The sequence below is a fragment of the Aristolochia californica genome, unplaced genomic scaffold (assembly GCF_029961685.1).
Source record: "Aristolochia californica isolate CCGP_79_NKW_82.1479 unplaced genomic scaffold, dmAriCali1.0.hap1 SCAF_5, whole genome shotgun sequence".
In the NCBI taxonomy this organism is placed as follows: Eukaryota; Viridiplantae; Streptophyta; class Magnoliopsida; order Piperales; family Aristolochiaceae; genus Aristolochia; species Aristolochia californica.
The window spans coordinates 19,343,718-20,497,150 of NW_027182214.1; the positions used below are offsets into that span (position 1 = coordinate 19,343,718).

Below are 1,153,433 nucleotides of genomic sequence, written 5' to 3' on the forward strand. Positions count from 1 at the left end.
TGTTTTGCAATCGTTCGGAAAAGGAGGTGATGGGGGATTTGTAACTAAGTGTTGACTCCCAATCCATAAGTCATTTTTTAGGGTAATATAGACTGTTACGCATGATATATCACTTTACAATCATCTATGATTGTTAGGTCTGCTTTTTGTAAATGGGCAAAATAATGGCATGTTTGGCTCGGGTAAATATCCCACCGCACGTTCACTTGAGAATTTAATGAGCGTGTTATTCTCTTTAAAAGGTTTTGATCCATAGGTGATTTGCATCTTTGACATGTTTCAAGCATGCATATCCATTTTTAAAGCATGTGTGTAGGAAATCTCTTTCTTACAAAATTCCTAGCTCTTAGGGTGGAACTAGTTGAATTTCCCAAACTCGGACAACAAAACTTTTGAGTTCATTTGTGGTGTGTGAATAAATTTTTTTTCCTAAATTTGTTATTGTTTTAAATTATTTCCATACATAAACTCTAAAATTTTCATTTTGTTCAGATCTATTTGCCTTCTTGGTTTACGGGAAGAAGGGAGAGCAAAAACTCAATGTTTTGATTTAAGAAAAAAGAGTACATCTAAAATGGAAATGCACAATGCACAAATGTTTTGATTGTAAGCTCTTTTTAGTTTTTATATATCATGTTTTGCAATCGTCGGGAAAAAGGGGAGGCGGGGGATTTTTAACTGAGTGTTAACTCCCAATCCATAAGTCATTTCATAGGGTAATATAGCCCGTTACGCATGATAATTCACTTTACAATACCTATGATCATTAGGTCAGCTTTTTGTAAATGGGCAAAATAGTGGCATGTTTTGCTCGGGTAAATATCCCACCGCACGTTCACTTGAGAATTTAATGAGCGTTTGTTATTCTCTTTAAAAGGTTTGGATCCAAAGATGATTTGCATCTTTAATATGTTTCAAGCATGCATATCTATTTTTAAAGCATGTGTGGGTGAAATCTCTTTCTTTTAAAATTCAAATCTGTTAGGTTTGAATTTGTGGAATTTCCCAAACTTAGACAAAAAAACTTTTGTGTTCATTTGTGGTGTGCGAATAAATTTTCTTTAATTAAATTTTTTATTGTTTTAAATTTTTTTAAATACATAAAATCTAAAATTTTCATTATGTTGTGATTTATTTACCTTTTTGGTTTACGGGATGAAGGGAGAGGGAAAAGCTTTGATTTAAGAAAAAAGAGTACATCTAAATTGGAAATGCACAATGCACAAATTTAGAGGGAGATAATTCCAAAGAGTGTCTGTAATTTTTAGGGATTTTAAGCTCTTTTTAGTTTTTATATATCAGGTTTTGCAATCAGGAAAAGGGGGAGGCGGGGGATTTTAAACTGATAGTTGACTCCCAATCCATAAGTCATTTCTTAGGTTAATATAGCCCGTTATGCATGATAATTACTTTTAAAATCATCTATGATCGTTAGGTCAACTTTTTGTAAATGGACAAAATAATGGCTTGTTTGGCTCAGGTAAATATCCCACCCCACGTTCACTTGAGAATTTAATGAGCGTTTGTTATTTTCTTTAATAGGTTTGGATCCATAGGTGATTTGCATCATTAACATGTTTCAAGCATGCATATCCATTTTTAAAGCATGTGTGGAAGAAATCTCTTTGTTAGAAAATTCCAAGCTGTTAGGGTTGAACTAGTGGAATTTCCCAAACTCGGACAACAAATTTTTTGTGTTCATTTGTGGTGTTTGAATAAATTTTCTTTACTTACATTTGTTATTGGTTTAAATTTTTTCCATACATAAATTCTAAAATTTTCATTTAGTTGTGATCTTTTTGCCTTTTTGGTTTACCGGATGAAGGAAGAGGGAAAACTCAATGTTTTGATTTAAGTAAAAAGAGTACATCTAAAATGGAAATGCACAATGCACAAATGTAGAGAGAGATAATTCCAAAGAGTGTCTGTAATTTTTAGGATTGTAAGCTCTTTTTTGTTTTTATATATCAGGTTTTGCAATCGTCGGGAAAAGGGGGAGGCGGGGAATTTGTCACTGAGTGTTGACTCGCAATCCATAAGTCATTTATTAGGGTAATATAGCCTGTTACACATGATAAATCAATTTACAATCATCTTTGATCGTTAGGACAACTTTTTTGTAAATGGGCAAAATAATGGCTTGTTTGGCTCGGGTAAATATCCCACCGCACGTTCACTTGAGAATTTAATGAGCATTTGTTATGCTATTTAAAAGGTTTGGATCCATCGGTGATTTGAATCTTTAACATGTTTCAAGCATGCATATCCATTTTTAAAGCATGTGTGGAAGAAATCTCTTTCTTATAAAATTCCACGCTGTTAGGGTTGAACTAGTGGTATTTCCCAAACTCGGTCAACAAAACATTTGTGTTCATTTGTGGTGTGTGAATAAATTTTCTTTACTTACAATTGTTTTTGTTTCAAATTTTTTCCATACTTAATCTCCAAAATTTTCATTTTGTTGTGATCTATTTGCCTTTTTGGTTTATGTGATGAAGGGATAGCGAATACTCAAAGTTTTGATTTAAGAAAAAAAAGTACATCTAAAATGGAAATGCACAATGCACAAATATAGAGAGAGATAATTCCAAAGAGTTTCTATAATTTTTAGGGATTGTAAGATCTTTTTAGTTTTTATATATCAGGTTTTGCAATCGTCGGGAAAAGGGGTGGCGGGGAATTTTTAACCGAGTGTTGACTCCCAATCCATAAGTCATTTCTTAGGGTAATATAGCCCGTTATGCATGATAAATCACTTTACAGTCATCTATGATCGTTAGGTCAGCTTTTAGTAAATGGGAAAAATAATGGCTTGTTTGGCTCGGGTAAATATCCCACCACACGTTCACTTTAGAATTTAATGAGCGTTTGTTATTCTCTTTAAAAGATTTGGATCCATAGGTGATTTGTATCTTTAACATGTTTCAAGTATGCATATCCATTTTTAAAGTATGTGTGGTAGAAATCTCTTTTTTATAAAATTCCAAGCTGTTAGGTTTGAACTAGTGGAATTTCCCAAACTCGGTCAACAAAACATTTGTGTTCATTTGTAGTGTGTGAATTAATTTTCTTTACTTACATTTGTTATTGTTTCAAATTTTTTCCACACATAAACTCTAAAATTTTCAATTTGTTGTGATCTATTTACTTTTTTGGTTTACGGGATGAAGGGATAGCGAAAACTCAAAGTTTTGATTTAAGAAAAAAGATTACATCTAAAACGGAAATGAACAATGCAAAAATGTAGAGAGAGACTATTCCAAAGAGTGTATGTAATTTTTAGGGATTTTAAGCTCTTTTTAGTTTTTATATATCAGGTTTTGCAATCGTCGGGAAAAGGGGGAGGCGAGGGATTTTTAACTGAGTATTCACTCCCAATCCATAAGTCATTTCTTAGGGTAATATAGCCTGTGACACTTGAAAAATCACTTTAAATCATCTATGATCATTAGGTCAACTTTTTGTAAATGGTCAACATAATGGCTTGTTTGGCTCGGGTAAATATCCCACCGAACGTTCACTTGAGAATTTAGTAAGCGTTTGTTATTCAATTTAAAAGATTTGGATCCATAGTTTATTTGCATCTTTAACATATTTCAAGCATGCATATCCATTTTTAAAGCATGTGTGGAAGAAATCTTTTTTTTTTAAATTCGAAGCTGTTAGGGTTGAACTAGTGGAATTTCCCAAACTAAGACAACAAAACTCTTGTGTTATTTTTTTTGGTGTGTGAATAAATTTTCTTTACTTAAATTTGTTATTGTTTTAAATTTTTTCCACACATAAACTCTAAAATTTTCATTTTGTTGTGATCTATTTACTTTTTTTGTTTATGGAATGAAGGGAGAGCGGAAACTCAAAATTTTGATTTAAGAAAAAAAGAGTACATCTAAAATGGAAATGCACAATGCACAAATATAGAGAGAGATAATTCCAAAGAGTGTCTGTAATTTTTAGGGATTGTAAGCTCTTTTTAGTTTTTATATATCATGTTTTGCAGTCGTCGAGAAAAGGGGGTGGACGGGGATTTGTAACTGAGTGTTGACTCGCAATCCGTAAGTCATTTCTTAGGGTAATATAGCCCGTTACGTATGATAAATCACTTTACAATCATCTATGATCATTAGGTCAGCTTATTGTAAATGGGAAAAATAATGGCATGTTTGGCTCGGGTAAATATCCCACCGCACGTTCACTTGAGAATTTAATGAGCGTTTGTTATTCTCTTTAAAATGTTTCAGCCCCTGGGTGATTTGCATCTTTAACATGTTTCAAGTATGCATATCCATTTTTAAAGCATGTGTGGTAGAAATCTCTTTTTTATAAAATTCCAAACTGTAAGGTTTGAACTAGTGGAATTTCCCAAACTCGGTCAACAAAACATTTGTGTTCATTTGTAGTGTGTGAATTAATTTTCTTTACTTACATTTGTTATTGTTTCAAATTTTTTCCACACATAAACTCTAAAATTTTCAATTTGTTGTGATCTATTTGCCTTTTTGGTTTACGGGATCAAGGGATAGCGAAAACTCAAAGTTTTGATTTAAGAAAAAAGATTACATCTAAAACGGAAATGCACAATGCACAAATGTAGAGAGAGACTATTCCAAAGAGTGTCTGTAATTTTTAGGGATTTTAAGCTCTTTTTAGTTTTTATATATCAGGTTTTGCAATCATCGGGAAAAGGGGGAGGCGAGGGATTTTTAACTGAGTATTCACTCCCAATCCATAAGTCATTTCTTAGGGTAATATAGCCTGTGACACTTGATAAATCACTTTAAATCATCTATGATCATTAGGTCAACTTTTTGTAAATGGTCAACATAATGGTTTGTTTGGCTTGGGTAAATATCCCACCGCACGTTCACTTGAGAATTTAATAAGCGTTTGTTATTCTATTTAAAAGATTTGGATCCATAGTTTATTTGCATCTTTAACATATTTCAAGCATGCATAACCATTTTTAAAGCATGTGTGGAAGAAATCTCTTTTTTTTTTTTTAAATTCGAAGCTGTTAGGGTTGAACTAGTGGAATTTCCCAAACTCGGACAGCAAAACTCTTGTGTTATTTTTTTGGTGTGTGAATAAATTTTCTTTACTTAAATTTTTTTTGTTTTAAATTTTTTCCACAGATAAACCCTAAAATTTTCATTTTGTTGTGATCTATTTACTTTTTTGGTTTACGGAATGAAGGGAGAGCGGAAACTCAAAATTTTGATTTAAGAGAAAAAGAGTACATCTAAAATGGAAATGCACAATACACAAATGTAGAAAGAGATAATTCCAAAGAGTGTCTGTAATTTTTAGGGATTGTAAGCTCTTTTTAGTTTTTATATATCATGTTTTGCAGTCGTCGAGAAAAAGGGGTGGGCGGGGATTTGTAACTGAGTGTTGACTCACAATCCGTAAGTCATTTCTTAGGGTAATATAACCCGTTACGTATGATAAATCAGTTTACAATCATCTATGATCATTAGGTCAGCTTATTGTAAATGGGCAAAATAATGGCATGTTTGGCTCGGGTAAATATCCCACCGCACGTTCACTTGAGAATTTAATGAGCGTGTTATTTTCTTTAAATTGTTTGGATCCATAGATGATTTGCATCTTTAACATATTTCAAGCATGCATATCCATTTTTAAAACATGTGTGGAAGAAATCTCTTTCTTATAAAATTCCAAGCTGTTTGGGTTGAACTAGTGGAATTTCCCAAACTCCGACAACAAAACTTTTGTGTTCATTTGTGGTGTGTGAATAAATTTTCATTGCTGAAATTTGTTATTGTTTTAAATTTTTTCCATACATAAACTCTAAAATTTTCATTTTGTTGTGATCTATTTGCCTTTTTGGTTTGCAGGATGAAGGGAGAGCGAAAACTCAAAGTTTTGATTTAAGAAAAAAGAGTACATCTTAAATGGAAATGCACAATGCACAAATGTAGAGAGAGATAGTTCAAAAGTGTCTGTAAATTTTAGGGCTTGTAAGCTTTTTTCAGTTTTTATATATCAGGTTTTGCAATTGTCGGGAAAAGGGGGTGGCGGGGGTTTTTAACTGAGTGTTGACTCCGAATCTATAAGTCATTTCTTCGGGTAATATTGCCCATTACACATGATAAATCACTTTAAAATCATCTATGATCGTAAGGTCAACTTTTTGTAAATGTGCAAAATAATGGCTTGTTTGACTCCGGTAAATATCTCTCTCTGCACGCTCACTTGAAAAATTAATGAGCGTTTGTTATTCTCCTTAAAAGGTTTGAATCCATAGGTGATTTCCATCTTTAACATGTTTCAAGTATGCATATCCATTTTTAAGGAATGTGTGGAAGAAATCTCATTCTTATAAAATTCCAAGCTGTTAAGGTTGAACAAGTGGAATTTCCCAAACTTGGAACACAAAACATTTGTGTTCATTTGTGGTGTGTAAATAAATTTTATTTGCTTACATTTGTTATTGTTTTAAATTTTTTCCATACATAAATTCTAAAATTTTCATTTTGTTGTGATCTATTTGCCTTTGTGGTTAACGAGATGAAGGGACAGTGAAAACTAAAAGTTTTGATTTAAGCAAAAAGAGTACATCTAAAATGGAAATGCACAATGCACCAATGTAGAGAGAGATAATTCCAAAGAGTGTCTGTAACTTTAAGGGATTGTAAGCTCTTTGAAGTTTTTATATATCAGGTTTTGCAATCGTCGGGCAAAAGGGGTAGGTGGGGGATTTTTAATAGAGTGTTGACTCCCAATCCATAAGTCATTTCTTAGGGTAATATATCCCGTTACGCATGATAAATCACTTTACAATCATCTATAATTCTGAGGTCAGCTTTTTGTAAATGGGCAAAATATTGGCTTGTCTGACTCAGGTAAATATCCCATCGCACTTAACTTGAGAATTTAATGATCGTTTGTTATTCTCTTTAAAATGATTGAATCCATAAGTGATTTGCATCTATAACATATTTTAAGCATGCATATCCATTTTTAAAGAATGTGTAGAAGAAATCTCTTTCTTATAAAATTCCAAGCTGTTAGGGTTGAACTTGTGGAATTTCCTTAACTCGGACAACAAAACTTTTGTGTTCATTTCTGGTGTCTGAATAAATTTTCTTTACTTACATTTGTTATTGTTTCAAATTTTTCCATACATAAACTCTAAAATTTTCATTTTGTTGTGATCTAATTGCCTTTTTCGTTTACGGGATGAAGGGAGAGCGAAAACTCAAAGTTTTGATTAAAAAAAAAGAGTACATCTAAAATGGAAATGCACAATGCACAAATGTAGAGAGAGATAATTCCAAAGAGTGTCTATAATTTTTAGGGATTGTAAGCCCTTTTTAGTTTTTATCTATAAGGTTTTGCAATAGTTGGGAAAAGGGGGAGGCGGGGGATTTTTAACTGATTGTTGACTTCCAATCCATACGTCATTTCTTAGGGTAATATAGCCTGTTACGCATGATAAATCACTTTACAATCATCTATGATCGTTAGGTCAGCTTTTTGTAAATGGGAAAAATAATGGTTTGTTTGACTCGGGTAAGTATCCCACCTCACGTTCACTTGAGAATTTAATGAGCGTTTTTTATGGTCTTTAAAAGCGTTGGATCCATAGGTGATTTGCATCTTTAACATGTTTTAAGCTTGCATTTCTATTTTTAAAGCATGAGTGGAAGAAATCTCTTTCTTATAAAATTCCAAGCTGTCAGGTCTGAACTAGTGGAATTTCCCAAACTCGGACAACAAAAATTTTGTGTTCATTTGTGGTGTGTGAATAAATTTTCGTTGCTTAAATTTGTTATTGTATTAAATTTTTTCCATATAGAAACTCAAAAATTTTCATTTTGTTGTGATCTATTTGCCTTTTTTGTTTACGGGATGAAGGGAGAGGAAAAACTCAAAGTTTTAATTTAAGAAAAAAGTGTACATCTAAAATGGAAATGCACAATTCACAAATGTAGAGAGAGATAGTTCCAAAGAGTGTTTGCAATTTTTAGGGATTGTAAGATCTTTTTAGTTTTTATATATCTGGTTTTGCAATCGTCAGGAAAAGGTGGTGCCGGGGGATTTTTAACTGAGTGTTGACTCCCAATCCATAAGTTATTTCTAAGGGTAATATAGCCCCTTACGCATGATAAATCACTTTACAATCATCTATAATCGTTAGGTTAGCTTTGTGCAAATGGGCATAATAGTGGCTTGTTTGGCTCGGGTAAGTATCCCGCCGCACGTTCACTTGAGAATTTAATGAGCGTTTGTTATTCTCTATAAAAGGTTTGGATCCATAGGTGATTTGCATCTTTAACATGTTCCAAGCATGCTTATCCATTTTTAAAGCATGTGTGCAAGAAATCTCTTTCTTATAAAATTCCAAGCTGTTAGGGTTGAACTAGTGGAATTTCCCAAACTCGGACAACAAAACTTTTGTGTTCATTTGTGGTGTGTGAATAAATTTTCTGTGCTGAAATTTGTTATTGTTTTAAATTTTTTCCATACAAAAACTCTAAAATTTTCTTTTTGTTGTGATCTATTTGCCTTTTTTGTTAACGGGATGAAGGGAGAGCAAAAACTTAAAGTTTTGATTTAAGAAAAAAGAGTACATCTATAATGGAAATACACAATGCACAAATGTAGAGAGAGAAAATTCCAAAGAGTGTCTGTAACTTTTAGGGATTGTAAGATCTTTTTAGTTTTTATATATCAGGTTTTGCAATCGACGGGAAAAGGGGGTGGCGGGGGATTTTTAATTGAGTGTTGACTCCCAATCCATAAGTTATTTCTTAGGGTAATATAGCCGCTTACGCATGATAAATCACTTAACAATCATCTATAATCGTTCTGTCAGCTTTGTGTAAATGGGAATAATAGTGGCTTGTTTGGCTTGGGTAAATATCCTATCGCACGTTCACTTGAGAATTTAATGAGTGTTTGTTATTCTCTATAAAAGGTTTGGATCCATAGGTGATTTGCATCTTTAACATGTTCCAAGCATGCATATCCATTTTTTAAAGCATGTGTGCAAGAAATCTCTTTCTAATAAAATTCCAAGCTGTTAGGGTTGAACTAGTGGAATTTCCCAAACTCAGACAACAAAACTTTTTTGCTCATTTGTGGTTTTTGAATAAATTTTCATTACTTACATTTGTTATTGTTTTAAATTTTTTTTGTACATTAACTCTAAAATTTTCATTTTGTTGTGATCTATTTGCCTTTTTGGTTTACGGGATGAAGGGAGAGTGAAAACTCAATGTTTTGTACAATGCACAAATGTAGAGAGAGATAATTCCAAAGAGTGTCTGTAATTTTTTGGGATTGTAAGCTCTTTTTAGTTTTTATATTTCAGATTTTGCAATCGTCGGGAAAAGGGGGAGGCGGGGGAATTTTAACTGAGTGTTGACTCCCAATCCATAAGTCATTTCTTAGGGTAATATAGCCCGTTACACATGATAAATCACTTTACAATCATCTATGATCGTTAGGTCAGCTTTTTGTAAATGGGCAAAATAATGGTTTGTTTGGATCGGGTAAATATCCCACCGCACGTTCAGTTGAGAATTTTCTGAGCGTTTGTGATTCTCTTTAAAAGGTTTGGATCCATAGGAGATTTGCATCTTTAACATGTTTGAAGCATGAATATCCATTTTTAAAGCATATGTGGAAGAAATCTTTTCTTATAAAATTCCAAGCTGTTAGGGTTTAACTAGTGGAATTTCCCAAACTCGGACGACAAAACTTTTCTGTTCATTTGTGGTGTTTGAATAAATTTTCATTACTTAAATTTTTTATTGTTTTAGATAAATTCCATACAAAAACTCTACAATTTTCATTTAGTTGTGATCTATATGTCTTTTTGGTTTACGGGAAGAAGGGAGAGCGAAAACTAAATGTTTTGATTTAAGAAAAAAGGGTACATCTAAAATGGAAATGCACAATGTACAAATGTTGACAGAGATAATTTTTGAGATTTTAAGCTCTTTTAAGTTTTTATATATAAGGTTTTGCAATCGTCGAGAAAAGGGGGAGGCGGGGGATTTTTAACTGAGTATTGACTCCCAATCCAGAAGTCATTTCTTAGGGTAATGTAGCCCGTTAGGCATGATAAATCACTTTACAATCATCTATGATCGTGAGGTCAGCTTTTTGAAAATGGGCAAAATAATGGCTTGTTTGACTATGGTAAATATCCCACCGCATGTTCACTTGAGAATTTATGAGCGTTTGTTATTCTCTTTAAAGGTTCGAATCCATAGGTGATTTGAATCTTTAACTTGTTCCAAGCATGCATATCCATTTTAATGAATGTGTGGAAGAAATATCTTTCTTATAAAATTCCAAGCTGTTAGCGTTGACCTAGAGGAATTTCCCAAACTTGGGCAACAAAACTTTTGTGTTCATTTGTGGTATCTGAATAAATTTTCTTGACTTATATTTTTTATTGTTTTAAATTTTTTCCAAGCATAAACTCTAAAATTTTCATTTTGTTGTGATGTATTTGCATTTTTTGGTTTACGGGATGAAGGGAGAGCGAAAACTCAAAGTTTTGATTTAAGAAAAAAGAGTACATCTGAAATTGAAATGCACAATGCACAAATGTAGAGAGAGATAATTCCAAAGAGTGTTTGTAATTTTTAGGGATTGTAAGCTCTTTTTAGTTTACATATATCAAGATTTGAAATCTTCGGGAAAAGGGGGAGGCGGGGGATTTTTAACCGAGGGTTGACTCCCACTCCATAAATCATTTCTTAGGGTAATATAGCCAGTTACGCATGATAAGTCACTTTACCATCATCTATGATCGTTATGTCAGCTTTTTGTAAATGGGCTAAATAATGGCTTGTTTGACTCGGGTAAATATCCCGCCGCACGTTCACTTGAGAATTTAATGAGCGTTCGTCATTGTCTTTAAAAGCTTTGGATCCATAGGTGATTTGCATCGTTAACATGTTTTAAGCGTGCATATCCATTTTTAAAGCAAGTGTGGAAGAAATCACTTTCTTATAAAATTCCAAGCTGTTAAGGTTGAACTTATGGAATTTCCCAAACTCGGACAACAAAACTTTTGTGTTCATTTGTGGTGTGTGAATAAATTTTCTTTGCTTAAATTTGTTATTGTTTTAAATTTTTTCCATACATAAACTCTATAATTTTCATTTTGTTGTGATCTATTTGCCTTTTTTGTTTACAGGATGAAGGGATAGCGAAAACTCAAAGTTTTGATTTAATCAAAAACAATACATCTAAAATGGAAATGCACAATGCACAAATGTAGAGAGAGATAATTCCAAAGAGGTTCTTTAATTTTTAGGGATTGTAAGCTCTTTTCAGTTTTTATATATCAGGTTTTGCAATCATCAGGAAAAGGGGGAGGCGGGGGATTTTTAACTGAGTGTTCACTTCCAATCCATAAGTCATTTCTTAGGGTAATATAGCCCATTAGGCATGATAAATCACTTTACAATCATCCATGATCGTTAGGTCAGCTTTTTGTAAATGGGCAAAATAATGGCTTGTTTGACTCGGGTAAATATCCCACCACATGTTCACTTGAGAATTTAATGAGCGTTTTTTATTGTCTTTAAAAGCTTTGGATCCATAGGTGATTTGCATCTTTAACATGTTTTAAGCTTGCATATCCATTTTTAAAGAATGTCTGGAAGAAATCTCTTTCTTATAAAATTCCAAGCTGTTAGGGTTGAAATAGTGGAATTTCAAAAACTCGGACAACAAAACTTTTATGTTAATTTGTGGTGTGTGGATACATTTTCTTTGCATAAATTTTTTATTTTTTTAAAATTTTTCCATACATAAACTCTAAAATTTTCATTTTGTTGTGAACTACTTGCCTTTTTGGTTTACGGGATGAAGGGAGAGCGAAAACTGCAATCGTCGGGAAAAGGGGGAGGCGAGGGATTTTTAACTGAGTGTAGACTCCCAATCCATCAGTAATTTCTTACAAGGATACAACCCATTCTGCATGATAAATCACTTTACAATCATCTATGATTGTCAGGTCTGCTTTTTGTAGATGGGCAAAATAATGGCTTGTTTGACTCGCGTAAATATCCCACCACATGTTCACTTCTGAATTTAATGAGTGTTTTTTATTCTCTTTAAAATGTTTGGATCAATAGGTCATTTGCATCTTTAACTTGTTTCAAGCATGCATATCTATTTTTAAAACATGTGTAGAAGAAATATCTTTCTTATAAAATTCCAAGCTATTAGGGTTGAAATTGAGGAATTTCCTAAACTTGGATAAAAAAAATTTTGTATTCATTTGTGGTTTGTGAATAAATTTTCTTAACAAACATTTGTTTTTGTTTTAAATTTTTTCCACACACAAGCTCTAAAATTTTCATTTTGTTGTGGTCTATTTGCCTTTTTTTTTACGGTATGAAGGGAGAGGAAAAACTCAAAGTTTTGATTTAAGAAAAAATTATTCATCTAAAATTAAAATGAACATGCACAAATGTAGAGAGAGATAATTCCAAAGATTGTCTGTAATTTTTCGGGATTGCAAACTCTCATTAGTTTTAATTTATTAGGTTCTGCATTCGTAGGGAAAAGGGGAGGCAAGGGATTTTTAACTGAGTGTTTACTCCCAATCCATAAGTCATTTCTTACCAATTACTCATGATAAATCACTTTACAATCATCTATAATTATTAGGTCAGCTTTTTGTAAATAGGCAAAATAATGTCTTGTTTGACTCGGGAAAATATCCCACTACACGTTCACTTGGGAATTTCATGAGCGTTTGTTATTCTCTTTAAAAGGTTTGGATCCATAGGTCATTTGCATCTTTAACATTTTTCAAGAACGCATATCCATTTTTAAAACAAGTGTAGAAGAAATCTCTTTCTTATAAAATTCCAAGCTATTAGTGTTGAACTAGTGGAATTTCCCAAACTTGGATAATAAAATTTTTGTGTTCATTTGTGGGGTGTGAATAAATTTTCTTTATTACATTTGATCTTGTTTTAACTTTTTTCCATACACAAACTCTAAACTTTTTATTTTGTTGTTATCTATTTGCCTTTTTTGTTTACAGGATGAAGGGTGAGCGAAAACATAAAGTTTTGATTTAAGAAAAAAAAAACATCTAAATTGGAAATGCACAATGCAAAAATGTAGAGATAGACAATTCTAAAGATTGTCTATAATTTTTAGGGATTTGAAACTCTTTTTAACTTTTATTTATTAGGTTTTGCAATCATTGGGAAAAGGGGAGGCGGGGGATTTTCAACTGAGTGTAGACTCCCAATCCATTAGTAATTTCTTACAAAAATATAGCCCGTTTCGCATGATAAATCACTTTACAATCATCTATGATTGTCAGGTGTGCCTTTTGTAAATGGACAAAATAATGGCTTGTTTGACTCGGGTAAATATCCCACCACACGTTCACTTGAGAATTTAATCAGCGTTTTTTATTCTCTTTAAAAGGTTTGGATCCATAGGTCATTTTCATCTTTAACATGTTTCAAGCATGCATATCCATTTTTAAAACATGGGTAGAAGAAATCTCTTTCGTATAACATTCCAAGCCATTAGGGTTGAACAAGTGGAATTTCCCAAACTTGGATCATAAAACTTTTGTGTTCATTTGTGGTGTGTGAATAAATTATCTTTACAAACATTTGTTGTTGTTTTAAATTTTTTTCCAACCACAAGCTCTAAAATTTTCATTTTGCTGTGATCTATTTGCCTTTTTTGTTTACGGTATGAAGGGAGAGAGAAAACTCAAATTTTTTATTTAAGAAAAAAGTATACATCTAAATTTAAAATGAACAATACGAAAATGTATAGAGAGATAATTCCAAAGAGTGTCTGTAATTTTTCAGGATTGCAAACTCTCAATAGTTTTAATATATTAGGTCTTGCAATCGTAGGGAAAAGGGGGAGGCGAGGGATTTTTAACTGAGTGTTCACTCCCAATCCACAAGTCATTTCTTACAAAAAAATATAGCCTGTTACTCATAATAAATCACTTTACAATCATCTATGATTGTTAGGTCAGCTTTTTGTAAATGGTCAAAATAATGGCTTGTCAGACTCGGGTAAATATCCCATCACATGTTCACTTGGGAATTTAATTACCGTTTGTTATTCTTTTTAAAAGGATTTGATCCATATGTCATTTGCATCTTTAACATGTTTCAAGCATTCATATCCATTTTTAAAACATGTGTAGAAGAAATCTCTTTCTTATAAAATTCCAAGCTATAAGGATTGAACTAGTGGAATTTCCCAAACTTGGATAACAAAACTTTTTTGTTCATTTGTGGTGTGTGAATAAATTTTCTTTTCTTACATTTGTTCTTGTTTTAAATTTTTTCCATACACAAACTCTAAAATTTTCATTTTGTTGCGATCTATTTGCCTTTTTTTTTTACAGGATGAAGGGAGAGGGAAAACACAAAGTTTTGATTGAAGAAAAAATGCATCTTAATTGGAAATGCACAATGCACAATTGTAGTGAGAGATAATTCCAAAGAGTGTCTTTAATTTTTAGGGATTTAAAACTCTTTTTTGTTTTTATATTTTAGGTTTTGCAATCGTCGGGAAAAGGGGGAGGAGGGGGATTTTTAACTGAGTGTTGACTCCGAATGCATAAGTCATTTCTTTAAATTTTTTATCCCGTTACTCATGATAAATCAATTTACAATCATCTATGATTGTTATGTAAGCTTTTTGTAAATGGGAAAAATAAGGGCTAGTTTGATTGGGGTAAATATCCCACCGTATGTTCACGTGAGCATTTAATGAGTGTTGTTTATTCTCTTTAAAAGGTTTGGATCCATAGGCCAATAGCATCTTTAACATGTTTCAAGCATGCATATCCATTTTTAAAAAATGTGTAGAAGAAATGACATTCTTATAAATTTCCAAGCTATTATAAGGGTTGAACTAGTGGAATTTCGCAAACTTGGATAACAAAACTTTTGTGTTCATTTGTGGTGTGTGAATAAATTTTATTTACTTAATTTTGTTGTTGTTTTATATTTTTTCTATACACAAACTCTAAAATTTTTATTCTGTTGTGATCTACTTGCCTTTTTTATTTATGGGAGGAAGGGAGAGCGAAAACTCAAAATTTCAATTTAAGAAAAAAGTAAACATCTCAAATGGAACTGTACAATGCACAAATGTAGAGGGAGATAATTCCAAAGAGTGTGCTTAATTTTTATGAATTGTAAACTCTATTAAGTTTTTACATATTAGGTTTTTCAATCGTCGGGAAATGGGGGTAGCATGGGATTTTTAATTAAGTGTTGACTCCCAATCCAGAAGTCAATTCTTACAAAACTATAGCCCGTTATGCATGATAAATCACTCTACAATCATCTATGATTGTTTGGTCTGCATTTTGAAATGGGCTAAATAATGGCTGGTCTGATTCGTGTAAATATCCCACCGCATGTTCACTTGAGAATTTATGACCGTTTGTTATTCTCTTTAAAAGGTTTGCTTCCATATGTCATTTGCGTCTTTAACATGTTTCAAGCATGCATATCCATTTTTTAAACATTTGCAAAAGAAATCTCTTTCTTAAAAAATTCACAGCGATTAGGGTTGAACTTGGATAAGAAAACTTTTGTCTTCATTTGTGGTGTGAGAAAAAAATTTCTTTACTTACATTTGTTGTTGTTTTAAATTTTTTCAATACACAAACACTAAAATTTTCATTTTGTTGTGATCTATTTGCCTTTTTTGTTTACAGCATGAATGGGAGAGCAGAAACTCAAAGGTTTTTTTAAGAAAAAAGTTTACATCTAAAATGGAAATGCACAATGCACAAATGTAGAGAGAGCAAATTCCAAAGAGTGTCTGTAATTTTTAGGGATTATAAAGTCTTTTTAGTTTTAAATATTAGGTTTTGTAATAGTCAGGAAAAGGGGGAGTTGGGGGATTTTTAATTGAGTGTTTACTCCCAATCCATAAGTCATTTCTTACCAAAATATAGCCCGGTACCCTTGACAAATCACTTTACAATCATCTATAATTGTTATGTCAGCTTTTTGTAATTGGGCAAAATAATGGCTTGTTTGACTCGGGTAAATATCCCACCTCATGTTCACTTGAGAATTTAATGTGCATTTTTTATTCTCTTTAAAAGGTTTGGATCCATCAGTCATTTGCATCTTTAACATTTTTCAAGCATGCATATCTATTTTTAAAACATGTGTAGAAGAAATCTCTTTCTTATAAAATTCCTAGCTATTAGAGCTGAACTAGTGGAATTTCCCAAACTTGGATAACAAAACTTTTCTTTTCATTTGTGGTTTGTGAATAAATTTTATTTACTTTTATTTGTTGTTGCTTTTACACAAACTCTAAAATTTACATTTCGTTGTGATCGATTTGCCTTTTTTGTTGACGGGAAGAAGGGAGAGCAAAAAACACAAAGTTTTAATTTAAGGAAAATGTATACATCTAAAATGGAAATGCATAATTAAAAAATGTAGTGAGAGATAATTCCAAAGAGTTTGTGAAATTTTTAGGGCTTGTAAACTCTTTTTAGTTTTTATATATTATGGGCTGCAATCGTCAGGAAAAGGGAGAGGCGGGGGATTTTAAATGAGTGTTGACCCCCAATCCACAAGTCATTTCTCACAAAAAATATAGCCCGTTACACAAGATAAATCACTATACCATCAAGTATGATTCTTAGGTCAGATTTTTGCAAATGGGCAAAGTAATGGCTTGTTGGATTCGGGTAAATATCCTACAGCACGTTCACTTGAGAATTTAATGAGCGTTTGTTATTCTCTTTAAAGGGATTGGATCCATAGGTCATTTGCATCTTTAACAAGTTTCAAGCATGCATATCCATTTTTAAAGCATGTGTAGAAGAAATCTCTTTCTTATAAAATTCCAAGCTATTATTAGGGTTGTACTAGTGGAATTTCCCAAAATTGGATATCAAAACTTTTGTGTTCATTTGTGGTGTGTGAATAAATTTTCTTTACTTTCATTTGTTGTTGTTTTAAATTTTTTCCATACACAAACTCTAAAATTTTAATTTTGTTGGGATCTTTTTGCCTTTTTTGTTTAAGAGATGAAGGGAGAACGAAAACTCAAAGTTTTGATTTAAGAAAAAAGTATACATCTAAAATGGAATTTCACAATGAACAAATGTAGAGAGATAATTCCAAAGGGTGTCTGTAATTTTTAGGGATTGTAAACTCATTTTAGTTTTAATATATTTGGTTTTGCAATCATCGGGAAAAGGGGGAGGCGGGGGATTTTTAACTGAGTGTTGACTACCAATTCATAAGTAATTTCTTAAAAAAATATAGCCCATTATACATGATACAACACTTTCCAATCGTTTATGATTGTTAGTTCAGCTTTTTGTAAATGGGCAAAATAAAGGCTTGTTTGACTCGGGTAAATATCCCACCGCATGTTCACTTGAGAATTTAAAGAGCGTTTGTTATTCTCTTTAAAAGGTTTGGATCCATAAGTCATTTTCATATTTAACATGTTTCAAGCATGCATATCCATATTTAAAACATGTGTAGAAGAAATCACTTTCTTATAAAATTTTAAGCTATTATTAGGGTAGAATTTGTGGAATTTCCCATGCTTGGATAACTGATCCTTTATGTTCATTTGTGGTGTGTGAATAAATTGTCTTAATTACATTTTTTTAAAATTTTTTCTATACACAAACTCTAAATTTTTCATTTTGTTGTGATCTTTTTGCCTTTTTTATTTACGAGAGGAAGATAGACCGAAAACGCAAAGTTTCGATTTTAGAAAAAAGTAAACATCTAAAATAGAAATGCACAATGCACAAATGTAGAGAGAGATAATTCCAAAGAGTGTCTATAATTTTAGGGATTGTAAACTCTTTTTAGTTTTTACATATAAGGTTTTTCAGTCATCGGGAAAAGGGGGAGGCAGGGGATTTTTAACTGAGTGTTGACTCCCAAGCCAAAAGTCAATTCTTACAAAAAAATAGCCCGTTACGCGTGATAAATCACTTTACAATTATCTATGATTGTTAGGTCAGCTTTTTGTAAATGAGCAAAATAATGCTTTGTTTGACTCGGGTAAATATCCCACCACACGTTCATCTGAGAATTTAATGACCATTTGTTATTCTCTTTAAAAGGTTTGGATCCGTAGGTCATTTGCGTCTTTAACATGTTTCAAGCAAGCATATCCATTTTCTGAACATGTGTAGAAGAATCTCTTTCTTTTAAAATTTCATGCTATTAGGGTTGAACTTGCATAACAAAAATTTTGTGTTCATTTGTGGGGTGTGAATAAGTTTTATTAACTTACATTTGTTGTTGTTTTAAATTTTTTCCATACACAAACTCTAAATTTTTCATTTCGTTGTGATCTATTTAACTTTTTTGTTTACTGGGTGCAGGGAGAGCGAAAACTCAAAGTTTTCATTTAAGAAAAAAATATACATCTAAAATGGAAATGCACAATGCACAAATGTAGAGAGAGATAATTCCAAAGAGTATCTGTAATTTTTAGGGATTGTAAACTCTTTTTAGTTTTTATATTAGGTTTTGAAATCTTCAGGAAAAGAGGGAGTTGGGGGTTTTTTAGGTGAGAGTTTACTCCCAATCCATAAGTCATTTCATACAAAAATATAGCATGTTACGCATGATAAATCACTTTACAATCTTCTATAATTGTTACGTCAGCTTTTTTTAAATGGGCCAAATAATGGCTTGTTTGACTCGGGTAAATATCCAACCACATGTTCACTTGAGAATTTAATGAGCGTTTGTTAATCTCTTTAAAAGGTTTGGATCCATAGGTAATTATCATCTTTAACATTTTTCAAGCATGCATATCCATTTTTAAAACATGTGTAGAAGAAATTCTCTTTCTTATAAAATTCCAAGCTATTAGGGTTGAACTAGGGAAATTTCCCAAACTTGGATAACAAAACTTTTGTGTTCATTTATGGTGTGTGAATAAATTTTCTTTACTTACATATGTTGTTGTTTTAAATTTTTTTCATTTACAAACTCTAAAATTTTCATTTTGTTGTGATCTATTTGGCTTTTTTGTTGACTGGAAGAGGGGAGAGATAAAAATCAAAGTTTTGATTTAAAAAAAAAAGAATACAACTAAAATGGAAATGCACAATGCACAACTGTAGAGAGAGAAAACTCCAAAGAGTGTCTATAATTTTTAGGGATTGTAAACTCTTTTTAGTTTTTACATATTAGGTATTTCAATTATCAGGAAAAGGGGGTGGTGGGGGATTTTTAACTGAGTGTTGAATCCCAATCTAAAAGTCAATTATTACAAAACTATAGCCCGTTACGCATGATAAATCACTTTACAATCATCTATGATTGTTAGGTCTGCTTTTTGTAAATGGGCAAAATAATGGCTTGTTTGACTCGGGTAAATATCCCACCACATGTTCACTTGAGAATTTAATAAGCGTTTGTTATTCTCTTGAAAAGGTTTGGATCCTTAGGTAATTTGCATCTTTAACATGTTTCAAGCATGCATATCCATTTTTAAAATATGGGTAAAAGAAAAATCTTTCTTATAAGATTCGAGGCTATTAGGGTTGAACTAGTGGAATTTCCTAAACTTGGATAACAAAACTTTTGTGTTCATTTGTGGTGTATGAATAAATTTTCTTTACTTACGTTTGTTGTTGCTTTAAATTTTTTCCAAACAGAAACTCTAAAATTTTCACTTTGTTGTGATCTATTTACCTTTTTTGTTGATGGGATGAAGGGAGAGCAAAAAATCAAAGTTTTGATTTAAGAAAAATGTTTACATCTAAAATGGAAATGCACAATGCACAAATGTTGAGACAGATAAATCCAAAGAGTGTTTATAATTTTTAGGGATTATAAACTCTTTTTACTCTTTATATATTATGTTTTGCAATCATCGGGAAAAGGGGGAGGCAGGGGATTTTAACTGAGTGTTGACACCCAATCCATAAGTCATTTTGCCAAAATAGAGCCCGTTATGCATGATAAATCACTGTACAATCATCTATGACTGTTTGGTCAACTTTTTGTAAATGGGAAAAATACTGATTGTTTGACTCGTGTAAATATCCCACCACACATTCACTTGGGACTATAATCAGCATTTTTTATTCTCTTTAAAATGTTTGGATCCATAGGTCATTTGCATCTTTAACTTGTTTCAAGCATGCATATCCATTTTTAAAACATTTTTAGAAGAAATATGTTTCTAATAAAATTCCAAGCAATTAGGGTTGAGCGAGTTGAATTTCCCAAACTTGAATAAAAAAACTTTTGTGTTCATCTGTGGTGTGTGAATAAATTTTCTTTACTTATATTTGTTGTTGTTTTAAATTTTTTCCATACACAAACTCCAAAATTTTCATTTTGTTGTGATTTATTTGATGTTTTTGTTGACGGGGTGAAGGGAGAGCAAAACCTCAAAGATTTGGTTCAAGAAAAATGTATACATATAAAATGGAAATGCACAATTCACAAATGTACAGAGAAATAATTCCAAAAAGTGGCTGTAATTTCGAGGCATTGTAAACTCTTTTTAGTTTTTAAGTAGTATGTTTTGCAACCGTAAGGAAAAGGGGAAGGTGGGTGATTTTTAACTGAGTGTTAACCCCAATCCATAAGTCATTTCATAAAAAAATATAGCCCATTACACATGACAAATTATTGTACAATCGTCTTTGATTGTTAGGTTTGCTTTTTGTAAATGGGCAAAATAATGGCTTGTTTGACTCGGGTAAATATCCAACAACACGTTCATTGGAGAATTTAATGAGCGTTTGTTATTCTCTTTAAACTGTTTGGATCCATAGGTCATTTGCATCTTTAACATGTTTGAAGCATGCATATCCATTTTTAAAACATGTGTAGGAGAAATTTCTTTCCTAAAAAATTCCAAGCAATTATTAGGGTTGAACTAGCGGAATTTCCCAAACTTGGATAACAAAACTTTTGTGTTCATTTGTGGTGTGTGAATAAATTTTATTTACTGACATTTGTTGTTGTTTTAAATTTTTTCCATACACAAACTCTAAAGTAGTGATTTAAGATAAAAGTATACATCTAAAAATGAAATGCAAAATGCACAAATGTAGATAGAGTTAATCCCAAAGTGTGTCTGTAATTTTTAGGGATTGTAAACTCATTTTAGTTTTTATATATTCAGTTTCACAATCATCAGGAAAGGGGGTGGCAGGGGGATTTTTAACTGAGTGTTCACTCCAAATCCGTAAGTCATTTATTACAAAACTAAATCCCATTATGCATGATAAATCAGTTTACAATCATCTATGATAGTTAGGTTTTGTTTTTGTAAATGGGCAAGATAATGGTTTATTTGACTCGGGTAAATATCCCACTGCACGTTCACTTGAGAATTTAATGAGCGTTTCTTATTCTTTTTAAAAGGTTTGAATCCATAGGTCATTTGCATCTTTAACATGTTTCAAGCATGCATATCCATTTTTAAAACATGTGTAGAAGAAATCTCTTTCTTATAAAATTCCAAGCTATTAGGGTTGAACAAGTGGAATTTACCAAACATGGCTAACAAAATTTTGTGTTCATTTGTGGTATGTGAATAAATTTATTTTACTTCCATTAGATGTTGTTATAAATTTTTTCCATACACAAATTATAAAATTTTCATTTTGTTGTGATATATTTGCCTTTTTTGTTTATAGGATAAAGGGAGAGAGAAAACTCAATGTTTTGATTTAAGAAAAAAGTATATATCAAAATGGAAATGCACAATGCACAAATATTGAGAGAGATAATTCTAAAGAGTGTCTGTAATTTTTAGGGATTGTAAACTCTTTTTAGTTTTTACATATTAGGTTTTGCAATCGTTGGGAAAAGGGTGGGGGGGGGGGGGGGGGGGGGGTGGGTTAACTCAGTGTTGAGTCCCAATCCATAAGTCATTTATCACAAATATATAGCCTGTTCAGCATGATAAATCACTGTAAAATCATCTATGATTGTTATGCCAGCTTTTTTGTAAATGGGAAAAATAATGGCGTGTTTGACTCGGGTAAATATCCCACCTCACGTTCACTTGAGAATTTATTGAGCGTTCATTATTCTCTTTAAAAGGTTTGGATCCATAGGTCATTTGCATCTTTAATATGTTTCAAGCACGCATATCCATATTTAAAACATGTGTAGAAGAAATCACTTTCTTATAAAATTCCAAGCTATTAGGGTTGAACTTGGATAACAAAACTTTTGTGTTCATTCGTAGTGTGTGGATAAATTTTTTTAACTTACATTTGTTGTTGATTTAAATTTTTTCCATACACAATCTCTAAAATTTTCATTTTGTTGTGATCTATTTGCCTTTTTTTTTTTTACTGGATGAAGGGAGAGCGAAAACTCAAAGTTTTGATTTAAGAAAAAAATATACATAAAAAATGGAAATGCATAATGCACAAATGTTGAGAGAGATAATTCCAAAGAGTGTCTATAACTTTAAGGGATTGTAAACTCTTTTTAGTTTTTATATATTATGTTTTGCAATCGCTGGGGAAAGGGGGAGGGGGGGATTTATAACTGAGTGTTGACACCCAATCCATAAGTCATTTTTAACAAAAATATAGCCCATTATGCACGATAAATCACTTTACAATCATCTTTGATTTTTATGTCAGCTTTTGGTAAATCAGCAAAATAATGGTTTGTTTGACTCGGGTAAATATCCCACCGCACGTTCACTTGAGAATTTAATGATTGTTTCTTATTCTATTTAAAAGGTTTGGATCCATAGGTCATTTGCATCTTTAACATGTATCAAACATGCATATCCATTTTTAGAAATGTGTAGAAGAAATCTCTTTCTTATAAAATTTCTAGCTATTATCAGGGTTGAACAAGTGGAATTTCCCAAACTTGGATAACAAAACTTTTGTGTTCATTTGTGGGGTGTGAATAAATATTCTTTACTTCAATTTTTTGTTGTTTTAAATTTTTTCCATTCACAAAATCTAAAATTTTCATTTTGTTGTGATCTATGTGCCTTTTGTTTTTACAGGAGGAAGGGAGAGTGAAAACTCAAAGTTTTGATTTAAGAAAAAAGAATACATCTAAATTGGAAATGCACAATCCACAAATGTAGAGAGAGATAATTCCAAAGAGTGTCTATAATTTTAGGGATTGTAAAGTAATTTTAGTTTTTATATATTAAGTTTTGCATTTGTCGGCAAAAGGGGGAAGCGGGGGATTTTTAACTGAGTGTTGACTCCCAATCCATAAGTCAATTCTTACAAAAATATAGCCAGTTACGCATGATAAATCACTTTTCAATCATCTATTATTGTTATGTCATCTTTTTTTAAATGGGGAAAATAATGGCTTGTTTGACTCGGGTAAATATCCCACCGCACGTTCACTTGAGAATTTAATGAGCGTTTTTTATTCTCTTTAAAATGTTTGGATCCATAGGTCATTTGCATCTTTAACATGTTTCAAGCATGCATATCCATTTTTAAAACATGTGTAGAAGAAATCTCTTTCTCATAAAATTTCAAGCTATTATTAGGGTTGAACTAGTGGAATTTCCCAAACTTGGAGAACAAAACTTTTGTGTACATTTGAGGTGTGTGAATAAATTTTTTTTACTAACATTTGTTGTTGTTTTAACCTTCTTCCATACACAAACTCTAAAATTTTTATTTTGTTGTGATCTTTTTGCCGTTTTTGTTTACAAAGGAAGGGAGAGAGAAAACTCAAAGTTTCTATTTAAGAAAAAAGGAAACATCTAAAATGGAAATTCACAATGCACAAATCTACTGATAGATAATTCCAAAGAGTGTCAGTAATTTTAAGGGATTGTAAACTCTTTAATTTTTTACATATTAGGTTTTGCAATCGTCGAGAAAAGGGGGAGGCGGAGGATTTTTATCTGAGTGTTGACTCCAAATCCATAAGTCAATTCTTACAAAATTATAGCCCTATATGCATGATAAATCACTTTTAAATCATCTATGATTGTTAGGTCGACATTTTTTAAGTGGGCAAAATAATGGCTTTTTGACTCGGGTAAATATCCCTCCGCACGTTCACTTGTGAATTTGATGAGTGTTTGTTATTCTCTTTAAAATGTTTGGATCCATAGGTCATTTGCATCTTTAACATGTTTCAAGCATGCATATGTATTTTTAAAACATGTGTAGAAGAAATCTCTTTCTTATAAAATTCCAAGTAATGAAGGTTGAACAAGTGGAATTTCTCAAACATGGATAACAAAATTTTGTCTTCATTTGTGGTGTGTGAATAAATTTACTTTACATATAATTGTTGTTTTTTAAAATTTTGTGCCCACACAAACTCTGAAATTTTCATTTTGTTGTGATCTATTTCCCCTTGTTGTTTACATGATGAATGGAGAGTGAAAACTCAAAGTTTTTATTAAAGAAAAAAGTATAAATCTAAAATGGAAATGCACTATTCACAAATGTAGAGAGAGATAATTCCAAAGAGTGTTTTTAATTTTTTGTAAACTCTTTTTAGTTTTTATATGTTAGGTTTTTCAATCCTCGAGAAAAGGGGGAGGTGGGGGATTTTTAGCTGGGTGTTCACTCCCAAGCCATAAGTCATTTATTACAAAAGTATAACCCTTTACGCATGATAAATCAGTTTACTATCATCTATGATTGTTAGCTCTGCTTTTTTTAAATGGTACAAATAATTGCGTGTTTGATTCAGGTAAATATCCCACTACACGTTCACTTGAGAATTTAATGATCGTTTGTTATTCTCTTTAAAAGGTTTGGATCCATAGGTCATTTGCATCTTTAACATGTTTCAAGTATGCATATCCATTTTTAAAACATGTGTAGAAGAAATTTCTTTCTTATAAAATTCCAAGCTATTATTAGGGTTGAACTAGTGGAATTTCCCAAACTTGGATAACAAAACTTTTCTGTTCATTTGGGGTGTGAATAAATTTTCTTTACTTAAATTTGTTGTTGTTTTAAATTTTTTCCATTGACAAACTCTAAAATTTTCATTTTGTTTTGATCTATTTGCCTTTTTTTATTACGGGATGAAGGGTGAACGAAAACTCAAAGTTTTTACTTTAAGACAAATTTATACATCTAAAATGGAAATGCACAATGCAAAAATTTAGAGAGAGATAATTCCAAAGAGTGTCAATAATTTTTAGGGATTGTAAACTCTTTTTAGTTTTTATATATTTGGTTTTGAGATCGTCAAGAAAGGGGGGAGGTGAGACATTTTTAACTGAGTGTTGACTCCCAATCCATTAGTCATTTGTTAGAAAAATATAGCCCATTACGCATGATCACTTTACAATCATATATGATTGTTTGGTCAACTTTTTTTAAATGGGCAAAATAATGGCTTCTTTGACTGGGGTAAATATCCCACCGCAAACTCACTTGCGAATTTAAAGTGCATTTGTTATTCTATTTAAAAGGTTTGAATCCAAAGGTCATTTGCATCTTTAACATGTTTCAAGCATGCATATCCCTTTTTAAAAAATGTGTAGAAGAAATCTCTTTCTTATAAAATAACAAGCTATTAGGGTTGAACTAGTGGAATTTCCCAAACATGAATAACAAAACTTTTGTGTTCATTTGTGGTGTGTGAACAAATTTTTCATACTTAAATTTGTTGTTGTTTTAAATATTTTCCATTCACAAACTCTAAAATTTTCATATTGTTGTGATCTATCTGCCTTTTTTTGTTGACGGGATGAAGGGAGAGCGAAAAACCAATGTTTTGATTTAAGAAAAATGTATTCATCTAAAATGGAAATGCACAATGCACAAATGTAGAGAGAGATAATTCCAAAGTGTGTCTGTAAGTCTTAGGTATAGTAAACTCATTTTAGTTTTTATATATTCGGTTTTGCAATCATCGGGAAAAGGGGGAGGCGAGGGATTTTTACCTGAGTGTTGACTCTGAATCCATAAGTCATTTCTTACAAAACTATAGCCCGTTATGTATGATAAATCACTTTACTATTATCTATAATTGTTAGGACAACTTTTTGTAAATGGGCAAAATAATGGCTTGTTTGACTCGGGTAAATATCCCAACGCACGTTCACTTGAGAATTTAATGATCATTTGTTATTCTTTTTAAAAGGTTTGGATCCATAGGTCATTTGCATCTTTAACATATTTCAAGCATGCATATCCATTTTTAAAATATGTGTAGAAGAAATCTCTTTCTTATAAAAATCCAAGCTATTAGGGTTGAACTAGTGGAATTTTCCAAACAAGGAGAACAAAACTTTTGTACTCATTTGTGGTGTTAAAATAAATTTTCTTTACTTACATTCGTTTTTGTTTTAAATTTTATCCATACACAAACTCTTAAATTTTCATTTTGTTGTGATCTATTTGCCTTTTTTTACGGGAGGAAGGGAGAACGAAAACTCAAAGTTTCGATTTAAGAAAAAAGTATACGTCTAAAATTGAAATGCATTATGCACAAATGTAGAGAGAGATAATTCCAAAGCATGTCTGTAATTTTTAGGGATTGTAAACTCTTTTTAGTTTTTACATACTAGGTTTTGCAATTGTTGCGAAAAGTGGGATGCGGTGAATTTTTAACTGAGTGTTGACTCCCAATTCATAAGTTATTTCTTACAAAACTATGGCATGGTACACATGTTAAATGACTTTACAATCATCTATGATTGTTAGGTCAACTTTTTGTAAATGGGTGAAATAATGGCTTGTTTAACTCGAGTATATATCCCACCACACGTTCATTTGAGAGTTTAATGATCGTTTGTTATTGTCCTTAAAAGGTTTGGATTCATAAGTCATTTGCGTATTTAACATGTTTCAAGCATCCACATCCATTTTTTAAATTGTGTAGAAAAAATCTTTTTCATATAAAATTCAGATTTTAGGGTAGAACTAGTGGAATTTCCCAAACTTGGATAACAAAGCTTTTTTGTTCATTTGTGGATGTAAATAACTTTTAGTTACTTATATTTGTTGTTGTTTTAAATGTTTTTCACACACAAACTCTAAAATTTTCATTTTCTTCTGATCTATTTGCCTTTTTTGTTTACGAGATGAAGGGAGAGGGAAAACTCAAATTTTTTTATTTAAGAAAAAAGTATACATCTAAAATGGAAATGGACAATGTAAAAATTTAGAGAGAGATAATTCCAAAGAGTTTGGGGATTGTAGACTAATTTTTGTTTTTATATATTCGGTTTTCCAATCGTTGGGAAAAGGAGGAGGCGGGGGATTTTTAACTTAGTGTTGACTCACAATCCATAAGTTAGTTCTTAAAAAACTATAGCCCCTTATGCATGATAAATTACTTTAAAATCATCTATGATTGTTATGTCAGCTTTTTGTAAATGGGAAAAATAATGGCCTGTTTGACTCGAGTAAATATCCCACAACTCGTTTACTGGAAAATTTATTGGGCATTTGTTATTCCCTTTAAATGGTTTGGATCTATAAGTCATTTGCATCTTTAACATGTTTCAAGCATGCATATCCATTTATGCATGATCACTTTACAATCATCTATGATTGTTAGGTCAGTTTTTTTTAAATGGGCAAAATAATGGCTTCTTTGACTCGAGTAAATATCCGACCTCATATTCACTTGAGAATTTAATGAGCGTTTGTTATTCTCTTTAAAAGGTTTGGATCCAAAGGTCATTTGCAACTTTAACTTGTTTCAAGCATGCATATCCCTTTTTAAAATATGTGTAGAAGAAATCTCTTTCTTATAAAATTCCAAGCTATTATCAGGGTTGAACTAGTGGAATTTCCCAAACCTGGATACCAAAAATTTTGTGTTTATTTGTGGTGTGTGAATAAATTTTCTTTACTTACATTTTTTGTTGTTTTAAATTTTTTCCATACATAAACTCTAAAATTTTCATTTTGTTGTGATCGATTTGCCTTTTTTGTTGATGGGATGAAGGGAGAGCAAAAACTCAAAGTTTTAATTTAAGAAAAAAGTATACATCTAAAATGGAAATGCACATTGCACAAATGTAGAGTGAGATAATTCCAAAGAGTGTCTGTAATTTTTAGTGATTATAAACACTTTTTTTTCTATAAATTAGGTTTTGCAATCGTTGGGATACGGGGGTGGTTGGGGATTTTTAACTGAGTGTTGACTCCATATCCATAAGTCATTTCTTACAAAAATATAGCCCATTATGCATGATAAATCACTTTAAAACATCTATGATAGTTAGGTCAACTATTTGTAAATGAGACAAATAATGGCTTGTCTGACTCTGGTAAATATCCCAACACACGTTCACTTGAGAATTTAACTAGCGTTTGTTATTCTCTTTAAAAGGTTTGGATCCATAGGTCATCTACATCTTTAACATGTTTCAAGCATGCATATCCATTTTTTAAACATAGGTAGAAGAAATCTCTTTCTTATAAAATTCCAATCTATTATTAGCGTTGAACTAGGGGAATTTCCCAAGCTTGGATAACAAAACTTTTGTGTTCATTTGTGGTGAGTGAGTAAATTTTATTTTAATTACATTTTTTGTTGTTTTAAATTTTTTCCATACACAAACTCTAAAAGTTTCTTTTTGTTGTGATCTATTTGCCTTTTTTTGTTTACGGGATGAAGGGAAGGCGAAAACTCAAAGTTTTGATTTAAGAAAAAAGTATGTATCTAAAATGGAAATGCACAATGCACAATGTAGAGAGAGATATTTCCAAATAGTGTTTTTTAAATTTTAGGGATTGTAAACACTTTTTAGTTTTTATATATTATGTTTTGCAATCGTTGGGAAAAAGGGGAGGCGGGGAATTTTTAACTGAGTGTTGACTCCCTAGCCATAAGTCATTTCTTACAAAAATATAGCCCTTTATGCAAAATAAATCACTTTACAACCGTATATGATTATTAGCTCAAGTTTTTGTCATTGGGTAAAATAATGGCTTGTTTGACTCTGGTAAATATCCAACAACACGTTCACTTGAGAATTTATTGAGCGTTTGTTATTCTCTTTAAAAGGTTTGGATCCATAGGTCATTTACATCTTTAACACGTTTCAACCATGCATATCCATTTTTTAAACATGTGTAGAAGAAATCTCTTTCGTTTAAAATTCCAAGTTATAAGGGTTGAACTAGTGGAATTTCCAAAACAAGGATAAAAAAAACTTTTGTGTTCATTTGTGTTGTGTGAATAAATTTTCTTTACTTACATTTGCAGTTGATTAAAATTTTTTCCATACACAAACTCTAAAATTTTCATTTTGTTGTGATCTATTCACCTTTTTATTTACGGGATGAAGGAAGAACGAAAACTCAAAGTTTAGAATGAAGAAAAAAGTATACATCTAAAATGGAATTGCACAATGCACAAATGTAGAAAGAGATAATTCCAAAGAGTGTTTATAAGTTTTAGGGATTTTAAACTCTTTTTAGTTTTTTCATATTAGTTTTTGCAATTGTTGGGAAAAGGGAAAGGTGGGGGATTTTTAACAGAGTGTTGACTCCCAATCCATAAGTCATTTCTTACAAAACTATAGCCTGTTACCCATGATAATCACTTTACAATCATTTATGATTGTTAGGTCAGCTTTTTGTAAATTAGTAAAATAATGGCTTGTTTGACTCAGGTAAATATCCCACCACACGTTCACTTGAGAATTTAAGGAGCGTTTTTTATTCTCTTGAAAAGGTTTGGATTCATAGGTCATTTGCGTCCTTAACAAGTTTCAAGCATGCATATCCATTTTTTAATCATATGTAGAAGAAATCGCTTTCTTAAAAAATTCCAAGGTGTTATGGTTGAACTAGTGGAATTTCCAAAACTTGGATAACAAAACTTTTGTGTTCCTTTGTCAAGAGCGAGTAAATTTTCTTGACATACATTTTTTGTCGATTAAAATTTTTTCCATTCACAAACTCTAATATTTTCATTTTCTTGAGATCTATTTGCCTTTTATCGACGAGATGAAGGGTGAGCGAAAACTCAAAGTTTTGATTTAAGAAAAATGTATACATATAAAATGGAAATGGAAAATTCACAAATGTAGAGAGAGATAATTCCAAAGAGTTTTTGTAATTTTTAGGGATTGTAAACTCTTTTTAATTTTTATATATTATGTTTTGAAATCGTCAGGAAAAGGGGGAGGCGGGGGAATTATATCTGAGTGTTGACTCCCAATCCATAAGTCAATTCTTACAAAAATGTAGCCCGTTACGCATGACAAATCACTGTACAATCATCTATGATTGTTAGGTCAACTTTTTGTAAATGGACAAAATAATGGCTAGTTTGACTTGGGTAAATATCCCGCCGCACGTTCACTTGAGAATTTAATGAGCGTTTGTTATTCTCTTTAAAAAGGTTTGGATCCATAGGTAATTTGCATCTTTAACATGTTTCAAGCATGCATATCCATTTTTTTAAATGTGTAAAAGAAATCCCTTTCTTATAAAATTCCAACCTATTATTAGGGTTGAACTAGTGGAATTTCCAAAAATTGGATAACAAAACTTTTGTGTTTATTTGTGGTGTGTGAATGAATTTTCTATACTTACATTTGTTGTTGTTTTTATTTTTTTCCATACACAAACTCAAAAAATTTTATTTTGTTATGATCTGTTTGTCTTTTTTTTTACGGGATGAAGGGAGAGTGAAAACTCAAACTTTTGATTGAAGAAAAAAGAATACATCTAAAATGGAAATGCACACAGCACAAATGTAGAAAGAGATAATTCCAAAGAGTGTCTATAATTTTTAGTGATTTTAAACTCTTTTTAATTTTTATATATTATGTTTCGTAATAGTCGGGAAAAGGGGGAGGCGGGGGATTTTTAACAGAGTATCGACTCCGAATCCATAAGTCATTTCTAACAAAACTATAGCCCATTACGCATGATAAATCACTTTTCAATCATCTATGATTGTTTGGTCAGGTTTTTGTAAAAGGGCAAAATAATGGCTGGTTTGACTCGGGTAAATATCCCACCACACGTTCACTTGAGAATTTAAGGAGCGTTTGTTATTCTCTTTAAAAGGTTTGGATCCATAGGTCATTTGCATCTTTAACATGTTTCAAGCATGCATATCCATTTTTTAAACACGTGTAGAAGAAAACTCTTTCTTATAAAATTCCAAGCTATTAGGCTTGAACAAGTGGAATTTTCCAAACATGGATATGAAAACTTTTGTGTTCATTTTTGGTGTGTGAATAAATTTTCTTTACTTACATTAATTGTTGTTTTAAATTTTTTCCATACACAAACTCTAAAATTTTCTTTTTTTTGTGATCTTTTTGCTTTTTTTGTTTACGGGATGAAGAGAGAGCGAAAACTCAAAGTTTTTATTTAAGAAGTATACATCTAAAATGGTAATTCACAATGCACAAATGTAGAGAGAGATAATTCAAAAGAGTGTCAGTAATTTTTAGGGATTGTAAACTCTTTTTAGTTTTTATATATTAGGTTTTACAATCATCGGGAATAGGGGGAGGCAAGGGATTTTTAACTGAGTGTTACTCCCAATCCATAAGTCATTTCTTAAAAATTGTAGCCCATTACGTAAGATAAATCACTTTACAATCATCGATGATTGTTAGGTGAACATTTTGTAAATAGATGAAACAATGGCTTGTTTGACTCATGTAAATATCCCACCACATGTTCACTTAAAAATTTATTGAGAGTTTCTTATTCTCTTTAAAAGGTTTAGATCCATAGGTCATTTGTGTCTTCAACATGACTCAAGCATGCATATCCATTTTTTAAACATGTGTAGAAGAAATCTCTTTCGTATAAAATTCAAAGCTATTAGGGTTAAACTAGTGGAATTTCGAAAACTTGGATAACAAAACTTTTGTGTTCATTTGTGGTGTGTTAATAAATTTTCTTTACTTACATTTGTTGTTGTTTTATATTTTTTCCATTCACAGACTCTGAAATTTTCATTTTGTTGTGATCTATTTGCCTTTTTTATTTGCGGGATAAAGGGAAAGCGAAAACTCAAAGTTTTGATTTAAGAAAAAAGTATACATCTAAAATGGAAATGCTCAATGCACAAATGTAGAGAGAGATAATTTCAAAGAGTATCTGTAATTTTTAGGGATTGTCAACTCTTTTTAGTTTTTATATATTAGGTTTTGCAATCAACGGGAAAAAGGGGAGCCAGGGGATTTTTAACTAAGTGTTCACTCCCAATCCATAAGTCATTTCTTATAAAAAAATATAGCCCGTTATGCATGATAAATCACATTACAATCATCTATGATTGTTAGGTCAGCCTTTTGTAAATGGACAAAATAATGGCTTGTTTAACACGGATAAATATCCAACCCCACGTTCACTTGAAAATTTAATGAGCGTTTGTTATTCTCTTTAAAAGGGTTGGATCCATAGGTCATTTACATCTTTAACATGTTTCAAGCATGCATATCCATTTTTATAAAATGTGTAAAAGAAATCCCTTTCTTATAAAACTCAAATCTATTATTAGGCTTGAACTTGTGAAATTTCCGAAACTTGGATAAAAAAAAATTTTGTGTTCATTTGTGGTGTGTGGATAAATTTTCTTTACTTACATTTGTTGTTGTTTAAATTTTTTCCCATACAAAAACTCTACAATTTTCATTTTGTTGTGATCTATTTGCCTTTTTTGTTTATGTGATGAAGGGAGAGCGGAAACTCAATGTTTTTATTTAACAAAAAAGTATACATCTAAAATGGAAATGCACAATGCACAAATGTAGAGAAAGATAATTCCAAAGACTGTCTGTAATTTTTAGGGATTGTAAACTCTTTCTAGTTTTTAGATATTCTATTTTGCAATCGTCAGGAAAAGGAGGAGGCGAGGGATCTTTTAACTGAGTGTTCACTCCCAATCCATAAGTCATTTCATACAAAAATATAGAGCGTTACGCATGATAAATCACTTTACAATCATCTACGATTTTTAGGTCAATTTTTTGTAAATGGGCAAAATAATGGCTTGTTTGAGTCGGGTAAATATCTCACTGTATGTTCACTTAAGAATTTAATGGGCGTTTGTTATTCTCTTTAAAAGGTTTAGATCCAAAGGCCATTCCAATATTTAACATGTTTCAAGCATGCATCCATTTTTAAAATATGTGTAGAAGAAATCTCTTTCTTATAAAATTCCAAGCTATTATTAGGGTTTAACTAGTGGAATTTCCCAAACTTGGATATCAAAACTTTTGTGTTCATTTGTGGTGTGTGAAAGAATTTTCTTTACTAACATTTGTTGTTGTTTTAAACTTTTTCCATACACAAACTCAAAAATTTTTATAATCTGTTTGCCTTTTTTGTTTACGGGATGAAGGGAGAGCGAAAACTCAAAGTTTTGAGTTAAGAAAAAAGTATACATCTAAAATGCAAATGCACAAAGCAAAAATGTAGAGAGAGATAATTCCAAAGAGTGTCTATCATTTTTAGGGATTGTAAACTCTTTTTAATTTTTATTTATTGTGTTTCGCCATTGTCGGGAAAAGAGGGAGACCGGGGATTTTTAATAGAGTGTTGACATCCAATCCATAAGTCATTTCTAACAAAACTATAGCCCGTTACGCATGATAAATCACTTTACAATCATCTATGATTTTTTGGTAAGCTTTTTGTAAACGGGCAAAATAATGGCTTGTTTGACTCGGGTAAATATCCCACCACACGTTCACTTGAGAATTTAAGGAGTGTTTGTTATTCTCTTTAAAAGGTTTGGATCGATAGGTCATTTGCGTCTTTAACATGTTTCAAGCTTGCATATCCATTTTTTAAACATGTGTAGAAGAAATCTCTTTCTTATAAATTTCCAAACTTTTAGGCTTGAACTAGTGGAATTTCCCAAACTTGGATAAGAAAGCTTTTGTGTTCATATTTGGTGTGTGAATAAATTTTATTTACTTACATTTTTCTCATTTAAAATTTTTTCCATACACAAACTCTAAAATTTTCTTTTTGTTGTGATCTATTTAAGGGATGAAGGGAGAGCAAAAACTCAAAGTTTTTTGTTTAAGGGATGAAGGGAGAGCAAAAACTCAAAGTTTATATTTAAGAAGTCTACATATAAAATGGAAATGCACAATGCACAAATGTAGAAAGAGATAATTCCAAATAGTGTCTATTATTAGGTTTTGCAATCGTCAGGAAAAGGGGGAGGCGGGGCATTTTTAATTGAGTGTCGACTCCCAATCTATAAGACATTTCTTACGAAACTATAGCCCGTTATGTAAGATAAATAACTTTACATTCATCGATGATTGTTAGGTCAACTTTTTGTAAATGGGCAAAATAAAGCTTTTGTTTGACTCGGGTAAATATCCCACCACACGTTCACTTGAGAATTTATTGAGCGTTTCTTATTCTCATTCAAAGGTTTGGATCCAAAGGTCATTTGCGTCATTAACATGATCAAGCAAGCATATCCATTTTTTAAACTTGTGTGGAAGAAATCTCTTTGTTATAAAATTCGAAGCTACTAGGATTGACCAAGTGGAATTTCAAAAACTTGGAGAACAAAACTTTTGTGTTCATTTGTGGTGTGTGAATAAGTTTTCTTTACTTCCATTTGTTGTAGTTTTAAATTTTTTCCTTTCATAGACTCTGAAATTTTCATTTTGTTGTGATCAATTTGCCTTTTTTGTTTACGGGATGAAGGGAGAGCGAAAACTCTAAGTTTTGATTTATGAAAAAATTATATATTTAAATGAAAATGAACAATACATAAATATAGAGAGAGATAATTCCAAAGAGTGTCTGTAATTTTAAAGGATTGTAAACTCTTTTTAGTTTTTAAATATAAGGTTTTGCAATCGTCGGAAAAAAGGGGAGGCATGGATTTTTAACTAAATGACTCCCATACATAACTCATTTCATACAAAAAATATTGCCCGTTACACATGATAAATCACATTACAATCATCTATGATTGTTTGGTCAGCTTTTTATAAATGGACAAAATAATGGCTTTTTGACACGGGTAAATATCCCATTGTACTTTCACTTGAAAATTTAATGAGCATTTGTTATTCTCATTAAAGGGTTTGGATCCACAGGTCATTTGCATCTTTAACATGTTTCAAGCATGCATATCCATTTTTTTAAAAAATGTGTAAAGGAAATACCTTTCGTATAAACTTCCAAGTTATTATTAGGGTTGAACTAGTGGAATTTCCAAAACTTGGATAACAAAACTTTTGTGTTCATTTGTGGTGTGTGAATTAATTTTTTTTACTTAAATTTGTTGTTGTTTTAAATTTTTTCCCTACACAAACTCTAAAATTTTGATTTTGTTGTGATCTATTTACGTTTTTTGTTTACGAGATGAAGGCAAAGTGAAAACTCAAAGTTTTGATTTAAGAAAAAAGTATACATCTAAAATGTAGATGCACAATGCACAAAAGTAGAGAGAGATAATTCCATAGAGTCTTTGTTTTTTTAGGGATTGAAAACTCTTTTTAGTTTTTATAGATTAGGTTTTTCAATCGTCGGGAAAAGGGGGAGGCAGAGTATTTTTATCTAAGTGTTGATTCCCAATCCATGTCATTTCTTTCAAAAATATAGCCCGCTACGCATCATAAATCACTTTACAATCATCTATGATTGTTAGGTCCGCTTTTTGTAAATGGGCTAAATAATGGTTTATGTGACTCGGGTAAATATCCTAATGCATGTTCACTTGAGAATTTAATGAGCGTTTGTTATTCTCTTTAAAAGTTTAGGATCCATAGGTCATCTAATCTTTAACATGTTTCAAGCATGCATATCCATTTTTAAAACATTTGTAAAAAAATCTCTTTCTTATAAAATTCCAAGCTATTAGTAGGGTTGAACTAGAGGAATTTTCCAAACTTTGATAATAAAACTTTTGTGTTCATTTGAGGTGTGTGAATAAATTTTATTTACTTATATTTATTGTTGTTTTAAATTTTTTCCATACCCAAACTCTAAAATTTTTATTTTGTTGTGATCTATTTGCCGTTTTTGTCGACGGGATGAAGGGAGTGCGAAAACTCAAAGTTTTGATTTAAGATAAAAGTATACATATAAAATGGAAATGCACAATGCACAAATGTAGAAAGAGATAATTCCAAAGAGTGTCTGTAATTTTTAGGGATTGTAAAGTTTTTATATATTATGTTTTGCAATCATCGGGAAAAGGGGGAGGCGGGGGATTTTTAATTGAGTGTTGACTCCCAATTCATAAGTCATTTCTTAAAAAACATAGCCCATTACGTATGATAAATCACTATACAATAATTTATGATTGTTAGGTTAGCTTTTTGTAAATGGACAAAATAATGGTTTGTTTGAATCGGGTAAATATCCCACCACACGTTCACTTGAGAATTTATTGAGTGTTTGTTATTCTCTTTAAAAGGTTTGGATTTAGGTCATTTGCCTCTTCAACAAGTTTCAAGCATGCATTTCCATTTTTTAAACATGTGTAGAAGAAATCTCTTTCTTAAAAAATTCCAAGCTATTTGGGTTGAACTAGTGGAATTTCAAAAACTTGGATAACATAACTTTTGTGGTCATTTGTGATGTATAAATAAATTTTCTTTACTTACATTTGTTGTTGTCTTTAAAATTTTCCATACACAAACTCTAAAATTTTCATTTTATTGTGATCTATTAGCCATTTTTGTTGATGGGATGAAGGGAGAGCGAAAACTAAAAGGTTTGATTTAAGAAACAAGTATACAGCCCGTTATGCATGATAAATAACTTTACAATCTTCTATGATTGTTAGGTCAACTTTTAGTGAATGGGCAAAATAATGGCTTGTTTGAGTCGGGAAAATATCCCACCACTTGTTCACTAGAGAATTTAATGAGCGTTTGTTATTCTCTTTAAAAGGTTTGGATGCATAGGTCATTTGCGTCTTTAACAAGTTTCAAGTTCATATCCATTTTTTAAACATGTGTAGAAGAAATCTCTTTCTTATAAAATTCCAAGCTATTAGGGTTGAACTAGTAGAATTTCAAAAACTTGGATAACATAACTTTTGTGTTCATTTGTGATGTGTAAATAAATTTTCTTTACTTACTTTTGTTGTTGTCTTTAAATTTTTCCATTCACAAACTCTAAAATTTTCATTTTGTTCTGATCTATTAGCCATTTTTGTTGACAAGACTAAGGGAGAGCGAAAACTAAAAGGTTTGATTTAAGAAAAAAGTATACATCTAAAATGAAAATGCACAATGCAAAAATGTAGAGAGAGTTAATTCCAAGAGTGTCTTAATTTTAAGGGATTGTAAACTCTTTTTAGGTTTTACATATTTTGTTTTGCAATCGTGGAGAAAAGGGGGAGGCGAGGGATTTTTAATTGAGTGTTGACTCCCAATCCATAAGTCAATTCTTACAAAAATTTAGCCCGTTACACATGATTAATCACTTTACAATAATCTATGAGAGTTTGGTCAGCTTTTTGTAAATGGGCAAAGTAATGGTTTGTTTGACTCGGGTAAATATCCCACCGCACATTCACTAGAGAATTTAAAGAGCGTTTGTTATTCTCTATAAAAGGTTTGGATCCATAGGTCATTTGCATCTTTAACATGTTTCGAGCATGCATATGCATTTTTAAAATATGTGTAGAAGAAATCACTTTCTTATAAAATTCCAAGCTATTATTAGGGTTGAACTAGTGGAATTTCCCAAACTTGGATAACAAAACTTTTGTGTTCATTTGTGACGTGTGAATAAATTTTCATTACTTACATTTGTTGTTGTTTTAAATTTTGTCCTAACACAAACTCTAAAATTTTCATTTTGTTGTGATCTTTTTGCCTTTTTAGTTGACAGGATGAAGGGAGAACGAAAACTCAAAGTTTTGATTTAATAAAAAAGTATACATCTAAAATGGAAATGCACAATGCACAGATGTCGAGAGAGATAAGTCCAAAGAGTGTCTGTAATATTTAGGGATTTTAAAATCTTTTTAGTTTTTATATATTAGGTTTTGCAATCGTTGGGAAAAGGGGGAGGCGTGGGATTTTTAACTGAGTGTTGACACCCAATCCATAAGTCATTTCTTAAAAAACTATAGCCTGTTACACATGACAAATCACTTTCCAATCATCTATGATTGTTAGCTCAGTTTTTTTGTAAATAGGCAAAATAAGGGCTTGTTTGACTTGGGTAAATATCTCACCAGACGTTCACTTGAGAATTTAATGAGCGTTTGTTATTCTCTTTAAAAGGTTTGGATCCATAGGTCATTTGCATCTTTAACATGTTTCAAGCATGCAAATCCATTTATAAAACATGTGTAGTAGAAATCTCTTTCTTATAATATTTTTTGCTATTAGGGTAGGACTAGTGGAATTTCCCAAACTTGAATATCAAAACTTTTGTGTTCATTTGTGGTGTGTGAATAAATTTTCTTTACTTACATTTGTTGTTCTTTTTAATTTTTTCCATACACAAACTCTAAAATTGTCATTTTGTTGTGATCTTTTTACCTTTTTGGTTTACAGGATGAAGGCAGAGAGAAAACTTAAAGTCTTGATTTAAGAAAAAAGTATACGTCTAAAATGGAAATGCACAATGTAAAAATTTATAGAGAGATAATTCCAAAGTGTGTTTGTAATTTTTTGGGATTGTAAGCTATTTTAGTTTCAATATATTAGGTTTTGCAATCGTGGGGAAAAGGGGGAGGTGGGGGATTTTTAACTAAGTGTTGACACCCAATCCAGAAGTCATTTCTTCCAAAAATAAAACATGTTACGCATAATAAATCAATTTACAATCATCTATGATTGTTAGGTCAACTTTTTGTAAATGGGCAAAATTATGGCTTGTTTGACACGGGTAAATATCCCGCCGCACGTTCACTTGAGAATTTAATGAGAGTCTATTTTTGTCTTTAAAATGTTTGTATCCATAGGTCATGTTCTTCTTTAACATGTTTCAAGCATGTCTATCCATTTTTACAATATCTGTAGAAGAAATCTCTTTCTTATAAAATTCCAAGCTATTAGGGTTGAACTAGTGGAATTTCCCAAACTTGGATAACAAAACTTTTGTGTTCATTTGTGGTGTGTGAATAAATTTTCTTTACTTAAATTTGTTGTTGATTTAAATTTTTTCCATCCACAGACTCTAAAATTTTCATTTTGTTGTGATTTATTTGCATTTTCAATTTACGGGACGAAGGGAGAGCGATAACTCAAAGTTTTGATTTAAGAAGAAAGTATACATGTAAAATGGAAATGCACAATGCTCAAATGTAGAGAGAGATAATACCAAAGAGTGTCTGCAATTTTTAGGGATTGTAAACTCTTTCTTGTTTTTACATATTAGGTTTTGCGATCGTCGGGAAAAGGGGGAAGCTGGGATTTTTAACTGAGTGTAGACTCCCAATCCATAAGTCATTTCTTACAAAAATATAGCCCGTTACGCATGATAAATCACTTTCCAATCATCTATGATGTTTAGGTCAGCTTTTTGTAAATGGGCAAAACAATCGTTTGTTTGACTTTGGTAAGTATCCCACCGCACATTCACTTGAGAATTTAATGAGCGTTTGTTATTCTCTTTAAAATTTTTGGATCCATAGGTCATTTTCATCTTCATCATGTTTCAAACATGCATATCCATTTTTAAAACATGTGTAGAAGAAATCTCTTTCTTATAATTCACAGCTACTAGGGTTGAACTATTGGAATTTCCAAACTTGGATAACAAAACTTTTGTGTTCATTTTTGGTGTGTGAATAAATTTTCTTTACTTAAATTTGTTGTTGATTTAAATTATTTCCATACACAAACTCTAAAATTTTCATTTTGTTGTGATTTGTTTGCATTTTCTGTTTACGAGATAAAGGGAGAGCGAAAACTCAAAGTTTTGATTTAAGAAGAAAGTATACATGTAAAATGGAAATGCACAATGCTCAAATGTAGAGAGAGATAATTCCAAAGAGTGTAATTAATTTTTAGGGATTTTAAACTCTTTTTAGTTTTTATATATTAGGTTTTGCAATCGTCAGAAAAAATGGGAGGCAGGGTGTTGACTCCCAATCCATAAATCATTTCTTAAAAAAATATAGTCCATTAGGCAAGATAAATCAAATTACAATCATCTATGATTGTTAGGTCAGCGTTTTGTAAATGGACTAAATAATGACTTGTTTGACACGGGTAAATATCCCACCGCACGTTCACCTGAGAATTCAATGAGCATTTGTTTTTGTCTTTAAAAGGTTTGTATCCATTGGTCATTTGCATATTTAACATGTTTCAAGCATGCATATCCATTTTTGAAACATGTGTAGAAGAAATCTTTCTTATAAAATTCCAATCTATTAGGGTTGACCTAGTGGAATTTCCAAAATTTGGGTAACAAAATTTGTGTGTGAATAAATTTTCATTACATAAATTTGTTGTGTGTGAATAAATTTTAATTATATACATTTTTTGTTTATAAAATTTTTTCCATACACAAACTCTAAAATGTTTTGTTTTTTTGTGATCTATTCACCTTTTATGGTTACAGGATGAAGGCAGAGCTACATATCAAATTTTTGATTTAAGAAAAATGTATACATCTAAAATGGAAATACACATAGCACAAATATAGAGAGAAATAATTCCAAAGAGTGTCTCTAATTTTTAAGGATTGTAAACTCTTTTTAGTTTTTATATATTAGGTTTTCCAATCGTCGGGAAAAGGGGGAGGCATGGGGATTTTTAACTGAGTGTTGACTCCTAATCCATAAGTCATTTCGTATAAAAAAATAGCCCGTTACGCATTATAAATCACTTTACAATCATCTATTAAATTTAGGTCAACTTTTTGTCAATGGGCAAAATAATGGGTTGTTTGACTCAAGTAAATATCCCACCGCACGTTCACTTGAGAATTTAATGAGCGTTTGTTTTTCTCTTTAAAAGGTTTGGATCCATAGGTCATTTGCGTCTAGAACGTGTTTCAAGAATGCATATCCATTTCTTTAACATGTGTACAAGAAATCTCTTTCTTATAAAATTCCAAGCTATTATTAGGGTTGAACTAGTGGAATTTCCCAAACTTGGATAACAAAACTTTTGTGTTCATATGTGGAGTGTGAATAAATTTTCTTTACATATATTTGTTGTTGTTTTAAATTTTTTCCATACACAAACCCTAAAATTTCATTTGGTTGTGATCTATTTGCCTTTTCTATTTACGGGATGAAGTGAGAGCTAAAAAATCAAAGTTTTGATTTAATAAAAAAGTATACAACTAAAATGGAAATGCACAATGCACAAATGTAGAGAGAGATAATTCCAAAGAGTGTCTATAATTTTTAGGGATTGTAAACTCTTTTTAGTTTTTAAATATTAGGTTTTGCAATCATCGGGAAAAGGGGGAGGCGGGGGATTTTTAACTGAGTGTTCATTCCGAATCCATAAATCATTCCATACAAAATTATAGCCCGTTACGCGTGATAAATCACTTTACAACCATCTATGATTGTTAGGTCAGCTTTTTGTAAATGGGCAAAATAATGGCTTGTTTGACTCGGGTAAATATCCCACCATACGTTCACTTGAGAATTTAAAGACCGTTTGTTATTCTCTTTAAAAGGTTAGGATTCATAGGTCATTTGTGTCTTTAACATGTTTCAAGCATGCATATCCATTTTTTTTAACATGTTTACAAGAAATCAATTTCTTATAAAATTCCAATCTATTAGGGTTGAACTAGTGGAATTTCCCAAACTTGGATAACAAAACTTTTGTGTTCATTTGTGGTGTGTGAAACAGTTTTCTTTACATACATTTGTTGTTGCTTTAAATTTTTTCCATACACAAACTCTAAAATTTTCATTTTGTTGTGATCTATTTGCCTTTTTTGTTTTCGGGATAAAGGGAGAACGAAAACTCAAAGTTTTGATTTAAGAGTGTCTGTAATTTTTAGTGATTGTGAACTCTTTTTAGTTTTTATATATTAGGCTTTGTAATCATCGGGAAAAGGAGAAGGCGGTGGATTTTTAACTAAGTGTTTACACCCAATCCATAAGTCATTTCTTACAAAACTATAGCCTGTTACCCATGGTAAATCACTTTACAATCATCTATGATTGTTAGGTTAGCTTTTTGTAAATGGGCAAAATAATGGCTTGTTTGACTCGGGTAAATATCCCACCACACGTTCACTTGAGAATTTAATGAGTGTTTGTTATTCTCTTTAAAAGGTTTAGATCCGTAGGTCATTTACATCTTTAACATGTTTCAAGCATGCATATCCATTTACATCTTTACATGTGTAGAAGAAATCTCGTTCTTTAAAATTCACAACTATTAGGGTTGAACTAGTGGAATTTCCAAAACTTGGATAGCAAAACTTTTGTGTTCACTTGTGGTGTGTGAATAAATTTTCTTTACTTACATTTGTTGTTGTTTTAAATTTTTTCTGTACACAAACTCTAAAATTTTCATTTTGGTGTGATCTATTTGCCTTTTTTGTTGATGGGATGAAGGGAGAGCGAAAGCTCAATGTTTTAATTTAAGAAAAATGTATATACCTAAAATGGAAATGCACAATGCAGAAATGTTGAGAGAGATAATTCCAAAGAGTGTCTGTAATTTTTGGGGATTGTAAACGTTTTTTAGTTTATTTATATTAGGTTTTCCAATCATTGGGAAAAGGGGGAGGCATGGGATTTTTAACTCAGTGTTGACTCCCAATCCATAAGTCATTTCTTACAAAAAAATAGCCCGTTACGCATGATAAATCACTTTCTAATCATCTATGTTTGTTAGGCCAGCTTTTTGTAAATGGGCAAAATAATGGCTTGTTTGACTCAAGTAAAATCCCACCACACGTTCACTTGAAAACTTAATGACCATTTGTTATTCTCTTTACAAGGTTTTGATCCATAGGTCATTTACATCTCTAACATGTTTGAAGCATGCATATCCATTTTAAAAATATTTGTAGAAGAAATCTCTGTCTCACTAAATTTCCAAGCTATTAGGGTTGAACTAGTGGAATTTCCCAAACTTGGATGACATAACTTTTGTGTCACTCGTGGTGTGTGTATAAATTTTTTTTACTTACATTTCATTTTGTTTTAAAAATTTTCCCTACACAAAGTCTAAAATTTTCATTTTGTTGTGATCTGTTAGCCATTTTTGTTGAGGGGATGAAGGGAGAACGAAAACTCAAAGTTGTAATTTAAGAAAAAAGTATACAACTAAAATGGAAATGCACAATGCACAAATGTAGAGGGATATAATTCCAAAGAGTGTCTGTAATTTTTAGGGATTGTAAACTCTTTTTAGTTTTTAAATATTAGGTTTTGCAATCATCGGGAAAAGGGGGTGACGAGGGATTTTTAACTAAGTGTTGACTCCAAATCCATAAATCATTTCTTACAAAATTTTAGCCTGTTACGCATGATAAATCACTTTACTATCATCTATGATTATTAGGTCAACTTTTTGTAAATGGGCAAAATAATGGCTAGTTTGACTCGGGTAAATATCCCACCACACGTTCACTTGAGAATTTAATGAGCGTTTTTTATTCTCTTTAAAAGCTTTGGATCCATAGGTCATTTGCGCCTTTAGCATGTTTCGAGCGTGCATATCCATTTTTTTTAACATGTGTAGAAGAAATCTCTTTCTCATAAAATTCCAAGCTATTAGGGTTGAACTAGTGGAATTTCCAAAACTTGGATAACAAGATTTTTGTGTTAATTTGTGGTGTGTGAATAAATTTTCTTTACTTACATTTATTGTTTTTTTAAATTTTCTCCATACATAAAATCTAAAATTTTCATTTTGTTGTCATGTATTTGCCTTTTTTGTTTACAGGATGAAGGGAGAACGAAAACTCAAAGTTTTGATTTAAGAAAAAAGTATACATCTAAAATGGAAATGCACTATGCACAAATGTAGAGAGAGATAATTCCAAAGTGTGTCAGTAAGTTTTAGGGATTGTGAACTATTTTTAGTTTTTATATATTAGGTTTAGCAATCGTCGGGAAAGGGGGAGAGGGGGGATTTTTGACTAAGTGTTTACTCCCAATCCATAAGTCATTTCTTAAAAAACTATTGCCCATAACGCATGATAAATCACTTTCCAATCATCTATGATTGTTAGGTCTACTTTTATAAATGGGTAAAATAATGGCTTGTTTGACTCAGGTAAATACCTCAGCACACGTTCACTTGAGAATTTAATGAACGTTTGTTATTCTCTTTAAAAGGTTTGGATCCATAGGTCATTTGCATCTTTAATATGTTTCAAGCATGCATATCCATTTTTTAACATGTGTACAAGAAATCAATTTCTTATAATATTTCATGCTATTAGGGTAGAACTGGTGGTGGCATGTCCACTAATTCATCTTCGTCTTCGAACTCAATCTCCCCATTTTCCCGGATCACCATAAGTTGCTTGTTCGGGCATTGGCTTGCTATGTGTCTGTGCCCTTGAAATTTTAAACAGCGAATGTCACTAGGATGAGCCGAAAGAGGTATTTATTTACCTTGACAAGTTACGGTAGTAGTGGCTGTTTTGGGGTCTGGTTTGGCCTTGAAGGTGGATGAAGTTTCTTCCTTCTTTGGGTAGTTTGACCTCCAAGGTACTGTACCGGCACTCTGTGGAGCTGCTCTTGACCTCATACCATCTCTCTTGAGTTGCCTTTCAGCCTTGATAGCCATATGCACTAATTCTTCCAATTCCACATAATGGTGTATTTCAATGGTGTTAGCAATCTCCCGATTCAACCCATTTAAAAATCTGGCCATTGTCGCCTCCTGATCCTCTTCCACATTCCCTTCTTGTTGTATAACCCTCCAAACTATGTTATTCAGTATCTCTTTGAATCTTTTAGCATGTCCTCCCGTCACTGGGCCCATGAGATCTTCTAACCACATGCGCTTCCTCAATGAATTTCCTCTGGATCAACTTTGATGAGTGAGACCAGCCTTTGTTCCCTTTCCTTAGTGACGACATTATCTTCTTGTTGTATAACTCTCCGAACTAAGTTATTCAGCATCTCTTTGAATCTTTTAGCTCGTTCTCTCGTCACTGGGCTCACGAGATCTTCTTACCACATGCGCTTCCTCAATGAATTTCCTCCAGATCAACTTTGATGAGTGAGACCAGCCTTTGTTCCCCTTTTTTAGTGATGACATTCTTTTCTTGTTTTATAACTCTCCGAACTAAGTTATTCAGCCCCTCTTTGAATCTTTTAGCTCGTCCTCTCGTCACAGGGCCAACTGGAACTTGAGTTGGTACATGAGTATTCTGTATAGGCACGATGTCCTGATCATTCCCCTCTTCTTGAGAAGGATTTGCCCTCTAATCGTCACCCACATAAAAAGGACTTAAATCAGTAACAATGAAGGTAGCACTAACATTGTACTCACCTGGTAAGTCTGTTACGGTCCCGGATCTGACACATGGATTCGTAGTGAGACATGGTGAACAAAGATCAAGCCAAACGGAAACTTGAAAACCCTAGAGCTCGTTGAGGAGAACTCTAAACCTGTTTACACTAGATTTAACCTAATTCTCAATGCTTGTCTTTCTCATTACTCATTCCCCTTAAAAAGGGTTCACCCTGTTAGGGTTTATGATAAAATTTTACAAAAATACCCCTAAAAATAAAATATTCCATAAATACCCATGTGGCCTAAACTGAAATAAATAAAGTAAATTAAAGAAAAAAACTAAAATAATAATGTTATTGTGTGCATAACATTATACCCCCCTGTAAGAACGAGCTTGTCCTCAAGCTCGGAAGTAGTGTCTGTATGCCGACGCCTCCACGTGTGCCCGAGAGAATCCCTTGCCACCATAGGCATTTCTGTCCCCTTCTAGTGCAAGAGGGAACCCTGGGCAGAGGAATGCACCAAGTGCTTGAGCTGCAAATAAACTTAGTATTCCCATACCACAACCAACATCCAGAACTATGGCTCATGAGAGAAGGACTATTCAGAATAGCTGCCCTATAAGAATCTGTCCTCACCTTGTCGCTGATCAACTCTCTGCGAATTCCAAAAGAACAGTACACACCAAAATAATTCCTGTGTACATTCTGGATTGCTTTGGCAGCAACATTTACAAAAGAAACCATCAGACTTTGTTTTGAAAATTTGACAACAATGGAGTGTTGAAGTGCTGTACTGCTCTCCTTTCCCAAGAAGGACATCTCTGAGTCACTGTTCACACTTGTTGCTGTTGTAAGTCCACTGAAATTCCTGAAATAGTTGGTTGAGCAGCACCTCATTTCTGCAGTCGCCACTGAGCCACTTCGAATAGCAGACACTTGCAGTACTGTAATACCAGCCACCAGTGGACCCTTCGTCCTACTGTTCAACCCAGCCACAAAAAAATCCATACATCAAGTCACACACTACGAAAATTGTCCGTGCAAGTTCTTTCATGTCTTCAAGTCCACAAAAAACATTTCCACCAGCAGATTCCACACTGGCCATTAAGGTGTCAGCTGGAGGCTGAACATGGTGGTTTATGCAGACATCGTATCCCTTAAGCAAAGCATGTCATTTTGCTTTTGCTCTGAAAACTACATCCTCTACCACAGACCTGTACTTATGCTCAAAATCTTCATGTTGTCGGACAAACAATGACTCCCCAAGAAATATCCCCTCTTGGAAGCTTGTTTTCAACCAGTCAGGTGAGACTATCCAAGCACTAGAACACAAGGCCGTGCAGAAAGTTATAGTTCTGCTTACTTTTCCTGTGATAACATGGGTGCAAGAACTTCCATTAGAGGTAATAGAGCCCCCCAGGTCCTCAACTACCTTTGGCAGCGGTGCTTGCTGCATATCATCAGCAATATTCATTAACATGACTACTGGATAGTCAAAGGAAGATCTTTCCTCATTACCAACAACTTTAAAAGAAGTCTCAGTATTTCCCTCACCATGATCTACCATAAAAGTAATCTGCTGCGGACTTCCAGGACTTCCATTTGATATTGATTTATCCCTCACCATATCCCAAGAGTTCTGGACAAAGTTAGTATCATATTTACATTCACTTTCATCAGCTAGATCCCACAATCCATCAATCAAAGGAGTATAGGTTACAACAGTTGGGAACAACCCCTGTTCTGCAATTTCTCTACAGAGCTTTTCTGCTTCTAATAACCGATTCGGTTTGAAAAATCCATTAAATATCACATTATATGTACGCACATTAGGTCTACAACCAATCTCCTTGATCTTTTCCAACAACGATAGTGCCATCCCCATCACCTCCCTCTTGCAACATCCATCTATTAATGCAGCATAACTGGCATTATTTGGATTTAATCCACATTCTAACCTTTTATTGAACATATCTAAAGCCAAATCCAATGTACCCATTTTGCAGAATCGCCAAATCCGTAAATGTCCACTCATCCGGTTCACATTCATTCTCTTGCATGAAATTCAACAATCTCATTGCATTGTTCAGATTTCCCAATTTCCAATATCCATTTATAAAAGTATTATACGTGATCTGATTTGGGGATGGACCTAACTGTAACATCTTGTTAAAAACAGTCATTGCCTTGTCCATTCTACCCTGTAAGCAAAAACCCTTAATCATATCCTTGTGAGTCTGAGCATTTGACATGCAACTGAATCTTGTCATTTTATCAAAAAATGTACTAGCAAAGCTAACTTTTCCGCCAGACCACAAACCATGGAGCAAAGCATTGTAAGTGACTGTGTTAGGAACCACACTATCTTGTAACATCTTGTGAAACAAGCCAATAGCAATTTCAAAGTAATCCACTCTAAACAAACCAGGGATCAAACCAGTGTAAGTTTGAACGTTAGGACAAACACCTCTTTTTCTCATGTCAATAAGCAGATCACATGCTTCCTTGAGATGACCAGCCTCATAGAGAGATGTGATAGGAACTATAGATGGAGAAGCCGTTGGACCAATGCCCTTCTCCACCATTTCCTTGATGAGATCCAGTGCTTCATCAATAGTAAGAAACTTTTTTACCCAGCTATTTCTGGGATCCTTTCTTACTCCAATATTTGCCATTTTCTTCCTGAGTACCCAAGATTCTTTCAATAACCCTGCTTCGGAGTAGAGATTTGACAGAAGAACATAAGAAGCATGATCATCAGGCTCTAACTGCATCAATCTTTTTGCTGATTTCACTCCTATACTTACATTCTGAGACGTCCAAAAAGCACTTAGTAATGTTCTCCATACGGAAACCCCCACATTGTAAAGGCATCCAGCAATGATTTTATATGCATAATCGAGGTTTCTAGCTCGCCGAAGAACATCAACCAAGCATAGGTAATGTTCAGATTCTGGCTCAATCTTATAGTGGTTGCACATCACATCAAAGAAGAACATGCTCTCCTCTAGAAGGCCCACATGACTACAGGCTGTGAGAAAATAGACGAAGGTTGTTTTGTTAGGAGCTGTCTCCGTTTTCTCCAACTCTTTGAATATTTGAATTGCTTGGCCTGCTCTGCCATGCTGCGCCAGTCCTGATAGCATAGTGTTGTAGGTAACAATAGTAGGATTATTGAAACCATGAAAAGCACAAATAGAATCCTCTATGTTTCCACACGTAGCATACCTGTCAACAACCGAGCTGCCAACATAGACATCTCCACCAAAACCAGCCTTTATCATCAAAGAATGAAACTATCGTCCAACATCTAAAGCTGCTGAGCCAGAATAAGCAGAAATACAAGAGGCAAAACTGAATTGAGTTGGACCAAATCTAGCCACTGCCATGTCCCTACTTCTTCTTAGAGCTTCCAAGGCAAGCCCATTATGCTCTTAAGCTCCAATTATAGTACTCCACGAAAGGCCATCAATCAAACAGGTGTATGTCACTACCTCTGGACTAAAACCCGTAACAATCATGTGCCAAAACATATGATTAGCTTCCCATATCCTTCTCCTTATGGCTTTGCAACACCCAGTTTGAAGGCTATACAGGCAAACCCGAATGGGAGGAAAATTGTTTTTATTGCTCTGCTGCACAGAACAGCTGCAATGCGTCATACCGCTTCTCATTCTTCCCCACATATGGCAAAAAAAATAAAGGACGTGTTCTAATTCCACTGCCCACATTTTCAATTGGGCAACGAACATACACATAGTCAACAGAAAAATAGAGACCCTCAACAAAAAAAACTTCCAAGACACTTACCCCCCCTCCCCCCCCCCCCCTCTATTTGGAACTTGGGTTTGCTCTGGTCCCCCGAGAAGTTGCTTGTGAGTGGTGGCTAGAGGCCAGAAGTCACCGAACATGTTTCCAACGGCACCGACGAAGCTTCCTCCGTCTCCGATGGTGAAAGGCAGCCCTTTGGGGATTTGCCGCTTGTGTCCCGGTCGGAATAGTCTCCGGAAGATATTCCTTCTCCAGTTCAGGATGGTGGTCCACTTGTCGTGAGTCATTTTGGTGTGATTTTGGATTTGAGGTCTCTCCCCATTTGATCAATGCCGACGGTGTGGTAGCAGAAAACCCCTCCGATTTCCCCAAATCGTCATCACCATTTGGCTTTGGATTTTCTTGCGCGGAGATATTGATTTTTTGTGACGCAAAGCCTCTCTACCTGTCCGGATCTGAGATTGTCCCCAAATCTTCCGCAGAGGCTTTGGCTGGTAGACGGGATGAAGTGGTTAATTTGTCACCCATTTTTCTGTTCTAGACTGCATCTCGATCGACTACTCGTATTGCATCATTGGAAAAAAATACTTCATCCAGGATGAACGCCATTTTTGTATTCTTTCCGCTTCAATGCCTACTACAACCATTTCTCTGATTTGTCTGTGCATCACCAACCATGGGTCTTCTTGGTTCATCTTATTCCCACTCTGATACCAGTTGTTACGATCCCAAATTTGACACATGGATTCGTAGGGAGAAATGGTGAACGAAGATCAAGCCAAAGAGAAGCTTGAAAACCCTAGAGCTCGTTGAGGAGAACTCTAAGCTTGTTTACAATAGATTTAACCTAATTCTCAATGCTTGTCTTTCTATTAACTACTTCTGTTTGTCCATCGGTTTGAGGATGACAAGTAGTAGAAAACAAAAGTTTTGTTCCTAATTTTCCCCATAATGTCTTCCAAAAGTAACTCAAGAACTTAGCATCCCTATCTGAAACGATTGTCTTAGGCATACCATGTAACCTGATAATCTCCCTAAAGAACAAATCTGCAACATGAGAAGCATCATCAGTCTTATGACAAGGAATAAAATGATCCATCTTAGAAAACCGATCTACAACCACAAAAATTGAATCCCTCCCATGTCGACTCCTAGGTAAACCCAAAACAAAGTCCATCGAAACATCAATCGAAGGTGAACCGGGAATAGGTAGCGGGGGTGTAAAGACCATTTGGCTAAACCCTTGATTTTTCTTGCCTACAAGTGACACACCTACCCCAAATTCTCTCAACCTCCCACTTCATGTGTGGCCAATAGAAGTGCTCCTGCAAAATAGCTAGAGTCTTAGCGACTCCAAAGTGTCCCATTAAACCCCCACTATGGTATTCTCGAACTAACAAATATCTCATTGAACAATTAGGCACATAATTTATTCTCTCGAAACAAGAAGTCTTCATGCCTATAGAACTTACCTTCTGTATATTTTTCACAAGCACTATAAATTTCCCCCAAAACATGGTCATCTTGATGAAGTTCCTTAATGTGCTCAAAACCAATAAGTTTAGCCTCAAGAGTAGAGAGTAAGGCATACTTGCATGACAATGCATCCGCAACCACATTTTCCTTTCCTTGTTTATACCGAATGACATAAGGAAAAGTTTCAATGAATTCAACCCAACGAGCATGTCTCTTGTTCAACTTGTGTTGACCTTTCAAATGTTTCAGGGATTCATGATCCGTATGAATAACAAACTCCTTTGGCCATAGGTAGTGCTGCCATGCCTCTAATTCTCGAATTAAGGCATACAACTCTTTGTCTAAGTGGGGTAGTTAAGTGCAGCCCACTGAGCTTCTCGCTAAAGTACACAAGTGGTCTCCCTTCCTGCATCAGCACAATGCCTATTCCTACACCAGAAGCATCACATTCAATTTCAAATGTAAGAGAAAAATTAGGTAAAGCAAGTAAAGGAGCATGAGTAAGCTTATACTTAAGAAGCTGAAATGCTGTCTCTTGTTCTTCACCCCATTTGAACGCAACATTCTTTTTGATAACTTCGGTAAGCGGTACCGCAATGGTGCTAAAATCTTTCACGAATCTCCTGTAAAAACTAACAAGCCCATGACAACTCCGAACATTACCTACACTGGAGAGTGTCAGCCACTCTTGGATGGCTTTGATCTTTTCTTTATCCACCTCAATACCTTTAGCACCCACAACAGAACCTAGAAAAAAACTATTATCGGTACAGAAAGTACACTTTTTGAGGTTGGCATATAACTTTTCGTTTCTAAGCAACTCCAAAATAGACTGCAAATGTGAGACATGATCATGTAAATTCTTGCTATAAATGAGAATATCATCAAAGTAAACAACAAAAAATTTTCCAATGAAAGCATGAAAATCATGATTCATTAAACGCATGAAAGTACGAGGTGCATTAGTTAGCCCAAACGGCACAACTAACCACTCATACAATCCATATTTTGTTTTAAATTCTGTCTTCCCTTCATCTCCTTCTTTCATTCATATTTGATGATATCCACTCTTAAGATATATTTTTGAAAACACACAAGAACCATGTAACTCATCAAACATATCATCTAAACAAGGAATAGGATGTCGATAATTTACCGTGATGTTGTTAATGGCCCCTACAATCAACACACATTCTCCATGATCCATCCTTCTTAGGCACTAGAATCACCGGTACTACACAAGGACTCATGCTTTCTCTCACGTGCCCTTTTTCCATCAATTCTTTGATTTGCCTTTGAAGTTCTTTCGTCTCCTCCGGGTTGCTCCTATATGCTGGTCGGTTTGGAATGGATGCACCGGGAATGAAATCAATTTGGTGTTCAATCCCTCGAAGAGGTGGTAACCCATGTGGTACTTCCTCAGGAAATAAATCCTCGAAGTCCTGCAAGAGAGAAACAACAACACTAGGCAGGCTAGCATCAAGTTGGTAAGTGTTTAAAAGATCCTCCTTGTACATGAGTACAATCATCGGCCATTTTAAAACCATCGCTCGCTTAACCTCACTCATTTTTGCATAGAAGTTTCTTTCTTTTTTCTCTGTTTTTCTCTCACTCTCATTATGCACAACATTTTTTTTGTACCCTCATTCTTTTGCTCTCTCAATTTGTTTTTATCACTCAATTGTTGCAACCTCACTTGATCATCATAGATTTGTTTTTGGGTCAACAGAACTAGAGTGATGGTCCTCTGCTTGTATGTGAATGAGTACTTGTTGGTGAAGCCATCATGCTGCACACGTCGATTAAATTGCCATGGTCTTCCTAAGAGTAGATGTCCAATTTGCATTGGTACCACATCACACAATACTTCATCCTCATATTTACCAATTCGAAATGGTACCACAACTTGCTTCATGACCCTTATTTCACCACTATCATTCAACCATTGCAACTTGTATGGACGAGGGTGCTGAAGTGTAGTGAGCACTAACTTCTCAACCATAGAAGTACTAGCAACATTAGTGCAACTACTGCCGTCAATAATAACACTACATACCTTGTCTTTCACGTGACAATGAGTGTGAAAGATTTTCTCTTCTTGAACTTGCAAGTTTAAGGCTCGCCGTGCGACTAATGCAAGCATATCACCATGATCTGCCCCGAACTTCTCATCTCTGATGTGAGCGTCCTCCAATGGTAGCATGTCCACTAAATCATCTTCGTCTTTGGAATCAATCTCCCCATTTTCCCGGATCACCATAAGTTGCTTGTTCGGGCATTGGCTAGCTATAGGTCTACGCCCTTGACATTTAAAACAATAAACGTCACTAGGACGACCCAAAAGAGGTACCGATTTACCTTGAGAAGCTGTGGTAGTAGTGGCTGTTTTGGGGTCTGGTTTGGCCTTGAAGGTGGATGAAGTTTCTTTCTTCTTTGGGTAGTTTGACCTCCAAGGTACTATATTGGCACTCTGTGGAGCTGCTCTTGACAGTATACCACCTCTCTTGAGTTGCCTCTCAACATTGATAGCCATATGCACCAATTCTTCCAATTCCACATAATGGTGTAATTCAATGGTGTTAGCAATCTCCTGATTCAACCCATTTAAAAATCTGGCCATTGTCGCCTCCCGATCCTCCTCCACATTAGCTCTAATCATTGCCATCTCCATCTCTTTATAGTATTCATCAACACTTCAGTTACCTTGATAGAGACCTTGCAGCTTAAGGTATAGATACCGGTAGTAATGACTGGATACAAATCGTTGTCTCATCACCCTCTTCATCTCATCCCAATTGTCAATAGGACATTCTCCACTCCGTCTCCTATTGATGCCTAACTGGTCCCACCACAGAATAGCATAATCGGTAAATTGAAAGACAACGAGCTTGACCTTTTCAAGTCAGAATAATTGGGACAATCAAAGACAACGAGCTTGACCACTTTTCCCTTGAAACGCAGGAATTTTCAACTTGATACTTCCCAAGTGGCTATCTACACTGTTCCTAGCTTCTCTATCTTGGCCATATCTCCTATGGCTGATTCCTAAAACCCTATCAGACTTCCCTAAATTGTCACCTTCAAAATCGCCCATATTCTCAACTTCCCTTTGATGCAGCATGTTCCTCACTGAGGTGCTTGGAACAAGTAGAGATTGTACTCTTTGTGTCCCCTCTTTGACCCATTCCGACCTCCCCTACATTTATGCCAACATCCCATGCAATTCTTCCATCTCTGCCCTCATCATCCGTTTCATTTCCCCCAATAATGCTTGCATTTGTAGCTTCGAAACAGTGGCGGATGGACTCTCTTCGTCTGTATTTTTCCCTTGATTATATGACATGATTTGGAGACTCAGCAAATAAGGTTAGACACACAAAAATATCTGCAAAAAAAAAAAAAACAAGAGCAGTTTTGGTACTCTTTTTTTTTAGAAGAATACTCTCTGCAATATGATAAATGTTCCAAAAGCCCCAAATCCATGTCCAAGTCCCCTATTTATAGTGGAGGACTTCGAAACCCTAATTAAATTCAATGAAAGAAACATAAGGTATCTTAATGTCAATAGAAAACCTAACTTAGTTCCATGTGATCTTCCAAGATTTAATAGCCAACTTATGAGTATTCTTGTGGGTCCCATGAGATCTTCTAACCACATGTGCTTCCTCAATGAATTTTCTCCGGATCAACTTTGATGAGTGAGACCAGCCTTTGTTCCCCTTCTGTAGTGACGATATTCTCTTCTTGTTGTATAACCCTCTGAACTAAGTTACTCAGCATCTCTTTGAATCATTTAGCACGTCCTCTCATCACTAGGCCCATGAGATCTTCTAACCACATGCGCTTCCTCAATGAATTTCCTCCGGATCAACTTTGATGAGTGAGACCAGCCTTTGTTCCCCTTCCGTAGTGATGACATTCTCTTATTGTTGTATACCTCTCCGAACTAAGTTATTCAGCATATCTTTGAATCTTTTAGCTCGTCCTCTCGTCACTGGGAGAAAAGGAACTTCAGTTGGTACATGAGTATTCTGTACAGGCACGATGTCCTCATCACATAGGTCATTTGCATCTTTAACATGTTTCAAGTATGCATATCCATTTTTAAAACATGTGTAGAAGAAATCTCTTTCTTATAAAATTCCAAGCTATGATGGTTGAACTAGTAGAATTTCCCAAACATGGATAACATAACTTTAATGTTCATTTGTGGTGTGTAAATAAATTTTATTTACTTAAATTTATTGTTGTTTTAAATTATTTTCAAACGCAAACTCTAAAATTTTCATTTTGTTGTGATCTATTTGCCTTTTTTGTTAACGGGATGAAGGGAGAGCAAAAACTCAAAGTTTTGATTTAAGAAAAAAGTATACATCTAAAACTGAAATGCACAATGCACAAATGTAGAGAGAGAGATAATTCCAAAGAGTGTCTATAATTTTTAGGGATTGTAAACTCTTTTTAGTTTTTATATATTAGGTTTTTTAATCGTCAGGAATAGGGGGAGGCAAGGGATTTTTAACTGACTGTTGACTCCATATCCATAAGTCATTTCTTACAAAACTCTTTTTAGTTTTCATATATTAGGTTTTGCATTCATCGGGAAAAGGGGGAGGCGGGGGATTTTTAATTGAGCGTTGACTCTGAATTCATAAGTTATTTCTTACAAAAATATAGCCCGTTACACATGATAAATGACTTTACTATCATCTATGATTGTTTGGTCAACTTTTTTTAAATGGGCAAAATAATGGCTTGTTTGACTCAGGTAAATATCCCACCACACGTTCACTTGAAAATTTAAAGAGCGTTTTTTATTCTCTTTAAAAGGTTGGGATCCATAGTTCATTTGCATCTTTAACATTTTTCAAGCATGTATATCACATTTTTAAAACATGTGTAGAATAAATCTCTTTCTTATCAAATTCCAAGCTATTAGAGTTGAACTAGTGGAATTTCCAAATCTAGGATAACAAAAATTTAGTGTTCATTTGTGGTGTCTGAATAAATTTTCTCTACTTACATTTGTTGTTGTTTTAAATTTTTTCCATACACAAACTCTAAAATTTTCATTTTTTGTGATCTATTTGCCTTTTTTGTTAACGGGATGAAGGGAGAGTGAAAAATCAAAGTTGTGATATAAGATAAAAGTATATATCTAAAATGGAAATTCACAATGAACAAATATAGAGAGAGATAATTCCATAGAGTGTCTCTAATTTTTAGGGATTATAAACTCTTTTTAGTTTTTGTATATTAGGTTTTGTTATCGTCAGAAAAAGGGGGAGGCGAGGGATTTTTAACTAAGTGTTAACTCACAATCCATATGTTATTTTTTAAAAAAATATAGCCCGTTATGCATGATAAATCATTTTACAATCATCTATGATTGCTAGGTCAACTTTTTGTAAATGGCCAAAAAATTGGCCTATTTTACTCAGGTAAATATCCCACCGCACGTTGACTTGAGAATTTAATGAGCGTTTGTTATTTTCTTTAAAAGGTTTGGATCCATAGGTCATTTAAATCATTAACATGTTTCAAGCATGCATATCCATTTTTAAAACATGTGTAGAAGAAATCTCTTTCTTATAAAATTTCAAGCTATTAGGGTTGAACTCGTAGAATTTTCCAAACTTGGATAATAAAACTTTTGTGTTCATTTATGGTGTGCGAAAAATTTTTTTGTCCTTACATTTGTTGTTATTTAAAATTTTGTCCATACACAAACTCTAAAATTTTCATTTTGTTGTGATCTATTTGCCTTTTTTGGTTACGGGATGAAGTTTTGATTTAAGAAAATAGTATACATCTAAAATGGAAATGCAGAATGCACAAATGTAGAGAGAGATAATTCCGAACAGTGTCTACAATTTTTAGGGATTTTAAACTCTTTTTAGTTTTATATATTATGTTTTGCAATCATCGTGAAAAGGGGGAAGGGGGGATTTTTAACTGATTGTTGACTCCCAATCCATAAGTTATTTCTTACAAAAATATAGTCTGTTATGCTTGATAAATCACTTTAAAATATCTATGATTGTTAGGTCAAATTTCTATAAATAGGCAAAATAATGGCTTGATTGACTCGGGTAATTATCCTACCGTACGTTCAAAAAAAATTTAATGAGCATTAAAAAGTTTGGATCCATAGGTCATTTGCATCTTTAACATGTTTCAAGCATGCATATCCATTTTCAAAACATGTGCAGAAGAAATCTCTTTCATATAAAATTTCAAGCTATTAGGGTTGAACTAGTGGAATTTCCAAAACTAGGATAAAATATCTTTAGTTTTTATTTATGGTGTGCGAACAAATTTTCTTTGCTTACATTTGTTGTTGTTTTAAATTTTTTCCACACAAACTATAAACTTTAATTTTGTTGTGATCAATTTGACTTTTTCGTTTACGGGATGAAGGGAGAGCGAAAACTCAAAGTTTTGATTTAAGAAAAAAGTAAACATCTAAAATGGAAATGCATAATGCAGAACTATAGAGAGAGATAATTCACAAGTGTGTCTATAATTTTTAGGGATTGTAAACTCTTTTTAGCTTTTATATATTAGGTTTTGTAATCGTTGGGAAAAGGGGGAGGCGAGGAATTTTTAACTGAGTGTTGACTCCCAATCCATAAGTCATTTCTTAAAAAATGATAGCCCGTTACGCATGATAAGTCACTTTACAATCATTTATGATTGTTAGGTCAGCTTTTTGAAATGGGCAAAATAGTGGCCTGTTTGACTCGGGTAAATATCCCACCGCACATTCACTTGATAATTTAACGAGCATTTGCTATTCTCTTTAAAATGTTTCGATCCATAGGTCATTTGCATCATTAACATGTTTCAAGCATGCATATCCATCATAAAAACATGTTTTAAAGAAATCTCTTTCTTATAAAATTCCTAGCTATTAGGGTTGAACTAGTGGAATTTCCCAAACTTGGATAACAAAACTTTTGTGTTCATTTATGCTGTGTGAATAAATTTTTTTACATACATTTGTTGTTGTTTTAATTTTTTCCCATACATAAACTCTAAAATTTTCTTTTTGTTGTGATCTATTTGGCTTTATTTTTACCGGATGAACGGAGAGCAAAAACTCAATGTTTTGATTTATGAAAAAGGTATACATATAAGATGGAAATGCCCATTGAAAAAAATGTAAAGAGAGATAATTCCAAAGAGTGTCTGTAATTTTTAGGGATTGTAAAATCTTTTTATTTTTTTATATTAGGTTTTACAATCGTTAGGAAACGGGGGAGGAGGGGATTTTTAACTAAGTGTTGACTCCCAATCCATAAGTAATTTCTTACAAAATAATGGCTTGTTTGACTCAGGTAAATATCCCACCGCACGTTCACTTGAGAATTTTATGAGCGTTTGTTATTCTCTTTAAAAGGTATGGATGCATAGGACATTAGCATCCTTTACATGTTTCAAGCATGCATATCCCTTTTTAAAACATGTGTAGAAGAAATCTCTTTCTTATAAAATTCCATGCTATTTGGGTTGAACAAGTGGAATGACCCAAACTTAGATAACAAAACTTTTGTGTTCATTTGTGGTGTGTGAATTAATTTTCTTTACTTACATTTGTAGTTGTCTTAAATTTTTTCCATACATAAACTCTAAAAATTTCATTTTGTTGTGATCTATTTGCCTTTTTTGTTGACGGGATGAAGGGAGAGCGAAAACACAAAGTTTTGATTTAAGAAAATAGTATACATCTAAAATAGAAATGCATAATGCACAAATGTAGAGAGAGATAATTCTGAAGCGAGTCTGTAATTTTTAGGGATTGTAAACTCTTTTTAGCTTTTAAATATTAGGTTTTGCAATCATCGGGAAATGGGGGAGACAGGAAGATTTCTCACTGAGTGTTGACTCCCAATCCATAAGTCATTTCTTACAAAAATATAGCCCATTACGCATGATAAATCACTTTACAATCACATATGATTGTTAGGTCAACTTTTTGTAAATGGGCAAAATAATGGCTTGTTTGACTCGGGTAAATATCCCACAGCACATTCACTTGAGAATTTTATGAGCGTTTGTTATTCTGTTTAAAAGGTTTGGATCCATAGGTCTTTTACCTCTTTAACATGTTTCAAGAATGCATATCCATTTTTAAAACATGTGTAGAAGAAATATCTTTCTTATAAAATTCCAAGCTATTAGGGTTGAACAAGTGGAATTTCCGAAACTTGGATAAAAAAACATTTGTGTTCATTTGTGGTGTGCGAATAAATTTTCTTTACTTATATTTGTTTTTGTTTTAAATTTTTTCCATACTTAAACTCTAAAATTTTCATTTTGTTGTGATCTATTTGCCTTTTTTGTTTACTTGATGAAGGGAGAGTGAAAACTAAAAGTTTTGATTTTACAAAAATGTATACATCTAAAATAGAAATGCACAATGAAAAACTGTAGAGAGAGATAATTCCAAGGAGAGTCTATAATTTTTAGGGATTGTAAATTGTTTTTAGCTTTTATATATTAGGTTTTACAATCGTCGGGAAAAGGGGGAGGCAGGAGGATTTTTCATTGAGTGTTGACTCCCGATCCATAAGTCATTTCTTAAAAAAATATAACCCATTACGCATGATAAATTACTTTACAATCATGGATGATTATTAGGTCAGCTTTTTGTAAATGGGAAAAATAATTGCTTGTTTGACTCGGGTAAATATCCCATCTCACGTTCACTTGAGAATTTAATGAGCGTTTGTTATTCTCTTTAAAAGGTTTGGATCCATAGGTCATTTGAAACCTTAACATGTTTCAAGCATGCATATCCATTTTTAAAACATGTGTAGAAGAAAGCTCTTTCGTATAAAATTCCAAGCTATTAGGGTTGAACTATTGGAATTTCCCAAACTTGGATAGCCAGAATTTTGTGTTCATTTGTGGTGTGTGAATAAATTTTCTTTTCTTACATTTGTTGTTTTTAAAATTTTTTCCATACATAAACTCCAAAATTTTCATTTTGCTGTGATCTATACGTCTTTTTTGTTTGCGGGTTGAAGCGAGAGCAAAAACCCAAAGTTTTAATTTAAGACAAAAGTATACATCTAAAAAGGAAATACACAACAGAGATAACTCCAAAGAATGTCAGTAATTTTTAGGGATTTTAAACTCTTTTTAGTTTTTATTAATTAGGTTTTACAATCGTCGGGAAAAGGGGGAGGCGGGGGTTTTTTAACTGAGTGTTGACTCCTAATCCATAAGTCATTTCTTACAAAAATATATCCCATTGTGCGTGATAAATCTCTTTACAATCATCTATGATTATTAAGTCAGCTTTTTTTAAATGGGCCAAAGAGTGACCTGTTTGACTCGGGTAAATACCCCATTGCACGTTCACTTGAACAATTTAATGAGCATTTTTCATTATGTTTAAAAGGTTTGTATCCATAGGTCATTTGCATCATTAACATGTTTCAAGTATGCATAACTATTTTTAAAACATGTGTAGAAGAAATCACTTTCTTATAAAATTCCAAGCTATTGTTATGGTTGAACTAGTGGAATTTCCAAAACTTGGATAATAAAGATTTTTTGTTTATTTGTGGTGTGTGAATAAATTTTCATTACTTACAGTTGTTGTTGTTTCAAATTTTTTCCATACATGTACTCTAAAAGTTTCATTTTGTTGTGAAATATTTGCCTTTTTTGTTTACGGGATGAAGGGAGAGAGAAAACTCAAATTTTTTATTTAACAAAAAAGTGTACATCTAAAATGGAGATGCACAATGAAAAAAATTTAGAGAGATATTTCCAAAGAGTGTCTGTACTTTTTAGGGATTGTAAACTCTTTTTAGTTTTTATATATTAGGTTTTGTAATCATCGGGAAAAGCGGGAGGAAGGGGGATTTTAAACTGAGTGTTGACTCCCAATCCATAACTCATTTCTTACAAAAATATAGCATGTTACACGATCACTTTACATTCATGTATGATTGTTAGGTCAGCTTTTTGTAAATGGGCAAAATAATGGCTTGTTTGACTGGGGTAAATATCCCACCGCACGTTCACCTGAGAATTTAATGAGCGTTTCTTATTCTATTTCAAAGGTTTGGATCCATAGGTCATTGGCATCTTTAATAGTTTCAAGCATGCATCTCTATTTTTAAAACATGTGTAGAACAAATCTCTTTCGTATAAAATTCCAAGCTATTAGGGTTGAACTAGTGGAATTTCCCAAACTTCAATAACAAAACTTTTGTGTTCATTTGTGGTATGTGAATAAATTTTATTTACATAAATTTTTTGTTTTTTAATTTTTTTCCATACATAACCTCTAAAATTTTCATTTTGTTGTGATCTATTTACCTTATTTGTTTACGGGATGAAGGGAGAGCGAAACACAAAGTTTTGATATAAGAAAAAAGTATATTTCTAAAATGTAAATGCACAATGCTCAAATGTAGAGAGACATAATTCCAAATAGTGTCGTAAGTTTTAGGGATTGTAAACTCTTTTTAATTTTGATATATTAGCTTTTGCAATCATCGGGAAAAGGGGGAGGCATGGCGATTTTTAACAGAGTGTTGACTCCCAATCGATAAGTCATTTCCTACAAAAATATTGCCCATTATGCATGATAAACACTTTAAAATCATCGATTATTGTTAGGTCAGCTTTTTGTAAATGCGCAAAATAATGGCTTGTTTGACTCGGGTAAATATCCGATCGCACGTTCACTTCAGATTTTAACGAGCATTTGTTATTCTCTTTAAAAGGTTTGGATCCATTGGTCATTTGCATCTTTAACATGTTTCAAGCATGCATATCCATTTTTAAAACATGTGTTGAAGAAATCTCTTTCTTATAAAATTCCAAGCAATTAGGGTTGAACTAGTGGAATTATTCAAACTTGGATAACAAAACTATTGTGTTCATTTGCGGTGTGTGCTTAAATTTTCATTACTTACATTTGCTATTGTTTTAAATTTTTTCAATATTAAACTTAAAAATTTTCATTTTGTTGTGATCTATTTGCCTTTTTAGTTTACGGGATGAAGGGAGTGCGAAAACTCAAAGTTTTGATTTAAGAAAAAAATTACTTCTAAAATGGAAATGCACAATGCACAAATGTAGAGAGAGATAATTCTAAAGAGTGTATGTAATTTTTAGGGTTTGTAAACTATTTTTAGTTTTTATATAATAGGCTTTGCAATCGTCGGGAAATGGGGAAGATGGGGGATTTTTAACTGAGTGTTGACTCCCAATCCACAAGTAATTTCTTACAAAAATATAGCCCGTTACACATGATAAATAACTTGACAATCATCTATGATTGTTTGGTCAGCTTTTTGTTAATGGGCAAAATAATGGCTTGTTTGACTTAGGTAAATATCCCACCGCACGTTCACTTGAGAATTTAATGAGCGTTTTTTATTTTCTTTAAAAGGTTTGGATCCATAGGTCATTTGCATTTTTAACATGTTTTTGGCATGCATATCCATTTTTGAAACAAGTATAGAAGAAATCTCTTTCTTATAAAATTCCAAGCTATGAGGGTTGAACAAGTGGAATTTCCCAAACCTGGATATCAAAACTTTTGTGATTATTTGTGGTTTGTGAATAAATTTTATTTACTTACATCTATCGTATTTTTTAAATTTTTTTCTTACATAAACTCTAAAATTTTCATTTTGTTGTGATCTATTTGCCTTTTTTGTTTACGGGATGAAGGGAGAACGAAAACTCAAAGTTTTGATTTAAGAAAAAAAGGTATACATCTAAATTGGAAATGTACAATGCACAAATGTATAAAGAGATAATTCTGAAGAGTGTCTATAATTTTTAGGGATTGAAAACTCTTTTTAGTTTTTATATACTAGGTTTTGCAATCATCAGGAAAAGTGGGAGGTAGGGGGCTTTTTAACTGAGTGTTGACTCCCAATCCATAAGTAATTTCTTACAAAACTATAGCCCGTTACGCTTGATAAATAACTTTACAATCATTTACGATTGTTAGCTCCGTTTTTTGTTAATGGGCAAAATAATGGCTTGTTTGACTCGGGTAAATATCCCATCGCACGTTCACTTGAGTATTTAATGTGCGTTTGTTATTCTCTTTAGAAGGTTTTGGATCCATAGGTCATTTTCATCTTTAACATGTTTCAAGCATGTATATCCATTTTTAAAACATGTGTAGAAGAAATCTCTTTCTTATAAAAATCCAAGCTATTAGGGTAGAACTAGTGGAATTTCCCAAACTTGGATAACAAAAATTTTGTGTTCATTTGTGGTGCGTAAATAAATTTTCTTTACATACATTTGTTGTTTTTTAAAAAATTTTCAATACATAAACTCTAAAATTTTCATTTTGTTGTGATCTTTTTGTCTTTTTTGTTTAGGGGATGAAGGGCGAGCGAAAACTCCAAGTTTTGATTTAAGGAAAAAGTATACATCTAAAATGGAATTGATCAATGCACAAATGTAGAGAGAGATAATTCCAAAGAGTGTCTATAATTTTTAGGGATTGTAAACTTTTTTTTGTTTTTATATATTTGGTTTTGCAATTGTCTGGAAAAGGGGCAAGCGGGGGATTTTTAACTGAGTGTTGACCCTCAATCCATAAGTCATTTCTTACAAAAAAATATAGCCCATTACGCATGATAAATCATTTTAGAATTATCTATGATTGTTAGGTTAGCTTTTTGTTAATGGGCAAAATAGTGGCTTGTTTGACTCAGTTAAATATCCACAACAAGTTCACTTGAAAATTTAATGAGCATTTGTTGTTCTCTTTAAAAGGTTTGGATCCATAGGTCATTTGTATCTTGAACACGTTTCAAGCATACATATCCATTTTTAAAAACTGTGTTGAAGAAATCTCTTTCTTATAAAATTCCAAGCTATTAGGGTTGAACTAGTGGAATTTCCCAAACTTGGATAACAAAACTTTTGTGTTGATTTGTTTTATGTGAATAAATTTTCTTTACTTACATTTGTTTTTGTATTAAATTTTCCATCCATAACTTCTAAAATTTTCATTTTGTTGTGAGCTATTTGCCGTTTTTGTTTCCGGGATGAAGGGAGAGTGCAAACTGAAAGTTTTGATTTAAGAAAAAAGTACATATCTAAAATGGAAATGCACAATGCACAAATGTAGAGAGACAAAATTCCAATGAGTGTCTGTAATTTTTAGGGATTGTAAACTCTTTTTAGTTTTTATATATTAGGTTTTACTATCTTTGGGAAAAGGAGGAGGCAATGGGATTTTTTACTTAGTGTTGACTCCCAATCCATAAGTCATTTCTTACAAAAATATAGCCCGTTAGGCATGATAAATCACTTTGATTTTCTATGATTGTTAGGTCAGCGTTTTGTGAATAGGTGAAATATTGGCTTTTTTTACTCCGGTAAATATCCCACCATACGTTCACTTGAGAATTTAGTGAGCGTTTGTTATTCTCTTTAAAAGGTTTGGATCCATAGGCCATTTGCATCTTTAACATGTTTCAAGCAATTATATCCATTTTTAAAACATTTGTCGAAGAAATCTTCTTCTTATAAAATTCTAAGCAAGTACGGTGTAACTAGTGGAATTTGCATAACTTGGATAACAAAACTTTGTGTTCATTTGTGGTGTGTAAATTAATTTTCCACAATTACATTTGTTGTTGTTTTAATTTTTTACCATACATAAACTCAAAATTTTAATTTTGTTGTGATCTATTTGCCTTTTTTGTTAACGGGATGAAGAGAGAGAGAAAACACAAAGTTTTGATTGAAGAAAAAAGTATACATCCAATATAGAAATGTGCAATGCACAAATGTAGAGAGAGATAATTCCAAAGAGTGTCTGTAATTTTTAGGGATTGTAAACTCATTTTAGTTATTAGATATTAGCTTTTCCAATTGGTAGGAAAAGGGGAGGCAGGGGTTTTTAAATGAGTGTTGACTCTCAATCCATAATTCATTTATTCCAAAAATATAGCATGTTACGCATGATAAATCACTTTACGAACATCTATGATTGTTAGTTCAACTTTTTGTTAATGGGTGAAATCATGGCTTGTTTGTCTTGGGTAAATATCCCACAACACGTTCACTTGAGAATTTAATAACAGTTTCTTATTCTCTATAAAAGGTTTGGATCCATAGGTTGTATGCATCTTTAACATGTTTCAAGCATGCATATCCATTTTTAAAACATGTGTAGAAGAAATCTCTTTGTTATAAAATTCCAAGCTATTAGGGTTGAACTGTGGAATTTCCCAAACTTGAATAACAAAACTTTTGCTTTCATTTGTGGTGTGTGAATAAATTTTCTTTACTTACATTTGTTGTTGTTTTAATTTTTTTCCATACGTAACCTCTAAAATTTTCATTTTGCTGTGATCTGTTTGCCTTTTTTATTTACGTGATGAAGGGAGAGCGAAAACTCAAAGTTTTGATTATTGAAAAAAGTATAAATCTAAAAAGGAAATGCACAACGCACAAATGTTGAGAGAGATAATTCCAAAGAGTGTCTGTAATTTTTTGGGATTGTAAACTATTTTTAGTTTTTATATATTAGGTTTTGCAATCGTTGGGAAAAGGAGGAGGTGGGGGGTTCTTAACTGAGTGTTGACTCTCAATCCATAAGTCTTTTCTTACAAAAATATAGCACGTTAAGCATGATAAATTACTTTACAGTCAACTACGATTGTTAGGTGAGCTTTTTGCAAATGGGCAAAATAATGGCTTGTTTGACTTGGGTAAATATCCCACCGCACGTTCACTTGAGAATTTAATGAGCGTTATTTGTTCTCTTTGAAAGGTGTTAATCCATTGGTCATTGACATCTTTAAGATGGTTCAAGCATACATATCCCTTTTTAAAACATGTGTCGAAAAATCTCTTTCTTATCAAATTCAAAAGTATTAGGGTGTAACTAGTGGAATTTCCCTAACATGGACAACAAACCATTTGTGTTCAATTTTGGTATGTGAATAAATTTTCTTTACTTACATTTGTTTTAGTTTTAAATATTTTTCGTACATAACTTCTGAATTTTTCATTTTGTGGTCATCAAATTGCCTTTTTGTTTACGGGAGGAAGGGAGGGCGAAAAATCAAGGTTTTTATTTAAGACAAAAGTATACATCTAAAATCGAAAACCACAATGCACAAATGTAGAGAGAGATAATTCCAAAGAGTATCTATAACTTTTAGGGATTCTAAACTCTGTTTAGTTTTTATGTATTAGGATTTGGAATCGTCGGGAAAAGGAGGAGACAGGGGGATTTTTAACTGAGTGTTGTCTTCCAATCCAAAAGTCATTTCATACAAAAATATAGGCCGTTACTCATGATAAATCACTTTACAATCATCTATGATTGTTAGGTCAGCTTTTTGTAAATTGGTGAAATAATGACTTTTTGACTCGGTTAAATATCCCACCGTACATTCACTTGAGAATTTAATGATTTTTTGTTATTCTCTTTAAAAGGTTTGGATCCATAGGTCATTTGTATCTTTAACTAGTTTTAAGTATGCATATCCATTTTTAAAACATGTGTAGAAGAAATCTATTTCTTATAAAATTCAAAGCTATTAGAGTTGAACTAGTGGAATTTCCAAAACTTGGAAAACAAAACTTTTGTGTTCATTTGTGGTATGTGAATAAATTTTCTTGACTTATATTTGTTGTTTTTTCAAATTTTGTCCATCGATAACTTCTAAAATTTTTATTTTGTTGTGATCTATTCGCCTTTTTGTTTACAGGATGATGGGAGAGCGAAAACTCAAAGTTTTGATTTAAGAAAAATATATATATCTAAAATGGAAATGTACAATGCACAAATATAGAGAGAGATAATTCCAAAGAGAGTAAGTAATTTTTAGTGATTTTAAACTCTTTTTAGTTTTTAAATATTAGGTTTTGCAATTGTCGGGAAAAGGGGGAGGCAGGGTGATTTTTAATTGAGTGTTGCCTTCCAATCCATATGTCATTTCTTACAAAAATATAGCCCGTTATGCATGATAAATCACTTTACAATCATCTATGATTGTTAGGTCAGGTTTTTATTTAATGGGTGAAATCATGGATTGTTTGACTCGGGTAAGTATCCCACAACACGTTAACTTGAGAATTTAATGAGCGTTTCTTATTCTCTTTAAAAGGTTTGGATCCATAGGTCATTTGTATCTTTAACATGTTTCAAGCATGCATATCCTTTTTGCAACATGTGAAGAAGAAAGCTCTTGCTTATAAAATTCCAAGCTCTTAGGGTTGAACTAGTGGAATTTCCCATACTTTTGTGTTCATTTGTGGTGTGTGAATAAATTTAATTTACCTACATTTGTTGTTGTTTTAAATTTTTTCCATACATAAACTCTTAAATTTTCATTTTGTTGTGATCTATTTACCTTTTTTTAAAAAAAGATGAAGGGAGAGCGAAAACTCAAAGTTTTGATTTAAGAAAAAGTATACATCTAAAATGGAAATGCACAATGCTCAAATGTAGACTGAGATAATTCCAAAGAGTGTTTGTAATTTTTAGGGATCATAAACACTTTTTAGTTTTTATATATTAGGTATTGGAATCGTTGGGAAAAGGGGGAGCAAAGGGATTTTTAACTTATTGTTGACTCCCAATCAGTAAGTCATTTCTTACAAAAATATAGCCCGTTACGCATGATAAATCACTTTACAATCATCTATGATTGTTAGGTTAGCTTTTTGTAAATGGGTGAAATAATGGCTTGTTTAACATGGGTAAACATCCCTCCGCACGTTCACTAGAGAATTTAATGAGCCTCTGTTATTGTATTTAAAAAGTTTGGATCCGTAGGTCATTTGCATCATTAACATGTTTCAAGCATGCATTTCCATTGTTAAAACATTTGTTAAATAAATCTTCTTCTTACAAAATTCTAAACAAGTAGGGTGGAACTAGTGGAATTTCCATAACTTGGATAACAAAACTTTTGTGTTCATTAGTGGTGTGTGAATAAATTTTTTTCACTTAAATTTGTTTTTTTTTTTAAATTTTTACCATACATAAACTCTAAAATTTTCATTTTGTTGTGATCTATTTGCCTTTTTGTTTACAGGATGACGAGAAGGCGAAAACACAAAGTTTTGAGTCAAGAAAAAGGTATACATCCAAAATGGAAATGCACAATGCACAAATGTAGAGAGAGAAAATTCCAAAGAGTGTCTATAATTTTTATGGATTGTAAACTCTTTTTTGTTATTATATATTAGGTTTTGCAATCGTCTGGAAAAAGGGGAGGTACGGGGATTTTTTACTGAGTATTGACTCCCAATCCATAAGTCATTTCTTACAAAAATATAGCCCGTTACGCATGATAAATCACTTTACAATCATCTATGATTGTTAGGTCAACTTTTTGTTAATAGGTGAAATCATGGCATGTTTGAGTCGGGTAAATATCCCACTGCACATTCACTTGAGAATTTAATGAGTGTTTCTTATTCTCTTTAAAATGTTTGGATCCATAGGTCATTTGCATCTTTAACATGTTTCAAGCATGCATATCCATTTTTAAAAAATGTGTAGAAGAAGTCTCTTTCTTATAAAATTCCAAGCTATTAGGGTTGAACTTGTGGAATTTCCCAAACTTGGATAACAAAACTTTTGTTTTTATTTGTGGTGTGTGAATAAATTCTCTTTACTTACATTTGTTGTTCTTTTAAATTTTTTCCATACATAACCTCTAAAATTTTAATTTTGTTGTGACCTGTTTGCCTTTTTTATTTATAGGATGAGGGGAGAGCGAGAAATCAAAGTTTTGATTTACGAAAAAAGTATACTTCAAAAATGGAAATGTGCAATACAAAAATGTAGGGAGAGATAATTCCAAAGAGTATTTGTAATTTTTTGGGATTCAAAATCTTTTTAGTTTATATGAATACGGATTTGCAATCGTCGGGAAAAGGGAGAGGCAAGGGGATTTTTAACTGAATGTTGTCTTCCAATCCAAAAGTCATTTCATACAAAAATATAGCCAATTACGCATGTTAAATCACTTTAAAATCATCGATGATTCTTAGGTCAACTTTTTGTAAATGGGCAAAATAATGGCTTGTTTGACTCAGGTAAATATCCCGCCGCATGTTCACTTGAGAATTTAATGAGCGTTTCTTATTCTTTTTAAAAGGTTTGGATCCATCGGTCATTTGAATCTTTAACATTTTTCAAGGATGCATATCCATTTTTGAAACATGTGTAGAAGAAATCAACTTCTTATAAAATTCCAAGTTGTTAGATTTGAGCAATTGAAATTTCCCAAACTTGGAAAAAAAACTTTTGTGTTCATTTGTGGTATGTGAATCAGTTTTCTTTACTTACATTTGTTGTTGTTTCAAATTTTGTCCATCCATAACTTCTAAAATTTTCATTTTGTTGTGATCTATTTTCCTTTTTGTTTACGGGAAGATGAGAGAGCCAAAACTCAAAGTTTTGATTGAAGAAAAAATTATATATCTAAAATGGAAATTCTCAATGCACAAATATATAGAGAGATAATTCCTAATAGAGTATGTAATATTTTTTGGAATTTAAACTCTTTTTAGCTTTTATATATTAGGTTTTCGAATCATCGAGAAAAGGGAAAGGCAGGGGGATTTTTAACAGTGTTGATTCCCAATTCATAAGTCATTTCTTACAAAAATATTGCCTTTTATGCATGATAAATCACTTTAGAATCATCGATGGTTGTGAGGTCAGCTTTTTGTAAATGGGAAAATAATAGCTTGTTTGACTCAGGTAAATATCCCACCGCTCATCCACTTGAGAATTTAATGAGCATTTGGTATTCTCTTTAAAAGGTTAGGATCCATAGTTCATTTGCATCTTCAACATATTTCAAGCATGCATATCCATTTTTAAAACATGTATAGAAGAAATCCCTTTCTTATAAAATTCCTAGTTATTAAGGTTGAACTAGTGGAATTTCCCAAACTTGGATAACAAAACTTTTGTGATCATTTCTGGTGTGTGAATAAATTTTCTTTACTTACATTTGTTGTTGTTTTAATTTTTTTCCATACATAAACTCTAAAATTTTCATTTTGTTGTGATCTATTTGTCTTTTTTATTTATAGGATGAAGGGAGAGTGAAAACTCAAAATTTTGATTTCAGAAAAAGTGTACATCTAAAATGGAAATGCACAATGCACAAATGTAGAGAGAGATAATTCCAAAGAGTGTCTGTAATTTTTAGGGATTGTAAACTCTTTTTAGTTTTTATATATTAGATTTTGGAATCGTCGGGAAAAGGGGGAGACAGGGGGATTTTTAACATAGTGTTGCCACAGAATCCATAAGTCATTTCTTACAAAAATATAGCCCATAGTGCATGATAAAATCACTTTACAATCATCTATGATTGTTAGGTCAGCTTTTTTTAAATGGGCAAAATAATGGCTTGTTTAACTCAGGTAAATATCCCACCGCATGTTCACTTGAGAATTTAATGAGCATTTATTATTCTCATTAAAAGGTTTGGATCCATAGGTCATTTGCATCTTTAACATGTTTCGAGCAAGCACGTCCATTTTTAAAACATGTGTAGAAGAAATATCTTTCTAATAAAATTCCAAGCTTTTAAGGTTGAACTAGTGGAATTTCCTAAACTCTCATAACAAAACTTTTGTGTTCATTTGTGGTGTGTGAATAAATTTTTTTCACTTATGTTTGTTTTTGTTTCAATTTTTTTCCATACATAAACTCTAAAATTTTCAGTTTATTGTGAACAATTGTCTTTTTTGTTTACAGGATGAAGGGAGAGTGAAAAATCAAAGTTTTGATTTAAGAAAAAAGTATACATCTAAAATAGAAATGCACAGTGCACAAATGTAGAAAGATATAATACCAAAGAGTATCTATAATTTTTAGGGATTCTAAACTCTTTTTATTTTTTATGCATTAGGATTTGCTATCATCAGGAAAAGGGGAGTTAGGAGGATTTTTAACTGAGTGTTGTCATCCAATCCAAAAGTCATTTCATACAAAAATATAGCCCATTACGCATGATAAATCATTTTACAATCATCGATGATTGTTAGGTAAAATTTTTGAAAATGGGCAAAATAATGGCTTGTTTTATGGGTAAATATCCCACCGCATGTTCACTTGAGAATTTAATGTGTTTGTTATTCTCTTTTAAAGGTTTGGATCCATAGGTCATTTTCATCTTTAAGATGTGTCAAGCACATTATACATTTTTAAAACATGTGTAGAAGAAGTCACTTTCTTATAAAATTTCAAGCTATTAGGGTTGAACTAGTGGAATTTCTTAAACTGGGATAACAAAACTTTTGTGTTCATTTGTGGTGTGTGAATACATTTTCTTCACTTACATTTGTTGTTTTTTTAATTTTTACCATACATAAACTCGAAAATTTTCATTTTGTTGTGATCAATTTGCCTTTTTTGTTTACGGGATGAAGAGAAGGCGAAAACACAAAGTTTAGATTGAAGAAAAAAGTATACATCCAAAATGGAAATGCACAATGCACAAATGTAGAGATAGATAATTCAGAAGAGTGTTTGTAACTTTTAGGGATTGTAAACTCTTTTTTGTTTTTATATATTAGGTTTTTGAATCTTCGGGAAAAGGGGGAGTAGGGGGATTTTTTACTGAGTGTTGACTCCCAATCCATAGGTCATTTCTTTCAAAAATATAGCCTGTTACGCATGATAAATCACTTCACAATCATCAATGATTGTTAGGTCAGCTTTTTGTTAGTTGGTGAAATAATGGCTTGTTTGACTTGGGTAAATATCCCACAGCACGTTCACTTTGCGTCCATAGGTCATTTACATCTTTAACATGTTTCAAGAATACATATCCATTTTTAAAGCATGTGTAGAAGAAATCTCTTTCTTATAAAATTCCAAGCTATTAGGGTTGAAGTTGTGGAATTTTCCAAACTTGGACAACAAAACTCTTGTATTCATTTGTGGTGTGTGAATAAATTTTCTTTACTTACATTTGTTATTGTTTTATATTTTTTCCTGTCATAAACTCTAAAATGTTCATTTTGTTGTGATCTATTTGCCTTTTTTGTTAGCGGGAAGAAGGGAGAGCGAAAACTCAAAGTTTTGATTTAAGAAAAATGTGTACATCAAAAATGGAAATGCACAATGCACAAATGTAGAGAAAGATAATTCCAAAGAGTGTCTGTAATTTTTAGGGATTGTAAACTCTTTTATGTTTTTACATATTCGGTTTTGCATTTGTCGGGAAAATGGGGAGGCAAGGGGATTTTTATCTTAGTGTTGACTACATATCCATAACTCATTTCTTAAAAAAATATAGCCCGTTACACATGATAAATCAGTTTACAATTATCTATGATTTTTAGGTTAGCTTTTTGTAAATGGGTGAAATAATGGCTTTTTTGACTTGGGTGAATATCCCACGGTACATTCACTTGAGAATTTAATGAGCGTTTGTTATTCTCTTTAAAAGGTTTGGATCCATAGGTCATTTGCATCTTTAACATGTTTCAAGTATGCAAATCCATTTTAAAAACTTGTGAAGATGAAATCTATTTCTTATAAAATTCAAAGCTATTAGAGTTGAACTACTGGAATTTCACACACTTGGAAAACAAAACTACTATGTTCATTTGTGGGATGTGAGTAAATTTTCTTTTCTTGCAGTTGTTGTTGTTTCAAATTTTGTCCATCCATAACTTCAAAAATTTTCATTTTGTTTTGATCTATTTGCCTTTTTGTTTACGGGATGACAGGAGAGCGAAAAGTCAAAGTTTTGATTTTAGAAAAAAGTATACATCTAAAATCGAAATGCAAAATGCAAAAATATAGAGAGAGATAATTCCAAAGAGAGTATGTAATTTTTAAGGATTTTAAACTCTTTTTAGTTTTTCTATATTAGGTTTTGTAATCGTCAGAAAAAGGGGGAGGCAGGGAATTTTTAAAAGAGTCTTGACTCCAAATCCATATGTCATTTCTTACAAAAATATAGCCTGTTACGCATGATAAATCACTTTACAATCTTCTATGATTTTTAGGTCGGGTTTTTTTTAATGGGTGAAATCATGGCTTGTTTGACTCGGGTAAATATCCCACGGCATATTCACTTGAGAATTTATTGAGCGTTTCTTATTCTCTTTAAAAGGTTTGGATCCATAGGTCATTTGCATCTTTAACATGTTTCAAGCATGCATACACATTTTTAAAACATGTGAAGAAGAAATCTCTTTCTTATAAAATTCCAAGCTCTTAGGGTTGAACTGGTGGAATTTCCCATACTTGGATACCAAAACCTTTGTGTTCATCTGTGGTGTGTGAATAAATTTTCTTTACTTACATTTGTTGTTGTTTTAAATTTTTTCCATACGTAAACTCTAAAATTTTCATTTTGTCGTGATCTATTTGCCTTTTTTGTTTACGGAATGATGGGAGAGTGAAAACTCAAAGTTTTTATTTTAGAAATAAGTATACATGTAAAATGGAAATGCACAATGCATAAATGTAGACAGAGATAATTCCAAAGAGTGTTTGTAATTTTTAGGGATCATAAACTCCTTTTAGTTTTTATATATTAGGTTTTACAATTGTCAGGAAAATGGGGAGGTAGGGGGATTTTAACCTTATGGTTGACTCCCAATCCATAAGTCATTTCTTACAAAAATATAGCCCATTACGCATGATATATCACTTTACAATCATCTATGATTGTTAGGTCAACTTTTTGTAAATGGGTGAAATAATGACTTGTTTGACTCTTGTAAATATCCTACCGTACATTCACTTGAGATTTTAATGAGCGTTTGTTATTCTCTTCAAAAGGTTTTGATCCACAGGTCATTTGTATCATGAACATCTTTCAAGCATGCATATCCATTTTTAAAACATGTGTAGAAGAAATATATTTCTTATAAAATTCCAAGATATTTGAGTTGAACTAGTGGAATTTCCCAAACTTGGAAAACAAAACTTTTGTGTTCATTTGTGGTATGTGAATAAATTTTCTTTACTTACATTTGTCATTGTTTAAAATTTTGTCCATCCATATGTTCTAAAATTTTCATTTTGTTCTTATCCATTTGTCTTTTTGTTTACGGGATGTTGGGAGAGTGAAAACTCAAAGTTTTGATTTAAGAAAAAAGCATACATCTAAAATGGAAAGGCACAATGCACGAATATAGACAGAGATAATTCCAAATAAAGTATGTAATTTTTATGGATTTTAAACTCATTTTTAGTTTTTATACATTAGGTTTTGCAATTATCGGGAAAAGGGTGAGGCAGGGGGATTTTTAACTGAGTGTTGATTCCCAATCCATAAGTCATTTCTTACAAAAATAAAACCCGTTACACATGATAAATCACTTTACAAGCATCAATGATTGTTAGGTCAGCTTTTTTTAAATGGGCAAAATAATGGCTTGTTGAACTCGGGTAAATATCCCACCGCACGTTCACTTGAGAATTTAATAAGTTGTTGTTATTCCCTTTAAAAGATTTGGATCCTTAGGTCATTTGCATCTTTAACATATTTCGAGCAAGCATATCCAATTTTAAAACATGTGTAGAAGAAATCTCTTTCTTTTATAATTCCAAGTTATTATGGTTGAACTAGTGGAATTTCCTAAACTTGGATTACAAATTTTTTTTGTTCATTTGTGGTGTGTGAATAAATTTTCTTTACTAACATTTGTTGTTGTTTAAAATTTTTTCCATACATAAACTCTAAAATTGTCATTTTGTTGTGATCTATTTGTCTTTCTTGTTTACGGGATGCAGGGAGAGAGAAAACTCAAACTTTTGATTAAAAAAAAAGTATACATCTAAAATGGAAATACACAGGGCACAAATGTAGAGTGTTTGTAATTTTTAGGAATTGTAAACTCTTTTTAGTTTTTATATAGTAGGTTTTACAATCGTCGGGACAAGGGGGAGGCAGGGGATTTTTAACTGAGTGTTGACTCCCAATCCTTAAGTCATTTCTTACAAAAATATAGCCCGTTACGTATGATAAATCACCTTACAATCATCTATGATTGTTAGGTCAGCTTTTTGTAAATTGGAAAAATAATTGCTTGTTTGAATCGGGTCAATATCCTACCGCAAGTTCACTTGAGAATTTAATGAGAATTTGTTATTCTCTTTAAAAGGCTTTTATCCACAGGTCATTTGTATCATGAACATGTTTAAACAAACATATCCATTTTTAAAACATGTGTAGAAGAAATCTATTTCTTTTAAAATTCCAAGCTATTTGAGTTGAACTAGTGGAATTTTCATAACTTGGAAAACAAAACTTTTGTGCTCATTTGTGGTATGTGAATAAATTTTCTTTACTTACATTTGTCGTTGTTTCAAATTTTGTCCATCCGTCTGTTTTAAAATTTCCATTTTGTTGTTATCCATTTACCTTTTTGTTTACGGGATGTTAGGAGAGCGAAAACTCAAAGTTTTGATTTTAAGCTAAAATGGAAAGGCACAATGCACAAATATAGAGAGAGATCATTTCAAAGAAATTATGTAATTTTTAGGGATTTTAAACTCTTTTTTAGTTTTTATATATTAGGTTTTGCAATCGTCGGGAAAAGGGAGAGGCAAGGGGATTTTTAACTGAATGTTGATTCCCAATCCATAAGTCATTTCTTACAAAAATAAAACCCGTTACACATGATAAATCACTTTACAAGCATCGATGATTGTTAGGTCAGCTTTTTTTTCAATGGACAAAATAATGGCATGTTTGACTCAGGTAAATATCCCACCACACATTCACTTGAGAATATAATGAGCCTTTGGTATTCTCTTTAAAAGTTTTGGATCCATAGGTCATTTGCATCTTTAACATGTTTCAAGCATGCATATCCATTTTTAAAACATGTATAGAAGAAATCTCTTTCGTATAAAATTCCAAGCTATTAAGGTTGAACTAGTGGAATTTCCCAAACTTGGATAACAAAACTTTTGTGATCATTTATCATGTGTTAATAAATTTTCTTTACTTACATTTTGAGTTGTTTTAATTTTTTTCCTTATATAAATTCTAAAAATTTCATTTTGTTTTGATCTCTTTATCTTTTTTGTTTACAGGATGAAGGGAGAGTGAAAACTCAAACATTTGATTTAAGAAAAAAGTATAATCTAAAATGGAAATGCACAATGCACAAATGTAGAAAGAGATAATTCCAAAGAGAGTCTGTAACATGCTTCGAGCAAGGATATCCAATTTTAAAACATGTGTAGAAGAAATCTCATTCTTTTATAATTCCAAGTTATTATGGTTGAACTAGTGGAATTTACTAAACTTGGATAAAAAAAACTTTTGTGTTCATTTGTGGTGTGTGAATAAATTTTCTTTACTCACATTTGTTGTTGTTTAAAATTTTTTCCATACATAAACTCTAAAATTGTCATTTTGTTGTGATCTATTTGCCTTTCTTGTTTACGGGATGAAGGGAGAGCGAAAACTCAAAGTTTTGATTAAAAAAAAAAGTATACATCTAAAGTGGAAATGCACAGGGCACAAATGTCGAGTGTCTGTAACTTTTAGGGATTGTAAACTCTTTTTAGTTTTTATATATTAGGTTTTACAATCGTCGGGACAAGGGGGCGGTGGGGGATTTTTAGCTGAGTGTTGACTCCCAATCCTTAAGTCATTTCTTACGAAAATATAGCCCGTTACGCATGATAAATCACTTTACAATCATCTATGATTGTTCGGTCAGTTTTTTGTAAATGGGCAAAATAATGGCTTGTTTGACTTGGGTTAATATCCCACCGCACGTTCACTTGAGAATTTATTGAGCGTTTGTCATTCTCTTTAAAAGGCTTTGATCCACAGGTCATTTGTAACATGAACATGTTTCAAGCATGCATATCCATTTTTAAAACATGTGTAGAAGAAATCTATTTCTTATAAAATTCCAAGCTATTAGAGTTGAACTAGTGGAATTTCCCAAACTTGGAAAACAAAACTTTTGTGGTATGTGAATAAATTTTCTTTACTTACATTTGTCGTTGTTTCAAAATTTGTCCATCCATATGTTCTAAAATTTTCATTTTGTTGTTATCCATTTGCCTTTTTGTTTATGGGATGTTGGGAGAGCGAAAACTCAAAGTTTTGATTTAAGAAAAAAGTATACATCTAAAATGGAAAGGCACAATGCACGAATATAGACAGAGATAATTCCAAAGAAAGTATGTAATTTTTAGGGATTTTAAACTCTTTTTTAGTATTATATATTAAGTTTTGCAATCATCGGGAAAAGGGTGAGGCAGGGGGATTCTTAACTGAGTGTTGATTCCCAAACCATAAGTCATTTCTTACAAAAATAAAACCCTTTACATATGATAAATCACTTTAGAATCATCGATGACTGTTAGGTCAGCTTTTTTTAAGTGGGCAAAATAATGGCTTGTTTGACTCAAGTAAATATCCCACCGCACATTCACTTGAGAAAATAATGAGCGTTTGGTATTCTCTTTAAAATTTTTGGATCCATAGGTCATTTGAATCTTTAACATGTTTCAAGCATGCATATCCATTTTTAAAACATGTATAGAAGAAATCTCTTTCGTATAAAATTCCAAGCTATTAAGGTTGAACTAGTGGAATTTCCCAAACTTGGATAACAAAACTTTTGTGATCATTTATCGTTTGCGAATAAATTTTCTATACTTACAATTGTAGTTGTTTTAATTTTTTTCCTTACATAAATTCTAAAAATTTTATTTTGTTTTGATCGCTTTGTCTTTTTTTGTTTATAGGATGAAAGGAGAGTGAAAACTCAAACTTTTGATTTAAGAAAAAAGTATAATCTAAATTGGAAATGCACAATGCACAAATGTAGAGAGAGATAATTCCAAAGAGTGTCTGTAATTTTTAGGGATTTTAAAATCTTTTTAGTTTTTATATGGTTTTGAAATTGTTGAGAAAAGGGGGACACATGGGGATTTTTAACTGAGTGTTGACCTCCAATCCATAAGTCATTTATTAGAAAAATATAGCCCATTATGCATGATAAATCACTCTACAATCATCTATGATTGTTAGGTCAGCTTTTTTATAAATGGGCAAAATAATGGCATGTTGAACTCGGGTAAATATCCCACCGCACGTTCACTTGAGAATTTAATGAGCGTTTGTTATTGCCTTTAAAATATTTGGATCCTTAGGTCATTTGCATCTTTAACATGCATTGAGCAAGCATATCCCGATTTAAATCATGTGTAGAAGAAATCTCTTTCTTTTATAATTCCAAGTTATTATGGTTGAACTAGTGGAATTTCCTAAACTTGGATAACAAAACTTTTGTGTTCATTTGTGGTGTGTGAATAAATTTTCTTTACTTACATTTGTTGTTGTTTAAAATATTTTCCACTCATAAACTCTAAAATTGTCAGTTTGTTGTGATCTATTTGCCTTTCTTGATTAAAAAAAAAGTATACATCTAAAGTGGAAATGCACAGGGCACAAATGTAGAGTGTCTTTAATTTTTAGGGATTGTAAACTCTTTTTAGTTTTTATATATTAGGTTTTACAATCGTCGGGAAAAGGGGGAAGAGGGGGATTTTTAACTATCCTTAAGTCATTTCTTACAAAAATATAGCCCGTTACGCATGATAAATCACTTTACAATCATCTATGATTGTTAGGTCAACTTTTTATAAATGGGTAAAAAATGGCATGTTGAACTCGGGTAAATATCCCACCGCACGTTCACTTGAGAATTTAATGAGCATTTTTTATTCTCTTTAAAAGGTCTGGATCCGTTGGTCATTTCCATCTTTAACATGTTTCAAGCATGCTTTTCCATTTTTAAGACATATGTAGAAGAAATCTCTTTCTTATTATATTCCAAGCGTAATGGGTTGTTGAATTAGTGGAATTTCCCAAACATGGATAACAAAACTTTTGTGTTCATTTGTGGTGTATGAATAAATTTTATTTACTTACATTTTTTGTTCTTTTAAATTTTTTCATTACATAAACTCTAATATTTTCAATTTGTTGTGATCTATTTGCCTTTTATGTTTATGGGATGGAGCGAGAGCGAAAAGTCAAAGTTTTTATTTAAGAAAAAAGTATACATCTAAAATAGAAATACACAATGCACAAATGTTGAGAGAGATAATTCTGAAAGAGTGTTTACAATTTTTAGGGATTGTATACTCTTTTTGGCTTTTATATATTAGGTTTTACGATAGTCGGGAAACAGGGGAGGCCGGGGATTTTTAACAGTGTTGACTCCCAATCCATTAGTCATTTCTTAGAAAAATATATACAGTTACTTAAGATAAATCACTTTACAATCATCTATGATTGTTAGGTCAGCTTTTAGTAAATGGGAAAAATAATGGCTTGTTTGACTCGGGTAAATATCCCATCGCGCATTCACTTGAGAATTTAATGAGCGTTTGTTATTCTTTTTAAAAGCTTTGGATCCATAGGTCATTTGCATCTTTAACATGTTTCAGGCATGCATATCCATTTTTAAAACAAGTGTAGAAGAAATCTCTTTCTTATAAAATTCCAAGCATAATGGGCTGTTGAACTAGTGGAATTTCCCAAACTTGGATAAAAACGGTTTTGTGCCCATTTGTGGTGTGTGAATAAAATTTCGTGAATAAAATTTCTTTACTTACATTTGTTGTTGTTTTAAATTTTTTCCATACATCAACTCTAAAATTTTCATTTTGTTTTGATCTATTTGCCTTTTTTGTTTACGGTATGAAGGGGGAACGAAAACTCAAAGTTTTATTGAAGAAAAATGTATACATCTAAAATATTAATGCACAATGCACATATGTAGAGAGAAATAATTCCAAAGAGTGTGTGTAATTTTTTGGGATTGTAAACTCTTTTAGTTTTTATATATTAGGTTTTGCAATCGTCGGGAAAAAGGGGAGGCTGGGGATTTTTAACTGAGTGTTGACTCCCAATCCATAAGTCATTTCTTAAAAAAAAAAATAGCTTGTTACGCGTGATAAATCACTTTACATTTGTCAATGATTGTTAGGTCAACTTTTTGTAAATGGGGAAAATAATAGCTTGTTTGACTTGGGTAAATATCCCACCGCACATTCAATTGAGAATTTAATGAGCGTTTGTTAATCTCTTTAAAAGGATTGGATCCATAGGTCCTTTGCATCTTTAACATGTTTCAAGCATGCTTATCCATTTTGAAAACACGTGCAGAAGAAATCTCTTTTTTATAAAATTCTAAGCTATTAGGGTTGAACTAGTGGAATTTCCCAAATTTGGATATTAAAACTTTTTGTGTTCATTTGTGGTGAGTGAATAAATTTTCTTTACTTACATTTGTTGTTGTTTTAAATTTTTTCCATACATAAACTTTAAAAGTTTCATTTTGTTGTGATCTATTTGCCTTTGTATTTACAGGATAAAGGGAGAGCGAAAACTCAAAGTTTTTATTTTAGAAAAAAGTATACATCTAAAATGTAAATGCACAATTCACAAATGTTCAGAGAGATAATTCCAAAGGGTGTCTATAATTTTTAGGGATTGTAAACTCTTTTTAGTTTTTATATATTAGCTTTTTCAATTGTCAGGAAAAGGGGGAGGTTGGGGGAATTTTAACTGAGTGTTGACTCTTATTGATTAATCATTTCTTACAAAAATATAGCTCGTTACGCATGATAAATCACTTTACAATCATCTACGATTGATAGGTTAGCTTTTTGTAAATGGGCAAAATAATGCCTTGTTTCACTCAGGTAAATATCCAATCACACATTCACTTGAGATTTTAATGAGGGTTTTTTATTCACTTTTAAAGGTTTGGATCCAAAGGTCATTTGCATCTTTAACATGTTTTAAGCATGAATATCCGTTTATAAAACATGTGAAGAAGAAATGTCTTTCTTATAAAATTCTAAGCTAATTGGGTTGAACTAATGGAATTTCCCAAACTTGGATAATAAAACTTTTGTGTTCATTTGTGTTGTTTTAAATTTTCTCCATTCGTAAACTCTAAAATTTTCATTTTATTGTGATCTATTTTCCTTTTTTTTTATGGGATGAAGGGAGAGTGAAAACTCAAAGTTTTGATTTAAGAAATAGTATACTTCTAAAATGGAAATGCTTAATGCACATATGTAGAGAGAGATAATTCCAAAGAGTGTCTGTAATTTTTAGGTATTGTAAACACTTCTTAATTTTTATATATTAGGTTTTGCAATCGTCGGGAACTGGTTGAGGCACAGGGATTTTTAACTGAGTGTTGACTCCTAATCCAAAAGTCATTTCTTAAAAAAATATAGCCCGTTAAATTCGATTAATCACTTTACAATCATCTATGATTGTTAGGCCAACTTTTTGTAAATGTGCAAAATAATGGCTTGTTTGACTCGGGTAAATATCCCACTGCATGTTCACTTGATAATTTAATGAGCGTTGTTTATTCTCTTTAAAAGGTTTGGATCCATATGTCATTTGCATCTTTAACACGTTTTAAGCATGCATATCCATTTTTAAAGCACGTGTAGAAGAAATCTCTTTCTTATAAAATTCCAAGCTATTAGGGTTGAACTAGTGGAAATTCCCAAACTTGGATAACAAAATTTTTGTGTTCATTTTTGGTGTGTGAATAAATTTTATTTACTTTCATTTGTTGTTTTTTTTAAAAATTTTATATACATAAACTCTAAACTTTTCATTTTGTTCTGATCTATTTGCCTTTTTTGATTACAAGATGAGGGAGAGCGAAAACTCAATGTTTTGATTGAAGAAAAAAAATACATCTAAAATGAAATGCACAATGCACAAATGAATAGAGAGATAATTCAAAAGAGTGTATATAATTTTTAAGGATTTTAAACTCTTTTTAGTTTTTATATATTAGGTTTTTCAATCATTGGGAAAAGGGGGAGGCATGGGGATTTTTAAGTGAGTGTTGACTCCCAATCCTTAAGTCATTTCTTACAAAAATATAGCCCTTTACGCATGATAAATCACTTTACAATCATCTATGATGGTTAGGTCAGCTTTTTGTGAATGGGCAAAATAATGGCTTGTTTAACTCAGGTAAATATCCCACCACACGTTCACGTGAGAACTTAATGAACGTTTATTCTTCTTTTTAAAAGGTTTGGATCCATAGGTCATTTGCATCTTTAACACGTTTCAAGCATGCATATCCATTTTTAAAGCATGTGTAGAAGAAATCTCTTTCTTATAAAATTCCAAGCTATTTACGATGAATTAGTGGAAATTCCCAAACTTGGATAACAAAACTTTTGTATTCATTTGTCGAGTGTGAATATATATTTTTTTTTTACATTTGTTGTTGTTTTAAATTTTTTCCATACACAAACTCTTAAATTTTCATTTTGTTGTTATGTATTTGCCTTTTTTGTTTACGGGATGAAGGGAGAGCAAAAACTCAAAGTTTTGATTGAAGAAAAAAATACACATCTAAAATGGAAATGCTCAATGTAAAAATGTAGAGAGAGATAATTCCAAAGAGTGTCTGTAACTTTTAGGGATTGTAAGCTCTTTTTAATTTTTTTATATTAGGTTTTTCAATCGACGGGAAAAGGGGGAGGCAAGGGGATTTTAAAGTGCATGTTAACTCAAAATCTATTAATCATTTCTTACAAAAATATGGCCAGTTATGCATGATAAAACACTTTACAATCATCTATGATTGTTAGGACAACTTTTTGTAAATGTACAAAATAATGGCTTGTTTGACTCAGGTAAATATCCCACCGCACGTTCACTTGAGAGTTTATTGAGCGTTTGTTACGCTCTTTAAAAGGTTGGGATCCATAGGGCATTTGCATCTCTAACACGTTTCAAGCATGCATATCTTTCTTATGAAAGTCCAAGCTATAGAGGATGAACTAGTGGAATTTCCAAAACATGGATAACAAAACATTTGTGTTCATTTGTGGTGTGTGAATAAATTTTCTTTACTCACATTTGTTGTTGTTCTAAATTTTTTCCATACATGAACTCTTAAATTTTCATTTTGTTGTGATCTATTTGCCTTTTTTTGTTTACGAGATGAAGGGAGAGCGAACACTCAAAGTTTTAATTTAAGAAAAAAGTATACATCTAAAATGGAACTTCACAATGCACAAATGTTGAGAGAGATAATTCCAAAGAATTTCTGTAATTTTTAGGGATTGTAAACGCTTTTTTGTTTTTATATATTAGGTTTTGCAATCGTCAGGGAAAGCGGGAGGCGGGTGATTTTTAACTGAGTGTTGACTCCCAATCCATAAGACATTTCTTAAAAAAATATAGCCCGTTGCACATGATAAATAAATTTACAATCTTCTATGATTTTGAGGCCAACTTTTTGTAAATGGGCAAAATAATGGCTTGTTTGACTCGGGTAAATATCCCACCGCACGTTCACTTGAGAATTTAATGAGCGTCTATTATTCTCTTTAAAAAGGTTATGATCCATAGGTCATTTGCATCTTTAACATTTTCAAGCATGCATATTCATTTTTAAAACATGTGTAGAAGAAATTTCTTTCTCATGAAATTCCAAGCTATTAGGGTTGAACTAGTGGAATTTCCCAAACTTGCATAACAAAACTGTTCTGTTCATTTGTGGTGTGTCAATAAATTTTCTTTACTCACATTTCTTTTAGTTCTAAATTTTTTCCATTCATAAACTCTAAAATTTTCATTTTGTTGTTATCTATTTGCCTTTTTTGTTTATGGTATGAAGGGTGAGCGAAAACTCAAAGTTTTGATTTAAGAAAAAAGTATACATGTAAAATGGAAATGCACAATGTACAAATGTAGAGAGAGATAAATCCAAAGAGTGTCTGTAATATTTTGGGATTTTAACCTCTATTTAGTTTTTATATATTAGGTTTTGGAATCATCGGGAAAAGGGGGAGGCAGGGGATTTTTAACTGAGTGGTTACTCCCAATCCATAAGTCATTTCTTTCCAAAATAAAACCCATTACTCATGATAAATCACTTTACAATCATCTATGATTGTTAGGTCAGCTTTTTGTAAAAGAGAAAAATAATGGCTTTGTTGACTCAGGTAAATATCCCACCACACATTCACTTGAGAATTTAATGAGCGTTTGTGATTCTCTTTAAAAGGATTGGATCCATAGGTCATTTGCATCTTTAACATGTTTCAAGCATGCCTATCCATTTTTAAAACATATGTAGAAGAAATCTCTCTCTTATAAAATTCCAAGCAATAAGAGAAGAACTAGTACAATTTTCTAAACTTGGATAAAAAAACTTTGGTCTTCATTTGTGGTGTGTGAATAAATTTTCTTGACATAAATTTTTTGTTGTTTTAAATTATTTCCATACATAAAGTCTAAAATTTTCATTTTGTTGTGATCTTTTTCCCTCTTTTGTTTACTGGATTAAGGAAGAGCGAAAACTCAAAGTCTTGATTTAAGAAAAAAGTTTATATCGAAAATGGAAATGCACAATGCACAAATGTTAAGAGAGATAATTCCAAAGAGTGTCTGTAATTTTTAGGGACGGTGAACACTTTTCAATTTTTAAATATTTAGTTTTGCAATCATCGGGAAAAGGGGGATGCGGGGGATTTTTAACTGAATGTTGACTCCCAATCCATAAGTAATTTCTTTCTAAAATATAGACCGTTATGCATGATAAATCACTTTACAATCATCTATGATTGTTAGGTCAGCTTTTTGTAAATGGGCAAAATAATGGCTTGTTTGACTCTGGTAAATATCCCACCACACGTTCACTTGAGAATTTTATGGGTATTTGCTATTCTCTTTAAAAGGTTTGGATCCATTGGTCATTTGCATCTTTCACATATTTCAAGCATGACTATCAATTTTTAAAACATTTGTAGAAGAAATCTCTTTCTTATAAAATTTCAAGCTATTAGGGTTGAACTAGTGGAATTTCCCAAAATTGGGTAACAAAACTTTTGTGTTCATTTGTGGTGTGTGAATAAATTTTCTTTACTTACATTTGTTGTTGTTTTACATTTTTTCCATTCATAAACTCTAAATTTTTATTTTGTTGTGATATATTTACCTTTTTTATTTATGGGATGAAGGGAGAGCAAAAACTCAAAGTTTTGAATGAAGAAAAAAGTATACGTCTAAAATGGAAATGCACAGTGCAAAAATGTAGGGAGTGATAATTCCAAACAGTGTCTATAATTTTTAGGGATTGTAAACTCTTTTTAATTTTATATTAGGTTTCGCAATCATCGAGAAAAGGGGGAGGCAGGGGGATTTTTAAGTGTGTGTTGACTTCCAATCCATAAGTAATTTCTTACAAAAATATAGCACATTACGCATGATAAATTACTTTACAATCATGTATAAATGTTAGGTCAACTTTTTTTATATGGGCAAAATAATGGCTTTTTTGATTCGAGTAATTATCCCAACACACGTTCACTTGAGAATTTAGTGAGCGTTTGTTATTCTCTTGAAAGGATTTGTATCCATGAGTCATTTGAATCTTTAACATGTTTCAAGCATGCATATCCATTTTTAAAACAAGTGTAGAAAAAAATTGTTTCTTATAAAATTCTAAGCTATTTGGGTTGAACTACTGGAATTTCCAAAACTTGAAAAAAAAAATTTTGTCTTCATTTATGGGGTGTGAATAAGTTTTCTTTACTCAGATTTGTTGTTGTTTAAAATTTTTTCCGTAGATAAACTCTTAAATTTTGATTTTGTTGTGAACTATTTGCCTTTTTTTGTTTTCGGGATTATGGGAGAGCAAAAACTAAAAGAGTTTTGATTTAAGAAAAATGTATACATATAAACAAGAAATTCACAATGAAAAAATGTACAAAGAGATGATTCCAAAGAGTGTTTGTAATTTTTAGGGATTGAAAACTCGCTTTTGTTTTTATATATAAGGTTTTGCATTCTTTGGGAAAAGGGGGAGGATGGGAGATTTTTAACTTAGTGTTGACTCCCAATCCATAAGTCATTTCTTACAAAAATATTAACCGTTCTGCATCATAAATCACTTTACAATCATCTATGATTGTTAGGTCTGCTTTTTGTAAATGGGCAAAATTATGGCTTGTTTGACTCACATAAATATCTCACCATACGTTCACTTAAGAATATAATGAGAATTTTTGATTCTCTTGAAAAGGATTGGATCCATAGGTCATTTGCATCTCTAACATGTTTCAAGCATGCATATCCATTTTTAAAACATGTGTAGAAGAAATCTCTTTCTTATAAAATTCCAAGCTATTAGGGTTGAACTAGTGGAATTTACCAAACTTTGATAACAAAACTTTTGTGTTCATTTGTGGTGTGTGAATAAGTTTTCTTTACTTACATTTTTTGTTGTTTTAAATTTTTTGCATACATAAACTCTAAAATTTTCATTTTGTTGTGATCTATTTGCCTATTTTGTTTACGGTATGAAGGGAAAGTGAAAAGTCAAAGTTTTGATTTAAGAGAAAATTATACATCTAAAATAGAAATTCACAATGAAAAAATGTAGATAGAGATAATTCCAAAGAGTGTCTATAATTTTTAGGGATAGTAAAGTCTTTTTAGTTTTTATAAATTAGGTTTTGCAATCGTCGGGAAAAGGGGAGGTGGGGGATTTTTAAGTGAGTGTTGACTCCCTATCCATAAGTTATTTCATACAAAAATATTGCCCATTATGCATGATATATCACTTCACAATCATCCATGTTTGTTAGGTCAGCTTTTTGTAAATGGGTAAAATAATGGCTTGTTTGCCTCGGGTAAATATCCCACCGCTCGTTCACTTGAGAAATTAATGAGTGTTTGTTTTATCTTTAAAATGTTTGGATCTATAGATCATTTGCAACTTGAAAATATTTCAAGCATGCATATCCATATTTAAAACATGTGGAGATGAAATCTCTTTCTTATAAAATTCCAAGCTATCAAGGTTGAACTAGTGCAATTTCCGAAACTTGGATAACAAAACTTTTGTGTTCATTTGTGGTGCGTGATTAAATTTTGTTTACTTACATTTTTTGTTGTTTTAAATTTTTTCCTTACATAAACTCTAATATTTTCATATTTTTGTGATCTATTTCCCTTTTTTGTTTACAGGATGTTGGGAGAGCGAAAACTCAAAGTTTTTATTTAAGAAAAAATATACATCTAAAATGTTAATGCACAATGCACATATGTAGAGAGAAATAATTCCAAAGAGTGTGTGTAATTTTTTTGGATTGTAAACGCTTTTTAGTTTTTATATATTAGGTTTTTTAATCGTCGGGAAAAGGGGGAGACAAGGGATTTTTAAATGAGTGTTGACACCCAATCCATAATGTATTTCTTACAAAAATATAGCTCGTTACGCATGGTAAATCACTTTAAAATAATCAATGATTTTTAGGTCAGCTTTTTGTAAATGGGCAAAATAATGGCTTGTTTGACTCAGGTAAATATTCCACGACAAGTTCAATTGAGAATTTAATGAGCGTTTGTTATTCTCTTTAAATGCTTTGGATCCATAGGTCATTTGCATCTTTTACATGTTTCAAGCATGCATATCCATTTTTAAAACACGTGTAGAAGAAATCTCTTTCTTATAAAATTCCAAGCTATTAGGGTTGAAATAGTTGAATTTGAAAAATTTGGATAATAAAACTTTTGTCTTCATTTGTGGTGTGTGAATAAATTTTCTTTACGTACATTTTTTGTTGTTTTAAATTTTTTCCATACATAAACTCTAAAATTTTCATTTTGTTAAGATCTTTTTGCCTTTTTTTTTACGAGATAAAGGGAGAGTGAAAACTCAATGTTTTCATTTAAGAAAAAAGTATACATCTAAAATGGAAATGCACAATGCACAAATGTAGAGAGAGATAATTCTTAAGAGTGACTGTAATTTTTAGAGATTTTAAACTCTTTTTAGCCTTATATATTAATTTTTTCAATCGTCGGGAAAAGGTGGAGGCACATGGATTTTTAATTGAGTTTTGACTCCTAATCCATAAGTCATTTCTTACAAAATTATAATCCGTTACGCATGATTAATCACTTTATAATCATCTATGATTGTTAGGTCAGGTTTTTGTAAATGGGAAAAATAATGGCTTGTTTGACTCGGGTAAATATCCCACTGCACGTTGACTTGATATTTTAATGAGCATTGTTTATTCTCTTTAAAAGGTTTGGATCCATAGGTCATTTGCATCTTTATAACATTTCAAGCATGCATATCCATTTTTAAAGCATGTTTAGAAGAAATCTCTTTCTTATAAAATTCCAAGTTATTGGGGTTGAACTTGTGGAAATTCCCAAACTTGGATAACAAAACTTTTGTGTTCATTTGTGGTGTGTGAATACATTTTCTTTACTTACATTTGTTGTTGTTTCACATTTTTCCTTACATAAAATCTAAAATTTTCATTTTGATGTGATCTATTTGCCTTTTTTTTACGGGATGAGGGGAGAGCGAAATGTAGAGAGAGATAATTCAAAAGAGTGTCTATAATTTTAGGGATTGTCAACTCTTTTCTGTTTTTATGTATTAGGTTTTGCAATCGTCGGGAAAAGGGGGAGGCAGGGGGATTTTTAAGTGAATGTTGACTCCCAATCCATAAGTCATTTCTTACAAAAATATAGATCATTACACATGATAAATCACTTTACAATCATCTATGATTGTATGGTCAACTTTTTGTGAATGGACAAAATAATGGCTTGTTTGACTTGGGTAAATATCCCACCGCACGTTCACTTGAGAATTTATGAGCGTTTGTTCTTCTCTTTAAAAGGTTTGGATCCATAGGTCATTTGCATCTTGAACACGTTTCAAGCATGCATATCCATAGAAGAAATCTCTTTTTTATAAAATTCCAAGCTATTAGCGTTGAACTAGTGGAAATTCTAAAACTTGGATAACAAAACTTTTGTGTTCATTTGTCGTGTGTGAACAAAACTTACATTTGCTGTTGTTTTAAATGTTTTCCATACATAAACTCTTAAATTTTTATTTTGTTGTTATGTTTTAGCCTTTTTTGTTTATGGGATGAAGGGAGAGCGAAAACTCAAAGTTTTGATTGATGAAAAAAATATACATTTAAAATGGAAAAACAATGTAAAAATGTAGAGAGAGATAATTCCAAAGGGTGTCTGTAATTTTTAGGATTGTAAAATTATTTTAGTTTTTATATATTAGCTTTTGTAATCGTCGAGAAAAGGGGGAGGTAGGGGGATTTTTCAGTGAGTGTTGATTCCTAATCTATAAATCATTTCTAACAAAAATATGGCGCGTTATGCAAGATAAATCACTTTAAAATCATCTATGATTGTTAGGACAACTTTTTGTAAATGGGCAAAATAATGGCTTGTTTGACTTGGGTAAATATCCCACCGCACGTTCACTTGAGAATTAAATGAGCGCTTGTTATGCTCTTTAAAATGTTTGGATCCATAGGTCATTTTCATCTTTAACATGTTTCAAGCATGCATATCCATTTTTAAAACATGTGTAGAAGAAATCTCTTTCTTATGAAATTCCAAGCTATTGGGATTGAACTAGTGGAATTTCCCGAACTTGGATAAAAAAACATTTGTGTTCATTTCTGGTGTGTGAATAAATTTTCTTTACTCACATTTGTTGTTGTTCTAAATTTTTTCCATACATAAACTCTAATAATTTTCATTTTGTAGCGATCTATTTGCCTTTTTTGTTTATGGGATGAAGGGAGAGAAAAAACTCAAAGTTTTGATTTAAGAAAAAAGTATACATCTAAAATGGAAATGCACAATGCACAAATGTTGAGAGAGACAATTCAAAAGAATGACTTTAATTTTTAGGGGTTGTAAACTCTTTTTTTTTTATATATATTAGGTTTCGCAATCGTCAGGGAAAGGGGGAGGCGGGTGATTTTTAACTGTGTTGACTCCCAATCTTTAATATATTTCTTAAAAAAATATAGCCCGTTATGCATGATAAATAACTTTACAATCATCTATGATTGTTAGGCCAACTTTTTCTAAATGAGCAAAATAATGGCTTGTTTGACTTGGGTAAATATCCCACCTCACATTCACTTGAGAATTTAATCAGTGTTTGTTATTCTCTTTAAAAGGTTTGGATGCATAGGTCATTTGCATCTTTAACATGTTTCAAGCATTCATATCTATTTTTAATACAAGTGTTGAAGAAATCTCTTTCTTTTAAAATTCCTAGCTATTAGGGTTGAACTAGTGGAATTTCCAAAACTTGGATAACAAAAATTTTATGTTCATTTGTGGGGTGTGAATAAATTTACATTACTTACATTTGTTGCTGTTTTAAATTTTTTCCATGCACAAACACTAAAACTTTCATTTTGTTATGATCTTTTTGCCTTTTTTGCTTACGGGATGAAGGGATAAGGAGAACTCAAAGTTTTGATTTAGGAAAAAAGTGTACATCTAAAATGGAATTGAACAATGCACAAATGTAGAGAGATATAATTCCAAAGAGTGTCTATAATTTTTAGGGATTGTAAGCTATCTTTAGTTTTTATATCTCAGGTTTTGCAATCGTCGAGAAAAGGGGGAGGCGGGGGATTTTTAACTGAGTGTTGGCTCCCAATCCATAACTCATTTCTTACAAAAATATAGCCCGTTACTCATGATAAATCATTTTACAATCATCTATGATTGTTAGGTCAGCTTTTTGCAAATGGGCAAAATAATGGCTTGTTTGACTTAGGTAAATATCCCACCGCACGTTCACTTGAGAATTTGATGAGCGTTTGTTATTCTCTGTAAAAGCTTTGGATCTATAGGTCATTTTCATCTTTAACATGTTTCAAGCATGCGAATCCATTTTTACAACATGTCTAGAAGAAATCTCTTTCTTGTAAAATTACAAGCTATTAGGGTTGAATGAGTGGAATTTCCCAAACTTGGATAACAAAACTTTTGTGTTTATTTATGGTGTGTGAATAAATTTTTTTTACTTACATTTATTATTGTTTTATACTTTTCCATACATAAACTCTAAAATTTTCATTTGGTTGTGATCTATTTACCTTTTTTGTTTACGGGATGAAGGGACAGCAAAAACACAAAGTTTATATTTAAGAAAAAAGTGTACATCTAAAATGGAAATACATAATGCAAAAATGTAGAGAGAGATAATTCCAAAGAGTGTCTGTAATTTTTAGGGATTGTATGCTCTTTTTATTTTTTATATCTCGGGTTTTGCAGTCGTCGGGAAAAGGGGGAGGAAGGGGATTTTTAAATGAGTGTTGACTCCCAATCGATAAGTCATTTCTTACAAAAAAAAATAGCTCGTTACGCATGATAAATTACTTTACAATCATCTATGATTGTTAGGTCAGGTTTTGGCAAATGGGCATAACAATTGCATGTTAGACTCGGGTAAATATCCCATTGCACGTTCACTTGGGAATTTAATGAGCTTTTGTTATTCTCTTTAAAAGGTTTGGATCCATAGGTAATTTGAATATTTAACATGTTTCAAGCATGTATATCCATTTTTAAAGCATGTGTAGAAGAAATCTCTTTCTTGTAAAATTCCAAGAAATTAGGGTTGCTAGTGGAATTTGCCAAACTTGGATAACATAACTTTTGTGTTCATTTGTGGTGTGTGAATAAATTTTCTTTACTTACATTTTTTGTTGTTTTAAAAAAATTTCCTTACACTAACTCTAAATTTTTTATTTTTTGTGACTAATTTGCCTTTTTTTTTTACGGGATCAAGGGGGAGCAAAAACTCAAAGTTTTTATTTATGAAAAAAGTATACGTCTAAAATGTTAATGCACAATGCACATATATAGAGAGAAATAATTGCAAAGATTGTCAGTAATTTTTTGGGATTTTAAACTCTCTTTAGTTTTTATCTATTAGGTTTTGCGATCGTCGGGAAAAGGGGGAAGCAGAGGATTTTTAACTGAGTGTTGATTCCCAATCCATAAGTCGTTTCTTAAAAAAATATAGCTCATTATGCATGATAAATTGATAGATGCTATATTATGACATGAGAACTAAGTTAATTATAATAGAATAACCTTTATAATTGTGTTATAGGTGGTTATTTATCGGTTTTCAAATGAAATGAGCATTTATTGAATTTGGCATTAATCACTGTCGATATCGCATATTTTTCTCTCCTGAATTATATTTCATTGTTTTTAAGGTTTATTTCTTCCTGAAATGCTTTTTATAGATTTAATTATGGAATTTCATGAGAATTATGGTGGAGAAGGAGATATTTACCAAAATGCCCTTAGTGAAATGGAGATGATTTTTAGGTCAAATCATTTTAAAATAAATAAGATGGTATTTAAAGCAAAAGGGGGGCGAAAAGGGGTCCGAGAGGAGAGACCCAGGAGGGAAAACTTGAGAGGGGAGACCCGAGAGGGGGAAGCGTGAAGAGAAAATAGAGGACTTTGACCGGAAACAGGGGAGGACCCGAGAGGAGTTCCCCACCGTTGTTCGCTGGGCCAATACCTTCCGCCGCGCCACCGTCGTCCACCGCCGTCCACTGCCATCCAGCAACCGAGAACAAACCCGAGGAGAGCTCGAGAGAGTCTCCGTCAAGGTGAGTTCGACAGTCATCGCTCGCCAGGCCGAGAAGTGATCCGAGAGGGCTTCTCCGGTGCCAATCCCGCTTTTCGACCATCCTCCGGCGTCTATCACATATTCCGACCAGTCCCGGAGCCATTCCGACTCCAACCGAGGCTCGAGAGAGCCGGTTAGAGAACGTCATCTCTGTTTCGCTCTTCGCCAGACGTTACCTCCGTCTGTCGGCTTCTAACCGTCGTTGCCGGTGTCGTCTCTACCTCCGACCACTCACTCTTGCCAACCCGAAGCCATTGATTTGGGGAAATTGCAGCACCCGTGAGAACGAGTTGCTGCCCGAGCGAGAGGAGGAAGAAGGGGAGTAATTCGTCATTATTGAATTTAGTTTTTATATGGTTTGAACTTAGGTTTTGAATGTTAATTGAATCTGATTTGATAATTAAGGTTTATTTAAGATTTGTTTTCTTGATATTTGATTAAATTAGCTAATTAGGGTACGATTATAATTGAGGTCGGATTTTGGTATTTTAATCCGATTTCTGTCTTTAACTCTAGGCGCCCGGGAGGGGCTAGACGCAAGGATTGAGAATTCAGATTCGTGGTTACGTGGCGCTCGAGAGAGGCACGAATCACAGTAAAATCCAGAGTTGATAATTTTAGCATCATCACAATAGGAAATTGATTCTCTGCATTCTATTGAAATCTGATCTTTGTCATTAACTCTAGGCGCCCGAGAGGGGCTAGACGCAAGGATTGAGAATCCAGATTCGTGATTACGTGGCACTCGAGAGAGGCACAAATCACGATAAAATCCAGAGTTGACGTTTCCTGTTGTGCAAGTAGTTAATTAAATTATTGTTTGATAATTTAGGATATAATTAGTATTTAGTTCATATTAATTCATCATATTTGGTTAGGCTAGTTGACTGAAGAATACACAAAATTCAATCCTCCCTGTGGATATGACCCTCGCTTACTGCTAGATTACATGAACGATTTGTACGCTTGCGAGGTATAAAAGTTGATGTAACTAAAATTTTGCATCAAGTTTTTGGCGCCACTGCCGGGGAGGCCGTATTAAGTGTATTTCTTTGTTCTCCATGGTCTTAGGTTAGATTTATTTTTATTTTATTTTATTTTATTTTTATTTTTTTCTTAATTTTTGCTTGGTGATTTTGTATGGAATTATTTTTATTTCTTCTAGTTAGTTCATATTTTTAGTAGTAAGTTTGTTAGCTTAATTTGATAGTTCGTTTTGTTTCTTTTTGTGTTTTTATGCACGGGCGCCGTTCCCTAGGTGGACCATTAGCTCCCTTTGTTGAAAAGGTAGAACAGATTTGTAGGAAAACACCCGAAGTCAAAGTAGGAGCTACCCTGGCCAATCAGGGTGAACCATTACAGTTACCTGCAGCAGGGAAGCTAAGATCCAGGTGGTCCGGTCCATTTGAGGTCACACCGATGTTTCCTCATGGCGCTATTGAGATCCGCAATCACAGAGACGGGTCGATCTTCAAAGTTAACGGTCAGAGGCTCAAACCGTATCTTGAGAATTAATCTTGAATGCGTCAGAGTCTTGCTTACGACTATAAACTTAGCACATTGTGGGCAATCCCCACGTTTCTATCCCTTTGTACATTACAGTTTTATTTTTATTTTTATTTTTTTTGGTTTATTCATACTCTCTTGCCTGCTGAGAGCATAAATGGTTCCGGTAGTCGATGACCAGACTTTTGGTCCCTAGTTTGAGAGGTCTGTACTCAAACAACCGTTCTGGGATTGACCAGTTCAATCTTGAAGTATTGAATGAAAACCTTATGGTGAGTAACTTAAGGACTTGTGTTCAGCACGTGATTCCTGCTGCCTTCAGTGGCCAGTCACACGGAGATTTCTTCAAAGTGTGACGTGGGATAGCGGTTTCATCTACGGATGATTACCTACGGGTACGGCTGATACGAGTAAACCTTCTTCGAGGGAGACTATGTATCATTCCTGGGGGCCTTTATTGACTTTTCGGTATTATTGTTGATGACCAAATACATATGGTCCCACCTATGGATTTAGGAGCCCTGAGGGAGCTTAACCCTCACCCTGTTGGAGTATAACTAGCTAAGCTGTTATTTTTTTTTTTTATTTTTTTTTTAATTTTTTTTTATTTTTGTAGTCGTTATAGTGTTTTAACTTTTCCCCATTGAGGACAATGTCAGGTTTAGGTTTGGGGGGGGGGGGGGGGGGGACGGGTCTTTTATGTCTTAGCAATAATTTTATTTTGATTTCTGTTCCCGGTTTCAAATTACTCTTCTTAGTATGTGGTTAACATTAGTAGAGTTAAAATAAGTTGATCAAATGTGTTCCAAAATTTTTCGTAAAACTGTGTAGAATATGCCTATTAGAAATCTGATATCATTTGTTGTGATCCATGAGAATTCAGTGGGATAACTTACTATTGCATTAGACTTGGAACTTAGTTGCAAAAGAGAACATGTAAATCTAGTGTTGATCTATGTTAATCTGAATAGTCTTGTATGCCTGTTTGAACTCATTCCTTTTTATACCTCAGTGAAATTCCTTGTTGTAATGTATGAATGCAAATGGAAATGCTCTTGCTTGCAAAAGACAGATAACTTCAGAAACAGCTTGGGCAAACCCAGGGACATGCACCGGAACAGTCGGTTACTTAAAAATAAGTGTATGTGCAGTGAAGACGAATACAAAATGGCGGTAATACCAAAAGTATTCAGTGAAACAAAAATTACGCTGGTAATAGCAAAAGTGTGCTGGTAATAACGTAAAATGGTTTTAAATCTGGAAGCAATGAGTTTCCTTAACTTGATGATGAATTGTAATTTGAAAGAAGTTGCAAGTCAAGATTGAAATTGGTATATTTCTTTTGGTGATATTGTCAGACAACAGGTTTACTCTACTATTTTCTCTTAATTGTGATGTGACCAGGATTTTATTGTTATTTGTTGCCTCTTTGCTCTATTGAAGTAATAGGTTATGGGTCACATTGGTTCAGGTGGAGTAACAATGAGTGTATTTGGATTGATAATAGGCTATATTTTACACAGGTTTTCAAATTTCGCAAGATCTCATATGATTTTCAGATATTTTACGATACTAAGTGTTAGTCATATGCTAATGAGGAGTAAATTTTGTTCAGTTTTTCCTTTTTATATTATTGATTTATATGAATTTTGTGGGTAAATTCCATGCAAACCCTCACGAGACATAACTCGTCCACTACTGCAGAGTAGGGGTTTAACGGCTTGTTGCATGCGCTAAATGCAATCGTGCTCCCTACGAAAGTGGCATTTTGTTTTCCTAGGCTTAATTTTGGTTCGATTGTTGTTTTGCTAGGGACTAGCAAAGATTTAGGTTTGGGGGTGTAATAGATGCTATATTCTGACATGAGAACTAAGTTAATTATAACAGAATAATCTTTATAATTGTGTTATAGGTGGTTATTTATCGGTTTTCAAATGAAATGAGCATTTATTGAATTTGGCATTAATCACTGTCGATATTGCATATTTTTCTCTCCTGAATTATTTTTCATTGTTTTTAAGGTTTATTTCTTCCTGAAATGCTTTTTATAGATTTAATTATGGAATTTCAGGAGAATTATGGTGGAGAAGGAGATATTTACCAAAATGCCCTTAGTGAAATGGAGATGATTTTTAGGTCAAATCATTTTAAAATAAATAAGATGGTATTTAAAGCAAAAGGGGGGCGAAAGGGGGTCCGAGAGGAAAGATCCGGGAGGGAAAACCCGAGAGGGGGAAGCGTGAAGAGAAAATAGACGACTTTGATAGGAAACAGGGGAGGACCCGAGAGGAGTTCCCCACCGTCGTTCGCCGGGTCAATACCTTCCACCGCGCCACCGTCGTCCACCGCCATCCACTGCCATCCAGCAACCGAGAACAAACCCGAGGAGAGCTCGAGAGAGTCTCCGTCGAGGTGAGTTCGACAGTCGTCGCTCGCCAGGCCGAGAAGTGATCCGAGAGGGCTTCTCCAGTGCCAATCCCGCTTTTCGACCATCCTCTGGCTTCTATCACATATTCTGACCAGTCCCGGAGCCATTCCGACTCCAACCGAGACTCGAGAGAGCAGGTTAGAGAACGTCAGCTCTGTTTCGCTCTTCGCCGGACATTACCTCCGTCCGTCGGCTTCTAACCGTCGTCGCCGGCGTCGTCTCTACCTCCGGCCACTCACTCTTGCCAACCCGAAGCCATTGATTTGGGGAAATTGCAGCACCCGTGAGAACGAGTTGCTGCCCGAGCGAGAGGAGGAAGAAGGGGAGTAATTCGTCATTATTGAATTTAGTTTTTATATGGTTTGAACTTAGGTTTTGAATGTTAATTGAATCTGATTTGATAATTAAGGTTTATTTAAGATTTGTTTTCTTGATATTTGATTAAATTAGCTAATTAGGGTAAGATTATAATTGAGGTTGGATTTTGGTATTTTAATCCGATTTCTGTCTTTAACTCTAGGCGCCCGAGAGTGGCTAGACACATGGATTGAGAATTCGAATTCGTGGTTACGTGGCGCTCGAGAGAGGCACGGATCACGATAAAATCCAGAGTTGATAATTTTAGCATCATCACAATAGGAAATTGATTCTCTGCATTCTATTGAAATCCCATCTTTGTCATTAACTCTAGGTGCCCGAGAGGGGCTAGATGCAAGGATTGAGAATCCGGATTCGTGATTACGTGGTGCCCAAGAGAGGCACAAATCACAGTAAAATCCAGAGTTGACGTTTCCTGTTGTGCAAGTAGTTAATTAAATTATTGTTTGATAATTTAGGATATAATTAGTGTTTAGTTCATATTAATTCATCATATTTGGTTAGGCTAGTTGACTGAAGAATACACAAAATTCAATCCTCCCTGTGGATATGACCCTCGCTTACTGCTAGATTACATGAATGATTCGTACGCTTGCGAGGTATAAAAGTCGATGTAACTAAAATTCTACATCATAAATCACTTTACAATCATCAATGATTGTTAGGTCAGCCTTTTGTAAAGAGGCAAAATAATAGATTTTTTGACTCGGGTAAATAACCAACCGCATGTTCAATTGAGAATTTACTGAGCGTTTTTTATTCTCTTTAAAAGGTTTGAATCTATAGATCATTTTCATCTTTAACATGTTTGAAGCATGCACAACCATTTTTAAAACTAGTGGAATTTCCAAGCTTTTAAGGTTGAACTAGTGGAATTTCCAAAATTTGGATAACCAAACTTTTGTGTTCATTTTGGTGAGTGAATAAATTTTATTTACTTACATTTGTTGTTGTTTTAATTTTTTCCATACATAAACTCTAAAATTTTCATTTTGTTGTGATCTATTTGCCTTTTTGTTTACAGGATAAAGGGCGAGCGAAAACTCAAAGTTTTTATTTAAGAAAAAAGTATACATCTAAAATATAAATGCACAATTCACAATTGTTGAGAGAGATAATTCCAAAGAGTGTCTGTAATTCTTAGGGATTGTAAATTCTTTTTAGTTTTTATATTTTAGGTTTTGCAATTGTATGGAAAAGGGGAGGCTTGGGGATTTTTAACTGAGTGTTTACTCCTATTAGGTTTTGCAATCGTCAAGAAAAAGGGGAGGTTGGGGGATTTTTTAGTGAGTGTTGACTCCCAATCCATAAGTCATTTCTTACAAAAATATAGCCCATTATGCATGATAAATTACTTTACAATCATCTACAATTGTTAGGTCAGCTTTTTGTGAAAGGCCAAAATAATGGCTTGTTTGACTCGAGTAAATATCCCACCTCACGTTCACTTGAGAATTTAATGTGAGTTTGTTCTTCTCTTGAAAAGGTTTGGGTCCATAGGTCTTTTGCATCTTTAACACGTTTCAGGCATGCATATCAATTTTTAACCCATATGTAGAAGAAATCTCTTTCTTATAAAATTCCAAGCTATTAGCGTTGAACTAGTGGCAATTCCCTAACTTGGATAAAAAAACTATTGTGTTCATTTGTCGTGTGTGAATAAATTTTGTTGACTTACATTTGTTGTTGTTTTAAATTTTTTCCATACATAAAGTCTTAAATTTTCATTTTGTTGTTATGTTTTTGCCTTTTTTGTATATGGGATGAAGGCAGAGCGAAAACTCAAAGTTTTTGATTGACGAAAAAATATACATCTAAAATGGAAAAGCACAATGTCTGTAATTTTTAGGGATAGTAATCTTTTTTTTGTTTTTATATATTAGGTTTTGCAATCGTCGGGAAAAGGGGGAGGCAGAGGGATTTTTAAGTGAGTGTTGACTCCCAATCTATAAATCATTCTTACAAAAATATGGCCCATTATGCATGATAAATCACTTTACAATCATCTATGATTGATAGGAAAACTTTTTGTAAATGGGAAAAATAATGGCTTGTTTGACTTGAGTAAATATCCCACCGCACATTCACTTGAGAATTTAATGAGCGTTTGTTATGCTCTTTAAAAGCTTTCAAGCCATTAGTCATTTTAATCTTTGACATGTTTCAAGAATGCATATCCATTTTTAAAACATGTGTAGAAATAATCTCTTTCTTATGAAATTCCAAGCTATTAGGGTTGAACTAGTGGAATTTCCCAAACTTGGATAACAAAACATTTGTGTTCATTTGTGGTGTGTGTATAAATTTTCTTTACTCACATTTATTGTTATTCTAAATTTTTTCCATACATAAATTCTAAAATTTTCATTTTGTTGTGATCTATTAGCCTTTTTTTTACAGGATGAAGGGAGAGTGAAAACTCAAAGTTTTGATTTAAGAAAAAAATATACATCTAAAATGGAAATGCACAATGTAAAAATGTTGAGAGAGATAATTCCAAAGAATGTCTATAATTTTTAGGGTAGGAAACTCTTTTTATTTTTTATATATTAGGTTTTGCAATCGTTAGGGAAAGGGGGAGGCAGGTGATTTTTAACTGAGTGTTGACTCCCAATCTATAAGACATTTCTTAAAAAAATATAGCCCATTACGCATGATAAATAACTTTACAATCATCTATGATTGTTGGGCTAGCTTTTCGGAAATGGGCAAAATAATGGCTTGTTTGACTCGAGTGAATATCCCACGGCACATTCACTTGAGAATTTAATGAGCATTTTTTATTCTGTTTAAAAGGTTTGTATCCATGGGTAATTTGCATCTTCAACATGTTTCAAGCGTGCATATCAATTTTTAAAACATATGTAGAAGAAATCTCTTTCTTATAAAGTCCCTAGCTATTAGGGTTGAACTAGTGGAATTTCCCTTAGTGGAATTTCCCTAAATTGGATAACAAAACTTTTGTGTTCATATGTGGTGTGTGAATAAATTTATTTTACTTACATTTTTTGTTGTTTTAAATTTTTTTCTTACATCAACTCTAAAATTTTCATTTTGTTGTGATCTATTTGCCTTTTTTATTTAAGGGATTAAGGAAGAGCAAAAACTTAAAGTTTGGATTTAAGAAAAAAGAAAACATCTAAAATAAAAATGCACAATGCATTAATGTAGAGAGATATAATTCCAAAGAATGTCTATAATTTTTAGGGATTCTAAACACTTTTTAGTTGTTATATATTAGGTTTTGCAATTGTCCGTAAAAGGGGGAGGCGGGGAATTTTTAACTGAGTGTTGACTCCCAATCCATATGTCATTTCTTACAAAAATATAGCCCGTTACGCATGATAAATCACTTTATAATCATCTATGATTGTTAGGTCAGCTTTTTGTAAATGGGCAAAACAATGGCTTGTTTGACTCAGGTAAATATTCCACCTCACTTTCACTTGAGAGTTTACGGAGCGTTTGTTATTCTCTTGGATCCATAGGACATTTCCATCTTTAACATTTTTCAAGCATGCATATCCATTTTTAAAACATGTGTTGAAGAAATCTGTTTCTTATAAAATTCCAAGCTACTAGGGTTTAACTACTAGAATTTCCAAAACTTGGATTAAAAAACTTTTGTGTTCATTTGTGGTGTGTGAATAAATTTTGTTTACTTACATTTGTGGTTGTTTTCAATTTTTTCCAAACATAAACTCTAAAAGTTTCATTTTGTTGTGATCTATTTACCTTTTTTGTTTACGGGATGAAGGGAGAGCGGAAACTCAAAGTTTTTATTTAAGAAAAAAACATACATCCAAAATGGAAATGGATAATGCACAAATGTAAAGAGATATTTCCATAGAGTGTTTGTGATTTTTAAGGATTGTAAACTCTTTTTAGTTTTTATATATTAGGTATTGCAATCTTCGGGAAAAGGGGGAGGTAGGGGGATTTTTAACTGAGTGTTGACTCTCAATCCAAAAGTCATTTCTAACAAAAATATAGCCCGTTAGGCATGATAAATTACTTTAAAATCATCATGATTGTTAGGTCAGCTTTTTGTAAATGGGCAAAATAATGGCTTGTTTGACTCGGGTAAATATCCCACCGCACATTCATATGAGAATTTAATGAGCATTTGTTATTCTCTTTAAAAGGTTTGGATCCATAGGTCATTTTCATCTTTAACATGTTTCAAGCATGCATATCCATTTTTGAAACATGTGTAGAAGAAATCTCTTTCTTTTAATATTCCAAGCTATTAGGGTTGAACTAGTGGAATTTCCCATACTTGGATAACAAAACTTTTGTATTCATTTCTGGTGTGTCAATAAATTTTCTTTACTTTAGTTGTTGTTGTTTTAAATTTTTTTCAGACATAAACTCTAAAATTTTCATTCTGTAGTAGTCTATTTGCTTTTTTTGTTTACGGGATGAAGGGAGAGCGAAAACTAAAAGTTTTAATTTAAGAAAAAAGTACGCATCTAAAATGGAAATTCTCAATGCACAAATGTAGTGTGAGATAATTCCAAATAGTGTCTATAATTTTTAGGGATTGTAAACTCTTTTTATTTTTTATAAATTAGGTTTTGCAGTCGTCGTGAAAAGGGGGAGGCGAGGGATTTTTAACTGAGTGTTGACTCCCAATCCATAAGTCATGTCTTATAAAAATATAGCCCGTTACACATGATAAATCACTTTAAAATCATCTATGATTGTTATGTTAGCTTTTTGAAAATGGGCAAAATAATGGCTTGTTTGACTCATGTAAATATGCCACCGCATGTTCACTTGAGAATTTAATGAGCGTTTTCTATTCTCTTTAGAAGGTTCGTATCCGTAGGTCATATGCATCTTTAACATATTTCAAGCATGCATTTCCATTTTTAAATCATGTGTAGAAGAAATCTCATGCTTATAAAATTCCAAGCATAATGGGTTGAACTTGTGGAATTTACCAAACTTGGATAACAAAACTTTTGTGTTCAGTTGTGGTGTGTGAATAAATTTTCTTTATTTAAATTTTTTCTTGTTCTAAATTTTTCCATACATAAACTCTAAAATTTTCATTTTGTTGTGATCTATTGGCCTTTTTTGTTTACGGAATGAACAGAGAGCGAAAACTCAAAGTTTTGATTTAAGAAAAAAGTATACAGATATAATAGAAATACACAATCCACAAATGTAGAGAGAGATAATTTCAAAGAGTGTCTATAAGTTTTTGTGGATTGTAAGCACCTTTGAGGTTTTATATATTACATTTTGCAACTGTCAGGAAAAGGGGGAGGCGAAGGATTTTTAACTGAGTGTTGACACCCAATCCATAAGTCATTTCTAAAAAAATATAGCTAGTTACGCATGATAAATCACTTTACAATCATCCATGATTTTTAGTTCAACTTTTTTTAAATGGGCAAAATAATGGCTTGTTTGACTCGGGTAAATATCCCACCGTACGTTCACTTGAGAATTTAATGAGCGTTTGTTACTCTCTTTAAAAGGTTTGGATCCATAGGTCATTTGCCTCTTTAACATGTTTGAAGCTTGCATATCCATTTTTAAAACATCTGTAGAAGAAATCTCTTTCTTATAAAATTTTGAGCGTAATGGGGGTAACTAGTGGAATTTCCCAAACTTGGGTAACCAAACTTTTGTGTTCCTTTGTGGTGTGTGAATAAATTTTCTTTACTTACATTTTTTGTTGTTTTAAATTTTTTCCGTATATAAACTCTTAAGTTTTCTTTTTGTTGTGATCTATTTGCCTTTTTTGTTGACGGGATGAAGGGAGAGCACAAACTCAAAGTTTTGATTTAAGAAAAAAGTATACATATAAAATGGTAATGTGCAATGAACAAATGTAGAGAGAGAAAATTCCAAAGAGTGTTTGTAATTTTTAGGGATTTTAAACTCTTTTTTGTTTTTAAATATTAGGTTTTGCAATAGTCGGGAAAAGGGGGAGGCGGGGGATTTTTAACTGAGTGTTGACTCTCAATCCATAAGTCATTTCTTACAAAAATATAGCTCATTACACATGATAAATCACTTTACAATTATCTTTGATTGGTAGGTCAGCTTTTTGTAAATGTGCAAAATAATGGCTTGGTTGACTCGGATAAATATCCCACCGCATGTTCACTTGAGATTTTAATGAGCTTTTGTTATTCTCTATAAAATTTTTGGATCTCTAGGTCATTTGCATCTTTAACATGTTTAAAGCATGCTTATCCATTTTTAAAACATGTGTCGACGAAATCTCTTGCTTATAAAATTCCAAGCATAGTCGGGTTGAACTAGTGGAATTTCCCAACCTTGGGTAGCAAAACTTTTGTGCTAATTTGTGGTGTGTATATAAATTTTCTTCACTTACATTTTTTTATGTTTTAAATTTTTTCCTAACATTAACTCTAAAATTTTATTTTGTTGTGATCAATTTGCCTTTTTGTATATGGGATGAAGGGAGAGCGAAAACTCAAACTTTTGATTCAAGAAAAAAGTATACATCTAAAATGAAAATGCACAATGCACAAATGTAGAGTGAGATAATTCCAAATAGTGTCTGTAATTTTTAGGGATTGTAAAATCTTTTTAGTTTTTATTTATTAGGTTTTGCACTCGTAGGGAAAAGGGGGAGGCGTGGGATTTTTAACTGAGTGTTGATTCCCAATCGATAAGTAATTTCTTCCAAAAATATCACCCGTTATGCATGATAAATCACTTTACAATCATCTACGATTGTTAGGTCTGCTTTTTGTAAATGGATAAAATAATGGCTTGTTTGACTCGGGTAAATATCCCACCGTACATTCCCTTGAGAATTTAATGAGCGTTTGTTATTCTCATTAAAAGGTTTTGATCTAGTCATTTGTATCTTTAACATGTTTCTAGCATGCATATCCATATTAAAAACATGTGTAGAAGAAATCTCTTCCTTTAAAAATTTCTAGCGTAATGGGTTGAACTAGTGGAATTTCCAAAACTTGGAAAACAAAACTTTTGTGTTTATTTTCTGTGTGAATTACTTTTCTTTACTTACATTTGTTGTTGTTTTAAATTTTTTCCATACATAAACTCTAAAATTTGCATTTAGTTGAGATCTATTTGCCTTTTTGTTTACGGGATGAAGGGAGAGCTAAAACTCAAAGTTTTTATTTAAGAAAAAGGTATACTTCTAAAATTGAAATGCACAATGCACAAATGTAGAGAGATAATTCCAAAGAGTGTCTGTAATTTTTAGGGATTGTAAACTCTATTTAGTTTTTATATATTAGGTTTTTCAACTGTCGAGAAAAGGGGGAAGCGCGGGATTTTTAACTGAGTGCTAACTCCCAATCCTTAAGTCATTTCTTTCAAAAATATAGCCCATTATGCATGATAAATCACTTTACAATCATCTATGATTCTTAGGGCAGCTTTTTGTAAATGGGCAAAATAATGGCTTGTTTGACTCAAGTAAATATCCCACCGCATGTTCACTTGAGAATTTAAAGAGCGGTTGTTGTTATCTTTAAAAGGTTTGGTTCCCTAGGTCATTTTCATCTTTAACATGTTTCTAGCATGCATATCTATTTTTAAAACATGTGTAGAAGAAATCATTTTCTTATAAAATTTCAAGCATAATGGGTTGAACTAGTGAAATTTCCAAAACTTGGATAACAAAACTTTTGTGTTCATTTGTGGTGTGTGAATAAATTTTATTTACTGATATTTTTTGTTGTTTAAAATTTTTTCCATACATAAAGTCTAAAAATTTCTTTTTGTTGTGATCTATTTGCCTTTTTTTTTATGGTTTGAAGGATGTGCGAAAACTCTAAGTTTTGATTTAAGAAAAAAGTATACATCTAAAATGGAAATTCACAATGCAAAAATGTAGAGAGAGATAACTCCAAAGTGTGTCTATAATATTTAGGGATTGTAAACTCTTTTTAGTTTTAAAATATTAGGTTTTGCAATAGTCAGGAAAAGAGGGAAGCGGGGATTTTTAACTGAGTGTTGACTCCAAATCCATTAGTCATTTCTTACAAAAATATAGCCCATTACACATGGTAAATCACTTTAAATTTATCTATAATTGATTGGTCAGCTTTTTGTAAATGGGCAAAATAATGGCTTGTTTGACTCAAATAAATATCCCACTGCACGTTCACTTGAGATTTTAATGAGTGTTTTTTATTCTCTTTAAAAGGTTTGGATATCTAGGCCACTTGCATCTTTAACTTGTTTAAAGAATTCATATCCATTTTTAAAAAATGTTTCAATGAAATCTCATTCTTATTAAATTCCAAGTATATTGGGTTGAACTAGTGGAATTTCACAAACTTGGGTAACAAATTTTTTTTGCTAATTTGTGGTGTGTAAATAAATTTTCTTTACTTACATTTGTTGTTGTTTAAACTTTTTTCCATACACAAACTCTAAAATTTTCATTTTGTTGTGATCTATTTGCCTTTTTTGTTTATGGGATGAAGGGAGAGCGAAAACTCAAACTTTTGATTTAAGAAAAAAATTTACATCTAAATTGAAAATGCACAATGCACAAATGTAGACAGAGATAATTCCAAAGAGTGTCGATAATTCTTAGGGATTTTAAACTCTTTTTAGTTTTTATATATTAGGTTTTGCAATCGTCAAGAAAAAGGGGGAGGCGTGGGATTTTTAATTGAGTGTTGACTCCCAATCAATAAGTCATTTCTTACAAAAATATATCCCATTACGCATGATAAATCACTTTACAATCATCGATGATTGTTAGGTCAGCATTTTGTAAATGGGCAAAATAATGGCTTGTTTGACTGGGATAAATATCCCACCACACGTTTCCTTGAGAATTTAATGAGCGTTTGTTATTCTCATTAAAAGGTTTCAATCCATAGGTCATTTGCATCTTTAACATGTATCAAGAATGCATATCCATTTTTAAAATATGTGTAGTAGAAATCTCTTTCTTATAAAATTCCTAGTGTAATGGGTTGAACTAGTGGAATTTCCCAAACTTGGATAACAATACTTTTGTGTTTATTTGTCGTGTATTAATTACTTTTCATTACTTACAATTGTTGTTGTTTTAAATTTTTTCCATACATAAACTCTAAAATTTGCATTTTGTTATGATCTAATTGCCTTTTTTTTTTTTTACTGGATGATGGGAGAGGGAAAACTCAAAGTTTTTATTTAAGAAAAATGTATACAAATAAAATTGAAATGCACAATGCACAGATGTAGAGAGAGATAATTCCACAGACTGTCAGTAATTTTTAGGGATTGTAAACTCTTTTAAGTTTTTATATATTAGGTTTTGCAACCGTCAGGAAAAGGGTGAGGCGGGGGCTTTTTAATTGAGTGTTAACTTCCAATCCATAAGTCATTTTTTTAAAAAAAATATAGCCCATTACACATGATAAATCACTTTACAATCATCTATGATTGTTAGGTCAGCTTTTTGTAAATGGGTTGACTCAGGTAAATATCCCACCGCACATTCACTTGAGAATTTAAAGAGCGTTTGTTATCCTCTTGAAAAGGTTAGGTTCCCTAGGTCATTTTCATCTTGAACATGTTTCTAGCATGGATAGCTATTTTTAAAATCTATGTTGAAGAAATCACTTTTTTAAAAAATTCCAAACATAATGGGTTGAACTAGTGGAATTTCCATAACTTGGATAACAAAACTTTTGTGTTCATTTGTGGTGTGTGAATAAATTTTCTTTACATACATTATTTGTTGTTTTAAATTTTTTCCATACGTAAACTCTAAAATTTTCCTTTTGTTGTGATCTATTTGCCTTTTTCGTTTACGAGTTGAAGGGATAGCAAAAACTCAAAGTTTTGATTTAGGAAAAAGTACACATCTAAGATGGAAATGCACAGTGCACAAATGTAGAGAGAGATAATTCCAAAGAGTATTTGTAATTTTTAGGGATTGTGAACTCAATTTAGTTTTTATATACTAGGTTTTGCAATAGTTGGGAAAAGAGGGAGGCGGGGGATTTTTAACTGAGTGTTGACTCCCAATCCATAAGTCATGTCTTACAAAAATATAGCCCGTTATGCATGATAAATCACTTTACAATCATCCATGATTGTTAGGAAAGGTTTTTGTAAATGGGAAAAATAATGGCTTGTTTGACTCGAGTAAATATCCCACAACATGTTCACTTGAGAATTTAATAAGCGTTTGTTATTCTCTTTGAATCTTTAACATGTTTCTAGCAAGCATATCCAGTTTTAAAATATCTGTAGAAGAAATAACTTTCTTATAAAATTCCAAGCATAATGGGTTGAACTAGTGGAATTTCCAAAACTTGGATAACAAAACTTTTGCGTTCATATGTGGTATGTGAATAAATTTTCTTTACTTACATTTTTTAATGTTTTTTATTTTTTCTATACATAAACTTTAAAGTTTTTCTTTTGTTGTGATCTATTTGCCTTTTTTGTTTACGGGTTGAAGGGACAGTGAAAACTCAAACTTTTAATTTAAGGAAAAAGTACACATCTAAAATGGAAATGCACAATGCACAAATGTAGAGAGAGATAATTCCAAAGAGTGTATGTAATCTTTAGGGATTGTAAACTAGTTTTATTTTTTATATATTTGGTTTTACAATCGTCAGGAAAAGAGGGAGCGGGGGATTTTTAACGGAGTGTTGACTCCCAATCCGTAAGTCATGTCTTACAAAAATATATCCCGTTACGCATGATAAATCACTTTACAATTATCTATGATTCTTAGGTAAGCTTTTTGTAAATGGGAAAAATAATGGCTTGCTTGACTCGGGTAAATATCCCACCGCACGTTCACTTGAGAATTTAATGAGCGTTTGTTATTTTTTTAATAGGTTTGGATCCATAGGTCATTTGACTCTTTAAAATGTTTCAAACTTGCATATCCATTTTTAAAACATTTGTAAAAGAAATCTCTGGCTTATAAAATTCCAAGCGTAATAGGTTGAACTAGTGGAATTTGCCAAACTTAGATTACAAAACTTTTCTGTTGATTTGTGGTGTGTGAATAAATTTTCTTTAGAAACATTAGTTGTCATTTTAAAATTTTTCCAAACACAAACTCTAAAATTTTAAAATGCTTTTTGTTTTTATATATTAGGTTTTGCAATTTTCGGGAAAAGGGGGTGCGGGGGATTTTTAACTGAGTGTTGACACCCAATCCTTATGTCATTTCTTACAAAAATATAATCCATTACGCATGATAAATCCCTTTACAATCATCTATGATTGTTAGGTCAGGTTTTATTAAATGGGCAAAATAATGGCTTTTTTTACTCGGGTAAATACCCCACCTCACGTTCATTTGAGAATTTAATGTGCGTTTGGTATTCTCTTTAATAGGTTCGGATCCATACTTCATTTGCATCTTTAAAACATATGTAGAAGAAATCCCTTTCTTATAAAAGTCTGAGAGCAATGGGTTGAACTGGTGGAATTTCCCAAACTTGGATAACAAAACTTTTGAGTTCGTTTGTGGCATGTGAATAAAAATTCCTTACTTACATTTGTTTTTTTAAAAATTTTTTACATACGTAAACTCTGAAAATTTTATTTTGTTGTGATCTGTTTGCCATTTTTGTTTACGGGATGAAGGGAGAGCGAAAATTTTTGATTTAAGAAAAATGTATAGATGTAAAATGGGAATGCACAATGCAAAAATGTGGAGAGAGATAATTCCAAAGAGTTTCTGTAATTTTTTGGGATTGTAAACTCTTTTTTATTTTTATATATTGGGTTTTTCAATCGACGGGAAAAGGGGGAGGTAGGGGATTTTTAACTGAGTGTTGACTCCCAATCAATAAGTCATTTCTTAATAAAATATAGCCCATTACGCATGATAAATCACTTTACAATCATCTATGATTGTTAGGTCAGTTTTTTGTAAATGGGCAAAATAATGGCTTGTTTGTTGTTCTCTTTAAAAGGTTTTGATAAATAGGTAATTTACATCTATAACATGCTTCAAGCATGCATATCCATTTTTAAAACATGTGTAGAAGAAATCTCTTGCTTATAAAATTCCAAGGGCAATGGGTTGAACAAGTGGAATTTCCCAAACTTGGATAACAAAACCTTTGTGTTCCTTTGTGGTGTGTGAATAAATTTTCTTTAATTACATTTTTGTTTTGTTTTAAATTTTTTCCATACATAAACTCTAAATTTTTTATTTTGTTGTGATCTAGTTTCCTTTTTTGTTTACAGGATAAAGGGAGAGCGAAAAATCAAAGTTTTGATTTAAGATAAAAGTATTCATCTAAAATGGAAATTCACAATGCACAAATGTAAAGAGAGATAGTTCCAAAGAGAGTTTGTAATTTTTAGGGATTGTAAACTCTTTTTAGTTTTTATATATTAGGTTTCGCAATCATCGGGAAAAGGGGGAGGTGGGGGATTTTTAACTGAGTGTGGACTCCCAATCCATAAGTCATTTCTTACAAAAATATAGCCCGTTATGCATGATAAATAACTTTACAATCACTTATGTTTTTTTGGTCAGGTTTTTGTAAATAGGTAAAATAAAAGCTTTTTGACTCGAGTAAATATCCAACTGAACGTTCACTTGAGAATTTAATGAGCATTTGTAATTTTCGTTAAAAGGTTTGGATCTATAATTCATTTTCATCTAAAACATGTTTCGAGCTTGCATATCCATTTTTAAAACATGTGTAGAAAAAATCTCTTTCTTATAAATATCCGAGCGTAAAGGGTTGAATTAGTGGAATTTTCCAATCTTCGATAACACAACTTTTGACTTCATTTGTGGTGTGTGATTTAATTTTCTTTACTTACATTTATTGTTGTTTTAAATTTTTTCCACACATAAACTCTAAACTTTTCATTTTGTTGTGATCTATTTTCCTTTTTTGTTTAGGGTATAAAGGGTGAGTGAAAACTCAAAGTTTTGACTTAAGAAAAAAGTATACATCTAAAATGAAAATGCACAATGCACCAATATAGAGAGAGATAATTCTAAAGAGTGTCTATAATTTTTAGGGATTGTAAACTCAATTTAGTTTTTATATATTAGGTTTTGCAATCGTCGGGAAAAGGGGGTGGCGGGGGATTTTTAAATTAGTGTTGACTCCCAATCCATAAGTCATTTCTTAAAAAAATATAGCCTGTTACGCATGATAAATAACTTTACAATCATCTATGATTGTTAGGTCAGCTTTTTGTAAATGGGCAAAATTTTGACTCGGGTTAATATCCAACCGCATGTTCACTTGAGAATTTAATGAGCGTTTGTTATTCTATTTAAAAGGTATGGATCCATAGGTCATTTGCATCTTTAACATGTTTCAAGCATGCATATCCATTTTTAAAACATGTGTAGAAGAAATCTCTTTCTTATAAAATTCTGAGCGTAATGGGTTGAACAAGTGGAATTTCTCAAACTTGGCTAACAAAACTTTTGAGTTCATTTGTGGTGTGTGAATAAATTTTCTTAACTTACATTTGTTGTAGTTTTAATTTTTTAACATACTTAAACTCTAAAATTTTCATTTTGTTGTGATCTATTTGCCTTTTTTGTTTACGGGGTGAAGGGAATGCGAAAACTCAATGTTTTGATTTAAGAAACAAATACACATCTAAAAGGGAAATTCACTTTGCACAAATGTAGAGAGAGATAATTTCAAAGAGTGTCTATATTTTTTAGTTATTGTAAACTCTTTTTAACTGAGTGCTGACTCCCAATCCATAAGTCATTTCTTACAAAAACATATAGCCCATTACGCATGAAAAATCTCTCTACAACCATCTATGATTTTTAGGTCATCCTTTTGTAAATGGGCAAAACAATAGTTTGTTTGACTCGGGTAAATATCCCACCGCATGTTCACTTGAGAATTTAATGAACGTTCTTTATTCTCTTTAAAAGTTTTGGATCCATTGGTCTTTTGCATTGTTAATATGTTTCAAGCATGCATATCCATTTTTAAAACATATGTAGAAGAAATATCTTTCTCATAAAATTCTAAGCGTAATGGATTGAACTAGTGGAATTTCCCAAACTTGGATAACAAAACTTTTGTATTCATTTGTGTTTTGTGAATAAGTTTTCTTTACGTACATTTGTTGTTGTTTTAAATTTTTTTTATACATAAACTCTAAAATTTTCATTTTGTTGTGATCTATTTGCCTTTTTAGTTTACGGGATGAAGGGAGAGCGAAATCTCAAAGTTTTGATTTAAGAAAATAAGTATACATCTAAAACGAAAATGCAAAATGCACAAATATAGAGACAGATAATTCAAAAGAGTGTCTATAATTTTTAGGGATTGTAAAGTCTCTTTAGTTTTTATAAATTAGGTTTTACAATCGTCGGGAAAAGGGGGAGGTGGGGGATTTTTTACTGAGTGTTGACTCCCAATCAATAAGTCATGTCTTAAAAAAATATTGAATGTTACACATGAAAAGTAACTTTACAATCATCCATGATTGTTAGGTCAGCTTTATGTAAATGGGCAAAATAATGGCTTGTTTGACTCGGGTAAATATCCCACCGCACGTTCACTTGAAAATTTAATGAGCGTTTGTTATTCTCTTTAAAAAGTTTGGATCCATAGTTCATTTGAATCTTTAACATGTTTCAAGCTTGCAAATCCATTTTTAAAACATGTGTTGAAGAAATCTCTTACTTATAATATTCCTAGCGTAATGGGTTGAAGTAGGGGAATTTCCCGAACTTGGTTAACAAAACTTTTGTGTTCATTTGTTGTGTGTGATTAAATTTTATTTACTTACATTTATTGTTTTTTGAAATTTTTTCCACACAAAATTTCTAAATTTTTTATTTTTTGTGATCTATTTGCCTTATTTGTTTACGGGATGATGGGAGAGCGAAAACTCAAGGTTTTGATTTAAGAAAAAAGTATACATCTGAAATGCAAATGGACAATGCACAAATGTAGAGAGAGATAATTCCAAAGAGTGTCTATAATTTTTAGGCATTGTAAACTCTTTTTAGTTTTTATATATTAGGGTTTGCAATCGTTAGGAAAAGGGGGAGGGGGGGGGGGGGGGGGGTGATTTTTAACTGAGTGTTGACTCCCAATCCATAAGTCATGTCGTACAAAAATATAGCCCGTTACGCATGGTAAATCACTTTACAATCACCTATTATTGTTAGGTCAGCTTTTTGTAAATGGGCAAAATAATGGTTTGTTTGACTCGGGTAAATACCCCACCGCATGTTCACTTCAGAATTTAATAATCGTTTGTTATTCTATTTAAAAGTTTTGGATCCATAGGTCATTTGCATCATTAATATGTTTCAAGCATGCATATACATTTTTAAAACATGTGTAGAAGAAATCTCTTTCTTATAAAATTCCAAGCGTAATGGGTTGAACTAGTGGAATAATCCCAAACTTGGATAACAAAACTTTTGTATTCATTTGTGGTGTGTGTTGTTTAACTCGGGAAAATATCCCCCCGCATGTTCACTTGAGAATTTAGTGAGCGTTTGTTATTCACTTTAAAAGGTTTAGATCCTTTGGTCATTTGCTTCTTTAACATGTTTCAAGCATGCATATCCATTTCTAAAACATATGTAGAAGAAATGTCTTTCTTATAAAATTCCAAGCGTAATGGGTTGTTGAACTAGTAAAATTTCCCAAACTTGGATAAAAAAACTTTTGTGTTCATTTGTGGTTTGTGAATAAATTTTCTTTACTTATATTTGTTGTTGTTTTAAATTTTTTCCAAACATAAAATCTAAAATTTTCATTTTGTAGTGATCTATTTGCCTTTTTTGTTTACAGGATGAAGGGAGAGCGAAAATTCAAAGTTTTGATTTAAGAAAAAAGTACACATCTAAAATGGAAATGCACAATGCAAAAATGTAGAGAGAGATAATTCAAAAGAGAGTCTGTAATTTTTAGGGATTGGAAACTCTTTTTAGTTTTTATATATTTCATTTTGCAATTGTGGGGAAAAGGGGGAGGTAGGGGATTCTTAACTGAGTGTTTACTCCCAATCCATAAGTCATTTCTTACTAAAATATAGCCCGTTACGCATGATAAATCACTTTACAATCAACTATGATCGTTAGATCAGCATTTTGTAAATCGGCAAAATAATGGCATGTTTGACTAGGATAAATATCCCACCGCACGTTCACTTGAGAATTTAATGATCGTTTGCAATTCTCTTTAAAAGGTTTGGATCCATAGGTCATTTTCATCTTTAACATGTTTCAAGCATGCATATTCATTTTTAAAACATGTGTAGAAGAAATCTCTTCCTTATAAAATTCCAAGCGTAATGGGTTGTTGAACTAGTGGAATTTCCCAAACTTGAAGAACAAATCTTTTGTGTTCATTTGTGGTGTGTGAATATTTTTTCTTTACTTACATTTCTTGTTGTTTTAATTTTTTTCCAAACATAAACTCTAAAATTTTCATTATTTTTTGGTCTATTTGTCTTTTTTTTTTTTTTTACTGGATGAAGGGAGAGCGAAAAGTCAAAGTTTTGATTGAAGAAAAAAGTCTAAATCTAAAATAGAAATGCACAATGCAAAAATGAAGAGAGAGATAATTCCAAAGAGTGTGTGTAATTTTTAGGTCTTGTAAACTCTTTTTAGTTTTTATATATTTGATTTTGCAATCGTCTGGAAAAGGGGGAAGCGGGGGATTTTTAACTGAGTGTTGACTCCCAATCCATAAGTCATTTCTTAAAAAAATATAGCCCGTTTCGCATGATAAATAACTTTACAATCATCTAGGATTTCCGGGTCTGCTTTTTGTAAATGGGCAAAATAATGGTTTGCTTGACTCGGGTAAATATCCCACAACACGTTTAGTTGAGAATTTAATGAGCGTTTGTTAGTATTTTTAAAAGGTTTCGATCCTTAGGTCGTTGCATTCTTTAATATGTTTCAAGCATGCATATCCATTTTTAAACCATGTGCAGAAGAAATCTCTTTCATATAAAATTCCAAGAGTAATGGGTTTTTGAACTAGTGGGATTTCCAAACTTGATAACAAAACTTTTTTGTTCATTTTTGGTGTGTGAATAAATTTTCTTTACTTAAATTTGTTGTTGTTTTAAAGTTTTTCCATACATAAACTCAAAAGCTTTCATTTTTATGTCATCTATTTGCCTTTTTTGTTTATGGGATGAAGGGACAGCGAAAACTCAAAGTTTTGACTTAAGAAAAAAGTATACATCTAAAATGGAAATGCACATTTAAAAAATATTGAGAGAGATAATTGCAAAGAGTGTATGTAATTTTTAGGGATTGTAAACTCTTTTTTAGTTTTTATAAATTAGATTTTGCAATCATAGGGAAAAGGGGGAGGCGGGGGATTTTTAACTGAGTGTTGACTCCCAATCCATAAGTCATTTCTCACAAAAATATAGCATGTTACACATGATAAATCACTTTACAATCATCTATGATTGTTAGGTTAGCTTTTCGTAAATGGGCAAAATAATGGATTGTTTGACTCGGGTAAATATCCCACCGCACAGTTACTTGAGAATTTAATGAGTGTTTGTTATTCTCTTTAAATACTTTGGATCCATAGGTCATTTGCATCTTTAACATGTTTCAAGCATGCATATCCATTTTTAAAACATGTGTAGAAGAAAGCTCTATTTAAAAAATTCCAAGCGTAATAGGTTGAACTAGTGGAATTTTCCAAACTTGGATAATGAAAATTTTTTGTTCATTTTATGTGTGTGAATAAATTTTCTACACTTACATTTGTTATTCTAATAAATTTTTTCTGTACATAAACTCTAAAATTTTCATTTTGTTGTTATCTATTTGCCTTTTTTGTTTTCGGGGTGCAGGGAGAGCGAAAACTCAAAGTTTTGATTTACGAAAAAAGTGTTCCTCTAAAAAGGAAATGCACAATGCACAAATGGAGAGAGAGATAATTCCAAAGAGTGTCTGTAATTTTTAGGGTTGTAAGATCTTTTTAGTTTTTGTATCTCAGGTTTTGCAATCATCGGGAAAAGGGGGGAGGCGGGGGATTTTTAACTGAGTGATGACTCCGAATCCATAAGTCATTTCTTACAAAAATATAGGCCGTTATGCATGATCAATCTCTTTACAATCATCTATGAATGTTACGTCAGCTTTTTACAAGTGGGCAAAATAATGGCTTGTTTGACTCGGGTAAATATCCCACCGCATGTTCACTTAAGAATTTTATGAGCGTTTGGTATTCTATTTAAAAGCTTTGGCTCCATAGGTCATTTGCATCTTTAACATGTTTCATGCATGCATATCCATTTTTAAAACATGTGTAGAAGAAATCTCTTTCTTGTAAAATTCCAAGCTATTGAGGTTGAACTAGTGGAATTTCCATACTTGGATAACAAAACTTTTGTGTTCATTTGTGGTGTGTGAATAAATTTTATTTACTTAAATTTTTTATTGTTTTAAATTTTTTCCATACATAAAGTCTAAAATTTTCATTTTGTTGTGGTTTATTTGCCTTTTTTTACGGGATGAAGGGAGAGCGGGGGATTTTAGTTTTTATTTAATAAAAATCTGTACATTTGAAATGGAAATGAAAAATGCACAAATGTTGATAGAGATAATTTCAAAGAGTGTTTGTAATTTTTAGGGATTGTATGCTCTTTTTAGTTTTTATATCTCATGTTTTGCAATCCTTGGGAAAGGGGGAGGCGGGGGATTTTTAACTGAGTGTTGACATCCAATCCATAAGTAATTTATTAAAAAAATATAGCCCGTTACGCATGATAAATCACTTTACAATCATTTATGACTGTTACGTCAGCTTTTTGCAAATGGGCAAAATAATGTCTTGTTTGACTCGGGTAAATATCCCACCGCACATTCACTTGAGAATTTAATGGGCGTTTGTTATTTTCTTTAAAAGCTTTGGATCCATAGGTCATTTGTATCTTTAACATGTTTCAAGCATGCATATCCAATTTTAAAACATGTGTAGAAGAATTCTCTTTCTTGTAAAATTCCAATCTTATAGGGTGGGACTAGTGGAATTTTCAAAACTTGGATAACAAAACTTTTTCGTACATTTGAGGTGTGTCAATAAATTTTCTTTACTTAAATGTTTTCTAGTTTTAAATTTTTTCCATTCATAAACTTTTAAATTTTCATTTTGTTTTGATCTGTTTGACTTTTTTGTTGACGGGATGAGGGGAGAGAAAAATCTCAATGTTTTGATTTAAGAAAAAAGTGTACTTCTAAAATGGAAATGCACAAGGAAAAAATGTACGGAGAGATAATTCCAAAGAGAGTCTGTAATTTTTATGAATTGTAAGCTCTTTTTAGTTTTTATATCTCAGGCTGCACAATCGTCGGGACAAGGGTGAGGCGGGGGATTTTTAACAGAGTGTTGACTCCCAATCCACAAGTCATTTCTTTAAAAAATATAGCCCGTTACGCATGATAAATCACTTTACAATACTCTATGACTGTTAGGTCAACTTTTTGCAAATGGGCAAAATAATGGCTTGTTTGACTCGGGTTAATATCCCACCGCACGTTCACTTAAGAATTTAACGAGCGTTTGTTATTCTCTTTAAAAGCTTTGGATCCATAGGTCATTTGCATCTTTAACATGTTTCAAGCATGCATATCCATTTTTAAAACATGTATTGAAGAAATCTCTTTCTTGTAAAATTCCAAGCTATTAGGGTTGAACTTGTGGAATTTCCCAAACTTGGATAATAAAACTTTTGTGTTCATTTGTGGTGTGTGAATAAATTTTATTTACTTACACTTTTTATTGTTTTTAATTTTTTCCAAACATAAACTTTAAAGTTTTCATTTTGTTGTGATATATTTGCCTTTTTTTATGGGATGAAGGGAGAGCAAAACCTCAAAGTTTAGATTTAATAAAAAAAAGTACATCTAAAATGGAAATGCACAATGTACAAATGTAAAAAGAGATAATTCCAAAGAGTGTCTATAATTTTTAGGGATAATAAGCTCTTTTTTGTTTTTATATCTTAGGCTTCACAATTGTCGGGAAAAGGGGGAGGCGGGGGATTTTTAACTGAGTGTTGACTCCCAATCCATAAGTCATTTCTTAAAAAAATATAGCCCATTACGTATGATAAATCACTTTACAATACTCTATGACTGTTACGTCAGTTTTTTGCAAATGGGCAAAATAATGGCTTGTTTGACTCGGGTAAATATCCTACTGCACGTTCACTTGAGAATTTAATGAGCATTTGTTATTCTCTTTAAAAGATTTGGATCCATAGGTCCTTTGCATCTTTAACATGTTTCAAGCATCCATATCCATTTTAAAACATGTGTAGAAGAAATCTCTTTCTTGTAAAATTCCAAGCTATTAGGGTTGATCTTGTGGAATTTCCGAAACATGGATAACAAAACTTTTGCATTCATTTGTGGTGTGTGAATAAATTTTCTTTACTTAAATTTTTTCCATACATAAACTTTAAAATTTTCATTTTGTTGTGATATATTTGCCTTTTTTTATGGGATGAAGGGAGAGCAAGAACTCAAACTTTTGATTTAAGAAAAAGGTGTAAATCTAAAATTGAAATTCACAATGCACAAATGTAGAGAGAGATATTTCAAATGAGTGTTTGTAATTTTTAGGGATTGTAAGCTCTTTTTATTTTAGATCTCAGATTTTGCAATCGTCGGGAAAAGGGAGATGCGGGGGATTTTTAACTGAGTGTTGACTCCCAATCCATAAGTCATTTCTTAAAAAATAATAGCCCGTTACGCATGATAAATCATTTTACAATCATTTATGATTGTAAGGTAAGCTTTTTGTAAAAGGGCAAAATAATTGCTTATTTGACTCCGGTAAATATCCAACCGCAGGTTCACTTGATAAGTTAATGAGCGTTTGTTATTCTCTTTAAATGTATTGGCTCCATAGGTCATTTGCATCTTTAACATATTTCAAGCATGCATATCCATTTTTAAAACTTGTGTTGAAGAAATCTTTTTTTTGTAAAATTCCAATCTATTAGGGTTGAACTAGTGGAATTTCCCAAACTTCGATAACATAAATTTTGTGTTCATTTGGGGTGTGTGAATAAATTTTAATTACTTACATATATTTTTTTTAATGTTTTCCATACATAAACTCTAAAATTTTCATTTTGATGTGATGTTCTTGCCTTTTTTGTTTACGGGATGAAGGAGAGCGAAAACTCAAATTTTTTATTTAAGAAAAAAGTGTAAATCTAAAATGCTAAGCTCAATGGACAAATGTAGGGAGTGATAATTCCAAAGAGTTTTTGGTTTTTATATCTAAGGTTTTACAATTGTCTAGAAAAGTGGGAGGCGGGGGATTTTTAACTGAGTGTTCAATCCCACATCATAAGTCATTTCATACAAAAAAATGCCCATTACGCATGATAAATCACTTTACTATCAACTTTGATTGTTAGGTCAGGTTTTTGCTAATGGGCAAAATAATGGTTCGTTTGACTCGGGTAAATATCCCACCGCACGTGCTCTTGAGAATTTGATGAGTGTTTGTTATTCTCTTTAAAAACATTGGATCCATAGGTCATTTGCATCTTTAACATTTTTCAAGCATGCATATCCATATTTAAAACATGTGTAGAAGAAATCTTTTTCTTGCAAAATTCCAAGCTATTAGGGTTGAACTAGTGGAATTTCCCAAACTTGGATAAAAAACATTTTGTATTCATTTGGGGTGTGTGAAAAAAATTTCTTTACTTACATTTGTAATTGTTTTAAATTTTTTCCATACATAAACTCTAAAATTTTTATTTTGTTGTGATCTATTTGCGTTTTTTGTTTATAGGATGAAGGGAGAGCAAAAACTCAAAGTTTTGATTTAAGAAATAAAATGCACAAAAGTGTTGCTTTAAAAATAAAATGCACAATGCAGTTGCTTTAAAAATAAAATGCACAATGCAGAAATGCAGAGAGAGATAATTCCAAAGAGTGTCTGTAATTTTTAGGGATTGTAAGCTCTTTTTAGTTTTTATATCTCAGGTTTTGCAATTGTCGGGAAAAGGGGGGAGCCGAGGGATTTTTAACTGTGTGTTGACTCCCAATATGTAATTCATGGCTTACAAAAACATAGGCCATTACGCATGATCAATCTCTTTACAATCATCTATGATTTTTAGTTCTGTTTTTTGCAAATGGGCAAAATAATGGGTTGTTTGACTTGTGTAAATATCACATTGATGTTCACTTGAGAATTTAATTTGAGTTTGTTATTCTCTTTAAAAGCTTTGGATCCATAGGTCATTTGCATCTTTAACATGTTTCAAGAATGCATATCCTTTTTTAAAACATGTGTAGAAGAAATCTCTTTCTTGTAAAATTGCTAGCTATTAGGGTTGAACTAGTGGAATTTCCCAAACTTGGATAACAAAACTTGTGTTCATTTGGGGTGTGTGAATAAATTTTCTTTACGTACATTTGTTATTGTTTTAAATTATTTCCGTACATAAACTCTAAAATTTTCATTTTGTTGTGATCTTTTTGCCTCTTTTGTTTACGAGATGAAAGGAGAGTGAAAACTCAAAGTTTTAATTTAAGAAAAAACTGTACATCTAAAATGGAAATGCACAATGCACAAATATAGAGAGAGATAATTCAGAAGAGTGTCTGCAATTTTTAGGGATTGTAAGCACTTTTTAGTTTTTATATCTCAGGTTTTGCAATCAACGGGAACAAGGGGTGGCGGGGGATTTTTAACTGAGTGTTGACACCCAATCCATAAGTCATTTCTTTCAAAAATATAGCCCGTTACACACGATAATTCACTTTATAATCATATATGATTGTTAGGTCACCTTTTTGCAAATTGGCAAATTAATGGCTTGTTCGGCTCGGGTAAATATCCCACTGCACTTGAGAATTTAATAAGCATTTGTTATTATCTTTAAAAGCTTTGGATCCATAGGTCATATGCATCTTTAACATGTTTCAAGTATGCATATCTATTTTTAAAACATGTGTAGAAGAAATCTCTTTCTTGTAAAATTGCATGCTATTAGGGTTGAACTAGTGGAATTTCCCAAACTAGGATAAAAAATCTTTTGAGTTCATTAGGGTTGTGTGAATAAAATTTCTTGACTTACATTTGTTATTGTTTTAAATTTTTTCCATACATAAACACTTAAATTTTCATTATGTTGAGATCAATTTGCGTTTTTTTTACAGGATGAAGGGAGAGCGAAAACTCAAAGGTTTTATATTTAAGAAAAAAGTGTACATCTAAAATGGAAATTCACAATGCACAAATGTGGAGATAGATAATTCCAAAGAGTGTCTGTAATTTTTAGGGATTGTAAGCTCTTTCTAGTTTTTATATCTCAGGTTTTGCAATCATAGGGAAAAGGGGGAGGCGGGAGATTTGTAACTGAATCTTGACTCCCAATCCATTAGTCATTTCTTACAAAAATATTGCCCTATACTCATGATAAATCAGTTTACAATCATCTATGATTGTTAGGTCAGCTTTTTTCAAATGGGCAAAATAATGCATTGTTTGACTCTGGTAAATATCCCACTGCACGTTCACTTGAGAATTTAATAAGCGTTTGTTATTCTCTTTAAAAGCTTTGGATCCATAGGTCGTTTGCATCTTTAATATTTTTCAAGAATTCATATCCATTTTTAAAACACGTGTAGAAGAAATATCTTTCTTATAAAATTGCAAGTTGTTAGGGTTGAACTACTGGAATTTCCCGCACTTGGATAACAAAACTTTTGTGTTCATTTGGGTTGTGTGAAAATATTTTCTTTTTTAACATTTTTGTTTTAAATTTTTTCCATACTTAAACTTTTAAATTTTCATTTTGTTGTGATCTATATGCCTTTTTTGTTTCCGGGATGAAGGGACAGTGAAAACTCAAATTTTTTATTTAAGAAAACAATGTACATCTAAAATAGAAATTCACAATGCACAAATGTAGAGAGAGATTATTCCAAAGAGCGCCTGCAATTTTTAGGGATTGTAAGCACTTTTTAGTTTTTATATCTCAGGTTTTGCAATCGATGGGAATAGGGGGTGGGGGTGATTTTTAACTGAGTGTTGACTCCAATTCTATAAGTCATTTCTTACAAAATTATATCCCATTACACATGATAAATCACTTTACAATCATCTATGATTGTTTGGTCAACTTTTTGCAAATGGGCAAAATAATGGGTTGTTTGACTCGGGTAAATATCCCTTCGCACATTCACTTGAGAATTTAATGAGTGTTTGTTATTCTCTTTAAAAGCTTCGGATCCATAGGTCATTTGCATCTTTAACAAGTTTCAAACATACATATCCATTTTTAAAACATGTGTAGAAGAAATCTCTTGTAAAATTGCAAGCTAATAGGGTTGAACTAGTGGAATTTCCCAAACTAGGATAACTAAACTTTTGTTCATTTGGGTTGTGTGAATAAATTTTCTTTACTTTCAGTGGTTATTGTTTTAAATTTTTTTCATACATGAACTCTAAAATTTTCATTTTGTTGTGATGTATTTGCCTTTTTTGTTTACAGGATGAAGGGAGAGCAAAAACTCAAATTTTTGATTTAAGAAAAAAGTGTTCCTCTAAAAAGGAAATGCACAAAGCACAAATATAGAGAGAGATTATTCCAAATAGTGTCTGTAATTTTTAAGGATTGTAAGCTCTTTTTAGTTTTTATATCTCAGGTTTTGCAATCGTTGGGAAAAGGGGGGAATCGGGGCATTTTTAACTGAACCCCAAACTTGGATAACAAAACTTTTGTGTTCATTTGGGTTGTTTTAATAAATTTTCTTTACTTACATTTGTTATTTTTTAAAAAATTTCGATACTTAAACTCTAAAATTTTCATTTTGTTGTGATCTTTTTGCCTTTTTTTCTTTACGGGATGAAGGGACATTGAAAACTCAAAGTTTTGATTTAAGAAAAAAGTATACATCTAAAATTGAAATGCACAATGCAAAAATGTAAAGAGAGATAATTCCGAAGAGTGTCTATAATTTTTAGGATTGTAAGCTCTTTTTAATTTTTATATCTCAAGTTTTGCAATTGTCTAGAAAAGGGGGAGGCGGGGAATTTTTAACTTAGTGTTGACTCCCAATCGATAAGTCATTTCAAACAAAAATATAGTCCTTTACGCATGAGAAATCACTTTACAGTCATCTATGATTATCAAGTCAGCTTTTTGCAAATGGGCAAAATAATCGCATGTTTGACTCGGGTAAATATCCCACCACACGTTCACTTGAGAACTTAATGAGCGTTTGTTATTCTCTTTAAAAGCTTTGGATCCATAGGTCATTTGCATCTTTAACATGTTTCAAGCATGCATATCCATTTTTAAAAATCTCTTTCTTGTAAAATTCCAAGCTATTAGGGTTGAACTAGTGGAATTTCCCAAACTAGGAAAAAAAAACTTTTGTGTTCATTTGGGTTGTGTGAAAAAAATTTCTATACTTACATTTGTTATTGTGTTAAATTTATTCCATACATAAACTCTTATATTTTCATTATGTTGCGATCTATTTGCCTTTTTTTTTTTGTCGGATGAAGGGAGAGCGAAAACTCAAAGTTTTGATTTAAGAAAAAAGTGTACATCTAAAATGGAACAGCACAATGCACAAATTTTGAGAGAGATAATTCTGAGAGTGTCTGTAATTTTTAGGGATTGTAAGCTCTTTTTAGTTTTTATAACTCAGGTTTTGCAATCGTCGGGAAATGGGGGACACGGGGGATTTTTAACAGAGTGTTGATTCCCAATCCATAAGTAATTTCTGAAAAAAATATATCCCATTACAAAAATATAGCCCATTATGCATGATAAATCACTTTACAAACATCTATGATGATTAGGTCAGCTTTTTTCAAATGGGCAAAATAATGGCTTGTTTGACTCGAGTAAATATCCCACCGCACATTCACTTGAGAATTTAATGAGATTTTTTTATTCTCTTTAAAAGCTTTGGATCCATAGGTCATTTGCATCTTTAATATTTTTCAAGTTTGCATATCCATTTTTAAAACATGTGTAGAAAAAATCTATTTCTTGTAAAATTCCAATCTATTAGGGTTGAACTAGTGGAATTTGCCAAACGTGGATAACTAAACTTTTGTGTTCATTTTTGGTGTGTAAATAATTTTTTTTAGTTACATTTGTCATTTTTTTAAATTTTTTACATACATAAACTCTAAAAGTTTCATTTTGTTGTGATCAATTTGCCTTTTTTGTTTATGGGAAGAAGGGAGAGCGAAAACTCAAAGTTTTGATTTAAGAAAAAAGTGTACATCTAAAATGGAAATGCACAATGCACAAATGTAGAGAGATATAATTCCGAAGGGTGTCTATAATTTTTAGGGATTGTAAGCGCTTTTTAGTTTTTATATCTCATGTTTTGCAATCGTTTGGAAAAGGGGGAGGAAAGGGAATTTTAACTGAGTTGATTCCCTATCTATAAGTCACTTCTTAAAAAAATATAACCCGTTACGCATGATAAATCACTTTACAATAATCTATGATTGTTAGGTCAGCTTTTCAAAAATCGGCAAAATAATGGCTTGTTTGACTCGGGTAAATATCCCACCGCACCTTCACTTGAGAATTTAATGAGCATTTGTTATTCTCTTTAAAAGCTTTGGATCCATAGGTCATTTTCACCTTTAACATGTTTCAACCATGCATATCCATTTTTAAAATATGTGTAGAAGAAATCTCTTTCTTGTAAAATTCCAAGCTATATGGGTCGAACTAGTGGAATTTCCCAAACGTAGATAACAAAACTTTTGTGTTCATTTTTGGTGTGTGAATAATTTTTCTTTACTTACATTTTTATTATTTTTTTAAGTTTTTTCCATATTTGAACTCTAAAATTTTCATTTTGTTGTGATCTATTTGCCTTTTTTGTTTACGGGATGCAGGGAGACCGAAAACTTAAAAGTTTTGATTTAAGAAAAAAGTGTACATCTAAAATGGAAATGCACAATGAACAAATGTAGACAGAGATAATTCCAAAGAGTGTCTGTATCTTTAACGAATTCAAAGCTCTTTTTATTTTTTATATCTTAGGTTTTCCATTCATCAGGAAAAGGGGGAGGCGGGGATTTTTAACCAAGTGTTGACTCCCAATCCATAAGTCATTCCATAAAAAAAAGAGTCCGTTATACCTGATAAATCACTTTACAAATCAACTATGATTGTTAGGTCAGCTTTTTGCAAAAGCGTAAAATAATGTCTTGTTTGACTCGGGTAAATATCCCACCGCACGTTCACTTGAGAATTAATGAGTGATTGTTATTCTCTTTAAAAGCTTTCGATCCATAGGTCATTTGCATCTTTAACTTGTTTCAAGCATGCATATCGATTTTTAAAACATGTGTAGAAAAATCTCTTTCTTGTAAAATTGCAAGCTATTAGGGTTGAACTAGTGGAATTTCCTAAACTAGGATAGAAAAACTTTTGTGTTCATTTGGGTTGTGTGAATAAATTTTCTTTACTTACATTTTTTATTGTATTACCTTTTTTCCAAATATAAACTCTTAAATTTTCTTTATGTTGTGATCTATTTGCCTTTTTTGTTTATGGGATGAAGGGAGAGCGAAACTCAATGTTTTGATTTAAGAAAAAAGTTTACATCTAAAATGGAAATGCACAATGCACAAATGTAGAGAGAGATAATTCCATAGAGTGTCTGTAATTTTTAGGGATAGTGAGCTCATTTTAGTTTTTATATCTCAGGTTTTGCAAACGTCGGGAAAAGGGGGAGGCAGGGGATTTCTAATTGTATGTTGACTCCCAATCCATAAGTTATTTCCTACAAAAATATAGCCCATTCTGCATGATAAATCACTTTACAATCATCTATGATAGTTAGATCAGCTTTTGCAAATATGGGCAAAATAATGGCTAGTTTGACTCTAGTAAATATCCCACCGCACGTTCATTTGAGAATTTAATGAGAATTTGTTATTCTCTTTAAAGGCTTTGGATCCATAGGTCATTTGCATCTTTAACATGTTTCAAGCATGCATATCCATTTTTAAAACATGTGTAGAAGAAATCTCTTTCTTGTAAAATTGCAAACTAGTGGAATTTCCCAAACATGGATAATAAAACTTATGTGTTCATTTGGGTTCTGTGAATAAATTTTCTTTACTTAACATTGTTATTTTTTAAAATTTTTCCATACATAAACTCTTAAATTTTAATTTTGTTTTGATCTTTCTACCGTTTTTGTTTACGGGTTTAAGGGACAATGAAAACTCAAATTTTTATTTAAGAAAAAAGTGTACATCTAAAATGGAAATGCACAATGCACAAATGTAGAGAGAGATAATTCCAAAGAGTATCTGTAATTTTTAGAGATTGTAAGCTCTTTTTAGTTTTTATATCTCATGTTTTGCAATCGTAGGGAAAAGGGGGAGGCGGGGGATTTTTAACTGAGTATTGACTCTCAATCCATAGGTCATTTCTTACGAAAATATAGCCCGTTATGCATGATAAATCACTTTACAATCATCAATGATTGTTTGGTCAGCTTGTTGCAAATGGGCAAAATAATTGCTTGTTTGACTAGGGTAAATATCCCACCGCACGTTCACTTGAGAATTTAATGAGCGTTTGTTATTCTTTTTAAAAGCTTTGGATCCATAGGTCTTTTGCATCTTTAACAAGTTTGAAGCATACATATCCATTTTTAAAACATGTGTACAAGAAATCTCATCCTTGTAAAATTGCAAGCTATTTGGTTTGAACAAGTGGAATTTCCCAAACTAGGACAACAAAACTTTCGTGTTCATTTTGTTTGGGTGAATAAAGTTTCTTTACTTACATTTGTTATTGTTTTAAATTTTTTCCATACATGAACTCTAAAAGTTTCATTTTTTTGTGATCTATTTGGCTATTTTGTATATGGGATGAAGGGAGAGTGAAAAATCAATGTTTTGATTTAAGAAAAAAGTGTACATCTAAAATGGAACTGCACAATGCACAAAAGTAGAGAGAGATAATTCCGAAGAGTCTGTAATTTTTAGGGATTATAAGCTCTTTTTAGTTTTTATATCTCAGGTTTTGCAAATCGTCGGGAAAAGGGGGAGGCGGAGGATCTTTAACTGAGTGTTGACTCCCAATCCATAAGTCATTTCTTACAAAAATATAGCCCGTTACATTTGACAAATCTATTTACAATCATCTATGATTGTTAGGTCACCTTTTTGCAAATGGGCTAAATAATGGCTTGTTTGACTTGGGTAAATATCCCACCGCACGTTCACTTGAGAATTTAATGAGCATTTGTTATTATCTTTAAAAGCTTTGGACCCATAGTCATTTGCATCTTTAACGTGTTTCAAGCATGCATATCCATTTTTAAAACATGTGTAGCAGAAATCTCTTTCTTGTAATATTGCAAGCTATTAGGGCTGAACTAGTGGAATTTCCCAAACTAGGATAAGAAAACTTTTGTGTTCATTTGGGTTGTGTTAAAAAAATTTCTTTACTTACATTTGTTATTGTTTTAAATGTTTTCCATACATAAACTGTTAAATTCTCATTATGTTGTGATCTATTTGACTTTTTTTGTTTACATGATGAAGGGACAACGAAAAATCTAAATTTTGATTTAAGAAAAAAATGTACATCTAAAATGGAAATGCAGAATGCACAAATGTAGAGAGAGATCATTCAAAAGAGTGTCTGCAATTTTTAGGGATTGTAAGCTCTTTTTTGTTTTTATATCTCAGGTTTTGCAATCATCAGGAAAAGGGGGAGGCGGGGGATTTTTAACTGAGTGTTGGCTCCCAATCCATAAGTCATTTCTTACAAAAATATAGCCTATTACACATGATGAATCACTTTACAATCATTTATGATTGTTTGGTTAGCTTTATGCAAATGGGAAAAATAATGGCTTGTTTGACTCAGGTAAATATCCCACCGCACGTTCACTTGACAATTTAATGAGTGTTTGTTATTCTTTTAAAAAGTTTTTGATCCATAGGTCATTTGCATCTTTAACATGTTTCAGACGTACATATCCATTTTTAAAACATATGTAGAAGAAATCTCTTTCTTGTAAAATTGCAAGCTATTAGGGTTGAACAAGTGGAATTTCCCAAACTAGGATAACAAAACTTTTGTGTTCATTTGGGTTGGGTGAATAAATTTTCTATACTTACATTTGTTATTGTTTTAAAATTTTTCCATACATAAACTCTTAAATTTTCATTTTGTTGTGTTCTTTTTACCTTTTTTGTTTACGGGATGAAGGGAGAGTGAAAACTCAAAGTTTTGATCTAAGAAAAAAGTGTACATCTAAAATGGAAATACACAATGCACAAATGTAGAGAGATAATTCCAAAGAGTGTCTGTAATTTTTAGGGATTGTAAGCACTTTTTAGTTTTATATCTCATGTTTTGCATTCGTCTGGAAAAGGGGAAGCAAGAGAATTTTAACTGAGTGTTGACTCCCAATCCATAAGTCATTTCTTACAAAAATATAGCACGTTATGCATGATAAATCACTTTACAGTCATCTACGATTGTCAAGTTAGCTTTTTGCAAATGAGCAAAATAATGGTTTGTTTGACTCGGGTAAATATCCCACCGCACCTTCACTTGAGAATTTAATGAGCGTTTGTTATTCTCTTTAACAGCTTTGGATCCACAGGTCATTTGCATCTTTAACATGTTTCAAGTTTGCATATCAATTTTTAAAACATGTGTAGAAGAAATCTCTTTCTTGTAAAATTGCAAGCTATTAGGGTTGAACTAGTGGAATTTCCCAAAGTAGGATAAAAAACTTTTGTGTTAATTTGGTTTGTGTGAATTAATTTTCTTTTATTACATTTGTTATTGTTTTAAATTTTTTCCATACATAAACTCTTAAATTTTCTTTATGTTGTGATCTTTTTGATGTTTTTTGTTTACGGGATGAAGGGAGAGCGAAAAATCAAAGTTTTGATTTAAGAAAAAAGTGTACATCTAAAATGGAAATTCACAATGCAAAAATGTAGTGAGAGACAATACCAAAGATTGGCTGTAATTTTTAGGGATTGTAAGCTCTTTTTTGTTTTGATATTTTAGGTTTTACAATCGTCGGGAAAAGGGGGAGGCGGGGGATTTTTAACTGAGTGTTGACTCCCAATCCATAAGTCATTTCTGACAAAAAATTATAGCCCATTCCTCATGATAAATCATTTTACAATCATATATGATTGTTAGGTCAGCTTTTAGCAAATGGGCAAAATAGTGGCTTGTTTGAGTCGGGTAAATATCCCACCGCACGTTCACTTGAGAATTTAATGAGCGGTTGTTATTCTTTTTAAAAGCTTTGGATCCGTAGGTCATTTGCATCTTTAACATGTTCCAAGCATGCATATCCATTTTTAAACATGTGCAGAAGAAATCTCTTTCTTGTAAAATTCCAAGCTATTAGGGTTGAACTAGTGGTATTTCCCAAACTAGGATAAAAAAACTTTTGTGTTCATTTGGTTTGTGTGAATAAAGTTTCTTTTCTTACTTTTGTTATTGTTTTAAATTTTTTCCATACATAAAGTCTAAAATTTTCATTTTGTTGTGATCAATTCACCTTTTTTGTGTTCATTTGTGGTGTGTGAATAAATTTTCTTTTCTTACATTTGTTATTTTTAAAAATTTTTCCATACATAAACTATAAAATTTTCATTTTGTTGTGATCTATTCGCCTTTTTTGTTTACGGGATGAAGGGAGAGCAAAAACTCAAAGTTTATATTTAAGAAAAAAGTTTACATCTAAACTAAAAATGCACAATGGAAAAAAGTAGAGAGATAATTCCAAAGAGTGTCCATAATTTTTAGGGATTTTAAGCTCTTTTTAGATTTTATATCTCAGGTTTTGCAATCGTTGGGAAAAGGGGGAGGCGGGGGGTTTTTAACTGAGTGTAGGCTCCCAATCCATAAGTCATTTCTTTCAAAAATATAGCCCATTCTGTATGATAAATCTCTTTACAATCATCCATGATTGGTAGGTCAACTTTTAGTAAATGGGATAAATAATGGTTTGTATGACTCGAGTAAATATCCCACCACACCTACACTTGAGAATTTAATGAGTGTTTGTTATTCTCGTTAAAAGCATGGGATCCATAGGCCATTTGCATCTTTAACATGTTTCAACCATGCATATGCATTTTTAAAACAAGTGTAGAATAAATCACTTTCTTGTAAAATTGCAAGCTATTAGGGTTGAACTAGTGGAATTTCGCAAACTAGGATAAAAAACTTTTGTGTTCATTTTGTTTGTGTGAATAAATTTTCTTTACTTACTTTTGTTATTGTTTTAAATTTTTTCCATACATAAACTCTTAAATTCTCATTATGTTGTGATCTATTTGCCTTTTTTGTTTGCGGGATGAAGGTAGAGCGAAAACTTAAAGTTTTGATTAAAGATAAAAGTGTACATCTAAAATGGAACTGCACAATGCACAAATGTAGAGAGAGATAATTCCGAAGAGTGTCTGTAATTTTTAGTTATTGTAAGCTCTTTTTAGTTTTTATATCTCAGGTATAGGAATCTATGGGAAAAGGGGGAGGCGGGGGATTTTTCACTAAGTGTTGACTCCCAATCCATAAGTAATTTCTTACAAAAAATATCCCATTACAAAAATATAGCCCGTCACGCATGATAAATCACATTACAATCATCTATGATTGTTAGGTCAGCTTTTTGCAAATGGGCAAAATAATGGCTTGTTTGACTCGGGTAAAAATCCCACTGCAGGTTCACAAGAGAATTTAATGAGCGTTTGTTATTCTCTTTAAAAGCTTTGGATCCATAGGTCATTTTCATCTTTAACATGTTTCAAACATGCATATCCATTTTTAAAACTTGTGTAGAAGAAATCTTTTTCTTTTAAAGTTCCAAGCCAATAGGGTTGAACTAGTGGAATTGCCCAAACGTGGATAACAAAACTTTTGTGTTCATTTTTGGTGTGTGAATAAACTTTCTTTACTTAAATTTGTTATTTTTTTAAATTTTTTCCATACATAAACTCTTAAATTTCATTTTGTTGTGATCTTTTTTCCTTTTTTGTTTACGGGATGAAGGGAGAGTGAAAACTCAAAGGTTCGATTTAAGAAAAAAGTGTACATCTAAAATGGAAACACACAATGCACAAATATAGAGAGAGATAATTCTGAAGAGTGTCTGTAATTTTTAGGGATTGTAAGCTCTTTTTAGTTTTTATATCTCATGTTTTGCAATCGTCTAGAAAAGGGGGAGACAGGGGAATTTTAACTGAGTGTTGACTCCCAATCCATAAGTCATTTCTTACAAAAATATAGCACGTTAGGCATGATAAATCACTTTACAATCATCTATGATTGTTAGGTCAACTTTTAGTAAATGGGATAAATAATAGCTTGTTTGACTCGGGTAAAACTCCCACCGCACCTTCACTTGACAATTTAATGATCGTTTGTTATTATCTTTAAAATCTTTGGATCCATTGGTCAATTGCATCTTTAACATGTTTCAACCATGCATATCCATTTTAAAAAAATGTGTAGAAGAAATTTCGTTCTTGTAAAATTCCTAACTATTAGGGTTCAACTAGTGCAATTTCCCAAACGTGGATAACAAAAGTTTTTCGTTCATTTTATGTGTGTGAATAAATTTTATTTACTTACATTTGTTATTTTTTAAATTTTTTTTCATACATAAACTCTAAAATTTTCATTTTGTTGTGATCTATTTGCCTTTTTTGTTTACAGGATGAAGGGAGAGTGAAAACTTAATGTTTAGATTTAACAAAGATGTGTAAATCTAAAATGGAAATTAAAAATGCAAAAATATGGAGAGAGATAATTCCAAAGAGTGTCTATAATTTTTAGGGATTGAATGCTCTTTTTAGTTTTTATATCTCAGGTTTCGCAATCGTTGAGAAAAGGGGGAGGCGGGGGATTTTTAACTGAGTCTTGAGGCCCAATCCATAAGTCATTTCATACAAAAATAAAGTCCGTTATGCAAGATAAATCACTTTACAACCATCTATGATTGTTAGGTCAGCTTTTTGCAAATGGGCATAATAATGGCTTGTTTGACTTGGGTAAATATCCCACCGCACGTTAACTTGAGAATCAATGAGCGTTTGTTATTCTCTTTAAAAGCTTTGGATCCATAGGTCATTTGCATCTTTAACATGTTTCAAGCATGCATATCCATTTTTAAAAAATGTGTAGAAGAAATCTCTTTCTTGTAAAATTGCAAGATATTAGGGTTGAACTAGTGCAATTACCGAAACTAGGTTAAAAAAAACTTGTGTTCATTTGGGTTGTGTGCATAAATTTTATTTACTTACATTTGTTATTTTTTAAAATTTTTTCCATACATAAAATCTTAAATTTTCATTTGTTTACGAGATGAAGGGAGAGCGAAAATTCAAAGTTTAGATTTAAGGACAAAGTATACATCTAAAATTGAAATGCACAATGCACAAATGTAGAGATAGATAATTCTAAAGAGTGTCTATAATTTTTAGGGATGTTAGGTCTTTTTAGTTTTTATATCTCAGGTTTTGTAATCGTCGGGAAAAGGGGGAGGTAGGGGATTTTTAACTGAGTGTTGACTCCGAAACCATAAGTCATTTCTTAAAAAAATATAGCCCGTTCCGCATGATAAATCACTTTACAATGATCTATGATAGTTAGGTCAGATCCGAGTCAAACAAACCATTATTTTGCCCATTTACAAAAGACTGACCTAACGATCATAGATGATTGTAAAGTGATTTATCATGCGTAATGGGCTATATTTTTATAAGGAATGACTTATGGATTGGGAGTCAACACTCAGTTAAAAAACCCTGCCTCCCCCTTCTCCCGACGATTGCAAAACCTGATATAAAAACTAAAAAGAGTTTACAATCCCTTAAAATTAATGACACTTTTTGGAATTATCTTTGTCTACATTTGTGCATTGTTCCTTTCCATTTGAGTGGTATACATTTTTCTTAAATCAAAATTTGAGTTTTCACTTTCCCTTCATCTCGTAAACAAAAAAAGAGATAAAAGGCAAATAGATGACAACAAAATGAAAATTTTAGAGTTTATGTCTAGAAAGAATTTAAAGCAATAAACAAATAAAAGTAAAGAAAATTTATTCACACACGACAAATGAACACAAAATTTTTATTAGCCAAGTTTTGGAAATTCCACTAGTTCAACCCTAGTAACTCGAAATTTTATAAGAAAGAGATTTTTCTAGACATTTTTTTAAAAAAGGGATAGGCATGCTTGAAACAAGTTAAAGATTCAAATGACCTTTGGATCCAAGCCTTCTAAAGAAAATAACATTAAATTCTCAAGTGAACGTGCAGTGGGATATTTACCCGAGTCAAAGAAGCCTTTTTTTTGCCGATTTACAAAAAGCTAACCTAACGGTCATACATGATTGTAAATTTATTTATCATGCATAATGGTCTATATTTTTGTAAGGAATGAATTATGGATTTTGAGTCAACCTTAGTTAAAAATCCCCCGTCTCCCCCTTTTTCCCGATGATTGCAGAACTTGATATATAAAAACTAAAAAGAGTTTAGAATCCCAAAAAATTATAGACACTTTTAGGAATTATCTCTCTCTACACTTGTGCATTGTGCATTTCCCTTTTAGATGTATAGTTTTTTCTTAAATCAGAACTTGAGATTTCCCTTTCCCTTCATCTCGTAATAAGAAAAAGAGATAAAAGGCATATAGATCACAGCCAAATGAAAATTTTAGAGTTTATGTTTGGAAATAATTTAAAGCAACAAACAAATGTAAGTGAAAAAAAATTATTCACACACCACAAATGAACGCAAAAGTTTTTTTATTGAAGTTTACGAAATTCCACAAGTTCAACCCTAATAACTCGGAATTTTATAGGAAAGAGATTTTTCTACACATATTTTAAAAAATGGAAATGCATGCTTGAAACATATTAAAGATGCAAATAACCTATGGATCCAAACCTTTTATAGAGAATAATATTAAATTCTCAAGTCAACGTGCGGACGGATATTTACCTGAGTCAAACAAGCCATTATTTTGCCCATATAAAAAAAGTTGACATAATGATAATAGATGATTGTAAAGTGATTTATCTTACGTAATAGGCAATATTTTTTTGTAAGAAATGACTTATGGATTGGGAGTCAACAACCAGTTAAAAATCCCGTGTCTCCCCCTTTTTTCCAACGATTCCAGAACCTGATATATAAAAACTAAAAAGAGTTTAAAATTCTGAAAAATTGCTGAAACTTTTTGGAATTGTCTCTCTCTAAATTTGTGTATTGTGCATTTTCATTTTAGATGTATACTTTTTTCATAAATCAAAACTTGAGTTTTCACTTTCCCTTCATCTCCAAAGCAAAAAAAAAAAGATAAAATGCAAATAGATCACAACAAAATGAAAATTTTAGAGTTTGTGGATCAAAAGAATTTAAAGCAATAAACAAATGTAACTAAAAAAAATTTATTCACACACCACAAATGAACACAAAGGTTTTGTTATCCAAGTTTGGGAAATTCCAGTTGTTCAACCCTTATAGTTCGGAATTTTATAAGAAAGAGATTTTTCAACACATTTTAAAAAAAATGGATATGCATGCTTGAAACCTGTTAAAGAGGCAAATGACCTATGGTTCAATAGCTTTTAAAGAGAATAACATTAAATTCTCAAGTGAACGTGCGGTGGAATATTTACCCGAGTCAAACAAGCCATTATTTTGCCTATATACAAAAAGTTGACCTAACAATGATAGATGATTGTAAAGTGATTTATCATGCTTAACGGGCTATAATTTTTTAAGGAATGACTTAAGGATTGGGAGTGAACACTCAGTTAAAAATGCCCCACCTCCCCCTTTTCCCGACGATTGCAGAACCTGATATTTAAAAACTAAAAATAGTTTACAATCCCTAAAAGGAACAAACACTTTTTGGAATTATCTCTCTCTACTTTTATCCATTGTGCATTTCCATTTTAGATGTATACTTTGTTTTAAATCAAAACTTGAGTTTTCACTTTCCCATCCTCTCGTAAACAAAAAAAGATATAAACAGTATATAGATCACAACAAAATGAAAATTTTAGAGTTTATGTATGGTAGGAATTTAAAGCAATAAACAAATCTAAGAAAATAAAATTCATTCACAAATGAGCACAAAAATTTTGTTATCCATGTTTGCGAAATTCCACAAGTTCAACCCTAATAGCTCGGAATTTTATTGGAAAGAGATTTTTCTACACATGTTTTAAAAAATGGATATGCATGCTCTAAACATGTTAAAGATGCAAATGACCTATGGATCCAAACCTTTTAAAGTGAATAACATTAAATTTTGAGGTGAATGTGCCGTGGGATTTTTACCCGAATCAAACAAGCCATTTTTTTGCCCATTTACAAATAGCTAACCAAACGATCATAGATGATTGTATAGTGATTTATCATGCTTAACGGGCTATATTTTTTGTAACGATTGAATTATGGATTGGGTGTCAACACTCAGTTAAAAATCTCTCGCCTCCCCCTTTTCCTGACAATTGCATAACCTGATATATAAAAACTAAAAAAAGTATGCAATCCCTAAAAATTACAAACACGTTTTGGAATTATCTTTCTCTACATATGTCCATTGTGAATTTTTATTTTAGATGTATAGTTTTCATAAATCAAAACTTGAGTTTCCACTTTCCCTTCAACTCGTAAAAAAAAAAAAAAAAGATAAAAAACAAATAGATCTCAACAATATGAAAATTTTAGAGTTTATGTATGGAAAGAATTTAAAGAAATAAACAAATGTAAGTAAAGAAACTTTATTCACACACCACAAATGAATACAAAAGTTTTGTTATCCAAGTTTGGGAAATTCTACTAGTTCAACCGTAATAGGTCGGAATTTTATAAGAAAGAGATTTTTCTACACATGTTTTAAAAAATGGATATGCATCCTTGAAACATGTTAAGATGAAAATGACCTATGGATCCTAACTTTTTAAAGAGAATAACATTAAATTCTGAAGTGAACGTGCAGTGGAATATTTACCCAACTCAAACAAGCCATTATTTTGCCCATTTAAAAAAAGCTGACCTAACGGTCATAGATGATTGTAAAGTGATTTATCATGCGTAACGGGCTATATTTTTTTAAGGAATGACTTATGGATTGGGAGTCAACACTCAATTAAAAAACCCCCACCTCCCCCTTTTCCCGATGATTGCAGAATCTGATATATAAACACTAAAATGAGTTTACAATCCCTAAAAATTACACACACTTCGTGGAATTATCTTTCTCTACATTTATGCATTGTGAATTTCCATATTAGATGTATACTTTTTTCTTAAATCAAAACTTGAGTTTTCACTTTCCCTTCATCTCCTAAGCAAAAAAAGAGATAAAATGCAAATAGATCACAACAAAATTAAATTTTTAGAGTTTATGTATGGAAAGAATTTAAAACAATAAAAAAATGTAAGAAAAAAAATTTATTCACACACCACAAATGAACACAAAAGTTTTGTTATCCAAGTTTGGGAAATTCCACTAGTTCAACCCTAATAACAAGGAATTTATAAGAAAGAAATTTTTCTACACTTGTTTTAAAAAATGGACATGCATGCTTGAAACATGTTAAAGATGCAAATGACCTATGGTTCAAAACCTTTTAAAGAGAATAACATTAAATTCTCAAGTGAACATGCAGTGGGATATTTACCCGAGTCAAACAAGCCATTATTTTGCCCATTTACAAAAAGCTGACCTAGCGATCATAAATGATTGTAAAGTGATTTTTCATGCAAAATGGGCTATAATTTTGAAAGGAATGACTTCAGGATTGAGAGTCAACACTCAGTTAAAAATCCACCACCTCCCTCTTTTCCCGACGATTGCAGCACCTCATATTTAAAAACTAAAAAGAGCTTACAATCACAAAAAATTACAGACACTTTTTGGAATTATCTCTCTCTATATTTGTGCACTGTGCATTGCCATTTTAGATGTATACTTTTTTTTAAATCAAAACTTGAGTTTTCATTTTCCCTTCATCTCCTTAGAGAAAAAAGAGATAAAATGCAAATAGATCACAACAAAATGAAAATTTTAGAGTTGATGTATGGAAAGAATTTAAAGCAATAAACAAATGTTAGAAAAAAATATTTATTCACGCACCACAAATGAAAAGAAAAGTTTTGTTATCCAAATTTGGAAAATTCCACTAGTTCAACCCTAATAACAAGGAATTTTATAAGAAAGAGATTTTTCTACACATGTTTTAAAAAATGGATATGCATGCTTGAAACATGTTAAAGATGCAAATGACCTATGGTTCAAAACCTTTTAAAGAGAATCATATTAAATTCACAAGTGCACGTGCGGCGGGATATTTACCCGTGTCAAACAAGCCATTATTTTGCCCATTTACAAAAAGCTGGCCTAGCGATCATAGATGATTGTAAAGTGATATTTAAGGCATTATGGGCTATAATTTTGTAAGGAATGACTTAAGGATTGGGAGTCAACACTCAATTGAAAATCCCCCACCTCCCCCTTTTCCCGACGATTGCAGAATCTGATATATAAAAACTAAAATGAGTTTACAATACCTAAAAATTAAAGACACGTTGTGGAATTATCTCTTTCTACATTTGTGCACTGTGAAATTCCATATTAGATGTATATTTTTTTCTTAAATCAATACTTGAGTTTTCACTTTCCCTTCATCTCCTAAGCAAAAAAAGAGATAAAATGCAAATAGATCACAACAAAATGATAATTTTAGAGTTTATGTATGGCAAGAATTTAAAGCAATAATTAAATGTAAAAAAAAAAATTTTATTCACGCACCACAAATGAACACCGAAGTTTTGTTATCCAAGTTTGAGAAATTCCATTAGTTCAACCCTAATAACAAGGAATTTTATAAGAAAGAGATTTTTCTACACATGTTTTAAAAAATGGATATGCAATCTTGAAACATGTTAAAGATGCAAATGACCTATGTTTCAAAACCTTTTAAGGAGAATAACATTAAGTTCTCAAGTGAACGTGCGGTAGAATATTTATCCGAATCAAACAAGCTATTATTTTGCCCATTTACAAAAAGCTGACCAAACGATCATAAATGATTGTATGGTGATTTATCATGCGTAACGGGCTATTTTTTTTTGTAAGGAGTGACTTATGGATTAGGAGTCAACACTCATTTAAAAATCCCCCGCCTCCCCCTTTTCTCGATGATTGTAGAACCTGATATATAAAAACTAAATAGTGTTTGCAATCCCTAAAAAATTACTGACACTTTTTGAAATTATCTCTCCCTACATTTGTGAATTGTGCATTTCCATTTTAGATTTATACTTTGTTCTTAAATCAAAACTTGAGTTTTTAGTTTCCTTTCTTCTCGTAAACAAAAAAAAAAGAGATAAAAGGCAAATAGATCACAACAAAATGAAAATTTTTGAATTTAAGTATGGAAATAATTTAAAGAAATAAAAAAATGTCAGTAAATAAAATTTATGCACACACCACAAATGAACACAAAAGTTTTTTTATCTAAGTTTTGGAAATTCCACTAGTTCAACCCTAATAGCTCGGAATTTTATAAGAAAGAGATTTTTCTACGCATGTTTTAAAAAATGGATATGCATGCTTGAAACTTGTTAAAGATAGATGCAAATGACCTATGGATACAAACCTTTTAAAGAGAATAACATTAAATTCTCAAGTGAACGTGTAGTGGGATATTTACTCGAGTCAAACAAGCAATTATTTTACCCATTTACAAAAAGCTTACCTAACGATCATAGATGATTGCAAAGTGATTTATCATGTGTAATGGGCTATATTTCTTGAAAGGAGTGATTTATGGATTGGGAGTTAACACTCAGTTAAAAATCCATCGCCTCCCCCTTTTCCCGACAAATAAAGAACCAGATATATAAAAAATAAAAAGAGTTTACAATCCTTAAAAAATTATAGGCACTTTTTAGAATTATCTCTCTCTACATTTGTGCATTGAGCATTTCGATTTTAGATGTATACTTTTTTCTTAAATCGAAACTTCAGTTTTCACTTTCACTTCATCTCGTCAACAAAAAAAGATATTAAAGGCTAATGAAAATTTTAGAGTTTATGTATGGAAAGACTTAAGGATTGGGAGTCAACACACAGTTAAAAATCCCCCGCCTCCCCTGTTTGACGACGATTGCAGAACCAAATATGTAAAATTGAAAATAGTTTAAAATACCTAAAAATTGCAGAAACTTTTTGGAATTATTTCTCTCTACATTGGTGCTTTGTGCATTTCCATTTTAGACGTATACTTTTTTCTTAAATCAAAACTTGAATTTTCACTTTCCCTTCATCTCATAAACAAAAAAAGAGATTTAAGGTAAATCGATCACACCAAAAAGAAAATTTTAGAGTTTATGTATGGAAATAATATAAAGCAATAAACAAAAGTAAGTAAATAAAATTTATTCACACACCACAAATGAACATAAAAGTTTTGTTATCCATGTTTGGGATATTGCACTAGTTCAACCCTAATAGCTCGGAATTTTATATCAAAGAGATTTTTCTTCGCATGCTTGAAAGATGTTAAAGATGCAAATGACCTATCGATCCAAACCTTTTAAAGAGAATAACATTAAATTCTCAAGTGAATGTGCAGTGGGATATTTACCCGAGTCAAACAAGCCATTATTTTGCCCATTTACAAAAAGTTGACCTAACGATCATTGATGATTGTAAAGTGATTTATCATGCGTAACAGGCTATATTTTAGTAAGGAATGACTTTTGGATTGGGAGTCAACACTCAGTTAAAAATCCCCCGCCTCCCCCTTTTCCCAACGATTGTCGAACATGATATTTAAAAACTAAAAAGTGTTTACAATCCCTCAAAATTACAGACACTTTTTGGAATTATCTCTCTCTACAATTGTGCATTGTGCATTTCCATTTTGGATGTATACTTTTTTATTAAATAAAAAATTGAATCCCTTCTTCTCGTAAACAAAAAAAAGAGATAAAAGGCAAACAGATCACAACAAAATAAAAATTTTAGAGTTTATGTATTGAAATAATTTAAAGCAATAAACAAATGTAAGTCAAGAAAATTTATTCACATTCCACAAATTAACGCAAAATTTTTGTTATCCAAGTTTGTGAAATTCCACTACTTCAACCCTAATACCTCAGAATTTTAAAAGAAACAGATTTTTCTACACATTTTTTAAAAAAATGTATTTCCATGCTTGAAACATGTTAATGATGCAAATGACCTATGGATCGAAACCGTTTAAAGAGAATAACATTAAATTCTCAAATGAACGTGCGGTGGGATATTTACCCGAGTCAAACAAACCATTACTTTGCCCATTTACAAAACCTGACCTAACGATCGCAGATGATTATAAAGTGATTTATCATGCGTCACGGGCTATACTTTTGTAAGGAATTACTTATAGATTGGGAGTCAACACTCAGTTAAAAATCCCCCACTTTTCGTTTTTCCTGACGATTGTTGAACCTGATATATAAAAGTTAAAAAGAGTTTACAATCCCAAAAAATAATAGAAACTTTTTGGAATTATCTCTCTCCACATTTGTGCATTGTGCATTTCCATTTTAGATGTATACTTTCTTCTTAAATCAAAAGTAGAGTTTTCACTTTCACTTCATCTCGTAAACAAAAAAAAGAGATAAAAGGCAAATAGATCACAACAAAATGAAAATTTTAGAGTTGAAGTATGGATAGAATTTAAAGCAATAAACAAATATAAGTAAAGAAAATTTATTAACACCAGAAATTAACACAAAAGTTTTGTTATCCAAGTTTGGGAAATTCAACTAGTTCACCCTAATAGCTCAAATATTTATAAGAAAGATATTTTTCTACACATGTTTTAAAAAATGGATATGCATGCTTGAAACATGTTAAAGATGCAAATGACCTATGGATCCAAACCTTTTAAAGAGAATACCATTAAATTCTTAAATGAACGTGCGTTGGGATATTTACCCGAGTCAAACAAACCATTATTTTGCCCATTTACAAAAACCTGACCTAACGATCACAGAAGATTGTAAAGTGATTTATCATCCATAGGAGGCTATAGTTTTTTATGGAATTACTTTTGGATTAGGAGTCAACACTCTGTTAAAAATCCCTCGCCTCTCGATTTTCCTGACGATTGTTGAACCCTATATATAAAAATTAAAAGGAGTTTACAATCCCTTAAAATTACAGACACATTTTGGAATTATCTCTGTCTACATTTGTGCATTATGCGTTTCCATTTTAGATGTATCCTTTTTCCTTCAATGAAAACTTGAGTTTTCACTTTCCATTCATCTCGTAAAAAAAAAAAGATGAAAGGCAAATAGATCACAACAAAATGAAAATTTTAGAGTTTATGTATGGAAAGAATTTAAAGCTATAAACTAATGTAAGTAAAGAAAATTTATTCACACACCACAAATGAACACAAAAGTTTTGTTATCCAAGTTTGGAAAATTCCACTAGTTCAACCCTAATAGCTCGGAATTTTATAAGAAAAAGATTTTCTACACATTTTTTTAAACAAGGAAATGCATGCTTGAAACATGTTAGACGCAAATGACCTATGGATCCAAACCTTTTAAAGAGAATAATATTAAATTTTCAAGTGAACGTGCAGAGGCATATTTACCTGAGTCAAACAAGCCATTAATTTGCTCATTTACAAAAAGCTGACCTAACGGTCATAGATGATTATAAAGTGATTTTTCATGCATAATGGGCTATATTTTTGTAAGGAATTGCTTATGGGTTGGGATTCAACACTCAGGTAATAGTTTTGTTTTCCAAGTTTGGGAAATTCTACAAGTTCAACCCTAATAGCTCGAAATTTTATTGGAAAGAGATTTTTCTACACATGTTTTAAAAAATGGATACGCATGCTCTAAACATGTTAAAGATGCAAATGACCTATCGATCCAAACCTTTTAAAGTGAATAACATTAAATTTTGAAGTGAACGTGCGGTGGGATATTTACCCGAATCAAACAAGCCATTATTTTGCCCATTTACAAAAGCTAACCAAACGATCATAGATATTGTAAAGTGATATATCATGCTTAACGGGCTATAATTTTTGTAACGAATGACTTATGGATTGGGAGTCAACACTCAATTAAAAATCCCCACCTCCCCCTTTTCCCGACGATTGCAGAACTTGATAAATAAAAACTAAGAAAAGTTTGTAATCCCTAAAAATTACTGACACATTATGGAATGATCTCGCTCTTCATATGTCCATTGTGCATTTTTATTTTAGATATATACTTTTTATTTAAAACAAAACTTGATTTTTCACTTTCCCTTGATCTCGTAAACAAAAAAAAAAAGATAAAAGGCAAATAGATCACAACAATATGAAAATTTTAGAGTTTATGTATGGAAAGAATTTAAAGCAATAAACAAATGTAAGTAACGAAAATTGATTCACACACCACAAATGAACACAAAAGTTTTGTTATCTAAGTTTGGGAAATTCCACTAGTTCAACCCTAATAGCTCGGAATTTTATAAGAAAGAGATTTTTCTACGCATGTTTTAGAAAATGAATATGCATGCTTGAAACATGTTAAAGATGCAAATGACCTATGGATACAAACCTTTTAAAGAGAATAACATTAAATTCTCAAGTGAACGTGTAGTGGGATATTTACTCAAGTCAAACAAGCAATTATTTTACCCATTTACAAAAAGCTTACCTAACGATCATAGATGATTGTAAAGTGACTTATCATGTGTAATGGGCTATATTTCTTGAAAGGAGTGATTTATGGATTGGGAGTTAACACTTAGTTAAAAATCCATCGCCTCCCCCTTTTCCCGACGAATAAAGAACCAGATATATAAAAACTAAAAAGAGTTTACAATCCTTAAAAATTATAGGCACTTTTTAGAATTATCTCTCTCTACATTTGTACATTGAGCATTTCGATTTTAGATGTATACTTTTTTCTTAAATCGAAACTTCAGTTTTCACTTTCACTTCATCTCATCCACAAAAAAGAGATTAAAGGCCAATGAAAATTTTAGAGTTTATGTATGGAAAGACTTATGGATTGGGAGTCAACACACAGTTAAAAATCCCCCGCCTCCCCCGTTTGCCGACGATTGCAGAACCTGATATGTAAAATTGAAAATAGTTTAAAATACCTAAAATTTGCAGAAACTTTTTGGAAGTATCTCTCTCTACATTTGTGCATTGTGCATTTCCATTTTAGATGTATACTTTTTTCTTAAATCAAAACTTGAATTCTCACTTTCCCTTCATCTCATAAACAAAAAAAGAGATTTAAGGCAAATCGATCACACCAAAAAGAAAATTTTACAGTTTATGTATGGAAATAATATAAAGCAATAAACAAAAGTAAGTAAGTAAAATTTATTCACACACCACAAATGAACACAAAAGTTTTGTTATCCATGTTTGGGATATTGCACTAGTTCAACCCTAATAGCTCGGAATTTTATATCAAAGAGATTTTTCTTTGCATGCTTGAAAGATGTTAGAGATGCAAATGACCTATCGATCCAAACCTTTTAAAGAGAATAACATTAAATTCTCAAGTGAATGTGCAGTGGGATATTTACCCGAGTCAAACAAGCCATTATTTTACCCATTTACAAAAAGTTGACCTAACGATCATTGATGATTGTAAAGTGATTTATCATGCGTAACAGGCTATATTTTAGTAAGGAATGACTTTTAGATTGGGAGTCAACACTCAATTAAAAATCCCCCGCCTCCCCCTTTTCCCAACGATTGCCGAACATGATATATAAAAACTAAAAAGTGTTTACAATCCCTCAAAATTACAGACACTTTTTGGAATTATCTCTCTCTACAATTATGCATGGTGCATTTCCATTTTGGATGTATACTTTTTTATTAAATAAAAAATTGAGTCCCTTCTTCTCGTAAACAAAAAAAAGAGATAAAAGGCAAACAGATCACAACAAAATGAAAATTTTAGAGTTTATGTATTGAAATAATTTAAAGCAATAAACAAATATAAGTCAAGAAAATTTATTCACAAACCACAAATTAACGCAAAATTTTTGTTATCCAAGTTTGGGTAATTCCACTAGTTCAACCCTATTAGCTCGAAATTTTATAAGTAAGAGATTTTTCTAGATGCGTCCTTTTTTCTTAAATGAAAACTTGTGTTTTCACTTTCCATTCATCTCGTAAACAAAAAAGAAATGAAAGGCAAATAGATCACAACAAAATGAAAATGTTAGAATTTATGTATGGAAAGTATTTAAAGCTATAAACAAATGTAAGTAAAGAAAATTTATTCACACACTAGAAATGAACACAAAAGTTTTGATATGCAAGTTCGGGAAATTCAGATAGTTCAACACTAATAGCTCGGAATTTTATAAGAAATAGATTTCTCAACACCTGTTTTAAAAAATGGATATGTTGGCTTGAAACAAGTTAAAGATGCAAATGACCTATGTATCCAAACCTTTTAAAGAGAATGACATTAAATTCTCAAGTGAACGTGTAGTGGGATATTTACCTGAGTCAAACAAGCCACTATTTTGCCCATTTACAAAAAGCTAACCGAACGGTCATAGATGATCGTAAAGTGATTTATCATGCATAATGGGTAATATTTTTGTTAGGAATTTCCTATTGATTTGGAGTCAACACTCAGTTAAAAATCCTCACCTGCCCCTTTTCCCGACGATTGCAGAACCTGATATAGAAAAACTACAATCCCTAAAAATTACAGTCACTTGTTTGGAATTATCTCTCTCTAAATTTGTGCATTGTGCATTTCCCTTTTAGATGTATACTTCTTTCTTAAATCAAAATTTGAGTTTTCAGTTTCCCTTCATCTCGTTAACAAACAAAAAGATAAAAGGAAAATAGATCACAACAAAATGGAAATTTTAGTTTTTGTGTATGGAAAGAATTTAAAGCAATAAACATATGTAAGTAAAGAAAATTTATTCACACACCACATATGAACACAAAAGTTTTTTTATCCAAGTTTGGGAAATTCGACTAGTTACCCCCTAATAGCTCGGAATTTTATTCGAAATATATTTTTCTATACATAATTGAAAAAATGGATATGCATCCTTGAAACATGTCAGAGATGCAAATGACCTATGGATCGAACCCTTTTAAAGAGAATAACATTAAATTCTCAAGAGAACGTGCGGAGGGATATTTACCCGAGTCAAACAAGCCATTATTTTGCTCATTTACAAAAACCTGACCTTACGATCATAGATGATTGTAAAGTGAATTACCATGCGTAAGACGCTATATTTTTTGTAAGGAAAGAGTTATGGATTGGGAATCAATACTCAGTTAAAAATCCCCCGCCTCCCCCTTTTACTGACGATTGCAGAACTTGATATATAAAAACTAAAAAGAGTTTACATTGCCTGAAAGTTATAGACAATTTTTTGAGTTATCTCTCTCTACATTTGTGCATTGTGCATTTCAATTTTAGATTTGTACTTTTTTCTTAAATCAAAACTTGAATTTTCACTTTCCCTTCATCTCGTAAAGAAACAACGAGATAAAAGGCAAATAGATCACAACAAAATGGAAATTTTAGATTTTATGTATGGAAAGAATTTAAAGCAATAAAAAAATGTAAGTAATTAAAATTTATACAAACAACACAAATGAACACAAAAGTTTTGTTATCCAAGTTTGGGAAATTCCACTAGTTCAACCCTAATAGCTCAGAATTTTATAAGAAAGAGATTTTTCTACACATGTTTTAAAAAATGGATATGCATGCTTGAAACAAGTTAAAGATGCAAATGACCTATGGATCAAAACCTTTTAAAGAGAATAACATTAAATTCTCAAGTGAACGTGCAGCAAGATATTTACCCGCGTCAAACAAGCCCTTATTTTGCCCATTTACAAAAAGCAGACCTAACGGTCATTGATGATTGTAAAGAGATTTATCATGTGTAATGGCCTATATTTTTGTAGGGAATGACTTATGGATTGGGAGTCAACACTCAGTTAATAATCCCTCGCCTCCTCCTTTTACCGATGATTGCAGAACCCGATATCTAAAAACTAAAAAGAGTTCACAATCTCTGAAAATTACCGATACTTTTTGGCATTATCTCTCTCTACATTTGTGCATTATGCATTTAAAATTTAGATGAATACTTTTTTCTTAAATTAAAATTTGAGTTTTCACTTTCCCTTCATCTCGTAAACAAAAAAAGATATAAATGGCAAATATATCACAACAAAATGAAAATTTTAGAGTTTATGTTTGGAAAGAATTTAAAGCAATAAAGAAATGTAAGTAAAGAAAATTTATTCACACACCAGAAATGATCACAAAAGTTTTGTTATCCAAGTTTGGGAAAATCCACTAATAATCATAGATGCTTGTAAAGGGATTTATCATAATGGGCTATATTTTTTTCAGGAATGACATGTTGATGGGAGTCAACACTCAGTTAAAAATCCCCAACCTCCCCCTTTTCGTGACGATTGCAGAACCTGATATATAAAAACAAAAAATATTTTACAATTCCTAAAAATTACAGACACTATTTGGAATTATCTCTCTCTTCATTTTTTCATTGTGCATTTCAATTTTATTTGTATACTTTTTTCTTAAATCAAAACTTGAGTTTTCACTTTCCCTACATCTAGTAAACAAAAAAAGAGAAAAAAGGCAAATATTTTACAACAAAATGAAAATTTTAGAGTTTATATATGGAAAGAATTTAACGCAATAAACAAATGTAAGTAAAGAAAATTTATTCACACACAATAAACGAACACAAAAGTTTAGTTACCATGTTTGGAAAATTCCACTAGTTCAACCCTAATAGCTTGGAATTTTATAAGAAATAAATTTTTGTACATATGTTTTAAAAAATTGATATGCATGCTTAAAACTTGTTAAAGATACAAATGACCTATGGATCCAAACCTTTTAAAGAGAATAACATTAAATTCTCAAGTGAACGTGCGGTGGGATATTTACTAGAGTCAAACAAGCCATTATTTTGCCCATTTACTAAAAGTTGACCTAAAAATCATAGATGATTTTAATGTGATTTATCATGCGTAACGGGCTATATTTTTGTGAGAAATGACATATGGATTGAGTCAACACTCAGTTAAAAATCCCCCACCTCCCCCTTTTTCTTGACGATTGCAAAACTAGATATATATAAAAAAAAAATTACAATCCCTAAAAATTAAAGACACTTTTTGGAATTATCTTCCTCTACATTTGTGTATTGTGCATTTCAGTTTTAGATGTATACCTTTTTCCAAAATCAAAACTTGATTTTTCACTTTCCCTTCTTCTCGTAAACAAAAAAAGAGATAAAAGGCAAATAGATCACAATAAAAATATCACTTTAGAGTTTTTGTATGGAAAGAATTTAAAACAATAAAAATATGTAAGTAAAGAAAATTTATTCACACACCACAAATGAACACAAAAGTTTTGTTATCCAAGTTTGGGAAATTCAACTAGTTAAACCGTAATAGCTCTAAATTTGATAAGAAAGAGATTTTTCTACACATGTTTTAAAAAATGGATATGAATACTTCAAACATATTAAAGACGCAAATGACCTATGGATCCAAACCTTTTAAAGAGAATAACATTAAATTCTCAAGTGAACGTGCAGTGGGATATTTACCTTAGTCAAATAAGCCATTATTTTGCCCTTTTACAAAAAGCTGACCTAACGATCATAGATGATTGTAGAGTGATTTATCATGCGTAACGGGTAATATTTTTGTTAGGAATTACCTCATGCGTAACGGGTAATTTTTTTGTTAGGAATTACCTATTGATTGGGAGTCAACACTCTGTAAAAAATCCCCCGCCTCCCCCTTTTCCTGATGATTGCAGAATGTGATATATAAATGTAAAAAGAGTTTACAATCCCTAAAAATTACAGACACTTTTTGGAATTATCTCTCTCTACATTTGTGCATTGTACATTTCGATTTTAGATGTATACTTTTTTCTTAAATCAAAACAAGAGTCTTCACTATCCCTTCATCTCGTAAACAAAAAAAGAGGTTAAAGGCAAATAGATCACAACAAAATGAAAATTCTAGAGTTTATCTATGGGAAGAATTTAAATCAATAAAAAAATGTAAGTAAATAAAATTTATTCACACACCACAAATGAACACTAAATTTTTATTATCCAAGTTTGGGAAATTCAACTAGTTCAACCCTAATAGCCTGGAATTTTATAAGAAATAGATTTCTCTACACATGTTTTAAAAAATTCATATGTAGGCTTGAAACATGTTAAAGATTCAAATGATCTATGGATCCAAACCTTTTAAAGAGAATAACATTAAATTTTCAAGTGAATGTGTAGTGGGATATTTACCTGAGTCAAACAAGCCATTATTTTGCCCTTTTTCAAAATGCTGACCGAACGGTCATAGATGATTGTAAAGTGATTTATCATGCGTAACGGGCTATATTTTTGGAAGGAAAGACTTATGGATTTGGAGTCAACATTCAGTTAAAAATTCTCTACCTGACCCTTTTTTCGAACGATTGCAGAACTTGATATAGAAAAACTAAAAAGAGTTTAAAATCCCTAAAAATTACAGACACTTTTTGGAATTATCTATCTCTATATTTGTGCATTGTGCATTTTCATTTTAGATTTATAGTTTTTTCTTAAATCAAAACTTGAGTTTTCACTCTCCCTTCATCTCGTAAACAAACAAAGAGATAAAAGGAAAATATATCACAACAAAATGGAAATTTTAGATTTTATGTATGGAAATATTTTAAAAAAAAAACCATATGTAAGTAAAGAAAATTTATTCACACACCACATATGAACGCAAAATTTTTGCTATCCAAGTTTGGGAAATTCCACTAGTTACCCCCTAATAGCTCGGAATTTTATAAGAAAGGGATTTTCTACACATGTTTTAAAAAATGGATATGCATGCTTGAAACATGTTAGATATGCAAATGACCTATGGATCGAAAACTTTTAAAGAGAATACCATTAAATTCTCAAGAAAACGTGCGGTGGGATATTTACCCGAGTCAAACAAGCCATTATTTTTAATCTTTACAAAAAGCTGACCTAACGATAATAGATGATTGTAAAGTGATTTAGCATGCGTAACGGGCTATATTTTAGTAAGAAATGACTTGTGGATTAGGAGTCAACACTCAGTTAAAAATCACCCACCTCCCCTTTTTCCCGACGATTCAGATCTTGATATATAAAAAGTAAAAAGAGTTTACAATTCCAAAAAAATATAGACTCATTTTGGAATTATCTCTCTCTATATTTTTGCATTATGCATTTCCATTTTAGATAGATACTTTTTTCTTAAATCAAAACTTGAGTTTTCACTTTCCCTTCATTTCGTAAACAAAAAAAGATATAAAAGGCAAATAGATCACAGCAAAATGAAAATTTTAGAGTTTATGTCTGGAAAGAATTTAAATCAATAAAAAAATGTATGTAAATAAAATTTATTCACACACCACAAATGAACACAAAAATTTTGTTATCCAAGTTTGGGAAATTCCACAACATCAAATCTAATAGCACAAAATTTTATAAGAAAGAGGTTTTTCTACACATGTTTTAAAAAATGGATATGCATGCTTGAAACATGTTAAAGATGCAAATGGCCTATGGATTCAAACCTTTTAGACAGAATAACTTTAAATTCTCAAGTGAACATGCGGTGGGATATTTACCCGAGTCAAACAAACCATTATTTTGACCATTTCCAAAAAGCTGATCTAACGATCATAGATGATTGTAAAGTGATTTATCATGCGTAACGGGCTATATTTTTTTAAGGAATTACTTATGGATTTTCTGTCAACACTCAGTTAAAAATCATCCACCTCCCCCTTTTCCCAATGATTGTTGAACTTTATATTTATAATAAAAAATATTTTACAATCCCTAAAAATTACAGACACTTTTTCGAATTATCTCTATCTACATTTGTGCATCGTGCATTTCCATTTTAGATGTATCTTTTTTTCTTAAATGAAAACTTGAGGTTCACTTTCCTTTTGTCTCGTAAACAAAAAAAGAGAAGAAAAGCAAATAGATCACAAAAAAACGAAAATTTTAGAGTTTAAGTATGGAATGAATTTAATATATATTTTTAAGCAATGACTTTGGATTGGGGGTCAACACTCAGTTAAAAATCCCCGCATCCCCCTTTTCCTGACGATTACAGAACCTGATATATAAAAACTAAAAATATTTTACAATTCCCAAAAATTACAGACATTTTTGGGAATTATCTCTCTCTACATTGGTGCGTTGTGCATTTCCATTTTAAATGTATACTTTTTTCTTAAATCAAAACTTGTGTTTTCACTTTCCTGTAATCTCGTAAACAAAAAAAAGAGATAAAAGGTAAATAGATCACAACAAAATGAAAATTTTAGAGTTTACGTATGGTAAGAATTTAAAGCAATAAACAAATGTACATAAAGAAAATTTATTCAGAAAAGTTTTGATATCCAAGTTTGGGAAATTCCACTAGTTCAACCCTAATCGCTTGGAATTTTATAAGAAAGAGATTTTTCTACACATGTTTTAAAAAAGGGATATGCATGCTTGAAACATGTTAAAAGTGCAAATGACCTATGGATCCAAACCTTTTCAAGAGAATCACATTAACTTCTAGAGGGAACGTGCGGTGGGATATTTACCTGAGTCCAACAAGCCAATATTTTGCCCATTTCCAAAAAGCTGACCAAACGATCATAGATGATTGTAAATTGATTTACCATGCGTAACGAGCTATATTTTTTGTAAGAAAGACATATGGATTGCGAGTCAATACTCAGTTAAAAATCTCCCGCCTCCCCCTTTTCCTGACGATTGCAGAACCTGATATATGAAAACAAAAGAGAGTTTACAATCCATAAAAATTACAAACGCCTTTTGGAATTATCTCTCTCTACATTTGTGCATTGTGCATTTCAATTTTATATGCATACTTTTTTCTTAAATCAAAACTTGTGTTTTCACTTTCCCTTCATCTCGTAAAACAAAATGGAGATAAGGCAAAATATCACAACAAATGAAAATTTTAGAGTTTATGTTTGGAAGAATTTAAAGCAATAAAAAAATATAAGTAAAGAAAATTTATTCACTCACCACAAATGAACACAAAATTTTAGTTATCCAAGTTTGGGAAATTCAACTAGTTCAACTCTAAGAGCTCGGAATTTTATAAGAAAGAGATTTTTCTACACATGTTTTAAAAAATTGATATGCATTCTTGAAACTTGTTAAAGATGCAAATCACCTATGGATCCAAATCATTTAAAGAGAATAACATTAAATTCTCAAGTGAACGTGCGGTGGGATATTTTCCCGAGTCAAATAAGCCATTATTTTGCCCTTTTACAAAAAACTGACCTAATGATCATGGATGATTGTATAGTGATTTATCATGCATAACTGGCTATATTTTTCTAAGGAATGACGTTTGCATTGGGAGTCAACACCCAGTTAAAAATCCCCCACCTCCCCCTTTTTCCGACGATTTTAGAACCTGATATAGAAAAACTAAAAGGAGTTTACAATCCCTAAAAATTACAGACACTTTTTGGAATTATCTCTCTGTAAATTTGTGCATTGTGCATTTCTATTTTAGATGTATACTTTTTTCTTAAATCAAAACTTGAGTTTTCACTTTTCCATCATCTTGCCAATAAAAAATGAGATTAAAGGTGAATAGTTCACAACAAAATAAAAATTTTAGAGTTTATGTATGGAAAGAATTTAAAGCAATAAACAAATGTAAGTAAATCAAATTTATTCCCTCACCACAAATGAACCATAAAGTTTATTTATCCAAGTTTTGGAAATTCCACTAGTTCAACCCTAATAGTTTGGAATTTTATAAGAAAGAGATTTTTTTACACATGTTTTAAAAAATGGAAATGACCTACGGATCCAAACCACCTAAAGAGAATAACATTAAATTCTCAAGTGAATGTGCGGTGGGATATTTACTCTAGTAAAACAAGCCATTTTTTTGCCCATTTACAAAAAGCTGACCAAACGAACATCGATGATTGTAGAGTGATTTATCATGAGTAGCGGGCTATATTTTGTAAGGAATTACTTATGGATTGGGAGTCAACACTTAGTTAAAAATCACCCGCCTCCCCCTTTTCCCGACGATTGCTGAACCTGAATTGTAAAACTAAAAAGAGTTTACAATCCCTAAAAATTACAGACACTTTTTTGAATTATTTCTCTCTACATTTGTACATTGTGCATTTCTATTTTTAGATGTATTTTCTTAAATCAAAACTAAAGTTTTCACTTTCCCTTCATCTCGTAAACAAAAAAAGAGATTAAAGGCAAATAGATCACAACAAAATGAAAATTTTAGAGTTTATGTATGGAAATAATTTAAAGCAATAAAAAAATGTAAGTAAATAAAATTTATTCACACACCACAAATGAGCACAAAAGTTTTGTTATCCAAGTTTGGGAAATTCCACTAGTTCAACCCCAATAGCTCGGAATTTTATAAGAAAGAAATTTTTCTACACATGCTTGAAAGATAAAAGATATACATGCTTGAAACATGTTAAAGATTGAAATGACCGATGGATACAAACCTTATAAAGAGAATAACATCAAAATTCCCAAGTGATTGTGCAGTGGGATATTTACCCGAGTCAAACAAGCCATTATTTTGCCCATTTACAAAAAGTAGAGCTAACGATCATTGATGATTGTAAAGTTATTTATCATGTGCAACGGGCTATATTTTTGTAAGGAATGACTTATGGATTGGGAGTCAACACTCAGTTAAAAATTCCCCGCCTCCCCCTTTTGTCGACGATTGCAAAACCTAATATATAAAAACTAAAAAGTGTTTACAAACCCTAAAAATTGCAGACACTTTTTGGAATTATCTCTGTCTACATTTGTGCATTGTGCATTTCCATTTTAGGTGTTTACTTTTATCTTAAATCAAAACTTGAGTTTCCACTTTCCCTTCATCTCGTAAACAAAATAAAGAGATAAAAGGCAAATAGATCACAACAAAATTAAAATTTTAGACTTTATGTGGGGAAATAATTTAAAGCAATAAACAAGTGTAAGTAAAGAAAATTTATTCACACACCACATATGAACACACCGTATTTGTTATCCAAGTTTGGGAAATTCCACTAGTTTAATCCTAATAGCTGGGAATTTTATAACAAAGAGATTTTTCTCCACCTGTTTTAAAAAATGGATATGCATCCATGAAACATGTTAAAGATGCAAATGACCTATGGATCCAAACCTTTTAAAGATAATAACATTAAATTTTTTTAAGTGTACGTGAGGTGGGTTATTTACCCGAGTAAAAAAAACCATTATTTTTCCCATTTAAAAAAAAGCAGACCTAACGGTCACAGATGATTATAAAGTGATTTATCATGCGTAACGGGCTATATTTTTTTAAGCAATTACTTATGGATTGGTAGTCAACATTCTGTTAAAAATCCCCTGCCTCCCCCTTTTCCCGACGATTGCAAAACCTGAGATATAAAAACTAAAATGAGCTTACAATCCCTAAAATTTACAGACGCTCTTTGGAATTATCTCTCCATACATTTGTGCATTGTGCATTTCCATTTTAGATGTATACTTTTTTCTTAAATCAAAATTGGAGTTTTCACTTTCCCATCATCTTGCCAACTAAAAATGAGATTAAAGGCAAATAGATCACAACAAAATGAAAATTTTAGAGTTAATATATCGAAAGAATTTAAAGAAATAAACAACTGTAACTAAATAAAATTTATTCACACACCACAAATGAACCATAAAGTCTAGTTATCTAAGTTTGGGATATTCCACTAGTTCAACCCTTATAATTTGGAATTTTATAAGAAAGATTTTTCTACACATGTTTTAAAAAATTGATATGCATGCTTGAAACATGATAAAGATGCAAATGACCTATGGATCCAAACCACTTAAAGAGAATAACATTAAATTCTCAAGTGAACGTGCGATGGGATATTTACCCGAGTAAAACAAGCCATTTTTTTGCCCATTTACAAAACGCTGACCTAACGATCATTGATGATTGTAAAGTGATTTATCATGTGTAACGGGCTATATTTTTTTGAGGAAAGACTTATGGATTGGGAGTCAACACTCAGATAAAAATCTATCGCCTCCCCCTTTTCCCGACGATTGAAGAACCAGATATATAAAAACTAAAAACTGTTTACAATCCCTAAAAATTATAGACACTTTTTGTAATTACCTCTCTTTAAATTTTTGCATTGTGAATTTCCATTTTAGATGTATACTTTTTTCTTAAATCAAAACTTGAGTTTTCCCTTTCCCTTCATCTCGTAAACAAAAAAAAGGCAAACAACTCACAACAAAATGGAAATTTTAGAGTTTTTTACGGAAAGAATTTAAAGCAATAAACAAATGTAAGTAAAGAAAATTTATACACACCACAAATGAACACAAAAGTTTTGTTATCCAAGTTTGGGAAATTCCACTAGTTCAACCCTAATAGCTCAGAATTTTATATGAAAGAGATTTTTCTACATATGTTTTAAAAAATGGATATGTATGCTTGAAATATGTTAAAGATGCAAATGACCTATGGATCCAAACCTTTTAAAGACAATAACATCAAATTCTCAAGTGAACGTGCGGTGGGATATTTACCCGAGTCAAACAAGCCATTATTTTTCCCATTTTAAAAAAGTTGACCTTACGATCATATATGATTGTAAAATGATTTATCATGCATAATGGTCTATATTTTTTTAAGGAATGACTTATGGATTGGGAGTCAACACTTAGTTAAAAATACCCGCCTCCCCCTTTTCCAGACGATTGTTGAACCTGAATTATAAAACTAGAAATAGTTTAAAATCCCTAAAAATTACAGACACTTTTTGGAATTATCTTTCTCTACATTTGTGTATTTTGCATTTCCATTTTAGATTTATACTTTTTTCTTAAATCAAAACTTGAGTTTTCACCTTCCCTTCATCTTGTAAACAAAAATAGAGATTAAAGGCAAATCGATCACAACAAAATGAAAATTTTAGAGTTTATGTATGGAAAGAATTTAAAGCAATAAACAAATGTAAGTAAATAAAATTTATTCACACACCACAAATAAGCACTAAAGTATTGTTATCCAAGTTTGGGAAATTCCACTAGTTCAACCCTAATAGCTTGGAATTTTATAAGAAAGAGATTTTTCTACACATGTTTTAAAAAATGGATATGCATGCTTGAAACATGTTAAAGATGCAAATGACCTATGGATCCAAACCTTTTAAAGAGAAATAACATTAAATTCCCAAGTGATCGTGCGGTGGGATATTTACCCGAGTCAAAGAAGCCATTATTTTCCCTTTTTACAAAAAGCTGACCTAACGATCATTGACGATTGTAATGTGATTTATCATGCATAACGGGCTATGTTTTTGTAAGGAAAGACTTATGGATTGGGAGTCCACACTCAGTTAAAAATCCCCTTCCTCCCACTTTTCCCGACGATTGTAGAACCTGATATATAAAAACTAAAAAGTGTTTACAATCCCAAAAAATTACAGACACTTTTTGGAATTATCTCTGTCTACATTTGTGCATTGTGCATTTCCATTTTAGATGTATTTTTTTTTCTTAAATCAAAATTTGAGTTTCCAGTTTCCCTTCATCTCGTAAACAAAAAAAGAGCTAAAAGGCAAATAGATCACAAAAAAATGAAAATTTTAGACTTTGTCTGGAAAGAATTTAAAGCAATAAACAAATGTAAGTAAAGAAAATTTATTCACACACCACATATGAACAGAAAATTTTTTTTATCCAAGTTTGGGAAATTCTATTAGTTTAACCCATTAATAGCTGGGAATTTTATAAGAAAGAGATTTTTCTCCATATGTTTTAAAAAATGGATACACATGCTTGATACATGTTAAAGATGCAAATGACCTATGGATCCAAACCTTTTAAAGATAATAATATTAAATTCTCGAGTGTATATGTGGTGGGATATTTACCCGAGTCAATCCATTATTTTGCCCACTTTCAAAAAGCAGACCTAACGATCATAGATGATTGTAAAGTGATTTATCATGCGTAACGGGCTATATTTTTGTAAGGAATTACTTATGGATTGGGAGTCAACACTCAGTTAAAAATTCCCCACCTCCATTTTTTCCTGACTATTGCAGAACCTAATATATAAAAACTAAAAAGAATTTACAATGCCTAAAAAATACAAACACTTTTTGGAATTTTCTCTCTCAACATTTGTGCATTGTGCATTTCCATTTTAGATGTATACTTTTTTCTTAAATCAAAACTTGAGTTTTCGCTTTCCATTCATCTCGTAAACAAAAAAAAAAGAGATAAAAGGGAAACTGATCACAGCAAAATGAAAATTTTAGAGTTTATGAATGGAAATAATTTTTAGCAATAAACAAATGTAAGTAAAGAAAATTTATTCACACACCACAAATGAACACAAATGTTTTTTTATCCTAGTTTTTCAAATTCCACTCGTTCAACCCTAATAACTCGGAATTTTATAAGTAAGAGATTTTTCTAGACATGTTTTAAAAAATATATATGCATGCTTGAAACATGTTAAAGATGCAAATGACCTTTGGATCCAAACCTTTTAAAGATAATAACAATAAATTCTCAAGTGAACGTGCTGTGGGACATTGACCCGAGTCAAACAAACCATTATTTTGCCCATTTACAAAAACCTGACCTAACGATCACATATTATTGTAAAGTGATTTATCATGCATAATGGGCTATATTTTGGTATAGAATTACTTATGGATTTGGAGTCAACTCTCTGTTAAAAATCCCCCACCTCCCACTTTTCCCGACGATTTCTGGACCTAATATACAAAAAGTAAAAAGTGTTTACAACCCAATAAAATTATAGTCACTTTTTGGAATTATCTCTCTCTACATTTGTGCATTGTGCATTTCCATTTTAGATCTATACTTTTTTCTTCAATCAAAACTTGACTTTTCACTTTCCCTTGATCTCGTAAATAAAACAAATATAAAAGGCAAATAGATCACAACAAAATGTAAGTAAATAAAATTTATTCATGAACCACAAAAGAACACAAAAGTTTTGTTATCCAAGTTTTGGAAATTCGACTAGTTTACCCCTTATAGCTCAGAATTTTATAAGAAAGAGATTTTTCTCCAGATGTTTTAACAAATCGATATGCATGCTTGAAACATGTTAACGATGCAAATGACTCTTGGATCCAAACCTTTTAAAGACAATAACATTAATTTCTCAAGAGAACATGCGGTGGACTATTTACCCGAGTCAAACAAGCCATTATTTTGCCCTTTTACAAAAAGTGACCTTGCGATCATAGATGATTGTAAAGTGATTTATCATGCCCAACAGGCTATATTTTTCTAAGGAATGACTTATGGAATAGGAGTCAACACTCAGTTAAAAATCCCCCACCTCCCCCTTTTCCAGACGATTGTAGAACCAGATATATAAAAACTAAAAAGAGTTTACAATCCTTAAAAATTACAAACACGTTTTGGAATTATCTCTCTCTATATTTGTTCATTGTGAATTTCCATTATAGATTTATAATTTTTTCTTAAATAAAAACTTCAGTTTTCATTTTCCCTTCAGCTTGTAAACAGAAAAAAAGTGATAAAAGGCAAATAGATCACAACATAATGAAAATTTTACAATTTATGTATTGAAATAATTTAAACCAATAAAAAAATGTAAGTAAAGAAAATTTATACACACACCACAAATGAACACAAAAGTTTTGTTATCCAAGTTTGGGAAATTCCACTAGTTCAACCCTAATAGCTCGGAATTTTATAAGAAAGAGATTTTTCTACACATATTTTAAAAATTTATAAGCATGCTTGAAACATGTTAAAGATGCAAATGACCTATGGATTCAAACCATTTAAGGAGAATTATATTAAAATCTCAAGTGAACATGCGGTTGGATATTTTTCTGAGTCAAACTAGCCATTTTTTTGCCCATTTACAAAAAGTTGACCTAACGATCATAGATGATTGTAAAGTGATTTATCATGTGTAACGTGCTATAATTTTTTAAGGAAATACTTATGGATTGGCATTCAACACTTAGTTAAAAATCCCCAGGCTCTCCCTTTTCCAGACGATTGCAGAACCTGATATATAAAAACTGAAACCAGTTTACAATCTCTAAAAATTACAAACACTTTTTGGAATTATCTCTCTCTAAATTTGGGCATTATGAATTTCCATTATAGATATATACTTTTTTCTTAAATCAAAACTTGAGTTTTTACTTTCCCTTCATCTCGTAAACAAAAAAAAAAGAGATAAAAGGCAAATAGTTCACAACAAAATGAAAATTTTAGAGTTTATGTACGGAAATAATTTAAAGCAATAAACAATTGTAAATAAAGAAAATTTATCGACACACCACAAATGAACACGAAAATTTGTTATCCAAGTTTGGGAAATTCCACTAGCTTAACCTTAATAGCTCGAAATTTTATAAGAAATAAATTTTTCTACTCATGTTTTAAAAAATGGATATGCATGCTTGAAACATGTTAAAGATTCAAATGACCTATGGATCCTAACATTTTCAAGAGAATAACATTAAATTCTCTACTGAACCTGCGGTAGGATATTTACATGTGTCAAACAAGCAATTATTTTACTCATTTACAAAAAGCTGACCTAACGATCATAGATGATTGTAAAGTGATTTATCATGCGTAACGGGCTATATTTTTGTAAGGAATGACTTATGGATTGGGAGTCAACTCTCAGTTGAAAATCCCCCGCCTCCCCCTTTTCCCGACGATTATAGAACCTGATATATAGAAACTAAAAAGTGTTTAAAATCCCTAAAAATTACATATACTTTTTGGAATGATCTCTCCTTACTTTTGTGCATTGTGCAATTCCATTTTAGATGTATACTATTTTCATAAATCAAAACTTGAGTGTTCACTATCCCTTCATCTCGTAAAAAAAAAGAGAGATAACAGGCAAATAAATCACAACAAAATTCAAAATTTTAGATTTTATCTATGGAAAGAATTTAAAGCAATAAAAAAAATTTAAGTAAATAAAATTTATTCATCCACCACAAATGAACACAGAATTTTTGTTATCCAAGTTTGGGAAATTCCACTAGTTAAACCCTAATAGCTCAAAATTTGATATGAAAGAGATTTTTCCACACATGTTTTAAAAAATGGATATGCATGCTTGAAACATGTTAAAGATGCAAATGACCTATGGATCCAAACCTTTAAAAGAGAATAACATTAAATTCTCAAGTGAACGTGCAGTGGGATATTGACCCGAGTCAAACAAGCCATTATTTTGCCCATTTATAAAAAGCTGACCTACCGATCATAGATGATTGTAAAGTGATTTATCATGCATACCGGGCTATATATTTTTAAGGAATAACTTATGGATTGGGACTCAACACTCAGTTGAAAATCCCCTGCCTCCCCCTTTTCCCGACGATTGCAGAACCTGATATATAAAAAATAAAAAGAGTTTACAATCCCTAAAAATTACCGACACTCTTTGGAATTAGCTCTCTCTACATTTTTGCATTGTGCATTTCCATTTTAGATGTATACTATTTTCTTAAATCAAAATGAGAGCTTTCACTTTCCCTTCATTTCGTAAACAAAAAAAAGAGTTAAAGGGCAAATAGATCACAACAAAATGAAAATTTTAGAGTTTATGTATGGAAAGAATTTAAAACAATAAAAAAATGTAAATAAAGAAAATTTATTCACACACCACAAATGAACGCAAAAGTTTTGTGATGAAAGTTTGGGAAATTCCACTAGTTCAACCCTAATCGCTCAAAATTTTATAAGAAGAGATTTTTCTGCACATGTTTTAAAAAATGGATACGCCTGATTGAAACATGTTAAAGATGCAAATGACCTATGGATCCAAACCTTGTAAATAGAATAATATTAAATTCTCAAGTGACGTGCGGTGGGATATTTACCTGCGTAAAACTAGCCGTTATTTTTCCCATTTAAAAAAAGCTGACCTAACGTTCATAGATGATTGTAAAGTGATTTATCATGCATAACGGGCTATATTTTTTTAAATAAGGACTTATTGATTGGCATTCAACACTCAGTTAAAAATCCCCAGCGTCCCCCTTTTACCGACGATTGCAGAACCTAATATATAAAAACGAAAAAAAAGTTTACAATCCAAAAAATTACAGACTGTTTGTGGAATTATCTCTCTGTACATTTGTGCATTGTGGATTTCCATTTTAGATGTATACTTTTTTCTTAAATCAAAACTTGAGTTTTCACTTTCCCTTCATCTCGTAAAAAAAAAAAAGAGATAAAAGGCAAATAGTTCACAACAAAATGAAAATTTTAGAATTTATGTATAGAAATAATTAAAAACAATAAACAAGTTTATATAAATAAAATTTATTCACACACCACAAATGAACACATAAGTTTGTTATCCATGTTTAGGAAATTCCAGTAGTTCAACACTAATAGCTTGGAATTTTATAAGAAAGAGATTTTTTTACACATGTTTTAAAAAATGGATATTCATGCTTGAAACATGTTAAAGATGGAAATGACCTATGGATCCAAACCTTTTAAAGAGAATAACATTAAATTCTCAAGTGAACGTGCAGAGGGTTATTTACCCTTGTCAAACAAGCCATTATTTTACCCATTTACAAAAAGCTGACCTAACGATAATAGATGATTGTAAAGTGATTTATCATGCGTAACTGGCTATATTTTTGTAAGGAATGACTTGTGGATTGGGACTCAACTCTCAGTTAAAAATCCCCTGCATCTCAATTTTCCCGACGACTGCAGAACCTGATATATAGAAACTAAAAAGAGTTTACAATCCCTAAAAATTACAAATGCTTTTTGGAATTATCTCTCTCTACATTTGGCATTGTGCATTTCAATTTTAGATGTATACTTTTTTCCTAAATCAAAACATGAGTTTTCAATTTCCCTTCATTTCGTAAAAAAAAAAAAACAAAAGAGATAAAAGGCAAATAGTTCACAAAAAAATGAAAATTTTAAAGTTTATGTACGAAAATAATTTAAAAAAAAAACAAATTTAAATAAATAAAATTTATTCACACACCACAAATGAACACATAAGTTTGTTATCCATGTTTAGGAAATTCCACTAGCACAACCCTAATAGCTCGGAATTTTTTAAGATAAAGATTTTTCTAGACATGTTTTAAAAAATGCATATGCATGCTTGAAACATGTTAAAGATGCAAATGACCTATGGATCCAAACCTTTTAAAGAGAATAACATTAAATTCTCAAGTGAACATGGGGTGGGATATTTACCCGTGTGAAACAAGCCATTATTTTACCCATTCACAAAAAGCTGACCTAACGATGATAGATGATTGTAAAGTGATTTATCATGCGTAATAGGCTATATTTTTGTAAGGAATGACTTATGGATTGGGAGTCAACTCTCAGTTAAAAATCCCCCGCTCCTCCCTTTTCTCGACGATTGCAGAACCTGATATATAGAAACAAAAAAGAGTTTACAATCCCTAAAAATTACAGACACTTTTTGGAATTATTTCTCTACTTTTGTGCATTGTGCATTTCTAGTTTAGATGTATACTTTTTTCATAAATCAAAACTTGAGTGTTCACTTTCCCTTCATCACGTAAACAAAAAAAGAGATAAAAGGTAAATAGATCACAAAAAAATGAAAATTTGAGAGTTTATGTATGGACAAAATTTAAAGCAACAAAAAAATGTAAGTAAAGAAAATTTATTCTTACACAAAAAATTAGCACAAAAATTTTGTTAACCAAGTTTGGGAAATTCCACTAGTTCAACCCTAATAGGTCAGAATTTTATAAGAAAGAAATTTTTCTACACATGATTTAAAAATTGGATATGCATGCTTGAAACATGTTATAGATGCCAATGACCTATTGATCCAAACCTTTAAATGTGAATAACATTAAATTCTCAAGTGAACGTGCAGTGGGATATTCAAAAAAGCCATTGTTTTGCCCATTTACAAAAAGCTGACCTATCGATCATAGATGATTAGAAAGTGAATTATCATATGTACCGGGCTATATTATGGTAAGGAAAGACTTCTTGATTGGGAGTCAACACTCAGGTAAAAATCCCCTGCCTCCCCCTTTTCCCGACAATTGCTGAACCTGATATATAAAAACTAAAAAGAGTTTACAATCCCTAAAAATTACAAGCACTTTTTTTAATTATCTATCTCTACATTTGTGTATTGTCAATTTCCATTTTAGATGTATACTATTTTCTTAAATCAAAACTTGAGTTTTCCCTTTCCCTTCATCTCGTAAACAAAAAAAAAGAGAAAAAAGGCAAATAGATCACAACAAAATGAAAATTTTAGAGTTTATGTATGGGAAGAATTTAAAGAAATAAACAAATGTAAGTAAAGAAAATTTATTCACACACCACAAATGAACACAAAATTTTTGTTATCCATGTTTGGGAAATTCCACTAGTTCAACCGTAATAGCTCAGAATGTTATAAGAAAGGGATTTTTCCACACAAGTTTTAAAAAATGGATATGCATACATGAAATATGTTAAAGATTCAAATGACCTGTGGATCCAAACCTTTAAAAGAGAATAACATTAAATTCTCAAGTGAACGTGCAGTGGTATATTGACCCGAGTCAAACAAGCCATTATTTTGCCCATTTATAAAAAGCTGACCTACTGATCATAGATGATTGTAAAGTGATTTATCATGCGTACGGGGCTATAATTTTGTAAGGAATAACTTATGGATTGGGAGTCAACACTCAGTTAAAAATCTCCCGCCTCCCCCTTTTCCCGATGATTGCAAAACCAGATACATAAAAAATAAAAAGAGTTTACAATCCCTAAAAATTACAGACACTTTTCGGAATTATCTATCTCTACATTTTTGGATTATGCATTTCCATTTCAGATGTATACTATTTTCTTAAATCAAAATGAGAGTTTTCACTTTCCCTTCATATCGTAAAAAAAAAAAAAGAGTTAAAAGGCAAATAGATCACAACAAAATGAAAATTTTAGAGTTTATGTATGGAGAGACTTTAAAGCGATAAACAAATGTAAGTAAAGAAAATTTATTCACATAGCACAAATGAACACAAAAGTTTTGTTATCCAAGTTTGGGAAATTCCACTAGTTCAACCCTAATAGCTCAGAATTTTATAAGAAAGAGATTATTCTACACATGTTTTAAAAAATTGATACGCATGCTAGAAACATGTTAAAGATGCAAATGACCTATGGATCCAAACCTTGTAAAGAGAATAATATTAAATTCTCAAGTGAACATGCGGTGGGATATTTACCTGAGTAAAACTAGCCATTATTTTTCCCATTTACAAAAAGCTGACCTAACTTTCATAAATGATTGTAAAGTGATTTATCATGCGTAATGGCCTATATTTTTGTAAGGAATAACTTATTGATTGGCATTCAACACTTAGTTAAAATCCTCAGCGTCCCCCTTTTCTCGAGATTGCAGAACCTGATATATAAAAACTGAAAAAAAGTTTACAATCGTAAAAATTACAGACTGTTTTTGGAAATATCTCTCTTTACATTTTTGCATTGTGCATTTCCATTTTAGATGTATACTTTTTTCTTAAATCAAAAGAGTTTTCACTTTCCCTTCATCTTCTAAACAAAAAAAAATGATAAAAGGCAAATAGTTCACAACAAAATAAAAATTTTAGAATTTATGTATGGAAATAATTAAAAACAATAAACAAATATAAATAAATAAAATTTTTTCACACACCACAAATGTACACAAAATTTTTGTTACCAAGTTTTGGAAATTCCACTAGTTAAACACTAGTAGCTTGGAATTTTATAAGAACGAGATTTTTCTACACATGTTTTTAAAAAATGGATATTCATGCTTGAAACATGTTACAGATGCAAATGACCTATGGATCCAAACCTTTTAAAGACAATAACATTAAATTCTTAAGTGAACGTGCGGTGGGTTATTTACCCGTGTCAAACAAGCCATTATTTTACCATTTACAAAAAGCTGACCTAATGATCATAGATGATTGTAAAGTGCTTTATCATGCGTAACTGGCTATATTTTTTAAAGGAATGACTTATGGATTGAGAGTCAACTCTCAGTTATAGTTCCCCCAGCTCTCAATTTTTCGGCGATTACAGAACCTGATATATACAAACTAAAAAGAGTTTACAATCCCTAAAAATTACAAACATTTTTTTGGAATTATCTCTCTCTACTTTTTGGCATTGTGCATTTCAATTTTAGATGTATAATTTTTTCTTAAATCAAAACTTAAGTTTTCACTTTCCCTTCATTTCATAAACAAAAAAAAGGCAAATAGTTCACAAAAAAAAGAAAATTTTTGAGTTTATGTACGAAAATAATTTAAAGAAAAAACAAATGTAAATAAACGAAAATTTATTCACACACCACAAATGAACACATAAGTTTTTTATCCAAGTTTAGGAAATTCCACTAGCGCAACCCTAATAGCTCCGAATTTTATAAGATAGAGATTTCTCTAGACATGTTTTAAAAAATGCATATGCATTCTTGAAATATGTTAAATATGCAAATGACCTATGGATCCAAACCTTTTAAAGAGAATAACATTAAATTCTCAAGTGAACATGCGGTGGGATATTTACCTATGTCAAACAAGCCATTATTTTACCCACTTACAAAAAGCTAACCTAACGATCACAGATGATTGTGAAGTGATTTATCATGCATAACGGGCTATATTTTTGTACGGAATGACTTATGGATTGGGAGTCAACTCTCAGTTAAAAATCTCCCGCTCCCCCCTTTTCCCAACGATTGCAGAACCTGATATATAGAAACTAAAAAGAGTTTACAATCCCTAAAAATTACAAGCACTTTTTGGAATTATCTCTCTACTTTTGTGCATTGTGTATTTCCATTTTAGATGTATACTTTTTTCTTAAATCAAAACTTGAGTGTTCACTTTCCCTTCATCTCGTAAACAAAAAAGAAAAAGATAAAAGGCAAATAGATCACAAAAAAATGAAAATTTGAGAGTTTATGTATGGACACAATTTAAAGCAACAAACAAATCTAAGTAATGAAAATTTATTCATACACCAAAAATGAACACAAAAGTTTTGTTATCCAAGTTTGGGAAATTCCACTAGTTCAACCCAAATAGCTCAGAATTTTTTAAGAAAGAGATTTTTCTACACATGTTTTAAAAATTGGATATGCATGCTGGAAACATATAAAGGATGCCAATGACCTATTGATCCAAACCTTTAAAAGGGAATAACATTAAATTCTCAAGTGAACGTGCAGTGGGATATTGACCCGAGTCAAAAAAGCCATTATTTTGCCCTTTTAAAAAAAGCTCACCTACCGATCAGAGATGATTTGAAAGTGAATTATCATATGTACCGGGCTATATTTTGGTAAGGAATGACCTCTGGATTGGGAGTCAACACTCAGGTAAAAATCCCTTGCCTCCCCCTTTTCCTAACGATTGCAAAACCTGATATATAAAAAATAAAAAGAGCTTACATTCCCTAAAAATTACAAACACTTTTTTTAATTATCTCTCTCTACATTTGTTCATTGTGCATTTCCATTTTATATGTATACTATTTTCTTAAATCAAAACTAGAGTTTTCCCTTTCCCTTCATCTCGTAAACAAAAAAAAGAGAAAAAAGGCAAAAAGATCACAACAAAATGAAAATTTTAGAGTTTATGTGCGGAAAGAATTTAAAGCAATAAACAAATGTAAGTAAAGAAAATTTATTCACGCACCACAAATGAACACAAAAGTTTTGTTATCCAAGTTTCGGATATTGCACTTGTTCAACCCTAATTGCTCAGAATGTTATAAGAAAGAGATTTTTCTACACATGTTTTAAAAAATGGATATGCATGATTGAAACATTTCTTTACTTACATTTTTGATTGCTTTAAATTTTTTCCATACATAAACTCTAAATTTTTCATTTTGTTGTGATCTATTTGCCTTTTATACCATTTTTTGTTTACGAGATCAAGGGAAAGTGAAAAGTCAAGTTTTGATTTATGAAAAAAAAAGGACACATCTAAAATGGAAATGCACAATGCAGAAATGTATTGAGTGATAATTCCAAACAATGTTTGTACTTTTTAGGGATTGTGAACTATTTTTTAGTTTTTATATATTAGGTTTTGTAATCGTTGGGAAAAGGGGGAGGCGGGGGATTTTTAACTGAGTGTTGACTCCCAATCTATAAGTCATTCCTTACAAAAATATAGCCCCTTACGCATTATAAATCACTTTACAATCATTTATGATCGTTAGGTCAACTTTTTGGAAATGGACAAAATAAAGGCTTGTTTGACTTAGCTAAATATCCCACTGCACGTCCACTTGAAATTTTAATGTTATTCTTTTTAAATGGTTTGGATCCATTGGTCATTTGCATTTTTAACATTTTCAAGCATGCATAACCATTTTTTAAAATATGTGTAGAAAAATCTTTTTCTTATAAAATTCCAAGCTATTAGGGCTGAACTAGTGCAATTTCCCAAAATCGGATAACAAAACTTTTGTGTTCATTTCTGGTGTGTGAATAAATTTTCTTTACTTACATGTTTTATTGCTTTAAATTTTTTCCATACATAAACTCTAAAATTTTTATTTTGATGCGATCATTAGCCTTTTATCTCTTTTTTTTTTTCTGAGATGAAGGGAAAGGGATAACTCAAGTTTTGATTTAAGAAAACAAAGTACACATCTAAAATGGAAATGCACAATGCACAAATTTACAGAGTGATAATTCCAAAAGTGTCAGTAATTTTTATGGGTTGTAAACTCCTTTTAGTTTTTATATATCATGTTTTGTAATCGTCGGGAAAAGGGGGAGGCGGGGGATTTTTAACCGAGTGTTAACTCCCAATGCATAAGTCATTCCATAAAAAAAATATAGCCCATTACACATGATAAATCATTTTACAATCATCTATGATTGTTAAGTAAGCTTTTTGTAAAAGGGCAAAATAATGGCTTGTTTGACTCGATTAAATATCCCACCACACGTTCACTTGAGAATTTAATGTTATTCTTTTTAAAAAGTTTGGATCCATTGGTCATTTGCATCTTTAATATGTTTAGGGCATGCATATCCATTTTTTAAAACATGTGTAGAAAAATATTTTTCAAATAAAATTCCAAGCTATTATGGATGAACTATTGGAATTTTCCAAACTCGTATAACAAAAAATTTGTGTTCATTTGTGGTGTGTGAATAAATTTTCTCTAATTTATTTTGTTATTTCTTTAAATATTTTCCATAAATAAACTATAAAATTTTCATTTTGTTGTGATCTTTTTGCCTTTTATCTCTTTTTTTGTTTACGAGATGAAGGGAAAGTGAAAACTCAAGTTTTGATTTAAGAAAAAAAAGTACACAGCTAAAATGGAAATGCACAATGTGCAAATCTATAGAGTGATAATTCAAAAAAGTGTTTGTAAATTTTAAGGATTGTAAACTCTTTTTAGTTTTTATATATCAGGTTTTGCAATCATCGGGAAAAGGGGGAGGCGCGGGATTTTCAATCGAGTGTTGACTCCTAATCCATAAGTCATTGCTTACAAAAATATAGCCCGTTACGCATGATTAATCACTTTACAATCATCTATGATCGTTAGCTCAACCTTTTGTAAATGGGCAAAATAAAGGCTTGTTTGACTCGGGTAAATATCCCACCCACGTTCACTTGAGAATTTAAAGTTATTCTATTTAAAAGGTTTGGATCCATTGGTCATTTGCATGTTTAACATGTTTCAAGTATGCATATCCATTTTTTAAAACTTGTGAAGAAAAATCTGTTCCAAATAAAATTCCAAGCTATTAGGGATGAACTAGTGGAATTTTCCAAACCCAGATAACAAAACATTTGTGTTCATTTGTGGTGTGTGAATTCTATTATTTGTTTAAATTTTTTTCATACATAAACTCTAAATTTTTCATTTTGTTGTGATATATTTGCCTTTTATGTCTTTTTTTGTTTACGATATGAACGAAAAGTTAAAACTCATGTTTTCTTTCAAGAAAAAAAAGTATACATCTAAAATTAAAATGCACAATGCACAAATATAGAGAGTGATAATTCAAGAAACAGCCTGGAATTTTTAGGAATTGTAAACTCTTTTTAGTTTATCTATATAAAGTTTTGCAAGCGTAGGGAAAATGTGGAGGCGGGGGATTTTTAACTGAGTGTTGTCTCCCAATCCATAAGTCATTCTTTACAAAAATATAGCCCGTTACGCATGATAAATCACTTTACAATCGTCTTGGAGCATTAGGTCAGCGTTATGAAATTGAGCAAAATAAAGGCTTGTTTGACTCGAGTAAATATCCCACCGCACGTTCACTTGAGAATTTAATGTTATTCTCTTTAAAAGGTTTGGATCCATAGGTCATTTGTATCTTTCACATGTTTCAAGCATGCATATCCATTTTTATAACATGTGTAGAAAAATCTCTTTCTTATAAAATTCCAAGCTATTAGGGTTGAACTAGTGGAATTTCCCAAACTCGGATAACAAAACTTTTGTATTTTTTTGTGATATGTGAATAAATTTTCTTTACTTATAGTTGTGATTACTACAAATGTTTTCCATACATAAACTCTAAAATTTTCATTTTGTCGTGATCTATTTGCGTTTTATCTCATTTTTTGTTTACGAGATCAAATGAAAATGAAAACTCAAGGTTTTTATTTAAGAAAAAAAGTACACATCTAAAATGGAAATGAACAATGAACAAATGCTGATAGAGATAATACCAAAAAGTGTCTTTAATTTTTAGGGATTGTAAACTCGTTTTAGTTTTTATGTATCAGATTTTACAATCGTCGAAAAAAGGGGGAGGCGAAAGATTTCTAAGCGAGTGTTGACTACCAATCCATAAGTCATTCCTTACAAAAATATTGCCCGTTATGCACGATAAATAACTTTACAATCATCTATGATCGTTAGGTCTGCTTTTGTAAATGGGCAAAATAATTGCTTGTTTGACTCGGGTAAATATCCCACTGCAAGTTCACTTAAGAATTTAATGTTATTCTCTTTAAAAGGTTTGGATCCTTAGGTCATTTGAATCTTGAACATGTTTCAAACATGGATATCCATTTTTAAAAACATGCGTAGAAAAATCTCTTTCTTATAAATTCGAATCTATTAGGGTTGAACTAGTGGAATTTCAAAAACTTAGATAACAAAAATTTTGTGTTCATTTGTGGTGTGTGAATAAATTTTCTTTACTTACTTTTGTTATTTCTTTAAATTTTTTCCATACATAAACTCTAAAATTTTCATTTTGTTGCAATCTATTTGCCTTTTATCTCTTTTTTTGTTTACGAGATGAAGGGAAAGTGAAAACTCAAGTTTTGATTTAAGAAAAAAAGTGCACATCTAAAATGGAATTGCACAATGCACAAATGTACAGAGTGATAATTCCAAAAAGTGTCTGTAGTTTTTATGCATTGTAAACTCTTTTTAGTTTTTATATATCAGGTTTTGCAATAATTGGGAAAAGGGGGAGGCGAGGGATTTTTAACCGAGTGTTGAATCCCAATCCATAAGTCATTCCTCACAAAAATATAGCCCATTACGCATGATAAATCATTTTATAATCATCTATGATAATTAGGTAAGTTTTTTGTAAATGGGCAAAAAAATGTCTTGTTTGACTCGGTTAAATATCCCACCGCACGTTCAGTTGAGAATTTAATGTTATTCTTTTTAAAAGGTTTGGATCCAAAGGTCATTTGCACCTTTAACAAGATTCAAACATGCATATCCATTTTTTAAAACATGTGTAGATAAACTCTTTCTTATAAAATTCAAAGTTATTAGGGTTGAACTTGTGGAATTTCCCAAACTTGGATAACAAACCTTTTGTGTTCATTTGAAGTGTGTGAATAAAATTTCTTTTCTTACATTTTTTCTTGCTTTAAATTTTTTCCATACATAAACTCTAAAATTTTCATTTTGTTGTGATCTATTTGCCTTTTATCTCTTTTTTTGTTTACGAGATGAATGGAACGTGAAAGCTCAAGTTTTGATCTAAAAAAAAAAGTACACATGTAAAATGGCAGTGCACAATGCACAAATGTAGAGAGTGATAATTCCAAAAAGTGTGTAATCTTTAGGGATTGTAAACTCTTTTTAGTATTTATATAACAGGTTTTACAATCGATGGGAAAAGGGGGAGGCAGGGGATTTTTAACTGAGTGTTGACTCCTAATCAATAAGTCATTCCTTACAAAATAATAGCCCGTTACGCATGATTAATCACTTTACAATCATCTATGATCGTTAGGTTAACTTTTTGTAAATGGGCAAAATAATGGATTGTTTGACTCATGTAAATATCCCACCGCACATTCACTTGAGAATTTAATGTTATTCTCTTTAAAAGGTTTGGATCCATAGGTCATTTGCATTTTTAACATGTTTCAAACATGCATATCCATTTTGTAAAATAAGTGTAGAAAAATCTCTTTCAAAAAATATTCCAAGCTAACAGGGTTGAACTAGTGGAATTTCCCAAACTCGGATAACAAAACTTTTGTGTTCATTTGTGGTGTGGAATTAATATTCTTTACTTACATTTCTGATTGCTTTAAATTTTTTCCATGCATAAAGTCTAAAATTTTCATTTTATTGTGATCTATTTGCCTTTTATCTCTTTTTATGTTTACGCGATGAAGGGAAAGTGAAAACTCAAGTTTTGATTTTAGAAAAAAAAGTATAGATCTAAAATGGAAATGCACAATGAACAAATATAGAGAGTGATAATTCCATAAGGTGTCTATAATCTTTAGGGATTTTAAACTCTTTTTAGTATTTATATATCAGGTTTTACAATTGTCAAGAAAAGGGGGAGGTAAGGGATTTTTAACCGAGTGTTGACTCCCAATCCATAAGTCATTCCTTAAAAAAATATAGCCCGTTACGCATGATTAATCAGTTTACAATCATCTTTGATCATTAGGTCAGCTTTTTGAAAATGGGCAAAATAATGGCTTGTTTGACTCGGGTAAATATCCCACAGCACATTTACTTGAGAATTTAATGTTATTGTCTTTAAAAGATTTGGATCCGTAGGTCATTTGCATCTTTAAAATGTTTCAAGCATGCATACCCATTTTTTAAAACATGTGTAGAAAAATCTCTTTCTTATAAAATTCTAAGCTATTCGGGTTCAATTAGTGGAATTTCCAAAAATTGGATAACAATACTTTGGTGTTCATTTTTGGTGTGTGAAGAAATTTTCTTTACTTACATTTGTAATTGTTTTAAATTTTTTCCATACATAAACTCTAAAAATTTCATTTTGTTGTGATCTATTCGCTTTTTATCTCTTTTTTTGTTTACGAGATGAAGAGAAAGTGAAAACTCAAGTTTTGATTTAAGAAAAAAAAGTACACATCTAAAATAGAAATGCACAATACACAAATGTAGAGAGTGATAATTGCAAAAAGTGTCAGTAATTTTAAGGGATTGAAAACTCTTTTTAGTTTTTGTATATATCATGTTTTACAATCGTGGGGAAAAGGGGGAGGTGGGGGATTTTTAATCGAGTGCAGACTCCCAATCCATAAGTCATTCCTTAAAAAAATGTAGCCCGTCATGCATGACAAATCACTTTACAATCATCTATGATCGTTGGGTCATCTTTTTATAATTGGGTAAAATAAAGGATTGTTTGACTCGGATAAAAATACCACCGCACTTTCACTTAAGAATTTAATGTTATTCTCTTTAAAAGGTTTGGATCCACAGGTCATTTGCATCTTTAACATGTTTCAAGCATGCATATCCATTTTTTAAAACATGTGTGGAGAAATCTTTTTCTTATAAAATTCCAAGCTATTAGTGTTGAACTAGTGGAATTTCCCAAACTCGGATAACATAACTTTTGTGTTCTTTTGATATGTGTGAATAAAGTTTTTGCACTTACATTTGGTATTACTCTAAATGTTTTCCAAACATAAACTCTAAAATTTTCATTTTGTTGTGATCTATTTGCCTTTGATCTCATTTTTTTAATGTGATCAAGGGTAAGTGAAACCTCAAGTTTTTATTTAAGAAAAAAAAGTACACATCTAAAATGGAAATGCACAATGCACAAATATAGATAGTGATAATTCCAAAAAGTGTTTTTAATATTTAGGGATTGTAAACTCTTTTTAGATTTTATATATCAGGTTTTTTAATGATCGAAAAAATGGAGAGGGGGGGGGGGGGGGGGGGGGATTTTTAATTGAGTGTTGACTCCCAATACATAAGTCATTCCTTACAAAAATATAGCCCGTTATGCAAGATAAATAACTTTAGAATCATCTATGATCGTTAGGTCAGCTTTTGTAAATGGGCAAAATAATTGCTTGTTTGGCTCGGGTAAATATCCCACCGCAAGTTCACTTGAGAATTTAATGTTATTCTCTTTAAAAAGTTTGGATTCTTAGGTCATTTGAATCTTGAACATGTTTCCAGCATGCGTATATATTTTTTAAAACATGTATAGAAAAATCTCTTTCTTATAAATTCCAAGCTATTAGGTTGAACTAGTGGAATTTCCCAAACTTAGATAATAAAAATTTTGTGTTCATTCGTGGTGTGTGAATAAATTTTCTTTACTTACATTTGTATTCCATTAAATTTTTTCCTTACATAAACTCTAAAATTTTTATTTTGTTGCGATCTATTTATCTTTTATCTCTTTTTTTGTTTACGAGATGAAGGGAAAGTGAAAACTCAAGTTTTGATTTTAAAAAAAAGTACAATTCTAAAATGGAATTGCACAATGCACAAATTTATAGAGTGATAATTCCAAAAAGTGTATGTAATTTTTATGGATTGTAAACTCATTTTAGTCTTTATATATCTGGTTTTGCAATCGTAGGGAAAAGGGGGAGGCGGGGGATTTTTAACCGAGTGTTGAATCCCAATCCATAAGTCATTCCTCACAAAAAAAATTGCCCTTTACGCATGATAAATCTTTTCATAATCATCTATGATCGTTAGGTAAGCTTTTTGTAAATCGGCAAAATAATGGCTTGTTTGACTCAGTTAAATATCCCACCGCACGTTCACTTGAGAATTTATTGTTATTCTTTTTAAAAGGTTTGGATCCATAGGACATTTGCATCTTTAACATGTTTCAAGCACGCATATCCATTTTTTTAAAAATGTGTAGAAAAATATCTTTCTTATAAAATTCAAAGCTATTAGGGTTGGACATGTGGAATTTCCCAAACTTGGATAACAAACCTTTTGTGTCCATTTGAGGTGTGTGAATAAAATTTATTTACTTATATTTTTTCTTGCTTTAAATTTTTTCTATACCTAAACTCTAAAAATTTCATTTTGTTGTAATCTATTTGTCTTTTTTCTCTTTTTTTGTTTACGAGATGAAGGGTAAGTCAAAACTCAAGTTTTGATTTAAGCAAAAAAACTACACATATGAAATTGAAATGCACAATGCACAAATGTTGAGAGTGATAATTCCAAAATGTGTCTGTAATTTTTAGGGATTGTAAACTCTTTTTAGTTTTTATATATCAGGTTTTGCAATCGTAGGGAAAAGGAAGAGGCAGTGGATTTTTATCCGAGTATTGACTCCCAATGCATTAGTCATTCCTTACAAAAAAATAGCCCATTACGCATGATAAATCACTTTACAATCATCTATGATCGTTAGGTTAGTTTTTTGTAAATGGGCAAAATATAGTCTTGTTTGACTCGAGTAATATCCCACCACACGTTCACTTGAGAATTTAATGTTATTCTCTTTAAAAGGTTTGGATCCATTGGTCATTTGCATCTTTAACATGTTTCAAGCATGCATATCCATTTTTTAAAACATGTGTTGAAAAATCTCTTTCTAATAAAATTCCAAGCTATTAGGGTTAAAGAAGTGCAATTTTCGAAACTCGGATAACAAAACTTTTTCGTTCATTTCTGGTGTGTGAATAAATTTTCTTTACTTAAATTTTTTATTTCTTTAAATTTTTCCCATACATAAACTATAAAACTTTCATTATGTTGTGATCTATTTTCCTTTTATCTCTTTTTTTGTTTACGAGATGAAGGGAAAGTGAAAACTCAAGTTTTGATTAAAGAAAAAAAGTACACATAAAAAATGGAAATGCACAATGCACAAATGTAGAGAGTGATAATTCCAAAAAGTGTCTGTAATTTTTAGGGATTTTAAACTCTTTTTAGATTTTATATATCAGGTTTTGCAATCGTCGGGAAAAGGGGGAGGCGGGGGATTTTTAACTAAGTATTGACTCCCAATCCATAAGTTATTCCTTACAAAAATATAACCCATTAAACATGATAAATCACTTTACAATCATCTGTGATCGTTAGCTCTGCTTTTTGTAAATCGGCAAAATTATGGCTTGTTTGACTCGAGTAAATATCCCACCGCACGTTCACTTGAGTATTTAATGTTATTCTTTTTAAAACGTTTGGATCCATTGGTTATTGGCATCTTTAACTTATTTCCAGCATGCATATCCATTTTTTAAAACATGTGTACAAAAATCTCTTTCTAATAAAATTCCGTGCGATTAGGGATTAACTAGTGGAATTTGCCAAACTCGGATAACAAAAATTTTGTGTTCATTTGTGGTGTGTGAATAAATTTTCTTTACTTACATTTGTGATTGCTTAAAATTTTTTCCATCCATAAACTATAAAATTTTCATTTTGTTGTGATCTATTTGCCTTTTTATCTCTTTTTTTTTTAACAAGATCACGGGATAGTGAAAAATCAAGTTTTAATTTAAGAAAAAAAAGTACACATCTAAAATTGAAATGCACAATGCACAAATGTGGAGAGTGATAATTCCAAAAATTGTCTGTAATTTTTAGGGATTGTAAACTATTTTTAGTTTTTATATATAAAGTTTTGCAATCGTGGGGAAAAGGGGGAGGCGGGGGATTTTTAACCGAGTGTTCACTCACAATCCATAAGTCTTTCCTTAAAAAAATATAGCCCGTTACACATGATAAATAACTTTACAATCATCTATGATCGTTAGGTCAGCTTTTTGTAAATGGGCAAAATAAAGGTTTGTATGACTCGGATAAATATCCCACTGCACATTCACTTGAGAATTTAATGCATATCCATTTTTTTAAAACATGTGTAGAAAAATCTCTTTCTTATAAAATTCGAAGCTAGTAGGGTTGAACTAGAGGAATTTCCCAAACTTGGATAACAAAAGTTTTGGGTTCATTTGTGGTCGTGAATAAACTTTATTTACTTACATTTTTATTTCTTTAAATTTTTTCCATACATAAACTCTAAAATATTCATTTCGTTGTGATCTATTTGCCTTTTATCTCTTTTTTTGTGTATGACATGAAGGGAAAGTGAAAACTCAAGTTTTGATTTAAGAAAAAAAAGTACACATCTAAAATGGAAATGCACAATACAAAATTGAATAGAGTGAAAATTCCAAAAACTGTCTTCAATTTTTAGGATCGTAAACTCTTTTTATTTTTTATATATCAGGTTTTGCAATCGTCGGGAAAAGGGGGAGGTGGGGGATTTCTAACCGAGTGTTGACTCGCAATCCATAAGTCATTCCATACAATAATATAGCCCGTTATGCATGAAAAATCACTTTACAATCATCTACGATCGTTAGGTCTGCTTTTTGTAAATGGGTAAAATAAAGACTTGTTTGACTCGGGTAAATATCCCACCGCACGTTCACTTGAGAATTTAATGTTATTCTCTTTAAATGGTTTGGATCCATTGGTCATTTGCATCTTTAACATGTTTCAAACATCCATATCCATTTTTTAAAAGATATGTAGAAAAATCTCTTTCTTAAAAACTTCGAAGCTATTAGGGTTGAACTAGTCGAATTTCCCAAACTCAGATAACAAAATTTTTGTGTTCAATTGTGGCCTGTGAATAAATTTTCTTTACTAACATTTTTTTTGTTTTAGATTTTTTCCATACATAAACTCTAAAATTTTCATTTTGTTGCGATCTGTTACCCATTTATCTCTTTTTTGTTTACGAGATGAAGAGAAAGTGAAAACTCAATTTTTGATTTCAAAAAAAAAAGTACACATCTAAAATAGAAATACACAATGCACAAATGTAGAGAATGGTAATTCCAAAAAGTGTCTGTAATTTTGAGGGATTGTAAACACTTTTTAGTTTTTATATATCAGGTTTCAAAATCTTTGGGAAAATGGGGAGGCAGGGGATTTTTAACCGAGTGTTGACTCCCAATCCATAAGTCATTCCTTACAAAAATATAGCCCGTTACACGTGATAAATCACTTTACAATTATCTATGATCGTTAGGTATGCTTTTTGTAAAAGGGCAAAATAAAGTCTTGTTTGACTCGGGTAAATATCCCATCGCACGTTCACTTGAGAATTTAATGTTATTCTCTTCAAAAGGTTTGGATCCATAGGTGATTTGCATCATTAACATGTCTCAAACATGCAAACCCAATTTTTAAAAAAAGTGTAGAAAAATCTCTTTCTTTTAAAATTCCAAGCTATTAGAGTTGAACTAGTCGAATTTCCCAAAATCAGATAACAAAACTTTTGTATTCATTTGTGGTGTGTGAATAAATTTTCTTTACCTGCATTTGTGATTGCTTAAAATTTTTTCCATACATAAACTCTAAAATTTTCAATTTGTTGTGATCTATTTGCCTTTTATACCATTTTTTGTTTTCAAGATGAAGGGAAAGTGAAAAGTCAAGTTTTGATTTAAGAAAGAAAAGGACACATCTAAAATTTAAATTCACCATAGTGCACAAATGTAGTGAGTGATAATTCCAGAAAGTGTTTGTAATTTTTAGGGATTGTGAACTCTTTTTAGTTTTTATATATCAGTTTTTGCAATCATCGGGAAAAGGGGGAAGCGCGGGACTTTTAATCAAGTGTTGACTCCCAATCCATAAGTCATTCCACACAAAAATATATCCCGTTATGCATGATAAATCACTTTAGGATCATCTACGATCGTTATGTCAGCTTTTTGTAAATGGACAAAATAAAGGCTTGTATGACTCTGGTAAATATCCCATCGCACGTTCACTTGAGATTTTAATGTTATTCTCTTTAAATGGTTTGGATCCATTGGTCATTTGCATTTTTAACAAGTTTCTAGCATGCATAACCATTTTTTAAAATATGTGTAGAAAAATCGCTTTCTTATAAAATTCCAAGATATTAGGGTTGAACTAGTGGAATTTCCCAAACTCGGAGAACAAAACTTTTGTGTTCATTTGTGGTGTGGGAATAAATTTTCTTTACTTACATTTGTGATTGATTTTAAATTTTTCCATACATAAACTCTAAAATTTTATTTTTTTTTATATCTATTTGCATTTTTTCTCTTTTTTTGTTTACGAGATGAAGGGAAAGGGAAAACTCAGTTTTGATATAAGAAAAAAAAGTACACATCTAAATTGGAAATGCATAATATACAAATGTACAAAGTGATAATTCCAAAAGTGTCTATAATTTTTATGGATTGAAAACTCTTTTTAGTTTTTATATATCAGGTTTTGCAATCGTCGGGAAAAGGGGGACGCCAGGGATTTTTAACAGTGTATTCACTCCCAATCCATAAGTTATTCCTTAAAAAAATATAGCCCGTTATGCATGATAAATCATTTTACAATCATCTATGATCGTTAGGTAGGCTTTTTGTAAATGGGCAAAATAATGGCTTCTTTGACTCGGTTAAATATCCCACCGCACGTTCAATTGAGAATTTATTGTTATTCTCTTTAAAAGGTTTGGATTCATTGGTCATTTGCATCTTTAACATTTTTCAAACATGCATATCCATTTTTTAAAACATGTGTAGAAAAATCTCTTTCAAATAAAATTTCAAGCTATTAGGGATGAACTACTAGAATTTGCCAAACTCGTATAACAAATTTTTTTTATTCATTTGTGGTGTGTTAATAAATTTTCTTTACTTTATTTTGTTATTTCTTTAAATATTTTTCCATACATAAACTCTAAAATTTTCATTTTGTTGTGATCTTTTTGCCTTTTATCTCTTTTTTTGTTTACGACATGAATGGAAAGTGAAAACTCAAGTTTTGATTTAAGAAATAAAAGTACACATCTAAAATGGAAATGCACAATGCACAAATGTAGACATAGATAATTTAGAAAAGTTTTTGTAAATTTTAGGGATTGTAAACTCTTTTTAGTTTTTATATTTTGCAATCGTCGGGAAAAGGAGGAGGCGGGGCATTTTTAACCGAGTGTTGACTCCCAATCCATAAGTCATTCCTGAAAAAAGTATAGCTCGTTACTCATGATAAATCACTTTAGAATCATATATGATCGTTAGGTCACCCTTTTGTAAATGGGCAAAATAAAGACTTGTTTGACTCTGGTAAATATCCCACCACATGTTCACTTGAGAATTTAATGTTATTCTCTTTAAAAGGTTTGGATCCTTTGGTCATTTGCATCTTTCACATGTTTCAAGCATGCATATCCTTTTTTTAAAGAATGTATTGAAAAATCTCTCACTTATAAAATTCCAAGCTATTAGAGTTGAACTAGTGAAATTTCCCAAACTCGGATAACAAAACTTTTGTGTTCATTTGAGGAGTGTGAGTAAATTTTCTTTACTTACATTTGTGATTTTTTTAAATTTTTTCCATACATAATCTCAAAAATTTTCATTTTGTTGTGATCTATTTGCCTTTTATCTCTTTTTTTGTTTACGAGATCAAGGGAAAGTGAAAACTGAAGTTTTAATTTAAGAAAAAAAAAGAACAAATCTAAAATGGAAATGCAGAATGCAAAAATGTAGAGAGTGATAATTCCAAAAAGTGTCTATAATTTTTAGCAATTGTAAACTATTTTTAGTTTTTATATATCAAGTTTTGCAATCGTCAAGAACATGGGGAGGCGGGGGATTTTTAACTAAGTGTGAATCCAAATCCACAAGTCTTTTCCTTAGAAAAATATAGCCCATTACGCATGATAAATCACTTTACAATCATCTATGATAGTTAGGTCAGCTTTTTGTAAATGTGCAAAATGAGGGCTTGTTTGACTTGGGTAAATATCCAACCGCACGTTCAATTGAGCATTTAATTTTATTCTCCATAAATGGTTTGGATCCTTAGGTCATTTCGATCTTTAACATGTTTCAAGCATGCATATCCATTTTTTAAAACATGTGTAGAAAAATCTCTTTCTTATAAAATTCCAAGCTGGTAGGGTTGAACTAGTGGAATTTCCCAAACTTGGATAACAAGACCTTTGCGTACATTTGCTGTGTTTGAATAAATTTTCTTTACTTACATTTGTGATTGCTTTATGTCTTTTCAATACATAAACTCCAAAATTTTCATTTTGTTGTGATCTATTAGCCTTTTACCTCTTTTTTTGCTTACTGGATGAAGTGAATGTGAAAACACAAGTTTTGATTTAAGAAAAAAAAGTAAACATCTGAAATGGAAATACACAAACCACAAATGTACAAAGTGATAATTCCAAAAAGTGTCTGTAATTTTTAAGGATTGTAAACTCTTTTTAGTTTTTATATATCGGGTTTTACAATCGTCGGGAAAAGGGGGAGGGGGGATTTTTAACCGAGTGTCGACTCCCAATCCATAAGTCATTCCTTACAAAAATATATCCCGTTACGCATGATAAATCACTTTACAATCATCTATGATCGTTAGGTCAACTTTTTGTAAATGGACAAAATAATGGTTTGTTTGACTCGGGTAAATATCCCACTGCACATTCACTTGAGAATTTAATGTTATTCTCTTGGAAAGGTTTGGATCCATAGGTCATTTGCATCTTTAACATGTTTCAAGCATGCATATCCATGTTTAAAAACAGGTGTAGAAAAAGCTCTTTCTTATAAAATTCTAAGCTATTAGGGTTGAACTAGTGGAATATCCCAAACTCAGATAAAAAAACTTTTTTGTTCATTTTTGGTGTGCGAATAGATTTTATTTACTTACATTTAAGATTGCTTTAAATTTTTTCCATACATAAACTCTAAAATTTTCATTTTGTTGTGATCTATTTGCCTTTTATCTCTTTTTCTGTTAACTAAATGAAGTGAAAGTGAAAACTCAAGTTTTGATTTAAGAAAAAAAAGTACACATATAAAATGGAAATGCACAATGCACAAATGTAGAGAGTGATAATTCCAAAAATAATCTGTAATTTTTTGGGATTGTAAACTCTTTTTTGTTTTTCTATATAAGGTTTCACAATCGTCGGGAATAGAGGGAGGCGGGGGATTTTTAACTGAGTGTTGACTCCCAATCCATAGGTGATTTCTTACAAAAATATAGCCCATTACGCATGGTCAATCACTTAACAATCATCTATGATCGTTAGGTCAGCTTTTTGTAAATGGACAAAATTATGGATTGTTTGACTCAGGTAAATATCCCACCGCACATTCATTTGAGTATTTAATGTTATTCTCTTTAAAAGGTTTGGATCCATAGGTCATTTGCATTTTTAACATGTTTCAAGCATGCATATCCATTTTTTAAAACATGTGTAGAAAAATCTCTTTCTGATAAAATTCCAAGCTAATAGGGTTGAACTAGAAGAATTTCAAAAACTCGGATAACAAAACTTTTGTTTTCATTTGTGGTGTGTGAATAAATTTTCTTAACTTACATTTGTGATTTTTTGAAATTTTTTCAATACATAAACTCTAAAATTTTTATTTCTTTGTGATCTATATGCCTTTTATCACATTTTTTATTTACGTGATGAAGGGAAAGTGAAAAATCAGGTTTTAATTTAAGAAAAAATAGTACACATGTAAAATGGAAATTCACAATGCAAAAATGTAGATAGTGATACTTCCAAAAAGGGTGTAATTTTTAGGGATTGTAAACTCTTTTTAGTTTTTCTATATCAAGTTTTGCAATCGTCGAGAAAAGGGGGAGGCGGGGGATTTTTAATAGAGTGTTGACTCCCAATCCATAAGTCATTCCTCACAAAAATATAGCCCGTTATGCATGATAAATCACTTTAGAATCATCTATGATCGTTAGGTAAGCTTTTTGTGAATGGGCAAAATAAAGGCTTGTTTGACTCTGGAAAATATCCCATCGCACGTTCACTTGAGAATTTAATGTTATTCTCTTTAAAAGGTTTGGATCCATAGGTCATTTGAGTCTTAACATGTTTCAAGCATGCATATCCATTTTTTAAAACCTGTGTGGAAAAATCTCTTTCTTATAAAATTCCAAGCTAGGAGGGTTGAAGTAGTGGAATTTCCTAAACTCGAATAAAAAAACTTTTGTGTTCATTTGTTGTGTGTGAATAAATTTTATTTACTTACATTTGTGATTGCTTTAAATTTTTTCCATACATAAACTCTATAATTTTCATTTTGGTGTGATCTATTTGCCTTATATCTCTTTTTTTGTTTACGAGATGAAGGTAAAGTGAAAACTCAACTTTTGATTTAAGAACAATAAGTACACTTGTAAAATGGAAATGCACAATGCACAATTGTAGAGAGTGATAATTCCAAAAAGTGTCTGTAATCTTTAGGGATTGTAAACTCTTTTTAGTTTTTACATATCAAGTTTTACAATCGTCGGGAATAGGGGGAGGCAGTGGATTTATAACCGAGTGTTGACTACCAATCCATTGGTCATTCTTTACAAAAATATAGCCTGTTACGCATGATAAATCACTTTACAATCATCTATGATCGGTTGGGCAGCTTTTTGTAAAGGGGCAAAATAATGGCTTGTTTGACTCGGGTAAATATCCCACCGCACATTCACTTTAGAATTTAATGTTATTCTCTTTAAAAGGTTTGGATCCATCGGTCATTTGCATCTTTAACATGTTTAAAGCATGCATATCCATTTTTTAAAACATGTGTAAAAAAAAATCTCTTTCTTATAAAATTCCAAGCTATTAGGATTGAACTAGTTGAATTTCCAAAACTCGGATAACAAAAATTTTGTGTTCATTTGTGGAGTGTTAACAAATATTATTTACTTACATTTGTGATTGTTTTAAATTTTTTCCATACATAAACTCTAAAACTTTTATTTTGTTGTGATCTATTTGCCTTTTATCTCTTTTTTGTTTACGAGATGAAGGGAAAGTGAAAACTCAACTTTTGATTTAAGAAAAAAAAAAAGTACACATCTAAAATGGAAATGCAAAATGCAAAATTGTAGAGAGTGATAATTCCAAAAATTTCTATAATTTTTATGGATTGTAAACTCTTTTTAGTTTTTATATATCAGGTTTTGCAATCGTCGGGAAAAGGGGGAGGCGGCGGATTTTTAACCGAGTGTTGACTCCCAATCCATAAATCATTCCTTACAAAACTATAGCCCGTTACACATGATAAATTATTTTACAATAATATATGATCGTTAAGTAAGCTTTTTTTAAATGGGCAATATAATGGCTTGTTTGACTCTGTTAAATATCCCACCGCACGTTCACTTGAGAATTTAATTTTATTCTCTTTAAAAGTTTTGGATCCACTAGTCATTTGCATCTTTAACATGTTTTAAGCATGCATATCCATTTTTTAAAACATGTGTAGAAAACTCTCTTTCAAATAATATTCCAAGCTATTAGGGATGAACTACTGAAATTTTCCAAACTCCTATAAAAAATTTTTTGTGTTCATTTGTGGTGTGTGAATAAATTCTCTCTAATTTATTTTTTTATTTCTTTAAATATTTTCCGTACATAAACTTTAAAATTTTCATTTTGTTGTGATCTTTTTGCCTTTTATCTCTTTTTTTGTTGATGAGATGAAGGGAAAGTAAAATCAGAAGTTTCGATTTAAGAAAAAAAAGTACAAATCTAAAATGGAAATGCACAATGCACAAATGTAGAGAGTGATAATTCAAAAAAGTGTCTATAATTTTTAGCGATTGTAAACTATTGTTAGTTTTTATATATCAGGTTTTGCAATCGACGAAAAAATGGGGAGGCGGGGGATTTTTAACCGAGTGTTGACTCCCAATCCACAAGTCTTTCCTTACAAAAATATAGCCCGTTATACATGATAAATCACTTGACAATCATCTATGATCATTAGGTCACCTTTTTGTAAATGGGGTAAATAAAGGCGCTTCTGACTCAGGTAAATATCCCACCGAACGTTCACATCAGAATTTAATGTTATGCTCTTTAAAAGGTATGGATCCATAGGTCATTTGCATCTTTAACATGTTTCAAGCATTCATATCCATTTTTTAAAACATGGGTAGAAAAATCTCTTTCTTATAAAATTCCAAGCTATTAGGGTTGAACTAGTGGAATTTCCCAAACTCGGATAACAAAACTTTTGTGTTCTTTTGTGATTTGTGAATAAATTTTCTTTACTTACATTTTTTATTACTTAAAAAATTTTCCATACATAAACTCTAAAATTTTCATTTTGTTGTGATCTATTTGCCTTTTATATCATTTTTTGTTTACGAGATCAAGGGAAAGTGAAAACTCAAGTTTATTTCTTAAGAAAAAAAAGTACAGATCTAAAATGGAAATACACAACGAACAAATGTAGATAGAGATAATACCAAAAAGTGTCTTTAATTTTTAGGGATTGTAAACTCTTTTTAGTTTTTATATATCAGGTTTTACAATCATCGGGAAAAGGGGGAAGCATGGGATTTTTAACCGATTGTTGACTCCCAATCCATAAGCCATTCCTTACAAAAATATAGCTCGTTACGCATGATAAATCACTTTACAATCATCTATGATCGTTAGGTCAGATTTTTTGTAAATGGGCAAAATAATGGCTTGTTTGACTCGGGTAAATATCCCACCACACATTCAATTGAGAATTTAATGTTATTCTCTTTAAAAGGTATGGATCCATTGGTCATTTGCCTCTTTAACATGTTTCAAGCATGCATATCCATTTTAGGGTTGAACTAGTGGAATTTCCCAAACTCGGATAGCAAAACTTTTGCTTTCATTTGTTGTTTTTGAATAAATTTTCTTTACTTACATTTGTGATTTCTTTATCTCTTTTCCATACATAAACTCTAAAATTTTCATTTTGTTGTGATCTATTTTCCGTTTATCTCTTTTTTTGTTTACGAGATGAAGGGAAAGTGAAAACTCAAGTTTTGATTTAAGAAAAAATAGTACACAACTAAAATGGAAATGCACAATGCAAAATTGTAGAGAGTGATAATTCCAAAAAGTGTCTGTAATCTTTAGGGATTGTAAACTCTTTTTAGTTTTTATATATCAAGTTTCACAATCGTCGGGAATAGGGGGTGGCGGGGGATTTTTAACCGAGTGTTGACTCCCAATCCATAGGTATTTCCTTAAAAAAATATTGCCAGTTACGCATGATATATCAGTTTCCAATAATCTATGATCGTTAGGTCAACTTTTTGTAAATGGGAAAAATAATGGATTGTTTGACTCAGGTAAATATCCCACCGCACATTCACTTGATAATTTAATGTTATTCTCTTTAGAAGGTTTGGATCCATAGGTCATTTGCATTTTTAACACGATTCAAGCATGCATATCCATTTTTTAAAATATGTGTAGAAAAATCTCTTTCTTATAAAATTTCAATCTAATAGGGTTGAACTAGAGGAATTTCCAGAACTCGGATAAATAAACTTGTGTTCATTGTGCTGTGGAATAAATTTTCTTTACTTACATTTTGATTGCTTTAAATTTTTTCCATACATAAATTCTAAAATTTTCATTTTGTTGTGATCTATTTGCCTTTTATCTCTTTTTTTATTTTACGAGATGAAGGGAAAGTGAAAACTCAGGTTTTGATTTAAGAAAAAAAAGTACTCGTCTAAAAAGGAAATGCACAATGCACAAATATAGAGAGTGATAATTCCAAAAAGTGTTTGTAATCTTTACGGATTGTAAACTCTTTTTAGTATTTATATATCAGGTTTTACAATCGTCGAAAAAAGGAGGCAGGGGATTTTTAACCGAGTGTTGACTCCCAATCCATAAGGCATTCCTTACAAAAATATAGCCCGTTATGCATGATTAATCACTTTACAATAATCTATGATTGTTAGGTCAGCTTTTTGAAAATGGGCAAAATAATGGCTTTTATGACTCGAGTAAATATCCCACCGCACATTCACTTGAGAATTTAATGTTATTCTCTTTTAATGATTTGGATCCATAGGTCAATTGCATCTTTAACATGTTTCGAGCATGCATATCCATTTTTTAAAACATGTGTAGAAAAATCTCTTTCTTATAAAATTCCAAGCTATTAGGGTTGAACTAGTGGAATTTCCCAAACTTGGATAACAAAACTTTTGTGTTCATTTTTGGTGTGTGAAGTAATTTTCTTTACTTACATTTGTTATTGTTATAAATTTTTTCCATACATAAACTCTAAAATTTTCATTTTTTGTGATCTATTTGCCTTTTATCTCGTTTTTTGTTCACCAGATCAATGGAAAGTGAAAACTCAAGTTTTGATTTACGGAAAAAAAGTACACGTGTAAAATGGAAATGCACAATAAACAAATGTAGAGAGTTATAATTTCAAAAAGTATCTGTAATCTTACGGGATTGTAAACTCTTTTTAGTTTTTATATATCAAGTTTTGCAAATGTCGGGAAAAGGGGGGAGGGGTTTAACCGAGTGTTGATTCCGAATCCATAAATCATTCCTTACAAAAAATATAGCCTGTTACGCATGATAAATTAGTTTACAATAATCTAGGATCATTAGCTAAGCTTTTAGTAAATGCGCAAAATAAACGCTTGTTTGACTCGGGTAAATATCCCACCGCACGTTCACTTGAGAATTTAATGTTATTCTCTTTAAAAGGTTTGGATCCATAGGTCATTTGCATCTTTAACATGTTTCAAGCATGCATATCCATTTTTTAAAACATATGTAGAAAAGTCTCTTTCTTATAAAATTCCAAGCTATTAGGTTTGAACTATTGGAATTTCCCAAACTCGGATAACAAAACTTTTGTGTTCTTTTGTGATGTGTGAATAAATTTTCTTTCCTTACATATGTGATTAATTTAAATTTTTTCCATACATAAACTCTAAAATTTTCATTTTGTTGTGATCTATTTGTCTTTTATCTCATTTTTTGTTTACGAGATCAAGGGAAAGTGAAAACTCAAGTTTTGATTTAAAAAAAAAAAGTACACATCTAAAATGGAAATTCAAAATGCACAAATGTAGATAGTGATAATTCCAAAAAGTGTTTTTACTTTTAGGGATTGTAAACTCTTTTTAGTTTTTATATATTAGGTTTTACAATTGTCGAAAAAAGGGGAGCCTGGGGATTTTTAACCGAGTGTTGACTCCCAATCGATTAGTCATTCCTTACAAAAATATAGCCCCTTATTCATGATAAATAACTTTACAATCATCTATGATCGTTAGGTCAGCTTTTGTAAATGGCAAACAAATGGCTTGTTTGACTCAGGTAAATATCCCACCGCAAGATCACATGAGAATTTAATGTTATTCTCTTTAAAAGGTTTGGATCCATAGGTCATTTGAATCTTGAACATGTTTCAAGCATGCATATCCAATTCGTGGTGTGTGAATAAATTTTCATTACTTACATTTGTTATTTCTTTAAATTTTTTCCATACATAAACTCTAAAATTTTCATTTTGTTGTGATCTATTTGCCTTTTATCTTTTTTTTTGTTTATGAGATGAAGGGAAAGTGAAAAATCATGTTTTGATTAAAGAAAAAATAGTACACATCTAAAATGGAAATGCACAATGCATAAATGTAGAGAGTGATAATTGCAAAAATAGTATGTTATTGTTAGGGATTGTAAACTCTTTTTGGTTTTTCTATATCAAGTTTTGCAATCGTCGGCAAAAGGGGGAGGGGGATTTTTAACAGAGTGTTGACTCCCAATCCATAAGTCATTCCTTAAAAAATTATAACCTGTTATGCATGATAAATCACTTTACATTCATCTATGATCGTTAAGTCAGCTTTTTGTAAATGGGCAAAATAAAGGCTTGTTTGAATCGGGTAAATATCCCACCGCACGTTCACTTGAGAATTTAATGTTATTCTCTTTAAAAGGTTTGGATCCATAGGTCATTTGAATCTTTTACATGTTTCATACATGCATATCAATTTTTTAAAACATCTGTAGAAAAATCTCTTTCTTATAAAATTCTAGGCTATTAGGGTTGAACTAGTAGAATTTCCCAAACTCGGATAACAAAACTTTTGTGTTCATTTGTGGGATGTGAAGAACTTTATATCTTACATTTGTGATTCCTTTAAATTTTTTCCATACATAAACTCTAAAATTTTTATTTTGTTGTGACCTTTTTTGCCTTTTATCTCTTTTTTTGTTTTACGACAAGAAGGGAAAGTGAAAACTCAAGTTTTGATTTAAGAAAAAAAAGTACACATCTAAAATGGAAATGCGCAATGCACAAATGTAGAGAGTGATAATTCCGAAAAGAGTGTTTGACTTGGGTAAATATCTCACCGCACGTTCACTTGAGAATTTAATATTATTCTTTTTAAAAGTTTTGGATCCATAGGTCATTTGCATCTTTAACATGTTTCAACCATGCATATCCATTTTTTAAAACATGTGTAGAAAAACTCTTTCTTATAAAATTCGAAGTTATTAGGGTTGAACTAGTGGAATTTCCAAAACTTGGATAACAAACCTTTTGTGTTCATTTGAGGTGTGTGAATGAATTTTCTTTACTTACATTTTTTCTTGCTTTAAATTTTTTCCATACATAAACTCTAAAATTATCATTTTGTTGTGATCTATTTTCCTTTTATCTCTTTTTTTGTTTACGAGATGAAGGGAGAGTGAAAACTTAAGTTTTGATTTAAGAAAAAAAAGTACACATCTAAAATGGAAATGCACTATCCACAAATTTAGTGAGTGATAATTCCAAAAAGTATCTGTAATCTTTAGGGATTGTAAACTCGTTTTAGTATTTATATATCAGTTTTTGCAATCGTCGGGAAAAAGGGGAGGCGGGGGATTTTTAACTAATTGTTGACTCCCAATCCATAAGTAATTCCTTACAAAAAATATCCCATTAAACATGATAAATCACTTTACAATCATCTATGATCGTTAGCTCTGATTTTTGTAAATGGGCAAAATAATGGCTTGTTTGACCCGAGTAAATATCCCACCGCACGTTCACTTGAGAATTTAATCTTATTCTTTTTAAAACATTTGGATCCATTGGTTATTGGCATCTTTTACATGTTTCAAGCATGCATATCCCTTTTTTAAAACATGTGTACAAAAGTCTCTTTCTAATAAAATTCCATGCATATCCTTTTTTTAAAACTTGTGTGGAAAAATATCTTTCTTATAAAATTTCAAGCTAGGAAGGTTGAACTAGTGGAATTTCCCCAACTCGGATAACAAAAATTTTGTGTTCATTTGTGGTGTGTGAATAAATTTTCTTTACTTACATTTGTAATTTCTTTAAATTTTTCCCATACATAAACTCTAAAATTTTCATTTTGTTGTGATCTATTTGCCTTTTTATATCTTTTTTTTTACAAGATCACGGGAAAGTGAATACTAAAGTTTTAATTTAAGAAAACAAAGTACACATCTAAAATTGAAATGCACAATGCACAAATGTGAGAGTTATAATTCCAAAAATTGTCTGTAATTTTTAGGGATTGTAAACTATTTTTAGTTTTTATATATAAAGTTTTGCAATCGTGGGGAAAAGGGGGAAGTGGGGGATTTTTAACCGAGTGTTCACTAACAATCCATAAGTCTTTCCTTACAAAAATATAGTCCGTTACACATGATAAATAACTTTACAACCATCTATGATCGTTAGGTCAACTTTTTGTAAATGGGCAAAATAAAGGCTTGTATGACTCGGGTAAATATCCCACCGCACGTTCACTTGAGAATTTACTGTTATTCTCTTTAAAAGTTTTGTATCCATATGTCATTTGCATCTTTAGTATGTTTCAAGCACGCATATCCATTTTTTAAAGCATGTGTGGAAAAATCTCTTGCTTATAAAAGCCCAAGCTATTAGGTTTGAACTAGTGGAATTTCCCAAATTCAGATAACAAAACTTTTGAGTTCATTTGTAGTGTGTGAATAAATTTTCTTTATTTACATTTGTGATTGCTTTATATCTTTTCCATACATAAACTCTAAAAATTTCATTTTGCTATGATCTACTTGCCTTTTATCTCTTTTTTTGTTTACTAGATGAAGGGAAAGTGAAAATTCAAGTTTTGATTTAAGAAAAAAAAAACACATCTAAAATGGAAATGCACAATGCCCAAATGTACTGAGTGATAATTCAAAAAAGTTTCTATAATTTTTAGGGATTGTAAACTCTTTTTAGTTTTTATATATCAGGTTTTACAATTAACAAAAAAAGGGGGAGGCGGGGGATTTTTAACCGAGTGTTGACTCCCAATCCATAAGTCATTCCTTTCAAAAATATAGCCCGTTACGCATGATAAATCACTTTACAATCAGTTATGATCGTTAGGTCAGCTTTTTGTAAATGGGTAAAATAATGGCTTGTTTGGCACGGGCAAATATCCCACCACACATTCAGTTTAGAATTTAATGTTATTCACTTTAAAAGGTTTGGATCCATAGGTCATTTGCATCTTTAACATGTTTCAAGCATGCGTATTCATTTTTTAAAACATGTGTAGAATAATCTTTTTCTTATAAAATTCCAAGCTATCAGGGTTGAACTAGTGGAATTTCCCAAACTCGGATAACAAAACTTTTGTGTTCATTTATGGTCAGTGAATAAATTTTCTTTACTTACATTTGTGATTGCTTTAAATTTTTTACATACATAAACTCAAAAATTTTCATTTTGTTGTGATCTATTTGCCTTTTATCACTTTTTTTGTTTACGAGATGAAGGGAAAGTGAAAGCTTATGTTTTGATTTAAGGAAAAAAAGTACAATTCTAAAATGGAAATGCACATTTCACAAATGAAGAGAGTGATAATTTCAAAAAGTTTCTGTAATCGTTATGGATTTTAAACTCATCTTAGTTTTTATATATATGGTTTACCAATCGTCGGGAAAAGACGGAGGCGGGGGATTTTTAACTGAGTGTTGACTCCCAATCCATAAGTCATTCCTTACAATAATATAGCACTTTACACATGAAAAATCACTCTACAATCATCTATGATCGTTAGGTCAACTTTTTGTAAATGGGCAAAATAATGGCTTGTTTCACTCGGGTAAGTATCCCATCGCACATTCACTTGAGAATTTAAAGTTATGCTCTTTAAAAGGTTTGGATCCATAGATCATTTGCATCTTTAAAATGTTTCAAGCATGCATATCCATTTTTTAAAACAAGTGTAGAGAAATCTCTTTCTTATAAAATTCCAAGCTATTAGGTTTGAACTAGTAGAATTTCCCAAAGTCGGATAACAAAACTTTTGTGTTCATTTGTGGTGTGTGAATAAATTTTATTTACTTACATTTGTGATTGCTTTAAATTTTTTCCATACATAAACTCTAAAATTTTTATTTTGTTGTGATCTATTTGCCTTATATCTCTTTTTTAGTTTACGAGATGAAGGGAAAGTGAAAACTCAAGTTTTGATTTAAGAAAAAAAAGTACACATCTAGAATGGAAATGCACAATGCACAAATGTAGAGAGTGATATTTTCCAAAAGTTGTTGTAATGTTTAGGGATTGAAAACTCTTTTTAGTTTTTATATATCAGGTTTTACAATCGTTGGGAAAAGGGGGAGGTGGGAGATTTTTAAACGAGTGTTAACTTCTAATCCATAAGTCATTCCTTAAAAAAATATAGCCCGTTACGCATGATAAATCACTTTACAATCATCTATGATCGTTAGGTCAGCTTTTTGTAAATGGGCAAAATAATGGCTTGTTTGACTCGGGTAAATATCCCACCCCACATTCCTTTGAGAATTTAATGTTATTATCTTTAAAAGGTTTAGATCCATAGGTCATTTGCATCTTTAACATGTTTCAAGTAGGCATATCCATATTTTAAAACATGTGTAGAAAAATCTCTTTCTTATAAAACTCCATGCTCTTAGGGTTGAACTAGTGGAATTTCTCAAACTTGGATAACAAAACTTTTATGTTCATTAGTGGTGTTTGAATAATTTTTTTTTCTTTACATTAGTTATTGCATTAAATTTTTTTAAGTACATAAACTCTAAAATTTTCATTTTTTTCTAATCTCTTTCCTTTTTATCTCTTTTTTTGTTTACGAGATAAAGGGAAAGTGAAAACTCAAGTTTTGATTTAAGCAAAAAAAGTACACATCTAAAATGGAAATGCACAGTGCACAAATGTAGAGAGTGATAATTCCAAAAAGTATCTGTAATTTTTAGGGATTGTAAACTCTTTTGAGTTTTTATATATCAGGTTTAGCAATCATGGGGAAAAGGGGGAGGCGAAGGATTTTTAATCGAGTGTTGACACCCAATCCATAACTCATTCCATACAATAATATAGCCTATTACACATGATAAATCACCTTACAATCATCTATGATTGTTAGGTCAACTTTTTTTAAATGGGCAAATTAAAGGCTTGTTTGACTCGGGTAAATATCCCACCGCACATTCACTTGAGAATTTAATGTTATTCTCTTTAAAATGTTTGAATCCATTGGTCATTTGCATCTTTAATATGTTTTCGGCTTGCATATCCACTTTTTAGAACATGTGTAGAAAAATCTCTTTCTTATAAAATTCCAAGCTATTAGGGTTGCACTAGTGGATCACAATACTTTTGTGTTCATTTGAGGGGTGTGAACAATTTTTCTTTAATTACAATTTTTATTGCTTTAAATTTTCTCCACACATAAACTCTAAAAGTTTCATTTTTTTGTGATCTATTTGCCTTTTATCTCCTTTTTTTTGTTTACGAGATAAAGGGAAAGTGAAAACTCAAGTTTTGATTTAAGCAAAAAAAGTACACATCTGAAATGGAAATGCACAATGCACAAATGTAGAGATATCAGGTTTTGCAGTCGTGGAGAAAAGGGGGAGGCGAGGGATTTTTAACCGAGTGTTGACTCCCAATCCATAAGTCGTTCCTTAGAAAAATAGCCTTTTACGCATGATAAATCACTTTACAATTATCTATGATTGTTAGGTCAGCTTTTTGTAAATGGGCAAAATAAAGGCTTGTTTGACTCGGGTAAATATTCCACTGCACGTTCACTTGAGAATTTAATGTTATTCTCTTTTAAAGGTTTGGATCCATAGGTCATTTTCATCATTAACATGTTTCAAGCATGCATCTCCATTTTTTAAAACATGTGTAGAAAAATCTTTTTCTTATAAAATTCCAAGCTATTAGGGTTGAACTAGTGGAATTTCCCAAACTCAGATAACAAAAATTTTGTGTTAATTTTATGGTGTGTGAATAAATTTTCTTTACTTACATTTGTGATTGCTTAAAATGTTTTCCATACATAAACTCTAGAATTTTCATTTTGATGAGATCTATATGCCTTTTATCTCTTTTTATGTTTACGAGATAAAGGGAATGTGAAAACTCAAGTTTTGATTTAAGAAAAAAATATACACATCAAAAAGGGAAATGCACAATGCACAAATGTAGAGAGTGATTCTTCCAAAAAGTGTTTGCAATTTTTAGGGATTGTAAACTCTTTTTAGTTTTTAAATATTAGGTTTTGCAATCATCGGGAAAAGGGAGGTGGGGGATTTTTAACCGAGTGTTGACTCCCAATCCATAAGTCATTCCTTATAAAAATATAGCCCGTTACACATGATAAATGACTTTACAATCATCTATGATTGTCAGGTCAACTTTTTGTAAATAGGCAGAATAATGGCTTGTTTGACTCGGTTAAATATCCCACTGAACATTCACTTGAGAATTTAATGTTAATCCCTTTAAAAGGTTTGGATCTTTAGGTCATTTTCATCTTTAACATGTTTCAAGCATGAATAACCATTTTTTAAAACATGTGTAGAAAAATCTTTCTTCTAAAATTGCAAGCTTTTAGGGTTGAACTAGTGGAATTTCCCAAACTTGGATAACAAAAAATTTATGTTCCTTCGTGGTGTGTGAAAAAATTTTCTTTACTTACACTTGTTATTTCTTTAAATTTTTTCCATACATAAACTCTAAAATTTTCATTTAGATGTGATCTATTTGTCTTTTATCACTTTTTTTTATTTAGGAGATGAAGGGAAAGTGAAAACTCATGTTTATATTTTAGAAAAAAGAGTACAAAACATGTTTCAAGCATGCATATCCATTTTTAAAACATGTGTAGAAAAATCTCTTTTTTATATAATTCCAAGCAATAAGGGTTGAACTAGAGGAATTTCCCAAACTAGGACAACAAAACTTTTGTGTTCATTCATGGTGTGTGATTAAATTTTCTTTACTTACATTTTTTATTTCTTTAATTTTTTTCCATACATATACTCTAAAATTTTCATTAAGTTGTGATCTATTTCCCTTTTATCTCTTTTTTTTTTTTACGAGAAGAAGGGAAAGTGAAAACTCAAGTTTTGATTTAAGAAAAAAAAGTACACCTCTAAAATGGAAATGCACAATGCACAAATGTAGAGAGTGGTAGTTCCAAAAAGTGTCTGTTATTTTTAGGGATTGTAAACTCTTCTTAATTTTTATATATCAGGTTTTGCAATCGTCTGGAAATGGGGGAGGCGGGTGATTTTTAACCGAGTGTTGACTCCCAATCCATAAGTCATTCCTTACAAAAATATAGCCCGTTACGCATGTTCAATCACTTTACAATCATCTATGATCGTTAGGTCAACTTTTTGTAAAAGGGCAATATATTGGCTTGTTTGACTTGGGTAAATATCCCACCGCATGTTCACTTGAGAATTTAATGTTTTTCTCTTTAAAAGGTTTGGATCCATTGGTCATTTGCATCTTTAACATGTTTCAAGCATGCGTATCCATTTTTTAAAACATGTGCAGAAAAATCTTTTTCAAATAAAATTCCAAGCTATTAGAGTTGAACTAGAGGAATTTTCCAAACTTGGATATTAAAACTTTTGTGTTCATTTGTGGTGGTGATTCATTTTCTTTACTTTAATTTTTTATAGGTTTAAATTTTTTCCATACAAAAACTTTAAAATTTTCATTTTGTTGTGATCTATTTGCCTTTTATCTCTTTTTTTGTTTACGAGATGAAGGGAAAGTGAAAACTCAAGTTTTGATTTTAGAAAAAAAAGTACACATCTAAAATGGAAATGCATAATGCACAATGCACAAATGTAGAGAGTGATAATTCAAAACAGTGTTTGTAATTTTTAGGGATTCTGAACTCATTTTAGTTTATATATATCAGGTTTTTCAATCGTGGGGAAAAGGGGGAGGCAGGGGATTTTTAACCGAGTGTTGACTCCCAATCCATAAGTCATTCCTTAAAAAAATATAGCCCATTACGCATGATAAATCACTTTACAATCATCTATAATCGTTAGGTCAGTATTTTTTAAATGGGCAAAATAAAGGCTTGTTCGACTCGGGTAAATATCCCACCGGACGTTCACTTGAGAATTTAATGTTATTCTCTTTAAAAGGTTTGGATCCATTGGTCATTTGCATCTTTAACATGTTTCAAACATGCATATCAATTTTTTAAAACATGAGTAGAAAATTCTCTTTATTTTAAAATTCCAAGCTGTTAGTGTTGAACTAGTGGAATTTCCCAAACTCGGATAACAAAACTCTTGTGTTCATATGTGGTGTGTGAATAAATTTTCTTTACTTACATTTGGGATTGCTTCAAATTTTTTCCATACATAAAATCTAAAATTTTCATTTTTTTGTGATCTATTTAATTTTTATCTATTTTGTTGTTTACGAGATGAAAGGAAAGTGAAAACTCAAGTTTTGATTTAAGAAAAAAAAGTACACATCTAAAATAGAAATGCACAATGCAAAAATGTAGAGAGTGATTCTTCCAAAAAGTGTCTATAATTTTTAGGGATTGTAAACTCTTTTTAGTTTTTATATATCTGGTTTTACAATTGTCAGGAAAAGTGGGAGGCGGGGGATTTTTATCCGAGTGTTGTCTCCCAATCCATAAGTCATTCCTTACAAAAATATAGCTCATTACTTATTATAAATCACTTTACAATCATCTAGGATCGTTAGGTCAACTTTTTTTAACGGGAAAAATAGAGGCTTGTTTGACTCGGGTAAATATCCCACCGCATGTTCACTTGAGAATTTAATGTTATTCTCTTTAAAAGGTTTGGATCCATGGGTCATTTGCATCTTTAACATGCTTCAAACATGCATATCCCTTTTCTAAAACATTTGTAGAAAAATCTCTATCTTACAAAATTCCAAGCTATTAGGGTTGAACTAGTGGAATTTCCCAAAGTCAGATAACAAAGCTTTTCTGTTCAATTGTGGTGTGTGAAGAAATTTCAAAAAATGAAATGCACAATGCACAAATGTACAGAGTGATAATTCCAAAGAGTGTCTGAAATTTTTAGGGATTGTAAACTCTTTTTAGTTTTTATATATCAAGTTTTACAATCGACGGGAAAAGGGGAAACGGGGGGATTTTTAATCAAGTGTTGACTCCCAATACATAAGTCATTCCTTACAAAAATATAGCCCGTTACGCATGATAAATCACTTTAAAATCATCTATGATCGTTAGGTCAGCTTTTTGTAAATGGTGAAAATGATGGCTTGTTTGACTCAGGTAAACATCCCACCGCAAGTTCACTTGACAATTTAATGTTCTTCTCTGTAAATGGTTTGGATCCATAGGTCATTTGCATCTTTAACATGTTTCAAGATTGGATATCCATTTTTTAAAATATGTGTAGAAAAATCTCTTTTTTATAAAATTCCAAGCTATTGGGGTTGAACTAGAGGAATTTCCAAAACTTGGATAACAAGACTTTTGTGTTCATTTGTGGTGGGTGAATAAATTTTTTTTACTTACATTGGTTATTGCTTTAAATTTTTCCATACATAGAGACGAAAATTTTCATTTTGTTGTGATCTATTTGGCTTTTATCTCTTTTTTTGTTTATGAGATGAAGGGAAAGTGAAAACTGAAGTTTTGATTTAAGAAAAAATAGTACACATCTAAAATATAAATGCACAATGCACAAATGTACAGAGAGTTTATTCCAAAAAGTGTCTATAATTTTTATAGATTGCAAACTCTTTTTAGTTTTTATATATGAGGTTTTGCAATCATCTGGAAAAGGGGGAGGCCGGGGATTTTTAACCGAGTGTTGACACCCAATCCATAAGTCATTCTTTAAAAAAATATAGCCCGTTACGCATGATAAATTACTTTACAATCATCTATGATCGTTAGGTATGGTTTTTGAAAATGGGCAAAATAATGGCTTGTTTGACTCGATTAAATATCCCACCGCACGTTCTCTTGAGAATTTAATGTTATTATTTTTAAAAGGTTTGGATCCTTTGGTCCTTTGCATTTTGAACGTGTTTCAAGCGTTTATATGCATTTTTTAAAACATGTGTAGAAAAATTTCTTTCTTATAAAATTCCAAGCTATTAGGGTTGACCTAGTGGAATTTCCCAAACCTGGATAACAAAACATTTGCATTCATTTGTGGTGTGTGCATAAATTTTCTTTACTTACATTTTTTATTGCCTGAAATTTTTTCTATACATAGACTCTAAAATTTTCATTGTTTTGTTACTTGTTCACCTTTTATCTCTTTTTTTTGTTCTTTTTTTGTTTACGAGATGAAGGGAAAAGTGAAAACTCAAGTTTTGATTTAAGAAAAAAAGTACGCATCTAAAATGGAAATGCACAATTCTCAAATGTAGAGAGTGATAATTCAAAAAAGTGTTTTTAATTTTTGGGGATTGTAAACTCTTTTTAGTGTTTATATATCAGGTTTTCCAATCGTTGGCAAAAGGGGGAGGCGGGGGATTTTTAACCTTGTGTTGACTCCCAATCCATAAGTGATTCTTTAAAAAAATATAGCCCGTTACGCATGATAAATCACTTTACAATCATCTATGATCGTTAGGTCAGCTTTTTGTAAATGGGCAAACGTATGGCTAGTTTGACTCGTGTAAATATCCCACCGCATGTTCGCTTAAGAATTTAATGTTATTCTCTTTAAAAGGTTTGGATCCATAGGTCATTTGCATCTTTAATATGTTTCAAGCATGCATATCCATTTTTTAAAACATGTATAGAAAAATCTCTTTCTTGTAAAATTCCAAGCTAGTAGGGTTGAACTAGTGGAATTTCTCAAACTTGGATATCAAAACTTTTATCTCCATTTACGGTGTGTGAATAAATTTTCTTTACTTACATTTCTTATTGCTTAAAATTTTTTCCATACATAAACTCTAAAATTTTCATTTTGTTGTGATCTATTTTCGTTTTATCTCTTTTTTCATTGACGAGATGAAGGGAAAGTGAAAACTCAAGTTTTGATACAAGAAAAAAAACTATACATCTAAAATTGAAATGCACAATGCACAAATCTAGAGAGTGATAATTCCACAAAGTGTCTATAATTTTTAGGGATTTTAAACTCTTTTTAGTTTTTACATATGAGGTTTTGCAATCGTCAGGAAAAGGGGAGGCAGGGATTTTTTAACCGAATGTTAACTCCCTATCCATAAGTCATTCCTTACAAAAATATAGCCTGTTACTCATGAGAAATCACTTTACAATCATCTATGATCATTAGGTCAACTTTTTGTAAATGGGCAAAATAATGGCTGGTTTGACTCGGGTAAATATCCCACCGCACGTTCACTTGAGAATTTAATGTTATTCTCTTTAAAAGGTTTGGATCCATAAGTCATTTGCATCTTTAACACGTGTCAATTATGCATATCAGAATTATAAAACATGTGTAGAAAAATCTCTTTCTTATAAAATTCCAAGCTATTAGGGTTGAACTAGTGGAATTTCAAAAACTTGGATGACAAAACTTTTGTGTTCATTTGTGGTGTGTGAATAAATTTTATTTACTTACATTAGTTATTGCTTTAAATTTTTTCAAACATAAACTCTAAAATTTTCATGTTGTTGTGATTTATTTGCCTTTTATCTCAATTTTTGTTTACGAGATGAAGGGAAAGGGAAAACTCAAGTTTTGATATATGCAAAAAAAGTACACATCTAAAATGGAAATGCAGAATGCACAAATGTAGAGAGTGATAATTCACAAAAGTTTCTGTAATATTTTGGGATTGTAAACTCTTTTTATTTTTTATATTTCAGGTTTTACATTCGTCGGGAAAAGGGGGAGGTGAGGGATTTTTAACCGAGTGTTGACTCCCAATCCATAAGTCATTCCTTACAAAAATATAGCCCGTTATGCATGATAAACCACTTTACAAACATCTATGATCGTTAGGACAACTTTTTTTAGATGGGTAAAATAATGGCTTGTTTGACTAGGGTAATTATCCCACCGCACGTTCACTTGAGAAATTAATATTATTCTCTATAAAATGTTTGGATTCATAGGTCATTTGCATATCTAACATGTTTCATTCATGCAAATCCATTTTTTAAAACATGTGTAGAAAAATCTCTTTCGTATAAAATTCCATGCTACTAGGGTTGAACTAGTGGAATTTCCCAAACTTGGATAACAAAAATTTTATCTTCATTTGTGGTGTGTGAATAAATTTTCTTTAGATACATTTTTTATTGCTTTAAATTTTTTCCATACTTAAACTCTAAAATTTTCATTTTGTTGTGATCTATTTGATTTAAGAAAAAAACGTACACATCTAAAATGGAAGTCCACAATGCACAAATGCAGAGAGCGATAATTCTAAAAAGTGTCTTTAAATTTTAGGGATTGTAAACTCTTTTTAGTTTTTACATATCAGGTTTTGCAATCGTCGGGAAAAGGGGGAGGTGAGCGATTTTTAACCGAGTGTTGACACCCAATCTATAAGTCATTCCTTACAAAAATATAGCCCATTGCGCATGATAAATCACTTTACAATCATCTATGACCGTTAGGTCAGCCTTTTGAAAATGGGCAAAATAATGGCTTGCTTGACTTGGGTAAATATCCCACCGCACGTTCACTTGAGAATTTCATGTTATTCTCTTTAAAAGGTTTGGATCCATTATGCATGCTTGAAACATATTAAAGATGCTAATGACCTATGGATCCAAACCTTTTAAAGAGAATAACATTGAATTCTCAAGTGAACGTGCAGTGGGATATTTACGCATGTCAAACAAGCCATTATTTTCCCCATTTAAAATAAGCTGACCTAACAATCATAGATGATGGTAAATTGATTTATCAAGCGTAACGAGCAATATTTTTGTAAGGAATGACTTATGGATTGGGAGTCAACACTCTCTTAAAAATCCCCCGCCTCCCCCTTTTCCAGACGATTGCATAACCTGATAGATAAAAACTAAAAAGCATTTGCAATCCCTAAAAATTACAGACACTTTTTGGAATTATCTCTCTCTACATTTGTGCATTGTACATTTCCATTTTAGATGTATACTTTTTTCTTAAATAAAAACTTGAGTTTTCACTTTCCCTTCATCACGTAAACAAAAAAAAAAGATAAAAGGCAAATAGATCACAACAAAAGGAAAATTTTAGAGTTTAAGTATGGAAATAATTTAAAGAAATAAAAAAATCTTTGTAAATAATATTTATTCACACACCACAAATGAAAACAAAAGTTTTGTTATCCAAGTTTGGGAAATTCCACTAGTTAAACCCAAATAACTCGAAAGTTTTTTTTACACATGTTTTAAAAAATGGATATGTATGAGTGAAGCATGTTAAAGATTCAAATGACCTAAGGATCCAAACCTTATAAGGAGAATAACATTAAATTCTCAAGTGAAACAGCGATGGGATATTTACCCGAGTAAAACAAGCCATTATTTTGCCCATTTACAAAAGGCTAACCTAACGATCTTAGATGATTGTAAAGTGAGTTATCATGCATAACGAGCTATATTTTTTTAAGGAATGACATATGGATTGGGAGTCAACACTTATTTAAAAATCCCTCGGCTCCCCCTTTACCCGATAATTGCAGAACCTGATATATAAAAACTAAAAAGAGTGTACAATCCCTAAAAGTTACAGACACGTTTTGGAATCATCTCTCTCTTCATTTGTGCATTGTGCATTTCTATTTTAGATGTACACTTTTTTCTTAAATCAAAACTTGAGTTTTCACTTTCCCTTCACCCCGTAAACAAAAAAAGAGATAAAAGGCAAATAGATCACAACAAAATGAAAATTTTAGAGTTTACGTATGGAAAGAATTTAAAGCAATAACAAACGTAAGTAAAGAAAATTTATTCACACACCACAAATGAACACGAAATTTTTGTTATCCAAGTTTGGGAAGTTCCACTAGTTCAACCCTAATAGCTCGAAATTTAATAAGAAAGAGATTTTTCTACACATGTTTTAAAAAATGGATATGCATGCTCGAAACATGTTAAAGATGCAAATGACCTATGGATCCTAACCTTTTAAAGAGAACAACATTAAATTTTGGAGTGAATGTGCGGTGGGATATTTACCCAAGTCAAATAAGCCATTATTTTGCCAATTTCCAAAACGCTGACCTAACAATCATAGATCATTGTAAAGTGATTTATCATGCGTAACGGGCTATATTTTTTTAAGGAATGACTTATGGATTGGGAGTCAACATTCAGTTAAAAATCCCCCGTTTCCACATTTTCCCGATGATTAGAGAACCTGATATATAAAAACTAAAAAGAGTTTAAAATCCCTAAAAATTACAGACACTTTTTGGTGTTATCTCTCTCTACATTTTTTCATTGTGAATTTCCATTTTAGATGTATACTTTTTTCTTAAATCAAAACTTGAGTTTTCACTTTACCTTCATCTGTGAACAAAAAAAGAGATAAAAGACAAATAGATGACAACAAGCTGAAAATTTTATAGTTTATGTATGGAAAGAATTTAAAGCAATAAAAAAATGTAAGTAAATAAAATCTATTCACACACCACAAATGAACACAAAAGTTTTGTTATCCAAGTTTGGGAAATTCCACTAGTTCTACCCTAATAGCTCTGAATTTTATTAGAAAGAGATTTTTCTACACATGTTTTTTAAAAACAGATATGCATGCTTGAATTATGTTAAGGATGCAAATGACCTATGGATCCAAACCTTTTAAAGAGAATAGCATTAAATTTTCAAGTGAACGTGCGGTGGGATATTTACCCGAGTCAAACAAGCCATTATTTAGCCCATTTACAAAAAGTTGACCTAACGATCATAGATGATTGTGAAGTGATTTATCTTGAGTAACAGGCTAGGTTAAAAATCCCCCGCCTCCCCCTTTTCTCGACGATTGCAGAACCTGATATATAAAAACAAAAAAGACTTTACAATCCCTAAAAATTACAGGCACTTTTTGGAATTATCTCTCGCTAGATTTTTTCAAAGTGCATTGCGATTTTAAATGTATACTTTTTTCTGAAATCAAAAGTAGAGTTTTCACTTTCCCTTCATCTCGTAAACAAAAAATGAGATAAAAGGCAAATGGATCACAACAAAATGAAAAGTTTAGAGTGTAAGTATGGAAAGAAATTAATGCAATAAAAAAATGTAAGTAAAGAAAATTTAATCACACACCACAAATGAACACAAAAGTTTTGTGTTCCAAGTTTGGGAAATTCCACTAGTGCAACCCTAATAGCTCAGAATTTTATAAGAAAGAGATTTTACTACACATGTTTTAAAAAATGGATATGCATGCTTGAAACATATTAAAGATGTAAATGACCTGTGGATCCAAACCTTTTAAAGAGAATAACATTAAATTCTCAAGTGACCGTGCACTGGGTTATTTACGTGTGTCAAAAAAGTCATTATATGGTAAAGTGATTTATCATGCACAGTGGGCTATATTTTTGTAAGGAATGACTTATGGATTGGGAGTTAATACTGAGTTAAAAATCCCCCACCTCCCCCTTTTCCCTACGATTGCAAAACCTGATATATACAAACTAAAAAGAGTTTGCAATCCCTAAAAATTACATACACTTTTTGGAATTATCTCTCTCTACATTTGTGCATTGTACATTTCCATTTTAGATGTATACTTTTTTCTTAAATAAAAACTTGAGTTTTCACTTTCCCTTCATCACGTAAACAAAAAAAAGAGATAAAAGGCAAACAGATCACAACAAAAGGAAATTTTTAGAGTTTAAGTATGGAAAGAATTTAAAGAAATAAAGAAATGTAAGTAAATAAAATTTATTCACACACCACAAATGAAAACAAAAGTTTTGTTATCCAATTTTGGGAAATTCCACTAGTTCAACCCTAATAGCTCGAAAGTTTTTTAAAAAAGAGATTTTCTACACATGTTTTAAAAAATGGATATGCATGCTTGAAACATGTTAAAGATTCAAATGACCTATGGATCCAAACCTTATAAGGAGAATAACATTAAATTCTCAAGTGAAAGTGCGATGGGATATTTACCCTAGTTAAACAAGCCAATGATTTGCCCATTTACAAATAGCTGATCTAACGATCATAGATGATTGTAATGTGATTTATTGTGCGTAACGGACAATATTTTTGTAAAGAATGACTTATGGATATGGAGTCAAAACTCAGTTAAAAATCCTCCGACTCCCCCTTTACCCGACAAATGCAGAACCTGATATATAAAAACTAAAAAGAGTTTAAAATCCCTAAAACTTACAGACACTTTTTGGAATTATCTCTAACTACATTTGTGCATTGTGAATTTCCATTTTATATGTATACTTTTTTTTAAAATCAAAACTTGAGCTTTCACTTTCCCTTCATCACGTAAAAAAAAAGAGATAAAAGGCAAATAGATCACAATTAAATGAAAATTTTAGATTTATGTATGGAAAGAATTTAAAGCAGTAAAAAAATATAAGTAAAGAAAATTTATTCACCCAACACAAATGAACACAAAATTTTTTTCATCCAAGTTTGGGAAATTCCACTAATTCAACCCTAATAGCTCGTAATTTTATAAGAAAGAGATTATTCTACACATGTTTTAAAAAATGGATATGCATGCTTGAAAGATGTTAAAGATGCAAATAACCTATGGATACAAACTTTTATAGAAAATAACATTAAATTTTGGAGTGAATATGCGGTGGGATATTTCCCTGTGTCAAACTAGCCATTATTTTGCCCATTTCCAAAAAGCTGACCAAACGATCATAGATGATTGTAAAGTGATTTATCAGGCGTAACAGGCTATATTTTTTTCAGTAATGACTTATGGGTTGGGAGTCAACACTCAGGAAAAAATCCCCCGCCTCCCCCTTTTCCCGACGATTGCATAACCTGATATATAAACTAAAAAGAGTTTACAATACCTAAAAATTACAGACACTTTTTGGAATTATGTCTATCTACATTTGTGCATTGTGCATTTCCATTTGAGGTGTATACTTTTTCTTAAATCAAAATGTGAGTTTTCACTTTCCTTTCATCTCCTAAACAAAAACAGAGATAAAAGGCGGATAGATCACTACAAAATGAAAATTTAATAGTTTACATATGGAAAGAATTTAAAGCAATAAACAAGTGTAAGTAAAGAAAATTTATTCACACACCACAAATGAACACAAAAGTTTTGTTATCCAAGTTTGGGAAATTCCACTAGTTCAACCCTAATACCTCGGAATTTTATAAGAAAGGAATTTTTCTACACATGTTTTAAAAAATGGATATGCATGCTTGAAACATGTTAAAGATTCAAATGACCTAAGGATCCAAACCTTTAAAAGAGAACAACAATAAATTATCAAGTGAACGTGCGGTGGGATATTTACCCGAGTCAAACAAGCCATTATTTTGCCCATTTACAAAAAGCTGAGCTAACGATCATACATGATTGTAAAGTGATTTATCATGCGTAATAGGCTATAATTTTTTAAGGAATGACTTATGGATTGGGAGTCGACACTCAGTCCCGATGATTGCAGAATGTGTTATGGAAATACTAAAAAGAGTTTACATTCCCTAAAAGTTACAGACACTTTTCGGAATCATCTCTCTCTACATATGTGCATTGTGCATTTCCTTTTTAGATATATACTTTTTTCTTAAATCAAAACTTAAGTTTTCACTTTCCTTCATCTCGTAAAAAAAAAAAAAGAGAAAAGAGGCAAATAGATCACAACAAAATGAAAATTTTTGAGTTTATGTATGGAAAGAATTTAAAGCAATAAATAAATGTATGTAAAGAAAATTTATTCACACAATCCACAAACGAACACAAAAGTTTTGTGATCCAAGTTTAGGAAATTCCACTAGTTCAACCCTAATAGCTCAGAATTTAACGATCATAGATGATTGTAAAGTGATTTATCATGTGTAACGGGCTATTATTTTGTAAGGAATGACTTATGGATTGGAAAACAACACTCTGCTAAAAATCCCCCGTCTCCCCCTTTTCCCAACGATTGCAGAACCTTATATATAAAAACAAAAATGAGTTTAAAATTCCTAAAAATTACAGACTCTTTTTGGAATTATCTCTCAAACTATTTGTGCATTGTGCATTTCCATTTTAAATGTATACTTTTTTCTTACATCAAAACTTGAGTTTTCACTTCCCCTTCATCTCGTGAACAAAAAAAGAGATAAAAGGCAAATAGATCACAACAAAATGAAAATTTAGAGTTTATGTATGGAAAGAATTTAAAGCAATAAACCAATGTAAGTAAAAAAAATTTATTCACAAACCACAAATGAACACAAAAGTTTTGTTATCCACGTTTGGGAAATTCAACTAGTTCAACCATTATAGCTCTGAATTTTATAAGAAAGAGATTTTTCTACACATGTTTTGAAAAATGGATATGCATGCTTGAAACATGTTAACGATGCAAATGACCTATGGATCCAAACCATTTAATTCTCAAGTGAACGTGTAGTGGGATATTTACTCGAGTCAAACAAGCCATTATTTTGCCCATTTACAAAAAGTTGACCTAACGATCATAGATGATTGTAAAGTGATTTATCATGCTTAACGGGGAATATTTTTGTAAGGAATGACTTAACGATTGGGAGTCAACACTCTGTTAAAAATCCCCTGCCTCCCCCTTTTCCCGACGATTGGAGAACCTGATATATAAAAACTAAAAAGAGTTGACAATCCCTAAAAATTACAGACATTTTTTGGAATTATCTCTCTCTACATTTGTTTATTTTGCATTTCCAATTTAGGTGTATACCTTTTTCTTAAATCAAAGCTTGAGTTTTCACTTTCGCTTCATCATGTAAAGAAAAAAAGAGATAAAAGGCAAATAGATCGCAACAAAATGAAAATTTTAGAGTTTAGGTATGGAAAGAATTTAAAGCAATAAAAAATCTAAGGAAATAAAATTTATTCAAACACCACAAATGATCACAAAAGTTTTGTTATCCAAGTTAGGGAAATTGCACTAGTTCAACCCTTATAGCTCGAAATTTTATAAGAAAGAGATTTTTCTACACATGTTTTAAAAATTGGATAAGCATGCTTGAAACATGTTAAAGATGCGAATGACCTATGGATCGAAACCTTTTAAAGAGAATAAAATTAAATTCTCATGTGAACGTATGGTGGGATATTTACCCGAGACAGACAAGCCATTATTTTACCCATTTACAAAAATCTGACCTAATAATCATAGATGATTGTAAAGTGATTTATCATGCGTAACGGGCTATATTTTTGTAAGGAATGACTTATGGATTGGGAGACAACAGTCAGTTAAAAATCCCCCGCCTCCCCCTTTTCCCAACGATTGCAAGACCTGATATATAAAAACTAAAAAGAGTTTATAATCTCTAAAAATTAAAGACATTTTTTGGAATTTTCTCTCTTCATTTGTGCATTGTGCATTATCATTTTAGATGTATACTTTTTTCTTAAATCAAAGTTTGAGTTTTCACTTTCCCTTCATCTCATAAAAAGAAAAAAAAGAGATAAAAGAAAAATAGATAACAACAAAATGAAAATTTTAGAGTTTAAGTGTGGAAGGAATTTAAAGCAATAACAAATGTAAGGAAAGAAAATTTATCCACACACCACAAATGATCACAAAAGTTTTGTTATCAAAGTTTGGGAAATTCGACTAGTTCAATCCTAATACCTTGTAATTTGATAAGAAATTTTTTTTGTACACATGTTTTAAAAAAAGGATGTGCATGCTTGTAACATGTTAAAATATGAAAATGACCAATGGATCCAAACCTTTTAAAGATAATAACATTAAATTCTCATGTGAACGTGCAGTAGGATATTTACCCGAGTCAAACAAGCCAATATTTTGCCCGTTTACAAAAAGCTGACCTAACGATCATAGATGATTGTAAAGTGATTTATCATGCATAACGGGCTGTAACGCGCTTTATTTTTTTAAAGAATGACTTATGGATTGGGTGTCAACACTCAGTTAAAAATCCCCTGCCTCCCCCTTTTCCTAACGATTGCAGAACCTGATATATAAAAATTAAAAAGAGTTTAAAATCCCTAAAAATTACATAAAATTTTTGGAATTATCTCTCTCTACATTTTTGCATTGTGCATTTCCATTTTAGATGTATACTTTTTTCTAAAATCAAAACTTGAGTTTTCACTTTCCCTTCATCTTGTAAACAAAAAAAGTGATATAAGGCAAATAGATCACAAAAAAATAAAAATTTTAGAGTTTATGTAAGGAAATAATTTAAAGAAATAAATAAATGTAAGTAAAGAAAATTTATTCACACACCACAAATGAACACAAAATTTTTGTTCTCCAAGTTTGGGAAATTCCAATAGTTCAACCCTAATAGGTCGGAATTTTATAAGAAAGAGATTTTTCTACACATGTTTTAAAAAATGGATATGCATGCTTGAAACATGTTAAATGATGCAAATGACCTATGGATTCAAACCTTTTAAAGAGAATAACACTAAATTCTCAAGTGAACGTGCGGTGGGATATTTACCCTAGTCAAACAAGCCATTATTTTGCCCATTTACAAAAAGCTGACCTAACGATCATAGATGATTGTAAAGTCATTTATCAAGCGTAATGGGGTGTAACGGGCTATATTTTTGTATGGAATGACTTATGGATTGGGAGTCAACACTCAGTTAAAAATCCCCCGAATCCCCCTTTTCCCGACGATTACAGAACTTGATATATAAATACTGAAAAGAGTTTACAATCCCAAAAAATTACAGACACTTTTTGGAATTATCTCTCTCTACATTTGTGTATTGTGCATTTCAATTCTAGCTGTATACTTTTCTTAAATCAAAACTTGAGTTTTCACTTTCCCTTCAAGTTGTAAACATAAAAAGTGATAAAAGGCAATTAGATCACAACAAAATAAAAAATTTAGAGTTTATGTACGGAAAGAATTTAAAGCAATAAAAAAATGTAAGTAAATAAAATTTATTCACACACCACAAATGAATACAAAAGTTTTTTTATCCAAGTTTGGGAAATTCCACTAGTTCAACCCTAATAGCTCGGAATTTTATAAGAAAGAGATTTTTCTGCACATGCTTTAAAAAATAGATATACATGCTTGAAACTTGTTGAAGATGCAAATTACCTATGGATTAAAACCTTTTAAAGTGAATAACATTAAATTCTCAAATGAACGTGCGGTGGGATATTTACCAGAGTCAAACAAGCCATTATTTTGCCCTTTTACAAAAAGATGACCTAATGATCATAGATGATTGAAAAGTGATTTATCATGCGTGATAGTCTATATTTTTGTAAGGAATGACTTATGGATTGGGTGTCAACACTCAGTTATAAATCCCTCGCCTCCCCCTTTTCCCGACGATTGCAAAACCTGATATATAAAAACTAAAAAGAGTTTACTATCCCTAAAAATTACAGACACTTTTTGGAATTATCTCTCTCTACATTTGTGCATTGTGCATTTCCTTTTTAGTTGTATGCTTTTTTCTTAAATCAAAACTTGAGTTTTTACTTTCCCTTCGTCTCGTAAACAAAGAAAGAGATAAAAGGCAAATAGATCACAACAAAATGTAAATTTTATAGTTTATGTATGGAAATAATTTAAAGCAATAAATGAATGTAAGTAAATAAAATTTATTCACACACTACAAATGAACACAAAAGTTTTGTTATCTATGTTTGGGAAATTCCACTAGTTCAACCCTAATATATCTAAATTTTATAAGAGAGAGATTTTTTAACACATGTTTTAAAAAATGGATATGCATGCTTGAAACATGTTAAAGATGCAAATGAACTACGGATCCAAACCTTTTAAATTGAATAACATTAAATTCTCAAGTAAACGTGCGGTGGGATATTTACCCGAGTCAAACAAGCCATTAATTTGCCCATTTACAAAAAGATGACCTAACAATCATAGATGATTGTAAAGTGATTTATCATGCTTAACGGGTGATGTGAAATTTAATTACATCGGCTTTCATACCTCACAAACGTACGAATCGTTCATGTAATCTAGAGGGAAGCGAGGGTGATATCCATAGGGAGGACTGAATTTTGTGTATTCTTCAGTCAACTAGCCTAACCAAATTTGATGAATTAATCTGAACTAAACACTCATTATACCCTAAATTATCAAGCAATGATCTAATTAACTACTTGCACAACAGAAATCGTCAACTCTGGATTTAACTGTGATTCTTGCCTCTCTCAAGAGCCATGCAAACATGAATCCGGATTCTCAATCTTTGTGCCTAACTAGCAAATTACTCAAAAAAATCAGAAAAAAAATATTCAATAAACATTAAATCTCAAATAAAATTTAATAGACATTCAAATCTAAGTTCAAACTATAGGAAACTAATTAAATTAAAAAATGATGGATTACTCCCCTTCTTCTTCCTCTCGTTCAGGCAGCAATTCTGTTCTCATGGTTGCTGCAATTTCCAGAAATTAAGGGCTTCGGGTTGCAGGACTGAGTGGCTTAAGTGGAGGCAATGCCGGTGAAGAGGAATCAAAATCGGCGCCGGAGGAGGTGGTGCTGCAGAAGATGAGATGGAAGTGAAATCCTTTGACCGGCTCTCTCGAGTCTCGGTTGGAGTCGGACTAGGCTCGAGAAATGGTCATAAATTCGTATTCGACGCCGGAGGAGCCCTTTCGAGTCACCTCTCTGCCTGGCGAGCATAAAATGGCAGTGTCGAACTCGCCGTGATAGAAACTCTCTCGAGCTCTCCTTGGGTATGTTCTCGGTTTTCGAATGGCGGTGGACAACGGTGGCCACGGTGAACAACGACTGGGAGAAAAATCCTATTGGGTCTCTTTTCTTTCGAGCAATGGCTCCTTCCCTTCTCTCCCCCCCCCCCCCGCCGGAGTTCTCCTTTCTATTGATCGATTTTGCCCTAAAAATCTCTCTCTTTCACTAATGAAATTTTTTTAATTATCTCCTTCTCCACCAAAATTCTCCTGAAATTCCATAATTGAATCCATAAAAATCATTTCAGGAAGAAATAAACCCTAAAATCAATGAAATATTATTCAGGAGAAAAAGATATGCAATATAAGCAGTGATTAATGCCAAATTCAATAAATGCACGTTTGATTTGAAAACTGATAAATAACCACCTATAACACAATTATAAGGGTTATTCTATTATAATTAACCTAGTTCTCATGTCAGAATCTGGCATCTATCACATTCCCAAACCTAAATATTTGCTAGACCCTAGCAAAACAACAACAAAACCAAAATTAAGTCTTGGAAAAGAAAATGCCACTTTCTTAGGGAACACAATTGGATTTAGCGTATGCAACAAGCCGTTAAATCCCTACTTTATGGTAGTGGACGAGTTGTGTCTCATGAGGGTTTGCATGGAATATACCCACAAAAGTCATCTAAATCAATAATATAAAAAGAAAACTAAAGAAAATCTACTCCTCATTAGCCTACGACTAATACTTAGTATCGTAAAATGTTTGAAAATCATTTGAAACCCTACACAATTTGAAAACCTGTGTAAAATATAACACATTATGAATCCAAATACACTCACAGGTACTCCACCTTAACCAATGTGACCCCTAAACAATTACTTCAACAGAACAAAGAGGCAACATATAACAATAAAATCCTGGTCACATCACAATTAAGAGAAAATAGTAGAGTGAGCATGTTGTCTAACAATCTCACAAAAGAAGTATACATATTTCAATCTTGACCTGCAATTTCAACTTACAATTCATCATCAAATTTATGGAAACTCATTGCTTCCAGATTTAAACCCATTTTTCGGTATTACCAGCATAATAATTGTTTTTCACTGAATACTTTTGGTATTACCACCATTTTGTATTCGTCCTCATTGCACATGCACTTATTTTTTAAGTAACCGACTGTTCTGGTGCATGTCCCTGGGTTTGCCTAGGCTATTTTTGAGGTTATTTGTCTTTTGCAAGCAATAGCATTTCTGTTTGCATTCATACATTACAACAAAGAATTTCACTGAGATATAAAAAAGAATAAGATCAAATAGGCATACAAGACTATTCAGACTAACATAGTTCAACACTAGATTTACATGTTCTCTTTTGCAACTAAGTTCCAAGTCTAATGCAATAGTAAGTTATCCCACCGAATTCTCATGGATCACAACAAATGATATAAGATTTCTAATATGCATATTCTACACAGTTTTCCACATACTAAGAAACACATTTGAGCAACTTATTTTAACTCTACTAAAGTTAACCACATACTAAGGAGAGTAATTTGAAAACCATGAACACAAATCAAAAGAAAATCATTGCTAAGAGTCGAAAGAGACGTCCCCCCCCCCCCCCCCCCCCCCCCCCCCCCCTCTCAAACCTAAATCCGACATTGTCCTCAATGGGGAAAAGTTAAAACAAACAAACGAACTAACAATCACTAAAATATCTGATTATACTCATTGACTCACAACTTAGTTGGTTATACTGCAGCAGAGTAAGGGTTAAGCTCCCTAAGGGCTCCTAAATCCATATGTGGGACCATATGTGTTTAGTCATCAACAATAACATCGAAGAGTCAATAAAGACCCCCAAGAATGATACATAGTCTCCCTTGACGAAGGTTTACTTGTATCAGCCGTACCCGTAGGTAATCATCCATAGATGAAACCGCTATCCCACTTCACATTTTGAAGAAATCTCTGTGTGACTGGCCACTGAAGGCAGCAAGAATCACACGTTGAACACAAGTCCTTGAGTTACTCACCATAAGGTTTTCATTCAATACTTCAAGTTCGAACTAGTCAGTCCCAAAATGGTTGTTTGAGTACAGACTTCTCAAACTAGGGACCAAAAGTTTGGTCATCGACTACCGGAACCAATTACTCTCTTAACCGGCAAGAGAGTACCTCGAGTCCATGAGGGGGCCGGCATCACCGGGGTCCTCCAATCAATCAAGACCAGAGTACACCAAAGGTTATCCCAATAAGAATGAATAAACAAAAAATAAAATTGTAATGTACAAAGGGATAGAAACGTGGGGATTGCCCACAATGTGCTAAGTTTATAGTCGTAAGCAAGACTTTGACACAGTCAAGATGAATGGACAGGTTCCTCCAAGAAAATCACCATCACCTACTCCGGTGTGGGGACATTCTCAAGATATGGTTTGAGCCACTGACCATTAATTTTGAAGACCGACCCGTCTTCGTGATTGCGAATATCAATAGCGCCATGAGGAAACACCTGTGTAACCTCAAATGGACCTGACCACCTGGATCTTAGCTTCCCTGGAAACAAATGCAATCGTGAGTTATAAAGTAAAACATTCTGCCCAATAGTAAAAGACTTGCAAAAAATAGATTTATCATGTAAAAGCTTTGTACGCTCCTTATACAGTTTGGCATTCTCATAAGCATCATGACGTATCTCCTTCAACTCATTCAATTACAATCTGCTCTCCTCACCCGCTTGAGTCAAATCAAAATTCAAAGCCTTAATGGCCCAATAAGCTCTATGCTCAAACCCAACAGGTAGATAACATGCTTTGCCGAACACTAGGCGAAATGGAGACATCCCAATAGGAGTCTTATAAGGGGGTTCGATAGGCCCATAAAGCATCGTCCAATCGAGTTGACCAATCTTTCCTATCAAAGCGAACCAACTTCTCAAAAATCCGTTTGATCTCCCTATTAGAGATTTCCACTTGACCACAAGTTTGTGGGTAGTACGGAGTAGACACCCGATGAGTGATGGAGTATTTCTTCAACAAGGTCTCAAATGCTCTGTTACAAAAATGAGATCCCCCATCACTGATGATCACTCTCGGGGTACCAAACCGATTAAAGATGTTTTCTTTTAAACACTTTACCACCACTTTGTGATCATTTTTCTTACATGCAATAGCTTCAATCCATCTAGAGTCATATTCAACAGCAACTAGGATGTATTGATAGCCGAACGAGACAGGAAAAGGACCCATGAAGTCAATACCCCACACATCAAACAATTAAGAGGCATCATGTTCTTCCTAGACAAAAAACAGTCCGTTGGCATCTATCACCCACACGACAAAACTCATGGGTATCTCTAAAAAATGAAGGCCAATAGAAACCACAATGCAAGACTTTAGCCGCGGTCTTTCTAGCACCAAAATGTCCACCACATGTGTGGGAATGACAAAACTCAAGAATGTTGGCAGGGTCTTGCTCAGGTACACAATGCCTAATGACTTGGTCAGGACACACCTTGAACAAATAAGGGTCTTCCCCAAAAAAATGTTTGACTTGGGAAAATAATTTCAACCAATCTTGTTTACTCCAATAATTAGGAATCTTACGAGTTACAAGATAGTTGACTATGTCAGCAAACCAAGGCAACTGGGATACTTGGAGAAGTTGTTCATCAGGGAAGGAATCATTTAAAGGAAGGGATCCTTCATGAGGTGATACACAGATCCTAGATAGATGATCAGCAACAACATTTTCACAACCCTTCTTATCTCGAATCTCAAGGTCAAATTCTTGCAATTGCAAGATCCATCTAATCAAGTGAGGTTTAGTGTCCTTGATGGATAATAAGTACTTCAAAGTAGAATGATCAATGAACACTATAACCTTTGACCCTAACAGATATGATCTGAATTTGTTCAAGGCAAACACAACAGTTAGCAACTCCTTCTCAGTGGTAGTGTAATTCAATTGAACATCATGAAGAGTGTGGCTAGCATACTGAATGACACAAGGAATTTTATCCGCCTTTTGCCCCAAAACAGTCTTCAATGCATAATCAGAGTCATCACACATCAACTCAAAAGGCAAAGACCAAGTAGGGGGTTGGACAATGGGTGCAGTGGACAAACATTTCTTCAGTGTCTCAAAAACATGAATACATGCATCATCAAAGGCAAAAGCAACATCTTGAGCAAGCAAATCGTCAAAGGACGCAAAATTTTTCTAAAGTCCTTAATGAAGCTCCTATAGAACCCAACATGGCCAAGGAAAGAACGCACCCCCTTCATAGAAGTAGGTGGTGGTAGATTGGCAATTAGGTCAACTTTGGCTTTGTCCACTTCTATACCCCGCTCAGACACTACATGTCCTAAAACAATTCCTTCTTTTACCATGAAGTGACATTTCTCCCAATTCAAGACTAAATTGGACTTAATGCATGGGACAATACGAGTAAAAGATTGTGCAGACATGTCTCAAAGCTAGAGCCAAACACAGAAAATTCATCCATAAAGGCCTTTAAAAAGTCACCAATCATGTCAGAAAAGATACTCATCATGCACCGTTGGAAAGTGGCGGGTGCATTGCATCAACCAAAAGGCATGCGTCTGTAAGCAAAGGTGCCAAATGGACACGTGAATGTGGTCTTTTCCTGGTCTCCTAGAGCAATGGGAATTTGATTGTAGCCGGAGTATCCATCTAAGAAGCAATAAAAATTGTGGCCAGCCAATTGCTCTAGCATCTGATCAATGAAAGGAAGTGGGAAGTGATCCTTCCTAGTGGCGGAATTAAGTTTTCTATAGTCAATGCAGACATGCCACTTGGTGGTAGTTCTTGTGGGTATCAATTCACCACTCTCATTTTTCATTATCGTTATCCCACTTTCTTAGGGACGACTTGAATTGGACGCACCCAGGTGCTATCAAAAATAGGGTAAATGATGCCTGACACAAGCAACCTGATGACTTCTTCTCTCACAACCTCCTGCATATGGGGATATAATCTACGTTGCATCTCACGTGAGGCTTTAGTCCCCTCCTCAAAATGAATACGATGCATGCATATGGAGGAGCTAATCCCTTTTAAGGCATCAAGAGTCCACCCCAATGCATCTTTGTGTGCTTGTAAAACTTCAGTCAATTGTTCGTCCTGCTCAGTACTCAAATCAAAGGCAATAATGACTGGCAATGAGTTCATGGGCCCCAAGAACGCATACTTCAATGTGGGAGTAAGTGCCTTAAGATCTAGCTTGGAAGTTTCAAGAGGTTTGTCCAAGTCAAGATGAAGATCTTGTGGATGATCAGTTGTGACAACCTCATAAGCTTCCTCCAACAGAGGTACAGAACTGAGTAAAGAGTCAATCTCTCAGAAATATGTTTCCTCATCAAAATAGTCCATGTCTAAATATGTTATGTAAGACTCAAAAGATTCAAGAGTGAATTTGTCAACAAGCATAACAGTCTCTATCTTAAATACAGGACTTAGATCATCAAACTCAAGTGGATGGTGCCCGACATTAAACACATTCAACGAAACCTTAAAATTTCCAAAAGACAACTCCAACTCACCACTTTTACAATGAATGACAACATTAGATGTGGCTAAGAAGGGACGTCCAAGGATGACAGGAATTTGGTTGGTCACATTGACTACTGATTCTGTATCAAGAACAATGAAATCAACCGGGAACAGAAATTTGTTCACTTTTATCAAAACATCTTCAACTATTCCTCTTGGTATCTTGACAGAACGGTCAGCTAGTTGAAGTGTGATGGGGGTAGGCTTCAATTTCCCCAAACCTAATGGCTGGTACACAAAGAAAGGAAGCAAATTCACACTTGCCCCTAAGTCAAGAACAACTCTCTGGATGGTATGTTCACCAATGACACATGAAATTGTGGGCATCCAGGATCTTTACTTTAGGAGGAGGATTGTTGTGCTTCAGAATTGAGCTTACATTCTCAGTAAGAAAGACCTTTTTGTTAACATGTTGTTTTCTCTTCTGTGTACAAAGGTCTTTCAATAATCGGGCATAGGCAGGGACTTGCCTAATAGCATCAAGAAGTGGAATGTTAACGTGAACCTTACTAAACAGTTCCAACGTTTCATGCATGCTATCTCCTTTCCTAGGTGGTCTCGATAACCTTTATGGATAAGGAGCTGGTGGGACTTGGTTAGAGATCTGCCTGGCTATTGGTGGAGAACTTGGAAGTTCTTCACTCAATGATGTGTCCCCATTGTCATCCTTTGACTCGTTAGACTTAGTGGTCCCTACCCCGTTATTCAACTCACGACACTCCTAAGGGTGGTTATGGCTTTGTCTTGCTCATGGTGGGATTGGAACTCGACCCACTCTCATGTGTGCCTTTGGGGTTAGGAATGGTTTGACTCAGGAGTCTATTTTGTGCCTGTTCACTCAAGTGGTTGGCCAACTAACTCACTTGCATTTCTAGTTTAGCAATGGAGGACTGTGTATTTTGCATGAATAGTTGAAGTGTATCCTCAAGTGAAGGTTTTTGTGGAATCAATGGTTGTTGAGTGAAGTGTAGGTGCGGAGCTTGGGGTTGAGTAAACCCTAGAGGACTCACAACTTGTGGGCCCTTGCACCATGAGAAATTTGGGTGCCTAGCCCAACCCGGATTATATGTTTCCGAAACAGGATCATTCCGGTTTGGTCCATGAAAATTTTGGACTGCATTCAAGTCCTCAATGAGCTCCGGGTAGGATGAACTAGATGGACACATTTGTGTGGGATGAGATGAACTAGAGCATATGGCACAGACAGTAGATGGGTTAGGAGCAGGTGAACTCTTGGACACCATAAGGGCATCAATTTTTCTTGTCAACCCCTCAATCTTGGCCATGAGCATGGGTGTTTCACTAACCTCTTTTGGCTTCATGGGATCTCCTATCAACATTAAATGACGAACCCCACTGCTGAGATTGATCACTCAACGTTTCAAAAAAGTTGCATGCCTCTCTAGCACTCTTACCCATCAAACTCCCACCACTCGTTGCATCTACGATGGATCTAACCTAAGGTGTAAGACCTTGATAAAAGTATTGCACTAAATGCCATTTATCAAACCCATGATGCAGACACCTACGGATCAAATCTTTCCAGTTCTCCCAAGCCTCATACAAGTGTTCACCCTCCTGCTGCATAAAGTTGGAGATTTCTCTCCTGAGGGCTGTAGTTCTCTAAATGGGAAAGTACTTGGACAAAAATTTCGTGACTAATGTGTCCCATGAAGTAATGCTGCCCACCTCTAAGGAATTAAGCCAAGACTCGGCCTTATCCTTAAGTGAAAATGGAAAAAGTCTTAACCGGATAGAGTCATCTGAGAAATTCTGGAATTTGAAAGTCACACAGATATCTAAGAATTCCTTGATGTGGTAATAAGGGTCCTCCTTCTCCAACCCATAGAATGTAGGGAGGAGTTGGATCACATCTGGTTTGAACTCATAACTGGCAGCAATAGTGGGTGGAAATATAATGCAAGAAGGTGATGTGAAGTTGGATGGGATAGAATAATCCTTCAGGGCTCTACGGTCATCTGCTGCAGGTAACTATAATGGTTCACCTTGATTGGCCATGGTAGCTCCTAACTTGACTTCTGGTGTTTTCCTACAAATATGTTCAACCTCTTCAAGAAAGGGAGCTAATGGTTCACCTAGGGAGCGGCGCCCGTGCATAAAAACACAAAAAGAAATAAAACTAACTATCCAATTATGCTAACAAACTAACTACTAAAAATACGAACTAAGTAGAAGAAATAAAAATAACTCCATACAAAATCATCAAGAAAAAGAAACAAAAAATTATTAAAGCAGAAAAATAAATCTAACCTAAGACCATGGAGAACAAAGAAATACACTTAATATGTGCCTCCTCGGCAACGACGACAAAAACTTGATGTGGAATTTAATTACATCGGCTTTTATACCTTGCAAGTGTACGAATTGTTCATGTAATCTAGTGGGAAGCGAGGGTAATATCCACAGGGAGGACTGAATTTTGTGAATTCTTAAGTCAACTAGCCTAACCAAATATGATGAATTAATCTGAACTAAACACTGATTATATCCTAAATTATCAAGCAATGATCTAATTAACTACTTGCACAATAGGAAACGTCAACTCTGGATTTTACCATGTTTCGTGCCTCTCTCGAGTGCCACTTAACCACAAATCTGGATTCTCAATCCTTGTGTCTAGCCCCTCTCGGGCACCTAGAGTTAAAGAAAAAGACCGGATTATAATACTAGAATCCAACCTAAATTATAATCCTGCCCTAACTAGCTAATTACTCAAAAAATTCAGAAAACAAATATTCAATAAACATTAATTCTCAAATTAAATTTAATAGACATTCAAACCTAAGTTCAAACTATAGGAAACTAATTAAATTAAAAAATGATGGATTACTCCCCTTCTTCTTCCTCTCGCTTAGGCAGTAATTCTGTTCTCACGATTGCTGTAATTTCCAGAAATTAAGGGCTTCAGGTTGCAGGAGTGAGCAGCCAGAAGTGGAGGCGACACAAGCGAAGAGGAATCGGAATCGACGCCGGAGGAGGTGGTACAGCGGAAGATGACATGGAAGTGAAATCCTATGACCGGCTCTCTCGAGTCTCGGTCAGAGTCGGACTAGGCTCTAGAAGTGGTCGGAAATGTGTAATCGACGCCGGAGGAGCCCTCTTGAGTCACCTCTCGGCCTGACGAGCAGAAAATGGCAGTGTCGAACTCACCGCAACAGAGAATTTCTGGAGCTCTCCTCGGGTCTGTTCTCGGTTGCTAGACGGCGGTGGACGACGGAGGCGTGCGGAGAACCACGGCTGGGAGAAAAATCCTCTCGGGTCTCTCTTCTTTCGGTCAGCGAATCCTTCCTTTTCTCCCCCCCCCCCCCCCCCCCCCTGGAGCTCTCCTTTCTATTGATCGATTTTGCCCTTAAAATATCTCTCTTTCACTAGTGGCATTTTTGTAAATATCTCCTTCTCCACCAAAATTCTCCTTAAATTCCATAATTGAATCCATAAAAATCATTTCAGGAAGGAAAAAATCCTAAAAGCAATGAAATATAATTCAGGAGAGAAAAATATACAATATAAGCAGTGATTAATGCCAAATTCAATAAATGCAAGTTTCATTTGAAAATCCATAAATAACCACCTATAACACAATTATAAGGGTTATTCTATTATAATTAACCTAGTTCTCATGTCAGAATCTGGCATCTATCAACGGGCAATATTTTTGTAAGGAATGACTTATGGATTGGGAGACAACGATTGTAAAACCTGAAATATAAAAACTAAAAAGAGTTTACAATACCTAAAAATTATAGACACTATTTGGAATCATTTCTCTCTCCATTTGTACATTGTGCATTTCCATTTTAGTTGTATATTTTTTTCTTAAATCAAAACTTGAGTTTTCACTTTCCCTCCATCTCATAAACAAAAAAAGAGATAAATGGCAAACAGATCACAACAAAATGAAAATTTTAGAGTTTATGTATGGAAAGAATTTAAAGCAATAAACAAATGTCAGTAAAAAAAATTTATTCACACACCACAAATGAACACAAAAGTGTTGTTATCCAAGTTTGGGAAATTCCACTAGTTCAACCCTAATAGCTTGGAATTTTAAAACAAAGAGATTTTTGTACACATGTTTTAAAAAATGGATATGCATGCTTGAAACATGTTAAAGATGCATATGACCTATGGATCCAAACCTTTTTAAGAGAATAACATTAAATTATCAAGTGAACGAGCAGTGGCATATTTACCCGAGTCAAACAAGCCATTATTTTGCCCATTTACAAAAAGCAGACCTAACGATCATAGATGATTGTAAAGTGATTTATCATGCGTAATGGGCAATCTTTTTTGAAAGCAATGACTTATGGATTGGGAGTCAACACTCAGTTAAAAATCCCCCGCCTCCCCCTTTTCCCGTCGATTGTTGAACCTGAAATATAAAAACTAAAAAGAGTTTACAATCCCTAAAAATTAATGACACTTTTTGGAATTATCTCTCTCTACGTTTGTGCATTGTGCATTTCTAATTTAGATGTATACTTTTTTCTTAAATTAAAACTTTAGTTTTCACTTTCCCTTCATCTCGTAAACAAAAAAAGAGATAAAAGGCAAATAGATCATAACAAAATCAAATTTTTAGAATTTATGTATTGAAAGAATTTAAAAAAATAAAAAAATGTAAGTAAAAAATATTATTCACACACCATAGATGTACACAAAATTTTTGTTATCCAAATTTGGGAAATTCCACTAGTTCAACACTAATTGCTCAGAATTTTATAAGAAAAAGATTTTTGTACACATTTTTAAAATATGGATATGCAAGCTGAAACATGCTAAAGATGCAAATGACCTATGGATCCAAACCTTTTAAAGTGAATAACATTAAATTCTCAAGTGAACATACGATGGGAAATTTACCCGAGTCAAACAAGCCATTATTTTGTCCATTTACAAAAAGCAGACCTAATGATCATGGATGATTGTAAAGTGATTTATCATGCGTAACAAGCTATATTTTTGTAAGGAATGACTTATGGATTGGGAGTCAACACTCAGTTAAAAATCCCCCGTCTCCCCCTTTTCCCGATGATTGCAAAAGAGTTTACAATCCCTAAAAATTATAGAGACTTTTTGGAACTATCTCTCTCTACATTTGTGCATTGTGCATTGTTCATTTCCATTTTAGATGTATACATTTTTCTTAAATCAAAACTTGAGTTTTCACATTCCCTTCATCTAAAAAAAAAAAAAAAAGAGATAAAAGGCAAATAGATCACAACAAAATGAAAATATTAGAGTTTATGTATGGAAAGAAGTTAAAGCAATAAACAAATGTAAGTACAAAAAATTTATTCACACACCACAAATGAACAGAAAAGTTTTGTAATCCAAGTTTCGGAAATTCCACTAGTTCAACCCTAATAGCTCAAAATTTTATAAGAAAGATATTTCTACACATGTTTTAAAAAATGGATACAATGCTTGAAACATGTTAAAGATGCAAATGACCTATGGATGCAAACCTTTTAAAGTGAAAAACATTAAATTCTCAAGTGAACGTCCAGTGGGATATTTACCCGAGTCATGCAAGCCATTATTTAGCCCATTTACCAAAAGTTGACCTAACGATCATAAATGATTGTAAAGTGATTTATCATGCGTAACGGGCAATATTTTTTGTAACGAATGACTTATGGATTGGGAGTCAACACTCGGTAAAAAGTCCCTTGCTTCCACCTTTTCTCGAAGATTGCAGAACCTGATATATAAAAACAAATAAGAGTTTACATTCCCTAAAAATTAGTGACACTTTTTGGAATTATCTCTCTCTACATTTGTGCATTGTGCATTTCCATTTAAAATGTATACTTTTTTCTTAAATCAAAACTTGAGTTTTCATTTTCCCTTCATATCATAAACAAAAACAGAGATAAAAGGCAAATAGATCACAATAAAATGAAAATTTTAGAGTTTATGTATGGAAAGAAATTAAAAGAATAAAAAAAATGTAAGTAAATAAAATTTAATCTCACACCACAAATGAACAAAAAAGTTTAGTTATCCAAGTTTGGGAAATTCTAGTAGTTCAACCCTAATAGCTCGGAATTTTATATGAAAGATATTTTTATACACATATTTTAAAAAATGGATATGCATGCTTGAAACATGTTAAATATTTTATTGACCTATGGATCCAAATCTTTTAAAGTGAATAACAATAAATTCTCAATTGAACGTGCGGTGGGATATTTACCCGAGTCAAACAAGCCATTATTTTGCCCATTTACAAAAAGCTGACCTAACGATCATAGATGATTGTAAAGTGATTTATCATGCGTAACGGGCTATATTTTTTGAAAGGAATGAGTTATGGATTGGGAGTCAACACTAAGTTAAAAATCCGCCGCCTCCCCCTTTTCCCGACGGTTGCAGAACCTGATATATGAAAACTAAAAAGAGTTTACAATCCCTAAAAATGACTAACACTTTTTGGAATTATCTCTCTGTACCTTTGTGCATTGTAAATTTCTATTTTAGATTTATACTTTTTTCTTAAATCAAAACTTGAGTTTTCAATTTCCATTCATCTTGTAAACAAAAGAAGAGATGAAAGGCAAATAGATCACAACAATATGAAATTTTTTGAGTTTATGTATGGAAAGAAAATTAAAGCAATAAAAAAATGTAAGTAAAAAAATTATTCACACACCCAAAATGATCACAAAAGTTTTGTTATCCAAATTTTGGAAATTCCACTAGTACAACACTAATAGCTCGGAATTTTATAAGAAAGAGATTTTTCTACACATTTTTTAAAAATGGATATGCAAGCTTGAAACATGTTAAAGATGCAAATGACCCATGGATCTAAACCTTTTAAAGTGGATAACATTAAATTCTCAAGTGAACATGCGGTGGGATATTTACCCCAATCAAACAAGCCATTATTTTGCCCATTTTAAAAAAGCTGACCTAATGATCATAGATGAGTGTAAAGTGATTTATCATGCGTAACGGGCTATATTTTTGTAAGGAATGACTTTTGGATTGGGAGTCAACACTCAATTAAAAATCCTCCGCCTCCCCCTTTTCCCGACGATTGCAAAAGAGTTTACAATCCCTAAAAATTATGGACAGTTTTTGGAATTATCTCTATCTACATTTTTGTATTGTGCATTGTGCACTACCATTTTAGATTTATACTTTTTTCTTAAATCAAAACTTGAGTTTTCACTTTCCCTTCTTCTCGAAAACAAAAATAGAGATAAAAGGCAAATTGATCATAAAAAAATGAAAATATTAGAGTTTCTATATGGAAAGAAGTTAAACAAATAAACAAATGTAAGTAAAGAAAATTTATTCACACACCACAAATGAATAGAAAAGTTTTGTAATCCAAGTTTGGGAAATTCCACTAGTTCAACCCTAATAGCTTAGAATTTTATAAGAAAGAGATTTTTCTACATATGTTTTAAAAAATGGTTACAATGCTTGAGACATGTTAAAGATACAATTGACCTTTGGATCCAAACCTTTTAAAGTGAAAAACATTAAATTCTGAAGTGAACGTACGATGGGAAATTCCTTTATGTATGGAAATAATTTAAAGAAATAAACAAATGTAAGTAAAGAAAATTTATTCACACACCACAAATGAGCACAAAAGTTTTGTAATCTAAGTTTGGGAAATTCCACTAGTTCAACCCTAATAGCTCGGAATTTTATAAGAAAGAGATTTTTCTACACATGTTTTAAAAAATTGATACGCATGCTTGAAACATGTTGAAGACACAAATGACCTATGGATCCAAACCTTATAAAGTAAATATCAATAAATTCTCAAGTGAACATGTTATGAGATATTTACCCGAGTCAAACAAGGCATTATTTTGCCCTTTTACAAAAAGCAGACCTAACGATCATAGATGATTGTAAAGTGATTTATCATGCGTAACGGGCTATATTTTTTGTAAGGAATGAGTTATGGATTGGGAGTCAACACTCAGTTAAAAATCCCCCGCCTCCCCCTTTTCCCAAAAATTGCAGAACCTGATATATAAAAACTAAAAAGAGTTTACTATCCCTAAAACTTACTGACACTTTTTGGAATTATCTCTATCTACATTTGTGCTTTGAGCATTTCCATTTTAGATGTATACTTTTTTCTTAAATCAAAACTTGAGTTTTCACTTTCCCTTCATCTTGTAAAAAAAAGAGATAAATGGCAAATAGATCACAACAAAATGAAAATTTTAGAGTTTATGTATGGAAAGAATTTAAAGCAATAAAGCAATGTAAGTAACTTTATTCACAAACCACAAATGAACACAAAAGTTTTTTTATCCAAGTTTGGGAAATTCCACTTGTTCAACCATAATAGCTCTGAATTTTAAAAGAAAGAGATTTTTCTACACATGTTTTAAAAAAAGGATATGCATGTTTGAAACAAGTTAAAGACGGAAATGACCTATGGATCAAAGCCACTTAAACAGAATAACATTAAATTCTCAACTGAACATGCGGTGGGATATTTACCCAGGTAAAACAAGCCATTATTTTTCCCATTTAAAAAAAGTTGAACTAACGATCATAGATGATTGTAAAGTGATTTATTATGCGTAACGGGCTATATTTTAGAAAGGAATAACTTATGGATTGGGAATCAACACTCAGTTCAAAATCCCCCACCTCCCCCTTTTCCTGACAATTGCATAACCGAATATATAAAAACTAAAAAGAGTTTACAATCCCTAAAAATTATAGACACTTTTTGGAATTATCTCTCCCTAAAATTTTGCATTGTGTATTATGAATTTCCATTTTAGATGTATACTTTTTTCTTAAATCAAACTAGAGTTTTCACTTTCCCTTCATCTCGAAAACAAAAAAACAGGTAAAAGGCAAATAGATCACAACAAAATGAAAATATTAGAGTTTATGTATGGAAAGAAGTTAAAACGATAAAATAACGTATGTAAAGAAAATTTATTCACACACCACAACTGAACGAAAATGTTTTGTTATCCAAGTTTGGCAAATTCCACTAGTTAAATCCTAATCGCTCGGAATTTTATAACAAAGAGATTTTTCTACACATGTTTTAAAAAATTGATACGCATGCTTGAAACATGTTAAAGACACAAATGACCTATGGATCCAAACCTTTTAAAGTAAATATCAATAAATTCTCAAGTGAACATGTTGTGAGATATTTACCCGAGTCAAACAAGCCATTATTTTGCCCATTTACAAAAAGCTGACCTAATCATCATAGATGATTTTAAAGTGATTTATCATCAGTAACGGGATATATTTTTGTATGGAATGACTTATGGAATGGGAGTCAACACTCAGTTAGAAATCTCCCGCCTCCCCCTATTCCCAATGATTACAGTACCTGATTTATAAAAACTAAAAAGAGTTTACAGTCCCTAAAAGTTACAGACACTTTTTGGAATTATCTCTCTCTACATTTGTGCATTGTGGTTTTCCATTTTAGATGTATACTTTTTTCTTAAATCAAAGCTTGAATTTTCACTTTCCCTTCACCTCGTAAGCAATAAAAGAGATAAAACGCAAATAGATCACAACAAAATGAAAATTTTAGAGTTTATGTATGGAAAGAATTTAAAGCAATAAACCAATGTAAGTAAAGAAAATTTATTCACAAACCACAAATGAATTCAAAAGTTTTGTTATCCAAGTTAGGGAAATTCCACTTGTTGAACCCTAATAGCTTTGAATTTTATAAGAAAGAGATTTTTTGACACATGTTTTAAAAAATGGATATGGATGCTTGAAACATGTTAAAGACGCAAATGACCTATGGATCAAAACCATTTAAACAAAATAACATTAAATTCTCAAATGAACATGCGCTGGGATATTTACCCGGGTAAAACAAGGCATTATTTTTCCCATTTACAAAAAGCTGACCTACCGATCATAGATGATTGTAAAGTGATTTATCATGCGTAACGGAATATAGTTTAGTAAGGAATGACTTATTGATTGGAAATCAACACTCAGTTAAAAATTCCCCGCCTCCCCTTTTTCCCGATGATTGCAAAACCTGATATATAAAAACTAAAAAGAGTTTACAACCAGAAACTGCTGGGAAAGACAGCAAGGAGGTGCCAGTTCCTGTGCTGCTGGGTGAGACATCAGCAAGGTGCCCGATCCAGAGCTGTTTTCCAGCAACTGCTGGGAAAGACAGCAAGGAGGTGCCAGTTCCTGTGCTGCTGGGTGAGACAGCAGCAAGGTGCCCGATCCAGTGCTATTTTCCAGAGTTTGCTGGGATAAGCAGCAGCAGCAAGGCACCAGATCCGGTGCTGATTTAGAATTTTCCAATAGTTTAGTTAACTCGGTCCAGAATTTTCTTGTGAATCTAGGGTTACGATCACCGATGATCGTTGTGGGCACACCCCAGTGCTTCGCCACTTGTGCCATGAAAGCTCGAGCAACCTCTTTTGCTGTACAATCACTTGGCACTGTTACGAATGTTCCGTGCTTCGTAACCTGGTCCACCACTACCATGATAGACTCAAGCCCTTCTTTCTTGCTCAAACCAGAAAGGAAGTCCATTGAAGTAGACTCCCACGGCCGTTTTGGAATGGGCAAAGGCTGTAACAAGCCTCTGGGCTTTCTTTGTTTTATCCTATCTTGTTGATAGATAAAACATGTGTACACAAACTCCTCCACATCGCTCTCCATGTCCAGCCAATAATACTGGCCAGAGAGCAAGGCCAACGTCCGTCTTTGGCCTGGTTGTCCTCCCCACAAGGAATCATGGCATTCCCTCAAGCGGTCATGCCGTTGGTAATCGTACTTAGGCACATAAAGTCGACTACCTTTGGTCTTGAACAATCCGTCGTCAAGCCATATTCTTCTCCTCTCACCCATGGTTGCAGCTTGCACAATGCTGAAGGTCTGGGCGTCTTGGTGAAGTCTATTACGAATCCGGTCTAGCAACGAAGTACTAACATGTGTAATTGCTGCTAAGACTCGTAATCGCCAAGTCGCATTTTCCGTTTCTGTGACAAAATGGTCCTGCATGTGCGTAGGCACGCTTTGCACAAAGCGCATGTCTCCAGCGTCTATGTGTGCGTCGTGCGCCACATCAGATTCTGCTGCTACCGCACCGCACGTGGTGCATGTGAAACAAGTGCCGACGCATGTGCTGTGCGTATATCCGTCTCGCGCAGCCGCTACCGCATCGCGCGTGATGCGCGTGAAGGGTTTGCCGCTTGCCGCATCACCCGTTGAGGTTACTGACTGCTGTTCGCATAGCGCCACATGCACTTCTGCCTCTGCTGCACGCTCAATTTCCGTTTCTGAGCATGTTCTAGCAGTGCAATCTGGCGATGTGCACTGTATATGCGCCAATACCCTTGTGCCCTTTTCTCCATCAAAAGGCATAGCAGAATTCATTTTTCTGCTTAAGGTACCTCCAACACCATAGGCTTTCCCCAACTTGTACCTCATCTCAAAGTCAAACTTGGCAAAGAAAACTTGGCACCGAGCTTGCTTTGGGCTGAGCTTGCTAGCATGGAAGTATCCGTCGTTGAGCCAGAATGTTTTCGTCTCATAAAATATAGCCCGTTATGCATGATAAATCACTTTAGAACCATCTTTGATCGATAGGTTAGGGTTATGGATTGGAAGTCAACATTCAGTTAAAAATCCCATGCCTCCCCCTTTTTCCTACGATTGCCAAACCTGATATATAAAAACTAAAAAGAATTTACAATCCCGTAAAATTACAGACACTTTTTGGAATTATCTCTCTCTACATTTGTGCACTGTGCATTTCGTTTTTGGATGTATACTTTTTTCTTAAATCAAAACTTGAGTTTTCCCTTTCCCTTCATCTCGTAAACAAAAAAAGAGATTAAAGGAAAATAGATCACAACAAAATGAAAATTTTAGAGTTTATGTATAGAAGGAATTTAAAGCAATAAAAAAAAGTAAGTAAAGAAAATTTATTCACACACCACAAATGAACACAAATGTTTTGCTATCCAAGTTTGGGAAATTCCACAAGTTCAACCCTGATAGCTCGAAATTTTATAAGAAAGAAATTTTTCTACACATGTTTTAAAAAATTGATATGCATGCTTAAAACAAGTTAAAGATGCAAATGACCTATGGATCCAAACCTTTTAAACAGAATAACATTAAATTCTCAAGTGAACGTGCGGTGGGATATTTACCCGAGTCAAACAAGCCATTATTTTGCACATTTACAAAAAGTTGACCTAACGATCATAGATGATTGTAAATTTATTTATCATCCGTAACGGGCAATATTTTTGAAAGGAATGATTTATGGATTGGGATTCAACACTCAGTTAAAAATCCCCCGCATCCCCCTTTTCCCGACGATTGGAGAACCTGATATATAAAAACTAAAAAGAGTTTACATTCCCTAAAAATGACAGACACTTTTTGGAATTATCTCTCTTTAAATTTTTACATTTTCCATTTCCATATTAGATGTATAATTTTTTATTCAATCAAAACTTGAGTTTTCACTTTCCCTTCATCTCGTAAACAAAAAAAAGAGATAAAAGGAAAATAGATCATTGCAAAATGAAAATTTTAGAGTTTATGTATGGAAAGAATTTAAAGCAATAAAAAAATGTAAGTAAAGAAAATTTATTCACACACCACAAATGAACACAAAAGTTTTGTTATCCAAGTTTGGGAAATTCCACTAGTTCAACCCTAATAGCTCGGATTTTTAAAAGACAGAGATTTTTCTACACATGTTTTAAAAAATGGATATACATTCTTGAAACATGTTAAAGATGCAAATGACCTATGGATCCAAACCTTTTAAAGAGAATAACATTAAATTCTCAAGAGAACGTGCGGTGGGATATTTATCCGAGTCAAACCAGCCATTATTTTGCCCATTTACAAAAAGCTTACCTAACTATCCTAGTAGATTGTAAAGTGATTTATCATGCGTAATGGGTTTTTTTAAGGAATCACTTATGGATTGTGAGTCAACACTCATTTAAAAAACCCCTCCTTCCCCTTCTCTGGAAGATTGTAGAATCTGATATAAAAACTAAAAAGATTTTACAATCCCTAAAATTCCAAGACACTTTTTGGAATTATCTCTCTCTACATTTGTGCATTGTGCATTTCCATTTTAGATGTACACTTTTTCTTTAATCAAAACTTGAGTTTTCACTTTCCCTTCATCTCGTAAACAAAATAAGAGATAAAAGGTAAATAGATCACAACAAAATGAAAATTTTAGAGTTTACGTATGGAAAAAATTTAAAGCAATAACAAATCCAAGTAAAGAAAATTTATTCACTCACCACAAATGAACACAAAAGTTTTGTTATCCAAGTTTGGGAAATTCCACTAGTTCAACTCTAATTGCTTTGAATTTTATAAGAAAGAGACTTTTTAACACATGTTTTAAAAACTGAAAATGCATGCTTGAAACATGTTAAAGTTGCAAATGACCTATGCACCCAAACCTTTTCAAAAGAATAACATTAAAATCTCTAGGGAATGTGCGGTTGGGTATTTACCCTAGTCAAAAAAGCCATTATTTTTCAAATTTAAAATAAGCTGACCTAACGATCATAGATGATTCTAAAGTGATTTATCATCCACAATGGGCTATATTTTTGTAAGGAATTACTTTGGATTTGGAGTCAACACTCAGTTAAAAATCCCCCGCCTCCCCCTTTTTCCGACGATTACAGAACCTGATATAAAAAACTAAAAAGAGTTTTCAATCCCTAAAAATTACAGACACTTTTTGGAATTATCTCTCTGTAAATTTGTGCATTTTGCATTTCCATTTTGGAAGTATACTTTTTTCTTCAATCAAAACTTGAGTTTTCACTTTCCCTTCATCTCGTAAACAGAAAAACAGATAAAAGGAGTATGGAAAGAATTTAAAGCAATAAACAAATGTAAGTAAATAAAATTTATTCACACACCACTAATGAACACAAATTTTTTGTTATCCAAGTTTGGGAAATTCCACTAGTTGAACCCTAACAGCTCGGAATTTTATATGAAAGAGATTTTTCTACACATATTTTAAAAAATTGATATGCATGCTTGAAACATGTTCAAGATTCAAATGACCTATGGATCAAAACCTATTAAAGAGAATAAAATTAAATTCTCAAGTCAACGTGCGGTGGGATATTTACCCGAGTCAAATAAGCCATTATTTTGCCCATTTACAAAAAGCTGACCTAACTATCATAGATGATTGTAAAGTGATTTATCATGCGTAACTATCTATAGTTTTGTAAGGAATGACTTGTGGATTGGGAGTCAACACTCATTTAAAAATCCCTCGTCTCCACCTTTTCCCGACGATTGCCGAACCTGATATATAAAAACTAAAAAGAGTTTACAACCCCTAAGAATTACTGAAACTTTTTGGAATTATCTCTTTCTACATTTGTGCATTGTACATTTCCATTTTGGATGTATAATTTTTTCTTAAATCAAAACTTGAGTTTTCACTTGCCCTTCATCTCGTTAACAAAAAAAGTGATAGAAGTCAAATCGATCACAACAAAATGAAAAATTTTGAGTTTATGTATGGAAAGAACTTAAAGCAAAAAAAAATGTAAGTAAAGAAAATTTATTCACGCACCACAAATGAACAGAAAATTTTTGTTATACAAGTTTGGGAAATTCCACTAGTTCAACCCTAATATCTCAGAATTTTAAAAGAAAAAGATTTTTCTACACATGTTTTAAAAAAAGGATATGCATTCACGAAACTTGTTAAAGATTCAAATGACCTATGGATCCAAAACATTTAAAGAGAATAATTTTTAATTCTCAAGTGAACGTGCGGTAGGATATTTACCCGAGTCAAACAAGCCATTATTTTGCCGATTTACAAAAAGCTGACCTAACAATCATAGATGTTTTTAAAGTGATTCATCATGAGTAATGTGCTATATTTTTTTAAGGAATAACTTATGGATTGGGAGTCAACACTCAGTTTAAAATCCCCCGCCTCCCCCTTTTCCCGACGATTGTAGAACCTAATATATAAAAACTAAAAAGAGTTTACAATCCCTAAAAATTACTGACACTTTTTGGAAATATCTCTTTCTACATTTGTGCATTGTCTTGGATGTATAATTTTTTCTTAAATCAAAACTTGAGTTTTCACTTTGCCTTCATCTCGTAAACAAAAAAAGAGATAGAAGGCAAATCGATCACAACAAAATGAAAATTTTTGAGTTTATGTATGGAAAGAAGTTAAAACAAAAAAAAATGTAAGTAAAGAAAATTTATTCACACACCACAAATGAACACAAAAGTTTTTTTATCCAAGTTTGGGAAATTCCACTAGTTCAACCCTAATAGCTTGGATTTTTATAAGAAAGAGATTTTTCTACACATGTTTTAAAAAATGGATATGCATGCTTGAAACATGTTAAAGATGCAAATGACCTATGGATCCAAACCTTTTAAAGCGAATAACATTAAATTCTCAAGAGAACGTGCGGTGGGATATTTATCCGAGTCAAACCAGCCATTATTTTGCCCATTTTCAAAAAGCTGACCTAACTATCATAGTAGATTGCAAAGTGATTTATCATACGTAACGGGCTATATTTTTGTGAGGAATGACTTATGGATTGCGAGTCAACACTCATTTAAAAAACCCCTCCTCCCCCTTCTCTGGACGATTGTAGAATCTGATATAAAAACAAAAAAGATTTGACAATCCCTAAAATTTCCAGACACTTTTTGGAATTATCTCTCTCTACATTTGTTCATTGTGCATTACCATTTTAGATGTACACTTTTTCTTAAATCAAAACTTGAGTTTTCACTTTCCCTTCATCTCGTAAACAAAATAAGAGATAAAAGGTAAATAGATCACAACAAAATAAAAATTTTAGAGTTTACGTATGGAAAAAATTTAAAGCATTAACAAATCCAAGTAAAGAAAATTTATTCACTCACCACAAATGAACACAAAAGTTTTGTTATCCAAGTTTGGGAAATTCCACTAGTTCAACTCTAATTGCTTTGAATTTTATAAGAAAGAGACTTTTTTACACTTGTTTTAAAAACTGAAAATGCATGCTTGAAACATGTTAAAGTTGCAAATGACCTATGCACCTAAACCTTTTCAAAAGAATAACATTAAAATCTCTAGGGAACGTGCGGTTGGGTATTTACCCTCGTCAAAAAGGCCATTATTTTTCCCATTTAAAATAAGCTGACATAATGATCATAGATGATTGTAAAGTGATTTATCATCCATAATGGGCTTTATTTTTGTAAGAAATGACTTTGGATTTGGAGTCCCCGCCTCCCCCTTTTCCCGACGATTACAGAACCTGATATAAAAAACTAAAAAGAGTTTTCAATCCCTAAAAGTTACAGACACTTTTTGGAATTATCTCTCTATAAATTTGTGCATTGTGCATTTCCATTATAGAAGTATACATTTTTCTTCAATCAAAACTTGAGTTTTCACTTTCCCTTCATCTCGTAAACCAAAAAACAGATAAAAGGAGTATGGAAAGAATTTAAAGCATTAAACAAATGTAAGTAAAGAAAATTTATTCACACACCACTAATGAACACAAAATTTTTGTTATCCAAGTTTGGAAACTTCCACTAGTTGAACCCTAATAGCTCGGAATTTTATACGAAAGAGATTTTTCTACACATATTTTAAAAAATTGATATGCATGCTTGAAATATGTTAAAGATTCAAATGATCTATGGATCAAAACCTATTAATGAGAATAAAATTAAATTCTCAAGTCAACGTGCGGTGGACTCGAGTCAAACAAGCCATTATTTTGCCCATTTACAAAAAGCTGACCTATCTATCACAGATGATTGTAAAGTGATTTATCATGTGGAACGGGCTATATTTTTGTAAGGAATGACTTATGGATTGGGGGTCATAACTCAATTAAAAATCTCTCACCTCCACCTTTACTCGAGTATTGCAGAACCTGATATATAAAAACTAAAAAGAGTTTACAATCCCTAAAAATTACTGACACTTTTTGGAATTATCTCTCTCTACATTTTTGCATTGTGCATTTCCATTTTATATGTATACTTTTTTCTTAAATCAAAACTTGGGTTTTCACTTTCCTTTCATCTCATAACAAAAAAAGAAATAAAGGGCAAATAGATCACAACAAAATGAAATTTTTTGAGCTTATGTATGGAAAGAAGTTAAAGCAAAAAAAATATATGTAAAGAAAATTTATTCACACACCACAAATGAACACAAAAGTTTTGTTATCCAAGTTTGGGAAATTCTATTAGTTCAACCCAAATAGCTCGAAATTTTATACGAAAGAGATTTTTCTACACATGTTTTAAAAAATGGATATGCATTTTTGATACTTGTTAAAGATGCAAATGACCTTTGGATCCAAACCTTTTAAAGAGAATAAATTTAAATTCTCAAGTGAACGTGCGGTAAGATAATTACCCGAGTCAAACTAGCCATTATTTTGCCCATTTACAAAAAGCTGACGTAACGATCATAGACGATTGTAAAGTGATTCATCATGCGTAATGGGCTATATTTTTGTAAGGAATGAATTATGGATTGGAAGTCAACACTCAGTTAAAAATCGCACCCTCCCTCTTTTCCCGACGATTGCAGAACCAGATATTTAAAAACAATAAAGAGTTTACGTTCCCTAAAATTACAGACCCTTTTTGGAATTAGCTCTCTCTACATTTGTGCATTGTGTATTTTCATTTTAGATGTATACTTTTTTCTTAAATCAAAACTTGAGTTTTCACTTTCCCTTCATCTTGTAAATTAAAAAAGAGATAAAAGGCAAATAGATCAGAACAAAATGAAAATTTTAGAGTTTGTATGGAAAAAAAATTAAGGCAATAACAAATATTAGTAAAGAAAAATTATTCACACACCACAAATAAACACAAAAGTTTTGTTATCCAAGTTTGGGAAATTCCATAAGTTCAACCCTAATTGTTCAAAATTTTATAAGAAAGAGATTTTACTACACATGTTTTAAAAAATGGATATGCATGCTTGAAACATGTTAAAGATGCAAATGACCATGGATCCAATCCTTTGATAGAGAATAACATTAAATTCTCAAGTAAACGTGCGGTGGGATATTTACCCGAGTCAAACAAGCCATTATTTTTCCCATTTACAAAACGTTGACCTAAAGATCATAGATGATTGTAAAGTGAATTATCATGTGTAACGGGCCATATTTTTTTTGTAAGGAATGACTTATGGATTGGGAGTCAACACTCAGTTAAAAATCCCCTGCCTCCCTCTTTTTCCCGACGATAGTAGAACCTGAGATATAAAAACTAAAAAGAGTTTAAAATCCCTAAAAATTACCAGAACTTTTTGGAATTATCTATCTCTACATTGGTGCAATGTGCATTTTCATTTTAGACGTATACTTTTTTCTTAAATCAAAACTTGAGTTTTTACTTTCCCTTCATCTTGTAAACAAAAAAAGAGATAAAAGGCAAATAGATGACAACAAAATGAAAATTTTAGAGTTGATGTATGGAAAGAATTTAAAGCAATAAACAAACATAAGTAAAGAAAATTTATTCACACACCACAAAGGAACACAAAAGTTTTGTTATCCTAGTTTGGAAAATTCCAGTTGTTCAACCCTAGCTCGAAATTTTATAAGAAATTGATTTTTCTACTCATGTTTTAAAAACTAGATATGCATGCTTGAAATATGTTAAAGATGTAAATGACCTGTGGATCCAAACCTTTTAAAGAGAATAATATCTAATTCTCAATTGAACGTGCGGTGGGATATTTATCCGAGTAAAACAGGCCATTATTTTGCCCATTTACAAAAAGCTGACCTAACGATCATAGATGATTGTAAAGTGATTTATCATGCGTAACTGGCTATAGTTTTGTAAGGAATGACTTGTGGATTGGGAGTCAACACTCATTTAAAACTCCCCCGCCTCCACCTTTTTCCGACGATTGTCGAACCTAATATATAAAAACTAAAAAGAGTTTACAATCCCTAAAAATTACTGACACTTTTTGGAATTATCTCTTTCTACATTTGTGCATTGTACATTTTTCATTTTGGATGTATAATTTTTTCTTAAATCAAAACTTGTGTTTTCACTTTCCCTTCATCTCGTAAACAAAAAAAGAGATAGAAGTCAAATCGATCACAACAAAATGAAAAATTTTGAGTTTATGTATGGAAAGAAGTTAAAGCAAAAAAAAATGAAAGTAAAGAAAATTTATTCACACACCACAAATGAACACAAAATTTTTGTTATACAAGTTTGGGAAATTCCACTAGTTCAACCCTAATAGCTCAGAATTTTAAAAGAAAGAAATTTTTCTACACATGTTTTAAAAAAAGGATATGCATTCATGAAACTTGTTCAAGATTCAAATGACCTATGGATCCAAAACATTTAAAAAGAATAATTTTAAATTCTCAAGTGAACGTGCGGTAGGATATTTACCCAAGTCAAACAAGCCATTATTTTGCCCATTTGCAAAAAGTTGACCTAACGATCATAGATGTTTTTAAAGTGATTCATCATGCGTAATGTGCAATATTTTTTTACGGAATGACTTATGGATTGGGAGTCAACACTCAGTTTAAAATCCCCCGCCTCCCCCTTTTCCCGACGATTGTAGAACCTGATATATAAAAACTAAAAAGAGTTTACAATCCCTAAAAATTACTGACACTTTTTGGAATTATCTCTTTCTACATTTGTGCATTGTCTTGGATGTATAATTTTTTCTTAAATCAAAACTTGAGTTTTCACTTTGCCTTCATCTCATAAACAAAAAAAGAGATAGATGGCAAATCGATCACAACAAAATGAAAATTTTTGAGTTTATGTATGGAAAGAAGTTAAAGAAAAAAAAATGTAAGTAAAGAAAATTTATTCACACACCACAAATGAACACAAAATTTTTGTTATCCAAGTTTGGGAAATTCCACTTGTTCAACCCTAACAGCTCAGAATTTTTTAAGAAAGAGATTTTTCTACACATGTTTTAAAAAATGGAAATGCATGCTTGAAACATGTTAAAGATGCAAATGACCCATGGATCCAAACCTTTTAAAGACAATAACATTAAATTCTCAAGTGAACGTGCGGTGGGATATTTATCCGAGACAAACAAACCATTATTTTGCCCATTTACAAAAAACTGACCTAACGATCATAGATGATTGTAAAGTGATTTATCATGCGTAATGGGCTATATTTTTATAAGGAATGACTTATGGATTTGGAGTCAACACTCAGTTAAAAAATCCCTCCTCCCCCTTCTCCCGACGATTGCAAAACCTGATATAAAAACTAATAAGATTTTACAATCTCTTAAAATTACTGACACTTTTTGGAATTATCTCTGTCTACATTTGTGCATTGTTCCTTTCCATTTGAGAGGTATACTTTTTTCTTAAATCAAAAAGTTGAGTTTTCACTTTCCCTTCATTTCGTAAACAAAAAAAGAGATAAAAGGCAAATAGTTCACAACAAAATGAAATTTTAGAGTTTATGTATAGAAATAATTTAAAGCAATAAACAAATGAAAGTAAAGAAAATTTATTCACACACGACAAATGAACACAAAATTTTTATTAGCCAAGTTTTGGAAATTCCTCTAGTTCAACCCTAGTAACTCGAAATTTTATAAGAAAGAAATTTTTCTACACATGTTTTAAAAAAATGGGTAGGCATGCTTGAAACAAGTTAAAGATTCAAATGACCTTTGGATCCAAGCCTTCTAAAGAGAATAACATTAAATTCTCAAGTGAACGTGTGGTGGGATATTTACCCGAGTCAAAGAAGCCATTTTTTTGCTCATTTAGAAAAAGCTAACCTAACGGTCATACATGATTGTAAAGTTATTTATCATGCATCATGGTCTATATTTTTGTAAGGAATGAATTATGGATTTTGAGTCAACCTTAGTTAAAAATCCCCTGCCTCCCCCTTTTTCCTGACGATTGCAGAACTTGATATATAAAAACGAAAAAGAGTTCAAAATCCCACAAAATTACAAATACTTTTAGGAATTATCTCTCTCTACACTTGTGCATTGTGCAATTCCCTTTTAGATGTATAGTTTTTTTCTTAAATCAAAACTTGAGATTTCCCTTTCCCTTCATCTCGTAATAAAAAAAAAGAGATAAAAGGCATATAGATCACAACCAAATGAAGATTCTGGAGTTTATGAATGGAACAAATTTAAAGCAATAAACAAATGTAAGTGAAAAAAAATTATTCACACACCACAAATGAACGCAAAATTTTTTTATCGAAGTTTGCGAAATTCCACAAGCTCAACCCTAATAACTCAGAATTTTATAAGAAAGAGATTTTTCTACACATATTTTAAAAAATGGATATGCATGCTTGAAACGTGTTAAAGATGCAAATAACCTATGGATCCAAACCTTTTATAGAGAATAACATTAAATTCCCAAGTCAACGTGCGGACGGATATTTACCCGAGTCAAACAAGCCATTATTTTGCCCATAAAAAAAAAGTTGACCTAATGATCATAGATGATTGTAAAGTGATTTATCATACGTAACAGGCAATATTTTTTTGTAAGAAATGACTTATGGATTGGGAGTCAACAATCAGTTAAAAATCCTCTGTCTCCCCCTTTTTCCCGACGATTCCAGAACCTGATATATAAAAACTAAAAAGAATTTAAAATCCCAAAAAATTGCCGACACTTTTTGGAATTATCTCTCTCTAAATTTGTGTATTGTGAATTTTTATTTTAGATGTATACTTTTTTCATAAATCAAAACTTGAGTTTTCACTTTCCCTTCATCTCCTAAGCAAAAAAAAAAAGATAAAATGCAAATAGATCACAACAAAATGAAAATTTTAGAGTTTGTGGATCGAAAGAATTTAAAGCAATAAAAAAATGTAAGTAAAAAAAATTTATTCACACAACACAAATGAACACAAAAGTTTTGTTATCCAAGTTTGGGAATTCCAATAGTTCAACCCTTATAGTTCGGAATTTTATAAGAAAGAGATTTTTCTACACATTTTTAAAAAAATGGATATGCATGCTTGAATCATGTTTAAGAGGCAAATGACCTATGGTTCAATAGCTTTTAAAGAGAATAACATTAAATTCTCAACTGAACGTGTGGTGGGATATTTACCTGAGTCAAACAAGCCATTATTTTTCCTATTTACAAAAAGCTGACCTAACAATCATAGATGATTGTAAAGTGATTTATCATGCGTAACGGGCTATAATTTTGTAAGGAATGAGTTAAGGATTGGGAGTGAACACTCAATTAAAAATCCCCCACCTCCCCCTGTTCCCGACGGTTGCAGAACCTGATATTTAAAAACTAAAAATAGTTTACAATCCCTAAAAGGTACAAACACCTTTTGGAATTATCTCTCTCTACTTTTTTCCATTGTGCATTTCCATTTTAGATGTATACTTTTTTTTTTAAATCAAAACTTGATGTTTCACTTTCCCATCCTCTCGTAAACAAAAAAAGATATAAAAAGTATATAGATCACAACAAAATAAAAATTTTATAGTTTATGTATGGAAATAATTTAAAGCATTAAACAAATCTAAGAAAATAAAATTCATTCACTCACCACAAATGAGCACAAAAGTTTTGTTATCCATGTTTGGGAAATTCCACAAGTTCAACCCTAATAGCTCGGAATTTTATTGGAAAGAGATTTTTGTACACATGTTTTAAAAAATGGATATGCAGGCTCTAAACATGTTAAAGATGCAAATGACCTATGGATCCAAACCTTTTAAATTGAATAACATTAAATTTTGAAGTGAAGGTGCGATGGGATTTTTACCCAAATCAAACAAGCCATTATTTTGCCCATTTACAAAAAGCTAACCAAACGATCATAGATGATTTTATAGTGATTTATCATGCTTAACGGGCTATATTGTTTGTAACGATTGAATTATTGATTGGGAGTTAACACTCAGTTAAAAATCCCTCGCCTCCCCATTTTCCCGACAATTGCAGAACCTGATAAATAAAAATTAAAAAAAGTATGCAATCCCTAAAAATTACAGACATGTTGTGGAATTATCTTTCTCTACAGAAGTCCATTGTGAATTTTTATTTTATATGTATACTTTTTCTTAAATCAAAACTTGACTTTTCACTTTCCCATCAACACGTAAACAAAAAAAAAAAAAAAAAACATAAAAAGCAAATAGATCACAACAATATGAAAATTTTAGAGTTTATGTATGGAAAGAATTTAAAGAAATAAGCAAATGTAAATAAAGAAACTTTATTCACACACCACAAATAAATACAAAAGTTTTGTTATCCAAGTTTGGGAAATTCTACTAGTTCAACCCCAATAGCTCGGAATTTTATAAGAAAGAGATTTTTTTACACATGTTTTAAAAAATGGATATGCATCCTTGAAACATGTTAAGATGAAAATGACCTATGGATCCTAACCTTTTAAAGAGAATAACATTAAATTCTGCAGTGAACGTGCAATGGGATATTTACCCGACTCAAACAAGCCATTATTTTGCCCATTTAAAAAACGCTGACCTAATAGTCATAGATGATTGTAAAGTGTTTTATCATGCGTAACGGGCTATATTTTTTCAGGAATGACTTATGGATTGGGAGTCAACACTCAATTAAAAATCCCCCACCTCCCCCTTTTCCCGATGATTGCAGAATCTGACATATAAAAACTAAAATGAGTTTACAATCCCTAAAAATTACACACACTTTGTGGAATTATCTATCTCTACATTTGTACATTGTGCATTTCCATATTAGATGTATACTTTTTTCTTAAATCAAAACTTGAGTTTTCACTTTCCCTTCATCTCCTAAGCAAAAAAAGAGATAAAATGCAAATAGATCACAACAAAATTAAAATTTTAGAGTTTATGTATGGAAAGAATTTAAAACAATAAAAAAATGTAAGAAATTTTTTTTTTTCACACACCACAAATGAACAAAAAGTTTTTGGTATCCAAGTTTGGGAAATTCCACTAGTTCAACCCTAATAACAAGGAATTTATAAGAAAGAAATTTTTCTACACTTGTTTTAAAAAATGGATATGCATGCTTGAAACATGTTAAAGATGCAAATGACCTATGGTTCAAAACCTTTTAAAGAGAATAACATTAAATTCTCAAGTGAACGTGCGGTGGGCTATTTACCCGAGTCATACAAGCCATTATTTTGCCCATTTACAAAAAGCTGACCGAGCGGTCAGAGATGATTGTAAAGTGATTTTTCATGCATAATGGGCTATAATTTTGAAAGGAATGACTTCAGGATTGGGAGTCAACACTCAGTTAAAAATCCACCGCCTCCCTCTTTTCCCGACGATTGCAGCACCTGATATTTAAAAACTAAAAAGAGCTTACAATCACAAAAAATTATAGACACTTTTTGGAATTATCTCTCTCTACATTTGTGCACTGTGCATTGCCATTTTAGATGTATACTTTTTTCTTAAATCAAAACTTGAGTTTTCACTTTCCCTTCATCTCCTATGAGAAAAAAGAGATAAAATGTAAATAGATCACAACAAAATGAAAATTTTAGAGTTTATGTATGACAATAATTTAAAGCAATAATTAAATGTAAAAAAAAAATTTATTCACGCACCACAAATGAACACCAAAGTTTTGTTATCCAAGTTTGAGAAATTCCACTAGTTCAACCCTAATAACAAGGAATTTTATAAGAAAGACATTTTTCTACACATTAAAAAATGGATATGCAATCTTGAAACATGTTAAAGATGCAAATAACCTATGTTTCAAAACATTTTAAGGAGAATAACATTAAATTCTCAAGTGAACGTGCGGTAGAATATTTACCCGAATCAAACAAGCTATTATTTTGCCCATTTACAAAAAGTTGACCAAATGATCATAGATGATTGTAGGGTGATTTATCATGCGTAACGGGCTATTTTTTTTCTAAGGAATGATTTATGGATTAGGATTCAACACTCATTTAAAAATCCCTTGCCTCCCCATTTTTCCGATGATTGTAGAACCTGATATATAAAAACTAAATAGAGTTTGCAATCCCTAAAAAATTACTGACCCTTTTTGAAATTATCTCTCCCTACATTTGTGAATTGTGCATTTCCATTTTAGATTTATACTTTGTTCTTAAATCAAAACTTGAGTTTTCAGTTTCCCTTCTTCTCGTAAACAAAAAAAAAGAGATGAAAGGCAAATAGATCACAACAAAATGAACAAATGTCAGTAAATAAAATTTGGGAAATTCCACTACCTTAACCCTAATAGCTCGAAATTTTATAAGAAAGAGATTTTTCAACACTTGTTTTAAAAAATGGATATGCATGTTTGAAACATGTTAAAGATGCAAATGACCTATCGATCCAAACCTTTTAAAGAGAATAACATTAAATTATCAAGTGAACGTGCGGTGGGATATTTACCCAAGTCAAACAAGCCATTATTTTGCCCATTTACAAAAAGTTGACCTAACGATCATTGATGATTGTAAAGTGATTTATCATGCGTAACATGCTATATTTTAGTAAGGAATGACTTTTGGATTGGGAGACAACACTCAGTTAAAAATCCCCCGCCTCCCCCTTTTCCGAACGATTGCCGAACATGATATATAAAAACTAAAAAGTGTTTACAATCCCTCAAAATTACAGACAATTTTTGGAATTATCTCTCTCTACTATTGTGCATTGTGCATTTCCATTTTGGATGTATACTTTTTTCTTAAATAAAAAATTGTGTCCCTTCTTCTCGTAAACAAAAAAAAGAGATAAAAGGCAAACAGATCTCAACAAAATGAAAATTTTAGTGTTTATGTATTGAAATAATTTAAAGTAATAAACAAATGTAAGTCAAGAAAAATTATTCACATACCATAAATGAACGCAAAAGTTTTGTTATCCAAGTTTGTGAAATTCCACTACTTCAACCCTAATACCTCAGAATTTTAAAAGAAAGATATTTTTCTACACATTTTAAAAAAAATGTATTTCCATGCTTGAAACATGTTAATGATGCAAATGACCTATGGATCGAAACCGTTTAAAGAGAATAACATTAAATTCTCAAATGAACGTGCGGTGGGATATTTATCGGAGTCAAACAAACCATTACTTTGCCCATTTACAAAACCTGACCTAACGATCGCAGATGATTGTAAAGTGATTTATCATGTGTCACGGGCTATAATTTTGTATGGAATTACTTACGGATTGGGAGTCAACGCTCAGTTAAAAATCCCCCACTTCCCGCTTTTTCCGACGATTGCTGAACCTGATATATAAAAATTAAAAAGAGTTTACAATCCCAAAAAATAGTAGAAACTTTTTGGAATTATCTCTCTCTACATTTGTGCATTGTGCATTTCCATTTTAGATGTATACTTTCTTCTTAAATCAAAACTAGAGTTTTCACTTTCACTTCATCTCGTAAACAAAAAAAAGAGATAAAAGGCAAATAGATCACAACAAAATGAAAATTTTAGAGTTGAAGTATGGATAGAATTTAAATCAATAAACAAATGTAAGTAAATAAAATTTATTCACACACCACAAATTAACACAAAAGTTTTGTTATCCAAGTTTGGGAAATTCAACTAGTTCACCCTAATAGCTCAAATATTTATAAGAAAGATATTTTTCTACACATGTTTTAAAAAATGGATATGCATGCTTGAAACATGTTAAACATGCAAATGACCTACGGATCCAAACCTTTTAAAGAGAATCCCATTAAATTCTAAAGTGAATGTGCGTTGGGATATTTACCCGTGTCAAACAAGCCATTATTTTGCCCATTTACAAAAAGCTGACCTAACGATCAAAGGTGATTGTAAAGTGATTTATCATGCGTAACTGGCAATATTTTTGTAAGAAATGACATATGGATTTGGAGTAATTCCACACAAAGTCTAAAATTTTTGTTAAAAATCCCCTGCCTCCCCCTTTTCCCGATGATTGCAGAACCTGAGATATAAAAACTAAAAAGAGCTTACACTCCCTAAAAATTACAAACGCTCTTTGGAATTATCTGTCTATACATTTGTGCATTGTGCATTTTCATTTTAGATGTATACTTTTTTGTTAAATCAAAACTGGAGTTTTCACTTTCCCATCATCTCACCAACTAAAACTGAGATTAAAGGCAAATAGATCACAAAAAATGAAAATTTTAGAGTTAATGTATCGAAAGAATTTAAAGAAATAAAGAAATGTAAATAAATAAAATTTATTCACACACCACAAATGAACCATAAAGTTTAGTTATCCAACTTTGGGAAATTCCACTAGTTCAACCCTTATAATTCGGAATTTTATAAGAAAGATTTTTCTACACATGTTTTAAAAAATTGATATGCATGATTGAAATATGATAAAGATGCAAATGACCTATGGATCCAAACCTCTTAAAGAGAATAACATTAAATTCTCAAGTGAACGTGCGGTGGGATATTTACCCGAGTAAAACAAGCCATTTTTTTGCCCATTTACAAAACGCTGACCTAACGATCATTGATGATTGTAAAGTGATTTATCATGCGTAACGGGCTATATTTTTTTAAAGAAAGACTTATGGATTGGGAGTCAACACTCAGATGAAAATCCCTTGCCTCCCCCTTTTCCGGACAATTGAAGAACCAGATATATAAAAACTAAAAATTGTTTACAATCCCTAAAACTTGTAGACACTTTTTGTAATTACCTCTCTATACATTTTTGCATTGTGAATTTCCATTTTAGATGTATACTTTTTTCTTAAATCAAAACATGAGTTTTCCCTTTCCCTTCATCTCATAAACAAAAAAAAGGCAAACAACTCACAACAAAATGAAAATTTTAGAGTTTTGTACGGAAAGAATTTAAAGCAATAAACAAATATGTTAAAGATGCAAATGACCTATCGATCCAAACCTTTTAAAGACAATAACCTCAAATTCTCAAGTGAACGTGCGGTGGGAAATTTACCCAAGTCAAACAAGCCATTATTTTGCCCATTTTAAAAAAGTTGACCTTACAATCATAGATGATTGTAAAATGATTTATCATGCGTAATGGTCTATATTTTTTTAAGGAATGACTTATGGATTGGGAGTCAACACTTAGTTAAAAATCACCTGCCTCCCCCTTTTCCAGACGATTGTTGAACCTGAATTATAAAACTAGAAATAGTTTAAAATCCCTAAAAATTATAAACACTTTTCGGAATTATCTCTCTCTACATTTGTGCATTGTGCATTTCCATTTTATATTTATACTTTTTTCTTAAATCAAAACTTGAGTTTTCACCTTCCCTTCATCTTGTAAACAAAAATAGAGATTAAAGGCAAATCGATCACAACAAAATAAAAATTTTAGAGTTTATGTATGGAAAGAATTTAAAGCAATAAAAAAATGTAAGTAAATAAAATTTATTCACACACTACAAATGAGCACTAAAGTATTGCTATCCAAGTTTGAGAAATTCCACTAGTTCAACCCTAATAGCTAGGAATTTTATAAGAAAGAGATTTTTCTACACATGTTTTAAAAAATGGATATGCATGCTTGAAACATGTTAAAGATGCAAATGACCTATGGATCCAAACCTTTTAAAGAGAAATAACATTAAATTCCCAAGTGATCGTGCGGTGGGATATTTACCCGAGTCAAAGAAGCCATTATTTCCCTTTTAACAAAAAGCTGACCTAACAATCATTGACAATTGTAATGTGATTTATCATGCATAACGGGCTATGTTTTTGTATGGAATGACTTATGGATTGGGAGTCCACACTCAGTTAAAAATCCCCTTCCTCCCCCTTTTCGCGACGATTGCAAAACCTGATATATAAAAAATAAAAAGTATTTACAATCCCAAATAATTACAGACACTTTTTGGAATTATCTCTGTCTACATTTGTGCATTGTGCATTTCCATTTTAGATGTATTTTTTTTCTTAAATCAAAATTTGAGTTTCCACTTTCCCTTCATCTCGTAAACAAAAAAAGAGCTAAAAGGCAAATCAATCACAAAAAAATGAAAATTTTAGACTTTGTGTGAAAAGAATTTAAAGCAATAAACAAATGTAAGTAAAGAAAATTTATTCACACACCACATATGAACACAATTTTTTTTTTATCCAAGTTTTGGAAATTCTACTAGTTTAACCCATTAATAGCTGGGAATTTTATAAGAAAGAGCTTTTTCTCCATATGTTTTAAAAAATGGATCAACATGCTTGAAACATGTTAAAGATGCAAATGACCTATGGATCCAAACCTTTCAAAGATAATAATATTAAATTCTCAAGTGTATGTGTGGTGGGATATTTACCCGAGTCAAACAATCCATTATTTTGCCCATTTTCAAAAAGCAGAACTAACGATCATAGATGATTGTAAAGTGATTTATCATGCGTAACGGGATATATTTTTTTAAGGAATTACTTATGGATTGGGAGTCAACACTCAGTTAAAAATCCCCCACCTCCCTCTTTTTCTGACTATTGCAGAACCTAATATATAAAAACTAAAAAGAATTTACAATGCCTAAAAAACACAAACACTTTTTTTGGAATTATCTCTCTCAACATTTGTGCATTGTGCATTTCCATTTTAGATGTATACTTTTTTCTTAAATCAAAACTTGATTTTTCGCTTTCCATTCATCTCATAAATAAAAAAAAGAAGAGATAAAAGGGAAACTGATCACAGCAAAATGAAAATTTTAGAGTTTATGAACGGAGAGAATTTTTAGCAATAAACAAATGTAAGTAAAGAAAATTTATTCACACACCACAAATGAACACAAATGTTTTTTTATCCTACTTTGTGAAATTCCACTAGTTCAACCCTAATAACTCGGAATTTTATAAGTAAGAGATTTTTCTACACATGTTTTAAAAAATATATATGCATCCTTGAAACATGTTAAAGATGCAAATGACCTTTGGATCCAAACCTTTATAAGAGAATAACATTAAATTCTCAAGTGAATGTGCGGTGGGACATTTACCCGAGTCAAACAAACCATTATTTTGCCCATTTACAAAAACCTTACCTAACGATCACAGATTATTGTAAAGTGATTTATCATGCGTAATGGGCTATATTTTTGTATAGAATTACTGATGGATTTGGAGTCAACTCTTTGTTAAAAATCCCCCGCCTGCCACTTTTCCCGACGATTGCTGGACCTAATATATAAAAAGTAAAAAGTGTTTACAACCCCTAAAAATTACAGTCACTTTTTGGAATTATCTCTCTCTACATTTGTGCATTGTGCATTTCCATTTTAGATCTATAATTTTTGCTTCAATCAAAACTTGAGTTTTCATTTCCCTTCATCTCGTAAATAAAAAAAAGATATAAAAGGCCAATAGATCACAACAAAGTGATAATTTTAGAGTTTATGTGTGGAAATAAGTTAAAACAATAAAAAAATGTAAGTAAATAAAATTTATTCACGAACCACAAAAAAACACAAAAGTTTTGTTATCCAAGTTTGGAAAATTCGACTAGTTTACCCCTTATAGCTGAGAATTTTATAAGAAAGAGATTTTTCTCCAGATGTTTTAACAAATCGATATGCATGTTTGAAACATGTTAACGATGCAAATGACCCTTGGATCCAAACCTTTTAAAGACAATAACATTAATTTCTCAAGAGAACGGGCGGTGGAATATTTACCCGAGTCAAACAAGCCATTATTTTGCCCTTTTACAAAAAGTGACCTACCGATCATAGATGATTGTAAAGTGATTTATCATGCCCAACAGGCAATATTTTTCTAAGGAATGACTTATGGAATGGGATTCAACACTCAGTTAAAAATCCCCCCCTCCTCTCCCCATTTTCCCGACAATTGCAGAACCTGATATATAAAAACTAAAAAGAGTTTACAATCCTTAAAAATTACAAACACTTTATGGAATTATCTCTCTCTACATTTGTTCATTGTGAATTTCCATTATAAATTTATACTTTTTTCTTAAATCAAAACTTGAGTTTTCACTTTCCCTTCAGCTCGTAAACAGAAAAAAAGTGATGAAAGGCAAATAGATCACAACATAATGAAAATTTTACAATATATGTATGGAAAGAATTTAAAGCAATAAAAAATGTAAGTAAAGAAAATTTATACACACACCACAAATGAACACAAAAGTTTTGTTATCCAAGTTTGGGAAATTCCACTAGTTCAACCCAAATAGCTCGGAATTTTATAAGAAAGAGATTTTTCTAAACATGTTGTAAAAAATGGATATGCATGCTTGAAACATGTTAAAGATGCAAAAGACCTGTGGATCCAATTCTTTTAAGGAGAATAACATTAAATTCTCAAGTGAACGTGCGATGAGATATTTACCCGTGTCAAACAAGCCATTATTTTTCCCACTAACAAAAAACTTACCTAACGATCATAGACGATTGTAAAGTGATTTATTATGCGTAACTGGCAATATTTTTGTAAGGAATGACTTATGGATTGGGACACAACTCTCAGTTAAAAAGACCCCGCTTCCCCCCTTTCCCGACGATTGCAGAACCTGATATATAAAAACTAAAAAGAGTTTACAATCCCTAAAAATTTCAGACACTTTTTGGAATTATCTCTGTTTACATTTTTGCATTGTGCATTTCCATTATAGTTTTATACTTTTTTCTTAATTCAAAACTTGAGTTTTCACTTTGCCTTTAGCTCGTAATAAAAAAAAAGAGATAAAAGGCAAATAGATCACAACAAAAAGAAATTTTAGAGTTTGTGTATGGAAAGAATTTAAAGTAATAAAAAAATGTAAGAAAAGAAAAATTTTCACACACTACAAATGAACACAAAATTTTTGTTATCCAAGTTTGGAAAATTCCACTAGATCATCCTTAATAACTTGGAATTTTATAAGAAAGAGATTTTTCTACACAAGTTTTAAAAAATGGATATGACTGCTTGAAACATGTTAAAGATGCAAATGAACTATGGATCCAAACCTTTTAAAGACAATAACATTAAATTATCAAGTAAACATGTTGTGGGATATTTACTCGAGCCAAACAAGCCATTATTTTGCCCATTTACAAAAAGCTAACCTAACGATCATAGATGATTGTAAAGTGATTTATCATGCGTAACGGGCTATATATTTGTAAGGAATGACTTATGGATTGGGAGACAACACTAAGTTAAAAATCCCATGCCTCCCCCATTTCCCGATGATTGTAGAACCTGATATATAAAAACTAAAAAGAGTTGACAATCCCTAAAAATTATAGACACTTTTTGGAATTCTCTCTCTCTAAATTTGGGCATTGTGCATTTCAATTTTAGATGTATACTTTTTTCGTAAATCAAAACTTGAGTTTTCGCTTTCCCTTCATCTCTTAAACAAAAAAAAGAGATAAAAGGCAAACAATCAAAACAAAATGAAAATTTTAGAGTTTATGTATAGAAAATATTTAAAGAAATAAACAAATGTAAGTAAAGAAAATTTATTCACACACCACAAATGAACAGAAAAGTTTTGTTATTCAAGTTTGTGAAATTCACTTGTTCAACCCCAATAGCTCGGAATTTTATAAGAAAGAGATTTTTTTATACATGTTTTAAAAAATGTATATGCATGCTTCAAAACATGTTAAAGATGCAAAGGACCGATGGATCCAAACTTTTAAAGAGAATAACGTTAAATTCTCAATTGAACGTGCCGTGGCATATTTACCCGAGTCAAACAAGCATTATTTTTCCCATTTACAAAAAGCTGACCTAACGATCACAGATGATTGTAAAGTGATTTATCATGCGTAATGGGCTATATTTTTGTAAGGAATTACTTATGGATTGGGAGTCAACACTGTTACAAATCCCTCCCCTCCCGTTTTTTTCGACGATTGTTGAACCTAATATATAAAATGTAAAAAGAGTTTACAATCCCAAAAATTACAGACACTTTTTGGAATTATCTTTCTTTACATTTGTGGATTTGCATTTCAATTTTAGAAGTATACTTTTTTCTTAAATCAAAACTAGATTTTTCACTTTCCCTTCATCTCGTAAACAAAAAAAAGAGATAACAGGCAAATAGATCACAACACAATTAAATTTTTAGAGTTTATGTATGGATAGAATTTAAAGCAATAAACAAATGTATGTAAAGAAAATTTATTCACACACCACAAATGAACACAAAAGTTTAGTTCTCCAAGTTTGGGAAATTCAACTAGTTCAACCCTAATAGCTCGAATATTCATAAGAAAGAGATTTTTCTACACATTTTAAAGATGCAAATGACGTATAGATCCAAACCTTTTATAGAGAATAACATTAAATTCTCAAGTTAACGTGTGGTGGAATATTTACCTGAGTCAAAAAGCCATTATTTTGCCCATTTTCAAAAAACTGACCTAACAATCATAGATGATTGTAAAGTGATTTATCATGCGTAATGGTCTACATTTTTTTAAGGAATGATTTATGGATTAGGAGTCAACACTCAGTTAAAAATACCCCGCCTCCCCCTTTTCCCGACGATTGCAGAACCAGATATCCCCCGCCTCCCCCTTTTCCCTACGATTGTTGAACTTGATATATAAAAATTTAAATAAGTTTATAATCCCTAAAAATTACAGGAAATTTTTGGAATTATTTCTCTCTACATTTATGCATTGTGCCTTTCCATTTTAGATGTATACTTTTTTCTTAAATCAAAACTTGAGTTTTCACTTTCCCTTCATCTCGTAAACAAAAAAAAGATATAAAAGGCAAATAGATCACAACAAAATGAAAATTTTAGAGTTTATTTGTGGAAAGAATTTAAAGCAATAAACAAATGTAAGTAAATAAAATTTATTCACACACCACAGATGAACACAAAAGTTTTGTTCTCGGATTTTTGGAAATTCCACTAGTTTAACCCTTATATCTGGAAATTTTATAAGAAAGATTTTTCTCCTCAGGTTTTAAAAAATGGAAATGCATGCTTGAAACATGTTAAAGATACAAGTGACCTAAGTATCCAAACCTTTTAAATAGAATAACATTAAATTCTCAGTGTACATAGGGTGGGATATTTACCCGAAACAAACAAACCATTATTTTTCCCATTTACAAAACGCTGACCTAACGATCATAGATGATTGTAAATTGATTTATCATGCATAACGGGTTATAATTTTGTAAGGAATGACTTATGTATTGGGAGTCAACACATTGTTAAAAATCCCCTCCCTCCCCCTTTTCCCGACAATTGCAGAACCTGATATATAAAAACTAAAAAGAGTTTACAATCCCTAAAAATTCAAGACACTTTTTGGAATTATCGATCTCTACATTTGAGCATTGTGCATTTCTATTTTAGATGTTTACTTTTTTCTTAAATCAAAACTAGATTTTTCACTTTCCCTTCTTCTAGTAAATAAAAAAATGTGATAAAAGGCAAATAGATCACAACAAAATGAAAATTTTAGAGTTTATGTATGGAAAGAATTTAAAGAAATAAAAAAATGAAAGTGAAGAAAATTTATTCTCACACCACACATGAATACAAAAGTTTTGTTTCCCAAGTTAGGGAAATTCCACTAGTTCAACTGTAATAGCTCAAAATTTTATAAGAAAGAGATTTTTCTACACGGGATTTAAAAAATGGATATCCACGCTTGAAACATGTTAAAGATGCAAATGACCTATGGATCCAAACCTTTTAAGGAGAATGACTTTAAATTCTCAAGTGAACGTGCGATGGGATATTTACCCGAGTAAAACAGGCCATTATTTTGCCCATTTACAAAAAGCTGACCTAACGATCATAGATGATTTTAAAGTGATTTATCATGCGTAACGGGTTATATTTTTTTAAGGAATAACTTTTGGATTGGGAGTCAACACTCAATTAAAAATCCACACCTACCCCTTTTCCCGTCGATTGCAGAACATGATATATTAAAACTGAAAGAGTTTAAAAACTCGAAAAATTACAGAATTTTTTGGAATTATCTCTCTCTAGATTTGGGCATTGTGTATTTCCTTTTTAGATGTGCATTTTTTTATTAAATCAAAACTAGAGTTTTCACTTTGCCTTCATCTCGTAAACAAAAAAAAGAGATAAAAGGCAACTAGATCACAATAATGTGAAAATTTTAGAGTTTATGTATGGAAATAATTTAAAGCAATAAACAAATGTAAGTAAAGAAAATTTATTCACACACCAAAAATAAACACAAAAGTTTTGTTATCCATGTTTTGGAAATTCCACTTGTTCAACCCTAATAGCTCGGAATTTTATAAGAAACATATTTTTCTACTTTTGTTTTAAAAAATGGATATGCATGCTTGAAACATGTTAAAGATGCAAATGACCTATGGATCCAAACCTTTTAAAGAGAATAATTTTAAATTCTCAAGTGAACATGCGGGGGGATATTTACCCGAGTCAAACAAGCCATTATTTTGAACATTTACAAAAACAGACCTAATGATCATAGATGATTGTAAAGTTATTTATCATGCGTAATGGGCTATATTTTTGTAAGAAAATGACTTATGGATTGGGAGTCTACACTCAGTTAAAAAACCCTTACTTCCCCCTTTTCCCTACGATTGTAGAACCTGAAATATAAAAACTAAAAAGTGTTTACAATCCGTAAAAATTACAGACACTTTTTCGAATTATCTCTCTCTACATTTTTGAATTGTCCATTTCCATTTTAGATATATACGTTTTTCTTAAATCAAAACTTGAGTTTTCGGTTCATCTTCATCTCGTAAACAAAAAAAGAGAGAAAAGGCAAATAGATCACAACAAAATGAAAATTTTAGAGTTTATGTATGGAAAGAATTTAAAGCAATAAACAAATGTAAGTAAAGAATATTTATTCACACACCACAAATGAACACAAAATTTTTTTTATCCAAGATTGTGAAGTTTCATTAGTTAAACCCTAATATCTTGGAATTTTATAAGAAAGAGATCCAAACCTTTTAAAGAGAACAACATTAAATTCTCAAGTGAACGTGTGGTGGGATATTTACCTGAGTCAAGGAAGCCATTATTTTTCCCATTTACAAAAAGCTGACCTATCGATCATAGATGATTGTACAGTGATTTATCATGCATAACAAGCTATATTTTTGTAACAAATTACTTATGGATTGGGAGTCAACACTCTGTTAAAAATCCCCCACCTCCCCCTTTTCCCGACGATTGCTGAACTTGATATATAAAAAGTAAAATGAGTTTACAATACCTTAAAATTACAGACACTTTTGGAACTATCACTCTCTAAATTTGTGTATTGTGAATTTCCATTTTAGATGTATACTTTTTTCTTAAATCAAAACTTAAAGTTTTCACTTTCCTTTAATCTCGTAAACAAAAAAAAGGGATAAAAGGCAAATAGATCACAACAAAATGAAAATTTTAGAGTTTATGTGTGGAAAGAATTTAAAGAAATACACAAATGTAAGTAAAGAAAATTTATTCACATGCCACAAATGAACACAAAATTTTTGTTATCCAAGTTTGGGAAATTTTGCTAGTTCAACCCTCATAACTCAGAATTTTATAAGAAAGAGATTTTTCTACACATGTTTTAAAAAATGGATTTGCATGCTTGAAACATGTTCAAGATGCAAATGACATATGGATCCAAACCTTTTAAAGAGAGTAACATTAAATTCTCAAGTGAACTTGCAGCGGGATATTTACCCGAGTAAAACAAGCCATTGTTTTGCCCATTCACAAAAAGCTAACCTAACAATCATAGATGATTTTAAAGTGATTTATCATGTGTAACAGGATATATTTTTTAAAGGAACGACTTATGAATTTGGAGTCAACACTCAATTAAAAATCCCCCACCTCCCCCTTTTCACGACGATTGCAGAACATGGTATGTAAAAACTATAAAGAGTTTACAATCTCTAAAAGTTAGAGACACTTTTTTGAATTATCTCTCTCTAAATTTGTGCATTGTGCATTTCCATTTTAGATGTATACTTTTTTCTTATTTCAAAACTAGAGTTTTCACTTTTCCTTCTTCTCGTAAACAAAAAAAAGAGATAAAAGGCAAATAGATCACAACAAAATGAAAATTTTAGAGTTTATGAGTGGAAATAATTTAAAGCAATAAACAAATGTAAGTAAAGAAAATTTCTTCACACACCACAAATGAACACAAAAGTTTTGTTATCCAAGTTTGGGAAATTCCACTAGTTCAACCCTAATAGCTCGCAATTTGAAGAGAAAGAGATATTTCTACACAGGTTTTAAAAAATGGATATGCATTCTTGAAACATGTTAAAGATGCAAATGACCTATGGATCCAAACCTTTTAAAGAGAATAACATTTAATTCTTAAGTGAACCTGCGGCGGGATATTTACACGTGTCAAACAAGCCAATATTTTGCGCATTCACAAAAAGCTGACAGAACTATCATAGATGATTGTAAAGTGATTTATCATACGTAACGGCCTATATTTTTTTAAGGAATGACTTAATGATTCAGAGTCAACACTCATTTAAAAATCCCCTGCATCCCCCTTTTCCCAACGATTCCAGAACCTGATATATAAAAACTAAAAAGAGTTTACAATCCCTAAAAATTATAGACACTTATTTGCAATGTGTGTTTCCATTTTAGATGTATGCTTTTTTCTTAAACCAAAAATGGAGTTTTCTCTTTCCCTTCATCATGTAAACAAAAAAAAAAGAGATCAAAGGAAAATAGATCACAACAAAATGAAAATTTTAGAGTTTATGTATGGAAAGAATTTAAAGAAAAAACCAAATTTAATTAAAGAAATTTTTTTCACACACCACAAATGAACACAAAAGTTTTTTTTATCCAAGTTCGGGAAATTCCACTTGTTCAACCCTAATTGCTCGGAATTTTATAAGAAAGAGAATTTTCTACACATATTTTAAAAAATTGATAAGCATGCTTGAAACATGTTAAAGGTGCAAATGACCTATGGATCCAAACCATTTAAGGAAAATTATATTAAATTCTCGAGTGAACATGCGGTTGGATATTTACCTGAGTCAAACTAGCCATTATTTTGCCCATTTACAAAAAGCTGACCTAACGATCATAGATGATTGTAAAGTGATTTATCATGTGTAACGGGCTATAATTTTTGAAGGAAATACTTATGGATTGGCATTCAACACTTAGTTAAAAATCCCCAGGCTCTCCCTTTTCTCGACGATTGCAGGACCTGATATATAAAAACTGAAACCAGTTTACAATCCCTAAATATTACATACACTTTTTGGAATTATCTCTCTCAAAATTTTGGCATTGTGAATTTTCATTATAGATGTATACTTTTTTCTTAAATCAAAACTTGAGTTTTTACTTTCCCTTCATCTCGTAAACAAAAAAAAGAGAGATAAAAGGCAAATAGTTCACAACAAAACGAAAATTTTAGAGTTTATGTACAGAAATAATTTAAAGTAATAAAAAAATGTAAATAAAGAAAATTTATTCACACACCACAAATGAACACGAAAATTTGTTATCCAAGTTTGGGAAATTCAACTAGCATAACCTTAATAGCTCGAAATTTTATAAGAAAAAGATTTTTCTACTCATGTTTTAAAAAATGGATATGCATGCTTGAAACATGTCAAAGATGCAAATGACCTATGGATCCTAACATTTTCAAGAGAATAACATTAAATTCTCTAGTGAACCTGCGGTGGGATATTTACACGTGTCAAACAAGCCATTATTTTACCCATTTACAAAAAGCTGACCTAACGATCATAGATGATTGTAAAGTGATTTATCATGCGTAACGGGCTATATTTTTGTAAGGAATGACTTATGGATTGGGAGTCAACTCTCAGTTGAAAATCCCCCGCCTTCCCCTTTTCTCAACGATTACAGAACCTGATATATAGAAACTAAAAAGTGTTTAAAATCCCTAAAAATTACATACACTTTTTGGAATGATCTCTCCCTACTTTTGTGCATTGTGCAATTCCATTTTAGATGTACACTTTTTTCCTAAATAAAAACTTGAGTGTTCACTATCCCTTCATCTCATAAAAAAAGGAGAGATAACAGGCAATTAGATCACAACAAAATTGAAAATTTTAGATTTTATGTATGGAAAGAATTTAAAGCAATAAAAAAAATTTAAGTAAAGAAAATTTATTCATCCACCACAAATGAACACAAAAGTTTTGTTATCCAAGTTTAGAAATTCCATTAGTTCAACCCTGATAGCTCAGAATTTGATAAGAAAGAGATTTTTCCACACATGTTTTAAAAAATGGATATGCATGCTTGAAACATGTTAAAGATGCAAATGACCTATGGATCCAAACCTTTAAAAGAGAATAACATTAAATTCTCAAGTGAACGTGCAGTGGGATATTGACCCGAGTCAAACAAGCCATTATTTTGCCCATTTATAAAAAGCTGACCTACCAATCATAGATGTTTATAAAGTGATTTATCATGCAAACCGGACTATATTTTTTTAAGGAATAACTTATGGATTGGGAGTCAACACTCAGTTGAAAATCCCCCACCTCCCCCTTTTCCCGATGATTGCAGAACCTGATATATAAAAAATAAAAATAGTTTACAATCCCTAAAAATTACCGATACTCTTTGGAATTAGCTCTCTCTACATTTGTGAATTGTGCATTTCCATTTTAGATGTATACTATTTTCTTAAATCAAAACGAGAGCTTTCACTTTCCCTTCATTTCGTAAACAAAAAAAAGAGTTAAAAGGCAAATAGATCACAACAAAATGAAAATTTTAGAGTTTATGTATGGAAAGAATTTAAAACAATAAAAAAATGTAAATAAAGAAAATTTATTCACACACCACAAATGAACACAAAAGTTTTGTTATCAAAGTTTGGGAAATTCCTCTAGTTCAACCCTAATAGCTCAGAATTTTATAACAAAGAGATTTTTCTGCACATGTTTTAAAAAATGGATATGCATGCTTGAAACATGTTAAAGATACAAATGACCTATGGATCCAAACCTTGTAAAGAGAATAATATTAAATTCTCAAGTGAACATCCGGTGGGATATTTACCTGAGTAAAACTAGCCATTATTTTTCCCATTTACAAAAAACTGACCTAACTTTCATAGATGATTGTAAAGTGATTTATCATGCGTAACGGGTTATATTTTTGTAAGGAATAACTTATTGATTGGCATTCAACACTCTGTTAAAATCCCCAGCGTCCCCCTTTTCTCGACAATTGCAGAACCTAATATATAAAAACAAAAAAAAAATTACAATCCCTAAAAATTACTGACTGTTTTTGGAATTATCTCTCTGTACATTTGTGCATTGTGGATTTCCATTTTAGATGTATACTTTTTTCTTAAATCAAAACTTGAGTTTTCACTTTCCCTTCATCTCATAAACAAAAAAAAAAAGAGATAAAAGGCAAATAGTTCACAACAAATTGAAAATTTTAGAGTTTATGTTTGGAAATAATTAAAAACAATAAACAAATGTAAATAAAGAAAATTTATTCACACACCACAAATGAGCACAAAAGTTTTGTTATCCAAGTTTGGGAAATTCCACTAGTTAAACACTAGTAGCTTGGAATTTTATAAGAAAGAGATTTTTCTACACATGTTTTAAAAAATGGATATTCATGCTTGAAACATGTTAAAGATGCAAATGACCTATGGATCCAAACCTTTTAAAGAGAATAACATTAAATTCTCCGGTGAACGTGCGGAGGGTTATTTACTCGTGTCAAACAAGCCATTATTTTACCCATTTACAAAAAGCTGACCTAACGATAATAGATGATTGTAAAGTGATTTATCAAGCGTGACGGGCTATATTTTTGTAAGGAATAACTTGTGGATTGGGAGTCAACTCTCAGTTAAAAATCCCCTGCCTCGCAATTTTCCCGACGACTGTAGAACCTGATATATAGAAACTAAAAAGAGTTTACAATCCCTAAAAATTACAAACGCTTTTCGGAATTATTTCTCTCTTCTTTTGGGCATTGTGCATTTCAATTTTAGATTTATACTTTTTTCCTAAATCAAAACTTGAGTTTTCACTTTCCCTTCATTTCGTTAATAAAGAAACAAAAGAGATAAAAGGCAAATAGTACACAACAAAATGAAAATTTTAGAGTTTATGTATGGAAATAATTTAAAGCAAAAACAAATGTAAATAAAGAAAATTTATTCACACACCACAAATGAACACATAAGTTTGTTATCCATGTTTAGGAAATTCCACTAGCGCAACCCTAATAGCTCGAAATTTTATAAGATATAGATTTTTCTATACATGTTTTAAAAAATGCATATGCATGCTTGAAACATGTTAAAGATGCAAACCTTTTAAAGAGAATAACATTAAATTCTCAAGTGAACATGCGGTGGGATATTTACCCAAGTCAAACAAGCCATTATTTTACCCATTCACAAAAAGCTGACCTAACGATGATAGATGATTGTAAAGTGATTTATCATGCGTAATGGGCTATATTTTTGTAAGGAATGACTTATGGATTGGGAGTCAACTCTCAGTTAAAAATCCCCCGCTCCCCCCTTTTCCCGACGATTGCAGAACCTGATATACAGAAACTAAAAAGAGTTTACAATCCCTAAAAATTGTAGACACTTTTTGGAATTATCTCTCTACTTTTGTGCATTGTGCATTTCCATTTTAGATGTATACTTTTTTCATAAATCAAAACTTGAGTGTTCACTTTCCCTTCATCACGTAAACAAAAAAAGAGATAAAAGGTAAATAGATCACAACAAAATGAAAATTTGAGAGTTTATGTGTGGACAAAATTTAAAGCAACAAACAAATGTAAGTAAAGAAAATTTATTCTTACACCAAAAATTCACACAAAATTTTTGTTAACAAAGTTTGGGAAATTCCACTAGTTCAACCGTAATAGGTCGAAATTTTATAAGAGAGAGATTTTTCTACACATGATTTAAAAATTGGATATGCATGCTTGAAACAAGTTAAAGATGCCAATGACCTATTGATCCAAACCTTTAAATGAGAATAACATTAAATTCTCAAGTGAACGTGCAGTGGGATATTCAAAACAGCCATGGTTTTGCCCATTTACAAAAAGTTGACCTATCGATCATAGATGATTAGAAAGTGAATTATCATCTGTACCGGGCTATATTATGGTAAGGAATGACTTCTGGATTTGGAGTCAACACTCAGGTAAAAATCCCCTGCCTCCTCCTTTTCCCGACAATTGCAGAACCTGATATATAAAAACTAAAAAGAGTTTACAATCCCAAAAAATTACAAGCACTTTTTTTAATTATCTATCTCTACATTTGTGCATTGTGCATTTCCATTTTAGATGTATACTATTTTCTTAAATCAAAACTAGAGTTTTCCCTTTCCCTTCATCTCGTAAACAAAAAAAAAGAGAAAAAAGGCAAATAGATCACAACAAAATCAAAATTTTAGAGTTTATGTATGGAAAGAATTTAAAGAAATAAAAAAGTTTAAGTAAATAAAATTTATTCACACACCACAAATGAACACAAAAGTTTTGTTATCCATGTTTGGGAAATTCCACTAGTTCAACCGTAATAGCTCAGAATGTTATAAGAAAGGGATTTTTCCACACATGTTTTAAAAAATGGATATGCAAGCATGAAACATGTTAAAGATTCAAATGACTTGTGGATCCAAACCTTTAAAAGAGAATAACATTAAATTCTCAAGTGAACGTGCGGTGGTATATTGACCCGAGTCAAACAAGCCATTATTTTGCCCATTTATAAAAAGCGGACCTACCGATCATAGATGATTGTAAAGTGATTTATCCTGAGTTATAATTTTGTAAGGAATAACTTATGGATTGGGAGTCAACACTCAGTTAAAAATCTCCCGCCTCCCCCTTTTCCCGACGATTGCAGAACCTGATACATAAAAAATAAAAAGAGTTTACAATCCCTAAAAATTACAGACACTTTTTGGAATTATCTCTCTCTACATTTGCGGATTGTGCATTTCCATTTTAGATGTATACTACTTTCTTAAATCAAAATGAGAGTTTTCACTTTCCCTTCATATCATAAAAAAAAAAAAAAAAGTTAAAAGGCAAATAGATCACAACAAAATGAAAATTTTAGTGTTTATGTATGGAAAGACTTTAAAGCGATAAACAAATGTAAGTAAAGAAAATTTATTCACTTACCAAAAATGAACAAAAAAGTTTTGTTATCCAAGTTTGGGAAATTCCACTAGTTCAACCCTAATAGCTCAGAATTTTATAAGAAAGATATTATTCTACACATGTTTTAAAAAATTGATACGCATGCTTGAAACATGTTAAAGATGAAAATGACCTATGGATCCAAACCTTGTAAAGAGAATAATAATAAATTCTCAAGTGAACATCCGGTGGGATATTTACCTGAGTAAAACTAGCCATTATTTTTCCCATTTACAAAAAGCTGACCTAACTTTCATAGATGATTGTAAAGTGATTTATTATGTGTAACGGGTTATATTTTTGTAAGGAATAACTTATTGATTGGCATTCAACACTCTGTTAAAATCCCCAACGTCCCCCTTTTCTCGACAATTGCAGAACCTAAATATATAAAAACTGAAAAAAAGTTACAGACTGTTTTTGGAATTATCTCTCTGTACATTTGTGCATTGTGGATTTCCATTTTAGATGTATACTTTTTTCTTAAATCAAAACTTGAGTTTTCACTTTCCCTTCATCTTCTAAACAAAAAAAAAAGAGATAAAAGGCAAATAGTTCACAACAAAATGAAAATTTTAGAGTTTATGTATGGAAATAATTAAAAACAATAAAGAAATGTAAATAAAGAAAATTTATTCACACACCACAAATGAGCACAAAATTTTTGTTATCCAAGTTGGGAAATTCCACTAGTTAAACACTAGTAGCTTGGAATTTTATAAGAACGAGATTTTTCTACACATGTTTTAAAAAATGGATATTCATGCTTGAAACATGTTACAGATGCAAATGGCCTATGGATCTAAATCTGTTAAAGAGAATAACATTAAATTCTTAAGTGAACGTGCGGTGGGTTATTTACCCGTGTCAAACAAGCCATTATTTTACCCATTTACAAAAAGCTGACCTAATGATCATATATGATTGTAAAGTGCTTTATCATGCGTAACTGGCTATATTTGTTTAAGGAATGACTTATGGATTGGGAGTCAACTTTCAGTTAAAAATCCCCCAGCTCTCAATTTTCCCAACAATTGTAGAACGTGATATATAGAAACTAAAAAGAGTTTGGAATCCCTAAAAATTACAAACTTTTTTTGAATTATCTCTCTCTAATTTTGGGCATTGTGCATTTCAATTTTAGATGTATACTTTTTTCTTAAATCAAAACTTGAGTGTTCACTTTCCTATCATCTCGTAAACAAAAAAAAAGATAAAAGGCAAATAGATCACAACAAAATGAAAATTTGAGAGTTTATGTATGGACAAATTTTAAAGCAACAAACAAATGTAAGTAAAGAAAATTTATTCTTACACCAAAAATGAACACAAAAGTTTTGTTATCCAAGTTTGGGAAATTCCACTAGTTCAACCCAAATAGCTCGGAATTTTATAAGAAAGAGATTTTTCTACACATGTTTTAAAAATTGGATATGCATGCTGGAAACATATAAAGGATGCCAATGACCTATTGATCCAAACCTTTAAAATGGAATAGCATTAAATTCTCAAGTGAACGTGCAGTGGGATATTGACCCAAGTCAAAAAAGCCATTATTTTGCCCTTTTACAAAAAGTTGACCTACCGATCAGAGATGATTTGAAAGTGAATTATCATATGTACCGGGCTATATGTTGGTAAGGAATGACCTCTGGATTGGGAGTCAACACTCAGGTAAAAATCCCCTGCCTCCCCCTTTTCCCGACGATTGCAAAACCTATTATATAAAAAATAAAAAGAGTTTACATTCCTTAAAAATTACAAACACTTTTTTTAACTATCTCTCTCAACCCTAATAGCTCAGAATTTTTCTACACATGTTTTAAAAAATGGATATGCATATTTGAAACATGTTAAAGGTGCAAATGACCTATGGATCCAAACCTTTTAAAGAGAATAATGTTAAATTCTCAAGTGAATGTGCGGTGGGATATTTACCTGTGTCGAACAAGCCATTATTTTTCCGATTTAAAAATAACAGACCTAACGATCATAGATGATTGTAAAGTGATTTATCATGTGTAACGGGCTATAATTTTGGAAGGAATGACTTATGGATTGGGAGTCAACACTCAGTTAAAAATCCCCTGCCTCCCCCTTTTCTTGACGATTGTAGAACGTAATATATAAAAACTAAAAAGTGTTTAAAATCCCTAAAAATTACAAACACTTTTTGGAATTATCTCTCTCTGCATTTGTGCATTGTTTATTTCCTTTTAAGATGATTACTTTTTTCTTAAATCAAAAATTGAGTTTTGGCTTTCTCTTCATCTCGTAAACAAAAATAAAAGAGATAAAAGGCAAATAGATCACAACAAAATGAAAATTTTAGAGTTTTTGTATCGGAAGAATTCAAAGCGATTAGCAAATGTAAGTAAAGAAAATTTATTCACACACCTCAAATGACCTCAAAAGTTTTGTTATCCAAGTTTGTGAAATTCCATTAGTTCAACCCTAATAGCTTGGAATTTTATTAGAAAGAGATTTTTTTACACATGTTTTAAAAAATGTCTATGCATGAGTGAAACATGTTAAAACGCAAATGACGTATGAATCCAAACCTTTTGAAGTGAATTACATTAAGTTCTCAAGTGAACGTGCGGTGGGATTTTTACTCGAGTCAAACAATCCATTATTTTGCCCATTTATCATGCGTAACGGATTATATTTTTTTAAGGAATTACTTATGGATTGGGAACCAATACTTTGTTAAAAATCCCATGCTTCCCTCTTTTCCCGACGATTGCTGAACTTGATATATAAAAAGTAAAAAGAGTTTACAATCCATAAAAATTAAAAACACTTTTTTTAATTATCTCTCTCTACATTTGTGCATTGTGCATTTCTATTTTAGATGTATACTTTTTTATTAAATCAAAACTTAAGTTTTCACTTTCCCTTCATCGCGAAAAAAAAAAAAAAAAAGAGATAAAAGGCAAACAGATCACGACAAAATGACAATTTTAGAGTTTATTTGTGGGAAGAATTTAAAGCAATAAACAATTATAGGTAAAGAAAATTTATTCACACATCACAAATGAACGCAAAAGTTTTGTTACCCTAGTTTGGGAAATTCCATTAGTTTAACTCAAATAGCGGAAATTTTAAAAGAAAGAAATTTTTCTCCACATGGTTTAAAAAATGGATATGCATGCTTGAAACATGTTAAAGATGCAAATGACCTATGGATGCAAACCTTTTAAAGAGAATAACATTAAATTCTCAAGTGTACGTGCATTGGGATATTTACCCGAGTCAAATAAGCCATTATTTTGCGCATTTACAAAAAGCTGACGTAACGATCACAGATGATTGTAAAGTGATTTATAATGCTTATAGGGCTCTATTTTTGTAAGGAATGACTTATGGATTGGGAGTCAACACTCATTTCAAAATTCCCCTCCTCCCCATTTTCCCGACAATTGCAGAACCTGATATATAAAAACTAAAAAGAGTTTACAATCCCTAAAAATTATAGAAATTTTTTGGAATTATCTCTTCCTACATTTGTGCATTTTGAATTTCCATTTTACATGTATACTATTTTCTTAAATCAAAACTAGATTTTTCACTTTCCCTTTATCTCGTAAAAAAAAGATTTAAAAGGCAAATAGATCACAACAAGATGAAAAGAATTTATGGAAAGAATTTAAAAGCAATAAATAAATGTAAGTAAAGAAAATTTATTCACACACCAGAAATCAACACAAAAGTTTTGTTATCCAAGTTTTGGAAATTCCACTAGTTGAACCCTAATAGCTCAGAATTTTATAAGAAAGAGATTTTTCTACACTTGTTTTCAAAAATGGATATGCATGCTTGGAAAATGTTAAATATGCAAATGACCTACGGATCCAAACCTTGTAAAGAGAATAAAATCAAATTCTCAATTGAACGTGTGGTGGGATATTTACCTGAGTCAAACTAGCCATTATTTTGCCCATTTACAAAAATCTGACCTAACGATCATAGATGATTGTAAATTGATTTATCATGTGTAACGGGCTATTTTTTTGTAAGGAATGACTTATGGATTGGCCTTCAACACTCGGTCAAAAATCCCCAGCCTCCCCCTTTTCCTGACGATTGCAGAACCTAATATATAAAAACTTAAAATAGTTTACAATCCCCAAAATTATAGACACTTTTTTGAATTATCTCTCTACATTTATGCGTTGTGAATTTCCATTATAGATGTATACTTTTTTATTAAATCAAAACTTGAGTTTTCACTTTTCCTTCATCTCATAAATAAAAAAAAAGATAGAAGGCAAATAGATCACAACAAAATGAAAATTTTAGAGTTTATGTATGGAAAGAATTTAAAGCAGTAAACAAATGTTTGTAATGAAAATTTATTCACACACCACAATTGAAAAAAAAAGTTTTGTTATCCAAGTTTATGAAATTCCACTAATTCAACCCCAATAGCTAAGAATTTTATAAGAACAAGATTTTTCTACACATGTTTTAAAAAATGGATATGCAAGCTTGAAACATGTTAAAGATGCAAATGACCTATGGACCCAAATCTTTTAAAGAAAATAACAATAAATTATCAAGTGAACGTGCGGTGGGAGTTTTACCCGAGTCAAACAAACCATTATTTAGCCCAGTTACAAAAAGTTGACCTAACGATCATAGATGATTGTAGAGTGATTTATCATGCGTAACGGGCTATATTTTTTTAAGGAATTACATATGGATTGGGAGTCAAAACTAACTTAAAAATCCCCCGCCTCCCCCTTTTCCCGACTATTGCAGAACCAGATATATATAAAAACTAAAAAGATTATACAATCCCTAAAAATTAAGAACACTTTTTGGAATTATCTCTCTCTAAATTTGTGCAATCTGAATTGCCATTGTAGATGTATACTTTTTTCTTAAATCAAAACTTGAGTTTTCACTTTCCCTTCATCTCGTAAACAAAAAATAGAGAAAATAGGCAAATAGTTCACAACAAGATGAAAATTTTAGAGTTTATGTAAGGAAATAATTTAAAGCAATAAACAAATGTATATAAAAAAATTTATTCACACCCCACAAATGAACACAAAAGTTTGTTATCCAAGTTTGGGAAATTCCACTAGCTCAACCCTAATAGCACTAAATTTTATAAGAAAGAGATTTTTCTACACATGTTTTAAAAAATGGATATGCATGCATGAAACATGTTTAAGATGCAAATGACCTTTGGATCCAAACCTTTTAAAGAGAATAATCTTAAATTCTCAAGTGAACGTGCAGTGGGATATTTACTTGAGTCAAAGTAGCTATTATTTTACCCATTTACAAAAAGCTGACCTAACGATCATAGATGATTGTAAACAGATTTATGATGCGTAACGGGCTATATTTTTTTAAGGAATGACTTATGGATTGGGAGTCAACACTCAGTTTAAAATCCCCCGCCTCCCCTTTTTCCCGCCGATTGCAGAACCTGATATATAAAAATTAAAAAGTGTTTACAATCCCTAAAAATTACAAACACTTTTTGGAATTATCTCTCTCTACATTTGAGCATTGTGGATTTCCATTTTAGATGTATACTTTTTTCTTAAATCAAAACTTGAGTTTCTGCTTTCCCTTCATCTCCCAAACAAAAAAAAAGAGATTAAAGGCAAATAGATCACAACAAAATGAAAATTTTTGAGTTTCTGTATGGAAATAATTTAAAGCAATAAACAAATGTAATTAAATAAAATTTATTCACATGCCACAAATGAACACAAAAGTTTTATTATCCATGTTTGTGACATTCCACTAATTCAACCCTAATAGCTCAGAATTTTATAAGAAATGGATTTTTCTACACATGTTTTAAAAATGTATATGCATGCTTGAAACATGTTAAAGATGCAAATGACCTATGGATCCAAACCTTTTAAAGAGAATAACATTAAATTCTCAAGTGAACGTGCGGTGGGATATTTACCCGAGTCAAACAAGCTATTATTTTGCCCATTTACAAAAAGCTTAAATGACGATCACAGATGATTGCAAAGTGATTGATCATGTGTAACGGGCCATATTTTTGTAAGGAATTACTTATGGATTGGTAGTCAACACTCTGTTAAAAATCCCCTACTTCCCCCTTTTCCCGACAATTATTGAACCTGATATTTAAAAAGAAAAAAGAGTTTACAATCCCTAAAAATTACTGATACTTTTTGGAATTATCTGTCTCTACATTTGTGCATTGTGAATTTCCATTTTAGAAGTATAGTTTTTTCTAAAATCAAAACTTGAATTTTCATTTTCCCTTCATCTCGTAAACAAAAAAAAAAAGATAAAAGGCAAAAAGATCACAACAAAATGAAAATTTTAGAGTTTAAAGCAATAAACAAAAGTAAGTAAAGAAAATTTATTCACACACCACAAATGAACACCAAAGTTTTGTTATCCAAGTTTGGGAAATTCCACTAGTTCAACCCTAATAGCTCGGATATTTATAAGAAAGTGATTTTTCTACACATGTTAAAGATGCAAATGACGTATGGATCCTGACCATTTAAAGAGAATAACATTAATATCTCAAGTGAAGGTGCGGTGAAATATTTACCCGAGTCAAACAAGCCATTATTTTGCCCATTTACAAAAAGCTGACCTAACAATCATAGAGGATTGTAAAGTGATTTATCATGTGTAATTGGGAGTCAACACTTAGTTAAAAATCCCCAACCTCCCCCTTTTCCCGACAATTGCAGAACCTGATATATAAAATGTAAAAAGAGTTTACAATCCCTAAAAATTACAGACACTTTTCTGAATTATCTCTCTCTACATTTGTGCATTGTGCATTTCCATTATTGATGTATACTTTTTTCTTAAATAAAAACCCGAGTTTTCACTTTCCCTTCATCACATAACAAAAAAAAAGAGATAAAAGGCAACTAGTTCACAACAAAATCAAAATTTTAGAGTGTATTTATGGAAATAATTTAAAGCACTAAAAAAATGTAAATAAAGAAAATTTATTCACACACCACAAATGACCACAAAAATTTGTTATCCAAGTTTGGAAAATTCCATAATAGCTCAGAAACCACAAATGACCACAAAAGTTTGTTATCCAAGTTTGGAAAATTCCATAATAGCTCAGAATTTTATAAGAAAAAGATATTTCTACACATGTTTTAAAAAATGGATATGCATGCTTGAAAATGTTAAAGATACAAATGAGCTATGGATCAAAACCTTTTAAAGAGAATAAGCCATTATTTTTCCCACTAACAAAAAGCTGCCCTAACGATCATAGAAGATTGTAAAGTGATTTATTATGCGTAACTGGAAGTATTTTTGCAAGGAATGACTTAAGGATTGGGACTTAACTCTCAGTTAAAAATACCCTTCCCCCTTTTCCCGACGATTGCAGAACCTGATATAGAAAAACTAAAAAGTTTTTACAATACCTAAAAATTACATACACTTTTTGGAATTATCACTCTCTAAATTTGTGCATTGTGCATATCAATTTTAGATGTATACTTTTTTCTTACATCAAAATTTGAGTTTTAACTTTCCCTTCATCTCGTAAACAAAAAAAAAGAGATAAAAGGCAAACAATCAAAACAAAATGAAAATTTTAGAGTTTAGGTATGGAAAATTTTTAAAGAAAAAAAAAATTTAAGTAAAGAAAATTTATTCACACACCACAAATGAACACAAAAGTTTTGTTATCTAAGTTTGTGAAATTCCACTTCTTCAACCCCAATAGCTCGAAATTTTATAAGAAAGAGATTTTTTTACACATGTTTTAAAAAATGTATATGCATGTTTGAAACATGTTAAAGATGCAAATGACCTATGGATCAAAACATTTTAAAGAGAATAACATTAAATTTTCTAGTGAACGTGCTGTGGGATATTAACCTGAGTCATACAAGCCATTATTTTGCCCATTTACAAAAAGCTGACCTAACGATCACAGGTGATTGTAAAGTGATTTATCATGTGTAATGTGCTATATTTTTGTAAGGAATTACTTATGCATTGGGAGTCAACACTCTGTTAAAAATCCCCCGCCTCCCGCTTTTCCCGACGATTTCTGAACCTGATATATAAAATGTAAAAAGAGTTTAAAATCCCAAAAATTTTAGACACTTTTTTGAATTATATGTCTTTACATATGTGCATTGTGCATTTACATTATAGATGTATACTTTTTTCTTAAATCAAAACTTGAGTTTTCACTTTCCCTTCATCTCGTAAACAAAAAAAAGACATAAAAGGCAAATAGATCACAATAAAATTAAATTTTTAGAGTTTATGTATGGATAGAATTTAAAGCAATAAAAAAATGTAATTAAATAAAATTTATTCACACACCACAAATGAAATTAAAATTTTTGCTATCCAAGTTTGGGAAATTCAATTAGTTTAACCCTAATAGCTGGGAATTTTATAAGAAAGAGATTTTTCTCCTCATGTTTTAAAAAATGGATATGCATGCTTGAAACTTGTTAAAGATACAAATGACCTAAGGATACAAATCTTTTAAAGAGAATTACATTAAATTCTCAAGTGTACATGCGGTGGGATATTTACCCGAGTCAAACAAACCATTATTTGGCCCATTTACAAAACACTGTCCTAACGTCCATAGATGATTGTAAAGTGATTTATCATGTGTAACGGGCTATATTTTTGTAATGAATGGCTTATGTATTGGGAATCAACACTTTTAAAAAAATCGCCGCCTCCCCCTTTTCCCAACGATTCCAGAACGTGATATATAAAAACTAAAAAGAGTTTACAATCCCTAAAAATTCAAGACACTTTTTGGAATTATCTCTCTCTACATTTGTGCATTGTGCATTACCATTTTAGATGTATACTTTTTTCTTAAATCAAAACTAGATTTTTCACTTGCCCTTCATCTCGTAAACAAAAAAAAAGTGATAAAAGGCAAACTAATCACAAAAAAATGAAAATTTTCGAGTTTATGTATGGAAAGAATTTAAATAAATAAACAAATCTAAGCAAAGAAAATTTATTCACACACCACAAACGAACACAAAAGTTTTGTTATCCAAGTTTGGGAAATTCCACTAGTTCAATCGTAATGGCTCGGAATTTTAAAGAAATAGATTTTTCTACATAGGTTTTAAAAAATGGATATCCATGCTTGAAACATGTTAAAAATGCAAATGACCTATGGATCCAAACCTTTTAATGAGAATGACATTAATTTCTCAAGAGAACGTGCGTTGGGATATTTACCTGAGTAAAACAAGCCATTATTTTGCCCAGTTACAAAAAGCTGACCAAAAGATCATAGATGATTGTAAAGTGATTTATCATGCATAACGGGCTATATTTTTGTAAGGAATGACATATGGATTGGGAGTCAACACTCAGTTGAAAATCCCCGCCACCCCCATTTCCCGACAATTGCAGAACCTGATATGTAAAACTAAAAAGAGTTTACAATCCCCAAAAATTACAGACACTTTTTTGAATTATCTCTCTCTACATTTGTGCATTGTGCATTTCCATTTTAGCTGTATACTTTTTTCTTAAATAAAAAACTTGAGTTTTCACTTTCCCTTCATCTCGTGAACAAAAAAAGAGATTAAAGGCAAATAGATCACAACAAAATGAGAATTTTAGAGTTAATGTATGGAAAGAATTTAAAGCAATAAAAAAATGTAATTAAAGAAAATATATACAGACACCACAAATGAACACAAAAGTTTTGTTATCCAAGTTTGGGAAATTCCACTTGCTCAACCCTAATAGCTCGGAATTTTATAAGAAACAGATTTTTATACACATTTAAAAAATGGATATACATGTTTGAAACATGTTAAAGATGCTAATGACCTATGGATATAAACCTTTTAAAGAGAATAACATTAAATTCTCAAGTGAATGTGCGGTGGGATATTTACCCAAGTCAAACGAGTAATTATTTAGCACATTTACAAAAACTAACCTAACGATCATAGATGATTGTAAAGTGATTTATCATGTGTAACAGGCTATATTTTTGTAAGGAATGACTTATGGATTGGGAGTCAACACTCAGTTAAAAATCGCCCACCTCCCCCTTTTCGTGACGATTGGAGAACCTGAAATATAAAAGCTAAAAAGTGTTTACAATCCCTACAAATTATAGTCACTTTTTGGAATTATCTCTCTCTACATTTTTGAATTGTGCATTTCAATTTTAGATGTGTACTTTTTTCTTAAACCAGAACTTGAGTTTTCGCTTTCCCTTCATCTCGGAAACAACAAAAAGAGATAAAAGGCAAAAAGATTACTACAAAATGAAATTTTAGTGTTTATGTATGGAAATAATTTAAAGCAGTAAACAAATGTAAGGAAAGAAAATTTATTCACACGCCTCAAATGAACACAAAAGTTTTGTTATCCAAGTTTGTGAAATTCCATTAGTTCAAACCTAATAGCTCGGAATTTTATAAGAAAGAGATTTTCCTACACATGTTTTAAAAATTGTTTATGCATGAGTGAAGAATTTTAAAGATGCAAATGACATATGGATCCAAACCTTTTAAAGAGAATAACAATGAATTCTAAAGTGAACGTGCGGTGGGATATTTACCCGAGTCAAACAAACCATTATTTTGCCCATTTACAAAAAGCTGACCTATCGATGATAGATGATTGTAAAGTGATTTATCATGTGGAACGGGCTATATTTTTGTCAAGAATTACTTATGGATTTGGAGTCAACACTCTATTAAAAATCCCCACCCTCCCTTTTTCCCAACGATTGTTGAACTTGATACATAAAAAGTAAAATCAGTTTACAATCCCTAAAAATTACATACACTTTTTGGAATTATCTCTCTCTACATTTTTTCATTGTGCATTTCCATTTTAGAAGTATACTTTTTTCTTAATTCAAAACTTCATTTTTCACTTTCCCTTCATCTCGTAAAAAAAAAAGAGATAAAAGGCAAATTGATCACAACAAAATGAAAATTTTAGAGTTTATGTATGGAAATATTTTAAAGCAATTAACAAATGTTAATAAAGAAAATTTATGCACACACCACAAATGACAAAAAAAGTTTGTTATCCAACTTTGGGAAATTGCACTAACTCAACCCTAATTGCTCGAAATTTCATAAGAAAGAGATTTTTCTACACATTTTTTAAAAAATGGATATGCATGCTTCAAACATGTTAAAGATGCAAATGACCAATGAATCTAAACCTTTTAAAGAGAATAACATTAAATTCTCAAGTGACTGTGAGGTGGGATAGTTACCCGAGTCAAACTAGCCATTATTTTGCCCATTTACAAAAGGTAGATCTAACGAACATTGATGATTGTAAAGTGATTTATCATGCGTAATGGGGTATATTTTTGTAAGGAATGACTTATGGATTGGCATTCAAAACTCAGTTATGAATCCCGAGCCTCCCCCTTTACCCGACGATTGCAGAACCTGATATATAAAAATTGAAAACAGTTTACAATCCCTAAAAATTACAGACACTTTTTGGAATTATCTCTCTCTGCATTTGTGCATTGTGAATTTCCATTATAGATGTATACTTTTTTCTTAAATCAAAACTAGAGTTTTCAGTTTCCCTTCATCTGGTAAACAAAAAAAAAAGAGACAAAAGGCAAATAGTTCACAACAAAATTAAAATTTTAGAGTTTATGTATAAAAATAATTTAAAGAAATAAACAAAATGTAAATAAAGAAAAATTATTCACACACCTCAAATGAACACAAAATTTTGCTGTCCAAGTTTGGGAAATTCCACAAGCTCAACCCTAATACCTATGAATATTATAAAAAAGAGATTTTTCTACACATGTTTTAAAAAATAGACATGAATGCTTCAAAAATGTTAAATATGCAAATGACCTATGGATCCAAACCTTTTAAATAGAATAATATTAAATTCTCTTGGAATTTGATAAGAAAGAAATTTTTCTACACATTTTTAAAAAAATGGATATGCATGCTTGAAACATGTTAAAGATACAAATGACCTATGGATAAAAACATTTTAAAGAGAAGAATGTTAAATTATGAAGTGAACGTGCGGTGGGATATTTACCCGAGTCAAACAAGCCATTATTTTGCCCATTTACAAAAAAGCTGACCTAACTATCGTAGATGATTGTAAAGTGATTTATCATGCATAATGGGCTATATTTTTGTAAGGAATGACTTATGGACTTGGAGTCAACACTCAGTTAAAAATCGCCCGCCTCCCCTGATATATAAAACTAAAAAGAGTTTACAATCCCTAACAATTTTTGATACTTTTTGAAATTATCTCTCTCTACATTTTTGCATTGTGCATTTGCATTTTAGATGTATACTTTTTTCTTAAATCAAAGCTTGAGTTTTCACTTTACCTTAATCTCGTAAACAAAAAAAGAGATAAATGGCAAATAGATCACAACAAAATGAAAATTTAAGAGTTTATGTATGGAAAGAATTCAAAGCAATAAACTAATGTAAGTAAAGAAAATTTATGCACACACCACAAATGAACACAAAAGTTTTGTTATCCAAGTTTGGGAAATTCCACTTGTTCAACCCTAATAGCTCGAAGTTTTATAAGAAAGAGATTATTCTACACATGTTTTAAAAAATGGATATGCATGCTTGAAACATGTTAAAGATGCAAATGACCTATGGATCCAAATCTTTTAAAGAGAATAACATTAAATTCTCAAGTGAACGTGCAGTGGGATATTTAACCAAGTCAAACAAGCCCTTATTTTGTCCATTTAAAAAAAGCTGACCTAACGATCATAAGTGATTATCAAGTTATTTATCATGCGTAACGGGCTATATTTTTGTAAGGAATGACTTATAGATTGGGAGTTAGCACTCAATTAAAAATGCCCCGCCTCCCCCTTTTCTGAATGATTGCAGAACCTGATATATAAAAACTAAATAGAGTTTACAATCCATAAAAATTACAGACACTTTTTGGAATTATCTCTCTTCATTTGTGCAATGTTCATTTCGATTTTCGATATTTAATTTTTTCTTAAATCAAAGCATGAGTTTTCACTTTCCCTTCATCTCCTAAACAAAAAAAGAGATTAAAGGCAAATAGATCACATAAAAATGAAAATTTTAGAGTTTATGTAAGGAAACAATTTAAAGCAATAAAAAAATATAAGCAAAGAAAATGTATTCACACGCCACAAATGAACACAAAAGTTATGTTATCCAAGTTTAGGAAATTCTTCTAGTTCATCCCTAATAGCTCAAAATTTTATAAGAAAGAGATTTTTCTACACGTGTTTTAAAAAATGGATATGCATGCTTGAAACATGTTAAAGATGAAAATGACCTATGGATCCAAACCTTTTAAAGAGAATAACAATAAATTCTCATGTGAACGTGCAGTGGGACATTTACCCGAGTCAAACAAGCCATTATTTTGCCCATTTACAAAAAGTTGACCTAACGATTGTATATGATTATAAAGTGATTTATCATGCGTAACGGGCCATATTTTTGTAAGGAATGACTCAAAGATTGGGTGTCAACACTCAGTTAAAAATTCCTCGCCTCCCCCATTTCACGATGATTGCTGAACCTGATATATAAAAACTAAAAAGGGTTTACAATCCCTAAAAATTACAGACACATTTTGGAATTATCTCTCGCTACATTTTTACATTGTGCATTTAAATTTTAGATGTATACTTTTTACTTAAATCAAAGATTGAGTTTTCACATTTCCTTCATCTCCTAAACAAAAAAAAGAGAAAAAAGGCAAATAGATCACAACAAAATGAAAATTTTAGAGTTTATGTATCGAATGAATTTGAAGCAATAAACAAATGTAAGTAAAGAAAATTTATTCACACACCACAAATGAACACAAAAGTTTTTTTATCTAAGATTGGGAAATTCCACTAGTTCAACCCCAACAGTTCGGAATTTTATAACAAAGAGATTTTTTTACACATGTTTAAAAAAATGGATATGCATGTTTGAAACATGTTAAAGATGAAAATGACCTATGGATCCAAACCTTTTAAAGAGAATAACATTAAATTATCAAGTGAACGTGCGGTGGGATATATACCCTAGTCTAACAAGCCATTATATTTCCCATTTACAAAAAGCTGACCTAACGATCATACATGATAGTAAAGTGATTTATCATGCGTAACAGGCTATATTTTTGTAAGGAGTGACTTATGGATTGGGAGTCAACACTCAGTTAAAACTCCCCTGCCTCCCCCTTTTCCCGACGATTGCAAAACCTGATATATAAAAACTAAAAAGAGTTTACAATCCCCAAAAATTACAGACACTTTTTGGAATTATCTCTCTCTACATTTTTGCATTGTGCATTTACATTTTAGATGTATAGTTTTTTCTTAAATCAAAGATTGAGTTTCCACTTTTTCTTCATCTCCTAAACAAAAAAAGAGAAAAAAGCCAAATAGATGACGGCAAAATGAAGATTTTAGAGTTTATCTACCAATAGAATTTGAAGCAATAAACAAATGTAACTAAAGAAAATTTATTCACACACCACAAATGAACACAAAAGTTTTGTTATCCAAGATTGGGAAATTCCACTAGTTCAACCCCAATAGCTCAGAATTTTATAAAAAATGGATAGGCATCTTTGAAACATATTAAAGATGCAAATGACCTATGGATCCAAACCTTTTAAAGATAATAACATTAAATTATCAAGTGAACGTGCGGTGGGATATATACCCTAGTCTAACAAGCCATTATTTTTCCCATTTACAAAAAGCTGACCTAACGATCATAGATGATTGAAAAGTGATTTATCATGCGTAACATGCTATATTTTTGTAAGAAATGACTTATGGATTGGGAGTCAACACATAGTTAAAAATCCCTCGCCTACCCCTTTACTCGACGATTGCAGAACCAGATATATAAAAACTGAAAAGAGTTTACAATCCCACAAAATTATAGATAGTTTTTGGAATTATCTCTCTCTACATTTGTTCATTGTGCATCCTTTTTAGATGTATACTTATTTCTTAAAGCAAAACTTGAGTTTTCATTTTCCCTTCATCTCGTAAGCAAAAAAAGAGACAAAAGGCAAATAGATCACTACAAAATGAAAATTTTAGAGTATATCAATGGAAAGAATTTAAAGCAATAAACAAAGGCAAGTAAAGAAAATTTATTCACACACCACAAATGAACACAAAAGTTTTGTTATCCACGTTTGGGAAATTCCACTAGTTCAACCCTACTATCTCGAAATTTTATAAGAAAGAAATTTTTCTACACATGTTTTAAAAAATGAATATGCATGCTTGAAACAAGTTAAAGATGGAAATTACCTATGGATCGAATGTTTTTAAAGAGAATAACATTAAATTATCAAATGAACGTGCAGTGGGATATTCACCCGAGTGAAACAAGCCATTATTTTTCCATTTACAAAAAGTTGACCTAACGATCATAGATGATTGTAAAGTGATTTATCAAGCGTAACGGGCTATATTTTTGTAAGGAATGACTTATGGATTTGGAGTCAACACATAGTAAAGAATCCCCCGCCTCCCCCTTTTCCCGACGATTCCAGAACCTGATATATAAAAACTGAAAAGAGTTTACAATGCCAAAAAATTACAAACACTTTTAGAATTATTTCTCTCTACTTTTGTGCATTGTGCATTTTCATTTTAGATGTATAATTTTTTCTTAAATAAAAACTTGAGTTTTCACTTTCCCTTCATTTCATAAACAAAAAAGGAGAACAAAGGCAAATAGATTAGCACAAAATGAAAATTTTAGAGTTTATGAAAGGAAAGAATTTTAAGCAATAAAAAATATAAGTAAATAAAATTGATAGACACACCACAAATGAACACAAACGTTTTGTAATCCAAGTTTGAGAAATTTCACTAGTTCAACCCTAATATCTTGGAATTTTATAAGAAAGAGATTTTTCTACACACGTTTTGAAAAATGAAGATGCAGGCTTGAAACATGTTAAAGATGCAAATAACCTATGGATCCAAACCTTTTAAAGAGAATAACATTAAGTTCTCCAGTGAACGTGCGGTGGGATATTTACCCGAGTCAAACAAGCCATTATTTAACCCATTTACAAAAACCTGACCTAACGATCATAGATGATTGTAAAGTGATTTATCATACGTAACGGGTTATTTTTGTCAGGAATGACTTATGGATTGGGAGTCAAAAATCCTTCGCCTCCCCCTTTTCCCGACAAGTGCAGAACCTGATATATAAAAACTGAAAAGAGTTTACAATGCCTAAAAATTACAGACACTTTTTGGAATTATCTCACTCTACATTTGTGCATTGTGCATTTCAATTTTAGATGTATAATTTTTTCTTAAATCAAAGCTTAAGTTTTCACTTTCCCTTCATCTCGTAAACAAAAAAAGAGATAAATGGTAAATAGATCGCAACAAAATGAAAATTTTAGAGTTTATGGATGGAAAAAATTTAAAGCAATAAACGAATGTAAGAAATAAAATTTATTTTCACACCACAAATGAACACAAAAGTTTTGTTATATAAGTTTGAGAAATTCCACTTGTTCAACCCTTTTAGCTCGGAATTTTATAGGAAAGAGATTTTTTACACATGTTTTAAAAAATAGATATGCATGCTTGAAACATGTTAAAGATGCAAATGACCTAAGGATACAAACATTTTAAAGAGAATAACATTAAATTCTCAAGTGAAAGTACGGTGGGATATTTAGCCGAGTTAAACTTGCCATTATTTTGCCTATTTACAAAAAGCTGACCTAACAATCATAGATGATTGTAAAGTGATTTATTTATCTTGCATAACGGGCTATATTTTTTTAAGGAATGACTTATGGAATGGGATTCAACACTTAGTTAAAAATCCCCCGCCTCCTCCTTTTCCCGATGATTGTAGAACCTGATATATAAAAACTAAAAAGAGTTTACAATCCCTAAAAATTATAGATACTTTTTGGAATTATCTCCTTTTACATTTGTGCATTGTGCATTTCCATTTTAGATGTATACATTTTTCTTAAATCAAAGCTTGAGTTTTCACTTTCCCTTCATCTCGTAAACAAAAAAGAGACAAAAGGCAAATAGATCATAACAAAATGAAAAATTTGGAGTTTATGAACAGAAAGAATTTAAAGCAATAAACGAATGGAAGTAAAGAAAATTTATTCACACACCACAAATGAACACAAAAGTTTTGTTATCCAAGTTTGGGAAATTCCAGTAGTTCAACCCTAATAGCTCGGAATTTTATAAGAAAAAGATTTTTCTACACATGTTTTAAAAAATGGATATGCATGCTTGAAACATGTTAAAGATGCAAATGACCTATGGATCCAAATCTTTTAAAGAGAATAACATTAAATTATCAAGTGAACGTGCAGTGGGATATATACCCTAGTCTAACAAACCATTATTTTTCCCATTTACAAAAAGCTGACCTAACAATCATAGATGATTGAAAAGTGATTTATCATGTGTAACAGGCTATATTTTTGAAAGGAATGACTTATGGATTGGGAGTCAACACATAGTTAAAAATCCCCCGCTTACCCCTTTTCCATTTGATTACCGAACCAGATATATAAAAATTGAAAAGAGTTTACAATCCCTCAAAATTACAGACACTTTTTGGAATTATCTCTCTCTACATTTGTGCATTGTGCATTTCCTTTTTAGATGTATACTTTTTTCTGAAATCAAAACTTGAGTTTTCACTTTCCCTTCATCTCATAAAAAAAAAAAGAGACAAAAGGCAACTAGATCACTTCAAAATGAAAATTTTAGTGTCAATGAATGGAAAGAATTTAATGTAATAAAAAATTTAAGTAAAGAAAATTTATTCACACACCACAAAAGAACACAAAAGTTTTTGTTATCCAAGTTTGGGAAATTCCACTAGTTCAACCCTACTATCTCGGAATTTATAAGAAAGAGATTTTTTTACACATGTTTTAAAAAATGAATATGCATGCTTGAAACATGTTAAAGATGCAAATGACCTATGGATCCAACCCTTTTAAAGAGAATATGATTAATTTATCAAGTGAATGTGCGGTGGGATATTTACCCGAGTGAAACAAGCCATTATTTTTCCCATTTACAAAAAGCTGACCTAACGATCATAGATGATTGTAAAGTGATTTATCATGCGTAACGGGCTATATTTTTTGTAAGGAATGACTTATGGATTGGGAGATAACACTTAGTTCAAAATCGCCCACCTCCCCCTTTTCCCGACGATTGCAGAACTTTATATATAAAAACAGAAAAGAGTTTATAATGCCTAAAAATTACAGACACTTTTTGGAATTATCTCTCTCTACATTTGTCCATTGTGCATTTCAATTTTAGATGTATATTTTTTTCTTAAATCAAAACTTGAGTTTTCACTTTCCCTTCATCTCGTAAACAAAAAAAATAGATAAAAGGCAAATTGATCCGTACAAAATGAAAATTTTAGAGTTTATGAGTGGAAATAATTTTAAGCAATAATAAAATGTAAGTAAAGGAAATTTATTCACACGCCATCAATGGATACAAAAGTTTTGTTATCCAAGTTTTGGAAATTCCACTAGTTCAACCCTTATAGCTCGGAATTTTATAAGAAATATTTTTTTACACATGTTTGAAAAAACTTATATGCATGCTTGAAACATGTTAAAGATGCAAATGACCTCTGGATCCAAACCTTTTAAAGAGAATAATATTAAATTCCCAAGTGAATGTGCGGTGGGATATTTACGCGAGTCAAACAAGTCATTATTATGCCCATTTACAAAAAGCTGACCTAACAATCATAGATGATTGTAAAGTGATTTATCATGCGTAACGGGCTATAATTTTTTGTAAGGAATGACTTATGGATTGGGAGTCAACACTCTGTTAAAAATCACTAGCCTCCCTCTTTTCCGGATGATTGTTGACCCTTATATATAAAAACTAAATAGAGTTTACAATCCCTAAAAATTATAGACACTTTTTAGAATTATATCTTTCTACATTTGTGCATTGTGCATTTCTATTTTAGATGTACACTTTTTTCTTTAATCAAAGCTTGAGTTTTCAATTGCCCTTCATTTGGTAAACAAAAAAGAGATAAAAGGCAAATAGATCACAACAAAATGAAATTTGAAAGTTTATGTATGGAAAGAATTAAAAAAAATAAACAAAATGTAAATAAAGAAAATTTATTGAAACACCTCAAATGAACACAAAAGTTTGGTTATCGAAGTTTTGGAAATTCCACTAGTTCAACCCTAATATCTCGGAATTTTATTAGATAGAGATTTTTCTACACATGTTTTAAAAAATGAATATGCATGGTTGAAAAGAGTTAAAGATGAAATGACCTATGGATCCAAACCTTTTAAAGAGAATAATATTAAATTCTCAAGTGAACGTGCAGTGGTATATATACCTGAGTCAGACAAGTCATTATTTTGCCAATTTAAAAACCTGACCTAACGACAATAGATAATTATAAAATGATTTATCATGTGTAACGGGCTAAATTTTTGTAAGGAATGACTCATAAATTGGGAGTCAAGACTCAGTTAAAAATCCCCTGCCTCCCTCTTTTCATGATGATTGCCGAACCTGATATATATAAACTAAAAATAGTTTACAATCCCGAAAAATTACAGACACCTTTTGGAATTATCTCTCTCACCGTTTTCGTATTGTGCATTTCCATTTTAGATGTATACTTATTTCTTATATCAAAGCTTGAGTTTTCACTTTCCCTTCATCTCGTAAACAAAAAAAGAAAAAAAAAAAGCAAATCGATCACAACAAAATAAAAACTTTAGAGTTTATGTATGGAAAGAATTTAAAGCAATAAATAAATTTCAGTAAAGAAAATTTATTCACACACCACAAATGAACACAAAAATTTTGTTATCCAACATGTGGAAATTCCACTAGTTCAATCCTAATAGCTCGGAATTTTATAAGAAAGAGATTTTTTTCAGCATGTTTTAAAAAATGGATATGCATGCTTGAAACAAGTTAAAGATGCAAATGACCTATGGATCCAAACCTTTTAAAGAGAATAACATTAAATTATCAAGTGAACGTGTGGTGGGATATTTACCCAAGTTAGACAAGCAATTATTTTGCCCATTTACAAAAATCTGACCTAACGATCATAGATGATTGTAAGTGATTTATCATACGTAACGGGCTATATTTTTGTATGGAATGATTTATGGATTGGGAGTCAACACTCAGTTAAAAATCCCCTGTCCCCCCCTTTTCTCGACGATTGCAGAACCTTATATATAAAAACTAAAAAGAGTTTACTATCCCTAAAAATTACAAAAACTTTTTGGAATTATGTCTTTCTAGATTAGTGCATTGTGCATTTACATTGTAGATGTATACTTTTTTCTTAAATCAAAGCTTGAGTTTTCACTTTGCCTTCATCTCGTAAACAAGAAAAGAGATAACAGGCTTATAGATCACAACAAAATGAAAATTTTATAGTTTATGTATGGAACGAATTTAAAGCATTAAATAATTATAAGTAAAGAAAATTTATTGACACAACACAAATGAATACAAAAGTTTTGTTATCCAAGTTTGGGAAATTCCACTAGTTCAACCTTAATATCTCTGAATTTTATAAGAAAGATATTTTTCTATTCATGTTTTAAAAAATGAATATGCATGCTTGAAACATGTTAAATATGCAAATGATCTATGCATCCAAACATTTTAAAGAGAATAAGATTAAATTCTCAGGTGAACGTGTGGTGGGATATTTACCCAAGTTAGACAAGCAATTATTTTGCCCATTTACAAAAATCTGACCTAACGATCATAGATGATTGTAAGTGATTTATCATACGTAACGGGCTATATTTTTTTATGGAATGATTTATGGATTGGGAGTGAATACTCAGTCAAAAATCCCTCGCATCCCCCTTTTCCCGACGATTGCTGAACCTGATATATCAAAAATAAAAAGAGTTTACAATCCCAAAAAACTACAGACACTTTTTGGAATTATCTCTCTCTAAATTTGTGCGTTGTACATTTCCCTTTTAAATGTATAATTTTTTCTTAAATCAAAGCTTGATTTTTCACTTTCCCTTCATCTCGTAAACAAGAAAAGAGATAAAAGGCAAATAGATCACAATAGAATGAAAATTTTAAAGTTTATGTATGGAAAGAATTTAAAGAAATAAACAAATGTAAGTAAAGAAAATTTATTGACACACCTCAAATGAACACAAAAGTTTTGTAATCCAAGTATGGGAAATTTTACAAGTTCAACCCCAAAATCTTGGAATTTTATAAGAAAGAGATTTTTCTACACATGTTTTAAAAAATGAAGATGCATGCTTGAAACATGTTAAAGATGCAAATGACCAATGGATCCAAACCTTTTAAAGAGAATAACATTAAATTCTCAAGTGAACATGCGGTGGGATATTTACCCGAGTCAAACAAGCCATTATTTTGCCCATTTACAAAAACCTAACCGAACGATCATAGATGATTGTAAATTGATTTATCAAACGTAACGGGCTATATTTTAGTAACGAATGACTTATGGATTGGGAATCAACACTTAGTCAAAAATCCTCCGCCACCCCCTTTTCCCAACGATTGCAAAACTTAATATTTAAAAACTGTAAAGAATTTACAATGCCTAAAAATTACAGACACTCTTTGGAATTAACTCACTCTACATTTGTCATTGTGCATTTCCATTTTAGATGTATAGTTTTTTCTTAAATCAAAGCTTGTGTTTTCACTTTCCCTTCATGTCATAAAAAAAAAAAGATATAAAAGGTAAATAGATCGCAACAAAATGAAAATTTTAGAATTTATGTGTGGAAAGAATTTAAAGCAATAAATAAATTTAAGAAAGAAATTTTATTCACACACCACAAATGAACACGAAGGTTTTGTTATCCAAGTTTGGGAAATTCCACTTGTTCAACCCTTTTAGCTCGGAATTTTATAGGAAAGAGACTTTTTTACACATGTTTTAAAAAAATGATATGCATGCTTGAAACATGTTAAAGAAGCAAATGACCTAAGGATCCAATCCTTTTAAATAGAATAACATTAAATTTTCAAGTGAACGTGCTGTGGAATATTTAGCCGAGTTCAACATACCAATATTTTTCCCATTTACAAAAAGCTGACCTAACAATCATAGATGATTGTAAAGTGATTTATCTTGTGTAACGGGCTATATTTTTGTAAGAAATGACTTATGGAATGGGATTCAACACTCAGTTAAAAATCCCTCGCCACCCCCAGTTCCCGATGATTGTAATACCTGATATATAAAAACTAAAAAGAGTTTACAATGCCTAAAAATTACATATACTTTTTGGAATTATCTCCCTCTATATTTGTGCATTGTGCATTTCCATTTGATATGAATACTTTTTTCTTAAATCAAAGATTGAGTTTTCGCTTTCCCTTCATCTAGTAAACAAAAAAAGAGATAAAAGGCAAATAGATCACTACAACATGAAAATTATGGAGTTTAAGTATGGAATGAATTCAAAGAAATAAAAAAATGTATGTAAAGAAAATTTATTCACACACCATAAACGAACACAAAAATTTTGTTATCCAAGTTTTGGAAATTCCAGTGGTTCAACCCTAATAGCTCGAAATTTTATAAGAAAGAGATTTTTCTGCACATGTTTTAAAAAATGAATATGCATGCTTGAAACATGTTAAAGATGCAAATGACCTATGGATCCAAACCTTATAAAGAGATTAACATTAAATTCTCAAGTGTACGTGCGGTGGGATATTTGCCATAGTCAAACAAGCCATTATTTTGCCCATTTACAAAAAACTGACCTAACGATCATAGATGATTTTAAAGTGATTTATCATGCGTAACGGGCTATATTTTTGTAAGGAATGACTTATGGATAGGGACTCAACACTCAGTTTTGCCTCCCCCTTTTCCCAACTATTGCAGAACCTGATATATATAAACTAAAAGAGTTTACAATCTGTAAAAATTACAGACACTTTTTGGAATTATCTCCCTCTACATTTATGCATTGCGCAATTCCCTTTTAGATGTATATTTTTTTCTTAAATCAAAACTTGAGTGTTCACTTTCCCTTCATTTCATAAACACAAAAACAGATAAAAGGCAAATTGATCACAGCAAAATGAAAATTTTTTATTTGATGTATGGAAAGAATTTAAACCAATAAACAAATGTAAGTAAAGAAATTTTATTTTTCCCAGTAACTAGAAGCTGACCTAACGATCATAGATGATGGTAAAGTAATTTATCATGCGTAACGGGCTATATTTTTGCAAGGAATGACTTATGGATTGGGAGTCAACACTGAGATAAAAATCCCCTACCTCCCCCATTTCCCGACGATTGGAGAACCTGATTTATAAAAACTAAAAAGAGTTTAAAATCCCGAACAATTCAGAAAAGTTTTGGAATTATCTCTTTCTACATTTGTGCATTGTTCATTTCCATTTTAGATGTATACTTTTTTTTTAAATCAAAGCTTGAGTTTTCACTTTCCCTTCATCTCGTAAACAAAAAAAGAGATAAAAGGCAAATAGATCCAAACAAAATGAAAAATTTAGAGCTTTTGTGAAGAAAGAATTCAAAGATATAAACTTATGTAAGTAAATAAAATTTATTCACACACCAAAATGAACAGAAAGGTTTTGTTATCCAACTTTTGGAAATTCCACTAGTTCAACACTTTTAGCTCAGAATTTTACAAGAAAGATTTTTTTACACTTTTTTTAAAAAATGGATATGCATGCTTGAAACATGTTAAAAATGCAAAAGACCTAAGGATCCAAACCTTTTAAAGAGAATAACAATAAATTCTCAAGTGAAAATGCGGTGGGAAATTTACCAGTCAAACAAGCCATTATTTTGCCCATTTACAAAATGCTGACTTAACGATCACAGATGATTGTAAAGTGATTTATCATGCGTAACTATATTTTTTTAAGGAATGACTTATGGAATTGGAGTCAACACTAAGTTAACAATCCCTCGCCTCCCCTTTTCCCGACTATTGCAGAGCCAGATATATAAAAACTAAAAAGAGTTTACAATCCCTAAAAATTACAGACAATTTTTGGAATTATCTCTCTCTACATTTGTGCTTCGTGCATTTCGATTTTAGATGTATACTTTTTTCTTAAATCAAAGCTTGAGTTTTCACATCTCATAAAAAAACGAGATAAAAGGCAAATAGATCACAACAAAATGAAATTTTAGAGTTCATGTAAGGTAAGAATTTACAGCGATAAAAAAATTTAAGTAAACATAATTTATGGATTGGGAGTCTACACTTAGTTAAAAATCCCCTGCCTCCCCCTTTTCCCAGCGATTGTAGAACCAAATATATAAAAACTGAAAAAGAGTTTACAATCCCTAAAAATTACAGACACTTTTTGGAATTATCTCTCTCTACATTCGTGCATTGTGCATTTTCATTTTAGATGTATACTTTTTTCCAAAGTCAAAACTTGATTTTTCACTTTCCCTTCTTCTCGTAATAAAAAAAAGAGATAAAAGGCAAATAGATCACAACAAAATGAAAATTTTAGATTTTATTTATGGAAAGAATTGAAAGCAATAAACAAATGTAAGTAAAGAAAATTTATTGACAAATCACAAATGAACACAAAAGTTTTGTTATCCACGTTTGGGAAATTCCACTAGTTCAACCCTAATAGCTCGGAATTTTATAAAAAACAGATTTTTCTACACATGTTTTAAAAAATGAATATGCATGCTTGAAACATGTTAAAGATGCAAATGACCTATGGATCCAAACCTTTTAAAGAGAATAACATTAAATTCTCAAGTGAACATGCAGTGGAATATTTACCCGAATCAAACAAGCCATTATTTTGCCCATTTACAAAAAGCTGACCTAACGATCATATATGATTGTCAAGTTATTTATCAAGCGTAACGGGCTATGTTTTTTTAAGGAATGACTCATAGATTGTGAGTCAACACTCAATTAAAAATTCCCCGCCTCCCCCTTTTCATAACAATTGCAGAACTTGATATATAAAAACTAAAAAGAGTTTACAGTCCGTAACAATTGCAGACACTTTTTGGTATTATCTCTCTCTACATTTGTGCATTGTGCATTTCCATTTTAGATGTATACTTTTTTCTTAAATCAAAACTTGAGTTTTCACTTTCTATTCATCTCGTAAACAAAAAAAAAGAGATAAAAGGCAAATAAATCACAACAAAATCGAAATTTTAGAGTTTATGTATGGAAAGAATTCAAAGCAATGAACAAATTTGTGGAAAGAAAATTTATTCACTCACCACAAATGAACACAAAACTTTTGTTATCCAAGTTTGGGAAATTCCAATAGTTCAACCCATAAAGCTCGGAATTTTATAGGAAAGAAATTTTTTTACACATTTTTAAAAAAATTGATATGCATGCTTTAAACATGTTAAAGATGCAAATGACCTATGGATCCAAACCTTTTCAAGAGAATAACATTAAATTCTCAAGTGAACATGCGGTGGAATATTTACCCGAGTCAAACAAGCCATTATTTTGCCCATTTACAAAAAAGCTGACCTAACGACCATATATGATTGTCAAGTTATTTATCATTCGTAACGGGTTATATTTTTGTAAGGAATGACTCATAGATTGGGAGTTAACACTCAGTTAAAAATTCTCCGCCTCCCCCTTTTCTCAACAATTGCAGAACTTGATATATATAAACTAAAAAGAGTTAACAATCCCTAAAAATTAAAGGCTTTTTTTCGGAATTTTCTCTCTCTACTTTTGTGCATTGTTCATTTCCATTTTTGATGTATACTTTTTTATTAAATCAAAGCTTGAGTTTTCACTATCCCTTCATCTCGTAAAAAAAAAAGAGATTAAAGGCAAAAGATCATAACAAAATGAAAATTTTAGAGTTTATGTGAGGAAAAAATTTAAAGCAATAAACAAATCTAACTAAAGAAAATTTATTCACACACCACAAACGAACACAAAACTTTTTTTTTCAAAGAATGGGAAATTCCACTAGTTCAACTCTAATAGTTCAGAATTTTATAAGAAAGAGATTTTTCTTCACATATTTTAAAAAATGGATAATCATGCTTGAAACATGTTAAAGATGCAAATGACCTTTGGATCCAAACCTTTTAAAGGGAATAACATTAAATTCTCACGTGAACGTGCGGTGGGATATTTACCCGAGTCAAAGAAGCCATTATTTTGCCCATCTACAAAAAGCTGACCAAACGATATATAATGCATAACGGGCTATATTTTTTTAAGGAATTACTTATGGATTGGGAATCAACACTCAGTTAAAAATCCCCTGCCTCCCCCTTATCTAGACGATTGCAGAACATGATACATAAAAGCTGAAAGCAGTTTACAATTCCTAAAAATTACAGACACTTTTAGGAATTATATCTCTCTACATTTGTGCAATGTGTATTTACATTTTAGATGTATACTTTTTTCTTAAATCAAAACTTGAGTTTTTACTTTCCCTTCATCTCGTAAACAAAAACAGGGATAAAAGGCAAATAGATCACAAAACAATGAAAATTTTAAAGTTTGTGTATGGAAAGAATTTAAAGCATAAACAAATGTAAGTAAAGAAAATTTATTCACACACCACAAATGAACACAAAAGTTTTGTTATCCAAGTTTTGGAAATTCCACTAGTTCAACCCTAATACCTCGGAATTTTAAAAGAAAAAGATTTTTTTAGACATGTTTTAAAAAATGGTTATGCATGCTTGAGGCATGTTAAACATACAAATGACCTATGGATCCAAACCTTTTGAATAGAATAACATTAAATTCTCAAGTGAACGTGCAGTGGTATATTTGCTCGAGTCAAACGAGCCATTATTTTTCCCATGTATGAAAAAAGCTGACCTAATGATTATAGATGATTGTAAAGAGATTTATCATGCGTAACGGGCTATTTTTTTTTGTAAGGAATGGCTTTTGATTTCGAATCAACATTCAGTTCAAAATCCCCTGCCTCACCCTTTTCCCGATGATTGCAGAACCTGATATATGAAAACTAAAATGAATTTACAATCCCTAAAAATTACAGATACTTTTTGGAATTATCTTTCTCTACATTTGTGCATTGTGCATTTCCATTTTAGATGTATACTTTTTTCTTCAATCAAAGCATGACTTTTCACTTTCCCTTCATCTCGTCAACAAAAAAAGTGATAAAAGGCAAATAGATCACAACAAAATGAAAATTTTAGAGTTTATGTATGGAAAGAATTTAAAGCAATAAACAAGTGTGAGTAAAGAAAATTTGTTGACACACCACAATTGAACACAAAAGTTTTATTATCCAAGTTTGGCAAATTCTACTAGTTTGACCATAATAGCTAGGAATTTTATAAGAAAGAGATTTTCCTACACATGTTTTAAAAAATGGATATGCATGCTCGAAACTTGTTAAAGATGCAAATGACATATGGATCCATACCTTTTAAAGAGAATAACATTAAATTCTCATGTGAATGTGCGGTGGGATATTTACCTGAGTCAAACAAGCAATTATTGTGCCCATTTACAAAAAGCTGACCTAAAGATTGTAGATGATTGTAAAGTGATTTATCAGGCATAATGGGCTATATTTTTGTAAGGAATGACTCATAGATTGGGAGTCAACACTCAGTTAAAAATTCCCTACCTCTCCCTTTTCCCAACGATTGCAAAACCTGATATATAAAAACAAAGAAGAGTTTACAATCCCAGAAAATTACAGGGACTTTTTGGAGCTTCAGTTTTCACTTTCCCTTCATCTCATAAACAAACAAAAAAAAAAGAATAAAGGCAAATAGATTACAACAAAACAAAAATTTTAAATTTTATGTATGGAAAGAATTTAAAGCATTAAAAAAATGTAAGGAAAAAAAATTTATTCACTCACCACAAATGACCACAAACGTTTGTTATCCAAGTTTGGGAAATTCCACTAGCTCAACCCTAATAGCTCGGAATTTTATAAGAAATAGATTTTTCTACACATGTTTTAAAAAATGGATATGCATGCTTGAAACATGTTAAAGATGGAAAAGACCTATGGATCCAAACCTTTTAAAGAGGAAAACATTAAATTCTGAAGTGAACGTGCGATGGGATATTTACCCGAGTCAAAGAAGCCATTATTTTGCCCACTAGCAAAAAGATGACCTAACGATCATAGATGATTGTAAAGTGATTTATCTTCCGTAATTGGCTATATTCTTTTGAGGAATGATTGATGGTCTGCATTACACACTCAGTTGAAAATCCCCCGCCACCCCCTTTTCCTGATGATTGTAGAACCTGATATATAAAAACTGAAAACAGTTTATTATCCCTAAAAATTACCACATTTTTATGAATTATTTCTCTCTACATTTGTGCATTGTGAATTTTCATTATAGATGTATACTTTTTACTTAAATAAAAACTTGAGTTTTCACTTTCCCTTCATCTCATTAACAAAAAAAAAAAGAGATAAAAGGCAACTAGTTCACAACAAAATCAAAATTTTAGACTGTATTTATGGAAATAATTTAAAGCACTAAAAAAATGTAAATAAAGAAAATTTATTCACACACCACAAATGACCACAAAAGTTTGTTATCCAAGTTTGAGAAATTCCACTAGCTCAACCCTAATAGCTCGGAATTTTATAAGGAAGAGATTTTTCTACACAAGTTTTAAAAAATGGATATGCATGCTTGAAACATGTTAAAGATGCAAATGACCTATGGATCAAAACCTTTTAAAGAGAATAAAATTAAATTCTCAAGTGAACGTGCGGTGGGATATTTACCCGAGTCAAACAAGCCATTATTTTCCCATTTACAAAAAGATGACTAAACCATCATAGATGATTGAAAAGTGATTTATCATGCGTAACGGGCTATATTCTTTTAAGAAATGACTTATGGATTGGGAGTCAACTCTCAGTTAAAAATCCCTCGCCTCCCCCTTTTCCCGACGATTGGAAAACCTAATACACAAAATCTAAAAAGAGTTTACAATCCCAAAAATATACAGACACACTTTTGAATTATCTCTCTCTACATTTGTGCATTGTGCATTTCCATTTTAAATGTATACTTTTGTCTTAAATCAAAACCCGTACACCAGAAAGGCAAATAGATCACAACAAAATGAAAATTTTTGAGTTTATGTCTTGAAAAAATTAAAACAACAACAAATGTAAGTAAAGAAAATTTATTCACACACAACAAATGAACACAAAAGTTTTGTTGTCCAGGTTTGGGAAATTCCATCAGTTCAACCCAACGGCTTGGAATTTTATAAGAAAGAGATTTCTTCCACACATGCTTTAAAAATGGATATGCATGCTTGAAACATGTTAAAGATGCAAATCACCCACGGATCCAAACCTTTTAAAGAGCATAACAAACGCTCATTAAATTCTCAAGTGAACGTGCGGTGAGATATTTTTCCGAGTCAAACAAGCCATTATTTTGCCCATTTACAAAAAGCTGACCTAACGATCATAGATGATTGTAAAGTGAGTTATCATGCGTAACAGGCAATATTACCCTAAGAAATGATTTATGGATTGGGAGTCTGCACTCAATTAAAAATCCCCCGCCTCCCCCTTTTCCCGAGAATTGCAAAACCTGATATATAAAAACTAAAAAGAGCTTACAATCCCTAAAAAATATAGGCACTCTTTGGAATTATCTCTCTCTTCATTTTTGCGTTGGGCATTTCCATTTTAGATGTACTCTTTTTTCTTAAATCAAAACTTTAATTTTTCGCTCTCCCTTCATCCCGTAAACCAGAAAGGCAAATAGATCACAACAAAATGAAAATTTTAGAGTTTATGTATTGAAAATTTAAAAAAAAAATGTAAGTAAAGAAAATTTATTCACACACCACAAATGAACATAAAATTTTTGTTGTCCAAGTTTGAGAAATTCCACTAGTTCAACCCTAATAGCTTGGAATTTTATAAGAAAGTGATTTCTTCCACACATGCTTTAAAAATGGATATGCATGCTTGTAACATGTTAAAGATGCAAATCACCTATGGATCCATACCTTTTAAAGAGAATAACAAACGCTCATAAATTTTCAAGTGAACATGCAGTGGGATATTTACCTGAGTCAAACAAGCCATTATTTTGCCCATTTACAAAAAGCTACCTAATGATCATAGATGATTGTAAAGTGATTTATCATGCGTAACAGACTATATTACCCCAAGAAATGACTTATGGATTGGGAGTCAACACGCAATTAAAAATCCCTCGCCTCCCCCTTTTCCCGAAGATTGCAAAACCTGATATAAAAACTAAAAAGAGCTTACAAGTCTTCAAAATTACAGACACGCTTTTGAATATCTCTCTCTACATTTGAGCATTGTGCATTTCTATTTTAGATTTACCCTTTTTTCTTAAATCAAAACTTTGAGTTTTTGCTCTCCCTTCATCCCGTAAACCAAAAAGGCAAATAGATCACAACAAAATGAATATTTTAGAGTTTATGTTTGAAAAATATTTAAAAAAATTACAAATGTAAGTAAAAAAAATATATTCACACACCACAAATGAACACAAAAGTTTTATTGTCCAAGTTTGGGAAATTCTACTAGTTCAACCCTAACTGCTTGGAATTGTATAAGAAAGAGATTTCTTCCACACATGCTTTAAAATGGATATGCATGCATGAAACATGTTAAAGGTGCAAATCACCTATGGATCCAAACCTTTTAAAGAGAATAACAAACGCTCATTAAATTTTAAAGTGGTCGTGTGGTGAAATATTTACCCGAGTCGAACAAGCCATTATTTTGCCCATTTACAAAAAGTAGACCTAACGATCATAGATGATTGTAAAGTGATTTATCCTGCGAAACGGGCTATATTACCCTAAGAAATGACTTATGGATTGGGAGTCAACACTCAGTTAAAAATCCCCCGCCTCCCCCTTATCCCAACGATTTCAAAACCTGATATATAAAAACTAAAAAGAGCTTACAATCCCTAAAAATTACAGACACTCTTTGGAATTATCTCTTTCTACATTTTTGCATTGTGCATTTCCATTTTAGATGTACTCTTTTTTCTTAAATCCACTCTTTGATTTTTCACTCTCCCTTGATCCCGTCAATGAGAAAGGCAAATAGATCACAACAAAATGAAAATTTTAGAGTTTATGTATGTAAAAAATTTAAAACAATAACAAATGTTAGTAAAGAAAATTTATTCACATACCTCATATGAACACAAAAGTTTTGTTGTCCAAGTTTGGGAAATTCCACTAGCTCCACCCTAACAACTTGGAATTTTATAAGAAAGAGATTTCTTCCACACATGCTTTAAAAATGGATATGCATGCTTGAAATATGTTAAAGATGCAACTCATCTATTGATCCAAACCTTTTAAAGAGAATAACAAACGCTCATTAAATTCTCAAGTGAACATGGGGTGCGATATTAACATGAGTCAAACAAGCCACTATTTTGCCCATTTACAAAAAGTTGACCTAACAATCATGGATGAAGGGGAAAGTGAAAACTCAAGCTTTGATTTAAAAAAAAAAGTATACATCTAAAATGGAAATGAACAATGCACAAATGTAGAAATAGATAATTCCAAAACTTTTCTGAATTGTTCGGGATTTTAAACTCTTTTTAGTTTTTATAAATCAGGTTCTCCAATCGTCGGGAAATGGGGGAGGTAGGGGATTTTTATCTCAGTGTTGACTCCCAATCCATAAGTCATTCCTTGCAAAAATATAGCCCATTACGCATGATAAATTACTTTACCATCATCTATGATCGTTAGGTCAGCTTCTAGTTACTGGGAAAAATAAAATTTCTTTACTTATATTTGTTTATTGGTTTAAATTCTTTCCATAGGTGATTTGTGTTATTAACATGTTTCAAACCTGCATATCCATTTTTAAAACATGTGTGGAAGAAATCTCTTTCTTATAAAATTTCAAGCTGTTAGGTTTGAACTAAAGGAATTTCTCAAACTTGGACAACGAAACTTTTGTGTTCATTTGTGGTGTGTGAATAAATTTTCTTTACTTCCATTTGTTATTGTTTTAAATTTTTTCCATTGATAAACTCTAAAATTTTCATTTTGTTGTGATCTATTTGCCTTTTTAGCATACGGGATGGAGGGAGAGCAAAAACTCAAAGTTTTGATTTAACAAAAAAGACTATATCTCAAATTGAAATTCACAACGCAAAAATGTAGAGAGAGATAATTCGAAAGAGTGTATGTAAATTTTAGGGATTGTAAGCTCTTTTTAGTTTTTATATATCAGGTTTTGCAATCGTCGGGAATAGGGGGAGGCGGGGAATTTTTAACTGAGTGTTGACTCCCAATTCATTTATTACAAAAATATATCCCATTACGCATGATAAATCACTTTACAATCATCTATGATTGTTAGGTCAGCTTTTTGTAAATGGGCAAACTAATGGCTTGTTTGACTCAGGTAAATATCCCACTGCACATTCACTTGAGAATTTAATGAGCATTTGTTATCCTCTTTAAAAGGATTGGATCCATAGGTGATTGGCATCTTTAACATGTTTCTGGCATGCAGGTCCATTTTTAAAACATGTGTGGAAGAAATCTCTTTCTTATAAAATTCCAAGCTCTTAGGGTTGAACTAGTGGAATTTACCAATGTGGACTACAAAACTATTGTGTTCATTTGTGGTGTGTGAATAAATTTTATTTACTTACATTTATTATTGTTTTAATTTTTTTTCCATACATAAACTCTAAAGTTTTCATTTTTATTTGATCTATTTGCGTTTTTAGTTTACAGAAGGAAGGGAGAGCGAAAACTCAAAGTTCTGATTTAACAAAAAAGAGTTCTTCTAAAATGGAAATGCACAATGAAGATATGAGGAGAGATATAATTCCAAAGAGTGTCTTTATTGTTTAGGGATTGGAAACTCTTTTTAGTTTTTATATATCAGGTTTTGCAATCGTCGGGAAAAAAGGGGAGGTGGGGAATTTTTAACTGAGTGTTGACTCCCAATCCATAAGTCCTTTCTTAGGGTAATATAGCCCGTTATGCCTGATAAATCACTTTACAATCATCTAAGATTGTTAGGTCAGCTTTTAATAAATGGGCAAAATAATAGCTTGTTTGACTAGGGTAAATATCCCACCGCACATTGACTTGAAAATTTAATGAGCGTTTGTTATTCTCTTTAAAAGGTTTGGATCCGTATGTGATTTGCATCTTTAACATGTTTCAAGCGTGCATATCCATTTTTAAAGCATGTGTGGAAGAAATCCTTTTCTTATAAAATTTCAAGCTGTTAGGGTTGAACTAGTGGAATTTCCCAAACTTGGACAACAAAACTTTTGTGTTCAATTGTGGTGTGTGAATAGATTTTCTTTACTTACATTTGTTATTGTTTTAAATTTTTTCCATACAAAAACTCTAAAATTTTCATTTCGTTGTCATATATTTGCCTTTTTGGTTTACAGAATGAAGGGAGAGAGAAAACTCAATGTTTTTATTTAAGAAAAAAGAGTACATCTAAAATGGAAATGCTCAATGCACAAATGTAGAGAGATAATTCCAAAGAGTGTCTGTAATTTTTAGGGATTGTAAGCTCTTATTAGTTTTATTATATCCAGTTTTGCAATCTTCGGGAAAAGGAGGAGGCGAGATATTTTTAATTGAGTGTTGACTCCTAATCCATAAGTCATTTCTTAAAAAACTATAGCCCGGTACGCATAATAAATCACTTTACAATCATCTATGATTGTTAGGTCAACTTTTTGTAAATGGGCAAAATAGTGGCTTGTTTGACTCATGTTAATATCGCACCCCATGTTCACTTGAGAATTTAATGAGCGTTTGTTATTCTCTTTAAAAGGTTTGGATCAATAGATGAGTTGCATCTTTAACATATTTCAAGCATGCATATCCATTTTTAAAGCATGTGTGGAAGAAATCTCTTTCTTATAAAATTCCAAGTTGTTAGGGTGGAGCTAGTGGAATTTCCCAAACTTGGACAACAAAACTTTTGTGTTCATATGAGGTATGTGAATAAATTTTCTTTACTAACATTTGTTATTGTTTTAAATTTTTTACATACATAAACTCTAAAATTTTCATTTTGTTGTGATCTATTTGCCTTTCTCATTGACGGGATCAAGGGAGAGTGAAAAATCAAAGAGTGGATTTAAGAAAAAAGAGTACATCTAAAATGGAAATGCACAATGCACAAATGTAGAGAGAGATAATTCCTAAGAGTGTCTGTAATTTTTAGGGATTGTAAGCTCTTTTTAGTTTTTATATATCAGGTTTTGCAATCATTGGGGAAAGGGGGAGGCGGGGGCTCTTTAACTGAGTGTTGGTTCCGAATCCATAAGTCATTTCTTAGGGTAATATAGCCCGTTACGCATGATAAATCACTTTACATTCATCTATGATTTTTAGGTCAGCTTTTTGTAAATGGGCAAAATAATGGCTTGTTCAACTCGGGTAAATATTTCACCACACGACCACTTGAAAATTTAATGAGCTTTTGTTATTTTGTTTAAAAGGTTGGGATTCATTGGTGATTTGCATCATTAACTTGTTTCATGCATGCATATCCATTTTAAAGCATGTGTGGAAGAAATCATTTCTTATAAAATTACAAGATGTTAGGTTTGATCTAGAGGAATTTTCCTTACTTGGACAATGAAACTTTTGTGTTCATTTGTGGTGTGAGAATAAATTTTATTTACTTACATTTGTTATTGTTTTAAATTTTTTGCACGCATAAACTCTAAAATTTTGATTTTGTTGTGATTTATTAGCCTTTTTAGTTTACGGGATGGAGGGAGAGCGAAAACTCAAAGTTTTGATTTAAGAAAAAAGAGAACAACTAAAATTGAAATGCACAATGCGAAAATGTAGAGAGAAATAGTTCCAAAGAGTGTTTGTAATTTTTTGGGATTGTAAGCTCTTTTAAGTTTTTATATATCAGGTTTTGTAATCGTTGGGAAAAGGGGGAGGCGGGGGATTTTTAACTGAGTGTTGATTCCCAATCCATAATTCATTTCCTACAAAAATATAGCCCGTTATGCAAGATAAATCACTTTACAATCATCTATGATTGTTAGGTCAGCTTTTTCTAAATGGGCAAAGTAATGGCTCATTTGACTCAGGTAAATATCCCACCACACGTTCACTTGAGAATTTTATGAGCGTTTGTTATTCTCTTTAAAAGGTTTGGATCCATAGGTGATTTTCATCTTTTACATGTTTCAAGCAAGCATATCCATTTTTAAAGCATGTGTGGAAGAAATCTCTTTCTTATTAAATTCCAAGCTGTTAGGGTTAAACTAGTGGAATTTACAACAAAAATTTTGTGTTCATTGTGGTGTGTGAATAAATTTTATTTACTTACATTTATTATTGTTTTAAATTTTTTCCATACATAAACTCTAAAATTTTCATTTTGGTTTGATCTATTTACCTTTTTGGTTTACAGGATGCAGGGAGAGCGAAAACTCAATGTTCTGATTTAAGAAAAAAGAGTTCTTCTAAAATGGAAATGCACAATGCAGAAATGTGGAGAGAGATAATTCCAAAGTGGGTCTGTAATTTTTAGGGATTGGAAGATCATTTTAGTTTTTATATATCAGGTTTTCCAATCGTCTGGAAAAGGGGGAGGTTGGGGTTTTTTTAACAAAGTGTTGACTCCCAATTCATAAGTCATTTCTTAGGGTAATATAGCCCATTACCCATGAAAAATCACTTTACAATCATCTATGATTGTCAGGTCAACTTTTTATAAATGGGCAAAATAATGGCTTGTTTGACTTGGGTAAATATCCCACCGCACGTTCACTTGAGAATATAAGGAGCGTTTGTTATTCTCTTTAAAAGGTTTGGATCCATCGATGATTTGCATCTTTAACATGTATCAACCTTGCATATCCATTTTTAATGCATGTGTGGAAGAAATCTCTTTCTTATAGAATTCCAAGCAATTAGGGTTGAACTTGTGGAATTTCCCAGACTTGGTCAACAAAACTTTTGTGTTCATTTGGGGTGTGTGAATAAATTTACTTTGCCTACATTTATTATTGTTTTAATTGTTTTTCCATACATCAACTCTAAAATTTTCATTTTGTTGTGATCTTTTTGCCTTTTTGGTTTACGGGATGAAGGGAGAGGGAAAACTGAAAGTTTTGATTTAAGAAAATAGAGTACATCTCAAATAGAAATGCACAATGCACAAATATAGAGAGAGATAATTCTGTAGAGTGTCTATAATTTTTAGGGATTGTAAGCTCTTTTTAGTTTTTCTATATCAGGTTTTCCAATCGTCTGGAAAAGGGGGAGGCAGGGGTTTTTTAACTGAGTGTTGCCTCCCAATCCATAAGTCATTTCTTAGGGTAATATAGCCCATTACACATGATAAATCACTTTACAATCATCTATGATTGTTAGGTCACCTTTTTATAAATGGGCAAAATAATGGGTTGTTTGACTTTGGTAAATATCCCACCGCACGTTCACTTGTGAATATAAGGAGTGTTCTTTATTCTCTTGAAAAGGTTTGGATCGATAGGTGATTTGCATCTTTAAAATGTTTAAAGCTTGCATATCCATTTTTAATGCATGTGTGGAAGAAAACTCTTTCTTATAAAATTCCAAACAGTTAGGGTTGAACTAGTGGAATTTTTGAAACTTGGACAACAAAAATTTTGTGTTCATTTGTGGTGTGTGAAAAAATTTTCTTTGGTTACATTTAGTATTGTTTTAATTTTTTCCATACATCAACTCTAAAATTTTCATTTAGTTGTGATCTTTTTGCCTTTTTGGTTTACAGGATGAATGGAGGGAAAATTGAAAGTTTTGATTTAAGAAAATAGAGTACATCTAAAATGGAAATGCACAATGCACAAATGTAGAGAGAGATAATTCAAAAGTGTGTCTATAATTTTTAGGGATTGTAAGCTCTTTTTAGTTTTTATATATCATGTTTGGCAATCGTCGAGAAAAAAGGGGAGGAGGGGATTTTTATCTGAGTGTTGACTCCCATTCCATAAGTCCTTTCTTAGGATAATATAACCCGTTACACATGATAAATCACTTTACAATTATCTATGATTGTTAGGTCAGATTTTTTTAAATGGGCAAAATAATAGCTTATTTGACTCGGGTAAATATCTAACCGCACATTCACTTGAGAATTTAATGAGTGTTTGTTATTCTCTTTAAAAGGTTTGGATCTGTATGTGATTTTGATCTTTAACATGTTTCGAGCATGCATATCCATTTTTAAAGCATGTGTGGAAGAAATCTCTTTCTTATAAATTTCCAAGCTGTTTGGGTTCAACTAGTGGAATTTCCCAAACTTGGACAACAAAACGTTTGTGTTCAATTGTACTGTGTGAATAGATTTTCTTTACTTACATTTCTTATTGTTTTAATTTTTTTTCCATACAAAAACTCTAAAATTTTTATTTCGTTGTGATATATTTGCCTTTTTGGTTTACGGAATAAAGGGAAAGAGAAAACTGAATGTTTTTATTTTTGAAAAAAGAGTACATAAAAAATTGAAATGCTCATTGCAAAAATGTAGAGTGAGATAATTTCAAAGTGTTTCTATAATTTTTAGGGATTGTAAGCTCTTATTACTTTTAATATATCCGATTTTGCAATCGTCGGGAAAAGGGGGAGGCGAGGGATTTTTAATTGAGTGTTGACTCCTAATCCATAAGTCATTTCTTACAAAAATATAGCCCGGTATGTATGATAATCACTTTACAATCATCTATGATTGTTAGGTCAACTTTTTGTAAATGGGCAAAATAATGGCTTGTTTGACATATGTAATTATCGCACCGCACGTTCACTTGAGAATTTAATGAGCGTTTGTTATTCTCTTTAAAAGGTTTGGATTTATAGATGAGTTGCATCTTTAACCTGTTGCAAGCATGCTTATCCATTTTTAAAGCATGTGTGGAAGAAATCTCTTTCTTATAAAATTCCAAGCTGTTAGGGTTGAACTAGTGGAATTTCCCAAACTTGGACAACAAAACTTTTGTGTTCATTTGTGGTGTGTGAATGAATTTTCTTTACTTACATTTTTTATTGTTTTAAATTTTTTACATACATAAACTTTAAAATTTTCATTTTGTTGTGATCTATTTGCCTTTTTCGTTTACGGGATCAAGGGAGTGCAAAAAATCAAAGTGTTGATTTAAGAACAAAGAGTACATCTAAAATGGAAATACACAATGCACAAATGGAGAGAGAGATAATTCCAAAGAGTGTCTGTAATTTTTAGGGATTGTAAGCTCTTTTTAGTTTTTATATATCAGGTTTTGCAGTCGTTGGGAAAAAAGAGGAGGCAGGGGCTTTTTAACAGAGTGTTGGCTCCGAATCCGTAAGTCTCTTCTTTGGGTAATATTGCATGTTACGCATAATAAATCACTTTTCAATCATCTATGATTGTTAGGTCAGCTTTTTTGTAAATGGGCAAAATAATGGCTAGTACGACTCGGGTAAATAACCCACCGCATGTTCACTTGAGAATTTAATGAGAATTTGTTATTCTCTTTGAAAGGTTTTGATCCATAGGTGATTTGCATCTTTAACATCTTTCAAGCATGCATATCCATTTTTAAAGCATGTGTGGAAGAAATCTCTTTCTTATAAAATTCCAAGCTATTAGGGTTGAACTAGTGGAATTTCCCAAACTTGGGAAACTAAACTTTTGTGTTCATTGGTCATGTGTGAATAAATTTTCTTTAATTACAATTTTTATTGTTTTAAATTTTTTCCATGCATAAACTCTAAAATTTTCATTTTGTTGGGATCTATGTATCTTTTTGGTTTACGGGATGGAGGGAAAGCCTAAACTCAAAGTTTTGATTTCAGAAAAAAGAGTACATCTAAATTTGAAATGAACAATGCACATGAAGAGTGGGATAATTTGAAAGAGTGTTTGTAACTTTTAGGGATTGTAAGCTCTCTTTAGTTTTTATATATCAGGTTTTGCAATCGTCATGAAAAGGGAGAGGCGAGGGATTTTTAACTGAGTGTTGACTCCCAATCCGTAAGTCATTTCTTAGGGTAATATAGCCCATTACGCATGATAAATCACTTTACAATCATCTATGATTGTTAGGTCAGCTTTTTGTAAATGGGCAGAATAATGGCTTGTTTGACTCAGGTAAATATTTCACGACACGACCACTTGAGAATTTAATGAGCTTTAGTTATGCTCTTTAAAAGGTTTGGATCCATTGGTGATTTGAATCATTAACATGTTTCAAGCATGCATATCCATTTTTAAAGCATGTGTGGAAGAAATCACTTTCTTATAAAATTACAAGCAGTAAGGATTGAACTAGAGGAATTTCCCAAACTTGGACAAGGAAACTTTTATGTTCATTTGTGGTGTGAGAATAAATTTTCTTTACTTACATTTGTTATTGTTTTAACTTTTTTCCATGCATAAACTCTAAAATTTTGATTTTGTTGTGATCTATTTGCGTTTTTCGTTTACGAGATGGACGGAGAGCGAAAACTCAAAGTTTTGATTTAAGAAAAAACAGTTAATCTAAAATTGAAATGCACAATGCAAAAATGTAGAGAGAGATAGTTCCAAAGAGTGTATGTAATTTTTAGGGATTGTAAGCTCTTTTTAGTTTTTATATATCAGGTTTTGCAATCGTCGGGAAAAAGGGGAGATGGGGGATTTTTAATTGAGTGTTGACTCCTAATCCAAAAATGATTTCCTAAAAAAATATAGCCCTTACACATGATAAATAACTTTACAATCATCTATGATTGTTAGGTCAGCTTTTTGTAAATGGGCAAAGTAATGGCTCGTTTGACTCAGGTAAATATCCCACCGCAAGTCACTTGAGAATTATATGAGCTTTTGTTATTCTCTTTAAAAGGTTTGGTTCCATAGGTGATTTGCATCTTTAACATGTATCAGGCTTGCATATCCATTTTTGAAGCATGTGTGGAAGAAATCTTTTTCTTATAAAATTCCAAGCAGTTAGGGTTGCACTAGTGGAATTTCCCAAACTTGGACAACAAAAATTTTGTGTTCATTTGTGGTTTGTGAAAAAAATTACTTTGCTTACATTTATTATTATTTTAATTTTTTTTCCAAAAATCAACTCTAAAATTTTCATTTTGTTCTGATCTGTTTGCCTTTTCTGTTTACGGGATGAAGGGAGAGGGAAAACTGAAAGTTTTGATTTAAGAAAATACAGTACATCTAAAATGGTAATGCACAATGCACAAATGAAGAGAGAGATAATTCAAAGAAGTTTCGATAATTTTTAGGGATTGTAAGCTCTTTTTAGTTTTTATATATCAGGTTTATCAATCGTCGAGAAAAGGGGGAGGTGGGGGATGTTCAACTAAGTGTTTACTCCCAATCCATAAGTCATTTCTTAGGGTAATATAGCCCATTACATATGATAAATCTCTTTACAATCATCTGTGATTTTTAGGTCAGCTTATGGTTAATGGCTTGTTTGAGTCAGGTAAAAATCCCACTGCACGTTAACTTGAGAATTTAATGAGTGTTTGTTATTCTCTTTAAAAGGTTTGGATCCGTAGGTGATTTGCATCTTTAACATGTTTCAAGCATGGATATCCATTTTTAAAGCATGTGTGGAAGAAATCTCTTTCTTATAAAATTCGAAGCTGTTGGGGTTGAACTAGTAGAATTTCCCAAACTTGGACAACAAAACTTTTGTGACCATTTGTGGAGTGTGAAAAAATTTTCTTTACTTTCATTTGTTATTGTGTAAAATGTTTTCCACACATAAACTCTTAAAGTTTCATTTTGTTGTGATCTATTGACCTTTTTGGATTACAAGATGAAGGGAGAGCGAAAACTCAAAGTTTTGATTGAAGAAAAAAGTGTACAATTAAAATGGAAATGGACAATACACAAATGTAGAGAGAGATAATTCCAAAGAGTGTCTATAAGTTATAGGGATTGTAAGCTCTTTTTAGTTTTTATATATCAGGTTTTGCAATCGTCGGGAAAAGGGGGAGGCAGTGGATTTTTAACTGAGTGTTGACTCTGAAACCATAAGCCATTTCTGAGGGTAATATAGCCCTTTATGCATGATAAATCACTTTAAAATCATCTATGATTGTTAGGTCAGCTTTTTGTATATGGGCAAAATCATGCCTTGTTTGACTCGGGTAAATATCCCACCGGACGTTCACTTGAGAATTTTATGAGCGTTATTTATTCTCTTTAAAAGGTTTGGATACATAGGTGATTTGCATCTTTAACATGTTTCAACATGGATATCCATTTTTATAGCATGTGTGGAATAAATCTCTTTCTTCTAAAATTCCAAGCTTTAACGGGTTGAACTAGTGGAATTTTCCAAAATTGGACAACAAAACTTTTGTGTTCATTTGTGGTGTGTGAATAAATTTTCTTTACTTACATTTGTCATTGTTTTAATTTTTGTCCATAAATAAACTCTAACATTTTCATTTTGTTGTGATCAATTTGGTTTTTTGGTTTACATGATGAAGGGAGAGCGAAAACTCAAAGTTTTGATTTAAGAAAAAAGAGTACATCTAAAATGAAAATGCACAATGCACAAATGAAGAGAGAGATAATTCCAAAGAGTGTTTGTAATTTTTAGGGATTGTAAGCTCTTTTTAGTTTTTATATTTCTGGTTAATTTAGCCCTTTATGCATGATAAATCACTTTACAATCATCTATGATTGTTAGGTCAGCTTTTTGTAAATGGGCAAAATAATGCCTTCTTTGACTCGGGTAAATTTCCTACCGCACGTTCACTAGAGAATTTTATGAGCATTATTTATTCTCTTTAAAAGGTTTGGATCCGTAGGTGATTTGCATCTTTAACATGTTTCAAGCATGCATATCCATTTTCTTAGCATGTGTGGAAGAAATCTCTTACTTATAAAATTTCAAGTGGTAAGGGTTGAACTAGTGGAATTTCCCAAACTTGGACAACAAAACTTTTGTGTTCATTTGTGGTGTGTGAATAAATTATCTTTACTTACATTTGTTATTGTTTCAAATTTTTTCCATACATAAGCTCTAAAAATTTCATTTTGTTGTGATGTTTTTGCCTTTTGGCTTTACGGGATGAAGGGAGAGTGAAAACTCAAAGTTTTGATTTAAGAAAAAAACCTAAATCTAAAATGAAAATGCACAATGCACAAATTTAGAGAGAGATAATTCCAAAGAGTGTTTGTAATTTTTAGGGATTTTAAGCTCTCTTTAGTTTTTATATATAAGGTTTTGCAATCATTCGGAAAAGGGGGAGGGGGGGGGGGGGGGGGGGGGGGGATTTTTAACTGAGTGCCGACACCCAATCCATAAGTAATTTTTGAGGGTAATATATCCCTTTATGCATGATAAATCACTTTACAATCATCTATGATTGTTAGGTCAGCTTTTTTTAAATGGGCAAAATAATGCCTTGTTTGACTCGGGTAAATATCCCACCGCACGTTCACTTGAGAATTTAATGAGTGTTTGTTATTCTCTTTAAAAGGTTTGGATACATAGGTGATTTGCTTCTTTAACATGTTTCAAGCATGCATATCCATTTTTATAGCATGTGTGGAAGAAATCTGTTTCTTATAAAATTCCAAGTTTTTAGGGTTGAAATAGTGGAATTTCCCAAACTTGGACAACAAAACTTTTGTGTTCATTTGTGGTGTGTGAATAAATTTTATTTACTTACATTTCTTTTTTTTTTAATTTTTTCCATTCATAAACTCTAAAATTTTCATTTTTTGTGATCTATTTTCCCTTTTGGTTTACGGGATGAAGGGAGAACGAAAACTCAAAGTTTGATTTAAGAAAAAAGAGTACACCTAAAATGGAAATGTGCAATGCACAAATGTAGAGAGAGATAATTCCAAAGAGTGTCTGTAATTTATAGGGATTGTAAGCTCTTTTTAGTTTTTATATATTAGGTTTTGCAATCGCCGGGAAATGGGGGATGTGGGGGATTTTTAACTGAGTGTGGACTCCCAATCCGTATGTCATTTCTGAGGCTAATATAGCCAATTACGCATGATATATTACTTTACAATCATTTATGATAGTTAGGTCAGCTCTTTGTAAATGGGCAAAATAATGGCTTGTTTGAGTCTGTTAATGATCCCACCTCACGTTTACTTGAATTTACTAAGCATTTGTTATTTTCTTTAAAAGGTTTGGATCCATAGGTGACTTGCACTTTTAACATGTTTCAAGCATGCATATCCTTTTTTATAGCTTGTGTTGAAGAAATCTCTTTCAGATAAAATTCCAAGCTTTAACAGGTTGAACTAGTGGAATTTCCCAAACTTGGACATCAAAACTTTTGTGTTCATTTGTGGTGTGTGAATAAATTTTCTTTACATACATTTGTTATTGTTTTAATTTTTTTCCATACATAAACTCTAAAATTTTCATTTTGTTGTGATCTAGTTGCCCTTTTGGTTTACGGGATCAAGGGAGAGCGAAAACTCAAAATTTAGATTTAAGAAAAAAGAGTACATCTAAAATGGAAATACACAATGCACAAATGTAGAGAGAGATAATTCAAAAGAGTGTCCATAATATTTAGGGATTTTAAGCTCTCTTTAGTTTTCATATATCAGGTTTTGCAATCGTCGGGAAAAGGGGGAGGCTGGGGATTTTTAACTAAGTGTTAACTCCCAATCAGTAAGTCATTTCTTAGGGTAATATAGCCGGTTATAAATGATAAAACACTTTACAATCATCTATGATTGTTAGGTCAGCTTTTTGTAAACGGGCAAAATAATGGCTTGTTAGACTCGGGTAAATATCCCATCGCACGTTCACTGGAGAATTTAATGAGTGTTTGCTATTCTTTTTAAATGGTTTGGATCCATAGGTGATTTGTATCTTTAACATGTTTCCAACATGCATATCCATTTTTAAAGCATGCGTGGAAGAAATCTCTTTCTTTTAAAATTCCAAGTTTGAATGAGTTGGAACTAGTGGAATTTCCCAAACTTGGACAACAAAACTTTTGTATTCATTTGTGGAGTGTGAATAAATTTTCTTTACTTACATTTGTTTTTGTTTTTTATTTTTCCATACATAAACCATAAAATATTTTGTTGTGATCTTTTTGCCTTTTTAGTTTACGGGATGAAGGGAGAGCGAAAACTCAATGCTTTGATTAAAGAAAAAAAGTACATGTAAAATGGAAATGCACAATGCACAAAAGTAGAGAGATAATTCCAAAGAGTGTCTGTAATTTATAGGGATTGTCAGCTCATTTTAGTTTTTATATATCAGGTTTTGCAATCGTCAAGAAAAAGGGGTGGCGGGGGATTTTTAACTCAGTGTTGACTCCGAATCCATAAGTTATTTCTGAGGGTAATATACCCCTTTATGCATGATAAATTACTTTACAATCATCTATGAAGGTAGTATGAAACTCAAAGTTTTTATTTAAGAAAAAAGAGTACATCTAAAATGGAAATGCACAATGCACAAATGTAGAGAGAGATAATACCAAAGAGTGTCTGTAATTTTTAGGGATTGTAAGCTCTTTTTAGTTTTTATATATCAGGTTTTGCAATCATTGGGAAAAGGGGGTGGCGTGGAATTTTTTTCTGAGTGTTGACTCCCAATCCATAAGTCATTTCTTAGGTTAATATTTCCAATTTTTGCATGATAAATCACTTTACAATCATCTATGATCGTTAGGTCAGCTTTTTGTAAACAGGCAAAATAATGGCTTGTTTGACTCGGGTAAATATCCCACCGCACATCCACTTCAGAATTTAATGAGCATTTGTTATTCTCTTTAAAAGGTTTGGATCCATAGGTGATTTGCATCTTTAACATGTTTCAAGCATGCATATCCATTTTTATAGCATGTGTGGAAGAAATCATTTTCTTATAAAATTCGAAGCTTTAACGGGTTGAAATAGTGGAATTTCCCAAACTTGGACAACAAAACTTTTGTGTTCATTTGTGGTGTGTGAATAAATGTTCTTTAATTACAGTTTTTATTGTTTTAAATTTTTTCTATTCATAAAGTCTAAAAATTTTATTTTGTTGTGATCTATTTACCTTTTTGGTTTAACTGAGTGATGACTCCCAATCCATAAGTCATTTCATACGGTAACATAGCCCGTTACCCATGATATATCACTTTTCAATTATCTATGATCGTTAGGACAACTTTTTGTAAACGGGCAAAATAATGGCTTGTTTGACTCGGGTAAATATCCCACCGCACGTTCACTTGAGAATTTAATGAGGGTTTGTTATTCTCTTTAAAAGGTTTGGATCCGTAGGTGATTTGCATCTTTAATATGTTTCAAGAATGCATATCCATTTTTAAAGCATGTGTGATAGAAATATCTTTCTTATAAAATTCCAAGCTGTTAGGGTTGAACTAGTGGAATTTCCCAAACTTGGACAACAAAACTTTTGTGTTCATTTGTGATGTGTGAAAAAAATTACTTTACTTACATTTCTTATTGTTTTCAATTTTTTCCATACATAAACTCTAAAATTTTCATTTTGTAGTGTTCTATTTGCCTTTTTGGATTACGGGATGAGGGGAGAAGGAAAACTCAAAGTTTTGATTTAAGAAAAAAGGGTACATCTAAATTGGAAATGCAGAATGCACAAATGTAGAGAGAGATAATTCCAATGAGAATCTGTAATTTTTCGGGATTGTAACCTTTTTTAGTTTTTAATATCAGGTTTTGCAGTCATTGATAAAAGGGGGAGGCAAGGGACTTTTAACTGAGTGTTAACTCCCAATCCATAAGTCATTTCTAGGGTAATATAGCCTATTACGCATGATAAATCACTTTACAATCATCTATGATTGTTATGTCAGCTTTTTGTAAATGGGCAAAATAATGGCTTGTTTGACTCGGGTAAATATCCCACCGCATGTTCACTTAAGAATTTAATGAGCGTTTGTTATTCTCTTTAAAAGGTTTGGATCCGTAGGTGATTTACATCTTTAACATGTTTCAAGCATGCATATCCATTTTTAAAGCATGTGTGGAAGAAATCTCTTTCTTATAAAATTCCAAGCTATTAGGGTCGAACTAGCGGAATTTCCCAAATTTGGACAACAAAACTTTTGTGTTCATTTGATGTGTGTGAATAAATTTTGTTTACTTACACTTGTTATTGTTTTTAAATTTTTCCATACTTGAACTCTAATATTTTCATTTTGTTGTGATCTATTTGCCTTTATGGTTTACGAGATGAAGGAAGTGCGAAAACTCAAAGTTTTGATTTAAGAAAAAATAGTTCATCTAAAATGGAAATGCACAACGCACTAAAGTAGAGAGATATAATTCCAAAGAGTGTCTGTAATTTTAAGGGATTGTAAGCTGGTTTTAGTTTTTACATATATGGTTTTGCAATCGTCGGGAAAAGAGGGTGGTGGGGGATTTTTAACTGAGTGTTGACTTCGAATCCATAAGTCATTTCTTAGGGTAATATAGCCCATTACGCATGATATATCACTTTAAAATCATCTATGATAGTTAGTTCAGCTTTTTGAAAATGGGCAGAATAACGGCTTGTTTGACTCAGGTAAATATCCAACCGCACGTTCACTTGAGAATTTAATGAGCGTTAGTTATTCTCTTTAAAAGGTTTGAATCCATAGGTGATTTGCATCTTTAACGTGTTTCAAGCCTACATATCCATTTTTAAAGCATGTGTGGAAGTAATCTCTTTCTTATAAAATTCAAAGTTGTTAAGGTTGAACTAGTGGAATTTCCCAAACTTGGAAAAAAAAAAATTTTGTAGTCATTCGTTGTGTTAAGAAATTTTGTTTACTTACACTTGTTGTTGTTTTTAATTTTTTCCATACATAAACTCTAAAATTTTAGTTTTTTTGTGATCTATTTGCCTTTTTGATTTACGGGATGAAGGGAGAGCGAAAACTCAAAGTTTTGATTTAAGAAAAAAGAGTACATCTAAAATGGAAATGCACAATGTACAAATCAGGAAAGAGAAAATTCCAAAGAATGTCTGTAATTTTAAGGGATTGTAAGCTGTTTTTAGTTTTTATATATCAGGTTTTGCAATCATAGGGAAAAGGGGGAGGCCGGGGATTTTTAACTGTGTGTTGACTACCAATCCATAAGTCATTTTTAGGGTAATATAGCCCGTTATGCACGATAAATCACTTTACAATCATCTATGACTGTTAGGTCAGCTTTTTTGTAAATACCCAACGCACGTTCACTTGAGAATTTAATGAGAGTTTTTTATTCTCTTTAGAAGGTTTTGATCCGTACGTGATTTGCATTTTTAACATGCTTCAAGCATGCATATCCTTTTTTAAAGCATGTGTGAAAGAAATCTCTTTCTTATAAAATTCCAAGCTGTTTGGGTTGAACTAGTGGAATTTTCCAAACTAGGACAACAAAACTTTTTGTGTTCATTTGTGGTGTGTGAATAAATTTTCGTTACTTACACTTGTTAATGTTTTAAAATTTTTCCATACATAAACTCTTAAATTTTCATTTTCTAGTGATCTATTTACTTTTTTGATTTTTGGGGTGAAGGGAGAGTGAAAACTCAAAGTTCTTAGTTGAGAAAAAAGAGTACATCTAAAATGGAAATGCACAATGCACAAATGTAGAGAGAGATAATTCAAAAGAGTGTCTATAATTTTTAGGGATTCTAAGCTCTTTTTAGTTTTTATATATCACGTTTTGCAATTGTTGGGCAAAGGGGGACGAGGAGATTGTTATCTGAGTGTTGACTCCCAATGCATAAGTCATTTCTTAGGGTAATATAGACCGTTACGCATGATAAATCACTTTTCAATCATCTATGAATATCTCAGGTTTTTGTAAATGGGCAAAATAATGGAATGTTTTACTCGGGTAAATATCCCACCGAACGTTCACTTGAGAATTTAATGAGCATTTGTTATTTTGTTTAAGAGGTTTGGATCCATAGGTGATTTGCATCATTAATATGTTACAAGAATGAATATCCATTTTTAAAGCACTTGTGGAAGAACTCTCTTTCTTATAAAATTCCAAAATTTTTGGGTTGAACGAATCGAATTTCCTAAACTTGGACAACAAAACTTTAGTGTTCATTTGTGGTGTGTGAATAAATTTTCTTTACTAAAATTTCTTATTGTTTTAAATTTTTTCCACACATAAACTCTAAAATTTTCATTTTGTTCTGATCTATTTGCCTTTTTCGATTACGGGAAGAAGGGAGAGGGAAAACTCAAAGTTTTGATTTAAGAAAAAAAGGTACATCTAAAATGGAAATGCAGAATGCACAAATGAAGAGAGAGATAATTCTAAAGAGTATCTGTAATTTTTACGGATTTTAAGCTCTCTTTAGTTTTTATATATGAGGTTTTGTAATCGTCGGGAAAAGGGGGAGGCGGGGCTTTTTAACTGAGTGTTGACTCCCAATCCATAAGTCATTTCATAGGGTAATATAGCCCGTTACTCATTGTAAATCACTTTACAATCGTCGGGAAAAGGGGGAGGTAGGGCTTTTTAACTGAGTGTTGACTCCCAATCCATAAGTCATTTCATAGGGTAATATAGCCCGTTACTCATGATAAATCACTTTACAATCATCTCTGAAATTTAGGTAAGCTTTTTTTAATTAAGCAAAATAATGGCTTGTTGGACTCGGGTAAATATCCCACCGCACGTTCGCTTGAGAATTTAATAAGCGTTTGTTATTCTCTTTAAAGGGTTTGGATCCGTAGGTGATTTTCATCTTTAATATGTTTCAAGCATGCATATCCATTTTTAAAGCATGCGTGGAAGAAATTTTTTTCTTATAAAATTCCAAGTTGTTAAGGTTGAAATAGTGGAATTTCCAAAACTTGGACAACAAAACTTTTGTGTTCATTTGTGGTGTGTGAATAAATATTTTTTACATACATTTGAAATTGTTTTAAATATTTTCTATACATAAACTCTAAACTTTTCATTTTTTTGTGATCTATTTGCCTTTTTGGTTTACGGGATGAAGGGTTAGCGAAAACTCAAAGTTTTGATTTAAGAAAAAAACAGTAAATCTAAAATGGAAAAGAACAATGCATTAATGTAGAGAGTGATAATTCCAAAGAGTTTCTATAATTTTAAGGGATTGTACGCTCTTTTTGGTTTTTATATATCAGGTTTTGCAATCGTCGGGAAAAGGGGGAGGTGGGGGATTTTTAACTGAGTGTTGACTCCCAATCCATAAGTCATTTCTTAGGGTAATATAGCCCGTTATGCATGATAAATCACTTTACAATCATCTACGAATATTAAGTCAGGTTTTTATAAATGGGCAAAATAATAGCATGTTTTACTTGGGTAAATATCCCACCGCACGTTCACTTGAGAATTTAATGAGCGTTTGTTATTTTCTTTAAGAGATTTGGATCCGTAGGTGATTTCCATCTTTAATATGTTTCAAGAATCCATATCCATTTTTAAAGCATGTGTGGAAGAACTCTCTTTCTTATAAAATTCCAAGCTGTTTCGGTGGAACTAATGGAAGTTCCCAAACTTGGACAACAAAACTTTAATGTGCGTTTGTGGTGTGTAAATAAATTTTCTTTACTTACATTTTTTATTGTTTTAAATTTTTTCCATACATAAACTCTAAAATTTTCATTATGTTCTGATCTATTTGCCTTTGTAGATTACGGGAAGAAGGGAGAGCAAAAACTCAAAGTTTTGATTTAAGAAAAAAAGGTACATCTAAAATGGAAATGCAGAATGCACAAATGTAGAGAGAGATAATTCCAAAGAGTGTCTGTAATTTTTATGGATTTAAAGCTCTTTCTAGTTTTTATATATGAGGTTTGGCAACCGTCAGGAAAAGGGGGAGGTTGGGCTTTTTAACTGAGTGTTGACACCCAATCCATAAGTCATTTCTTAGGGTAATTTAGCCCGTTACGCTTGATAAATCACTTTACAATCATCTCTGATTGTTAGATCAGCTTTTTTTAATTGGGCAAAAAAATGGCTTGTTGGACTCGGGTAAATATCCCACCGCACGTTCACTTGAGAATTTAATGAGCGTTTGTTATTCTCTTTAAAAGGTTTGGATCGGTAGGTGATTTGCATCTTTAACATGTTTCAAACATGCATATCCATTTTTAAAGCATGTGTGGAAGAAATTTTTTTCTTATAAAATTCCAACTTGTCGAGGTTTAAATAGTGAAATTTCCCAAACTCGGACTACAAAACTTGTGTGTTCATTTATGGTGTGTGAATAAATTTTCTTTACTTACATTTTAAATTGTTTTAAATTTTTTCCATACATAAAGTCTAAAATTTTCATTTTGTTGTGATCTATTTGCCTTTTTTTTTTTTTTACGGCATGAAGGCAGAGCGAAAACTCAAAGTTTTGATTTAAGAAAAATGAGTACTGCTAAAATGGAAATGAACAATGCTAAAATGTAGAGAGAGATAATTCCAAAGTGTGTCTGTAATTTTTAGGGATTGTAAGCTCTTTTTAGTTTTTTTATATAAGGTTTTTCAATGGTCAGGAAATGGGGGAGGCGGGGGATTTTTAAATGAGTGTTGACTCCCAATACATAAGTCATTTCTTAGGGTAATATAGCCCGTTACGCATGATTAATCACTTTAAAATCATCTATGATTATTAGGTCAGCTTTTTGTAAAAGGGCAAAATAATGGCTTGTTTGACTCGAGTAAATATCCTACCGCACGTTCACTTGCGAATTTAAAGAGCGTTTTTTATTCTCTTTAAAAGGTTTGGATCCGTAGGTGATTTGCATCTTTAACATGTTCAAGCATGCATATCCTTTTTTAAAGAATGTGTGCAAGAAATCTCTTTCTTATAAAATTCCAAGCTGTTTCGGTTGAACAAGTGGAATTTCCCAAACTTGAACAACAAAACTTTTGTGTTCAATTGTTGTGTGTGAATAAATTTTCTTTACTTACATTTTTTATGGTTTAATATTTTTTCCATACATAAATTCTGAAATTTTCATTTTGTTGTGATCTGTTTGCCTTTTCAGTTTACGGGATGAAGGGAGAACGAAAACTCAAAGTTTATATTTAAGAAAAAAGAGTACATCTAAAATGGAAATGGACAATGCACAAATGTAGAGAGAGATAATTCCAAAGAGTGTCTGTAATTTTTAGGAATTGTAACCTCTTTTTAGTTTTTATATATATAGTTTTGCAATCGACAAGAAATGGGCGAGGCAGGGGATTTTTAACTCAGTGTTGACTCCCATTCCATAAGTCATTTCTTAGGGTAATATAGACTGTTACGCATGATAAATCACTTTACAATCATCTATGATTGTTAGGTCAGCTTTTTGTTAATGGGCAAAATAATGGCTTGTTTGACTTAGGTAAATATCCCACCGCACTTTCACTTGAGAATTTAATGAGCGTTTGTTGGTCTCTTTAAAAGGTTTTGATCCATAGGTGATTTGCATCTTTAACATGATTCAAGTGTGCATATCCATTTTCAAAGCAAGTGTGGAAGAAATCTCTTTCTTATAAAATTCCAAGCTGTTAGGGTTGAACTACTGAAATTTCCTAAACTTGGACAACAAAACTTTTGTTTTCATTTGTGGTGTGTCAATAAATTACACTTGTTATTGGTTTAAATTTTTTCCATACATAAAATCTCAAAATTTCATTTTGTTTTGTTCTATTTACCTTTTTGGTTTAGAGGATGAAGGGAGAGCGAAAACTCAAAGTTCTGATTTTAGAAATAAGAGTAGATTTAAAATGGAAATGCACAACGCAAAAATGTAGAGAGAAATAATTCCAAAGAGTGTCTATAGTTTTTAGGGATTGTAAGCTCTTTTTCATTTTTATATATCAGGTTTTGGAATCATCGGGAAAAGGGGGAGGTAGGGGATTTTTAACTGAGTGTTGACTCACAATACTTAAGTCATTTGTTAGGGTAATATAGCCCATTACACATGATAAATCACTTTACAATAATCTATGATTGTTAGGTCAGCTTTTTGTAAATGGGCAAAATAATGGCTTGTTTTGACTCGGGTAAATATCCAACCGCACGTTCACTGTTGAATTTAATGAGCATTTATTATTCTCTTTAAAAGGTTTGGATCCATAGGTGATTTGCATCTTTAGCATGTTTCAAGCATGCATATCCATTTTTATAGCTTGTGTGGAAGAAATCTCTTTCTTATAAACTTCCAAGGTTTTATGGTTGAACTAGTGGAATTTCACAAACTTGGACAACAAAACTTTTGTATTCATTTGAGGTGTGTGAATAAATTTTCTTTACTTACATTTGCTATTGTTTCAAAAATTTTCCATACATAAACTCTAAAATTTTCATTTTTTTGTGATCTATTTGCCTTTTTGGTTTGCGAGATGAAGGGAGAGCAAAAACACAAAGTTTTAATTTACTAAAAAATATTACATCTAAAATGGAAATGCACAATGCACAAATGTAGAGAGAGATAATTCCTAAGAGTGTCTGTAATTTTTAGGGAATGTAAACACTTTTTAGTTTTTATATATCAGGTTTTGCAATCGCCGGGAAAAGGGCGAGGCGGGGGATTTTTAACTGAGTGTTTACTCCCAATCCATAAGTCATTTTTGGGGGTAATATAGCCCATTATGCATGATAAATGACTTTACAATCATCTATGATTGTTAGGTCAGCTTTTTTTAATGGGCAAAATAATGGCTTGTTTGACTACATTAAAGATCACACCGCACATTTACTTGAGAATTTACTGAGTGTTTGTTATTCTGTTTAAAAGGTTTGGATCCATAGGTGATTTGCATCTTTAACATGTTTCAAGCATGCATATCCATTTTTAAAGCATGTGTGGAAGAAATCTCTTTCTTATAAAATTCCAAGCTTTAACAGGTTGAACTAGTCGAATTTCCCAAACTTGGACAGCAAAACTTTTGTGTTCATTTGTGGTGTAAGAATAAGTTTTCTTTACTTACATTTGTTATTGTTTTGAATTTTTTCCATACATAAACTCTAAAATTTTCATTTTGTTTTGATTTATTTGCCCTTATGGTTTATGGGATGAAGGGAGAGAGGAAACTCAAAGTTTTGATTTAAGAAAAAAGGGTACATCAAAATTGGAAATGCACATTCCAAAAATGTATAGAGAGATAATTCCAAAGAGTGTCTGTAATTTTTAGGGATTGTCATCTCTCTTTATTTTTTATATATCAGGTTTTGCAATCGTCGGGAAAAGGGGGGTGGCGGGGGATTTTTAACTGAGTGTTGACTCCCAATCCATAAAGCATTTCTTAGGGTAATATAGCCGGTTACGCATGATAGATCACTTTACAATCATCTATGATCATTAGGTCAGCTTTTTGTAAACAGGCAAAATAATGGCTTGTTTGAGTCAGGTAAATATCCCACCGCACGTTCACTTGAGATTTAATAAGTGTTTGTTATTCTCTTTAAAAGGATTGGATCCATAGGTGATTTGCATCTTTAAAATGCATATCCATTGTCAAAGCATGTGTGGAAGAAATCTCTTTCTGATAAAATTCTATGCTTTAACAGGTTGAACTAGTGGAATTTCTGAAACTTGGTTAACAAAACTTTTGTGTTTATTTGTGGAGTGTGAATAAATTTTATTTCTTTACACTTTTTATTACTTTAAATTTTTTCATACAAAAACTCTAAAATTTTCATTTTGTTGTGATCTATTTGCCTCTTAGGTTTACGGGGTGAAGGGAGAGTGAAAAACTCAAAGTTTTGATTTAAGAAAAAAGAGTACATCTAAAATGGAAATGCACAATGCACAAATGTAGAGAGATATAATTCCAAAGAGTGTCTGTAATTTTTACGGATTGTAACTCTTTTTAGTTTTTATATATCAGGCTTTGCAATCATTGGGAAAAGGGGGAGGTGGGGGATTTTTAACTGATTGTTGTCTCCCAATCTATAAGTCATTTCTTAGGGTAATATAACCCGTTACACATGATAAATCACTTTATAATCATCTATGATTGTTAGGTCAGCTTTTTGTAAATGGGCAAAATAATGGCTTGTTTGACTTGGGTAAAATCCCACCGCACGTTCAGTTGAGAATTTAATGAGCGTTTGTTATTCTCTTCAAAAGGTTTGGATCCATAGGTGATTTTTATCTTTAACATATTTCAAGCATGCATATCCATTTTTAAAGCATGTGTGGAAGAAATCTCTTTTTGATAAAATTCCATGCTTTAACGGGTTGAAAGAGTGGAATTTCCCAAACTTGGATAATAAAACTTTTGTGTTCATTTGTGGAGTGTGAATAAATTTTCTTTACTTAAAATTTTTATTGCTTTAATTTTTTCCATACAAAAACTCTAAAATATTTATTTTGTTGTGATCTATTTGCCTTTTTGGTTTATGGGGTGAAGGGAGAGCAAAAACTCAAAGTTTTGATTTAGGAAAAAAGAGTACATCTAAAATGGAAATTCACAATGCACAAATGTAGAGAGAGATAATTCCAAAGAGTGTATGTAATTTTTAGGGATTGTAAGCTCTTTTTAGTTTTTATATATGAGGTTTTGCAATCGTCAAGAAAAGGGGGAGGCGGGGGATTTTTAACTGAGTGTTGTCTCCCAATCCATAAGTCATTTCTTAGGTAATATAACCCGTTACGCATGATAAATCACTTTACAATCATCTATGATTGTTAGGTCAGCTTTTTGTAAATGGGAAAAATAATGGCTTGTTTGACTCGGGTAAATATCCCACCGCACGTTCACTTGAGAATTTAATGAGCGTTTTTTATTCTCTTCAAAAGGTTTGGATCCATAGGTGATTTGCATCTTTAACATGATTCAAGCATGCATATCCATTTTTAACGCATGTGTGGATGAAATCTCTTTGTTATAAAATTCCAAGCGGTTAGGGTTGAACAAGTGGAATTTACCAAACTTGGATAACAAAATGTTTGTGTTCATTTGTGGAGTGTGAATAAATTTTCTTTACTTACACTTTTATTTCTTTAAATTTTTCCATACAAAAACTCTAAAATTTTCAATAGTTGTGATCTATTTGCCTTTTTGGTTTACAGGGTGAAGGGTGAGCGAAAACTCAAAGTTTTTATTTAAGAAAAAAGATTACATCTAAAATGGAAATGCATAGTGCACAAATTTAGAGAGAGATAAATCCAAAAAGTGTCTATAATTTTTATGGATTGTAAGCTCTTTTTAGTTTTTAATATCATGTTTTACAATCGTCGGGAAAAGGGCGAGGCGGGGGATTTTTAATTGAGTGTTGACTCCCATTCCATAAGTCATTTCTTAGGTTAATATAGACCGTTACGCATGATAAATCACTATACAAATATCTATGATTGTTAGGTCAGCTTTTTGTTAATGGGCAAAATAATGACTTGTTTGACTTGGGTAAATATCCCACCACACAGTCACTTGAGAATTTAATGACCGTTTGTTGTTCTCTTTAAAAGGTTTTGATCGGTAGGTGATTTGCATCTTTAAAATGATTCAAGTGTGCATATCCATTTTCAAAGCACATGTGGAAGAAAACACTTTCTTATAAAATTCCAAGCTGTTAGGGTTGAACTAGTGGAATTTCCCAAACTTGGATAACAAAACTTTTGTGTTCATTTGTGGTGTGTGAATAAATTTTCTCCTCTTACACTTGTTATTGTTTTAAATTTTTTCCATACATAAATTCTAAAATTTTCATTTTGTTGTGATCTATTTACCTTTTTAGTTTACAAGATGAAGAGAGAGTGAAAACTCAAAGTTTTGATTTAAGAAAAAAGAGTAGATTTAAAATGGAAATGCACAACGCAAAAATGTAGAGAGAAATATTTCCAAAGAGTGTCTATAGTTTTTAGGGATTGTAAGCTCTTTTTAGGGATGAGGAAGATGTTCCCCGATTTCCATAAAACATCGCCGATGGAGCATCAATAGGAGAAGGAGGGGATGGATCCGGTATCCTAAGTAATGTAGCACTAATATCATCGAAGGATAGAAGAGCAGAAGAACTTAGAAGTTGAGTTTTGGCCACCTCAAGGTATGGTTTAATATTCGAGAAGCAAATGGCTGCTGCCAAAGCTTCTCTTTGTCATTCTTGAACTGCAATATTAGTGGAATATGGCTGAGCTAGTTTCCATTCTTGAAGAAGACCGCGAAACCGTGCCAAAAATTCGTGAATATTATCTCCATGTTTCGTATGTAGCATGTTTTGTAAGACATCATATATTTTTTGTAATGAAGCAGTGCTTGAGTAAAGCTTGGCACAAGTGTCCCATATGTTCTCTGCGGTTTCCAAGTGGACCACATTGTTGGCCACCTGCTCTTCCATGCTATTAATGAGCTAACTTATCACCATGTTATCATCCTTAACCCACTTGTGGTAGGACACATCTTCTTCATCAATCAGAGGAGGAAAGTTAACAATGTGGCTCAAGAGGTCACGAGTAATACGAACCCTCCGAACCGATTATGACCAGCTCATGTAATTGGAGAGACCTCTCTAAGGAGAATTTTAGTAATACGGAGTATATCACTCTTATTACTATTGTATCCAATCTCCATGATGAGGCAAGTAAAATATGAAGGTCAAGGGAAAAGGCCTTCTTCAAAGAACAATTACTCTATGTAGTTTGAAGAACCCATAGACCAAATCAATCACCAACAAAAGAGAACAAGAACCAATTTCTTTCACAAGGGCAAGCACCAAATTATTAACAAATTTGTGCCTTTAGAAAGTGATAATAACATCCAGCAATCACTCAACTTCTCTTGTATTCATAAGAACAAAGAGAAGAAAGTAGACGCAACCGATTAGGCCTTAATCCAAACTCCAACACAAACGAGCAATAGAAAAAAATTTAGAGAAGATTTAACGATAAACCAAGACACTTGGAAGAGATTTATCTTCAGCTCATGGGAGACTCCAACGTAAGAAATAATTCAATTGTTGAAGTAAAAAAAAAACGGAACTACAAAGGGTAAATGGTTGGTAGCATTTCATCAAACATATAATGGGCATCCAACAACATAACACAAACCCATGAGCAACCTAAAGTAGGAGAAGATACAACAACATGTGCTAGAATTCTACCTCAAATGAGATGGATCCAAATTACATAAAGGTAATTGAATTTCACCCATCAATCTTAATAAGATGAAAACAGCAAATGGTCATGATCACTCTTGTAATTGATTTACAAGGTGTCAAGATTATAACATCAATTTAGTCATAGAAATAAATCTTTACAACATATAAAGATTTATCTTTATTTGATGTGACTCAAAATTCAAGAAGTAAAGAAAAACAGTAAAAAGGAGTATGTAAATAAGAAAAGGAAACAAAAAAGCGTAAATAAGAAGATGATGAACTTATCTCTTTATGACTGAACTCCTTTTACAACTTCTTGAACAGATTTCATAATAACTCCATGAAGAGATCCTAAACTCCTTGCTCTGTGTTATTTAATGGTGAAGATCCTTTTTCTGTTCCTTTGAAAGTGTTTGGATGTACGTGTTTTCTTCATGTTACATCTCCACATAAAAATAAACTTGATCCTCGGTCTATGAAGTGCATTTTGTTGGGATACTCTCGCACCCAAAAAGGTTATGTCTGTTACAATCCTACCCTTCGGAGGATGTTTATCTCTAGGGATGTGACTTTCTTTGATGACACTCCCTTCTACTCCTCCCATGATGCTCCTCCAGGATGGACTTGTCCTTCTACTACTCCTTGTCTGCTTGTGCCGTTCAATCTTGAAGTTGATCCATCCCCTGATGCACCGGCCGTACCTGCACCTATGGAGTTGTCGGATCCACCCGAGGTAAGTCCTTCTCCTCCTATGTATGGGCCTGAATTTGATACTCGGCCTATTGCTTTAAGAAAAAAACGTCGCTCCTGTACTACTTTGCATCCTATCTCAAATTTTATGTCTCACCATCGCTTGTCTTCCGAGTGTTTTTAGTTTCTTCCGTTCCTTTCTTCTAGTTCCGTTCCGTAGTCGTATCAGGAGGCCCTGAGACATCCAGGATGGAAGGCGGCTATGGATGAAGAAATGCATGCCTTATTCGAAAACCAAACCTGGTACTTAACATCACTCCCGAAAGGTAAAAGACCGGTTGGTTGTTGATGGGTTTTTTCGGTGAAACATAATCCGGATGGATCGGTTGCTTGTCTTAAATCTCGACTGGTTTCTAAGGGCTATACGCAATGCTATGGGATAGATTATGAGGAGACCTTCTCTCTTGTTGCAAAATTGAATTCGATACACATCATCTTATCTATTGCTGCTAACTCCTCATGGCCCATCTATCAGTTGGATGTTAAAAATGCTTTTTTAAATGGTGATATCAGTGAGGAAATTTATATGGTTCAATCACCTGGTTATGTGGTTGAGGGGGAGTCAGTATGCCAGTTAAAAAAGTCTTTAGATGGGCTTAAGCAGTCCCCTCGGTCTTGGTTTGATAAATTTAGTCAAACACTCCTACGGTTTGGTTTTCATCGGTGCTTAGTTGATCATTCCGTATATTATAAAGATACGGTCAAATGAAAATATTATTGGCCGTATACGTGGATGATATTATCTTAACCGGTGATGATGCTTTGAGCATACAAGAGGTGAAACAGATGATATGTCAGGAATTCAAGACTAAAGACCTTGGTATGCTTAAATATTTTTTGGGTATAGAAGTTCTTCAATCCAAACATGGGATAATATTGTCTCAAAGGAAATATGTCTTGGATCTCCTTGAAGAAACAGGAATGAAGGGTTGTAGACTAGTTGACACACCTATGGATACAAATGTAAAATTATGTGCCACAAATGAAGAAGATATTGATATTGGAAAATATCAAAGACTCGTGGGAAAACTGATATATCTCACGGTAACTAGGCCAGACATATCATATGCTGTAAGTGTGGTGAGTCAATTCATGCACAAACCACAAATTACCCACTGGCAGGGTTTAGAGGATATATTACGTTATGTAAAAGGAGCTCCAGGAAGAGGATTGTTGTATAAAAAACATGGGCACTTGAACATAGAAGGCTTCTCTGATGCAGATTGGTCTGGATCTCCTGATGATAGAAAATCTACATCAGGATATTGTACTCTGGTTGCGGTAAACTTGGTTACATGGAAAAGTAAGAAGCAAAATGTGGTTGCAAAATCTAGTGCTGAAGCAGATTACAGAGCTATGGCCCATACCGTTAGTGAACTTTTATGGATTAGGACCCTCTTACCGAACTACGTTTTTATAAAAAGGGTCCATGAATCTGCATTGTGATAATCAAGCAGCCATTCATATCACTTCAAATCCAGTTTTTCATGAAAGAACTAAACATATTGAGGTGGATTGTCATTTTATACGGGAGAAGTTTCAAGAAGGAATAATCTCTCTCAAACATGTGTCATATCAAGAGCAAGTAGCTGATATTCTCACTAAACCCGTTACATCTAAAATCCTATCGTTTATATGTGGCAAGCTGGGTATTTATGATGTATTTTCTCCTCCAGCTTGACGGGGAGTGTTGGAAGATGGGCTCAAGCCCACGAGCTCAAGACAAGAAGCCCACACATCAAAGGAGTGGCATATGTGTAAAATATGGTACTTTCCATAAAGATGGCATAGAAGTGTAAATATGTGTTCCTTTTATGTCTTTTGTTTTATCAAGTTTTAGCCCTAAGGGTATTGTAAAACTATAAATAAAGGCATTGGCTAAGAGGTAGGGCATTGAAGCACTCTCCTCTCTTTCCACAAATTCGTCCAGCCCTCATTTTTCTTTTTGACGCAACCCTCTTCTCCCTTAATCCAAACTCTCTTCTTCCACGTTCTTCTTCTTCTCTTCTCCTCCCTTCTTCTTCTTCTTCTTTCTTGTTGATCTAAAGTTCCTTTCATGAGATCCTAAATTCTACAGTATTTATATATCATGTTTTACAATTGTCGGGAAAAGGGGAAGGCAGGGGATTTTAAACTGAGTGTTCACACCTAATCCATAAGTCAATTCTTAGGTTAATATAGCCCGTTACACATGATAAATCACTTTATAATCATCTACGATTGTTAGGTAAGCTTTTTGTAAATGGGCAAAATAATGGCTTGTTTGACTCGGGTAAATATCCCACCGCACGTTCACTTGAGAATATTATGAGCGTTTATTATTCTCTTTAAAAAGTTTTGATCCATAGGTGATTTACATCTTTAACAAGTTTCAAGCATGCATATCCATTTTTATAGCATGTGTGGAAGAAATCTCTTTCTTATAAAATTCCAAGTTGTTAGGGTTGAACTAGTGGAATTTCCCAAACTTGGACAACAAAACTTTTGTGTTCATTTTTTGTGTGTGAATAAATTTTCTTTACTTACATTTGTTATTGTTTCAAATTTTTTCCATACATAAACTATAAAAATTTTATTTTTTTGTGATCTATTTGCCTTTTTGGTTTACGGGATGAAGGGAGAGTGAAAACTCAAAGTTTTGATTTACGAAAAAAGAGTACATCTAAAATGGAAATGCACAATGCACAAATGTAGAGAGAGATCATTCCAAAGAGTGTCTGTAATTATTTAGGATTGTATGCTCTTTTTAGTTTTTATATATCAGGTTTTGCAATCGTCGGGAAAAGGGAGAGGCGGGGGATTTTTTACTGAGTGTTGACTCCCAATCCATATGTCATTTCTGAGGGTAATATAGCCCATTACACATGATAAATCACTTTACAATAATCTATGATTGTTAGGTCAGCTTTTAGTAAATGGGCAAAATAATGGCTTGTTTGACTCCGTTAAAGATCCTACCACACGTCTACTTGAGAATTTACTAAGCGTTTGTTATTCTATATAAAAGGTTTGGATCCATAGGTGATTTGAATCTTTAACAAGTTTCAAGCATGCATATCCATTTTTAAAGCATGCGTGGAAGAAATCTCTTTCTTATAAATTTCCAAGCTTTAACGAGTTGAACGAGTGGAATTTCCAAAACTTGGACAACAAAACTTATGTGTTCATTTGTGGTGTATGAATAAATTTTCTTTACTTAAATTTTTTAGTTTTTCAAATTGTTTCCATACATAAAATATAAAATTTTTATTTTTTTGTAATTTAATTGCCTTTTTGGTTTACGAGATGAACGGAGAGCGAAAACTCAAAGTTTTGATTTATGAAAAAGAGTACATCTAAAATGGAAATGCACAATCCAAAAATGTAGAGACAGATAAAATCAAAGAGTGTCAGTAATTTTTAGGGATTGTAAGCTCTCTTTAGTTTTTATATATCAGGTTTTGCAATCGTCGAGAAAAGGGGGTGTCAAGGGATTTTTAACTGAGTGTTGACTCCCAATCCATAAGTCATTTCTTAGGGTAATATAGCCGGTTACCCATGATAAATCACTTTACAATCATCTACGATCGTTAGGTCAGCTTTTTGTAAACAGGCAAAATAATGGCTTGTTTGACTTAGGTAAATATCCCACCGAACGTTCACTAGAGAATCTAATGAGCGTTTGTTATTATCATTAAAAGGTTTGGATCCATAGGTGATTTGCATCTTTAAAATGTTTCAAGCATGCATATCCATTTTTAAAGCATGTGTGGAAGAAATCTCTTTCTGATAAAATTCCAAGCTTTAACTGGTTGACCTAGTGGAATTTCCCAAACTTTGACAACAAAACTTTTGTGTTCATTTGTGGTGTGTGAATAAATTTTCTTTACTTACATTTGTTATTGTTTGAAATTTTGTCCATACATAAACTCTAAAATTTTGTTTTGCTGTGATCTAGTTGCCCTTTTGGTTTACGAGATGAAGGGAGAGCGAAAACTCAAAGGTTTGATTTAAGAAAAAAAGTACATCTAAAATGGAAATACACAATGCACAAATGTATAGAGAGATAATTCCAAAGAGAGTCTGTAATTTTTAGGGATTGCAAGCTCTCTTTAGTTTTTATATATCAGATTTTGCAATCGTCGAGAAAAAGGGGAGGTGGGGGATTTTTAACTGAGTGTTGACTCCCAATCCGTAAGTCACTTCTTAGGGTAATATAGCCGGTTATGCATGATAAATCACTTTACAATCATCTATAATCGTTAGGTCAGCTTTTTGTAAACGGGAAAAATAATTGCATGTTTGACTCGGGTAAATATCCAACCACACGTTCACTAAAGAATTTAGTGAGTGTTTGTTAATCTCTTTAAAAGGTTTGGATCCATTGGTGATTTGCATCTTTAACATGTTTCAAGCATGCATATCCATTTTTAAAGCATGTGTGAAAGAAATCTCTTTTATGTAAAATTCCAAGCTTTAACGGGTTGAACAAGTGGAATTTCCCAAACTTGGACAACAAAACTTTTGTGTTCATTTGTGGAGTCTGAAAAAATTTTATTTACTTACATTAATGTTTTTTTATTTTTTCCATACATAAACTCTAAAATTTTCATTTTGTTGTGATCTACTTGCCTTTTTGGTTTACGGGATGAAGGGAGAGCGAAAACTCAAAGTTTTGATTTAAGAAAAAAGAGTACATCTAAAATGGAAATGCACAATGCACAAATGTAGAGAGAGATAATTTCAAAGAGTGTCTATAATTTTTAGGGATTGTAAGCTCTTTTTAGTTTTTATATATCAAGTTTTGCAATCATCGGGAATATGGGCAGGCGGGGGATTTTTAATTGAGTGTTGACTCCCAATCCATAAGTCTTTTCGTAGGGTAATATAACCCGTTACGCATGATAAATCACTTTACAATCATCTATGATTGTTTAGTCAGCTTTTTGTAAACGGGCAAAATAATGGCTCGTTTGACTCGGGTAAATATCCCACCGCATATTCACTTGAGAATTTAATGAGGGTTTGTTATTCTCTTTAAAAGGTTTGGATCCGTAGGTGATTTGAATCTTTAACATGTTTCAACCATGCATATCCATTTTTAAAGCATGTATGGAAGAAATTGCTTTCTCGTAAAATTCCAAGCTATTAAAGTTGAACTTGTGGAATTTCCAAAACTTGGACAACAAAACTTGTGTGTTCATTTGTGGAGTGTGAATAAATTTTCTTTACTATCATTTTTTATTGTTTTAAATTTTTTCAGAACATAAACTCTAAAATTTTCATTTTGTTGTGATCTATTTGCCCATTTGGTTGACGGGATGAAGGGAGAGCAAAAACACAAAGTTTTGATTTCAGAAGAAGAGTACATCTAAAATGGAAATGCACAATGCACAAAAGTAGAGAAAGATAATTCCAAAGAGTGTCTGTAATTTTTAGGGATTGTAAGCTCTTTTTAGTTTTTATATATCAGGTTTTGCAATCGCCGAGAAAAGGGGGAGGTGTGGGATTTGTAAATGAGTCTTGTCTCCCAATCCATAAGTCATTTCCTAGGGTAATATAGCCCTTTAAGAATGATAAATCTCTTTACAATCATCTATGATTGTTTGGTCAGCTTTTTGTAAATGGACTAAATAATGCCTTGTTTGAGTCGGGTAAATATCCCACCGCACGTCCACTTGAGAATTTAATGAGCGTTTGTTATTCTCTTTAAAAGGTTTTGATCCGTAGGTGATTTGCATCCTTTACATGTTTCAAGCATGGATATCCATTTTTATAGCATGTGTGGATGAAATCTCTTTCTTATAAAATTCCAAGTTGTTAGGGTTGAACGAGTGGAATTTCTCAAAGTTGGACAACAAAACTTTTGTGTACATTTGTGGTGTGTGATTAAATTTTCTTTACTTACATTTGTTATTGTTTTAAATTTTTTCCACACATGAACTCTTAAAATTTTTATTTTGTTGTGATCTATTTGCCCTTTTGTTTTATGGGATGAGGGAGAGCGAAAAAGTCAAAGTTTTGATTTCAGATAAAATAGTACATCTAAAATGGAAATGCACAATGCACAAATGTAGAGAGAGATAATTCCAAACATTGTCGGAATTTTTTAGGGATTGTAAGCTCTTTTCAGTTTTTATATATTAGGTTTTGTAGTCGCCGGGAAAAGGGGGAGACGGGGGATTTTTAACTGAGTGTTGACTCCCAATCCATAAGTCATTTCTTAGGGTAATAAATCCCGTTACGCATGATAAATCACTTTACATTCATCTATGATCGTTAGGACAGATTTTTGTAAACGGGCAAAAAATGGCTTGTTTGACTCGGATAAATATCCCATCGCATGTTCACTTGAGAATTTAATGAGTGTTTGTTATTCTCTTTAAATGGTTTGGATCAATAGGTGATTTGCATCTTTAACATGTTTCAAGCATGCATATCCATTTTTAAAGCATGTGTTGAAGATATCTCTTTCTTATCAAATTCCGTGCATTAACGGGTTGAACTAGTGGAATTTCTCAAACTTGGACAACGAAACTTTTGTGTTCATTTGTGGTGTGTGAATAAATTTTCTTTACTTTCATTTGTCTTTGTTTTAAATTTTTTCCATACTTAAACTCTAAAATTTTCTTTTTGTTGTGATCTATTTGCCTTTTTGGTTTACGAGATGAAGGGAGAGCGAAAACTCAATGTTTTTATTTAAGAAAAAAGAGTACATCTAAAATGGAAATGCACAGTGCACAAATGTAGAGAGAGATAATTCCAAATGAGTGTCTGTAATTTTCAAGGATTGTAAACTCTTTTTAGTTTTTATATATCAGGTTTTGCAATCGTTGGGAAATGGGGGTGGCGGGGGATATTTTACTGAGCGTTGACTCCCAATCCACAAGTCATTTCTTATGGTTTTATAGCCGGTAACGCATGATAAATCACTTTACAATCATCTATGATCGTTAGGTCAGCTTTTTGTAAACGGGCAAAATAATGTCTTGTTTGACTCGGGTAAATTTCCCACCGCACATTCAGTTGAGAATTTGGATCTATAGGAGATTTATATCTTTAGCATGTTTCAAGCATGCATATCCATTTTTATTGCATCTGTGGAAGAAATCTCTTTCTTATAAAATTCCAAGCTTTAACGGGTTGAACTAGTGGAATTTCCCAAACTTGGATAACAAAACTTTTGTGTTCATTTGTAGTGTGTGAAAATTTTCTTTCCTTAAATTTTTTATGTTTTTAAAATTTTTCCATACATAAACTCTAAAATTTTCATTTTGTTGTGATTTATTTGCCTTTTCGGTTTACAGGATGAAGTGATAGCGATAACTCAAATTTTTGATTTAAGAAAAAAAAGTACATCTAAAATAGAAATGCACAATGCACAAATGCAAAGAAAGATAATTCAAAACAGTGTATGTAATTTTTAAGGATTGTAAGCTCTTTTTAGTTTTTATATATCAGGTTTTCCAATCGTCGGGAAAAGGGGAGGCGGGAGATTTTTAACTGAGTGTTGACTCCCAATCCATAAGTTATTTCTTAGGGTAATATAGCTCGTTACGCGTGATAAATCAGTTTATAATCATCTATGATCGTTTTGGTCAGCTTTTTGTAAACGGGCAAAAAAATGGCTTGTTTGACTCGGGTAAATATTCCACCGCACGTTCACTTGCGAATTTAATGAGGGTTTATTATTCTCTTTAAAATGTTTGGATCCATAGGTGATTTTTATCTTTAACATGTTTCAAGCTTGCATATCCATTTTTAAGGCATGTATGGAAGAAATCTCTTTCTTATAAGATTCCAATCTGTTAGGGATGAACTGGTGGAATTTCCAAAATTTAGACAACATAACATTGGGGTTCATTTGTCGTGTGTGAATAAATTTTCTTTACTTACACTTGTTATTATTTTTAATTTTTTCCATACATAAACTCTAAATTTTTTATTTTGTTGTGATCTATTTGCCTTTTTGGTTTAACGAATGAAGGGAGAGCGAAAACTCCAAGTTTTGATTTAAGAAAAAAGAGTAGATCTAAATTGGAAATGCACTATGCACAAATGTAGAGAGAGATAATTACAAAGTGTGTCTATAATTTTTAGGGATTGCAAGCTCTTTTTAGTTTTTATATAATAGGTTTTGCAATCGTCAGGAATAGGGTTAGGCAGGGGATTTTTAACTGAGTGTTGACTCCGAATCCATAAGTCATTTCTTACAAAAATCTAGCCCGTTACGCATGATAAATCACTTTACCATCATAAATGATAGTTAGGTCATATTTTTGTAAATGGGCATAATAATGGCTTGTTTTACTTGGGTAAATATCCCACCGCACGATCACTTGAGAATTTAATGTGCTTTTGTCATTCTCTTTAAGTGGGTATGTTATTTGCATCTTTAATATGTTTCAAGAATGCAAATCCATTTTTAAAGCATGTGTGGTAGAAATCTTTCTTATAAAATTCCAAGTTCTTAGGGTTGAACAAGTGGAATTTCCTGAACTTGGACAACAAAACTTTTGTGTTCATTTGTGATGTGTGAAAAAATTTTCTTTACTTACATTTGTTTTTGTTTTAATTTTTTTCCATAAATAAACACTAAAATTTTCATTTTGTAGTGTTCTATTTGCCTTTTTGGATTACGGGATGAAGGGACAGGGAAAACTTAAAGTTTTGATTTAAGAAAAAAGGGTACATCTAAAATGGAAATGTAGAATGCACAAATGTAGAGAGAGATAATTCCAATGAGTGTCTATAATTTGTAGGGATTGTAAGCTTTTTTAGTTTTTATATATCAGGTTTTGCAATCGTCGAGAAAAGGGGGAGGCAGGGGATTTTTAACTGAGTGTTGACTCCCGATCCATAAGTCATTTCTAAGGTAATATAGCCTGTTACGCATGATAAATCACTTTATCATCATCTATGATTGTTAGGTCAGCTTTTTGTAAATGGGCAAAATAATGCCTTGTTTGACTCGGGTAAATATCCAATGGCACGTTCACTTGAGAATTTAATGAGCGTTTTTTCTTCCCTTTAAAACGTTTGGATCCGTAGGTGATTTGCTTCTGTAACATTTTTCAAGCATGCATATCCGTTTTTAAAGCATATGTGGAAGATATTTCTTTCTAATTAAGATCGAAGCTTTTAAGGTTGAACTAGTGGAATTTCCCAAACTCTGACAACAAAACTTTCGTGTTCATTTGTGGTGTGTGAATAAATTTTCTTTAATTACATTTTTTATTGTTTTAAATTTTTTCCATAGATAAACTTCTAAATTTTCATTTTGTTGTGATCTATTTGCCTTTTTCGTTTACAAGATGAAGGGAGAACAAAAACTAAATTTTTGATTTAAGAAAAACAAGTACATCTAAAATGGAAATGCACATTTCACAAATGTAGAGAGAGATAATTCCAAAGAGTGTCTTTAATTTTTAGGAATTGTAAGCTCTTTTTAGTATTTATATATCATGTTTTGCTATCGTCGAGAAAAGGGGAAGGCGGGGGATTTTTAACTGTGTGTTGACTCCCAATACATAAGTCATTTCTCAGGGTTATTTAGCCCATTACGCATGGTAAATCACTTTACAATCATCTGTGATTGTCAGGGCAAATTTTTGTAAATGGGCAAAATAATGGCTTGTTTGACTCGGGAAAATATCCCACGGCATGTTCACTTGAGAATTTAATGAGCTTTTGTTATTCTCTTTAAAAGGTTTGGATCCGTAGGTGATTTGCATCTTTAACATGTTTCAAGCATGCTTATCTATTTTTAAAGCATGTGTGGGAGAAATCTCTTTCTTATAAATTCCAACCTGTTAGGGTCGAACTAGTGGAATTTCCCAAACTTGGACAACCAAACTTTTGTGTTCATTTGTGGTGTGTGAATAAATTTCTTTTACTTACACTTGTTATTATTTTTAAAATTTTCCTTAATTAAACTCTAAAATTTTCATTTTGTTGTGATCAATTTGCCTTTTTGGTTTTCGAGATTAAGGGAGAGCGAAAACTCAAAGTTTTGATTTCAGAAAAAATAGTACATGCAAAATGGAAATGCACAATGCACAAAAGTATAGAGAGATAATTCCAAAGAGTGTCTGTAATTTTAAAGGATTGTAAGATCATTTTAGTTTTTACATATCAGGTTTTGCAATCGTCGGGAATAGGGGGAGGCGGGGGATTTTTAACTGAGTGTTGACTCCCAATCCATAAGTTATTTCATTCCAAAATATACCCCGTTATGGATGATAAATCACTTTACAATCATCTATGATTGTTAGGTCAGCTTTTTGTAAATGGGCAAATGAATGGCTTGTTTGACTCAAGTTGATATCCCACCGCACGTTTACTTGAGAATTTAATGAGCGTTTGTTATTCTGTTTAAAGGTCTAGATCACTAGGTGATTTGCATTTTAAACATGTTTCAAGCATGCATATCCATTTTTAAAGCATGTGTGGAAGAAATTTCTTTCTTATTAAATTCCAAGATGTTAGAGTTGAACTAGTGGAATTTCCAAAAATTGGACAACAAAACTTTTGTGGTCATTTGTGGTGTGTTAATAAATTTTTTTTACTTACACTTTTTATTCTTTTTAGTTTTTTTCATACATAAACTCTAAAATTTTTATTTTGTTGTGATCTATTTGCGTTTTTGGTTAACGGGATGAAGGGAGAGCGAAAAACTCAATGTTTTGATTTAAGAAAAAAAAGTACATCTAAAATGGAAATGCCCATTGCACAAATGTAGAGAGAGATAATTCCAAAGAATGTCTGTAATTTTAAGGGATGGTAAGTTGTTTTTAGTTTTTATATATCAGGTTTCGCAATCGTCGGGAAAAGGGGGAGACGGAGGATTTTTAACTGAGTGTTGACTCCCAATCCATAAGTCATATTTTAGGGTAATATAGCCCGTTGCGCATGATAAATCACTTTACAATCTTCAATGACTGTTAGGTCAATTTTTTATAAATGGGCAAAAGAATGGCTTGTTTAACTCGAGTAAATATCCCACCGCAAGTTCACTTGAGAATTTAATGAGCGTTTGTGATTCTCTTTAAAAGGTTTGGATCAATAGATGATTTGCATCTTTAATATGTTTCAAGCGTGCATATCCATTTTTAAAGCATGTGTGGAAGAAATCTTTTTCTTATAAAATTCCAAGCTGTTAGGGTCAAACTAGTGGAATTTCCCAAACTTGGACAACAAAACTTTTGTGTCCATTTGTGGTGTGTGAATAAATTTTCTTTTCTTACATATGTTATTGTTTTTAAATTTTTCCATACTTAAACTCTAAGATTTTCATTTTTTTGTGATCTATTTGCCTTTTTGGTTTACGAGATGAAGGGAGAGCGAAAACTCAAAGTTTTTATTTCAGAAAAAATAGTACATCTGAAATGAAAATTCTCCATGCACAAAAGTAGAGAGAGATAATTCCAAAGAGTGTCTATTATTTTAAGCGATTGTAAGCTCTTTTTAGTTTTTACATATCAGGTTTTGCAATCGTCAGGAAAAGGGGGAGGCGGGGGATTTTTAACTAGGTGTTGATTCCAAATCCATAAGTTATTTCTTTCAAAAATATAGCCCAATACGGATGATAAATCACTTTACAATCATCTATGATTGATAGGTCAGCTTTTTGTAAATGGGCAAACGAATGGCTTGTTTGACTCTGGTTAATATCCCACCACACGTTTACTTGAGAATTTGATGAGCATTTGTTATTCTGTTTAAAAGGTTTGGATCCGTAGGTGATTTGCATTTTTAACATGTTTCAAGTATGCATATCCATTTTTAAAGTATGTGTGGTAGAAATCTCTTTCTTATAAAATTCCAAGATGTTAGAGTTGAGCTAGTGGAATTTCCAAAAATTGGACAACAAAACTTTTATGTTCTTTGGTGGTGTGTGAATAAATTTTCTTAACATACACTTGTTATTGTTTAAATCTTTTTTCTATACATAAACTCTAAAATTTTCATTTTGTTGTGATCTATTTGCCATTTCGGTTGACGGGAAGAAGGGAGAGCGAAAACTCAAAGTTTTGATTTAAGAAAAAAGAATACATCTAAAATAGAAATGCACAATGCACAAATATAGAGAGAGATAATTCAAAAGAGTGTCAGTAATTTTTAGGGATTGTAAGCTCTTTTTAGTTTTTATATATCAGGTTTTCCAATGGTCGGGAAAAGGGGAAGGCGGGGGATTTTTAACTGAGTGTTGACTCCCAATCCATAAGTCATTTCTTCAGCTAATATAGCCCGTTATGCATGATTAATCACTTTACAATCATTTATGATTGTTAGGTCAGTTTTTTTGTAAATGGGCAAAATAAAGGCTTGTTTGACTCGGGTAAATATCCCACCGCACGTTCACTTGAGAATTTAATGAGCGTTAGTTATTCTCTTTAAAAGGTTCGGATCCTTAGGTTATTTGCATGTTTAACATGTTTCAAGCCTACAATCCATTTTTAAAGCATGTGTGGAAGAAATCTCTTTCTTATAAAATTCAAAGTTGTTAGGGTTGAACTAGTGGAATTTCCCAAACTTGGAAAACAAAAATTTTGTGGTTATTTGTGGTGTGTTAAGAAATTTTCTTTACTTACACTTGTTATTTTTTTTAATTTTTTCCATACATGAACTCTAAAATTTTCGTTTTGTTGTAATCTATTTGCCTTTTTGGTTTACGGGATGAAGTGAGAGCGAAAACTCAAAGTTTTGATTAAAGAAAAAAGAGTACATCTAAAATGGGCATGCAAATTGCACAAATGTAGAGAGAGAAAATTCCAAAGAATGTCTGTAATTTTAAGGGATTGTAAGCTATTTTTAGTTTTTATATATCCGGTTTTGCAATCGTCAGGAAAGAGGAAGGTGGGGGATTTTTAACTGAATGTTGACTCCCAATCCATAAGTCTTTTTTAGGTAATATTGCCCGTTACGCATGATAAATCACTTTACAATTATCTAAGATTGTTAGGTCAGCTTTTTTGTAAATGGGCAAAATAATGGCTTGTTTGACTCGGGTAAATATCCCACCGCTCGTTCACTTGAGAATTGAATGAACTTTTGTTATGCTCTTTAAAAGGTTTGGATCCATAGGTGATTTGCATCTTTAACATGCTTCAAGCATGCATATCCTATTTTAAAGCATGTGTGGAAGAAATCTCTTTCTTATAAAATTCCAAGTTGTTTGGGTTGAACTATTGGAATTTCCAAAACTTGGACAACAAAACTTTTGTGTTCATTTGAGGTGTGTGAATAAATTTTCTTTACTTACACATGTAATTGTTTTAAATTTTTTCCATACATAAACTCTAAAGTTTTTATTTTATTATGATCTATTTGCCTTTTCGATTTTTGGGGTGAAGGGTGAGCGAAAACTCAAAGTTTTGGGTTGAGAAAAAAAAGTACATCTGAAATGGAAAAGCACAATGCAAAAATGTAGAGAGAGATAATTCAAAAGAGTGTCTATAATTTTAAGGGATTGTAAGCTCGTTTTAGTTTTTCTATATCAGGTTTTGATCTCCGGGGAAAGGGGGATGCGGGGGATTCAGATCTAAAATTTTCCTTACATAAACTCTAAATTTTTCATTTTATTCAGATCTATTTGCCTTTTTGGATAACGGGAAGAAGTTAGAGCGAAAACTCAAAGTTTTGATTTAAGAAAAAAAGGTACATCTAAAATGGAAATGCAGAATGCACAAATGTAGAGAGAGATAATTTCAAAGAATGTCTGTAATTTTTAGGGATTTTAAGCTCCTTTTAGTTCTTATATATCAGGTTTTGCAATCGTCGGGAAAAGGGGGAGGTAGGGGTTTTTTAACTGAGTGTTGACTCCCAATCCATAAGTACTTTCTTAGGGTAATATAGCCTGTTACGCATGATAAATCACTTTACAATCATCTCTGATTGTTAGGTCACCTTTTTTTAATTGGGCAAAATAATGGCTTGTTGGACTCGGGTAAATATTCAACCGCACGTTCACTTGAGAATTTCACGAGCGTTTTTTATTCTCTTTAAAATTTTTGGATCCATAGGTTATTTGCATCTTTAACATGTTTCAAGCATGCATATCCATTTTTAAAGCATGTGTGGAAGAAATTTTTTTCTTATAAAATTCCAAGTTGTCAAGGTTGAAATAGTGGAATTTCCCAAACTTGGACGACAAAAATTTTGTGTTCATTTGTGTTGTGTGAATAAATTTTCTTTTCTTACACTTGTTATTGTTTTAAATTTTTTCCATACATCAACTCTAAAATTTTCATTTTGTTGTGTTCTATTTGCCTTTTTGGTTTACAGGATGAAGGGAGAGCGAAAATTCAAAGTTTTGATTTAAGAAAAATGAGTAGATTTAAAATGGAAATGCACAATGCAAAAAAATAGAGAGAAATAATTCTGAAGAGTGTCTATAGTTGTTAGGGATTGTAAGCTCTTTTTCATTTTTATATATCAGGTTTTGCAATCGTCCTGAAAAGGGGGAGGCAGGGGATTTTTAACTGAGTGTTGACTCCCAATCCATGAGTCATTTCTTAGGATAATATAGCCCGATACGCATGATAAATCACTTTACAATCACGTCTGATTGTTAGGTCAGCTTTTTTTAATTGGGCAAAATAATGGCTTGTTGGACTCGGGTAAATATCACATCGCACGTTCACTTGAGAATTTAATGAGCGTTTGTTATTCTCTTTAAAAGTTTTGGATCTGTAGGTGATTTGCATCTTTAACATGTTTCAAGCAGGCATATCCATTTTTAAAGTATGTGTGGAAGAATTTTTTTTCTTATAAAATTCCAAGTTGTTAAGGTTGAAGTAGTGGAATTTGCCAAACTTGGACAACAAAACTTTTGGGTTCATTTGTGGTGTGTGATTAAATTTTTTTTACTGAAATTTGAAAATTTTTAAAATTTTTTCCATATATAAACTCAAAAAAATTCATTTTGTTGTGATCTATTTGCCTTTTTGGTTTACGAGATGAAGGGAGAGCAAAAAACTCAAAGTTTTGATTTAAGAAAAAAAGAGTAAATTTTAAATGGAAAAGCACAATGCACAAATGTAGTGAGAGATAATTCCAAAGAGTGTCTGTAATTTTAAGGGATTGTACGCTCTTTTTAGTTTTTCAATATCAGGTTTTGCAATAGTCGGGAAAAGGGGGAGGCGAAGGATTTTTAACTGAGTGTTGACTCCGGATCCATTAGTCATTTCTTAGGGTAATATAGCCCGTTACGCATGATAAATCACTTTACAATCATATATGAATATTAGGTCAGGTTTTTGTAAATGGGCAAACTAATGGCTTGTTTTACTCGGGTAAATATCCCACCGCACGTTCACTTGAGAATTTAATGAACGTTTGTTATTTTTTTTAAGAGGTTTAGAACCGTAGGTGATTTGCATCTTTAATATGTTTCAAGAATGCATATCCATTTTTAAAGCATGTGTGGATGAACTCTCTTTCTTATAAAAATCCTAGCTATTTGGGTTGAACTAATGGAATTTCCCAAACTTGGAAAACAAAACTTTAGTGTTCATTTGTGGTGTGTGAATAAATTTTTTTTACTTACATTTGTTATTGTTTTAAATATTTTTCATACATAAACTCTAAAATTTTCATTATGTTCTGATCTATTTGCCTTTGTGGATATGGGAAGAAGGGAGAGCGAAAACTCAAAGTTTTGATTTAAGAAAAAAAGGTACATCTAAAATGGAGATGCAGAATGCTCAAATGTAGAGAGAGATAATTCCAATGAGTGTCTGTAATTTTTAGGGATTGTAAGCTTTTTTAGTTTTTATATATTAGGTTTAGCAATTGTCGGGAAATGGGGGAGGCGGGGGCTTTTTAACTGAGTGTTGACTCCAAATCCATAAGTCATTTCTTAGGGTAATATAGCCAGTTACACATGATAAATCACTTTACAATCATCTTTGATTGTTAGGTCAGCTTTTTTTAATTGGACAAAATAATGGCTTGTTGGACTCGGGTAAATATCCCACCGCACATTCACTTGAGAATTTAATGAGCGTTTGTTATTCTCTTTAAAAGGTTTGGATCCGTAGGTGATTTGCATCTTTAACATGTTTCAAGCATGCATATCCATTTTTAAAGCATGTGTGGAAGAAATTTTTTTCTTGTAAAATTCCAAGTTGTTAAGTTTGAAATAGTGGAATTTCCCAAACTTGGACAACAAAACTTTTGTGGTCATTTGTGGTGTGTGAATAAATTTTCTTTACTTACATTTGAAATATTTTTAAATTTTTTCCATACATAAACTCTAAAATTTTCATTTTGTTGTGATCTAGTTGCCTTTTTTTTTTTTTACAGAATGAAGGGAGAGCAAAAACTCAAAGTTTTGATTTAAAAAAAAAGAGTACAGCTGAAATGGAAATGCACTATGCTAAAATGTAGAGAGAGATAATTCCAAAGAGTGTCATTAATTTTTAGGGATTGTAAGCTCCTTTTAGTTTTTATTTATCAGGTTTTACAATCCTCGAGAAAAAGGGTAGGCGGGGGATTTTTAACTGAGTGTTGACACCCAATCCTTAAGTCATTACTTCGGGTAATATAGGCCGTTACGCATGATAAATCACTTACAATCATCTATGACTATTAGGTCAGCTTTTTGTAAATGGGCAAAATAATGCTTGTTTGACTCGGGTAAATATCCCACCGCACGTTCACTTGAGATTTTAATGAGCATTTTTTATTCTCTTTAAAAGGTTTGGATCCGTAGGTGATTTGCATCTTTAACATGTTTCAAGCATGCACATCCATTTTTAAAGCATGTGTGGAAGAAAACTCTTTCATTTAAAATTCCAACTTGTTAGGGTTGAACTAGTGGAATTTCCCAAACATGGACAACAAACCTTTTGTGTTCCTTTGTGGTGTGTGAATAAATTTTCTTTACATACATTTGTTACTTTTTTTAAATTTTTTCCATACATAAACTCTAAATTTTTCATTTTGTTGTGATCTATTAGCCTTTATTGATTACGTGATGCAGGGAGAGCGAAAAATCAAAGTTTTGATTTAAGAAAAAAGAGTATATCTAAAATTGAAATGCACAATGCAGAAATTTAGATAGAGATAATTCCAAAGAGTGTCTATAATTTTTAGGGATTGTAAGCTGTCTTTAGTTTTTATATATCAGGTTTTGCAATGGTCGGGAAAACGGGGTGGCGGTGGATTTTTAAATGAGTGTTGACATCCATTCCATAAGTCATATCTTAGGGTAATATAGACCGTTACACATAATAAATCACTATACAATCATCTATGATTGTTTGGTCAGCTATTTGTAAATGGGCAAAATAATGGCTTGTTTGACTTAGGTAAGTATCCCAGCGCACGTTCACTAGAGAATTTAATGTGCATTTGTTATTCTCTTTAAAAGGTTTGGCTCCATAGAGGATTTGAATCTTTAACATGTTTCAAGCATGCATATCCATTTTTAAAGTATGTGCGGAAGAAATCTCTTTCTTATAAAATTCCAAGTTGTTAGGGTTGAACTAGTGGAATTTCCCAAACTTAGATAACAAAACTTTTGTGTTCATTTGTGGTGTGTGAATAAATTTTCTTTACTTACACTTGTTATTGCTTTTAATTTTTTCCATATATAAACACTAAAATTTTAATTTTGTTGTGATCTATTTGCTTTTTTGGTTTACGGGATGAAGGGAGAGCAAAAACTAAAAAGTTTTTATTTAAGAAGAAAGAGTACATCTAAAATGGAAATGCACAATGCACAAATGTAGAGAGAGATAATTCCAAAGAGTATCTATAATTTTTAGGGATTGTAAGCTCTTTTTAGTTTTTATGTATAAGGTTTTGCAATGGTTAGGAAAAGGGGGAGGCGGGGGATTATTAAATGAGTATTGACTTCCAATCCATAAGTCATTTCTTACGGTAATATCGCCCGTTACGCATGATAAATCACTTTACAATCATCTATTATTATTAGGTCAGCTTTTTGTAAATGGGCAAAATAATGGCTTGTTCGACTCGAGTAAATATCCTGCCGCACGTTCCCTTGAGAATTTAATGAGCGTTTGTTATTCTCTTTAAACGGTTTGGATCCGTAGGTGATTTGCATCTTTAATATGTTTCAAGCATGCATATCCTTTTTTAAAGCATGTGTTCAAGAAATCTCTTTCTTATAAAATTCCAAGCTGCATAGGTTGAACTAGTGGAATTTCCCAAAATTGGACAATAAAACTTTTGTGTTCATTTGTGGTGTGTTAATAAATTTTCTTAACTTACATTTTTTTTGGTTTTATATGTTTTCCATACATAAATTCTAAAATTTTGATTTTGCTGTGATCTATTTGCCTTTTCGATTTACGGGATGAAGGGAGAACGAAAACTCAAAAGTTTTTATTTAAGAAAAAAAAGTACATCTAAAATGGACACGCACAATGCACAAATGTAGAGAGAGATAATTCCAAAGAGTGTCTGTAATTTTTAGGGATTGTAAGCTCTTTTTAATTTTTATATATCTGGTTTTCCAATCGTCGGGAAAAGGGGGAGGTGGGGGATTTTTAACTAAGTGTTGACTCCAAATCCAAAAAGTCATTTCTTAGGGTAATACAGCCAGTTACGCATGATAAATCACTTTAAAATCATCTATGATTGTTAGGTCAACTTTTTGTAAATGGGAAAAATAATGGCATGTTTGACTAGGGTAAATATCCTACCGCACGTGAGCTTGAGAATTTAATAAGCGTTTGTTATTCTCTTTAAAAGGTTTGGATCTGTTGGTGATTTGCATCTTTAACATGTTTCAAGCATGCATATCTATTTTGAAAGCATGTGCGGAAGAAATCTCTTTCTTTTAAAATTCCTAGCTGTAAGGGTTGAACTAGTGCAATTTCCCAACTTGGACAACAAAATTTTTATGTTCATTTGTGGCGTGGGAATAAATTTTCTTCACTTACATTTGTTATTGTTTTAAATTTTTTCCATACATAAACTAAAAAATTTTCATTTTGTTGTGAACTATTTGCCTCTTTGGTTAATGGGATGAAGGGAAAGTGAACCCACAAAGTTTTAATTTAAGAAAAAAGAGTACATCTAAAATGGAAATGCACAATGCAAAAATTTAGAGAGAGATAATTCCAAAGAGTGTATGTAATTTTTAGGGATTGTAACCTCTTTATAGTTTTTATATATCAGGTTTTGCAATAGTCGGGAAAAGGGGGAGGTGGGGAATTTTTAACTAAGTGTTGTCTCCCAATCCATTAGTCATTTCTTAGGGTAATATAACCCGTTACGCATGATAAATCACTTTACAATCATCTATGATTGTTAGGTCAGCTTTTTCTAAATGGGCAAAATAATGGCTTGTTTGACTCAGGTAAATATCCCACCGAACCTTCACTTGAGAATTTATTGAGCGTTTGTTTTTCTCTTGAAAAGGTTTGAATGCATAGGTGATTTGCATCTTTAAAATTTTTCAAGCATGCATATCCAATTTTACGGCAAGTGTGGAATAAATCTGTTTCCTATAAAATTCCAAGCTATTAGGGTTGAACTACTGGAATTTCCCAAACTTGGATAAAAAAACTTTTGTGTTCATTTGTGGTGTGTGAACAAATTTTCTTTACTTACACTTGTAATTTCTTTAAAATTTATCATACATAAACTCTAAAATTTTCATTTTGTTGTGATATATTTGCCTTTTTGGTTTACGAGATGAAGGGAGTGCGAAAACTCAAAGTTTTGATTTAAGAAAAAATAGTACATCTAAAATGGAAATGCACAATGCACAAATATAGAGAGACATAATTCGAAAGAGTGTCTATAATTTTTAGGGATTGCAAGCTCTTTTTAGTTTTTATATTTAAGGTTTTACAATGGCAGGGAAAATGGGGTGGCGGGGCATTTTTAAATGAGTGTGGACACCCAATCCATAAGTCATTTCTTAGGGTAATATAGCCCGTTAGGCATGAAAAATCACTTAACAATCATCTATTATTGTTAGCTCAGCTTTTTGTAAATGGGAAAATAAAGGCATGTTTGACTCGGGTAAATATCCCACTGCATGTTCACTTGAGAATTTAAAGAGAGTTTTTTATTCTCTTTAAAAAGTTTGGATCCGTAGGTGATTTGCATCTTTAATATGTTTCAAGCATGCATATCCTTTTTTAAAGCATGTGTGCAAGAAATCTCTTTCTTATAAAATTCCAAGTTGTTTGGGTTGAACTAGTGGAATTTCCCAAACTTGGACAACAAAACTTTTGTGTTCATTTGTGGTGTGTGAATAAATTTTATTTACACAAATTTGTGTTGGTTTTAAATTTTTTCCATACATAAACTCTAAAATTTTCATTTTTTTGTAATCTATTTGCCTTTTCGGTTTACGGGATGAAGGGAGAACGAAAACTTAAAGTTTTGATTTAAGAAAAAAGATTACATCAAAAATGGAAATGCACAATGCACAAATGTAGATAGATAATTCAAAAGTGTGTCTATAATTTTTAGGGATTGTAAGCTCTTTTTAGTTTTAATATATCATGTTTGGCAATAGTCGGGAAAAGGGGGAGGCGGGGGATTTTTAACTGAGTGTTGACTCCCAATCCATAAGTCATTTCGTAGGGTAATATAGCCCGTTACACATGATAAATCACTTTACAATCATCTATGATTGTTAGGGCAGCTTTTTGTAAATGGGCAAAATAATGGATTGTTTGACTCGGGTAAATATCCCACCGCACGTTCACTTGAGAATTTAATGAGCGTTTTTTAATCTCTTTAAAATGTTTCGATCTCTTGGTGATTTGCATCTTTAACATGTTTCAAGTATGCATATCCATTTTTAAAGCATGTGTGGAACAAATCTTTTTCTTATAAATTTCTAAGCTATTATGGTTGAACTAGTGGAATTCCTTAAACTTGGACAACAACACTTTTTTGTTCATTTGTGGTGTGTGAATAATTTTTTTTACTTACATTTGTTATTGATTTAAATTTTTCCTTACATAAACTCTAAAATTTTCATTTTGTTGTGATTTATTTACCTTTTTGGATTACAGGATGAAGGAAGAGCGAAAACTCAAAGTTTTGATTTAAGAAAAAAGGGTACATCTAAAATGGAAATGCAGAATACACAAATGTAGAGAGATAATTCCAAAGAGTGTCTGTAATTTTAAGGGATTGTAAGCTCTTTTTAGTTTTAATTGATCAGGTTTGGCAATAGTTGGGAAAAGGGGGACGCGGGGGATTTTTAACTGAGTGTTGACTCCCAATCCGTAAGTCATTTCTTAGGGTAATATAGCCCGTTACACATGATAAATCACTTTACAATCATCTATGATTGTTAGGGCAGCTTTTTATAAATGGGCAAAATAATGGATTGTTTGACTCGGGAAGATATCCCACCGCACGTTCACTTGAGAATTTAATGAGCGTTTGTTATTCTCCTTAAAAGGTTTGGATCCATAGGTGATTTGCATCTTTAACATGTTTCAAGCATGCATATCCATTTTTAAAGCATGTGTGGGAGAAATTTCTTTCTTATAAAATTCCAAGCTGTCAAGGTTGAACTAGTGGAATTTCCCAAACTTGGACAACAAAACTTTGTGTTCATTTGTGGTGTGTGAAAAAATTTTCTTTACTTAAATTTGATATTTTTTTTAATATTTCCTTACATAAACTCTAAAATTTTTATTTTGTTGTAATCTATTTTCCTTCTTGGTTTACGGGATAAAGGGAGAGCCAAAACTCAAAGTTTTGATATAAGAAAAAAGAGTACATCTAAATTTGAAATGCACAATGGACAAATGTAGAGAGAGAGAATTCTAAAGAGTGTCTGTAATTTTTAGGGATTGTAAGCTCCTTTCGTTACATACATTTAGGATTTTTTTAAAAAAATTTCATTCATAAACTCTAAATTTTTCATTTTGTGGTGTTTTTTTTTTTGCCTTTTTGGTTTATGCGATGAAGGGAGAGCGAAAACTCAAAGTTTTGGTTTAAGAGAAAAGAGTACAGCTAAAATGGAAATGCACAATGCACAAATGTAGAGAGAGATAAATCCAAAGAGTGTCTATAAGTTTTTGGGATTGTAAACTCCTTTTAGTTTTTATTTATCAGGTTTTGCAACTGTCTGGAAAAAGGGGAGGCCGGGGATTTTAAATTCAGTGTTGACTCCCAATCCATAAGTCATTTCTTAGGGTAATATAGCCCGTTACACATGATAAATCACTTTACAATTATCTATGGTTGTTCGGTCAACTTTTTGTAAATGGGCAAAATAATGGCTTGTTTGACTCGGGTAAATATACCACCCCACTTTCACTTGAGAATTTAATGAGCATTGGTTATTCTCTTTAAAAGTTTTGGATCTGTAGGTGATTTGCATCTTTAACCTGTTTCAAGTATGCATATCCATTTTTAAAGCATGTGTGGGAGAAATCTCTTTTTTATAAAATTCCAAGCTGTTAGGGTTGAACTAGTGGAATTTCCCAAACATGGACAACAAAACTTTTGTGCTCATTTGTGGTGTGTGTATAAATTTTCTTTACTTAGATTTTTATTGTTTTAAATTTCCATACATAAACTCTAAAATTTTCATTTTGTTGTGATCTATTGGCATTTTTGGTTTACGGGAAGAAGGGAGAGCGAAAACTCAAAGTTTTAATATCCGAAAAAAGAGTACAGCTAAAATTAAAATGCACAATGCACAAATGTAGAGAGAGATAATTCCAAAGACTGACTGTAATTTTCAGGGATTCTAAGTTCTTTTTAGTTTTTATATATCAGGTTTTACAATTGTCCAGAAAAGGGCGAGGCTGGGGATTTTTAACTGAGTGTTGACTCCCAATCCATAAGTCATTTCATACGGTAATATAACCCATTACACATTGTAAATCACCTTATAATCATCTATGATTGTTAGGTCAGCGTTTTGTTAATGGGCAAAATAATGGCATGTTTGACTCGGTTAAATGTCCCACTATACGTTCACTTGAGAATTTAATGAGCATTTGTTATTCTCTTTAAAAGGTTTGGATCTGTAGGTGATTATCATCTTTAACATGTTTCAAGCATGCATATTCATTTTTAAATCATGTGTGGGAGAAATCTCTTTTTTATAAAATTCCAAGCTGTTAGGGTTGAACTGGTCGAATTTTTGCAACATGGACCACAAAACTTTTGTGCTCATTTGTGGTGAGTGAAAAAATTTTCATTACTTACATTTTTTATTGTTTTAAATTTCCATACATAAACTCTAAAATTTTCATTTTGTTGTGATCTATTGGCCTTTATGGTTTACGGGATGAAGGGAGAGCGAAAACTCAAAGTTTTAATATCAGAAAAAAGAGTACTGCTAAAATAGAAATGCACAATGCACAAATGTAGAGAGAGATAATTCCAAAGAGTGTTTGTAATTTTGAGGGATTGTAAGCTCTTTTTAGTTTTTATATATCAGGTTTTACAATCGTCAGGAAAAGGGCGAGGCGGGGGATTTTTAACTGAGTGTTGTCTCCCAATCCATAAGTCATTTCATAGGGTAATATAGCCCGTTACACATGATAAATCACTTTAAAATCATCTATAATTGTTAGGTCAGCTTTTTGTTAATGGGCAAAATAATGGCATATTTGACCCGTTTAAATATCCCACCGTACGTTCACTTGAGAATTTAATGAGCGTATGTTATTCTCTTTGAAAGGTTTGGATCCATAGGTGATTTGCATCTTTAACATGTTTCAAGTATGCTTATCAATTTTTAAAGCATGTTTGGAAGAAATCTCTTTCTTATAAAATTCCAAGCTGTAAGGCTTGAATTAGTGCAATTTCCCAATCTTGGACAACAAAACTATTATGTTCATTTGTGGTGTGGGAATAAATTTTCTTTACATACATTTGTTATTATTTTAAATTTTTTCCCTACATAAACTCTAAAATTTTCATTTTGTTGTGATCTATTTGCCTTTTTGGTTTACAGAATGAAGGGAGTGCGAAAACTCAAAGTTTTGATTTAAGAAAAAAGAGTACATCGAAAATGGAAATGAACAATGCACAAATGTAGAGAGAGATAATTCCAAAGAGTGTCTGTAATTTTCAGGGATTGTATCCCCTTTTTAGTTTTTATATATCATGTTTTGCAATCGTCGGGAAGAGGTGGAGGCGGGGGATTCATAACTGAGTGTTGTCTCCCAATCCGTAAGTCTTTTCTTTGGGTAATATAGCCCGTTATGTATGATAAATCACTTTACATTCATCTATGATTGTTAGGTCAACTTTTTGTAAATGGGCAAAAAAGAGGCTTGTTTGACTCGGTAAATATCCCACCGCACGTTCACTTGAGAATTTAATGAGCATTTGTTATTCTCTTTAAAAGGTTTGGATCTCTGGGTAATTTGCATCTTTAACATGTTTCAAGCATGCATATCCATTTTTAAAGCATGTGTGGAAGAAATCTTTTTCTTATAATATTCCAAGCTGTAAGGGTTGAACTAGTGGAATTTCCCAAACTTTGACAATAATACTTTTGTGTTCATTTGTGGTGTGTGAATAATTTTCTTTACTTAAATTTTTTCCTGTTTTAAATTTTTTCATACATAAAATCTAAAATATTCATTTTGTTGTGATATATTTGCTTTTTTGGATTACGGGATAAAGGGAGAGCGAAAACTCAAAGTTTTGATTTAAGAAAAAAGGATACATCTAAAATGGAAATGAAGAATGCAAAAATATAGAGAGAGATAATTCCAGAGAGTGTTTGTAATTTTTAGGTATTGTAAGCTCTTTTTAGTTTTTATATATTAGGTTTTGCAATCGTCGGGAAAAGGGGGAGGCGGGCAATTTTTAACTGAGTGTTTACTCCAATTCCACAAGTCATTTCTTTGGGTAGTATAGACTGTTATGCATGATAAATCACTGTACAATCATCGATGATTGTTAGGTCAGCTTTTTGTAAATGGGCAAAATAATGGTTTTTTTGACTTTGGGATTTCCCAAACTTGGACAACAAAACTTTTGGGTTCATTTGTGGTGTGTGAATAAATTTTCTTTTCTTACACTTGTTATTGTTTTAAATTTTTTCCATACATAAACTCTAAAATTTTCATTTTGTTGTGTTCTATTTGCCTTTTTGGTTTACAGGATGAAGGGAGAGCTAAAACTCAAAGTTTTGATTTAAGAAAATAGAGTAGATTTAAAATGGAAATGCACAATGCAAAAAAGTAGAGAGAAATAATTCCAAAGAGTGTCTATAGTTTTTAGGGATTGTAAGCTCTATTCCATTTTTATATATCAGGTTTTACATTCGTCCAAAAAAGGGGAAGGCAGGGGATTTTAACCTGAGTGTTGATTCCCAAGCCATGTGTCATTTCTTAGGGTAATATAGCCTGTTACCAATGATAAATCACTTTACAATCATCTATGATTGTTAGGTCAGCTTTTTGTGAATGGGTAAAATAATCGCTTGTTTGACTCGGGTAAATATCCCACTGCACGTTCACTCGAGAATTTAATGAGTGTTTATTATTCTCTTTAAAAGGTTTGGATCCATAGGTCATTTGCATCTTTAACATTTTCAAGAATGCATATCCATTTTTAAAGCATGTGTGAAAGAAATTTCATTCTAATAAAATCCCAAGCTATTAAGGTTGAACTAGTAGAATTTCCAAAAATTGGACAACAAAACTTTTGTCTTCATTTGTGGTGTGAATAAATTTTCTTTACTTAAATTTGATATTGTTTTAAATTTTTTCCATACATTAACTCTAAAATTTTAATTTTGTTGTGATCTATTTGCTTTTTTTGTTTACAGGATGAAAGGAGAGTGAAAACTCTAATTTTTGATTTAAGAAAAAAGGGTAAATCTAAAATGGAAATGCAAAATGCACAAATGTAGATAGAGATAATTCCAAAAAGTTCCTGTGATTTTTAGGGATTGTAAGCTCTTTTTAGTTTTTATATATCAGGTTTTTCAATCGTCAGGAAAAGGGGGATGCGGGGGTTTTTAACTGAGTGTTGACTCCCAATCCATAAGTCATTTCTTAGGGTAATATAGCACGTTAGGCATGATAAATCACTTTACAATCATCTATGATTGTTAGGTGAGCTTTTTGTAAATGGGCAAAATAATGGCTTGTTTGACTCGGGTAAATATCCCACCGAACTTTCACTTCAAAATTTAATGAGCATTTGTTATTCTCTTTAAAAGGTTTGGATCCATAGGTGATTTGCATCTTCAACATGTTTCAAGCATGCATATCCATTTTTAAAGCATGTGTGGAAGAAATCTCTTTCTTATAAAATTCCATGCTGTTAGGGTTGAACTATTGGAATTACCCAAACTTGGACAACAAAACTATTGTGTTCATTTGTGGTGTATGAATAAATTTTCTTTACATACATTTATTATTTTTTCAAAAAAATTTCATACATAAACTCTTAAATTTTCATTTTGTGGTGATCTTTTTGCCTTTTTGGTTTACGGGATGAAGATAGAGCGAAAACTCAAATCTTTGATATAAGAAAAAAGAGTACAGGTAAAATGGAAATGCACAATGCACAAATTTAGAGAGAGATAATTCCAAAGAGTGTCTTTAATTTTAGGGATTGTAAGCTCCTTTTAGTTTTTATATATCAGGTTTCTAAACCGTCAGGAAAAAGGGGAGGCAAGCGATTTTTAATTCAGATTTGACTCCCAATCCATAAGTCATTTCTTAGGCTAATATAGACCGTTACACATGATAAATATCTTTACAATCATCTTCGATTGTTAGGTCAGCTTTTTGTAAATGGGCAAAATAATGGCTTGTTTGACTCTGGTAAATATCACACCACACGTTCACTTGAGTATTTAATGAGCGTTTGTTATGCTCTTTAAAAGGTTTGGTTCTGTATATGATTTGCATATTTAACATGTTTCAAGCATGCACATCCATTTTTAAAGCATGTGTGGGAGAAATCTCTTTCATATAAAATTCAAAGATGTTGGCTTGTGGAATTTCCCAAACATGGACAAAAAAACTTTTGTGTTCATTTGAGGTGTATGAATAAATTCTATTTACTTACATTTTTTATTGTTTTAAATTTCAAAACATAAACTCTAAAATTTTCATTTTTTTGTGAGCTATTGGCCTTTTTGTTTTACGGTATGAAGGGAGAGCGAAAACTCACAGTTTTGATTTATGAAAGAAGACTACATCTAAAATGGATATGCACTATGCACAAATGTAGAGGGAGATAATTCCAAAGAGTGTCTGTAATTTTTAGAGACTGTAAGCTCTTTTTTGTTTTTATATATCTGGTTTTGCAATCATCGGGAAAAGGGGAAGGCGGGGAATTTTTAACTGAGTGTTGACTCCTAATCCATAAGTCATTTCTTAGGGTAATATAGCATATTACCCATGACAAATCACTTTACAATCATCTATGATTGTTAGGTCAACTTTTTGTAAATGGACAAGGTAATAGCTTGTTTGACTCGGGTAAATATCTCACCTCACGTTCACTAAAGAATTTAATGAGCATTGGTTATTCTCTTTAAAAGGTATGGATCCGTAGGTAATTTTCAAGTTTAATTTATTTTATGCATGCTTGACCATTTTTAAAGCTTGTGTGGAAGAAATCTCTTTCTTATAAAATTCCAAGCTGTTAGGGTGGAACTAGTGGAATTTCCCAAACTTGGACAACAATACTTTTCTGCTCATTGCGGTGTGTGAATAAATTTTCCTTTCTTACATTTTTTTTATTTTTAAATTTTTTCCATACATAAACTTTAAAATTTTCATTTTGTTGTGATCTATTGTCATTTTCGATTTAAGGGATGAAGTGAGAGCAAAAACTCAATGTTTTGATTTAAGAGAAAAGCGTACATCTAAAATGGAAATGCACGATGCACAAATGTAGAGAGAGATAATTCCAAAGAGTGTCTATAATTTTTAGGGATTGTAAGCACTTTTTAGTTTTTATATATCAGGTTTTGCAATTCTCGGGAAAAGGGGGAAGCGGCGGATTTTTTATTCAGTGTTTACTCCCAATCCATAAGTCATTTCTTAGGGTAATGTAGCCCGTTACGCATGATAAATCACTTTACAATCATTTATCATTGTTAGGTCAGCTTTTTGTAAATGGGCAAAATAATGGCTTGTTTGACTCGGGTAAATATCCCACCGCACGTTCACTTGAGAATTTAATGAGCTTTTGTTATTCTCTTTAAAAGGTTTTTTGCCTGGGTGATTTGCATCTGTAACATGTTTCAAGTATGTATATCCGTTTTTAAAGCATGTGTGGAAGAAATTTATTTCATATAAAATTCCAAGCTATTAAGGTTGAACTAGTGGAATTTCAAAACATGGACAACAAAACTCTTGTGTTCATTTGTGGTATGTGAATAAATTTTCTTTACTTACATTTGATATTGCTTTAAATTTTTTCTATACATTGAACTCTAATATTTTCATTTTGTTGTGATCTATTTGCCTTTTTGGATTACGGGATGAAGGGAGAGTGAAAACTCAAAAATTTGATTTAAGAAAAAAGGGTACATCTAAAAAGAAAATGCAGAATGCACAAAAGTAGAGAGAGATAATTCCAAAGAATGTCTGTAATTTTTAGGGATTGTAAACTCTTTTTGCTTTAATAAACCAGGTTTGGCAATCATCGGGAAAAGGGGGAGGCGGGGAATTTTTAATTGAGTGTTGACTCGCAATCCATATGTCATTTCTATGGGTAATATAGCCCGTTACGCATGATAAATCACTTTACAATCTTCTATGATTGTTAGTCAGCTTTTTGTAAGTAGGCAAAATAATGGCTTGTTTGACTCGTGTAAACATCCCACCGCACGTTCACTTGAGAGTTTACTGAGCGTTTATTATTCTCTTTAAACGGTTTGGATCCGTAGGTGATTTGCATCTTTAACATGTTTCTAGCATGAATATCCATTTTTAAAGCATGTGTGGAGGAAATTTCTTTCATATAAAATTCCAAGCTGTTAAGGTTGATCTAGTGGAATTTCAAAACATGGACAATAAAACTTTTGTGTTCATTTGTGGTATGTGAATAAATTTTCTTTACTTATATTTGATATTGTTTAAATTTTTTTCATTACATAAACTCTAAAATTTTCATTTTGATGTGATCTATTTGCCTTTTTTGTTTACAGCATGAAGGGAAAGCGAAAACTCAAAGTTTTGATTTAAGAAAAAAGAGTACATCTAAAATGGATTTGCACAATGCACAAATGTATAGAGAGTTAATTCCAAAGAGTGTCTGTAGTTTTTAGGGATTGTAAGATCTTTTTAGTTTTTATATATCAGGTTTTACAATCATCGAGAAAAGGGAAGGCGGGGGATTTTTAATTGAGTGTTGACTCCTAATCCATTAGTGATTTCTTAGGGTAATATAGCCTGTTACGCATGATAAATCACTTTACAATCATGTATGATTGTTAGGTCAGCTTTTTGTAAATGGGAAAAATAATGGCTTGTTTGACTCGGGTAAATATCCCACTGCACGTTCACTAAAGAATTTAATAAGCATTTGTTATTCTCTTTAAAAGGTTTGTATCCGTCGGTGATTTGCAACTTTAATTTTTTTGAAGCATGGATATCCATTTTTAAAGCATGTGTGCAAGAAATCTCTTTCTTATAAAATTCCAAGTTGTTAGGGTTGAACTATTGGAATTTCCCAAACTTGGACAACAATACTTTTGTGTTCATTTGTGGTGTGTGAATAAATTTTCTTTACATTTTTTTTATTTTAAAATTTTTTCTATACATAAACTCTAAAATTTTCATTTTCTTGTGATCTATTGGCCTTTTCGGTTTATGGGATTAAGGGAGAGCGAAAAATCAATGTTTTGATTTAAGAGAAAAGTGTACATCTAAAATGGAAATGCACAATGTACAAATGTAGAGAGAGATAATTCCAAAGAGTGTCTATAATTTTTAGGGATTGTAAGCTCTTTTTAGTTTTTATATCTCAGGTTTTGCAATTGTTGGGAAAAGGGGGAGGCGGGGGATTTTTAATTGAGTGTTGGCCCCAAATCCATTCGTCTTTTTGTTAGGGTAATATAGCCCGTTACGCATGATAAATCTTTTTACAATTCTCTATGATTGTTTGGTTAGCCTTTTGTAAATGGGCAAAATAATGGCTTGTTTCACTCGAGTAAATATCCCACCGCACGTTCACTTGAGAATTTAATGAGCGCTTGTTATTCTCTTTAAAAAGTTTGGATCCATAGGTGATTTGCATCTTTAATATGTTTCAAGCTTGCATATCCCTTTTTAAAGAATGTGAGCAAGAAATCTCTTTCTTATAAATTTCCAAGATGTTTGGGTTGAACTAGTGGAATGTCCAAAACTTGGACAACAAAACTTTTGTGTTCATTTGTGGTGTGTGAATAAATTTTCTTTATTTACATTTGTTATGTTTTTAAATTTTTTCCATACATTAACTCTAACATTTTCCTTCTTTTGTGATCTATTTGCCTTTTTGATTTACGGGATGAAGGGAGAACAAAAACTCAAAGTTTTAATTTACAAAAAAAGAGTACATCTAAAATGTAAGTACACAATTCATAAATGTAGAGAGAGATAACTCCAAAGAGTGTCTGTAATTTTTATGGATTGTAAGCTCTTTTGAGTTTTTATACATCAGGTTTTGCAATCGTTGGAAAAAGGGCGAGGTGGGGGATTTTTAACTGAGTGTTGACTCCCATTCCATAAGTCATTTCTTAGGGTAATATAGACCGTTACGCATGATAAATCACTTTACAGTCATCTATGATTATTAGGTTGGCTATATGTTAATGGGCAAAATAATGGCTTGTTTGACCACCACACATTCACTTGAGAATTTATTGAGCGTTTTTTGTTCTCTTTAAAAGGTTTTGATCCGTAGGTGATTTGCATATTTAACATGATTCAAGCGTGCATATTCATTTTCAAAGCATGTGTGGAAGAAATCTCTTTCTTATAAAATTCCAAGCTTTTAGGGTTGAACTAGTGGAATTTCCCAAACTTGGACAACAAAACTTTTGTGTTCATTTGTGGTGTGTGAATAAATTTTTTTTTCTTACAATTGTTATTGGTTTAAATTTTTTCCATACAAAAACTCTAAAATTTTCATTTTTTTGTGTTCTATTTTCCTTTTAGGTTTACGATGAAGGGAGAGCAAAAACTCAAAGTTTTGATTTAAGAAAAAAGAGTAAATTTAAAATGGAAATGCAAAATGAAAAAATGTAAAGAGAAATAATTCCAAAGAGTTTGTATAGTTTTTAGGGATTGTAAGCTCGTTTTCGTTTTCATATATCAGGTTTTGCAATCGTAGGGAAAAGGGGGAGGCATGAGTTTTTTCTTGAGTGTTGACTCCCAATCCATAAGTCATTTCTTAGGTAATATAGCCCGTTACACATGATAAATCACTTTACAATCATCTATTATTGTCAGGTCAGCTTTTTGTAAATGGGCAAAATAATGGCTTGGATCCATAGGTGATTTGTATCTTTAACATGTTTCAAGCATGCATATCCATTTTTAAAGCATGTGTGGAAGAAATTTCTTTCTTATAAAATTCCAATCTTTAACGGGTTGAACTAGTGGAATTTCAAAAACTTGGACAACAAAACTTTTGTTTTCATTTGTGGTATGTGAATAATTTTCTTTACTTACATTTGATATTGTTTAAAAATTTTTCCATTAATAAACTCTAAAATTTTCATTTTGTTGTGATCTATTTGCCTTTTTGGTTTACAGGATTTAGGGAGAGTGAAAACTCTAAGTTTATATTTAAGAAAAAAGAGTAAATCTAAAATGAAAATGAACAATGCACAAATGTAGAAAGAGATAATTCCAAAGAGTTCCCGTAATTTTTAAGGATTGTAAGCTCTTTTTAGTTTCTATATATCAGGTTTTGCAATCGTCGAGAAAAGGGGGATGCGGGGGATTTTTAACTGAGTGTTGACTTGTAATCCATAGGTCATTTCTTAGGGTAATATAGCCCGTTATGCATGATAAATTACTTTACAATCATCTATGATTGTTAGGTCTGCTTTTTGTAAATGGGCAAAATAATGGCTTGTTTGACTCAGGTAAATATCCCACTGCACTTTCACTTGAGAATTTAATGAGCGCTTGTTAGTCTCTTTAAAATGTTTGGATCCATAGGTGATTTGCTTCTTTAACATGTTTCAAGCATGCATATCCATTTTTAAAGTATGTGTGGAAGAAATCTCTTTCTTACAAAATTCCAAGCTGCTAAGGTTGAACTATAAGAATTTCCCAAACTTGGACAACAAAACTATTGTGTTCATTTGTGGTGTGTGAATAAATTTTATTTACATACATTTATTATTTAAAAAAAATTGCATACAAAAACTCTAAAATTTTCATTTTGTGGTGATGTTTTTGTCTTTTTGGGTTACAAGAGGAAGGGAGAGCAAAAACTCAAAGTTTTGATATAAGAAAAAAGAGTATAGCTAAAATGGAAATGAACAATGCACAAATGTAAAGAGAGATAATTCCAAAGAGTTTCTATAATTTTTAGGGATTTTAAGCTCTTTTTAGTTTTTATCTATCAGGTTTTGCAATCGTCGGGAAAAAGGGGTGGCGGGGGATTTTTTATTCAGTGTTGACTCCCAATCCATAAGTCATTTATTAGGGTAATATAGACTATTACACATGATAAATCACTTGAAAATCATCTTTGATTGTTAGGTCAGCATTTTGAAAATGGGCAAAATAATGGCTTGTTTGACTCGGGTAAATATCCCACCGCACGTTCACTTGAGAATTTAATGAGCGTTTGTTATTCTCTTTAAAAGGTTTGGATCTGTAGGTGATTTGCATCTATAACATGTTTCAAACATGTATATCCATTTTTAAAGCATGTGTGTGAGAAATCTCTTTATTATAAAATTCCTAGCTGTTAGGGTTGAACGAGTTGAATTTCCTAAAAATGGACAACAAAACTTTTGTGCTCATTTGTGGTGTGGGAATAAATTTTCTTCACTCAAATTTTCTATTGTTTTAAATTTCCATACATAAACTCTAAAATTTTCATTTTATTGTGATGTATTGGCCTTTTCTGTTTACGGAATGAAGGGAGAGCGAAAACTCAAAGTTTTAATATAAGAAAAAAGAGTATAGCTAAAATTGAAATGCAGATGCACAAATGTAGAGAGAGATAATTCCAAATAGTGTCTATAATTTTTAGGGATTGTAACCTCTTTTTAGTTTTTATATATCAGGTTTTGTAATCGTCGGGAAAAGAGGGAGGCAGCAGATTTTTAACTGAGTGTTGTCTCCCAATCCATAAGTCATTTCTTAGGGTAATATAGCCCGTTACGCATGATAAATCACTTTATATTCATCTAAGATTGTTAGGTCAACTTTTTGTTAATGGACGAAATAAAGGCTTGTTTGACTTGGGTAAATATTCCACCACACGTTCACTTGAGAATTTAATGAGCATTTGTTATTCTCTTTAAAAGGTTTGGATCCCTGGGTGATTTGCATCTTTAACATGTTTCAAGCATGCATATCCATTTTTAAAACAAGTGTGGAAGAAATCTTTTTCTTATAAAATTCCAAGCTGTTAGGGTTGAACTAGTGGAATTTCCCAAACTTTGACCACAATACTTTTGTATTCATTTGTGGTGCGTGAGTAAATTTTCTTTACTTACATTTTTTAATGTTTTAAATTTTTTCCATACATAAACTCTAAAATTTTCATTTTATTGTGATCTATTTGGCTTTTTGGATTCCGGGATGAAGGGAGAGCGAAAACTCAAAGTTTTGATTTAAGAAAAAAGGGAACATCTAAAATGGAAATGAAGAATGCACAAGTGTAGAGAAAGAAAATTCCAAAGAGTGTCTGTAATTTTTAGGTATTGTAAGCTCTTTTTACTTTTTATATATCAGGTTTTGCAATCGTTGGGAAAAGGGGGAGGTGGGCGATTTTGAACTGAGTGTTGACTCCCATTCGATAAGTCATTTCTTTGGGTAATATAGGCCGTTACACATGATAAATCACTTTACAATCATCTATGATTGTTAGGTCAGCTTTATGTAAATGGGCAAAATAATGGTTTGTTTGACTTGGGTAAATATCACACCGCACATTCACTTGAGAATTTAATGAGCATTTTTTGTTCTCTTTAAAAGGTTTTGATCCATAGGTGATTTGCATTTTTAACATGATTCAAGCTTGCATATCCATTTTCAAAGCATGTGTGAAGAAAATCTCTTTCTTATAAAATTCCAAGCTGTTAGGGTTGAATTAGTGGAATTTCCCGACAACAAAACTTTTGTGTTCATTTGTAGTGAGTAAATAAATTTTTTTTTCTTACATTTGTTATTGTTTTAAATTTTTTCCGAACATAAACTCAAAATTTTTCGTTTTGTTGTGTTCTATTTGCCTTTTTGGTTTATGGGATGAAGGGAGAGCGAAAACTCAAAGTTTTGATTTAAGAAAAAAGAGTAGATTTAAATGGAAATGCTTAATTTAAAAATGTAGAGAGAAATAATCCCAAAGAGTGTCTATAGTTTTTAGGGATTGTAAGCTCTTTTTCATTTTTATATATCTGGAATTGCAATCGTCGGGAAAAGGGGGAGGCAGGGGATTTTTAATTGAGTGTTGACTCCCAATCCATGAGTCATTTCTTAGGGTAATATAGACCGTTACACATGATAAATCACTTTACAATCATCTATGATTGTTAGGTCATCTTTTTGTAAATGGGCAAAAAAAATGAATTGTTTGACTCGGGTAAATATCCCACAGCACGTTCACTTGAGAATTTAATGAGCATTTATTATTCTCTTTAAAAGGTTTGGGTCCATAGGTGATTTGGATCTTTAACATTTTCAAGCATGCATATGCATTTTTAAAGCATGTGTGGAAGATATTTCTTTCTTATAAAATTCCAAGCTGTTAAGGTTGAACTAGTGGAATTTCCAAAAAATGGACAACAAAACTTTTGTGTTCATTTGTGGTATGTGAATAAATTTTTTTTACTTACATTTGATTTTTTTTTCCAATTTTTTCCATAAATAAATTCTTAAATTTTCTTTTGGTTGTGATCTATTTGGCTTTTTTGTTTCTGGGGAAAGCGAAAACTCTAAGTTTTGATTTAAGAAACAAGAGTAAATCTAAAATGGAAATGCACAATGTACAAATGTAGAGAGAGATAATTCCAAAGAATCCTATAATTTTTAGGGATTGTAAGCTTTTTTTAGTTTTTATATATCATGTTTTGCAATCGTCGGGAAAATGGGGATGCGGGGGATTTTTAACTGAGTGTTGACTCCCAATCCATAAGTTATTTGTTAGGGTAATATAGCCCGTTGCACATGATAAATTACTTTACAATCATCTATGATTGTTAGGTCAGCTTTTTGTAAATGGGTAAAATATGGCTTGTTTGACTCGGGTAAATATCCCACCGCACTTTCACTTGTGAATTTAATGAGCGTTCGTTATTCTCTTTAAAAGGTTTGGATTCGTAGGTGATTTGCATCTTTAACATGTTTCAAGCATGCTAATCCATTTTTATAGCATGTGTGGAAGAAATCTCTTTCTTATAAAATTCCAAGCTGTTAGGGTTGAACAATTGGAATTTCCCAAAGTTGGACAACAAAACTATTGTGTTCATTTGTGATGTGTGAATAAATTTTCTTTATATACATTTATTATTTTTTTAAAAACTTTTCTTACTTAAACTCTTAAATTTTCATTTTGTGGGGATCATTTTGCCTTTTTGGTTTACGGGATGAAGGGAGAGTGAAGACTCAAATTTTTAATATAAGAAAAAAGTTTACAACTAAAATGGAAATTCACAATGCAAAACTTTAGAGAGAGATAATTCCAAAGAGTGTCTATAATTTTTAGGGATTGTAAGCTCCTTTTAGTTTTTTTATATCAGGTTTTGCAATTGTTGGGGAAAAGGGGAGGCATGGGATTTTTAATTCAGAGGTTATTCCCAATCCATAAGTCATTTCTTAGGGTAATATAGACCGTTACGCATGATAAATCACTTTACAATCATCTTTGATTGTTAGATCAGCTTTTATTAAATGGGAAAAATAATGGCTTGTTTGACTCAGGCAAATATCCCACCGCACGTTCACTTCAGAATTTAATGAGCGTTGGTTGTGCTCTTTAAAAGGTTTGGACTTGTAGGTGATTTGCATCTTTAACATGTTTCAAGTATGCATATCTACTTTTAAAGCATGTGTGGGAGAAATCTCTTTCTTAAAAAATTCCAAGCTGTTAGGGTTGAACTAGTCGAATTTCCCAAAAATGGACAACAAAAATTTTGTGTTCATTTGTTGTGTATGAATAAATTTTCTTGACATACATTTTTTATTGTTTTAAATTTCCATACATAAACTCTAAAATTTTCATTTTGTTGTGATCTATTGGCGTTTTTGTTTGAGGGCATGAAGGGAGAGCGAAAACTAAAAGTTTTGATTTAACAAAAAGAGTACATCTAAAATGGATATGCACAATGGAAAAATGCAAAGAGAGATAATTCCAAAGAGTGTCTGTAATTTTTAGGGATTGTAAGGTCTTTTTAGTTTTTATATATCCGGTTTTGCAATCGTCGGGAAAAGGGGAAGGCGGGGGATTTTTAACTGAGTGTTGACTCCTAATCCATAAGTCATTTCTTAGGGTAATATAGCCCATTACGCATGATAAATCACTTCACAATCATCTATGATTGTTTGGTCAGCTTTTAGAAAATGGGCAAAATAATGGCTTGTTTGACTCGGGTAAATATCCCACCGCACGTTCACTAAAGAATTTATTGAGCATTTTTTATTCTCTTTAAAAGGTTTGGATGTGTAGGTGATTAGCATCTTTAATTTGTTTTAAGCATGCTTATCCATTTTTAAAGGATGTGTGGAAGAAATCTCTTTCTTATAAAATTCCAAGCTGTTAGGGTTGAACTAGTGGAATTTCCCAAACTTGGACAAAAATACTTTTGTATTCATTTTTGGTGTTTGAATAAATTTTCCTTACTTAAATTTGTTTTATTTTTAAATTTTTTCCTTACATAAACTCTAAAATTTTCATTTTGTTGTGATCTATTGGCCTTTTCTGTGTATGGGATGAAGGGAGAGCGAAAACTCAATGTTTTGATTTAAGAGAAAAGCATAGATCTAAAATGGAAATGCACAATGCACAAATGTAGAGAGAGATAATTCCAAAAACTGTCTATAATTTTTAGGGATTGTAAGCTCTTTTTAGTTTTTTAATATCAGGTTTTGCAATTGTCGGGAAAAGGGAGAGGCGGGGGATTTTGAATTCAGTGTTGACTCCCAATCCATAAGTCGTTTCTTAGGGTAATATAGCCCATTAAGCATGATAAATCACTTTACAATCATCTTTTATATTTAGGTCAGCTTTTTGTAAATGGGCAAAATAATGGCTTGTTTTACTCGGGTAAATATCCCACCACACGTTCACTTGAGATTTTAATGAGCGTTTGTTATTCTATTTAAAAAGTTTTGATCCCTTTGTGATTTGCATCTTTAACATGTTTCAAGTATGCATATCCATTTTTAAAGCATGTGTGGAAGAAATCTTTTTCTTATAAAATTCCAAGCTATTAGGGTTGAACTAGTGGAATTTCTCAAACTCTGACAACTATACTTTTTTGTTCATTTGTGGTGTGTGAATAAATTTTCTTTAATTACATTTGTTATTGCTTAAAATTTTTTCCATACATAAACTCTAATATTTTCATTTTGTTGTGATCTATTTGCCTTTTTGGATTACGTGATGAAGGGAGAGCGAAACTCAAAGTTTCGATTTAAGAAAAAAGGGCACACCTAAAATGGAAGTGTAGAATGCACAAATGTTGACAGAGATAATTCCAAAGAGTATTTTTAATTTTTAGGGATTATAAGCTCTTTTTAGTTTTAATATATAAGGTTTGGCAATCGTCGGGATAAGGGGGAGGCAGGGGTTTTTGAACAGAGTGTTGACTCCCAATCCATAAGTCATTTCTATGGGAAATATAGCCCATTACGCATGATAAATCACATTACAACCATCTATGATTGTTTGGTCAGCTTTTTGTAGATGGGCAAAATAATGGCTAGTTTAACTAGGGTAAATATCCCACCACACGTTCACTTGAGAATATAATGAGCGTTTATTATTCTCTTTAAAAGTTTTGGATCCGTAGGTGATTTGCATTTTTAACATGTTTCAAGCATGAATATCCATTTTTAAAGCAAGTGTGGAAGAAATTTCTTTCTTATAAAATTCCAAGTTGTTAAGGTTGAACTAGTGGAATTTCAGAACTTGGACAACAAAAATTTTATGTTCATTTGTGGTATGTGAATAAATTTTCTTTACTTACATTTGATATTGTTTTAAATTTTTTCCATACATCAACTCTAAACTTTTCATTTTGATGTGATCTTTTTGCCTTTTTTGTTTACGGGATGAAGGGAGAGCGAAAACTCTAAGTTTTGATTTAAGAAAAAAGTGTAAATCTAAAATGGAAATGCACAACGAACAAATGGAGAGAGCGATAATTCCAAAGAGTTTCCTTTAATTTTTAGGGATTGTAAGCTCTTTTTAGTTTTTATATATCAGGTTTTGCACTCGTCGAGAAAAGGGGGAAGCGGGGATTTTTAACTTAGTGTTGACTCCCAATCCATAAGTCATTTCTTAGGGTAATATAGCCCATTACGCATGATAAATCACTTTACAATCATCTATGATTGTTAAGTCAGCTTTTTTGAAAATGGGCAAAATAATGGCTTGTTTGACTTGGGTAAATATCCCACCGCACTTTCACTAGAGAATTTAATGAGTGTTTGTTATTCTCTTTAAAAGGTTTGGATCCGTAGGGGATTTGCATCTTTAAGATGTTTCTAGCATGCATATCCATTTTTAAAGCATGTGTGGAAGAAATCTCTTTCTTATAAAATTCCAACCAGTTAGGGTTGAACTATTGGAATTTTCCAAACTTGGACAACAAAACTATTGTGTTCATTTGTGGTATGTGAATAAATTTCTTTACATACATTTATTATTTTTTTAAAAAAATTTCATACATAAACTCTAAAATTTTCATTTTGTGGTGATTTTTTTGCCTTTTTGGTTTACGGGATGAAGGGAGAGCGAAAACTCAAAGTTTTGATATAAGAAAAAAGTGTACAACTAAAATGGAAATGCACAATGCACAAATGTTGAGAGAGATAATTCCAAAGAGTGTTTGTAATTTTTAGAGATTGTAAGCTCCTTTTAGTTATTATATATCAGGTTTTGCAATCATCAGGTAGAAGAGGAGGCGGGGGATTTTTAATGCAGTGTTGACTCCCAATCCATAGGTTATTTCTTAGGGTAATATAGACCGTTTCGCATGATAAGTCACTTTACAATCATCTTTGATTGTTAGGTCTGCTTTTTGTAAATGGGAAAAATAATGGCTTGTTTGACTCGGGTAAATATGCCACCACACGTTCACTTGAGAATTTTATGAGCGTTTGTTATTCTCTTTAAAAGGTTTGGATCTGTAGGTGATTTGCATATTTAACATGTTTGTAGCTTGCACATCCATTTTTAAAGTATGTGTGGGAGAAATCACTTTCTTATAAAATTCCAAGCTGTTTGGGTTGAACTAGTGGAATTTCCCAAACATGGACAACAAAACTTTTCTATTCATTTGCGTTGTCTGAAAATGTTTTCTTTACTTACATTTTTTATTATTTTAAATTTCTATACACAAACTCTAAAATTTTCATTTTGTTGTGATCTATTGGCCTTTTTGGTTTACGGCATGAAGGGAGAGCGAAAACTCAAAGTTTTGATTTAGGAAAAAAGAGTACATCTAAAATCGATATGCATAATGCAAAAATGTAGAGAGAGATAATTCCAAAGTGTGTCTGTAATTTTTAGGGATTGTGAGCTGTTTTTAGTTGTTATATATCAGGTTTTGCAATCGTTGGGAAAAGGGGGAGGTGGGGGATTTTTAACTGAGTGTTGACTCCTAATCCATAAGTCATTTCTTAGGGTAATATAGCCCGTTACGCATGATAAACCACTTTATAATCATCTATGATTGTTAGGTTAGCTTTTTGTAAATGGGCAAAATAATGGCTTCATAGACCACAGGTAAATATCTGACCGCACGTACATTTAAGAATTTAATGAGCATTGGTTATTCTCTTTAAAAGGTTTGGATCCATAGCTGATTTGCTTCTTTATTTTTTTAAGCATGCATATCCATTTTTAAAGCATGTGCGGAAGAAATCTCTTTCTTACAAAAATCCAAGCCATTAGGGTTGAACTAGTGAAATTTCCCAAAATTGGACAACAATACTTTTGTGTTCACTTGTGGTGTGTGAATAAATTTTCATTACTTAAATTTTTTTTATTTTTAAATTTTTTCCTCACATAAACTTTAAAATTTTCATTTCGTTGTGATCTATTGGCCTTTTCGGTTTACGGGATGAAGGGAGAGCGAAAACTCAAAGTTTAAATTTAAGAGAAAAGTGTACATCTAAAATTGAAATGCACAATGCACAAATGTAGAGAGAGATAATTCCAAAGAGTGTCTATATTTTTTAGGGATAGTTAGCTTTTTTTAATTTCTATATCTCAGGTTTTCCAATTGTCGGGAAAAGGGGGAGGCGGGGGATTTTTAATACAGTGTTGACTCCCAATCCATAAGTCGTTTCTTAGGATAATATAGCCCATTACGCATGATAAATCACTTTACAATCATCTATGATTGTTAGGTCAACTTTTTGTTAATGGGCAAAATAATGGCTTATTTGACTCGGGTAAATATCTCACCGCACGTTCACTTGAGAATTTAATGAGCGTTTGTTATTCTCTTTAAAATGTTTCGATCCCTGGGTTATTTGCATCTTTAACATGTTTCAAGTATGCATATCCATTTTAAAAGCATGTGTGGAACAAATCTTTTTCTTATAAAATTCCAAGCTATTAGGGTTGAACTAGTGGAATTTCTCCAACTTGAACAACAATACTTTTGTGTTCATTTGTGGTGTGTGAATAAATTTTCTTTACTAACATTTGTTATTGATTTAAATTTTTCCATACATAAACTCTAAAATTTTCATTTTGTTGTGATCTATTTACCTTTTTGGATTACAGGATGAAGGGAGATCGAAAACTCAAAGTTTTGATTTAAGAAAAAAAGGGTACATCTAAAATGGAAATGTAGAATACACAAATGTAGAGAGATAATTTCAAAGAGTGTCTATAATTTTTAGAGATTGTAAGCTCTTTTTAGTTTTAATATATCAGGTTTGGCAATAGTCACGAAAAGGGGGAGGCGTGGGGATTTTTAACTGAGTGTTGACTCCCAATCCGTAAATCATTTCTTAGGGTAATATAGCCCGTTACATATGATAAATCACTTTACAATCATCTATGATTGTTAGGGCAGATTTTTGTAAATGGGCAAAATAATGGATTGTTTGACTCGGGTAAATATCCCACCGCACGTTCACTTGAGAATTTAATGAGCGTTTGTTATTCTCTTTAAAATGTTTCGGCCCCTAGGTGATTTGCATCTTTAACATGTTTCAAGTATGCATATCCATTTTTAAAGCAAGTGTGGAACAAATCTTCTTCTTATAAAATTCCAAGCTATTAGGGTTGAACTAGCGGAATTTCTAAAACTTGGACAACAATACTTTTGTGTTCATTTGTGGTGTGTGAATAAATTTTCTTTACTTACATTTGTTATTGAGTTAAAATTTTCCATACATAAACTCTAAAATTTTCATTTTGTTGTGATCTATTTACCTTTTTGGATTGCGGGAAGAAGGGAGAGAGAAAACTCAAAGTTTTGATTTAAGAAAAAAGGGTACATCTAAAATGGAAATGCAGAATACACAAATGTAGAGAGATAATTCCAAAGAGTGTCTGTAATTTTTAGGGATTGTAAGCTCTTTTTAGTTTTAATATATCAGGTTTGGCAATAGTCGGGAAAAGAGGGAGGCAGGGGATTTTTAACTGAGTGTTGACTCCCAATCCGTAAGTCATTTCTTAGAGTAATATAGCCCGTTACGCATGATAAATCACTTTACAATCATCTACGATTGTTAGGGCAGATTTTTGTAAATGGGCAAAATAATGGATTGTTTGACTCGGGTAAATATCCCACCGCACGTTCACTTGAGAATTTAATGAGCGTTTGTTATTCACTTTAAAAGGTTTGGATCCGTAGGTGATTTGCATCTTTAACATGTTTCTAGCATGCATATCCATTTTTAAAGCATGTGTGAAAGAAATTTCTTTCATATAAAATTCCAAGCTGTTAAGGTTGAACTAGTGGAATTTCCCAAACTTGGACAACAAAACTTTTGTGTTCATTTGTGGTGTGTGAATAAATTTTCTTTACTTAATTTTGATATTTTTTTTAATATTTTCTTACATAAACTCTTAAATTTTTATTCTATAGTGATCTATTTGCTTTCTTGGTTTACGGGATAAAGGGAGAGCCAAAACTCAAAGTTTTGATATAAGAAAAAAGTGTACATCTAGAATGGAAATGCACAATGGACAAATGTAGAGAGAGATAATTCCAAAGAGTGTCTGTAATTTTTAGGGATTGTAAGCTCCTTAGTTTACATACATTTAGGATTTTTTTTTAAAAATTCATTCATATACTCTAAAATTTTCATTCTGTGGTGATCTTTTTGCCTTTTTGGTTTACAGGAAGAAGGGAGAGCGAAAACTCAAAGTTTTTTTTAACAGAAAAGAGTACAGCTAAAATGGAAATGCACAATGCTCAAATGTAGAGAGAGATAATTCCAAAGAGTGTCTGTAATTTTTAGGGATTGTAAACTCCTTTTAGTTTTTATATATTTGGTTTTGCAATTATCGGGAAAAGGGGCAGGCGGGGGATTTTTTTATTTAAGTGCTGACTCCCAATCCACAAGTCATTTCTTAGGGTAATATAGCCCGTTACGCATGATAAATCACTTTGCAATCATCTATGATTGTTAAGTCAGCTTTTTGTAAATGGGGAAAATAATGCCCTGTTTTACTCAGGTAAATATCCCACCACACGTTCACTTGAGAATTTAATGAGCGTTGTTATTCTCTTTAAAATGTTTGGATTCGTAGGTGATTTGCATATTTAACATTTTTCAAGCATCCATATCCATCTTTAAAGCATGTGTGGAAGAAATCTCTTTCTTATAAAATTCCAAGCAATTAGGGTTGAACTAGTGGAATTTCCCAAACTTGGACAACAAAACTTTTGTGTTCAATTGTGGTGTGTGAATAAATTTTCTTTACTAACATTTGTTATTGTTTAAAATTTTTTCCATACATTCTAAAATTTTCATTTTGTGGTGGTCAATTTTCCTTTTGGGTTTACGGGATGAAGGGAGAGCGTAAACTCCATGTTTTGATTTCAGAATAAAGAGTACATCTAAAATGGAAGTGCACAATGCACAAATGTAGAAAGAGATAATTCCAAAGAGTGTTTTTAATTTTTAGGGATTGCAAGCTCTTTTTAGTTTTTATATATCAGGTTTTGCAATAGTAAGGAAAAGGGGGAGGCTTAGGATTTTTAACTGAGTGTTGACTCCAATCCATAAGCTATTGTTTAGGGAAATATAGCCCGTTACGCATGATAAGTCAGTTTACAATCATATATGATTGTTAGGTCAGCTTTTTGTAAATGGGAAAAATAATGACTTGTTTGACTCGGGTCAATATCGCACCACACGTTCAGTTGAGAATTTATTGAGTGTTTGTTATTCTCTTTAAAAGGTTTCGATCTGTAGGTGATTTGCATCTTTAACATGTTTTAAGCATGCATATGCATTTTTCAAGCATGTGTGGAAGAAATCTCCTTCTTATAAAATTCCAAGCTGTTAGGGTTGAACTAGTGGAATTTCCAAAACTTGGACAATAAAACTTATGTTCATTTGTGGTGTGTGAATAAATTTTCTTACTTACATTTGTTATTGTTTTAAATTTTTTCCATACATAAATTCTAAAATTTTCATTTGTTGTGATCTATTTGCCTTTTTTGTTTACGGGACGGAGGGAGAGCCAAAAATGAAAGTTTTGATAAGAGAAAAAAGAGTACATCTAAAATTGAAAAGCACAATGCACAAATGTAAAGAGAGATAATTCCGAAGAGTGTCTGTAATTTTTAGGGATTGTAAGCTCTTTTTGGTTTTTATATATCAGGTTTTGCATTCGTCGGGAAAAGGTGGATGCGAGTGATTTTTAATTGAGTGTTGACTCCCAATCCATAAGTCATTTCTTAGGGAAATATAGCCCGTTACACATGATAAATTACTTTACAGTCATCTATGATTGTTGGGTCAGCTTTTTGTAAATGGGCAAAATAATGGGTTGTTTGACTTGGGTAAATATCCCATCGCACGATCAGTTGAGAATTTAATGAGCGTTTTTTATTCTCTTTTAAAGGTTTGGATCCGTAGGTAATTTGCATCTTTAACATGTTTCAAGCATGGATATCCTTTTTTAAAGCATGTGTGGAAGAAATATCTTTCTTATAAAATCCCAAGCTATTTGGGTTGAACTAGTGGAATTTCCGAAACTAGGACAACAAAACTTTTGTTTTCATTTGTGGTGTGTGAATAAATTATCTTTACTTAAATTTGTTATTGTTTAAAATTTTTTCCATACATAACTCTAAAATTTTCATTTTGTTGTGTTCTATTTGCCTTTTTTGGTTTATGGGATGATGGGAGAGCGAAAACTCTAAGCATTGATTTAAGAAAAAAGATTACATCTAAAATGGAAATGCACAATGCACAAATGTAGAGAGAGATAATTACGAAGAGTGTCTGTAATTTTTAGGGATTGTAATCTCTTTTCAAATTTTATATATCAGGTTTTGCAATCGTCGCGAAAAATGAGTAGGCAGGGTTTTTTTAACTGAGTGTTGACTCCCAATCGGTAAGTAATTTCTTAGGGTAATATATCCCGTTACGCATGATATATCATTTTACAATCATCTTTGATTATTAGGTCAGCTTTTTGTAAATGGGCAAAATAATGGCTAGTTTGACTCGGGTAAATATCCCACCACACGTTCACTAGAAAATTTAAAGAGCGTTTGTCATTATCTTTAAAACGTTTGGATCCATAGGTGATTTGAATCTTTAACATGATTCAAGTATGCATCTCCATTTTTAAAGCTTGTGTAGAAGAAATCGCTTTCTTATAAAATTCCAAGCCGATTGGGTTGAACTAGTGGAATTTCCAAAACTTGGACAACAAAACTTTTGTGTTCATTTTTGGTGAGTGAATAAATTTTATTTACTTGCATTTGTTATTTTTTTAAATTTTTTCTATATATAAACTCTAAAATTTTCATTTTGTGGTTATTTATTTGCTTTTTCTGTTTAAGGGATGAAGGGAGAGCAAAAACTCAAAGTTTTTTATTTAAGATAAAAGAGTACATCTAAAATGGAAATTCAAAATGCACAAATTTAGAGAGAGATAATTCCAAAGATTATCTGTAATTTTTAGGGATTGTAAGCTCTTTTTAGTTTTAATATATCAGGTTTTGCCATCGTCGGGAAAAGGGAGAGGCGGGGGATTTTTAACTGAGTGTTGACTTGCAATCCATAAGTCATTTCTTAGGGTAATATAGCCCGTTACCCATGATAACTTTACAATCATCTATGATTGTTAGGTCAGCTTTTTGTAAATCGGTAAAATAATCGTTTGTTTGCTCAGGTAAATATCCCACCGCACGTTCACTTGAGAATTTAATGAGCGTTAGTTATTCACTTTAAAAGGTTTGGATCTGTAGGTGATTAGCATCTTTAACATGTTTCAAGTACGCATATCCATTTTTAAAGCATGTGTGGAAGAAATAACTTTCTTATAAAATTCCAAGCAGTTAGGGTTGAACTAATGGAATTTCCCAAATATGGACAACAAAACTTTTGTGTTCATTTATGGGGTGTGAATAAATTTCCTTTATTTAAATTTTTTATTGTTTTAAATTTTTTCTATACAATCACTCTAAAATTTTCTTTTTCTGGTGATCTATTTTCCTTTTTGGTTTACGGGATGAAGAGGGAGCAAAAACTAAAAGTTTTGATTTAAGAAAAAAGAGTACATCTAAATTGGAAATGCACAATGCACAAATGTAGAGCAAGATAATTCCAAAGTGTCTCTATAATTTTTTGGGATTGTAAGCTAGTTTTAGTGTTTTGCAATCGTCGGGAAATGGGGTAGACGGGGGATTTTTAACTAAGTGTTGACTCCCAAGCCATAAGTCATTTCTTAGGGTAATATAGCCCGTTATGCATGATAAATCACTTTACAATCATCTATGATTGTTAGGTCAGAGTTTTGTAAATGGGCAAAAATAATGGCTTGTTTGAATCCGGTAAATATCCCACCGCATGTTCAGTTGAAAATTTAATAAGCATTTGTTATTCTCTTTAAAAGGTTTCGATCCATAGGTGATTTTCATCTTTAACATGTTTCTATCATGCATAACCATTTTTAAAGCATGTGTGGAAGAAATCTCTTTCTTATAAAATTCCAAGCTGTTAGGGTTGAACTTGTGGAATTTCCAAAACTTGGACAATCAAACTTTTTTGTTCATTTGTGGTGTGCGAATAAATTTTCTTACTTACATTTATTACTGTTTTAAATTTTTTCCATACATAAATTCATAATTTTTCATTTTGCTGTGATCTTTTTGCCTTTTTTTTTTTACGAGATGAAAGGAGAGCGAAAACTCAAGGTTTTGACACAATAAAAAAGAGTACATCTAAAAGCGAAATGCACAATGCACAAATGTAGAGAGAGATAATTCCGAATAGTGTCTGTAATTTTTAGGGATTGTAAGCTCTTTTTAGTTTTTATGTATAAGGTTTTGTAATCGTCGGGAAAAGGAGGAGGCAGGGGATTTTTAACTGAGTGTGGACTCCCAATCCATAAGTCATTTCTTAGGGAAATATAGCCTGTTACACATGATAAATCACTTTACAATCATCTATGATTGTTAGGTCAGCTTTTTGTAAATGGGCAAAATAATGGCTAATTTGACTCGGGAAAATATCCCACCGCATGTTCAGTTGATAATTTAATGAGAGTTTGTTATTGTCTTTAAAATTTTTGGATCCGTAGGTGATTTGCATCTTTAAAATGTTTCAAGATGGATATCCATTTTTAAAGCATGTGTGGAAGAAATCTCTTTCTTATAAAATTTCAAGCAGTTAGGGTTAACCTAGTGGAATTTCCAAAACTTGGACAACAAAACTTTTGTGTCCGTTTGTGGTGTGTGAATATATTATCTTTACTTAATTTTGTTATTTTTTAAAATTTTTCCACACATAAACTCTTAAATTTTCCTTTTGGTGTGATCTAGTTGCCTTTATGGTTTACGGGATTAAGCGATAGCGAAAACTTTAAGTTTTGGTTTAAGGAAAAAGAATACATCTTAAATGGAAATGCACAATGCACAAATGTAGAAAGAGATAATTCCAAAGAGTGCCTATAATTTTAAGGGATTGTAAGTTTTTTCAGATTTTATATATAAGGTTTTCCAATTGTCGGGAAATGGGGGAAGCGGGGGATTTTTAACTGAGTGTTGACTCCCAAACCATTAGTCATTTCTTAGGGTAATATAGCCCGTTACGCATGATAAATTACTTTACAATCATCTATGATTATTAGGTCAACTTTTTGTAAAAGGGAAAAATAATGTCTTGTTTGACTCGAGTAAATATCCCACCACACGTTCACTTGAAAATTTAATAAGCGTTTTTTTTTCTCTTCAAAAGGTTTGGATCCATAGGTGATTTGCATATTTAAAATGTTTCAAGCATGCATATCCATTTTTAAAGCTTGTGAGGAAGAAATCGCTTTCTTATAAAATTCCAAGCCGTTAGGGTTGAACTAGTGGAATTTCCAAAACATGGACAACAAAACTTATGTGTTCATTTGTGTTGTGTGAATAAATTTTCTTTACTTACATTTGTTATTGTTTTAAATTTTTTCCATACATAAACTCTAAATCTTTCATTTTGTCTTGATCTATTTGGTTTATGGGATGAAGGGAGAGCAAAAACTCAAAGTTTTGATTTAGGATAAAAGAGTACATCTAAAATGGAAATTCACAATGCTCAAATGTAGGGAGAGATAATTCCAAAGTGTGTTTGTAATTTTTATGGATTGTAAGCTCTTTTTAGTTTTTATATATCAGGTTTTGCAATCGTCAGGAAAAGGGGGAGGAGGGGGATTTTTAACTGAGTGTTGACTCCCAATCCATAACTCATTTCTTAGGGTAATATAGCCCGTTATGCATGATAAATCACTTTACAATAATCAATGATTGTTAGGTCAGCTTTTTGTAAATGGGCAAAACAATGGCCTATTTGACTCGGGTAAATATCCCACCTTACGTTCACTTGGGAATTTAATGAGTGTTTGTTTTTCTCATTAAAATGTTTGGATATGTAGGTGATTTGCATCTTTATCATTTTTTAGGCATGAATATCCATTTTTAAAGCATGTTTGGAAGAAATCTTTTTCTTATAAAATTGGAAGTTGTTAGTGATGAACTAGTGAAATTTCCAGAACTTGGACAACAAAACTTTTGTGTTCATTTGAAGTGCGTGAATATATTTTATTTATTTATATTTGTTATTTTTTAAAAAATTTCCATACTTAAACTCTTAAATTTGCATTTTTTGGTGATCCATTTTGCGTTTTTGGTTTACAGGATGAAGGGAGAGTGAAGACTCAAAGATTATATATAAGATAAAAGAGTACATCTAAAATGGAAATGCACAATGCACAAATGTAGAGATAGATAATTCCAAAGAGTGTCTATAATTTTTAGGGATTGTAAGCTCTTTTTAGTTTATATAGATCAGGTTTTGCAATTGGGGTATTTTTAATTGAGTGTTGACTCCCAATCCATAATTCATTTCATAGGGTCATATAGCCCGTTACGCTTGATAAATCACTTTTCAATCATCTATGATTGTTAGGTCTGATTTTTGTAAATAGGCAAAATAATGGCTTGTTGGACTCGAGAAAATATCCCCCCACACGTTCACTTGAGAATTTAATGAGCTTTTTTTATTCTCTTTAAAAAGGTTTGAATGCATAGGTGATTTGCATCTTTAACATGTTTCAAGCTTGCATATCCATTTTTACAACGTGTGTGGAAGAAATCGCTTTCTTATAAAATTCCAAGCTGTTAGGGTTGAACTAGTGGAATTTCCCAAACTTGCGCAACAAAAATTTTGTGCTCATTTTTGGTGTGTGAATAAATTTTCTTTACTTACATTTGCTATTTTTTAAAATTTTTTTCCGAATGTAAACTCTAAAATTTTCATTTTGTTGTGATCTATTTGCCTTTTTGGTTTACGAGATTAAGGGAGAGCAAAAACTCAAAGTTTTTATTTTAGAAAAAAAGTATATTTAAAAAAATGCACAATGCACAAATTTAGAGAGAGATAATTCCAAAATGTTTGTAATTTTTAGGGATAGTAAGCTCTTTTTAGTTTTTATATATCAGGTTTTGCAAATGTCGGGAAAAGGGGAGGCGGGGGATTTTTAACAGAGTGTTGACTTCCAATCCATAAGTCATTTCTTTGGGTAATATAGCCCGTTAAGCATGATAAATCACTTTACAATCGTCTATCATTGTTAGGTCAGCTTTTTATAAATGGAAAAAGTAAAGGCTTGTTTGACTCGGGTAAATATCCCACCGCACGTTCACTTGAGAATTTAATGAGCGTTTGTTAGTCTCTTTAAAAGGTTTGGATAAATAGGTGATTTGCATCTTTAACTTGTTTCATGCATGCATATCCATTTTTACAGCATGTATGGAAAAAATATCTTTCTTATAAAATTCAAAGTTGTTAGGGTTGAACTAGTGAAATTTCCCAAACTTGGATAACAAAACTTTTGTGATCATTTGTGGTGTGTGAATAAATTTTCTTTACTTACATTTGTTATTGTTTTAAATTTTTTCCAAACGTAAACTCTAAAATTTTCATTTTGTTGTGATCTATTTGCCTTTTTGGTTTACAGGATGAAGGGAGAGCGAAAACTCAGAGTTTGATTTAAAAAAAAGCAGTACATCTAAAATGCAAATGCACAATGCGCAATTGTAGAGAGAGTTAATTCCGAAGACTGTCTGTAACTTTTATGGATTGTAAGCTCTTTTTAGTTTTTGTATATCAAGTTTTGCAATCCTCGAGAAAAGGGGAAGGCGAGGGATTTTTAATTGAGTCTCTACTCCCAATCCAGAAGTCATTTCTTAGGGTAATATAGCTCGTTACGTATGTTAAATCACTTTACATTCATCCATGATTGTTTGGTCAGCTTTTTGTAAATGGGCAAAGTATTGGCTTGTTAGACTCGAGTAAATATCCCACCGTACGTTCACTTGAGAATTTAATGAGCGTTTGTTATTCTCTTTAAAAGGTTTGGATCCGTAGGGGATTTGCATCTTTAACATGTTTCTAGCATGCATATCCATTTTTAAAGATTGTGTGGTAGAAATCTCTTTCTTATCAAATTCCAAACAGTTAAGGTTGAACTAGTGGAATTTCCCAAACTTGGACAACAAAACTTTTGTGTTCATTTGTAGTGTGTGAATAAATTTTCTTTACATACATTTATTATTTTTTAAAAAGAATTCCATACATAAAAGCGAAATTTTCATTTTGTGGTGATCGTTTTGCCTTTTTGGTTTACAGAATGAAGGGAGAGCGCAAACTAAACGTTTTGATATAAGAAAAAAGAGTACAGCTAAAATGGAAATGCATAATGCACAAATGTTGAAAGAGATAATTCCAAAGAGTATCTGTAATTTATAGGGGTTGTAAACTCCTTTTAGTTTTTATATATCAGGTTTTGCAATCGTCGGGAAGAAGGGGAGGTGGGGGATTTTTTATTCATTGTTGACTCCCAATCCATAAGTCATTTCTTAGGGTAATATAGACCGTTTCGTATGATAAATCCTTTACAATCATCTTTGATTGTTAGGTCTGCTTTTTGTAAATGGGCAAAATAATGGCTTGTTTGACTCGGGTAAATATGCCACCGCACGTTCACTTGAGAACTTTATGAGCGTTTGTTTTTCTCTTTAAAAGGTTTGGATCTGTAGGTGATTTGCATCTTTAACATGTTTCAAGTATGCATATCCATTTTTAAAGCATGGGTGGAAGAAATTTCGTTCATATAAAATTCCAAGCTTTTAAGGTTGAACTAGTGGAATTTCAAAACATGGACAATAAAACTTTTGTGTTCATTTGTGGTATGTGAATAAATTTTCTTTACTTACATTTGATATTGATTTAAATTTTTTCTATACATAAACTATAATATTTTCATTTTGTTGTGATCTATTTGCCTTTTTGGATTACGGGATGAAGGGAGAGCGAAAACTCAATAATTTGATTTAAGAAAAAAGGCTACATCTAAAACGGAAATGCAAAATGTACAAATGTAGAGAGAGATAATTCCAAAGAGTGTCTGTAATTTTTAGGGATTGTACGCTCTTTTTAGCTTTAATATATCAGGTTTGGCAATCGTCGGGAAAAGGGGGAGGCGTGGGATTTTTAACTGTGTTGACTCCCAATCCATATGTCATTTCTATGGGTAATATAGTCCGTTATGCATGATAAATCACTTTACAATCATCTAAGATTGTTAGGTCAGTTTTTGGTAAATGGGCAAAATAATGGCTTGTTTGACTCTTGTAAATATCCCACCGTACATTCACTAGTGAATTTATTGAGCGTTTATTATTCTCTTTAAACTGTTTGGATCCGTAGGTGATTTGCATCTTTAACATGTTTCTAGCATGAATATCTATTTTTAAAGCATGTGTGGAAGAAATTTCTTTCATATAAAATTCCAAGTTATTAAGGTTAAACTTATGGAATTTCAAAACATGGACAACAAAATTTTTGTGTTGATTTGTGGTATGTGAATAAATTTTCTTTACTTACATTTTATATTATTTTAAATTTTTTCCATACATAAACTCTGAAATTTTCATTTTGATGTGATCTATTTGCCTTTTTTGTTTACGGCATGAAGAGAGAGCGAAAACTCAAAGTTTTGATTTAAGAAAAAAGAGTACATCTAAAGTGGATATGCACAATGCACAAATGTATAGAGAGATAATTCCAATCAATGTCTATAATTTTTAGGGATTGTAAGCTCTTTCAAGTTTTTATATATCAGGTTTTGCAATCGTCGAGAAAAGGGGGAGGCGGGGGATTATTTATTGAGTGTTGACTCCTAATCCATAAATGATTTTCTAGGGTAATATAGCCCGTTACGCATGATAAATCACTTTACAATCATCTATGATTGTTCGGTCAGGTTTTTGTAATTGGGCAAAATAATGGCTTGTTTGACTCAGGTAAATATCCAACTGCATGTTCACTAAAGAATTTAATGAGCATTGGTTATTCTCTTTAAAAGGTTTGTATCCTTAGGTGACTTGCATCTTTAATTTTTTTTAAGTATGCATATCCATTTTTAAAGAATGTGTGGAAGCAATATCTTTCTTATAAAATTCCAAGTTGTTAGGGTTGAACTAGTGGAATTTCCCAAACTTGGACAACAATACTTTTGTGTTCATTTGTGGTGTGTGAATAAATTTTCCTTACATTTTTTTTATTTTAAAATTTTTTCCATACATAAACTCTCAAATTTTCATTTTCTTGTGATCTATTGGCCTTTTCGGTTTACGGGATTAAGTGAGAGTGAAAAATCAATGTTTTGATTTAAGAGAAAAATGTACATCTAAAATGGAAATGCACATTTCACAAATGTAGAGAGAGATAATTCCAAAGAGTGTCTATAATTTTTTGGGATTGTAAGCTCTTTTTAGTTTTTATATCTCTGGTTTTGCAATTGTCGGGAAAAGGGGGAGGCGGGGGATTTTTAATTCAGTGTTGACTCCAAGTCCATAAGTCGTTTCTTAGGGTAATATAGCCCGTTACGCATGATAAATCTCTTCACAATCATCTATGATTGTTTGGTCAGCCTTTTGTAAATGAGCAAAATAATGGCTTGTTTCACTCGGGTAAATATCCCAGCACACGTTCACTTGAGAATTTAATGAGCGCTTGTTATGCTCTTTAAAAAGTTTGGATCCATAGGTGATTTGCATCTTTAATATGTTTCAAGCATGCATATCCTTTTTTAAAGCATGTCAGCAAGAAATCTCTTTCTTATAAAATTCCAAGCTGTTAGGGTTGAACTATTAGAATTTTCCAAACTTGGACAACAAAACTATTGTGTTCATTTGTGGTGTGTGAATAAATTTTATTTACATACAGTTATTTTTTTTTAAAAAAAATTGCATAAAAAAACTTTAAAATTTTCATTTAGTGGAGATCTTTTTGTCTTTTTGGGTTACAAGAGGAAGGGAGAGCAAAAAATCAAAGTTTTGATATAAGAAAAAAGAGTACAGCTAAAATGGAAATGCACAATGCACAAATGTAGAGAGAGATAATTCCAAAGAGTGTCTATAATTTTTAGGGATTTTAAGCTCTTTTTAGTTTTTATCTATCAGGTTTTGCAATCGTCGGGAAAAAGGGGAGGCGGGGGATTTTTAATTCAATGTTGACTCCCAATCCATAAGTCATTTCTTAGGGTAATATAGACCGTTACGCATGATAAATCACTTTACAATCATCTTTGATTTTTAGGTCAGCATTTTGTAAATGGGCAAAATAATGGCTTGTTTGACTTAGGTAAATATCCCACCGCACGTTGACTTGAGAATTTAATGAGCGTTTGTTATTCTCTTTAAAAGGTTTGGATCTGTAAGTGATTTTTATCTTTAACATGTTTCAAACATGCATATCCATTTTTAAAGCATGTGTGGGAGAAATCACTTTCTTATAAAATTCCTAGCTGTTAGGGTTGAACTAGTGGAATTTCCTAAACATGGACAACAAAATTTTTGCTCATTTGTGGTGTGTGAATAAATTTTCTTCACTCACATTTTCTATTGTTTTAAATTTCCGTACATAAACTCTAAAATTTTCATTTTGTTGTGATCTATTGGCCTTTTTGGTTTACGGAATGAAGGGAGAGCGAAAACTCAAAGTTTTAATATAAGAAAAAAGAGTACAGCTAAAATGGAAATGTAGAATGCACAAATATAGAGAGAGATAATTCCAAATAGTGTCTATAATTTTTAGGGATTGTAACCTCTTTTTAGTTTTTATATATCAGGTTTTGTAATCGTCGGGAAAAGAGGGAGGCGGGGGATTTTTAACTGAGTGTTGTCTCCCAATCCATAAGTCATTTCTTAGGGTACTATAGCCCGTTACGCATGATAAATTAGTTTATATTCATCTAAGATTGTTAGGTCAACTTTCTTTAAATGGGGAAAATAAAGGCTTGTTTGACTCCGGTAAATATCCCACCGAATGTTCACTTGAGAATTTAATGAGCGTTTGTTATTCTCTTTAAAAGTTTTGGATCCCTTGGTGATTTGCATCTTTAACATGTTTCAAGCATGCATATCCATTTTTAAAACAAGTGTGGAAGAAATCTTTTTCTTATAAAATTCAGAGCTGTTAGGGTTGAACTAGTGGAATTTCTCAAACTTTGACAACAATACTTTTGTGTTCATTTGTGGTGTATGAGTAAATTTTCTTTACTTACATTTTTTAATGTTTTAAACTTTTTCCATACATTAACTCCAAAATTTTCATTTTGTTGTGATCTATTTGGCTTTTTGGATTACGGGATGAAGGGAGAGAGAAAACTCAAAGTTTTGATTTAAGAAAAAAAGGTACATCTAAAATGGAAAAGAAGAATGCACAAGTGTAGAGAGAGATAATTCCAAAGAGTGTCTATAATTTTTTGGTATTGTAAGCTCTTTTTAGTTTTTATATATCAGGTTTTGCAATTGTCGGGAAAAGGGGGAGTCGGGCGATTTTGAACTGAGTGTTGACTCCCATTCCATAAGTCATTTCTTTGGGTAATATAGACCGTTACGCATGATAAATCACTTTATATTAATCATCTTTGATTATTAGGTCAGCTTTATGTAAATGGGAAAAATAATGGTTTGTTTGACTTGGGTAAATATCACACCGCACATTCACTTGAGAATTTAATGAGCATTTGTTGTTCTCTTTAAAAAGGTTTTGATCCGTAGGTGATTCAAGCTTGCATATCCATTTTCAAAGCATGTGTGAAGGAAATCTCTTTCCTATAAAATTCCAAGCTGTTAGGGTTGAATTAGTGGAATTTCTAAAACTTGGATAACAAAACTTTTGTGTTCATTTTTAGTGTGTGAATAAATTTTCTTTTCTTACATTTGTTATTGTTTTAAATTTTTTCCAAGCATAAACTCAAAAATTTTCATATTGTTGTGTTCTATTTGCCTTTTTGGTTTACGGGATGAAGGGAGAGCGAAAACTCAAAGTTTTGATTTAAGAAAAGAGAGTAGATTTAAAATGGAAATGCACAATGCAAAAATGTAGAGAGAAATAATTCCAAAGAGTGTATATAGTTTTTAGGGATTGTAAGCTCTTTCAAGTTTTTCTATATCAGGAATTGCAATCGTCGTGAAAAGGGGGAGGCAGGGGATTTTTAACTGAGTGTTGACTCCCAATCCATGAGTCATTTCTTAGGGTAATATAAACCGTTACCCATAATAAATCACTGTACAATCATCTATGATTGTTAGGTCAGCTTTTTGTAAATGGGCAAAAAAATGACTTGTTTGACTTAGGTAAATAACCCACAGCACGTTCACTTGAAAATTTAATGAGCATTTATTATTCTCTTTAAAAGGTTTGGGTCCGTAGGTGATTTGCATCTTTAACATTTTCAAGCATGCATATGCATTTTTAAAGAATGTGTGGAAGATATTTCTTTCTTATAAAATTCTAAGTTGTTAAGGTTGAACTAGTGGAATTTCCAAAAATTGGACAACAAAACTTTTGTGTTCATTTGTGGTATGTGAATAAATTTTCTTTACTTACATTTGATATTGTTTTCAATTTTTTCCATAAATAAATTCTAAAATTTTCATTTTGTTGTGATCTATTCGCCTTTTTTGTTTACGGGATGAAGGGAGAGCAAAAACTTTAAGTTTTGATTTCAGAAAAAAGAGTAAATCTAAAATGGCAATGCACATTGCAAAAATGTAGAGAGAGATAATTCCAAAGAGTTCCTGTAATTTTTAGGGATTTTAAGCTTTTTTTAGTTTTTATATATCATGTGTTGCAATCGTCGGGAAAATGGGGATGCGAGGGATTTTTAATTGAGTGTTGACTCCCAATCCATATGTCATATGTGAATTTAATGAGCGTTTGTTATTCTCTTTAAAAGGTTTGGATTCATATGTGATTTGCATCTTTAACATGTTTCAAGCATGCTAATCCATTTTTAAAGCATGTGTGGAAGAAATCTGTTTCTTATAAAATCCCAAGCTGTTAGGGTTGAACTATTGGAATTTCCCAAACTTGGACAACAAAACTATTGTGTTCATTTTTGATTTGTGAATAAATTTTCTTTACATACATTTATTATTTTTTTAAAAACTTTTCATACATAAACACTTAAATTTTCATTTTGTGGTGATCTTTTTGCCTTTTTGGTTTATGGGATGAATGGAGAGCGAAAACTCAAAATTTTAATATAAGAAAAAAGTGTAAACCTAAAATGGAAATGCACAATGCACGAATGTAGAGAGAGATAATTCCAAAGAGTGTCTATAATTTTTAGGGATTGTAAGCTCCTTTTAGTTTTTATATATCAGGTTTTGCAATCGTCTGGAAAACGGGGAGGCAGGGGATTTTTAATTCAGAGTTGACTCCCAATCCATAAGTCATTTCTTAGGGTAATATAGACCGTTACGCATGATAAATCACTTTACAATCATCTTTGATTGTTAGGTCAGCTTTTTGTAAATGGGCAAAATAATGGCTTGTTTGATTTGGGTAAATATCCCACCGTACGTTCACTTCAGAATTTAATGAGCGTTTGTTATGCTCTTTAAAAGGTTTGGACCTGTAGGTGATTTGCATCTTTAACATGTTTCAGGCATGCATATCTATTTTTAAAGCATGAGTGGGAGAAATCTCTTTCTTATAAAATTCCAAGCAATTAGGGTTGAACTAGTCGAATTTCCAAAACAAGGACAACAAAACTTTTGTGTTCATTTGTGGTGTATGAACAAATTTTCTTTACTTACATTTTTTTTGTTTTAAATTTACACACATAAACTCTTAAATTTTCATTTTGTTGTGATCTATTGGCGTTTTTGTTTGAGGGCATGAAGGTAGAGCGAAAACTAAAATTTTTGATTTAAGAAAAAAAAGTACATCTAAAATGGATATGCACAATGGACAAATGTAGAGAGAGATAATTCCAAAGAGTGTCTGTAGTTTTTAGGGATTGTAAGCTCTTTTTAGTTTTTATATATCCGGTTTTGGAATCATCGGGAAAAGGGGAAGGTGGGGGATTTTTAACAGAGTGTTGACTCCTAATCCATAAGTCATTTCTTAGGGTAATATATCCCATTACGCATGATAAATGACTTCACAATCATCTCTGATTATTAGGTCAGCTTTTAGAAAATGGGCAAAATAATGGCTTGTTTGACTCGGGTAAATATCCCACCGCATGTTCACTAAAGAATTTATTAAGTATTTTTTATTCTCTTTAAAATGTTTGGATGTGTAGGTGATTAGCATCTATAATTTTTTTTAAGCATGCTTATCCATTTTTAAAGCTTGTGTGGAAGAAATGTCTGTCTTATAAAATTCCACGCTGTTAGGGTTGAACAAGTGGAATTTCCGAAACTTGGACAACAATACTTTTGTGTTCATTTGTGGTGTTTGAATAAATTTTCCTTACTTACATTTGTTTTATTTTTAAATTTTTTCCATACATAAACTCGAAAATTTTCATTTTGTTGTGATCTATTGGCCTTTTTGATTTACAGGATGAAGGGAGAGCGAAAACTCAATGTTTTGATTTTAGAGAAAAGCGTAGATCTAAAATGGAAATGTACAATGCACAAATGTAGAGAGATAATTCCGAAGAGTGTCTATAATTGTTAGGGATTGTAAGGTCTTTTTAGTTTTTATATATCAGGTTTTGCAATTGTTGGGAAAAGGGAGAGGTGGGGGATTTTGAATTCATTGATGACTCCCAATCCATAAGTCGTTTCTTAGGGTAATATAGCCCATTACGCATGATAAATCACTTTACAATCATCTATGACTGTTAGGTCAGCTTTTTGTAAATGGGCAAAATAATGGCTTGTTTTACTCGGGTAAATATCCCACCGCACGTTCACTTGAGAATTTAATGAGCGTTTGTTATTCTCTTTAAAAGGTTTTGATCCCTAGGTGATTTGCATCTTTAACATGTTTCAAGTATGCATATCCATTTTTAAAGCATGTGTGGAAGAAATCTTTTTCGTAGAAAATTCCATACTATTAGGGTTGAACTAGTGGAATTTCTCGAACTTGGACAACTATACTTTTTTGTTCATTTGTGGTGTGTGAGTAAATTTTCTTTACTTACATTTGTTATTGCTTAAATTTTTTTCCATACATAAACTCTAAAATTTTCATTTTTTTGTAATCTATTTGCCTTTTTGGATTACGTGATGATGGGAGTGCGAAACTCAAAGTTTTGATTTAATAAAAAAGGGTAGATCTAAAATGGAAATGCAGAATGCACAAATGTTGATAGAGATAATTCCAAAGAGTGTTTGTAATTTTTAGGGATTGTAAGCTCTTTTTATTTTTAATATATCAGGTTTGGCAATCGTCGGGAAAAGGGGGAGGCGGGGGATTTTGAACAGAGTGTTGACTCCCAATCCATAAGTCATTTCTAAGGGTAATATAGCCCATTACGCATGATAAATCACATTACAACCATCTTTGATTGTTAGGTCAGCTATTTGTAAATGGGCAAAATAATGGCTAGTTTGACTAGGGTAAATATCCCACCAGAGAATATAATGAGCGTTTATTATTCTCTTTAAAAGGTTTGGATACGTAGGTGTTTTGCATCTTTAACATGTTTGAAGCATGAATATCCATTTTCAAAGCATGTGTGGAAGAAATTTTTTCTTATAAAATTCCAAGCTGTTATGGTTGAACTAGTGGAATTTCAAAACTTGGACAACAAAAATTTTGTGTTCATTTTTGGTATGTGAATAAATTTTCTTTACTTAAATTTGATATTGTTTTAAATATTTTCCATACATAAACTCTAAAATTTTCATTTTGATGTGATCTATTTGCCTTTTTTGTTAACGGGATGAAGGGAGAGCGAAAACTCAAAGTTTTGATTTAAGAAAAAAGTGTAAATCTAAAATGGAAATACACAATGCAAAAATGTAGACAGAGATAATTCCAAAGAGTTTCATTTAATTTTTAGGGATTGTAACCTCTTTTTAGTTTTTATATATCTGGTTTTGCAATCGTCGTGAAAAGGGGGATGCGGGGATTTTTAACTGAGTGTTGACTCCCAATCCATAAGTCATATCTTAGGGTAACATAGCCCATTACGCATGATAAATCACTTTACAATCATCTATGATTGTTAGGTAAGCTTTTTGTAAATGGGCAAAATAATGGCTAGTTTGACTTGGGTAAATATCCCACCGCACTTTCACCAGAGAATATAATGAGCGTTTGTTATTCTCTTTAAAAGGTTTGGATCCGTAGGGGATTTGCATCTTTAACATGTTTCTAGCATGCATATCCATTTTTAAAGCATGTGTGGAAGAAATCTCTTTCTTATAAAATTCCAAGCAGTTAGGGTTGAACTATTGGAATTTCCCAAACTTTGACAACAAAACTATTGTGTTCATTTGTGGTGTGTGAATAAATTTTCTTTATATACATTTATTATCTTTAAAAAAAAAATTCATTCATAAACTCTAAAATTTTCATTTTGTGGTGATCTTTTTGCCTTTTTGGTTTACGGGATGAAGGGAGAGCGAAAACTCAAAGTTTTGATATAAGAAAAAAGAGTACAGCTAAAATGGAAATGCACAATGCACAAATGTTGAGAGAGATATTTCCAAAGAGTGTCTGTAATTTTTAGGGATTGTAAGCTCCTTTTTGTTTTTATATATTTGGTTTTGCAATCGTCGGGAAGAAGGGGAGGCGGGGGATTTTTTATTCGGTGTTGACTTCCAATCCATAAGTCATTTCTTAGGGTAATGTAGACCGTTTCGCATGATAAATCACTTTACAATCATCTTTGATTGTTAGGTCTGCTTTTTTTAAATGGGCAAAATAATGGCTTGTTTGACTGGGGTAAATATGCCACCGCACGTTCACTTGAGAATTTTATGAGTGTTTGTTATTCTCTTTAAAAGGTTTGGATCTGTAGGTGATTTGCATCTTTAACATGTTTCAAGTACGCATATCCATTTTTAAAGCATGTGTGGGAGAAATTTTTTTCTTATAAAATTCCAAGCTGTTTGGGTCTAACTAGTGGAATTTCCCAAACATGGACAAGAAAACTTTTTTGTTCATTTGTGTTGTGTGAAAATGTTTTCTTTACTTACATTTTTTATTGTTTTAAATTTCTATACACAAACTCTTAAATTTTCATTTTGTTGTGATCTATTGGCCTTTTTGGTATACGGCATGAAGGGAGAGCAAAAAATCAATGTTTTTATTTAAGAAAAAAGAGTACGTCTAAAATGGATATGCACATTGCACAAATGTAGAGAGAGATAATTCCAAAGTGTGTCTGTAATTTTTAGGGATTGTAAGCTCTTTTAAGTTTTTATATATCATGTTTTGCAATTGTTGGGAAAAGGGGGAGGTGGGGGATTTTTAACTGAGTGTTGACTCCTAATCTATAAGTCATTTCTTAGGGTAATATAGCCAGTTACGGATGATAAATCACTTTACAATCATCGATGATTGTTAGGTCAGCTTTTTGTAAATGGGTAAAATAATGGCCTCTTTGACCTCAGGTAAATATCCCACCGCACGTACATTTAAGAATTTAATGAGCATTGGTTATTCTCTTTAAAAGGTTTGGATCCATAGCTGATATATCTTTATTTTTTTTAAGCATGCATATCCATTTTTAAAGCATGTGCGGAAGAAATCTCTTTCTTATAAAAGTCCAAGTTGTTAGGGTTGAACTAGTGGAATTTCCCAAACTTGGGCAACAATACTTTTGTGTTCATTTTTTATGTGTGAATAAATTTTCCTTACTTACATTTTTTTATTTTTATATTTTTTCCACACATAAACTCTAAAATTTTCATTTTGTTGTGATCTATTGGCCTTTTCGGTTTACGGGATGAAGGGAGAGCGAGAACTCAATGTTTTGATTTAAGAGAAAAGTGTACATCTAAAATTGAAATGCACAAAGCACAAATGTCGAGAGAGATAATTCCAAAGAGTGTCTATATTTTTTAGGGATAGTTACCTCTTTTTAGTTTTTATATCTCACGTTTTGCAATTGTCGGGAAAAGGGGGAGGCGGGGGATTTTTAATACAGTGTTGACTCCGAATCCATAAGTCGTTTCTTAGGGTAATATTATCCGTTACGCATGATAAATCACTTTACATTCATCTATGATTGTTAGGTTAGCTTTTTGTTAATGGGCAAAATAAAGGCTTGTTTGACTTGGGTAAATATCCCACCGCACTTTCACTTGAGAATTTAATGAGCGTTTGTTATTCTCTTTAAAATGTTTCGATTCCTGGGTGATTTGCATCTTTAACATGTTTCAAGTATGCATATCCATTTTTAAAGCTTGTGTGGAGCAAATCTTTTTCTTATAAAATTCCAAGCTATTAGGGTTGAACTAGTGGAATTTCTCAAACTTGGACAACAATACTTTTGTGTTCATTTGTGGTGTGTGAATAAATTTTCTTTACTTACACTTGTTATTGATTTAAATTTTTCCATACATAAACTCTAAAATTTTCATTTTATTGTGATCGATTTACCTTTTTGGATTACGGGATGAAGGGAGAGCGAAAACTCAAAGTTTTGATTTAAGAAAAAAGGGTACATCTAAAAAGGAAATGCAGAATACACAAATGTAGAGAGATAATTCAAAAGTGTGTCTATAATTTTTAGGGATTGTAAGCTCTTTGTAGTTCTAATATATCAGGTTTGGCAATAGTCGGGAAAAGGGGGAGGCGGGGGATTTTTAACTGAGTGTTGACTCCCAATCCGTAAGTCTTTTTGTAGGGTAATATAGCCCGTTACACATGATAAATCACTTTACAATCATCTATGATTGTTAGGGCAGCTTTTTGTAAATGTGCAAAATAATGGATTGTTTGACTCGGGTAAATATCCCACCGCACGTTCACTTGAGAATTTAATGAGCGTTTGTTAATCTCTTTAAAATATTTTGATCCCTGAGTGATTTGCATCTTTAACATGTTTCAAGTATGAATATCGATTTTTAAAGCATGTGTGGAACAATTCTTTTTCTTATAAAATTCTAAGCTATTATGGTTGAACTAGTGGAATTTCTCAAACTTGGACAACAACACTTTTGTGTTCATTTGTGGTGTGTGAATAAATTTTCTTTACTTACATTTGTTATTGATTTAAATTTTTCCTTACATAAACTCTAAAATTTTCATTTTGTTGTGCTCTATTTACCTTTTTGGATTACAGGATGAAGGAAGAGCGAAAACTCAAAGTTTTGATTTAAAAAAAAAGGGTACATCTAAAATGGAAATGCATAATACACAAATATAGAGAGATAATTCCAAAGAGTGTCTGTAATTTTTAGGCATTATAAGCTCTTTTTAGTTTTAATTGATCAGGTTTGGCAATAGTCGGGAAAAGGGGGACGCGGGGGATTTTTAACTGAGTGTTGACTCCCAATCTGTAACTCATTTCTTAGGGTAATAGAGCCCGTTACACATGATAAATCACTTTACAATCATCTATGATTGTTAGGGCAGCTTTTTGTAAATGGGCAAAATAATGGATTGTTTGACTCGGGTAGGTATCCCACCGCACGTTCACTTGGGAATTTAATGAGCGTTTGTTATTCTCCTTAAAAGGTTTGGATCCATAGGTGATTTGCATCTTTAACATGTTTCAAGCATGCATATCCATTTTTAAAGCATGTGTGGAAGAAATTTCTTTCTTATAAAATTCCAAGCTGTTAAGGTTGAACTAGTGGAATTTCCCAAACTTGGACAACAAAACTTTTGTGTTCATTTGTGGTGTGTGAAAAATTTTTATTTACTTAAATTTGATATTTTTTTAAATATTTCCTTACATAAACTCTAAAATTTTTATTTTGTTGTAATCTATTTTCCTTCTTGGTTTATGGGATAAAGGGAGAGCCAGAACTCAAAGTTTTGATATAAGAAAAAAGAGTACGTCTAAAATTGAAATGCACAATGGACAAATGTAGAGAGAGAGAATTCTAAAGAGTGTCTGTAATTTTTAGGGATTGTAAGCTCCTTTCTTTACATACATTTAGAATTTTTTTTAAAAAGTTTCATTCATAAACTCTAAAATTTTCATTTTGTGGTGTTTTTTTTTGCCTTTTTGGTTTATGGGATGAAGGGAGAGCGAAAACTCAAAGTTTTGGTTTAAGAGAAAAGAGTACAGCTAAAATGGAAATGCACATTGCACAAATGTAGAGAGAGATAAATCCAAAGAGTGTCTATAATTTTTTGGGATTTTAAACTCCTTTTAGTTTTTATTTATCAGGTTTTGCAATTGTCTGGAAAAAGGGGAGGCCGGGGATTTTAAATTCAGTGTTGACTCCCAATCCATAAATTGTTTCTTAGGGTAATATTGCCCGTTACGCATGATAAATCACTTTAAAATCATCTATAATTGTTAGGTCAGCTTTTTGTAAACAGGCAAAATAATGGCTGGTTTGACTCGGGTAATTATCCCACCGCACGTTCACTTGAGAATTTAATGAGCGTTTGTTATTCTCTTTAAAAGGTTTGGATCCATAGGTGATTTACATCTTTAACATGTTTCAAACATGCATATCCATTTTTAAAGTAAGTGTGGTAGAAATCACTATCTTATAAAATTCCAAGTTGTTATGGTTGAACAAGTGGAATTTCCCAAACTTGGACAACAAAACTTTTGTGTTCATATGTGGTGTGTGAATAAATTTTCTTTAGTTACATTTGTTATTGTTTTAAATTTTTTCCTTACATATACTCTAAAATTTTCATTTTATTGTGATCTATTTGCCTTTTTGGTTTACGGGATGAAGGGAGAGCGAAAACTCAAAGTTTTGAATTAAGAAAAAATAGTACAGCTAAAATGGAAATACACAATGCACAAATGTCGAGAGTGATAATTCCAAAGAGTGTCTGTAATTTTTAGGGATTGTAAGCTCTTTTTAGTTTTTATATATCAGGTTTTGCAATCGTCAAGAAAAGGAGGAGGCTGGGGATTTTTAAGAAAGTGTTGACTCCAAATCCATAAGTCATTTCTTTGGGTAATATAGCCCGTTAAGCAAGATAAATCACTTTACAATCATCTACGATTGTTAGGTCAGCTTTTTGTTAATGGGCAAAATAATGGCTTGCTTGACTCGGGTAAATATCCCACCGCACGTTCACTTGAGAATTTAATGAGCGTTTGTTATTCTCTTTAAAATGTTTGGATCCGTAGGTGATTTTCATCTTTAACATATTTCAAGCATGCATATCCATTTTTAAAGCATGTGTGGATGAAATCTGTTTCTTATAAATTTCCAAGCTATTAGGGTTGAACTAATGGAATTTTCGAAACTTGGGCAACAAAACTTTTGTGTTCATTTGTGGTATGTGAATAAAGTTTCTTTACTTACTTTTTTTATTGTTTTAAATATTTTCCATACATAAACTCTAAAATTTTCATTTTGTTGTGATCTATTTGCCTTTTTTGTTTCCGGGATGAAGGGAGAGCGAAAACTAAAAGTTTTGAATTAAGAAAAAAGAATACATCTAAATGCAGAATGCATAATTGTGGAGAGACATAATTCCAAAGAGTGTTGGTAATTTTTAGGGTTGTAAGCTCTTTTAAGTTTTTATATATCAAGTTTTGCAATCATCGGGAAAAGGGGGAGGTGGGGGATTTTTAACTGAGTGTTGACTCCCAATCCATAAGTCATTTTCTTAGGGTAATATATCCCGTTACGCATGATAAATAAATTTACAATCGTCTATGATTGTTACGTCAGCTTTTTGTAAATGGGCAAAATAAGGGCTTGTTTGACTCTGGTAAATATCCCACCACACGTTCACTTGAGAATTTAAAGAGTGTTTGTTATTCTAATTAAAACGTTTGGATCTGTAGGTGATTTGCACCTTTAACATGTTTCAAGCATGCATATCCATTTTTAAAGCATGTGTGGAAGAAATCGCTTTCTTATAAAATTCCAAGTTGTTAGGGTTGAACTAGTGGATTTCCCAAACTTGGACAACATAACTTTTGTGTTCATTTGTGGTGTGTGAATAAATTTTCTTTACTTAGATTTGTTATTGTTTTGAATTTTTTCCATACATAAACTCTAAAATTTTCATTTTGTGGTGATCTATTTACCTTTTTGGTTTACGAGATGAAGGGAGAGCGAAAACACAAAGTTTATAATTAAGAAAAAAGAGTAGAGCTAAAATGGAAATACACAATGCACAAATATAGAGAGAGATAATTCCAAAGAGTGCCTGTAATTTTTAGGGATTTTAAGATGTTTTTAGTTTTTATATATCACGTTTAGCAATTGTCGGGAAAAGGGGGAGGTAGGGGATTTTTAACTGAGTGTTGACTCCCAATCCATAAGTCATTTCTTAGGGTAATATAGCCCGTTACACATGATAAATCACTTTACAATCATCTATGATTGTTAGGTCAGCTTTGTGTAAATGGGGAAAATAATGCCTTGTTTTAATCGGGTAAATATCCCACCGCACATTCACTTGAGAATTTAATGAGCGTTTGTTATTCTCTTTAAAATGTTTGGATCCGTAGGGTATTTGCATCTTTAAAATGTTTCATGCATGCATATCCATTTTTAAAGCATGTGTGGAAGAAATCTCTTCCTTATAAAATTCCAAGAAATTAAGGTTGAACTAGTGGAATTTCCCAAAGTTGGACAACAAAACTTTTGTGTTTAATTGTGGTGAATGAATAAAATTTGTTTACTTACATTTGTTACTGGTTAAAATTTTTTCCATACATTCTAAAATTTTCATTTTGTGGTGGTCTATTTGCCTTTTGGGTTTACGGGATGAAGGGAGAGCAAAAACTCCATCTTTTTATTTCAGAAAAAAGAGTTCATCTAAAATGGAAATGCACAATGCACAAATGTAGAAAGAGATAATTCCAATGGGTGTTTTTAATTTTTAGGGATTGTAAGCTTTCTTTAGTTTTTATATATCAGGTTTTGCAATCGTAAGGAAAAGGGAGAGGCGTGGGATTTTTAACTGAGTGTTGACTCCCAATCTATAATTATTTTTTAGGGAAATATAGCCCGTTATGCATGATAAGTGAGTTTACAGTCATATATGATTGTTAGGTCAACTTTTTGTAAATGGGAAAAATAATGACTTGTTTGACTCGGGTAAATATTGCACCACACGTTCAGTTGAGAATTTAATGAGTGTTTGTTATTCTCTTTAAAAGGTTTCGATCCGTAGGTGATTTGCATCTTTAACATGTTTTAAGCATACAGATGCATTTTTCAAGCATGTGTGGAAGAAATCTCCTTCTTTTAAAATTCCAAGCTGTTAGGGTTGAACTTATGAATTTCCAAAACTTGGACAATAAAACTTATGTTCATTTGTGGTGTGTGAATAAATTTTCTTACTTACATTTTTTATTGTTGTAAATTTTTTCCATACATAAATTCTAAAATTTTCATTTTGTTGTGATCTATTTGCCTTTTTTGTTTACGGGACGAAGGGAGAGCCAAAACTCAAAGTTTTGATACAAGAAAAAAGTGTACATCTAAAATCGAAAAGCTCAATGCACAAATGTAAAGAGAGATAATTCTGAAGAGTGTCTGTAATTTTTAGGGATTGTAAGCTCTTTTTAGTTTTTATATATCAGGTTTTGCAATCGTCGAGAAAAGGGGGATACGAGTTATTTTTAATTGAGTGTTGACTCCCAATCCATAAGTCATTTCTTAGGGAAATATAGCCCGTTACACATGATAAATCACTTTACAGTCACCTATGATTGTTAGGTCAGCTTTTTGTAAATGGGCAAAATAATGGCTTGTTTGACTCAGGTAAATATCCCATCGCACGTTCAGTTGAGAATTTAATGAGTGTTTTTTATTCTCTTCAAACGGTTTGGATTCGTAGGAGATTTGCATCTTTAACATGTTTCAAGCATGGATATCCATTTTTAAAGCTTGTGGGGAAGAAGTCTTTTTCTTATAAAATTCCAAGCTTATTGGGTTGAACTAGTGGAATTTTCGAAACTAGGACAAGAAAAATTTTGTGTTCATTTGTGGTGTGTGAATAAATTATCTTTACTTAAATTTGTTATTTTTAAAATGTTTTCCATATATAACTCTAAAATTTTCATTTTGTTGTGTTTTATTTGCCTTTTTGGTTTACGGAATGAAGGGAGAGCGAAAACTCTAAGTGTGGATTTAAAAAAAAAGAGTACATCTAAAATGGAAATGCATAATTCACAAATGTAGAGAGAGATAATTACGAAGAGTGTCTGTAATTTTTAGGGATTGTAAGCTCTTTTCAGATTTTATATATCAGGTTTTGCTATCATCGGGAAAAATTGGTAGGCAGGGGTTTTTTAACTGAGTGTTGACTCCCAATCCATAAGTCATTTCTTAGGCTAATATATCCCGTTATGCATGATATATCACTTTACAATCATCTTTGATTATTAGGTCAGCTTTTTGTAAATGGGCAAAATAATGGCTTGTTTGACACGGGTAAATATCCCACCACATCACTCAAAAATTTAACGAGCGTTTGTTATTCTCTTTAAAAGGTTTGGATCCATAGGTGATTTGAATCTTTAACATGATTCAAGTATGTGTAGAAGAAATCACTTTCTTATAAAATTCCAAGCAGTTTGGGTTGAACTAGTGGAATTTCCAAAACTTGGACAACAAAACTTTTGTGTTCGTTTGTGGTGTGTGAATAAATTTTATTTACTAACATTTTTTATTTTTTTAATTTTTTTCCATACATAAACTCTAAATTTTCATTTTGTGGTGATTTATTTGCTTTTTCGGTTTACGGGATGAAGGGAGAGCAAAAACTCAAAGTTTTTTATTTAAGATAAAATAGTACATCTAAAATGGAAATTCACAATGCAAAAATATAGAGAGAGATAATTCCAAAGAGTGTCTGTAATATTTTGGGATTGTAAGCTCTTTTTAGTTTTAATATATCAGGTTTTGCCATCGTCGGAAAAGGGAGAGGCGGGGGATTTTTAACTGTGTGTTGACTCCCAATCCATAAGTCATTTATTAGGGTAATATAGCCCGTTACCCATGATAAATCACTTTACAATCATCTGTGATTGTTAGGTCAGCTTTTCGTAAATGGGTAAAATAATGGTTTGTTTGACTCGGGTAAATATCCCACCGCACGTTCACTTCAGAATTTAATGAGCGTTTGTTATTCGCTTTAAAAGGTTTGGATCCGTAGGTGATTAGCATCTGTAACCTGTTTCAAGTACGCATATCCATTTTTAAAGCATGTGTGGAAGAAATCGCTTTCTTATAAAATTCCAAGCTGTTAGGGTTGAACTAATGGAATTTCCCAAACATGGACAATAAAACTTTTGTGTTCATTTATGGTGTGTGAATAAATTTTCTTTACTTAAATTTATGGTGATATATTTTCCTTTTTGGTTTACGGGATGAAGGGGGAGCGAAAACTAAAAGTTTTGATTTAAGAAAAAAGAGTACATCTAAAATGGAATGCACAATGCACAAATGTAGAGAGAGATAATTACGAAGAGTGTCTGTAATTTTTAGGGATTGTAAGCTCTTTTCAGATTTTATATATCAGGTTTTGCTATCATCGGGAAAAATTGGTAGGCAGGGGTTTTTTAACTGAGTGTTGACTCCCAATCCATAAGTCATTTCTTAGGCTAATATATCCCGTTACGCATGATATATCACTTTACAATCATCTTTGATTATTAGGTCAGCTTTTTGTAAATGGGCAAAATAATGGCTTGTTTGACACGGGTAAATATGCCACCACATCACTCAAAAATTTAACGAGCGTTTGTTATTCTCTTTAAAAGGTTTGGATCCATAGGTGATTTGAATCTTTAACATGATTCAAGTATGTGTAGAAGAAATCGCTTTCTTATAAAATTCCAAGCAGTTTGGGTTGAACTAGTGGAATTTCCAAAACTTGGACAACAAAACTTTTGTGTTCGTTTGTGGTGTGTGAATAAATTTTATTTACTAACATTTTTTATTTTTTTAATTTTTTTCCATACATAAACTCTAAATTTTCATTTTGTGGTGATTTATTTGCTTTTTCGGTTTACGGGATGAAGGGAGAGCAAAAACTCAAAGTTTTTTATTTAAGATAAAATAGTACATCTAAAATGGAAATTCACAATGCAAAAATATAGAGAGAGATAATTCCAAAGAGTGTCTGTAATTTTTTGGGATTGTAAGCTCTTTTTAGTTTTAATATATCAGGTTTTGCCATCGTCGGAAAAGGGAGAGGCGGGGGATTTTTAACTGTGTGTTGACTCCCAATCCATAAGTCATTTATTAGGGTAATATAGCCCGTTACCCATGATAAATCACTTTACAATCATCTGTGATTGTTAGGTCAGCTTTTCGTAAATGGGTAAAATAATGGTTTGTTTGACTCGGGTAAATATCCCACCGCACGTTCACTTCAGAATTTAATGAGCGTTTGTTATTCACTTTAAAAGGTTTGGATCCGTAGGTGATTAGCATCTGTAACATGTTTCAAGTACGCATATCCATTTTTAAAGCATGTGTGGAAGAAATCGCTTTCTTATAAAATTCCAAGCTGTTAGGGTTGAACTAATGGAATTTCCCAAACATGGACAATAAAACTTTTGTGTTCATTTATGGTGTGTGAATAAATTTTCTTTACTTAAATTTATGGTGATATATTTTCCTTTTTGGTTTACGGGATGAAGGGGGAGCGAAAACTAAAAGTTTTGATTTAAGAAAAAAGAGTACATCTAAAATGGAATGCACAATGCACAAATGTGGAGCGAGATAATTCCAAAGTGTCTCTGTAATTTTTAGGGATTGTAAGCTCATTTTAGTGTTTTGCAATCATCAGGAAAAGGGGTAGACGGTGGATTTTTAACTGAGTGTTGACTCCGTAGCCATAAGTCATTTCTTAGGGTAATATAGCCCGTTATGCATGATAAATTAGTTTACAATAATCTATGAACGTTAGATTAGGGTGCAAAAATAATGGCTTGTTTGACTCGGGTAAATATGCCACCGCACGTTCAATTGAAAATTTAATAAGAATTTGTTATTCTCTTTAAAAGGTTTTGATCCATAGGTGATTTTCATCTTTAACATGTTTCTATCATGCGTAACCATTTTTAAAGCATGTGTGGAAGAAATCTCTTTCTTATAAAATTCCAAGCTGTTAGGGTTGACCTAGTGGAATTTCCCAAACTTGGACAACAAAACTTTTGTCTTCATTTGTGGTGTGTGAATATATTATCTTTACTTAAATTTGTTATTGTTTTAAATTTTTTCCACACATAAACTCTAAAATTTTCCTTTTGGTGTGATCTAGTTGCCTTTATGGTTTACGGGATTAAGGGAGAGCGAAAACTTTAAGTTTTGATTTAAGAAAAAAGAATACATCTAAAATGGAAATGCACAATGCACAAATGTAGAGAGAGATAATTCCAAAGAGTGTCTGTAATTTTTAGGGATTGTAAGCTCTTTTCAGATTTTATATATAAGGGTTTCCAACTGTCGGGAAATGGGGGAGGCGGGGGATTTTTAACTGAGTGTTGACTCCTAATCCATAAGTAATTTCTTAGAGTAATATAGCCCGTTACGAATGATAAATTACTTTACAATCATCTATGATTATTACGTCAGCTTTTTGTAAGAGGGCAAAATAATGGCTTGTTTGACTCGGGTAAATATCCCACCACATGTTCACTTCAAAATTTAATAAGCGTTTGTTTTTCTCTTTAAAAGGTTTGGATCCATAGGTGATTTGCATATTTAAAATGTTTTAAGCATGCGTATCCATTTTTAAAGCATGTGAGGAAGAAATCGCTTTCTTATAAAATTTCAAGCTATTAGGGTTGAACTAGTGGAATTTTTCCCAAACTTGGACAACAAAACTTATGTGTTCATTTGTGTTGTGTCAATAAATTTTATTTACTTACATTTGTTATTGTTTTAAATTTTTTCCATACATAAACTCTAAATATTTCATTTTGTCATCATCTATTTGTCTTTTTGGTTTACGGGATGAAGGGAGAGTGAAAACTCAAAGTTTTGATTTAAGATAAAAGAGTACATCTAAAATGGAAATTCACATTGCTCAAATGTAGGGAGAGATAATTCCAAAGTGTGTTTGTAATTTTTAGGGATTGTAAGCTCTTTTTAGTTTTTATATATCAGGTTTTGCAATCGTCAGGAAAAGGGGGAGGAGGGGGATTTTTAACTGAGTGTTGACTCCCAATCCGTAAGTCATTTCTTAGGGTGATATAGCCCGTTACACATGACAAATCACTTTACAATCATTAATGGTTGTTAGGTCAGCTTTTTGTAAATGGGCAAAACAATGGCCTATTTGACTTGGGTAAATATCCCACCTTACGTTCACTTGGGAATTTAATGAGTGTTTGTTTTTCTTTTTAAAAGGTTTGGATATGTAGGTGATTTGCATCTTTAACATTTTTCAGGCATGAATATCCCTTTTTAAAGCATGTTTGGAAGAAATCGTTTTCTTATAAAATTGGAAGTTGTTAGTGTTGAACTAGTGAAATTTCCCAAACTTGGACAACAAAAATTTTGTGTTCAATTGAAGTGTGTGAATAAATTTTCTTTATTTATATTTGTTATTTTTAAATTTTTTTTCCATTCTTAAACTCTAAAATTTTAATTTTTTGGTGATCCATTTGCGTTTTTGGTTTACGAGATGAAGGGAGAGCGAAAACTCAAAGATTATATTTAAAATAAAAAAGTACATCTAAAATGGAAAAGTACAATGCACAAAAGTAGAGATAGATAATTCCAAAGAGTGTATGTAATTTTTAGGGACTGTAAGCTCTTTTTAGTTTATATAGATCAGGTTTTGCAATCGAGGGATTTTTAACTGAGTGTTGACTCCCAATCCATAATTCATTTCATACGGACATATAGCCCATTATGGTTGATAAATCACTTTACAATCATCTATGATTGTTAGGTCAACTTTTTGTAAATAGGCAAAATAATGGCTTGTTTGACTCGGGAAAATATCCCCCCAGACGTTCACTTGAGAATTTAATGAGCGTTTTTTATTCTCTTTAAAAGGTTTGAATGCACAGGTAATTTGCATCTTTAACATATTTCAAGCATGCATATCCATTTTTACAGCATGTGTGGAAGAAATTGCTTTCTTATAAAATTCCAAGCTGTTAGGGTTGAACTAGTGGAATTTCCCAAACTTGCGCAACAAAAATTTTGTGCTCATTTTTGGTGTGTGAATAAATTTTCTTTACTTACATTTGTTATTTTTTAAATTTATTTCCAAATGTAAACTCTAAAATTTTCATTTTTTTGTGATCTATTTGCCTTTTTGGTTTTCGACATTAAGGGAGAGCAAAAACTCAAAGTTTTTATTTTGGAAAAAGAGTACATTTAAAAAAAATGTACAATTTACAAATGTAAAGAGAGATAATTCCAAAGAGTGTTTGTAATATTTAGGGATTGTAAGCTCTTTTTAGTTTTGATATATCAGGTTAGGCAATTGTCGGGAAAAAGGGGAGGCGGGGGATTTTTAACTGTGTGTTGACTCCCAATCCAGAAGTCATTTCTTAGGGTAATATAGCCCGTTACGCATAATAAGTCACTTTAAAATCATCTATCATTGTTAGGTCCGCTTTTTTTTAAATGGAAAAAGTAATGGTTTGTTTGACTCGGGTAAATATCCCACCGCACGTTCACTTGAGAATTTAATGAGCGTTTGTTATTCTCTTTGAAAGGTTTGGATCCATAGGTTATTTGCATCTTTAACTTGTTTCATGCATGCATATCCATTTTTACAACATGTGTGGAAGAAATCTCTTTCTTATAAAATTCAAAGTTGTTAGGGTTGAACTAGTGGAATTTCCCAAACTTGGACAACAAAACTTTTGTGCTCATTTGTGGTGAGTAAATAAATTTTCTTTACTTACATTTGTTATTGTTTTAAATTTTTTCCAAACGTGAACTCTAAAATTTTCATTTTATTGTGATCTATTTGCCTTTTTGGTTTACGGGATGAAGGGAGAGCGAAAACTCAGAGTTTTGATTTAAGAAGAAGCAGTACATCTAAAATGCAAATGCACAACGTACAAATGTACAGAGAGTTAATTCCTAAGACTATCTGTAATTTTTATGGATTGTAAGCTCTTTTTAGTTTTTATATATCAAGTTTTACGATCCTCGGGAAAAGGGGAAGACGAGGGATTTTTAACTGAGTCTCTACTCCCAATCCAGAAGTCATCTCTTAGGGTAATATAGCCCGTTACATATGATAAATCACTTTACATTCATCTATGATTGTTTGGACAGCTTTTTGTAAATGGGTAAAGTATTGGCTTGTTAGACTCGAGTAAATATCCCACCGTACATTCACTTGAGAATTTAATGAGTATTTTTTATTCTCTTTAAAAGATTTGGATCCATAGGTGATTTGCATCTTTAACTTGTTTCAAGCATGCATATCCATTTTAGAAGCATGTGTGGAAGAAATCTCTTTCTTATAAAATTCCAAGCTCTTAGGGTTGAACTAGTGGAATTTCCCTAGGTTGGACAACAAAATTTTTGAGTTCATTTGTGGTGTGTGAATAAATTTTCTTTACTTACATTTGTTATTGTTTTAAATTTTATACATACATAAACTCTAAAATTTTTATTTCGTTGTGATCTATTTGCCTTTTTGGTTTACGGGATAAAGGGAGAGCGAAAACTCAAAGTTTTGATTTCAGAAAAAAATTACAGCTAAAATGGAAATGCACAATGCACAAATGCAGAAAGAGATAATTCCAAAGAGTGTTTGTAAGTTTTAGGGATTGTAAGCTCTTTTAAGTTTTTATATATCAGGTTTTGCAATCGTCGGGAAAAGGGGGAGGTGTGGGAATTTTAATTGAGTGTTGAATCCCAATCCATAAGTCATTTCTTAGGGTCATATATCCCGTTACGCATGATAAATAACTATACAATCACCTATTCAGCTTTTTTTAAATGGGAAAAATAATGGCTTGTTTGACTCAGGTAAATATCCCACCGCACGTTCAGTTGAGAATTTAATAAGCATTTGTTATTCTCTTTAAAAGGTTTCGATCTGTAGGCGATTTGCATTTTTAACATGTTTCTAGCATTCATACCCATTTTTAAAGCATGTTTGGAAGAAATCTCTTTCTTACAAAATTTCAAGCTATTAAGGTTGAACTTGTGGAATTTCCAAAACTTGGACAACAAAAATTTTGTGTTCATTTGTGGTGTGTGAATAAATTTTCTATACATACATTTTTTATTGTTTTAAAATTTTTAAATACATAAACTTTAAAATTTACATTTAGTTGTGATCTATTTCCCTTTTTGGTTTACGGGATGAAGGGAGAGCGAAAACTCAAAGTTTTGATTTAGGAAAAAAGAATACTTCTAAAATCGAAATGCACAATGTAGAAATGTAGAGCGAGATAATTTCAAAAAGCATCTATACTTGTCAGGGAGTGTAAGCTCCTTTTAGTTTTTATATATCAGGTTTTGCATTCGTCGGGAAAAGGGGGAGGCAGTTTTTATCTGATTGTTGACTCCCATTCCATAAGTCATTTCTGAGGGTTCTATAGCCCGTTATGCATTACAAATCAGTTTACAATCATCTATGATGCTTAGGTCAACTTTTTGTAAATGGGCAAAATAATGGATTGGTTGGCTCGGATAAATATCCCACCGCACGTCACTTGAGAATTTAATGAGCGTTTGTAATTCTCTTTAAAAGGTTTGGATGCAGAAGTGATTTGAATCTTTAACATGTTTCAAGCATGCATATCCATTTTTATTGCATGTATGGAAGAAATCTCTTTCTTATAAAATTCCAAGCTGTTAGGGCTGAACTAGTGAAATTTCCCAAACTTGCACAACAAAACCTTTGTGCTCATTTGTGGTGTGTGAATAAATTTTATTTACTTACATTTATTATTGTTTTAAATTTTTTCCAAACATGAACTCTAAAATTTTCATTTTGTTGTGATCTATTTGCCTTTTTGGTTTACGGTATGAAGGGAGAGCGAAAACTGAACGTTTTGATTTAAGAGAAAAGAGTACATCTAAAATGGAAATGCACAATGCACATATGTAGAGAGAGATAATTCCGAAGAGTGTATAGAACTTTTAGGGATTTTAAACTCTTTTTAGCTTTTATATATCAGGTTTTCCAATCGTCGGGAATAGGAGGAGGCGGGGGATTTTCAATAGAGTGTTGATTCCAAATCCATAAGTCATTTCTAAGGGTAATATAGCCCGTTACGCAAGACAAATCACTTTACAATCATCTATGATTGTTAGGTCAGCTTTTTGTAAATGGGCAAAATAATGGCTTGTTTGACTCAAATAAATATCTCACTGCACGTTCTCTTGAGAATTTAATGAACGTTTTTTATTGTCTTTAAAATGTTTGGATCCATAAGTGATTTTCATCTTTAACATGTTTCAAGCATGCATATCCATTTTTAAAGACTGTGTGGAAGAAATCTCCTTCTTATAAAATTCCAAGCTGTTAGGGTTAAACTAGTGGAATTTCCCAAACTTGGACAACAAAACTTTTGTGTTCATTTGAGGTGTGTGAATAAATTTTCTCTACTTAAATTTGTTATTGTTTTAAATTTTTTCCATACATAAACTCTAAAATTTTCATTTTGTTGTGATCTATTTGCCTTTTTGGTTTACAAGATGAAGGGAGAGCGAAAACTCAAAGTTTTGATTTATGATAAAAGAGTACATCTAAAATGAAAATTCACAATGCACAAATATATGGAGATATAATTGCGAAGAGTGTCTGTAATTTTTTGTGATTGTAAGCTCTTTTTAGTTTTTATATATCAAGTTTTGCAATCGTCGGGTAAAGGGGGAGGCGGGGGATTTTTAACTGAGTGTCGACTCCCAATCCATAAGTCATTTCTTAGGGTAATATAGCCCTTTATGCATGATAAATCACTTTGTGATCAACTATGATTGTTATGTCAGCTTTTTGTAAATTGGCAACATAATGTCTTGTTTGACTCGGGTAAATATCCCATAGCACGTTCACTTGAGAATTTAATGAACGTTTGTTATTCCCTTTAAAAAGTTTGGATCCATAGGTTATGTGCATCTTTAACATGTTGCAAGCATGCATATCCATTTTTAAAACATGTGTGGAAGAATTCTCTTTCTTATAAAATTTCGTGGTGCTAGGGTTGAACGAGTGGAATTTTTCAAGCTTGGACACTAAAACTTTTGTGTTAATTTGTGGTGTGTGAATAAATTTTCTTTACTTACATTTGTTATTGTTTTAAATTTTTTCCAAACGTAAACTCTAAAATTTTCATTTTGCAAAAATCTTTTTGCCTTTTTGGTTTACGCGATAAAGGGAGAGCAAAAACTCAAAGTTCTGATTTAAGAAAAAGGAATGCATCTAAAATTGAAATGCAGAATGCACTAATGTAGAAAGAGATAATTCCAAAGATTGTCTGTAATTTTTAGGGATTGTAAACTCTTTTTAGTTTATATAGATTAGGATTTGCAAACGGGGGATTTTTAACTGAGTGTTGACTCCCAATCCATAATTCATTTCATAGGGTAATATAGCCCGTTACACATGATAAATCACCTTACAATCATCTATGATTGTTAGGTCAGCTTTTTGTAAATGGGCAAAATAATGGCTTGTTTGACTCGGGTAAATATCCCCCCGCACGTTCACTTGAGAATTTAATTAGCGTTTGTTATTCTCTTTAAAAGGTTTGAATGCATAGGAGATTTGCATCTTTAACATCTTTTTTTTGTGATCTATTTGCCATTGGGTTTTACGAGATGAGGGGAGAGCGAAACTCAAAGTTTTTATTTTAGAAAAAAGATTAAATTTAAAAAGGAAATGAACAATGCACAAATGTAGAGAGAGATAATTCTAAAGAGTTTCTGTAATTCTTAGGGATTGTAAGCTCTTTTTAGTATTTATATATGAGGTTTTGCAATCGTTGGGAAAAGGTGGAGGCGGGGGATTTTTAACTGAGTGTTGACTCCCAATCCATAAGTCATTTCTTTGGGTAATATAGCCCGTTACGCATGATAAATCACTGTACAATCATTTATGATTGTTAGGTCAGCTTTTTATAAATGGAAAAAATAATGGCTTGTTTGACTCGGGTAATATCTCACCGCACGTTCACTTGAGAATTTAATGAGCTTTTGGTATTCTTTTTAAAAGGTTTGGATCCATAGGTGATTTGCATCTTTAACATGTTTCAAGCATGCATATCCATTTTTAAAGCATGTGTGGAAGAAATCTCTTTCTTATAAAATTTCAAGCTGTTACGGTTGAACTAGTGGAATTTCCAAAACTTGGACAACAAAACTTTTGTGTTCATTTGTGTTGTGCGAATAAATTTTCTTTACTTAGATTTTTTATTGTTTTAAATTTTATCCATACATCAACTCTAAAATTTTCATTTCGTTGTGATTTGTTTGCCTTTTTGGTTTACAGTATAAAGGGAGAGCGAAAACACAAAGTTTTGATTTAAGAAAAAAGTGTACATCTAAAATGGAAATGCACAATGCACAAATGTAGAAAGAGATAATTCCAAAGAATGTTTGTATGTATTAGGGATTGTAAGCTCTTTTTAGTTTTTATATATCCGGTTTTGCAATCGTCGGGAAAAGGGGGAGTTGGGGGAATTTTAATTGAGTGTTGAATCCTAATCCATAAGTCATTTCTTTAGGTAATATATCCTGTTAGGCATTATAAATCACTTTACAATCATCTATGATTGTTAGGACAGCTTTTTGTAAATGGGCAAAATAATGGCTTGTTTGACTCGGGTAAATATCCCCCCGCACTTTCACTTTAGAATTTAATGAGCGTTTGTTATTCTCTTTAAAAGGTTTGGATCCATAGATTATTTGCATCTTTAACATGTTTCAAGCATGCATATCCATTTTTAAAGCATGTGTGGAAGAAATCTCTTTCTTATAAAATTCTAAGTTGTTAGGTTTGAACTAGTGGAATTTCCCAAACATGGACAACAAAACTTTTGTATTCATTTGAGGTGTGTGAATAAATTCTCTTTACTTATATTTTTTGTTGTTTTAAATTTTTTCCATACATGAACTCTTAAAATTTTCATTTTGTTGGGATCTATTTGCCTTTTTGGTTTACGGGATGAAGTGAGAGCAAAAAATCAAAGTTTTGATTTAAGAAAAAAGAGTAAAACTAAAATGACAGTACATAATGCAAAAATGTGTATAGAGATAATTCCAAAGTGTGTATGTTATTTTTACGGATTGTAAGCTCTTTTTAGTTTTTATATATCCGGTTTTGCAATCTCGAGAAAAGCGGGAGGCGGGGGATTTTTAACTGAGTGTTGACTCCCAATCCATAAGTCATTTCTTTGAGTAATATAACCCGTTATACATGATAAATCACTTTACAATCATCTATGGTTGTAATATAATGGCTAGTTTGACTCGGGTAAATATCCCACTGCACGTTCACTTGAGAATTTAATGAGCGTTTGTTATTCTCTTTAAAAGGTTTGGATCTGTTGGTTATTCGCATCTTTAACATGTTTCAAGCATGTATATCCATTTTTAAAGCAAGTGTGGAACAAATCACTTTCTTATAAAATTCCAAGCAGTTAGGATTGAACTAGTGGAATTTCCAAAACTTGGACAACAAAACTTTTGTGTTCATTTGTGGTGTGTGAATAAATTTTCTTTACTTACATTTGTAATTGTTTAAAATTTTTTAAATACATAAACTCAAAAATTTTAATTTAGTTGTGATCTATTTGCCTTTTTGGTTTACGGGATGAAGGGAGAGCGAAAACTCAAAGTTTTGATTTAGGAAAAAAGAGTACATCGAAAATCAAAATGCACAATGCACAAATGTAGAGAGAGATAATTCCAAAAAGTGCCTGTAATTTTTAGGGATTGCAAGGTCTTTTTAGTTTTTATATATCGGGTTTTGCAATCGTCGGGAAATGGGGGAGGCGGGGGATTTTTAACAGAGTGATGACTCCCAATCCATAAGTCATTAATTACGATAATATAGCCCGATATGCATGATAAATCAATTTACAATCATCTATTATTGTTAGGTCAGCTTTATGTAAATGGGTAAAATAATGGCTTGTTTGACTTGTGTAAATATCCCACCGCACGTTCAATTGAGAATTTAATGAGCATTCGTTACTCTCTTTAAAAGGTTTGGATCCGTAGGTGATTTGCATCTTTAACATGTTTCATGCATGCATATCCATTTTTAATGCATGTGTGTGACAAATCTCTTTCTTATAAAATTCCAAGCTGTCAGGGTTGAACTAGTGGAATTTCCAAAACACCGACAACAAAAATTTTGTGTTCATTTGTGGTGTGTGAAAAAAATTTCTTTACTTACATTTGTTATTGTTTTATATTTTTTCCATGCATAAACTCTTAAATTTTTATTTTGTGGCGATGTATTTGCAATTTTGGATTACGGGATAAAGGGAGAGCGAACACTCAAAGTTTTGATTTAAGAAAAAAGAGTATAACTAATATGGAAATGCACAAGGCACACATGTAAAGAGAGATAATTCCAAAGAGTGTTGGTAATTTTTAGGGATTGTAAGCTCTTTTTAGTTTTTATATATCACGTTTTGCAATCGTCGGGAAAAGGGGGAGGCTGGGGATTTTTAACTAAATGTTGACTCCCAATCCATAAGTCATTTCTTAGGGTAATCTAGGCCGTTACGCATGATAAATCACTTTACAATCATCTATGATTGTTAGGTCAACTTTTTGTAAATGGGCAAAATAATGGCTTGTTTGCCTCTGGTAAATATCCCACCGCACGTTCACTTGAGAATTTAATGAGCGCTTGTTATTCTCCTTCAAAGGTTTCTATCCCAAGGTGATTTGCATCTTTAACATGTTTCAAGCATGCATATCCTTTTTTAAAGCTTGTGTGGAAGAAATCTCTTTCTTACAAAATTCCAAGCTGTTAGGGTTGAACTAGTGGAATTTCCCAAACTTGGACAACAAAACTTTTTTTTTCATTTGTGGTGTGTGAATAAATTTTCTTTACTTACATTTGTTATTTTTTTAATTTTTTTTCCATACATAAACTCTAAAATTTTCATTTTGTGGTGATCTATTTGCCTTTTTGGTTTACGGGATGAAGGGAGAGCGAAAACTCAATATTTTGATTTGGGAAAAAAGTGTACTTCTAAAATGGAAATGCACAATGCAGAAATGTAGTGAGAGATAATTTCAAAGAGTGTCTGTAATTTTTAGGGATTGTAAGCTCTTTTTAGTTTTTATATATCAAGTTTTGCAATCGTCGGGAAATGGGGGCGGCGGGGGCTTTTTAAGTAAGTGTTGACTCCCAATCCATAAGTCATTTCTTAGGGTAATATAGCCCGTAACGCATTACTTTACAATCATCAATGAATGTGAGGTCAGCTTTTTGTAAATGGGTAAAACAATGGCCTGTTTGACTCGGGTAAATATCCCACCGCTAGTTCACTTGAGAATTTAATGAGCGTTTGTTTTTCTTTTTAAAAGGTTAGGATCTGTAGGTGATTTGCATCTTTAACATTTTTCAAGCATGCATATCCATTTTTAAAGCATGTGTGGAAGAAATCTCTTTCTTATAAAATTCCATGTTGTTAGGTTTGAAATAGTGGAATTTCCCAAACTTGGACAACTAAACTGTTGTGTTCATTTGTGGTGTGTGAAAAAAATTTCTTTACTAACTTTTGTTGTTGTTTTAAATTTTTTTGCATACACAAACTCTATAACTTTCATTTTGTTGTGATCTATTTAACTTTTGGGTTTAAGGGATAAGGGGAGTGCAAAAACTCAAAGTTTTGATTTAAGAAAAAAGAGTACATCTAAAATGGAAATGTACAATGCACAAGTGTTGTGAGATATAATTCCAAAGAGTGTCTATAATTTTTAAGGATTGTAAGCTCTTTTTAGTTTTTATAAATAAGGTTTTGTAATCGTCGGGAAAAGGGGGAGGCGAGGGATTTTTATTTGAGTATTGACTCCCAATCCATAAGTCATTTCTTAGGGTAATATAGCCCGTTACGTATGATAAATCACTTTACAATCATCTGTGATTGTTTGGTCAGCATTTTTTAAATGGGCAAAGTATTAGCTTGTTTGACTCGAGTAAATATCCCATTGTACGTTCACTTTAGAATTTAATGAGCGTTTGTTATTTTCTTTAAAAGGTTTGGATCCATAGGTTATTTGCATCTTTAACATGTTTCAAACATGCATATCCATTTTTAAAGTATGTGTGGAAGAAATATCATTCTTATAAAATTCCAAGCTATTAGGGTTGAACTAGTGGAATTTCCCAAACTTGGACAACAAAAATTTTGTGTTCATTTGTGGTGTATGAATAAATTTTCTTTACTTACATAAACTCTAAAATTTTCATTTTGTTGTGATCTATTTGCCTTTTTGGTTTTCGGGATGAAGGGAGAGCGAAAACTCAAAGTTTTGATTAAAGAAAAAAGAGTACATCTAAAATGGAAATGCACAATGCATAAATGTAGAGGGAGATAATTCTGAAGAGTGTCTGTAATTTTTTGGCATTGTAAGCTCTTTTTGGTTTTTATATATCAAGTTTGCAATCGTCAAAAAAAGGGGGCAGCGGGGGATTTTTAACTGAGTGGTGACTCCCAAGCCATAAGTCATTTCTTAGGGTAATATAGCCCTTTACGCATGATAAATCACTTTATAATCAACTATGATTGTTACGTCAGTTTTTTGTAAATGGCCAACATAATGGCTTGTTTGACTCGGCTAAATATCCCACAACACGTTTAATTGAGAATTTAATGAGCGTTTGTTATTCTCTTTAAACGGTTTGGATCCATAGTTGATTTGCATCTTCAACGTGTTTCAAGCATGCATATCCATTTTTAAAACATGTGTGGAAGAATTCTCTTTCTTATAAAATTTCATGTTGTTAGGGCTGAACGAGTGGAGTTTCCCAAACTTGGACAATAAAACTTTTGTGTTCATTTGTAGTGTGTGAATAATTTTTTTTTACTTACATTTGTTATTTTTTAAAATTTTTTCCAAACGTAAACTTTAAAATTTTTATTTTTTAGTGATCTAAATGGTTTTTTGGTTTACGGGATAAAGGGAGAGCGAAAACTCAAAGTTTGGATTTACGAAAAAGGAGTACATCTAAAATTGAAATGCACAATGCACAAATGTAGAAAGAGATAATTCAAAAGAGTGTTTGTAATTTTTAGGTATTGTAAGCTTTTTTTTATTTTTATAAATCAAATTTTGCAATTGTCGGGAAAAGGGGGAGGCGTGGGATTTTTAACTGAGTGTTGACTCACAATCCATAAATCATTTCTTAGGGTAATACAGCCCGTTACCTATGATAAATCACTTTACAATCATCTATGATTTTTTGGTCAGCTTTTTGTAAATGGGCAAAGTATTGGCTTGTTTGACTCGGGTAAATATCCCTCTCTACGTTCACTTGAGGATTTAATGAGCGTTTGTTATTCTCTTTAAAAGGTTTGGATCCATAGGTGACTTGTATCTATAACATGTTTCAAGCATGCATATCCATTTTTAAAGCATGTGTGGAAGAAATCTCTTTCTTATAAAATTCCAAGTTCTTAGGGTTAAACTAGTGGAATTTCCAAAACTTGGACAATAGAACTTTTGTGTTCATTTGTGGTGTGTGAATAAATTTTCTTTACTTACATTTGTTATTGTTTTAAATTTTTTCCATACATAAACTCTAAAATTTTCATTTTGTTGTGATCTATTTGCCGTTTTGGTTTATGGGATGAAGGGAGAGCGAAAAATCCAAGTTTTGATTAAATAAAAAAGAGTACATCTAAAATTGAAATGCACAATGCATAAATGTAGAAAGAGATAATTCCGAAGAGTATCTGTAATTTTTTGGGATTGTAAGCTCTTTTAGTTTTTATATATCAGGTTTTACAATCGTAGGGAAAAGGGGGAGGCGGGGAATTTTTAACTGAGTGTTGACTCCCAATCCATAAGTCATTTATTAGGGTAATATAGCCCTTTACCCATGATAAATCACTTTATAATCAACTATTATTGCTACGTCAGTTTTTTTGTAAATGGCCAACATAATTCTTGTTTGACTCAGCTAAATATCCCACATCACATTCAATTGAGAATTTAATGAGCGTTTGTTGTTCTCTTTAAAAGGTTCGGATCCATAGTTGATTTGCATCTTTAACATGTTTCAAGCATGCATATACATTTTAAAAACTTGTGTGGAAGAATTCTCTTTCTTGTAAAATTTCATGCTGTTAGGGTTGAATGAGTGGAATTTCCCAAACTTGGACAATAAAACTTTTGTGTTCATTTGTAGTGTGTGAATAATTTTTTTTTACTTACATTTGTTATTTTTTTAAATTTTTTCCAAACCTAAACTTTAAATTTTTTATTTTGTAGTGATCTAAATGCTTTTTTGGTTTACGGGATAAAGGGAGAGCGAAAACTCAAAGTTTTGATTTAAGAAAAAGGAGTACATCTAAAATTGAAATGCACAATGAAAAAATGTAGAACGAGATAATTCCAAAGAGTGTTTGCAATTTTTAGGTATTGTAAGATTTTTTTATTTTTATAGATCAAGTTTTGCAATTGTCGGGAAAAGGGGGAGGCGTGGGATTTTTAACTGAGTGTTGACTCACAATCCTTAAATCATTTCATAAGATAATATAGCCCATCAAAATATTTGGAACCAAAGGTGATTTGCATCTTTAACATGTTTCAAGCATGCATATTCATTTTTAAAGCATGTGTGGAAGAAATCTCTTTCTTATAAAATTCCAAGCTATTTGGGTTGAACTAGTGGAATTTCCCAAACTTGGACAACAAAACTTTTCTGTTCATTTCTGATGTGTGAATAAATTTTCTTAACTTACTTTTATTATTTTTTAAAGTTTTTTTCCATACTTAAGCTCTAAAATTTTCATTTTGTTATGAGCTATTTGCCTTTTTGGTTTACGGGATGAAGGAAGAGCGAAAACTCAAATTTTTTTATTAAGAAAAAGGAGTACATCAAAAATGGAATTGCACAATGCACAAATGTAGAAAGAGATAATTCCAAAGAGTGGTTGTAATTTTTATGGATTTTAAGCTCTTTTTAGTTATTATATATCAGGTTTTGCAATCGTCGGGAAAAGGGCGAGGCGGGGGATTTTTAAATGAGCGTTGACTCCCATTCCATAAGTCATTTCTTAGGGTAATATAGCCCGTTATGTATGATAAATCACTTTACAATCATCTATGATTGTTTGGTCAGCTTTTTTGTAAATGGGCAAAGTATTTTCTTGTTTGACTCGGGTAAATATCACATCGTACGTTCACTTGAGATTTTAATGAGCGTTTGTCATTCTCTTTAAAAGGTTTGGATCCATAGGTCATTTGCATCTTTAAAATGTTTCAAGCACGTATTTCCATTTTAAAAGCATGTGTGGAAGAAATCTTTCTTATAAAATTCCAAGCTGTTAGGGTTGAACTACTAGAATTTCCCAAACTTGGACAACCAAACTTTTGTGTTCATTTGTGGTGTGTAAAAGTATTTTCTTTACATACATTTTTTATTGTTTTAAATTTTTTCCATACATAAACTCTATAATTTTCATTTTGTTGTGATCTATTTGCCTTTTTGGTTTACGGGATGAAGGGAGAGCGAAAACTCAAAGTTCTGATTGAAGAAAAAAAAGTACATCTAAAATGGAAATGCGCAATCCACAAATGTACAGAGAGATAATTCCAAAGAGAGTCTGTAATTTTCAGGTATTCTATGCTCTTTTTGTTTATATAGATCAAGTTTTGCAATCCTCGAGAAAAGGGGGAGGCGGGGGATTTTTAACTGAGTGTTGACTACCAATCCATAAGTCAATTCTTAGGGTAATATAGCCCAGTACGCATGATAAATCACTTTGCAATCCTCTAAGATTGTTAGGTCAGCTTTTTGTAAATCGGCAAAATAATGGCTTGTTTGACTTGGGTAAATATCACACTGCACGTTCACTTGAGAATTTAATGAGTGTGTGTTATTCTTTGTAAAAGGTTTGGATCCATGGGTGATTTGCATCTTTAACATGTTTCAAGCACGCATATGCATTTTTAAAGCATGTGGGGAAGAAATCTCTTTCTTATAAAATTCCAAGTTGTTAGGGTTGAACTAGTGGAATTTCCCAAACTTGGACAAAGAAACTTTTGTGTTCATTTGTGGTGTATGAATAAATTTTCTATACTTATATTTGTTATTGTTTTAAATTTTTCCGTACATAAACTCTAACATTTTCATTTTGTTGTGATCTACTTGCCTTTTTGGTTTATGGGATGAAGGGAGAGCGAAAACTCAAAGTTTTTATTTAAGAAAAAATAGTACATCTAAAATGTAAATGCACAATGCACAAATGTAGAGAGAGATAATTCCAAAGAGTGTCTGTAATTTTTCGCGATTGTAAGCTCTTTTTATTTTTTACATATCAGGATTTGCTATTGACGGGAAAACGGGGGAGGCGGGGGATTTTCAACTTGGTGTTGCCTCCAAATCCTTGAATCATTTATTAGGGTAATATATCCCATTACGCATGATAAATGACTTTACAATCATCTATGATTTTTAAGTCATCTTTTTGTAAATGAGCAAAATAATGGCTTGTTTGACTCGGGTAAATATCCCACCGCACGTTCACTTGAGAATTTAAAGAGCGTTTGTTATTCTCTTTAGAAGGTTTGGACCCATAGGTGATTTGCATCTTTAACATGTTTCAAGCATGCATATCCATTTTTAAAGCATGTGTGGAAGAAATGTCTTTCTTTTAAAATTCCAAGCTGTTAGGGTTGAAGTAGTGGAATTTCCCAAACTTGGATAAGAAAACTTTTGTGTTCATTTGTGGTGTGTGATTAAATTTTCTTGACTTATATTCGTTATTTTTAAAAAAATTTTCCATACATAAACTCTAAAATTTTCATTTTGTTGTGATCTATTTGCCTTTTTGGTTTACGGGATCAAGGGAGAGCAAAACTCAAAGTTTTGATTTAAGAAAAAAGAGTACATCTGAAATGGAAATGCACAATGCACAAATGTAGAGAGAGATAATTCCAAAGAGTATTTGTATTAGGGATTGTAAACTCTTTTTAGTTTTTATATATCTAGTTTTCCAATTGTCGGGAATAGGGGGAGGCAGGGGATTTTCAACAGAGTGTTAACTCCCAATCCATAAGTCATTTCTAAGGGTAATATAGTTATGCATGATAAATCACTTCACAATCATCTATGATTGTTAGGTCAGCTTTTTGTAAATGGACAAAATAATGGCTTGTTTGACTCGGGTAAATATCCCACTGCACGTTCACTTGAGAATTTAAAGAGCGTTTGTTATTCTCTTTAAAAGGTTAGGATCCATAGGTGATTTGCATCTTTAACATGTTTCTAGCAAGCATATCCATTTTTAAAGCATGTGTGGAAGAAATCTCTTTCTTATAAAATTCAAGCTGTTAGGGTTGAACTAGTGGAATTTCCCAAACTTGGACAACAAAACTTTGGTGTTCATTTGTGGTGTGTGAATAAATTTTCTTTACTTACATTTGTGATTGTTTTAAATTTTTTCCATACATAAACTCTAAAATTTTAATTTTGTTGTGCACTTTTTGCCTTTTTGGTTTACGGGATGAAGGGAGAGCGAAAACTCAAAGTTTTGCTTTAAGAAAAAAGAGTACATCTAAAATGGAAATGCACAATGCATAAATGTAGAGAAAGATAATTCCAAAAATTTTTTGTAATATTTTGGGATTGTAAGCTCTTTTTAGTCTTTATATATCAGGTTTTGCAATCGTCGGGAAAGGGGAAGGCGTGTATTTTTAACTGTGTGTTGAATCCCAATCAAAAGTTATTTCTGAGGGTAATATATCCCTTTACGCATGATAAATCACTTTATAATCAACTATGATAGTTACGTTAGCTTTTCGTAAATTTGCATAATAATGTCTTGTTTGGCTCAAGTAAATATCCCACAGCACGTTCACTTGAGAATTTAATGAGCGTTTGTTATTCTCTTTAAAATGTTTGGATCCATAGGTGATTTGCATCTTTAAGATGATTCAAGCATGCATATCCATTTTTAAAACATGTGGGCAATAAATCTCTTTCTTATAAAATTTCATGCGGCGAGGGTTGCAGGAGTAGAATTTCCCAAACATGGACAATAAAACTTTTGTGTTCATTTTTGGTGTGTGAAAAAATTTTCTTTACTAACATTTTTTATTGTTTTAAATTTTTTCCTAATGTAAACTCTAAAATTTTCATTTTGTAGTTATCTAATTGCCTTTTTGGTTTACGGGATAATGGGAGAGCGAAAAATCAAAGTTTTGATTTTAGAAAAAAGGAGTACATATAAAATTCAAATGTACAATGAACAAATATAGAAAGAGAAAATTCCAAAGAGTGTCTATAATTTTTAGGGATGGGAAGTTCTTTTTATTTTTATAGATCAAGTTTTGCAATCGTCGGGAAAAGGGGGAAAAGGGTGATTTTTAACTGAGTGTTGACTCATAATCCATAAGTCATTTCTTAGGGTAATATAGCCCGTTACGTAGAATAAATCACTTTAAAATCATCTATGATTGTTTGGTCAGCTTTTTGAAAATGGGCACAGAATTGGCTTGTTCGGCTCGGGTAAATATCCCACCGTACGTTCAGATGAGAATTTAATGAGCGTTTGTTTTTCTCTTTAAAAGTTTTGGATACATAGGTTATATTCATATTTAACATGTTTCCAACATGCATATCCATTTTTAAAGCATGTATGGAAGAAATCTCTTTCTTATAAAATTCCAAGCTGTTAGGGTTGAACTAGAATTTCCCAAACTTGGAAAACCAAACTTTTGTGTTCATTTGTGGTGTGTGAATAAATTTTTGTTACTTACATTTGTTATTGTTTTAAATTTTTTCCATTCATAAACTCTAAATTTTTCATTTTGTTGTGATCTATTTGCCTTTTTGGTTTACGGGATGAAGGAAGAGCGAAAACTCAAAGTTTTGATTGAAGAAAAAAGAATACATCTGAAATGGAAATGCACAATGCACAAATGTAGAGAGCAATAATTCCAAAGAGTTTCTGTAATTTAAAGGGATTGTAAGCTCTTTTTAGTTTTTATTTATCAGGTTTAACAATCGTTGGAAAAAGCGGGAGGAGGGGATTTTTAACTGAGTGTTGACTCCCAATCCATAAGTCATTTCTTAGGGTAATATAGGCCGTTGCGCATGATAAATCACTTTACAATAATCTATGATTGTTGGGTCAGCTTATTATTAAATGCGCAAAATAATGGCTTGTTTGACACTGGTAAATATCCCACCGCACGATCACTTGAGAATTTAATTAGCATTTGTTATTCTCTTTCAAAGGTTTGGATCCATAGGTGATTAGCATCTTTAACAAGTTTCAAGTATGCATATCAATTTTTAAAGCATGTGTGGAAGAAATCTCTTTCTTATAAAATTCCAAGCTATTAGGGTTGAACTAGTGGAATTTCTCAAACTCTGACAACAAAACTTTTGTGCTCATTTTTGGTGTGTGAATAAATTTTATTTACTTACATTTTTTATTGTTTTAAAATTTTTCCATACGTAAACTCTAAAATTTTCATTTTGTTGTGATCTATTTGCCTTTTTGGTTAACGTGATGAAGGGAGAGCGAAAACTCAAAGTTTTGTTTTAAGAAAAAAGAGTACATTTAAAATGGAAATGCACAATGCACAAATGTAGAGAGAGATAATTCCAAAGAGTGTCTGTAATTTTTTGGGATTGTAATCTCTTTTAAGTTTTTATTTAACAAGATTTGCAATGGTAGGGAAAAGGGGGAGGTGGGAGATTTTTAACTTAATGTTGACTCCCAATCCATAAGTCATTTATTAGCGTAATATAGCCGGCTATGCAAGATAAATCACTTTACAATCATCTATGATCGTTATGTCAGCTTTTTCTAAATGGGCAAAATAATGCCTTGTTTTGACTCAGGTAAATATCCCACCGCTCGTTCACTTGAGAATTTAATGAGTGTTTGTTATTCTCTTTAAAAGGTTTGCATCCATAGGGGATTTGCATCTTTAACATTTTTCAAGCATGCATCTCCATTTTTAAAGCATGTGTGGAATAAATCTCTTTCTTATAAAATTCCATGCAGTTAGGGTTGAACTAGTGGAATTTCCCAAACTTGGACCACAAAACTTTTGTATTCATTTTTGGTGTGTGAATAAATTTTATTTACTTAAATTCGTTAATGTTTTAAATTTTTTCCATGCATACACTCTAAAGTTTTCATTTTGTTGTGATCTATTTGCCTTCTTGGTTTACGGAATAAAGGAAGAGCAAAAACTCAAAAGTTTTGTTTTAAGAAAAAAGAGTACATCTAAAATGGAAATGCACACTGCACAAATGTAGAGAGAGATAATTCCGAAGAGTGTCTTTAAGTTTTAGCAATTGTAAGCTCTTTTTAGTTTTTATGTATCAGGTTTTGCAATCATCGGGAAAAGGGGGAGGCTTGGGATTTTTAACTGAGTGTTGACTCCCAATCCATAAGTCATTTATTAGGGTATTATAGCCCATTACGCATTATAAATCACTTTACAATAATCTATTATTTTTGGGTCTGATTTTTTCTAAATGGGCAAAAGAATGGCTTATTTGACTCGGGTAAATATCCCATCGCATGTTAACTTGAAAATTTAATGAGCGTTTGTTATTCTCTATAATAGGTTTGGATCCTAGGTGATTTGCATCTTTAACATGTTTTAAGTATGCATATCTATTTTTAAGGCATGTGTGGAAGAAATCTCTTTTTTATAAAATTCCATGCTGTTGGGGTTGAAGTAGTGGAATTTCTGAAAATTTGACAATAAAAATTTTGTGTTCATTTGTGGTGTGTGAATAAATTTTCTTTACTTACATTTGTTATTGTTTTAAATTTTTTCCATATGTAAACTCTAAAATTTTTATTTTGTTGTGATCTATTTGCCTTTTCTGTTTACGAGATGAAGGGAAAGCGAAAACTCAATGTTCTGGTTTAAGAAAAAAGAGTACATCTAAAATTGAAATGCTCTGTGCACAAATGTAGAGAGAGATAATTCCAAAGAGTGTCTGTATTTTCTATGGATTGTAAGCTCTTTTTAATTTTTATATATCAGGTTTTGCAATCGTCGAAAAAAGGGTGAGGTAGGGGATTTTTAACTGAGTGTTGACTCCTAATCGATAAGTCATTTCCTAGGGTAATATAACCCGTTGTGCATGATAAATCACTTTACAATCTTCTATCATTGTTAGGTCAGCTTTTTTTAAATGGGCAAAATCATGGCTTGTTTGAATCGAGAAAATATCCCACCGCAAGTTCACTTGAGAATTTAATGAGCATTTGTTCTTTAAAAGGGTTGGATCCATAGGTGATTTTCATCTTTAACAAGTTTCAAGCATGCATATCCATTTTTACAGCATGTGTGGAAGAAATCTCATTCTTATAAAATTCCAAGCTGTTAGGGTTGATCTAGTGGAATTTCCCAAACTTGGACAACAAAACTTTTGTTTTCATTTGTGGTGTGTGAATAGATTTTCTTTCCTTACATTTGTTATTGATTTAAATTTTTTCCATACATAAAATCTAAAATTTTCATTTTGTTGTGATCTTTTTGCCTTTTTGGTTTATAGGATGAAGGGAGAGAGAAAACTCAAACTTTTGATTTAACAAAAGAGAGTACATCTAAAATTGAAATGCATAATGCATAAATGTAGAGAGAGATAATTCCGAAGAGTGTCTGTAATTTTTTGGGATTGTAAGCTCTTTTTAGTTTTTATATATCAGGTTTTGCAATCGTCGGGAAAAGGGGAGGTGGGGTATTTTTAATTGAGTATTGACTTCCAATCCATAAGTCATTTCTTAGGGTAATATAACCCGTTATGCAAGATAAATCACTATTCAATCATCTATAATTGTTAGGTCAGCTTTTTGTAAATGGGTAAAGTATTTGCTGGTTTGACTCGGGTAAATATCCCACATCAAGTTTATTTGAGAATTTAATGAGCGTTTGTTATTCTCTTTAAAAGGTTTGGATCCATAGTTGATTTGCATCTTTAACATGTTTCAAGCATGCATATCCATTTTAAAAACATGTGTGGAAGAATCCTCTTGCTTATAAAATTCCATGCTGTTAGGGTTGAACGAGTGGAATTTCCCAAACTTGGGCAATAAAACTTTTGTGTTCATTTGTGGTGTGTGAATAAATTTTCTTTACTTACATTTGTTTTTGTTTTAAATTTTTTCCAAATGTAAACTTTAAAATTTTTATTTTGTAGTGATCTAATTGCTTTTTTGGTTTACGGGATAAAGGGAGAACGAAAGCTCAAAGTTTTGATTTAAGAAAAAAGAGTACTTCTAAAATTGAAATGCACAATGCACAAATGTAGAAAAAGATAATTCCAAAGAGTGTTTGTAATTTTTAGGGATTGTAAGCTCTTTTTTTTTATAGATCAAGTTTTGCAATCGTCAGGAAAAAGGGGAGGCGTGGGATTTTTAACTGAGTGTTGACTCACAATCCATAAATCATTTCTTAGGGTAATATAGCCCGTTACCTATGATAAATCACTTTACAATCATCTATGATTTTTTGGTCAGCTTTTTATAAATGGGAAAAGTATTGGCTTGTTTGACTCGGGTAAATATCCCACCGTACGTTCACTTGAGGATTTAATGAGCATTTGTTATTCTCTTTAAAAGGTTTTGATCCATAGGTGACTTGTATCTTTAACATTTTTCAAGCATGCATAACCATTTTTAAAGGATGTGTGGAAGAAATCTCTTTCTTATAAAATTCCAAGCTGTTAGGGTTAAACTAGTGGAATTTCAAAAAATTGGTCAACAAAATTTTTGTGTTCATTTGTGGTGTGTGAATAAATTTTCTTTACTTACATTTGTTATTGTAATAAATATTTTCCATACGTAAACTCTAAAATTTTCATTTTGTTGTGATCTATTTGCCTTTTGGTTTACGAGATGAAAGGAAAGCGAAAACTTAAAGTTTTGATTTAAGAAAAAATAGTACATCTAAAATTGAAATGCTCAGTGCACAAATGTAGAGAGAGATAATTCCAAAGAGTGTCTGTAATTTCTAAGGATTGTAAGATCTTTTTAATTTTTATATATCAGGTTATGCAATCGACGGAAAAAGGGTGAGGCCGGGGATTTTTAACTGAGTGTTGACTCCAACTCGATAAGTCATTTCTTAGGGTAATATAGCCCGTTGCCCAAGATAAATCACTTTACAATCTACTATGATTGTTAGGTCAGCTTTTTTTAAATGAGCAAAAGAAAGGTTTTTTTGAATCGGGAAAATATCCCACTACAAGTTCACTTGTGAATTTAATGAACATTTTTTATTCTCTTTAAAAGGTTTTGATCCATAGGTGATTTGCATCTTTAACATGTTTCAAGCATGCATATCCATTTTTAAAGCATGTGTGGAAGAAATCTCTTTCTTATAAAATTTCAAGCTATTAGGGTTGAACTAGTGGAATTTCCCAAACTGTGACAACAAAACTTTTGTGTTCATTTGTCGTGAGTGAATAAATTTTCTTTACTAACATTTGTTATTGTTTTAAATTTTTTCATTACATAAACTCTAAAATTTTCATTTTGTTGTGAACTATTTGCCTTTTGGTTTACCGGATGAAGGGAGAGTGAAAAATCAAAGTTTTGATTGAAGAAAAAAGAGTACATCTAAAATGGAAATGCACAATGCACAAATGTAGAGAGTGAAAATTCCAAAGAGTGTCTGTAATATTTAGGGATTGTAAGCTCTTTTTAGTTTTTATTTATCAGGTTTGGCAATCCTCGAAAAAAGGGGGAGGCGGGGGATTTTCAACTGAGTGTTGACTCCCAATCCATAAGTCATTTCTTAGGGTAATATAACCCGTTACACATGATAAATCACTATTCAATCATCTATAATTGTTAGGTCAGCTTTTTGTAAATGGGCAAAATAATGGCTTGTTTGACTCGGGTAAATATCCCACCACACGTTCACATGAGAATTTAATGAGTGTTTGTTATTCTCTTTAAAAGGTTTGGATCCATAGGTGATTTGCATCTTTAACATTTTTCAAGCATGCATATCCATTTTTAAAGCATGTGGGGAAGAAATTTCTTTCGTATAAAATTCCAAGTTGTAGGGTTGAACTAGTGGAATTTCCCAAACTTGGACAACAAAACTTTTGTGTTCATTTGTGGTGTGTGAATAAATTTTCTTTACTTACTTTTTTTATTGATTTTAATTTTTTCCTTACATAAACTCTAAAATTTTCATTTTGTTGTGATCTATTTACCTTTTGTGTTTACAGGATGAAGAGAGAGCGAAAACTCAAAGTTTTGATTTAAGGAAAAATAGTACATCTAAAATGGAAATGCACAATGCATAAATGTAGAGAGAGATAATTCCGAAGAGTTTCTATAATTTTTTGGGATTGTAAGCTCTTTTTAGTATTTATATATCAGGTTTTGCAATCGGAGGGAAAAGGGGGAGCAGGGTATTTTTAACTGAGTGTTGACTCCCAATCCATAATTCATTTCTTAGGGTAATATAGCCCTTTACGCATGATAAATCACTTTACAATCAACTATGACTGTTACGTCAGTTTTTTGTAAGTGGGCAACATAATGGCTTGTTTGACTCGAGTAAATATCCCACATCACGTTCACTTGAGAATTTAATGTACGTTTGTTATTCTCTTTCAAAGGTTTGGATCCATAGGTGATTTGCATATTTATCTTGTTCTAAGCATGCATATCCATTTTTAAAACATGTGTGGAAGAAATCTCTTTCTTATAAAATTTCAAACTGTTAGGGGTTAACTAGTGGAATTTTCCAAACTTGGACAACAAAACTTGTGTTCATTTGTGGTGGGTGAATAAATTTTCTTTACTTATATTTGTTATTGTTTTTCCGTGCATGAACTCTAAAATTATCATTTTGTTGTGATCTATTTGCCTTTTTGGTTTACGAGATGAAGGGAGAGTGAATACTCAAAGTTTTAATTTAAGAAAAAAAAGTACATCTAAAATGGAAATGCAAAATGCACAAATGTAGAGAGAGATAATTCTGATGAGTGTCTTTAATTTTTAGGGATTGTAAGCTCTTTTTAGTTTTTATATATCAGGTTGTGCAATTGTCAGAAAAAGGGGGAGGCGGGGTATCTTTAACTGAGTGTTGACTCCCAATCCATAATTCATTTCTTAGGGTAATATAGCCTGTTACGCATGGTCAATCAGTTTACAATCAACTATGATTGTTACGTCAACTTTTTGTGAGTGGGCAACATAATGGCTTGTTTGACTCGGGTTAATATCCTACACAATGTTCACTTGAGAATTTAATGAGCATTTATTATTCTCTTTAAATGGTTTGGATCCATAGGTGATTTCCCGACGATTGCAAAACCTAATATTTAAAAACTAAAAAGAGTTCACAATCCCTAAAATTTAAAGACAATTTTTGGAATTATCTCTCTCTACATTTGTGCATTTTACGTTTCCATTTTAGATGTATACTTTTTTCTTAAATCAAAACATGAATTTTCATTTTTCTTTCATTTCGTAAACATAAAAAGATAAAAATTGCAAATAGATCACAACAAAACAAAAACTTTATAGTTTTTAAATGAAAAAAAATTTAGAGAAAAAACAAATGTAAGTAACGAATATTTATTCACACACCTCAAATGAACACAAAAGTTTTATTATCGAAGTTTGGGAAATTCCTCTTGTTCTACCCTAATAGCTCGGAATTTCATAAGAAATAAATTTTTCTACACAAGTTTTAAAAAATGGAAATGCATGCTTGAAACATTATAAAGATGCAAATGACCTATGGATCCAAACCTTTTAAAGTGAATAACATTAAATTCTCAAGTGAACGTGCGGTGGGATATTTACTCGAGTCAAACAAGCCATTATTTTTCCCATTTACAATAAGTAGACCTAACAATCATAGATGATTGTATAGTGATTTTTCATGCATAACGGGCTATATTTTTGTAAGGAATGACTCAAGGATTGGGAGTCAACACTCAGTTAAAAATCCCTCGCCTCCCCCTTTTCTCGACGATCGCAAAACTTTATATATAAAAACTAAAAAGATTTTACAATCTCAAAAAATTACATATTTTTTTTTGGAATTATTTCACTCTATATTTGTGCATTGTGCATTTCCATTTTAGATGTATACTTTTTGCTTAAATCAAAACTTGAGTTTTGACTTTCCCTTCATCTCGTAAACATAAAAAGAGATAAAAGGCAAATAGATCACAACAAAATGAAATTTTTAGAGTTTATGTATGGAAAAAATTTTAATCCATAACAAATATAAGTAAAGAAAATTTATTCACACACCACAAATGAACAAAAAAGTTTTGTTATCCAACTTTGGGAAATTCCTCTAGTTCAACCCTAATATCTCGTAATTTTATGAGGAAGAGATACTACACATGTTTTAAAAAATGGATATGCATGCTTGAAACATGTTAAAGATGCAAATGATCTATGGATCAAAACCTTTTAAAGAGAAAAACAATAAATTCTAAAGTGAATGTGCGGTGGAGATTTACCAGAGTCAAACAAGCCATTACTTTGCCCATTTGCAAAAAGCTGACATAACGATCATAGATGATTGTAAAGTGATTTATGATGCGTAAGGGGCTAAATTTTGGTAAGGAATGACTTATGGATTGGGATTCAACACTCAGTTAAAAGTCCCCCGCCTCCCCCTTTTCCCGACGATTGCAAAGCCTTAAATATAAAAACTAAAAAGAGTTTACAATCCCTAAAAATTACAACCACTTTTTGGAATGATCTCTTTGTAAAATTCTGCATTGTGCATTTCCTTTTTAGATATAAACTTTTTTCTTAAATCAAAAATTGAGTTTTCACTTCCCTTCATTTCTTAGACATAAAAAGAGATAAAAGGCAAATAGATAACAACTAAATGAAACTTTTAGAGTTTATGTATGGAAAAAATTTAAGTATTAACAAGTGAAAGTAAAGAAAATTTATTCACACACCACAACAGAACACAAATGTTTTGTTATCCAATTTTAGGAAATTCCACTAGTTCAACCGTAATAGCTCAGAGTTTTATAAGAAAGAGATTTTTCTCCACATGTTTTAAAAAATGGATATGCATGCATTTAACATGTTAAAGATGCAAATGACCTACGGATCTAAACTTTTTAAAGAAAATAACATTAAATTCTCAAGTGAACATGCGGTGGGATATTTACCTGAGTCAAACAAGCCATTATTTTGGCTATTTAAAAAAAGGTGCCTCACGATCATAGATGATTGTAAAGTGATTTATCAAGCATAATGTACTATATTTTTGTTAGGAATGACTTATGGATTGGGAGTCGACAATCAGTTAAAAATCCCTCACCTCCCCTTTTATCGACAATTGGAAAACCTTATATATAAAAACTTAAAAGAGTTTACAGTCCCTAAAACTTACAGACACTTTTTGAAATTATCTCTCTCTATATTTGTGCATTGTGCAATTCCATTTTAGATGTATACTTTTTTCATAAATCAAAAATTGAGTTTTCACTTTCCCTTCATCTCTTAGACATAAAAAGAGATAAAAGGCAAATAGATCACAACAAAATGAAAATTTTAGAGTTTATGTATGGAAAAAATTTAAAGAAATAAAAAATGTAAGTAAAAAAAATTAATTCACACACCACAAATGAACACAAAAGTATTGTTATCCAAGTTTGGGAAATTCCACTAGTTCAGCCCTAATAGCTCGGAATTTTATAAGAAAGAGTTTTTTCCAGACATGTTATAAAAAATGGACATGCATGCTTGAAACATGTTAATGATGCAAATGACATATGGATCCAAACATTTTAATGAGAATACCATTAAATTCTTAAGAGAATGTGCGGTGGGATATTTACACGAGTCAAACAAGCCATTATTTTGCCCATTTACAAAAAGCTGACATAGCGATTGTAGATGATTGTAAAGTGATTTGTCAAGCGTAACGGGCTATATTTATGAAAGGATCAACGTATGGATTAGGATTCTACCCTCAGATAAAAATCGCCTGCCTCCCCCTTTTCCCGACGATTGCAAAACTTGATATATAAAAAATAAAAAGAGTTAGCAATCACTAAAAATTACAGACAGTTTTTGGAATTATCTCTCGCTACATTTGTGCATTGTGCATTTCCCTTTAGATTTATACTTTTTTAATAAATCAAAACTTTAATTTTCACTTTCCCTTAATCTCGTAAACATAAAAAGAGATAAAAGGCAAATAGATCACAATAAAATGAAAATTTTAGAGTTTATGTATGGAAAAAATTTAAAGCAATAACAAATGTAAGTAAAGAAAATTTATTCACACACCACAAATGAACACAAAAGTTTTGTGATTCAACTTTGGGAAATTCCACATGTTCAGCCCTCATAGCTCAGAATTTTATATGAAAGAGATTTTTCCACACATTTTTAAAAAATGGATATACATGCTTGAAACATGTTAAACATGGAAATGACCAATTGATCCAAACCTTTTAAAGAGAATAACATTAAATTCTTAAGAGAATGTGCGATGGGATATTTTCCCGAGTCAAACAAGCCATTATTTCGCCCATTTATAAAAAGCTGACATAGCGATCGTAGATGATTGTAAAGTGATTTATCATGTGTAACGGGCTATATTTTTTATAAGGAATAACTTATGGATTGGGAGTCTACACTCAGTTAAAAATCCTCCGCCTCCCCCTTTTCCGGACGATTGCAAAACCTGATATATAAAAACAAAAAAGAGTTTACATTCCCTAAAAATTACAACCACTTTTTGGAATTATCTCTCTCAACATTTGTGCATTGTGCATTTCCATTTTAAATGTATTCTTTTTTCTTAAATCAAAACTCGAGTTTTCACTTTCCCTTCATCTCCTAAACACAAAAAGAGATAAAGGGCAAATAGATCAGAACAAAATGAAAATTTTAGAGTTTATGTATGGAAAAAATCTAAAGCAATAACAAATGTAAGTAAAGAAAATTTATTCACACACCAGAAATGAACACAAAATTTTTGTTATACAAGTTTTGGAAATTCCACTAGTTCAACCCTAGTAGCTCGGATTTTTATAAGAAAGAGATTTTTCTCTACATGTTTGAAAAAATGGATGTGCATGCAGGAAACATGTTAAAGATGCAAATGACCTATGGATCCAAACCTTTTAAAACGAATAACATTAAATTCTCAAGGGAACATGCGGTGGGATATTTACACGAGTCAAAAAAGCCATTATTTTGGCCAATTAAAAAAAGATGACCTAACGATCATAGATGATTGTAAAGTGATTTATCACGCATAACTGGCTATATTTATGTACGGAATGCCTTATGGATTGGGAGTCAACACATAGTTAAAACTCCCCCGCCTCCCCCTTTTCCCGACGATTGTAAAACCTGAAATATAAAAACTTAAAAAGAGTTTATAGTCCCCAAAAATTACATAAAATTTTTATAATTATCTGTCTCTACATTTGTGCATTGTGATTTCCATTTTAGATGTTTACTTTTTTCTTAAATCAAAACTTGATTTTTCACTTTTCTTTCATCTTGTAATAAAAAAAAGAAAAAAAGGGCAAAAAGATCACAACAAAATGAAAATTTTAGAGTTTATGTATGGAAAACATTTAAAGCAATAACAAATATAAGTGAAGAATATTTATTCACACACCACAAATGAGCACAAAAGTTTTGTTATCAAAGTTTGGGAAATTCCACTAGTTCAACGCTCGGAATTTTATAAGAAAGGGATTTTTCTACACATGTTTTAAAAATGGATATGCATGCTTGAAACATGTTAAAGATGCAAATGACCTATGGATCCAAACCTTTTAAAGAGAATAACATTAAATTCTTAAGTGAATGTGCAGTGGGATATTTAACCGAGTCAAACAAGCCATTATTTTGCCCATTTACAAAAAGCTGACCTCACGATCGTAGATGATTGTAAAGTGATTTATCATGCATAACGGGCTATATTTTTGTAAGGAATGACTTATGGATTTGTGTGTCTACACTCAGTTCAAAAACCCCGCCTCCCTCTTTCTTGACGAATACAAAACCTGATGTATAAAGACTAAAAAGAGTTTACAAACCCTCAAAATTACAGAAATATTTTGGAAGTTTCTCTCTCTACATTTGTGCATTGTGCATTTCCATTTTACAAGTATAGTTTTTTCTTAAATCAAAACTTGAGTTTTCACTTTCCCTTCATCTCGTAAACAAAATAAGAGGTAAAAGGCACACAGATCACAACAAAATGAAAATTTTAGAGTTTATGTATGGAAAAAATTTAAAGCAATAACTAATGTAAGTAAAGAAAATTTATTCACACACCACAAATGAACAAAAAGGTTTTGTTATCCAAGATTGGGAAATTCCACTAGTTCCACCCTAATTGTTCAGAATTTTATAAGAAAAAGATTTTTCTACAAATATTTTAAAAAATGGATATGCATGCTTGAAACATGCTAAAGATGCAAATGGTCTATGGATCCAAAACTGTAAAAAGGGAATAATATTAAATTCCCAAGTGAACGTTTGGTGGGATATTTACTTGAGCCAAACAAGCCATGATTTTTCGCATCAACAAAAAGTTCATCTAACGATCATAGATGAATTTAAATTGATTTATCATACGTAATGGGTTATATTTTTGTATGGAATGACTTACGGATTGGGAGTCAACACTCAGTTAAAAATCCCTCGCCTCCCCCTTTTCTTGACGATTGGAAAACATGATATATAAAAAGTAAAAACGAGTTTACAATCCCTAAAAATTACAAACACTTTTGTGGAATTATCTCTCTCTACATTTGTTCATTGTGCATTTCCATTTTAGATGTATACTTTTTTTTAAATCAAAACTTGAGTTTTCACTTTCCCTTCATCTCATAAACCAAAAAAAGAGATAAGAGGCAAATAGATCACAACAAAATGAAAATTTTAGAGTTTATGTAAGGAAAAAAATTTAAGCAATAACAAATGTAATTAAAGAATATTTATTCACACACCACAAATGAACACAAAAATTTTGTTATCCATGTTTGGGAAATTCCACTAGTTCAACCTTAATAGCCCGAAATTTTATAAGAAACAGATTTTTCTACACATGTTTTAAAAAATGGATATGCATGCGTGAAACATGTTAAATATGCAAATGACCTATGGATCAAAACCTTTTAAAGAGAATAACATTAATTTCTTAAGTGAATGTGTGGTGACATATTTACCCGAGTCAAACAAGCCATTATTTTGCCCATTTACAAAAAGCTGACCTGATTATCATAGATGATTGTAAAGAGATTTATCATGTGTAGCGGGCTATATTTTTGGAAGGAATAACTTATGGATAGGGAGTCTACACTCAGTAAAAAATCCCCCGCCTCCCCCTTTTCCCGACGATTGCAATACCTGATATATAAAAAAAAAAAATTACAATTCCTAAAATTACAACCAATTTTTGGAATTATCTCTCTCTACATTTGTGCATTGTGCATTTCCATTTTAGATGTATTCTTTTTCTTAAATCAAAACTTGAGTTTTCACTTTCCCATCATATCTTAAACTTAAAAAGAGATAAAAGGCAAATAGATCACAACAAAATGAAAATTTTAGAGTTTATGTATGGAAAAAATTTAAAGCAATCACAAATGTAAGTAAAGAAAATTTATTCACACACCACAAATGAACACAAAAGTTTTGTTATCCAAGTTTGGGAACCCTAATTGTCTGTAGTTTTATAAGAAATAGATTTTTCTCCACATATTTAAAAAAATGGATATGCATGCATGAAACATGTTAAAGATGCAAATGACCTAGTGATCCAAACATTTTAAAGAGAATAACATTAAATTCTCAAGTGAACATGGGGTGGATATTTACCTGAGTCAAACTACCCATTAATTTGGCCATTTAAAAAAAATAGACATAATGATCATAGATGATTGTAAAGTGATTCATCAAGCATTACGGGCTATATTTTTGTAACAAATGACTTATGGATTGGGAGTCAACACTCAGTTAAAAATCCCCCACCTCCCATTTTTCCCGACAATTGCAAAACCCTATATATAAAAACTTAAAAGTGTTTATTGTCCCTAAATATTAGAGACATTTTTTGTAATTATCTCTCTCATCATTTATGCGTTGTGCATTGTGCATTGTGCATTTCCATTTTAGATGTATTCTTTTTTCTTAAATCAAAACTTGAGTTTTCACTCTCCCTTCATCTCGTAAAAAAAAAACAGAGATAAAAGGCAAAAAGATCACAACAAAATGAAAATTTTAGAGTTTATGTATGGAAAATATTTAAAGAAATAACAAATTTAAGTAAAGAAAATTTATTCACACACCACAAATGAACAAAAAAATTTGTTATCCATGTTTTGGAAATTCCAGTAGTTCAACCCTAATAGCTTGAAAATTTTATAAGAAAGAGATTTTTCTAGACACATTTTAAAAACTGGATATGCATGCTTAAAACATATTAAATATGCAAATGACCTATGGATCAAAACCTTTTAAAGAGAATAACATTAAATTCTTAATTGAATGTGCAGTGGGATATTTATCCGATTCAAACAAACCATTATTTTTCCCATTTACAAAAAGGTCACCTTACGATCTTCGATGATTGTAAACTCATTTATCATGCGTAACGGGCTATATTTTTGAAAGGAATGATTTATGGATTGGTAGTCTACACTCCGTTAAAAATCCCCCGCCTCCCCCTTTCCCAACGATTGCAAAACCTTATATATAAAAACTAAAAAGAGTTTTCAATCCCTACAAATTATAGACACTTTTTGGAATTTTCTCTCTCTACATTTGTGCATTGTGCATTTTGATTTTACAAGTACACTTTTTTCTTAAATAAAAACTTGAGTTTTCACTTTCCCTTCAGCTCATAAACAAAAAAAGAGATAAAAGGCAAAAAGATCTCAACAAAATGAAAATTTTAGAGTTTATGTAAGGAAAAAATTTTAAGCAATAAAAAATTTAAGTGAAGAAAATTTATTCACACACCACAAATGAACACAAAAGTTTGTTATACAAGATTGGGAAATTCCACCCGTTCAACCGTAAGAGCTCGGAATTTTATAAAAAAGAGATTTTTCTACACATGTTATAAAAAATGGATATGAATGCTTGAAACATGTTAAAGATGCAAATGACCTATGAATCCAAACCTTTAAAAAGAGAATAACATTAAATTCTCAAGTGAACGTGTGGTGGAATATTTACCCAAAACAAACAACCATTATTTTGACCATTTATAAAAAGTTGACCTAACGATCATAGATAATTGTAAAGTGATTTATCATGCGTAACGGGCTATATATTTTTAAGAAATGACTTATAGATTGGGAGTCAACACTTGGTTAAAAATCCCCCGCCTCCCCCTTTTCCTGACGATTGCAAAACCAGATATGTAAAAACTAAAAAGAGTTTACAATCCCTAAAAATTACAGACACTTTTTGGAATTATCTCTCTCTACATTTTTGCATTGTGCATTTCAATTTTAGATGTATACTTTTTTCTTAAATCAAAACTTGACTTTTCACTTTCCCTTCATCTTGTAAACTAAAAAAGAGATAAAAGGAAAATAGATCACAACTAAATGAAAATTTTAGAGTTTATGTATGGAAAATATTTAAAGCAATAAAAAAATAAATAGAGAAAATTTATTCGCACACCACAAATGAGCACAAACGTTTTGTTATCCATGTTTGGGAAATTCCACTAGTTCAACGCTTAGAATTTTATAAGAAAGAGGTTTTCTACACATGTATTAAATAAAGGATAAGAATGGTTGAAACATGTTAAATATGCAAATGACCTATGGATCCAAACCTTTAAAAGAGAATTACGTTAAATTCTCAAGTGAACTTGAGGTTGGATATTTACCTGAGTCAGACAAGCTATTATTTTGCCCATTTAAAAAAAGCTGACATAACGATCATACATGATTGTAAAGTGATTTATCTTGCATAACAGGCTATATTTTTGTAAGGAATGACGTATGGATTGGGAGTCAACACTCGGTTAAAAATCCCCCGGCTCCCCCTTTTCCTGACAATTGTAAAACCAGATATATAAAAACTAAAAAGAGTTTACAAGCCCTAAAAATTATAGACACTTTTTGGAAGAATCACTCTCTACATTTGTGCATTGTGCATTTCCATTTTTGATGTGTACTTTTTTTTCTTAATTCAAAACTAGAGTTTTCACTTTCCCTACATCTCGTAAACAAAAAAAAGAGATAAAAGGTAAATAGGTCACAACAAAAATAAAAAATTTAGAGTTTCTGTATGGAAAAAATTTAAAGAAATCACAAATGTAAGTAAAGAAAATTTATTCACACACCACAAATGAACACAAAAGTTTTGTTATCCGAGTTTGGGAAATTCCACTAGTTCAACCCTAATAGCTTGGAATTTTATAAGAAAGAGATTTTTCTACTAAAGTTTTAAAAAATCGATATACATGATTGAAAGATGTTAAAGATCTCTTTCTTATAAAATTCTGAGCTATTAGGGTTGAACTAGTGGAATCTCCCAAACTTGGAACACAAAAATTTTGTGTTCGTTTGTGGTGCGTGATTAAATTTTCTTTACTTACATTTTTTATTGCATTAATTTTTTTCCATACGTACACTCTAAACTTTTCATTTTGTTGTGATCTATTTGCCTTTTATGTCTTTTTTTGTTTACGAGATGAAGGGAAAGTGAAAACTCAAGTTTTGATTTCAGAAAAAAGTATACATCTAAAATGGAAATGCACTTTGCACAAATGTAGATAGAGATAATTCCAAAAAGTGCCTGTGGCTTTTCGGGATTGTAAACTCTTTTTAGTTTTTATATATCAGGTTCTGCAATTGCCGGGTAAAGGGGGAGCCGAGGGATTTTTAATTAAGTGTTGACTCCCAATCCATATGGCATTCCTTAAAAAACTATAGCTCGTTACGCATGATAACTCACTTTACAATCATCTAAGATCGTTAGGTTAGCCTTTTGTAAATGGGCAAAATAATGGGTTGTTTTACTTCGGTAAATATCCCATCGCAATTTCACTTGAGAATTTAATGTTATTCTCCTTATAAGGTTTGGATCCTTAGGTCATTTGCATCTTTAACATGCTTCACTCATACATATCCATTTTTTAAAACATGTGTAAAAAAAAAACTTTCGAGTTATATGGGTTGAACTAGTGGAATTTCCCAAACTTGGATAACAAAACTGTTGTTTTCATTTGTGGTGTGTGAATAAATTTTATTAACTTAAATTTGTTTATTTCTTTAAATTATTTCCATACTTAAAATCTAAAATTTTCCTTTTGTTGTGATCTATTTGCCTTTTATCTTTTCTTTTTGTTTACGTGATGAAGGGAACGTGAAATCTCAAGTTTTTATTTAAGAAAAAAGTATACATCTAAAATGGAAATGTACAATGCACAAATGTAGAGAGAGATAATTCCAAAAAGTGTCTGTAATTGTTAGGGATTGCAAATGCTTTTTAGTTTTTATATATCAGGTTATACAATCGTCGAGAAAAGGGGGAGGCGGGGGATTTTTAACTGAGTGTTGACTCCCAATCCATAAGTCATTCCTTACAAAAATATTGGTCGTTACGCTTGATAAATCAATTTACTATCATCTATGATCATTAGGTCAGCTTTTTTTAAATGGGAAAAATAATGGCTTGTTTGACATGCGTAAATATCCCACTGCACATTCACTTGAGAATTTAATGTTTTTCTCTTTAAAAGGTTTGGATCCATAGGTCATTAGCATCTTTAATATGTTTCAAGCATGCATATATATTTTTTAAAACATGTGTAGAAAAATCACTTTCTTATAAAATTCTGAGCTATTAGGGTTGAACTAGTGGAATTTCCCAAATTTGGAACACAAAAATTTTGTGTTCGTTTGTGGTGTGTGATTAAATTTTTTTTACTTACATTTTTTTATTGCATTTATTTCTTTCCATACGTACACTCTAAACTTTTCATTTTGTTGTGATCTATTTGCCTTTTATCTCTTTTTTTGTTTACGAGATGAAGGGAAAGTGAAAACTCAAGTTTTGATTTCAGAAAAAAGTATACATCTAAAATGGAAATGCACTTTGCACAAATGTAGAGAGAGAAAATTCCAAAAAGTGCCAGTAATTTTTAGGGATTGTAAACTCTTTTTAGTTTTTATATATCAGGTTCTGCAATCGTCGAGAAAAGGGGGAGGCGGGGGATTTTTAACTGAGTGTTGACTCCCAACCCAGAAGTCATTCCTTAAATAATATAGCCTTTTACTCAAGATAAATCACTTTACAATCATCTATGATCGTTAGGTCTGCTTTTTGTTAATGGGCAAAATAATGGCTTGTTTGACTCGGGTAAATATCTCACCGCACGTTCACTTGAAAATTTAATGTTATTCTCTTTAGAAGGTTTGGATCCATAGGTCATTTGCATCTTTAACATATTTCAAGCATGCATATTCGTTTTTAAAAAACACGTGTAGAAAAATCTCTTTCTAATAAAATTCCGAGCTATTAGGGTTGAACTAGTGGAATTTCCCAAACTTGGATAACAAAACTTTTTGTGTTCGTTTGTGGTGTGTGATTAAATTTTTTTTACTTACATTTTTTTATTGCATTTATTTCTTTCCATACGTACACTCTAAACTTTTCATTTTGTTGTGATCTATTTGCCTTTTATCTCTTTTTTTGTTTACGAGATGAAGAAAAGTGAAAACTTAAGTTTTGATTTGAGAAAAAAGTATACATCTACAATGGAAAGGCGATATACACAAATGTAGAGAGAGATAATTCCAAAAAGTGTCTGTAATTTTTAAGGAATGTAAACTCTTTTTAGGTTTTCTATTTCAGGTTCTGCAATCATCGGGGAAAGGAGGAGGCGGGTGATTTTTAACTGAGTGTAGACTCCCAATCCATAAATCAATCCTTAAAAAATTATAGCCCGTTACGCATGATAAATCACTTCACAATCATGTATGATCGTTAGGTCAGGTTTTTGTAAATGAGCAAAATAATAGCTTGTTTGACTCGGGTAAATATCCCACCGCACGTTCACTTGAGAATCTAATGTTATTCTCGTTAAAAGGTTTGGATCCATAGGTCATTTGCATCTTTAATATGTTTCAAGCATGCATATCCATTTTTTAAAACATGTGTAGAAAAATCTCTTTCTTCTAAAATTCTGAGCTATTAGGGTTGAACTAGTGGAATTTCCCAAACTTGGGTAACAAAACTTTTGTGTTCATTTGTGTTGTGTGATTAAATTTTTTATACTAATAATTGTTTTTTGCTTTAAATAATTTCCATACATAAATTCTAAAAGTTTCATTTTGTTGTGATCTATTTGCCTTTTATCTCTTTTTTTTTTTTTTTACGATGAAGGGAAAGTGAAAACACAAGCTTTGATTTAAGAAAAATGTATACATCTAAAATGGAAATGCACAATGCACAAATTTAGAGAGAGATAATGCCAAAAAGTGTGTGCAATTTTTAGGGATTGCAAACTCTTTTTAGTTTTTATATATCAGATTATGCAATCGTCGGGAAAAAGGGGAGGCGGGGGATTTTTAACTGAGTGTTGACATCCATTCATAAGTTATTCCTTAAAAAAATATAGCCTGTTACGCATGACAAATCACTTTACAGTCATCTATGATCGTTATGTCACCTTTTTATAAATGGGCAAAATAATGGCTTGTTTGACTCGGGTAAATATCCCAATGCACGTTCACTTGAGAATTTAATGTTATTCTCTTTAAAAGGTTTGGATCCATAGGTCATTTTAATCAATAACATGTTTCAAACATGCATATCCAATTTTTATAACGTGTAGAAAAATCACTTTCTTATAAAATTCCGAGCTATTAGGGTTGAACTAGTGGAATTTTCCAAACTTGGAAAACAAAACTTTTGAGTTCATTTGTGGTGTGTGATTAAATTTTCTTTACTTACATTTTCTTATTGCTTTAAATTTTTTCTGTACATAAACTCTAAAATTTTCTTTTTGTTGAGATCTTTTTCCCTTTTATCTCTTTTTTTGTTTACGAGATGAACGGAAAGTGAAAACTCAAGTTTTGATTTAAGAAAAAAGCATACATCTCAAATGCAAATGCACAATGCACAAATATAGAGAGAGATAATTCCAAAAAGTGTCTGTAATTTTAAACGAATGTAAACTCTTTTTACATTTTATATATCAGGTTCTGCAATCGTCTGGAAAAGGGGGAGGCAGATGATTTTTAACCGAGTGTTGACTCCCAATCCGTAAGTCATTCCTTACAAAATTATAGCCTGTTATGCTTGATAAATCACTTTACAATCATCTATCATTGTTAGGTCAGCTTTTTGTAAATGGGCAAAATAATGGCTTGTTTTACTCGGGTAAATATCTCACCGCACACTCACATGTGAATTTAATGTTATTCTCTTTAACATGTTTCAAGCATGCATATCCATTTTTTAAAACAAGTGTAAAAAAATCTCTTTCTTCTAAAATTCCGAGCAATAAGGGTTGAACTAGTGGAATTTCCCAAACTTGGATAACAAAACTTTTGTGTTCATTTGTGTGTGTGAATAAATTTTTTTTTCTTACAATTGTTTTTGCTTTAAATTATTTCCTTACATAAACTCTAAAATTTTCATTTTGTTGTGATTTATTTTCCTATTATCTCTTTTTTTTTTTTACGATGAAGGGATAGTGAAAACTCAAGCTTTGATTTAAGAAAAAAGTGTACATCTAAAATGGAAATGCATAATGCACAAATGTAGAGAGAGATAATTTCAAAAAGTGTTTGTAATTTTTAGGGAATGTAAACTCTTGATAGTTTCTATATATCAGGTTCTGCCATCGTTGGGAAAAGGGGGAGTCGGTGAATTTTTAACTGAGTGTTGACTCCCAACCCAAAAGTCATTCCTTAAAAAAATATAACCCGCTACACATGATAAAGCAGTTTACAATCATCTATGATCATTAGGTCAGCTTTTTTGAAATGGGCAAAATAATGGCTTGTTTGATTCGGGTAAATATCCAACCGCATATTCACTTGAGAATTTAATGTTATTCCCTTTAAAAGGTTTTGATCCATAGGTCATTGGCATATTTATCTTGTTTCAAGCATGCATATCCATTTTTTAAAACATGTGTAGAAAAATCTCTTTCTTTCAAAATTCCGAGCTATTAGGGTTGAACTAGTGGAATTTCCCAAACTTGGATAACAAAACTTTTGTGTTCATTTGTGGTGTGTGAATAAATTTTCTTTAGCTATATTTTTTTATTGCTATGAATTCTTTCCATACGTAAACACTAAAATTTTCATTTTGTTGTGAGCTATTTGCCTTTTATATCTTTTTTTGTTTACGAGATGAAGGGAAAGTGAAAACTCAAGTTTTTATATAAGAAAAAGGTATACCTCTAAAATGGAAATGCACAATGCAAAAATGGTGAGAGAGATAATTCCAAAAAGTGTCTTTAACTTTTAGGGATTGAAAAATCTTTTTAATTTTTATATATCTGGTTCTGCAATTGTCTGGAAAAAGGGGAGCCGGGGGATTTTTAACTGCGTGTTGACTCCCAATCCATAAGTCATACCTTAAAAAAATATAGCCCGTTACACAGGATAAATCACTTTACAATCAACTATGATCGTTAGGTCAACTTTTTGTAAATGGGCAAAATAAAGGCTTGTTTAACTCGGGTAAATATCCCACCACACTTTCACTTGAGAATTTAAGGTTATTCTGTTTAGAAGGTTTGGATCCATAAGTCATTTGCATCTTTAACATGTTTCAAGCATGCATATCCATTTTTTAAAACATGTGTAGAAAAATCTCTTTTTTAAAAAATTCCGAGCTATTAGGGTTGAACTAGTGGAATTTCCCAAACTTGGATAACAAAACTTTTGTTTTCATTTGTGGTGTGTGAATAAATTTTCTTTACTTACATTTGTTTATTGCCTTAAATTCTTTCCATTGTTAAACTCAAAAATTTTCGATTTATTGTGATCTATTTGCCTTTTATCTCTATTTTTGTTTATAGATGAAGGGAAAGTGAAAAATCAAGCATTCGTTTAAGAAAAAACTATACATTTAAAATGGAAATGCACAATGCACAAACGAAGAGAGAGAGAATTAAAAAAAGTGTCTGTAATTTTTAGGGATTGTAAACTCTTTTTAGTTTTTATATATCAGGTTTTGCAAACGTTGGGAAAAGGGGGAGGCGCGGGATTTTTAATTGTATGTTGACTCCCAATCCATATGTCATTCCTTACAAAAAAATATAGCATGTTATGCATGATAAATTACTCTACAATCATCTATGATCGTTAGGTCCACTTTTAGTAAATGGGCAAAATAATGGCTTGTTTAACTCATGTAAATATCCTACGGCACGTTCACTTAAGAATTTAATGTTATTCTCTTTTAAAAGTTTGGATCCAAAGGTCATTTGCATCCTTGAGATGTTTCAAGCATGCATATCCATTTTTTAAAACTTGTGTAGAAAAATCTCATTCTTATAAGATTCCGAGCTATTAGGGTTGAACTACTGGAATTTCCAAAACTTGGATAACAAAAATTTTGTGTTCATTTGTGGTGTGTGAATAAATTTTTTTTCCTTACATTTTTTATTGCTTTAAATTATTTCCATATACATATACTCAAAAAGTTTCATTTTGTTGTAATGTATTTGCCTTTTATCTCTTTTTTGTTTACGAGATGAAGGAAAAGTGAAAATTCATGCTTTGATTTAAGAAAAAAACATACAACTAAAATGGAAAAGCACAATGCACAAATGTAAAGAGATAATTCCAAAAACTATCTGTAATTTTTAGTGATTGGAAACGCTTTTTAGTATTTATATGTCAGGTTCTGCAATCGTCGGGAAATGGAAAGGCGGGGGATTTTTAACTGATTATTAACTCCTAATCCTTAAGTCATTCCTTAAAAAAATAGCCCGTTATGTATGATAAATCACTTTACAATCATCTATGATGGTTAGGTTAGCTTTTTGTAAATGGACAAAATATTGGCTTATTTGACTGGTAAATATCCCACCGCACGTTCACTTGAGAATTTAATGTTATTCTCTTTAAAAGGTTTGGATCCACAGTTCATTTGCATTTCTAACATGTTTCAAGCATGAATATCCATTTTTTTAAAACATGTGCAGAAAAATCTTTCTTACAAAATTCCGAGCTATTAGGGTTGAACTAGTGGAATTTCTCAAACTTGGATAACAAAACTTTTGTGTTCATTTGTGGACTGCGAATAAATTTTCTTTACTTATATTTTTTATTGCTTTGAATTCTTTCCATACATGAACTCTAAAATTTTCATTTTGTTGTGATCTATTCACCTTTTATCTCTTTTTTTTTGTGTACGAGATGAAGGGAAAGTGAAAACTCAAGTTTTTATTTAAGAAAAAAGTATACCTCTAAAATGGAAATGCACAATGCACAAATGTTGAGAGATATATTTCCAAAAAGTGTTTGTAATTTTTTGGGATTGGAAAATCTTTTTGGGTTTTATAAATCAGTTACTGCCATCGTCTTAAAAAGGGGGAGGCAGGGGATTTTATACAGAGTGTTGACTCCCAATTCATTAGTCATTCCTTACAAAAATATAGCCCGTTACGTATGATAAATCACATTACAATCATCTATGATCATTAGGTCAGCTTTTTGTAAATGGGCAAAATTATGGCTTATTTGACTCGGGTAAATATCCCACCGCACATTCATTTGAGAATTTAATGTTATTCTCTTTAAAAGATTTGTATCCTTAGGTCATTTGCATCTTTAACATGTTTCAAACATGCATATACATTTTTTAAAACATGTGTAGAAAAATCTCTTTCTTGTAAAATTCTGAGCTATTAGGGTTGAACTAGTGAATTTTCCCAAACTTGGATAACAAAATTTTTTTGTTCATTTGTGGAGTGTGAAGAAATTTTCTTTACTTAAATTTGTTTATTGCTTTGAATTCTTTCCATACATGAACTCTAAAATTTTCATTTTGTTGTGATCTATTTGCCATTTATCTCTTTTTTTGTTTACGAGATGAAGGGAAAGTGAATACTCAAGTTTTGATTTAAGAAAAAACTATACATCTAAAATGGAAATGCACATTGAAAAAATATAGAGAGAGATAATTCCAAAAAGTGTCAGTAATTTTTACGGATTGTAAACTCTCTTTAGTTTTTATATATCAGGTTATGCAATCGTCGGAAAAGGGGGTAGTGGAGGATTTTTAACTGAGTGTTGACTCCCAATGCATAAGTCATTCCTTACCCAAATATAGCCCGTTACACATGATAAAACACTTTATAATCATCCATCATCGTTAGGTCAGCTTTTTGTAAATGGGCTAAATAATATTTTGTTGACTCGGGTAAATGTCGCACCGCACGTTCACTTGAGAATTTAATGTTATTCTCTTTAAAAGGTTTGGATCCACAGTTCATTTGCATTTTTAACATGTTTCAAGCATGCATATCCATTTTTTTAAAACGTGTAGAAAAATCTCTTTCTTATAAAATTCCGTGCTATTAGGGTTGAACTAGTGGAATTTCCCAAACTTGGATAACAAAACTTTTGTGTTCATTTGTGGTGTGTGAATAAATTTTCTTTTCTTACAGTTGTTATTTCTTTAAATTCTTTCCCTCCATAAACTCTAAAATTTTTATTTTGTTGTGATCTATTTGCCGTTTTATCTCTTTTTTTTATGAGATCAAGGAAAAGCGAAAATTCAAGCTTTGATTTAAGAAAACAGTATACATCTAAAATTGAATAGCATAATGCACAAGTATAGAGAGAGATAATTCCAAAAAGTGTTTGAAATTTTTAGGGATTGTAAACTCTTTTTGGTTTTTATTTATCAGGTTCTACAATCGTGGGGAAAAGAGGGAGGCAGAGGATTTTTAAATGAGTGTTGACTCCCAATCCATAAGTCATTCCTTACAAAAATATAGCCCATTATGGACGATAAATCACTTTCCAATCATCTATGATCGTTAGGTCAGCTTTTTGTAAATTGGCAAAATAATGTCTTGTTTGACTCGGGTAAATGTCCCACCGCAAGTTCACTTGAGAATTTAATGTTATTCTCTTTAAAAGGTTTGCATCCATAGTTCATTTGCATTTTTAACGTGTTTCAAGCATGCATTTCCTTTTTTTAAAACATGTGTAGAAAAATCTCTCTCTTATAAAATTCCAAGCTATTCGGGTAGAACTAGTGGAATTTCCAAAACTTGGATAACAAAACTTTTGTGTTCATTTGTGGTGAGAGAATAAATTTTCTATACATACATTTGTTTATTGCTTTAAAATTGTTCCATACATAAACTCTAAAATTTTCTTTTTTTTTAATCTATTTCCCTTTTTTCTCTTTTTTTTTTTTATATACGAGATGAAGGGAAAGTGAATACTCATGTTTTGATGAAAGAAAAAAGTATACATCTAAAATAGAAATGTACAAATCACAAATTTAGTGAGAGATAATTCCAAAAAGTGTCTGTAATTTTTAGGGATAGTAAACTTTTTTTTGTTTTTATATATTAGGTTCTGCAATTGTCGGGAAAAGGGGGTGGCGAGGGGTTTTTAACTGAGCGTTCACTCCAAATCCATAAGTCAATCCTTACAAAAATATAGCCCATTACGCATGATAAATCACTTTACAATCATCTTTGATCCGTAAGTTGGTATTTTATAAATGAGGAAAATAATGGCTTGTTTGACTCGAGTAAATATCCCACTGCTCATTCAATTGAGAATTTAAAGTTATTCTCTTTAAAACATTGGGATCCATAGGTCATTTTCTTCTTTAACATGTTTCAAACATGCATATCCATTTTTTAAAACATGTGTAGAAAAATCTCTTTCTTATAAAGTTCTGAGCTGTTAGGGTTGATCTAGTGGAATTTCCAGAACCAGGATATTAAAACTTTTGTGTTCATTTCTGTTGTGTGAATAAATTTTCTTTAATTACATGTGTATATTGCTTTAAATTCTTTCCGTACATAAACTCTAAAATTTTTATTCTGTTGTGATCGATTTGCCATTTATCTGTTTTATTGTTTTCGAGATGAAGGGAAAGTGAAAACTCAAGTATTTTTTTATGAAAAAAGTATACATCTAAAATGGAAATGCAAAATGCACAAATGTAGAGAGAGATAATTCCAAAAAGTGTCAGTAATTTTTAGGGATAGTAAACTCTTTTTTGTTTTTATATATCAGGTTCTGCAATCGTCGGGAAAAGGGGGTGGCGGGGGATTTTTAACTGAGTGTTGACTCCCAATCCATAAGTCATTCCTTACACATGTATAGCCCGTTACACATGATAAATCAATTTACAATCATTTATGATCGTTAGGTCAGCTTTTTGTAAATGGGCAAAATAATGTTCTGTTTGACTCGGGTAAACATCCCACCGCACGTTCACTTGAGAATTTAATGTTATTCTTTTTAAAAGGTTTGGATCCATAGTTCATTTGTATTTTTAACATGTTTCAAGCATGCACATCCATTTTATAAAACATGTGTAGAAAAATTTCTTTCTTATAAAATTCCTAGCTATTAGGGTAGAACTAGTGAAATTTTCCAAATTTGGATAACAAAACTTTTGTGTTCATTTGTGGCGTGAGAATAAATTTTCTTTCCTTACATTTGTTGTTGCTTTAAATTCTTTCCATACATAAACTCTAAAAGTTTCATTTTGTTGTGATCTATTTGCCTTTTATCACTTTTTTTTTTTGTATACGAGATGCAGGGAAAGTGAATATCCATGTTTTTATTTAAGAAAAAAGTATACATCTAAATTGGAAATGCACAATGCACAAATGTAGAGAGAGATAATTCCAAAAAGCGTCTGTAATTTTTAGGATAGTAAACTCTTTTTTTTTTTTTACTTACATTTGTATATTGCTTTAAATTCTTTCCATACATAAACTCTAAATTTTCATTTTGTTGTGATCGATTTGCCATTTATCTCTTTTTTGTTTACCAGATGAAGGGAAAGTGAAAACTCTAGATTCGATTTGAGAAAAAAGTATACATCTAAAATCGAAAAGCACAATGGACAAATGTAGAGAGATATTATTCCAAAAAGTGTCTAAAAGTTTTAGGGATTGTAAACTATTCTTGGTGTTTATTTATCTGGTTCTGCGATCGTCGGGAAATGGGGGAGCCGGGGGATTTTTAACTGATTGTTTACTCCCAATCCATTAGTCATTCCTTACAATAATATAGCCCGTTACGGATGATTAATCACTTTACAATCATCCATGATCGTTAGGTCAGCTTTTTGTAAGTGGGAAAGTAATAGCTTGTTTGACTCAGGTAAAAATCCCACCGCACGTTCACTAGAGAATTTTATGTTATTCCCCTTAAAAGGTTTGGATCCCTCGGTCATTTGCCTTTTTAACATGTTTCAAGCATGCATATCCATTTTTTAAAATATGTGTAGAAAAATATTTTTCTTATAAAATTCCGAGTTATTAGGGTTGAACATGTCCAATTTCCCAAGCTTGGATAAAAAAACTTTTGTGCTCATTTGTGGTGAGTGAATAAATTTTCTTTACTTAAATTTTTTTATTGCTTTAAAATCTTTCCATACATAAATTCTAAAATTTTCATTTTGTTGTGATCTATTTCCCTTTTGTCTCTTCTTTTGTTTACGAGATGAAGGGAAAGTGAAAACTCAAGCTTTGATTGAAGAAAAAAGTATACATCTAAAATGGAAATGCACAATGCAAAAATATAGAGAGAGATAATTACAAAAAATGTATGCAATTTTTCGGGATTGTAAACTCTTTTAGTTTTTATTTATCAGGTTCTGCATTCGTCGGGAAAAGGGGGAGGAAGGAGATTTTTAACAGAGTGTTGACTCGTAATCCATAAGTCATTCCTTACAAAAATATAGTCTGTTACGCATGATAAATCACTTTGGAACCATCTATGATGGTTAGGTCATCTTTTTGTAAAGGGGCAAAATAATGGCTTGTTTGATTCAAGTAAATATCCCACAGCACGTCCACTTGAGAATTTAATGGTATTCTCTTTAAAAGGTTTGAATCCATAGGTAAATTGCAGATTTAACATGTTTCAAGCATGCATATCCATTTTTTTAAAAATGTGTAGAAAAATCTCTTTCTCATAAAATTCCGAGGTATTACGGTTGAACTAGTGGAATTTCCCAAACTTGGATAACAAAACTTTTGTATTCATTTGTGGAGTGTGAAGAAATTTTATTTACTTACATTTGTTTATTGCTTTGAATTCTTTCCATACATGAACTATAAAATTTTCATTTTGTTGTGATCTATTTGCCATTTATCTCTTTTTTTGTTTACGAGATGAAGGGAAAGTGAACACTCAAGTTTTGATTTAAGAAAAAAATATACATCTAAAATGGAAACGCACAATGCACAAATATAGAGAGAGGTAATTCCAAAAAGTGTATGTAATTTTTAGAGATTGTAAACTCTTTTTAGTTTTTATATATCAGGTTCTGCAATCGTCGGAAAAGAGGGTGGCGGAGGATTTTTAACTGAGTGTTGACACCCAATCCACAAGTCATTCCTTACACAAATATAGCCCGTCACGCATGATAAATCACTTTACAATCATCTACGATCTTTCGATCAACTTTTTGTAAATGGGCAAAATAATGTTTTGTTTGACTCCGGTAAATATCCCACCGCACGTTCACTTGAGAATCTAATGTTATTCTCTTTAAAAGGTTTGGATCCACAGTTCATGCACATTTTTAACATGTTTCAAGCATGCATATCCATTTTTTTAAAACATGTGTAGAAAAATCTCTTTCTTATAAAATTCCTTGCTATTAGGGTTGAACTAGTGGAATTTCCCAAACTTGGATAACAAAACTTTTGTGTTCATTTGTGGTGTGTGAATAAATTTTTTTTACTTACAGTTGTTATTGCTTTAAATTCTTTCCATACATAAACTCTAAAATTTTTATTTTGTTGTGATCTGTTTGCCTTTTTATCTCTTTTTTTTTACAAGATGAAGGAAAAGGGAAATTTCAAGCTTTGATTTAAGAAAAAAGGATACATCCAAAATTGAAAAACACAATGCAAAAATGTAGAGAGATAATTCCAAAAAGTGTCTAAAATTTTTTGGGATTGTAAACACTTTTTGGTTTTTATTTATCAGGTTCTGCATTCGTCGGGAAAAGGGGGTGGCAGGGGATTTTTAGCTGAGTGTTGAATCCCAATCCATAAGTCATTCCTTACAAAAATATAGCCCGTTACGGACGATAAATAACTTTACAATCATCTATGATCATTAGGTCTGCATAATAGCTTGTTTGACTCGGGTAAATATCCAGCCGCACGTTCACTTGAGAATTTAATGTTATTCCTTTTAAATGGTTTGGATCCAACGGTCATTTGCATCTTTAACAAACCTCAAGCATGCATGTCCATTTTTTAGAACTTGTGTAGAAAAATATCTTTCTTATAAAATTCCAAGCTATTAGGGTTGAACAAGTCGAATTTCCCAAACATGTATAAAAAAACGTTTTTTTTCATTTGTGGTCAGATAATAAATTTTCTTCACATACATTTTTTTATTGCTTTAAAATTTTTCCATACATAAACTCTAAAGTTTTTATTTTGTTGTGATCTATTTCCCTTTTTTCTTTTTACGAGATGAAGAGAAAGTGAAAACTCAAGCTTTTATTTAAGAAAAAAGTATACATCTAAAATGGAAATGCACAATGCACAAATAAAGAGAGAGATAATTCCAAAAAATGTATGTAATTTTTAGGGATTATAAACTCTTTCAGTTTTTATTTATCAGGTTCTGCAATTGTGGGGAAAAGGGGGAGGCGGGTGATTTTTAACTGAGTGTTGACTCCTAATCCATAAGTGATTCCTTACAAAAATATAGCCCGTTATGCATGATAAATCACTCTACAATCATCTATCATGGTTAGGTCAAATTTTTGTAAATGGGCAAAATAATGGCTTGTTTGACTCAGGTAAATATCCCACCTCACGTTCACTTGAGAATTTAATGTTATTCTGTTTAAAAGGTTTGGATCCATAGGTTATTTGGATCATTAACATGTTTCAAGCATGCATATCCATTTTTTAAAACATGTGTAGAAAATCTCTTTCTTCTAAAATTCTGAGCTATTAGGGTTGAACTAGTGGAATTTCCCAAACTTGGATAACAACACTTTTGTGTTCATTTGTGGAGTGTGAAGAAATTTTCTTTACATACATTTGTTTATTGCTTTGAATTCTTTCCATACATGAACTCTAAAATTTTCTTTTTGTTGTGATCTATTTGCCTTTTATCTCTTTTTTTGTTTACGAGATGAAGGGAAAGTAAATACAAAAGTTTTTATTTAAGAAAAAAGTATACATCTAAAATGGAAATACACAATGAACAAATAAAGTGAGAGATAATACCAAAAAGCGTCTGTAATTTTTAGGGACTCTTTTTTTTTTTAAGATATCAGGTTCTTTAATCATCGGGAAAAGGGGGAGGTGGGGGATTTTTAACTGAGTGTTCACTCCCAATCCGTCAGTCATTCCGAACAAAAATATAGCCCGTTACACAAAATAAATCACTTTAAAATCATCTATGATCGTTCGGTCTGCATATTGTAAATGGGCAATATAATGGCTTGTTTGACTCGGGTAAATATCCCACCGCACCCAAAATTTAAAATTTAACGTTATTCTCTTTAAAAGGTTTGGATCCATATGTCATTTGCATCTTCAACATGTTTCAAGAATGCATATCCATTTTTTAAAACATGTGTAGAAAAATCTTTTTCTTATAAAATTCCAAGTTATTAGGGTTGAACTAGTGGAACTTCCCAAATTTGGATAACAAACCTTATGTGTTCATTTGTGGAGTGTGAATAAATTTTATTTACTTACATTTGATTATTGCTTTAAATTATTTCTATACATAAACTCTAAAATTTTCATTTTGTTGTGATCGATTTGCCATTTATCTCCTTTTTTGTTTACGAGATGAAGGGAAAGTGAAAACTCAAGTATTGATTTAAGAAAAAAGTATACATCTAAAATGGAAATGCACAATGAAAAAAAGTAGAGAGAGATAATTCCAAAAAGTGACTGTAATTTTTAGGGATTGTAAACTCTTTTTAGTTTTTATATTTCAGGTTTTGCAATCGTTGGGAAAAGGGAGAGGCGGGGGATTTTTAATTGAGTGTTGACTCCCAATCCATAAGTCATTCCTTACAAAAATATAGCCCAATAAGTATGATAAATCACTTTAAAATCATCTATGATCGTTAGGTCAGCTTTTTGTTAATGGGCAAAATAATGGCATGTTTGACTCGGGTAAATATCCCACCGCACGTTCACTTGAGAATTTAATGTTATTCTCTTTAAAAGGTTTGAATCCATAGGTCATTTGCTTCTTTAACATGTTTTAAGCATGCATATCCATTTTTTAAAACATGTGTAGAAAAATCTCTATCTTATAAAATTCTGAGCTATTAGGGTTGAAGCAGTGGAATTTCCCAAACTTGGATAACAAAACTTTTGTGTTCATTTGTGGTGTGTGAATAAATTTTCTCTCCTTACATTTTTTATTGCTTTAAATTTTTTCCATACATAAACTATAAAATTTTTATTTTGTTGTGATCTATTTGCTTTTTATCTCTTTTTTTTACGAGATGAAGGGAAAGTGAAAATTTAAGCTTTGATTTAAGAAAAATGTATACATCTAAAATCGAAAAGTAAAATGCAAAAATGTAGAGAGAGATAATTCGGAAATGTGTCAGACATTTTTGGGATTGTAAACTCTTTTTTGTTTTTATATAGCAGATTCTGCAATAGTCGGGAAAAGGGGGAGGCGGGGGATTTTTAACTGAGTGTTGGTTCCCAATCCATAAGTCATTCCTTAAAAAAATAAAGCCCGTTACAGACGATAAATCACTTAAAAATCATCTATGATCGTTAGGTCAGCTTTTTGTAAATGGAAAAATAATAGTTTGCTTGACTCGGGTAAATATCCCACCGCACGTTCACTTGAGAATTTAATGTTGTTCTCTTAAAATGGTTTGGATCCAACGGTCATTTGCATCTTTAACATGTTTCAAACATGCATGTCAATTTTTTAAAACATGTGTAGAAAAATCTATTTCTTATAAATTCTGAGCTATTAGGGTTCTACTAGTGGAATTTTCTTTACTTACATTTGTTCACTGCTTTAAAATCTTTCCATACATTTGTTTATTTCTTTAAAATCTTTCCATAAATTTTCTTTACTTACATTTGTTTATTGCTTTAAAATCTTTCCATACATAAACTCCAAAATTTTCATTTTGTTGTGATCTATTTCCCTATTTTCTGGTTTTTTTGTTTACGAGATGAAGTGAAAGTGAAAACTCAAGCTTTGATTTAAGAAAAAACTATACATCTAAAATGGAAATGCACAATGCACAAATATTGAGAGAGATAATTCCAAAAAATGTATGTAATTTTTAGGGATTGTAAAATCTTGCATTTTTTATTTATCAAGTTTTGCAATCGTCGGGAAAAGGGGGAGGTGGAGAATTTTTAACTGAGTGTTGACTCCTAATCCATAAGTCATTCCTTAAAAAAATATAGCCCATTACACATGATAAATCACTTTACAAATCATCTATGATGGTTAGGTCATCTTTTTTTTAAATGGGAAAAATAATGGCTTGTTTGACTTGGGTAAATATCCCACCGCACGTTCACTTGAGAGTTTAATGTTATTCTCATTGAAAGGTTTGGATCCATAGGTCAATTGCATCTGTAACATGTTTCAAGCATGCATATACCTTTTTCAAAACATGTGTAGAAAAATCTCTTTCTTAGAAAATTCCGAGCTATTAGGGTTGAACTAAAGAATTTCCAGAACATAGATAAAAAAACTTTTGTGTTCATTTATGGTGTGTGAATAAATTTTCTTTCTTACATTTATTTATTGCTTTGAATTTTTTCCATACATGAACTTTAAAATTTTCATTTTGTTGTGATCGATTTGCCATTTATCTCATTTTTTGTTTACGAGATGAAGGGAAAGTGAGAACTCAAGTATTGATTTAAGAAAAAAGTATGCATCTAAAATTGAAATTCACAATGCACAAATGTAGAGAGAGATAATTCCAAATTGTGTCTTTAATTTTTAGGGATTGTATGCTCTTTTTAGTTTTTATATTTCAGGTTCTGTAATCTTCGGAAAAAGGGGGACATGGGGGATTTTTAACTGAGTGTTGACTCCCAATCCATAAGTCATTCCTTATTAAATATATCCCATTATGCATGATAAATCACTTTATAATCAGTTGTGATCGTTAAGTTAGCTTTTTGTAATGGGCAAATTAACGGCTTGTTTGAGTCGGGTAAATATCCCACTGCACGTTCACCTGAGAATTTAATGTAATTCTCTTTAAAACGTTGGGATCCATAGGTCATTTGCATCTTTTACATGTTTCAAGCATGCATATCAATTTTTTAAAACATGTGTATAAAAATCTCTTTCGTATAAAATTCCAAGCTATTAGGGTTGATCTAGTGGAATTTCCCAAACTTGAATAAAAAATTTTTGTGTTCATTTGTGTGTGAATAAATTTTCTTTCCTTACATTTGTTATTGCTTTAAATTCTTTCCATACATAAACTCTAAAATTTTTATTTTGTTGTTATCTATTTGCCTTTTATCTCTTTTTTCGTTTACGCGATGAAGGGAAAGTGAAAATTCATGCTTTGATTTAAGAAAAAAGTATTCATCTAAAAAGAAAAAGCACAATGCACAAATGTAGAGAGAGATAATTCCAAAAAGTGTCTACAATTTTTAGGGATTGTAAACTCTTTTTAGTTTTTATATATCATATTCTACAATCGTCAAGAAAGGGGGAGGCGGTGGATTTTTATCTAATTGTTGACTCAGAATCCATAAGTAATTCCGTACAAAAATATAGCCCGTTACGCTTGATAAATCACTTTACAATCATATATGATCGATAGGTCAGCTTTTTGCAAATGGGCAAAATAATGGCTTGTTTGACTCGGGTAAATATCCCATCGCACGTTCACTTGAGAATTAAATGTTATTCTCTTTCAAAGGTCGGACTCATCGGTTATTTGCATCTTTAACATGTTTCAAGCACGCATATCCATTTTTTAAAACATGTGTAGAAAAATCACTTTCTTATAAATTCCAAGCTATTAGGGTTGAACAAGTGGAATTTCACAAACTTGGATAAAAAACTTTTGTGTTCATTTGTGGTGGGTGAATAAATTTTATTTACCTACATTCGTTTATTGCTATAAAATCCTTCCATACATAAACTGTAAAATTTTCATTTTGTTGTGATCTATTTATGATTTTTCTCTCTTTTTGTTTACGAGATGGGAAGGGAAACTGAAAACTCAAGCTTTGATTTAAGAAAATAGTATCCATCTAAAATTGAAATGCACAATGGAAAAATGTAGAGAGAGATAGTTCAGAAAACTGTCTGTAAGTTTTAGGGATTGTAAACTCTTTTAGTTTTTATTTATCAGGTTCTGCAATCGTTGGGAAATGGGGGAGGCGGGTGATTTTTAACTGAGTGTTGACTCCTAATCCATAAGTCATTCCTTACAAAAATATTGGCTGTTACACATGATAAATCACTTTACAATCATCTATGATCGTTAGGTCAACTTCTTTTAAATGAGGAAAATAATGGCTTGTTTGAATCAGGTAAATATCCCACCGCACGTTCACTTGAGAATTTAATGTTATTCTCTTTAAAAGGTTTGGATCCACAATTCATTTCTATCTTTCACAAGTTTCAAGTATGCTTATCCATTATTTAAAACATGTGTAGAAAAATCTCTTTCTTATAAAAGTCCAATTTATTAGGGTTGAACAAGTGAAATTTCCCAAACTTGGATAACAAAACTTTAGTGTTCATTTATGGGGCGTGAATACATTTTCTTTACTTACATTTTTTTATTGCTTTGAATTCTTTCTATACATGAACTCTAAAAATTTCATTTTGTTGTGATCAATTTGCATTTTATCTATTTTTTGTTTACAAGATGATGGGAAAGCACAATTCATAAATGTAGAGAGAGACAATTCCAAAAAGTGTATGTAATTTTTAGGGATTGTAAACTCTTTTTAGTTTTTATATATCAGGTTCTGCAATTGTCGAAAAAAGGGGGAGGCGGGGGATTTTCAACTGAGTGTTGACTCCCAATCCATAAGTCATTCCTTAAAAAAATATAGTCTGTTACACATGATAAATCAATTTACAATCATCTATGATCGTTAGGTCAGCTATTTGTAAATAGGCAACATAATGGCTTGTTTGACTCGGGTAAATATCCCACCGCACCCAAACTTGAGAATTTAATGTTATTCTATTTAAAGGTTTGGATCCATATGTCATTTGCATCATTAACATGTGTTCAAGCATGCATATCCATTTTTTAAAACATGTGTCGAAAAATCTCTTTCTTATAAAATTCCGAGCTATTAGGGTTGAACTAGTGGAACTTCCCAAACTTGGATAACAAAACTTTTGTGTTCATTTGTGGTGTCTAAATAAATTTTCTTTATTTACATTTGTTTATTGCTTTAAATTCTTTCCATACATAAACTCTAAAATTTTCATTTTGTTCTAATATATTTGCCTTTTATCTCTTTTTTTGTTTACGAGATGAAGGGAAAGTAAAAACAAAAGTTTTGATTTAAGAAAAAAGTATACATCTAAAATGGAAATGCACAATCCACAAATGTAGAGAAAGATAATTCAAAAAAGTGTCTGTAATTTTTAGGGATTTTAAACTCGTTTTATTTTTTAGATATCATGTTCTGCAATCGTCGAGAAAAGGGGGAGGCGGGGGATTTTTAACTGAGTGTTGATTCCCAATCCATAAGTCATTCCTTAAAAAAATATAGCCCGTTACGCATAATAAATCACTTTACAATCATCTATGATTGTTAGGTCAGCGTTTTGTAAATGGGCAAAATAACGGCCTCTTGGACTCGGGTTAATATCCCACCGAACGTTCACTTGAGAATTTAATGTTATTCTCTTGAAAAGGATTGGATCCATAGGTCATTTGCATCTTTAACATGTTTCAAGCATGTATATCCATTTTTTAAAACCTGTGTAGAAAAATCTCTTGCCTATAAAATTCCAACTACTAGGTTTAACCTAGTGGATTTCCTAAACTTTGATAACAAAACTTTTTTTGTTTATGAGATGAACGGAAAGTGAAAACTCAAGTTTTGATTTAAGAAAAAAGCATACATCTAAAATGGAAATGCACAATGCACAAATGTAGAGAGAGGTGATTCCAAAAAGTGTCTATAATTTTTACAGATTGTCAACTCGTTTTAGTTTTATATATCTGGTTGTGCAATCGTGGGGAAAAGGGGGAGGGGGGGATTTTTAACTGAGTGTTGACTCCTAATCCATAAGCGATTCCTTCAAAAAATATAGCCCGTTACGCATGATAAATTACTTTACAATCATCTATGATCGTTAGGTCAGCTTTTTGTAAATGGCCAAAATAATGGCTTGTTTGACTCGGGTAAATATCCCACCGCATGTTCACTTGAGAATTTAATGTTATTTTATTTAAAAGGTTTGGATCCATAGGTCATTTGCTTCTTTAACTTGTTTCAAGCATGCATATCCATTTTTTAAAACATGTGCAGAAAAATGTCCTTCTTAAAAAATTTCAAGCTATTAGGGTTGAACTAGTGGAATTTCCCAAACTTGGATAACAAAAATTTTGTGTTCATTTGTGGTGTGTAAATAAACTTTCTTTACTTACATTTGTTTAATGCTTTAAATTATTTCCAGATATAAACTCTAAAAATTTTCTTTTTGTTGTGATCTATTTGGCTTTTATCTCTTTTTTTGTTTGCGAGATGAAGGGAAACTGAAAACTCAAGTTTTGATTTACGAAAATAGTATACAACTAATATTAAAATGCACATTGCACAAATGTAGAGAAAGATAATTCCAAAAAGTGTCTGTAATTTTTTTGGATTATAAACTCTTTTTAGTTTTTATATATCATGTTCTGCAATCGTTGGGTAAAGGGGGAGGCTGCGGATTTTTCACTGAGTGTTGACTCCCAATCAAGAAATGATTCCTTAAAAAAATATAGCCCGTTACACATGATAAATCACTTTTCAATAATTGATGATCGGTAAGTTAACTTTCTGTAAATGGGCAAAATAATGTCTTGTTTGACTCGGGTAAAAATCCCACTGCTCGTTCACTAGAGAATTTAATGTTATTCTCTTTAAAAGGTTAGGATCCATAGGTCATTTGGATCTTTAACAAGTTTCAAGCATGCATATCCATTTTTTAAAACATGTGTAGAAAAATCTCTTTCTTCGAAAATTCCAAACAATTAGGATTGAACTAGTGGAATTTCCAAAACTTTTGTGTTCATTTTTGGTGTGTGAATAAATTTTCTTTACATATATTTGTTTATTTATTTAAATTATTTCCATACTTAAGCTCTAAAATTTTAATTTTAGTGTGATCTATTTGCATTTTATCTCTTTTTTTGTGACGAGATGAAGGGAAGTGAAAATTCAAGTTTTGATTTGATAAAAAAGTATACATCTAAAATAAAAATACACAATGCACAAATGTAAAGACAAATAATTCCAAAAAGTTGATGTAATTTTTAGGGATTGTAAACTCTTTTTAGTTTTAATATGGAAGGTTCTACAATCGTCGGGAAAAGGGGGAGGAGGGGGATTTTTACCTGAGTGTTGACTCCCAATCCATAAGTCATTCCTTAAAATAATATAGCTAGTTATGCATGATAAATCACATTACAATCATCTATGATTAGGTCAGCGTTTTGTAAATGGGAAAAATAATGGCTTGTTTGACTCGGGTAAATATCCCTCTGCACGTTCACTTGAAAATTTAATGTTATTATCTTCAAATGGTTTGCATCCATAGGTCATTTGCATCTTTAACATGTTTCAATTATGCATATCCATTTTTAAAACAAGTGTAGAAAAATTTCTTTCTTATAAAATTCCGAGCTATTAGGGTTGAACTAGTGGAATTTCCCAAACTTGGATAAAACTTGTGTTCATTTGTGGTGTGTGAAAAAATTTAGTTTTCTTACATTTTTTTATTTCTTTAAATTCTTTCCATACATAAACTCTAAAATTTTCATTTTGTTGTTATCTATTTCCCTTTTATCTCTTTTTTTGTTTACAAGTTGAAGGGAAAGTGAAAACTCAAGTTTTGATTTAAGAAAAAATATTCATCTAAAATTGAAATGCACAATGCAGAAATGTAGAGAGAGATAATTCCAAAAAGTGTCTGTAATTTTTAGGGATTGTAAAGTCTTTTTAATTTTTATATATCAGGTTTTGCATTCGTCGAGAAAAGGGGGATATGGGGGTATTTTAACTGGGTGTTGACTACTAATCCATAAGTCATTCCTTACAAAAAAATATAACCAGTTACACATGATAAATCACTTTACAATCATCAATGATCGTTAGCTCAACTTTCTGTAAATGGGCAAAATAATGGCTAGTTTGACTCAGGGAAATATCCCACCGCACGTTCACTTGGGAATTTAATGTTATTCTCTTTAAAAGGTTTGGATCCATAGGTCATTTGCATCTTTGACATGTTACAAGCATGAATATTCATTTTTTAAAACATGTGTAGAAAAATCTCTTTCTTATAAAATTCCGAGCTATTAAGGTGTAACTAGTGGAATTTCCAAAACTTGGATAACAAAATTTTTGTGCTCATTTGTTGCGTGTGAATAAATTTTATTTACTTGCATTTGATTATTTCTTTAAATTCTTACCATACATGAACTCTAAAATTTTCATTTTGTTGTGATCTATTTGCCTTTTGTCTCTTTTTTTGATTTACGACATGAAGGGAAAGTGAAAACTCCGGCTTCGATCTAAGAAAAAAGTACACATCTAAAATGGAAATGCACAATGCAAAAATGTAGAGAAAGATAAATCCAAAAAGTGTCTATAATTTTTAGGAATTGTAAACTCTTTTTAGTTTTTATATATCAGGTTCTGCAATCGTCGGGAAAAGAGGCAGGCAGGGGAGTTTTAACTGAGTGTTGACACCCAATCCATAAGTCATTCCTTACTAAAATATAGCCCGTTACGCATGATAAATCACTTTACAATCATCTATGATCGTCAGGTTTGCTTTTTGTAAATGGGAAAAATAATGGCTTGTTTGACTCGCATAAATATCCCACCACACGTTCACTTTAGAATTTAATGTTATTCTCTTTAAAAATTTTAGATCTTTAGGTCAGTCGCATCTTTAACATGTTTCAAGCATGCATATCCATTTTCTAAAACTTGTGTAGAAAAATATCTTTCTTATAAAATTCTGAGATATTAGGGTTGAACTAGTGGAATTTCCAAAACATGGATAACAAAAATTTTGTGTTCATTTGTGGTGTGTGAATAAATTTTCTTGACTTACATTTGTTTATTGCTTTAAATTCTTTCCATACATAAACTCTAAAATTTTTATTTTGTTGTGGCTATTTGCCTTTTATCTTCTTTTTTGTTTAAGAGATGCAGGGAAAGTGAAAACTCAAGTTTTGATTTAAGAAAAATGTATACATCTAAAATGGAAATGCACAAAGAACAAATGAAGAGAGAGGCAATTCCAAAAAGTGCTTATAAATTTTAGGGATTGTAAACTGTTTTTAGTTTTTATATTTCCAGTTCAGAAATCATCAAGAAAAGGGGGAGGCAGGGGATTTTTAACTGAGTGTTGACTCCCAATCCATAAGTCATTTCTTAAAAAAATATAGCCCGTTACGCATGATAAATCACTTTGCAGTCATCTATGATCGTTAGGTCAACTTTTTGTCAATGGGAAAAAGTATGGCTTGTTTGACTCGGGTAAATATCCCACTGTACGTTCACTTGAGAATTTAATGTTATTCTCTTTAAAAGGTTTGGATCCATAGGTCATTCGCATATTTAATATGTTTCAAGCATGCATATCCATTTTTTAAAACATGTGTAGAAAAATATCATTCTTATAAAATTCTGAGCTATTAGGGTTGAACTAGTGGAATTTCCAAAACATGGATAACAAAAATTTTGGGTTTATTTGTGGTGTGTGAATAAATTTTCTTGACTTACATTTGTTTATTGCTTTGAATTATTTCCATACATAAACTCTAAAATTTTCATTTTGTTGTGGGTATTTGCCCTTTATCTTCTTTTTTGTTTAAGAGATGCAGGGAAAATGAAAACTCAAGTTTTGATTTAAGAAAAATGTATACATCTAAAATGGAAATGCACAAAGCACAAATGTAGAGAGAGATAACTCCAAAAAGTGTCTGTAATTTTTAAGGATTGTAAACACTTTCTAGTTTTTATATATCAGGTTCTGCAATTGTCGGGAAAAGGGGGAGGTGGGGGGAATTTGAACTGAGCATTGACTCCCAATCCATAATTTATTCCTTACAAAAATATAGCCCATTACGCATGATAAATAACTTTACAATCATCTATGATCGTCAGGTCAGCTTTTGGTAAATGGGCAAAATAATGGTTGTTTGCTTCCGGTAAATATCCCTCCACGCGTTCACTTGACAATTTAATGTTATTCTCTTTAAAATGTTTGGATCCATTGGCCATTTGCATCTCTAACATGTTTCAAGCACGCATATCCTTTTTTTAAAACATGTGTAGAAAAATCTCTTTCTTATAAAATTCCGAGCTATAAGGGTTGAACTAGTGGAATTTCCCAAACTTGGATAACAAAACTTTTGTGCTCATTTGTGGTGTGTGAATAAATTTTCTTTATTTACATTTGTTTATTCCTTTAAATTCTTTCGATACAAAAACTCTAAAATTTTCATTTTATTGTGATCTATTTGCCTTTTTTATTTTTTATTGTTTACAAGATGAAGGGAAAGTGAAAACTCAAGCTTTGATTCAAGAAAAAAGTATACATCTAAAATGGAAATGCACAATGCACAAATGTAGAGAGAGATAATTCCAAAAAGTATCTTTATTTTTTAGGGATTGTAAACTCTATTTAGTTTTTATATATCAGGTTCTGCAATCGTAGGGAAAATGGGGAGGCGGTGGATTTTTAACTGAGTGTTGACTCCCAATCTATAAGTCATTCGTCAGAAAAATGTAGCCTATTACGCATGATAAATCACTTTACCATCATCTATGATCGTTAGGTTAATTTTTTGAAAATGGGCAAAATAAGGGCTTGTTCGACTCAGGTAAATATCCCACCGCATGTTCACTTGAGAATTTAATGTTATTATATTTAAAAATTTTGTATCCATAGGTCATTTGCATCTTTAACATGTTTAAAGCATGCATATCCATTTTTTAAAACATGTGTAGGAAAATCTCATTCTTATAAAATTCCGAGCTATAAGGGTTTAATTAGTGGAACTTCCATAACTTGGATAAAAAAGCTTTTGTGTTCATTTGTTGTGGGTGGATAAATTTTTTTTACTTACATTTGTTTATTGCTTTAAATTCTTTCCATACATAAACTCTAATGTTTTCATTTTGTTGTGATCTATTTGGCTGTTATCTCTTTTTTGTTTACAAGATGAAGGGAAAGTGAAAACTCAAGTTTTGATTTAAGAAAAAAGTACATCTAAAATGGAAATGCACAATGCACAAATGTAGAGAGAAAATTCCAAAAAAATTTCATTAATTATTAGGGGTTGTAAACTTTTTTTAGTTTTTACATATCAGGTTCTGTAATTATTGTGAAAAGGGGGAGGCGGGGGATTTTTAACTGAGTGTTGACTCCCAATCCATAAGTCATTCCTTACAAAAATATATCCCGGTACGCATGATAAATCACTTTACAATCATCTATGATCGTTAGGTCAGCTTTTTGTAAATAGGCAAAATAATGGCATCTTTGACTCATGTAATTATCCCACCACACGTTCACTTGAGAATTTAATGTTATTCTCCTTAAAAGTTTTTGATCCATAGGTCATTTACATCTTTAATGTTTCAAGGATCCATATCCATTTTTTCAAACATGTGTAGAAAAATCTCTTTCTTATAAAATTCCGAGCTATTAGGATTGAACTAGTGTAATTTCCCAAACTTGGATAACAAACCTTTTGTGTTCATTTGTGGTGTGTAAATAAATTTTCTTTACATACATTTGTTTATTCCTTTAAATTCATTCCCTACTTAAACTCTAAAAGCTTCACTTTGTTGTGATCTTTTTGCCGTTTATCACTTTATTTGTTTTTACGAGATGAAGAGAAAATGAAAACTCAAGTTTATGTTTAAGAAAAATGTATACATCTAAAAATGGAAATTCATAATGCACAAATGAAGAGAGAGATAATTCTAGAAAGTGTCTGTAATTTTTTGGGATTCTAAACTCTTTTTAGTTTTACAATCAGGTTCTGCAATCGTCGAGAAAAGAGGGAGGCGGGGGATTTTTAACAAAGTGTTGACTCCCAATCTATAAGCCATTCCTTATAAAAATAAGGCCAGTTATGCATGATAAATCACTTCTCAATCATCTAAGACCGTTAGGTCAACTTTTTGAAAATAGGCAAAATAATGGCTTGTTTGAATCGAGTAAATATCCCATCGCACGTAGACTTGAGAATTTAATGTTATTCTCTTTAAAAGGTTAGGATACATAGGTCATTTGAATATTTAACATTTTTCAAGCATGCATATCCATTTATTAAAAAATGTGTAGAAAAATCTCTTTCTTATAAAATTCTGAGCTATTAGGGTTGTACTAGTGGAATTTCCAAAATTTGGATAACAAAAATTTTGTGTTCGTTTGTGGTGTGTGAATAAATTTTCTTTACTTACATTTTTTTATTGCTTTAAATTCATTCCATACATAAACTCTAAAATTTTCATTTTGTTGTGATCAATTTGCCTTTTATCTCTTTTTTTTTACTAGATGAAGGGACAGTGAAAATTCAAGTTTTGGTTTAAGAAAAAAGTATACATCTAAAATGGAAATGCACAATGCACAAATGTAGAGAGGGAGAATTCCAAAAAGTGTCTGTAATTTTTAGGGATTGTAAACTCTTTTAAGTTTTCGTATATCAGGTTCTGCAATCGTCGGGAAATGGGACGCGAGGGATTTTTGACTGAGGGTTGACTCCGATTCCATAAGTCATTCCTTACAAAAATATGGCCCATTACGTATGATAAATCACTTTACAATCATCTATGATCGTTTGGTCGGCTTTTTGTAAATGGGCAAAGTTACTGCTTGTTTGACTCGGTTAAATATCCCACCGCACGTTCACTTGAAAGTTTGAAGTTATTCTCTTTAAAAAGTTTGGATCCATAGGTAATTTTCATCTTTAACATGTTTCAAGCATGCATATCCATTTTTTAAAACATGTGTAGAAAAATCTCTTTCTTATAAAATTCCGAGCAATTAGGGTTGAACTAGTTGAATTTCCCACACATGGATGACAAAACTTTTGTGTTCATTTTTGGTGTGTGAATAAAATTCTTTACTTAAATTTTTTTATTGTTTTAAATTCATTCCATACATAAACCCTAACATTTTCATTTTGTTGTGATCTATTTGCCTTTTATCTCTTTTTTTGTTTACGAGATGAAGGGAGAGTGAAAAATCAAGTTTTCGGTTAAGAAAAAATTTTACATCTAAAATGGAAATGCACAATGCACAAATGTAGAGAGAGAGATAATTCCAAAAAGTGTCTGTAATTTTCAGGGATTGAAAACTCTTTTTAGTTTTTATATATTAGGTTCAGCAATCATCGAGAAAAAGGGGTGGCAGGGAATTTTTATCTGAGTGTTGACTCCCAATTCACAAATCATTCCTTAGAAAAATATGGCCAGTTACGCATGATAAATCACTTTACAATCATCTATGGTCGTTACGTCAAATTTTTGTAAATGGCCAAAATAATGGCTTGTTTGACTCGAGAAAATATCCCACGCACGTTCACTTGACAATTTAATGTTATTCTCTTTAAAAGGTTTGGATCCATAGATAATTTGCATCTTTAACATGTTTTAAGCATGCATATCCATTTTTTAAAACATGTGTAGAAAAATCTCTTTCTTATAAAATTCCGAGCTATTAGGGTTGAACTAGTGAAATTTCCCAAACATGGGTAAAACAATTTTTGTGTTCATTTTGTTCTGTGTGAATAAATTTTCTTTACTTACATTTGTAATAGCTTTAAATTATTTCCATACATAAACTCTTAAGTTTTCACTAGGGTATGATCTATTTGCCTTTTATCTCTTTGTTTTTTTACGAGATGAAGGGAAAGTGAAAACTCAAGTTTTGATTTAAGAAAAAAGTATAAATCAAAAATGGAAATGCACAATGCACAAATGTAGAGAGAGATATTTCCAGAAAATGTTTGTAATTTTTAGGGATTTTAAACTCTTTTTATTTTTTATATATTAGGTTCTACAATTGTAGGGAAAAGGGGGACGCGGGGGATTTTTAACTGAGTGTTGACTCCCAAACCATCAGTCATTCCTTAAAAAAAAAATATAGCCCGTTACGCATGAAAAATCACTTTACAATCACCTATGATCGTTACGTCAGCTTTTTGTAAATGATCAAAATAATGGCTTTTTTGACTCGGGTAAATATCCCACCGCACGTTCACTTGAGAATTTAATGTTATTCTCTTTAAAAGGTTTGGATCCATAGGTCATTTGCATCTTTAACATGTTTCAAGCATGCAAATCCATTTTTTAAAACATGTGTAGAAAAATCTCTTTCTTATTAAATTCCAAGCTATTAGGGTTGAACTAGTGGTATTTCCCAAAACTTTGATAACAAAACTTTTGTGTTCATTTGTGGTCTATGAATCATATTTCTTTACTTACATTTGTTTATTGCTTTAAATTCTTTCCATACATAAACCCTTCGATTTTCATTTTGTTGTGATATATTTGTCGTTTATCTCTTTTTTTGTTTACGAGATGAAAGGAAAGTTAAAACTAGAATTTTGATTTAAGAAAAAAGTATACATCTAAAAAGGAAATGAACAATGCACAAATATAGAGAGAGATAATTCCAAAATTGTCTGTAATTTTTAGGGATTGGAAACTCTTTTTAGTTTTTTTATATCAGGTTTTGCAATCGTTGGGAAAAGTGGGATGTGGAGGATTTTTAACTGAGTATTGACTCCCAATCCATCAGTCATTCCTTATAAAAATATAGCCCATTACACATGATAAATCACTTTACAATCATCTATGATCGTTAAGTCAGCATTTTGTAAATGGGAAAAATAATGGCTTGTTTGACTCTGGTAAATATCCCTCCGCACGTTCACTTGGGAATTTAATGTTATTCTCTTTAAAAGGTTTGGATCCATAGGTCATTTACATCCTTAACATGTTTCTAGAATGCATAACCATTTTTTAAAACTTGTGTAGAAAAATCTCTTTCTTATAAAATTCCGAGCTATTAGGGTTGAACTAGTGTAATTTCCTAAACTCTGATAACCAAACTTTTGTGTTCATTTGTGGTGTGTAAATAAATTTTCTTTACTTACATTTGTTTTGTTGCTTTAAATTCATTCCATACTTAAAGTCTAAAATTTTCATTTTGTTGTGATCTATTTGCCTTTTATCTCTTTTTTAGTTTACGAGATGAAGGGAAAGTGAAAACTCAAGTTTTGATTTAAGAAAAAAGTATACATCTAAAATGGAAATGCTCAATGCACAAATTTAGAGAGAGATAATGTAAAAAAGTGTCTGTTAAATTTAGGGATTGTAAAATCTTTTTAATTTTTCTATATCCGATTTTGCAATCGTTGGGAAAAGGGGGAGGTGTGGGATTTTTAACTAAGTGTTGACTCCCAATCCGCAAGTCATTTCTTACAAAAATATAGCCCGTTACGCATGATATATCACTTTTCAATCTTCTATGATCATTAGGTCAACTTTTTGTAAATAGGAAAATTAATGGCTTGTTTGACTCGGGTAAACATCCCACCGCACGTGCACTTGAGATTTTAATGTTATTCTTTTTGATAGGTTTGGATCCATTGGTCATTTGCATATTTAACATGTTTCAAGCATGCATATCCATTTTTTAAAACATGTGTAGAAAAATCTCTTTCTTATAAAATTCCGAGCTAATAGGGTTGAATTAGTGGAATTTCAGGAACTTCGATAACAAAACTTTTGTGTCCATATGTGGTGTGGGAATAAATTTTCTTTACTTACATTTGTTTATTGCTTTACTTTCTTTCCATACATAAACTCTAAAATTTTTATTTTGTTTAGATCTTTTTGCCTTTTATCACATTTTTTCTTTTTACGAGATGAAGGGAAAGTGAAAACTAACATTTATGTTTAAGAAAAATGTATACATCTAAAATGGAAATGCACAATGTACAAATGAAGGGAGAGAGAATTCCAAAAATTGCTAGTAATTTTTAGGGATTGTAAACCCTTTTTAGTTTTTATATATCAGGTTCTGCAATCGTCGGGAAAACGGGGAGGCAGGGGATTTTTAACTAAGTGTTGACTCCCAATCCATAAGTCATTCCTTACAAAAATATGGCCCGTTACACATGATAAATCACTTTACAGTCATCTATGATCGTTAAGTTAGCTTTTTGTAAATGGGAGAAATAATGGTTTGTTTGACTCGGATAAATACCCCACCACACTTTCACATGAGAATTTAATGTTATTTTCTTTAAATGGTTTGGATCCAGAGGTCATTCACATCTTTAACAAGTTTCAAGCATGCATATCCATTTTTTTAAAACAAGTGTAGAAAAATCTCATTCTTATAAAACTCCTAGCTATTAGGGTTGAACTAGTGGAATTTCCAAAAATTGGAGAACAAAAATTTTGTGTTCATTGGTGGTGTGTGAATAAGTTTTCTTTACTCATGTTTGTTTATTGCTTTAAATTATTTCCGTACATAAACTCTAAAATTTTCATTTTGTTGTGATCTATTTGCCTTTTATCTCTTTTTTTGTTTACGAGATGAAGGGAAAGTGAAAACTCAAGTTTTGATTAAAGAAAAAAGTATACATCTAAAATGAAAATGCACAATGGACAAATGTATAGAGAGATAATTCCAAAAAGTATCTGTAATTTTTAGGGATTGTAAACTCTTTTTAGTTTGTATATATCAGGCTCTGCAATCGTTGGAAAAAGGGGAAGGCGGGGGATTTTTAACTAAGTATTGACTCCCAATCCGGCAGTTATTCCTTACAAAAATATAGCCCGTTACACATGATAAATCACTTTACAATCATCAAAGATCATTAGGTCAACTTTTTGTAAATGGACAAAATAATGGCTTGTTTTACTCGGGTAAATATCCCACTGCACATTCATTTGAGAATTTAATGTATCCTCAGTAAAAGGTTTGGATCCATAGGTCATTTGTATCTTTAAAATGTTTCGAGGATGCATATCCATTTTTTAAAACATGTGTAGAAAATCTCTTTCTTATAAAATTCCGAGCAATTAGCGTTGAACTAGTGGAATTTCCCAAACTTGGATAACAAAAATTTAGTATTCATTTGTCGGGTGTGAATAAATCTTCTTTACTTACATTTGTTTATTTCTTTAAATTCTTTCCATACATAAACTCTATTATTTTCATTTTGTGGTGATCTATTTGCCTTTTATCACTTTTTTTGTTTACTAGATGAAGGGAAAGTGAAATCTCAAGTTTTGATTTAAGAAAAAAGTATGCATTTAAATGGAAATGCGCAATGCAAAAATATAGAGAGAGGTAATTCAAAAAAGTGTCTGTAATTTTTAGGGTTTGGAAACTCTTTTTAGTTTTTATATATGAGGTTCTGCAATCATCGGGACAAGGGGGAAGCAGGGGGTTTTTAGCTGAGAGTTGACTCCCAATCCTTAAGTCATTCCTTACATAAATATAGCCCTTTACGCATGATAAATCACTTTACAATCATCAATGATCGTTAGGTTAGCTTTTTGTAAATAGGCAAAATAATGGCTTGTTTGACTCGGGTAAATATCCCCCCGCACGTTCACTTGGGAATTTAATGTTATTTTCTTTAAAAGGTTTGGATCTATAGATCATTTACATCTTTAACATGTTTCAAGCATGCTTATCCATTTTTCAAAATAAGAGTAGAAAAATCTCATTCTTATAAAATTCCGAGCAATTAGGGTTGAACTAGTGAAATTTTCCAAAATTCGATAAGAAACTTTTGTGTTCATTTGTGGTGTGTGAATAAATTTTCTTTACTTACATTTGTTTATTGCTTTAAATTTTTTCAATTTCATAAACTCTAAAATTTTCATTTTGTAGTGATCTATTTGTCTTTTATCTCCTTTTCTGTTTACGAGATGAAGGGAAAGTGAAAACTCAAGTTTTAATTTAAGAAAAAGGGCACACATATAAAGTGGAAATGCACAATCCACAAATGTAGTGAGAGATAATTAAAAAAAGTGTCTGTAATTTTTAGGGATTGTAAACTCTCTTTAGTTTTTATCTCTGAGGTTTTGCAATAGTCAGGAAAAGGTGAAGGCGGGGATTTTTAACTGAGTGTTGACTCCCAATCCATAAGTCATTCCTGAAAAAAATATAGCCTGTTACGCATGATAAATCACTTTACAATCATCTATGATCGATAGGGCAGCTTTTTGTAAATGGGAAAAATAATGGCTTGTTTGACTCAAGTAAATATCCTACCGCACGTTCACTTGAGAATTTAATGTTTTTCACTTTAAAAGGTTTAGATCCATAAGTTATTTGCATCTTTAACATGTTTCAATCATGTGTATCCTTTTTTTAAAAATGTGTAGAAAAATTTGTTTCTTATAAAATTCCGAGCTATTACGGTTGAACTAGTAGAATTTCCCAAACTTGGATTACAAAACTTTTTGGTTTATTTGTGGTGTGTGAATAAATTTTATTTCCTTACATTTGTGTATAACTTTAAATATTTTCCATACATCAACTCTAAAATTTTAATTTTATTGTGATCTATTTGCCTTATATCTCTCTTTTTGTTTATGAGATGAGGGGAAAGTGAAAACACAAGTTTTGATTTAAGAAAAAAGTATACATCTCATTGCACGTTCACTTGAGAATTTAATTTTATTCTCTTTAAAAGGTTTGGATCCATTGGTCATTAGCATCTTTAACATGTTTCAAGCATGCATATCCATTTTTCAAAAATTGTGTAGAAAAATCTCTTTTTTATAAAATTTTGAGTTAATAGGGTTGAACAAGTGGAATTTCCCAAACTAGGTAATAAAAATTTTGTATTCTTTTGTGGTGTGTGAATAAAATTTTTTTACTTACATTTGTTTTTTGGTTTTAATTCTTTCCATACATAAACTCTAAAATATTCATTTTGTTCTGATCTATTTGCCTTTTATCTCTTTTTTTGTTACGAGATGAAGGGAAAGTGAAAACTCAAGTTTTTATTTAAGAAAGAAGTATACATCTAAAATGGAAATGCATAATGCACAAATGTAGAGAGAGATAATTCCAAAAAGTGTCTGTAATCTTTAGGGATTGCAAACTCTTTTTAGTTTTTATATATCAGGTTCTGCAACCATCGGGAAAAGGGGGAGGCGGGGGATTTCTAAATTAGGGTTGACTCACAATCCATAAGTCATTCCTTACAAAAATATAGCCCGTTATGCATGTTAAATCACTTTACAATCATCTATGATCGTCAGGTCAACTTTTTTTAAAGGGGAAAAATAATGGCTTGTTTGACTCGGGTAAATATCCCACCGCACGTTCACTTGAGAAATTAATGTCATTCTCTTTCCATAGGTCATTTGCATCTTTAACATGTTTCAAGCATGCATATCCATTTTTTAAATCATGTATAGAAAAATCTCTATTCTTATAAAATTCAGAGTTATTAGAGTTGAACTAGTGGAATTTCCCAAACTTGGTTAAATAAAATTTGGTCTTCATTTGTGTTGTGTGAATAAATTTTCTTTACTTATATTATTTGAGTGCTATAAATTATTTCCATACATCAACTCTATAATTTTCATTTTGTTGTGATCTATTTCCCTTTTATCACTGTTTTTGTTTACAAGATGAAGGGCAAGTGAAAATTCAAGTTTTGATTAAAGAAAAAAGTGTACATCTAAAATGGAAATACACAATGCACAAATGTAGAGAGAGATAATTCCAAAAAGTGTTTGTAGTTTTAGGTATTGTAAACTCATTTTAGTTTTTATATATCAAGTTCTGCAATCTTTGGGAAAAGAGGGTGGTGGGGGATTTTTAACTGAGTGTTGACTCCCAATCCTTAAGTCATTCCTTACAAAAATATAGCCCATTACACATGATATATCACTTTACAATCATCTATGATCGTTAGGTCAGCTTTTTGTATAGTGGCAAAATAATGGGTTGTTTGACATGGGTAAATATCCCACCGCACGTTCACTTGAGAATTTAATGTTATTCTCTTTAAAAGGATTGGATCCATAGATCATTTACATCTTTAACATGTTTCAAGTATGCAAATCCATTTTTTAAAACATGTGTAGAAAAATATCTTTCTGATAAAATTACGAGCTATTAGGGTTGAACTAGTAGAATTTCCCAAAATTCGATAACAAAACTTTTTTGTTCATTTGTGGTGTGTGAATAAATTTTTTTTACTTACATTTTTTTATTTCTTTAAAATCTTTCCATACTTAAACTCTAAAATTTTGATTTTGTTGTGATCTATTTGCCTTTTTATCTCTATTTTTGTTTACGAGATGAAGGGAAAGTGAAAACTCAAGTTTTGATTTAAGAAAAAAATGTACAGATCTAAAATGGAAATGCACAATGCACAAATGTAGAGAGTGATAATTTCAAAAAGTGTCTGTAATTTTAAGAGATTGTAAACTCTTTTTAGTTTTTATATATCAGGTTTTGCAATCTTCGGGAAAAGGGGGAGGCGAGGGATTTTTAATTGAGTGTTGACTCGCAATCCATCAGTCCTTCCTGACAAAAATATAGCCCGTTATGCATGATAAATCACTTTACAATCATCAATGATCGTTAGTTCAGCGTTTTGTAAATGGGAAAAATAATGGCTTGTTTGACTCGAGTAAATACCAACCGCACGTTCACTTGAGAATTTAATGTTTTTCGCTTTAAAAGGTTTGAATCCGTAGGTAATTGGCATATTTAACATGCTTCAAGCATGCATATCCATTTTTTAAAACTTGCATAGAAAAATCTCTTTCTTATAAAATTCCGAGCTATTAGGGTTGAACTACTTGAATTTCCCAAACTTGGATAACAAAATTTTGTGTTCAATTGTGGTGTGTGAATAAATTTTATTTACTTACATTTGTTTATTGCTTTAAATTCTTTCCATACATAAACTCTAAAATTTTCATTCTGTTGTGAGCTTGTTGCCTTTCATCTCCTTTTTTGTTTACGAGATGAAGGGAAAGTGAAAATTCGAGTGTTGATTTAAGAAAAAAATGTACACATCTAAAATGGAAATGCACAATGCACAAATGTAGAGAGTGATAATTCCAAAAAGTGTTTGTAATTTTAAAGGATTGTAAACTCTTTTTAGCTTTTATATATCAGGTTCTGTAATCGTCAGGAAAATCGGGAGGCAGGGGATTTTTAACTAAGTGTTCACTCCCAATCTGTAAGTCATTCCTTACAAAAAAATATAGCCCGTTACACATCATAAATCACTTTACAATCATCTATGATCATTAGGTCAGCTTTTTGTAAATGGGCAAAATAATGGCTTGTTTGACTCAAGTAAATATCCCACCGCACATTCACTTGAGAATTTCATGTTATTCTCTTTAAAAGGTTTGGATCCATAGGTCATTTGCATACTTAACACGTTTCAAGCATGCATATCCAGTTTTTAAAACATGTGTAGAAAAATCTCTTTCTTATAAAATTACGACCTATGAGGGTTCAACAAGTGGAATTTTCAAAAATTGGATAATTAAAGTTTTGTGTTTATTTGTGTTGTGTGAATAAATTTTCTTTACTTACATTTGTTTATTGCTTTAAATTCTTTCAATACATATACTCTAAACTTTTCGTTTGTTGTGATCTTTTTGCTATTTATTTATTTTTTTTGTTTACGAGATGAAGGGAATGTCAAAACTCATGTTTTTGAATAAAAAAGTGTCTGTAATTTTAAGGGATTGTAAACTCTTTTTAGTTTTTACATAACAGGTTCTGTAATCGTCGGGAAAATCGGGAGGCAGGGGATTTTTAACTGAGTGTTGACTCCCAATTTGTAAGTCATTCCTTACAAAAAATATAGCCCGTTATACATCATAAATCACTTTACAATCATCTATGATGGTTAGGTCAGCTTTTTGTAAATGGGCAAAATAATGGCTTGTTTGACTCGAGTAAATATCCCACCGCACGTTCACTTGAGAATTTCATGTTATTCTCTTTAAAAGGTTTGGATCAATAGGTCATTTGCATCTTTAACATGTTTCAAGCATGCATATCCATTTTTTAAAACATGTGTAGAAAAATCTCTTTCTTATAAAATTCCGACCTATTAGGGTTAAACAAGTGGAATTTCCAAAAATTGGATAATTAAATTTTTGTGTTTATTTGTGTTGTGTGAATAAATTTTATTTACTTACATTTTTTTATTGCTTTAAATTCTTTCCATACAAAAACTCTAAACTTTTTGCTATTTATCTCTTTTTTTTGTTTACGAGATGAAGGGAATGTGAAAACTCAAGTTTTGATTTTAGAAAAAAGTATACATCTCAAATGGAAATGCACAATGCACAAATATAGAGAGAGATAATTCCAAAAAGTTTCAATAATTTTTAGGGATTGTAAAATCTTTTTAGTTTTTTTATCTCAGGATCAACAATCGTCGAGGAAAGGGGGAGGCGGGGAATTTTTAACTGAGTGTTGACTCCCAATCCATAAGTTATTCCTTACAAAAATATAGCCCGTTACACATGATAAATCACATTACAATCATCTATGATTGTTAGGTTAGCTTTTTTTAAATGGGCAAAAATAATGGCTAGTTTGACTCGGGTAAATATCCCACTACACTTTCACATGAGAATTTAATGATATTCTCATTAAAACGTTTGGATCCATAGGTCATTTGCATCCTTAACTTGTTTCAAGCATGCATATCCATTTTTTAAAACATGTGTAGAAAAATCTTTTTCTTATAAAATTCTGACCTATTAGGGTTGAACTAGTGAAATTTCAAAAAATTGGATAATTAAACTTTTGTGTTCGTTTGTGGTGTGTGAATAAATTTTCTTTACTTACATTTATTTATTGCTTTAAATTCTTTCCATACAAAAACTCTAAACTTTTTATTTTGTTGTGATCTATTTGCTATTTATCTCTTTTATTGTTTACGAGATGAAGGGAATCTGAAAACACAAGTTTTTATTTAAGAAAAAGTATACATCTAAAATGGAAAAGCACAATGCACAAAATTAGAGAGAGATAATTCCAAAAAGTGTCTGTAATTTTTTGGGGATTGTAAACTCTTTTTTGTTTTTATATATCAGCTTCTGGAATCGTTGGGAAAAGGGGGAGGTAGGGGATTTTAAAATGAGTGTTGACTCCCAATCCAAAAATCATTCCTTACAAAAATATAGCCCGTTACGCATGATATATCACTTTACAATCATCTATGATCGTTTTGTCAGATTTTTTTAAATGGGCAAAATAAGGGCTTGTTAGACTCGGGTAAATATCCCACCGCACGTTCACTTAAGAATTTAATGTTATTCTCTTGGATTGGTTTGGATGTATAGGCCATTTGCATCTTTATCATGTTTCAAGCATGCATATCCATTTTTTAAAAACATGTGTAGAAAAATCTCTTTCTTATAAAATTCTGAGCTATTAGGGTTGAACTAGTAGAATTTCCCAAAATAGGATAACAAAACTTTTGTGTTTATTTGTGGTGTTCGAATAAATTTTATTTACTTACATTTGTTTATTCTATTAAATTATTTTCATACCAAAACTCTAAAATTTTCATTTTGTTGTGATCTATTTTCCTTTAATCTCTTTTTTTGTTTACGAGATGAAGGGAAAGTGAAAACTCAAGTTTTGATTTAAGAAAAAAGTATACATCTAAAATGGAAATGCACAATGCTCAAAAGTAGGGAGAGATAATTCCAAAAAGTGTCTGTAATTTTTAGGGATTGTATACTCTTTTAAGTTTTTATATATCAGGTTATGCAATCGCTAGGAAAAGGGGGAGGTGGGGGATTTTTGACTGAGTATTGACTCCCAATCCATATGTCATTCCTTACAAAAATATAGCCCGTTACGCATGATAAATCACTTTTCAATTATCAATGATCGTTAGGTCAATATTTTTTAAATGGACAACATATTGGCTTGTTTGACTCGGGTAAATATCCCTCCACACGTTCACTTGGGAATTTAGTGTTATTCTCTTTAAAACATTTGGATCCATAGGTCATTTGTAATTTTAACATGTTTCAAGCATGCTTATCCATTTTTTGAAACATGTGAAGAAAAACCTCTTTCTAATAAAATTTCGAGTAATTAACGTTCATCAAGTGGAAATTCCCAAACTTGGAAAACAAAACTTTTGTGTTCATTTGTGGTGTGTGAATAAATTTTCTTTACTTACATTTGTTTATTGCTTTAAATTCTTTCCATACATAAACTCTTAACTTTTCATTTTGTTGTGATCTATTTGCCTTTTATCTCTTTTTTTGTTTACAAGATGAAGGGAAAGTGAAAATTCAAGTTTTGATTTATGAAAAAAGTATACATCTAAAATTGAAATGAAAATATCTTTTTGTTTTGATTGTAATATCTTTTTAGTGTTTATATTTCAGGTTCTGCAATCATCGGGAAAAGGGGGAGGCTGGGGATTTTTAACTGAGTGTTGACTCCGTATCCATCAGTCATTCCTAACAAAAATATAGCCCGTTACGCATGATAAATCACTTTACAATCATCTATGATCTTTAGATCAACTTTTTGAAAATGGCCAAAACAATGGCATGTTTGACTCGGGTAAATATCCCACCGCACATTCACTTGACAATTTAATACTATTCTCTTTAAAAGGTTTGGATCCATAGGTCATTTGTGTCTTTAACATGTTTCAAGCATGCAAATCTATTTTTAATAAAAAGTGTTGAAAAACCTCTTTCTTATAAAATTCCGAGCTATAAGGGTTGAACTAGTGGAATTTCCAAAACTTGGATAATAAAACTTTTGTGTTCATTTGTGGTGTGTGAAAATTTTCTTTACTTACATTGTTTTATTACTTTAAATTCTTTCCACACATAAACTCTAAAATTTTCATTTAGTTGTAATCTATTTGCCATTTATCTTTTTTTTAGTTTACGAGATGAAGGGAAAGAGAAAACTCAAGTTTTGATTTAAGAAAAAAGTATACATCTATAAGGAAAATGCACAATGAACAAATGTAGAGAGAGATAATTCCAAAAAGTGTTTGTAATTTTTTGGGATTGAAATATCTTTTTAGTTTTTATATATCAGGTTCTGCAATCATCGGGAAAGGGGGAGGCTAGGGATTTTTAACTAAGTGTTGACTCTGTATCCCTCAGTCATTCCTTACAAAAATATAGCCAGTTACTCATGATAAATCCTTTACAATCATTTATGATTGTTAGGTCAGCTTTTTGAAAATGGCCAAAATAATGGCTTCTTTTACTCGGGTAAATATCCCACCGCATGTTCACTTGAGAATTTAATGTTATTCACTTTAAAATGTTTGCATCTCTAACATGTTTCAAACAAGCATATCCATTTTTTAAAACATGTGTAGAAAAATCTCTTTCTTATAAAATTCCGAGCTACTAGGGTTGAACTAGAGGAATTTCCCAAGATTGGATGACAAAACTTTTAAGATCAGATGTGGAGTGTGAATAAATTTTCTTTACTTAAATTTGTTTGTTGATTTAAATTCTTTCCAAACATCAACTCTAAAATTTTCATTTTGTTCTGATCTATTTGCCTTTATCTCTTTTTTTGTTTACGAGATGAAGGGAAAGTGAAAACCCAAGTTTTGATTGAAGAAAAAAGTATACATCTAAAATGGAAATGCAGAATGCACAAATGTAGAGAGAGATAATTCCAAAAAGTGTCTATAATTTTTAGGGATTGAAAACTCTTTTTAGTTTTTATATATCATAATCTGCAATCATCAGGAAAAGAGGGAGGCGGGGGATTTTTAACTGAGTGTTGACTCTTAATCCATAAGTTATTCCTTACAAAAACATAGCCCGTTATGCATCACAAATCACTTTACAATCAAGTATGATCATTAGGACAACTTTTTTTAAATGGGCAAAATAATGGGTTGTTTGACTCGGGTAATTATCCCACCGCACGTTCACTTTAGAATTTAGTGTTATTCTCTTTAAAAGGTTTGGATCCATAGGTCATTTGCATCTTTAACATGTTTCAAGCATACATATACATTTTTTAAAACTTGTGTAGAAAAAACTCTTTCTTATAAAACGCCTAGCTATTAGGTTTGAAATAGTGGAATTTCCCAAAATTGGATAACATAACTTTTGTGTTCTTTTGTGGTGTGAGAAAAAATTTTCTTTTCTCATATTTTTTATTGCTTTAAATTATTTCCATACATAAAGTCTAAAATTTTCATTTTGTTGTGATCTATTTGCCTTTTATCTCTTTTTTTGTTTACGAGATGAAGAGAAAGTGAATACTCAAGTTTTGATTTAAGAAAAAAGTATACATCTAAATTGGAAATGCACAATGCACAATGCACAAATGTAGAGAAATAATTCCAAAAAGTGTCTGTATTTTTTAGTGATTGAAAACTTTTTTTGGTTTTTAAATATCAGGTTATGCAATTGTCGCGAAAAGGAGGCGACAGGGGATTTTTAAATGAGTGTTGATTCCCAATCCATAATTCATTCCTTACAAAAATCTAGCCCTTTATGCATGATAAATCACTTTACAATCATCTATGATCGTTAGGTCACTTTTTTGTAAATGGGCAAAATAATAGATTGTTTGACTCAGGTAAATATCCCACCCCACGTTTAATTGAGAATTTAAAGTTATTCTCTTTAAAAGTTTGGATCCACAGGTCATTTACATCTTTAACATGTTTCAAGCATGCATATCCATTTTTTGAAACACGTGTAGAAAAATATCTTTCTATTAATATTCTGAGTTATTAGGGTTGAACAAGTGGAATTTCCCAAACTTGTATTACAAAAATTTTGTGTTCATTTGTGGTGGGTGAATAAATTTTCTTTAATTTTATTTGTTTATTGCTTTAAATTCTGTCCATACATCAACTCTAAAATTTTCATTTTGTTGTGGTCTATTTGCCTTTTATCTCATTATTTGTTTACGAGATGAAGGGAAAGTGAAAACTCAAGTTTTGATTTAAGAAAAAAGTATGCTTCTAAAATTGAAATACACAATGCAAAAATGTAGAGAGAGATAATTCCAAAAAGTGTCTGTAATTTTTAGAGATTTTAAACTCTTTTTAATTTTTATATATCAGGTTCTGCAATCATCGATAAAAAGGGGAGACAGGGGATTTTTAACTGAGTGTTGACTTCCAATCCATAAGTCATTCCTTACAAAACTATAGCCTGTTACGCAAGATAAATGACTTTATCATCATCTATGATCGTTAGGTCAGGTTTTTGTAAATGGGCAAAATAATGGCTTGTTTGACTCGGGTAAATATCCCACCACACATTCACTTGAGAATTTAATGTTATTCTCTTTAAAAGGTTTGGATCGATAGGTCATTTTCATCTTTAAAATGTATAAAGCAAGGACATCCATTTTTTAAAACATATGAAGAAAAAGCCCTTTCTTATTAAATTTTGAGCTGTAACGGTTGAACTAGTGGAATTTCTCAAAATTGGATAACAAAACTTTGTTTTTTATTTTTGGTGTGTGAATTAATTTTATTTTCTTAGATTTGTTTATTGCTTTAAATTCTCTCCTTACATAAACTCTAAAATTTTCATCTAGTAGTGATCTATTTGCCTTTTATCTCTTCTTTTAATTTTACGAGATGAAGGGAAAGTGAAAACTCAAGTTTTGATTTAAGAAAAATGTATACATCTAAAATGGAAATGCACAATGCAAAAATGTAGAGAGTGATAATTCATAAAAGTGTCTATAATTTTTATGGATTGTAAACTCTTTTTAGTTTTTATATATAAGTTTCAGCAATCGTTGGGAAAAGGCAAAGGCAAGGGATTTTTAACTGAGTGTTGACTTCCAATCCATAAGTCAACTTTTTGTAAACGGGCAAAATATTGGCTTGTTTGACTCGGGCAAATATCCCACCACACGTTCACTTCAGAATTTAATGTTATTCTCTTTAAAAGGTTTGGATCCATAGGTCATTTGCATCTTTAACATGTTTCAAGTATGCATATCAATTTTTTTAAACATGTGTAGAAAAATCTCTTTCTTATAAAATTCTGTGCTATTTGGTTTGAACAAGTGGAATTTTAAAAACATGGGTAACAAAAATTTTGTGTTCAGTTGTGGTTTGTGAATAAATTATTGCTTTAAATTCTTTCCATCCATAAACTCTAAAATTTTCATTTTGTTGTGTTCAAATTGCCTTTTATCTTTTTTTTAGTTTAGGAGATGAAGAGAAAGTGAAAACTCAGTTTTTTATTTAAGAAAAAATTATACATCTAAAATGAAAATGCCCAATGCACAAATGTAGAGAGAGATAATTCCAAAAAGTGTTTGTACTTTTTGGGGATTGTAATATATTTGTAGTTTTTATATATCAGGTTCTGCAATCGTCCGGAAAAGGGGTAGGTGGAGGATTTTTAACTGAGTGTTGACTCCGCATCCATCAGTCATTCCTTACAAAAGTATAGCCCGTTATGCATGATAAATGACTTTACAATCACCTATGATCGTTAGGTCAGCTTTTAGGAAAAGGGCAAAATAATGCCATGTTTGACTCGGGTTTATATCCCACCGCACGTTCACTTGAGAATTTAATGGTATTCCCTTCAAAAGGTTTGGATCCATAGGACATTTTCATCTCTAACTTGTTTCAAGCATGCATATCCATTTTTTAAAACATGAGTAGAAAAATCTTTTTCTTTTAAAATTTCGAGCTATTAGGGTTGAACTAGTGGAATTTCCAAAAATTAGATAACTAAACTTTTTTGTTCTTTTGTGGTGTGTGAATCAATTTTATTTACATACATTTGTTCATCGCTTTAAATTCTTTCCCAAAATAAACTCCAAAATTTTTATTTTGTTGTGATCTATTTGCCTTTTATCTCATTATTTGTTTACGAGATGAAGGGAAAGTGAAAACTCGTGTTTTGATTTAACAAAAAAGTATACGTCTAAAATTGAAATGCACAATGCAAAAATGTAGAGAGAGATAATTCCAAAAAGTGTCTGTAATTTTTAGGTATTTTAAACTCATTTTAGTTTTTATATATCAGGTTCTGCAATCATCGATAAAAAGGGGAGACAGGGGATTTTTAACTGAGTGCTGGCTCCCAATCCATAAGTCATTCCTTACGAAAATATAGCCAGTTATGCATGATAAATGACTTTACAATCATCTATGATATTTAGGTCAGCTTTTTGTAAATGGGCAAAATAATGGCTTGGTTGACTCGGGTAAATATCCCACCGCACGTTCACTTGAGAATTTAATGTTATTCTCTATAAAATGTTTAGATCCATAGGTCATTTGTATATTTAACATGTTTCAAGCATGCATATCCATTTTTTAAAACATGTATAGATAAATATCTTTCTTATAAATTTCCCAAACTTGGATAAAAAAAACTTTTGTTCATTTGTGGTGTGAGAATAAATTTTCTTTACTTACATTTGTTTATTGCATTAAATTATTTCCATACTTAAACTCTAAAATTTTCATGTTTTTGTGGTCTATTTGCCATTTATCACTTTTTTTTGTTTACAAGATGTAGAGAAAGTGAAAAATCAAGTTTTGATATAAAAAAAGTATACATCTAAAATGTAAATTCACGATGCACAAATGTAGAGAGAGATAATTCCAAAAATTGTCCGTAATTTTTAGGGATTGTATAGTCTTTTTAGTTTTTATATATCAGATTATGCAATCGTCACGAAGAGGGGGAGGCGACGGATTTTTAACTGAGTGTTGACTCCCAATCCATAAGTCATTCCTTAAAAAAATATAGCCCGTTACACATGATAAATCACTTTACAAACATCTTTGATCGTTAGATCACCTTTTTGTAAATGGTCAAAATAAGGGCTTGTTTGACTCGAGTAAATATCCCACCGCACGTTCACTTGAGAATTTATTGTTATTCTCTTTAAAAGGTTTGGATCGATAGGTCATTTGCATCTTTAAAATGTTTGGATATCCATTTTTTAAAACATGTGTAGAAAAATTCTTTTCTTATAAAATTCCGAGCTATAAGGGATGAACTAGTGGAATTTCCCAAAATTGGATAACAAAACTTTTTTGTTCATTTGTGGTGTGTGAATAAATTTTCTTTTCTAAAATTCGTTTATTGCTTTAAATTATTTCCATACTTGAACTCTCTAAAATTTTAATTTAGTAGTGATCTAATCGCCTTTTATCTATTTTTTGTTTTTACGAGATGAAGGGAAAGTGAAAACTCAAGCTTTTATTTAAGGAAAAAGTATACATCTTATTTGGAAATGCACAATCCACAAATGTAGAGAGAGATAATTCTGAAAAGTGTGTTTAATTTTTAGGGATTGTAAACTCTTTTTAGTTTTTATATATAAGGTTCAGCAATCGTCGAAAAAAGGGGGAGGCGGGGATTTTTAACTAAGTATTGACTCCCTTTACATAAGTCATTCCTTACAAAAATATGGCCTGCTACGCATAATAAATCACTTTACAATCATCTATGATCATTAGGTCAACATTTTTTAAATGGGCAAAATAATGGCTTCTTTGACTCGAGTAAATATCCCACCGCACATTCACTTCAGAATTTAATGTTATTCTCTTTAAAAGGTTTGGATCCATAGGTTTTTTGTTTCTTTAACATTTTTCAAGCTTGCATAGCCATTTTTTAAAACATGACTAGAAAAATATCTTCTTTATAAAATTCTGAGCTATAAGGGTTGAACTAGTGGAATTTCCTAAACTTGGATAACAAAACTTTTGTGTTCATTTGTGGTGAGTTAATAAATTTTATTTACTTTTATTTTTTTATTGATTTAAATTCCTTCCATACATAAACTTGAAAAATTTCATTTTGTTGTGGTCTATTTGCCTTTTATCTCTGTTTTTATTTACGAGTTGAAGGGAAAGTGAAAACTCAAGATTTGATTTAAGAACAAAGTATACATCTAAAATAGAAATGCACATTGTACAAATGTAGAGGGAGATAATTCCAAAAAGTGTCCGTAATTTTTGGGGATTGTAATATATTTTTAGTTTTTATATATGAGGTTCTACAATCGTCCGGAAAAGGGGAAGGTGGATGATTTTTAACTGAATGTTGACTCCGTATCCATCAGTCATTCCTTACAAAAATATAGCCCGTTATGCATGATAAATGACTTTACAATCACCTAGGATCGTTAGGTCAGCATTTAGAAAAAGGACAAAATAATGGCTTGTTTGACTCGGGTTTATATCCCACTACACGTTCACTTGAGAATTTAATGGTATTCCCTTCAAAAGGTTTGGAACATGTTTCAAGCATGCATATCCATTTCTTGAAACATGAGTAGAAAAATCTTTTTCTTTTAAAATTCCGAGCTATTAGAGTTGAACTAGTGGAATTTCGAAAAATTGGATAACTAAACTTTTGTGTTCTTCTGTGGTGTGTGAGTCAATTTTATTTACTTAAATTTTTTTATTGCTTTAAATTAATTCCAAAAATAAACTCCAAAATTTTCATTTTGTTGTGATCCATTTGCCTTTTATCTCATTATTTGTTTACGAGATGAAGGGAAAGTGAAAACTCAAGTTTTGATTTAAGAAAAATGTATACATCTAAAATTGAAACACAAAATGCAAAAATGTAGAGAGAGATAATTCCAAAAAGTGTCTGTAGTTTTTAGGGATTTTAAACTCTTTTTAGTTTTTATATATCAGGTTCTGCAATCATCGATAAAAAGGGGAGACAGGGGATTTTTAACTGAGTGTTGACTCCCAATCCATAAGTCATTCCTTAAAAAAATATAGCCCGTTACACATGATAAATGACTTTACAATCATCTATGATTTTTAGGTCAGCTTTTTATAAATGGGCAAAATAATGGCTTGTTTGACTCGGGTAAATATCCCACCACACATTCACTTGAGAATTTAATGTTATTCTCTTTAAAAGGTTTGGGTCGATGGGTCATTTGCATATTTAACATATTTAAAGCATGCATATCCATTTTCTAAAACATGTATAGATAAATATCTTTCTTATAAAATTCTGAGCTATTAGGGTTGAAATAGTGGAATTTCCCAAAATTGGATAACAAAACTTTTGTGTTCATTTCTGTTTGTGAATTAATTTTCTTTACTTACATTTGTTTTCTGCTTTAAATTATTTCCATACATAAACTCTAAAATTTTCACTTTGTCCATATCTATTTGCCTTTTTTTCTTTTTTTGTTCAGGCGATGGAGGGAAGTGGAAACTCAAGTTTTGATTTAAGAAAAAAGTATACATCTAAAATGAAAATGTAAAATGCACAAATGTAGAGAGAGATAATTCCAAAAAGTGTTTTTAACTTTTAGGGATTGTAATATCATTTTAGTTTTTATATATCAGGTTCTATAATCATCCGGAAAAGGGGGAAGCGAAGGATTTTGAACTCAGTGTTGACTCTGTATTCATCAGTCATTCCTTAAAAAAATATAGCCCGTTACACATGATAAATGACTTTACAATCATCTATGATCGTTAGGCCAACTTTTAGAAAAAGGGCAAAATAATGGCTTGTTTGACTCGGGTTAATATCCCACCGCACGTTCACTAGAGAATTTAATGTTATACTCTTTAAAAGGTTTGGATCCATAGGTAATTTGCATCTATAACATGTTTCAAGCATGCATATCCATTTTTAAAACCACGTGTAGAAAAATCTCTTTCTTATTAAATTCCGAGCTATTAGGGTTGAACTAGTGGAATTTCCAAAAATTGGATAACTAAACTTTTGTGTTCATTTGTGGTAGGTGAATAAATTTTCTTTACTTACATCTATTTATTGCTTTAAGTTCTTTCCATACATAAACTCTAAAATTTTTCGTTTTGTTGTGATCTATTTGCCTTTTATCTCTGTTTTTGTTTACGAGATGAAGGGAAAGTCAAAACTCAAGATTTGATTAAGAAAAAAGAATACATGTAAAATGGAAATGCACACTGCACAAATGTAGGGTGAGATAATTCCAAAAAGTGTCTATAATTTTTGGGGATTTTAAACTCTTTTTAGTTTTTATATATCAAGTTCTGCTATTGTCTGTAAAGGGGGGAGGCGTGGGATTTTTAACTGAGTGTTGACTCCCAATCCATAGGTCATTCCTTACAAAAATATAGCCCGTTATGCAAGATAAATCACTTTACAATCATCTATGATCGTTAGGTCACCTTTTTGAAAAAGGGCAAAATAATGGCTTGTTTGACTCAGGTTAATATCCCACCACACGTTCACTTGAGAATTTAATGTTATTCTCTTTAAAATTTTTGGACCCATAGGTCATTTGCATCTCTATCATGTTTCAAGCATGCATATCCATTTTTTAAAACATGTGTAGAAAAATCTATTTCTTATAAAATTCCGAGCTATTTGGGTCCAACTAGTGGAATTTCCGAAAATTGGATAACAAAAATTTTGTGTTCATTTGTGGTGTGTGAAAAAAATTTCTTTACTTACCTTTTTTTATTTTTTTAAATTCTTTCCATACATAAGCTATAAATTTTCATTTTTTTGTGAACTATTTGCCTTTTATCTCTTTTTTGTTTGACGAGATGAAGGGAAAGTGAAAACTCAAGTTTTGATTTAAGAAAAATATACATATATAAGGAAAATGCACAATGAAAAAATATAGAGAGAGATAATTCATAAAAGTGTCTATAATTTTTAGGGATTTTAAAATCTTTGTAGTTTTTATATATCAGGTTCTGCAATAGTCGGGAAAAGGGGGAGACGGGGGATTTTTAACCGAGTGATAACTCCCAATCCATAATTCATACTTTACAAAAAAAAATATAGCCCGTTATACATGATAAATCACATTACAATCATCTATGATCGTTAGGTCAGCTTTTTGTAAATGGGCAAAATAATGGCTTGTTTGACTTGGGTAAATATCCCACCACACGTTCACTTGAGAATTTAATGTTATTCTCTTTAAAAGGTGTGGATCCATAGGTCATTTGTATCTTTAACATGTTTCAAGCTTGGATATCCATTTTTTAAAACATGTGTAGAAAAATCTCTTTCTTATAAAATTCTGAGCTATTAGGGTTGAACTAGTGGAATTTCCCAAAATTGGATAACATAACTTTTGTGTTCATTTGTGTTTGTGAATTAATTTTCTTTACTTTTATTTTTTTATTGCTTTAAATTCTTTCCATACATAAGCTCTAAAATTTTCACTTTGTCCTGATCTATTTGCTTTTTTTTCATTTTTTGTTTACGAGAAGAAGGGAAAGTGAAAACTCAAGTTTTGATTTAAGAAAAAATTATACATCTAAAATGAAAAAGTATAATGCACAAATTTAGAGACAGATAATTCCAAAATGTGTCTCTAATTTTTAGGGATTGAAACTCTTTTTAGTTTTTATATATAAGGTTCTGCAATCGTCTGGAAATGGGGGAGGTGGGGGATTTTTAACTGAGTGTTGAATCCCAATCCACAAGTCATTCCTTACAAAAATATAAGCCGTTACGCATGATAAATCACTTTACAATCATCTACGATCGTTAGGTTAGGTTTTTGGAAATGGGCAAATTAATGGCATATTTGACTCAGGCAAATATCCCACCGCACGTTCATTTCAGAATTTAATTTTATTCTCTTTAAATGGTTTGGATCCATAGGTCATTTGCTTCTTCAACAAGTTTCAAGCATGCATTTTCATTTTTTAAAAATGTCTAGAAAAATATCTTTCTTATAAAATTCCAAGATATTAGGGTTGAACTAGTGGAATTTCCCAAACTTGGATAACAAAACTTTTGTGTTCATTTGTGGTTTGAGAATAAATTTTCTTTACTTACATTTGTTTTTTTATTTAAATTATTCCCATACATAATCTCTAAAATTTTCATTTTTTGTGATCTATTTGCCTTTTATCTCTTTTTTTGTTTACGTGATGTAGAGAAAGTGAAAACTCAAGTTTTGTTATAAAAAAAATTATACATCTAAAATGAAAATGCACAATGCACCAGTGTAGAGAGATATAATTCCAAAAAGTGTCTGTAATTTTTAGGGATTGTAAACTTTTTTTAGTTTTATATATTAGGTTATGCAATCGTTGCAAAATGGGGGAGGCGGGGGATTTCTAACTGAGTGTTGACTCCGAATCCATAAGTCATTCATTCAAAACTATAGCCCGTTATGCTTGGTAAATCACTTTACAATCAACTTTGATCAGTAGATCAACTTTTTGTAAATGGGCAAAATAATGGCTTGTTTGACTCTGGTAAATATCCCACCACACGTTTACTTGAGAATTTACTGTTATTCTCTTTAAAAGGTTTGGATCCATAGGTCATTTGCATCTTTAACATGTTTCAAGCATGCATATCCATTTTTTAAAACAAGTGTAGGAGAAGTTTTTTCTTATAAAATTCTGAGCTATTAGGGTTGAACTTGTGGTCCCAAACTTGGATAACAAAAATTTTGTGTTCATTTGTGGTGTGAGAATAAATTTTTTTTTTCTTACATTTTTTTTTGCTTTAAATTCTATCCACACATAAAGTAAAAAAATTTCATTTTGTTGTGATCTATTTGCCTTTTATCTCTTTTTTTGTTTACGAGATGAAGAGAAAGTGAAAACTCAAGTTTTGATTGAAGAAAAAAGTATACATCTAAAATGGAAATGTACAATGCACAAATGCAGAGAGAGATAATTCCAAAAAGTGTCTGTAATGTTTCGGGGTTGTAATATCTTTTTAGTTTTTTTATATCAGGTTCTGCAATTGTTGGGAAAAGGGGGAGGCGGGGGATTTTTAACTGAGTGTTGACTCCATATCTATCAGTCATTCCTTGCAAAAATACAGCCCGTTATGCAAGATAAATTACTTTACAATCATCTATGATCATTAGGTTAGCTTTTTGAAAAAGGGCAAAATCATATCTTGTTTGACTAGGGTTAATATTCCACCGCATGTTCACTTGAGAATTAAATGTTATTATCTTTAAAAGGTTTGGACCCATAGGTCATTTGCATCTCTAACATGTTTCAAGTATACATATCCATTTTTTAAAACATGTGTAGAAAAATCTCTTTCTTATAAAATTCCAAGCTATTAGGGTTGAACTAGTGGAATTACTCAAAATTGGATAACAAAATTTTTGTGTTCATTTGTGGTGTGTGAATAAATTTTCTTTACTTACCTTTGTTTATTGGGTTAAATTCTTTCCATACATAAACTCTAAAATTTTGATTTTGTTGTGATCTATTTGTCTTTTATCTCATTTTTTGTTTACGAGATGAAGGGAAAGTGAAAACTCAAGTTTTGACTTAAGAAAATAATATACTTCTAAAATGGAAATGCACAATGCACAAATGTAGAGAGATAATTTGAAAATGTGACTGTAATTTTTAGGAATTTTAATCTCTTTGTAGTTTTTATATATCAGGTTTTGGAATTGTCCGGAAAAGGGGGAGGCGAGGGATTTTTAACTGAGTGTTAACTCCCAATCCATAAGTCATTCCTTACAAAAAATATAGCACGTTACGCATGATAAATCACTTTATAATCATCTATGATCGTTAGGTCAGCTTTTGTTTGATTTGGGTAAATATCCCACTGCACGTTCACTTGAGAATTTAATGTTATTCTCTTTAAAAGGTTTGGATCCATAGGTCATTTGCATCTTTAATATGTTTCAAGCATGGATATCCATTTTTTAAAACATGTGTAGAAAAATCTCTTTCTTATAAAATCCTGAGCTATTAGGGTTGAACTAGTGGAATTTCCCAAACTTGTATAACAAAAATTTTGTGTTCATTTGTGGTGTGTGAATAATTTTTTTTCTTACAATTGTTTATTTCTTTAAATTTAGTTCATACATTAACTCGAAAATTTTCATTTTGTTGTGATCTATTTGCGTTTTATCTCTTTTTTATTTTACGAGATGACGGAAGAGTGGAAACTCAAGTTTTGCTTTAAGAAAATAGTATACATCTAAAATGGAAATACACAATGCACAATTTTAGAGAGAGATAATTCCAAAAAGTCTGTAATTTTTAGGGATTGTAAACTTTTTTTGGTATTTATATATTTCACGTTCGGCAATCGTCGAGAAAAGTGGGAGGCGGGGGATTTTTAACTGAGTGTTGCTTCCAATCCATAAGTCATTCCTTACAAAACTATAGCCTGTTACACAAGATAAATCAGTTTACAAACATCTATGATCGTTAGGTCAGATTATTATAAATGGGTAAAAAAATGGCTTGTTTCACTCGGGTAAATATCCCACCGCACGTTCACTTCTGAATTTAATGTTATTCTCATTAAAAGTTTTGGATCGATTGATCATTTGAATCCTTAACATATTTCAAGCATGCATATCCATTTTTTGAAACTAGTGTAGAAAAGTTTCTTTCTTTTAAAAATCTGAGCTATTGAGGTCGAACTAGTCGAATTTCCCAAACTTGGATAACAAAAATTTTGTGTTCATTTGTGGTGTGTGAATAGATTTTCTTTACTTACATTTTTTTATTGCTTTAAATACTTTCCATACATAAACTCTAAAATTTTCTTTTTGTAGGGATCTATTTGCCTTCTATCTCTTGTTTTGTTTACGAGATGAAGGGAAAGTGAAAACTCAAGTTTTGATTCAAGAAAAAAGTATACAGCTAAATAGGAAAAGCACAATACACAAATGTAGAGAGAGGTAATTCCCAAAAGTGTCTGAAATTTTTAGGGATTGTAAAGTCTTTTTAGTTTTTATATATCAGGTTCTGTAATCGTTGGGAAAAGGGGGAGGCGGGGGATTTTTAACTGAGTGTTGACTCCCAATCCATAAGTCATTCCTTACCAAAATTTAGCCCGTTATGCATTATAAATAACTTACAATCATCTATGATCGTTAGGTTAGCTTTATGTAAATGGGCAAAATAATGGCTTGTTTGACTTGGAAAAATATCCCACCGCACGTTTACTTGAAAATTTAATGTTATTCTAATTAAAAGGTTTGGATCGATTGGTCATTTGCATCTTTAACATGTTCAAAGCAAGGATATCTATTTTTTAAAACATGTGTAGAAAAATCTCTTTCTTATAAAATTCTGAGCTATTGGGTTGAACTTGTGGAATTTGCAAAAATTGGATAACAAAACTTTTGTTTTCACTTGTAGTGTGTGAATAAATTTTATTTTCTTATATTTATTTTGGTTTAAATTCTTTCCATACATAAACTCTAAAATTTTCATTTAGTAGTGTTCTATTTGCCTTTTATCTCTTTTTTTGTTTACGAGAGGAAGAGAAAGTGAAAATCAAGTTTTGATTTAAGAAAAAAGTATATATCTAAAATGGAAATGCACAATGCACAAATGTAGAGAGAGATAATTCCAAAAAGTGTCTGTAATTTTTAGGCATTGTAAACTCTTTTTAGTTTTTATATATATGATCCTGCAATCGTCATGAAATGGGGGAGACCCGGGATTTTTAACTAAGTGTTGACTCCCAATCCATAAGTCAATCCTTAAAAAATATAGCCTGTTACTCATGATAAATGACTTTACAATCATCTATGACCGTTAGCTCAACTTTTTGTAAATGGGCAAAATAATGGCTATTTTGACTCAGGTATTATCCCACAACACATTCACTTGAGAATTTAATGTTATTTTCTTTAAAAGGTTTGGATCCATAGGTCATTTGCTTCTTTAACATGTTTCAAGCATGCATATCCATTTTTTAAAACATGTGTAGAAAAATATGTTTCTTATAAAATTCTTTGCTATTAGGGTTAAACAAGTGGAATTTCCCAAACTTGGATAACAAAACTTTTGTGTTCATTTGTGGTGTGAGGATAAATTTTCTTTACTTACATTTGTTTATTGCTTTAAATTCTTTCCATACATAAACTCTAAAAGTTTCATTTTGTTGTGATCTATTTGCCTTTTATCTCTTTTTTTTTTTTACGAGATGAAGAGAAAGTGAAAACTCAAGTTTTGATTTAAGAAAAAAATATACATCTTAAATGATAATGCACTAAGAACAAATGTAGAGAGAGATAATTTGGAAAAGTGTCTGTAATTTTTAGGGATTGAAAACTCTTTTTAGTTTTTATATATCAGGTTATGCAATCGTTGCGAAAAAGGGGAGGCCGGGGATTTTTAACTAAGTGTTGACACCCAATCCATAAGTCATTCCTTACAAAAAAAATAGCCCGTTACGCATGATAAATGGCTTTAAAATTATCTATGATCGTTAGTTCATCTTTTTTTTAAATGGGCAAAATATTAGCTTGTTTGACCCGAGTAAATATCCCACCACATGTTCACTCGAGAATTTAGTGTTATTCTCTATAAAAGGTTTGGATCCATAGGTCATTTGCATCTTTAACATGTTTCAAGCATGCATATCCATTTTTTGAAACATGTGTCAAAAAATCTCTTTCTTATAAAATTCCGAGCTATTAGGTTTGAACTAGTGGAATATCACAAACATGGATAACAAAACTTTTGTATTCGTTTGTGGTGTGTCAATAAATTTTCTTTACTTACTTTTTCTTATTGCTTTAAATTCCTTCCATACATCAACTATAGAATTTTCATTTTGATGTGATCTATTTGCCTTTTACCTCTTTTTTTGTTTACGAGAAGAAGGGAAAGTGAAAACTCAAATTTTGATTTAAGAAGAAAGTATACATCTAAAATGGAAATGCACAATGCCCAAATGTAGATAGAGATAATTCCAAAAAGTGACCGTAATTTTTAGGGACAGTAAACAATTTTTAGTTTTTATATATCAGGTTATGCAATCATTGGGAAAAGGGGGAGGAGGGGGATTTTTAACTGAGTGTTGACTCCCAATCCATAAGTCCTTCCTTAAAAAAATATTGCCGATTACGAATGAAAAATCACTTTACAATCATCTATGCTCGTTAGGTCAGCTTTTTGTAAACGGGAAAAATAATGGCTTGTTTGACTCGGGTAATTATCCCACTGCACATTCACTTGAGAATTTAATGTTATTCTCTTTAAAAGTTTTTGTTCCATAGGTCATTTGCATCTTTAACATGTTTCAGGCACGCATATCTATTTTTTAAAACATGTGTGGAAAAATCTCTTTCTTATAAAATTTCGAGCTATTAATGGTTAACAAGTGAAATTTCCCTAACTTGGACAACAAAACTTTTGTGTTCATTTGAGGTGTGAGAATATTATTTTTTAACTTACATTTGTGTATGGCTTTAAATTCTTTCCATACATAAACTCTAAAATTTTCATTCTGTTGTGATCTAATTGCCTTTTATCTCTTTTTTAGTTTACGAGATAAAGGGAAAGTGAAAACTCAAGTTTTTATTTATGAAAAAGTATACATATAAAATGGAAATGCACAATGCACAAATGTAGAGAGAGATAATTCCAAAAAGTGTCTGTAATTTTTGGGGATTGTAATATCTTTTTTGTTTTTATAAATTAGGTTCTGCAATCGTCGGGTAAATGAGGAGGTGGGGGATTTTTAACTGAGTGTTGACTCCATATCCATCAATCATTCCTTAAAAAAATTTGCCTATTATGCATGATAAATCACTTTACAATCATCTATGATCGTTAGGTCAGCTTTTTGAAAAAGAGCAAAATAATGGCTTGTTTGACTCGGGTTAATATCCCACCGCCCGTTCACTTGAGAATTTAATGTTATTCTCTTGAAAGGGTTTCGATCCATAGGTCAAATGCATCTCTAACATGTTTCAAGCATGCCTATCCATTTTTAAAAACATGTGTAGAAAAATGTATTTCCTATAAAATTCCGAGGTATTAGGATTGAACTAGTGGAATTTCCCAAACTTGGATAACAAAACTTTTGAGTTCATTTGTGGTGTGTGAATAAATTTTATTTACTTAAATTTTTTTATTGCTTTTAATTATTTCCATACATAAACTCTAAAATTTTCATTTTGTTGTGATCTATTTGCCTTTTCTCTCTCTATTTGCCTTTTCTTCTTTACGAGATGAAGGGAAAGTGAAAACTCAAGTTTTGATTCAGAAAAAAGTTTACATCTAAAATGGAAATGCACAATGCACAAATGTAGAGAGAGATAATTCCAAAATGTGTTTGTAACTTTTAGGGATTTTAAACTCTTTTTAGGTTTTATATATCAAGTTCTGCAATCGTCGGGAAATGGGGGAGGCGGGAGATTTTTAACTGAGTGTTGACTCCCAATCCATAAGTCATTCCTTACAAAATTATAGACCAATGCATATGATAAATCACTTTACAATTATCTACGATCGTTACATCAGCTTTTTGTAAGTGGGCAAAATATTGGCTTGTTTGACTCGGGTAAATAACCCACCGAACGTGCACTCGAGAATTTAATGTTATTATCTTTAAAATGTTTGGATCCATGGGTCATTTGCATCTTTAATATTTTTCAATCATGCATATCCATTTTTTAAAACATGTGTAGAAAAATATCTTTCTTATAAAATTCTGAGGTATTAGGGTCGAACTAGTGGAATTTCCAAAACTTGGATAACAAAACTTTTGTTTTCATTTGTGATGTGGGAATAATTTATCTTTACTTACATTTTTTATTCATTTAAATTCTTTCCATACATGAACTCAAATATTTTCATTTTATTGTGATCTATTTGCCTTTTATCTCTTTTTTCGTTGACGAGATGTAGAGAAAGTAAAAACTCAAGTTTTGATTCAAAAAAAAAAGTATACATGTAAAATGAAAATGCACAATGCACAAATATAGAGAGAGATAATTCCAAAAAGGGTCTGTAATTTTAAGGGATTGTAATCTCTTTTTGATTTTTTTAAATAAGGTTTTGCAATCGTCTCAAAAAGGGGGATGCGAGGGATTTTTAACTGAGTGTTTACTCCCTATCCATAATTCTTTCCTTACAAAAAAAATAGCCCGTTACGTGTGATAAATCACTTCACAATCATCTATGATCGTTAGGTCAACTTTTTGTAAATGGGCAAAATAATGGCTTGTATGACTCGGGTAAATATCCCACTGCACGTTAACTTGAGAATTTAATGTTACTCCTTAAATGGTTTCGATCCATAGGTCATTTGCATCTTTAACATGTTTCAAGCATGCATATCCATTTTTTAAAACATGTGTGGAAAAATCTCTTTCTTATAAAATTCCGAGCTATTAGGGTTGAACTAGTGGAATTTCCCAAACTTGGATAACAATACTTTTGTGATCATTAGTGATGTGAGAATAAATTTTCTTTACTTACATTTGTTTATTGCTTTAAATAATTTCTATACATAAACTCTAAAATTTTCATTTTGTTGTTATCTATTTGCCTTTTACCTCTGTTTTTTTTTACGAGATGTAGAGAAAGTGAAAACTCAAGTTTCGATTTAAAAAAAAAGTATACATCTAAAATGGAAATGCACAATGGACAAATGTAGAGAGAGATAATTTCAAAAAGGGTCTGTAATTTTAAGGGATTGTAAACTCTTTTTTGTTTTTAAATATAAGGTTTTTCAATCATCGTGAAAAGGGGGAGGCAGGGGATTTTTAACTGTGTGTTGACTCCCAATCCATAATTCTTTCCTTACAAAAAAATAGCCCATTACGCATAATAAATCACTTACAATCATCTATAATCGTTAGTTCTGCTTTTTGTAAATGGGTAAAATATTGGCTTGTTTGACACGGGTAAATATCCGACCACACGTTCACATGAGAATTTATTGTTATTCTCTTTAAAATGTTTGGATCCACATGTCATTTGCATCTTTAATATGTTTCAAGCATGCATATCCATTTTTTGAAACATGTGTAGAAAAATCTCTTTCTTATAAAATTCTGAGCTATTAGGGTTGGACAAGTGGGATATCCCAAACTTGGATAACAAATCCTTTGTCTTGATTTGTGGTGTGTGAATAATGTTTTTTTACTTACATTTTTTATTGCTTTAAATTCTTTCCATACATAAACTCTAAAATTTTCATTTTGTTGTGATCTATTTGCCTTTTATCGCTTTTTTTGTTTACGAGATGAAGGGAAAGTGAAAACTCAAGTTTTGATTTAAGAAAATAGTATACATCTAAAATGGAAATTCACAATGCACAAATGTGGAGAGAGATAATTCCAAAAAGTGTCTGTTATTTTTCGGAATTGTAAGTCTTGTTAGTTTTTATATCAAGTTTTGCAATCGTCGTGAAAATGATGAGGCAGGGAATTTATAACTTAGTGTTGACTCCCTATCCATAACTCCTTCCTTACAAAAATATTGCCCGTTACGAATGAAAAATCACTTTACAATCATCTATGCTCGTTAGTTCAACTTTTTGTAAACGGACAAAATAATGGCTTGTTTGACTCGGGGTAAATTTCCCCCCTCACGTTCACTTGAGAATTTAATGTTATTCTCTTTAAAATGTTTGGATCCATACATCATTTTATTATTTAACATGTTTCAAGTATGCATATCTATTTTTTAAAACATGTGTAGAAAAATCTCTTTCTTATAAAATTCCGAACTATTAGGGTTGAACAAGTGGAATTTCCCAAACTGGGATAACAATACTTTTGTGTACATTTGTTGTGTGTGAATAAATTTTCTTTACATACATTTGTTTATTTCTTTAAATAATTTCCGTACATAAACTCTAAAATTTTCATTTTGTTGAGATCTATTAGCCTTCTATCTCTTTTTTTGTTCATGAGATGATGGGAAAGTGAAAACTCAAGTTTTGATTTAAGAAAAAAATATACATCTAAAATGGAAATGCACAATGCACAAATGTAGAGAGAGGTAATTTCAAAAAGCGTCTATAATTTTTAGGGATTGTAAACTCTTTTTAGTTTTTATATATCTGGTTCTGCAATCAAAAGGAAAAAGGGGAGGCGGGGGATTTTTAACTGAGTGTTGACTCCCAATCCATAAGTCATTCCTTACAAAAATAATTCCCATTACACATGATAACTCACTTTATGATCGTTGAATCTGCTTTTCTTAAATGGGCAAAATAATGGCTTGTTTGACTGGGGTAAAAATCCCACCACACGTTCACTTGAGAATTTAATGTTATTCTCTTTAAAAGGTTTGGATCCATACATCATTTTATTATTTAACATGTTTCAAGTATGCATATCTATTTTTTAAAACATGTGAAGAAAAATCTCTTTCTTATAAAATTCCGAACTATTAGGGTTGAACAAGTGGAATTTCCCAAACTGGGATAACAATACTTTTGTGTACATTTGTTGTGTGTGAATAAATTTTCTTTACATACATTTGTTTATTTCTTTAAATAATTTCCGTACATAAAGTCTAAAATTTTCATTTTGTTGTGATCTATTAGCCTTCTATCTCTTTTTTTGTTCACGAGATGAAGGGAAAGTGAAAACTCAAGTTTTGATTTAAGAAAAAAATATACATCTAAAATGGAAATGCACAATGCACAAATGTAGAGAGAGGTAATTTCAAAAAGCGTCTATAATTTTTAGGGATTCTAAACTCTTTTTAGTTTTTATATATCTGGTTCTGCAATCAAAAGGAAAAAGGGGAGGTGAGGGATTTTTAACTGAGTGTTGACTCCCAATCCATAAGTCATTCCTTAAAAAAAATTTCCCGTTACACATGATAAATCACTTTATGATCGTTGAATCTGCTTTTCTTAAATGGGCAAAATAATGGCTTGTTTGACTAGGGTAAAAATCCCACCACACGTTCACTTGAGAATTTAATGTTATTCTCTTTAAAAGGTTTGGATCCATAGGTCATTTGCATCATGAAATTGTTTCAAGCATGCATATCCATTTTTTTAAACATGTGTAGAAAAATATCTTTCTTATAAAATTCCGAGCTACTAGGGTTGAACTAGTGGAATATTCCAAATTTGGATAACAAAGCTTTTCTGTTCATTTGTGGTGTGTGAATAAATTTTACTTACTTACATTTCTTTATTGCTTTAAATTCTTTCCATACATAAACTTTAAAATTTTATTTTTGTTGTGATCTATTTGCCTTTTATCTCTTTTTTTTTTTACAAGATGAAGGGAAAGTGAAAACTCAAGTTTTTATTTAAGAAAAAAGTATACATCTAAAATGGAAATGCACAATGCAAAAATGTTGAGAGAGATAATTCCAAAAATTGTCTGTAATTTTTAGGGATTGCAAACACTTTTTAGTTTTTATATATCAGGTTCTGTAGTCGTTGGGAAAAGGGGGCGGCGGGGATTTTTTAACTGAGTATTGACTCCCAATCCATCAGAAATTCTTTACAAAAATATTGCTGGTTACGCATGATAAATCACTTTACAATCATCTATGATCGTTAGGTCAGCTTTTTGTTAATGGGCAAATTAATGGCTTGTTTGACTCTGGTAAATATCCCACCGCACGTTCACTTGTGAATTACATGTTATTCTCATTAAAAGGTTTGGATCCTTATGTCAATTGCATCTTCAACATGTTTCAAGCATGCATATCCTTTTTTTGAAACATGTGTAAAACAGTTTCTCTCTTATAAAATTTTGTGCTATTGGGGTTGAACTAGTGGAATTTCCCAAACTTGTATAACAAAACTTTTGTGTTCATTTGTGGTGTATGAATAAAATTTCTTTACTTACATTTGTTTATTGGTTGAAATTCTTTCCATACATAAACTCTAAAATTTTCATTTTGTTGTGATCTATTTGCCTTCTATCTCTTTTATTGTTTACTAGATGAAGGGAAAGTGTAAACTCAAGTTTTGATTTAAAAAAAAAGTATACATCTAAAATGGAAAAGATCAATGCACAAATGTAGAGAGAGGTAATTCAAAAAATTTACTGTAATTTTAGGGATTGTAAACTCTTTTTAGTTTTTATATATCAAGTTCTGCAATCGTCGGGAAAAGGGCGAGGCGGGGGACTTTTAACTGAGTGTTGACTCCCAATCCATAAGTCATTTCTTTCAAAAACATAGCCGGTTACCCATGATAAATCACTTTACAGTCATCTATGCTCGTTGGGTCAGCTTTTTGTAAATGGGCAAAAAATGGCATGTTTGACTCGGTTAAATATTCTATCGCACATTCACTTGATAATTTAATGTTATTCTCTTTAAAAGGTTTTGATCCATAGGTCATTTGCATCTTTAACATGTTTCATGCATGCATATCCATTTTTTAAAACATGTGTTGAAAAATCTTTCTTATAAAATTCCGAATAATTAGGGTTGAACTAGTGGAATTTCCCAAACTTGAAAAACAAAACTTTTGAGCTCATTTTTGGAGTGTGAATAAATTTTGTTTTCTTAAATTTGTTTATTTCTATAAATTTTTTCCATACATAAACTCTAAAATTTTATTTTGTTGGGATCTATTTGCCTTTTATCTCTTTTTTTGTTTGTAAGATAAAGGGAAACGGAAAACTCAAATTTTGGTTTAAGAAAAAAGTATCCATCTAAAATGGAAATGAAAAATTCACATATTAAGATAGAGATAATTCCAAGACGTGTTCATAATTTTTTTGGGTTCTAAACTCTTATTTGTCTTTATTTATCAAGTTCTGCAATCGTCGGGAAAAGGGGGAGGCGGGCCATTTTTAACTAAGTGTTGACTCCCAATCCATAAGTCATTATTGACAAAAATATAGGCCGTTACACATGATAAATCACTATACAATCATCTATGATTTTTAGGTCAGCTTTTTTGTAAATGGGCCAAATAATGGCTTGTTTGACTCGGGTAAAAATCCCACTACACATTCACTTGAGAATTTAATGTTATTCTCTTTAAAATGTTTGGATACATAGGTAATTTTCATCTACGACATGTTTCAAGCATGCATATCCATTTTTTAAAACATGTGTAGAAAAATCTCTTTCTAAGAAAATTCCGACCTATTAGGGCTGAACTAGTGGAATTTCCCATACTTGGATAAAAAAACTTTTGTGTTCATTTGTGGTGTTTGAATAAATTTTCTTTACTTACTTTTGTTTATTGCTTTAAATTCTTTCCATACATAAACTCTACAATTTTCATTTTGTTGTGATCTATTTGCCTTTTATCTCTTTTTTTGTTTACAAGATGAAGGGAAAGTGAAAACTCAAGTTTTGATATATGAAAAAAGTATACATCTAAAATGGAAATGCACAATGCACAAATTTAGAGAGAGAAAATTCCAAAAAGTGTGTGTAATTTTTGGGGATTTTAATATCTTTTTGGTTTTTATATATCAGGTTCTGCAATCATCGGGAAAAGGGGGAGGCGAGAGATTTTTAACTGACTGTTGACTCCCAATCCATCTGTCATTCCTTAGAAAAATATATCCCATTACACATGATAAACCACTTTACAATCATCTATGATCGTTAGGTCAACTTTTGATAAATGGGCAAAATAATGGCTTGTTTGACTTGGGTAAATATCCCACCGCACGTTCACTTGAGAATTTAATGTTATTCTCTAAAGGTTTGGATCCTTTGGTCATTTGGATCTTTAACATGTTTCAAGCATGCATATCCATTTTTAAAAACATGTGTAGAAAAATATCTTTCTTATAAAATTCCAAGCTATTAGGGTTGAACTAGTGGAATTTCCCAAACTTGGATAAAAAAATTTTTGTCTTCATTTGTAGTGTGTGAATAAATTTTCTTTACTTATGTTTGTTTATTGCTTTAAATTCTTTCCAAACATAAACTCTAAAATTTTCATTTCGTTATGAGCTATTTACATTTTATCCCTTTTATTTTTTACGAGATGAAGGAAAAGTAAAAACTCAAGTTTCTATTCATGAAAAAAGTATACATCTAAAGTGGGAATGCACAATCAACAAATGTAGAGAGAGATAATTCCAAAAAGTTACTCTATTTTTTAAAGATTTTAAACTCTTTTTAGATTTTATATAATAGGTTCTGTAAACGACGGGAAAAGGGGGAGGCGGGGGATTTTTAACTATGTGTTGACTCCTTATCCATAAGTCATTCCTTTAAAAAATATAGCCCATTACACATGATAAATCACTTTACAATCATCCATGATCGTTAGGTCAGCTTTTTGAGAATGGGCAAAATAATGGCTTGTTTAACTCGGGTAAATATCCCAACGCACGTTCACTTGAGAATTTAATGTTATTCTCTTTAATAAGTTCGGATCCATAGGTCATTTGCATCTTTAACTTGTTTCAAGCATGCATATCCATTTTTTAAAACATGAGTAGAAAAATCACTTTCTTATAAAATTCCGAGCTATTAGGGTTGAACTAGTGGAATTTCCAAAACTTGGATAACAAAAATTTTGTGTTCATTTTTAGTGTGTGAATAAATTTCCTTTACATACATTTGTTTATTGCTTTAAATTCTTTCCATACATAAACTTTAAAATTTTCATTTTGTTGTGATCTGTTTGCCCTCTTATCTCTTTTTTTGTTTACGAGATGAAGGGAAAGCGAAAACTCAAGTTTGTGTTTAAGAAAAAAGAATACATCTAAAATGAAAATGCAACAAGTACAAATGTAGAGAGAGATAAATCAAAAAAAATTTCATAATTTTAAGGAAATGTAAACTCTTTTTTGTTTTTATATACCAGGTTTTGCAATCGTCAAGAAAAGGGGGAAGTTGGGTATTTTTAACTGTGTGTTGACTCTCAAGCCATAAGTCAATCCTTACAAAAATATAGCCCGTTACGCATGATAAATCACTTTACAATCATCTATGATCGTTAGGTCAGCTTTTTGTAAATGGGCAAAATAATGGCTTGTTTGACTCGGGTAAATATCCCACCGCACGTTCACTTGAGAATTTAATGTTATTCTCTTTAAATGGTTTGGATCCATTGGTCATTTGCTTCTTTAACATGTTTCAAGTAGGCATATACATTTTTAAAAATATGTGTAGAAAAATATTTTTCTTATAAAATTCCACGCTATTAGGGTTGAACTAGTAGAATTTCCCAAACTTGGATAACAAAAATTTTGTCTTCATGTGTGATGTGTGATTAAATTTTATTTACTTAAATTTTTTTATTGCTTAAATTATTTCCATACATAAACTCTAAAATTTTCATTTTATTGTGAGCTTTCTAAATTTTTATCTCTTTTTTTGTTTACGAGATGAAGGGAAAGTGAAAACTCAAGTTTCTGTTCATGAAAAAAGTATACATCTAAAATTTAAATGCACAATGAAAAAATGCAGAAAGATAATTCCAAAAGGTTTCTGTAATTTTTAGGGATTGTAAACTCTTTTTTATTTTTATATATTAGGTTCTGTAATCGTCAGGAAAAGGGGTAGGAGGGGGATTTTTAACTGAATGTTGACTCCATATCTATAAGTCATTCCTTACAAAATTATTTCCCGCTACACATGATAAATCACTTTTCAATCATCTATGATCGTTAGGTCAGCTTTTTGTAAATGGGCAAAATAATGGCTTGTTTGACTCGGTAAATATCCCACCGCACGTTCACTTGAGAATTTAATGTTCTTCTCTTTAAAATATTTGGATTCGTAAGTTATTTGCATCTTTTACATGTTTCAACCATGCATATCCATTTTTTAAAACATGTGTAGAAAAATCTCTTTCTTATAAAATTCCGAGCTATTAGGGTTGAACTAGTGGAATTTCTGAAACATGGATAACAATACTTTTGTGTTCAATTGTGATGTGTGAATAAATTTTCTTTACTTACATTTGTTTATTGCTTTAAATTATTTCCCTACATAAACTCTAAAAGTTTCATTTTGTTGTGATCTTTTTTCCTTTTATTTCTTTTTTTGTTTACGCGATGAAGGGAAAGTGAAAACTCAATTTTTTTGTTTAAGAAAAAAGTATAGATCTTTAATGAAAGTACACAATGCACAAATGTAGAGAGAGATAATTCCAAAATTTTTTTGTAATTTTTAGGGATTGTAAACTCTTTTTAGTTTTTATATATCAGGTTTTTCAATCGTTGGGAAAAAGGGGGAGGCGGGGGATTTTTGACTGAGTGTTGACTCCCATCCAAAATTCATTCCTTGCAAAAATATTGCCTGTTATGCATTATAAATCACTTTGCAATCATCTATGATCGTTAGGTCAGCTTTTGGTAAATGGGCAAAATAATGGTTTGTTTGACTTAGGTAAATATCCCACCGCACTTTCACTTGAGAATTTAATATTATTCTATTTTAAAGGTTTGGATTTGTAGGTTATTTTCATCTTTATTATGTTTCAAGCTTAAATATCCATTTTTTAAAACATGTGCAGAAAAATCTCTTTCTTATAAAATTCCGAGATATTAGGGTTTAACTAGTGGAATTTCCCAAACTCTGATTACAAAACTTTTGTGTTCATTTGTGGTCTATTAATAAAATTTCTTTACTTTCATTTGTTTATTGCTTTAAATTCTTTCCATACTTAAACTCTAAAATTTTAATTTTGTTGTGAACTATTAGCCTTTTACCTCTTTTTTTGTTTATGAGATGAAGGGAAAGTGAAAACAAAAGTTTAGCTTTAAGAAAAACGTATACATCTAAAATGGAAATGCACAATGAAAAAATGTAGAGAGAGATAATTCCAAAAAGTGACAGTAATTTTAAGGGATTATAAAATTTTTTTTATATATATCATGTTCTCCAATCGTCAGGAAAAAGGGGAGGCAGGGGATTTTTAACTAAGTGTTGACTCCCAATCCATTAGTCAATTCCTTACAAAAATATAACCTGTTACGCATGATAAATCACTTTACAATAACCAACGATCATTAGGTCAGCTTTTTGTAAAGGAGCAAAATAATGGCTTGTTTGACTCGGGTAAATATCCACCGAACGTTCACTTGAGAATTTAATGTTATTCTATTTAAAAGGTTTGGATGAGTAGGTCATTTGCATCTTTAATATGTTTCAAGCATGCATATCCATTTTTTAAACATGTGAAGAAAAAACTCTTTCTAATAAAATTCTGAGATATTAAGATTGAACTAGTGGAATTTTGCAAACTTGGATAACAAAACTTGTGTTCATTTGTGGTGTGTTAGTAAATTTCCTTTACTTACATTTGTTTTTTGTTTTAAATTCTTTCCATACTTAACTCTAAAATTTTAATTTTGTTGTAAACTATTAGCCTTTTACCTCTTTTTTTGTTTACGAGATGAAGGGAAAGTGAAAACGAGAGTTTTGATTTAATAAAAAAGTATATATCTGAAATGGAAATGCACAATGTAAAAATGTAGAGAGAGATAATTCCAAAAAGTGACAGTAATTTTTAGGGATTGTAAACTTAATTTTGTTTTTAAATATCAGGTTTTGCAATCGTTGGGAAAAGGGGGAGGCGGGGGATTTTTAACTGAGTGTTGACTCCCAATCCATAAGTCATTCCACAAAAATATAGCCCGATACGCATGATAAATCACTTTACAATAATCAATGATTGTTAGGTCAACTTTTTGTAAATGGGCAAATTAATGGCTGGTTTGCTCGAGTAAATTTCCCACCGCATGTTCACTTGAAAATTTTAATGTTATTTTGTTTAAAAGGTTTGGATCAGTGGATCATGTGCATCTTTAATATGTTTCAAACATGCATATCCTTTTTTTAAAGCGTGTGTAGAAAAATCACTTTCTTATAAAATTCCGAGATATTAGGGTTGAACTAGTTGAATTTCCCAAACTTGGATAGCAAAACTTGTGTTAATAAATTTTCTTTACTTACATTTGTTTATTGCTTTAAATTCTTTCCACACATAAACTCTAAAATTTTAATTTTGTTGTGAACTATTAGCCTTTTACCTCTTTTTTTGTTTACGAGATGAAGGGAAAGTGAAAACGAAAGTTTTGCTTTAAGAAAAAAGTATACATCTAAAATGGAAATGCATAATGCAAAAATGTTGAGAGAGATAATTCCAAAAAGTCATAGTAGTTTTAGGGATTGTAAAATTATTTTTGTTTTTATATATCGGGTTCTGCAATCATCGGGAAAAGGGGGAGGCGGTGGATTTTTAACTGAGTGTTGACTCCCAATCCATAAGTCATTCCTTACAAAAATATAGCCCATTACGCATGATAAATCACTTTACAATCATCAATGATCGTTAGGTCTGCTTTTGTAAATGGGCAATATAATGGCTTGTTTCACTCAGGTAATTATCCTATCGCACGTTCACTTGAGAATTTAATGTAGTTATCTTTTAATGGTTTGGATTCGTAGGCCTTTGGCATCTTTAACATGTTTCAAGCACGCATATCCATTTTTTAAAACATGTGTAGAAAAATATCTTTCTTATAAAATTCTGAGTTATTAGGGTTGAACTAGTGGAATTTCTAAAACTTGGATAACAAAACTTTTGTGTTCATTTGTGGTGTGTGAATAAACTTTCTTTACTGACATTTCTTATTGCATTAAATTCATTCCATACATAAACCCTAAAATTTTCATTTTGTTGTGAGCTATTTACCTTTTATCTCTTTTTTTGTTTACGAGATGAAGGGAAAGTGAAAACTCAAGTTTTGGTTTAGGAAAGAAGTATACATAAAAAATGGAAGTACACAATGCACTAATGTAGAGAGAGATAATTCCGAAAAGTGTCTGTAATTTTTAGGGATTGTAAACTCTTTTTAGTTTTTATATATCAGGTTCTGCAGTTGTTTGGAAAAGGGGGAGGCGGGGGATTTTTAACCGAGTGTCGACTCCTAATCCATAACTCATTCCTTACCAACATATAGCCCGTTACGGATGATAAATCACTATACAATCATCTATGATAGTTCAGTCAGCTTTTTGTAAATGGGCAAAATAATGGCTTGTTTGACTTGGGGAAATATCCCACTGCACGTTCAATTGAGAATTTAATGTGATTCTCAATAAAAGGTTTAGATCCGTTGGTCATTTGCATCTTTAATAAGTTTCAAGCATGCATATCCATTTTTTAAAATATTTTAGAAAAATCTCTTTCTTAAAAAATTCCGAGCTATTAAAGTTGAACTAGTGGAATTTCCCAAACTTGGATAACAAAACTTTTGTGTTCAGTTGTGGTGTGTGAATAAACTTTCTTTACTTACTTTTTTTATTGCTTTAAATTCTTTCCATACATAAACAAGAAAATTTTCATTTTGATGAGAACTATTTGCCTTTTATTTCTTTTTTTGTTTACGAGATGAAGGGAAAGAGGAAACTCAAGTTTGTATTTAAGAAAAAAAGTATACATCTAAAATGTAAATATATAATGCACAAATCCAAAGGGAGATAATTCCAAAAAAATTCTAAAATTTTTAGGAATTGGAAACTATTTTTAGTTTTTATATATTAGGTTCTACATTCGTCGGGAAAAGGGGGAGGCAGGGGATTTTTAACTGAGTGTTGACACCCAATCCATAAGTCATTCCTTACAAAAATATATCTCATTACGCATGATAAATCACTTTGCAATCATCTATGATACATAGGTTAGCTTTTTGTAAATGAGCAAAATAATGGCTTGTTTGACTCGGGTAAATAACCAAACAAACATGCACTCGAGAATTTAATGTTATTCTCTTTAAAAGGTTTGGATCCATGGGTCATTTGCATCTTTAGCATGTTTCAATCAAGCATATCAATTTTTTAAAACATGTGTAGAAAAATATCTTTCTTATAAAATTCCGAGGTATTAGGGTTGAACTAGTGGATTTTGCCAAACTTGGATAACAAAACTTTTGTTTTCATTTGTGATGTGGGAATAATTTTTCTTTACTTACATTTTTTTATTGCTTTAAATAATTTCTATACATAAACTCTAAAATTTTCATTTTGTTGTGATCTATTTGCCTTTTATCTCTTTTTTTTTTTACGAGATCTAGAGAAAGTAAGAACTCAAGTTTTGATTTTAAAAAAAAGTATACATCTAAAATTGAAATGCACAATGCACAAATATAGAGAGAGATAATTCCAAAAAGGCTCTATAATTTTAAGGGATTGTAAACTCTTTTTGGTTTTTTTATATAAGGTTTTGCAATCGTCTCAAAAAGGTTTTGCGAGGGATTTTTAACTGAGTGTTTACTCCCTATCCATAATTCTTTCCATACAAAAAAATATCCCGTTACGTGTGATAAATCACTTCACAATCATCTATTGTCGTTACGTCAACTTTTTGTAAATGGGCAAAATAATGGCTTGTATGACTCGGGTAAATATCCCACTGTACGTTAACTTGAGAATTTAATATTACTCTTTAAATGGTTTTCATCCATAGGTGATTTGCATCTTTAACATGTTTCAAGCATGTATATCCATTTTTTAAAACATGTGTAAAAAAATCTCTTTTTTATAAAATTCCGAGCTATTGGGTTGAACTAGTGGAATTTCCCAAACTTGGATAACAATACTTCTGTGATCATTAGTGATGTGAGAATAAATTTTCTTTACTTACATTTGTTTATTGCTTTAAATAATTTCTATACATAAACTCTAAAATTTTCATTTTGTTGTTATCTATTTGCCTTTTTTTTTTTTACGAGATGTAGAGAAAGTGAAAACTCAAGTTTCGATTTAAAAAAAAAAAAGTATACATCTAAAATGGAAATGCACAATGGACAAATGTAGAGAGAGATAATTCCAAAAAGGGTCTATAATTTTAAGGGATTGTAAACTCTTTTTGGTTTTTAAATATAAGGTTTTGCAATCGTCGTGAAAAGGGGGAGGCGGGGGATTTTTAACTGAGTGTTGACTCCCAATCCATAATTCTTTCCTTACAAAAAAATAGCCCATTACACATAATAAATCACTTACAATCATCTATGATCGTTAGGTCTGCTTTTTGTAATTGGGTGAAATATTGGCTTGTTTGACACGGGTAAATATCCGACCACACGTTCATATGAGAATTTAATGTTATTCTCTTTAAAATGTTTGGATCCACAGGTCATTTTCATCTTTAATATGTTTCAAGCATGCATATCCATTTTTTGAAACATGTGTAGAAAAATCTCTTTCTTATAAAAATTCTTAGCTATTAGGGTTGAACAAGTGGGATATCCAAAACTTGGATAACAAAACCTTTGTCTTCATTTGTGGTGTGTGAATAAATTTTTTTTACTTAAATTTTTTTATTGCTTTAAATTCTTTCCATACATAAACTCTAAAATTTTCATTTTGTTTTCATCTATTTGCCTTTTATCCCTTTTTTTGTTTACGAGATGAAGGGAAAGTGAAAAATCAAGTTTTTATTTAAGAAAAAAGTATACATCTAAAATGGAAATTCACAATGCACAAATGTGGAGAGAGATAATTCCAAAAAGTGTCTGTAATTTTTTGGGATTGTAAGTCTTGTTAGTTTTTATATATCAGGTTTTGCAATCGTCGGGAAAATGATGAGGTAGGGGATCTATAACTTAGTATTGACTCCCTATCCATAAGTCCTTCCTTAAAAAAATATTTCCCGTTACGAATGAAAAATCAATTTACAATCATCTATGCTCGTTAGTTCAGCTTTTTGTAAACGGACAAAATAATGGCTTGTTTGACTCGGGTAAATTTCCCCCCTCACGTTCACTTGAGAATTTAATTTTATTCTCTTTAGAAGGTTTGGATCCATACATCATTTTATTATTTAACATGTTTCAAGTATGCATATCTATTTTTTAAAACATGTGTAGAAAAATCTCTTTCTTATAAAATTCCGAACTATTAGGGTTGAACAAGTGAAATTTACCAAACTAGGACAACAATACTTTTGTGTACAGTTGTTGTGTGTGAATATATTTTCTTTACTTACATTTGTTTATTTCTTTAAAAACTTTCCGTACATCAACTCTAAAATTTTCATTTTGTTGTGATCTATTAGCCTTCTATCTCTTTTTTTGTTTACGAGATGAAGGGAAAGTGAAAACTCTGGTTTTGATTTAAGAAAAAAATATACACCTAAAATGGAAATGCACAATGCACGAATGTAGAGAGAGGTAATTTCAAAAAGCGTCTTTAATTTTTAGGGATTGTAAACTCCTTTTAGTTTTTATATATCTGGATCTACAATCAAAAGGAAAAAGTGGAGGCGGGGATTTTTAACTGAGTTTTGACTCCCAATCCATAAGTCATTCCTTACAAAAATATTTCCCGTTACACATGATAAATCACTTTATGATCGTTGAATTTGTTTTTTTAAAATGGGCAAAATAATGGCTTGTTTGACTAGGGTAAAAATCCTACCACACGTTCACTTGAGAATTTAATATTATTCTCTTTAAAAGGTTTGGATCCATAGGTCATTTGGATCTTGAAATTGTTTCAAGCATGCATATCCATTTTTTTAAACATGTGTAGAAAAATATCTTTCTTATAAAATTCCGAGCTATTAGGGTTGAACAAGTGGAATATCACAAACTTGGATAACAAAACTTTTCTGTTCGTTTGTGGTTTGTGTATAAATTTTATTTACTTACATTTCTTTATTGCTTTAAATTCTTTCCATACATAAACTCTAAAATTTTCTTTTTGTTGTGATCTATTTGCTTTTTATCTCTTTTTTTTGTTTACAAGATGAAGGGAAAGTGAAAACTCAAGTTTTTTTTTAAGAAAAAAGTATACATCTAAAATGGAAATGCACAATGCAAAAATGTAGAGAGAGGTAATTCCAAAAATTGTCTGTAATTTTTAGGGATTGCAAACACTTTTTAGTTTTTTATATATCAGGTTCTATAGTCGTTGGGAAAAGGGGGAGGCGGGGGATTTTTAACTGAGTATTGACTCCCAATCCATCAATAATTCTTTACAAAAATATTGACGATTACGCGTGATAAATCACTTTACATTCATCTATGATCGTTAGGTCAGCTTTTTGTAAATGCGCAAATTAATGGCTTGTTTGACTCTGGTAAATATCCCACCGCACGTTCACTTGTGAATTACATGTTATTCTCATTAAAAGGTTTGGATCCATAGGTCAATTGCATCTTCAACATGTTTCAAGCATGCATATCCTTTTTTTGAAACATGCGTAAAAAAGTCTCTCTTATAAAATTTTGTGCTATTGGGGTTGAACTAGTGAATTTTCCAAACTTGTATACAAAACTTTTGTGTTCATTTGTGGTGTGTGAATAAATTTTCTTTACTTACATTTGTTTATTGCTTGAAATTTTTTCCATACATAAACTCTAAAATTTTCATTTTGTTGTGATCTATTTGCCTTCTATCTTATTTATTGTTTACTAGATGAAGGGAAAGTGTAAATTCAAGTTTTGATTTAAAAAAAAAGTATACATCTAAAATGGAAAAGATCAATGAACAAATGTAGAGAGAGGTAATTCAAAAAAGTTTCTGAAATTTTAGGGATTGTAAACTCTTTTTAGATTTTATATATCAAGTTCTTCAATCGTCATGAAGAGGGCGAGGTGGTGAATTTTTAACTAAGTGTTGACTCCCAAACAATAAATCGTTTCTTTCAAAAATATAGACCGTTACCCATGATAAATCACTTTACAGTCATCTATGCTCGTTGGGTCAGCTTTTGTAAATGGGCAAAAAATGGCTTGTTTGACTCGGTTAAATATCCCATCGCATGTTCACTTGAGAATTTAATGTTATTCTCTTTAAAAGGTTTTGATCCATAGTTCATTTGAATCTTTAACATGTTTCATGCATGTATATCCATTTTTTAAAACATGTGTAGAAAAATCTCTTTCTTATAAAATTCCGAACTATTAGGGTTGAACTAGTGGAATTTCCCAAACTTGAAAAACAAAACTTTTGTGTTCATTTGTGGAGTGTGAATACATTTTTTTTTCTTAAATTTGTTTATTGCTATAAATTTTTTCCATACATAAACTCTAAAATTTTCATTTTGTTGGGATCTACTTGCCTTTTATCTCTTTTTTTGTTTGCAAGATAAAGGGAAACTGAAAACTCAAGTTTTGGTATAAGAAAAAAGTATCCATCTAAAATGGAAATGAAAAATTCACATATTAAGATAGAGATAATTCCAAAAAGTGTTCGTAATTTTTTGGGGTTGTAAACTCTTATTTGTCTTTATTTATCAAGTTTTGTAATCGTCGGGAAAAGGAGGAGGCGGGGCATTTTTAACTAAGTGTTGACTCCCAATCCATAAGTCATTCCTGACAAAAATATAGGCCGTTACACATGATAAATCCCTTTACAATCATCTATGATTGTTAGGTCAGCTTTTTTGTAAATGGGCCAAATAATGGCTTGTTTGACTCGGGTAAATATCCCACTACACGTTCACTTGAGAATTTAATGTTATTCTCTTTAAAATGATTGGATCCATAGGTCATTTTCATCTTCAACATGTTTCAAGCATGCATATCCATTTTTTAAAACATGTGTAGAAAAATCTCTTTGTTATAAAATTCCGACCTATTAGGGCTGAACTAGTGGAATTTCCCAAACTTGGATAACAAAACTTTTGTGTTCATTTGTGCTGTTTGAATAAATTTTCTTTACTTACTTTTTTTTATTTCTTTAAATTGTTTCCATACATAAACTCTAAAATTTTCATTTTTTGTGACCTATTTGCCTTTTATCTCTTTTTTTTTTTACGAGATGAAGGGAAAGTGAAAACTCAAGTTTTGATATATGAAAAAAGTATACATCTAAAATGGAAATTCACAATGCACAAACTTAGAGAGAGAAAATTCCAAAAAGTGTGTGTAATTTTTTGGGATTTTATATATTTTTGGTTTTTATATATCAGGTTCTGCAATCGTCGAGAAAAGGGGGAGGCGAGAGATTTTTAACTGACTGCTGACTCCCAATCCATCTGTCATTCTTTAGAAAAATATATCCCATTACGCATGATAAATCACTTTACAATCATCTATGATCGTTAGGTCAGCTTTTTGTAAATGGACAAAATAATGGCTTGTTTGACTTTGGTAAATATCCCACCGCATGTTCACTTGATAATTTAATGTTATTCTCTTTAAAAGGTTTGGATCCATTGGTCATTTGGATCTTTAACAAGTTTCAAGCATGCATATCCATTTTTAAAAACATGTGTAGAAAAATATCTTTCTTATAAAATTACGAGCTATTAGGGTTGAACTAGTGGAATTTCTCAAACTTGGATAACAAAACTTTTTTCTTCATTTGTAGTGTGTGAATAAATTTTCTTTACTTATGTTTGTTTATTGCTTTAAATTCTTTTCAAACATAAACTCTAAAATTTTCATTTGGTTGTGAGCTATTTACATTTTATCCCTTTTATTTATTACGAGATGAAGGAAAAGTAAAAACTCAAGTTTCTATTCATGAAAAAAGTATACCTCTAAAGTGGGAATGCACAATGAACAAATGTAGGGAGAGATAATTCCAAAAAGTTTCTCTATTTTTTAAAGATTTTAAACTCTTTTTAGATTTTATATATTAGGTTCAGTATTCGTCGGGAAAAGGGGGAGGCGGGGGATTTTTAACTATGTGTTGACTCCCTATCCATAAGTCATTCCTTTCTAAAATATAGCCCATTACACATGATAAATCACTTTACAATCATCCATGACCGTTAGGTCAGATTTTTTAAAATGGGCAAAATAATGGCTTGTTTAACTCGGGTAAATATCCCACCACACATTCACTTGAGAATTTATTGTTATTCTCTTTGATAGGTTCGGATCCGTAGGTCATTTGCATCTTTAACATGTTTCATGCATGCATATCCATTTTTTAAAACATGTGTAGAAAAATCACTTTCTTATAAAATTCCGAGCTATTAGGGTTGAACTAGTGGAATTTCCAAAACTTGGATAACAAAATTTTTGTGTTCATTTGTAGTGCGTGAATAATTTTTATTTACTTACATTTGTTTATTGCTTTAAATTATTTCCATACATAAACTTTAAAATTTTCATTTTGTTGTGATCTTTTTGCCCTCTATCTCTTTTTTTGTTTACAAGATGAAGGGAAAGTGAAAACTCAAGTTTGCGTTTAAGAAAAAAGAATACATCTAAAATGAAAATGCACAAAGCACAAATGTAGAGAGAGATAAATCCAAAAATTGTTTGTAATTTTTAGGGAATGTAAACTCTTTTTTTTTTTATATATCAGGTTCTGCAATCGTCAAGAAAAAGGGAAAGTTGGGGATTTTTAACTATGTTTTGACTCCCAATCCATAAGTCAATCCTTACAAAAATATAGCCCGTAATGCATGATAAATCATTTTACAATAATCTATGATCGTTAGGTCAGCTTTTTGTAAATGGGCAAATTAGTGGCTTGTTTGAATCGGGTAAATATCCCACCGAACATTCACTTGAGAATTTAATGTTATTCTCTTCAAAAGGTTTGGATTCATTGGTCATTTGCTTCTTTAACATGTTTCAAGCAGGCATATACTTTTTTAAAAACATGTGTAGAAAAATATTTTTCTTATAAAATTCCCCGCTATTAGGGTTGAACTAGTGGAATTTCCCAAACTTGGATAACAAAACTTTTGTCTTCATGTGTGGTGTGTGAATAAATTTTATTTAATTAAATTTGTTTATTGCTTTAAATTATTTCCATACATAAACTCTAAAATTTTCATTTTATTGTGAGCTTTTTAAATTTTTATCTCTTTTTTTTGTTTGCGAGATGAAGGGAAAGTGAAAACTCAAGTTTCTGTTCATGAAAAAAGTATACATCTAAAATGTAATTGCACAATGAACAAATGGAGAGAGATAATTCCAAAAGGTTTCTGTAATTTTTAGGGATTGTAAATTCTTTTTTGTTTTTATATATTAGGTTCAGTAATCGTAAGGAAAAGGGGTAGGCGGGGGATTTTTAACTGAATGTTGACTCCGTATCCATAAGTCATTCCTTACAAAATTATTTCCCGCTACACTTGATAAATCACTTTTCAATCATCTATGATCGTTAGGTCAGCTTTTTGTAAATGGGCAAAATAATGGCTTGTTTGACTCGATAAATATGCCACCGCACGTTCACTTGAGAATTTAATGTTCTTCTCTTTAAAATATTTGGATCCGTAAGTCATTTGCATCTTTAACATGTTTCAACCATGCATATCCATTTTTTAAAACATGTGTAGAAAAATCTCTTTCTTATAAAATTCCGAGCTATTAGGGTTGAACTAGTGGAATTTCTATAACTTGGATAACAAAAGTTTTGTGTTCCATTGTGATGTGTGAATAAATTTTCTTTAATTACATTTGTTTATTGCTTTAAATTCTTTCTATACATAAACTCTAAAATTTTCATTTTGTTGTGATCTTTTTGCCTTTTATCTCTTTTTTTGTTTACACGATGAAGGGAATGTGAAAACTCAAGTTTTTTGTTTAAGAAAAAAGTATAGATCTTAAATGAAAATGCACAATGCACAAATGAGGAGGGAGATAATTCCAAAAGGTTTTCTTAATTTTTAGGGATTGTAAACTCTTTTTAGTTTTTATATATCAGGTTTTGCAATCGTTGGGAAAGGGGGAGGCGGGGGATTTTTAACTGAGTGTTGACTCCCATCCAAAATTCATTCCTTGCAAAAATATTGCCTGTTACGCATGATAAATCACTTTACAATCATCTATGATCGTTAGATCAGCTTTTTGTTAATGGGCAAAATAACGGTTTGTATGACTTGGGTAAATATCCCACCGCACGTTCACTAGAGAATTTAATATTATTCTATTTAAAAGGTTTGGATTTGTAGGTCATTTGCATCTTTAATATGTTTCAAGCTTGAATATCCATTTTTAAAAACATGTTCAGAAAAATCTTTTTCTTATAAAATTTCGAGATATTAGGGTTTAAGTAGTGGACTATCCCAAACTCTGATAAAAAAATTTTTGTGTTCATTTGTGGTGTATTAATAAAATTTCTTTACTTTCATTTGTTTATTGCTTTAAATTCTTTCCATACTTAAACTCTAAAATTTTAATTTTGTTGTGAACTATTATCCTTTTACCTCTTTTTTTGTATACGAGATGAAGGGAAAGTGAAAACAAAAGTTTAGCTTTAAAAAAAAAAGTATACATCTAAAATGGAAATGCAAAATGCAAAAATGTAGAGAGAGATAATTCCAAAAAGTGACTGTATTTTTTAGGGACTGTAAAATTTTTTTTTTTTTTATATATCAGGTTCTGCAATCGTCGGGAAAAAGGGAAGGCGGGGGATTTTTAACCGAGTGTTGACTCCCAATCCATTAGTTGTTCCTTACAAAAATATAACCCGTTACGCATGATAAAACACTTTACAATAACCAATGATCATTAGGTCAGCTTTTTGTAAAGGGGCAAAATAATGGCTTGTTTGACTCGGGTAAATATCCCACCGCCCGTTCACTAGAGAATTTAATGCTATTCTGTTTAAAAGGTTTGGATGAGTACGTCATTTGGATCTTTAATATGTTTCAAGCATGCATATCAATTTTTTAAAACATGTGAAGAAAAAACTCTTTCTAATAAAATTCCGAGATATTAAGGTTGAACTAGTGGAATTTCGCAAACTTGGATAACAAAACTTGTGTTCATTTGTGGTGTGTTAATAAAATTTTTTTACTTATATTTTTTTTGTTTTAAATTCTTTCCATACTTAACTCTAAAATTTTAATTTTGTTGTGAACTATTAGCCTTCTACCTCTTTTTTTGTTTATGAGATGAAGGGAAAGTGAAAACGAAAGTTTTGCATTAAGAAAAAAGTATATATCTGAAATGGAAATGCACAATGTAAAAATGTAGAGAGAGATAATTCCAAAAAGTGACAGTAAGTTTTAGGGATTGTAAACTTATTTTTGTTTTTATATATCAGGTTCTGCAATCGTCGGGAAAAGGGGGAGGGAGGGGATTTTTAACTGAGTGTTGACCCCCAATCCATAAGTCATTCCTTACAAAAATATAGACCGATACGCATGATAAATCACTTTACAATAATCAATGATCGTTAGGTCAACTTTTTGTAAATGGGCAAAATAATGGCTGGTTTGCTCGGGTAAATTTCCCACCGCACGTTCACTTGAGAATTTAATGTTATTCTGTTTAAAAGGTTTGGATCAGTGGGTCATTTGCATCTTTAATATGTTTCAAACATGCATATCCTTTTTTTTAAAGCATGTGTAGAAAAATCTCTTTCTTATAAAATTCCGAGATATTAGGGTTGAACTAGTGAAATTTCCCAAACTTGGATAACAAAACTTATGTTCATTTGTGGTGTGTTAATAAATTTTCTTTACTTACATTTGCATATTGCTTTAAATTCTTTCCACACTTGAACTCTAAAATTTTAATTTTGTTGTGAACTATTAGCCTTTTACCTCTTTTTTTGTTTACGAGATGAAGGGAAAGTGAAAACGAAAGTTTTGCTTTAAGAAAAAAGAATACACCTAAAATGGAAATGCATAATGCAAAAATGTAGAGAGAGATAATTCCAAAAAGTGATAGTAATTTTTAGGATTGTAAACTTATTTTTGTTTTTATATATCGGGTTCTGCAATCGTCGGGAAAAGGGGGAGGCGGTGGATTTTTAACTGAGTGTTGACTCCCAATCCATAAGTCATTCCTTAAAAAAATATAGCCCATTACGCATGATAAATAACTTTACAATCATCAATGATCGTTAGGTCAGCTTTTTGTAAATGGGCAAAATAATGGCTTGTTTCACTCAGGTAATTATCCCATCGCACGTTCACTTGAGAATTGAATTTAGTTATCTTTTAATGGTTTGGATTCGTAGGTCTTTGGCATCTTTAACATGTTTCAAGCATGCATATCCATTTTTTAAAACATGTGTAGAAAAATATCTTTCTTATAAAATTCTGAGTTATTAGGGTTGAACTAGTGGAATTTCTAAAATTTGGATACAAAACTTTTGTGTTCTTTAGTGGTGTGTGAATAAATTTTCTTTACTGACATTTCTTATTGCATTAAATTCATTCCATATATAAACCCTAAAATTTTCATTTTGTTGTGAGCTATTTACCTTTTATCTCTTTTTTTGTTTACGAGATGAAGGGAAAGTGAAAACTCAAGTTCTGGTTTAAGAAAGAAGTATACATAAAAAATGGAAATACACAATGCACTAATGTAGAGAGAGATAATTCCGAAAAGTGTTTGCAATTTTTAGGGATTGTAAACTCTTGTTAGTTTTTATATTTCAGGTTCTGCAATTGTCAGGAAAAGGGGGAGGTGGAGGATTTTTAACCGAGTGTTGACTCCTAATCCATAACTCATTCCTTACCAACATGTAGCCCGTTACGCATGATAAATCATTATACAATCATCTATGATCGTTCAATCAGCTTTTTGTAAATGGGCAAAATAATGGCTTGTTTGACTCGGGTAAATATCCCACTGCACATTCACTTGAGAATTTAATGTGATTCTCAATAAAAGGTTTGGATCCGTTGGTCATCTGCATCTTTAATATGTTTCAAGCATGCATATCCATTTTTTAAAACATTTTAGAAAAAATCTCTTTCTTAAAAAAATTTGAGCTATTAAAGTTGAACTAGTGGAATTTCCCAAACTTGGATAACAAAACTTTTGTGTTCAGTTGTGGTGTGTGAATAAACTTTCTTTACTTACTTTTTTTATTGCTTTAAATTCTTTCCATACATAAACAAGAAAATTTTCATTTTGTTGAGAACTATTTGCCTTTAATCTCTTTTTTTGTTTACAAGATGAAGGGAAAGAGGAAACTCAAGTTTTTATTTAAGAAAAAAAGTATACATCTAAAATGTAAATAGATAATGCACAAATCTAAAGCGAGATAATTCCAAAAAATTTCTAAAATTTTTAGGAATTGTAAACTCTTTTTAGTTTTTATATATTAGGTTCTGCAATCGTCGGGAAAAGGGGGAGGCATGGGATTTTTAACTGAGTGTTGACTCCCAATCCATAAGTCATTCCTTACAAACATATATCTCATTATGCATGATAAATCACTTTGCAATAATCTTTGATAGTTAGGTCAGCTTTTTGTAAATGAGCAAAATAATGGCTTGTTTGACTATGGTAATATCCCACCGCACGTTCACTTGAGAATTTAATGTTATTCTCTTTAAAAGGTTAGGATCCATAGGTCATTGGCATCTTTAACATGGTTCAAGCATGCATATCAATTTTTGAAAACATATGCAGAAAAATCTTTTTCTTATAAATTTCCAAGCTATTAGGGTTGAACTAGTGGAATTTCCCAAACTTGGATAACAAAACTTTTATGTTCATTTGTGGTGTGTGAATAAATTTTCTTTACTTACATTTGTTTATTGCTTTAAATTATTTCCATACAAAAACTCAAAAATTTTCATTTTGTTGTGATCTATTTGCGTTTTATCTGTTTTTTTCTTTACGAGATGAAGGGAAAGTGAAAACTCAAGTTTTGATTTATAAAAAAAGTATACATCTAAAATGGAAATGCACATTGCAAAATGTGGAGAGAGATAATTCCAAAAAGTGTCTGTAATTTTTTGGGATTGTAAACACTTTTTAGTTATTAAATATCAGGTTCTACAATCGTCGGGAAAAGGGAGAGGCGGAGAATTTTAACTGAGTGTTGACTCCCAATCTATTAATCATTCATTTAAAAAATATAGCCCATTACACATGATAAATCACTTTATAATCATCTATGATCGTTTCGTCAACTTTTTGAAAATGGGTAATATAAATGCTTGTTTGACTCGGGTAAATATCCCACTGCACATTCATTTGAGAATTTAATTTTAGTCTCTTGAAAAGGTTTGGATCCATAGGTCATTTACATCTTTAACATGTTTCTAGCATCCATATCCTTTTTTTAAAACTTGTGTAGAAAATTCTCTTTTTTATAAAATTTTGAGCTATCAGGGTTGAACTAGTGGAATTTCCCAAACTCTGATAACAAAACTTTTGTGTTTATTTGTGGTGTGTGAATAAATTTTCTTTACTTACATTTGTTTATTGCTTTAAATTTTTTCCATTCATAAACTCTAAAATTTTCATTTTGTGGTGATCTATTTACCTTTTATCTCTTTTTTTGTTTACGAGATGATGGGAAAATAAAAACTCAAGTTTTTATTTAAGGAAAAAGTACATCTAAATTGGAAATACACAATGCAAAAATGTAGAAAGAGATAATTCGGAAAAGTGTCTGTAATTTTTAGGATTGTAAAGTCTTTTCAGTTTTTATATATCAGGTTCTGCAATCGTCGCGAAAATGGGGAGGCGGAGGATTTTTAACCGAGTGTTGAATGCGAATCCATAAGTCATTCCTAACAAAAATATAGCCCGTTACGCATGGTAAATCACTTGACAATCATGTAGGATCGTTAGGTCTGACTTTTGTAAATGGGAAAAATAATTGCTTGTTTAACAACACGTTCACTTGAGAATTTAATGTTATTGTCTTTAAAAGGTTTGGATCCTTCAGTCATTTGCATCATTAACATGTTTCAATCATGCATATCCATTTTTTAAAACATGTGTAGAAAAATCTCTTTCTTATAAAATTCTAAGCTATTAGGGTTGAACTAGTGGAATTTCCCAAACTTGGATAAAAAACTTTTGTGTTCATTTGTGGTGTGTGAATAAATTTTCTTTACTTTAATTTTTTATTGCTTTAAATTATTTCCATACATAAACTCTAAAATTTTCATTTTTTTGTGATCTATTTTTTTCTACATACTCTAAAAAGTATACATCTAAACTTGAAATGCACAATGCAAAAATATAGAGAGAGATAATTCCAAAAAGTGTCTGTAATTTTTAGGGATTGTAAACTCTTTTTAGTTTTTATATATCAGGTTCTGCAATTGTCTGGAAAAGGGGGAGGTGGGGGAATTTTAACAAAGTGTTGACTTCCAATCCATAAGTCAATCCTTACAAAAATATTTCCCGTTACGCATGATAAATCATATTACAATCATCTAAGATCGTTAGGTCAGCTTTGAGTAAATGGGCAAAGTAATGGCTTGTTTGACTCGGGTAAATATCCCACCACACGTTCACTGGAGAATTTAATGTTATTCTCTTTAATATTTTTGGATCCATAAGTCATTTGCATCTTTGACATGTTTGAAGCATGCATGTCCATTTTTTAAAACATATGTAAAACATCTTTTTTTTATAAAATTCCCTGCTGTTAGGGTTGAACAAGTGGAATTTCCAAAACTTTGATAAAAAAACTTTTTTGTTCATTTGTGGTGTGTGAATAAATTTTATTTATTTACATTTGTTTTTGCTTTAAATTCTTTCTATACATATACTCTAAAAATTTCATTTTGTTGTGATTTATTTTCCTTTTATCTCTTTTTTGTTTAAAAGATGAAGGGAAAGTGAAAAGTCAAGTTTTGGTTTATGAAAAAAGTATACATCTAAAATGGAAATACACGATGCACAAATGTAGAGTGAGATAATTCCAAAAATTTTAAACTCTTTTTAGTTTTTATATACCATGTTCTGCAATTGTCGAGAAAATGGGGAGGCGGGGGATTTGTAACTAAGTGTTGATTCCAAATCCATAAGTCATTCCATACAAAATTGTAGCCAGTTATGCATGATAAATCACTTCAATCATCTAAGATCCTTAGGTCAGATTTTTGTAAATGGGCAAAATAATGGCTTATTTGACTCGGGTAAATATCCCACCGCACGTTCACTTGAGAATTTAATGTTAATGTCTTTAAAAGTTTGAATCCATAGGTCATTTGCATGTTTAACATGTTTCAAGCATGCATATCCATTTTTTCAAACATGTCTAAAAAAATCTCTTTCTTATAAAATTCCAAGCTATTAGGGTTGAACAAGTGGAATTTCCGAAACTTTGGCAACAAAACTTTTGTGTTCATTTGTGGTGTGTGAATAAATTTTCTTTACTTACATTTTCTTTTGCTTTAAATTCTTTCCATACATAAACTCTAAATTTTTCATTTTGTTGTGATCTAGTTGCCTTTTATCTCTTTTTTTGTTTACGAGACGAAGGGAAAGTGAAAACTCAACTTTTGGTTTAAGAAAAAAGTATACATCTAAAATGGAAATGCACAATGAAAAAATGAAGAGAGAAAATTCCAAAAAGTTTATGTAATTTTTAGGGATAGTAAACCCTTTTTAGTTTTTATATATCAGGTTCTGCAATCGTCGGGAAAAGGGAGAGGCGGGGGATTTTTAACTGAGCGTTGACTCCCAATCCATCAATCATTCCTTACAAAAATATAGCTCATTATGCATGATAAATCACTTTACAATCAACTATGATCATTAGGTCAGCTTTTTTCAATGGGCAAAATAATGGCTTGTTTGACTCAGGTAAATATCCCACCCCACGTTCACTTGAGAATTTAATGTTATTGTCTTTAAAAGGTTTGGATCCATAGGTCATTTGCATCTTTAACATATTGCAAGCACGCATATCCATTTCTTAAAACATGTGTAGAAAAATCTCTTTCTGATAAATTTCGTGGTATTAGGGTTGAACTTGTGGAATTTTCCAAACATGGATAACAAAACTTTAGTGTTCATACGTGGAATGTGAATAAATTTTTTTATTTACATTTGTTATTGCTTTAAATTTTTTCCATACATAAACTCTAAAATTTTCATTTTGTTGTGATCTATTAGCCTTTTATTACTTTTTTTGTTTACGAGATGAAGGGAAAGTGAAAACTCAAGTTTTGGTTTAAGAAAAAGTATACTTCTAAAATGGAAATGCATAATGCACAAATGTCGCGAGAGATAATTCCAAATAGTTTCTCTAATTTTTAGGGATTGTAAACTCTTTTTAGTTTTTATATGTCAGGTTATGCAATCGTCGGGAAAAGGGGGAGGTGGGGGAATTTTAACTAAGTGTTGACACTCTATCCATAAGTCATTCCTTACAAATATATAGCCCGTTACGCAAGATAAATCACTTTACAATCATCTATGATTGTTAGGTCAGCTTTTTGTAAATGGGCAAAATAATGGCTTATTTGACTCGGGTAAATATGCCACCGCACGTTCACTTTAGAATTTAATGTTATTCTCTTTAAATTGATTTGATCCATAGATCATTTGCATCTTTAATATGTTTCAAGCATGCAAATCTATTTTTTCAAAATTTGTGTAGAAAAATCTCTTTTTTATAAAATTCCGTGCTATTAGGGTTGAACTAGTGGGATTTCCCATACTTGGATAACAAAACTTTTGTGTTCATTTGTGGTGTGTGAATAAATTTTATTTACTTACATTTGTTTATTTCTTTAAATTCTTTGCATACATAAACTCTGAAATTTTCTATTTGTTCTGATCTATTTGCCTTTCATCTCTTTTTTTAGTTTACGAGATGAAGGGAAAGTGAAAACTCAAGTTTCGTTTATTAAAAAAGTATACATCTAAAATGGAAATGGACTATGCAAAAATGTAGAGAGAGATAATTCCAAAACGTTTTTGTAATATTTAGGGATTGTAAACTATTTTTAGTTTATACATATCAGGTTCAGCAATAGTCGTGAAAAGGGGGAGGCGGAGGATCTTTAACTGAGTGTTGACTCCCAATCCATAAGTCTTTCCTTACAAAAATATAGCCCATTACGCATGATAAATCTCTTTACAATCATCTAAGATCGTTAGGTCAGCATTTTGTAAATGGGCAAAAAAATTGCTTGTTTGACTCAGGTAAATATCCTACCGCACTTTCATTTGAAAATTTTATATTATTCTCTTTAAATGGTTTGGATCCATAGGTCATTTGCATCTTTAACAAGTTTCAAGCATGCATATCCATTTTTTAAAACATGTGTAGAAAAATCTCTCTTATAAAATTCCGAGCTATTAGGGTTGAACTAGTGTAATTTCCCAAACTTGGATAACAAAACTTTTTGTGTTCCTTTGTGGTGTGTGAATAAATTTTATTTACTTGCATTTGTTTATTGCTTTAAATTCCTTCCATACATCAACTCTAAAATTTTCATTATGTTGTGATCTATTTGCCTTTAATCTCTTTTTTTGTTTACGAGATGAAGGGAAAGTGAAAACTCCAGTTTTGATTTAAGAAAAAAATATACATCTAAAATGGAAATGCATAATGCACAAATGTAGATCGAGATAATTCCAAACAGTGACTGTAATTTTTAGGGATTTTAAACTCTTTTTAGTTTTTATATATCAGGTTCTATATTGTCGCGAAAAGGGGGAGGCGGGGGATTTTTAATTGAGTGTTGGGATCCATTAGTCAATCCTTACAAAAATATAGCCTGTTAGGCATGATAAATCACTTTACAATCATCTATGATCGTTTGGTCATCTTTTTGTGAATTGGCAAAATAATGGCTTGTTTGACTTGGGAAAATATCCCACAGCATGTTCACTTAAGAATTTAATGTTATTTTCTTTAGAAGGTTTGGATCCATAGGTCATTTGCATCTTTAACAAGTTTCAAGCATGCACATCCATTTTTTAAAACATGTGTAAAAAAATATTTTTCTTATAAAATTCCATGCTATTTGGGTTGAACTAGTGGAATTTCCCAAACATGGATAACAAAACTTTTGTGTTCATTTGTGGTGTGTGAATAAATTTTCTTTTCTAACATTTGTTTATTACTTTAAATTATTTCCATACATAAACTCTAAAAGCTTTATTTTGTTGTGATCTATTTGCCTTTTATCTCATTTTTTGTTTACGAGATGAAGGGAAAGTGAAAACTCAAATTTTTCATTTAAGAAAAAAGTTTACTTCTAAAATGGAAATGCACAATGCAAAAATATAGAGAGAGATAATTCCAAAAAGTGTCTGAAATTTTTAAGGATTGTAAACTCTTTTTTTGTTTTTATATATCAGGTTCTCCAATCGTTGGGAAAAGGGGGAGGCGGAGGATTTTTAACTGTGTGTTGACTCCCAATCAATAAGTCAATGCTTACAAAAATATAGCCCGTTACGCATGATAAAGCACTTTAAAATCATCTATGATCGTTTGGTCAATTGTTTGTAAATGGGAAAAATAATGGCTTATTTGACTCATGTAAATATCCCCCCGCACGTTCACTTGAGAATTTATTGTTATTCTCTTTAAAAGGTTTGGATCCATAGGTCATTTGCATCATTAACATGTTTCCAACAAGCATATCCATTTTTTAAAACATGTGAAGAAAAATCGCTTTCTTATAAAATTCCGAGCTATTAAGGTTGAACTAGTGGAATTTCGAAAACTTGGATAAAAAAATTTTTGTGTTCATTTGTGGAGTGTGCATAAATTTCCTTTTATTTACATTTTTTAATTGTTTTAAATTATTTCCATACATCAACTCTAAAATTTTTATTTTGTTGCGATCTATTTGCCTTTTATCTCTCTTTTTGTTTATGAGATGAAGGGAAAGTGAAAACTCATGTTTTTATTGAGGAAAAATAGTATATGTCTAAAATGCAAAATTCACAATGGACAAATGTTGGGAGAGTTAATTCCAAAAAGTTTCTGTGATTTTTAGGGATTGTTAACTATTTTAAGTTTTTATAAATCAGGTTCAGCAATCGCCGGGAAAAGGGGGAGGCGTGGGATTTTGAACTGAGTGTTGACTCCTAATCCATCAGTCATCCCTTACAAAAATATAGCCCGTTATGCATGATAAATCACTTTAAAATGATCTATGATCGTTAGGTCAGCTTTTTGTAAATGGGCAAAATAATGGTTTATTTGACACGGGTAAATATCCCACAGCACGTTTACTTGAGAATTTAATGTTATTCTCTTTAAAAGGTCTGGATGCATTGGTCATTTGCATCTTTAACATGTTTCAAGCATGCATATCCATATTTTAAAACATGTGTAGAAAATTCTCTTTCTTATAAAATTCCAAGCTATTAGGGTTGAAATAGTGGAATTTCCCAAACTTCGATAAGAAAACTTTTGTGTTCATTTGTGGTGAGTGAATAAATATTCTTTACTTACATTTTTTTATTGCTTTAAATTCTTTCCATGTTTAAACTCTAAAATTTTCATTTTGTTGTGATCTATTTGCCTTTTATCTCTTTTTTTATTTACAAGATGTAGGGAAAGTGAAAACTCAAGTTTTTATTTAAGAAAAAAAGTATACATCTAGAATGGAAATGCACAATGCACAAATGTAGAGAGAGTTAATTCCATAAAGTGTTTGTGATTTTTAAGGATTTTTAACTCTTTATTGTTTTTACATATCCAGTTCTGCAATCGTCGGGAAAAGGGGGAGGCGGGGGATTTTGAATTGAGTTTTGACTCCTAATCCATCAGTCATTCCTTACAAAAATATAGCCCGTTACACATGATAAATCACTTTACAATCATCTATGATCGTTTGGTCTGCTTTTTGTAAATGGGCAAAATAATGGCTTATTTGAGTCGAGTAAATATCCCACCACACATTCACTTGAGAATTTAATATTATTCTCTTTAAAAGGTTTGGATCCATAGGTCTTTTGCATCTTTAACATGTTTCAACCATGCATATCCATTTTTTAAAACATGTGTAGAAAAATCTCATTCTTATTAAATTCCGAGCCATTAGGGTTAAACTAGTGGAATTTCCAAAACTTGGATAACAAAACTTCTGTGTTCGTTTGTGGTGTGTGAATAAATTTTCTTTTCTTACATTTGTTTATTGCTTTAAATTCTATCCATACATAAACTCAAAAATTTTCATTTTGTTGTGATCTATTTGCCTTTAATTTTTTATTTTTACGAGATGAAGGGAAAGTGAAAACTCAAGTTTTCATTTAAGAAAAACGTATACATCTAAAATGGAAATGCACAATCCAAAAATGTAGAGAGCGATTATTCCAAAAAGTGTCTATAACTTTTAGGGATTGTAAACTCTTTTTTTGTTTTTATATATCAGGTTCCGCAATCGTCAAGAAAAGGGGGAGGCAGGGGATTTTTAACTGAGTGTTGACACCCAATCCATAAGTCAATCGGTACAAAAATATAGCCCGTTATGTATGATAAATCACTTTACAATCATCTATGATCGTTAGGTCAATTGTTTGTAAATGGGAAAAATAATGGCTTATTCGACTCGGGTAAATATCCCACCGCACGTTTAGTTGAGAATTTAATGGTATTCTATTTAAAAGGTGTGGATCCATAGGTCATTTGCACCTTTAACATGTTTCAAGCAAGCATATCCATTTTTTAAAACATGTGTAGTAAAATCTCTTACTTATAAAATTCCGAGCTATTAAGGTTGAACTAGTGGAATTTCGCAAACTTTGATAACAAAATTTTTGTGTTCATTTGTGGTGTGTGAATGAATTTCCTTTACTTACATTTTTTTATTTTCTTTAAATTTTTTCCATACATCAACTCTAAAATTTTCATTTTGTACTCATCTATTTGCCTTTTATCTCTTTTTTTGTTTACTAGAAGAAGGGTAAGTCAAAACTCAAGTTTTTATTTAAGAAAAAAGTACACATCTAAAATGGAAATGCACAATGCTCAAATTTAGAGAGAGTTAATTCCAAAAAGTGTCAATGATTTTTAGGGATTGTAAACTATTTTAATTTTTTATATATCAGGTTCAGCAGTCGTCAGGAAAAGGGGGAGGCATGGGATTTTGAGCTGAGTGTTGACTCCTAATCATCAATCATTCCTTACAAAAATATAGCCCGTTACGCATGATCAATCATTTTACAATCATCTATGATCGCTAGGTCAGCTTTTTGTAAATGGGCAAAATAATAGCTTATTGAACTCGGATAAATATCCCACCGCACGTTTACTTGAGAATTTAATGTTAATCTATTTAAAAGGTGTGGATCCATAGGTCATTTGCATCTTTAACATGTTTCAAGCATAATATCCATTTTTTAAAACATGTGTAGAGAAATCTCTTTCTAAAAAAATTCCAAGCTAATAGGGTGTAACTAGTGGAATTTTCCAAACTTGGAATAAAAAACTTTTGTGTTCATTTGTGGTATGTGAATAAATTTTATTTACTTAGATTTGTTTATTGCTTTAAATTCTTTCCATACATAAACTCTAAAATTTTCATTTTGTTGTGATCTATTTGCCTTTTAACTCTTTTTTTATTTACGAGATGAAGGGAAAGTGAAAACTCATGTTTTTATTTAAGAAAAAAAGTATACATCTAGAATGGAAAAGCACAATGCACAAATGTAGAGAGATTTAATTCCAAAAAGTGTATGTGATTGTTAGGGATTGTTAAATCTTTTTTGTTATTACATATCAGGTTCTGCAATCGTCGGGAAATAGGGGAGGCGGGGGATTTTGAACTGAGTGTTGACTCCTAATCCATCAGTCATTCCTTACAAAAATATACCCCGTTACGCATGATAAATCACTTTACAATCATCTATGATCGTTAGGTCTGGTTTTTGTAAATGGGCAAAATTATGTCTTATTTGACCCGAGTAAATATCCCACCGCACGTTCACTTGAGAATTTAATGTAATTCTCTTTAGAAGGTTTGGATCCATAGGTCTTTTGCATCTTTAAAATGTTTCAACCATGCATATCCATTTTTTAAAACATGTGTAGAAAATCTCTATCTTATAAATTTCAGAGCCATTAGGGTTGAACTAGTAGAATTTTCCAAACTTGGATAACAAAACTTTTGTGTTCGTTTGTGGTGTGTGAATACATTTTCTTTACTTAAATGTTTTTACTGCTTTAAATTCTTTCCATATATAAACTCTAAAATTTTAGTTTTGTTCTGATCTATTTGCCTTTTATCTCTTTTTTTTATTTACGAGTTGAAGGGAAAGTGTAAACTCAAGTTTTTATTTAAGAAAAAAAAGTATACATCTAGAATGGAAAAGCACAATGCACAAATGTAGAGAGAGTTAATTCATAAAAGTGACTGTGATTTTTTGGGATTGTTAACTCTTTTTTTTTTTTTTACATATTAGGTTCTACAATCATCGGGAAAAGGGGGAGGCGGCAGATTTTGAACTGAGTGTTGACTCCTAATCCATCAGTCATTCTATACAAAAATATAGCCCGTTACGCATGATGAATCACTTTACAATCTTCTATGATCGTTAGGTCAGCTTTTTGTAAATGGCCAAAAGAATGCCATATTTGACTCGGGTAAATAGCCCACCACACGTTCAGTTGAGAATTTAATGTTATTCTCTTTCAAAGGTTTAGATCCATTGGTCGTTTGCATATTTAACATGTTTCAAGCAACCATATCCATTTTTTAAAACATGTGTAGAAAAATTTCTTTCTTATAAAATTCCGAGCTATTAAGGTTGAACTAGTGGAATTTTGCAAACTTGGATAACAAAAATTTTGTGTTCATTTGTGGTGTGTGCATAAATTTACTTTACTTACATTTGTTTATTGCTTCAAATTTTTTCCATATAAACTCTAAAATTTTCATTTTGTTGCGATCTATTTGCCTTTTATCTCTTTTTTTGTTTACGAGATCAAGGGAAAGTGAAAACACTAGTTTTTATTTAAGAAAAATAGTACAAATCCAAAATGGAAATGCACAATGTACAAATGTAGAGAGAGTTAATTCAAAAAAGTGACTGTGATTTTTAGGGAATGTTAACTATTTTAAGTTTTTATATATCAGGTTTAGCAATCGTCGGAAAAGGGGGAGGCGGGGGATTTTGAACTGAGTGTTGACTCCTAATCCATTAGTCATTCCTTACAAAAATATAGCCCGTTACGGAAGATAAATCACTTTCCAATAATCTATGATCGTTAGGTCAGCTTTTTGTAATTGGGCAAAATAATGGCTTATTTGACTCGAAAAAATATCCCACCGCACGTTTACTTGAGAATTTAATGATATTCTATTAAAAAGGTGTGGATCCATAGGTCATTTGCTTCTTTAACATGTTTCAAGCATGGATATCCATTTTTTAAAACATGTGTAGAAAAATCTCTTTCTTATAAAATTCCGAGCTCTTAAGGTTGAATTAGTAGAATTTCCCAAACTTGGATAACAAAAATTTTGTTTTCATTTGTGGTGTGTAAATAAGTTATCTATACATCCATTTTTTTATTGTTTTAATTTATTTGCATACAAAAAATCTAAAATTTTCATTTTGTTGTGATCTATTTGCCTTTTATCTCTTTTTTTATTGACGAGAGGAAGGGAAAGTGAAAACTCAAGTTTTTATTTAAGAAAAAAAGTTTACATCTAGAATGGAAAAATATAGCCCGTTATGCATGATAAATCACTTTACAATCATCTATGATCGTTAGCTCAATTGTTTGTAAATGGGAAAAATAATGGCTTATTTGACACTGGTAAATATCCCACCGCACGTTCACTAGAGAATTTAATGTTATTCTCTTTAAATGGTTTTGATCTAAAGGACATTTGGATCTTTAACATGTTTCAAGCAAGTATATCCATTTTTTAAAACAAGTAAAAATCTTTTTCTTATAAAATTCCAAGCTATTAAGGCTGAACTAGTGGGATTTCGTAAACATGGATAAAAAAACTTTGTGTTCATTTGTGATGTGTGAATAAATTTCCTTTACTTACATTTGTTTATTGCTTTAAATTGTTTCCATACATCAACTCTGAAACTTTCATTTTGTTGCGATCTATATGCCTTTTATCTCTTTTTTCGTTTCGAGATGAAGGGAAAGTGAAAACTCATGTTTTCATTTAAGAAAAATAGTATAAATCTAAAATGGAAATGCACAATACACAAATTTAGAGAGATTTAATTCCAAAAAGTGTCTATGATTTTTAGGGATTGTTAACTATTTTAAGTTTTCATAAATCAGGTTCAGCAATCGTCGGGAAAAGGGGAAGGCGGGGGATTTTGAACTGAGTGTTGACTCCTAATCCATCAGTCATTCAAAAAAATATAGCACGTTACGCATGATAAATCACTTTACAATCATCTATGATCGTTAGGTCAGCTTTTTGTAAATGGGAAAAATAATGGCTTATTTGTCTCGGGTAAATATCCCACCGCACGTTTACTTGAGAATTTAATATTATTCTATTTAAAAGGTGTGAATCCATAGGTCATTTGCATCTTTAACATGTTTCAAGCTTGCATTTCGATTTTTTAAAACATGTGTAGAAAAATCTCTTTCTTAAAAAATTCCGATCTATTAGGGTTGAATTAGTGGAATTTCCAAAACTTGGATAAAAAAACTTTTGTGTTCATTTGTTGTGTGTGAATAAATATTCTTTACTTACATTTTTTTTTGCTTTAAATTCTTTCCACACATAAACTCTATAATTTTCATTTTTTTGTGATTTATTTGCCTTTTATCTCTTTTTTATTTACGAGATGAAGGGACAGTGAAAATTCAAGTTCTGGTTTAATAAAAAAGTATTCATCTAAAATGGAAATGCACAATGCACAAATTTAGGGAGAGATAACTCCAAAAATTTTCAGTAATTTTGAGGGAGTTTTAATATATCAGGTTTTGCAATCATGGGGAAAAGGGGGGCGGGGGGATTTGTAACTGAGTGTTGACTCCCAATCCATAAGTCATTCCTTAAAAAAATATAGTCCGTTACGCATGATATATCATATTAAAATCTTCTATGATCGTTTGGTTAGCTTTTTTTAAATGGGCAAAATAATGGCTTGTTTGATTCGGGTAAATTTCCCATCGCACGTTCACTTGAGAATTTAATGTTATTCTCTTTAAATGGTTTGGATCCATAGGTCATTTACATCTTTAACATGTTTCAAGCATGCTTATCCTTTTTTTAAAACATGTGTAGAAAGATCTCTTTCTTATAATATTCCGAGCTGTCACGGTTGAACTAGTGGAATTTCCCAAACTTGGATAACAAAACTTTTGTGTTCATTTGAGGTGTGTGAATAAATTTTCTTTACTTACATTTGTTATTTCTTTTAAATTCTTTCCATACATAAAATCTAAAATTTTCATTTCGTTGTGATCTATTTTCCTTTTATCTCTTTTTTTGTTTATGAGATGAAGGGAAAATAAAAACTCAAGTTTTGAATTAAGAAAAAAGTATACATCTAAAAATTAAATGCACAATGCAAAAATTAAGAGAGAGATAATTCCAAAAACTTTCTGTAATTTTTAGGGATAGTAAACTCTTTTTAGTTTTTATATATCAGGTTCTGCAATCGTAGGGAAAAGGGGGAGGCGTGCGATTTTTAACTAGAGTGTTGACTCCCAATCTATAAGTCATTCATTTCAAAAATATATTCCGTCACGCATGATAAATCGATTTACAATCATCTAAGATCGTTAGGTCAACTTTTTGTAAATGAGTAAAATAATTTCTCGTTTGAGAATTTAATGTTATTCTCTTTAAAAGTTTTGGATCCATAGGTCATTTGCATCTTTAACAAGTTTCAAGCATGCACATCCATTTTTTAAAACATGTGTAGAAAAATCCCTTTCCTATAAAATTCCGAGCTATTAGGGTTGAACTTGTGGAATTTCCCAAACTTGGATAACAAAACTTTTGTGTTCATTTGTGGTGTGTGAATTAATTTTCTTTACATACATTTGTTATTGCTTTAAATTCTTTCCATACATAAACTCCAAAAAATTTCATTTCGTTGTGATCTATTTGCCTTTTATCTCTTTTTTTGTTTACGAGATGAAGGGAAAGTGCAAACTCAAGTTTTGATTTAAGAAAAAAGTATTCATCTAAAATTGAAAAGCAAAATGCAAAAATGAAGAGAGAGATAATTCCAAAAAGTGTCTGTAATTGTTAGGGTTTGTAAACTATTTTTAGTTTTTATATATCAGGTTTTGAAATCATCGGGACGAAGGGGAGGCGGGGGATTTTTAACTAGGATGGTGACTCCCAATCCATAAGTCATTCCTTAAAAAAAATATAGCCAGTTACGCATGATAAATCACTTTACAATCATCTAAGATCGCTAGGTCAGCTTTTTGTAAATGAGCGAAATAATTGCTTGTTTGACTTGGGTAAATGTCCCACCACACTTTCAGTTGAGAATTTAATGTTATTCTCTTTAAAAGGTTTGGATCCATAGGTCATTTGCATCTTTAACGTGTTTCAAGCATGCACATCCATTTTTTGAAACATGTGTAGAAAAGTCTCTCTTATAAAATTCTGAGCTATTTGGGTTGAACTAGTAGAATTTCCCAAATTGGATAACAAAAATTTTGTGTTTGTTTGTGTTGTGTGAATAAATTTTCTTTACTTACATCAACTCTAAATTTGTTTATTGCTTTAAATTCTTTCCATACATCAACTCCAAAATTTTTATTTTGTTGTGATCTTTTTGTCTTTTATCTCTTTTTCTGATTACTAGATGAAGGGAAAGTGAATACTCAAGTTTTGATTTAAGAAAAAAGTAAACATCTAAAAAGGAAAAGCATAATGTACAAATGTAGAGAGAGATAATTCCAAAAATTGTCTGTAATTTTTAGGGATTATAAACTCTTTTTTGTTTTGATATATCTGGTTCTGCAATAGTCTGGAAAAGGTGGAGATGGGAGATTTTTAACTGAGTGTTGACACCCAATCCATAATTCATTCATGACAAAAATATAGCCTGTTACGCAAGATAAATCACTTTACAATCATTTATGATCGTTAGGTTAATTTTTTTGTAAATGGGCAAAATAATGGCTTGTTTGACTAGGGTAAAAATCCCACCACACGTTCACTAGAGAATTTAATGTTATTCTCTTGAAATGGTTAGGATCCATAGGTCATTTGCATCATGAACATGTTTGAAGCAAGCATATCGATTTTTTAAAACATATGTAGAAAAATCTCTTTCTTATAAAATTCCGATCTATTAAAGTTGAACTAGTAGAATTTCCCAAACTTGGACAACAAAACTTTTGTGTCGTTTGTGGTTTGTGAATAAATTTTCATTACTTACATTCGTATATTGCTTTAAATTCTTTCCATACATAAACTCTAAAATTTTCATTTTGTTGTGATCTATTTGCCTTTAATCTCTTTTGTTGTTTACGAGATGATGAGCAAGTGAAAATTCAAATTTTGATTTAAGAAAAAAGTATACATTTAAAATGGAAATGCACAATGCATAAAAGTAGAGGGAGATAATTCCAAAAGGTCTCTGTAATTTTTAGGGTTTGGAAACTCTTTTTTTTTTTATATATATCAGGTTCTGCAATCGTTGGGAAAAGGGAGAGGCGGGGGATTTTTAACTGAGTGTTGACTTCCCACCACACGTTCACTTGAGAATTTAATGTTATTCTCTTGAAATGGTTAGGATCCATAAGTCATTTGCATCATGAACATGTTTGAAGCAAGCATATCGATTTTTTAAAACATATGTAGAAAAATCTCTTTCTTATAAAATTCCGAGCTATTAAAGTTGAACTAGTGGAATTTCCAAAACTTGGATAACAAAACTTTTGTGTTCGTTTGTGGTCTGTGAATAAATTTTCATTACTTACATTCGTATATTGCTTTAAATTCTTTCCATACATAAACTCTAAAATTTTCATTTTGTTGTGATCTATTTGCCTTTAATCTCTTTTGTTGTTTACGAGATGAAGAGCAAGCGAAAAATTCAAATTTTGATTTAAGAAAAAAGTATACATTTAAAATGGAAATGCACAATGCATAAAAGTAGAGGGAGATAATTCCAAAAGGTCTCTGTAATTTTTAGGGTTTGGAAACTCTTTTTTTTTTTTATATATCAGGTTTTGCAATCGTTGGGAAAAGGGAGAGGCGGGGGATTTTTAACTGAGTGTTGACTTCCAATCTCTAAGTCAAATCCTTAAAAAAATATAGCCCAATACGCATGATAAATCACTTTACAATCGTCTATGATCGTTACGTCTGCTTTTTGAAAATGGGCAAAATAATGGTTTATTTGACTCGGATCAATATCCCATCGCATGTTCACTTAAGAATTTAATGTTATTCTCTTTAAAAGGTTTAGATCCATAGCTCATTGGCATCTTTAACATGTTTCAAGCATCCATATCCATTTTTAAAACATCTGTAGAAAAATCTCTTTATTATAAAATTCCTAGCTATTAGGGTTAAACTAGTGGAATTTCCCAAACTTGGATAACAAAACTTTGTTTATTGTTATAAATTCTTTCCATACATAAACTCTAAAATTTTCATTTTGTTGTGATCTAATTGCCTTTTATCTTTTTTTGTGTTTACGAGATGAAGGGAAAGTGAAACTCAAGTTTTTATTTAAGAAAAAAAGTATACATCTAAAATGGAAATGCACAATGCAAAAATGTAGAGAGAATTAATTCCTAAAAGTATCTGTGATTTTTAGGGATTGTTAACTCTTTTTTGTTTTTATATATAAGGTTCTGCTATTATCAGGAAAAGGGAGAGGCGGGGGATTTTGAACCGACTGTTGACTCCTAATCCATCAGTCATTCCTTAGAAAAATATTGCTTGTTACACATGATAAATCACTTTACAATCATCTATGATCGTTAGGTCAGCTTTTTTTAAATAGGCAAAATAAAGGTTTACTTCACTCGGGTAAATATCCCACCGTACGTTCACTTGAGAATTTAATGTTATTCTCTTTAAAAGTTTTGAATCCATAGCACATTTGCATCTTTAGCATGTTTCAAGCCATCACATCCATTTTTTAAAACATGTGTAGAAAAATCTCTTTCTTATAAAATTTCGAGCTATTAGGGTTGAACTAGTGGAATTTCCCAAACTTGGATAACAAACATTTTGTGTTCATTTGTGGCGTGTGAATAAATATTTTTTACTTACATTTGTTTATTGATTAAAATTATTTACATACATAAACTCTTAAATTTTCATTTTGTTGTGATCTATTTGCCTTTTTATCTCTTTTTTTGTTTACGAGATGAAGGGAAAGTGAAAACGCAAGTTTTGGTTTAAGAAAAAAGTATACATCTAAAATGGAAATGCACAATGCACAATTGTAGGGAGAGATAATTCCAAAAAGTTTCTGTAATTTTTAGGGATTTTTAACTCTTTTTATTTTTTATATATCAGGTTTTGCAATCGTCGGGAAAAGGGGGAGGCGGGGGATTTGTAAAGGAGTGTTGACTCCGAATCCATAAGTAATTCCTCAAAAAAATATAGCCCGTTACACATAATAAAGCATATTAAAATCGTCTACGATCGTTAGGTCTGATTTTAGTAAATGGGAAAAATAATGGCATTTTCGACTCGGGTAAATATCCCACCGCACGTTCACTTGAGAATTTAAGGTTATTCTCTTTAAAAGGTTTGGATCCATAAGTCATTTCCATCTTTAACATGTTTCAAGCATGCATATCCATTTTTTAAAACATGTGTAGAAAAATCTCTTTCTTATAAAATTATGAGATATAAGGGTTAAACTAGTGGAATTTCCCAAACTTGGATAAGAAATCTTTTGTGTTCATTTGTGGTGTGTGAATAAATTTTGTTTACTTACATTTGTTATTGCCTTAAATTCTTTCCATACATAAACTCTAAAAATTTCATTTTGTTGTGATCTATTTGCCTTTTATTGCTATTTTTGTTTACGAGATGAAGGGAAAGTGAAAACTCAAGTTTTGATTTAAGAAAAAATTATACATATACAATGGAAATGCACAAAATGTATAGAGAGATAATTCCAAAAAGTGTCTGTCATTTTTAGGGATTGTAAACTCTTTTTAGTTTTTATATATCAAGTTCTGCAATCGTCTGGAAAAGGTGGAGGCAGGGGATTTTTAACTGGTTGTTGACTCCTAATCCATAAGTCATTCCTTACAAAAATATAGCATGTTACGCACGATAAGTCACTTTACAATCATCAATGATAGTTAGGTCAAATTTTTGTCAAAGGGCAAAATAATGGCTTGTTTTACTCTGGTAAGTATCCCACCACACGTTCACTTGAGAATTTAATGTTATTGTCTTTAAAAGGTTTGGATCCATAGGTCATATGCATCTTTAACATGTTTCAAGCATGCATATCCATTTTTTAAAACATGTGTAGTAAAATCTCTTTCTTATAAAACTCTGAGCTATTAGGGATGAACTTGTGGAATTTCCCAAACTTGGATAACAAAAATTTTGTGCTCATTTGTGGTGTGTGAATAAATTTTCTTTACTTACATTTGTTATTGCTTTAAATTCTTTGCATACATAAACTCTAAAATTTTCATTTCATTGTGATATATTTGCCTTTTATCTCCTTTTTTGTTTACGAGATGAAGGGCAAGTGAAAACTCAAGTTTTGATTTAAGAAAAAAGTATTCATCTAAAATTGAATAGCACAATGCAAAAATGAAGAGAGAGATAATTCCAAAAACTGTCTGTAATTTTTAGGGATTGTAAACTCTTTTTAGTTTTTAGATATTAGGTTGTGCAATCATCGGGAAACAAGGGAGGCAGGGGATTTATGCATGATAAATCACTTTACAATCATCTAAGATCGTTAGGTCAGCTTTTTGTAAATGAGCAAAATAATTGCTTGTTTGACTCGGGTAAATGTCCCACCACACTTTCAGTTGAGAATTTAATGTTATTCTCTTTAAAAGGTTTGGATCCATAGGTTATTTTCATCTTTAACAAGTATCATGCACGCACATCCATTTTTTAAACCATGCATAGAAAAGTCTCTTTTATAAAATTCCGTGCTATTAGGGTTGAACTAGTAGAATTTCCCAAACTTGGATAACAAAACTTTTTGGTTCGTTTGTGGAGTGTGAATAAATTTTCTTTACTTACATTTGTTTATTGCTTTAAATTCTTTCCATACATCAACGCTAAAATTTTCATTTTGTTGTGATCTATTTGCCTTTTATCTCTTTTTTTGTTACGAGAAGAAAGGAAAGTGAAAAGTCATGTTTTGATTTAAGAAAAAAGTAAACATCTAAAATGGAAATGCACAATGCACATGAGAGATAATTCCAAAAAGTGTCTATAATTGTTAGGGATTGAAAGCACTTTTTTATTTTTTTATATCAGGTTCGGTGATCGTCTGGCAAAGGTGGAGGCAAGGGATTTTTAACTGAGTGTTGACTCCCAATCGATAAGTCATTGCTGACATTAATATTGCCCGTTACGTATGATAAATCACTTTGCAATCATTTATGATCGTTAGGTCATTTTTTTGTAAATGGGCAAAACAATTGCTTATTTGACTCGGGTAAATATCCCACCGCATGTTCACTTGAGAATTTAATGTTATTATCTTTCAAAGGTTTGGATCCATAGGTCATTTTCATTTTGAACATGTTTAAAGCAAGCATATCTATTTTTAAAACATATGTAGAAAAATCTCTTTCTTATAAAATTCTGAGCTATTAAAATTGAACTAGTGGTATTTCCCAAACTTGGATAAAAAAACTTTTGAGTTCATTTGTGGTGTGTGAATAAATTTTCTTTACTTACAGTTGTTTATTGCTTTAAATTCTTCACATTCATAAACTATAAAATTTTCATTTTGTTGTGATCTATTTGCCTTTTATCTCTTTTTTTGTTTACGAGATGAAGGGAATGTGAAAAATCAAGCTTTTATTTAAGAAAAAAAGTATACATCTAAAATGGAAATGCACAATACAAAAATGTAATAAGAATTAATTCAAAAGAGTCTATGTATTTTTAGGGATTGTTAACTCTTTTTTTTTTTTATATATCAGGTTCTGTTATTGTTAGGAAAAAGGGCAGGCGGGGGATTTTGACCTGAGTGTTGACTCCTAATCCATCAGTCATTCTTTCAAAAAATATAGCCCGTTACGCATGATAAATCACTTTACAATCATCTATGATCGTTAGGTCAACTTTTTGTAAATAGGCAAAATAATGGCTAGTTTGACTCAGGCAAATATCCTACCGCACGTTCACTTGAGAATTTAATGTTATTCGCTTTAAAAGGTTTGGATCCATAGGTCATTTGCAACTTTAACATGTTTCAAGCAATCACATCCATTTTTTTAAACATGCGTAGAAAAAGCGCTTTCTTTTAAAATTCCTAGCTTTTAGGGTTGAACTAGTGGAATTTCCCAAACTTGGATAACAAAAATTTGGTGTTCATTTGTGGTGTGTGATTAAATTTTCTTTAATTACATTTGTTTATCGATTAAAATTATTTCCATAAATAAACTCTAAAATTTTCATTTTGTTGTGATCTATTTGCCTTTTATCTCTTTTTTTTGTTTACGAGATGAGGGAAAGTGGAAACTCAAGTTTTTGTTTAAGAAAAAAGTATACATCTTAAATGGAAATGCACAATTCACAAATGTAGCGAGAGATATTCCAAAAAATTTCAGTAATTTTTAGGGATTGTTAACTCTTTTTAGTTTTTATATATCAAGCTCTGCAATCGTCGGGAAAAGGGGAAGGCGGGGGATTTGTGACAGAGTGTTGACTCGGAATCCATTAGTCATTGCTTACAAAAATATAGCCCGCTACGCATGATAAATCATATTACAATCATCTATGATCGTTAGGTCAACACTTTGTAAATGGGAAAAATAATGGCTTGTTCGACTCGGGTAAATATCCTACCACACAGTCACTTGAGAATTTAAGATTATTCTCTTTAAAAGGTTTGGATCCATAGGTCATTTCCATCTTTAACATGTTTCTAGCATGCATATCCATTTTTTAAGACATGTGTAGAAAAATCTCTTTCTTGTAAAATTCCGAGCTACAAGGATTAAAGTAGTGGAATTTCCCAAACTTGGATAACAAAACTTTTGTGTTCATTTGTGGTGTGTGAATAAATTTTCTTTACTTACATTTTTTATTGCTTTAAATTCTTTCCATACTTTAACTCCAAAATTTTCATTTTGTTGTGATCTATTTGCCTTTTATCTCTATTTTTGTTTACGAGATGAAGGGAAAGTGAAAACTCAAGTTTTAATTTATGAAAAAAGTATACATCAACAACAGAAATGCACAATGAACAAATGTAGTGAGAGATAATTCCAAAAAGTGTCTGTAATTTTTAGAGATTGTAAACTCTTTTTAGTTTTTATATATCAGGTTGTGCAATCGTCTAGAAAAGGTGGAGGCGGGGGATTTTTAACTGAGTGTTGACTCCCAATCCAAAAGTCATTCCTTACAAAAATATAGCCTGTTACCCATGATAAATCACTTTACAATCATCTAAGATTGTTAGGCCAACTTTTTGTAAATGAGCAAAATAATTGCTTGTTTGACTCGGGTAAATGTCCCACCACACTTTCACTTGAGAATTTAATGTTATTCGCTTTAAAAGGTTTGGATCCATAGGTCATTTGCATCTTCAACAAGTTTCAAGCATGCACATCCATTTTTTAAAACATGTGTAGAATGGTCTCTCTTATAAAATTCTGAGCTATTAGGATTGAACTAGTGGAATTTCCCAAAGTTGGATAGCAAAACTTTTGTGTTCCTTTGTGGTGTGTGAATAAATTTTCTTTTCTTACATTTGTTTATTGCTTTAAATTCTTTCCATACATCAACTCTAACATTTTCATTTTGTTGTGATCTATCTGCATTGTATCTCTTTTTTTGTTTACGAGATGAAGGGAAAGTTAAAACTCAAGTTTTCATTTAAGAAAAAAGCAAACATCTCAAATGGAAATGCATAATGCACAAATGTAGAGAGAGATAATTCCAAAAAGTGTCTATAATATTTAGGGATTATATACACTTTTTAGGTTTTATATATCAAGTTCTAGAATCATCGGGAAAAGGGTGAGTTGGGGGATTTTGATGTGAGTGTTGACTCCCAATCCATCAATCATTTCTTAAAAAAATATAGCCCGTTTCGCATGATAAATCACTTTACAATCATCTACGATCGTTAGGTCAGCTTTTTGTAAATGGGCTAAATAAAGGTTTGTTTGACTCGGGTAAATATCCTACCGCACGTTCACTTGAGAATTTACTGTTATTCTCTTAATAAGGTTTGGATCCATAAGTCATTTGCATCTTTAACATGTTTCAAGCAAGCATATCCATTTTTTAAAACATGGGTAGAAAAATCACTTTCTCTTAAAATTTCGTGCTATTTAGGTTGAACTAGTGGAATTTCCCAAACATGGATAACAAAACTTTTGTGTTCATTTGCGGTGTGTGAATAAATTTTCTTTACTACCATTTTTTTATTGCCTTAAATTCTTTCCTTACATAAATTCTAAAATTTTTATTTTGTTGTGATCTATTTGCCTCTTATCACTTTTTTTGTTTACGAGATGAAGGGAAAGTGAAACCTCAAGTTTTTGTTTACGAAAAAAGTGTACATCTAAAATGGAAATGCACCATGCACAAATGTAGATAGAGATAATTCCAAAAAGTTTCTGTAATATTTTGGGATTATTAACTCTTTTTAATTTTTACATATCAGGTTTTGCAATTGTCGGGAAAAGGGTAGGGGGGGGGGGGGGGGGGGGGGGGGGGGGGGGGGGGGGGGGAATTTTTAATTGAGTGTTCACTCCCAATACATAAGTCATTCCTTAAAAAAATATAGCCCATTACGCATGTTAAATCACTTTAAAATCATGTATGATTGTTTGGTCAGCTTTTTCTAAATGGGCAAAATAATTTCTTGTTTGACTCGGGTAAATATCCCACGACACTTTCACTTGAGAACTTAATGTTATTCTCTTTAAAATCTTTGGATCCATAGGTCATTTACATCTTTAAAAATTTTCAAGCATGGATATCCATTTTTCAAAACATGTAGAAAAATCTCTTTCTTATAAAATTCCGAGCTATTAGGGTTGAAGTAGTGAAATTTCCCAAACTTGGATAACAAAACTTTTGTGTTCTTCTATGGTGATCTATTTGCCTTTTATCTCTTTTTTTGTTTACAAGATGAAGGGAAAGTGAAAGCTCAAGTTTGATTTAAGAAAAATGTATACACTAAAAGGGAAATGCACAATGCATAAATGTAGAGAGAGATAATTCCAAAAAGTGTCTGTAATTTTTAGGGTTTGTAAACTCTTTTTTTGATTTAATATATCAGGTTCTGCAATCATCAAGAAAAGGGAGAGGCGGTGGATTTTTAACTGAGTTTTGACTCCCAATCCCTAAGTCAATCCTTAAAAAAATATATCCCGTTACCCATGATAAATCATTTTACCATCGTCTATGATCGTTACGTCATTTTTTTGTAATTTGGCAAAATAATGGCTTATTTGACTCTGGTAAATATCCCACCTCACATTCACTTGAGAATTTATTGTTATTCTCTTTAAAAGGTTTGGATCCATAGGTCATTTGCATCTTTAACATGTTTCATGCCAGCATTTCCATTTTTTAAAACGTGTAGAAAAATCTCTTGCTAATAAAATTATGAGCTATTAAGGTTGAACTAGTGGAATTTCCCAAACTTGGATAACAAAAATTTTGTGTTCATTTGTGGTGTGTGAATAAATTTTCTTTACTTTCATTGGTTTATTGCTTTAAATTCTTTCCATACATAAACTCTAAAATTTTCATTTTGTTGTGATCTATTTGCCTGTTATCTAATTTTTTGTTTACGAGTGGAAAGGAAAGTGAAAACTCAATTTTTTATTTAAGAAAAAAAGTTTACATCTAAAATTGAAATGCACAATGCACAAATGTAGAGAGAGTTAATTCCCAAAATGTTTTGTGATTTTTAGGGATTTTTAACTCTTTTTAGTTTTTATATATCAGGTTCTCCAATCGTGGTGAAAAGGGGGAGGCGGGGGATTTTGAACTAAGTGTTGACTCCTAATCCATCAGTCTTTCCTCACACAACTATAACCCGTTACGCATGATAAATCACTTTACAATCATCTATGATCATTAGGTCAGCTTTTTGTAAATGGGCAAAATAATGGCTTATTTGACTCGGGTCAATATCCCATGGCACATTCACTTGAGAATTTAATGTTATTCTCTTTAAAAGGTTTGCATCCGTAGCTCAATTTCATCTTTAACATATTTCAAGCATGCATATCCATTTTTTTAAAAAATGTGTAGAAAAATCTCTTTCATATAAAATTCCGAGCTATTAGGGTTGAACTAGTGGAATTTCCCAAACTTGAATAACAAAAATTTTGTGTTCATTTGTGGTGTGTGAATAAATTTTCTTTACTCACATTTTTTTATTGCTTTAAATTCCTTCCAAATATAAACTCTAAAATTTTCATTTTGTTGTGATCTATTTGCTTTTATCTCTTGTTTAGTTTACAAGAAGAAGGGAAAGTGAAAACTCAAGTGTTGTTTTAAGAAAAAAGTATACATAAAAAATTGAAATGCACAACGTAAAAATGTAGGGAGAGATAATTCCAAAAAGTTTCTATAATTTTTAGGGATTCTAAACTGTTTTTGTTTTATATAACAGGTTCTCCAGTCGTCGGGAAAAGGGGAAGGCGGGGGATTTGTAACTGAGTGTTGACTCCCAATCCATAAATCATTCCTTAAAAAAATATAGCCCGTTACGCTGATAAATCATATTACAATCATCTATGATCTTTAGGTTATTTTTTTGTAAATGGGCAAAATAATGGCTTGTTTGACTCAGGTAAAAATCCCACCGCACATTCACTTGAGAATTTAATGTTATTCTCTTTAAAATTTTTGGATCCATAGGTCATTTGCATCTTTAACAAGTTTCATGCATGCACATCCATTTTTTAAAACATGTGTAGAAAAGTCTCTCTTATAAAATTTTGAGGTATTAGGGTTGAACTAGTGGAATTTCTCTAACTTGGATAACAAAACTTGTGTTCATTTGTGGTGTGTGAATAAACTTTCTCTACTTACGTTTGTTTATTGCCTTTTATCTCTTTTTTTGTATACGAGATGAAGGGAAAGTGAAAACTGAAGTTTGGATTTAAGAAAAAAGTAAACATCTAAAATGGAAATGAATAATGCACAAATGTAGAGAGAGATAATTCCAAAAAGTGTCTGTAATTTTTAGGGATTGTAAACTCTTTTTAGTTTTTATATATCAAGATCAGTAATGGCCGGGAATAGGGGGAGGCGGGGGATTTTTAACTGAGTGTTGACTCCCAATCCATCAGTCATTTCTTAAAAAATATAGCCCGTTACGCATCGTAAATAACTTTACAATCATCTGTGATTGTTAAGTCAGCTTTTTTTAAATGGCCTAAATAATGGCTTCTTTAACTCGGGTAAATATCCCACCGCTCGTTCACTTGAGACTTTAATGTTATTCTCTTTAAAAGGTTTGGATCCATAGGTCATTTGCATCTTAAACATGTTTCAAGCATGCATATCCATTTTTTAAAACATGTGTAGAAAAATCTCTTTCTTATAAAATTTCATGCTATTTGGGTTGACCTAGTAGAATTTCCCAAACATGGATAACAAAACTTTTGTGTTCATTTGTGGTGTGTGAATAAATTTTCTTTACTAACATTTTTTTATTGCTTTAAATTCATACCTTATATAAACTCTAAATTTTTCATTTTGTTGTGATCTATTTGCTTTTGAGCTCTTTTTTTGTTTACGAGATAAAGGGAAAGTGAAAAATCAAGTTTTTTTTAGGAAAAAAGTGTACGTCTAAAATGAAAAAGCACAATGCAGAAATGTAGTGAGAGATAATTCCAGAAAGTGTCGGTAATTTTTCAGGATTGTTAACTATTTTTAATTTTAACATATCAGGTTCTGCAATTGTCGGGAAAAGGGGCAGGCGGGGGATTTTTAACTGAGTGTTCACTCCCAATCCATAAGTCCTGCCCTAAAAACAAATAGCCTATTACACACGATAAATCACTTTAAAATCATGTATGATCGTTAGGTCAGCATTTTTTAAATGAGCAAAATAGTTGCTTTTTTTACTAAGGTAAATATCCCACCGCACTTTCGCTTGAGTATTTAATGTTATTCTTTTTAAAAGCTTTAGATCCATAGGTCATTTGCATTCTTAACAAGTTTCAAGCATGGATATCCATTTTTAAAAACATGTGAAGAAAAATCTCTTTCTTATAAAATTCCAAGCTATTAGGGTTGAACTAGTGGAATTTCCCAAACTTGGATAACAAAACTTTTGTGTTCGTTTGAATTGTGTGAAAAAATTTGCTTTACTTATATTCTTATATTACTTTAAATTATTTCCATACATAAACTCTAAAATTTTCATTTTGTTGTGATCTATTTGCCTTTTATCTCTTTTTTTGTTTACGAGATGAAGGGAAAGTGAAAACTCAAGTTTTGATTTAAGAAAAAAGTATACATCTAAAATGGAAATGCATAATGCATAAATTTAGAGAGTGATAATTCCAAAAAGTGTCTTAAATTTTTAGGGATTGTAAACTCTTTTTAGTTTTTTTATATCAGGATCAGCAATCGCCGGGAAAAGGGGGAGGCGGGGGATTTTAAACTGAGTGTTGACTCCCAATCCATCAGTCATTTCTTAAAAAAATATCGCCCGTTACACATCATAAATCACTTTACAATCATCTATGATCATTAAGTCAGCTTTTTGTAAATGGGTTAAATAATGATTTCTTTAACTTGGGTAAATATCCCACCGGACGTTCACTTGAGAATTTAAGGTTATTCTCTTTAAAAGGTTTGGATCCATAGGTCATTTCAATCTTTAACATGTTTCAAGCATGCATATCCATTTTTTAAAACATGTGTAGAAAAATCTCTTTCTTATAAAATTACGAGTTATAAGGGTTAAAGTAGTTTAATTTCCCAAACTTGGATAACAAAACTTTTGTGTTCATTTGTGGTGTGTGAATAAATTTTATTTACTTTATTGCTTTAAATTCTTTCTATACATAAACTCTAAAATTTCTTTTTGTTGTGATCTTTGCCTTTTATCTCTATTTTTTTTACGAGATGAAGGGAAAGTGAAAACTCAAGTTTTGACTTAAGAAAAAAGTATACATAAAAAATGGAAATGCACAATGCACAAATGTAGAGAGAGAATTCCAAAAGTGTCTGTAATTTTTAGGGATTTTAAACTCTTTTTAGTTTTTATATATCAGGTTCTGCAATCGTCTGGAAATGGTGGAGGCGGGGGATTTTTAACCTGAGTGTTGACTCCCAATACATAAGTCATTCCTTACAAAAATATAGCCCGTTATGCATGATAAGTCACTTTACAATCATCTATGATAGTAAGGTCAGCTTTTCATAACTGGGCAAAATAATGGCTTGTTTTACTCGGGTAAGTATCCCACCACACGTTCACTCAAGAATTTAATGTTATTGTCTTTAAAGGGTTTGGATCCATAGGTCATTTGCATCTTTAAGAAGTTTCAAGCATGCACATCCATTTTGTAAAACATGAGTAGAAAAATCTCTTCCTTATAAAATTTCAAGCTATTCGGGCTGAACTTGTGAAATTTCCCAAACTTGGATAACAAAACTTTTGTGTTCATTTCTAGCGTGTGAATAAATTTTCTTTACTTACATTTGTTATTGCTTTAAATTCTTTCCATACATAAACTCTAAAATTTTCATTTTGTTGTGATCTATTTGTATTTTATCTCTTTTTTTGTTTACAAGATGAAGGGAAAGTGAAAACTCAAGTTTTTATTTAAGAAAAAAGTATTCATCTGAAATTGAAATGTACAATGCAAAAATGAAGAGAGAGATAATTCCAAAAACTGTCTATAATTTTTAGGGATTGTAAACTCTTTTTAGTTTATATATATCAGGTTGTGCAATCGTCGGGAAATAGGGGAGGCGAGGGATTTTTAACTAGAGTGTTGACTCCCAATCCATAAGTCATTCCTTACAAAAATTTAGCCTGTTACGCATGATAAATCACTTTAGAATCATCTAAAATCCTTAGGTCAGCTTTTTGTAAATGAGCAAAATAATTGCTTGTTTGACTCGGGTAAATGTCCCACCACACTTTCACTTGAGAATTTAATGTTATTTTCTTTAAAAGGTTTGGATCCATATGTCATTTGCATCTTTAAAAAATTTCAAGCATGCACATCCATTTTTTAAAACATGTGTAGAAAAGACTCTCTTATAAAATTCCAAGCTATTAGGGTTAAACTAGTGGAATTTCCCAAACTTGGTTAACAAAACTTTTGTGTTCGTTTGTGGTGTGTGAATAAATTTTCTTTACTTATATTTTTTTATTATTTTAAATTCTTTCCATACATCAACTCTAACATTTTCATTTTGTTGTGATCTATTTGCCTTTTATCTCTTTTTTTGTTTACAAGATGAAGGGAAAGTGAAAACTCAAGCTTTTATTTAAGAAAAATGTATACACTAAAATGGAAATGCAGAATGCATAAATGTAGAGAGAGATAATTCCAAAAAGTGTCTGTAATTTTTAGGGTTTGTAAACTCTTTTTTAGTTTTTATATATCAGGTTTTGCCATCTCGGGAAAAGGGAGGGGCGGGGGATTTTTAACTGAGTGTTGACTCCCAATCCCTAAGTTAATCCTTACAAAAATATATCCCGTTAAGCATGATAAATCACTTTACAATCGTCTATGATCGTTACGTCATTTTTTTGTAATTCGGCAAAATAATTGCTTATATTACTCGGGTCAATATCCCACCTCACGTTCACTTGAGAATTTAAAGTTATTCTTTTTAAAATGTTTGGATCCATGGGTTATTTGCATCTTTAACATGTTTCAAGAAAGCATTTCCATTTTTCAAAACTTGTGTAGAAAAATCTTTTGCTTATAAAATTCTGAGCGATTAAGGTTGAACTAGTGAAATTTCCCAAACTTGGATAACAAAACTTTTGTGTTCATTTGTGGTGTGTGAATAAATTTTATTTACTTGCATTTTTTTTTTGCTTTAAATTCTTTCCATACATCAACTCTAAAATTTTCATTTTGTTGTGATCTATTTGCCCGTTATCTCATTTTCTATTTACGAGAAGAAGGGAAAGTGAAAACTCATGTTTTTATTTATGAAAAAATGTTTACATCTAAAATTGAAATGCACAATGAAAAAATTTAGAGAGTGTTAATTCCAAAAAGTGTCTGTGATTTTTAGGGATTTTAACTCTTTTTAGTTTTTAAATATCAGGTTCTCCAATCGTCGTGAAAAGGGGAGGCGGAGGATTTTGAACTGAGTGTTGACTACTAAACCATCAGTCATTCCTCACAAAACTATTGCCCGTTACGCATGATAAATCACTTTACAATCCTCTATGATCATTAGGTCAGCTTTTTGTAAATGGGCAAAATAATGGCTTATTTGACTCGGGTCAATATCCCATTGCACGTTCACTTGAGAATTTAATGTTATTCTCTAGAAAAGGTTTGGATCCATAGCTCATTTCCATCTTTAACATGTTTCTAGCATGCACAGCCATTTTTTTAAAAATGTGCAGAAAAATCTCTTTCATATAAAATTCTGAGCTATTAGGGTTGAACTAGTGGAATTTCTAGAACTTGGATAACAAAACTTTTGCGTTCATTTGTGGTGTGTGAATAAATTTTCTTTACTCACATTTATTTATTGCTTTATATTCTGTCCATATATAAACTCTAAAATTTTCATTTTGTTGTGATCTATTTTGTTTACGAGATGAAGGGAAAGTGAAAACTCGAGTTTTGGTTTAAGGAAAAAGTATACATCTAAACTGGAAATGCACAATGCAAAAATGTAGGGAGAGATAATTCCAAAACGTTTCTGCATTTTTTAGGGATTCGAAACTGTTTTTTGTTTTATAGATCAGGTTCTGCAATCGTCGGGAAGAGGGAAAGGTGGGGGATTTGTAACTAAGTGTTGACTCCCAATCCATAAGTCATTCCTTACAATAATATAGCCCATTACGCATGATAAAGCATATTACAATCATCTTTGTGAATGGGCAAAATAATGGCTTGTTTGACTCGGGTAAAAATCCCACCGGACGTTCACTTGAGAATTTAATGTTATTCTCTTTAAAAGGTTTGGATCCATAGGTCATTTGAATCTTTAAAATGTTTCAAGCATGCATATGCAATTTTTAAAACTTGTGTAGAAAAAACTCGTTCTTATAAAATTCCGAGCTATTAGGGTTGAACTAGTGGAATTTCCCAAACTTGGATAAAAAAACTTTTGTGTTCATTTGTGGTGTGTGAATAAATTTTTCTTTACTTACATTTTTTATTGCTTTAAATTCTTTCCTTAAATAAACTCTAAAATTTTCATTTTTTTGTTACCTATTTGCCATTTATCTCTATTTTTGTTTAAGAGATGAAGTGAAAGTGTATACTCAAGTTTTGATTTAAGAAAAAAGTATACATCTAAAATGGAAATGCACAATGTACAAATGTAGAGAGAGATAATTCCAAAAATTGTTTATAATTTTTAGGGATTGTAAACTCTTTTTATTTTTTATATATCACGTTCTGCAATCGTCTAGAAAAGGTGGAGGCGAGGATTTTTAACTGAGTGTTGACTCAAAATCCATAAGTCATTCCTTACAAAAATATAGCCTGTTACGCATGATAAATCACTTTACAATCATCTAAGATCATTAGGTCAACTTTTTGTAAATGAGCAAAATAATTGCTTGTTTGACTCGGGTAAATGTCCAACCACACTTTCACTTGAGAATTTAATGTTATTCTCTTTAAAAGGTTTGGATCCAAAGGTCATTTGCTTCTTTAACATGTTTCAAGCATGCACATCCATTTTTTAAAACATATGTAGAAAAATCTCTCTTAAAAAATTCTAAGCTATTAGGGTTGAACTAGTGGAATTTCTCTAACTTGGATAACAAAACTTTTGTGTTCATTTGTGGTGTGTGAATAAATTTTCTTTACTTATATTTGTTTATTGCTTTAAATTCTTTCCATACATCAACTCTAAAATTTTCATTTTGTTGTGATCTATTTGCCTTTTATCTCTTTTTTTGTTTACGAGATGAAGGGAAAGTGAAAAATAAAGTTTTGATTTAAGAAAAAAGTAAACTTCTAAAATGGAATTGAAGATTGCACAAATGTAGAGAGAGAAAATTCCAAATTTTTTTTGTAATTTTTAAGGATCGTAAACTCTTTTTAGTTTTTATATATCAGGTTTTGCAATCGTTGGGAAAAGGGGTAGGCTGGGGATTTTGAACTGAGTATTGACTCCCAATCCATCAGTCATTTCTTAAAAAAATATTGCCCGTTACGCATCTTAAACCACTTTACATTCATCTATGATCGTTAAGTCTGCGTTTTGTAAATGTGCTAAATAATGGCATGTTCGACTCGAGTAAATATCCCACAGCTCGTTCACTTGAGAATTTAATGTTATTCTCTTTAAAATATTTGGATCCATATGTCATTTGCATCTTAAACATGTTTCAAGCATGCATATCCATTTTTTAAAACATGTGTAGAAAAATCTCTTTCTTATAAAATTTCATGCTCTTTGGGTTGAACTAGTGGAATTTCCCAAACATGGATAACAAAACTTTTCTGCTCATTTGTGGTTTGTGAATAAATTTTGTTTACTAACATTTTATTTTTGCTTTAAATTCTTTGCTTATATAAGCTCTAACATTTTCATTTTTTTATGATCTATTTGCCTTTTATCTCTTTTTTTGTGTACGAGATGAAGGGAAAGTGAGAACTCAAGTTATTGTTTACAAAAAAAGGTGTACATCTAATATGGAAATGCACAATGCAGAAATTTAGTGAGAGATAACTCCAAAAAGTGTCTGTAATATTTTGGGATTGTTAACTCTTTTTAGTTTTTACTTATCAGGTTCTGCAATTGTCGGGAAAAGGGGGAGGCGGGTGACTTTTAACTGAGTGTTCACTCCCAATCCATAAGTCATGCCCTTAAAACATATAGCCTATTACGCATGATAAATCACTTTAAAATCATGTATGATCGTTATGGCTGCTTTTTGTAAATGGGCAAAATAATTTCTTGTTTGACTCGGTAAATATCCCACTGCACTTTCACTTGAGAATTTAATGTTATTCTCTTTAAAAGCTTTGGATGCATAGGTCATTTGCATCTTTAACAAGTTTCAAGCATGGATATCTATTTTTAAAAACATGTGTAGAAAAATCTATTTCTTATAAAATTCCGAGCTATTAAGGTTGAACTAGTGGAATTTCCCAAACATGGATAACAAAACTTTTGTGTTCATTTGTGGTGTGTGAATAAGTTTTCTTTACTTACATTCGTATATTGTTTTAAATTCTTTCCATACTTAAACTCTAAAATTTTCATTTTGTTGTGATCTATTTGCCTTTTATCTCTTTTTTCGTTTACGAGATGAAGGAAAAGTGAAAACTCAAGATTTGATCTAAGAAAAAAGTATATACATCTAAAATGGAAATGCACAATGCATAAATATAGATAAAGATAATTCCAAAAAGTGTCTGTAATTTTTAGGGTTTGGAAACTCTTTTTTTGTTTTTATATATCAGGTTCTGCAATCATCAGGAAAAGGGAGAGGCGAGGGATTTTTAACTGAGTGTTGACTCACAATCCATAAGTTACTCCTTTCAAAAATATAGCCGGTTATGCATGATAAATCACTCTACAATCATCTATGATCATTAGTTCAGCTTTTTGTAAATTGGCAAAATACTGGCTTGTTTGACTAGGGTAAATATCCCACCGCACATTCACCTGAGAATTTAATGTTATTCTCTTCAAATGGTTTGGATCCATAGGTCATTTGCATCTTTAATATGTTTCAAGCTTGAATATCCTTTTTTTGAAACGTGGGTAGAAAAATCTCTTTCTCATAAAATTTCATGCTATTTGGGTGGAACTAGTGGAATTTCCCAAACATGCATAACAAAAATTTTGTGTTCATTTGTTGTATGTGAATAAATGTTCTTTACTAACATTTTTTTATTAACTTATATTATTTCCTTACATAAACTCTAAAATTTTCATTTTGTTGTGATCTATTTGCGTTTTATCTCTTTTTTTGTTTACGAGATGAAGAGAGAGTGAACCCTAAGGTTTTTGTTTACGAAAAAAGTGTACATCTAAAATGGAAATGCGGATTGCACAAATGTAGAGAGAGATAATTCTAAAAAGTATCTGTAATATTTTTGGATTGTTAAGTCTTTTTAATTTTTACATATTAGGTTCTGCAATTGTCAGGAAAAGGGGGAGGCGGGGGATTTTTAACAAAGTGTTCACTCCCAATACATAAGTCATTCCTTAAAAAAATATAGCCTGTTACGCAATGTAAATCACTTTAAAATCATGTATGATCGTTAGGTCAGCTTTTTGTAAATGGGCAAAATAATTGCTTGTTTGACTCGAGTAAATATCCCACCACACTTTCACCTGAGAATTTAATGTTATTCTCTGTAAAAGCTTTGGATCCATAGGTCATTTGCATCTTTAACAAGTTTTAAGCATGGATATCCAATTTTATAAACATGTGTAGAAAAATCTCTTTCTTATAAAATTCTGAGCTATTAGGGTTGTACTAGTGGAATTTGCCAAACTTGGATAACAAAACTTTTGTGTTCGTTTGTGGTGTGTGAATAAATTTTCTTTACTTACATTTGTATATTGTTTTAAATTCTTTCCATCTTAAACTCTAAAATTTTCATTTTGTTGTGATCTATTTGCCTTTTATCTCTTTTTTTGTTTCAAGATGAAAGGAAAGTCAAAACTCAAGTTTTGATTTAAGAAAAATGTATACACTAAAATGGAAATGCACAATGCATAAATGTAGAGAGAGATAATTCCAAAACGGGTATGTAATTTTTAGGGTTTGTAAACTCTTTTTTTTATATATATATCAGGTTCTGCAATCATTGGGAAAAGATAGAGGCGGGGGATTTTTAACTGAGTGTTGACTCCCAATCCCTAAGTCAATCATTACAAAAATATATCCCTTTTTGCATGATAAATCACTTTACAATCGTCTATGATCGTTACGTCAATTTTTTTAATTCGGCAAAATAATGGCTTATTCGACTCGGGTAAATATCTCACCTCACGCTCACTTGAGAATTTAATTTTATTCTCTTTAAAAGGTTTGGATCCATAGGTCATTTCCATCTTTAACATGTTTCAAGCAAGCATTTTCATTTTTTTAAACATATATAGAAAAATCTCTTCCTTATAAAATACTGAGCTCTTAAGAGTGAACTAGTGGAATTTCCAAAACTTGGATAACAAAACTTTTGTGTTCATTTGTGGTGTGTGAATAAATTTTCTTTACTTACATTTTTTTATTGCTTTAAATTCTTTCCATTCATAGACTCTAAAATTTTCATTTTGTTGTGATCTACTTGCCTGTTATCTCATTTTTTGTTTACGAGAAGAAGGGAAAGTGAAAACTCAAGTATTTCTTTTAGAAAAAAATTTTACATCTAAAATTGAAATGCACAATGCACAAATGTAGAGAGAGTTAATTTCAAAAAGTGTCTATGATTTTTAGGGATTTTTAACTCTTTTTAATTTTTATATATCAGGTTCTCCATTCATTATGAAAAGGGGGAGGCGGGGGATTTTGAACTGAGTGTTGAATCCTAATACATCAGTCATTCCTCAAAAAACTATAGCCCATTACGTATGATAAATCACTTTACAATCATCTATGATCTTTAGGTCAGCTTTTTCTAAATCGTCAAAATAATGGCTTATTTGACTAGGGTCAATATTCCATCGCACGTTCACTTGAGAATTTAATGTTATTCTCTTTAAAAGGTTTGGATACATAGGTCATTTGCATCTTTAACATATTTCAAGCATGCATATCCATTTTTTAAACATGAGTAGAAAAATCTCTCTCATATAAAATTCCGAGCTATTAGGGTTGAACTAGTGGAATTTCCCAAACTTGGAAAACAAAACTTTTGTGGTCATTTGTGGTGTGTGAATACATTTTCTTCACTCAAATTTGTTTATTGCTCTAAATTCTTTCCATACATAAACTCTAAAATTTTTATTTTGTTGTGATCGATTTGCTTTTATCTCTTTTTTAGTTTACGAGATGAAGGGAAAGTGAAAAGTCAAGTTTTGGTTGAAGAAAAGTATACATCTAAAATGGAAATGAACAATGCACAAATGTAGGGAGAGATAATTCCAAAAAGTTTCGGTAATTTTTAGGGATTCTAAACTGTTTTTTTTTTTTAAATATCAGGTTCTGCAATCTTCGGGAAAAGGGGAAGGTGGGGGATTTGTAACTGAGTGTTGACTCCCAATCCATAAGTTATTCCTTTAAAAATATAGCCCGTTAGGAATGATAAATCATATTACAATCATCTATGATCTTTAGGTCATCTTTTTGTAAATAAGCAAAATAATGGCTTGTTTGACTAGGGTAAAAATCCCACCGCACGTTCACTTGAAAATTTAATGTTATTCTCGTTAAAAGGATTGGATCCAAAGGTCATTTGCATCTTTAAATTGTTTCAAGCATGCATATCTATTTTTTAAAAAATGTGTAGAAAAATCTTTCTTATAAAATTTCGAGCTATTAGGGTTGAACTAGTGGAATTTCCCAAACTTGGATCACAAAAATTTTGTGTTCATTTGTGGTGTGCAAATAAATTTTTTTTTACTTACATTTGTTATTGCTATAAATTCTTTCCTTACATAAACTCTAAAATTTTCATTTTTTTGTTATCTAATTGCCTTTTATCTCTATTTTTGTTTACGAGATGAAGTGAAAGTGAAAACTCAAGTTTTGATTTAAGAAAAAAGTATACATGTAAATTGGAAATGCACAATGTACAAATGTAGAGAGAGATAATTCCAAAAATTGTCTGTAATTGCCTTATGGTAATAGTGGAGGCAGGGGATTTAAAAATGAGTGTTGACTCCCAATCCATAAGTCATTCCTTAAAAAAATGTAGCCTGTTATGCATGATAAATCACTTTACAATCATCTAAGATCATACGGTCAGCTTTTTTTAAATGAGCAAAATAATTGCTTGTTTGACTCGGGTAAAAGTCCCACCACACTTTCACTTGTGAATTTAATGTTATTCTCTTTAAAAGGTTTTGATCCATAGGTCATTTGCATCTTTAACAAGTTTCAAGCATGCACGTCCATTTTTTAAAACATGTGTTGAAAAGTCTCTCTTCTAAAATTCCGTGCTATTAGGGTTGAACTAGTGGAATTTCTCTAACTTGGATAAAAAAACTTTTGTTTTCCTTTGAGGTTTGTGAATAATTTTTCCTTACTTACATTTGTTTATTGCATTAAATTCTTTCCATACATCAACTCTAATTTTTCATTTTGTTGTAATCTATTTTCCTTTTATCTCTTTTTTTGTTTACGAGATGAAGGGAAAGTTAAAACTCATGTTTTGATTTCAGAAAAAAGTCAACATCTAACATGGAATTGAATAAGGCACAAATGTAGAGAGAGATAATTCCAAAAAGTGTCTGTAATTTTTAGGGATTGTAAACTCTTTTTAGTTTTTATATATCAGGTTCTGCAATCGTCGAGAAAAAGGGGAGGCGGGGGATTTTGAAGTGAGTGTTTACTCCCAATCCATCAGTCATTTCTTAAAAAAATATAGCCCATTACGCATCATAAATCACTTTACAATCATCTATGATTGTTAAGTCTGCTTTTTGTAAATGGGCTAAATAATGGCTTTTTTGACTCGGGTAAATATCCCACCGCTCGTTCACTTGAGAATTTAATGTTATTCTCTTTAAAGGTTTGGATGCATAGGTCATTTGCATCTTAAACATGTTCAAGCATGCATATCCATTTTTTAAAACATGTGTAGAAAAATCTATTTCTTATACAATCTCGTTCTATTTGGGTTGAACTAGTGGAATTTCCCAAACATGGGTAACAAAACTTTTGTGTTCATTTGTGTTGTGAGAATAAATTTTCTTTACTAACATTTTTTTATTGCTTTAAATTCTTTCCTTACATAAACTCTAAAATTTTCATTATGTTGTGATCTGTTTTTGTTTAATCTGTTTTTTTGTTTACGAGATGAAGGGAAAGTGATAAATCAAGTTTTTGTTTAAGAAAAAAATGTACATCTAAAATGGAAATGCACAATGCAGAAATGAAGTGAGAGATAATTCCAGAAAGTGTCGGTATTTTTTCGGGATTGTTAACTATTTTTAATTTTTACATATCAGGTTCTGCAATTGTCGGGAAAAGGGGGAGGCGGGGGATTTTTAACTGAGTGTTCACTCCCAATCCATAAGTTCGCCCCTAAAAACATATAGCCTGTTACGCATGAAAAATCACTTTAAAATCATATATGATCGTTAGGTCAGCTTTTTGTAAATGGGCAAAATTATTTCTTGTTTGACTCAGGTAAATATCCCACCGCACTTTCACTTGAGAATTTAATGTTATTCTCGTGAAAAGCTTTGGTTCCATAGGTCATTTGCATCTTTGACAAGTTTCAAGCATGGATATCCATTTTTAAAAACATGCATAGAAAAATCTCTTTCTTATAAAATTTCGAGCTATTAGGGTTGAACTAGTGGAATTTCCCAAACTTGGATAACAAAACTTTTGTGTTCGTTTGTGGTGTGTGAATAAATTTTCTTAACTTATATTCGTAAATTGCTTTAAATTTTTTCCATACATAAATTGTAAAATTTTCATTTTGTAGTGATCTGTTTGCCTTTTATCTCTTTTTTTGTTTATGTGATGAAGGGAAAGTGAAAACTCATGTTTTGATTTAAGAAAAAAGTATATATCTAAACTGGAAATGCACAATGCATAAATGTAGAGAAAGTGCGGTGGATCCAAAGGTCATTTGCATTTTTAACATGTACCAAGCATGCATATCCATTTTTGAAAACATGTACAGAAAAATCTCTTTCTTCTAAAATTCAGAGTTGTTAGGCTTGAACAAGTGGAATTTCCCAAACCTGGAAAACAAAACTTTTGTGTTCATTTGTGGTGAGTGAATAAATTTTCTTTACCTACATTTATTATTTCTTTAAATTCTTTCCATACATAAACTCTAAAATTTTCATTTTGTTGTGATCTATTTGCCTTTTATCTCTTCTTATGTTTACGAGATGAAGGGAAAGTGAAAACTCAAGTTTTGATTTAATAAAAAAGTATACATCTAAAATTGAAAAGCACAATGCAAAATTGAAGAGAGAGATAATTCCAAAAAGTGTCTATAATTTTTAGGGATTGTAAACTCGTTTTAGTTTTTATATATATCAGGTTCTGCAATCGTCGGGAAAAGGGACAGGCGGGGGATTTTTAACTGAGTGTTGATTCCCAATCCATAAGTCATTCCTTCAAAAAATATAGCCCATTACACATGATAAATAATTTCACAATCATCTATGATCGTTAGTTCAGCTTTTTTAAATGGGGAAAATAATGGCTTGTTTGACATAGATAAATATCTCGCCGCATGTTCACTTGAGAATTTAATGTTATTATCTTTAAAAGGTTTGGATCCATAGGTCATTTGCTGCTTTAACATGTTTCAAGCAAGCATATCCATCATGTGTAGAAAAATCTCTTTCTTACAAAATTTCGTGCTATTTGGGTTGAACTAATGGAATTTCCCAAACATCAAGAAAAAACTTTTGTGTTCAGTTGTGGTGTGTGAATAAATTTTCTTTACTAACATTTGTTTGTTGCTTTAATTTTTTTCCGTACAGAAACTCTAAAATTTTCTTTTTGTTCCAATCTATTTGCCTTTTATCTTTTTTTTTGTCTACGAGATGAAGGGAAAGTGAAAACACAAGTTTTTTTTTATGAAAAAAATATACGTCAAAAATGGAAATGCACAATGTACAAATTTAGAGAGAGATAATTCCAAAAATTGTATGTAATTTTTAGGGATTGTAAACTCTTTTTAGTTTATTCATATCAGGTTCTGCAATTGTCGATTAAAGGGGGAGGCGGGGGATTTTTAACTGAGTGTTGACTCCCAATCCATAAGTCATTTTTTTAAAAAATATAGCCTGTTACGCATGATCAATCAATTTACAATCATCTATGATAGTTATGTCAGCTTTTTGTAAATGGGCAAAGTAATGGCTTGTATTACTCGGGTAAATATCCCAATGCACGTTTACTTGAGAATTTAATGTTATTCTCTTTAAAAAGTTTGGATCCATAGGTCATTTGCATATTTAACTTGTTTCAAGCATGCATATCCATTTTTTAAAACATGTGGAGAAAAATCTCTTTCTTATAAAATTCTGAGCTATTAGGGTTCAACTAGAAGAATTTCCCAAACTTGAATAACAAAACTTTTATGTTCATTTGTGGTGCGTGATTAAATTTTATCTACTTACATCTGTTTATTGCTTTAAATTTTTTCCATACATAAACTCTAAACTTTTCATTTTGTTGTGATGTATTTGCCTTTTATCTCTTTTTTTGTTTACGAAATTAAGGGAAAGTGAAAACTCAAGTTTTGGTTTAAGAAAAAAGTATACATCTAAAATGAAAATGCACAATGCAAAAATTTAAGGAGAGATAATTCCAAAAAGTTTCGGTAATTTTTAGGGATTCTAAACTTTTTTTATTTTTTATATCTCAGGTTCTACAATCGTCAAGAAAAGGGGGAGGCGGGGGATTTTTAATTGAGTGTTCACTCCCAATCTATAAGTCATTCCATACAAAAATATAGCCCATTACGCATGATAAATCATATTACAATCATCTATGATCGTTAGGTCAGCTCTTTGTAAATGGAAAAATAATTGGCTTGTTTGACTCGGGTAAATATCCCACTGCACGTTCACTTGAGAATTTAATGTTATTCTCTTTGAAAGGTTTGGATCCATAGGTCATTTGCATCTTTAACATGTTTCAAGCAAGCATATCCATTTTTTAGAACATGTGTAGAAAAATCTCTTTCTTATAAAATTCCAAGCTATTAGGGTTGAACTAGTGGAATTTCCCAAACTTGGATAACAAAACTTTTGTGTTCATTTGTAGTGTGTGAAAAAAATTTCTTTACTTACATTTGTTATTCCTTTAAATTCTTTCCATACATAAACTCTAAAATTTTCATTTTGTAGTGATCAATTTGCCTTTTATCTCTATTTTTGTTTACTAGATGAAGGGATAGTGAAAAGTCAAGTTTGATTTAAGAAAAAAGTATACATCTAAAATGGAAATGCATAATGCACAAATGTAGAGAGAGATAATTCCAAAAAGTGTTTGTAATTTTTAGGGATTGTAAACTCTTCTTAGTTTTTATATATCAGGTTCTGCAATCGTCTAGAAAAGGTGGAGGCAGGTGATTTTAAACTAAGTGTTGACTCCCAATCCAAGGTCATCCCTTATTATAATATATCCCGTTATGCTTGATAAATCACTTTACAATCATCGATGATAGTTAGGTCAGCTTTTTGTAAATGGGCAAAAATAATGGTTTATTTTTCTCATGTAAATATCCCACCGCACGTTCACTTGAGAATTTTATGATATTCTCTTTAAAAGGTTTGGATCCATAAGTCATTTGCATCGTTAACATGTTTCAAGCATGCATATCCATTTTTTAAAACTTGTGTAGAAAAATCCCTTTTTTATAGAATTCCAAGCTATTAAGGTTGAACTAGTCGATAACAAAACTTTTGTCTTCGTTTGGGTGTGCGAATAAATTTTCTTTACTTAGATTTATTTATTGCTTTAAATTCTTTCCATACATTTACTCTAAAATTTTCATTTTGTTGTGATCTATGTGCCTTTCATCTCTTTTTTTGTTTATCAGATGAAGGGAAAGTGAAAACTCAAGTTTCGATTTAAGAAAAAAGTATACATCGAAAACGCAAATGCATAATGCACAAATGTAGAGAGAGATAATTCCAAAAAGTGTCTCTAATTTTTAGGGATTGTAAACTCTTTTTAGTTTTTATATATCAGGTTCTGCTTTCATTAGGAAAATGGCGAGGCGAGGGATTTTTAACTGAGTGTTGACTGGCAATCCAAAAGTCTATCCTTACAAAAATATAGCCCGTTACGCATAATAAGTCACTTTACAATCATCTATGATTGTTAGGTCAATTTTTTTGTAAATGGGCAAAATAATGGCTTATTTGACTCGGGTAAATAGCCCACCGCACATTCACTTGACAATTTAATGTTATTCTCTTTAAAAGGTTTGGATCCATAGGTCTTTTGCATCTTTAACTTGTTTCAAGCAAGCATATCAATTTTCTATTAATGTTGAACTAGTGGAATTTCCCAAATTTGGATAAAAAAACGTTTTGTTCATTTGTGGTGAGTGAATAAATTTTCTTTACTTACATTTTTTTATTGCATTAAATTCTTTCCATACATAAACTCTAAAATTTTCATTTTGTTGTGATCTTTTTGCCTTTTATCTCTTTTTTTTTGTTTACAAGATGAAGGGAAAGTGAAAACTCAAGTTTTGATTTAATAAAAAAGTATACATCTAAAATTGAAAAGCACAATGCAAAATTGAAGAGAGAGATAATTCCAAAAAGTGTCTATAATTTTTAGGGATTGTAAACTCGTTTTAGTTTTTATATATATCAGGTTCTGCAATCGTCGGGAAAAGGGATAGGCGGGGGATTTTTAACTGAGTGTTGACTCCCAATCCATAAGTTATTCCATACAAAAATATAGCGTATGGCGCATGATAAATCACTTTACAATCATCTATGATCTTTAGGTCAGTTTTTAGTAAATGGGCAAAATAATGGCTTGTTTGACTCGGGTAATATCCCACCCCACGTTCACTTGAGAATTTAATGTTATTCTCTTTAAAAGGTTTGAATCCATAGGTCATATTCATCTTTAACATGTTTCAAGCACGCATATCCATTTTTTAAAACATGTGTAGAGAAATCTATTTCTGATAAAATTTAGAGCTATTAGGGTTGAACTAGTGGAATTTCCCAAACTTGGATAACAAAAGTTTTGTGTTCATTTGTGGTGTGTGAATATTTTTTTTTCCTTACATTTTTTTTTCTATAAATTGTTTCCTTAGAAAAAATTTAAAATTTTCATTTTGTGGTGATCTATTGGCCTTTTATCTCTTTTTTTGTTTACGAGATGAAGGGAAAGTGAAAACTCAAGTTTTGATTTAAGAAAAAAGTCAACATCTAAAATGGAATTGAATAAGGCACAAATGTTGAGAGAGATAATTCCAAAAAGTGTCTGTAATTTTTAGGGATTGTAAACTCTTTTTAGTTTTTATATATCAGGTTCTGCAATCGACGAGAAAAAGGGGAGGCGGGGGATTTTGAAGTGAGTGTTCACTCCCAATCCATCAGTCATTTCTTAAAAAAATATAGCCCATTACGCATCATAAATCACTTTACGATCATCTATGATTGTTAAGTCTGCTTTTTGTAAATGGGCTAAATAATGGCTTTTTTGACTCGGGTAAATATCCCACCGCTCGTTCACTTGAGAATTTAATGTTATTCTCTTTAAAGGTTTGGATGCATAGGTCATTTGCATCTTAAACATGTTCAAGCATGCATATCCATTTTTTAAAACATGTGTAGAAAAATCTATTTCTTATACAATTTCGTTCTATTTGGGTTGAACTAGTGGAATTTCCCAAACATGGATAACTAAACCTTTGTGTTCATTTGTGTTGTGAGAATAAATTTTCTTTACTAACATTTTTTATTGCTTTAAATTCTTTACTTACATAAACTCTAAAATTTTCATTATGTTGTGATCTGTTTTCGTTTTATCTGTTTTTTTGTTTACGAGATGAAGGGAAAGTGATAAATCAAGTTTTTGTTTACGAAAAAAATGTACATCTAAAATGGAAATGCACAATGCAGAAATGAAGTGAGAGATAATTCCAGAAAGTGTCAGTATTTTTTTGGGATTGTTAACTATTTTTAATTTTTACATATCAGGTTCTGCAATTGTCGGGAAAAGGGGGAGGCGGGGGATTTTTAACTGAGTGTTCACTCCCTATCCATAAGTCCGGCCCTAAAAACATATAGCCTGTTACGCATGAAAAATCACTTTAAAATCATGTATGATAGTTAGGTCAGCTTTTTGTTAATGGGCAAAATTATTGCTTGTTTGACTCAGGTAAATATCCCACCGCACTTTCACTTGAGAATTTAATGTTATTCTCGTGAAAAGCTTTGGATCCATAGGTCATTTGCATCTTTGACAAGTTTCAAGCATGGATATCCATTTTTAAAACCATGTATAGAAAAATCACTTTCTTATAAAATTTCTAGCTATTAGGGTTGAACTAGTGGAATTTCCCAAGCTTGGATAACAAAACTTCTGTGTTCGTTTGTGGTGTGAATAAATTTTATTAACTTATATTCGTATATTGCTTTAAATTTTTTCCATACATAAACTCTAAAATTTTCATTTTGTAGTGATCTATTTGCCTTTTATCTCTTTTTTTGTTTATGTGATGAAGGGAAAGTGAAAACTCATGTTTTGATTTAAGAAAAAAGTATACATCTAAAATGGAAATGCACAATGCATAAATGTAGAGAGAGATAATTCCAAAAAGTATGTGTAATTTTTAGTGTTTGGAAACTCTTTTTTTTTATATATATCAGGTTCTGCAATCGTCAAGAAATGGGAGAGGCGGGGGATTTTTAACTGATGTTTGACTCCCAATCCCTTAGTCAAATCCTTACAAAAATATATCCCATTACGCATGATAAACAATTTACATTCATCTATGATCGTTACATCATTTTTTTGTAATTGGGCAGAATAAAGGCTTGTTTGACTCGGGTAAATATCCCACACCTCACGTTCACTTGAGAATTTATTGTTATTCTCTTTAAAAGGTCTGGATCTATGGGTCATTTGTATCTTTAACATGTTTCAAGCAAGGATATCGTTTTTTTAAAACATGTGTAGAAAAATCTCTTTCTTATAAAATTCCGAGCTATTACGGTTGAACTATTGCTATTTCGCAAACTTGGATAACAAAAATTTTGTTACCATTTGTGGTGTGTGAATAAATTTTCTTTACTTACTTTTATTTATTGGTTTAAATTCTTTCCATACATAAACTCTAAAATTTTCATTTTGTTGTGATCTTTGTGCCGGTTATCTCTTTTTTTGTTTATGAGATGAAGGGAAAGTGAAAACTCAAGTTTTTATTTCAGAAAAAAATTTTACATCTAAAATGGAAATGCACAATGCACAAATGTAGAGAGATTTAATTCCAAGAAGTGTCTGTGATTTTTAGGGATTTTTAACTCTTTTTAGTTTTTATTTTTCAGGAAAAAGGGTGAGGCAGGGGATTTCGAACTGAGTGTTGACTCCTAATCCATCAGTAATTCCTTACAAACCTATAGCCCGTTATGCATGATAAATCACTTTACAATCATCTATGATCGTTAGGTCAGCTTTTTTAAATTGGGCAAAATAATTGCTTATTTGACTCGGGTCAATATCCCATCGCACGTTCACTTAAGATTTTAATGTTATCTCTTTAAAAGGTTTGGATCCATAGCTCCTTTGAATCTTAAACAAGTTTCAAGCATCCATATCCATTGTTTAAAACATGTGTAGAAAAATCACTTTCTTATAAAATTCCGAGCTATTAGGGTTGAACTAGTGGAATTTCCCAAACATGTATAACAAAACTTTTGTGTTCAGTTGTGGTGTGTCAATAAATTTTCTTTATGGACATTTGTATATTGGTTTAAATTCTTTCCATTCATAAACTCTAAAATTTTCATTTTGTTGTGATCTATTTGCCTTTTATCTCTTTTTTTCTTTACGAGATGAAGGGAAAGTGGCAACTCAAGTTTTTGTTTACGAAAGAAGTATACATCTAAAATTGAAATGCACAATGCACAAATGTAGAGAGAGATAATTCCAAAAAGTGTTAGTAATTTATAGGGATTTTAAACTCTTTTTAATTTTTACATATCAGGTTCTGCAATTGTCGGGAAAAGGGGGAAGCGGGGGATTTTTAACTGAGTGTCGACTCCCAATCCATAAGTCATTCCTTACAAAAATATAGCCCATGACGCATGATAAATCACTTTACAATCATGTATGATCGTTATGTGAGCTTTTTGTAAATGGGCAAAATAATTGCTTGTTTGAGTCGGGTAAATATCCCACCGCACTTTCACTTGATAATTTAATGTTATTCTCGTTAAAAGGTTTGGATCCATAGGTAATTTGAATATTTAACATGTTTCAAGCAAGCATATCCATTTTTTAAAACATGTGTAGAAAAATCTCTTCCGTATAAAATTCTGAGCTATTAAGGTTGAACTAATGGAACTTCCAGTACTTGGATAACAAAACTTTTGTGTTCATTTGTGGTGTATGAATAGATTTTATTTACTAAAATTTCTTTATTGCTTTAAATTATTTCCATACATAAACTCTAAAATTTTCATTTCATTTTAATCTACTTGCGTTTTATCTCAAGTTTTGTTTATGACATTAAGGGAAATTGAAAACTCAAGTTTTTGTTTACGAAAAAGTATACATCTCTAATGGAAATGCACAATGCACAATTGTAGAGAGAGATAATTCCAAAAAGTGTCTATAATTTTAAGTGATTGTAAAATCCTTTTAGTATTTACATATCAGGTTTTGCAATTGTCGATAAATGGGGGAGGCGGGGGATTTTTAACTGAATGTTGACTCCCAATCCATAAGTCATTTGTTACAAAAATATAGCCCGTTACGCATGATAAATCACTTTACAATCATCTACGATCGTTAGGTCAGCTTTTTGTAAATGGGTAAAATAATTGTTTGTTTGACACGGGTAAATAATCCACCACACTTTCACTTGAAAATTTAATGTTATTCTCTTTAAAATGTTTGGATCCATAGGTCATTTTTATCTTTCACAAGTTTCAAGCATGCATATCCATTTTTTAAAACATGTGTAAAAAAATCTCTTTTCTTATAAAATTCCGAGCTATTAGGGTTGAACAAGTGGAATTTCCCAAACTTGGATAACAAAACTTTTGTGTTCATTTGTGGTGTGTGAATAGATTTTATTTACTTACATTTGTTTATTGCTTTAAATTCTTTCTTTACATAAACTCTAAAATTTTCATTTTGTGGTGTGCTATATTCCTTTTATCTCTTTTTTTGTTTACGAGATGAAGGGAATATACATCTAAAATGGAAATGCACAATGCACAAATGTAGAGAGAGATAATTCCAAAAATTGTCTGTAATTAGGGATTGTAAACTCTTTTTTTTATTTTTATATATCAGGTTCTGTAATCCTTGGGAAAAGGGGGAGGCAGGGGATTTTTAACTGAATGTTGAATCCATAACCATAAGTCAGTCCTTACAAAAATATAGCCTGTTACACATGATAAACCACATTACAATCATCTATGATCGTTAGGTCAGCTTTTTGTAAATGCGCAAAATAACGGCTTATTTGACTTTGGTAAATATCCCACCTTGGGAATTTAATGTTATTCTCTGTACAAGGTTTTGATCCATAGGTCATTTGCATCTTTAACATGTTTCAAGTATGCATATCCATTTTTTCAAACATGTGTAGAAAAATCTCTTTCTTATAAAATTCCGAGCTTTTAGGGTTGATCTAGTGGAATTTCCCAAACTTGGATAACAAAACGTTTGTGTTCATTTGTGGTGCGTGAATAAATTTTCTTTTCTTACATTTGTTTATTGTTTTAAATTCTTTCCATACATAAACTCTAAAATTTTCATTTTGTTGTGATCTATTTGCCTTTTATCTCTATTTTTGTTTATGACCTGAAGGGGAAGTGAAAACCCAAGTTTTGATTTAAGAAAAAGTATAGATCTAAAATGGAAATGCACAATGCACAATTGTAGAGAGAAATAATTTATAAAAGTGTCTATAATTTTTAGGGATTGTAAACTCTTTTTAGTTTTTATATATCAGATTCTGCAATCGTTTGGAAAAGGAGGAGGTGGGGGATTTTTAACTGAGTCTTGATTCCCAATCCATAAGTCATTCCTTACATAAATATAGCCCGTTACGCATGATAAATCACTTTACAATCATCTATGATAGTTAGGTCAACTTTTTGTAAATGGCCAAAATAAGTTTTTACTCGCATAAATATCCCACCGCACGTTCACTTTAGAAGTTTATGTTATTCTCTTTAAAGGGTTTGGATCCAAAGGTCATTTGCATCTTTAACATGTTTCAAGCATGCATATCCATTTTTGAAAACATGTACAGAAAAATCTCTTTCTTCTAAAATTCAGAGTTGTTAGGCTTGAACAAGTGGAATTTCCCAAACCTGGAAAACAAAACTTTTGTGTTCATTTGTGGTGAGTGAATAAATTTTCTTTACCTACATTTAGTATTTTTTAAAATTCTTTCCATACATAAACTCTAAAATTTTCATTTTGTTGTGATCTATTTGCCTTTTATCTCTTTTTATGTTTACGAGATGAAGGGAAAGTGAAAACTCAAGTTTTGATTTAATAAAAAAGTATACATCTAAAATTGAAATGCACAATGCAAAATTGAAGAGAGAGATAATTCCAAAAAGTGTCTATAATTTTTAGGGATTGTAAACTCGTTTTAGTTTTTATATATCAGGTTCTATAATCGTCGGGAAAAGGGGGAGGCGGGGGATTTTTCACTGAGTGTTGACTCCCATTCCATAAGTCATTCCTTCAAAACATATAGCCCATTACACATGATAAATCATTTTACAATCATCTATGATCGTTAGGTCAGCTTTTTGTAAATGGGGAAAATAATGGCTTGTTTGACATAGATAAATATCTCGCCGCATGTTCACTTGAGAATTTAATGTTATTATCTTTAAAAGGTTTGGATCCATAGGTCATTTGTAGCTTTAACATGTTTCAAGCAAGCATATCCATCATGTGTAGAAAAATCTCTTTCTTACAAAATTTTGTGCTATTTGGGTTGAACTAATGGAATTTTCCAAACATCGAGATAAAAATTTTGTGTTCATTTTTGGTGTGTGAATAAATTTTCTTTACTAACATTTTTTTATTGCTTTAAATTTTTTCCGTACAGAAATTCTAAAATTTTCTTTTTGTTTCAATCTATTTGCCTTTTATCTCTTTTTTTGTCTACGAGATGAAGGGAAAGTGAAAACACAAGTTTTTTTTTATGAAAAAAATATACGTCTAAAATGGAAATGCACAATGAACAAATTTAGAGAGAGATAATTCCAAAAAGTGTCTGTAATTTTTAGGGATTGTAAACTCTTTTTAGTTTATTTATATCAGGTTCTGCAATTGTCTTTTAAAGGGGGAGGCGGGGGATTTTTAACTGAGTGTTGACTCCCAATCCATAAGTCATTTTTAAAAAATATATAGCCTGTTACGCATGATCAATCAATTTACAATCATCTATGATAGTTATGTCAGCTTTTTGTAAATGGGCAAAGTAATGGCTTGTTTTACTTGGGTAAATATCCCAATGCACATTCACTTGAGAATTTAATGTTATTCTGTTTAAAAAGTTTGGATCCATAGGTCATTTGCATATTTAACTTGTTTCAAGCATGCATATCCATTTTTTAAAACATGTGGAGAAAAATCTCTTTCTTATAAAATTCTGAGCTATTAGGGTTCAACTAGAAGAATTTCCCAAACTTGAATAACAAAACTTTTATGTTCATTTGTGGTGTGTGACTAAATTTTATCTACTTACATTTGTTTATTGCTTTAAATTCTTTCCATACATAAACTCTAAACTTTTCATTTTGTTGTATTTGCCTTTTATCTCTTTTTTTGTTTACGAAATTAAGGGAAAGTGAAAACTCAAGTTTTGGTTTAATAAAAAAGTATACATCTAAAATGAAAAGCACAATGCACAAATGTAAAGAGAGATAATTCCAAAAAGTTTCGGTAATTTTTAGGGATTCTAAACTCTTTTTATTTTTTATATCTCAGATTCTTCAATCGTCAAGTAAAGGGGGAGGCGGGGGATTTTTAACTGAGTGTTCACACCCAATCTATAAGTCATTCCATACAAAAATATAGCCCATTACGCATGATAAATCATATTACAATCATCTATGATCGTTAGGTCAGCTCTTTGTAAATGGGAAAATAATTGGCTTGTTTGACTCGGGTAAATATCCCACTGCACGTTCACTTGAGAATTTAATGTTATTCTCTTTGAATGGTTTGGATCCATAGGTCATTTGCATCTTTAACATGTTTCAAGCGAGCATATCCATTTTTTAAAACATGTGGAGAAAAATCTCTTTCTTATAAAATTCCGAGCTATTAGGGTTGAACTAGTGGAATTTCCCAAACTTGGATAACAAAACTTTTGTGTTCATTTGTAGTGTGTGAAAAAAATTTCTTTACTTACATTTGTTATTGCTTTAAATTCTTTCCATACATAAACTCAAAAATTTTCATTTTGTAGTGATCAATTTGCCTTTTATCTCTATTTTTGTTTACTAGATGAAGGGATAGTGAAAAGTCAAGTTCTGATTTAAGAAAAAAGTATACATCTAAAATGGAAATGCACAATGCACAAATGTAGAGAGAGATAATTCCAAAAAGTGTTTGTAATTTTTAGGGATTGTAAACTCTTTTTAGTTTTTATGTATCAGGTTCTGCAATCGTCTAGAAAAAGTGGAGGCAGGGGATTTTAAACTAAGTGTTGACTCCCAATCCATAAGTCATCCCTTACAATAATATAGCCCGTTATGCTTGATAAATCACTTTACAATCATCGATGATAGTTAGGTCAGCTTTTTGTAAATGGGCAAACTAATGGCTTATTTTTCTCATGTAAATATCCCACCGCACGTTCACTTGAGAATTTTATGATATTCTCTTTAAAAGGTTTGGATCCATAAGTCATTTCCATCGTTAACATGTTTCAAGCATGCATATCCATTTTTTAAAACTTGTGTAGAAAAATCTCTTTCTTATAGAATTCCGAGCTATTAAGGTTGAACTAGTCGATAACAAAACTTTTGTCTTCATTTGGGTGTTCGAATAAATTTTCTTTACTTAGATTTATTTATTGCTTTAAATTATAAGCATAAATTTACTCTAAAATTTTCATTTTGTTATGATCTATGTGCCTTTCATCTCTTTTTTTGTTTATGAGATGAAGGGAAAGTGAAAACTCAAGTTTCGATTTAAGAAAAAAGTATACATCTAAAACGCAAATGCATAATGCACAAATGTAGAGAGAGATAATTCCAAAAAGTGTCTCTAATTTTTAGGTATTGTAAACTCTTTTTAGTTTTTATATATCAGGTTCTGCTGTTATTAGGAAAATGGGGAGGCGAGGGATTATTAACTGAGTGTTGACTGGCAATCCAAAAGTCAATCCTTACAAAAATATAGCCCGTTACGCATAATAAGTCACTTTACAATCATCTATGATTGTTAGGTCAATTTTTTTGTAAATGGGCAAAATAATGGCTTATTTGACTCGGGTAAATAGCCCACCGCACGTTCACTTGACAATTTAATGTTATTCTCTTTAAAAGGTTTGGATCCATAGGTCTTTTGCATCTTTAACTTGTTTCAAGCAAGCATATCCATTTTCTTTTAACGTTGAACTAGTGGAATTTCCCAAATTTGAATAAAAAAATGTTTTGTTCATTTGTGGTGTGTGAATAAATTTTCTTTACTTACATTTGTTTATTGCATTAAATTCTTTCCATACATAAACTCAAAAATTTTCATTTTGTTGTGAACTTTTTGCCTTTTATCTCATTTTTTTGTTTACGAGATGAAGGGAAAGTGAAAACTCAAGTTTTGATTTTAGAAAAACGTATACATCTAAAATGGAAATGCACAATGCACAAATTTAGAGAGAGATAATTCCAAAAAGTGTTTGTAATTTTTAGGGATTGTCGTCTCTTTTTAGTTTTTATATATCAGATTCTACAATAGTGGGGAAAAGGGGGTGGCGGGGATTTTTAATTGAGTGTTGACTCCCAATCCATAAGTTATTCCATACAAAAATATAGCGTATGGCGCATGAGAAATCACTTTACAATCATCTATGATCTTTAGGTCAGTTTTTAGTAAATGGGCAAAATAATGGCTTGTTTGACTCGGGTAATATCCCACCCCACGTTCACTTGAGAATTTAATGTTATTCTCTTTAAAAGGTTTGGATCCATAGGTCATATTCATCTTTAACATGTTTCAAGCATGCATATCCATTTTTTAAAACATGTGTAGAGAAATCTATTTCTGATAAAATTTAGAGCTATTAGGGTTGAACTAGTGGAATTTCCCAAACTTGGATAACATAAGTTTTGTGTTCATTTGTAGTGTGTGAATAAATTTTCTTTACTTACATTTGTTTATTTCTTTAAATTCTTCCCATACAAAAAATATAAAATTTTCATTTTGTTTTGACCAATTTGCTTTTTTATCTCTTTTTTTTGGTTTACGAGAGGAAGGGAAAGTGAAAACTCAAGTTTTGATTTAAGAAAAAAGTATAAATCTTAAATGCAAATGCACAATGCAAAAATGTAGAGAGAGATAATTCTAAAAAGTGACTGAAATTTTTAGGGATTTTAAAGTCTTTTTAGTTTTTATATACCAAGTTCTGTAATCGTCGGGAAAAGGGGGAGGCGGGGGATTTTTAACTGAGTGTTGACTCCCAATCCATAAGTCATTATTACAAAAATATATCCCGTTACGCATGATAAATCACTTTTCAATCATCTATGATCGTTAGGTCCGCATTTTTTAAATGGGCAAAATAATGGCTTGCTTAGCTCGGGTAAATATCCCACCCCACCTTTACCTGAGAATTTAATGTTATTTTCTTTAAAAGGTTTGGACCCATAGGTCCGTTCCATATGTAACATGTTTCAAGCATGCATATACATTTTTTAAAACATGTGTATAAAAATCTCTTTCTTATAAAATTCCGAGCAATTAGGGTTGAACAAGTGGAATTTCCCAAACTTGGATAACAAAACTTTCGTGTTCATTTGTTGAGTGAATATTTTTTCTTTCCTTACATTTCATTTTCTTTAAATTGTTTCCATAGAAAAAATTTAAAATTTTCATTTTGTGGCGATCTATTGGCCTTTTATCTCTTCTTTTGTTTACGAGATGAAGGGAAAGTGAAAACTCAAGTTTTGATTTAAGAAAAAAGTGTACATCTAAAATTGAAATGCACAATGCAAAAATGCAGAGAGAGATAATTCCAAAAGGTGTCAATAATTTTAAGGGATTGTAAACTCTTTTTAGTTTTTATATATTAGGTTCGGTAATCGTCGGGAAAAGGGGGAGGCAAGGGATTTTTAACAGAGTGTTGACTCCCAATCCATAAGTCATTCCTTACAAAAAGATAGCCCGTTACGCATAATAAATCACTTTTCAATCATCTATGATTGTTAGGTCAGCTTTTTTTAAATGGAAAAAATAATGGCTTGTTTGACTCGAGTAAATATCCCACCGCACCTTTACTTGAGCATTTAATGTTATTCACTTTAAAAGTTTTTGATCCATAGGTCATTTGCATCTTTAACATGTTTCAAACATGCATATCATTTTTTTGAAATATGTGTAGACAAATCTATTTCGTATAAAATTCCGAGCTATTAGGGTTGAACTAGTGGAATTTCCCAAATTGGGATAACAAAACTTTTGTGTTTATTTGTGGTGTGGGAATAAATTTTCTTTACTTACATTTGTTTATTGGTTTAAATTCATACCATACATAAACTCTAAAATTTTCTATTTGTTGTGGCCTATTTGCCTTTTATCTCTTTTTTTGTTTACGAGAGGAAGGGAAAGTGAAAACTCAAGTTTTGATTGAAGAAAAAAGTATACATCTAAAATCTAAATGCACAATGCAAAAATGTAGAGAGAGATAATTCCAAAAAGTGTCAGTAATTTTTAGGCATTGTAAACTCTTTTAATATTTTACATATTAGGTTTTGCAATCGTCGGGAAAAAGGGGAGGCGGGGGGTTTTTAACTGAGAGTTGACTCCCAATCCATAAGTCATTCCTTACAAAAATATAGCCCGTTACGCATGATAAATCACTTTACAATCATCTATGATCGTTACATCAGCTTTTTGTAAATTGGCAAAATAATGGCTTGTTTGACTCGCGTAAATATACCATTGCACCTTTACTTGAGAATTTAATGTTATTCTCTTTAAAAGGTTTGGATCCAGAGCTCATTTGCAACTTTAACATGTTTCAAGCATGCATATCCATTTTTTAAAACATGAGTTACAAAATCTCTTTCTTATAAATTTTTGAGCAATTAGGGTTGAACTAGTGGAATTTCCCAAACATGGATGACAAATATTTTTTGTTCATTTTAAGTGGGTGAATAAATTTTCTTTACTTACATTTGTTTATTGCTTTAAATTCTTTCCATAAAAACTCTAAAATTTTCATTTTACTGTTATCTATTTGCCTTTTATCTCTTTTTTTGTTGACGACATGAAAGAAAAGTGAAAACTCAAGTTTTGATTTAAGACAAAAGTATACATCTAAAATAGAAATGTACAATGCACAAATGTAGAGATAGATAATTCCAAAAAGTGTCTGTAATATTTAGGGATTGTAAACGTTTTTTAGGTTTTATATATCAGGTTTTGTAATCGTCGGGAAAAGGCGGAGACGGGGGATTTTTAACTGAGTGTTGACTCCTAATCCATAAGTCATTCCTTACAAAAAAAAATCCCATTATCCATGATAAATCATATTACAATCATCTTCTATCAATAGGTTTAATGTTATTCTCTTTTAAAGGTTTGGATCCATAGGTCATTTGCATCTTTAACATGTGTCAAGCATGCATATCCATTTTTTAAAACAACAGTAAAAAAATCTCTTTCTTATAATATTCCGAACTATTATGGTTGAACTAGTGGAATTTCCAAAATTTGGATTACAAAACTTTTGTGTTCATTTGTGGTATATGTATAAATTTTCTTTAGTTACATTTGTTAATTGCTTCAAATTCTCTCCATACATAAACTCTAAAATTTTCATTCTGTTGTGATTTATTTGCCTTTTATCTCTTTTTTTGTTTAGAAGATGAAGGGAAAGTGAAAACTCAAGTTTTGATTTAATAAAAAAGTATACATCTAAAATGGAAATTCACAATGCACAAATGTAGAGAGAGATATTTCCAAAAAAAAGCAGTAATTTTTGGGGATTGTAAACTCTTTTTAGTTTTTATATATCAGGTTTTGCAATTGTTTGGAAAAGGAGGAGCGGGGAATTTTCAACTGAGTGTTGACTCCCAATCCATAAGTCCTTTCGTACAAAAATATAGCCTGTTATGAATGATAAATCACTTTACTATCATCTATGATCGGTAGGTCAGCTTTTTGGAATTGGGCAAAATAATGGCTTTTTTCACTCGAGTAAATATCCCACCGCACGTTCACTTGAGAATTTAATGTTATTATCTTTATAAGGTTTGGATCCTTAGGTCATTTGCATCTTTAACATGTTTCAATCATGCGTATCCATTTTTTTAAACGTGTGTAGAAAAATTTCTATCTTATAAAATTCTGTGCTATTAGGGTTGAACTAGTAGAATTTTCCAAACTTGGATAACAAAAATTTTGTGTTCATTTGTGGTGTGAGAATAAATTTTGTTTACTTACATTTGTTTGTTGCTTTAAATTTTGTCCATACATAAAATCTAAAATTATCATTTTGTTGTGATGTATTTGCCTTTTATCTCTTTTTTTGTTTACAAGATGATGGGAAAGTGAAAACTCAAGTTTTGATTTAAGAAAAAAGTATACATCTAAAAAGGAAATACACAATGCACAAATGTAGAAAGAGATAATTCCAAAAAGTGTCTGTAATTTTAAGGGATTGTAAACTCTTTTTAGTTTTTATATATCAGGTATAGGAATCATCGGGAAAAGGGGGAGGGGGGGGGGATGTTTAACTGAGTGTTGACTTCCAATCCATAAGTCATTCCATACAAATATATAGCCTGTTACAAATGATAAATCACTTACAATCATCTAAGATCGTTAGGTCAACTTTTTGTAAATGGGCAAAATAATAGCTTGGTTGACTCAGGTAAATATCCCACTGCTCGTTCACTTGAGAATTTAATGTTATTCTCTTAAAAAGGTTTGGATCCATAGGTCATTTGCATCTTTAACATGTTTCAAGCATGCATATCCATTTTTCAAAACATGTGTAGAAAAATCTCCTTTTTATAAAATTCTGATCTATTAGGGTTGAACTTGTGGAATTTCTCAAACTTGGATAACAAAACTTTTGAGTTCATTTGTGGTGTGTAAATAAATTTTCTTTTCTTATATTTTTTAAGTGATTGAAATTATTTCCATACATAAACCAAAAAAATTTCATTTTGTTGTGATTTATTTGCCTTTTATTTCTTTTTTTGTTTACGAGATGAAGGGAAGGTGAAAACTCAAGTTTTGATTTAAGAAAAATTATAATCTAAAATGGAAATGCACAATGGTCAAATGTGGAGAGAGATAATTCAAAAAAGTGTCCATAATTTTTTGGGATTGTAAACTCTATTAAGATTTTATATATCAGGTTCTGCAAATGTCGGGAAAACGGGGAGGCGAGGAATTTTTGACTGATTGTAGACTCCCAATCCATAAGTCGTTCCTTAAAAAACTATAGCTCGTTACACATGATAAAACACTTTACAATCATCTATGATCGTTAGGTCAGCTTTTTGTAAATGGGAAAAATAATGTCCTGTTTGACTCAGGTAAATATCCCTCGGCACAAATGTAGAGAGAGATAATTCCAAAATGTGTCTGTAATTTTTAGGGATTGTAAAATTTTTTTAGTTTTTATATATCAAGTTCTGTAATCGTCGGGAAAAGGGCGAGAAGAGGGATTTTTAAATGAGTGTTGACTTCCAATCCATAAGTTATTCCTTACAAAAAATATAGCCTGTAACGTATGATAAATCATTTTACAATCATCTATGATCGTTAGGTAAGCATTTTGTAAATGGGAAAAATAATGCCTTATTTGATTGGGGTAAATATCCCACCCCATGTTCATTTGAGAATTTAATGTTATTCTCTTTAAAAGGTTCACATCCATAGGTCATTTGTATCTTTAACGTGTTTCAATAATGCATATCCATGTTTTTTATATATGTGCAGAAAAATCTATTTCTTTTAAAATTCTGAGCTATAAGGATTGAACTAGTGGAATATCCCAAACTTGGAGAATAAAACTTTTGTGTTCATTTGTGGTGTGTGAATAAATTTTCTTTACTTACATTTGTTTATTGCTTTAAATTCTTTCCATACATAAACTCTAAAACTTTCATTTTATTGTGATCTATTTGCCTTTTATCTCTTTTTTTGTTTACGAGATGAAGGGAAAGTGAAATCTCAAGTTTTGATTTAAGAAAAAAGTACACATCAAAAATGGAAATGCACAATGCACAAAAGTAGAGAGAGATTATTCCAAAAAGTGTCAGTAATTTTTAGGGATTGAAAACTCTTTTTAGTTTTTATATATAAGGTTCTGCAATCGATGGGAAAAAGGGGAGGCGGGGGATTTTTAACAGAGTGTTGACTCCCAATCCATAAGTCATTCCTTACAAAAATATAGCCCATTACACATTATAAATAACTTTACAATAATCTATGATTGGTAGGTCAGCTTTTTGTAAATGGCCAAAATAATGGCTTGTTTGACTCGAATAAATATCCCACCGCACGTGCACTTGAGAATTTAATGTTATTCTCTTTAAAAGGTTTGGATCCATTGGTCATTTTCATCTTTAACATGTTTCAAGCATGCATATCCATTTTTTAAAACATGTGTAGAAAAATCTCCTTTTTATAAAATTCCAATCTATTAGGGTTGAACTTGTGGAATTTCGCAAACTTGGATAACAAAACTTTTTAGTTCATTTGTGGTGTGTAAATATAATTTCTTTCCTTATATTTTTTAAATGCTTGAAATTATTTTCATACATAAACCAAAAAATTTTCATTTTGTTGTGAGCTATTTGCCTTTTATTTCTTTTTTTGTTTACTAGATGAAGGGAAGGTGAAAACTCAAGTTTTGATTTAAGAAAAATTATACATCTAAAATGGAAATGCACAATGCTCAAAAGTAGAGAGAGTTAATTCAAAGAAGTGTCTGTAATTTTTAGGGATTGTAAACTCTATTAAGTTTTTATATATCAGGTTCTGCAATCATTGGGAAGAGGGGGAGCTGAGGAATTTTTGACAGATTGTAGACTCCCAATCCATAAGTCGTTTCGTACAAAAATATAGCTCGTTACACATGATAAATCACTTTACAATCATCAACGATCATTAGGTCAGCTTTTTGTAAACGGGAAAAATAATGTCCTGTTTGACTCAGGTAAATATCCCACCGCACAAATGTAGAGAGAGATAATTCCAAAATGTGTCTGTAATTTTTAGGGATTGTAAACGTTTTTTAGTTTTTATATGTCAAGTTCTGTAATCGTCAGGAAAAGGGGGGGACGAGGGATTTTTAAATGTGAGTTGACTTCCAATCCATAAGTTATTCCTTAAAAAAAAATAAAGCCTATAACATATGATAAATCACTTTACAATCATCTATGATCGTCCTGTAAACTTTTTGTAAATGGGAAAAATAATGTCTTATTTGATTGGGGTCAATATCCCACCGCACGTTCATTTGAGAATTTAATGTTATTCTCTTTAAAAGGTTCGCATCCATAGGTCATTTGCATCTTTAACATGTTTCAATAATGCATATCCATTTTTTTATATATGTGCAGAAAAATCTATTTCTTTAAAAATTCTGAGCTATAAGGATTGAACTAGTGGAATTTCCCAAACTTGGATAACAAAAATTTTGTGTTCATTTGTGGTGTGTGAATAAATTTTCTTTACTTACATTTTTTTATTGCTTTAAATTCTTTCCATACATAAACTCTAAAACTTTCATTTTGTTGTGATCTATTTGCCTTTTATCTCTTTTTTTTGTTTATGAGATGAAGGGAAAGTGAAATCTCAAGTTTTGATTTAAGAGAAATGTACACATCAAAAATGGAAATGCACAATGCACAAATGTAGAGAGAGATTTTTCCAAAAAGTTTCAGTAATTTTTAGGGATTGAAAACTCTTTTTAGTTTTTATAGATAAGGTTCTGTAATCGACGGGAAAAAGGGGAGGCGGGGGATTTTTAACAGAGTGTTGACTCCCAATCCATAAGTCATTCCTTACAAAAATATAGCCCGTTACACATTATAAATCACTTTACAATCATCTATGATTGTTAGGTCAGCATTTTGTAAATGGCCAAAATAATGGCTTGTTTGACTCGAATAAATATCCCAACGCACGATCACTTGAGAATTTAATGTTATTCTCTTTCAAAGGTTTGGATCCATAGGTCATTTGCATCTTTAACATGTTTCAAGCATGCATATCCATTTTTTAAAACATGTGTAGAAAAATCTCTTTCTTATAAAATTCCGAGCTTTTAGGGTTGATCTAGTGGAATTTCCCAAACTTGGATAACAAAACTTTTGTGTTGATTTGTGGTGTGTGAATAAATTTTATTTACTTACATTTTTTTTCGTTTTAAAAATTCTTTCCATACTTAAATTCTAAAATTTTCATTTTGTTGTGATCTTTTTGCCTTTTATCTCTTTTTTTGTTAACGTAATGAAGGGAATGTGAAAACTCAAGTTTTGATTTAAGGATAAAGTATACATCTAAGTTGGAAATGCACAATGCAGAAATGTATAAAGAGATAATTCCAAAAAGTTTCTATAATTTTTAGGGATTCTACACTCTTTTATGTTTTTGTATATCAGGTTCAGCAATCGTCGGAAAAAGGGGGAGGCAAGGGATTTTGAACAGAGTGTTGACTCCAAAATCCATAATTCATTCCTTAAAAAATTATAGCCCGTTATGCATGATAAAGCACTTTCCATTCATCTATGATCGTTAGGTCAGCTTTTTGATAATGGGCAAAATAATTTCTTGTTTGACTCGGGTAAATATCCCACCGCACGTTCACTTGAGAATTTAATGTTATTCTCTTTAAAATGTTTGGATCCATAGGTCATTTGCATCTTCAACATGTTTCAAGCATGCATATTCATTTTTTAAAAAAAAGTTTAGAAAAATCTCTTTCTTATGAAATTCTGAGCAATCAGGGTTGAACAAGTGGAATTTCCCAAAGTTGGATAACAAAACTTTTCATTTGTGGTGTGTGAATAAGTTTTTTTACTTACATTTTGTTATTTCTTTAAATTCTTTCCACACATAAACTCTAAAATTTTCATTTTATTGTGGTCAACATGCCTTTTATCTTTTTTTTTTTGTTTACAAGATGAAGGGAAACTGAAAACTCAAGTTTTGATTTAAGAAAAAAGTATATATCTAAAATGGAAACTCAGAATGCACAAATGTAGACAGAGATAATTCCAAAAAGTGTCAGTCATTTTTAGGGATTGTAAACTCTTTTTAGTTTTTATATATCTGGTTGTGCATTCGGCGGGAAAAGGGGGAGGCGGGGGATTTTTAGCTGAGTGTTGACTCCTAATTCATAAGTCATTCCTTACTAAAATATAGCCCGCTACGCATGATAAATCACTTTACAATCATCTTCTATCGTTAGGTCAGCTTTTTGTAAGTGGGCAAAATAATGGCTTGTTTGACTTGGGTAAATATCCCACCGCACCTTTACTTGAAAATTTAATGTTATTCTATTTAAAAGGTTTGGATCCAAAGGTAATTTTCATCTTTAACATGTTTCATGCATGCATATCCATTTTTTAAAACATCTGTAAAAAAATCTCTTTCTTATAAAATTCCGAGCTATTAGGGTTGAACTAGTGGAATTTCCCAAACTTGGATAACAAAACTTTTGTGTTCCTTTGTGCTGTGTGAATAAATTTTCTTTTCTGACATTTGTTTTTTGCTTTAAATTCTTTTCATACTTGAACCCTAAAATTTTTATTTTTTTGTGATCTATTTGCCTTTTATCTCTTTTTTTTTACGGCATGAAGAGAAAATGATAACTCAAGTTTTGATGTAACAAAAATGTATACATCTAAAATGGAAATGCTCAATGCAAAAATATACAGAGAGATTATTCCTAAAAGTGTCAATAATTTTTAGGGATTGAAAACTCTTTTTAGTTTTATATTTCAGATTCTGCAATCAAAGGGAAAAAGGGGAGGCGAGGGATTTTTAACTGAATGTTGACTTCCAATCCATATTTCATTCCTTACAAAAATATAGCCCGTTATGCATGATAAATCACTTTACAATCATTTGTGATCGTTAGGTCAGCTTTTTGTAAGTGGGCAAAATATTGGCTTTTTTGACTTGGGTAAATATCCCACCGCACCTTCACTTGAGAATTAAACGTTATTCTCTTTAAAAGGTTTGGATCTATAGGTCATTTGCATCTTTAACATGTTTCAAGCATCCATATCCATTTTTTAAAACATGTGTAGAAAAATATATTTCTTATAAAATTCCGAGTTAATAGGGTTTAACTAGTAGAATTTCCCAAACTTGGATAACAAAACTTTTGTGTTCATTTGTGGTGTGTGAATAAATTTTCTTTACTTACATTTGTTTATTGCTTTAAATTCTTTTCATACATAAACTCTAAAATTTTCAATTTTTTGTGATCAATTTGCCTTTTATAACTTTTGTTTTAACAAGATGAAGGGCAGGTTAAAACTCAAGTTTTGATTTAAGAAAAAAGTATACATCTAAAATGGAAATGCACAATGCACAAATCTATAGAGAGATAATTCCAAAAAATGTCTGTAATTTTTAGGGATTGTAAACTCTTTTTAGTTTATATATATCATGTTCAACAATAGTCCGAAAAAGGGGGAGACGGGAGATTTTTAACTGAGTGTTGACTCCAAAATCCATAAGTCAATTCTTTACAAAAATATAGCCCGTTATGCATGATAAATGACTTTACAAACATCAATGATCATCAGGTCAGCTTTTTCAAATTGGGAAAAATAATGTCTTGTTTGACTCGTGTAAATATCCCAACGCACGTTCACTTGAGAATTTAATGTTATTCTCTTTATAAAGTTTGGATGCATAGGTCATTTGCATCTGTAACATGTTTCAAGCATGGATATCCATTTTTTAAAACATGTGTAGAAAAATCTCTAACTTATAAAATTCCGAGCTATTAGGGTTGTACTAGTGGAATTTGCCAAACTCTAATAACAAAACTTTTGTGTTCATTTGTGGTGTGTGAATAATTTTTTTTTCTTACATTTGTTTATTGCTTTAAACTATTTCTATACATAAACTCTAAAATTTTCATTTTATTGTGATCTATTTTGCCTTTTATCTCTTTTTATATTTATGAGATGAAGGGAAAGTGAATACTCAAGTTTTGATTTAAGAAAAAAGTCTATATCTAAAAAGGAAATACACAATGCACAAATGTAGAGAGAGATAATTCTAAAAAGTGTCTATAATTTTTAGGGATTGTAAACTCTTTTTAGTTTTTATATATTAGGTTCAGCAATCGTCGGGAAAAGGGGGAGGCGGGGGATGTTCTACTGAGTGGTGACTCCCAATCCATTAGTCATTCCATACAAAAACATAACCTGTTACACATGATAAATCACTTTAAAATCATCTAAGATCGTTAGGTCAGCTTTTTGTAAATGGGAAAAATAATGGCTTGGTTGACTCGGGTACATATCCCACCGCACGTTCACTTGAGAATTTAATGTTATTCTCTTTAAAAGGTTTGGATCCATAGGTCATTTGAAATTTTAACATGTTTCAAGAATGCATATCCAGTTTTTAAAACATGTGAAGAAAAATCTCCATCTTATAAAATTCTGATCTATTATAGTTGAACTAGTGGAATTTCCCAAACTTGGCTAACAAAAATTTTAAGTTCATTTGTGGTGGGAGAATAAATATTATTTCCTTATATTTTTTTAATGCTTTGAATTATTTCCATACATAAACCCAAAAAATTTCATTTTGTTGTCATCTATTTGTCTTTTATCTCCTTTTTTGTTTACGGATGAAGGGAAAGTGAAAACTCAAGTTTTGATTTAAGAAAAAGTATACATCTAAAATGGAAATGCACAATGCACAAATGTAGAGAGAGATAATTCAAAAAAGTGTCTGTAAGTTTTAGGGATTGTAAACTCTATAAATTTTTTATATATCAGGTTCTGCAATCATCGGAAAAGGGGGAGGCGAGGTATTTTTGACTGATTTTAGACTCCCAATCTATAAGTCAATCCTTACAAAAATATAGCTCTACGATCATCTATGATCATTAGGTCAACTTTTTGTAAATGGGCAAAATAATGTCCTGTTTGACTCGGATAAATATCCCACCGCACGTTCACTTGAGAATTTAATGTTATTATCTTTAAAAGGTTTGGATTCATAGGTCATTTGCATCTTTAACAAGTTTCAAGCATGCATATCCATTTTTTTAAACATGTGTAGAAAAATATTTTTCTTATAAAATTCTAAGCTATTAGGGATGAACTTGTGGAATTTCCGAAACTTGGATAACAAAACTTTTGTGTTCATTTGTGGCGTGTGAATAAATTTTTTTTCTTACATTTGTTTATTGCTTTAAACTATTTCTATACATAAACTCTAAAATTTTCATTTTATTGTGATCTATTTTGCCTTTTATCTCTTTTTATATTTATGAGATGAAGGGAAAGTGAATACTCAAGTTTTGATTTAAGAAAAAAGTCTATATCTAAAAAGGAAATACACAATGCACAAATGTAGAGAGAGATAATTCTAAAAAGTGTCTATAATTTTTAGGGATTGTAAACTCTTTTTAGTTTTTATATATTAGGTTCAGCAATCGTCGGGAAAAGGGGGAGGCGGGGGATGTTCTACTGAGTGGTGACTCCCAATCCATTAGTCATTCCATACAAAAACATAACCTGTTACACATGATAAATCACTTTAAAATCATCTAAGATCGTTAGGTCAGCTTTTTGTAAATGGGAAAAATAATGGCTTGGTTGACTCGGGTACATATCCCACCGCACGTTCACTTGAGAATTTAATGTTATTCTCTTTAAAAGGTTTGGATCCATAGGTCATTTGAAATTTTAACATGTTTCAAGAATGCATATCCAGTTTTTAAAACATGTGAAGAAAAATCTCCATCTTATAAAATTCTGATCTATTATAGTTGAACTAGTGGAATTTCCCAAACTTGGCTAACAAAAATTTTAAGTTCATTTGTGGTGGGAGAATAAATATTATTTCCTTATATTTTTTTAATGCTTTGAATTATTTCCATACATAAACCCAAAAAATTTCATTTTGTTGTCATCTATTTGTCTTTTATCTCCTTTTTTGTTTACGGATGAAGGGAAAGTGAAAACTCAAGTTTTGATTTAAGAAAAAGTATACATCTAAAATGGAAATGCACAATGCACAAATGTAGAGAGAGATAATTCAAAAAAGTGTCTGTAAGTTTTAGGGATTGTAAACTCTATAAATTTTTTATATATCAGGTTCTGCAATCATCGGAAAAGGGGGAGGCGAGGTATTTTTGACTGATTTTAGACTCCCAATCTATAAGTCAATCCTTACAAAAATATAGCTCTACGATCATCTATGATCATTAGGTCAACTTTTTGTAAATGGGCAAAATAATGTCCTGTTTGACTCGGATAAATATCCCACCGCATGTTCACTTGAGAATTTAATGTTATTATCTTTAAAAGGTTTGGATTCATAGGTCATTTGCATCTTTAACAAGTTTCAAGCATGCATATCCATTTTTTTAAACATGTGTAGAAAAATATTTTTCTTATAAAATTCTAAGCTATTAGGGATGAACTTGTGGAATTTCCGAAACTTGGATAACAAAACTTTTGTGTTCATTTGTGGCGTGTGAATAAATTTTCTTCACTTACATTTTTTTATTGCTTTAATTTTTTTCCATACATAAACACTAAAACTTTCATTTTATTGTGATCTATTTGCCTTTAATCTTTTTGTTTACGAGATGAAGGGAAAGGGAAAACGCAAGTTTTTATTTAAGAAAAAGGTATACATCTAAAATTGAAATACACAATGCACAAATGTAGAGAGAGATTATTCCAAAAAGTGTAAGTAATTTTTAGGGATTGAAAAATCTTTTTAATTTTTATATATCAGGTTCTGCAATTGACGGTAAAAAGGGGAAGCAGGGGATTTTTAACTGAGTGTTGACTCCAAATCCATAAGTCATTCCTTACAAAAAATATAGCCCGTTATGCATGATAAATCACTTTACAATAATCTATGATCGTTAGGTAAGTTTTTTGTAAATGGGGAAAATAATGGCTTGTTTGACTCGGGTAAATATCCCACCGCACCTTCACTTGAGAATTTAATGTTATTCACTTTTAATGGTTTGGATCCATAGGTTATTTGAATCTTTAACATGTCTCAAGCATGCATATCCATTTTTTAAAACATGTGCAGAAAAATCTCTTTCTTATAAAATTCCGAGGTATAAAGGTTGAACTAGTGAAATTTCCGAAACTTGAAAACAAAACTTTTGTGTTCATTTGTGGAGTGTGAATAAATTTTCTTTACTTAATTTTTTTTATTGCATTAAATTCTTTCCATACAAATACTTTAAAAATTTCATTTTGTTATGATCAATTTGCCTTTTATCTCTTTTTTTATTTACGAGATAAAGGGAAAGTGAAAACTCAAGTTTTGATTTAGGAAAAAAGTATACATCTAAAATGGAAATTCAGAATGCACAAATGTAGAGACAGATTATTCCAAAAGTGGTAGTAATTTTTAGGGATTGAAAACTCTTTTTAGTTTTAATTTATTTGGTTCTGCAATCAAATGGAAAAAGGGGAGGCGGGGGATTTTTAACTGATTGTTGATTCCCAATCAATAAGTCATTCCTTACTAAAATATAGCCTGTTACGCATGATAAATCACTTTACAATCATCTATGATCGTTAAGTCAGCTTTTTGTAAATGCCAAAAATAATGGCTTGTTTGACTCGGGTAAATATCCCACCACACCTTCACTTGAGAATTTAATGTTATTCTCTTTAAAAGGTTTGGATACATAGGTCATTTTCATATTTGACATGTTTCAAGCATGCATATCCATTTTTTAGAACATGTAGAAAAATCTCTTTCTTATAAAATTCTGAGCTATTACGGTTGGACTAGTGGAAGTTCCAAAACTAGGATAACAAAACTTTTATGTTCATTTGTGGGTTGTGGATAAATTTTCTTTACTTACATTTGTTTATTTCTTTAAATTCTTTCCATATATAAAGTCTAAAATTTTTATTTTGTTGTGATCTTCTTGGCTTTTATCTCTTTTTTTGGTAACGAGATGAAGGGAATGTGAAAACTCAAGTTTTGATTTAAGGAAAAAGTATACATCTCAAATGGAAATGCACAATGCACAAATGTAGAGAGAGATAATTCCAAAAAGTGGCTATAATTTTTATGGATTGTACACTCTTTTAAGTTTTTGTATATCAGGTTCAACAATCGTCGAAAAAAGGGGGAGGCGGGGGATTTTTAACTGAGTGTTGACTCCAAAATCCTTAAGTCATTCCTTACAAAAATATAGCCCGTTACGCATGATAAATCACTTTACATTCATCTATGATCGTTAGGTCCACTTTTTGTAAATGGGCAAAATAATGTCTTGTTTGACTCGGGTAAATATCCCACCGCACGTTCACTTGAGAATTTAATGTTATTCTCTTTAAAAGGTTAGGATCCATCGGTCATTTGCATCTTTAACATGTTTCAATCATGCATATTCATTTTTTAAAGGATGTTTAGAAAAATCTTTTTCTTATAAAATTCTGAGCAATCAGGGTTGAACTAGTGGAATTTCCCAAACTTGGATAACAAAACTTTTCATTTGTGGTGTGTGAATAATTTTTTTTACTTACATTTGTTTATTGATTAAAATTATTTCCATTCATAATATCTAAAATTTTCATTTTATTGTGGTCTACATGCCTTTGATCTTTTTTTTTGTTTACGAGATGAAGGGAAAGTGAAAACTAAAGTTTTGATTTAAGAAAAAAGTATATATCTAAAATGGAAATTCATAATGCAAAAATGTAGACAGAGATAATTCCAAAAGGTGTTAGTCATTTTTAGGGATTGTAAACTCTTTTAGTTTTTATATATCAGGTTCTGCAATCGTCGGGAGAAGGGGGAGGCGGAGGATTTTTAGCTGAGTGTTGATTCCCAATCCATAAGTCTGTCCTTACAAAAATATAGCTCATTACGCCTGATAAATCACTTCACAATCATCTATGATCGTTAGGTCAACTTTTTGTAAGTGGGCAAAATAATGGTTTGTTTGACTCGGGTAAATATCCCACCGCACCTACACTTGAGAATTTAATGTTGCTCTATTTAAAAGGTTTGGTTCCAAAGGTCATTTTCATCCTTAACATGTTTCAAGCATGCATATCCATTTTTTAAAACATCTGTAGAAAAATCTCTTCCTTATAAAATTCCGAGTTATTAGGTTTGAACTAGAGGAATCTCCCAAACATGGATAACATAACTTTTGTGTTCATTTGTGGTGTGTGAATAAATTTTATTTACTTCCATTTGTTGTTTGCTTTAAATTCTTTTCATACTTAAACTCTAAAATATTCATTTGGTGGTGATTTATTTGCCTCTTTTCTCTTTTTTCTTTATGAAAAGAAGGGAAAGTGAAAACTCTAGTTTTGATTTAAGAAAAATGTATACATCTAAAATATAAATGCACAATGCATAAATGTACAGAGAGATTATTCCTAAAAGTGTCAGTAATTTTTAGGGATTGAAAACTCTTTTTAGTTTTTATATATCAGATTCTGCAATCGAAGGGAAAAAGGGGAGGGGGATTTTTAATTGAGTGTTGACTCCCAATCCATAAGTCATTACTTACAAAAATATAGCCCATTATGCATGATAAATCACTTTACAATCATTTATGATCGTTAGGTCAGCTTTTTGTAAGTGGACAAAATAATGGCTTGTTTGACTAGGGTAAATATCCCACCGCACCTTAACTTGAGAATTTAATGTTATTCTCTTTAAAAGGTTTGTATCCATAGGTCATTTGCATCTTTAACATGTTTCAAGCATCCATACCTATTTTTTAAAACATGTGTAGAAAAATCTCTTTCTTATAAAATTCCGAGCTATTAGGGTTGGACTAGAAGAATTTCCCAAAGTTGGATAACAAAACTCTTTTGTTCATTTGTGGTGTGTGAATAAATTTTCTTTCTTACATTTGTTGTTTGCTTTAAATTATTTTCATACTTAAACTCTAAAATTTTCATTTTTTTGTGATCTATTTTCCTTTTATCTCTTTTTTTATTTACAGCATGAAGGGAAAATGAAAACTCAAGTTTTGATTTAACAAAAAAGTATTCATCTAAAATGGAAATGCACAATGCACAAATGTAGAGAGAGATAATTCCAAAATGTGTGTGTAATTTTTAGGGATTGTAAACTCTTTATAGTTCTTTTTTTCAGGTTTTGCAATCGTCGAGAAAAGGGGGAGGCTGTGGATTTTTATCTGAGTGTTGGCTCCCAATTCATAAGTCATTCCTTACAAAAATATATCCCATTACACATGATCAATCACTTCACAATCATCTATGATCATCAGGACAACTTTTTGTAAATACGGAAAATAATGGCTTCTTTGACTCGGCTAAATATCCCACCGCACGTTCACTTGAGAATTTAATGTTAGTCTCTTTAAAAGGTTTGGATCCATAGGTCAATTGTATCTTTAACATGTTTCAAACATGCATATCCATTTTTGAAACCATGTGTAGAAAAATCTCATGCTTACAAAATTCCGAGCTATTAGGGTTGAACTAGTGGAATTTCCCAAACTTGGATAACAAAACTTTTGTGTTCATTTGTGGTGTGTGGATAAATTTTCTTTACTTACATTTTTTTATTGCTTTAAATTCTTTCCAAACATAAACTCTAAAATTTTCATTTTGTTGTGATCGTTTTGCCTTTTATCTCTTTTTTTTTAACGAGATGAAGGGAAAGTGAAAACTCATGTTTGGATTTGAGGAAAAAGTATACATCTAAAATGGAAATGCACAATGCAAAATGCAGAGAGAGATTATTCCAAAAAGTGTATGTAATTTATATGGATTGTACACTCTTTTTAGTTTTTGTATATCAGGTTCAGCAATCGTCGGAAAAAGGGGGAGGCGGGGGATTTTTGGATGAGTGTTGACTCCAAAATCCATAAGTCATTCCTTAAAAAAATATATCCCGTTGCACATGATAAATCACTTTAGAATCACCTATGATCGTTAGGTCAGCTTTTTGTAAATGGGCAAAGTAATGTCTGGTTTGACTCATTTAAATATCCCACCGCACGTTCACTTCAGAATTTAATGTTATTCTCTTTAAAAGGTTTGGATCCATAGGGTCATTTGCATCTTTAACATGTTTCAAGCATGCATATCCATTTTTTAAAACATGTTCAGAAAAATCTCATTCTTAAAAAATTCCGAGCAATCAGGGTTGAACTAGTGGAATTTCCCAAACTTGGATAACAAAACATTTCATTTGTGGTGTGTGAATAATTTTTTTTTTACTTACATTTGTTTATTGCTTTAAATTATTTCCATACTTAAACTCTAAAATTTTCATTTTATTGTGGTCTATATGCCTTTTATCTCTTTTTTTGTTTACAAGATGAAGGGAAAGTAAAAACTCAAGTTTTCATTTAGGAAAAAAGTATATATCTAAAACGGAAATGCAGAATGCACAAATGTAGACAGAGATAATTCCCAAAAGTGTTAGTTATTTTTAGGGGGAGGTGGGGACTTTTAACTTTGTGTTGGCTCCCATTCCATAAGTCATTCCTTAAAAAATATAGCCCGTTACGTATGATAAATCACTTGACAATCATCTATGATCGTTAGGTCAACTTTTTGTAAATGAGCAAAATAATGGCCTGTGTTACTTGGGTAAATATCCCACCGCACGTTCTCAAGAGAATTTAATGTTATTCTCTTTAAAAGGTTTGGATCCATAGGTCATTTGCATCTTTAACATGTTTCAAGCACCCATATCCATTTTTTAAAACATGTGTAGAAAAATATTTTTCTTATAAAAATCCGAGCTATTCTGGTTGAACAAGTGGAATTTCCCAAACTTGGATAACAAAACATTGTTCAAATGTGGTGTCTGAATAAATTTTCTTTACTTAAATTTTTTTATTGCTTTAAATTCTTTCCATACATAAAACTCTAAAATTTTCATTTCGTTGTGATCTATTTGCCTTTTATCTTTTTTTTAACGAGACGCAGGGAAAGTGAAAACTCAAGTTTTAATTTAAAAAAAAAGTATACATCAAAAATGGAAATGCACAATGCACAAAAGTAGAGAGAGATAATTCCAAAAATTTTATGTAATTTTTAGGGATTGTAAACTCTTTTTAGTTTTTATATACAAGGTTCTGCAATCGACGAGAAAAGGGGGAGGCGGTGGATTTTTAAATGCGTGTTGACTCCAAATCCATAAGTCTTTCCTTACATAAATATAGCTCATTATGCATGATAAATCACTTTACAATCATCTCTGATTGTTAGGTCAGCCTTTTGTAATTGGGGAAAATAGTGGCTTGTTTGATTCGGATAAATATCCCACCGCACGTTCACTTGAGAATTTAATGTTATTCTCTTTAACAAGTTTGGATCCATAGGTCATTTGCATCTTTAACATGCTTCAAGCATGCATGACCATTTTTTAAAACATGTATAGAAAAATCTCTTTCTTATAAAATTCCGAGCTATTAGGGTTGAACAAGTGGAATATCCCAAACTTGGATTATAAAACTTTTGTGTTCATTTGTGGTTGTAAATAAATATTCTTTACTTACATTTGTTTATTACTTTAAATTATTTCCATACATAAACTCTAAAATTTTTATTTTGTTGTGATTTATTTGCTTTTTATCTCTTTTTTTGTTTACGAGATGAACTCAAGTTTTGATTTTAGAAAAAAGTATACATATAAAATTGAAATGCACAATGCACAAATGTAGAGAGAGATAATTCGAAAACGTGTCTATAATTTTTAGGGATTGTAAATTCATTTTTGTTTTTATATATCAACTTCTGCAATTGCGAGGAAAAGGGGGATGCAAGTGATTTTAACTGAGTGTTTACTCCCAATCCATAAGTCATTCGTTACAAAAATGTAGCCCATTACGCATGATAAATCACTTTACAATCATCAATGATCGTTAGGTCAACTTTTTGAAAATGGGAAAATAATGGCTTGTTTGACTCGGGTAAATATCCCACTGCACGTTCACTTGAGAATTTAATGGTATTCTCTTTAAAAGGTTTGGATTCGTAGGTCGTTTGCATCTTTAACATGTTTCAAGAATGCATATCCATTTTTAAAATCATGTGTATAAAAATCTCTTTCTTATAAAATTCTGAGCTATTAGGGTTGACCTAGTGAAATTTTCCAAACTTGGATAACAAAACTTTTGTATTCCGTTGTGGTATGTGAGTAAATTTTCTCTTCTTACATTTGTTATTGCTTTAAATTCTTTTCATACATAAAATCTAAAATTTTCATTTTGTTGTTATCTATTTGCCTTTTACCTCTTTTTTTTTTACGAGATGAAGGAAAAGTGAAAACTGAAATTTTTATTTAAGAAAAAAGTATACATCTAAAATGGAAATGCACAATGCAAAAATGTAGAGAGAGATAATTCCAAAAAAGTGTTTGTAATTTTTAGGGATTGCAAACTCTTTTTAATTTTTATTTATTAGGTTCTGCAGTCATTAGGAAAAAGGGGGAGGAAGGGGATTTTTAACTGAGTGTTGACTCCCAATCAATAAGTCATTCATTAAAAAAATATAACCCTTATGCCTGATAAATCACTTTTCAATCATCTATGATCGTTAGGTAAGCTTTTTGTAAATGGGCAAAATAATGGCTTATTCGACTGGCGTAAATATCCCACCACACGTTCACTTGATAATTTAATGTTATTCTCTTTAAAAGGTTTGGATCTATAGGTTATTTGCATCTTTAACATGTTTCAAGCATGCATATCCATTATTTAAAACAAGTGTAGCAAAATCACTTTCTTATGAAATTCCGAGCTATTAGGGTTGAAATAGTGGAATTTCCCAAACTTAGATAACAAAACTTTTGTGTTCCTTTGTGGTGTGTGAATAAATTTTCATTACTTAAATTTGTTATTGCTTTAAATTCCTTTCATAAATAAACTCTATAATTTTCATTTTGTTGTGATCTATTCGCCTTTTATCTCTTTTTCTGTTTACGAGATGTAGGGAAAGTGAAAACTAAAGTTTTGATTTAAGAAAAATTTATACTTCTAAAATGAAAATGCACCATGCGCTAATATAGAGAGAGATAATTCCAAAAAAGTGTTTTTAATTTTTAGGGATTGTATATCTGGTTTTACAATAGACGGGAAAAGGAGGCAAGGGATTTTTAACTGAGTGTTCACTCCCAATCCATAAGTCATTCCTTACAAAAATATAGCCAGTTACGCCTGATAAATCACTTCACAATCATCTATGATCATTAGGTTAGCTTTTTGTAAATGTGAAAAATAATGGCTTTCCCGACTAAGTGTTTGGATCCATTGGTCATTTGCATCTTTAACATGTTTCAAGCATGAATATCCATTTTTTAAGACATGCGTAGAAGAAGCTCTATCTTACAAAAATTTCGAGCTATAAGGGTTGAACTAGTGGAATTTCCCAAAAGTTGGATAAAAAAACTTTTTTGTTCATTCGTGGTGTGCGAATAAACTTTCTTTATCTACATTTGTACATTGCTTTAAACTCTTTCCATATATAAACTCTAAAATTTTCATTTTTTTGAGATCTATTTGCCTTTTATCTCTTTTTTTGTTTACAAGATGAAGGGAAAGTGAAAACTCATGTTTTGATTTAAGAAAAAAGTAAACATCTAAAATGGAAATGCACAATTCACAAATGTAGGGAGAGAAAATTCCAAAAAGTTTCGGTAATTTTTAGGGATTGTAAACTTTTTTTTCTTTCTAGATATCAGGTTCTGCAAACTTTGGGAAAAGAGGGAGGCGAGGGATTTTTAACTGAGTGTTGACTCCCAAGAAATAAGTCATTACTTACATAAATAATGCCCATTACAAATGATAAATCACTTTACAATCATCTATGATCGTTAGGTCAGCTTTTTGTAAATGGGAAATATAATGGCTTGTTTGACTCGGGTAAATATCCCACCGCACGTTCACTTGAGAATTTAATGTTATTCTCTTTAAAAGGTTTGGATCCATTGGTCATTTGCATCTTTAACATGTTTCAATAATGCATATCCATTTTTTAAAACAAGTGTAGAAAAATCCCTTTCTTATAAAATTCCAAGCTATAAGGGTTGAACTAGTGGAAAATCCAAAACTCTGATAACAAAAGTTTTGTCTTCATATGTGGTGTGTGAATAAATTTTATTTTCGGACATTTTTTATTGTTTTAAATTCTTTCCATACATAAACTCTCAAATTTTCATTTTGTTTTTATCCGTTTGCCTTTTATCTCTTTTTTTTTACGAGATGAAGCGAAAGTGGAAACTTAAGTTTATTTTTAAGAAAAATGTATAAATCTAAAAAGGAAATGCAAAATGCACTAATGTAGAGAGAGATAATTCCAAAAAGTGTCTATAAGTTTTAGGGATTGTAAACACTTTTTCGTTTTTTTATATCAGGTTCTGCAATTGTCAGGGAAAGGGGGAGCCAAAGGATTTTTAACTGAGTGTTGACTCCCAATCCATAAGTCATTCCTTACAAAAATATAGAACGTTACACATGATAAATCAATTTACAATCATCTATGATAGTTAGGTCAGCTTTTTCTAAATGGCCAAAATAATGGCTTGTTGGACTCAGGTAAATATCCCACTGCATGTTCACTTGAGAATTTAATGTTATTCTCTTTAAAACGTTTGAATCCATAGATCATTTGCATCTTTAACATGTTTTAAACATGCATATCTATTTTTTAAAACATGTGTAGAAAAATCTCTTTCCTATAAAGTTCCGAGCTATTATGGTTGAACTAGTGGAATTTCTAAAACTTGGATAACAAAACTTTTGTGTTCATTTGTGGTGTGTGAATAAATTTTCTTTGCTTACAATTTTTATTTCTTTAAATTCTTTCGAAACATAAACTCTAAAAAATTCATTTTGTTGAGATCTATTTGCCTTTTATCTGTTTTTTTTGTTTACGAGATGAAGGGAAAGTGAAAAATCAAATTTTAATTTTAGAAAAAAGTATACATCGAAAATCGGAATTCACAATGCACAAATGTAGAGAGAGATAATTCCAAAAAGTGTCTTTAATTTTTAGGGATTGTTAAACTCTTTTAATTTTTATATATCAGGTTCTGCAATCGTCGGGAAAAGGGGGATGCGGGGGATTTTTAACAGTGTTGATTCCCATTCCATAAGTCATTCCTTTCAAAAATATAGCGCGTTACTCTTGATAAGTCACTTTACAATCATCTATGATCGTTAGGTCATCTTTCTTTAAATGGGCAAAATTTCTTGTTTGACCCTGGTAAATATCCCACCGCACGATCACTTGAGAATTTAATGTCATTCTCTTTAAAAGGTTTGGATCCATAGGTCATTTGCATCTTTAACATGTTTCAAGCTTGCATATCTATTTTTTAAAACTTGTGTAGAAAAATCTATTTCTTATAAAATTCCGAGATATTAGGGTTGAACTAGTGGAATGTCCCTAACTTGGATAACAAAACTTTGTTTATTGCTTTAAATTCTTTTGATACATAAACTCTAAAATTTTCATTTTGTTGTGATCTATTTGCTTTTTATCTCTTTTTTTTTTACAAGATCAAGGGTAAGTGAAAATTAATATTTTGATTTAAGAAAAAATTACACATCTAAAATGGAAATGCACAATGCACAAATGTAGAGAGAGATAATTCCAAAAAAGTGCTTGTAATTTTTAAGGATTGGAAAATCTTTTTAGTTATTATTTATCGGGTTCTGCTGTCGTCGGAAAAAGGGGGAGGAGGGGGATTATTAACTGAGTGTTCACTCCCAATAATTAAGCCATTCCTTAAAAAAATATGTCCAATTACGCATGATAAATCACTTCACAATCATCTATGATCATTATGTTAGTGTTTTGTAAATGTGAAAAATAATGGCTTGTTTGACTCGGGTAAATATCCGACCGCACATTCACTTGAGCATTTAATGTTATTCTCTTTTAAGGGTTTGGATCCATAGGTCATTTGCATCTTTAACATGTTTCAAGCATGCATATCCATTTTTTAAAACATGTGTAGAAAAAGCTTATCTTACAAAAATTTTGAGCTATTAGTGTTGAACTAGTGGAATTTCCCAAAAGTTTGCTAAAAAAACTTTTGCATTCATTCGTGGTGTGTGAATAAACTTTCTTTATCTACATTTGTTTATTTCTTGAAATTCCTTCCATATAAAAACTCTAAAATTTTCATTTTGTCGAGATCTATTTGCCATTTATCTCTTTTTTTTATGTGAAGGGAAAGTGAAAACTCAAGTTTTGATTTAAGAAAAAAGTAAACATCCAAAATGGATATGCACAATTCAAAAATGTAGAGAGAGATAATTCCAAAAAGTGTCTGTAATTTTTAGGGATTGTAAACTTTTTTTAGTTTTTATAAATCAGGTTCTGCAATTGTTAGGAAAAGAGGGAAGCAGGGGATTTTTAACTGAGTGTTGAATCCCAATCAATAAGTCATTACTTACATAAATAATTCCCATTACACATGATAAATCACTTTACATTCATCTATGATCGTTAGGTCAGCTTTTTGTAAATGGGGAAAATAATGGCTTGTTTGACTCGGGTAAATATCCCACCGCACGTTCACTTGAGAATTTAATGTTATTCTCTTTAAAAGGTTTGGATCCATTGGTCATTTGCATCTTTAACATGTATGAAGAATGCATATCCATTTTTTAAAACAATTGTAGAAAAATCACTTTCTTATAAAATTTCAAGCTATAAGGGTTGAACTAGCAGAATATCCAAAACTGTGATAACAAATTTTTTTTCTTCATATGTGGTGTGTGAATAAATTTTCTTTACTGACATTTGGTATTGCTTTAAATTCTTTCCATACATAAACTCTCAAATTTTCATTTTGTTGTGATCCATTTGCCTTTTATCTCTTTTTTTTGTATACGAGATGAAGCAAAAGTGAAAACTCAACTTTTGTTTCATGAAAAATGTATAAATCTAAAAAGGAAATGCAAAATGCACTAATATAGAGAGAGATAATTCAAAAAAGTGTCTATAATTTTAGGGATTGCAAACTCTTTTTTGTTTTTATATACCAGGTTCTGCAATAGTCGGGAAAAGGGGGAGGCAAGGGATTTTTAACCGAGTGTTGACTCCCAATCCATAAGTCATTCCTTACAAAAATATAGATTGTTACGCATGATAAATCACTTTACAATCATCTATAATCGTTAGGTCAGCTTTTTTTAAATGGCCAAAATAATGGCTTGTTTGACTCAGGTAAATATCCCACTGCACGTTCACTTGATAATTTAATGTATTATCTTTAAAAGGTTTGGATCCATAGATCATTTGAATCGTTAACTTGTTTCAAGCATGCATATCCATTTTTTAAAACATGTGTAGAAAAAACACTTTCTTATAAAATTCCTATCTATTAGGGTTGAACTAGTGGAATTTCCAAAACTTGGATAACAAAACTTTTATGTTCATTTGTGGTGTGTGAATAAATTTTCTTTGCTTACATTTGTTATTGCTTTAAATTATTTCGAAACATAAACTCTAAAATTTTCATTTTGTTGTGATCTTTTTGCCTTTTATTTTTTATTATTTTTTTTGTTTACGAGATGAAGGGAAAGTGAAAACTCAAGTTTTGATTTTAGAAAAAAGTATACATCAAAAATGGAAATGCACAATGCAAAAATGTAGAGAGAGATAATTCCAAAAAGTGTTTCTAATTTTTAGGGATTGTAAACTCTTTTTAGTTTTTATATATCAGGTTCTGCAATCATCGGGAAAAGGGGGAGGCTGGGGATTTTAAATAGTGTTGATTCCCAATCCATAAGTCATTACTTACAAAAATATTGCCCGTTACGCATGAAAAGTCACTTTACAATCATCTATGATCGTTAGGTCATCTTTCTTTAAACGGGAAAAATAATTGCTTGTTTGACCCTGGTAAATATCCCACCGCACAATCACTTGAGAATTTAATGTCATTCTCTTTAAAAGGTTTGGATCCATAGGTCATTTGCATCTTTAACATGTTTTAAGCTTGCTTATCCATTTTTTAAAACTTGTGTAGAAAAATCTATTTCTTATAAAATTCCGAGATATTAGGGTTGAACTAGTGGAATGTCCCTAACTTGGATAACAAAACTTTGTTTATTGCATTAAATTCTTTCGATACATAAAGTCTAAAATGTTTATTTTGTTGTGATCTATTTGCCTTTTATCTCTTTTTTTTACAAGATCAAGGGTAAGTGAAAATTAATATTGTGATCTATTTGCCTTTTGATCTATTTTTAGTTTTTATATATCGGGTTCTGCAGTCGTCGAAAAAAGGTGGAGGAGGGGGATTATTAACTAAGTGTTCACTCCCAATAATTAAGTCATTCCTTACAAAAATATAGCCAATTACGCATGATAAATCACTTCACAATCATCTATGATCGTTATGTCAGTGTTTTGTAAATGTGAAAAATAATGGTTGTTTGACTTGGGTAAATATCCCACCGCACATTCATTTTAGCATTTAATGTTATTCTCTTTTAAAGGTTTGGATCCATAGGTCATTTGCATCTTTAACATGTTTCAAGCATGCATATCCATTTTTTAAAACATGTGTAGAAAAAGCTTATCTTTCAAAAATTTTGTGCTACTAGTGTTGAACTAGTGGAATTTCCCAAAAGTTGGATAACAAAACTTTTGTGTTCATTCGTGGTGTGTGAATAAACTTTCTTTATCTACATTTGTTTATTGCTTGAAATTCCTTCCATATTAAAACTCTAAAATTTTCATTTTGTCGAGATCTATTTGCCTTTTATCTCTTTTTTTGTTTACGAGATGAAGGGAAAGTGAAAACTCAAGTTTTGATTTAAGAAAAAAGTAAACATCCAAAATGGATATGCACAATTCAAAAATGTAGAGAGATAATTCCAAAAAGTGTTTGTAATTTTTTGGGATTGTAAACTCTTTTTAGTTTTTATATATCAGGTTCTGGAATTGTTAGGAAAAGTGGGAAGCAGGGGATTTTTAACTGAGTGTTGAATCCCAATCAATAAGTCATTACTTACATAAATAATTCCCATTACACATGGTAAATCACTTTACATTCATCTATGATCGTTAGGTCAGCTTTATGTAAATGGGGAAAATAATGGATTGTTTGACTTGGGTAAATATCTCACCGCACGTTCACTTGAGAATTTAATGTTATTCTCTTTAAAAGGTTTGGATCCATTGGTCATTTGCATCTTTAATATGTATGAAGAATGCATATCCATTTTTTAAAACAAGTGTAGAAAAACCTCTTTCTTATAAAATTCCAAGCTATGAGGGTTGAACTAGCGGAATATCCAAAACTCTGATAACAAAAATTTTTTCTTCATATGTGGTGAGTGAATAAATTTTCTTTACTTAAATTTGGTATTGCTTTAAATTCTTTCCATACATAAACTCTCAAATTTTCATTTTGTTGTGATCCATTTGCCTTTTATCTCTTTTTTTTGTATACGAGATGAAGCGAAAGTGAAAACTCAACTTTTGTTTTATGAAAAATTTATAAATCTAAAAAGGAAATGAAAAATGCACTAATATAGAGAGATAATTCAAAAAATTGTCTATAATTTTAGGGATTGCAAACTCTTTTTTGTTTTTATATATCAGGTTCTGCAATAGTCGGGAAAAGGGGGAGTAGGGGTTTTTTAACCGAGTGTTGACTCCCAATCCATAAGTCATTCCTTACAAAAATATAGACCGTTACGCATGATAAATCACTTTACAATCATCTATGATCGTTAGGTCCGCTTTTTGTAAATGGCCAAAATAATGGCTTGTTTGACTTAGGTAAATATCCCACTGCACGTTCACTTGATAATTTAATGTTATTATCTTTAAAAGGTTTGGATCCATAGATCATTTGAATATTTATTTTGTTTCAAGCATGCATATCCATTTCTTAAAACATGTGTAGAAAAAAACTCTTTCTTATAAAATTCCTATCTATTAGGGTTGAACTAGTGGAATTTCCAAAACTTGGATAACAAAACTTTTGTGTTCATTTGTGGTGTGTGAATAAATTTTCTTTGCTTACATTTGTTATTGCTTTAAATTCTTTCGAAACATAAACTCTAAAATTTTCATTTTGTTGTGATCTATTTGCCTTTTTTTTTTTTTACGAGTGGAAGGGAAAGTAAAAACTCAAGTTTTGATTTTAGAAAAAGTATACATCAAAAACTGAAATGCACAATGCACAAATGTAGAGAGAGATAATTGCAAAAAGTGTCAGTAATTTTTAGGGATTGTAAACTCTTTTTAGTTTTTATATATCAGGTTCTGCAATCATCAGGAAAAGGGGATGGCGGGGGATTTGAAACAGTGTTGATTCGCAATCCATAAGTCATACCTTACAAAAATATAGCCCGTTACGCATGATAAGTCACTTTACAATCATCTATGATCGTTAGGTCAGCTTTCTTTAAATGGGAAAAATAATGGCTTGTTTGACTCTGGTAAATATCCTACTGCACGATCATTTGAGAATTTAATGTTTTTGTCTTTAAAAGGTTTGGATCCATAGGTCATTTGCATCTTTAACATGTTTCAAGCATGCATATCCATTTTTTAAAACATGTGTAGAAAAATCTCTTTCTTATAAAATTCTGAGATATTAGGCTTGAAATAGTGGAATTTCACTAACTTGGATAACAAAACTTTGTTTATTGCTTTAAATTCTATCGATACATAAACTCTAAAATTTTCATTTTGTTGTGATCTATTTGCCTTTTATCTCTTTTTTTTTTACAAGATCAAAGGTAAGTGAAAACTAATATACATCTAAAATGGAAATGCACAATTCACAAATGTAGAGAGAGATAATTCCAAAAAAGTGTTTGTAATTTTTAGGGATTGTATAATCTTTTTAGTTTTTATTTATCAGGTTCTGCAGTCATCGGGAAAAGGGGGAGGAGGGGGATTTTTAACTGAGTGTTCACTCCCAATCCATAAGTCATTCTTGAAAAAAATATAGCCAATTACGCATGATAAATCACTTCGCAATCATCTTTGATCGTTAGGTCAGCTTTTTGTAAATTTGAAAAATAATGGCTTGCTTGACTCGGGTAAATATCCCACCGCACATTCACTTGAGAATTTAATTTTATATAAAACTCCGAGCTATTAGGGGTTGAACTAGTGGAATTTCCCAAACTTGGATAACCAAAATTTTGTGTTCATTTGCGATGTTTGAAAAAATTTGGTTTACTTATATTTGTTATTGCTTTAAATTCTTTCCATACATAAACTCTAAAATTTTCGTTTTGATGTGATCTATTTGCCTTTTATCTCTTTTTTTGTTTACGAGATTAAGGGAAAGTGTAAAGTCGAGTTTTGATTTAAGAAAAAAGTCTAGATCTAAAATGGAAATGCACAATGCACAAATGTAAAGAGAGATAATTCCAAAAAGTGTTTGTAATTTTAAGGGATTGTAAATTTTTTTAGTTTTTATATATCAGGTTCTGTAATCGTCAGGAAAAGGGGAGGCGGGGGACTTTTAACAGAGTGTTGACTCCCAATCCATTAGTAATTCCTTACAAAAATATAGCCCGTTACACATGATAAATCACTTTACAACCATCTATGATCGTTAGGTCAACTTTTTTTAAATGGGCAAAATAAATGCTTGTTTGATTTGGGTAAATATTCCACCACACATTCACATGGGAATTTAATGTTATTCTTTTTGAAAGGATTGGATCCATAGGCCATTTGCATCTTTGACATGTTTCTAGCATGCATATCCATTTTTTCAAACATGTGTAGAAAAATCTCTTTCATATAAAATTCCGAGCAATTAGAGTCGAACTAGTGGAATTTCCCAAACTTGGATAACCAAACTTTTGTGTTCATTTTTGGTGTCTGAATAAATTTTCTTTACTTACATTTGTTAATGCTTTAAATTCTTTCCATACTTAAACTCTAAAAGTTTCATTTTGTTGTGATCTATTTGCCTTTTATCGCTTTTTTTGTTTTCGAGATAAAGGGAAATTGAAAACTCAAGTTTTGGTTTAAGAAAAAATTATACATCTAAAACGGAAATGCACAATGCACAAATGCAGAGAGGGATAATTCCAGAAAGTGTCTGTAATTTTTACGGATTGTAAACTATTTTAAGTTTTTAGATATCTGGCTCTGCAATCGTCGGGAAAAGAGGGAGGCAAGGTATTTTTAACTAAGCATTGACTCCCAATCCATAAGTCATTCCTTACAAAATATAGCAAGTTACGCAAGATAAATCACTTTACAGTCATCTATTATCGTTAGGTCAGCTTTTTGTAAATGGGTAATCTAATGTCTTATTTGACTCAGGTAAATATCCCACCGCACAATCACTTGAGAATTTAATGTTATTCTCTTTAAAAAGGTTTGGATCCATAAGTCATTTGCATCTTTAACTTGTTTCAAGTTGCATATCCATTTTTTATAACATATGTAGAAAAATATATTTCTTGTAAAATTCCGAGCTATTAGGGTTGAACTAGTGGAATTTCCCAAACTTGGATAACCAAACTTTTATGTTCATTTGTGATGTCTAAATAAATTTTCTTTATTTATATTTTTTATTGCCTTAAATTCTTTCCATACATAAACTCTAAAATTTTCATTTTGTTGTGATCTATTTTCCTTTTATCTCTTTTTTTGTTTTCAAGATGAAGGGAAAGTTAAAACTCAAGTTTCAATTTAAGAAAAAAGTAAACATCTAAAATGGAAGTGCACAAAGCACAAATGTAGAGAAAGATAATTTCAAAAAAGTATCTATAATTTTTAGGGATTGTAAATTCTTTTTAAATTTTATATATGAGGTTTTGCAATCGACAAGAAAAGGGGGTGGCGGGTAATTTTTAAGTTAGTGTTGACTCCCAATCCATAAATCATTTCTAACAAAAATATAGCCGTTTTATGCATATTAAATCACTTTACAATTGTCTATGATAGTTAGGTCAGCTTTCTATAAATGGGCAAAATAATGGCATGTTTGACTCGAGTAAATATCACACTAGACGTTCACTTGGGAATTTAATGTTATTCTCTTTAAAAGGTTTTGATCCATAGGTGATTTGCATCTTTAACATGTTTCAAGCATGCATTGCCATTTTTTAAAACATGGGTAGAAAAATCACTTTCTTATAAAATTCCGAGCTATTAGGGTTGCTAGTGGAACTTCCCAAACTTGGATAACAAAACTTTTGTATTCCTTTGTGGTTTGTGAATAAATTTTCTTTACTTAAAATTTGTTATTGCTTTAAATTCTTTCCATACATACACTCTAAAATTTTAATTTTGTTGCGATCTATTTACCTTTTATCCCTCTTTTGTTTACGAGATGAAGGGAAAGTGAAAACTCAAGTTTTGATTTAAGAAAAAGTATACATCTAAAATGTAAATGCACATTGCACAAATGTAGAGAGTGAAGATTCCAAAAAGTGTCTGTAATTTTTAGGGATTGTAAACTCTTTTTAATTTTTATAAATGAGGTTTCGCTATCATCGGGAAAAGGGGGTGGCGGCCAATTTTAAAGTGAGTGTTGATTCCCAATCCATAAGTCATTCCTTACATAAATGTAGCCCGTTGCACATGTTAAATCACTTTACAATCGTCTATTATAGTTAGGTCAGCTTTTTGAAAATGGGCAAAATAATGGCTTTTTTGACTCAGGTAAATATCCCACTACAGGTTCACTCGGGAACTTATTGTGATTCTCTTTAAAAGGATTGGATCCATTGGTCATTTGCATCTTTAACATGTTTCAATCATGCATATTTATTTTTTAAAACATGTGTAGAAAAATCTCTTTCTTATAAATTTCCAACCTATTAGGGTTGAACTAGTGGAATTAACTTTTGTGTTCATTTGTGGTATGTTAATAAATTTTCTTTACTTAAATTTGTTATTGCTTTAAATTCTTTCCATACATAAACTCTAAAATATTCATTTTGTTGCGTTCTATTTGCCTTTTATCCATTTTTTAGTTTTCGAGATGAAGGGAAAGTGAAAACTCAAGTTTTGATTTAAGAAAAAATTATAGATCTAAAATTGAAATGCACAATGCACAAAATTAGAGAGAGATAATTCAAAAAATTTTATGCAATTTTTAGGGATTGTAAACTCTTTTTACTTTTTATATATCAGCTTCTGCTATAGTCGGGAAAAGGGGGAGGCGGGGGATTTTTAACTGAGTGTTGACTCCCAATCCATAATTCAATCCTTACAAAAATATAGCCCATCATGCTTGATAAATCACTTTACAATCATCTATGATCGTTTGGTCAGCTTTTTGTAAATGGGCAAAATAAAGGCTTGTTTGATTCGTTTAAATATCCCACTGCACGTTCATTTAGGAATTTATTGTTATTCTATTTAAAAGGTTTGGATCCATAGGTCATTTGAATCTTTAACATGTTTAATATATGCATATCCATTTTTTAAAGCATGTGTAGAAAAATCTTTTTCTTAAAAAATTCTGAGCTATTAGGGTTGAACTAGTGGAAAAATCACAAACTTGGATAACAAAACATTTGTGTTCATTTGTGGTGTGTGAATAAATTTTCTTTACTTACATTTGTTATTGCTTTAAATTCTTTCCATACAGAAACACTAAAATTTTCATTTTTTTCAATCTATTTGCCTTTTAACGCATTTTTTTACGACATGAAGGGAAAATGAAAACTCAAGTTTTTATTTAAGAAAAAAGTATACATATAAATGGAAATTCACAATGGACAAATGTAGAGAGGGATAATTCCAAAAAGGGTCTATAATTTTTAGGGATTGTTAATTCTTTTTAAGCTTTTATATATCTGGTTCTGCAATCGCCGACAAAAGGGGGAGGCAAGGGCTTTTTAACTAAGCGTTAACTCCCAATCCACAAGTCATTCCTTACAAAAATAATGCCCGTTACACATGATAAAATACTTTATAATCATCTATGATCGTTAGGTCAACTTTTTGTAAATGGGGAAAATAATGGCTTTTTGACTCGGGTAAATATCCCACCGCACGTTCACTTGGGAACTTAAGGTTATTTTTTTAATAGGTTATGATCCCTAGGTCATTTACATCATTAACATGTTTCATGCATGCGTATTCATTTTTTTAAACATGTGTAGAAAAATCACTTTCTTATACAATTCCGAGCTATTAGGGTTGAACTAGTGGAATTTCCAAAACTTGGATAACCAAACTTTTGTGTTCATTTGTGATGTCTGAATAAATTTTCTTTACTTAAATTTTTTATTGCTTTAAATTCTTTCCATACATAAACTCTAAAATTTTCATTTTGTTGTGATCTATTTGCCTTTTATCTCTTTTTTTTTTTCGAGATGAAGGGAAAGTGTAAACTCGAGTTTTGATTTAAGAAAAAAGTATACATATAAAATGGAAATGCACAATACACAAATGACAGTAATTTTTAGGGATTGTAAAATTTTTTAATTTTTATATATCAGTTTTTGCAATCATCTGGAAAAGCAGAGGCAGGGGACCTTTAATAGAGTGTTGACTCCCAATCCATATGTCATTCCCCGTTACGCATGATAAATCACTTTACAATCATCCATAATCGTTAGGTCAGCTTTTTGTAAATGGGAAAAATAATAGCTTTGTTTGACTCGGGTAAATATCCCTCCGCACGTTCACTTTGGAATTTAATCTTATTCTTTTAAAAGGTTTGGATCCATAGGTCATTTGCATCTTTAACATGTTTCAAGGATGCATATCCTTTTTTTAAAACATGTGTAGAAAAATATCTTTCTTATAAAATTCCGAGCTATTAGGGTTGAACTAGTAGAATTTTCCCAAACTTGGATAACAATACTTTTGTGTTCATTTGTGCTGTGTAAATAAATATTCTTTACTTACATTTGTTATTGCTTTAAATTCTTTCCATACATAAACTCTAAAATTTTCATTTTGTTGTGATCTATTTTCCTTTTATCTCTTTTTTTGTTTTCAAGATGAAGGGAAAGTTAAAACTCAAGTTTCGATTTAAGAAAAAAGTAAACATCTAAAATGGAAGTGCACAAAGCACAAATGTAGAGAAAGATAATTCCAAAAAAGTATCTATAATTTTTAGGGATTGTAAATTATTTTTAAATTTTATATATGAGGTTTTGCAATCGACAGGAAAAGGGGGTGGCGGGTAATTTTTAAGTTAGTGTTGACTCCCAATCCATAAATCATTTCTAACAAAAATATAGCCTTTTTATGCATATTAAATCACTTTACAATCGTCTATGATCGTTAGGTCAGCTTTCTATAAATGGGCAAAATAATGGCATGTTTGACTCGAGTAAATATCACACTAGACGTTCACTTGGGAATTTAATGTTATTCTCTTTAAAAGGTTTTGATCCATAGGTGATTTGCATCTTTAACATGTTTCAAGCATGTATTGCCATTTTTTAAAACATGTGTAGAAAAATCACTTTCTTATAAAATTCCGAGCTATTAGGGTTGCTAGTGGAACTTCCCAAACTTGGATAACAAAACTTTTGTATTCCTTTGTGGTTTGTGAATAAATTTTCTTTACTTAAAATTTGTTATTGCTTTAAATTCTTTCCCTATTTTTATTTTGTTGCGATCTATTTACCTTTTATCCCTTTTTTTGTTTACGAGATGAAGGGAAAGTGAAAACTCAAGTTTTTATTTAAGAAAAAGTATACATCTAAAATGTAAATGCACAATGCACAAATGTAGAGAGTGAAGATTCCAAAAAGTGTCTATAATTTTTAGGGATTTTAAACTCTTTTTAATTTTTATAAATGAGGTTTCGCTATCGTCGGGAAAAGGGGGTGGCAGCCAATTTTAAAGTGAGTGTTGATTCCCAATCCATAAGTCATTCCTTACATAAATGTAGCCCGTTGCACATGTTAAATCACTTTACAATCGTCTATTATAGTTAGGTCAGCTTTTTGAAAATGGGCAAAATAATGGCTTTTTTGACTCAGGTAAATATCCCACTACAGGTTCACTTGGGAACTTATTGTGATTCTCTTTAAAAGGATTGGATCCATTGGTCATTTGCATCTTTAACATGTTTCAAGCATGCATATTCATTTTTTAAAACATGTGTAGAAAAATCTCTTTCTTATAAATTTCCGACCTATTAGGGTTGAACTAGTGGAATTAACTTTTGTGTTCATTTGTGGTATGTTAATAAATTTTCTTTACTTAAACTTGTTATTGCTTTAAATTCTTTCCATACATAAACTGTAAAATATTCATTTTGTTGCGTTCTATTTGCCTTTTATCCATTTTTTAGTTTTCGAGATGAAGGGAAAGTGAAAACTCAAGTTTTGATTTAAGAAAAAATTATAGATCTAAAATTGAAATGCACAATGCACAAAATTAGAGAGAGATAATTCAAAAAATTTTATGCAATTTTTAGGGATTGTAAACTCTTTTTACTTTTTATATATCAGCTTCTGCTATAGTCGGGAAAAGGGGGAGGCGGGGGATTTTTAACTGAGTGTTGACTCCCAATCCATAATTCAATCCTTACAAAAATATAGCCCATCATGCTTGATAAATCACTTTACAATCATCTATGATCGTTTGGTCAGCTTTTTGTAAATGGGCAAAATAAAGGCTTGTTTGATTCGTTTAAATATCCCACTGCACGTTCATTTAGGAATTTATTGTTATTCTATTTAAAAGGTTTGGATCCATAGGTCATTTGAATCTTTAACATGTTTAATATATGCATATCCATTTTTTAAAGCATGTGTAGAAAAATCTTTTTCTTAAAAAATTCTGAGCTATTAGGGTTGAACTAGTGGAAAAATCACAAACTTGGATAACAAAACATTTGTGTTCATTTGTGGTGTGTGAATAAATTTTCTTTACTTACATTTGTTATTGCTTTAAATTCTTTCCATACAGAAACACTAAAATTTTCATTTTTTTCAATCTATTTACCTTTTAACGCATTTTTTTACGACATGAAGGGAAAGTGAAAACTCAAGTTTTTATTTAAGAAAAAAGTATAAATCTAAAATGGAAATTCACAATGGACAAATTTAGAGAGGGATAATTCCAAAAAAGGTCTATAATTTTTAGGGATTGTTAATTCTTTTTAAGGTTTTATATATCTGGTTCTGCAATCGCCGACAAAAGGGGGAGGCAAGGGATTTTTAACTAAGCGTTAACTCCCAATCCACAAGTCATTCCTTACAAAAATAATGCCCGTTACACACGATAAAATACTTTATAATCATCTATGATCGTTAGGTCAACTTTTTGTAAATGGGGAAAATAATGGCTTTTTGACTCGGGTAAATATCCCACCGCACGTTCACTTGGGAAGTTAAGGTTATTTTTTTTAAAAGGATTGGATCCATTGGTCATTTACATCTTTAACATGTTTCAAGCATTCATATTCATTTTTTAAAATATGTGTAGAAAAATCCTTTTCTTGTAAATTTCCGACCTATTAGGGTTGAACTAGTGGAATTAACTTTTGTGTTCATTTGTGGTGTGTTAATAAATTTTCTTTACTTAAATTTGTTATTGCTTTAAATTCTTTCCATTCATATATTCTAATATTTTCATTTTGTTGTGATCTATGTGCCTTTTATCTTTTTTTTTTTTAATGAGATGAAGGGAAAGTGAAAACTTAAGTTTTTATTTAAGAAACAGGTAAACATCTAAAATGGAAATGCACAATGCATAAATATAGAGAGAGATAATTCCTAAAATTGTCTGTAATTTTTAGGGATTGTAAACTCTTTTTAGTTTTTATATATTAGGTTTTGCAATCATCAAGAAAAGGGGAAGCCGGGAGATTTTTAACTGAGTGTTTACTCCCAATCCATCAGTCATTCCCTACAAAAATATAGCCTGTTATGCATGATAAATAACTTTACAATCATCTATAATCGTTATGTCAGATTTTTGTAAATGGGCAAAGTAATGGCTTCTTTGACTCGGGCAAATATCCCACCACCTGTTCACATGGGAATTTAATGTTATTCTCTTTAAAAGGTTTGGATCCATAGGTAATTTGAGTCTTTAACATGTTTCAAGCATGCATATCCCTTTTTTAAAACAAGTGTAGAAAAATCTCTTTCTTTATAAAATTCCGAGCTATTAGGGTGGAACTAGTGAAACTTCCCAAACTTGGATAAAAAAACTTTTGTATTCATTTGTGGTGTGTCAATAAATTTTCTTTACTTACATTTGTTATTGCTATAAATTATTTCCATACATAAACTCTAAAATATTCATTTTGTTACGATCTATTTGCCTTTTATCCCTTTTTTAGTTTACGAGATGAAGGGAAAGTGAAAACTCAAGTTTTGATTTAAGAAAAAAGTATACATCTAAAATGGAAATGCACATTGCAAAAATGTAGAGAGAGATAATTCCAAAAAGTGTCTGTAATTTTTAGCAAATGCAAAATCTTTTTAATTTTTATATATGAGGTTTTGCAATCGTCGGGAAAACAGGGTGGCGGGCGATTTTTAAGAGAGTGATGACTCCCAATCCATAAATCATTCCTTAAAAAAATATAGCCTGTTACACATCATAAATCACTTTACAATCGTCTATTATCGTTAGGTCAGCTTTTTGTAAATAGGCAAAATAATGGCTTGTTTGACTCAGATGAATATCCCATCGCACGTTCACTTGGGAATTTAATGTGATTCTCTTGAAAAGGATTGGATCCACAGGTCATTTGGATTTTTAACATGTTTCAAGCATGCATATCCATTTTTTAAAACATGTGTAGAAAAATCTTTTTTTTATAAAATTTCGAGCTATTGGGGTTGAACTAGTGGAATTTCCAAAACATGGATAACAAAAATTTTGTGTTCATTTGTGGTGTGTGAATAAATTTTCTTTACTTACATTTTTATTGCTTTAAATTCTTTCCATACATACACTCTAAAATTTTCATTTTGTAGTGATCTATTTGCCTTTTATCTCTTTTTTTTTGCGAGATGAATTGAATGTGAAAACTCAAGTTTATTTTTAAGAAAGAAGTATACATCTAAAATGGAAATGCACAATGCGCAAATGTAGAGAAGGATAATTCCAAAAAGTGTCTGTATTTTTTGGGATCTTAAACTCTTTTTAGTTTTTAAATATCAGGTTCTACAATCGTCGGGAAAAGGGGGTGGTAGGGTATTTTTACTTTGTGTTGACTCCCAATCCATAAGTCATTCCTTAAAAAAGTATAGCACATTCCTCATGATAAATCACTTTCCAATCATCAATGATCGTTAGGTCAACTTTTTGTAAATAGGCCAAATAATGGCTTGTTTGACTCGGTTAAATATCCCACCGCATGTTCACTTGAGAATTTAATGTTATTCTCTTTAAAAGGTTTGGATCCATAGGTCATTTGTATCTTTAACAAGTTTTAAGCATGCATATCAATTTTTTAAAACATGTTTAGAAAAAAAAATTCTTATAAAATTCCAAGCTATTAGGGTTCAACTAGTGGAATTTCCCAAAACTAAGACAACAAAAATTTTGTGTTCATTTGTGGTGTGTAAATAAATTTTATTTACTTACATTTGTCACTGATTTAAATTCCTAATCATCTTTCAGTAATGCATATCCATTTTTCAAAACATGTGTAGAAAAATATCTTTCTTATAAAATTCCGAGATATTTGGGTTGAACTAATGGAATTTCAAAAACTTGGATAACAAAACTTTTGTGTTCATTTGTGATGTGTGAATAAATTTTATTTACTTACATTTCTTATTTCTTTAAATTCCTTAGATACATAAACTCTAAAATTTTCATTTTGTTGTGATCTATTTGCCTTTTATCTCTTTTTTTGTTTACGAGGTGAACGGAAAGTTAAAACTCAAGTTTTTATTTAAGAAAAAAGTATACTTCTAAAATGGAAATGCACAATGCACAAAATTAGAGAGAGATAATTCAAAAAAGTTTCTACCATTTTTAGGGATTGTAAACTCTTTTTAGTTTTTAAATATCAGGTTCCGCTATAGTCGGGAAAAGGGGGGAGTCGGGGGATTTTTAATTGAGTGTTAACTCCCAATCCATAATTTATTCCTTACAAAAATAGAGCCAGTTACACTTGATAAATCACTTTAGAATCATCTATGACCGTTTGGTCAACTTTTTGTAAATGGGCAAAATAATGACTTGTTTGATTCTGGTAAATATCCCACCGCACGTTCACTTAGGAATTTAATGTTATTCACTTTTGAAGGTTTGAATCCATAGGTCATTTGCATCTTTAACATGTTTCAAGCATGCATATCCATTTTTTAAAACATGTGTAGAAAAATCTCTTTCTCAAAAAAATTCGAGCTATTAGGGTTGAACTAGTGGAATTTCCAAAACATGGTTAACAAAAATTTTGTGTTCATTTTTGGTGTGTGAATAAATTTTATTTACTTAAATTTTTGTTTCTTTAAATTATTTCCATACATAAACTCTAAAATTTTCATTTTGTTCGATCTTTTTGCCTTTTATCGCTTTTTTTGTTTACGAGATTAAGGGAAAGTGAAAACTCAAGTTTTGATTTGAGAAAAAAGTATACATCTAAAATGGAAATGCACAATGCACAAATGTAGAGAGTGATAATTCCAAAAAGAGTCTGTAATTTTCAGGGATTGTAAACTCTTTTAAGTTTGTATATATCAGGTTCTGCAATCGTCGGGAAAAGGGGGAGGCGAGGGATTTTTAACTAAGAGTTAACTCCCAATGCATAAGTCATTCCTTACAAAAATACAGCCCATTACACAAGATAAATCACTTTACAATAATCTATGATCTTTAGGTCACCTTTTTGTAAATGGGCAAAAAATGGCTTGTTTGACTCGAGTAAATATCCCACCGCACGTCCACTTGGGAATTTATTGTTGTTCTCATTACAAGGTTTGAATCCATAGGTCATTTGCATCTTTAACATGTTTCAAGCATGCATATTTATTTTTTAAACCAAGTGTTAAAAAATCTCGTTCTTATAAAATTCCTTGATATAAGGGTTGAACTAGTGGAATTTCCCAAACTTGGATAACAAAACTTTTGTGTTCATTTGTGGTGTGTGAATAAATTTTCTTTACATACATTTGTTATTGTTTTAAGTTCTTTCCATATATAAACTCTAACATTTTCATTTTGTTGTGATCTATTTGCCTTTTATCTCTTTTTTTTTTACAAGATGAAGGGAAAGTTAAAACTCAAGTTTTGATTTAAGAAAAAGTATAAATCTAAAATGGAAATGTGCAATGAAAAAATGTAGAGAGAGATAATTCCAAAAAGTGTCTGTAATTTTTAGGGATTGTAAACTCTTTTTAGTTTTTATATATCAGGTTTTGCTATCATCGGGAAAAGGGGGAGGCGGGTGAATTTTAACTGAGTGTTGACTCCCAATCAATAAGTCATTCCATACAAAAATATAGCCCGTTACACATGATAAATCACTTTACAGTCATCAATGATCGTTAGGCCAGTTTTTTTATAAATGGGCAAAGTAATGGCTTGTTTGATTCATGTAAATATCCCGCCACAAGTTCATTTCGGAATTTAATGTTATTCTTTTTAAAAGGATTGGATCCATAGGTCATTTGAATCTTTGACATGTTTCAAGATTGCATATGCATTTTTTCAAACATTTATAGAAAAATCTCTTTCTTTTAAAATTTCAAGCTATTAGGGTTGAACTAGTGGAATTTTCCAAACTTGGATAACAAAACTTTTGTGTTCATTTTTGGTGTCTGAATAAATTTTCTTTACTTACATTTGTTATTGCTTTAAATTCATTCCATGCATAAACTCTAAAATTTTCATTTTGTTGTGATCTATTTGCCTTTTATCATTTTTTTCTTTCGAGATGAAGGGAAAGTGAAAATTCAAGTTTTGTTTTGAGAAAAAAGTATAAATCTAAAATGGAAATGCACAATGCAAAAATGTAGAGGGATAATTCCAAAAAGAGTCTGTAATTTTTAGGGATTGTAAACCCTTTTTAGTTTTTATATATCAGGTTTTGCAATCATGGGAAAAAGGGGAGGCGGGGAATTTTTAACTTAGTGTTGACTCGCAATCCATAAGTTATTCCTTACAAAAATATAGCCCATTACGCCTGATAAATATTTTTTACAATCATCTATGATAGTAAGGTCAGCTTTTTGTAAATGGGCAAAATAATGGCTTGTTTGACTCGGGTAAATATCCCACCACACGTTCACTTGGGAATTTAATGTTTTTCTCATTAAAAGGTTTGAATCCATAGGTCATTTGCATCCTTAACATGTTTCAAGCATGCATATCTATTTTTTAAAACATGTGTAGAAAAATCTCTTTCTTATAAAATTCTGAGATAGTAGGGTTGAACTAGTGGAATTTCCAAAACTTGGATAAGAAAAGTTTTGTGTTCATTTGTGGTGTGTGAATAAATTTTATTTACTTACATTTGTTATTAGTTTAAATTTTTTCCATACATAAAGTTTGAAATTTAAATTTTGTTATGATCTATTTGCCTTTTATCTCTTTTTTTGTTTAAGAGATGAATGGAAAGTTAAAAATCAAGTTTTGATTTTAGAAAAAAATAATAAATCTACAATGGAAATGTACAATGCCCAAATGTAGAGAGAGATATTTCCAAAAAGTGTCTGTAATTTTTAGGGATTGTAAACTCTTTTTAGTTTTTATATATCTGGTTCTTCTATCGTCGGGAAAAGGGGGAGGCAAGTGATTTTTAACTGTGTGTTGACTCCCAATGCATAAGTCATTCCATACAAAAATATAGCCCATTACTCATCATAAATCACTTTACAATCATCTATGATCATTAGGTTAGCATTTTGTAAATAGGCAAAATAATGGCTTGTTAGATTCGGGTAAATATCCCACCGCACATTCACTTGGCAATTTAATGTTTTTCTTTTTAAATGGTTTGGATCCATAGGTCATTGGCATCTTTGACATGTTTCAACCATGCATATCAATTTTTTCAAACAAGTGTAGAAAAATCTCTTTCTTATAAAATTCCGAGCTATTAGGGTTGATCTAGTGGAATTTCCCAAACTTGGATAACAAAACTTTTGTGTTCAATTGTGGTGTGTGAATAAATTTTCTTTCCTTAAATTTTTTGTTGCTTTAAATCCTTTCCATACATAAACTCTAAAACTTTCATTTTTTTCGATCAATTTGCCTTTTTTGTTTTTTTTGTTTACAAGATGAAGGGAAAGTGAAAACTCAAGTTTTTATTTAAGAAAAAAGTATACAACTCAAATTGAAATGCACAGTACAAAAATGTAGAGAGGGATAATTCCAAAAAGAATCTGTAATTTGTAGGGATTGTAAACTCTTTGTAGTTTTTATATATCCGGTTCTGCAATCGTCGGGAAAAGGGGGACGAGGGGGATTTTTAACTGAGTGTTGACTCCCATGCCATTAGTCAGTCCTACAAAAATATAGCCAGTTATGCATGATAAATCACTTTATAATCATCTATAATCGTTAGGTCAGCTTTTGTAAATGGGCTAAATAATGGCTTGTTTGAATCGGGTAAATATCCCACCACACGTTCACTTAGGAATTTAATGTTATTTTCTGTAAAAGGTTTGGATCCATAGGTCATTTGAGTCTTTAACATGTTTCAAGCATGCATGTCCATTTTTTATAACATGTGTAGAAAAAATCTCTTTCTTATAAAATTCTGAGCTATTAGGGTTGAACTTGTGGAATTTCCCAAACTTGGATAACTACACTTTTGTGTTCATTTGTGGTGTGTGAATAAATTTTATTTTTTTAAATTTTTTATTGTTTAAAATTGTTTCCAAACATAAACTCTAAAATTTTTATTTCGTTGCGATCTATTTGCCTTTTATCTCTTTTTTTTTTTACGAGATGAAGGGAAAGTGAACACTCAAGTTTTGATTTAAGAAAAAAGTATACATCTAATATGGAAATGAACAATGCACAAATGTAGAGAGGGATAATTCCAAAAAATGTCCGTAATTTTTAGGGATTTTAAACTCTTTTTTGTTTTTATATACAAGTTTCTGCAATCGTCGGGAAAAGGGGGAGGCTGGGGAATTTTAATTGAGTGTTGACTCCCAATCCATAAGCCATTCTTTACAAAAATATAGCCCGTTACGCCTGATAAATCAATTTACAATCATCTATGATCGTTAGGTCAGCTTTTTGTAAATGGGCAAAATAATGGCTTATTTGATTCTGCTAAATATCCCACCGCACGTTCACTTGGGAATTTAATGTGATTCTCTTTAAAATATTTGGATCCATAGGTCATTTGAATCTTCAACATGTTTCAAGAATGCATATCCATTTTTTAAAACATGTGTAGAAAAATTCCGTTCTTAAAAAATTCCGAGCTATTAGGGTTGAGCTAGTGGAATTTAACAAACTTGGATAACAAAACTTTTGTGCTCATTTGTGGTGTGTGAATAAATTTTCTTTACTTATATTTTTTGTTGCTTTAAATTCTTTCCATACATAAACTATAAAATTTTCATTTTGTTGCGATCTATTTGCCTTTTAACGCTTTTGTTGTTTACGAGATGAAGGGAAAGTGAAAACTCAAGTTTTGATTTAAGAAAAAAGTTTACATCTAAAATGGAAATGCACAATGAAAAAATGTAGAGAGGGGTAATTCCAAAAAATGTTTGTAATTTTTAGGGATTGTAAACTCTTTCTAGTTTTTATATCTAAGGTTCTGCAATCGGTTGGAAAAGGGGGAGGTGGGGGATTTTTAACTGAGTGTTGAATCCCAATCCATAAGTAATTCCTTACAAAATATATAGCCGGTTACGCATGATAAATCACTTTACAATCATCTAAGATCGTTAGGTCAGCTGTTTGTAAATGTGCAAAATAATGGCTTGTTTTACTCGGGTAAATATCCCACCGCACCTTCCCTTGAGAATTTAATGTTATTCTCTTTAAAAGGTTTGGATCCATACGTCATTTGCATCCTTAACATGTTTCAAGCATGCATATCCATTTTTTAAAACAAGTGTAGAAAAATCACTAATTTTAAAAAATTCCAAGCTATTAGGGTTGAACTAGTGGAATTTCCCAAACTTGGATAACAAAAATTTTGTGTTCATTTGTGGTGCGTGAATAAATTTTCTTTACTTACATTTGTTATTGCTTTAAATTCATTCCATACATAAACTCTAAAATTTTAATTTTGTTGTGAGATGAAGGGAAAGTGAAAACTGTAGTTTTGATTTAAGAAAAAAGTATACATCTAAATTGGAAATGCACATTGCACAAATGTAGAGACAGATAATTCCAAAAAAATGTCTGTAATTTTTAGGGACTGTAAACTCTTTTTAGTTTTTATATATCAGGTTTTGCAATCGTCGGCAAAAGGGGGAGGTGGGGGATTTTTAACTGAGTGTTGACTCCCTATGCATAAGTCATTCCTTACAAAAATATAGCCAGATACGAATGATAAATAACTTTACAATCATCTATGATTGTTAGGTCAACTTTTTGTAAAAGGACAAAATATTGGCTTATTTGACTCGGGTAAATATCCCACCGCATGTTCACTTGGGAATTTAATGTTATTTTCTTTAAAAGGTTTTGATCAAAAAGTCATTTGCATCTTTAACATGTTTCAAGTATGCATATCCATTTTTTTGAACATGTGTAGAAAAATCTCTTTCTTATAAAATTTCGAGCTATTATGGTTGAACTAATGAAATTCCCAAACTTGGATATTAAAACTTTTGTGTTCATTTGTGGTGTGTGAATAAATTTTCTTTTCTTTCATTTTTTATTGCTTAAAATTCTTTACATACATAAACTCAAAAATTTTCATTTTGTTGTGATCTATTTGCCTTTTATCTCTTTTTTTGTTTACGAGATGAAGGGAAAGTGAAAACTCAAGTTTTGAAATAAAAAAAAAGTATAGATCTAAAAAGGAAATGCACCATGAACAAATGTAGAGAGAGATAATTCCAAAAAGTGTCTAAAAGTTTTAGAGATTGTAAAATATTTTTAGTTTTAAAATATCTTGTTCTGCAATCGTTGGGAAAAGGGGGAGGCCGGCGATTTTTAACTAAGTGTTGACTCCCAATCCATAAGCCATTCCTTACAAAAATATAGCCCGTTACGCATGATAAATCAATTTACAATCATGTATGATGGTTAGGTCAGCCTTTTGTAAATGGGCAAAATAATGGCTTGTTTGACTCGGGTAAATATCCTACCGCAAGTTCACTTAGGAATTTAATGTTATTCTCTTTAAAAGGTTGATCCATTTTTTAAAACATGCGTAGAAAAGTGTATTTCTTATAAAATTTTGAGCTATTAGGGTTCAACTAGTGGAATTTCCCAAACATGGATAACAAAACTTTTGTGTTCATTTGTGGTGTGTGAATAAATTTCCTTTACTTACATTTGTTATTGCTTTAAATTATTTCCATACTAAAACTCTAAAAGTTTCATTTTGTTGCGATCTATTTGCCTTTTATCACTTTTTTTGTTTACGAGATGAAGTTAAAGTGAAAACTAAAGTTTTTATTTAACAAAAAAGTATACATCTAAAATGGAAATCCACAATGCACAAATGTAGAGAAGGATAATTCCAAAAAGTGTCTGTAATTTTTAGGGATTGTAAACTCTTTTTAGTTTTTATATACAAGGTTCTGCAATCGTCTGGAAAAGGGGGAGGCGGGGGATTTTGAACTTTGTGTTGTCTCCCAATCCATAAGTCATTCCTTACAAAAGTATAGCCCGTTACACATGATAAATCACTTTTCCAATCATCTATGATCGTTAGGTCTGCTTTTTTTAAATGGGCAAAATAATGATTTGTTTGACTCAGTTAAATATCCCTCCGCACATTCACTTGAGAATTTAATGTTATTCTCTTTAAAAGGTTTGGATCCATAGGTCATTTGCATCTTTAACAAGTTTCAAACATGCATATCCATTTTTCAAAACATGTGTAGAAAAATCTCTTTCTTATAAAATTCTGAGATATTTGGGTTGAACTAATAGAATTTCCCAAACTTGGATAACAAAACTTTTGTATTCATTTGTGATGTGTGAATAAAATTTCTTTACATACATTTTTTATTGCTTTAAATTCCTTCCATATATAAACTCTAAAATTTTCATTTTGTTGTGATCTATTTGCCTTTTATCTCTTTTTTTGTTTACGAGGTGATAGGAAAGTTAAAACTCAAGTTTTAATTTAAGAAAAAAGTATACATCTAAAATTGAATTGCACAATGCACAAATTTAGAAAGAGATAATTCGAAAACGTTTCTGCAATTTTTAGGGATTGTAAACTCATTTTAGTTTTGACTCCCAATCCATAATTCATTCCTTACAAAAATATAGCCCGTTACGCTTGATAAATCACTTTACAATCATCTATGATCTTTAGGTCAGCTTTTTGCAAATGGGCAAAATAATGGCTTGTTTGATTCAGGTAAATATCCCATTGCACGTTCATTTGGGAATTTAATGTTATTCTCTTTAAAAGGTTTGGATCCATAGGTCATTTGCATCTTGAACATGTTTCAAGCATGCATATCCATTTTTTAAAACATTGTAGAAAAATTTCTTTCTATTAAAATTTTGAGCTATTAGGGTTGAACTAGTGGAATTTTCCCAAATGTGGATAACAAAACTATTGTGTTCATTTTTGGTGTGTGAATAAATTTTTTTTACCTACATTTGTAGTTGCTTTAAATTCTTTCCACACATAAACTCTAAAATTTTGATTTTGTTCGATCTATTTGCCTTTTATCGCTTTTTTTGTTTACGAGATGATGGGAAAGTAAAAACTCTAGTTTTGACTTAAGAAAAAATTAAATATCTAAAATGGAAATGCAACATGCACAAATGTAGAGAGGGATAATTCAAAAAATTTCCTGTAATTTTTTGGGATTGTAAACTCTTTTATGTTTTTATATATCTGGTTCTGTAATCGATGGGAAAATGGCGAGGCGAGGGATTTTAACTAAACGTTAACTCCCAATCCATAAGTCATTCCTTACAAAAATATAGCCCGTTACACATGATAAATCTCTTTACAATCATCTATGCTCGTTAGGTCAGCTTTTTGTAAATGGGGAAAATAATGGCTTGTTTGACTCGGGTAAATATCACACCACACGTTCACTTGGGAACTTAATGTTATTTTTTTAAAAGGTTTGGATCAATAGGTCATTTGCATTTTTTACATGTTTCAAGCATGCAAATCCATTTTTTAAATATGTGTAGAAAAATCTATTTCTTATAAAATTTCGAGCTGTTAGGGTTGAACTAGTGGAATTTCCCAAACTTGGATAACCAAACTTTTGTGTTCATTTGTGGTGTCAGAATAAATTTTCTTTACTTACATTCATTATTGCTTTAAATTCCTTCCATACATAAACTATAAAATTTTCATTTTGTTGTGATCTATTTGCCTTTTAACGCTTTTTTGTTTACGAGATGAAGGGAAAGTGAATAATCAAGTTTTGATTTAAGAAAAAAGTTTACATCTAAAATGGAAATGCACAATGCCAAAAAAGTTTGTAATTTTTAGGGATTGTAAACTATTTCTAGTTTTTATATCTAAGGTTCTGCAATCGGTTGGAAAAGGGTGAGGCGGGGGATTTTTAACTGAGTGTTGAATTCCAATCCATAAGTAATTCCTTACAAAATATATAGCTGGTTATGCATGATAAATCACTTTACATTCATCTAAGATCGTTAGGTCAGCTTTTTGTAAATGCGCAAAATAATGGCTTGTTTGGTTCTGGTAAATATCCCACCGCACGTTCACTTGGGAATTAATGTGATTCTTTTGAAAAGGATTGGATCCATAGGTGATTTTCATCTTTGACATATTTCAAGATTGCATATCCATTTTTTCAAACATGTGTAGAAAAATCTCTTTCTTGTAAAATTCCGAGCTATTAGGGTTGAACTAGTGGAATTTCCCAAACTTCGATAGCAAAACTTTTGTGTTCATTTGTGGTGTGTGAGTAAAGTTTCTGTCCTTAAATTTTTTGTAGCTTTAAATTCTTTCGATACATAAACTCTTAAACTTTTTGTTTGATCTATTTGCATTTTTCATTTTTTTTGTTTACAAGATGATGGGAACGTGAAAACTCAAGTTTTGATTTAAGAAAAAAGTATACAACTAAAATGGAAATGCACAATACACAAATATAAAGTGGGATAATTCCAAAAAGTGTCTGTAATTTTTAGTGATTGTAAACTCTTGTTAGTTTTTATATGTCAGGTTTTTCAAACGTCGGGAAAAGGTGGAGGCGGGGGATTTTTAACTTAGTGTTGACTCCCAATCCAAAAGTCATTCCTTAAAAAAATATGGCCCATTACACTTGAAAAATCACTTTACAATCATCAATGATCGTTAGGTCAGCTTTTTGTAAATGGGCAAAAAAATGGCTTGTTTAACTCGGGTAAATATCCCACCGCACGTTCACTTGGGAATTTAATGTTATTCTCTTTATAAGGTTTGAATCCATAGGTCATTTGCATCTTTAACATGTTTCAAGCATGTATATCTATTTTTTAAAACATGTGTAGAAAAATCTCTTTATTTTAAAATTCCGAGATATTAGGGTTCAACTAGTGGAATTTCCCAATCTTTGATAATACAACTTTTGTGTTCATTTGTGGTGTGTGAATAAATTTTCTTTACTTATATTTGTTATTGCTTTAAATTCTTTCCATACATCAACTCTATAATTTTCATTTTGTTGTGATCTATTTGCCTTTAATCTCTTTTTTTGTTGATGAGATGAAGGGAAAGGTAAAACTCAAGTTTTGATTTAAGAAAAAAGTATAAATCTAAAATTGAAATGCACAATGCACAAATGTAGAGAGAGATAATTCCAAAAAGTGTCTGTAATTTTTAGGGATTGTAAACTCTTTTTAGTTTTTGTATATCAGGTTCTGCTATCACCTGGAAAAGGGGGAACTCCCAATCCATAAGTCATTCCTTAAGAAAATATAGCCCATTACGCATGATAAATCTCTTTACAGTGATCTATGCTCGTTAGGTCAGCTTTTTGTAAATGGGAACAATAATGGCTTGTTTGACTCAGGTAAATATCCCACCGCACGTTCACTTGGGAACTAAATGTTATTTTCTTTAAAAGGTTGGGATGCATAGGTCATTTGCATCTTTAACATGTTTCGAGCATGCATATCCATTTTTTAAAACATGTGTAGAAAAATCTCTTTCTTATAAAATTTTGATCTATTAGGGTTGAAATAGTGGAATTTTCCAAATTTGGATAACAAAACTTTTGTGTTCATTTGTGCTGTGAATAAATTTTCGTTTCTAACATTTGTTCTTGCTTTAAATTCTTTCCATACATAAACACTAAAATTTTAAATTTTTTGTGATCTATTTGCCTTTTATCTCTTTGTTTTTTATGAGATGAAAGGAAAGTGAAAACTCAAGTTTTGATTTAAGAAAAAAGTATACATCTAAAATTTAAATGCATAATGCACAAATGTAGAGAGAGATAATTCCAAAAAGTCTTTGTAATTTTAAGGGATTGTAAACTCTTTTTTAGTTTTTATATATCAAATTTTGCAATCGTCGGGAAAAGGGGGCGGCGGGGGATTTTTAACTGAGTGTTGACTCCCAACCCATAAGTCACTCCTTAAAAAAATATAGCCCATTACGCGCGATAAATCACTTTACAATCATCTATGATTGTTAGATTAGCTTTTTGTAAATGGGCAAAATAATGGCTGGTTTGACTCATGTAAATATCTCACTGCATGTTCACTTGGGAATTTAAAGTTATTCTCTTTAAAAGGGTTGGATCCATAGGTCATTTGAATCGTTTACATGTTTCAAGCATGCATATCTATTTTTTAAAACTAGTGTAGAAAAATTAGTTTCTTATAAAATTCTGAACTATTAGGGTTGAATTAGTGGAATTTCCCAAACTTGGATAACAAAATTTTTCTGTTCAATTGTGGTGTGTGAATAAATTTTTGTTACTTATATTATTTAAATTTTTTCCATACATAAACTCTCAAATTTTCATTTTGTTGCGTTCTATTTGCCTTTTATCGCTTTTTTTTTAACGAGATGAAGGGAAAGTGAAAAATCAAATTTTGATTTAAGAAAAATGTATACATCTAAAATGCAAATGCACAATCCACAAATGTAGAGAGGGATAATTTCAAAAAGTGTCTGTAATGTTTAGGGATTGTAAACTCTTTTTAGTTTTTATATATCAGGTTTTGCAATCGTCGGGAAAAGGGGGAGGTGGGGGATTTTTAAGTTAGTGTTGACTCCCAATCCGTAAGTCATTCCTTACAAAAATATAGCCCGTTACACATGATAAATCACTTTACAATCATCTATGATCGTTAGGTCAACTTTTTGTAAATGGGCAAAAAAATGCCATGGTTGACTCGGGTAAAAATCCCACCACACATTCACTTGGGAATTTAATGTTATTCTCTTTCAAAGGTTTGAATCCATAGGCCATTTGTGTCTTTAACAGTTTCAAGCATGCATATCTATTTTTTAAAACATGTGTATAAAAATCTCTTTCTTATAAAATTCCAAGATATTAGGGTTGAACTAGTGGAATTTCCCAAACTTGGATAACAAAACATTTGTGTTAACTTGTGGTGTGTGAATAAATTTTCTTTACTTATATTTGTTATTGCATTAAATTCTTTCCATACATAAACTCTAAAATTTTCATTTTCTTGTGATCAATTTGCATTTTATCTCTTTTTTTGTTTATGAGATGAAGGGAAAGTTAAAAATCAAGTTTTGATTTAAGAAACAACTATAAATCTAAAATGGAAATGCACAATGCACAAATGTAGAGAGAGATAATTCCAAAAAGTGTCGGTAATTGTAAGGGATTGTAAACTCTTTTTATTTTTTCTATATCAGGTTCTGCTATCGTTGGGAAAAGGGGGAGCTGGGAGATGTTTAATTGAGTGTTGACTCCCAACCAAAATGTCATTCCTTACAAAAATATAGCATGTTACACATGATTAATCACTTTACAATCATCTAGGAACGTTAGGTCAACCTTTTGTAAATAGGCAAAGTAATGGCATGTTTGATTCGGATAAATATCCCACCGCACGTTCACTTGGGAATTTAATGTGATTCTTTTTAAAAGGATCGGATCCATAGGTCATTTGCATCTTTGACATATTTCAAGATTGCATATCCATTTTTTCAAACATGTGTAGAAAAATCTCTTGCTTATAAAACTCCGACCTATTAGGGTTGAACTAGTGGAATTTCCCAAGCTTCGATAACCAAACTTTTGTGTTCATTTGTGGTGTCTGAATAAATTTTATTTGGTTAAATTTGTTATTGTTTTAAATTCTTTCCATAGATCAACTATAAAATTTTCATTTTGTAGTGATCTATTTGTCTTTTATCTCTTTTTTTTTTACGAGATGAAGGGAAAGTGAAAATTCAAGTTTTTATTTACGAAAAAAGTATACATCAAAAAGGAAATGCGCAATGCACAAATCTAGAGAGAGATAATTTCAAAAAGTGTCCGTAATTTTTAAGGATTTTTAACTCTTTTTAGTTGCTATATATTAGGTTCTGTAATCGTCGGGAAAAGGGGGAAGCGGGGGATTTTTAACTGAGTGTTGAATCCCAATCCATAAGTCATTCCTTACATAAATATAGCCCGTTACATATGATAAAACACTTTACAATCATCTATGATCGTTAGGTCAGCCTTTTTTAAATGAGCAAAATAATTGCTTGTTTGACTCGGGTAAATATCACACCGCATGTTCACTTGGGAGTTTAATGTTATTCTCTTAAAAATGTTTGAATCCATAGGTCATTTGCATCTTTAACATGTTTCAAGCATGCATATCTATTTTTTAAAACTTGTGTAGAAAAATCTCTTTCTTATAAAATTAAGAGATATTAGGGTTCAACTTGTGGAATTTCCCCAACTTGGATAACAAAAATTTTGTGTAGATTTAGGTTGTGTGAATAAATTTTCTTTAGTTATATTTCTTATTGCTTTAAATTGTTTCCATACATAAACTCTATAATTTTCATTTTGTCGTGATCTATTTGTCTTTTATCTTTTTTTCTGTTTTCAAGATGAAGGGAATGAGAAAACACAAATTTTGATTTAAGAAAAAAGTATAAATCTAATATGGAAATGCACAATGCACAAATGTAGAGAGAGATAATTCCAAAAAGTGTCAGCATTTTTAGGGATAGGAAACTCTTTGTAGTTTTTATATGTCAAGTTCTGTAATAAACGGGAAAGGGGGAGACCAGGGATTTTTAACTTAGTGTTGACTCCCAATCCATAAGTCATTCCTTACAAAAATATAGCCCGCTACGCATGATAAATCACTTTACAATCATCTATGATCGTAAGGTCAGCTTTTTGTAAATGGGCAAAATAATGGCTTGTTAGATTCAGGTAAATATCCCACCGCACGTTCACTTGGGAATTTAATGTTCTTCTCTTTAAAAGGTTTGGATCCATAGGTCATTTGCATCTTTAACATGTTTCAAGCATGCATATCCATTTTTTCAAACATGTGTAGAACAATCTCTTTCTTATAAAATTCTGAGCTATTAGGGTTGAACTTGTGGAATTCCCAAAACTTGGATAACAAAAATTTTGTGTTAATTTGTGGTGTGTGAATAAATTTTCTTTGCTTACATTTGTTATTGCTTTAAATTCTTTCCATACATAAATTCGAAAATTTTCATTTTGTTTGATCTATTTGCCTTATATCTTTTTTTTTTGTTTTCGAGATGAAGTGAAAGTGAAAACTCAAGTTCTGATTTAAGAAAAAGTATATAACTAAAATGGAAATGCACAATGAACAAATGTAGAGAGGGATAATTCCAAAAAGAGTCCATAATTTTTACGGATTGTAAACTCCTTTAGTTTTTATATATCAGGTTATGCAATTGTCGGGAAGAGGGGGAGGTGGGGGATTTTTATTTGAGTGTTGAATCCCAATCGATTAGTCAATCCTTAAAAAAATATAGCCCGTTACGCATGATAAATCACTTTACAATCATCTATAATCATTAGTTCAGCTATTTCTAAATGTGCAAAATAATAGTTTGTTTGAATCGGGTAAATATCCAACCACACGTTCACTTGGGAATTTAATGTTATTCTTTTTAAATGGTTTGTATCCATAGGTCATTTAGGTCTTTAACATGCTTTAAGTAGGCATATCCATTTTTCAAAACAATTGTAGAAAAATCTCTTTCTTACAAAATTCCAAGCTATTTGTGTTAAACTAGTGGAATTTCCCAAACTTGATAAAAAAACTTTAGTGTACATTTGTGGTGTGTGAATTAATTTTCTTTACCTACATTTGTTATTGCTTTAAATTCTTTCCATACATAAACTCTTAAATTTTCATTATGTTCGATCTATTTGCCTTATATCATTTTTTTTTACGAGATGAAGGGAAAGAGAAACTCAAGTTCTGATTTAAGAAAAAAGTATACAACTAAAATGGAAACGCACAATGAAAAAATGTAGAGATATATAATTCCAAAAAATGTCTGTAATTTTTAGGGATTGTAAACTCTTTTTAGCTTTTATATATCAGGTTCTGCTATTGTTGGGAAAAGGGGGAGGCGGGTGATTTTTAACTGAGTCTTGACTCCCAATCAATAAGACATTCCTTAAAAAAATATAGCCCATTAGGTATGAAAAATCACTTTACAATCATCTATCCTCGTTAGGTCATTTTTTTCTGAATGGGCAAAATAATGGCTTGTTTGTCTCGGAAAAATATCCCAATGCATGTTCACTTGGGAATTTAATGTTATTCTCTTTAAAAGGTTTGGATCCATAGGTCATTTGCATCTTTAACATGTCTCATGCATGCAAATCCATTTTTTAAAACGAGTGTAGAAAAATCTCTTTCATATAAAATTCCGAGCTATAAGGGTTGAACAAGTGGAATTTCCCAAACTTGGATAAAAAAAATTTTGTGTTCATTTGTGGTGTGTGAATAAATTTTATTTTCTTAATTTTTTTTTTGCTTTAAATTCTTTCCACTGATCAATTCTCAAATTTTCATTTTGTTGTGATCTATTAGCCTTTTATCTTTTTTTTTTTTTTTTTTTACGAGACGAAGGGAAAGTGAAAGCACAAGTTTTGATTTAACAAAAAAGTATACTTAAAAAATAGAAATGCACAATGCACAAATATAGAGAGATATAATTCCAAAAAGTGTCTATAATTTTTAGGGATGGTTAACTCTTTTTAGTTTTTATATCTCAGGTTCTGCAATCGTCGGGAACAGGGGGAGGTAGGGGATTTTTAACTGAGTGTTGAATCCCAACCATAAGTCATTCCTTACAAAAATATAGCCCGTTACGCATGATAAATCACTTTATATTCATCTATGATCGTTAGGTCAGCTTTTTGTAAATGGGCAAAATAATGGCTTGTTTGACTCGAGTAAATATCCCACCGCACGTTCACTTGGGAATTGAATGTTATTCTCTTTAAAAGGTTTGGATCCTTAGGTCATTTGCATCTTTAACATGTTTCAAGCATGCATATCCATCTGTTCAAACATGTGTAGAAAAATCTCTTTCTTTTAAAATTCCGAGGTATTAGGGTTGAACTTGTGGAATTTCCAAAACTTTGATAACAAAACTTCTGTGTTCATTTGTGGTGTGTGAGTAAATTTTCTTTTCTTTACATACATTTTTTATTGCTTTAAATTCTTTCCATGCATAAACTCTAAAATTTTCATTATGTTTGATCTATTTGCCTTTTATCATTTTTTTTGTTTACGAGACGAAGAGAAAGTGAAAACTCAAGTTCTGATTTAAAAAAAAAAGTATACAAGTAAAATGGAAATGCAAATTGCACTGAGAGGGATAATTCCAAAAAGGGTCCGTAATTTTTACGGATTGTAAACTCTTTTTAGTTTTTATATATCAGGGTTTGCAATCGTCTGGAAAAGGGGGAGGCGGGAGATTTTTAACTGAGTGTTGACTCAAAATCCATGTGTCATTCCTTCCAAAAATATAGCCCGTAATGCATGATAAATTACTTTACAATCATCTATAATTGTTAGGTCACCTTTTTCTAAATGGGAAAATAAAGGCATGTTTTACTCGGGTAAATATCCCACCTCAAGTTTACTTTGGAATTTTATGCTATTCTCTTGAAAAGGTTGATCCATTTTTTAAAACAAGTGTAGAAAAATCAATTTCTTATAAAATTCCGAGCTATAAGGGTTGAAGTAGGCGAATTTCCCAAACATGGATAACAAAAACTTTTGAGTTCATTTGAGGTGTGTGAATAAATTTTCTTTACTTACATTTGTCATTGCTTTAAATTCTTTCCATATAAACTCTAAAATTTTAATTTTTTTGTAATCTATTTGGCTTTATCACTTTTTTTGTTTACGAGATGAAGGGAAAGTGAAAACTCAAGTTTTGATTTAAGAAAAAAGTATACATCTAAACTTTAAATGCACAATGCACAAATTTAGATAGGGATAATTCCAAAAAAGGTCTGTAATTTTTAGGGATTGTAAACTCTTTTCAGTTTTTATATATCAGGTTCTGCATTCGTTGGGAAAAGGGGGAGGCGAGGGATTTTTAACTTAGTGTTGACTCCGAATCCATATGTCATTCCTTACAAAAATAGAGCCCATTGTGCATGATAAATAACTTTAAAATCATCTATGATCGTTAGGTCAACTTTTTGAAAATGGGCAAAATAATGGCTTGTTTTACTTGGGTAAATATCCCACCGCACGTTCACTTGGGAATTTAATGTTATTCTCTTTAAAACATGTGCAGAAAAATCTCTTTCTTGTAAAATTCTGAGATATTAGAGTTGAACTAGTGGAATTTCCTCAACTTGGATAACATAACTTTTGTATTCATTTATGGTGTGTGAATAAATTTTCTTTACCTACATTTGTTATTGCTATAAATTCTTTGCATAAATACACTCTAAAATTTTCATTTTGTCGTGATCTATTTGCCTTTTCTCTCTTTTTTTATTTACGAGATGAAGGCAAAGTTAAAACTCATGTTTTGATTTAAGAAAAAAGTAGAAATCTAAAATGGAAATGGACATTGCACAAATGTAGAGAGAGATAATTCCAAAAAGTGTCGGTAATTTTAAGGGATTGTAAACTCTTTTTAGTTTATATATAACAGGTTCTGCTATCGTCAGGAAAAGGGGGAGGCGGGAGATTTTTAACTGTGTGTTGACTCCCAATCAATAAGTCATTCCTTACAAAAATATAGCCCGTTACACATGATTAATCACTTTACAATCAACTAGGATCATTAGGCCAACTTTTCGTAAATGGGCAAAGTAATGGCTTGTTTGATTCGGGTAAATATCCCACCGCCCGTTCGCTTGGGAATTTAATGTGATTCTTTTTAAAAGGATCGGATCCATAGGTCATTTGCATCTTTGACATATTTCAAGATTGCATATCCATTTTTTCAAACATGTGTAGAAAAATCTCTTGCTTATAAAATTCCGACCTATTAGGGTTGAACTTGTGGAATTTCCCAAACTTCGATAACCAAACTTTTGTGTTCATTTGTGGTGTCTGAATAAATTTTATTTGCTTACATTTTTTATCTTTTTAAATTCTTTCCATAGATCAACTCTAAAATTTTCATTTTGTAGTGATCTATTTGTCTTTTATCTCTTATGTTTACGAGATGAAGGGAAAGTGAAAAATCAAGTTTTTATTTATGAAAAAAGTATACATCAAAAAGGGAAATGCACAATGCACAAATGTAGAGAGAGGTAATTTCAAAAAGTGTCTGTAATTTTTAGGGATTGTTAACTCTTTTTAGTTTCTATATATCAGGTTCTGTCATCGTTGGGAAAAAGAGGAGGCGGGGGATTTTTAACAGAGTGTTGAATCCCAATCCATATGTCATTCCTTACAAAAATATGGCCCATTACGAATGATAAAACACTTTACAATCATCTATGATCATTAGGTCAGCTTTTTTCAAATGGGCAAAATAATGGCTTGTTTAACTCGGGTAAATATCCCACCGCACGTTCACTTGGGTATTTAATGTTATTCTCTTTAACATGTTTTAATCCATAGGTCATTTGCATCTTTAACATGTTTCAAGCATGCATATCTATTTTTTAAAACTTGTGTAGAAAAATCTCTTCTGATAAAATTTTGAGATATTAGGGTTCAACTTGTGGAATTTCCGAAACTTGGATAACAAAAATTTTGTGTACATTTGTGTTGTGTGAATAAATTTTCTTCAGTTACATTTCTTATTGCTTTAAATTGTTTCCATACATAAACTCTAAAATTTTCATTTTGTCGTGATCTGTTTGTCTTTTATCTCCTTTTCATTTATTCGTGATGAAGGAAAAGAGAAAACACAAGTTTTGATTTAAGAAAAAAGTATACATCTAATATGGAAATGCACAATGCACATATGTTGAGAGAGATAATTCCAAAAAGTGTTTGCATTTTTAGGGATCATAAACTCTTTGTAGTTTTTATATATCAAGTTTTGCAATCAACAGGAAAGGGGGAGGCCGGGGATTTTTAACTTAGTGTTGACTCCCAATCCATAAGTCATTCCTTAAAAAAATATATCATGTTACGCATGATAAATCACTTTACAATCATCTATGATCGTTAGGTCAGCTTTTTGTAAATAGGAAAAATAATGGCTTGTTAGATTCAGGTAAATATCCCTTCGCACGTTCACTTGAGAATTTAATGTTATTCTTTTTAAAAGGTTTGGATCCAAAGGTCATTTAGGTCTTTAACATGTTTCAAGCATGCATATCCATTTTTTTAAATTTGTGTAGAAAAATATATTTCTTATAAAATTCCGAGCTATTTGGGTTGAACTAGTGGAATTTCCAAAACTTGGATAACAAAACTTTTGTGTTCATTTGTGGTGTGTGAATTAATTTTTGTTAGTTGCATTTGTTATTTCTTTAAATTCTTTCCATACATAAACTCTAAAAGTTTCATTTTTTTGTGATCTTTTTACTTTTTATCTTTCCTTTTTTTACGAGATGAAGGGAAAGTTAAAACTCAAGTTTTGATTTAAGAAAAAAGTATACATCTAAAATGGAAATGCACAATGCACAAATGTAGAGAGGGATAATTCCAAAAAGTGTCTGTTATTTTTAGGGATAACTCCTTTTAGTTTTTAGATAAGGTTCTGCAATCGTCACGAAAAGGGGGAGGCGGGGGATTTTTAACTGAGTGTTAACTCCCATTCCATAAGTCATTCCTTACAAAAATATAGCCCGATAGACATGATAAATCAGTTTACAATCATCTATGATCATTAGGTCAGCTTATTGTAAATTATAAAAAAATGGCTTGTTTGACTCAGGTTCGAATCCGTAGGCCATTTGCATCTTTAACATGTTTCAAGCATGCATATCTATTTTTTAAAACATGTGTAGAAAAATCACTTTCTTATAAAAGTGTGAGATATTTGGGTTGAACTAGTGGAATTTCCCAAACTTGGATAACAAAACTTTTGTGTTCATTTGTGGTGTGTGAATAATTTTTCTTTACTTACATTTTTCATTGCTTTAAATTCTTTCTATACACAAACGATAAAATTTTCATTTTCTTGTGATCTAAGTTCCTTTTATCTGTTTTTTTGTTTACAAGATGAAGGGAAAGTTAAAACTAAAGTTTTGACTTAAGAAAAAAGTATAAATCTAAAATGGAAATGCACAATGCACAGATGTAGAGAGAGATAATTCCAAAAAGTGTCTGTAATTTTTGAGGATTGTAAACTCTTTTTAGTTTTTATATATCAGGTTCTGGTATTGTTGGGAAAAGGGGGAGGTGGGTGATTTTTAACTGAGTGTTGACTCACAATTAATAAGTCATTCATTGCAAAAAATAAAGCCCGTTGCGAATGAAAAATCACTTTACAATCATCTAAGATCGTTAGGTTAGGTATTTTTAAATGGGCAAAATAATGGCTTGTTTGTCTCGGGAAAATATCCCAACGCATGTTCACATGGGAATTTAATGTTATTCTCTTTAAAAGGTTTGGATCCATAGGTCATTTGCATCTTTAACATGTTTCAAGCATGCAAATCCATTTTTTATACCATGTGTAGAAAAATCTCTCTCATATAAAATTCCGAGCTATAAGGGTTGAACTAGTGGAATTTCCCAAACTTGGATAACAAAACTTTTGTGTTCATTTGTGGTGTGTGAATAAATTTTATTTTCTTAAATTTGTTATTGTTTTAAATTATTTCCATACATCAACTCTTAAATTTTCATGTTGTTGTGATCTATTTGCCTTTTATCTTTTTTTTTTGTTTACAAGACGAAGGGAAAGTGAAATCTCAAGTTTTCATTTAAGAAAAAATTATACATCAAGAATGGAAATGCACAATGAACAAATGTAGAAAGATATAATTCCAAAAAGTGTTTGTAATTTTTAGGGATTGTTAACTCTTTTTAGTTTTTATATATCTGGTTCAGCAATTGTCGGGAAAAGGGGGAGGCGGGGGTTTTTAACTGACTGTTGAATCCCAATCCATAAGTCATTCCCTACAAAAATATAGCCCGTTACGCATGATAAATAACTTCATCGTCATCTATGATCGTTAGGTCAGCTGTTTGTAAATGGGCAAAATATTTGCTTGTTTGAGTGGCAATTTAATGTTATTCTCTTTAAAAGGTTTTGGATCCATAGGCCATTTGCATCTTTAATATGTTTCAAGCATGTATATCCATTTTTTAAACATGTGTAAAAAAATCTCTTTCTTATAAAATTTCGAGCTATTAGGGTTGGACTAGTGGAATTTCCCAAACTTGGTTAACAAAACTTTTGTGTTCATTTGTGGTGTATGAATAAATTTTATTTACTTACATTTTTTATTTCTTTAAATTCTTTCCATACATAAAATCTAAAATTTCCATTTTGTTCTGATCTATTTGCCTTTTATCTCTTTTTTTGTTTATGAGATTAAGGGAAAGTTAAAACTCAAGTTTTGATTTAATAAAAAAGTATACATATAAAATTGAAATGCACAATTCACAAATGTGCAGAGAGATAATTCCAAAAAGTGACTGTAATATTTAGGGATTGTAAATTCTTTTTAGTTTTTATATATCAGGTTCTTCTATCGACGGGAAAAGGGGGAGGCGGGAGATTTTTAACTGGGTTTCCACTCCAAATCAATAAGTCTTTCCTTAAAAAAATATAGCCCGTTACACATGGTAAATCTCTTTACAATCATCCATGATCGTTAGGTCATCTTTATGTAAATGGGAAAAATAATGACTTGTTTTATCCAGGTAAATATCCCACCGCACGTTCACTTGGGAATTTAATGTTATTCTCTTTAAAAGGTTTAATTCCATAGGTCATTTGCATCTTTAACATGTTTCAAGCATGCATATCCTTTTTTACAAACATGTGTAGAAAAATCTCTTTCTTATAAAATTCTGAGCTATTAGGGTTGAACTTGTGGAATTTCCAAATCATGGATAACAAAACTTTTGTGTTCATTTGAGGTGTGTGAATAAATTTTCTTTAATTCAATTTTTTTCCACTTTAAATTCTTTCCATACATAAATTGTAAAATTTTCATTTCATTCGATCTATTTGCCTTATATCATTTTTTTGGTTTACGAGATGAAGGGAAAGTGAAAACTCAAGTTCTGATTTACGAAAAAAGTATACAACTAAAATGGAAATGCACAATGCACAAATGTAGAGGGGGTTAATTCCAAAACGAGTCTGTAGTTTTTAGGGATTGTAAACTCCTTTAGTTTTTATATATCAGGTTCTGCAATCGTCTGGAAAAGGGGGAGGCAGGGGATTTTTATTTGAGTATTGATTCCAAATCCATTAGTCATTCCTTAAAAAAATATAGCCCGTTACGTATGATACATCTCTTTAGAATCATCTATAATCATTAGGTCAGCTATTTGTAAATGTGCAAAATAATGGTTTGTTTGAATCGGGTAAATATCCCACCGCACGTTCACTTGGGAATTTAATGTTATTCTTTTTAAATTGTTTGGATCCATAGGTCATTTAGGTCTTTAACATGTTTCAAGCATGCATATCCATTTTTTTAAAACAAGTGTAGAAAAATATCTTTCTTATAAAATTCCGAGCTATTAGGGTTGAACTAGTGAAATTTTCCAAGCTTGGATAACAAAACTTTTGTGTTCATTTGTGGTGTGTGAATTAATTTCTTTAATTACATTTGTTATTGCTTTAAATATCAGGTTTTGCAATCGTCAGGAAAAGGGGGAGGCTGGGGATTTTTAACTGAGTGTTTACTCAAAATCCATAAGTCATTCCTTACAAAAATATAGCCCGTTACGCATGATAAATCACTTTACAATCATCTATGATTGTTAGGTCAACTTTTCATAAATGGGCAAAATATTTGCTTGTTCGATTGGGTAAATATCCCACCACATGTTCACTTGGGAATTTAATGTTATTCTCTTTAAATGGTTTGGATCCATAGGTCATTTGCATCTTTAACATGTTTCAAACATGCATATCCATTTTTTTAAAACATCTGTAGAAAAGTCTCTTTCTTATAAAATTCCAAGCTATTAAAGTTGAACTAGTAGAATTTCCCAAGCTTTGATAACAAAAATTTTGTGTTCATTTGTGGAGTTTGAATAAATTATCTTTTCTTATATTTGTTATTGCTTTAAATTCTTTTTGTACATAAACTCTAAAATTTTAATTTTGTTGTGATCTATTTGCCTTTTATCTCTTTTTTTTTAAATGAGATGAAGGGAAAGTGAAAACTCAATTTTGATTTAATAAAAAAGTATACATCTAAAATGGAAATGCATAATGCACAAATGTAGAGAGCGATAATTCGAAAAACTGTATTTAATTTTTAGGGATTGTAAACTCTTTTTAGTTTTTATATATCAGGTTCTGCAAATATCGGGAAAAGGGGGAGGTGAGGGATTTTAAATTGAGTAGTGACACCCAATCCATAAGTCATTCCTAACAAAAATATTGCCCGTTACGTATGATAAATCACTTTGTAATCATCTACGATCGTTAGGTCAACTTTCCATAAATGGGCAAAATAATGGATTGTTTGACTCGGGTAAATATCCCACCGCACGTTCACTTGGGAATTTAATGTTGTTCTCATTAAAAATTTTGGATCCATTGGTCATTTGAATCTTTAACATGTTTCAAGCATGCATATCCATTTTTAAAACATGCATTGAAAAATTTCTTTCTGATAAAATTCCGAGCTATTAGGATTGAACGAATGGAATTTTCCAAACTTGGATAACAAAAATTTTGTGTTGATTTTTGGTGTGTGAATAAATTTTCTTTACTTAAATTTGTTATTGTTTTAAATTCTTTATATACATAAACTCAAAAATTTTCATTTTGTTTTGATCTATTTCCCTTTTATCTCTCTTTTTGTTTACGAGATGAAGGGAAAGTGAAAACTCGAGTTTTAATTTAAGAAAAAAGTATACATCTAAAAAGGAAATGTACAATGCAGAAATGTAGAGACAGAGATAATTTCCAAAAAGTGTCTATAATTTAAAGGGATAGTAAACTCTTTTTAGATTTTATATATCAGGTTTCGCAATCGTCGGGAAAAGGGGGAGGCGAGGGAATTTTAACTGAGTGTTGACTCCCAATGCATAAGTCATTCCTTACAAAAATATAGTCTATTACACATGATAAATCACTTTACAATCATCTATGATCGTTAGATCAAATTTTTGTAAATGAGCAAAATAATGGCTCATTTGACGGGTAAATATCCCACCGCACATTCCCTTGGGATTTTAATGTTATTATCTTTGAAAAGGTTTGGAACTATAGGTTATTTTCACCTTTAACATGTTTTAAGCATGCATATCAATTTTTTAAAGCATGTGTCGAAAAATCTCTTTCTTATAAAATTCGGAGCTATTACGGTTGAACTAGTAGATTTTCCCAAACTTGGAGAACAAAACTTTTATGTTCATTTGTGGTATCTGAATAAATTTTCTTTTCCTGCATTTTTTATTGCTTTAAATTCTTTCTATACATAAACTCTAAAATTCTAATTGAGATCTATTTACCTTTTATCTCTTTTTTTGTTTACGAGATGAAGGGAAAGTTAAAAGACAAGTTTTGATTTAATAAAAAAGTATACATCTAAAATGGAAATGCACGATTCTCAAATGTAGAGAGAGATAATTCCAAAAAGTGACTATAATTTTTAGGGATTGTAAACTCTTTTTAGTTTTTATATATCAGGTTCTGCTATCGACGGGAAAAGGGGGAGGTGGGTGATTTTTGACTGAGTTTTGACTCCAAATCAATAAGTCATTTTTTACAAAAATATAGCCCATTACACATGGTAAATCTCTTTACAATCATCTATGATCGTTAGGTCAGCTTTTTGTAAATGGGCAAAATAATGGCTTGTTTGATTCAGGTAAATATCCCATCGCACGTTCACTTGGGAATTTAATGATATTCTCTTTAAAAGGTTTGGATCCATAGGTCATTTGCATCTTAACATGTTTCAAGCAAGCATATCCATTTTTTAAAACTTGTGTAGAAAAATCTCTTTCTTATAAAATTCCGAGCTATTAGGGTTGAACTAGTGTAATTGCCCAAACTTATATAACAAAACTTTTCTGTTCATTTGTGGTGTGTAAATAAATTTTATTTACTTCCATTTTTTATTTCTTTAAATTCTTTACATACATAAACACTAAAATTTTCATTTTGTTGTTATCTTTTTGCCTTTTATCTCTTTTTTTGTTTACGAGATAAAGGGAAAAATAAAACTCAAATTTTTATTTAAGAAAAAAGTATACATCTAAAATGGAAATGCACAATGCACAAATGTTGAGAGAGATAATTCCAAAAATTATCTGTAATTTTTAGGATTTCTAAACTCTTTCTAGTTTTTATATATTAGGTTTTGCAATCGTTGGGAAAAGGATGTGGTGGGGGATTTTTAAACTGAGTGTCGACTCCCAATCCATAAGTCATTTCTTACAAAACTATAGCCCATTATGCATGATAAATCACTTTACAATCATCTATGATTGTTACGTTATCTTTTTGTAGGAGGGCAAAATAATAGCTTGTTTGACTTGGGTAAATATCCCACCGCACGTTTACTTGAGAATTTAATGAGCATTTGTTATTCTCGTTGAATGGTTTGGATCCATAGGTTATTTGCATCTTTAACATGTTTCAAGCATGCATATCTATTTTTAAAACATGTGTAGAAATAAATCTCTTTCCTATAAAATTCCAAGCTATTACGGTTGAACTAGTGGAATTTTCCCAAATTGGGATAGCAAAACTTTTATGTTCATTTGTGGTGTGTGAATAAATTTTATTTACTAACATAATTGTTATTGTTTTAAACTCTTTCCATACATAACTCTAAAATTTTCATTTTGTTGCGATCTATTTGCGTGTTCATCTCTTTTTTCATTTACGAGATGAAGGGGGAGTGGAAACGCAAGTTTTGATTTAAGAAAATAATATAGATCTAAGATGGAAATTCACAATGCACAAATTTAGAGGAAGATAATTCTAAAAAGTATCTGTAATTTTCAAGGATTGTGAACTCTTTCTAGTTTTTACATATTAGGTTTTGCAATCGTCAAGAAAAGCGGGATGCGGGGGATTTTTAAACTGAGTGTTGACACCCATTCCATAAGTCATTTTTTAAAAAAATATAGCCCGTTACACATGATAAATCACTTTACAATCATCTATGATTGTTAGGTCAGCTTTTTGTAAGTGGGCAATATAATGGCTTGTTTGACTTAGGTAAATATCCCATCGCACGTTCACTTGAGAATTTAATGAGCGTTTGTTATTCTCTTTAAAAGATTTGGATCCATAGGTCATTTGAATCTTCAACATGTTTCTAGCATGCCTATCCAATTTTAAAACATATATAGAAATGAATCTCTTTCCTATAAAATTCCAGCTATTTGGGTTGAACTAGTGGAATTTTCCCAAACTTGGATAGCAAAAATTTTGTGTTCATTTGTGGTGTGTGAATAAATTTTCTTTACTTACATATTTTTTATTGTTTTAAGCTTTTTCCGTACATAAACTCTAAAATTTTCATTTTTTTGTGATCTATTTACGTTTTCATCTCTTTTGTCGTTTACGAGATGAAGGGGGAGAGGATACTCAAGTTTTGATTTAAGAAAAAAGTATAGATCTAACATGGAAATGCACAGTGCACAAATGTAGAGGGAGATAATTCCAAAAAGTATCTGTAATTTTTAGGGATTCTATAAAATCTTTCTAGTTTTTATATATTAGGTTTTGCAATCGTCAGGAAAAGGGGGAGGCGGGAGATTTTTAAACTGAGTGTTGACTCCCAATCCATAAGTCATTTCTTACAAAAATATAGTCCGTTAAGCATCATAAATCACTTTACAAACATCTATGATTGTCAAATCAGCTTTTTGTAAGTGGGCAAAATAATGGCTTGTTTTACTAGGGTAAATATCCCACCGCACGTTCACTTGAGAATTTAATGAGCGTTTGTTAGTCTCTTTTAAAGGTTTGCATCCATAGATCATTTGAAACTTTAACATGTTTCAAAAATGCATATCGACTTTCGAATCTTGTGTAGAAATAAATCTTTTTCCTATAAAATTCCAAGCTATTAGGGTTGAACTAGTGAAATTTTCCCGAACTTGGATAGCAAAACTTTTGTGTTCATTTGTGGTGTGTAAATAAATTTTCTTTACTTACATATTTTTTGTTTTTTTAAACTTTTTCCATACAAAAACTCTAAAATTTTCATTTTGTTGTGATCTATTTGCGTTTCATCTCTTTTCTCGTTTACGAGATGAATGGGAAATGAAAACTCAAATTTTGATTTAAGAAAATAGTATACATCTAAGATGGGAATGCACAATGCAAAAATGTAGAGGGAGATAATTCCCAAAAGTGTCTGTAATTTTTAGGGATTGTAAACTCTTTTTGGTTTTTATATATTAGGTTTTGCAATCCTCGGGAAAAGGGGGAGGTAGGGAATTTTTAAACTGAGTGTTGACTCCCAATCCATAAGTCATTTCTTAAAAAAATATAATTCGTTACGCATGATAAATCACTTTACAATAATCTATGATTGTTAGGTCAGCTTTTTGTAAGTGGGCAAAATAATGGTTGTTTGATTCGGGTAAATATCCCACAGCACGTTCACTTGAGAATTTAATGGGCGTTTGTTATTCTCTTTAAAAAGTTTGGATCCATAGGTCATTTGCTTCTTTAACATGTATCAAGCATGCATATCCATTTTTAAAACATGTGTAGAAGAATATCTCTTTCTATAAAATTCATAGCTATTAGGGATGAACTAGTAGAATTTTCCCGAACTTGGATAACAAAACTTTTGTGATCATTTGTGGTGTGTGAATAAATTTTCTTTACTTAAATAATTGTTATTGTGTTAAAAATTTTCAAGACATAAACCATAAAAGATTCATTTTGTTGTGATCTTTTTGCGTTTTCATCTCTTTTCTCGTTTACGAGAAGAAGGGGAAGGGGAAACTAGAGTTTTGATTTAAGAAAAAAGTATACATCTAAGACGGAAATGCACAATGCACAAATGTTGAGGGAGATAATTCCAAAAAGTGTTGGTTTTTTTAGGGATTGTAAACTCTTTCTAGTTTTTATATATTCGGTTTTGCAATCGTCGGGAAAAGGGCGTAGCGGAGGATTTTTAAACTGAGTGTTGACTGCCAATCTGTAAGTCAACACGTGATAAATCTCTTTCTTATAAAATTCTGAGATATTAGGGTTGAACTAGTGGAATTTCCAAAACTTGGCTAAGAAAAGTTTTGTGTTCATTTGTGGTGTGTGAATAAATTTTATTTACTTACATTTTTTATTACTTTAAATTCTTTCCATACATAAAGTCTGAAATTTACATTTTGTTGTGATCTATTTTTTTTTCATCTCTTTTTTTGTTTAAGAGATGAAAGGAAAGTTAAAAATCAAGTTTAGATTTAAGAAAAAATAATAAATCTAAAATGGAAATGTACAACACCCAAATGTAGAGAGAGATATTTCCAAAAAGTGTCTGTAATTTTTAGGGATTGTAAACTCTTTTTAGTTTTTATATATCTGGTTCTGCTATAATCCAGAAAAGGGGGAGGCAAGTGATTTTTAACTGAGTGTTGAATCCCAATCAATAAGTCCTTCCATACAAAAATATAGCCCGTAACTCATGATAAATCACTTTACAATCATCTATGATCGTTAGGTCAACATTTTGTAAATACGCAAAATAATGGCTTGTTTGATTCGGGTAAATATCCCACCACACGTTCACTTGGGAATTTAATGTTATTCTTTTTAAAAGGTTTGGATCCATAGGTCATTGGCATCTTTGACATGTTTCAAGCATGCATATCCATTTTTTCAAACATGTGTAGAAAAATCTCTTTCTTATAAAATTCCGAGCTATTAGGGTTGATCAAGTGGAATTTCCAAAACATGGATAACAAAAATTTTGTGTTCATTTGTGGTGTTTGAATAAATTTTATTTCCTTACATTTTTTGTTGCTTTAAATTGTTTCCATACATAAACTCTGAAACTTTCATTTTGTTCGATCTATTTGCCTTTTTCGCTTTTTTTGTTTACGAGATGAAGGGAAAGTGAAAACTCAAGTTTTAATTTAAGAACAAAGTATACAATTAAAATTGAAATGCATAATGCACAAATGTAGAGAGGTATAATTCCAAAAAGAGTCTATAATTTTTAGGGATTGTAAACTCTTTTTAGTTTTTATATCAGGTTCTGCAATCGTCGGGAAAAGGGGGAGGCGGGGGATTTTTAACTGAGTGTTGACTTCCATGCCATTAGTCATTCCTTACAAAAATATAGCCCATTTCGCATGATAAATCACTTTATAACTCTAATCGTTAGGTCAACTTTTGTAAATTGGCAAAATAATGGCTTGTTTGAATCGGGTAAATATCCCATCGCACGTTCACTTAGGAATTTAATGTTATTCTTTTTAAAAGGTTTGGATCCATAGGTCATTTGAGTCTTTAACATGTTTCAAACATGCAAGTCCATTTTTTATAACATGTGTAGAAAAAATCTCTTTCTTATAAAATTTCGAGCAATTAGGGTTGAACTAGTGGAATTTCCAAAACTTTGGATAACTGAACTTTTGTGTTCATTTGTGGTGTGTGAATAAATTTTATTTTGTTAAATTTTTAACTTCTTTAAATTGTTTCCAAACATAAACTCTAAAACTTTTATTTTGTTGCGATCTATTTGCCTTTTATCTCTTTTTTTGTTTACTAGATGAAGAGAAAGTGAAAACTCAAGTTTTGATTTAAGAAAAAAGTATACATCTAAAATGGAAATGAACAATGCACAAATGTAGAGAGGGATAATTCCAAAAAGTGTTTGTAATTTTTAGGGATTGTAAACTCTTTTCAGTTCTTATATATAAGGTTCTGCAATCGTCGGGAAAAGGGGGAGGCTGGGGATTTTTAATTGAGTGTTGACTCTCAATCCATAAGCCATTCCTTAAAGAAATATAGCCCGTTACGCATGATAAATCACTTTACAATCATCTATAATCGTTAGGTCAGCTTTTAGTTAATGGGCAAAATAATGGCTTATTTGATTTTGCTAAATATCCCACCGCACGTTCACTTGGGAATTTAATGTGATTCTCTTTAAAAGATTTGGATCCATAGGTCATTTGAATCTTTAACATGTTTCAAGCATGCATATCTATTTTTTAAAACATGTGTAGAAAAATTTCGTTCTAAAAAAATTCCGAGCTATTAGGGTTGAACTAGTGGAATTTAACAAACTTGGATGACAAAACTTTTGTGTTCATTTGTGGTGTGTGAAAAAATTTTCTTTACTTATATTTTTTATTGCTTTAAATTCTTTCCATACAGAAACTCTAAAATTTTCATTTTTTTGCGATCTATTTGCCTTTTAGGGCTTTTTTGTTTACGAGATGAAGGGAAAGTGAAAACACAATTTTTGATTTAAGAAAAAAGTTTACATCTAAAATGAAATGCACAATGCAAAAATGTAGAGAGGGATAATTCCAAAAAATGTTTGTAATTTTTAGGGATTGTAACTCTTTTTAGTTTTTACATCTAAGGTTCTGCAATCGTTGGGAAAAGGGGGAGGCATGGGATTTTTAACTGAGTGTTGAATCCCAATGCATAAGTAATTCCTTATAAAATATATAGCCGGTTATGCATGATAAATCACTTTACAATCATCTATGATCGTTAGTCAGCTTTTTGTAAATGGGCAAAATAATGGCTTGTTTCACTCAGGTAAATATCCCACTGCACCTTCCCTTGAGAATTTAATGTTATTCTCTTTAAAAGGTTTGGATCCATACGTCATTTGCATCTTTAACATGTTTCAAGCATGCATATCCATTTTTTAAAACAAGTGTAGAAAAATCACTATCTTAAAAAATTTCAAGCTATTAGGGTTGAACTAGTGGAATTTCCCAAACTTGGATAACAAAACTTTTGTGTTCATTTGTGGTGTGAATAAATTTTGTTTACTTACATTTGTTATCGTTTTAAATTCATTCCATACATAAACTCTAAAATTTTAATTTTGTTGTGATCTATTTGCCTTTTATCACCTTTTTTGCTTATGAGATGAAGGGAAAGTGAAAACTGAAGTTTTGATTTAAGAAAAAAGTATACATATAAATTGGAAATGCACATTGCACAAATGTAGAGAGAGATAATTCCCAAATAGTGTCTGTAATTTTTAGTGATAGTAAACTCTTTTTATTTTATATATATAAGGTTTTGCAATCGTCGGGAAAAGGGGGAGGTGGGGGATTTTTAACTGAGTGTTGACTCCCTATTTATAAGTCATTCCTTACAAAAATATAGCTTGTTACGCATGATAAATAACTTTACAATCATCCATGATCGTTAGGTCAACTTTTTGTAAAAGGGCAAAATATTGGCTTGTTTGACTCGGGTAAATATCCCACCGCACATTCATTTGGGAATTTAATGTTATTCTCTTCATAAGGTATGTATCCATAGGTCATTCGCATCTTTAACATGTTTCAAGCATGCAAATCCATTTTTTAAAACTTTGTAGAAAAATTTCTTTCTAATAAAATTTCGAGCTATTAGGGTTGAACTAGTGGAATTTTCCCAAATGTGGATAACAAAACTTTTGTGCTCATTTGTGGTGTGTGAATAAATTTTTTTTACTTACATTTGTAGTTGCTTTAAATTTTTATTTTGTTCGATCTATTTGTCTTTTATCACTTTTTTTGTTTACGAGAAGATGGGAAAGTGAAAACTCTAGTTTTGATTTAAGAAAAAAGTATACATCTAAAATGGAAATACAACATGCACAAATGTAGAGAGGGACAATTCAAAAAAGAGCCTATAATTTTTAGGGATTGTAAACTCTTTTATGTTTTTATATATCTGGTTCTGCAATCGACAGGAAATGGGGAGGCGAGTGGTTTTAACTAAGCGTTAACTCCCAATCCATAAGTCATTCCTTAAAAAAATATAGCCCGTTACGCATGATAAATCTCTTTACAATCATCTATGCTCGTTAGGTCAGCTTTTTGTAATTGGGGAAAATAATGGTTTGTTTGACTCGGGTAAATAGCCCACCGCACGTTCACTTGGGAACTTAATGTAATTATTTTAAAAGGTCTGGATCAATAGGTCATTTGCATTTTTAATATGTTTCAAGCATGCAAATCCATTTTTTAAATATGTGAAGAAAAATCTCTTTCTTATAAATTCCAAGCTATTAGGGTTGAACTAGTGGAATTTCCCAAACTTGGATAACCAAACTTTTGTGTTCATTTGTGGTGTCAGAATAAATTTTCTTTACTTACATTCGTTATTGCTATAAATTCTCTCCATACATAAACTCTAAAATTTTCATTTTGTTGTGATCTATTTGCCTTTTATCTCTTTTTTTGTTTATGAGATGAAGGGAAAGTGAAAACTCGAGTTTTGATTTAAGAAAAAAATATAGATCTAAAATGGAAATGAACAATGCACAAATGTAGAGAGAGATAATTCCAAAAAGTGTCAGTAATTTTTAGGGGTTGTAAACTCTTTTTATTTTTTATATATAAGGTTCTACAATTGTTGGGAAAAGGGGGAGGCGGGGGATTTTTAACTGAGTGTTGAATCCCAATCCATAAGTCATTCCTTACAAAAATATAGGCCGTTACTCATGATAAATCACTTTATAATCATCTATGATCATTAGGTCAGAGTTCTGTAAATATCCCACCGCACGTTTACTTGGGAATTTAATGTGATTCTTTTTAAAAGGATTGGATCCATAGGTCATTTGCATATTTGATAAATTTCAAGATTGCATATCCATTTTTTTAAACATGTGTAGAAAAATCTCTTTCTTGTAAAATTCCGAGCTATTAGGGTTGAACTAGTGGAATTTCCCAAACTTGGATAACAAAACTTTTGTGTTCATTTGTGGTGTGTGAATAAATTTTTTGTACTTACATTTTTTGTTGCTTTAAATTCTTTCCATACATAAACTCTTAAACTTTCATTTTGTTTGATCTATTTGCCTTTTTTCACTTTTTTTGTTTACAAGATGATGGGAACGTGAAAACTCAAGTTTTGATTTAAGAAAAAAGTATACAACTAAAATGGAAATGCACAATGCACAAATATAGAGTAGGATAATTCCAAAAAGTGTCTATAATTTTTAGGGATTGTAAACTCTTGTCATTTTTTATATGTCAGGTTTTGCAAACGTCAGAAAAAGGGGGAGGCGGGGGATTTTTAACTTAGTGTTGACTCCCAATCCATAAGTCATTCCAAAAAAAATATAGCCCGTTACACTTGAAAAATCACTTTACAATGATCTATGATCGCTAGGTCAGCTTTTTGTAAATGGGCAAAAAAATGTCTTGTTTAACTCGAGTAAATATCCCACCGCACGTTCACTTGGGAATTTAATGTTATTTTCTTTAAAAGGTTTGAATCCATAGGTCATTTCCATCTTTAACATGTTTCAAGCAAGCATATCTATTTTTTAAAACATTTTTAGAAAAATCTCTTTATTTTAAAATTCTGAGATATTAGGGTTGAACTAGTGGAACTTCCCAATCTTGGATAACAAAACTTTTGAGTTCATTTGTGCTGTGTGAATAAATTTTCTTTACTTACATTTGTTATTGCTTTAAATTCTTTCCATACATCAACTCTAAAATTTTCATTTTGTTGTGATCTATTTGTCTTTTATCTATTTTTTTGTAGATGAGATGAAGGGAAAGGTAAAACTCAAATTTTGATTTAAGAAAAAAGTATAAATCTAAAATGGAAATGCACAATGCAAAAATGTAGAGAGAGATAATTCCAAAAAGTGTCTGTAATTTTTAGGGATTGTAAACTCTTTTTAGTTTTCATATATCAGGTTCTGCTATCGTCGGGAAAAGGGGGAAGCAAGTGATTTTTAACTAAGCGTTAACTCCCAATCCATAAGTCATTCCTTACAAAAACATAGCCCATTACGCATGATAAATCTCTTTACAATCATCTATGCTCGTTAGGTCAGCTTTTTGTAAATGGGAAAAATAATGGCTTATTTGACTCGGGTAAATATCCCACCGCACGTTCACATGGGAACTTAATGTTCTTTTGTTTAAAAGGTTTGGATCCATAGGTCATTTGCTTCTTTAACATGTTTCAAGCATGCATATCCATTTTTTAAAATATGTGTAGAAAAATCTCTTTCTTATAAAATTTCCAGCTATTAGGGTTGAAATAGTGGAATTTCCCAAACTTGGATAACAAAACTTTTGTATTCATTTGTTCTGTGAATAAATTTTATTTTCTAACATTTGTTCTTGCTTTAAATTCTTTCCATACATAAACTCTAAAATTTTAATTTTGTTGTGATCTATTTGCCTTTTATCTCTTTGTTTTTTATGAGATGAAAGGAAAGTGAAAACTCAAGTTTTGATTTAAGAAAAAAGTATACATCTGAAATTGAAATGCATAATGCGCAAATGTAGAGAGAGATAATTCCAATAAGTGTTTGTAATTTTAAGGGACTGTAAACTCTTTTTAGTTTTTATATATCAAGTTTTGCAATTGTCGGGATAAGGGGGAGGGTGGGGATTTTTAACTGAGTGTTGACTCCCAACCCATATGTCATTCCTTACAAAAAATATAGCCCGTTATGCACGATAAATCACTTTACAATCATCTATTATCGTTTGATCAATTTTTTGTAAATGGGCAAAATAATGGCTTGTTTGACTCATGTAAATATCTCACCGCACGTTCACTTGGGAATTTAATGTTATTCTCTATAAAAGGATTGGATCCATAGGTCATTTGAATCGTTAACATATTTCAAGCATGCATATCCATTTTTTAAAACTAGTGTAGAAAAAAAGGTTTCTTATAAAATTCCGAACTATTAGGGTTGAACTAGTGGAATTTTCGAAACTTGGATAACAAAACTTTTCTGTTCATTTGTGGTGTGTGAATAAATTTTCTTTACTTACATTTGTTATTGCTATAAATTCTTCCCATACATAAAGTCTAAAATTTTCATTTTGTTGCGATCAATTTGCCTGTTATCGCTTTTTTATTTAACGAGATGAAGGGAAAGTGAAAACTCAAGTTTTGAATTAAGAAAAAAGTATACATCTAAAATGGAAATGCACAATCCAAAAATGTAGAGAGGGATAATTCCAAAAAGAGTCTGTAATGTTTAGGGATTGAAACTCTTTTTTAGTTTTTATATATCAGGTTTTGCAATTGTCGGGAAAGGGGGAGGAGGGGGATTTTTAAGTTAGTGTTGACTCCCAATCCATAAGTCATTTCTTACAAAAATATAGCCTGTTATGCATGATAAATCACTTCACAATCATCTATGATTGTTAGGTCAGCTTTTTGTAAATGGGCAAAAAAATGGCATGCTTGACTCGGGTAAAAATACCAGCGCACATTCACTTGGGAATTTAATGTTATTCTCTTTAAAAGGTTTGAATCCATTGGCCATTTGCGTCTTTAACAAGTTTCAAGCATGCATATCTATTTTTTTAAAAATGTGTATTAAAATCTCTTTCTTATAAAATTCCGAGATATTAGGGTTGAACTAGTGGAATTTCCCAAACTTGGATGACAAAAATTTTGTGTTCATTTGTGGTGTGTGAATAAATTTTCTTTACTTATATTTGTTATTGCTTTAAATTCTTTCCATACATAAACGCTAAAATTTTCATTTTGTTGTGATCAATTTGCCTTTTATCTCTTTTTTTTTTTACAAGATGAAGGGAAAGTTAAAACTCAAGTTTTGATTTAAGAAAAAAGTATAAATCTAAAATGGAAATGCTCAATGCACAAATGTAGAGAAAAATAATTCAAAAAAATTTTGGTAATTTTAAGGGTTTGTAAACTCTTTTTAGTTTTTATATATCTGGTTCTACTATCGTCGGGAAAAGGGGGAGGCATGAGATTTTTAATTGAGTGTTGACTCCCAATAAATAAGTCATTCCTTACAAAAATATAGCCCGTTACACATGATTAATCACTTTAAAATCATCTAGGATCGTTAGGTCAGCCTTTTGTAAATTGGCAAAGTAACGACTTTTTTGATCCGTGTAAATATCCCACCGCATGTTCGCCTGGGAATTTAATGCGATTCTTTTTTAAAGGATTGGATCCATAGGTCATTTGCATGTTTGACATATTTCAAGATTGCATATCCATCTTTTCAAACATGTGTAGAAAAATCTCTTTCTTATAAAATTCCGACCTATTAGGGTTGAACTAGTGGAATTTCCCAAACTTCGATAACCAAACTTTTGTGTTCATTTGTGGTGTCAGAACATATTTTATTTGCTTACATTTGTTATTGTTTTAAATTCTTTCCATAGGTCAACTCTAAAATTTTCATTTTGTAGTGATCTATTTGTCTTTTATCTCTTTTTTTGTTTACAAGATGAAGAAAAAGTCAAAACTCAAGTTTTTATTTACGAAAAAATTATACATCAAAAAGGGAAATGCACAATGCACAAATTTAGAGAGAGAGAATTCCAAAAAGTGTCTGTAATTTTTAGGGATTGTTAACTCTTTTTAGTTTATATATATAAGGTTCTGTAATCGCCAGGATAAGGGGGAGGCGTGGGATTTCTAATTGAGTGGTGAATCCCAATCCATAAGTCATTCCTTACATAAATATAGCCCGTTACGCATGATAAAATACTTTACTATCATCTATGAACATTAGGTCAGCGTTTTTTAAATGGGCAAAGTAATTGCTTGTTTGACTCGGGTAAATATCCCACCGCACGTTCACTTGGGAATTTAATGTTTTTCTCTTGAAAAGGTTTGAATCCATAGGTCATTTGCATCTTTAACATGTTTCAAGCATGCATATCTATTTTTTAAAACTTGTGTAGAAAAATCTCTTTCTTATAAAATTCCGAGATATTAGGGTTCAACTAGTGGATTTCCAAAACTCGGATAACAAAAATTTTGTTTACATTTGTGTTGTGTGAATAAATTTTCTTTGTTACCATTCTTATTGCTTTAAATTGTTTCCATACATAAACTCTATAATTTTCATTTTTTCGTGATCTTTTTGTCTTTTATCTCATTTTCTGTTTTCAAGATGAAGGGAAAGAGAAAACACAAATTTTAATTTAAGAAAAAAGTATACATCTAATATGGAAATGCACAATGCACAAATGAAGAGAGAGATAATTCCAAAAAGTGTCAGCATTTTTGTGGATTGTAAACTCTTTGTAGTTTTTTTATATTAAGTTCTGCAATAGACGGGAAAGGGGGAGGCGGGGGAATTTTAACTGAGTGTTGACTCGCAATGCATAAGTCATTCCTTACAAAAATATAGCCCGTTACGCATGATAAATCACTTTACAATCATCTATGATCATTTGGTGAGCTTTTTGTAAATGGGCAAAATAATGGCTTGTTAGATTTAGGTAAATATCCCATCGTACGTTCACTTGGGAATTTAATGTTATTCTCTTTAAAAATTTTGCATACAAAGGTCATTTAGGTCTTTAATATGTTTCAAGCATGCATATCCAATTTTTAAAACTTGTGTAGAAAAAATTTTGAGCTATTAGGGTTGAACTAGGGGAATTTCCCAAACATGGATAACAAAAATTTTGCGTCCATTTGTGGTGTGTGAATAAAATTTTTTTACTTACATTTGTTATTTCTTTAAATTGTTTCCATACATAAACTCTAAAATTTCCATTTTGTTGTGATCTATTTACCTTTTATCTCTTTTTTTGTTTACAAGATGAAGGGAAAGTAAAAACTCCAGTTTTGATTTAATAAAAAAGTATGCAACTAAAATGGAAATGCACAATGCACAAATGTAGAGAGAGATAATTCCAAAAAGCCACTGTAATTTTTAGGGATTGTAAATTCTTTTTATTTTTTATATATTAGGTTCTTCTATTGACGGGAAAAGGGGTAGGCGGGTGATTTTTAACTGCGTTTTGACTCCATACTTGTGGAATTCCCAAAACATGGATAACAAAAATTTTGTGTTCATTTGTGGTGTTTGAATAAATTTTCTATGCTTACATTTTTTTTTGCTTTAAATTCTTTCCATTCATAAATTCTAAAATTTTCATTTTGTTTACGAGATGAAGGGAAAGTGAAAACTCAAGTTCTGATTTAAGAAAAAGTTTACAACTAAAATGGAAATTCACAATGAACAAATGTAGAGAGGGATAATTCCAAAAAGAGTTTGTAATTTTTAGGGGTTGCAAACTCCTTTAGTTTTTATATATCAGGTTCTGCAATCGTCGAAAAAAGGGGGAGGCGGGGGATTTTTATTTGAGTGTTGATTCCCAATCCATTAGTCATTCTTTAAAAAAATATAGCCCGTTACGCATGATAAATCACTTTACAATCATCTATAATTGTTAGGTCAGCTATTTGTAAATGTGCAAAATAATGGTTTGTTTGAATTAGGTAAATATCCAACCGCATGTTCACTAGGGAATTTAATGTTATTATTTTTAAATGGTTTGGATCCATAGGTCATTGAGGTCTTTAACATGCTTCAAGCATGCATTTCTATTTTTTAAAACAAGTGTATAAAAATCTCTTTCTAATAAAATTCCGAGCTAATAGGGTTGAACTAGTGGAATTTGCCAAACTTAGATAACAAAAATTTTGTGTCCATTTGTGGTGTGTGAATTAATTTTCCTTACTTACATTTGTTATTGCTTTAAATTCTTTCCATACATAAACTCTAAAATTTTCATTTTGTTCGATCTATTGGCCTTATAACTTTCTTATTTTTACGAGATGAAGAGAAAGAGAAAACTCAAGTTCTGATTTAAGAAAAAATTATACAACTAAAATGGAAATGCACAATGCACAAATATAGAGAGATATAATTCCAAAAAGTGTCTGTAATTTTTAGGGATTGTAAACTCTTTTTAGCTTTTATATATTAGGTTCTGCTATTGTCGGGAAAAGGGGGAGGCGGGTGATTTTTTACTGAGTGTTGACTCCCAATCAATAAATCATTCCTTATAAAAATATAGCCCGTTAGGTATGAAAAATCACTTTACAATCATCTATGATCGTTAGGTCAACTTTTTCTAAATAGGCAAAATAATGTCTTGTTTGTCTCGAAAAAATATCCCAATGCACGTGCACTTGGGAATTTAATGTTATTCTCTTTAAAAGGTTTGGATCCATAGGTCATTTGAATCTTTAACATGTCTCAAGCATGCAAGTCCATTTTTTAAAACATGTGTAGAAAAATCTCTTTCATATAAAATTCTGAGCTATAAGGGTTGAACAAGTGGAATTTCCCAAACTTGGATAACAAAACTTTTGTGTTCATTTGTGGAGTGTGAATAAATTTTATTATCTCAAATTTTTTATTGCTTTAAATTCTTTCCATAGAACAACTCTAAAATTGCTTTTTATCTTTTTTATTTTGTTTACGAGACGTAGGGAAAGTGAAAACTCAAGTTTTGATTTAAGAAAAAAGTATACATAAAAAATGGAAATGCACAATGCACAAATGTAGAAAGATATAATTCCAAAAAGTGTCTGTTATTTTTAGGGATTGTTAACTCTTTTTAGTTTTTATATATCAGGTTCTGCAATCGTCGAGAAAAGGGGGAGGCGGGAGATTTTTAACTGAGTGTTGAATCCCAATCCATAAGTCATTCCTTAAAAAAATATTGCCCGTTACGCATGAGATATCACTTTATATTTATCTATGATCGTTAGGTCAGCTTTTTGTAAATGGGCAAAATAATTGCTTGTTTCACTCGAGTAAATATCCCACCGCACGTTCACTTGGGAATTCAATGTTATGCTCTTTAAAAGGTTTGGATCCGTAGGTCATTTGCATCTTTAACATGTTTTAAGCATGCATATCCATCTGTTCAAACATGTGTAGAAAAATCCCTTTCTTTTAAAATTCCGAGCTATTTGGGTTGAACTTGTGGAATTTCGAAAACTTGGATGACAAAACTTATTTGTTCATTTGTGGTCTGTGAATAAATTTTCTTTACTTACATTTGTTATTGCTTTAAATTATTTCCATACATAAACTCTAAAATTTTCATTATGTTCTATCTATTTGCCTTTTATCATTTTTTTTTGTTTGCGAAAAGAAGGGAAAGTGAAAACTCAAGTTCAGATTTAAGAAAAAAGTATACAACTAAAATGGAAATGCAAATTGCACAAATTAAGAGAGGGATAATTCCAAAAAGTGTCTGTAATTTTTAGGGATTGTAAACTCTTTTTAGTTTTTATATATCAGGTTCTACAATCGTCTAGAAAAGGGGGAGGCGGGGGATTTTTAACTGAGTGTTGACTCCCAATCCATGTGTCATTCCTTCCAAAAATATAGCCCGTTACACATGATAAATCACTTTACAATCATCTATATCGTTAGGTCATCATTTTCTAAATGGGAAAATAAAGGCATGTTTTACTCGGGTAAATATCCCATCGCAAGTTAACTTTGGAATTTTATGTTATTCTCTTGAAAAGGTTGATCCATTTTTTAATACATGTGTAGAAAATTCAATTTCTTATAAAATTCCGAGCTATATGGGTTGAACTAGGCGAATTTCACAAACATGGATAACAAAACTTTTGAGTTCATTTGTGGTGTGTGAATAAATTTTCTTTACTTACATTTGTCATTTCTTTAAATTCTTTCCATATAAACTCTAAAATTTTAATTTTTTTATGATCTATTTGCCTTTATCGCTTTTTTTGTTTACGAGATGAAGGGAAAGTGAAAACTCAAGTTTTGATTTAAGAAAAAATTATAAAACTAAAATTTAAATGCACAATGCACAAATGTAGATAGGGATAATTCCAAAACAGGTCTATAATTTTTAGGGATTGTAAACTCTTTTCTGTTTTTATATATCAGGTTCTACAATCGTCGAGAAAAGCGAGAAGCGAGGTAACTTAGTGTTGACTCCAAATCCGAATGTCATTCCTTACAAAAATATAGCCCGTTACGCATGATAAATAACTTTACAATCATCTAGGATCGTTAGGTCAGCTTTTTGTAAATGGGCAAAATAATGTCTTGTTTGACTTGGGTAAATATCCCACCGCACGCTCACTTGGGAATTTAATGTTATTCTCTTTAAAAGGTTTGAATCCATAGGTCATTTGTATCTTTAAATTGTGTCAATCATGCATATCCAATTTTTTAAAATATGTGTAGAAAAATCTCTTTCTTATAAAATTCCGAGATATTGGGGTTGAACTAGTGGAATTTCCTAAACTTGGATAAAAAAACTTTTGTGTTCATTTATGGTGTGTGAATAAATTTTATTTACCTACATTTGTTATTGCTTTAAATTCTTTGCATAAATACACTCTAAAATTTTCATTTTGTGGTGATCTATTTGCCTTTTCTCTCTTTTTTATTTACAAGATGAAGGCAAAGTTAAAACTCAAGTTTTGATTTAGGAAAAAAGTATAAATCTAAAATGGAAATGCACATTTCAAAATTTTAGAGAGAGATAATTCCAAAAGTGTCGGCAATTTTAAGAGATTATAAACTCTTTTTAGTTTTTTTATATTAGGTTCTGCTATCGTCGGGAAAAGGGGGAGGCGGGAGATTTTTAACTGTGTGTTGACTCAAAATCAATAAGTCATTCCTTACAAAAAATATAGCCCATTACACATGATTAATCGCTTTACAATCATCTAGTATCGTTAGGACAACTTTTTGTAAATGGGGCAAGTAATGGCTTGTTTGATTCGGGTAAATATCCCTCTGCACGTTTGCTTGGGAATTTAATGTGACTCTTTTTAAAAGGATCGGATCCATAGGTCATTTGCATGTTTGACATATTTCAAGATTGCTTATCCATTTTTTCAAACATGTGTAGAAAAATCTCTTTCTTACAAAATTCTGACCTATTAGGGTTAAACTAGTGGAATTTTCCATACTTCGATAACCAAACTTTTGTGTTCATTTGTGGTGTCTGATTAAATTTTATTTGCTCACATTTGTTATTTTTTTGAATTCTTTCCATTGATCAACTCTAAAATTTTCATTTTGTAGTGATCTATTTGTCTTTTATCTCTTTTTTTGTTTACGAGATGAAGGGAAAGTGAAAACTCAAGTTTTTATTTAAGAAAAAGTATACATCAAAAAGAGAAAAGCACAATGCAAAAATTTAGAGAGAGATAATTCCAAAAAGTGTCTGTAATTTTTAGGGATTGCTAACTCTTTTCAGTTTCTATATATCAGGTTCTGTAATTGTCGGGAAAAGGGGGAGGTGGGGGATTTTTAACTAAGTATTGAATCCCAATCCATAAGTCATTCCTTACAAAAATTTGACCCATTACGCATGATAAAACACTTTACAATCATCTATGATCGTTAGGTCAGCTTTTTTCAAATGGGCAAAATAATTGCTTGTTTGACTCGGGTAAATATCCCACCGCACGTTCACTTGGGTATTTAATGTTATTCTATTTAAAGGTTTTAATCCATAGGTCATTTGAATATTTAACATGTTTCAAGCATGCATATCTATTTTTTAAAACTTGTGTAGAAAAATCTCTTTCTTATAAAATTTTGAGCTTTAGGGTTCAACTAGTGGAATTTCCCAAACTTGGATAACAAAAATTTTGTGTACATTTGTGTTGTATGAATAAATTTTCTTTAGTTACATTTCTTAATGCTTTAAATTGTTTCCATACATAAACTCTAAAATTTTTATTTTTTCGTGATTTAATTGTCTTTTATTTCCTTTTCTGTTTTCGAGATGAAGGGAAAGGGAAAACACAAGTTTTTATTTAAGAAAAAAGTATACATCTAATATGGAAATGCACAACGCACAAATGAAGAGAGAGATAATTCCAAAAAGTGTCTGCATTTTTACGGATTGTAAACTCTTTGTAGTTTTTATATATCATGTTCTGCAATCGACGGGAAAGGGGGAGGCCGGGGATTTTTAACTTAGTGTTGACTCCCAATCCAAAAGTCATTCCTTACAAACATATAGCCCTTTACTCATGATAAATCACTTTACAATCATCTATGATCGTTAGGTCAACTTTTTGTAAATGGGCAAAATAATGGCTTGTTTGATTCAGGTAAATATCCCTTCGCACGTTCACTTGGGAATTTAATGTTATTCTCTTTAAAAGGTTTGGATCAAAAGGTTATTTAGGTCTTTAACATGTTTCAAGCATGCATATCTATTTTTTAAAACTTGTGTAGAAAAATCTCTTTCTTATAAAATTCCGAGCTATTAGGTTGAACTAGTGGAATTTCCAAAACTTGGATAACAAAACTTTTGTGTTCATTTGTGGTATGTGAATTAATTTTCTTTACTTACATTTTTTATTTCTTTAAATTTTTTCCATACAGAAACTCTAAAAGTTTCATTTTGTTGTGATCTTTTTACTTTTTATCTCTTTTTTTGTTTACGAGATGAAGGGAAAGTTAAAACTCAAGTTTTGATTTAAGAAAAAAAGTATACATCTAAAATGGAAATGCACAATGCACAAATGTAGAGAGGGATAATTCCAAAAAGTGTCTGTTATTTTTAGGGATTGTAAACTCTTTTTAGTTTTTATATAAGGTTCTGCAAACATCAGGAAAAGGAGGAGGTGGGGGATTTTTAACTGAGTGTTGACTCCCATTCCATAAGTCATTCCTTACAAAAATATAGCCCGTTATGCATGATAAATCAGTTTACAATCATCTATGATCGTTAGGTCAGGTTATTGTAAATTATCAAAAAATGGCTTGTTTGACTCAGGTTAATATCCCACCGCACGTTCACTTGGGAATTTAATGTTATTCTCTTTAAAAGGTTTGAATCTGTAGGCCATTTGCATCTTTAACATGTTTCAAGCATGCAAATCTATTTTTTAAAATATGTGTAGAAAAATCACTTTCTTATAAAAGTCTGAGATATTAGTGTTGTTTGAATCTGTAGGCCATTTGCATCTTTAACATGTTTCAAGCATGCATATCTATTTTTTAAAATATGTGTAGAAAAATCACTTTCTTATAAAAGTCTGAGATATTAGTGTTGAACTAGTGGAATTTCCTAAACTTGGATAACAAAACTTTTGCGTTCATTTGTGGTGTGTGAATAAATTTTCTTTACTTACATTTGTTATTGCTTTAAATTCTTTCCATACACAAACTCTAAAATTTTCATTTTCTTGTGATCTATTTGCCTTTTATCTCATTTTTTGTTTACGAGATGAAGGGAAAGTCAAAACTAAAGTTTTGATTTAATAAAAAAGTATAAATCTAAAATGGAAATGCACAATGCACAATTGTGGAGAGAGATAATTCCCAAAAGTGTCTGTAATTTTTAAGGATTGTAAACTCTTTTTAGTTTTTATATATTAGGTTTTTGTATTGTTGGGAAAAGGGGGAGGAGGATGATTTTTAACTGAGTATTGACTCCCAATTAATAATTCATTCATTACAAAAATAAAGCCCGTTACGAATGAAAAATCACTTTACAACCATCTAAGATCGTTAGGTCAGTTTTATGTAAATGGGCAAAATAATGGCTTGTTTGTCTTGAGAAAATACCCCAATGCATGTTCACATGGGAATTTAATGTTATTCTCTTTCAAGCATGCAAATCAATTTTTTAAACCTTGTGTAGAAAAATCTCTCTCATATAAAATTCCGAGCTATAAGGGTTGAACTAGTGAAATTTTCCAAACTTTGATAACAAAACTTTTGTGTTCATTTGTGGTGTCTGAATAAATTTTATTTTCTTAAATTTGTTATTGCTTTAAATTCTTTCCATACATCAACTCTTAAATTTTCATTTTGTTGTGATCTATTTGCCTTTTATCTTTTTTTTTTGTTTACGAGACGAAGGGAAAGTCAAAACTCAAGTTTTCATTTTAGAAAAAATTATACATCAACAATGGAAATGCACAATGAACAAATGAAGAGAGATATAATTCCAAAAAGTGTCTGTAATTTTTAGGGATTTTTAACTCTTTTTAGTTTTTATATATCCGGTTCAGCAATCGTCGGGAAAAGGGGGAGGCGGGGGTTTTTAACTGAGTGTTGAATCCCAATCCATAAGTCATTCCCTACAAAAATATAGCCCATTTTGCATGATAAATCACTTTACAATCATCTATGATTGTTAGGTCAGTTTTTTCTAAATGGGCAAAATAATTGCTTGTTTGACTCGGGTAAATATCCCATCAGACGATCACTTAAGATTTAATGTTGTTCTCTTTAAAAGGTTTTGGATCCATAGGTCATTTGCAACTTTAACATGTTTCAAGCAAGCATATCCATTTTTTAAAACATGTGTACAAAAATCTCTTTCTTATAAAAATTTGAGCTATTAGGGTTGAACTAGTGAAATTTCCCAAACTTAGATAACAAAACTTTTGTGTTCATTTGTGGTGTGAATAAATTTTATTTACTTACATTTGTTATTTATTTAAATTCTTTCCATACATAAAATCTAAAATTTCCATTTTGTTGTGATCTATTTCCCTTTTAAATCTTTTTTTGTTTACGAGATGAAGGGAAAGTTAAAACTCAAGTTTTGATTTAATAAAAAAAGTATACATCTAAAATAGAAATGCACAATTCACAAATGTAGAGTGAGATAATTCAAAAAAGTGACTATAATTTTTAGGGATTGTAAATTCTTTTTAGTTTTTATATATTAGGTTCTGCAATCGTCGAGAAAATGGGAAGGCGGGAGATTTTTAACTGAGTTTTGACTCCAAATCAATAAGTCTTTCCTGATAAAATATAGCCCGTTACACATGGTAAATCTCTTTACAATCATCTATGATCGTTAGGTCAGCTTTTTGTAAATGGGCAAAATAATGGCTTGTTTGATCCAGGTAAATATCCAACCGCACGTTCACTTGGGAATTTAATGTTATTCTCTTTAAAAGGTTTGGATCCATATGTCATTTGCATCTTTAACATGTTCCAAGCATGCATATCCTTTTTTTCAAACATGTGTAGAAAAATCTCTTTCTTATAAAATTCTGAGCTATTAGGGTTGAACTTGTGGAATTTCCAAAACATGGATAACAAAACTTTGTGTTCATTTGTGGCGTGTGAATAGATTTTCTTTACTTACATTTGTTATTTCTTTCAATTCTTTCCATACATAAATTCTAAAATTTTCATTTTGTTCGATCTATTTGCCTTATATCATTTTTTTTGTTTACGAGATGAAGGGAAAGTGAAAACTCAAGTTCTGATTTAAGAAAAAAGTATACAACTAAAATGGAAATGCACAATGCACAAATGTAGAGGGGGATAATTCCAAAAAGAGACTGTAATTTTTAGGGATTGTAAACTCCTTTAGTTTTTATGTATCATGTTCTGCAATCGTCGAGAAAATGGGGAGGCGGGGGATTCTTATTTGAGTGTTGATTCCCAATCCATTAGTCATTCCTTAAAAAAATATAGCCCGTTACGCAAGATAAATCACTTTACAATCATCTATAATCGTTAGGTCAGCTATTTTCAAATGTGCAAAATAATGGTTTGTTTGAATCGGGTTAATATCCCACCGCATGTTCACTTGGGAATTTAATGTTATTCATTTTAAATGGTTTGGATCCATAGGTCATTAAGGTCTTTAACATGTTTCAAGCATGCATATCCATTTTTTATAACAAGTGTAGAAAAATCTCTTTCTTATAAAATTCCGAGCTATTAGGGTTGAACTAGTGAAATTTCCCAAACTTGGATAACAAACCTTTTGTGTTCATTTGTGGTGTGCGAATTAATTTTCCTTAATTACATTTTTTATTGCTTTAAATTCTTTCCAGACATAAACTCTAAAATTTTCATTTTGTTCGATCTATTTGCCTTATATCATTTTTTTTAACGAGATGAAGGGAAAGTGAAAACTCAAGTTCTGATTTAAGAAAAAAGTATACAAATAAAATGGAAATGCACAATGCACAAATGTAGAGAGATATAATTCCAAAAAGTGTCTGTAATTTTTAGGCATTCTAAACTCTTTTTAGCTTTTATATATCAGGTTCTGCTATTGTCAGGAAAAGGGGGAGGCGGATGATTTTTAACTGAGTGTTAACTCCCAATCAATAAGTCATTCGTTACAAAAATATAGCCCGTTAGGTATGGAAAATCACTGTACAATCATATATGATCATTAGGTCTACTTTTTCTAAATGGGCAAAATAATGGCTTGATTATCTCGGAAAAATATCCCAATGCACGTTCACTTGGGAATTTAATGTTATTCTCTTTAAAAGGTTTGGATCTGTAGGTCATTTGCATCCTTAACATGTTTCAAGCATGCATATCCATTTTTTAAAACAAGTGTAGAAAAATCTCTTTCATATAAAATTCAGAGCTACAAGGGTGGAGCAAGTGGAATTTCCCAAACATGGATAACAAAACTTTTGTGTTCAATTGTGGTGTGTGAATAAATTTTATTTTCTAAAATTTTTTATTTCTTTAAATTCTTTCCACACATCAACTCTAAAATTTTCATTTTGTCATGATCTATTCCCCTTTTATCTTTTCTTTTAACGAGACGAAGGGAAAGTGAGAACTCAAGTTTTGATTTAAAAAAAAAGTATACATACAAAACGGAAATGCACAATGCACAAATTTGGAGAGATATAATTCCAAAAAGTGTCTGTAATTTTTGGGGATTATTAACTCTTTTTAGTTTTCATATATCAGGTTCTGCAATCGTCGGGAAAAGGGGGAGGCGGGGGATTTTTAACTGAGTGTTGAATCCCAATCCATAAGTCATTCCTTACAAAAATATAGCCCGTTACACATGATAATTCACTTTACATTAATCTATGATCGTTAGGTCAGCGTTTTGTAAATGGGCAAAATAATTGCTTGTTTGACTTGAGTAAATATCCCATCGCACGTTCACTTGGGAATTTAATGTTATTCTCTTTAAAAGGTTTGTATCCTTAGGTTATTTGCATCTTTAACATGTTTCAAGCATGCATATCCATCTTTTCAAACATGTGTAGAAAAATCTCTTTCTTATAAAATTCTGTGCAATTAGGGTTGAACTTGTGGAATTTCCAAAACTTGGATAGCAAAACTTTTGTGTTCAGTTCTGGTGTGAAAATAAATTTTCTTTACTTACATTTGTTATTGCTTTAAATTCTTTCCATACCTAAACTCTAAAATTTTCATTTTGTTCGATCTATTTGCCTTTTATCATTTTTTTGTTTACGAGAAGAAGGTAAAGTGAAAACTCAAGTTCTGATTTAAGAAAAAAGTATACAACTAAAATGGAAATGCAAATTGCACAAAGGTAGAGTGGGGTAATTCCAAAAAGAGTCTGTAATTTTTAGGGATTGTAAACTTTTTTTAGTTTTTATATATCAGGTTCTGCAATCGTCTGGAAAAGGGGGAGGCGGGGGATTTTAATTTGAGTGTTGACTCCCAATCCATGTGTCATTCCTTACAAAAATATAGCCCGTTACACATGATAAATCACTTTACAATCATCTATGAATGTTAGGTCAGCTTTTTCTAAATGGGAAAATAAAGGCTTATTTTACTCAGGTAAATATCCTACCACAAGTTTACTTTGGAATTTTATGTTATTCTCTTGAAAAGGTTGATCCATTTTTTGAAACATGTGTAGAAAAATCAATTTTGTCTAAAATGCCAAGCTATAAGTGTTGAGCTAGTCGAATTTCCCAAACATGGATAACAAAACTTTTGAGTTCATTTGTGGTGTGTGAATAAATTTTCTATACTTACATTTATCATTGCTTTAAATTCTTTCCATATAAACTCTAAAATTTTTGTTTTGTTGTGATCTATTTGCCTTTATCGCATTTTTTGTTTACGAGATGAAGGGAAAGTGAAAACTCAAGTTTTTAGTTAAAAAAAAAGTATAGAAATAAAATTTTAATGCACAATGCACAAATGTAGATAGGGATAATTCCAAAAAAGGTCTATAATTTTTAGGGATTGTAAACTCTTTTCAGTTTTTATATATCAGGTTTTGCATTCATCGGGAAATGGGGGAGGCAAGGAATTTTTAACTTAGTGTTGACCCCGAATCCATATGTCATTCCTTACAAAAATATAGCCCGTTACACATGATAAATCACTTTACAATCAGCTATGATCGTTAGGTCAGCTTTTTGTAAATGGGCAAAATAATAGCTTCTTTGACTCGGGTAAATATCTCACCACACGTTCACTTGGGAATTTAATGTTATTCTCTTTAAAAGGTTTGAATCCATAGGTCATTTGCATCTTTAAAATGTGTCAATCATGCATATCCATTTTTTAAAACCTGTGTAGAAAAATTTCTTTCTTATAAAATTCCGAGATATTAGGGTTGAACTAGTGGAATTTCGTAAACTTTGATAACAAAACCTTTGTGTTCATTTATGGTGTGTGAGTAAATTTTCTTTACCTACATTTGTTATTGCTTTAAATTCTTTGCATAAATACACTCTAAAATTTTCATTTTGTTGTGATCTATTAGCCTTTTATCTCTTTTTTCATTAACGAGATGAAGGCAAAGTTAGAACTCAAGTTTTGATTTAAGAAAAAAGTATAAATCTAAAATGGAAACGAAAAATTCACAAATGTAGAGAGAGATCATTCCAAAAAGTGTCTGTAGTTTTTACGGATTGTAAAATCCTTTTATTTTTTATATATCGGGTTTTTCAATCGTTTTATTTTTTATATATCAGGTTTTTATATAACGGCGGGGGATTGAATGTTGACTCCTAATCCATAAGTAATTCTTTACAAAAATATAGACCGTTAAGTATGATAAATCACTTCACAATCATCAATGATCGTTAGGTCAGCATTTTGTAAATGGGCAAAATAATGTCTTGTTTGATTCAGTTAAATATCCCACCACACGTTCACTTGGGAGTTTAATATTATTCTCTTTAAAAGTTTGGATACATAGGTCTTTTGCATCTTTAACATGTTTCCAGCATTCATATCTATTTTTTAAAACATGTGTAGAGAAATCTCTTTCTTAAAAAATTCCGAGCAATTAGGGTTTAACTAGTGGAATTTCCCAAATTTGAATAACAAAACTTTTGTGTTCATTTTTGGTGTGTGAATAAATTTTCTTTACTTAAATATGTTTTTTCTTTAAATTCTTTCCAAATATAAACTCTAAAATTTTCATTTTGTTCGATCTATTTTCCTTCTTTTGCTTTTTTTGTTTACGAGATGAGGGGAAAGTGAACACTCAACTTTTGATTTAAGAAAAAAGTATACATCTAAAAGTCATATGCACAATGCACAAATGCAGAGAGCGATAATTTTAAAAAGTATCTATAATTTTTAGGGATTGAAAACTCTTTTTAGTTTTTATATTTCAGGTTTTTCAAAAGTCGGGAAAAGGGGGAGGCGGGGGATTTTTAACTGGTGCAATTGCCAAAAATTAGATAACAAAACTTTTCTTTTCATTTGTAGGGTGTGAATAAATTTTCTTTACTTCCATTTTTTATTTCTTTAAATTCTTACCATGCATCAACTATAAAATTTTCATTTTGTTGTTATCTTTTTGCCTTTTATCTCTTTTTTTGTGAACGAGATAAAGGGAAAAAGAAAAAAGTATACATTTAAAATGGAAATGCAAAATGCACAAATGTTGAGAGAGATAATTCTAAAAAGTGTCTGTAATTTTTAGGGATTGTAATCTCTTTTTAGTTTTTATATATCAGGCTCTGCAATCGTTGGGAAAAGAGGGAGACGGGGGATTTTTAACTGAGTGTTGACTCCCAATCCATAAGTCATTCCTTACAAAAATATAGCCCGTTACGCATTATAAATCACTTTACAATCATATATGATTGTTAGGTCACCTTTTTGTAAATGGGCAAAATAATAGCTTCCTTGACTCGGGTAAATATCTCACCGTACGTTCACTTGGGAATTTAATGTTACTCTCTTTAAATGGATTGGATAAATAAATCATTTGGATCATTAACATGTTTCAAGCATGGATATCCAGTTTTTAAAATATGTGTAGAAAAATCTTTCTTATATAATTCCGATCTATTAGGGTTGAACTAGTGGAATTTCTCAAACTTGGATAACAAAACTTTTGTGTTCATTTGTGGTGTACGAATAAATTTTATTTACTTACATTTGTTATTGCTTTAAATTCTTTCCATACATAAACTCTAAAATTTTCATTTTCTTGCAATCTATTTGCCTTTTATCTCTTTTTTTTAATTTACGAGATGAGGGGAAAGTGAAAACTCAAGTTATGATTTAAGAAAAAAGTATACATCTGAAATGGAAATGCACAATACAAAAATGTAGAGAGAGATAATTCCAAAAAGTGTCTATAATCATTAGGGATAGTCAACTCTTTTTAGTTTTTATATATCAGGTTTTGGAATCGAGCGGGGGATTTTTAACTGAGTGTTGACTACCAATCCATAAGTCATTCCTTACAAAAATATAGCCCGTTATGCAAGATAAATCACTTTACAATCTTCTATGCTTGTTAGGAAAGCTTTTCGTAAATGGGCAAAGTAATGGCTTGTTTGACTCGGGTAAATTTTCCATCGCACTTTCACTTGGGAATTTAATGTTATTGTCTTTAAAAGGTTTGGATCCATAGGTCATTTGCATCTTTAACATGTTTCAAGCAAGCATATCCATTTTTTAAAACATGTGTAGAAAAATCTCTTTCTTTGAACATTCCGAGCTATTTGGGTTGAACGAGTGGAATTTCCCAAACTTGGATAACAAAAATTTTGTGTTCATTTGTGGTGTGTGAATAAATTTTCTTTACTTAAATTTTTTATTTCTTTAAGTTCTTTGCATACAAAAACTCTAAAATTTTCATTTTGTTGTGATCTATTTGCCTTTTATCTCATTTTTTGTTTACAAGATGAAGGGAAAGTGAAGACTCAAGTTTTGATTTAAGAAAAAAGTATACATCTAAAATAGAAATACATAATGCATAAATGTAGAGCGAGATAATTCCAAAAAGTGTCTGTAATTTTTAGGGATTGTAAACTCTTTTTATTTTTATATATGTGGTTCTGCTATCGTCGGGAAAAGGGGGAGCGGGGATTTTTAACAGTGTTGACTACCAATCCATAAGTTATTCCTTACAAAAATATAGCCCGTTACGCATGATAAATCACTTTACAATCATCTATGATTGTTAAGTCAGCTTTTCATAAATGGGCAAAATAATGGCTTGTTTGACTCGAGTAAATATCCTACCGCACGTTCACTTGGGAATTTGTTGTTATTCTCTTTAAAATATTTGGATCCATAGGTCATTTGAATCTTTAACATGTTTCAAGCATGCATATCCATTTTTTAAAACATGTGTAGAAAAATCTTTTTGTAATAAAATTCCGAGATATTAGGGTAGAACTAGAGGAATTTCCCAAGCTTGGACAACCTAACTTTTGTGTTCATATTAGGTGTGTGAATAAATTTTCTTTACTTACATTTGTTATTGCTTTAAATTATTTCCATACATAAACGAAAAAATTTTCAATTTTTTTATCTATTTGCCTTTTATCTATTTTTCTGTTTACGCGATGAAGGGAATGTGAAAACTCAAATTTTGATTTAAGAAAAATGGATACATCTAAAATGGAAAAGCACAAGGCACAAATTTAGAGACAGATAATTCCTAAAAGTGTATGTAATTTAAAGGGATTGTAAACTCTTTATAGTTTTTATATATCAGGTTCTACAATCGTTAGGGAAAGGGGAAGGCTGGGGATTTAACTGAGTGTTGACTCAAAATTCATAAGTCATTCCTTGCAAAAATATAACCCATTACGCATGATAAATCACTTTACAATCATCTATGATCGTTAGGTCAGCTTTTCGTAAATGGGCAAAATAGTTGCTTGTTCGATTGGGTAAATATCCCACCGCATGTTCACTTGGGAATTTAATGTTATTCTCTTTAAAAGGTTTGGATCCATAGGTCAATTGCATCTTTAACATGTTTCAAGCATGCATATCCATTTTTTTAAAACATGTGTAGAAAAGTCTCTTTCTTATAAAATTTTGAGCTATTAAAGTTGAACTAGTTGAATTTGCCAAACTTTGATAACAAAACTTTTGTGTTCATTTGTGAAGTCTGAATAAATTATCTTTTCTTATATTTGTTATTGCTTTAAATTCTTTTTTTACATAAACTCTAAAATTTTAATTTTGTTGCGATCTATTTGCCTTTTATCACCTTTTTTGTTTACGAGATGAAGGGAAAGGGAAAACTCAATTTTGATTTAAGAAAAAAGTATACATCTAAAATGGAAATGCACAATGCACAAATGTAGAGAGCGATAATTCCCAAAATTGTTTGAAATTTTTAGGAATTGTAATTTTTTTTTAGTTTGTATATATAAGGTTCTGCAAACGTCAGGAAATGGGGGAGGCGGGGGATTTTAAACTGAGTGGTGAATCCAAATCCATAAATCATTCCTAACAAAAATATTGCCCGTTACGCATGATAAATCACTTTACAATCATCTACGATCGTTAGGTCAGCTTTCCGTAAATGGGCAAAATAATGGCTTGTTTGACTCAGCTAAATATCCCACCGCACGTTCACTTGGGAATTTAATGTTATTCTCATTAAAAGGTTTGGATCCATTGGTCATTTGCATCTTTAACATGTTTCAAGCATGCATATCCATTTTTAAAACATGTGTTGAAAAATTTCTTTCTGATAAAATTTTGTGCTATTAGGGTTGAACGAGTGGAATTTCCCAAACTTGGATAACAAACGTTTTGTGTTGATTTTTGGTGTGTGAATAAATTTTATTTACTTAAATTTTTTATTGCTTTAAATTCTTTACATACATAAACTCTAAAATTTTCATTTTTTTTTATCTTTTTCCTTTTTATCTCTCTTTTTGTTTACGAGAAGAAGGGAAAGTGAAAACTCAAGTTTTGATTTAAAAAAAAAAGTATACATCTAAAAAGGAAATGCATAATGTAAAAATGTAGAGACAGAGATAATTTCCAAAAAGTGTCTGTAATTTAAAGGGATTGTAAAATCATTTTAGGTTTTATATATCAGGTTCTGCAATTGTCAGGAAAAGGGGGAGGCGGGGGAATTTTAACTGAGTGTTGACTCCCAATGCATAAGTCATTCCTTACAAAATATAGTCAGTTACGTATGATAATCACTTTACAATCATCAATGATCGTTAGATCAACTTTTTGTAAATGGGCAAAATAATGGCTTGTTTGACGGGTAAATATCCCACCCCACGTTCACTTGGGAATTTAATGTTATTCTCTTAGAAAAGGTTTGGAACTATAGGTCATTTGCATCTTTAACATGTTTCAAGCATGCATATCCATTTTTTAAAACATGTGTAGAAAAATCTCTTTCTTATAAAATTCTGAGCTATTAGGGTTGAACTAGTACAATTGCCGAAACTTAGATAACAAAACCTTTTTGTTCATTTGTGGTGTGTGAATAAATTTTCTTTACTTCCATTTTTTATTTCTTTAAATTCTTTTCTTACATAAACAAAAATTTTCATTTTGTTGTTATCTATTTGCCTTTTATCTCTTTTGTTTTACGAGATAAAGGGAAAAAGAAAACTCAAGTTTTGATTTAAGAAAAAAGTATACATCTAAAATGGAACTGCACAATGCACAAATATTGAGAGAGATAAATCCAAAAAGTATCTGTAAGTTTTAGGGATTGTAAACTCTTTTTAGTTTTGACATATCAGGATCTCCAATCGTCGGGAAAAGGGGGAGGCGGGGATTTTTAACTTAGTGTTATCTCCCAATCCATAAGTCATTCCTTACAATAATATAGCCCGTTATACATGATAAATCACTTTATAATCATCTATGATCGTTAGGTCAGCAATTGTAAATGGGCAAAATAATGGCATGTTTGACTCGGGTAAATATCCCACCGCCTCTCGTGGGAATTTAATGTTATTCTCTTTAAAATGTTTGGATCCATAAGTCATTTACATCATTAAAATGTTTCAAGCACGCATATCCATTTTTTAAAACATGTTTAGAAAAATCACTTCCTTATAAAATTCCGAGCTAGAACAAGTGGAATTTCCCAACCTTGGATAACAAAAAATTTGTGTTATTTTGTGGTGTGTGAATAAATTTTATATACCTTCATTTGTCATTGCTTTAAATTCTTTCCATACATAAACTCTAAAATTTTCATTTTGTTGGCATCTATTTGCCTTTTATCTCTTTTTTTTTTTTTACGAGAAGAAGGGAAAGTGAAAATTCAAGTTTTGATTTAAGAAAAAAGTATACATCTAAAATGGAAATGCACAATGCACAAATGTAGAGAGAGATTATTCCAAAAAGTGTCTGTAATTTTTTGCTACTGTAACTCTTTTTAGTTTTTTCTTATTAGGTTCTACAATCGCCAGGAAAAAGGGGGAGGCGGGGAATTTTTAACTGAGTGTTGATTCCCAATGCTTAAGTCATTCCTGACAAAAAAAAATAGCCCATTACGCATGAAAATCACTTTACAATCATTTATAATCATTAGGTCAACTTTTCATAATTTGGTAAAATAATGGATAGTTTGACTCAGGTAAATATCCCACCGCACGTTCACTTGGGAATTTAATGTTATTCTCTTTAAATGGTTTGGATCCATAGGTTATTTACATCTTTAACATGATTCAAGCATGTATATCTATTTTTTAAAACATGTGTAGAAAAGTCTATTTCTTATAAAATTTTGAGCTATTAGGGTTGAACAAGTGCAATTTCCAAAAATTAGATAACAAAACTTTTGTGTTCATTTGTGATGAGGGAATAAATTTTCTTTCCAAAAAGTGTATGTAATTTTTAGGGATTGTAAACTCTTTTTAGTTTTTATATATCAGGTTTTACAATCGCGAAGAAAGGCGGGAGGCGGGGGATTTTTAACTGAGTGTTAACTTCCAATCCATAAGTTATTCCTTACAAAAATATAGCCCGTTACTCATGATAAATAACTTTACAATCATCAATGATTGTTAGGTCACCATTTTGTAAATGGGCAAAATAATAGCTTATTTGACTCGGGTAAATATCTCACCGCACGTTCACTTGGGAATTTAATGATATTCTCTTTAAATGGTTTGGATCCATAAGTCATTTGCATCATGAACATGTTTCAAGCATGCATATCCATTTTTTAAAATATGTGTAGAAAAATCTCTTTCTAATAAAATTCCGAGCTATTAGGGTTGAACTAATGGAATTGCCCAAACTTGGATATCAAAACTTTTGTGTTCATTTGTGGTGTGCGAATAAATTTTCTTTACTTACATTAGTTATTTCTTTAAATTCTTTCCTTACATAAACTCTAAAATTTTCATTTTGTTGTGATCTATTTGCCTTTTATCTATTTTTTTGTTTACGAGATGAAAAAAAATGAAAGCTCAAGTTTGGATTTAAGAAAAAAGTATACATCTAAATTGGAAATGCACAATGCACAATTGTAGAGCAAGATAATTCCAAAAGGTGTTTGTAATTTTTAGGGATTGTAAACTCTTTGTAGTTTTAATATATGAGGTTCTGCTATCGTAGGGAAAAGGGGGAGGCGGGGGATTTTTAATTGAGTATTGACTCCCAATCTATAAGTCATTCCTTACAAAAATATAGCCCATTACGCATGATAAATCACTTTACAATCATCTATGCTCGTTAGGTCAGCTTTTCGTAAATGGGCAAAATAATTGCTTGTTTGACTCGGGTAAATATCCCACCGCATGTTCACTTGGGAGTTTAATGTTATTCTTTTTAAAAGGTTTGGATCCATAGGTCATTGAAATCTTTAACATGTTTCAGACATGCATATAAATTTTTTAAAAAGATGTGTAGAAAAATCTCTTTCTATTAGGGTTGAACTACTAGAACTTTCCAAACTTGGACAAACAAACTTTTGTGTTCATATTAGGTGTGTAAATAAATTTTCTTTACTTATATTTTTATTGCTTTAAATTATTTCCATCCATAAACTTTAAAATTTTCAATTTTTTTTCTATTTTTCCTTTGATCTCATTTTAAGTTCACGCGATGGGGAATGTGAAAACTCAAACTTTTATTTAAAAAAAAAAGTTTACATCTAAAAAGGAAATGCACAATGCACAAATGTAGAGAGAGATAATTCCAAAATGTGTCTGTAATTTTTAGGCATTGTAAACTCTTTTTTGTTTTAATATATCTGATTCTACAATCGTCGGGAAAAGGGGGAGGCAGCGGATTTTTAACTGAGTGTTGACTCCCAATCCATAAGTCATTCCGTACAAAAATATAGCCTATTACACCCCGTTATGCTTGATAAATGACTTTACAATCACTTATGATCGTCAGGTCAGCTTTTTGTAAATGGGCAAAATAATGGCTTGTTTGACTCGAGTAAATATCCCACTGCACGTTCACTTGAGAATTTAGTGTTATTCTCTTTAAAAGGTTTGAATCCATAGGTCATTTTTATCTTTAACATGATTCAAGCTTGCATATCCATTTTTTAAAACATGTGTAGAAAAATCTTTTTCTTATAAAAATTCTGAGAAATTAGGGTTGAACGAGTGGAATTTCCCAAACATGGATAACCAAAATTTTGTTTTCATTTGTGGTGTGTGAATAAATTTTCTTTACTTAAATTTTTGATTGCTTTAAATTGTTTGCATAAATAAACTCTACAATTTTCATTTTGTTGTGATAGATTTGCCTTTTATCTCTTTCTTTGTTTACGAGATGAAGGGAAAATGAAAACTCAAGTTTTGATTTAAGAAAAAATTAAACATCTAAAATTGAAATGCACAATGCACAATACACAAATGTAGAGAGAGATATTTCCAAAAAGTGTCTGTAATTTTTAGGGATTGTAAACTCTTTTTTGTTTTTATATATCAGGTTCTACAATCGTCGTAAAAAGGGGGAGGCGGGTAATTTTTAATTGAGTGTTGACTCCCAATCCATAAGTCATTCCTTGGAAAAATATAGCCCGTTACGCATGATAAATCACTTTACAATCAACGATGATCGTTAGGTCTGCTTTTCGTAAATGGGAAATACAATTGCTTGTTTGACTCAGGTAAATATCCCACTACACGTTCACTTGGGAGTTTAATATTATTCTCTTTAAAATTTTTGGAGCCATAGGTCATTTGCATCTTTAACATGTTTCAAGCATGCATATCCATTTTTTAAAACATATGCAGAAAAATCTCTTTCTTATAAAATTCCGAGCTCTTCGGGTTGAACTAGTCGAATTTTCTAAACATGGATAAAAAAACTTTGGTGTTCATTTGAGGTGTGTGAATAAATTTTCTTTACTTACATTTGTTATTGTTATAAATTATTTCCAGTCATAAACTCTAAAATTTTAATTTTTTTCTGATCTATTTGCTTTTTGTGAAAACTCAAGTTTTGATTTAAGAAAAAAGTATACATCTAAAACGGAAATGCACATTGCACAAATTTAGAGAGAGATAATTCCAAAAAGTGACTGTAATTTTTAGGGATTGTAAGCTCTTTTTAGTTTTTATATATCAGGTTCTGCAATCATCAGGAAAAAGGGAAGGCGGGGGATTTTTAACTGAGTGTTGACTCCCAATCCATAAGTCATTCCTTAAAAAAATATAGCCCATTACGCATGATAAATCACGTTACAATCATCTATGATCGTTAGGTTATCTTTTCGTATATGGGCAAAATAATTACCTGTTTGTCTCGGGTAAATATCCCACCACACGTTCACTTGGGAATTTAGTGTTATTCTCTTTAAAAGGTTTGGATCCATAGGTCATTTGCATCTTTAACATGTTTCAAGCATGAATATCCATTTTTCAAAATATTTGTAGAAAAATCTCTTTCTCATAAAATTTTGAGCAATTCGGATTGAACTAGTGGATTTTCCCAAACTTGGACAACAAAACTTTTGTGTTCAGTGTGAATAAATTTTCTTCACATACATTTGTTATTACTTTTAAATTCTTTCCATACATAAACTCTAAAATTTTCATTTTGTTGTGATCTATTTGCTTTTTATCACTTTTTTTGTATACGAGATGAAGGGAATGTGAAAACTCAAGTTTTTATTTAAGAAAAAAGTATACATCTAAAATGGAAATGCACAATGCACAAATGTAGAGAGAGATAATTCCAAAATGTGCCTGTAACTTTTAGGGCTTGTAAACTCTTTTTAGTTTATATATATCAGGTTCTGCAATCATCAGGAAAAGAGGGATGCATGGGATTTTTAACTGAGTGTTGACTCCCTATCCATAAGTCATTCCTTAAAAATATATAGCCAGTTACACATGTTAACTCACTTTACAATCATCTGTGAGAGGTCAACTTTTTTGTAAATGGGCAAAATAATGGCTTGCTTGACTCGGGTCAATAGCCCACCGTACATTCACTTGGGAATTTATTGTTATTCTCTTTAAAAGGTTTGGATCCATTGGTCATTTTCATTTTTAACATGTTTCAAGCATGCATATCTATTTTTTAAAACATGAGTAGAAAAATCTCATTCTTATAAAATTCTGAGCTATTAGGGTTGAACTAGTGGAATTTCCAAAACTTGGATAACAAAAATTTTGTGTTCATTTGTGGTGTGAATAAATTTTCTTTACTAACATTTGTTATTGCTTTAAATTCTTTCCTTATATAAACTCTAAAATTTTCATTTTGTTGTGATCTATTTGCCTTTATTGCTTTTTTTGTTTACGAGAAGAATGGAAAGTGAAAGCTCTAATGTTGATTGAAGAAAAAAGTATACGTCTAAATTGGAAATTCACAATGCACAAATGTAGAGAGAGATAATTCCAAAAAGTGTCTGTAATTTTTTGGGATTGTAAACTCTTTTTAGTTTTTTTGTATTAGGTTCAGCAATCGTCGGAAATAGGGGTAGGCGGGGGATTTTTAACTGAGTGTTATCTCCCTATCCTTAAGTCATTCCTTACAAAAATATATCCCGTTACGCATGATAAATCACTTTACAATCGTCTATGATCGTTAGGTCAGCTTTATGTAAATCGGCAAAATAATGGCCTGTTTGACTCGGGCAAATATCCCATTGCACGTTCACTTGGGAATTTAATGTTATTCTCTTTAAAAGGTTTGGATCCATAGGTCATTTGAATCTTCAACATGTTTCAAGAATGAATATACATTTTTTAAAACATGCGTAGATAAATCTCTTTCTAATAAAATTTTGAGCTATTAGGGTTGAACTAGTGGTATTTCCCAAACTTGGATAACAAAATTTTTGTGTTCATTTGTGGTGAGTGAATAAATTTTCTTTACTTACATTTTTTATTGCTTTAAATTCTTTCCATACTTAAACTCTAAAATTTTCTTTTTGTTGTGATCTATTTGTTTTTTATCTCTTCTTTTGTTTACGAGATAAAGGGAAAGTGAAAACTCAAGTTTTGATTTTAGAAAAAGTATACATCTAAAATGGAAATGTGCAATGAACAAATGTAGAGAGAGATAATTCCAAAAAGTGTCTATAATTTTTAGAGATGGTGAACTCTTTTTAGTTGTTATATATCAGGTTCTTCAATCGTTGGGACAAGGGGGAGGCATGGGATTTTTAACTGAGTGTTGACTCCCAATCCATAAGCCATTCCTAAAAAAAACTTAGTCCGTTTCGCAAGATAAATCACTTTACAATCATCTATGATCGTTTGGTCAGCTTTTTGTATATGGTTAAAATAATGGCTTGTTTGACCGGGTAAATATCCGACCACACGTTCACTTTGGAGTTTAATGTTGTTCTCTTTAAAAGGTTTGGATCCATAGGTCATTTGCATCTTTAACATGTTTCAAACATCCATATCTATTTTTTAAAACATGTGTAGAAAAATCTTTTTCTGATTAAATTTTGATCTATAAGAGTGTAACTAGTGGAATTTTCCAAACTTGGATAACAAAACATTTGTGTTCATTTGTGGTGTGTGAATAAATTTTCTTTACTTACATTTGTTATTTCTTTAAATTCTTTCCGTCCATGAACTCTAAAATTTTCATTTTGTAGTGATCTATTTGCCTTTTATCTCTTTTTTTTTTTTACGAGTTGAAGGGAAAGTTAAAACACAAGTTTTGATTTAAGAAAAAAGTATACATCTAAAATTGAAATGCACAATGCACAAATGTAGACACAGATAATTCAAAAAAGTGTTTGTAATTTTTCGGGATTGTAAACGCTTTTTAGTTTTATATATCAAGTTTTGCAATCGTCGGGAAAAGGGGGAGGCGGGGGATTTTTAACAGAGTGTTGACTCCCTATCCATAACTCATTCCCTACAAAAATATAGGTCGTTATGTATGATAAATCACTTTACAATCATCTATGATCGTTAGGTCAATTTTTTGCAAATGGGCAAAATAATGGCTTGTTTGACACAGGTAAATATCCCATCGCACGTTCACATGGGAATTTATTGTTAATCTCTTTAAAAGGTTCGGATCCATAGGTCATTTGCATCTTTAATATGTTTCAAGCATGCATATCCATTTTTTAAAACATGTGTAGAAAAATATCTTTCTTATAAAATTCAGAGTTGTTAGGGTTGAACTAGTGGAATTACCAAAACATGGATATCAAAACTTTTTTTTTCATTTGTGGTTTGTGAATAAATTTTCTTTACTTACATTTTTTATTGCTTTAAATTATTTCCATACATAAACTCTAAAATTTTAATTTTGTTGTCACCTGTTTGCCTTTTATCTCTTTTTTTGTTGAGGAGATAAAGGGAAAGTGAAAGTTCTAGTGTTGATTTAAGAAAAAAGTATACATCTAAAATGGAAATGTACAATGTAAAAATCTAGAGAGAGATAATTCCAAAAAGTGTTTGTAATTTTTTGGGATTGGAAACTCTTTTCACTTTTTATCTATCAGGTTTTGCAATCGTCGGAAAAAGGGTTAGGTGGGGGATTTTTAACTGAGTGTTGACTCCAAATCCATAAGTCATTCCTAAAAAAATATATCCCATTACGCATGATAAATCACTTTACAATCATCTATGATTGTTAAGCGAGCTTTTTGTAAATGGGAAAAATAATGGCTTGTTTGACTTGGGTAAACATCCCATCGCACATTCACTTGGGAATTTAATGTTATTCTCTTTAAAAGGTTTGGATCCATAGGTCATTTGCTTCTTTAACATGTTTCAAGCATGCATATCCATTTTTTAAAACATGTGTAGAAAATTCTCTTTCTTATAAAATTCCGAGCTATTAGGGTTGATCTAGTGGAATTTCTCAAACGTGGATAACAAAACTTTTGTGTTCATTTGTGGAGTGTAAATAAATTTATTTACTTACATTATTTATTGTTTCAAATTCTTTCCATACATCAACTCTAAAATTTTCATTTTGTTGTGATCTATTTGCCTTTTATCGCTTTTTTTATTTACGAGATGAAGGGAAAGTGAAAACTCAAGTTTTGATTTAAGAAAAAAGTATACATATAAAATGGAAATGGACAATTCATAAATTTAGAGAGAGATAATTCCAAAAAGTGTCTTTAATTTTTATGGATTGTAAACTCTTTTTAGTTTTTACATATCTGGTTCAGCAATAGTCTGGAAAAGGGGGAAAAGGAAGATTTTTAACTGAGTGTTGACTCCAAATCCATAAGCCATTCCTTACAAAATATAGCCCATTACACATAATAAATTACTTTACAATCATGTATGATCATTAGGTCATTTTTTTGTAAATGGGCAAAATAATGGCTTGTTTGACTCGGGTAAATATCCCACCGCACGTTCACTTGGGAATTTAATGTTATTCTCTTCAAAAGGTTTGGATCCATAGGTCATTTGCATCTTTAACATGTTTTAATAATGCATATCTATTTTTTAAAACATTTTTAGAAAAATGTCTTTTTTATAAAATTCCAACCTATTAGAATTGAACTAGTGGGATCTCCTAAATTTTTTAACAAAACATTTGTGTTCATTTTTGGTGCGTGAATAATATTTCTTTACTTACATTTGTTATTTCTTTAAATTCTTTCCATACATAAACTCTAAAATTTTCATTTTGTTTTGATCTATTTGCATTTTATCTTTTTTTTTTGTTTAATAGATGAAGGAAAGTGAAAACTCAAGTGTTGATTTAAGAAAAAAGTATACAACTAAAATGGAAATGCACAATGCACAAATGTAGAGAGAGATAATTCCAAAAAGTGTCTGTAATTTTTAGGCATTGTAAACTCTTTTTAGTTTTTATATATCTGGTTCTGCAATCGTCGGGAAAACGGGGAGGCTGCAGATTTTTAACTGAGTTTTGACTCCCAATCCATATGTCATTCCTTACAAAAATATAACCCGTTATGCATGATAAATCAATTTACAATCATCTATGATTGTTAGATCAGCTTTTTGTAAATGGGCAAAATAATGGCTTGTTTGACTTGAGTAAATATACCATCACACTTTCCCTTGGAATTTATTGTTATTCTCTTTAAAAGGTTTAGATCCATAGGTCATTGGCATCTTTAACATTTTTCAAGCATGCATATCCATTTTTTAAAACATGTGTAGAAAAATATCTTTCTTATAAAATTTCAAGCTATTAGGGTTGAACTAGTGGAATTTCCCAAACTCTGATAACAAAACTTTTGTACTCATTTGTGGTGTGTGAATAAATTGTCTTTACTTACATTTGTTAATGCTTTAAATTTTTTTCATACATAAACTCTAAAATTTTCATTTTGTTGTGATCTATTTGCCTTCTATCTCTTTTTTTTATTACGAGGTGAAGGGAAAGTGAAAATTCAAGTTTTGATTTAAGAAAAAAGTATACATCGAAAATGGAAATGAACAATGCACAAATGTAGAGAGTGATAATTCCAAAAACAGTTAGTAATTTTAAGGGATTGTAAACTCTTTTTATTTTTTATATATCAGCTTTTGCAATCGTTTGGAAAAGGGCGAGGCTAGGGATTTTTAGTTGAGAGTTGACACCTAATCCATAAGTCATTCCTTACAAAAATAGAGCCCGTTACGCATGAGAAATCACTTTACAATCATCTATGATCGTTAGGTCAACTTTTTTTAAATGGGCAAAATAATGGCTTGTTTGACTCGGGTAAATATCCTACTGCACGTTCACTTGAGAATTTAATGTTATTCTCTTTAAAAGGTTTGGATCCAGAGGTCATTGGCATCTTGATCATGTTTCAAACATGCATAACCATTTTTTAAAACATGTGTAGAAAAATCTATTTCTTATAAAATTCTGAGCTATTAGGGTTGAACTAGTGGAATTTCCCGAACTTGGAGAACAAAACTTTGGTGTTCATTTGTGGTGTGTGAATAAATTTTATTTACTTACATTTGTTATTGCTTTAAATTCTTTCAACACATAAAATCTAAAATTTTCATTTTGTTGTGATCTATTTGCCCTTTATCTCTTTTTTTGTTTACGAGATTAAGGGAAAGTGAAAAGTCAATTTTTGATTTTAGAAAAAAGTATACATCTAAAATGGAAAAGTAGAATGCACTAATGTGGAGAGAGATAATTTCAAAAAGTGTCTATAATTTTAAGGGATTTTAAACTCTTATTATTTTTTATATATCAGGTTCTGCAATCATCGAGAAAAGTGGGAGATAGGGGATTTTTAATTGAGTGTTGACTCCCTATCCATAAGTCATTCCTTGCAAAAATATATCCCTCTGCACGTTCACTTGTGAATTTAATGTTGTTCTTTTTAAAATATTTGGATCCATAGGTCATTTCCATCTTTAACATGTTTCAAGCACGCATATCCATTTTTAAAAAAACATGTGTAGAAAAATCTATTTTTTTATAAAATTACGAGCTATTAGGGTTGAACTAGTGGAATTTCAAAAAATTTGATAACAAAACTTTTGTGTTCATTTGTGGTTTGTGAATAAATTTTCTTTACTTACATTTGTTATTCATTTAAATTCTTTCCATACACAAACTCTAAAATTTTCATTTTCTTGTGATCTATTTGCTTTTTATCTATTTTTTGTTAACGAGATGAAGGGAAAGTGAAAACTCAAGTTTTGATTTAAGAAAAAAGTATACATCTAAAATGGAAATACACATTGCACAAAGGTAGAGAGATAATTTAAAAAAGTGTCTGTAATTTTTAGGGATTTCAAAATCATTTTAGTTTTTATATATCAGGTTCTGCAATCGTCGGGAAAAGGGGGAGGCGTGGGATTTTTAAATGGGAGTTGACTCCCAATCATTAAGTCATTCCTTACAAAAATATAGCTTATAATCATCAATGATCGTTAGGTCAACTTTTTGTAAATGGTCAAAATAATAGCTTGTTTAATTCGGGTAAATATCCCACTACACGTTTTGTTCGGAGTACAATGTTGTTCTCTTTAAAAGGTTTGGATCCAAAGTTCATTTGCTTCTTTCACATGTTTCAAACATGCATATCCATTTTTTAAAACATGTGTAGAAAAATCACTTTCTTATTAAATTCCGAGCTATTAGGGTTGAACAAGTGGAATTTACCAAACTAGGATAACAAAACTTTTGTGTTCATTTGTGGTGTGTGAATAAACTTTCTATACTTACATTTTTTATTGCTTTAAATTAATCCCATACATAAACTCTAAAATTTTTAATTTTTTGTGATCTATTTGCCTTTTATCTCTTTTTTTGTTTACGAGTTGAAGGGAAAGTGAAAACACTAGTTTTGATTTAAGAAAAAAGTATACATCTAAACTGGAAATGCACAATGCATAAATTTCGAGAGAGATAATTCAAAAAAGTTTTTGTAAGTTTTTAGGGTTTGTAAACTCTTTTTAGTTTTTATATATCAGGTTACGCAATCGTCGGGAAAAGGGGGAGGCGAGGGATTTTTAACTGAGTGTTGACTCCCAATCCAAAAGCCATTCCATACAAAAATATAGCCCGTTATGCATGATAAATCATTTTACAATCATCTATGATCGTTAGGTCAACTCTTTGTAAATGGGCAAAATAATGGACTGTTTGATTCGGGTAAATATCGCACTGCACGTTTACTTGGGAATTTATTGTTATTCTCTTTAAAAGGTTTGGATCCATAGGTCATTGGCATCTTTAACATGTTTCAAGCACGCATATCCATTTTTAAAAAACATGTGTAGAAAAATCTCTTTCTTATGAAATTTCGAGTTATTAGATTGAACTAGTGGAATTTCCCTAACTCGGATAACAAAACTTTTGTGTGCATTTGGGGCATGTGAATAAACTTTCTATACTTAGATTTTTTAGTGTTTTAAATTACTTCCATACATAAACTCTAAAATTTTCTTTTTGTTGTGATCTATTTGCCTTTTATCTCTTTTTTTGGTTTACGAGTTGAAGGGAAAGGGAAAACACAAGTTTTGATTTAAGAAAAAAGTATACATCTAAAACAGTAGTACACAATGCACAAAAGTAGAGAACGATAATTCAAAAAAGTGTTTGTAATTTTTAGGGATGGTAAACTCTTTTTAGTTTTTTTATATCAGGTTGTGCAATCGTCAGGAAAAGGGGGAGGCGAGGGATTTTTAACAGAGTGTTGACTCCCAATCCATAAGTTTTTTCTTACAAAAATATACCCCGTTATCATTGATAAATCACTTTACAATCATCTATGATCGTTAGGTCAGTTTTTTTGTAAATGGGCAAAATAATGGTTTGTTTGACTCGGGTAAATATCCCACCGCACGTTCACTTGGGAATTTATTGTTATTCTATTTAAAAGGTTTGGATCCATAGGTTATTTCCATCTTGAACATGTTACAAGCCTACATATCCATTTTTTAAAACATGTGTACAAAAATCTCTTTCTTATAAATTCAAAGCTATTAGCGTTGCACTAGTGGAATTTCCCAAACTTGTATAACAAAAGTTTTGTGTTCATTTGTGGTGTGTGAATAAATTTTCTTTACTTACATTTGTTATTGCTTTAAATTCTTTCCGTACATAACTCTAAAATTTTCATTTTGATGTGACCTAGTTGCCTTTTATCTCTTTTTTTGTTGACGAGAGGAAGGGAAAGTGAAAACTCAAGTGTTGATTTAAGAAAAAAGTATACATCTAAAATGGAAATGCACAATGCACAAATGTAAAGAGAAATAACTCCAAAAAGTGTCTGTAATGTTTCGGGATTGTAAACTCTTTTTAGTTTTTATATATTTTGTTCTGCAATCCTTGGGTAAAGGGGGAGGCGGGTGATTTTTAACTGAGTGTTGACTCCCACTTTAGAATCATCTATGATCATTTGGTCAGCTTTTTGCAAGTGGGCAAAATAATGGCTTGTTTGACTCGGGTAAATATCCCACCACACGTTCACTTCAGAATTTAATGTTACTCTCTTTAAAAGGTTTGGATCCATAGGTCATTTGCATCTTTAACATGTTTCAAGCATGCATATCCATTTTTTTAAAGCATGTATAGAAAAATTTCTTTCACATAAAATTCTGAGCTATTACGGGTGATCTAGTGGAATTTCCCAAACTTGGATAACAAAACTTTTGTGTTCATTTGTTGTGTGTGAATAAAATTTCTTTATTTACATTTTTTATTGCTTTAAATTCATTCCATACATAAACTCTAAAATTTTCATTTTGTTGTGATCTATTTGCCTTTTATCTCTTTTTTTGTATACGAGATGAAGGGAAAGTGAAAATTCAAGTATTGATTTATGAAAAAAATATACATCCAAAAAGGAAATGCACAATGCATAAATGTAGAGAGAGATAATTCCAAAAAGTGTATGTAATTTTAAGGGATTATAAACTCTTTTTTGTTTTTATATATTAGGTTCTGCAATCGTCGGGAAAAAGGGGGAGGTGAGGGATATTTAATTGAGTGTTGACTCCCAATCCATAAGTCATTCCTTATAAAAATATAGCCCGTTATACATGATAAATCACTTTACAATCTTTTATCATCGTTAGGTCAGCTTTTTGTTAATGGGCAAAATATTGGCTTGTTTGACTCGGGTAAATATCCCACTAAACGTTCACTTGGGAATTTAATGTTGATCTCTTTAAAAGGTTTGGATCCATAGGTCATTTGCATCTTTAACATGTTTCAAGCATTTATAACCATTTTTTGAAACATGTGTGGAAAAATTTTTTTTTTATAAACTTCTGAGCTGTTAGGGTTGAACTAGTGGAATTTCCCAAACTTGGATAACAAAACTTTTGTGTTCATTTGTGGTGTGTGAATAAATTTTCTTTACTTACATTTGTTATTGCTTTAAATTCTTTCCACACATCAACTCAAAATTTTTATTTTGTAGTGATTTATTTGCCTTTAATCTCTTTTTTTGTTTACGAAATGAGGGAAAAGTGAAAACTCAAGTTTTTATTTAATAAAAAAAGTATACATCTAAAACGGAAATGCACAATGCAAAAATGTAGGGAGAGGTAATTCCAAAAAGTATCTTTAATTTTTAGGGATTATAAACTCTTATTAGTTTTTACAGATAAGGTTCTGTAATCGTCGGGAAAAGGGAGAGATGTGGGATTTTTAACTGAGTGTTGACTTCCAATCCATAAGTCATTCCGTACAAAAATAAATCCTGTTACACATGATAAATCACTTTACAATCATCTATGATAGTTAGGTCAGCTTTTTGTAAATGGGCAAAATAATGGCCTGTTTGACTCGGGTAAATATCCCACTGCACGTTCACTTGGGAATTTAATGTTACTCTCTTTAAAAGCTTTTGATCCATAGGTCATTTGGATCTTTAACTTGTTTCAAGCACGCATATCTATTTTTAAAAAACATGTGTAGAAAAATCTATTTCTTATAAAATTACGAGCTATTAGGGTTGAACTAGTGGTATTTCCCAAACTTGGATAAAAAACTCTTGTTTTCATTTGTGGTGCGTGAATAAATTTTCTTTACTTACATTGGTTATTGCTTTAAATTCTTTCCATACATAAACTCTAAAATTTTTATTTTGTTGTGATCTATTTGCCTTTTATCTCTTTTTTTGTTTACGAGATGAAGGGAAGTGAACACTGAAATGTTGATTTAAGAAAAAAGTATAAATCTAAGATGGAAATTCACAATGCACAAATGTAGAGAGAGATAATTTCAAAATGTGTCAGTAATTCGTAGGGATTGTCAACTCTTTTTTTGTTTTTATTTATCCGTTTCTGCAATCGTCGGGAAAAGGTGGAGATGGAGGATTTTTAATTGAGTGTTGACTCCTAATCCATTAGTTATTCTTCGCAAAAATATAGCCGGTTACGCATGATAAATCACTTTACAATCATCTATGATCGTTAGGTCAACTTTTTGTAAATGGTTAAAATAATGGCTTGTGACTCGGGTAAATATCCCACCGCACATTCACTTGAGAATTTAATGTTATTTTTTTTAAAAGGTTTAGATCCATAGGTCATTTGCATATCCCTTTTTCAAAACATGTGTAGAAAAATCTCTTTCTTATAAAATTGTGAGCTATTACGGTTGATTTAGTGGAATTTCCCAAACATGGATAACAAAACTTTGGTGTTCATTTGTGGAGTGTGAATAAATTTTCTTTACTTACATTTTTTATTTCTCTAAATTCTTTCGATACAACAACTCTAAAATTTTGATTTTGTTGTGATCTATTTGCCTTTTATCTCTTTTTTTATTTACAAGATGAAGGGAAAGTGAAAACTCAAGTTTTGATTTAAGAAAAAAGTATACATCTTAAATGGAAAAGCCCAATGCACAAATGTAGAGAGAGGTAATTCCAAAAAGCGTATGTAATTTTTAGGGATTGTAAACTGTTTTTAGTATTTATATACCTGGTTCTGCAATAGTCGGGAAAAGGGGGAGGCGGGGGATTTTTAACTAAGTGTTCACTCCCAATCCATAAGTGATTCCTTAAAAACATATAGCCCGTTATGCATGATAAATCACTTTACAATCATCTATTATCGTTGAATTAGCTTTTTGTAAGTTTGGATCCATAGTCATTTGCGTCTTTATAATGTTTGAAGCATGCATATCCTTTTTTTCAAACATATGTAGAAAAATGTATTTCTCATAAAATTCTGAGCTATTAGGGGTTGAGCAAGTGGAATATCCCAAACTTGGATAACAAAACTTTTGTGTTCATTTGTGGTGTGTGAATAAATTTTCCTTACTTAAATCTCTGTATTGCTTTAAATTCTTTCCATGCATAAACTCTAAAATTTTCATTTTGTTGTGATCTATTTGCCATTTACCTCTTTTTTTGTTTACAAGATGAATGGAAAGTGAAAACTCAATTTTTCATTTAAGAAAAAAGTCTACATCTAAAATGGAAATGCACAATGCGCAAATGTAGAAAGAGATAATTCAAAAAAGTGTCTGTAATTTTTAGGGATTGTAAACTCTTATTAGTTTTTATATATCAGGTTCTGCAATCATCGAGAAAAAGAGAAGTAGAGGATTTTTAATTGAGTATAGACGCCCAATCCATAAGTCATTCCTTAAAAAAATATAGTCTGTTATGCATGTTAACTCACTGTACAATCATCAATGCGTTAGGTCAGCTTTTTGTAAATGGGCAAAATATTGGCTTGTTTGACTCGCTTAAATGTCTCACTGCATGTTCACTCAGGAATTTAATGTTATTCCCTTTAAAAGGTTTGGATCCAAAGGTCGTTTGCATCTTTAACATGTTCCAAGCATGCATATCCATTTTTAAAAAACATGTGTAGAAAAATCTATTTCTTATAAAATTAAGAGCTATTAGGGTCGAACTAGTGGAATTTCCAAACTTGGATAACAAAACTTTTGTGTTCATTTGTGGTGTGTGAATAAATTTTCTTTACTTACATTTGTTATTGCTTTAAATTCTTTCCATACTTAAACTCTAAAATTCTCATTTTGTTGTGATCAATTTGCCTTTTATCTCTATTTTTGGTTACGAGATGAAGGGAAATGGAAAACTCAAGTTTTGATTTAAGAAAAAAATATACATCTAAAATGGAAATGAAAAATGCACAAATGTAGAGAGAGATAATTCCAAAAAGTGTTGGTAACTTTTAGGGATTGTAAACTCTTATTAGTTTTTATATAACAAGTTCTACAAAACATCGGGAAAAGGGGGAGGTAGGGGATTTTTAATTGAGTGTTGACTCCCATTCCATAAGTCATTCCTTACAAAATTATAGTCCGTTATACATGATAAATTACTTACAATCAGCTATGATTGTTAGGTAAGCTTTTTGTAAATGGGCAAAATAATGGCTTTTTTGACTTGGGTAAACACACCACAACACGTTCAATTGGGAATTTAATGTTATTCTCTTTAAAATGTTTGGATCCATAGGTCATTTGCATCTTTAACATGTTTCAAGCGTTCATATCCATTTTTAAAAAAATGTGTATAAAAATCTTTTTCTTATAAAATTCAGAGCTATTAGGGTTGAACTAATGGAATTTCCCAAACTTGGATAATTTTTGTGTTGATATGTGGCGTGTGAATAAATTTTCTTTACTTACATTTGTTATTGCTTTACATTATTTCCATACTTAAAGTCTAAAATTTTCATTCTGTTGTGATATATTTGCCTTTTATCTCTTTTTTTATTTACGAGTTAAAGGGAAAGTGAAAACTCAAGTTTTGATTTAAGAAAAAAGTATACATTGAAAATGGAAATGCACAATGCACAAATGTAGAGAGAGATAATTCCAAAAAGTGTCTGTAACTTTTAGGGATTGTAAACTCTTATTAGTTTTTATATAACTGGTTCTGCAATCATCGGGAAAAGGGGGAGGTAGGGGATTTTTAACTGAGTGTTGACACCCAATCCATAAGCCATTCCTTACAAAAATATAGCCCGTTACGCATGATAAATCACTTTACAATCATCTACGATCGTTGGGTCAGCTTTTTGTAAATGGGCAAAAAAATGGCTTGTTCGACTCGGGTAAATAGCTCACCGCACGTTCACTTGGGATTTTATTGTTGTTCTCTTTAAAAGGTTTAGATCCATAGGTCATTTGCATCTTCAACATGTTTCAAACATGCATATCCATTTTTGAAAAGATGTGTAGCAAAGCCTCTTTCTTATAAAATTCCGAGTTATTAGGGTTGAACTAGTGAATTTCCCAAACTTGGGTAAGAAAACTTTTGTATTCATTTGTGGCGTGTGAATAAATTTTCCTTACTTACATTTTTTATTGCTTTAAATTCTTTCCACACATAAACTCTAAAATTTTCTTTTTGTTGTGATCTATTTGCCTTTTATCTCTTTTTTTGTCTACGAGTAGAAGGGAAAGTGAAAACACAAGTTTTGTTTTAAGAAAAAACTATACATCTAAAATGGAAATGCACAATGCACAAATGCAGGGAGAGATAAATCCAAAAAGTGTTTGTAATTTTTAGGGATTGTAAACTCTTTATAATTTTTTTATATCAAGTTCTGCAACTGTCGGGAAAAGGGGGAGGTGGGGGATTTTTAAGTGAGTGTTGACTCCCAATCCATAAGTCAATCCTTACAAAAATAAGTCCCTTAATTCATGACAAATCACTTTACAATCATCTATTTTCGTTAGGTCAGCTTTAAGTAAATGGGCAAAATAATTGCTTGTTTGACTATGGTAAATTCCCCACCGCATGTATACTTGGAAATTTATTGTTATTCTCTTTAAAAGGTTAGGATCCATAGGTCATTTGCATCTTAAACAAGTTTCAAGCATGCATAACCATTATTTAAAAGATGTGTAGAAAAATGTATTTTTTATAAAATTCTAAGCTATTAGGGTTGAACTAGTGGAATTTCCCAAACTTGGATAACAAAACTTTTGTGTTCATTTATGGCATGTGAATAAATTTTCTTTATGACTCAGGACATGATCTTCATGCGCATTACGCAGTTCATGTCCTGAGGTCGTTAGGGAGCGCCGAAATTCATGTCATGTACATGATCATCCATGACTCAGGAGTTCATGTCCCAAAAGTAAACGGTGGAAAGTGCTTTCCGCCCGATTTTGAGAATCATCTACATGACTCACGCGCGGGGATCTCTCTGGCTCACACCGTCTCGCTCATTTCTCCTCATTTTATCCCCGCACCTCTCTCTCATTCCCGCAGCCCCTCTGTCGTCTCCCTGAACCCCGAGCTCTCTGCTCCCTCTCTCATCTCCGTTGTCCTTCTCTGGTCTCCCTCTCTACTACCTCCATCTCTCGCTGCGAACGTCCTTCCGGCATCCTTCTCCTTCTTGGACTCGCTCTCCCTCTAAACCTCCCACTCGCTCTCCCTCTAAACCTCCCACTCGCTTCTCCCTCTCTCTTATTTCTCTATCTCTTCTCCGTCTCTTCTCCCTTTCAGCATCTCACTCCCTTTTCCCTTATGCTATTATTTTTTCCCCCAAAAGGCCTTCTAATTTCTTGCGATTTCCCTTGTTTCAGTTTCGGTTTTCTTCGATTTTAACATTTGGGCTTCAATTTCTTAATTTCTACTTCGATTCGGCATCAATTTCCCCATTCAACTTTGATTTCAGCCATCGGCTTCGGTTTAACAGCCATCCTCCCTCTCCTCTCCCTCTCGACCTCCGTCGTAGAGCACGGGAGGTAGAGCATCTGTTGCAAAGCTTCTCGGCCTCCCTCTCTTCTCCCTCGTTGCGTACCGTCGGAGCGCCGCCTCTATCGGCGTTGCCCATTGGCCCATCGTCGTCGCCGTCGTCGTTGCCCACTGGGTCGCCCTTGAGGAAGACAACGATAGTTTTTCACCCCCGAGGAAGCCGACGATAGTTTAAATCAAAATCATTAATTTATAAAATTTATTTATAAAATAATTATTTTTATTTATTTAATACATTTATTTATAATTACTATATTAAAATAGTGATAAATAGTCATAATTAAAATATTTTTAAAACAAATATTTGATAAATTATTTTGGCATAATTATCTGATTGCTATAGTTAATTAAACCAATGTTTTTAAATTTTTTGATAATATATTATTAATTAATAATACATAAAATATATTATGTAAAAATATATAGTGAGTTAAATTTATGATTAGATCAATTTTTTCTCTTAAATTATTCATTTTTAGGTTAAAGTATATCATATGTTATTAATAAATTAATAACTCAACGTATTACTTTCTTTTTATTTATTTATAACGTTATTTATTTATTATTTGTAATTAATCATGTGCGTATTTCATTGGCTCATGTAATTACCATATTAATGCACAATAAAATATCTAATTTAATTAATAAATATATGAATATATTTAATTATACATTAAATAATTTATTAGTGTAGTAATAATGGTTGTTTTACCTAATTTTGGATTTATGGATTATGTTGTAATTAAGTGTATTGTAAAGGTTTAGAGATTCTCTTGTTTTTTATGTTTTTCTCTTGTTGGGGCACTAACACAGGAAACTGTTTTCCAGTGCACATGAAGTCTTCAACACTAACACCAAGTGCGAAGATGATCTTCATGTACATGAATGACATGATCTTCATGTTGGACATGAACTTGATCTTCATGTATCCATTTGGGGGACTAACCCCCCCTTAAATGCATTCCACACATGAACTATAAAATTTTCATTTTGTTGTGATCTATTTCCCTTTTATCTCTTTTTAGTTTACGAGATGAAGGGAAAGTGAAAACTCAAGTTTTGATTTAAGAAAAAAGTATACATCTAAAAGGGAAATGCACAATGCACAAATGTAGAGAGAGATAATTCCAAAAAGTGTCTGTAATTTTTAGGGATTGTAAACTCTTATTAGTTTTTATATATCAGGTTCTGCAATCATCAGAAAAAGGGGGAGGAAGGGGATATTTAATTGAGTATCGACACCCAATCCATAAGTCATTCCTTACAAAAATATAGTCTATGACGCATGATAAATCATTTTAGTATCATCTATGATAGTTAGGTCAGCTTTTCCTAAATGGGCAAAATAATGGCTTGTTTGACTCGGGTAAATATCCCACCGCACGTTCACTTGGAAATTTATTGTTATTCTTTTTAAAAGGTTTGGATCCATAGGTCATTTACATCTTTAACAAGTTTGGAGCGTGCATATCCATTTTTTTAAACATGTGTAGAAAAACCTCTTTCTTATAGGATTAAGAGCTATTAGGTTGAACTAGTGGAATTTCCCAAACTTGGATAACAAAACTTTTTTGTTCATTTGAGGTGTGTGAATAAATTTTCTTTACTTACATTTGTTATTGCTTTAAATTCTTTCCATACATAAACTCTAAACCTTTTATTTTGTTGTGATCTATTTACCTTTTATCTCTCTTTTTGTTTACGAGATGAAGGGAAAGTGGAAAGTGAAGTTTTGATTTCAGAAAAAAGTATACATATAAAATGGAAATGCACAATGCACAAATGTAGAGAGAGATAATTCCAAAAAGTTTCAGCAATTTTTAGGGATTGTGAACTCATTTTAGTTTTTATATATCCGGTTCAGCAATCGTTGGGAATAAAAGGAAATGAGGGATTTTTAACTGAGTGTTAACTTCCAATCCTTAAGTCATTCCATACAAAAATATAGCCCCTGACGCTTGACAAATCACTTGACAATCATCTATGATCGTTAGGTCAGCTTTTTGTAAATGGGAAAAATAATGGCTTGTTTGACTCTGGTAAATATATCACCGCACGTTCACCTGGGAATTTAATGTTATTCTCTTTAAAAGGTTTGGATCCATAGGTCATTTGCAACTTTAACATGTTTCAAGAATGCATATCCATTTTTTTAAACATGTGTAGAAAAATCTCTTTCTTATTAAATTCCGAGCTATTAGGGTTCAACTAGCGGAATTTCCTATACATGGTAACAAAACTTTAGTGTTCATTTGTGGTGTGTGAATAAATTTTCTTTACTTACATTTGTTATTGCTTTAAATTCTTTCCATACATAAACTCTAAAATTGTCATGTTGTTGTGATCTATTTGCCTTTTATCTTTTTTTTTGTTTACGAGATGAAGGGAAAGTTAAAACTCAAGTTTTGATTGAAGAAAAAAGTATACATCTAAAATGGAAATGCACAATGGACAAATGTAGAGAAAGATAATTCTAAAAAGTGTCTTTAATTTTTAGGGATTATAAATTCTTTTTAGCTTTTATATATCAGGTTCTGCAATCGTCCGGAAAAGGGCGAGGCTGGAGATTTTTAACTAATTGTTGACTCCCAATCCATAAGTCAGTCCTTACAAAAATGTAGCTCGTTATGCACGATAAATAACTTTACAATCATCTATGATCGGTAGGTCAGCTTTTTGTAAATGGGCAAAATAATGGCTTGTTTGACTCGGGTAAATATCCCTCTTCACGTTCACTTGCGAATTTAATGTTATTCTCTTTAAAAGGTTTAGATCCATAGGTCATTTGAACCTTTAATGTGTTTCAAACATGTATTTCCATTTTTTTAAAACAAGTGTAGAAAATTCTCTTTCTTATAAAATTTTGAGCTATTATGGTTGAACAAGTGTAATTTCCCAAACCTGGATAACAAAACTTTTGTCTTAATTTGTGGTGTGTGAATAAATTTTCTTTAGATACATTTGTTGTTACTTTAAATTCTATCCATACATAAACTCTAAAATTTTCATTTTGTTGTTATTTCTTTGCCTTTTATCTCTTTTTTTGTTTACAAGATGAAGGGAAAGTGAAAACGCAAGTTTTGATTTAAGAAAAAATTATACATCTAAAATAGAAATGCACAACGCGCAAATATAGAGAGAGATAATTCCAAAAGTGTGTCTAATTTTTAGGGATTGTAAACTCTTATTAGTTTTTATATATCAGGTTCTGCAAACGTCGGGAAAAGGGAAGTAGGGGAATTTTAATTGAGTATTGACTCGCAATCCATAAGTCATTCCTTTCAAAAATATAGTCCGTTACACATGATAAATTACTTTACAATCATCTATGATCGTTAGGACAGCTTTTTGTCAGGTTTTACAATCGACGAGAAAAGGGGGAGGGAGGTGTGGGATTTTTAAATGAGTGTTGACTCCCAATCCATATGTCATTCCTTACCAAAATATAGTGCCTTAAGCATGATAAATCACTTACAATCAGCTATGATCGTTAGGTCAACTTTTTGTAAATGGGAAAAATAATGGCTTGTTTGACTTGGGTAAATATACCACAACACGTTCACTTGGGAATTTAATGTTATTCTCTTTAATCCATAGGTCATTTTCTACTTTCAAATGTTTTAAATGTGCATATCCATTTTTTAAAACATGTGTTGAAAAATCTTTTTCTTATAAAATTTCAAGCTATTAGGGTTGATCTAGTGGAATTTCCCAAACTTGGATAAAAAAACTATTGTGATCATTTGTGGAGTGTGAATAAATTTTCTTTACTTACATTAATTATTGCTTTACATTCTTTCCATTCATCAAATCTAAAATTTTCATTTTGTTGTGATCTATTTGCCTTTTATCTCTTTTTTTTATTTACGAAATGAAGGGAAAGTGAAAACATAAGTTTTGTTTTAAGAAAAAAACTATACATCTAAGATGGAAATGCACAATGCACAAATGTAGAGAGAGATAATTCCCAAAAGTGTCTGTAATTTTTAGGGATTGTAAACTCTTTTTAGTTTTTATATATCAGGTTCTGCAATAGTCGGGAAAAGGGGCAGGCGGGGGATTTTTAACTGAGTGTTGACTCCCAATCCATAAGCCCTTTTACGCATGATAAATCACTTTAAAATCATCTATGATCGTTGGGTCAGCTTTTTGTAAATGGGTAAAATAATGGCTTGTTCGACTCGGGTAAATATCTCACCGCACGGTCACTTGGGAATTTAATGTTGTTCTCTTTAAAAGGTTTGGATCCATGGGTCATTTGCATCTTTAACATGTTTCAAACATGCATATCCATTTTTTAAAGCATGTGTAGCAAAATCTCTTTCTTCTAAAATTCCGAACTAATAGGGTTGAACTAGTGGAATTTCCCAAACTTGGATAACAAAACTTTTGTGTTCATTTGTGGTGTGTGAATAAATTTTCTATACATAAATTTGTTATTGCTTTAAATTCTTTCCACACATAAGATCTAAAATTTTCATTTTGTTGTGACATATTTGCCTTTTATCTCTTTTTTTGTTGACGAGATGAAGGGAAAGAGAAAACACAAGGGTTGATTTAAGAAAAAAGTATACATCTAAAATGGAAATGCACAATGCACAAATGTAGAGAGAGATAATTCCTAAAAGTGTCTGTAATTTTTAGGGATTGTAAACTCTTTTTTGTTTTTATATATCTGGTTCTGCAATCATCGGGAAAAGGGGGAGGCAGGGGATTTTTAACTGAGTGTTGACTCCGAATCCATAAGTCATTCCATACAAAAATATAGCCCGTTACGCATGATAAATCACTTTACAATCATCTATGATTGTTAGGTCATCTTTTTGTCAAATGGCAAAATAATGTCTTGTTTGACTCGGGTAAATATCCCACTGCAAGTTCACTTGGGAATTTAATGTTATTTTCTTTAATCCATAGGTCATTTGCATCTTTAACAAGTTTCAAGTATGCATAACCATTTTTTAAAACATGTGCAAAAAAATGTATTTCTTATAAAATTCTGAGCTATTAGGGTTGAACTAGTGGAATTTCCCAAACTTGGATAACAAAACTTTTGTGTTCATTTGTGGTGTGTGAATAAATTATCTTTACTTACATTTGATATTTCTTTAAATTCTTTCCACAGATGAACTGAAAAATTTTCATTTCATTGTTATCTATTTCACTTTTATCTCTTTTTCTGTTGACGAGATGAATGGAAAGTGAAACTCAAGTTTTGATTTAAGAAAAAAGTATAAATCTAAAAAGGAAATGCACAATGCACAAATGTAGAGAGACATAATTCCAAAAAGTGTCTGTAATTTTTAGGGATTGTAAACTCTTATTAGTTTTTATATATCAGGTTTTGCAATCGTCAGAAAAAGGGGGAGGAAGGGATATTTAATTGAGTGTCGACACCCAATCCATAAGTCATTCCATAAAAAAATATGGTCCGTTAGACATGATAAATCACTTTACTATCATCTATGATCGTTAGGTCAGCTTCTCCTAAATGGGTAAAATAATGGCTTGTTTGACTTGGGTAAATATCCTACCGCACGTTCCCTTGGAAATTTATTGTTATTCTTTTTAAGAGGTTTGGATCCACTGGTCATTTGCATCTTTCACATGTTTTAAGCATGCATATCCATTTTTTATAACATTTGTAGAAAAATCTCTTTCTTATAGAATTCAGAGCTATTAGGGTTGAACTAATGAAATTTCCCAAACTTGGATAAAAAAAACTTTTGTGTTCATTTGAGGTGTGTGAATAAATTTTCTTTACTTACATTTGTTATTGCTTTAAATTCTTTCCATACACAAACTGTAAAATTTTTATTTTGTCGTGATCTATTTGCCTTTTATCTCTTTTTGTTTATGAGATGTAGGGAAAGTGAAAACTAAAGTTTTGATTTAAGAAAAAAGTATACATATAAAATGGAAATGCACAATGCACAAATGTAGAGAGAGATAATTCCAAAAAGTGTCAGTAATTTTTAGGGATTATACACTCATTTTAGTTTTTATATATCTGGTTCATCAATCGTCGGGAACAAAAGGAGATGAGGGAGTTTTAACTGAGTGTTGACTTCCAATCCTTAAGTCATTCCATACAAAAATATAGCCTGTTACGCTTGATAAATCACAATACAATCATCTATGATCGTTGGGTCAGCTTTTTGTAAATGGGCAAAATAATGGCTTGTTTGACTCGGGTAAATATATCACCACACGTTCACTTGGGAATTTAATGTTATTATCTTTAAAAGATTTGGATCCATAGGTCATTTGCATCTTTAACATGTTTCAAGAATACATATCCATTTTTTACAACATGTGTAGAAAAATCTCTTTCTTATAAAATTTCGAGCTATTAAGGTTGAAAAAGTGGAATTTCCCAAACTTGGAGAACAAAACTTTTGTGTTCATTTGTGGTGTGTGAATAAATTTTATTTACTTACATTTGTTATTGCTTTAAATTCTTTCCATACATAAAGTCTAAAATTTTCATTTTGTTGTGATTTCTTTCCCTTTTATCTCTTTTTTTGTTTATGAGATGAAGGGAAAGTGAAAACTCAAGTTTTGATTTAAGATAAAAGTATAAATCTAAAATGGAAATGCACAATGCGCAAATGTAGAGAGAGATAATTCCAAAAAGTTTCTCTAATTTTTAGGGATTGTAAACTCTTATTAGTTTTTATATATCAGGTTCTCCAATCATCGGGAAAAGCGGAAGTAGGGGATCTTAAATTGAGTACTGACTCCCAATCCATAAGTCATTCCGTAAAAAAAATATAGTCTGTTATGCATGATAAATCACTTTACAATCATCTATGATCATTAGGTCAGCTTTTTGTAAATGGGCAAAAAAATGGTTTGTTTGACTCACGTAAATATGCTATTGCACGTTCACTCAGGAATTTAATATTATTTTCATTAAAAGGTTTGGATCCATAGGTCGTTTGCATCTTTAACATGTTTCAAGCATGCATATCCATTTTTTTAAAAAAAAGTGTAGAAAAATATGTTTCTTATAAAATTACAAGCTATTAGGGTTGAACTAGTGGAATTTCCTAAACTTGGGTAACAAAACTTTTATGTTCATTTGTGGTGTGTGAATAATTTTCTTTACTTTCATTTTTTATTGCTTTAAATTCTTTCCATACTTAAACTCTAAAATTTTGAGTTTGTTGTGATCTATTTGCTTTTCATCTCTTTTTTTGAAGGGAAAGTGAAAACTCAAGTTTTTATTTAAGTAAAAAGTATACATATAAAATAAAAATGCACAATGCACAAATGTAGAGAGAGATAATTCCAAAAAGTTTCTAAAATTTGTTGGGATTCTAAAATCATTTTAGTTTTTATATATCAGGTTTAGCAATCGTCGGGAAAAGGGGGAGGCATGGGATTTTTAAATGAGTGTTGACCCCCAATCGATAAGTCATTCCTTACAAAAATATAGTCTATTACGTATGATAAATCACTTTACAATTGGCTATGATCATTAGGTCAGCTTTTTTTACATGGCCAAAATAATGGCTTGTTTGACTCGGGTAAATATCCCACTGCAAGTTCACTTGGGAATTTAATGTTATTCTCTTTAAAAGGTTTGGATCCATAGGTCATTTGCATCTTTAACATGTTTCAAGCATGCATTTCCTTTTTTTATAACATTTCTAGAAAAATCTCTTTCTTATAAAATTCTGAGCTATTACAGTTTATCTAGTGGAATTTCCCAAACTTGGATAACAAAACTTTTGTGTTCATTTGTGGAGTGTGAAAAAATTTTATTTACTTACATTATTTATTTCCATAAATTCTTTCTGTACATCAACTCTAAAATTTTTATTTTGTTGTGATGTATTTGCCTTCTATCTATTTTTTTATTTACGAGATGAAGGGAAAGTGAAAACTAAAGTTTTGATTTAAGAAAAAAATATACATAAAAAATGGAAATGCATAATGCACCAATGTAGAGAGAGATAATTCCAAAAAGTGTCTTTAATTTTTATGGATTATAAAATCTTTTTAGTTTTTATATATCAGGTTCTGCAATATTCGAGAAAAGGGGTAGGCGGGGGATTTTTAACTGAGTGTTGACTCCGAATCCATAAGCCATTCCTTACAAAAATATAACCCATTACGCATGATAAATCACTTTACAATCATCTATAATCGTTTGGTCAGCTTTTTGTAAATGGGCAAAATATTGGCTTGTGTGACGGGTAAATATCCCACTGCATGTTCACTTGGGAATTTAATGCTTTTCTCTTTAAAAGATTTGGATTCATAGGTCATTTGCATGTTTGACATGTTTCAAACATGCATATCCATTTTTTAAAACATGTGTAGAGAAATCGCTTTCTTAAAATTCAAAGCTATTAGGGTTGAACTAGTGGAATTTTCCAAACTCGGATAACAAAACTTTTGTGTTCATTTGTGGTGTGTGAATAAATTTTCTTCACTTACATTTGTCATTGCTTAAAATTCCTTCCATACATAAACCCTAAAATTTTTTTTTTATGAGATCTTTTTGCCTTTTATCTCTTTTTTTATTTATTAGATGAAGGGAAAGTGAAAACTCAAGTTTTGATTTAAGAAAAAAGTATACATCTAGAAGTAAAATGCACAAAGCACGATGCACAAATGTAGAGAGATAATTCACAAAAGTGTTTGTAATTTTTAGGGATTGTAAACTCTTTTTAGTTTTTATATATCAAGTTCTGCAATAGTCGGAAAAAGGGGGAGGCGGGGGATTTTTAACTGAGTGTTTACTCTCAATCCATAAGTCATTCCTTACAGAAATATAGCCGATTATGTATGATAAATCACTTTACAATCATCAATGATCGTTAGGTCAGCTTTATATAAATGGGCAAAATAATGGCTTGTTTGACTCTGGTAAATATCCCACCGCACGTTCACTTGGGAATTTAATGTTATTCTCTTGAAAAGGTTTGGATCCATAGGTCATTTGAATCTATAACATGTTTAAAGCCTGTATATCCATTTTTTAAAACATGCGTAGAAAAATATCTTTCTAATCAAATTCCGAGCTATTTGGGTAGAACTTGTGGAATTTCCCAAACTTGGATAAGAAAAATTTTGTGTTCATTTGTGGTGTGTGAATAAGTTTTGATAACTTACATTTGTTATTGTTTTAATTCTTTCCATAAACTCTAAAATTTTAATTTTGTTGTGATCTATTTGCATTTTATCTTATTTTATGTTTACGAGATGAAGGGAAAGTGAAAACTCAAGTTTTGATTTAAGCAAAAAATTATAAAATTAAAATGGAAATGCACAATGCACAAATGTAGAGAGAGATAATTCCAAAAAGTGTAAGTAATTTTTAGGGATTGTAAACTCTTTTTAGTTTTTATATATATGGTTCTGCAATAGTTGGGAGACGGGGGAGGCGTGGGATTTTTAAATGAGTGTTCACCCCTAATAAATAAGGCATTCCTTAAAAAAAATATAGCCCGTTACGCATGATAAATCACATTACAGTCAACTATGATCATTATATCAGCTTTCTATAAATGGGCAAAATAATGGCTTGTTTGACTCGGGTAAATATCCCACCGCACGTTCACTTGGGAATTTAATGTTATTCGCTTTAAAATGTTTGGATCCATAGATCATTTGCATCTTTAACATGTTTCAAGCATGCCTTTCCTTTTTTTAAAACATGTCTAAAAAAATCTCTCTTCTTATAAAATTCCAAGCTATTAGGGTCGATCTAGTAGAATTTTCCAAACTTGGATAACAAAACTTTTGTGTTCATTTGTCAAGTGTGAATAAATTTTCTTTACTTACATTATTTATTGCTTTAAATTATTTTCTTACATCAACTCTAAAATTTTCATTTTTTTTGTGATCTATTTGCCTTTTATCGCTTTTTTACTTACGAGATGAAGGGAAAGTGAAAAATCAAGTTTTGATTTAAGAAAAAAGTATACATTTAAAATAGAAATGCACAATGCACAAATGAAGAGAGAGATAATTCCAAAAAGTGTCTGTATTTTTTAGGGATTGTAAACTCCTTTTAGTTTTTATATATCAGGTTCGGCAATCGCCGAGAAAAGGGGGAGGGGGGGGGGGATTTTTAACTGAGTGTTGACTCCAAATCCATAAGCCATTCCTTACAAAAGTATAACCCGTTACGTATGATAAATCACTTTACAATCATCTATGATCGTTTGGTCAGCTTTTTGTAAATGGGAAAAATAATGGCTTGTTCGACTCGGGTAAATATCCCACCGCACGTTCACTTGGGAATTTATTTTTGTTCTCTTGAAAAGGTTTGGATCCATAGGTCATTTGCATCTTTAACAAGTTACAAACATGCATATACATTTTTTAAAACTTGTGTAGAAAAATCTCTTATAAAATTTTGTGCTATTAAGGTTGAACTAGTTGAATTTCCCAACCTTGGATAACAAAACTTTTGTGTTCATTTGTGGTGTGTGAATAAATTTTCTTTACTTAAATTTGTTACTGCTTTAAATTCTTTCCATACTTAAATTCTAAAATTTTGATTTTGTTGTGATCTATTGGCTTTTTATCTCTTTTTTTGTTTACGAGTTGAAGGGAGAGTGAAAACTCAAGTTTTGATTTTAGAAAAAAGTACAGCTTCTAATATGGAAATGCACAATGCACAAATGTAGTGAGAGATAATTCCAAAATGTGTCTGTAATTTTTAGGGATTGTAAACTCTTATTAGTTTTTATATATCAGGTTCTGCAATCGTCGGGAAAAGGGGGAGGAAAGGGATTTTTAATTGAGTGTTAACTCCCCATCCATCAGTCATTCCTTACCAAAATATAGCACGTTACGTATGATAAGTCACTTACAATCAGCTATGATCATTTTATCAGCTTTTTTTAAATGGGCAAAATAATGGCTTGTTTGACTTGGGTAAATATCCCACCGCACATTCACTTGGGAATTTAATGTTATTCTCTTTAAAATATTTGGACCCATAGATCATTTGCATCTTTAACATGTTTCAAGCATGCATATCCCTTTTTTAAAACATGTGGAGAAAAATCTCTTTCTCATACAATTCCGAGCTATCAGCGTTGGACTAGTGGAATTTCCCAAACTTGGATAACAAAACTTTTGTGTTCATTTGTGGAGTGTGAATAAATATTCTTTACTTACAATATTTATTTCTTTAAATTCTTTCGATACATACTCTCTAAAATTCTCATTTTGTTGTGATCTATTTGCCTTTTGTCTCTTTTTTTTTATTTACGTGATGAAGGGAAAGTGAAAACAGATGTTTTGATTTAAGAAAAAAGTATAAATCTAAAATGGAAATGCATAATGCACAAATTTATAGAGCGATAATTCCAAAAAGTGTCTGTAATTTTTAGGGATTGTAAAATCTTTTTAGTTTTTATATATCAGGTTCTGCAATAGTTGGGAAAAGGGGGAGGTGGGGGTTTTTTAACTGAGTGCTGACTCCCAATCCATGAGCCATTCCTAACAAAAACATAGCCTATTACACATGATAAATCACTTTACAATCATCTATGATCGTTGGGTCAGCTTTTTTTAAATGGGCAAAATAATGGCTTTGTTGGACTCGGGTAAATATCCCACCACACATTCACTTGGGAATTTGATGTTGTTCTCTTTAAAAGGTTTTGATCCATAGGTCATTTCCATCTTTAACATGTTTCAAACAAGCATATCAAAATTTTAAAACATGTGTAGCAAAATATCTTTCTTATAAAATTCCGAGCTATTAGGGTTGAACTAGTGGAATTTCCCAAACTTGGATAACAAAACTTTTGTGTTCATTTGTGGTGTGTGAATAAATTTTCTTTACTTACATTTCTTATTGCTTTAAATTCTTTCCATACTTAAACTCTAAATTTTTCATTTTGTTGTGATCTATTTGCCTTTTATGTCTTTTTTTGTTCATGAGTTGAAGGGAAAGTGAAACCACAAGTTTTGATTTAAGAAAATAGTATACATCTAAAATGGAAATGCACAATGCACAAATGTAGAAACAGATAATTCCAAAAAGTGTTTGTAATTTTTAAGGATTGTAAACTCTTTCTAGTTTTTTTATATCAGGTTCTGCTATTGTCGGGAAAAGGGGGAAGCGGGGGATTTTTAAGTGAGTGTTGACTCCCAATCCATAAGTCATTTCTTACAAAAATAAGGTCCATTACGCATGACAAATCATTTTACAGTCATCTATGATCGTTAGGTCAGCTTTATGAAAATGGGAAAAATAATGGCTTGTTTGACTATGGTTAATTCCCCACCGCACATTTACTTGGGAATTTATTGTTATTCTCTTTAAAAGGTTTGGATCCATAGGTCATTTGCATCTTTAACATGTTTCAAGCATGCATTTCCATTTTATAAAACGTGTGTAGAAAAATCTCTTTCTTCTAAAATTCAGAGCTATTTGGGTTGAACTAGTGGAATTTCCAAAACTTGGATGACATAACTTCTGTTCATTAGTGGTGTGTGAATAAATTTTCTTTACTTACATTTGTTATTGCTTTAAATTATTTCCATACATAAACTCAAAAATTTTCATTTTGTTGTGACCTATTTGCCTTTTATCTCTTTTTTTGTTGATGAGATGAAGGGAAAGTTAAAACTCAAGTGTTGATTTAAGAAAAAAGAATAAATCTAAAATATAAATGCACAATACACAAATTTAGGGAGATATAATTCTAAAAATTGCCTGTAATTTTTAGGGATTGTAAATTCTTTTTAGTTTTTATATATCAGGTTCTGCAATAGTCGGGAAAAGGGGGAGGCGGGGGATTTTTAACTGAGTGCTGACTCCCAATCCATGAACCATTCCTAAAAAAAATATAGCCCGTGATGAATGATAAATCACTTTACAATCGTCTATGATCGTTGGGTCAGCTTTTTGTAAATGGGATAAATAATGGCTTGTTCGACTCGGGTAAATATCCAACTGCACATTCACTTGGGAATTTAAAGTTGTTCTCTTTAAAAGGTTTGGATCCATAGGTCATTTCCATCTTTAACATGTTTCAAACATGCATATCAAAATTTTAAAACATGTGTAGCAAAATATCTTTCTTATAAAATTCCGAGCTATTAGGGTTGAACTAGTGGAGTTTCCAAAACTTGGATAACAAAACTTTTTTGTTCATTTGTGGTGTGTGAATAAATTTTCTTTACTTACATTTGTTATTGCTTTAAATTCTTTCCATTCTTAAACTCTAAATTTTTCATTTTTTTGTGATCTGTTTGCCTTTTATCTCTTTTTTTGTTTATGATTTGAAGGGAAAGTGAAAACACAAGTTTTGATTTAAGAAAAAAGTGTACATCTAAAATGGAAATGCACAATGCACAAATATAGAAAGAGATAATTCCAAAAAGTGTTTGTAATTTTTAGGGATTGTAAACTCTTTTTAGTGTTTTTATATCTGGTTCTGCAATTGTCATGAAAAGGAGGAGGCAGGGGATTTTTAACTGAGTGTTAACTCCCAATCCATATGTCATTCCTTACAAAAATAAGGCCCATTACGCATGACAAATCACTTTACAATCATCTATGATCGTTAGGTCAGCTTTATGTAAATGGGCAAAATAATGGCTTGTTTGACTATGGTAAATTCCCCACCGCACATTTACTTGGGAATTTATTGTTATTCTCTTTAAAAGGTTTGGATCCATAGGTCATTTGCATCTTTAACATGTTTCAAGCATGCATTTCTATTTTTTAAAACATATGTAGAAAAATTTATTTCTTCTAAAATTCAGAGCTATTGGGGTTGAACTAGTGGAATTTCCAAAACTTGGATAAAAAAACTCTTTCTTATAAAATTCCAAGGTATTAAGGTTTAACTAGTGGAATTTCCTAAACTTGGTAACAAAACTTTTGTGTTCATTTTTGGTGTGTGAATAAATTTTCTTTACTTACATTTGTGATTTCTTTAAATTCTTTCCATACATAAACTCTAAAATTTTCATGTTGTTGTGATCTATTAGCCTTTTATATCTTTTTTTGTTTACGAGATGAAGGGAAAGTGAAAATTCAAGTTTTGATTTAAGAAAAAAGTATAAATCTAAAATGGAAATGCACAATGCACAAATATAGAGAGAGATAATTCCAAAAAGTGTCTATAATTTTTAGGGATTGTAAGCTCTTTTTAGTTTTTATATATCAGGTTCTGCAATCGTCGGGAAAAGGGGGAGGCTGGAAATTGTTAACTAAGTGTTGACTCCCAATCCATAAGTTAGTCCTTAAAAAAATATAGCCCATTTCGCAAGATAAATCACTTTACAATCATCTATGATCGTTAGGTCAGCTTTTTTTAAATGGGCAAAATAATGGCTTGTTTGACTTGGGTAAATATCCCTCCGCACGTTCACTTGGGAATTTAGTGTTATTCTCTTTAAAAGGTTTGGATCCATAGGTCTTTGAATCTTTAACGTGTTTCAAGCATGCATTTCCATTTTTTAAAACATGTGTAGAAAAATGTTTTTCTTACAAAAATCCGAGCTATTAGGGTTGAACAAGTGGAATTTCCCAAACTTGGATAACAAAACTTTTGTGTTCATTTGTGGTCTGTGAATAAATTTTCTTTACATACATTTGTTATTGCTTTAAATTCTTTCCATACATAAATTCTAAAATTTTCATTTTGTTGTGATTTATTTGCTTTTTATTTCTTTTTTTGTTTACGAGATGGAGGGAAAGTGAAAACTCAAGTTTTGATTTAAGAAAAAAGTATACATCTAAAATTAAAATGCACAATGCACTAATGTAGAGAGGGTTAATTCCAAAAAGTGTCTGTAATTTTAAGGGATTGTAAACTCTTTTTAGTTTTTATATATCAGGTTCTACATTCATCGGGAAAAGGGGGGGGAGGGGGGGGGGGGGGGGGGGGAGGTGGGGGGGGGGGGATTTTAATTGAGTGTTTACTCCCAATCCATATGTCATTCCTTACAAAAATATAGCCCGTTTCGCATGATAAATCACTTTACAATCATCTATGATCGTTAGATCAGCTTTATGTAAATGGGCAAAATAATGGCTTGTTGGGCTCGGGTAAATATCTCACCGCACGTTTACTTGGAAATTTAAAGTTATTCTCTTTAAAAGGTTTGGATCCATAGGTCATTTGAATCATGAACATGTTTCAAGCATGCATATTCTATTTTTAAAACACGCGTAGAAAAATCTCTTTCGAATAAAATTCCGATCTATTAGGGTTGAACTTGTGGAATTTCCCAAACTTGGATAACAAAACTTTTTTGTTCATTTGTGATGTGTGAATAAATTTTATTTACTTACATTTTTTGTAGCTTTAAATTCTTTCCATACTTAAACTCTAAAATTTTCTTTTGTTGTGATCTATTTGCTTCTGATCTCATTTTTTGTATACGAGATGAAGGGCAAGTTAAACCTCAAGTTTTGATTTTAGAAAAAAGTATACATATAAAATGAAAATGCACAATGCACAAATGTAGAGAGATATAATTCCAAAAAGTATCTATAATTTTTAGGGATTGTAAACTATTTTTAGTTTTTATTTATCAGGTTCTGGAATCGTCGGGAAAAGGGAGAAGCGTGGGATTTTTAAATAAGTGTTGACTCCCAATCCATAAGTCATTCCTAAAAAAATATAGCATGTTACGCATGATGAATCACTTTACAATAAGCTATGATCGTTAGGTAAGCTTTTTGGAAATGGGGAAAATAAGGGCTTGTTTGACTCGGGTAAATATTCCACTGCACGTTCACTTGGGAATTTAATGTGATTCTCTTTAAAAGGTTTGGCTTCATAGGTCATTTGCATCTTTAACATTTTCAAGAATGCATATCCATTTTTTAAAACATGTGTAGAAAAATCTCCTTCTTGTAAAATTCCGAGCTATTAGAGTTGAACTAGTGGAATTTTCTAAACTTGGTTACAAAACTTTTGTGTTCATTTGTGGTGTATGAATAAATTTTCTTTTCTTACATTTGTTATTGCTTTGAATTCTTTCCATACATAAACTCTAAAAATTTCATGTTGTTGTAAACTATTTGCCTTTTATCTCTTTTTTTTTTACAAGATGAATGGAAAGTGAAAACTCAAGTTTTTATTTAAGAAAAAAGTATATATCTAAAATGGAAATGCACAATGCACAAAAGTAGAGAGAGATAATTCCTAAAAGTGTCTATAATTTTTAGGGAATGTAAACTCTTTTTTGTTTTTTATATCAGGTTCTGCAATCGTCGGGAAAAGGGGAAGGCTGGAGATTTTTAACTGAGTGTTGACACCCAATCCATAAGTCAGTCCTTACAAAAATATAGCCCGTTACGCATGATAAATCACTTTACAATCATCAATGATCATTTGGTCAGCTTTTTTAAATGGGCATAATAATGGCTTCTTTGACTCGGGTAAATACCCTCCGCACGTTCATTTGGGAATTTAATGTTATTCTCTTTAAAAGGTTTGGATCCATAGGTCATTTAAATCTTTAACGTGTTTCAAGCATGCATTTCCATTTTTTTAAACATGTGTAGAAACATCTCTTTCTTATAAAATTCCGAGCTATTAGGTTTGAACAAGTGGAATTTCCTAAATTTGGATAACAAAAATTTTGTGTTCATTTGTGGTGTGTGAATAAATTTTCTCTACTTACATTTGTTATTGCTTAAAATTTTTTCCATATATAAACTCTAAAATTTTTATTTTGTTGCGATTTATTTGCCTTTTATTTCTTTTTGTGTTTACGAGATGGAAGGAAAGTGAAAACTCAAGTTTTGATTTAAGAAAAAAGTATAGATCTAAAATTAAAATGCACAATGCACAAATGTAGAGAGAGTTAATTCCAAAAAGTGTCTATAATTTTTAGGGATTGTAAACTCCTTTTAGCTTTTATATATTGGGTTCTGCAATCGTGGGGAAAGGGGGGAGGCGGGGGAATTTTAACTGAGTGTTTACTCCCTATCCATAAGTCATTCCTTACAAAAATATAGCCCGTTACGCATGATAAATCACTTTACAATCATCTATGATCGTTAGGTCAGCTTTATGTAAATCGGCAAAATAATGGCTTGTTTGGCTCGGGTAAATATCCCACCGCACGTTCACTTGGAAATTTAATGTTATTCTCTTCAAAAAGTTCGGATTCATAGATTCTTTGAATCGTTAACATGTTTCAAGCATGCATATCTTGTTTTTAAAACACGGGTAGAAAAATCTCTTTCTAATAAAATTCTGATTTATTAGGGTTGAACTAGTGGAATTTCCCAAACTTGGGTAACTAAACTTTTTTGTTCATTTGTGGTGTGTGAATAAATTTTATTTACTTACATTTGTTACTGCTTTAAATTTTTTCCATACTTAAACTCTAAAATTTTGATTTTGTTGTGATCTATTTGCTTTTTATCTCATTTTTTGTTTACGAGATGAAGGGAAAGTGAAAACTCAAGTTTTGATGTAAGAAAAAAGTATACATCTAAAAAAATATCCAAAAGTCATTTCTTACAAAAATATAGCCCGTTACGCATGATAAATCACTTTACAATCATTTATGATCGTTAGGTCAACTTTTTGTAAATGGGAAAAATAATGGCTTGTTTGACTCAGGTAAATATCCCACCGCACGTTCACTTGAGAATTTAATGTTATTCTCTTTAAAAGGTTTGGATCCATAGATCATTTGCATCTTTAACATGTTTCAAGCATACATATCCATTTTTTAAAACATATGTACAAAAGTCTTTTTCTTATAAAATTCAAAGATATTAGGGTTGAACAAATTGATTTTTTCCAAACTTGAATAACAAAACTTTTGTGTTCATTTGTGGTGAGTTAATAAATTTTCTTTACTTACATTTGTTATTATTTTAAATTCTTTCCATACATAAACTCTAAAATTTTCATTTTGTTCTGATCTATTTGCCTTTTATCTCTTTTTTTGTTTACGAGAAGAAGGGAAAGAGAAAACTCAAGTTTTGATTAAAGAAAAAAGTATACATCTAAAATGGAAATGCACATTGCACAAATGTAGAGAGATATAATTCCGAAAAGTGTCTTTAATTTTTAGGGATTGTAAACTCTTTTTAGTTTTTATATATTAGGTTTGGCAATATCCGGAAAAGGGGGAGGCATGGGATATTTAACTGAGTGTTGACTCCCAATCCATAAGTCATTCCTTAAAAAAATATAGCCGGCTATGTAAGATAAATCACTTTAGAATCGTCTGTGATCGTTAGGTCAACTTTTTTTAAATGGGCAAAATAATGGCTAGTTTGACTCGTGTAAATATCCCACCGCACGTTCACTTGGGAATTTAATGTTATTCTCTTTAAAGGTTTGGATCCATAGGCCATTAGCACATTTAACATGTTTCAAGCATGCATATCGATTTTTTTAAAAAGTCTAGAAAAATCTCTTTCTTAAAAAATTCCGAGCAATTAGGTTTGAACTAGAAGAATTTTCCCAAACTTGGATAACAAAGAAATTTTATGTTCATTTATGGTGTGTGAATAAATTTTATTTACTTACATTGTTATTTCTTTAAATTATTTCCATAGATAAACTCTAAAATTTTCATTTTGTTGTGATCTATTTGCCTTTTATCTCTTTTTTATTTTTTAGATGAAGGGAAAATCAAAATTCAACTTTTGATTTAAGAAAAAAGTATGCATCTAAAATGGAAATGTACAATGCACAAATGTTGAGAGAGATAATTCCAAAAAAGTGTCTGTAATTTTCATATATCAGGTTCTGCAATCGTTAGGATAAGGGGGAGGCGGGGGATTTTTAACTGAGTGTTGACTCCAGATCCATAAGTCATTCCTTAAAAAAATATAGCCCGCTACGTATGATAAATCACTTTAGAATCATCTATGGGAAAAATAATGGCTTGTTTGACTCGGGTAAATATCCCACCACATGTTCACTTGAGAATTTAATGTTATTCTTTTTAAAAGGTTTGGATCCATAGGTCATTTGCATCTTTATCATGTTTCAAGCATGCTTATGCAATTTTTAAAACATGTGAAGAAAAATCTCTTTCTTATAAAATTCCGAGCTATTAGGGTTGAACTAGCGGAATTTACCAAACTTGGCTAACAAAACTTTTGTGTTCATATGTGTTGTGTTAATAAAAAAATTTTACTTACATTTGTTATTGCTTTAAATTCTTTCTGTACATCAACTCTAAAATTTTCATTTTATTATGATCTATTTACCTTTTATCTCTTTTTTTGTTAACCAGATGAAGGGATCGTGAAAACTCAAGTTTTGATTTTAGAAAAAAGTATACATCTAAAATGGAAATGCAAAATGCACAAATGTAGAGAGAGATAATTCCAAAACATTTCTGTAATTTTTAGGAATTGTAAACTCTTGTTAGTTTTTATATATCTGGTTCCAATTTCGTCAGGAAAACGGTGAGCTTGAGGATTTTTAACTGAGTGTTGACTCCCAATCCATAAGTCATTCCTTAAAAAAATATAGCCCGTTACGAATGATAAATCACTTTAGAATCATCTATGATCGTTAGGTCAACTTCTTGTTAATGGGAAAAATAATTGCTTGTTTGACTCGGTTAAATATCCCACCGCACGTTCACTTGGGAATTTAATTTTATTCTCTTTAAAAGGTTTGGATCCATAGGTCATTTTCATATTTAACATGTTTCAAGCATGCATATCCATGCTTAAAAAATATCTCGAAAAATCTCTTTCTTATAAAATTCTGAGCTATTAGGGTTGAACTAGTGGAATTTCACAAACTTGGATAACAAACCTTTTGTGTTTATTTGTGGTGGGTGAATAAATTTCTTTACTTACATTTTTTATTGCTTTAAATTCTTTCCATCCATAAACTCTAAAATTTTCATTTTACTGTGATCTATTTGTCTTTTATCTCTTTTTTTGTTTATGAGATGAAGGGAAAGTTAAAACTTAATTTTTGATTTCAGAAAAAGATATACATCTAAATAATGGCTTGTTTGACTCGGGTAAATATCCCACCGCACGTTCACTTTAGAATTTAATGAGCGTTTGTTATTCTCTTTAAAAGGTTTTGATCCATACTTCATTTGCATCTTTAACATGTTTCAAGAATGCATATCCATTTTAAAACATGTGTAGAACAAATCTCTTTCTTATAAACTTCCAAGCGTAATGGGTTGTCGAACTAGTGGAATTTCCCAAACTTGGATAATAAAACTTTTGTGTTCATTTGTGTTATGTGAATAAATTTTATTTACTTACATTTGTCGTTGTTTTAAATTTTTTCCTTTCATAAAATCCAAAATTTTAATTGTTTTTGTGATCTTTTCACCTTTTTTGTTTAATGGATGAACGGAATGCGAAAACTCAAAGTTTTGATTTAGGAAAAAAGTATACATCTAAAATGGAAATGAATAATGCACAAATGTAGAGAGAGAGAATTCCAAAGAGTGTCTATAATTTTTAGGATTGTAAACTCTTTTTAGTGTTTATATATTAGGTTTTGCAATTTTTGGGAAAAGGAGGAGGCAGGGGATTTTTAACTGAGTGTTGATTCTCAATCCATAAGTCATTTCTTTCAAAAATATAGCCTATTACACATTATAAATCACATTTCAATCATTTATAATTGTTACTTCAGCTTTTTGTAAATGGGCAAAATAATGGCTTATTTCACTCAGGTAAATATCCTACGCACGTTCACTTGTGAATTTAATGAGCGTTTGTAATTCTCATTAAAAGTTTTGGATCCATAGGTCATTTGCATCTTTAACATGTTTCAAGCATGCATATCCATTTTTAAAACATGTTTAGAAGAAATCTCTTTCTTATAAAATTCCAAGCGTAATGGGTTGTTGAACTAGTGGAATTCCCAAACATGCAAACCAAAACTTTTGTGTTCATTTTTTGTGTGTGAATAAATTTTCTTTACACACATTTTTTGTTTTTTTAAAGTTTTTCCCTACATAAACTCTAACATTTTCATTTTGTTTTGTTCTATTGGCCTTTTTTGTTTACGGGATGAAGGAAGAGCGAAAAATCAAAGTTTAGAATTTAGAAAAAAATATACATCTAAAATGGAAATGCACAATCCACAAATGTAGAGAGAGATAATTCCAAAGTGTGTCCATAATTTTGAGGGATTGTAAACTCTTTTTAGTTTTTATATATTAGGTTTTGCAATCGTCGGGAAAAGTGGGAGGCGGGGGATTTTTAACAATGTTGACTCCCAATCCATCTATCATTTCTAAAAAAAATATAGCCCGTTAAGCTTGATAAATCACTTCATAATCATCTATGATTGTTAGGTTCAGCTTTTTTTAAATTGGCAAAATAATGGCTTGTTTGACTCGGGTAAATATCCCACCACACGTTCACTTGAAAATTTAATGACCGTTTGCTATTCTCTTTAAAAGGTTTTGATCCTTACTTCATTTGCATCTTTAACATGTTTCAAGCATGCATATCCATTTTAAAACATGTGTAGAAGAAATCTCTTTCTTATAAACTTCCAAGCGTATTGGGTTGTCGAACTAGTGGAAATTCCCAAACTTGGATAACAAAACTTTTGTGTTCATTTGTGTTGAGTGAATAAATTTTCTTTACTTACATTTGTGGTCGTTTAATATTTTTTCTTTACATAAACTCTAAAATTTTAATTTTGTTGTGATCTATTCACCTTTTTTGTTTAAAGGATGAAGGGATTACGAAAACTCAAAGTTTTGATGTAGGAAAAAAGTACACATCTAAAATGGAAATGCACAATGTACAAATTTAGAGAGAGATAATTCCAAAGAATGTCTATAATTTTTAGGATTGTAAACTCTTTTTAGTTTTTATATATTTCGTTTTCCAATTGTTGGGAAAAGGGGGAGGCGGGTGATTTTTAACTGAGTGTTGACTCCCGATCAATAAGTCATTTCTTTCAAAAATATAGCCTGTTACGCATTATAAATCACTTTTCAATCATTTATGGTTGTTAGGTCAGCTTTTTGTAAATGGGCAAAATAATGGCTTGTTTCACTAGGGTAAATATCCCTCGCACGTTAACTTGTGAATTTAATGAGCGTTTGTAATTCTCTTTAAAAGGTTTGGATCCATGGGTGATTTGCATCTTTAACATGTTTCAAGCAGGCATATCCATTTTTAAAACAGGTGAAGAAGAAATCTCTTTCTTATAAAATTCCAAGCGTAATGGGTTGTTGAACTAGTGGAATTCCCAAACATGCAAACCAAAACTTTTGTGTTCATTTCTTGTGTGTGCATAAATATTGTTTACTAAAATTTGTTGTTCTTTTAAATTTTTCCATACATAAACTCTAAAATTTTAATTTTTTTGTGATCTATTTGCCTTTTTTGTTTACTGGATGGAAGGAAAAGTGAAAACTCAAATTTTAGAATTTAGAAAAAAATATACATCTAAAATGGAAATGCACAATCCACAAATGTAGAAAGAGATAATTCCAAAAGTGTGTCCATAATTTTTAAGGATTGTAAACTTTTTTTTGTTTTTATAAATTAGGTTTTGCAATCGTTGGGAAAAGAGGGAGGCAGGGATTTTTAACGGTGTTTTGACTCCTAATCCATAAATCATTTTTTACAAAAATAGAGCCCGCTAAGCTTGAAAAATCACTTTACAATCATCTATGATTGTTAGGTCAGCTTTTTCTAAATGGGCAAAATTATGGCTTGTTTGACTCGGGTAAATATCCCACTGCAGGTTCACTTGAGAATTTAAAGAGCATTTGTCTTTCTATTTAAAAAGTTTGCGTCCATAGCACATCTGCATCTTTAACATGTTTCAAGCATGCATATCCATTTTTAAAACATGAGTCGAAGAAATTTCTTTCTTATAAAATTCCAAGCGTAATGGGTTGTTGAACTAATGGAATTCCCCAAACATACATAACAAAACTTTTGTGTTCATTTTTTGTGTGTGAATAAATTTTATTTACTTACATTTGTTGTTGTTTTAAATTTTTCCATACATAAACTCTAAAATTTTCATTTTGTTGTGATCTATTTGCCTTTTTGTTTACAGGATGAATGGAGAGCGAAAACTCAAAGTTTTGCTTTAAGAAAAAAGTATACAACTAAAATGGAAATGCATAATGCACAAATGTAGAGAGAGATAATTCCAAAGAGTGTGTGTAATTTTTTGGGATTGTAAAATCTTTTTAGTTTTTATATATAAGGTTTTGCAATCATCGGGAAAAAAGGGGAGGGCAAGGGATTTTCCACTCAGTGTTGGCTCCCAACCCATAAGTCATTTCCTACAAAAATATAGGTTGTTACGCATGATAAATCACTTTGCAATCATCTATGATTGTTATGTCAGATTTTTTTAAATGGGCAAACTAATGGCTTGTTTGACTCGGGTAAATATCCCACCGTACGTTAACTTGGGAGTTTAATGAGCATTTGTTATTCTCTTTAAAAGGTTCTGATCCATAGGTCATTTGCATCTTTAACATTTTTAAAGCATGCATATCCATTTTTAAAATATATGTAGAAAAAATCTCTTTCTTATGAAATTCCTAGCCTAATGGGTTGTTGAACTAGTGGAATTTGCCAAACACGGATAACAAAACTTTTGTGTTCATTTTTTGTTTTTGAATAAATTTTCTTTACTTAAATTTGTAGTTGTATTAAAGTTTTTTCTTACATAAACTCTAAAATTTTAATTTTGATGTGATCTATTCTCCTTTTTTCGTTACAAGATGAAAGGAGAATGAAAACTCAAAGTTTTGCTTTAGGAAAAAAGTATACATCTAAAATGGAAATGCACAATGCACAAAAGTTGAGAGAGATAATTTCAATGAGTGTCTATAATTTTTTGGGATTGTAAGCCCTTTTTAGTTTTTTTATATTAGATTTTGCAATTATCAAGAAAAGGGGAAGGGGGGGATTTTTAACTAAGTGTTGACTCCCAATCCATCACTCATTTCTTTCAAAAATATAACCTGTTACACATTATAAATCACTTTAAAATCATTTATGATTCTTAGGTCAGCTTTTTATGAATGGGCAAAATCATGGCTTGTTTTACTTGGGTAAATATCCCACACACGTTCATTTGAGAATTTAATGAGCATTTGTTATTCTCTATAAAATATTTGGATCCATAGGTCATTTGCATCTTTAACATGTTTCAAGCATGAATATCCATTTTTAAAACATGTGTAGAAGAAATCTCTTTGTTATAAAATTCCAAGCGTAATGGGTTGTTGAACTAGGGGAATTTCCCAAACTTGCAAAACAAAACTTATCTGTTCATTTGTGGTGTGTGAATAAATTTTATTTACTTACATTTGTTTTTGTTTTAAATTTTTTCCGTACATAAACTCTAAAATTTTCATTTTGTTGTGATCTATTTGGCTTTTTTATTTACGGGATGAAGGGAGAGCGAAAACTAAAAGTTTTGATTTAAGAAAAAATTATACATCTAAGATGGAAATGCATAATGCACAAATGTAGAGAGAGATAATTCCAAAGTGTGTCTGTAATTTTTAGGAATTGTAAACTCTTTTTAGCTTTTATATATTAGGTTTCAGGGGATTTTTAACTGAGTGTTGACTCCGAATCTATAAGTCATTTCTTAACAAAATATAGCCTATTACGCATGATAAATCACATTACAATGATCTCTATTTGTTAGGTCAGGTTTTTGTAAATGGGCAAAATAGTAGCTTTTTTCACTCGGGTAAGTATTCCATCGCATGTTCACATGAGAATTTAATGAGCGTTTGTTATTCTCTTTAAAAGATTTGGATCCATATGTCATTTGCATCTTGAACATGTTTCAAGTATGCATATCCATTTTTAAAACATGTGTCGAAGAAATCTCTTTCTTATAAATTCCAAGCGTAATTGGTTGTTGAACTAGTGGAATTTTCCAAACATGGATAACAAAACTATTGTGTTCATTTGTGGTGTTTGAATAAATTTTATTTACTTACATTTGTCATTATTTTAAATTTTTTATTTACATAAACACTAAAACTTTAATTTTGTTGTGATCTATTCGCCTTTTTTGTTTACGGGATGAAGGTAGAGCGAATACTCAAAGTTTTGATTTAGGAAAAAAGTATACCTCTAAAATGGAAATTCACATTGCACGAGTGTAGAGAGAGATAATTCCAAAGAGTGTCTATAATTTTTAGGGATTGTAAACTCTTTTCAGTTTTTATATATTAGAGTTTTTCAATCGTCGACAAAAGGGGGAGGCGGGGGACTTTTAACTGAGTGTTGAATCCCAATCCATAAGTCATTTCTTACAAACATATAACCCGTTACACATGATAAATCACTTTACAATCATCAATGATTGTTAGGTCAAATTTTTGTAAATGGGCAAAATAATAGCATTTTTTACTCGGGTAAATATCCCACCACACGTTCACTTGAGAATTTAATGAGAGTTTGGTATTCTCTTTAAAACGTTTGGATCCATAGGTCATTGGCATCTTTAACATGTTTCAAGCTTGCATATCCATTTTTAACACAAGTGTAGAAGAAATCTCTTTCTTATAAACTTCTAAGCGTAATGGGTTGTCGAACTAGTGGAATTTCCCTAACATAAATAACAAAACTTTTGTGTTGATTAGTGATGTGGGAATAAATTCTCTTTACTTATATTTGTTTTTGTTTTAAAATTTTTTCGTACATAAATCCTAAAATTTTAATTTTGTTGTCATCTATTTGCCTTTTTTGTTTACGGGATGAAGAGAGAGAGAGAAAACTCAAAGTTTTGATTTAAGAAAAAAGTATACATCTAAAATGGAAATGAACAATGCACAAATGTAGAGTGAGATAATTCTAAAGAGTGTCTATAATTTTTAGGCATTTTAAACTCATTTTATTTTTTATATATTAGGTTTTGCAATCGTTAGTAAAAGGGGGAGGAGGGAATTTTTAACTGAGTGTTGACTCCCAATCAGTAAGTCATTTCTTACAAATATATAGCCTATTACGCTTGATCAATCACTTTACAATGATCAATGATTGTTAGGCCAATTTTTTTAAATGGGTAAAATAATGGTTAGTTTGACTCGGGCAAATATCTTGCCACATCTTCACTTGAGAATTTAATGAGCGTTTGTAATTCTCTTTATAAGGTTTGGATCCAAAGGTCATTTGCATCTTTAACATGTTTCATGCATGCATATCCATTTTTAAAACAAGTGTAGAAGAACTCTCTTTCTTATAAAATTCCAAGTATAATGTGTTGTTGAACTAGTGGAAGTCCCAAAAACTTGCAAAACAAAACTTTTGTGTTCATTTTTGGTGTGTCAATAAATTTTCTTTGCTTACATTTTTTGTTGTTTTAAATTTTTTCCATACATAAACTCTAAAATTTTCATTTTGTTGTGATCTATTTGCTTTTTTTGTTTATGGGATGAAGGTAGAGCGAAAACTCAAAGTTTTGAATTTAGAAAGAAATATACATATAAAATGGAAATGCACAATGCACAAATGTAGAGAGAGATAATTCCAAAGTGTGTCCTTAATTTTGATCGCTTGTAAACTCTTTTTAGTTTTTATATATTAGGTTATGCAATCGTTGGGAAAAGTGGGAGGTGGGGAATTTTTAACTGTGATTTGACTCCATTCCATAAATCATTTCTTACAAAAACATAGCCCATTAAGCTTGATAAATCACTTTACAATCATCTATGATTGTTAGGTCAGCTTTTTGTAAAGGGACAAAATAATGGCTTGTTTGACTCGGGTAAATATTCCACTGCACGTTCACTTGAGAATTTAATGAGCATTTGTCATTCTCTTTAAAAAGTTTGGATCCATAGGTCATTTGCATCTTTAACATGTTTCAAACATGCATATCCATTTTTAAAACATGTGTAGAAGAAATCTCTTTCTTATAAAATTCCAAGCGTAATGGGTTGTTGATCTAGTGGAATTCCCCAGACATGCAAAACAAAACTTTTGTGTTCATTTTTGGTGTGTGAATAAGTTTTCTTTACTTACATTTGTTTTTGTTTTAATTTTTTTCCTTACATAAACTCTAAAATTTTCATTTTTTTGTGATCTATTTGCCATTTTTGTTTACGGGATGTAGGTAGAGCAAAAACTCAAAGTTTTGAATTTAGAAAAAAATATTCATCTGAAATTGAAATGCACAATGAAAAAATGTAGAGAGAGATAATTCCAAAGTGTGTCCGTAATTTGGAACGATTGTAAACTCTTTTTAGTTTTTATATATTAGGTTTTGCAATCGTCGGGAAAATTGGGATGCCTGAGATTTTTAACTGTTGTTGACTCCCAATCCAAAATTTTCTTACAAAAATATAGCCCATTATGCTTGATAAATCACTTTACAATCATCTATGATTGTTAGGACACCTTTTTGTAAATGGGCAAAATAATGTGCTGTTTGACTCGGGTAAATATCCTACCGTACGTTTACTTGAGAATTTAATGAGTGTTTGTCATTGTCTTTAAAAAGTTTGGATCCAGAGGTCATTTGCATCTTTAACATGTTTCAAGCAAGAATATCCATTTTTAAAACATGTGTAGAAGAAATCTCTTTCTTATAAAATTCCAAGCGTAATGGGTTGTTAATCTAGTGGAATTCCCCAAACATGAATAACAAAACTTTTGTGTTCATTTTTGGTGTGTGAAGATTTACTTACATTTGTTTTTCTTTTAAATTTTTTCCATACATAAACACTAAAATTTTCATTTTGTTGTGATCTATTTTCCTTTTTTGTTTACGGGATGAAGGGAGAAACTCTCAGTTTTGATTTATGGAAAAAGTTTACATCAAAAATGGAAATTCTCAATGCACAAATATAGAGAGAGATAATTCCAAAGAGTGTCTGTAATTTGTAGGCATTGTAAACTCTTTTTAATTTTTATATATAACGTTTTGCAATCGTCGGGAAAAGGGGGAGGCGGGGATTTTTACTTGAGTGTTGACTCCCAATCCATAAGTCATTTCTTAAAATAATATAGCCCATTACTCATTATAAATTACTTTACAATCATTTATGATTGTCAGGTCTACTTTTTTGTAAATGGGCAAAATAATGGCATGTTTGACTTGGGTAAATATCTCTCCGCACGTTAACTTGAAAATTTAATGACCGTTTGTAATTCTTTTTAAAAGGTTTGGATCCAAAATTCATTTGCATCTTTAACATGTTTCAAGCATGCATATCCATTTTTAAAATATGTGTAGAAGAAATCTCTTACTTATAAATTCCAAGCGTAATGGGTTGTTGAACTAGGGGAATTTTCGACACATGGATAACAAAACTTTTGTGTTCATTTGTGGTGTGGGAATAAATTTTCTTTACTTACAGTTGTTGTTGTTTTAAATTTTTTCCTTATGTAAACTCTAAAATTTTCATTTTGTTGTGATCTATTTGCCTTTTTTGTTTACGGGATCAAGGGAGAGCAAAAACTCAAAGTTTACATTTAAAATGGAAATTTACAATCCATAAATGTAGAGAGAGATAATTCCTGAGAGTGTCTGTAATTTTTAGGATTGTAAACTCTATTTAGTTTTTATATAATAATTTTTACAATCGTCGGGAAAAGGGGGAGGCGGGGGATTTTTAACTCAATGTTGACTCCAGATCCAAAAGTAATTTCTCAAAAAAATATAGCCTATTACGCATGATCAATCACTTTACAATCATTTATGATTGTTAGGCCAACTTTTTGTAAATAGGCAAAATAATGGCTTGTTTGACTCGGGTAAATATCCTATCGCACGTTCACTCTAGATTTTAATGTGCGTTTGTAATTCTCTTTAAAAGGTTTGGATCCATAGGTCATTTGCATCTTTAACATGTTTCAAGCATGCATATCCATTTTTAAAACATGTGTAGAAGAAATCTCTTTCTTATAAAATTCTAAGTGTAATGGGTTGTTGAACTAGTGCAATTTCCCAAACATGGTTAACAAAAATTTTGTGTTCATTTGTGGTGTGTGAATAAGTTTTTTTTACTTATATTTGTTGTTGTTTTAAATTTTTTCCATACATAAACTCTGAAATTTTCATTTTGTTTGGATCTAATTGCCTTTTTTTTTGGGATGAAGGAAGAGCGAAAACTAAAAGTTTTGATTTTAGAAAAATGTATACCTCTAATATGGAAATGCACAATGCACAAATGTAGAGAGAGATAATTCCAAAGTGTGTCTATAATTTTTTGGGACAAACTTGGATAACAAAACTTTTTGTGTTCATTTGTGGTTTTAAATTTTTTCCGTACATAAACTCTAAAATTTTCTTTACATACATCTGTTGTTGTTTAAAATTTTTTCCGTACATAAACTCTAAAATTTTCATTTTGTTGTGATATATTTGACTTCTTTGTTTACGGGATGAAGGGAGAGCGAAAACTCAAAGTTTTGATTTATGAAAAAAGTATACATCTAAACTGGAAATGCACAATGCACAAATGTAGAGAGAGATAATTCAAAAGAGTGTCTATAATTTTTATGGACTGTAAACTTTTTTAAGTTTTTATATATAAGGTTTTGCAATCGTCTGGAAAAGTGGGAGGCTGGGGATTTTTAAATTAGTGTTGACTCCCAATCCATATGTCATTTTTTAAAAATATATAGCCTGTTACACATGATCAAACACTTTACAATCATCTATGATTGTAAGGCCAACTTTTTGTAAATGGGCAAAATAATGGTTTGTTGGACTCGGGTAAATATCCCACCGCACGTTCACTTGAAAATTTCATGAGCGTTTTTAATTCTCTTTAAAAGGTTTGGATCCATAGGTCATATGCATCTTTAACATGTTTCAAGCATGGATATCCATTTTTAAAACATGTGTAGAAGAAATCTCTTTCTTATAAAGTTGCAAGCATAATGGGTTGTTAAACTAGTGGAATTCCTCAAACATGTACAACAACAGTTTTGTGTTCATTTGTGGTGTGTGAATAAATTTTATTTACTTACATTTGTTGTTGTTTTAAATTTTTTCCATACATAAACTCCAAAATTTTCATTTTGGTGTGATGTATTTGCCTTTTTGGTTTACGAGATGAAGGAAGAGCGAAAACTCAAATTTTTGATTTGGGAAAAAAGTATTCATAAAAAATGGAAATAAACAATACAAAAATGTAGAGAGATATAATTCCAATGTGTGTCCATAATTTTTAGGGGTTGTAAACTCTTTTTAGTTTTTATAAATTAGGTTTTGCAATCGTCGGGAAATGGGGAAGGTAGGAGAATTTAAACTGTGTGTTGACTCCCTATCCATAAATCATTTCTTACAAAAATATATCTCGTTACGCATGATCAATCACTTTACAATCCTCTATTATTGTTAGGCCAGCTTTTTGTAAATGGGCAAAATAATGGTTTGTTTGACTCGGGTAAATATCCCACAGCACGTTCACTTGAAAATTTAATGGGCATTTGTAATTCTCTTTAAAAGGTTTGGATCCATTGGTCATTTGAATCCTTAACATGTTTCAAGCATGCATATCCATTTTTAAAAAACGTGTAGAAGAAATCTATTTCTTATAAAATACCAAGTGTAATGGGTTGTTGAACTAGTGGAATTCCCCAAACATGGTTAACCAAACTTTTGTGTTCATTTGTGGTGTGTGAATAAATTTTCTTTACTTACATTTGTTGTTGTTTTAAATTTTTTTCATACATAAACTCTAAAATTTTCATTTTGTTGTGATCTTTTGCCTTTTTTGTTTACGGGATGAAGGAAGAGTGAAAACTCAAAGTTTTGATTTCAGAAAAAAGTATAGATCTAAAATGGAAATTCACAATGCACAAAAGTAGAGAGAGATAACTCCAAAGTGTCTCTGTAATTTTTAGGGATTGTAAACTCTTTTTAGTTTTATATATTTGGTTTTTCAATCGTCGGGAAAAGGGGGAGGCGGGGATTTTTAACTGAGTGATGACTCTATATCCAAAAGTCATTTCTACAAAAATATAGCCCATTAGGCATCATAAATCATTTTACAATCATCTACGATTGTTAGGTCAGCTTTTTGTAAATGGGAAAAATAATGGCTTGTGTTACTCAGGTAAATATCCCACCGCACATTAACTTGAGAATTTAATGAGCGTTTGTTATTCTCTTTAAAAGGTTTGGATCCATAGGTCATTTGCATCTTTAAAATGTTTCAAGCATGCATATCCATTTTTAAATCATGTGAAGAAGAAATCTCTTTCTTATAAAATTCCGAGTGTAATGGGTTGGTGAACTAGTGGAATTTCCCAAACATGGATAACAAAACTTTTGTTTTAATTTGTGGTGTGTGAATAAATTTTATTTTCTTACATTATTTGTTGTTTTAATTTTTTTCCTTACATAAACTCTAAAATTTTCATTTTGTTGTGATCTATTTGCCTTTTTTGTATACGGCATGAAGGGAGAGTGAAAACTCAAAGTTTTGATTTAATTTGGATCCATAGGTCATTTGCATCTTTAACATGTTTCAAGCATGCATATCTGTTTTTAAAACAAGTGTACAAGAAATCTCTTTCTTGTAACATTCCAAGAGTAATAGGGTGTTGAACTAGTGGAATTTCCCAAACTTGGATAGCAAAACTTTTGTGCTCATTTGTGGTGTGTGAATAAATTTTTTTTCTTACAGTTGTTGTTTTAAAAATTTTCCATACATAAACTCTAAAATTTTTATTTGTTGTGATCTATTTGCCTTTTTTGTTTACGGCATGAAGGGAGAGTGAAAACTCAAAGTTTTGATTTTAGAAAAAAGTATACATCTAAAATGGAAATGCAAAATGCACAAATGTAGAGACAGATAATTCCTAAGAGTGTTAGTAATTTTTAGGGATTGTAAACTCATTTTAGTTTTTATATATTATGTTTTGCAATCTTTGGGAAATGGGGGAGGCAGGGGATTTTTAACTGAGTGTTTACTCCTAATCCATAAGTCATTTCTAACAAAAATATTGCCCATTACACATGATAAATCACTTTACAATCATGTAGGATTGTTAGGTCAGCTTTTTGTAAATGGGAAAAATAATGGCTTGTTTGACTCGTGTATATATCCCACCACACGTTCACTTGAGAATTTAATGAGCGTTTGTTATTCTCTTTAAGAGGTTTGGATCCGTAGGGTATTTTCATCTCAAACATGTTTCAAGCATGCATATCGATTTTTAAAACATGTGTAGAAGGAATCTCTTTCTTATAAAATTCCAAGTGTAAAGGGTTGTACTAGTGGAATTTCCAAAACTTGGATAACGAAACTTTTGTGTTCATTTGTGGTGAGTGAATAAATTTTATTTTCTTACATTTTCTTGTTTTAAATTTTTTCCGCACATAAACTCTAAAATTTTCATTTTGTTGTGATCTATTAGCCTTTTTTGTTTACGGGAAGAAGGGAGAGCGAAAAATCAAAGTTTTGATTTAAGAAAAAAGCATACATCTAAAATGGAAATGCTTAATGCACAAATTTAGAGAGAGATAATTCCAAAGAGTGTCTATAATTTTTAGGGGCTGTAAACTCTTTTTAGTTTTTATATATTGGGTTGTACAATAATGATGAAAAGGGGGACGCGGGGGATTCTTAATTGAGTGTTGACTACCAATCCATAAGTTATTTCTGAAAAAAATATAGCCCGTTACGTATTATAAATTACTTTACACTCATCTATGCTTGTTAGGTCAGCTTATTGTAAATGGGCAAAATAATAGCATGTTTGACTCGGGTAAATATCCCACCCCACTCACTTGAGAATTTAATGAGCGTTTCTTATTCTCTTTAAAAGGTTTGCATCCATATGTCATTTACATCTTTAACATGTTTCAAGCATGCATATTCATTTTTAAAACATGTGTAAAATAAATCTCTTTCTTATAAAATTCGAAGCGTATTGGCTTGTCGAACTAGTGGAATTTCCCAAACATGGAAAACAAAACTTTTTTATTCATTTGTGATGTGTGAATAAATTTTCTTTACTTACATTTGTTGTTGTTTTAAATTTTTTCCAAACATAAACTCTCAAATTTTCATTTTGTTGTGATTCATTTACCTTTTTTGTCTACAGAATGAAGGGAGATCGAAAACTCAAAGTTTTGATTTAAGAAAAAAGTATATATCTAAAATTAAAATACACAATGCACAATTGTTGAGAGAGATAATTCCAAAGAGTGTCTGTAATTTATAGGGATTGTAAACGTTTTTTAGTTTTTATATATTATGTTTTGCAATCGTCGGGAAAAAGGGGGAGGCGGGGGATTTTTAACTGAGTGTTTACTCCCAATCCATAAGTCATTTCTTTCTTATAAAGTTCCAGGCGTAATGGGTTGTCGAACTAGTGGAATTTCCCAAACTTGGATAACCAAACTTTTGTGTTCATTTGTGGTGTGTGAATAAATTTTATTTACTTGCGTTTGTTGTTGTTTTAAATTTTTTCCACACATAAACTCTTAAATTTTCATTTTGTGGTGATCTATTTGCCTTTTTTGTTTACGGGATGAAGGGAGTGCAAAAACTCAAAGTTTTGATTTAAGAAAAAAGTATATATCTAAAATCGAAATGCACAATGCAAAAATTTAGAGAGAGATAATTCCAAAGAGTGTCTGTAATTTTTGGGAATTGTAAACTCTTTTTAGTTTTTATATATTATGTTGTGCAATCGTTGGGAAAAGGGAAAGGCGAGGATTTGTAACTAAGTGTTGACTCCCAATCCATAAGTCATTTCTTACAAAAATATAGCCCATTATGCATGATAAATCACTTTACAATCATCTATGATTGTTAGGTCAGCTAATTGTAAATGGGCAAAATAATGGCTTCTTTGACTCTTGTCAATATCCCACCCCACGTTCAGTTGAAAATTTAATGAGCGTTCGTTATTCTCTTTAAAAGGTTTGAATTTTTAACATGTTTGAAGCATGCACATCCATTTTTAAAACATGTGTAGTTGAAATCTCTTTCTAATAAAATTCCTAGGGTAAAGGGTTGTTGAACTAGTGGAATTTCCCAAACTTGGATAACAAAAATTTTGTGTTAATTTGTGGTGTGTGAATAAATTTTCTTTACTTACATTTGTTGTTTTTTTAAATTTTAACCACACATAAACTCTAAAATTTTCATTTTGTTGTGATCTATTTGCCTTTTTTGTTTACGGGACGATGGGAGAGCGTAAACTCATAGTTTTGATTTAAGAAAAAAGTATACATCTAAATGGAAATGCACAATGCAAAAATTTAGAGAGAGATAATTCCAAAGAGTGTCTGTAATTTTTAGGCATTGTAAACTCTTTTTAGTTTTTATATATTAGGTTTTGCTACCGTCAGGAAAAGGGAAGGCGGTGGATTTTTAATTGAGTTTTCACTCCCAATCCACAAGTAATTTCATACAAAAATATTGCCCATTACGCATCACAATTCACTTTACAATCATCTATGATTGTTAGGTCAGTTTTTTGTAAATGGGCAAAATAATGGCTTGTTTGACTAGCGTAAATATCCCACAGCATGTTTACTTGAGAATTTAATGAGCGTTTGTTATTCTCTTTACAAGGCTTGGAACCATAGGTCATTTGCATCTTTAACATGTTTCAAGCATGCATATCCATTTTTAAACATGTCTAAAAGAAATCTATTTCTAATAAAATTTCAAGCCTAATGGGTTAATGAACTGGTGGGATTTCCCAAACTTGGATAACAAAACTTTTGTGTTCATTTGTGGTGTGTGAATAAAGTTTCTTCACTTACATTTGTTGTTGTTTTAAATTTTTTCCTTACATAAACTCTAAAACTTTCTTTTTGTTGTGATCTATTTGCCTTTTTTGTTTACGGGATGAAGGGAGAGCGATAACTCAAACTTTTGATTTAAGAAAAAAGTATACATCTAAAATGGAAAGGCAAAATGCACAAATGTAGAGAGAGATATAAGAGTGTATGTAATTTTTAGGGATTGTAAACTATTTTTAGTTTTTATATATTAGGTTTTGCAATCGTTGGAAAAGGGGGAGGCGGGGCATTTTTAGCTAAGTGTTGACTCTCAATCCATATATCATTTCTAAAATAAAATATAGCCCATTACGCATGATAAATCACTTTACAATCATCTATGATTGTTAGGTCAGGTTTTTGTAAAAGGAAAAAATAATGGCTTGATATACTTAGGTAAATATCCCACCGCATGTTCACTTGAGAATTTAATGAGCATTTGTTATTCTCTTTAAAAGGTTTGGATCCATAGGTCATTTCCATCTTTAAGATGTTTCAAGCATGCATATCCATTTTTAAAACATGTGAAGAGGAAATCTCTTTCTTATAATGTTCCAAATGTAATGGGTTGTTGAACTAGTGGAATTTACCAAACTAGGATAACAAAACTTTTGTGTTCATTTGCGGTGTGTAAATAAATTTCCTTTACTTGCATTTGTTGTTGTTTTTAATTTTAACCATACACAAACTCTAAAATTTTCATTTTGTTGTGATCTATTTGCCTTTTTTTTTTACGGGATATTGGGAGAGAGTAAACTCAAAGTTTTAATTTAAGAAAAAAGTTATACATCAAAAAAGGAAATGCACAATGCACAAATTTAGAGAGAGATAATTCAAAAGAGTGTCTGTAATTATTGTGGATTGTAAACACTTTTTAGTTTTTATTTATTAGGTTTTGCTATCGTCAAGAAAAGGGAAGGCGATGGATTTTTACTTGAGTTTTGACTCCCAATCCACAAGTAATTTCTTACAAAAATATCGCCCATTACGCATGACAAATCACTTTACAATCATCTATGATTGTTAGGTAAGCTTTTTGTAAATGGGCAAAATAATGGCTTGTTTGACTAAGGTAAATATCCCACCGCACGTTCACTTGAGAATTTAATGAGCATTCGTTATTCTCTTTAAAAGGTTTGGATTCATAGGTCATTTGCATCTTTAACATGTTCCAAGCATGCATATCCATTTTAAAAACATGTGTAGATGAAATGTCTTTCTTATAAAATTTCAAGCGTAATGGGTTGTTGAACTAGTGGAATTTCACGAACATAGATAACAAAACTTTTGTGTTCATTTGCGGTGTGTGAATAAAGTTTCTTTACTTAGATTTGTTGTTTTTTAAATTTTTACCATACATAGACTCAAAAAGTTTCATTTTGTTGTGATCTATTTGCCTTTTTGTTTACTGGATGAAGGGAGAGTGAAAACTCAAAGTTTTGATTTTAGAAAATGTTATACATCTAAAGTGGAAATGCAAAATGCACAAATGTAGAGAGAGGTAATTCCAAAGAGTGTTAGTAATTTTTAAGGATTGTAAACTCTTTTTAGTTTTTATATATTAGGTTTTACAATCTTCGTGAAAAAAGGGGGAGGCATGGGATTTTTAATAGAGAGTTGACTCCCAATCTATAAGTCATTTCCTACAAAAGTATATCCCGTTATGCATGATAAAATACTTTAATATCATCCATGATTGTTAGGTCAGCAATTTGTAAATGGGCATTCTAATTGCTTATTTGACTCGAGTAAATCTCCCATTGCATGTTCACTTGAGAATTTAACGAGTGATTGTTATTCTCTCTAAAACATTTGGATCCAGAGGTCATTTTCATCTTTAACATGCTTCAAGCATGCATATCCATTGTCAAAATATGTGTAGCGGAAATCTCTTTCATATAAAATTCCAAGCGTAATGGGTTATTGAACTAGTGGAATTTCCAAAACATGGAACATAAAAATTTTGTGTTCATTTGTGGTGTGTGAATAAATTTTCTTCACTTACATTTGTTGTTGTTTTAAATTTTTTCCATACGTAAACTCTAAAACTTTCATTTTGTTGTGATCTATTTGCCTTTTTTGTTTACAGGATGAAGGGAGAGCAAAAACTCAAAGTTTTGATTTAAGAACAAAGTATATATCTAAAATAGAAATGAAAAATGCACAAATGTAGAGAGAGATAATTCCTAAGAGTGTCTGTAATTTTTAGGGATTGTAAACTCTTTTTAGTTTTTATATATTAGATTTTACAATCATTGGGAAAAGGAGGAGGCGGGGGATTTTTAACTAAGTGTTGACTCTCAATCCATATGTCATTTGTAAAACGAATATAGCCCGTTACGCATGATAAATCATTTTACAATCATTTATGATTGTTAGGTCAGGTTTTTGTTAAAGGAAAAAATAATGACTTGATATACTTGGGTAAATATCCCACCGCATGTTCACTTGAGAATTTAATGAGCGTTTTTTATTCTCTTTAAAAGGTTTGGATCCATAGGTCATTTGCATCTTTAACATGTTTCAAGCATGCATATCCATTTTTAAACCATGTGAAGAAGAAATCTCTTACTTATAATATTCCAAGCGTAATGGGTTGTTGAACTAGTCGAATTTTCCAAACTTGGATAACAAAAATTTTGTGTTTATTTGTGGTGTATGAATAAATTTTCTTTACTTACATTTGTTGTTGTTTTAAATTTTAACCATACATAAACTCTAAAATTTTCATTTTTGTGATCTATTTGCTTTTTTTGTTTACGAGATGATGGGAGAGCGTAAACTCAAAGTTTTGATTTAAGAAAAAAGTATACATAAAAAAAGGAAATGAACAATGCAAAAATTTAGAGAGAGATAATTCCAAAGAGTGTCTGTAATTATTGTGGATTGTAAACACTTTTTAGTTTTTATTTATTAGGTTTTGCTATCGTCAAGAAAAGGGAAGGCGATGGATTTTTACTTGAGTTTTGACTCCCAATCCACAAGTAATTTCTTACAAAAATATCGCCCATTAAGCATGACAAATCACTTTACAATCATCTATGATTGTTAGGTAAGCTTTTTGTAAATAGGCAAAATAGTGGCTTGTTTGACTAAGGTAAATATCCCACCGCACGTTCACTTGAGAATTTAATGAGCACTTGTTATTCTCTTTACAAGGCTTGGATCCATAGGTCATTTTGATATTTAACATGTTTCAAGCATGCATATGCATTTTTACACATGTGTAGAAGAAATCTCTTTCTTATAAAATTTCAAGCCTAATGGGTTGTTGAACTAGTGGAACTTCCCAAACTCGGATAACAAAACTTTTGTGTTCATTTGTGGTGTGTGAATAAAGTTTCTTTACTTACATTTGATGTTGTTTTAAATTTTTACATTACATCAACTCTAAAATTTTCATTTTGTTGTGATCTATTTGCCTTTTTCTTTTTTCGGGATGAAGGGAGAGAGAAAATTCAAAGTTTTGATTTTAGAAAAATTTATAGATCTAGATTTGAAATGCAAAATGTACAAATGTAGAGAGAGATAATTCCAAAGAGTGTCTATAATTTTTAGAGATTTTAAACTCTTTTTAGTTTTTATATATTACCTTTCGCAATCGTTGGGAAAAGTGGGAGGCCGGGGATTTTTAATAGAGTGTTGAATCCCAATCCATAAGTAATTTCTTACAAAAATATAGCCCGTTACACATGATAAATCACTTTACAATCATCTATTATTGTAGGGTCTGGTTTTTGTAAATGGGCAAAATAATGGCTTGTTTGACTCAGGTAAATATGCCACAGCACGTTTACTTGAGAATTTAATGAGCATTCGTTATTCTCTTTAAAAGGTTTGGATTCATAGGTCATTTGCATCTTTAACATGTTCCAAGCATGCATATTCATTTTAAAAACATGTGTAGATGAAATGTCTTTCTTAAAAAATTTCAAGCGTAATTGGTTGTTGAACTAGTGGAATTTCACGAACATAGATAACAAAACTTTTGTGTTCATTTGCGGTGTGTGAATAAAGTTTCTTTACTTAGATTTGTTGTTTTTAAAATTTTTACCATACATAGACTCTAAAAGTTTCATTTTGTTGTGATCTATTTGCCTTTTTGTTTACTGGATGAAGGGAGAGTGAAAACTCAAAGTTTTGATTTTAGAAAATGTTATACATCTAAAGTGGAAATGCAAAATGCATAAATGTAGAGAGAGGTAATTCCAAAGAGTGTTAGTAATTTTTAAGGATTGTAAACTCTTTTTAGTTTTTATATATTAGGTTTTGCAATCGTCGTGAAAAAGGGGGAGGCATGGGATTTTTAATAGAGAGTTGACTCCCAATCTATAAGTCATTTCCTACAAAGTATATCCCGTTATGCATGATAAAATACTTTAATATCATCCATGATTGTTAGGTCAGCTTTTTGTAAATGGGCATTCTAATTGCTTATTTGACTCGAGTAAATCTCCCATTGCATGTTCACTTGAGAATTTAACGAGTGATTGTTATTCTCTCTAAAACGTTTGGATCCAGAGGTCATTTTCATCTTTAACATGTTTCAAGCATGCATATCCATTGTCAAAATATGTGTAGCGGAAATCTCTTTCTTATAAAATTCCAAGCGTAATGGGTTGTTGAACTAGTGGAATTTCCAAAACATGGAACAGAAAAATTTTGTGTTCATTTGTGGTGTGTGAATAAATTTTCTTCACTTACATTTGTTTTTGTTTTAAATTTTTTCCATACGTAAACTCTAAAACTTTCATTTTGTTGTGATCTATTTGCCTTTTTTGTTTACAGGATGAAGGGAGAGCGAAAACTCAAAGTTTTGATTTAAGAACAAAGTATATATCTAAAATGGAAATGAAAAATGCACAAATGTAGAGAGAGATAATTCCTAAGAGTGTCTGTAATTTTTAGGGATTGTAAACTCTTTTTAGTTTTTATTTATTAGGTTTTGCAATCATTGCGAAAAGGAGGAGGCGGGGGATTTTTAACTAAGTGTTGACTCTCAATCTATATGTCATTTGTAAAAAGAATATAGCCCATTACGCATGATAAATCATTTTACAATCATTTATGATTGTTAGGTCAGGTTTTTGTTAAAGGAAAAAATAATGACTTGATATACTTGGGTAAATATCCCACCGCATGTTCACTTGAGAATTTAATGAGCCTTTGTTATTCTCTTTAAAAGGTTTGGATCCATAGGTCATTTGCATCTTTAACATGTTTCAAGCATGCATATCCATTTTTAAACCATGTGAAGAAGAAATCTCTTACTTATAATATTCCAAGCGTAATGGGTTGTTGAACTAGTCGAATTTCCCAAACTTGGATAACAAAACTTTTGTGTTCATTTGTGGTGTATGAATAAATTTTCTTTACTTACATTTGTTGTTGTTTTAAATTTTAACCATACATAAACTCTAAAATTTTCATTTTTGTGATCTATTTGCTTTTTTTGTTTACGAGATGATGGGAGAGCGTAAACTCAAAGTTTTGATTTAAGAAAAAAGTATACATCTAAAATGGAAATGCACAATGCACAAATTTAGAGAGAGATAATTCCAAAGAGTGTCTGTAATTTTTAGGGATTGTAAACTCTGTTTAGTTTTTATATATTAGGTTTTGCATTCGTCAGGAAAAGGGAAGGCGGTGGATTATTAATTGAGTTTTGACTCCCAATCCACAAATAATTTCTTATAAAAATATCGCCTATTATGCATGAAAAATCACTTTACAATTATCTATGATTGTTAGGTCATCTTTTTGTAAATGGGAAAAATAATGGCTTGTTTGACTAGGGTAAATATCCCACTGCATGTTCACTTGAAAATTTAATGAGCGTTTGCTATTCTCTTTGCAAGGCTTGGATCCAAAGATCATTTGCATCTTTAACATGTTTCAAGCATGCTTATCCATTTTTAAACCATGTGAAGAAGAAATCTCTTACTTATAATATTCCAAGCGTAATGGGTTGTTGAACTAGTCGAATTTCCCAAACTTGGATAACAAAACTTTTGTGTTCATTTGTGGTGTATGAATAAATTTTCTTTACTTACATTTGTTGTTGTTTTAAATTTTAACCATACATAAACTCTAAAATTTTCATTTTTGTGATCTATTTGCTTTTTTTGTTTACGAGATGAGGGGAGAGCGTAAACTCAAAGTTTTGATTTAAGAAAAAAGTATACATCTAAAATGGAAATGCACAATGCACAAATTTAGAGAGAGATAATTCCAAAGAGTGTCTGTAATTTTTAGGGATTGTAAACTCTGTTTAGTTTTTATATATTAGGTTTTGCTATCGTCAGGAAAAGGGAAGGCGGTGGATTATTAATTGAGTTTTGACTCCCAATCCACAAATAATTTCTTACAAAAATATCGCCTATTATGCATGAAAAATCACTTTACAATTATCTATGATTGTTAGGTCATCTTTTTGTAAATGGGAAAAATAATGGCTTGTTTGACTAGGGTAAATATCCCACTGCATGTTCACTTGAAAATTTAATGAGCGTTTGCTATTCTCTTTGCAAGGCTTGGATCCAAAGATCATTTGCATCTTTAACATGTTTCAAGCATGCATATCCATTTTTAAACATGTGTAGAATAAATCTCTTTCTTATAAATTTCAAGCCTAATGGGTTGTGGAAATAGTGGAATTTCCCAAACTTGGATAACAAAACTTTTGTGTTCATTTGTGGTGTGTGGATAAAGTTTCTTTACTTACATTTGTTGCTGTTTTAAATTTTTACCATACATAAACTCTAAAAGTTTCATTTTTTTGTGATTTATTTGCCTTTTTTTATTTTCGGGATGAAGGGAGAGTGAAAACTCAAAGTTTTGATTTGATCAAAAGGTATACATCTAATTTTGAAATGTAAAATGCACAAATGTAGAGAGAGATAATTCCAAAGAGTGTCTGTAATTTTTATGGATTTTATACTCATTTTAGTTTTTATATATTACGTTTTGCAATCGTCGGGAAAAGGGGGAGGCCAGGGATTTTTAAGAGAGTGTTGACTCCCAATCCATAAGTCATTTCTTACAAAAATATAGCCCATTACGCATGATAAATCACTTTACAATCAAATATGATTGTTAGGTCTGCTTTTTGTAAATGGGCAAAATAATGGCTTGTTTGACTCAGGTAAAATGCCATCGCTTGTTCACTTGAGAATTTAATGAGCATTTGTTATTCTCTTTAAAATGTTTGGATTCATAGGTCATTTGCATCCTTAAAATGTTCCAAGCATGCATATCCATTTTTAAAACATGTGTAGAAGAAATCTCTTTCTTATAAAATTTCAAGCTTAATGGGTTGTTGAACTAGTGGAATTTCCCGAACATGGATAACAAAATTTTTGTGTTCATTTGTGGTGTGTGAATAAGTTTTATTTCTTACATTTGTTGTTTTTAAAATTTTTACCATCCATAGACTCTAAAAGTTTCATTTTGTTGTGATCTATTTGCCTTTTTTGTTTACGGGATGAAGTGTGACTGAAAACTCAAAGTTTTGATTTTAGAAAAAAGTTTACATCTAAAGTTGAAAGGCCAAATGCACAAATTTAGAGAGAGATAATTCCAGAGAGTGTTAGTAATTTTTAGGGATTGTAAACTCTTTGTAGTTTTTATATATTAGGTTTTGCAATCGTCGTGGAAAAGGGGCAGGCGGGGGATTTTTAATAGAGAGTTGACTCCCAATTTATAAGTCATTTCTTACAAAAGTATAGCCCATTATGCATGATAAAATACTTTAATATCACCCATGATTGTTAGGTCAACTTTTTCTAAATGGGCATTCCAATTGCTTATTTGACTCGAGTAAATATCCCATTGCATGTTCACTTGAGAATTTAATGAGTGATTGTTATTCTCTCTAAAAGGTTTGGATCCATAGGTCATTTTCATCTCTAACATGTTTCATGCATGCATATCCATTTCTAAAATATGTGTAGAGGAAATCTCTTTCTTATAAAATTCCAAGCATAATGGGTTGTTGAACTAGTGGAATTTCCCAAACTTGGAACACAAAACTTTTGTGTTCATTTGTGGTGTGTGAATAAATTTTCTTCCCTTACATTTGTTGTTGTTTTAAACTTTTTCCATATAAAAACTCTAAAAATTTCATTTTGTTGTGATCTATTTGCCTTTTTTGTTTACAGGATGAAGAGAGAGCGAAAACTCAAAGTTTTGATTTAAGAAAAAAGTGTACATCTAAAATGGAAATGCAAAATGCACAAATGTAGAGATAGATAATTCCTAAGAGTGTATGTAATTTTTAGGAATTGTAAACTCTTTGTAGTTTTTATATATTAGGTTTTGCAATCATTGGGAAAAGGGGGAGGCGAAGGATTTTTAACTAAGTATTGACTCTCAATCCATATGTCATTTCTAAAAAAAATATAGCCCGTTACGCATGATAAATCACTTTACAATCATCTATGATAGTTAGGTCAAGCTTTTATAAAAAGAAAAAATAATGGCTTGATATACTTGGGTAAATATCCCACCAAATGTTCACTTGAGAATTTAATGAGTGTTTGTTATTCTCTTTAAAGGTTTGGATCCATAGGTCATTTGCATCTTTAACATGTTTTAGGCATGCATATCCATTTTTAGAACATGTGAAGAAGCAATCTCTTACTTTTAATATTTCAAGCGTAATGTGTTGTTGAACTAGTGGAATTTCCCAAACTTGGATAACAAAAATTTTGTGTTCACTTTTGCTTTATGAATAAATTTTCTTTACTAACATTTGTAGTACTTCTAAATTTTTTCCATACATAAACTCTAATAATTTCATTTAGTTTTGATCTATTTGCCCTTTTTGTTAATGGGATGAAGGGAGAACGAAAACTCAAAGTTTTGGTTTAAGAAAAAAGTATAAATCTAAATGGAAATGCACAATGCACAAATATAGAGAGAGATAATTCCAAAGAAGGTATGTAATTTTTAGAGATTGTAAACTCTTTTTCGTTTTTATCTATTAGGTTTTGCAATCGTCAGGAACAGGGGAAGGCAGGGGATTTTTTACTGAGTGTTGACTCCGAATCCATAAGTCATTTCTAAAAAAAATATAGCCCGTTAAGCATGATAAATCACTTTACAATCCTCTATGATTGTTTGGTCAGCTTTTCGTAAAAGGGTAAAATAATGGCTTGTTTGACTCGGGTTAATATCCCACCGCACGTTCACTTGAGAATTTAATGAGTGTTTTTTATTCTCTTTAAAAGGTTTGGATCCATATGTGATTTGCATCTTTAACATGTTTCAAGTATGTACATCTATTTTAAAAACATGTGTAGCAGAAATTTCTTTCTTCTAAAATTCCAAGCATAATGGGTTGTACAAGTGGAATTTCCCAAACTTGTATAACAAAACTTTTTCTTTCATTTGTGGTGAGTGAATAAATTTTCTTTATTTACATTTGTTTTTATTTTAAATTTTTTCCAAACATTAACTCTAAAAGTTTCATTTTGTTGCAATCTATTTGCCTTTTTTTTTACGGGATAAAGGGAGAGCGAAAACTTAAAGTTTTTATTTAAGAAAAAAGCATACATCTAAAAGGGAAATGCACAATGCACAAATTTAGAGAGAGATAATTCCAAAGAGTGTTTGTAACTTTTAGGGATTGTAAACTCCTTTTAGTTTTTATATATTCGGTTGTACAATCGTCAAGAAAAGGAGGAGGTGGGAGATTTTTAACTAAGTGTTGACTCACAATCCATAAGTTATCTCTTGCAAAAATATAACCCGGTACGCATGATAAATCACTTTACAATCATCTAAGATTCTTAGGTCAGCTTATTGTAAATGGGCAAAATAATAGCTTGTTTGACTCGGGTACATCTCCCACCCCAAGTTCACTTGAGAATTTAATGAGCGTTTTTTATTCTCTTTAAAAGGTTTGCATCCATAGGTCATTTGCATTTTTAACATGTTTCAAGCATGCATATCCATTTATAAAACATGTGTAAAAGAAATCTCTTTCTTATAAAATTCGAAGCGAAATGGTTTGTCGAGCTCGAGGAATTTGCCAAAGTTGGATAACAAACTTTTGTGTTCATTTGTGGTGTGTGAATAAATTTTATTTACTTACATTTATTATTGTTTTAAATTTTTCCCATACATAAACTCTAAAATTTTCATTTTTTGGTGATCTATTTGCCTTTTTTGTTTACGGGATGAAGAGAGAGTTCAAAGTTTTGATTTATGAAAAAGACATACATCTAAAATGGAAATACACAATGCACGAATGTAGAGAGAGATAATTCCAAAGAGTGTCTGTAATTTTTAGGTATTGTAAACTCATTTTAGTTTTGTTATATTAGGTTTTCCAATCATCGGGAAAAGGGGGGGCGGGGGATTTTTAACTTAGTGACGACTCCCAATCCATAAGTCAGTTTCTTACAAAAAAATAGCCCGTAACGCATGGTATGTCACTTTACAATCATCTATGATTGTTAGGTCAACTTTTTGTAAAGGGGCAAAATAATGGCTTGTTTGACTCGGGTAAATATCCCACCGCACGTTCACTTGAGAATTTAATGAGCATTTGTTATTCTCTTTAAAAGGTTTGGATCCATATTTTATTTGCATCTTTGACATGTTTCAAGTATGCATATCCATTTTTAAAACATGTGTAGAAGAAATCTCGTTCTAATAAAATTCCAAGCGTAATGGGTTGAGCTAGTGGAATTTCAAAAACATGGATAAAAAAACATATGTGTTCAGTTGTGGTGTGTGAATAAATTTTCTTTACTTACATTTTTTGTTGTTTTAAATTTCTTTCCAGACAAAAACTTTAAAATTTTCATTTTGTTGTGATCTATATGCCTTTTTGGTTTACAGGAAGAATGGATTTAAGAAAAAAGTATGCATCTAAAATGGAAATGCACAATGCACAAATTTAGAGAGAGATAATTCCAAAGAGTGTCTATAATTTTTAGGGATTGTAAACTCTTTTTAGTTTTCATATATTAGGTTGTGCAATCGTCGGTAAAAGGTGGAGGTAGGGGATTTTTAAGAGAGTGTTGACTCCCAATCCATAAGTAATTTCTTATAAAAATATAGCACATTATGCATGATAAATCACTTTACAATCATCTATGATTGTTAGGTCAGCTTATTGTAAATGGGCAAAATAATGGCTTGTTTGACTCGGGTAAATATCCCACCCTACAGTCAATTGAGAATATAATGAGCGTTTGTTATTCTCTTGAAAATGTTTGCATCCAGAGGTCATTTGCATCTTTAACATGTTTAAACCATGCACATCTCTTTTTAAAACATGTGTAGAAGAAAGCTCTTTCGTATAAAATTCCGATCGTAATGGGTTGTCGAACTAGTAAAATTTCACAAAATTGGATAACAAAACTTTTGTGTTCCTTTTTGGTGTGTGAATCAATTTACTTTACTTATATTTTTTGTTGTTTTAAATGTTTCCCATACATTAACTCTAAAAGTTTCATTTTGTGGTGATCTATTTGCGTTTTTTGTTTACGGGATGAAGGGAGTGGGAAACCTCAAAGTTTTCATTTAAGAAAAAAGTATACATCTAAAATGGAAATGCACAATGCACAAATGTAGAGAGAGATAATTCCAAAGTGTGTCTATAATTTTTTGGGATTGCAAATTCTTTTAAGTTTTTAAATATTAGGTTTTACAATTGTCGAGAAATGGAAGAGGCGGAGGATTTTTAACTGTGTGTTGACTCCCAATCCATAAATCATTTCTTACAAAAATATAGCCCGTTATGCAAGATAAAGCACTTTACAATCATCTATGATTGTTAGGTCAGTTTTTTGTAGATGGGCAAAATAAAGGCTTGTTTGACTCGGGTAAATATCTCACCGCACGTTCACTTGAGAATTTAATGAGCATTTGTTATTCTCTTTAAAAGGTTTGGATCCATAGGTCATTTGCATCTTTAACATGTTGGAAGCATGCATATCCATTTTTAAAACATGTGTAGAAGAAATCTCTTTCTTATAAAATTCCAAGCGTAATGGGTTGTTGAACTAGTGGAATTTCCAAAACTTGGATAACAAAACTTTTCTGTTCATTTGTGGTGTGTGAATAAATTTTCTTTACTTACATTTATTGTTGTTTTAAATTTTAACCATACATAAACTCTAAAATTTTCATTTTGTTGTGATCTTTTTGCCTTTTTTTTTACGAGATGATGGGCGAGCGAAAATTCAAATTTTTGATTTAAGAAAGAAGTATACATCTAAAACGGAAATGCACATTGCAAAAATTTGGAGAGAGATAATTCCAAAGAGTGTCTGTAATTTTTAGGGATTGTAAACTCTTTTTAGTTTTTATATATTAGATTTTGCAATCGTCGGGAAAAGGGGAGACAGTGAATTTTTAATAGAGTGTTGACTCCAGATCCACAAGTCATTTCTTAAAAAAATATAGCCCGTTAGGCATGATAAATCACTTTACAATCATCTATGATTGTAGGGTCAGCTTTTTGTAAATGGGCAAAATAATGGCTTGTTTGACTTGGGTAAATATCCCACCGTACGTCACTTGAGGCTTTAATGAGTGTTTTTTATTCTCTTTAAAAGGTTTAGATGCATAGATCATTTGCATCTTTAACCTGTTTCAAGCATGCTTATCCATTTTTAAAACATGTGTACAAGATATCTCTTTCTTATAAAATTTCAAGCATAATGGGTTGTGGAACTAGTGGAATTTCCCAAACTTGGATAACAAAAATTTTGTGTTCATTTGTGGTGTGTGAATCAAATTTCTTTACTTACATTTGTTGTTGTTTTAAATTTTGACCATACATAAACTCTAAAATTTTCATTTTGTTGTGATCTATTTGCCTTTTTTTCTTAACGGGATGAAGGGAGAGTGGAAACTCAAAGTTTTGATTTTAGAGAAAAGTATACATCTAAAATGGAAATTCAAAGTGCACAAATGTAGAGATAGATAATTCCAAAGAGTGTTAGTTATTTTTAGGGATTGTAAACTCTTTTTAGTTTTTAAATATTAGGTTTTGCAATCGTCGTGAAAAAAGGGGAGGCAGGAGATTTTTAATAGAGAGTTGACTCCCAATACATAAGTCATTTCTTTGAAAAATATAGCCCGTTATGCATGATAAATCACTTTACTATCATCCATGATTGTTAGGTCAGCTTTTTGTAAATGGGTAATCTAAATGCTTATTTGACTCGGGTAATTATCCCACTGCATGTTAACTTGAGAATTTAATGAGTGTTTGTTATTCTCTTTAAAAGGTTTGGATCCATAGGTCATTTTCATCTTGAACATGTTTCAAGCATGCATATCCATTTTTAAAATATGTGTAGAGGAAATCTCTTTCTTATAAAATTTCAAGCGTAATGGGTTGTTGAACGAGTGGAATTTCCAAAACTTGGATCACAAAACTTTTGTGTTCATTTGTGCTGTGTTAATAAATTTTCTTCAATTACATTTGTTGTTGTTTTAAATTTTTTCCATACATAAACTCTAAAAATTTAATTTTGTTGTGATCAGTTTGCCTTTTTTTTACAGGATGTAAGGAGAGAGAAAACTCAAAGTTTTGATTTAAGAAAAAAGTATATATCTAAAATGGAAATGCACAATGCATAAATGTAGAGAGAGATAATTCCAAAGAGTGTTTGTAATTTTTAGGGATTGGAAACTCTTTTTAGTTTTTATATAATAGGTTTTATAATCATTGGGAAAAGGGGAGGTGGGGGATTATTAACTAAGTTTTCATTCTCAATTCATGAGTGATTTCTAAAACAAATATAGCCTGTTACGCATGATAAATCACTTTACAATCATCTATGATTATTAGGTCAGCTTTTTGTAAAAGGACAAAATAATGGCTTGATATACTTGGTTAAATATCCCACCGCATGTTGACTTGAGAATTTAATGAGCGTTTGTTATTCTGTTTAAAAGGTTTGGAACCAAAGGACATTTGCATCTTTAACTTGTTTCAAGCAAGCTTATCCGTTTTTAAAACATGTGTAAAAGAAATCTCTTACTTATAAAAGTCCAAGCGTAATGGGTTGTTGAACTAATGGAATTTCCCAAACTTTGATAACAAAACTTTTGTGTTCATTTGTGGTTTGTGAATAAATTTTCTTTACTAACATTTTTTTGTTCTTTAAATTTTTTTCCAAACATAAACTCCAAAATTTTCATTTTGTTGTGATCTATCTGCCTTTTTTGTTTACAGGATTAAGGGACAGCGAAAACTCAAAGTTTTGGTTTAAGAAAAAAGTATAAATCTAAATAGAAATGCCCAATGCACAAATGTAGAGAGATAATTCCAAAGAGGGTCTATAATTTGTAAACATTGTAAATTCTTTTTAATTTTTATATATTAGGTTTTGCAATCGTCGGGAAAAGGGGGAGTCGGGGGGTTTTTAACTGAGTGTTGACTCCCAATCCATAAGGCATTTCTTACAAAAATATTGCCAGTTACTCATGATAAATCACTTTACAATCATCTATGACTGTTAGGTCAGCTTTTTGGAAATGGGCAAAAAAATGGCTTGTTTGACTCGGGTAAATATCCCACCGCTCGTTCACTTTAGAATTTAATGTGTGTTTGTTATTCTCTTTAAAAAGTTTGTATCCATAGGTCATTTGCATCTTTAAGATTTTTCAAGCATTCATATCCATTTTTAAAACATGTGTCATAGAAATCCTTTTCTTATAAACTTCCAAGCGTAATGGGTTGTTGAACTAGTGGAATTTTCCAGACTTGGATAACAAAACTTTTGTGTTTGTTTGTGGTGTGTGAATAAATTTTCTTTACTTACATTTGTTGTTGTTTCAATTTTTTTCCATGCATAAACTCTAAAATTCTAATTTTGTTGTGATCTATTTGCCTTTTTTGTTTACGGGATGAAGGGAGAGCGATACTCAAAGTTTTGATTTAAGCAAAACGTATACATCTAAAATGGAAATGCCCATTGCAAAATTGTTAAGAGAGATAATTCCAAAGAGTGTCTATAATTTTTCGGGATTGCAAACTCTTTTTAGTTTTCATATATTAGGTATTGGAAACGTCGAGAAAAGGGGGAGGCGGGGGTTTTTAACTGAGTGTTGACTCCTAATCCATAAGTAATTTCTCACAAAAATATAGCCCGTTACACATGATAAATCACTTTACAATCATCTATGCTTGTTAGGTCAGCTCTTTGTATATGGGCAAAATTATGGCATGTTTGATTCGGGTAAATATCCCACCACACATTTACTTGAGAATTTAATGAGCGTAGCGTTTGTTATTCTGTTTAAAAGGTTTAGATCCGTAGATCATTTGCATCTTTAACATGTTTCAAGCATGCATATTCATTTTTAAAACATGTGAAGAAGAAATCTCTTACTTATAAAATTCCCTGCGTAATGGGTTGTGGAACTAGTGGAATTTCCCAAACTTGGATAACAAACTTTTGTGTTCATTTTTGGTGTGTGAATAAATTTTCTTTACTTGCATTTGTTGTTTTTTTAAATTTTTTCCATACATAAACTCTAAAATTTTCATTTTGTTGTGATCCATTTGCCTTTTTAGTCTACGGGATGTTGGGAGAGTGAAAACTCAAAGTTTTGATTAAAAAAAAGTATACATCTAAAATGGAAATGCACAATGCACAAATGTTGAGAGAGATAATTCTAAAGAGTGTCTTTAATTTTTGGGGGTTGAAAACGTTTTTTAGTTTTTATATATTATGTTTTGCAATCGTCGGGAAAACAGGGAGGCGGGGGATTTTTAACTGAGTTTTGTCTCCCAATCAATAAGTCATTTCCAAAAAAAATATAGCTTGTTACTCTTGATAAATCACTTTATAATCATCTATGATTGTTAGGTCAGCTTTTTGTAAATGGGCAAAGTAATGGCTTGTTTTACTCGGGTAAATATCCCATCGCACTTTCACTTGAGAATTTAATGAGCGTTTGTTATTCTCTTTAAAAGGTTTGGATCCATCGATCATTTGCATCTTTAACATGTTTCAAGCATGCATATCAATTTTTAAACATGTGTAGAAGGAATCTCTTTCTTATAAAATTCCAAGTGTAATGGGTTGTACTAGTGGAATTTCCCAAACTTGGATAACAAAAGTTGTCTTCTTTTGTGGTGAGAGAATAAATTTTCTTTACTTACATTTGTTGTTGTTTTAAATTTTTTCCACACATTAACTCTAAGATTTTCATTTTGTTGTGATCTGTTTGCCTTTATTGTTAACGGGATGAAGGGAGAGGGTAAACTCAAAGTTTTGATTTATGAAGAAAACATACATCTAAAATGGAAATGCTCAATGCTCAAATTTTGAGAGAGATAATTCCAAAGAGTGTTTGTAATTTTTAGGGATTGTGAACTCTTTTTAGTTTTTATATATTAGATTGTACAATCGTTGGGAGAAGACGGAGGTGGGGAATTTTTAAATGAGTGTTGACTCGCAATCCATAAGTTATTTCTTACAAAAATATAGCCCATTACATATGATAACTCACTTTACAATCATCTATGATTGTTAGGTCAGCTTATTGTAAATGGGGAAAATTATGGTTTGTTTGACTTGGGTAAATATCGCACACCACGTTCGCTTGAGAATTTAATGAGCGTTTGTTAATCTCTTTAAAAGGTTTGCATTCATTTGTCATCTGCATCTTTAACTTATTTAAAGCAGGCATATCCAGTTTTAAAACATGTGTAAAAGAAATCTCTTTCTTATCAAATTCTAAGCGTAATATGTTGTCGAACTAGTGGAATTTCCCAAACTTGGATAACAAAACTTTTGTAATCATTTGTGGTGTGTGAAAAAATTTTCTTTACTTACATTTGTTGATGTTTTAAATGTTTTCCATACATAAGCCCTAAAATTTTCATTTTGTTGTGATCCATTTGCCTTTTTTGTCTATTGGATGAAGGGAGAGCGAAAACTCAAAGTTTTGATTTAAGAAAAAACTATACATCTAAAATGGAAATACACAATCCAAAAATGTTGAGAGAGATAATTCCAAAGAGTGTCTGTAATTTTTAAGGATTTTAACCTTTTTTTATTTTTTAAATATTAGGTTTTGCAATCATCGGGAAAAGGGGGAGTCTGGGGATTTTTAATTGATTGTTGACTCCATAAGGCATTTCTTATAAAAATATAGCCCGTTACTCATGATAAATCACTTTACAATCATCTATGACTGTTAGGTCAGCTTTTTGTAAGTGGGCAAAATAATGGCTTGTTTGACTTGGGTAAATATCCCACCGCTCGTTCACTTGAGAATTTAATGAGCGTTTGTTATTCTCTTTAAAAGGTTTGTATCCATAGGTCATTTGCATCTTTAAGATGATTCAAACATTCATATCCATTTTTAAAACATGTGTAGTAGTAATCTCTTTCTTATAAACTTCCATGTGTAATGGGTAGTTGAACTAGTTGAATTTTCCAGACTTGGATAACAAAACTTTTTTGTTTGTTACTGGTGTGTGAATAATTTTTCTTTACTTACATTTGTTGTTGTTTTATTTTTTTTCCATACATAAACTCTAAAATTCTCATTTTGTTGTGATCTATTTGTCTTTTTTGTTTACGGGATGAAGGGAGAACGAAACTCAAAGTTTTGATTTAAGCAAAATGTATACATCTAAAATGGAAATGCCCATTGAAAAAATTTTAAGAGAGATAATTCCAAAGAGTGTCTATAATTTTTTGGGATTGCAAACTCTTTTAGTTTTCATATATTAAGTATTGCAAACGTCGAGAAAAGGGGCAGGCGGGGGTTTGTAACTGAGTGTTGACTCCTAATCCATAAGTCATTTTTTACAAAAATATAGCCCATTACACATGATAAATCACTTTACAATCATCTATGCTTGTTAGGTCAGCTTTTTGTAAATGGGCAAAATTACGGCTTGTTTGATTCGGGTAAATATCCCACCACACATTTACTTGAGAATTTAATGAGAGTAACATTTGTTACTCTCTTTAAAAGGTTTGGATCCATAGGTCATTTGCATCTTTAACATGTTTCAATCATGCATATTCATTTTTAAAACATGTGAAGAAGAAATCTCTTACTTATAAAATTCCTAGCGTAATGGGTTGTGGAACTAGTGGAATTTCCCAAACTTGGATAACAAAACTTTTGTGTTCATTTGTGGTGTGTGAATAAATTTTCTTTACTTACATTTGTTGTTTTTTAAAATTTTTTCCATACATAAACTCTAAAATTTTCATTTTGTTGTGATCCATTTGCCTTCTTTGTCTACAGGATGTAGGGAGAGCGAAAACACAAAGTTTTGGTTTAAGAAAAAAGTATACATCTAAAATGGAAATGCACAATGCACAAATGTTGACGGAGATAATTTCGAAGAGTGTCTATAATTTTTTGGGATTGTAAACTTTTTTTAATTTTTATATATTATGTTTTGCAATCGTCGGAAAAAGGGGGAGGCTGGGGATTTTTAACTGAGTGTTGACTCCCAATCAATAAGTCATTTCCTACAAAAATATAGCCCGTTACTCTTGATAAATCACTTTATAATCATCTATGCTTGTTAGGTCAACTTTTTGTAAATGGGCGAAATAATGGCTTGTTTTACTCGGGTAAATATCCCACCGCACGTTCACTTGAGAATTTAATGAGCGTTTGTTATTCTCTTTAAAAGGTTTGGATCCATCGGTCATTTGAATCTTTAACATGTTTCTAGAATGCATATCAATTTTTAAACATGTGTAGAAGGAATCTCTTTCTTATAAAATTCCATGTGTAATGGGTTGTACTAGTGGAATTTTCAAAACTTGGATAACTAAAGTTTTGTGTTCTTTTGTGGTGAGTGAATAAATTTTATTTACCTACATTTGTTGTTGTTTTAAATTTTTCCCACACATAAACTCTAAGATTTTCATTTTGTTGTGATCTATTTGCCTTTTTTGTTAACGAGATGAAGGGAGAGGGAAAACTCAAAGTTTTGATTTAAGAAAAAAACATACATCTAAAATGGAAATGGTCAATGCTCAAATCTAGAGAGAGATAATTCCAAAGAGTGTTTTTAACTTTTAGGGATTGGAAACTCTTTTTTGTTTTTACATATTAGGTTGTAGAATCGTCGGGAGAAGGCGGAGGCGGGGGATTTTTAAATGAGTGTTGACTCACAATCCATATGTTATTTCTTACAAATATATAGCCCATTAAGTATGACAAATCGCTTTACAATCATCTATGATTGTTAGGTCAACTTATTGTGAATGGGCAAAATAATTGTTTGTTTGACTCGAGTAAATATCCCACACCACATTAACTTGAGAATTTAATGAGGGTTTGTTAATCTCTTTGCAAGGTTTGCATCCATATGTCATTTGCATCTTTAACTTATTTCAAGCATGCATATCCATTTTTAAAACATGTGTAAAAGAAATCTCTTTCTTATCAAATTCCAAGCATAATAAATTGTCAAACTAGTAGAATTTCCCAAACTTGGAAAACAAAACTTTTGTAATCATATGTGGTCTGTGAATAAATTTTTTTTACTTACATTTGTTGTTGTTTTAAATTTTTTCCATACATAAACCCTAAAATTTTCATTTTGTTGTGATCCATTTGCCTTTTTTGTCTTTAGGATGAAGGGAGAGCGAAAACTCAAAGTTTTTATTTAAGAAAAAAATATACATGTAAAATGGAAATACAAAATCCTCAAATGTTGAGAGAGATAATTCCAAATAGTGTCTGGAATTTTTAAGGATTGTAACCATTTTTTCGTTTATAAATATTAGGTTTTGCAATCTTCGGGAAAAGGGGGAGTCGGGGGATTTTTAACTGAGTGTTGACTCCCAATCCATAAGGCATTTATTACAAAAATATAACCTGTTACTCATGATAAATCACTTTACAATCATCTATGACTGTTAGGTCAGCTTTTTGTATATGGGCAAAATGATGTCTTGTTTGACTCGGGTAAATATCCCACCGCTCGTTCACTTGAGAATTTAATGAGCGTTTGTTATGCTCTTTAAAAGGTTTATATCCATAGGTCATTTGCATCTATAACATGTTTTATGCATGCATATCAATTTTTACAACATGTGTAGAAGAAATCACTTTCTAATAGAATTCCAAGCATAATGGGTTGTACTAGTGGAATTTCCCAAACTTGGATAACAAAAGTTTTGTGTTCATTTGTTGTGAGTGAATAAATTTTATTTACTTACTTTTGTTGATGTTTTAAATTTTTTCCAAGCATAAACTCTAAAATTTTCATTTTGTGGTAATCTATTTGCCTTTTTTGTTTACGGGATGAAGGGAGAATGAAAGCTCAAACTTTTTATTTAAGAAAAAATCATACATCTAAAATGGAAATGCACAATGCACAAATTTAGAGAGGGATAATACCATAGTGTTTGTAATTTTCAGGGATTGTAAAATCTTTTGTGTTTATATATTGGATTATACAATCATCGGGAAAAGGGGGGGGTTTAATTGAGTGTTGACTCGTAATCGATAAGTTATTTCTTTCCAAAATATATCTCGTTATGCATGATAAATCACTTTACAATCATCTATGATTGTTAGGTCAGCTTATTGTAAATGGGCAAAATAATAATATCTTGTTTGACTCGGGTAAATATCCCACCCCACCATCACATGAGAATTTAATGAGCGTTTGTTATTCTATTTAAAAGGTTTGCAACCATAGGTCATTTGTGTCTTTAACAAGTTTCAAGCATGCATATCCATTTTAAAAACACGTGTAAAAGAAATGGGTTGTCGAACTAGTGGAATTTCCTAAACTTGGATAACAAAACTTTTCTGTTCATTTGTGTTGTGTGAATAAATTTTATTTACTTATATTTTTTGTTGTTTTAAATTATTTCCATACATAAACTCTAAAATTTTCAATTTGTTGTGATCTATTTGCCTATTTGTTTTACGGGATGAATGGAGTGCGAAAACTCAAAGTTTTGATTTAAGAAAAAAGTATACATCTAAAATGGAAATGTACAATAAAAAAATGTAGAGAGAGATAATTCCAAAGAGTGTCTGTAATTTTTAGGGATTGTAAACTCTTTGTAGTTTTTATATCGTAGGTTTTGCAATAGTCAAGAAAAGGGGGACGGGGGAATTTTTAACTAAGTGTTGACTCCCAATTCTGAAGTCATTTCTCACAAAAATATAACCCGTTACATATGATAAATCTCTTTACAATCTTCTATGATTGTTAGGTCAGCTTTTTGTAGATGGGCAAAATAATGGCTTGTTTGACTCGGGTAAATATCTCACGACACGTTCACTTGAAAATTTAATGAGCGTTTGTTATTCTCTTTAAAAGGTTTGGATCCATAGGTAATTTGCATCTTTAACACGTTTGAAGGATGCATATCCATTTTTAAAACATGTGTAGAAGCAATTTTGTTTTTATAAAATTCCAAGTGTAATGGGTTGTTGAAGTAGTGGAATTTCCCAAACTTGGATAACAAAACTTTTGTGTTCATTTGTGGTATGTGAATAATTTTTTTTTACTTAAATTTGTTGTTGTTATAAATTTTTACCATACATCAACTCTAAAATTTTCATTTTGTGATGATCTATTTGCCTTTTTTTTATAGGATGAAGGGAGAGCGAAAACTCAGTTTTGATTTACTAAAAACGTATACATCTAAAATGGAAATGCACAATGCACAAGTTTAGAAAGAGAAAATTTCAAAGAGTGTCTGTAATTTTTAGGGATTTTAAAATCTTCTTAGTTTTTATATATTGGGTTTTACAATTGTCGGGAAAAGGTGGAGCCAATGGATTTTTAACTGAGTTATGACTCCCAATCCATAAGTCATTTCTCATAAAAATATGACCCGTTACGCTTGATAAATCACTTCACAATCATCTATGATTGTTAGGTCAGCTTTTTGTAAATGGGCAAAATAATGACTTGTTAAACTAGGGTAAATATCCCACTGGTCGTTAACTTGAGAATTTAATGAGCGTTCGTTATTCTCTTTGAAGGGTTTTGATCCATAGGTCAATTGCATCTTTAACATGTTTCAAGCATGCATATCCATTTTTAAAACATGTGTAGAAGAAACTTTTTCTGATAAAATTCCAAGCGTAACTGGTTGTTGAACTTGTGGAATTTCCCAAACTTTGACAACAAAACTTTTATGTTCATTTGTGCTATGTGAATAAATTTTCTTTACTAATTTTTGTTGCCGTTTTAAATTTTAAACATACATAAACTCTAAAATTTTCATTTTGTTGTGATATATTTGCCTTTTTTGTTTACGGGATGATGGGAGAGCGAAAACTCAAAGTTTTGATTTAAGAAAAAAGTTTACATCTAAAATGGAAACGCACAATGCACAAATTTAGAGAGAGATAATTCCAAAGAGAATCTGTAATTTTTAGGGATTGTAAACTCTTTTTAGTTTTTATAGACTAGTTTTTGCAATCATCGGGAAAAGGGGAAGGCGGTGGATTTTTAATTGAGTGTTGACACCCAATCCATAAGTCATTTCTTCCAAAAATACAGCCCGTTACGCATGATCGATCACTTTACAATCATATGTGATTGTTAGGTCCGCTTTTTGTAAATGGGCAAAATAATGGATTGTTTGACGAGGGTAAATATCCCACCGCATGTTCACTTAAGAATTTAATGAGCATTTTTTATTCTTTGTAAAAGGTTTGGATCCATAGGTCATTTGCATCTTTGACATGTTTCAAGCCTGCATATCAATTTTTGAAACATGAGTAGAAGAAATCACTTTCTTATAAAATTCCAAGCGTAATGGGCTGTTGAACTTGAGGAATTTCCCAAACTTGGATCACAAAACTTTTGAGTTCATTTGTGTTGTGTGAATAAATTTTCTTTTCTTACATTTGTTGTTTTTATAAATTTTTTCCATACATAAACTCCAAAATTTTCATTTTGTTGTGATATATTAGCCTTTTTTTTAACAGGATGAAGGGAGAGCGAAAACACAAATCTTTGATTTAAGAAAAAAGTATACATCTAAAATATAAATGCACAATGAACAAATGTAAAGAGAGATAATTCCAAAGAGTGTCTGTAATTTTTAGGGATTGTAAACTTTTTTTAGTTTTTATATATTAGGTTTTGCAATCGTCGGGAAAACGGGGAGGCGGGGGATTTTACCCTGTGTGTTGACTCCCAATCCATAAGTCATTTCATTCAAAAATATAGCCGTTACGCAAGATAAATCACTTTACAATCACCTATGATTGTTAAGTCTGCTTTTTGTAAATAGGCAAAATAATGGCTTGTTTGACTCGCATAAATATTCCACCACACGTTCACTTGAAAATTTAATGAGCATTTTTATTCTCTTTAAAAGTTTTGGATCCATAGGTCATTTGCATCTTTAACAAGTTTCAAGCATGCATATCCATTTTTAAAACATGTGCAGAAAATTCCAAGCGTAATGGGTTGAACTTGTGCAATTTCCAAAAATTGGATAACAAAACTTTTGTGTTCATTTGTGGTGTGTGAATAAATATTATTTACTTAAATTTGTAGATTTTTAAAATTTTTTCCATACATAAACTCTAAAATTTTTATTTTGTTGTGACCTATTTTCCTTTTTTGTTTACTGGATGAGGGGAGAGCGAAAACTCATAGTTTTTATTTAAAAAAAATGTATCCATCTAAAAAAGGAATGCTCAATGCACAAATGTGGAGAGAGATAATTCCAAAGAGTGTCTATAATTTTTAGGAATTGCAAACTCTTTTTAGTTTTATATATTAGGTTTTGCATTCATCAGAAAAAGGGGGAGGTGGGGGATTTTTAACTGAGTGTTGACGCCCAATCCATAATTCATTTGTTAAAAAAATATAGTCTGTTCCTCATGATAAATCACTTTACAATCATCTATGATTGTTAGGTCTGCTTTTTGCAAATGGTCAAAATAATGGCTTGTTTGAGTCGGGTAAATATCACCACACGTTGACTTGAGAATTTAATGAGGGTTTGTTATTCTCTTTAAAAGATTTGTATCCAAAGGTCATTTGCATCTTTAACATGTTTCAAGCATGCATATCCATTTCTAAAACATGTGTAGAAGAAATCACTTTTTAATAAAATTCCAAGCGTAATGGGTTGTTGAACCAGTGGAATTTCCTAAACTTGGGTCACAAAACTTTTTTGTTCATTTGTGGTGTATGAATAAATTTTCTTAACTTACATTTGTTGTTGTTTTAAATGTTTTTCAAACATAAAGCCTAAAATTTTCATTTTGTTTCGATCGATTTGCCTTTTTTGTTAATGGGATGAAGGGAGAGCGAAAACTCAAAGTTTTGATTTAAGAAAAAAGTATACATCTAAAATGGAAATGTACAATGCACAAATATAGAGAGAGATAATACCAAAGAGTGTCAGTAATTTTGAAGGATTGTAAACTCTTTTTAGTTTTTATATATTACGTTTTGCAATCGTCAGGAAAAGGGAGAGGCAGGGGATTTTTAACTGAGTATTGACTCCCAATCCATAAGTCATTTCTTACAAAAATATAGCCTGTTACGCATGATAAATCACTTTACAATCATCTATGATTTTTAGGTCAGCATTTTGTAAATGAGCAAAATAAAGGCTAGTTTGACTCGTGTAAATATCCCACAGAACGTTCACTTGAAAATTTAATGAGCATTTTTTATTCTCTTTAAAAGATTTGGATCGATAGGTAATTTGCATCTTTAACAAGTTTGAAGCATGCATATCCTTTTTTAAAACATGTGTAGCAAAAATCGCTTTCTTAAAAAATTCCAACCGTAATAAGTTGAAATTATTGAATATCCCAAACTTGGATAACAAAACTTTTGTGTTCATTTTTGGTGTGTGAATAAATATTCGTTACTTACTTTTGTTGTTGTTTTAAATTTTTTCCATACATCAACTCTAAAATTTTCATTTTGTTGTGATCATATTGCCTTTTTTGCTTACTGGATGAAGGAAGAGCGAAAACTCAAAGTTCTGATTTCAGAAAAAAGTATACATCTAAAATCAAAATGCACAATACACAAATATAGATAGAGATAATTCCAAAGAGTGTCATAATTTTTAGGGATTGTAAACTCTTTTTAGTTTTTATATATTAGGTTTCGCAATCGTCGATAAAAGGGGGAGGCGGGGGATTTTTAACTGAGTGTTGACTCCCAATCCCTAAGTCATTTCTTACAAAAATATAGCCCATTACACGTGATTAATCACTTTACACTCATCTATGATTGTTGGGTCAGCTTTTTTTAAATGGGCAAAATAATGGCTTCTTTGACTCGGATAAATATTCCACCAAACGTGCACTTGAGAATTTAATGCGCGTTTGTTATTCTAGTTAAAAGGTTTGATCCATAGGTCATTTGTACCTCTAACATGTTTCAAGCATGCATATCCATTTTTAAAACATGTGTAGAAGAAATCACTTTCTTATAAAATTCCAAGTGTAATGAGTTGAAATTATTGAATATCCTAAACTTGGATAACAAAACTTTTGGGTTCATTTGTGATGTGTGACTAGATTTTCTTTACTTAAATTTTTTGATGTTTTAAATTTTTTCCATACATAAACTCCAAAATTTTTATTTTCTTGTGATCTATTGGCCTTTTTTGTTTACGAGAAGAAGTGAGAGAAAACTCAAAGTTTTGATTTAAGAAAAAAGTATATATCTAAAATGGAAATGTACAATGAAAAAATGTAGAGAGAGATAATTCTAAAGAGTGTCTGTAATTTTTAGGGATTTTAAACTCTTTTTAGCTTTTATATATTAGGTTTTGCAATCGTCGGGCAAAGGGGGAGGAGGGGGATTTTTAACTGAATATTGATTCCCAATCCATAAGTTATTTCTTTTAAAAATATAGCCCATTACGCATAATAAATCACTTTACAATCATCTATGATTGTTAGGTAAGTGTTTTTTTAAATGGAAAAAATAATGGTTTGTTTGACTTGGGTAAATATCCCACCAAACGTGAACTTGAGAATTTAATAAGCGTTTGTTATTCTCATTAAAAGGTTTGGATCCCTAGGTTATTTGCTTCTTTCACATGTTTCAAGCATGCATATCCAATTTTGAAACATTAGTAGAAGAAATCAATTTCTTATAAAATTCCAAGCGTAATGGGATGTTGAACCAATGGAATTTTCCAAACATGGATCACAAAACTTTTGATTTCATTTGTGCTGTGTGAATGAATTTTCTTTACTTACAATTATTGTTATTATAAATTTTCTCCATACATAAACTCCAAGATTTTTATTTTGTTGGGCTATATTTGTCTTTTTTATTTACGGTATGAAGGGAGAGCGAAAAGACAAATCTTTGATTTAAGTAAAAAGTATACATCTAAAATAGAAATGCACAATGAACAAAATGTAAAGAGAGATAATTCCAAAGAGTGTCTGTAATTTTTAGGGATTGTAAACTTTTTTTAGTTTTTATATATTAGGTTTTGCAATCTTCGGGAAAACGGGGAGGCGGGGGATTTTTAACTCTGTGTTGACTCCCAATCCATAAGTCATTTCATTAAAAAATATAGCCATTACACATGATAAATCACTTTACAATCATCTATGATTGTTAGGTCAGGTTTTTGTAAATGGGCAGAATAATGGCTTGTTTGACTTGAGTAAATATTCCACCGCACGTTCAATTGAAAATTTAATGAGCATTTTTATTCTCTTTAAAAGGTTTGGATTCATAGGTCATTTGCATCTTTAACAAGTTTCAAGCATGCATATCCATTTTTAAAACATGTGTAGAAGAAATCCCTTTCTTAGAAAATTCCAAGCGTAAAGGGTTGAACTTGAGGAATTTCCCAAACTTGGATAACAAAACTTTTGTGTTCATTTGTGGTGTGTGAATAAATATTATTTACTTACATTTGTTGATTTTTAAAATTTTTCCATACATAAATTCTAAAATTTTCATTTTGTTGTGACTTATTTGCCTTTTCGTTTTGCTTGATGAAGGGAGAGAAAAAACACAGTTTTTACTTAAAAAAAAAGTATACATCTAAAATGGGAATGCTCAATGTACAAATGTAGAGAGATATAATTTCAAAGAGTGTCTATAATTTTTAGGGATTGTAAACTCTTTTTAGTTTTTATATATTAAGTTTTGCAATCATCTGAAAAAGGGGGAAGTGGGGGATTTTTAACTGAGTGTTGACTCCCAATCCTTAAGTCATTTCTTAAAAAAATGTAGCCGATGCTGCATGATAAATCACTTCACAATCATCTATGATTGTTAGGTCTGCTTTTTGTAAAAGGTCAAAATAATGTCTTGTTTGAATCTGGTAAATATACCACCAAATGTTCACTTGAGAATTTAATGAGGGTTTGTTATTCTCTTTAAAAGGTTTGGATCCAAAGGTCATTTGCATCTTTAACATGTTTCAAACTTGCATATCCATTTTTAAAACATGTGTAGAAGAAATCACTTTCTTATAAAATTCCAAGCGTAACGGGTTGTTGAACCCGTGGAATTTCCCAAACTTGGGTCACAAAATATTTTTGTTCATTTGTGGTGTGTGAATAAATTTTCTTAACTAACATTTATTGTTGTTTTAAATTTTTTCCATACATAAACCCTAAAATTTTCATTTTGTTCCGATCTATTTACCTTTTTAGTTTACGGGATGAAGCGAGAGCGAAAACACAAATCTTTGATTTAAGAAAAAAGTATACATCTAAAATAGAAACGCACAATGAAAAAATGTAAAGAGAGATAATTCCAAAGAGTGTTTGTAATTTTTAGGGATTGTAACTCTTTTTAGTTTTTATATATTAGGTTTTGCAATCGTCGGGAAAACAGGGAGGCATGGGATTTTTAACTGTGGGTTGACTCCCAATCCATAAGTCATTTCATTCAAAACTATAGCCGTTACACATGATAAATCACTTTACAATCATCTATGATTGTTAGGTTAGCTTTTTGTAAATTGGCAAAATAGTGGCTTGTTTGAGTCGGGTAAATATCTCACCACATGCTCACTTGAGAATTTAATGAGGGTTTGTTATTCTCTTCAAAAGGTTTGGATCTAAAGGTCATTTGCATCTGTAACATGTTTCAAACATGCATATCCATTTTTAAAATATGTGTAGAAGAAATCACTTTCTTATAAAATTCCAAGCGTAATGGGTTGTTGAACCAGTGGAATATCCCAAAATTGGGTCACAAAACTTTTTTTTTCATTTGTGGTGTGTGAATAAATTTTCTTTATTTACATCTGTTGTTGTTTTAAATTTTTTCCTTACATAAACCCTAAAATTTTTATTTTGTTCCAATCTATTTGCCTTTTTAGTTTATGGGACGAAGGGAGAGGGAAAACTCAAAGTTTTTATTTAAGAAAAAAGTATACATCTAAAATGGAAATGAACAATGCACAAATGAAGAAAGAGAAAATACCAAAGAGTGTCTGTAATTTTTAGGGATTGTAAACTCTTTTTAGTTTTTATATATTAAGTTTTGTAATCGTCAGGAAAAGGGGGAGGCAGGGGATTTTTAACTAAGTGTTGACTCCCAATCCATAAGTGGTTTCTTACATAAATATAGCTCGTTACGCATGATAAATCACTTTACAATCATCTATGATTTCTAGGTCAGCTTTTTGTAAATGGGCAAAATAATGGCTTGTTTGACTCAGGAAAATATCCCACAGCACGTTCACTTGAAAATTTAATGAGCATTTCTTATTCTCTTTAAAAGGTTTGGATCCATAGGTCATTTGGTCCTTTAACAAGTTTCAAGCATGCATATCTATTTTTAAAACAAGTGTAGCAGAAATCTATTTCTTAAAAAATTCCAAGCGTAATAAGTTGAAATTGTTGAATTTCCCAAACTCTGGTAACAAAAAATTTGTGTTCATTTTTGGTGTGTGAATAAATATTCTTTACTTACTTTTGTTGTTGTCTTAAATTTTTTCTATACATCAACTCCAAAATTTTCATTTTGTTGTGATTTTTTCCCTTTTTTGTTTACTGGATGATGGAAGAACGAAAACTCAAAGTTCTGATTTCAGAAAAAGTATACATCTAAAATTGAAATGCACAATGCACAAATGTAGATAGAGATAATTCCAAAGAGTGTCTGTAATTTTTAAGGATTGTAAACTCTTTTTAGTTTTTATATATTAGGTTTCGTAATCGTCGGGAAAAGGGGGAGGCAGGGGATTTTTAACTGAGTATTGACTACCAATCCATAAGTCATTTCTTACAAAAATATAGCCCGTTACGCATGATAAATCACTTTACAATCATCTATGATTGTTGGGTAAGCTTTTGGTAAATGGGCAAAATAATGGCTTCTTTGACTCGGGTAAATATCCCACCAAATGTGCACTTGAGAATTTAATGTGCCTTTTTTATTCTATTTAAAAGGTTTAGATCCATAGGTCATTTTCATATTTAATATGTTTCAAGCATGCATATCCATTTTAAAAGCATGTGTAGAAGAAATCACTTTCTTATAAAATTCCAAGCGTAATGGGTTGTTGAACCAGTGGAATTTCCCGAACTTGGATCACAAAACTTTTGGGTTCATTTGTGGTGTGTGAATAGATTTTCCTTACTTAAATTTGTTGTTGTGTTAAATTTTTTCCATACATAAACTCCAAAATTTTCATTTTGTTGTGATCTATTTACCTTTTTTTTTTTACGGGAAGAAGGGAGAGATAAAACTCAAAGTTTTGATTTAAGAAAAAAACTATATATCGAAAATGGAAATGCACAATGAACAAATGTAGAGACAGATAATTCCAAAGAGTGTCTGTAATTTTTAGGGATTGTAAACTCTTTTTAGTTTTTATATATTAGGTTTTGCAATCGTCGGGAAAACGGGGAGGCGGGGGATTTTTAACTGAGTGTTGACTCCCAATCCATAAGTCATTTCTTACAAAAATATAGCCCGTTATGCATGATAAGTCACTTTACAATCTTCTATGATTGTTAGGTCAGCTTTTTGTAAATGGGAAAAATAATGGCTTGTTTGACTTGGGTAAATATCCCACCGCATGTTCACTTGAAAATTTAATGAGCATTTGTTATTCTCTTTAAAAGGTTTGGATCCATAGCTCATTTGCATCTTTAACAAGTTTCAAGCATGCATATCCATTTTTTAAACATGTGTAGAAGAAATCTCTTTCTTCAAAAATTCCAAGCGTAATAGGTTGAACTAGTGGAATTTCCAAAACTTGGATAAGAAACTTTTGTGTTCATTTGTGGTGTGTGAATACATTTTCTTCACCTACATTTGTTGTTGTTTAAATTTTTTCCATACATAAACTCTAAAATTTTCATTTTGTGGTCACCTATTTGCCTTTTTTTTTTTTTACTAGATGAAGGGAGAGCAAAAAAGCAAAGTTTTGATTTAAGAAAAAAAGTATACATCTAAAATGGAAATGCACAATGCACAAATGTAGAGAGAGATAATTCCAAAGAGTGTCTATAATTTTTTTGGATTGTAAACTCTTTTTATTTTTATATATTAGGTTTTGCAATCTTTGGGAAATGGGAGAGGTGGAGGATATTTAACTGAGTGTTGACTCCCAGTCCAAAAGTCATTTCTTATAAAAATATATCCCATTACGCATGATAAATCAATTTACAATTATCTATGATTGTTAGGTCAGCTTTTTTTAAATGCGAAAAATAATAGCCCTTTTGACTTAGTTGAATATCCCACCGCACGTTCACTTGAGAATTTAATAAGCATTTGTTATTCTCTTTAAAAGGTTTGGATCCATAGGTCAATTGCATCTTTAAAAATTTTCAAGCATGCATATCCATTTTAAAACATGTGTAGAAGAAATCTCTTTCTTATAAAATTAACAGCATAATGGGTTGAACAAGTCGAATTTCCCAAACTTGGATAACAAAACTTTTTGTGTTCATTTGTGGTGTGTGAATAAATTTTCTTTACTTACATTTGTTGTTGTTTTAAATGTTTACCAAACATAAACTCTAAAATTTTCATTTTATTGTGATCTATTTGCCTTTTTTGTTTACGGGATTAAGACAGAGCGAAAACTCAAAGGTTTGATTTAAAAAAGAAGTATACATCAAAAATGGAAATTCACAATGCACAAATGTAGAGAGAGATAAGTCCATAGAGAGTCTGTAATTGTTAGGGATTGTAAACTCTTTTTAGTTTTTATATATTTGGTTTTTTCAATCGTCGGGAAAAGGGAGTGGTGGGTGATTTTTAACTGAGTGTTGACTCCCAATCCATAAGTCATTTCTTACAAAAATATAGCCCGTTATGACAAATCACTTTACAATCATCAATGAGTGTTAGGTCAGCTTTTTGTAATTGGGCAAAATAATGGCTTGTTTGACTCGGGTAAATATCCCACCGCACGTTAACTTGAGAATTTTATGAGCGTTTGTTATTCTCTTTAAAAGGTGTGGATCCATAGGTGATTTGTATCGTTAACATGTTTCAAGCATGTCTATCCATTTTTAAAACATGTGTAGAAGAAATCTCTTTCTTGTAAAATTCCAAGCGTAATAGGATGAACTAGTGGAATTTCCCAAACTTGGATAAAAAAATATTTGTGTTCATTTGTGGTTTGTGAATATATTTTCTTTACTTATATTTTATGTTCTTTTAAATTTTTTCCTTACATAAACTCTGAAATTTTCATTTTGTTGTGATCTATTTGCCTTATTTTACTTTCGGGTTGAAGGGAGAGCGAAAACTCAAAGTTTTGATTTAAGAAAAAGTATACATCTAAAATGGAAATACACAATGAAAAAATGTAGAGAGAGATAATTCCAATCCATAAGTATAAATTATTTTTAGATTTTATATATTAGGTTTTGCAATCGTCAGGAAAAGGGGAAGGCGGGGGATTTTTAACTGAGTGTTGACTCCCAATCTATAAGTCATTTCTTAAAAAAATTTAGCCCGTTACGCAAGATAAATCACTTTACAATCATCTATGATTGTTAGGTCAGCCTTTTGTAAATGGGGAAAATTATGGCTTGTTTGACTCGGGTAAATGTCCCATCGCATGTTCACCTGAGAATTTAATGAGCGTTTGTTATTCTCATTTAAAGCTTTGGATCTATAGGTCATTTGCATCTTTAACATGTTTCAAGCATGCATATCCATTTTTAAAACATGTGTAGAAGAAATCTCTTTCTTATAAAATTCCAAGCCTAATGGTTTGAACTAGTGGAATTTATGAAACTTGCATAACAAAACTTTTGTGTTCATTTCTGGTGTGAATAAGTTTTCTTTACTTACAATTGTTGTTGTTTTAAATTTTTTCCTTACATAAACTCTAAAATTTTCATTTTGTAGTGATCTATTTGCCTTTTTTGTTTATAGGATGAAAGGAGTGCAGAAACTCAAAGTTTTGATTTAAGAAAAAAGTATACATCTAAAATGGAAATGCACAATGCACAAATGTAGAGTGAGATAATTCCAAAGAGTGTTTGTAATTTTTAGGGATTGTAAACTCTTTATAGTTTATATATATTAGGTTTGGCAATCGTCGGGAAAAGGAGGAGGCGGGCATATTTGACTGAGTGTTGACACCCAATCCATAAGTCATTTCTTACAAAAATATAGCCTGTTGCACATGATAAATCACTTTACAATCATCAATGATTTTTAGGTTAGCTTATTGTAAATGGGCAAAATAATGGCTTGTTTGACTCGGGTAAATATGCCACAACACGTTCACTTGAGAATTTAATGTGTGTTTGTTATTCTCTTTAAAAGGTTTGGATCCATAGGTCATTTGGATCTTGAACATGTTTCAAACATGCATATCTATTTTTAAAACACGTGTAGAAGAAATCTATTTCTTAAAAAATTTCAAGCGTAATGGGTTGAACTAGTGGAATTTCCCAAACATGGATAACAAAAATTTTGTGTTCATTTGTGGTGTGTGAATAAATTTTATTTACATACATTTTTTGTTCTTTTAAATTTTTTCCACACATAAACTCTAAAATTTTCATTTTGTTGTGATCTATTTTTTTGCTTACAGAATTAAGGGAGATTGAAAACTCTAAGTTTTGACTTCAGAAAAAGTATACATCTAAAATGGAAATGTACATTGCACAAATGTGGAGAGATATAATTCCAAAGAGTGTCTGAAGTTTTTAGGGATTGTAAATTCTTTTTAGTTTTTATATATAAGGTTTAGCAATGGTCTGGAAAATGGGGTGGCGGGGCTTTTTTAACAAAGTGTTGACTCCCAATCCATAAGTCATGTCTTATAAAAATATAGTCCATTACGCATGATAAAGCACTTTACAATCATCTATGATTGGTAGGTCAACTTTTTGTAAATGGGCAAAATAATGGCTTGTTTGACTCGGGTAAATATCACACCGCACGCTCACTTGAGAATTTAATGAGCGTTTGTTCTTCTCTTTAAAAGGTTTGGATCCATAGGTCATATCCATCCTTACCATGTACCAAGCGTAATGGGTTGTTGAACTAGTGGAATTTCATATACTATGATGACAAAACTTTTGTGTTCATTTTTGGTGTGTGAATAAATTTTATTTACTTACATTTGTTGTTGTTTTCAATTTTTCCAGACATAAACTCTAAAATTTTCATTTTGTTGTGATCTATTTGCCTTTTTTGTTTTCAGGATTAAGGGAGAGCGAAAACTCAAAGTTTTGATTTAAGAAGAAAGTTTACATCTAAAATGGAAATGCACAATGCAAAAATGTAGAGAGAGATAATTCCAAAGAGTTTCTTTAATTTTTAAGGATTGTAAATTCTTTTTAGTTTTTATATATTTGGTTTTGCAATCATCGGGAAAAAGGGGAGGCGGGGGATTTTTAACTGAGTGCTGTCTCCCAATCCATAAGTCTTTTCTTACAAAAATATAGCCCGTTACACATGATAAATCACTTTACAAACATATATGATTGTTAGGTCAGCTTTTTGTAAATGGGAAAAATAATGGCTTGTTTGACTCGGGTAAATATCCCACCGCATGTTCACTTGGGAATTCAATGAGCATTTGTTATTCTCTTTAAAAGGTTTGGATCCATAGGGCTTTTGCATATTTAACATGTTTCAAACATGCATATCCAGTTTTAAAACATGTGTAGAAGAAATCATTTTCTTATAAAATTCCAAGCGTAAAGGGTTGTTGAACCAGTGGAATTTCCCAAACTTGGATAACAAAACATTTGTGATCATTTGTGTTGTTTGAATAAATTTTCTTTACTTACATTTTTCATTGTTTTAAATTTTCTTATATATGCTTTTGCATTCATTGGGAAAAGGGGGAGTCGGGGCATTTTTAACTGAGTATTGACTCCCAATCCATAAGTTATTTCTTACAAAAATATAGCCTGTTACCCATGATAAATCACTTTACAATCATCTTTGATTGTTAATTCATATTTTTTTAAAAGGGCAAAATAATGGTTTGTTTGACTCGGGTAAATATCCCACCACACTTCCACTTGAGAATGAAATGAGCATTTGTTATTCTCTTTAAAAGTTTTGGATCAATAGGTCATTTGCATCTTGAACATGTTTCAAGCATGAATATCCATTTTTAAAACTTGTGTAGAAGAATTCTCGTTCTTATAAAATTCCAAGCATAATGGGTTGAACTATTGCAATTTCCCAGACTTGGATAATAAAACATTTGTGTTCATTTGTGGTGTGTGAATAAATTTTCTTTACTTACATTTGTTGTTGTTTTAAATTTTTACCATACATAAACTCTAAAAATTTTATTTTGTTGTGATTTTTTGCCTTTTTTGTTTACGGGATGAATGGAGAACGAAAACTCAATGTTTTGATTTAAGAAAAAAGTATACATCTAAAATGGAAATACACAATGCACAATTGTAGAGAGATATAATTCCAAAGTGTGTCTGAAATTATTAGGGATTTTAAACTCTTTTTTGTTTTTATATATTAAGTTTTGCAATCGTCGGGAAAAGGGGGAGACCGGGGATTTTAACTGAGTGTTGACTCCCAATCCATAAGTCTTTTCTTACAAAAATATAGCCAGCTAAGCATGATAAATAACTATACAATCATCTATGATTGTTAAGTTAGCTTTTTGTAAATGGGATAAATAATGGCTTGTTTGACTCGGGTGAAAATCCCACCACACATTCACTTGAGAATTTAATGAACGTTTGTTATTCCCTTTAAAAGGTTTCGATCCATTGGTCATTTTCATCTTTAACATGCTTCAAGCATGCATATGCTTTTTTAAAACTTGTGTAGAAGAAATCTCTTTCTTAAAACTTCATAATGGGTCCAACTAGTGGAATTTTCCAAACTTGGGTAACAAAACTTTTGTGTTCATTTGATGTGTGTGAATAAATTTTATTTACATACATTTGTCGTTGTCGTAAATTTTTTCCATACATAAACACTAAAATTTTCATTTTGTTGTGATCTATTTGCTTTTTTATTGGAAGAAGGGAGAGAGAAAACTCAAATATTTTGATTTAAGAAAAAATTTTACATCTAAAATTGAAACGTACAATGCACAAATGTGGAGAGAGATAATTCCAAAGAGTGTCTATAATTAATAGGGATTAATTAGTTTTTATTTTTTATATATTAGGCTTTGCAATCGTCGGGAAGAGGGGGAGGCGGGGGATTTTTAACTGTGTGGTTACTCCCAATCTATAAGTAATTCTTTCTAAAATATAACCCATTACGCATGATATATCACTTTACAATCATCTATGATTGTTATGTCAGCTTTTTGAAAATGGGAAAAATAACGGCTTGTTTGACTCGGGTAAATTTTCCACTGCACGTTAACTTGAGAATTTAATGAGCGTTTGTTATTCTCTTTAAAAGGTTTTGATCCATAGGTCATTTGCATCTTTAACCTGTTTCAAACATGCATAACCGTTTTTAAAACATGTGTAGAAGAAATCTTTATCTTAAAACATCCAACCGTAATAGATTGAACTAGTGGAATTTCCCTTACTTTGATAACAAAACATTTGTGATCATTTGTGGTGAGTGAATAAATTTTCTTTACATACATTTGTCGTTGTTGTAAATTTTTTCCATACATAGACTCCAAAATTTTCATTTTGTTGTGATCTATGTGCCTTTTTTTTTACAGGATGAAGAGAGAGCGAAAATTCAAAGTTTTGATTCAAGAAAAAAGTATACATCTAAATTGGAAATGCACAATGCATAAATGTGGAGAGAGATAATTCCGAAGAGTGTTTGTAATTTTTAGGGATTGTTAACTCTTTTTAGTTTCTGTATATTAGGTTTTGCAATCGTCAGGAAAAGGGGGAGGAGGGGGATTCTTAACTGGGTGTTGACTCCCAATCCATAAGTCATTTCTTACAAAAATATAGCCTGTTGCGCATGATAATTCACTTTACAATCATTTATGATTGTTAGGTCTGCTTTTTGTCAATGGGCTAAATAAAGGCTTGTTTGACTCGGGTAAATATCCCACCGCTCGTTACCTTAAGGTTTAATGATCATTTTTTATTCTCTTTAAAATTCTTGGATCCATATGTCATTTGCATCTTTAACATGTTTCAAGCATGCATATCCATTTTTAAAACATGTGTAGAAGAAATCTCTTTCTTATAAAATTCCAAGCATAATGGATTGAACTAGTGGAATTTCCATAACTTGGATTACAAAACTTTTGTGTGCTTTTGTGGTCTCTGAATAAATTTTCTTTACATACATTTGTTGATGTTTTTATTTTTTTCACACATAAACTCTAAAAATTTTATTTTATTGTGGTCTATTTGCCTTTTTTGTTTACAGGATGAAGGGAGAGCGAAAACTCAAACTTTTGATTTAAGAAAATAGTATACATCTAAAATGGAAATGCACAATGCACAAATGTAGAGTGAGATAATTCCAAAGAGTGTTTGTAATTTTTAGGGATTGTAAACTCTTTATAGTTTATATATATTAGGTTTGGCAATTGTCGGGAAAAGGAGGAAGCGGGCATATTTGACTGAGTGTTGACACCCAATCCATAAGTCATTCCTTACAAAAATATAGCCTGTTGCACATGATAAATCACTTTACAATCATCAATGATTGTTAGGTTACCTTATTGTAAATGGGCAAAATAATGGCTTGTTTGACTCGGGTAAATATGCCACAACACGTTCACTTGAGAATTTAATGTGTGTTTGTTATTCTCTTTAAACGGTTTGGATCCATAGGTCATTTGGATCTTGAACATGTTTCAAACATGCATATATTTTTTTAAAACACGTGTGGAAGAAATCTATTTCTTAAAAAATTCCAAGCATAATGGGTTGAACTAGTGGAATTTCCCAAACATGGATAACAAAAATTTTGTGTACATTTGTGGTGTGTGAATAAATTTTATTTACATACATTTTTTGTTCTTTTAAATTTTTTGCACACATAAACTCTAAAATTTTCATTTTGTTTTGATCTATTTTTTTGCTTACAGGATTAAGGGAGATTGAAAACTCTAAGTTTTGACTTCAGAAAAAGTATACATCTAAAATGGAAATGTACAATGCACAAATGTGGAGAGATATAATTCCAAAGAGTGTCTGAAGTTTTTAGGGATTGTAAATTCTTTTTAGTTTTTGTATATTAGGTTTAGCAATGGTCTGGAAAATGGGGTGGCGGGGTTTGTTTAACTGAGTGTTGACTCCCAATCCATAAGTCATGTCTTATAAAAATATAGTCCATTACGCATGATAAAGCACTTTACAATCATCTATGATTGGTAGGTCAACTTTTTGTAGATGGGCAAAATAATGGCTTGTTTGACTCGGGTAAATATCACACCGCATGTTCCCTTGAGAATTTAATGAGCGTTTTTTATTCTCTTTATAAGCTTTTGATCAGTAGGTCATTTGCATCTTTAACATGTTTGAAGCATGTATATCCATTTTTAAAACATGAGTAGAAGTAATTTCTTTCTTATAAAATTCCAAGCATAATGGGTTGAACTAGTGGAATTTCTCAAACTTGGATAAAGAAATTTTGTGTTAATTTGTGGCGAGTCAATAAATTTTCTTTACTTACATTTTTTGTTGTTTTAAATTTTTTCCATACATAAAATCTAAAACATTCATTTTGATGTGATCTATTTGCCTTTTTTGTTTACAGGTGGAAGGGAGAGCGAAAAGTCCAAGTTTTGATTTAAGCAAAAAGTATACATCTAAAATGGAAATGCACAATGCACAAGTGTAGAGAGATATAATTCCAAAGAGTGGTTGTAATTATTAAGGGTTGTAAACTCCTTTTTTTTATATATTATGTTTTGCAATATTCGGGAAAAGGGGGAGGCGGGGGATTTTTAACTGAGTGTTGACTCCCAATCCATAAGTCATTTCTTTCAAAAATATAGCTCGTTATGCATGATAAATAACTTTACAATCATCTATGATTTTTAAGTTAGCTTTTTGTAAATCTGATAAATAGTGGCATGTTTGACTCGGGTAAATATCCCACCACACGTTCACTTGATAATTTAATGACCGCTTGTTATTCCCTTTCAAAGGTTTGGATCCATAGGTCATTTGCATCTTTAACATGTTTCAAGCATGCATATCCTTTTTTTAACATATCTGTAGAAGAAATCTCTTTCTTATAAATTTACAAGCTTAATGGGTTGAACTAGAGGAATTTCCCAAACTTGGATAACAAAACTTTTGTGTTCATTTGTGGTGTGTGAATAAATTTTCTTCACTTACATTTTTTGTTGTTTTAAATTTTTTCCATACATGAACTCTAAAATTTTCATTTTGTTGAGATCTATTTGCTTTTTTTTTTTAACGGAATTAAGGGAGTGCAAAAACTTAAAGTTTTGATTTAAGAAGAAAGTATACATCTAAAATGGAAATGCACAATGCACAAATGTTGAGAGAGATAATTCCAATGAGTGTCTGTAATTTTTAAGGATTGTAAACTCTTTTTAGTATTCTTATATTAGGTTTTGCAATCGTCGGGAAAAGGGGGAGGCGGGGGATTTTTAACTGAGTGTTGACTCCCAATCCATAAGTCATTTCTTATGAAAATATAGCCAGTTACACATGATAAATAACTTTACAATCATCTACGACTGTTAGGTTAGCTTTTTGTAAATGGGATAAATAATGACTTGTTTGACTCGGGTAAATATCCCACCGCATGTTCACTTGAGAATTTAATGAGCGTTTTGTATTCTCTTTAAAAGGTTTGGATCCATGGGTCATTTCCATCTTTAATATGTTTCAAGCATGCATATCCTTTTTTAAAACTTGAGTAGAAGAAATTTCATTCTTGTCAAATTCAAAGTGTAATGGGTTGAACTAGTGGAATTTCCCAAAATTGGATACCAAAACTTTTGTGTTCATTTGAGGTGTGTGAATAAAATTTCTTTACTTATATTAGTTGTTGTTTTAAATTTTTTTGTACATAAACTCTAAAATTTTCATTTTGTTGTGATCTATTTGCCTTTTTCGTTTACGGGATGAAGGGAGAGAGAAAACTCAAAGTTTTGATTTAAGAAAAAAGTATACATCTAAAATTGCAACCCACAATGTACAAATGTAGAGAGAGATAATTTGCAAAGAGTCCCATTAATTTTTAGGGATTATAAACTCTTTTTATTTTTATATATTAGGTTTTGCAATCGTCGGGAAAAGGGGGAGGCGGGGTATTTTTAACTATGTGTTAACTCCCAATCAATATGTCATTTCTTACTAAAATATATCCCGTTATGCATGATATATCACTTTAAAATCATCTATCATTGTTAGGTCTACTTTTTGTAAATGGGCTAAATAATGGCTTGTTTGATGCGGGTAAAAATCCCACCGCACGTTCACATGAGAATTTAATGAATTTTTTTTATTCTCTTTAAAAGTCTTGAATCCATAGGTCATTTGCATCTTTAACATGTTTCAAGCATGCATATCCATTTTTAAAACAAGTGTAGAAGAAATCTCTTTCTTATAAAATTCCAAGCATAATGGATTGAACTAGTGGAATTTCCCAAACTTGGATAACAAAACTTTTGTGTTCATTTCTGGTGTGTGAATAAATTTTATTTATGTACATTTGTTGTTGTTTTAAATTTATTTCATACATAAACTCTAAAATTATCATTTTATTGTGATCTATTTGCCAATTTTGTTTACAGGATGAAGGGAGAGCGAAAACTCAAAGTTTTAATTTAAGTAAAAAGTATACATCTAAAATGGAAATGCACAATGCACAAATGTAGAGAGAGTAATTTCAAAGATTTTCTATAATTTTTTGGGATTGTTAACTCTTTTTAGTTTTTATATATTAGGTTTTGCAATCGTCGGGAAAAGAGGGAGGTGAAGGATTTTTATCTGAGTTTGACTCCCAATCCATAAGTCATTTCTAAAAAAATTATAGCCCGTTACATGTGACAAATCACTTTACAATCATCTATGATTGTTAAGTGAACTTTTTGTTAATGGGCAAAATAATGGCTTGTTGGACTCAGGTAAATATCTCACTGCAGAGTCCCATGAGAATTTAATGAGCATTTGTTATTCTCTTTAAAAGGTTTGAATCCATAGGTCATTTTCTTCTTTAACATGTTTGAAGCATGCATTTCCATTTTCAAAACATGTGTAGAATAAATCTCTTTCTTATAAATTTCCAAGCTTCATGGGTTGAACTAGAAGAATTTCCCAAACATGGATAAAAAAACTTTTGTGTTCATTTGTGATGTGTTAATAAATTTTCTTTACTTACATTTTTTGTTGTTTTAATTTTTTTCCATACATAAACTCTAAAATTTTCATTTTGTTGTGATTTATTTACTTTTTTTTGTTTAAGAATTTTAGGGAGAGCAAAAAATCAAAGTTGTGATTTAAGAATAAAGTATACATCTAAAATGGAAATGCACAATGCACAAATGTGGAAAGATATAATTTCAAAGAGTGTCTGTAATTTTTATGGATTGTAAACTCTTTTTAGTTTTCTTATATTAGGTTTTGCAATCGTCGGGAAAAGGGGGAGGCAAGCGATTTTTAATTGAGTGTCGACTCCCAATCCATACGTCAATTCTTACAAAAATATAGCCTGTTACGCATGAAAAATCACTTTAAAATCATCTATGATTGTTAAGTCAGCTTTTTGTAAATGGGCAAATATCCCACCGCACGTTCACTTGAGAATTTAATGAGAATTTTTTATTATCTTTAAAAGGTTTGGATCCATAAGTCATTTGCATATTTAACATGTTTCATGCATTCATATCCTTTTTTAAAACATCTGTAGAAGAAATCTCTTTCTTATAAATTTCCACGCATAATGGGTTGAATTAGTGGAATTTACCAAACTTGGATAAAAAAACTTTTGTGTTCATTTGTGGCATGTGAATAAATTTTCTTTACTTACATTTGTTGTTGTTTTAAATTTTTTCTATACATAAACTCTAAAATTTTAATTTTGTTGTGATCTATTTGCCTTTTTTTTTACGGGAGGAAGGGAGAGCGAAAAGTGAAAGTTTTGATTTAAAAAAAAAGTATACATCTAAAATGGAAAGGCACAATGTACAAATGTAGAGAGATATAATTCCAAAGAGTGGCTGTAATTATTAGGGGTTGTAAACTTTTTTTTCTATATATTAGGTTTTGCAATAGTCGGGAAAAGGGGGAGCCAGGGGATTTTTAACTGAGTGTTGACTACTAATTCATAAGTCATTTCTTTAAAAAATATAGCCCGTTAAGCATGATAAATAACTTTATAATCATCTATGATTTTTAGATTAGCTTTTTGTAAATGGGATAAATAGTGGCTTGTTTGACTCGGGTAAATATCCCACCGCACGTTCACTTGAGAATTTAATGAGCATTTGTAATTCCCTTTGAAAAGATTGGATCCATAGGTCATTTGCATCTTTAACATGTTTCAAGCTGCATATCCTTTTTTAAAATATCGGTAGAAGAAATCTCTTTCTTATAAATTTCCAAACTTAATGGGTTGAACTAGAGAAATTTGCCAAACTTGGATAACAAAACTTTTGTGTTCATTTGTGGTGTGTGAATAAATTTTCTTTACTCCGATTTTTTTTTGTTTTAAATTTTTTCCATACATAAATTCTAAACTTTCATTTTGGTGTGATCTATTTGCTTTTTTTGTTTACGGAATTAAGGGAGAGCGAAAACTCAAATTTTCTATTTAAGAAGAAAGTATACATCTAAAATGGAAATGCACAATGCACAAATGTTGACAGAGATAACTTCAAAGTGTGTCTGTAATTTTTATGGTTTGTAAATTCTTTTTAGTTTTCTCATATTAGTTTTGAAATCGTCGGGAAAAGGGGGAAAAGGGAGATTTTTAACTGAGTTTGACTCCCAATCCATAATTCATTTCTTAAAAAAATATAGACCATTACGTATGATAAATCAATTTACAATCATCTATGTCTGTTAATTCAGCTTTTTGTAAATGGGCAAAATAATGGCTTGTTTGGCTCGGGTAAATATCCCACGATAGGTTCACTTAAGAATTTAATGAGCGTTTGTTATTCGCTTTAAAAGGTTGGATCCATAGGTCATTTGCATATTGACCATATTTCAAGCATGCATATGCATTTTTAAAATATGAGTAGAAGAAATTCCTTTCTTATAAAATTCCAAGCATAATGGGTAGAACTAGTGGAATTTCCCAAACTTGGATAACAAAATTTTTGTGTTCATTTGTGGATGTATTTACTTACATTTGATGTTGCTTTATATTTTTTCCATACATAAACTCTAAAATTTTAATTTTGTTGTGATCTATTTGCCTTTTTTGTTTACGGGATGAAGAAAGAGCGAAAAGTCAAAGTTTTGATTTAAGAAAAAAGTATACATCTAAAATGGAAATGCACAATGCACAAATGTAGAGAGATATAATTCCAAAGAGTGGTTTTAATTATTATGGATTTTAAACTCTTTTTTGTTTTTATATATTAGGTTTATCATTCGTCCGGAAAAGGGGGAGGTGGGGGATTTTTAACTGAGTGTTGACTCCCATTTACAAAAAGCAAACCTAAAAATCATAGATGATTGTAAAGGTATTTATCATGCACAACTGGTAATATTTTTCTAAGAATGACTTATGGATTGGGAGTCAACACTCAGTTAAAAATCCCCCGCCTCCCCTTTTTCCCGATGATTGCAAAACCTAATATATAAAAACAAATGATCGTTTCTTATTCCCTTTAAATGGCTTGGATCCATACGTCATTTTCATCTTTAACATGTTTCAAGCATGCAGATCCTTTTTCAAAACATGTGTAGAAGAAATCTATTTCTTACAAAATTCCAACCGTAATGGGTTGAACTAGTGGAATTTCCAAAAATTGGATAACAAATTTTTTGTGTTCATTTGTGGTGTGTGCATAAATTTTCTTTACTTACATTTTTGGTTGTTTTAAAATTTTTCCTTACATAAACATTAAAATTTTCATTGTGTTGTGATCTATTTGCCTTTTTTTTTACGGGATGAAGGGATAGAGAAAACACAAAGTTTTCATTAAGGAAAAAAGAATACATCTCAAATGGAAATGCACAATGCACAAATGTAAAGAGAGATAATTCCAAAGAGTGTTTGTAATTTTTTGGGGTTGTAAACTCTTTTTAGTTTTTATATATTAGGTTTTACAATCGTTGAGAAAAGGGGGAGGCAGGGCATTTTTAACTGAGTGTTGACTCTCAATCCATAAGTCATTTCTTAAAAAATTATAGCCCGTTGCGCATGATAAATCACTTAACAATCATCTATGATTGTTAGGTCAGCTTTTTTGTAAATGAGCAAATTAATGAATTGTTTGACTCGGGTAAATATCCCAACGCACGTTCACTTGAGAATTTAATCAACGTTTGTTATTCTATTTAAAAGGTTTGGATCCGAAGGTCATTTGCATCTTTACCATGTTTCAAGCATGCATATAAATTTTTAAAACATGTGTAGAAGAAATATCTTTCTTATAAATTTCCAAGCGCAATGGATTGTTGAACTAGTGGAAATTCCCAAACCTTGATAACAAAACTTTTGTGTTCATTTCTGGTATGTGAATCAATTTTTTCTTACATACTTTGTTCTTGTTTTAAATTTTTTCCATACATAAACTCTAAAATTTTGATTTTTGTTGTAATCTATTGGCCTTTTTTTGTTTACGGGGTGAAGGGAGAGTGAAAACCCAAAGTTTTGATTTAAGAAAAAAGTATACATCTAAAATGGAAATGCATAATGCATAAATGTAGAGAGAGATAATTCCAAAAAGTGGCTGTAATTATTATGTATTGTAAACTCTTTTTTTTTTTGGATATAATTGGTTTTACAATCGTCGGGAAATGGGGGAGGCGAGGGATTTTTAACTGAGTGTTGAGTCCAAATCCATAAGTCACTTCTTACAAAAATAAAGCCCGTTATGCTTGATATATAACTTTACAATCATCTATGATTTTTAGTTTAGGTTTTTGTAAATGGGATAAATAATGGCTTGTTTGACTCGGGTAAATATCCCGCCCCACGTTTACTTGAGAATTTAAAGATCGTTTGTTATTCCCTTTAAAAGGTTTGGATCCATAGGTCATTTGCATCCTTAAAATGTTTCAAGCATGCATATCCTTTTTTAAAACTTGTGTACAAGATATCTCTTTCTTATAAAATTCCAAGCGTAATGGGGTGAACTAGTGGAATTTCCCAAACTTGGATAACAAACCTTTTGTGTTCCTTTGTGGTATGTGAATAAATTTTCTTTACTTACATTTGTTGTTGTTTTAAATTTTCCGTATGTAAACTCTAAAATTTTCATTTTGTTGTGATCTATTTGCATTTTTTGTTTACGGGATGAAGGGAGAGAGAAAACTCAATGTTTTGATTTAAGAAAAAAGTATACTTCTAAAATATAAACGCACAATGCATAAATGTTGAGAGAGATAATTCCAAAGACTATAGGTAATTTTTAGGGATTATAAATTCTTTTTAGTTTTTATAGATTAGGTTTTGCAATCGTCGGGAAAAAGGGAAGGCGGGGATTTTTAACTGAGTGTTGACTCCCAATCCATAAGTCCCTCTTACTAAAATATAGCCCGTTATGCATGATAAATCACTTTACAATAATCTATGATTGTTAGGTCTACTTTTTGTAAATGGGAAAAATAATGGCTCTTTTGACTCGGGTAAATATGCCACCGCACGTTAACTTGAGAATTTAATGAGCATTTGTTATACTCTTTAAATGATTTGGATCTATAGGTCATTTGCACCATTAACCTGTTTCAAGCATACATATCCATTTTAAAAACATGTGTAGAAGAAATCTCTTTTTTATAAACTTCCAAGCGTATTGTGTTGCACGAGTGGAATTTCCCAAACTTGGATAACAAAACTTTTGTGATCATTTGTGGTGTGTGAATAAATTTTCTTTACTTACATTTGCCGTTGTTTTAAAGTTTTTCCATACATAAACTCTAAAATTTTCATTTTGTGGTGATCTATTTGCCTTTTGTTTTACATGATGAAGGGAGAGCAAAAACTCAATGTTTTGATTTAAGAAATAAGTATACATCTAAAATGGAAATGCACAATGTACAAATGTTGAGAGAGATAATTCAAAAGAGTGTCGGTAATTTTTAGGGATTATAAACTCTTTTTAGTTTTTATATATTAGGTTTTGCAATCGTCGGGAAAAAGGGGAGGCGGGGATTTTTAAATGAGTGTTGACTCCCAATCCATGAGTAACTCTTACTAAAATATAGCCCATTACACATGATAAATCACTTTACAATAATCTATGATTGTTAGGTCTACTTTTTGTAAATGGGAAAAATAATGGCTCTTTTGACTCGGGTAAATATCCCACCGCACGTTAACTTGAGAATTTAATGAGCGTTTGTTATTCTCTTTAAATGGTTTGGATCCATAGGTCATTTGCAACATTAACCTGTTTCAAGCATGCTTATCCATTTTAAAAATATGTGTAGAAGAAATCTCTTTTTTATAAACTTCCAAGCGTAATGTGTTGAACAAGTGGAATTTCCCAAACTTGGATCACAAAACTTTTTTGTTCATTTGTGGAGTGTGAATAAATTTTTTTTACTTACATTTGTTGTTGTTTTAAATTTTGTCCATTCATCAACTTTAAAATTTTAATTTTGTTGTGATCTATTTGCCTTTTTTGTTTACGGGATGAAGGGAGAGCGAAAACTCAAAGTTTTGATTTAAAAAAAAAGTATACATCTAAAATGGAAATGGACAATGCACAAATGAATAGAGAGATAATTCAAAAGAGTGTCTATAATTTTTAGGGATTGTAAACTCTTTAGTTTTTATATATAAGGTTTCACAATCGTCAGGAAAAGGGGGAGGAGGTGGATTTTTAATTGAGAGTTGACTCCCAATCCATAAGTCATTTCTTACAAAAATATAGCCCGTTACGTATGATAACTCACTTTACTATCATCTATGATGGTTAGGTCAACTTTTTGTAAATGGGAAAAATAATGGCTTGTTTGACTCGGGTAAATATACCACCACACGAAAACTTTAGAATTTAATGAGTGTTTGTTATTCTATTTAAAAGATTTGGATCCATAGGTCATTTGCATCTTTAACCTGTTTCAAGCATGCATATCCATTTTTAAAACATGTGTAGAAGAAATCTCTTTCCTATAAACTTCCAAGCGTAATGGGTTGAACTAGTGGAATTTCCCAAACTAGGATAACAAAACTTTTTTGATCGTTTGTGGTGTCTTAATAAATTTTCATTACTTACATTTGTCATTGTTTTTAAATTTTTTCCATACATAAACTCTAAAATTTTCATTTTGTTGTGATCTATGTGCCTTTTTTTTTACAGGATGTTGTGTGTGTGAAAACTCAAAGTTTTGATTTAAGAAAAAAGTATACTGCTATAATGGATATGCACAATGCACAAATGTGGAGAGTGATAATTCCAAAGAGTGTCTGTAATTTTTAGGGATTGTAAACTCTTTTTAGTTTTTATATATTAGGTTTTGCAATCGTCGGGAAAAGGGGGTGGCGGGGGATTTTTAACTGAGTGTTGACTCCCAATCCATAAGTGATTTCTTTCAAAAATATAGCCCATTACGCATGATAAATCACTTTACAATCATCTATGATTGTTAAGTCAGCTTTTTTTAAATGGGCAAAATAATAGCTTGTTTGACTCGGGTAGATATTCCACCGCCCAATCACATGAAAATTTAATCAGCATTTGTTATTCTCTTTAACAGGTTTGGATCCAAAGGTCATTTGCATCCACATGTTTCAGGCATGCATATCAATCTTTAAAAGTTGTCTAGAAGAAATTTCTATCTTACAAAATTCCAAGCGTAATGGGTTGAAATAGTTGAATTTCCCAAACTTGGATAAGAAAACTTCTGTGTTCATTTGTGGAGTGTGAATAAATTTTCTTTACTTACATTTGTTGTTGTTTTAAATTTTTTCCATACATAAACTCTAAAATTTTCATTTTGTTATGATCTATTTGCCTTTTTTATTTATGGGATGAAGGGTAAGAAAAAACTCAAAGTTGTGACTTAAGCAGAAAGTATACATCTAAAATGGAAATGCACAATGCACAAATGTAGAGAGAGATAATTCCAAAGAGTATCTGTAATTTTAAGGATTGTAAACTCTTTTTAGTTTTTAGATATTAGGTTTTGAAATCATCGGGAATTGGGGAAGGCGGGGGATTTTTAACTGAGTCTTGACTCCCAATCCATAAGTCATTTCTTACAAAAATATAGCCAGTTACCCATGATAAATCACTTTACAATCATCTATGATTGTTAAGTCAGCTTTTGTAAATGGGCAAAATAGTGGCTTGTTTGACTCGAATAAATATCCCACCGCACAATCAGTTGAGAATTTAATGAGTGGTTGTTTTTCTCTTTAAAAGGTTTGGATCCATAGGTCTCTTGCATCTTTAACATGTTTCAAGCATGCATATCCATTTTTAAAACATGTTTTGAAGAAATCTCTTTCTTATAAAATTCCAAGCATAATGGGTTGAACAAGTGGAATTTCTTAAACTTGGATAACAAAACTTTTGTGCCCCATTTACAAAAATCTAGCCCATTACGCATGATAAATCACTTGACAATCTTCTATGATTGTTAGGTCAATTTTTTGTAGATGGGAATAATAATGGCTTGTTTGACTCAGGTAAATATCCAACCGCACGTTCACTTGAGAATTTAATGAGCGTTTGTTATTCTCTTTAAAATTTTCGGATTCATAGGTCATTTGTATCTTTGACATGTTTCAAGCATGCATATCCATTTTTAAAACATGTGGAGAAGAAATCTCTTTCTTATAAAATTCCAAGGGTAACGGGTTGAACTAGAGGAATTTTCCAAACTTGGATAAAAAACTTTTGTGTTCATTTGTGGTGTGTGAATAAATTTTCTTAACTTTCATTTATTATTGTTTTAAAATTTTTATATACATAAACTCTTAAATTTTCATATTGTTGTGATCTGTTTGCCATTTTTGTTTACGGGATGAAGGCAGAGCGAAAACACAAAGTTTTGATTTAAGAAGAAAGTATACATCTAAAATGAAAATACACAATTCACAAATGTACAAAGAGATAATTCCAAAGACTGTCTGTAATTTTTGGGGATTGTAAACTCTTTTTAGTTTTTATATATTAGGTTTTACAATCGTAGGGAATAGGGGGAGGCGGGTGATTTTTAACTGAGTGTTGACTCCCAATCCATGAAATTTTTTACAAAAATATGGCCCGTTAGTAATGATAAATCACTTTACATTCATCTATGATTCCAAAGTCAGCATTTTGTAAATTGGCAAAATAATGGGTTGTTTGACTCGGGTAACTATCCCACCGCACCTTCCCTTCAGAATTTATTGAGCATTTGTTTTTCTCTTTAAAAGGTTTGGATCCATAGATAATTTGAATTTTTAAACTTGTTTCAAGCTTGCATATCCATTTTTAAAACATGTGTAGAAGAAATCTTTTTGTTATAAAATTCCAAGCGTAATGAGTTCAACTTGTGGAATTTCCCAAACTTGGAAAACAAAACTTTTGTGTTCATTTGTGGTGTGTGAATAAATTTTCTATACTTACATTTGTTTTTGTTTTAAATTTTTTCCAATCATAAACTCTAAAATTTTCAATTTCTTGTGATATATTTGCCTTTTTTGTTGAATGAATGAAGGGAGAGCGTAAACTCAAAGTTTTGATTTAATAAAAATTAAATCCATCAAAAATGGAAATGATCAATGCACAAATATAGAGAGAGATAATTCCAAAGAGTTTCTGTAATTTTTAGGGATTGTAAACTCGTTTTAGTTTTCATATATTAGGTTTTGCCATCGTCGGGAATAGGGGGAGGCGGGGGATTTTTAACTGAGTGTTGACTCCCAATCAATAAGTCATTTATGAAAAAAATATTTCCCGCTACGCATGATAAATCACTTTACAATCATCTATGATTGTTAGGTCAGTTTTTTTTTTAAATGGGCAAAATAATAGCTTGTTTGACTCGGGTAAATTTCCCATCGCACGTTCACTTGAGAATTTAATGAGTGTTTTTTATTCCCTTTAAAAGGTTTGGATCCATAGGTCATTTTCATCTTTACCATGTTACAAGCATGCATATCCATTTTTAAAACATGTGTAGAAGAAATCTCTTTCTTTTAAAATTCCAAGTGTAATGGGTTGAACTTGTGGAATTTCCCAAACTTGTAAAACAAAAATTTTGTTTTCATTTGTGGCGTGTGAATAAATTTTATTTACTTACATTTTTTTTTGTTTTCAATTTTTTTAATACATAAACTCTAAAATTTTCTTTTTGCTGTGATATATTTGCCTTTTTTGTTTACGGGATGAAGGGAGAGCAAAAACTCAAACTTTTGATTTAAGAAAAAAGTATACATCTAAAATGGAAATGCACAATGCTCAAATGTAGAAAGAGATAATTTCAAAGAGTTTTTGTAATTTTTAAGGATTGTAAACTCTTTTTATTTTTTATATATTAGGCTATGCAATCGTCGGGAAAAGGGGGAGGTGGGGATTTTAAACTGAGTGTTGACTCCCAATCCATAAGTGATTTCTTAAAAAAATATAGCCCTTTACGCATAATAAATCACTTTACAATCATCTATGATTGTTAGGCCAGCTTTTTGTAAATGGGCAAAATAATGGCTTGTTTAATTCGGGTAAATATCCCACCGAACATTCACTTGAGAATTTAATGAGCGTTTGTTATTTTCTTTAAAAGGTTTGGATCCATAGGTCATTTGCATCTTTAACATGTTTAAATCATGCATATCCATTTTTAAAACATGTGTAGAAGAAATTTCTTTCTTATAAAATTCCAAGTGTGATGGGTTGAACTCGTGGAATTTCCCAAACTTGGTTAAAAAAAATTTTGTATTCATTTGTGGTGTGTGAATAAATTTTCTTTACTTACATTTGTTGTTCTTTTAAATTTTTTCCATACATAAACTCTAAAATTTTCATTTGTTGTGATATATTTGTCTTTTTTATTTACGGGATGAAGGGAATGAGAAAACTCAAAGTTTTGATTTAAGAAAAAAGTATACATCTAAAATGGAAATGCACAATGCACAAATGTAGAGAGAGATAATTCCAAAGAGCGTCTGTAATTTTTAGGGATTGTAAAGTCGTTTTAGTTTTTATATATTAGGTTATGCAATCGTCTGGAAAAGGGGGAGGCGGGGGATTTTGAACTGAGTGTTGACTCCGAATCCAAAAGTCATTTCTTTAAAAAATATAGCCCGTTACACATGACAAATCATTTTAAATTATCTATGATTATTTGGTCAGCTTTTTGTAAATGAACAAATTACATGCTTGTTTGACTCGGGTAAAGATCCCACCACACGTTCACTTGAGAATTTAACGAGCATTTGTATTTCTCTTTAAAAGGTTTGGATCCATAGGTCATTAGAATCTTTTTAAATGTTTCAAGCATGCATATCCATTTTGAAAACATGTGTAGAAGAAATATCTTTCTTATAAAATTCCTTGCGAAATGGGTTGTACTTGTGGAATTTCCCATACTTGGATAACAAAACTTTTGTGTTCATTTGTGGTGTGTGCATAAATTTTATTTACTTACATTTGTTGTTTTTTTAAATTCTTTCCATACATAAACTCTAAAATTTTCATGTTGTTGTAATCTATTTGCCTTTTTTGTTTATGAGATGAAAGGAGAGCGGAAAGGCGAAGTTTTAATTTAATAAAAAAGTATACAACTACAATGGAAATTCATAATGCACAAAAGTTGAGAGAGATAATTCCAAAGAGTGTAGGTAATTTTTCGGGATTGTAAACTCTTTCAAGTTTTTATACTTTAGGTTTTGCAATCATTGGGAAAAGGGGGAGGCGGGGGATTTTTAACTGAGTGTTGACTTTCAATCCATAAGTCTTTTCTTATAAAAATATAGCACGTTACGCATGATAAATCACTTTACGATCATCTATGATTGTTAGGGCAGCTTAGTTTTAATGGGCAAAATAATGATTTGTTTGACTCGGGTAAATATGCCACCGCACGCTCACTTGAGAATTTAATGAGCGTTTGTTATTCTCTTTAAAAGGATTGGATCCATAGGTCATTTTTATCTTAAATATATTTCAACCATGCATATCCATTTTTAAAACATGTCTAGAAGAAATCTCTTTCTTATAAAAGTCAAAGCGTAATGGGTTGAACTAGTGGAATTTCCCAAACTTGGATAACAAAATTTTGTATTCATTTGTGATGTGTGAATAAATTTTCTTTACTTACATTTGTTGTTGTTTAAAATTTTTTCCATACATAAACTCTAAAATTTTCATTTTGCAGTGATTTATTTGCCGTTTTTGTTTACGGGATGAAGGGAGAGCGAAAACTCAAAATTGTTATTTAAGAAAAAAGTATACACCTAAAATGGAAATGCACAATGCACAAATATAGAGAGAGAAAATTCCAAGGAGTGTTTGTAATTATTAGGGATTGTAAACTCGTTTAAGTTTTTATATATTAGGTTTTGCAATCGTCGCTAAAAGGGGGAGGCGGGGGATTTTTGACTGAGTGTTGACTCCCAATACATAAGTCATTACTTACAAAAATATAGCCCGTTACGCATAACAAATCACTTTACAATCATTTATGATTGTTTGGTCAGCTTTTTGTAAATGGACAAAATGCTAGCTTGTTTGACTTGGGTAAATATCCCACCGCACGTTCACTTGAGAATTTAATGAACCATCGTTATTCTATTTAAAAGGTTTGGATCCATAGGTCATTTGAATCTTTAACATGTTTCAATCATGCATATCCATTTTTAATAAATGTGTAGAAGAAATCTCTTTCTTATGAAATTTCAAGTGTAATGGGTTGAAGGAGTGGAATTTCCCAAATTTCGATAACAAAACTTTTGTATTCATTTGTGGTGTGTGAATAAATTTTCTTTACTAAAATATTTTTTTGTTTTAAATCTCTATATATAAACTCTAAATTTTATATTTTTTTGTGATCTTTTTGCCTTTTTAGTTTACGGGATGAAGGGAGAGCGAAAACTCAAACTTTTGATTTAAGAAAAAAGTATACATCTAAAATAGAAATGCACAATGCACAAATGTAGAGAGAGATAATTCAAAAGAGTTTCTGTAATTTTTTGGGATTGTAAACTATTTTTAGTTTTTATATATTAGGTTTTTCAATCGTTAGGAAAAGGGGAGGCGAGGGATTTTTAACTGAGTGTTGAATCCTAATCCAGAAGTCATTTGTGAGAAAAATATTGTCCGTTATGATTAATCACTTTATAATCATCTATGAATGTTAGGTCAACTTTTTGTAAATGGGCAAAATAATGGCTTGTTTGACTCAGGTAAATATCCCACCACATGTTCACCTGAGAATTTAATCAGCGTTCATTATTCTTTTTAAAAGGTTTGGATCCATAGGTCATTTTCATCTTTAACATATTTCAAACATGCATATCCATTTTTGAAACATGTGTAGAAGAAATCTATTTCTTATAATTTCCAAGCGCAATGGATTGTTGAACTAGAGGAATTTCTAAAACTTGGAAAACTAAACTTTTATGTTCATTTGTGGTATGTCAGTCAATTTTTTTTACTCAATTTCGCTGTTGTTGTAAATTTTTTCCACACAGGAACTTTAAAATTTTACTTTTTTTGTGATCTATTTGCCTTTTTTGTTTACAGGATGAATGGAGAGCGAAAACTCAAAGTTTTGATTTAAGAAATAAGTGTACATCTAAAATGGAAATGCACAATCCACAAATGTAGAGAGAGATAATTCGAAAGAGTGTCTGTAATTTTTAGGGATCGTAAACACTTTTTAGTTTATATATATTAAGTTTTGCAATCGTGGGGAAAAGGGGGAGGCGGAGGATTTTTAACTGAGTGTTGACTTCCTATCCACAAGTCATTTCTTATAAAAATATAACCCGTTACGCATAATAAATCCCTTTACAATCATCTATGATAGTTTGGTCATCTTTTTGTAAATGGGAAAAATAATGCCTTGTTTGACTCGGGTAAATATCACACCGCACGTTAACTTGAGAATTTAATGAGCGTTTGTTATTCTATTTAAAAGGTTTGGATTTGTAGGTCAATTACCTCTTTAACCTGTTTCAAGCATGCATATCCATTTTTAAAACATGTGTAGAAGAAATTTCTTTCTTATAAACTTCCATTCGTAATGGGTTGAACTAGTGGAATTTCCAAAACTTGGATAAAAAACTTTTGTGTTCATTTGTGGTGTGTGAATAAATTTTCTTTACTTACATATTTCATTGTTTTAAATTTTTTCCATACATAAACTCTAAAATTTTCATTTTGTTATGATATATTAACCTTTATTTTTTTACGTGATGAAGGGAGTATACAACTAAAATGGAAATGCACAATGCTCAAATGTAGAGAGAGATAATTCCAAAGAGTGTCTGTAATTTTGAGGGATTGTAAACTAGTTTTAGCTTTTATATATTAGGTTTTGCAATCGTCTGGAAAGGGGGAGGCAGGGGGTTTTGAACTGAGTGTTGACTCCCAATCCATAAATCATTTCTTACACAAATATAGTCTGTTATGTATGACAAATCACTATACAATCATCTATGATTGTTAGGTCAGCTTTTTGTAAATGGACAAAATACTGGCTTGTTTGACTCGGGTAAATATCCCACAGCACGTTCACTTGAGAATTTAATGATCATTGTTTATTCTCTTTAAAAATTTTTGATCCATAGGTCATTAGAATCTTTTTAAATGTTTCAAGCATGCAAATCCATTTTTAAAACAAGGGTAGAAGAAATCTCTTTCTTAAAAAATTCCTTGCGAAATGGGTTGTACTAGTTGAATTTCCTAAACTTGGATAACAAAACTTTTGTGTTCATTTGTGGTGTGTGAAAAAATTTCTTTACTTAAATTTGTTGTTGTTTTAAATTCTTTCCATACATAAACTCTAAAATTTTCATTTTCTTCTGATCTATTTGCCTTTTTTGCTTACGAGATGAAGGGAGAGCGGAAACTCAAAGTTTTGATTTAATAAAAAAGTATACATCTAAAATGGAAATTCATAATCCAAAGTGTGTGTGTAATTTTTAGGGATTGTAAACTCTTTTAAGTTTTTATAGATTAGGTTTTGCAATCAGTTGGAAAAGGGCGAGGCGGGGGATTTTTAACTGAGTGTTGACTCCCAATCCATAAGTCTTTTCTTACTAAAATGTAGCATGTTACGTATGATAAGTCACTTTACAATCAGCTATGATTGTTAGGTCAACGTACTGTAAATGGGAAAAACTAATAATTTGTTTCACTCGGGTAAATATCCCATCTAACGTTTACTTGAGAATTTAACAACCGTTTGATATTCTCTTTAAAAGTTTTAGATCCTTAGGTCATTTGCATCTTTAATATGTTTCATGCATGCATATCCATTTTTAAAACATGAGTAGAAGAAATCTCTTTCTTTTAAAATTCCAAGCATAATGAGTTGAACTAGTGGAATTTCCAAAACTTGGATAACAAAACTTTTGTGTTCATTTGTGGTGTGTGAATAAATTTTATTTACTTACATTTGCTGTAGTGTTAAATTTTTCCATTCATAAACTCTTAAAATTTTCTTTTTGTGGTGATCTCTTCACCTTTTTTTTTTTATGGGATGATGGGAGATAAAAAACTCAATGTTTTGATTTAAGAAAAAAGTATACATCTAAAAAGGAAATGCACAATGCTCAAATGTAGAGCGAGATAATTCCAAACAGTGTTTGTAATTTTAAGCGATTGTAAACTCGTTTTTTTTTTATATATTAGGTTTTACAATCATCCGAAAAAAGGGGCGGTGGGGGATTTTGAACTGAGTGTTGACTCCCAATCCATAAGTCATTTCTTATACAAATATAGTCCGTTACGCAAGACAAATCACTCTACAATCATCTATCATTGTTAGGTCAACTTTTTGTAAATGGACAAAATACTGTCTTGTTTGACTCGAGTAAATATCCCACCGCACGTTCACTTGAGAATTTAATGAACATTTTTTATTCTCTTTAAAAGGTTTGGATCCATAGGTCATTAGAATATTTTTAAATCTTTCAATCATGTATATCCATTTTTAAAACAAATGTAGAGAGAGATAATTCTAAAGAGTGTCTGTAATTTTTTGGGATTGTAAAATCTTTTTAGTTTATATTTATTAGATTTTGTAATCGTGGGGAAAAGGGGGAGGCGGAGGATTTTGAACTGAGTGTTGACTCCCTATCTACAAGTCATTTCTTACAAAAATATAGCCCGTTACACATGATAAATCACTTTACAATCATCTATGATAGTTAGGTCAGCTTTTTGTAAATGGGAAAAATAATGCCTTGTTTGACTCAGGTAAATATCCCACTGCACATTTAAATGAGAATTTAATGAACTTTTTTTATTCTCTTTAAAAGGTTTCGATCCATAGGTCATTTGCATCTATAATATGTTTCAAGCATGCATATCCATTTTTAAAACATGTGTAGAAGAAATCTCTTTCTTATAAAATTCCAAGCGTAATGGGTTGAACTAGTGGAATTTCGCAAACTTGGATAACGAAACTTTTGTGTTCATTTGTGGTGTGTAAATAAACATGCTTTACTTACATTTGTTGTTGTTTTAAATTTTTCCATACATAAACTCTAAAATATCTTTTTGTTTTGATCTCTTTGCCTTTTTTGTTTACAGGATGAAGGGAGGGCGAAAACTCAAAGTTTTGATTTAAGGAAAAAATATACATCTAAAATTGAAATTCAAAATGCACAAATGTTGAGAGAGATAATTCCGAAGAGTGTGTAATTTTTACCGATTGTAAACTCTTTTAAATTTTTATAGATTAGGTTTTGCAATTGGTTGGAAAAGGGGGAGGCGAAGGATTTTTAACTGAGTGTTGACTCCCAATCCATAAGTCTTTTCTTAAAAAAAGGAAGCATGTTACGCATGATAAGTCACTTTACAATCAGCTATTATTGTTAGGTCAGCTTACTGTAAAAGGGGAAAATAATGATTTGTTTGACTCGGGTAAATATCCCACAGCACGTTTACTTGAAAATTTACTGACCGTTTGTTATTCTCTTTAAAAGTTTTGGATCCTTAGGTCATTTGCATCTTTAATATGTTTCAAGCATGCGTATCCATTTTTAAAACATGTGTAGAAAAAATCTCTTTCTTATAAAATTCAAAGCGTAATGGGTTGACCTAGTGGAATTTTCCAAACTTGGATAACCAAACTTTTGTGTTCATTTGTGGTGTGTGAATAAATTTTATTTGCTTACATTTGTTGTTGTTTTAAATTTTTCCATACATAAACTCTTAAAATTTTCTTTTTGTGGTGATCTCTTCGCCTTTTTTGTTTACGGGATGAATGGAGATCGAAAACTCAAAGTTTTGATTTAAGAAAAAAGTATACATCTAAAAAGGAAATGCACAATGCTTAAATGTAGAGAGAGATAATGCCAAACAGTGTTTGTAATTTTTAGGGATTGTTAACTCGTTTTTGTTTTTATATATTAGGTTTTACAATCGTCTGGAAAAGAGGGAGGCGGGGGCTTTTGAACTGAGTATTGACTCCCAATCCATAAGTCATTTCTTACACAAATATAGCCCGTTACGCAAGACTAGTCAATTTACAATTATCTATGATTGTTAGGTCATATTTTTGTAAATGGACAAAATATTGGCTTGTTTGACTCGGGTAAATATCCCACTGCACGTTCACTTGAGAATTTAATGAGCATTTTTTATTCTCTTTAAAAGGTTTGGAGCAATAGGTCATTAGAATCTTTTTAAATCATTCAATCATGGATATCCATTTTTAGAATAAATGTAGAGAGAGATAATTCTCAAGAGTGTCTGTAATTTTTAGGGATTGTAAACTCTTTTTAGTTTTTATATATTAGGTTTCACAATCGTCGTGAAAAGGGGGACGCAAGGAATTTTTAACTGAGTGTTGACTCCCAATACATATGTCATTTCTTATAAAAACATGGCCCGTTACACATGATAAATCACTTTAAAATCATCTATGATTGTTAGGTCAGCTTTTTCTAAATGGGCAAAATAATGGCTTGATTGACTTTGGTAAATATCCCACTGCACGTTCACTTGAGAATTTAATGAGCGTTTGTTATTCTCTTTAAAAGGTTTCGATCCATAGGTCATTTGCATCTATAATATGTTTCAAGCATGCATATCCATTTTTAAAACATGTGTAGAAGAAATCTCTTTCATATAAATTTCCAAGCGTAATGGGTTGAACTAGTTGAATTTCCCAAACATAGATAACAATACTTTATTGTTCATTTGTTGTGTGTGAATAAATTTTCTTTACATACATTTGTTGTTGTTTTAAGTTTATTCCATACATAAACTATAAAATTTTCTTTTCGTTGTGTTCTATTTGCCATTTTTGTTTATAGGATGTGGGGAGGCAAAAACTCAAAGTTTTGATTTAAGAAAAATATATACATCTAAAATGGAAATGCAAAATGCACAAATGTACAGAGAGATAATTTGAAAGAGTGTCTATAATTTTTAGGGATTGTAAATTTTTTTTTATATATATAATAGGTTTTGCAATCGTCGGGAAAAGGGGGTGGCTGGGGATTTTTAGCTGAGTGTTGACTCCCAATCTATAAATCATTTCTTACAAAAATATAGCCCATTGGGCATGATAAATCAATTTATAATCATCTATGATTGTTAGGTCAGCTTTTGGTAAATGGACAATATACTGCCTTGTTTGACTCGGGTAAATATCCCACCGCACGTTCACTTGAGAATTTTATGAGCGTTTGTTATTCTCTTTAAAAGGTTTGGATCCTTAGGTCATTTGCAACTTTAACATGTTTCAAACATGCATATCCATTTTTAATACATGTGTAGAAGAAATCTCTTTCTTATAAAATTCCAATCGTAATTGGTTGAACTAGTGGAATTTCCCAAACATGGATAACAAAACTTTTGTATTCATTTGTGGTGTGTGAAGCAATTTTCTTTACTTACATTTGTTGTTGTTTTAATTTTTTCCCTATATAAACTCTAAAAGTTTCATTTTGTAATGATATATTAGCTTTTTTTGTTTACGGGATGAAGGGAGAGCAAAGTCTCAAATTTTTTATTTAAGAAAAAAGTATACATCTAAGAAGGAAATGCACAATTCACAAATGTATAGAGTGATAAATCGAAAGAGTGTCTGTAATTTTTAAGGATTGTAAACTCTTTTCAGTTTTTATATATTTGGTTTTGCAATCTTCGGGAAAAGGAGGAGGCAGAGGATTTTTAACTGAGTCTTGACTCCGAATCCATAAGTCATTTCTTAAAAAAATATAGCCCATTACACATGATAAATCAGTTTACAATCATCTACGATTGTTAAGTCGGCTTTTTTTAAATGGGCAAAATAATGGCTTGTTTGACTCGGGTAATCATCCCACCGCATGGTCACTTGAGAATTTAATGAGTGTTTGTTATTCTGTTTAAAAGATTTGGTTCCATAGGACATTTGCATCTTTAACTTGTTTCAAGCTTGGATATCCATTTTTAAAACTTGTTCTAAAGAAATATCTTTCTAATAAAATTCCTAGCGTAATGGGTTGAACTAGTGGAATTTCCCAAACTTAGATAACAAAACTTTTGTGTTCATTTGTGGTGTGTGAATAAATTTTATTTACTTACATTTTTTGTTTTTTTAAATTTTTTCCATACATATACTCTAAAATTTTTATTTTGTTGTGATCTATTTGCCTTTTTTGCTTACGGGATGAAGGGAGTGCAAAAACTCAATGTTTTGATTTAAGAAAAAAGTATACATCTAAAAATGGAATGCACAATGCATAAATGTAGAGAGAGATAATTCCAAAGAGTGTCTGTAATTTTTAGGGAATGTAAACTCTTTTTAGATTTTATATATTAGGTTTTGCAATCGTCGAGAAAAGGGGCAGGCGGGGGATTTTTAACTAAGTGTAATCCATAAGTCATTTCTTGCAAAAATATAGCCCGTTACACATGATAAATAACTTTAAAATCATCTATGATTGTTAGGTAAGCTTTTTGTAAATGGAAAAAAATTGCTTGTTTGACTCAGGTAAATATCCCACCTCACGTTCACTTGAAAATTTAATGAGTGTTTGTTATTCTCTTTAAAATGTTTGGATCCATAGGTCATTTGCATATTGAACATGCTTCAAGCATGCATATCCATTTTTAAAATATGTGTAGAAGAGATCTCTTTCTTATAAAATTCTAAGAGTAATGGGTTGAACAAGAGGAATTTCCAAAACTTGGATAACAAAACTTTTGTGTTAATTTGTGGTGTGTGAATAAATTTTCTTAATTACATTTCTTGTTGTTTTAAAATTTTTCCATACATAAAATCTAAAATTTTCATTTTGTTGTGATCTATTTGCCTTTTTTGTTTACGGAATGAAGGGAGAGCGAAAACTCAAAGTTTTGATTTAAGAAGAAAGTATATATCTAAAATGGAAATGCACAGTGCACAAATGTAGAAAGAGATAATTCCAAAGACTGTCTATAATTTTTAAGGATTGAAAACTCTTTTTAGTTTTTATATATTAGGTTTTGTAGTCGTCGGGAGAAGGGGGAGGTGGGGGATTTTGAACTGAGTGTTGACTCCAAATCCATAAGTCATTTCTTAAAAACATTTGGCCCGGTATGCATGATAAATCACTTTACACTCATCAATGATTGTTAAGTCAACTTTTTGGAAATGGACAAAAAAATTGCTTGTGTGACTCGAGGAAATATCCCACTACACGTTCACTTGAGAATTTAATGAGCGTTTTTCATTCTCTTTAAAAGGTTTGGATCCAAATGTCATTTGCATCTTTAACGTGTTTCAAGCATGCATATCCATTTTTAAAACATGTGTAGAAGAAATCTCTTTCTTATAAAATTCCAAGCGTAATGGGTTGAACTAATGGAATTTCCCAGACATGGAAAATAAAATTTTTGTGTTCATTTGTGGTGAATGAATAAATTTTCTTTACTTACATTTATTGTTGTTTTAAATTTTTTTCATACATAAACTCTAAAATTTTCATTTTGTTGTGATCCATTTGCCTTTTTTGCTTACGGGATGAAGGTAGAGCGAAAACTCAAAAGTTTTGAATTAATAAAAAGTATACATCTAAAATAGAAATACACAATGCCCAAATGTAGAGAGAGATAATTCCAAAGAGTGTCTATAGTTTTTAAAGATTGTTAACTCTTTTTAGTTTTTAAGTGTTAGGTTTTGCAATCATCGGGAAAAGGGGGAGACGGGTGATATTTAACTGAGTGTTGACTCCCAATCCATAAGTTATTTCTTACAAAAATATAGCCCGTTACGCATGATAAATCACTTAACAATTATCTTATGATATTTTGGCCAGTTTTTTTTAAATGGGCAAAATAATGGCTCTTTTGACTCAGGTAAATATTCCACAGCATGATAACTTCAAAATTTAATGACCATTTGGATCCATAGGTTATTTGCATCTTTAACCTATTTCAATCATGCATATCCATTTTTATAACATGTGTAGAAGAAATTTCTTTCTTATAAACTTCCAACGGTAATGAGTTGAACTCGTGAAATTTCTCAAACTCGGATAACAAAACTTTGTGTTCATTTCTTGTGCGTGAATAAATTTTCATTACTTACATTTGTTGTTGTGATATATTTTCCTTTTTTTTAGGGGATGAATGGAGAGCGAAAACTCAAAGTTTTGATTAAAAAAAAAAGTATACATCTAAATTGGAAATGCACAATGCACAAATATAGAGAGAGATAATTCCAAAGAGTGTCTATAGATTTTAGTGATTGTAAACTCATTTTAGTTTTTATATATTAGGTTTTGTAATCATCGGGAAAAGGGGGAGGCGGGAATTTTGAATTGAGTGTTGACTCCCAATCCATAAGTCATTTCTTATTAAAATAGAGCCCATTATGCATGATAAATCACTTTACAATTATCTATGTTTGTTAGGTCAGCCTTTTGTAAATGGGCAAAATAATGGCTTGTTTGACTGGGGTAAATATCCCACCGTACGTTCACTTAAGAATTTAATGAGCATTTTTTATTCTCTTTAAAAGTCTGGATCCATAGCTCATTTGCATCTTTAACATGTTTCAAGCATGCATATGCATTTTTAAAATATATGTAGAAGAAATCACTTTCTTATAAAATCCAAAGCTATTAGGGTGTGGAATTTCCCATACTTGGATAACAAAAATTTTGTGTTCATTTGTGGTGTGTGAATAAATTTTCTTTACTTACATTTGTTGTTGTTTTAAATTTTTTCCATACATAAACATTAAAATTTTCACTTTGTTGAGATCTTTTTGTCTTTTTAGTTTACAGGATGAAGGGAGAGCGAAAACTGAAACGTTTGATCAAAGAATAAAGTATACATATAAAATGGGAATGCACAATGGAAAAATGTAGAGAGAGATAATTCCAAAGAGTTTCAGTAATTTTTAGGGATTATAAACTCTTTTTAGTTTTTATATATTAGGTTTTGCAATCGTCGGGAAAAGGGGAGGTGGGGGATTTTTAACTGAGTGTTGACTCCCAATCCATAAGTCATCTCTTACAAAAATATAGCCCTTTATGATAAATAACTTTATAATCAGCTATGATTGTTAGGTCAGCTTTTTGTAAATGGGCAAAATAATGGCTTGTTTGACTCGGGTAAATATTCAACAACACGTTCACTAGGGAATTTAATCTGCGTTTGTTATTCTCTTTAAAAGGTTTGGATGCATAGGTCATTTGCATCTTTAACATGTTTCAAGCATGCATTTCCATTTTTAAAACATGTGTAGAAGAAATCTCTTTCTTATAAATTTCCAAGCGTAATGAGTTGTTGAACAAGTGGAATTTCCAAAATTTGGATAACCAAAATTTTGTGTTCATTTGTGGTATGTCAATCAATTTTTTTTACTTACTTTAGTTGTTTTTTTAAATTTTTTCCATCCATAAACTTTAAAATTGTAATTTTGTTGTGATCTATTTGGTTTTTTTTCTTACAGAATGAATGGAGAGCGAAAAAGTTTTAGATTTAAGAAAAAAGTATACATCTAAAATGAAAATGCACAATGCACAAATGTAGAGAGAGATAGTTCCAAAGAGTGTTTGCAATTTTTATGGATTGTAAAATCTTTTCAGTTTTTATATATTAGGTTTTGCAATCGACGAGAAAAGGGGGGAAGGGGGGGGGGGGGATTTGGACATAGTGTTGACTTCCAATCCATAAGTCATTTCTAACAAAAATATAGCCCTTTACGCATAATGAATCACTTTACAATCATCTATGATTGTTAGGTCAGCTTTTTTTAAATAGGCAAAATAATGGCTTATTTGACGCGGGTAAATATCCCACCGCACGTTCACATGAGAATTTAATGACCGTTTGTTATTCTCTTTAAAAGGTTTGGATCCATAGGTCATTTCCATCTTTAAAATTTTTCAAGTATGCATATCTATTTTTAAAACATGTGTAGAAGAAATCTCTTTCTTATAAAATTCCAAGCCTAATAGGTTGAACTAGTGGAATTTCCAAAACTTGGATCACAAAACTTTTGTGTTGATTTGTGGTGTGTGAATAAATTTTGCTTACTTACATTTTTAGTTGTTTTAAATTTTTTCCTTACATAAATTCCAAAATTTTCATTTTGTTGTGGTTAATTGGATGAAGGAAGAGCGAATACTCAAAGTTTTTATTTAAAAAAAAAGTGTACATCTAAAATGGAGATGCACAATGCACAAATGTAGAGAGAGATAACTCCAAAGAGTGTCTGTAATTTTTAGGGATTGTAAGCTATTTTTAGTTTTTATATCTCAGGTTTTGCAATCCTCGGGAAAAGGGGGAGGCAGGGGATTTTTAACTGAGTGTTGACTCCCAATCCATAAGTCATTTGTTATAAAACTATAGCCCGTTACGCATGATAAATCACTTTACAATCATCAATAATTGTTAGGACAGCTTTTTGTAAATGGGCAAAATAATGGCTTCTTTGACTCGGGTAAATATCCCACCGCACGTTAACTTGAGAATTTAGTGAGCATTTGTTATTCTCTTTAAAAGGTTTTGACCCATAAGTCATTAGCATCTTTAACATGTTTCAAGCATGCATATCCATTTTTAAAACATGTGTTGAAGAAATCTGTTTCTTGTAAAATTCCAATTGTAATGGGTTGAACTAGTGGAATTTGCCAAACTTGAATAACAAAACTTTTGTGATCATTTTTAGTGTGTGAATAAATTTATTTACTTAGATTTGTTGTTTTTTTAAATTTTTTCCATACATAAACACTACAATTTTCATTTTTTTGTGATCTTTTTACCGTTTTAGTTTACGAGATGAAGGTAGAGTGAAAACTCAAAGTTTTTATTTAAAAAAAAAGTATACATCTAAAATGGAAATGCACAATGCATAAATGTAGAGAGAGATAATTCAAAAGATTTTCTGTAATTTTTAGGGATTGTAAACTCTTTTCAGTTTTTATTTATAAGGTTTCGCAATCATTGGGAAAAGGGGGAGGTGGGGGATTTTTAACTGAGTGTTGACTCCCTATCCATAAGTCATTTATAAAAAAAATATAGCCCGTTACACATGATAAATTGCTTTACAATCGTCTATGATTTTTAGGTTAGCTTTTTATAAATGGGCAAAATAGTGGCTTGTTTGACTCGGGTAAATATCACACCGCACGTTCACTTCAGAATTTAATGAGCGTTTCTTGTTCTCTTTAAAAGGTTTGGATACATAGGTCATTTGAATCTTTAGCATGTTTCAAGCATGCATATCCATTTTTAAAGCATGTGTAGAAGAAATCTCTTTCTTATAAAATTTCAAGCGTAATGGGTTGTTGAACTAGTGGAATTTCAAAAACTTGGATTACAAAACTTTGTGTTCATTTGTGGTATGTGAGTATATTTTCTTTGCTTACATTTGTTGTGGTTTTAAATTTTTTCCATACATAAACTCTAAAATTTTGATTTTGTTGAGTGCTTTTTTATCTTTTTTGTTTACAGGATGAAGGGAGAGCGAAAACTCAATGTTTTTATTTGAGAAACAATTTTACATCTAAAATGGATTTGCACAATGCAAAAATGTGGAGAGAGATAATTCCAAAGAATGTCCGTAACTTTTAGGGATTGTAAACTCTTTTTTTTATATATTAGGTTTTCCAATACGTCGGAAAAAGGGGGAGGAAGGGGATTTTTAATCGAGTGTTGGCTCCCAAATAAAGTGACATTTATTAAAAAACTATAGCCTGTTACGCATGATAAAACACTTTACAATCATCTATGATTGTTAGGTCAGCTTTTGGCAAATGGGAAAAATAATAGCTTGTTTGACTCGGGTAATTATCCCATCGCACATTCACTTGAGAATTTAATGAGCGTTTGTTCTGCTCATTAAAAGGTTTGGATCCATATGTCATTTGTATCTTTAACATGTTTCAAACATGCACATCCATTTTTAAAACATGTGTCGAAGAAATCTCTTTCTTATAAAATTCCAAGAGTAATGGGTCGAACTAGTGGAATTTCCCAAACTTGGATAACATAATTTTTGTGTTAATTTGTGTTGTGTGAATAAATTTTCTTTACTTACAATTGTTGTCTTTTTAAATTTTTTTCTATGCGTAAACTCCAAAAGTTTCATTTTGTTGTGATCTATTTACCTTTTTTGTTTACGTGATCAAGGGAGAACGAAAACTCAAAGTTTTGATTTAAGAAAAATGTATACATTTAAAATGGAAATGCACAATGCACAAGTGTAGAGAGAGATAACTCCAAAGAGTGTCTGTAATTTTAACGGAATTCAAACTCGTTTTAGTTTTTATATATTACGTTTTATAATCGTCAGGAAAAGCGGGAGGCGGGGGATTTTTAACTGAATGTTGACTCCCAATCTATATGTCATTTCTAAGAAAAATAGAGCCCGTTACACATGATAAATCACGTCAACATTTTTTAAATGGGCAAAATAATGGCTTGTTTGACTTGGGTAAATATCCCACCGCATGTTCACTTGAGAATTTAATGAAAGTTTGTTATTCTCTTTAAAAGGTTTGGATCCATAGGCCATTTGCATCTTTAACATGTTTCAAGCATGCATATCCATTTTTAAAACATGTGTAGAAGAAATATTTTGCTTATAAAATTCCTATTGTAATGGGTTGAACAAGAAGAATTTCAAAAACTTGGATAAAAAAAACTTTTGTGTTTATTTGTGGTGTGTGAATAAATTTTCTTTACTTACATTTGTTGATGTTTTAAATATTCTACATACATAAACTCTAAAATTTTCATTTTGTTGTGATGTATTTGCTTTTTTTGTTTACAGGATGAAGCGGGAGAAAAAACTCAAAGTTATGATTTAAGAAAAAAGTTTACATCTAAAAAGGAAATGCACAATGTTTAAATGTAGAGAGAGATAATTCGAAAGAGTGTTTGTAATTTTTAGGGATTGTAAGCTCTTTTTAGTTTTTTTATATTAGGTTTCCCAATCATTGGGAAATGAGGGAGGCAGGGGATTTGCAACTGAGTATCGACTCCCAAGCTATAAGTCATTTCTTAAAAAAATATAGCCCGTTATGCATGATAAATCACTTTACAATAATCTATGATTGTTAGGTCAGCCTTTTGTAAATGGGCAAAATAATGACTCAAGTAAATATCCCACCGCACGTTCACTTGATAATTTAATGAGCTTTTGTTGGTCACTTTAAATAGTTTGGATCCATAGGTCATTTCCATCTTTAACATGTTTCAAGCATGCATATCCATTTTTAAAACATGTGTAGAAGAAATATCTCTCTTATAAAATTCCTAGCGTACCAAACTTGGATAACAAAATCTTTTGTGTTCATTTGTTGTGTGTGAAAAATTTTATTTACTTATATTGCTTGTTGTATTAAAGTTTTTCAATACATGAACTCTAAAGTTTTCATATTGTTGTGATATATTTGCTTTTTTTTTTCCAACGGGATGAAGGAAGAGCGAAAACTAATAGTTTTTATTTTAAAAAAATTTACATCTAAAATGGAAATGCACAATGCACAAATGTGGAGAGAGATAATTCCAAAGAGTTTTTGTAATTTTAAGGAATTTTAAACTCTTTTTACTTTTTATATATTAGGTTTTGCAATAGTAGGAAAAAGGGGGAGGCATGGGATTTTTAACTGATTGTTGACTCCCAATTCATAATTCTTTTTTACTAAAATATAACCCATTACGCATGACAAATTACTTTACAATCATCTATGATTGTTAGGTCAGCATTTTGTAAATGGGATAATTATTGCTTGTTTGACTCGGGTAAATATCCCACCGCATGTTCACTTGAGAATTTAATGAGCATTTGATAATCTTTTTAAAAAGTTTGGATCTGAGGTCATTTGAATCTTTAACATGTTTCCACCATGCATATCCATTTTTAAAACATGTGTACAAGAAATCTCTATCTTATAAAATTCCAAGCGTAATGGGTTTTTGGACTAGTGGAATTTCCCATACTTGGATAACAAAACTTTTGTGTTCATTTGTGGTGTGTGAATAAATTTTCTTTACTTACATTTGTTGTTGTTTTAAATTTTTTTCATACATAAACTCTAAAATTTTCATTTTGTTGTGATCTATTTGCCTTTTTTGCTTACGGGATGAAGGTAGAGCGAAAACCTCAAAAGTTTTGAATTAATAAAAAGTATACATCTAAAACGGAAATACACAATGCACAAATATAGAGAGAGATAATTCCAAAGAGTGTCTATAGTTTTTAAAGATAGTTAACTCTTTTTAGTTTTTAAGTGTTAGGTTTTGCAATCATCGGGAAAAGGAGGAGACGGGGGATATTTAACTGAGTGTTGACTCCCAATCCATAACTCATTTCTTACAAAAATATAGCCCGTTACGCATGATAAATCCATTTACAATTATCTATGATATTTTGGCTAGTTTTTTTTAAATGGGCAAAATAACGGCTCTTTTGACTCAGGTAAATATTCCACCACATGATAACTTCAAAATTTAATGAGCATTTGAATTCATAGGTTATTTGCATATTTAACCTGGTTCAATCATGCATATCCATTTTTATAACATGTGTAGAAGAAATTTCTTTCTTATAAACTTCCAACTGTAATGGGTTGAACTCGTGAAATTTCTCAAACTCAGATAACAAAACTTTGTGTTCATTTGTGGTGTGTGAATAAATTTTCATTACTTACATTTGTTGTTGTGATATATTTTCCTTTTTTTTTTACGGGATGAATGGAGAGCGACAACTCAAAGTTTTGATTACAAACAAAAGTATACATATAAATTGGAAATGCACAATGCACAAATATAGAGAGAGATAATTCCAAAGAGTGTCTATAGATTTTAGTGGTTGTAAATTCATTTTAGTTTTTATATATTAGGTTTTGCAATCGTCGGGAAAAGGGGGAGGCGGGAATTTTGAATTGAGTGTTGACTCCCAATCCATAAGTCATTTCTTATTAAAATAGAGCCCATTATGCATGATAAATCACTTTACAATTATCTATGTTTGTTAGGTCAGCTTTTTGTAAAGGGGCAAAATAGTGGCTTGTTTGGCTGGGGTAAATATCCCACCGTACGTTCACTTACGAATTTAATGAGCGTTTTTTATTCTCTTTAAAAGTCTGGATCCATAGCTCATTTGCAACTTTAACATGTTTCAAGCATGCATATGCATTTTTATAACATATGTAGAAGAAATCACTTTCTTATAAAATCCAAAGCTATTAGGGTTGAACTAGTGGAATTTCCCATACTTGGATAACAAAAATTTTGTGTTCATTTGTGGTGTGTGAATAAATTTTCTTTACTTACATTTATTGTTGTTTTAAATTTCTTCCATACATAAACACTAAAAGATTCATTTTGTTGAGATCTTTTTGTCTTTTTAGTTTACAGGATGAAGGGAGAGAGAAAACTGAAACGTTTGATCTAAGAATAAAGTATACATCTAAAATGGAAATGCACAATGGAAAAATGTAGAGAGAGATAATTCCGAAGAGTTTCAGTAATTTTTAGGGATTGTAAACTCTTTTTAGTTTTTATATATTAGGTTTTGCAATCGTCGAGAAAAGGGGGAAGTGGGGGATTTTTAACTGAGTGTTGACTACCAATCCATAAGTCATCTCTTACAAAAATGTAGCCCTTTATGATAAATCACTTTATAATCAGCTATGATTGTTAGGTCAGCTTTTTTTAAATGGGAAAAATAATGGCTTGTTTGACTCGGATAAATATCGAACAACACGTTCTCTAGAGAATTTAATAAGCGTTTGTTATTCTTTTTAAAAGGTTTGGATGCATAGGTCATTTGCATATTTAACATGTTTCAAGCATGCATTTCCATTTTTAAAACATGTATAGAAGAAATCTCTTTCTTATAAATTTCCAAGCGTAATGGGTTGTTGAACAAGTGGAATTTCCCAAATTTGGATAACAAAAATTTTGAGTTCATTTGTGGTATGTCAATCAATTTTTTTTACTTACTTTAGTTGTTTTTTTTTTTTTTTCCATCCATAAACTTTAAAATTGTAATTTTGTTGTGATGTATTTGCCTTTTTCCTTACAGGATGAAGGGAGAGCGAAAAAGTTTTAAATTTAGGAAAAAAGTATACATCTAAAATGGAAATGCACAATGCACAAATGTAGAGAGAGATAGTTCCAAAGAGTGTTTGCAATTTTTATGGATTGTAAAATCTTTTTAGTTTTTATATATTAGGTTTTGCAATCGATGAGAAAAGGGGGAGGGGGAGGGGATTTTAACATAGTGTTGACTTCCAATCCATAAGTCATTTCTAACAAAAATATAGCCCGTTACGCATGATGAATCTCTTTACAATCATCTATGATTGTTAGGTCAGCTTTTTTTAAATAGGCAAAATAATGGCTTGTTTGACTCGGGTAAATATCCCACCTCATGTTCACTTGAGAATTTAATGACCGTTTGTTATTCTCTTTAAAAGGTTTGGATCCATAGGTCATTTCCATCTTTAACATTTTTCAAGTATGCATATCCATTTTTAAAACATGTGTAAAAGAAATTTCTTTCTTATAAAATTCCAAGCGTAATAGGTGAACTAGTGGAATTTCCCACACTTGGATAACAAACTTTTGTGTTGATTTGTGGTGTGTGAATAAATTTTGTTTACTTACATCTGTAGTTGTTTTAAATTTTTTCCTTACATAAATTCTATAATTTTTATTTTGTTGTGGTTAATTGGATGAAGGAAGAGCGAATACTCAAAGTTTTTCTTTAAGAAAAAAGTGTACATCTAAAATGGAGATGCACAATGCACAAATGTGGAGAGAGATAACTCCAAAGAGTGTCTGTAATTTTTAGGGATTGTAAGCTCTTTTTAGTTTTTATATCTCAGGTTTTGCAATCGTCGGGAAAAGGGGGAGGCAGAGGATTTTTAACTGAGTGTTGACTCCCAATCCATAAGTCATTTGTTACAAAACTATAGCCCGTTACGCTTGATAAATCACTTTACAATCATCAATAATTGTTAGGTCAACTTTTTGTAAATGGGCAAAATAATGGCTTCTTTGACTCGGGTAAATATCCCACCGCACGTTAACTTGAGAATTTAATGAGCGTTTGTTATTCTCTTTAAAAGGTTTTGACCCATAAGTCATTTGCATCTTTAACATGTTTCAAGCATGCATATCCATTTTTAAAACATGTGTTGAAGAAATCTCTTTCTTATAAAATTCCAATTGTAATGGGTTGAACTAGGTGAATTTGCCAAACTTGAATAACCAAACTTTTGTGATCATTTTTTGTGTGTGAATAAATTTTATTTACTTAGATTTGTTGTTGTTTTAAATATTTTCCATACATAAACACTACAATTTTCATTTTTTTGTGATCTTTTTGCCTTTTTAGTTTACGGGATGAAGGTAGAGTGAAAACTCAAAGTTTTTATTTAAAAAAAAAGTATACATCTAAAATGGACATGCACAATGCATAAATGTAGAGAGAGATAATTCAAAAGATTTTCTGTAATTTTTAGGGATTGTACACTCTTTTCAATTTTTATTTATAAGGTTTCACAATCATTGGGAAAAGGGGGAGGTGGGGGATTTTTAAATGAGTGTTGACTCCCAATCCGTAAGTAATTTCCACAAAAATAAAGCCCGTTACGCATGATAAATCGCTTTACAATCGTCTATGATTTTTAGGTTAGCTTTTTATAAATGGGCAAAATAGTGGCTTGTTTGACTCGGGTAAATATCACACCGCACGTTCATTTCAGAATTTAATGAGCGTTTCTTATTCTCTTTATAAGGGTAGGATACATTGGTCATTTGAATCTTTAACATGTTTCAAGCATGCATATCCATTTTTAAAACATGTGTAGAAGAAATCTCTTTCTTATAAAATTTCAAGCGTAATGGGTTGTTGAACTAGTGGAATTTCAAAAACTTGGATTAGAAAACTTTGTATACATTTGTGGCGTGTGAGTATATTTTCTTTGCTTACATTTGTTGTTTTTTTAAATTTTTTCATACATAAACTCTAAAATTTTGATTTTTTTGTGAGCGATTTTACCTTTTTTGTTTACGGGATGAAGGCAGAGCGAAAACTCAATGTTTTTATTTGAGAAAAACATTTACATCTAAAATGGAATTTCACAATGCAAAGATGTAGAGAGAGATAATTCCAAAGAATGTTCGTAACTTTTAGGGATTGTAAACTCTTTTTTTTATATATATTAGGTTTTCCAATTCGTCGGAAAAAGGGGGAGGAAGGGGATTTTTAACCGAGTGTTGACTCCCAAACAAAGTGATATTTATTACAAAAATATAGCCCATTACAAATGATAAAACACTTTACAATCATCTATGATTGTTAGGTCAGCTTTTGGCAAATGGGAAAAATAATACCTTGTTTGACTCGGGTAATAACCCACCGCACATTCACTTGAGAATTTAATGAGCGTGTGTTCTTCTCGTTAAAAGGTTTGGATCCATAGGTCATTTGTATCTTTAACATGTTTCAAACATGCACATCCATTTTTAAAACATGTGTTGAAGAAATCTCTTTCTTATAAAATTCCAAGCGTAATGGGTCAAACTAGTGGAATTTCCCAAACTTGGATAACATAATTTTTGTGTTAATTTGTGGTGTGTGATTAAATTTTCTTTACTTAAGATTGTTGTCTTTTAAATTTTTTTCTATACATAAAATCCAAAAGTTTCATTTTTTTGTGATCTATATACCTTTTTTGTTTACGTAAGGGAGAACGAAAACTCAAAGTTTTGATTTAAGAAAAAAGTATACATTTAAAATGGAAATTCACAATGCACAAATGTAGATAGAGATAATTCCAAAGAGTGTCTGTAATTTTAAGGGAATTTTAACTCATTTTAGTTTTTATATATTAGGTTTTATAATCGTCAGGAAAAGGGGGAGGCAAGGGATTTTTAACTGAATGTTGACTCCCAATCTATATGTCATTTCTAAGCAAAATATAGCCCGTTACACATGATAAATCACTTTACAATCATCTATGATTGTTAGGTCAACTTTTTGTAAATGGGCAAAATAATGGCTTGTTTGACTTGGGTAAATATCCCACCGCACTTGAGAATTTAATGAGCGTTTGTTATTCTCTTTAAAAGGTTTGGATCCATAGGTCATTTGCATCTTTAACATGTTTCAAGCATGCATATCCATTTTTAAAACATGTGTAGAAGAAATATTTTTCTTATAAAATTCCTATTGTAATGGGTTGAACAAGAAGAATTTCAAAAACTTGGATAAAAAAAATTTTGTGTTCATTTGTGGTGTGTGAATAAATTTTCTTTACTTACATTTGTTGATGTTTTAAATATTTTACATACATAAACTCTAAAATTTTCATTTTGTTGTGATCTATTTGCTTTTTTTGTTTACAGGATGAAGCGGGAGAAAAAACTCAAAGTTATGATTTAAGAAAAAAGTTTACATCTAAAAAGGAAATGCACATTGTTTAAATGTAGAGAGAGATAATTCGAAAGAGTGTGTGTAATTTTTAGAGATTGTAAGCTCTTTTTAGTTTATTTATATTAGGTTTCCCAATCATTGGGAAAAGGGGGAGGCAGGGGATTTTCAACTGAGTATCGACTCCCAAGCTATAAGTCATTTCTTAAAAAAATATAGCCCGTTACGCCTGATAAATCACTTTACAATAATCTATGATTGTTAGGTCAGCTTTTTCTAAATGGGCAAAATAATGGCTTGTTTGACTCAAGTAAATATCCCACCGCACGTTCACTTGATAATTTAATGAGCTTTTGTTGGTCACTTTAAAAGGTTTGGATCCATAGGTCATTTACATCTTTAACATGTTTCAAGCATGCATATCCATTTTTAAAACATGTGTAGAAGAAATATCTTTCTTATAAAATTCCAAGCGTAATGGGTTGAACTAGTGGAATTTCCCAAACTTGGATAACAAATCTTTTGTGTTCATTTGTTGTGTGAAAATTTTTATTTACTTATATTTCTTGTTGTATTAAAGTTTTTCAATACATGAACTCTAAAATTTTCATATTGTTGTGATATATTTGCCTTTTTTTTTTCTACGGGATGAAGGAAGAGCGAAAACTAATAGTTTTTATTTAAAAAAAAAAATTTACATCTAAAATGGAAATTCACAATGCACAAATGTGGAGAGAGATAATTCCAAAGAGTTTTTGTAATTTCAAGGAATTGTAAATTCTTTTTAGTTTTTATATATTAGGTTTTGCAATAGTAGGAAAAAGGGGGAGGCGGGGGATTTTTAACTGATTGTTGACTCCCAATTCATAATTCTTTTTTACTAAACTATAGGCCATTAAGCATGATAAATTACTTTACAATCATCTATGATTGTTAGGTCAGCATTTTGTAAATGGGATAATTATTGCTTGTTTGACTCGGGTAAATATCCCACCGCATGTTCACTTGACAATTTAATGAGCATTTGATAATCTTTTTAAAAAGTTTGGATCTGAGGTCATTTGAATCTTTAACATGTTTCAACCATGCATATCCATTTTTAAAACATGTGTACAAGAAATCTCTATCTTATAAAATTTCAAGCATAATGGGTTGTTGAACTAGTGGAATTTCCCATACTTGGATAACAAAACTTTTGTGTTCATTTGAGGTGTGTGAATAAATTTTCTTTACTTACATTTGTTGTTGTTTTAAATTTTTTTCATACATAAACTCTAAAATTTTCATTTTGTTGTGATCTATTTGCCTTTTTTGCTTACGGGATGAAGGTAGAGAGAAAACTCAAAAGTTTTGAATTAATAAAAAGTATACATCTAAAATGGAAATACACAATGCACAAATGTAGAGAGAGATAATTCCAAAGAGTGTCTATAGTTTTTAAAGATTGTTAACTTTTTTTAGTTTTTAAGTGTTAGGTTTTGCAATCATCGGAAAAAGGGGGAGACAGGGGATATTTAACTGAGAGTTGACTCCCAATCCATAACTCATTTCTTACAAAAATATAGCCCGTTACGCATGATAAATCACTTTACAATTATCTATGATATTTTGGCCAGTTTTGTTAAATGGGCAAAATAATGCCTCTTTTGAATCAGGTAAATATTCCACCGCACGATAACTTCAAAATTTAATGAGCATTTGGATCCATAGGTTATTTGCATCTTTAACCTGTTTCAATCATGCATATCCATTTTTGTAACATGTGTAGAAGAAATTTCTTTCTTATAAACATCCAACTGTAATGGGTTGAACTCGTGAAATTTCTCAAACTTGGATAACAAAACTTTGTGTTCATTTGTGGTGTGTGAATAAATTTTCATTACTTACATTTGTTGTTGTGATATATTTTCCTTTTTTTTTTTTACGAGATGAATGGAGAGCGAAAACTCAAAGTTTTGATTACAAAAAAAAAGTATACATCTAAATTGGAAATGCACAATGCACAAATATAGAGAGAGATAATTCCAAAGAGTGTCTATAGATTTTAGTGATTGTAAACTCATTTTAGTTTTTATATATTAGGTTTTACAATCATTGGGAAAAGGGGGAGGCGGGAATTTTGAATTGAGTGTTGACTCCCAATCCATAAGTCATTTCTTATTAAAATAGAGCCCATTATGCATGATAAATCACTTTACAATTACCTATGTTTGTTAGGTCAGCTTTTTGTAAATGGGCAAAATAATGGCTTGTTTGACTGGGGTAAATATCCCACCGTACGTTCACTTACAAATTTAATGAACATTTTTTATTCTCTTTAAAAGTCTGGATCCATAGCTCATTTGCATCTTTAACATGTTTCAAGCATGCATATGCATTTTTAAAACATATGTAGAAGAAATCACTTCGTATAAAATCCAAAGCTATTAGGGTTGAACTAGTGGAATTTCCCATGCTTGGATAACAAATATTTTGTGTTCATTTGTGGTGTGAGAATAAATTTTTTTTACTTACACTTGTTGTTTTTTTAAATTTTTTCCATACATAAACACTAAAATTTTCATTTTGTTGAGATCTTTTTGTCTTTTTAGTTTACGGGATGAAGGGAGAGCAAAAACTGAAACGTTTGATCTAAGAATAAAGTATACATCTAAAATGGAAATGCACAATGGAAAAATGTAGAGAGAGATAATTCCGAAGAGTTTCATTAATTTTTAGGGATTGTAAACCTTTTTTAGTTTTTATATATTAGGTTTTGCAATCTTCCGGAAAAGGGGGAGGTGGGGGATTTTTAACTGAGTGTTGACTCCTAATCCATAAGTCATCTCTTACAAAAATATAGCCCTTTATAATAAATCACTTTATAATCAGCTATGATATTTAGGTCAACTTTTTGTAAATGGGCAAAAGAATGGCTTGTTTGACTCGGGAAATATCCAACAACACGTTCACTAGAGAATTTAATAAGCGTTTGTTATTCTCTTTAAAAGGTTTGGATGCATAGGTCATTTGCATCTTTAACATGTTTCAAGCATGCATTTCCATTTTTAAAACATGTGTAGAAGAAATCTCTTTCTTATAAATTTCCAAGCGTAATGGGTTGTTGAACAAGTGGATTTTTCCAAATTTGGATAACAAAAATTTTGTGTTCATTTGTGGTATGTCAATCAATTTTTTTTACTTACTTTAGTTGTTTTTTTTTAATTTTTTCCTTCCATAAACTTTAAAATTGTAATTTTGTTGTGATCTATTTGCTTTTTTTTCTTACAGGATGAAAGGAGAGCGAAAATTTTTTACATTTAGGAAAAAAGTATACATCGAAAATGGAAATGCATAATGCAGAAATGTAGAGAGAGATAGTTCCAAAGAGTGTCTGCAATTTTTATGGATTGTAAAATCTTTTTAGTTTTTATATATTAGGTTTTGCAATCGACGAGAAAAGGGGGAGGGGGGAGGGGATTTTCACGTAGTGTTGACTTCCAATCCATAAGTCATTTCTAACAAAAATATAGCCCGTTACGCATGATGAATCCCTTTACAATCATCTATGATTGTTAGGGCAGCTTTTTTTAAATAGGCAAAATAATGGCTTGTTTGACTCGGGTAAATATCCCACCGCACGTTCACTTGAGAATTTAATGACCGTTTGTTATTCTCTTTAAAAGGTTTGGATCCATAGGTCATTTCCATCATTAACATTTTTCAAGTATGCATATCCATATTTGAAACATGTGTAGAAGAAATCTCTTTCTTATAAAATTCCAAGCGTAATAGGTTGAACTAGTGGAATTTCCCAAACTTGGATAACAAAACTTTTGTGTTGATTTGTGGTGTGTGAATAAATTTTGTTTACTTACATCTGTAGATGTTTTAAATTTTTTGCTTACATAAATTCTAAAATTTTCATTTTGTTGTGGTTAATTGGATGAAGGAAGAGCGAATACTCAAAGTTTTTATTTAAGAAAAAAGTGTAAATCTAAAATGGAGATGCACAATGCACAAATGTAGAGAGAGATAACTACAAAGAGTGTCTATAATTTTTAGGGATTGTAAGCTCTTTTTAGTTTTTATATCTCAGGTTTTGCAATCATCGGGAAAAGGGGGAGGTAGGGGATTTTTAACTGAGTGTTGACTCCCAATCCATAAGTCATTTGTTACAAAACTATAGCCCGTTACGCATGGTAAATTACTTTACAATCATCAATAATTGTTAGGTCAGCTTTTTGTAAATGGGCAAAATAATGGCTTCTTTGACTAGGGTAAATATCCCACCGCACTTTAACTTGAGAATTTAATGAGCGTTTGTTATTCTCTTTAAAAGGTTTTGACCCATAAGTCATTTCCATCTTTAACATTTTCAAGCATGCATATCCATTTTTAAAACATGTGTTGAAGAAATCTATTTCTTATAAAATTCCAATTGTAATGGGTTCAACTAGTGGAATTTGCCAAACTTGAATAACCAAACTTTTGTGATCATTTTTTGTGTGTGAATAAATTTTATTTACTTAGATTTGTTGTTGTTTTAAATTTTTTCCATACATAATCACTACAATTTTCATTTTTTTGTGATCTTTTTACCTTTTTAGTTTACGGGATGAAGGTAGAGTGAAAACTCAAAGTTTTTATTTAAAAAAAAGTATACATCTAAAATGGAACTGTACAATGTGTAAATTTAGAGCGAGATAACTCCAAAGAGTGTCCATAATTTTTAGGGCTTGGAAACTCTTTTTAGTTTTTATAGATAAGGTTTTGCAATCATGTGGAAAATAGGGAGGCAGGGAATTTTTAACTAAGTGTTGACTCCCAATCCATATGTCATTTCTCAAAAAAAATTAGCCCGTTACGCATGATAAACCACTTTACAATCATCTAATATTGTTAGGTCAGGTTTTTGTAAATGGGCAAACTAATGGCTTATTTGACTCGAGTAAATATCCCACCGCATGTTCACTTCAGAATTTAATGAGCGTTTGTTGTTCTTATTAAAAGGTTTGGATCCATAGGTCATTTGCATCTTTAACATGTTTCAATCATGCATATCCATTTTTAAAACATGTGTAGAAGAAATCTCTTTCTTATAAAGTTCCAAGCGTAATGGGTTGTTGAACTAGTGGAATTTCCCAAATGTGGATAAATAAACTTTTGTGTTCATTTGTGGTGTATGAATAAATTTTCTTTACTTACACTAGTTGTTGTTTTAAATTTTTTCCATACATAAACTCTAAAATTTTCATTTTGTTGTGATCTATTTGCCTTTTTTGTTTACGGGATGAACGGAGAGCGAAACATAAAATTTTGATTTAAGAAAAACGTATACTTCTAAAATGGAAATGCACAATGCACAAATGTAGAGCAAGATAATTCCAAAGAGTGTCTGTAATTTTTAGGAATTGTAAACTCTTTTTAGTTTTTATATATTAGGTTTTGCAATCTTTGGGAAAAAGGGGAGGCGAGGAATTTTAATGGTGTGTTGACTCCCAGTCCATAAGTAATTTCTTAATAAAATATAGCCGATTACGCATGATAAATCACTTTACATTCGTCTATGATTGTTAGGTTTACTTTTTGTAAATGGGAGAAATAATGGCTTGTTGGACTCGGGTAAATATCCCATTGCACGTTCACTTGAGAATTTAATGAGCATTTGTTATTCTCTTTAAAAGATTTGGATCCATAGGTCATTTGCATATTTAACATGTTTCAAGCATGCATATCCATTTTTAAAATATGTTTAGAAGAAATCTCTTCCTTATAAAATTCCAAGTGTAATAGGTAGTTGAACTAGTGAAATTTCCCAAACTTGGATAGCAAAACTTTTGTGTTCATTAGTGGTGTGTGAATAAATTTTCTTTACTAACATTTGTTGTTGTTTGAAATTTTTTCCATACATAAACTCTAAAATTTTCATTTTGTTGTCATCTATTTTCCTTTTTTGTTTACGGGATGAATGGAGAGCGACAACTCAAAGTTTGGATTTATGAAAGAAGTATAGATCTAAAATGAAAATGCACAATGCACAAAGTTAGAGAGAGAAAATTCCAAAGATTGTCTATAATTTTTAGGGATTGTAAACTCTTTTTAGTTTTTAAATATTAGGTTTTGCAAATGTCGGGAAAAGGGAGAGGCGGGGTATTTTTAACTGAGTGTTGACTCCCAATCCATAAGTCATTTCTAACATAAATATATCTCATTACCGATAATGAATCACTTTACAATCATCTATGATAGTTAGGTCAGCTTTTTGTAAGTGGGCAAAATAATGGTTTGTTTCACTCGAGTAAAAATCACACCGCTCATTCACTTGAGAATTTAATACGCGTTTGTTATTCTCTTTAAAAAGGTTTGAATTCATAGGTCATATGAATTTTTAACATATTTCAAGCATGCATATCGATTTGTAAAACATGTGTAGAAGAAATGTCTTTCTTATAAAATTCAAAGCGTAATGGGTAGTTGCACTAGTGGAATTTCCCAAACTTGGATAACAAATGTTTAGTGTTTATTTATGGTGTGTGAATAAATTTTCTTTACTTATATTTTTAGTTTTTTTATATAATTTCCATACATAAACTCTAAAATTTTCATTTTGTTGTGATCTATTTACTTTTCTTGTTTACGGGATGAAGGGAGAGCGAAAACTAAATGTTTTGATTTAAGAAAAATGTATACATCTAAAATGGAAATACACAATGCACAAATGTAGAGAGAGATAATTCCATAGAGTGTCTTTCATTATTATAGATTGTAAACTCTTTTTAGTTTTTATATATTAGGTTTTGCAATCATCGGGAAAAGGGGGAGAAATGGGATTTTTAATGGAGTGTTGACTCCAAATCGATAAGTCATTTCTTAAAAAAATATAGCCCGTTACGCATGATCAATCACTTTACACTCATCTATGATTGTTAAGTCAACATTTTGTAAATGGGCAAAATAATGTCTTGTTTGACTCGGGTAAATATCCCGCCGCACATTCACTTGAGAATTTAATGAGCATTTGTTATTCTCTTTAAAAGGTTTTGATCCATAGGTCATTTGAATCTTTAACATGTTTCAAGCTTGCATATCAATTTTTAAGAAGATCTCTTTCTTATAAAATTTCAAGTGTAATGGGTTGTTGAACTAGTGGAATTTCCCAAACTTGGATAAAAAAACTTTTGTGTTCATTTGTGGTGTGTGAATAATTTTTCTTTACTTACATTTGTTGTAGTTTTAATTATTTTATATACATAAACTCTAAAATTTTCTTTTTGATGTGATCTATTTGCCATTTTTTTTACGGGATAAAGGGAGAGCAAAAACTTAAAATTTTTATTTAAGAAAAAAGTATACATCTAAAATGGAAATTCATAGTGCACAAATGTAGAGAGAGATAATTCCAAAGAGTGTCTATAATTTTTAGGGATAGTAAAATCTTTTCAGTTTTTATATATTAGGTTTCGCAATTTTTGGGAAAAGACTGAGGCGGGGGATTTTTAACTAAGTGTTGATTCCGAATCCATAAGTCATTTCTTACAAAAATTTATCCCGTTACGCATGATAAGTCACTTTACAATCATCTATGATTTTTTGGTTAGTTTTTTTTTAATGGGAAAAATAATGGCTTGTTGGACTCGGCTAAATATCCCGTCGCACGTTCATTGGAGAATTTAATGAGCTTTTGTTATTCTCTTTGAAATTTTTGCATCCATAGGTCATTTGCATCTTTAAAGTGTTTCAAGCATGCATATCCATTTTTAAAACATGTGTAGAAGAAATGTCTTTCTTATAAAATTCAGGGCGTAATGGGTTGTTGAACTAGTGGAATTTCCCAAACATGGATAACAAAACTTTTGTGTTCTTTTTTGGTGTGTGAATAAATTTTGTTTTCTTACATTTGTTGTTGTTTTAAATTTTTTCCATACATAAACTCTAAAATTTTCTTTTTGTTGTGATCTATGTGCCTTGTTTGTTGACTGGATGAAGGGAGAGGAAAAACTCAAGGTTTTGATTTAATAAAAAAGTATACATCTAAAATCGAAATGCACAATGAAAAAATTTAGAGAGTGCATAATTTTTAGGGATTCTAAACTCTTTTTAATTTTTATATATTAGATTTTGCAATCTTCGAGAAAATGGGGAGGCGGGAGATTTTTAATTGAGTGTTGACTCCCAATCCATAAGTCATTTCTTAAAAAAAATAGTCCATTATGCATCATAAATCACTTTCCAATCATCTATGATTGTTTGGTTAACTTTTTGTAAATGGGCAAAATAATGGCTTGTTGGACTCAGGGTAATATCCCACCGCACATTCACTTGAGAATTTAATGAGCTTTTCGTATTCTCTTTAAAAGATTTGGATCCATAGGTCATTTGCATCTTTAAGATGTTTCGAGGTTGCATATCCATTTTTAAAACATGTGTAGAAGAAATCTCTTTCTTATAAAATTCCAAGCTATTAGGGTTGTACTAGTGGAATTTCCCAAACTTGGATAACAAAATTTTTGTGTTCATTTGTGGTGTGTGAATAAATTTTCTTTACGTACATTCGTTGTTGTTTTAAATTTTTTCCATACATAAACTCTAAAATTTTCATTTTGTTGTGATCTTTTTGCCTTTTTTCCTTACGGGATGAAGGGAAAGCGAAAGCTCAAAGTTTTAAATTTAAGAAAAAAGTATACATTAATATGGAAATGCACAATGCACAAATTTTGAGAGATATAGTTCCAAAGATTGTCTGTATTTTTTAGGGATTGTAAACTCTTTTTTGTTTTTTTATTATGTTTAGAAATCGTCGGGAAAAGGGGGAGGCGATGGATTTTTAATTGAGTGTTGACTCCCAATCCATAAGTCCTTTCTTACAAAAATATAGCCCATTATGCATGATAAATATCTTTACAATCATCTATTATTGTTAAGTCAGCTTTTTGTAAATGGGCATAGTAATGGCTTGTTTGACTCGGGTATATATCCCACCACACGTTCACTTCAAAATTTAGTGAGCGTTTTTTATTCTCTTTAAAAGGTTTGGATCCATCGGTCATTTGCATCTTTAACATTTTTCAAGAATGCATATCCATTTTTAAAACATGTGTAGAAGAAATCTCTTTCTTTAAAATTCCAAGCGTAATAAATTGAACTAGTGGAATTTCCCAAACTTGGATAACAAAACTTTTATGTTCATTTGTGGTGTGTGAATAAATTTACTATACTTACATTTTTTGTTGTTTTAAATTTTTTCAATACATAAAATCTAAAATTTTCATTTTGTTGAGATCTATTTGCCTTTTTTTTATGGGATGAAGGGAGAGCGAAAACTCAAAGTTTTGATTTAAGAAAAAAGTATACGTCTAAAATGGAAATGCACAATGAACAAATGTGGAGAGAGATAATTCCAAAGAGTGTCTATAATTTTTAGGGATTGTAAACTCTTTTTAGTTTTTATATATTAGGTTTTGTAGTCATCGAGAAAAGTAGGAGGCGGGGGATGTTTAACTCAGTGTTGACTCCCAATCCATAAGTCATTTCTTAAAAACATTTAGCCCGTTATGCATGATAAATCACTTTACAATCATCTATGATTGTTAGGTCAGTTGTTTGTAAATGGGCAAAATAATGGCTTGTTTGACTCAGGTAAATATCCCACCGCATGTTCACTTGAGAATTTAATGAGCATTTTGTATTCTCTTTAAAAGTCTTGGATCCATAGGTCATTTGCATCTTGAACAAATTTCAAGCATGCATATCCATTTTTAAAAAATTTGTAGAAGAAGTCACTTTCGTATAAATTTCCTAATGTAAAGGGTTGTTCAACTCATGGAATTTCCCAAACTTGGATAACAAAACTTTTGAGTCATTTGTGGTATGTCAATATATTTTTTTTTACTTACTTTTGTTGTTGTTTTAAATTTTTTCCATACATAATGTTTTAAATTTTAATTTTGGTGTGATCTATTTGCCTTTTTTGTTTACGGGATGAAGGGAGAGCGAAAACTCAATGTTTTGATTTAAAAAAAAGTATACATCTAAAAGGAAATGCACAATGCACAAATGAATAGATATATAATTCTAAAGAGTGTCTGTACTTTTTAGGAATTTTAAACTCTTTTTAGTTTTTTTATATTAGGTTTAGCAATCGTTGGGAAAAGGGGGTGGTGGGAGATTTTTAACTGAGTGTTGACTCCCAATCCATGAGTCATTTCTTACAAAAATATTGCCTGTTACGCATGATAAATCACTTTACAATCATCTATGATTGTTAGGTCAGTTTTTTGTTAATGGGCAAAATAATGGCTTGTTTGACTCAGGTAAATATTCCAGCGCACGATAACTTCAGAATTTAATGAGTGAATGGATCCATGGGTTATTTATATCTGTAACCTGTTTCAAGCGTGCATATTAATTTTTAAAAAATGTGTAGAAAAAATCTCTTTCTAATAAAGTTCCAAGTGTAATGGGTTGAACTAGTGGAATTTCCAAACTCGAATACCAAAACTTTAGGGTTCATTTGTGGTGTGTGAATAAATTTTCATTACTTACATTTGTTATTGTTTTAAATTTTTTCCATACATAAACTCTAAAATTTTTATTTTGTTGTGATTTATTTTCCTTTTTTGTTTACGGGATGAAGGGAGAGCGAAAACTCAAAGTTTTGATTAAATAAAAAAGTGTACATCTAAGATAGAAATGCACAATGCACAAATATGGAGAGAGATAATTCCAAAGAGTGTCTGTAATTTTAGGGATTGTAAACTCGTTTTAGTTTTTATATATTAGGTTTTTTAATCATCGGGAAAAGGGGATTTTGAACTGAGTGTTGACTCCCAATCCATAAGTCATGTCTTAAAAAAAGTAGCCCGTTACGAATGATAAATCACTTTACAATCATTTATGATTGTTAGGCGAGCTTTTTGTAAATGGGCAAAATATTGGCTTGTTTGACTCGGGTAAATATCCCACCGCACGTTCACTTAAGAATTTAATGAGCATTTGTTATTCTCTTTAAAAGTTTGGATCCATAGGTCATATGCATCTTTAACATGTTTCAAGCATGCATATGCATTTTTAAAACATGTGTATAAAAAATCTCTTACTTATAAATTTCCAAGTGTAATGGGTTGAACTAGTGGAATTTCCCAAACTTGGATAACAAAACTTTTGTGTGCATTTGTGGAGTGTGAATATATTTTATTTACTTTCATTTGTTGTTGTTTTAAATTTTTTCCATACATAAACTCCAAAATTTTCATTTTGTTGTGATCTTTTTGTCTTTTTAGTTTTCAGGATGAAGGGAGCGAAAATTGAAACTTTTGATTTAAGAATAATGTATACATTTAAAATGGAAATCCACAATGCAAAAATGTAGAGGGAGATAATTCCAAAGAGTTTCTGTAATTTTTAGGGATTCTAAAGTCTTTTTAGTTTTTACATATTAGGTTTTTCAATCGTCGGGAAAAGGGGGAGGGGATTTTAAATTGAGTGTTGACTCCCAATCCAAACGTCATTTCTTGAAAAAATATAGACAGTTATGATAAATCACTTTATAATATTAGGTTTTACAATTGACGAGAAAAGGTGAAAGCGGGAGAATTTTAATAGAGTGTTGACTTCCAATCCATAAGTCATTTCTAACAAAAATATTGCCCGTTACATGACAAATCACTTTACAATCATCTATGATTGTTAGGCCATTTTTTTTGTGAATGGGCAAAATAATGGCTTGTTTGACTCAGGTAAATATCCCACCGCACGTTCACTTGAGTATTTAATGAGCGTTTGTTATTATCTTTAAAAGGTTTGGATCCATTGGTCATTTGCATCTTTAACATTTTCAAGTATGCATATCCATTTTTAAAACTTGTGTAGAAGAAGTCTCTTTCTTATAAAATTCCAAGCGTAATGGGTTGAACTAGTGGATTTTCCCAAACCTAGATAACAACACTTTTGTGTTCATTTGTGGTGTGTGAATAAATTTTCTTTAGTTACGTTTGTTGTTGTTTTAAATTTTTTCCTTACATAAATTCAAAAATTTTCGCTTTGTTGTTATCTATTTGCTGTTTTTGTTTACAGGATGAAGGAAGAGCGAATACTCAAAGTTTTGATTTAAGAAAAAAGTGTACATCTAAAATGGAGATGCACAGTGCACAAATGTAGAGAGAGATAATTCCAAAGAGTTTCTATAATTTTTAGGGATTGTAAGCTCTTTTTAGTTTTTATATCTCAGATTTTGCAATCGTCGAGGAAAGGGGGAGGCGGGGGATTTTTAACTGACTTTTTTGTTCTCTTTAAAAGGTTTGGATCCATAGGTCATTTTTATCTTTAACATGTTTCAAACATGCATACCAATTTTTAAAACATGTGTAGAAGAAATCTCATTCTTACAAAATTCAGGATGTAATGGGTTGTTGAACTAGTGGAATTTTCCAAACATGGATAACAAAATTTTTGTGTTAATTTGTGGTGTGTGAATAAATTTTCTTTACTTAAAATTTTTGTTTTTTTAATTATTTTCCATACATAAACTCTAAAACTTTCTTTTTGATGTGATCTATTTGCCTTTTTTTATGGGATAAAGGGAGAGCGAAAACTCAAAATTTTTATTTAAGAAAAAAGTATACATCTAAAATGGAAATGCACAGTGCACAAATGTAGAGGGAGATAATTCCAAAGAGTGTCTATAATTTTTAGGGATAGTAAACTCTTATTAATTTTTATATATTAGGTTTCATTATTGTCGGGAAAAGGGTGAGGCGGGGGATTTTTAACTGAGTGATGACTTCAAATCCATAAGTCATTTCCTACAAAAATTTATCACGTTACACACGATCAATCACTTTACAATCATCTATGATTTTTTGGTTAGGTTTTTGTAAATGGGAAAAATAATGGCTTGTTTGACTCAGGTAAATATCCCGGTGCACGTTCAATTGAGAATTTAATGAACGTTTGTTGTTCTCTTTAAAAGGTTTGCATCCATAGGTCATTTGCATCTTTAACGTGTTTAAAGCATGCATATCCATTTTTGAAACATCTGTAGAAGAAATGTCTTTCTTATAAAATTCAAGGCATAATGGGTTGTTGAACTAGTGGAATTTCCCAAACATGAATAATAAAACTTTTGTATTATTTTTTGGTGTGTGAATAACTCTAAAATTTTCATTTTGTTGTGATCTTTTTGCCTTTTTTTCCTTGCGAGATGAAGGGAAAACGAAAGCTCAAAGTTTTAAATTTTAGAAAAAAGTATACATGTAAAATGGAAATGCACATATTTTGAGAGAGATAGTTCCAAATATTGTCTGTAAGTTCTAGGGATTGCAAACTCTTTTTAGTATTTATTTATTATGTTTAGCAATGGTCGGTAAAAGGGGGAGGCGGGGGATTTTTAACTGAGTATTGACTCCCAATCCATAAGTCATTTCTTACAAAAAATATAGCCCATTACACATGATAAATATCTTTACAATCATCTATTATTGTTAAGTCAGCTTTTTGTAAATGGGCATAGTAATGGCTTGTTTGACTCGGGTATATATCCCACCGCACGTTCACTAGAGAATTTGATGAGCGTTTGTTATTCTCTTTAAATGGTTTGGATCCATAGGTCATTTGCATCTTTAACATGCTTCAAGAATGCATATCCATTTTAAAAACATGTGTAGAAGAAATCTCTTTCTTTAAAATTCCAAGTGTAATAGGTTGAACTAGTGGAATTTCCAAAACTTGGATAACAAAACTTTTATGTTCATTTGTGGTGTGTGAATAAATTTACTATACTTACATTTGTTGTTATTTTAAATTTTTTCCACACATCAAATCTAAAATTTTAATGTTGTTGTGATCTATTTGCCTTTTTTTTTATGGGATGAAAGGAGAGCGAAAACTCAAAGTTTTGATTTAAGAAAAAAGAATACATCTAAAATGGAAATGCACAATGAACAAATGTGGAGAGAGATAATTCCAAAGACTGTCTATAATTTTTAGGGATTGTAAACTCTTTTTAGTTTTTATATATTAGGTTTTGCAATCATCGGGGAAAGGGGAAGGCGGGGGGGGGGGGGGGGGGGGGGGGGGGGGGGGGTGTTTAACTGAGTGTTGAAACTCAATCCATAAGTCATTTCTTAAAAAAATTTAACCCGTTAGAGATGATAAATCACTTTATGTTCATCTATGATTGTTAGGTCAGCTTTTTGTAAATGGGCAAAATAATGGCTTGTTTGACTTGGGTAAATATCCCACTGCACATTCACTTGAGAATTTATTGAGCGCTTTTTATTCTCTTTAAAAGGTTTGGATCCATGGGTCATTTGCATCTTGCACATGTTTCAAGCATGCACATCCATTTTTCAAACATGTGTAGAAGAAATCTCTTTCTTATAAAATTCCAAGCATAATGGGTTGATCTAGTGGAATTTCCAAAACATGGATTAAAAAACTTTTGTGTTCATTTGTGCTGTGTGAATAAATATTATTTACTGACATTTTTTTGTTGTTTTAAATTGTTTTCATACATAAACTCCAAAAGTTTCATTATTTTGTGATCTATTTGGTTTTTTTGTTTACGGGATGAAGGCAGAGCGAAAACTAAAAGTTTTGATTTAAGAAAAAAGTATTCATCTAAAATGGAAATGCACAAGGCACAAATGTAGATAGAGATAATTCTGAAGAGTGTCTATAATTTTTAAATATTGTTAACTCTTTTTAGTTTTTATATACTAGGTTTTGCAAGCATCGGGAAAAATGGGAGGCGGAGGATTTTTAACTGAGTATTGACTCCCAGTCCATAAGTCATTTCTTACAAAAAAAAATAGCCCGTTAATCATGATAAATCACTTTACAATCATCTATGATTGTTAGGTCAACTTTTTGTAAATGGGAAGAAATCCCACCACTGGTTCACTTGAGAATTTCATTAGCATTTGTTTTTGTCTTTAAAAGGTTTAGATCCATAGGTAATTTGCATTTTTAACATGTTTCAAGCATGCATATCTATTTTTAAAACATGTGTAGAAAAAATCACTTTCTTATAAATTTCCAAGTGTAAAGGGTTGTTCAACTCATGGAATTTTCCAAACTTGGATAACAAAACTTTTGTGTCATTTGTGGTATGTCAATATATTTTTTTAACTTACTTTTGTTGTTGTTTTAAATTTTTTACATACATAAAGTTTTAAATTTTAATTTTGGTGTGATCTATTTGCCTTTTTTGTTTACGGGATGAAGGGAATGCGAAAACTCAATGTTTTTATTTAAAAAAAAAGTATACAGCTAAAAGGAAATTCACAATGCACAAATGAATAGATATATAATTCTAAAGAGTGTCTGTAAATTTTAGAAATTTTTAACTCTTTTTAGTTTTTTTATATTAGGTTTAGCAATCTCGGGAAAAGGGGTGGTGGGGGATTTTTAACTGAGTGTTGAGTCCCAATCCGTAAGTCATTTCATAAAAAAATATAGCCCGTTACGCATGATAAATCACTTTAGAATCATCTATGATTGTTAGGTCAGTTTTTTGTTAATGGGAAAAATAATGGCTTGTTTGACTCAGGTAAATATTCCAGCGCACGATAACCTCAGAATTTAATGAGCGAATGGATCCATAGGTTAAGTATATCTTTAACCTGTTTCAAGAATGCATATTAATTTTAAAAAAATGTGTAGAAGAAATCTCTTTCTTATAAAGTTCCAAGTGTAATGGGTTGAACTAGTGGAATTTCCCAAACTCGGATAACAAAACTTTAGTGTTCATTTGTGGTGTGTGAATAAATTTTCATTACTTACATTTGTTATTGTTTAAAATTTTTCCCATTCATAAACTCTAAAATTTTTATTTTGTTGTGATATGTTTTCCTTTTTTTTTTACGGGATGAAAGGAAAGCGAAAACTCAAAGTTTTGATTAAATAAAAAAGTATACAACTAAAATGGAAATGCACGATGCAAAAATTTGAAGAGAGATAATTCCAAAGAGTGTCTGTAATTTTATGGGATTGTAAACTCATTTTAGTTTTTATATATTAGGTTTTTCAATCATTGGGAAAAGGGGGAGGCAGGGGATTTTGAATTGAGTGCTGACTCCCAATCCATAAGTCATGTCTTAAAAACATATAGCCTATTACGCATGATAAATCACTTTACAATCATTTATGATTGTTAGGTGAGCTTTTTTTAATTGGGCAAAATAATGGCTTGTTTGACTCAGGTAAATATCCCACCGCACGTTCACTTAAGAATTTAATGAGCATTTGTTATTCTCTTTAAAAGTTTGGATCCATAGGTCATATGCATCTTTAACATGTTTCAAGCATGCATATGCATTTTTAAAACATGTGTAGAAAAAATCTCTTTCTTATAAATTTCCAAGTGTCATGGGTTGAACTAGTGGAATTTCTCAAACTTGGATAACAAAACTTTTGTGTGCATTTGTGGAGTTTGAATATATTTTCTTTACTTACATTTGTTGTTGTTTTAAATTTTTTCCATACATAAACTCCAAAATTTTCATTTTGTTGTGATCTTTGTCTTTTTAGTTTACGGGATGAAGGGAGAGCGAAAACTGAAACTTTTGATTTAAGAATAATGTATACATATAAAATGGAAATGCACAACGCAAAAATGTCGAGAGAAATAATTTTGAAGAGTTTTTGTAATTTTTATGGATTGTACAGTCTTTTTAGTTTTTATATATTAGGTTTTTCAATCGTCGGGAAAAGGGGGGGGGGGGGGGTGGGGGATTTTTAACTGAGTGTTGAATTTCAATCCATAAGTCATTTCTTAAAAAAATATAGCCTGTTATGATAAATAACTTTATAATCATCTATGATTGTTAGGTCAGGTTTTTGTAAATGGGCAAAATAATGGCTTGTTTGACACGGTTAAATATCCAACCACACGTTCACTTGAGAATTTAATCAGCGTTCGTTATTCTCTTTAAAAGGTTTGGATCCATAGGTCATTTGCATCGTTAACATGTTTCAAGCATGCATTTCAATTTTTAAAACATGTGGAGAAGAAACTCTTTTTTCTAAATTTTCAAGCGTAATGGGTTGTTGAACAAGTGGAATTTCCCAAACTTGGATACTAACTTCTATTGTTTTTTTAAATTTTTTCCATACATAAACTTTAAAAGTTTAATTTTGTTGTGATCTATTTGCCTTTTTTTCTGATGGGATGAAGGGAGAGGCAAAAAGTTTTAAATTTAAGAAAAAAGTATACATCTAAAATGGAAATGCACAATACACAAATGTAGAGAGAGATAGTTCCAAAGAGTGTCTATAATTTTTATGGATTGTAAACTCTATTTAGTTTTTAAATATTAGGTTTTACAATCGACGAGAAAACGTGAAGGCGGGAGAATTTTAACAGAGTGTTGACTTCCAATCTATAAGTCATTTCTAACAAAAATATTGCCCGTTACGCATGATAAATCATTTTTCAATCATCTATGATTGTTAGCTCAGCTTTTTGTGAATGGGCAAAATAATGGCTTGTTTGACTCGGGTAAATATCCCACCACACGTTCACTTGAGTATTTAATGAGCGTTTGGATCCATTGGTCATTTGCATCTTTAACATTTTTCAAGTATGCATATCCATTTTTAAAACTTGTGTAGAAGAAATCTCTTTCTTATAAAATTTCAAGCGTAATGGGTTGAACTAGTGGAATTTCCCAAACTTGGATAACAAAACTTTTGTGTTCATTTGTGGTGTGTGAATAAATTATCTTTACTTACGTTTGTTGTTGTTTTAAATTTTTTTCTTACTTAAATTCTAAAATTTTTACTTTGTTGTGATCTATTTGCCTTTTTTGTTTACGGGATGAAGAAAGAGCGAATACTCAAAGTTTTGATTTAAGAAAAAAGTGTACATCTAAAATGGAGATGCACAATTCACAAATGTAGAGAGAGATAATTCCAAAGAGTGTGTGTAATTTTGAGGGATTGTTAGCTCTTTTTAGTTTTTATATCTCAGATTTTGCAATCGTCGAGAAAAGGGGGAGGTAGGGGATTTTTTACTGAGTTTTTTATTCTCTTTAAAAGGTATGGATCCATAGGTCATTTGTATCTTTAACATGTTTCAAGCATGCATATCAATTTTTAAAACATGTGTAGAAGAAATCTCTTTCTTATAAAATTCTGGACATAATGGGTTGTTGAACTAGTGGAATTTCCCAAACATGGATAACAAAAATTTTGTGTTCGTTTGTGTTGTGTGAATAAATTTTCTTTACTTACAATTGTTGTATTTTTAATTATTTTCCATACATAAACTCTAAAACTTTCTTTTTGATGTGATCTATTTGCCTTTTTTTATGGGGATAAAGGGAGAGCGAAAACTCAAAATTTTTATTTAAGAAAAAAGTATACATCTAAAATGGAAATGCACAGTGCACAAATGCAAAGAGAGATAATTCCAAAGAGTTTCTATAATTTTTAGGGATAGTAAATTCTTTTTAGTTTTTATATATTAGGTTTCGCAATTTTTTGGAAAAGGACGAGGCGGGGGATTTTTAACTGAGTGTTGACTTCGAATCCATAAGACATTTCTTACAAAAATGTATCCCGTTACGCATGATAAATCACTTTACAATCATCTATGATTTTTTGGTTTGGTTTTTGTACATGGGAAAAATAATGTCTTGTTTGACTCAGGTAAATATCCCGTCGCACGTTCATTTGAGAATTTAATGAGCATTTATTATTCCCTTTAAAAGGTTTGCATCCATAGGTCATTTGCTTATTTAACATGTTTCAAGCATGGATATCCATTTTTAAAACATGTGTAGAAGAAATGTCTTTCTTATAAAATTCTGAGCGTAATGGGTTGTTGAACTAGTGGAATTTCCCAAACATGGATAACCAAACTTTTGTGTTCTTTTTTGGTGTGTGAATAACTCAAAAATTTTTATTTTGTTGTGATCTTTTTGCCTTTTTTCCTTACGGGATGAATGGAAAGCGAAAGCTCAATGTTTTAAATTTTAGAAAAAAGTATACATGTAAAATGGAAATGAACAATGCACAAATTTTGAGAGAGATAGTTCCAAAGATTGTCTGTAAGTTTTAGGGATTGTAAACTCTTTTTAGTTTTTATTTATTATTTTTAGCAATCGTCGGGAAAAGGGGGAGGTTCTTCCTTGTAAAATTCCAAGCATAAAGGGTTGAACTAGTGGAATTTCCCAAACTTGGGTAACAAAACTTGTGTGTTCATTTGTGGTGTGTGAACATTTTCTTTACTGACATTTGTTTTTGTTTTAATTTTTTTTCATACATAAACTCTAAAATTTTCATTTTGCTGTGATCTATTTGCCTTTTTTGTTTATGAGATGAAGGCAAAGAGAAAACTACACGTTTTGATTTAAGAAAAAAGTATACATCTAAAATGGAAATGCACAATGCACAAATGTAGAGAGAGATAATTCTGAAGAGTGTCTGTAATTTTTAGGGATTGTAAGCTCTTTTTAGTTTTTATAAATCAGATTTTGCAATCATTGGGAAAAGGGGGAGGCGGAGGATTTTTAATTGAGTGTTGACTCCCAATGTACAAGTCATTTTTTTACAAAAATATAGCCCGTTAAGCATGATAAATCACTTTACAATCATCTATGATTGTTTGGTCAACTTTTTGTAAATGGGTAAAAATCCCGCCACTTGTTCACTTGAGAATTTAAGCAGCGTTTGTTATTCTCTTTAAAAGGTTTGGATCCATAGGTCATTTGAATTTTTAACATTGTTCAAGCATGCATATCCATTTTTAAAACATGTGTAGAAGAAATCACTTTCTTATAAATTTCCAAGCGTAAAGGGTTGTTCAACTCATGGAATTTCCCAAACTTGGATAACAAAACTTTTGTGTTCAGTTGTGGTTGGTCATTCATTTTTTTTTACTTACTTTTGTTGTTGTTTTAAATTTTTTTCCATATATAAACTTTTAAATTTTAATTTTGGTGTGATCTATTTGCCTTTTTTGTTTACGAGATGAAGGGAGAGCGAAAACTCAAAGTTTGATTTAAGAAAAAAGTATACATATAAAAGGGAAATGCACAATGCCCAAATGAATAGAGAGATAATTCTAAAGAGTGTCTGTAGATTTTAGGAATTGTAAACTCTTTTTAGTTTTTTTATATTAGGTTTTGCAATCGTCGAAAAAATGGGGTGGCAGGGGATTTTCAACTGAGTGTTGACTCCCAATCCATAAGTCATTTATTACAAAAAAATATAGCATGTTACGCATGATAAATCACTTTACAATCATCTATGAATGTTAGGTCAGCCTTTTATAAATGGGAAAAATAATCCCTTGTTGGACTCGGGTAAATATCCCAACGCACGTTAACTTGAGAATTTAAAGAGCGTTTGTTATTATCTTTAAAAGGTTTGGATCCATATGTCATTTGCATCTTTAACCTTTTTCAAGCATGCATATCCTTTTTTAAAACATATGTAGAAGAAATCTCTTTCTTATAAACTTCCAAGTGTAATGGGTTGAACTAGTGGAATTTCCCAAACTTGGATAACAAAATTTTTGTGATCCTTTGTGGTGTGTCAATAAATTTTCTTTACTTACATATTTTATTGTTTTAAAATTTTCCCATACATAAACTCTAAAATTTTCATTTTGTCTTGATGTTTTTGCCTTTTCTGTTTACAGGATGAAGGGAGAGCGAAAACTCAAAGTTTTGATTTTAGAAAAAAGTATACATCTAAAATATAAATGCACAATGTAGAAATGTAGAGAGAGATAATTCAAAAGAGTGTCTGTACTTTTTAGGGATTGTAAACTCGTTTTAGTTTTTATATATTAGGTTTTGCAATCGTCGGGAAAAAGGGGAGGCGGGGATTTTTAACTGAGTGTTGTCTCCCAATCCATAATCCACTCTTACTAAAATATTGCCCGTTACGCATGATAAATCACTTTACAATAATCTATGATTATTAGGTCTGCTTTTTTTTAAATGGGAAAAATAATGGCTCTTCTAACTCGGGTAAATATCTCACTGCATGTTAACTTGAGAATTTAATGAGCGTTTGTTATTCTCTTTAAATGGTTTGGATCCATAGGTCATTTGCAACGTTAACCTATTTCAAGCATGTATATCCATTTTTAAAAGGGAATTTCACTTAAATACCCATTTAAAATAAATTATTTTCAAAAATGCCGACATCATCAAAATATTTCTAAAACTACCCAACTTTGACGGATCAAATGCCTATGTGGGCAATCAAAAGTGACACATAAGCTTTGACTGCTTATGTGTCACCATGTCATCATGGCAATCAACTTACATTGACACGTCGTCTGACATGTCACTATTTTACCACGTCATCTGCCACATAAGCTACCACATCACTTAAATAAAATATTAAATAATATTTTATTTAAAATAAAATTTTTTTATTAATTTCTTGCTACGTAAGCCCTCACTTAAGTTTTTTCTTAAAAATCTCTCTCCTCGATATTTCTTTCCCCTCGCGTCTCCTCTCGACCCCTCTCCTCTTCCTCGATATTTCTTTCCCCTCGCGTCTCCTCTCGACCCCTCTCCTCTAGCCGCTGCCACCGTCGCTCGCTCTGCTGCCGCCGCTACTCGCCCCTCGACATCCCCTCCTCCCCCCTCAACCGCTCTCTCTTCATCTCAACCCAGACTTCGCTCCCCTCTGTTCATCCTCTCGCCGCCCCTTTCTCAAAACCGAAAACTATCATTTCATCTCTTCGGCGCCCTCTCTCTCAAAACCGAACCCTATAATTTCCTCTCAGGGCCCCCTCTCTTATTACCCTATTATTTCACTCTCTCGCTGCCCCTTCTCTCAAAACCGAAGCCCTATTCACCCTCCAAACCAGAATTTGAATTTCAGAAACCGATTTAGTAGGGTGATTTTTTAGGATTTTTGTTAATTGAATCTAATTACTGTGTTTAATTACTGTATTGATTTTTTTTGTGATTTACTGTTTAATTACTGTATTGATTTTTTTTTTGTGATTTACTGTTTAATTATTGTATTGATTTTTTTTTGTGATTTGTGATTCGCTGTTTACTATCAATTGCAGATAAATTAAAATTATTGTAAAGTTTAACTTTAGTTTATGGATTCCTATGCCATTGAATATTGTATTTTCTGAAGTTGTTAGTTTAATTTTAGTTAATTTCGTTTAATTTTGTGATTTATGAATTTGCTAGTTGTTGAATAAATTTGAAGTGTCATGGAATGATCATGCCATGTGGTGAGGAGTTTTGGGTGTTATAAATATCCACCACAAGGTTTTTTTTGTTTTGTTTATGTTTTCTTATGTTTGCCCTAGTTACTAGGATGGGTACAGTTCAAACTAGGCTGAGTCGCCTGCACGGGTGTCCATTAGCCAACGAAACCCGACCCCCATCACTGACGAGGTACGATTCGTAGTGACTGCGAAGTCATATGGGGCTCTACCAGGGGTGTTCGGTGAATTTGGACTGAGGTGTGTTTTTGCATTGTTAGGATTAGTTATCTGTTATAGAATTAGTTGGATTATTTTTTAAATGTTGAATAATTTTGAAGTTCTATGGAATTATTTTTTTGTCTATGTTTTATTGAGTTTCCATTTGTCTCTAGGGATGGGTAGAGAGTCTGATTAAGAGTAGATTGGGTCCAGTTCAAACTAGGTTAGTCGCCTGCACGGGCGTCCATTAACCAACGAAACCCGACCCCCATCACTGACGAGGTACGGTTCTTAGTGACTGTGAAGTCATATGGGGCTCTACGAGGGGTGTTCGGTTAATTTGGACTTAGGTGTGTTTTTACATTGTTAGGACTAGTTATCTGTTATAGAATTAGTTGGATTATTTTTTAAATGTTGAATAATTTTGAAGTTCTATGGAATTATTTTTTTGTTTATGTTATATTGAGTTTCCATGTGTCCCTAGGGATGGGTAGAGAGTCAGATTAAGAGTAGATTGGGTCCAGTTCAAACTAGGCTGAGTCGCCTCCACGGGCATCCATTAGCCAACAAAACCCGACCCCCATCACTGACGATGTACAGTTCGTAGTGACTGCGAAGTCATATGGGGCTCTACCAGGGGTGTTCGGTGAATTTGGACTTATGTGTGTTATTGCATTGTTAGGACTAGTCATAAAAATTAGCACTTAGATAAATTTTTGTAAGCTGCTGAATAGCAGTCTGGGGGCACCTGTCATTGTTAAATTGACTCTATTCCCATTTAATCAAGATGCTTCCACTTTCCATTAAGTGTGTGCCATTGTGATTTGAATTTAGTAATGCACATAGAAGTTCCTTAATATTGATGTGAAGTAGTGAAATTTGCCACAAACAAGAAAGCTGATTTATTTATTTTATTTATGAAAGCAAATAATTGTATAGAGAAGACTATAGATGAATTTTGGACTAGCAATGTCTTGTATAGGGTTGTGGCATAAAACTTGTGTTGTAACCCTCGTTTGGTCTCTGTTGGCACCTTTTGTTCCCAACCTTGATGCTCTTGTGCCTGTCTCTTGGTGAAATTTCTCAATCATAGAAGTTATCCAACTTTATTGGATACATTGAGCTGAGTTATTTTTCTCCAAACAAGTGCCTAGTGAGAAGAGTTTCATCCATCTTGGTTAATGGACCTGGCAGAATTAGAAGAAGGCGAAAATGGTATGAGTGTAATTGGTGGAAAAACTTGAAGAAGGCCAACTTAGATATGGAAAGTAGCAAATAATTGAGCAGATGGAAGAGGGTATTCATGTATATTGGCTTTACAATCAGCTAATTGTTAGAACTTGGATGCCCACAACTATTAATTCGTCCAAATGAAGTCAAAATGATAATGGAAATCCTAATGTCAGCAATGTTTTAAAACCTTGTTTCAAGAAAATTTTCTCATCATAATAACCTTATACAAATTATTTAAGTCTTGGATAAACTCTTCCGAATGCATTTTTATAATGTGTATTCCTGCAGTTAATTTTGACTTGAATTGTAGTTGACATGCTTGATATTGGGTCTTCTATGGAAGGAATTATGAGCTGCATAACATTCAACAATATTGCTTTGTAATTGTAGGTCATCTGTGGCTTGTAAGTTATGATAAGGTCCCCCTCCTTCTCATCTCCTTTTCTGATGGACCTGAGGGAAGGCAAATAAACCAGGAAAAAGAATTAAAAATAGTTCTTTTTTACGAGCAGCCTATTCTGACAGTTATTAAAGCAATATGATCAGAGGCTCATGCACTGCCCTGGAATTATCCAAGATCTTTTTTCTATTTTTTAATGTTGATTAGAACCTTTATTTATTTATTTTTTTCAGAGAAATTGGAACCTTTATGTTGATCACCCGCATAGGTTTATCTTAGCATTCAAGCAACAGTTTTCTGTCTTGATTTCTTGGTGCCATCTACATCTTTTTTTTTTTACTGCCTTTGTACATCAATTATCCCTCTCTCAGTAAACTTCCTCTGGTCATTCAATAGAAAAATAAACTACTTATGTGGGAAGTTGTGGCAGAAGCTGTATCTGGCAAGAGTAAACCACTTCTGAAGGAAAATAATGCATAAAGTTGTAGAAGCTATAGTAGGCTATTTTGTGAAAGGAGCATAGCTTTTCTGACACTTTCATGGGCATGTACTAACTACCTTTACCAAAATGTTAACTTTTTATATTATTCTATTTGTCCACTTCAGAAATAATGTTGATTTTTTTTTAAATAGAGAAATGTTGTTTATGTAACAATAGAGGTTCCGCAACAGGTGGTATTTGGGTGCATTTATAGAAGTGTGCCATTATACTACATCTACCGTAGCATGCTTTTACTGCTGAGTCGGTATTTGGGTTCTTTGTTACAGACACTAAAACGTTAGACAACTTTGAAAGCTTATTATTCTGTTGGCCAGTTTTATACTAGCCAGGTTTCTGGAATCTGGATGCCACGATGGATATTTAATCTAGTGGTGGCTGATCTTTCATTTCTGGTTCCACTCGTACTTATCTTTAGGTCCATTATAATAATATGTTTCACCCACAATGTTGATGTTGGATGCAGGGCCCTCTTTCATGCTCTTTTCCAAATGAGAGCCGGATAAATCCAGTCACCTTGTAAAAGGTCTTTAGGACTTCCTACAAACGGTTACCTGAGAAAGATAGGGGAGAAAATCTCGCGGATCCTCATTAACCAAATCCTGGTATCTCTTCAAGCCCTGTTCAAAATCGCCCTGTATATTGTGAAAATAATTTTCTTATTCATCTAAATATTGAGAGCAATTAGTCCATTTTATTTTAGATACACGAATAGAATATAGAAGAATTCAGGGTCTTGCCACTGTGCGGCATAAAAGCTCCCATTTACTACCTTTACAACATGCATTTGTGCTATCAAAATTTTTATGTTACGCTCCTCAGCGACTCTTTTCTTACGACGTGAAAGTTCCAAAGCTTTATTCAGCATCTCAAAAACAGCTGCACCTTCATGATTTTTGTGCATTACCAGTGCCAATCCCTAGAAAAAAACATATTGAAATGGCATTAAGTTACAGTAACATACAAGCTAGGAGCATAGAATGGGGAACCATGTAAACAACAAACTTGGGCAAATTTAGAAAAAAATTGGTTGCAAAACAGAAGAAAGAAGATGTTTACTGACTTTTAAAACGATAGATAGAAGTATTAGAAAAAGGCATAGCATTGGAATTAGCTAACCAAGTGAAACAAGGAATCCATAAGCCAACAAGAACCTAAGGATCTACCTAGTTTCTACAATTAATATCAGACATTGTAGGATACCATACCAATGTCCCCTACCCTATTTTCTGCTGTCAGTCTGTGACCCACTCTTCAATATGTAGACAAAATTCTCTCCTCGTTTCGTTTCTTTTCTTCACACATTGAGCTTGGACTACTGAGAGCAGAGTACTAACCGAGGTAACAAGAAAAACATTTTTACGACTTCCAGTATGGAGCGCAATTCATTTCAGAATCTGAGACGTCGCGGATGCCGGAAGGCCTGATTCTCACAAGACGCGCAAAATGGTATGCCGCTAGAGAGATTTATCTGAAGGGATGGGGAAGGGGCTGGGTGAAGGGAGACATAACATATTGTGCATGATAACTTTTTTTGTGTAACCGGAGACATAACATATATTTCATGGTTAATGAACACAAGAAATGTATGACAGAATCCCTCCAATGCTTCCATTTGTTTTTTATACATCTAGGGTCTTCTCCCTCAGATACTAAATTCCCATAGGGATGCACTTTCTGTTAGTTTTGAAAATAACTTATCAGTGCACATTTCTTGAAAATTAAAATTTTAAGAAACTTTCTAAGAGAGTTACCACATGTTTTCACAATACTAAAAATTTGAAAATGTCATTACTGCAAAGTTGAACAACTATATGATCAAATCTAATTTCAAGCAAAAAACATAGAGATTACTTTTACATGAATGGGAATGACTTAATTGTCGGTAAGGAAGAAAGCCAACCAGAGAGTAAAACCAGACTAATAAACCACCACCATTGAAGCCTTCAACCCTACCATCATAGATGACCCCACTATCCTTGTAAGCTCTTGCTGCCTTCCAGTCAGCAGACCTCTAGTTCTTTTCAGAAATCAAGAATTAGATTATATCAATATAAGGATAAACTAACTGAAGAATGAGGCATTAAACACAGGACATGTTACTCTGACTAGTGTTCTATGTTATGTTTTCCTCGAAATCAGGTAGTTAATGTCTTATAAAAGTTTTCTCTTGCTAAAGATCCTTGTCTTTTCTTTCTAATGTTTTCACCCTCTCGTGCTTATATCTACCTCATTCATAGTTCACAGTTTTCTTCAAGTTGGAGTGTTCTCCCAGCATGCATCAATTGAAACAAATTAGTCACGAATCATATCGGAAAGGTCTACTGCCAAACTCTTACCTGTTGGACAAGTTCTACAAACGAATCCGGAGGACCCATCCGATCCGAGCTTTTGATTGATTATTTCCAGATGGGGAGATCAAATCTTGAACCTACATGAAATGAGGAAAAATAAACCTTAATGCATTCAACTAAGTACTCTATATGTTGAAATGAAACAAAAAATACAGAGGAAACAATAGAATCATCACCAGTCTTTACACAAATGGTGAATCTATAAGGAAACTCAACCACTGACGTGCCCTCATCTTCAAACAAGGGCTTTACCAAATGAGCACAAACCACAACTTCCACTAAGAACGGCTACAAAATATAAAATTTTAAAATGACTGATTAATACATGTAGAATACCAAAATATAAAAGGCAATTATCAATAGTAATACTTAAATTTCACAAGTAATGAAAATATTCACCTTGGATTGCTACTTCTTGGAGCATTAACTGGCAGGTTTCGACATGTTCTAGAGTTATGCCCCAATTGTTTACATCTACCACAGACATAGGTGCCATGTTCTCCTTTATCCATTTCTGTACATATACGAACTGAACGTGGATGACCTGGTTGTTTCCTTGCAATAGGTGGAACAACTCGCACACCCGTATTAGGCCAATAGAGTTTATCTTTAGGAGGATAAAATCCCATTGCATATGTTCTTCTATATGCCACTGTTGTATACCAATGACCACACAATTGATTGAAATCATAGTTGATTTTTTTACACACTGCAATGGCATGGGTACAAGGAATTTTTTCCATTTGAAAATGGGTGCATGTACATGTCATATTCACCAAATCTACCTGATATGCCATTCCATCATCCATAGTGATTTCATACATATTATTCTGATACCGACATACATGACAAACTCTTGCTCTATCCAACTTAATTTTTAGAGAAGCATCAACAGAGGGAGTACACAACGATGTCATCTTTCCTGCAAATTCATGTCTTTTCACAAAAAAATTATTCAATCTATAAAAGGTTGATGCCACCAATGCCTGAATTGGAAGACTTCTAGCACCTTTCAGAACATTATTAAAGCACTCAGACATATTGGTGGTCAACACCCCAAAGCGAACATTGCCATTGTGTGCCTATGACCAAAACTCAGGACTCAATTGTCCTTCTGTCAATAATTCTTTCGCTCTCTCACTTTGTTGTTCAATCAACTGCATCGTATGATCAAAATCAGTAATATTTGTCTTCCTTGCTGCAGACCATATGAGAGCACTCAATGTTTCATTTTTGAACATCTTCTTGAAATTGGCAACTAAATGACGTAAACAATAACGATGATAACATTCTGAAGGTGGAAATTGTGTCTAGACTGCCCTTATTAAACCCTTTTGACGATCTGAAATCAGAGTGAATGGTTTTGTTCCTTTAATAACAAAATGATCTAAATAAGCAAAAAACCATTCCCAAGTGTCTTGATTTTCTATTTCAACAATAGCAAAAGCTAGAGGAAAAATACCATCGTTCCCATCAAGAGTAGTAGCAATCAACAGAGTTCCAGGATACTTCCCATATAAATGTGTTCCATCAACACTAATAAGGGGTCTACAGTATTGGAATCCTGCAATGGATGGCCCAAAAGCCAAAAAAACACGCTTAAACATCCTTTCATGGCCAAATTCCTCACAACACAGTACATATTCATTACCTGGATTCGCCTCTTTTATTGCTTCTAAAAACCGTGGCAAAAGATTAAATGATTCATCCCAATCACCATAAATTGCTTTTATAGCTTTACATTTTGCTCTCCATGTTTTCCCATACTTGATAGAGATATGATATTTATCTTTGATGATCAGTCGTATATCATTAGGACTCAAAGTAAAATTCGCCCTCACTATTGGCATAATGACTTTACAAATGAAAGATGATGTACACACTTTATTATTGTCACGAATGATTCTATTAACACATGTGTGATCTCCACCATACTTTCTTATCTTAAATTGACGAATCCTTCGATCACATGATGCAAAAACACTCCAAGGGCATCCATCTACACAACATTTAATTTTATAATCAAAACTACTAGACCTCAATGTCTCATACTCAACATGTCTTTCAACCGAGTACTTTCTCAAAAAATGCATCATTTGGGTCTTATCCTCAAATATTTGACCTACGCAGATATTATTTGATGTTGAGTCTAAAACATTTATTATTCTGGAATTATCTTTGATACATCTAGTATTAAGCTCCCAGGAATCTTCATATATATCTGGGTACCCAATTGCATCTGTTGTTTCAACTCTGTTACTATGAACTCTGGCTTCAAATATCTCATCCCCTTCCCCTTCAATATCTTCTACACCAATATCACTATCATCACTAATAGTATCACTATCATCACTAAAACCATCACTAAAACTATCACTCTCATCATTAGTAACAACCCTGAATAAACACAACAATAGACATAAAAATCTGAGTAGGGATAACATAAATTCCACACATTTAACAACGAAAGGGTAAAAAAATTACATGGGAGAAGATGTTCCACATTCAGATAGTGATGCAATAGGCAAGGGGTTCAAAAACCCCACTTCACGCCCTTCTGTATCATACCTATATAGATAATAGTTTGTACTTAAAAAAAAGTCATATAAACTTAACAATTCATATCATAAATATACAAACATAAATACTTACTCTTGTGTACAAGGTACTTCTTGTTCTTGGGGATAGGATATTTCACCAATAAAGTTTCGATTGCTCGTACCTTCCCCTCCATGGGCTCTTTGTCTTAAGACTTTTTCTAAGAATATCTCAACCATGGATCGATTATTTGAAGCCATCAAAAATAATTGAGTCAAATCGTAATCATTTTGCACATGTAAGATAACAAAAACCCCATCAGAAAATGGAATTTTGGCCTTAATAAACACTTGATGAGTATCACTATCCCACCCCGTGAGTTCGTACATCATTACTAAGAACTTGCTAAACTTAGTCGAAACCGCAATCATTATCATTCGTGATTGACCTCCATCATAACTATCAAAATATCCAGACTTCTCCTTCAATTTTCCATTGTATCGACAGAAGAACCCAACCACTGACGCCATATAATCTATAAAAACTACATACATTAGTAAGAGTTTATTTATACAAAAAATTATCTAAGTTCTAATTTTTATGACTAGTCCTAACAATGCAAAAACACACCTAAGTCCAAATTCACCGAACACCCCTGGTAGAGCCCCATATGACTTCGCAGTCACTATGAACTGTACCTCGTCAGTGATGGGGGTCGGGTTTCATTGGCTAATGGACGCCCATGTAGGTGACTCAACCTAGTTTGAACTGGACCCAACCTACTCTTAATCAGAATTTGAACCCATCCTAGTAACTAGGGCAAACATAAGAAAACAAAAACAAAACAAAAAAAACCTTGTGGTGGATATTTACCCAAAACTCCTCACCACATGGCATGATCATTCCATGACACTTCAAATTTATTCAACAACTAGCGACTTCATAAATTAGAAAATTAAACGAAATTAACTAAAATTAAACTAAAAACTTTAGAAAATACAATATTCAATGGCATAGGAATCCATAAACTAAAGTTAAACTTTACAATAATTTTAATTTATCTGCAATTGACAGTAAACAGTGAATCACAAAAAATCAATACAATAATTAAACAGTAAATCACAAAAAAATCAATACAATAATTAAACAATAAATCGCAAAAAAAAATCAATACAGTAATTAAACAGTAAATCACAAAAAAAAAATCTATACAGTAATTAAACACAGTAATTAGATTCAATTAACAAAAACCCTAAAAAATCACCCTACTGAATTGGTTTTTGAAATTCAAATTCTGGTTTGGAGGGTGAATAGGGCTTCGGTTTTGAGAGAAGGGGCGGCGAGAGAGTGAAATAATAGGGTAATAAGAGAGGGGGCCCTGAGAGGAAATTATAGGGTTCGGTTTTGAGAGAGAGGGCGCCGAAGAGATAAAATGATAGTTTTCGGTTTTGAGAAAGGGGCGACGAGAGGATGAACAGAGGAGAGAAAAAAAGAATAATGAGAGATGAGGTTGAGACGAAGAGAGAGCGGTTGAGGGGGGGGGGGGGGATGTCGAGGGGCGAGTAGCGGCGGCAGGAGAGCGAGCGGCGGCGGTGGCAGCGGCTAGAGGAGAGGGGTCGAGAGGAGACACGAGGGGAAAGAAATATCGAGGAAGAGGAGAGGGGTCGAGAGGAGACGCGAGGGGAAAGAAATATCAAGGAGAGAGATTTTTGAGAAAAAAACTTAAGTGAGGGCTTACGTGGCAAGAAATTAATCAGATTTTTTTATTTTAAATAAAATATTATTTAATATTTTATTTAAGTGACGTGGTAGCTTATGTGGCAGATGACGTGGTAAAATAGTGACGTGTCAGACGACGTGTCAATGTAAGTTGATTGCCATGATGATGTGGTGACACATAAGCAGTCAAAGCTTACGTGTCACTTTTGACTGCTCACATAGGCATTTGACCAGTCAAAGTTGGGTAGTTTTAAAAATATTTTGATGACGTCGGCATTTTTGAAAATAATTTATTTTAAATGGGTATTTAAGTGAAATTCCCTTTTTAAAACATGTGTAGAAGAAATCTCTTTCCTATAAAATTCCAAGCGTAATGGGTTGTTGAAGTAGTGAAATTTCCAAAACTTGGATAAAAAAACTTTTGTGTTCATTTGTGATATGTGAATCAAATTTGTTTACTTACTTTTGTTGTTGTTTTAAATTTTTTACATACATATACTCTAAAATTTTATTTTTGTTGTGATCTTTTTGGCTTTTTTGTTTACTGGATGAAGGGAGAGCGAAAACTCAAAGTTTTGATTTAAAGAAAAAAGTATACATCTAAAATGGAAATACACAATGAACAAATGTAGAGAGAGATAATTCTAAAGAGTATCAATAATTTTTAGGGATTGAAATCTCTTTCTAGCTTTTATATATTAGGTTTTGCAATCATCGGGAAGAGGAGGAGCCAGGGGATTTTGAACTTAGTATTGACTCCCAATCCATAATTCATTTCTTAAAAAAATAGAGCCCGTTACACATGATAAATAACTTTACAATCATCTATGATTGGTAGGTCAGCTTTTTTTAAATGGGAAATATAATGGCTTGTTTAACTCGGGTAAATATCCCACCTCATGTTAACTTGAGAATTTAATGAGCGTTTGTTGTTCTCTTTAAAAGGTTTGGATCCATAGGTCATTTGCATCTTTAACCTGTTTCAAGCATGCATATCCATTTTTAAAACATGTGTAGAAGAAATCTCTTTCTTATAAACTTCCAAGCATAATGGGTTGAATTAGTGGAATTTCAAAAACTTGGATAAAAAAAATTATGTGATCATTTGTGGTGTGAGAATAAATTTTCTTTACTTACATTTGTCATTGTTTTAAATTTTTTCCATACATAAACTCTAAAATTTTCATTTTGTTGTGATCTATTTGCCTTTTTTGTTTACGGGATGAAGGAAGAGCGCATACTCAAAGTTTTTATTTAAGAAAAAAATGTACATCTAAAATCAAGATGCACAATGCACAAATGTAGAGAGAGATAATTCCAAAGAGTGTCTGTAATTTTTAGGGATTGTAAGCTCTTTTTAGTTTTTATATATCAGATTTTGCAATAGTCGGGAGAAGGGGGAGGCGGGGGATTTTTAACTGAGTGTTGACTCCCAATCCATGAGTCATTTCTTACAAAAATATAGCCCATTACGCATGATAAATTAATTTACAATCATTATTAATTGTTAGGTCAACTTTTTGTAAATGGGCAAATCAATGGCTTGTTTGCCTCGGGTAAACATCCCACCGCAAGTTCACTTGAGAAATTAATGAGCATTTTTTATTCAATTTAAAAGGTTTGGAGTCATAGGTCATTTGTATCTTGAACATGTTTCAAGCATGCATATCCATTTTTAAAACATGTGTCGAAGAAATCTCTTTCTTATAAAATTCCAATTGTAATGGGTTGAACTAGTGGAATTTCCCAAACTTGGTTAACCAAACTTTTGTGATCATTTGTGGTGTGTGAATAAATTTCATTTACTTACTCTTGTTGTTTTTATAAAAATTTTCCATACATAAACTCTAAAATTTTCATTTTGTTGTGATCTTTTTGCCTTTTTAGTTTACGGGATGAAGGTAGGGCGAAAACTCAAAGTTTTGATTTAAGAAAAAAGTATACTTCTAAAATGTAAATGCACAATGCACATATGTAGAAAGAGATAATTCGAAAGAGTTTTTGTAATTTTTAGGGATTGTAAACTCTTTTTAGTTTTTATATATTAGGTTTTTCAATCGTCGGGATAAGGTGGAGGAGGGGGATTTTTAACTGAGTGTTGACTCCCAATCCCTAAGTCATTTCTTACAAAAATATAGCCCGGTACACATGATAAATCACTTTACAATCGTCTATGATTGTTGGGTCAGCTTTTTGTAAATGGGCAAAATAATGGCTTGTTTGACTCGGGTAAATATCCCACCGCACGTTCACTTTAGAATTTAATAAGCGTTTGTTATTCTCTTTAAAAGGTTTGGATACATAGATCATTTGAATCTTTAACATGTTTCAAGCATGCATATCCATTTTTAAAACATGTGTAGAAGAAATCTCTTTCATATAAAATTCCAAGCGTAATGAGTTGTTGAACTAGTGGAATTTCCCAAACTTGGATAACAAAAATTTTGTGTTCATTTGTGGTGTGTGAATAAATTTTTTTTCCTTACATTTGTTGTTGTTTTAAATTTTTTCGATACAAAAACTCTAGAAGTTTTATTTTGTTGTGATCTATTTTTCCTTTTTTGTTTACGGGATGAAGGAAGAGCGAAAACTCAAAGTTTTGATTCGAGAAAAAAGTATACATCTAAAATAGAAATGCACAATGTACAAATGAAGAGAGATATAATTCCAAAGAGTGGCTGTAATTATTAGGGATTTTTAACATTTTTTTATATATTATGTTTTTCAATTGTCGGGAAAAGCGGGTGGCGGAGAATTTTTAACTGAGTGTTGACTCCCAATCCATAAGTCATTTCTTACAAAAATATAGCCCGTTATGCATGATAAATAACTTTAAAATCATCTAAGATTGTTAGGTTAGGTTTTTGTAATTCGGATAAATAATGGCTTGTTTGACTTGGGTAAATATCCCACCCCACGTTCACTTGAGAATTTAATGAGCGTTTGTTCTTCCCTTTAAAAGGTTTGGATCCATAGGTCATTTGCATCTTTAACATGTTTCAAGCATACATATCCGTTTTTAAAACTTGTGTAGATGAAATCTCTTTCTTAAAAATTCCAAGCGTAATGGGTTGAACTAGTAGAAATTCCCAAACTTGGATAACAAAACTTTTGTGTTCATTTGTGGTGTGTGAATAAATTTTATTTACTTACATTTGTTGTTTTCTTACATTTTTTTCGTACCTAAACTCTAAAATTTTCATTTTGTTGTGATCTATTTGCCTTTTTTGTTTCAGGATGAAGGGAGAGAGAAAACTCAACGTTTTGTTTTAAGAAAAAAGTATACCTCTAAAATTGAAATGCACAATGCACAAATTTAGAGGGAGATAATTCCAATGAGTGTCTGTAATTTTAAGGGATTATGAACTCTTTTTAGTTTTTATATATTAGGTTTTGCAATCGTCGGGAAAAGGGGGAGGCGGGGGAATTTTAATTGAGTGTTGACTCCCAATCCATAAGTCATTTCTTACAAAAATATAGCCTGTTATGATAAATCACTTAATAATCATCTATGATTGTTATGTCAGCTTTTTCAAAATGGCCAAAATAATGGCTTGTTTGACTCGGGTAAATATCCCATCGCACGTTCACATGAGAATTTAACAAACATTTGTTATTCTCTTTAAAAAATTTGGATTCATAGGTCATTTGCATCTATAACATGTTTCACGCATGCTAATCCATTTTTAAAATATGTGTATAAAAAATCTCTTTCTTATAAAATTCCAAGCGTAATGTGTTGTTGAAGTAGTGGAATTTCCAAAACCTGGATAACAAAACTTTTATTTTCATTTGTGGTATGTGAATCAATTTTTTTTACTTACTTTTGTTGTTGTTTTTAATTTTTTCCATACATAAACTCTAAAATTTTATTTTTGTTGTGATCTTTTTGCCTTTTTTGTTTACAGGATGAAGGGAGAGCGAAAACTCAATGTTTTGATTTAACAAAAAAGTATACATCTAAAATGGAAATGCACAATGCACAAACGTAGAGAGAGATAGTTCTAAAGAGTGTCTGTAATTTTTAGGGATTGTAAACTCTATTTAGTTTTTATAAATTAGATTTTGCAATCGTCAGGAAAAGGACGAGGCGGGGGTTTTTAACTGAGTGTTGATTCCCAATCCATAGGTCATTTCTTACAAAAATAGAGCTCATCACGCATGATAAATCACTTTACAATCATCTATGATTGTTAGGTCAGCTTTTTTTAAATTGGAAATATAATGGCTTGTTTGACTCGGGTAAATATCCCACCACACGTTAACTTGAGAATTGAATGAACGTTTGTTATTCTCTTTAAAAGGTGTGGATCCATAGGTCATTTTCATCTTTAACCTGTTTCAAGCATGCATATCCATTTTTAAAACGTGTAGAAAAAATCACTTTCTTATAAACATCCATGCATAATAGGTTGAACTAGTGGATTTTCAAAAACTTGGATAATAAAACTTTTCTGATCATTTTTTTGTGAGAATATATTTTCTTTACTTACATTTGTTATTGTTTTAAATTTTTTGATACATAAAGTCTAAAATTTTCATTTTGTTGTGATCTATTTGCCTTTTTTGTTGACGGGGTGAAGGGAGAGAGAAAACTCAAAGTTTTGATTTAAGAAAAAAATATACATCTAAAATTGAAATGCACAATGCACAAATGTAGAGAGATAATTCCAAAGAGTGTTTATAATTTTTAGGTATTAAAAAATCTTTTTAATTTTTGAATATTAGGTTTTGCAATCGTCAGGAAAAGGGGGAGGCGGGGGATTTTTAACTCAGTGTTGATTACCAATACATAAGTCATTCTTATTAAAATTTAATTTTGTTGTTGTTTTAACTTTTTTCCATACATAAAGTTTAAAATTTTAATTTTGTTGTGATCTACTTGCCTTTTGTTTACGGGATGAAGGGAAAGCGAAACTCAAAGTTTTTATTTAAGAAAAAAGTATACATCTAAAATGTAAATGCACAATGCACAAATATAGAAATAGATAATTCCAAAGATTGTCTGTAATTTTTAGGGATTGTAAACTTGTTTTAGTTTTTATATATTAGGTTTTGCAATCGTCGGGAAAAGGGGGAGGCAGGGGATTTTTAACTGACTGTTGATTCCCAATCCACAAGTCATTTCTTAAACAAATATCACCCGTTTCGCACGATAAATCACTTTACAATCATCTACGATTGTTAGGTCAGCTTTTTGTAAATGGCCAAAATAATGGCTTGTTTGACTCGGGTAAATATCCCACCGCACGTTGACTTGAGAATTTAATCAGCGTTTTTTATTCTCTTTAAAAGGTTTCGATCCATAGGTCATTTCCATCTTTAACATGTTTCAAGCATGCATATCCATTTTTAAAACATGTGTAGAAGAAATCTCTTTTTTATAAAATTCCAAGCGTAATGGGTTGTTGAAGTAGTGAAATTTCCAATACTTGGATAACAAAAATTTTGTGTTCATTTGTGGTATGTGAATCAATTCTTTTTACTTAAGTTTGTGTTTTTTTAAATTTTTTCCGTACATGAACTCTAAAATTTTATTTTTGCTGTGATTTTTTTGGTTTTTGTGTTTACAGGATGAAGGGAAAGCGTAAACTCAAAGTTTTGATTTAAGAAAAAACTATACATCTAAAATGGAAATACACAACGCACAAATGTAGAAAGAGATAATTCTAAAGAGTATCAGTAATTTTTAGGGATTGAAATCTCTTTTTAGTTTTTATATATTAGGTTTTGTAATCGTCGGGAAAAGGAGGAGCCGGGGGATTTTTAACTGAGTATTGACTCCCAATCCATAAGTCATTTCTTACAAAAATAGAGCTCGTTACACATGATAAATCATTTTACAATCATCTATGATTGTTAGGTCATATTTTTCTTAATGGGAAATATAATGGCTTGTTTGACTCGGGTAAATATCCCACCACACGTTAACTTGAGAATTTAATGAGCGTTTGTTATTCTCTTTAAAAGGTTTGGATCCATAGGTGATTTGCATCTTTAACCTGTTTCAAGCATGCATATCCAGTCTTAAAACATGTGTAGAAGAAATCTCTTTCTTATAAACTTCCAAGCATAATGGGTTGAACTAGTGGAATTTCAAAAACTTGGATAAAAAAACTTTTGTGATCATTTGTGGTGTGAGAATAAATTTTCTTTACTTACATTTGTCATTGTTTTAAATTTTTTCCATACATAAACTCTAAAATTTTCATTTTGTTGTGATCTATTTGCCTTTTTTGTTTACGAGATGAAGGGAGAGAGAAAACCCAATGTTTTAATTTAAGAAAAAAATATACATCTAAAATTGAAATCCACAATGCACAAATGTAGGGTGAGATAATTCCAAAGAGTGTCTATAATTTTTAGGGATTATAAACTCTTTTTAATTTTTATATATTAGGTTTTGCAATCATCGGGAAAAAGGGGGAGGCGGGGGATTTTTAACTGATTGTTGACTATGATTACGTAAGTCATTCTTACTAAAATATAGCCAGTTACGCATGATAAATCACTTTACCATCATTTATGATTGTTAGGTCAGCTTTTTGTAAATGGACAAAATAATGGCTTGTTTGACTCCGGTTAATATCCCACCGCACGTTCACTTGAGAATTTAATGAGGATTTTTTATTCTCTTTAAAAGGTTTGGATCCATAGGTCATTTGCATTTTTAACATGTTTCAAGCATGCATATCCATTTTTAAAACATGTGTAGAAGAAATCTCTTTCTTATAAAATTCCAAGCGTAATGGGTTGAACAAGTGGAATTTCCCAAACTTGTATAAAAAAACTTTTGTGTTCATTTGTGGTGTGTGAATAAATTTTATTTACTTACATTTATTGGTTTTTAAAATTTTTTACACACATAAACTCTAAAATTTTCATTTTGTTGCGATCTATTTGCCTTTTTTGTTTACAAGATGAAGTGAGAGCGAAAACTCAAAGTTTTAATGTACGACAAAAGTATATAATTGAAAATGAAATGCACACTGCACAAATGTAGACGGAGATAATTCCAAAGCGTGTCTGTTATTTTTAGAAAATGTAAACTCTTTTTAGTTTTTATGTATTAGGTTTTGCAATCGTCAGGAAAAGAGGGAGGCGGGGGATTATAAACTCAATATTGACTCCCAATCCATAAGTCACTTCTTAAAAAAATATTTCCCATTACGCATGATAAATCACTTACAATCATCTATTATTTTTAGGTTAGCTTTTTGTAAATGGGCAAAATAATGGCATGTTTGACTCGGGTAAATTTTCCACCGCACATTCTCTTGAAAATTTAATGAGTGATTGTTATTCCCTTCAAAAGGGTTCAATCTTTAGGTCATTTGCATCTTTAACATGTTTCAAGCATGCATATCCATTTTTAAAACATGTGTAGAAGAAATCTCATTCTTTTAAAATTCCAAGTATAATGGGTTGTTGAACTAGTGGAATTTCTCAAACTTGGTTAACAAAACATTTATGTTCACTTGTGCACTGTGAATAAATTTTCTTTAATTACATTTGTTGTTGCTTTAAAATTTTCCATACATAAACTCTAAAATTTTCATTTTGTTGCGATATATTTGCCTTTTTTGCTTACGGGATGAAGCGAGAGCGAAAACTCAAAGTTGTTATTTAAGAAAAAAGTATACATCTAAAATGGAAATGCACAATGCACAAATATAGAGAGAGATAATTCCAAAGAGTGTCTAGAATTTTTAGATATTGTAAACTCGTTTTAGTTTTTATATATTAGGTTTTGCAATTGTCAGGAAAAGGGGGAGGCGGGGGATTTTTAACTGAATGTTGACTCCTAATCCATAAGTCATTTCATACAAAAATATATCCCGTTACACGTGATAAATCACTTTACAATCATATATGATTGTTAAGTCAGCTTTATATAAATGGGCAAAATAATGGCTTATTTGACTCGGGTAAATATCCCACCTCACGTTTACTTGAGAATTTAATGAGCGTTTGTTATTCTCTTTAAAATGTTTGGATCCATAGGTCATTTGCATCTTTAACATGTTCCGAGAATACATATCCAATTTTAAAACATGTGTAGAAGAAATCTCTTTCTTATTAAATTCAAAGTGAATTGCGTTCAACGAGTGGAATTTCAAAACTTGGATAACAAAACATTTGTGTTCATTTGTGGTGTGAATAAATTTTCTTTACTTACATTTGTTGTTGTTTTAAATTTTTTTCATACATAAACTCTAAAATTTTCATTTTGTTGTGATCTTTTTGCCTTTTTAGTTTACGGGAAGATGGGAGAGGGAAAAGTCAAAATTTTGATTTAAGAAAAAAATATACATAAAAAATGGAAAAGCACAATGCACAAATGTGGAGAGAGATAATTCCAAAGACTTTCGGTATTTTTTCGGGATTGTCAACTCTTTTCAGTTTTCATATATTTGGTTTTGCAATCATCGGGAAAAGGCGGAGGTGGGGGATTTTTAACTAAGTGTTGACTCCCAATCCATAAGTCATTTATTACAAAAATATAGCCCGTTACAAATGATAAATCACTTTATAATCATCTATGATTGTTAGGTCAGCTTTTTGTAAATTGACAAAATAATAGCTTTTTTGACTCGGGTAAATATCCCACTACACGTTCACTTGAGAATTAAATCAGCGTTTATTATTCTTATTAAATGTTTGGATCCATAGGTCATTTGCATCTTTAACATGTTTCAAGCACGCATATCCATTTTTAAAACATGTGTAGAAGAAATCTCTTTCTTATATAATTCCAAGGGTAATGGGTTGAACTAGAGGAATTTCCCAAACTTGGATAACAAAACTTTTGGTTCTTTTGTGGTGTGTGAATAAATTTTCTTAACTTACATTTTTTGTTGTTTTAAAATTTTTCCATACATAAACTCTAAAGTTTTCTTTTTGTTGTGATCTCTTTACCTTTTTTGTTTACGGGATGAAGGAAGAGCGAAAACTCAAAGTTTTGATTTAAGAAGAAAGTATACATCTAAAATGGAAATGCACAATGCAAAAATGTAGAAAGAGATAATTTCAAAAACTATCTGTAATTTTTAAGGTTTGTGAACTCTTTATAGTTTATATATATTAGGTTTTGCAATCTTTGGGAAAAGGGGGAGGCGGTGGATTTTTAACTGAGTGTTAACTCCCAATCCATAAGTCATTTCTTACAAAAATATAGCCCGTTTTGCATGATAGATCACTTTACTATCATCTATGATTGTTTGGTCAGATTTTTTTAAATGGGAAAAATAATGACTTGTTTGACTCGGGTAAATATCCCACCGCACGTTCACTTGAGAATTTAATGAGCGTTTTCTATTCTCTTTAAAAGGTTTGGGTCCATAGGTCATTTGCATCTTTAACTTGTTTCAAGCATGCATATCCATTTTTAAAACATGTGTGGAAGAATTCTCTTTCTTATAAAATTCCAAGAGTAATGGTTTGAACTAGTGGAATTTCTCAAACTTTGATAACAAATCTTTTGTGTTCATTTGTGGTGAGTGAATAAATTTTGTTTACTTTCATTTGTTGTGTTTTAAATTTTTTCCATACATGAACTCTAAAGTTTTCATTTTTGTTGTGATCTATTTGCCTTTTTTGTTTACGGGATGAAGGGAGAGCGAAAACTCAAAGTTTTGATTTAAGAAAAAAGTATACATCTAAAAGTGAAATGCACAATGAATAAATGCAGAGAGAGATAATTCCAAAGAGTGGCTGTAATTTTTAGGGATTGTAAACTCTTTTTAGTTTTTATATCTTAGGTTTTGCATTCGTCGGGAAAAGAGGGAGGTGGTCGATTTTCAACTGAGTGTTGACTCCCAATCCATTAGTCATTTCTTACAAAAACATAGCCCGTTACGCATGATAAATCACTTTCCACTTGTCTATGATTGTTAAGTCTGCTTTTTGTAAATGGGCAAAATAATGGCTCGTTTTACTCGGGGAAGTATCCCACCGAACATTCACATGAGAATTTAATGATCGTTTATTATTCTCTTTAAAAGGTTTGGATCCATGGGTCATTTCCATCTTTAACATGTTTCAAGCATGCATATCCATTATTAAAACATACGTAGAATAAATCTCTATCTGATAAAATTCCAAGCGTAATGGGTTGAACATGTGGAATTTACCAAACTTGGATAACAAAACTTTTGTGTTCATTTGAGGTGTGTGAATAAATTTTCTTCACTTACATTTGTTGGTTTCTAAAAATTTTCCATAGATAAACTATAAAATTTTCATTTTGTTGTGATGTATTTCCCTTTTTTTTTTACAGGATGAAGGGAGAGCGAAAACTCAATGTTTTGATGTAAGAAAAAAGTATACAGCTAAAATGGAAATGCACAATGCACAAATGTAGAGAGAGATAATTCCAAAGAGTGTCTTTAGGGAATGTAAACTCTTTTTAGTTTTTATATATTAGGTTTTGCAATCGTAGGGAAAAGGGGGAGGTAGGGAACTTTTAACTAAGTGTTGACTCCGAATCCATAAGTCATTTCTTAAAAAAATATAGCTCGTTATGCACGATAAATCACTTTACAATCATCTATGATTGTTAGGTAAGCTATTTTTAAATTGGAAAAATAATGGCTTGTTTGACTCGGGCAAATATCCCACCGCATGTTCACTTGAGAATTTAATGAGCATTTTTTTATTCTCTTTAAAAGGTTTGGATCCATAGGTAATTTGCATTTTTAACATGTTTCAAGCATGCATATTAATTTTTAAAACATGTGTAGAAGAAAAATTTTTCTTATAAAATTCCAAGCATAATGGGTTGAACTAGTGGAATTTCCCAAACTTGGATAACAAAACTTTTGTGATCATTTGTCATGTGATAAAAAATTTTCACTACTTACATTTGTTATTTTTTTAAATTTATTTCATACATAAACTCAAAAATTTTCATTTTTTTGTGATATATATTGCCTTTTTGGTTTACGGGATGAAGGGAGAGCGAAAACTCAAAGTTTTGATTTAAAAAAAAGTATACATCTATAAATGAAATGGACAATGAACAAATATAGGAAAAGATAATTCCAAAGAATGTCTATAATTTTTAGGGATTGTAAACTCGTTTTAGTTTTTATATATTAGGTTTTGCCATCACCGGGAAATGGGGGAGCTGAGCGATTTTTAACTGAGCGTTGACCCCCAATCCATAAGTCATTTCTTAAAAAAATATTTCTCGTTACACATGATAAATCACTTTAAAATCATCTATGTTTGTTAGGTCAGCTTTTTGTAAATGGGCAAAATTATGGCTTGTTTGACTCGGGTAAATTTCCCACTGCATGTTCAATTGAGAATTTAATGAGTGTTTGTTATTCCCTTTAAAAGGTTTGGATCCATATGTCATTTGCATCTTTAACATGTTTCAAGCCTGCATATCCATTTTTAAAATATGTGTAGAAGAAATATCTTTCTTATAAAATTCCAAGTGTAATGGCTTGAACTTGTGGGATTTCCCTAACTTGGATAACAAAACTTTTGTGTTCATTTGTGGTGTGTGAATAAATTTTGTTCACTTACATTTGTTTTCGTTTTAAATTTCTTCCATACATAAACTGTAAAATTTTTATTTTGTTGTGATTTATTTGCCTTTTTTGTTTATGGGATGAAGGGAGTGCGAAAACTCAAAATTGTTATTTAAAAAAAAGTATATATCTAAAATGGAAATGCACAATGCAAAAATATAGAGATAGATAATTCCAAATGGTGTCTATAATTTTTAGGGATTGTAAACTCGTTTTAGTTTTTATATATTAGGTTTTGCAATCGTCGGGAAAAGGAGGAGGAAGGGGATTTTTAACTGAGTGTTGACTCCCAATCCTAAGTCATTTCTTACAAAAAATACTGCCCGTTATGTATGATAAATCACTTTACAATCATCTATAATTGTTAGGTCAAATTTTTGTAAATGGGAAAAATAATGGCTTGTTTGACTCGGGTTAATATGCCGCCGCACGATCACTGATTAATTTAATGAGTGTTTGTTATTCTTTTTAAAAGGTTTGGATCCATAGGTCATTTGAATATTTAACATGTTTCAAGCCTGCATATCCATTTTTAAAGCATGTGTAGAAGAAATCTCTTTCTTATAAAATTCCAAGTTTAATGGGTTGAACTAGTGGAATTTGCCAAACTTGGATAACAAAACTTTTGTATTCATTTTTGGTGTGTGAATAAATTTTCTTTACTTACATTTGTTGTTTTTTTAAATTTTTTCTATACATAAACTCTAAAAATTTTATTTTGTTGTGATCTTTTTGCCTTTTTAGTTTACGGGATGAAGGGAGAGCGAAAACTCAAACTTTTGATTTAAGAAAAAAGTATTTATCTAAAACGGAAATGCACAATGTACAAATGTAGAGAGAGATAATTCCAAAGAGTTTCTATAATTTTTAGGGATTGCGAATTCTTTTTAGTTTTTAACTGAATGTTGACTCGTAATGCATAAGTCATTTCTTACAAAAATATAGCCCATTATGATAAATCACTTTATAATCTTCTACGATTGTTAGGTCAACTTTTTGTAAATGGGGAAAATAATGGCTTGTTTGACTCAGGTAAATATCCCACCACACGTTCACTTGAGAATTTAATTTACGTTTGTTATTCTCTTTAAAAGGTTTGGATCCATAGGTCATTTGCATCTTTAGCATGTTTCATCCATTTTTAAAACATGTGTAGAAAAAATCTCTTTCTTATAAATTTCCACGTGTAATAGGTTGTTGAACTAGACAATTTTCCAAACTTGGATAACAAAACTTTTGTGTTCATTTGTGGTATATCAATCAATTTTTTTTACTTACTTTTGTTGTTGTTTTAAATCTTTTCCTTTCATAACCTTTGAAACTTTAATTTTGTTGTGATCTATTTGCCTTTTTTGTTTACGGGATGAAGGGAGAGCGAAAACTCAAAGTTTTGATTTAAGAAAAAAGTATACATCTAAAATGGAAATGCACAATGCACAAATGTAGAGAGAGATAATTCTAAAGAGTGTCTGTAATTTTTAGGGATTGTAAACTCACTTTATTTTATATATATTAGGTTTTTCAATCGTTGGGAAAAGGGGGAGGCGGAGGATTTTTAACTAAGAGTGATTCCCAATCCACAAGTCATTTCTTAACAAAAATATAGCCCGTTACGCATGATAAATCACTTCAAAATCATCTATGATAGTTAGGTCAGGCTTTTGTAATTGGGAAAAATAATGCCTTGTTTGACTCGGGTAAATATCCAACTGCACGTTAAGATCAGAATTTAATGAGCATTTATTATTCTCTTTAAAAGGTTTGGATCCATAGGTCATTTGCATCATTAACCTGTTTCAAGCATGCATATCCATTTTAAAAAAATGTGTAGAAGATATCTCTTTCTTATAAACTTAGAAGCGTAATGGGTTGAACTAGTGGAATTTTCACAACTTGGATAACAAAAATTTTCGATCATTTGTGGTGTGTGAATAAATTTTCTTTACTTACATATTTCATTGTTTTAAATTTTATCCATACATAAGCTCTAAATTTTTCATTTTTTGTGATATATTTGCCTTTTTTGTTTACGGGATGAAGGGAGAGCGAAAACTGAAAGTTTTTATTTAATAAAAAATTGTACATCTAAAATGGAATTGAATAATGCACAAATATAGAGATAGATAATTCCTATGAGTGTCTAGAATTTTTAGGGATTATAAACTCGTTTTGGTTTTTATATATTAGGATTTGCCATCGTCAGGAAAAGGGGGAGGTGGGGGATTTTTAAAAGAGTGTTGCCTTCCAATCCATAAGTCATTTCTTAAAAAAATATAGCCCATTATGCATGATAAATCACTTTACAATCATCTATGATTGTTAGGTCAGCTTTTGTAAATGGACAAAATACTGGCATGTTTGACTCGGGTAAATATCCCACCGCACGTTCACTTGAGAATTTAATGAGTGTTTTTTATTCTCTTTAAAAGGTTTGGATCCATAGCTCATTTGCAACTTTAACACGTTTCAAGCATGCATATCCATTTTTAATACATTTGTAGAAGAAATCTCTTTCTTAAAAAATTCCAAGCGTAATGGGTGGTTGAACTTGTGGAACTTCCGAAACTTGAATAACAAAACTTTTGTGTTCATTTGTGGTATGTGAATAGTTTTTCTTTACTTACATTTGTTGTTGTTTTAAATTTTTTCCATACATAACTACTATAATTTTCATTTTGTTGTGATCAATTTGCATTTTTTGTTTACGGGGTGAACGGAGTGCGAAAACTCAAAGTTTTGATATAAGAAAAACGTATACATCTAAAATGGAAATGCACAATGCACAAATGTAGAGAGAGATAACTCAAAAAAGTGTCTGTAATTTTTAGGAATTGTAAACTCTTTTTAGTTTTTATATATTAGGTTTTGCAATCATCGAGAAAAGGGGAAGGCGGGGTATTTTTAACTAAGTGTTGACTCCCAATCCATAAGTCATTTCTTAAAAAACTATTGCCCGTTCGTATGATAAATCACTTTAAAATCATCTATGATTGTTAGGTCAGCTTTTTTTAAATGGGCATAATAATGGCTTGTTTGACTCGGGTACATATCCCACTGAACATTCACTTTTGAATTTAATGAGTGTTTGTTATTCTCTTTAAAAGGATTGGATCCATAGGTCATATGCATATTTATCATATTTCAAGATTGCATATCCATATTTAAATCATGTGTAGAAAAAATCTCTTTCTTATAAAACTCCAATCGTAATGGGTTGTTGAACTAGTGGAATTTCCCAAACTTGGATAACAAAACTTTTGTGTTCATTTCTGGTGTATGAATAAATTTTATTTACTTAAATTTGTTGTTTTTTTAAATTTTATCCATACATAAACTCTAAGATTATCATTTTGTTGTGATCCGTTTCCCTTATTTTTTTACGGGATGAAGGGTGAGCGAAAAGTCAAAGTTTTGATTTAAGAAAAAAGTATACATCTAAAATTGAAATACACAATGTAGAAATGTAGAAAGAAAGAATCCCAAAGAGGATCTGTAATTTTTATGGATTGTAAACTCTTTTTAGTTTTTATATATTAGGTTTTACATTCATCGGGAAAAGGGGGAGGCGGGGGATTTTTAACGGAGTGTTGACTCCCAATCCATAAGTCATTTCTTACAAAAAATATAGTCCGTTACACATGATAAATCACTTTTCAATTATCTATGATTGTTTGGTAAGATTTTTGTGAATGAGCAAAATTATGGCTTGTTTGACTCGGGTAAATATCCCACTGCACGTTCACTTGAGAATTTAATGAGCGTTTGTTATTCTCTAGAAAAGGTTTGGATCCATAGGCCATTTGCATATTTAACATGTTCCAAGATGCATATCCATTTTTAAAACATGTGTACAAGAAATCTCTTTCCTATAAAATTCCAAGTGTAATGTGTTGTTGAAGTAGTCGAATTTACCAAACTTGTTTAACAAAACTTTTGTGTTCATTTCTAGAGTGTGAATAAATTTTCTTTACTTACATTTTTTGTTGGTTAAAATTTTTTCCATACTTAAACTCAAAAATTTTCATTTTGTTGTGATCTATTAGCCTTTTTTTTACGGGATGAAGGGAGAACGAGAACTCAAAGTTTTGATTTAACGAAAAAGTATACATATAAAATGGAAATGCACAATGCAATAATTCCAAAGAATGTCTATAATTTTTAGGAATTGTAAACTCTATTTAGTTTTTATATATTAGTTTTTGCAATCGTCAGGAAAAGGGGGAGGCGGGGGATTTTTAATTGAGTATTGCCTCCCAATCCTTAAGTCATTTCTTACTAAAATATAGCCCGTTACACTTGATAAATCACTTTACAATCATCTATGATTGTAAAGTCAGCTTTTTGTGAATGGGCAAAATAATGACTTGTTTGAGTCGAGTAAATATCCCACCGAACGTTCACTTGAGAATTTAATGAATGTTTGTTATTATCTTTAAAAGGTTTTGATCCGTAGGTCATTTGCATCTTTAGCATGTTTCAAGCATGCATATCCATTTTAAAAACATGTGTAGAAGCAATCACTTTCTTATAAAATTCCATGCGTAATGGGTTGAACTAGTGGAATTTCCCAAACTTGGATAACAAAAATTTTGTGTTCATTTGTTGTGTGTGAATAAATTTTCTTTACTTACATTTGTTGATTTTTAAAATTTTTTCCATACAAAACTGTAAAATTTTCATTTTGTTGTGATCTATTTGCCTTTTTTCTTTACGGAATGAAGGAAGAGCGAAAACTCAAAGTTTTACTTTAAGAAAAAAGTATACATCTAAAATGGAAATGCACAACGCACAATTATAGAGAGAGATAATTCCAAAGAGTGTCTGTAATTTTTAGGGATTGTAAACTCTTTATAGTTTTTATATATTTGTTTTTCCAATCATTGGGAAAAAGGGGGAGGCATGGGAATTTTAACTGAGTGTTGACTCCTAATCCATAAGTCATTTCTTACAAAAATATAGCGTGTTACCCATGCCAAATCACTGTACAATCATCTATGATTATTAGGTCTGCTTTTTGTAAAAGGGCAAAATAATGGCTTGTTTGACTCGGGTAAATATCCCACCATACTTTCATTTGAAAATTTAATGAGCATTTGTTATTCTCTTTAAAAGGTTTGGATCCATAGGTCATTTGCATCATTCACATGTTTCAAGCTTGCATAATGGGTTGAACTAGTGGAATTTCCTAAACTTGGATAGCAAAACTTTTGAGTTCATTTGTGGTGTGTGAATAAATTTTATTTACTTACATTTGTAGTTGTTTTAAATTTTTTCCGTACATAAACTAAAATTTTCATTTTGTTGTGATCTATTTGCCTTTTTTTTTTTGGATGAGGGGAGTGCGAGAACTCAAAGTTTTTATTTAAGAAAAACGTATACATCTAAAATGGAAATGCACAAAGCACAAATGTAGAGAGAGATAATTCCAAAGAGTGTCTATAATTTTTAGGGATTGTAAACTCTTTGTAGTTTTTATATATTAGTTTTTGTAATCCTCTGGAATAGGGGGAGGCAGGGGATTTTGAACTGAGTGTTGACACCCAATCCATAAGTCTTTTCTTACAAAAATACAGCCCGTTACACAAGATAAATCACTTTACAATCATCTATGATTGTTAGGTCAGCTTTTTGTAAATGGGAAAAATAATGGCTTGTTTGACTCGAGTAAATATCCCACTGCACGTTCACTTGAGAATTTAATGAGCGTTTGTTATTCTCTTTAAAAGGTTTGGATCCATAGGCCATTTGCATCTTTAACATGTTTGAAGCATGCATATCCATTTTTAAAACATGTGTAGAAGAAATGACATTCTTATAAAATTCCAAGTGTAATGGGTTGAACTAGTGGAATTTCCCAAACTTGGATAACAAAAATTTTGTTTTCATTTGTGGTGTGTGAATAAATTTTATTTACTTATATTTGTTGTTGTTTTAATTTTTTTCCATACATAAACTCTAAAATTTTCATTTTGTTGTGATCTATTTGCCTTTTTTGTTTACGGGATGAAGGGAGTGCGAAAACTCAAAGTTTTTATTTAAGAAAAAACATCTAAAATGAAAATGCACAATGCAAAAATGTGGAGAGAGATAATTCCAAAGGGATTTTTTAATTTTAAGGAATTTTAAACTCTTTTTAGTTTTTATATATTAGCTTTTGCAATAGTCGGGAAAAGGGGGAGGCGGGGGATTTTTAACTGAGTGTTGACTTCCAATTCATAATTCATTTCTTAAAAAAAAATAGCCCATTACGCATGATAATTCACTTTACAATCATCTATGATTGTTAGGTCAGCATTTTGTAAATAGGCAAAAGAATGGCTTGTTTGACTCGGATAAATATTCCACCGCACATTCACTTGAGAATTTAATGAGCGTTTGTTATTCTCTTTAAAAGGTTTGGATTCGTAGCTCATTTGAATCTTTAACATGTTTCAAGCATACATATCCATTTTTAAAACATGTGTAGAAGAAATCTCTTTCTTATAAAATTCCAAGCGTAATGGGTTGTCGAACTTGTGGAATTTCTCAAACTTGGATAACAAAAATTTTGTGTTCATTTCGGGTGTGTGAATAAATTTTTTCCATACACAAACTCTAAAATTTTATTTTTGTTGTGATCTATTTGCCTTTTTTGTTTACCGGATGATGGGGGAGCGAAAACTCAAAATTTTGATTTAAGAAAAAAGTGTACATCTAAAATGGAAATTCACAATGCAGAAATGTACAGAGAGATAATACCAAAGAGTGTCTATAATTTTTAGGGATTGTAAACTCTTTTAAGTTTTTTATATATTAGGTTTTGCAGTCTTCGGGAAAAGGGGGTGGCGGGGGATTTTTAACTAAGTGTTGACTCCCAATCGATAAGTAATTTCTTGCAAAAATTCAGCCTGTTACGTATGATAAATCACTTTACAATCATCTATGATTGTTAGGTCAGCTTTTTGTAAATGGGCAAAATAATGGCTTGTTTGACTCAGGTAAATATCCCACTGCACGTTCACTAGAGAATTTGATTAGCGTTCTTTATTCCCTTTAAAAGGTTTGGTTCCATAGGTCATATGCATCTTTAACATGTTTCATGTAGGAATGTCCGTTTCTAAAACATGTGTAGAAGAAATCTCTATCTTTGAAAATTCCTAGTGTAATAGGTTGTTGAACTAGTGGAATTTACCAAACTTGGATAACAAACTTTTGTGTTCATTTGTGGTGTGTGAATAAATTTTATTTACTTACACTTGTTCTTGTTTTAAATTTTTTCCATACATAAACTCTAAAAATTTTATTTTGTTGTGATCTATTTTCCTTTTTTGTTTACGGGATGAATGGAGAGCGAAAACTCAAAGTTTTGACTTAAAAATAGTTATATCTAAAATGGAAATGCACAATGTACAATTGTAGAGAGAGATCATTCCAAGGAGAGTCTATAAATTTTAGGGATTGTAAACTCTTAGGTTTTGCAATTGTAGAGAAAAAGGCGAGGCAGGGGATTTTTAACTGAGTGTTGACTCCCAAGCCATATGTCATTTGTTAAAAAAAATATAGCCCATTACGCATGATAAATCACTTTACAACCATCTATGTTTGTTAGGTCAGCTTTTTGTAAAAGGCGAAAATAATGACTTATTTGACTCAGGTAAATATCCCACCGCACGTTTACTTGAGAATTTAATGAGCGTTTGTTATTCTATTTAAAAGGTTTGGATCCATAGGTCATTTTCATATTTAACATATTTGAAGCACGCATATCCATTTTTAAAACATGTGTAGAAGAAATCTCTTTTTTATAAAATTCCAAGCGTAATGAGTTGTTGAACTACTGGAATTTCCCTAACTTGGATAGCAAAACGTTTGTGTTCATTTGTGGTGTGTGAATAAATTTTCTTTACTAACATTTGATGTTGTTTTAAATATTTTCCATACATAAACTCTAAAATTTCATTTTGTTGTGATCTATTTTCCTTTTTTGTTTACGGGATTAATGGAGAGCGAAAACTCAAAGTTTGTATTTAAGAAAAGAGTATACATTTGTATTGGAAATGCACAATGTACAAATGTAGAGAGAGATAATTCCAAAGACTGTTTGTAATTTTTAGGGATTGCAAACTCTTTTTAGTTTTTATATATTAGGTTTTCCAAATGTCGGGAAAAGGGGGAGGCGGGGGATTTTTAACTGAGTGTTGACTCACAATCCATAAGTCATTTCTGACAAAAATATAGCCCGTTACACATGATAAATCACTTTATAATCATCTATGATTGATAGGTCAGCTTCTTGTAAGTGGGCAAAATAATGACTTGTTTCACTCGGGTAAATATCCCACCGCACGTTCACTTGAGAATTTATTGAGCGTTTCTTATTCTCTTTAAAAGGTTTGGATCCATAGGTCATTTGAATCATTAACATGTTTCGAGCATGCATATAGATTTTTTAAACATGTGAAGAAGAAATCTCTTTCTTATATAATTCCAAGCGTAATGGTTAGTTGCACTAGTGGAATTTCCCAAACCAGGATAACAAAACTTTTGTGTTCATTTGTGGTGTGTGAATAAATTTTCTTTTCTTCATTTTTTGTTGTTTTAAATTTTTTCCATACATAAAATCTAAAATTTTCTTTTTGTTGTGTGCTATTTGCCTGTTTTGTTTACGGGATGAAGGGTGGGCAAAAAACCCCAGTGTTTTGATTTAAGAAAAAAGTATACGTCTAAAATGGAAGTGCACAATGCCAAAATGTAGAGAGAGATAATTCCAAAGAGTGTCTGTAATTTTTAGGGATTGTAAACTCTTTTTAGTTTTTATATATTAGGTTTTGGAATCATCGGGAAAAGAGGGAGGCGAGGAGTTTTAACTGAGTGTTGACTCCCAATCCTTAAGTCATTTTTGACAAAAATATCGCCCATTACGCATGATAAATATATTTACAATCATCTAGGATTGTTAGGTCAGCTTTTTGTAAATGGGCAAACTAATGGCTTGTTTGAGTTAGGAAAAATATCCCACCGCACGTTCACTTGAGAATTTAATGAACGTTTGTTATTCTCTTTAAAAGGTTTGGATCCATAGGTCATTTGCATCTTTAACATGTTTCAAGAATGCATATCCTTTTTTAAAACATGTGAAGAAGAAATCTCTTTCTTATAAAATTCCTAGAGTAATAGGTTGAACTAGTGGAATTTCCCAAACTTGGATAACAAAACTTTTATGTTCATTTGTGGTGAGTGAATAAATTTTCTTTACTTACATTTTTTGTTTTTTTAAATTTTTTCCATACATAAAATCTAAAATTTTCATTTTGTTGTCATCTATTTGCCTTTTTTGTTTATTGGATGAAGTGTGAGCAAAAACTCAAAGTTTTGGTTTAAGAAAAAAGTATACATCTAAAATGGAAATGCTCAATGCACAAATGTAGAGAGAGATAATTCAAAATAGTGTCTGTAATTTTAAGGGATTGTAAACTCTTTTTAGTTTTTATAGATCAGGCTTTGCAATCGCTGGGAAAAGGGGGATGCGAAGGATTTTTAACTGAGTGTTGACTCCCAATCCGAAAGTCATTTGTTACATAAATATAGCCCATTACGCATGATAAATCACTTTACAATCATCTATGATTGTTAGGTCAATTTTTATTAAATGGGCAAAATAATGGCTTATTTGACTCGGGAAATTATCCCACTGCACGTTCACTTGAGAATTTATAGTGTGTTTGTTATTCTCTTTAAAAGGTTTGGATCCATAGGTGATTTGCATCAAAAACAAGTTTCAATCATGTATATCTATTTTTAAAACATATATAGAAGAAATCTCTTTCTTGTAAAATTCCAAGTGTAATGGGTTGAACTAGTGGAATTTAGAAAACTTGGCAAACAAAACTTTTGTGTTCATTTGTGGTGGATGAATAAATTTTATTTACTAAAATTTAGTTGTTGTTTTTAATTTTTTCCATACATAAACTCTAAAACTTTCATTTTGTTGAGATCTATTTGCCTTTTTTTTATTGGATGAAGGAAGAACGAAAACTCAAAGTTTTGATTTAAGAAAAAAATATATATCTAAAATGGAATCAAATATTGAGAGAGAAAATTCCAAAGAGTGTCTATAATTTTTAGGGATTGTAAGCTCTTTTTAGTTTTTATATATTAGGTTTTGCAATATTCGAGAAAAGGGGGAGGCGAGGGATTTTTCATTGCGTGTTCACTTCCAATCCATAACTCATTTCTTACAAAAATATAGCCCGTTTTGCATGATAAATCACTTTACAATCATCTATGATAGTTAGGTCAGCTTTTTGTAAATGCGCAAAATAATGGCTTGTTTGACTCGGGTGAATATCCCACCGCTCCTTCACTTGAGAATTTAATGAGCATTTGTAATTCTCTTTAAAATATTTGGATCCTTAGGTCATTTGCATCTTTAACATATTTCAAGCATGCATATCCATTTTTAAAACATGCGTAGAAGAAATCTCTTTCTTATAATATTACAAGCGTAATGGGTTGAACTAGAGGAATTTCGTAAACTTGGATAACAAAACTTTTGAGTTCATTTGTGGTGTGTAAATAAATTTTCTTTACTTTCATTTTTTGTTGTTTTAAATTTTTTCCATACATAAACTCTAAAATTTTCATTTTGTTGTGATCTATTTGCTGATCTATTTGCCTTTTTTTCTTTCGGGATTAAGGGAGAACGAAAAGGATTTAAATTTAAGAAAAACTTATACATCTAAAATGGAAATGCACAATGCACAAATGTAGAGAGAGATAGTTCCAAATAGTGTGTGTAATTTTTAGGGATTCTAATCTCTTTTTAGGGTTGATATATTAGGTTTTGCAATCGTTGAGAAGAGGAGGTGGCAGGGGATTTTTAACTGAGTGTTGACTTCCAATCCATAAGTCATTTCTTAAAAAAATATAGCCCGTTATGCATGATAATTCACTTTACAATCATCTATGATTGTTAGGTCAGTTTTTGTAAATGGGTAAAATAATGGCTTGTTTGACTCGGGTAAATATCCACTGCACATTCACTTGAGAATTTAATGAGCGATTGTTATTCTTTTTAAAAGGTTTGGATCGATAGGTCATTTGCATCTTTAACATGTTTCAAGTATGCATAACCATTTTTAAAACATGTGTAGAAGAAATCTCTTTCTTATAAAATTCCAAGCGTAATGGGTTGAACTAGAGGAATTTCCCAAACTTGGATGACAAAACTTTTGTGTTCAATTGTGGTGTGCGAATAAATTTTCTTTACTTACATTTTTTGTTTTTTCTTAAATTTTTTCTTACATAAACTCTAAAATTTTCATTTTGTTGTGATCTATTTGCCTTTTTTGTTTACGGGATGAAGGAAAAGTGAAAACTCAAAGTTTTAAATTTAAGAAAAAAGTATACATCTAAAATATAAATTCACAATCCACAAATGTAGAGAGAGATAGTTCCAGAGAGTGTCTGTAATTTTTAGGGATTGTAAACTCTTTTTAGTTTTTAAATATTAGGTTTTGCGATAGTCGGGAAAAGGGGGAGGCGGGGGATTTTTAATTGAGTGTATAGTCCAAATCCATGAGTCATTTCTTACAAAATTATAGCCCGTTACGCATTATAAATCACTTTACAATCATCTATGATTGTTAGGTCAGGTTTTTGTAAATTGGCAAAATAATGGCCAGTGTGACTCGGTTAAATATTCCCCCGCACGTTCACTTGAAAATTTAATAAACGTTTCTTATTCTCTTTAAAAGGTTTGGATCAATAGGCCATTTGCATCTCTAACATGTTTCAAGCATGCATATCCATTTTTAAAACAGGAGTAGAAGAAAATCTCTTTCTTATAAAATTCAGGGCGTAATGGGTTGTTGAACTAGTAGAATTTCCCTAACTTGGATAACAAAAATTTTGTGTTCTTTTTTGGTGTGTGAATAAGTTTTCTTTACTTACATTTGTTGTTATTTTAAATTTTTTCCATACATAAACTCTAAAATTTTCATTTTGTTGTGATCTGTTTGCCTTTTTTCTTTACAAGATGAAGGGAAAGCGATAACTCAAAGTTTTTATTTAAGAAAAAAGTATTCATATAAAATGGAAATGCACAATGCAAAAATGTAGATAGAGATAATTTCCAAGAGTGTTTGTAAATTCTAGCGATTGTAAACTCTCTGTATTTTTTATATATTTTGTTTTGCAATCGTCGAGAAACGGGGGAGGGGGAGGGGGGGGGGGATTTTTACGAAGTGTTGACTCCCTTTCCATAAGTCATTTCTTAAAAAAATATATCATCTTTTACAGTTAGGTCAGCTTTTCGAAAATGGGCAAAATAATGGCTAGTTGGACTCGGGTAAATATCCCAGCGCACGTTCACTTGATTTAAGAAAAATGTATAGATCTAAAATGGAAATGCACAATGCACAAATGTAGAGAGAGATAATTCTAAAGAGTGTCTGTAATTTTTAGGGATTGTAAAATCTTTTTATTTTTCATATGTTAGATTTTGCAAATGTTGGGAAAAGGGGGAGGCGAGGGATTTTGACTCCCAATCCATAAGTCATTTCTTAAAAACATAAAGCCTGTTACGCATGATTAATCACTTTACAAATATCTATGATCGTTAGGTCAACTTTTTGTAAAAGGACAAAATAATGGCTTGATATACTTGGGTAAATATCCTACCGCATGTTAACTTGAGAATTTAATGAGCATTTGTTATTCTCTTTAAAAGGTTTGGATCCATAGGTCATTATCATATTTAACATGTTTCAAGCATGCATTTCCATTTTAAAAACATGTGTAGAAGAAATCTCTTTCTTATAAAATTCCAAGCGTAATGGGATGTTGAACTTGTGGAATTTCCCACAAATGGATAACAAATTTTATTTATTTATTTTTTGTGTGTGAATAAATTTTCTTTACTTACATTTGTTGTTGTTTTAAATTTTTTCCATACATAAACTCTAAAATTTTCATTTTCTTGTGATCTATTTCCCTTTTTTGTTTATGGGATTAAGGGAGAGCAAAAAATCAATGTTTTAATTTAAGAAAAATGTATACATCTAAAATGAAAATTGCATAACGCACAAATGTGGAGAGAGACAATTCCAAAGAGAGTCTGTAATTTTTAGGGATTGTAAACTCTTTTCAGTTTTTATATATTAGGTTTTGAAATTGTCGGGAAAAGGCGGAGGCGGATAATTTTTAACTAAGTGTTGACTCCCAATCCATATGTCATTTCTTACAAAAATATAGCCCATTACATATGATAAATCACTTTACAATCATCTATGATTGTTAGGTTTGCTTTTTAAAAATGGGAAAAATAATGGCTTGTTTGACTTGGGTAAATATCCCACCGCACGTTCACTTGAGAATTTAATGACCATTTGTTATTCTCTTGAAATGGTTTGGTTCCATAGGTCATATGCATATTTAACATGTTTCAAGCATGCATGTCAATTTTTAAAACATGTGTAGAAGAAATCTGTTTCTTTTAAAATTCGAGGCGTAATGGGTTGTTGATCTATTAGCCTTTTTTTTTTTTACGAGATGAAGGGAGAACAAAAAGTCAAAGTTTTGATTTAAGAAAATAGTATACATCTAAAATGGAAATCCACAATGAACAAATGTAGAGAGATATAATTCCGAAGAGTGTCTATAATATTTAGGGATTGCAAACTCTTCTTAGTTTTTTAATATTAGGTTTTGCAATAGTCGGGAAAAGGGGGAGGCATGGGACTTTTAACTGAGTGTCCACTCCCAATCCATCTGTCATTTCTTACAAAAATATACCCAGTTATGCATCATAAATCACTTTACAATCATCTATGATTGCTAGATCAGCTTTTTGTCAATGGGCAAAATAATGGCTTGTTTGACTCGGGTAAATATCCCACCGCACGTTCACTTGAGAATTTAATGAGCATTTTTTATTCTCTTTAAAAGCTTTGGATCCATAGGTCATTTGCATCTTTAACATTTCCAAGCATGCATATCCATTTTTAAAACATGTGAAGAAGAAATCTCTTTTTTATAAAATTCCAAGCGTAATGGGTTGAACTAGTGGAATTTGCCAAACTTGGATACCAAAACTTCTGTGTTCATTTGTGGTCTGTGAATAAATTTTCTTTACTTAAATTTGTTGTTGTTTTAAAATTTTTCCATACATAGAATCCAAAATGTTCATTTTTTGTTTTATCTACTTGCCTTTTTTTGTTTACTGGATGAAGGGAGAGCGAAAACTCAAAGTTTTTGTTCAAGAAAAAAGTATAACTCTAAAATGGAAATGCTCAATGCACAAATGTAGAGAGAGATAATTCCGAAGAATGTCTATAATTTTTAGGGATTGTAAACTCTTTTTAGTTTTTATATATTTGGTTTTACCATCAACCGAAAAAGGGGGAGGCGGAGGATTTTTAACTGAGTGTTCACTCCCAATCAGAAAGTCATTTCTTAAAAAAATATTGCCTGTTACGCATGATAAATCACTTTACAATCATCTATGATTGTTAGGTCAGCTTTTTATGAATGGCCAAAATAATGGCTTGTTTGACTCGGGTAAATATCCCACCGCACGTTCACTTGAGAATTTAATGAGCTTCAGTTATTTTCTTTAAAAGGTTTTGATCCATTGGTCATTTTCATATTTAACATGTTTTAAGCATGCATAACAATTTTTAAAACATGTGTAGAAGAAATCTCTTTCGTAGAAAATTCCAAGCGTAATGGGTTGTTGAATTAGTGGAATTTCCCAAACATGGATAAGAAAAATTTTGTGTTTATTGGTGGTGAGTGAATAAATTTTCTTTACTTACATTTGTTATTGATTTAAATTTTTTCCGTACATAAACTCTAAAATTTTTAATTTGTTGTGATCTATTTGCCTTTTTTTTTACGGGATAGAGGAAGAGCGAACTCTCAAAGTTTTGATTTAATAAAAAATGTATACATCTGAAAATGAAATGCACAATGCACATATGTAGAGAAAGATAATTCCAAAGAGTGTCTATAATTTTTAGGGATTGTAAACTCCTTATAGTTTTTATATATTATGTTTTTCAATCGTCGGGAAAGGGGGAGGCGGGAGATTTTTAACTGAGTGTTGACTCCCAATCCATAAGTTATTTCTTAAAACAATTAGCCCATTACGCATGATAAATCACTTTACAATCATCTATGATTGTTAGGTCAGCTTTTTGCTAATGGCCAAAATAAAGGCTAGTTTGACTCGGGTAAATATCCCACTGCACGTTCACATGAGAATTTAATAAGCATTTGTTATTCTCTTTAAAAGTTTGGATCCATAGGTCATATGCATCTTTAATATTTTTGTGATCTATTTGCCTTATTTGTTTACGTGATGATGGGAGAGAGAAAACTCAAAGTTTTTATTTAAGAAAAAAATATACATCTAAATGGGAAATGCACAATGCACAAAAGTAGAGAGAGATAATTCCAAAGAGTTGTCTTTAATTTTAAGGGATATTAAACTCTTTTTAGTTTTTATATATTAGGTTTTTCAATAATCGAGAAAAGGTGGAGGCAAGGGATTTTTAACTGAATGTTGACTCCCAATCCATAATTCATTTCATACAAAAATATAGCCCATTACGCATGATAAATCACTTTACAATCATCTATGATTGTTTGGTCAGCTTTTAGTAAATGCCCAAAATAATGGCATGTTTGACTCAAGTAAATATCCCACTGCACGTTCACTTGAGAATTTAATGAGCGTTTGTTATTCACTTTAAAAGGTTTGGATCCATAGGTCATTCGCATATTTAACATGTTTCAAGCATGCATATCCATTTTTAAAACATGTGTAGAAGAAATATCTTTCGTAGAAAATTCCGAGCGTAATGGGTTGTTGAATTAATGGAATTTCCCAAACATGGATAACAAAAATTTTGCGTTTATTTGTGGTGTGTGAATAAATTTTATTTACTTAAATTTTTTGTTGCTTAAAATTTTTTCTATACGTAAACTCTAAAATTTTCATTTAGTTGTGACCTACGTACATTTTCTTTTACAGGATGAAGGGAGAACGAAAAATCAAAGTTTTGATTTAATAAAAAACATATACATCTAAAATGGAAATGCACAATGCACAAATGTAGAGAGAGATAATTCCAAAGAGTGTCTGTAATTTTTTGGGGATTGTAAACTATTTTAAGTTTTTATATATTAGGTGGTGCAATCGTCGGGAAAGGGGGAGGTGGGGGATTTTTAACTGAGTGTTGACTCCGAATCCATAAGTCATTTCTTAAAAAAATATAGCTCATTACGCATGATAAATCATTTTACAATCATCAATGATTGTTTTGTTAGCTTTTTGTTAATAGCCACAATAATGGCTAGTTTGTCTCAAGTAAATGTCCCACCAAACGTTCATTTGAGAATTTAATGAGCATTTGTTATTCTCTTTAAAAGGTTTGGATCCATAGGTCATATGCATCTTTAACATGTTTCAAGTATGCATATCCATTTTAAAAACATGTGTAGAATAAATCTCTTTCTTTTAAAATTTCAACTGTAATGGGTTGTTGAACTAATGGAATTTGCCAAACTTGGATAACAAAACTTTTGAGTTCATTTGTGGTGTGTGAATAAATTCTCTTTACTTACATTTGTTGTTGTTTAAAATTTTTTCCATACATAAATTTTAAAATTTTTGTTTTGATGTGATCTATTTGGATTTTTTGTTTATGGGATGAAGGTAGAGCGAAACCTCAATCCTTTGATTTAAGAAAAATGTATACATCTAATAATGAAATGCACAATGTAAAAATGTAGAGAGAGATAATTCCGAAGAGTGTAAGTAATTTTTAGGGATTATAAACTCTTTTTAGTTTTTATTTATTAGGTTTTGCAATAGTCTGGAAAAGGGGAGTCGAGGGATTTTTAACCGAGGTTTGACTCCCAATCAATAATTTATTTCTTAAAAAAATATAGCCCGTTACGCATGATAAATCAATTTACAATCATCTATGATTGTTAGATCAACTTTTTGTGAATGGGCAAAATAATGACTTGTTGGACTCAGGAAAATATCCCACCGAAGGTTCACTTTAGAATTTAATGAGCATTTGTTATTCTCTTTAAAAAGTTTTTATCCATAGGTCATATGCATCTTTAACATGTTTCAAGCATGCAAATCGATTTTTAAAACTTGTGTAGAAGAAATTTCTTTCTTATAAAATTCCAAGCGTAATGGGTTGTTGAACTAGTGGAATTTCCCAAACTTGGATAACAAAAAATTTGTGTTCATTTGTGGTGTGTGAATAATTTTTCTTTACTTACATTTTTTGTAGTTTTAAATTTTTTCCATACATAAACACTATAATTTTCATTTTGTTGTGATCTATTTGCCTTTTTCGTTTACGGGAAGAGCGGAGTGCGAAAACTCAATATTTTGATTTAAGAAAAACGTATACATCTAAAATTAAAATGCACAACACACAAATTTAGAGAGAGATAATTCAAAGAGTTTCTATAATTTTTAGGAATTGTAAACTATTTTTAGTTTTTATTTATTAGGTTTTACAATCGTCGGGAAAAGGGGAAGGCGGGGGATTTTTAATTGAGTGTTGACTCCCAATCCATATGTCATTTCTTAAAAAAATATTGCCCATTACATATGATAAATCACTTTACAATCATATATGATTTTAGGTCAGCTTTTTGTAAATCAGCAAAATAATGGCCTATTTGACTCGGGTATATCTCCCACCGAACGATCACTTTAGAATTTAATGACAATTTGTTATTTTCTTTAAAAGGTTTGGATCCATAGGTCATATGCATCTTTAACATATTTCAAGCATGCATATCCATATTTAAAACATGTGTAGAAGAAATCTCTTTCTTATAAAATTCCAATCGTAATAGGTTGTTGAACTAGTGGAATTTCCCAAACTTGGATAAAAAAACTTTTGTGTTCATTTGTGGTGTGTGAATAAGTTTTCTTTACTTAAATTTGTTATTTTTTAAAATTTTATCCATACATAAACTCCAAAATTTTCATTTATTGTGATCTATTTGCCTTTTTTTTTAGGGGATGTAGGGCGAGCGAAAACTAAAAGTTTTGATTTAAGAAAAAAGTATAAAATTAAAATAGAAATTCACAATGCACAAATTTAGAGAGAGATAATTCCAAATAATGTCTGTAATTTTTAGGGATTGCAAACTCTTTTCAGTTTTTATATATTAGGTTTTGCAATTGTCGAGAAAAGGCGGAGGTGGGGGATTTTTAACTGAGTGTTGACTCCCAATCCATAAGTCATTTCTTACAAACATATAGCCCATTACACATTATAAATCACTTTACAATCACCTTTGATTGTTAGGTCAACTTTTTTATAAATGGGCAAAATAATGTCCTTTTTGACTTGGGTAAATATCCCACTGCACATTCACTTGAAAATTTAATGAGCATTTGTTATTCTCTTGAAATGGTTTGGTTCCATAGGTCGTATGCCTCTTTAACATTTTTCAAGCATGCATGTTAATTTTTAAAACATGTGTACAAGAAATTTGTTTCTTTTAAAATTCCAAGCGTAATGGGTTTTTGAACTGGTGGAATTTCCCAAACTTCGATAAAAAACTTCAGTGTTCATTTGTGGTGAGTGAATAAATTTTCTTGACTTAAATTTGTTGTTTTTTTAATTTTTTCCATTCATTTTTTTGTATTCTATTTGCCTTTTTTTTTACAAGATGAAGGGAGAGCGAAATCTCAAAGATTTGATTTAAGGAAAATGTATACATCTAAAATAGAAATGCACAATGCACAAATGTAGAGAGACATAATTGCAAAGAGGGTCTGTAATTTTTGTGGATTGTAAACTCTTTTTAGTTTTTTTATATTAGGTTTTGAAATAGTTGGAAAATGGGGGAGGCCGGGATTTTAAACTGAATGTCTACTCCCAATCTATAAGTCATTCTTAAAAAAATATAACCTTTTACGCATGATAAATAACTTTACAATCATCTCTGATTATTAGGTCAGCTTTTGTAAATGGACAAAATAATGGCTTGTTTGACTCAGGTAAATATCCCACCGCACGTTCACTTGAGAATTTAATGAGCATTTGTTATTCTCTTTAAAACGTTCTGATCCATAGGTCTTTTGCATATTTAACACGTTTCAAGCATGCATATCAATTTTTAAAACATGTGTAGAAGAAATCACTTTCGAATAAAATTCCATGCGCAATGGGTTGTTGAATTAGTGGAATTTCCCAACGTGGATAACAAAAAATTTTCGTTTATATGTGGTGTGTGAATAAATTTTCTTTACTTACATTTGTTATTATTTTAAAATTTTTCCGTACATAAACTATAAAATTTTCATTTTGTTGTGACCTATTTGCCTTTTTTTTAGGGGATGAAGGGAGAATGAACGCTCAAACTTTTGATTTAATAAAAAAGGTATACATCTAAAAAAGAAATGCACAATGCACAAATGTAGAGAGAGATAATTTCAAAGAGTGTCTGTAATTTTTAGGGATTGTAAATTCTTTTTAGTTTTTATATATTAGGTTTTGCAATCGTCGGGAAAGGGGGAGGCGGGGGATTTTTAACTGAGTGTTGACTCTCAATTCATAAGTCATTTCTTAAAATAATATAGCCTGTTACGCATGATAAATCACTTTACAATCATCTATGATTGTTAGGTCATCTTTTTGTTAATGGGCATAATAATGGCTAGTTTGACTCGGGTAAATATCCCACCGCACGTTCACTTGCGAATTTAATGAGCATTTGTTGTTCTCTATAAAAGGGATTGGATCCATAGGTCATATGCATCTTTAACATATTTCAAGTATGCATATCCATTTTAAAAACATGTGTAGAAGAAATCTCTTTCTTTTAAAATTCCAAGTGTAATGGGTTGTTGAACTAGTGGAATTTGCCAAAACTGGATAACAAAACTTTTGTGTTCATTTTTGGTGTGTGAATAAATTTTCTTTACTTACATTTGTTGTTGTTTTAAATTTTTTCCATACATAAACTCTAAAATTTTCAGTTTGTTGTGATCTATTTGCCTTTTTTGTATATGGGATGAAGGGAAAGCAAAACCTGAAAGCTTTGATTTAAGAAAAACGTATACTTCTCAAATAAAAAAGCACAATGCAAAAAAGTAGAGAGAGACAATTCCAAAGAGTGTCTTTAAGTTTTAGGGATTGTAAACTCTTTTTAGTTTTTATTTAATAGGTTTTGCAATCGTTGGGAAAAGGGGGAGGTGAGGGTTTTTAACCGAGTGTTGACTCCCAATCAATAAGTCATTTCTTACGAAAATATTGCCCATTATGCATGATAAATCACTTTACAATCAGCTATGATTGTTAGATCAGCTTTTGTAATTGGGCAAAATAATGACTTGTTTGACTCGGGTAAATATCCCACCGATCCTTCACTTTAGAATTTAATGAGCGTTTGTTATTCTCTTTAAAAGGTTTAGATCCATAGGTCATATGCATCTTTAACATGTTCCAAGCATGCATATCCATTTTTAAAACATGTGTAGAAGAAATCTCTTTCTTTTTAAATTCCGAGCGTAATGGGTTGAACTAGTGGAATTTCCCAAACTTGGATAACAAAACTTTTGTGTTCATTTGTTGTGTGGGAATAAATTTTCTTTACATACAATTGTTGTTGTTTCAAAAAAATTTCCATACATAAACACTATAATTTTCATTTTGTTGTGATCTATTTACCTTTTTTGTTTACAGGAAGAACGGAGTGCAAAAACTCAAAGTTTTTACTTAAGAAAAACGTATACATCAAAAAAGGAAATGCACAAGGCACAAAAGTAGAGAGAGATAATACCAAAAAGTGTCTGTAATTTTTCGGGATTGTAAACTCTTTTTAGTTTTTATATATTAGGTTTTGCAATCGTCGGGAAAAGGGGGTGGCCGGGGATTTTTAATTGAGCATTGACTCCCAATCCATAAGTTGTTTCTTAAAAAAATATAGCCCGTTACACATGATAAATTACTTTACAATCAGCTTTGATTGTTAGGACAACTTTTTGTAAATGGGCAAAATAATGGATTGTTTTACTGGGATAAATATCCCACCGCACGTTCACTTGAGAATTTAATGAGCATTTTTTATTCTATTTAAAAGGTTTGGATCCATAGGTTATTTGCATCTTTACCTTGTTTCAACCATGCATATCTATTTTTAAAACATTTGTAGAAGAAATCTCTTTCTTATAAAATTCCAAGCTATTAGGGTTGAACTAGTGGAATTTTGCAAACTTGGATAAGAAAAATTTTGTGTTCATTTGTGGTGTGCGAATAAATTTTCTTTATTTACAATCGTTGTTTTTTTAAATTTTCTCCGTACATAAACTCTAAAATTTTCCATTTGTTGTGATCTTTTGGATTTTTTTGTTTACTGGATGAAGGTAGAGAGAAAACTCTAAGATTTAATTTAAGGGAAATGTATACATCTAAATTGGAAATGCAAAATGGAGAAAATTAGAGAGAGATAATTCCAAAGAGTGTCAGTAATTTTTAGGAATTGTAAACTCTTTTTAGTTTTTATATATTAGGTTTTGCAATTGTCGGGAAAAGGGGAAGGCAGGGGATTTTTAACTGAGTGTTGACTCCCAATCCATAAGTCATTTCTTAAAAAAATATTGCCCGTTACGTATAATAAATCACTTTACAATCATCTATGACTGTTAGGTCAGCTTTTTGTAAATGGGTAAAATAATGGCTGGTTTGACTCGGGTACATCTCCCACCAAATGTTCGCTTTAGAATTTAATGATCGTTTGTTATTCTCTTTAAAAGGTTTGGATCCATAGGTCATATGCATATTTAACATGTTTTAAGCATGCATATCCATTTTTAAAACATGTGTAGAAGAAAACTCTTTCTTATAAAATTCCAATCGTAATGGGTTCTTGAACAAGTGGAATTTCCAAAACTAGATGAAGGGAGAGCAAAAACTCAAAGTTTTTATTTATGAATAAAGAATACATCTAAATTGGAAATGCACAATGCACAAAAGTAGAGAGAGATAATTCCAAAGAGTTGTTTGTAATTTTAAGGGATTGTAAACTCTTTTTAGTTTTTAAATATTAGGTTTTACAATAATCGGGAAAAGGGCGAGGCGGGGGATTTTTAACTGAGTATTGTCTCCCAATCCAGAATTCATTTCTTCCAAAAAATATAGCCTATTACGCATGATAAATCACTTTACAATCATCTATTATTGTTAGGTCCACTTTTTGTAATTGCCCAAAATAATGGCTTGTTTGACTCGGGTAAATATCCCACCGCACGTTCACTTGAGAATTAATTGAGCTTTTGTTGTTCTCTTTAAAAAGTTTGGATACATAGGTCATTTGCATATTTAAAATGTTTCAAGCATGCATATCCATTTTTAAAACATGTGTAGAAGAAATCTCTTTCGTATAAAATTCCAAGCGTAATGGGTTGTTGCTTCAGTGGAATTTCACAAAGATGGATAACAAAATTTTTGTGTTTATTTGTGGTGTGTGAATAAATTTTCTTTACTTACATTTGCTGTTGTTTTAAATTTTTTCCAGACATTAACTCTAAAATTTTCATTTAGTTGTGATCCATGTGCCTTTTTTTTACGGGATGAAGGGAGAGCGAAAGGTCAAAGTTTTGATTTAATAAAAAATGTATAAATCTAAAATTGAAATGCACTATGCGCAAATGTAGAGAGAGATAATTCCAAAGAGTGTCTGTAATTTTTAGGGATTGTAAACTCTTTTTAGTTTTTATATATTAGGTTTTGCAATCGTCGGGAAAGGGGGAGGCGGGGGATTTCTGACTGAGTGTTGACTCCCAATCCATAAGTTATTTCTTAAAAAAATATAGCCCATTACGCATGATAAATCACTTTATAATCATCCATGATTTTTAGGTCAGCTGTTTGTTAATGGCCAAAATAATGGCTGGTTTGACTTGGGTAAATATCCCAATGCACGTTTTCTTGAGAATTTAATGAGCGTCTGTTATTCTCTTTAAAAGGTTTGGATTCATAGGTCATATGCATCTTTAACATGTTTCAAGTATGCATATCCATTTTAAAAACATGTGTAGAAGAAATCTCTTTCTTTTAAAATTCCAAGTGTAATGGGTTGTTGAACTAATGGAATTTTCCTAACTTGGATAACAAAACTTTTGTGTTCATTTGTGGTGTGTGAATAAATTTTCTTTACGTACATTTCTTGTTGTCTTAAATGTTTTCCATACATAAAATTTAAAAGTTTCATTTTGATGTGATCTATTTGCCTTTTTTGTTTACAGGATGAAGGGAGAGTGAAACCTCAAAGCTTTGATTTAAGAAAAACATATACATCTAAAATGGAAATTTACAATGCAAAAATGTTGAGAGAGATAATTCGAAAGAGTGTCTGTAATTTTTAAGGATTGTAAACTCTTTGTAGATTTTATTTATTAGGTTTTGCAATCGTCGGGAAAAGGGGGAGGCGAGGGATTTTTAACGGAGAGTTGACTGCCAAACAATAAGTTATTTCTTACAAAAATATAGCCCGTTACGCATGATAAATCATTTTACAACATATATGATTGTTAGATCAACTTTTTGTAAATGGGCAAAATAATGACTTGTTGGACTCGGCTAAATATCCCACCGAACGTTCACTTTAGAATTTAATGAGCGTTATTTATTCTCTTTAAAAGGTTTGGATCCATAGTTCATATGCATCTTTAACATGTTTCAAACATGCATATACATTTCTAAAATATGTGTAGAAGAAATCTCTTTTTTATAAAATTCCAAACGTAATGGGTTGTTGAACTAAAGGAATTTTCCAAACTTGGATAACAAAACTTTTGTGTTCGTTTGTGGTGTGTGAATAATTTTTCTTTAATTAATTTGTTGTTGTTTTAAATTTTTTCCATACATAAACAATATAATTTTCATTTTGTTGTAGTCTTTTTGCGTTTTTTGTTTACGGGATGAACGGAGTGTGAAAACTCAATGTTTTGATTTAAGAAAAACATATACATCTATAATGGAAATGCACATTGCAAAAATGTAGACAGAGATAATTCCAAAGAGTGACAGTAATTTTTAGTAATTGTAAACTCTTTTTAGTTTTTATGTATTAGGTTTTGCAATCGTCGGGAAAAGGCGAAGGCAGGGGATTTTTAACTGAGGGTTGACTCCCAGTCCATAAGTCATTTCTTAAAAAAATATTACCCATTTCGTATGATAACTCACTTTACAATCATATATGATTGTTAGGTCAGCTTTTTGTAAATGGGTAAAATAATGGATTGTTTGACTCGGGTACATCTCCCATCGAACGTTCACTTTAGAATTTAATGAGCGTTTGTTATTTTCTTTAATAGGTTTGGATCCATATGTCATATGCATCTTTAACATGTTTCAAGCATGCATTTCCATATTTAAAACATGTGTAGAAGAAATCTCTTTATTATAAAATTCCAATCGTAATGGGTTGTTGAACTAGTGGAATTTCCCAAACTTGGATAACAAAACTTTTGTGTTCATTTGTGGTGTCAGAAAAAATTTTCTTTACTTACATTTGTTGTTGTTTTAAATTTTATCCATACATAAACTCTAAAATTTTTATTTTGTTGTGATCTGTTTGACTTTTTTTGTTTACGGGATGAAGGGTGAGTGAAAACTCAAAGTTTTTATATAAGAAAAAAGTATACATCTGACATTGAAATAAACAATGCACAAATGTAGAGAGAGATAATTCCAAAGAGGATTTGTAATTTATATGGATTTTAAACTCTTTTTAGTTTTTATATATTAGGTTTTGCAATCGTCAGGAAAAGGGGGAGGCGGGGAATTTTTAACGGAGTGTTGACTCCCAATCCATAAGTTATTTCTTACAAAATATATAGTCCGTTACACATGATAAATCACTTTGAAATAATCTATGATTGTTTGGTAGGTTTTTGTGAATGGAAAAAATAATGGCTTGTTTGACTCGGGGAAATATCCCACCGCACGTTCACTTGAGAATTTAATGAGCGTTTGTTATCCTCTTTAAAAGGTCATTTGCATCTTTAACATGTTCCAAGCATGCATATCCATTTTAAAAACATGTGTAGAAGAAATCACTTTCTTAAAAAATTCCTAGCGTAATGGGTTGTTGAACTAGTCGAATTTCCAAAACTTGTTTAACAAAACTTTTGTGTTCATTTGTGGTGTGTGAATAAACTTTTGTGTTCTTTATGTTGTGATCTATTTGCATTTTTTTTACAGGATGAAGGGAGAGAGAGAAGTCAAAGTTTTGATTTAAGAAAAACGTATACATCTAAATTGGAAATGCACAATGCACTAATTCCAAAGAGTGTCTTTAATTTTTAGGGATTGTAAACTCTTTTTAGTTTTTATATATTATTTTTTGCAATAATCGGGAAAAGGGAGAGGTGGGGGAATTTTAAATGAGTGTTGACTCCCAATCCATAAGTCATTTCTTACAAAAATATAGCCCCTTACACATGATACATCACTTTACAACCATCTATGATTGTTAGAACAACTTTCTGTTAATGGGCAAAATAATGGCTTGTTTCAATCGAGTAAATATCCCACCGCACGTTCACTTGAAAATTTAATGAGCGTTTGTTATTCTCTTTAAAATGTTTCGATCCATAGGTCATTTGCATCTTTAACATGTTTCAAGCATGCATATCCATTTTTAAACATGTGTAGAAGAAATCTCTTTCTTGTAAAAATCCATGTGTAATGGGTTGAACAAGTGGAACTTCCCAAACTTGGATAACAAAACTTTTGGGTTCATTAGTGGTGTGTGAATAAATTTTATTTACTTACATTTGTTGTTGTTTGAAATTTTTTCCATACATAAATTCTAAAATTTTCATTTTGTTGTGATCTATTTGCCTTTTTTGTTTATGTGGTGAAGGGAGAGTGAAAACTCAAAGTTTTTATTTATGAAAAAAGTATACATATAAATTGGAAATGCAAAATGCACAAAATTAGAGAGAGATAATTCCAACCAATGTCTGTAATTTCAAGGGATTGTAAACTCTTTTTAGTTCTTTTATATTAGGTTTTGCAATAGTCGGGAAAAGGGGGAGGCGGGGGATTTTTAACTCAGTGTTGACTCCCAATCCATAATTTAATTTCTTACAAAAATATATCCCGTTACGCATGATAAATCACTTTAAAATTATCTATGATTGTTAAATAAGCTTTTTGTAAATGGGAAAAATAATGGCTTGTTGGACTCGGGTAAATATCCCACCGCACGTTCACTTGAGAATTTAATGAGCGTTTGTTATTCTCGTTAAAAGGTTTGGATCCATAGGTCATTTGCATCTTTAACATGTTTCAAGAAATCATATCCATTTTTAAAACATGTGTAGAAGAAATCACTTTCTTATAATCTTCCAAGCGTAATGGGTTGAACTAGTGGACTTTCCCAAACTTGGATAACAAAACTTTTGTGTTCATTTGTTGTGTGGGAATAAATTTCCTTTACTTACATTTGTTGATGTTTTAAAAAAATTTCATCCAAAACCCTAAAATTTTCATTTTGTTGTGATATATTTGCCTTTTTTCTTTATGAGGATTAAGGAAGAGCAAAAACTAAAAGTTTTGCTTTAAGAAAAAAGTATAAATCTAAAATGGAAATGCACAATGACCAAATGTAGAGAGAGATAATTCCATAGTGTGTCTGTAATTTTTAGGGATTGTTAACTCTTTTTAGTTTTTATATATTTGTTTTTCTAATCGGCGGGAAAAGGGGGAGGCGGGGGATTTTTAACTGAGTGTTGACTACTAATCCATAAGCCATTTCTTACAAAAAAATAGCCTGTTACCCATGACAAATCACTTTAAAATCATCTATGATTGTTAGGTCAGCCTTTTGTAAATGGGAAAAATAATGACTTGTTTGACTCGGGTAAATATCCCTCCGCACGTTCACTTCAGAATTTAATGAGCATTTGTTATTCTCTTGAAAAGTTTTGGATCCATAGGTCATTTGCATCTTTCACATGTTTCAACCAAGCATATCCATTTTTAAAACATGTGTAGAAGAAATCTCTTTCTTATAAAATTCCAAGCGTAAAGGGTTGTTGAACTAGTGGAATTTCCCAAACTTGGAAAACAAAACTTTTGTGTTCATTTGTGATGTGTGAATAAATTTTTTTTACTTACATTTTTTGTAGTTTTAAATTTTTTCCATTCATAAACTCTAAAATTTTCATTTTATTGTGATCTATTTGCCTTTTTTTTAACGGGATGAAGTGAGAGTTAGAAATCAAAGTTTTGATTTAAGAAAAATTTATACATCCAAAATGGAAATGCACAATGCACAAATGTAGAGAGAGATAATTCCAAAGAGTGTTTATAATTTTTAGGGATTGTAAACTCTTTTTAGTTTTTATATATTAGTTTTTGCAATCGTTGGGAAAAGGGGGAAGCAAGCAATTTTTAACTGAGTGTTGACACCCAATCAATAAGTCCTTTATTACAAAAATATACCCCATTACACATGTAAATCACTTTAGAATCATCTATGATTGTTAGGTCAGCTTTTTGTAAATTGGCAAAATAATGGCTTGTTTCACTCGAGTAAATATCCCACCGCAAGTTCACTTGAGAATTTAATGAGCGTTTTTATTCTCTTTAAAAGGTTTGGATCCGTAGGTCATTTGAATCTTGATCATGTTTCAAGCATGCATATCCATTTTTAAAACATGTGTAGAAGAAATCTCTTTCTTTTAAAATTCCAAGCGTAATGGGTAGTTGAACTAGTCGAATTTCCCAAACTTAGATAACAAAACTTTTGTGTTCATTTGTGGTGTGTGAATAAATTTTTTTACTTAAATTTTTTGTATTTTAAAATTTTATCCATAAATAAAATCTAAAATTTTCATTTTTTTTCTGATCTATTTGCCTTTTTTGTTTGCAGGATGAAGGGCGAGCGAAAACTCAAAATTTTGATTTAAGAAAAAAATGTACATCTAAAATGGAAATGCACAACGCACAAATGTAGAGAGATATAATTCCAAAGAGTGTCTATAAGTTTTAGGGATTGTAAACTCATTTTAGTTTTAAAATATTAGGTTTTGAAATCGTCAAGAAAAGGGGGAGGCGAGGGATTTTTAACTGAGTTTTGACACCTAATCCATAAGTCATTTCTTACAAAAATTTAGCCTGTTACGCATGATAAATCACTTTACAATTGTCTATGATTGTTATGTCAGCTTTTTGTAAATGGTCAAAATAATGGCTTGTTGACTCGGGTAAATATCCCACCGCACGTTCACTTGTGAATTTGATCAGGGTTTGTTATTCTCTTTAAATGGTTTGGTTTCATAGGTCATATGCTTCTTTAACATGTTTCAAATAGGGTTGTTGAACTAGTGGAATTTTCCAACCTTGGATAAAAAACTTTTGTGTTCATTTGAGGTGTGTGAATAAATTTTATTTACTTACAATTGTTTTTTTTTGAAATTTTTTCCTTACATAAACTCTATACTTTTTATTTTGTTGTGATCTATTTGCCTTTTTGGTTTACGGGATGAACGGAGAGAGAAAACTCATAGTTTTGATTTCAGAAAAATGTATACATTGAAAATGGAAATGCACAATGCACAAATGTAGAGAGAGATAATTCCAAAGATTATCTTGAATTTTTAGGAATTGTAAACTCTTTTTAGTTTTTATATATTAGGGTTTACAATCGTCGAGAATAGGGGGAGGCAGGGGATTTTTAACTGAGTGTTGACTCCAAATCCATAAGTCATTTCTTACAAAAATATAGCCTGTTACGCATGGTAAATCACTTTACAGTCATCTATGATTTTTACATCAGCTTTTTGGAAAGGGGCAAAATAATGGCTTGCTTGACTCGGGTAAATATCCAACCGCACGTTCACTTTAGAATTTAATGAGCGTTTGTTGTTCTCATTAAAAGATTTGGATCCATAGGTCATTTACGTCTTTAACAAGTTTCAAGCATGCAAATCCATTTTTAAAACATGTGTAGAAGAAATCACTTTCTTTTAAAATTCCAAGCGTAATGGGTAGTTGAACTAGTGGAATTTCCCAAACTAGGATAGTAAAATTTTGTGTTCATTTGTTGTGAGTGAATAAATTTTCTTTACTAACATTTGTTGTAGTTTTAATTATTTTCCATACATAAACTCTAAAATTTTCTTTTTTTTTGTGATCTATCGGCCTGTTTTTTTTACGGGATGAAGGTAGAGCGAAAACTCAAAATTTTTAATTGAGAAAATAGAATACATCTAAAATTGAAATACACAATGCACAAATTTAGAGAACGATAATTCCAAGGAGTGTATATAATTTTTAGGGATTGTTAACTCTTTTTAGTTTTTATATATTAGGTTTTGCAATCGTCGGGAAAAGGGGGATGCTGGGGATTTTTAACTGAGTGTTGACTCCCAATCCATAAGTCATTTCTTAAAAAGATATAGCCTGTTACGTATCATAGATCACTTTATAATCATCTATGATTGTTAGGTCAGCTTTTTATAAATGGGCAAAATAATGGCTTGTTTGACTTGGGTAAATATCCCACCGCACGTTCACTTGAGAATTTAATGAGCATTTGTTATTCTCTTGAAATGGTTTGGTTCCATAGGTCATATTCATCTTTAACATGTTTCAAGCATGCATGTCAATTTTTAAAACAAGTGTAGAAGAAATTTGTTTCTTTTAAAATTCCAAGCGTAATGGGTTGATGAACAAGTAGAATTTCCAAAACTTGGATAAAAAAACTTTGGTGTTCATTTGTCGTGAGTGAATAATTTTCTTTACATACTTTTGTTGTTTTTTAAAAATTTTCCCATACATTAACTCTAAAATTTTCATTTTGTTGTGATCTATTTGCCTTTTTTGTTTACGAGATGAAGGGAGAGTCAGAACTCAAAGTTTTGATTTAAAAAAAACGTATACATCTAAAATGGAAATGCACAATGCAAAATTGTAGAGAGACATAGTTGCAAAGAGTGTCTATAATTTTTAGGGATTGTAAACACTTTTTATTTTTTTTATATTAAGTTTTGCAATAGTCGGCAAAAGGGGGAGGCGGGGTATTTTTAACTAAGTGTCTACTCCCAATCCATAAGTCATTTCTTACAAAACTATACCCAGTTATGCATGATAAATCACTTTACAATCATCTATGATTGTTAGGTCAGCTTTTTATCAATTGGCAAAATAATGACTTGTTTGACTCGGGTAAATATCCCACTGCACGTTGACTTCAGAATTTATTGAGCGTTTGTTATTCTCTTTAAAAGGTTTGGATCCATAGGTCATTTGCAACTTTAACATTTTCAAGCATGCATATCCATTTTTAAAACATGTGTAGAAGAAATCTCTTTCTTATAAAATTCCAAGCGTAATGGGTTGAACTAGTGCAATTTCCCAAACTAGGATAACCAAAATTTTGTGTTCATTTTTGGTGTGTGAATAAATTTTATTTACTTACATTTGTTGTTGTTTTAAATTATTTTCCATACACAAAATCTAAAATGTTCATTTTATTGTGATCTACTTGCCTTTTTTGATTATTGGATGAAGGGAGAGCGAAAAATCAAAGTTTTGGTTCAAGAAAAAAGTCTAAATCTAAAATGGAAATGCTCAATGTACAAATATAGAAAGAGATGATTCCGAAGAATGTCTGTAATTTTTAGGGATTGTAAACTCTTTTTGTTTTTATATATTTGGTTTTGCGATCATCCGAAAAAGGGGGAGGCGGGGATTTTTAACTGAGTGTTGACTCCCAATCCGTAAGTCATTTCTTAAAAAAATATAGCCCGTTACACATGATAAATCACTTTACAATCATTTATGATTGTTAGGTCTGCTTTTTTTAAATGGCCAAAATAATGGCTTGATTGACTTTGGTAAATATCCCACCGCACGTTCACTTGAGAATTTAATGAGCGTTTGTTATTCTCTTTAAAAGGTTTGGATCCATAGGTCGTTTGCATATTTAACATGTTTCAAGCATGCATATCCATTTTTAAAACATGGATATGCATGCTTGAAACAGTGGAATTTCCAAATGATGGATAACAAAAATTTTGTGTTTATTTGTGGTGTGTGAATAAATTTTCTTTACTTACATTTGTTACTGTTTTAAATTTTTTCCGTACATAAAATCTAAAAGTTTCTTTTTGTTGTCATCTATTTGCCTTTTTTTTACGGGATGAAGGGAGAGTGAAAGCTTTAAGTGTTGATTTAATAAAAAACGTATAATGTAAAAATTAAATGTGCAATGCACAAATGTAGAGAGAGATAATTTCAAAGAGTGTCTGTAATGTTTAGGGATTGTAAACTCTTTTTATTTTTTATATATTAGGTTTCACAATCGTGGGGAAAAGGGGAAGGTAGGGGATTTTTCATTGAGTGTTGACTCCCAATCCATAAGTCATTTCTTAAAAAACTATTTTCCGTTATGTATGATAAATCACTTTACAATCATCTACGACTGTTAGGTCAGTTTTTTGTAAATGGGTAAAATAATGGCGTGTTTGACTCGGGTAGATCTCCCACCGAACGTTCACTATAGAATTTAATGAGTGTTTTTTATTCTCTTTGAAAGGTTTGGATCCATAGGTCATATGCATCTTTAACATGTTTCAAGCATGCATATCTATATTTAATAGATGTGTAGAAGAAATCTCTTCTTATAAAATTCCAATCGTAATGGGTTGTTGAACTAGTGGAATTTCCAAAACGTGGATAACAAAACTTTTGTGTTCATTTGTGGTGTGTGAATAAACTTTCTTAACTTACATTTTTTGTTGTTTGAAATTTTATCCATACATAAACTCTAAAATTTTCATTTTTTTGTGATCTATTTGCCTTTTTTTTAACGGGTTGAAGGGAGAGCGAAATCTCAAAGTTTTGATTTAAGGAAAAAGTATACATCTAAAATTTAAATGCACAATGCACAAATGTAGTGCGAGATAATTCCATAGAGGATCTGTAATTTTTATGTATTGTAAACTATTTTTAATTGTTATATATTAGGTTTTGCAATCGTCGGGAACAAGAGGCGAGGGATTTTTAACGGAGTGTTGACTCCCAATCCATAAGTCATTTCTTAAGAAAATATATCCCATTACGCATGATAAATCATATTACAATAATATATGATTGTTTGGTCAGGTTTTTGTGAATGGGCAAAATAATGGCTTGTTTGACTCGGGTAAATATCCCACCACACGTTCACTTGAGAATTTAATGAGCATTTGTAATTCTCTTTAAAAGGTTTGGTTCCCAGGTCATTTGCATCTTTAACATGTTCCAAGCATGCATATCCATTTTTAAAACATGTGTAGAAGAAATCACTTGCTTATAAAATTCCTATTGTAATGGGTCGTTGAACTAGTCGAATTTCCCAAACTTGTTTAACAAAACATTTGTGTTCATTTGTGGTGTGTGAATAAATTTTCTTTGTTTACATTTTTTTGGTTTTTGAATTTTTTCCATACATAAACTCTAAAATTTTCATTTTATGGTGATCTATTAGCCTTTTATTTTTACTGGATGAAGGGAGAGCGAGAAGTCAACATTTTGATTTAATAAAAATGTATACATCTAAAATTGAAATGCACAATGCACTAATTCCAAAGAGTGTTTTTAATTTTTAGGGATGGTAAACTCTTTTTAGGTTTTATATATTAGTTTTTGCAATCGTTGGGAAAAGGGAGAGGTGGGGGATTTTTAACTGAGTTTTGACTCCCAATCCATCAGTAATTTCTTACAAACATATAGCCCATTACACATGATAAATCACTTTACAATCATCTATGAATGTTACGACAACTTTTTGTTAATGGGCAAAATAATGGCTTGTTTCACTCGAGTAAACATCCCGCCGCACGTTCACTTGAGAATTTAATTAGCGTTTGTTATTCTCTTTAAAAGGTTTGGATCCATAGGTTATTTGAATCTTTAACAAGTTTCAAGCATGCATATCCATTTTTAAAACATGAGTAGAAGAAATCTCTTTCTAATACAATTCCAAGTGTAGTGGGTTGAACTAGTGGAATTTCCCAAACTTGGATAATAAAACTTTTGAGTTCATTAGTGGGGTGTGAATAAATTTTAATTACTTAAATTTGTTGTTGTTTTAATTTTTTTTCCATACATAAACTCTAAAAATTTCATTTTTTTGTGATCTATTTGCCTTTTTTGTTTACGTAATGGAGGGAGAGCGAAAACTCAAAGTTTTTATTTAAGAAAAAGTATACATCTAAATTGGAAATGCACATTGCACAAAAGTATGGAGAGATAATTCCAAAGAGTTGCCTGTAATTTTAAGGGTTTGTAAACTCTTTTTAGTTTTAGTATATTAGGTTTTGCTATAATCGGGAAAGGAGGAGGCGGGGGATTTTTAACTGAGTGTTGAATCCCAATCCATAATCATTTCTTACAAAAATATAGTCCGTTACACATGATAATCATTTTACTATCATTTATGATTGTTACATCAGCTTTTTGTAAATGTCCAAAATAATGGCTTGTTTGACGTGGGTAAATATCCCACCGCACTTGAGAAATAATGAGCGTTTATTATTCACTTTAAAAGGTTTGGCTCCATAGGTCATTTGCATATTTAACATGTTTCAAGCATGCATATCCATTTTTAAAACATGTCCAGAAGAAATCTCTTTTGTATAAAATTCCAAGCGTTATGGGTTGTTGAATTAGTGGAATTTCCCAAACATGGATAACAAAAATTTTGTGTTTAATTGTTGTGTGTGAATAAATTTTCTTCACTTACATTTGTTGTTGTTTTAATTTTTTCCATACATAAACTCTAAAATTTTCATTTAGTTGTGATCTATGGGCCTTTTTTTACAGTATGAAGGGAGAGCGAAAACTCAAAGTTTTGATTTAATAAAAAAAGTATACATCTAAAATGGAAATGCACAATGCAGAAATGTAGAGTGAGATAATTCCAAAGAATGTTTGTAATTTTTAGGGATTGTAAACTCTTTTTAATTTTTATTTATTAGGTTTTACAATTGTCGAAAAATGGGGGAGGCAAGGGATTTTTAACCGAGTGTTGACTCCCAATCAATAAGTTATTTCTTACAAAACTTTAGCCCGTTACGCATGATAAATCACTTTACAATCATCTATGATTGTTAGATCAACTTTTTGTAAATGGGCGAAATAATGACTTGTTGGACTCGGGTAAATATCCCACAGAACGTTCACTTTAGAATTGAATGAGTGTTTGTTATTCTATTTAAAAGAATTGGATCCATAGGTCATATTCATCTTTAACATGTTTCAAGAATTCATATCCATTTTTAAAACATGTGCATAGGAAATTTCTTTCTTATAAAATTCCAAGCGTAATGGGTTGTTGAACTAGTGGAATTTCCAAAACCTGGATAACAAAACTTTTGTGTTCGTTTGTGGTGTGTGAATAATTTTTATTTACTTACATTTTTTGTTGTTATAAATTTTTTCCATACATAAACGCTACAATTTTCATTTTGTTTTGTTCTATTTGCCATTCTTGTTGACAGGATGAACGGAGTGCAAAAACTCAATGTTTAGATTTAAGAAAAACGTATACATCTAAAATGGAAATGCACAATGCACAAATGTAGAGAGAGATAATTCCAAAGAGTGTCTGTAATTTTTAGGAAAATTAAACTCTTTTTAGTTTATATTTATTAGCTTTTTCAATCGTTGGGAAAAGGGGAAGGCGGGGGATTTTTAACTGAGTGTTGACTCCCAATCAATAAGTCATTTCTAAAAAAAATATTGCATGTTATGTATGATAAATCTCTTTAAAATCATATATGATTTTTAGGTCAGCTTTTTGTAAATGGGAAAAATAATGGCTTGTTTGACATCGGGTACATCTCCCACTGAACGTTCACTTTTGAATTTAATGAGTGTTTGTTATTTTCTTTAAAAGTCTAGGATCCATAGGTCATATGCCTCTTTAACATGTTTCAAGCATGCATATCCATATATAAAACATGTGTAGAGGAAATCTTTTTCTTATAAAATTCCAATCGTAATAGGTTGTTGAACTTGTGGAATTTTCCAAACTTGGATTACAAAACTTTTGTGTTCATTTGTGGTGTGTGAATAAATTTTCATTTCTTACATTTGTTGTTGTTTTAAATTTTATCCATACATAAACTCTTAAATTTTCATTTTGTTGTGATCTATTTGCTTTTTTTGTTTACGGGATGAAGGGTGAGCGAAAACTCAAAGTTTTGATTTAAGAAAAAGTATAGATCTAAAATTTTAATACACAATGCACAAATGTAGAGAGAGATAATTGCAAAGGGGATCTATAATTTTAATGGATTGTAAACTCATTTTAGTTTTTATATATTAGGTTTTGCAATCGTCAGGAAAAGGGGGAGGCGGGGGATTTTTAGCGGAGTGTTGACTCCCAATCCACAAGTCATTACTTACAAAAAAATAGTCCATTACGCATGATAAATCACTTGACAATAATCTATGATTGTTTGGTCAGGTTTTTGTGAATGGGCAAAATAATGGCTTGTTTGACTCAGGGAAATATCCCACCGCACGTTCACTTGAAAATTTAATGAGCGTTTGTTATTCTCTTTAAAAGGTTTGGTTGCATAGGTCATTTGCATCTTTAACAATTTCCAAGTTTGCATATCCATTTTAAAAACATGTGTAGAAGATATCACTTTCATATAAAATTCCTAGCGTAATGGGTTGTTGATCTAGTCGAATTTCCCAAACTTGTTTAAATAAACTTTCGTATTCATTTGTGGTCAGTGAATAAATTTTATTTACTTATTTTTTTTTGTTTAAAATTTTTTCCATACATAAACTCTAAAATTTTCATTTTGTTGTGGTCTATTTGCCTTTTTTTTTTACGGGATGAAGGGAGAGCGAGAACTCAAAGTTTTGATTTAAGAAAAACGTATAAAACTAAAATGGAAATGCACACTGCACTAATTCCAATATAGTGTCTTTAATTTTTTGGGATTGTAAACTCTTTTTAGTTTTTATATATTATTTTTTGCAATCGTCAGGAAAAGGAAGAGGTGGGGGATTTTTAACTGAGTCTTGACTCCAAATCCATAAGTAATTTCTTAAAAAAATATAGCCCGTTAGACATGATAAATCAATTTACAGTCATATTTGATTGTTAGGGTAGCTTTCTATTAATGGGGAAACTAATGGCTTGTTTCACTCGAGTAAATATCCCACCGCACGTTCACTTGAGAATTTAATGAGCATTTATTATTCTCTTTAAAAGGTTTAGATCCATAGGTCATTTGCATCTTTAAGATGTTTCAAGCATGCATATCCATTTTTAAAACATGTGTAGAAGAAATCTCTTTCTTATAAAATTCCAAGAGTAATGGGTTGAACAAGTGAAATTTTCCAAACTTGGATAACAAAACTTTTAAGTTGATTAGTGGTGTGTGAATAATTTTTATTTGCTTACATTTGTTGTTGTTTGAATTTTTTTCCATACATAAACTCTAAAATTTTCATTTTGTTGTGATCTATTTGCCTTTTTTGTTTACATGATGAAGGGAGATCGAAAACTCATAGTTTTTATTTAAGATAAAAGTATAAATCTACATTGGACATGCACAATGCAAAAAAGTAGAGAGAGATAATTCCAAAGAGTGTCTGTAATTTTAAGGGATTGTAAACTCTTTTTAGTTTTTTTATATTAGGTTTTGCCATAGTCGGGAAAAGGGGGAGGCGGGGGATTTTTAACTCAGTGTTGACTCCCAATCCATCATTTATTTCTTACAAAAATATAGGCCATTACGCAAGATAAATCACTTTACAATTATCTATGATTGTTAAGTAAGTTTTTTGTAAATGGGCAAAATAATGGCTTGTTTGACTCAGATAAATATCCCATCGCACGATCACTTGAGAATTTAATGAGCGTTTGTTATTCTCATTAAAAGGTTTGGATCCATTGGTCATTTTCATCTTTAACATGTTTCAAGCATGCATATCCATTTTTAAAAATGTGTAGAAGAAATCACTTTCTTATAAAATTCCAAGCCTAATGGGTTGAACTAGTGGAATTTCCCAAACTTCGATAACAAAACTTTTGTGTTCATTTTTTTTGTGCGAATAAATTTTATTTACTTACATTTGTTGATGTTTTAAATTTTTTCCATAAAAACTCTAAAATTTTCATTTTGTGGTGATTTATTTACCTTTTTTTAACGAGATGAAGTAAGAGCGAAAACTCAAAGTTTTGTTTTAAGAAAAAAGTATACATCTAAAATTGAAATGCCCAATGCACAAATGTTGAAAGAGATAATTCCATAGTGTGTCTATAATTTTTAGGGATTGTAAACTCGTTTTAGTTTTTATATATTTGTTTTTCCAATCATCGGGAAAAAGGGGAAGGGGGGGGGGGGGGGGATTTTTAACTAAGTTTTGACTACTAATCCATAAGTCATTTCTTACAAAAATATAGCCTGTTACCCATGATAAATCACTTTACAATCATCTATGATTGTTAGGTCAGCTTTTTGTAAATGGGAAAAATAATGGCTTGTTTGACTCGGGTAAATATCCCACCGCACGTTCACTTCAGAATTTAATGAGCGTTTGTTATTCTCTTGCAAAGGTTTGGATCCATAGGTCATTTGCGTCTTTCACATGTTTCAAGTATGCATATCCATTTTTAAAACATGTGTAGAAGAAATCTCTTTCTTATAAAATTCCATGCTTAATGGGTTGAACTAGTGGAATTTCCCAAACTTGGATAACAAAACTTTTGAGTTCATTTGTGGTGTGTGAATAAATTTTATTTACTTACTTTTGTTGTTGTTTTAAATTTTTTCCAACATAAACTCTAAAATTTTCATTTTGTTGTGATCTATTTGCCTTTTTTGTTTACGGGATAAAGGGAGAGTGAAAACTCAAAATTTTTATTTAAGAAAAAGGTATAAAAAGGTATACATCTAAAATGGAAATGCACAATGTACAAATGTGGGGAGAGATAATTCCAAAGAGTGTTTTTAATTTTAAGGAATTGTAAACTCTTTTTAGTTTTTATATATTAGGTTTTACAATAGTCAGGAAAAGGGGGAGGCGAGGGATTTTTAAGTGAGTTTTGACTGCCAATTAATAATTCATTTCTTACAAAAATATAGCCCATTGAGCATGATAAATCACTTTACAATCATCTATGATTGTTAGGTCAGCATTTTTTAAATGGGCAAAATAATGGCTTGTTTGACTTGGGTAAATATCTCTCCGCACGTTCACTTGAGAATTTAATGAGCGTTTTTATTCTCTTGAAAAGGTTTGGATACGTAGGTCATTTGAATCTTTAACATGTTTCAAGCATGCATACAATCTTTAAAACATGTGTAGAAGAAATCTCTTTCTTATAAAATTCCAAGCATAATGGGTTGTTGAACTTGTGGAATTTCCCAAACTTGGATAACAAAACTTTTGTGCTCATTTTTGGTGTGTGAATAATTTTTTTTTACTTACATTTAATGTAGTTTTAAATTTTTCCATATATAAACTCTAAAATTTTCATTTTATTGTGATCTATTTGCCTTTTTATTTATAGGATGAAGGGGGAGAGAGAACTCAATGTTTTGATTTAAGAAAAAATGTATACATACAAAATGGAAATGCACAATAAAAAATGTAGAGAGAGATAATTCCAAAGAGTGATTATAATTTTTAGGGATTGTAAACTCTTTTTCTTTTTTATAAATTAGTTTTTGCAATCGTCAGGAAAAGGGGGAGGCGAGGGATCTTTAACTGAGTGTTGACACCCAATCCATAAGTCATTTATTACAAAAATATAGCCTGTTACACATGTTAAATCACTTTACAATCATCTATGATTGTTAGGTCAGCTTTTTTTAAATGGGCAAAATAATGGCTTGTTTGACTCGAGTAAATATCCCACTGCACGTTCACATGAGAATTTAATGAGCGTTTGTTATTCTCTTTAAAAGGTTTGGGTCCCTAGGTCATTTGCATCTTTAACATGTTTCAAGCATGCTGATCCATTTTTAAAACATGTGTAGAAGAAATCTCTTTCATATAAAATTCCAAGCGTAATGGGTTGAACTAGTGGAATTTCCCAAACTTGGATAACAAAAATTTTGTGTTCATTTGTGGTGTGTGAATAAATTTTATTTACTTATATTTGTTGTTGTTTTAAATTTTTTCCATACATAAAATCCAAAATTTTCATTTCGTTGATCTATTTGCCTTTTTTTTGTTTACGGGATGAAGGGAGAGCGAAAACTCAAAGTTTTTATTTAAGAAAAAAGTATTCATCTAAAATAGAAATGCGCAATGCACAAATGTGGGGAGAGATAATTCCTAAGAGTGTTTATAATTTTAAGGAATTGTAAACTCTTTTTAGTTTTGATATATTAGGTTTTGTAAAAGTCTAGAAAAGGGGCAGGCGAGGGATTTTTAACTAAGTGTTTACTCCCAATTAATAATTCATTTCTTGCAAAAATATAGCCCATTACGCATGATAAATCACTTTTCAATCTTCTATGATTGCTAGGTCAGCATTTTCTAAATGGGCAAAATAATGACTTGTTTGACTCGGGTTTATATCACACCGCATGTTCACTTGAGAACTTAATGAGCATGTTTATTCTCTTTAAAAGGTTTCGATCTGTAGGTCATTTGAATCTTTAACATGTTTCAAGCATGCATATCCATTTTTAAAACATGTGTAGAAGAAATATCTTTCTTATAAAATTCCTAGCGTAATGGGTTCTTGAACTAGTGGAATTTCCCGAACATGGATAAAAAAACTTTTGTGTTCATTTGTGGTGTGTGAATAATTTTTTTTTACTTAAATTTGTTGTAGTTTTAAATTTTTTGCATACATAAACTCTAAAATTTTCATTTTGTTGTGATCTATTTGCCTTCTTTGTTTACGGGATGAAAGAGGAGAAAAAACTCAAAATTTTGATTTACGAAATTTTTTTTGAAGGGGGAGCAAAAACTCTAAAATAGAAATTCACAATGGACAAATGTAGAGAGAGATAATTCCAAAGAGTGTCTCTAATTTTTCTGGAATTTAAACTCTTTTTAGTTTTTATATATTAGGTTTTGAAATCATCAGGAAAAGGGGGAGGCGGGGGATTCTTAATTGAGTGTTGACTCCCAATCCATAAGTCATTTCTTACAAAAATTTAGCATATTACGCATGATAAATCACTTTACAATCATATATGATTATTAGGTCAGTTTTTTGTAAATGGGCAAAATAATGGCTTGTTTGACTCGGGTAAATATCCCACCGCACGTTCACTTGAGAATTTGATTAGCGTTTGTTATTCTCTTTAAATGGTTTGGTTCCATAGGTCATATGCTTCTTTAATATGTTTCAAGCAGGAATGTCCATTTTTATAACATGTGTAGAAGCAATCTCTATCTTTTAAAATTCCTAGTGTAATGGGTTGTTGAACTAGTGGAATTTTCCATGCAGGGATAACAAACTTTTGTGTTCATTTGTGGTGGGTGAATAAATTTTATTTATTTAAAATTGTTGTTGTGTGAAATTTTTTCCTTACATAAACTCTATAATTTTTATTTTGTTGTGATCTATTTGGGTTTTTTGTTTATGGGATGAACGGAGAGAGAAACTCAAAGTTTTGATTTAAGAAAAACGTATACATCTAAAATGGAAATGCACAATGCACAAATGTAGAGAGAGATAATTCCAAAGAGTGTCTATAATTTTTAGGGATTGTAAACTCTTTTTAGTTTTTATATATTAGTTTTTGCAATCGTCGGTAAAAGGGGGAGGCGAGGGATTTTGAACTGAGTGTTGACACCCAATCCATAAGTCATTTATTAAAAAAATATAGCTTGTTACACATGTTAAATCACTTTACAATCATCTATGATTGTTAGGTCAGCTTTTTTTAAATGGGCAAAATAATGGCCTGTTTGACTCGAGTAAATATCCCACTGCATGTTCACATGAGCATTTACTGAGCGTTTGTTATTCTCTTTAAAAGGTTTGGATCCCTAGGTTATTTGCATCTTAACATGTTTCAAGCATGCTGATCCATTTTTAAAACATGTGGCATATAAAATTCCAAGCGTAACGGGTTGAACTAGTGGAATTTCCCAAACTTGGATAACAAAACTTTTGTGTTCATTTGTGGTGTGTGAATAAATTTTATTTACTTATATTTGTTGTTGTCTTAAATTTTTTCCATATATAAACTCTAAAATTTTCATTTTGTTGTGATCTATTTGCCTTTTTTGTTTATGGGATGAAGGGAGAGCGAAAACTCAATGTTTTTATTTAAGGAAAAAGTATTCATCTAAAATGGAAATGCGCAATGCACAAATGTGGGGAGTGATAATTCCTAAGAGTGTTTGTAATTTTAAGGAATTGTAAACTCTTTTTAGTTTTGATATATTAGGTTTTGCAAAAGTCTAGAAAAGGGGGAGGCGAGAGATTTTTAATTGAGTATTGACTCCCAATTAATAATTCATTTCTTGCAAAAATATAGCCCATTACGCATGATAAATCACTTTTCATTCTTCTATGATTGTTAGGTCAGCATTTTGTAAATGGGCAAAATAATGAATTTATATCACACCGCACGTTCACTTGAGAATTTAATGAGCATTTTATTCTCTTTCAAAGGGTTCGATCTATAGGTCATTTGAATCTTTAACATGTTTCAAGCATGCATATCCATTTTTAAAACATGTGTAGAAGAAATCTCTTTCTTATAAAATTCCTAGCGTAATGGGTTGTTGAACTAGTGGAATTTCCAAAACTTGGATAACAAAACTTTTGTGTTCATTTGTGGTGTGTGAATAAATTTTTTTTACTTACATTTGTTGTAGTTTTAAATTTTTTCCATACATAAACTCTAAAATTTTCATTTTGTTGTGATCTATTTGCCTTCTTTTGCTTACGGGATGAAGGGGGAGCAAAAACTCTAAAATGGAAATGCACAATGGACAATTGTAGAGAGAGATAATTCCAAAGAGTGTCTCTAATTTTTCTGGAATTTAAACTCTTTTTAGTTTTTATATATTAGGTTTTGAAATCATCAGGAAAAGGGGGAGGCGGGGGATTTTTAATTGAGTGTTGACTCCCAGTCCATAAGTCATTTCTTACAAAAATTTAGCCCGTTACGCATGATATATCACTTTACAATCATATATGATTATTAGGTCAGCTTTTTGTAAATGGGCAAAATAATGGCTTGTTTGACTCGAGTAAATATCCCACCGCACGTTCACTTGAGAATTTGATTGGCATTTGTTATTCTCTTTAAATGGTTTGGTTCCATAGGTCATATGCTTCTTTAATATGTTTCAAGCAGGAATGTCCGTTTTTATAACATATGTAGAAGCAATCTCTATCTTTTAAAATTCCTAGTGTAATGGGTTGTTGAACTAGTGAAATTTTCCATACAGGGATAACAAACTTTTGTGTTCATTTGTGATGTGTGAATAAATTTTATTTACTTAAAATTGTTGTTGTTTGAAATTTTTTCCTTACATAAACTCTATAATTTTTATTTTGTTGTGATCTATTTGGCTTTTTTGTTTACGGGATGAACGGAGAGAGAAAACTCAAAGTTTTGATTTAAGAAAAACGTATACATCTAAAATGGAAATGCACAATGCACAAATGTAGAGAAAGATAATTCCAAAGTGTGTCTGTAATTTTTAGGGATTGTATACTCTTTTTAGTTTTTATATATTAGGTTTTGCAATCGTCAGGAATAGGGGGATGCTGGGGATTTTTAACTGAGTGTTGACTCCCAATCTATAAGTCATTTCTTAAAAAAATATAGCCCGTTACGCATGATAAATCACTTTATAATTATCTAATATTGTTAGTTCATCTTATTGTAAATGGGCAAAGTAATGGCTTGTTTGACTCGGGTGAATATCCCACCGCACGTTCACTTGTGAATTTAATGAGCGTCTGTTGTTCTCATTAAAAGGTTTGGTTCCATAGGTCATTTGCGTCTTTAACTTGTTGCAAGCATGCATATCTATTTTTAAAACATGTGTAGAAGAACTCTCTTTCTTATAAAATTCCAAGCGTAATGGGTTGAACTAGTGGAATTTCCCAAACTTGGATAACAAAACTTTTGTGTACATTTGTGTTGTGTCAATAAATTTTCTTTACTAACATTTTTTGTTGTTTTAATTTTTTTCCATACATACACTCTATTATTTTCATTTTGTTGTGACCTATTTGCATTTTTTGTTTACGTGATGAAGGGAGATCGAAAACTCAAAGTTTTAATTGAAGAAAAAAGTATACATCAAAATTGGGAAATGCACAATGCACAAAAGTAGAGAGAGATAATTCCAAAGAGTATCTGTATTTTTATCGGATTGTGAACTCTTTTTAGTTTTTTATATAAGGTTTTGCAATAGTCGGGAAAAGGAGGAGGCGTGGGATTTTTAACTGAGTGTTGACTCCCAAATCCATAAGTCATTTTTCACAAAAATATAGCTCGTTATGCATGATAAATCACTTTAAAATCATCTATGATTGTTACGACAACTTTTTGTTTATGGGTAAAATAATGGCTTGTTTCACTCGAGCAAACATCCCACTGCACGTTCACTTGAAAATTTAATGAGCGCTTGTTATTCTTTTAAAAAGGTTTTGGATCCATAGGTCATTTTCATATTTAACATGTTTCAAGCATGCGTATCCATTTTTAAAACATGTGTGGAAGAAATCTCTTTCTTATAAAATTCCAAGTGCAATAGGTTGAACTAGTGGAATTTCCGAAACTTATGGGTAAAATAATGGCTTGTTTCACTCGAGCAAACATCCCACTGCACGTTCACTTGAAAATTTAATGAGCGCTTGTTATTCTTTTAAAAAGGTTTTGGATCCATAGGTCATTTTCATATTTAACATGTTTCAAGCATGCGTATCCATTTTTAAAACATCTGTGGAAGAAATCTCTTTCTTATAAAATTCCAAGTGCAATAGGTTGAACTAGTGGAATTTCCGAAACTTGGATAAAAAAACTTTTGTGTTCATTTGTGGTGTGTGAATAAGTTTTCTATACTTACATTTGTTGTTGTTCTAAATTATTTCCATACATAAAATAAAAAATTTTGATTTTCTTGTGGTCTTTTTGCCTTTTTTGTTTACTGGATGAAGGCAGAGCGAAAACTCAGAGTTTCGGTTTAAGAAAAAATTTTACAATTAAAATGAGAATGCTCAATGCGCAAATGTAGAGTGAGATAATTCCTTAGAGTGTCTATATTTTTTAGGGATTGTTAACACTTTTTAGTTTTTATAAATTAGGTTTTGCAATCATCGGGAAAAAGCGGAGGCGGGGGATTTTTAATTGAGTGTTGACTCCCAATCTGTAAGTCATTCCTTACAAAAATATTGCCCGTTATGCATGATAAATCACTTTTCAATCATCTATGATTGTTAGGTCAGCTTTTTGTTAATGGGTAACATAATGACTTGTTTGACTCGTGTAAATATCCAACCGCATGTTCACTTGAGAATTTAATGTGCGTTTGTTATTCTCTTCAAAAGGTTTGGATCCATAGGCTATTTGCATCTTTAACATGTTTCAAGCATTTATATCCATTTTTAAAACATGTGTAGAAGAAATCTCTTTCTTATAAAATTCCATGCGTAATGGGTTGAACTAGTGGAATTTCCAAAACTTGGATAACAAAACCTTTGTGTACGTTTGTGCTGTGTGAATAAATTTTTTTTACTAACATTGGTTTTTGTTTTAATTTTTTCCATACATAAACTCTACAATTTTCATTTTGTTGTGATCTATTTGACTTTTTTGTTTACGTGATGAAGGGAGATCGAAAACTCAATGTTTTAATTTAAGAAAAAAGTATAGATCTAAATTGGAAAATCACAATGCACAAAGGTAGAGAGAGATAATTCCAAAGAGTGTCTGTATTTTTTAGGGATTTTAAACTCTTTTATGTTTTTATATATTAAGTTTTGCAATCATCGGGAAAAGGAGGAGGCGGGGGATTTTTAACTAACTGTTGACTCCCAATCCATAAGTCATTTTTCACAAAAATTTAGCCCATTACGTATGATAAATCACTTTACAGTCATTTACAATTGTTTGGTCTACTTTTTGTAAATGGGCAAAATAATGGTTTGTTTGACTCGGGTAAGTTCACTTGAGAATTTAATGAGCGTGTGTTATTCTCTTTAAAATGTTTGGATCCATAGGTCATTTGCATCTTTAACATGATTTAAGCATGCATATCCATTTTTTAAACATGTGTAGAAGAAATCTCTATCTTATAAAATTCCAAGTCTAATGGGTTGAGCTAGTAGAATTTCCCAAACTTGGATAACAAAACTTTTGTGTTCATTTGTGGTGAGTGAATAAATTTTCTTTACTTATATTTCTTGTTGTCTTAAATTTTTTTCCATACATAAACTTTAAAAGTTTCATTTTGATGTGATCTATTTGCCTTTTTTGTTTACGGGATGAAGGGAAAGCGAAACCTCAAAGCTTGGTTTTAAGAAAAACATATACATCTAAAATAGAAATGCACAATGCAAAAATGTAGAGAGAGATAATTTCAAAGAGTGTATGTATTTTTTAGGGATTGTAAAGTCTTTTAAGTTTTTATATGTTTGGTTTTGCAATTGTCGGGAAAAGGGGGAGGCGGGGATTTTTAATTGAGTGTTGACTCCCAATCCATAAGTCAATTTTTACAAAAGTATAGCCCATTACGCATGATAAATCACTTTACAATCATCTATGATTGTTAGGTCAGCTTTTCGTACATGGGAAAAATAATGGCTTGTTTGACTCGAGTAAATATCCCACGACACGTTCACTTGAGAATTTAATGAGCGTTTGTTATTCTCTTTAAAAGGTTTGGATCCATAGGTCATTTGCATCTTTAACATGTTTCAAGTATGCATATCCATTTTTAAAACACGTGTAGAAGAAATTTCTATCTTATAAAATTTATAGCATATTGGGTTGAACTAGTGGAATTTCACAAACTTGGATAACAAAACTTTTGTGTTCATTTGTGGTGTGTGAATAAATTTTATTTACTTACATTTGTTATTGTTTTAAATTTTTTCCTTACATAAACTCTAAAATTTTAATTTTGTTGTGATCTATTTTGTTATTTTGTTTACAAGATGAAGGAAGAGCGAAAACTCAAAGTTTTAAATTTTAGGAAAAAGTATACATCAAAAATGGAAATGCGCAATACACAAATGTAGAGAGAGATAATTCCAAAGAGTTTTTATAATTTTTAGGTATTGTAAACTCTTTGTAGCTTTATATATTAGGTTCTGCAATCGTCGAGAAAAGGGGGAGGCAGGGGATTTTTAACTGAGTGTTGACTCCAAATCCATAAGTCATTTCTTACAAAAATATAGCCTGTTATACATGACTAATCACTTTACAAATATCTATGATCGTAAGGTAAGCTTTTTGTAAAAGGACAAAATAATGCTTGATATGCTTGGTAAATATCCTACTGCATGTTCACTTGAGAATTTAATGAGCGTTTGTTTCTCTTTAAAAGGTTTGGATCCATAGGACATTTGCATATTTAACATGTTTCAAGCATGCATACCCATTTTTAAAACATGTGTAGAAAAAATGTCTTTCTTATAAAAGTCCAAGCATAATGGGTTGTTGTACTAGTGGAATTTCCCAAACATGGGTAACAAAAATTTTGTGTTTATTTGTGATGTGTGAATAAATTTTCTTTACTTACATTTGTTGTTGTTTTAATTTTTTTTTAATACATAAATTCTAAACTTTTTATTTTGTTGTGATCTATTACCCTTTTTATTTACTAGATGAAGGGAGAGCGAAAACTCAAGTTTTGATCATCTAAAATGGAATTGAACAATGCCCAAATGTAGAGAGAGACAATTCCAAAGAGAGTCTGTAATTTTTAGGTATTGTAAACTCTTTTTAGTTTTAATATATTAAGTTTTGCAATCATCAGGAAAAGGCAGAGGCTGGGGATTTTTAACTGAGTGTTGACTCCCAATCCATGTGTCATTTATTACAAAAATATAGCCTGTTACGCATGAGAAATCACTTTCCAATCATATATGAAATTTAGGTCAGCATTTTATAAATGGGAAAAATAATGGCTTGTTTGACTTGGGTAAATATCCCACCGCACGTTCACTTGTGAATTTAATGAGCATTTTTCATTCTCTTGAAATGGTTTGGTTCCATAGGTCATATGCATTTTTAACATGTTTCATGCATGCATGTCAATTTTTAAAACATGTGTAAAAGAAATCTGTTTCTTTTAAAATTCTTAGCGTAATGGGTTGTTGAACTAGTGGAATTTCCCAAACTTGGATAACAAAACTTCTGTGTTCATTTGTGGTGTGTGAATAAATTTTCTTTACTTACATTTTTTGTTTTTTTAAATTTCTTCCATACAAAAACTTTAAAATTTTCATTTTGTTGTGATCTATTTGCCTTTTTTCTTTATGGGATGAAGGGAGAGCACAAACTCATAGTTTTGATTTCAGAAAAATGTATACATCTAAAAGGGAAATGCACAATGCACAAATGTAGAGAGATATAATTGCAAAGAGGGTCTATAATTTTTCGGGATTGTAAACTCTTTTTATTTTTTTATATTAGGTTTTGCAATAGTCGTGAAAAGGGGGATGCGAGGGATTTTTAACTGAGTGTTGACTCCCAATCCACAAGTCATTTCTTACATAAATATACCCAGTCACGCATGATAAATCACTTTACAATCATCTATGATTGTTAGGTCAGCTTTTTGGAAATGGGAAAAATAAAGGCTTGTTTGACTCGGGTAAATATCCCACCGCACGTTCAGTTGAGAATTTAATGAGCGTTTGTTATTCTAATTAAATGGTTTGGATCCATAGGTCATTTGCATTTTAACATTTTTCAAGCATGCATGTCCATTTTTAAAACATGTGAAGAATAAATCTCTTTCTTATAAAATTCCAAGCATAATGGGTTGTTGAACTAGTGGAATTTCCCAAACTTGGATAGTAAAACTTTTGTGTTCATTTGTGGTGTGTGAATAAATTTTATTTACTTACATATGTTGATGTTTTAAATATTATCCATACGTAAACTCTAAAAATTTCATTTTGTTGTGATCTATTTGCCTTTTTTTAAAGGGATTAAGGATGAGCGAAAACTCAAAGTTTTGATTTAAGAAAAAAGTATACATGTAAAATTGAAATACACAATGCACAAATTTAGAGAGACATAATTCCAAAGAGGATCTGTAATTTTTATGGATTGTAAACTCTTTATTGTTTTTCTATGTTGGGTTTTGCAATCGTCGGGAAAAGGGGGAGGCGATGGATTTTTAACGGAGTGTTGACTCCCAATCCATAAGTTATTTCTTACTAAAAATATCGTCCATTGCGCATAATAAATCACTTTACAATCATCTATGATTGTTTGGTCAACTTTTTGTGAATGGGCAAAATAATGGCTTATTTGACTTGGGTAAATATCCCACCGCACATTCACTTGAGAATGTAATGAGTGTTTTGTTATTCTCTTTAAAAGGTTTGGATCCATAGGTCATTGGTATCTTTAACATGTTTCAAGCATGCATATCGTTTTTTAAAACACGTGTAGAAGAAATCTCTTTCTTATAAAATTCCAAGCGTAATGGGTTGAACTTGTGGAATTTCCCAAACTTGGATAACAAAACTTTTGTGTTCATTTGTGGTGTGTGAATAAATTTTATTTACTTACATTTGTTGTTGTTTTAAATTTTTTCCATGCATAAACTCTAAAATTTTCAATTTGTTGTGATCAATTTGCCTTTTTTTAAGGGATAAAGGGTGAGCGAAAACTCAAAGTTTTGATTTAAGAAAAAAGTATACATCTAAAATGGAAATGCACAATGCACAAATGTAGAGTGTCTGTAATTTTTAGGGATTTTAAAATCTTTTTAGTTTTTATATATTTGTTTTTCCAATCGTCAGGAAAAGGAGGCGAGGGAATTTAAACTGAGTGTTGACTACTAATCCATAAGTCATTTCTTACAAAAACATAGCCTATTATGCATGATAAATCTCTTTACAATCATCTATGATTGTTAGGAAAACTTTTTGTAAATGGGCAAAATAATGGTTTGTTTGACTCGGGTAAATATCCCACCACATGTTCACATGAGAATTTAATAAGCGTTTATTATTCTTTTTAAAAGGTTTGGATCCATAGGTCATTTGCATCTTTCACATGTTTCAAGCATGCATATCCATTTTTAAAACATGTGTAGAAGAAATCTCTTTCTTATAAAATTCAAAGCTTAATGTGTTGAACTAGTGGAATTTCCCAAACTTGGATAACAAAACTTTTCAGTTCATTTTTGGTGTGTGAATAAATTTTATTTAGTTACATTTGTTGTTGTTTTAAATTGTTTCCATACATAAACTCTAAATTTTTCATTTTGTTGTGATTTATTTGCCTTTTTTTTTACGGGATGAAGGGAGAGCAAGACCTTAAAGTTTTGATTTAAGAAAAATGTATACATCTAAAATGGAAATGCACATTGCAAAAATGTAGAGAGAGATGATTCCAAGATTGTCTATAAGTTTTAGGGATTGTAAACACTTTTTAGTTTTTATATATTAGTATTAACTGAGTGTTGAAACCCAATCCATAAATCATTTTTAAAAAAAAATATAGCCCGTTACGCACGATAAATCACTTTACAATCATCAATGATTGTTAGGTCAGCTTTTTGTTAATGGCCAAAATAATGGCTAGTTTGATTCGGGAAAAAAGGGATGCGGTGGATTTTTAACTGTGTTGACACCCAATCCATAAGTCATTTATTAAAAAAATAAAGCCCTTTACGTATGATAAATCACTTTAAAATCTTCTATGATTGTTAGGTCAGGTTTTTGCAAATGGCCAAAATAATGGCTTGTTTGACTCTGGTAAATATCCCACCGCATGTTCACTTGAAAATTTAATGTGCTTTTGTTATTCACTTTCAAAGGTTTGGATCCATAAGTCATTTTCATATTTAACAAGTTTCAAGCATGCATATCCATTTTTAAAACAAGTGTAGAAGAAATCTCTTTCTTATAAAATTCCAAGCATAATGGGTTGTTGAACTAGTAGAATTTCCCAAACATGGATAGGAAACTTTTGTGTTCATTTGTGGTGGGTGAATAAATTTTATTTACTAACATTTGTTGTTGTTTTAAATTTTTTGCTTACATAAACTCTAATAATTTCATTTTGTTGTGATCTATTTTGCTTTTTTGTTTACGGGATGAATGGAGAGCGAAAACTCAAAGTTTTGATTTAAGAAAAAAGTATGCATCTAAAATGGAAATGCACAATGCACAAATGTAGAGAGAGTTAATTCCAAAGAGTTTCTGTAACTTTTAGGGATAGTAAAATCTTTTTAGTTTTTATATATTAGGTTTTGCAAACGTCGGGAAAAGGGGAGGCGGGGGATTTTTAACTGAGTGTTGACTCCCAATCCATAAGTCATTTATAACAAAAAAATAGCCCATTATATATGATAAATCACTTTACAATAATCTATGATTGTTAGGTGAGCTTTTTGTAAATGGCCAAAATAATGGCGTGTTTGACTCAGGTAAACATCCCAACGCAAGTTGACTTGAGAATTTAATGAGCGTTTGTTATTCCCTTTAAAAGGTTTGGTTCCAATGGTCATATGCTTCTTTAACATGTTTCTAGCATGCATATCCATTTGAAACATATGTGTAGAAGAAATCTCTTTCTTGTAAAATTCCAAGCTATTAGGGTTGTACTAGTGGATTTTCCCAAACTTGGATATAAAAAATTTTGTGTTAATTTGTGGTGTGTGAATAAATTTTCTTTACTTACATTTTTTGTTGTTTTAAATTTTTTCCGTACATAAAATCTAAAATTTTCATTTAGTTGTGATCAATTTGCCTTTCTAGTTTACTAGATGAAGGGAGAGTGAAAAATTAAAGGTTTGATTTAAGAAACACGTGTGCATCTAAAATGGAAATACACATTGCATAAATTTAGAGCGAGATATTTCCAAAAAGTGTCTGTGATTTTTATGAATTGTAAAATCTTTTTAGTTTTTGTATATTCGGTTTTCCAATCGTCGGGAAATGGGGGAGGCGAGGGATTTTTAACGGAGTGTTGACTCCCAATCCATAAGTAATTTCTTACAAAAAATATAGTCCGTTAGACATGATAAATCACTTTACAATCATCTACGATTGTTAGGTCAACTTTTTTTAAATGGGCAAAATAATAGCTTGTTTGACTTGGCTAAAAATATCCCAGCCTACATTCACTTGAGAATTTAATGAGCGTTTATTATTCTCTTTAAAATGTTTGGATCCATAGGTTATTTGAATCTTTAACATGTTTCAAGCACGCATATCCATTTTTAAAACATGTAAAGAAGAAATCTCTTTCAAATAAAATTCTAAGCGTAATGGGTTGTCGAACTAAGTGAATTTCCCAAACTTGGATAACAAAACTTTTGTGTTCATTTATGGTGTGTGAATAAATGTTCTTTACTTCCATTTGTTGTAGTTTTAAATTTTTTCCATACATAAACTCTAAAATTTTCTTTTTGTTGTGATCTATTTGGATTTTTTGTTTACGGGATGAATGGAGAGCAAAAACTCAAAATTTTGATTTATCAAAAAAGTATATATCTAAAATGGAATTGCATAATGCAAAAATGTAGAGAGAGTAAATTCCAAAGAGTGTCTATAATTTTTAAGGATTGTAAACTCTATTTAGTTTTTATATATTAGGTTTTGCAATCTCGGGAAAAGGGGGAGGCGGGGGATTTTTAATTGCGTGTTCACTCCCAATCCATAAGTCATTTCTAACAAAAATTTAGCCCATTTTTAATCACTTTACAATCATCAATGATTGTTAGGTCAGCTTTTTGTTAATGGCCAAAATAATGGCTAGTTTGACTCGGGTAAATATCCCTCCGTACGTTCACTAGAGAATTTGATTAACGTTTGTTATTCTTTTTAAAAGGCTTGGTTCCATAGGTCATATGCATCTTTAACATGTTTCAAGAAAGAATGTCCATTTTTAAAACATGTGTAGAAGAAATCTCTATCTTTTAAAATTCCTAGCGTAATGTGTTGTTGAGCGAGTGGAATTTTCCAAACTTGGATAACAAAACTTTTGTGTTGTTTTGCAGTGTGTGAATAAATTTTCTTTACTTACATTTTCTGTTGTTTTAAATATTTTCTATACATAAAATCTAAATTTTTCATTTTGTTGTGATCTATTTGCCTTTTTTTTTTACGCGATGAATGGAGAGCGAAAACTCAAAATTTTGATTTACGAAAAATGTATACATCTAAAATGGAAATAAATAATGCACAAATGTGGAGAAAGATTATTCCTAAGAGTGTATATAATTTTTAGGGATTTTAAACTCCTTTTAGTTTTTATATATTAGGTTTTGCAATCGTCGGGAAAAAAGGGAGGCGGTGGATTTTTAACCGTGTGTTGACACCCAATCCATAAGTCATTTCTTTAAAAAATAAAGCCCTTTATGTATGATAAATCACTTTAAAATCATCTATGATTGTTAGGTCAGGTTTTTGCAAATGGCCAAAATAATGGCTTGTTTGACTCTGGTAAATATCCCACTGCACGTTCACTTGAAAATTTAATGTGCGTTTGTTATTCACTTCCAAAGGTTTGGATCCATAAGTCATTTTCATATTTAACAAGTTTCAAGCATGCATATCCATTTTTAAAACAAGTGTAGAAGAAATCTCTTTCTTATAAAATTCCAAGCATAATGGGTTGTTGAACTAGTAGAATTTCCCAAACATGGATAGGAAACTTTTGTGTTCATTTGTGGTGGGTGAATAAATTTTATTTACTAACATTTGTTGTTGTTTTAAATTTTTTGCGTACTTAAACTCTAAAAATTTCATTTTGTTGTGAGTTTATGTATGGAAAGAATTTAAAAAAAGAAGCAAATGTAAGTAAAAAAAATTTATTCACACACCACAAATGAACACAAAAGTTTTGTTATCCAAATTTTGGAAATTCCACTATTTCAACCCTAATACCTTGGAATTTTATAGGAAAGAAATTTTTCTACACGTGTTTTAAAAAATGGATATGCCTATTTGAAACATGTTAAAGATGCAAATGGACTATAGATCTAAACCTTTTAAAAAGAATAAAATTAAATTCTCAAGTGAACGTACAGTGGGATATTTACCTGAGTTAAACAAGCCATTATTTTGCCCATTTACAAAAAGCTGACCTAACGATCATAGATGATTTTAATGAGATTTACCATGCATAGCAGGCAATATTTTTTTAAGGATTGACTTATGAATTTAGAGTCAACACTCAGTTAAAAATCCCCTGCCTTTTCCCGACTATTGCAGAACCTGATATATAAAAACTAAAAAGAGTATACAATCCCTAAAAATTACAGACACTTTTTGGAATTATCTCTGTCTACATTTGTGCATTGCGCATTTTTTATTTAGATGTATACTTTTTTCTTTAATCAGAATTTGAGTTTTCACTTTCCCTTCATCTTGTAAACAAAAAAAGAGATAAAAGGCAAAAAGATTACAACAAAATGAAAATTTTAGAGTTTATGTATGGAAATAATTTAAAGCAATAAGCAAATGTAAGGAAAAAAAATTTATTCACACACCACAAATGAACACAAAAGTTTTGTTATCCAAATTTGGAAAATTCCACTAGTTCAACCCTAATAGCTCGGAATTTTATAAGAATGAGATTTTTCTACACAGGTTTTAAAAAATTGATATGTCTGCTAGAAACGTGTTAAAGATGCAAATGACCTATATATCCAAACCTTTTAAAAAGAATAACATTAAATTCTCAATTGAATGTGCGGTGGGATATTTACATGAGTCAAACAAACAATTATTTTTCCCATTTAAAAAAAGTTGACCTAACGATTATAGATGATTGTAAAGTGATTTATCATGCCTAACGGGCTATATTTTTTTAAGTAATGACTTATGGATTGGTAGTCAACTCTTAGTTAAAAATGCCCTGCCTCCCCTTTTCCCGATGATTGCAGAATCTGATATATAAAAACTGAAAAAATTTTACAATCCCTAAAAATTACAGACACTTTTTGGAATTATCTCTCACTAGATTTGTGCATTGTGCATTTCAATTTTAGATGTACTTTTTTCTTAAATCAAAACTTGAGTTTTCACTTTCTCTTTATCTCGTGAAGAAAAAAAAAGATAAAAAAGGCAAATAGATCACAACAAAATGAAGATTTTACGAGTTTATGTATGGAAGGAATTTAAAGCAATAAAAAATGTAAGTAAATAAAATTTATTCACACACCACAAATGAACACAAAATTTTTGTTATCCAAGTTTGGAAAATTCCACTAGTTCAACCCTAATTGATCGGAATTTTATAAGAAAGAGATTTTTCTTGACATGTTTTAAAAAATCGATATCCGTGCTGGAAACATGTTAAAGATGCAAATGACTTTTGGATCCAAGCCTTTTAAAGAGAATAACATTAAATTCTCAAGTGAACATGCCGTTGAATATTTACCCGAGTCAAACAAGCCATTATTTTGCACATTTAAAAAAAATCTGACCTAACGATCATAGATGATTGTAAAGTGATTTATTAAGCGTAACGGGCTTTATTTTTGTAAGGAATTATTTATTGATTGGGAGTCAACACAGTTAAAAATCTCCCACCTCGTCCTTTTCCCTACTATTGCAGAACCTAATATGTAATAAGTATGAAGAGTTTACAATGACTAAAAATTACAGATACGTTTTGGAATTATCTCCCTCTACATTTGTGGATTGTGCACTTTCATTTTACATGTATACTTTTTTCTTAAATCGAAACTTTAGTTTTCACTTTCCCTTTATCTCGTTGACAAAAAAAAAAGAGAACAGGCAAATAGATCACAAGAAAATGAAGATTTTAGAGTTTATTTATGGAAAGAATTTAAAGCAATAACAAATTTAAGTAAAAAATATTTATTCACACACCACTAATGAACACAAAAATTTGTTATCCAAGTTTGTAAAATTCCACTAGTTCAACCCTAATAGGTCCGAATTTTTTAAGAAAGAGATTTTTCTAGAAATGTTTTAAAAAATGGATATGCATGCTTGAAACATGTTAAAGATGCAAATGACCTATGGATCCAAACCTTTTAAAGAGAATAAAATTAAATTCTCAAGTGAACGTGCGGTGGGATATTTAACCGAGTCAAAAAATCCATTATTTTGCCCATTTACAAAAAGCTGACCTAACGATCATAGATGCTTGTAAAGTGATTTTTCATGCGTAACTGGCTATATTTTTTTAAGGAATGACTTATGGAGTAGGAGTCAACACTCAGTTAAAAATCCCCCGCCTACCCCATTTCCAAGCAATTGTAGAACCTGATCTATAAAAACTAAAAAGAGTTTACAATCCCTAAAAATTATAGAAACTTTTTGGAATGATCTCTCTCTACATTTGTGCATTGTGCATTTCAATTTTGAATGTATACCTTTTTCTTAAATTAAAACTTAAGTTTTCACTTTCGCTTCATATCGTAAACAAAAAAATAGATAAAAGGCAAATAGATCACGACAAAATGAAGATTTTAGAGTTTATGTATAGAAAAAAAATAAAGCAATAAAAAATGTAAGTAAAGAAAATTTATTCACACACCACAGATCAACACAAAAGTTTTGTTATCCAAGTTTGGGAAATTCCACTAGATCAACCCTAATAGATCGGAATTTTATAAGAAAGAGATTTTTCTACAGAAGTTTTTAAAAATGGATATGCATGCTAGAAACATGTTAAAGATGCAAATGACCTATGGATCCAAGCCTTTTAAAGAGAATAACATTAAGTGAACGTGCGGTGAGATATTTACCCGAGTCAAACAAGCCATTATTTTGCCCATTAACAAAAAGCTGACCAAACGATCATAGATGATTGTAAAGTTATTTATGATGAATAACAGGCTATATTTTTGTAAGGAATGACTTACGGATTGGGAGTCAACACTCAGTTAAAAATCCCTCGCCTCCCCCTTTTCTCAACGATTGCAGAACCTGATATATAAAAACAAAAAAGACTTTACAATCCCTAAAATTGCAGACACTTTTTTGAATTATCTCTCTCTACATTCTTGCATTGTCCATTTCAATTTTAGATGTATACTTTTTTCTTAAATCAAACCTTGAGTTTTCACTTTGCCTTCATGTCGTAGACAAAAAAAGTGATAAAAGGCGAATAGATCACATGAAAATGAAGATTTTAGAGTTTATTAATGGAAAGAATTTAAAGAAATAACAATTATAATTAAAGAAAATTTATTAACACACCACAAATGAATAGAAAAGTTTTGTTATCCAAGTTTGGAAAATTCCACTAGGTCAACCCTAATAGATCGGAATGTAATAACAAAGAGATTTTTCTAGACATGTTTTAAAAAATGGATATGCTTGCTTGAAACATGTAAAAGATGCAAATGACCTATGGATCGAAACCTTTTAAAGAGAATAACATTAAATTCTCAAGTGAACGTGCGGTGGGATATTTACCCGAGTCAAACAAGTCATTATTTTGCCCATTTACAAAAAGCTGACCTAACGATCATAGATGATTTTAAAGTGATTTAACATGCATAGAGGCAATATTTTTTTAAGGATTGACTTATGAATTTAGAGTCAACACTCAGTTAAAAATCCCCTGCGTTCGCCTTTTCCCGACTACTGTAGAACCTGATATATAAAAACTAAAAAGAGTTTACAATCCCTAAAAATTACAGACACTTTTTGGAATTAACTCTGTCTACATTTGTGCATTGCGCATTTCCGTTTTAGATGTATACTTTTTTCTTAAATCAGAATTTGAGTTTTTACTTTCCCTTCATCTCGTAAACAAAAAAAGAGATAAAAGGCAAATAGATTACAACAAAATGAAAATTTTAGAGTTTATGTAGGGAAAGAATTTAAAGAAATAAACAAATGTAAGTAAAAAAAATCTATTCACACCCCACAAATGAACACAAAAGTTTTGTTATCCAAATTTGGAAAATTCCACTAGTTCAACCCTAATAGCTCGGAATATTATAAGAAAGAGATTTTTCTAGACATGTTTCTAAAAATTGATATGCATGCTTGAAACATGTAAAGGATGCAAATGACCTATGGATCCAAACCTTTTAAAGAGAATAACATTAAATTCTCAAGTGAACGTGCGGTGGGATATTTACCCGAGTCAAACAAGCCATTATTTTCCTCATTTACAAAAAGTTGACCTAATGATCAAAGATAATTTTAAAGTGACTTATCATGCATAACAGGCAATATTTTTTTAAGCAATGACTTATGGATTTAGAGTCAACACACAGTTAAAAATCCCCTGCCTACCCCTTTTCTTGGCGATTGGAGAACTTGATATATAAAAACTAAAAAGAGTTTACAATCCCTAAAAATTACAGATACTTTTTTGAATTATCTCTGTCTACTTTTGTGCATTGTGCTTTTCCAATTTTGATGTATAATTTTTTCTTAAATCAAAACTTGAGTTTCAGTTTCCCTTCATCTCGTAAACAAAAAAAGATATAAAAGGCAAATAGATTACAACAAAATGAAAATTTTAGAGTTTATGTATGGAAAAAATTTAAAGAAATAAGCAAATGTAAGTAAAAAAAATTTATTCACACACCACAAATTAACACAAAAGTTTTGTTATCCAAAATTTGGAAATTCCACTAGTTTAACAATAATAGCTCGGAAATTTTTAGGAATTTTTTTTTCTACACATGTTTTAAAAAATGGATATGCCTATTTGAAACATTTTAAAAATTCAAATGGGCTATAGATCCAAACCTTTAAAAAAGAATAAAATTAAATTCTCAAGTGAACATGCGGTGGGATATTGACCCAAGTTAAACAAGCCATTATTTTGCCCATTTACTAAAAGCTGACCTAACAATCATAGATGATTCTAAAGTGGTTTACCATGCATAACGGGCAATATTTTTTTCAGGAATGACTTATGAATTTAGAGTCAATAGTCAGTTAAAAATCCCCTGCCTACCCCTTTACCCGATTATTGCAGAACCTAATATCTAAAAACTGAAAATAGTTTACAATCCCTAGAAATTACAAACACTTTTTGGAATTATCTCTATCTACATTTGTGAATTGTGCATTTCCATTTTAGACGCATACTTTTTTCTTTAATCAAAACATGAGTTTTCACTTTCCCTTCATCTCGTAAACAAAAAAGGTGATAAAAGGCAAATAGATTACAACAAAATGAAAATTTAAGACTTTATGTGTGGAAAGAATATAAAGAAATAAGCAAATGTAAGCAAAAAAAATTTATTCACACACCACAAATGAACACAAAAGTTTTGTTATCCAAATTTTGGAAATTCCACTAGTTCAACCCTAATACCTCAGAATTTTATAGGAAATATTTTTCTACACATGCTTTAAAAAATGGATATGCCTATTTGAAACCTGTTAAAGATGACCTATAGATCCAAACCTTTTAAAAAGAATAAAATTAAATTCTGAAGTGAACGTACAGTGGGGATATTTACCCGAGTCAAACAAGCAATTATTTTGCCCATTTACAAAAAGTTGACCTAACGATCATAGATGATTGTAAAGTGGTTTATCATGCGTAATGGATTATATGTTTTTAAGGAATGACTTATGGATTGCGAGTCAACACTCAGTTAAAAATCCCCGTCCTGTCCCTTTTCCAGACGATTGTAGAACCTGATATATAAAAACTAAAAAGAGTTTAAAATCACTAAAAATTACATAAAGTTTTTGGAATTATCTCTATCTACATTTGTGCATTGTGAATTTCCATTTTAGATGTATACTTTTTTCTTAAATCAAAATTTGAGTTTTCACTTTCCCTTCATTCGTAAACAAAAAAAGAGATAAAAGACAAATAGATCACAACAAAATGAAAATTAGAGTTTATGTATGGAAAAAATTTATAGCAATAAGCAATTGTAAGTAAAAAATATTTATTCACACACCACAAATGAACACAATAGTTTTGTTATCCAAATTTGGGAAATTCGACTAGTTCAACCCTAATAGCTCGGAATTTTATAAGAAAGAGATTTTTCTACACATATTTTAAAAATTGGATATGCCTGCTTAAAACATGTTAAAGATGCAAATGATCTATATATCCAAACCTTTTAAAAAGAATAACATTAAATTCTCAAGTGAACGTGCGATAATATATTTACCCAAGTCAAACAAGAAATTATTTTGCCCATTTACAAAAAGCTGACCTAACGATTATAGATGAATTTAAAGTGATTTATCTTGCATAACGGGCTATATTTTTATAAGGAATGACTTATGGATTGGGAGCCAACACTTATTTAAAAATGCCCCACCTCCCCCTTTGCCCGACGATTGCAGAATCTTATATATAAAAACTAAAAAAGTTTACAATCCCTAAACATTACAGACACTTTTTGAAATTATCTCTCACTAGATTTGAGCATTGTGCATTTCCATTTTAGAATTACTTTTTTTCTTAAATCAAAACTAGAGTTTTCACTTTCTCTTCATCTCGTAAAGAAACAAAAAGATATATAAAAAACTAAAAAAAGTTTACAATCCCTAAAAATTACAGACACTTTTTGGAGTTATCTCTTTCTAGATTTGTGCATTGTGCATTTCCATTTTAGATGTACTGTTTTCTTAAATTAAAACTTGAGTTTTCACTTTCTCTTCATCTCGTAAAGAAACAAAAAGATAAAAAAGGCAAATAGATCACTGCGAAATGAAGATTTTAGGAGTTTATGTATGGAAGGAATATAAAGCAATAAAAAATTTAAGTGATGAAAATTTATTCACACACCACAAAAGAATACAAAAGTTTTGTTATCCAAGTTTGTGAATTTCCTCTAGTTCAAGCCTAATTGCTCGAAATTTTATAAGAAAGATATTTTTCTTGACATGTTTTAAAAAAGGGATATGCAAGCTTAAAACATGTTAAATATGCAAATGAGAATAACATTAAGTTCTCAAGTGAGCGTGCGGTTGCATATTTACCCGAGTCAAATATGACATAACGATGATAGATGATTGTAAAGTGATTTATCATACATAACGGGCTATAATTTTGTAAGGAATTACTTATTGATTGGGAGTCAACACTCGGTTAAAAATCCCCCGCCTCCACCTTTTCCCGACGATTGCCGAACCTGATATATAATAACTAAAAAGTGTTTACAATCACTTAATATTACAGAAACTTTCCTGAATTATCTCCCTCTACATTTGTGCATTGTGAATTTCCATTTTTTATCTATACTTTTTTCTTAAATCAAAACTTTAGTTTTCACTTTCCCTTCATCTAGTAGACAAAAAAAGAGATAACAAGCGAATAGATCACATGAAAATGAAGATTTTAGAGTTTATGTATGGAAATAATTTAAAGCAATTACAAATATAAGTAAACAAAATTTATTCACACACCACAAATGAACTGAAACGTTTTGTTATCCAAGTTTAGAAATTCCACTAGGTCAACCCTAATAGCTCGGAATATTATAAGAAAGAGATTTTTCTAGACATGTTTTAAAAAATGGATATGCATGCGCTAAACATGTAAAAGACGCAAATGACCTATGGATCCAAACCTTTCAAAGAGAATGACATTACATTCTAAAGTAAACATGCGGCGGGATATTTACCTGAGTCAAAAAAGCCATTATTTTGCCCATTTACAAAAAGCTGACAATAACGATCATAGATGATTTTAAAGTGATTTATCATGCATAATGGGCTACATTTTTTTTAAGGAATGACTTATGGATTTAGAGTCAACACTCAGTTTAAAATCCCCTGCCGACCCCTTTTCCCGACCATTGCAAGACATGATATATAAAAACTAAAATGAGTTTACAATCCCTAAAAATTACAGACACTTTTTGGAATTATCTCTCACTAGATTTGTGCATTGTGCATTTCCATTTTAGATGTAATTTTTTCTTAAATCTAAACTTGATTTTTCACTTTCTCTTCGTCTCGTAAAGAAACAAAAAGATAAAAATGGAAAATAGATCACATGAAAATGAAGATTTTAGAGTTTAGGTACGGAAATAATTTAAAGCAATAACAAATGTAAGTAAAGAAAATTTATTCACACACCACAAATGAATAGAAAAGTTTTGTTATCCAAGTTAGGAAATTCCACAAGGTCAACCATAATTGCTCGGAATATTATAAGAAAGAGATTTTTCTAGACGTATTTTAAAAAATGGATATGCATGCGCTAAACATGTAAAAGATGCAAATGACCTCTGGAGCCAAACCTTTTAAAGAGAATGACATTAAATTCTCATGTTAACGTGAGGTGGGATATTTACCCGAGTCAAACAAGCCATTATTTTGCCCATTTACAAAAAGCTGACCTAACGATCATAGATAATTTTAAAGTGATTTATCATGCATAACGGGCAATATTTTTTAAGGAATGACTTATGGATTTAGAGTCAACACTAAGTTTAAAATCCCCTGCCTACCCTTTTCCCCGACGATTGCAGAACCTGATATTTCAAAACTAAAAAGAGTTTACAATCCCTAAAAATTACAAACACTTTTTGGAATTATCTCTGTCTACATTTGTGCATTGTGCATTTCCATTTTAGATCTAAACTTTTTTCTTAAATCAAAACTTGAGTTTTCACTTTCCCTTCATCTCGTAAACAAAAAAAGTGATAAAAGGCAAATAGATTACAACAAAATAAAAATTTTAGATTTTATGTATGAAAAGAATTTAAAGAAATAGGAAAATTTAAGTAAAAAAAGTTTATTCACACACCACAAATGTACACAAAATTTTTGTTATCCAAATTTTGGAAATTCCGCTAGTTCAACCCTAATAGCTCGGAATTTTATAGGAAAGAGATTTTTCTACACATGTTTTAAAAAATGGATATGCCTGTTTGAAACATGTTACAGATGCAAATGGCCTATAGATCCAAACCATTTAAAAAAAATAAAATTAAATTCTCAAGTGAACGTGCGGTGGGAATTTTACCTGAGTCAAACAAGCAATTATTTTACCCATTTACAAAAAGCTGACCTAACGATCATAGATGATTGTAAAGTGATTTATCAAGCGTAATGGGCTATATTTTTTTAAGGAATGACTTATGGATTGGGAGTCAACACTCAGTTAAAAATCCCCAGCCTACCCTTTTCCCGACGATTGCAGAACCTGATATACAAAAACTAAAAAGAGTTTACAATCCCTGAAAATTATAGACACTTTTTGAAATTATCTCTCTCTACATTTGTGCATTGTGCATTTCCATTTTAGATGTAAACCTTTTTCTTAAATCTAAACTTGAGTTTTCACTTTCCCTTCATCTTGTAAACACAAAAAGAGATAAAAGACAAATTGATTACAACAAAATGAAAATTTTAGAGTTTATGTATGGAAAGAATTTAAATCAATAAGAAAATGTAAGTAAAAAAAATTTATTCACACACCACAAATGAATACAACAGTTTTGTTATCCAAATTTTACAAATTCCACTATTTCAACCTTAATAGCTCGGAATTTAATAGGACAGAAATTTTTCTACACGTGTTTTAAAAAATGGATATGCTTGCTTGAAACATGTTAAAGATTCAAATGGCATATAGATCCAAACCTTTTAAAAAGAATAAAATTAAATTCTCAAGTGAACGTGCGGTGGGATATTTACCCGAGTCAAATAAGCAATTATTTTACCCATTTACAAAAATCTTACCTCAGGATCATAGATGATTTTAAAGTGATTTTTCAAGCGTAACGGGATATATTTTTGTAAGGAATGACTTTTGGATTTGGAGTCAATACTCAATTAAAAATCCCCCACCTCTCCCTTTTCCCGACGATTGCAGAACCTGATATATAAAAACTAAAAAAGAGTTTACTATTCCTAAAAATTACATACAATTTTTGTAATTATCTATGTCTACATTTTTGCATTGCGCATTTCTAATACTTTTCTCTTAAATCAAAATTTGAGTTTTCACTTTCCTTTCATCTCGTTAACAAAAAAAGAGATAAAAGGCAAATAGATCACAACAAAATAAAAATTTTTGAGTTTATGTATGGAAATAAAGCAATAACCAAATGTAAGTTAAAAAAATTTATTCACACACCACAAATGAACACAAAAGTTTTGTTATCCAAATTTGGGAAATTCCACTAGTTCAACCCTAATAGCTCGGAATTTTATAAGAAAGAGATTTTTCTACACATGTTTTAAAAAAAGGATATGCCTGTTTGACACATGTTAAAGGTGCAAATGGCCTATAGATCCAAACCATTTAAAAAGAATAACATTAAATTCTCAAGTGAACATGCGGTAGGATATTTACCCGAGTCAAACAAGCAATTATTTTCCCCATTTACAAAAAGCTGACCTAATGATTATTCATGAATGTAAAGTGATTTATCATGCGTAACGGGCTTTCTTTATTTTTTTAAGGAATGACTTATGGATTGGAAGTCAATACTTAATTAAAAATGCCGCGCCTCCCCCTTTTCCCGACGATTGCAGATTCTGATATAAAAAAACTAAAAAAAGTTTACAATCCCTAAAATTACTGACACTTTTTGGAATTATTCTTCACTAGATTTGTGCATTGTGCTTTTCCAATTTAGATGTACTTTTTTCTTAAATCAAAACTTGATTTTTCACTTTCTCTTCATCTCGTAATGAAACAAAAAGATAAAAAAGGCAAATAGATCACAACGAAATGAAGATTTTAGGAGTTTATGTATGGAAGGAATTTAAAGCAATAAAAAATGTAAGTAAAGAAAATTTATTCACACACCGCAAAGAAATACACAAGTTTTGTTATACAAATTTTGGAAATTACACTAGTTCAACCCTAATTGCTCGGAATTTTATAGGAAAAAGATTTTTCTTCACATGTTTTAAAAAACGGATATGCCTGTTTGAAACATGTTAAAGGTGCAACTAGCCTAGAGATCCAAACCTTTTAAAAAGAATAAAATTAAATTATCAAGTGAACAAGCGGTGGGATATTTACCCGAGTCAAACAAGCAATTATTTTGCCCATTTACAAAATGTTGACCTAATGATCATAGATGATTGTAAAGTGATTTATCATGTGTAACGGGATATATTTTTGTAAGGAATGACTTATGGATTGGGAGTCAACACTCAGTTAAAAATCCCCCTCCTATCCCTTTTCCCGAAGTTTGTAGAACCTGATATATAAAAACTAAAAAGAGTTTACAATCCCTAAAAATTACATACACTTTTGGAATTATCTCTGTTTACATTTGTGCATTGTCCATTTCCATTTTAGATGTATACTTTTTTCTTAAATCAAAATTTTAGTTTTCACTTTCCCTTCATCTCGTAAACAAAAATAAAGAGTAAAAGACAAATAGATCACAACAAAATGAAAATTTTAGAGTTTATGTATGGAAAGAAATTAAAGCAATAAGAAAATTTAAATAAACAAAATTTATTCACACACCACAAATGAACACAAAAGTTTTGTCATCCAAATTTGGGAAATTCCACTAGTTAAACTCTAATAGCTTGGAATTTTATCAAAAAGAGATTTTTCTACATATGTTTTAAAAAATGGATATTGCTGCTTGAAAGATGTTAAAGATGCAAATGACCTATATATCCAAATCTTTTAAAAAGAATAACATTAAATTCTCAAGTGAACGTGCGGTGGGATATTTACCCGAGTCAAACAAGCAATTACTTTGCCCATTTACAAAAAGTTGACCTAACGATTATAGATGATTGTAAAGTGATTTATCATGCGTAACGGGCTATATTTTTTTAAGGAATGACTTATGGATTGGAAGTCAACACTTAGTTAAAAATGGCCCACCTCCCCCTTTCCCCGACGATTGCAGAATCTGATATATAAAAACTAAAAAAAATTTACAATCCCTAAAAATTACTGACAATTTTTGGAATTATATCTCACTAGATTTTTGCATTGGACATTTCCATTTTAGATGTAATTTTTTCTTAAATCAAAACTTGAGTTTTAACTTTCTCTTCATATCGTAAAGAAACAAAAAGATAAAAAAGGGAAATAGATCACAACGAAATGAAGATTTTAGAAGTTTATGATGGAAGAAATTTAAAGCAATAAAAAATGTTTGTAAAGAAAATTTATTCACACACCACAAATGAACACAAAAGTTTTGTTATCCAAGTTTTCGAAATTCCACTACTTCAACCCTTATTGCTCGGAATTTTATAAGAAAGAGATTATTTTGCCCATTAATAAAAAGTTGACCTAACGATCATAGATGATTGTAAAGTTATTTATGATGCATAATAGGCTATATTTTTGTAAGGAATGACTTAAGGATTGGGAGTCAACACTTAGTTAAAAATCCCCGGCCTCCCGCTTTTCTCAACAATTGTAGAACCTGATATATAAAAACTAAAAAGAGTTTACAATTCCTAAAAATTACAGACGCTTTTTGGAATTATCTCTCTCTACATTTGTGCATTGTGCATTTCTATTTTAGATGTATACTTTTTTCTTAAATCAAACCTTGAGTTTTCACTTTCCCTTCATCTCGTAGACAAAAAAAGAGATAAAAGGCGAATAAATCACATGAAAATGATGATTTTGGAGTTTATGTATTGAAAGAATTTAAAGGAGTAACAAATGTAAGTAAAGAAAATTTATTCACACACCACAAATGAACAAAAAAGTTTTATTATCCAAGTTTGGAAAATTCCACTAGGTCAACCCTAATAGCTCGGAATATTATAAGAAAAAGATTTTTCTAGACATGTTTCAAAAAATGGATATGCATGCTTGAAACATGTAAAAGATGCAAATGACCTATGGATCCAAACCTTTTAAAGAGAATGACATTAAATCTCAAGTGAACGTGCGGTGGGATATTTACTCGAGTCAAACAAGCCATTATTTTGACTATTTACAAAAAGCTGACAATAACGATCATAGATGATTTTAAAGTGATTTATCATGCATAACGGGCTATATTTTTTTAAGGAATGACATATGTATTTAGAGTCAACTCTCAGTTTAAATCCCCAGCCTACACCTTTTCCCGAAGATTGCAGAACCTGATATATCTAAACTAAAAAGAGTTCACAATCCCTAAAAATTATAGAAACGTTTTGGAATTTACTCTGTCTACATTTGTGCGTTGTGCATTTCCATTTTAGATGTATACTCTTTTCTTAAATCAAAACTTGAGTTTTCACTTTCCCTTCATCTCGTAAACAAAAAAAGAGATAAAAGGCAAATAGATTATAACAAAATGAAAATTTTAGAGTTGATGTATGAAAAGAATATAAAGCAATAAGCAAATTTAAGTAAAAAAAGTTTATTCATACACCACAAATGAACACAAAATTTTTGTTATCCAAATTTTGGAAATTCCACTAGTTCAACCCTAATAGCTCGGAATTTTATAGGAAAAAGATTTTTCTAAACATGTTTAAAAAAATGGATACGCCTATTTGAAACATGTTAAAGATTCAAATGGCCTATAGATCCAAACCATTTAAAAAGAATAAAATTAAATTCTCAAGTGAATGTGCGGTGGGATATCTACCCGAGTCTAACAAGCAATTATTTTACCCATGTACAAAAAGCTAACCTAACGATCATAGATGATTGTAAAGTGGTATATCATGCGTAACGGGATATATTTATGTAAGGAATGACTTCTGGATTGGGAGTCAACACTCAGTTAAAAATCCCGCACCTCTTCTTTTTCCCGACGATTGTAGAACCTGATATATAAAAACTAAAAAGAGTTTACAATCCCTAAAAATTACATACAATTTTTGGAATTATCACTGTCTACATTTTTGCATTGTGCATTTCCATTTTAGATGTATACTTTGTTCTTAAATCAAAATTTTAGTTTTCATTTCCGTTCATCTCGTAAACAAAAAAAGAGATAAAAGGCAAATAGATCCCAACAGATTGAAAATTTTAGAGTTTATGTATAGAAAGATTTTAAAGCAACAAGCGAATGTAAGTAAAAAAAATTTATTGACACACCACAAATGAACACAAAAGTTTTGTTATCCAAAATTGGGAAATTCCACTAATTCAACCCTAATAGCTTAGAATATTATAAGAAAGAGATTTTTCTAGACATGTTTCAAAAAATGGATATTCATGCTTGAAACATGTAAAAGATGCAAATGACTTATGGATCCAAACCTTTTAAAGAGAATAACAATAAATTCTCAAGTGAACGTGCGATGGGATATTTACCCAAGTTAAACAAGCAATTATTTTGCCTATTTAAAAAAAAACTGACCTAATGGTCATAGATGATTTTAAAGGGATTTATCATGCATAATGGGCAATATGTTTTAAGGAATGACTTATTGATTTAGAGTCAACACTCAGTTAAAAATCCCCTGCCTACCTCTTTTCCCAACGATTGCAGAACCTGATATATAAAAACTAAAAAGAGTTTACAATCCCAAAAAATTAAAGACACTTTTTGGAATTATCTCTTTCTACATTTGTGCATTGTGCATTTCCATTTTTGATATTTACTTTTTTCTTAAATCAAAAATTGAGTTTTCACTTTCCCTTCATCTCGTAAACAAAAAAAGATATAAAAGGCAAATACTTTACAACAAAATAAAAATTTTAGAGTTTATGTATGGAAATAATTTAAAGCAATAAGAAAATGTAAGTAAAAAAAATTTATTCACACACCACAAATGAACACAAAAGTTTTGTTCTCCAAATTTTTTAAATTCCACTAGTTCAACCCTAATACCTCGGAATTTTATATGAAAGAGATTTTTCTACACATGTTTTAAAAAATGGATATGCTTGTTTGAAACATGTTAAAGATGCAAATGGCCTATGGATCCAAACAATTTTAAAAGAAAAAAATTAAATTCTCAAGTGAATGTGCAGTGGGATATTTACTCGAGTCAAACAAGCAATTATTTTGCTCATTTACAAAAAGCTAACCTAACAATCATAGATGATTCTAAAGTGATTTATCATACGTAACGTGTTATATTTTTGTAAAGAATGACTTATGGATTGGGAGTCAACACTCAGTTAAAAACCCCCCTCCTCTCCCTTTTCCCGACGATTGTAGAATCTGATATATAAAAACTAAAAAGATTTTAAAATCCTGAAAAATTACATACACTTTTTGGAATTATCTCTATCTACATTTATGCATTGTGCATTTCCATTTTAAATGTATACTTTTTTCTTAAATCAAAATTTGAGTTTTCACTTTCCCTTCATCTCGTAAACAAAAAAGAGATAAAAGGCAAATAGATCACAACAAAATGAAAATTTTAGAGTTTATGTATGGAAAGAATTTAAAGTAATATGCAAATGTAAGTAAAAAAAATGTATTCACACACCACAAATGAACACAATAGTTTTTTTTTCTAAATTTGGCAAATTCCACTAGTTCAACCCTAATAGCTCGGAATTTTAAAAGAAAGAGATTTTTCTACACATGTTTTAAAAAATGGATATGCCTTCTTGAAACATGTTAAAGATGCAATTGACCTATATATCCAAACCTTTTAAAAAGAATAACATTAAATTCTCATGTGAACAAGCGGTGGGATATTTACTCGAGTCAAACAAGCAATTATTTTGCCCATTTACAAAAAGCTGACCTAACGATTATAGATGATTGTAAAGTTATTTTACATGCGTAACGGGCTATATTTTTGTAAGGTATGACTTATGGATTGGGAGTCAACACTAAGTTAAAAATCCCCCGCCTCCCTCTTTTCCAGGCGATTGTAGAACCTGATCTGTAAAAGCAAAAAAGAGTTTACAATACCTAAAAATTATAGACACTTTTTGGAATGAACTCTCTCTACATTTGTGCATTGTGCATTTTCATTTTAGTTGTATACTTTTTTCTTAAATCAAAACTTATGTTTTAACTTTCGCTTCATTTCATAAATAAAAAAAGAGATAAAAGGCAAATAGATTACAACAAAATAAAATTTTAGAGTTTATGTATGAAACGAATTTAAAGCAAAAAGCAAATGTAAGAAAAAAAATTTATTCACACACCACAATTGAACACAAAATTTTTGTTATTCAAATTTTGGAATTTACTCAAGTTCAACCCTAATAGCTCGGAATTTTATAGGAAAGAGATTTTTCTACACATGTTTTAAAAAATGGATATGCCTGTTTGAAACATGTTAATGATGCAAATGGCCTATAGATCCAAACCTTTTAAAAAGAATAAAATTAAATTCTCAAGTGAAAGTGTGTTGAGATATTTACCCGAGTCAAACAAGCATATTTTTGCCCATTTACAAAAAGCTGACCTAACGATCATAGATGATTGTAAAGTGATTTATCATGCGTAACAGGCTATATTTTTGTAAGAAGTGACTTATGGATTGGGAGTCAACACTCAGGTAAAAATCCCCCTCCTCTCCCTTTTCTCGAAGTTTGCAGAACCTGATATATAAAAACTAAAAAGAGTTAACAATTCCTAAAAATTACATACACTTTTTGGAATTATCTCTGTCTACATTTGTGCATTGTCCATTTCCATTTTAGATGGATACTTTTTTCTTAAATCAAAATTTGAGTTTTCACTTTCTCTTCTTCTCGTAAACAAAAAAAAAAAGAGATAAAAGGCAAATAGATCACAAAAAAATGAAAAGTTTAGAGTTTATGTTTGGAAAGAATTTAAAGTAATAAGCAAATGTATGTAAAAAAAATTTATTCACACTCCACAAACACAAAAGTTTTGTAATCCAAATTTGGGAAATTCCACCTGTTAAACCTTAATAGCTCGGAATTTTATAAGAAAGAAATTTTTCTACACATGTTTAAAAAAATAGATATGCCTGCTTGAAACATGTTAAAGATGCAAATGACCTATATATCTAAATATTTTAAAAATATTAAAATTAAATTCTCTAGTGAACGTGCGGTGGGATATTTACCCAAGTCAAACAAGCAATTATTTTGCCCATTTACAAAAAGCTAACCTAACGATTATAGATGATTGTAAAATGATTTATCATGCGTAATGGGCTATATTTTTTTAAGGAATGACTTATAGATTGGAAGTCAACACTTAGTTAAAAATGCCCCACCTCTCCTTTTTCTTGACGATTGTAGATCTGATATATAAAAAGTAAAAAAAACGTTTACAATCCTTAAAAATTACAGACACATTTTGGAATTATCTCTCATTAGATTTGTGCATTGTGCATTTCCATTTTAGATGTACTTTTTTCTTAAATCAAAACTTGAGTTTTCACTTTCTCTTCATCTCGTAAAGAAACAAAAAGATAAAAAAGGCAAAGAGATCACAACGAAATGAAGATTTTAGGGATTTAAATGGAAGTAATTTAAAGTAATAAAAAATGTGAGTAAAGAAAATTTATTCACACACCACAAACGAACACAAAAGTTTTGTTATCCAAGTTTGGGAAATTCCACTAGTTCAACCCTAATTGCTCAAAATTTTATAAGAGAGATTTTTCTTGACATGTTTTAAAAAATGGATATGCATGCTTGAAACATGTTAAATATTCAAATGACTTATGGATCCTAGCCTTTTAAAGAGAATAAAATTAAATTCTCAAGTGAACGAGCCGTTGAATATTTACTCGAGTCAAACAAGCCATTATTTTGCCCATTTATAAAAATCTGACCCAATGATCATTGATGATTGTAAAGTGATTTACCATGCGTAACGATCTATATTTTTTTAAGGAAATACATATTGATTGGGAGTCACTCAGTTAAAAATTCCCCACCTCCACCTTTTCCCGACGATTGCAGAACCCGATATATAATAACTAAAAAGAGTTTACAAACACTAAAAATTACAAAAACGTTTTGGAATTATCTCCCTCTACATTTGTGCATTGTGCATTGTGAATTTCCATTTTAGATGTATACTTTTTTCTTAAATCAAAATTTTAGTTTTCACTTTCCCTTCATCTCGTAGACAAAAAAAGAGATAATAGGCGAATAGATCACATGTAAATGAAGATTTTAGAGTTTATGTATGGAAAGAATTTAAAGCAATAACAAATGTAAGTAAAGAAAATTTATTCACACACCACAAATGAACAAAAAAGTTTTGTTATCCATGTTTGGGAAATTTCACTAGGTCAAACCTAATAGCCCGAAATATTATAAGAAAGAGATTTTTCTAGACATATTTTAAAAAATGGATATGCATGCTTGAAACATGTAAAAGATGCAAATGACCTATGTATCCAAACCTTTTAAAGAGAATAAGATTAAATTCTCAAGTGAACGTGCAGTGGGATATTTACCTGAGTCATACAAGCCATTATTTTGCCCATTTACAAAAACCTGACCTAACCATCATAGATGATTTTAAAGTGATTTATAATGCATAACGGGCTATATTTTTTTAAGGAATGACTTATGGATTTACACTCAACACTTAGTTTAAAATCCTCTGCCTACCCCTTTTCCCTAGGATTGTAGAACCTGATATATAAAAACTAAAAAGAGTTTACAATCCCTAAAAATTACAAACACTTTTTGGAATTATCTTTTTCTACAATTGTGCATTGTGCATTTCCATTTTAGATGTATATATTTTTCTTAAATCAAAACTTCAGTTTTCACTTTCCCTTCTTCTCGTAAACAAAAAAAGAGATAAAAGGCAAGTAGATTACAACAAATGAAACTTTTAGAGTTTATGTATGAAAAGAATTTAATAAAATAAGCAAATGTAAGTAAAAAAATTTTATTCACACACCACAAATGAACACAAAATTTTTGTTTTCCAAATTTCGAAAATTCCACTTGTTCAACCCTAATTGCTCAGAATTTTATAGGAAAGAGATTTTTCTACACATGTTTTAAAAAATGGATATGCCTGCTTGAAACATGTTAAAAATGCAAATGGCCTATAGATCCAAACCTTTTAAAAACAATAAAATTAAATTCTCAAAGAAAAAAGAGATAAAAAGTAAATAGATCACAACAAAATGAAAATTTTAGAGTTTATGTATGGAAAGAATTTAAAGACATAACAAATGTACGTAAGGAAAATTTATTCACACACCACAAATGAACACAAAAGTTTTGTTATTTAAGTTTGGGAAATTCCTCTAGTTCAACCCAAATTGCTCAGAATTTTAAAACAAAGAGATTTTTCTACATTTGTTTTAAAAAGTGGATATGCAAGCTTGAAACATGTTAAAGATGCTAATGACCTATGGATCCAAACCTTTTAAAGGGAATAACATTATATTCCCAAGGGAATATGCGGTGTGAAATTTACCCGAGGCAATCAAGCTAGTATTTTGCCCATTTACAAAACGCTGACCTAACGATCATAGATGATTATAAAGTGATTTATCATGCATAACAGGCTATAGTTTTGTAAGGAATGACTTATGGATTGGGAGTCAACACTCAGTTAAAAATCCCCTGCCTCCCCCTTTTCCCGATGATTGCAAAACCTCATATTCAAAAACTAAAAAGAGTTTATAATCCCTAAAAATATAGATACTTTTTGGAATTATCACTCTCTACATTTGTGCATTGTGTTTTTTCATTTTAGATGTATACTTTTTTCTTTAATCAAAACTTGAGTTTTCACTTTCCACTCATCTCGTAAACAAAAAAAGAGATCAAAGGCAAATAGATCGCAACAAAATGAAAATTTTAGAGTTTATGTATGGAAAGAATTTAAAGAAATAAAAAATGTAAGAAAGGAAAATTTATTCACATACCACAAATGAACACAAAATTTTTGGTATCCAAGTTTGGAAAATTCCACTAGTTGAAAACTAATAGCTCAAAATTTTATAAGAAAGAGATTTTTCTACACATGTTTAAAAAAATGGATATGCATGCTTGAAACATGTTAAAGATTTAAATGACCTATAGATCCAAACCTTTTGAATAGAATAACATTAAATTCCCAAGGGAACGTGCAGTGTGAAATTTACCCTAGTCAAACAAGCTATTATTTTGCCCATTTAAAAAAAGCTGACCTAACGATCATAGATGATTGTAAAGTGATTTATCATGTATAACGGGCAATATTTTGTAAGGAATGACTTATGGATTGGGAGTCAACACTCAGTTAAAAATCCCCACCTCCCCCTTTTCCCGACGTTTGCAGAACATGATATATAAAAACTAAAAGGAGTTTACAGTCCCTAAAACTTACAGACATGTTTTGGAATTATCCCTCTCTACATTTGTGCATTGAGCATTTCCATTTAAGATGTATACTTTTTTCTTAAATCAAAACTTGACTTTTCACTTTCCTTTCATCTGATAAACAAAAAAAGATATAAAAAGGCAAATAGATCGCAACAAAATGAAATTTTTAGAGTTTATGTATGGAAAGAATTTAAAGCAATAACAAATGTATGTAAAGAAAATTTAATCACATACCACAAATGAAAACAAAAGTTTTGGTATCCAAGTTTTGGAAATTCCACTAGTTCAAACCAAATAGCTCTTAATTTTATAAGAAAGAGATTTTTCTACACATGTTTTAAAAAATGGATATGCATGGTTGAAACATGTTAAAGATTGAAATGACCTATTGATCCAAACTTTTTAAAGGGAGTAACATTAAATTCCCAAGTAAACGTGCGGTGGGATATTTACCCGAGTCAAACAAGCCATTATATTTCCCATTTACAAAAAGCTGACCTAACGATCATAGATGATTGTAAAGTGATTTATCATGCGTAGCGGGCAATATTTTTGTAGGGAATGACTTATGGATTTGTAGTCAACACTTAGTTAGAAATCGCCCACCTCCCCCTTTTCTCCACGATTGCAGAATATGATATACAAAACTACAAAGAATTTACAATCCCTAAAAATTATAGACACTTTTTGGAATTATCTCTCTCTAGATTTGTGAATTGTGCATTTCCTTTTAGATGTATACTTTTTTCTTAAATTGAAACTAGGGTTTTAACTTTCCCTTCATCTCGTCAACAAAAAAAGAGATTAAAGTGAAATAGATCTCAACAAAATGAAAGTTTAAGAGTTTATGTATGGAAAGAATTTAAAGCATTAACAAATGTAAGCAAAGAAAATTTATTCACACACCACAAATGAACACAAAAGTTTTTGTTATCCAAGTTTGGGAAATTCCACTAGTTCAACCCTAATAGCTCGGAATTTTATAAGAAACAGATTTTTCTACGCATGTTTTAAAAAATAGATATGCATCCATAAAACATGTTAAAGATGCAAATGACTTATTGATCCAAACCTTTTAAAGAGAATAACATTAAATTCCCAAGTGATTGTGCAGTGGGATATTTACCTGAGTCAAACAGGCCATTATTTTGCCCATTTACAAAAAACTGACCTAATGATCATAGATGATTGTAAAGTGATTTATCAAGGGTAATGGGCTATATTTTTGTAAGGAATGACTTATGGATTAGGACTCAACACTCAGTTAAAAATCCCCCGCCTCCCCCTTTTCTCGATGATAGAAAAACCTCATTTATAAAAACTAAAAAGAGTTTATAATCACTAAAAACAAAGATACTTTTTGGAATTATCTCTCTCTACATTTGTGCATTGTGAATTTTCATTTTAGATGTATACTTTTATCTTCAATCAAAATTTGAGTTTTCACTTTCCCCACATCTCGTAAACAAAAAAAAGACAAAAAGCAAATAGATAACAACAAAATGAAAATTTTAGAGTTTATGTATTGAAAGAATTTAAAGAAATAACAAATGTAAGTAAAGAAAATTTATTCACACACCACAAATGAACACAAAAGTTTATTTATCCGAGTTTTGGAAATTCCACTAGTTCAAACTTAATAGCTTAGAATTTCATAAGAAAGAGAGTTTTCTACACATGTTTAAAAAAATGGATATGCATGCTTCAAACATGTTAAATATGCAAATGACCTATGGATCCAAACCTTTTAAAGAGAGTAACATTAAATTCTCAAGTGAACGTGTGGTGGGATATTTACCCGAGTCAAACAAGCCATTATTTTGCCTATTTACAAAAAGCTGACCTAACGATCATATATGATTGTAAAGTGATTTATCATGCGTAGCGGGCTATATTTTTGTAAGGAATGACTTTTGGATTGGGAGTAAACACTCAGTTAAAAAATGCCCCGCCTCCCCATTTTCCTGACGATTGCACAACCTGATATATAAAAACAAAAAAGAGTTTATAATCCCTAAAAATTACTGACATTTTTTGGAATTATCTCTCTCTACATTTTTTCATTGTGCACTTCCATTTAAGATGTATACTTTTTGTGAGGAATGACTTATGGATTGCGAGTCAACACTCAGTTAAAAATCCAATGCCTCCCCCTTTTTTCGATGATCGCATAACCTGATATGTAAAAACTACAAAGTGTTTACAATCCCTAAAAATTACAGACACTTTTTGGAATTATCTCTCTCTATATTCGTGCATTGTGCATTTCCATTTTAGATGTATACTTTTTTCTTAAATCAAAACTTGAGTTTTCACTCTCCATTCAACTTGTAATGAAAAAAGAGATAAAAGGCAAATAGATCACAACAAAATGAAAATTTTAGAGTTTATGTATGGAAAGAATTTAAAGAAATAACAAATGTAAGTAAACAAAATTTATTCACACATCACAAATGAACACAATAGTTTTGTTATCCAAGTTTGGAAAATTCCACTAGTTCAACCCTAATAGCTAGGAATTTTATAAGAATGAGATTTTTCTACACATGTTTTAAAAAATGGTTATGCATGCTTGAAACATGTTAAAGATGCAAATGACCTATGGATCCAAACCTTTTAAAGATAATAACATTAAATTCCCTAGTGAACCTGCGGTGGGATATTTACTCCAGTCATTCAAGCCATTATTTTTCAAATTTACAAAAAGCTAACCTAACGATCATAGATGATTGTAAAGTGATTTATTTGCTTAACGGGCTATATTTTTGTAAGGAATGACTTATGGATTGGGAGTCAACACTCAGTTACAAATCCCCCGCCTCCCCATTTTCCTGACGATTGCAAAACCTGATATATAAAAACTACATGTTTACAATCCCTAAAAATTACAGATACTTTTTGGAATTATATCTCTCTAAATTTGTGCATTGTGCATTTATATTTTAGATATATACTTTTTTATTAAATTGAAACTTGAGTTTTCATTTGCCCTTCATCTCGTAAACAAAAAAAGAGATAAAAGGCAAATAGATCACTACAAAATGAAAATTTTAGAGTTTATGTACGAAAAGAATTTAAAGCCATATCAAATGTAAGTAAGGAAAATTTATTCACACACCACAAATGAACACAAAAGTTTTGTTATTCAAGTTTGGGAAATTCCACTAGTTCAACCTTAATTGCTCGGAATTTTATAAGAAAGAGATTTATCTACACATGTTTTAAAAAATGGTTATGCATGCTTGAAACATGTTAAAGATTCAAATGACTTATAGATGCAAACCTTTTAAAGAGAATAAAATTAAATTCCCAAGTGAACGTGCTTTGGGATATTTACCTGAGTCAAACTAGCCATTATTTTTCTTATTTACAAAAAGCTGACCTAACGATCATAGATGATTGCAAAGTGATTTATCTTGCATAATGGGCTATATTTTTGTAAGGAATCACTTACGGAATGGGTGTCAACACTCAGGTTAACCACCCCCCCCCCCCCCCCCCCCCCCCCTTTTCCCGACGATTGCAGAACGTAATATATATAAACTACAAAGAGTTTAAAATCCCTAAAAATTATAGAAACTTTTTGGAACTATCTCTCTCTACATTTGTGCATTGTGCATTTCCAGTTTAGATGTATACTTTTTTCTTAAATCTAAACTTGAGTTTTCACTTTCCCTTCATTTTGTAAACAAAAAAAGAGATAAAGGGCAAATAGATTAGAACAAAATAAAAATTTTAGATTTTATGTAAAAAAATAATTTAAAGCAATAACAAATGTAAGTAAAGAAAATTTATTCACACACCACAATTGAACACAAAAATTTTGTTATCAGAGTTTGGGAATTTCCACTAGATCAACCCTAATAGCTTCGAATTTAATAAGAAAGAGATTTTTTACACATGTTTTAAAAAATGGATATGCATGCTTGAAAATACGCAAATGACCTATGGATCCAAACCATTTAAGTAGAATAACATAAAATTCTTAAGTGAACGTGCATTGCGATATTTACCCGAGTCAAACAAACCATTATTTTTCCCATTTGAAAAAAGCTGACCTAACGATCATAGATGATTGTAAAGTGATTTATCATGTGTTATGGGCTATAATTTTGTAAGAATGACTTATGGATTGGGAGTCAACACTCTATTAAAAATCCCCCGCCTCCCCCTTTTCCCGATGATTGCAAAACCTCATATATAAAATCTAAAAAAAGTTTACAATCCCTAAAAATTAAAGATACTTTTTGGAATTATCTCTCTCTACATTTGTGCATTGTACATTTCCATTTTAGATGTATACTTTTTTCATCAATCGAAACTTGAGTTTTCACTTTCCCTACATCTCGTAAACAAAAAAAGAGACAAAAGACAAATAGATCACCACAAAATGAAAATATTGGAGTTTATGTACGGAAATAATTTAAAGCAATAAAAAAATGTAAGTGAAGAAAATTTACTCCCACACGACAAATGAACACAAAAGTTTGGTTACCCACGTTTGGGAAATTCGACTAGTTCAACCCTAATAGCTCAGAATTTTATCAAAAAGAGATTTTTCTACACATGTTTTCAAAAATGGATATGCATGCTTGAAACGTGTTAAAGATGCAAATGACCTATGGATCCAAACATTTTAAAGAGATTAAAATTAAGTTCTTGAGTGAAGAAGCTATGGGATATTTACCCGAATCAAACAAGCCATTATTTTGATCGCTTACAATAAGATGACCTAACGATCATAGATGATTGCAAAGTGATTTCTCTTGCGTAACGGGCTATAATTTTGTATGGAATGACTTTTGGATTGGGAGTCAACACTCAGTTAAAAATCCCCTACTTCCCCCTTTTCCAGACGATTGCACAATCGGACATATGAAAACTACAAAGAGTTTACAACCCCTAAAAATTGCAGACACTTTTTTGAATTTTCTCTCTCTAAATTTGTGCATTGTGCACTTCCATTTTATATGTATACTTTTTTCTTAAATCAAAATTTGAGTTATCACTTTCAATTCATCTCGTAAAAAACAAAGAGATAAAAGGCAAATAGATCGCAACAAAATGAAAATTTTAGAGTTTATGTATAGAAAGAATTTAAAGCAATAACAAATGTAAGTAAAGAAAATTCATTCACACACCACAAATGAACACAAAAGTTTTGTTATGCAAGTTTGGGAAATTCCACTAGTTCAACCCTAATTGCTCGGAATTTTATAAGAAAGAGATTTTTCTACACAGGTTTTAAAAAATGGATATGCATGCTTCAAACAAGTTCAAGATGCAAATGACCTATGGATCCAAACCTTTTAAAGAGAATAATATTAAATTCTCAAGTGAACATGCGGCGGGATATTTACCCGAGTCAAACAAGCCATCATTTTGCCCACTTACAAAAAGCTGACCTAACAATCATAGATGATTGTAAAGTGATATATCAAGCGTAACGGACTATATTTTTGTAAGGAATGACTTATGGATTAGGAGTCAACTCTCAATTAAAAATCCCCCGTCCCCCCCCCCCCCTTTTCCCGACGATTATAGAACCTCATATATAAAAACAAAAAAAAGTTTACAGTCCCTAAAAATTACCGAGACTTTTTGGGATTATCTCTCTCAACATTTGTGCATTGTGCATTTCCATTTTAGATGTATACTTTTTTCTTAAATCAAAACTTCAGTTTTTACTTTCTCTTCATCTTGTAAACAAAAAAAACATAAAAGGCAAATAGATCACTACAAAAAGAATATTTTAGAGTTTGTGTATGGAAAGAATTTAAATCAGTAAAAATGTAGGTAAAGAAATTTTTTTCACTTGCCACAAATGAACACAAAGTTTTGTTTTCCTAGTTAGGGAAATTCCACTAGTTCAACGGTAATAACTTGGAATTTTATAAGAAAGAGATTTTTTACACATGTTTTAAAAAATGGATACGCATGCTTGAAACATGTTAAAGATGCAAATGACCTATGGATCGAAATTTTTTAAAGAGAATAACATTAAATTCTCCAATGAACATGTGAAGGGATATTTACCTGAGTCAACAAAGAAATTATTTTTCTCATTTACAAAAATGTGACGTAGAGGTCATAGATGATTCTAAAGTGATTTATCATGCGTAACAGGCAATATTTTTGAAAGGAATGACTTATGGATTAGGAGTCAACACTCAGTTTAAAATCCCCTGCCTCCCCCTTTTCTCGACGATTGCAAAACCTGATATATAAAAACTAAAAAGAGTTAACATTCCCTAAAAATTATAGACACTTTTTGGAATTATTTCTCTCTATATTTGTGCATTGTGCATTTCCATTTTAGATGTATACTTTTTTGTTAAATCAAAACTTGATTTTTCACTTTCCCTTCATCTCGTAAACAAAAAAAGAGAGAAAAGGAAAATAGTTGAAAATTTTAGAGTTTATGTATGTAACAAATTTAAAGCAATAAAAAATTTAAGTAAAGAAAATTTATTCACACACCACAAATGAACACAAAAGTTTTGTTGTGCAAGTTTGGGAAATTCCACTTGTTCAACCCTAATTGCCAGAAATTTTATAAGAAAGAGATTTTTCTACACATGTTTTAAAAAATTGATATGAATGCTTGAAACATGTTAAAGATGCAAATGATCTATGGATCCAAACATTTGAAGGATAATAAAATTAAATTCTCAACTGAACGTGCGGTGGGATATTTACCTGAGTCAAAGAAGCCACTATTTTGCCTATTTAAAAAAAGCTGACCTAACGATCATAGATGATTATAAAGGTGTTTATCATTTGTAACGGGATATATTTTTGTAAGGAATCACTTATGAAGTGGGAGTAAACTCTCAGTTAAAAATCCCCCGCCTCACCCTTTTCCCGACGATTGCACAACCTGATATATAAAAACTAAAAAGAGTTTACAATCCCTAAAAATTACAGACACTTTTTGGGATTATCTCTCTCTTTATTTGGGCAATGAGCATTTCCATTTTAGTTGTATACTTTTTTCCTAAATGAAAACTTGAGTTTTCATTTTCCCTTCATCTCGTCAACTAAAAGAGAGATAAAAGGCAAATAGATCACAACAAAATTAAAATTCTAGAGTTTATGTATGGAAAGAATTTAAATCAATAACAAATGTAAGTAAAGAAAATTTATTCACACACCACAAAAGAACAGAAAATTTTTGTTATCCAATTTTTAGAAATTCCAATAGTTCAACCCTAATAGCTCGGAGTTTGATAAGAAAGAGATTTTTTTACACATGTTTTAAAAAATGGATATGCATACTTGAAACATATTAAAGATTCCAATGACCTATGGATCCAAACCTTTTAAAAAAGTAACATTAAATTCTCAAGTGAACGTGTGGTGGGATATTTACCCGAGTCAAAAAAGCAATTATTTTGTTTATTTACAAAAAACTGACCAAACGTTCATAGATGATTGTAAAGTGATTTATCATGCATAACGGGCTATATTTTTTTAAGGAATGACTTATGGATTGGGAGTCTACACTCAGTTAAAAATCCCCCGCCTTCCCCATGTCCCAACGATTGCAAAAATTGATATATAAAAACTAAAAAAAGTTTACAATCCCTAAAAAATACAGACACTTTTAGAAATTATCTCTCTCTACATTTGTGCATTGTGCATTTAAATTTTAGATGTAAAATTTTTCCTTTAATCGAAACTTGAGTTTTCACTTTTCCTTCATCTCGTAAACAAAAAAAGAGATAAAAGGCAAATAGATCACAACAAAATGAAAATTTTGGAGTTTATGTATGGAAAGAATTTAAACCAATAAAAAATCTAAGTAAAGAAAATTTTTTCATACACCACAAATGAACACAAAAGTTTTGTTATCCATGTTTTGGATATTTGACAAGTACAACCCTAATAGATTGGAATTTTATAAGAAAGAGATTTTTCTACACTTGCTTTGAAAAATAGATATGCGTGCTTGAAACATTTTAAAGATGCAAATGACCTATGGATCCAAACCTTTTAAAGAGAGTAACATTATATTCTCAGGTCAACATCCAATGGTATATTACCCGAGTCAAACAAGCAATTATTTTGCCTATTTACAAAAAGCTGACCTAACGACCATAGTTGAATGTAAAGTGATTTATCATGCATAACGGACTATATTTTTGGAAGGAATGACTTATGGATTGGGAGTCAAAACTCAGCTAAAAATCCCCCGCCTCCCCCTGTTCCCGACGATTGCAAAACCTCATATATAAAAACAAAAAAGATTTTACAATCCCTAAAAATTACAGACACTTTTTAAAATTATCTCTCTCAACATTTGTGCATTGTGCATTTCCATTTTAGATATATACTTTTTTCTTAAATCAAAATTTGAGTTTTCACTTTCCCTTCATCTAGTAAACAAAAAAAGAGATAAAAGGGAAATAGATCACAACAAAATGAAAATTTTAAAGTTTATCTATGGAAAGAATTTAAAGCAATAACAAATGTAAGTAAAGAAACTTTAATCACACACCACAAATGAACACAAAAGTTTTGTTATCCAAGTTTGGGAAATTCCACTAGTTCAACTCTAACTTGGAATTTTATAAGAAAATAGATTTTTCTACACATGTTTTAAAAAATGGATATGCATGCTTGAAACTTGTTAAAGATGCAAATGACCTATGGATCCAAACTTTTCAAAGAGCGTAAAATTATATTCTCAAGTAAATGTCCAATGGGATATTTACCCAAGTCTAACAAGCCATTATTTTGCCCCTTTACAAAAAGATGACCTAACGATCATAGATAATTGTAAAGTGATTTATCATGCATAACGGGCTATATTTTTATGTGGAATTACTTATGGATTGGGAGTCAACACTCAGTTAAAAATCCCCCGCCTCCCCTTTTCCCGACGATTGCTAAACCAGATATATAAAACCTAAAAATATTTTAAAATCCCTAAAAATTACAGGAACTTTTTTGAATTATCTCTCTCTACATTTGTGCATTTTGCATTTCTGATTTTGATGTATACTTTCTTCTTAAATCAAAACTTGAGTTTTCACTTTCCCTTCATCTCGTAAACAAAAAAAGAGATAAAAGGAAAATAGATCACAACAAAATGAAAATAATAGAGTTTATGTATGGAAATAATTTAAAGCAATGACAAATGTAAGTAAAGAATATTTATTTACACACCACAAATGAACACAAAATTTTTGTCATCCAAGTTTGGGAAATTCCACTAGTTCATCCCTAATAGCTTGGAATTTTATAAGAAAGAGATTTTTCTACTAATTTTTTAAAAATGGATATTCATGCTTGAAAATTCTTGAAGATGCAAATGACCTATGGATCCCAACCTTTTCAAGAGAATAACATTAAATTCTCAAGTGAACGTGCGGTGGGATATGTACCCGAGTCAAAAGAGCCAATATTTTGCCCATTTACAAAAAGCTGACCTAACGATCATAGATGATTGTAAAGTGACTTAACATGCGTAACGGGATATATTTTTGTAAGGAATGACTTATGGATTGGGAGTCAACAATCAGTTAAAAATCCCCTGCCTCCCCCTTTTCCCGTCGATTGCAAAACCTGATATATAAAAACTAAAAACAATTTACAATCCCTTAAAATTACAGAAACCTTTTTGGAATTATCTCTCTCAACATTTGGGCCTTGTGCAATTCCATTTTAGATGTATACTTTTTTCTTAAATCAAAACTTGAGTTTTCAATTTCCCCTCATCTCGTAAACAAAAAAAGAGATCAAAGGCAAATTGATCACAATAAAATGAAAATTTTAGAGAATGTGTATGGAAAGAATTTAAAGAAATAAAAAATGTTAGTATGGAAAATTTATTCACACACCACAAATGAACACAAAATGTTTGTTATCCAAGTTTTGGAAATTCCACTAGTTCAACCCTAATAGCTTGGAATTTTATAAAAAAGAGATTTTTCTTCACATGTGTTAAAAAATTGATATGCATGCTTGAAACATCTTAAAGATGTAAATTACATATCGATCCAAACCTTTTAAAGAGAATATCATTAAATTCTTAAGTGAACTTGCGGTGGGATTTTGACCCGAGTCAAACAAGCCATTATTTTGCCCTTTTACAAAAAGTTGACCTATCGATCATTAATGATTGTAATGTGACTTATCATGCGTAACGGGCTATATTTTTTAATAGAATGACTTATGGATTGGGAGTCAATGCATAGTTAAAAATCCCTCACCTCCCCCTTTTTCCCGATGATTGCAAAACCAGATATATAAAGACATAAAAGAGTTTACAATCCTTAAAATTACAGACACTTTTTGGAATATTCTCTCTCAACATTTGTGCATTGTGCATTTCCATTTTAGATGTATAATTTTTCTTAAATCCAAAAATGAGTTTTCACTTTCCCTTCATCTCGTAAACAAAAAAAGAGATAAAAGGCAGATAGATCACAACAAAATAAAAATTTTAGAGTTTATGTAAGGAAAGAAGTTAAAGCAATAACAAATGTAAGTTAAGAAAATTTTTTCACACACCACAAATGAAAACAAAAGTTACGTTATCCTAGTTTGGGAAATTCCTCTAGTTCAACCCTAACAGCTTGGAATTTTATAAGAAAGACATTTTTCTACACATGTTTGAAAAAATGGATATGCATACCTGAAAGATGTTAAAGATGCAAATGACCTATGTATCCAAACCTTTTAAAGAGAATAACATTAAATTCTCAAGTGAACGTGCAATGGGATATTTACTCGAGTCAAACAAGCCATTATTTTTCCCACTTACAAAAAGTTGACCGAACGACCATAGATGATTGTAAAGTGATTTATCATGAGTAACGGGCTATATTTTTGTAAGGAATGACTTATGGATTGGGAGTCAACACTCAATTAAAAATCCCCCGTCTCCCCCTTTCCCCAACGTTTGAAAAACATGATATATAAAAACTAAAAAGAGTTTTCAATCCCTTAAAATTACAGACACTTTTTGGAATTATCTCACTCTACATTTCTGAACTTTCCATTTCCATTTTAGAAGTATACTTTTTTCTTAAATCAAAACTTGAAATTTCACTTTCCCTTCTTCTCATAAACAAAAACAGAGATAAAAGGAAAATAGATTAAAACAAAATGAAAATTTTATAGTTTATGTGTGGAAAGAATTTAAAGCAATACCAAATGTAAGTAAATAAAATTTATTCACACACAACAAATGAACACAAAAGTTTTGTTATCCAAGTTTGGGAAATTCCACTAGTTCAACCCTAATAGCTTGGAATTTTATAAGAAAGAGATTTTTCTACACATGTTTTAAAAAATGGATATGCATGCTTGAAACATCTGAAAGATGTAAATGACCTATGGATTCAAACCTTTTAAATATAATAACATTAAATTCTCAATTAAACGTGCGGTGAGATATTTACACAAGTCCGACATGCCATTATTTTGACCATTTACAAAAGTTGGCCTAATGATCATAGATGATTGTAAAGTGATTTATCATGCATAACGGGCTATATTTTTGTAAGCAATGACTTATGGATTGGGAGTCAATACTTAGTTAAAAATCCACCGCCTCCCCCTTTTCCCGACGATTGCAAAACCTGATATATAAAAACTAAAAAGAGTTTACAATCCCTAAAACTTACAGAAACCTTTTGGAATTATCTCTCTCTTCATTTGTGCACTGTGAAATTCCATTGTAGATGTATACTTTTTCTTAAATCACAACTTGAGTTTTGACTTTCCCCTCATCTCGTAAACAAAAACAGAGATAAAAGGCAAATTGATCACAATAAAATGAAAATTTTAGAGAATGTGTATGGAAAGAATTTAAAGCAATAACAAATGTAAGTAAATAAAAATTATTCACACACCACAAATGAACAAAAAAAAAAATTTATCCATGTTGGGGAAATTCCACTAGTTCAACCCTAATAGCTTGGAATTTTAAAAGAAACTGATTTTTCTATACATGTATTAAAAAAATGGATATGCATGCTTGAAACATGTTCAAGATGTAAAAGACCTATGGATCCAAACCTTTCAAAGATAATAAAATTGAATTCTCAAGTGAACGTGCGGTGGGATATTTACCCGAGTCAAACAAGCCATTATTTTGCCCATTTACGAAAAGCTGACCTAAGACGATCATAGATGATTGGAAAGTGATTTATCATGCGTAATGGGCTATATTTTTGTAAGGAATGACTTATGGGTTTGGAGTCAACACTAAGGTAAAAATCCCCCGCCACCCCCTTTTCCCGATGATAGGAAAACCTGATTTATAAAAAATAAAAAAAGTTTACAAGCCCTTAAATTTAAAAAACTTTTGGAATTATCTTTCTCTACATTTGTACTTTGTGCATTTCCATTTTAGATGTATACATTTTGATTAAATCAAAACTTGAGTTTTAACTTTGCCTTCATTTCGTAAACAAAAAAAGAGAAAAAAGCCAAATAGATCACAACAGAATGAAACTTTTAGAGTTAATAAGAAAATAATTTAAAGCAATAACAAATGTACGTAACTAAATTTTTTCACACACCACAAATGAACACAAAAGTTTTGTTATCCAGGTTTGGAAGATTCCGCTATTTCAACCCTAATAGCATGGAATTTTATAAGAAAGAAATTTTTCTACACATGTTTTACAAAATGGATATGGATGCTTGAAACATCTTAAAGATGCAAATGACCTATGGATCCAACCCTTTTAAAGAGAATAACATTAAGTTCTCAAGTGAATGTGTGGTGGGATATTTACCAGAGTCAAACAAGCTATTATTTTTCCATTTACAAAAAACAGACCTAACGATCATCGATGATTGTAAAGTCATTTATCATGCGTAATGGGCTCTTTTTTTTTAAGGAATGACTTATGGATTAGGAGTCAACAATCGGTTAAAAATCCCCCTTTTCCCCCTTTTCCCGACAATTAAAAAACCTCATATATAAAAAATAAAAAGAGTTTACAATCCCTAAAAATTACATATACTTTTTGGAATTATCTCTCTCTACATTTGTGCATTGTGAATTTCCACATTAGATGTATACTTTTTTCTTAAATCAGAACATGAGTCTTCACTTTCCCTTCATCTCGTAAACAAAAAAAGACAAAAGGCAAATAGATCACAACTAAATGAAAATTTTAGAGTTTACGTATGGAAAGAATTTAAAGCAATGACAAATGTTTGTAAAGAAAATTTATTCACACATGACAAATGAACACAAAAGTTTTGTTATCCAAGTTTGCGAAATTCCACTACTTCAACCCTAATAGCTCGGAATTTTATAAGAAAGAGATTTTTCTACACATGTTTTAAAAAATGGATATGCATGTTTGAAACAGGTAAAAGATTCCAATGACCTATGGATCCAAACCTTTTCAAAAGAGTAACATTAAATTCTTAGGTGAACGTGCGGTGGGATAATTACCGGAGTCAAACAAGCCATTATTTTGCCCATTTACAAAAAGCTGACCTAACGATCTTAGATGATTGTCAAGTGATTTAGCATGTGTAATGGGCTATATTTTTGTAAGCAATGATTTAGGGATTGAGAGTCAACATTCAGTTAAAAATCCCCCGCCTCCCCCTTTTCCCGACGATTGCAAAACCTGATATATAAAAACTAAAAGAGTTAAAATCCCTAAAAATTATAGACACTTTTTTTAATTATCTCTCTCTACATTTGTGAATTTTTCATTTCGAATTTAGATGTATACTTTTTCTTAAATCAAAACATGAGTTTTCCCTTTCCTTTAATCTCGTAAAAAAAAAGAGATACAAGGAAAATAGATCACAACAAAATGAAAATTTTAGAGTTTATGTATGGAAAGAATTTTAAAGCAATAATAAAGGAAAGAAAAGAAAATTTATTCACGCACCACAAATGAACACAATATTTTTGTTATCCAAGTTTCGGAAATTCCACTAGTTCAACCCTAATAGCTTGGAATTTTATAAGAAAGAGATTTTTCTACACATGTTTTAAAAAATGGATATGCATGCTTGAAACATGTTAAAGATGCAAATGACCTATGGATCCAAACCTTTTAATGAGAATAACATTAAATTTTCAAGTGAACGTGCAGTGGGATATTTTCCCGAGTCAAACAAGCCATTATTTTGCCCACTTACAAAAAGTTGACCCAACGATCATAGATGATTGTAAAGTCATTGATCTTTTGTAACAGCTATATTTTTTTAAGGAATGATTTATGGATTGGTAGTCTCATCTCAGTTAAAAATCTCCCGCCTCCCACTTTTCCCGACAATTGCACAATCTGATATATAAAAACATAAAAGAGTTTACAATCCCTAAAAATTAGAGACACTTTTTATAATTGTCTCTCTCTACATTTGTGCAATGTGCACTTCCATTTTAGATATTAACTTTTTTCTTAAATCAAAACTTGATTTTTCACTTTCCCTTCATCTTGAAAACAAAAAAAGCTATAAAAGGAAAATAGATCACAACAAAATGAAAATTTTAAAGTTTATGTGTGGAATGAGTTTAAAACAATAACTAATGTAGGTAAAGAAAATTAATTTACACACCACAAATGAACACAAAAGATTTGTTATCCAAGTTCGGGAAATTCCACTAGTTCAGCCCTAATTGCTAGGAATTTCATAGGAAAGAGATTTTTCTACACATGTTTTTAAAAAATGGATATGCATGCTTGAAACATGTTAAAGATTCAAATGACATAAGGATCCAAAACTTTTAAAGAGAATAACATTAAATTCTCAAGTGAACGTGTGGTGGGATATTTACCCAAGTCAAACATGCCATTTTTTGCCCACTTACAAAAAGCTGACCTAACGATCACAGAGGATTGTAAAGTGATTTATCAAGCGTAACGGGCTATATTTTTGTAAGGAATGACTTATAGATAGGGATTCAACTGTCAGTTAAAAATCCCCTGCCTCCCCCTTTTCCTGACGATTGTAAAACCTGATATATAAAAACTAGAAAGAGTTTACAATCCCTAAAATTACAGACATGTTTTGGAATAATCTCTCTCTACATTTGTGCATTGTGAATTTCCATTTTAGATGGATACTTTTTTCTTAAATCAAAACTTGAGTTTTCACTTTCCCTTCATATCGTAAAATAAAAAAGTGATAAAAGGCAAATAGATCACAAGTAAATGAAAATTTTAGAGTTTATGTATGCAAAGAATTTAAAGCAATAACAAATGCAAGTAAAGAAAATTTATTCACACACCACAAATGAATGCAAAATTTTTGTTATCCAAGTTTCTGAAATTCCACTAGTTCAACCCTAATAGCTTGGAATTTCTAAGAAAGAGATTTTTCTACACATAATTTAAAAAATGGAGATGCATGCATGAAACATCATAAAGATGCAAATGACCTACGGATCCAAACCTTTTTAAGAGAATAACATTAAATTCTCAAGTGAACGTGCGGTGGGATATTTACCCAAGTCAAACAAGTCGTTATTTTGCCCACTTGCAAAAAGCTTACCTAACGATCACAGATGCCTGTAAAGTGATTTATCATGCGTAACGGGCTATATTTTTGTAAGGAATGAGTTATGGATTGGGAGACAACACTCAGTTGAAAATCCCCCGCTTCCCCCTTTTCCCGACAATTGCAGAACCTGATATATAAAAATTAAAAAGAGTATATAATCCCTAAAAATTATAGACATTTTTTGGAATTATCTCTCTCTACATTTCTGCATTGTGAATTTCCATTTTAGATGTTCACTTTTTTCTTAAATCAAAACTTGAGTTTTCACTTTCCCTTCATCTCATAAACAAAAAAAGTGATAAAAGGAAAATAGATCACAACAAAATGAAAATTTTAGAGTTTATGTATGGAAAGAATTTAAAGCGATAAAAAAATTAAGAAAAGAAAATTTGTTCACACACCACAAATGAAAACAATATTTTTGTTATCCTAGTTTGGGAAATTCCTCTAGTTCAACCCTAATAGCTTGGAATTTTATAAGAAAGAGATTTTTGTACACATGTTTAAAAAAATGGATATGCATGCTTGAAAGATGTTAAAGATGCAAATGACCTATGGATCCAAACCTTTTACAGAAAATAACATTAAATTCTCAAGTTAACGTGTGGTGGGAAATTTACCTGAGTCAAACAAGCCATTATTTTGCCCATTTACGAAAAGTTGTCCTAACGATCATAGATGATTGTAAAGTGATTTATCATCTGTAACGGGCTATATTTTTTTGAGGAATGACTTATGGATTGGGAGTCAACACTCAGTTAAAAATCCCCGGCTACCCCCTTTTCCCGACGATTGCAAAACCTGATAAATAAAAACTAAAAAGAGTTTGCAATCCCTAAAAATTACATAAATTTTTTTGAATTATCTCTTTCTAAATTTGTGCATTGAGCATTTCCATTTTAGATGTAGATTTTTTTCTTAAATAAAAACTCTAGTTTTCCCTTTCCCATCATCTTGTAAAAAAAAAGGATAAAAGGCAAATAGATCACAACAAAATGAAAATTTTAGAGTTAATATGAAAATAATTTAAAGCAATAACAAATGTAAGTAAAAAAAATTTATTCACACACCACAAATGAAGACAAAAGTTTTGTTATCCAAGTTTACGAAATTCCACAAGTTAAACCCTAATATCTTGGAATTTTATAAGATAGAGATTTTTCTACACATGTTTTGAAAAATGGACAAGCATGCTTGAAACATGTTGAAGATGCAAATGACTTATGGGTCCAAACATTTTAAAGAGAATAACATTAAATTCTCAAGTGAACGTGCGGTGGAATATTTACCCGAGTCAAACAAGCCCTTATTTTGCCCACTTACAAAAACCTGACCTAGCGATCATCAATGATTGTCAAGTGATTTATCATGCATAACGGGCTATATTTTTGTAAGGAATTACTTATGGTTTGGGAGTCAACACTCAGTTAAAAATCTCCCGCCTCCCCATTTTCCCGATGATTGCAAAACCTGATATATAAAAACTAAAACGAGGTTCCAGTCCCTAAAAGTTTTAGACACTTTTTGGTATTATCTTTCTCTAAATTTGTGTATTGTGCATTTCCATTTTATATGTATACTTTTTTCTGAAATCAAAACTTGAGCTTTCACTTTCCCTTCATCTCGTTAACAAAAGAAGAGATAAAGGGCAAATAGATCAAAACAAAATGAAAATTTTAGAGTTTATATATGGAAATAATTTAAAGCAATAAAAAATTTAAGTAAAGAAAATTAATTCACACACCACAAATGAACAAAAAAGTTTTGGTATCCAAGTTTGTGAAATTCCACTAGTTCAACCCTAATAGCTTGGAATTTTATAAGAAAGAGATTTTTATACACATGTTTTGAAAAAAGGATATGCATGCTTGAAACATGTTAAAGATGAAAATGACCTATGGATCCAAGCTTTTTAAAGAGATTAACAAAAAATTCCCAAGTGAACGTGCCAAGGGATATTTACGCGAGTCAAACATGCCTTTATTTTGCCCATTCACAAAAGTTGACCTATCGATCATAAATGATTGTTAAGTGATTTATCATGCGTAATGATCTATATTTTTGTAAGGAATGACTTTTTTATTAAATCAAAACTTGAGTTTGCAATTAGCTTCATCTCATAAAAAAAACAGACAAAAAACAAATTGACCACAACAAAATGAAAATATTAGAGTTTATGTATGGAAAAAATTTAAAGCAAAAACAAATGTTAGTAAAGAAAATTTTTTCACACGACAAATGAACACAAAAGTTTTGTTTTCCAAGTTTTGGAAATTTCACTAGTTCAAACCTAATAGTTTGGCATTGTAAGAAAGAGATCTTTCTACACATGTTTAAAAAAATGGATATGCATGCTTGAAACATGTTAAAGATGCAAATGACCTATGGATCCAAACCTTTAAAAGAGACTAACATTAAATTCTCAAGAACATGCGGTGGGATATTTACCTCGAGTCAAACAAGCCTTTATTTTTCCCATTTAGAAAAACCTGACCTAACGATCATAGATGATTGTAAAGTGATTTATCTTGCATTGCGGGCTATATTTTTTTGAGGAATGACTTATGGATTGGGTGTAAACACTCAGTTAAAAATCCCCCGCCTCCCCCTTTTCTCTACGTTTTCAAAACCTGATATATAAAAACCAAAAAGAGTTTACAATCCCTAAAAATTATAGTCACCTTTTGAAATTATCTCTCTCTACATTTTTGCATTTTGGATTTCCATTTTAGATGTATACTTTTTTCTTAAATCAAAACTTGAGTTTGCACTTTCCTTTCATCTCGTAACAAAAAAAAAGAGAAAAAAGGAAAATAGATCACAACAAAATGAAAATTTTAGAGTTTATGTATAGAAACAATTTAAAGAAATGACAAATGTAAGTAAAGAAAATTTATTTACACACCACAAATGAACACAAAAGTTTTGTTATCCAAGTTTGGGTAATTCCACTTGTTCAACCCTAATAGCTTGGACTTTTATAAGAAAGAGATTTTTCTACATATATTTTAAAAAAAGGATATGCATGTTTGAAACATGTTAAAGATGAAAATTACCTATGGATCCGAACCTTTTAAAGAGAATAACATAAAATACCTAAGTGAATGTACCGTGGGATATTTACGCTAGTCAAACAAGCCTGTATTTTGCCCATTTACAAAAGTTGACCTATCGATCATAGATGATTGTAAAGTGATTTATCATGCGTAACGATCTATTTTTTTGTAAGGAATGACTTATGGATTGGGAGTCAACAGTCAATTAAAAATCCCCCGCCTCCCCCGTTTCCCGACGATTGCAGAACCTGATATATAAAAACTAAAAAGAGTTTACAATCCCTAAAATTATAGACACTTTTTGGAATTGTCTCTCTCTACATTTTTGCATTGTTCATTTCCATTTTAGATGTAAACTTTTTTCTTAAATCAAAACTTGAGTTTTCACTTTCCCTTCATCTCGTAAACAAGAAAAAAAGATAAAAGGCAAAGAGATCACAACAAAATGAAAATTTTACAATTCATGTATGGAAAGAATTTAAAAAAATAAAAAATATAAGTAAAGAAAATTTATTTACACACCACAAATGAACACAAAAGTGTAGTAATCCAAGTTTTTGAAATTCCACTAGTTCAACCTTAAAGGCTTGGAATTTTAAAAGAAAATGATTTTTCTACACATGTTTTAAAAATTGGATATGCATGCTTGAAACATGTTAAAGATGCAAATGACCTATGGATCCAAACCGTTTAAAGAGGATAACATTAAATTCTCTAGTGAACGTGCGGTGGGATATTTACCCTGGTCAAACAAGCCATTATTTTGCCCATTTACAAAAAGCTGACCAAACAATCATAGATGATTGTAAAGTGATTTACCATGCGTAACGGGCTATATTTTTTAAGGAATGACTGATGGATTAGGAGTCAACACTTAGTTAAAAATCCCCCCCCTCCCCCTTTTCCCGACGATTGTGAAAACTGTTATATAAAAACTAAAAAGAGTTTGCAATCCCTAAAAATTATAGATACTTTTTCAAATTATCTCTCTCTACATTTATGCATTGTGCATTTCTATTTTAGATGTATGCTTTTTTCTTAAATCAAAACTTGAGTTTTTACTTTCCCTTCATCTCGTAATAAAAAAAAAGAGATAAAAGGCAAATAGATCACAACAAAATGAAAATTTAGAGTTTATGTATGGAAAGAATTTAAAGCAATAAAAAATGTAAGTAAAGAAAATTTATTCACACACAACAAATGAACACAAAATTTTTGTTATCCAAGTTTGGCAAAACTCCATAGTTCAACCATAATAGCTAGGAATTTTGTAAGAAAATGATTTTTCTACACAGTTTTAAATATTGGACATATATGCTTGAAACATGAAAAATATTCAAATGACCTATGGATCCAAACCTTTTAAAGAGGATAACATTAAATTCTCAAGTGAACGTGCTGTGGGATTTTTACCCGAGTCAAACAAACCATTATTTTGCCCAATTACAAAAAGCTGAACTAACCATCATAGATGACTGTAAACTGATTCGTCATGTGTAATGGGCTATATTATTGTAAGGAAAGACATATGGATTTCGATTCAACACTCAGTTAAAATTCCACCACATCCACCTTTTCCCCACGATAGCAAAACCTGATATTTAAAAACTAAAAAGAGTTTACAATCCGTAAAAATTACAGACACTTTTTGGAACTATCTCTCTCTACATTTGTGATTTGTTCATTTCCATTTTATATGTATACTTTTTTCCTAAATCAAAACTTGAGTTTTCATTTTCCCTTCATCTCGTAAACATAAAGAGAGATAAAAGGCAAATAGATCACAACAAAATGAAAATTTTAGAGTTTATGTATGCAAATAATTTAAAGCAATATCAAAGGTAAGTAAATAAAATTTATTTTCACACAAAAAATGAACACAAAAGTTTTGTTATCCAGTTTTGGTAAATTCCTGCAGAACAACCCTAATTGCTTGGAATTTTTTAGCAAAGAGATTTTTCTACACATGTTTTAAAAATTGGATATGCATGCTTGAAACATGTTAAATATGCAAATGACCTGTGGATCCAAACATTTTAAAGAGGATAACATTAAATTCTCAAGTGAACGTGCGGCGGGATGTTTTACCCGAGTCAAACATGCCATTTGTTTGCCCATTTACAAAAAGCTGACCTAACAATCATAGATGTGTGTAAAGTGATTTATCAAGTGTAACGGGCTATATTTTTGTAAGGAATGACTTATGGATTGGGAATCAACACTCAGTTAAAAATCCCCCGCCTCCCCCTTTTCATGACGATTGCAAAAACTGATATATAAAAACTAAAAAGAGTTTACAATCCCTAAAAATTAATGACACTTTTTGGAATTATCTCTCTCTACATTTGTGCATTGTGCCTTTCCATTTTAGAAGTATACTTTTTTCTTAAATCAAAAATTGAGTTTTCAGTTTCCCTTCATCTCATAAACATAAAAAGAGATAAAAGGAAAAAAGATCACAACAAAATGAAAATTTTAGAGTTTATGTATGGAGAGAATTTAAAGGAATAAAAAATTTAAGTAAAAAAATTTATTCACACACCACAAATGAACACAAAAGTTTTGTTATCCAAGTTTGGGAAATTCCACTAGTTCAACCCTAATAGCAAGGAATTTTATAAGAAAGATTTTTTCTAAACATGTTTTAAAAATGCACCTGCATGCTTGAAACAAGTTAAAGATACAAATGACCTATGGATCCAAACCTTTTAAAGAGAATAACATTAAATTCTCAAGTGATCGTGTGGTGGGATATTTACCATAGTCAAACAAGCCATTATGTTTGTCCACTTACAAAAAGATGACCTAACGATCATACATGATTTTAAAATGATTAATCATATTTTTGTAACGAATGATGTATGGATTGGGAGTCAAATCTCAGTTCAACATCCCCCGCCTCCTCCTTTTCCTGAAGATTGCAAAACCTGATATATAAAAACTAAAAAGAGTTTACAATCCCTTAAAAATTACTGACACTTTTTGGAATTATCTCTCTCTACTTTTGTGCATTGTGCATTTCCATTTTAGATGTATACTTTTTTCTTAAATCAAAACTTGAGTTTTCATTGACTCTTCATCTCATAAACATAAAAAAAGGTAAAAGGCAAATAGATCATAACAAAATAAAAAATTTAGAGTTTATGTATGGAAAGAATTTAAAGCTATAACAAATGTAAGTAAAGAAAATTTATGCCCACACAACAAATGAACACAAAAGTTTTGTTATACAAGTTTAGTGAAATTCCGATAGTTCTACCCTAATAGCTCGGAATTTTATAAGAAAGAGATTTTTCTTCACATGTTTTAAAAAATGGATATGCATGATTGAAATATGTTAAAGATGAAAATCACCAATGGATACAAACCTTTTATAGAGAATAACATTAAATTCTCAAGTGAATGTGCGGTGGGATATTTACACGAGTCAAACAAGCCAACATTGTGCCCTTTTACAAAAAGCTGAGCCACCCATCATAGATGATTAGAAAGTGATTTATCACCCATAACAAGTTTTTTCTTTATGGAATGACTTATGGATTGAGAGTCAACACTCGGTTAAAAATCCCCCACCTCCCCCTTTCCCGACGATTGCAAAACCTGATATATAAAAACTAAAAAGCGTTTGCAATCCCTAAAAATTACTGACACTTTTTGGAATTATCTCTCTCTACATTTGTGCATTGTGCATTTCCATTTTAGATGTATACTTTTTTCTTAAATCAAAACTTGAGTTTTCACTTTCCCTTCATCTCGTAAACAGAAAAGAGGTAAAAGGCCATTAGATCACAACAAAATGAAAATTATAGAGTTTATGTATGGCAAGAATTTAAAGCAATAATAAATATAAGTAACAAAAATTAATTCACACACCACAAATGAATACAAAGGTTTTGTTATCATAGTTTGGCAAAATTCCTCAAGTTCAACCCTAATAGCTTCGAATTTTATAAGAAATAGATTTTAAAGCAATAAAAAATATAAGTAAACAAAATTTATTTTCACACCATATATGAACACAAAAGTTTTGTTACCCAAGTTTGAGAAATTCCACTAGTTCAGCCCTAATAGCTTGAAATTTTATAAGAAATTGATTTTTTCTACACATGTTTTAAAAATTGGATATGCATGCTTGAAACATGTCAAAGAATCAAATGACCTATGACCTTTAAAAGGGAATAACATTAAATTCTCAAGTGAACGTGCTGTGGGATATTTACCGAGTCAAAGAAGCCATTATTTTGCCCATTTACAAAAAGCAGACCTAACGATCATAGATGATTGTAAAGTGATTTATCATGCATAACGGGCTATATTTTTGAAAGGAATGACTTATGGGTTGGGTGGCAACACTCAGTTAAACATTCGCCGCCTCACCCTTTTCTTGACGATTGCAAAACCTGATATATAAAAACTAAAAAGATTTTACAATCCCTAAAAATTACAGACACTTTTTGGAATTATCTCTCTCTACATTTGTGCATTGTGCATTTCCATTTTAGACATATACTTTTTTCTTAAATCAAAACTTAGTTTTTACTTTCCTTTCATCTCGTAAACAAAAAAAGAGATAAAAGGAAAATAGATCACATCAAAATAAAAAATTTAGAGTTTATGTATGGAATGAATTTAAAGAAATTAAAAATTTAACCAAAGAAAATTTATTCACACACAACAAATGAACACAAAAGTTTTGTTTTCCAAGTTCAGAAAAATTCCACTAGTTCTACCCTAATAGCTCGGAGTTTTATAAGAAAGAGATGTTTCTACACATGTTTTAGAAAATGGATATGCAAGCTTGAAACATGTTCAAGATGCAAATGACCTAAGGATAAAACCCTTTTAAAGAGAATAACATTAAATTCTCAAGTGAATGTGCGGTGGGATATTTACACGAGTCAAACAAGCCATTATTTTGCCCATTTACAAAAACCTAACCGAACGATCATAGATGATTGTAAAGTGATTTATCATGCAAAACGGGATATTTTTTTTAAGGAATGACTAATGGATTGGGAGTCAACACTCAGCTAAAAATCCCCCGCCTCCCCCTTTTCTTGACGATTGCAAAACCTGATATATAAAAACTAAAAAGAGTTTACAATCTCTAAAAATTACTGACACTTTTTGGAATTATCTCTCTCTACATTTGTGCATTGTGCATTTCCATTTTAGATGTATACTTTTTTCTTAGATCAAAACTTGAGTTTTCACTTTCCCTTCATCTCGTAAACAAAAAAAGAGGTAAAACGCCATTAGATCACAACAAAATGAAAATTTTAGAGTTTATGTATGGAAAGAATTTAAAGCAATAATAAATATAAGTAACAAAAATTAATTCACACACCACAAATGAACACAAAGGTTTTTTTATCATAGTTTGGCAAAATTCCTCAAGTTCAACCCTAATAGCTTCGAATTTTATAAGAAAGAGATTTTTCTACACTTGTTTCAAAAATAGGATATGCATGCTTGAAACATGTTAAAGATGGAAATGACCTATGGATCCAAACCTTTTAAAGAGAATAATATTAAATTCTCAAGTGAACGTGCGGTGGCATATTTACCAGAGTCAAACAAGCCATTATTTTGCCCATTTACAAAAAGCTGACCTGACGATCATAGATGATTGTAAAGTGATTTATCATGCGTAACGGGCAATATTTTTGTAAAAATCCCTCACCTTTTCCCGACGATTGCATAACCTGATATATAAAAACTAAAAAGAGTTCCCAATCCCTAAAAATTACAAACTCTTTTTGGAATTCTCTCTCTCTACATTTCTGCATTGTGCATTTCCATTTTAGATGTATACTTTTTTCTTAAATAATAACTTGAGTTTTCACTTTCCTTTCATCTCATAAACAAAAAAAGAGATAAAAGGAAAATAAATAACAACAAAATAAAAAATTTAGAGTTTATGAATGGAAAGAATTTAAAGCAATAAAAAATGTAAGTAAAGAAAATTTATTCACACACAATAAATGAACACAAAAGTTTTGTTATCCAAGTTTGGCAAAATTCCATAGTTAAACCATAATAGCTCGGAATTTTATAAGAAAGTGATTTTTCTACGAATGTTTTAAATAATGGATATGCATGCTTGAAACATGTTAAAGACTCAAATGACCTATGGAACCAAACCTTTTACAGAGAATAACATTAAATTCTCAAGTGAACGTGTTGTGGGATATTTACCCGAGTCAAACAAGCCATTATTTTGCCCATTTACAAAAAACTGACCTAACGATCATAGTTGATTGTAAAGTGATTTATCATGCGTAGTGGGCTATATTTTTGTAAGGAAAGACTTACGATTGGGACACAACACTCAGTTAAAAATCCACTGCCTCCCCCTTTTCCCGACGATTGCAAAACCTGATATTTAAAAACTAAAAAGAGTTTACAATCCCTAAAAATTACAGGCACTTTTTTGAATTATCTCTCCCTACATTTGTGCATTGTGCATTTCCATTTTAAATGTCTACATTTTTCTTAAAACAAAACTTGTGTTTTCACTTTCCCTTCATCTCGTAAACATAAAAAGAGATAAAAGGCAAATAGATCACAACAAAATGAAAATTTTAGAGTTTATGTGTGGAAAGACTTCAAAACAATAACAAATGTAAGTAAAGAAAATTTATTTTCACATTAAAAATGAACACAAAAGTTTTGTTATCCAAAATTGGGAAATTCCAGGTGTTCAACTCAAATAGGTTGGAATTTGATAAGAAAGAGATTTTTCTACACATGTCTTAAAATATGGATAAGCATGCTTGAAACATTTTCAAGATGCAAATTACCTAAGGATCCAAACCTTTAAAAGGGAATAACATTAAATTCTCAAGTGAATATGCGGTGGGATATTTACTAGAGTCAAAGAAGCCATTATTTTGCCCATTTACAAAAGCTGACCTAACGATCATAGATGATTGTCAAGTGATTTATCATGTGTAAAGGGCTATATTTTTTTATGGAATGACTTATCGATTGGGAGTCAACACTCAGTTAAAAATCCCCCACCTCCCCCCTTTTCCCGACGATTGAAAAATGTCATATATAAAAACTAAAAAGAGTTTACAATTCCTAAAGATTACAAAAACTTTTTGGAATTATCTCTCTCTACATTTGTGCATAGTGCTTTTCCATTTTAGAAGTATACTTTTTTCTTAAATCAAAACTTGATTTTTCACTTTCCCTTCATCTCGTGAACAAAAAAAGAGATAAAAGGTAAATAGATCACTACAAAGTGAAAATTTTAGAGTTTATGTATGGAAAGAATTAAAAGCAATAACAAATGTAAGTAAGGAAAATTTATTCACACACAACAAATGAACACAAAAGTTTTGTAATCCAAGATTGGCAAAATTCCACTAGTTCAACCCTAATAGCTCGGAATTTTATAAGAAAGAGATTTTTCTACACAAGTTTTAAAAAATGGATATGCATGCTTGAAACAAGTTAAAGATGAAAATGACCTCTGGATACAAACCTTTTAAAGAGAATAACATTAAATTCTCAAGTAAACGTGCGGTGGGATATTTTCCCAAGTCAAGCAAGCAATTATTTTGCCCATTTACAAAAAGTTGACCTAATAATCATAGATGATTGTAAAGTGATTTATCACGCATAACGGACTATATTTTTTTAAGGAATGACTTATGGATTGGGTGTCAATACTCAGTTAAAAATACCCCGCCTCCCCCTTTTCCCGACAATTGCAAAACCTGATATATAAAAACTAAAAAGATCTTACAATCTCTAAAAATTACAGAAACTTTTTGGAATTATCTCTCTATACATTTGCGCATTGTGCATTTAAATTTTAGATGTATGTTTTTTTCTTAAATCAAAACTTGAGTTTTAACTTTCCTTTCATCTTGTAAACATAAAAAGAGATAAAAGGCCAATAGATCACAACAAAATGAAAATTTTAGAGTTTATGTATAGAAGGAATTTAAAGAAATAACTAATGTCAGTAAAGAAAATTTTTTCACTTACCACAAATGAACACAAAAGTTTTGTTATCAGAGTTTGGCAAAATTTTAAGAGTTCAACCCTAAGAGCTTAGAATTTTAAACGAAAGAGATTTGTTTACACATGTTTTAAAAAATGGATATGCATGCTTGAAACATGTTAAAGATGCAAATGACCTATTGATTCAAACATTTTAAAGCGAATAAGATTAAATTTTCAAGTGAACGTGCGGTGGGTTATTTACCCTAGGGAAACAAGTCATTGTTTTAATCATTTACAACAAGCTGACCTAACGATCATAGATGATTGTAAAGTGATTTATCATGGGTAACAGGCTGTATTTTTGTAAGGAATGACTTATGGATTGGGACCCAACACTCAGTTAAAAATTCCCCACGTCCCCCTTTTCCCGACGATTTCAAAACCTGATATATAAAAACTAAAAAGAGTTTAAAATCCCTAAAAATTATAGACACTTTTTTGGAATTATCTCTCTCTACATTTGTGCATTGTGCATTTCCATTTAAGATGTATACTTTTTTCTAAAATCAAAACTTGAGTTTTCACTTTCCCTTTATCTCGTAAACAAAAAAAGAGATAAATGGCAAATAGATTACAACAAAATAAAAAATTTAGAGTTTATGCATGGAAAGAATTTAAAGCAATAAAAAATAAAAGTAAAGAAAATTTATTCACACACAACAAATGAACACAAAGTTTTGTTATCCAAGTTGGGCAAAATTTCAGTTGATCAACCCTAATAGCTCTGAATTTTTAAGAAAGAGATTGTTGTACACATGTTTTAAAAAATGGATATGCATGCTTGAATCAAGTTCAAGATTCAAATGACCTATGGATCTAAACCTTTTAAAGAGGATAACATTAAATTCTCAAGTGGACGTGCGGTGGGTTATTTACCCGAGTAAAACAAGCCATTAATTTGCCCTTTTGCAAAAAGTTGACCTAACAATCATAGACGATTGTAAAGTGATTTATCATGCGTAACGGGCTATATTTTTATGGAATGACTTATGGATTGGCAGTCAACACTCAGTTAAAAATCCCCCGCCTCCCCTTTTTTAGAGTTTATGTACGGAAAGAATTTAAAGCAATAACAAATATAATTAAAGAAAATTTATTCACATACCACAAATGAACACAAAAGTTTTGTTATCCAAGTTTGGCAAAAATTCCACTAGTTCACCCTAATAGCTCTGAGTTTTGTAAGAATGAGATTTTTCTACACATGTTTTAAAAAATGGATATGCATGCTTGAAACATGTTAAAGATGCAAATGACCTATGGATCCAAACCTTTTCAAGAGAATAACATTAAATTCTCAAGTGAACATGCGGTGGGATATTTACCCGAGTCTAACAAGCAGACCTAACGATCATAGATGATTGTAAAGTGATTTATCATGCATAACGGGCTATATTTTTGTAAGGAATGACTTTTGGATTGGGAGTAACACACAGTTAAAAACTACCCCCCTCCCCCTTTTCCTGACGATTGTAAAACCTCCTGATATATAAAAAATAAAAGAGTTTACAATCCCTAAAAATTTGCAGACACTTTTTTAAATTATCTCTCTCTACTTTTGTGCATAGTGGATTTCATTTTTAGATGTATACTTTTTTCTTAAGTCAAAACTTTAGTTTTCACTTTCCCTTCATCTCGTAAACAAAAAAAGAGATAAAAGGAAAATAGATCACAAAAAAATGAAAATTTTAGAGTTTATAAACACAAAAGTTTTGTTAGCCAATTTTGGGAAATTCCACTAGTTCTACCCTAATAGCTTAGAATTTAATAAGAAAGAGATTTTTTACCCAAGTTTTAAAAAATGGATCTGCATGCTTGAAACATGTTCAAGATGCAAATGAGCAATGGATCCAAACCTTTTAAAGAGAATATCATTAAATTCTCAAGTGAAAGTGCGGTGGGATATTTACACGTGTCAAACAAGCCATTATTTTGCCCATTTACAAAAAGCTGACCTAACGATCATAGATTATTGTAAAGTGATTTATCACGCATAATTGGCAAAATTTTTGTAAGGAATGACTTATGGATTGGGAGTAACACACAGTTAAAAACTCACCCCCTCCCCCTTTTCCTAACGATTGCGAAACCTGATATATAAAAAACAAAAGAGTTTACAATCCCTAAAAATTTGCAAACACTTTTTCGAATTATCTCTCTCTACTTTTGTGCATTGTGCATTTCCATTTTAGATGTATACTTTTTTCTTAAATCAAAACTTTAGTTTTCACTTTCCCTTCATCTCATAAACAAAAAAAGAGATTAAACGAAAATAGATCACAACAAAAATAAAATTTTAGAGTTTATGGAAAGAATTTAAATCATTAAAAAATGAAAGTAAAGAAAATTTATTCACACACCAGAAATGAACACAAAAATTTTGAAATCCAAGTTTGGGAAAATTCCACTAGTTCAACCCTATTTGCTTGGAACTTTATTAAAAAGAGATTTTTCTACACATGTTTTAAAAAAATGGATATGCATGCTTGAAACATTTTCAAGATGCAAATGACCTATGGATCCAAAACTTTGTAAAGAGAATAACATTAAATTCTCAAGTGAACGTGCGGTGGAATATTTGCCCGACTCAAACAACCCATTATTTTGTCCATTTACAAAAAGCTGACCTAACGATCATATATGATTGAAAGTGATTTATCATGTGTAATGGGCTATATTTTTTTAAGGATTGACTTATGGATTGGGTGTCAACACTCAGTTAAAAATCCCCCGCCACCCCCTTTTCCCGACGATTGCAAAACCAGATATATAATAACTAAAAAGAGTTTACAATCCCAACAAATTATAGACAATTTTTTGAATTATCTCTCTCTACATTTGTGCATTGTGCATTTTCCATTTTAGATGTATACTTTTTTCTAAAATCAAAACTTGAGTTTTCACTTTCCCATCATCGATATAAAAGGCAAATAGATCACAACAAATTGAAAATTTTAGAATTTATGTAATGAAAGAATTTAAAGCAATAACAACTGTAAGTATAGAAAATTCATTCACACACCACAAATGAACACAAAAGTTTAGTTATCCAAGTTTGGAAAAATTCAAGTAGTTCAACGCTAATAGCTCAGAATTTTATATGAAAGAGATTTTTCTACACATGTTTTAAAAAATGAATATGCATGATTGAAACATGTTAAAGATGCAAATGACCTATGGAACCAAACCTTTTAAAGAAAATAACATTAAATTTTCAAGTGAAGGTGAGGTGGGATATTTACCAGAGTCAAAAAAGCAATCATTTTGCCCATTTACAAAAAGCAAACCTAACAATCATAGATAATTGTAAAGTGATTTATCATGCTTTATGGGCTATATTTTTGTAAGGAATGACTTATGGATTGGGAGTCAACACTCAGTTAAAAATCCCCCGCCTCCCCTTTTTCTCAACGATTGCAAAACCTGAGATATAAAAACTAAAAAGTGTTTACAATCCCTAAAAATTACAGACACTTTTGTGAATTATCTCTCTCTACATTTGTGCATTGTGCATTTCAATTTTAGGTGTATACTTTTTTCTTAAATCAAAACTTGAGTTTTCACTTTCCTTTCATCTCGTAAACAGAAAAAGAGATTAAAGGCAAATAGATCACAACAAAATGAAAATTTTAGAGTTTTTGTTTGGAAAGAATTTAAAGCAATAACAAACGTAAGTAAAGAAAATTTATTTTTACACAAAAAATGAACACAAAAGTTTTGTTATCCAAGTTTGGAAAATTCCACTAGTTCAACCCTAATTGATTGGACTTTTATAAGAAAGAGATTTTTCTACACATGTTTTAAAAAATGGATGTACATGATTGAAACATGTTAAAGATGTAAATGACCTATGGATCCAAACCTTTTAAAGAGAATAACATTAATTTCTCAAATGAACTTGCGGTGGGATATTTTCCCGTGTCAAACAAGCCATTCTTTTGCCCATCTACAAAAAGCTGACTTAACAATCATAGATGATTGTGAAGTGATTTATCATGCGTAACGGGCTATATTTTTGTAGGGAATGACTTACGGAATGGGAGTCAACGCTTAGTTAAAAATCCCCCGTCTCCTTCTTTTCTCGACGATTGCAAAACCTGATATATAAAAACTAAAAAGAGTTTACAATCCCTAAAAAGTACAAACACTTTTTGGAATTATCTCTCTCTACATTTGTGCATTGTGCATTTCAATTTTAGATGTATACTTTTTTCTTAAATCAAAATTTGAGTTGTCACTTTCCCTTCATCTCGTAAACAAAAAATGAGATTAAAGGCAAATAGATAACAACAAAATGAAAATTTTAGAGTTTACGTTTGGAAATAATTTAAAGCAAAAAAAAATGTATGTAAAGAAAATTTATTTTCTCACCTCAAATGAACAAAAAAATTTTGTTATCAGAGTTTGGGAAATTCCACTAGTTCAACCCTAATAGCTAGGAATTTTATAAGAAAGAGATTTTTCTACACATGTTTTAAAAAATGGATATGCATGAATGAAACATGTTAAAGATGCAAATGACCTATGGATCCAAACCTTTTGAAGAAAATAACATTAAATTTTCAAGTGAACATGGGGTGGGATATTTATCTGAGTCAAACAACCAATTATTTTGCCCATTTACAAAAAGTAGACGTAACGATCATAGATAATAGTAAAGTGATTTTTCGTGTGTAACGGGCTATATTTTTCTAAAAAATGACTTAAGGATTGGGAGTCAACACTTACTTAATAATCCCCCACTTCCTCCTTTTCCCGACGATTGCAAAACCTTATATATAAAAATAGAAAGAGTTTACAATACCTAAAAATTACAGACACTTTTTGGAATTATCTCTCTCTACATTTGTTCATTGTGAATTTCAATTTTAGATGTATGTTTTTTTCTTAAATCAAAACTTGACTTTTCACTTTCCCTCCATCTCATAAACAAAAAAAGAGATTAAGGCAAATAGATCACAACCAAATGAAAATTTTAGAGTTTATGTTTAGAAAGAATTTAAATCAATAAAAAATGTAAGTTAAGAAAAAAAAATTTTTACACCACAAATGAACACAAAAGTTTTGTTATCCATGTTTGGGAAATTCCACTAGTTCAACCCTAATAGCTTGGGATTTTATAAGAAAGAGATTTTTCTACACATGTTTTAAAAAATGGATACATATGGTTGAAACATGTTAAAGATGAAAATGACCTATAGATCCAAACCTTTTAAAGAGAATAACATTAAATTCTCAAGTCAACCTGTGGTGGGATATTTACCCGAGTCAGACAAGCCATTATTTTGCCGATTTAAAAAAAATTGACTAAACGATCATAGATGATTGTTAAGTGATTTATCATACATAACGGGCTATATTTTTTTAAGGAATGACTTATGGAATGGGAGTCAACACTCAGTTAAAAATCCCCCGTCTCCCTCTTTTCCCTACGATTGCAAAACCTGATATATGGAAACTAAAAAGAGTTTACAATCCCTAAAAATTACAGACACTGTTTGGAATTATCTCTCTTTACATTAGTGAATTGTGCATTTTCATTTTAGATGTATACTTTTTTCTAAAATCAAAAACTGAGTTTTAACTTTCCCTTCATCTCATAAACAAAAATAAAGATAAAAAGCCTATAGATCACAACAAAATGAAAATTTCAGACTTTATATATGGAAAGAATTTAAAGTATACACAAATGTAAGTAAAGAAAATTAATTCATACATCACAAATGAACACAAAAATTTTCTTATCCAAGTTTGGGAAATTCCACTAGTTCAACCCTAATTGCTTAGAATTTTATAAGAAAGAGATTTTTCTACACATGTTTTAAAAAATGGATATGCATGCTTGAAACAAGTTAAATATGCAAATGACCTATGCATCCAAACCTTTTAAAGATAATAACATTAAATTCTCAAGTGAACGTGCGGTGGGATATTTACCCGAGTCAAACAAGCCATTATTTTGCCCATTTACAAAAAGCTGACCTAACGATCATATTTGATTGTAAAGTGATTTATCATGCGTAACGGGCTATATTTTTGTATGGAATGACTTATCGATCGGGAGTCAACACTCAGGTAAAAATCCGACGCCTCCCCCTTTTCTCGATGATTGCTAAACCTGATATATAAAAACTAAAAGAGTTTACAATCCCTAAAAATTACAGACACTTTTTTGAATTATGTCTCTCTACATTTGTGCATTGTGCATTTCCATTTTAGATGTAAACTTTTTTCTTAAATCTAAACTTGAGTTTTCACTTTCCCTTCATCTCGTAAACATAAAAAGAGATAAAAGGCAAATGGATCACAACAAAATGAAAATTTTAGAGTTTATGTATGGAAATAATTTAAAGCAATAACAAATGTAAGTAAACAAAATTTAATTTCACCCCAGAGATGAACACAAAAGTTTTGTTATCCAAGTTTGGAAAATTCCACTAGTTCTACCCTAATAGCTTGGAATTTTATAAGAAAGAGATTTTGCTACACATGTTTTAAAAAATGGGTATGCATGCTTGAAACATGTTCAAGATGTAAATGACCAAAGGATCCAAACCTTTTAAAGAGAATAAGATTAAATTCTAGTGTGAACTTGCATTGGGATATTTACCTCAGTCTAACAAGCCATTATTTTTCCCATTTACAAAATGCTAACCTACCTTAAAGTGATTTATCATGTGTAATGGGCTATATTTTGGTAAGGAATGACTTATGGATTGGGTATCAACACTCAGTTAAAAGCCTCCCGCCTCCCCCTTTTCCTGACCATTGCAAAACCTGATATATAAAAACTAAAAAGAGTTTACTATCCCAAAACATTACTGACACTTTTTGGGATTATCTCTCTCTACATTTGTGCATTGTGCATATCCATTTTAGTTTTAAACTTTTTCTTAAATGAAAACTTGAGTTTTCACTTCTCTTCATATCATTAACAAAAAAAGAGATTAAAGGCAAATAGATCACAACAAAATGAAAATTTTAGAGTTTATGTATGGAAAGAATTTAAAGCAATAAAAAATGTAAGTAAAGAAAATTTATTCACACACCACAAATGAATACAAAAGTTTTGTAATCATAGTTAGGCGAAATTCCACTAGTTCAACCCTAATAGCTCAGAATTTTATAAGAAAGATTTTTCTACATATGTTTTAAAAAATACATATGCATGGTTGAAACATGTTAAAGATGCAAATGACCTATGGATCCAAACCATTTAAAAAGAATAACATTAAATTCTCAAGTGAACGTGCGGTGGGATATTTACCCGAGTCAAACAAGCCATTATTTTCCCATTTAGAAAAAGCTGACCTAACGATCATAGATGATTGTAAAGAGAATTATCATGGATAACAGGCTATATTTTTGTAAGGAATGACTTATGGATTGGGAGTCAACACTCAGTTAAAAATGCCCCGCCTCCCCCTTTTCCGGATGATTGCAAAAGCTGATATATTAAAACTAAAAAGAGTTTTCAATCCCAAAAAATTACTGACACTTTTTGGAATTATCTCCCTCTACATTTGGGCATTTTGCATTTCCATTTCAGATGTATACTTGTTTCTGAAATGAAAAGTTGAGTTTTCACTTTCCCTTCATCTCGTAAACAAAAAAAGAGAAAAAAGGCATATAGATCACAACAAAATGAAAATTTTAGAGTTTATGTATGAAAATAATTTAAAGCATTAACAAATGTAAGCGAAGGAAATTTCTTCACACACCACAAATGAACACAAAAGTTTTGTTATCATAGTTTGGCAAATTTCCACTAGTTCAACCCTAATATCTTGGAACTTTATAAGAAAGAGATTTTTCTACACATGTTTTAAAAAATGGATATGCGTGCTTGAAACATGTTAAAGATGCAAATGACCTATGGATCAAAACCATTTAAAGAGAATAGCATTAAATTCTTAAGTGAATGTGCGGTGGGATATTTACCCGAGTCAAACAAGCCATTATTTTGCCCATTTACAAAAACCTTACCTAACGATCATAGATGATTGTAATGTGATTTATAATGCTTAACGGGCTATATTTTTGTACAGAATGACTTATGGATTGGGAGTCAACACTCAGTTAAAAATCACCCGCTTCCCCCTTTTCCAGACGATTGCAAAACCTGATATATTAAAACTAAAAAGAGTTTACAATCAATAAAAATTACAGACACTTTTTGGAATTATCTCTCTCTACATTGTGCAGTGTGCATTTCCATTTGAGATGTATACTTTTTTCTTAAATCAAACTTGAGTTTTCACTTTCCCTTCATCTCGTAAACAAAAAAAATTGATAAAAGGAAAATAGATCACAACAAAATAAAAATTTTAGAGTTCATGTATGGAAAGAATTTAAAGAAATATCAATTGTAAGTAAAGAAAATTTATTCCCACATGACAAATGAACAGAAAAGTTTTGTCATCCAAGTTTTGGAAATTCCACTAGTTCAACCCTATTAGCTTGGAATTTTATAATAAAGTGATTTTTCTACATATGTTTTAAAAATTAGATATGCATGCTTGAAACATGTTAAAGTTGCAAATGACCTATGGATCCAAACCTTTTAAAGAGGATAACAATAAATTCTCAAGTGAACGTGCGGTGGGATATTTTACCCGAGTCAAACAAGCCAATAGTTTGCCCATTTACAAAAAGCTGACCTAACGATCATAGATGATACTAAAGTGATTTATCATGTGTAATGGGCTATAATTTTTTAAGGAATGACTTATGGACTGGGAGTCAACACTCAGTTAAAAATCCACCGTCTCCCCTTTTCCCCACGATTGCAAAACATGATATATAAAAACAAAAAAGAGTTTACAATCCCTAAATATTATAGACACTTTTTAGAATTATCTCTCTCTACATTTGTGCAGTGTGCATTTCCCTTTTAGATGTATACTTTTTTCATAAATCCAAACTTGAGTTTTCACTTTCCCTTCATCTCGTAAACAAAAAAAGCGATAAAGGGCAAATGAATCACAACAAAATGAAAATTTTAGAGTTTATGAATGGAAAGAATATAAAGCAATAAAAAATATAAGTAAAGAAAATTTATTCATGGACCACAAATGAACACAAAAGTTTAGTAATCAAAGTTTGGTAAAATTCCACTAGTTCAACTCCTATAGCTCGGAATTTTATAAGGAACAGATTTTTCTACACATGTTTTAAAAAATGGATATGCATGCTTGAAACATGTTAAAGATGCAATTGACCTACGGATACAAACCTTTTCAAGAGAATAACATTAAATTCTCAAGTGAACGTGCGGTAGGATATTTGCCCGAGTCAAACAAGCCATTATTTTGCCCATTTATAAAAAGCTGACCTATTGATCATAGATGATTGTTAAGTAATTTATAATGCTTAATGGGCTATATCTTTGTAAGAAAAGACTTATGGATTGGGAGTCAACACTCAGTTAAAAATCCCCCGCCTCCCCCTTTTCCCGACGATTGCAAAACCTGATATATAAAAATTAAACAGTGTTTACAATCCCTAAAAATTACAAACACTTTTTGGAATTATCACTCTCTACATTTGTGCAATGCGTATTTCTATTTTAGATGCATACTTTTTTCTTAAATCAAACTTTAGTTTTCAATTTCCCGTCATCTCGTAAACATAAAAACAGATAAACGGCAAATAGATCACAACAAAATGAAAATTTTAGAGTTTATGTATGGAAAAAATTTCAAGCAATAAAAAATGTAAGTAAAGAAAATTTATTCACACACCACAAATGAACACAAAAGTTTTGTTATCCAAGTTTGGAAAAATTCCACTTGTTTAATCGGAATAGCTTGGAATTCTATAAGAAAGCGATTTTTCTACACATGTTTTAAAAAATGGATATGCATGCATGAAACATGTTCAAGATGAAACTGACCAATGGATCCAAACCTTTTAAAGAGAATAACATTAAATTCTCAAGTGAACGTGTGGTGGCATATTTACCCGCGTCAAACAAGCCATTATTTCTCCCATTTACAAAAAGCTGACCTAACGATCATAGATGATAGTAAAGTGATTTATCACGCATAATAAGCTAAATATTTTTAAGAAACGACTTATGGATTTGGAGTCAACACTCAGTTCAAAACCCCTCGCCTCCCCCTTTTCCCGACGATTGCAAAACCTGATATATAAAAAGTAAAAAGAGTTTAAAATAACTAAAAATTTGCAGACACTTTTTCGAATTATCTCTCTCTACTTTTGTTCATTGTGCATTTCCAATTGAGATGTATACTTTTTTATTAAATCAAAACTTGAATTTTCAGTTTCCCTTCATCTCGTAAATAATAAAAAGAGATAAAAGGCAAATAGATCAATAACAAAATGAAAATTTTAGAGTTTATGTATGGAAAAAATATATAGAAAAAAAAATGTAAGTAAAAAAATTTATTCATACACCACAAATGAACCACAAATGAACACAAAAGTTTTGTTATCCAAGTTTGGGAAATGCCACTAGTTCAACCCTAGTAGCTTGGAAGTTTATATGAAAGAGATTTTTCTAAAAATGTTTAAAAAAATGGATATGCATGCTTGAAACATGTTAAAGATGCAAATGACCTATGGATCCAAACCTTTTAAAGAGAATAACATTAATTTTTCAAGTGAACGTGCGGTGCGATATTTACCGGAGTCAAACAAGCCATTATTTTTGCCATTTACAAAAAGCTGACCCAACAATCATAGATGATTGTAAAGTGATTTATCATGCGTAACGGGCTATATTTTTGTAAGGAATGACTTATGGATTGGGAGTCAACACTGATTTAAAAATCCCCTCCTCCCCCTTTTCCCGACGATTGCAAAACCTGATATTTAAAAATTAAAAGGAGTTTACAATCCCTAAAAATTACTAACACTTTTTAGAAATATCTCTCTCTACATTTGTGCATTGTGCATTTCCATTTTAGATGTAACTTTTTTCTTAAATCAAAACTTGAGTTTTCACTTTCAATTCATCTCGTAAACAAAAAAAGAGCTAAAAGGCAAATAGATCACTACAAAATGAAAATTTTAGAGTTTATGAATGGAAAGAATTAAAAGAAATAAAAAATGTAAGTAAAGAAAATTTATTCACACACAAAAAATGAACACAAAAGTTTTGTTATCCAAGTTTGGCAAAATTCCATAGTTCAACCATAATAGCTCGGAATTTTATACGATAGTGATTTTTCTACATATGTTTTAAAAAATGGATATGCATGCTTGAAACATGTTAAAGATGCAAATGACCTATGGATCAAAACCTTTTACAGAGAATAACATTAAATTCTCTAGTGAACGTGCGGTGGGATTTTTACCCGAGTCAAACAAGCCATTATTTTACCCATTTACAAAAAGCTGACCTTACGATCATAGTTGATTGTAAAGTGATTTATCATGCATAATGGGCTATATTTTTTTAAGGCAAGACTTATGGTTTGGAAGACAACACTTAGTTAAAAATCCCATGCCTCGCCCTTTTCTCGACGATTGCAAAACCAGATATATAAAAACTAAAAAGAGTTTACAATCCCTAAAAATTACAAAAACTTTTTGGAATTATCTCTCTCTACATTTGCGCATTATGCATTTCAATTTTAAATGTATACTTTTTTTGTTAAAACAAAACTTGTGTTTTCACCTTCCCTTCATCTCGTAAACATAAAAAGATATAAAAGGCAAATAGATCACAACAAAATGGAAATTTTTGAGTTTATGTATGGATAGAATTTAAAGCAATAACAAATGTAAGTAAAGAAAATTTATTTTCACACCACAAATAAACAAATAAGTTTTGTTGTCCAAGTTTGGAAAATTCATGTAGTTCAACTCAAATAGCTTGGAATTTGATAAGAGAGAGATTTTTCTACACATATTTTAAAAAATGGATATGCATGCTTGAAACATGTTCAAGACGCAAATGACCTATGGATCCAAACCTTTTAAAGAGCACAACATTATATTCTCAAGTGAAAGTGTGGTGGGATATTTACCCGAGTCAAAGAAGTCATTATTTTTCCCTTTACAAAAAGCTGACCTCATGATCATAGATGATTGTCAAGTGATTTATCATGTGTAATGGGCAATATTTTTGTATGGAATGACTTATGGATTGGGAGTCAACACACAGTTAAAACTCCACCACCTACCCCTATTCCCGATGACTGCAAAACCTTTTTTGGAATTATCTCTCTCTACATATGTCCATTGTCATTTCCATTTTTGTTGTATACTTTTTTCTTAAATCAAAACTTGAGTTTTCACTTTCCCTTCATCTCATAAACATAAAAAGAGATAAAAACCAAATAGATCACTACAAAATGAAAATTTTAGAGTTTATGCATGGAAAGAATAAAAAGCATTAACAAATGGAAGTAAGAAAATTTATTCACACACAACAAATGAACACAAAAGTTTTGTTATCCAAGTTTGAAAAAATTCCACTTGTTCAACCCTAATAGCTTGGAATTTTATAAGAAAGAGATTTTTCTACACGTTTTAATAAATGGATATGCATGCTTGAAACATGTTAATGATGCAAATGACCTATGGATACAAACCTTTTAAAGGGAATAACATTAAATTCTCAAGTGAGCATTGATAGATGCAATATTCTGATACGAGAACTAGGTTAATTATAATAGAATAACCCTTATAATTGTGTTATAGGTGCTTATTTATCGATTTTCAAATGAAACATGCATTTATTGAATTTGGCATTAATCACTATCTATATTCCATATTTTTCTCTCCTGAATTATATTTCATTGCTTTTAGGGTTTATTTCTTCCTGAAATGATTTTGAAGGAATAAATTATGGAATTTCAGGAGAATTTTGGTGGAGAAGGAGATATTTACCAAAATGCCATTAGTGAAATTGAGGTGATTTTTTAGGGCAAATCATATTGAAAAGCGGGAGACACTGGAAGGAAATGGGGGGAGACCGTCGACCAAAATAGGGAGACCCGAGAGGGCTCCCTCCGAACGCCGTTCGTCACCGTCGTCCACCTCCATCCTGCAACCGAGAACAAACCCAAGGAGAGCTCGAGAGAGTCTCCATCACGGCGAGTTTGACGCTGCCATTTTCTGCTCGCCAGGTCGAGAGGTGACCCGAGAGGGCTCCTCTGGCGCCGATTCCGCATTCCGACCATCCTCCGGTGTTGATTACCCATTTCCGACAATTTTTGGAGCTATTCCGATTCCGACCGAGACTAGAGAGTGCCGGTCGTCACCTCCATCTGTGGATTTCTATCCTTCTTTGTCGGCGACGTCTCTACCTCTGGCCACTCGCTCTTGCAACCCGAAGCCATCAATTTCGGGAAATTGCAACACCCGTGAGAACGAGCCTGTGCTGCCCGAGCGAGAGGAAGCAGAAGGGGAGTAATCCGTCATTTTGTAATTTAATTTTCCTATAGTTTGAACTTAGGTTTTGAATGTTTATTAAATTTGACGTGATAATTAATGTTTAACGAATATTTTTTTTTCGGATATTTGATTAAATTAGCTAGTTAAGGTAGGATTGTAATTTAGGTTGGATTTTGATATTTTAATCCAATTTCTGTCTTTGACTCTATGCGCCCAAGAGGGGATAGATGCAAGGATTGAGAAATCAGATCCGTGATTACGTGGCTCGAGAGAGGCATGAATCACGATAAAATCTAGAGTTGATAATTTTAGCATCATCACAAGAGGAAATTGATTCTCTGCATTCTATTGTAATCCGATCTCTGTCATTAACTCTAGGCGCCCGAGAGGGGCTAAACGCAAGGATTGAGAATTCGGATTCGTGGTTACGTGGCGCTCGAGAGAGGCACAAATCACGATAAAATCTAGAGTTGATAATTTTAGCATCATCACAATAAGAAATTGATTCTCTGCATTTTATTGTAATCCGATCTCTATCAATAACTCTAGGCGCCCGAGAGGGGCTAGAGGCAAGGATTGAGAATCTGGATTCGTGGTTACGTGGGGCTCGAGAGAGGCACAAATCACGATAAAATCTAGAGTTGACGTTTCCTGGTGTGCAAGTAGTTAATTAGATTATTGCTTGATAATTTAGGATATAATTAGTGTTTAGTTCAGATTAATTCATCATATTTGGTTAGGCTAGTTGACAGAAGAATACACAAAATTTAGCCCTCCTTGTGGATATGACCCTCGCTTCCCACTAGATTACATGAACGATTCGTACGCTTTTGAGGTATAAAAGCCAATGTAATTAAATTTCACATCATGTTTTTGGCGCCGTTGCCATGGAGGCACGTATTAAGTGTATTTCTTTGTTGTCCATGGTCTTAGGTTGGGAGAAAAAAAATGCTTATGACTCCTATTGGGATGTCTCCATTTCGCCTAATGTTCGGCAAAGCATGTCATCTACCTATTGAGTTTGAGCATAGAGCTTATTGGGCCATTAAAACTTTGAATTTTGATTTGGATCAAGCAGGTGAGGAGAGGAAATTGCAATTGAATGAGTTGGAGGAGATACGTCATGATGCTTATGAGAATACCAAACTGTATAAGGAGCGAACAAAACTTTTACATGATAAATCTATTTTTCGCAAATTTTTTACTGTTGGGCAGAATGTTTTACTGTATAACTCCCGGTTGCATTTGTTTCCAGTGACACTGAGATCCAGGTGGTCAATAGGTTGGTCTTCAACATTAATGGTCAACGACTCAAATTGTATCTTGAGAATGTCCCCACACCGGAGGAGGTGATGGTAATTTTCTTGGACGAACCTGTCCTTTCATCTTGACTGCGTCAGAGTCTTGCTTACGACTATAAACTTAGCACATTGTGGGCAATCCCCACGTTTCTATCCCTTTGTACATTATAATTTTTATTTTTGGCTTATTCATTCTTATTGGGATAACCTTTGGTGTACTCTGGTCATCATTTATTGGAGGTCCCCTGACGATGCCAGCCCCGTCATGGACTCGGGGTACTCTCTTGCCGGATGAGAGCGTAAATGATTCCGGTAGTCAATGACCAGACGTTTGGTCCCTAGTTTGAGGTTTGTCTTCAAACAACCGTTCTGGGATTGACCAGTTTGGTCTTGAAGTATTGAATGAAAAACTTATGGTGAGTAACTCTAGGACTTGTGTTCACCGCGTGATTCCTGCTGCCTTCAGTGGCTAGTCACACGAAGATTTTTCAAAGTGTGATGTAGGATAGCGGTTTTATCTATGGATGATTACCTACGGGTACGGCTGATACGAGTAAACCTTCTTCGAGGGATACTATGTATCATTCCTGGGGGTCTTTATTGACTCTTTGGTATTATTGTTGATGACCAAACACATATGGTCCCACCTATGGATTAAGGAGCCCTGAGGGAGCGTAACCCTTACTCTGCTGGAGTATAACTAGCTAAGTTGTGAGTCAACTGGAGTAGTAGCTACTAGACGTGAAGACTGGCACCAGAACCGACGTTAAGGCCAGCAATAAAACGTCTAGTAAATCAAATATTTTAGTGATTGTTAGTTGGTTTGCTTGATGATGTGTCATGCTCTATGTTTGGGGGTGTTTGCTGATATCTTTTTTCCTTGCACTGTTTTGGCTTTTCTTTACTTCTTGTGTGCCAATGGGCATGTGGTTGCCATGAGTTTTATTATTCTTTAGATGTTATTTCTTTTTGTAGTCGTTCTGGTGTTTTAACTTTTCCCCATTGAGGACAATGTCAGGTTTAGGTTTGGGGGAGGGGGGGGGGGGGGGGGGGGGGGGGGAACGGCTCTTTTATGTCTTAGTAATGATTTTGTTTTGATTTTTGTTCGTGGTTTTCAAATTACTCCTCTTAGTATGTGGTTAACTTTAGTAGAGTTTAAATAAGTTGCTCAATTGTGTTTCAAAATTTTTCGTAAAATTGTCTAGAATATGCCTATTAGAAATCTAATTTCATTTGTTCTGATCCATGGGAATTCAATGGGATAACTTACTATTGCATTAGACTTGGAATTTAGTTACAAAAGAGAACATGTAAATCTAGTGTTGATCTATGTTAGTCTGAATAGTCTTGTATGCCTGTTTGAACTCATTCCTTTCTATATCTCTGTGAAATCCCTTGTTGTAATGTATGAATGTAAATGGAAATGCTCTTGCTTGCAAAAGATAGATAACTTCAGAAACAGCCTGGCTAACCTAGGGACATGCACTGGAACAGTCGGTTACTTAAAAATAAGTGCATGTGCAGTGAAGATGAATACAAAATGGTGGTAATACCAAAAGTATTCAGTGAAACAAAAATTACGCTGGTAATAGAAAAAATGCGCTGGTAATAGCGTAATATGGGTTTAAATCTGGAAAGAATGAGTTTCCTTAACTTTGATGATGAATTGTAATATGAAAGAAGTTGCAGGTCAAGATTGAAATTGGTATACTTCTTTTGTGAGATTGTCAGGCAACAGGCTTACTCTACTATTTTCTCTTAGTTGTGATGTGACCAGGATTTTATTGTTATTTGATGCCTCTTGGTTATGTTGAAGTAATTGCTTATGGGTCACATTGGTTCAGGTGGAGTAACAATGAGTGTATTTGGATTGATAATGTGCTATATTTTACACAGGTTTTCAAATTGAGCAGGGTTTCAAATGATTTTCAGATATTTTACGATACTAAGTGTTAGTCATATGCTAATGAGGAGTAAATTTTCTTCACTTTTCTTTTTATATTATTGATTTAGATGAATTTTTTGGGTAAATTCCATGCAAACCCTCACGAGACACAACTCGTCCACTACTGTAAAGTAGGGGTTTAACGACTTGTTGCATTCGTTAAATGCAATCGTGTTCCCTACGAAAGTGGCATTTTCTTTTCCTAGGCTTAATTTTGGTTCTATTGTTGTTTTGATAGGGACTAGAAAAGATTTAGGTTTGGGGGTGTGATAGATGTCATATTCTGACATGAGAACTAGGTTAATTATAATAGAATAACCCTTATAATTGTTTTATAGGTGGTTATTTATCGGTTTTCAAATGAAACATGCATTTATTGAATGTGGCATTAATCACTGTCTATATTTCATATTTTTCTCTCCTGAATTATATTTCATTGCTTTTAGGGTTTATTTCTTCCTGGAATGATTTTTATGGATTCAATTATGGAATTTCAGGAGAATTTTAGTTGAGAAGGAGATATTTACCAAAATCGCATTAGTGAAAGGGAGGTGATTTTTTAGGGCAAATCATATTGAAAAGCGGGAGACCGTGGAAGGAAACAGGGGGGAGACCGTTGACCGAAACAGGGGAGACCGTCGACCGAAATAGGGGAGACCGTCGACCAAAATAGGGAGACCCAAGAGGGCTCCCTCCGAGCGCCGTTCATCACCGTCGTCCACCCCCATCCTGCAACCGAGAACAGACCCGAGGAGAGCTCGAGAGAGTCTCCATTGCGGCGAGTTCGACGCTGCCATTTTCTGCTCACCAGGCCGAGAGGTGACCCTAGAGGGCTCCTCCAGCGCCGATTCCGCATTCCGACCATCCTTCGGCGTCGATTACCCATTTCCAATCATTTTCGGAGCTATTCCAACTCCGAACGAGACTCGAGAGAGCCGGTCAGTTGACTTCGGCTCCATTCCGTCGAACGCCAGTCGTCACCTCCATCCGTAGGTTTCTATCCTTCTTCGTCGGCATCGTCTCTACCTCCGGCCACTCGCTCTTGCAACCCGAAGCCATCAATTTTGGGAAATTACAGCACCCGTGAGAACGAGCCTGTGATGCCCGAGAGAAAGGAAGGAGAAGGGGAGTAATCCGTCATTTTTTTATTTAATTTTCCTACAGTTTGAACTTAGGTTTTGAATGTTTATTAAATTTGATTTGATAATTAATGTTTAACAAATATTTTTTTTCTGGATATTTGATTAAATTAGCTAGTTAGGGTAGGATTGTAATTTAGGTTGGATTTTGGTATTTTAATCTGATTTCTGTCTTTCACTATATGTGCCCGAGAGGGGCTAGACGCAAGGATTGAGAAATCGGATTCGTGGCTACGTGGCGATCGAGAGAGGCACGAATCACGATAAAATCTAGAGTTGATAATTTTAGCATCATCACAATAGGAAATTGATTCTCTGCATTCTATTGTAATCTGATCTCTGTCATTAACTCTAGGCGCCCGAGAGGGGCTAGATGCAAGGATTGAGAATCCGGATTCGTGGTTACGTGGCGCTCGAGAGAGGCACGAATCATGGTAAAATCCAGAGTTGATAAATTTAGCATCATCACAATAGGAAATTGATTCTCTGTATTTTATTGTAATCCGATGTCTGTCATTAACTCTAGGCGCCCAGAGTTAACGTTTCCTGTTGTGCAAGTAGTTAATTAGATTATTGTTTGATAATTTAGGATATAATTAGTGTTTAGTTCAGATTAATTCATCATATTTGGTTAGGCTAGTTGACTGAAGAATACACAAAATTTAGTCCTCCCTGTGGATATGACCCTTGCTTCCTGCTAGATTACATGAATGATTCATACGCTTGCGAGGTATAAATGCCGAAGTAATTAAATTTCACATCAAACGTGGGTGGGATATTTATGCGAGTCAAACAAGCCATTATTTTGCCCATTTACAAAAAGCTGACCTAACGATCATTGATGATTGTAAAGTGATTTATCATGCATAGTGGGCTATATTTTTGTAAGGAATGACTTATGAATTGGGAGTCAACACTCAGTTAAAAGTACCCCGCCTCCCCCTTTTCTTGAGGATTGCAAAACCTGAAATACAAAAACTAAAAAGAGTTTACAATCCATAAAAATTACAAACACTTTTGGAATTATATCTCTCTATATTTGTGCATTGTGCATTTCCATTTTAGATGTATACTTTTTTCTTAAATCAAAACATGAGTTTTCACTTTCCCTTCATCTCGTAAACATAAAAAGAGCTAAAAGGCAAATATGTCACAACAAAATGAAAATTTTAGGTTATGTATGGAAAGAATTTAAAGCAATCACTAATGTATGTAAAGAAAATTTATTCACACACCACAAATGAACACAAAAGTTTTGTTATCAGAGTTTTGCAAAATTCCAAGAGTTCAACCCTAATAGCTCAGAATTTATAAGAACGAGATTTTTCTACACATGTTTAAAAAAAAGGATATGCATGCTTGAAACATGTTAAAGATGACAATGACCTACGGATCCAAACCTTTTAAAGAGAATAACATTAAATTCTCAAGTGAATGTGCGGTGGGATATTTACCCGAGTCAAATAAGCCATTATTTTGATCATTTACAACAAGCTGACCTAACGATCATAGATGATTGTAAAGTGATTTATCATACGTAATGGGCTATATTTTTGTAAGGAATGACTTATGCATTGGGATTCAACTCTCAGTTAAAAATCCCCCGCCTCCCCCTTTTCCCGACGATTGCAAAACCTGATATATAAAAACTAAAAAGAGTTTACAATCCCTAAAAATTACACACTTTTTGGAATTATCTCTCTCTACAATTGTGCAGCGTGCATTTCCATTTTAGATCTATACTTTTTTGTTAAATCAAAGTTGATTTTTCACTTTCCCCACATCACGTAAACATAAAAAGAGATAAAAGGCAAATAGATCACAAAAAAATGAAAATTTTATGTTATGTATGGAAAGAATTTAAAGCAATAAAAAATGTAAGTAAAGAAAATTTATTCACACGCCACAAATGAACACAAAAGTTTTATTATCCAAGTTTGGGAAATTCCACTAGTACAACCCAAATAGCTTGGAATTTTATAAGAAAGAGATTTTTCTACACATGTCTTAAAAAATGGATATGCATGCTTTAAACATGTTAAAGATGCAAATGACCTATGGATCCAAACCTTTCAGAGAGAATAACATTAAATTCTCAACTGAACGTGCGGTAGGATATTTACCCGAGTCAAACATGCCATTATTTTGCCCATTTACAAAAAGCTGACCTAACAAACATAGATGATGTAAAGTGATTTATCATGCGTAATGGGCTATATTTTTTAAGGAAGGACTTATGGATTGGGATTCAACACTCAGTTAAAAATCCCCCGGCTCCCCCTCTTCCCGACAATTGAAAAATCTGATATATAAAAACTAAAAAGAGTTTACAATCCCTAAAAATTACAGACACTTTTTGGAATTATCTCAATCTACATTTGTGCATTGTACGTTTCCATTTTACATGTATACTTCTTTCTTAAATCAAAACTTGAGTTTTCACTTTCCCTTCATCTCGTAAACATAAAAAGAGATAAAAGGCAAATAGATCACAGCAAAAAGAAAACTTATGAGTTCATGTCTAAAAAAATTTAAAGCAATAACAAATGTACGTAAAGAAAATTTATTCACACACCACAAACGAACAAAAAAGTTTAGTTATCCAAGTTTGGGAAATTCCACAAGTTCAACCCAATTAGCTTGGAATTTTATTAGAAAGAGATTTTTCTACACATGTTTTAAAAAATGGATATGCATGCTTGAAACATTTTCAAGATGCAAATGACCTATGGATCCAAACCTTTTAAAGAGAATAACATTAAATTCTCAAGTGAACGTGCGGTGGAATATTTGGCCGAGTCAAACAAGACATTATTTTTCCCATTTAAAAAAGGTTGGCCTAATGATCATAGATGATTGTAAAGTGAATTACCATGCGAATGGATTATATTTTTGTAAGGAATGACTTATGGATTGGTAGTCAACACTCAATTGAAAATCCCCCGCCTCCCCCTTTTCTCGCCGATTGCAAAACATGATACAAAAAAAATATAAAGAGTTTACAATCCCTACAAATTACAGACAATTTTTTGAATTATCTCTCTCTACATTTGTGCATTGTGCATTTCCATTTTAGATTTATACTTTTTCTTAATTCAAAATTTGAGTTTTCACTTTCCCATCATCTCGTAAACAAAAAAAGAGATAAAAGGCAAATAGATCACAACAAAATGAAAAATTTAGAGTTTATGTGATGAAAGAATTTAAAGCAATAACAAATGTAAGTAAAGAAAATTCATTCAAACACCACAAATGAACACAAAAGTTTAGTTATCCAAGTTTGGCAAAATTCCAGTAGTTCAACACTCATAGCTCGGAATTTTATAAGAAAGAGATTTTTCTACATATGTTTTAAAAAATGGATATACATGATTGAAACATGTTAATGATGCAAATGACCTATGGATCCAAACTTTCTAAAGAAAATAACATTGAATTTTCAATTGAACGTGCGGTGAACTATTTACTCGAGTCAAACAAACCATTATTTTGCCCATTTACAAAAAGCTTACCTAACAATCATAGATGATTGTAAAGTGATTTATCATGCATAATGGGATTTTTTTGTAAGGAATGACTTATGGATTGGGATTTAACACTCAGTTAAAAATCCCCCGCCTCCCCCTTTCCCCGATGATTGCAAAACCTCATAAATAAAAACTAAAAAGAGTTTACAATCCCTAAAAATTAAAGACACTTTTTGGAATTATCTCTCTCTACATTTGTGCATTGTGCATTTCAAGTTTATATGTATACTTTTTTCTTAAATCAAAACTTTAGTTTTCACTTTCCCTTCATCTCGTAAACAGAAAAAGAGATTAAAGGCAAATAGATCACAACAAAATGAAAATTTTAGAGTTTTTGTTTGGAAAGAATTTAAAGCAATAAAAAATGTAATTCAAGAAAATCTATTTTCACTCAACAAATGAACACAAAATTTTTGTTATCCAAGGTTGGGTAATTCCACTTGGTCAACCCTAAGAGCTTGGAATTTGATAAGAAAAAGATTTTTCTACACATGTTTTAAAAAAAGGATATACTTGCTTGAAACATGTTAAAGATGCAAATGACCTATGGATCCAAACCTTTTAAAGAGAATAATATTAAATTCTCAAGTGAATTTGCGGTGGGATATTTACCCGAGTCAAACAAGCCATTATTTTGCCCATTTAGAAAAAAAGCTGACTTAACGATCTAGATGATTGTAATGTGATTTATCATGCGTAACGGGATATTTTTTTTATGGAATGAGTTAAGGAATGGGAGTCAACACTCAGTTGAAAATCCCTAGTCTCCCTCTTTTCCCGACGATTGCAAACCTGATATATAAAAACTAAAAAGAGTTTTAATTGCTAAAAATTACAGACATTTTTTGGAATTGTCTCTCTCTTCATTTGTGTATTGTCCATTTCCATTGTAGATGTATACTTTTTTCTTATATCAACACTTGTGTTTTCACTTTCCCTTCATCTCGTAAACAAAAATAGAGATAAATGGCAATTAGATCACAGCAAAATGAAAATTTTAGAGTTTATGTATGAAAGAAATTAAAGTAATAAAAAAATGTAAGTAAAGAAAATTTATTCACACACCACGTATGAACAAAAAAGTTTTGTTATCCAAGTTTTGGAAATTCCACTAGTTCAACCCTAATAGCTTGGAATTTTATAAGAAAGAGATTTTTCTACACATGTTTTAAAAAATAAATATGCATGCTTGAAACATATTAAAGATGCAAATGACCTATGGGTCCATACCTTTTAAAGAGAATAACAATATATTCTCAAGTGAACATGCGGTGGGATATTTACCCGAGTAAAACAAGCCATAATTTTTTGCATTTACAAAAACGTTGTCCTAACCATCATAGATGATTGTAAGATATTTATCATGTGTAACGGGCTATATATTTGTAAGGAATGACTTATGGATAGGGATTCAACACTTAGTTAAAAATCCCCCGCCTCCCCCTTTTCCCTACGATCCCAAAACCTGATATATAAAAACTAAAAATAGTTTACAATCCCTAAAAATTCAACACACTTCTTGGAATTATCTCTCTCTACATTTCTGCATTGTGCATCTCCATTTTAGATCTATAATTTTTTCTTAAATGAAAACTTGATTTTTCACTTTCCCTTCATCACGAAAACAAAGAAAAAGATTAAAGGCAAATAAACATAAAAATTTCAGAGTTTATTTATGGAAAGAATGCAAAGAAATAAAAAATGTAAGTAAAGAAAATATATTCTCACACCACAAATGAACACAAAAGTTTTTTTATCCACGTTTGGAAAATCCCACTGGTTCAACCCATTTGGAATTTTATAAGAAAGAGATTTTTCTACACATGTTTTAAAAAATGGATATGCATGCTTGAAACTTGTTAAAGATGCAAATGACCTATGGATCCAATCCTTTTAAAGAGAATAACATTAAATTCTCAAGTGAATGTGCGGAGGGATATGTACCTGAGTGAAACAAGCCATTATTTTGCCTATTTATAAAAAGCTAACCTAACTATCATATATGATTGTAAAGTGATTTATCATGCGTAATGGGCTATATTTTTTTAAGGAATGACTTATGGATTGGATGTTAACACTCAGTTAAAAATCCATAGTCTACCCCTTTTCCCGACTATTGCAAAACCTGATAAATAAAAAATAAAAAGAGTTTAAAATCCCTAAAAATTATAGACACTTTTTTGGAATTATAACTCTCTACATTTGTGCATTGTGCATTTCCATTTTAGATGTATACTTTTTTCTTAAATCAAAACTTGAGTTTTACTTTCCCTTCATCTCGTAAACAAAAAAAAAGAGACAAAAGGCAAATAGACCACAACAAAATGAAAATTTCATATTTTATGTATGGAAAGAATTTAAAGCATTACCAAATTTAATTAAATAAAATTTATCCACACACCACAAATGAACACAAAAGTTTTGTTATCCAAGTTTGGGAAATTCCACTTGTTCAACCCGAATAGCTTGGAATTTTATAAGAAAGAAATTTTCTACACATGTTTTAAAAAATGGATATGCATGCTAGAAACATGTTAAAGATGAAAATGATCTATGGATCCAAACCTTTTGAAGAGTATAAAATTAAATTCTCAAGTGAACGTGCAGTGGGATAATTACCCGAGTCAAACAAGCCATTATTTTGCCCATTAGGAAAAAGCTGACCTAACGATCATAGATGATTGTAAAGTGATTTATCAAGTGTAACGGGCTTTATTTTTGTAAGGATTGACTTATGGATTGGGAGTCAACACTCAGTTAAAAATCCCCTGCTTCCCCTCTTCCTGTCGCTTGCAAAACCTGATATATAAAAAAATGAAAATGACTTTACAATCCCAAAAAACTACAGACACTTTTTGGAATTATCTCTCTCTACATTTGTGAATTGTGCATTTTCATTTTAGATGTATACTTTTTTCATAAATCAAAACTTGAGTTTTTACTTTCCCTTCATTTCCTAAACAAAAAAAGAGATAAAAGGCAAATAAATCACAACAAAATGAAAATTTTAGAGTTTATGTATGGAAAGAATTTAAAGTAATGACAAATATAAGTAAAGAAAATTTATTCACACTTCACAAATGAACACAAAATTTTTGTTAACCAAGTTTCGGAAATTCCACTAGTTCAGCCCTAATAGCTTGGAAATTTATAAGAAAGAGATTTTTCTACACAAGTTTTAAAAAATCAATTTGCTTCCTTGAAACATGTTAAAGATTTTTAACAAGAATAACAATAAATTCTCAAGAGAACGTGCGGTAGGATATTTACCTGAGTCAAACAAACCATTATTTTGCCCATTTATAAAAAGTTGGCCTAACGATCATAGATGACTTTAAAGTTCTTTATCATGCATAACGGGCTATATTTTTGTAAGGAATGACTTATGGATTGGGATTCAACACTCACTCAAAAATCCCCCACCTCCCCCTTTTCCTAACGATTGCAAAACCTGATATATAAAAGCTAAAAAGAGTTTACAATCCCTAAAATTTACAGACACTTTTTGGAATTATCACTCTCTACATTTGTGCATTGTGCATTTCAATTTTAGATGTATACGTTTTTTTTAAATCTAACCTTAACTTTCCACTTTCCCTTCATCTCGTAAAAAAAATGAAAATTTTAGAATTTATGTTTGTAATGAATTTAAAGCAATAGCAAATGTAAGTAAAGAAAATTTGTTCTAACACCACAAATGAACACAAAAGTTTTGTTATCCTAGTTTGGGAAATTCCACAAGTTCAATCCTAATAGCAGGGAATTTTATCAGAAAGAATTTTTTCTACACATTTTTAAAAAATGGATATGCATGCTTGAAACATGTTAAAGATTCAAATGACCTTTGGATCCAATACTTTTAAAGAGAATAATATTAAATTATCAAGTGAATGTGCGGTGGGATATGTACCCGAGTCAAACAAGCCATTATTTTGCCCATTTACTAAAAGCTGACCTAACGATCATAGATGATTGTAAAGTGATTTATCATGCGTAATCGGCTTTATTTTTGTAAGGAATGACATGGATTGGGATTCAACACTCAATTAAAAATCCCTGCTTCCCCCTTTTCTCGACGTTTGCAAAACCTGATATATAAAAACTAAAAAGTGGTTACAATCTCTAAAATTTACAGACACATTTTGGAATTGTCTCTCTCAACATTTTTGCATTGTTCATTTCTATTTTAGATGTTTACTTTTTTCTTAAATAAAAACATCAGTTTCCACTTTCCCTACATCTCGTAAACAAAAAAAGAGATAAAAGGCAAATAGATCACAACAAAATTTAAATTTCAGAATTTATGTCTGGAAATAATTTAAAGCATTAACAAATGTAAGTAAAGAAAATTAATTCACACACCACAAATGAACACAGAAGTTTTTTTCTCAAAGTTTAGGAAATTCCACTAGTTCAACCCTAATAGCTTGGAATTTTATAAGAAAGAGATTTTTCTTTGCATGTTTTAAAAAATGGATATGCATGCTTGAAATATGTTAAAGATGCAAATGATCTAATCATCCAAACCTACATTAAATTTTCAAGTGAACGCGCGGTGGGATATTTACCCGAGTCAAACAAACCATTATTTTGCCATTTACAAAAAGCTGACCTAACGATCATAGATGATTGTAAAGTGATTTCTCATGTGTAACGGGCTATATTTTTGTAAGGAATGACTTATGGATTGGGAGTCAACACTCAGTTAAAAATCCCCACCTTCCCCTTCTCCCGACGATTTCAAAACCTGATATATAAAAACTAAAATGACTTTACAATCCCTACAAAATTTAGACACATTTGTGAATTATCTCTGTCTACAATTGTGCATTGTGTATTTCAATTTTAGATGTATACTTTTTTCTTAATTCAAAACTTGACTTTTCACTTTCCCTTCATTTAGTTAAAAAAAAAAAGAGATAAAAGGCAAATAGATCACAACAAAATAAAAATTTTAGAGTTTATGTATGGAAAGAATTTAAAGCAATAACAAATGTAAATAAATAAAATTTATTCACACACCACAAATGAACACAAAATAATGTTATCCAAGTTTGGGAAATTCCGCAAGGTCAACCATAATTTTGCCCATTTACAAAAAGCTGACCTAATGATCATAGATGACTGTGAAGAGATTTATCATGCGTAACGGGCTTTATTTTTGTAAGGAATGACTTATGGATTGGGATTCAACACTCAATTAAAAATCCCCTGCCTCCTCCTTTTCCTATCGTTTTCAAAACCTGATATATAAAAACTAAATAGAGTTTACAATCCTTAAAAATTACAGACACTTTTTGGAATTATCTCTCTCTACATTTGTGCATTGTTCATTTCCATTTTAGATGTGTACTTTTTTCTTAAATCAAAACTTCAATTTTCACTTTCCCTTCATCTTGTAAACAAAAAAATACGTAAAAAGCAAATAGATCACAACAAAAAGAAAATTTTAGAGTCATCTATGAAACAATTTAAAGCAATAACAAATGTAAGTAATGAAAATTTATTCACACTCCGCAAATGAACACAAAAGTTTTGTTATCCAAGTTTTGGAAATTACACTAGTTCAACCCTAATAGCTTGGAATTTTAAAAGAAAGAGATTTTTCTAAAAATGTTTTAAAAAATGGATATGCATGATTGAAACAAGTTAAAGATGCAAATGACCTATGGATCCAAACCATTTAAAGAGAATAACATTAAATTCTCAAGTGAATGTGCGATGGGCTATTTACTCGAGTCAAACAAGCCATTATTTTTCCCAATTACAAAAAGCTAACCTAACGATCATAGATGATTGTAAAGTGATTTATCATGCGTAAGGAATGACTATAGGTTTGGGAATCAACACCCAGGTAAAAATCCCCCGCCTCCCCTTTTTCTCGATGATTGCAAAACCTGATATATAAAAACTAAAATGACTTTACAATCCCTAAAAATTACTAACACTTTTTTGAATTATCTCTTTCTAGATTTGTACATTGTGTATTTCCATTTTAGACGTATACTTTTCTTCTTAAATAAAAACTTGAGTTTTCACTTTCCCTTCATTTCGTAAACAAAAAAAGAGATAAAAGGCAAATATATCACAACAAAATGAAAATTTTAGAGTTTATGTATAGAAAGAATTTAAACAATAACAAATGTAAGGAAAGAAAATTTATTCACTCACCGCAAATAAAAATTTTGTTATCCAAGTTTGGGAAAATTCCACAAGTACAACCCCAATAGCTTGGAATTTTAGAGGAAAGAGATTTTTCTACACATGTTTTAAAAAATGGATATGCATGCTTGAAACATGTTAAAGATGAAAATGACCAATGGATCCAAACCTTTTAAAGAGAATAATATTAAATTTTCATGTGAACGTGCGGTGGGATATTTACCCAAGTCAAACATGCCATTATTTTGCCCATTCACAAAAAATAGACCTAACGATCATAGATGATTGTCAAGTGATTTATCATGCTTATTGAGCTATATTTTTGTAAGGAATGACTTATCGATTGGGAGTTAATGCTCTGTTAAAATTCTATCGCCGCCCCCTGTTCCCGACGATTGGAAAACCTGATATATAAAAACTAAAATAATTTTACAATCCCTAAAATTTAAAGACACTTTATCGAATTATCTCTCTTTACATTTGTGCATTGTGCATTTACATTTTAGATTTATACTTTTTTCTTTAATCAAAACTTGAGTTTTCACTTTCTTTTCATCTCGTAAACCAAAAAAGATATAAATGGCAAATAGATCACAACAAAATGAAAATTTTAAAGTTTATGTATGGAAAGAATTTAAAGCAATAAAAAAAGTAATTAAAGAAAATTTATTCACACACCACAAATGAACACAAAAGTTTTGTTATCCAAGTTTATGAAATTCCACAAGGTCAACACTAATAGATTGGAATTTTATAAGAAAAAGATTTTCCTACACATGTTTTAAAAAATGGATACGCATGCTTGAAACTTGGTAAAGATGCAAATGACCTATGGATCCAAACCTTTTAAAGAGAATAACATTAAATTCACAAGTGAATGTGTGGTGGGATATTTACTCGAGTCAAACAAGCCATTATTTTGCCCATTTACAAAAAGCTGACCTAACGATCATAGATTACTGTAAAGTGATTTATCATGTGTAACGGGCTATAATTTTTCAAGGAATGACTTATGGATTGGGATTCAACACTCAATTAAAAATCCCCCGCCTGCCCCTTTTCCCGACCTTTGCAAAACCTGATATATAAAAACTAAAATAAGTTTACAATCTCTAAAATTCACAGACACTTTTTATTAATTTCTCTCGCTACATTTGTGCATTGTGCATTTCCATTTTAGATGTATACTTTTTTCTTAATTCAAAACTGCAGTTTTCGCTTTCCCTTCATCTCGTAAACATAAAAAGAGGGAAAAGGTAAATAGATCACAACACAATGAAAATTTCAGAGTTTATGTATGGAAAGAATTTAGAGCATTAAAAAATGTAAGTAAAGAAAATTTTTCACACACCACAAATGAACACAAAAGTTTTGTTAACCAAGTTTAGAAAATTCCACTAGTTCAATAGCTTGGAATTTTATAAGAAAGAGATTTTTTCTACACAAGTTTTAAAAAATGGATATGCATGCTTGAAACATGTTAAAGATGAAAATGACCTATGGATCCAAACCTTTTAAAGAGAATAATACTAAATTATGAAGTGAACATGCAGTGGGATATTTACTCGAGTCAAACAAGCCATTATTTTGCCCATTTAAAAAAAGCTGACCTAACGATCATAGATGATTGTAAATTGATTTATCATGTGTAACGGGCTATATTTTTATAAGGAATGACTTATTGATTGGGAGTCAACACTCAGTTAAAAATCCCTCGCCTCCCCCTTTTCCCTACGATTCAAAACCTCATATATAAAAGCAAAAATGACTTTAAAATCCCTAAAAATTACAGAAATTTTTTCGAATTATCTCTCTCTACTTTTTTCTATTGTGAATTTCCATTTTAGATGTATACTTTTTTCTTAAATCAAAACTTGAGTTTTCACTTTCCCTTCTTCTCGAAAAAAAAAAAGATATAAAAGGCAAATAGATCACAACATATTTAAAATTTTAGACTTTATGTATGGAAAAAATTTAAATGAATAAAAAATGTAAGAAAATAAAATTTATTCACCCACCACAAATGAAGACAAAAGTTTTGTTATCCAAGTATGTGAAATTCCACTAGGTCAACCCTAATAGCTTGGAATTTTATAAGAAAGAGATTTTTCTACACATGTTTTAAATAATGGATATGCATGCCTGAAACATGTTAGAGATGCAAATGACCGATGGATCCAAACCTTTTCAAGGAGAATAACATTAAATTCTCAAGTAAATGAGCGGTGGGATATTAACCCGAGTCAAACAAGCCATTATTTTGCCCATTTAACAAAAGCTGACCTAACAATCATAGATGACTGTAAAGTGATTTATCTAGTGTAATGGTCTATTTTTTTTAAGGAATGACTTATGGATTGGGATTGAACACTCAATTAAAAATCCCATGCCACCCCCTTTTCCTGACGTTTGAAAAACCTAATATATAAAAAACTAAAAACAGATTACAATCTCCAAAATTTACAAACACTTTTTGGAATTATCTCTGTCTACATTTGTGCATTGTGCATTTCCATTTTAGATGTATACTTTTTTCTTAAATCAAAACTTCAGTTTTCGCTTTCCCTTCATCTCGTAAACAAAACAAGAGATAAAAAGCAATTAAATCACAACAAAATGAAAATTTCAGAGTTTATGTATGGAAAGAATTTATAGCATTAACAAATGTAAGTAAAAAAAATTTATTCACTGTTATGGACTCAATAAGACTGAGTCATCTACTTTACTTTTATTATTTATGTTGCTTTTAATTTCGAATTTTATTGATTTGTAATAAGACTTAAAGGTAGGGGTAGAATTGGGTTTTATAACCCTAACCTATGTTGATGTTAATTACCCTATTTAAGGGGTAAGGATTGAGAAATAAAGCAAGTTCGGAATTAGCATAAACTAGGGTAATTTAGGTTCCTTCTAGGCCCTCTATTCTAGGGTTCTTGGTGTGAACTCTCTTGGGGGTTTGCTGCATCCATTGGGGAGTCTTTGAGGAGATCTTGGAAGGAAAAGGAGGAGGAATCAGCCTTCTCTTCCATGCTGCAATAGTCATCCATCTCTTCCACGAACCAGCAGTGAGGGAAGAAGGATTTGGTTGAGTCTTAGCATCAAGAAAGGGATTTTTGAGTTGCTGAATTGAAGGAGGTCTTCAAGAGGTATTTTTGTCTATCTTTTCTGAATTTAGAAGAGCTAGAGACTGCCCTCTTTACATTCAGCATTGGTAGTTGCATGAATTCAGAAACCCTACTCATTGACGTGAGGTATAAAGTGGGGTTTCATAATTGGATCCTTAAAACAGTCTCTTGCTGGAATTGGTGCATTCATAATTAAGAAAAGGAAACTCCTTTTCAAGGGGAATGAATTCAGTAAACCCTCTTGTCTTGAATCATAAAAGAGGGGTTTCATATCTGAGTGCTTAAACAGTCCTTTAACTTGCTGGTTACGTCTATAATTGAGAAAAGGAAACTCCTTTTCAATTATAACATGTGAGGGAAGAAAAAGAGAGTTTCTTTTCACACAAAAAACGTGTTAAGAAACCCTCTAACAGTGCTGGATCCTTATTTGACTCGCTGAGTTACTGGATCCATGGCTAGGGACCATAACATTCACACACCACAAATGAACACAAAAGTTTTGTTATCCAAGTTTGGAAAATTCCACTAGTTCAACCCTAATAGCTTGGAATTTTATAAGAAAGAGATTTTTCTACACATATTTGAAAAAATGGATATGCATGCTTGAAATATGTTAAAGATGCAAATGACCTATGGATCCAAACGTTTTAAAGAGAATGACATTAAATTCCCAAGTGAACTTGCAGTGGGATATTTACCCGAGTCAAACAAGACATTAATTTACCCATTTAAAAAAAGTAGACCTAACGATCATAGATGATTGTAAAATGATTTATCATGTGTAATGGGCTTTATTTTGGTAAGGAATGACTAATGGATTGGGAGTCAACATTCAGTTAAAAATTTCTCGCCTCCCCCTTTTCTCGACTATTGCAAAACTTGATATATAAATACTAAAATTACTTTACAATCCCTAAAAATTACAGACACTTTTTGGAATTATCTCTCTCCACATTTGTTAATTGTGCATTTCCATTTTAGATTTATACTCTTTTCTTAAATCAAAACTTGAGTTTTCACTTTCCCTTCATTTCGTAAACAAAAATAGAGATAACAGGCAGATAGATCTCAAGAAAATAAAAATTTTAGAGTATATGTAATGAAAGAATTTAAAGAAAGAACAAATGTAAGTAAAGAAATTTTTTCACACACCACAAATGAACACAAAAGTTTTGTTATCCAAGTTTGGGAAATTCCACTAGTTCAACCCCAATTGCTTGGAATTTTATAAGACAGAGATTTTTCTACACATGTTTCAAAAAATGGATAAGCATGCTTGAAACATGTTAAAAATGCAAATGACCTATATATCCAAACATTTTAAAGAGAATAACATTAAATTCTCAAGTGAACGTACGGTGGGATATTTACCTGTGTCAAACAAGTCGTTATTTTGCCCATTTACAAAAAGCTAACCGAACGATCAAAAATGATTGTAAAGTGATTTATCATGCCTAATGGGCTATATTTTTCTAAGGAATGACTTATCAATTGGGAGTCAACACTCAGTTGAAAATCCCCCCATCCCCCTTTTCCCGACAATTGTAAAACCCGATATTTAAAAACAACAACGTGTTTACAATCCCTAAAAATTACAGACACTTTTTGGAATTATTTCTCTCTACATTTGTGCATTGTGCATTTCCATTTTAGATGTATATTTTTTTCTTAAATCAAAACTCGAGTTTTCACTTTCCCTTCATCTCGTAAACAAAAAAAACGATAAAAAGCAAATAGATCACAACAAAATGAAAGTTTTAGAGTCATGTATGAAATAATTTAAAGCAATAACAAAAGTAAATAAAGAAAATTTATTCACACACCACTAATGAACACAAAGTTTTGTTATCCATGTTTGGAAAATTCCACTAGTTCGACCCTAATAGCTTGGAATTGTATAAGAAAGATTTTCCTAGTGTTTTAAAAAATGGATATGCATGCTTGAAACATGTTGAAGATGCAAATGACCTTTGGATCCAAACCTTTTAAAGAGAATACATTAAATTCTCAAGTGAACGTGTAGTGGGATATTTACCTGAGTCAAACATTCTATTATTTTGCCCATTTAGAAAAAGCTAACCTAACAATCGTAGATGATAGTAAAGTGATTTATCATGCCTAACGGGCTATATTTTTGTATAGAATGACTTTTGGATTGGCAGTCAACACTCAGTTAAAAATCCCCCGCCTCCCCCTTTTCTCGACGATTGCAAAATCTGATGTATAAAAACTAGAAAGAGTTTACAATCCCTAAAAATTGCATACACTTTTTGGAATTATCTCTCTCTACATTTGTGCATTCTGCATTTCCATTTTAGATGTATACTTTTTTCTTGAATCAAAACTTGAGTTTTGACTTTCCCCTCATCACGTAAACAACAAAAGAGATAAAAGGCAAATAGATCATAACAACATGAAAATTTTAGAGTTTATGTATGGAAAGAATTTAAAGCAATAACAAATGTAAGTATGGAAAATTTATTCACACACCACAAATGAACACAAAAGTTTTGTTATCCAAGTTTGGGAAATTCCACTAGTTCAACCCTTATAGCTTGGAATTTTATAAGAAAGAGATTTTTCCGCAAATGTTATAAAAAATGGATATGCATGCTTGAAACATGTTAAGGATGCCAATGACCTATGGATCCAAACCTTTTAAAGAGAATAACATTAAATTCTCAAGTGAATGTGCGGTGGGATATTTACCCGAGTGAAACAAGCCATTATTTTGTCAATTTACAAAAACTGACCTAACGATCATAGATGACTGTAAAGTGATTTATCATGCGTAACGGGCTATATTTTTTAAAGACTGACTTATGGATTGGGCGTCAACACTCAGTTAAAAATCCCTCGCCTCCCTCTTTTCCCAACGATTGCAAAACCTGATGTATAAAAACTAAAAAGAGTTTACCATCCCTAAAAATTACATCCACTTTTTGGAATTATCTCTCTCTACATTTCTGCATTGTGCATTTCTATTTTAGATGTATACTTTTTTCTTGAATCAAAACTTGAGTTTTCACTTTCCTTTGATCTAATAAACAAAAAAAGAGATAAAAGGCTAAAAGATCACAACCACATGAAGATTTCTGAGTTTATATATGGAAAGAATTTAAAGCAATAATAAATGTATGTAAAGAAAATTTATTCACGCACCACAAATGAATACTAAAGTTTTGTTATCCAAGTTTTGGAAATTCCACTAGTTCAACCTTAATAGCTTGGAATTTCATAAGAAAGAGATTTTTCTACACATGTTTTAAAAAATGGATATGCGTGCTTCAAAGATGTTAAAGATGCAAATGACGTATGGATCCAAACTTTTTAAAGAGAATAACATTAAATTTTCAAGTGAACGTGCAGTAGGATATTTACCTGAGTCAAACAAGGTATTATTTTGCCCATATACAAAAAGCTGACCTAACGATCACAGATGATTGTAATGTGATTTTTCTTGCGTAACGGGCTATATTTTTGTAAGGAATGACTTATGGATTGGTAGTCCACACTCAGTTTAAAATCACTTGCCTCCCCCTTTTCCCGACGATTGCAAAACCTGATATATAAAAACTAAAACGAGTTTACAACCCCTAAAATTTTTTTACTTATTTTGGAATTATCTCTCTCTACATTTGTGCATTGTGCATTTCCAATTTAGATGTATACTTTTTTCTTAAATCAAAACTTGAGTTTTCACTTTCCCTTCATCTCGTAAACAAAATAAGAGATAAAAGGGGAATAGCTCACAACAAAATGAAAATTTTCGGGTTTATCTATGGAAAGAATTTAAAGCAATAACAAATATAAGTAAAGAAAATTTATTCACACACCACAAATCAACACAAAAGTTTTGTTATGCAAGTATTCGAAAATCCCCTAATTCAACCCTAATATCTTGAAATTTTATAAGAAAGAGAATTTTCTATATATGTTTTTAAAAATGGATATGCATGCTTGCAACATGTTAAAGATTCAAATGACCTACGGATCCCAACCTTTTAAAGAGAATAACATTAAATTCTCAAGTGAATGTGCGGTGGGATATTTACCCGAGTTAAACAAGCCATTATTTTGCCCATTTACAAAAAGCTGACTTAACGATCATCGATGATTGTAAAGTGACTTATCATGCGTAACGGGCTATATTTTTGTAAGGAATGACTTATGGATTGGGAGTCAATTCTCAATTAAAAATTCCCCGCCTCCCCCTTTTCCCGAGGATTGCAAAACCTGATATATAAAAACTAAAAAGAGTTTGTAATCCCTAAAAATTACATACATTTTTCTGAATTATCTCTCACTACATTTGTGCATTGCGCATTTCCATTTTAGAAGTATACTACATTTGTGCATTGCACATTTCCATTTTAGATGTATACTTTTTTCTTGAATCAAAACTTGAGTTTTCACTTTCCGTTCATCTTGTAAACAAAAAAAGAGATAAATGGCCAATAGGTCACAACAAAATGAAAATTTTAGAGTTTATGTATGGAAAGAATTTAAAGCAAAAAAAAATGTAAGTAAAGAAAATTTATTCACACTTCACAAATGAGCACAAAAGTTTTGTTATCCATGTTTGGCAAACTCCACTAGTGCAAGCATAATAGCTTGGAATTTTATAAGAAATAGATTTTTCTATACATGTTTTAAAAAATGGATATGCATGCTTGAAACATGTTAAAGATGCAAAAGACCTATGGATCCAAACCTTTTAAAGAGAATAACATTATATTCTCAAGTGAACATGAGGTGGGATATTTACCTGAGTCAAACAAGCCATTATTTTGCCCATTTACAAAAAGCAGACCTAACGATCATAGATGATTGTAAAGTGATTTATCATGCATAACGGGCTATATTTTTCTAAGGAATGACTGATGGATTGGGAGCCAACACTCAGTTAAAAATCCACAGCCTCCCCCTTTTCCCGACGATTGCAAAACCTGATATATAAAAACTAAAAACAGTTTACAATCCCTAAAAATTACAGACACTTGCTGGAATTATCTATCTCTGCATTTGTGCATTGTGAATTTTCATTTTAGATGCATACTTTTTTCATAAATCAAAATTTGAATTTTCACTTTCGCTTCATCTCGTAAACAAAAAATGAGATAAAAGGCAAATAGATCACAACAACATGAAAATTTCAGAGTTTATGAATGGAAAGAATTTAAAGCAATAAAAAATGTACGTAAAGAAAATTTATTCACACACAACAAAGGAATACAAAAGTTTTGTTATCCAAGTATGGGAAATTCCACTAGTTCAACCCTTATAGCTTGGAATTTCATAACAAAGAGATTTTTCTACACATGTTTTAAAAAATGGATATGCATGCTAGAAACATGTTAAAGATTCAAATGACGTATGGATCCAAACCTTTTAAAGAGAATAACATTAAATTCTCAAGTGAACATGCGGTGGGATATTTACCCAAGTCAAACAAGCTATTATTTTTGCCCATATATAAAAAGCAGACCTAACGATCATTGATGATTGTAATTTTATTTGTCATGCGTAACGGGCTATATTTTTGTAAGGAATGACTTATGGATTGGTAGTCAACACTCAGTTAAAAATCCCCTGCCTCTCCCTTTTCCCGACGATTACATAACCTGATATATAAAAACTAAAAAAGTTTACGATCCCTAAAAATTATTGACTCATTTTTGAATTATCTCTCTCTACATTTGTGCATTGTGCATTTCCATTTTAGATGTATACTTTTTTCTTAAATCAAAACTTGAGTTTTCACTTTCCCTTCATCTCGTAAATAAAAAAAGAGATAAAAGGCGAATAGCTCACAACAAAATGAAAATTTCAGAGTTTATGTATGGAAAGAATTTAAAGCATTAACAAAGATAAGTAAAGAAAATTTATTCACACACCACAAATGAATACAAAAGTTTTGTTATCCAAGTTTTGGAAATTCCACTAGTTCAACCCTAATAGCTCGGAATTTTATAAGAAAGAGATTTTTCTACACATGTTTCAAAAACTGGATATGCATGCTTGAAACATGTTCAAGTTGCAAATGACGTATGTATCCAAACTTTTTCAAGAGAATAACTTTAAATTCTCAAGTGAAAGTGTTGTGGGATATTTACCCGAGTCAAACAAGCTATTACTTTGCCCATATACAAAAAGTTGACCTTACGATCATAGGTGATTGTAATTTTATTTATCATGCATGACGGGCTATATTTTTCTAAGGAATGACTTATTGATTGGTTGTCAACACTCACTTAAAAATCCCCCGCCTCCCCTTTTTCCCGATGATTTCAAAACTTGATATATAAAAACTGAAAAGATTTTGCAATCCCTAAAAATTACATACACTTTTCTGAATTATTTCTCACTACATTAGTGCATTGTGTATTTCCATTTTAGATATATACTTTTTTCTTGAATCAAAACTTGATTTTTCACTTTCCCTTCATCTTGTAAACAAAAGAAGAGATAAATGGCAAATAGATCACAACAAAATGAAAATTTTAGAGTTTATGTATGGAAAGAATTTAAAGCAATAAAAAAAGTAAGTAAAGAAATTTTTTTCACACACCACAAAGGACACAAAAGTTTTGTTATCCATATTTGGGAAATTCCACTAGTTCAACCTTAATAGCTTGGATATTTATAAGAAATAGATTTTTCTACATATGTTTTAAAAAAATGATATGCATGCTTGAAACATATTAAAGATGCAAAAGACCTATGGATCCAAACCTTTTAAAGTGAATAACATTATATTCTCAAGTGAACATGCGGTGGGATATTTACCTGAGTCAAACAAGCAATTATTTTGCCCATTTACAAAAAGCTGACCTAACGGTCATAGATGATTGTAAAGTGATTTATCATGCGTAACAGGCTTATTTTTCTAAGGAATGACTGATGGATTGGGAGTCAACACTAAGTTAAAAATCCCCAGCCACCCCCTTTTCCCAACGATTGCAAAACCTGATAAATAAAAACTAAAAAGAGTTTACAATCCTAAAAATTACAGACACTTTTTGGAATTATCTCTCTCTATATTTGTGCATTGTGCATTTCCATTTTAGATGTATACATTTTCTTAAATCAAAACTTGAATTTTCACTTTCCCTTCATCTCGTAAACAAAAAAAGAGGTAAAAGGCAAATAGATCACAACAACTTGAAAATTTCAGAGTTTATGTGTGGAAAGAATTTAAAGCAATAACAAATGTAAGTAAAGAAAATTTATTCACGCACCACAAATGAATACAAAGTTTTGTTATCCAAGTTTGGGAAATTCCACTAGTTCAACCCTAATAGCTTGGAATTTCATAACATAGAGATTTTTCTACACATGTTTTAAAAAATGGATATGCATGCTTGAAACATGTTAAAGATGCTAATGACATATGGATCCAAACCGTTTAAAGAGAATAACATTAAATTCTCAAGTGAACGTGCGGTGGGATATTTACCTGAGTCAAACAAGCTATTATTTTACCCATATACAAAAAGCTGACCTAACGATCATAGATGATTGTAATGTGATTTATCATGCGTAACGGGTTATATTTTTTTAAGGAATGACTTATGGATTGGTAGTCAACAGTCAGTTAAAAATCCCCTGCCTCCTCCACCTTTTCCCGATGATTGCAAAACCTGATATATAAAAACTAAAAAGATCTTACAATGCCTAAAAATTACAGAAATATTTTGGAATTATCTCTCTCTACATTTGTGCATTATGCATTTCCCTTTTTGATGTATACTTTTTTCTTAAATCAAAACTTCAATTTTCACTTGTCCTTCATCTCGTAAACAAAAAAAGAGATAAAAGGCAAATAGATCACACCAAAATGAAAATTTCAGAGTTTTTGTAGGGAAAGAGTTTAAAGCATTAACAAATGTGAGTAAAGAAATTTTATTCACACACCGCAAAAGAACACAAAATTTTAGTTATCCAAGTTTGGGAAATTCCACTTGTTCAACCCAAATAGCTTGGAATTTTAGAAGAAAGAAATTTTTTTACGGATGTTTTAAAAGATGGATATGCATGCTTGAAACATGTTAACGATGCAAATGACCTATGGATCCAAACATTTAAAAGAGAATAACATTAAATTCTCAAGTCAACGTACTGTGGGATATTTACAAGTCAAACAAGCCATTATTTTGCCCACTTTCAAAAAGCTGACCTAACGATCATAGATGATTGTAATGTGATTTATCATGCGTAATGGACTATATTTTTGTAAGGAATGACTTATGGATTGGGAGTCAACACTAAGTTAAAAATCCCCCGCTTCCCCCTTTTCCCAACATTTGCAAAACCTGATATATAAAAACTAAAAAGAGTTTACAATCCCTAAAATTTATAGACACGTTTTGGAATTATCTCTCTCTACATTTGTGCATTGTGCATTTCTGTTTTAGATGTAAACTTTTTTTTTAAATTAAAACTTGAGTTTTCACTTTATCCTCATCTCGTAAACAAAACAAAAAAGATAAAAAGCAAGTACATCACAACAAAATGAAAATTTTAGAGTCATGTATGAAAGAACTTAAAGCATTAACAAATGTAAATAAAGAATATTTAATCACACACCACAAATGAACACAAAAGGTTGTCCAAGTTTCAGAAATTCCACTAGTTCAACCTATTAGCTTGGAATTTTAAAGAAAGAGATTTTTCTACACATCTTTTAAAAAATAGATATGCATGCTTTAAACATATTAAAGATGCAAATGACCTATGGATCCACACCTTTTAAAGAGAATAACATTAAATTCTCAAGTGAGCGTGCGGTGGGGTATTTACTCGAGTCAAACAAGCCATTATTATGCATATTTACAAAAAGCTGACATAATGAATATAGATAATTGTAAAGTGATTTTTCATGCGTAATGGGCTATATTTTTTTAAATAATAACTTATGGATTGGGAGTCAACACTCAGTTAAAACTCCCCCGCCTCCCCCTTTTCCCGACGATTGCAAAACCTGATATATAAAAACTAAAAAGAGTTTAAAATCCCTAAAAATTACAGACACTTTTTGGAATTATCTCTCTCAAAATTTGTGCATTGTGCATTTCCATTTGAGATGTATACTTGTTTCTTAAATCAAAACTTGATTTTTCATTTTCCCTTCATCTCGTAAACAAAAAAATAGATAAAAACCAAATAGATCACAAAGAAATGAAAATTTTAGAGTCATGTATGAAAATATTTAAAGCAATAACAAATGTATGTTAAGAAAATTTATTCACACACCACAAATGAACACAATAGTTTTGTTATCCAAGTTTCGAAAATTCCACTAGTTCAACCCTAATAGGTTGGAATTTTATAAGAAAGAGATTTTTCTACACATGTTTTAAAAAATAAATATGAATGCTTGAAACATGTTAAAGATGCAAATGACCTATGGATCCAAAGCTTTTAAAGAGAATAATATTAAATTCTCAAGTGAACGTGCGGTGGGATATTTACTCGAGTTAAATCAGCTATTATTTTGCCCATTTAAAAGAAGTTGACATAACGATCATAGATGATTGTAAAGTGATTTATCATGAGTAACGGGCTATATTTTTGTAAAGAATGACTTTTGGATTTGGAGTCAACACTCAGTTAAAAGTCCCCGGCCGCCCCCTTTTCCCGACGATGACAAAACCTGATATATAAAAAGTAAAAAGAGTTTGCAATCTCTAAAAGTCACATAAACTTTTCTGAATTATCTCTCACTACATTTGTGTATTGTGAATTTCCATTTTAGATGTAAACTTTTTTCTTGAATCAAAACTGGAGTTTTCATTTTCCCTTCATCTTGTAAACAAAAAAAGTGATAAAAGGCAAATAGATCACAACAAACAGAAAATTTTAGAGTTTATGTATGGAAAGAATTTAAAGCAATAACAAATGTAATTAAAGAAAATTTTTTCACACACCTCAAATGAACACAAAATTTTTGTTATCTATGTTTGGGAAATTCCACTAGTTTGACCATAATAGCTTGGAATTTTATAAGAAATAGATTTTTCTACACACGATTTAAAAAATGGATATGCATGTTTGAAACATGTTAAAGATGCAAAAGACCTATGGATACAAACCTTTTAAAGAGAATAACTTTGAATTCTCAAGTGAACATGCAATGGGATATTTACCTTAGCCAAACAAGCCATTATTTTGCCAATTTACAAAAAGCTAACCTAACATTCGTAGATGAATGTAAAGTGATTTATCATGTATAACGAGATATATTTTCTAAGGAATGACTGATGGATTGGGAGTCAACACTCAGTTAAAAATCCCCAGCCTCCCCCTATTCCCGATGATTGCAAAACCTGATATATAAAAACTAAAAAGAGTTTACAATTCCTAAAAATTACAGACACTTTTTGGAGTTATCTCTCTTAGCATTTGTGCAATGTGCATTTCAATTTTAGTTGTATATTTTTTTCTTAAATCAAAACTTGAATTTTCACTTTACCTTCATCTTTTAAACAAAAAAAGAGATAAAAGGCAAAAAGATCACAACAACATGAAAATTTCAGAGTTTTTATATGGAAAGAATTTAAAGCAATAACAAATGTAAGTACAGAAAATTTATTCACACACCACAAATGAATACAAAAGTTTTGTTATCCAATTTTGGGAAATTCTACTAGTTCAACTCTAATAGCTTGGAATTTCATAAGAAAGAGATGCAAATGACCTATGGATTCAAACCTTTTAAAGAGAATATCATTAAATTCTCAAGTGAACGTGCGGTGGGATAATTTCCAGAGGTAAACAATCCATTATTTTGCCCATTTACAAAAAGTTGACTTAACGATCATAGATGATTGTTAAGTGATTTATCATGCGTAACGGGCTATATTTTTGTAAGGAATAACTTATGAATTGGGAGCCAACACTCAATTAAAAATCCCCTGCCTCTCCCTTTTTCTGACGATTGCAAAACCTGATATATAAAAACTATAAAGAGTCTACAGTCCCTAAAATTTACAGACCCTTTTTGGGAATTATTGCTCTCTTCGTTTGTGTATTGTGCATTTCCATTATAGATGTATTATTTTTTCTGAAATCAAAACTTGACTTTTCACTTTCCCTTCATCTTGTAAACAAAAAAAGAGATAAAAGGCAAATAGATCACTACAAAATGAAAATTTTAGAGTTTATGTTTGGAAAAAATTTAAAGCAATAACTAATGTAAGTATAGAAAATTTTTCGCACACCACAAAAGAACACAAAAGTTTTGTTATCCAAGTTTGGAAATTCCACTAGTTCAACCCAAATAGCTTGGAGTTTAATAAGAAAGAGATTTTTCTACAAATGTTTTGAAAAAATGGATATGCATCGTTGAAACATGTTAAAGATGCAATTGACCTATGGATCCAAACCTTTTAAAGAAAAAAACATTTAATTCTCAAGTGAACGTGCGGTGGCATATTTAGCCGATTCAAACGAGCCATTATTTTTCCCATTTACAAAAAGCTGACTAAACGATCATAGATGATTGTTAAATGATTTATCATACATAATAGGCTATATTTTTTTAAGGAATGACTTATGGATTGGGAATCAACACTTAGTTAAAAATTCCCCGCCTCCCCCTTTTCCCGACGATTGCAAAACCTGATATATAAAAACTAAAAAGAGTTTACAATCCCTAAAAGTTAGAGACACTTTTTGGAATTATCTCTCTCTACTTTTTTGCATTGTGCATTTACATTTTCGATGTATACTTTTTTCTTAAATAAAAACATGAGTTTTACTTTCCCTTCATCTCGTACACAAAAAAAGAGATAAAAGGCAAATAGATCACAACAATATGAAAATTTCAGAGTTTATGTATGGAAAGTATTTAAAGAAATAATAAATCGAAGTAAAGAAAATTTATTCACACACCACAAATGAACACAAAAGTTTAGTTATCAGAGTTTGGGAAATTCTAGTAGTTCAACCATTAATCTTGGAATTTGATAAGAAAGAGATTTTTCTACACATGTTTTAAAAAATGGATACACATGCTTGAAACATGTTAAAGATGCAAATGATCTATGGATGCAAAAATTTGAAATAGAATCACATTAAATTCTCAAGTGAACGTGCAGTGGGATATTTACCCGAGTCAAACAAGCCATTATTTTGCCCATTAACAAAAAGCTGACCTAACGATCATAGATGATTGTAAAGTGATTTGTCATTCTTAACGAGCTATAATTTTGTAATGAATGACTTATGGATTGGCAGTCAACACTCAGTTAAAAATCCCCCGACTCTACCTTGTCCCGACGATTGCAAAACCTTATATATAAAAACTAAAAAGAGTTTATAATCCCTATAAATTACAGGCAATTTTTTGGAATTATGTCTCTCTACATTTGTGCATTGTGCATTTTCATTTTAGATGTATACTTTTTTCTTAAATCAAAACAAGAGTTGTCACTTTCCCATCATCTCGTAAAAAAAAAGAGATAAAATGCAAATAGATCACAACAAAATTAAACTTTTAGAGTTTATGTATGGAAATAATTTAAAGAAATAACAAATGTAACAAAATAAAGTTTTCGCATACACCACAAATGAATTATCCACGTTTCGAAAAATTGCACTAGTTCAGCGCAAATAGCTTGGAGTTTTATAAGAAGTTGATTTTTTTACACATGTTTTACATGCTTGAAACATGTTAAAGATACAAATGACCTATGGATACACACCATTTAAAGAGAATAACACTACTTTCTCAAATGAACGTGCGGTGGGATATTTATCCGTGTTAAAACTACCATTTTTTGCCCATTTACAAAAAGCTGACCTAGCGATCATAGATGATTGTAAAGTGATTTATCATGCGTAACAGGCTATAGTTTTGTAAGGAATGACTTATGGATTGGGAATCAACGATCAGTTAAAAATCCCCCACCTCCCCCTTTCCCGACAATTGCAAAACCTAATATATAAAAACTAAAAAGAGTTTACAATCCCTAAAAATTACAGACACTTTTTGGGAATTATCACTCTCTACATTTGGGCTTTATGTATTTCCATTTTAGATGTATACTTTTTTCTTAAATCAAAACTTGAGTTTTCACTTTCCCTTCATCTCATAAAAAAAAAGAGATAAAAGGAGAATAGATCACAACAAAAGGAGAAGAGACGAAAATTTTAGAGTTTATAAATGGAAAGAATTGAAAGGAATAACAAATGTATGTAAATAAAATTTTTTAAGAAACCACAAATGTATGTAAAGAAAATTTATTAACAAACCACAAATTGATCACAACAAAATGAAAATTTTAGAGTTTATGTATGGAAAGAATTTAAAGCAATAACTAATATAAGTAAAAAAAATTTATTCAGACACCACAAATGAACAAAAAAGTTTTGCTATCCAAGTTTTGGAAATTCCACTTGTTCAACCCTAATAGCTTGGAATTTTATAAGAAAAAGATTTTTCTACACATGTTTTCAAAAATGGATATGCAAGCTTGAAACAAGTTAAAGATGCAAATGACCTATGGATCCAAACCTTTTAAAGAGAATAACATTAAATTCTCAAGTGAACGTACGGTGGGATATTTACCCAAGTCAAACAAGCCATTATTTTGCCCATTTACAAAAAGCTGACCAAACGATCATAGATGATTGGAAAGTGATTTATCATGCATCACGGGCTATATTTTTGTAAGGAATGAATTATGGATTGGGAGTCAACACTCAATTGAAAATCCCCCGCCTCCCCTTTTTCCTGACAATTGCAGAACCTGATATATAAAAACTAAAAGGAGTTTACAATCCCTAAAAATTACAAACAATTTTTGGAATTATCTCTCTCAACATTTGTGCATTGTTCATTTTCATTTTAGATGTGTACTTTTTTCCTAAATCAAAACTTGAGTTTTCACTTTCCCTTCATATCCTAAACAAAAAAAGAGAAAAAAGGCAAATAGATCAGAACTAAATGAAAATTTCAGAGTTTATGTATGCAAAGAATTTAAAGCAATAAAAAATGTAGTAAAGAAAATTTATTCACACACCACAATTGAACACAAAAGTTTAGTTATCCAAGTTTGGGAAATTCAACTACTTCAACCCTAATAGCTTGGAATTTTATTAGAAAGATATTTTTATACACATGTTTTCAAAAATGGATATGCATGCTTGAAACATGTTAAAGATGCAAATGACCAATGGATCCAAACCTTTTAAAGAGAATAACATTCAATTTTCATGTGAAAGTGCGGTGGGACATTTACCCGAGTCAAACAGGCAATTATTTTGCCCATTTACAGAAAGATGACCTAACAATCATATATCATTGTAAATTGATTTTTCATGCATAACAGGCTATATTTTTTTAAGGAATAACTTATGGATTGGGTGTCAACACTCAGTTAAAATCCCCCATTTCCCTCTTTTCCCGAAGATTGCAAAACCTTTTATAAAAAAACTAAAAAGAGTTTACAATCCCTAAATATTACATTTACTTTTGGAATTATCTCTCTCTACATTTGTGCATTGTGCATTTCCATTTTAGATGTATACTTTTTTCTTGAATCAAAACTTGAGTTTTCACTTTTCCTTCATCTCGTAAACAAAAAAAGAGATAAAAGGCAAATAGATCACAACAAAGAGAAAATTTTATATTTTATGTATGGAAAGAATTTAAAGCAATAAAAAATGTCAGTAAAGAAAATTTATTCAGATACCACAAATGAACACAAAAGTTTTGTTATCCATGTTTGGGAAATTCCACTTGTTCAACCCTATTAGCTTGGAATTTTATAAGAAAGATTGTTTTCATTACATGTTTTAAAAAATGGATATGCATTCTTGAAACATTTTAATGATGCAAATAACATATGGATCCAAACCTTTTAAAGAGAATAACATTAAATTCTCAAGTGAACGTGTGGTGGCATATTTACCCGAGTCAAACAAGCCATTATTTTGCCCATTTACAAAAAGCTAACCTAACGATCATAGATGATTGTAATATGATTTAACATGCATAACGAGCTATATATTAGTAACGAATGACATATGGATTGGGAGTCAACACTAAGTTAAAAATCCCCCACCTCTACCTTTTCCCGACGATTGCTAAACCTGATATATAAAAACTAAAAAGACTTTAGAATCTCTTAAAATTACAGACGCTTTTTGGAATTATGTCTCTCTACATTTGTGCATTGTGCATTTCCATTTTAGTTCTATATTTTTTTCTTAATTCAAAACTTGAGTTTTCACTTTCCCTTCATCTCGTAAACGAAAAGAGTGATAAAAGGTAAATAGATCACAACAAAATGAAAGTTTTAGAGTTTATGTATAGAAAGAATTTAAAGCAATAATAAAATTAAGTAAAGAAAATTTCTTTACACACCCCAAATGAACACAAAAGTTTTGTTATCAAAGTTTGGGAAATTCCACTAGTTCAACCCTAATAGCTTGGAATTTTATAAGAAAGAGATTTTTCTACACATGTTTTAAAAAATGGATATGCATGCTTGAAACAAGTTAAATATGCAAATGACCTATGGATCCAAACTTTTTAAACAGAATAACATTAAATTCTCCAGTGAACGTGCGGTGGGATATTTGTTTGAGTCAAACAAGCCATTATTTTACCAATTTACAAAAAGTTGACAGAACGATCATAGATGATTGTAAAGTGATTAATCATGCATAAGGGGCTATATTTTTTGTAAGGATTGACTTATGGATTGGGAGTCAACATTTAGTTCAAAATCCCTTGCCTCCCCCTTTTCCAGATGATTGCAAAACCTGAAATATAAAAACAAAAAAGAGTTTACAATCCCTTAAAATTACAGACACTTTTTGGAATTTTCTCTCTCTACATTTCACCATTGTGCATTTCTATTTAGTTGTATACTTTTTTCGTAAATCAAAACTTGAGTTTTCAGTTTCCCTTCATCTCGTAAACAAAAAAAGAGATAAATAGCAAATAGATCACAACAAAATGAATATTTTAAAGTTTATGTTTGGAAAGAATTTAAAGCAATAACAAATGTAAGTAAAGAAAATTGATTCACACACCATAAATGAACACAAAAGTTTTTTTATCGAAGCTTGGGAAATTCCACTTGTTCAACCCTAATAGCTTGGAATTTTATAAAAAAGAGATTTTTCTACACATGTTTTAAAAAATGGATATGATTTCTTGAAAAAAGTTAAAGATGCAAATGACCTATGAATCCAAACCTTTTAAAGATAATAACTTTAAATTCTCAAGTGAACATGCGGTGGGATATTTACCCGAGTCAAACATGCCATTATTTTTCCCATTTACAAAAAGCTGACCTAACGATCATAGATGATTGTAAAGTGATTTATCATGCTTAACCGAAGTTGTGTTTTTTTGTAAGGAATGAGTTATGGATTGGGAGTCAACACTTAGTTAAAAATCCCCCATCTCCCCCTTTTCCCAACGATTACCAAACTTGATATATAAAATCTAAAAAGAGTTTACAATCCCTAAAAATTATAGACCCATTTTGGAATTATCTCTCTCTACATTTGTACATTTTTCATTTCCATTATAAATGTATACTTTTTTATTAAATCAAAACTTGAGTTTTCACTTTCTCTTCATCTCGTAAACAAAAAAAGAGATAAAAGGCAAATAGATCACAACAAAATGAAAGTTTTAGAGTTTATGTATGGAAAGAATTTAAAGCAATAAGAAATGTAGGTAAAGAAAATTTATTCACACACAAAAAATGAACACAAAAATTTTGTTATCCAAGTTTGGTAAATTCCACTAGTTCAACCCTAATAGCTAGGAATTTTATAAGAAAGAGATTTTTTAACACATGTTTTAAAAAATAGATAAGCATGCTTGAAACATATTAAAGATGCAAATGATCTAAGGATCCAAACCTTTTAAAGAGAATAACATTAAATTCTCAAGTGAACGTGCGGTGGGATATTTACCCGAGTCAAACAACCCATTCTTTTGCCCATTAATAAAAAACAGACCTAACGATCATAGATGATAGTAGAGTGATTTATCATGCGTAAAGGGCTACAGTTTTGTAAGGAATGACTTATTGATTGGGAGTCAACACTCAGTTAAAAATCACCCGCCTCCCCCTTTTCCCAGCGATTGCCAAACTTGGTATATAAAAACTAAAAGGTGTTTACAATCCCTAAAAATTAAAGACCATTTTTGGAATTATCTCTCTCTACATTTTTGCATAGTGCATTTCAATTTTTGTTGTATACTTTTTTCTTAATTCAAAACTACAGTTTTCACTTTCCCTTCATCTCGTAAGCAAAAACAGAGATAAAAGACATATAGATCGCAACAAAATGAAAATTTTAGAGTTTATGTTTGGAAAAATTTAAAGCAATAAAAAATGGAAGTAAAGAAAATTTATTCACACACCACAAATGAACAAAAGAGTTTTGTTATCCAAGAGTGGGAAATTTCTATTGTTCAACCCAAATAGCTTGGGATTTTATTAGAAATAGATTTTTCTACACATGTTTTAAAAAATGGATATGCATGCTAGCAACATGTTAAAGATGCAAATGACCTATGGATGCAAACCTTTTAATGAGAAAAACATTAAATTCTTCAGTGAATGTGCGGTGGGATATTTACCTGAGTCAAACAAACCATTATTTTGCCCATTTGCATAAAGCTGACCTAACGATCATAGATGATTGTAAAGTAATTTATCATGCATAATGAGATATATTTTTATTAAGGAATGACTTATGGATTGGGAATCAACACTCAGTTAAAAATCCCCCACCTCCCCCTTTTGCCGACGATTGCAAAACCTTATAGATAAAAACTAAAAAGAGTTTAAAATCCCTAAAATTTACAGACACTTTTGAAATTCTCTCTCTACATTTGTGCATTGTGCATTTCCATTTTAGTTCTATACTTTTTTCTTAATTCAAAACTTGAGTTTTCACTTTCCCTTCATCACGTAAACAAAAAAAGAGATAAAAGGCAAATAGCTGAATATAAAACGAAAGTTTTAGATTTTATGTACAGAAATAATTTAAAGCAATAAAAAATGTAAGTAAAGAAATTTATTCAGACACCATAAATGAACACAAAAGTGTTGTTATCAGAGTTTGGGAAATTCCACTTCTTCAACCCTAAAAGCATAGAATTTTATAAGAAAGAGATTTTTCTTCACATGTTTTAAAAAACGGATATGCATGCATGAAACATGTTAAAGATGCAAATAACCTTTGGATAGAAACCTTTTGAAGAGAATAACATTAAATTCTCAAGTGAACATGAGGTGGGATATTTACCAGAGTCAAACATGCCATTATTTTGCCCATTTACAAAAAGCTAACCTAACGATCATAGATGATTGTAAAGTGATTTATCATGTGTAACCGGCTGTATTTGTTTTGTAAGGAATGACTTATGGATTGGGAGTCAACACTCAGTTAAAAATCCCCTACCTCGCCCTTTTCCCGACGATTGCAAAACCTGATATTTAAAATCTAAAAAAAGTGTACAATCTAAAAAGAGTTTAAAATCCCTAAAATTTACAGAGATAGTTTTGGAATTATCTCTCTCTACATTTGTGCATTGTGCATTTCCATTTTAGTTCTATACTTTTTTCTTAATTCAAAACTTGAGTTTTCACTTTCCCTTCATCACGTAAACAAAAAAAGAGATAAAAGGCAAATAGCTGAAAATAAAATGAAAGTTTTAGAGTTTATGTACAGAAATAATTTAAAGCAATAAAAAATCTAAGTAAAGAAATTTTTTCAGACACCATAAATGAACACAAAAGTGTTGTTATCAGAGTTTGGGAAATTCCACTTGTTCAAACCTAAAAGCATAGAATTTTATAAGAAAGAGATTTTTCTTCACATGTTTTAAAAAATGGATATGCATGCATGAAACATGTTAAAGATGCAAATAACCTATGGATCGAAACCTTTTGAAGATAATAACATTAAATTCTCAAGTGAACATGAGGTGGGATATTTACCAGAGTCAAACATGTCATTATTTTGCCCATTTACAAAAAGCTAACCTAACGATCATAGATGATTGTAAAGTGATTTATCATGTGTAACAGGCTATATTTGTTTTTTAAGGAATGACTTATGGATTGGGAGTCAACACTCAGTTAAAAATCCCCTACCTCGCCCTTTTCCCGACGATTGTAAATCCTGATATTTAAAATCTAAAAAAAGTTTACAATCTAAAAAGAGTTTGAAATACCTAAAATTTACAGAAATATTTTGGAATTATCTCTCTCTACATTTTTGCATTGTGTATTTCCATTTTAGATGTATAATATTTTATTAAATCAAAACTTGAGTTTTCAGTTTCCCTTCCTCTTGTCAACAAAAAAAGAGATAAAAGGCAAATAGATCACAACAAAAAGAAAATTTTTGAGTTTATTACGGAAAGAATTTAAAGACATAACAAATGTAAGTAAATAAAATTTATTCACACACCACAAATGAAAAAAAAAGTTTTGTTATCCAAGTTTTTAAAATTCCACTAATTCAACCATAATAACTCGGAATTTTATAAGAGAGATTTTTTTACACATGTTTTAAAAAATGGATATGTATGTTTAAAAAATGTTAATGTGCAAATGACCTATGGATCCAAAACTTTTTAAAGAGAATAACATTAAATCCCCAAGTAAATGGGCGGAGGGATATTTACCCGAGTCAAACAAGCCATTATTTTGCTCATTTACAAAAAACTGACCTAACGATCATAGATTATTGTAAAGTGATTTATCATGCATAACGGGCTATATTTTTGTAAGAAATGACTTATTGATTGGGAGTCAACGCTCAGTTAAAACTCCCACACCTCCCATTTTTCCCGACGATTCCAGAACCTAATATATACAAACTAAAATGATTTTACAATCCCTAAAAATTATAGACACTTTTTGGAATTATCTCTCTCTACATTTGTGCATTGTGCATTTCCATTTTTTATGTATACTTTTTTCCTAAATCAAAACTTGATTTTTCACTTTCCTTTCATCTCGTAACAAAAAAAAGAGAGATAAAAGGCAAATAGATCACAAAAAAATGAAAATTTTAGTGTTTATGTATGGAAATAATTTAAAGCAATAAGAAATTTAAGTAAAGAAAATTTATTCCCACACCACAAATGAACACAAAAGTTTTCTTTTTAAAGCTGAGAAAATTCCACTAGTTCAACCCTTATAGCTCAGTATTTTTAAAGGAAGACATTTTTCTTCACATTTTTTAAAAAATGAATATGCATGCTTGAAACATGTCAAAGATGCAAATGACCTACGGATCCAAACCTTCTAAAGTGAATAACATTAAAGTCCCAAGTGAAAGTGTGGTGGGATATTTACCTGAGTCAAACAAGCCATTATTTTGCCTGTTTACAAAAAGCTGACCTAACAATCATAGATGATTTTAAAGTGATTTATCATGCGTAATGGGCTATATTTTGTTAAGAATGACTCATAGATTGGGAGTCAACACTCAGTTAAAAATCCCCATCCTCCCCCCTTTCCCGACAATTGCAGAACCAGATATATAAAACTAAAAAGAGTTTACACAATCCCTAAAAATTACAAACACTTTTTAGAATTATATCTCTCTACATTTGGGCATATTGCATTTCCATTTTAGATCTATACTTTTTTCTTAAATCAAAACTTGAGTTTTCACTTTCCCTTCATCTAGTAAACAAAAAAAGATAAAAAAGGCAAATAGATCATAACAAAATGAAAATTTTAGAGTTTATGTAGGGAAAGAATTTAAAGTGTTAACAAATGTAAGTAAAGAAAATTTTTCACACACCACAAATGAACTCAAAAGTTTTGTTATCCAAGTTTGGGAAATTACAGTAGTTCAACCCAAATAGCTCGGAATTTTATAAGAAAGAGATTTTTCTAAACATGTTTTAAAAAATGGATATGCATGCTTGAAACATGTTAAACATGCAAATGACCTATGGATCTAACCCTTTAAAAGAGAATAACATAAAATTTCCTAGAGAACGTGCGATGGGTTATTTACCCGAGTCAAACAAGCCATTATTTTGCCCATTTAAAAAAAGCTGACCTAACGATCATAGGTGATTTTAAAATAATTTATCATGTGTAACGGGCTATATTCTTTTAAAGAATGACTTAAGGATTGGGAGTCAACACTCAGTTAAAGATCCCCCTCCTCCCCCTTTTCACGACGATTGCAGAACCTGATATATAAAAACTAAAAAAAGCTTACAATCCCTAAAAATTTTAGACACTTATTGAAATTATATGTCTCTACATTTGGGCATTGTGCATTTTAATTTTAGATATATACTTTTTTCTTAAATCAAAACTTGATTTTTAACTTTCCCTTCATCTAGTAAACAAGAAAAGATAAAAAAGGAAAATAGATCACAACAAAATGAAAATTTTAGAGTTCATGAATGGAAAGAATTTAAAGTCATAAAAAATTTAAGTAAATAAAATTTATTCACACACCTCAAATGAACACAAAAGTTTTGTTATCCAAGTTTGGGATATTCAAATAGTTCAACCCTAATAGATCAGAAATTTTTTAGAAAGAGATTTTTCAACTTATGTTTTAAAAAATGGATATGTATGCATGGAACATGTTAAACATGGAAATAACATATTGATCCAAACCTTTTTGAGAGAATAATATTAAATTCCCGGGTGAATGTGCGGTGGGACATTTACCCGAGTCAAACAAGCCATTATTTTGCCCATTTACAAAAAGCTGAAATAAAGATCATAGTTGATTGTAAAGTGATTCATCATGTGTAACGGGCTATATTTTTGTAAGTAATGACAGATGGATTGGGAGTCAACACTCGGTTAAAAATCCCATCCTCCCCCTTTTCCCGACGATTGCAGAACCAGATATAAAAAAACTAAAAAGAGTTTAAAATCCCTATAAATTAAAGACACTTTTTGGAACTATCTCTGTCTACATTTGTTCATTGAGCATTTACATTTTAGATTTATACTTTTTTCTTAAATCAAAACTTGAGTTTTCACTTTCCCTTCATCTTGTAAAAAAAAAAGAGAAAAGGCAAATACATCACAACAAAATGAAAATTTTAGAGTTTATGTATGGAAAGAATTTAAAGCAATAACAAATGTAAGTAAAGAAAATTTATTCACACACTACAAATGAACACAAAAGTTTTGTTATACAAGTTTGGGAAATTCCACTAGTTCAACCCAAATAGCTCGGAATTTTATAAGAAAGAGATTTTTCTACACATGTTTTAAAAAATGTATATGCATGCTTGAAACATGTTAAAGATGCAAATGACCTGTGGATCCAAACCTTTTAAAGAGAATAACAATAAATTCCCAAGTAAACGTGCGGTGGGTTATTTACCCGAATCAAACAAGCCATTATTTTGCCCATTTACAAAAAGCTGACATAATGATCATAGATGATTGTAAAGTGATTTATCATTCGTAACAGGATATATTTTTGTAAGGAATGACTTATGGATTCGATTGTGCATTTCCATTTTAGAAGTATAATTATTTATTAAATCAAAACATGACTTTTAACTTTCCCTTCATCTCGTAAAACAAAAAAGAGATAAAAGGCAAATTGATTTCAACAAAATGAAAATTTTAGAGTTTATGTATGGAAAGAATTTAGAGGAATAACGAATGTAAGTAAAAAAAATTTATTCACACACCACAAATGGACACAAAATTTTTGTCATCCATGTTCGGGAAATTCCACTAGTTCAACCCTAATATCTCGGAATATTATAAGAAAGAGATTTTTTTAGAAATGTGTTTAAAAAATGGATATGCATGCTTGAAACATGTTAAAGATGCATATGACCTATGGATCTAAACCTTTTAATGAGAATAAGATTAAATCCCAAAGTGAATGTGAGGTAGGAAATTCACCCGACTCAAACAAGCCATTCTTTTGGTCATTTACAAAAAGTTGACCTAAGGATCATAGATGATTGTAAAGTGATTTATCATGCGTAACGGGCTATATTTTTATAAGGAATGTCTTATGGATTGGGAGTCAACAGTTAAAAATCCCCTGCCTCCCCCTTTTCCCGACGATTGAAAAACCTGATATATAAAAACTAAAAAGAGTTGACAATCCCTATAAATTACAAAAACTTTTTGGAATTATCTCCCTCAATATTTGTGAATTGTGCATTTCCATTTTAGATGAATAATTTTTAAATAAATCAAAACCTGAGTTTTCACAACAAAATAAAAATTTTAGAGTTTATGTATGGAAAGAATTTAAAGCAATGAAAACTGTAAGTAGACTAAATCTATTCACACACTACAAATGAACACAAAAGTTTTTTTATCCGTGTTTGGGAAATTGCACTAGTTCAACCCTAATAGCTCGGAATTTTACAAGAGAGATTTTTCTACACATGTTTTAAAAAATGGAAATGCATGCTTGAAACGTGTTAAAGATGCAAAAGACGTATGGATCTAAACCTTTTAAAGAGAATAACATTAAATCCCCAAGTGAACGTGCAGTAGGATATTACCCGAGTCAAACAAGCCATTATTTGCTCATTTATAAAAAGCTGACTTTATGATCATAAATGATTGTAAAGTGATTTATCATACATGACTTATTGATTGGGAGTCAACACTCAGTTAAAAATCCCTCACCTCCCCCTTTTCCCGACGATTGCAGAACCTGATATATAAAAACTAAAATGAGTTTACAATCCCTAAAAATTACAGAGACTTTTTTGAATTATCTCTCTCTAAATTTTTGCATTGCGCATTTCCATTTTAAATCTATACTTTTTTCTTAAATCATCACACGATTTTTCATTTTCCCATCATCACGTAAACAAAAAAATAGATAAAGGGCAAATAGATCACAAAAAAATGAAAATTTGCGAGTTTATGTATGGAAAGAATTTAAAGAAATAACAAATGTAAGTAAAGAAAATTTATTCCCACACCACAAATGAACTCAAAATTTTTGTTATCCAAGTTAGGAAAATTCCAATAGTTCAACCCTAATAGCTCAGAATTATTTAAGGAAGAGATTTTTCTACAAATGTTTTAAAAAATGGATATGCATGCTTGAAACATGTTAAACATGCAAATGACCTATAAATCCAAACCTTGTAAAGAGAATAACATTAAATCCCCAAGTGAACGAGCGGTGGGATATTTACCCGAGTCAAATAAGCCATTATTTTGCCCATTTAGAAAAAGCTGACCTAACGATCATAGGTGATTGTAAAGTGATTTATCATGTGTAATGAGTTATATTTTTTTAAGGAATGACTTAAGGATTGGGAGTCAACACTCAGTTAAAAATCCCCCTCCTCCCCCTTTTCACGACGATTGCAGAACCTGATATATAAAAAATAAAAAGAGTTTACAATCACTAAAAATTACAGACACTTTTTAAAATTATCTCTCTCTAAATTTGTGCATTGTGCCTTTCCATTTTAGATGTATACTTTTTTCTTAAATACAAACTTGAGTTCTCACTTTCACTTCTTCTCATAAATAGAAAAAGGGATAAAAGGCAAATAGATCATAACAAAATGAAAATTTTAGAGTTAATGTATGGAAAGAATTTAAAGTGATAACAAATTTAAGTAAAGAAAATTTATTCAAACACCTCAAATGAACACAAAACTTCTGTTATCAAAGTTTGGGATATTCCAATAGTTCAACCCTAATAGCTTGAAATTTTATTAGAAAGAGATTTTTCAACTTATGTTTTATAAATTGGATATGTATGCATGAAACATGTTAAACATGCAAATGACCTATTGATCCAAACCTTTTAAAGAGAATAATATTAAATTCCCAAGTGAATGTGCGGTGGGATATTTACCCGAGTCAAATAAGCCATTATTTTGCCCATTTACAAAAAGTTGAAATAACGATCATAGATGATTGTAAAGTGATTTATCATGTGTAATGGGCTATATTTTTGTAAGCAATGACTGATGGATTTGGAGTCAAAACTCAGTTAAAAATCCCATGCCTCCCCTTTTCCCGACGATTGCAGAACCTGATATAAAAAAACTAAAAAGATTTTAAAATCCCTAAAAATTAAAGACACTTTTTGGAATTATTTCTGTCTACATTTGTGCATTGTGCATTTCCATTTTAGATGTATACTTTTTTCTTAAATCAAAACTTGTTAAAGCAATAACAAATGAACACGATAGTTTTGTTATACAAGTTTGGGAAATTCTACTAGTTCAACCCTAATAGCTCGGAATTTTATAAGAAAGAGATTTTTCTACACATGTCTTAAAAAATGCATATGCATGCTTAAAACATGTTAAAGACACAAATGACTTGTTGATCCAAACCTTTTAAAGAGAATAACAATAAATTCCCATGTAAACGTGCTGTGGGATATTTACCCAAATCAAACAAGCTATTATTTTGCCCATTTACTAAAAGCTGACATAACTATCATAGATGATTGTAAAGTGATTTATCATGCGTAACGGGCTATATATTTGTAAGGAATGACTTATGGATTTGGATTCGACACTCAGTTAAAAATCCCCTGCCTATTCCTTTTCCCGACTATTGCAGAACCTGATATATAAAAACTAAAAAGAGTTTACACTCATTAAGAATTAGTAACACTTTTTGGAATTATCTTTATCTACATTATTGCATTGTGCATTTCCATTTTAGAAGTATAATTATTTATTAAATCAAAACTTGACTTTTCACTTTCCCTTCATCTCGTAAACAAAAAAAGAGATAAAAGGCAAATTGATCTCAACAAAATAAAATTTTAGAGTTGATGTAAGGAAAGAATTTAAAGGAATAAAAAATGTAAGTAAAGAAAATTTATTCACACTACTAATGAACACAAAATTTTTGTTATCCATGTTTGGGAAATTCCACTAGTTCAACCCTAATAGCTCGAAATTTTATAAGAAAGAGATTTTTTTAGACATGTTTTAAAAAATGGATATGCATGCTTGAAACATGTTAAAGATGCAAATGACCTATGGATCCAAGCCTTTTAATGAGAATAACATTAAATCTCCAAGTGAACGTGCGGTGGGAAATTTACCTAACTCAAAGAAGCCATTCTTTTGGTCATTTACAAAAACCTTACCTGAGGATCGTAAATGATTCTAAAGTGATTTATCTTGCGTAACAGGCTATATTTTTGTAAGGAATATCTTATGGATTGGGAGTCAACACTCAGTTACAAATCCCCCGCCGCCCCCTTTTCCCTACGATTGAAAAACCTGTGATATAAAAACTAAAAGGAGTTGACAATCCCTAAAAATTACATACACTTTTTGGAATTATCTCTCTCTAAATTTCTGCATTGTACATTTCCATTTTAGATGTATAATTTTTTATTAAATCAAAACTTGAGTTTTCACTTTCCCTTCATCTCGTAAATAAAAAAAGAGACTGAAGGTAAATGGATCACAACAAAATGAAAATTTTAGATTTTATGTACAGAAAGAATTTAAAGACCATAAGTAAAGTAAATTTCTTCACACACCTCAAATGAACACAAAAGTTTAGCTATCTGTGTTTGGGAAATTGCGCTAGTTCAACCCTAATAGCTCGGAATTTTTCAAGAGAGAGATTTTTCTACACATGTTTTAAAAAATGAAATGCATGCTTGAAACATGTTAAAGTTGCAAATGACCTATGGATCCAAACCTTTAAAGAGAATAACATTGAATCCCAGAGTGAACGTGCGGTGGGATATTTACTCGAGTCAAACAAGGCAATATTTTTCTCATTTCTAAAAAGCTGACCTTACGATCATAGATGATTATAAAGTGATTTATCATGCGTATTGGGCTATATTTTTGTAAGGAATGACTTATGGATTGGGAGTCAACACTCAGTTAAAATTTCCCTACCTCCCCCTTTTCACGACGATTGTAGAACCTAATAAATAAAAAATAAAAAGAGTTTACAATCCCTAAAAATTACAGACACTTTTTGGAATTATCTCCCTCTACATTTGTGCATTGTGCATTTCCATATTAGATGTATACTTTTTTCTTAAATCAAAACTGAGTTTTCACTTTCCCTTCATCTCATAAACAAAAAAATTGATATAAAGCAAACAGATCACAAAAAAATGAAAATTTTAGAGTTTATGTATGGAAATAATTTAAAGCAGTAACATATGTAAGTAAAGAAAATTTAATCACTCACCACAAATGAACACAAAAGTTTTCTTATCCTGTTTTGGAAATTCAACTAGTTCAACTCTAATAGCTCGGAATTTTATAAGAAAGGGATTTTTCTACACATGTTTTAAAAAATGGATATGCATACTTGACACATGTTAAAGAGGCAAATGACCTATGGATCGTAACCTTTTAAAGAGAATAACATTAAATTCCCAAGTGACCGTGCGGTGGGATATTTACCCGAGTCAAACAAGCCATTATTTTTCCCATTTACAAAAAGCTCACCTAACGATCATAGATGATTGTAAAGTAATTTATCATGCGTAACGGGCTATATTTTTGTAAGGAATGACTTATGGATTGGGAGTCAACACTCAGTTAAATATCCCCCACCTCCCCTTTTCCCGACGATTGCAGAACCTAATATATAAAAACTAAAAAGAGTTTACATTCCCTAAAAATTCCCGACACTTTTTGGAATTATCTCTCTCTACATCTGTGCATTGTGAATTTCCATTTTAGATGTATAATTTTTTCTTAAATCAAAACTTGAGTTTTCTCTTTCCTTTCATCTCGTAAACAAAAAAATAGATAAAAAGCAAACAGATCACAACAAAATGAAAATTTTAGACTTTATGTTTGAAAATAATTTAAAGCAATAACAAATGTAAGTAAAGAAAATTTATTCACTCACCACAAATGAACACAAAATTTTTCTTATCCTGTTTTCGTAATTCAACTAGTTCAACTCTAATAGCTCGGAATTTTATAAGAAAGGGATTTTTCTACACATGTTTTAAAAAATGGATATGAATGCTTGAAACATGTTAAAGAGACAAATGACCTATGGATCCAAACCTTTTAAAGAGAACAACATTAAATTCCCAAGTGACCGTGTGGTGGGATATTTACCCAAGTCAAAGAAGCCATTATTTTGCCTATTTATAAAAAGCTGACCTAACGATCATAGATGATATTAAAGTGATTTATCATGCGTAACGAGCTATAATTTTGTAAGGAATGACTTATGGATTGGGAGTCAACACTCAATTAAAAATCCCTAAAAATTAAAGAGCTTTTTTGGAATTATCTCTCTCTACATTTGTGTATTGTGCATTTCCATTTTAGCTGTATACTTTTTTCTTAAATCAAATCTTGAGTTTTCACTTTCCCTTCATCTCGTAAACAAAAAAAGATATAAAAGGCAAATAGATCAACAAAATGAAAATTTTAGAGTTATGTATGGAAAGAATTTATAGCGATAACAAATGTAAGTAAAGAAAATTTATTCATACACCACAAATGAACACAAAAGTTTTGTTATCCAAGTTTTGCAAATTCTACTAGTTCTACCCCCAATAGCTCGGAATTTTATAAGAAAGAGATTTTTCTTCACATGTTATTAAAAATGGATATGCATGCTTGAAACATGATAAACATGAAAATTACCTATGGATCCAAACCTTTTATAGAGAATAACATTAAATTTCCAAGTGAACATGTAGTGGGATATTTACCCGAGTAAAACAAGCCATTATTTTGCCCATTTAAAAACAGATGACTTAATGATCATAGATGATTGTAATGTTATTTATCATGTGTAACGGGCTATATTTTTGTAAGGAATGACAAATGGATTGGATGTCAACACTCAGTTAAAAATCCCCCGCCTACCCTTTTTCCAAACGATTGCAGAACCTGATATAAAAAAAACTATAAAAGAGTTTGTAATCCCAAAAAATTACAGACACTTTTTATTCTCTCTCTACATTTGTGCATTGGGCATTTCCCTTTTAGATATAATTTTTTCTTAAATCAAAAAATGAGTTTTCACTTTCCCTTAATCTCATAAAAAAAAGAAAAAAATGCAAATAGATCACAACAAAATGAAAATTTTAGAGTTTATGTATGGAAAGAATTTAAAGCAATAAAAAATGTAAGTAAAGAAAATTTATTCACACACCACAAATGAACAAAATGTTTTTGGTATCCCAGTTAGGGAAATTCCACTAGTTCAACCCTAATAGCTCGGAATTTTATAAGAAAGAGATTTTTCTACACATGTTTTAAAAAATGGATATGCATGCTTGAAACATGTTAAAGATGCAAATGACCTATGGATCCAAACCTTTAAAAGAGAATTATATTAAATTCTCAGGTAAACGTGCAGTGGGATATTTGCCCGAGTCAAACAAGCCATTAATTTTCCCATTTAGAAAACGTTGAGCTAACGATCATAGATGATTGTAAGTGATTTATCAAGCGTATCGGACATTATTTTTGTAAGGAATGACTAATGGATTGGGAGTCAACACTCAGTACAAAATCCCCCGCCTCCCCCTTTTCCTGACGATTACAGAACCTAATATATAAAAACTAAAAAGAGTTTACAATCGCTAAAAATTACAGACACTTTTTGGAATTATCTATCCCTACATTTGTTCTTTGTGCATTTCAATTTTAGATGTAAACTTTTTTCTTAAATCTAAACTTGATTTTTCACTTTCCCTTCATCTCATAAACAAAAAAAAGAGATAAATGGCTAATAGATCACAACAAAATGAAAATTTTAGAGTTTATGTATGGAAAGAATTTAAAGTAATAACAAATGTAATTAAAGAAAATTTATTCACACACCAAAAATGAACAGAAAAGTTTTGTTGACCAAGTTTGAGAAATTCCACTAGTTCAACCCTAATAGCTCTGAATTTTATAAGAAAGAGATTTTCTACACATGTTTTTAAAAATGGATATGCATGCTTGAAACATGTTAAAGATGAAAAAGACCTATGGATCCAAACCTTTTAAGGATAATAACAATAAATTCCCAAGCGAACGTTTGATGGGATATTTACCCGAGTAAAACAAGCCATTATTTTCCCATTTACAAAAATCTGACCTAACAATCATACATGATTGTAAAGTGATTTATCATGCATAACAGTCTATATTTTTGTAAGGAATGACTTACGGATTGGGAGTCAACACTCAGTTAAAAATCCCCACCTCCCTCTTTTCCTGACGATTGCAAAACCAAATATTTAAAAACGAAAAAGAGTTTACAATCCCTAAAAATACAGACACTTTTTGGGATGATTTCTCTCTACATTTGTGCATTGTGCATTTCAATTTTAGATGTATATTTTTTTCTTAAATCAAAACTTACATTTTCACTTTCCCTTCTTCTCATAAACAAAAAAAGAGATAAAAGGCAAATTGATCACAACAAAATGAAAGTTTTAGAGTTTATGTATGGAAAGAATTTAAAGCATTAACAATTGTAAGTAAAGAAAATTTATTCACACACCACCAGAAATGAACAAAAAAGTTTTGTTATCCAAGTTTGGGAAAATTCCACTCGTTTAACCCTATCAGCTCGGAATTTTACAAGAAAGAGATTTTTCTACACATGTTTTAAAAAATGGATATGCATGCTTGAAACATGTTAAAGATGCAAATGGCCTATGGATCCAAACCTTATAAAGAAAATAACATTAAATTCCCAAGTGAACGTGCGGTGGGATATTAACCCGAGTGAAACAAGCCATTATTTTGCCCATTTGTAAAAATCTGACCCAAGGATCTTAAATGATTGTAAAGTGATTTATCATGGGTAACGGGCTATATTTTTGTAAGGAATGATTTATGCATTGGGAGTCAACACTAAGTTAAAAATTCCCCACCTCCCCCCTTTCCCAACTGTTGCAGAACCTGATATATAAAAGCTAAAAAGAGTTTACAATCCTTAAATATTACAGACACTTTTTGGAATTATCTCTCTCTACATTTGTGCATTGTGCATTTCCCTTTTAGATTTATACTATTTTCTTAAATAAAAACTTGAGTTTTCACTTTCCCTTCATCTCGTAAACAAAAAAAGAGATAAAAGGCAAATAGATCACAACAAAATGAAAATTTTAGAGTGTATATATGGAAAGAATTTACTGAAATAACAAATGTAAGTAAAGAAAATATATTCACACACCTCAAATGAAAACAAATGTTTTGTTATCCAAGTTTGGGAAAATTCCACTAGTTCAACCCTAAAAGCTCGGAATTTTATAAAAAACAGATTTTTCTAAAAATGTTTTAAAAAATGGATATGCATGCTTGAAACATGTTAAAGATGAAAATGACCTATGGATACAAACTTTTTAATGAGAATAACATTAAATCCCCAAGAGAACGTGCAGTGGGATATTTACCCGAGTCAAACAACCCATTATTTTGCTCATTTACTGAAAGCTGACCTAACTATCATAGATGATTGTAAAGTGATTTATCATGCGTAATGGGCAATATTTTTTTAAGGAATGACTTATGAATTAGGAGTCAACACTCAGTTAAAAATCCCCCGCCTCCCCCATTTCTCGACGATTGCAGAATCTGATATATAAAAACTAAAAAGAATTTACCATCCCTAAAAATTACGGACACTTTTGGAATTATCTCTCTCTACCTTTCTGCATTGCGCATTTCCATTTTAGATGTATACTTGTTTCTTAAATCAAAACATGAGTTTTCACTTTCCCTTCATCTCGTAAACAAAAAAAGAGATAAAAGGCAAAAAGATCACAACAAAATGGAAATTTTAGAGTTTATGTATGGAAAGAATTTAAGGCAATAACAAAAGTAAGTAAATAAAATTTAGTCACACACCACAAATGAACACAAAAGTTTTTTTATCCAAGCTTGGGAAATTCCACTAGTTCAACCCTAATAGGTCGGAATTTCTTAAGAAAGATATTTTTCTACACATGTTTAAAAAAATGGATATGCATGCTTGAAACATGTTAAAGATGCAAGTGACCTATGGATCTAAACCTTTTAAAGAGAATAACATTAAATTCCCAAGTGAAGGTGCAGTGGGATATTTACCCGAGTCAGACAAGCCATTATTTTGCCCATTTACAAAAAGCTCACCTACCCAACATAGATGATTGTAAAGGGATTTATCATGCGTAACGGGCTATATTTTTGTAAGGAATGACTTAAGGATTGGGAGTCAACACTCAGTTAAAAATCCCCCGGCACCCCATTTTCCCGACGATTGCAAAACCTGATATATAAAACCTAAAAATAGTTTACAATCCCTAAAAATTACAGAAACTTTTTGGGATTATCTCTCTCTACATTTATTCATTGTGCATTTCCATTTTAGATGTATACTTTTTTCTTAAATCAAAACTTGAGTTTTCACTTTCCCTTCATCTCGTAAACAAAAAAAGATATAAAATGCAAATAGATCACAACAAAATGAAAATTTTAGAGTTCATGTATGGAAATAATTTAATGCAATAAAAAAATTAATTAAATAAGATATATTCACACACCACAAATGAACACAAATGTTTTGTTATCCTAGTTTGGGAAAATTCCACTAGTTCAACCCTAAAAGCTCGGAATTTTATAAGAAAGAGATTTTTCTACACATGTTTTAAAAAATGGATATACATGCTTGAAACATGTTAAAGATGCAAATGACCTATGGATCCAAACATTTTAATGAGAATTACATTAAACCCCCAAGTGAACGTGCGGATATTTAGCCAAGTCAAATAAGCCATTATTTTGATCATATACAAAAAGCTGACCCAACTTCCATAGATGATTTTAAAGTGATTTATCATGTGTAACGGGCTATATTTTTTTAAGGAATGACTTATGGATTGGGAGTCAACACTCAGTTAAAAATCCCCCGCCTCTCCCATTTTCCGACGATTACAGAACCTGACATATAAAAACTAAAAAGAGTTTACAATCCCTAAAAATTACAGACACTTTTATGAATTATCTGTCTCTAAATTTGTGCATTGTGCATTTCCATTTTAGATGGATATTTGTTTCTTAAATAAAAACTTGAGTTTTCACTTTCCCTTCATCTCGTAAACAAACAAAGAGATAAAACGCAAAAAGATCACAACAAAATGGAAATTTTAGAGTTTATGAATGGAAACAATTTAAAGCAATAAAAAATGTAAGTAAATAAAATTTATTCACACTCCACAAATGAACACAAAAGTTTTGTTATCCAAGCTTGGGAAATTCCACTAGTTCAACCCTAAAAGCTCAGAATTTTTTAAGAAAGTGATTTCTCTACACATGTTTTAAAAAATGGATATGCATGCTTGAAACATGTTAAAGATCCAAATGACCTATGGATCCAAACCTTTTAAAGAGAATAACATTAAATTCCCAAGTGAAGGTGCAGTGGGATTTTTTCCCGAGTTAGACAAGCCATTATTTTTCCCATTTAGAAAAAGTTGACCTACCGAACATAGATGATTGTAAAGTGATTTATCATGCGTAACGGGCAATATTTATATAAGGATAAACTTATGGATTTGGCATCAACACTCAGTTAAAAAACCCCCAGCTCCCCGTTTTCGAGTTGATTGCCAAACCTAATATATAAAAACTATAAATAGTTTACAATCCTAAAAATTACAGACATTTTTTGAAATTATCTCTCTCTACATTTGTGCATTGTGCATTTCCATTTTAGATGTATACGTTTTTGTTAAATCAAAACTTGAGTTTTCACTTTCCCTTCATCTCGTAAACAAAAAAAGAGATAAAATGCAAATAGATCACAACATAATGAAAATTTTAGAGTTTATGTATGGAAATAATTGAAAGCAATAAAAAAAGTAAGTAAATGAACACACCACAAATGAACACAAAAGTCTTGTTATCCAAGTTTGGGAAATTCCACTAGTTGAACCCTAATAGCGTGGAATTTAATAAGAAACAGATTTTTCTACACATGTTTTAAAAAATGGATTTGCATCCTTGAAACATCTTAAAGATGCAAATGACCTATGGATCCAAACATTTTAAAGAGAATAACATTAAATTCTCAAGTGAATGTGCGGGGGGATATTTACCCGAGTCAAACAACGCATTATTTTGCCCATTTACCAAAAGCTGATCTAACGATCATAGATAAATGTAAGGTGATTTATCGTAATAGGCAGGAATGACTTATGGATTGGGAGGCAACTCTCAGTTAAAAATCCCCCGCCTCCCCCTATTTACAGACAATTAGAAAACCAGATATATAAACTAAAACGAGTTTACAATCTCTAAAAACTACAGACACTTTTTGGAATTATCTCTCTCTAAATTTGTGCATAGTGCATTTCCATTTTTGTTGTATACTTTTTTCTTAAATTAAAACTTGAGTTTTCACTTTACCTTCATCTCGTAAAAAAAAAAAAGATAAAAGGCAAATAGATCACAACAAAATGAAAATTATAGAGTTTATGTATGGGAAGAATTTAAAGCAATAAAAATTTATGTAAAGAAAATTTATTCACACACCACAAATGAAGAAAAAAGTTGTTTAATCCAAGTGTGGGAAATTCCTCTAGTTCAACCCTAATAGCTTGGAATTTTATTAAAAAGAGATTTTTCTACACATGTTTTAAAAAATGGATATGCATTCTTGAAACATGTGAAAGATGCAAATGACCTATGGATCCAAACCTTTTAAAGAGACTAAAATTAAATTTTGCAGTAAACGTGATGTGGGATATTTACCTGAGTCAAACAAGCCATTATTTTGCCCATTTGCAAAAAGCTGACCTAACGATCATTAATGATTGTAAAGTGATTTATAGTGAGTAACGGGCTATATTTTTTAAGGAATGACTTATGGATTTGGAGTCAACACTCAGTTAAAAGTCCCCCATCTCCCCCTTTTCTCGACAATTGCAAAATGTTATATATAAAAACTAAAAGAGTTGACAATCCATAAAATTTGCAGACACTTTTTTGAATTATCTATCTCTACATTTGTGCATTGTGCATTTCCATTTTAGTTGTATACTTTTTTCTTAAATTAAACTTGAGTTTTCACTTTCCCTTCATCTCATAAACAAAAAAAGAGATAAAAGGCAAATAGATCACAACAAAATGAAAATTTTAGAGTTTGTGTATGGAAAGATTTTAAAACAATAACAAATGTAAGTAAAGAAAATTTATTCACACACCACAAATGAACACAAAATTTTTGTTATGCAAGTTTGGGAGATTCCACAAGTTCGCCTTAATAGTATGCAATTTTTTAAGAAAGAGATTTTTCTACACATGTTTTAAAAAATGGATATGCATGCTTGAGACAGGATAAAGATGCAAATGACCTTTGGATACAAACCTTTTATAGAGAATACATTAAATTCTCAGGTGAACATGCAGTGGGATATTTACCCGAGTCAAACATGCCATTATTTTTTCCATTTACAAAAATCTGACCTAACAATCATAGATGATTGTAAAGTGATTTATCATGCGTAACCGGCAATATTTTTTTGAAATGAATGACTTATGGGTTGGGAGTCAACACTCAGTTAAAAATCCCCCACCTCCCCCTTTTCCCGGCCATTGCAAAACCTGATATATAAAATCTAAAAAGAGTTTACAATTCCTAAAAATGATAGACACTTTTTTGAATTATCTTTTTCTATATTTGTGCATTGTGCATTTCCATTTTTGATGTCTACTTTTTTATTAAGTCAAAACTTAATTTTTCACCTTCCCTTCATGTTGTAAATAAAAAAAGAGATTTAAGGCAAATAGATGACAACAAAATGAAAATTTTAGAGTTTATGTATTGAAAGAATTTAAAGCAATAACAAATGTAAGTAAAGAAAATTTATTCACACACCACATATGAACACAATAGTTTGGTTATCCAAGTTTGGGAAATTCCACTAGTTCAAACCTAATAGCTTGAATTTCATAAGAAAAAGATTTTTCTACACATGTTTTAAAAAATGAATTTGCATGCTTGAAACATGTTAAAGATGGAAATTACCTATGGATCCAAACCTTTTAAAGAGAATAACATTAAATTCTCAAGTGAACGTGCGGTGGGATATTTACCAAAACCAAACAACCTATTATTTTTCCTATTTACAAAAAGTTGATCTAATGATCATAGATGATTGTAAAGTGATTTATCATGCGTAACTTGCTATATTTTTTTAAGGAATGACTTATGGATTGGGAGTCAACACTTAGTTAAAAATCCCATGCCTCCCCCTTTTCCCGATGATTGCAAACATGAAATCTAAAAACAAAAAAAAGTTTACAATCCCTAAAAATTACAAACAGTTTTTGGAATTATCTCTCTCTACATTTGGGCATAGTGCATTTCCATTTGAGTTGTATACTTTTTTCTTAAATCAAAACTTGAGTTTTCACTTTCCCTTCATTTTGTAAACAAAAAAAGATATAAAAGGCAAATAGATCACAACAAAATGAAAATTTTATAGTTTATGTACGCAAAGAATTTAAAGAAAATAAAATTGTAAGAAAAAAATTTATTCACGCACCACAAATGAAAAAAAAAAGATTTGTTATCCAAGTGTGAGAAAATCCTCTAGTTGAACCCTAATAGCTTGAAATTTTATTAGAATGAGATTTTTCTACACATGTTTTAAAAAATGGAGATGCATGTTTGAAACAGGTTAAAGATGCAAATGACCTATGGATCCAAACCTTTTAAAGTGAAAAACATCAAATTCTCAAGAGAACGTGCTGTGGGATATTTACCTAAGTCAAACAAGCCATTATTTTGCCCATATGCAAAAAAGCTGACCTAACGATCATAGATGATTGTAAAGTGATTTATCATGCGTAATGGGCTTTTAATTTTGTGCAGGGAATGACTTTCTGATTGTGAGTCGATACTCAGTTAAAAATCTCCCACCTCCCCCTTTTCCCTATGATCGCGAAACCTGATATATAAAAACTAAAAAGAATTTACAATCCCTAAAAATTAAAGAAAATTTTTGGAATTATCTCTCTCTAAATTTGTGCATAGTTCGTTTCCATTTTAGTTGTATACTTTTTCTTAAATCAAAACTTGAGTTTTCACCTTCCCTTCATCTCGTAAACAAAAAAAGAGATAAAATGGAAATAGATAACAAGAAAATGAAAATTTCAGAATTTATGTATGGAAATAATTGAAAGAAATAAAAAATGTAAGAAATGAAAATTTATTCACACACCACAAATGAACAAAAAAAATTTGTTATCCAAGTGTGGGAAATTCCTCTAGTTTGACCGTAAAAGCTTGGAATTTTATTAGAATGAGATTTTTCTACACATGTTTTAAAAAAGGGATATGCATGCTTGAAACATGTTAAAGATGCAAATGACCTATACATCCAAACCTTTTAAAGTGAATAACATTAAATTCTCAAGAGAACGTGCGGTGGGATATTTACCAGAGTCAAAAAAGCCATTATTTTTCCCATTTGCAAAAAGTTGACCTAACGATCATAGATGATTGGAAAAGGATTTATCATGCGTAACGGGCTATATTTTTTTGCAGGGAATGACTTATGGATTGGGAGTCAACACCCAGTTAAAAATCTCCCGCTTCCCCCATTTCCGGACGATTGCAAAACCTGATATATAAAAACAAAAAAGAGTTTACAATCCCTAAAAATTATAGAAACTTCTTGTAATTATCTCTCTCAACATTTTTGCATGGTGCATTTCCATTTTAGATGTATACTTTTTTCTTAAATCCAAACTTGAGTTTTGACTTTCCCTTCATCTCGAAACCAAAAAAAGAAATAAAAGGCACATAGACCACAACAAAAAGAAAATTTTAGAGTTTATGTATGGAAATAATTTCAAGCAATAACAAATGTAAGTAAAGAAAATCTATTCACACATCACAAATGAACACAAAAGTTTTGTTATCCTACTTTGGGAAATTCCACTAGTTCAACCCTAATTGCTTGGAATTTTATAAGAAAGAGATTTTTCTACACATGTTTTAAAAAATGGATATGCATGCTTGAAACATGTTAAAAATGCAAATGACCTATGGATCCAAACTTTTTAAAGAGAATAACATTAAATTCTCATGTCAACGTGGGGTGGGATATTTACCCAAGTCAAACAAGTCATTATTTTGCCCACTTACAAAATGCTGACCTAACGATCATAAAGGATTGTAAAGTTATTTATCATGCGTAATGGGCTATAGTTTTGTAAGGAATGACTTATGGATTGGGAGTCAACACTCAGTAAAAAATCCCCCGCCTCCCCCTTTTCCCGACGATTACAACACCTGATATATAAAAACTAAAAAGAGTTTACAATCCTTAAAAATTAAAGACACTTTTTGGAATTATATCCATCTATATTTTTGCATTGTGCATTTCCATTTTAGTCATATAATTTTTTCTTAAATTAAAACTTGAGTTTTAACTTTCCCTTCATCTCGTAAACAAAAAAGGAGATAAATGGTAAATAGATCACAAAAAAATGAAAATTTTTGAGTTTATGTAGGGAAAGAATTTAAAGCAATAACAAATGTAAGTAAAGAAAATTTATTCACACACCACAAATGAACACAAAAGTTTTGTTATCCAAGTTTGGGAAATTGGGGAATTTCAACCCTGATTGCTTGGAATTTTATAAGAAAGAGATTTTTTCACACATGTTTTAAAAATGTTTATGCATGCTAGAAAAATTTTAAAGATGCAAATGACCTATGGATCAAAACCTTTTAAAGAGAATAACATTAAATTCTCAAGTGAACGTGCGGTGGGATATTTAACCGAGTCAAACAACCCATTATTTTTCCCATTTACAAAAAGCTGACCTAACGATCATAGATGATTGTAAAGTGATTTATCAATTGTCACAGGCTATATTTTTTGTAAGGAATGACTTATGGATTGGGAGTCAACACTCAGTTAAATATCCCATGCCTCCCCCTTTTCCCGATGATTGAAAAACCTAATTTATAAAAACCAAAAAGAGTTAACAATCCCTAAAAATTACACACTTTCTTTCTACATTTGTGCACTGCACTTTTCCATTTTACTTGTATACTTTTTTCTTAAATCCAAACTTGAGTTTTCACTTTCCCTTCATCTCATAACCAAAAAAAGAGATAAAAGGCAAATAGACCACTACAAAATAAAATTTTTAGAGTTTTGGTATGGAAAGAATCTAAAGCAATAAAAAATGTAAGTAAAAAAAATTTATTCACACACCACCAATTAACACAAAAGTTTTGTTATCCAAGTTTGGGAAGTTCCACTAGTTCAACCCTAATTGCTTGAAATTTTATAACAAAGAGATTTTTCTACACATGTTTCAAAAAATGTATATGCATGCTTGAAACATGTTAAAGATGCAAATAAGCTATGGATCCAAACCTTTAAAGAGAATAACATTAAATTCGCAAGTGAACGTGCAATGGAAAATTTACACAAGTCAAACATGTTATTATTTTGCCCACTTAAAAAAAGCTGACCTAACGATCATAGATGATTGTAAAGTGATTTATCATGCGTAACGGTCTATTGTTTTTTAAGCAATGACTTATGGATTGGGAGTCAACACTCAGTTAAAAATCCCTCACCTCCCCCTTTTCCCGACGATTGCAAAACCTGTGAAAAAAAACTAAAAAGAGTTTACAATCCTTACAAATTACAGACACTTTTTGGAATAATATCCCTCTACATTTGTGCATTGTGCATTTCTATTTTAGTCATATCCTTTTATCTTAAATCAAAACTTGAGTTTTCACTTTCCTTTCATCTCGTAAACAAAAAAGGAGATAAAAGGCAAATAGATCACAACAAAATGAAAATTTTAGAGTTTATGTATGGAAAGAATTTAAAGCAATAACAAATGTAAATAAAGAAAATTTATTCACACACCACATATGAACACAAAAGTTCTGTTATCCAAGTTTGGGAAATTTCCCAAGTTCAACCCTAATAGCTTCGAATTTTATAAGAAAAAGATTTTTCCACACATGTTTTAAAAAATTGAAATGCATGCTTGAAACATGTTAAAGATGCAAATGACCTATGGATCCAAACCTTTTGTACATAATAAAATTAAATTCTCAAGTGAACGTGCGGTGGGATATTTACCCGAGTCAATCAACCCATTATTTAGTCCATTTACAAAAAGCTGATCTAACGATCATAGATGATCATAATGTGATTTACCATGCGTAATGGGCTATATTTTTGCAAGCAATGACATATGGATTGGGAGTCAACACTCAGTTAAAAATCCATCACCTCCCTCTTTTCCCGACGATGGCAAAACCTGATATATAAAATATAAAAAGAGTTTAGAATCCCTAAATATTATAGACACTTTTTGGAATTATCTCTCTCTACATTTTATGCATTGTGAATTTTCATTTTAGATGTATACTTTTTTATTAAATCAAAACAGTAGTTTTCATTTTTCCTTCATCTCGTAAACAGAAAATGAGATAAAAGGCAAATAGATCACAAAAAAATGAAAATTTTAGAGAGTATGTATGAAAAGAATTTAAAGAAATAAAAAATGTAAGTAAAGAAAATTTATTCAAACACCACAAAGGTACAAAAAGTTTTGTTATCCAAGTGTTGGAAATTCCTCTAGTTCAACCCTAATAGCTTGGAATTTTTATTAGAAAGTGATTTTTCTACACATGTTTTAAAAATGGATATGCATGCTTGAAACATGTAAAGATGCAAATGACCTATGTATCCAAACCTTTTAAAGAGAATAACATTAAATTCTCAAGTGAACGTTCAGTGGGATATTTACCTGAGTCAAAAAAACCATTATTTTGCCTACTTATAAAAAGTTGACCTAATGATCATAGATGATTATAAAGTGATTTATCATGCGTAATGGGCTATATTTCTTTTTAAGGAATGACTTATGGATATGGAGTCAACATGCAGTTAAAAATCCTCCACCTCCCCCTTTTCCCGACGATTGCAAAACCTGATATATAAAATCAAAACGTTCATAACCCCTACAAATTGCAGACACTTTTGGAATTATCGCTCTCTACATTTTAGCATTTTGCATTTCCATTTTAGATGCATACTTTTTTCTTAAATCCAAACTTGAGTTTTCACTTTCCCTTCATCTCATAAACAAAAAAAGAGATAAAAAGAAAATGGACCACAAAAGAATGAAAATTATAGTGTTTATGTATTGAAATAATTTAAAGAAATAACAAATGTAAGCAAATAAAATTTATACACTCACCACAAATGAAAAAAATAGTTTTGTTGTCAAAGTTTGGGAAATTCCACTGGTTCAACCCTAATAGCTTGGAATGTTATAAGAAATAGATTTTTTTTTCACATGTTTTAAAAAATGGATATGCATGCTTCAAACATGTTAAAGATGAAAATAACCTATGGATCCAAACCTTTTAAATAGAATAATATTAAATTCTCAAGTGAACGTGTGGTGGGATATTTACCCGAGTCAAACAAGCCATTATTTTGCCCATTTACAAAATGCTGACCTAACGATCATAGATGATTGTAAAGTGATTTATCTTGCGTAACGGGCTATAGTTTTTTACGGAATGACTTATGGATTTGGTGTCAACACTCAGTTAAAAATCCGTCGTCTCCCTCTTTTCTTGACGAATGCATAACCAGAAATATAAAAACTAAAAAGATTTTACAATCTATAAAAATTATAGACACTTTTTGGAATTATCTCTCTCTACATTTGTGCATTGTGCATTTCCATTTAAGTTGTGTACTTATTTCTTAGATAAAAACTTGAGTTTTCACATTCCCTTCATCTCGTAAACCTAAAAAGAGATAAAAGGTAAATAGATCACAACAAAATGAAAAATTTAGACTATATGTATGGAAAAAATTTAAACCAATAACAAATGTAAGGAAAGAAATTTTATTCACACACCACAAATGAACACAAAATTTTGTTATCCAAGTTTGGGAAATTCAACAAGTTCAACCATAATAGCTTGGAATTTTATAAGAAAGAGATTTTTCTACACACGTTGTAAAAAATTGATATGCATGCTTGAAACATGTTAAAGATGCAAATGACCTATGGATCCAAACCTTTTAAAGAAAATAACATTAAATTCTCAAGTGAACATGCGGTGGGATATTTATCCGAGTCAAACATGCCATTATTTTGCCCATTTACAAAAAGCTGACCTAACGATCATAGATGATTGTAAAGTGATTTATCATGTGTAACCGGCTATATTTTTTTTTTTGTAAGGAATAACTTATGGATTTGTAGTCCACACTCAGGTCAAAATCCCCCACCTTTCTTTTTTCCCGACGATTGCAAAACCTGATATATAAAATCTAAAAAGAGTTTAGAATCCCTAAATATTACAGACACTTTTTGGAATTATCTCTCTCTACATTTGTGCATTGTGCATTTCCATTTAAGATGTATACTTTTTTATTAAATCAAAACCGTAGTTTTCACTTTCCCTTCATCTTGTAAACAAAAAAGAGATAAAAGGCAAATAGATCCCAACAAAATGACAATTTTAGAGTTTATGTAGGGAAAGAATTTAAAGCAATAAAAAATGAAAGTAAAGAAAATTTATTCTCAAACTTCAAAGGTACAAAAAGGTTTTGTTATCCAAGTGTGGGAAATTCCTCTAGGTCAACCGTAATAGCTTGGAATTTTATTAGAAAGAGATTTTTCTACACATGTTTTAAGAAATGGATATGCATGCTTGAAACATGTTAAAGATAAAAATGACCTATGGATCCAAACCTTTAAATGAGAATAACATTAAATTCTTCAGTGAACGTGCGGTGGGATATTTACCTGAGTCAAACAAGCCATTATTTTGCCGACATGCAAAAAGCTGACCTAACGATCATAGATGATTGTAAATTGATTTATCATGCATAACGGGCTATCTTGTTTTGTAAGGAATGACTTATATATTGGGTGTCAATACTCAGTTAAAAATCACCCACCTCCCCCTTTTTCCCAACGATTACAAAACCTGATATATCAAAACAAAAAAGAGTTTACAATCCCTAAAAATTACATAAACTTTTTGGAATTATCTCTCTCTTCATTTGAGCATTATGCATTTCCATTTTAGATTTATAATTTTTTCCTAAATCCAAACTTGAGTTTTCACTTTGCCTTATTCTCGTTAACAATAAAAGAGATAAAAGGGAAAAAGACCACAACAAAATGAAAATTTTAGTGTTTATGTATGGAAAGAATTTAAAGCAATAACAAATTTCAGTAAAGAAAATTTATACACTCACCACAAATGAACATAAAAGTTTTGTTATCCAAGTTTGGGAAATTCCACTGGTTCAACCCTTATAGATTAGAATTTTATAAGAAATAGATTTTTACACATGTTTTAAAAAATGGATATGCATGCTTGAAACATCTTAAAGATGAAAATTACCTATGGATCCAAACCTTTTAAAGAGAATAAAATTAAATTCTAAAGTGAACGTGCGGTGGGATATTTACTCGAGTCAAACATGCCATTATTTTGCCCATTTACTAAAAGCTGATCTTACGATCATAGATGATTGTAAAGTGATTTATCATTCGTGATGGCTATAGTTTTGTAAGGAATGACTTATAGACTGGGAGTCAACACTCAATTAAAAACCCCCGCTTCCCCTTTTCCCCACGATTGCAAAACCTGATATATAAAAACTAGAACGAGTTTACAATCCATAAAAATTACAGAAACTTTTTGGAATAATCTCACTCTACATTTGTGCATAGTGGATTTCCATTCTAGTTGTATACTTTTTTCTTAAATCAAAACTCGAGTTTTCACTTTCCCTTCATCTCATAAACAAAAAAAAATAAATGAAAAGCAAATAGATCACAACAAAATGAAAATTTTAGAGTTTATGTATTGAAAGAATATAAAGCAATAAAAAATGTAACTAAAAAAATTTTATTCTATCACCACAAATGAAAACAAAAGTTTTGCTAACCAAGTTTGGAAAATTCCACTAGTTCAACCCTAATAGCCTGGAATTTCATAAGAAGAAGAATTTGCTACACATGTTTTAAAAAATTGATATGCATGCTTGAAACAAGTTAAAGATGAAAATAACCTATGAATCCAAACCTTTTAAACGGAATAACTTTAAATTCTCAAGTGAACGTGCTATGAGATATTTACCAGAGCCAAACAACCCATTATTTTGCCCATTTAGAAAAACGCTGATGTAACGATCATAGATGATTGTAAAGTGATTTATCATGCGTAACGGCCTATATTTTTGTAAGGAATGACTTATGGATTGGGAGTCAACACTCAGTTAAAAATCCCCCGCCTCCTTCTTTTCCTGATGTATGCAAAACATGAAATCTAAAAACTGAAAAGAGTTTACAATCCCTAAAAATTACAAACACTTTTTGGAATTATCTCTCTCTACATTTGTGCATAGTGCATTTCCATTTTAGTTGTATAAATCAAAACTTGAGTTATCACTTTCCCTTCATTTTGTAAACAAAAAAAGAGATAAAAGGCAAATAGATTACAAAAAAATGAAAATTTTAGAGTTTATGTACGGAAAGAATTTAACGCAATAATAAAATGTCTGAAAAAAATTTATTCACACACCACAAATGAAAAAAAAAATTGTTATCCAAGTGTGAGAAATTCCTCTAGTTCAACCCTAATTGCTTGGAATTTTATTAAATGGTGATTTTTCTACACATGTTTTAAAAAATGGATATGCATGCTTGAAACAGGTTAAAGAGGCAAATGACCTATGGATCCAAATATTTTGAAGTGAATAACATTAAATTCTCAAGAGAACGTGCGGTGGGATATTTACCTGAGTCAAACAAGCCATTATTTTGCCCATTTGCAAAAAGCTGACCAAACGATCATAGATGATTGTAAAGTTATTTATCATACGTAATGGGCTATATTTTTTGCAGGGAATGATTTATGGATTGGGAGTAACTACTCAGATAAAAATCTCCCACCTCCCGCTTTTCCCGATGATTGCAAAAACCTGATATATAAAAACTAAAAAGAGTTTATAATCCCTTAAAATTACGGAAACTTTTTGGAATTATCTCTCTACATTTGTTCTTAGTGCATTTCCATTTTAGTTGTAAACTTTTTTCTTAAATCAAAACTTGAATTTTGACTTTCCCTTCATCTCGTAAACAAAAAAAGAGATAAAACAGAAATAGATCACAACAAAATGAAAATTTTAGAGTTTATGTACGGAAAGAATTTAAAGCAATAAAAAATGTAAGAAATGAAAATTTATTCACACACCACAAATGAACAAAAAAGTTTTCTTATCCAAGTGTGGGAAATGTTTCTAGTTCAACCGTAATAGCTTGGAATTTTATTAGAATGAGATTTTTCTACACATGTTTTAAAAAATGGATATGCATGCTTGAAACATGTTAAAGATGCAAATTACCTATGGATCCAAACCTTTTAAAGTGAATAACATTAAATTCTCATGTGAACGTGCGGTGAGATATTTACCCAAGTCAAACAAGTCATTATTTTGCCCACTTACAAAGAGCTGCCCTAACTATCCTAGATGATTGTAAAGTGATTTATCATGCGTACCGGGCTATAGTTTTGTAAGGAATGACTTATGGATTGGGAGTCAATACTCAATTAAAAATCACCCCCCCCCCCCCCCCCCCCCCCCCTTTTCCTGACGATTGCTAAACCTGATATATAAAAACTAAAAAGAGTTTACAATCCCTAAAAATTAAAGACACTTTTTGGAATTATCTCCCTCTAAATTTTTGCATTGTGCATTTCCATTTTAGTCATATACTTTTATCTTAAATCAAAACTTGAGTGTTCACTTTCCCTTCATCTCGTAAACAAAAAAGGAGATAAAAGGCATATTGATGACAAAAAAATGAAAATTTTAGATTTTATGTATGGAAAGAATTTAAAGCATAACAAATGTAAGTAATAAAAATTTATTCACACACCACAAATGAACACAAAAGTTTTGTAATCCAGGTTTGGGAAATTCCACAAGTTCAACCCTTATAGCTTGGAATTTTATAAGAAAGAGATTTTTCCACACATGTTTTAAAAATGTTTATGCATTCTAGAAAGATGTTAAAGAAGCAAATGACCTATGGATACCAACCTTTTAAAGAGAATAACATTAAATTCTCAAGTGAACATGCGGTGGAAAATTTACCCGAGTCAAACAAACCATTATTTTGCCCATTTGTAAAAAGCTGACCTAATGATCATAGATGATTGTAAAGTGATTTATCATGTGTAACAGGCTATATTTTTTTGTAAGGAATGACTTATGGATTGGGTGTCACCACAAATGAACACAAAATTTTTGTTATCCAAGTTTGGGAAATTCCAAAAGTTCAACCCTAATACCTTGGAATTTTATAAGAAAAATATTTTTCCACACATGTTTTAAAAAATGGATATGCATGTTTGAAACATGTTAAAGATGCAAATGACCTATGGATCCAAATATTTTAAAGATAATAACATTAAATTCTCAAGTGAACGTGCGGTGGGATATTTACCCGAGTCAAACAACCCATTATTTTTCCCATTTACAAAAAGCTGGTCTAACGATCATAGATGATTGTAAAGTGATTTTTCATGCGTAACGGGCTATATTTTTGTAAGGAATGACTTATGGATTGGGAGTCAACACTCAGTTAAAAATCCCCCACCTCCCCCTTTTCCCAACGATTGCAAAACCTGATATATAAAATCTAAAAAGGGTTTACAATCCCAAAATATTACAGACACTTTTTGGAATTATCTCTCTCTACATTTTTGCATTGTGCATTTCCATTTTTGATGTATACTTTTTTATTAAATCAAAACCATAGTTTTCACTTTCCCTTCATCTTGTAAACAAAAAAAAAAGAGATAAAAGACATATAAATCACAACAAAATTAAAATTTTAGAGTTTATTTATGGAAATAATTTAAATAAAAAAATGTAAGTAAAAAAATTTATTCACACACCACAAAGGTACAAAAAAGTTTTGTTATCCAAGTGTTGAAAATTCTTCGAGTTCAACCCTAATAGCCAGGAATTTTATTAAAAAGAGATTTTTCTACACATGTTTTAAAAAATGGATATGCATGCTCGAAACACGTTAAAGATGCAAATGAGCTATGGATCCAAACCTTTTAAAGAGAATAACATTAAATTGTCCAGTGAACGTGCGGTGCGATATTTACCTGAGTTAAACATGCCATTATTTTGCCCACTTGCAAAAAGTAGACCTAACGATCATAGATGATTGTAAAGTGATTTATCATGCATAACGGGCTATATTTTTTTGTAAAGAATGACTTATGGATTGGGAGTCAACACTTTGTTAAAAGTCCCCCACCTCCCTCTTTTCCCGACGATTGCAAAACCTGATATATAAAAACAAAAAAGAGTTTACAATCCCTAAATATTGCAGACACTTTCTGGAATTATCTCTCTTTACATTTTAGCATTGTGAATTTCCATTTTAGATGTATACTTTTTTCTTAAATCCAAACTTGAGTTTGCACTTTCCCTCCATCTCGTAAAAAAAAAGTGATTAAAGGTAAATAGACCACAACAAAATGAAATTTTTAGTGTTTATGGATTGAAAGAATTTAAAGCAATAACAAATGTAAGTAGAGAAAATTTATACACTCACAACAAATGAACACAAAAGTTTTTCTATCCAAGTTTGGGAAATTCCACTGGTTCAACCCTAATAGCTTAGAATTTTATAAGAAATAGATTTTTTTACACATGTTTTAAAAAATGGATATGCATGCTTGAAACATGTTAAAGATGCAAATGACCTATGGATCCAAACCTTTTAAAGAGAATAACATTAAATTCTCAAGTGAACATGCAGTGGGATATTTACCTAAGTCAAACTTGCCATTATTTTGCCCATTTACAAAATGCTGACCTAACGATCATAGATGATTGTAAAGTGATTTGTCATGAGTAGCCAGCAATTTTTTTTTGTAAGGAATGACTTATGGATTGGGAGTCAACACTCAGTTAAAAATCCCCCACCTCCCCCTTTTCCCGACGATTGCAAAACTTGATATATAAAATCTAAAAAAAATTTACAATCCCTAAATATTACAAACACTTTTTGGAATTATCTCTCTTTACATTTGTGCATTGTGCATTTCCATTTTAGATGTAAACTTTTTTATTGAATCAAAACCATAGATTTAACTTTCCCTTCATCTCGTAAACAAAAAAGAGATAAAAGGCAAATAGATCACTACAAAAAGAAAACTTTAGAGTTTATGTATGGAAAGAATTTAAAGCAATAAAAATTTAAGTAAGGAAAATTTATTCACACACTTCAAAGGTAAAAAAATATTTTGTTATCCAAGTGTGGGAAATTCCTCTAGGTCAACCCTAATAGCTGGGAATTTTATTAGAAAGATTTTTCTCCACATGTTTTAAAAAATGAATATGCATGATTGAAACATGTTAAAGATGCAAATGACCTATGGATCCAAACCTTTAAAAGAGAATAACATTAAATTCTCCAGTGAACTTGCGGTGGGATATGTACCGGAGTCAAACATACCATTATTTTGCCCATTTACTAAAAGCTGATCTAACGATCATAGATGATTTTAAAGTGATTTATCATTCGTAACGGCTATAGTTTTGTAAGGAATGACTTATAGATTGGGTGTCAACACTCAATTAAAAATCCCCCGCTACCCCCTATTCTCGGTGATTGCAAAACCAGATATATAAAAACTAGAACCAGTTTACAATCCATAAAAATTACAAAAACTTTTTGGAATAATCTCGCTCTGAATTTGTGCATAGTGCATTTCCATTCTAGTTGTATACTTTTTTCTTAAATCAAAACTTGAGTTTTCACTTTCCCTTCATCTCGTAAACAAAAAAAGTGATGAAAAGCAAATAGATCACAACAAAATGAAAATTTTAGAGTTTATGTATTGAAAGAATTTAAAGCAATAAAAAATGTAAGTAAAAAAAATTTAATCAATCACCACAAATGAACACAAAAGTTTTGTTAACCAAGTTTGGGAAATTTCACTAGTTCAACTCTAATAACTTAGAATTTTATTCGAAAGAGATTTTCCTACACATGTTTTAAAAAATGGATATGATTGCTTAAAACAGTTTAAAGATACAAATGACCTATGGATCCAAACCTTTTAAAGAGAATAACATTAAATTTTCCAGTGAACGTGTGGTGGGATATTTACCCGAGTAAACTAGCCATTATTTTGCCCATTTACAAAAAGCTGATCGACCAATCGTAGATGATTGTAAAGTGATTTATCATGCGTAATGGGCTATATTTTTTGTATGGAATGACCTATGGATTGGGAGTCAACACTCAGTTAAAAGTCCCTCGCCTCCCACTTTTCCCACGATTGAAAAACTTTATATATAAAAACTTAAAAGAGTTTACAATCCCTAAAAATTATAAACACTTTTTGGAATTATCTCTCTCTACATTTGTGCATTGGGCATTTCCATTTTAGTTTTATACTTTTTTCTTAATTAAAAACTTGAGGTTTCACTTTCTCTTCATCTTGTAAACCAAAAAAAGAGATAAAAGGCAAATAGCACACAACAAAATGAAATTTTTAGAGTTGATGTATGGAAAGAATTTAAAGCAATAACAAATTTAAGTAAAGAAAATGTATTCACTCATCACAAATGAACACAAAAGTTTTGTTATCAGAGTTTGGGAAATTCCACTAGTTCAACCCTAATAGCTTGGAATTTTATAAGAAAGATATTTTTCTACACATGTTTTAAAAAATGGATATGCTTGCAAGAAACATGTTAAAGATGCAAATGACATGTGGATCCAAACCTTTTCAAGAGAATAACAATAAATTCTCAAGTGAATGTGTGGTGGGATATTTACCATATGCAAGCAAGCCATTATTTTTCCCATTTACAAAAAGCTTACCTAACGATCATAGATGATTGTAAAGTTATTTCTCTTGCGTAATGGGCTATATTTTTTGTAAGGAATGACTTATGGATTCGGCGTCAACACTCAGTTAAAAATCTCCCACCTCCCCCTTTTCCTGACGATTGCAAAACATAATGTATAAAAAATAAAAAGAGTTTACAATCCCTAAAAATTACTAACACTTTTGGGAATTACTCTCTCCACATTTGTGCATTGTACATTTGCATTTTAGTTGTATACTTTATTGTTAAATCAAAACTTGAGTTGTCACTTTCCCTTCATCTCGTAAACAAAAAAGCGATAAAAGGCAAATAGATAAAAAAAAATGAAAATTTTAGAGTTTATGTATGGATAGAATTTAAACCAATAACAAATGTATGTAAATAAAATTTATTCACACACAACAAATGAACACCAAAGTTAGGTAATCCAAGTTTGGGAAATTCCACTAGTTCAACCCTAATAGCTTGGAATTTTATAAGAAAGAGTTTTTTCTACACATGTTTTAAAAAATGGATATGCATGCTAGAAACATGTTAAAGATGCTAATGACTTTTGGATCCAAACCTTTTAAAGAGAATAACATTAAATTCTCAAGTGAACATGCGGTGGGATATTTACCCGAGTCAAACCACCCATTATTTTGCCTAATTATAAAAAGCTAATCTAACGATCATAGATGTTTTTAAAGTGATTTATCTTGTGTAACGGACTATATTTTTGTAAGTAGTGACTTATGGATTGGCAGTCAACACTCAGTTAAAAATGTTCCACCTCCTCCTTTTCTCGATGATTGCAAAACCTGATATTTAAAAACTAAAAAGTGTTTACAATCCCTAAAAATCACATACACTTTTTGGAATTATCTCTCTCTACATTTGTGCATAGTGCATTTCCATATTAGTTGTATACTTTTTTCTTAAATCAAAACAAGAGTTTTCACTTTCCCTTCCTCTCGTAAACAAAAAAAGAGATAAAAGTCAAAAAGATCATAGAAAAATGAAAATTTTAGAGTTTATGTATGGAAATAATTTAAATCAATAAAAAATTTAAGTAAATAAAATTTATTCACACAACACAAATGAACACAAAAGTTTTGTTATCCGAGTGTGGGAAATTCCACTAGTTCAATCGTAATAGCTTGGAATTTTATTAGAAAGAGATTTTCCTACACATGTTTTAAAAAATGGATATGCATGCTTGAAACATGTTAAAGATGCAAATGACCTATCGATCCAAACTATTTAAAGAGAATAACATCAAATTCTCCAATGAACATGCGGTCAGATATTTAGTTGAGTCAAACAAGCCAATATTTTGCCCATTTGCAAAAAAACTGACCTAATGATCATAGAAGATTGTAAAATGATTTATCATGCGTAACGGGCTATATTTTTTCTAAGGAATGACTTATGGATTGGAAGTCAACACTCAGTTAAAAATCCCCCGCCTCCCTCTTTTCTCGACTTTTTCAAAACCTGATATATAAAAATACAAAAAGTTTACAATCCCTAAAAATTACAGACACTTTTTGGAATTATCCCTCTCTACATTTTTGCATTTTGCATTTCCATTTTAGATGTATACTTTTTTCTTAAATCCAAACTTGAGTTTTCACTTTCCCTTCATCTTGTAAACAAAAAAAGAGATCAAAGGCAAAAAGTTGACAACAAACTGAAAATTTTAGAGTTTATGTATGGAAAGAATTTAATGTAATAATAAATGTAAGTAAAGAAAATTTATTCACTCACCACAAATGAAAACAAAAGTTTGGTTATCCAAGATTGGGAAATTTCTCTAGTTCAACCCTAATAGCTTGGAGTTTTATAAGAAAGAGATTTTTCTACAATTGTTTACAAAAATGGATATGCATGCTTGAAACATGTTGAAGATGAAAATGACCTATGGATCCAAACCTTTTAAAGAGAATAACATTAAATTCTCAAGTGAACGTGCGGTGGAAAATTTACCCAAGTCAAACAAGCCATTATTTTGCCCAATGACAAAAAGCTGACCTAACGATCATAGATGATTGTAAAGTGATTTATTATGTGTAACTAGATATATTTTTGTAAGGAACGACTTATGGATTGGGATTCAAAACTCAGTTAAAAATCCACCGCCACCTCCTTTTCCCGACAATTTCAAAACCTGATATATGAAAACTAAAAGGAGTTTACAATCCCTAAAAATAACAGACAATTTTTGGAATTATCTCGCTCTACATTTGTGCATTGTGCTTTTCCATTTTAGTTGTATACTTTTTCTTAAATAAAAACTTGAGTTTTCATTTTCCCTTCATCTCGAAAACAAAAAAAGAGATAAAAGGCAAAAATAGATCACAACAAAATGAAAAATTTAGAATTTTTGAATGGAAAGAATTTAAAGCGATATCTAATGTAAGTAAATAAAATTTATTCACACACCACAAATGAACACAAAAGTTTTGTTATCCATGTTTGGGAAATTCCAATAGTTCAACCCTCATAGCATGGAATTTTATATGAAAGAGATTTTTCTACACATGTTTTAAAAAATGGATATGCATGCTTAAAACATGTTAAATATTTAAATGACCTATGGATCCAAACCTTTTAAAGAGAATAACATTAAATTCTCAAGTGAATGTGCGGTGGGATATTTACCCGAGTCAAACAAGCCATTATTTTGCCCATTTTCAAAAAGCTGACCAAACGATAATAGGTGATTGTAAAGTTATTTCTCATGCGTAATGGGCTATATTTTTTTGTAAGTAATGACTTATGGTTTGGGAGTAAACACTCAGTTAAAAATCCCCCCACCTCCCTCTTTTCCTGACGATTGCAAAACCTAATATATAAAAACTAAAAAGAGTTTACAATCCAAAAAAATTACAGATACTTTTTGGAATTAATCTCTCTACATTTGTGCATTGTGCATTTCCATTTTAGATATATACTTTTTTCTTAAATGAAAACTTGAGTTTTCACTTTCTCTTCATCTCATAAACAAAAAATGTGATAAAAGGCAAATAGATCACAACAAAATGAATATTTTAGAGTTTATGTATGGAAAGAACTTAAAGCAATAACAAATGTAAGTAAAGAAAATTTATTCACACACCACAAATGAACACAAAAGTTTGGTTATCCAAGTTTTGGAAACTCCACTAGTTCTACCCTAATAGCTTGAAATTTTAGAAGAAAGAGATTTTTCTACACATGTTTTAAAAAATGGATATGCATGTTGTAAACATGTTAAAGATGCAAATGACCTATGGATCCAAACCTTTTAAAGAGAATAACATTAAATTCTCAAGTGAACGTGCGGCGGGATATTTACATGAGTCAAACAACCCAAACAACCCATTATTTTGCCCATTAACAAAAAGCTGATCTAACGATCATAGATGATTGCAAAGTGATTTATCATGCGTAACGGGCTATATTTTTGTAAGGAATGACTTATGGATTGGCAGTCAACACTCAATTAAAAATCTCCCGCCTCCCCCTTTTCTCTACGATTGTAACACCTTATATATAAAAACTAAAAAGACTTTACAATCCCTAAAAATTTCATACACTTTTTGGAATTTTCTCTCGCTACATTTGTGCATAGTGCATTTCCATTTTAGTTATATACTTTTTTCTTAAATCAAAACTTGAGTTTTCACTTTCCCTTCATCTCTTAAACAAAAAAAGAGATAAAAGGCAAATAGATCACAACAAAATGAAAATTTTAGAGTTTATGTATGGAAAGAATTTAAAGCAATAACAAATGTAAGTAAAGAAAATTTATTCACACACCACAAATGAACACAAAAGTTTTTATAACCAAGTTTGGGAAATTCCACTAGTTCAACCCTAATAGCTTGGAATTTTATAAGAAAGAGATTTTTCTCCACATGTTTTAAAAAATGGATATGCATGCTTGAAACATGTTCAAGATGCAAATGATCATTGGATCCAAACCTTTTAAAGAGAATAACATTAAATTCTCAAGTGAACGTACGGTGGGATATTTACTCGAGTCAAACAAGCCCTTATTTTGCCCATTTAGAAAAAGCTGACCTAACGATCATAGATGATTGTAAAGTGATTTATCATGCGTAACCGACTATATTTTTTTGTAAGGAAAGACTTATGGATTGGTAGTCACCACTCAGTTAAAAATCCCACACCTCCCCCTTACTCGACGATTGCAAACCTGAAATATAAAACCTAAAAAGAGTTTACAATCCCTAAAAGTTACTGACACGTTTTGGAATTATCTCTCTCAACCTTTGTGCATTTTGCATTTCCTTTTTAGATGTATACTTTTTTATTAAATTAAAACTTGAATTTTCACTTTCCCTTCATCTCATAAAAAAACAAGAGATAAAAGGTAAGTCTATCACAACAAAATGAAAATTTTAAAGTTTTTTATGGAAAGAATTTAAAGCAATAAAAAATGTAAGTAAAATTTTTTTTTCACACACAACAAATGTACACAAAAGTTTAGTTATCCAATGTGGGAAATTCCACTAGTTACCCCCTAAGAGCTTGGATTTTAATTAAAAAGAGATTTTTCTACACCTATTTTAAAAAATGGATATGCATGCTTGAAACTTGTTCAAGATACAAATGACCTATGGATCCGAACGTTTTAAAGAGAATGACATTAAATTCTTCAGTGAACGTGCGGTGGGATATTTACTCGAGTCAAACAAGCCATTATTTTGCCCATTTACAAAAAGCTGACCTAACGATCATAGATGATTGTAAAGTGATTTATCATGCATAATAGGCTATGTTTTTCTAAGCAATGACTTATGGATAGGGAGTCAACACTCAATTAAAAATCCCCCGCCATGCCTATTCCTGATGATTGCAAAACCTTAGATATAAAAACTAAAAAGAGTTTACAATCCCTAAAAATTACAGACATTGTGCATTTCCATCTTAGTCGTATACTTTTTTCTTCATTCAAAACTTGAGTTTTCACTTTTCCTTCACCTTGTAAACAAAAAAAGAGATAAAAAGAAAATAGATCACAACAAAATGAAAGTTTTAGAGTTTATGTATAGAAAGAACTTAAAGCAATAACAAATGTATGTAAATAAAATTTATTCACACAAAAGTTTTTTTATCAGAGTTTTGGAAATTCCACTAGTTCAACCCTAATTGCTTGGAATTTTGTAAGAAAGAGATTTTTCTACACATGTTTTAAAAAATGGATATGCATGCTTGAAACATGTTAAAGATGCAAATGACCTATGGAACAAAACCTTTTAAAGAGAATAACATTATATTCTCAAGAAAATGTGTGGTGGGATATTTACCCGAGTCAAACAAGCCATTATTTTGCCCATTTACCAAAAGCTGACCTAACGATCATAGATGATTGTAAAGTGATTTATCATGCGTAACGGGCTATAGTTTTTTAAGAAATAACTGATGGATTGGGAGTCAACACTCAGTTAAAAATCCCTCGCCTCCCCTTTTCTCGACGATTACAAAACCTGATATATAAAAACTAAAAAGAATTTAAAATCTCTAAAAATTACAAAAACTTTTTGGAAATATCTCTCTCAACATTTGTGCATTGTGCATTTCCATTTTATCCTTTTAAAGAGAATAACATTAAATTCTCAAGAGAATGTGGGGTGGGATATTTACCCAAGTCAAACAAGCCATTATTTTGCCCATTTACCAAAAGCTGACCTAACGATCATAGATGATTGTAAAGTGATTTATCATGCGTAACGGGCTATAGTTTCTTAAGGAATAACAGATGGATTGGGGGTCAACACTCAGTTAAAAATCCCCCGCCTCCCCTTTTTCCCGACGATTGAAAAACCTAATATATAAAATCTAAAAAGAGTCTGAAATCTCTAAAAATTATAGAAAATTTTTGGAATTATCTCTCTCAACATTTGTGCATTGTGCATTTCCATTTTAGTCGTATACTTTTTTCTTAAATCAAAACTTGTGTTTTCACTTTCCCTTCATTTCGTAAAATAAAACATTTTAAAGGCAAATTGATCACAACAAAAAGAAAATTTTAGAATTTTGTATGGAAAGAATTTAAAGCAATAAAAAATAGAAGTAAAGAAAAATTTTTCACACATTAAAAATGTATAGAAAAGTTCATTTATCCAAGTGTGGGAAATTCCACTAGTTCAACCAAAATAGCTTGGAATTTTATTAAAAAGAGATTTTTCAACACATGTTTTAAAAAATGGATATGCATGCTTGAAACATGTGTAAAGATGCAAATGACCTATGGATCCAAACATTTAAAAGAGAATAATATTAAATTCTCAAGTGAATGTGCGGGGATATTTACCTGAGTCAAACAAGCCATTATTTTGCCCATTTACAAAATGCTGACCTAACGATCATAAATGATTGTAAAGTGATTTATCATGCGTAACGGGTTATATTTTTTTAAGGAATGACTTCTAGATTGGGATTCAACATTGTTGAAAATAGTGCACCTCCCCCTTTTCCTATAGATTGCAAAACCAGATATATAAAAACTAAAAAGAGTTTACAGTCCCTAAAACTTACAGACACTTTTTGGAATTATCTCTCTCTATATTTGTACATTGTGCATTTCAATTTTAGTTGTGAACTTTTTTCTTTAAATCCAAACTTGACTTTTCACTTTCCCTTCATCTCGTAAAAACAAAAAGAGATAACAGGCAAATAGACCACAACAAAATCAAAATTTTAGAGTTTATGTATAGAAAGAATTTAAAGCAATAAAAAATGCAAGTAAAAAAATTTATTCACACACCACAAATGAACATAAAAGTTTTTTTATCCAAGTTTGGGAAATTCCACTAGTTCAACCCTAATAGCTTGGAATTTTATAAGAAAGAGATTTTTTGACACATGTTTTAAAAAATGGATATGCATGCTTGAAACATGTTACAAATACAAATGACCTATGGATCAAAACCTTTTAAAGAGAATAACATTAAATTCTCAAGTGAACATGCGGTGGGATATTTACCCTAGTCAAACAAGTGATTGTTTTACCCTTTTACAAAAAGCTGACCTAAAGATCATAGTTGATTGTAAAGTGATTTATCATGCATAACCAGCTATATTTTGTTTGTAAGGAATGACTTATGGATTGGGAGTCAACTCTCTGTTAAAAATCCCTCACCATCCCCTTTTCCCGACTATTACAAAACCTGATATATAAAACCTGAAAAGAGTTTACAATCTCTAAAAATTAAAGACAATTTTTGAAATTAGCTCTCTTTAAATTTGTGTATTGTGAATTTCCATCTTAGATGTAAAATTTTTTATTAAATCAAAACTTGAGTTTTCACTTTCTCTTCATTTCGTAAACAAAAAAAGAGATAAAAGGCAAATCGATCACAACAAAATGAAAATTTTAGAGTTTATGTATGGAAATAATTTAAAGCAATAAAAAATGTAAGTCAAGAAATTTATTCACACACCACAAATGAACACAAAGGTTTTGTTATCCAAGTTTGGGAAATTCCACTAGTTCAACCCTAATAGCTTGGAATTTTATAAGAAAGAGATTTTTCTACAGATGTTTTAAAAAATGGATATGATTGTGCTTGAAACATGTTAAAGATGCAAATGACCTATGGATTCAAACCTTTTAAAGGGAATAACATTAAATTTTCCAGTGAACGTGTGGTGGGATATTTACCCGAGTAAAACAAGCCATTATTTTGCCCATTTACAAAATGCTGACCTACCGATCATTGATAAATGTAAAGTGATTTATCATGCGTAACGAGCTATATTTTTGAAAGGAATGACTTATGGATTGGGAGTCAACACTCAGTTAAATGTCCGTCGTCTCTCTCCCTTTTCCCCCGATTGCTAAACCTTCTATATAAAAAGTAAAAAGAGTTTACAATCGTTAAAAACTACAGATAATTTTTAGAATTATCTCTCTCTACATTTGTGCATATTGCATGTCAATTTTAGTAGTATACTTGTTTCTTAAATCAAAATTTGTGTTTTCACTTTCCCTTCATCTCGTAAACAAAAAAAGAGATAAAAGGCAAATAGATCAAAACAAAATGAAAATTTTAGAGTTTATGTAGGGAAAGAATAAAAGAAAAAAAAATTTAAGTAAAGAAAATTTGTTCACTCACCACAAAGGTACAAAAAAATTTTGTTATCCAAGTGTAGGTAATTTCTCTAGTTCAACCCTAATAGCTTGGAATTTTATTAGAAAGAGATTTTTCTACACATGTTTTAAAAATGGATATGCATGCTTGAAACATGTTAAAGATGCAAATGACCTATGGATCCAAACCTTTTAAAGAGAATAACATTAAATTCTCCAATGAACGTGCGGTGGGATATTTACCCGAGTCAAACAAGCAATTATTTTACCCATTTGCAAAAAACTGACCTAACGATCATATATGATTGTAAAGTGATTTATGGACTGGAAGTCAACAGTCAGTTAAAAATCCTCGCCTCCCCCTTTTCCCGACGATTGCAAAACTAAAATATAAAAACTAAAGGAGTTTACAATCCCTAAAAGTTATAGACACTCTTTGTAATTATCTCTCACTACATTTTTGCATTGTCCATTTCCATTTTAGAAGTATACTTTTTTCTTAAATCAAAACTTTGAGTTTTCACTCTCCCTTCATCCCGGAAACAAAAAAGGCAAATAGATCACAACAAAATGAAAATTTTACAGTTTTTGTATGGAAAAAAATAAAAAAGAATAACAAATGTTGGTAAAGAAAATTTATTCACACTCTAAAAATGAGGATAAAAGTTTTGTTATCCAAGTTTAGGAAATACCACTTGTTCAACTCTAATAGCTTGGAATTTATAAGAAAGGGATTCCTTCTACAAATCATTTAAAAATGGATATGCATGCTTGAAATATGTCAAAGATGCATATGACCTATGGATACAAACCTTTTAAAGAGAATAACAAACACTCATTAAATTCTCAAGTGAACGTGCGGTGGGATATTTACCCGAGTCAAACAAGCCATTATTTTGACAATTTACAAAAAGCTGACCTAACAATCATAGATGATTGTAAACTGATTTTTCAGGCCTAACAAGCTATATTTTTTTAAGAAATGACTTATGGATTGGGATTCAACACTCTGTTAAAATCCCCCCCCCCCCCCCCCCCTGCTCCCGACGATTGTAAAACCTAATATATAAAAATTAAAAGGAGTTTAAAATCCCTAAAAATTACAGACACTCTCTGGAATTATCTCTCTCTACATTTTTGCATTGCGCTTTTCCATTTTAGATGTACACTTTTTTCTTAAATCAAAACTTTGAGTTTTCACTCTCCCTTCATCCTGTAAACAAAAAAGGCAAACAGATCACAACAAAATGAAAATATTAGAGTTTATATATGGAAAAAAATTAAAACAAAACAAATGTAAGTAAAGAAAATTTATTCACACACCACAAATAAACACAAAAGTATTGTTATCCAAGTTTGGGAAACTCCACTACTTCAACCCTAATAGTTTGAAATTTTATAAGAAAGAGATTTCTTCTACACATGTTTTAAAAATGGATATGCCTTTTTAAAACATTTTAAAGATGCAAATGAACTATGTATTCAAATCTTTTAAAAAGAATAAAAAACACTCTTTAAATTCTCAAGTGAACGTGCGGTGGGATATTTACCCGAGTGAAACAAACCATTACTTTGCCCATTTACAAAAAGCTGACCAAACAATCATAGAAGATTGAAAGTAATTTATCATGCTTAAAAGGCTATATTTTTGAAAGAAATGACTTATGGATTGGGAGTCAACACTCAGTTAAAAATCCCCCACCTCCCCTTTCCCCGAAGATTCCAAAATGTTATGTATAAACACTAAAAGGAGTTTACAATCCCTAAAACTTACAGACACTCTTTAGAATTATCTCTCTCTACATTTGTCCTATGTGCATTTCCATTTTAGATGTATACTTTTTTCTTAAATCAAAACTTGGAGCTTTCGCTCTGCCCGCATCCCGTAAACAAAAAAGGCATATAGATCACAACAAAAAGAAAATTTTAGAGTTTATATATGGAAAAAATTTAAAACAATAAAAAATGTTAGTAAAGAAAATATAATCACAGACCACAAATGAACACAAAAGTATTGTAATCCAAGTTTGGGAAATTCCACTAGTTCAAACCTAATAGCTTGGAATTTTATTAGAAAGGGATTTCTCCTACACAAATTTTAAGAATGCATATGCATGCTTGAAACATGTGAAAGATGCAAATGACCAATGGGTCCAAACCTTTTAAAGAGAATAACAAACACTCATTAAATTCTCAAGTGAGCGTGCGGTGGGATATTTACTCGAGTTAAACAATCCATTATTTTGCCGATTTATAAAAAGTTGATGTATCAATCAATAATGATTGTAAAGTGATTTATCATGCATAACAGACTATATTTTTGTAAGAAATCACTTTTGGATTGGGAGTCAACACTCAGTTAAAACTCCCCTGCCTCCCCCTTTTCCCGATGATCACAAAACCTAATATATAAAAACTAAAAGGAGTTTACAATTGCTAAAAATTACAGACACTTTTGGGAATTATCTCTTTTTACATTTTTGCATTTTGCATTTCCATTTTAGATGTATATTTTTTTCGTAAATGAAAACTTTGAGTTTTCCCTCTCCCTTCATCCCGTAAAAAAAAATGCATATAGATCACAATAGAATGAAAATTTCAGAATTTATGCATGGAAAAAATTTAAAACAATAAAAAATGTAAGTAAAGAAAATTTATTCATACACCACAAATAAACAAAAAACTTTTGTTATCCAAGCTTATGAAATTCCACTAGTTCAACCCTAATAGCTTGGAATTTTATAAGAAAGGGATTTCTTCTACACATATTTTAAAAATGGATATGCGTGCTTGAAACATGTTAAAGATTCAAATGACCTATGGATCCAAACCTTTCATTAAATTCTCAAGTGAACGTGGGGTGGGATATTTACCCGAATCAAACACGCCATTATTTTGCCCATTTACAAAAAGCAGACCTAACAATCATAGATGATTGTAAAGTGATTTATCATGAATAACGGGCTATACTTTTTTTAGAAATGACTTATGGATTGGGAGTTAACACTCAGTTAAAAGTCCCCCACCTCCCCTTTTGCCTGATGATTGCAAAACCTAATATATGAAAACTAAAAGGAGTTAACAATCCCTAAAAATGATAGACACTCTTTGGAATTATCTCTCTCTATATTTGTGCATTGTGCATTTCAATTTTAGATGAATACCTTTTTCTTAAATCAAAACTTTGAGTTTTCGCTCTGCCTTCATCACATAAACAAAAAAGTCAAATAGATCCCAACAAAATGGAAATTTTAGAGTTTATATACCGAAAAAATGTAAACAATAACAATTGTAGGTAAAGAATATTTATTCACACGACACAACTTAACACAAAGCTTTTATTATCCAAATTTGAAAAATTCCACTAGTTCAACCCTAATTGCTTGGAATTTTATATTAAAGAGATTTCTTCTACACATGTTTTAAAAATGATATGCATGCTAGAAACATGTTAGAGATGCGAATGACCTATGGATCCAATCGTTTTCAAAAAAATAACAAACACTCATTTATTTCTAAAGTAAGCGTGTGGTGGGATATTTATCCAAACCAAACAAGCCATTATTTTGCCCATTTACAAAAAGCTGACCTAAAAATCATAGATGATTGTAAAGTGATTTATCATGCATAACGGGCTATATTTTTGTACGAAATGACTTTTGGAATGGGAGTCAACACTCAGTTAAAAATCAATCACCTCCCCCTTTTCCCGACAATTGCAAAACCTAATATATAAAAACTAAAAGGAGTTTACAATCCCTAAAAATTAGAGACAATCTTTGGAATTATATCTCTCCGTATTTGCACATTGGGCATTTCAATTTTAGATGTATACTTTTTTCTTAAATCAAAACTTTGAGTTTTCACTCTCCTTTCATCTAGTAAACAAAAAAGGCCAATAGATCACAACAAAATAAAATTTCAGAGTTTATGTATGGAAAAAATTTTAAAAAATAACAAATGGTAGTACAAAAAATTTATTCACACAGCACAAATGTACACAAAAGTTTTGTTATCCAAGTTTTGGAAATTCCACTAGTTCAAACCTAATATCTTGGAATTTTATATGAAAGAAATTTCTTCTACACATGTTTTAAAAATGGACATGCATGATTGAATCATGTTAAAGATGCAAATGACCAATAGATCCAAACCTTTTAAAGAGAATAACAAACGCTCAATAAATTCTCATGTGAACGTGCGGTGGGATATTTTCTTGAGCCAAACAAGTCATTATTTTACCCATTCAAAAAAAGCTCACCTAACAATCATAGATGATTGTAAAGTGATTTATCATGTGTAACGGGCTATATTTTTTAAAGTAATGACTTTGGATTGGGAGTCAACACTCAGTTAAAAATCCCTCACCTCCCCGTTTTCCTGACGATTACAAAACCTAATATATAAAAACTAAAAGAAGTTTACAATCCCTAAAAATTAGAGACAATCTTTGGAATTATCTCTCTCCGTATTTGCGCATTGGGCATTTCAATTTTAGATGTATACTTTTTTATTAAATCAATACTTTAAGTTTTTTCTCTTCCTTCGTTTAGTAATAAAAAAAGGCCAATAGATCACAAAAAAATGAAACTTTCAGAGTTTATGTATGGAAAAAAATAAAAAAAATACAAAATGTTAGTAAAGAAAATTTATTCACACACCATAAATGTACACAAAATTTTAATTATCCTAGTTTTGGAAATTCCACTAGTTCAACCCTAATATCTTGGAATTTTATAAGAAAGAAATTTCTTCTACACATGTTTTAAAAATGGACATGCATGATTGAATCATGTTAAAGATGCAAATGACTTATAGATACAAACCTTTTAAAGAGAATAACAAACGCTCATTAAATTCTAAAGTAAATGTGCGGTGGGATATTTTCTCGAGCCAAACAAGTCATTATTTTACCCATTCAAAAAAAGCTGACCTAACAATCATAGATGATTGTAAAGTGATTTATCATGTGTAATGGGCTATATTTTTTAAATTAATAACTTATGGATTGGAAGTCAAAACTCAGTTAAAAATCCCTCGCCTCCCCCTTTTCCCGACGATTGCATGACCTTATATATAAAAACTAAAAAGAGTTTACAATCCCTAAAAATTACAGACGCTCTATGGAATTATCTCTCTCTACATTTGTGCCTTGTGCATTTCTATTTTAGATGTATAATTTTTTCTTAAATCAAAACTTTAAGTTTTCGCTCTCCCAGCATCCCGTAAACAAAAAAGGCAAATAGATCACAACAACAAAAAATTTATAGTTTATATATGGAAATTTTTAAAACAATAAAAAATGTTAGTAAAGAAAATTTAATCACGCACCACAAATGAACACAAAATTTTTGTAATCCAAGTTTGGGAAATTCCACTTGTTCAACCCTAATAGGTTGGAATTTGATTAGAAAGTGATTTCTTCTACTCATGTTTTAAGAATGGATATGCATGCTTGAAACATGTGAAACATGAAAATGATCTATGGATCCAAACCTGTTAAGGAGAATAACAAACACTCATTATATTCTAAAGTGAACGTGCGGTGCGATATTTACTCGAGTTAAACAAGCCATTATTTTGCCAATTTATACAAAGTTGATGTAACAATCAATGATGATTGTAAAGTGATTTATCATGCGTAACGGGCTATATTTTTTGTAAGAAATCACTTTTGGATTGGGAGTCAACACTCAGTAAAAAATCCCTAGCCTCCCCCTTTTCCCGACAATTACAAAATCTAATATATAAAAACTAAAAGGAGTTTACAATCGCTAAAAATTATAGACAATCTTTGGAATTATCTTTCTCTATATTCTTGCATTGTGCATTTCGTTTTAGATGTATACTTTTTTCGTAAATGAAAACTTTGACTTTTCGCTCTCCCTTCATCCTGTAAACAAAAAATTCAAATAGATCACAACAAAATGAAAATTTCAGAGTTTATGTATGGAAAAAATTTAAAACAATAACAAATGTAAGTAAAAAAAATTGATTCACACACCACAAATGAACAAAAAAGTTTTCTTATCCAAGTTTGTGAAATTCCACTAGTTCAACCCTGATAGCTTGGAGTTTTTTAAGAAATGAATTTCTTCTACGCATGTTTTAAAAATGGATATGCATGCTTGAAACATGTTAAAGGTTCAAATGACCTATGGATCCAAAGCTTTTGAAGAGAATAACAAAGGCTCATTAAATTCTCAAGTGAACATGCAGTGGGATATTTACCCAAATCAAACAAGCCATTATTTTGCCCATTTGCAAAAAGTTATCCTAACAATCATAGATGATTGTAAAATGATTTATCATGCGTAATGGGCTATATTTTTATAAGAAATGACATACGGATTGGGAGTTAACACTCAGTTAAAAATCCCCCGGCTCCCCTTTTTCATGATGATATGCAAAACCTAATATATAAAAACTAAAAGGAGTTTACAATTGCTAAAAATGACAGACACTCTTTGGATTTATTGTGCATTGTGCGTTTCAATTTTAGATGAATACTTTTTTCTTAAATCCAAACTTTGAGTTTTCGCTCAAGCTTCATCACGTGAACAAAAAAGTCCAATAGATCACAACAAAATGGAAATTTTAGAGTTTATGTATCGAAAATATTTAAACAATAACAAATGTAAATAAAGAATATTTATTCACACACCACAAATTAACACAAAAGTTTTGTTATCCAAATTTGGGAAATTCCACTAGTTGAACCCTAATTGCTTGGAATTTTATATGAAAGAGATTTCTTCTACACATGTTTTAAAAAGGATATGCATGCTTGAAAATGTTAAAGATGCAAATGACCTATGGATCCAAATGTTTTAAAAAAAACTAACAAACGCTCATTCAATTCTCAAGTAAACGTGCGGTGGGATATTTAGCCGAGTCAAACAAGCCATTATTTTGCCCATTTACAAAAAGCTGACCTAAAAATCATAGATGATAGTAAAGTTATTTATCGTGCGTAACGGGCTATATTTTTGTAAGAAATGATTTTGGATTGGGAGTCAACACTTAGTTAAAAATCCCCCGCCTCCCCCTTCTCCCGACGATTGCAAAACCTAATATATAAAAACTAAAAGGAGTTTACAATCCCTAAAAATTAATTACACTCTTTGGAATTATCTCTCTCCGCATTTGTGCATTGGGCATTTCAATTTTAGATGTTTTCTATTTTCTTAAATCAAAACTTTGAGTTTTTGCTCTCCAATCTTCTAGTAAACAAAAACAGCCAATAGATCACAACAAAATTAAAATTGTAGAGTTTGTGTAAGGAAAAAATTTAAAACAATAACAAATTTTAGTAAAGAAAATTTATTCACACACCACAAATGTACCCACAAATTTTTGTTATCCAAGTTTGGGAAATTCCACTAGTTCAACCCTAATATCTTGGAATTTTATAAGAAAGAAATTTCTTCTACACAAGTTATAAAAATGGACATGCATGCTTGAAACATGTTAAATATGCAAATGACCTATAGATCCAAACATTTTAAAGAGAATTACAAACGCTCATTAAATTCTAAAGTGAACGTGCGGTGGGATATTTTCTTGAGTCAAACAAGCCATTATTTTAACCATTTAAAAAAAGCAGACATAAGAATCATAGAGGATTGTAAAGTGATTTATCATGTGTAACGGGCTATATTTTTGTAAGAAATGACTTATGGATTGGGATTCTACACTCAGTTAAAAATTCCCTACCTCCTCCTTTTCCCGACGTTTACAAAATCTAATATATAAAAACTAAAAGGGGTTTACAATCCCTTAAAATTAAAGACACTCTTTGGAATTATCTCTCTCTACATTTGTGCATTGTGCATTTCCATTTTAGATGTACACTTTTCCTTAAATCAAAACTTTGAGTTTTCGCTCTCCCTTCATCCCGTAAACAAAAAAGGTAAAAAGATAACAACAAAATAAAAATTTTAGAGTTTATGTATAGAAAAAATTTAATACAATAACAAATGTAATTAAAGAAAATTTATTAACACACTACAAATGAACACAAATGTTTTTTTATCCAAGTTTGGGAAATTCCATTTGTTCAACTCTTATAGCTTGGAATTTTATTAGAACGAGATTTCTTCTACACATGTTTTAAAAATGGATATGCAACCTTGGAACATGTTTCTACACATGTTTTAAAAATGGATATGCAACCTTGGAACATAACACTCAATTAATTCTAAAGTTAACATGCGGTGGGATATTTACCCAAGTCAAACAGGCCATTATTTTGCCCATTCACAAAAAGCTAACCTAATAATCATAGATGATTGTAAAGTAATTTATCATGCGTAACGGGCTATATTTTTTAAGAAATGACTTAATGATTGGGAGTCAACACTCAGTTAAAATTCCCTCGCCTCTCCCTTTTCCCGACGATAGTAAAACATAATATATAAAAACTAAAAGGAGTTTACAAACCCTAAAAATTACAGACACATTTTGGAATTATCTCTCTCTACATTTGTGCATTGTGCATATCCATGTTAGATGTATACTTTTTTTGAATCAAAACTTTGAGTTTTCGCTCTCCCTTCATCCCGTAAACAAAATTTTTTTAAAAAATATCAAATGTACGTAAAAAAATTTATTCACACACCACAAATGAACACTAAAGTTTTGTTATCGAAGTTTGGGAAATTCCTCTAGTTCAACCCTAATAGCTTTGAATTTGATTAGAAAGACTTTTCTTCTACACATGTTTTAAAAATGGATATACCTTCTTGAAACATGTTAAAGAGGCAAATGACCTATGGATCCAAAACTTTTAAAGAGAATAGCAAATGCTTATTAAATTCTAAAGTGAAAGTGCAGTGGGTAATTTACCCTAGTCAAATAATCCATTATTTTGACGATTTAAAAAAAGCTAACTTCACAATCATATATGATTGTAAAGTGTTTTATCATGTGTAACGGGCTATATTTTTGTAAGAAATGACTAATGGATTGGGAGTCAACACTCAGTTAAAAAGGCCTGCCTCCCCCATTTCCCGACGAAAGGAATTTATATTCCCTAAAAATTACTGACACTCTTTGGAATTATCTCTCTCTAAATTTCAGCATTGTGCATTTCCTGTTTAGATGTATACTTTTCTCTTAAATCAAACTTTGAGTTTTCGCTATCCCTTCATCCCGTAAACAAAAAAGGCAAATAGTTCACAACAAAATGAAAATTTTGGAGTTTATGTATGGAAATATTTTAAAACAAAAACAAATGTATGTAAAGAAAATTAATTGCCACACCACAAATGAACCCGAAAGTTTTGTTATCCAAGTTTGCAAAATTCCACTAGTTCAACCCTAATAGCTTGGAATTTTATATGAATGGGATTTCTTCTAGACATCTTTGAAAATGGATATGCATGATTGTGCAATGTTAATGATGCAAATGACCTATGGATCCAAACCTTTCAAAGAGAATAACAAACGGTCATTAAATTCTCAAGTGAACGTGCGGTGGGATATTTTCCCGAGTCAAACAAGCCATTATTTTGCCCATTTACAAAAAGCAGACCAAACAATCATAGATGATTGTAAAGTGATTTATTATGCGTAATGGGCTATATTTTTATAAGAAATGACTAATGGATTGGGAGTCAACACTCAGTTAAAAATCCCCCGCCTCCCCTTTTCCATGATGATATGCAAAACCTAATATATAAAAACTAAAAGGAGTTTACAATAACTAAAAATGACAGACACACTTTGGAATTATCTCTCTACATTTGTTCATTGTGCATTTCAATTTTAGATGAGTACTTTTTCCTTAAATCAAAACTTTGAGTTTTCCCTCAGCCTTCATCACGTAAACAAAAAAGTCAAATAGATCACAACAAAATGTAAATTTTAGAGTTTATGTATCAAAAATATTTAAACAATATCAATTGTAAGTAAAGAATATTTATTCACACACCACAAATTAACAAAAATCTTTTGTTATCCAAGTTTTGGAAATTCCATTAGTTCAACTCTAATTGCCTTGAATTTTATTAGAAAGAGATTTCTTCTACACATGTTTTAAAAATGGATATGCAAGCTTGAAACATGTTAAAGATGCAAATGACCTATGTATCCAAACCTTTTAAAGTGAATAAATAATGCTCATTAAATTCTAATGTGAACATGCGGTGGGATATTTTTCCTAGTCAAACAAACCATTATTTTGCCTATTCACAAAAAGTCGACCTAACAATCATAGATAATTGTAAAGTGCATTATCATGAGTAACGGGCTATATTTTTGTAAGAAATGACTTATGGATTCAGAGTCAACAGTCAATTAAAAATCCCTCACCTCCCCCTTTTCCCGACGATAGTAAAACAAATTATATAAAAACTAAACCAAGTTTACAATCCCTTAAAATTATAGGCATTGTTTGGAATTATTTTTCTCTACATTTGTTCATTGTGCATTTCCATTTTAAATTTATACTTCTTTATTAAATGAAAACTTTGAGTTCACGCTCTCCCTTCATCCCATAAACAAAACAGTTAAACAAATCACCACAAAATGAAAATTTTAGAGTTTATTTATGTAAAACATATAAAACTATAACAAATGTAAGTAAAGAAAATTTATTCACACACCACAAATGAACACAAAAGTTTTCTTATAGAAGTTTAGGAAATTCCACTAGTTCAACCCTAATAGCTAGGGATTTTATAAGAAATAGATATCTTCTACACATGTTTTAAAAATGGAAATGCATGCTTGAAACATGTTAAATATGCAAATGACCTATGGATCCAAACCTTTTAAAGAGAATAACAAATGCTCATTAAATTCTCCAGTGAACGTGGGTGGGATATTTATCCGAGTCAAACAAGCCATTATTTTGCCTATTTACAAAAATTTGACCTAACAATCATAGAAGATTTTAAAGTGATTTACCATGCGTACAGGCTATATTTTTGTAAGAAAGGACTTATGGACTGGGAGTCAACACTCAGTTAAAAATGCCTGCCTCCCCTTTTTCCCGACGATTGGAAAACTAAAATATAAAAACTAAAGGAGTTTATATTCCCTAAAAATTACTGACACTCTTTGGAATTATCTCTCTCTAAATTTGAGCATTGTGCATTTCCATTTTAGATGTATACTTTTCTCTTAAATCAAACAGTGAGTTTTCGCTTTCCCTTCATCCCGTAAACAAAAAAGGCAAATAGATGACAACAAAATGAAAATTTTGGAGTTTATGTAAGGAAATATTTTAAAACAAAAACAAATGTATGTAAAGAAAATTAATTTACACACCACAAATGAACCCGAAAGTTTTCTTATCCAAATTTGCGAAATTCCACTAGTTCAACCCTAATAGCTTGGAATTTTATATGAATGGGATTTCTTCTAGACATCTTTGAAAAATGGATACGCGTGGTTGTACAATGTTAATGATGCAAATGACCTACGGATCCAAACCTTTCAAAGAGAATAACAAACGGTCATTAAATTCTCAAGTGAACGTGCGGTGGGATATTTACCCGAGTCAAACAAGCCATTATTTTGCCCATTTACAAAAAGCTGATATAACAATCATATATGATTGTAAAGTGATTTATCATGCATAACGGGCTATATTTTTGTAAGAAATGACTTACGGATTGGGAGTCAACACTCAGTTAAAAATCCCCGCCTCCCCTTTTTCCCGTCGATTGTAAAACTACCGACAGTGTTTGGAATTATCTCTCTCTACATTTGTGGATTGTGCATTTTCATTTTAGATGTAGATTTTTTTCTTAAATTAAAACTTTGAGGTTTCGCTCTCCCTTCATCCCGTAAACAAAAAAGGCAAATAGACCACAACAGAATGAAAATTTTAGAGTTTATGTATGAAAAAAATTAAAAGAAAAACAAAGGTAGGTAAAGAAAATTTATTCACACACCACAAATTAGTACAAAAATATTGTTATCCAAGTTTAGGAAATTCCGCTAGTTCAACCCAAATAGCGCAGAATTTTACAAGAAAGGGATTTCTTCTACACTTTTTTAAAAATGGATATGCATGCTTGAAACATGTTAAAGATGCATATGACCTAGGTGTCCAAATATTATAAAGAGAATAACAAATGCTCATTAAATTGTCAAGTGAACGTGCTGTAGGATATTTATTTGAGTCAAACAAGCCATTATTTTGCCCATTTACAAAAAGCTGACCTCAAAATCAAAGATGATTGTAAACTGATTTATCATGCATAACGGGTTATATTTTTGTAAGAAATGACTCATCGATTGGGAGTCAACACTCAATTAAAAATCCCCGCCCCCCCTCCCCCTTTTCCCGACGATTGGAAAACCTAATATAAAAAATTAAAAAGAGGTAAAAATCACTAAAAATTACAAATACTCTTTGGAATTAACTCTCTCTATATTTTTGCAATGAGAATTTCCATTTTAGAAGTATACTTTTGTCTTAAATCAAAACTTTGAGTTTTTGCTCTTCCTTCATCCTGTAAACAAAAAAGGCAAAATAATCACAACAAAATAAAAATATTAGAGTTTATGGAAGGAAAAAATTTAAAACATTAACAAATGTAAGTAAAAAAAATTTATTCACACACCACAAATGAACACTAAAGTTTTGTTATCCATGTCAGGGAAATTCCATAACTTCAACACTAATAGTTTGGAATTTTATTAGAAAGAGATTTCTTCTACACCTGTTTTTAAAATGGATATGCATGCTTGAAACATTTGAAAGATGCAAATGACCAATAGATCTAAACCTTTTAATGAGTATAACAAACACTCATTAAATTCTCAAGTGAACGTGCGATGGAATATTTACTCGAGTCAAACAAGCCATTATTTTGCCCATTTACAAAAAGCTGACCTAACAATCATATATGATTGTAAAGTGATTTATCATGCGTAACGGGCTATATTTTTGAAAGAAATGACTTATGGATTGGGAGTCAACAATCAGTTAAAAATCCCCCGCTTCCACCTTATCCCGACGATTGCAAAACCTTATTTATAAAAACTAAAAGGAGTTTACAATCCCTAAAAATTATAGACATTCTTTGGAATTATCTCTCTCTACATTTGTGCCTTGTGAATTTCCATTTTAGATGTATCCTTTTTTTTAAAATCAAAACTTTGAGTTTTCGCTCTCCCAATATCCCATAAATAAAAAAGGCAAAAAGATCACAACAAAAAGAAAATTTTATATTTTATATATGGAAAAAATTTAAAACAATAAAAAATGTTAGAAAGAAAATTTAATAATACAACACAAATGAACACAAAAGTTTTGTAATCCACATTTTGGAAATTCCACTAGTTAAACCCTAATAGCTAGAAATTTTATTAGAAAGGGATTCCTTCTACACAAGTTTTTAGAATGGATATGCATGCTTGAAACAAGTTAAAGATGCAAATGACCTATGGATGCAAATCTTTTAAAGAGAATAACAATGACTCATTAAATTCTCAAGTGAATGTGTAGTGGGATATTTACCCGTGTCAAACAAGCCATTTTTTTGCTCATTTACAAAAAGCTGACCTCAAAATCGTAGATGACTGTAAACTAATTTATCATGCATAACGGGCTATATTTTTGTAAGAAATGACTCATCAATTGGGAGTCAACACTCAGTTAAAAATCCCTCGCCTCCCCTTTTCCATGATGATATGCAAAACCTAATATATAAAAACTAAAAGGAGTTTACAATTGCTAAAAATGAAAGACACTCTTATGAATTATCTCTCTACATTTGTTCATTGTTCATTTCAATTTTAGATGAATACTTTTTTCTTAAATCAAAACTTTGAGTTTTCCCTCTGCCTTCATCACATAAACAAAAAAGTCAAATAGATCACAACAAAATGGAAATTTTAGAGTTTATGTATCAAAAATATTTAAAAAATAACAATTGTAAGTAAAGAATATTTATTCGCACAACACTAATTAACCCAAATCTTTTGTTATCCAAGTTTTGGAAATTCCATTAGTTCAACTCTAATTGCTTGGAATTTTATTAGAAAGAGATTTCTTCTACACATTTTTTAAAAATGGATATGCAAGCTTGAAACATCTTAAAGATTCAATTGACCTATGTACCCAAACCTTTTAAAGTGAATAAATAACGCTCATTAAATTCTAATGTGAACATGCGGTGGGATATTTTCCTAGTCAAACAAACCATTATTTTGCCCATTCACAAAAAGCCGACCTAACAATCATAGATAATTGTAAACTGCATTATCATGAGTAACGGGCTATATTTTTGTAAGAAATGACTTATGGATTCAGAGTCAACACTCAAATAAAAATCCCTCACCTCCCCCTTTTCTCGATGATAGTAAAACCGATTATATAAAAACTAAAACAAGTTTACAATCCCTTAAAATTATAGACATTATTTCGAATTATCTGTCTCTACATTTGTTCATTGTGCATTTCCATTTTAGATTTATACATTTTTATTAAATAAAAACTTTGAGTTCACGCTCTCCCTTCATCCTGTAAAATAAATAGGCAAACAAATCACAATAAAATTAAAATTTTAGAGTTTATTTATGTAAAGCATATAAAACTATAACAAATGTAAGTAAAGAAAATTTATTCACACACCACAAATGAACACAAATGTTTTGTTATAGAAGTTTGGGAAATTCCACTAGTTCAACCCTAATAGCTAGGGATTTTATAATAAAGAGATATCTTCTCAACATGTTTTAAAAATGGAAATGCATGCTTGAAATATGTTAAATATGCAAATGACCTATGGATCCAAACCTTTTAAAGAGAATAACAAATGCTCATTAAATTCTCAAGTGAACGTGGGGTGGGATATTTATCCGAGTCAAACAAACCATTATTTTTCCCATTTACAAAAATCTGACCTAACAATCATAGAAGATTTTAAAGTAATTTACCATGCGTAACGGGCTATATTTTGGTAAGAAAGGACTTATGGACTGGGAATCAACACTCAGTTAAAAATGCATACCTCCCCCTTTTCCCGACGATTGTAAAATTAAAATATAAAAACTAAAGGCATTTATATTCCCTAAAAATTACTGAGACTCTTTGGAATTATCTCTCTCTAAATAATAGCATTGTGTATTTCCATTTTAGATGTATACTTTTCTCTTAAATCAAACTTTGAGTTTTCGCTCTCCCTTCATCCGTAAACAAAAAAGGCAAAATGATCACAACAAAATAAAAATTTTGCAGTTTATGTAAGGAAATATTTTAAAACAAAAACAAATGTAAGTAAAGATAATTAATTGACACACCACAATTGAACCCCGAAAGTTTTGTTATGCAAATTTGCGAAATTCCACCAGTTCAACCCTAATAGCTTGGAATTTTATATGAATGGGATATTTAGTTGAGTCAAACAAGCCATTATTTTGCCCATTTACAAAAAGCTGACCTCAAAATCGTAGATGACTGTAAACTGATTTATCATGTATAACGGGCTATATTTTGTAAGAAATGACTCATCAATTGGAAGTCAACACTCAGTTAAAAATCCCCCCCCCCCTCCCCCTTTTCCCGACAATTACAAAACCTAATATAAAAAAACTAAAAAGAGTTTAAAATCACTAAAAATTAAAAATACTCTTTGGAATTATCTCTCTCTACATTTTTGCATTGAGCATTTCCATTTTAGAAGTATACTTTTGTCTTAAATCAAAACATTGAGTTTTCGCTCTCCCTTCATCCTGTAAACAAAAAAGGCAAACAAATCACAACAAAATGAAAATATTAGAGTTTATGGAAGGAAAAAATTTAAAACAATAACAAATGTAAGTAAAAAAAATTATTCACAAACCACAAATGAACACTAAAGTTTTTTTATCCATGTTTGGGAAATTCCATAACTTCAACACTAATAGTTTGGAATTTTATTAGAAAGAGATTTCTTCTACACCTGTTTTAAAAATGGATATGCATGCTTGAAACATTTTAAAGATGCAAATGACCTATAGATCTAAACCTTTTAATGAGTATAACAAACACTCATTAAATTTTCAAGGGAATGTGCAATAGGATATTTACTCGAGTCAAACAAGCCATTATTTTTCCCATTTACAAAAAGCTGACCTAACTATCATAGATGATTGTAAAGTGATTTATCATGCGTAACGTGCTATATTTTTGAAAGAAATGACTTATGGATTGGGAGTCAACAATCAATTAAAAATCCCCCGCCTCCCCCTTTTCGCGACGATTGCAAAACCTTATTTATAAAAACTAAAAGGAGTTTACAATCCCTAAAAATTATAGACATTCTTTGGAATTATCTCTCTCTACATTTGTGCCTTGTGAATATCCATTTTAGATGTATCCTTTTTTTTTTAAATCAAAACTTTGAGTTTTCGCTCTGCCTTCATCACATAAAAAAAAAAAGTCAAATAGATCACAACAAAATGGAAATTTTAGAGTTTATGTATCAAAAATATTTAAACAATAACAATTGTAAGTAAAGAATATTCATTCACACACCACAAATTATCACAAATCTTTTGTTATCCAAGTTTTGAATATTCTATTAGTTCAACTCTAATTGCTTGGAATTTTATTAGAAAGAGATTTCTTCTACACGTGTTTTAAAAATGGATATGCAAGCTTGCATTTTGTTAAAGATGCAAATGACCTATGTATCCAAACCTTTTAAAGTGAATAAATAACACTCATTAAATTCTAATGTGAGCATGTGGTGGGATATTTTCCCTAGTCAAACAAACCATTATTTTGCCCATTCACAAAAAGCTGACCTAACAATCATAGATAATTGTAAAGTGCATTATCATGAGTAACGGGCTATATTTTTGTAACAAATGACTTGTGGATTCGAAGTCAACACTCAATTAAAAATCCCTCACCTCCCCCTTTTCCCGACGATAGTAAAACCTATTATATAAAAACTAAAACAAGTTTACAATCCCTTAAAATTATAGACATTGTTTGGAATTATTTGTCTCTAAATTTGTTCATTGTGCATTTCCATTTTAGATTTATACTATTTTATCAAATGAATACTTTGAGTTCACGCTCTCCCTTTATCCCGTAAACAAAACAGGTAAACAAATCACAATAAAATGAAAATTTTAGAGTTATTTTTGTAAAACATATAAAACTAAAACAAAAGTAAGTAAAGAAAATTTATTCACACACCACAAATGAACACAAAAGTTATTTTATAGAAGTTTGGGAAATTCCACTAGTTCAACTCTAATAGCTAGCGATTTTATGAGAAAGAGATATCTTCTACACATGTTTTAAAAATGGAAATGCATGCTTGAAACATGTTAAATATGCAAATGACCTATGGATCCAAACCTTTTAAAGAGAATAACAAATGCTCATTAAATTCTCAAGTGAACGTGGGGTGGGATATTTATCTGAGTCAAACAAACCATTATTTTGCCCATTTACAAAAATCTGACCTAACAATTCTAGAAGATTTTAAAGTGATTTACCATGCGTAACGGGCTATATTTTTGTAAGAAAGGACTTATGGACTGGGAGTCAACACTTAGTTAAAAATGCCTGCCTCCCCCTTTTCCCGATGATTGCAAAACTAAAATATAAACACTAAAGGAGGTTATATTCCCTAAAAATTACTGACAGTCTTTGGAATTATCTCTCTCTAAATTTGAGCATTGTGCATTTTCATTTTAGATGTATACTTTTCTCTTAAATCAAACTTTGAGTTTTCGCTCTCCCTTCATCCCGTAAACAAAAAAGGTAAATAGATCACAACAAAATGAAAATTTTGGAGTTTATGTAAGGAAATATATTAAAACAAAAACAAATGTATGTAAAGAAAATTAATTGACACACCAAAAATTAACCCGAAAGTTTTGTTATCCAAATTTGCGAAATTCCACTAGTTCAACCCTATTTGCTTGGAATTTTATATTAATGGGATTTCTTCTAAACACTTTTGAAAAATGGATATGCATGGTTGTACAATGTTAATGATGCAAATGACTTACGGATCCAAACCTTTCAAAAAGAATAACAAACGGTCATAAAATTCTCAAGTGAACATGCGGTGGGATATTTACCCGAGTCAAACAAGCCATTATTTTGCCCATTTACAAAAAGCTGATTTAACAATCATATATGATTGTAAAGTGATTTATTATGCGTAATGGGCTATATTTTTGTAAGAAATGACTTACGGATTGGGAGTCAACACTCAGTTAAAAATCCCCGCCTCCCTGTTTTCCCGACGATTGTAAAACTACCGACACTCTTTAGTATCTCTCTCTACATTTTTTAATTGTGCATTTTCATTTTAGATGTATACTTTTTTCTTCAATTAAAACTTTGATGTTTCGCTCTCCCTTCAACCCGTAAACAAAAAAATGCAAATAGACCACAACATAATGAAAATTTTAGAGTTTTTGTATGAAAAAAGTTAAAAGAAAAACAAAGGTAGGTAAAGAAATTTATTCACACACCACAAATGCGAACAAAAATATTGTTATCCAAGTTTAGGAAATTCCGCTAGTTCAACCCAAATAGAGCAGAATTTTACAAAAAAGGGATTTCTTCTACACTTTTTTAAAAATGGATATGCATGCTTGAAACATGTTAAAGATGCATATGACCTAGGTATCCAAACATTTCAAAGAGAATAAAAAACGCTCATTAAATTCTCAAGTGAACATGCTGTGGGATATTTATTTGAGTCAAACATGCCATTCTTTTGCCCATTTACAAAAAGCTGACCTCAAAATCGTAGATGATTGTAAACTAATTTATCATGCATAACGGGCTATATTTTTGTAAGAAATGACTCATTGATTGGGAGTCAACACTCAGTTAAAAATCCCCCCCCCCCCCTTTTCCCGACGATTGCAAAACCTAATATAAAAAAACTAAAAAGAATTAAAAATCACTAAAAATTACAAATACTCTTTGGAATTATCTCTCTCTACATTTTTGCATTGAGAATTTCCATTTTAGAAGTATACTTTTGTCTTAAATCAAAACTTTGAGTTTTTCGCTCTCCCTTCATCCTGTAAACAAAAAAGGCAAACAGATCACAACAAAATGAAAATATTAGAGTTTATGGAAGGAAAAAATTTAAAACAATAACAAATGTAAGTAAAAAAAAATTATTCACAAACCACAAATGAACACTAAAGTTTTTTTATCCATGTTGGGGAAATTCCATAACTTCAACACTAATAGTTTGGAATTTTATTAGAAAGAGATTTCTTCTACACCTATTTTAAAAATGAATATGCATGCTTGAAACATTTTAAAGATGCAAATGACCTATAGATCTAAACCTTTTAATGAGTATAACAAACACTCATTAAATTCTCATGTGAACGTGCGATGGGATATTTACTCGAGTCAAACAAGCCATTATTTTGCCCATTTACAAAAAGCTGACATAACAATCATAGATGATTGTAAAGTGATTTATCATGCGTAACGTGCTATATTTTTGAAAGAAATGACTTATGGATTGGGAGTCAACAATCAGTTAAAAATCCCCTGCCTCCCCCTTTTCCCGACGATTGCAAAACCTTATTTATAAAAACTAAAAGGAGTTTACAATCCCTAAAAATTTTAGACATTATTTGGAATTATCTCTCTCTACATTTGTCCCTTGTGAATTTCCATTTTAGATGTATCCTTTTTTTTAAATCAAAACTTTGAGTTTTCGCTCTTCCAACATCCAGTAAATAAAAAGAAAATTTTATAGTTTATATATGGAAAAAATTTAAAACAATAAAAAATGTTAGTAAACAAAATTTAATAACACAAGACAAATGAACACAAAATTTTTGTAATCTAAGTTTTGGAAATTCCACTAGTTAAACCCTAATAGCTAGAAATTTTATTAGAAAGGGATTCCTTCTACACAAGTTTTTAGAATGGATATGCATGCTTGAAACAAGTTAAAGATGCAAAAGACCTATTGATGCAAATCTTTTAAAGTGAATAACAATGACTCATTAAATTCTCAAGTGAATGTGCAGTGGGATATTTACCCGAGTCAAACAAGCCATTATTTTGCCCATTTACAAAAAGCTAACCTAACAATCATCGATGATTGTAAAGTGATTTATTAAGCGTAATGGGCTATATTTTTATAAGAAATGACTTATGGATTTGGAATCAAAACTCAGTTAAAAATCCCCCGCCTCGCCTTTTCCATGTTGATATGCAAAACCTAATATATAAAAACTAAAAGGAGTTTACAATTGCTAAAAAAGACAGACACTCTTTGTAATTATCTCTCTACATTTGTGCATTGTGCGTTTCAATTTTAGGTGAATACTCTTTTCTTCAATCAAAACATTGAGTTTTCCTTCTGCCTTCATCACATAAACAAAAAAGTCAAATAGATCACAAAAAATGGAAATTTTAGAGTTTATGTATCAAAAATATTTAAACAATAAAACTTGTAAGTAAAGAATATTTTTTCACACACCACAAATTAACACAAATCTTTTGTTATCCAAGTTTTGGAAATTCCATTAGTTCAACTCTAATTGCTTGGAATTTTATTAGGAAGAGATTTCTTCTACACATGTTTTAAAAATGGATATGCAAGCTTGAAACATGTTAAAGATGCAAATGACCTATGTATCCAAACCTTTTAAAGTGAATAAATAATGCTCATTAAATTCTAATGAGAACATGCGGTGGGATATTTTCCATAGTCAAACAAACCATTATTTTGCCCATTCAAAAAAAGCCGACCTAACAATCATAGATAATTGTAGAGTGCATTAACATGAGTAACGGGCTATATTTTTGTAAGAAACGACTTATGGATTCAGAGTCAACACTCAATTAAAAATCCCTCACCTCCCCTTTTTTCCGATGATAGTAAAACCTATTATATAAAAACTAAAAGAAGTTTACAATCCCTTAAAATTATAGACATTGTTTGGAATTATCTGTCTCTACATTTGTTCATTGTGCATTTCCATTTTGGTTTTATACTTTTTTATTAAATGAAAACTTTGAGTTCACGCTCTCCCTTCATCCCGTAAACAAAACAGGTAAACAAATCACAACCAAATGAAAATTTTAGAGTTTATTTATGTAAAACATTTAAAACTATAACAAATGTAAGTAAAGAAAATTTATTCATACACCACAAATGAACACAAAAGTTTTGTTATTGAATTTTGGAAAAATTCACTAGTTCAACCCTAATAGTTAGGGATTTTATAAGAAAGAGAAATCTTCTACACATGTTTTAAAAATGGAAATGCATGCTTGAAACATGTTAAATATACAAATGACCTATGAATCCAAGCCTTTTAAAGAGAATAAAAAATGCTCATTAAATTCTCAAGTGCACGTGGGGTGGGATATTTATCCGAGTCAAACAAACCATTATTTTGCCCATTTACAAAAATCTGACCTAACAATCATAGAAGAATTTAAAGTGATTTACCATGAGTAACGGGCTATATTTTTGTAAGAAAGGACTTTTGGACTGGGATCAACACTCAGTTAAAAATGCCTACCTCCCCCTTTTCCCCACGATTACAAAACTAAAATATAAAAACTAAAGGAGTTTATATTCCCTAAAAATTACTGACACTCTTTGGAATTATCTCTCTCTAAATTTGAGCATTGTACATTTCCATTTTAGATGTATACTTTTCTCTTAAATCAAACTTTGAGTTTTTGCTCTCCCTTCATCCCGTAAACAAAAAAGGCAAATCGATCACAACAAAATGAAAATTTTGGAGTTTATGTAAGGAAATATTTTAAAACAAAAACAAATGAATGTAAAGAAAATTAATTGACACACCACAAATGAACCCAAAAGTTTTGTTATCCAAATTTGCGAAATTCCACTAGTTCAATCCTATTAGCTTGGAATTTTATATGAATGGGATTTCTTCTAGACATCTTTGAAAAGTGGATACGCATGCTTGTACAATGTTAATGATGCAAATGACCTACGGATCCAAACCTTTCAAAGAGAATAACAAACGGTCATCAAATTCTCAAGTGAAAGTGCGGTGGGATATTTACTCGAGTGAAACCAGCCATTATTTTACCCATTTACAAAAAGATGATTTAACAATCATATATGATTGTAAAGTGATTTATCATGCGTAACGGGCTATATTTTTGTAAGAAATGACTTACAGATTGGGAGTCAACACTCAGTTAAAAATCCCCGCCTCCCCCTTTTCCCGACGATTGTAAAACTACCGACACTCTTTGGAATTATCTCTCTCTACATTTGTGCACTGTGAATTTTCATTTTAGTTGTATACTTTTTTCTTGAATTAAAACTTTGAGGTTTTGCTCTCCCTTCATCCCGAAAACAAAAAAGGCAAATAGATCACAACAGAATGAAAATTTTAGAGTTTATGTATGAAAAAAATTAAAAGAAAAACAAAGGTAGGTAAAGAAAATTTATTCACACACCATAAATGAGTACAAAAATATTGTTATCCAAGTTTAGGAAATTCCGCTAGTTCAACGCAAATAGCGCAGAATTTTAATAGAAAGGGATTTCTTCTACAAATTTTTTAAAAATGGATATGCATGCTTGAAACATGCTAAAGATGCATATGACCTAGGTATTCAAACATTTTAAAGAGAATAACAAACGCTCATTAAATTCTCAAGTGAACGTTCTGTGGGATATTTATTTGAGTCAAACAAGTCATTATTTTGCTCATTTACAAAAAGCTGACCGCAAAATCGTAGATGATTGTAAACTGATTTATCATGGATAACGGGCTATATTTTTGTAAGAAATGACTCATCGATTGGGAGTCAACACTCAGTTAAAAATCTCCCCCCCCCCCCCCCCCCCCTCCCCCTTTTCCCGATGATTGCAAAACCTAATATAAAAAAACTAAAAAGAGTTAAAAATCACTGAAAATTACAAATACTCTTTGGAATTATCTCTCTCTACATTTTTGCATTGAGCATTTCCATTTTAGAAGTATACTTTTGTCTTAAATCAAAACTTTGAGTTTTCGCTCTCCCTTCATCCTGTAAACAAAAAAGGCAAACATATCACAACAAAATGAAAATATTAGAGTTTATGGAAGGAAAAAATTTAAAACAATAAAAAATGTAAGTAAAAAAAATTTATTCACACACCACAAATGAACACTAAAGTTTTGGTATCCATGTTTGGGAAATTCCATAACTTCAACACTAATAGTTTGGAATTTTATTAGAAAGAGATTTTTCTACACCTGTTTTGAAAATGGATATGCATGCTTGATACATTTCAAAGATGCAAATGACCTATAGATCTAAACCTTTTAATGAGTATAACAAAAACTCATTAAATTCTCAAGTGAACGTGCGATGGGATATTTACTTGAGTCAAACAAGCCATTATTTTGCATATTTACAAAAAGCTGACCTAACAATCACAAATGATTGTAAAGTGATTTATGCTGCATAACAGGCTTTATTTTTTAAAGAAATGACTTATTGATTGGGAGTCAACAATCAGTTAAAAATCCCCCGCCTCCCCCTTTTCCCGACGATTGCAAAACCTTATTTGTAAAAACTAAAAGGAATTTACAATCCCTGAAAATTATAGACATTATCTGGAATTATCTCTCTCTACATTTGTGCCTTATGAATTTCCATTTTAGGTGTATCCTGTTTTTAAAAAAATCAAAACTTTGAGTTTTCGCTCTCCCAACATCCCGTAAATAAAAAAGGCAAATAGATCACAACAAAAAGAAAATTTTATATTTTATAAATGGAAAAAATTTAAAACAATCAAAAATGTTAGTAAAGAAAATTTAATAACACAACACAAATGAACACAAAAGTTTTGTAATCCATATTTTGGAAATTCCACTAGTTAAACCGTAATAGCTAGAAATTTTATTAGAAAGGGATTCCTTCTACACAAGTTTTTAGAATGGATATGCATGCTTGAAACAAGTTAAAGATGCAAATGACCTATGGATGCAAATCTTTTCAAGAGAATAACAATCGCTCATTAAATTCTCAAGTGAATGTGTAGTGGGATATTTACCCGAGTCAAACAAGCCATTATTTTGCCCATTTACAAAAAGCAGACCTAACAATCATAGATGATTGTAAAGTGATTTATCATGCGTAATGGGCTATATTTTTATAAGAAATAACTTAGGGATTGGGAGTCAACACTCAGTTAAAAATCCCCCGCCTCCCCTTTTCCCTGATGATATGCTAAACCTAATATATAAAAACTAAAAGGAGTTTACAATTGCTAAAAATGATAGACACTCTTTGGAATTATCTCTCTACATTTGTGCATTGTGCATTTCAATTTTAGATGAATACTTTTTTCTTAAAACAAAACTTTGAGTTTTCGCTCTGCCTTCATCACATAAACAAAAAAGTCAAATAGATCATCACAAAATGGAAATTTTAGAGTTTATGTATCAAAAATATTTAAACAATAACAATTGTAAGTAAAGAATATTTATTCACACACCACAAATTAACACAAATCTTTTGTTATCCAAGATTTGGAAATTCCATTAGTTCAACTCTAATTGCTTGGAATTTTATTAGAAAGAGATTTCTTCTACACATGTTTTAAAAATGGATATGCATGCTTGAAACATGTTAAAGATGCAAATGACCTATGTATCCAAACCTTTTAAAGTGAATAAATAACGCTCATTAAATTCTAATGTGAACATGCGGTGGGATATTTTCCCTAGTTAAACAAACCATTATTTTGCTCATTCACAAAAAACCAACCTAACGGGCTATATTTTTGTAAGAAATGACTTATGGATTTGGAGTCAACACTCAATTAAAAATCCCTCACCTCCCCCTTTTCCCGATGATAGTAAAACCTATTATATAAAAAATTAAAACAAGTTTACAATACCTTAAAATTATAGACATTGTTTGGAATTATCAGTCTCTACATTTGTTCATTGTGCATTTCCATTTTAGATTTATACTTTTTTACTAAATGAAAACTTTGAGTTCACGCTCTCCCTTCATCCCGTAAACAAAACAGGCAAACAAATCACAATAAAATGAAAATTTTAGAGTTTATTTATGTAAAACATATAAAACTATAACATATGTAAGTAAAGAAAATTTATTCACACGCCACAAATGAACACAAAAGTTTTGTTATAGAAGTTTGGGAAATTCCACTAGTTCAACCCTAATAGCTAGGGATTTTATAAGAAAGAGAAATCTTCTACACATGTTCTAAAAATGGAAATGCATGCTTGAAACATGTTAAATATGCAAATAACCTATGGATCCAAACCTTTTAAAGAGAATAAAATTTGCTCATTAAATTCTCAAGTGAACATGGGGTGGGATATTTATCCGAGTCAAACAAACCATTATTTTCCCCATTTAAAAAAATCTGACCTTACAATCATAGAAGATTTTAAAATGATTTACCATGCGTAACGGGCTATATTTTTTTAAGAAAGGACTGATGGACTGGGAGTCAACACAGTGAAGAATCCCCTGCCTCCTCCTTTTCCCGATGATTTCAGAACCTAATATATAAAAACTAAAAGGAGTTGACAATCCCTAAAAATTATAGACACTCTTTGGTATTATCTCTCTTGACATTTGTGCATTGTGCATTTCGATTTTAGATGTATACTTTTTTCTTAAATCAAAAGTTTGAGTTTTCGCTCTCTCTTCATCCCCTAAACAAAGAAAGCAAATTGATGACAACAAAATGAAAATTTTAAAGTTTATGTATGGAAAAATTTTAAAAAAATATCAAATGTAAGTAAAGAAAATTTATTCACACACTATAAATGAACACAAAAATTTTGTTTTCCAGGTTTTGAAAATTCCACTAGTTCAACACTAATAGCTTTGAATTTTATAAGAAAGACTTTTCTTCTACACATGTTTTAAAAATGGATATACATACTTGAAACATGTCAAAGATGAAAATGGCCTATGGATCCAAACCTTTCAAACAGTATAACAAACGCTCATTAAATTCTCAAGTGAACGTGCAGTAGGATATTTACGTGAGTCAATCCAGCCATTATTTTGCCCATTTACAAAACGTTGGCTTAACAAATGTAGATGATTGTAAAGTGATTTATCTAGCGTAACATGCTATATTTTTGTAAGAAATGACTAATGGATTGGGAATCAACACTCTGTTAAAAAATCACCTGCTCCCCCTTTTCCCGACGATTGCAAAACTAAAAAAGGAGTTGACAAACCCTAAAAATTACAGACACTCTTTGGATTTATCTCTCTCTACATTTGTGCATTGTGCATATCCATTTTAGATGTATACTTTTTTCTGAATCAAAACATTGAGTTTTTGCTCGCCCTTCATCCCGTAAACAAAAAAGGTAAATTGATCACAACAAAATGAAAATTTTAGAGTTTATGTATGCAAACAATTTAAAAAAATATCAAATGTAATTAAAGAAAATTTATTCACACATCACAAATGAACACAAAAGTTTTGTTATCCAAGTTTGGGAAATTCCACTAGTTCAAACCTAATAGCTTTGAATTTTATAAGAAAGACTTTTCTTCTACACATGTTTTAAAAATGGATATACATGCTTGGAACATGTTAAAGATGCAAATGACCTATGGATCTAAACCTTTTAAAGAGAATAACAAATGCTCATTAAATTCTAAAGTGAACGTGCGGTGGGTAATTTACCCGAGTCAAACAATCCATTATTTTGCCCCTTTATAAAAAAGCTGACTTCACAATCATATATGATTGTAAAGTGATTTCTTATGCGTAACGGGCTATATTTTTGTAAGAAATGACTTACGGCTTGGGAGTCAACACTCAGTTAAAAATGCCCGCCGCCCCCTTTTCCTGACGATTGCAAAACTAAAATATAAAAACTAAAGCTGTTTACAATCCCTAAAAATTACAGACACTCTTTAAAATTATATCTCTCAACATTTGAGCATTGTGCATTTCCATTTTAGATGTAGACTTTTCTCTTAAATCAAACTTTGAGTTTTCACTCTCCCTTCTTCCCGTAAATAAAAAAGGCAAATAGATCACAACAAAATAAAAAATTTGGAGTTTATGTATGGTAAAAAAATTAAAAGAATAACAAATGTAGGTAAAGAAAATTTATTTTCACACCACAAATGAGCACAAATGTTTCGTTATCCAAGTTTAGGAAATTCCACTAGTTCAACCCTTATAGCTTGAAATTTTATATGAAAGGGATTTCTTCTACACATCTTTTAAAAATGGGTATGCATTCTTGAAACATGTTAAAGATGGGTATGACCTATGGATCCAAACTTTTTAAAGAGAATAACAAAGGCACATTAAATTCTCAAGTGAATGTGCGGTGGGATATTTACCTGAGTCAAACAAGCCATTATTTTTCCCATTTAAAAAAAGCTGGCCTAACAATCATAGATGATTGAAAACTGATTTATCATGCATAACGGGCTATTTTTTTGTAAGAAAAGACATATGGATTGGGAGTCAACACTCAGTTAAAAACCCCTACCTCCCTCTTTTCCCGACGATTGCAAAAGCTAATATATAAAAACTAAAAGGAGTTTACAATCCCTAAAAATTATAGACACTCTTTGGAACTATCTCTCTCTACATTTGTGCATTGTGCATTTCCATTTTATATGTATACTTTTTTCTTAAATCTAAACTTTCAGTTTTAGCTCTCCCTTCATCCCGTAAACCAAAAAGGCAAAATAATCACAAAAAAATGAAAATTTTAGAGTAAATGTATGGAAAAAAATTTTAAAAAACAAATGTAAGTAAAGAAAATTTATTCTCGCATCACAAATGAACACAAAGGTTTTGTTACCCAAGTTTGGGAAATTCCACTAGTTCAACCCTAATAGTTGGGAATTTTATAAGAAAGAGATTTTTTCTACACATGTTATAAAAATGGATATGCTTTCTTGAAACATTCTAAAGATGCAAATGACTTATGGATCCAAACCATTTAAAGATAATAACAACTGGTCATTAAATTCTCAAGTGAACATCCAGCGGGATATTTACCCAAGTAAAACAAGTAATTATTTTTCCCATTTACAAAAAGTTGAACTAACAATCATAAATGATTGTAAAGTGATTCATCATGTGTAACGGGCAATATTTTTTTAAGAAATGACTTATGGATTGGGTGTCTAGATTCAATTAAAAATTCCCCTGCACCCCCTTTTCCTGACGATTGCAAAACCTAATATATAAAAACTAAAAGGAGTTTACAAGCCCTAAAAATTACAGACACAAATTATCTCTCTCTACATTTGTGCATTGTGCATTTCCATTTTAGATGTATACTTTTTTCTTAAATCAAAACTTTGATTTTTCGTTCTTCCTTCACCCCGTAAACAAAAAATGCAAAATCATCACAACAAAATGAAAATTTTAGAGTTTATGTATGGAAATAATTTAAAACAATAACAAATGTATGTAAAGAAAATTTATTCACACACCACAAATGAACCCAAAAGTTTAGTTTTCCAAGTTTGCGAAGTTCCACTAGTTCAACCATAATAGCTTGAAATTTTATAAGAATGGGATTTCTTTTAGACATCTTTGAAAAATGGACATGCATGCTTGAAACATGTTAAAGATGCAAATGACCTACGGATCCAAACCTTTTAAAGAGAATAACAAACGGTCATTAAATTCTCAAGTGAATGTGCGGTAGGATATTTACCCGAGTCAAACAAGCCATTATTTTGCCCATTTACAAAAAGCTGATTTAACAATCAATTATGATTGTAAAGTGATTTATCATGTGTAACGGGTTTTTTTTTTTGTAAGAAATGACTTATGGATTGGGAGTCAACACTCAATTAAAAATCCCCACCTCCCCCTTTTCCCGACGATTGCAAAACTAAAATATAAAAACAAAAGGAGTTTACAGTCAATAAAAATTACCGACACTCTTTGGAATTATCTATCTCTACATTTGTGCATTGTGCATTTCCATTTTAGATGTTTAATTTTTTTTAAAATAAAAAATTTAAGTTTTCCCTCTCCCTTAATCCCGTAAACAAAAAAGGCAAAAGGATCACAACAAAATGAAAATTTTAGAGTTTATGAACGGAAAAAAATTAAAAGAATAAAAAATATTGGTAAAGAAAATTTATTCATACACCACAAATGAGCACAAAAGTTTTGTTATCCACGTTTAGGAAATTCCACTAGTTCAACCATAATAGTGCAGAATTTTATAAGAAAGGGATTTCTTCTACACATCTTTTAAAAATGGATATGCATGCTTGAAACATGTTAAAGATGCATATGACCTAGGGATCCAAACCTTTTGAAGAGAATAACAAACGCTCATTAAATTCACAAGTGAACGTGCGGTGGGATATTTATCCGAGTCAAACAAGCCATTATTTTGTCCATTTATAAAAAGCTGACCTAACAATCGTAGATAATTGTCAACTGATTTATCATGCATAACAGGCAATATTTTTTTAAGAAATGATTTATGGATTGGAGTCAATACTCAGTTAAAAATCGCCCCCTCCCCCTTTTCCCGACGACAGCAAAACCAAATATATAAAAACTAGAAGGAGTTCAAAATCCCTAAATATTACAGACACTCTTTGGAATTATCTCTCTCTACATTTTTGCGTTGTGCATTTGCATTTTAGAAGTTTACTTTTTTCTTAAATCAAAACATTTGATTTTTCTCACTCCCTTCATCCTATAAACAAAAAAGGCAAACATATCACAACAAAATGAAAATATTAGAGTCTATGTATGGAAAAAAGTTAAAACAGTAACAAATGTAAGTAAGGAAAATTTATTCACACACCACAAATGAACACTAAAGTTTTGTTATCCAAGTTTGGGAAATTCCACTAGTTCAACCCTAATAGTTTGAAATTTTATAAGAAAGAGATTTCTTCTACACGTTTTAAAAATGGATATTCTTGCTTGAAACATTTTAAAGATGCAAATGACCTACGGATCCAAACCTTTTAAAGAGAATAACAAACATTCATTAAATTCTCAAGTGAACGTGCGGTGGGATATTTGCCCGAGTCAAACAAGCCATTATTTTTCCCATTTAGAAAAAGCTGACCTAACAATCATAGATGAATGTAAAGTGATTTATTATCCGTAACGGGCAATATTTTTGAAAGAAAATATTTATGGAATGGGAGTCAACACTCAGTTAAAAATCCCCTGCCTCCCCCTTTTCCCGACAATTGCAAAACCTTATATATAAAAACTAAAAGGAGTTTACAATCCCTAAAAATTACAGACGCTATTTGGAACTCTCTCTCTCTACATTTGTGCTTTGTGCATTTCCATACTAGATGTATACTTTTTTCTTAAATCAAAACTTTGAGTTTTCGCTCTCCCAACATCCTGTAACCAAAAAATGCAAATAGATCTAGACAAAAATAAAATTTTATAGTTTATATATGGAAAAAATTAAAAACAATAAAAAATGTTAGTAAATAAAATTTAATCACACACCGCAAATGAACACAAAAGTTTTGTAATCCAAGTTAGGGAAATTCTCTTGAACCCAAATAGCTTGGAATTTTATTAGAAAGGGATTTCTTCTACACTTGTTTTAAAAAAGGATATGCATGCTTGAAACATGTGAAAGATGGAAGTGACCTATGGATCCAAACCTTTTAAAGGGAATAACAAACACTTATGAAATTCTCAAGTGAACGAGAGGTGGGATATTTACCCGAGTTAAACAAGCGATTATTTTGCCGATTTATAAAAAGTTGACGTTACAATCAATAATGATTTTAAAGTGATTTATCAGACGTAACGGGCTATATCTTTGTAGGAAATTACTTTTGGATTGGGAGTCAACAGTAAGTTAAAAATCCCCTTCCTCCCCCTTTTCCTAAGGATCACAAAACCTAATATATAAAAACTAAAAGGAGTTTACAATCGCTAAAAATTATAGACACTCTTTGGAATTATCTCTCTCTACAATTTTGCAAAGTCATTTCCATTTTAGATGTATACTTTTTTCGTAAATGAAAACTTATGAGTTTTCGCACTCCCTTCATCCCGTAAACTAAAAATGCAAATAGCTCACAACAAAATGAAAATTTTAGAGTTTATGTATGGAAAAAATTTAAAACAATAACAAATGTAAGTGAAGAAAATTTATTCACGCACCACAAATGAACAAAAAAGTTTTGTGATCCAAGTTTGTGAAATTTCACTAGTTCAACCCTAATAGTTGGAATTTTATATGAAAGAGATTTCTTCTACACATTTTTTAAAAATGGATATTCATGTTTGAAACATGTTAAAGATGAAAATGACCTATGGATCCAAACCTTTCAAAGAGTATAACAAATGCTCATTAAATTCTCAAGTGAACGTGCAGTGGGATATTTACGCATGTCAAACAAGCCATTATTTTGCCCATTTACAAGAAGTTGGCCTTAGAATTGTAGATGATTGTAAAGTGATTTATCAAGCATAACGGGCTATATTTTTTTAAGAAATGACCTATGGATTGGGAATCAACACTCAGTTAAAAATCCCCTGCCTCCCCCTTTTCTTGACGATTCCAAAACCTAATCTACAAAAACTAAAAAGAGTTTACAATCCCAAAAAAATATAGACACTCTTTGGAATTGTCTCTCTGCACATTTGTGCATTGTGCATTTCCATTTTAGATGTATATTTTTTTCTTAAATCAAAACTTTGAGTTTTCGCTCTCCCTTCATCCCGTTAAAATATAAGGCAAATAGATCACAAAAAAATGAATATTTAATAGTTTATGTATGAAAAAAATTTAAAACAATAACAAATTGAAGTAAAGAAAATTAATTCACACACCACAAATATACACAAAATTTTTTTTATCGAAGTTTGGGAAATTCTACTAGTTCAATATTAATAGCTTGGAATTTTATAAGAAAGGGATATCTTCTACACATCTTTTAAAAAAGGATATGCATGCTTTAAACATGTCAAAGATGCAAATGACCTATGGATCCAAACCTTTTATAGAGAATAACAAATCCTCATTAAATTCTCAAGTGAACGTGCGGTGGGATATTTACGTGAGTCAAATAAGCCATTATTTTACCCACTTACAAAAAGCTGACCTAACAATCATAGATGATTGTAAAGTGATTTATCATGCGTAACGGGCTATATTTTTGAAAGAAATGACTTATAGATTGGGAGTCAACACTCAGTAAACCCCCCCCCCCCCCCCCCCCCCCCCCCCTCCACCTTTTCCCAATGATTGCAAAACCTAATATATAAAAACTAAAAGGATTTTTAAATTTACAGACACTCATTGGAATTATCTTTCTCTACGTTTTTGCATTGTGTATTTCCATTTTAGAGGTATACCTTTTTCTTAAATGAAAACTTTGAGTTTTCGCTCTCCCTTCATCTCGTAAACAAAAAAGGTAAATAGATCACAACAAAATGAAAATTTTTGAGTTTATGTATGGAAAAAATTTTAAAAAATAACAAATGTAAGTAAAGAAAATTTATTCACATACCACAAATGAACACAAAAGTTTTGTTATTCAAGTTTAGGAAATTCCACTAATTGAACCCTAATAGCTTGGAATTTTAAAAGAAAGGGATATCTTCTACTCGTCTTTTAAAAATGGATATGCATGCTTGAAACAAGTTAAAGATGCAAATTACCAATGGATCAGAACCTTTTAAAGAAAATAACGAACTCTCATTAAATTCTCAAGTTAACATGCGGTGGGATATTAACCCGAGTCAAACAAGCCATTATTTTTCCCTTTTACAAAAAGTTGACCTAACAATCATAGATTATTGTAAAGTGATTTATCATGCATAACGGGCTATATTTTTGTAAGAAATGACTTATGGATTTGTGGTCAACACTCAGTTAAAAATCTCCTCCCCCTCCCCCTTTTCCAGACGGTTAAAAATCCTAATATATAAAAAATAAAAGGAGTTTACAATCCCTAAAAATTATAGACACTCTTTGGAATTTTCTCTCACTACAAATGTACATAGTTAATTTCCATTTAGTTGTATCCTTTTTTATTAAATCAAAACTTTGAGTTTTCGCACTCCCAACGTCCCGTAAACAAAAAACGCATATAGATTAAAAAAAAAAGAAAATTTTAGAGTTTATGTATGGAAAAAATTTTCACACACCACAAATGAACAAAAAAATTTTGTTATCCTAGTTTCGGAAATTCCACTTGTTACACCCTAATAGCTTGGAATTTTATAAGAACGGGATTTCTTCTACACATCTTTTAAAACTGGATATGCATGCTTGAAACATGTTAATGATGCATATGACCTTTGGATCGAAACCTTTTAGAGAGAATAACAAACGCCCTTTAAATTCATAAGTGAACATGCGGTGGGATATTTACAGGAGTCAAAGAAGCCATTATTTTGGCCATTTACAAAAAGCTGACCTAAAAATTGTTGATGGTTGTAAAGTGATTTATCATGCGTATCGGGTTATATTTTTTATAGAAATTACTTATGGATTGGGAGTCAACAATCAGTTAAAAATCCCACGCCCCCCTCCCCTTTTCCCAACGATTGCGAAACCTAATATATAAAAACTAAAAAGAGTTTAAAATCCCTAAAAATTAAAAAAACTCTTTGGATTTATCTCTCCCTACATTTGGGCATTGTGCCTTTCCATTTTAGATGTATAATTTTTTCTGAAATCAAAACTTTGAGTTTTTGCTCTCCCATCATCCCATAAACAAAAAAGGCAAATAGATCACAATGGAATGAAAATTTTAGAGTTTATGTATGAAATTTTTTTTAAACAAAAACAAATGTAAGTAAAGAAAATTTATTCACACACCACAAATGAACACAAAAGTATTGTTATCCAAGTTTGGAAAATTCCACTAATTCAACCCTAATAGTTTGGAATTTTATAAGAAATAGATTTCTTCTACACATGCTTTAAAAATGGATATCCATGCTTGAAACATGTTAAAGATGCAAATGACCTATGGATCAAAACCTTTTAAAGAGAATAACAAACATTAAATTCTCAACTGAACGTGCGGTGGGAAATTTACCCAAATCAAACAAGACTTTAATTTGCCCATACAAAAAGTTGACCTAACAATCATAGATGATTGTAAAGATATTTATCATGCATAACGGGCAATATTTTTTTAAGAAATGACTTATGGATTGGGACTCAACACTCAGTTAAGAATCCCCCACCTCCCCCTTTTCCCGTTGATTGAAAAACCTAATATATAAAAATTAAAGGAATTTACAATCCCTAAAAATTAAAGACACTCTTTGGAATTATCTCTGTCTACATTTTTTCCTTGTGCATTTTCATTTTTGATGTATACTTTTTTCTTAACTCAAAACTTTGAGTTTATGCTCTCCCTTCGTCCCGTAAACAAAAAAGGCAAATAGATCACAACAAAAAGAAAATTTTAGAGTTTATATATTGAAAATTTTTAAAACAATAAAAAATTAATTAAATAAAATTTAATCACACACCACAAATGAACACAAAAGTTTTGTTATCCAAGTTTTGGAAATTGCACTAGTTTAACCCTATGAGCTTGGAATATTATAAGAAAGAGATTTGTTCTACTCATGTTTTAAAAAAGGATATGCATGCTTGAAACATGTTAAAGATGCAAATGACCTTTGAATCCAAACCTTTTAAAGAGAATAACAAATGCTCTTTAAATTCTAGAGTGAATGTGCGGTGGAATATTTACCCGAGTCAAACAAGCCATTATTTTGCCCATTTAAAAACGCAGACCTAACAGTCATAGATGATTGTAAATTGATTTATCATGCATAACGGGCTATTTTTTTGTAAGAAATTACTTATGGATTGGGGGTCAACACACAGTTAAAAATCCCCCGCCTCCACCTTTTCTCGACGATTGCAAAACCAAATATATAAAAAGAAAAAAGAGTTTACAATCCCTAAAAATTATAGACACACTTTGGAATTATCTCTCTCTACATTTGTGCATTTTGCATTTCCATTTTAGATGTATACTTTTTTCTTATATCAAAACTTTATGTTTTCGCTCTCCCTTCATCCCCGTAAAAAAAAGGCAAATAGATCACAACAAAATTAAAAGTTTAGAGTTTATTTATGGAAAAAATTTAAAATAATAAAAAATTTAAGAAAATAAAATTTATTCACACACCCCAAATGAACTAAAAATTTTTGTTATCAAAGTTTTGGAAATTCCACTAGTTCAACCCTAATAGTTTGAAATTTTATAAGAAAGGGATTTCTTCTACACATCTTTTAAAAATAGATATGCATGCTTGAAACATGTTAAAGATGCAAATGACCTATGGATCCAAACCTTTTAAAGAGAATAACAAACGCTCGTTAAATTCTCAAGTGAACGTGCGGTGGGATATTTACCTAAGTCAAACAATCCATTATTTTGCCCATTTACAAAAAGCTGACCTAACAATCATAAATGATTGTAAAGATATTTATCATGCGTAATGGGCTATATTTTTGTAAGAAATGACTTATGGATTCAGAGTCAAGACTTAGTTAATAATCCCCCCACCCTACTCCTTTTCCAGATGATTGCACAACATAATATATAAAAAGTAAAAGGTTATACAATCCCTAAAAATTACAGACACTCTTTGGAATTATATCTCTCTACATTTGTGCATTGTGCATTTCGTTTTTAGATGTATAATTTTTTCTTAAATCAAAACTTTGATTTTTCGCCCTACATTCATCCCGTAAGAAAAAAAGGCAAATATATCGCAACAAAATGAAACTTTTAGAGTTTATGTATAGAAAACTTTTAAAACAATAAAAAATGTAAGTGCAAAAAATTTATTCACACACCACAAAAGAACACAAAAGTTTTATTATCCAAGTTTGGGAAATTCCACTAGTTCAACCCTAATAGCTTGGAATTTTATAAGAAAGGGATTACTTCTACACATGTTTTAAAAAAGGATATGCATGCTTGAAATATGTTAAACATGCAAATGACCTATGGATCCAAGCCTTCTAAAGAGAATAACAAACGTTCATTAAATTCTCCAGTGAACATGCGGTAGGATATTCACCCGAGTCCAACAAGCCATTTTTTTGCATATTTAAAAAATCTGACCTAAGAATTATAGATGATTGTAAAGTGATTTATCTAGCGTAACGGGGTAAATTGTTGTAAGAAATGACTTATGAATTGGGAGTCAACACTCAGTTAAAAGTCCCCCGCCTCCGTCTTTTCGCAATGATTGCAAAACCTAATATAAAAAAACTAAAAGGAGTTTACAATACCTAAAAATTACATACACTCTTTGGAATTATCTCTCTCTACATTTGTGTATTGTGCATTTCCATTTCTATATTGTTTTGTAAGAAATGACTAATGGATATGGAGTCAACACTCAGTTAAAAATCCCCCCCCCCCCTCCCCCTTTTCCCGACGATTACAAAACCTTATATATAAAAACTAAAAGGTGTTTACAATCCCTAAAAATTATAGACACTCTTTGGAATTATCTCTCTTTACATTTGTGCCTTGTGAATTTCCATTTTAGATGTATACTTTTTTCTTAAATCAAAACTTTGAGTTTTCGCTCTCCCTTCATCATGTAAAAAAAAGGCAAATAGATCACAACAAAATAAAAATTTTTGATTTAAGTATGGAAAAAATTTAAAACAATAACAAATATAAGTTAAGAAAATTTTTTCTCACACCAAAAATGAACACAAAATTTTTTTATTCAAGTTTGGGAAATTCCACTAGTTCAACCATAATAGCTTGGAATTTTATTAGAAAGGGATTTCTTCTGCATATGTTTTAAAAATGGATATGCATGCTTGAAACATGTTAAAGAGGCAAATGACCTATGGATCCAAATCTTTTAAATAGAAAAAAAATGCTCATTATATTCTTAATGTGAATGTGCGATGGGATATTTACACGAGTCAAACAAGCCAGAATTTTACCCATTTACAAAAAGCTTACCTAACAATTATAGATGATTTTAAAGTGATTTATCATGCGAAATAGGCAATATTTTTGTAAGAAATGACTTTTGGATTGGGAGTCAACACTTAGTTAAAAATCCCATGTGTCCACCTTTTCCTGACGAATGCAAAACCTAATATATAAAAACTAAAAATAGTTTACAATCCCTAAAAATTATAGACACTCTCTGGAATTATCTCTCTCCACATTTTTTGCATTGTGCATTACCATTTTAGATGTACACTTTTTTTTAAAAACTTTGAGTTTTCGCTCTCCATTCATCTTGTATAAAAAAAGCAAATAGATCACAACAAAATGAAAATTTTAGAGTTTATGTATGGAAAAAATTTAAAAGAATGATCTCTTTGGAATTATCTCTTTTTATATTTGTGCGTAGTGCAATCCATTTGAGATGTATACAGTTTTCTGAAATCAAAACTTTTATTTTTTGCTCTACCTTCATCCCGAAAACAAAAAAGGCAAATAGATCACATCAAAATGAAAAATTTTAAAGTTTTTGCATGCAATAAAAATTTTAAACTATAAAAAATGTTTTTAAAGAAAATTTAATCACACATCACAAATGAACACAAAAGTTTTGTTACCCAAGTTTGGGAAATTCCTCTAGTTCAACCCTAAGCTTGAAATTTTATAAGAAAGGGATTTCATCTACACTTGTTTTAAAAATGGATATGCATGCTTGAAACATTTTACAGATAGAAATGACTTATGGATCCAAACCTTTTAAAGAGAATAACAAACGCTTATTAAATTCTCAAGTGAATGTGCGGTGGGATATTTACCCGAGTCAAACAAGCCATTAATTTGGCCATTTACAAAAAGCTGACCTAACAATCATAGATGATTGTAAAGTGATTGATCATGCATAACGAGGTTTATTTTTGAAAGAAATCACTTAAGGATTGGGAGTCAACATTCAGTTAAAAAACCCCCGCTTGCCCCTTTTCCCGACGATTGCAAAACCTAATATATAAAAACTAAAAGGAGTTCAAAATCCCTAAAAATTATAGATACTCTTTGGAATTATCTCTCTCTACATTTGTGCATTGTGCATTTCCATTTTAGATGTATTTTTTTTTGTTAAATCAAAACTTTGAGTTTTCGGTCTCCCTTGATCCCATAACGTAAAAAGGCAAAATGATCACAACAAAATGAAAATTTTAGAGTTTATTTATGGAAAAAATTTAAAACAATAGCAAATGTAAGTAAAGAAAATTTATTGACACACCAAAAATGAATCCAAAATTTTTATTGTCCTAGTTTGGGAAATGCCACTAGTTCAGCCCTAATAGCTTGGAATTTTAAGAAAGGGATTTCTTCTACACATGTTTTAAAAATGGATATGCATGCTTGAAACTTGTTAAAGAAGCAAATAACCTATGGATCCAAACCTTTTAAAGAGAATATAAAACGCTCGTTAAATTCCCAAGTGAACGTGCGCTGGGATATTTACCTGAGTCAAACAAGCCATTATTTTACCTATTTAAAAAAAGCTGACCTAACAATCATAGATGATTGTAAAGTCATTTATCACTCATAATGGGCTATATTTTTGTAAGAAATGACTTATGGATTGGGAGTCAACACTCAATTAAAAATCTCCGCCTCCCTCTTCTCCCGACAATTGGAAAATGAATTATATAAAAACTAAAGGAGTTTACAATCCCTAAAATTTTTAGACACTCTTTGGAATTATCACTCTCATCATTTGTGCATTGTACATTTCCATTTCCATTTGTATACATTTTTGTTAAATCAAAACTTTGAGTTTTTGCTCTCCCTTCATCCCATAAAGTAAAAACACAAATAGTTCACCACAAAATGAAAATATTAGAGTTTATGTGTAAGGGAAAAACTTTAAAGAAAAATAAATTTAAGAAAATAAAATTTATTCAGTCACCACAAATGAACCCAAAAGTTTTGTTATCCAAGTTTTGGAAATTCCACTAGTTCAACCCTAATAGCTTTGAATTTTATAAGAAAGGGATTTCTTCTGCACATGCTTTAAAAAGGGATATGCATGCTTGAAACATGTTAAAGATGCAAATGACCTATGGATCCATACCTTTTACAGAGAATAACAAACGCTCGTTAAATTCTCATGTGAACATGCAATGGGATATTTCCCCAAGTCAAACAAACCAATATTTTGCCTATTGCCAAAAAGCTGACCTACCAATCAAAGATGATTGTCAAGTGATTTATCCTGCATAACGGGGTATATTCTTTTACGAAATGACTTATGGATTGGGAGTCAACACTCAGTTAAAAGTCATGCCTCCCCCTTTTCCCGATGATTGCAAACCCTAATATATAAAAACTAAAGCAGTTTACAATCCCAAAAAATTACAGACAGACCTTGGAATTATCTCTCTGAACATTTGTGCATTGTGCATTTCCATTTTATATGTATATTTTTTTCCTAAATCAAAACTTTGAGTTTTCGCTCTCCTTCATCCCGTAAACAAAACAGGAAAACAGATCACAAAAAAATTAAAATATTAGAGTTTATGTTTGGAAAAAATTTAAAAGAATAACAAGTGTAAGTGAACAAAATTTATCCACACACCACAAATGAACACTAAAGTTTTGTTACCGAAGTTTCAGAAATTCCACTAGTTCAACCCTAATAGCTTGGAATTTTATAAGAAAGGGATATCTTCTACACTTCTTTTAAAAATGGATATGCATGCTTGAAATATGTTAAAGATGCAATTGACCTATGGATCCAAACCTTTTAAAGAGAAAAACAAACACTCATTAAATTCTCAAGTGAACATGCGGTGGGAAATTTACCGAAGTTTTATTTTGCCCATTTACAAAAAGCTGACCTAAGAATTATAAATGATTGTAAAGTGATTTATCATGCATAACGGGCTATATTTTTTTAAGAAATGAGTTATGGATTGGGAGTCAACACTCAGTTAAAAATAACCCCTCCCCCTTTTCCCGACGATCGTAAAACCTAATATATAAAAACTGAAAGAAGTTTATGATCCTAAAAAATTATAGACACTCTTTGGAATTATCTCTCTCTACATTTATGCATTATGCATTTCCATTTTAGATGTATACTTTTTTCTTAAATCAAAATATTGAGTTTTCACTCTCCCTTCATCTTGTAAACAAAAAAGGAAAAAAGATAATAGCAAAATGAAAATTTTAGAGTTTAAGTATGGAGAAAATTTAAAAGAATAACAAATGTAAGTAAAGAAAATTTATTCACACACCACAAATGAACACAAAAGATTTGTTATCCAAGTTTGGTAAATTCCACTAGCTCAACCCTAATAGTTTTGAATTTTATAAGAAAGAGGTTTCTTCTACACATGTTTTAAAAATTGATATGCATGCTTAAAACATGTTAAAGATACAAATGACCTATGGATCCAAATGTTTTATAGAGAATAACAAAAGATCATTAAATTCTCAAGTGAACGTGCAGTGGGATATTTACCCGAGTCAAACTAGCCATTATTTTGCCCATTTACAAAAAGCTGACATAACAATCATTGATGATTGTAAAGTCATTTGTCATGCATAACGGGCTATATTTTGGTAAGAATTGACTTATGGATTGGGAGTCAACACTCAGTTAAAAATCCCTCGACTCCCCCTTTTTCCGATGATTGCAAAACTTAATATATAAAAACTAAAAGAACTTCACAATCCCTAAAAATTACAGACACTGTTTGGAATTATCCCTCTCTACGTTTTTGGATTTTGCCTTTTTATTTTAGATGGATACTGTTTTCTTCAATCAAAACTTTGAGTTCTCTGTCCCTTCATCCCGAAAAAAAAATACAAATAGATCACAACAAAATGAAAATTTTAGGGTTTATTTTTGGGAAATTTTTTAAAACAATAACAAATGTAAGTAAAGAAAATTTCATCACACACCACCACAAATGAACACAAAAGTTTTGATATCCAAGTTTGGGAAATTCCAATAGTTCAACCTTAATAACTTGGAATTTTATAAGAAAGGGATTTCTTCCACAGATGCTTTAAAAATAGATTTGCATGCTTGACCTATGTTAAAGACACAAATGACCTATGGATCCAAAACTTTGAAAGAGTATAACTAACTTTCATTAAATACTCATGTGAACGTGGGGTGGGATATTTACCCGAGTGAAACAAGCCATTATTTTTCCTATTTTGAAAAAGCTGACCTAACAATTATAGATGATTATAAAGTGATTTATCATGCGTAACGGGCTATATTTTTGTAAGAAATGACGTATGGAAAGGGAGTCAACACTCAGTTAAAAATCCCCCGCCACCCCATTTTCCCAACGATTGCAAAACCTAATATATAAAAACGAAAAGGAGTTTACAATCCCTGAAAATTATTAACACACTTTGGAATTATCTCTCTCTACATTTGTGCATTGTGCATTTTCATTTTAGATGTATACTTTTTTCTTCAATCAAAACTTTGAGTTTTCGCTCTCCCTTCATACCGTAACAAAAAATGCAAATAGATCACAACAAAATGAAAATTTTATAGTTTATGTTTGGAAAAAATTTTAAACAATAAAAAATGTCTGTAAAGAAAATTTATTCACACACCACAAATGAACTCAAAATTTTTGTTATCCAAGTTTGGGAAATTCCACTAGTTCGACCCAAATAGCTTGGAATTAATAAGAATGGGATTTCTTCAACACATGTTTTAAAAATGGATATGCATGCTTGAAACATGTTAAAGATGCAATTGACCTGTGGAGCCAAACCTTTTAAAGAAAATAACAAACGCTCATTTAATTCTCAAGTGAACGTGCGGTGGGATATTTACGTGAGTCAAACAAGCCATTATTTTGCCCATTTAAAAAAAGCTGGCCAAACAATCATAGATGATTGTAAAGTGATTTATCATGCGTAACGGGCTATATTTTTTTTAAGAAATGACATATGGATTGGGAGTCAACACTCAGATAAAAATTCCCTTCCACCCCCTTTTCCCGTCGATTGCAAAACCGAATATATAAAAACTAAAAGGAGTTTACAATCCCTAAAAATTGTAGACACTCTTTGGAATTATTTCTCTCTACATTTGTGCATTGTGCATTTCCATTTTAGATCTATACTTTTTTCTTAAATCAAAACTTTGAGTTTTCTCACTCCCTTCATCCCGTAAACAAAAGATGCAAATGACCTATAGACCCAAACTTTTTAATGAGAATAACAAACTCTCATTAAATTCTCAAGAGAACGTGCGGTGGGATATTTACCCGAATCAAACAAGCCAATTTTTTGCCCATTTAGAAAAAGCTTACCTAACAATCATAGATGATTATAAACTGATTTACCATGCGTAACGAGCTATATTTTTGTAAGAAATAACTTATGGATTTGGAGTAAACACTCAATTAAAAATCCCCAGCCTCCCCCTTTTCCCGACGATTGCAAAACCTACAATATAAAAACTCAAAGGAGTTTACAATCTCTAAAAATTACAGACACTCTTTGGAATTATCCTACTCCACATTTGTGCATTGTGCATTACCATTTTAGATGTAGACTTTTTTCTTAAATCAAAGCTTTGAGTTTTCACTCTCCCTTCATCTCGTAAAAAAAAAAAGGCAAATAGATCACAAAAAAATGAAAATTTTACAGTTTATGCATGGAAAAAATTTAAAACAATAACAAATTTCAGTAAATAAAATTTATTCACACACCACAATTGAACACAAAAGTTTTTTTATCCAAGTTTGGGTAATTCCACTAGTTTTTTATAGCTTGGAATTTTATAAGAAAAGGATTTTTTCTACACATGTTTTAAAAATGGATTTGCACGTTTGAAACATGTTAAAGATTCAAATGACCAATTGATCCAAACCTTTTAAAGAGAATAACAAACGCTTATTAAATTATCAAGTGAACATGCGGTGGGATATTTATCCGAGTCAACCAAGCCATTATTTTTCCCATTTAGAAAAAGCTGACCTAACAATCATAGAAGAATGTAAAGTGATTTATCATGTGTAACGGGCTATATTTATGAAAGAAATTACTTCTGGATTGGGAGTGAACACTCATTTAAATATCCACCACCTCCCCCTTTTCCCGACGATTGAAAACCTACTATATTAAAACTCAAAGGAGTTTACAATCCTTAAAAATTATTGACACTCTTTGGAATTATCTCACTCCACATTTGTGCATTTTACATTTTCATTTTAGATGTATACTTTTTTCTTAAATCAAAACTTTGAGTTTTCGCTCTTCCTTCATCCCGTAAACGGAACAGGCAAATACATCACAACAAAATGAAAATTTTCGAGTTTATGCATGGAAACAATTTAAGACAATAACAAATGAAAGTAAATAAAATTTATTCACACACGACAAATGAACACAAAAGTTTTGTTATCCAAGTTTGGGTAATTCCACTAGTTTAACCCTAATAGCTTGGAATATTATAAGAAAGGGATTTTTTCTACACATGTTTTAAAAATGGATATGCAAGTTTGAAGCATGTTAAAGATTCAAATGAACAATGGATCACAACCTTTTAAAGAGAATAACAAATGCTCATTAAATTATGAAGTGAACATGCGGTTGGATATTTACCCGAGTCAAGCCATTATTTCCCCATTTAGAAAGAGCTAATCTCACAATCATAGATGAATGTAAAGTGATTTATCATGCATAACGGGCTATATTTTTGAAATAAATGACTTCTGGATTGGGAGTCAACACTTAGTTAAAAATCGCCCGCCTCCCCCTTTTCCCGATGATTACAAAACCTACTATATAAAAACTCAAAGGAGTTTACAATCCCTAAAAATTACAAACACTCTTTGGAATTATCATTCTTCACATTTGTGCATCGTGCATTTCCATTTTAGATGTATACTTTTTTCTTAAATCAAAACTTTGAATTTTCGCTCTCCCTTCATCCCTTAAACAAAAAAAACAAATAAATCACAACAAAATGAAAATTTTCGAGTTTATGTTAGAAATTTTTTTTTTAAAATAACAAATGTAAGTAAAGAAAATTTATTCACACACCACAAATGAACACAAATGTTTTTTTATCCAAGTTTGGGAAATTCCACAACTTCAACCATAATAGCTTGGATTTTTATAAGATTGGGATTTCTTCAACACATGTTTTAAAAAAGGTAATGCGAGCTTGAAACATGTTAAATATGCAAATGACCTATAGATTAAAACCTTTTAAAGAGAATAACAAACGCTCATTAAATTCTCAATTGAACGTGCGGTGAGATATTTACCCTAGTCAAACAAACCATTATTTTGCCCATTTAATAAAGGCTGACCTAACAATCATAGATGACTGTAAAGTAATTTATCATGTGTAACAAGCTATATTTTTTGTAAGAAATGACTTATGGATTGGGAAAAAATATTCAGTTAAAAATCCCCCGCCTCCCTATTTTCCCGACGAGTGCAAAACCTACTATATAAACACTCAAAGGAGAGTACAATCCCTAAAAATTATAGACATTCTTTGGAATTATCTCTCTCTACATTTGTGCATTTTACATTTTGATTTTAGATGTATACTTTTTTCTTAAATCAAAACTTTGAGTTTTCGCACTCCCTTAATCCCGTAAACAAAAAGGTCAATAGAACACAACGAATTGAAAATTTCAGAGTTTTTGGAAAAAATTTAAAACAATAACGAATATGTGTAAAGAAAATTTATTCAACCACCACAAATAAACACAAAAGTTTGGATAATTCCACTAGTTCAAGCCTAATAACTTGGTATTTCATAAGAAATGGATTTTTTCTACTCATGTTTCAAAAATGGATATGCATGTTTGAAACATGTTACAGATTAAAATGACCAATGGATCCAAACCTTTTAAAGAGAATAATAAGCGCTCATTAAATTCTCAAAAGAACATGTAGTGGGAAATTTACCCGAGTCAAACAAGCCATTATTTTGCGCATTTACCAAGTGCTGACCTAACAATCAAAGAAGATTGTAAAGTGATTTATCATGCGTAATGGACTATATTTTTGTATGAAATGACTTATGGATTGGGAGTCAACACTCAGTAAAAATTCCTCCGCTGTCCCCTTTTCCCGACGATTGCAAAACCTAATATATAAAAACTAAAAGAAGTTTACAATCCCTAAAAATTACAGACACTCTTTGGAATTATCTTTCTATACATTTGTGCATAGTGCATTTCCATTTTAGATGTATACTTTTGTCAAAAATAAAAAATTTGAGTTTTCACTCTCCCATCATCCCGTAAACAAAAAAGTCAAATAGATCACAACAAAAAGAAAATTTAAGAGTTTATGTGTGGAAAAATTTTAAAACAATAACAAATGTCAGTAAATAAAATTTATTCACACACCACAAATAAACATAAAAGTTTTGTTATCTCAGTTTTGGAAATTTCACTAGTTCAACCCTAATAGCTTAGAATTTTATAAGAATAGGATATCTTATAAACATGTTTTAAAAAATGGATCTGCATGCTTGAAATATGTTAAAGATGCAAATGACCTATGGATCCAAATCTTTTAAAGAGAATAACAAACGCATGTTAAATTCTCAAGTAAACGTGTGGTGGGATATTTACCCAAGTCAAACAAGCCATTATTTTGCCCATTAAGAAAAAGATGACCAAACAATCATAGATGATTGTAAAGTAATTTATCTTGTGTAACGAGCTATATTTTTGTTAGAAATGACTTATGGATAGGGAGTAAACACTCATTTAAAACCCCCCCGCCTCCCCCTTTTCCCGACAATTGCAAAACCTACATTATAAAAACTCAAAGGAGTTTACAATCCCTTAAAATTACAGACACTCTTTGGAATTATCTCTCTCTATATATGTGCATTGTGCATTTCCATTTTGGATGTATAATTTTTCCTTTCATCAAAACTTTCAGGTTTCTCTCTCCTTTCATCCCGTAAGAAAAAAAAGGCAAATAGATGATAGCAAAATGAAAAATTTAGAGTTTATGTATGGAAAAATTTTTAAAAAATAAATAATTTAAGTAAAGAAAATTTATTCACACACCACAAATGAACACAAAAGTTTTGTTATCCCTGTTTGGGAAATTCTACTAGTTCAACCCTAATAGCTTGGAATTTTATAAGAAAGGTATTTTTTCTACACATGTTTTAAAAATGGATATGCATGTTTGAAACATGTTAAAGATTCAAATGACCAATGGATCCAAGCCTTTTAAAGAGAATAAAAAACGCGCATTAAATTATCAAGTGAACGTGCGAAGGGATATTTACCCGAGTCAAACAAGCCATTATTTTGCCCATTAACAAAAAGCTGACCTAACAATCATAGGTGATTGTAAAGTGATTTATCATACGTATCGGGTTACATTTTTGTAAGACATGACTTATCGATTGGGAGTCAACACTAAGTTAAAAATCCCCCGTATCCCCCTTTCCCCACGATTGCAAAACCTAATATATCAAATCTTTATAGTCCCAAAAAATTACAGACACTCTTTGGAATTATCTCTCTCTACAATATTGCATTGTGCATTGCCATTTTAGATGTATACTTTTTTTGAAATTAAAACTTTGAGTTTTCGCTCTCCCTTCATCCCGTAAACAAAAAAGGCAAATAGATCAACTCAAAATGAAAATTTTAGAGTTTCAGTATGAAAAATGTAAGTAAAGAAAATTTATTCACGCACCACAAATGAACACAAAAGTTTTGTTGTACAAGTCTAGGAAATTCCACTAGTTCATCCATAATAGCTTGGAACTTTATAAGAAAGGGATTTCTTGTACACATATCTTTCAAATGGATATGCATGCTTGAAACATGTTAAAGATGCAAATGACCTATGGATCCAAACCTTTTAAAGAGAAATACTAACTATCAATTCTCAAGTGAACGTGGGATGGGATATTTACCTGCGTCAAACAAGCCATTTTTTGCCCATTAACAAAAAGGTGACCAAACAATCATAGTTGATTGTAAAATGATTTATCTTGTGTAACGGGCTATATTTTTGTAAGAAATGATGTATGGAAAGGGAGTCAACACTCAGTTAAAAATCCCCCGCCACCGCCTTTTCCCAACGATTGCAAAACCTAATATATAAAAACTAAAAGGAGTTTACAATCCCTAAAAATTACAGACACACTTTGAAATTATCTCTCTCTACATTTGTGCATTGTGCATTTCCATTTTAGATGTATACTTTTTTCTTTAATCGAAACTTTGCGTTTTCACTCTCCCTTCATCCCGTAAACAAAAACTGCAAATAGATCACAAAAAAATGAAAATTTTAGAGTTTATGTATGGAAAAAATTTAAAACAATAACAAATGTAAGTAAATAAAATTTATTCACACACCACAAATGAAAACAAAAAGTTATGTTATCCAAGTTTGGGAAATTCCACTAGTTCAACCCTAATAGCTTGGAATTTTATAAGAAAGGTATTTTTTCTACATATGTTTTAAAAATGGATATGCATGTTTGAAACATGTTAAAGATTTAAATGACCAATGGATCCAAGCCTTTTAAAGAGAATAAAAAACGCTCATTAAATTATCAAGTGAACGTGCGGTGCGATATTTACCCAAGTCAAACAAGCCATTATTTTGCCCATTAACAAAAAGTTGACCAAACAATCATAGATGATTGTAAAGTGATTTATCATGCGTATCGGGCTACATTTTTGTAACACATGACTTATCGATTGGGAGTCAACACTAAATTAAAAATCCCCTGTATCCCCCTTTCCCCATGATGGCAAAACCTAATATATCAAATCTTTACAATCCCAAAAAATTACAGACTCTCTTTGGAATTAACTCTCTCTACATTATTGCATTGTGCATTGCCATTTTAGATTATACTTTTTTTTAAAATTAAAACTTTGAGTTTTCGCTCTCCCTTCATCCCGTAAACAAAAAAGGCAAATAGATCGACACAAAATGAAAATTTAGAGTCTACGTATGGAGAAAATTTGAAACAATAAAAAATGTAAGTAAAGAAAATTTATTCACACACCACAAATGAACACAAAAGTTTTGTTGTACAAGTCTAGGAAATTCCACTAGTTCATCCATAATTGCTTGGAAGTTTATAAGAAAGAGATTTCTTGTACACATATTTTTAAAATGGATATGCATGCTTCAAACATGTTAAAGATGCAAATGACCTATGGATCCAAACCTTTTAAAGAGAAATACTAACTATCAATAAATTCTCGAGTCAACGTGGGATGGGATATTTACCCGCATCAAACAAGCCATTTTTTTGCCCATTAACAAAAAGGTGACCTAACAATCATAGTTGTTCGTAAAATGATTTATCTTGTGTAACGGGCTATATTTTGGTAAGAAATGATGTATGGAAAGGGAGTCAACACTCCGTTAAAAATCCCCCGCCACCGCCTTTTCCCAACGATTGTAAAACCTAATATATAAAAACTTAAAGAAGTTTACGATCCCTAAAAATTACAGACACACTTTGAAATTATCTCTCTCTACATTTGTGCATTGTGCATTTCCATTTTAGGTGTATACTTTTTTCTTCAATCGAAACTTTGCATTTTCACTCTCCCTTCATCCCGTAAACAAAAAATGCAAATAGATCACAAAAAAATGAAAATTTTAGAGCTTATATATGGAAAATTTTTAAAACAATAACAAATGTAAGTAAATAAAATTTATTCACACACCACAAAAGAAAACAAAAAGTTTTGTTATCCAAGTTTGGGAAATTCTACTAGTTCAACCCTAATAGCTTGGAATTTTATAAGAAAGGTATTTTTTCTACACATGTTTTAAAAATGGATATGCATGTTTGAAACATGTTAAAGATTCAAATGACCAATGGATCCAAGCCTTTTAAAGAGAATAAAAAACGCTCATTAAATTATCAAGTGAACGTGCGGTGGGATATTTACCCAAGTCAAACAAGCCATTATTTTGCTCATTAACAAAAAGCTGACCTAACAATCATAGATGATTGTAAAGTGATTTATCGTGCGTATCAGGCTACATTTTTGTAAGACATGACTTATCGATTGGGAGTCAACACTAAGTTAAAAATCCCCTGTATCCCCCTTTCCCCACGATTGAAAAACCTAATATATCAAATCTTTACAATCCCAAAAAATTACAGACTCTCTTTGGAATTAACTCTGTCTACATTATTGCATTGTGCATTGCCATTTTAGATTATACTTTTTTTTAAAATTAAAACTTTGAGTTTTCGCTCTCCCTTCATCCCGTAAACAAAAAAGGCAAATAGATCAACCCAAAATGAAAATTTTAGAGTTTAAGTATGGAGAAAATTTGAAACAATAAAAAATGTAAGTAAAGAAAATTTATTCACCCACCACAAATGAACACATAAGTTTTGTTGTACAAGTCTAGGAAATTCCACTAGTTCATCCATAACAACTTGGAATTTTATACGAAAGAGATTTCTTGTACACATATTTTTAAAATGGATATGCATGCTTGAAACATGTTAAAGATGCAAATGACCTATGGATCCAAACCTTTTAAAGAGAAATACTAACTATCAATAAATTTTCAAGTGAACGTGGGATGGGATATTTACCCGCGTCAAACAAGCCATTTTTTTGCCCATTAACAAAAAAGTGACCTAACAATCATAGTTGATTGTAAAATGATTTATCTTGTGTAACGGGCTATATTTTTGTAAGAAATGATGTACGGAAAGGGAGTCAACACTCAGTTAAAAATCCCCCGCCACCGCCTTTTCCCAACGATTGCAAAACCTAATATACAAAAACTAAAAAGAGTTTACAATCCCTAAAAATTACAGACACACTTTGAAATTATCTCTCTCTACATTTGTGCATTGTGCATTTCCATTTTAGATGTATACTTTTTTCTTCAATCGAAACTTTGCGTTTTCACTCTCCCTTCATCCCGTAAACAAAAACTGCAAATAGATCACAAAAAATGAAAATTTTAGAGTTTATGTATGGAGAAAATTTAAAACAATAACAAATGTAAGTAAATAAAATTTATTCACACACCACAAATGAAAACAAAAGTTTTGTTATCCAATTTTGGGAAATTCCACTAGTTCAACCCTAATAGCTTGGAATTTTATAAGAAAGGTATTTTTTCTGCACATGTTTTAAAAATGGATATGCATGTTTGAAACATGTTAAATATTCAAATGACCAATGGATCCAAGCCTATTGAAGAGAATAAAAAACGGTCATTAAATTATCAAGTGAACGTGCGGTGGGACATTTACCCAAGTCAAACAAGCCATTATTTTGCCCATTAACAAAAAACTGACCTAACAATCATAGATGATTGTAAAGTGATTTATCATGCGTATCGGGCTATATTTTTGTCACACATGACTTATCGATTGGAAGTCAACACTAAGTTAAAAATCCCCTGTATCCCCCTTTCCCCACGATTGCAAAACCTAATATATCAAATCTTTACAATCCCGAAAAATTACAGACTCCCTTTGGAATTAACTCTCTCTACATTATTGCATTGTGCATTGCCATTTTAGATTATACTTTTTTTTTTAAAATTAAAACTTTGAGTTTTCGCTCTCCCTTCATCCCGTAAACAAAAAAGGCAAATAGATCAACCCAAAATGAAAATTTTAGAGTTTAAGTATGGAGAAAATTTGAGACAATAAAAAATGTAAGTAAATAAAATTTATTCACCCACCACAAATGAACACAAAAGTTTTGTTGTACAAGTCTAGGAAATTCCACTAGTTCATCCATAACAACTTGGAATTTTATACGAAAGAGATTTCTTGTACACATATTTTTAAAATGGATATGCATGCTTGAAACATGTTAAAGATGCAAATGACCTATGGATCCAAACCTTTTAAAGAGAAATACTAACTATCAATAAATTCTCAAGTGAACGTGGGATGGGATATTTACCCGCGTCAAACTAGCCATTTTTTTGCCCATTAACAAAAAGGTGACCTAACAATCATAGTTGATTGTAAAATGATTTATCTTGTGTAACGGGCTATATTTTTGTAAGAAATGATGTATGGAAAGGGAGTCAACACTCAGTTAAAAATCCCCCGCCACCGCCTTTTCCCAACGATTGCAAAACCTAATATATAAAAACTAAAAGGAGTTTACAATCCCTAAAAATTATAGACACACTTTGAAATTATCTCTCTCTACATTTGTGCATTGTGCATTTCCATTTTAGATGTATACTTTTTTCTTCAATCGAAACTTTGCATTTTCACTCTCCCTTCATCCCGTAAACAAAAACTGCAAATAGATCACAAAAAAATGAAAATTTTAGAGTTTATGTATGGAAAAAATTTAAAACAATAACAAATGTAAGTAAAAAAAATTTATTCACACACCACAAATGAAAACAAAAAGTTTTGTTATCCAAGTTTGGGAAATTCCACTAGTTCAACCCTAATAGCTTGGAATTTTATAAGAAAGGTATTTTTTGTACACATGTTTTAAAAATGGATATGCATGTTTGAAACATGTTAAAGATTCAAATAACCAATGGAACCAAGCCTTTTAAAGAGAATAAAAAATGCTCAATAAATTATCAAGTAAACGTGCGGTGGGATATTTACCCAAGTCAAACAAGCCATTATTTTGCTCATTAACAAAAAGCTGACCTAACAATCATAGATGATTGTAAAGTGATTTATCATGCGTATCGGGCTACATTTTTGTAACACATGACTTATCGATTGGGAGTCAACACTACGTTAAAAATCCCTTGTATCCCCCTTTCCCCACGATTGCAAAACCTAATATATCAAATCTTTACAATCCCGAAAAATTACAGACTCTCTTTGGAATTAACTCTCTCTACATTATTGCATTGTACATTGCCATTTTAGATTATACTTTTTTTTAAAATTAAAACTTTGAGTTTTCGCTCTCCCTTCATCCCGTAAACAAAAAAGGCAAATAGATCAACACAAAATGAAAATTTTAGAGTTTAAGTATGGAGAAAATTTGAAACAATAAAAAATTTAAGTAAAGAAAATTTATTCACACACCACAAATGAACACAAAAGTTTTGTTATACTAGTTTAGGAAATTCCACTAGTTCATCCATAATAGCTTGGAATTTTATAAGAAAGGGATTTCTTCAACACATATTTTTAAAATGCATATGCATGCTTGAAACATGTTAAAGATGCAAATGACCTATGGATCCAAACCTTGTAAATAGATATACTAACTATCAATAAATTCTCAAGTGAACGTGGGATGGGATATTTACCCGCGTCAAACAAACCATTTCTTTGCCCATTAACAAAAAGGTGACCTAACAATCATAGTCGATTCTAAAATGATTTATCTTTCGTAACGGGCTATATTTTTGTAAGAAATGATGTATGGAAAGGGAGTCAACACTCAGTTAAAAATCCCCCACCACCGCCTTTTCCCAACGATTGCAAAACCTAATATATAAAAACTAAAAGGAGTTTACAATCCCTAAAAATTACAGACACACTTTGAAATTATCTCTCTATACATTTGTGCATTGTGCATTTCCATTTTAGATGTATACTTTTTTCTTCAATCGAAACTTTGCGTTTTCACTCTCCCTTCATCCCGTAAACAAAAAATGCAAATAGATCACAAAAAAATGAACATTTAAGAGTTTATTGATGGAAAAAATTTAAAACAATAACAAATGTAAGTAAATAAAATTTATTCACACACCACAAATGAAAACAAAAAGTTATGTTATCCAAGTTTGGGAAATTCCACTAATTCAACCCTAATAGCTTGGAATTTTATAAGAAAGGTATTTTTTCTACACATGTTTTAAAAATGGATATGCATGTTTGAAACATGTTAAAGATTCAAATGACCAATGGATCCAAGCCTCTTAAAGAGAATAAAAAACGCTCATTAAATTATCAAGTGAACGTGCGGTGGGATATTTACCCAAGTCAAACAAGCCATTATTTTGCCAATTAACAAAAAGCTGACCTAACAATCATAGATGATTGTAAAGTGATTTATCATGCGTATCGGGCTACATTTTTGTAACACATGACTTATCGATTGGGAGTCAACACTAAGTTAAAAATCCCCTGTATCCCCCTTTCCCCATGATTGCAAAACCTAATATATCAAATCTTTACAATCCCGAAAAATTACAGACTCTCTTTGCAATTAACTCTCTCTACATTATTGCATTGTGCATTGCCATTTTAGATTAAACTTTTTTTAAAATTAAAACTTTGAGTTTTCGTTCTCCCTTCATCCCGCAAACAAAAAAGGCAAATAGATCAACACAAAATGAAAATTTTAGAGTTTAAGTATGGAGAAAATTTGAAACAATAAAAAATGTAAGTAAAGAAAATTTATTCACACACCACAAATGAACACAAAAGTTTTGTTATACTAGTTTAGGAAATTCCACTAGTTCATCCATAATAGCTTGGAATTTTATAAGAAAGGGATTTCTTCAACACATATTTTTAAAATGGATATGCCTGCTTGAAACATGTTAAAGATGTAAATGACATATGGATCCAAACCTTTTGAAGAGAATAACTAACTATCAATACATTCTCAAGTGAACGTGGGGTGGGATATTTACCCGCATCAAACAAGCCATTTTTTTGCCCATTAACAAAAAGGTGACCTAACAATCATAGTTGATTGTAAAATGATTTATCATGCATAACGGGCTATATTTTTTTAAGAAATGATGTATGGAAAGGGAGTCAAGACTCAATTAAAAATCCCCCGCTACCCCCTTTTCCCAACGATTGCAAAACCTAATATATAAAAACTAAATGGAGTTTACAATCCCTTAAAATTACAGACACACTTTGAAATTATCTCTCTCTACATTTGTGCATTGTGCATTTTCATTTTAGATGTATACTGTTTTCTTCAATCAAAACTTTGCGTTTTTGGTCTCCCTTCATCCCGTAAACAAAATATGCAAATAGATCACAAAAAAACGAACATTTTAGAGTTTATGTATGGAAAAAATTTAAAACAATAACAAATGTAAGTAAAGAAAATTTATTCACACACCACAAATGAACCCAAAAAGTTTTGTTAACCAAGTTTGGGAAATTCCACTAGTTCAACCCTAATAGCTTGGAATTTATAAGAATGGGCTTTGTTAAACACATGTTTTAAAAATGGATATGCGTTCTAGAAACATATTAAAGATGCAATTGACCCGTGGAGCCAAACCTTATAAAGAAAATGATAAACGCTCATTAAATTCTCAAGTGAACGTGCGGTGGGATATTTATGTGAGTCAAACAAGTCATTATTTACCCATTTAAAAAATGTTGACCAAACAATCATAAATGATTGTAAAGTGATTTATCATGCATAACGAGCTATATTTTTGTAAGAAATGACTTATGGATTGGGAGTGAATACCCAAATAAAAATCCCCCGCCTCCCCCTTTTCCTGTGGATTGCAAAACGGAATATATAAAACTAAAAGTAGTTTACAATCCCTTGTTTACAATCCCTAAAAATTATTAACACTCTTTGGAATTATCTCTCTCTATATTTGTGCATTGTGCATTTACATTTTAGATCTATACTTATTTCTTAAATCAAAACTTTGAGTTTTCGCTCTTCTTTCATCCCGTATACCAAAAAGGCAAATAGATCACAACAAAATGAAATTTTTAAAGTTTATGTACTGTAAAAATTTAAAAAAATAACAAATGTAAGTAAAGAAAATTTATTCACACATCACAGATGAACACCAAAGTTTTGTTATCCCAGTTTTGGAAATTCCAATAGTTCAACCCTAATAGCTTGGAATTTTATAAGAAAGGGATTTCTTCTACACATGTTTTAAAAATGGATGTGCATGCTTGAAACAAATTAAAGACGCAAATGACCTATGTATCGAAACCTTTTAAAGAGAATAAAAAACTCTCATTAAATTCTCAAGTGAACGTGCGGTGGGATATTTACCCGAGTCAAACATGCCATTATTTTGCCATCATACAAAAAGTAGTGCTAAAAATCATAGATGATTGTAAATTTATTTATCATGCATAACGGCCTATATTTTAGAAAGAAATGACTTATGGATAGGGAGTCAACACTTAGTTCAAAATTCCCCACCTCCCCCTTTTCCCGATGATTGCAAAACCTAATATATAAAAATAGAGTTTATAATCCCTAAAAATTACACACTCTTTGAATTTTTTTTTCTCTACATTTGTACATAGCGCATTTCCATTTTAGATGTATAGTTTTTTCTTAAATCAAAACTTTGATTTTTTGCTCTCCCTTAATTCCCAAAGAAAAGCGCAAATACATCACAACAAAATGAAAATTTTAGAGTTTTTGTAAGGAAAAAATTTAAAACAAGTTCAAATGTAAGTAACGAAAAATTATTCACACACCACAAATGAACACAAAATTTTTGTTATCCAAGTTTTGGAAATTCCATTAGTTCAACCCTAATAGCTTGGAATTTTATAAGAATGGGATTTCTTCTACACATGTTTTAAAAATGGATATGCATGCATGAAACATTTTAAAGATGCAAATGACCCGAGTCAAACATACCAATTTTTTTCCCAATTAGGAAAAACTGACCTAAGAATCATAGATGATTTTAAAGTGATTTATCATGTGTAACGAGCTATATTTTAGAAAGAAATGACTTATGGATTGGGAGCAAAGACAGAGTTAAAAATACCCCACCTCCCCTTTTTCCCGACGATTGCAAAACCTACAATATAAAAACTCAAAGGAGTTTACAATCCCCAAAAATTATAGACACACTTTGTAATTATCTCACTCTACATTTGTGAATTGTGCATTTCCATTTTAGATATATACTTTTTTCTTAAATTAAAACTATGAGTTTTCGCTCTCCCTTCTTCCAATAAACAAAACAGGCAGAAAGTCCACAACAAAATGAAAATTTTAGTGTTTATGCATGGAAAAAAATTAAAACCATAACAACTGTAAGTAAATAAAATTTATTCACACACCACAAATGAACACAAAAGTTTTGTTATCCATATTTTGGAAATTCCACTAGTTCAACCCTAATAGCTTGGAATTTTAAGAGATTGGGATTTCTTCTACACATGTTTTAAAAATGATATGCATGCTTCAAACATGTTAAAGATGCAAATGACCTATGGATCCAAACATGTTAAAGATGCAGATAACAAATGCTCGTTAAATTCTCAAATGAACATGCGGTGGGATATATGCCCGAGTCAAACAAACCGTTATTTTGCCCATTCAGAAAAAGCTGACCAAACAATCATAGATGATTGTAAAGTGATTTATCTTGGATAACAAGCTATATTTTTTTTAGAAATGACTTATGGAGTGGGAGTAAACACTCAGTTAAAAATCCCCCTTTTCCCCCCTTTCCCCCTTTTCCCTACGATTGCAAAACCTACAAAATCCATAAAAAATTACAAAAACTCTTTGGAATTATCTCTCTCTACATTTGTGCATTGCTCATTTCCATTTTAGATGTATAATTTTTTCTTAAATCAAAACTTTGAGTTTTCGCACTACCTTCTTCCCATAAAAAAAAAAATCAAATAGATCACAACAAAATGAAAATTTTAGAGTTTAAGGAAAAAATTTTAAAACATAAAAAATGTATGTTAAAAAAATTTATTCACACTCCACAAATGAAAAAAAGTTTTATTATCAGAGTTTGGCTAATTCCACTAGTTCAACCTTAATAGCTTGGTATTTTATAAGAAAAGAATTTCTTCCACACATGTTTTAAAAATGGATATGCATGTTAGAAACATGTAAAAGAGTAAAATGACCAATGGATCTAAACCTTTAACACAATAACAAATTGCAAGAAAATAAAATTTATTCACACATCACAAAGGAACTCAAAAGTTTTGTTATCCAAGTTTGGGAAATTCCACTAGTTCAAAACTAATAGCTTGGACTTTTATAAGAATGGGATTTCTTCGACACATGTTTTAAAAATGGATATGCATGCTTGAAACATGTCAAAGATGTAAATGACCTATGGATCCAAACCTTTCGAAGAGAATAACAAACTCTCATTAAATTCTCAAGTGAACGTTCAGTGGGATGTTAACCCAAGTCAAACATGCCATTATTTTGCCCATTTCCAAAAAGCACACCTAATAATCATAGATGATTGTAAAGTGATTTATCATGCGTAACAAGCTATATTTTTGCAAGAAATGACTTATGGATTGGGAGTCAACACTCAATTAATCCACCACCTCCTCCTTTACCCACGATTGCAAAACCTAATATATAAAAAATAAAATGAGTTTACAATCCCTAAAACTTACAGACACACTTTGGAATTATCTCTCTCCACATTTGTGCATTGGGCATCTCCATTTTAGATGTATACTTTTTTCTTAAATCAAAACTTTGAGTTTTCGCTATCCCTTCATCCCATAAACAAAAAAGGCAAAAAGATCACAAAAGAATGAAAAATTTAGAGTTTATGTAAAGAAAAAAATTTAAAACAATAAAAATTGTCAGTAAAGTAAATTTAATCACAAACCACAAATTAACAGAAAAATCTTGTTATCCATGTTTGGGAAATTCCACTAGTTCAACCCAAATAGCTTGGAATTTTATGAGAAAGGGATTTCTTCTTCACGTGTTTTAAAAATGGATAAGCATGCTTGAAACATGTTAAAGATGCAAATGACATATGGAACCAAACCTTTTAAAGGAAAAAACAAACGCTCATTAAATTCCTACCAATTTTAAAAAAGCTGACCTAACAATCATAGATGATTGTAAAGTAATTTATGACGCATAACGGGATACATGTTTTTAGGAAATAACTTATGGATTGGGAGTCAACACTCAGTAAAAAACCCTGCCTCCCCTTTTCCTGACAATTAGAAAACCAACATCATAAAAACTAAAAGGAGTTTACTATCCCTAAAAATTACAGACACTCTTTGGAATTATCTCTCTCTACATTTGTGCATTGTGCATTTCCATTTTAGATGTATAATTTTTTTCTTAAATCAAAACTTTGAGTTTTCGCTCTCCCTTCATCCCGTATACAAAAAAGGCAAATCGATCACAACAAAATGAAAATTTTAGAGATTATGTATGGAAATAAAAAAATAACAAATGTAAGTAAAGAAAATTTAATCACACACCACAAATGAACACAAAAGTTTTGTTATCCAAGTTTGGAAAATTCCACTCGTACAACCCTAATATCTTGGAATTTTCTAAGAAAGGGATTTCTTCTACACATGTTTTAAAAATGGATATGCATGCTTGAAACGTGTTAAAATTGCAAATGACCTATGGATCCAAACCTTTTAAAGAGAACAACAAACACTCATTAAATTGTCTAGTGAATGTCCAGTGGGATATTTACTCGAGTCAAACAAGTCACTATTTTGCCCATTTACAAAAATTTGACCTAACAATCGTAGATGATTGTAAAGTGATTTATCATGAGTAACGGGTTATATTTTTGTAAGAAAAGACTTATGGAATGGGAATCAACACTTAGTTAAAAATCACCCACCTCCCCTTTTTCCTGACGATTATAAAACCTAATATATAAAAACTAAAAGGAGTTTACAATCCCTAAAAATTATCATTACTCTTTGGAATTATCTCTCTCTACATTTTTGCATTTTGAATTTCCATTTTAGATGTATACTTTTTTCTTAAAAACAAAACTTTGTGTTTTCGCTCTCCCTTAATCCTGTAAAGAAAAAAGTCAAATACATCACAACAAAATTTTAATTTTAGAGTTTGTGTATGGAGAAACTTTAAAAAAATAAAAAATGTAAGAAAAGAAAATTTATTCACACACCACAAAGGAACTCAAAAGTTTTGTTATCCAAGTTTGGGAAATTTCACTCGTTCAACCCTAATAGCTTGGAATTTTATAAGAATGGGATTTCTTCTACACATGTTTTAAAAATTGATATGCATGCTTGAAACATGTTAAAGACGCAAATGACCTATGGATCCAAACCTTTCAAAGAGAATAACAAACACTCATTAAATTCTTACGTGAACGTGTGGTGGGATATTTACCCGAGTCAAACAAGCCATTATTTTGCCCATGTAGAAAATCCTGACCTAAGATGATTGTAAAGTTATTTATCATGCGTAACGAGTTTTATTTTTGTAAGAAATGACTTATGGATTTGGCGTAACACTCAGTTAAAAATCCCCCACCTCCCCCTTTTCCTGACGATTGTAAAACCTACTACATAAAAACTCAAAGGAGTTTACAATCCCTAAAAATTAAAAAAACACTTTGGAATTATCTCTCTCTACATTTGTGCATTGTTCATTTCATTTTTAGATTTATAATTTTTTCTTAAATCAAAACTTTGATTTTTTGCTCTCCCTTCATCACGTAAACAAAAAACACAAATAGATTACAAGAAAGTGAAAATTTTAGAGTTTATGTATGGAAAAAATTTGAAAAAATAATAAATGTAAGTAAATAAAATTTAATCACACACGACCAATGAACACAAAAGTTTTGTTGCCAAGTATGGAATATTCCACCAGTTCAACCCTAATAGCTTGGAATTTTATAAGAAAGGGATTTCTTCTACACTTGTTTTAAAAATGGATATGCATGCTTGAAACATATTAAAGATACAAATGACCTATGGATCCAAACCTTTCAAAGAGAATTACAAACACTTATTAAATTCTCAAGTGAACGTGCGGAGGGATATTTTCCCAAGACAACAAGCCATTATTTTCCACATTTCCAAAAAGCACACCTAAAAATCATTAATGATTGTCAAGTGATTTATCATGCGTAACATGCTATTTTTTTTGCAAGAAATGACTTATGGATTGGGAGTCAACATTCAGTTAAAAATCCCCTGCCTCCCCCTTCTCCCGACGATTGCAAAACCTAATATATAAACACTAAAAGGAGTTTACAATCCCTAAAAGTTACAGAAACACATCCAAATTATCTCTCTCTACATTTGTGCATTGTGCATCTCCATTTTAGATGTATACTTTTTTCACAAATCAAAACTTTGAGTTTTTGCTCTCCCTTCATCTCGTGAACAAAAAAGGCAAATAGATCATAAAAAAATGAAACTTTTAGAGTTTATATATGGAAAAAGAATTTAAACAATAACAAATGAAAGTAAAGAAAATTTAATCACACTCCACAAATGATTACAAAAGTCTTGTTATCCAAGTTTGGGAAATTCCACTAGTTTAACACAAATAGCTTGGAATTTTACAAGAAAGGGATTTCTTCTACATATTTTTTTAAAAATGGATATGCATTCTTGAAACATGTTAAAGATGCAAATGACCAATGGATCCAAAACTTTTAAAAAGAATGATAAATGCTCATTAAATTCTGAAATGAACGTGCGGTGGGATATTTACTTGAGTCAACCAAGCCATTATTTTGCCCATTTAAAAAAAGCTAACCTAACAATCATAGATGAATGTAAAGTGATTTATCATCTGTAACGGGCTATATTTTTGTAAGAAAAGACTTATGGATTGGGAGTCAACACTCAGTTAAATATCCCTCACCTCCCCCTTTTCCCGACGATTGTAAAACCTAATATATAAAAACTAAAAGGAGCTTACAATCCCTAAAAATTACAGACACTTTGGAATTATCTCTCTCTACATTCGTGCATTTTTTCATTTCCTTTTTAGATGTATACATTTTTCTTAAACAAAACTTTGAGTTTTCGCTCTCCCTTCATCCCGTAATCAAAAAGGGCATATAGATCACAATGAAATGAAATTTTTAGAGTTTATATATGGAAGAAAAATTAAATAATAACAAATGTAAACAAAGAAAATTTATTCACACGCTACATATGAACACAAAAGTTTTGTTATCCAAGTTTGGAAAATTCCACTAGTTCAACCCTAATAGCTTGGAATTGTATAAGAAAGGGATTTCTTCTACGAATGTTTTAAAAATGGATAAGTATGCTTGAAACATGTTAAAGATGCAAATGACATATGGAACGAAACCTTTTAAAGAGAAAAATAAACGCTCATTAAATTCTCAAGTTAACGTGCGGTGGCATATTTACCCAAGTTAAACAAACCATTATTTTGCCAATTTACAAAAAGACTGACCTAACAATCATAAATGATTGTAGAGTGATTTATCAGGCATAACGGGCTATATTTTCAATAAATTACTTAAGGATTGGGAGTCAACACTCAGTTAAAAATCCCCTTCCTCCCACTTTTCAGGACGATTACAAAACCTAATATATAAAAACTAAAAGGAGTTTAAAATCCTTAAATATTATAGACACTCTTTGGAATTATATCTCTCTACATTATTGCATTGTGCATTTCCATTTTAGATGTATACTTTTTTTTAAATAAAAAATTTGACTTTTCGCTCTACCTTCATCCTGTAAACCAAAAAGGCAAATAGATAATAACAAAATGAAAATTTTAGAGTTTATGTATGGAAAAAATTTATAACAATAAAAAATGTCAGTAAAGAAAATTTATTCACCCACCACAAATGACCACAAATGTTTTGTTATCCAAGTTTGGGAAATTCTACTACTTCAACCCTAATTGCTTGGAATTTATAAGAAAGAGATTTCTTCTACACATGTTTTAAAAATGGATATCCATGCTTGAAACATGCTAAAGATGCAAATGACCTATGGATCCAAACCTTTTAAAGAGAATAACAAACGCTCATTAAATTCTCAAGTGAACGTGCATTGGGATATTTACCCGAGTCAAACAAGCCATTATTTTACCCATTTAGAAAAAGCTGACCCAACAATCATAGGTGATTGCAAAGTGAATTACCATGCATAACAACCTATATTTTTTTATGAAATGAATTATGGATTGGAAGTAAACACTCAGTTAAAAATCCCCCACCTCCCCCTTTTCCGGACTATTGCAAAACCTACTATATAAAAACTAAAAGAGGTTTCCAATCCCTAAAAATTACTGACACTCTTTGGAATTATCTCTCTTTACATTTGTGCATTGTGCATTTCCATTTTAGATGTATACTTTTTTTCTTAAATGAAAACTTTGAGTTTTCGATATCCCTTCATCCCGTAAACAAAAAAGGCAAAAAGATCGTAATAAAATGAAAATTTTAGAAATTATGTATGGAAAAAGTTAAAAAAAAACAAATATATGTAAAGAAAATTTAATCACACACCACAAATGAAACAAAAAAGTTTTTGTTATCCATGTTTGCGAAATTCGACTCGTTCAACCCTAATATCTTGGAGTTTTCTAAGAAAGGGATTTTTTCTACATATGTTTTGAAAATGGATATGCATGCTTGAAACGTGTTAAAGATGAAAATGACCTATGGATCCAAACCTTTTAAAGAGAATAACAAACGCTCATTATATTCTCAAGTGAACGTGCGGTGGGATATTTACTCAAGTCAGACAAGCCACTATTTTGCCCATTTACAAAAAGCTGACCTAACAATCTTAGATGATTGCAAAGTGATTTATCATGCGAAATGGACTCTATTTTTTTAAGAAAAGACTTATGAATTGGGATTTAACACTCAGTTAAAACTCCCCTGCCTCCCCCATTTCCCGACGATTGGAAAACCTAATAAAAAAAACTAAAAGAAGTTTAAAATCCCTAAAAATTATAGACACTCTTTGGAATTATCTCTCTCTACATTTGTGAATTGTTCATTTCAATTTTAAATGTCTACTTTTTTCTTAAATCAAAACTTTGAGTTTTCGCTCTCCCTTCATCCCATAAACAAAAAAGGGAAATACATCACAACAAAATTAAAATTTTAGAGTTTATGTATGGAAAAAATTTAAAACAATAAAAAATGTAAGAAAATAAAATTTATTCACACACCACAAAGGAACTCAAAAGTTTTGTTATCCAAGTTTGGGAAATTCCACTAGTTCAACCCTAATAGTTTAAAATTTTATAAGAATGGGATTACTTCTACACAGGTTTTAAAAATGGATATGCATGCTTGAAACATGTTAAAGACGCAAATGACTTATGGATCCAAACCTTTCGAAGAGAATAACAAATAGTAATTAAATTCTCAAGGGAATGTGCGGTGGGATATTTACCTGAGTCAAACAAGCCATTATTTTGCCCATTTAAAAAAAGATGACCTAACAATCATATATGATTGTAAAATAATTTATCATGCGTAACGAGCTATATTTTTGTCAGAAATGACTTATGGATTGGGAGTAAACACTCAGTTAAAAATCCCCCGCCTCCCCCTTTTCCCGACCATTGAAAAACCTACTATATAAAAACTCAAAGGAGTTTACAATCACTAAAAATTACAGACACACTTTGGAATTATTTCTCTCTACATTTGTGCAATGTTCATTTCATTTTAAGATTTATACTTTTTTCTACATCAAAACTTTGAGTTTTCCCTTTCCCATCATCTCGTAAACAAAAAAGGTAAATAGATCACAAGAAAATGAAAATTTTAGAGTTTATGTGTGGAAAAAATTTAAAAAAATAATAAATGTTAGTAAAGAAAATTTAATCACACACCATAATTGAACACAAAACTTTTGTTATCCAAGTTTGGAATATTCCACTAGTTCAACCCTAATAGCTTGGAATTTTATAAGAAAGGGATTTCTTGTACACATGTTTTAAAATAGGATATGGATGCTTGAAACATAATAAAGATGCAAATGACCTATGGATCCAAACTTTTCAAAGAGAATAACAAATGCTCATTAAATTCTCAAGTGAACGTGGGGTGGGATATTTATCCGACTCAAACAAGCCACTATTTTGCCCATTTACAAACAACTGACCTAAAAATCATAGATGATTGTCAAGTGATTTATCATGCATAACGGGCAATATTTTTGTAAGAAATGACTTATGGATTAGGAATCAACACTCAGTTAAAAATCCCCCGCCTCCCCCTTTTCCTGACAATAGCAAAACCTAATATATAAAAACTAAAAGGAGTTTACAATCCGTTAAAATTACAAACACTCTTTAGAATTATCTCTCTCTTCATTTGTGCATTGTGAATTTCAATTTTAGATGTATACTTTTTTCTTAAATTAAAAATTTGAGTTTTCGTTCTCACTTCATCCCATAAACAAAAAAGGCAAATAGACCACAACAAAATGAAAATTTTAGAGTTTATAAACAAAAAAATTAAAAAAAATGTAAGTAAAGAAAATTTATTCACACACCACAAATGAACACAAAAGTATTGTCATCCAAGTTTGGGAAATTCCACTAGTTCAACCTTAATAGCTTGGAATTTTGTAAGAAAACGATTTCTTCTACACACGTTTTAAAAATGGATACGAAGGCTTGAAACATGTTAAAGATTCAAATGACCTATGGATCCTAATCGTTTAAAGAGAATAACAAATGCTCATTAAATTTTCAAGTGAACGTGAGGTGGGATATTTACCCGAGTCAAACAAGCCATTATTTTCCCCATTTTCAAAAAGCACATTTAACAATCATAGATGATTGTAAAGTGATTTATCATGTGTAACAGGCTATATTTTTGCAAGAAATGACTTATGGATTGGAAGTTAACACTCAATAAAAAATCCCACACCTCCCCCTTTTCCAGAGGATTGCAAAACCTAATATATAAAAACAAAAGGAGTTTACAATCCCTGAAAATTATAGACATACTTTGGAATTATCTTTCTCTACATTTGTGCATTGTGCATTTCCATTTTAGATGTATAGTTCTTTTTTATATCAAAACTTTGAGTTTTCGCTCTACCTTCATCCCGAAAACAAAAAAGGCAAATAATTCACAACAAAATGAAAATTTTAGAGTGTATGTACGGAAATAATTTAAAACAATAACAAATGTAAGTAAAGAAAATTTATTCACACACCAGTAATGAACACAAAAGTTTTGTTATTCAAGTTTGGGAAATTCCACTAGTTGAACCCTAATAGCTTGGAATTTTATAAGAATGGGATTTCTTATACACATGTTTTAAAAATGGATACGAATGCTTGAACACGTTAAAGCTGAAAATGACCAATGGATCCAAACCTTTTAAAGAGAATAACAAACGCGCTTTAAATTCCCAAGTGAACATGCAGTGGGAGATTTACCCGATTCAAACAAGCCATTATTTTGCCGATTTAAAAAAAGTTGACCCAACAATCATATATGATTGTAAATTGATTTACCAAGTGTAAAAACCTATATTTTTGTAAGAAATGACATATGTATTGTGTGTAAACACTCAATTACAAATCCCCCACCTCCCCCTTTTCCCGACGATTGCAAAACCTAAAATATTAAAAATAAAAGGTGTTTACAATACCTAAAAATTACAGAAAATCTTTGGAATTATCTGTCTCCACATTTGTGCATTGTGCATTTCAATTTTAGATGTATACTTTTTTTATTCAATCAAAACTTTGAGTTTTCGCTCTCCCTTCATCCCGTAAAAAAAAGAAAGGCAAATAGATCACAACAAAATGAAAATTTTAGAACTTATGTATGGAAAAATTTTAAAACTATAACAAATGTATGTAAATAAAATTTAATCACACACCAAAAATGAACACAAAAGTTTTTGTATCCAAGTTTGAAAAATTCCACTCGTTCAACCCTAATATTTTGGAATTTTCTATGGGATTTCTTCTACACATGTTTTAAAAGTGGATATGAATGCTTGAAATGTGTTAAAGATGCAAATGATCTAAGGATCCACACCTTTTAAAAAGAATAACAAATGCTCATAAAATTCTTAAGTGAACGTGCGGTAGGATATTTACTAGAGTCATACAAGCCACTATTTTGCCCATTTACAAAAAACTGACCTAACAATCGTAGATGATTGTAAAGTGATTTATCATGCGTAACGGGCTATATTTTTGTAAGAAATAACTTATGGATTTGAAGTCAACACTCAGTTAAAAATCCACTGCCTCCACCTTTTCCCGACTATTGCAAAACTTAATATATAAAAACTAAAAGGAGTTTACAATCCCTAAAAATTATTGACACTTTTTGGAATTATCTCTCTCTACATTTGTGCATTGTGCATTGTGCATTTCTATTTTAGATGTGTAGTTTTTGCTTAAATCAAAACTTTGAGTTTTTCCTCTCCCTTCATCCCGTAAACAAAAAAGAGAAAAACATTACAACAAAATTAAAATTTTAGAGTTTATGTATGGAAAAAATTGATAACAGTAACAAATGTAAGAAAAGAAAATTCATTCACACACCACAATGGAACTCAAAATTTTTGTAATCCAAGTTTGGGAAATACCACTAGTTCAACCCTAATAGCTTGGAATTTAATAAGAAAGGGATTTCTTCTACACATGTTTTGAAAATGGATATGCATGCTTGAAACATGTTCTAGATTCAAATGACCGATGGATCCAAAACAAACGCTCATTAAGTTCTCAAGTGAACGTGCGGTAGGATATTTACCCGAGTCAAACAAGTCATTATTTTGCCCATTTAGAAAAAGCTTACCTAACAATCGTAGATGATTGTAAAGGGTTTCATCATGTGTAATCTCAGTTAAAAGTCCCCCGCCTCCCCCTTTTATCGACGATTGCAAAACCTAATATAGAAAAATTAAAAGGAGTTTACAATCCCTAAAAATTGCAAACACTCTTTGAAATTATCTTTCTGAACATTTGTGCATAGTGTATTTCCGTTTTAGATTTATACTTTTTTCGTAAATTAAAACTTTGAGTTTTCGCTCTCCCTTCATCCCGTAAACAAAAAAGGCAAATACATCACAACAAAATTAAAATTTCAGAGTTTAACTATGGAAAAAATTTAAAACAATAAAAATTGAAGGAAATTTAATTCACACACCACAAAGGAACTCAAATGTTTCGTTACCCATGTTTGGGAAATTCCACAAGTTAAACCTTACTAGCTTGGAATTTTATAAGAATGGGATTGAAACATGTTAAAGATGCAAATGACCTATGGATCCGAACCTTTCAAAGAGAATAACAAACACTCATTAAATTCTCAAGTGAACGTGCGGTGGGATATTTACCCAAGTCAAACAAGCCATTATTTTGCCCATTTCCAAAAATCATACTAACAATCATAGATGATTGTAAAGTGATTTATCATGCGTAACATGCTATATTTTTGCAAGAAATGACTTATGGATAGGGAGTCAACACTCAGTTAAAAAGCCCTCGCCTCCCTTTTTTCCCGACGATTGCAATACCTAATATATAAAAACTAAAAGGAGTTTACAATCCCTAAAAATTATAGACACACTTTGGAATTATCTCTCTGCACATTTGTGCATTGGGCATTTTCCATTTTAGATGTGTACTTTTTTCTTAAATCAAAACTTTGAGTTTTCGCTCTTCCTTCATCCCGTAAACAAAAAAGGGAAATACATCGCAACAAAATTAAAATTTTAGAGTTTATGTATGGAAAGAATTTAAAACAATAACAAATTTAGGAAAAGAAAATTTATTCACACACCATAAAGGAACTCAAAAGTTTTGTTATTGAAGTTTTGGAAATTCCACTAGTTCAACCCTAATAGCTTGAAATTTTACAAGAAAGGGATTTCTTCTACACATGCTTTAAAAATGGATATGAATGCTTGAAACATGTTCAAGATTAAAATGACCTATGGATCCAAACCTTTCAAAGAGAGTAACAAACGCTCATTAAATTCTCAAGTGAACATGCGGTGGTATATTTACCTGAGTCAAACAAGCCATTATTTTGCCCATTTAGAAAAAAATTGACCTAATAACCATGGCTGATTGTAAAGTGTTTAGCATGCGTAACGGGCTATATTTTTGCAAGAAAGGACTTATAGATTGGGAGTCAACACTCGGACAAAAATCCCCCGCCTCCTCCTTTTCCCGACGATTGAAAAACCTAATATATAAAAACTAAAAGAAGTTAACAATCCCTAAAAATTGCAAACACTCTTTGAAGTTAACTTTCTGAACTATTGTGCATAGTGTATTTACGTTTTAGATGTACACTTTTTTCATAAGTCAAAAATTTGAGATTTCGCTCTCCCTTCATCCCGTAAACAAAAAAGGCAAATACATCACAAGAAAATTAAAATTTTAGAGTGTATGTATGGAAAAAATTTAAAACAATAACAAATGTAAGTAGAGAAAATTTATTCACACACCACAAATGAACACAAATGTTTTGTTATCCAAGTTTTTGAAATTCCACTAGTTCAACCCTAATAGCTTGGAATTTTATAAGAATGGGATTTCTTATACAATGTTTTAAAAATGGATATGCATGCTTGAACCATGTTAAAGATGAAAATGACCTATGGATCCAAACCTTTTAAAGAGAATAACAAACGGTCATTAAATTCTCAAGTGAATGTGCAGTGGGATATTTACCCAATTCAAACAGGCCATTATTTTGCCCATTTAGAAAAAGTTGACCCAACAATGATAGATGATTTTAAATTTATTTCCCATACGTAACAACCTATATTTTTGTAAGAAGTAACTTAAGGATTGGGAGTAAACACTCAGTTAAAAATCCCCCACCTCCCCCTTTTCCAGATGATTGGAAAACCTACAATTTTAAAACTAGAAGGAGTTTACAATCCCTAAAAATTACAGATACTCTTTGGAATTATCCCTCTCTACATATGTTCATTGTGCATTTCCATTTTAGATGTATACTTTTTTTCTTAAATCGAAACTTTGAGTTTTTGATCTCTCTATATCCCGTAAACAAAAGAGGCAAATAGATCACAACAAAATGAAAATTTTAGGGTTTATGAATAGAAAAAATTTAGAACAATAACAAATTTAAGTAAATAAAATTTAATCACACACCACAAATGTACACAAAAGTTTTGTTATCCAAGTTTGGGAAATTTAACTTTTACAACCCTAATATCTTGGAATTTTCGAAGAAAGGGATTTCATCTACACATGTTTTAAAAATGGATATGCATGCTTGAAACGTGTTAAAGATGCAAATGACCTATGGATCCAAACCTTTTAAAGAGAATAACAAACACTCATTAAATACTCTAGTGCACGTGCAGTAGGATAATTACTCGAGTAAAACAAGCCACTATTTTGCCCATTTAAGAAAAGCTGACCTAACAATCGTAGATGATTGTAAAGTGATTTATCATGAGTAACGGGCTATATTTTTGTATGAAATGACTTAAGGATTGGGAGTCAACACTCAGTTAAAAATCCCCCACCTCCCCTTTTCTTCGACGATTACAAAACCTAATATATAAAATCTAAATGGAGTTTACAATCCCTAAAAATTATAGACACTCTTTGGAATTATCACTCTCTACATTTTTGCATTGTTAATTTCATTTTTAGATGTATACGTTTTTATTAAATCAAAACTTTGAGTTTACGCTCTACCTTCATCCCGTAAAAAAAAAAAGGCAAATAGATTACAAGAAAGTGAAAATTTTAGAGTTGATGTATGGAATAAATTTAGAAACAATAATAAATGTAAGTAAAGAAAATTTAATCACACACCACAAATGAACACAAAAGTTTTGTTATCCAAGTTTGGAATATTCCACTAGTTCAACCCTAATAGCTTGGAATTTTGTAAGAAAGGGATTTCTTCTACACTTGTTTTAAAAATGGATATGCATGCTTGAAACATATTAAAGATGCAAATGACCTATGGAACCAAACCTTTCAAAGAGAATAACAAACGCTCGTTAAATTCTCAAGTGAATGTGCAGATATTTATCCGACTTGAACGTGCCACTATTTTGCCTATTTACAAAAAAACTGACCTAAAAATCATAGATGATTGTCAAGTGATTTATCATGTGTAACGGGCAATATTTTAGAAAGAAATGACTTATGGATTACGAATCAACACTCAGTTAAAAATCCCCCGCCTCCCCCTTTTCCCGACGATTTCAAAACCTAATATATAAAAACTAAAAGGAGTTTACAATCCCTTAAAATTACAAACATGTTTTGGAATTATCTCTCTCTTAATTTGTGCATTGTGCATTTCAATTTTAGATGTATAGTATTTTCTTAAATAAAAAAATTGATTTTTCACTCTCACTTCATCCCGTAAACAAAAAAGGCCAATAGATCACAACAAAATGAAAATTTTAGAGTTTATAAAAGGAAAAATTTAAAACATTATTATTCACACACCACAAATGAACCCAAAAGTTTTGTCATCCAAGTTTTGGATATTCCACTAGACAACCCTAATAGCTTTGAATTTTGTAAGAAAGCAATTTCTTCTACACATGTTTTAAAAATGGATACGCACGCTTGAAACAAGTTAAAGATGCAAATGACCTATGGATCCAAACCTTTTAAAGAGAATAAAAAATACTAATTCAATTCTTAAGTGAACGTGCAGTGGGATATTTACCCGAGTCAAACAAGCCATTATTTTCCCCATTACCAAAAAGCACACCTAAAAATCATAGAAGATTGTTAAGTGATTTATCATGCGTAACAGGCTATATTTTTGCAAGAAATGACTTTTGGCTTGGAAGTCAACACGCAGTCAAAAATCTCACGCCTCCCCATTTTCTAGATGATTGCAAAACATAATATATAAAAAGAAAGGAGTTTACAATCCCTAAAAATTACTGACACACTTTGGAATTATCTTTCTCTACATTTGTGCATAGTGCATTTCCGTTTTAGCTGTATAGTTTTTTCTTATATCAAAACTTTTGAGTTTTCGCTCTATCTTCATCTCAAAAAGAAAAAAGGCAAATAAGTCACAACAAAATAAAAATTTTAGAATTTCTGTCTGGAAAAAATTTAAAACAAAAACAAATGTAAGTAAAGAAAATTTATTGACATACCACAAATGAACACAAAAGTTTTGTTATCCAAGTTTGGGAAATTCCACTTGTTGCACCTATATAGCTTGGAATTTTATAAGAATGGGATTTCTTATACACATGTTTTAAAAATGGATATGCATGCTTGAAACATGTTAAAGATGAAAATGACCAATGGATCCAAACCTTTTAAAGTGAATAACAAACGCTCATTAAATTCCCAAGTGAACGTGTAGTGGGATATTTACCTGAGTCAAACAAGCCATTATTTTGCCCATTTAGAAAAAGCTGACCCAACAATCATATATGATTGCAAAGTGATTTACCATGCATAACAACCAATATTTTTGTAACAAATGACTTATGTATTACGAGTAAACACTCAGTTAAAAATCCCCCACCTCCCCTTTTTCTCGACGATTGCAAAACCTACTATATTAAAAATAAAAGGTGTTTACAATCCCTAAAAATTACAAATACTCTTTGGAATTATCTCTCTCCACATTTGTGCATTGTGCATTTCCATTTTAGATGTGTAATTTTTTTTTCTTAAATCAAAACTTTGAGTTTTTGCTCTACTTTCATCCCGTAAACTAAAAAGGCAAATAGCTCACAACAAAATGAAAATTTTAGAATTTATGTATGGAAAAAATTTAAAACAAATACAAAAGTAAGTAATGAAAATTTAATCACACACCAAAAATGAACACAAAAGTTTTGTTATCCAAGTTTGGGAAATTCCACTCGTTCAACCCTAATATCTTGGAATTTTCTAAGAAAGGGATTTCTTCTACACATGTTTTAAAAATGGATATGCATGCTTGAAAGGTGTTAAAGATGCAAATGACCTATGGATCAAAACCTTTTAAAGATAATAACATTAAATTCTCAAGTGAACATGCGGTGGGATATTTACCCGAGTCGAACAAACCATTATTTTGCTCATTTATAAAAAGCTGACCAAACGATTATAGTTGATTGTAAAGTGATTTATGATGCGTAACGGGCTATATTTTTTTAAGAAATGACTCATGGATTGGGAGTCAACACTCAGTTAAAAATCCCCAGCCTCCCCCTTTTCCCGATGATTGCAAAACCTATTATATAAAAACTAAAAGGAGTTTAAAATCCCTAAAAATTATAGACACACTTTGGAATTATCTCTCTCTACATTTGTCCATTGTGCATTTCCATTTTAGATGTATGCTTTTTTCTTAAATCAAAACTTTGAGTTTTTGCTCTCCCTTCATCCCGTAACAAAAAAAGAGAAATACATCACAAAAAAATTAAATTTTTTGAGTTTATGTATGGAAAAAATTTAAAACAATAACAAGTGTAAGAAAGGAAAATTCATTCACACACCACAATGGAACTCAAAATTTTTGTTATCCAAGTTTGGGAAATTCCACTTGTTCAGCCCTAATAGCTTGGAATTTCTAAGAAAGGGATTTCTTCTACACATTTTTTAAAAATGGATATGCATGCTTGGAATGTGTTCGATATGCAAATGACATATGAATCCAAACATTTTAAAGAGAATAACAAACACTCATTAAATTCCCCAGTGAATGTGCAGTGGAATATTTACCTGAGTCAAACAAGCCATTATTTTGCCCATTTCCAAAAAGCACACCTAACAATCATAGATGATTGTAAAGTGATTTATCATGCTTAACAAGATATATTTTTGCAAGAAATGACTTATGGATTGGGAGTCAACACACTTAAAAATCCCCCGCCTCCCCTTTTCTTGACGATTGCAAAACCTAATATATAAAAACTAAAAGGAGTTTACAATCCCAAAAAATTACCGACACATTTTGAAATTATTTCTCTCCACATTTGTGCAATGGGCATCTCCATTTTAGATGTATACTTTTTTCTTAAATCAAAAGTTTGAGTTCTCGCTTTGCCTTCATCCCGTAAATAAAAAAAGGAAATAGATTAGAAAAGAATGAAAAAATTAGAGTTTATGTTTGGAAAAAAAAATTAAAACAATAAAAATTGTAAGTAAAGAAAATTTAATCACACACCACAAATCAACACAAAAGTCTTGTTATCCTAGTTTGGGAAATTCTGCTTGTTCAACCCTAATGGCTTGAAATTTTATAAGAAAGGGATTTCTTCTACACATGTTTTAAAAATGGAGAAGCATGCTTGAAACATGTTAAAGATGCAAATGACATATGGAACCAAACCTTTTAAAGAGAAAAAAAAACGCTCAATAAATTCTTGCCCATTTACAAAAAGTTGACCTAACAATCATAGATAATTTTAAAGTGATTTATTATGCATAACGCAATACATTTATTTAAGAAATGACTTATGGATAGGAGTCAACACTGAGTAAAAAATCACATGCCTCCCCTTTTCCCAAAAATTACAAAATCTAATATATAAGAACTAGAAGGAGTTTACAATCCCTACAAATAAAAGACACTCTTTGGAATTATATCTCTCTACATTATTGCATTATGCATTTCCATTTAAGATGTATACTTTTTTTTTAAATAAAAACTTTGAGCTTTTGCTCTCCCTTCATCCTGTAAACCAAAAAGGCAAATAGATTAGAACAAAATGCAAATTTTAGAGTTTATGTTTGGAAAAAATTTAAAACAATAACAAATGTAAGTAATGAAAATTTATTCACACACCTCAAATGAACACAAATGTTTTGTAATCCAAGTTTTGGAAATTCCACAAGTTCAACCCTAATAGCTTGGAATTTTATAAGAAAGGGATTTCATCTACACATGTTTTACAAATAGATATGCATGCTTGAAACATGTTAAAGATGCAAATGGCCTATGGATCCAAACCTTTTAAAGAGAATAACAAACTATCATTAAATTCTCAAGTGAACGTGGGGTGGGATATTTACCCTAGTGAAACAAGCCCTTATTTTGCCCATTTACAAAACACTGACCTAACAATCACAGATGATTGTAAAGTGATTTATCATGCGTAACGGGCACTAGTTTTTGTAAGAAATGACTTATGGATTGGGAGTCAACACTCATTTAAAAATCCCCCCACCACCCTTTTTCCGAACAATTGCAAAGCCAAAATGTATAAAAACTAAAAGGAGTTTACAATCCCTAAAAATTACAGACACACTTTGGAATTATCTTTCTCTACATTTCTGCATAGTGCGTTTCTATTTTAGATGAATAGTTTTTTCTTATATAAAAACTTTGAGTTTTCGCTCTACCTTCATGCTGAAAACAAAAAAGGCAAATACGTCCCAACAAAATGAAAATTTTACAGTAGATGTATGGAAAAAATTCAAAAAAAAACAAATGTAAGTAAAGAAAATTTATTCACACACCACAAATGAACACAAAAGTTTTGTTATCCAAGCTTGGGAAGAATTTTCTAAGAAAGGGATTTCTTCTAAACTTGTTTTAAAAATGGATATGCATGCTTGAAACATATTAAAGATGCAAATGACCTATTGATCCAAACCTTTTAAAGAGAGTAACAAACACTCATTAAATTCTCTAGTGAACGTGCAGTGGGATATTTAGTTGAGTCAAACAAGCCATTATTTGCCCATTTACAAAAAGCTGACCTAACAATCGTAGATGATTGTAAAGTGATTTATCATGAGTAACGGGATATATTTTTGTAAGAAATGACTTATGGATTGGGAGTTAACACTCAGTTAAAAATCCCCCGCCTCCCCCTTTTCCCGACAATTACAAAACCTACTATATAAAAACTAAAAGGAGTTTACAATCCCAAAAAATTATAGACACTCTTTGGAATTATCTCTCTCTACATTTGTGCAATGTGCATTTACATTTTAGATTTATACTTTTTTCTTAAATCAAAACCATGAGTTTTCGCTCTCCCTACCTCCCGCAAACAAAAAAGGCAAATAAATTATGGAACAAATTTGAAACAATAATAAATGTTAGTAAAGAAAATTTAATCACACACCACAAATGAACACAAAAGTTTTTTTATCCAAGTTTGGAATATTCCACTAGTTCAACCCTAGTAGCTTGGAATTTTTTAAGAAAGGGATTTCTTCTACACTTGTTTTAAAAATGGATATGCATGCTTGAAACATATTAAAGATGCAAATGACCTACGGATCCAAACCTTTCAACGAGAATAACAAATGCTCATAAATTCTCAAGTTAACGTGCGATGGGATATTTATCTGACTCGAACAAACCACTATTTTGCCCATTTACAAAAAACTGACCAAAAAATCATAGATGATTGTCAAGTGATTTATCATGCATAACGGGCAATAATTTTGTAAGAAATGACATATGGATTAAGAGTCGACACTCAGTTAAAAATCCCCCACCTCCCTCTTTTCCTGCCGATTGCAAAACCTAATATATAAAAACTAAAAGGAATTTACAATCCCTTAAAATTACAGACACTCTTTGGAATTATCTCTCTCTTCATTTGTGAATTGTGCATTTCCATTTTAGATGTATACTTTTGTCTTGAATCAAAATTTTGAGTTTTCGCACTCCCAACATCCCATAAAAAAAAGGCAAATAGATCACAACAAAATTAAAAATTTAGAGTTGTTATATGGAAATTTTTTAAAAAATAGCAAATGTAAGTAAAGAAAATTTAATCACACTCCACAAAAGAACACAAAATTTTGTCATGAAAGTTTGGGAAATTCAACCAGTTCAACCTAAAAGCTTGGAATTTTGTCTGAAAGCGATTTTTTCTACACATGTTTTTAAAATGGATATGCACGCTAGATACATGTTAAAGATGCAAATGACCTATGGATCCAAAAATTTTAAAAAGAATCATAAACGCTCATTAAATTATGAAGTGAACGTGCGGTGGGATATTTAATTGAGTCAACCAAGCCATTATTTTGCCCATTTAAAAAATGCTGACATAACAATCATAGATGAATGTAAAGTTATTTATCATGCGTAACGGGTTATATTTTTTTAAGAAATGACTTATGGATTGGGAGTCAACAATCAATTAAATATCCCACACCTCCGCCTTTTCCCAACGATTGTAAAACCTAATATATAAAAACTAAAAGGAGTTTAAAATCCCTAAAAATTATAGACACTTTGGAATTATCTGTCTCTACATTTGTGCATTATGCATGTCCATTTTAGATGTATACTTTTTTCTTAAATCAAAAGTTTTCGCTCTCCCTTCATCCCGTAATCAAAAAAGGCAAATAGATCACAACGAAATGAAAGTTTTAGAGTTTATATATGGAAAAAATTTTATACAATAACAAATGTAAGCAAAGAAAATTTATTCACACACTACATATAAACACAAAAGTTTTGTTATCCAAGTTTGGGAAATTCCTCTAGTTAAACCATAATAGCTTGGAATTTTATAAGAAAAGGGATTTCTTCAACACATGTTTTAAAAATGGATAAGCATTCTTGAAACATGTTAAAGATGCAAATGACATATAAAACCAAACCTTTTAAAGAGAAAAACAAACACTCATTAAATTCTCAGGTTAACGTGCGGTGACATATTTACCCGAGTCAAACAAGCCATTATTTTTTCTATTTACAAAAAGCTGACCTAACAATCATAGATGATTGTAAAGTGATTTATCAGGCATAACAGGCTACATTTTTGTAAAAAATGACTTTTGGATTGGGAATCCCCTGCCTCCCCCTTTTAAGGACGATTACAAAACCTTATATATAAAAACTAAAAGGAGTTTACAATCCCTAAAAATTATAGACACTCTTTGGAATTTCATCTCTCTACATTATTGCATTATGCATTTCCATTTTAGATGTATCCTTTGTTTTCAATCAAAACTCTGACTTTTCGCTCTCCCTTCATCCTGTAAACCAAAAAGTCAAATAGATAATAATAAAATGAAAATTTTAGAGTTTATGGAAAAAATTTATAAAAATAGCAAATGTAAGTAAAGAAAATTTATTCACACACTACAAATTAACACATATGTTTTGTTATCCAAGTTTGGGAAATTCCACTAGTTCAACCCTAATAGCATGGAATTTTATAAGAAAGGGATTTCTTCTACACATGTTTTAAAAATGTATATGCATGCTCGAAACATGTTAAAGATGCAAATGACCTATGGACCCAAACCTTTTAAAGAGAATAACAAACGCTCATTAAACTCTCAAGTGAACGTGCAGTGGGATATTTACCAGAGTCAAACAAGGCATTATTTTTCCCATTTAGAAAAAGTTGAACCAAAAATCATAGATGATTTTAAAGTGATTTACCATGCGTAACAACCTATAGTTTTGTAAGAAATGACTTATGGATTGGAAGTAAACACTCAGTTAAAAATTCCCCACCTCCCCCTTTTTCCGACAATTGCAAAACCTACAATAGAAAACTAAAAGGAGTTTGCAATCCCTAAAAATTATAGACAATCTTTGAAATTATCTCTCTCTTTATATGTGCATTGTGCATTTCCATTTTAGATGTATACTTTTTTCTTAAATCAAAACTTTGAGTTTTCGCTCTCCCGTCATCCCGTAAAAAAAAAAAGGGAAAGACATCACAACAAAATAAAATTTTTACAGTTTATGTATAGAAAATTTTTTAAAAAATAACAAATGTAAAAAAATAAAGTTTATTCAAACACCACAAAGGAACTCAAATTTTTGTAATCCAAGTTTTGGAATCTCCACAAGTTCAACCCAATAGCTTCGAATTTTATAATAATGCGATTTCTTCTACACATGTTTTAAAAATGGATATGCATGCTTGAAACATGTTAAAGACGCAAACGACCTATGGATCAAAACCTCTCAAAGAGAATAACAAATGCTCATTAAATTCACAACTGAACGCGCGGTGGGATATTTACCCGAGTCAAACAAGCGATTATTTTGCCCATATAAAAAAAACGGATTTATCATGCGTAACGAGTTATATTTTTGTAAGAAATAACTTATGGATTGGGAGTAAACACTCAGTTAAAAATCCCCTGCCTCCCACTTTTTGTAAGAGAATATCGAATATTAATTAAATTTTCAAGTGAATGTGCGGTGGGATATTTACCCGAGTCAAACAAGCCATTATTTTGCCCATTTAGAAAAAGTTGACCTAACAATCATAGATGATTGTAAAGTGATTTATCATGTGTAACGAGCTATATTTTTGTAAGAAAAGACTTATGGATTGGAAGTAAACACACAGTTTAAAATCCCCCGCCTTCCCCTTTTCCCGACGATTGCAAAACATAATAAATAAAAACTAAAAGGAGTTTAAAATCCCTACAAATTATAACCACTCTTTGGAATTATCTCTCTCTACATTTGTGCATTGTGCGTTTCCATTTTAGATGGAAACTTTTTTCTTAAATCAAAACTTTGAGTTTTCGCTCTCTCTTCATCCCGTAAACAAAAAAGGGCAATACATCACAACAAAATTAAAATTTTAGAGTTTATGTATGGAAAAAATTTAAAACAATAACAAAATTAAGCAAATAAAATTCATTCACAAACCACAATGGAACTCAAAAGTTTTGTTATCCAAGTTTTAGAAATTCCATTTGTTCAACCCTAATAGCTTGGAATTTTATAAGAATGAGATTTCTTCTACACATGTTTTAAAAAGGGATATGCATGCTTGAAACATGTTCAAGACTCAAATGACCTATGGATCAAAACCTCTCAAAGAGAATAACAAACGCTCATTAAATTCTCAAGTGAACCGCGGTGGGATATTTTCCCGAGTCAAACAAGTGATTATTTTGCCCATATAAAAAAATGGATCTAACAATCATAGATGATTGTAAAGTGATTTATCATGCGTAACGAGTTATATTTTTGTAAGAAATAACTTAAGGATGGGGAGTAAACACTCAGTTAAAAATCCCATGCCTCCCACTTTTTCCGATGATTGTAAAACCTATAATATAAAAACTCAAAGGAGTTTAAAATCCCAAAAAATTATAGACACACTTTGGAATTATCTCTCTCTACATCTGTGCATTGTTCATTTCTTTTTTAGATATATACTTTTTTCTTAAATCAAAACTTTGAGTTTTTGCTCTCCCTTCATCCCCTAAACAAAAAAGGCAAATATATCTCAAGAAAATAAAAATTTTAGAGTTTATGTATGGACAAAATAAAAAACAATAATAAAAGTAAGTAAAAAAAATGTAATCACACACCACAAATGAACACAAAAGTTTTATTATCCAAGTTTGGAATCTTCCACTAGTTCAACCCTAATAGCTTGGAATTTTATAAGAAAGGGATGTCTTCTACACATGTTTTAAAAATGGATATGCGCAATTGAAACATATTAAAGAAGCAAATGACATGTAGATCCAAACCTTTCAAAGAGAATAACAAACGCTCATTAAATTCTCAAGTGAACGTGCGGTGGGTTAGTTACTCGACTCAAACAAGCCATTATTTGGCCATTTCCAAAAAGCACACCTAACAATCATAGATGATTGTAAAGTGCTTAATCATGCGTAACAGGCTATATTTTTGCATCAAATGACTTATGGATTGGGAGTCATCACTCAGTTAAAAATCCTCCCCCTTTTCCAGACGATTGCAAAACCTAATATATAAAAACTAAAAAGAGTTTACAATCCCTAAAAATTATAGACACACTTTGGAATTATCTCTCTCCACATTTGAGCATTGGACATCTCCATTTTAGATGTATATTTTTTTCTTAAATCAAAACATTTAGTTTTCGCTCTTCCTTCTTCCCGTCAACAAAAAAGGCAAATAGATCACAAAAAAATGAAAAATTTAGAGTTTACGTATGAAACAAAACTTAAAACAATAGCAAATATAAGTAAAGACAATTTAATCACACACCACATATGAACACAAAACTTTTGTTATCTAAGTTTGGAATATTCCACTAGTTCAACCCTAATAGCTTGGAATTTTATAAGGAAGGGATTTATTCTACGCATGTTTTAAAAATGGATATGCACGCTTGAAACATATTAAAGAAGAAAATGACCTATAGATCCAAACCTTTCAAAGAGAATAACAAACGCTCATTAAATTCTCAAGTGAACGTGCGGTGGGTTATTTACCTGACTCAAACAAGCCATTATTTTGCCCATTTCCAAAAAGCACACCTAACAATCATAGATGATTGTAAAGTGCTTAATCATGTGTAACAGGCTATATTTTTGCATGAAATGACTTATGGATTGGGAGTCATCACTCAGTTAAAAATCCCTTGCCTCCTCCTTTTCTTGACGATTGAAAGACCTAAGATATAAAAACTAAAAAGAGTTTAAAATCCCTAAAAATTATAGACACACTTTGGAATTATCTCTCTCCATATTTGTGCATTGGCCATCTCCATTTCACATGTATACTTTTTTCTTAAATCAAAACTTTCAGTTTTCGCTCTCCCTTCTCCCCGTCAACAAAAAAGGCAAATAGATCACAAAAAAATAAAAAATTTAGAGTTTATGTATGAAAAAAAATTTAAAACAATAACAAATGTAAGTAAATAAAATTTAATCACACACCACAAATGAACACAAAAGTCTTGTTATCCAAGTTTGGGAAATTCCACTAGTTCAACACTAATAGCTTGGAATTTTATAAGAAAGGGATTTCTTCTACACATGTTTTAAAAATGGATATGCATGCTTGAAAAATTTTAAAGATGCAAATGACCTGTGGATCAAAACCTTTTAATAAAAATAATAAACGGTCATTAAATTCTGAATTGAACGTGCGGTGGAATATTTACCCAAGTCAAACAAGCTATTATATTGCCCATTTACAAAAAGCTGCCCTAACAATCATAGAAGATTGTAAAGTGATTTATCAAGCATAAGGGGCTACATTGTTGTAAGAAATGACATATGGATTAGGTGTCAATACTCAGTTAAAAATCCCATGCCTCCTCCTTTTCCCAACGATTACAAAACCTAATATAGTGCATTTCCATTTAAGATGCATACTTTTTTCTTAAATCAAAACTTTGTGTTTTCGCTCTTCCTTCATCCCATTACCAAAAAAGGCAAATAGATCATGACAAAATTAAAATTTTAGAGTTTATGTCTGTAAAATATTTAAAACAATAAAAAATTTAATTAAAGAAAATTTATTCACACACCACTGATGAGCACAAATTTTTTGTTATCCATGTTTGGGAAATTCTACTAGTTCAAACCTAAGCTTGGAATTTTATAAGATAGGGATCTCTTGGACACATGTTTCAAAAATGGATATGCATGCTTGACACATGTTAAAGATGAAAATGACCTATGGATCCAAACCCTTTAAAGAGAATAAAAAACACTCATTAAATTTTCAAGTGAATGTGCGGTGGGATATTTACCTGAGTCAAACAAGCCTTTATTTTTCCCATTTACAAGAACCTGACCTAACAATCATAGATGGATATAAAGTGATTTATCATTCGTAATGGGCTATATTTTTGTAAGAAATGACTAATGGATTGGGGGTCAACATTCAGTTATAAATCCCCCGCCTCCTCCTTTTCCCGACGAGTGCAAAACATAATATATAAGAACTAAAAGTTGTTTACAATCCCTAAAAATTATGGACACACTTTGGGATTATCTAATTCTACATTTGAGCATTGTGCATTTTCATTTATATGTATACTTTTTTCTTAAATCAAAACTTAGAGTTTTCGCTCGCACTTCATCCAGTAAACAAAAAAGGCCAATAGATCACAACGAAATGAAAATTTTAGAGTTTATGTATGGAAAAAATTTAAAACAATAACAAATGTAAGTGAATAAAATTTATTCCCAAACGAACACAAGTTTTGTTATCCAAGTTTGGGAAATTCCACTAGTTCGACTCTTGTTGCTTTGAATTTTAAAGAAAGGAATTTCTTCTACACATGTTTTAAAAATGGATGTGCATGCTTGAAACATGTTAAAGATGCAAATGACCTATAGATCCAAACCTTTTAAAGAGAATAACAAAAGCTTATAAAAATCTCAAGTGAATGTGCAGTAGGATATTTACCAGTGTCAAACAAGCCATTATTTTGCCCATTTACAAAAGCTGACCTAACAATCATAGATGATTGTATAGCGATTTATCAAGCATAACGAGCTATATTTTTGTAAGGAATGACTTATGGGTTTGGAGTCAACATTCTATTAAAAATCTCCCGCCTCCTTTGTTTCCTGACGATTGCAAAACCTTATATATAAAAACTAAAAGGAGTTTAAAATATCAAAAAATTACAGACACACTTTGGAATTATGTCTCTCTACATTTGTGCACTGTTCATTTTCTTTTAGATGTATACTTTTTTCTTAAATATAAACTTTGAGTTTTCGCTCTCCCTTCATCCGTAAACAAAAAAGGCCAATACATCACACCTTTTAAAGAGAATAACATATGCTCTTTAAATTCTCAAGTGAACGTGCGGTGGGATATTTACCCAACTCAAAAAAGCCATTAATTTGCCTGTTTACAAAAAGCTAACCTAAGAATCGTAGATGATTGTAAAGTGATTTATCATGCGTAATGGGCCATATTTTTGTAAGAAATAAATTATGGGTTGGGAGTCAAGACTTAGTTACCTCTCCCTTTTCCTGACGATTGCAAAACCTAACATTTGAAAACTAAAACGAGTTTTCATTCCCAAAAAATTATAGATACTCGTTGGAATTATCTCGCTCGACATTTGTGCATAGTGCATTTCTATTTAAGATATATACTCTTTTCTTAACTCAAACCTTAGTGTTTTCGCTCTTCCTTCATCCCATAACCAGAAAAGGCAAATAGATCATGACAAAATTAAAATTTTAGAGTTTATGTATGGAAAAAATTTAAAACAATAACAAATTTAGGTAAAGAAAATTTATTCACACACTACCAATGAGCACAAAATTTTTGTTATCCAAGTTTTGGAAATTCTACTAGTTCAAACCTAAGCTTGGAATTTTATAAGATAGGGATTTCTTGTACACATGTTTTAAAAATGGATATGCATGCTTGAAACATCTTAAAGATGCAAATGACTAATGGATCCAAACTTTTTAAAGAGAATAAAAAACACTCATTAAATTTTCAAGTGAACGTGCGGTGGGATATTTACCTGAGTCAAACAAGCCTTTATTTTTTCCATTTAAGAAAACCTGACCTAACAATCATTGATGGAAGAAAAGGGATTTAGCATTTTTAATGGGTTATATTTTATTTTTCAGAAATGACTTATGGATTGGGAATCAACACTCAGTTGTAAATCCACCGCCTCCCCCTTTTCCTGACGACTGTAAAACATAATATATAAAAACTAAAAGGAGTTTACAATCCCGAAAAATTATGGACACACTTTGGGATTATCTAACTCTATATTTTTGTATTGTGTTTTTCCATTTAGATGTATATTTTTTTCTTAAATCAAAACTTTGAGTTTTCTCTCTCACTTCATCCAATAAACAAAAAAATGCAACTACAAAATGAAAATTTTGAAGTTTATGTATGGAAAAAATTTAAAATAGTAACAAATGTCAGTGATGAAAATTTATTCACAAACGAACACAAAAGTTTTATTATCCAAGTTTGGGAAATTCCACTAGTTCAACCCTAATAGCTTTTAATTTTATAAGAAAGGGATTTCTTCTACACATGTTTTAAAAATGGATATGCATGCTTCAAACATGTTAAAGATGCACATGACCTATGGATCCAATCCTTTTAAAGAGAATAACAAACGCTCAATAAACTCTCAAGTGAATGTGCGAGAGGATATTAATCTGTGTCAAACATGCCATTTATTTGCCCATTTAGAAAACGTTTACCTAACAATTATAGAGCCATTTATTTGCCCATTTAGAAAACGTTTACCTAACAATTATAGAGCCATTTATTTGCCAATTTAGAAAAAAGTTTACCTAACAATCATAGATGATTGTAAAGTGATTTATCTAGTGTAATGGGCTATATTTTGGTAACAAATGACTTAAGGATTGGGAGTCAACACTCAGATAAAAATCCCCCACCTCCCCCTTTTCCCGGCGATTATAAAACCTAATATATAAAAAATAAAAGGAGTTTACAATCCCTAAAAATTATAGACGCTCTTTGGAAATATCTCTCTCAACATTTGTGCATTGTGCATTTTCATTTTAGATGTATACTTTTTTCTCAAATAAAGACTTTGAGTTTTCACTCTCCCTTCATCCCGTAAACAAAAAATGCAAAATGATCACAACAAAATGAAAATTTTAGAGTTTATGTGTGGAAAAGATTTGAAACAAAAAAAATGTTAGTAAAAAATATTTATTCACACACCACATATGAACACAAAATTTTTGTTATCCAAGTTTGGGAAATTCCACTAGTTCAACTCTGTTAGCTTGGAATTTTATAAGAAAGGGATTTCTTCTACACATATTTTAAAAATGGATATGCATGCTTGAAAAATGTTAAAGATGCAAATGACCTATGGATCCAAACCTTTTAAAGAGAATAAGAAACACTCATTAAATTCTCAAATGAACGTGCGGTGGGATATTTACCCAAGTGAAACAAGCCATTATTTTGCCCATTTACAAAATGCTGACCTAACAATCATAGATGATAGTAAAGTGATTTATCATGCGTAACGGGCTATATTTTTGTAAGAAATGAATTATGGGTTGGGAGTCAAGACTCAGTTACCTCTCCCTTTTCCCGACGATGGCAAAACCTAATATTTTAAAAATAAAAGGAGTTTTTAATCCCAAAAATTATAGACACTCTTTGGAATTATCTTGCTCGACATTTGTGCATAGTGGATTTCCATTTAAGATGTATATTTTTTTCTTAAATCAAAACTCTGTGTTTTTGCTCTTCCTTCATCCCATAACCAAAAAAGGCAAATAGATCATGATAAAATTTAAATTTTAGAGTTTATGTCTGGAAAAAATTTAAAACAATAACAAATTTTAAGTAAAGAAAATTTATTCACACACCACAAATGAGTGCAAAACTTTTGTTATCCAAGTTTTGGAAATTCTACTACAAACCTAAGCTTGGAATTTTATAAGATAGGGATTTCTTGTACACAAGTTTTAAAAATGGATATGCAAGCTTGAAACAAGTTAAATATGCAAATTAGCTATGGATCCAAACCCTTTAAATAGAATAAAAAACACTCATTAAATTTTCAAGTGAACGCGCGGTGGGATATTTACTTGAGTCAAACAAGCCATTATTTTTCCCATTTACAAAAACCTATCCTAACAATCATAGATGGATGTAAAGTGATTTATCATTTGTAATGGCCTATATTTTTGTAAGAAATTACTTATGGATTGGGAGTCAACACTCAGTTATAAATTAAAACATAATATTAAAACTAAAAGGAGTTTACAATCCCTAAAAATTATGGACACACTTTGGGATTATCTAACTCTACATTTGCGCATTGTGCATTTCCATTAAGATGTATACTTTTTCTTAAATCAAAACTTTGAGTTTTCGCTCTCACTTCATCCAGTACACAAAAAAGGCAAATATATCACAACGAAATGAAAATTTTAGAGTTTATGTATGAAAAAAAATTTAAAACAATAACGAATGTAAGTGAAGAAAATTTATTCACAAACGAACACAAAAGTTTTGTTATCCAAGTTTGGGAAATTCCACTAGTTCAACCCTAGTAGCTTTGATATTGATAAGAAAGGGATTTCTTCTACACATGTTTTAAAAATGGATATGCATGCTTGAAACATGTTAAAGATGCAAATGACCTGTGGATCCAAACCTTTTAAAGAGAATAACAAACGCTCATTACACTCTCAAGTGCATGTGCGGTAGGATATTTACCAGTGTCAAACAAGCCATATTTTGCCCATTTACAAAAGCTGACCTAACAATCACAGATGATTGTAAAGTGATTTATCTTGCGTAACGGGCTATATTTTTGTAAGAAATGACTTATGGGTTGGGAGTCACCACTCTATTAAAAATCTCCTACCTCCCTTGTTTCCCCACGATTGCAAAACTTAATATATAAAAACTAAAAGGAGTATAAAATATCAAAAAATTACAGACAGACTTTGGAATTATCTCTCTCTAAATTTGTGCATTGTGCATTTCCTTTTAGATGTATACTTTTTTCTTAAATATAAACTTTGAGGTTTCGCTCTCCCTTCATCCGTAAACAAAAAGGGCCAATACATTACACCAAAATGAAAATTTTAGAGTTGATGTATGGAAAAAATTTTAAAACAATTGGAAATGGAAGTAAAGAAAATTTAATCACACACCACAAATGAACACAAATGTTTTGATATCAGAGTTTGGGAAATTCCAGTAGTTCAACTCTATTAGCTAGGAATTTTTTATGAAAGGGATTTCTTCTACAAATATTTTAAAAATGGATATGCATGCTTGAAAAATGTTGAAGATGAAAATGACCTATGGATCCAAACCTTTTAAAGAGAATAACAAACGCTCATTAAATTCTCAAGTGAACGTGAGGTGGGATATGTACCCGAGTGAAACTAGCCATTATTTTGCCCATTTACAAAATGCTGACCTAACAATCATAGATGATTGTGAGGAGATTTATCATGCGTAATGGGTTATATTTTTGTAACAAATGACTTATGGATTGGGAGTCAACACTTAATTAAAAATCCCCCACCTCCCCCTTTTCCTGATGATTAAAAAACCTAGTATATAAAAACTAACAGGAGTTTACAATCCATAAAAATTATAGACGCTCTTTGGAAATATCTCTCTCAACATTTGTGCATTGTGCATTTCCATTTTAGATGTATACTTTTTTTTTCAAATCAAAACTTTGAGTTTTCGCTCTCCCTTCATCCCATAAACAAAAAATGCAAAATGATCACAATAAAATGAAAATTTTAGAGTTTATGTATGGAAAAGATTTAAAACAAGAACAAATGTGAGTAAAAAAATTTATTCACACACCATATATGAACACAAATTTTTTGTTATCCAAGTTTGTGAAATTCCACAAGTTCAACTCTGTTAGCTAGGAATTTTATAAAAAAAGGATTTCTTCTACACATATTTTAAAAATGGATATGCATGCTTGAAAAATGTTAAAGATGCAAATGACCTATGGATCCAAACCTTTTAAAGAGAATAAGAAACACTCAATAAATTCTCAAATGAACGTGCGGTGGGATATTTACCTGAGTGAAACATGCCATTATTTTGCCCATTTACAAAATGCTGACCTAACAATCATAGATGATTTTAAAGTGATTTATCATGCGTAACGGGCTATATTTTTGAAAAAAATGACTTATGGATTGGGAGTCAACACTCAGTTAAAAATCCCCCATCTCCCCCTTTTCCCGACGATTGCAAAACCTAATATATAAAAACTAAAAGGAGCTTAGAATCCCTAAAAATTACAGACACTCTTCGGAAATATATCTCTCAACATTTGTGCACTGTGGATTTCCATTTTAGATGTATACTTTTTTCTCAAATCAAAACTTTGAGATTTCGCTCTCCCTACATCCTGTAAACAAAAATGGCAAAATGATAACAACAAAATAAAAATTTTAGAGTTTATGTATGGAAAAAATTTAAAACAATAAAAAATTTAAGTAAAAAAAATTTATTCACATACCACAGGTGAACACAAAGGTTTGTTATCCAAGTTTGGGAAAATCCACTGGTTCATCCCTAAAAGATTGAAATTTATAAGAAAGGGATTCCTTCTACTAATGTTTTAAAAATGGATATGTATGCTTGAACCAAGTTAAAGAAACAAATGACCTATGGATCCAAACCTTTTAAGGAGAATAACATATGCTCATTAAATTCTCAAGTGAACGTGCGGTGGGATATTTACCCGACTCAAAAAAGCCTTTATTTTTCCCATATACAAAAAGTTGACCTAAGAATCATAGATGATTGTAAAGTGATTTATCATGCATAATGGGCTATATTTTTGTAAGAAATGAATTATGGGTTGGGAGTCAAGACTCAGTTACCTCTCCCTTTTTCCGACGATTGCAAAACCTAATATTTAAAAACTAAAACGAGTTTTCATTCCCAAAAAATTATAGACACTCGTTGGAATTATCTCGCTCAACATTTGTGCATAGTGCATTTCTATTTAAGATGTATACACTTTTCTTAAATCAAAACTTAGTGTTTTCGCTCTTCCCTCATACCATAACCAAAAAAGCGACATAGATCACGAAAAAATTAAAATTTTAGAGTTTATGTATGGAAGAAATTTAAAAAAATAAAAAATTTAGGTAAAGAAAATTTATTCACACACCACAAATGAGCACAAAATTTTTGTTATCCAAGTTTGGGAAATTCCACTAGTTCAACCCTAATAGCATGGAATTTTATAAGAAAGGGATTTCTTCTACACATGTTTTAAAAAGGGATATGCATGCTTGAAACATGTTAAAGATGCAAATGACCGATGGATCCAAATATTTTTAAGGGAATAAAAAACACATTAAATTTTCAAGTGAACGTGTGGTGGGATATTTACCTGAGTCAAACAAGCCTTTATTTTTCCCATTTAAGAAAACCTGACCTAATAATCATAGATGGAAGTAAAGTGATTTATCATTTCTAATGGGCTATATTTTTTTTTCAGAAATGACTTATGGATTGGGAATCAACATTCAGTTATAAATCCCCCGCCTCCCCCGCCTCCCCACGACTGCAAAACATAATATATAAAAAATAAAAGGATTTTATAATCCCTCAAAATTATGGACACACTTTGGGATTATCTAACTCTACATTTGTGCATTGTGCATTTCCATTTAGATCTATACTTTTTTTTTAAATCAAAACTTTTAGTTTTCTCTATCACTTCATCCAGTAAACAAAAAAGGCAAATAGATCACAAAAAAATGAAAATTTTGGTGTTTATGTATGGAAAAAATTGAAAACAATAATAAATGTTAGTGAAGAAAATTTATTCACAAACGAACACAAAAGTTTTGTTATCCAAGTTTTGGAAATTCCACTAGTTCAACCCTAATAGCTTTGAATTTTATATGAAAGGGATTTCTTCTACACATGTTTTAAAAATGGATATGCATGCTTGAAACATGTTAAAGATGAAAATGACCTTTGGATCCAAACCTTTTAAAGAGAATTACAAACAATAGATAAAATCTCAAGTGAATGTGCGAGAGGATATTGACCTGTGTCAAACAAGCCATTATTTTTTCCATTTACAAAAAGCTGACCTAACTATCATAGATGATTGTAAAGTGATTTATCTTGCTTAACGGGCTATATTTTTGTAAGAAATGACTTATAGGTTGGGAGTCAACACTCTGTTAAAAATCTCCCGCCTCCCCTGTTTCCCGACGATTGCAAAACCGAATTTATAAAAACTAAAAGGAGTTTACAATCCCTAAAAATCACAGACACAATTTGGAATTATCTCTCTCTACAATTTTGCATTTTGAACTTCCAATTAGATGTATAATTTTTTCTTAAATATAAACTTTGAGTTTTCGCTCTCCTTTCATCCGTAAACAAAAAAGGCCAATACATCACACCAAAATGAAAATTTTAGAGTTTATGTATGTAAAAACATTTAAAACAAAATGAAATTTATGTAAAGAAAATTTAATCACACACCACAAATGAACACAAGTTTTTTAATCCAAGTTTGGGAAATTTCACTAGTTCAACTCTATTAGCTTGGAATTTTTTAAGAAAGGGATTTCTTCTACATATATTTTAAAAATGGATATGCATGCTTGAAAAATGTTAAAGACGAAAATGATCTATGGATCCAATACTTTTAAAGAGAATAACAAAACCCTCATTAAATTCTCAAGTGAACGTGTGGTGGTATATGTACCCGAGTGAAACAAGCAAATATTTTGCCCACTGACAAAATGCTGACCTAACAATCATAGATGATTGTGAGGTGATTTATCAAGTGTAACGAGCTATATTTTTCTAACAAATGACTTATGGATTGGGAGTCAACACTCTGTTAAAAATCCCCCACCTCCCCCATTTCGCGAAGATTGCACAACCTAATATATAAATACTAAAAGGAGTTTACAATCCCTAAAATTATAGACGCTCTTTGGAAATATCTCTCTCAACATTTGTGCATTGCGCATTTCCATTTTAGATGTATACTTTTTTTTCAAATCAAAACTTTGAGTTTTCGCTCTCCCTTCATCCCGTAAACAAAAAATGCAAAATGATCACAATAAAATGAAAATTTAAGATTTTACGTATGGAAAAGATTTAAAACAAAAAAAATGTGAGTAAGAAAAATTTATTCACACACCATATATGAACACAAAAGTTTTGTTATCAGAGTTTGGGAAATTCCACTAGTTCAACTCTGTTAGCTTGGAATTTTATAAGAAAGGGATTTCTTCTACAAATATTTTAAAAATGGATATCCATGCTTGAAAAATGTTAAATAAGAAAATGACCTATGGATCCAAACCTTTTAAAGAGAATAACAAACGCTCATTAAATTCTCAAATGAACGTGCGGTGGGATATTTACCCGAGTGAAACAAGCCATTATTTTGCCCATTTACAAAATGCTGACCTAACAATCATAGATGACTGTAAAGTGAGTTATTATACGTAACGGGCTACATTTTTGTAATAAATGAATTATGGATTGGGAGTCAACACTCATTTCAAAATCCCCAACCTCCCTCTTTTCCCGACGATTGCAAAACCTAATATATAAAAACTAAAAGGAGTTTAGAACCCCTAAAAATTACAGACACTTTTTTGAAATATCTCTCTCAACATTTGTGCATTGTGCATTTCCATTTTAGATGTATAATTTTTTATCAAATCAAAACTTTGAGTTTTCGCTCTCCCTTCTTCCCGTAAAAAAAAAAAGGCAAAATGATCATAACAAAATGAAAATTATAGAGTTTGTGTATGGAAAAAATTTAAAACAATAAAAAATGTAAGTAAAAAAAATTTATTCACACACCACATATGAACACAAAAGTTTTTTTATCCAAGTTTGGGAAATTCCACTGGTTCAACCCTAAAAGATTGAAATTTATAGGAAAGGGATTTCTTCTACAAATGTTTTAAAAATGGAAATGCATGCATGAACCAAGCTAAAGAAAAAAATGACATATGGATCCAAACCTTTTAAAGAGAATAACATATGCTCATTAAATTCTCAAGTGAACGTGCGGTGGGATATTTACCCGACTCAAACAAGCCATTATTTTGCCCGTTTACAAAATGCTGACCTAACAATCATAGATTATTGTAAAGTGATTTCTCATGCGTAACGGGCTATATTTTTGTAAGAAATGAATAATGGGTTGGGAGTCAAGACTCAGTTACCTCTCCATTTTCCCGAAGATTGCAAAACCAAATATTTAAAAACTAAAAGGAGTATTCAATCCCAAAAGATACACACTTTGGAATTATCTCTCTCGACATTTGTGCATAGTGCATTTCCATTTAAGTTGTATACTTTTTTCTTAAATCAAAACTTTATGTTTTCGCTCTCCCTTCATCCCATAAATAAAAAAGGCCTATACATGACACCAAAATAAAAACTTTTAGAGTTTATGTCAGGAAAAAAATTTTAAAAAATGGGAATTGTAAGTAAAGAAAATTTAATCACACACCAAAAATGAACACAAACATTTTTTTATCCAAGTTTTGGAAATTCCACTTGTTCAACTCTATTAGATTGGAATTTTATAAGAAAGGGATTTCATCGACAAATATTTTAAAAATGCATATGCATGCTTCAAAAATGTTAAATAAGCAAATGACCTATGGATCCAAACCTTTTAAAGAGAATAACAAACGCTCATTAAATTCTCAACAGAACGTGCGGTGGGATATTTACACGAGTGAAACAAGTCATTATTTTGCCCATTTCCAAAATGCTGACCTAACAATCATAGATGATTGTAAAGTGAGTTATCATGCGTAACGGGCGATATTTTTGTAACAAATGAATTATGGATTGGGAGTCAACACTCAGTTAAAAATCCCCCACCTCCCCTTTTTCCCGACGATTGCAAAACCTAATATATAAAAACTAAAAGGAGTTTAGAATCCCTAAAAATTACAGACTCTCTTTGGAAATATCTCGCTCAACATTTGTGCAATGTGCATTTCCATTTTAGATGTATACCTTTTTCTCAAATCAAAACTTGGAGTTTTCGCTCTTCATTCATCCCGTAAACAAAAAGGCAAAATGATCACAACAAAACGAAAATTTTAGAGTTTATGTATGGAAAAAATTTAAAACAATAACAAATGTAAGTAAAAAATATTTATTCACACACGACAAATGAACACAAAAGTTTTATTATCCAAGTTTGGAAAATTCCACTGGTTCAACCCTAAAAGATTGAAATTTATTAGAAAGGGATTTCTTCTACAAATGTTTTAAAAATTGAAATACATGCTTGAACCAAGCTAAAGATTCATATTACCTATGGATCCAAACCTTTTAAAGAGAATAACATATGCTCATTAAATTCTCAAGTGAACGTGCGGTGGGATATTTACCTGAGTCAAACAAGCCATTATTTTGCCCGTTTACAAAATGCTGACCTAACAATCATAGATGATTGTAAAGTGATTTCTCATGTGTAACGGGCTATATATTTGTAAGAAATGAATAATGGGTTGGGAGTCAAGACTCGGTTACCTTTCCCTTTTCTCGACGATCGCAAAACCTAATATTTTAAAACTAAAAGGAGTTTTCAATCCAAAAAAATTATAGACACACTTTGGAATTATCTCTCTCGACATTTGTGCATAGTGCATTTCCATTTAAGATGTATACCTTTTTCTTAAATCATAACTTTATGTTTTCGCTCTTCCTTCATCCCATAACTAAAAAAAGGCAAATAGATCACAACAAAATTAAAATTTTAGAGTTTATGTGTGGAAAAAATTTAAAGCAATAACAAATTTAAGTAAAGAAAATTTATTCATATACCAAAAATGAGCACAAATTTTTTCTTATCCAAGTTTGGGAAATTCTACTAGTTCAAACCTAAGCTTGGAATTTTATAAGAAAGGGATTTCTTCTACACATGTTTTAAAAATGGATATGCATCCTTGAAATATGTTAAGGATGCAAATGACCTATGGATCCAAACAATTTAAAGAGAATAAAAAACACTCATTAAATTTCAAGTGAACATGGAGTGGGATATTTACCTGAGTCAAACAAGCCTTTATTTTTCCCATTTAAGAAAACCTGACCTAACAATCATAGATGGAAGTAAAGTGATTTATCATTTGTAATGGGCTATATTTTTGTAAGAAATGACTTATGGATTTGGAATCAACACTCAATTATAAATCCCTCGCCTCCCCCTTTTCCCGATGACTACAAAACATAATATATAAAAAATAAAAGGGGTTTACAATCCCTAAAAATTATGGACATCTACCTCTACATTTTTGCATTGTGCATTTCTATTTAGATGTATAATTTTTTCTAAAATCAAAACTTTGAGTTTTCGCTCTCACTTCATCCAGTAAACAAAAAATTCAAATAGATCACAACAAAATGAAAATTTTAGAGTTTATGTATGGAAAAATTTTTAAAAAATAACAAATGTAAGTGAAGAAAATTTATTCACACACCACAAACGAACACAAAAGTTTTGTAATCCAAGTTTGGGAAATTCCACTACTGTGACCCTAATAGCTTTGAATTTTATAAGAAAGGGATTTCTTCTACCCATGTTTTAAAAATGAATATGCATGCTTGAAACAGGTTAATGATGCAAATGACCTATGGATCCAATCCTTTTAAAGAGAATAACAAACGCTCATTAAACTTTCAAGTTAATGTGCGGTAGGGCATTTACCAGTGTCAAACAAGCCATCATTTTGCCCATTTACAAAAAGCTGACCTAACAATCATTGATGATTGTAAAGTGATTTAACTTGCGTAATGGGCTATATTTTTGTAAGAAATGACTTATGGGTTGGGAGTCAACACTCTATTAAAAATCTCCCGCCTCCCCTGTTTCCCGATGATTGCATACCTTATATATAAAAACTAAAAGGAGTTTACAATCCCTAAAAATTACAGACACACTTTGCAATTATCTCTCTCTCTACATTTGTGCATTGTGTATTTCCATTTAGATATATACTTTTTTCTTAAATATAAACTTTAAATGTGTTTTCGCTATCCCTTCATCCGTGAACCAAAAAGGCCAATACATCACACCAAAATGAAAATTTTAGAGTTTATGTATGGAAAATTTTTTAAAACAATAGGAAATGTAAGTAAATAAAATTTAATCACACACCACAAATGAACACAAAAGTTTTGTTATCCAAGTTTGGGAAATTCCTCTAGTTCTACTCTATTAGCTTAGAATTGTTTAAGAGAGGGATTTCTTCTACAAATATTTTAAAAATGGATATGCATGCTTGAAAAATGTTAAAGATGCAAATGACCTATGGATCCAAAACTTTTAAAGAGGATAACAAACGCTCATTAAATTCTCAAGTGAACATGCCGTGGGATATTTACCCGAGTGAAACAAGCCATTATTTTTCTAATTTACAAAATGCTGACCTAACAATCATAGATGATTTTTAGGTGATTTATCATGCGTAACAGGCTATATTTTTGTAACAAATGACTTATAGATTGGGAGTCAACACTCAGTTAAAAATCCCCCACTTCCCCTTTTTCCTGGCGATTGCAAAACCTAAAATATAAAAACTAAAAGGAGTTTACAATCCCGAAAAATCATTGACACTCTTTGAAAATATCTCTCTCAACATTTGCGCATTGTGCAATTCGATTTTAGAAGTATACTTTTTTCTCAAATAAAAACTTTGAGTTTTCGCCCTCCCTTCATCCCGTAAACAAAAAATGCAAAATGATCACAACAAAATAAAAATTATAAAGTTTATGTATGGAAAAGATTTAAAAAAAATGTAAATAAAAAATTTTATTCACACAGCACATATGAACACAAAAGTTTTGGTATCCAAGTTTGGGAAATTCCACTAGTTCAACTCTATTAGCATGAAATTTTATAAGGAATGGATTTCTTCTATACATATTTTAAAAATGGACACGCATGCTTGAAAAATGTTAAAGATGCAAATGACCTGTGGAGCCAAACCTTTTAAAGAGAATAACAAACGCTCATTAAATTCTCAAGTGAACGTGTGGTGAGATATTTACCCAAGCGAAACAAGCCATTATTTTGCCCATTTAGAAACTGCTGACCTAACAATTACAGATGATTGTATAGTGATTTATCATGCGTAACGGGGTATATTTTTGTAACAAATGACTTATGGTTTGGGAGTCAACACTCAGTTAAAAATCCCCCACCTCCCCCTTTTCTCGACGATTGGAAAACCTAATATATAAAAACTAAAAGGAGCTTAGAATCCCAAAAAATTACAGACACTCTTTGGAAATATCTCTCTCAACATTTGTGCATTGTGCATTTCAATTTTAGATATATACCTTTTTCTCAAATCAAAACTTTGAGTTTTCGCTCTCCTTTCATCCCGTAAACAAAAAAGGCCAAATTATCACAACAAAATGAAAATTTTAGAGTTTATGTAAGGAAAAAATTTAAAACAATAACAAATTTAAGTAAAATAAATTTATTCACACACCACGTATGAACACAAAAGTTTTGTTATCCAAGTTTGGGAAATTCCACTGGTTCAACCCTAAAAGATTGAAATTTTATAAGAATGGGATTTCTTCTACACATGTTTTAAAAATGGATATGTATGCTTGAAACAAGTTAAAGATTCAAATGAGATATGGATCCGAACCTTTTAAAGAGAATAACATATGCTTATTAAATTTTCAAGTAAACGTGTACCCGACTCAAACAAGCCATTATTTAGCCCATTTACAAAAAGCTGACTTAACAATCATAGATGATTGTAAAGTGATTTATCATGTGTAACAAGCTTTATTTTTGTAAGAAATGACTTATGGGTTGGGTGTCAACACTCAGTTAAAAATCGTCCGCGCCTCCCTTCTCCCGACTATTGCAAAACCTAATATATAAAAACTAAAAGGAATTTACAATCCCTAAAAATTAAAAACACACTTTGGAATTTTCTCTCTCTACATTTGTGCATTGTGCATTTCCATTTAGATGTATACATTTTTCTTAAATATAAACTTCGACTTTACGCTCTCCCTTCATCCCGTAAACAAAAAAGACCAATACATCACACCAAAATAAAAATTTTAGAGTTTATGTAAGGAAAAAAATTAAAAATAATAGGAAATGTAAGTAAAGAAACTTTAATCACACACCACAAATGAACACAAATGTTTTTTTATCCAAGTTTTGGAAATTTCACTCGTTCAACTCTATTAGCTTGGAACTTTATAAGAAAGAGATTTCTTTAACAAATATTTTAAAAATGGATATGCATGCATAAAAAATGGTAAAGAATCAAATTACCTATGGATCCAAACCTTTTAAAGAGAATAAAAAACGCTCAATAAATTCTCAAGTGAACGTGCGGTGGGATATTTACCCGAGTGAAACAAGTCATTATTTTGCCCATTTACAAAATGCTAACCTAAAAATCATAGATGATTGTAAAGTGATTTATCATGTGTAACAGGCTATATTTTTGTAACAAATGAATTATGGATTGGGAGTCAACACTCAGTTAAAAATACCCCACCTTCCCCTTTTCCCGACGATTGCAAAACCTAACATATAAAAACTAAAAGGAGATTAAAATCCCCAAAAATTATAGACAATCTTTGGAAATATCTCTTTCAACATTTGTGCATTGTGTATTTCCATTTTAGATGTATATTTTTTTCTTAAATCAAAACTCTGAGTTTTCGCTCTCCCTTCATCCGTAAACAAAAAAGGCAAAATGATCACAACAAAATAATAATTTTAGAGTTTATGTATGGAAAAGATTTAAAACAATAACAAATGTAAGGAAAGAAAATTTATTCACACACCACATATCAACGCAAAATTTTTGTGATCCAAGTTTGGGAAAGTCCAGTGGTTCAACCCTAAAAGATTGAAATTTCTAAGAAAGGGATTTCTTGTACACATGTTATAAAACGGATATGCATGCTTGAAACAAGTTAAAGATACAAATGACCTATGGATTCAAAACTTTTAAAGAGAATAACCTATGCTCTCAAGTGAACGTGCGGTGGGATATTTACCTGACTCAAACGAGCCATTATTTTTCCCATTTACAAAAAGCTGACCTAACAATCATAAATGATTGTAAAGTGATTTATCATGACGTTTTGGAGTCAATACTCAGTTAAAAATCACCTGCCTCGCCCTTTTTTGGACGATTGCAAATCCTATAAAAACTTAAAGGAGTTTTCAATCCTAAAAAATTATAGACACACTTTGGAATTATCTCTCTCGACATTTGTGCATTGTGCATTTTCATTTTAGATGTATATTTTTTTTAAACCAAAACTTTGTGTTATCACTCTTCCTTCATCCCATAACCAAAAAAGGTAAATAGATCAAGACAAAATTAAAATTTAAGAGTTTATGTATGGAAAAAAATTAAAACAATAAAAAATTTAAGTAAAAAAAAATTAATTCACACACCACAAATGAGCACAAATTTTTTGTTATCCAAGTTTGGGAAATTTCACTAATTCAACCCTAAGGTTGGAATTTTATAAGAAAGGGATTTCTTCTACACATGTTTTAAAAATGGATATGAATACTTGAAACATGTTAAAGATGCAAATGACCTATGGATCCAAACCTTTTAAAGAGAATAAAAAACGCTCATTAAATTTTCAATCGAACGTGCGGTGGGATATTTACCTGAGTCAAACAAGCTTTTATTGTTCCCATTTACAAAAACTTGACCTAACAATCATAGATGGATGTAAAGTGATTTATCATTCGTAACGGGCTATATTTTTGTAAGAAATGACTTATGGATTGGGAGTCAACACTCAGTTATAAATCCCCCACCACCCCCTTTTCCCGACGATTGCAAAACATAATATATAAAAACTAAAAGGAGTTTAGAATCCCTACACACTTTGGGATTATCTAACTCTACATTTGTGCATTGTGCATTTCCATTTAGATGTATACTTTTTTCTTAAGTCAAAACTTTAATTTTTCGCTCTCACTTCTTCCAGTAAACAAAAAAGGCAAATAGATCGCAACAAAATGAAAATTTTAGAGTTTATGTATGGAAAAAATTTAAAACAACAACAAATGTAAGTGAAGAAAATTTATTCACAAACGAACACAAAAGTTTTGTTATCCAAGTTTGGGAAATTCCACTAGTTCAACCCTAATAGCTTTGAATTTTATAAGAAAGGAATTTCTTCTACACTTGTTTTAAAAATGGATATGCATGCTTGAAACATGTTAAAGATTCAAATGATTTATGGATCCAAACTTTTTAAAGAGAATAATAAACGCTCATTAAACACTCAAGTGAATGTGCGGTAGGATATTTACCAGTGTCAAACAAGCCATTATTTTGCCCATTTAAAAAAAGTTGACCTAACAATCATAGATGATTATAAAATGATTTATCATGGGTAACGAACCATTGTTTTTAAGAAATGACTGATGGATTGGGTGTCAACACTCAGTTAAAAATCCCCCACCTCCCCCTTTTGCCGACAATTGCAAAACCTAATATATAAAATCTAAAAGGAGTTTACAATCCCTATAAATTACAAACGCACTTTGGAATTATCTCACTTTACATTTGTGCATTGTGCCTTTCAATTTTAGATAAATAATTTTTTCTTAAATCAAAACTTTGAGTTTTCACTCTCCCCTCATCCTATAAAACAAAAAGGCAAAGAGATCACAACAAAATCAAAATTTTAGAGTTTCAGTGTGGAAAAAATTTTAAAACAATAACAAATGTAAGTAAAGAAAATTTATTCACACACCACAAATGAACTCAAAATTTTTTTTATCCAAGTTTGGGCAATTCAACTTGTTCAACCCTAACTGCTTGGAATTTTATAAGAAAGGGATTTCTTCTTCACCTGTTTTAAAAATGGATAAGCGTGTTTGAAACATGTTTAAGATGGAAATGACCTATGGATCCAAACCTTTGAAAGAGAATAACAAACTCTCATTAAATTCTCAGGTGAACGTGAGGTGGGATATTTACCGAGTCAAACTTGTCTTTATTTTGCCCATTTACATAAAGCTGACCTAACAATCATTGAAGATTGTCAAGTGATTTATCATGCGTAACTGACTATATTTTTGTGTGAAATGACTTATGGATTTGGTGTCAACACTCAGTTAAAAAACCCCCGGACCCCCTTTTACTGACGATTGCAAAACCTACTACATAAAAACTAAAACGAGTTTACAATCCCTAAAAATTATAGACACTCTTTGGAATTATCTCTCTAAATTTTGTGCATTTTGGATTTCCATTTTATATGTATAATTTTTTCTTAAATCAAAACTTTCAGCTTTCGCACTCCCTTCATCGCATAAACAAAAAATTAAAATAGATCACAACAAAATCTAAGTAAAGAAAATAAAACACACCCCACAAATGAAATACAAAGTTTTGTCATCCAAGTTTGGGAAATTCCACTAGTTCAACCCTAATAGCTTGGAATTTTATAAGAAAGGTATTTCATTTACACATGTTTTAAAAATGGATACACATGCTTGAAACATGTTAAAAATTCAAATGACCTATGGATCCAAACCTTTTAAAAAGAATAACAAAAGCTCATTAAATTCTCTAGAGAACTTGCGGTGGGATATTTACCCGAGTCAAACAAGCAATTATTTTGCCCATTTACAAAAAGCAGACCTAACAATCATTGATGACTGTAAAGTTGTTTATCGTACGTAACGGGCTATATTTTTCTTAGAAATGACTTATGGATTGGGTGTCAACACTCAGTTAAAAATACCCGACCTCCCTCTTTTTCCCACGATTGCAAAACCTAGTATATAAAAATTAAAAGGAGATAACAATCCCTAAAAATTACAGAAACTCTTAGGAATTATCTCTCTCTACATTTTTGCATTGTGCATTTCCATTTTAGATGTATACTTTTTTCTTAAATAAAAACTTTGAATTTCTCTCTCCCTTCATCCAATAAACTAAAATGTCAAATAGATCACAACAAAATGAAAATTTTAGAGTTTATGTATGGAAAAAATTTAAAACAAAAACAAATGTAAGTGAAGAAAATTTATTCACACACCACATATGAAAGGGATTTCTTCTACACATGTTTTAAAAATGGATATGCATCCTTGAAACATGTTAAAGATACAAATGACCTATGGATCCGAACCTTTTAAAGAGAACAACATATGCTCATTAAATTCTCAAGTGAATATGCAGTGGGATATTTACTCGACTCAAACAAGCCAGTAATTTACCCATTTACAAAAAGCACACCAAACAATCATAGATGATTTTAAAGTGATTTATCATGCGTAACGGGCTATGTTTTTGTAAGAAATGACTTATGGGTTGGGAGTCAATACTCAGTTACCTCTCCCTTTTCTCGACGATTGTAAAACCTAACATATAAAAACTAAAAGAAAGTTTACAATCCCAAAAAATTATAGACACACTTTGGAATTATCTCTCTCGACATTTGTGCAGTGTGCATTTCCATTTAAGATGTATACATTTTTATTTAATCAAAACTTTGTGTTTTTAGCTCTTCCTTCATCTCATAACCAAAAAAGTCAAATAGATCACGACAAAATTAAAATTTTAGAGTATATGTATGGAAAAAATTTAAAACAATAAAAAATTTAAGTAAAGAAAATTTATTCACACACCACAAATGAATACAAAAGTTTGGTGATCCAAGTTTGGGAAATTCCACTAGTTTCAACCCTAATAGCTAGGAATTTTATAAGAAAGGGATTTCTTCTACACGTGTTTTAAAAATGGATATGCATGCTTGAAACATGTTATACATGAAATTGACCTATGAATCCAAACCTTTTAAAGAGAATAAAAAATTCTCATTAAATTTTCAAGTGAACGTCAGGTGGGATATTTACCAGAGTCAAAGAATCCTTTATTTTTCCCATTTACAAAAACCTGACCTAACAATCATAGATGGATGTAATGTGATTTATCATTTGTAACGGGCTATATTTTTGTAAGAAATGACTTATGGATTGGGAGTCAAGACTCAATTATAAATCCCCCGCCTCCCCCTTTTCCCGACAATTGTAGAACCTAATATATAAAAACTAAAAGGAGTTTACAATCCCTAAAAATTCCAGACACTCTTTGGAATTATCTCTCTCTACATTTGAGCATTGTGCATTTCCCTTTAGATGTATACATTTTTCTTAAATAAAAACTTTGAGTTTTCGCTCTCCCTTCATCTAGTAACCAAAAAAGGCAAATAGATCACGAGAAAATTAAAATTTTAGAGTATATGTTTGGAAAAAATTTAAAACAATAATAAATTTAAGTAAAGAAAATTTAATCACACTCCACAAATGAACACAAAAGTTTAGTGATCCAAGTTTGGGAAATTCCACTAGCTTCAACCCTAATAGCCAGGAATTTTATAAGAAAAGGATTTCTTCTACTCATGTTTTAAAAATGGATATGCATGCTTGAAACATCTTAAAGAAGCAAATGACCTATGGATCCAAATATTTTAAGGACAATAAAAAATGTTCATTAAATTTTGAAGTGAACGTGCGGTGGGATATTTACTTAAGTCAAACAAAAACCGGACCAAACAATCATAGAGGGATGTAAAGTGGTATATCATTCAAAATGGGCTATATTTTTGTAAGAAATGACTTATGGATTGGGAGTCAAGACTCAATTATAAATCCCCCGCCTCCCCCTTTTCCCGACAATTGTAAAACCTAATATATAAAAACTAAAAGGAGTTTACAATCCCTAAAAATTCCAGACACTCTTTGGAATTATCTCTCTCTACATTTGAGCATTGTGCATTTCCCTTTAGATGTATACATTTTTCTTAAAAAAAAACTTTGAGTTTTCGCTCTTCCTTCATCTAGTAACCAAAAAAGGCAAATAGATCACGAGAAAATTAAAATTTTAGAGTATATGTTTGGAAAAAATTTAAAACAATAATAAATTTAAGTAAAGAAAATTTAATCACACTCCACAAATGAACACAAAAGTTTAGTGATCCAAGTTTGGGAAATTCCACTAGCTTCAACCCTAATAGCCAGGAATTTTATAAGAAAAGGATTTCTTCTACTCATGTTTTAAAAATGGATATGCATGCTTGAAACATCTTAAAGAAGCAAATGACCTATGGATCCAAATATTTTAAGGACAATAAAAAATGTTCATTAAATTTTGAAGTGAATGTGCGATGGGATATTTACTTAAGTCAAACAAAAACTGGACCAAACAATCATAGAGGGATGTAAAGTGGTATATCATTCAAAATGGGCTATATTTTTGTAAGAAATGACTTACGGATTGGGAGTCAACACTCAGTTATAAAATCCCCTGCCTCCCCCCTTTTCCCGACGATTGCAAAACCTAATATATAAAAACTAAAAGAAGTTTACAATCCCTAAAAATTACAGACACTCTTTCGAATTATCTCTATCTACATTTGACCATTGTGCATTTCCATTTTTGATGTATACTTTTTTATTAAATCAAAACTTTGAGCTTTCACTCACCTTTCATCACGTAAAAAAAAATGCAAATAGATCACAACAAAATGAAAATTTTAGAGTTTAGGTATGGAAAAAATTTAAAACAAACAGAAATTTAAGTGAAGAAATTTTATTCACACACCACGAAAGAACACAAAAGTTTTGTTATCCAAGTTTGGGAAATTCCACTAGTTGAACCCTAATAGCTTGAAATTTTATAAGAATGGGATTTCTTCTACACTTGTTTTAAAAATGGATATGTATGCTTGAAACATGTGAAAGATTCAAATGACCTATGGATCCAAACCTTTTAAAGAGAATAAGAAACACTCATTAAATTCTCAAGTGAACGTGCGGTGAGATAGTTACCCGAGTCAAACAAGTCATTATATTGCCCATTAACAAAAAGCTGACCTAACAATTATAGATGATTGTAAAGTGATTTATCATGCGTAATGGTCTATATTTTTGTAAGAAATGACTTATGGATAGTGAGTCAACACTCAGTTAAAAATCTCCCGCCTCCCCCGTTTCCCGACAATTGCAAAACCTAATACATAAAAACTAAATGGAGTTTACAATCCCTCTACATTTGTGCATTGTGCATTTCCATTTAGATGTATACATTTTTCTTAAATCAAAACTTTGAGTTTTCGCTCTCCCTTCATCCAGTAAACAAAAAAGGCCAATACATCACACCAAAATTAAAATTTTAGAGTTTATGTAAGGAAAAAAAATAAAACCACAGGAAATGTAGGTAAAGAAAATTTAATCACACACCACAAATGAACACAAAAGTTTTGTTACCCTAGTTTGGGAAATTCCACTAGTTCAACCCTAATATCTTGGAATTTTATAAGAATGGGATTTCTTCTACACTTTTTTTAAAAATGGATATGAATGCTTGAAACATGTGATAGACGAAAATGACTTTAAAGAGAATAACAAACGCTCATTAAATTCTTAAGTGAACGTGCAGTGGGATAGTTACCCGAGTCAAACAAGCCATTATTTTGCCCATTTACAAAAATCTGACCTAACAATCATAGATGATTGTAAAGTGATTTATCATGCGTAACGGGCTATATTTTTGTAAGAAATGACTTATGGGTTGGGAGTCAACACTTAGTTAAAAATCACTCGCCTCTCCCATTTCTAGATGATTGCAAAACCTAATATATAAAAACTAAAAGAAGTTTACAATTCCCAAAAATTATAGACACACTTTGGAAGTATCTCTCTCGACATTTGTGCATTGTGCATTTCCATTTAAGATGTTTACTTTTTTCTTCAATAAAAACTTTGTGTTTTCGCTATTTCTTCATCTCATAACCAAAAAAGGCAAATAGATCACGACAAAATTAAAATTTTAGAGTATATGTATGGAAAAAATTTAAAACAATAAAAAATTTAAGTAAAGAAAATTTATTCACACACAACAAATGAACACAAAAGTTTAGTGATCCAAGTTTGGGAAATTCCACTAGTTTCATCCCTAATAGCTCGGAATTTTATAAGAAAGGGATTTCTTCTACACATGTTTTAAAAATGGATATGGATGCTTGAAACATGTTAAAGATGAATATGACCTATGGATCTAAACCTTTTAAAGAGAATAAGAAATTCTCATTAAATTTTCAAGTGAACGTGCTGTGGGATATTTACCTGAGACAAACAAGCCTTTATTTTTCCCAATTACAAAAACCGGACCTAACAATCATAGATGGATGTAAAGTGATTTATCATTCGTAACGGGCTATATTTTTGTAAGAAATGACTTATGGATTGGGAATCAACACTCAGTTATAAATCCCCCGCCTCCCCCTTTACCCTACAATTGCAAAACCTAATATATAAAAACTAAAAGGAGTTTACAATCACTAAAAATTACAGACATACTTTGGAATTATCTCTCTCTACATTTGAGCATTGTGCATTTCCATTTTTGATATATACTTTTTTCTAAAATCATAACTTTGAGTTTTCACGCTCCTTTCATTCCGTAAAAAAAAGGGCAAATAGATCACGACAAAATGAAAATTTAAGAGTTTATATATGGAAAAAATTTAAAATAAAAAGAAATGTAATTGAAGAAAATTTATTAACACACCACAAATGAACACAAAAGTTTTGTTATCCAAGTTTGGGAAATTCCACTAGTTCAAGCCTAATAGCTTGGAATTTTATAAGGATAGGATTTCTTCTACACCTATTTTAAAAATGGATATGTATGCTTGAAACATGTGGAAGATGCAAATGACCTATGGATCCAAACCTTTTAAAGAGAATAAAAAACGCTCATTAAATTCTCAAGTGAACGTGTGGTAGGATACTTACCCGAGTCAAACAAGCCAATAATTTTCCCATTTACAAAAAGCTGACCTAACAATCATAAATGATTGTAAAGTGATTTATCATGCATAACAGGCTATATTTTTGTAAGAAATGACTTATGGATTGAGTGTCAACACTCAGTTAAAAATCTCCCGCCTCCCCCATTTCCCGACGATTGCAAAACCTAGTATATAAAAACTAAATGGAGTTTACAATCCCTAAAAATTACTGACACACTTTGGAATTATCTCTCTCTACATTAGGGCATTGTGCATTTCCATTTAGATGTATACATTTTTCTTAAATAAAAGCTTTGATTTTTTGCTCTCCCTTCATCCAGTAAACAAAAAAGGCCAATATATCATACCAAAATGAAAATTTTAGAGTTTATGTATGGAAAAAAATTAAAACAATAGGAAATGTAAATAAAGAAAATTTAATCACACACCACAAATTAACACAAAAGTTTTGTTATCCAAGTTTGGGAAATTCCACTAGTTCAACCCTAATAGCTTAGAATTTTATAAGAATGGGATTTCTTCTACACATGTTTTAAAAATGGATATGTATGCTTGACACATGCGAAAGATGCAAATGTCCTATGGATCCAAACCTTTTAAAGAGAATAACAAACACTCATTAAATTCTCAAGTGAACGTGCGGTGGAATATTTACCAGAGTCAAACAAGCCATTATTTTTTCCATTTACAAAAAAAGGGACCTAACAATCATAGACAATTGTAAAATTAGTTTTCATGCGTAACGGGCTATATTTTTGTAAGAAATGACTTATGGGATGGGAGTCAACTCTCAGTTAAAAATCACCCGCTTCTCCCTTTTCTCGAATATTGCAAAACCTAATATATAAAAACTAAAAGGAGTTTACAATCCCAAAAAATTATAGACACACTTTGGAAGTATCTCTCTCGACATTTGTGCACTGTGCATTTCCTTTTAAGATGTATACTTTTTTCTTAAATCAAAACTTTGTGATTTCGCTCTTCCTACTTCTCATAACCAAAAATGGTAAATAGATCATGACAAAATTAAAATTATAGAGTATATGTTTGGAAAAAATTTAAAACAATAACAAATTTATGTAAAGAAAATTTATTCACACACCTTGAATGAACACAAAAGTTTAGTTATCCAAGTTTGGGAAATTCCACTAGTTTCAGCCCTAATAGCTAGGAATTTTATAAGAGTGGGATTTCTTCTACACATGTTTTAAAAATGGTTATGCATGCTTGAAACATGTTAAAGATGCAAATGAACTAAGATCCAAACCTTTTAAAGAGAATAAAAAATGCTCATTAAACTTTCAAGTGAACGTGCGGTGGGATATTTACCAGAGTCAAACAAGCCTTTATTTTTCCCATTTACAAAAACACGACCAAACAATCATAGATGGATGTAAAGTGATTTATCATTCGTAACGGGCTATATTTTTGTAAGAAATGACTTATGGATTGGGAGTCAACACTCAGTTATAAATCCCTCGCCTCCCACTTTTCCCGACAATTGCAAAACCTAAAATATAAAAACTAAAAGGAGTTTACAATCCCTAAAAATTACAGACACTCTTTTTGAATTATCTCTCTCCACATTTGAGCATTGTGCATTTCTATTTTTAATCTATACTTTTTTCTTAAATCGTAACTATAAGTTTTCACACTCCTTTCATTATGTAAAAAAAAGGCAAATAGATCACAACAAAATGAAAATTTTAGAGTATATGTATGGAAAAAATTTAAAACAAAAATAAATGTAAGTGAAGAAAATTTATTCACACACCACAAATCAACCCAAAAGTTTGTTTATCCAAGTTTGGGAAATTCCACTAGTTCAATCCTAATAGCTTGGAATTTTACAAGAGTTGGATTTCTTCTACACATGTTTTAAAAATGCATATGCATGCTTGAAACACGTTAAAGATGAAAATGACCCATGGATCCAAACCTTTTAAAGAGAATAAAAAATGCTCATTAAATTTTCAAGTGAACGTGCGGTGGGATATTATTTACCTGAGTCAAACAAGCCTTTATTTTTCCCATTTACAAAAACCTTACCAAACAATCATAGATGGATGTAAACTGATTTATCATTCGTAATGGGCTATATTTTTTTAAGAAATGACTTATGGATTGGGAGTAAACACTTAGTTATAAATCCCCCGCTTCCCCCTTTCCCGACAATTGTAAAACCTAAAATATAAAAACTAAAAGGAGTTTACAATCCCTAAAAATTACAGACAATCTTTGGAATTATCTCTCTCTACATTTAAGCATTGTGCATTTCTATTTTTAATGTATACCTTTTTCTTAAATCATAACTATAAGTTTTCACACTCCTTTCATCGCGTAAAAAAAAGGCAAATAGATCACAACAAAAAGAAAATTTTAGAGTTTATGTATGGAAAAAATTTAAAACAAAAAGAAATTTAAGTGAAGAAAATTTATTCACACACCACAAATGAACGCAAAAGTTTGTTTATCCAAGTTTGGGAAATTCCACTGGTTCAACCCTAATAGCTTGGAATTTTATAAGAATGGGATTTCTTCTACACATGTTTTAAAAATGGATATGTATGCTTGAAACATGTGAAAGATGCAAATGACCTATGGATCCAAACCTTTTAAAGAGAATAACAAACGCTCATTAAATTCTGAAATGAACGTGCGGTGGGATAGTTACCCGAGTCAAACAAGCCATTGTTTTTCCCAATTACAATAAGCTAACCTAACAATCATAGATGATTGTAAAGTGATTTATCATGCGTAACAGGTTATACTTTTGTAAAAAATGACTTGTGGATTGGGAGTCAACGCTCAATTAAAAATTTATTTCCTACCCCATTTCACGACGATTGCAAAACCTAATCTATAAAAACTAAATGGAGTTTACAATCTCTAAAAATTACTGAAACACTTTGGAATTATCTCTCCCTACATTTTTGCACTGTGCATTTCCATTTAGATGTATATTTTTTCTTAAATCAAAACTTTGAGTTTTCGCTCTCCGTTCATGTAGTAAACAAAAAAGGCATATAAATCACACCAAAATGAAAATTTTAGAGTTATGTATGGAAAAAAAAATTTAAAAAACTGGAAATGTAAGTAAAGAAAATTTAATCACACACCACAAATGAACACAATTATTGATATCCAAGTTTGGGAAATTCCATCAGTTCAACTCTACTAGGTTGGAATTTTATAAGAAAGGATTTTTCTTCTATAGATATTTTAAAAATGGATATGCATGTTTGAAAAATGTTAAAGATGCAAATGACCTATGGATCCAAACCTTTTAAAGATCATAACAAACAGTCATTATATTCTCAAGTGAACGTGCGGTGGGATATTTACCCGAGTGAAACAAGCCCTAACAATCGCAGAAGATTGTAAAGTTATTTATCATGCGTAACTGGCTATATTTTGGTAACAAATGACTTATGGATTGGGAGTCAACACTCAGTTAAAAATCCCCCACCTCCCCCTTTTCTCGACGATTGCAAAACCTAATATATAAAAACTAAAAGGAGTTTACAATCCCTAAAAATTATAGCCACTCTTTGGAAATATCTCTCTCTACCTTTGTGCATTGTGCATTTCCATTTTAGATGTATACTTTTTTCTCAAATCAAAACTTTGAGTTTTCGCTCTCCCTTCATCCCGTAAACAAAAGAGGCAAATATATCGAAAAAAATGAAAATTTTAGCGTTTAAGTATGTAAAAAATTTAAAGCAATAACAAATATAAGTAAAGAAAATTTAACCACACACCATAAATGAACACAAAAGTTTTGTTATCCTTGTTCCGGAAATTCCACTAGTTCAACCCCAATAGCTTTGAATTTTATAAGAATGGGATTTCTTCTAGACATGTTTTAAAAATGGATAAGCATTATTGTAACATGTTAAAGATGAAAATGACCTATGGATCCAATCCTTTTAAAAATAATTACAAACACTCATTAAATTCTCAAGTGAACGTGCGGTGGGATTTCTACCTGAGTCAAACAAGCCATTGCTTTGCCCATTTACAAAAAGATGACCTAACAATCATAAATGATTGTAAAGTGATTTATCATGTGAAACAGGTTATATTTTTGTAAGAAATTATTTATGAATTCAGAGTCAACACTCAGATAAAAATTCCTCGCCTCCCCCTTTTCCCGACGATTGCAAAACCTAATATATAAAAACTAAAAGAAGTTTACAATCCCTTAAAATTATAGACACTCTTTGGAATTATCTCTCTCTACATTTGATCATTGTACATTACTCTTTTTGATGTATACTTTTTTCTTAAATCAAAATTTTGAGTTTTCACTCTTCCTTCATCCCATAAACAAAAAACGCAATTAGATCACGACAAAATGAAAATTTAAGAATTTATGTATGGCAATTTTTTTAAAAAATAAAAAATTAAATTAAAGAAAGTCTATTCACACACCACAAATGAACACAAAAGTTTAGTGATCCAAGTTTTGGAAATTCCACTAGTTTCAACCCTAATAGCTAGGAATTTTATAAGAAAGTGATTTCTTATACACATGTTTTAAAAATGGATATGTTTGCTTGAAACATGTTAACCATGCAAATGACCTATGGATCCAAACATTTTAAAGAGAATAACAAACGGTGATTAAATTCTAAAGTGAATATGCCATGGGATATTTACCCGAGTAAACAACGCCATTATGTTGCCCATTTCCAGAAAGCTAACCTAACAATCATAGATGATTGTAAAGTGATTTATAATGTGTAACGGGTTATATTTTTGTAACAAATGACTTATGGATTGGGAGTCAACACACAGATAAAAATCCCCCGCCTCCCCCTTCTCCAGACGATTGCAAAACCTAATTATAAAAACTAAAAGGAGTTTACAATCGGTCAAAATTATAGACACTCTTTGAAATTATCTCTCTCGAAATTTTAGCATTGTGTATTTCCTTTTTTATGTATATTTTTTTATTAAATCAAAACTTTGAGTTTTCGCTCTCCCTTCATCCCGTAAACAAAAAAGGCAATTAGATCACGACAATATGAAAATTTTAGAGTTTATGTATGGCAAAAATTTAAATCAATAACAAATGTAAGTAAAAAATTTTTATTCACACACCACAAATGAACTCAAAAGTTTAGTGATCCAAGTTTGGGAAATTCCACTAGTTTCAACCCTAATAGCTTGGAATTTTAAAAGAAAGTGATTTTTTCTACACATGTTTTAAAAATAGATATGCATGCTTAAAACGTATTAAAGGTGCAAATGACCTATGGATCCAAATCTTTTAAAGAGAATAACAAACGCTCGTTAAATACTCAAGTAAACGTGCAGTGGGATATTTACCCAAGTCAAGCACGACATTATTTTACCCATTTAGAAAAAACTGATCTAACTATCAAAGATAATTGTAAAGTGATTTATCATGCGTAACAGGCTATATTTTCGTAATAAACGATTTATGGATTGAGAATCACCACTCAGTTAAAAATCCCCCCGCACCCCCTTTTCCCATCGATGGCAAAACCTAATATATAAAAACTAAAAGGAGTTTACAATCCCTCAAAGTTACAGAAACTCTTTGGAATTGTCTTTCGCTACATTTGTGCATTGAGCATTTCCATATTAGATGTACACTTTTTTCTTAAATGAAAACTTTGAGTTTTCACTCTCCCTTCATCCAATAAAAAAAGGAAATTTTATCACAAAAAGATGAAAATTTTTGAGTTTATGTAAGGAAAATATTTAAAACCATAACAAATGTAAGTAAAGCAAATTTATTCACACACCACAAATGAACACAAATGTTTTGTTATCCAAGTTTGGGAAATTCCACTAGTTCAACCCTAATAGCTAGGAATTTTATAAGACTGTGATTTCTTCTACACTTGTTTCAAAAATGGATAGGTCTGATTGAAACATGTTAAAGACGCAAATGACCGATGAATCCAAACATTTTAAAGATAATAACAAACGCTCATTAAATTCTCAAGTGAACGTGCAGTGGGATATTTACCCGAGTCAAACAAGCAGTTATTTTGCTCATTTACAAAATGTTGACCTAACAATCATAGATGTTTGTAAATTGAATTATCATGTGTAATGGGCTATATTTTTTTAACAAATGACTTATGGATTGGGAGTCAACACTCAATTAAAAATTCCCCACCTCCCCCTTTTTTCGACGAATACAAAACCTAATATATAAAAACTAAAAACAGTTTACAATCCCTAAAAATTACAGACACTCTTTGGAATTATCTCTCTCTACATTTGTGCATTGTGCATTTCCATTTTCGATGTATACTTTTTTCTCAAATCAAAACTTTGAGTTGTCGCTCTCCCTTCATCCCGTAAAAAAAAAGGCAAAAAGTTCACAACAAAGTTAAAATTTTAGAGTTTATGTATGGAAAAAACTCAAAACAAAAAAAATGTAATTAAAAAAATTAATTTACACATCACACAGAACACAAGTTTTGTTATCCAAGTTTGGGAAATTCCACTGGTTCTATCCTTAAAGCTTGGAATTTTATAAGAAAGGGATTTCTTCTACACATCTTTTAAAATGGGTATGCATGCTCGAAACATGTTAGAGATACAAATGACCTATGGATCTAAATCTTTTATAAAGAAAAAAAAGCGCTCATTAAATTCTCAAGTGAACGTGCGGTGGGATATTTACCCGAGTCAAACATGCCATTATTTTCCCCTTTTCAAAAAAGCTGTAACAATCATAGATGATTGTAAAGTGATTTATCATGAGTAATGGGCAATATTTTTATAAGAAATGACTTATGGATTGGGAGTCAACACTCAGTTAAAAGTCCTCCGCCACCCTCTTTTCCCGACGATTGCAGAACTTAATATATAAAAAATACAAGAAGTTTACAATCCCTTAAAATTACATACACACTTTGGAATTATCTCTCTCAACATTTATTCATTGTGCACTTTCATTTTAGATGTATACTTTTTTCTTACACCAAAGCTTTGAATTTTCACTCTCCCTTCATACCGTAAACAAAAAAGGCACATAGATAAAAAAAAAATGAAAATTTTTGAGTTTATGTAGGTAAAAAAATTAAAACAATAACAAATTTAAGTAAAGAAAATTTATCCACATACCACAAACGAACACAAAAGTTTTGTTATCCAAGTTTGGGAAATTCCACTAGTTCAACCCTAATAGTTTTGAATTTTATAAGAATGTGATTTCTTCTACACAAGTTTTAAAAATGGATATGTATGATTGAAACATGTTAAAGATGCAAATGACCTATGGATTCAAACCTTTTAAAGAGAATAAAAAACGCTCTTTAAATTCTCAAGTGAACGTGCGGTGGGATATTTATCTGAGTCAAACAAGCCATTATTTTGCCCATTTACAAAATGCTGTCCTAAAATTCATAGATGATTGTAAAGTGATTTTTCATGTGTATCGGGCTATATTTTTTTAAGAAATGACTTATGGAATGGGAGTCAACACTCAGTTAAAAATCCCCCACCTCCCTCTTTTCCCAACGATTGCAAAACCTAATATATAAAAACTAAAAGGAGTTTACAATCCCTAAAATACAGACACTATTTGGAATTATCTCCCTCTACATTTGTGCATTGTGCATTTCCATTTTAGATGTATACTTTTTTCTTCAATCAAAACTTTGAGTTTTCGCTCTCCCTTCATCCCGTAAACAAAAAAGGCAAATACATCAAAACAAAATGAAAATTTAAGAGTTTATGTATCAAAAAAATTTAAAACAATAGGAAATGTAAGTAAAGAAAATTTAATCACACGCCAGAAATGAACTTTTGTGATCCAAGTTTGGGAAATTCCACTAGTTCAGCCCTAATAGCTTGAAATTTTATAAGAAAGGGATTTCTTCTACACATGTTTTAAAAATGGATATGCATGCTTGAAAAATGTTAAAGATGCAAATGACTTCTGGATCAAAACCTTTTAAAGAGAATAACAAACGCTCATTAAATTCTCAAGTGAACGTGCGGTGGGATATTTACCCGAGTCAAACAACCATTAGTTTGCCTATTTACAAAATTCTGATTGTAAAGTGATTTATCATGCATAACCGGCGATATTTTTGTAAGAAATTACTTATGGATTTGGAGTCAACACTCAGTTAAAAATCTCCCGCTACCCCCATTTCCCTTCGATTGCAAAACCATATATATCAAAACTAAAAGTAGTTTACGATCCCTAAAAATTAGAGACACTCATTGGAATTATCTCTCTTTACATTTGTGCATTGTGCATTTCCATTTTGGATGTATAATTTTTTCTTAAACCAAAACTTTGAGATTTCACTCTTCTTTCATCCCGTAAAAATAGAAGGCAAATAGATCACAACAAAATGAAAATTTTACAGTTGATGTTCTGAAAAAATTTAAAACAATAACAAATGTCAGTAAAGAAAATTTATTCACACACCACAAATGAACACAAAAGTATTGTTATCCAAGTTTGGGAAATTCCACTAGTTTAACCCTAATAGCTTGGAACTTTACAAGAAAGGGATTTCATCTTCTCATGTTTTAAAAATGGATATGCATGCTTGAAAAATGTTAAAGATGCAAATGACTTAAGGATCAAAACCTTTTAAAGAGAATAACAAACGCTCATTAAATTCTCAAGTGAACAAGTGGTGGAATATTTACCCGAGTCAAACAAGCCATTATTTTGCCCATTTACAAAATGTTGACCTAACAATCATAGATGATTGTAAAGTTATTTATCATGCGTAACAGGCTATATTTTTGTAAGAAATGACATATGGATTGGCAGTCAACACTCAGTTATAAATCCTCTGCCTACCGCTTTTCCCGATGATTGCAAAACCTAATATATAAAAACTTAAAGTAGCTTACAATCCCTAAAAATTGCAGAAACTCTTTGGAATTATCTCTCCCTAAATTTTTGCATAGTTCATTTCAATTTTAGGTGTATACTTTTTTCTTCAATCAAAACTTTGAGGTTTCGCTCTCCCTTCATCCCGTAAACAAAAAAGACAAAAGAATCACAACAAAGTGAAAATTTTAGAGTTTAGGTATGTAAAAAATTTAAAACAATAAAAAATGTAAGTAAATAAAATTTATTCGCACACCACAAATGATTATAAAACTATTGTTATCCAAGTTTGGAAATTCCACTAGTTCAACCCTAATAGCTTCGAATTTTATTAGAATGGGATTTTTTCTACACATGTTTTAAAAATGGATATGCATGCTTGAAACATGTTAAGGATGCAAATGACCTATGGATGCAATCATTTGAAAGAGAATAACAAATGCTCATTATATTCTCAAGTGAACATGCTGTGGGATATTTACTAGAGTCAAACAAGCCATTATTTTGCCCATTTACAAAAAGCTTACCTAAATGTCATAGATGATTGTAAAGTGATTTATCATGTGTAACGGGATATATTTTTCAAAGAAATGACTTATGGATTGGGAGTCAACACTCAGTTAAAAATCTCCCGCCTCCCCCTTTTCCCGACGATTGCAAAACCTAATATTTAAAAACTAAAAGGAGTTTATAATCCCTAAAAATTACAGACACACTTTAGAATTATCCTTCTCTACATTTGTGCATTGTGCAGTTCCATTTTAGATGTATACTTTGTTCTTAAATACAAACTTTGAGTTTTCGCTCTCCCTTCATCTCGTCAACAAAAAAGGCAAATTTATCACAAAAAAATGAAAATTGTAGAGGTTATGAAAAACAATAGGAAATTTTAGTAAATAAAATTTAATCACAAACCAAAAATGAACACAAAAGTTTTGTTTTCCAAGTTTTGGAAATTCCACTAGTTTAACCAAAATAGCTTGGAATTTTAAAAGAAAGGGATTTCTTCTACAGATGTTTTAAAAATGGATATGCATGCATGAAAAATGTTAAAGATGAAAATGACCTATGGATTGAAACCTTTTAAAGAGAAAAAAATGCTCATTAAATTCTCAAGTGAACGTGCGGTGGGATATTTACCCGAATCAAACAAGCCATTATTTTGCCCATTTACAAAATGCTGATTGTAAATTGATTTATCATGCGTAACAGGTGATATTTTTGTAAGAAATAACTTATGGATTAGGAGTCAACACTCAGTTAAAAATCTCCCACCACCCCCTTTTCCATTCGATTGCATAACCTAATATATAAAAATTAAAAGTGGTTTACGATCCCTAAAAATTAAAGACACTTGTTGGAATTATCTCTCTCGAAATTTGTGCATTGTGCATTTCCATTTTAGATGTATAATTTTTTCTTAAATCAAACTTTGAGTTTTCAGTCTCCCTTCATCCCATAACAAAAAAGGCAAATAGCTCACAACAAAATGAAAATTTTAGAGTTTTTGTATGGAAAAATTTAAAACAATAACAAATGTCAGTAAAGAAAATTTTTTCACACAACACAAACGAACACAAAAATTTTGTTTTCCAAGCTTGGGAAATTCCACTAGTTCAACCCTAATTTTATAAGAATTTTTGTAAGAAATGACTTATGGGTTAGGAGTCAACACTCAGTTCAAAATCTCCTACCTCCCTCTTTTCCAGACGATTGCAAGACCTAATATATAAAAATTAAAAGGAGTTTACAATCCCTAAAAATTACAGACACATTTGGGAACTATCACTCTCCACATTTGTGCATTGTGCATTTCCATTTTAGATGTATACTTTTTTGTTAAATCAAAACTTGGAGTTTTCGCTCCAGCTCATCCCAAAACAAAAAAGGCAAAAACATCACAACAAAATGAAAATTTTAGAGTTTATGTATGGAAAAAAGTTTAAAACAATACATAACGTAAGTAAATAAAATTTAACAACACACCACAAATGAACACAAAAGTTTTGTTCTCCAAGTTTTGAAATTCTACTAGTCCAACCTTAATAGTGTGGAATTTTATAAGAAAGGAATTTCTTCTACACATGTTTTAAAAATGGATATGCAGGCTTAAAAAATGTTAAAGATGCAAATGACCTATGGATCAAAACCATTTAAAGAGAATAACAAACACATTAAATTCTCAATTGAACGAGCGGTGGGATATTTACCCGAGTCAAACAAGCCATTATTTTGCCCATTTACAAAATACTAACCTAACAATCATAGATGATTGTAAAGTAATTTATCATGCGTAACGGGCTATATTTTTGTAAGAAATGACTTATGGATTGGGAGTCAACACTCAGTTAAATATCCCCCATCTCCCCCTTATCCTGATGATTGCAAAACCTAATATATAAAAACTATAAGGAGTTTACTATTCCTAAAAATTATTGATACTCTTTGGAATTATCTCTCTCTACATTTGTGCATTGTGCATTTCCATTTTAGATGTATACTTTTTTCTTAAATCAAAACTTTGAGTTTTCGCTCTCCCTTCATCCTGTAAATAACAAAAGGCCAAATGATCACAACAAAATGAAAATTTAAGTGTTTAAGTACTGAAAAAATATTTAAAAAAAAGTTTAAGTATAAAAAATTTATTCACACACGGCAAATGAACACAAAAGTTTTGTTGTCCAAGTTTGGCAAATTCCACTGGTTCAACCCAAAAAGCTTGGAATTTTATACAAAAGGGATTTCTTCTACACATGTTTTAAAAATGGATATGCATGTTTGAAACATTGTAAAGAAACAAATGACCTATCCAAACCTTTTAAAGAGAATAACAAACACTCATTAAACTCTCAAGTGAACGTGCAGTGGGATATTTTCCTGAGTCAAACAAGCTTTTATTTTGCTTATTGACAAAAAGTTGACCTACCAATCATAAATGATTGTAAAGTGATTTATCATGCGTTATGGGCTATATTTTTGTAAGAAATGACTTATGGATTGGGAGTCAACCCTCAGTTAAAAATCCCCCACCTCCATCTTTTCCCGACGATTGCAAAACCTAATATATCAAAACTAAAAGAAGTTTACAATCCCTAAAAATTACAGAAACACTTTGGAATTATCTCCCTCTACATTTGTGCATTGCGCACTTCCATTTTAGATGTATACTTTTTTCTTAAATTGAAACTTTGAGTTTTCGCTCTCCCTTCATCTCGTAAGAAAAAAGGCAATTAGATCACAACAAAATGAAAATTTTAGAGTTTAAGTACGGAAAAAATTTACAAAAATAACAAATTTAAGTAAAGAAATTTTATTCACACACCACAATTGAACTCAAAAGTTTTGTTATCCAAGTTTGGGAAATTCCAGTAGTTCTACCCTAATAGCTTGGAATTTTATAAGAATGGGATTTCTTCTACACATGTTTTAAAAATGGATATGCAAGCTTGGAACATGTTAAACATGGAAATGACCTAAGAATCCAAACCTTTTAAACAGAATAAAAAACGCAAAATAAATTCTCAAGTGAACGTGCGGTGGAACATTTACACGAGTCAAACAAACCATTATTTTGCCCATTTAAAAAAATCTGACCTAACAATCATAGATGATTGTAAACTGATTTATCATTGTAACGGGCTATACTATTTAAAGAAATGACTTATGGATTGGGAGTCAACACTCAGTTAAAAATCCCCCACCTCCTCCTGTTCCTGATGATTTCAAAACCTAATATATAAAAACTAAGTGGTGTTTACAATCCATAAAAATTACAGACGCTCTTTGGAATTATCTCTCTCTACATTTCTGCATTGTGAATTTTAATTTTCGATGTATACTTTGTTCTTAAATCAAAACATTGAGTTTTCGCTCTCCCTTCATCCCATAAACAAAAAAGGCAAATTCATCACAAAAAAATGAAAATTTTAGAGTTTATGAATGGAAAAAAATTTATAACAATAGGATATGTAAGTAAAAAAAATTAATCACACACCACAAATGAACACAAAAGTTTTGTTTTCCAGGTTTGGGAAATTCCACTAGTTCAACCCTAATAGCTTTGAATTTTATAAGAAAGGGATTTCTTCTACACATGTATTAAAAATGGATATGCTTGCTTCAAATATGTTAAAGGTGCCAATGACCTACGTATCCAAACCTTTTAAAGAGAATAACAAACGCTCATTAAAATCTCAAGTGAATGTGCGGTGGCATATTTACCCGAGTCAAACAAGCCATTATTTTTCCCATTTACAAAATGATGATTGTAAAGTGATTTATCATGCGTAACGGGTGATATTTTGGTAAGAAATGACTTATGGATTGGGAGTCTACATTCAGTTAAAAATCCCCCACCACCCCCTTTTCCCTTCGATTGCAAAACCTAATATATAAAAATTAAACGTAGTTTACGATCCCTAAAAATTATAGACACTCGTTTGAATTATCTCTCTCTACATTTGTGCATTGTGCATTTCCATTTTAGATGTATAATCTTTTCTTCAATCGAAACTTTGAGTTTTCACTCTCCCTTCATCCCGTAACAAAAAAGGCAAATAGATCACAACAAAATGAAAATTTTAGAGTTTAAGTATGGAAAAAATTTTAAAAAATAACAAATTTCAATAAAGAAAATTTCTTCACACACCACAATCGAACACAAAAGTTTTGTTATCCAAGTTTGGGAAATTCCACTAGTTCTACCCTATTAGCTTGGAATTTTATAAGAATGGGAAATTCCACTAGTTCTTCTCCACATGTTTTAAAAAAGGATATGCATGCTTGAAACATGTTAAAGATGCAAACGACCAAAGGATCCAAACATTTTAAAGAAAATAAAAAACACTCATTAAATTCTCAAGTGAACGTGCGGTGGGATATTTACCCGAGTCAAGCAAGCCATTATTTTGCTCATTTAAAAAAAGCTGACCTAACAATCATAGATGATTGGACTAAATTTTTGTAAGAAATGACTAATGGATTGGGAGTCGACACTCAGTTAAAAATGCTATGCCTTCCCCTTTTCCCGACGATTGCTAAACCTAATATATAAAAATTAAAAGGATTTTACATTCCCTAAAAATTATAGACATATTTTCGAATTATCACTCTCCACATTTGTGCGTTGTGGATTTCCCTTTTAGATGTATACCTTTTTGTTAAATCAAAACTTTGAGTTTTCGCTCTCCCTCATCCCGTACACAAAAAAGGCAAAAACATTACAACAAAATGAAAATTTTAGAGTTTATGTATGGAAAAAAATTTAATAAAATAGGAAATGTAATTAAATAAAATTTAATCACACACCACAAATGAACACATAAGTTTTGTTGTCCAAGTTTGGGAAATTCCACTAGTTCAACCCTAATAGCTTGGAATTTTATAAGAAAGGGATTTCTTCTACATATTTTTTAAAAATGGATATGCATGCTTGAAAAATGTTAAAAATGCAAATGACCTATGGATCAAAACTTTTTAAAGAGAATAACAAACGCTCATTAAATTCTCAAGTGAACGAGCGGTGGGATATTTACCCGAGTCAAACAAGCCATTATTTTGCCCATTTACAAAATACAGACCTAACAATCATAGATGATTGTAAAGTTATTTTTCATGCATAGTGGGCTATATTTTTGTAAGAAGTTACTTATGGATTGGGGGTCAACACTCAGTTAAAAATCCCCCGCCTCCCTCTTTTCCCGACGATTGCTGAACCTAGTATATAAAACCTAAAAAGAGTTTACAATCCGTAAAAATTATAGACAATCTTTGGAATTATCTCTCCCTACATTTGTGCATTGTGCATTTCAATTTTAGATGTATACTTTTTTCTTAAATCAAAACTTTGAGTTTTCGGTCTCCCTTCATCCCGTAAATAAAAAAGGCAAATACATCACATCAAAATGAAATTTTTGAGTTTATGTATGGAAAAAAATTAAAACATAACAAATTTAAGTAAAGAAAATTTATTCACAAACCACAAAGGAACACAAAAGTTTTGTTATCCTAGTTTGGGAAATTCCACTTGTTCAACCCTAATAGCTTTGAACGTTATAAGAAAGGGATTTCTTCAACACATGTTTTAAATTTGGATATGCATGCTTGAAACAAGTTAAAGATACAAATGGCCTATGGATTCAAACCTTTTATAGAGAAATTACAAACGCTCAGTAAATTCTCAAGTGAATGTGCGGTTGGGATATTTACCCGAGTCGAACAAACCATTATTTTTCCCATTAACAAAAAACTGACCTAACAATCATAGATGATTGTAAAATTATTTATCAGGCATAATGAGCTATATTTTTGCAAGAAATGACCTATGGATTGGGAGTTAACACTGGGTTAAAAATCCCCCACCTCCCCCTTTTCTCGATGATTGCAAAACCTAATATATAAAAACTAAGTGATGTTTACAATCCATAAAAATTATAGACATTCTTTGAAATTATCTCTCTCTACATTTGTGCATTGTGCATTTCCATTTTAGAGGTATACATTTTTCTTAAATCAAAACTTTAAGTTTTCGCTCTCCCTTCATCCGGTAAACAAAAAAGGCAAATTGATCACAACAAAATGAAAATTTTAGAGTTTATGTATTGAAAAAAATTAAAACTATAATAAATGTAAGTAAAGAAAATTTATTCACACACCACAAATGAACATAAAACTATTCTTTTCCAAGTTTGGGAAATTCCACAAGTTGAACCCTAATAGCTTGGAATTTTATTAGAAAGGGATTTCTTCTACACATGTTTTAAAAATGGATATGCATGCTTGAAACATGTTCAGGATGCAAATGACCTATGGATCCAATCATTTGAAAGAGAATAACAAATGTTCATTAAATTCTGAAGTGAACATGTTGTGGGATATTTACCCGAGTCAAACAAGCCATTATTTTGCCCATTGACAAAAAGCTGACCTAATAATCATAGATGATTGTAAAGTGTTTTATCATGCGTAATGGGCTATATTTTTTTTAAGAAATGACTTATGGATTGGGATTCAACACCCAGTTAAAAATCTCTTTCCTCCCCCTTTTCCCGACTATTGCGAAACCTAATATATAAAAACAAAAAGAAGTTTACAATCCCTAAAAATTACAAACACACTTTAGAATTATCTTTCTCTACATTTGTGCATTGTGCATTTCCATTTTAGATGTATACTTTGTTCTAAAATCAAAACATTGAGTTTTCGCTCTCCCTTCATCCCGTAAAAAAAAAGGCAAATAATTCAAAACAAATTGAAAATTTAAGAGTTTATGCATAGAAAAAAATTAAAACAATAGGAAATTTAAGTGAAGAAAATTTAATCACACTCTGGAAATGAACATTTGTTATCTAAGTTTGGGAAATTCCTCTAGTTCAACCCTAACAGCTTGGAATTTTATAAGCAATGGATTTCTTCTATACATATTTTAAAAATGGATATGCATGCTTCAAAAATGTTAAAGATACAAATGACCTATGGATCATAACCTTTTAAAGAGAATAACAAACGCTCAATAAATTCACAAGTGAACGAGCGGTGGGATATTTACCCGAGTCAAACAAGCCATTATTTTGCCCATTTACAAAATACAGACCTAACAATCATAGATGATTGTAAAGTGATTTGTCATGCGTAACGGGCTATATTTTTGTAAGAAATGACTTATGGATTGAGGGTCAACACTCAGTTAAAAACCCCCCGCCTCTCTCTTTTCCTTCTATTGCAGAACCTAATATATAAAACCTAAAAGGAGTTTACAATTCGTAAAAATTATAGACAATCTTTGGAATTATCTCTCTCTACATTTGTGCATTATGCATTTCCATTTTAGATGTATACTTTTTTCTTAAATCAAAACTTTGAGTTTTCGCTCTCCCTTCATTCCGTATACAAAAAAGGCAAATTGCTCACAGTAAAATGAAAATTTTAGAGTTTAAGTAAGGAAAAACTTTAAACACATAAAATTTTAAAGTAAAAAAAATTTATTCACACACCACAAATGAACACAAAATTTTTGTTATCCAATTTTTGGAAAATCCACTAGTTCAACCCTAAAAGCATTGAATTTTATAAGAAAAGGATTTCTCCTACAAATGTTTTAAAAATGGATATGCAGGCTTGAAACATGTTAAAGATACAAATGACCTGTAGATCCAAACCTTTTAAAGAGAATAGAAAACGCTCATTAAATTCTCAACTGAACATGCGGTGGGATATTTACCAGAGTCAAACAAGCCATTATTTTTCCCATTGACAAAAAAATGACCTAACAATCATAAACGATTGTAAAATTATTTTTCATGCATAACGGGCTATGTTTTTGCAAGAAATGACTTATGGATTGGGAGTCAACACTCAGTTAAAAATCCCCCACCTCCTCCTTTTCTTGACGATTGCAAAACCTAATATATAAAAACTAAGTGGTGTTTAGAATCCATAAAAATTATAGACACTCTTTGGAATTGTTTCTCTCTACATTTCTGCATTATGCATTTCCATTTTAGAGGTATACATTTTTCTTAAATTAAAACTTTGAGTTTTTGCTCTCCCTTCATCTCGTATACAAAAAAGTCAAATTGATCACATCAAAATGAAAATTTTAGAGTTTATGTATTGAAAAAATTTAAAACAATAACAAATGTAAGTAAAAAAAATTTATTCACACACCACAAATGAACATAAAACTATTCTTATCCATGTTTGGGAAATTCCACTAGTTCAACCCTAATAGCATGGAATTTTATTAGAAAAGGATTTCTTCTACACATGTTTTAAAAATGGATATGCATGCTGGAAACATATTAAGGATGCAAATGACCTATGGATCCAATAATTTGAATGAGAATAACAACCGCACATTAAATTCTCAAGTGAACGTGCGGTGGGATATTTACCCAAGTCAAACAAGCCATTATTTTGCCCATTGACAAAAAGCTGACCTGACAATCATAGATGTTTGTAAAGTGATTTATCATGTGTAATGGGCTATATTTTTTTAAGAAATGACTTATGGATTGGCAGTCAATACTCAGTTAAAAATCTCTCGCCTCCCCATTTCACTGACTATTGGAAAACCTAATATAAAAAAACTAGGAGTTTAGAATCCCTAAAAATTACAAACACACTTTAGAATTATCTTTCTCTACATTTTTGCATTGTGCATTTCCATTTTAGATGTATACTTTGTTCTTAAATCAAAACTTTGAGTTTTCGCTCTCCCTTCATCCCATAAACAAAAAAGGTAAATTCCTCAAAACAAAATGAAAATTTAAGAGTTTATGAATGGAAAAAAAATTAAAAAATAGGAAATTAAAGTAAATAAAATTTAATCACACACCACAAATAAACACAAAAGTTTGTTTTTCCAAGTTTGGAAAATTCCACTAGTTTAACCCAAATAGCTTGGAATTTTAAAAGAAAAGGATTTCTTCTACACATGTTTTAAAAACAGATATGCATCCTTGAAAAATGTTAAAGATGCAAATGACCTATGGATCCAAACCTTTTAAAGAGAATAACAAAGGCTCATTAAATTCTCAAGTGAATGTGCGGTGGGATATTTACCTGCCTCAAACAAGCCATTATTCTGCCCATTTACAAAATGCTGATTGTAAAGTGATTTATCATGCGTAATGGTTGGTATTTTGGTAAGAAATGACTTATGGATTGGGAGTCAACACTTAGTTAAAAATCCCCCACCACCCACTTTTCCCTACGATTGCAAAACGTAATATATAAGAATTAAAAGTAGTTTACGATCCCTAAAAATTACAGACACTTATTGGAATTATATCTCTCTACATTTGTGTATTGTGCATTTCCATTTTAGATGTATAATTTTTTCTTAAATCAAGACTTTGAGTTTTCACTCTCCCTTCATCCCGTAACAAAAAAGGCAAATAGATCACAACAAAATGAAAATTTAAGAGTTCATGTATGGAAAAAATTTAAAACAATAATAAATGTCACTAAAGAAAATTTATTCACACACCACAAACGAACACAAAAGTTTTGTTATCCAAGTTTGGGAAATTCCACTAGTTCAACCCTAATAGCTTGGAATTTTAATAAGAATGGGATTTCTTCTCCACATGTTTTAAAAAAGGATATGCATGTTTGAAAGTTGTTAAAGATGCAAATAACCTATAGATCCAAACCTTTTGAAGAGAATAACAAACGCTCATTAAATTCTCAATTGAACGTGCGGTGGGATATTTACCCGAGTCAAGCAAGCCATTATTTATCCCATTTACAAAAAGCTGACCTAACAATCATAGATGATTGTAAAGTGATTTATCATGGGTATTGGACTATATTTTTGTAAGAAATGACTTATGGATTGGGAGTCAACACTCAGTTAAAAATGCCATGCCTTCCCCTTTTCCCGACGATTGTAAAACCTAATATATAAAAACTAAAAGGAGTTTAAAATCCCTAAAAATTACATATACATTTTGGAATTATCACTCTGCACATTTGTGCATTGTTCATTTCTATTTTAGATGTATACTTTTTTGTTAAATCAAAACTTTGAGTTTTCACTCTCCCTCATCCCGTAAACAAAAAAAGTAAAAACATCAAAACAAAATGAAAATTTTAGACTTTATGTGTGGAAAAAATTTAATACAATAGGAAATGTAAGTAAATAAAATTTAATCACACACCACAAATGAACAAAAAAGTTTAATTGTCCAAGTTATGGAAATTCAACTAGTTCAACCCTAATAGCTTGGAATTTTATTAGAAAGAGATTTCTTTTATACATGTTTTAAAAATGGATATGCATGCTTTAAAAAACTTAAAGATGCAAATGACCTATGGATGAAAACCTTTTAAAGAGAATAAAACATGCTCATTCAATTCTCAAGTGAACGAGCCGAGGGATATTTACCCGAGTCAAACAAGCCATTATTTTGCCCATTTAAAAAATGCAGACCTAACAATCATATATGATTGTAAAGAGATTTTTCATGCGTAACGGGCTATATTTTTGTAAGAAACGACTTATGGATTGGGGGTCAACTCTCAGTTAAAAATCCCCCGTCTCCCTCTTTTCCCGATGATTGCATTTCCATTTTAGATGTATACTTTTTTCTTAAATCAAAACTTTGATTTTTCGCTCTCTGTTCATCCCGTAAACAAAAAAGAAAATTGATCACAACAAACTGAAAATTTAGAGTTTAAGTAAGGAAAAAAATTTAACTAAAACATTTTTTATGTAAAAAAAATTTATTCACACACCACAGATGAACACAAAAGTTTTTTTATCGAAGTTTGGGGAATTCCACTGGTTCTTCCCTAACAGCTTTGAATTTTATAAGAAAGGGATTTCTTCTACATATGTTTTAAAAATTGATATGCATGCTTGAAACATGTTAAAGATACAAATGACCTATGGATCCACACCTTTTAAAGAGAATAACAAACGTCATTAAATTCTCAAGTGAACGTGCGGTGGGATATTTACCCGAGTCAAACAAGCCATTATTTTTCCCATTTACAAAAAACTGACCTAACAATCATAGATGATTGTAAAATTATTTATCATGCGTAATGGGCTACATTTTTGGAAGAAATGACTTACGGATTGGGAGTCAACACTCAGTTAAAACTCCCCCACCTACCCTTTTCCCAACGATTACAAAACCTAATATATAAAAACTTAGAGGTATTTAAAATCCATAACAAATACAGACACTCTTGGGAATTATCTCTCTCTACATTTGTGCATTGTACATTTCCATTTTAGAGGCATACTTTTTTCTTAAATCAAAACTTTGAGTTTTCGCTCTCCCTTCATCCGGTAAACAAAAAAGGCAAATTGATCACAACGAAATCAAAATTTTAGAGTTTATGTACTGAAAAAATTTAAAACAATAACAAATGTAAGTAAAAAAAATTTATTCACACACCACAAATGAAAATAAAACTATTCTTATCCAAATTTTGGAAATTCCACTAGTTCAACCCTAATGGCTTGGAATTTTATTAGAAAGGGATTTCTTCTAAACATATTTTAAAAATGGATATGCATACTTGAAAAGGGTTAAGGATGCAAATGACCTATGGATCCAATCATTTGAAAGAGAATAACAAATGCTCATTAAATTCTCAAGTGAACGTTCTGTGGAATATTTACCCGAGTCAAAAAAGCATTACATTGCCCATTGACAAAAAGCTAACCTAACAATCATAGATGATTGTAAAGTGATTTATCATGTGTAACGGGCTATATTTTTTTAAGAAATGACTTATGGATTGGGAGTCAACACTCAATTAAAAATCTCCCGCCTCCCCCTTTTCCCGACGATTGCAAAACCAAATATATAAAAACTAAAAGGAGCTTACAAACCCTAAAAATTACAGACACAGATTAGAATTATCTTTCTCTACATTTGTGCATTGTGCATTTCCATTTTAGATGTATACTTTGTTCTTAAATCAAAAATTTGAGTTTTCTCTCTCCCTTCATCCCTAAAAAAAAAGAGGCAAATTCATCACAACAAAATGAAAATTTAAGAGTTAATGAATGGAAAAAATTTTAAAACAATAGGAAATGTAAGTAAAGAAAATTAAATCACACACCACAAATGAACACAAAAGTTTTGTTTTCCAAGTTTGGGAAATCCCACTAGTTTAACCCAAATAGCTTGGAATTTTAAGAGAAAGGGATTTCTTCTACACCTGTTTTAAAAATGGATATGCATGCTTGAAAAATTTTAAAGATGCAAATGACCTATGGATTCAAACCTTTTAAAGTGAATAACAAACGCTCATTAAATTCTCAAGTGAACGTGCGGTGGGATATTTACCTGAGTCAAACAAGCCATTATTTTGCCCATTTACAAAGAGCTGATTGTAAAGTGATTTATCATGCGTAACGGGTAATATTTTGGTAAGAAACGACTGATGGATTGGAAGTCAACACTTAGTTAAAAATACCCCACCACCCCCCTTTCCCTTCTATTTCAACACCTAATATATAAAAATCAAAACTAGTTTACGCTCCCTAAAAATTACAGACACTCATTAGAATTATCTCTCTCTACATTTGTGCATTGTGCATTTCCATTTTAGATGTATAATTTTTTCTTAAATCAAGACTTTGAGTTTTCTCTCTCCCTTCATCCCGTAAACAAAAAAGGCAAATTCATCACAACAAAACAAAAATTTTAGAGTTCATGAATGGCAAAAAAATTATAACAATAAGATATGTAAGGAAAAAAAAATTAATCACACACCACTAATGAACACAAAAGTTTTGTTTTCCGGTTTTGGGAAATTCCACTAGTTCAACCCTAATAGCTTGGAATTTTAAAAGAAAGGGATTTCTTCTACACATATTTTTAAAATGGATATGCTTGCTTGAAAAATGTTAAAGATGCAAATGACTTATGGATCCAAACCTTTTAAAGAGAATAACAAACGCTCATTAAATTTTCAAGTGAACGTGCAGTGGGATATTTACCCGAGTCAAACAAGTCATTATTTTTCGCATTTACAAAAAACTGACCTAACAATCATAGATGATTGTAAAATTATTTATCATGCGTAACGGGCTATATTTTCGCAAGAAATGACTTATGGATTTGGAGTCAACACTCAGTTAAAAATCCCCCACCTCCCCCTTTTCCTGACCATTGGAAAACCTAATATATTAAAACTAAGAGGAGTTTAAAATCCATAATAATTACAGACACTCTTTGGAATTATCTCTCTCCACATTTTTGCATTGTGCATTTCCATTTTAGAGGTATACTTTTTTATTAAATCAAAACATTGAGTTTTCAATCTCCAATCATCCCGTAAACAAAAAAGCTAAATTGATCACAACAAAATGAAAATTTTAGAGTTTATGTATGGAAAAAATTTCAAACAATAACAAATGTAAGTAAAGAAAATTTATTCAAGTTTGGGAAATTCCATTTGTTCAACCCTAATAGGTTGGAATTTTAAAAGAAAAATTTCTTCTGCACATATTTTAAAAATGGATATGCATGCCTGAAACATGGTAAAGATGTAAATGACCTATGGATCAAAACTTTTTAAATAGAATAACAGAAGCCCATTAAATTCTCAAGTGAACGTGGTGGGATACTTACCAGAGTCAAACAAGCCATTATTTTTCCCATTTACAAAAACTTGACCTAACAATCTTAGACGATTGTAAAGTGATTTATCATGTGTAACTGGCTATATTTTTGTAACAAATAACGTATGGATTGGGAGTCAACACTTAGTTAAAAATCCCCCGCCTCCCCCTTTTCCTGAAGATTGCAAAACCTAATATATATAAACTCAAAGGAGTTTACAATCCCTAAAAATTATAGACACTCTTTGGAAATTTCTTTCTCTACATTTGTGCATTGTGCATTTTCATTTTTGATGCATACTTTTTTCTTAAATCAAAACTTTGAGTTTTCTCTCTCCCTTCATCCTGTAACCAAAAAAGGCAAATAGATAACAAAATGAAAATTTTAGAGTTTATGTATGGAAAAAATATAAAACAGTAACAAATGTAACTAAAGAAAATTTATTCACACACCACAAATGCACACAAAAGTTTTGTTATCCAAGTTTGGGAAATTGCACTAGTTCAACCCTAGTAGCTTGGAATTTTGTAAAAAAGAGATTTGTTCTTCACATGTTTTAAAAAAGGATATGCATGCTTGAAACATGTTAAAGATGGAAATGACCTAAGGATCCATACCTTTTAAAGAGAATAACAAATACTCATTAAATTTTCTAGTAAACATGCGGTAGGACATTTACCCAAGTCAAACAAGCCATTATTTTGCCCATTTAGAAAAAGTTGACCTAATAATAAAAGATGATTGTAAAGTGATTTATCATGCCTAATGGGCTATATTTTTCAAAGAAATGACTTATGGATTGGGAAGCAACACTCAGTTAAAAATCTTTCGCCTTCGCCTTTTCCTGACGATTGCAAAACCTAATATATAAAAACTAAAAGGAGTTTACAATCTCTAAAAAATACAGACACTCTCTGGGAAATTCCACTAGTTCAGCTTGGAATTTTATAAGAAAGAGATCTCTTCTACACAATTTTTTAAAAATGGATATGCATCCTTGAAACATGTTAAAGTTGCAAATGACCTATGGATCCAAACCTTTTAAAAAGAATAACAAATGCTCATTAAATTCTCTAGTGAACGTGTGGTGGAATATTTACCCGAGTCAAACAAGCCATAATTTTTCCCATTTACAAAAACCAGACCTAACAATCATAGATGATTGTACAGTGATTTATCATGCATAACAGGCTATATTTTTTTTTAAGAAATGACTTAAGGATTGGGAGTCAACACTCAGTTAAAAATCTCTCACCTCCCCCTTTTCTCGACGATTGCAAAACCAAATATATAAAAACTTAAAGGAGTTTACAATCCTTCAAAATTACAGACACACTTTAGAATTATATTTCTCTACATTTGTGCACAATTTATCTCTCTCTACATTTGTGCATTGTGAATTTCCATTTTAGATGTATACTTTTTTCCTAAATAAAAACTTTGAGTTTTCGCCCACCCTTCATCCCGTAAACAAAAAAGGCAAATACATCACAACAAAATGAAAATTTTAGAGTTTATCTATGGAAAAAAAATTTTAAAAATAGGAAATGTAAGTAAAGAAAATTTAATCACACATCACAAAAGAACACCAAATTTTTGTTATCCAAGTTTGGGAAATTCCACTAGTTCAACCCTAATAGCTTTGAATTTTATTAGAAAGGCATTTCTTCTAACCATGTTTTAAAAAATGGATATGCATGCTTGAAAAATGTTAAAGATGAAAATGAACTATGGATCCAAACCTTTTAAAGAGAATAAAAAACTCCCATTAAATTCTCAAGTGATTATGCAGTGGGATATTTACCCGAGAAAAGCAAGCCATTATTTTGCCTATTGAAAAAATGCTGACCTAACAATCATAGATGATTATAAAGTTATTTTTCATGCGTAACGGGCTATATTTTTGTAAGAAATGACTTATGGATTGGGATTCAGCACTCCGTTTAATATCCCCCACCTCCCCCTTTTCCCGATGATTGCAAAACCTAATATATAAAAACTAAAAGGAGTTTACAATCCCTAAAAATTGCAGACACTCTTCAGAATTATCTCTATCTACATTTGTGCATTGTGCATTTCCATTTTAGATGTATACTTTTTTCTTAAATCAAAACTTTGAGTTTTCGCTCTCCCTTCATCCGGTAAACAAAAAAGGCAAATTGATCACAACGAAATCAAAATTTTAGAGTTTATGTACTGAAAAAATTTAAAACAATAACAAATGTAAGTAAAAAAAATTTATTCACACACCACAAATGAAAATAAAACTATTCTTATCCAAATTTTGGAAATTCCACTAGTTCAACCCTAATGGCTTGGAATTTTATTAGAAAGGGATTTCTTCTAAACATGTTTTAAAAATGGATATGCATACTTGAAACAGGTTAAGGATGCAAATGACGTATGGATCCAATCATTTGAAAGAGAATAACAAATGCTCATTAAATTCTCAAGTGAACATGTGGTGGGATATTTACCTGGGTGAAACAAGCCATTATTTTGCGCATTTACAAAAAGCTGACCTAACCATCATAGCTGATTGTAAAGTGATTTGTCATGCGTAACGGGCTTTATTTTGTATGAACTGACTTATGGATTGGGAGTCAACACTGTTAAAAATCCCCCGCCTCCCCCTTTTCCCGACGATTACAAAACCTAATTTATAAAAACTAATAGGAGTTTACAGTCCCTAAAAATTACATACACTTTGTGGAATTATCTCTCCCTACATTTGACCCTTGTGCATTTCCTTTTTTGATGAATACTTTTTTACTAAATCAAAACTTTGAGTGTTTGCTCTCCCTTCTTCCCGTCACATAAAAAGGCAATTAGATCACGACAAAATGAAAATTTTAGAGTCTATGTATGGAAAAAATTAAAAACAATAACAAATATAAGTAAAGAAAATTTATTCACACACCACAAATGGTCACAAAAGTTTTGTGATCCAAGTTTGGGAAATTCCACTAGTTTCAACACTTATAGCTAGAATTATATAAGAAAGGGATTTCTTCCACACATGTTTTGAAAATCGATATGCATGGTTGAAACATGTTAATGATGAAAATGACCTATGGATCCAAACGCTCGTTAAATTCTCAAGTGAACTTGCGGTGGGATATTTACCCATGTCAAACAAGCCACTATTTTGCCCATTTAAAAAAAGCTGACCTAACAATCATAGGTGATTTTAAAGTCATTTATCATGCGTAACGGGCTATATTTTTTGTAAGAAATGACTTATGGATGTGGAGTCAACACTCAATTAAAAATCCCACGCCTCCCCCCTTTTCCCATCGATTGAAAAAACTAATATATAAAAATTAAAAGGAGTTTACAATCCCTAAAAATTATAGACACTCTTTGGAATTATCTCTCTCTTCATTTGTGCATTGTGCATTTCCATTTTAGTTGTATACTTTTTTCTTAAATCTAAACTTTGAGATTTCACTCTCCCTTCATCCCGTAACAAAAAAGGTAACAAGTTCACAACAAAATGAAAATTTTAGAGTTTTAGTATGGAAAAAATTTAAATCAATAACAAATGTATGTGAAGAAAACTTATTCACACACTACAAAGGTATACAAAATTTTTGTTATCCAAGTTTGGGAAATTCCACTAGTTCTACCCTAATAGCTTTGAATTTTATAAGAATGAGATTTCTTCTACACATGTTTTAAAAATGGATAACAATTATTTAACCATGTTAAAGATGCAAATGACCTATGGATCCAATCCTTTTAAAAAGAATTATAAACGCTCATTAAATTCTCAAATGAACGTGCGGTGGGATATTTACCCAAGTCAAACAAGCCATTATTTTTCCCATTTACAAAAAGTTGTCCTAACAATCATTTATGATTGTAAAGTGATTTATCATGCGTAAAGGGCTATATTTTTGTAAGAAATGACTTATGGATTGGGAGTCAACACTCAGTTAAAAATATCCCACCTCCCCATTTTTCGGCAATTGCGAAACCTAATATATTAACACTAAAAGGAGTTTACAATCCCTAAAAATTACTGACACACTTTGGAATTATCTCTCTCTAAATTTGTGCATTGTGCATCTTATTTTAGATGTATACTTTTTTCTTAAATCAAAACTTTGAGTTTTTGCTCTCCCTTCATCCCGTAAACAAAAAAGGCAAATACATCACAACAAAATGAAAGTTTTAGAGTAGATGTTTGGAAAAAAATTTTAAAAAATAGGAAATGTAAGTAAAGAAAATTTAATCACACACTACAAATGAACAAAAAAGTTTTGTTATCCAAGTTTGGGAAATTCCACTAGTTCAACCCAAATAGCTTTGAATTTTATAAGAAATGGCTTTCTTCTACAAATGTTGTAAAAATGGATATGCAAGCTTGAAAAATGATAAAGATGCAAATGACCAAAACTGATTATGCGGTGGGTTATTTACCCGAGTCTAGCAAACCATTATTTTGCCCATTTACAAAATCCTGACCTAACAATCATAGATGATTGTAAAGTGATCTTTCATGCATAACAGGCTATATTTTGGTAAAAAATTACTTATGGATGTGGAGTCAACACTCGGTTAAAAATCCCATGCGTCCCCCTTTTCCCATCAATTGAAAAACTTAGTATATAAAATTTAAAAGGAGTTTAAAATCCCTAAAAATTACAAATACTCTTTGGAATTATCTCTCTCTTCATTTATGCATTGTGCATTTCCATTTTAGATGTATAATTTTTTCTTAAATCAAAACTTTGAGTTTTCGCTCTCCCTTCATCTCATGAACAAAAAAGGCAAAAAGATCACAACAAAATGAAAATTTTAGAGTTTATGCATGGAAAAAATTTAAAACAATAAAATTTGTAAGAAATCAAAAATTATTCACACATCACATCTGTACACAAAAAGTTTGTTGTCCAAGTTTGGGATAGTCAACTGGTTCAACCATAAAAGCTTGGAATTTTATAAGAAAGGGATTTCTTCTACACATGTTTTAAAAATGGATATGCAGGCTTGAAACATGTTAAAAACACAAATGACCTATGGATCCAAATATTTTAAAGAGAATAACAAACGCTCACTAAATTCTCAAGTGAACGTGGGGTGGGATATTTGCCCGAGTCAAACAAGCCATTATTTTGCCCATTTAGAAAAAACTGACCTAACAATCATAGATGATTGTAAAGTGATTTATCATGCGTAACGGGTTATATTTTTGTAAGAAATGACTTATGAATTGGGAGTCAACACTCAGTTCAAACTCCCCCGCCTCCCTCTTTTCCTGACGATTGCAGAACCTAATATTTAAATACTAAAAGGAGTTCACAATCTTTAAAAATTACAGATACTCTTTGGAATTATCTCTCTCAATATTTGTGCATTGTGCATTTCTATTTTTGTTAGATACCTTTTTCTTCTATCAAAACAATGAGTTTTCGAACTCCCTTCACCCCGTAAATAAAAAAGGCAAATAGATCACAACAAAATGAAAATTTTATAGTTTATGTAAGTAAAAAATTTAAAACAACAACAGGTAAGTAAAGAAAATTTATTCACACACGACAAATGAACTAAAATTTTTTGGTATCCATGTTCGGGAAATTCCACTAGTTCAACCTTAATAGCTTGGAATTTTATAAGAAAGGGATTTCTTCTACACAAATTTTAAAAATGGATATGCATGCTTGAAACATGTTAAAGATTGGGAGTCAACTCTCAGTTAAAAATCCCCCACCTCCCCCTTTTCCCAAAGATTACAAAACCTAATATATAGAAACTAAAACCAATTTACAATCCCTAAAAATTATAGACACTCTTTGGAATTATCTCTCTCTACATTTGTACATTCTGCTTTTCCATTTTAGATGTATACTTTATTCTTAAATCAAAATTTTATGAGTTTTTGCTCTCCCATCATCCTGTAAAAAAAAAAAAGGCAAATAGATCACAAAAAAATGAAAATTTTAGAGTTTATGTATGGAAATTTTTTAAAAAATAACAAATGTAAGTAAAGAAAATTTATTCACACACCACAAATGAACACAAAATTTTTGTTATCCAAGTTTGGGAAATTCCACTAGTTTAAACTCTAATAGCTTGGAATTTTATAAGAAAGGGATTTCTTCTATACATGTTTTAAAATTGGATATGCATGCTTGAAACATGTTAATGATGCAAACGACCTATGAATCCAATCCTTTTAAAGAGAATAAAAGACACACATTAAATTCTCAAGTGAACGTGTGGTGGGATTTTTATCTTAGTCAAACATGCTATTATTTTGCACATTTACCAAAAGTTGACCTAACAATCTTAGATGATTGCAAAGTAATTTATCATGCATAACGGGAATATTTTTGTAATAAATTACTTATGGATTGGGAGTCAACACTCAGTTAAACATCTCCCGCCTCCCCCTTTTCCCGGCGATTGCAAAACCTAATATATAAAATCTAAAAGGATTTTACAATCCCTAAAAATTATAGAAAATCTTTGGAATTATCTCTCTCTACATTTGTACATTGTGCATTCCAATTTTAGATGTATACATTTTTCTTAAATCAAAACTTTGAGTTTTCGCTCTCCCTTCATCCCGTACAAAAAAAGGCAAATAGATCACCACAAAATGAAAATTTTAGAGTTTATGTATGGAAAAAATTTAAAACATAACAAATTTAAGTAAAGAAAATTTATTCACAAACCACAAAGGAACACAAAAGTTTTGTTATCCATGTTTGGGAAATTCCACTAGTTCAACCCTAATTGCTTGGAATTTTATAAGAAAGGGATTTCTTCTACACATGTTTTAAAAATGGATATGCAGGCTTGAAACATGTTAATGACCCAAATGACGTATGGATCCAAACTTTTTAAAGAAAATAACAAGCACTCATTAAATTCTCGATTGAAGGTGGGGTGGGATATTTATCCGAGTCAAACAAGCCATTATTTTGCACATTTATAAAAAGCTGACCTAACAATCATAGATGATTGTAAAGAGATTTATCATGCGTAATGGGCTATATTTTTTTAAGAAATGACTTATGCATTGGGAGTCAACACTCAGGTAAAAATCCCCTGCCACCCCCTTTTCCCGAAGATTGGAAAGCCTAATATACAAAAATAAAAGGAGTTTACAATCTCTAAAAATTACAGACACTCTTTGGAATTATCTCTCTCTATATTTTTGCATTGTGCATTTCCATTTTTGTTATATACTTGTTTCTTCTATCAAAACATTGAGTTTTCGATCTCCTTCTTCCTGTAAATAAAAAAGGCAAATAGATCACAAAAAAATGAATATTTTAGAGTTTATGTAAGTAAAAAATTTAAAACAACAACATAAGTAAAGAAAATTTATTCGCACAAGACAAATGAACTCAAATATTTTGGTATCCATGTTCGGGAAATTCCACTAGTTCAACCTTAATAGCTTGGAATTTTATAACAAAGGGATTTCTTCTAAAAAAATTTTAAAAATGGATATGCATGCTTGAAACATGTTAAAGATTGGGAGTCAACTCTTAGTTTAAAATCCCCCACCTCCCCCTTTTCCCAACGATTACAAAACCTAATATATAGAAACTGAAAGCAGTTTACAATCCCTAAAAATTACAGACACTCTTTGGAATTATCTCTCTCTAAATTTGTACATTCCGCTTTTCCATTTTAGATGTATACTTTATTCTTAAATAAAAACTTTATGAGTTTTCGCTCTCCCTTCATCCTGTAAAAAAAAGGCAAATAGATCACAACAAAATGAAAATTTTAGAGTTTATATATGGAAATTTTTTTAAAAAATAACAAATGTAAGTAAAGAAAATTTGTTCACACACCACAAATGAACACAAAAGTTTTGTTATCCAAGTTTGGGAAATTCCACTAGTTTCAACTCTAATAGCTTGGAATTTTATAAGAAAGGGATTTCTTCTACACATGTTTTAAAATTGGATATGCTTGCTTGAAACATGTTAATGATGCAAATGACCTATGAATCCAATCATTTTAAAGAGAATAAAAGACGCACATTAAATTCTCAAGTGAACGTGTGGTGGGATTTTTATATTAGTCAAACATGCTATTATTTTGCACATTTACCAAAAGTTGACCTAACAATCTTAGATGACTGCAAAGTAATTTATCATGCGTAACGGGAATATTTTTGTAATATTTTACTTATGGATTGGGAGTCAACACTCAGTTAAACATCTCCCGCCTCCCCCTTTTCCCAGCGATTGCAAAACCTAATATATAAAATCTAAAAGGAGTTTACAATCCCTAAAAATTATAGAAAATCTTTGGAATTATCTCTCTCTACATTTGTACATTGTGCATTCCCATTTTAGATGTATACATTTTTCTTAAATCAAAACTTTGAGTTTTCGCTCTCCCTTCATCCCGTACAAAAAAAGGCAAATAGATCACCACAAAATGAAAATTTTAGAGTTTATGTATGGAAAAAATTTAAAACATAACAAATTTAAGTAAAGAAAATTTATTTACAAACCACAAAGGAACACAAAAGTTTTGTTATCCATGTTTGGGAAATTCCACTAGTTCAACCCTAATTGCTTGGAATTTTATAAGAAAGGGATTTCTTCTGCACATGTTTTAAAAATGGATATGCAGGCTTGAAACATGTTAATGATGCAAATGACCTATGGATCCAAACTTTTTAAAGAAAATAAAAAACACTCATTAAATTCTCGATTGAAGGTGGGGTGGGATATTTACCCGAGTCAAACAAGCCATTATTTTGCACATTTATAAAAAGCTGACCTAACAATCATAGATGATGGTAAAGAGATTTATCATGCGTAATGGACTATATTTTTTTTAAAAATGACTTATACATTGGGAGTCAACACTCAGGTAAAAATCCCCTGCAACCCCCTCTTCCCGAAAATTGGAAAGCCTAATATATAAAAATAAAAGGAGTTTTCAATCTCTAAAAATTACAGACAATCTTTGGAATTACCTCTCCCTATATTTTTGCATTGTGCATTTCTGTTTTAGATGAATAATTTTTTCTTAAATTAAAACTATGAGTTTTCGCTCCCCCTTCATCTCGTAAACATAAAAGACAAATAGATCAGAACAATAAGAAATTTTTAGAGTTTGTGTATATAAAAAAAAATTAAAACAACAACAAATGTAAGTAAACAAAATTTATTTACACACCACAAATGAAAACAAAAGTTTAGTTATCCAAGTTTTGGAAATTCCACTAGTTTAAACCCTAATTGCTTAGAATTTTATAAGAAAGGGATTTCTTATACACATATTTTAAAAATGGATATGCATGCTTGAAACATTTTAAATATGCAAATGACCAATGGATCCAAAGCTTTTAAAGAGAATAACAAACGCTCATTAAATACTCAAGTGAACGTGCAGTGGGATATTTACCCAAGTCAAACAAGCCATTATTTTGCCCATTTAAAAAACCTGACCTAACAATCGTAGATGATTGTAAAGTGATTTATCCTGCGTAATGTGCTATATTTTTGTAAGAAATGACTTATGAATTGGGAGTCAACAATCAGTTAAAAATCACCCACCTCCCCTTTTTCCCGACGATTGTAAAATGGAATAAATAATTAGTAAAAGGAGTTTACTATCCCAAAAAATTACAGACACACTTTATAATTATCTCTCTCTATATTTGAGCATTGTACATTGTACATTTCATTTTTAGATCTATACTTTTTTCTTAAATCCAAACTTTGAGTTTTCGTTCTCCCTACATCTTGTAAACAAAAAAGGCAAATAAATCACAACAAAATGAAAATTTTAGATTTTATGTATGGAAATTTTTTCTAACAATAACAAATGTAAGTAAAGAAAATTTATTCACACACCACAAATGAATACAAAAGTTTTGTTATCCAAGTTTGGGAAATTCCACTAGTTCAACCCAAATGGCTTGGAATTTTACAAGAATGGGATTTCTTCTACACATGTTTTTAAAATGGATGTGCATGCTTGAAACATGTTAAATATGCATATGACCTATGGATCCAAACCTTTTAAAAAGACAAACACTCTTTAAATTCTCAAGTGAACGTGCGGTGGGATATTTAACCGAGTCAATCAAACCATTATTTTGCCAATTTACAAAAAAGTTGACCTAATAATCATAGATGATTGTAAAGTGATTTATCATGCATAATGGGTTATATTTTTGTCAGAAATGGCTTATGGATTGGAAGTAAACACTCAGTTAATAATCCCGCAACTCCCCCTTTTCTAGACGATTGCAAAACCTACTATATAAAAACTCAAAGGAGTTTACAATCCCTTAAAATTACAGACACTCTTTGGAATTATCTCTCTCTACATTTGTGCATTGTGCATTTCAATTTTAGATGTATACTTTTTTCTTAAATAAAAACTTTGAGTTTTCGCTCTTTCATCATCCTGAAAAAAAAATGGAAAATAGGTTAGAACAATATGAAAATTTTAGAGTCTATGTATGGAAAAAATTTAAAACAATTACAAATGTAAGTAAATAAAATTTAATCACACACCACAACTGTACACAAAAGTTTTGTTGTCCAAGTTTTGGAAATTCCACTAGTACAACCCTAATAACTTGGAATTTTAAAAGAAAGGTAATTCCTGGACACATGTTTTAAAAATGGTTATGGATGCTTGAAACATGTTAAAGATGCAAATGAACTATGGATCCAAACCATTTAAGGAGAATAACAAATGCTCATTAAATTCTCAACTTAACGTGCGGTGGGATATTTACTTGAGTCAACAAGCCATTATTTTGCCCATTTAAAAAAAGTTGACTCAACAATCATAGATGATTGTAAAGTGATTTATCATGCACAACGGGCTATATTTTTGTAAGAAATGACTTATGGATTGGGAGTCAATGATCTGTTAAAAATCCCTCGCCTCCCCCTTTTCTTGACAATCGCAAAACCTTATATATAAAAACTGAATGGAGTTTACAATCCCGAAAAATAACAAATACTCTTTGGAATTGACTCTCTACATTTGTGCATTGTGCATTTCCAATTTAGATGTATATTTTTTTCTTAAATCAAAACATTGAGTTTTTGTTCTCCCTTCATCACGTAAACCAAAAATGCTAATAGATGACAACAAAACCAACATTTTAGAATTTATGTACGGAAAATTTTTTTAAAAATTAACAAATGTATGTACATAAAATTTATTCACATACCACAAATGACCACGAAATTTTTGGCAACCATGTTTTGGAAATTCCACTAGTTCAACCTAGTAGCATGGAATTTTATAAGAAATGGAAATGGAAATGCATGCTTGAAACATGATAAAGATTCAAATGACCTATGGATCCAAACCTTTTAAAGAGAATAACAAACACTCATTAAAATCTCAAGTGAACGTGCAGTGGGATATTTACCAGAGTCATACAAGCCATTATTTTGCCCATTTACAAAAAGCTGACATAAGAATCATAGATGATTGTAAAGTGATTTATCATGCGTCACGAGCTATATTTTTGTAAGAAATGACTTATGTTTTGGGAGTCAACTCTCAGTTAAAAATCCCCAGCCTACCCCTTTTCCCAACGATTACAAAACCAAATATATAAAAACTACATGCAGTTTACAATCCCTAAAAATTAAAGATACTCTTCGGAATTATCTCTCTACATTTGTGCATTGTGCATTTCCATTTTAGATGTATACTTCATTCCTAAATTAAAACTTTGAGTTTTCTCACTCCCTTCATCACGTAAAAAAAGGCAAATAGATCACAAAAAAATGAAAAATTTAAAGTTTAAGTATGGAAAAAATTTAAAACAATAACAAATTTAAGTAAGGAAAATTTATTCACACACCACAAATGAACACAAAATTTTTGTTATCTAAGTTCTGGAAATGCCACCATTTTCAACCCTAAAAGCTTGGAATTTTATAAGAAAGGGATTTCTTCTACACATGTTTTAAAAAGGATATGCATGCTTGAAACATGTTAAAGATGCAAATGACCTATGGATCAAATCCTTTTTATAAGAATAACAAACGCACATTAAATTCTTAGGTGAACGTGCAATGGGATATTTACCAGAGTCAAACAAGGCATTATTTTGCCCATTCAAAAAATGTTGACCTAACAATCATAGATGATTGATAAGTGATTTATCATATGTAACGGGCTATAATTTTGTAAGAAATGATTTATGGATTGGGAGTCAACAATCAGATAAAAATCCCTAGCCTCCCCCTTTTCCCGACAAATGCAAAACCTAATATATAAAATGGAAAAGGAGTTTACAATTCCTAAAAATTACAGTACCTCTTTCAAATTATATCTTTCTACATTTGTGCATTGTGCATTTCCATTTTAGATGTATACTATTTTCTTAAATCGAAACTTGGAGTTTTAGCTCTCCCTTCATCCTGTAAAACAAAAAGGTAAGTAGATCACAACAATCTGAAATTTTTTGATTTATGTAAGGAAAAAAATTAAAATAATAACAAATGTAAGTAAAGAAAATTTATTCACACACCACAAATGAACACAAAAGTTTTGTTATCCAAGCTTAGGAAATTCCACCCTAATAGCTTGGAATTTTATAAGAAAGGGATTTCTTCTACACATGTTTTAAAAATGGATATGCATGCTTGAAATATGTTAAAGATGCATATGACCTATGGATCCAAACCTTTTTAGTAGAATAACAACACACTCATTAAATTCTCAAATGAACATGGGGTGGGATATTTACCCGAGTCAAACAAGGCATTATTTTGCCGATTTACAAAAAGCTGACCTAACAATCATAGATGATTGTAAAGATATTTATTATGCGTAATGAGCTATATTTTTGTAATAAATGACTTATGGATTGGGATTCAACATTGTGTTCAAAGTCCCCCGCCTCCCCCTTTTCCCAACGATTACAAAACGTAATATATAAAAACTAAATGGAGTTTACAATCCCTAAAAATTACAGACACTCTTTGGAATTATCTCTCTCTACATTTGTGCATTGTGCACTTCCATTTTATATGTATATATTTTTCTTAAATAAAAACTTTGAGATTTCACTCTCCCTTCATCATGTAAACAAAAAACGCAAATAGATGACAACAAAATAAAAATTTGAGAGTTTATGTGGGGAAAAAAATTAAAACAATAACAAATGTAAGTACACCAAATTTATTCACACACCACAAATGAAGACAAAATTGTTGGCATCCAAGTTTGGGAAATTCCACTAGTTCAACCGTAATAGCTTGGAATTTAATAAAAAAGGGATTTCTTCTTCACATATTTTAAAAATGGATATGCATGCTTGAAACATGTTAAAGATTCAAATGACCTATGGATCCAAACCTTTTAAAGAGAATAACAAACACTCATTAAATTCTCGAGTGAACGTGTTGTGGGATATTTACCAGAGTCATACAAGCCATTATTTTGCCCATTTACAAAAAGAACACCTAAGAATCATAGATGATTGTAAACTGATTTATCATGCGTCACGGACTATATTTTTGAAAGAAGTGACTTATTGTTTGGGAGTCAACTCTCAGTTCAAAATACCCAGCCTCCACCTTTTCCTGACGATTACAAAACCAAATATATAAAAACTAAACGCAGTTTACAATTCCTAAAAATTACAGACACTCTTTGGAATTATCTCTCTCTACATTTGTGCATTGTGTATTTCCATTTTAGATGTATACTTTATTCCTAAATCAAAAGTTTGAGTTTTCGCACTCCCTTCATCTAGTAAAAAAAATTGCAACTAGATCACAGCAAAATGAAAATTTTAGAGTTTATGTATGGAAAATATTTAAAACAGTAACAATTTTAAATAAAGAAAATTTATTCACACGCCACAAATAAACACAAAAGTTTTGTTATCCAAGTTTGGGAAATTCCACTAGTTTCAACCCTATTAGCTTGTAATTTTATAAGAACGGGACTTCTTCTACACATGATTTAAAATGGATATGCATGCTTGAAACATGTTAAGGATGAAAATGACATGTGGATCAAATCCTTTTCAAGAGAATAACAAACCCTCTATAAATTCTCAGGTGAGCATGCAGTGGGATATTGACCAGAGTCAAACAAGTCATTATTTTGCCCATTTACAAAAAGCTGACCTAACATTCATAGATGATTGTAAAGTTATTTATCAAGCGTAACAGGCTATATTTTTGTAAAAAATGACTTTTGGATTGGGAGTCAACAATCAGATAAAAATCCCCAGCCTCGCCCTTTTCCCTACGATTGCAAAACCTAATATATAAAATCTAAAAGGAGTTTAGAATTCCTAAAAAGTACAGACACTCTTTGGAATTATCTCTCTCTACATTTGTGCATTATGCATTTCCATTTTAGATGTATACTTTTTTCTTAAATCGAAACATTGAGTTTTAGCTCTTCCTTCATCCTATAAACAAAAATGGCAAATACATCACAACAAAATGAAAAATTTTGAGTTTACGAATGCAAAATTTTTTAAAAAATAACAAATGTCAGTTAAGAAAATTTATTCACACACCACAAATGAACACAAAAGTTTTGTTATCCAAGTTTGGGAAATTCCACTAGTTTCAACCCTAATAGCTTGGAATTTTATAATAAAGGGTTTTCTTCTACACATGTTTTAAAAATGGATATGCATGCTTGAAACATGTTAAAGATGCAAATGTCCTATGTATCCAATCCTTTTAAATTGAATAACAAACGCTCATTAAATTCTCAAGTGAACGTGTGGTGGGATATTTACCCGAGTCAAACAAGCATTTATTTTGCCCATTAAAAAAGTAGACCTCACAAATATGGATGATTGATAAGTGACTTCTCATGCATAATGGTCTATAATTTTCTTAAAAATTACTTATGGATTGCTAGTCAATACTCAGCCCAAAATCCTCTGCCTCCCCCTTTTCCTGATGACTGCAAAACCTTATATATAAAAAATTAAAAGTGTATAAAATCCCTAAATATTACGGATACTCTTTGGAATTATCTCTCTCTACATTTGTACATTGTGCATTTATATTTAAGATGTATACTTTTTTCTTAATTCAAAATTTTGAGATTTCGCTTTCCCTTCATCCAGTAAACAAAAAAGGCAAATAGAGCACAACAAAATGAAAATTTTAGAGCTTAAGTACAGAAAAAATTTAAAACAATAAAAATTGTATGTAAATAAAATTAAATCACTCACCACAAATGAACACAAAAATTTTGTTATCAAAGTTTGGGAAATTCCAATAGTTCAACCCTATTAGCTTGGAATTTTATAAGAAGGGATTTCTTCTACACATGATTTAAAATGGATATGCATGCTTGAAACATGTTAAAGATGCAAATGACCTATTTTTCAAATCCTTTTGAAGACAATAATAAACACTCAATAAATTCTCAGGTGAACGAGCGGTGGAATATTTACTAGAGTCAAACAAGCCATTATTTTGCCCATTTACAAAAAAACTAACCTAACATTCATAGATGATTGTAAAGTGATTTATCATGCATAACGGGCTATATTTTTGTTAGAAATGACTTATGGATTGGGAATCAAAGTCAGATTAAAATCCCCAGCCTCGCCCGTTTCCCGACGATTGCAAAACCTAAAATATAAAATCTAAAAGGAGTTTACAATTCTCTACATTTGTGCATTGTGCATTTCCATTTTAGATGTATACTTTTTTCTTAAATCGAAACTTTGAGTTTTAGCTCTCCCTTCTTCCTATAAACAAAAAAGGCAAATAGATCACAACAAAATGAAAATTTTCGAGTTTACGTACGGAATTTTTTTAAAAAATAACAAATGACAGTTAAGAAAATTTATTCACACACCACAAATGAACACAAAAGTTTTGTTATCCAAGTTGGGAAATTCCACTATTTCAACCCTAATAGCTTGGAATTTTATAATAAAGGGTTTTCTTCTACACATGTTTTAAAAATGGATATGGATGCTTGAAACATGTTAAAGAGGCAAATGTCCTTTGGATCCAATCCTTTTAAATTTAACAACAAACGCTCATTAAATTCTCAAGTGAACGTGCGGTGGGATATTTACCCAAGTCAAACAAGCATTTATTTTGCCCATTAAAAAAAAGTTGACCTCACAAACATTGATGATTGATAAGTGACTTCTCATGAATAACGGGCTATATTTTTGTTAAAAATTACTTATGGAATGCGAGTCAACACTCAGCTCAAAATCCCCCACCTCCCCCTTTTCCTGACAATTGCAAAACCTTATATATAAAAACTTAAAGGAGTTTAAAATCCCTAAATATTAAAGACACTCTTTGAAATTATCTCTCTCTACATTTGTACATTGTGCATTTTTATTTAAGATCTATACTTTTTTCTTAATTCAAACTTTTGAGTTTTCACTTTCCCTTCATCCAGTAAACAAAAAAGGCAAATAGATCACATAAAAATGAAAATTTTAGACTGCAAGTATGGAAAAAATTTAAAACAATAACAAATGTAAGTAAATAAAATTAAATCACACACCACAAATGAACACAAATTTTTTGTTATCAAAGTTTTGGAAATTCCACTAGTTCAACCCTAATAGCTTGGAATTTTATTAGAAAGGGATTTCTTCTATGCATGTTTTAAAAATGGATATGCATGCTTGAAATATGTTAAAGAAGAAAATGACCTATATGGATTGCGTGTCAACACTCAGGTAAAAATCCCTCGCCTCCCCCTTTTCCCGGCGATTACAAAACCTAATATATAAAAACTAAAAGGTGTTTACAATCCTTAAAAATTACAGACACTCTTTGGAATGATCTCTTTCTACATTTGTGCATTGTGCTTTTCCATTTTTGTTTTAAACTTTTTTCTTAAATCAAACCTTTGAGTTTTCACTCTCCCTTCATCCTATAAACAAAAAAGGCAAATAGATCACAACAAAATGAAAATTTAAGAGTTTATGTATGGAAAAAATTTAAAACAATAACAAATTTTAGTAAAGAAAATTTATTCACACACCACTAATGAACATAAAAGTATTGTTATCCAAGTTTGGGAAATTCCACAAGTTCAACCATAATAGCATGGAATTTTATAAGAATGGGATTTCTTCTAAACAAGTTTTAAAAATGGTTATGTATGCTTGAAACATGTTAAAGATACAAATGACCTATGGATCCAATCATTTTAAAGAAAATAACAAATTCTCATTAAATTCTCATGTGAACGTGTGGTGGGATTTTTAGCCGAGTCAAACAAGCCATTCTTTTGCCCATTTACAAAAAGCTGACCTAACAATCATAGATGATTGTAAAGTTATTTATTATGCATAATTGACTATATTTTTATAAGAAATGACTTATGGATTAGGAGTCAACACTCAATTAAAAATTGCCCGTCTCCCCCTTTTCCCGACGATTGTAAAACCTAATATATAAAAACTAAAAGGAGTTTACAATCCCTAAAAATTACAGACACTCTTAAGAATTATCTTTCTCTACATTTGTGCATTTTGCATTTCTATTTTAGATGTATACTTTTTTCTTAAATCAAAACTTTGAGTTTTAGCTCTCCCTTCATCCCGTAGAAAAAAAAGGCAAATACATCACAACAAAATGAAAATTTTAGATTTTAGGTATGGAAAAAATTTATAACAACAACCAATGTAAGTAAAGAAAATTTATTCACACACTACAAACGAACACAAAAGTTTTTTTATCCAAGTTTGGGAAATTCCACTACTTCAACCCTAATAGCTTGGAATTTTATTAGAAAGGGATTTCTTCTACACATGTTTTAAAAATGAATATGCATGCTTGAAACAAGTTAAAGATTAAAATGACCTATAGATCCAAACCTTTTAACAAGAATAAGGAACGCTCATTAAGTTCTCAAGTGAACGTGCGGTGGGATATTTACCGAGTCAAACAAGCCATTATTTTGTCGATTTACAAAAAGCTGACCTAACAATTATAGATGAATGTAAAGTGATTTATCATGCATAACAGGCTATACTTTTGTAAGAAATGACTGATGGATTGGGAGTCAAAACTAAGTTATAAATCCCATTTTTCTCGACGATTGAAAGACGTAATATATAAAAACTAAAAGGAGTTTACAATCTCTAAAAATTACAGAAACTCTTTGCAATTATCTCTCTCTATATTTCTGCATTGTGCATTTCCATTTTAGATGTTTACTTTTTTCTTAAATCAAAACTTTGAGTTTTCACTCTCACTTCATCTCGTTGACAAAAATGGCAAATAGATCGCAAAAAAAATGAAAATTTAAGAGTTTAGGTATGGAAAAAATTTAAAACAATAACAAATGTAAGTAGGGAAAATTTAATCACCCACCACAAATGAACAAAAAAGTTTAGTTATCCAAGTTTTGGAAATTCCACTAGTTCAACCCTAATAGCTTGGAATTTTAAAGGAAAGGGAATTCTTCTACACATGTTTTAAAAATGGTTATGCATGCTTGAAACATGTTAAAGTTGCAAATGACCTATGGATCCATACAATTTAAAGAGAATAATAAACGTTCATTAAATTCTCAAGTGAACATGCGGTTAGATATTTACCCTAGTCAAACAAGCTATTATTTTGCCCATTTACAAAAAGCTGACCGAACAATCATAGGTGATTGTAAAGTTATTTATCATGCATCATAGGCTATATTTTTGTAAGAAATGACTTATGGATTGGGAGTTAACTCATAGTTAAAAATCCCCCGCCTCCCCCTTTTCCCAACGATTACAAAACTTAATACTTAAAAACTTAAAGCAGTATACAATCCCTAAAAATTACAGACACTCTTTATAATTATCTCTCTCTACATTTGTGCATTGTGCATTTCAAATTTAGATGTATACTTTATTCCTAAATCAAAACTTTGAATTTTCGCACTTCCTTCATCCCGTAAAAAAAATGGCAACTAGATCACAACAAAATGAAAATATTAGAGTTTAAGTATGGAAAAAATTTAAAACAATAACAAATGTAAGTAAAGAAAATTTATTCACACACCACAAATGAACACAAAAGTTTTGTAATCCAAGTTTTGGAAATTCCACAAGTTTCAACCCTAATAGCTTGGAATTTTTTAACAAAGGGATTTCTTCTACACATGTTTTGAAAAGGATATGCATGCTTGAAACATGTTAAAGATGCAAATGACCTACAGATCCAATCCTTTTAAAGACAATAACAAACACTCCTTAAATTCTCAATGGGATATTTACCAGAGTCAAGCAAGCCATTATTTTTCCCATTTACAAAAAGCTGACCTAACAATCATAGATGATTGTAAAGTGATTTATCATGCGTAGGCTATATTTTTGGAAGAAATGACTTGAGGATTTGGAGTCAACACTAAGTTAAAAATCCCCAGCTTCCCCCTTTTCCAGACTATTGCAAAACATAATATATAATATCTAAAAGGAGTTTACAATTCCTAAAAATAATAGACACTCTTTGGAATTATCTCTCTCTACATTTGTGCATTGTGCATTTCCATTTTAGATGTATACTTTTTTCTTCAAACAAAACTTTGAGTTTTAGCTCTCCCTTCATCCTGTAAACAAAAAAAGAAAATAGATCAAAATAAAATGAAAATATTAGAGTTTATGAGTGGAAAAAATTTAAAACAATAACAGATGTAAGTAAAGAAAATTTAATCACACCACAAATGAACACAAAAGATTCGTTATCCAAGTTTGGGAAATTCCACTAGTACAACCCTAATAGGTTGGAATTTTATGAGAAATAGATTTCTTCTTCACATGTTTTAAAAATGGATATGCATGCTTGAAAAATGTTCAAGATGCAAATGACCTATGGATCGAAACCATTTAAAGAGAATAAGAAACGCGCATTAAATTCTCAAGTGAACGTATGGTGGGATATTTACCAAAGTCAAACAGGCCATTATTTTGCCCATTTACAAAAAGCTGACCTAATAATCATAGATGATTGTAAAGTGATTTATCAAGCATAACGGGCTATTGTTTTTTGTAAGAAATGACTTATGGATTGGGAGCCAACACTCAGTTAAAAATCCCCTGCCTCCCCCTTTTCCCGACGATTGCAAAATCTAATATATAAAAAATAAAATGGTTTACAATCCCTAAAAATTACAGACACGCTTTGGAATTATCTCTCTCCACATTTGTGCATTATGCATTACCATTTTAGATGTATGCTCTTTTATTAAATTAAAACTTTGAGTTTTCGCTCTCCCTTCATCCCGTAAAAAAAAGGCCAAAAGATCACAACAAAATAAAAATTTTAGAGTTTATGTATGGAAAAAATTTAAAACAATAACAAATGTAAGTTAAGAAAATTTATTCACACACCAAAAATGAACACAAAAGTTTTTTTATCCAAGTTTTGAAAATTCCACAAGTTTCAACCCTAATAGCTTGAAATTTTATAATAAAGGGTTTTCTTCTACAAATGTTTTAAAAATAGATATGCATGTTTGAAACATGTTAAAGATGCAAATGACATATGGATCCAATCCTTTAAAAAAACATAACAAACTCTCATTAATTTCTCCTTTGAACGTGTGGTGGGATATTCCCGAGTCAAACAAGCCGTTATTTTGCCCATTTACAAAAAGCTGACCTAACAAAGATAGATGATTGATAAGTGACTTCTCATGCATAATGGGCTATATTTTGAATAAAAATTACTTATGGCTTGGGAGTCATCACTCAGTTTAAAATTCCCGCCTCCCTTTTTTCACGACGATTGCAAAACCTAATATATAAAAACTAAAAGGAGTTTACAATCCCAAAAAATTATAGACACTCTTTGGAATTATCTCTCTCTACATTTGTGCATTGTGCATTTCCATTTAAGATGTGTGTTTTTTTATTAATTCAAAACTTTGAGTTTTCACTTTCCCTTCATCCCGTAAACAAAAAAGGCAAATCGATCACAACAAAATGAAAATTTTAGAGTTTATTTTTGGAAAAAATTCAAAACAATAACAAATGTAAGTAATTAAAATGTAATCACACACCAGAAATGAACACAAACGTTTTGTTATCCAAGTTTGAGAAATTCCACTAGTTCAACCCTAATAGCTTGGAATTTTAAAAATGGATATTCATGCTTGAAACATGTAAAAGATGAAAATGACCTATGGATCCAAACCTTTTATAAATAATAACAAAACGCTTATAAAATTCTCAAGTGAATGTGCGGTGGAATATTTACCCGAGTCAAACAAGACTTAATTTTTCCCATTTACAAAAGGCAGACCTAACTATCATAGATGATTGTAAAGTGATTTATCATGTGTAACGGGTATATTTTTGTAAGAAATGACTTATGGATTCAGAGTCAACACTCAGTTGAAAATCCCATGTCTTCCCCCTTTTCCTGACCATTGCAAAATCTAATATATAAAAACTAAAAGGAGTTTACAATCCATAAAATTTACAGACACTCTCTGGAATTTTCTCTCGCTACATTTGTCCATTGTGAATATCCATTTTAGATGTATACTACTTTCCTAAATGAAAACTTCCCGTTTTTGCTCTCCCTTCATACCGTAAACTAAAAAGGAAAATAGATCACAACAAAATGAAAATTTTATTATTTATGAAGGGAAAAAATTGAAAACAATAACAAATGTCAGTAAAGAATATTTATTCAAACACCACAAATGAACACAAAATTTTAGTTATCCAAGTTTGGGAAATTCCACTTGTTCAACCCAAATAGCTTGGAATTTTATAAGAAAGAAATTTCTTCTACACATGTTTTAAAAATGGATATGCATGCTTGAAACATATTAAAGATGCAAATGACCTATGAATCCAAACCTTTTAAAGAGAATAATAAATGCTCATTAAATTCCCAAGTGAACATGGGGTGGGCTACTTACGCGAGTCAAACAAGCCATTATTTTGCCCATTTACTAAAAGCTGACCTAACAATCATATATGATTGTAAAGTAATTTATGATGTGTAATGGGCTATATTTTTTTAAGAAATTACTTATGGATTGGGAGTCAACTCTCAATTAAAAATCCCCCGCCACCCCCTTTTCCTGACAATTACAAAACCTAATATATAAAAACTAAAAAAAACTTTACAATCGCTAAAAATTATAGACACTCTTTGGAATTATCTCTCTCTACATTTATGCATTGTGAATTTCCATTTTAGATGTTTACTTTTTTCTTCAATAGAAACTTTGAGTTTTCGTTCTCCCTTCATCCCATAAAGAAAAAAGGCAAAAATGATCACAATAAAAAGAAAATTTTAGAGTTTATGTATGGAAAAAATTTAAAACAATAAAAAATGTATGTAAAGAAAATTTATTCACACACCTCAAATGAACACAAAAGTTTTGTTATCCAAGTTTGGAAAATTCCACTACTTCAACCCGAATAGCTTGGAATTTGATAAGAAAGAGATTTCTTCTACACATGTTTTAAAAATGGATATGAATGCTTGAAATATGTTAATGATTTAAATGACCTATGGATCCAAACCTTTTAAAGAAAATAACAAACACTCATTAAATTTTCAAGTGAATGTGCATTGGGATATTTACCCAAGTCAAAGAAGCCATTATCTTGCCCATTTACAAAAAGCTGACCTAACAATCATTGATGATTGTAAAGTTATTAATCATGTGTAACCGGCTATATTTTTTTAAGAAATGACTTATGGATTGGGAATCAACACTCAGTTAAAAATCCCTCGCCACCCCGTTTTCCCGACGATTGCAAAACCTACTATATAAAAAGTACAAGGTGTTTACAATCCCTAAAAATTACAGACACTCTTTGCAATTATCTCTCTCTACATTTGAGCATTGTGCATTTCAATTTAAGATGTGTATTTTTTTCTAATTCAAAACTTTGAGTTTTCGCTTTCCCTTCATCCCGTAAGCAAAAAAGGCAAATAGATCACAACAAAATGAAACTTTTAGAGTTTATGTTTGAAAAAAATTCAAAAAAATAACAAATGTAAGTAAATAAAATGTAATCACACACCACAAATGAACAGAAAAGTTTTGTTATCCAGGTTTTGGAAATTCCATTAGTTCAACTCTAATTGCTTGGAATTTTATAAGAAAGGGATTTCTTCTACACATATTTTAAAGATGGATATGCATGCTTGAAACATGTTGAAGATGAAAATGACCTATGGATCCAAACCTTTTATATAGAATAACAAACGCACATTAAATTCGCAAGAGAATGTGCGGTGGGATATCTACCTGAGTCAAACAAGCCTTAATTTTGCCCATTTAGAAAAAGCATACCTAACTATCAAAAATGATTGTAAAGTGATTTACCATGTGTAACGGGCTATATTTTTGTAAGAAATGACTTATGGATTCGGAGTCAACACTGAGTTGAAAATTCCATGCCTTCCCCTTTTCTTGATGATTGCAAAACCTAATATACAAAAACTAAAAGGAGTTTACAATCCATAAAATTTACAGACACTATGGAATTTTCGCTCTCTACATTTGTGCATTGTGAATTTCCATTTTGGATGTATACTTTCTTCCTAAATAAAAACTTCCAGTTTTCACTGTCCCTTCATCCTGTAAACTACAAAGGCAAATATATCACAACAAAATGAAAATTTTAGAGTTTATGTATGGAAAAAATTTAAAATAATAACAAATGTCTGTAAAGAATATTTATTCAAACACCACAAATAAAGAAAAAATTTTTGTTATCCAAGTTTTGGAAATTCCACTAGTTCAACACTAATAGCTTGGAATTTAATAATAAAGAGATTTCTTCTACACATGTTTTAAAAATGGATTTGCATGCTTGAAACATGTTAAAGATGCAAATGACCTATGGATCCAAACCTTTTAACCAGAATAACAAATGCTCATTAAATTCTCAAGTGAACATGTGGTGGGATGTTTACCTGAGTGAAACAAACCATTATTTTGCCCATTTAAAAAAAGAGGACCTAAGAATCATATATGATTGTACAGTAATTTATGATGCATAACGGGCTATATTTTTTTAATAAATGACTTATGGATTGGGAGTCAACACAAAGTTAAAAATGCCCCGCCTCCCCCTTTTCCTGACGATTGCAAAACCTAATATATAAAAACTAAAAGAAGTTTAAAATCACTAAAAATTACAGACACTCTTTGGAATTATCTCTGTGTACATTTGTGCATTGTGCATTTCCATTTTAGATGTTTTATTTTTTCTTAAATCAAAACTTTGAGTTTTCACTCTCCCTTCATCCCATAAACAAAAAAGGCAAAAAGATCACAATAAAATGATAATTTTAGAGTTTAGGTGTGGAAAATATTTAAAACAATAACAAATGTAAGTAAAGAAAATTTATTCACACACCACAATTGAACACAAAAGTTTTGTTATCCAATTTTGGAAAATGCCACTACTTCAACCCTAATAGCATGGAATTTTATAAGAAAGAGATTTCTTCTACACAAGTTTTAAAAAAGGATATGAATGCTTCAAACACTTTAATGATTCAAATGACCTATGGATCCAAACCTTTTAAAGAGAATAACAAACACTCAATAAATTCTCTAGTGAGTGTGTGTTGGGATATTTACCTGAGTCATAGAAGAAATTATTTTGCCCATTTACAAAAAGCTGACCTAACAATCATAGATGATTGTAAATTTATTTATGATTGTAAAGCTATTTATCATGCTTAACGGGCTATATTTTTGTAAGAAATGACTTATGGATTGGGGGTCAACACTTAGTTAAAAATCCCTTGCCACCCCGTTTTCCCGACGATTGCAAAACCTACTATATAAAAACTAGAAGGAGTTTACAATCCCTAAAAATTACAGACACTCTTTGGAATTATCTCTCTCTACATTTGTGCATTATGCATTTCCTTTTAATATGTGTGTTTTTTTCTTAATTCAAAACATTGAGTTTTCGCTTTCACTTTTCCCATAAACAAAAGAGGCAAGTAGATCACAACAAAATCAAATTTTTAGAGTTTATGTTTGGAAAAAATTAAAAACAATAACTAATGTAAGTAAAGAAAATGTAATCACACACCACAAATGAACAGAAAAGTTTTGTTATCCAAGTTTGGGAAATTCCACTAGTTCAACCCTAATAGCTAGGAATTTTATAAGAAAGGGATTTCTTCTACACATGTTTTAAAAATGGATATTCATGCTTGAAACAAGTTAAAGATTAAAATGACTTATGGATCTAAACCTTTTAAAGAGAATAACAAATGCTGATTAAATTCTCAAGTGAATGTAGGGTGGGATATTTACCCGAGTCAAACAAACCTTAATTTTGCCCATTTACAAAAAGCAGACCTAACTATCATAGATGATTGTAAAGTGATTTATCATGTGTAATAGGCTATATTTTTGTAAGAAATGACTTATGGATTCGGAGTCAACACTCAATTGAAAATCCTCACCTTTCCCCTTTTCCTGACGATGCAAAAAATATATATATAAAAACTAAAAGAAGTTTACAATCAATAAAATTTACAGACACTCTTTGGAATTTTCTCTCTCTACATTTGTGCATTGTGAATTTCCATTTTAGATGTATACTGTTTTCCTAAATGAAACCTTTTAAAGAGAATAACAAAAGCTCATTAAATTTTCAAGTGAACATTTGTTGGGATATTTACCTGAGTCAAAGAAGCCATTATTTTGCGCAGTTTCAAAAAGCTGACCCAACAATCATTAATGATTGTAAAGTTATTTATCATGCGTAACGGGCTATATTTTTGTTAGAAATGACATAAGATTTGGGAGTCAACACTCAGTTAATAATCCCTCGCCACCCTGTTTTCCCTATGATTGCAAAACCTACTATATAAAAACTAAAAGGAGTTTACGATCCCTAAAAATTACAGACACTCTTTGGCATTATGTCTCTCTACATTTCAGCGTTGTGCATTTCCATTTAAGATGTTTATTTTTTTCTTAATTCAAAACTTTGAGTTTTCTCTTTCCCTTCATCCCGTTAACAAAAAAGACAAATAGATCACAAGAAAATTAAATTTTAGAGTTTATGTTTGAAAAATTTCATAACAATAACAAATGTACGTAAATAAAATGTAATCACACACCACAACTGAACGCAAACATTTTGTTATCCAAGTTTGGGAAATTCCACTAGTTCAACCCTAATAGTTTGGAATTTTATAAGAAAGGGATTTCTTCTACACATGTTTGAAAAATGGATATGCATTCCTGAAACATGTTAAAGATGAAAATGACATATGGATCCAAACCTTTTATAGAGAATAACAAACGCTTATTAAATTCTCAAGTGAATGTGTGGTGGGATATTTACCCGAGTCAAACAAGCCTTAATTTTGAACATTTACAAAAAGAAGACCTTACAATCATAGATGATTGTAAAGTTATTTATCATGTGTAATGGGCTATATTTTTTTAAGAAATGACTTATGGATTCGGAGAACACTCAGTTGAAAATCCCATGCCTTCCCCTTTTCCTGACGATTGCAAAACCTAATATATAAAAACTACATGGAGTTTACAATCCAAAAAATTTACAGATACTCTTTTTTCTTAAATCAAAACTCTGTGTTTTCTCTCTCCCTTCATACTGGAAACAAAAAAGACAAATAGATCACAAAAAAATTAAAATTTTAGAGTTTATGAATGGAAAAATTTAAACCAATAACAAATGTAAGTAAAGAAAATTTATTCACACACTAAAAATTTTTGTTATCCAAGTTTGGGAAATTCCGCTTGTTCAACCCTAATAGCTTGAAATTTTATAACAAAGAGATTTCTTCTACACATGTTTTAAATATGGATATGCATGCTTGAAACATGTTAAAGATGCAAATGACCTATGGATGGAAACCTTTTAAATAGAATAACAAACACTCATTAAATTCTAAAGTGAACATGCGGTTAGATATTTACCCGAGTCAAACAAGCCATTACTTTGCCCATTTAAAAAAAGCTTACCTAACAATCATAGATGAATGTAAAGAGATTTATCATGCGTAATGGGCTATATTTTTGTGAGAAAAGAGTTATGGATTGGGAGTCAACACTGCTAAAAATCTCCCACCTCCCCCTTTTCCCGTCAATTGCAAAACCTAAAATATAAAAAATAAAAGGAGTTTACAATCCCAAAAAATTACAGACACTCTTTGGAATTATCTCTCATTAAATTTGTGCATTGTGAATTTCAATTTTAGATGTATACTTCTTTCTTAAATAAAAATTTTGAGTTTTCGCTCTCCCTTCATCCTGTAAACAAAAAATGTAAATAGATCACAACAAAAAGAAAATTTTAGAGTTTATGTTTGGAAAAATTTTAAAACAATAACAAATGTAAGTAAAGTTTTGTTATCCTAGTTTGGGAAATTCCACAAGTTCAACCCTAATAGATTAGAATTTTATAAATAATGGATTTCTTCTACTCATGTTTTAAAAATGGATATGCAAGCTTGAAACATGTTAAATATGAAAATGACCAATGGATCCAAACATTTTATAGAAAATAACATAACACTCATTAAATTCTCAAGTGAAACTGCGGTGGGATATTTACCCGAGTCAAACAAGCCATTATTTTGCCCATTTACTAAAAGATGACCTAAGAATCATAGATGATTGTAAAGTGATTTATCATGCGTAACGGCCTATAATTTTATAAAAAAATCACTTCTAGATTCGGAGTCAACACTAAGTTTAAAATCCCCAGCCTCTCCCTTTTCCCAACGTTTGGAAATCCTAATATATAAAAACTAAAAAAAGTTTACAATCCCTAAAACTCATAAACACCCTTTGGAATTATCTGTCTCTACTTTTGCGGATTGTGCATTTCCATTTAGATGTATACTTCTTTCTTAAATCGAAACTTTGAGTTTTTGTTCTCCCTTCATCCCGTAAACAAAAAAAGGAAAATAGATCACAAAAAAAAGAAACTTTTAGAGTTTATGTATTTCAAAATTTTTAAAAAAGAACAAATGTAAGTAAAGAAAATTTATTCACCCACCACAAATTAACTCAAAAGAATTTTTATCCAAGTTTGGGAAGTTCCATTAGTTGAACCCTAATAGCTTGGAATTTTATAAGGGATTTAATCTACTCATATTTTAAAAATGGATATGCATGCTTGAAACATGTTAAATATGCAAATGACCTATGGATCCAAACCTTTTAAAGAAAATAATAAATGCCCATTAAATTCTCTAGTGAACATGTGGTGTCAAACAAGCCATTATTTTGCCCATTTACAAAAGGCTGACCTAACAATCATAGATGAATGTAAAGTGATTTATAATGTCTAACGAGCAATATTTTTTTAAGAAATGACTTATGGATTGGGAGTCAACACTTAGGTAAAAATCCCCCGCCTCCCCCTTTTCCTGACGATTGCTAAACCTAATATATAAAAACTTAAAGGAGTTTACAATCCCCAAAAATTACAGACACCTTTTGGAATTATCCCTCTCTACATTTATTTCCATTTTATATGTATACTTTTTTCTAAAATCAAAACTTTGAGTTTTCTCTCTCCCTTCATCCCGTAAACAAAAAAGACATACATCACAACAAAATGAAAATTTTAGAGTTTATGTATGGAAAAATTTAAAACAATAACAAATGTGTGGAAAAAAAATTTATTCACACACCACACAAGAACAAAAAAAAAAAATTTATCCAAGTTTTGGAAATTCCGCTAGTTCAACCCTAATAGCTTGGAATTTTATAAGAAAGAGATCTCTTCTACAGATGTTTTAAAAATGGATATGCATGCTTGAAATATGTTAAATATGCAAATGA

General features: G+C 31.1%; 1 protein-coding gene and 1 non-coding gene across 2 annotated transcripts; one reads left to right on the forward strand and one right to left on the reverse strand.

Annotated features, from left to right (window-relative positions):
- The first annotated feature begins 214,820 nt into the window (after positions 1 to 214,820).
- Positions 214,821 to 214,927, forward strand: LOC137966794 (small nucleolar RNA R71). The gene has a single exon (XR_011116285.1). It is a non-coding gene; the product is annotated as a small nucleolar RNA R71 (small nucleolar RNA).
- A 579,395-nt stretch (positions 214,928 to 794,322) lies between these two features.
- Positions 794,323 to 796,080, reverse strand: LOC137965273 (uncharacterized). Its single transcript, XM_068811608.1, has 3 exons — positions 795,665 to 796,080; positions 795,497 to 795,580; positions 794,323 to 795,409 (listed from the first exon to the last, which is right to left on the reverse strand). Exons 1-3 carry the CDS (start codon positions 796,078 to 796,080, stop codon positions 794,323 to 794,325), a joined length of 1,587 nt encoding a protein of 528 aa, XP_068667709.1.
- Positions 796,081 to 1,153,433: the final 357,353 nt, after the last annotated feature.

Excerpts from the sequence above, each read along its gene's own strand:
- LOC137965273 (XM_068811608.1), bottom strand. The coding sequence starts at position 796,080 with ATGGCGTCAGTGGTTGGGTTCTTCTGTCGATACAATGGAAAATTGAAG. Across the intron at positions 795,581-795,664 it reads GAAGTACCTTGTACACAAGA|GTATGATACAGAAGGGCGTG; the intron begins GTAAGTATTTAT and ends TTATCTATATAG. Across the intron at positions 795,410-795,496 it reads TGTGGAACATCTTCTCCCAT|GGTTGTTACTAATGATGAGA; the intron begins GTAATTTTTTTA and ends GTGTTTATTCAG.